At 44.9% G+C, this 1,153,433-nt stretch overlaps 5 protein-coding genes and 1 non-coding gene across 28 annotated transcripts in view; 4 read left to right on the top strand and 2 right to left on the bottom strand.

The window, feature by feature from the left end:
- The window catches only part of LOC144506952 (alpha-(1,6)-fucosyltransferase), a 646,707-nt gene extending 521,449 nt beyond the window's left edge, over window positions 1-125,258 (top strand). For 9 of the 11 annotated variants that reach the window (XM_078233382.1, XM_078233383.1, XM_078233384.1 and 6 more), the window contains 8 exons: window positions 1,093-1,211; window positions 3,286-3,451; window positions 12,176-12,290; window positions 59,899-60,136; window positions 94,885-95,131; window positions 103,479-103,655; window positions 109,201-109,351; window positions 124,363-125,258. In XM_078233382.1, coding sequence (XP_078089508.1) covers window positions 1,093-1,211; window positions 3,286-3,451; window positions 12,176-12,290; window positions 59,899-60,136; window positions 94,885-95,131; window positions 103,479-103,655; window positions 109,201-109,351; window positions 124,363-124,692 — 1,543 coding nt within the window. In that variant the 3' untranslated portion in view covers window positions 124,693-125,258. Of the gene's footprint in view, window positions 1-1,092; window positions 1,212-3,285; window positions 3,452-12,175; window positions 12,291-59,898; window positions 60,137-94,884; window positions 95,132-103,478; window positions 103,656-109,200; window positions 109,352-124,362 lie in introns of those variants that run through there. The other 2 variants (XM_078233392.1, XM_078233393.1) reach the window with 2 other exon arrangements.
- Window positions 125,259-482,305: 357,047 nt separating this feature from the next.
- On the top strand, window positions 482,306-972,241 carry LOC144506949 (gephyrin). Of its 11 annotated transcripts, none has more exons than XM_078233371.1 (24): window positions 482,306-482,656; window positions 692,852-692,930; window positions 745,821-745,878; window positions 791,199-791,291; window positions 808,441-808,535; window positions 810,062-810,128; window positions 814,736-815,008; window positions 815,109-815,264; window positions 817,412-817,546; window positions 872,508-872,550; window positions 909,682-909,819; window positions 924,266-924,358; window positions 924,452-924,507; window positions 927,885-928,004; window positions 928,740-928,798; window positions 931,542-931,695; window positions 934,055-934,176; window positions 943,021-943,108; window positions 951,583-951,656; window positions 958,048-958,112; window positions 959,457-959,495; window positions 966,555-966,658; window positions 969,005-969,101; window positions 971,280-972,241. In XM_078233371.1, exons 1-24 carry the CDS (start codon window positions 482,593-482,595, stop codon window positions 971,411-971,413), a joined length of 2,406 nt encoding a protein of 801 aa, XP_078089497.1. In that variant the 5' UTR covers window positions 482,306-482,592; the 3' UTR covers window positions 971,414-972,241. The 11 variants fall into 11 exon arrangements, with proteins under 11 accessions (XP_078089497.1, XP_078089494.1, XP_078089502.1 ...); XM_078233368.1 differs by having other exon boundaries at window positions 927,852-928,004; XM_078233369.1 differs by lacking the exon at window positions 482,306-482,656 and adding an exon at window positions 487,462-487,558.
- Window positions 972,242-974,133: 1,892 nt separating this feature from the next.
- LOC144507420 (U2 spliceosomal RNA) lies at window positions 974,134-974,323 on the bottom strand. The gene has a single exon (XR_013500101.1). It is a non-coding gene; the product is annotated as a U2 spliceosomal RNA (small nuclear RNA).
- Window positions 974,324-994,372: 20,049 nt separating this feature from the next.
- LOC144506951 (protein PALS1-like) lies at window positions 994,373-1,105,035 on the top strand. 3 transcript variants are annotated; one of them, XM_078233379.1, is made up of 14 exons: window positions 994,373-994,587; window positions 1,051,343-1,051,853; window positions 1,059,381-1,059,589; window positions 1,065,954-1,066,031; window positions 1,067,764-1,067,907; window positions 1,079,897-1,080,058; window positions 1,080,219-1,080,296; window positions 1,081,668-1,081,851; window positions 1,083,228-1,083,299; window positions 1,087,043-1,087,114; window positions 1,091,112-1,091,279; window positions 1,092,012-1,092,214; window positions 1,096,767-1,096,877; window positions 1,103,517-1,105,035. In XM_078233379.1, the coding sequence occupies exons 2-14, from the start codon at window positions 1,051,499-1,051,501 to the stop codon at window positions 1,103,691-1,103,693; spliced, it is 2,013 nt and encodes a 670-aa protein (XP_078089505.1). In that variant the 5' UTR covers window positions 994,373-994,587; window positions 1,051,343-1,051,498; the 3' UTR covers window positions 1,103,694-1,105,035. The 3 variants fall into 3 exon arrangements, with proteins under 3 accessions (XP_078089505.1, XP_078089507.1, XP_078089506.1); XM_078233381.1 differs by lacking the exon at window positions 994,373-994,587 and adding an exon at window positions 1,038,064-1,038,154; XM_078233380.1 differs by lacking the exon at window positions 994,373-994,587 and adding an exon at window positions 1,042,614-1,043,004.
- A 9,250-nt stretch (window positions 1,105,036-1,114,285) lies between these two features.
- On the bottom strand, window positions 1,114,286-1,130,999 carry atp6v1d (ATPase H+ transporting V1 subunit D). Its single transcript, XM_078233337.1, has 9 exons — window positions 1,130,594-1,130,999; window positions 1,127,132-1,127,249; window positions 1,124,519-1,124,598; window positions 1,123,809-1,123,876; window positions 1,123,220-1,123,264; window positions 1,120,315-1,120,418; window positions 1,119,988-1,120,054; window positions 1,117,096-1,117,174; window positions 1,114,286-1,116,034 (listed from the first exon to the last, which is right to left on the bottom strand). Exons 1-9 carry the CDS (start codon window positions 1,130,632-1,130,634, stop codon window positions 1,115,896-1,115,898), a joined length of 741 nt encoding a protein of 246 aa, XP_078089463.1. The 5' UTR covers window positions 1,130,635-1,130,999; the 3' UTR covers window positions 1,114,286-1,115,895.
- A 418-nt stretch (window positions 1,131,000-1,131,417) lies between these two features.
- LOC144506935 (eukaryotic translation initiation factor 2 subunit 1) lies at window positions 1,131,418-1,153,127 on the top strand. The gene is made up of 8 exons (XM_078233336.1): window positions 1,131,418-1,131,746; window positions 1,135,907-1,136,148; window positions 1,137,759-1,137,838; window positions 1,138,302-1,138,453; window positions 1,140,122-1,140,228; window positions 1,143,556-1,143,653; window positions 1,151,196-1,151,339; window positions 1,152,431-1,153,127. Exons 2-8 carry the CDS (start codon window positions 1,135,908-1,135,910, stop codon window positions 1,152,554-1,152,556), a joined length of 948 nt encoding a protein of 315 aa, XP_078089462.1. The 5' UTR covers window positions 1,131,418-1,131,746; window position 1,135,907; the 3' UTR covers window positions 1,152,557-1,153,127.
- Window positions 1,153,128-1,153,433: the final 306 nt, after the last annotated feature.

Below are 1,153,433 nucleotides of genomic sequence, written 5' to 3'. Positions count from 1 at the left end.
TGTAACACAGTCAAATGCAGAAATCCACACATCCTGCTCTGCACGAACAATGGTTTTATTCCCAAATTCAGGAGAGAGGATCCCCTGCATTTCCATTTCTCCATTTCCCACACCTGCTCTCCTCTGGTTTCTCTGGGTGAGATTGTGCTTTTCTGGTGAATTTGGACATAGTTTTGTGCTCTAGCCTCTGGACCACAAAAAATTGAGACAACTCAAAGCCAGTTTGCATTGGAGGGTAGCATGGTGGCACAGTGGTTAGCACTGCTGCTTCACAGTGCCAGGGACCCGGGTTCGATTCCGGCCTTGGGTGACTGTCTATGTGGAGTTTGCACGTTCTCCCCGTGTCTGCGTGGGTTTCCTCCGGGTGCTCCGGTTTCCTCCCACAGTCCAAAGATGTGCAGGTTAGGTTGATTGGCCATGCTAAATTGCCCCATAGTGCCAGGGGTACTAGATAGGGTAAATGCATGGGGTTATGAGGATAGGACCTGGGTGGGATTGTGGTCGGTACAGACTCGATGGGCCAAATGACGACCTCCTGCATTGTAGGATTCTATGACTCTATGTGTACCCATTGGCTGTTCTGAGGCAGAATTTAAAAAATTAAAGTTTAAGAATTTAAAACTGACAGAATACTGAAAGACCTGGATAGAGCTGATGTGGGGCAGATATTTCCATTAGTAGGAGGGACTAGGATCCGAGGTCACAGCCTCAGAGTAAAGGGACAACCCTTTAGAAGCAAGATGGGGAGGAATTTCTTCAGGGTGGTGAAACTGTGGAATTCATTGCCACTGGAGGCCAGGTCATTGAGTGTGTTTAAGACAGAGATCGATAGGTTCTTGATTGGTATGGGGATCAAAGGGAAAAGGTGGGAGAATAGGGTTGAGAAACATTCAGCCATGATCAAATGGCGAAGCAGATTCGATGGGCTGAATGGCCTCAGTCTGCTTCTATATTTTATGGTCTTGTGGCAGCTTAGGGAAATAATTTGCTAAGATTCCAGTCATAATAATGTAGCTCGCATGCTGGAGTGCATTCCAATGCTTAAACACACAGACACTGCTGGTTTGATTGAACTAATCTATCTCCATCCAGGATTCCTGAAGGACCCATTGACCAAGGACCCGCTGCTGCAGGAAGGATGCGCGCATTAGAAGAACAACTGATAAAGGCCAAAGAGCAGCTAGAAATCTTTAAGAAACAACCAAGCCATGGTAAGTGATTAGTTTGTTCAACCTGTCTGCAAAGCGTCATAAAATGGGTTAACTGTCAAGAAATATTTGTTATTCTCTTCATCACCTGTTGAATCCCTACAGTGCAGAAGGAGACCATCCAGCCCATCGAGTCTGTACTGACGCTCCAAAAGAGCATCCCACCCTGGCCCTCTCCTCCACTCTATCCCCATAAATCGCTGAGCAGAGACTGATAGCCAAGTTCTGTACACGAGGACGGCCTCAACCGGGATCTTGGGTTCATGTCACACTATCTATAACCCCCACAACTGGCCTTGGCTTGCAAAATCTCACTAACCGTCCCGGCTGGAGACAATACACACTTCTTTAACCTGTGCTTAAACCTCTCTCCACTCACATTGTCTGTACCTTTAAGACTTATTACCTGTAAAGACTTCATTATCTGTTCAGACTTGCATTCCAACCATTATCTTGTAATTGAGTTTGTGTCTATATATGCCCTGTTTGTGAACCCAACTCTTCACTCATCTGATGAAGGGCCAGCGCTCTGAAAGCTCGTGCTACCAAATAAACCTGTTGGACTTTAATCTGGTGTTGTGAGACTACTTATTGTGTCTATCCCCATAACCCTGTGTATTTACCCCGCTAATTCCCCCTAACCTACACACCTTGGACACTTTGCAGTGAGAAACTAGAAGTTAGAGAAGGACTGTGCCAGCACACAGCTTTCTGGCTCCCAGCACGAGATTTCAGATAAAAACAAAATACTGCGGATGCTGGAATCTGGAACAAAGACAGAAAATGCTGGAAAATCTCAGCAAGTCTGACAGTGTCTGTGGTGAGAGAATAGAGCCAACGTTTCATAGATTGTAGAATCCCTACAGTACAAAGGAGGCCATTCGGCTCATTGAGCCTGTACCGACAACAATCCCACCCAGGCCCTATCCCTGTGACCCCACATATTTACTCTGCTAATCTCTTAACATTAAGGGGCAATTTAGCATGGCCAATCCAGCTAACCTACACATCTATGGACTGTGGGAGGAAACCAGAGCACCCGGAGGAAACCTATGCAGACACAGGAAGAATTCCTGCAAACTCCACACAGACACCCAAGGTCAGAATTGAACCCGGGTCCCTGATGCTGTGAGGCAGCAATGCTAACCACTGTGCCACCCACTGTTGGTGAAGGAAGGGTTCAAAGCCAGTGGATAATTGGCACAAATTCATTCACAGAATAAAGCGTTATAGGTACATACCTCCTGACTCCAGTCAACTTGTGTCAGTGAGTGTCTCTTTATACACTTTCTGAAGCCAATTGGACTTGATGGTTTGTGTTATAAGAAGAGGCTGGATAGACTGGGACTTTTTTCTCTGGAGCTTAGACAGCTGAGACATGATTTTATAGAGGTCTATAAAATAATGAGGGGCACAGATCAGCTAGATAGTCAACATCTTTTCCCAAAGGTAGGGGAATCTAAAACTAGAGGGCATAAGTTTAAGGTGAGAGGGGAGAGATACAAAAGGGTCCAGAGGGGCAATTTTTTCACACAGAGGGTGGTGAGTGTCTGGAACAAGCTGTCAGAGGTAGTAGTAGAGGTGGGTACAATTTTATCTTTTAAAAGGTGCTTAGACAGTTACATGGGTAAGATGGGTACAGAGGGATATGGGCCAAATGCAGGCAATTGGGACTAGCCTAGGGGTTTAAAAAAAAAGGCGGCATGGACAAGTTGGGCCGAAGGGCCTGTTTCCATGCCTGTAAACCTCTATGACTCTGATTAACGAATAAAATAAGCTAACAAATAAAGTTGACAGCCCCTTAAAGGGACAGTGTAGCCAAAACAAAATTAAAGGAAACTTTGGTGGTTAAATTAAACTGGGATTGATGGTGCAACCCAGTCCTTGTGGAGCCTGCCTGTCGGGAAAGGCCTTAAACATACCAGTGGACACTGCATGCTCTCTCTCCAGCAAACATTACCATGTGAACAAGATCGCAAGAGGGCCGGATGAGATTTGCGGCTGGTTGGCCGTTTTGTCGGGACAGCGTACACCATCGGTGAAGTGACTGACTTGGAGCTTTTCTCTCGCGTTGCAGCAGGTCCCGGGAAGGAGCATGAGGAGCTGCGACGTAAGATTGAGAATGGCGTGAAGGAGCTTTGGTTCTTTGTACAGAGCGAAATCAAGAAGGTCAAGCATCTGGAGGGCGAGGAGGCACAAAGGCAGGCGGACTCGTTGCTGGAGAACCTAGGCCACCAGCAGAGGTAAGATCCACCTGCTCCTCGACAACACAGCACTGTTGACATCACCTTACTTTAATTTTTTTATTCTTTGCCCAGCCGTTAAAAGTCAAGGGCCGTTAGAAGTCTCTTACAGCTCACCGAACAGCACTTCACTGCTGGCTCAGATGCCCCGGGGAGGCTGCTTGAGAGTTCACTCTGCTTTGTACTGAATCACAGAATACTACAGTGCAAAAGGAAGCACTTCGGCCCATCGAGCCTGCACTGACGTTGGAAATGCCCTGACCTGCCCAGCTAATCCCACTTGCCCAGCACCCGGCCCGTAGCCTCGGATGTCACGGCGTGCCAAGTACTGATCCAGGTACTTTTTAAAGGATGTGAGTGCCTCCACCACCCTCCCAGGCAGCGCATTCCAGATCGGCACCACATTGCGTAACATTGGGAACAATTTTAGATCGGGATGAGATGTCCCCACAATTCGCAGTTTAATAATAACCTTGCGCCGCACATTCCTTTGTGTGATGAAGGAGTGCAGCTCGCAGACCTGAATCGTCACGACAGCTGGCTTTCAATCCCAAGTCAAATGTAAAAAAAGACATCCAGCAGCAACAGAGAGCTTCCATCATCAACCAGACAGTATGTTCCTTTTGAAAGAGATGTTGCAGTTTTGGCTGTTTCTGAGGGGTTCAGTGCTGTTCCAAGTGAATCTTGTAGCCACCCCGGTCTGGCGCACGCACAGTACACCTCTCAAACTTTGCTCTTGCCATTTCCCATGGCCTTCCAGGACCTTTATAGACCTTTAGAGGTCTATAAAATAATGAGGGCATAGACGAGGTAGATAGTCAATATCTTTTCCCAAAGGTAGGGGAATCTAAAACTAGAGGGCATAGGTTTAAGGTGAGAGGGGAGAGATACAAAAGTGTCCAGAGGGGCAATTTTTTCACACAGAGGGTGGTGAGTGTCTGGAACGAGCTGCCAGAGGTAGTAGCAGAGGCGGGTACAATTTTATCTTTTAAAAAGCATTTAGACAGTTACATGGGTCAGATGGGTATAGAGGGATATGGGCCAAATGCGGGCAATTGGGATTAGTTTAGGGTTTTTTTTTTAAAAAGCGGCATGGACAAGTTGGGCCGAAGGGCCTGTTTCTATGCTGTAAACCGCTATGACTCTATGACCTCAGCAGAATTGTGAAATATGGGATAGCTGGACTTTTCCATGCAATTCACTGGCGTTATTTTTTAAAAGTTAAACTTTTTTTTAAAGTTTATTTATTAGTGTCACAAAAGGCTTACATTAACACTGCAATGAAGTTACTATGAGAATCCCCTAGTCGCCACACTCCGGCGCCTGTTCAGGTACACAGAGGGAGAATTTAGAATGGCCAATTGTTACAGTGCAGAAGTGATGTTTCTCTCTGCACAATTCTGAAACCATCCAAAGGGATATACCTCGCCTCCCAGTCTTAAGTAAGTACGTGTGAGGGAGGAGGAAGTTATAATTTTAGATGAATTACAGCAGGATCAGACACTCTCTATCATGAACAATTAACAGGTAACACTGCAATGAAGTTAATTTATCAGTGTCACAAGTAGGCTTACATTAACACTGCAATGAAGTTACTGTGAAAATCCCCTAGTCGCCACACTCCAGCGCCTGTTCGGGTCAATGCACCTAACCAGCACGTCTTTCAAACTGTGGGAGGAAACTGGAGGAAACCCACGCAGACACGGGGAGAACGTACAAACCCTATACAGACAGTGACCCAAGCTGGGAATTGAACTCGGATCCCTGGCACTGTGAGGCAGCAGTGCCAACCACTGTGCCACCGTGCCGCCTCCAATGTTTATTTCTAAACATTGAAGATTATGGGAGGGATTTTCCGTGTGCTGCCGCGACATCTTTTGTGGCAGCGGAGGCAGTCTGCCATTGGCTGGTGGCGGGATCTTCTGGACCTGTCACTGTCAACAGGGTCTCTCATTGTCCGCACCCCAACATGGGTTTCCTCCGGTTTCTTCCCACAGTCCGAAAGACGTGCTGGTTAGGTGCATCGGCCATGCTAAATTCCAGGGAACCCGCGGGACTGGAAGATCCCACTGGCAGGAATGGCTGGAAAATCCCGGTCTATGTCTTGGCAGCCTGGTGAGTCAACAGTTTACTCTTGTTGACTCCATTTACAATAGTCCAAAGCACAATAATGTTTTCACGCCAGCACTGTCGTTTCAGGAGGGTTTTTGCTGAGATGTGTTTATATATAACACAGATTTGCCTTCAGGAGAACATTGTTTATCCACCTTGTATTTAGTGTTTCTGCCAAACATAGAAACTAGAAGCAGGAGGAGGCCATTCGGCCCTTCAAGCCTGCTCTGCCATTCATTTTGATCATAAGAACATAAGAACATAAGAAATAGGAGCAGGAGTAGGCCATCTAGCCCCTCGAGCCTGCCCCGCCATTCAATAAGATCATGGCTGATCTGACGTGGATCAGTACCACTTACCCGCCTGATCCCCATAACCCTTAATTCCCTTACCGATCAGGAATCCATCCATCCGCGCTTTAAACATATTCAGCAAGGTAGCCTCCACCACCTCAGTGGGCAGAGAATTCCAGAGATTCACCACCCTCTGGGAGAAGAAGTTCCTCCTCAACTCTGTCTTAAACCGACCCCCCTTTATTTTGAGGCTGTGTCCTCTAGTTTTAACTTCCTTACTAAGTGGAAAGAATCTCTCCGCCTCCACCCTATCCAGCCCCCGCATTATCTTATAAGTCTCCATAAGATCCCCCCTCATCCTTCTAAACTCCAACGAGTACAAACCCAATCTCCTCAGCCTCTCCTCATAATCCAAACCCCTCATCTCCGGTATCAACCTGGTGAACCTTCTCTGCACTCCCTCCAATGCCAATATATCCTTCAATCATGGCTGATCATCAAATTCAATATCCTGATCCCCCCTTCCCCCTCCCCCCCCACCCCCCCAATCCCTTGATCCATTTAGCCCCGAGAGTTATATCTAAGTTCTTCTTCCAACCATTATCTTGCAATTGAATCTTTGTCTATATATGCCCTGTTTGTGAACCCAACTGTCCACTCACCTGATGAAGGAACAGTGCTCCGAAAGCTTGTGCTACCAAATAAACCTGCTGGACTTTAACCTGGTGTTGTGAGACTTCTTACTGTGCCCATCCCAGTCCTATGTCTGGAATGAAGAACTCGTCATAGGAGGAACAGTTGAGGACTCTGGGTCTGGACTCGTTGGAGTTTAGAAGGATGAGGGGGATCTTATTGAAACTTACAGGATACTGCGAGGCCTGGATAGAGTGGACGTGGAGAGGATGTTTCCACTAGTAGGAAAAACTAGAACCAGAGGGCACAACCTCAGGCTAAAGGGATGATCCTTTAAAACAGAGATGAGGAGGAATTTCTTCAGCCAGAGAGTGGTGAATCTGTGGAACTCTTTGCTGCAGAAGGCTGTGGAGGCTAGATCATTGAGTGACTTTAAGACAGAGATAGATAGGTTAATGATTAATAAGGGGATGAGGGGTTATGGGGAAAAGGCAGGAGAATGGGGATGAGAAAAATATCAGCCAAGATTGAATGGCGGAGCAGATTCGATGGGCTGAGTGGCCTAATTCTGCTCCTATGTCTTATGGCCATTCATTTTGATCATGGCTGATTATCAAATTCAATACCCTGCTATTTCCCCCCCTCCCCCCATTTCTTCCCATGTCCCTTGACCCCTTTTAGCCTCTAAATTTCTTCTTGAAATCACGTAACATTTTGGCCTCAATGACTTTCTGTGGTAGTGAATTCCACACATTCACCGCTCTCACACCAAGCATCAACATAACTTCAGAGCTGCCTGAACATTAACCTGATCAATTACATTACCAGAATGACATTTTCCTTGCCCGTAAGTGACATAAGAACCTGTTGTTCCTCAGCGGTGACTATCTCAACCGCGAAGTGCCAAACATCCTCAAGTTTGAAGCATGCTCTAACGGTCTAGGACACTCCCGTGTAGTCAATATTCGAAAGTCCGACACACACTCTTCAGCTTTCACAAGTGTGGTTGGCGCTTCAGTCAAAGGTGAAATTGTCAAACACCTTTGATCATGGTAAGCCTTAGAATTATTAGTTGGGGTGGCATGGTGGCACGGTGTTTAGCACTGCTGACTCACAGCGCCTCACAGCGCCAGGGATCCAGGTTCAATTCCGGCCTCGGGTCACTGTCTGTGTGGAGTTTGCACGTTTTCCCCGTATCTGCGTGGGTTTCCTCCTGGTGCTCCAGTTTCTTCCCACAGTCCAAAGATGTGTGGGTTGGGTTGATTGGCCATGCTAAATTGCCCCTTAGTGTCAGATGGGATTAGCAGGGTAAATATGTGGAGTGATGGGGATAGGGCCTGGGTGGGATTGTTGTCGGTGCAGGCTCAATGGGCCAAATAGCGTTGTTCTGCACTGTAGGATTCTATGATACTATGATTAGTGGCACCATTTTGAATCTGGCTGCCATTAATTAAAATGTGACACTGTTTTGCCCAGCTGCCTGTGCCCTGCTGTGAGACGGCAGGACTGCTTCAAGCTCTTTAAGCCTCGCATCTGGATCGGGGCTTGCAATGACACCCTGAGGCTTCCCAATGAGATGTACACTTCTGTTTGAGCCATTTCCCAACAAGCAGTAATGTTCAGGGCAAGTACGAGGCCATAATTGAAGAGGCAGCTCGGCCCAGGGCTGGGAATATTGGAAAATGACCTTTGACCCTTGTCAAAGCGGCCATCTTGAATTGTACACTTGCTGGGCGCAGTCATGCATTTTTCTTTTTGTTGTTTCTTCACTGGGTTGATATTTTAAGCCATTTTTATTCTCAAACCATCCAATTGGGAATGAAAAGAACAGTTTAATAGCAAGTGATAGGGAACTCAAGAAGCTTGACGCTATCTAGGCCAAAGCAGCCCGCTTGATTGGCACCACATCTACAAACATCCAGTCCCTCCACCACCGACGCTCAGTAGCAGCAGTGTGTACTCTCTACAAGATGCATTGCAGCAATTCACCAAAGATCCTTAGACTTCCCCTTCCAAACCCATGGCCACTTCCATCTAGAAGGACAAGGGCAGCAGATACATGGGAACACCACTACCTGCAAGTTCCCCTCCAAGCCACTCACCATCCTGACTTGGAAATATATCACCATTCCTTCGCAGTCGCTGGGTCAAAATCCTGGAATTCTCTCCCTAACGGCATTGTGGGTTCACCCACAGCACGTGGACTGCAGCGATTCAAGAAGGCAGCTCATCACCACCTTCTCAAGGGGCAACTAGGGATGGGCAATAAATGCTGGCCCAGCCAGTGACACCCATGCCCCACAAATGAACAAAAAAAATTGGATGTTGACTGGAATGTCTGCTTGATCCCATTTAATCCCTCTCAGGAGGTGGAGCCTGAAGGTGGAACCAGGACATGATAATCCCTGGGACCTTTGCCAATATTGCTGGATTGGGAGCGCCTTTTGCTGTACAAAAGGAGGAATGGGATGTAGACAAGGGAAACAGCGTATAAGGAATTAAAATAGTGTGATAGGGTGCAAGAATTATTTGGGAATGAGATGGTATAATTGAACGTGGCAAAGATATGCAAATTGAATAATTTAAAATGAAAATTTAAAATAAATTTAAAGGAAATGTTTTTCGAGATTTTGACTAATATAATTAACCAATTTCGGTCTGTACAAAGCATGGAAGATAGCATGACAGTGACATCTCCATTGAGGTTTTCTTTATAATAGCTTACTTTCAATGTATCACACAATCAGTATTCTGCATAATTCCAGGACAAAGGATCAAGGACAAAGCAGCCCCGCTTGATTGGCACCCCATCCACCATCTTCAACATTCACTCCCTCCACCACCGACGCACAGTGGCAGCCATGTGTGCCATTTACAAGATGCACTGCAGCAACTCAGTGAGGCTCCTTCGACAGCATCTTGCTAATGCGCCACTTCTACCATCCAGAGGGGCAAGAGCAGAAACTGCATGGGAACACCACAAAGCTATACACAGACGTCCTGACTTGAAATATATCCATGATGTGGAGATGCCGGCATTGGACTGGGGTGGGCACAGTAAGATGCCTCACAATGCCAAGTTAAAGTCCAACAGGTTTATTTGGTATCACGAGCTTTCGGAGTGACTCACTTGATGAAGGAGCAGCGCTCCATAAGCTCGTGATACCAAATAAACCTGTTGGACTTTAACCTGGTGTTGTGAGACTTCTTATTGAAATATATCGCCATTCCTTCACTGTTGCTGGGTCAAAATGTTGGAACACCCTTCCTAACAGCACTGTGAGTGTATCTGCACGATGTGGAGATGCCGGCGTTGGACTGGGGTAAACACAGTAAGAGTTTTAACAACACCAGGTCAAAGTCCAACAGGTTTATTTGGTAGCAAATGCCATTAGCTTTCGGAGCGCTGCTCCTTCGTCAGATGGAGTGGATATCTGCTCTCAAACCTATCCACTCCATCTGACGAAGGAGCAGCGCTCTGAAAGCTAATGGCATTTGCTACCGAATAAACCTGTTGGGCTTTAACCTGGTGTTGTTAAAACTCTTACTGAGTGTACCTGCGCCACATGGACTGCAGAGATTCAAGAAGATAGCTCACCACCACCTTCTCAAGGGCAACTAGAGATGGACAACAAATGCTGGCCGTACCAAATAAATTAAAAACAATACTTCCGTGATAACATTGAACGCTACCAGTCAGTTGTGTGGTTTCACTTTCCCCCCTTCTTTCTTTGAATTCACATGTTTATACTGGGGTATCGTACTTTAATGACTTCAATCAGGCCATTGAGGTTGGCCTATTGGAGTATTAGCTCCCTGATTAAGGATCCAATTGATGGGCCAATCAAGGAGTCTTTTCCTTGTACTTACCCGGGAGTGTCAGTTCCTCTGGCACCCCTGGAGGTAGACTGCTGACTGATAGCACTCTGTGTACTGCTGTTAGAGTTGTAAATAAAGGTGTTTGGGTAAAGGGACTTCTGCCTCCAAAGACTTGCGATATCACCAAAGTGGCTAGCAACTCTCTGCTGCAGAACTGGCCAATTATCATGTGCCTGCCAAAGCAAAGGTAACAGGATGTCGTAACCAAGCCGGAGTGTGTCCTCACTGAATGTTGCCTACTGATAAAGCACAGAAACCCTGACTCCATTTTGTTGCCTTTCCTTGCCCTTCCCCCCATCCCCTACCGCTGGGACTCCATTACTGCCCTAACCCAGGTCAACTGGATCAGTTAAGAATCTGGGTGTCTCTGATCTCGCAAGGCATTGTGGGATGTGTTTATCTGTTGAACCATTCAGGAACTTTCACAGGTTGATATGAATCAACTTCACTGTTGTCCTGACAACCGTCCCAGCTTCAGACTGACACTGCAACATGCAGCATTATAGCATTCTCTCCACTTTATGCATCAAATGAGAAAGGAAGGAAATAACCCTGCAGACTCAAGAGCTATATGGTGAAAGAATGTTCCCAATGGCGGGGGAGTCCAGAACTAGGGGTCACAGTTTGAGGATAAGGGGCAAACCTTTTCGAATTGAGGTGAGGAGAAATTTCTTCACCCAGAGGGTGGTGAATGTGTGGAATTCACTACCACAGAAAGTAGTTAAGGCCAAAACATTGTCTGATTTCAAGAAGAAATTAGATATTGCTCTTGGGGCTAAAGGGATCAAGGAATATGGGAGGAAGGAGGGAATCAGGATATTGAATTTGATGATTGGCCATGATCAAAATGAATGGCGGAGCAGGCTCGAAGGGCCGAATGGCCTCCTCCTGCTTCTAGTTTCTATGTTTCTAACTTTGTCACCACTATTTGGATTTCCTGAGTAAATTGTATGAATCTTCCAGAAGAATCTGCTTTTGAGTTTCATTCCCTTTAGTATCCATTAAATTAAAACTTAGAGAGAGGGGGAGTTGGGATTTTTCTAATGTTTTATATTAAATCAGTCCCTGGTTATTGGTGATTTTTTAAAAATTCATTCTTGTGACATGGGCATCACTGGCTGGCCAGCATTTATTGCCCATCCCTAGTTGCCCTTGGAGGGCAGTTGAGAATCAAGTACATCGGGAGGCACGGTAGCACTGCTGCCTCACAGCCCCAGGGACCCAGTTCGATTCCCGGCTTGGTTCACTGCCTGTGTGCACTTTACACATTCTCCCCATATCTGCGTGGGTTTCCTCCGGATGCTCCGGTTTCTTCCCACAGTCCCAAGATGTGTGGATTAAGTGAATTGACCATGCTAAATTGCCCGTTAGTGTCAGGGGGACTAGCTACAGTAAATGGGGAAAGGGCCTGGGTGGGATTGTGGTCAGTGCAGACTCAATGGGCCGAATGGTCTCCTTCTGCACTGTAGGGATTCTATGATTGGTATGGCTTTGGAGTCACATGTTGGCCTGACCACGTAAGGACGGCAGATTTAATTCCCTAAAGGACATTAGTGACCCAGATGAGTTTTTCCGACAATCGAAAATGGGTCATCAGTAAATTCTTAATTCCAGATTTTTTTTATTGTATTCAAATTCCACCATCTGCCGTGGCGGGATTTGAACCCGGGTCACCAGAACATTAGCTGAGTTTCTGGATTAATAGTCTAGCGATAATAGCACGAGGCCACCGCTTCCCCAATTGTGATACGGCAACTAAACATTTGAATCTTTTGAATCTCATTTGTGTTTCTTTGCAATTGTTTAGGTCGATCATGACTGATGTATACTACCTCAGCCAAACAGACGGGGCTGATAAGTGGAGAGAGAAAGAGGCAAAGGATCTGACAGATCTGGTTCAGCAGAGAATAACGTACTTGCAGGTAATGGTCGTTTGAACTACAATGAGAGTGAATGCATGGCAGGAGCTGCCTTTACTGCAAACCTAGTGCAATGTCAACAAATCAAGACTTTCCTCAAAATGTTGTGCAAAAGGTCATAATATTCATTTGGGATGAATGTGACAAGTAAGATTTCCGCTGTGTGAAAAGTAACTGAGTGAAAATCAGACCAAAAGCTTTGTGGAATTCCTTTTGTTCTCAGTACCTCGATTCCCAGAGAAGCCTCGACATCCATCTCTAGAGTCACCATATCCAAAGCCCATCCATATCTAAAGGGTGGCTTGGTGGCACTGGTTAGCACTGCTGCCTCACAGCGCCAGGGACCCGGGTTCGATTCCCGGCTTGGGTCACTGCCTCTGCATGTTCTCCCTGTGTCTGCCTGGGTTTCCTCCGGGTGCTCCGGTTTCCTCCACCAGCTATGACAGTAACATTACATTCTGCACTCTCTCATTCCCTGCTCTATGAATGGTATGCTCTGTCTGTATAGTGCGCAAGAAACAATACTTTTCACTGTATGCTAATACATGTGACAATAATAAATCAAATCAAAAAATCAGTCTGAAAGACGTGCTGGTTAGATGCCTTGGCTCTGCTAAATTCTCCCTCATTGTACCCGAACAGGCGCCGGAGTGTGGCAACTAGGGAATTTCCACAGTAACTTCATTGCAATGTTAATGTAAACCTACTTGTGACACTGATAAATAATGATGTGGAGATGCTGGTATTGGACTGGGGTGGGCACAGTAAGAAGTCACACAAAACCAGGTTAAGGTCCAACAGGTTTATTTGGAATTACGAGCTTTCGGAGCGCTGCTCCTTCATCAGGTGAGTGAGTTGACTCACTGTTGGACTTTAAAATATAAAAGCAAATTACTGTGGATGCTGGAATCTGAAACCAAAAGAGAAAATGCTGGAAAATCTCAGTTGATCTGGCAGCATCTGTAAGGAGACAAAAGAGCTGACGTTTCGAGTCCAGATGACCCTTTGTCAAAGCTTCTTTAGCCTGGTGTTGTGAGACTTCTTACAAATAAATAAACATTCTGGTGGAGGAATCCTATTTGTCTTCATAATGAGTACTTCCGCATGCTGGCCTTCAAACTTGTGGAATTATTCAAGTTTTTTTTTAAAGCCTCATCTCGTCAATAATTTCAGTTTTGTTGCAGTGTTTACTCCATTGCGGTACACAGCATCACCTGGTTTAATATTCAGCACCATGGAGAGAAGCCTAGGGAAGCTACACACTCCAGAGGGCTGACAAGTTTATGCACTATATTCATACAGCAAAAGCCTCACTCTTATTTCAGTGCGAATGTTGCAGCAGTTTCGGGTGAGGCGCAGAGGTGAATCCCTTGAGTACTTAAACTTACCATTTGAGAGATATCTGCCATTAACTCTTTACGCAACTTAGAAAAGTAAAAGCTGTTTTTAATTTTAACAAAGAAGCCTTTAGTTTGTTGGGTTAATCTTTCACATCGATGGGTGTTTCAATGAGGTTCATCTCAGGGAGACTGTCCACGTGAGCAGCTAAACTGCACGTCCTCCGACTCATAGAATCCCTACAGTGCAGGAGGAGGCCATTCGGCCCATTGAACCTGCACCGATAACAATCCCACACAGTCCCTATCCCTGTAACCCCATGTATTTACCCTGCTAATCTCCCGACAGTAAGGGGCAATTTATCATGGCCAATCAATCTAACCCGCACGTCTTTGGAGTGTGGGAGGAAACCGGAGCACTCGGAGGAAACCCACGCAGACACGGGGAGAATGTGCAAACTCCACACAGACAGTGACCTGAGGCCAGAATTGAACCCGGGTACCTGGCACTGTGAGGCAGCAGTGCTAACCATTTTGCCACTGCTTATCTTATTTTTATATATGTTTAAGATTTCAATACTCCAACTAGTGCACCATTGAACTAAATGAACTGACACTCCTGTTACAGTGCATTTTTGCTGAGTTGTGTGTATATGAAGTCGGGTGCCCTTGTCAATCAGTGTGCTGTATCGTGTTCCGCTGGGCTGACTATCCTTCACTCCTGCTGCAGTTTCTCTCAACAATGCTGATATTGTTAAAGAAGACTTTAGTTTCTCCAGTTAACCTTTCACATCATTCCTGATGAGGTTCATCAGGATGGTGGGGGGACATTCATTTCAGTTCGAGCTGCAGTGAGGGGCAGGATTGGCCTTGCACAGAACAGAGTATCCTCACTGCCCGTGAGTTTCCATATTCCGCGAATATGGGCATGGATGATGGTGGGAACAGGATCAACTTTGATCGGGATCACTGCATAACGGATCACTACCAGCTGAATAATTTGCATTCCTCATTGTAACGGGACATGATTTTTTATAAATGTTTTGGGAACTGTTTTCTGTAATTCTACACCTTTGTCCATGAGCATGGCAAACCAGTGACCTTACCTATTTCAGGTTAACAGCCCTAGAGCTTTCAGAACACTTCTGGAGAGAGAGAGAGGGATCAGATTCTGGTTTCTTCTGGCAGTCCAAACAGCAACTGTTTCTATTTTCAAAATGAAACTGAAACAGTATTTCTTCCCTACAAGCTTAGCTCCTCCCATTAAGCAAAGGACTCTGTCCCTGTCAATCAACCTAATCAAAACTCTACACTGAAACCCCCAGGGGGGACCCAAGTAAACACAAATGCATTAGCTCTGCTTAAAACAAACACTCCAGGTCTAAAATGAATACTTATCCTGTGCTCCCAACTACCAATTTAAAGGTTTTGCAAGACAAATCAGCATCCTGCAAAACAGATCTGCATCCGAAATATACCCCTTGCAAGAAACATGATATACACATATTTCTTAAAGGCATAATATCATCGCACTTCAGATTTGGAAAAGGTGTTCCTTGGCAGCTTTTTGCACTTCGTTTTCTTTTATTGCTGAGAAAGTAATTGGTGTGACATACATGCCTGCAATATGTCACCCAACAGTCACACTATCTTCAGGTAACCTGAGTAACTAAATGGCCTACTCCTGCTCACTCTTAATGTGCTCACCCAGAAGGGAGGGAAAAAAACAGTAAAATAAGAATACTGATCTGAACTTGTCTTGTATACTTTAAAATGGGATACCAGTAAACGGAGAAATAAGACTACTGGTCTGAACTGGTCTTGTATACTTTAAAATGGAACACCAGTCAATCGGGATATGAGAATACTGGTCTGAGCTGTTTTGATTTGTCTGTACACCTCACGTGTGCCTCTATGGCTGCTCTTGATAGTAAGAAGTCTCACAACACCAGGTTAAAGTCCAACAGGTTTATTTGGTAGCAAATTTGCTACCAAATAAACCTGTTGGACTTTAACCTGGTGTTGTGAGACTTCTTACTGTGCTTACCCCAGTCCAACGCCGGCATCTCCACATCATGCTCTTGATAGACCATGATGGGCAAGGTAGACAACATGTACCATTCCAAAGAATTCTAACACAGGAGTTGTTATTGATATGAATCCTGCAAGTTGTGTATGATTCACCTTTAGGCTGCTAACATTGATGTTGAATTGAAGTTACTTAGCTGATGAATAATGAAGATATTGTTGAAGTTATGTTTGTTGAGCTGTTAGCTGAGGAACAGGCCAGCCACAGATGTTAAAAATGACACAAGTCAGCAACGTTTACAAGAAGATAATTAAAGACTGGAGAAGGAGCTTCTCCGGAAACCACAGAGGAATTCCTTCGCTGAACCTGTTAAGTTGCTAAACAGGAACAGAGTTGAGTAGTGAAACCTCAATTCTTGATTTGTATGAAGTTGCAATGAAATACTGCTGTAGTATTCCGACTGATAGAAATGCCTGTCCGAAGTGGAGGCCAGTGGGCTGGGAGTACTGCACTGAAATAGAGGCAGTGAGACTCTGATAACTTTCCTCTGCGATTGCCTGTCTGCCTGCTCAGTGTGAAGGATCCCATGGCTTCGTTTTAAGAGCAGTGAATTCTCCCAATCCCAAAAGAGAAAATGTTGGAAAATCTCAGCAAGTCTGGCAGCATCTGTAAGGAGAGAAAAGAGCTGACATTTTCTTTCCTTACAGATGCTGCCAAAGTTCTCCTAATGATCTGGCCAACATTCTCTTCCCCCACCACCCCACAAAACCGAATTCCCCCCCATCAATAACCAACTCGACTTAAACAGGCTACCCGGCCATATGTGTGTGGGACCTGACAGTAGGAAATCAATTGCTGTATTTGCCTCCGTTATGGGACCTTAAATGCAGTGACTTCAACAGAAACATTGTGCAGGGGTATGGGGAAAAGGCAGGGGAATGGAATGCCATTTTGGGCCAACCCACAGCGCATGGACTGCAGCATCTCAAGAAAGCAGCTCACCTTCTCAAGGGCAACTAGGGATGGGTAATTGGCCAAGCCAGCAATGTCCATGTCCATGAATGAATAAAACAAAATTTGAAGAGAGCAGATACACACTCGATGGGCCAAATGGCCCCCTTCTGCGCCCTAACAATTCTGTGATTTGATTCTGTGATAGTTAAGTGTGAAACAGTTTGAAACATCCTGAGGGTATGAAAAGCACTGTATAAATGCAAGTTTGCTCTTGCATTATAGTTGAGCTGTCTCTTTGTCTGTGACTGGGCATAACATTTCTGTTAAAAATCTAATCCCATGAGAGATCTTTGGAAGTTTCCAGGGCTGGGTTTGCTGCTCTACAGACAGTACATTTAAGATGCATTGCAGGGGCACTCTGCGAGCAAGGAATGCATAATTTCTTATTCTATAAGTGAACTCTATAATCCATAACTCTGACTGAAGTCATGACTACGTTTAAGCTGCTGTCACTGTGGCCAAATCAAAGAACAAAGAGAACAAAGGAACTTACAGCACAGGAACAGGCCCTTCGGCCCTCCAAGCCTGCACCGACCATGCTACTCGTCTGAACTAAAACCCCCTACCCTTCCGGGGACCATATCCCTCTATTCCCATCCTATTCATATATTTGTCAAGACGCCCTGTAATAGTCACTATTGTATCTGCTTCCACTACCATCCCCAGCAGCGAGTTCCAGGCACCCTCCACCTTCTGTGTAAAAAAAACTTGCCTTGGACATCTCCAATAAACCTTGCCCCTCGCACCTTAAACCTATGCCCCCTAGTAATTGACTCTTCCACCCTGGGAAAAAGCTTCTGACTATCCACTCTGTCCATGCCTCTCATAATCTTGTAGGCTTCTATCAGGTCGCCCCTCAACCTCCGTTGTTCCAGTGAGAATAAACCAAGTTTCTCCAACCTCTCCTCATGGCTAATGTCCTCCATACCAGGCAACATCCTGGTAAATCTTTTCTGTACCCTCAAATCAATTGAAACTTTCAAGACTGAGGTCAATAGACTTTGGCTAAATGAGGATAGCAAGAGTTGTGGTTCAAAACTGGGTAACTAGGTTGAGGTACAGGTCGGGAATGATCTCCTGCGTTGATGGAATAGTTTCAACGGGCTGAATTTCCACTTCACAATTACATCCAAATCTCCACTGACTAAAACTGGGTTCCTGCTGCAAAAAGAAATGTTTTCTTATAGAATGTTTTAAACCAACAGAAGCCACTAGCTTACACTGTTGCAAATTCCTGACTCCTCAGGTATTGAAGCAGTCAATGTCCAAATAGAAACGAGAAGCAGGAGTAGGCCATTCGGCCCTTCGAGCCTGCTCCACCATTCATTTTGATCATGGTTCATCACCAAATTCAAAATCCTGATGCCCTCCCTTCCTCCCATATCCCTTGCTCCCTTTAGCCCCAAGAGCAATATCTAATTTCTTCTTGAAATCATAGAATCATAGAAACCCTACAGTGCAGAAGGAGGCCATTTGGCCCATCGAGTCTGCACCGACCACAATCCCACCCAGGCCCTACCCCCACATATTTTACCCGCTAATCCCTCTAACCTACGCATCCCAGGACTCTAAGGGGCAATTTTTTTTTTTTAACCTGGCCAATCAACCTAACCCGCACATCTTTGGACTGTGGGAGGAAACCGGAGCACCCGGAGGAAACCCACGCAGACACGAGGAGAATGTGCAAACTCCACACAGACAGTGACCCGAGCTGGGAATCGAACCCGGGACCCTGGAGCTGTGAAGCAGCAGTGCTAACCACTGTGCTACCGTGCCGCCCTACAACGTTTTGGCCTCAACTACTTTCTGTGGGAGTGAATTCTATACATTCACCACCCTCTGCATGAAGAAATTTCTCCTCATCTCAGTTCTAAAAGATTTACCCCCTTATCCTCAAACTATGACCCCTGGTTCTGGACTCCCCCATCATTGGGAACATTCTTTCTGAATCTAATGCAGCAAGATCTGGACAATATCTAAGCTTGGGCTAACAAGTGCCAATTAACATTCACACCACGTAAGTGTCTGGAATTACCATCTTCAACAAGGGCGAATCTAACCATCGCCCCTTGACGTTCAGTGGCATTGCCAGCGCTGAATCCCACACTGTCAACATCCTGTGGGTTACCATTGACCAGAAACTGAACTGGACCAGCCATATAAGTACTGTGGTTATAAGAGCAGGTCGGAGGCTAGGAATCCTGCAGCGAGTAACTCACCACCTGACCCCCCCTAAAGTCTGCCCACCATCCACAAGACACAACTCAGGTGTGTGCTGGAATACTCTCCACTTGCTTGGATGAGTGTGGCTCCAACAACACTTGACACCATCCAGGACAAAGCGGCCCACTTCATTGGCACAAACATTCACTCCCTCCACCACTGATGAACAGTGTCAGCAGTGTGTACTATCTACAAGATGCACAGCAGAAACTCACTAAGGCTCCTTCGGCACTTTCCAAAATCATGACCGCTAGCATCTAGAAGGACAAGGTCATGAAATGCCTGGGAACACCACCTACTGCAAGTTTCTCTCCAAGTCACTCACCATCCTGGAAATATATCGGCCGCTCCTTCGCTGTCGCTGGGTCAAAATCCTGGAACGCCACAGCAGTGTGGATGTACCTACACTACACGGACTGCAATAGTTCAAGAAGGCAGTTCACCACCACCTTTTCAAGGGCAGCTAGGGGCAGGCCACAAATGCTGGCCTAGCCATGATGTGGTATTACCGACAATAGTTTTTTAAATTCTAAAATTGCCGAACAAGTTGTAACTTTGCATTCCTAAATTGTACAACAATTTTAAACGTAAGATAATAGATTCAATCAGAGGTGACAATATAACTGATGAGATACGAGGGGTGATTTTGAAGTGTGCAGTGAATTATTTTCATTACTTACAATGTGTTCTGAAGTTACACATGTTTAATGACTGTGGTGTGAGACGCCTTTAAAATTATTTTCAAAATGTAGAATTAATTTGATAGGTTTTGATTTAACATCAGTTATTCGGAACTGTCCCAATAGGAATCGAATGGAAATGTTATCCCATCTATTTTTTTTTAAATCATGCACTTCTCAAATTAATTTACCGGGATTTAGTTGCAAGTGAGGTTGCAAGTCAAGTTTTGCCTCTCAGGAATTCCAAAGCATGATGAGTGGCACAGTGGTTAGCACTGCTGCCTTACAGCGCCAGAGATCCAGGTTCAATTCCAGCCTCGGGTGACTCTCTGTGTGGAGTCTGGCACAGTAAGTTGTCTCACAACATCAGATTAAAGTCCAACAGGTTTGTTTGATACCACGAGCTTTCGGAGCGCTGCCCCTTCATCAGGCAGCTCCAACAAATAAACCTGTTGGACTCTAACCTGGTGTTGTGAGACTACTTACTGTGTCTACCCCAGTCCAACGCCGGCATCTCCACATCATGTGTGGAGTCTGCACATTCTCCCCGTGTCCTCATGGGTTTCCTCCGGGTGCTCCAGTTTCCTCCCATCGCCCAAAAGACGTGCTAAACCCTCCCTCAGTGTACCCGAACGGGCGCCGGAATGTGGCGACTGGGGGATTTTCACAGTAACTTCATTGCAGTGTTAATGTGTAACACTAATAAATAGACTTAAACTCAAACAGTTTGCATTCACTTTTGTTCTTCTGAGCTGTAAAATACCAGACACTCATTTTGTGCTTGATTTTGTCTAACAGTGAAAGAAGGCGGCGACAACAGAAGATTAGATTTGTACGTTGATGCCTCGCAGGGCAGTGTTTGCATGTCCCCCAGCTAACGCTAGCACAAGGCATCAGAGCAGAAAGTGGTCAGGGACAGTCAGTGACTGAGAATGGATCCAGTCTTGCCCAACACAAGTGAGCAGAAGAACAGGCAAGGTGAGGAACAGGAAACGAGAGGAAAGATGACAAGGAGTTAACAATTTTTCTTTTAAGCAGAGAGTCCCAGGTCCCGTGAGTTATACTTTTATTAATAAAGAGGATAAAATGTGAGGTTCATCCTTGAGTAATGGATTAGACCAGGGGGACCTTAATAACGGAAAGCATTTGGATGGTTAAAGCCAAGTTTTCAAGTGAATCGGTGTTTATAATCCTGCAAGTAATTAGCTTCCCTTTAGAGAAGGAAATCTGCCTGGTCTGGTCTACATGTGACTCCAGAGATAAGCAATGTGGTTGACTCTCAACTGCCATCCAAGTGCAACTAGGGATGGGCAATAAATGCTGGCCCAGCCAGCGACGCCCATGTCCCATGAATGAATAAAAAAAGACCTCACCCTGTCCATACACCTCATAATGTTATACACCTCACTCATGTTCCCCCTCAGTCTCCTCTGCTCTAAAGAAATCAATCCAAGCCTATATAGCTCCTTATAGCTCAAATGCTCCATCCCAGGCAACATCCTGGTGAATCTCCTCTGTACTCCCTCTAGTGCTACCACATCCTTCAGGGCTGCTGCATCTTGGTATTTTTAGTCCAAAGCATGATAACCACAAAAGAAAATCCAAATTATTCCAGAGACATGGACACTAAACTTTGAAAAGTGATGAATAATGACAATCTTATAGACCTTGTGGATAAACCCGAAACTAACTTAACTAGGCAACTTCAAACTTTCCAACTTTCTTCTCAGCATCAACTGAGACACACAATCTGTTGGAAGGAGATCAGTTTGAGCTGAATGTTTTAGCAAGAATGTTAATGTAATAACTCCATAGAGGTGAAAGTCCCGTCAGCAAGTTACTTTATTTACACCATACATCTGTACACAGCCAGCTCTCCAGTTGCTCCCTGTTGAATGCAGGCTGGGAGTCTGACACACCTGCTTTAAATAGGGAACGTGAGGCTCCCTGATTTAACCATCAATTAAGATTCATCAAATAGTTCATACTCTAGCGAGCCAACCTCATTAGCCTGGCTGAAGTCATCACAGTTAATTATGAAACGTTTGAGTGGCAAATTAATTAATGTTTTGAATAAACACTGTCACTGATTTTTTCATTACATTTAAATTTCTTTAATCCCTTTTGAAAACAAGCATTTGTATTCATAGGCTCGCTTCAAAGAGTTTATAACCTACTTGGAGCTGTGATTCAAGCTGCGACTGACGGGAACCCGTGGTGATAATGGGAGGTTGTGAAATCAGTCATGCAGCACTAATCCTGTAATGGTAACCCCCAGGCTTATGTCAACAGGCAGAGAAAAACAGCAAGCGCTGTTTTTTTATCATTGCAAGCTAATTTTAAAATTTAAAGGGCAGGAGATTTAAATGCCTTGACAGCTCCAAGGAATTCATGCCCATCCCCCTTGCATGCATTCATGTCCACTGTTAACAATTCCAAAGAGCACCTTAGCATTTCCAGTGGGCACTTTATCTCTCCCAAACATGTTCCATAACCATATCCAAAAGGGTACCGTATTTCTTCAAAGAATTCTGGCAGCTCTAGCCCTTCACCCACCAATTCTAGAGCGCACCTGTCATGTTTTAGACATCCCACGAGCCAAAAATAAGATCTAACTGAGGCAACTGCACTCATGTGCAGTTACCTCCGTGAACTACTTGTGTGTAAATAGAACCTGTGCCCGCTCCCTCCTCAGCGCCCCACAAAAATGGAGGAGGGCCTGACTCGGGAAGGGGTTTTCCAGATGTGGGCCTTCCACAACCATTTTCCCAAAGACAGAGGGCAGAATTTACCGTCCCGCCTGCCACGGGAATCATGGCAGGTGGGACATGAACCATACAAAGGTCCATTCCTCGGGCGAGATTGTCCAGCTTTGGGGCGACGGCGACGGGAAAATCTCGCCCAGAGATCTTCCCTCTTGCTGCAAAAATTCAGAGCCAAGTATCTGCAAGTGTGATACTACACACATAGCTATGATAGTAACAACTTAAAACTTACTCTGTGTGAGCAATTATAGTTAATATATTTGTAGAATTATTTGTGGTGCAGTTGCTGGAACGTGACTGGATGTTTTCAATCCTTTATTTTTCAAAATCTTAGCACCAAGAGCCAGGCGGCACGGTGGCACAGTGGTTAGCACTGCTGCCTCACTGCGCAAGGGACCCAGGTTCAATTCCGGCCTCGGTCACTGTCTGTGTGGAGTGTGCACATTCTCCACGTGTCTGCGTGGGTTTCCTCCGGGTGCTCCGGCTTCCTCCCACTGTCCAGGGATGTACAGGTTAGCCTGATTGGCCAGGCAAAATTGCCCCTTATGTCAGGGGATTTGGCAGGGTAAGTACATAGGGTTACGGGGATAGGGCCTGGGTAGGATTGTGGCCGTTACAGACTCGATGGGCTGAATGGCCTCTTTCTGCACTGTAGGGGTTCGATGATTCTAAGATTCTATTGCATTTGAAATATAAGGATGGGATTTTCCAGCCATGCCTGCCCCGAGTCTGGAAATTCCCGCCCGAGGTCAACGAACCTTTAAATGGTCCATAAATAGTCCGTCCAGCCCGCGACCCCCAAGATTTTACCCAGTTTTCTTGAATTCTCCTCCAGGGGTGTCATTTCTTCACATTTCCCCCAGTGGTGAGTACCAGTCTGGCATTGCCACTTGACGGAGATTATTGTAGAGTGTTGGCAATCCTACATTCTAAACTGTCTACCTTTAGTGTTATGGCATTACTAACACGTTCCACTTCTTGTCGCAGTTCAGATTGGATCGCTCGTCCAATCCTCCCAAACTTGTTTGCTGCGATTGTAAACTTCCACCAGTGGGTTTACCAGCTTGATTTGCTCACCCCCTGGGCAACTTGCAAAACGGGCTGAGTTTAGCCTGGTATGAACCCGCGGCTGAATTATTTGGGGATGGGTGCACAGGGAATGGCAAACTTCGATCGACGACCAGACTTCCACCAAAAACAAAATCATTTCTCCTGTCTGAAAGAAAACTGGGGAACATCTGACGTGCTGTGAATCACCGGGCGGGATTTTCCAGCCTCTCTCAACCTGAGACCGGAAATTCCTGCCCCAGGTCAACGGACCTTCCCATTGTCCACCCTTCACCCGCTCCGATTCCAGTGGCGGGCAGGGCCGTAGGATCCCTACAGTGCAGAAGGAGGCCATTCGGCCCATTGAGTCTGCAGTGACTCTCCGACAGAACATCTGCCCATCGCCCACGCATTTGCCCTGCTAATCCCCCTAACCTCCACATCTTGGGAAACTAAGGGGCAATTTATCACGGCCAATCCACTTTATAATCCACCCCTGGGGCGGCACGGTGCCACGGTCGTTAGCACTACTGCCTCACCGCCAGGGACCCAGGTTCAATTCTGGCCTCGGGTCTGTGCGGAGTCTGCACGTTCCCCCCGTGTCTGCGTGGGTTTCCTCCGGGTGCTCCGGTTTCCTCCCACACTTCAAAGATGTGCGGGTTAGGTTTATTGGGCATGATAAATTGCCCCTTAGTGTCAGGGGGATTAGCAGGGGAAATATATGGAGTTGTGGGAATAGGGCCCTGGGTGGGATTGTAGCCGATGCAGACTTGATGGGCTGAATGGCCTCATTCCACACTGCAGATTCTATGATTCTAACCTCCACATCTGTGCAGTGGGGATGCAATAATAAAAAACGGGTCAAAGGGATATGGGGAACAGGTGGGGCGGTGGATTTGGGACCAGGGAGAGATCAGCCATGATCTGATTCAAGGGCGGAGCGGGTTCGAAGGACTGAATTTTCCGACTTCTGCTCCTAATTCCCATGTTTAAGAGGGACACTGAAATCAATGCTTTGAATTGAAATTGTACAGATTTATGGCAGGAATTTGAATGGGATTTTCCGCAAATTTCCCGCATATTCTCTCTCCGCGGCTGTCGACGTGGAGGAAATGTGAAGGGCCTCGGTGTCCCCTCAGCACCGGATTAACTTTAAAAAGCCTGTGCGTGTGGGAGGTTAAGTCAGAGGAGTTTGGCTTGGCAAACAGGCTGTCACTCTCACACTTCATTACCAGGGTGATAGGCACGTGAGACAAGAATGTCACAGAGTTCGAGTTGGATTGTAATTTTATTAATTCTGGGACTGTGATTGTCTCTTTACACATCTTTGTCATCGCAAACTCTACTGACATCAAACATTGGGTGTTCCTGAAGCTCTGGTAGAGTTGTCTGAGAGGAATCAGTGCCAGAGACACACTGCGCATTGGATGAGCCACCCCCCCCCCACTCCCGTCCAAACTGGGAAAAACACAGCATTTCAACCCTAATTAACCTTTTTATTTCTCATCTTCCAGCCCTCGTTCCCTCCTCGCTGCTGCCTCCGCCGCCGATTCAGCCTTTGCTGACATCTCCGCGCCTGCCCCCATCAATCTTCTCTGCAACTCTCGACACAGCCGTTTATCTAATCAAATCACTCTTCTTGCCGGGCCTCTGGAGGCAGCTGCCTCGTCCCCTGCGTTCCGACCCCGTTCCGCACGCCGCCGCAAAATTAATTGCTGTGTCTGTTTGCCTGTAACCTTAAAGCGAGCGCAGAAGGTCACCGGAGTTGTTCGGAAGAGGCAGAACCAATATTTAAATTCTGCCGAGCGCAGAGACGGAGTGCGCTGACTTCAAGGCATCGTGCTCAAGTTGCAGGATAGGTTTGCAATGATGGCACCCAGTACCTTTGTTACGGCGGCAATTTAAAGGTATTTCCAGGCGCTTTATGTGGAGATTAAGGGTGGACAGTGTGATTAATGCACAACTGAATTGAGCCAAGTGTAGCCACAGCCAGAGGCAGGCGAGAGGAAGGAGGTCCCTGATACGACAACCCTGGGTCACTGGCCACTATGAATGTGACATGTATCTATTAAACTAGAGTAAGACATCTCTGAGGATCGTAGGTCCCTGTGAAATCCAGTGATCACGGGCAAGGCAGTGACTAAGCTAGCTGCTAGCTGGGTGGCACAGTGGTTAGCACTGCTGCCTCACAGCGCCAGGGACCCGGGTTCAGTCACTGTCTGGGTGGAGTCTGTACGTTCTCCCCGTGTCTGCGTGGGTTTCCTACGGGTGCTCCGGTTTCCTCCCACACTCCAAAGATGTGCGGGTTAGGTTGATTGGCCATGCTAAATTGCCCCTTAGTGTCAGGGGGACGAGCTAGGGTAAATGTATGGGGTTATGGGGATAGGGGCTGGGTGGGATTGTGGTCAGTGCACATTCGATGGGCTGAATGGCCTCCTCCTGCACTGTAGGGATTCTATGATTCTGGTCACTTCTCCCATTCCCTCTATTTTTATCACATTCATGCAACTGTTCATCCGACTCATTTGCCATCAATTCGGTTCCCACCGCCATTGCTCGATTGGGTGTAGAGTTTGAGCACAGACCACCAAATCTCTGGGGATAAGTGTTCGTACTCCATGTTGGTCAGCAGCCATCAGAGTGATCTACGTGAGTAACTTTCTATCATGTATGTTGGGGCGTAGCCCCTTTAAGGGGTGTGACTGGGTGTGGGGTGAGCTGACTGGGGACCATCCTGAGTGGGCAGTTAACGTTTGGAGTGTGGAGCGAGTAGACTGGATAAAGATCTGCGCTCCCTGGCGCCTGGCTGTGGAGTGTTCTTGAGGGGACCCCCTCAGTACTAAGGCATTTAATACTGCCGTTAGAGTGTTAGGTATAAACTTGAAAAGCAAATGTGGACTCATAGATGTTTACAGCATGGAAACAGGCCCTTCGGCCCGACTTGTCCATGCCACCCTTTTTTAACCACTAAGCTAGTCCCAATTGCCCACGTTTGGCCCATATCCCTTTATTTCCATCTTACCCACGTAATTGTCTAAATGCTTTTCAAAAGACAAAATTGCACCCACCTCTATTACTATCTCTGGCAGCTCGTTCCAGACACTCACCACCCTTTGTGTGAAAACATTGCACCTCTGGACCCCTTTGTATCTCTCCCCTTAAACCTATGCCCTCTAATTAAACCGAGTTAACCATATAGAAACATAGAAAAACTACAGCACAAAACAGGCCCTTCGGCCTCACAAGTTGTGCCGAACATATCCCTACCTTTTAGGCCTACCTATAACCCTCCATCCTATTAAGTCCCATGTACTCATCCAGGAGTCTCTTAAAAGACCCTTTTGAGTTTGCCTCCACCACCACTGACGGCAGCCGATTCCACTCACCCACCACCCTCTGTGTGAAAGACTTCCCCCTAACATTTCCCCTGTACCTACACCCCAGCACCTTAAACCTGTGTCCTCTCATAGCAGCCATTTCTACCCTGGGAAAAAGCCTCTGAGAGTCCTCCCGATCTATGCCTCTCAACATCTTATATACCTCTATTAGGTCTCCTCTCATCCTACGTCTCTCCAAGGAGAAAAGACCGAGCTCCCTCAGCCTATCCTCATAAGGCATGCCACTCAATCCAGGCAACATCCTTGTAAATCTCCTCTGCACCCTTTCAATCTTTTCCACATCCTTCCTGTAATGGGGCGACCAGAACTGAGCACAGTACTCCAAGTGGGGCCTGATGAGGGTCTTATATAGCTGCATCATTATCCCCGGACTCCTAAACTCAATCCCTCGATTGATAAAAGCCAGCACACCATACGCCTTCTTAACCACCTCCTCCACCTGTGGGACCGATTTTAGAGTCCTATGGACCCGGACCCCAAGGTCCTTCTGATCCTCTACAGTACTAAGAGTTTTTCCCTTTGTATTGTACTCCTTCATCCCATTTGACCTGCCAAAATGGGCCACTACGCATTTATCTGGGTTGAAGTCCATCTGCCACTTCTCTGCCCAGTCTTGCATCCTATCTATGTCCCTCTGTAACTTCTGACATCCCTCCAGACTATCCACAACCCCACCAACCTTCGTGTCGTCGGCAAACTTACCAACCCACCCCTCCACTTCCTCATCCAGGTCATTTATGAAAATGACAAACAGCAAGGGTCCCAGAACAGATCCCTGGGGCACACCACTGGTAACCGACCTCCATTTAGTAAAAGACCCATCTATACCCACTCTCTGCCTCCTTTGGGCAAGCCAGTTCCGGATATCTGTAGGGTTATGGGAGGGGGAGGTGAAGGGAAGGGGGCAGGTGCAGAACTGGACTGATTGAATATCTCTTTCAAAGAGCTAGGACGTACACGATGGGCCGAATGGATTCCTTCTGTGCTGTTTGATTCTATGAGTAAGAGTTGGGCCACGCTGCATTTTATTGGTAGGCATTGATAAATAGCAAACAACGATGCTATGAACTTGAGGATGCTGACAGGTCCAATGCCATGGAATCACCGCATCATTTACAGCACAGAAGGAGGCCATTCGGCCTTTCTATGGAGCAATCCAGTCCATCCCACTTCCCCCTCCGCTCAGCCCCCATCAACCAGCAGGTTTATTTCCATCAAGCATCTGTGCAGTTATCAGTTATGCGATTGGGCAGCACTTGCTGAATAATCCCAAGTGCACTAACAGCTACACAGGGAGCCAATTTGAGATAACCAGGGAAGTTCATAATGTTGTGCATTTGCACTGGCTAGTAGGGACATACATTCATTCGCAGGGAGCTGTTCATTGCAAAAGGACTCTGATTCACCTGATTCAGATGGCTGAGGTGTAAGTGGTGTGAGTCTGCTGGTCTGAGCAGCTGAACAAAGGGGTTCCACGTGGGACTGAATTCACACTGGATTCTGGGCTTGATGATGAGTATTGCAGGAGCAACACTGAGCCAACCTGCTTGGTGGGAACGCTGTAGTTCTATCTGTTCTCTGGTTATGGCTTCGTGCCAAATTTACCCTTTTGGAGGCAAAGGTTGATCTGGAAAATTAGAACTCAAGAAGGGCACAGAACGGGCATGTCACTGGAGTTAGAATAGAGTCATCACTAAATTTACAAGTCTAGTATTAAATCCGTTAACTACAGGTGGTATGATGGCATAGTGGTTAGTACTGTGTCCTCACAGTGCCAGGGACTCGGGTTCAATTCCCGGCTTGGGTCACTGTCTGTGCAGAGTCTGCACGTTCTCCCCTTGTCTGCGTGGGTTTCCTCCGGGTGCTGCGGTTTCCTCCCACAGTCTGAAAGACGTGCTGGTTAGGTGCATTGGCCATGCTAAATTCTCCTTCAGTGCACCCAAACAGGTGCCTGAGTGTGGCGACTAGGGGATTTTCACCCTAACTTCATTGCGGTGTTAATGTAAGCCTTACTTGTGTCACTAATAAAGAGTAAAATAAATATTTGATCGAACTGAAAGAAGAATGTTGAATTAAAATGACTGGTTAAATCCATACACCAAAACTGTCTGCCAAGTCCCAATACTTGGCACAGCAAAGTGTTTGAGTTGGACATGAAAAGGCCACACCTTGGAAAGAACGCCCCACTTTTTTGAGGGAGGTACCCCCTCCCCCAGCTACAGCTGTGAGGATTATGTTAACCGATCACTGCTGTAATGACCACACTGAAGGTTTAGCTTATCTGAAGTTCCCCCATATAGATTCCATTGGGAGTAGCTTTAGTGTCAAGGTACAAGCTTCTTTCTGAGATGTTTCAAGAAGAAAATGAGCCCAACAGGCTGGGAGCATTTTCACTTTGAGTACTTGGGGAGCTGTAATCCCTCTGCAGAACCAAACTGCAGCCCGATAGACTGATCCATAAAACCACTTTTTAAAGCTTTGAGAATGGTCTTTCGGCTCCCAGTCACCATCCTGCTTGCCAGATCCTGCAATGACTGAAATGGTCGTTAAACGCAATTGAATACCAATGCACCAGTGATGTACAAACTCTATCGACCCAATAATAAACCTGCCTCAAAATACTAATTCATTCATCCCTTTCTTGCCCGTGTGTGTCTTTCCAGTCATTGAGTTGGATCTGTACATTTTCATTAAAGCACTGATAATATAAAGATTCGATCAATATAGAAAGCAGAGATCCACGGAGCATTTCGAATCATGTACCTTGCGAGCGTTTTTATAAATTGGACAATTAAAATCTTCTATGTGCGTATATTAAACTACTTTATAAGTAAGATTTATTGTCACTTTAACTCTCAAACACAGACACCCAGTCAGTTGCTCAGAGGTAACAGTTTAACGACGTTGGAACCAAAGCCTGGAACTTTCTGGAAATTCAAGAAATTGATATTAATGCTGGGACCAAGATTCTGAAACATAGGAATTAGGAGCAGAACTGGGCGATTCAGCCCTTCGAGCCTGCTCCGCCATTCAATCAGATCATGGCTGATCTCTCCCTGGTCTCAAATCCACCTCCCCACCTGTTCCCCACATCCCTTTAACCTGTTTCTTAAAATTAGAAATATATCTATCTCCTTCTTGAAACCATTCAACAATTCGGTCTCCACCTCGCTATGGGGCAGCAAGTTCCACAAATTCACCACCCACTGCGAGAAGCAGTTCCTCTTCATCTCACTTTCAAATCTACCACCTCTCAGCCTAGACATAGAATCCTTACAGTGCAGAAGAAGGCCATTCGGCCCATCGAGTCTGCACCTACCACAATCCCACCCAGGCCCCATCCCCGTAACCCCACATATTTACCCTACTATACCCCTGACACCAAGGTCAATTTAGCATGGCCAATCAACCTAACCCACACATCTTTGGATTGTGGGAGGAAACCGGAGCACCCAGAGGAAACTCACTCAGACACGTGGCACAGTGGTTGGCACTGCTGCCTTACAGCGCCAGTTGGTTTGATTCCCAACTTGGGTCACTCTCTGTGTGGAGTTTGCACGTTCTCCCCGTGTCTGCGTGGGTTTCCTCCGGGTGCTCCGGTTTCCTCCCACACTCCCAAGATGTGCACTTTAGGTGCATTGGCCATGCTAAATTCTCCTTCACTGTCCCCGAACAGACACGGGAGTGTGGCGACAAGGGACAGTAACTTCATTGCAGTATGAATGTAAGCCTACTTGTGACTAATAAATAAACTTTAAAACGTCAAATGTGCAGACTCCACACAGACAGTGACCTAAGGCCGGAATTGAACCCGGGTCCCTGGTGCTGTGAGGTGGCAGTGCTAACCACTGTGCCATCGTGCTGCCGCCGTGACCTCTTGTTCTAGATTGCCCCTCAAGGGGAAACATTTGGTCTGCGTTTACTTTATCAATCCCTTTTAGAATTTTAGATACCTCAATCAGATCCCCTCTTGTCCTTCTGAATTCCAGCGAGTATGAACCCAAACTGTTCAATCTCTCCTCATACGTCAACCCTTTCATCCCCGGAATCAATCTGGTGAACCTCCTCGGAACTGCCTCCAGAGGTAGATGTTTAAATGGAAAGTCCATTGTAAATTCACAGCCCTGATCATACACTGATATTCCTCAGCTACAGGACAATGTCAGTGTGTTGCCATCCAGCAAAGGACAACTAACTGATGGACCATTAGTTACCAATTGGGGAAATTTGGCCATGAACATGGCTGCTCTATGGTGGGGACATTGTTGGTAATTTTAACAGAGGTTTTGAGTTGTAAATTATCCACATGATTCTCAATAATTTTTCTTGGCACTTCCTGCACTGTTGGAAGCTGGAAGAGTTAGTCCCCTTCATGCTCCAGAACAACCCGTTCCTCCCAAAAATGAACTCATTGCCAAATTTTAGGCTGACTTGGGAAAGAAAGAATTTGCATTTTTATGGCACCTTTTATGACCTCGGGACATCCCAATGCATTTTATAGCCACTAAAGTTTGATTGAATTGTGGTTACGCTTTAATGTAAGCGCCCTCCCTTCTTGGACCGTTTGGAAGTGTCATCACAGTAAGAACATGAGAGCCTAGAGAGAGAGAAGTGAATTTGATGTGGCTGATTTCTCTGTTGTTTTTTGGCCTATTTACATCTTGTGTAGGGGACAGAAATGGTTCACCACGCCGAATTGAAGGGTTTATGCTCTTCCCCTTCAAATGTGAGGTAATGCATTTTGGAAGGTCCAATACAGATAGGAAATATACAATAAATGGCAGAATCCTTAAGAGTATTGATAGGCAGAGGGATCTGGGTGTACAGGTACACAGGTCACTGAAAGTGGCAACACAGGTAGAGAAGGTAGTCAAGAAGCATATGGCATACTTGCCTTCATTGGCCGAGGCATTGAGTTTAAAAATTGGCAAGTCATGTTGCAGCTTTATAGAACCTTAGTTAGGAATATAGTGTTCAATTCTGGTCGCCACGCTATCAGAAGGATGTGGAGGCTTTGGAGAGGGTACAGAAAAGATTTACCAGGATGTTGCCCGGTATGGAGTGCATTAGTTATGAGGAGAGGTTGGAGAAACTTGGTTTGTTCTCACTGGAACGACGGAGGTTGAGGGGTGACCTGATAGAAGTCTACAAGATTATGAGAGGCACGGACAGAGTGGATAGTCAGAAGCTTTTTCCCCAAGGTGGAAGAGTCAATTACTAGGGGGCAGAGGTTTAAGGGGCAAGGTTTAAAAGGGATGTACGGGGCATGTTTTTTTACACAGAGGGTGGTGGGTGCCTGGAACTTGCTGCCGGGGGAGGTAGTGGAAGCAGATATGACAGTGACTTTTAAGGGGCGTTTGGACAAATGCTTGAATAGGATGGGAATAGAGGGATATGGTCCCCGGAAGGGGAGGAGATTTTAGTTCATACGGGCAGCATGGTCAGTGCAGGCTTGGAGGGCTGAAGGGCCTGTTCCTATGCTGTAATTTTCTTTGTTCTTTGTCCAACACTCTCTTTGGGTGACATACTCGGAAAGGGCATCGGTGACCGTAGAACTCTGTGTTGATCCGTGGTTGTGCTTGGCAAGGTACTACAGTGCCTTGTCATTGACCTCTGTACATGACTGACAGGGAAACTCTCCTACTCTTGCTGCCTGGCCTTACTGGAAGGATTTTCAGGTTGGCAATCTATCTGTTTGGCCATGCTATGAAAGTATCTTCTGTTGCCATCAAGTCACAGAGTGGGACTCAAACCCACAGCATCCGCCTCTGAGGGAATACTGAAGGGTCCGGATAGAGTGGACGTGGGGAAGATGTTTCCATTAATTGGAGAGACTGGGATTTGAGGGCACAGCCTCAGAGTAAAGGGATGACCCTTTAGAACCGAGATGAGGAGGAATTTCTTCAACCAGAGGGTGGGGCAAAGATACAAAAGTCTGAGGTCACGTAATAACTAACTCAAGAACAGCTTCTTCCCTGCTGCCAAAAGAAGATATTTTACAATGGTTTTTGATTTGATTTGATTTATTCTTGTCACATGTATTAGTACACAGTGAAAAGTATTGTTTCTTGCGTGCTATACAGGCAAAGCATACCGTTCATAGAGAAGGAAAGGAGAGAGTGCAGAATGTAGTGTTACAGTCATAACTAGGGTGTAGAGAAAGATCAACTTAATGCGAGGTAGGTCCATTCAAAAGTCTGATGGCAGCAGGGAAGAAGCTGTTCTTGAGTCGGTTGGTACATGACCTCAGACTTTTGTATCTTTTTCCCGACGGAGGAAGGTCGAAAAGAGTATATCTGGGATGCGTGAGGTCCTTGATTTTGCTGGCTGTTTTTCTGAGGCAATGGGAAGTGTAGACAGAGTCAGTGGATGGTTTGCATGATGAACTGGGCTTCATTCACGACCCTTTGTAGTTTATTGTGGTCTTGGGAAGAGCAGGAGCAGGAGCCATACCAAGCTGTGGTACCTGGAATACCTGGAATAAATACCTGGAATTCCACTTCCTGGAATGCCTGGAATGAAGAGCTTGTCGTATGAGGAACGGTTGAAGACTCTGGGTCTGTACTCGTTGGAGCTTAGGTGGATGAGGGGGGGGGATTTTATTGAAACTTACAGGATACTGTGAGGCCTGGGTAGAGTGGACATGGAGAGGATGTTCCCACTAGTCGGAAAAACTAGAACCAGAGGGCACAACCTTAGGCTGAAGGGACGATCCTTTAAAACAGCGATGAGGAGGAATTTCTTCAGCCAGAGAGTGGTGAATCTGTGGAACTCTTTGCCACGGAAGGCTGTGGAGCCCAGGTCATTGAGCGTCTTTAAGACAGAGATAGATAGGTTCTTGATTAATAAGGGGATCAGGGGTTATGGGGAAAAGGCAGGAGAATGGGATGAGAAAAATATCAGCCATGATTGAATGGCGGAGCAGACTCGATGGGCTGAGTGGCCTAATTCTGCTCCTATGTCTCATGGTCTTATCCAACCAGAAAGGATGCTTTCTATGGTGCACCTGTAAAAATTGGTGAGAGTCGTAACGGACATGCCAAATTTCCTCAGTCTTAATGTCTTAGTCTTAACGGGAAACATTAGGGCCGAAATTCTCCGGCCATTCATGCCAGCGGGATTCTCTGGTCCCGCTGGCAGCACACCCCCGGCCAGGGGTATCCCGCCGGCATGGGATGACGTCGATGGGAATTCCCATTGACAGCGGCGGGACCAGAGAATCCCGCCATAAGCAAGCAACGCGCCGCCTCCTGCTGGCGGGAAACACCCGACTGGGAGGCCGGAGAATCTCACCGAGGTGTCTTCCCATTCCAGTCAGTTGAAGAGCAATGAAATGTGAGAAGCGTTTGAATATTCTGAAAGACCAGGTGAAACATGTCCAAGAGTATTGAAGGAAATCGGGTCGAACCATTTTGTGGCTCGTTGCGTACAAGGGTGCGGAAATAAATCCTGAACAATTGGGAATGTTATTCGAGCCTTTTTGGAAAATAAATTATTTAGCAATGTGTGCGAGCTTAGAAATCTGAGCTCTGTTAACTTCAGAATTGCTGACGCTTCTTGTAGCAATGCCAAGGGATTCGAAGAGCGCAAAAGGAATAATTCTAAGCTACATTAGATTTTGAAAGGTTCCCTGTATCCATTAAACTGATTGGAATCCTATGTGGCAGCAACTGAATTGTTGGATGGAAGTAGAGTGGTTGGTGGAAAGGCTTTTCCCCCCACTTTAGAAAGCATTTGGTTTAAGTACCACACACGAGACTTGTGACTAAATTGGTAGCAGATGCCATGAAGGGAAAGGTAAATTAGGGGAGGTGGTGGAGCAGCAGTATCCAGAGACCCAGGGTAATGTTCTGGGGACCTGGGTTCGAATCCCACCACCGCAGATGAGGAAATTTGAATTCAATAGAAATGTGGAATTGAAAAAAATTCTGATGAAATTCTAATAAAAAACCCATCTGGTTCACCAATGTCCTTTAAGGAAGGAAATCTGTCGCCCTTACCTCGTCTGGTCAACAAGTGACTCTAGATCCACAGAATAAATTAGATGTAGCTCTTGGGGATAAAGGGATTTGGTGGGGAGGGAATCAAGATATTGAATTTGATGGTCATCCATTATAGAAGGAGGCTATTCGGCCCATGAGTCTGCACCGGTAACAATCCCACCCAGGCTTTATCCCGTAACCTCACATATTTACCCCACTAATCCCTCTAACCTATACATCCTGGGACACTAAGGGACAACTTAGCATGGCCAATCAACCTGGGATCTCTTTGTCCAAATGCTTAAGCTTACTGGCCCATCGCCAACAGTTGAATACCTCCAGTGATTGCCTTAATGCCTTGCTAATGGGACAGGGGAAATGGGTTCTTCGCATTCCCCAGGAGTCATTGTCTGCTGAGTTTTGCAGCCCTGTTGTCTCTATTCCAATGGAGTGGAACGTGAAATGTACAGTAATGCATATTGGGGTCGCCACCTAGGATTGTAATCTCAAGTTGCCTTTAGTCTCTGGCTGAAGTTTATGGCCCTGATGCGGTGGGGACAGGGTCATAAAGCAATAGAATCCCTACAGTGCAGAAGAAGGCCATTTGGCCCATTAAGTCTGCACATCATAACCCCACATATTTATCCAGCTAATTCCCCCTAACCTACACACCTTGGGACACCAAGGGGCAATTTCGCACGGCCAATGCACCGAACCTGCACATCTTTGGAGTGTGGGAGGAAACCAGAGCACCCAGAGGAAGCCCACGCAGACACTGGGAGAATGTGCCGTCTCCACACAGGCAGTAATCCAAGCCGGGAATGGAACCTGGTGCTGTGAGGCAGCAGTGCTAACCACTGGGCCACCGTGCCGCCCTGCGGTAAGGCATTCAAAACTGCATTGGCTTCGATAGGAATGGAAGATCCCGCCAGCTGGAGGGACTGGGTGACACAGTGGTTCACATTGCTGCCTCACAGCGCCAAGGATCCGGGTTCGATTCCCAGCTTGGGTGATTGTCGGTGTGGGGTTTGCACATTCTCCCCCGTGTCTGTGTGGGCTTCCTCCGGGTGCTCCGGTTTCCTCCCACAGTCCTACAAAGATATGCGGGTTAGGTGGATTGGCCGTGCTAAATTACCCCCTAGTGTCAGGGGGGCTTGCAAGGGTAAATGCATGGGGTTATGGGAATAGGGCCTGGGTGGGATTGTGGTCGGTGCAGACTCGATGGGCCGAATGGCTTCCTTCTGCACTGTAGAATTCTATGATTCTGCCCTCTGGTGTTTTAAAAAGTTAGTTTTAAAAAGCTAAATTCATGGTTCCGGCTGGATTGAGAATCATTATTATTTTTTACATAAAGTATGTCATCATAACGGTATACATGATTTTCGGAACCAAGTTCTAAGCAAATGATACAGATATTTGATGAAACATTTGTGAACTGACAAATCATGAAACAATTTATTATTATGATGAGGTGCAGGGCAAAAGAAACACGGTTCAAGATGTCATGAAGACCTTTGAGGTTTCTGAGTAACAATAGCGGGCTAATAAATTTGTTCTGGTCAGTGCTGTTCGTTTTTTATTGTGTATGGCATTTTTAAATGATTAATCATCATTAATTTAAGATTAAATGCATGGCTGGATCCACACATAAAAAACACAGGTACTAATAAATTGCATTGAGTCTAATCAAAGAATAAACACTATGGAGTTATGGTTCAGCTAAGGGGCGAATTTTCAAGGGAAATTAATTTGGGCCTTGTAGAACCATTTTAAAAGATGATGCTGAAAGACAGGGAGAGGTAAGACTGAATTATGAAGGCCACTAATGCACAGGCATAGCACGGTAGCACAGTGGTTAGCACTGCTGCCTCACAGCGCCAGGGACCCGGGTTCGATTCCTGGCTTGGGTCACTGTCCGTGTGGAGTTTGCACATTCTCCCCGTGTCTGCGTGGGTTTCCTCCGGGTGCTCCGGTTTCATCCCACACTCCAAAGTTGTGTAGGTTCGGTGGATTGGCCATGCTAAATTGTCCCTTAGTGCCCCAAGGTGTGTAGGTTAGGTGGATTGGCCCTGTTAAATTGTCCCTTAGCGAACCAAGATGTGTAGGTTAGGTGGATTGGCCCTGCTAAATTGCCCCTTAGTGTCCCAAGATATGCATGTTAGATGGATTGGCCATGATAGATGTGCGTGGTTACAGGGTTCGAGCCTCGGTAGGGTGCTCGATTGTAGGGTCGGTGCAGACTTCACGGGGCGAATTGCCTCTCCTGCACAGTAGGGATTCTATGATTCCAATTCGCTACAGTATGGTGTCCTCAGATTTAGCTTTTTGTTTTTTTAGCTGTGTTTCCCATTAAAGGATTTGTAGTTTCTGTTGTTCCGGTGTGCTGACGCTGATTTGTACAGGGGCACTGGAGTGGAACTGGCGCTCAGTACTCACTCACGCCACCTCCGAATGGTGCTGTTCTACCCCCCAACTAATAAGTTGAGAGCTGCAACCTCTCAGCCACGTTGGCCCATCACTCTGAGTGATGCTTCTGCTTCAGGCGATCCAGTACTGACCTGCCCAATTCACCGAGCGCCTTGCTATCCAGGAACTTAGTTAATGGCTTTCACACTCCAAGTGTATTGGCCTCAGCGACTGTTTATCATCGAGAAGTTATATTTTTGCAGAAGCTGTATCTCGATCATTGTCACGCTCTGTGCATGAACTGTGAAGGGAGGAGCATTAACCTCTCTATCCATTGCCAGTTGTTGTTCAGCCCTCTGTATTTATTTTTCTCCAATCTCTATTTTAATTGAAAAAAGCAATCTGAAAAGCCGCAAGACCTGTGGTCACTTCGGTTCCTTTGACTCAACAACTCGACCGAACCCTCAATCAACAGCTGATGACAAGCAGAACGTGGATGAACAAGTCTCTCTCCAGAGACTGATGAGGAATAATGTCACGTAACAGTTTGACCAGAGGAGCTGTGTAAGCATAGAATCACTGCAGTGCAGAAGGAGGCCATTCAGCCCAGCGAGACTGCACTGACAGCAATCACACCCAGGGCCAAACCCCGTAATCTCACATATTTACCCCTCTAATTCCCCTGACACTAAGGAGCAATTTAGCATGGCCAATCGACCTAACCTACCTCATGTGTTACTGTCTGTGTGGAGTCTGCACGTTCTCCCCATGTCTGCGTGGGTTTCCTCCAGGTGCTCTGGTTTCCTCCCACAGTCTGGAAAGATGTGCTGGTTAGATGCGTTGGCCGTGCTAAATTCTCCCTCAGTGTACCCAAACGCCGGAGTGTGGTGACTAGAGGATTTTCACAGTAACTTCATTGCAGTGTTAATGTAAGCCTACTTGTGACACTAATGAATAAACTTTAAAAATGCTCCTCAGGGAATGGAAACCGTTACCCCAGCTGAGTCTGGCCTACATGTGACTCATAGAATCATACAGTGCAGAAGGTGGCCATTCGGCCCATCGAGTCTGCACTGACCACAATCCCACCCAGGCCCTATCCCCATGTCTTTACTCTAACTAGTCTGTCTGACACGAAGGGGGCAAGTTAGCACGGACAATCCACCTATCCCACACATCTTTGGACTGTGGGAGGAAACCGGAGCGCCCGGAGGAAACCCACGCAGACACAGGGAGAATGTGCAGACTCCACACAGACAGTGACCCAAGCCGGGAATCGAACCCAGGTCACTGGCACTGTGAGGCAGCAGTGCTAACCACTGTGCTACCATGCTGCCCTACATCATGCACACCATGCTTTAAAACATTGGATAAAAGCTGCGGATGCTGGAATCTGAAACCAAGAGAGAAAATGCTGGAAAATCTCAGCAGGTCTGGCAGCATCTGTAAGGAGAGAAAAGAGCTGACGTTTCGAATCCAGATGACCCTTTTTCACTGTGCTTTAAAACACGCTGCTTTCACTCCGAGGAACCTCTCCACTCACTTGTCTTTGGGTTAATTCTCGGCACGCGAAATGAATAATTATTAAGTGCTCACTCAGTCAGCATGATAAAGATTCAAATGTGACTCACCCACACACAACCGTATCTCAGAGCTCTCCGGATTATCAAATTTCAATAAAAAGCAATTAGTGTCGGTTCCGATAAGTGTCCCAGTTTTTGCCTGGAGCTTGTCACTCTCCTTCGTCTCTGAGTGCTGTTGCACTACAGGCGTGTGCTAACCAGCTCTGGATTTCTTGCTTTTTGTATTTCAAACTTTTTCCGTCCTGAATCCAGCTTTTCGAAACCAGTCTGTTGCATAAACATATCATTTGAGTCCCTGCCAAAACACTGCTGAGATGATGATGATGACTTAGTTCATAGAATCATAGAAATTCTACAGCGCAGAAGAAGGCCATTCGGCCCATCGAGTCTACACCAACAACAGTGCCACTTAGGCCCTATCCCTGTAACCCCACATATTTATCCCACTAACCTCTCTAACCTCTTTATTAATTTATTTATTCGTGGGACATGGGTGTCGCTGGCTGGCCAGCATTTGTTGCCCATCGCTAATCTCCCCGTGTCTACCTGGATTTCCTCCGGATGCTCCGGTTTCCTCCCACAGTCTGAAAGACGTGCTGGTTAGGGTGCATTGGCCGTGCTAAATTCTCCCTCAGTGTACCCGAACAGGCGCCGGAGTGTAGCGACTAGGGGATTTTCACAGTAACTTCATTGCAGTGTTAATGTAAGCCTACTTGTGACACTAATAAAATGAACTTTAATAACTTTACAAACTACAGTTGTCCTTGTTCAGAGAGCAGTTGAGAGTCAACCACATTGCTATGACCAGGTAAAGACAGCAGATTTCCTTCCCTAAAGGACATTAGTGAACCAGATGGGTTTTTATGACAATCGACAATGGTTTCACGGTCATTTTTTAGACTTTAATTCCAGATTTTTATTGAATTCGAATTCCATCATTTGCTGTGGTGGGATTTGAACCTGGGTCCCCAGATCATCACCCTGGGTCTCTGGATTACTAGTCCAGCAACTATATCACCATGCCACTGTTCCCACCTCGTGGAATAATCGCTTCCTTTCAGCACATTTAATTTCTTGCTGCAATTTTCTCTTCCCCTCTGCTTGAGAAGATTCATGCTGGGGCCAAGACTGAAACCATAGAATCCCTACAGTGCAGAAAGAGGCCATCCGGCCCATCGAGTCTGCACCGACCCTCCGAAAGAGATTCCCACCCAGACCCTCCCCTATCCCCGTAACCCCACTCATTTACCATGACTAGTCCACCTAACCCACACCTCTTGGGACAATAATGGGCTTTTTTTTAGCATGGCCAATCCACCTAACGTGCACATCTTTGGACTGTGGGAGGAAACCGGAGCACCCATGGGAAACCCACACAGACACGGGGAGAATGTGCAAACTCCACACTGACAGTGACCCGAGGCTGGAATTGAACCTTGGTCCCTGGCGCTGTGAGGCAGCAGTGCTAAGCACTGTGCCACCGTGCCGCCCAATATAATCCAGTATCTTATCCAACTGATCATCTCTTAATATGGACTGTAATTGTCACCAGGAGCAAAAACAGAAATTGCTGGAAAATTTCAGCAAGTCTGACAGCGTCTGTGGAGAGAGAATAGAACCAACGTTTCTAAACATTGGCTCTATTCTCTCTCCACAGATGCTGTCAGGCCTACTGAGATTTTGCAGCGTTGTCATTTTTTGTTTCAGATTTTCAGCATCTGCAGTATTTTTCTCTTATTGTCAGCAGGATATTTGACTGTGGGGACATCAGAGCCAAGTCTGTTTTGTTTCTTTTCCTGTCATCTATGCACATACACTGTCCAGCAAGATCCACAGCACCAGGGATCCAGGTTTGATTCCCGGCCTCGGATCACTGTCTGTGTGGAGTCTGCACGTTCTCCCCACGACTGCGTGGGTTTCCTCTGGGTGCTCTGGTTTCCTCCCACAGTCTGAGAGACGTGCTGGTTAGGTGCATTGGTCATGCTAAATTCTCCCTCAGTGTTCCCGAACAGGAATGTGGCAACTATGGGATTTTCACAATGTGGTGTTAATGTAAGTCTACTGGCGACACTAATAAATAAACATGAAGCTTTAACATCTTGGAGACTTTGTGGTCTATCCAGGGCAGAATGATAACTGTTTTATAGAGTCATGAGGTTTGCAGCATGGAAACAGGCCCTTCGGCCCAACTTGTCCATGCCGCCCTTTTTTGTTAAACCCCGAAGCTAGTCCCAATTTCCCGCATTTGGCCCATATCCCTCTATACCCATCGTACCCATGTAACTGCCTAAATGCTTTTTAAAAGACAAAACTGTACCTGCCTCTACTACTGCCTCTGGCAGCTTGTTCCAGACACTCGCCACCTTTTGCCTGACAGGAGTTCTGATACGATTCGTCACCCATTTTGTGACGAGGGCGCGCTAATTATTACTGACAAACTTGGCGAATAATCTTGAGGATCAGAAACTGCTTTCTCTTAGATGGCCTGGGGGGCATTGACGCCTGCGTTGGACAGTTTGGTTTCTGCAGCGCAGTGGTGATAATTGTAGCAAGGCTGTTCAATAAATCAAGTTGAAGTGCAGGAAAGTAAATATCGAGATAGAGGAAGAAAAACTGGCCGATAGATTCACTGTAATATAATAATAAAGCTGCAGGAACGGACGGTGTGGTATAAATGGATTATTTTGCCTTGTGTCGTTGGGTCTTCATGCATATTCATCACTGTCCCATCATATGGTGCAATGGAGCTCAGTATCAGATTATGGTTACAGTCCCACAGTCATGGCTGTCTAGAGAGAGAACTGTGATCTATGAAGCAATTTCCACCCTGCAATGCCTGCCTCTCCTGTTGAAACTGATGGTTGCCAAGGGGTATCCATCGGGTTATTTTTCAAATTCATGGCTCACTCATACGTCAAGAGAACAGGACGCCTGCTGCCAACAGCTGTAGTCATCTCATATAAAGTCATTCTAAAAAGAGGAAGGCTATAGACTACCATCAGTCAAGAAAACAGATGCTCCAGTACGTCGCATTGCTGACAATTCGTTCGTGTTATAGTTAACTAAACAGCTGATTCAGCCGGGCACATGCTAACATAAGCCTCCCGTCCATCAACTCCGTCTACACTCCCCGCGTCCTCGGGGAAAACAGCCAGCATAATCCACACACCCCGGACATACTCTCTTCCCCATAACCCGCACATCTTTAGACTGTGGGAGGAAACCGGAGCACCTGGAGGAAACCCACGCAGACACGGGGAGAAGGTGTAAACTCCAAACAGACACCCAAGGTTGTAATTGAACCCGGGTCCCTGGCGCTGTGAGACAGCATTGCTAACCACTGTGCCACCGTGCCGCCATTCATGATGTTTTATGCCCCCACCCACCCGCCACCAAGTGGGCAAGTCACGTTGAAGGAACTAATCTGGCACAATTAGGTATGGCTTTAAAATTGTGTTTGAGCTGAAAGCAGCATGGGAAAGCTAATCTTCCTCTGGGATGGCACATCACCATGGTTACTACACCTGAGGGAAGATCGCATCTCATCGGAGTTGCTGCCTAAAGGACTGCACCCCATCAGTGTCATAGAATCCCTATAGTGCAGAAGGAGGCCATTCGGCCCATCGCCTCTGCACCAACCACAATCCCTCCCAGCCCCCATCAATCCCCCTGACACTAAGTGGTAAATTAGCATGGCCAAGCAGCCTAACCTGCACATCTGCCTCACAGCACAGGGACCCGGGTTCAATTCTGGTCTCGGGTCACTGTCAGGTCACTGTCTGTGTGGAGTTTGCACGTTCTCCCCGTGTCTGCGTGGGTTTCCTCCGGGTGCTCCAGTTTCCTCCCACAGTCCAAAGATGTGCGGGTCAGGTTGATTGGCCATGCTAAATTAACCCTACTGTCAGGGGGATTAGTTGGGTAAATATGAGGGGTTACGGGGATCGGGGCTGGATGGGATTGTGGTCGGTGCAGACATGATGGGCCGAATGGTCTCCTTCTGCACTGTAGGGATTCTATGATTCTTCTATGATGTTTGGGCTGTGGGAGGAAACCAGAGCACCCGGAGGAAACCCACGCAGACACGGGGAGAACGTGCAGTCTCCACACAGACAGTGACTCAAGCCAGGAATCGAACCCGGGTCCCTGGCATTGTGAGGCAGCAGTGCTAACCCATGTCACTGCTTGCCGGACAAAAATCAGGGTAACTCAAAACATAAGCAACTCGCAATAAATCTGCTTTGGCAAACAAGCACGTAGTAAAATGACAGCACGCCAGACAATACGAGAGAGCAGTCTGGCGATAGCTGTGCCAACGTGGCGTGATGGCGGTCCATTGAGTACAGAGGCCGCGTCTGGGATTCTAAGCCTCATGGAATGAACTCCATTCACAAAGAGAGCAGTCTTTTTATTCGATGTTGGACTGAGCTTGACGAATGAAAGCAAATCACAAGGAGAATCAAAATGTTGTTCGTTCTGAGGTGTTTATGGTTGTCCGACTAAAAACTTTATTATCGGAGGGCCTGGAGAAGGAGGGCGGTCGTTATACCCATCACCATCTGAGCCGTGAGAGGCAATTAAATTAGAATTTAGTCGAGAGGGGGGAAGGGAAGCAACAATCGTTTTTTTACTTTCAGTTGACCTGTAGAAGTGGAGATGTTGAGATTGGGTTGGACAGGCTGATTAATGGAGGGATCTGGGTGATAAATTTCCCTGTCTGAATCCCAACTCTCCGAGTCCGGCTGAAACTTTAACCATTATCTGACCCTGAAGGAAGAATTTTGAGTGGAATCCGCTCCGAGTGAAGTATTTTTTCGACTGTGTCATTTTGTACTCTGTCGTGTGGTGCTGGAAAACAGAGTTCAGATTCAGCCCCTGTCCTGTGTTGCCTTTTTGCCACTGGACAACACAGCCAGTCGCGCTGTTGCTTCGAGGAGGTGGTAGGGTAGTGGTATAATCACTGGACTGGTAATTCAGAGACCCAGGGTAATGGTCTGGGGACCCAGGTTCGAATCCCACCACGACAGATGATGGAATTTGAATTCAATAAAAATAGATCTGAAATTAAAACTGTAATGATGACCTTGAAACCCATCGTCAATTGTTGTAAAAACCCATCTGGTCCACTATTATCCTTTAGGGAAGGAAATCTGCCATCCTTACCTGGTCTGGCCTACATGTGACTCCAGACCCACAGCAATGTGTTTGACTCTTAAATGCCCTCAGACATGGCCTGGCGGGCCACTCAACTCGAGGGCAATTAGAGATGGGGAACAAATGCTGGCCCACCCAGCGACACCCACATCCCATGAACGAAGAAAAACTGCTTTCATAGAATCTCTACAGTGCAGAATAGGCCATTCAGCCCATTGAGTCTACACCAACTCTGACAGAGTATCTTACCATTGGCCATGCTAAATTCTCCCTCAGTGTACCTGAACAGGCGCCAGAGTGTGGCGACTAGGGGATTTTCACAGTAACTTCATTGCAGTGTTAATGTAAGCCTCCGTGTGACACCCATAAATAAACTTTAAAACTTTAAACTTTACCTAGGCCTTCTCCCCTGCTCTATCCCCATAACTCCACACATTTCCCATGGCTAGGGAAAAGGGGGATTTAGCATGGTCAATCCACGTAACCCGCACATCTTTGAAGTGTGGGGGGAAACCGGAGCACCCGGAGGAAACCCACGCAGACACGGAGAACGTGCAAACTCCACACGCACAGTCACCCAAGGCTGGAATTGAACCCGGATCCCTGGCGCTGTGATGAAGCAGTGTTAACCACTGTGCCGCCTTGTGTTTAAGATTACAATACTCCAGCTCGTGCACCATTGAACTAAATGAACTGACACTCCTGTTACAGTGCCTTTTGCTGAATTGTGTGTATAGATGAAGTCGGGTGCCCTTGTCAATCAACATGCAGTATAGTGTTCCACTGGGCTGATTATCCTTCATTCCTGCTGCGGTTTCGCTTAACAATGCTGATATTGTTAAAGAAAACTAGTTTCTCTCGTTAACCTTTCATATCATTGCTGATGAGGTTCATCGAGGTGGTGGGGGGACCTTAATTTCAGTTCAAGCTGCAGTGAGGGGCACGATTGGCCTCAGTGTCTAGAATATTCCGTGAGGTTACCCAAGGCTGAAATTTTTTTTTCATTCATTCATGGGACATGGGTGTCGCTGGCTGGCCAGCATTTATTACCCATCCATAGTTGCCCCAGGGCAGTTGAGAGTCAACCACATTGCAGTGGCTCTGGAGTCACATGTAGGCCAGACCGGGTAAGGATGGCAGATTTCCTTCCCTAAAGGACATTAGTGAACCAGATGGGTTTTTCCCACAATGGTTTCATGGTCATCAGTAGATTGTTAATTCCAGATATTTTTTATTGAATTCAAATTCCACCATCTGCCGTGGCGGGATTCCAAACCCAGGTCCCCAGAACATGAGTTTCTGGATTAATAGTCAAGCGATAATGCCATTAGGCCATCGCCTCCCTCGGAACCTGCGCTGTGAGGCAGCAATGAACCCGGATCCCTGTGAGATGGCAATGTTAACCACTGTGCCACCCTACTGAAAAGTGTATAAGAACTGGACAAGCAGAGGTTTGGGGTGGCAGCCATGCCCCTAACAACCACATTAGCCAGCCACAGCCACTGTTGATGCTCACGCACACACAGTGTGACTCCCTGTATGCTGGATTGGGGGGCGGGATGTGAGGGCTAACACTGTCTTTGGAGCCACAATCCAGGAACCGTCTCCGGAAAAATGTTTTCACCCAGAGGGTGGTTGGAATTTGGAGCAAAGTGCCTGAGAGGGCAGTAGAGGCAGGTTCGATTGAGGTACTCAAAAGGGAATTGGATTGCTTTCTGAAGAGAAAGGCTATGTGAGATTACGGGGATAAAGCAGGGGAGTGGGACTGGGTAGAAGGCTCGTTCAGAGAGCCAGTACAAACTCAAGGGGCCGAATGGCCTCCTTTTGCATTGTGAAGATTTAGTGTTTAATCTTCAGGACCCAAGGAAATAGAAGCATCACCCACACAACCTGCCTTCTACCCTATAATGTCGTGCAGGACAGCAGATCCTGCAGAAAGCGATATCTTTAATTCATGCAGCCGATTCTATTCAGCACAAAACTCCAAATGCAAAGAGGAAAGCTCAACTTTTAATTAAGACACTATGCAAATAATTACATGTGTTGCCTGAGGTGGTATGATCGATGCCTGACATGTCTGATTCTCAAACCAACAAGCAATGAGCTGCATTTGAAGTGTATTAGCCTCAAACATTTTAGTGCCTTTAGTTACAAACAAATTGCTCCCATGGTAACAGACAGCCCCCCTCCCCCCCAACTCCCGCCATGTTTATCCCATACCCTCTATTCTTGGTTAATGCAGCTTACTCAGATAGAGTTTTATTTTAGCGCAGTTTGTTTGATGTAAAGCTGTGTGATAGAGATATCACAAAGATGTACAGATGGAGCGAGACATTGGGGACCATGCACAGATGTTCCAAACCACACATGCCACAGCATCGCATGCCTGGTAATAAAATGCTGTGGCATGTGTGGTTTGGAACATCTGTGCATGGGCAAAAGCCATCTCGTGCTGGTTAAATGCATTGACCGTGCTAAATTCTCCCTCAGTGTACCCGAACAGGCGCCGGAGTGTGGCGACTAGGGGATTTTCACAGTAACTTCATTGCAGTGTTAATGTAAACCTACTTGTGACACAAGTAAATAAATCAAAGAATCCATAGAATCATAGAATCCCTACAGTGCAGAAGGAGGCCATTCGGCCCATCGAGCCTGCACCAACCACAATCCCACCCAGGTCCTATCCTCATAACCCCATGCATTTACCCTAGCTAGTCCCCCTGACACTAAGGGGCAATTTAGCATGGCCAATCAACCTAACCCGCACATCTTTGGGCTGTGGGAGGAAACCCACGCGGACACGGGGAGAACGTGCAAACTCCACACAGACAGTGACCCAAGGCCAGAATCAAACGCAGGTCCCTGGCGCTGTGAGGCAGCACTGCTAACCACTGTGCCACCGTGCCGCCCAGACTTTAACTGTAGGCAAATTCAGTCCTTCGAGCCTGCTCCGCCATTCAATCAGATCATGGCTGATCTCTCCCTGGTCTCAAATCCACCTCCCCACCTGTTCCCCATATCCCTTTAGCCCATTTTTGAAAATTAGAAATATATCTAACTCCTTCTTGAAACCACTCAATGATTCAGACTCCACCGCGCTATTGGGCAGCGAGTTCCACAAATTCACCACCCTCTGCCCAAAGTAGTTCCTCCTCATCTCCATGTTAAAGGGGCGGCACAGTGGTTGGCACTGCTGCCTCACACCGCCAGGGGCCGACTCCCAGCTTGGGTCACTGTCTGTGTGGAGTTTGCACTTTCTCCCCGTGTCTGCGTGGGTTTCCTCCGGGTGCTCCGGTTTCCTCCCACAGTCCAAAAGACGTGCTGGTTAGGTGCATTGGCCATGCTAAATTCTCCCTCAGTGTACCCGAACAGGCGCCAGAGTGTGGCGACTAGGGGATTTTTGCAGTAACTTCATTGCAGTGTTAATGTAAGCCTTACTTACGACTGATAAATAAACTTTTTTTTAAAAGTTTAAATCTGCCACCACTCAATCTATATCTGTGACTTAATGAACATGTGAACAGTTCTCAAGACCTCGGGGACTGAGCGGGTGAATCTGATCTGTCGCTGAATGCTTATTAATCTCGGGATAAGTGCGTGCACATGCACGCGGGGAGTCGGGGGGGGCGTTGGTGGGAGTGTACACATTTCGTAGCAGTAGAAATGCAAAGTTGATCCCTTTGCAGGAATTCACTCAAGGCATCACATCTGGTCACTCATCACTGCAGACACAAGTGAGCTATCGTTTCATCTTTTTGGGTAATTTAAACCAGTCAAAAAACATTACATTAGCAACAAATAGTTCTTAAAATGTCAATTGTTTGACATCTGCGTTTTTTTCAAGGTACAACACACATAGATTTGTTTGTTTGAGGTGCTGCAGTTCAGTTATCAGGCGTACAGTGGAGTTGCTGGTCACCAGTCTAGGCTGTGATGTCAATCCTCCACAGTTAAGGACCACAAATTCCAAGGTATTTTATGAAATTAGCCTAGACCCTAACTTTTATATTTGGCATTGGTGAGCATAAGGCATTTTGCTCCAGGTATGATTCAAGTGACCCACTCGGGAGCTTTTATCAAACAAACTTTATTTAAGAACACAGTTAGAATATAACAAAACCAATTAGCATAACTTTTACCAATTAAAATACTTAAACATGACAAATTATAATTCTTTACAGCTAGCTATCTCTATTGTTCCAATTTTCCAGTATTCCCCGACAGACATGAATCCCTTCTTTAGAACCAGTTAGTACAGAAACCAAAGCTGCTTTCATAGGTACTGGATTTCCAGCCTTTTGACACTTCTGGAGAGTGACCCAGACAGACACCTGTCTTCTAATTCACGTGCAGCAACTTCCAGAGAAAGCTCCAACCCCCGGACAGTAGAATCTTAGAGAGAAAGGCTTATTTCTTGGCAGATGCCAGTTTCCACTTCAGATGAAGCAAGAGATGCAGAGAAAGCGACTTCTCTCTAAAAATCCCAAAAGCACACTGCGTGTAAGCCTAGCTGTAGCCAGTCATATGGCCTTACCTGTCAATCAGCCTAATCAAGCCCCACTCTGAAATATCCCAGGGGAAAACACAAAATAACAGAACCCAGCGTTAGTTCAGATAAAAAAAACACTGCATCAATTAGGTTGCTGCAGTAACAATACAGTGCTTCTGGCAAAATGGCTCTGATAAAATGGAAAAGACTATTAAACTCATTCCGTACAGAAACATGACTCAAAATATATTTCTTAAAGGCGCAGTATCATCACACCACCACTGTGGATGACTTTTTATTTTAATTTTTATTGTTACCTTTGCGAGCAGCATGAATGTTTTACCAAAGACAGTTCATTGTATTTATACAGCGAGAAGCAGCAGTCACTCAAGTTGATCATGAGTATTATGTCACTTCCTGTTGACAGAAGAGGCCTGTTTTTACAAGAGTTTATATAAGTGATATTAAAAATCTGAAAACTGCATTTTGAATCCTGCATGATTGCAGCAGTGGTGTATTTATTAATATGCATAATTACTGCAGCTACCAGAAATGGTGTTCCACCATCGCTGCCACGGGGTATCAGTTTGTACGAAACCATTTACCTATTGCTTGGGTAATCTTGGGAATTGTTTTGCGTTTAATTTGTAATTCTACTGAAGCCTTTGCCAGAATTAAGTGACAGAGATGTTTTTCTGCCAGTTGACCAGTCATGTGCCGATATTGACTCTGGATCCTTTGCTGGCTCAGCTGTGAGAGTTGGGTATCAGGTTCGGTTTAAAATAAGCTTATGTTGCGTTGAACCAAAAGAGAAAACACTGGAAAATCTCAGCATGTCTGGCAGCATCTGTAAGGAGAAAAAGAGCTGACGTTTTGAGTCCAGATGACCCTTTGCCAAAGAGGCGTGTTGCGTGGGAATGGGTGAAGATGTGTTGCAGCCACTTTCCGGAGGCATTATCCAAGGAGGCCACCTGTTGATTGAGGTCTGGGCATAGGGGGGAAGAATTACTGCTGATATACTACATGGTGAGTGGCCTCACATCTCCCAGAACATCTGTTCTTGTCAAGGCTCTGAGAGAAACGGCCAAAGCAGTGCCAGCTGTGCTGAATTTGGGAACACATTTCAGCTTCATGCTGCAGTTCCACAGGGGCCGCCTGGGTTGAGATGGCCGAAGCTCTCTTCACTTAAGGACCTTGGCAGCCATCTGACAAAGACTTATCTCCCATCTGTCTGTGCTGAGTTTGTACAAACACTCATTATGTTTCTGTACCGAAGGGCCCTTAAATCAGCCAATTCCCAACATCAGTTAAATAGAGGAATCGTGAAACTCAACCAGTGGAATTGCTGAGGCTGTATTATACACAGTAAAAAGCAATCAGCAGAAATGGCTATGCGAATTTAAGTCTTTAACATGGAGAGGCGGCACACAGCGTGGTGGGTCGGTGATGAGACGGAGTACAGGAATGAGATAAAGAATCTGGTGAACTGGTGCGGCAACAAGAATCTCTCCCTCAGTATCAGAAAAACAAAGGAGATAGTCATCAACTTTAGAGGACATCCCCCTGTCTGCATCATTGGGGACGAAGTGGAAATGGTCGAGAGCTTCAAGTTTCCACATGTCCAGATCACCAACAACCTGCCCTGGTCTCTCCATGCTGACACTATAGTTAAGAAAGCCCACCAATGCCTCTACTTTCTCAGGAGGTTAAGGAAATTCAGCATGTCCGCTACGACTCTCACCAGTTTTTACAGATGCACAGTAGAAAGCATTCTTTCTGGATGTATCGCAACTTGGTATGGTTCCTGCTCTGACCAAGACCGCAAGAAACAACAAAGGGTTGTGAACGAAGTCCAGTCCATCATGCGATGGTTAGCATTGCTGCCTCACAGTGCCAGGGACCTGGGTTAGATTCCAGCCTTGGCTGACTGGATGGCACGGGCGGCACGGTGGCACAGTGGTTAGCACTGATGCTTCACAGCTCCAGGGACCTGGGTTCGATTGCCGGCTTGGGTCACTGTCTGTGTGAAGTTTGCACATTCTTCCTGTGTCTGCGTGGGTTTCCTCCGGGTGCTCCAGTTTCCTCCCACAGTCCAAAGATGTGCGGGTTAGGTTAATTGGCCATGCTAAATTGCCCCTTAGTGTCCTGGGATGCGCAGGTTAGAGGGATTAGCGGGTAAATATGTGGGGTTATGGGGATAGGGCCTGGGTGGGATTGTGGTCGGTGCAGACTCGATGGACCGAATGGCCTCCTTCTGCACTGTAGGGTTTCTATGATTTCTATGACTGTGTGGAGTTTGCACGTTCTCCCAGTTTCTGTGTGGGTTTCCTCCGAGTGCTCCTATATCCTCCAACAGTCCGAAAGACGTGCAGATTAGGTGGATTGGCCATGCTCAGTTGTCTCTTGGTGTCCAAAGATGTGTAGGTTATGGGGATTGGCCATGCTAAATTTCCCGGTATTATCCCAAGATGTGTAGGTTATGGGGATTAGTGAGGTAAATACGTGGGGTTATGGGGATATGGCCTGGGTGGGATGCTGTGTTGGAGAGTCAGTGCAGATTCGATGGGCCAAATGGCCTCCTTCTGCACTGCAGGGATTTTATGATTGAGCGCTACAAAGAAACTGAACCTTCCAAAATAAAGAGTGGATGGTACTAAGCTCTGTATTCATGGCTATTGTGTAGGAATTCCTAAATCTTTTTAAATTAGTTTGTTTCGCAGTTGTGAGGTGCTCAAATTCTTAGTAATCCTTCTCATTACAAGGAAGTCTGTGAAATTTATATTGGTGGGATAACGTATTTGATTGCAGGGACACCAAGATGGACCCAGGTTCGATTCCAGCCTTGGGTGACTGTGTGGAGTCTGCAGGTTCTCCTCATGTTTGCGTGGGTTTCCTCCGGGTGCTCCGGTTTCCTACTACTTAGGAAACCCCAATTTCTTAATGTCTTAATAGCCAGAAGTTTTAAATTTAAACAACCTATCACGTGCTTTCTTCTTTCAGCTTGCGATGATAGTGTGGGAACTGAGAATAAAGTCATTTTTTTTGGGCCATCTTTCGCTCACTGTCTGTCAAGAAGGAAATGGTCAATTAAAAAATCTGAAAATGAGTTCTGAGTTGAGCGGCATGGTGGCACAGTGGTTGGCACAGTGCCAGGGACCCGGGTTCCATTTCCAGCTTGGGTCACTGTGTGGAGTCTGCACAATTCTCCCCGTGTCTGCGTGGGTTTCCTCTGGGTGTTCCGGTTTCCTCCAAAAGCTGGTTAGGTGGATTGGCCGTGCTAAATTCTCCCAAACACCGGAGTGTGGCGACTAGGGAATTTTCACAGTAACTTCATTGCAGTGTTAATGTAAGCCTACTTGTGACAATAATAAATAAACTTAAAAAAAAACATTTCATGGGAAATCCAGTCACCAGAGGGGTAAGACAAAGAAGAACAAAGAAAAGTACAGCACACGAACAGGCCCTTCGGCCCTCCAAGCCCGCGCCGATCATGCTGCCTGCCTAAATTAAAACCGTATGCACTTACAGAGTCCGTATACTTCCATTCCCATCCTATTCATGTATTTGTCTAGATGCCCCTTAAGTACCGCTATTGTACCTGCTCCCACCACCTCCCCAGAGAACACGTTCCAGACATTCACCACCCTCTGTGTAAAAAAACTTGCCTCGCACATCTCCTCTAAACTTTTCCCCACACACCTTAAACCTACGTCGACCAGTACTGATGAGGCTGAAGTGTGGCTTCCTCCTGTACGCTGCATGAGAGAGAAGTAGCAGCTGCAGGAACGAATAGTCCAAACTTCAAAAGCCTCCACAACTTTTCAGCTACAACTGTAGGGAACAAATTATTTTTAGTCTCAAGGTTTCTAATGGAATGCCTTTGCTCGGTGTCTGAGTGTGTGAAAGAGCTGTGCTGGAGGGGAGTGTTGCACTGAGCACAGAAAGCTTGTTTAGTTTTGCCTCCCTCTCGAGAAATGGTCAGAAACATTGTTATTCAAGATTCTGATGAATAAATGTCAGCGCGCCTCACCAAAGGCTAACATTAGTGGGAGAAGGTTTGGCTGCAGGATGGACATCTTTGGAATCCAGCATAATTTCTGCACTTGCTGAATTGTAAATGTACAATGCAGAGATGTGGTTTGTGTCATCAAAAAATAATCACTTCAATTTAAAAAGTTTTATGAGTGTCGTAAGTAGGCTCACATTAACACTGCAATGAAGTTGCTGTGAAAATCCCCCAGTCACCACAATCCTAACTGTTCGGGTACACTGAGGGAGAATTTAGCATGGCCAATGCACCTAACCAGCACGTCTCTCGGATTGTGGGAGGAAACCGGAGAAAACCCACGGGGAGAATGTGCAGACTCCACACACACAGTGATCCAAGCCGGGAATCGAACCCGGGTCCCTGGTGCTGTGAGGCAGCAGTGCTAACCATTGTGTCACTGTGCTGCCCATTAGTAACTTGTAATGGGGCTTTACACACCACTAGAGCAATGCTCCTTCAAGAACCTGAGCATTTTTTAAATTCATTCATGGGACATGGGCGTCGCTGGCTGACCAGCATTTGTTGTCCATCCCTAGTTGCCCTTGAGAAGGTGGTGGTGAGTTGCCTTCTTGAATCGTTGCAGTCCACGTGCTGTGGGTTGACCCACAATGTGTTAGGGAGGGAATTCCAGGATTTCCGTGAAGTAACAGTGATGTATTTCCAAGTCAGGGCGGCGAGTGACTTGAATCATTTACTGTCCTGCTTCAAAGATATGAGAGTTTTAACAACACCAGGTTAAAGTCCAACAGGTTTATTTGGTAGCAAATGCCATTCGTAGTATTTGGTAGCAAATGCTACCAAATAAACCTGTTGGAGTTTAACCTGGTGTTGTTAAAACTCTTGCTGTGTTTACCCAGTCCAACGCCGGCATCTCCACATCAAAGATATGAAACAGAAATTCTTCTAGTAGAACAGGAAGCTGTGAGAATATCAGTTAATAAGAGATACTAGCAGACAAATAAAAAATACATTCTAACGGCATGCTGCTGGAAAAGAGAAAATAAATCGTTGCATCTGACCCCTGATGATCAGAGATGATTGCCATTGGTGACAAATCTAATGCAGATATGCTTTTGTTGTTTGCCTAGGTCTCTTCAATCAGAGTTAGCCGAGGCACAATCAGAAAGGAAAAGTGACATTTATTAATACTGTACAGAATTACACACACTGGTTAGCACTGCTGCCTCACAGCGCCAGGGACACGGGTTCGATTCCCGCCTCAGGACACTGTGCAGAGTCTGCACATTCTCCCCGTGTCTGCATGGGTTTCCTCCAGGTGCTCCGGTTTCCTACTACACTCCAAAGATGTGCGGGTTAGGTTGATTGGCCAGGCTAAATTTCCCCCTTAGTGTCAGGGGATTAGGAAGGTAAATATGTGGGGTGACGGTTAAGGTAAATATGTGGGGTTACGGATAGGGCCTGGGTGGGATTGTTGTCAGTGCAGGATCTATGTGCCGAATGGCCTCCTTCTGCACTGTAGAGATTCTATGAAAAAGATGTAATTTGTGGCTGAAAGCAGTAGCTCAATGAGCTTCTGTAATGCAGCAAGGAAAAATTGGAATTCTGAATTGAAATTTTCATGCTTTTATCGCCTGCCCATTCGTTTAAAAGCCATTATCATAAATTTTCAAAACACCAAGTTATATTATTCAGAAGATGCCAACAGAAGCCTGTGTATAAAAAGATCCGGGGCTGTGTTCAGGAAGCTTAGACTCTGAACCTGAGCTGTGAATTCAATTGGTGGTACCTTGTCCTCACGTTTTGCTCTCTTGCAGAGAGGAACAGCTGAAATATTGCAAGCCACAATTTCTGACAGCAACTCAGAGGTGGTATCTTTTTTTGAAAAACACATGCCTAAGAATGAAAGAAAGAACTTGCAGTGATATAACCCCTTCCCAGACCTCAGGATGTCTCACTGTTCTTCATGACCAATTCAACACTTTTCAAACAAGAAGAGAAAATGCTGGAAAATCTCAGCAGGTCCGACAGCATCTGTGGAGAGAGAATAGAGCCAACGGTTCGAGTCCGGATGACCCTTCATCAGAGCTCATTGGCCAATTTGGTCATGGTTAGGAACTCGCATTGAGATAAATGACAAATTAAATTACTTGCTGAGGTTGGTTGAGGAGTAAATATGGATCTGGATGCTGGGATAACTACCCACTCCATAACTATTACTCCATAAATCGCTGGAGAGCTTTTACTTGATTAATTTCATTTATTATTGTCACGTGTGGTTTTTTGCATGCTATACGGACAAAGCATACCATTCATAGAGGCTAGAGGGACGATCCTTTAAAACAGAGATGAGGAGGAATTTCTTCAGCCAGAGAGTGGTGAATCTGTGGAACTCTTTGCTGCAGAAGGCTGTGGAGGCCAGGTCGCTGAGTGTCTTTAAGACAGAGATAGATAGGTTCTTGATTAATAAGAGGATCAGGGGTTATGGAGAAAAGGCAGGAGAATGGGGTTGAGAAAAATATCAGCCATGGTTGAATGGCGGAGCAGACTCGATGGGCCGAGTGGCCTAATTCTATGTCTTATGGTCTTATAGTACACAGGGGAGAAGGAAAGGAGATGGTGCAGAATGTAGTAAAATGTAGTTTTCTCTCCTTACAGATGCTGCCAGACCTGCTGAGATTTTCCAGCATTTTCTCTTTTGGGTGCAGAATGTAATGTTACAGTCATAGCTAGGGTGTAGAGAAAGATCAGCTTAGTGTAAGGTAGGTCCATTCAAAAGTCTGATGGCAGCAGGGAAGAAGCTGTCCTTGAGTCGGTTGATACGTGATCTCAGACTTTTATATCTTTTTCCGGCGCCTGTTCGGGTACACTGAGGGAGAGTTTACCCCGGCCAATGCACCGAACCGGCACGTCTTTCGGACTGTGGGAGGAAACCGGAGCACCCACAGCATGGGACTGCAGCAATTCAAGAAGGCAGCTCACCACCACCTTCTTGAAGGCAACTAGGTATGGGCAATAAATGCTGGCCAGACAGTAATACCCAAGTCCCACGAATGAATAAAAAAAACACACGGACACGGAAAGGATGAAGAATACTTGTTCCTGACAGACGTAATCCAGCCACTGTTTTAATATTGTCATTGTATTTTTAGCTAATATGTTTATTTAACACTAAAATCACCCAGGACGTTTTTCAGAGAGGGTTAGAGCTTTGCAGCATTTTTTATTAGGGGATACTTCTGCTGTGAGAGAGAGAATGGCAGGGTCACAGATTTACAGTGAATGAATCAGTCAAATCCTATTTATTAAAATATATCCTGGAATGAGACTGATATCTTGGGGACTGAATGTCACATTCAGTTGACTTCAATTGGACAGAAAATCCGACAGTATCTGAAGGGCAATCAGTCCAATTTCGTCCATTTTATACCGTCAATAAAGGTTCAAATTGCCCCCCTCCCGTGTGAGTTAACTCAAATACCCCAACACTGGACCCTGACATTTTTATTAAATCGTTCCCCTTTTCAGAATACTTTCCATATTCAATCGTTGAGATAAATTATTAAGAACAAAATCGGATGGATAAGTGTTGTCCTTAAGGCTGGGATTTTCCAGCCCCGGTGCTGCGATTTTCCCCACGTGGATACGGGGAGCCATTCAAATGTCCGGCGTGTTGGGGACATCCCACTAGTGGGCAGGGGGTGAAAAATTCCTGCCCTAGGTAACTGTATTTGTCATTTTGGTTTTGAAAATGGAGAAATTATGCTTTATTCATTGGTGTATTTATAAATAAGGCCATAAGATATAGGAGCAGAAATAGGCCATTCAGCCCATTGAGTCTGCTCCAACATTCGATCATGGCTGATACGTTTCTCAACTCCATTCTCCCACTCTTTCCCCATAACCTTTGATCCCCATACCAATCAAGAACCTATCCATCTCTGTCTTGAAGACACTCAATGACCTGGCCTCCACAGCCTTCTGTGGCAATGAATTCCACAGATTCACCACCCTGTGGCTGAAGAAAGTCCTCCTCATCACAGTTCCAAAGGGTTGTCCCTTTACTCTGAGGCTGTGCCCTCGGATCCTCGTCTCAATGAACAATTTAACTCTCTCAAAAACTCCAAATTACTTTGGGATTTGATATTCCAGGCATGTACTGGCACCAGAGAATGAGAGAAATTTATGGTGCGGAAGGAAGCCTTTTGTTTGTGTCTGTGCCAAAAATCCCAATTTATTAAACTGTATTCCATCTGTATCTATTTCCTTCCATGTGGCACCTTCTTGGTTGGTGGCATTGCATTTTTTGTAAATTCTAGGTCATTACATAATAAAAATAAAGCAACTTTGGAATTCCTTCTTTCCTTTAAAACAGGCTCCTTTAAAAAAAATAATCGAGAATTAGGGCGACACGGTAGCACAGTGGTTAGCACTGCTGCTTCACAGCTCCAGGGTCCCGGGTTCGATTCCCGGCTCGGGTCACTGTCTGTGTGGAGTTTGCACATTCTCCTCGTGTCTGCGTGGGTTTCCTCCGGGTGCTCCGGTTTCCTCCCACAGTCCAAAGATGTGCGGGTTAGGTTGATTGGCCAGGTTAAAAAATTGCCCCTTAGAGTCCTGGGATGTGTAGGTTAGAGGGATTAGCGGGTAAAATATGTGGGGGTAGGGCCTGGGTGGGATTGTGGTCGGTGCAGACTCGATGGGCCGAATGGCCTCCTTCTGCACTGTAGGGTTTCTATGATTCTATGATTCTATCTCTAATTTGAGGCAGTTAGAATTATATTCATTGGTGTCTAGAAGAGTGAGAGGGGATCTCATAGAAACTTACAAAATTCGAACAGGGTTAGACAGGGTAGATTCAGAAAGAATGTTCCTAATGATGAGGGAATCCAGAACTAGGGGTCATAGAATCATCAGAGAATCCCTACAATGCAGAAGGAGGCCATTCGGCCCATCAAGTCTTCACCGATCCCAATCCTACCCAGGCCCTACCCTCTAATGCCATGCATTTACCCGAGCAAATCCCCTTGACACTAAGGGGCAATTTAGCGCTGCCAATCCACCTAACCCGTGCATCTTTGGACTGTGGGGGGAAACTGGAGGAAACCCACGCAGAAATGGGGAGAACGTGCAAACTCCACACAGACAGTCACCTGAGGCCGGAATTGAACCCGGATCCCTGGCGCTGTGGGGCAGTAGCGCTAACCATTATGCCACTGTGCCACCCACTAGGGGGTCATAGTTTGAGGATAAGAGGTAAATCTTTTAGGACTGAGGTGAGGAGAAATCACTTCACCCAGAGGGTGGTGAATGTGTGGAATTCACTACCGCAGAATGTAGGCCAAAACGTTATCTGATTTCAAGAAGAAATTAGATATAGCTCTTGGGGCTAAAGGAATTGAGGGATATGTGGGGAAGGGGGGGCATCAGGATATTGAATTTGATGATCAGCCATGATCGAAATGAATAGCGGAACAGGCTCGAAGGGCCAAATGGCCTCCTCCTGCTTCTAGTTTCTATGTTTCTCCGTGTGTGATGTTCACAGTGGGCAGCATTCTCTGCTGCCGTCTGCAGTGGCACCAGTTCTGTGCGAAAATGGAAAATCTGGCGTTCCAGCCAAAACTCCATCCACTTCGTGCGGCACCGGAGAATCCCAGCCCCAAAGAGCTTTCACATTTCAGTCAAATACCCAAAAGCTGCAGTAATTACTGCCAAATTCTCATCCCTGCATCCAGCATCTTCCGCTGCTTTGCTTCTCCCTACACACGGTGGCACAGTGGTCAGCACTGCTGCCTCACAGCGCCAGGAAACCGGGTTCGATTCCCGCCTCGGGTCACTGTCTGTGTCGAGTTTGCACATTCTCCCTGTGTCTGCGTGGGTTTCCTCCGGGTGCTCCGGTTTCCTCCCACAGTCCAAAGATGTGCAGGCCTGGTGCATTGGCCATGCTAAATTCTCCCTCAGTGCGCCCGAACAGGCGACTAGGGGATTTACACAGTAACTTCATTGCAGTGTTAATATAAGCCTACTTGTGACTAATAAACTTTTTTATATTCAGAGCTATTCTGTAATTTTGAGTTTCTGATTATATTTTTAGGTTAGTATGTTCACTTCTGTAAATTGTCAACAAAAAATAACATTTTCTGATCATGTTTCCCTGAATCACAGAGTAATTAAACATGATCTGTGAAACCTTTTCAGATCCTGAAAAGAAAAGCAATGCCCAAAATCATTTGGGTGACAATTTTTGATCCAACATCTGGTTTGCAAAATAAAAGCCTCATTTGTCGTTGATTTGTCAATTTTGCAGTTTCTTTACTTGTACCGTTCTGAGATGAGATTTTAACTGCAAAACTCAGGAGTGTTAGGCGTGACAGTTTTGCTGTACGGAGAAATGGTTGTGAATGAAGGGCCTCTCAGCACCAGGGATCTGGGTTCGATTCCCGGCTCGGGTCACTGTCTGTGTGGGGTTTGCATGTCCTCCCCGTATCTGCGTGCGTTTCCTCCGGGTACTCCGGTTTCCTCCCACAGTCCAATGATGTGCAGGCTGGGTGGATTGGCTATGCTAAATTGCCTCTTAGTGGCCCGGAATGTGCAGGTAAGGTGGATTGGCCATGCTAAATTTCCTGTTCGTGTCCCGGAATGTGTAAGTTAGGGGGATTAGTAGAATAAATACATGGGGTTAAGGGGATAGGGCGGGAGGGGGGGGAGTTGGTAGGCCTGTAAGATGCTCTGACAGAGACTTGGTGCAGACTCGTTGGGCTGAATGGCCTCTTTCTGCAATGTAGGGATTCTATGATTCTACCTTCTTCAGTCTTACACCCCCACGAGAATGCTCCTTTCCTCCATCTATTCTGGCCTCTTGCGCATCCCCAGAGTCCTTCATGGCAGCCTTGCCTCCAGCTGCCTGGGCCCTACGTTGTGGCATTCCGTCCCTGAGACATCTCGACCTCTTACTTCTCTACCAATTGGTAGATTTTTGGACTCTAAAAGAATAAAGGGGTGTGGGGATCTTGCAGGAAAGTGGAGTCGAGACTGAGGTGAACTGTGATCTTACTGATAGATCCAAGAGTAACATACGACCTACTCCTGCTCCAATTTCTTTTGTACTTGTGTTCTGAAGGAACTCCATAAAAACCCATATCTTTCAGGCCACTGGCTCCGTGTCTTGGCATCAATTTTTGATTGGTAATAAGTGCCTCAGGAGTTTTTTCAATAAATCAGCTCTAATGCAGGGTCATTCAGACTCGGAACGTTGGCTCTATTCTCTCCCCACAGATGCTGTCAGACCTGCTAAGATTTTCCAGCATTTTCTGTTTTTGTTTCAGATTCCAGCATCCGCAGTATTTTGATTTTCTCCATAAATCAATGTTGGCGAGTGTGCACGGTGAGGGGGGGGGGGGGGGCATTTCCAGTGCTCTGGATGAGGGAATGCTGCACGGACACGTTTGTCTAATTCTGAATTCTCTCCGTTTAAATTGCTCCTTTCTCCCTGTTCTGTCCCCAGAACCCCAAGGACTGCAGCAAAGCCAAGAAGCTGGTGTGTAACATCAACAAGGGGTGCGGTTACGGTTGCCAGCTGCATCATGTGGTCTACTGCTTCATGATCGCGTACGGTACCCAACGCACGCTCATCCTGGAGTCTCAGAACTGGCGCTATTCCACCGGGGGATGGGAGACAGTCTTCAAACCAGTCAGTGAAACCTGTACGGACAGATCTGGCACCAGCTCTGGCCATTGGTCAGGTGAGACTCTCTAGCCAATATCTGCCCTTTCTTGCCGGTTAAACAATGAGTGATGCCTCAGGTTTGGGGGCAACAGACAGTGAGTGACGTCAGAAGAACATCTCGAGATATAGGCACTGACTCCTATTTCACATGGTTCAGCCAAGGCTTCAGATTTACAAATGTTTGACTGATCATAACTCTCGTCCAGACAGTACAAGGATGTTCCTTCTGTTAATAGCATATTGTTTAGATACACACGAGATTGATTCCAGAGATGATTCAATTGGTCAGAACATTGAATGCAGGAGTTGTAACGTCTTGTTGAAGTTGTACAAGACATTGGTAAGGCCACACTTGGAATACTGTGTACAGTTCTGGTCACCCTATTATAAAAAGGATATTATTAAACTAGAAAGAGTGCAGAAAAGATTTACTAGGATGCTACTGGGACTTGATGGTTTGAGTTATAAGGAGAGGCTGGATAGACTGGGACTTTTTTCTCTGGAGCGTAGGAGGCTGAGGGGTGATCTTATAAGAGGTCTATAAAATAATGAGGGGCATAGATCAGCCAGATAGTCGATACCTTTTCCCAAAGATAGGGGAGTCTAAAACTAGAGGGCATAGGTTTAAGGTGAGAAGGGAAAGATACAAAAGTGTTCAGAGGGGCAATGTTTTCACACAGAGGGTGGGTGAGTGCCTGGAGCAAGCTGCCAGAGATAGTAGTAGAGGCCGGTACAATTTTGTCTTTTAAAAAGCGTTTAGACAGTTACATGGGTAAGATGCGTATAGAAGGAAATGGGCCAAATGCAGGCAATTGGGACTTGCTTAAGGGTTTTTTAAAAAAAGGATGACATGGACAAGTTGGGCCGAAGGGCCTGTTTCCATGCTGTAAACCTCTGAGGGGCTTGTCGTATGGAGAGAGATTGAACAGTTTAGGCCGATACTCTCTGGAATTTAGAAGAATGAGGGGAGATCAAATTGAGGTATACAAGATGATAAAAGATCTGGATAAAGTAGACGTGGAGCGAATGCTTCATCTTGTGGGTCATTCTAGGACGAGAGGTCATAGTCTTAGGATAACAGGTAGCAAATTTAAAACAGAGTTGGGGAGAAACAACTTCTCCCAAAGGGTTGTGAGTCTGTGGAATTCGCTGCCCCAAAGTGCGGTGGATACTGGGACAGTGAGTAAATTTAAGGAGGAGTTAGACAGATTTTTAATTGGTAACGGGTTGAAGGGTTATGGGGAGAAGGCAGGAAATTGGGGATGAGGAGCATATCAGCCATGATCGAATGGCGGAGTGGACTCGATGGGCTGAATGGCCTAATTCTGCTCCTATATCTTAAGAACTGATGAACTTATGTAAAGGCAATATTTAATTAAGTACTTAGAATGAAATAACTCCTCAGAGGCCAGCGTCACTTCACCAAATTCCCTTTATTTACAAATGTAACTCCTCTCCTAAGAGTACTTCAGTTTAAGTTTATTTATTAGTGTCACAAGTAGGCTTACATTAACACTGCAATGAGGTTACTGTGAAAATCCTCTAATGGTCACACTCTGGCGCCTGTTCGGGTACACTGAGGGAGAATTTAGCATGGCCAATGTATCCAAATAGCACATCTTTTGGACTGTGGGAGGAAACTGGAGTACATGGAGGAAACCCACGCAGACATGGGGAGAACGTGCAGACTCCGCACAGATAGTGACCTAAGCCGGGAAACGAACTTGGGTCTCTGGCGCTGTGAGGCAGCAGTGCCACCCCAAAGTCAGAATCCAGAGTGTCAGTAGTGTCACTCCTTATATATACAGGTGAGACATCCTGATTGCGCAGACAATCATAACCTCAATCAGGGAGCTCATACTCCAAGGAGCCCACCTCATGGGTCTCGTTGAGGTTATTACAGAGAGCACTTCTAAAGAGAGACTGCTCGGACACTGGGTACGTGGGTACGGGGCAGATGGACATATGTAATGTTGCATCTTGTAAATACACCAACTATCCAGAAAAGGATTTGTGTCCTCACGTCACCAGCTGCCTCGGGATCCATTTATCTCCTTTACCAATTTCTTCTTTTTTCGACAACTTTATACATGAGTTTTCTTTCCAATGTCCTAATCCCTATTGATCCACTTCTCTCCTTCAGCACTGCAGGCTAGTTGCCCTCTGCCACTGCTGGACTGGTTACCATCCAGCAACCTGGGGTAACTCCTCTGCCCTCTCCCTCGCTCCGTGCGAGAGCTAACTCCTTTTCCATTTGTCAGCCCCCCCACACCCTGAAGATAGGAAGACGTAGGAGCAGAAGCAGGCCATTCGGCCCATCGAGTCTGCCCCGCCCTTCAATTAGGCCATCATGACTCATCTGATATGATAATCTGCCACCAACTTTGTGGCTTCAGAGGTCAGGCACTCGCAGCAGAGAGTAACTTCATAGGGGAGGCGATGGCCCAGTGGTATTATCACCAGACGATTAATCCAGAAACTTAGCTAATGTTCTGGGGGCCCGGGTTCAAATCCCGCCATGGCAGATGGTGGAATTTGAATAAAATAAAATCTGGAATTAAGAATCAACTGATGACCATGAAACCTTTGTCAATTGTCGGAAAAACCCATCTGGTTCATTAATGTCCTTTAGGGAAGGAAATCTGCCGTCCTTACCTGGTCTGGCCTACATGTGACTCCAGAGCCACAGCAATGTGGTTGACTCTCAACTGCCCTCGGACAACTAGGGATGGGCAATAAATGCTGGCCAGCCAGCGACGCCCATGTCCCATAAATAAATTATTTTAAAAAATCATGCTATCAGAAGGCACTTGGTGAATTGTTTAACTTATTTTTTGAAATGAACAACGCTAATGTCAGGAATATAATCCAATCTTACTGATTGCTGACTTTTGCTTATCACAGTCCCTGTCATAGATCATGATGCACCAGCAGTTACGAGATGGTTGAAGCACCAATGTAAATCTTCAGAAAGGGATGCATATAGTTGAGCAGGATTTTGTGCACAGAATTCACGGATTTAATTTTCTCTTGGCCGTATTTCTTTGGGATTTGGTCACATTAAATCACATCACCTCTGCCTCACGGGCAGACCTCAGATAGGAATGTGAGATTAGAATTTGCTTGCCTTGGAGAGAGTTTTGCCAAGACTCTTCCGACGCTACAGTTAAGCAAGCCCACCAGCGCCTCTACTTTCTCAGGAGGCTAAGGAAATTCATCATGTCCACTACGACCCTCACCTCTCTGACTGGTATAGGCACTAACTAATCCAGGGAGGAGATCATTCTAACCCAGATCTTCCAGCAGAACTTAGGCTTTTGTACGGGGTGAGCTCTGCTCCAGCTCGTAACCGGTCCAGTTCCCTCACCCTGCACACATTCAGCGAACCGGTATCCACTGAACCGGTTGCCTGTTTCAGAGGTCAATGCTTATTGTCACTAAATACGTCACGAAAATGGTGCTCATTTTCAAGACTTTCTGAACCCAACTAATGGCCAGAATCCTCTGGTCCCTCTCGCCCCGCTGCCGGCGAGAATGGAGAACTTGACGCTCAGCCAAAACTCTGTTCACTGCACCGGGACTGGAGAATCAAAACCGCGGGAGAGGTCGGAGAATGCCAGACTCTGTGTCTGCCTTCCGACGTGTTTTGCATAGAGAAGTTAATTTTAAAATGGTCCTATATTTGAAGGGCCGCATTTCGCCGATATATTTCAACAGAGGAAGAAGGATTTAGAGTCACAGAGGTTTACAGTATGGAAACAGGCCCTTTTACCAACTTGTCCATGCCGCCCCTTTTGTTAACCCCTAAGCTAGTCCCAATTACCTGCATTTGGCCCATATCCTTCTATGCCCATCTTATCCACATAACTGTCTTAACGCTTTTTAAAAGATAAAATTGTACCTGCCTCTACTACTACCTCGTTCCAGACACTCACCACCCTCTGTGTGAAAAAATTGCCCCTCTGGACCCTTTTGTGTGTCTCCCCTCTCACCTTCAACCCATGCCCTCTAGTTTTAGACTCCCCTACCTTTGGGAAAAGATGTTGACTATCTAGCTGACCTGTGCCCCTCATTATTTTATAGACCTCTATAAGATCACCCCTCAGCCTCCGACGCTCCAGAGAAAAAAGTCCCAGTCTATCCAGCCTCTCCTTATAACTTATTTGCAGCATAGCATCGTGAGACACGTTGGCGATGCAGGGCCCTTGGAAAATGACCTTGCTTCGTCAGTGATGTATCGTTGCAATAAAAACCAGCGTTAGTACAAAATCATGGGGCTGGTCCCTTCAGTTTCCCTGGCCTAAATTATCACTGCTTACTCAAGTGACAGATGAAGATTCATGATTCATAAATATCAACTTTTGACTGACATTTGACATGTGCTGTGCTGTGGGATGCTCACAGAAATGATTTGAGTTTATCACACACACACATTTCATAACCGGAGATTTCCAGCAATGCAAAATCAAATGTCAATTTCCCTCCCCAGGATGAGGAGAAATATAGATTGATTTATTTACTGTCACTGCTCGTTGCTCAAGTGTTGAGCGGTCTTTATGGATGTTGGCGTTTTCCAGGGTTTTTTTCCCATGGTGCATTTCCTTCTCACAGGGAGAGGAGGCAGGCCAGACTAGGTGCAGGTACAGCAGGCAGTAAAGAAGGCAAATGGTGTAAAAGCAAAATACTGCGGATGCTGGAATCTGAAACCAAAAGAGAAAATTCTGGAAAATCTCAGCAGGCCTGGCAGCATCTGTAAGGGGAGAAAAGAGCTGATGTTTCAAATCCAGATGACCCTTTGACAAAGCTTTGACAAAGCTCGTTTCTCTCGAGGCAAATGGTATGTCTTCATAGCGAGAGGATTTGCGTATAGGAATGGGGATGTTTTGCTGCAATTGTGTAGGGCGTTGGTGAGGCCACACCTGGAGTATTGTGTACAGTTTTGGTGTCCTCATCTGAGGAAGGATGTCCTTGCTATAGAGGGAGTGCAGCAAAGGTTTACCAGGCTGATTCCTGGGATGGCAGGTCTGTCATATGAGGAGATTCTAAATCGGTTAGGATTATATTCAGTGGAGTTTAGAAGAGTGAGAGGGGATCTCATAGAAACTTATAAAATTCTTACAGGATTAGGCAGGGTAGGTTGAAAAAGAATGTTCGCGATAGTGGGGGATTCCAGAACTAGGGGTCATAGTTTGAGGATAAGGGGTAAACCCGGGTCCCTGGCGCTGTGCCACCATGCTGTCTCACAGCGCCAGGGACCCGGGTTCAATTCCAGCCTCGGGTGACTGTGTGGAGTTTGCACGTTCTCCGCGTGTCTGCGTGGGTTTCCTCCGGGTGTTCCGGTTTTCTCCCACAGTCTAGCGATGCGTGGGCTAGGTTGACTGGCCCTGGTAAGTTGCCCATTAGTGTCAGGGGGATTAGCAAGGTATTTATTTATTAGTGAAAATATGTGGGGTTACAGGGATAGAGCCTGGGTGGGATTGTTGTCAGTGCAGGCCCGATGGGCCGAATGGCCCCCTTCTGCACTGTAGAGATTCTATGATTCTGTTTGGGTGTTTGTGTAGTTGAGAATGAATATTAAAATGCCTCAGGAGCCCAAAAGAATGGGCATTGTGAGGAGCGCAGTGGAGGGTATTCTTAATCCGGATGGCTTTTCGGGAGCCTTGCAGGACCAATGGAGAGTTAGGGAACCTTGCAATGCATCAAATCCATGGCATGCTTCCTTGGCTGTGCCTAAAGCTTAATCTGGACAAAAGAAAAGCCAAGAGACAGGTTGATGCAAATGTCGATTCACATTACTGAGGGTGGCACAGTGGTTAGCGCTGCTGCCTCAAAGCGCCAGGGACCTGGGTTCGATTCCCGGCTTGGGTCACTGTCTGTGTGGATTCTGCACATTCCCCCCCGTGTCTGCATGGGTTTCCTCCGGGTGCTCCGGTTTCCTCCCACAGTCCATAGACATTCTGGTGATATGTATTGGCCATGCGAAATTCTCCCTCAGTGTACCCAAACAGGCGCCGGAGTGTGGCGACTGGGGGATTTTCACAGTAACTTCATTGCAGTGTTAATGTAAGCTGACTTGTGACGCTAATGAATAAATAATAACTTTAACCCGACGATGAAGTAAGCAGGCAGCAACCACAGGTGAGCTGTCCCTCTGCCAATTGTGGAGGAGGGGGCAGCAGAGGGGGCAGCAGAGGGGGCAGAGCAGAGGGCGGGCGAGAGCTGTCGCCAAGTCGGAGTTATAATTGAGAAAATAGCATGAACCAGGAAAACCGAGGGAAAGTTGATGTGATTGATGGCAGATGAAGTAAAAATGCTTTCCAACTGACAACACAATCAAACGGTCACGTAATTGATTTTTTTTAGCTGTGAGGTTGCTGCGTATTTCTGATGCAGAACAAGAAGGCGCACAATTCCTGGCAGTGGGAATGGAACTCTGCAGCTTCCTGAGCTAAGCGAACAATGGATAAATGATACATTTTGGAGTGAGCCAATCAGTCCATAAATTGCCAGTTGTGCGAGCTTTATTTATTGTGGAATGTATCGAGAAATGCTGGTATTAATAGGCAGGCATCGCGTTGAGGAAACCGTGATTGTATATAAAAATTGTTGAGAGCATTCATTACCCTCAACAAACCATGTTTTAAACTGTCAAAAGTATATAAAGAGAAGGGAGAAGGACAGCTATTTCATGTTGATTTATTCAATCCTGGCAGAGGAAATCTAAGAGCACCTCCAATTCTGCAAGTTCCCCTCATCAAAGAGCAATTAAGCTCTTGATCAGAAAACAAACCGACTTTTGTGTTCTTAAAGGAACAAACCGGCTTGCAAGATTAATGACGCGCTAAGCTCCAAAGAAAATGTAAGAAATGGTGTGTCAAAATCCCACCGTGCAATCAGTATTAACAAAACAAACCATTTCCCATCCGTTTCCTGATTATTCTTTGGTTGATTCTTTCATGGGATGTGGGCGTCGCTGGCTGGGCCAGCATTTGTTGGCCAACCCTAATTGCCCCTTGAACTGAGTGGCTGGCTAGGCCATTTCAGAGGGCAGTTAAGAATCAACCGCATTGTTGTGGGGTCTGAAGTTCCATGTAGGCCAGACCGGGTAAGGACGGCAGATTTCCTTCCCGAAAATGCGTCAGTGAGGCGGATAAGTTTTTGCAGCAATCGATGGTTGTTGTCATAGTCACCGTTAGCGAGACAATCTTTATATTCCAGATTTATTCATTAAATTTATATTCCAGCAGCTGTGAACCCATGACCCCTGAGCATTAGCCCGGGCCTCTGGATTATTAGTCCAGTGACACTACTGCTACACCCTGATGCAGGGGCATTGGAGAATTTCATTTGCGATTTACTAATCTTGTCCGAGATTCATAAAATGTTTAAAGTGAGCCATCCTGGTTTCTCAATCCAATCCAAACTATCAACATCCTGGGAGGCTACCTTTAACCACTGGACTAGCCATACAAATATTGTGGCTACAAGAGCAGGTCAGAGGCTGGGAATCCTGCAGCGAGTATCTCACCTCCTGATTTTCCAGAGCCTATCCACCATCGATAAGACACAAGTCAGGAGTGTGATGGAATACTCCCCACTTGCCTGGATGGGTGCAGCTCCAACAACGCTCAAGAAGCTTGACACCATACAGGACAAAGCAGCCCCGCTTAATTGGCACCACATCTACAAACAGTCACTCCCTCCATCACTGCTGATGAACAATGGCAGCCGTGTGTACCATCTACAAAATGCACTGCAGGAACTCATTAAGGCTCCTTAGGAGGCACCTTCCAAACTCATGACCGCTACCAGCTAGAAGGACAAGAGCAGCAGACTCTTGGGAACACCACCACCTGGAGGTTCCCCTCCAAGCCACTCGCCATCCTGACTTGGAAATATATCGCCGTCCCTTCACTGTCGCTGGGTCAAAATCCTGGAATTCCCTCCCTAACAGCACTGTGGGAGTACCTCCACCACCTGGATTGCAGCGATTCAAGAAGGCAGCTCACCACCCACCTCACTCCCTGTCAAATCGGTTAAGAAAGCTCACCGTCTGAAAAATTCCACCATTAATCTTCTCACTTTAACATTTCCCCTGCTTCCAGAGGATCCAGAGCTTCAGGTTTTTAGGTGTCCAGATCAGGAACAACTTGTCCTGGTCCCCCCATGTCGACACTATAGTTAAGAAACAGCTTGGTACGGCTCCTGCTCTACCCAAGACCACAAAATACTACAAAAGGTCGTAATTGTAGCCCAATCCATCACGTAAACCAGCCTCCCATCCATTGACTCTGTCTACACTTCCCGCTGCCTCGGCAAAGCAGCCGGCATAATCAAGGACCCCATGCATCCTGGACATTCTCTCTTCCACCTTCTCCCGTCGGGAAAAAGATACAGAAGTCTGAGGTCACGTACCGACTGACTCAAGAACAGCTTCTTCCCTGCTGCTGTCCGACTTTTGAATGGACCTACCTCGCATGAAGTTGATCTTTCTCTACACCCTAGCTATGACTGTAACATTACATTCTGCACTCTCTCGCTTCCTTCTCTATGAGCGGTATGCTTTGTCTGTATAGCGCGCAAGAAACAATACTTTTCACTGTATGCTAATACATGTGACAATAAATCAAATCAAATCAAAATCAGAGGAAGATGAACAGGCTTTGGGAAATCAGGAGGTGAGATACTCGCTGCAGGATTCCAGGTCTCTGATTTGCTCTTGTAGCCACTGTATTTGTACGGCTAGTCCAGTGGTTAAAGGTGACCCCCAAGGATGTTAATAGTTGGATTGGATTGAGAAACCAGGATGGCTCACTTGAAACATTTTATGAATCTCAAGCAAGATTAGTAAATCCCAAATGAAATTCTCCGATGCCTCTGCTTCAAGGTGTAGTGGTAGTGTCACTGGATTAGTGATCCAGAGGCCTGGGCTAAGGGGAGCTCCTGTTAACTTGCAGCTCAGTCCGAATCTTGTACCCATTCCGATAGCTCCTCAAAGGATTTGAATTGATCGGATATGAATTGATGCTAATGGATAAGAGGTGCAGGTTAGGTTGATTGGCCACGCTAAATAGTGTCAGGGGGATTAGCAGGGTAAATATGTGGGGTTATGGGGATAGGGCCTGGGTGGGATTGTGGTCGGTGCAGACTCGATGGGCCGAATGGCTTCCTTCTGCACTGTAGGGATTCTCTGATTCTATAAAAAATGCCATCCCAGTGACTCCGCCATTTTTTGTGCGGTTAGTCTTAATGGCCTGAAATGTTGACAGATCGAGTCGCGACTGGCACCTAATGATGAGGGGAATCGAGGGAGAAGTGAGTGAAAGATTCGATGACAGTTCCCGTGTTGTGAGTGACAGCCTGAAAGAATGAAATGAGCTGTCAGTGACAGACACTCTGGCTATAGTTAGACAGCAGTTGAAAAGGCACTTCATAAAAATAATGATTTTTGTACCCTCGCCGCTTATTTCTCGTGTTCGGAAAGATCGAGTGTGTCGTGGCACTGCTAACATGGTGGCTTGTTGTTTTAGGCCACTTGATGCTTGCCAGCTCAAATCCAAATGCTGTCTGACATGGATCTGGTGAATCGTTACAGATAAACAACTTTTCTTCATCATTCAGATTCAAAACCAGATGTGCATGCGTTTAGGTAAAGAACAAAGAAAATTACAGCACAGGAACAGGCCCTTCGGCCCTCCAAGCCTGCGCCGACCATGCTGCCTGACTTAACTAAAACCCCCTACCCTTCCGGGGACCATATCCCTCTATTACCATCCTATTCATGTACTTGTCAAGACGCCCCTTAAAAGTCACTACCGTATCCGCTTCCACTACCTCCCCGGGCAACGAGTTCCAGGCACCCACCACTCTCAGTGTAAAAAAAATCTGCCTCGTACATCTCCTTTAAACCTTGCCCCTCGCACCTTAAATCTATGCCCCCTAGTAATTGACTCTTCCACCCTAGGAAAAAGCTTCTGACTATCCACTCTGTCCATGCCTCTCATAATCTTGTAGACTTCTATCAGGTCTTCCCTCAACCTCCGTCGCTCCAGTGAGAACAAGCCAAGTTTCTCCAACCTCTCCTCATAGCTAATCCCTCCATACCAGGCAATATCCTGGTAAATCTCTTCTGTACCCTCTCCAAAGCTTCCACATCCTTCTGGTAGTGTGGCGACCAGAATTGAACACTACATTCCAAGTGCGGCCTAACTAAGGTTCTATAAAGCTGCAACATGACTTGCCAATTTTTAAACTCAATACCCCGGCTGATGAAGGCAAGCATGCCATATGCCTTCTTGACTACCTTCTCCACCTGCATTGCCACTTTCAGTGACCTGTGTACCTGTACACCCAGATCCCTCTGCCTATCAATACTCTTAAGGGTTCTCGGAAGCGAAACATCTGCAGAACAATGCTATGTTTCGCTGCTTTGAAAAAAACATACAGACATTTGAGTAGAGGGATAGGGATGTTTTGCTGCAATTGTCTAGTGTGTTGGTGATACCACATCTGGAATATTGTGAGCAGTTTTGCTGTCCTTATCTGAGGAAGGATGTCCTTGCTATGGAGGGAGTACAGAGAATGTTTACCAGGCTGATTCCCTAGGATGGCAGGACTGTCATATGAGGAGAGACTAAGTCGGTTAGGATTCTATTCACTGGAGTTTAGAAGAATGAGAGAGGATCTCAAACAAACTTATAAAATTCTAACAGGGTTAGACAGGGTAGATTCAGAAAGAATGTTCCCGGTGGTGGGGGAGTCCAGAACTAGGGGGTCATAGTTTGAGGATAAGGGGTGAACCTTTTAGAACTGAGGTGAGGAGAACTTTCTTCCCCCAGAGAGTGGTGAATGTGTGGAATTCACTACCACAGAAAGCAGTTGAGGTCTGATTTCAAGAAGAAATTAGATTTGGCTAAAGGGATCGAGGGATATGGGGGGAAGCGGGGGATCAGGATATTGAATTCGATGATCAAAATGAATGGCAGAGCAGGCTCGAAGGGCCGAATGGCCTCCTCCTGCTTCTAGTTTCTATGTTTTTATACATAGTTTCTGCTCTGAAATCCAGTCTGCCGAGGTGAATGAATTTATATAAGGGTGTATTAAATATTAAATGTCTCGTGTCATATTCCAGTGACCTAAGAATGGAAAACACTTCTTGGCAAATATGTTGGTGCACTGGCAGACTCCACTGACAGTACGCATTGAGCTTTACTTACTCAGATATCTTAACTCTCCCTGTAAGCGCAAGATCTTCAGTCACAGTAAATTGAATATTTTTATTGTAGATCACATTTATAACCGGCTACTTCCTGTTTATTATCATTGGGGTTCAGCTTAAATTCCATTCTCTACTTTTGGTTTATGGACGGCTCGGTGGCACAGTGGTTGGCACTGCTGCCTCACGGTGCCAGGGACCCGGGTTCAATTCCAGACTCGGGTCGCTGTCTGTGTGGGGTTTGCACGTTTATAATGTATTCAAGAGGCGGCTGGATATAGCACTTGGGACGAATGGGATCAAAGTTTATGGGGAGAAAGCAGGATTAGGCTATTGAGTTGGACGATCAGCCATGATCGTGATGAATGGCGGAGCAGGCTCGAAGGGCCAAATGGCCTCCTCCTGCTCCTATCTTCTATGTTTCTATGTTTCTACTCTCCCCATGTCGGCATGGATTCCTCCGGGTGCTCCGGTTTCCCCTCTCAGTCCAAAGATGTGCAGGTTAGGTGCATTGGCCATGCTAAATTGCCCCTTATTGTCCAAAAGATGTGTAGGTTCGAAATGATTAGCCATGATAAATGTGCGGGGTGGACTGTTTGTTCACCATTATCACAAAATCCAGCCATGCCCCATGAAATAAATAGGGCTGCTTATGTATCAAACTTTTATGAAGAAAAAGGTGGACCCTCATTAAGGTTTCCTAGGATGAAGTTTTCCAGATGTTCATGTTGGCGGGTTCTTCCAGTCCGGCCAATGGTGCACCCCGCCGCGGGTTCCCTGGCACCTTGGGGTGTTGTCAATGGAACAAAAGCCCCCTCCCCCCAGCATGCCCCTCCCACCACGAGTAACATGCCAAAAAATCCAAGCCCTGGTTGTGTCCCATAGTAAGAAGTTTAACAACACCAGGTTAAAGTCCAACAGGTTTATTTGGTAGCAAAAGCCACACAAGCTTTCGGAGCTCTAAGCCCCTTCTTCAGGTGAGTGGGAATTCTGTTCACAAACAGAGCATATAAAGACACAAACTCAATTTACATGAATAATGGTTGGAATGTGAATACTTACAACTAATCAAGTCTTTAAGAAACAAAACAATGTGAGTGGAGAGAGCATCAAGACAGGTATCTACATAGCCTGTCTTGATGCTCTCTCCACTCCCATTGTTTTGTTTCTTAAAGACTTGATTAGTTGTAAGTATTCACATTCCAACCATTATTCATGTAAATTGAGTTTGTGTCTTTATATGCTCTGTTTGTGAACAGAATTCCCACTCACCTGAAGAAGGGGCTTAGAGCTCCGAAAGCTTGTGTGGCTTTTGCTACCAAATAAACCTGTTGGACTTTAACCTGGTGTTGTTAAACTTCTTACTGTGTTTACCCCAGTCCAACGCCGGCATCTCCACATCATGTGTCCCATAGCAACAGAAATCCTTGACTATTAACTACCATCAAATGAAAAGCTTCTCATTTTCCAGTTTGGTATCTCTAAGGTTAAGTATTCAATCCCGGTTTGTATTCTCTGCAAACTGAGTGCTATATAAACTTGGTTGGCAAAGGTAGACCAGTTTTAATGGTTCGTGTTCAAATCCCTCAATATGGCACTTAGTTAGAAAAGTGTTCCATCAGAGGGAGCGATTCACTAATAACCTACTTGCCTCTTGATTGGCAGTTGTACTAGCCTGGCATTATTCTGAATGGCAAGCCCCTATTGAACAAGGGACAATCGAAAATTTACAGACGATTTTTAAGTAATTTGTTACCAAGTGACAATTTAGATAAGTTAAATCGACAGCAAATTATGGAACTCAGGACAGTGTGAGCATGGTTTACTGATTGCAAACAATGAACAATCTGTCTAACTCCTCCTTAAATTTAAGATGGAGTTAGACAGATTTTTAATTGGGAATGGGTTGAAGGGTTATGGGGAGAAGGCAGAAAAATGGGGATGAGGAGTTTATCAGCCATGATAAAATGGCGGAGTGAACTCAATGGGCCGAATGGCCTAATTCTGCTCTTATATCTTATCATCAATCCAATGTTCCAGACTCTGTTGTTCCTTATAGCTCGTGGCAGCAGCTTTCTGCTCTCCAGTTGCCCCCCCCCGCCCCCCCACTATCTCAGCTCCCGGGAATGTACCTGGGCCTTGTTGATCACCCAATGTCAATCATGTGTTCGAATAGCTCAGGAAAGATACCCACGGTGTCGCCATCCCTTGTCCAGTTAGCTCGAGGTCACCTTTTACTTTACCTCTTTTGTTAACCTTATTAGACACGGGTATAGGTCAGAGGGTATAAGGTGTTATCCTAATGACTTAAGTGTAACACCATCCAGGATAAAGCAGCCCCGCTTGACTGGCACCCCATCCACAAACGTGAAATTCGGCATGTCCACTTCAACTTTTTACAGACGCACCATAGAAAGCATCCTTTCCGGGTGTATCATAGTTTGGTATGGCTCCTACTCTGTCCAAGACTGCAAGAAACTACAAAGGGTTGTGAAAAGTATTGTTTCTTGCGTGCTATACAGACAAAACAAGTCCATCATGCAAACCAGCCTCCCATCCATTAACTACATCTACGCTTTCTGCTACCTTGGGAAAGCAGTGGCACAGTGATTAGCACTGCTGCTTCACAGCGCCAGGGACCCAGGTTCGATTCCCGGCTTGGGTCACTGTCTGTGCAGAGTCTGCACGTTCTCCCCGTATCTGCGTGGGTTTCCTCCTACAGTCCGAAAGACGTGCTGGTTAAGTGCATTGACCATGCTAAATTTCCCCTCAGTGTACCCGAACAGGTGCTGGAGTGTGGCAACTAGGGGATTTACACTGTAACTTCATTGCAGTGTTAATGTAAGCCTACTTATGACTAATAAATAAATAAACCTTTCAAACAGTTGGGTAGCAAGCGGAGATTTTAGTTTAACATTGGATTTTGGTGCGTTCAGGTGTCGTCCACGACAACTGACCAACGGACACTCCAGATGTGCTGTGGACACCTTTAACATTCACGTCCAGTTGTGTAACATTTAGAATCAAATATCCAGTCACCTGGATAATTTAGAATTAACGGGGAGATTCACTCTGACAGATGGAGCTCTAAGCAAATATATTGTGGCAAATTAAACTTTGCAATGGGGAACTATGGCTATCGAAAAGTAAATGACATTGAAAGCCACGATTTAACTGCAAGTCAAACTCACGATGCTGAATGGCTTATTTGTATTCCTGGGACATCACTTGCTTTCTGTCTGCGCTAAGGCCCTGTCTGGTTGATCGTGGAGATGTTGACAGTTTTATTGCAACAAACAACACCTGGAACAGAATCTTCATTTTTAAAGGAACAATTCCCATTGTCAAGATTATCGGAGGAATCAACTGCTCTTTTAGCTGTTCTTTGGGCTCTGGAAGTCTGAAATACCGACAGAAAATGCCAGAAATAATCGGGAGGTCAGGCAGCGTCACTGGAGAAAGAAGCAGTGTTGATTTTTCAGTTTGGCACCTCTTTATTAGGAACCCTTCATCTTCCGACTTCATAAGTCGGAAAAACCCATCTGGTTCACTAATGTCCTTTAGGGAAGGAAATCTGCCTTCCTTACCCGGTCTGGCCTACATGTGACTCCAGAGCCACAGCAATGTGATTGATTCTCAACTGCCTCCAAGGCAACTAAGGGATGGGCAATAAATGTTGACCTGCCAGCGGCGCCCATGTCCCATGAACGAATAAAAAAACTCCACCTCAGTTTTATTCCGATTAACCAAACTAGCTACTCTGGCAGTATATAGAATCCCGACAGTGCAGAAGGAGACCCTTATTTTTTCAATTTATTAGTATCACAAGTAGGCTTACATTAACACTACAATGAAGTTACTGTGAAAATCCCCCAGTCGCCACACTCTGGCACCTGTTCGGGTACACTGAGGGAGAATTTAGCAAGGCCAGTGCACCTAACCAGCACGTCTTTCAGACTGTGGGAGGAAACCAGAGCACCCGGAGGAAACCCACGCAGACATGGGGAGAACGTGCAGATTCCACACAGACAGTGACCCAAGGCTGGAATTGAACCCAGGTCCCTTGCGCTGTAAGGGGCATGTCCACAGCCTGCTCCTGACAAGACCGACTGAGGCAGAGTGGGCAGTGCCAGGGGTGCGGATGCCCTGCGCTGAGAGTTCCTGCCGCTGATAAAATGAATCCTGGGTGCTGAGTCAGATCACATGTATCGATCTCCAGTGTGTGAAAGCTAGTCCCAACGGGTAGGGAGCGAGATAAGATCCAGAAAACAGCTGAACTCTCCCAAAGATGGCAACGTGTTCACCTGAACCCTTTTTTGCCTTCACAAGTCATGTAAAGTTTATTTATTAGTCACAAGTAGGCTTACATTAACACTGCAATGAAGTTACTGTGAAAATCCCCGAGTCGCCACACTCTGGCGCCTGTTTGAGTAGATAGAGGGAGAATTTAGCATGGCCAATGCACCTAATCAGCACGTCTTCCAGACTGTGGGAGGAAACCGGAGGAAACCCACGCAGACACAGGGAGAATGTGCAAACTCTGCACAGACAGTGACCGAAGCCAGAAATCGAACCCGGGTCTCTGGCACGGTGAGGCAGCAGTGCTAACCACTGTGCCACCCACAATGGTCGTGATGTTGGCATAATCTCCAGGACTGCACCCCAAGGAAATCCCAATGCAGTTCTGAGCTCATTTTGATTTCCCAAACCTTATTTTTTGGGAGTTGTGGTAACGTGCCCTCTTTAAGCGGGTGATCCCTGAAGGTAACATGATCGGGCCGGACCCAATGGAGAGGCAGCACAGGAAGACCAGCCAATCGGGTGCAAGGGTGCGAGGCCTTGGGTCAGGGAGGATCCTCAGTTGGAGCCAGGGAGAATAGTGGCATCTTTAGGTCTGACGGACCCTTGCTTGTATATATCTATTTACGGTCCGTAATAAAGCCTTCATGACACAGCACGTCGCCTTCCAGTTACTGCAGGAGTGAAGTTCAGTTAAAGTTGATTAGGAAATCCATCTCTTGGATAAACACATTGATGTCAACCGTGGGAGCTGAAGATTGGAAACTCTGTCAGCGCTTTTAGTGGGAGAAATTAGCCGCGAATCTGCAGCTGCCAACTACTCATTAAGAAGCTTCATTCTGTGCCAAATGGCATGGTTTTCAGAGAGTGATAATGTTCCAGCGTCCCCAAGAGTTGATCAGAGGCTGCAATGATTTGGAGAATTCTTGAGAGAACCGTCCACACTACTCTTCTGTAACAACAGCTCCGGCCCAACTGCCATTTGTTTTGATGTATCTTGTAACACACATTAAAACGAAATGTCGAGTGAGTAATCAGCCAGTGGAAACATTGTACGTTGGTGAGGCAGGAGGAGAGTACAGACCGCTGGGGTACAGTTCTGAGATGAGGCAAACCAGTGTGCTTTTACCATGGCGTATCTTTCAGGGAAATGTAAATTGGTTGATTTGATTTATTATTGGCACGTGTTGGGATACAATGAAAAGTATTATTCCTTGCACGCTACACCGACAAAGCATACTGTTCATAGAGTACATAGGAGAGAAGGAAAGGAGAGGGTGCAGAATTTAGTGTTACTGTCATAGCGAGGGTGTAGAGAAAGGTCAGCTTAATATGTGATTTGATTTATTATTGTCACCTGTATTGGGATACAGTGAAAGGTATTATTTCTAGCACATTATACAGACAAAGCATACTGTTCATTGAATACATAGGGGAGAAGGAAAGGAGAGGGTGCAGAATGTAGTGTTACAGTCATAGCTAGGGTGTAGGGAAAGATCAGCTTAAAATATGATTTGATTTATTATGGTCACCTGCATTGGGGTACAGTGAAAGGTATTATTTCTTGCATGCTTTACAGTGAAAGCATACCGTTCATAGAGTACATGGGGAGAAGGAAAGGAGAGAGTGCAGAATGTAATGTTACAGTCATAGCTCGGGTTTAGAGAAAGATCAACTTAATATAAGAAAGGTCCGTTCAAAAGTCTGATGGCAGCAGGGAAGGAGCTGTACTTGAGTCGGTTGGTATATGATCTCAGACTTTTGTACCATTTTTCCGAAGGAAGAAGGTGGAAGAGAGTATGTCCAGGGTGCATGAGATCCTTGATTACTTTGGCTGCTTTTCCGAGGCAGCAGGAAGTGTAGGCGGAGTCAATGGATGGGAGGTTGATTTGCATGATGGACTGGGCCATGTTCACAACCCTTTGTAGTTTCTTGCAGAGCAGAGTCTTGGGCAGAGCAGGCGCCATACCAAGCTGTGATACAACCAGAAAGAATGCTTTCTATGGTACATCTGTAATAGTTGGTATGAGTTGTAGCGGACATCGGCTGCAGTCTTTTCTTAACCAAAGTGGTCCTCAATGCAGAGGCTTGTAAGACCCTTTTTTTCTTGTGCATCATAGGATGTCCAAAATAAGAGTCCAATCAGAAAGACCAACCAGAAAGAGGCAAGGAAGTGTAGAAAATCTAACTGTATCATAGCAAATAGGAGCAGGAATAGGCCATTCGGCCCTTCGAGCTTGCTCTGTCATTCATTACGATCATGGCTGATCATCAAACTCAATAACTCAATAGCCTGATCCTGCCTCCACCCTTCCCCCCCCCCACCCCCAATATCCTTTGACTCCCTTCACTCAAGAGCAATATCTAATTCCTTCTTAAAAACATACAACATTTTGGCCTCAACTACTTACTGTGGTAGTGAATTCCACACATTCACCACCCTCTGGGTGAAGAAATGTCTCCTCACCTTTCTCCTGAATGGGTTACTCCATATCTGTAGACCGTGATCCCTGGTTCTGCTACCAAGAACATCCTTCCTGCATCTACCCTGTCTGGTCCTGTTAGAATTTTATAGGTTTCAATGAGATCCCCCCCTCATCTGAACTCCAGTGAATACAATCCTAACCTACTCAATCTCTCCTCATACGTCAGTCCCGCCATCCCAGGAATCGGTCTGGTAAATCTTCGCTGCACTCCCTCTTTAGCAAGAACATCCTTGCTTGGATAGGGAGACCAGAATTGCGCACAATATTCCAGGTGTGGCCTCATCATGCCAGGGATAATTGAGGCAAGGCATCCTTGCTTCTGTACTCGTGTGGGTGGCACAGTGGTTAGCACTGCTGCCTCACAGCTCCAGGGACCCGGGTTCAATTCCCGGCTTGGATCACTGTCTGTGTGGAGTTTGCACGTTCTCCCACGTCTACGTGGGTTCCCTCCAGGTGCTCCGGTTTCCTCCAAAGATGTGCGGGTTAGATTGATTGGTTGTGCTAGATTGCCCCTTAGTGTCCCAGGATGTGTAGGTTAGAGGGATTAGCGGGGTAAATATGTGGGATGATGGGGATAAGGCCTGGGTAGGATTGTGGTCGGTGCAGGCTCATTGGGCCGAATGGCCTCCTTCTGAACTGCAGGGATTCTTATGATTTTCTATGATTTCTATGAATCCTCTTGCTATGAAGGCCAACATACCAATTTGCCTTTGCGTGCATTGCATACTTTGTGTGAGGTTTTGCGTACAACTCTTCCAGAATATCCTTGCTAGTGAATGTTAAGTGCATCTCACAGTCCCAACACTTGACAAAAAGCTCCTGTGTACCTGAAAGGCAGTGGGCCATGACCTCCTCTGCACTGCAATTCAAGCTGTTTGCAGGAGTGTCAAGCCCCTCATGAGACTGTGGCCTTTTCCCCCCAGCTATCTGATACGTTAAGCCTGAACAACGCCTCTCAGAGTGTCCTCTGTTCTCCCTGCGAGATTAAACTGGGAACCATTCAGTCCCGTACAGTCCCAAGGTCCGAGTCAGTGGCCGTGACGGATGTGGAATGCCATTAGGTAGGGCAAGCTGAGATGAAAGGCTCTTTCGCATTCCACCTCTGGGAGCACTCGCCACCAGGGGTTGTTGAGAAGGAGCTGGGTGCAGAAGCTGCGTGCTTTGATATGGTTTCCCAGCGCTGCATTAATGGTAAGGGGGTATGTTACACGCTGGGCACGGCAGGTCATTCATTTGTGTCGGCTGCTGACCTGCTTGTGCTTATCTCGGCCTCTCTGTGCAATATGTAAGGGTCCGTCTCGGCAAAGGAGCCAGTGTTACAGAGGAGGGCAAGTTTCATTCACAGAAAGGGCCCCTATTTCACCTTGATCTTTCAGATGGAGGGTGAACCTAAACTTGATTTGATTTGGTTTATTATTGTCACATATATTAACATAGTGAAAAATATTGTTTCTTGCGCGCTATACAGACAAGACGTACCGTACATAGAGAAGGAAACGAGAGAGTGCAGAATGTAGTGTTACAGTCATAGCTAGGGTGTAGAGAAAGATCAACTTAATGCAAGTCTATTCAAAAGCCTGACAGCAGCAGGGAAGAAGCTGTTCTTGAGTCGGTACGTGACCTCAGACTTTTGTATCTTTTCCCCGAATTAAGAAGGTGGAAGAGAGAATGTCTGGGGTGCGAGGAGTCCTTAATTATGCTGGCTGTTTTGCCGAGGCAGCAGGAAGTGTCGACAAAGTCAATGGATGGGAGGCTGGTTTGCGTGATGGATTGGGCTACATTCACGACCTTTTGTAGTTCCTTGCGGTCTTGGTGAAGAGCCTGATATATCAGCGGAGGTTTGAATGTCGTGAGATGAATCAGCTGATATTTTGTTTTCGAGCATCTCGAGTGTCGTGCGGATGGAATACATAGGCACTGAGGGAAGGAGGGTGCACCGGAGGCCACAATCGGCCAAGGAGCCCGGCAGGGTCTCAACGAGCCTGACATTGTTGATCGCAACTAGAACCAGAACCAGAGGACACAACCTCAGGCTAAAGGGACGATCCTTTGAAACAGAGATGAGGAGGAATTTCTTCAGCCAGAGAGTGGTGAATCTGTGGAACTCTTTGCCGCAGAAAGCTGGGGAGGCCGGGTCATTGAGTGTCTTTAAGACAGAGATAGATAGGTTCTTGATTAATAAGGGGATCAAGGGTTATGGGGAAAAGGCAGGAGAATGGGGATGAGAAAAATATCAGCCATGATTGAATGGTGGAGCAGACGCGAGTGGCTTAATTCTGCTCCTGTGTCTTCTGGTCTTATGGCAATGACCGTGCCTCATTTAACAGAGATGCTGCAGACTTCCGCCCAGCAGCAGGCCAGATGGGCGGGCAAGAGCGCACACAATTACCCTTCCCAAGGGCAATTCAGGATGGGCAATAAATACTGGCATAGCCAGCCATGCCCATCTCCCGGGCAAGAAAATATTTTCTTAAAAAACCCGATGGAGGATAGGCTACATCTGGGTGCCACAAGGATGGTTAGCGATCCACACGTCCATTAGTTTTAAGTTTAAATTTAAGTTTATTTATTAGTGTCACAAGTAAGGCTTGCATTAACACTGCAATGTAGTTACTGTGAAAATCCCCTCGTCGCCACACTCCGGCCCCTGTTCGGGTACATTGAGGGAGAATTTAGCATGGCCAATGCACCTAACCAGCACGTCTTTCGGACTGTGGGAGGAAACCGGAACACCCGGAGGAAACCCATGCAGACACGGGGAGAACGTGCAAACTCCACACAGACAATGACCCAAACCAGGAATCAAACCCAGGTCCCTGGCTCTGTGAGGCAGCAGTTTAAGTCTTAGGAGCTACAGAGAGGGGTTTGGCTTGTAGAGCAGAAGAGGGGTGGGGGAATTCCTTCAATGACTTCCAAAGGGAGAATGGGGGGCTTGGGACTGGGTGGGGGGAGTCTCGGAGGGACAAACAGAGAGATCCTTTGGCCAAACACAGTCATTTACTTCCCGGAGCCCACGATTATTTTAAATGTGCCATCAGCAACCTGAGAGACCTCCAGCTGTGCCCCACTCTGTTCCTCGCCCAAGGGGTGAGTTGGTTAGGGTCAGATTCACCTGGGACTGTGCCAGTGGAGGGTAAAAGGTCTTACCCGGTCTGGCCTACATGTGACTCCAGAGCCACAGCAAGATGGTTGATTCTCAACTGCCCACTAGGAATGGGCAGTAAATGCTGGCCCAGCCAGCGACGCCTATGTCCCATGAACGAATGAAAAGAAAATCCCTGCAGGCGGCAAGAAATAGGGATGGAGAGATCACAACAAAGAGAGAACCAATGCAACAAGCCTGAAAGTCGAGGACGCCGTTTCGAATCAACGAAATTTATGCTGGGACTTCAAATTGCCTTTTTAATTATGATGTCCTGCTGGAATCTGAAATTTTCTGTTAATTATTATAGCCCACTGAGCTAACCTTTGTTAATAATCCCTTCAGTGAACACAAACGCTCCATCAGTCGACACAATTGATGGAGCACTTAGACACAACAGCAGGAGCCAGAGGCAAACCAGCCCCCTCCTGTTTTCAGGTTAGAGTCGGCTCTGATAACTTGCTTCACTTAGTCCAACAGACGACAGATTCGACAGGTACCACCCCACCCCCCCCGCCCCATCAAGCCATGGTTCTTTTACGACAGCTCACACCACAATAGAGTAAGGAGCAGTCAACCCCCACGTGTTAAAGAAGATGTTGTTTGACTAACTGAGGAGCTGTTGTGGATATGAAACGCTTGCTCGTGCTACCTTTATATTTGGTATGCAAATGCCAAACTTGGCAATTAAAACTCCCATTCCCTCTCAGTGGCTGTCAATCTCATTTGACCTTTGTGTAAACCCGTTGATTTGCATCTAATTACATCAGGTTAAAAAAGAAATCTTGTAAATTTCTCGCCCCCTCGTTCCCTGGTGTAATGTCTTGTCACAGGTTGCGTTTCCGGATGCGTTCTGTGGGCAAAGTACAACTGCGAATCTTAATGGTAAATTTGCCTCACCGTCTTCGAAAACCGGATGGTCGGGGGGAGGTTTTCCTCCTACTGTGACCTGCTGCAAAGATGTGTCTTGTCCCACTCAGCACTTTGCCGGGGTAATGGGCCAACGCTCCAGCTGCAGCACCACTTTCCCGCACTCTGTCTCCTCGGAATCCACATTCTGCACCCCCCCCCCCCCCCTCATCCTCCCCTCCTCCCGCCCCACAAGGCAGCCTCCGTTCCGAGAGTGCTGGGAATTCCCAGGACATCGCTCGCAAGGAGGGGCACTCCTGGAATTTTCACCACATGTCGCCTGGTGACGGGAACCTGAGCGAGCCCTGGCCCATTCCTGGATTTCCAGAGGGAGGATGGGGGGCCCCTGGGGGGAGGAGGGGGTGAACAGAGAGATCCAATAGCTAAGCACCATCATTTATGTCCCCAGAGTCCAAGATGATTTCAATGGCGTCACCGGCAGCCTGAGAGCCCTCCAGCTGTGCCCTATTATTTTCCCCTCCCCTGGGGCGACTTGGTGTCTCAAATTCACCTGGGACTGTCCCAGTGTAGGGGAAGGTCAGGAGCCCAGCAGGTGGCCATTTCAGAATATCTCCCCTCTTGTGTTCCACGTGAGACGTACTTAATAGATACACGTCAGCAAATATCTGAACAGTGCCTCAACACCACTCCTGCCATTGTTTTGTCTCTGTCCCAGCCTGGTGAGCTAAGTTGCCTTGCAAGCCCGTTTACCTATTTCAAATGTTTACTGGGGCAGAGAATCCTCTAATTTCACAGCACCGTCCCGTTATACCCTGTGCCAACTCAGAAAGGTCAATTCATTGACAGAGAATAGAAAACAAATGAAGACCGACTTGTATTTATGAAGCATTATTCACAATCTCAGAGTGCCAGTTAATCACTTTTCACAATCTCTGTTGTGATATCCACATTAATCTGATAACCCCGTTCCTTCCCAATCCACATTAATCCGATAACCCCACTCCTTCCCAATCCACATTAATCCGATAACCCGCTCCTTCCCAATCCACATTAATCCGATAACCCCGCTCCTTCCCAATCCACATTAATCCGATAACCCCGCTCCTTCCCAATCCACATTAATCCGATAACCCCGCTCCTTCTCAATCCACATTAATCCGATAACCCCGCTCCTTCCCAATCCACATTAATCCGATAACCCCGCTCCTTCCCAATCCACATTAATCCGATAACCCCGCTCCTTCTCAATCCACATTAATCCGATAACCCCGCTCCTTCCCAATCCACATTAATCCGATAACCCCGCTCCTTCTCAATCCACATTAATCCGATAACCCCGCTCCTTCCCAATCCACATTAATCCGATAACCCCGCTCCTTCCCAATCCACATTAATCCGATAACCCCGCTCCTTCTCAATCCACATTAATCCGATAACCCCGCTCCTTCCCAATCCACATTAATCCGATAACCCTGCTCCTTCCCAATCCACATTAATCCGATAACCCAGCTCCTTCCCAATCCACATTAATCCGATAACCCCACTCCTTCCCAATCCACATTAACCCGATAACCCTGCTCCTTCCCAATCCACATTAATCCGATAACCCAGCTCCTTCCCAATCCACATTAATCCGATAACCCCGCTCCTTCTCAATCCACATTAATCCGATAACCCAGCTCCTTCCCAATCCACATTAATCCGATAACCCCACTCCTTCCCAATCCACATTAATCCGATAACCCAGCTCCTTCCCAATCCACATTAATCCGATAACCCTGCTCCTTCCCAATCCACATTAATCCGATAACCCAGCTCCTTCCCAATCCACATTAATCCGATAACCCCACTCCTTCCCAATCCACATTAACCCGATAACCCTGCTCCTTCCCAATCCACATTAATCCGATAACCCAGCTCCTTCCCAATCCACATTAATCCGATAACCCCGCTCCTTCCCAATATCCTGATTTTTCCTTTCTCAACTACCTATTCATTTCCCTTCTCAGTCTCGGTGTTTTTCAAGAGCAAATGCGATGTGAGAAACTTCTTCACACAGCGAGTGGTTGGGGTCTGGAATTCACTGCCCAAAAGTCTGATGGAGGCAGGTTCAAACTTTTGATTTGATTGTGTTTATTATTGCCTCACAACACCAGGTTAAAGTCCAACAGGTTTATTTGGTAGCACGAGCTTTCGGAGTCACTCCTAGGCACTCACCTGATGAAGGGGCAGCGCTCCGAAAGCTCATGCTACCAAATAAACCTGTTGGACTTTAACCTGATGTTGTGAGACTTACTGTGCCCACCCCAGCCCAACGCCAGCAACGCCACATCGTATTTATTATTGGTGTGAACTAGGGCTACCTGACATCGCTGCATAGCCGATCTCTAATTTTAAACTTGATTGATTTGGTTTATTTTGTCACATGTATTGGGACACAGTGCAAAGTATTGTTTCTTGCATGCTATACAGACTAAACATACCATTCATAGAGTACATAGGGGAGAAGGAAAGGAGAGGGTGCAGAATATAGTCTTACAGTCACAGCTAGGGTGCAGAGAAAGATCAGCTTAATATATAATAGGACCATTCAAAAGCCTGACAGCATCAGGGAAGAATCTGTTCTTGAGTCGGTGGTACGTGACCTCAGACTTTTGTATCTTTTTCCCGATGGAAGAAACATAGAAGATAGGAGCAGGTGAAGGCCATTCGGCCCTTCGAGCCTGCTCGGCCATTCATCATGATCATGGCTGATCGTCCAACTCAATAGCCTAATCCTGCTTTCTCCCCATAACCTTTGATCCCTGTCCGGAGACATTCGATGAAGTATTGGATGATTAGTTGAATGGTAACAGTGTGCAGGGGTTACAGGGAAAAGGTAAGTAAAGCAAAATAAAGTTTATTTATTAGTCACAAGTAGGCTTACATTAATGCTGCAATGAAGTTACTGTGAAAATCCCCAAGTCGTCACACTCCGACACCTGTTTGGGTACACTGAGGGAGAATTTAGCATGGCCAATGCACCTAACCAGCACGCCTTTCGGACTGTGGGAGGAAACCGGAGCACCCGGAGGAAACCCACGCAGACACGGGGAGAATGTGCAAACTCCACACTGACAGTGACCCAAGCTGGGAATCGCACCCGGGTCCCTGGCGCTGTGACGCAGCAGTGCTAACCACTGTGCCACCGTGCCGCCCACTAAATCTTAATGCTCATTTCGAGAGCCGGTGTATGCATGATGGGCCAAATGGCCTCCTACTGCACCACAACAGTTCTGTGAAGAGGAATTACTAAAATAAATCCAAAGTAATCAAAACTATCTGCCTGCAGGATAGCAGCAGAGTGGCTCAATGAGCTGGTGGACTTGTAACCTTGAACTTAAAATCCAGAGAATGGAAGTCAACATGTCACTGTGGCAATCTGAAAAAATGAATTTGGTTTCAAAAAGAAAATGGATTGAAAAAAGTTAGCATCAGCAAAAATGAAAAAATGAATGGTTCACTCATGTCCTTTAGGGAAGGAACGTTGGCTCACATTGTTCGAGCATGATATTAGTAACATCAAGGTTGCTGGTTCGATTCCTGTACAGGTCAAGCCTTTTTGATTTGATTTATTATTGGTTTATTATGGAGCTTGCCCATTGGAAATCACAAATCATAGAATCCCTACAGTGCAGAAGGAGGTCATTTGGCCCATCGAGTCTGCACCGACTCTCTCTGACAGAGTACCTTCCCAGGCCCCTTTCCCCACCCTATTCTCATAACCCCACACACTTACCACGGCTAATCCAGCTAAGCTACACATCTTGGGACACTAAGGAGCAATTTATCATAGCCAATCCACCGAACCTGACATATTGGGACACTAAGCGGCAATTTAGCATGGCCAATCCACCTAACCTGCACATTTTGGGACACTAAGGGGCAATTTATCATAGTCAATCCACCGAACCTGACATATTGGGACACTAAGCGGCAATTTAGCATGGCCAATCCACCTAACCTGCACATTTTGGGACACTAAGGGGCAATTTATCATGGCTAATCCACCTAACCTGCACATCTTTGGACAGACAGAACACCCGGAGAAGACCCACACAAACACGGTGAGAACTTGCAAACTCCAATTCAATTGGAATTTTACTGGAACGAGGGGACAGGGTTTAAAAATGAGGGGCCTTCCACTTAAGACGGAGAGGAGAAGAATTTTTTCTGAGGGTCATGAATTGTTGGAACCCTCTTCCCCTGAGAGTGGTGGAGGCAGGGTCATTGAATATTTCTAATGAAGAGGTCGATAGATGCATGACAACAAGGTTATTGAGGTTCGGTGGGATGTGAAGCTGAGGTCACAGTCAGGTCGGCCATGATCTTATTAAATGGCAGAACAGCCCTGATGGGCCGAATGGCCTACTCCTGCTTTTAATTTGTATGTTTGTGTGTAAACCCTCTGGTCTGGCCTCTAATGTTTATTAATGTCACAAGTGGGCTGCAATGAAGTTACTGTAAAAAATCCTCAAGTCTTTTTTTTAAGATATAGAATCCCTACAGCGCAGAAGGAGGCCATTCGTCCCATCGAGTCTGCACCGACCACAATCCCACCCAGGCACTATCCCCATTATCCCATGTATTTATCCTAGCTAGTCCCCCCGGCACTAAGGGGCAATTTTAGTATTGCCAATCCACCTATCTTTGGAGTGTGGGAGGAAACCGGAGCACCCGGAGGAAACCCAGACAGACACTGGGAGAACGTGCAAACTCCACGCAGACAGTAACCCAAAGCCGGGAATCGAACCCGGATCCCTGGCGCTGTGAGGCAGCAGTGCTAACCACTGTGCCGCCTCAATGGTATGATTCTGAACAGCCCTCGGACTGGCCTGTAGCAGACCAAGTCTCCACTTTCTCGGGAAACCAGGGACAGACAACATCTCTCTCTCTCTCGAGAATGAATGAATGTTTTGAAAAGAAAAGGAACTAAACAACCATCGGAAGTGAGCTTTGTGCCTCTGTACAACGATAAGAACAGTGCAGTCCGAGCCTACTATCAAATGGAGCAGCTGTTTAGAAAGAGATTGAAAGGCGAATTCCGTAGATTAGGCAGCTCCAGAGAATGTGTCTCAGGAGGACTCATACCCTCAGCTGCAGCAAGTGGCCATTTTCAACAGTAAGTCACAAGCGCTGTTTGCGACGGTTGCCCCCGTGAACCTTCTCTCTCTGCAGTGTGCAGAGGCAAAAAGACCTTTGTTGAAAAGGAAATGCTTGTTTCATTGACACTTAGCTGCAGAAATAACAATCAATAGTGAATTGTATGAAATGGCCCAACACAGTATCAGATGGTGCCCTTTTCCTTTGTTGTCTGAGGCGCTGAAATGCAATGTTATTTGTCTGCCACAGAAGTCAGGGCGGCAGAGCAGACTTTACCTCAGTCGCTGATCCCTTTATTCAAGTTGGAAACTTGCTTCATGAGTCTCGGGTAAGTACGTGGAGGTCCTGATAGGCAAAAATGAGGAGAAGATCTGATTTCCAGGGGAGGCGATGGCCGAGTGGTATTATCGCCAGACTATTAAGAACATAAGAACATAAGAAATAGGAGCAGGAGTAGGCCATCTAGCCCCTCGAGCCTGCCCCGCCATTCAATAAGATCATGGCTGATCTGACGTGGATCAGTACCACTTACCCGCCTGATCCCCATAACCCTTAATTCCCTTACCGCTCAGGAATCCATCCATCCGCGCTTTAAACATATTTAGCGAGGTAGCCTCCACCACCTCAGTGGGCAGAGAATTCCAGAGATTCACCACCCTCTGGGAGAAGAAGTTCCTCCTCAACTCTGTCTTAAAGCGACCCCCCTTTATTTTGAGGCTGTGTCCTCTAGTTTTAACTTCCTTACTAAGTGGAAAGAATCTCTCCGCCTCCACCCTATCCAGCCCCCGCATTATCTTATAAGTCTCCATAAGATCCCCCCTCATCCTTCTAAACTCCAACGAGTACAAACCCAATCTCCTCAGCCTCTCCTCATAATCCAAACCCCTCATCTCCGGTATCAACCTGGTGAACCTTCTCTGCACTCCCTCCAATGCCAATATATCCTTCCTCATATAAGGGGACCAATACTGCACACAGTATTCCAGCTGCGGCCTCACCAATGCCCTATACAGGTGCATCAAGACATCCCTGCTTTTATATTCTATCCCCCTCGCAATATAGGCCAACATCCCATTTGCCTTCTTGATCACCTGTTGTACCTGCAGACTGGGCTTTTGCGTCTCATGCACAAGGACCCCCAGGTCCCTTTGCACGGTAGCATGTTTTAATTTGTTTCCATTGAGATAGTAATCCCATTTGTTATTATTTCCTCCAAAGTGTATAACCTCGCATTTCTCAACGTTATACTCCATTTGCCATATCCTCGCCCACTCACTCAGCCTGTCCAAATCTCTCTGCAGATCTTCTCCGTCCTCCACACGATTCACTTTTCCACTTATCTTTGTGTCGTCTGCAAACTTCGTTACCCTACACTCCGTCCCCTCCTCCAGATCATCTATATAAATGGTAAACAGTTGCGGCCCGAGTACCGATCCCTGCGGCATGCCACTAGTTACCTTCCTCCAACCAGAAAAACACCCATTTATTCCGACTCTTTGCTTCCTGTCGGATAGCCAGTCCCCAATCCACTTTAACACACTACCCCCAACTCCGTGTGCCCTAATCTTCAGCAGCCTTTTATGGGGCACCTTATCAAACGCCTTTTGGAAATCCAAAAACACCGCATCCACCGGTTCTCCTCCATCAACCGCCCTCGTCACATCTTCATAAAAATAAAAATTAATTCAGAAACTCAGCTAATGTTCTGGGGACCCAGGTTCGAATCCCGCCACGGCAGACGGTGGAATTTGAATTCAATAAAAAATATCTGGAATTAAGAATCTACTGAAGACCATGAAACCATTGTCGATTGTCAGAAAAACCCATCTGGTTCACTAATATCCTTTAGGGAAGGAAATCTGCTGTCCCTACCCGGTCTGGCCTACATGTGACTCCAGAGCCACAGCAATGTGGTTGACTCTCAATTGCCCTCCAAGGGCAACTAGGGATGGACAATAAATGCTGGCCAGCCAGCGACGCCCATGTCCCACAAATGAATTTTTAAAAATTCCCAATATGTACCACGTATCTTTCTAACCAATCTGTAGCAAGTGCGTTTCGAAAATCACGACCAGAATTTTCCAGCTGTTCACATCTCGCCACAGCTGCAAGCAAGGAGAGAGAATTTGGCGCTCAGCCAAACCTTCATTAACAAGCAGCAGGACCAGAAAGCCCTGCCGGTGTGAAAGGCTGGATTTTTCCAGCCAATGAGCAGGATTATCCCAATGGTACCCACTGCCGGGTTCAACAATGGGAAGGGAGAGATGGCGGGGATGCAAAAGCTATAGAACCAAAAGGCCAGCTTTTGTGTGTTTCCACAATTTTACCGAGCTTTATTTGATTTGATTTGATTTATTATTGTCACATGACCCATCGAGTCTGCACCGACCACAATCCCAGTCACCCAGGGCCAGAATCAAACCCGGGTCCCTGGCGCTGTGAGGCAGCAGTGCTAACCACTGTGCCACCCGATAAAATCCTTGTAATTGCCACATGTTCAAAGGCACCTTCCTTGCTCATCAAGTCCTGGGGTGGGACTCGAACTCAGAGCTTCTGGCGTCAGGGATGCTAACCCACTGCGCCACAAGAACTAAATGCTTGTAACTGATGGTGGGCAGCTGCTTGATGTGGGGATTTGTGCACAATGGACTGGATTAGGATTTGGCAGGAAGGATGTTTGAGAAGGATCACACATTCAGCTGGAATGGCTGGCCATTTTAGAGAGTAGACACTGAGCTGCTTCCTTTAAATACTTCAACAGAGCCGTGGAAATGGCTCTTATCATTGCTAACAACAAGAGTAGAGAATAAGAACTGTCTCCTTCAAGACTTTGGTAAGTATTTAAAGCTATAGAACCAAAAGGCCAGCTTTTGTGTGTTTCCACAATTTTACCGAGCTTTATTTGATTTGATTTGATTTATTATTGTCACATGTATTAACATACAGTAAAAAGTATTGCTTCTTGCCCCAGACAAAACATACCATTCATAGAGAAGGAAAGAAGAGAGTGCAGAATGTAGTGTTACAGTCATAGCTAGGGTGTAGAGAAAGATCAACTTAATGTGAGGTAGGTTCATTCAAAAGTCTTAAGGCAGCAGGGAAGAATCTGTTCTTGAGTCGGTTGGTACGTGTCCTCAGACTTTTGTATCTTTTTCCCGAAGGAAGAAGGTGGAAGAGAGAATGTCTGGGGTGTGTCGGATCCTTAATTATGCTGGCTGCTTTGCTGAGGCAGTGGGAAGTGTAGACAGAGTCAGTGGATGGGAGGCTGGTTTGCGTGATGGATTGAGCTACATTCACGACCTTTTGTAGTTCCTTGCGGTCTTTGGCAGAGCAGGAGCCCATACCACGCTGTGATACAACCAGAAAGAATGCTTTCTATGGTGCATCTGTAAAGATTGATGAGAGTCGTAGCTGACATGCCAAATTTCCTTAGTCTTCTGAGAAAGTAGAGGCGTTGGTGGGCTTTCTTAACTATAGTGTCAGCGTGGGGGGACCAGGACAGGTTGTTGGTGATCTGGACACCTAAAAACCTGAAGCTCTCGACCCTTTCTACCTCGTCCCCATTGATGTAGACAGGGGCATGTTCTCCTTTACTATGCTTTACTCCTTTAATAGGCTTTGCTATGACCATGTTTTATTATTATCAATACAATTATCAAAATATTCTGATCTCAAGAAGAAATTAGATATAGCTTTTGGGGCTAAAGGGATCAAGTGTTAGGGGAGGAAGGGGGAAATCAGGATATTGAATTCGATGATCAGCCGTGATCAAAATGAATGACATAGCAGCTCAAAGGGCTGAATGGCCTACTCCTGCTTCTAGTTTTTATGTTTCTAACATGTTTTGTTGGCCTACTGTACCTGGATGTTGCTTTCTCTCACTTTGACAGGTTTGAGATAGTTGGTATAGAACTTCAAACCATTAAGAATGATTTACAACGACCTCACGGTAAGCACATGGTATTCAGGACACATAGAAACTAGAAGCAGGAGGAGGCCGTTCAGCCCTTCGAGCCTGCTCCGCCATTATGATCATGGCTGATCATCAAATTCAATATCCTGATCCCCCTTCCCCCCCATATCCCTCAATCCCTTTAGCCCCAGGGGCCATATCTAATTTCTTCTTGAATTCACACAACGTTTTGGCCTCAACTACTTCCTGTGATAGTGAATTCCACACATTCACCACCCTCTGGGTGAAGAAATCTCTCCTTGCCGCAGACTATTCTGCACCAGGCTCCCTTAGGTCATTTCAATCATTTGATCACTGAAGTCACTGTTACATCATTAACATCATCGTGGTCCCATTAACATCTCAACCCATTACTCTATGATTATTGTCAGATGTATTGGTAAACAGTGAAAAGTATTGTTTCTTGCGCGCTGTACAGACAAAGCATACCGTTCATAGAGAATATGAGACTTACACAGCGTGCATGCAAGATCTTTGTCATTCTTCATGTGGGATCTGTTACATGGACACATCTTAAACACTCTTGCATCTTTGAGCTGTCGTATTGCCTGATTGACACTTTGCATCCTGTTACCAACTACCAATAAGTAAAGCATCCCTTTGTAGGGTGAAAAATTGACTACTATTGCAAGTACAGAATGTCAGGGATGCAATTCGTGGGTGGGGTCAACTTATATCTCGAATGCGCGTTATGATTCTATAATTCCTTATTCTATGGAAAATTGCAACTGCCATTGACTACAGCCACTGATGCGTTGTATGCAATGCCCCATCTCCTACTCCACGCCTGTCTCTATCACCCACCGCCACCCACCCCCGCCCCCCTCCCGCCAGCAATCCCAGCTCTCCAAAAATGGCTGGTGGCAGGATAAAGCGAGGGAGCTAGCATGCCACCCGACGGGGCGAACTATACCTCCTGCCTGTCTCCTTTCTACTGTGCTATTTTGATATATTTTATGTTTAAGGTGGGACTGCTCTAAGAGGCAGTGTTTTATTACAAGAGTCAGTTTGTGGCCGGATACTTACTCATTTTAGCCACGCAATTGTTTATTTTGCAGAAGGTTCGAAGAGTTTTTGTTCACTCATGTTCTCTTGGGATTTTAGACCAGGGACGCAGAGTCATGCAAGTTTTTGAATAGGTTGATTGACAAGGACAGAGTCATGTGATTAATGGGAGGAGCTAAGCTTGCAGGAAAAAAACAGTTCATTTTCATTTTAAAGTAAAGAGCAGTTGCTGCCTGGAGCTGGTAGACGAAAGACGTATCTCTGTCTCTCTCTCTTTCTCCAGTTGCCCCTAACCCCACCACTTCCTGCTCTCAGACCATCATTTTGACCTGCAGACGGTCCAGTCCAACTGAGGCTGCCCACGTTGCGGGCTGAAAATCTCAGTTGATGCGGGATTGGAGCCTTCAATAATTGCCCTACTTGAAAATGTTCAGTCCCGCGATCGTGGTGATGGAACCAGGGGGCTAATGACTCGAAATTGTACATATGTCTGCTTCCAATCTAGACCCTGCCCTCATTTAAAAATCCTGGCCTGAATCTCTTTAAGATAACAAAGTCAAATTTCTGTTGAGTGAGGGAACCTTGTCACTTGGTGAAGTTTTGACTTGAGGCCAATGACTGGCAATCTTACTTGAAAATTCCACCTCGAACCAAATGTCACAATTTGGAATACAATGTCTGGAAGATTACAACTGTATGCTCGACAAATATCTTTCCAATGGAATTAAGTGCTATAGATCACAGCATATAAGACAATTCAATTCCTATGGCCCCAAAAACCATATTTTTACACATATTCAAGATAAGTTGACCCATTGCCATGATTTTCAGCCATCACATTCTGTACTCGCAATAATAGTCAATTTCTCACCCTAGAAAGGGATGCTTTACTTATTGGTAGCTTACAACAGGATGCAAGGGACCAATCAGGCATTATGGCAGTGCAAAGATACAAGAGTGTTTAAGACGTGGCAGATCCCACATGGCGAATGGCAAAGAACTCGCATGCACGCTGCGTGACTCACTTATATTCCCGGCATGTGAGTGAACCCCCATTTTTGGAGGGATTTTCAATACCTCAAAGGTCGCTTCATGCGCTGACCTCCGCCATATTTGTTTTGTTTTGCTGTGTTTTAAATTTCGAAGAGTGATGGTCAAGGCTGACTTCAATAGCGACCAGCTAGTGTACAACTGACCACTTCTGTGAAGAACTAAAATTGTGCTGACATCACTGATTTTGATTTGATTTATTATTGTCACGTGTATTGGGATACGGTGAAAAGTATTGTTTCTTGTGCGCTATGCAGACAAAGCATACCGTTCATAGGGTACATAGGGGAGAAGAAAAGGAGAGGATGCAATATATAGCATTACAGTCATAGCTAGGGTGTAGAGAAATATCAACTTAATCTAAGGTAAGTCCATTCAAAAGTCTGATGGCAGCAGGGAAGAAGCTGTTCTTGAGTCTGTTGGTGCGTGATCTCAGACTTTGCTATCTTTTTCCTGACGGAAGAAGGTGGAAGAGAGAATTTCCGGGGTGCGTGAGGTCCTTGATAATGCTGACTGCTTTTCCAAGGCAGCGGGGACTAGCTTGGGTAAATGCATGGGGTTGTGGGGATAGGGCGTGGGTGGGATTGTTGTTGGTGCAGACTCGATGGGCCGAATGGCCTCCTTCTGCACTGTGGGGATTGTGATTCCAAGTGTAGACAGAGTCAATGGATGAGAGGCTGGTTTGCGTGATGGACTGGGCTACATTCACAACCCTTTGTAGTTTCTTGTGGTCTTGGTCGGAGCAGGAGCCATACCAAGCTGTGATATAACTGGAAAGAATGTTTTCAATTTAAATCACAGCTGCTTCGCAGGAAAGAAATGTCACTTAACCCAAGAGAATTGCAGTTTTCAGTCTTTTATAAAAAAAAAGATGTAATCTTTATTCACTTTTTTATTTTTCAAACACTTTCTATCCAAGTTTTTCTTCCTGTTTCCCTGTGCTTCTTTTCTCTCTCTAAGTCCCACCGAATGAAGGTTTGTGGCTCTTTTGACAACAGGTTAACTGCAGTTCAATCAAAAAATGTTAAATGTTCTCGAACCAGCCCAAGGTTCACGGCGGTCCATAGAATCATAGAATCCCTACAGTGCAGAAGGAGGCCATTCGGCCCATCGAGTCTGCACCAACCACAATCCCACCCAGGCCCTATCCCCATAACCCCATATATTTACCCTGCTAATCCCCCTGACACTGGGGTCAATTTAGCATGACCAATCAACCTAACTTGCACATCTTTGGAGTGTGGGAGGAAATCGGAGCATCCGGAGGAAACCCACGCAGACACGGGGAGAATGTGCAAACTCCACACAGACAGTGACCCGAGGCCGGAATTGAATCTGGGTCCCTGGCGCTGTGAGGCAGCAGTGTTAACCACTGTGCCACCATGCCGTCCCCAAGTTCAAGGCCAAGCAGAAAAATGTTAAAACGCTGTCGAACCAGCCCAAGCTTCATGGAGGTCCAGCTTGGGGGCCATGGATGTGTTCTGAAAGCACCCTCACGCTCCCACCCGGTCAGTACAGCCGACCTGCCGCGATTTGACAAAGTGGATCCAAAATTCAGATCTCTGCTCCTTTTTATTTGTAGGTGAGGCCAACGATAAAAACATCCAGGTGGTGGAACTGCCAATAGTTGACAGCCTGCACCCGCGACCGCCATACCTGCCCCTGGCTATCCCCGAGGACCTCGCAGGTCGACTGACTCACCTGCACGGCGATCCATCGGTCTGGTGGGTTTCGCAGTTCGTCAAGTACTTGATACGTCCGCAAACCTGGTTGGAAAAGGAAATTGAGGAGGCGACGAGAAAGCTTGGCTTCAGGCATCCAATAATTGGGTAGGAACTGTTCTAACTGCGTAAGTACAATGTGTGTTAATAGATAGCTGCTGTTGAGGCAAATTCTTGAAGCTGCACTATTACCCCTTGCACTATTATGAAGTAATTAAGTTGAATGAGATATTAGGTCACTTCTGTTGGACGGCACGGTGGCACAATGGTGAGCACTGCTGCCTCACAGCACCAGGGACTTGGGTTCAATTCCAGCCTTGGGTCACTGTCTGTGTGAAGTTTGCACGTTCTCCCCGTGTCTGCGTGGGTTTTCTCCGGGTGCTCCAGTTTCCTCCCACAGTCCAAAGATGCGCGGGATGCATGGTACCATCCAGATGTTCTTTTAACATCTGGATGGTGCCATGATGAAATGCAGTCTTCCTCTGTATTCGTACAATGACAATCTCCTTATCATTATCTGTGTTCATTCTGTATCCATCCTTCATTCCACACTCTGCACTGCAGTATAGTTGCATTGCAAATCTGTGAAATTATTATCGAATAGCAGAGGACAGCGAAGAAGGTCTTGCGGTGCAGTGGGTTAGTGTCCCTGCCTTTGAGCCAGAAGCCCTGGGTTTGAGTCCCACCCCAGGACTTGATGGCCAAGGAAGAACAGGTTAAGTGGGTCAATCTACAAATCCTTCCGAGCACACGAATGGCTGGGTGGTAAGAGCGGGAGAGACTCCTGGTCAGCCACGCTTGGTGTAGAGTGGCGCCCATCAAGCGGCAGAGTGGCACAGTGGTTAGTGCTGCTGCCTCACAGCGCCAGGGACCCGGGTTCGATTTCTGGCTTGGGCCACTGTCTGTGTGGAGTTTGCACATTCTCCCCGTGTCTGCGTGGGTTTCCTCCGGGTGCTCCGGTTTCCTCCCACAATCCAAAGATGTGCGAGTTAGGTGGACTGGCCATGCTAAGTTGCCCCTTGGTGTCAGAGGGGCTAGCAGGGTAAATACGTGAGGTTATGGGGAGAGGGCATGGGTGGGATTGTGGTCGGTGTAGACTCGATGGGTCAAATGGCCTCCTTCTGCTCTGTAGGGTTTCTATGATTTTAAGCTATAAGCCCCCTGGTGACAAACGAGTGACCTATTCCAGGAATTACTAGCTATGGAAAAAGTCTGCCTTATTATACCACTAGGTACGGGAAGAGAATTGGAATTGGAACAGAGGACAGCTCTCCCCGCTTCCCTCCTGTCTTTCTAAAACCCTCCTTAAAGCCACGTGCTTTGGTCATGTCTTTGATCATGCATCCTGCTCTCTCTATCTGGGTCAGCATGGGTCATATTCCCAATACCCCCTTACTGAACCATCTTGGATACTTTCTACATTAAAGTCGCTATATAAATGTGGAGTTGTTGGCGGGTTGCCATCAGTTCAACAATGCAAAAATAAATCAAGTTGCTTTTGCCTTCCTTTGGAAAGTGAAACGAGAAAGATAAATGTTTATTTTTATTCTCGTACAATTGAAGTGCAAAAATAAAAATAAGATATTTTTAAGTACCTATTAAGACTTCAGATTCTTATCAGTGTCATGGGGCAGTCCACCTCCATTCTAAATTCAGTACACGGTAGAAACTTCTGTGAGTATAAAAAAACATCATTTGGCAGCAGCACAATGTACCTTATTCCATTTCACTGAACAGCAGCCACTATTACCTTGCACCCATTTCTATATTTGCGTCTGATCCTGGCATGTGAAAAGCTCGGCAAGAGTTGGTACTTTCCATCCTCCGCTGCCAATCCAAATCTGCCAGAACCCAGTCATAGATCATAGAATCATAGAAACCCTACATTGCAGAAACAGGCCATTCAGCCCATCGAGTCTGCACCGACCACAATCCCACCCAGGCCCTACTCCCATATCCTATACATTTACCCGCTAATCCCTCTAACCTACGCATCTCAGGACACTAAGGGGCAATTTTAGCATAGCCAATCAACCTAACCCACACATCTTTGTACTGTGGGAGGAAACCGGAGCACCCGGAGGAAACCCACGCAGACACGAGTCTTTGAATTTTAGTGGCAATAGCCTGCTGTAATGACTTCAGTCAGGCCTTTGAGGTTGGCCTATTGGAGTACGAGCTCCCTGATTAAGGATCCAATTCATAGAAACCCTACAGTGCAGAAGGAGGCCATTCGGCCCTTTGAGTCTGCACCAACAACAATCCCACCCAGCCGCTATCCCCATAACCCTACATATTTACCCCACTAAGGGCCAAAGGGCCTGTTCCTGTGCTGTAATTTTCTTTGTTCTTCTAATCCCTCTAACCGACGCATCCCGGGACACTAAGGGCCAATTTAGCATGGCCAATGCACCTAACCCTAATTGATGGGCCAATCAGGGAGTCTTTGCCTAGTATTTAACCGGGAGTGTCAGTTCCTCTGGCACCCCCGGAGGTAGACTGCTGACTGCTAGCACGCTGTGTACTGCTGTTAGAGTTTGTAAATAAAGGGGTTTTGGTGAAGGGACTTCTGCCTCCGCAGAGTATTACACCTCCCAGCCACAAAGCCGAGATTAATTCTGGCCATTGGCTCAAAGACCACTTGCTTAAAGTGAAATCTGCAGCTGCATGGTCACTGATGCAAATCAGCCCCCCGGTAGTAATGGAGACACAAGCGGTTACGTAGGTACCGCTTGCTTGAAGAGTATCACTGACCGATTCTGCCAAATGTAATGCACGGTGGTTAGCACTGCAGCCTCACAGTGCCAGGGACCCAGGTTCAATTCCGGCCTCAGGTCACTGTCTGAGTGGAGTTTGCACGTTCTCCCCATGTCTGTATGGGTTTCCTCCGGGTGCTCCGGTTTCCTCCCACAGTCCAAAAGATCATAGAATCCTTACAGTGCAGAAGCGGTCATTCAGCCCATCACGTCTGCACCGGTTCTCTGACAGAGCATCATACCCAGGCCCTAACCCCGCTCTATACCCAGGTGGTTGGCAAGGTAGCTCAGTGGTTAGCACTGCTGCCTCACAGCGCCAGGGACCTGGGTTCGATTCCTGGCTTGGGACACTGTCTGCGTGGAGTCTGCATGTTCTCCCCGTGTCTGTGTAGGTTTCTCCTGGGTGTTCTGGTTTCCTCCCACACTCCGAAAGACGTGCTGGTTAGGTGCATTGACCCGAACAGGCCCCACAGTGTGGCAACTGGGGGAATTTCACAGCAACTTCATTGCAGTGTTAATGTGAGCCTTACTTGTGACTAATAAATAAACTGAACTTAAAAACTTAACCCCACAGATTTAGCATGGCTAATCCACCTGATTTACATATCTTTGGAGTGTGGGAGGAAACCGGAGCATCCGGAGGAAACCCATGCAGACACGGGGAGAAGGTGCAAACTGCACACAGACAGTGACCCGAGCCGGGAATCGAACCCGGGTCCTTGTGAAGATGTGCGGGTTAGGTGCATTGGCCATGCTAAATTGCCCGTTAGTGTCAGGAGGATTTGCAGGGTAAATACTTGAGATTGCGGGAGTGGGGCCTGGGTGGGATTGCTGTCGGTGCAGGCTCGATGGGCCAAATGGCCTCCTTCTGCACTGAAGGAATTCTATGATTTTGTATCCCCAAATTAAAAATGTTCCAAATTTAGAATGTTTCCGGACCGTTCAGTGGCAACACGGGCACTATATTGGCTGAGTGGCAGCAAGCAGTGGTGGTGGGCTGTAGTGGAGTTCCCGGGGAGGGGGGGGAGGGGGTTGTGGTTGAGGGCAGTGTTTCCTCTCCTGATAGTGACCTGGAGCTTGGCCTACAGGGCATGATTTCAAAATATGTGGACGATATGAAATCTGGGAGCATTGTCAACTGTGAAATGGATTGTGTAGAATTTCAAAGGGTTGCAGACACATTTGCGGAATGGGCGGACAGGTGGCCGATGAAGCACAATGTGGAGAAGTGAGGAGTGATTCATTTTGTTGGGAAGAGCTCAGAGAGACAAAATAAAATGAAACATGCAATTCAAATGGTGTTGCAAGGGTGGGTGCCTGGGGCTATATGTGCATAAGTCATTGACGGTGGCAGGACAGGTTGGGAGAGTAGTTACTGCAGCACACACAATCCTAGCCTTTATTAGTAGGAGCACAGAATACAAGAGCTTGGAGGTTATGTTAAACCCGTATAAAACACTTGTTCCGCCTCAGCTGGAGTATTGCATCCAGTTCTGGGTTTCGCACTTTGGGAAGGATATCACGGCTTTGGAGAGAGTGCAGAAAAGATTCTTGAGAACAATTCCAGGGATGAGGAATTTCAATTACGAAGATAGATTGGAGAAGTTGGGATTGTTTTCCTTAGAGCAAAGAAGGCTGGGAGATGAGATGAGAGGGCGGCAAGGTGGCACAGTGGTCAGCACTGCTGCCTCACAGCGCCAGGGACCCAGGTTCAATTACAGCCTCCGGTCACTGTCTGTGCGGAGTTTGTACATTCTCCCTGCGTCTGCGTGGGTTTCCTCCGGGTGCTCCGGTTTCCTCCCATACTCCAAAGATGTGCAGGTTAGGTGGATTGGCCATGCTAAATTGCCCCTTAGTGTCAGGGAGATTAATAGGATAACTATGTGGTGTTACGGGGATAGGGCCTGGGTGGGATTGTTGTCAGTGCAGGCTCGATGGGCTGAATGGCCTCCATTGTAGGGTTTCTAATGTATGATGTGGAGATGCCGGCGTTGGACTGGGGTAAATACAGTAAGAAGTTTAACAACACCAGGTTGGACTTTAACCTGGTGTTGTTAAACTTCTTACTGTTTCTAATGTATGACAGGGATATTGAAAATCATCGGGCTGAACAGGGAGAATCTGTCACAATTCAGGAAAACATCGAGAACGAGAGGCACAGATTTAAAGTCATTCGCAAAAGAAGCAAAAGCGACGAGGGAAATCTGTTCACGCAGCGAGTGGTTGGGGTCTGGAATGCGCTACCTGGAGTGTGGTGGAGGCAGGTTCAATCCAGGCTGCAAAAAACAATTAGCCGAATATTTGAAAAGGAAGAATGTGCAGATTTACGGGGAGAAGGTGGGGAAATGAGTGCACACACGATAGGCCGGACGGTCTCCTGTAATTCTGCAGGAATTCTTTACAGAGCAAAATTCTGCTTCAAATTGCCATTGATGTGCGCCAGCTCAGCCTGTTCCTCCTGTCAGTCACTGAGTCATACACAGCAACAAGGTGACCAATATTATCATGTACTGGGCTCCGTCTTGTTTGAGATGTCTGTGTGTGTCTTTGAGCGTCTGCGTGTGTGTGTGTGTATGTATCTGCATGCGTTGTGTGTGATGTGCGTCTGCGTGTGTCTCTCTCCATGTGTGTGTCCATGTGTATGTGTCTGCATGTGTGTATTTTTGTGTATGTGTGTGTCCGCATGTGTGTGTGTCTGCGTTTGCATGTGTGTGTCTGCCTGTTTGTGTGTTTTGTGTGTGTGTCCCCGCGTGTGTGTGTCTATGTTTGCGTGTGTGTGTCCCCGCGTGTGTGTGTCCCCGCGTGTGTGTGTCCCCGCGTGTGTGTGTCCCCGCGTGTGTGTGTCCCCGCGTGTGTGTGTCCCCGCGTGTGTGTCCCCCCACGTGTGTGTCCCCGCATGTGTGTCCCCGCGTGTGTGTCCCCACGTGTGTGTGTGTGTGTCCCCGCGTGTGTGTCCCCACGTGTGTGTCCCCACGTGTGTGTGTGTCCCCACGTGTGTGTGTGTCCCCGCGAGTGTGTGTCCCCGCGAGTGTGTGTCCCCGCGAGTGTGTGTCCCCGCGAGTGTGTGTCCCCGCGAGTGTGTGTCCCCGCGTGTGTGTGTCCCCGCGTGTGTGTGTCCCCGCGTGTGTGTGTCCCCGCGTGTGTGTGTCCCCGCGTGTGTGTGTCCCCGCGTGTGTGTGTGTGTCCCCGCGTGTGTGTGTCCCCACGTGTGTGTGTGTGTGTGTTTCGTGTGTGTGTATCTGCCACATGTGAATCATACTCTAGGGCTTGGCTGTGAGGCTGTGATGTCCCCTGCTGTGAATTGCCTGCCAGTGTTCACAGTCGGGACTCACATGAATCATGGATACATGAGTGAAGTACCACAGGGTGCACGTTGCCATGCAACCGCACTGCAGACAGGAGCACGGGGGGGAGGAGAGGAGAAAAGAAGGTTTTGTTCAGTGTGCATGTTTCTCTAATTAAAGTTCAGCTGGTTACTTTTGCTGTTTTGATTTTCAAATTTACCAAGAACACCAATGCGTAGATTTCCCTTTGGTGGTTTTGATCACTGAATCAGCCTCATTCTACCCAGTCGACAGGGTCCCTTCACCTCACTAAATCATTTATGAGGGTAAGACATGCGATCATTAATACATATCACTTGAAGATGTAGTTCAATTAGCATTAACATCTTCCTCTGTCACTTCACATTTGTCCGTTTGAGTGTTTATAAAATATATTTATTTATTCACAAAAGATCTCCTGGCGACAGGATTATTTACTGGTAACAAAGGTCACATGACATTAATAGCAAAATGCTCTAACTCTTCTTTCTTCAGCCTGTGAGAAGCTGATGCTTTAAGCGTGAATATTAGATTGCAGGGAAGATAAATTTGTGAAGATCACCCAGTGATACAGCACAGAGGAGGCCATCTGGGCCATTGTCTCTCTGCTGGCTCTGTGAAATAGCTACCCAATTAACACAATTACCAAATTATTATTTCCCAATTAGTACCACTACCCAACTAGCATTATTACCCAATTATTACTATTACCCAAATATCATTGTTACCCAATTAGTACCACTGCCCAATTAGTACCACTACCCAATTAGTACCACTACCCAATTAGCATTACCCAATTAGTACCGCTATCAAAATTAGTACCACTACCCAATTAGCATTATTACCCAATTAGTCCTATTACCCAACTAGCATTACCCAATTATTACTATGACCCAAATATCATTATTACCTAATTAGTACAGCTGCCCAATCAGTACCACTACCCAATTAACGTTATTACCCAATTAGTACTATTACCAAATTAGCATTATTACCCAATTAGTACCACTAGCCAATTAGCATTATTATGCAAATAGTACTATTACCCAATTAGTATCATTACCCAATTAGCAATATTACCCAATTAGCAATATTACCAAATTAGTACCACTACCCAATTAGTACCAGTACCCAATTAGCTTTACCCAATTAGTACTATTACCCAATTAGCATTATTACCCAATTAGTACAATTACCCAATTTGCATTGTTACCCAATTATTACAATTAACTAATTAGTACCACTATCCATTTAGCTCTACCCAATTAGTACCATTTCCCAATGAGCATTATTACCCAATCAGCACTATTACCCAATTAGTGCCATTACTGACTTAGCATTTTTACCCAATTAGTACCACTACCCAATTAGTACTATTTCCCAATTAGTGCAATTGCCCAATTAGTACCACTAGCCAATTAGTACCATTACACAATTAGCACTATTACCCAACTAGCGTAATTACCCAATTCGTACCATAAGCTGGTGGAGACAGGATGGGCTGAATGGTCTCCTTCATGCTCTAACAATTCTGTGACAAGTCTACATTATGTTACATCTCGTGTGGTTAAATCACCTGCTCAGATGGTAATTACCTCATTGCTTTCTAGAACATGTTCCTACTAAATCTTCAATATGAAGAGCGAGGCCGTCATGTTGTTAAAGGAGAAGCCTTCTGGGCAATGCTATAGCCATCCTATAGCAGCCACTAAAACTCACACCTTTTGACATATTTTTTAACAATCTAATTCACCTACTCGGTCGTTTGAGCTATGTGTTCATAAATGATCTATTTTGATGTATCGTAAAATCATAGAATCCCTACAGTGCCATTCGACCCATTGAGCCTGCACTGATTCTTTGACAACATTCCCACTCAGGCCCTAGACCTGAAACCCCACGTATTTACCTCACTAACCATCCTAAACTACACATCCTGGGAGACGAGGGAGCAATTTAGCATAGCCAATCCCTCTAAACCACACATCCTGGGACACTAAGGGGCAATTTAACATGGCCAATCCCACTAAATTATGCATCCTGGGACACTAAGGGGCAATTTAGCATGGCCAATTCCCCAAAACTACACACCTTGGGACACTCAGAGGTAATTTAAAATGGCCAATCCCTCTAAACTGCACATCCCAGGACACTAAAGAGCAACTTAACATGACCAATCCACCTAATCCGCACAACTTTGGAGTAGCATCAAAAGTCCTTTGCTTTTGTTTGTCTTCACCTCTTCCATCCTCATCCCACTAATCTGACCTTCCATCATTGAGCAGTTTCCAATAGCAACCGCCAGCTTCATAAAGCAGGGAAGCAAACGGAGCTTGGATTTTGGGGGAAAAGCTGACCTCTTTCTTTCCTCCCCAGTGTTCATGTACGTCGCACGGACAAAGTTGGAACTGAAGCAGCCTATCACCCGATTGAAGAATACATGGTGCACGTGGAAGAACACTACAAGTTTCTCGCTCGCAAGACTGAGGTTGACAAAAAAAGGGTTTACCTTGCCACGGACGATCCTACCCTACTCCAGGAAGCCAAATCAAAGTAAGCAGCTTCCAGCACCTGTGGATCAACTTTAAACTTAAAGTTTACTTATTATTCTCACAAGTAGGCTGACATTAACACTGCAGTGAAGTTACTGTGAAAATCCCCGAGTCGCCACACTCCGGTGCCTGTTCGGGTTCACTGAGAGAGAATTTAGCAGGGCCAATACACCTAACCAGCACGTCTTTCGGACTGTGGGAGGAAACTGGAGCACCCGGAGGAAACCCGCGCAGACATGAGGAGAACGTGCAGACTCCACACAGGAAAATCCCACCCGAGGTCAATGGGCCTTTCCGCCCTTTGCCCACTACAATTCCTGTGGCGGGCGGAACAAAAAAATTCACCCCTTGGTGTCAGGGGGATTAGCAGGGTAAATACATGGGGTTACAGGGATTGGACCTGGGTGGAATTGTTGTCAGTGTAGCCTCGATGGGCTGACTGGCCTCCTTCTACACTGAAGGGATTCCATGAAAATACAGCTACGAGTGAATGGATATGTAGCTAAAGAATTTTATTCACTTGAAATGAAATAACACCCAGAAGAAAAGGGACCAACCAGAATAGAAACATAGAACTAGAAGCAGGAGTAGGCCATTCGGCCCTTTGAGCCTGCTTTGCTATTCTTTTTGACCCTGGCAGATCATCAAATTCAATATTCTGATTCCCCCTTCCCCCCCATATCCCTTGAGCCCCAAGAGCTATATCTAATTTCTTCTTGAAATTACATGTTTTGGCCTCAACTACTTCCTGTGGTAGTGAATTCCACACATTCACCATTCTCTGGATAAAGAAATGTCTCCTCACCTCAGTTCTAAAAGGTTTACCCCTTATCCTCAAACTATGGCCCCTAGTTCTGGACTCCCCCACCATCGGGAACAGTCTTTCTGAATCTACCCTGTCTAACCCTGTTAGAATTTTATAAGTTTCTATGCGATCCCCTCCCAATCTTCTAAACTCCAGTGAATAAAATTGTAAGAGACTGACAATGAGGAAAGCAAACTGCAGTTAATTTTATTCAGATCATGAGTTTGGGTCCATACTTCTCATTTCCATTTTCAGATGTGTAAAAAGAACATACAGGAAAAGTAAGAGTTTGTTTCCTTATTTGGTATGGGAACTAAATCTCAAAATAGTGTATGAAATGTGTACGATGTTGAATGTTGATTAGGGTATGGGTGCACCGCATAATTTTACTAGCAGCAAATGTATTATTAAATTGTGCCGAATCTGTGTGCACTCCCCAGGCATGCAATCACGGCAATATATTGTCACAACTTTGCAATGTCAACTTGCATTTATTATGTTCACAATTACTTAACTGGTGGAATATTTCAGCAGTTTTCTTATTCCCAAGAACCCAGGCATTACATTTGCACAGTTCCTTGGCAACACCAAGTCTGGAAACTGCTCTGTAAAATCTTGGAAGTCTTCAATTCAAACCTCACACTAATTGGTCAAATTGAAGGATTAGCACTGAGGTTACAGCAGGAATTGTGGCCAGGCAGCTTCTAGGAAGAGCTGGAGTACTGTGTACAGTTTGGGTCCACTTACTTGAGGAAGGATTTTGATTTGATTTGATTTATTATTGTCACATGTATTAACATACAGTGAAAAGTATTGTTTCTTGCGCGCTGTACAGACAAAACATACCGTTCATCGAGAAGGAAAGGAGAGAGTGCAGAATGTAGTGATACAGTCATAGCTAGGGTGCAGAGAAAGATCAACTTAATGCAAGGTAAGTCCATTCAAAAGTCTGACAGCAGCAGGGAAGAAGCTGTTCTTGAGTCGGTTGCTACGTGACCTCAGACTTTTGTATCTTTTTCCTGATGGAAGAAGGTGGAAGAGAGAATGTCCGGGGTGTGTGGGATCCATAATTATGCTGGCCGCTTTGCCGAGGCAGCGGGAAGTGTAGACAGAGTCAATGGATGGGAGGTTGGTTTGCATGATGGATTGGGCTACATTCACGACCTTTTGTAGTTCCTTGCTGTCTTGGGCAGAGCAGACGCCCAAGCTGTGATACAACCAGAAAGAATGCTTTCTATGGTGCATCTGTAAAAGTTGGCGAGATTTGTAGCTGACATGCCAAATTCCCTTACTTTTCTAAGAAAGTAGAGGCATTGGTGGGCTATAGTGTCGGCATGGGGGGACCAGGACAGGTTGGTGGTGATCTGGACATCTAAAAACTTGAAGCCCGCGACTCTTTCTACTTCGTAAGGATGTAGTTGCATTTGAGGCAGTTCAGAGGGGGTTCACTAGATTGATTCCAGAGAGGAGGTGTTTTGCTATGAAGAAAGATTGGGCAGTTTTGGCCCATATTCTCTGGAGTTTAGAAGAACGAGAGTGGATCTAATTGAGGTATATAAGATGCTAAAGGGGATTGACAGGGTAGACGTAGAGAGGATGTTTCCTCTTGTGGGGCAATCTTGAACTATGGATCCTAGTTTAGGAGAAGGGGTGGCAGATTTATAATGGGAATGAGGGGAAATTTTCTCTCACAGGGTGGTGAATCTGTGGAATTCACTACCTTAGAGTTTTTTATTTGTTCATGGGATGTGGACATCGATGGTTGGGCCAGCATTTATTGTCCATCCCTAGTTGCCCTTGGAGGGCAGTTGAGAGTCAACCACATTGCTGTGACTCTGGAGTCACATGTAGGCCAGACCGGGTAAGGATGGCAGATTTCCTTTCCTAAAGGGACATTAGTGAACCCGATGGGTTTTTCTGATAATCAACAATGGTTTCATGGTCATCGGTAGATTCTTAATTCCAGATATGTTTTATTGAATTCAAATTCCACCAGCTGCCATGGCGGGATTTGAACCCAGGTCCCCAGAACATTAGCTGAGTTTCTGGATTGATAGTCTAGCGATAATACCACTAGGCTATCACCTCCCCGGTGGAGTGTGGTGGATGCCGGGACATTGAGTAAATTTAACAACGAGATGGACAGATTTTTAATTCTTATGTTCTTATCCTGGCTGCTTCCTTCAGCCAAGCTATCTGCCCTTCATTGTAACGCATCTTATTTCTGCCACCCATTAATGGAACAATATTAATTCCATAATATTATCTGAGCGTATGAACAAGGACCAGGAGGAGGCCATTCAGCCCCTCGAGCCTGCTCCGTCATTTAATAAGAACATGGCTGTTTTGATAGTAAGCTCAAATCTGAATCCCACCGATGACATATTGCCCTTGCTTATCAAGAATCTATCCACCTCTGCCTTAAAAAATATTCCAAGACTGCTTCCACTATCTTTTCTGGAAGAGAGTTTCAAAGACAAACCACACTCGGAGGAAACAGTGCACCTCATCTCCATTTTCAATGGGCAACCCCTTATTTTTAAACAGTAACCCCGAGTTCTAGTTTCTCCCACAAGAGGAAACATAGAAACATGGAAGATAGGGGCAGGAGGAGGCCATTCGGCCCTTCGAACCTGCTCCGCCATTCATCATGATCATGGCTGATCATCCAACTCAATAACCTAATCCTGTTTTCTCAATTAATTAATTAATTCCTGTGGTAATGAGTTCCACAGGCTCACCACTCTTTGGGTGAAGAAATGTCTCCTCATCTCCGTCCTAAATGGCCGACTCCGAATTCTCAGTCCCCTGGTTCTGGACACCCCCCACCCTCAGGAACATCCTCCCTGCATCAACTCTGTCTAGTCCTGTTAGAATTTTATATGTCTCTGAGATCCCCCCTCATTGGTCTGAACTCTAGGGAAAATAATCCTAACCTAGTCGATCTCTCCTCATACATCAGTCCCGCCATCCCTGGAATCAGCCTGGTAAACCTTCGCTGCAGTCCCTCGAGAGCAAGAACATCCTTCCTCAGAAATATTGGAGCAGCTGGCAGTGAATTCAGAACATGACTCTTGGTTGACCATTATGTTCAATTGGCTGCCTATTTTTCATCCAACCCTGCCTTGTTATTGGTTATAAATCCAACTGAATACACTAATATCATAATGCCAGCAGTATCTGTTGAACAGCCGTGATCGGCTGCGCAATGATACATTCCACAGTGGGCACACATACGTATCACTCAAAGTGCTCTGTCCGTCAGTCAGTCTGTGCAGAAAGAGACCATTCGGCCCATCGAGTCTGCACTGGCAACAATCCCACCCAGGCCCCATCCCCGTAACCCCACGTAATTACCCTGCTAATCCCCCTGGCACTAAGGGGCAATTTACCATGGCCAATCCACCCAACCCGCACATCCTCGGGTCACTATGTGGAGTTTGCACGTTCTCCCCATGTCTGCGTGGGTTTCCTCCAGGTGCTCCGGTTTCCTCCCACACTCCAAAGATACGTGGGTTAGGTTGATTGACCATGCTAAATTGCCCCTTAATTTCAGGGGGTTAGCAGGGTAAATAAATAGGGTATGGGGATGGGTCTGGGTGAGATTGTGTTCGGTGTAGGCTCGATTGGGCCGTATGGCCTCCTCCTACACTGTAGGGATTCTATGATCTTTGGAGTGTGGGAGGAAACCGGAGCACCCAGAGAAAACAGACACGGGGAGAACGTGCAAACTCCACACAGACAGTGATCCAAGCTGGGAATTGAATCCGGGTCCCTGGCACTGGTGAGGTAGTGATGCTAACCACTGTGCCACAGTGCCACCCAATTGTGCCAACATGCCAAAAGAGAAAATGCTGGAAAATCTCAGCAGGTCTGGCAGCATCTGTGGAGAGAAAAGAGCTGACGTTTCAAGTCCAGATGACCAGCTGCCAGACCTGCTGAGCTTTTCCAGCGTTTTCTCTTTTGGTTTCAGATTCCAACATCCGCAGTAATTTGCTTTTGTGCCACTGTGCCACCCAGTTTGTTTTCATGCAATCAGTTAACAATTTTTCAACGGACAGACTGTTAAAATGCGATTCCTCAGCAGAACGGCTGTGAGTATTAAATCATCTCTAGTATCCTTCAATGCTGTCTCCACTTACAGGTATAAATTGCAAACAAGATTGAAATAAGTTAAACAAAGAAAAATATCTTACATAATTTCCCCGTATCCCCATTTATTTACCCTGCTAGTGCCTGACACTAAGGAGCAATTTACCACGGCCAATCCACCTAACCCGCATGTCTTTGGAACGTGGTAGGAAACCGGAGCACCCGGAGGAAACCCACACAGACACGGGGAGAATGTACAAACTCCACACAGTCAGTGACCCGAGGCTAGAATTGAACCCAGGTCCCTGGCTCTGTGGAACAGCAGTGCTAACCACTGTACCACCGGTTGTTCGAGAACCACATTTTCGTAGCTGTCGTTCTTGCCAAAATTTGACCAGAATGACAGACACAATTTAACACGTGTACGACACTGCTGAACTGGACTGGCCGCTGCAGGGGGTGGAGCTGTATGGTTGTTGGACCAATTATAAATAATGGCCACTGGAGAATAATATAGGACGCAGGATTTCTGACTGTTTTGTGCTATTTTCACTGGAGGTTACGACTGTATTTGAAGATTGAGACATTGTGTAAACCCACTTTTCTTTCTCTGTCTCTTTCTTTCTCTCCACCCGATTCCACACTCCAGATACCCCGACTTCGAATTCATCAGCGATAATTCCATCTCGTGGTCAGCTGGCCTGCACAACCGATACACTGAGAATTCGCTGCGAGGAGTGATTCTAGACATCCATTTTCTGTCTCAGGCGGACTTCTTAGTTTGTACCTTCTCATCACAGGTATGACGGTGAGGCGCACGCACACGGGAGCGGCAGAAAAATTCACATCTTTAGCGCGCGTTACCTCAGGCGTGGCCAAGGCACACAAACATAGAAAATAGGAGCAGAAGGAGACCATTTGGCCCCTCAGACCTGCCCCGCTATTGAGAAAGATCGTGGCTGATCTCTATGTCTTTCCCAGTCTCCATTTCCATCAATCTTTGATTCCCTTGCCTGACATATCGCACTCGTTATGCTCAATAATCTCAACATTTCAGAAACAGGAAAGAGATCAAAGAAACAAGAGGGGGCCTCATTATTCAAATAACACTCTCCCTCACATTGTGGCGGCACGGTGGTTAGCACTGCTGCCTCACAGCGCCAGGAACCCGGGTTCGATTTCCAGCTTGGGTCATTGTCTGTGTGGAGTTCGCCCCGTGTCTGTGTGGGTTTCCTCCGGGTGCTCCGGTTTCCTCCCACAGTCCAAAGATTTGCAGGTTAGGTTCACTGGCCATGCTAAATTGACCCTAGTGTCAGGGGGTAAATAAGTGGGGTTACGGGAATAGGGCCTGGGTGGGATTGTGGTCGGTGCAGATTCGATGGGCCGAATGACCTCCTTCTGCACTGTAGGGATCCTATGATTCTAAGTTGAGGCCTGTAGATAGCAGGTGATATCTTCCATAGACATTCCTCTGCACTGAGGTGGGAGAAGGTGCGCTTCCAGTTAACACTTAATCCCCTGAATTGGTTTTGTTCACCTGAAGAGGAAGAGAGGAACTTTCCGGAACATAAACTCAAACCTGTTGAATGACAGGTTGATGATGGCACAGGACCATGCTTTTTTTTATTCGTGTCACAAGTAAGGCTTACATTAACACTGCAATCAAGTTACTGTGAAAATCCCCTAGTTGCCACACTCCGGCGCCTGTTCGGGTACACTGAGGGAGAATTTAGCACGGCCAATGCACCTAAGCAGCACATCTTTCGGACTGTGGGAGGAAACCAGAGCACCCGGAGGAAACCCACGCAGACACGGGGAGAACGTACAGATTTCACACATACAGTGACCCAAGCTGGGAATTGAACCCGGGTCCCTGGCGCTGGGAGGCAGCAGTGCTAACCACTGTGCTACTGAACCCGGAGCTTCTGGCTCAGGGACAGGTACTCTAATCCACTGCGCCACAAGACCTCCACTCGAGCTATTAATGGGCGGTAATCAGAAACCAGCCCTTTCCAAAGAATGATGATAACCCGGAAGTGATTGCAAGACAACTGTACGCTTGAGGAGCGTGCGTGATGAGATTGATTGCTCGTGTACCATGGCATTAATTGGGTCACTGTCTCTGTGGAGTTTGCACGTTCTCCCCGTGTCTGCGCGGGTTTCCTCCGGGTGCTCCTGTTTACTCCCACAGTCCAAAGATGTGCGGGTTAGGTGGATTGGCCATGCTAAATTGCCCCTTAGTGTCAGGGGGACTAGCAGGGTAAATACATGGGGTTATGGGGATAGGGTGGGATTGTGGTTGGCTCGATGGGCCGAATGGCCTACTTCTGCACTGTAGGATTCTATGAATCGCCAGTTTTGAAGTTGCCCCTCCTCATTTCCGAAATCAACCCTTCATTATTAAAAAACATCTCCAGTGCTTTGAGGGAAGATTGGATAGGGTGTGGTTGTTATCCTTGGAATAGGAGAGGCTGAGGAGAGATTTGATTGAGGTGTACAAGGTGAGGGGTCTGGGTGGGAAAGACTGATTCCCCTTCGCAAGGGGATCAGTGACTAAGGGGCGTAGATTCAAAATGTTTGGTCGAAGATGAGGAAATGTTTTTTTTTACCCAGAGGGTTGTAGGAGCCTGAAAGGATGATGGAGTCAAAAACGCTTCAACTTATTTAAAAGGTGCCCAGATATTCATCTGAATTCCCGTAACCTCCAGAATTACAAACCAAGTGCTGGAAAAAGGGATTCGGCTGAGCCGGTCTGCTTTTCTGCTAGCGCAGTTTAATATTTATTTATTAGTCACAAGTAGGTTTACATTAACACTGCAATGAAGTTACTGTGAAAATCCCCTAGTCGCCACACTCCAGCACCTGCTCGGGTACACTGAGGGAGAATTTAGCACCTAACCAGCGTGTCTTTCGGACTGTGAGAGGAAACCGGAGCACCCGGAGGAAACCCACGCAGACACGGGGAGAATGTGCAAACTCCACACAGACCGTGACCTAAGCCGGGAATCGAACCCGGGTCCCTGGCGCTGTGAGGCAGCAGTGCTAACCACCGTGCCGCCCCATGATATCTCCATTGGTTGACACACTCGCCTCTAAATCACAAGGTTCTGGGTTCAAATCCCACTCCAGGGCTCGGACTGTGGGAGGAAACCGGAGCACCCGGAGGAAACCCACGCAGACACGGGGGGAACATGCAAACTCTGTACAGGCAGCGACCCGAGGCCGGGAATCGAACCCGGGTCCCTGGCGCTGTGAGGCAGCAGTGCTAACCACTGTGCCACCGTGTCGCCCATGAACAGGCATGATGGGCAGAGTGGCCTCCTCCTGTTCCGGAAATCGTGCTAAATTTTCTGAATATTTGGAAAGGACGAATGTGCAGGGGTGTGGGGAGAGGGCAGGGGAGCGGCAGTACGTGACTTGCGCCTTGGAAGAGCGCAATGGATCAAATGGCCTCCTTCTATGCTGTAATGACTCTGTGACTCATCCTGTGAACCACCCTGCGCCCAGGCAGTAATTGGGAATGTGACTTGATTGGCGAGCCACAGAATTCTTCTTCAACTTTCTCTGTTTGGGAGAGAGCTGCTGTTCTCTTCATCTCAACCCTTGTGTCATCACCATGGCGATGATGTTGATCAAGGCCTTTCTCTTCTCAAATGTCATGTGGGAGGGCTCGCCAAGCTGGCTAAATTCAGGAGCAACTGAGCACTGCTCTGGACTCGGATACAGAATCTTAGAATCATTGAAGTCACCACAGTGCAGAAGGAGGCCATTCAGCCCACATATCAGAACTCTCAGCAGAGAGCTCCCTGGGGGTGAGGGGGGGGGGGGGAGGTTTGGGGTTCAATACCCACAAATAATGAGCATCCAACTGAGAAATTCTATCATTTATTGTGAGACAAATTGAATACAAAAGCAGGGAGGTTTTGCTTCAGTTGTATAGACCATAAGATATAGGAGCAGAATTGGGCCATTCAGCCCATCGAGTCTGCTCCATCTTCCAATCATGGCTTTAAATTTCTCACCCCCATTCTCCTGCTTTTTCCCCGTTACCTTTGATCCCCTTACTAATCAAGAACCTATCTATCTCTGTCTCAAAGACACTCAATGACCCGGCCTCCACAGCCTTCTGTGGCAATGAATTCCACAGATTCACCACCCCGTGGCTGAAGAAATTCCTCCTCATCTCGGTTCTAAAGGGTCGTCCCTTTACTCTGAGGCTGTGCCCTCGGATCCTAGTCTCTCCCGCTAATGGAAACATCTTCCCTACGTCCAATCTATCAGGCCTTTCAGTATTCAGTAGAACGGTAGCACACTGGTTAGCATTGCTGCCTCTCAGTGCCAGGGACCTGGGTTCAATTCCCGGCTTGGATCACTGTTTGTGTGGAGTTTGCACATTCTCCCCGTGTCTGCGTGGGTTTCCTCCGGGTGCTTTGGTTTCCTCCCACATCCAAAGATGTGCAGGTTAGGTGGATTGGCCATGCTAAATTGCCCCTGAGTGTCAGGGGGACTAGCTAGGGTAAATGCATGGGGTTAGGGGGGATAGGGCTTGGGTGGGATTGTGGTCGGTGCAGACCCGATGGGCCGAATGGCCTTCTGCACTGTAGGATTCTATGACTCTATGATTCTATTCTATAAGTTTCAATGAGATCCCCCCCTCACCCTTCTAAAACCGATCGAGTACAGACCCAGAGTCCTCAGACGCTCCTCATACGTCTAGCTTTTCATTCCCGGGATCATTCTGGTGAACCTCCTCTGGAACGTCTCTAAGGTCAGCACATCCTTCCTTAGATACGGGGCCCAAAATTGATCGCAATATTCTAAAAGTGGTCTCATCAGAGCCTTATACACAGGGCACTAGCGAGACCACATCTGTAGTAATGAGAACAGTTTTGGTCTCCTTATTTAAGGAAGGATGTATATGTGTTGGAAGCGGCGTAAAGAAGGTTTACTAGACATAATGCCTGCAAAGGGCAGATTGTACTATGAGGCAAGGCTGGACAGGCTAAATGTGTATCCAGTGGAGTTGAGAAGTGTATGTGGCAACTATTTTGAAATCTTTCATGTCCTGAGGGGCATTGACAGGGTGGATGTGGAGAGGACGCTTCCTCTTGGGGCAGAATCTAGAACTAGGGGTCACTGTTTAAAAATAATGGGTCACCCAATAAAACAGAGATGAGGAGAAATTTTTATTACTCAGAGGGTCGTGTGTCTTTAGTTTCTTAGAACTTTCTTCCTCAAAAGGCAGTGGAGCAGATCCTTTGAATAGCTTTAAGGCAAAGATGGATAGATTCTTGGTAAGCGATGGGGGGGTGGTAGGGGGGTGGTAGCTATTCAGGGGGTAGGCAGGATGTAGATTTGAGATTACTATCAGATCAGTCATGATCTTATTGAATGGCAGGATAGGCTCGAAGGGCTGAATGGCCTACTCCTCCTCCTTGTTTGTATGTTCAGATATTTTGGATGCCTGTTCCTCGCTAGCAGTTGATAGGTTTTTCATTTTGCCGGATGTATTTAGTTTGCAAAATGAAATTCTCCTGCTGTGATGTTGTAGAATAAAATTCTCTGACATTACGCAAAATATTGAGACTGACAGATGCAATTGATGGATGCCGTAATCCCTCCTTGCAAATATCAGTAACCGTTGGTGCATCTGTAAGGAAAGAAAAGAACTGATGTTTCGAATCTAGACGACCCTTTGTCAAAGTGTAACATTGATGAGGCCTCGTTACTATCTCTAGCGATGCACTGATACCACTGTGCTACTGTCAACTAGTGCTGGGGAGCGCCAACCAGGACATGGGGGTTATTTTTTTAAGGCAGTTCAGTAGTGGAAGGTGTGTGAGATGTGAGGGAGGAAATATAAACTTTTCTATCTCAATATCATTGAAGACTGAAGCAAGTCAGTCAGATAGAATGGATTGAAAATCATAGAACGTAGAATTCCTACAGTGCAGAAGGTGGTTATTCAGCCCATCGAGTCTGTACCAACCACAACCCCACCCAGGCCCTATTCCCGTAACCCCACACTAGAGTCAATTTAGCATGGCCAATCAACCTAACCCGCACATCTTGGGAGGAAACTGGAGCACCCAGAGGAAACCCACGCAGACACGGGGAGAACGTGCAAACTTCACACAGGCAGTGACTCGAGGCCGGAATCGAACCTGGGTCCTTGGCACTGTGAGGCAGCAGTGTTAACCACTGTGCTACCCATCATGTTCTGGAATTCCTGTGATATGCTCCCAGCGGGTGACGCTCCTTTAAATTATAGGTGGGGATCGATCTCAGCCTGTGATAAATCATTGCGGTGTGCTAAACATCTAGAAACTGGCTTTTAGGTGGAGCAGTGGGAAAGTCAAAGGTGATGAGGACAAGAGGGTGGGTGAAGGAAGGTCACCATTTGGCTGCTGCCCATCTTGGGTTCCCAATCGGAATGTGGAAGCTCCTGTTTGTGGTGTACACTGGTACCCTTTTGTTAAAGTTTTAACATGTTGTCAAAAATTGCTATCCTCCACAAGTTCCACCTTCCCCAACGTCATAGAATCTCTACAGTGCAAGTCTGTACCAACCACAATCCCACCCAATTCCTATTCCCATAACCCCTCATATTTACCCTGCTAATCCCTCTGACACTAGAGTTAATTTAGCACGGCCAATCAACCTAACCCGCACATCTTTGGAGTGTGGGAGGAAACCGGAGCACCCGAAGGAAACCCACACAGACTCGGAGGCGGGGGGGGGGGAGACGTGCAAACTCCACACAGGCAGTGACCCGAAGCCGGAATCGAACCCGGGTCCCTGGCGCTGTGAGGCAGCAGTGCTAACCACTGTGCCACCGTGCCGCCCCAAAAACCCATGAGAAAGCTGAATGCTTTGGTCAGTAATTTTCCTGTGGAAACTCTCTTTCAATGGCCCTTATAGATGTTGTCTCCTAGCCATTGAAGGATAAAATGCACACGAGAACTCAAAACCTAAAAGATAGTTGAAGAGAAAATGCTCAAAGATGCAATAACATTATCTAACAACACGGCAATGCTTAGAATCTATTCACTGTGCTTGCGTGTGCATGCAGAGCAAGCCATTTGACAACCTTGTGAAGTCAAGAACTGCGGCAGTCTTTAATCATGTTTGAAGTTTCTTAAATTACAAATTTAAAGCAAGCAATTAAATGAAATTCAGGAAGAGTGAATGAATTGATAAAGACATGAGGGAAAATGCTACAGAACTCGCTGTCAATGGAACCACACTGAGTTTCAGTAGAGCGTGAGATTTGATGCCCTTCAAGATACATTGATGCCAATTCTTATTTGGAGAAATCTTCAAAAAAAAAATGCACCTTTCATTTTTTTAAACACAACCACCTGAAAGGATTGAACTTTGACACTAATATTTCTTCCAGCTCTGAGAAAAATACTTGAATTTTGAATGCATACTCTCAATAGGGCTGCCTTAGTGAGCACTAAAGAAGCACAGATTAACAGTGGGCTTCCTCAGAAAGATGTTACAGATTTCTCACAGGGGAGATGTAAAGACTTGAAGGGCACAAGCGAGTGAGACCAATGGATTGCCCTTTCAAAGGAGCATCACAGGCATAATGAATGAAACATACCATCCCTACAGTGCAGAAGGAGGCCATTCAGCCCAGCAAATCTGCACTGGCTCTTACCTAGGCTTACCCCATGTATTTACCTCGCTAATCCCCCTAACCTACACATCTTTGGACACTAAGAGGCAAATTTAGCAACGCCAATCCACCTAACCTGCATATCTTTGGACTGTGGGAGGAAGGATATAAACGCATTGGATGCAGTTCAGAGAAGGTTTAGAATCATAGAATCCCTACAGTGCAGAAGGAGGCCATTTGGCTCAGATTGTATGCTTTGGAAAGTATTGTGGAGGATTGGCTATGAAGTTGGCATGTTACTTACTTAAATACCATATCAAATAAGGATATTATTAAACTAAACTAGAAAGAGTGCAGAAAAGATTTACTAGGATGCTTCCGGGACTTGATGGTTTGAGTTATAAGGAGAGGCTGGATAGACTGGGACTTTTTTTTCTGGAGCATAGAAGGCTGAGGGGTGATCTTATAGAAGTCTATAAAATAGTGAGGGGCACAGATCAGCTAGATAGCCAATATCTTTTCCCAAAGGTAGGGGAGTCTAAAACTAGAGGGCATAGGTTTAAGGGGAGAGTTACAAAAGGATCCAGAGGGACAAATGTTTCACACAGAGGGTGATGAGTTTATCGAGCAAGCTGCCAGAGGTAGTAGTAGGGGCGGGTACAATTTTGTTTTAAACAGCGTTTAGACAGTTACATGGGTAAGATGGGTATAGAGGGATATGGGCCAAATGCGGGCAAATGGGACTAGCTTCAGTGTTTAAAAAGAAGGGCGGCAAGGACAAGTTGGGACAAAGGGCCTGTTTCCATGCTGTAAACCTCTCTGACTCTATGACTAAATGAAATGGTAGTAATAACATTCGATTACCTTTTTGTTATTATTCATATACGGGATGTGGCCATCACTGGCTGGGCCAGTATTTATCGCGCATCCCGAACTGCCTCTCATTTCAGAGGGCAGTTGAGAGTCAACCACATTGCTGTGGCTCTGGGCTCACGTGTAGGCCAGACTAGGTAAGGACGGCAGATTTCCTTCCCTAAAGGACATTTGTGAACCAGATGGGTTTCTCCGACAATCGACAATGGTTTCATGGTCATCGGTAGATTCTTAATTCCAGATTCTTAATTGAATTCAAATATCACCCTCTGCCTTGGTGGGATTCGAACCCGGTCCCCAAAGCATTGCCCTGGGTCCCTGGATTACGAGTCCAGTGACAATACCACTACGCCACTGCCTACCCAATGAATGTGGTGCTGTATTAATACTCTGCAGTCATTTAGTTACAAAATTCAGTGTTTCCCTATTCCACTTGCAGGTAATTTTTAAAAATACCCCAGGGGGTGATTCTCCCAGCGAGCCGGGAGACTTCAGCGGAGGCTGTTTCGCGGGCTTCCTGCTGGCCGTCACGGCTTCCACGTGTTTCTGGGGCCCGGATTTCTGGCATCGTCAGCTCCGTGCCAGGAATCGGCGGGGAGCTGATTCAAATATTAAGATAGGCATTTACATCCATTACTGAAGTCTCCAGATCCGCTAGCCTTCCCCACACTTCACCCCGCCCCCCTCACCAGCCAGGAATGTTTCACTTTAGTGGGGTTTACAATAGGTCCCCAGTAAGGGGACCTCGCTGGAGTGAAGGGAGGTCATGGAGACCCCCCCAGGAGGTAGGGAATAGTAGAAAGGTGCCCCTTGGGCATTGCCAGCCTGGCCCCCAGGCACTGCCCAAGGGGCTCCTTGGCACTGCCCACTGGGTGGGACCAGAGGTGACAGGGCCCATTAGGCCTATGGGAGATCAGTGGGGGGGGTCTCGCTGCCACCCTGCCGTCAGGTGCGCGGTCAGAGGGAAGGAAAGGGCTGATCAGGGCTGCCACTCGGGTTGGGGAGGAGGGGTCAGGACTGCGGTGAGGGTGGGCGGTGGTCGGAGAGATCGGGGCTGGCGGGGACATTGGGAGATGTCCGGGAAGCCAGAGATCAGGGTGTGGGCAGGATCCTGCGGCCAGCCATGCAGGGTCGCTATGCTGACCAGCGATTGGGAGGCCGGCAGTGCAGAGCTACTGCGCGTGCGCCGATCTCCGGTCTGACAGATCAGCGCATGTGCAGCGGCCCTGCTCAACATGATTCACGATAGGGCTCTCTGTGATGCAGTGTGTGGAAGATTCATTTTGAAAATCCCGTTGAAAAGACCAACGATAATTATTCAATTTTTACGCGAAATTGGCACTTAGAATTTTTTTGGGAGAATCCCAGCCCCTATTTCTAACTTGGATAGTGCTGTAACTCCACATAATAAATTATGCATGCGACCAAATTTAACATCTCCACAGTCTTCATTTATACACAGAAATAAATCTGCTAATATATACAACATACTCGCCAATAAAAACTCAGCTAAATAGTAAACAGCATACTATGTAGATTTGACTGCCACTTGGTGGCACAATGGTTAACACTGCTGTCTCACAGCGCCAGGGACCCAGGTTCAATTCTAGCCTCGGGTGACTGTGTAGAGTTTGCGCTTTCTCCCCGTGTCTGCGTGGGTTTCCTCCAGATGCTTTGGTTTCCCCCCACTCTCCAAAGATTAGGTTGATTGGCCATGCTAAATTGCCCCTTATTATCCAGGGATTAGCAGGGTAAATATGTGGAGTTACGGGGATAGGGCCTTTACGGGGTTAAGGGGGTAGGGATGTTAACTGTGGGGGAAAAGCTTCATATGATCCATGGAGGACACAAGGGCACTGGAGATCAACATCTGGGACACATCCTAGATGTTGACCTGTAGATAGGTCCTTGCCAACTGATGAATTGTCATCAGATGGCAAGTACCTGTCTACAGGAGACTGAAACAGGTTAATCTTGATCTGGAATCCTGCCACGTGCCAACATCTTTACACATTCAAAGGACATGAAGATGCAGTATCGGACCTGATTGTTGTCAGCGTGGGCTCAATGGGTCGAATGGTCTCCTTCTGCACTGCAAGGATTCTATGATTTTAGATTTGATTTATTATTGTCACATGTATTGGGATACAGTGAAAAGTATTGTTTCTTGCGCGCTATACAGACAGAGTACAGAGAAGGAAAGGAGAGAGTGCAGAATGTAGTGTTACAGTCATTGCTAGGATGTAGAGAAAGATCAACTTAATGCAAGGAAGTTCCATTCAAAAGTCTGATGGCAGCAGGGAAGAAGCTGTTCTTGAGTCAGTTCTTTTTCCCAACCTAAGAAGGCGGAAGAGGGTATGTCCGGGGTGCGTGCGATCTTTGATTATGCCTGCTGCTTTGCCGAGGCAGCGGGAAGTGTAGACAGAGTCAGTGGATGGGAGGCTGGTTTGAGTGATGGACTGTGCTTCATTCACGACCCTTTGTAGTTCTTTGCGGTCTTGGGCAGAGCAGGAGCCATACCAAGCTGTGATACAACCAGAAAGAATGCTTTCTATGGTGCATCGGTTAAAGGTGGTGAGAGTCGAGGCGAACATGCTAAATTTTCTCACCAAAAGAGAAAACGCTGGAAAATCTCAGCAGGTCTGGCAGCAACTGTAAGGAGAGAAAAGAACTGATGTTTCCATAAGACCATAAGCCATAGGAGCAGAATTGGGCCACTTGGCCCATCGAGTCTGCTCCGCCATTCAATCATGGCTGATATTTTTCTCATCCCCATTCTCCTGCCTTTTCTCCATAACCCCTGATCCCCTTATCAGTCAAGAACCTATCTATCTCTGTCTTAAAGACACTCAGTGACCTGGCCTCCACAGCCTTCTGCAGCAAAGAGTTCCACAGATTCACCACTCTCTGGCTGAAGAAATTCCTCCTCATCTCTGTTTCAAAGGATTGTCCCTTTAGCCTGAGGTTGTGCCCTCTGGTTCTAGTTTTTCCTACGAAACATCCTCTCCACATCCATTCTATCCAGGCCTCACAGTATCTTGTAAGTTTCAATAAGATCCCCCCTCATCCTTCTAAACTCCAACGAGCACCGACCCAGAGTCCTCAACCGTTCCTCATACGACAAGCTCTTCATTCCAGGGGTCATTCTTGTGAACCTTCTCTGGACCCTTTCCAAGGCCTGCACATCCTTCCTTAGATATGAGGTCCAAAACTGCTCACAATACTCCAAATGGGGTCTGACCAGAGCCTTATCAAGCCTCAGAAGTACATCCCTGCTCTTGTATTCTAATTTTGAGTCCAGATGACCCTTTGTCAAAGCCGATAAAGCTAAATTTCCTTAGTCTTTTGAGAAAGTAGAGGCAATGGTGCGCTTTTTTAACTATAGAGTCAGCATGGGGGGACCAGGATGGGCTGTAGATGATCTGGACACCTAGAAACTTGAAGCTCTCGACCATTTCCATTTCTATGATACTATGTAGATTTTACTGCCACATAACATTAGTTGATCTGGTTGGAGTGCATGACCAGTGAATTATTAAGTTATGTCTTTCGCTGATCTTGATGAGATTGTACGTTATAGAACATGCACATTATTTCATCCTGTAAGATGAATACACTTTGCCGTAGAGCTGCTAGGTTCCCAAATCAATGTTAAACTTTCTCACGGCAGATGACACACAGACAATCAAAGAAACACAAAAGGTGCAGAAATTATTCAGTCAGGAATCGAGGTTAATCAACACTGAAATTGGCCCTTTTGTTAAGCAATCTTGAGATAGAAGAATTACTATTAGAACGTTAATGTGGTGCTACGCAGTAATAACTCCACACAGCTAACGCGAGTACAGTGAATTTGCGGTTTAATATCACAAAGGAAATCCTACGCTGAAAGCCATGCATTAATTCAACCAGTTTATACCTGAAACCAAATCATGTAGGGGAAAAGATTGGTAAAGAAAGAATCTGAAGAATTCTTTGGAATAATAAAAGTTGAACCTTAAATAGTTCCTTACATGAGATGTACTTCATGCATCAAAATTAATGAGTTTCCCTTCCCTATAAGTTTACGTGCAGAGGTTGACATTCGAGACCACAAGTCGGAGTCTGGTTATTTTCCACAGTGAACAGAAATTGGAAATGGGTTGATGCCACTCAGAAATTGCCAGGTGGGCTGATGAGGTGTATTCATAGAATCATAGAATCCCTACAGTGCAGAAGGAGGCCATTCAGCCCATCGAGCCCGCACTGACAAGTGGGACATGAGTTTCTACCCACAAGTCCGTAGCCTCAGTGAGCAGGAACCATTGCAGAGAGTAGGACATTTGCTGCCCCAGGGGGCAAAATTCGTCCAACAAAACCCTGAGGCTTTCTCCGCGGCAGACCTGATGCAGGCTGGCAAGACCCCAAAATGTCCATTGTTGGATGTGATTGGGCAGCACTTGCTAAACAATCCTGAGTGTGCTAATAGCTAATACATTAACAACCAACTTCAGGCAATCAGGCGAGCTTGACACGTGTCTCATTTACACTTGCTCGAAGTGACACACATTCATAGACAGGGACCCATCCTCTGCAAAGAAAAGGAATATGTTCAAACCTTGTGCCTTTTTTGAATTACCCGGGACTTGGGGAACCTATAGTTCCTCATTGCTTTCTCCATGATAACGCCTCGGCCAATCCACATTGACTTGCCAATCAGTCAGCCCTCTTTTTCTCCTATTGTATAAATTGCTGTGATTGTTTGAAATTTGGCATTCTCACATTTGTCCTGATGAATGCAAGATGAAAAACTTCAGCAGCATGTTTCTTTTTTGAGCAGTATGCAAATATTCAGTAGATCTGACAGCATCTGTGCCGAGAGAAGCAGAGTGAACATTTCAGGTCTAGAACCTTTCTTCAGAACTGAAGTAAAGTAGAAATGTAATAGGTTTTGAGCGAGTGAGAAGGGGGAAAGTGGGGGGGGGGGGGGGGGGGGGGGGGCACAGGAGGAACGAAAGGGAAGGTCTCTCTGACAGGGTAGATGGTAGGAGATATTCACCGGACTAATTCCCAGGATCAGAGGGTTGTCCTACCAAGAGAGACTAAATAGTCTGGGTTTGTATTCCTTGGAGTTTAGAAGAGTGAGGGGTGACCTTATTCAAACATATAAGATTCTAAGAGGCCTTGACAGGTGGTGAGATACTTAAATTAATGGGAGAATCTCGAACGAGGGGACAGAGCTACAATGGTTTGAATTAAAACCATTCCCTTAGCGCCGAGGGGACAGATTGAAGCATAGAATCCCTACAGTTCAGAAGTAAGCCATTCGGCCCATCGTGTCTGCACCGACCACAATCCCACCCAGGCCCTATCCCCGTAACCCCACATATTTACCCTGCTAATCCCCTGACACTAGGGCCAATTTAGCATGGCCAATCAACCTAACTTGCACATCTTTGGAGTGTGGGAGGAAACCAGAGCACCCGGAGGAAACCCACGCGGACACGGGGAGAACATGCAGATTCAACACAGACAGTGACCCAAGCCGGGAATTGAACCCGGGTCCCTGGAGCTGTGAGGCAGCAGTGCTAACCACTGTGCCACCGTGCCACCCATTGGCACCATAGGAGATGTATGAGCTCCAATGAAGTACGAAAGAAAGTCTTGCATTCATAGAGCACTTTTCTTAACATCTCAAAGTGCTTCACAGCCAATGACATAATTTTTGAAGTGTAGTCACTGTTGTTATGTAGGAACCGTGGCAACCAATTTGTGCATATAAGCTCCCACAATGTGATAATCGATAATCTGTTTGTGTGATGTTGATTGAAAGAAAAATATTGACCAGAACATCAGGAATATACTCCCCTACTCTTTTTCCAAATAGTGCCTTTGGATCTTTTCAGTGGCACAGTGGTTAGCACTGCTGCCTCACAGCATCAGGGACCCGGGTTCAATTCCCGGCTTGGGTCACTGTCTCTGTGGAGTTTGCATGTTCTCCCCTGTCTGACTGGGTTTTCTCCGGGTGCAACTCGGGGATTTTCACAGTAACTTCATTGCAGTGCTAAGGTAAGCCGACTTGTGATACCTCTAAACAAATAAATAAAACCCTAAGCAGGGAAATGTCTCTGCTTTAATGTCACATCTGAAAGACTGCACCTCCGACAATGCAGTGCTCCCTCGGCGCTGCTCTGGAGTATCAGCCTAGATTTTTGCACTCAAGCCCTGGAGTGGGATTTGAACAGTAAGAGTTTTAACAACACCAGGTTAAAGTCCAACAGGTTTATTTGGTAGCAAATGCCATTAGTTTTCAGAGCGCAGATATCCACTCCATCTGACGAAGGAGCAGGGCTCCGAAAGCTAATGGCGTTTGCTACCAAATAAACCTGTTGGACTTTAACCTGGTGTTGTTAAAGCTCTTACTGTGTTTACCTCAGTCCAACACCGGCATCTCCACATCGTGGGATTTGAACCCAGACCTTATGATTTAGAGGCGAGTGTATCAACCAATGGAGCCATTACAGGGTGGCACGGTGGCACAGTGATTAGCACTGCTGCCTCACAGCACCAGGGACCCAGGTTCAATTCCCGACTTGGGTCACTGTCTGTGTAGAGTTTGCACATTCTCCCCGTGTCTGCATGGGTTTCCTCTGAGTGCTCCGGTCTCCTCCCGCAGTCTGAAAGATGTGCTGGTTAGATGCATTGACGATGCAAAATTCTCCCTCAGTGTACCCGAACAGGTGCCGGAGTGTGGTGACTCGGGGTTTTCACAGTAACTTCAATGTAAGCCGACTTGTGACACTAATAAATAAACTTTTAAACTTTAAACATTCGACGTAACATTGGCTATGTCATAGTATCCCCACAGTGTGGAAGGAGGCCCATTGAGTCTGCACCAACCACAATCCCACCCAGGCCCTACTCCTGCAACCCCACATATTTACCCTGCTAATCCCCCTGACGCTAGGGTTAATTTATCCTGGCTAATCCACCTAACCTGCACATCTTTGGAGTGTGTGAGGAAACTGGAGCACCTGGAGGAAACCCACGCAGACACGGGGAGAACGTACAAACTCCACACCGGCAGTGACCCGAGGCCGGAATTGAACCCAGGTCCCTGGCGCTGTGAGGCAGCAGTGCTAACCACTGTGCCACCGTGCTGCCCCGTGTGTTTTTTTTTTGCCACAGCCAGTATGTAACCTGAATCCTTTTATAAGCTTGCCAAATGAATTTAAATGCATTCCAACTGAAACGTAACACATTTTTATTGCTTACGTTATGGCAACTTTAAATGAAGTTACCTCCCGATGACTAATCTCTGACTCTCCTCCTCAGGTCTGTCGCGTGGCCTATGAGATAATGCAGACGTTACACCCAGACGCTTCAGCCAATTTCCGTTCTCTGGACGACATCTACTACTTTGGCGGGCAGAACGCACACAATCAGATTGCAATTTACGCTCACAAACCACAGACTCCAGAGGAAATTGTACTGGATCCCGGGGATCTGATTGGAGTCGCTGGCAACCATTGGGATGGTTATTCTAAAGGCATCAATAGGAAAAATGGACGAACGGGCCTGTACCCATCGTACAAAGTGAAGGAAAACGTTGAGACTATTAAATATCCAACCTACCCAGAGGCTGACAACGAGAAGCCGCAGTAACGACAAAGACACTCCGCAGCCTCAGTGAATGTATTCTTGCCATAAATCTGGAATCCAGCCAACTTTTCTTTTGAAATGTTCTGGTCTCTGCAGATGCGCCCGTCTCCCTCCATTGTCCCGCTGTTGACCGTGTTTTGTTGTCTGCCATTAATTCACTGTAACCCTCAGTGAATGACACTGCCCCTCCCGTTGTGCAGGTTAGAGCATGAGCAAGTGTGTGTTCAATCATGGTGCCTAACACTCTTCGCCCTTTAACCTTCCGAGGTGCATTTGAACCCTGACCTCGAAACAAAGAGGTTGAACCTTATCAAACACGAGATTCGATCACAAAGACTTGAATCCATTCCACAGCCTGTTCGAACGTTCTCTCTCTTTTTTTTCTCAAGACGTGATAGAGTTTTTCCTGACTAAAGGTAGAGGAAGGAAAAGTCTGAATAATCCAGTGTCCATCGCCATTTCACAAGTTTTTTGTAAAAGCAAAAATCATGGACAGAAACTTTAATACATAATGTTTCCAGACACTGTCTTTGATAACAAAAAATAAATAAATCTAAATTAAACCAGTTAAGTAGGTGTTTTTTTTATCTTTGATAATGACATGGTCAGTAGGACGCTATTCAATTGCAACATGAGGCTACAGAACCCGGGGTGGCACAGTGGTCTCACAGTGCCAGGGACCTGGGTTCGATTCCAGCCTCAGGTCATAGAAATCATAGAAACCCTACAGTGCAGAAGGAGGCCATTCGGCCCATCGAGTCTGCACCGACCACAATCCCACCCAGGCCCTACCCCCACATATTTACCCGCTAAGCCCACTAACCTATGCATCTGAGGACTCTAAGGGGCAATTTTTAACCTGGCCAATCAACCTAACCCGCACATCTTTGGACTGTGGGAGGAAACCGGAGCACCCGGAGAAAACCCACGCAGACACGAGGAGAATGTGCAAACTCCGCACAGACAGTGATCCGAACCAGGAATCGAACCTGGGACCCTGGAGCTGTGAAGCAGCAGTGCTAACCACTGTGCTACCGTGCCGCCCAGTCATTGTCTGTGTGGAGTTTGCACATTCTCCCCACGTCTGCGTGAGTTTCCTCCGGGTGCTCCGGTTTCCTCCCACAGTCCAAAGATGTGCGGGTTAGGTTGATTGGCCATACTAAATTGACCTTAGTGTCAGGGGGATTAGCAGGTAAATATGTGAGTTCATGGGAATGGGGCCTGGGTGGGATTGTGGCCGGTGCAGACTCAATAGGCTGAATGGCCTCCTGAATGGCCCTGCACTGTAGGGATTCTATGATTCTCTTCTACGAAGAAGCCCTGACCATTTTGATTTGATTTGATTTATTATTGTCACATGTATTAGTACATTAGTACATGAAAAGTATTGTTTCTTGCGCGCTATACAGACAAAGCATACTGTTCATAGAGAAGGAAAGGAGAGAGTGCAGAATGTAATGTTACAGTCATAGCTAGGGTGTAGAGAAAGATCAACTTAATGCAAGGTAGGTCCATTCAAAAATTAGATGGCAGCAGGAAAGAAGTTGTTCTTGAGTCGGTTGGTATGTAATCTCAGACTTTTGTATCTTTTTCCCGACAGAAGAAGATGGAAGAGAGTATGTCCGGGGTGCTTGGGTCCTTAATTATGCTGGCTGCTTTGCTGAGGCAGCGGGAAGTGTAGACAGAGTCAAGGGATGGGAGTGATGGTTTGAATGATGGACTGGGCTTCATTCACCACTCTTTGTAGTTCCTTGCGGTCTTGGGCAGGGCAGGAGCCATACCAAGCTGTGATACAACCAGAAAGAATGCTTTCTATGGTTCATCTGTAAAAGTTGCTGAGCATCGTAGCTGACATGCCCAATTTCCTTAGTCTTCTGAGAAAGTAGAGGCGTTGGTGGGCTTTCTTAACTATAATGTCGGCATGGGGGTGTGGACTCAAAATATTTCCGTGTTTATTCATCAGCTCACGATGTTTACAACCATTTATTGATTTTGTTTCATGTTAATAGATTAATAAGTCCGGCGTCCTGTGACATCTCATCTCCAGCAAAGGATGCTTTGTGTGCAAATGTTTGAAAAAGTTCAAAATTAAATGTACAACAATCATTTGATGGTCAGCAGGGAGTCACGGCCGGGATTCTCCAGTCTCGCTGCCAGCGAGAACGGAGCACTTGGCGCTCAGCAGGACTGGAGAATCCCGGCCGCGGGCGAGGATGGAGAATTCCGGCCACCGTTCCTTCAGCGTCCTTCGCGTTTTATAGAGTCATAGAGGTTTACAGCATGGAAACAGGCCCTTTGGCCCAACTTGTCCATGCCATCTTTTTTTTAAACCCGAAGCCAGTCCCAATTGCCCACGTTTGGCCCATATCCCTCTATACCCATCTTACCCATGTAACTCTAAACGCTTTTTAAAATTGTACCCGCCTCTACTACTACCTCTGGCAGCTCGTTCCAGACACTCACCACCCTCTGTGAAAAAATTACCCCTCTGGACACTTTTGTATCTCTCCCCTCTCACCTTAAACCTGTGCCCTCTAGTTTTAGATTCCCCTACCTTTGGGAAAACATATTGACTATCTAGCTGATCTATGCCCTCATTATCTTATAGACCTCTATAAGATCATCCCTCAGCCTTTTACGCTCCAGAGAAAAAAGTTCCAGTCTATCCAGCCTCTCCTTATAACTCAAACCATCAAATCCCGGTAGCATCCTAGTAAATCTTTTCTGCACTCTTTCTAGTTTAATAATATCCTTTCTATAACAGGATGACCAGAATTGTACACAGTATTCCAAGTGTGGCCTTACCAATGTCTTGTACAACTTCAACAAGACATTCCAACTCCTGTATTCAATGTTCTGAAAATAAATTATGAAGAAAGAGGATGCAGAATCGAGCATCAAAACCTGTTTTCCTCTGGCTGCTGACTGTTTTTCAGGGGGCTTGTGGATGGGTTTTGATTGTACGTCACGGCTTCTCTGTGCACGAGCCTTGACAATCGCTACTCACCAGGTTCTTAATCGCACTCGAGCCCAATGCTGTAGCATTCTGGCTAGACTCACTGGATAATGATTGGGAGCAGGTAGCCTGGACATTCCCCCCCCCCCCCCCCCCCCCCCCCCCCGCCCTCTCCCCAGCACAGGGCAGCTTTACTTTTGCCAAGGCTAACATCAATAAACTCAGAAACCAAAAGAGGAAATGCTGGAAAATCTCAGCGGGTCTGGCAGCGTCTGTAAGGAGAGAAAAAAAGAGCTGAGTTTTCGAGTCCAGCTGACCCTTGGTCAAAGCTGAATGGTGTAGGAAGTGGGAGATATTTATACTGCAGGGGGAGGGAATGAAAGATGAATCATAGCCACAAAAACAAGGGGAAAGGCTGCTAATGGCAGCCCATAGAGAGAATAAAGGGTGTGAATGGCCAAACGGCAGAGAAGCTGAAATCAGAGGGTAAACTGTGACAGATGAAGATGTGGGGGAGAGATGGGTGGGAGAGAGGTAAAATTTAGAAAAAGGGGAAGCAAAGGGGGAGAAAAAGTAAAGAAAATGGGGGATAAAATAGGGGAAAAGAGTGGGGGGGGGAAGAAAAATGAAAAGAAAGACAGTAAAGAAATAAAAGGGAGAAAACAATTAGAAATTAAATAAAATGAAAACAAAGGGGTCGAGGTGGGGGAGAGCGAATCATCTGAAGTTGTTGAATTGGATGTTGAGACCGGAAGGCTGTAAAGTGCCCAGCCGGAAGATGAGATGCTGTTCCTCCAGTTTGCGTTGACCCGCTGAGATTTTCCAGTGTTTTCTCTCTCAGTTTCAGATTCCAGCATCTGCAGCAATTTGCTTTTATCAGTAAACTCAGCACAGGCTGGAGACAAGCCCCGGGGGTGGCACAAGAACTCACTGTCCTATTTGGCTGAGTCACTGAGGACATTTGGAAGCATGAGGATAACCCATGGTTAATCGCTGACCGTCTCTCAGCTGATGCATTGTTTTCACATGTTTTTGTTCTTTCGTATGGTGACAGAAAGGCCAGCATTTACTGCCCATCCTTGGACTAAGTGACTTGCTAGAACCATCTCAGAGGGCAGTGAAGATTCAACAACATTGCTGGGGAGGTGGGGGGTGCTGGTTTGGAATCACATGTAGGCCAGACCACCTAAGGATGCCAGATTTCCTTCCCTAAAACTGTATTAGTGAAGCAGATGGGTTTTTGCGACTGAGATGAGCTTTCAATTCCAGATTTTCTTTTTAGTCAATTTAATTTATATTCCAAAATCTGCCATGGTGGGATTGAGCAAGAGCCTGGGCCTCTGCATTACTACTAGCCCAGTGATGTTACCACGATACCCCGTTCTCCAAAGCATGCATAGTGTTGCTGCCATGAAGCTATCCATGCTCATCAGCACTGATATGGCGGTACGGTGGCACAGTGATTAGCACTGCTGCCTCACAGCACCAGGGACCCCGGTTCGATTCCCAGCTTGGGTCACTGTCTGTGCAGAGTCTGCACTTTCTCCCCGTGTCTGTGTGGGTTTCCTCCGGGTGCTCCGGTTTCCTCCCTTGGTCTGAAAGACGTGCTGGTTAGGGTGCATTGGCCGTGCTAAATTCTCCCTCAGTGTACCCGAACAGGCGTCGGAGTGTGGCGACTAGGGGATTTTCACAGTAACTTCATTGCAGTGTTAATGTAAGCCTACTTGTGACACTAATAAATAGACAAATTCTGACACCTCAGTAAGCACAATCTGAGATCAACAGATGTCCAGTGGAGATGTACAGGGGAAGTTTTTTTACACAGAGGGTGGTGGGGGCTTGGAATGCACTGCCAAGCGAGGTGGTTGAGGCAGTTATGTCAGCGATATTTAAGACTTATCTTGATAGGCATATGAACAAACGGGGAATAGAGGGATATAAGCGGTTGGTTTAGATAGATAAACGTGATTGGCACAATCTTGGAGGGCTGAAGGGCCTGTTTCTGTGCTGTATTGTTCTTTGTTCTATCCAGTTTCTATTTGATCGCAGACTGGAAGATGTTTTCGATTTTCCAAATTGCGGTCAGAAGTGAACTACGAGCTGAAGTGAATACTTTATTTGTTCTTTAAATTGTTGTGCGTCTTCACCCATTGAACTGTGACCCCCTCAGCCATTTCTATCTGTAACGGCCGCCCTCCCCCAGTGTTGCTCATGGGAAGGAGATACCATTTATGCTCTGTGTAAATATCATTGCAGAGCCAGTGCCTGTGGTCATTGAATAAGCCGGCTTGCATATTCTGTTGAGTGTTGCAATAGGCAATATTTTGAATTCAATGTGTGTATAGACTTTTACTGTGTAGCCATTCAGTCCATTCTTTGTTCCTATACTGACTCTTTAAAAGATCTAACTAATTAGTCCTACATCCTTGCTCGTTGCCCATAGGTTTGCAATTATTTCCCCATAGAATCACTACAGTGCAGAAGGAAGGCCATTCGACCCATCGAGCCTTCACCAACTCTCTGGCCAAGTACTTTCCCAAGACCTGCCACGCCACCCTATCCCCATAATCCCACACGTTGTCCATGGCTAATCCATCTGGTCTACTCGTCTTAGGGACAACTTAGCATGGCCAATCCATCTAACCTGTATACCTTTGGAGTGTGGGAGGAAACCGGAGGAAACCCACGCAGACACGAGAAGAATGTGCAGACTCCGCACAGTGACCCAAGCCAGGAATCGAACCCGGGTCCCTGGCACTGTGAGGCAGCAGCGCTAATCTCTGTGCCACTGTGCCGCATTTGTCCAATTCCAGTTTGAAAGTTATTATTGAAGTTGCTTTCCCAAGGCAGTGCATTCATGGAATCCCTACAGTACAGAATTAGGCCATTCAGCCCATCGAGTCTGTACCGACCACAATCCCACCCAGGCCCTATTCCCGTAACCCCACACATTTACCCTGCTAACCCCCTCACACTAAGGGGCAATTTAGCATAGCCAATCAACCTGACCCGCACATCTTTGGAGAGTGGGAAGAAACCAGAGCACCCGGAGGAAACCTACCCAGACAGGGGGAGAACGTGCAGACTCCACACAGACAGTGACCCGAGGCTGGAATTGAGTCCAAGTCCCTGGTGCTGAGAGACAGCAGTGCCAACCACAGTCACAACAACTCATTTAATTATCTCTGTTGTGCCAAATATTTTACAATTTTATCCTCTGGTTACCAACCCTTCTGACTTGGAGTTCTTCTTATTTATGCTTTTCAAATCCTTTCATCACTTTGAATGCCTCTATCAAATGTTACCCATCTCCCTCCCTGTGTTCCAAGAGACCAGTCCCTCTTTTTTTAAGCTTCTTCACATAACTGAAGTTCCTCACCCACAGATACCATTCTGGCAAATCTCCTCTGCACCCTCTCCAAGACCATGACATCCTTCCTAAATTCTGCTGCCCAGAATGTGGTCCAATCCCCCAGGCTGAAGCCTAACTGATGACTTATGAAGGTTTAAAGGTTCTTGTTTTGGACTATATACCCCTCTGTATAGCCAGGCATTGTGGGTGCACTTACACCACACACAATGGGTTCAAGAAGGCGGCACCTAGGGCTGGGCAACAAATGCCAGCCTAGCCAGTGAGGCCCACACACTGCGAGAGAACAGGGAAAAGGATCCCGAAGGCTTTACCACTCTACCACCTTCAAATATCTCTGAAAATAAACCTCCAATTCTTTCTCAAACAGAAACAGAAAATGTTGGAAAATCTCAGCAGGTCTGACAACATCTGTGGAGAGAGAATAGAGCCAACATAGAAGATAGGAGTAGGAGGAGGCCATTCGGCCCTTCGAGCCTGTTCCGCCATTCATCACGATCATGGCTGATCATCCAACTCAATAGCCTAATCCTGCTTTCCCCCCATAACCTTTGATCCCATTCGCCCCAAGTGCTATATTCAGCCACCTCTTCAATGTTTTGGCATCAACTACTTCCTGTGGTAGTGAATTCCACAGGCTCACCACCCTTTGGGTGAAGAAATGTCTCCCCATCTCAGTCCTAAATTGTCTACCCCGAATCCTCAGACTGTGACGTTTCGAGTCAGGATGACCCTTCATCAAAGCTCAAAACATTGGCTCTATTCTCTCCCCATAGATGCTGTCAGACCTGTTGAGATTTTGTAGCATTTCCTGTTTTTGTTTCAGATTCCAGCATCCACAGTATTTTGCTTTTACTCCAAGTCTTTCTGTTCCTCCAACCCTTTTGACATTATTTAGTTTATGTTGCCACGACCATCTCATTAATCCTGTCAAAATATATCACTTCACTTTTCTCTGCATTAAATCCATCTGTGGAGATGCCGGCGTTGGACTGGGGTAAACACAGTAAGAAGTTTAACAACACCAGGTTAAAGTCCAACAGGTTTGTTTGGTAGCAAAAGCCACACAAGCTTTCGGAGCTCTTAGCCCCTTCTTCAGGTGAGTGGGAATTCTGTTCACAAACAGAGCTTATAAAGACACAGACTCAATTTACATGAATAATGGTTGGAATGCGAATACTTACAACTAATCAAGTCTTTAAGAAACGAAACAATGTGAGTGGAGAGAGCATCAAGACAGGCTAAAAAGATGTGTATTGTCTCCAGACAAGACAGCCAGTGAAACTCTGCAGGTCCACGCAACTGTGGGAGTTACAAATAGTGTGACATGAACCCAATATCCCGGTTGAGGCCGTCCTCGTGTGTGCGGAACTTGGCTATCAGTTTCTGCTCAGCGACTCTGCGCTGTCATGTGTCGCGAAGGCCGCCTTGGAGAACGCTTACCCGAATATCAGAGGCCGAATGCCCGTGACTGCTGAAGTGCTCCCCAACAGGAAGAGAACAGTTTTGCCTGGTGATTGTCGAGCGGTGTTCATTCATCCGTTGTCGCAGCGTCTGCATAGTTTCCCCAATGTACCATGCCTCGGGACATCCTTTCTTGTCCCAAGGCATGGTACATTGGGGAAACTATGCAGACGCTGCGACAACGGATGAATGAACACCGCTCGACAATCACCAGGCAAGACTGTTCTCTTCCTGTTGGGGAGCACTTCAGCGGTCACGGGCATTCGGCCTCTGATATTCGGGTAAGCGTTCTCCAAGGCGGCCTTCGCGACACACGACAGCGCAGAGTCGCTGAGCAGAAACTGATAGCCAAGTTCCGCACACACGAGGACGGCCTCAACCGGGATATTGGGTTCATGTCACACTATTTGTAACTCCCACAGTTGCGTGGACCTGCAGAGTTTCACTGGCTGTCTTGTCTGGAGACAATACACATCTTTTTAGCCTGTCTTGATGCTCTCTCCACTCACATTGTTTCGTTTCTTAAAGACTTGATTAGTTGTAAGTATTCGCATTCCAACCATTATTCATGTAAATTGAGTCTGTGTCTTTATAAGCTCTGTTTGTGAACAGAATTCCCACTCACCTGAAGAAGGGGCTAAGAGCTCCGAAAGCTTGTGTGGCTTTTGCTACCAAATAAACCTGTTGGACTTTAACCTGGTGTTGTGAAACTTCTTACTGTGTTAAATCCATCTACCATGCTACCCGTCTGATTATACCTTCTTGCAGTCTTGGGCGGCAAGGTGGCCCAGTGGTTAGCATTCCTTACTCACAGCCCCAGGAACCCGGGTTCAATTCCCGGCTTGGGTCACTGTTGTGTGGAGTCTGCACGTTCTCCCCATATCTGCATGGGTTTCCTCCAGTTTCCTCCCACAGTCCAAAGATGTGCGGGTTACGGATATTCACTGAACTCTGAAATGGAAACAGTACGGAGGATAGTAGTCATAGAATCATAGAATAATAGAATTCTACAGTGCAGAAGGAGGCCATTCGGCCCAACGAGTCTGCACCGACCACAATCCCATCCAGGCCCTATCGCCATCACCCCATGCATTTACCCTAGCCAGTCCCCCTGACACTAAGGGGCAATTTAGCACGGCCAATCCACCTAACCCGCACATCTTTGGACCGTGGGAGGCAACCCACACAGACACGGGGAGAACGTGCAGACTCCGCACTGACAATGACCTAATCTGGGAATCGAATACGGGTCCCTGACACTGTGAGGCAGCAGTGCTAACCACTGTGTCACCACGCCGCCCACAATTTCGGATGACTTTGACGTTACAGAGGGTCTCAGCAAGATTTAATCTAGAAAGGACCCCTTTCCATGGATACCATTTTCCCAGACTCAATAATTATGTTCGAAAAGGAGCTAACGTAACCAGGCATTCTTGAGTTAAAGATAGAGTGAGTTTATTAAGGTGAGAAAATGGTAAAACACATCATAGACATTGATGCAGAATAGAAGGGAGAATTGAGTTCTCAGTAAGTAAATATTTTTTAAAAGGTATGCGGAACAATCCTTGACTTGTGAGGAGTAGATGATTAAGCATTGCAACCATTGCAATTCAAGATTCCAGTACAGTTTACTTCAGCAGGTGAATATTTGGTTTTGTGATTCCAGTGTTCTATAGTTAGGGAGGAGGCTTCCCAGTTCTCTTCTCATCTGCGGCCCTTACTTTGACTTGGCAGGCAAAAGAGTGAGAGATCGAGAATATACCTGCACATGACTATTTGCAGGAGTGCTTTGAGTAAGATTTCAGTTTTTACTTCTGTGTCAAACTTCCAGCACTTATTCTTATAGAACACACGCAGATTTACAACCTGGGGCAACTTATCAGCTGGTCTTCAACCCATTCTTTGTATATTCCATGTTGGAAGGTGAATCTATTAAATCTGCCTGGGCATTACACAGGAATTCTCTCAATGAGATGACCATTATGCCCCATTGTCTCCACAGGAGATGATAGTTAGATTCTGGATGTTTTTAAAAGTACCTTGACTGGTAACAGGGTGGGATTCCATTGTCTCTTAGAGAATCACCATGCAGCAATTCAGCCAGTGGGTCTGTGCCTATATGATAAAAAAGCTTTTATTTAAAGTCCAATATTTACAGTTGTAATTTGATGTTTTTTTCTACAGTATTATGACACCAGCAGTCTTCAAAAATCATGGATTCAATTCCGGCCTTGGGTGACTGTCTGTGTGGAGTTTGCATGTTCTACGCGTGTCTGCATGGATTTCCTTCAGGTGCTCCTGTTTCCTCCTACAGTCCCAAAATGTGTAGGTTTGGTGGATTGGCCATGCTAAATTGCCCCTTAGTATCCCAAGATGTGTAGGTTAGGGGAGGGGGTGGCATTAAGCATGGTAACAGTATGGGGTTATAGCTCCAAAGATGTGCGGATTAGGTTGATTGGCCATGCTAAATTGCCCCTTAGTGTCCCAAGATGAGTAGGTTAGGGGGATTAACGGGGTAAATTAGTGGGGTTACAGGGGTAAGATGTTTTTCTTTAATTCATCCGTGGGACATGGGCGTCGCTGGCTGGGCAGCATTTATTGCCCATCCCTAGTTGCCCTTGGAGGACAGCTGAGAGTCAACCACATTGCTGTGGCTCTGGAGTCACATGTAGGCCAGACCGGGTAAGGACGGCAGATTTCCTTCCCCAAAGGACATGAGTGAACCAGATGTGTTTTTCTGACAATCGTTTCATGGTCATCAGTAGATTATTAATTCCAGATATTTTTATTGAATTTAAATTCCAGCATCTGCCATGGTGGGATTCGAACCCAGGTCCCCAGCACATTAGGGAAATTTCTGGATTAATGGTGTCGCAATAATACCATGAGGCCATCAGCTCCCCAGTTCTGTCAGAGAGTTAGTGCAGACTTGATGGGCCAAATGGCCCCCTTCCACACTGTTGGAATTCTATAATGCGTTAACCCAACAGCACAATAATATATGATGCACCTTGAGACATCTTATTACATTCAAATTCAAAATATAAGTTGTTGATCTAAACAATAACAAATTGAATCCTACAAGATCCTGAACCACTGCATTGGAATGTTTCGCCTGTGCGTACAATGGAAGCAGATTCAGTAGTAACTTTCAAAAGCACATTGGATAAATACTTGAAGAGGAAAATCTCAGCAGGTCAGGCAGCACTTGTAAGGAGAGAATAAAAGATGACTCATAACCACAAAAATATTGGAAAAGGCTAAGAGGGACTAATGACAGTCCATAGAGAGAATAGAAGGTGTGACTGTCCAAACGGCAGAGAAGCTGAAATCAGAAGGTAAACTGTGACAGATGAAGATGTGGGTGGAAGGAGGCAGATGGGTGGGAGAGAGGCAAAATTTAGCGAAAGGGGAAGCAAAGGGGGGGGGGATAAAATTGGGGGAAAGAATGGGGGAGGAAAGAAAAATAAAGACAATGAAGAAATAAAAGGTAGAGAACAATTAAGAATTAAATAGAATGAAAACAAAAGGTGGGGTAGAGCGAATCAACTGAAGTTGTTGAATTTGATGTTGAGACCGGAAGGCTGTAAAGTGCCCAGCCGGAAGATGAGATGTCGTTCCTGCAGTTCGCGTTGAGCTTCACTGGAACATTGCAGCAGGCCAAGGACAGACGTGTGGGCATGCCTTTTCTCTCCTTACAGACGCTGCCAGACCTGTTGAGATTTTCCAGCATTTTCTCTTCTGGTTTCAGATTCTAACATCCGCAGCAATTTCCTTTTATTTTACTGGAAGGAATGTTTTGCAGGGTGATGGGAAAGGAACGAGGGAATGGGATACCTCCATCATAAAGCTGGAACAGATACAATGGACCAAATGGCTTCCCTCTGCACTGAGTCATTCTGTGAATCAAGTCCGGATTGTGTGGAGCAGAGAGTGCTTCTACCTCTGAGGTAATTGTGGGGATTGAGAAAGTATCTTCAATGTTTACACAAAATGTAGCCCTCAATTACTACCTCAGGGGCGGCACAGTGGTTAGCACTGCAGCCTCACAGCGCCAGGGACTCGGGTTCGATTCCCGCTTGGGTCACTGTGTGGAGTCTGCACATTCTCCCCGTGTCTGCGTGGGTTTCCTCCGGGTGCTCCAGTTTCCTCCCAGTCTGAAAGATGGTTAGGTGCATTGACACGAACAGGCGCCGGAGTGTGGCGACTAGGGGAATTTCACAGTAACTTCATTGCACTGTTAATGTAAGCCTTACTTGTGACAAATAAATTAATAAAACCTGAGCTTACGGCTTATAGGTAATTAACTTGCGAGTAAAGTGTTTGTAGCTTGCCGTTAATACACCATTGATGCATTTTATTCAGCTTCAAGACTTTGGAACCAGATATCCTTTTGATTGAAATGGTTAGATATCTGAGTGATTATAGTTGCATTTAAAGCAGCTGGAAAGCACCATTGAGTTTTAAAACGCTGTTAATTGGCATTGTAAATAACTGCGCTACATCATGTTTATTGGTATAATAATATAAACACAAGTGTTCAACTTTATTATTTTGTCTATCTTTATATAACGGTGGCTGCCAAATCAGCAGAGTAATGTGTTTTTTTAAATCTATGTGGAGATACTTTAAACTGTGGCAAGGTTAATTAAATTACATTTTCTTAAAGCCACAGATGCAGTGGATTAGGCACACTGAACTTTCAGGATCAGAGATTAAGTCCCGAACGCAGATTGATGAATACTTGACAGCTCTCCCTCACTCAACACCCATCTCCCCAAGAAACCCTGTGGTAGCGTGGCCCTTTAAAGGGGCGTTACCTGAGAGCCACGGACTGGACCCTATGGATTGTCAAAGCGGGAAACATAGAAGCAGAAGTAGGCCATTCGGCCCTTCCAGCCAGCTCCACTATTCATTTCAATCATGGCTGATCATCAAATTCAATACCTTGATTCCTCCTTCTTCACCATATCTCTTGATCCCGTTAGCCCCAAGAGCTATATCTAATTTCTTCTTGAAATCAAATAATGTTTTGGCCTCAACTACTTCCTGTGGTAGTGAATTCCACACATTCACCACCCTCTGGGTGAAGAAATTTCTCCTTATCTCAGTTCTAAAAGGTTTACCCCTTATCCTCAAACTATGACCCCTAGTTCTGGACTCCCCACCATCGGGAACGTTCATTCCGAGTCTAACCCTGTTAGAATTTTATAAGTTCCGATGAGGTCCCCTCTCACTCTTCTAAACTCCAGTGAATATAATCCTAACTGACTTAGTCTCTCCTCATATGACAGACCCGCCATCCCAGAAATCAGCCTGGTAAACCTTCGCTGCACCCGCTCTATAACAAGGACACTCTTCCTCAGATAACGATACCAAAGGTGGGGACGAAGTAGAAAGGGTTGAGAGCTTCACGCCCAGATCACCAACAACCTATCCTGGTCCCCCCATGCCGACACTATAGTTAAGAAAGCCCACCAACGTCTCTACTTTCTCAGAAGACTAAGGAAATTTGGCATGTCAGCTATGACTCTCACCAACTTGTACAGATGAATCATAGAAAGCATTCTTTCTGGTTATATCACAGCTTGGTATGGCTCCTGCTCTGCCCAAGATCGCAAGGAATTACAAAAGGTGGTGAATGTAGCCCAATCCATCACGCAAACCAGCCTCCCATCCATTGACTCTGTCTACACTTCCTGCTGCCTCGGCAAAGCAGCCAGCATAATTAAGGACCCCACGCACCCCAGACATTCTCTCTTCTACCTTCTCCCTTCGGGAAAAAGATACAAAAGTCTGAGGTCACGTTCCAACCGACTCAAGAACAGCTTCTTCCCTGCTGCTGTCAGACTTTTGAATGGACCTACCTCGCATTAAGTTGATCTTTCTCTGCACCCTAGCTATGACTGTAACACTACATTCTGCACTCTCTAGTTTTCTTCTCTATTAACGGTATGCTTTGTACAGTGCGCAAGAAACAATACTTTTCATTGTATGTTAATACATGTGACAAGCCTGAAGCTCTCCGCCTTGAAGCATACTGCCTGCTGTACCTGCGCACTAAGCTAGTCAGGAGCGAGCGAGGTCCCACAGTTGGAGTTTGGGAGGAGAGTTGTTCGGTCGGGTAGTTAATTCAGTCTACGTTTTTGTATATATAATTAGTTATTGTTGGCAATAAAGCCTTTGCGAATTTGAGCCACATTGAGTCGCCTCAATTTATTACAATCGCCATCTTCCCTCGTTCTTGACCTGAGACACACAATATCAAATCTGTTTGGTTCACAACTGCAGCCAATTCGCAATCACGCACAACAGGAGCAGATATATGGTGGGCATTGCATCAAATCAAACTTCCCCCGCAAATCACACACCATTCTCACTGGCTCATTCAGGTTGCCAACCTTCCAGGATTGGCCTGGAATCTCCAGGAATTGAAGATTAATCTCCAGGATTCTGCTGTGTGCGACGCTGGAGAAAAAAGCCATCGGGACATCAAAAACAAGAATTTGTTTTTTGCATTTCCTTTGAGCTTTTCATAAGACATGAACATTGAAAATGGGAGACAAAGGATGTTTGTCTGACCAGTCAAACATCTTCCAATTGAGTCATAGGGTCTTTTTGCTTTCCAATTGGCACAGGAAGGCACAGGGATGGATGTGTTGGCGGACCAGTGGCTGGAGCTTGGGGGGCAAGTCATGTGATGAAACCTCCAGGGATACGTTTAATCACAGTTAGCAGCCCTATTGCTCAGATGTTGCTGTTTCCCCATAATTGCTTTGTCAGGGGTCGGATGATTGTATGTTGTCTGGTCAGTAAAGGGGCAAGAACATTCAGGCCCTTTTTTCACTTTCTGTTCCTGGTGGAAATGGGGTGTGAAGGAATGTGCTGGGTGGGGCGGGGCGGGGGGTGCATTAAAATGACAGCTCTGACTTACCCACTCTTATCCCACCCCTTCCCTGCTGTGGGAACCAGTTATAGGGCATAGAACAGTAAAGCACAGGAACAGGCCCTTTGGCCCACGATATTTGATTTGATTTGATTTATTGTCACATGTATTAGCGTACAGTGAAAAGTATTGTTTTTTGTGCGCTATATAGACAAAACATAGAGGAGGAAAGGAGAGGGTGCAGAATGTAGTGTTACAGTCAAAGCTAGGATGAAGAGAAAGATCGACTTAATGCGAGGTAGGTCCATTCAAAAGTCTGATGGCAGCAGGGAAGAAGCTGTTCTTGAGTTGTGCCGAACATGACGCCAAATTAAACTAATCCCTTCTGCCTGCCCTTGGTCCATGTCCCCATATCCCTCGCATATTCATGTGCTTATCTAAAAACCCCTTAAACGCCCCTATCGTATCTGCCTGCACCATCACCCCTGGCAGCGTGTTCCAGACACCGTGCCACTCTCTCGTGTAAAAAATCTGGCCCTCACGCTTCCTTTGAACTTTCCCTCGCTCCGTTTAAATGCCAGATCCCAACTTTGGGATGTAATGTCGGTCCTTGCCTCAGCCACATTCAGCCGATGTGATTTCCGAAGGGCTGGTTATTTAACAGCCGGAGATCATGTCGGCAGCGCTTTTGATAACCATGGCTGCTCTGTGGCGTGCCTATGGCCAGGTGGGCGTGGCAGCTGTGTCTCTTATGGCCAGGTGAACATGGTTGCTGGAGCGGGTGGGTTGGCCTTGGCGTGATCCTGGGTCACCAGAGCCCCGGCCTGCCTTCAGACATCAGCCGTTCTCCCGAATCTGCTGGTGGCCCATGGACCGACCGACTGGGAAATGTGGATGGATGGCAATTCCATGCCTGACTGAGCCTCCGGGGAAATGGTTGGAAGTTGGGACCATGGCAAGGAACTGGCATACCAGACGGCATCGGCAAACTCCATGCCTGCCCACCTCCAATCTTCGCCCCCTCCATGTTGGCATCAAAATCCTGATTCTAAATAAATGTCTCACAACCCCAGGTTAAAGCCCAACAGGTTTATTTGGAATCATGAGCTTTCGGAGCGCTGCTCCTTCATCAGGTGACGAAGGAGCCACTCACCTGATGAAGGAGCAGCGCTCCGAAAGCTCGTGATTCCAAATAAACCTGTTGGACTTTAACCTGGTGTTGTGGGACTTCTTACTGTGCCCACCCCAGTCCAACGCCGGCATCTCCACATCATGGCAAAATAAACCTCCAATAACCATTACAATTCCAACCAAGAAAAACAAGACTATTTATTTGTCAGACAAGACACTGTTGTCCAAGAAATGTATAGCCTGAGAGATTTAGCACGATAGATCATTCCTACAAATATTTCTAAAACTCTCAAACATCGCCACAATCTTCAACATCTAAATGGCAAAATTGGATAGGGACTCTTGTAGAGGCATCTGTTATATGAACACAAATGTTTTTATTCTTCTCACAGTGGAGAATTGATGTTTGGGAACTAAATACATCACACTGACATAAAGGGACACTCCGGAAAGCAACACATTGCAGGAATAGATAGCTACTTCTGACAAGGAACTAAACCTCAGTGGATTACAGTCAATAACAATCCCTTGAACGATGCAATTGGAATCTAAAGAATCTTTCGCCGACATTGACAAATAAGTGTGCAGTGCTAGATAACAGTAAGGAAGAAAGAGGGTCAGACTCACATTCAGTGTTAGACCCTCTCATATGAATTCCAAAAGGATCACTGGAAAGAAACCTCACCTTGGCAACAAAGGATGGCAGAAATTCGTGGCATCTTTCCAAGGCCCAAACGTTTAGCTCTTTACCATTGAACAGGAAGACTCAAAGTCTGGCTCAATCTGTATTCCATTTCAACAATAAAAATGACCAATGTTTGCTCAAGATATCCAGAATGTGGATGTAGCGCTCAGTTGTTCATTATTTGATTATCTGTGTCTGTTATCTGTTCTGCGCTCATCATTCACTATTAGTTAAGCCTGGGACTGGCCACTTAGAGACAAAAACCAAACTAAGCCAAGGCAAGATTGCTCTGAGCAATGAGGGAGCAGACATTGTAAAGCACTGCCACCCATCGCAGCTGGTGTGTCATCTCTACATATCTCCATGGCATAAAACACAACAAATGAATTCACCAGAATTTTTGCGTCCCGCCAGCCACGGGAATCCTAGCGGGCGGGGGAGGGGAGCGGACCATGCAAAGGTTCGTTGACCTCAGCGGGATTTTTCAGTTTTGGGGCGAGTGCGGTCGAAACATCCCACCCATTATGTATAAAATAATCAAAGCATCCTGAATGCTCTTCCATTCAATTAATCAGTATTAATCATGGGCAGCATGGTGGCCCAGTGGTTAGCACTGCTGCCTCACAGTGCCAGGGACCCAGGTTCGATTCCCGGCTTGGGTCACTGTCTGTGCAGAGTCTGCATGTTCTCCCCGTGACTGCCTGGGTTTCCTCCAGCACTCTAAAGATGCGCAGGTTAGGTAGTTTGGCCATGCTAAATTGTCTCTTAGTGTCAGGGGGACGAGCAGGATAAATAGATGGGGCTATGGGGATAGGGCCTGGGTGGGATTGTTGATGGTGTAGACTTGATGGGCCGAATGGCCTCCTTCTGCACTTTTGGAGTTCTATGATTCTATGTAATAGAACCTTCATGCATCTAATATGTGACAAAATCTTAAAAACATACAGTGAAAGGATACAAGATCTATCTCTTGGGCCGGCACAGTGGCCCGGTGATTAGCACTGCTGCCTCACAGCGCCAGGGACCCAGGTTCAATTCTATCCTTGGGTCATTGTCGGTGTGGAGTTTGCACATTCTCCCCATGTCTGTGTGGGTTTCCTCCGGGTGCTCCGGTTTCCCCCCACAGTCCAAAGATGTGTGGATTAGGTGGATTGGCCGTGCTAAATTGCCCCTCACTGTCAGGGGGACTAACAAGGTAAATACGTGGGGTTAGGGGGATGGGGGCCTGGGTGGAATTGTTGTTGGTGCAGACCTGATGGACCGAATGCAAAAGAGAAAATGCTGGAAGATCTCAGCAGGTCTGGCAGCATCTGTAAGGAGAGAAAAGAACCGACATTTTATGTCCAGATGACCCTTTGATTTTCCAGCATTTTCTCTTTTGGTTTCAGATTTCAGCATCCACAGTAATTTGCTTTTATCCAGTGATGGGCCGAATGGCCTCCTTTTGCACTGTAGGGATTCTATGAAGAGATTTCATTATTCTTTGTTTCTAATAATTTTATTAATCAAAATAATGAACACAGGAACTTAATGAAAGATCAAATTATGTTATAGCTGGAAGGGAACAGTGGGAAACCCAACTGTGGCAGATCTATGGATCAGAAAATCATTCAAAGAGACCGAGAGTGTTTGAGGACATTATTGATCTAAAATTCAGAGAGATTCACAATGACAATACTTGCAGAGCCCAATATCAAATAGGCAGAATCAAAGTTCGAAGATTCTGTTGTTCAATTTCAAGATTTCAATGTTCCATCTCTTTTTCAAAGCTTGTCAAAGGGCTGCCCCCACTCAAATCTGTAATCAACTCTTACAAATGTCAGAGTTTTGACTCATCCACTGACAGATATCCAAACTGGTTAGATTGAAATTCGAGACAGGGCAGATGGTGGAGGCAGCCCTCATCATTCATCTGATGTTTCTCGCACTCTGAAAATACTACACCAGCCTCCCATCCATTGGCTCCGTCTACACTTCCCGCTGCCTTGGCAAAGCAGCCAGCACAATCAATGACCCCACGCACCCCGGGCATTCTCTCTCCCACCTTCTTCCGTCGGGGAAAAAGATACAAAAGTCTGCGGTCACGTACCAACCGACTCAAGACCAGTTTAAAAGCAAATTACTGCAGATGCTGGAATCTGAAACCAAAAGACAAAATGCTGGAAAATCTCAGCAGGTCTGGCAGCATCTGAAAAGAGCTGATGTTTCGAGTCTGGGTGAGCTTTAACAAAGGGTCATCTGGACTCGAAATGTCAGCTCAAGAACAGCTTCTTCCCTGCTGCTGTCAGACTTTTGAATGGACCTACCTTGCATTAAGTTGATCTTTCTCTACACCCTAGCTGTGACTGTAACACTACATTCTGCACTCTCTCCTTTCCTTCTCTATGAATGGTAAGTTTTGTCTGTACAGCGTGCAAGAAACAATACTTTTCGCTGTAAACTAATATATGTGACAATAATAAATCAAATCAAACCAGTCAAATCCAATCAGCAAAATGATCTTCTCTCTTTCGGCTGAGTAAGCAGATTTATTCAGCGGATGAAGAGTTTTGACACATTGAGACGCCTCGAGATTGTGAACTCCTCGAAACATGAAGCCAATCCCAACATCAAAATGCTGGCTGGGTTTGAGATGTCTGGTGAGAAACACCATTGAGCCTTCCACTGTTCCTTCCTGCCAAGATGGCTTCTTGGAGGAAACAAGCTCAAAATAGAGGGGATGTTGATGGATTTTGTTCTTTTGCTCTGCTGGCACGCCGATACAAGTCTATTTGAGTTCTGAGCCATGGATAAAAGCTGTACTCTCTGCCGCCAGCACTGACATCTCCAATATTGGAAGATTTCCTCCGAGAGTTTCCACTGCAAGAGCTGCCAGGTTTGGTCTTGAACGTCCAACTCTCTTGGAGGTTGCCAAGCGTGGGCAGGTCAGTTTGAACGCAGCTGGATCACAATAAATAGGCAGCGTTTTGTTTTTAGGAAATGCACCAGCACTGAGGTTTCTACATTACATAGCTTAAGATGAGAATCCGTAATTTTAATAACACAAGAAGTAGGAGCAGGTGCAGACCATATGGCTTGTTTGGGAGAGCGCAAGAGTGCGGTGTTGTGGATCAGCCATGATGGTGTTGAATGGCAGAGAAGGCTCGAAGGGCCGAATGGCCGACTACTGTTCCTATTTTCTATGTTTCAACGTTTCTAAAGTTAAAGTTTATTTATTAGTGTCACAATTAGGCTTACATTAACACTGCAATATGTGCCTCTGGCACTTGTTCAGACCAGCATTTATTGCCCATCCCTAGTTGCCCTTGAGAAGGTGGTGGTGAGCTGCCTTCTTGAATCGCTGCAGTCCACGTGCTGTGGGTTGACCCACAATGCCATGAGGGAGGGAATTCCAGGATTTTGACCCAGCGACTGTGAAGGAACGGCGATATATTTCCAAGTCAAGATGGTGAGTGGCTTGGAGGGGAACTTGCAGGTGGTGGTGTTCCCATGTATCTGCTGCCCTTGTCCTTCCAGATGGAAGTGGTCGTGGGTTTGGAAGGTGCTGCCTAAGGACACTTGGAGAGTTCCTGCAAGTTTCCTGCAAGCCTGGGGTCGTGTAGATCATACATACTGCTGCTCCCGAGCTTTGGTTGTGGAGGGAGTGGATGCTTGTAGATGTGGTGCCAATCAAGCAGGCTGTTTTGTCCTGGATGGTGTCAAGCTTATTGAGTGTTGTTGGAGCTGCACTCAACCAGGCAAGTGGGGAGTATTCCATCAGACTCATGACTTGTACCTTGTAGATGGTGGCTGGCTTTGGGGAGTCAGGAGGTGTGTTAATCGCTGCAGTTATCCTAGTCTCTGACCTGCTCGTGTAGCCACTGTGTTTATGTGGCGAGTCCAGTTAAGTTCCTGGCCAGTGGTAATCCCCAGGATGTTGAGAGTGATAATACTGCACTGAGCAGCAGATAGACTAAAAGATGTAGTCGAGGAAAATGACTTTTACAGATGCACTATAGAAAGCATTCTTTCTGGTTGCATCACAGCTTGGTATGGCTCCTGCTCTGCCCAAGACCGCAAGGAACTACAAAAGGCCATGAATGTAGCCCAATCCATCACGCAAACCAACCTCCCATCCATTGACTCTGTCTACACTTCCTGCTGCCTCGGCAAAGCAACCAGCATAATTAAGGACCCCACGCACCCCGGACATTCTCTCTTCCACCTTCTTCCGTCGGGAAAAAGATACAAAAGTCTGAGGTCACATACCAACCGACTCAAGAACAGCTTCTTCCCTGCTGCTGTCAGACTTTTGAATGGACCTACCTTGCATTAAGTTGATCTTTCTCTACACCCTGGCTATGACTGTAACACTACATTCTGCACTCTCTCCTTTCCTTCTCTATAAACGGTATGCTTTGTCTGTGCAGCGTGCAAGAAACAATACTTTTCGCTGTATATTAATACATGTGACAATAATAAATCAAATCAAATCAAATGAAGTGAGATGAGAACTGAGACTAGGAACCAATAGGTGATGCACCGCAATGTGACAATGGAAGAAATGTTCTTTTTTCTGGTTGCTGTTGTCACAGGTTGGCAAATTTTTATTACCCTGTATTTTTAGGACCCTGTAGGAGAACATTGACCACTTCCTTGCAATATTCAAGATTACTGAGATGGAATTGTGCATCGCATTGACTGTGAAACAGTACCGTCACAGTGAAGTGGTCATGAACGAAGCCCAATCCATCACGCAAACCAGCCTCCCATCCATTGACTCTGTCTACACTTCCCATTGCCTCAAAAAAGCAGCCAGCATAATTAAGGACCCCCACGCACCCCGGACATTCTCTCTTCCACCTTCTTCCGTCAGGAAAACGATTGGGACTAGCTTGGGGGTTTAAAAAAAAAGGGCGGCATGGACAAGTTGGGCCGAAGGGCCTGTTTCCATGCTGTAAACCTCTATGACTCTATGGTACAAAAGTCTGAGGTCACGTACCAACCAACTCAAGAGCAGCTTCTTCCCTGCTGCCATCAGACTTTTGAATGGACCTACCTCGCATTAAGTTGATCTTTCTCTACACCCTAGCTATGCCTGTAACACTACATTCTGCACTCTCTCCTTTCCTTCTCTATGAACGGTATGCTTTGTCTGTAAAACATGCAAGAAACAATAATTTTTACTGTTTACTAGTACATGTGACAATAAATCAAATCAAATCAAAGAGTCAGATCCTGCCCAGTGAAATATTTTCCAAGTTAGCAAAACAGCTTTTTAAAAAGCATAAAGCTTCATGTGCTCCGTGACGTACTCTCTTCTCATTGGAGGTTGTGTTCGACAGGTACGTTGGTCTCACTGCACTGTTAATAAAATATCTTCCTTCTGCTTCCGTTCTTCAGCATGTACTGCCTTACAGTCCTCATCATGCTTACCTCAATCTACACAACGCACTGCAGCAATTCGCCAAGGCTCCTTTGACATCACCTTCCAATTCTGTCACCTCTACCACCTAGAAAGACAAGAGCAGCAGATGCATGGGAACAACACCACCTGCAAGTGTCCCTCCAAATCACTCACCATCCTGACTCGGAGCTGTAGTGTGTTCCTTCACTGTCACTGGGTCAGAACCCTGCCCAAAATGTGTGTGTGTGTGTGTGTGTCTGGTTGTGTGTGTGTTGTGTGTGTGTTGTGTGTTGTGTGTGTTTGTGTGTGGTGTGTGTGTGTGTTTGTGTGTGTGTTGTGTTGTGTGATGTGTGTGTGTGTTGTGTTGTGTGTGTGTGTTGTGTTGTGTGTGTGTGTTGTGTTGTGTTGTGTTGTGTGTGTATGTTGTGTGTGTGTGTTGTGTTGTGTGTGATGAGTGTGTGTTGTGTGTGTGTGTCTGGTTGTGTGTGTGTTGTGTGTGTGGTTGTGTGTTGTGTTGTGTGTGTGTGTTGTGTTGTGTGTGTGTGTTGTGTGTTTTGCACACAAAACCACACCAAGAATGTGAAAGAAACTTGTGCCACAGCACAGAATTTCATAGAATTCCTGCAGTGCCGCTGGAGGCCATTTGGCCCATCGAGTCTGCACCAACTCTCTGACAGAGCATCTTAACCAGGCCCTATCCCCGAAACCCCACACACTTGCCATGGCTAATTATTGAATTGATTTGATTTATTGTTGTCACATGTATTGGGATACAGTGAAAAGTATTGTTTCCTGCGCGCTATACAGACAAAGCATACCGTTTATGGAGTACTTGGGGCGAAGGAAAGGAGAGAGTGCAGAATGCAATGTTACAGTCATAGCTAGGGTGGGGAGAAAGATCAGCTTAATATGAAATAGGACCATTCAAAAGCCTGATGGCAGCAGGGTAGAAGCTGTTCTTGAGTTGGTTGGTACATGTTTTCAAACTTTTGTATCCCTTTCATGATGGAAGAAGGTGGAAGAGGGTATGTCTGGTTTGGGTGGGGTTCTTGATTATGCCGGCTACTTTCCTGAGGCAGCAGGAGGTGTCGATAGGGTCAATGGATGGGAGGCTGGTTTGCGTGATGGACTGGGCTACGTTCACAACCCTTTGTAGTTTCTTGCGGTCTTGGTCAGAGGAGGAGCCATCCCAAGCTGTGATGCATCCGGAAAGGATGCTTTCTATGGTGCACCTGTAAAAATTGGTGAGAGTTGTAGCGGACATGCCAAATTATTCTATCCTACACATCTGAGGACCCAAAGGGGCAATCCACCGAACCTGCATAGATTTGGACCGTGGGAGGAAACCGGAGCTCCCAAAGGAAACCCACGCAGACACGGGGAGAATGTGCAAACTCCACACAGACAGTGATCAAGGCTGGAATTGAGCCTGGGACCCTGACGCTGCGAGGCAGCAGTGCCACGTTGCCACCCACATATGTGTTCCTCAGAAATTCCTTTGTCTGTTTTTTGCGATATTGCACAGCGCTCATTGAGCGGGCACTGCCATGTCATGCTCATTAGTGAGGCAGAGAAATTATCTCCCTCTCTCTCGCAGGCACAGAAAGAGTTATGGCGTCCTTTGATTTGATTATTTTAATACTTGTTTAAATATTTATCTATAATTACATTCCCATCCTGCCGGATTGTAATTCTTACCAAGCATGCAGAAATGTTTGATTTGAATTGTTAAGCTAATCCCTGCCATTATTCGAAAAGCCTTTAATAAAATAGCTCGGCAATTTTAAGTAAATATGGGCAAATATCACAACAGGCGTTGATCTTTCTGACACATTACCGCCATACATAACATGATAAACTAAATATTAAAGCTGCAATGGATGATAGTAATTTCATTTGGAAATTTCAATATGGTTTGAACAAATCTTACCTAAATGATGAAAGACATCAATTTTAAAATCTTCCATTTACTTGGTGTAAGGTTTGATGTAATTAGTACTGACAGACAACACACTCATGCCTGTACTTAATTCAAATTGAATCGCTCTTTTAGTATAAACATTTCAATAAAGGAAGACATGAAGGTCATCGCATGCTGCTTGGGTTTGACATCAATCCAGCACAATGTCAAAGCAACTTTCAATAATCTTCATTCTTTCATGGAGTGTGGGTGTTGATGCTGCCCATCTTTAATTGCCCTTGAGCTGAGTGGCTTGCTGGACCATTTAAGTTCAAAGCTTAAGTTTATTTATTCGTGTCACAAGTAAGGCTGACATTAACACTGCAATGAAGTTACTGTGAAAATCCTCCAGTTGCCACACTCCAGCGTCTGTTTGGGTACACTGAGGGAGAATTTAGCACGGCCAATGCACCTAACCAGCACGTCTTTCGAACTATGGGAGTGTGGTGAACCATCGTTGGTTCCCACCAGGTAGTACTGAGCCAGGGTCTGGCCAGTACTATGAGTCTGTATATATGTTGCTGTTGGGGTTAGGGTTGGGTTGTTCTACATGTTACTGTTGGGGTTAGGGTTGGGCTGTTCTACCTGTAATATAGTTATTATGGTACATCCCAGTCGGGCTCCGCCTCCTGGGAGAGGTATAAAGGTCACTGCTCTGTCTGGGACCCTTCAGTCTGGGATCGTGTATTATATATGGTAGCTCTATTGTAATAGTTAATAAAAGTCTTTATTTCCTCGAGCATCTCTAGCCTCGTGAGTTATATCGCGCATCAGGGAGGAAACCAGAGCACCCGGAGGAAACCCACGCAGACACGGGGAGAAAGTGCCGACTCTGCACAGACAGTGACCCAAGCCGGGAATCGAACCCACACAGACAGTCACCCAAGGCTGGTATTGAACCTGGGTTCCTGGCGCTGTGAGGCAACAGTGCTAACCACAGTGCCACCGTGCTGCCAGAGTGACAGCAGATATACATTCTCTGGAACAAAAACAAAATACCGCGGATGCTGGAAATCCAAATAAAAGTTCATCTGACAAAAGGGCATCAAGTTGAAATGTTGACTCTGTTTCTCTCTCCACAGAGGCTGCCAGAGCTGCTGAGTGTTTCCAGCACATTCTGTTTTTATCGTACATGTTCTGGTGTTGAATAGATTCCCTCTGAGCTGGCTGAGGGCTGGCAGTGTTCATTTATTCCACAGCTGTGGAGGAACAGGGTTTACAGAAACAAGCTCATAGCATTGCTGCCTTCTGCAGAGTCTGTGTATGTGTGCATGGACTTGTCTGTGTGTCTGTCAGTATGTGTGTGTGCGTGTTGTGGTGTTTACACATGTGGTCACAGTCACACCAGTCACACACACCAGCCATAAGGGTTTTCCTCCTAGCTCTGTGTATTGGTGTATTAATCTTCATACTGAATGCACAAGATCTCTGTCAATGTATAATGAACGGTACTGTCTCCACACTGGCATCTACCCAGACCCGTCCTATACAGAAAAAGCAGGACAAATCCCATCGGACCAATTACAACCCCTGCAGCTGACCCTCAGTCATCAGCAACCTGTTGGAAGGTGTCGGTGACAGTGCTGTCAAGCGCCACTTGCTCATCAACAACACTACAGTGCAGAATGAGGGTATTCGGCCCATCATGTCTACCCTGACTCTCCAAAAGAGACAATAAGAGGCAACTTAGCACGGCCAATCAAGTTAACCTGCACATCTTTGGGAGAAAGCCAGAGCATCCGGAGGAGACCCACGCAGACACAGGGAGAATGTGCAAACTCCACACAGACACCCAAGGCCAGAATCGAACCTGGGTCCCTGGTGCTGTGAGGCAGCAGTGCTAACCACTGTGTCACCGGACCACCCACCTTCTCACCACTGCCCAGTTTGTGTCCCACCAGGGCCCTCGGCTCCAGACCTCATTATAATTTTGATCCAAGCATGAGGAAAAGTTCAGAGATGGAATGATAGTGACTGCTCTTGACATCAAACCAGCTTTGGCTGAATGTGGCATCCAGAAGTGAAGTCAATGGGAGCAAAATCGAACACAAAAGATAATGTTTATTGGAGGCCACTCAGTCCCAATATGTTGCTGCAGGAGTTCCTCAGAATACTGACCTTGGCCTTCACTGCTTCATAATGACCCTCCCCCAGAAAAAGTTCAAAAGTAGGAATGTTCCCTGGTGATTGCACAGTATTCAGTACCATTCACAACTCCTTAGCCACTGAAGCCATCTCAGTCTGCATACAGCAAGCATGAGACAATGTTTGGGGCGGCACGGTGGCACAGTGGTTAGCATTGCTGTCTCACAGTGCCAGGGACCTGGGTTCAATTCCCGGCTTGGGTCACTGTCTCTGTGGAGTTTACACGTTCTCCCTGAGTCTGTGTGGGTCTCCTCCGGGTGCTCCGGTTTCCTCCTACAGTCCAAAGATGTGCGGGTTAGGTGGATTGGCCATGTTAAATTGCCCCTTAGTGTCAGGGGGACTTGCTAGGGTAAACGTATGGGGCTATGGGGATAGGGCCTGGGTGGGATTGTGGTCAGTGCAGACTCGATAGGCCGAATGGCCTCCTTCTGCACTGTAGGATTCTATGATTCTATTCGATGAACATTCAGGCTTGGGCTGATGAGTGGAAAGCAACATTTGAGCCACATAGGTGTTGGAGAATGTTGGTAATGACCTTCTCCAACAAGATGAACTCTAACCATTTCCCCGTGACATTCAATGGCACCACCATCGCTGAACCCTCACTGTCCACACCTTGGGGGAATGCCAATGACCGGAAACTGAACTGGACTAGTCCTACACCATGGCTACAAGAACAGGTCAGAGGCTGGGAATTCTGAGGCAAGTAACTCAGCTCCTGACTCCCTCAAGCCTGTCCATCATCTACCAGGCATAAGTCACAAGTGTTTTGGAATACTCTTCACTTGCCTGGATGGGAGCAGCTCCAACAACTCAAGAAGCTTGACACCATCCAGGACAAAGCAGCCCGCTTGATTGGCACCACATCCGCAAATATGCACTCCCTCCACCACTAACGCACACTAACAGCAGTGTGTATCACTACTAGGATGCTACCGGGACTTAATGGTTTGAGTTATAAGGAGAGGCTGAATAGACTGACATTTTTTTCCCTGGAGCGTAGGAGCTTAGGGGTGATCTTATAGAGGTCCATGAAATAGTCAGGGGCATAGATCAGCTGGATAGTCAACATCTTTTCCCAAAGGTAGGGGAGTCTAAAACTAGAAGGCATAGGTTTAAGGTGAGAGGGGAGAGATACAAAAGGGCCCAGAGGGGCAATTTTTTCACACAGAGAATGGTGAGTGCCTGGAACAAGCTGCCAGAGATAGTAGTAGAGGTGGGTACAGTTTTGTCTTTTAAAAAGCACTTAGAAGTTACATGGGTAAGATGGTATAGAGGGATATGGGCCAAACATGGGCAATTGGGACTAGCTTAATGATTTTTAAAAAAGGGTGGCATCGACAAGTTGGGCCAAAAGGCCTGTTTCCATGCTGTAAACTTCTATGACTAAGATGCACTGCAGCAACTATCCAAAGCTTCTTAGACAGCACCTTCCAAACCCACATCCTCTATCACCCAGAAGGACAAGGGTAGTAGACACATGGGGATACCACCACCTGCAAGTTCTCCTTCAAGCCACTCACCATCCTGATTTGGAACAATATCGCCGCTCCTTCACTGTCGCTGGGTCAAAATCCTGGAACATCCTTCCTAACAGCACTGTGGGTGTACCTACACCACATGGACTGCAGCGGCTCAAGAAGGCAGCTCACCACCACCTTCTCAAATGCCGATAGCGATGGGAACTTAATGTTAGTCTTGCCAGAATGAAGAATAAAAAAGTCTTTAAAAATTGTCCACATTCTAACCATACGACCCACCCAACGCAAATCGGACCAGCCAACCAAAGAATTATTTGTTCTTTCCCCCCCCACCCCCACCCCCACCCCCATGGCAGTAAGTGACATTGTGAATGTCAGAATAGATTATTGTATTTTATGGATGGGAGTTCACATTTTGATTGAAACTGTGAACAGATGGTGAATAGCAAACTGTAGCCAGACTGACCTTTCTTTCTGTGCAGTATCAATGCCCAAAGGGACTTGCAGGTACACGGATCCAAATCTTGTACATGGGAGGTTGCCAACTCTCACTTGTAATCTAGGACAGCGCTGCGCCATCTGTGCCGTGTTCTTGCCAAAAGAGATCATTGCCGTGGATTAATACAAGGCCAGATGCATATCATTAAGCTGCTCTATATTACTGTTGGTAGCTAAATGCCCAGAACAACAATTGTACAAAATCTCACCTTTTTCTAATTTAATCTCAGCTCCTCCTCTTAATAAAGAAAACAGCAAACTCCACGGCACTGCGCAGCCCTGTTTATAGGCTAAATAACCTTACTTTGGTCAATCCTTCATTAGGTAGAGGTGGTTAGCTCAGTGAGCTGGACGGCTGGTTAGTGACGCAGATGACACCAACAGCGGAGGTTCAATTCCCATACCGGCTGAGGTTATTTATGAAGGCCCCGTCTTCTCAACCTTGCCCTCGCCTGAGGTGTGGTGATTCTCAGGTTACATCGCCAGCACTCACCTCTCTCTTTGAGGGAGAGAGCAGATAAAGTCAGCTGGGATTATTGGCCGCTTTTACCCTTCGATTGGACGGCATGGTAGCACAGTGGTTAGCACTGCTGCTTCACAGCTCCAGGGACTTGGGTTCGATTCCCGGCTCGGGTCGCTGTCTATGTGGAGTCTGCACATTCTCCCTGTGTCTGCGTGGGTTTCCTCCGGGTGCTCCAGTTTCCTCCCACAGTCCAAAGATGTGCGGGTTAGGTTATGTTCTTATGCTCCCATACTGAACCAATCCAAAACTAATACATGGTCAGTTCTCTTCTGATGGTACATTTGTGTCAACTCTTACCTGTCTCTCTCAGCCGAACTTAGCAACTGACCCAAAGGGTATATTTCCTTTGTCTATTGTTTCTATTGTATGAGGAGTTGAAAGTTTGATCTCCAGTCACTTCCTCACTAAGAACTGCCCAGAAGAGCTACAAGTTAAACAGGGCACCAACCTGAGGTGGATGTTCAAGGCAAATACATTCCTGCTCCTTAGTGGGGAAACACCTGGTCCCCCCATGCTGACACTATAGTTAAGAAAGCCCACCAACGCTCCTACTTTCTCAGAAGACTAAGGAAATTTGGCATGTCAGCTACGACTCTCACCAACCTTTACAGATGCGCCATAGAAAGCATTCTTTCTGGTTGTATCACAGCTTGGTATGGCTCCTGCTCTATACAAAACCGCAAGGAACTACAAAAGGTCGTGAATGTAGCCCAATCCATCACGCAAACCAGCCTCCCATCCATTGACTCTGTCTACACTTCCCGCTGCCTTGGCAAAACAGCCCCTCCAATTAGATTTTCAAGTTTGCTGACGACACCACCGTAGTGGGTCGGATCTCAAACAATGACAAGACAGAGTACAGGAATGAGATGGAGAATCTGGTGAACTGGTGCGGCAACAATAATCTCTCCCTCAATGTCAACAAAACGAAGGAGATTGTCATCGATTTCAGGAAGCGTAAAGGAGAACATGCCCCTGTCTACATCAACAGGGACGAAGTAGAAAAGGTCGAGAGCTTCAGGTTTTAAGTGGCCAGATCACCAATAACCTGTCCCTGGTCCCTCCATCCGACACTATAGTTAAGAAAGCCCACCAATGCCTCTACTTTCTCAGAAGACTAAAGAAATTTGGCATGTCAGCTACGACTCTCACCAACTTTCACAGATGCACCATAGAAAGCATTCTTTCTGATTGTACCACAGCTTGGTATGGCTCCTGCTCTGCCCAAGACCGCAAGGAACTACAAAACATCGTGAATGTAGCCCAATCCATCATGCAAACCAGCCTCCCATCCATTGACTCTGTCTGCATTTCCCGCTACCTCAGCAAAGCAGCCAGCATAATTAAGGACCCCACGCACCCCGGACATTCTCTTTTCCACCTTCTTCCTTTGGGAAAAAGATACAAAAGTCTGAGGTCACGTACCAACCGACTCAAGAACAGCTTCTTTCCTGCTGTTGTCAGACTTTTGAATGGACTTACCTTGCATTTAGTTGATCTTTCTCTATACCCTAGCTATGACTGTAACACTACATTCTGCACTCTCTCCTTTCCTTCTCTATGAACGGTATGCTTTGTCTGTATAGCGCACAAGAAACAATACTTTTCACTGTATGTTAATACATGTGACAATAATAAATCAAATCAAAAATCAAAACCTTAACACAACGGGGTCTGGGTGGATACTTCTGTCGTGATGTGAAGGTCGACATAACGGCCATCTGGTTTCAGTTTCCATCTCCCCTATTCCTCCATCCCAAGCTTCATATTGTGGAGGTGATAGTTAAAATAGTGTAAGCTCAATTTGAATTACAAGTAACAAAATCAGTTTAACTCATATCCCAGTTATCTCTTTGTGGGCGATGAGGGGTTGGCCTTTTGCTCTGCTCACCACACTGGAACCTTAAACAAACCTGCCTTCCTCCTGCGGTCCCACAATCGCCCTCTCAATCCATGATCTCACAATCTATCCCACCACTCCTGATCTCCTTTCAACCCCCAATCTTCCCCATGACCCCGTGACCTTTACGATCCCCTGACCTTCTGGCCTGGGCCTTTTGCTCTACCTAACCATAAGACCATAAGAAATAGGAACAGGAGTAGGCCATTTGGTCTCTCGATCCTGCTCCCACCATTCAATAGGATCGTGGCTGATACGACAATCCTTACATTCACTGCCTCAATTTTTGTGGAAATTAAGTTGTAATTCCAGCTATGGCCAAATATTTAATTCACTTTGTTCTGCAAGATGCTCAGTTCAAATAAAGCACCATGGGGTTGCTGGAACTTGAGAAACTATAGTTAAAAGCAGTTAAAAACTGCAGATGCTGGTGTGGAAAATTAAGTTACAACAACAAGGCAAATCTGTCAGCGAGAATGGAAAAAAAAAGATCAAACAAGGCCTCATTTGAGGTCAGCGGTTGCGCATTCAGGAAAGAGACTAATCTAACCTTGTGTCAGTTTCATAAACACTGTATTCCCGTCCTTGGCCACAGGATGAAACGAAGACAAGTTACCATGACAAATATCAAAAAACAAGATATGTTGATGCTAATGAAGGAGATGGTTTTCTATTGGATAAGAAGGGGCAAAAAGCTATGCTATGATTGGTGGACTATGTATGCAAATGACAGAGTAGAAAGTTGCTCGTTTCTCATTTGCTGTAATTAACTATAACTGCTAATCGTCTGCATGAACCGGGAGAACATCTTGCAGTGCATTGCACTGAATGTGTGTTCTCCTTGATAGCAAGTAATGAAAGCTTGGAAAGTTGAGTACTCTTAGTGCCAAGTGTTGATTGTACCCAAGTCGACGACACTTTCACCGCAACGCTTGATTTCCTTACTGATCAGAAATTCAGCCTTAAATATGTACAAGAACTCTGCTCCCCACAGCCCCTCCACCTGACTGTCTGCTGCCTGGGGGATGGAGAAAAAATGTTCAAGAGGAACTCCTGCCCTTAAATTCTGAAGACCTGGGCTTGAACCCACTTTCTGGGCTTTGGCCGTTGCAATATCTACCCCGTCCTGACTTCGCCCCACCAGCTCCTGACCCTCGTCCCCAGGTTGCTTCCCTGTAAATTGCGAGACCTTTGACTTCAAATCCCACCAAAGCAGAGGAAAAATCAAACACAATTTGAATAAAACTGTAAATTAAATGTTGGTATCATTAAAAAATCAACGGGGCCACTATATCACCGCCTATGTTTGTGTTCTGACACAAATTCTTAATGTTTTTTTAAACCTGCTTTTGCAGAGTATCGGAATTGGAAAATCATGTTGCAGCTGTAATAGACTTTGGTTAGGCCACATTTGGAGTATTGTATACAATTCTGGTCACCACACTACCGGAAGGATGTTGATGTATTGGAAAGGGTGCAGAAGAGATTTACCAGGGTGTTGCCTGGTTTGGAGGATCTGGACTATGAAGAAAGGTTGAACAAACTTGGATTGTTCTCATTGGAGAGTCGGAGGATGAAGGGGGACCTGATAGAGGTTTACAAGATTATGACAGGCTTGGATAGAGTGGATAGTCAGAGTCTTTTTCCCAGAATCGAAGGGTCAATTACTTGGGGTCATAGGTTGAAAGTGAGAGGGGGAAAGTTTAAAAAAGATGTAAGGGGCAAGTTTTTCCCTCATCCCATTGTAGTCTCCATTTATATCTAGATGTCTCGCTATTTCTTCCTTGATGGTAGATTCAATAATTTTCCCCACTACAGAATTTAAGCCAACTGGCCTCTAGTTACCCGCCTTTTATCTATCTGTTTTTTTAAACAGTGGCATCACATTTGCTGTTTTCCAACCTGCAGTGTCCAGCAAATCTTGGTAAATTACCATTAGTGCATTTGCTATTTCCCCCGCCATCTCCTTTAGTACCCTGGGATGCATTCCATCAGGGCCAGGAGACTTGTCTACCTTCAGCTCCATTAGCTTGCCCAACATTACCTCTTTAGTGATAATGATAGTTTCTAGGGGGTCCTCACCTGCCATAGCCTTCCTGTCATCAATCCTTGGCACGTTATTTGTGTCTTCCACTGTGAAGACCGACACAAAATACCTGTTCAATGCCTCGGCCATTTCCTCATTTCCCGTTATTAAATCCCCCTTCTCATCCTCTAAAGGACCAATGTTTAGCTTAGCCACTCTTTTTCGTTTTATATATTTGTAGAAACTTTTGCTATCTGTTTTTATATTCTGAGCCAGTTTGCTCTCATAATCTTACTTTTCTTTATAGCTTTTTTCGTGGCTTTCTGTTGACCTTTAAAGATTTCCCAATCCTCCAGTTTCCCACTAATCTTTGCCACTTTGAATGCATTTTCTTTCAATTTGATACCCTCCTGTATTTCCTTAGGTATCCATGGCTGATTATTCTTTTTCCTTATCATTGGTATATACTTTTGCTGAGCACTGTGGAAAATCACTTTGAAAGTCCACCAATTGTCCTACTCCTACTCCTAGTTCTTATGTTCTTATGTCCGTATTCACACCGAGTCCCACTCACCCTGTACTCACTGACCTCCATCGACACCCAGTTAAGCAGCAACTGTTTTTGCATGACTGTGCATCAAGACACAAAGGGGCGGCACGGTAGCACAGTGGTTAGCACTGCTGCTTCACAGCTCCAGGGTCCTGGGTTCGATTCCCGGCTCGGGTCACTGTCTGTGTGGAGTCTGCACATTCTCCTCGTGTCTGCGTGGGTTTCCTCCGGGTGCTCCGGTTTCCTCCCACAGTCCAAAGATGTGCGGGTTAGGTTGATTGGCCAGGTTAAAAAATTGCCCCTTAGAGTCCTGGGATGTGTAGGTTAGAGGGATTAGCAGGTAAAATATGTGGGGATAGGGCCTGGGTGGGATAGTGGTCGGTGCAGACTCGATGGGCCGAATGGCCTCCTTCTGCACTGTAGGGTTTCTATGATTCTATGAAAGTAATCTGCAAACATACAGAACCTTTTACAGTGCAGGATTTCCTGAATAGAAACAACAGTTTGCCATTCGCAATATAATAATTGTTAATCTTCCTACAGCCACTCGTGCTAAGCCCATAAGACCATAAGATATAGGGCCAGAATTTGGCCATTTGGCCCATCGAGTCTGCTGCACCATTCAATCGTTTTAACTTTACATGGAGTGCACAGTCTGATCCATAATTGCAGCTGTTTGAGGTTCTGTCCAAACTCCAGTCCATCTCATTTACAATACAAAATGACTATGACATTATCTTCCAGATGAGAATGTTTGGAAGAGGATTATAGTTTTAAATCGGATAAACCAACAATAGCGGTTAATTGTTATAATTACAGAATAAACTGCGAAAACATGCCGCTGCGTAGAAAGCTGTACTAATCATTAATCTGAATCAGCCTTAATCATCATTCATCAATTATGCAAGTGGGGATGTTGTAGCAATGTACAATTTGGTGAGATGTCTTTCGCTGTCTCCCTGCTCAAGCATCGCTTCCCCACATGCAAGGTAACTTCCAGATTCACCATTGTATCCGCCACTGTTGTACTTAAATAGCTTGACAGCCGGCGATGGACATTACATTCAGTTAATTCCAAATGTTACGAATTAAACAGCTCTCCAGCTGTTTGCAAAGTTAAATGATGAAATGAGAAAAGGGAACTAGTTCTCTGGAGCCCATTTGTAATGATCTCAACGAGGCCCATGAGATGGGCCTCTTGGAGTATGAGCTTCCTGATTGAGGTAGCCCGGACTGAGTATCCCAGAGAGCGTGTGTGTGTCCCCTCCCCCCCACCACCCCGGCCAAAACATCCAGAAGGGAGATCCGGACAGAGTAGTTCTGGGGTGGCTTTTCCCCCTTCCCTCCTCCGGCTGAACATCCGTAAGGTGTAACCTCCGGACATAAGTACCTCAGGAGGTTTGCCACCTCCCCACCCACCACCCCCTGGCAGGGGAAAAACCTGGGAGGCAATGCCCAGGAGGGTACCAGATAATCTTTAATGTTTATTTCTAGTGTATAGAGTTAATTTGCTATACTATGTTAATGTTACTTGTCGATTTATAATTCATGGGGTGTATTTAGAGGGCAATGCCTTGGGAAAAGATAACTTACAACAAACTCTTTCTTAATGAAAGGTAGTACTTGGTGGTTATTGGTAAATGGATGGCGTTGGCCATCAGTGATATTAAATAGTGTAACTTTTGTATTTTGCATTTTGCAATTGTTTTGTAATAATTGTTTTTTAATAAAAAGATGTCCCTCATTGAAGTAATGGTTGCTTGTCCAATTAGGGAGTCTCACCTGTGTATATATATTGAGGAATGTCAGGGCTACTGAGACTCTGGATTCTGACTTCATACCTGAAGCACTCTTAGGAGTGGAGGTAAGGTTGTAAATAAAGGGAACCTGGTGAAGGAACACCGGCCTCTGAGGATTTATTGCTCCATTGTCCCAAACACCTCCTGAGAAATGTGACTAACCTGATTTTAACTGTCTCTGATGACAGAACGCGGGCAGCAAAATTTCAGTTGAGCTGAGGTTTGTGAAGGGAGTGGCCAACCAGGGTAATATTGGGATCGTCAAGTTTAATTTTTAATAATTCTTTCATGGGATGTGGGCGTCGCTGGCAAGGCCAGTATTTGCTGACCATCCCTAATTGTCCTTGAATCAAGTCGATCTCCACACCATCCCAGAGGGGCAGTAAGGAGTCGACCACATGACTCTGGAGTCTCAAGTTGGCCTGACCAGATGAGGAAGGCAGATTTCCTTCCTTAAAAGATATCAGTGAACCAGATTGGTTTTTAATGACAAGCAATGATAGCAGCCAAAGAATCAGAGAATCCCTACAGTGCAGAAGGAGGCCATTTGGCCCATCAAGCCTGCACAGCCCACAATCCCACCCAGGCCCTATCTCCTTAACCTCACATATTTACCCCGCTAATCCCTTGACATTAAGGGGCAATTTAGCATGCCCAATCAACCTGACCCATCTTTGGAGTGTGGGAGGAAACCGGAGCACCCGGAGGAAACACACACAGACACGGGGAGAACGTGCAAACTCCACACAGACAGCGACCCGAGGCCGGAATTGAACCCGGGCCCCTGGCACTGCGAGGCAGCAGTGCTAACCACTGTGCCACCATGCCACCAGACACTAGGGGTGGGATTTTCCAGCTGCGCTCACCCCACAACCGGAAAACCCTGCCTGCTGTCAGCGGACCATTGCATGGTCCGACCCCACCAGCTCTGTATCCCATGGCTAGTGAGGTGGGAAAATTCTGGTGTTGATGTAAAATACTGACCTTCCCTATTCCCTGCAACTGGGCGGTGGGGTGGTACAGTGGTTAGCACTGCTGCCTCACAGTGCCAGGGACCTGGGTTCAATTCCGGCCTCGGGTGACTGTCAGTGCGGAGTCTGCATGTTCTCCCTGTGTCTGCGTGGGTTTCCTCCGGGTGCTCTGGTTTCCTCCCATCATCCAAAGATGTGCGGGTTAGGTGGATTGACCATGTTAAATTGCCCCTTCGTCTCAGGGAGATTAGCAGGGTAAATAGGTGGGGTTACGGGTTAGGGCTTGGGTGGGATAGTTGTCGGTGTAGGCTTGATGGGCCAAATGGCTTCCTTCTGCACTGTATGGATTCTATGATTCTATAAATATGTGGGGTTATGGGTTAGGCCCTCTGTGGGATAGTTGTCAGTGCAGGCTTAATCATAGAATCATAGAAACCCTACAGTGCAGAAGGAGGCCATTCGGCCCATCAAGTCTGCACCGACCACAATCCCACCCAGGCCCTACCCCCACATATTTACCCGCTAATCCCTCTAACCTACGCATCTCAGGACTCTAAGGGGCAATTTTTAACCTGGCCAATCAACCTAACCCGCACATCTTTGGACTGTGGGAGGAAACCGGAGCACCCGGAGGAAACCCACGCAGACACGAGGAGAATGTGCAAACTCCACACAGACAGTGACCCGAGCCGGGAACCGAACCCGGGACCCTGGAGCTGTGAAGCAGCAGTGCTAACCACTGTGCTACCGTGCCGCCCTGAATGGGCTGAATGGCCTCCTTCTGAACAGTATGGATTGTATTCTATGATTATTAAAGTATGACTGCGTTATCTTTGACACTGATAAACCACATTGCCGCAAAATGAAGCCTATGTATATGTATTTAATGGAGAACATTATTTGCCTAAGTTATTTAGGAAATTGCAACTAGTTTGTCGGGGGAAAATGGGTCGTTCTGCTGCTGTATAATATTGAGGTGAAAATGAACAAATGGCATTTTTGCTTTTTGTTAAATTACAGCAATCGATTTATATTTCCCCTCCTCCCGTGGTTATTTAAAACTACGTTGCAGAGAGACGGGAATCAGCAAATTTGCCTGATTTAAAAAGGACGATTTAAGTAGTTTTGGGAGGAGAAGGAAATGGTGGTCTGTTTGGAAAGTTTCCCACTTCATTACTGAAATAGAATAACATTATTTCTCAACTGCAAAAAACAAACCACGATTCAACAAATTACATTTGTAGAAAGATAAGGAAATATTGATGTTTGTAATTTTGTTTCTGACAACATAAAATGCAAGCAAATCAGTTGAAAAACATGCATTATTTATGTCCAGTAAATGAGAATTCCTTATTCATTTAAACAGCAAGAAAAAAATTGATTTAAATAATGAGAACTGATGGCCTATTTAGTCAGCGAGTTGCGTCAGTTTTTCTCGGTACCTCAGGAATAGGCACCAGGCTATGAAGCAATGACACAATTAGTGCTTCAGGCCCAGACTATTTTGTGTGTCCATACGTATGAAGGAGAAAATGACAGTGATTGACATTTATTGATCTTTACCTCAGCGGGAGACAACACCTTCAGGGCAGGAGCAGCAAGGAGAAATTGGTGCAGAGAAACTGAAATGAGGGAAAGAGTTAGATCCTGACATCTTTCTATTCTCCTTCTGGCCTCCTTCTGCACTGTAGGGTTTCTATGTTTCTATGTATTCATTCGTGGGACATTTATTGCCCTTCCCCAGGGCGGCATGGTGGCACAATGACTAGCACTACTGCCTCACAGCGCCAGGGACCCGGGTTCGATTCCCGGTTTGGGTCACTGTCTGTGCGGAGTCTGCGCACTCTCCCCGTGTCTGCGTGGGTTAGCTCCGGGTGCTCCGGTTTCCTCCCACAGTCTGGAAAAATGTGTGGGTTAGGTGCATTGGCCATGCTAAATTCTCCCTCAGTGTACCCGAACAGGCGCCAGAGTGTGGCGACTAGGGGATTTTCACAGTAACTTCATTGCAGTGTTAATGTGACACTTGTGACACTAATAAATAAACTTTATAAACTTCAGTTGTCCTCGTTCAGAGGGCAGTTGAGGGTTAACCACATTGCTGTGGCTCTGGAGTCACATGTAGGCCAGACCCAGGTAAGGACAGCAGATTTCCTTCACTAAAGGACATTAGTGGAGCAGATGCATTGTTCTGACAATTGACAATGGTTTCATGGTATCAGTAGATTCTTAGTTCCAGATTTCATTTATTAAATTCGCATTTCGCCACCTGCCGTAGCAGGTTTGGAACCCGGGTCCCCGGAGCATTAGTTGAGTTTCTGGGTTAATAGTCTAGTGATAATACTACTAGGCCATCACCTCCCCTGTGTTTGACTTTCTATCTGATCATGTTAATGGGCAAAATGAGATTAACTCATTCACTTGATGTGCAGTTATTCTCTGAAAATGGTTTGCTTAAGGGTTAATAAAATTTGGTTTTGACAGTTAGTGTAAGATTGTTGAACTGAGTCAAATTTAACCGAATCATCAGCTCGGCACGGTCAGCATGCTCCTTAATGAGAAGCTCTGGTGAAAGATTTACTTGGTGTTATGAATACAGAGTTTCTAAAATGGTTATACTTTAAACTGTCTCTTTAATTTAAGGTCAATAAAGTTGCAAAGAGGGTCAGGTGATCTGATCCAAGTTCTGCCTGACAACAAGCCTGGATGTTTTAGTTAGAATGGGGTCAGGGAGGCCACAAGGTGTGACTTACTGGGAGCAAAGTCTCGAAGCAAAACAGGCAAGAGCAGCTGTGCTGACTATGGGCGGACTTGGAGTCTCTGAGATTTCGGGCTGAAAGGTTGAGAGAGCGAGGGAAGTCTCAAAAGAACAAAGAACAGTACAGCACAGGAAACAGGCCCTTCGGCCCTCCAAGCCTGTGCCGCTCCTTGGTCCAACTAGACCAATCGTTTGTATCCCTCCATTCCCAGGCTGCTCATGTGACTATCCAGGTAAGTCTTAAATGATGTCAGCGTGCCTGCCTCCACCACCCTACTTGGCAGCGCATTCCAGGCCCCCACCACCCTCTGAGTAAAAAACATCCCTCTAATATCTGAGTTATACTTCGCCCCTCTCACCTTGAGCCCGTGACCCCTCGTGAACGTCACTTCTGATCTGGGAAAAAGCTTCCCACCGTTCACCCTATCTATCCCCTTCATAATCTTGTACACCTCTATTAGATCTCCCCTCACTCTCCGTCTTTCCAGGGAGAACAACCCCAGTTTACCCAATCTCTCCTCATAGCTAAGACCCTCCATACCAGGCAACATCCTGGTAAACCTTCTCTGCACTCTTTCTAATGCCTCCACGTCCTTCAGGTAGTGCGGCGACCAGAACTGGACGCAGTACTCCAAATGTGGCCTAACCAGCGTTCTATACAGCTGCATCATCAGACTCCAGCTTTTATACTCTATACCCCGTCCTATAAAGGCAAGCATACCATATGCCTTCTTCACCACCTTCTCCACCTGTGTTGCCACCTTCAAGGATTTGTGGACTTGCACATCTAGGTCCCTCTGTGTTTCTATACTCCTGATGACTCTGCCATTTATTGTATAACTCCTCCCTACATTATTTCTTCCAAAATGCATCACTTCGCATTTATCCGGATTAAACTCCATCTGCCACCTCTCCGCCCAATTTTCCAGCCTATCTATATCCTGCTGTATTGCCCGACAATGCTCTTCGCTATCCGCAAGTCCAGCCATCTTCGTGTCATCCGCAAACTTGCTGATTACACCAGTTACACCTTCTTCCAAATCATTTATATATATCACAAATAGCAGAGGTCCCAGTACAGAGCCCTGCGGAACACCACTGGTCACAGACCTCCAGCCGGAAAAAGACCCTTCGACCACTACCCTCTGTCTCCTATGGCCAAGCCAGTTCTCCAGCCATCTAGCCACTTCTCCTTGTATCCCATGAGCCTTAACCTTCTTAACCAACCTGCCATGTGGGACTTTGTCAAATGCCTTACTGAAATCCATATAGACGACATCCACGGCCCTTCCTTCATCAACCGTTTTTGTCACTTCCTCAAAAAACTCCACCAAATTTGTAAGGTACGACCTCCCTCTTACAAAACCATGCTGTCTGTCACTAATGAGATTGTTCCTTTCTAAATGCACATACATCCTGTCTCTAAGAATCCTCTCCAACAACTTCCCTACCACGGACGTCAAGCTCACCGGCCTATAATTTCCTGGGTTATCCCTGCTACCCTTCTTAAACAACGGGACCACATTCGCTATCCTCCAATCCTCAGGGACCTCACCCATGTCCAAAGAAGCGACAAAGATTTCCGTCAGAGGCCCAGCAATTTCATCTCTCGTCTCCTTGAGCAGTCGAGGATAGATGCCATCAGGCCCTGGGGCTTTGTCAGTTTTAATGTTCCCTAAAAAACCTAACACTTCCTCTCTTGTAATGGAGATTTTCTCTAACGGGTCAACACCTCCCTCCGAGACACTCCCGGTTAACACACCCCTCTCCTTCGTGAATACCGATGCAAAGTATTCATTTAGGATCTCCCCTATTCCCTTGGGTTCTAAGAATAATTCCCCTCCTTTGTCCCTGAGAGGTCCGATTTTCTCCCTGACAACTCTTTTGTTCCTAACGTATGAATAGAATGCCTTAGGATTCTCCTTAATCCTGCCTGCCAAGAACATCTCGTGACCTCTTTTTGCCCTTCTAACTCCCCATTTGAGTTCTTTCCTACTCTCTCTGTATTCCTCCAGAGCTCCATCTGTTTTCTGTTGCCTGGACTTAACGTACGCCTCCCTTTTCATTTTAATCAGATCCTCAATTTCCCTGGTTATCCACGGCTCTCGAATCCTACCTTTCCTATCTTTCCTTTTACAGGCACATGCCTATCCTGCAGCCTTATCAATAGTTCCTTAAAAGACTCCCACATGCCAGACACGGACTTACCCTCGAACATCCTCTCCCAATCAACATCCACCAATTCCTGCCTAATCCGGCTATAGTTAGCCTTCCCCCAATTTAGCACCCTGCCCATAGGACAGCACTCATCCCACACCGAATGCAGTATACTGGCCTCCCACTCATACCAGCCATGTCCTTTTTAGTTTTTGGGAGATAAAATAAAAAAGGGGGTGTAACAGAAGAAAAACAAACAACCTTCCTCGCCTTCGCCAAAGCCCTGTGAGCCAAAGCCCTTACAGCTCACACTCTGCTCCCTGCTCACTACGCTGCCCGCTCCAGACGCTGCCCGCTCAAAACTGCGGCCTGCTTTTAAACCCTCCAAAAAACCTCCCCAGGCTGCTCCTGGGCCTACTTCCTGTTTTGAAAAAAAAAACCTCCTTTTTAAATTAGCCCTTTTTAAACCTTCCCCAGGCTGCTCCTGGGCCTACTTCCTGTTTTGAAAAAAACCTCCGATTTTTAAGCCAAATTTAACTGAAAAATAAATAAATAAAATGCAGACACAATCTCTCTTACCCTCAGCCTGCTCCTGTGGAACAGGGCCACAAAGGACAGCAGCTAGTGTGGTCATAGGAACATAGAAAATAGGAGCAGGAGGAGGCCTTTCGAGCCTGCTCCACCATTCCTGATGATCATGGTAAAATTATCCAGCTCAATAACCTGATCCCGCCATCCCCCCATATCCTTTGATTCCCTTCACCCCAATTGTTATATCTAACTGCTTCTTGAAAACATTCAATGTTTTGGCCTCAACTACTCTCTGTGGCTCTTGTCTCTCTGGATGAAGAAATTTCTCCTCGTCTCTGTTCTAAATGGTCTACCCTGTATCCTCAGTGACCTCTGGTTCTGGACATCCCCTTCAGTGACAAGAAGAGGCTGTGACTTATTTTTAAGTTACATGGCAGATTTTGGAAGGGAGGATGTTGAAGTGATGCATCCCATGGCAGGCTAAAGACCCTGGAAGATTTGCTCTGGCAATGCAAGAAGAATAAATCGCTGGATCTTACTGATGGTTTGAAAATTCTCCAGAAACTGAGGGAAGCACCTTTCAATGATCACTTGATGTTATCGCTCAGTGAAGTGGGGAAATGAGAACTCGCTGAAGATGGAAGTGACTATGGACAGTTCCCTGTAAAGGCTATTCCTGTGGAGAGCATGTTGTAATGTATATATGTATGCAGCATGGGCTTATTGATCATGTTAAGGCACTGATAAGAGCTAACTTTTCTATAATTTAGAGTATTCATTGCATACTAGATAATGTTTAGTCAATATTGTTTTTAATTGGTTTGTTGCAGTCAATGTCTTAAAGCATGAAATCTCATCATGCAATTCCTTAGCATTTGTCACTGGGACTTCAAATCTCTTGGTTAAATTTATCAGGCTTTAAGGAATCACAACACAGGTCCTTTTTTTATTAAGGGATGTACAACAACTTTTATTTATTTAACATCTTTAATGTAATGAATCATTCCAAGATGTTTCATTAGAGCATTATAAAACAGAGTATGACAGCAAGCTACACAAGGCATTACTAGGTCTGATGGCCAAAAGCTTGGTCAAAGAGTTTGGTTTTAAGAACTGTTTCAAAGGAGGAAAGTGAGGTCAAGAAGTGTAGGGGGGGTGGGGGGGGGGGGGCAGGTAAGAATTCTAGATCTTGGGGCCGAGGCAACTTAAGGCATGGCCACTGGGGGCAGCGCTACTCACGTAGGGAATGCACAAGAGGCCAGAATTAGTGGAGTGCAGATATCTCATAGAAACATAGAAGATAGGAGCAGAAGGAGGCCATTCAGCCCTTCGAGCCTGCTCCCCCATTCATTACGATCATGGCTGATCATCCAACTCAATAGCCTAATCCTGCTTTCTCCCCATAACCTTTGATCCCATTCACCCCAAGTGCTATATCCAGCCGCCTTTTGAATACATTCAATGTTTTGGCATCAACTACTTCCTGTGGTAATGAATTCCACAGGCTCACCTCTCAGAGGGTTGGGGGGGGGGGCTGGAGGAGATTACAGACATAGGGAGGGAGGAGGTTTTGAGGATTACCCCAAATAATGCACGGAGAGTTCGCAAATCTTTTAAGCTTTTTTATTAACTGCCAGCAAGAAGAGCAGACATAATGAATGTCACCGTGGTGTTCTGTTGATTCATACGGATAATTAGCAGTGATTTCATTCATCCTTCATACACATACATAGTCCACCAATCATAGCATAGCTTTTTGCTCTTTCTTATCCAATAGAAAACCGTCTCTTTCATGAGCATCATATCTTGTTATTTGGAAATTGTCACGGTAACTTGACCTTGTTTTCATCCTGTGGCCTAGCCTGGAATGCAGTGCTTCTGAAACTGATGCAAAGTTAGATTAAAAGCAAATTACTGCGGATGCTGGAATCTGAAACCAAAAGAGAAAATGCTGGAAAATCTCAGCAGGTCTGGCAGCATCTGTAAGGAGAGAAAAGAGCTGACGTTTCGAGTCCAGATGAGGTTAGATTAGTCTCTTGTCCTGAATACATGAGCGATGGCCTCACTGAAGGCCTAGTCGGCTAATGATCATTTTCCATTACTTAACAGAGTTGTTTGTCATAACTTAATTTCCACAGAGGCACTGGAGGGATTTGAAAACAAGGATGAGAATTTTAAGGACTAGATGTTGCTTGAACAGGAGCCACTTGGCTGATGGCTTTGATGTTCTTACAGCTTTCTTGGCTTATCAACCTTACAACCCATCATTTGATGGAAGGAAATGAAAAACAATCGCTTACTAACTTGCAGCTTCAGACTCATCGCCCCCTCCAAATAGTTACACATTGTCCAATTTTAGATTCTCTGCATGTGACAGACCGTAAGACATAGGAGAAAAAGGAGGCCATTCGGTCCATCAAGCCTGCTCCGCCATTCAATGAGATCATGATTGGCCAAACAGGATCTGATATGACAGGGCCTGGAAATTTAGAGGTCCCATATTCCCTTTAACTTCTCTTAGTGGTTTCTGGTTCCTTGGGCTGCAGGTACGGTGGCACAGTGGTAAACACTGCTGCCTCACAGCGCGAGGGACCCGGGTTCGATTCCAGCCTTGGGTGACTGTTTGTGTGGAGTTTGCACATTCATAGAATCCCTACAGCGCAGAAGGCGGCCATTCGGCCTTCGAGCCTGCACTGACCATAATTCCACCCAGGCCCAATCCCGTAACCCCACGTATTTGTCCTGCTAATCCCCTGACACTAGGGTTGATTTAGCATGGTCAATCAACCTAACCAGCACATCTTTGGACTGTGGGGGGAAACCGGAGCACCCGAAGGAAACCCACGCAGACATGGGGAGAATGTGCAAACTCCACACAGACAGTGACCTGAGGCTGGAACTGAACCAGGGTCTCTGGCGCTGTAAGGCAACAGTGCTAACCACTGTGCCACCGTGCTGTCCCATGTTCTCCCCGTGTCTGTGTTGGTTTCCTCCGGGTGCTCCGATTTACTCCTACACTTCAAAGATGTGCGGGTTCGGTGGATTGGCTTTGCTGAATTGCCCCTTGGTGTCCAAAGATGTGGTAAATATGTGGGGTTGCGGGTATAGTGCACGGGAGTGGGTCTGGTTAAGATGCTCTTTTGGAGAGTCGGTGCAGACTCGATGGGCCAAATGGCCTCCATCAGCACTGTAGGGATTCTGTGGTTCTAAGGTTTGTCGGGGGGAGATATAAACATGACATATAAACAAGTCTGGGAATGGAGTTTCTAATGGATGTGAAATTTTTTACCACAGAAAGTGTTTGAGGCCAAAATGTTGTCTGATTTCAAGAAGAAATTAGATAGAGCTCTTGGGGTTAAAGGGATCAAGGGATATGGAGGGAAGGGGGGATCAGGATATTGAATTCAATGATCAGCCATGATCAAAATGAATGGCGGAGCAGGCTCAAAGGGCTGGATGGCCTCCTCCTGCTTCTAGTTTCTATGATGTATCCATTAACAAAGAAAGTTTGCCAAACAAATGAACATTCTTTCTTCCGTCTTCTTCCGTCGGGAAAAAGATACAAAGGTCTGAGGTCACGTACCAACCGACTCAAGAACAGCTTCTTCCCTGCTGCTGTCAGACTTTTGAATGGACCTACCCTGCATTAAGTTGATCTTTCGCTACACCCTAGCTATGACTGTAACATTACATTCTGCACCCTCTCCTTTCCTTCTCTATGAACGGTATGCTTTGTCTGTATAGCGCGCAAGAAACAATACTTTTCACTGTATGCTAGTACATGTGACAATAATAAATCAAATCAGATCAAATCAGAAGGATAGGAAAGCATTCTAGGTGAGTATGCTGAGGGGACGAATGTAATATTCTGGATGTGGCATTGCAGTGCAATGCAAATCTACACGAAAGGCTCATTTCCGTTGCCAAAGATCTCGAAAGTGCTGACCTTACTCTGAATGAGGACACAGTTTGCCCTGCCTGGCAACCCCACCTCATATAATCCTAGTTGCAGCTTATTGAAAAGGTGTCTCCTCAGCGCCAATGACGGGTGCCACGGAGGCACAGCGGTTAGCACTGCTGCCTCACAATGCCAGGGACCCGGGTTCAATTCCGGCCTCGAGTGACGGTCTGTGCGGAGTTTGCACTTTCTCCCCGTGTCTGCATGGGTTTCCTCCGGTTTCCTCCCAGACTCCAAAGATTTGCGGGGCTAGGTTGATTGGCCATTCTAAATTGACCCTAGTGTCAGGGGGATTAGCGGGGTAAATGAGGGTTACGGGAATAGGGCCTGGGTGGGATTGTGGTCGGGATAGACTCGATGGGCTGAGTGGCCTCCGTGAAGATGTGTCCCAGTGAAGTGGCCTGCCCAGGATTATATTCGGGATTATGTCATGCGTACACATTCCCCACTTGTTTTCCATTATCTCCTCTGCCTTCCAAATATCCAGCTTAATGATGATACATTTTTGTTCGCCCGTTATCTCTGGTCTGAATCCTGACCGGCTGGGGAGAGGGGTGAATGCGTTTAATTCACCCATTCATTACAATTTGACATGGATTTTAACCACTCAATTGTACTTAATCTCCAATTGACCAAAGGTTCAATTGAACTTAATTTCAGTGAAAGAATGGTTGATCATCGGAAAATCTATGCATAATTGTGGAATTAATCATGCTAAAGAGGTCACAACACTCACTTGCATAAATCTGCTTTGTTTGATAATGATGATTCAGAAAATAACTAAATTGAACTAATGTGACGAGACGCTCTGTGGTATTTTCCACTCATTTAATAGCACAGTGTCATATGGAAACAAGCTCTTGCAACTCAGAACTCTACACTGGCATTAGGGTCAGTCCACTTGATGGTTTAAAAAAAAACTAATTGGAGATATAAGATATAATCAAAGCACCTGGGGCGGCACGGTGGCACAGTGGTTAGCACTGCTGCCTCACAGCGCCAGGAACCCGGGTTCAATTCCAGCCTCGGGTCACTGTCTGTGTGGAGTTTGCACATTCTCCCTGTGTCTGCATGGGTTTCCTCCGGGTGCTCTGGTTTCCTCCCATAGTCCAAAGATGTGCAGGTTAGGTTGATTGGACATGCTAAATTGACCCTAGTGTCAGAGGGATTAGCAGGGTAAATGTGTGGGGTTATGGGAATAGGGCCGGGCTGGGATTGTGGTCAGTGCAGACTCGATGGGCCAGATGGTCTCCTTCTGCGCTGTAGGATTCTGTGATTCCACTAAAAATGTCACTTGTCTGTTGGCATTTGCGAAGACAGGTTCACATTTAGCGTTGAGAATTTTCTCTGGGTGAGAAGGACTTTATAGGCCATTGAAACTTTTAAAGCTCACCTTTGTACTGAGTCAGAGAGGCTGTAGTAATGACCAGCTCCCTGACAACCTGGCTTTCTAGAGCGATGATGTGGAGATGCCGGCGTTGGACTGGGGTGAACACAGTAAGAGTTTTAACAACACCAGGTTAAAGTCCAACAGGTTTATTTGGTAGCAAATACCATTAGCTTTCGAAGCGCTGCTCCTTCCCACTCCATCTGACGAAGGAGCAGTGCTCCGAAAGCTAATGGTATTTGCTACCAAATAAACCTGTTGGACTTTAACCTGGTGTTGTTAAAACTCTTACTACTTTCTAGAGTGAGCCCCTTTTTGTTCTGATAGAAGGCAGGCACGGTGATCAGGACAGGAAGAAATAGTTGATTCCGGAGTTGAGAGAGTTGGCTTATGAGTATAGATTGAGTAGACTGGGACTATACTCAGTGGAATTTAGAAGAATGAAGGGGGATCGTATAGAAACATATAAGATTATGAAGGGAATAGATAAGATAGAAGCAGGTAGGTTGTTTCCACTGGCAGGTGAAACTAGAACTGGAGGACATAGTCTCAAAATAAGGGGGAGCAGATTTAGGACTGAGTTGAGGAGGAACTTCTTCATCCAAAGGGTTGTGAATCTGTGGAATTCCCTGCCCAGTGAAGCAGTTGAGGCTACCTCATTGAATGTTTTTAAGGCAAAGATAGATAAATTTTTGAACAGTAAAGGAATTACAGGTTATGGTGAACGGGTGGGTAAGTGGAGCTGAGTCCACAAAAAGATCAGCCATGGTCTTATTGAATGGCGGAGCAGGCTCGAGGGGCCAGATGGCCTACTCCTGCTCCTAGTTCCTATGTTGTTATGTCGTAAGATTGCCAACTGCTTTATGGCAAATGGGAAGTCTGCCCGCCGTCATGTTGATGAGGAGCTCTTGGTAATCATCCCCCAAGATGCTGATGGTGGGGGGATTCAGTAATGGTGATGCTGTTAAAGGGGAGATAGATTCTCTCTGGTTGGAGATGGTCATTTCCATTGCGTGGCAAGAATATTACTTGCCACTTCTCAGCCCTAGCCTGAATGTTGTCAAAGTCATACGGACCTGCTTCCCTACCTGAGGAGTGGCGAATGATTTAAAATTGACTCATATGTTCATAAGATATAGGAGCAGAATTAGGCCATTCGGCCCATCGAGTCTGCTCCGCCATTCGATCATGGCTGATATGCTCCTCATCCCCATTTTGCCTGCCTTCTCCCCATCGATGCTCTTCTAGCTTAAATGCTGCCCTAATGTCAAGGGCAGTCACTCTTACCGCACTGTACCTACAATACAGCGCATGATCCATGCTGCCATCTACATTGTGACAGAGCAGACCTGAAAGCAGGAGAGGCCATTTGGCCCAACGGGTCTGCACCGACTCTCTGAGACAGTATCTTACCCAGGCCCTCTCGCCCCGACCTATCTCCACAACCCCACACATTTACCATGGCTAATCCCCTTAAACTACACATCTTGGGACACTAAGGGGCAATTTAGCATGGCCAATCGACCTAACCTACACATCTTTGGACTGTGGGAGGAAATTGGAGCACCCGAAGAAAACCCCCGCAGACACGGGGAGAACGTACAAACTCCACACAGCCAGTGACCCGAGGCTGGAATTGAACCCGGGTCCCTGGTCCTGTGAGTCAGCAGTGCTAACCATTGTGCCACCGTGCCACCCATCAGTGGAGATTGCTCAGTCTCTTGGCATGGAAGTCTTCAGGTATGTTTGAGCAGAGGTGAGCATGCAATCAATTAAATTGAATCATAAAATCCCACAGTGCAGAAGGAGGCCATTCAGCCCATCGGATCTGCACCGATAACAATCCCACCCAGGTCCTATTGCCATATCCCCATGTATTTACCCCGCTGGTCTCTCTAACCTATGCATCCCGGGACACTAAGGGGCACTTTTAGCATGGCCAATGCACCTAGCCCGCATATCTTTTTAGGCCAGATTTTTTTTTTTCAATTATCTTTGCTAACCAAGTGGAGGAGGATGTTCAAGCAATGGTGGCACAGTGGTTCGCACTGCTGTCTCACAGCGGCAGGGACACGGGTTCGATTCCCGGTTTGGGTCACTCCCTGTGTGGGAGTCTGCATGTTCTCCCCGTAACTGCATGGGTTTCCTCCGGGTGCTCCGGTTTCTTCCCGCATGCCAAAGGTGTGCGGGTTAGGTGGATTGGCTATGCTAAATTCTCCCTCAGTGTCAAGGAGATTAGCAGGGTAGATACGCAGGGAGGTGTTTCCACTGGCAGGTGAAACAAGAACTGGGGGCATAGCCTCAAAATAAGGGGGAGCAGATTTAGGACTGAGTTGAGGAGGAACTTCTTCACCCAAAGGCTTGTGTGGGATTGTTGTTGGTGCAGGCTCGACGGGCCGAATGGCCTCCTTCCACACTGTAGGAATTCTATGATTGAACGTGCTACCTCCAAAGCTATTGCTAGCTACAGCTGTACATGCAAGTGGCTGCTTCCATGACCCGAGTATAGATAACTGGCTGGCACAGCTGAGCTGTGAAAGTTAATGGCGAATCGTGTGAGATTTTCCACTCCACGGAGTAATGTGTAAAACTGCTGGACGGTGCATCATTGGACAATCACTGAAGCCAGCGTTAGCTCCCCCAAGACAATGTAACACTGGAGATGTAAGCTGCGAGAGGCTGCCGTACGTGGAATCGCTGATATTTTACTTGTTCTCAGCTTCTTGAGGATATTTTCAAGCGATGTTTGAAACGCACACTTCCAATCGCCAGTGACCTTCATCCTTCATTATTTGCCGTTTTGTGCCAGGGCCTTCTTGCTGTTTCTACACGGCGACGCAAGGATGTTGCGAGTTCACAACACAAAATTGAAATGTCAGCAGTGACGACTCACTGAGCAGTTCCCTGATGTGTATTTGATTACTACCAAGGTTCCACTTCAGAAATCATTGACAATTGCACCATAACCGGTGATTGTTGACTTTTTTTATTTTCTAGTATCGATTAAATACTGGGGATAGCAGCATCAGGCGTTTTTAGTAAGAAAAGTATCTATAACCAGAGGTATAAAGCAGTGGATGGGACATAAATGGTCTATTTATCAAACGCAGCAGACTGCGAGAAATTAGCTTGTAGCTTGTTGTGAGGCAATATCGGGGATCATGTCTTTTATATTTTAATTTATATATCCATTCATATTTTATTTAATTTCAGTATAATACATGTAGGGCTACATAGAGCAGGCCCAGAGAGCCAGGCCTCACCGGTGGGAAGGAAAGGGTTAATTCAGGCAACTAGAGGCCTGCTCTGCCGACAAATAACGACCAACGCATGCTCTCAACTTCTGATGTGCAGGAGATCGTTCCGAATTATCACGACAACGGGAGAACCGGCATTAAGACAGCCAGGTTCCATACAGTCCAGGGAGGGTATAATCCTCTGTAAAACACAATCATCTAGCAGAGGGTGCGGGGGTGGGGGGGGGCGCTATTGACACATCAATGCAAATCAGTTGGGCAAATACAATGCTTTGTCATTATAATCGGGTAAACGGAACTGTCCAAGAACTGATTAACAAAGTTGTACTGAACAATGCAGTCTGCATAATGAGATTAGAAGAACCATCTTGTATCCAACTCGAGGAATTAATATGCTAATGTAAACCTTTGTGACTCAAGACAGTACATTAACCTGTACCAATCTACCAGGGGCAGAGAAGGCCTCGCAGACAACCTGAGATTTCAGGCCGGAGTCCAGCTTTCCCTCGTGCATGTGGAGTAAAGCTTTTCTTGAAGTTTGACATGGTTCTCCAAAGCTCAACTCATTTTATTTCCCTCCTACAGAGCTGATAGGGGAATGAAGCAGCGTCGGAGTCTGTTCCGACTCGATTGGGCTTCTCAGTTCCCCTTTACAAGATTCGATGGGTCACTCATAGGTCACTGAGTTTCTGCTAACACTGGGGAATATCAGGCGATGATTCAAGTCATCGAGACTTTCATCAGAATCAGGTTTAACTTCCTAAAAATATTTGTTCCATCGATCGAAACATGTACGCTCTTGTTGAAAAGGCAGTGAGCAGGCCCACGGCAGGGGACATTTGTAAGTTTAAAGTTTCTTTATTAGTGTCACAAGCTTACATTAACTCTGCAATGAAGTTACTGTGAAAATCCCCTAGTTGCCACACTCTGGCGCCTCTTCGGGTACACTGAGGGAGAATTTAGCATGGCACCTAACCAGCACATCTTTTGGACTGTGGGAGGAAACCGGAGCACCCGGAGGAAACCCACGCAGACACGGGGGGAACGTGCAAACTCCACACAGACAGTGACCCAAGCTGGGAATTGAACCTGGGTCCCTGGCTTTGAGGCAGCATTGCTAACCACTGTGCCACCTTGTAGCGACAACACTTGTCTGTTTTAGACTCTCAATTTAGAATCGTAGAATCCCTACAGTGCAGAAGGAGGCCATTTGGTCCATCGAGTCTGCACCGACTCTCTGACAGAGCATCTTACCCAGGCCCAACCCCTTCCCACCCTATCCTCGGAACCCCGTGCATTTACCCCGCTAATCCCCCTAACCTACACATCTTGAGACATGAAGGGACAATTTAGCAATCCACTTAACCTGCACATCTTTGGACTGTGGGAGGAAACCCGAGCACCCGGAGGAAACCCACGCAGACATGGGGAGAACATAAAAGCTCCACCCAAGACAGTCATCCGAGGCTGGAATTGAATCCGGGTCCCTGGCGCTGTACCACCTTGTATCTACAGCACGTGTGTGTTTTGCACTCTCAACATAGGATCCCTACAGTGCAGAAGGAGGCCATTTTGACCATGGAGTTTGCACCGACTCTCTGTCAGGGTATCTTACCCAGGCCCAACCTCCCCGCCAACCCCCCTCTCCCCATCCTCGTAACGCCACGCCTTTACCCTGCTACTCCCCCTAACCTAACCTACACATCTTGGGACACTAAGGGACAATTTAGCAATCCATTTAACCTGCACATCTTCGGAGTGTGGGAGGAAACCAGAGGAAACCCACGCAGACACTGGGAGAACGTGCAAACTCCCCACAGCCACCCGAGGCCAGAATTGAACCCTGGTCCCTGGCACAGAGAGGGAGCAGTGCTAACCTCTGTGCCACTGTGCCGCATACATAGATGTAAAGCCAGGAACAACAAAATGATATTTGTACTCTGTCGCCTCACTGGCTGCAGATGAACTAATTCCAGCTGGAATTAACTCTGGGGCGGTACGGTGAAAGGTAAAGTCGCCTTATCCCAGATGACCATAGGATGCTCTCCCCTTTGAGGGGGAGAGCTGACTGGTGGTGATTTAAACTGAGAATTACCACACCACAGGTGAGGGACAAGGTTGAGAAGGGGCCTTCATGAATAACTTCAGCCGATACAGGAATTGAACCCACGCTGTTGGTGCCGCTCTGCATCACTGACCAGTTATTTTGTAACGGTCAGAGAAAAAGATCCATCAAACTGAGCAGTCGAAGCTTTCTGCGTTAAAAATAAAAATTACAGCGCACATGAGAGCTCTGTAATTTTGTTGTTGCTTACAACTTTGTACTTATTGAGGCTTGATAAACTTTTCCCCAGTTTGATAAGTGAGCAGAAAGTTGCAGTCCTTGCCTTGAGCTCTCGCTCTGTTGAATGCAGTATTTATGAATCTCAGACAGGAGTAATAGGATGGAGTTTTACTCGCTTAGGCGATATTGTTCTTGTATTTATCTCTGTCTGTCGTTTCATGAAATGATTGTTAGCTCAGGGTTGTTGTGAACTAATGAGATTTTTGAGGGCTTCACGTAGGGCAACCTGTTTAGCCAGAATTTCCAGGTGTAACCAAGAATACTCAAAACCTATCATTGAAGAAGGCTTTTTTTTGCTTTCAATTTTCTTTATTCATTCGTGGGACACGGACGTCGATGGCTGGGCCAGCATTTATTGCCCATCCCTAGTTACCTGAGACCAATTGAGAGTCAACCACATTGCTGTGGCTCTGGAATCACACATAGGCCAGATCAGGTAAAGACGGCAGATTTCCTTCCCTAAAGGACGTGAGTGAACCAGATGGGTTTTTAAAATTTATTCGTGGGACATGGGCGTCACTGGCTGGCCAGCATTTATTGCCCATCCCTAGTTGCCCTTGGAGGGCAGTTGAGAGTCAACCACATTGCTGTGGCTCTGGAGTCACAAGTAGGCCAGACCAGGTAAGGACGGCAGATTTCCTTCCCTAAAGGACATGAGTGAACCAGATGGGTTTTTCCAACAATCGACAATGGTTTCATGGTCATCAGTAGATTCTTAATTCCAGATTTTTTTTATTGAATTCAAATTCCATCATCTGCCGTGGTGGGATTCAAACCCTCAGAACATTAGCTGAGTTTCTGGATTAATAGTCTAGTGATAATACCACTCGGCCATCACCTCCTCTTCTTAATATATAGATGTTGTAAAATGAATTCTTACTGTTACAAGCAAATATTGAAAGCAATATTGTCAGAAATCTCATTTTTAAACAACCTGACGTGAATTAACAAATGTTTCATGGAAACGGTTTTGGGAAATAAACCGGGAGCTTAAGGAATGCATTGGAGATATTATTGAACTGTGTCTCCGATAGACAACAAACACCGCATTGCCTGATATAGAATTCACTTTCTATGCTTTGCAAATTGAACGTCAACTATTTTCAATAGGACAGTGGCTCCATGTAAAGTGTCCACCAAGTTTTACATTGCATGGGAAGGGAGGAAGTATACATTTCCGAGTCGTGGTCCCGTTCTCCGACAATGCTCATGATATTCCTGTCACCACACTGGCTGTTAGCAGTTTTCTAGAGCAGCACGGTGGCACAATGATTAACACTGCTGCCTCACTGCGCCAGGGATCTGGGTTTGATTCCGGACTTGGGTGATTGTCTGTGTGGCGTTTGCTCATTCTCCCCGTGTCTGCATGGGTTTCCTCCCACGCCCCAAAGTTGTGCAGGTTAGGTGGATTAGCCATGCTAAATTGCCTCTTGGTGCCCAAAGATGTGTAGGTTAGGTGGGTTGGCCATGCTAAATTGTCCTTAGTGTCCAAAGATGTGCAGGTTAGGTGGGTTGGCCATGCTAAATTGTCCTTAGTGTCCAAAGATGTGTAGGTTGGGGGATTAGCAAGGTAAATGTGTGGGGTTACGATGATAGGGCAGAGGCGGATCTGGGTAAGATGCTCTGTCGGAGACCCAATGAGCTGAATGGTCTCCTGCTGCACTGTAGGGATTCTATGAAGTTCCTGCCATTCCAAACTTATGCATAAAAGAAGTGGTTGTTTGTGTAGTGACGCCATCTGAGTCTTACAACAAACTTCTGAATCTGTTTTCCTGAATGTAAATACAGCAAACTGTAATAATGCACTTCACAATCTCTGGAAATTCCAAAAAGAATCACTGCTAATAAACTACTTCTAAAGTGTAGGGCTGGTTTGATGACCCCCCTCCCCCACCCTGTGTTTTTAGCTGGAGTGGGTGGGGTAGGTGAAACAGGCGGCTAGCTCGTAGACCTTTAAGGACTGTGTTGAGGAGGAAGTTCTTCTCTCAGAGGGTGGTAAACCTCGATTGGAGGCTCAGTCACTGGGTGTGATGAGAATAGAGCTCGATAGGTTTCCAGACACAAAAGACTTCATCGGGGATACGGGGATGGTGTTGGAAGAAAGGTGTTGAGGGGAAGATCAGCCATGATCGAATTGAATGGCAGAGCAGGGAGCAGGCTCGAAGGGCTGAGTGGCCTACTCCTGTCCTATGTTCTTCGCCACCTTCCCACGTTCTCAAAACATGGTAGGCAGACTGGGACTAAGCTTGCTATTTTAAAAACACTATCAGTGGGCAATTGAGCTTGTTAATAAACCGAATAATGAAAATATTACCCAAATAGCTTTTGAACTCATGGCTTTCTTAACCTGAAATGAGAGTGCTACCATTTCACGCAGTCAGATAACAACATAAAAGAATAAACATTAAAGCAATAAAATTTCAGCTTTGACAAAGGGTCATCTGGACTCGAAGCATCAGCTCATTTCTCTCCTTACAGATGCTGCCAGACCTGCTGAGAGTTTCCAGCATTTTCTCCTTTGGTTTCAGATTCCAGCATCCGCAGTAATTTGCTTTTATCCAACATAAAAGCAGAGTTCACAGAAAGTGGTTTGTGGAGGAGCTGTTGTAAAGGGACAGTCAAACCCCAAACACGACTTCAATGTTTCCTTCCCGACCTCCTCCTCTAACCAAAAAGAAAAAGTCACGGTGAGGACCACGAGCAAGGGAAAGTCGCCAAGGAGCAGGCAGAGGGCGGAGCAGCACTGTGAGTATAAATCTAACTTATCTCGGGGATCCGTGGCCTCGCCTCCAGGGAGCAGGCGGAGCAGCAGCAGCAGCAGCAGCACGGGGAGTATAGATCTAACTTACCTCGGGGATCCGCGGCCTAGTCTCCAGGGAGCAGATAGAGTAGCACTGCGAGTATAAAACTAACTTACCTCGGAGATCTGCGGCCTGGACTCCAGGGAGCACAGTAAGAAGTCTCACAACACCAGGTTAAAGTCCAACAGGTTTATTTGGCAGCAAATACCATAAGCTTTCGGAGCACTGCTCCTTCGTCAGATGGAGTGGATATCTGCTCTCAAACAGTGCACAGACACAGAAATCAACTTACAGAATACTAATCAGAATGCGAATCTCTAAAGCCAGTCAGGTCTTAAAGGTACAGACAATGTGGGTGGAGGGAGCATTCAACACAGGTTAAAGAGATGTGTATTGTCTCCAGACAGAACAGCTAGTGAGATTCTACAAGCCCAGGAGGCAAGCTGTGGGGGTTACTGATAATGTGACATAAATCCAACATCCCGGTTTAGGCCGTCCTCATGTGTGCGGAACTTGGCTATCAGTTTCTGCTCATCGACTCTGCACTGTCGTGTGTCGTGAAGGCCGCCTTGGAGAACACTTACCTGAAGATCCAAGGCTGAATGCCCGTGACTGCTGAAGTGCTCCCCCACAGGAAGAGAACAGTCTTGCCCGGTGATTGTCGAGCGGTGTTCATTCATCCGTTGTCGTAGCGTCTGCATGGTTTCCCCAATGTACCATGCCTCGGGACATCCTTTCCTGCAGCGTATCAGGTAGACAATGTTGGCCAAGTTGCAAGAGTAGATACCGTGTACCTGGTAGATGGTGTTCTCACGTGAGATGCACGGTACCTACTCTTGCAACTCGGCCAACATTGTCTACCTGATACGCTGCAGGAAAGGATGTCCCGAGGCATGGTACATTGGGGAAACCATGCAGACGCTACGACAACGGATGAACGAACACCGCTCGACAATCACCGGGCAAGACTGTTCTCTTCCTGTGGGGGAGCACTTCAGCAGTCACGGGCATTCAGCCTTGGATCTTCAGGTAAGCGTTCTCCAAGGCGGCCTTCACGACACACGACAGCGCAGAGTCGCTGAGCAGAAACTGATAGCCAAGTTCCGCACACATGAGGACAGCCTAAACCGGGATGTTGGATTTATGTCACATTATCAGTAACCCCCACAGCTTGCCTCCTGGGCTTGTAGAATCTCACTAGCTGTTCTGTCTGGAGACAATACACATCTCTTTAACCTGTATTGAATGCTCCCTCCACCCACATTGTCTGTACCTTTAAGACCTGGCTGGCTTTAGAGATTCGCATTCTAATTAGTATTCTGTAACTTGATTTCTGTGTCTGTGCACTGTTTGAGAGCAGATATCCACTCCATCTGACGAAGGAGCAGTGCTCCGAAAGCTTATGGTATTTGCTACCAAATAAACCTGTTGGACTTTAACCTGGTGTTGTGAGACTTCTTACTGTGCTTACCCCAGTCCAACGCCGGCATCTCCACATCCAGGGAGCAGGCAGACCAGCACTGCGAGTATAAAACTAACTTCTGGAAAAAAAAACCTGAAAAAGGACGCTGTGACCTGATTCGCAGGTAGGAAATCTGTGCTAAATCTGAAAAAGAACATAGCAAAACTAAAAAAAAACAAATTAAATTAATTAACTAAATAGAGATGGCTGGGCAGGTGATATGCTGTAGTTGTATGATGTGGGAGCTGGCAGATCCCATTGCAAGCTGCAGTGACGTCTGCAGCAAGTGTTGGTTGCTGGAAGAACTTCAACTCAGAATTGATGAGCTGGAGTCTGAGCTTCAGATGCTGTGGCACATCTGGGAGGGAGAGAGTTACCCGGACACTTTGTTTCAGGAGGTGGTCACACCCGGTAGATTAGACACCTCTAATTCGGTCAGTGGTCAGGGACAGCAGGGTGCAACTGCAAGTGAGACAGTTAGAGGGGTCCTGAATTCAGGAACTGAGGAGCCGGAGCTCTTGACCTTGTCCGACAGGTGTGAGGTACTTGTTCCCTGTGTGGATGAGGAAAAGGGCTGTAGGGAGGATGAGCTAGCCGACCACTGCACCGTGGTACGGGAGGCCATTCAAGAGGGGGGAGCAGAAAGACAAATGGAAGTTGTAGGGGATTCTATAATTAGGGGGATTGATAACATCCTTTGTAAGCCAGATCGTGAGTCCCGCATGGTATGTTGCCTGCCCGGTGCCAGGGTGAGGGACATTTCTGACTGGCTTGAAAGGATATTGGAGTGGGAGGGGAAGGATCCAGTTGTTGTGGTCCACGTCGGGACAAACAACATAGGCAAGACTAGGAAAGAGGACCTGTTTGGGGATTATCAAACACTAAGAACTAAATTAAAGAACAGGTCCTCAAAGGTTATAATCTCTGGATTACTACCCGAGCCACATGCAAATTGGCATAGAGATGAGAGAATTAGGGAATTTAACACATGGCTAAAGGAATGGTGCAGGAAAGAGGGGTTCCATTTCATGGGGCATTGGCTTCAGTATTGGAACAGGAGGAACCTGTACCATTGGGAGGGTCTTCACCTGAACTGATCTGGGACCAGTGTTCCAGCGAAAAGGATAAATAGGGTGGTCACAAGGGCTTTAAACTAGCAAGCTGGGGGGAAGGGAAGAGGAAAACTATGGGAAATACAATGGTTAATAGAAAGCAAAGCAGCAGGTTAGCATGTGGGAAGATGATTCAAACTATATCAAAAATCAGGAACAAAGTTAAAAGGAAGGAGAACTCAGGAGACGTTATTAGTCGAGGTGTTAGAATTCAAAAGAAGGCACAAAAACTAGCATTAGGGCACTTTACCTGAAATCTTGTAGCAAGTTGACAGCACAAATCATTGCAAACGAGTATGATTTGGTGGCCATTACAGAGGTTGCAGGATGGTCACGACTGGGAGTTAAATATCCAGGGGTATCAGATTGTTCGGAAGGACAGACAGGAAGGTAAGGTAGGTGGTGTAGCTCTGATATTTAAGGATGATATCAGGGCGTCCTGTGAGAGATGATATAGGTTCGATGGATAAAAAGGTTGAATCCATTTGGGTGGAAATTAGAAATAGTAAGGAGAAAAAGTCACTGATAGGCGTAGTCTATAGGCCACCAAATAATATCACGGTGGAACGAGAAATAAACAAGAAATAATTGATGCATGTAAAACTGGTACAGCAATTATCATGGGGGATTTTAATCTACATGTCGATTGGTCAAACCAGGTCGGTCAAGGCAGCCTTGAGGAGGAGTTCATAGAATGTATCTGCGATAATTTCCTTGAACAGTATGTAATGGAATCTACGAAGGGGCAAGCTATCCTAGATCTGGTCCTGTGTAATGAGACAGGAATAATTAATGATCTTACAGTTAGGGATCCTCTCGGAAGAAGCAATCACAGCATGGTTGAATTTAAAATACAGATGGAGCATGAGAAGGTAAAATCCAACACCAACGTCTTGTGCTTAAACAAAGGAGACTAAACTGGGATGAGGGAGGAGTTGGCTAAGGTAGACTGGGAGCAAATATTTTATGGTGGGACAATTGAGGAACAGTGGAGGACTTTCAAAGCGATCTTTCACAGTGCTCAGCAAAAGTATATACCAGTGATAAGGAAGGACTGTAGAAAAAGAGATAATCAGCCATGGATATCTAAGGAAATAAAGGAGGATATCAAATTGAAAGAAAATGCATACGAATTGGCAAAGATTAGTGGGAAACTAGAGGATTGGGAAATCTTTAAAGGTCAACAGAAAGCCGTGAAAGAAGCTTTAAAGAAAAGTAAGATGGATTATGAGAGTAAACGAGCTCAGAATATAAAGACAGACAGTAAAAGTTTCGACAAATATATAAAACTAAAAAAGAGTGGCTAAGGTAAACATTGGTCCTTTAGAGGATGAGAAGGGGGATTTAATAACGGGAGTGAAGAAATGGCTGAGGCATTGAACAGGTATTTTGTGTCGGTCTTCACAGTGGAAGACACAAATAACAGGCTAAAAATTGATGACAGGAAGGCTATGGCAGATGAGGATCTTGAAACGATCATTATCACTAAAGAGGTAGTGTTGGGCAAGCTAATGGGGCTAAAGGTAGACAAGTCTCCTGGTCCTGATGGAATGCATCCCAGGGTACTAAACGAGATGGTGGGGGAAATAGCAAATCCACTAGTGGTAATTTACCAAAATTCGCTGGACTCTAGGGTGGTTCCCGCAGATTAGAAAACAGCAAATGTGACGCCTCTGTTTAAAAAAGGAGGTAGACAAAAGGCGGGTAACTATAGGCCAGTTAGCTTAACCTCTGTAGTAGGGAAAATGCTTGAATCTATCATCAAGGAAGAAATAGTGAGACATCTGGATAAAAATTGTCCCATTGGGAAGATGCAGCATGGGTTCATGAAAGGCAGATCAGGTTTGATTAATTTGGTGAAATTCTTTGAGAACATTATGTGCGCAGTGGATAATGGGGAACCTGTGGATGTGGTGTATCTGGATTTCCAGAAGGCATTTGACAAGGTGCCGCACCAAAGACTGCTGCATAAGATAAAGGTGCACAGTGTTATGGGTAATGTATTACCATGGATAGAGGATTGGTTAACTAACAGAAAGCAAAGAGTGGGGGTAAATGGGTGTTTTTCTGGTTGGCGATCAGTGACTAGTGGTGTGCCTCAGGGATCAGTGTTGGGACCGCAATTGTTTATGATATACATAGATGATTTGGAGTTGGGGACCAAGTGTAGTGTGTCAAAATTAGCAGATGACACTAAGATGAGTGGTAGAGCAAGGTGTGCAGTGGACTCTGAAAGCCTGCAAAGGGATATAGATAATCTAAGTGAGCGGGCGAGGGTCTGGCAGATGGAGTACAATGTTGGTAAATGTGAGGTCATCCATTTTGGTAGGAAAAGACAAAATGGACCATTATTTAAATGGTAAAAAATTGCAGCATGCTGCTGTGCAGAGGGACCTGGGTGTCCTTGTGCATGAATAACAAAAAGGTGGTTTGCAGGTGCAGGTAATTAAGAAGGCAAATGGAATTTTGTCCTTCATTGCTAGGGGGATGGAGTTTAAAAACAGCAAGGTTATGTTGCAGCTGTATAAGGAGCTGGTGAGGCCACACCTGGAGTACCGTGTACAGTTTTGGTCTCCTTACTTGAGAAAGGATATACTGGCACTGGGGGGGGGTGCAGAGGAGATTCACTAGGTTGATTCCGGAGGTGAGAGGGTTGGCTTATGAGGAGAGACTGAGTAGACTGGGACTATACTCGTTGGGATTCAGAAGAATGAGGGGAGATCTTTTGTAACATACAAGATTATGAAGGGAATAGATAAGATGGAAGTAGGGAAGTTGTTTCCACTGGCGGGTGAAACTAGAACTAGGGGGCATAGCCTCAAAACAAGGGGGAGCAGATTTAGGACTGAGTTGAGGAAGAACTTCTTCACACAAAAGGTTGTGAATCTGTGGAATTCCCTGCCCAGTGAAGCAGTTGAGGCTACCTTATTGAATGTTTTTAAGGCAAAGATAGATAAATTTTTGAACAGTAAAGAAATTAAGGGTTATGGTGAGCGGGCGGGTAAGTGGAGCTGAGTCCACGAAAAGATCAGCCATGATCTTATTGAATTGCGGAGCAGGCTCGAGGGGCCAGATGGCCTACTCTTGCTCCTAGTTCTTATGTTCTTATGTTATATGTAAAATCTTTTTCTAAAAACTGACCAACTTTTTATTATTTGCCAATTTTTCAAAGAAACAATGGAACAGGTACCTGCACACTTTCTCCTCTGAAGGACAAGGACAATTTACTCTATAATGGACTTCATTGCATTTAATTAATCTCTAGGAGAAAAGTTTGGCATAAATTCGAACTGATTTATGGCAGCACTTTAGCTTTAACAATGCAATCAAACAAAACTGCAGAACTTTCATTCACGTTGGCCTCTCTTCCAATCAACCTTTGCCTGACACACTTCACAAGCAACAATCTAAAGTTGGAAGTTTATTTATTAGTCACAAGTAGGCTTACATTAACACCACAATGAAGTTACTGTGAAAATCCCCTAGTCGCCACACTCTGGCACCCTGTTCGGGTACACTGAGGGAGAATTTAGCACGGCCAATGCACCGAACCAGCACGTCTGTCGGAGCACCCGGAGGAAACCCACGCAGACATGAGGAGAACGTGCAAACTCCACACAGACAGTGACCCAAGCCGGGAATCGGACCTGGGTCCCTGGCGCTGTGAGGCAACAGTGCTAACCACTGTGCCATCGTGCCACCCCCAGGGGAAAGGGACATAAACAGGCTGTGTCCTGGTAATGCTCCTTGCCACTGCCTCCTGGAACACGTTGGCACTGCCAGAGACCTGGTAGTGCCAACCTGTGCCAGAGGGGCAGTTCTGGGGCATTGCCAGGGAGGGCATTAGCGGGAGACTCTTGGGGGCATTTACGTATGGTGGTGGAGAGTGTATTTCTTGTCCTGTTTTTTAACTTTATTTTGTTTACAGATGACGCAAACACCACCCACCCTTTTCTTAGTTGTCAAAGTGTGAATATTCCAGGAGAAAACAGGTCATTGGAGCTGAAGAGCTCCACACCGGTTTTCACACCAGAACTGATACAAAATTCTGGTGAGATTTCCCCCGCAGGCTAACAAAAATATCACACAGAAATGAAATAGATGACCGTGAAGTTCCAGCAGATGGCAGCTCATTTTAAAGAATTTTTCATAAGAACATCCACCACTTAAACAATACAGCACAGGAAGAGGCCCTTCAGCCCAACAAGCCTGTGCCGATACGTGGTTTCTATCCCTCTGTTCGCCTCCCATTCATGTGCCTATCATGATACACCTTGAATGTTGCTAATGTGCCTGCTTCCACCACCTCCACTGGCAGTGTGTTCCAGGCACCCACCACCACCCTCTGTGTGAAAAACGTTCCCTGCACCTCTCCCCTAAACCTACCCCTCTCACCTTAACCCTAGGCCTTCTTGTAATTGACCTTTCCACTCTGTGAAAAAGCCTCTGACTATCCACCTTATGCATGGCTCTCATAATTTTGTAGACTTCTATCAGGTTGCCCCAGAGTGTTTGAGCCTCTCATTTGCTGTAAAGGGGACGTGAGTTCTACTTCTTCATAAAATATCTTTACTTCTTTGATCCAACTCCGCACACAATTCTCCATCAAGAAACAATGCCACCTGTGGGCCCCTTTATATATCAGTGACTTCTATTGAATAAGTGACATCAAATTAGGAGTTGATTGGAAGGTCTGTTAACCCATTCCTGACACACAGCCTCCATCTTTCCAGTGTACCAAGTACACGGTACATGCTCTTGCGACTCGGCCAACGTTGTCTACCTGATACGCTGCAGGAAAGGATGTCCCGAGGCACGGTACTTTGGGGAGACCATGCAGATGCTACGACAATGGATGAATGAACACCGCTCCACAATCACCAGGCAAGAATGTTCCCTTCCTGTCGGGGAACACTTCAGCAGTCAAGGGCACTCAGCCTCTGATCTTCGGGTAAGTGTTCTCCAAGGCAACCTTCAAGACACACGACAATGCAGAATCACCGAGCAGAAACTGATAGCCAGGTTCCGCACACATGAGGACGGCCTCAACCGGGATCTTGGGTTCATGTCACACTATCTGTAACCCCCACGACTTGCCTGGGATTGTGGTCGGTGCAGACTCAATAGGCCAAATGGCCTCCTTCTGCACTGTAGAGATTCTATAGAAATGAATCCCTGGCTTTACACTGTTCCAATGCACCATATTAACAACTCGATCTGACCGCTTTTGTAACGTGATGCCTAACACCATCAAGCAGATGTTAAATGTTCACCATAGCAATATAGTGCTAGACCAGTTTGATTTGAGTATTTGATTGCAGCAGAGTCAATTAGAAATATAAGATTCAAATTGTGGAAAGATGCAGTTTTTTTGTACAAATAGTACATATGCATGGAATCTGCCACCTTCACAGTTACAGTGATAGTAATAACTTAGTGATAGTCATCTAGTTCACCTTTCTTCTCAAATTTCTCTGGTTTTACATATTTTGTGACTATTTAGTCTCACTCGTTACTCCGTAAGAAGTCTCACAACACCAGGTTAAAGTCCAACAGGTTTATTTGGTAGCACGAGCTTTCGGAGCGCTGCTCCTTCATCAGGTGAGTTAAGGATTTGTTTCACAAACAGGGCATATATAGACACAAACTCAATTACAAGATAATGGTTGGAATGCGAGTTTTAACAGGTAATCAAGCCTTTACAGGTGCAGACAATGTGAATGGAGAAAGGGTTAAGCACAGGTTAAAGAGGTGTGAATTGTCTCCAGACAGGACAGTTAGTGAGATTTTGCAAGCCCAGGCAAGTCGTGGGGGTTACAGATAGTGTGACATGAACCCAATATCCCGGTTGAGGCCGTCCTCATGTGTGCGGAACTTGGCTATCAGTCTCTGCTCAGCAATTCTGCGTTGTCGTGTATTGTGAAGGCCGCCTTGGAAAACGCTTACCTGAAGATCAGAGGCTGAATGCCCTTGACTGCTGAAGCGTTCCTCAACAGGAAGAGAACATTCCTGCCTGGTGATTGTCGAGCGGTGTTCATTCATCCGTTGTCGTAGCATCTGCATGGTCTCCCCAATGTACCATGCCTCGGGACATCCTTTCCTGCAGCGTATCAGGTAGATAATGTTGGCCGAGTTGCAAGAGTAGGTACCGTGTACCTGGTGGATGGTGTTCTCACGTGAGGTGATGGCATCCATGTTGATCTACTTGCCTTCAAACAACCACGCAACCACAAACAGACCATTATACACAGCAAATTACCCAACCTTCAGGAGAACAGTGACCACGACACCACACAACCCTGCCACAGCAACCTCTGCAAGACGTGCCGCAGACGTGAGACTTCTTACTGTGCCCATCCCAGTCTAACGCCGGCATCTCCATATCATTGTTACTCTGTATAAACTGATCCTCATTCTGGGCAGAGTTTTCCTGTCCTGCCCGTCACAGGAATCGTAGCAGGCAGGGGCAGACCAAGCAAAGGTCCGTTAACCTCAGGTGGGATTTTCTGGTTTCACGGCCAAAAAAATCGCACTTAAGTCTTTCACGTTTTGCTCTGAGTTACCCAGATGAGATGGGAAGCATTGACTTGAGTTCCAATCTTCTATTCTTTCTTTTGAAACCAGTATGGTTACGGAGGAAAATAGAATTATTAGCTCTGACAACTGTTAACCACTGTGCCGCACGAAAGAAAAAAGTACAAGTTATGATCTGTTGAGCCAGATATCGGCTCTGAGACCTGACTGCAGTAACATCCGCCGGGATTGTGACACAAGTGAATGCAGAACGACAGAAACAGATACATGACGAGAGGGAGATGAGGTCAAAACCAGTCTCTGTTGGTCCAAACTGTGCAAAGCCTCATGGAGATCGAGAGATTCAAAGAATTGAAGTTCAAAGATCACATCGACTGTGTGCAGCCCTTTCAGATACAATGACTTGGGCCTGGCAAAGTTTCACACACTGTCACATCTGTTTTCGTTCTGTAGCTTTCTGCTAACCACCTGCACCAACTCTCCAAAGAGCATCTTACCCAGGCCCAAATTCACCCCCGCCCCTCCACCGCCCACCCCCTCCCATGCCCCCCTCCCATGCCCCCCTACCCCCCGCCACCCCCACCGCCCCCTCCCCCGCTCCCCCGCTCCCCCGCCCCCTCCCCGCCACTCCCCCCCCACCGCCCCCCCCACCGCCCCCCCCACCGCCCCCCCCACCGCCTCCCCGCCCCCTCCCCACACCCCCCCCCCTCACACCCCCCCCCCCCCCCTCACACCCCCCCCCCTCACACCCCCCCCCCCCCCCCCCTCGCACCCCACCTGCCTCCCCCCATCCTGTCTCCGTAACACTGGGCATTTACTACGGCTAATCCATCTAACCTGCACATCTTTGGACTGTGGGAGGAAACCGGAGCACCCAGAGGAAACCCACGCAGACATGGGGAGAATGTGCAAACTCCACACAGACAGTGACCCAAGTCAGGAATTGAACCCGGATCCCTGGTGCTGTGAGGCAGCAGTGCTAACCACTGTGCCACCATGCAATACTCTGATGAAGGTTAATGCTTAGTTCTGCAGTTAAATGAGAGGCTGTGTGTCTGGCCAAATTATACTCCCCAGTGTTGGTGATCATTATATCTGTGCGCATGTATGTGTTGTGGAGAGTATTGAAAGAGGCACTCCCTGATTTCAGTCAGTGTGACATTCAGTCACACATCCTGGGGCACACAATCTGTGCGGCGCTTAGCACTCTCATTCAAAGAACAAAGAACAGCACAGCACAGGAACAAGGCCTTCGGCCCTCCATGCCTGCGCCAATCATGTTTGCCTATCTAGACCAACTGCTTATATCCCTCTGTTCCCCATTTGTTCAAATGCCTATCAAGATAAGTCTTAAATGTCGCTAATGTGTCTGCCTCAACCACCTCACAGTAAATTCCGGGCCCCCACCACGCTCTGTGTAAAAAAACTTCCCCCGCACATCTCCACTGAACCTTTCCCCCCTTATCTTGAACTTGTGCCCCCTTGTAATTGTCATTTCTACCCATGGGAAAAAGCTTCCAACTGTTCACCCTATCCATACCCCTCATAATTTTATAAACTTCTATCAGGTCACCCACTCAGCCTCCATCTTTCCAGGGAGAACAATCCCAGTTTATTCAATCTCTCCTCATAGCTAATACCCTGAATTCCAGGCAACATCCTGGTAAACCTTTTCTGCACTCTCTCCAAAGCCTCCACCTCCTTTGTCAATGTCTTCTAAAAGGGAAAAAAAATACAGAGCTTCAGCTTGGAATTCGCTGTAATTGGTACAAAAATAACAATGCTTTATCTTCTTAACCTATTTTGCAAAACTGTACCCTGTCAAGACGGGCTAAGATTTGAAAAATAAAGCATGGCAACTGCTGGGTTAGTCTCCACCAAAATTTCAATTGGTAGCCACCAGGGTGTGAGAAAAAGTCCCTGAGTAGAGAGCCACTTAAGCAGTGCGTGAAGTGCTCTTAACAGCTTTGCCTGCGACACGAGCACTCTCATTGTATAGTGCCAGTGACCTTGTACTTTGCTACAAGCTGCTGAGGTACTCTCGCACTCAGCAAAGTTGTCTGAAGGCATGGGGAGAGAAAAAAGTGGTACCTGAAATACGCCTCTTAATATGCATTCTGATCTGATGTACCCCGGTGACAGGTGATTTATCAGCTCCGCAGTGAAATGGTTTATGTTAATCGTGTAGCGCCAAAGGTGGAATCTGAATTTAATTTCAAAGTTAATAGAACAACAGTAAAGGAGACTTTTCAGCTTCATATTCACATTGATGCCATTATGGGTCATTTTGAACTTGGTTTATTATACACCCCAAAATGCGAAAGCCATAGAGTCATAGAGGTTTACAGCATGGAAACAGGCCCTTCGGCCCAACTTGTCCATGCCGCCCCTTTTCTTTAATCACTAAGCTAGTCTCATTTCCCCGGGGAGGTAATGACCTAATGTTATTGATAATACCTGATAATTGATACCTGGTATTGATAATACCCGATAATGCCATAAGGCCATCATCTCCCCAAGCAATTGGGATAATAAGAGGAGGCAATGGCCTCATGATATTATCGCTAGACTATTAATCCAGAAGCTCAGCTAATGATCTGAGAACCTGGATCTGGAACAGATGCACCATAGAAAGCATTCTTTCTGGTTGTATCACAGCTTGGTATGGCTCCTGCTCTGCCCATGACTGCAAGGAACTACAAAAGGTCATGAATGTAGCCCAATCCATCACGCAAACCAGCCTCCCATCCATTGACTCTGTCTACACTTCCCGCTGCCTCGGCAAAGCAGCCAGCATAATCAAGGACCCCACGCACCCCGGACATTCTCTCTTCCACCTTCTTCCTTCGGAAAAAAGATAGAAAAATCTGAGGCCATGTACCAACTGACTCAAGAACAGCTTCTTCCCTGCTGCTGTCAGACTTTTGAATGGACCTACCTCGCATTAAGTTGATGTTTCTCTACACCCTAGCTATGACTGTAACACTGCATTGTGCACTCTCTCCTTTCCTTCTCTATGAACGGTATGTTTTGTCTGTAGAGCGCGCAAGAAACAGTACTTTTCACTGTATGTTAATACATGTGACAATAATAAAGCAAATCAAATCAAAACCTGGATTCGAATCCCATCACGGCAGATGGTGAAATTTGAATTCAATTTTAAAAATCTGGAATTGAAAGATGACTGTGAAACCATTGTTGATTGTTGTAAAAACCCATCTGGTTCACTAATGCCCTTTAGGGAAGGAAATCTGCCATCCTTACCTGGTCTGGAAAATGTGACTCCAGAGCCACAGCAACGTGGTTGACTCTCAACTGCCCTCCAAGGGCAATTAGGGATGGGCAATAAATGCTGGCCAGCCAGCAATGCCCATGTCGCATGAATGAATATTTAAAAAATCATTGTTGACTATTTGCTCCTGAGTTGTAGCTTTGTTGTAACCTTGCTGACTGACTGCTGCTCAAGTCCTACAAACGTCCACTGGCACTTTCTCCATTAAACTGTTACTTCCCTTGTCTTTAACTGGTGTCCAATCATGCAGCAGTCACAAAATGTATATCTTTGGGATTTAGATTTTTTTGGGAGAATGGAATGAGACATAAGGAGCGGGATTTTCCGGCCGCCCTTTCCCCAAGACCGGAAAATCCCACCCTAGGTCAACAGGCCTTTGCATGATCCGTGTCCCGCCTGCTACGATTCCTGTAGCGGACAGGACGGGAAAATTTCGCCCAAGGCCTCTGGAAATCCAGTGGTGTAATATTGCGCCATTTCTCCCTCACTGTTAAGCCGTTGACCTGATGAAGGGATGGGGCTGGTATGTAGCAGAGCGGTGGCTGGGGACGGATCGAGATTGTAAACTGAGTGAGCAAGGATTGGCTGAAAGCTCATGTGGGAGGAGGTCACAGAATCAGCAGTGAGAGCTCGGTTGGCACTTGTTATATCTGCATATTATTTGTGAAGCTTGGAGGAAAGCAAAGATTCACAGGGTGGCACGTTGGCATAGTGGTTAGCAGTAATGCCTCACAGCGCCAGGCACCCAGGTTCAATTCCAGCCTTGGGTGACTTTCCATGTGTAGTTCGCACATTCTCCCCTTATCTGCGTGGGTTTCCCCCGGGTGAATCATAGAATCCTTACAGTCCAGAAGGAGGCCATTTGGCCCATCGAGTCTGTGCCAACTCTCTGACAGAGTGTCTTACCCATCCTCTCCCCATAACCCACACATTGACCATGGAACTAAGGGGCTATTTAGCATGGCCAATCCAAATAAGCTGCACATCGTGACTGCGTAGGTTTCCTCCGGGTGCTCCGGTTTCCTCCCACAGTCCAAAGATGTGCGGGTTAGGTTGATTGGCCATGCTAAAATTGCCCCTTAGTGTCCTGCGATGTGTAGGTTAGAGGGATTAGCGGGTAAAATATGTAGGGATATGGGGGTAGGGCCTGGGTGGGATTGTGGTCGGTGCAGACTTGATGGGCCAAATGGCCTCTTTCTGTACTGTAGGGTTTCTATGATTTCTATGATCTTTGGATTGTGGGAGGAAACCGGAGCACCCAGAGGAAACCCACGCAGACACGGGGAGAACATGCAAACCCCACACAGACAGTGACCCGAGGCCGGGATTGAATCCGGGTGCTCCAGTCTCCTTCTTTGGTATTCTTGTCTTGATGAGTGTGAGACAAAAAACTTTGCCTTTCTTTCCGGCAACACACAATATCTATACACGCCCATTCTCATACTCAACCTGAAACTTCCCACGGTTTGGAATTGTCGTGCTGTGTAAACTCAATGTTTGCTTATCCTTTCATCTTTCAATCCACTTCCTATCCAAAACATAATCATCGCCATTAACAGGGCGCAGAGACAGATTAGACTATCATAAATGTAAGCCTTGCACTGAATTTCAAATACTCAAGGAACTCAAATAAAAGCTATTTAAATCGTGTTACAGATTTACATTAAAAATCACACTGGGGCAGGTTGCAAATACAAATAAAGTGGCATTCATTTGTGTAGAGTCGGCATCCTCAGGATTAACTTGACCTCATGGGATTGGTCTGAAGTAGTGTCATTTACATTGCGTGTGTAGTGGGTGGCTAAGTGGAGTAAACTCACTCAGTAAAGAGACATGGGGGAGTGAACTTGAGCTCTATTGTACCTGTTTTTTGAGACAACGCCCAAGAAAATTTGTAGTCAATGGGAATGAAGGGGAAACTCTGGTTGGGGTTATACTGAGCACAAAGGCTGTGGTTGCTGGAAACCATTCAACCCACCACCATGCGAATTCCTCAGAGTCGTGTCCACCCATCTTCAGCTATATCATCAATGAGCTTCCCTCCATCATAAGATCAGCAGTACAGGAGTTCACTGATCATTGCACAGTGTTCAGTACCATTCTCCAATAATGAAACATTGCCCACATTCCAGCAAGCTCTGGGCAACATTCGGGCACTGATAAGCGACAAATAACATTTGTGCTTCATAAGTACCAGGCAATGACCATCTACAATAAGAGAGAATCTAAACGTTTCCTCTTCATGTTCAGAACCATTTCCGTCACTGAATCTCCCGCCATCAACATATTGTGGGCTTACCATTGAACTGGACTCGCCATATAAGCTCCTGCAAGAGCAATTCTGCAGAGAGTTACTCACCTTCTGACTCCCCAAAGCATGTTTGCCACCTACAAGGCACAAGTCAGGAGTGTGGTGGGATACTCCCCACTCGCCTGGATGAGTGCGGCTCCAACAACACTCAAGAAGCTCAACACCTTCCAGGACAAAGCAACCCACTTAATTGACAACACATTCACAACCTTAACCATTCACTCCCTCCATCACCGACTCATGGGGACTGCAGTGTGTACCATTTACCGGATGCACTGCAGTAACTCGTTAAGCCTCCTTCAACTGCACCTTCCAAACCTGCAATCTCTGCTACCTATAAGGATATGATGTGGAGATGCCAGCATTGACTGGGGTGGGCACACGAAGAGGTCTCACAACGCCAGGTTAAAGTCCAACAGGTTTATTTAGAATCACGAGCTTTCGGAGCGCTGCTCCTTCATCAGATGAGTCCTATAAGGATAAGTTGATGCATGGGGACACCAACTCCCGTAAATTACCCTCCAAGCCACACGCCATCCCAAGCTAGAACTGTATCACCATTCCTTCAACATCACTGGATAAAAATCCTGGAATTCTCTCCCACGGAGAACAGTAGGTGCATCAACAACACAACAATTCAAGAAGGTGGCCTACCACCATTTTTTAAGGGGAAATAGGGATGGGCAGCAAATGCTGGGATAGTTGGAAAGAATCTCAAATTAAAGATGTTCCATGGATATTTCTAAAATAACTTCAGCTACAAATATAAAACCCTAACTTGTACCTCTGAGATTAAGTGCAAACTATCAATATCTGAATAGGAAGCTTGTTGCACAAATGATTTGTTATTTCTTCCCCGACCAAAATATTAGAATCATAGAATCCGACAGTGCAGAATGAGGCCATTCGGCCCATCGAGTCTGCACCAACCACAATCCCACCCAGGCTCTATCCCCATAATCCCATACATTTACCCGAGCTGGTCCCCCTGTCACTAAGGGGCAATTTAGTGTATTATAAATCACTGTTTTAGAATACTTATAGTGCAGAAGGAGGCCATTTGGCCCATCGAGCCTGCACTGACAACAATCCCACCCAGGCCCTATCCCTGTCACCCCTCGTATTTAGCCCACTAAGCCCCCTGACACAAAGGGGCAATTTCTTAGTATGACGAGTCACCCTAACCCGCACATTTTTGGAGTGTGGGAGGAAACCGGAGCACCCGGAGGAAACCCATGCAGACACGGGGAGAACGTGCAAACTCCACACAGATGGTGATCCAAACCGGGAATCGAACCCTGAACCCTTGGAGCTGTGAGAAAGCGGTGCTAACCAGTGTGCCACCATGTTTGATTTGAATATTCTTGTTCTTTCCTGATACAGATTGTTATACCTCCTCTGCTCAAACATATTCCGTACCCTGTCCAGAGATCGCTTGGTGAACAGATTCAATCAAAGAGATTTTCTCCTACATTGAACCAGTTTAATCACTCAGTTTCTTCTGGTGATGAAGAACTGGATGTACTCCAATAGTGAGCCTGTTTGAAACTTAATTTTTAATTAAAAACTTGTATAATACATCTGTTCAGTCTAGCATGTTCATAATGTTTAACATTTCAAAGCCCTCTTGACTTGCCAACTGTTTCACATTGAGTGTGCCAAGAGCGACAATGATTTGATTATCTCTGTATATGGTTTACACCCATCTGCTGTGCTTCAAGATGTGCACGTCTCTTCCCCATACACTTAAGGTTTCACTGTACTTAATGAACTATTGATCTCCCCCGACCCTTTCTGTTTTAACTGGGGAGAACTGACTGGACGTGAAGTTAATGACAATGGCAAACTGATGTGTATTTTTCCAATTTTTCCACCTCTTTTTACTTATTTATTAATGTCACAAGTAAGGCTTACATTAACACTGCAATGAAGTTACTGTGAAATTCCCCTAGTCGCCACATTCCAGCGCCTGTTCGGGTCAATGCACCTAACCAGCACGTCTTTCGGGAGGAAACCAGAGCAGGAAACCATGCAGACACGGGGAGAACGTGCAGACTCTGCACAGATAGTGACCCAAGCTGGGAATCGAACCCGGACCCCTGGCACTGTGAGGCAGCAGCACTAACCACTGTGTCACCGTGCAATGAAGTTACTGTGAAAATCCCCCAGTCGCCACACTCCGACGCCTGTTCAGGTACACTGAGGGAGAATTTAGCACAGCCAATGCACCTAATCAGCGCGTCTTTCGGACTGTGGGAGGAAACCGGAGGAAACTCACGCAGACACAGGGAGAATGTGCAGACTCCGCACAGATGGTGGCCCAAGCCAGGAATTGAATCCGGGTCCCTGGCGCTGAGAGGCAGCAGCGCTAACCACTGTGCTATCGTGCCACCCCTCCAAGTTTAGGTTATTATGGTGAATGCCACAGTAATACCATATAAAGGCAGCCCAACATCAGTGACCTCCCCCAAGCTAACAAGGCAAGCATGAAGGTGCTAATCTCTCAATAGCAGCTCCACTGGGCTGGATAGCTCATTTGCTCGACACTAGACTCTCGAAATTGCTCAACTCGGAACGTGGCCATGACAGGAGATTCCCAGGGGGACAGCAGTTTAGGAATGTCCTCAGAGTGTCTCTGAAGTGATCAAGTTTTCCTCACTGATTCACGTGAGTCTCTCTGGCTTTGTGACCAATCAAACCGGGAAGGTTTATTTGGGAAGACACCGAACACAGGGAGAGACTTCATTGGGAACAGGCCCAGGTGAAGTTGAGGCAGCGCACTCACCTCCAAACACCTCATCTACCCAACCCTCCAAGCACCGCCTGCCCTGCATGTGATAGAGTCCGCTTCGAATTTCTCAGCTATTTCAGAATCCATCGGACCACACAGTCTGAAACAAATCACCCTGGTTGAAGTAACCAATGTTAATCAAGCCTCTTCAGAAAGACTCAATGAAGCAATGCTTCCCAAACTGTGGGCTGTGACCCAACCGGGGTCACTGAAACGACAGTGTGGGCCATAAGCTTCCCCTCCTCCGAGACAGCGGCCTACACCAGCGCCGAGGCCAAAGCTCTTACAAGTGCCATAGAAAGCATTCTTTCTGGTTGTATCACAGCTTGGTATGGCTCCTGCTCTGCCCAAGACCGCAAGGAACTACAAAAGGTCGTGAACGAAGCCCAGTCCATCACACGAACCAGCCTCCCATCCATTGACTCCATCTACACTTCCTGCTGCCTTGGCAAAGCAGCCAGCATAATTAAGGACCCCACGTACACCAGACATTCTCTCTTCCACCTTCTTCCATCGGGAAAAAGATACAAAAGTCTGAGGTTACGTACCAACCGACTCAAGAACGGCTTCTTCCCTGCTGCCGTCAGACTTTTGAATGGACCTACCTTACATTAAGCTGATCTTTCGCCGCACCCTAGCTATGACTGTAACTCTACATTTTGCACCCTTTCCTTTCCTTCTCCCCTATGTACTCTATGAATGGTATACTTTGTCTGTATAGTGCGTAAGAAGCAATACTTTTCACTGTATCCCAATACATGTGACAATAGCAAATCAAATCAAATCCTTCTGGAAAAGGCACTCTGGTTTTGCCACAATTAATGAGAGTTTCACAGCAACATTACTGAGAACAGCCTTCAATTCCAGATTCTTTTTTGTAAAATTGAATTAATTAATGGATTGTATTTCAATTCCACCAGTTGTCACGGTGGGATTTGAACCCATGATCCCGAGACATCAACCAGGGTCTCTGGGTTACTAATCTGGTAACGTTGCCCCATCAGCTCAAATGAGGTGGTGGTGAGCACATTAAATAATAACTTTTCATACAAAACACATTAAACACACAGATGTTCCTATTTACATGATGAATTATATGTTGATTTATCAGAGTGAACTTTAATAATTACATCCTGAATGTTGCTAAGCTGTTTTGATTTGCTGGCATTTAGGTTGCATTAATTTTCAACCGTTAAAATGGCGTTGGGGAATAGTTTGGGAAGTGCTGCAGCATGGCTAACCCATTTGAATAAAGGTTCTTACGCCAGGGTATTCATAGAATCGTTAGAGAACAATGATTAGCCTACACTGACTTGCCATTGCCAAATCATAAAGCAACGTGGGTCGGTGCCACAACTTGATTGCACCGTCCCCTGAGGGCGCTCAGCAATCTATTGAAGCAAACACAGAGCTTACTCAACATCTTTGTGAGTGGCACAGTGTGGTTAGCACTGCTGCCTCACAGCGCCAGGGACCCGGGTTCGATTCCCGGCTTGGGTCCCTGTCTGTGTGGAGTTTGCACATTCTCCCCGTGTCTGCTTGGGTTTCCCCCGGGTGCTCCGGTTTCCTCCCACAGTCTGAACGATGTGCGGGTTAGGTTGATTGGCCGTGCTAAATTGACCCTCGTGTCAGGGGGATCAGCAGGGTAAATATGTGGGCTGATGGGAATAAGGCCTGGGTGGGATTGTGGTCGGTGCGGACTCGATGGGCCGAATGGCCTCCTTCTGCACTGCCATAAAGTCATAGAGGTTTATAGATGAAAACAGGCCCTTCAGCCCAACTTGTCCATGCTGCCCCTTTTTTTAACCCTTAAGCTCATCCCAATTGCTCGCGTTTGGCCCATATCCCTCTACACCCATCCTACCCATGTAACTACCGAAATGCTTTTTAAAAGACAAAATTGTACTCGCCTCCACTACTACCTCTGGCAGCTTGTTCCAGACACTCACCACCCTCTGTGTGAAAAAATTGCCTCTCTGGACACTTTTGTATCTCTCCCCTCTCACCTTAAACCTATGCCCTCTAGTTTTAGACTCCCCTACCTTTGGGAAAAGATATTGACTATCTAGCTGATCTCTGCCCCTCATTATTTTATAGACCTCTATAAGATCACCCCTCAGCCTCCTACACTCCAGGGAAAAAAGGTCCCAGTCTATCCAGCCTCTCCTTATAACTCAAAGCATCAAGTTCCGGTAGCATCTTAGTAAATCATTTCTGCTCTCTTTCTCGTTTAATAACATCCTTTCTATAATAGGGTGACCAGAACTGTACACTGTAGGGATTCTATGATCTTGCTGTATACACCTGCCAGACTCTGCTCCAAGTGATAAGATATCTCTTCATCTGCTTTCCAACTGAAACATCCATGACTGAAGTTGAGTTCTAACTTGTGTTGCGACATTGAGTAGAATGTTAGAATTTGTTTGTAAAACTATAGAAAAAATTGCAAAATGCTAGGATGTGGAAATATTGCATCGGTCCCTTTAAAAAAGTGATGTTCTTTCTGTGCTTAGAAAGTTCAAAAAAATGCAAGTGCACAAGGTGCCCAAAATGAAACATTTGTATTGGAGGGCCAAGCAGCAGTGTTTCCACGACAACAAACAGGCTTTTGAATTTTTTTTTAATTCAGCCAATCAGTTTAAATCCAGCACTTGGTTACCAACAACCTATTAGATTTAGATTTGATTGTTTTGGCAACCTGAGACCAATCATACTGTGGAAGATATTGATAAGTATTCATAAGTATAAAAGAAGAAGGCAGTGGGACAAAAGCAGAGAGCAATTGCTCTCTTTGCCTCATTGATGTCTTAAGAGAAAGCACCATCTTGATAGCGAAAGTCCCAAAGAAGACAGAAGTTCCAGACAGAAGAATCCACAGAGAAAGCCCAGAATATTCCGGAAAAAGCCAAATCTGGATGTAATTCAGAAAGTAACTAAAATTCTATTTTTTCTGCTGGTGAGTGGGAATTATATTTATCTAAACAGCATTCCATTAGAATCGTGTTTTGTTCAGTTTGTTAATAGTTTATTAACTTGTTCACTGTTGGATAAATAAATTGTTACTTGTTGATTGTCAGGGGGTTATTTTGATTTAACCACTAAAAGTTGTTGAAGAGCAGATCGTACCACGTCACACTCACTTTAACAGATTATGAGGTGAGGCATGAGGCGAGTGGTTAGGTGTTAGTTCTCAGAGGGGGGAATCCACCTCTGCTTTGTAACACTTGCCTCTCATGCAACGTTGGCTCACTTTCAGAGCAGCCATGAGCTGATACAATTGTTCTCAGGCAAACTGTTCATAGAATCATATCATAGAATCATAGCGCGCAGAAGAGGCCCTTTGGCCCATCGAGCCAGCACCAACAGCAGAATGGAATTGACCAACCCAAGCTTGTACCAAGAGAAAAAAAGAAAATCAAAAGATGCTGCATTCTATCCACTTTTCTGTCGGTCGGAAACCTGGACAGTGAGTAAAGATCTATGAAAGGAAATTGAGGTCTTTGAAATGTGGATGCTAAGACGTGTGTTTAAAACTTCACCGCAGACCAGAAGACAAATGAAGAGCTGTTTGAAATTGGGAGAACAAAAAGAATTCTTAAAACGTGGGTGGGATTTTCTGACCTCTGCATGGTCCGCCCACTATAATTCCCATGGCGGGCCAAAGGGGAAAACTCCCCCCGGTGACTTAAGGTAAAAGCAAATTATTGTGGTTGCTGGAATCTGAAACAAAAATGCTGGAAAATCTCGACAGATCTGACAGCATCTGTGGAGAGAGAATAGAGCCAATGTTTTGAGTCTGGATGACCCTTCGACAGATGACCATTGGCTCAAGGATGATCCTGACTCAAAACGTTGGCTCTATTCTCTCCCCACAGATGCTGTCAGACTTGTTGAGATTTTCCAGCATTTTCTGTTTGTGTCTTAAAAAGTGACCTCCAGAAAAAAAATGTCAGTATTTTGGTCATTTGATCAGAGCTGAGAAGTTAAAGAGATCTTTTCCAGAGGGTTAAGTGGAGAGAGCAGAAAGAGGGATTGACCTAGGCGTAGCTGGATGACAGACATCACAGAGCGGTTACAGATGAGCTACAGTAGACGTGTGAGGATATTGCAAGACAAATCAATGTGTTATATCATGACAACAGATCTCTTGTTAGGAGTAGCGACAAGCAGCATCAGCTCATGTTAAGCAAACTCTGGGACAGAATGCAGGGGTTTGATTTGAGTTGATTTGATTTATTATTGTCACATGTTTTAGTATACAGTGAAAAGTATTGTTTCTTGTGCACTATACAGACAAAACATACCGTTCATAGAGAAAGAAAGGAGAGAGTGCAGAATGTAGTGTTACAGTCATAGCTAGGGTGTAGAGAAAGATCAACTTAGTGCGAGGTAGGTCCATTCAAAAGTCTGATGGCAGCAGGGAAGAAGCTGTTCTTGTGTCAGTTGGTACGTGACCTCAGACTTTTGTTTCTTTTTTCCTGATGGGAAAAGTTGGAAGAGAGAATGTCCGGGGTGCGTGGTGGGTCCTTAATTATGCAGGCTGCATTTCCGAGGCAGCAGGAAGTGTAGACAGAGTCAATGGATGGGAGGCTGGTTTGTGTGATGGATTGGGCTACATTCACAACCCTTTGTAGTTTCTTGCGCTGTATACCAAGCTGTGATACAACCAGAAAGAATGCTTTCTATGGAATCCGTCAGAATTGTTATTCTCAGCTCCACACTGAATTAGCACAATACGTCAAAAAGCACAAAAAAATAACAAAAAAATACATTTAACCGCATCTTCCCAACTTCTCTTCAGCTGAATATTTTGATTACTAACCCTCCTGCCAATGGAAACAGTTTCTTGCAATCAACTGTATTGTAATGACTTCAATCAGGCCATTGAGATCAGCCTATTGGAGTATGTGTTCCCTGATGAAGATCCAATTGATGGGCCAATCAGGGAGTCTTTTCCTTGTACTTTGGCCCCTTTGGCCCGCCATGGGAATCATAGTGGGCGGACCATGCAAAGGTCAGAAAATCCCACCCACGTTTAAAGGCGGCACAGTAGCACAGTGGTTAGCACTGCTGCTTCACAGCTCCAGGGACCTGAGTTCGATTCCCGGCTTGGGTCACTGTCTGTGTGGAGTTTGCGCAATCTCCTCGTGTCTGCGTGGGTTTCCTCCAGGTGCTCCGGTTTCCTCCCACAGTCCAAAGATGTGCGGGTTAGGTTGATTGGCCATGCTAAAATTGCCCCTTAGTGTCCTGAGATGTGTAGATTAGAGGGATTAGTGGGTAAAATATGTAGGGATATGGGGGTAGGGCCTGGGTGGGATTGTGGTCGGTGCAGACTCGATGGGCCAAATAGCCTCTTTCTGTACTGTAGGGTTTCTATGATTCCTTAACCGTGAGTGTCAGTTCCTCTGGCACCCCCGGAGGTTGACTGCTGACTGCTGGCACTCTGTGCACTGCTGTTAGAGTTTATAAATAAAGGGATTTTGGTGAAGGGGATTCTGCCTCTGAAGACTATTCACACAGTATTACATGTATCAAAAGCCTTCATAATTTCAAACAAATCTATTCAATTTCCTCTTAAGCTTCTCTGTTGTAGGGACAACAATCCCAATCTCTCCAGTCTCTCCACATTAACTGAAGCCTCTTACCCCCAGCATATCTTCTCTGAACTCTCTCCAAATCTTTGACTTCCTTCCTAAAGTGTGCTGCCCAGCATTGGCCACAATACATCAATCGATACCTAACCAGGCTAGTATACAGGTACAACAATTAATTAGGAGAGCTAATAGAATGTGACTGTTTATTGTGAGAGGAATTGATTACAAAAGTAGGGAGGTTATGCTTCCGTTGTACAGGACATTGGGGAGGCCACATTTGGAGCACTGTGTACAGTATAGGTGTCTTCATTGAAGGAAAGATATAAATGCGGCAGGAACAGTTCAGAGAAGGCTTCCTAGACTAATACCAGAGATGGACAGGTTGGAGAGGTTAGGTTTGCATCCACTGGAATTTAGAAGAGTAGGAGGTGACTTGATCTAAACCTTTAAGATACTGAGGGGTCTTAACAGGGTGAATCTCATTGAAATATACAGGATTCTTAAGGGGCTTGACAAGGTAAATGCTGAGTGGTCCTAGAATCTCCCTCATGCACGGGTCCAGGATCAGAGGGCACAGTCTCAGAATAAAGGGGTGTTAATTTAAGAGTGAGATGAGGAGGAATTTCTTCTCTCTGAGGATTGTGAATCGGGGCGGCACGGTAGCACAGTGGTTAGCACTGCTACTTCACAGCTCCAGGGTCCCGGGTTCGATTCCCGGCTCGGGTCACTGTCTGTGTGGAGTTTGCACATTCTCCTCGTGTCTGCGTGGGTTTCCTCCGGGTGCTCCGGTTTCCTCCCACAGTCCAAAGATGTGCGGGTTAGGTTGATTGGCCAGGTTAAAAATTGCCCCTTAGAGTCCTGGGATGCGTAGGTTAGAGGGATTAGTGGGTAAATATGTGGGGATAGGGCCTGGGTGGGATTGTGGTCGGTGCAGACTCGATGGGCCGAATGGCCTCCTTCTGCACTGTAGGGTTTCTATGATTGCCACAGAGAGCTGTGGGGGGCAGAGTCCTTGTGTATATTGAAGGCTTAGATAGATAGATTTTTGATCAGTAAGGGAATCAAGGGTTACGGGGAAAGGGCAGGAACGTGGACATGGGGAATGTCAGATCAGCCATGATCCTATTGAATGGTGCACCAGGCTCGAGGGGCTAAATGGCCTACTTCCTGTTCCTCTTCCTTCTGGTCCTATGGATGTGGAGGGGATTTTTCTTCTTGTCGGAGAATCCAGAACTAGGGGTCACTTTTTAAAAATAAGGTGTCATCCACTTAAGATGGAGATAAAGAGAATTCTTTCTGTCAGAGTCTGTGAGTTTCTGGAACTCTCTTCCTGTCGTGGTGAAATTTGAAGGTGGCCAACTGAGTCTTAACTTAGACAATTCAAAACTTGCAAGGCAAATATCTTTGTGCAAAGACATAACAAATTTATTCTAAAAGTAAGACATAGAACTAACAAACAAACGTACAGCCGACTGGAGACTCTCAAAGGGTTAAGTAGCTCTGGAAATAGAGTGACAGAACCTCTCCGAATGATCTGACATACATAGTCAAATACAGATCAATTATAGTTTTTTTCTAATCAATAATTCCACCTTTCATGAGCTTAAAATCAATTTCATTTAGTAGTTATACATCTATACTAATCTCTGTCAAGTACCTCAGCCAACCATTTGATACTTGATTGCGCGGTGATATCTTATTCATCCAACAAGTCCGGATGTTGCCTCCCTTCTTGGCTCTAACTATTTCCTGTTACCTGATAATGGCAGACGCTACCATAGGGTGAAAGTGAATGTTCCCATCGGCTCATTGCCAAGTTTAATAGACATGTGACCCTGCGTCCAGGGGCATATCTATCCTTGTGTCTGGACAGTGAATGCGCCTATTTATTAATGTTGCAAAGTATGTTTCCTCATAGGAATCCTCCTAATATGACTACTGTTGACGAACTGGTTCCCAGATCTCTGGGTTGAAATTATTGACATTTACCATCATGCCTTTCGGTAACTTTGCTTGGCTAAAGTGAACAATACATTTAAAATATCAGCATTTCTATTTTGAAATCACAACTACTTGTTCTGACTGTCTTACTGCATTCACATATGTGTAAACTGTTTGTGTTAGCTTGTCTAATAATCATTTAACTCCTGACTGATCTCCCATCCTCTGAAAGATTGCATTCTGCCTATGAATCTTATTAGCTGGTTAAGAACCCCCTTCTTCACTTCCTCAAAAGGCAATGGAGGCAAAGTGTTTTAATATTTTTAAGGCAAAGCTAGATAGATCCTTGATTAATGAAGGGGTGAAAGGTTATCAGGGAGTAGGCAGGAATGCGAGATAGAGGTCATAGTGAGATCAGCCATGATCATATGGAATGGCGGAGCAGGCTCGAGGGGCCGCTGCTGCTTCTAATTTACATAATGTTTAGTGTAGATTTCTTGCTTTTGTACTCTGGAAGCCTACATTAATAAAGCCAAGGATAACTTGGTTCAACTCACTCAGAGCAGACTTGCTTATAAATGGGGAATTGGATGAAACTTAAACTTCAGTGCCAGGAATTCAGGTTAAAGGCTGTGGTTTCTTCGAATCTGAGGGGAGGGGTCCACACCGTACAGAGGCAGTAGCTTCCATGCTAAATCTCCCCTTAACACTTAGGCCAAAATTCTCCGGCCTCGCCCACGGCTATGATTCTCCGGCCCCGTTGCAGTGAATGAAGTTTTGGCTGAGCCCCAAATTCTCCAGCCTTGCTGGCAGCGTTAGCAGGGCATAGAATCAATTCCTTCATCTAGGTTGTTCACAATGTGACTCGCAAAGCCTCAGTGTAGGGCCAGTCATTAGATTTTTGAGATGGTTACGTGGTTAGCTTTTCAAGGTTCCCTAACCTAATCTTTGGGCACTGAGGGACAATTTAACATGGCCAATCCACTTAACCTACACACCTTTAGACATTAAGGGGCAATATAGCATAGCCAATCAACCTAACCTACTTGGACACTAAAGGGCAATTTAGCTTGGCCAATCCACCTAAACCACACATCTTTGGACTATGAAAGGAAACCGGAGCACCCAGAGGAAGCCCACGCAGACACGGGGAGAATGTGCAAACACCATACAGACAATCACCCAAGGCTGGAATCGAACCCAGGTCCCTGACGCCATGAGGCAGCAGTGCTAATCACTGTGCCACCGTGCCGCCCCTATTAAAACCAGAGAGATTTGGAATCTTACAGGGGACTGGTTAAATATCCAGAGCCGCAGTCTGAGTCCGTTTAGTAACTCAGTTTTGTGAAGAGGGAGGCAGATTATTTCCAGACACACTGTAATGGAACAAGAATATTAAAATATAAGATAAGGTGACAATGACAGGCCAAGTGCTATGTTGCCCAGGCAAAGCTGTTCAAAAATGTTACATATTTTCAAAAGCATATGTGAGATTAGGTAAAATTTAATGCACCAGTTTTTCTTGGTACAAAGATTCATGATCCCCCAGGGCGATTGAGCCCTTCGCTTACGCTACACTTCAGATGTGATCTCTTTGGAGTGGTGAGATCGATCCGTACCCAAGAAAATAGATGCTTTGATGAGGAAAGAAAGCTGAGAATGAAGACTAGGGGCAGGATTTTCCGGCTGCTCTCGCTCCAGGGCCGGAAAACCCCACCCGAGGTCAACGGATCTTTGCATGGACCTGTTGTAATTCCCATGTCAGGCGAGGTGGGAAACTTCTGCCCTGTGTGTTACCCGTTTGGAAAATAACGTGCAAGAGTCACTAAGTGAGGCACCACTTCTTAAAGTATTTAGCAAACGATGCTTTCATTCAACAAATTGAAATGTATCTCTCCAGCAGCTGGATGAAACGTAATTAAGATGTAACAGAATCACCAGATTACCTGGAGGGGGAGTTTGAAATAAAAACGGGAAGTGCTGGAAATAGTCAGCAGGTCTGGCAGCATCCGCGGAGAGAGAAACAGAGGGTGAGATTTTCCCACCGCGCTTGCCCCAAGGCCAGAAAATCCCGCTGGAGGTCAACGGACCATTGCATGGTCCTGTCCTGCCCGCTATGATTCCCGTGGTGGGCGGGACGGGAAAATTCCATCCAGCGATAATGTTTCAAGTTGAAAAAGGGAGGGGGAGATGATCAACCAGGATCTGTCCTGAAGGTTTGTGGAGCACCTTGGAAAATATGTATGAGAATAAGTTGATTAAGTCACCTGATGCCTGAAGGATTAAATGAGTGGTTCCTTAATGTTTCATATATTGATATTGCCTGCCGCAAGTGCCAGTTCTGTTGCCCGGGAGTGTGAGATCCATTTGTACTGAAATGTTCATTAACTCCCGGATAAACAGGAAAGTATTTGAGAGAACAAAGGGATTTTTTTTTACAAGTACTTTTCCAGCTCCATTTGCCATCAGGCTGAGAGTTTAATCGGTGCAAATCAAACCCAAGCATCATGAGATCCTTACAGAAGGATATAAAACAAAGGAGATAGTCATTGACTTCAGGAAGCGCAGTGGAGGACATACTCCTGTCTACATCAACAGGGATGAAGTGGAAACGGATTTAGGTTTCCAGGTCCAGATCACCAACAACCTGTCCTGGACCCTCTACGGTGACACTATAGTTAAGAAAGCCCATCAACGCCTCCACTTTTTCAGGAGGATAAGGACATTGGCATGTCCGCTACAACTCTCAACAATGTTTACAGATGCACCATAAAAAGCATTCATTCCGGATGCATCACATCCTGGTATGGCTCCTGCTCTGACCAAGACTGCAAGAAACTATAAAGGGTTGCGAACGTAGCCCGGTCCTTCATGCCAGCCAGCCTCCCATCCGTTGACTCTGTCTATACTTCCCGCTGCCTCGGATAAGCAGCCAGCATAATCAAGGAGTCCGCGCACCCCGGACATACTCTCTTCCATAACACCATAAGACACACGAACAGAATTAGGCCACTCGGACCATTGGGTCTGCTCTGCCATTCAATCATGGCTGATATTTTTGTCATCCCCATTCTACTGCCTTTTCCCCAGAACCCCTGATCCCCTTATTAATCAAGAACCTATCTATCTCTGTCTTAAAGACACTCAATGACCTGGCCTCCACAGCCTTCTGCGGCAAAGAGTTCTACAGATTCACCACTCCCTGGCTGAAGAAATTCCTCCTCATCTCTGTTTTAAAGGATTGTCCCTTTAGCCTGAGGTTGTGCCCTCTGGTTCTAGTTTTTCCTACTAGTGGAAACATCTTCTCCACTCTATCTAGGCCTCACAGTATCCTGTAAGTTTCAATAAGATCCCCCCTCATCCTTCTAAACTCCAACGAGTACAGGCCCAGAGTCCTCAACTGTTCTTCATATGACAAGCTCTTCATTCCAGGGATCATTCTTGTGAGCCTCCTCTGGACCTTTTTCAAGGTCAGCACATCCTTCCTTAGATACGGGACCCAAAACTGTTCACAATACCCCAAATGGTGTCTGACCAGAGCCTTATACAGCCTCAGAAGTACATCCCTGCTCTTGTATTCTAGCCCTCTCGACATGAATGCTAACATTGCGTTTGCCTTCCTAACTGCCGACTGAACCTGCATGTTAACCTTAAGAGAATCTTGAACAAGGGACTCCCAAGTCCCCTTGTGTTCCACCTTCTTCCGTTGGGAAAAAAGTACAAAAGTCTGAGATCACGCACCAACCGACTCAAGAACAGCTTCTTCCCTGCTGCCATCAGACTTTTGAATTGGCCTACCTTTTATTAAGCTGATCTTTCTCCACACCCTATCTGTAACTGCAACACCATATTCTGCACCCTCTCCTTTCCTTCTCCCCTACGTACTCCATGAACAGTATGCTTTGTCTGTATCGCGCGCAAGAAACTATACTTTTCACTGTATCCCAGTACATGTGACAATAATAAATCAAATCCAATAAAATCAAATCCAACATGGAGTCTCAGCTTACCTTTCTTTTGATCCTTTCCTGGATCTGACTTAGAAATTCTATTGCACTCTGACCCTTGCTGTGAATTGGAAACTGCTTTGTACAGATGTTAAAATCATTCCCTAAATATTGTGCAGCTGTTACTGGCACAGTGGATCTTTTAACAAAGAATTCTGAGGGAAGGGAAGTTTTTAAATTTATTTTTGAGGATCACAAGTCAACTTACATTAACACTGCAATGAAGTTACTGTGAAAATCCCCTAGTCACCACACTCCGGCGCCTGTTCGGGTACACTGAGGGAGAATTTAGCATGGCCAATGCACCTAACCAGCACATCTTTCAGACTGTGGGAGGAAACCGGAGCAAACTGGGGCAGCACGGTGGCACAGTGGTTAGCACCGCTGCCTCACAGTGCCAGGGACCCAGGTTCAATTCCTGACTTGGGCCACTGTGTGGAGTTTGCACGTTCTCCCCATGTCTGCGTGGGTTTCCTCCGGTTGCTCCGGTTTCCTCCTACAGTCCACAGATGTGTGGGTTAGGTGGATTGGCCATGCTAAATTGCCCCTTAGTGTCAGGGGGACTAGCTAGGGTAAATGCACAGGGTTATGGGGATAGGGCCTGGGTGCGATTGTGGTCGGTGCAGACTCGATGGGCCGAATGGCCTCCCTCTGCACTGTAGGATTCTATGATTCAGACACAGGGAGAATGTGCAGACTCCACATAGGCAGTGACCTAAGCCGGGAATCGAGTAATTTCATTTGTATGTGCGCCATCCTTTGTAGAAAAATAACAGTTTCTGTTCCTAGATCATGCGCAGAATGATTTGTGGGGCGCCCGATGGAATTGCTTCTACAGATTCTGCTCTTACATCTGTCATCAAAGGACACTCATGGAGCGATCGATGAATCTGACCCTCCTGGACCTGCAGCAGCTTTGAATAAATCATTGTCCGTCTGGACATGAGGTGTTCAAAAAGGACGAATGGAGAGGGAGAATATAAAATGGATTTTGTTTAATTGAGAATGTGTTTTGGGCTGCCCGGGGAGACCCGGAGAGATCCAAATGATGAAACGTTAGACTTGCTTCAGACCAAATTAGCAATCGAATTGAGATTAAGCCCAAAACAAATTCTCAATTAAAAAGAAATCGATTTTATATTCTCCCTCTCCATTTCTCAATCCCTCGACACTCACCCTTTTTGAACAACTCAGGTCCTGATGAAAAAAGAGGAAAATATGAAAGTCAGCAAGTGGCCCTGATATTTAACCAGTTCCTATTACTTGGCTGCAGGAAGGCATTGTGGGCAAGGCCTGGTGGTGCCTTCAGAGAATCGAGTCAGCAAACTTTAAAAGGGCGATGAAACCCTTTGATAAAAACAAAATGCTGGAATCTGAAACAAAAACAGAAAATGCTGGAAAATCTCAGCAGGTCTGACAGCATCTGTGGAGAGAGAATAGAGCCAACGTTTCGAGTCTGGATGAGCCATTACTTCACAATAACGTGAAAGGTTAAGTCGCCAGAGCCCCTGGTGACCATAAGCCGCTTTCCCCTTTGAAGGGGAAAGCTGACTCATTCTCCCGAGGGTCACCACACCTCAGGCGAGGGGCAAGGTTGAGAAGGCGGAGCCTTCATGAATAACCTCAGCCAGTACAGGAATTGAACCCGCGCTGTTGGAGTCGCTCTGCATCACAAACCCGGTGGTACAGTGGTTAGCACTGCTGCCTCACAGTGCCAGGGACCCAGGTTTGATTCCTGGCTTGGGTCACTGTCTGCACATTCACGCCGTGTCTGTGTGGGTTTCCTCTGGGTGTTCTGGTTTCCCCCCACAGTCCATGAGCATGTTCTCGATCAATAAAGCGAATTATTTTTTCAATTAGATTTGATTTGATTTATTATTGTCAGATGTACTGGGATACAGGGAAAGTATTGTTTCTTGAGTACATTGGGGAGAAGGAAAGAAGAGGGTGCAGAATATAGTGTTACAGTCATAGCTAGGATCAACTTAATATAAGGTAGGTCCATTCAAAGGTTTGATGGCAGCAGGGAAGAAGCTGTTTTTGAGTCGGTTGGTACGTGACCTCGGACTTTTGTATCTTTTTTCCGACGGAAGAAGGTGGAAGAGAGAATGTCCGGGATGCGTGGGGTCCTTAATTATGCTGGCTGCTTTTCTGAGGCAGCGGGAAGTGTAGATAGAGTCCATGGATGGGAGCCTGATTTGCGTGATGGATTGGGCTACATTCACAACCCTTTAAAGTTAAAGCTTATTTATTAGTCACAAGTAGGCTTAACATTCACACTACAATGACGTTACTGTGAAAATCCCCTTTGTAGTTTCTTGCAGTCTCGTTCAGAGCAGGAGCAATACCAAGCTGTGATACATCCTGAAAGAATGCTTTAGTTGGTTCGAGGCAGTGAGAGATGGAGCGGACATGCTGAATTTCCTTAGCCTCTGAGAAAGTAGAGATACAATTAACTCTTGGGTAGTTCTGTTTAAACCAGCCTGAATCTTACAAGTTGCAGACGATTTACGAAAGGGAAGGGACAGTATTTGAGACATAACCAAATGGCAGAAAGAGAAATATAGCAGAAGAGAGAAGTTAGCAATCAGGACAGTGTGAGAGAGAAAGAGAGAGAGACACACACAGATAACCAGAGCGCAAACTGCACAGATAAAGGAAAGTAACGAAGGCAGAGGGACTGAGACAAAGAATTAGGACGTGGGCAATGAAGAGAGGAGAAGTTAGAGGGGAAATGCTTCCTCTTAAGTGTTTGGAGGAGCATTGCCAAGGAGACCAGCTAATATTGATTGTATTTTCTCTGCATGCGGCAAAGGATGAGGGAATCGATGCTTAACAAGACATAACAGCAGCTGATTTCTGACAACTGGAGGCATCATGTTCCACCGGGGTCATTCCATCACCCGTGCAGGATCGCAAACTGATTATTTATACATGTGCAATTATGCGTTTTTCGCAGTGTTAAAACTTTTATAGAATCCTACAGTGCAGAAGGAGGCCATTTGGCCTATCGAGTCTGCACTAACCACAATCCCACCCAGGCCCTATCCCCCTGCATTTACCCTATCTAGCCCCCCTGTCGCTAAGGGGCAATTTAGCACGGTCAATCCGCCTAAACTGCACATCTTTGGAGTGTGGGAGAAAACCAGAGCACCCGGAGGAAACCCACGCAGACACGGGGAGAACGTGCAGACGCCACACAGACAGTGACCCAAGCCGGGAATCGAACCCGGGTGCCAGGCGCTTTGAGGCAGTCGTGCTAACCACTGTGCCACCGCACCTCTAATGCTTTCCAGCTTAAATGTTGCTGCAAAGGAGTGTGTGTTCTGTCCTCTCCCCCTCCCCCTCCCCGTAACCACCCGCACTGATGAATTATGCAAGATCTCTCGGGCATTTTTACTCGGAGTTGAGAATTAAATGAAAATAATTGTATAATGTGTCAATTTTGACAATAATTACAGCATTATGTCAATGCTGAGAGGAATTCAGCAGAGTGAAAGAAATGATTGTATGGATCCTGCCATGAAGAATTGTGATTGATTTGCAGTCGACAAATAAATTATGAATCATTACGAAACTTGTGCTGAAGGGCCATTCTGTATTATTCCTCTATTGAGACTTTGTGAGATTTATGTGCATAATATTTTCCAGGATACAAAGCTTTTGCACCGGTATAACAAAGAGATTTTATAAGTTAGCTTCCAGTAATTTATAAGGATTTACGTTGCATTGACTGTGGCTATTGGAATTACAGGGACTTCCATAGCAAACAGCGTGCCGCCCAAGTCCGAATGCAGACCGGTGCTCTGAACCTTGCAAGCATTCAATTCTGGCCTTCTTAAAGTTGTTAAGTTCTCTGGACTGCAGTACGTGGGTGTTTGTGGATCGTGAGATTATCCCAAACCAATAAAGTTTATTTATTAGTCACAAGTAATCTTACATTAACACTGCAATGAAGTTACTGTGGAAATCCCCTAGTCGCCACACTCTGGTGCCTGTTCGGGTACACTGAGGGAGAATTTAGCACGGACAGTGCACCTAACCAGTCTTTCAAACTGTGGGAGGAAACCGGAGGAAACCCACGCGGACACGAGGACTCAAGCTGGGAATCGAACCCGGGTCCCTTGCGCTGTGCCACCGAAATGCCAGTGTCATTGAGTTGGAGTGCTAGCTGAAGATACTCCAACACATCAGGGAAGAAGAGGAGTATCGAGCCACTTAGCTGCAGACCTCATCGAGAGATAGAGGACCAGACAAATTGCAGTGTGACGGATGGTGTACGTACAGTGTGAAGTGAACGCTGGAGAGATGGAGAAAATGGATAAGACCATAAGCTATGGGAGCAGAATTAGGCCATTCAGCCCATCAAGTCTGCTCCGCCATTCGATCATGGCTGATATATTTCTCAACCCCATTCCCCCGCTTTTTCCCCCATAACTTTTGATCCCCTTACCAATCAAGAATCTATCTATCTCTGTCTTAAATACACTCAATGACCTGGCTTCCTCTGTAGCAATGAATTCTACACAGTCACCACCCTCGGGCTGAAGAAATTCCTCTTCATCTCAATTCTAAGGGGTCATTATGGAATCATAGAATCCCTACAGTGCAGAAGAAGGCCATTCGGCCCATGGAGTCTGTACTGACCTCAATCCCACCCAGACCCTATTCCCGTAGCCCCACATATTTACCCTGCTAATCCCCCTGACACTAGGCTCAATTTAGCATGGCCATTCAACCTAACCCACACATCTTCGGACGGTGGGAGGAAACCGGAACATCCAGAGGAAACGCACGCAGACACGGGGAGAATGTGCAAACTCCACACAGACAGTGACCCAAGACCAGAATCGAATCTGGGTCCCTGGCACTGTGAGGCAGCAGAGCTAACCACTGTGCCATTGTGCCACCTTTTGCTCTGGGGCTGTACCCTCGGATCTTAGTATCTCCTAATAATGGAAATATCTTCCCCCTCTATCCACTCTATCCACATGTCCACTCTATCCAGGCCTTTCAGAGACTGATCCTATCCTGTCCAAACAACACAATGCTGCCTGTAGGGATAAAGAAGGACAGTCACCTTGGAGTGGGAGGGATATAGGGAAAGAGTAGCTGATTCACTGGAGGTTTCTCATCTTGGCATGGTCTAATTTTTGCATACCATCACCTTCATTCTTTCCCTTCACCCACACGAACACACACACATGCACACACAAACATAAATAATCTCTTGGGGGAGGCAAGGATATTATGTATGTAGTTCTTCAGATTGGACTGACAACCTAGAGAGAGCACTACCCTGCCATTGCAGGGAGAGATCAGCCATGATCTGATTGAATGGCGGAGCAGGTTCGAAGGGCTGAATTGCCTACTTCTGCTCCTAATTCCCATGTCCCAATTGCTAAGCAAGACTGTCAACTATCACGTACCTCAGCTTTGTTCTCTCATCTGTAGATCCTTCTCAATCATTCTTATTCCGTTATCTTTTTCTGGAGAATGTTTTTGATCTCTAACGGACACATTTCTGTGGTGAAAAGTAAGTTGCACTTGTGCAGATCTCCTGGTTCTCCACCATGTTCAAGACACACACACACACATGCACATAAAGAGTGAAGGTGGGACTCACACAGCGATGTAAGAGGATACTTGACCCAGAGCCGGGGTTAGTTTGGAGATGGACACTGTTGGGTTAAGAGCTGCATCATGAGCAGCACGGTGGCACGGTGGTTAGCAGTGTTGCCTCACAGGGACCTGGGGTTCAATTCCTGGCTTGGGTCACGGTCTCTGTGGAGTTTGCATTTGCAAGTTCTCCCTGCATGGGTTTCTTCCGGATGCTCCGGTTTCCTCCCACAGTCCGAAAGATGTGCTGGTTCGGTGCATTGGCCTTGCTAAATTCATAGAATCCCGACAGTGCAGAAGGAGGCCATTTGGCCCATCTAGTCTGCACCGACCACAATCCCACCCAGGCCCTATCCCTGTAACCCCACATATTTATCCTGTTAGTCCCCCTGACACTAAGGGTCAATTTAGCATGGCCAATCAACCTAACCCGCACAGCTTTGGAGTGTGGGAGGAAACCGGAGCATCAGCAAGCTTCTGGAGAAGAAGGAAGAAAAGACACCACCAAGCAGACACATACCATTTTCGTCCACCCCGATAAGGAGTAACAACAGCCATCCGCTATCAAACCAACCGGACCAACAAGGAGTTGATTAACCTCAAGCAATATATTCGGGTCCTGGACCAGAACCCCAAGGTATATTATGAAGCTAGACTCTACCCCAATAATATTTCTATTTCAGCATTAGTGTGAGGATAAAATATTTCACTCCAGGAATAATTCGACCGACAAAGTAGGAATCTTTTACAGTGAAACAAACTATAATTAATAACACAGTGTAGATATAACTCTAACAAATGAATTATCCGTTCACAGTTGAACAATATTTAAACATGAAAGGAAGATACTTAATATTCTACCGTGACTGTTCCAGTTCAAAATAAGCCTCATTCATGTATAAATCAAACAGATTTTTAAATAGATGTAATTAGCAAACCCTGGCATATTTGCCTTCAGAGAGAGAGAGAGTTCCAGAACATAGAATATAAAACATAGAACAATATAACACAGGAACAGGCCATGCAAAACCCTTCTAACTTCAACCAGACTTCCTCTGCAACCACCTGTTTTCTGCAAAAGCTTTTTTTCACGCTGCTACAGGCCCCACTCTGCACATTAACCACATCATTACATGACCCTGTCAATCACTCCAATCAAAAATTCCAGGGGAGCTTAAGTAACCAAAAGTCCATTAGCGCTGCTTAAAATAAACACTTACAAGGTTAAAATTAGTAATTATCCTGATGTCCCAAAACAAATGAGCTGCATTCCGACCAGACATACCAACTACCTGTAGAAGAAAACTGATTTTTTAAACATTCCCCTAAACACAAAGTAACAAGATATTTCTACCCAATTGCACTACTATCATCACAAATGGAAGAAATGGATGAACGCACACCCAAACACCAGTCCAACCTCTGAGCAAACATAAAGAACAAGCAACACCACTCTCCCAACTGGATGAGTGAACAAGATGTGGAAGGTTTACAAGCCTTCCAGACCACCTGAACCTCTAAATGCAAAGAAAGAGAGACTTGCAGACAGTACCGGCCTAAAAGGGGGTGGCACGGTGCCATAGCAGTTAGCACTGCTGCCTCACAGCGCCAGGGACACGGGTTCAATTACGGCTTTGGTTGGCCATGCTAAATTGCCCCGTAGTATCAGGGGGATTAGCAGGATGGCACGGTAGCACAGTGGTTAGCACTGCTGCCCCACAGCTCCAGGGACCTGGGTTCGATTCCTGGCTTGGGTCACTGTCTGTGTGGAGTTTGCACATTCTCCCTGTGCCTGTGTGGATTTCCTCCGGGTGCTCCGGTTTCCTCCCACAGTCCAAAGATGTGCGGGTTAGGTTGATTGGCCATGCTAAATTGCCCCTTAGTGTCCCGGGATGTCATAGAAATCATAGAATCCCTACAGTATAGAAGGAGGCTATTTGGCCCATCGAGTCTGTACCGGACATAATCCCACCCAGGCCCTATTCCCATAGCCCCACACATTTACTCTGCTAATCCCCCTGACACTAGGGTCAATTCATGTGTATGTTAGAGGGATTAGCAGGGTAAATTTGTGGGGTTTTGGAGGATAGGACCTGGGTGGGATTGTTGTCAGTGCAGACTCGATGGGCTGAATGGCCTCCTTCTGCACTGTAGGGATTCTATGATTCAGGGTAAATATGTGGAGTTACAGGGATAAGGACTGGGTGGGATTGTGATCGGTGCAGACTTGATGGGCTGAATGGCCTCCTTCTGCACTGTAGGGATTCTATGATTCAGGGTAAATATGTGAAGTTACGGGGATAGGGCCTGGGTGGGATTGTGATCGGTGCAGACTTGATGGGCTGAATGGCCTCCTTGTGCACTGTAGGGATTCTATGATCCAAAGAATTGAAGATGGGGAGGAAATGGGCTATTGACAATATTGTGAATGTTAATATTGTCAATGCAGTTTATTTGGTTTCAGATCACCTTGATTGTGTTTGTTGTGAACACGTGAAGGCTACCTGGCTGATTGGCATGCTTGCCAGCCAAAAAAGTAGAGAGGCCACATAAAATCACCACTATTTGATGCCAATTGTCGGGCACACTTCAGACTCATCCATGCCCCTGCGGAGCGTAGTGTTGCATACTAGCAGGGTGACACCGGGACACGTGCCTGATCTCCTCTCGTGCGAGTTCGTGCGCTGTTGGATCGGCTGTGCGTCCACTCGATCAGTGTAAAGTTCTAGCCGTTCTCCACCCATGCGGCTGTCTAAGATAAAGCAGAACCCTCGTTGCATGAGTCTCAATAAAGAGGAAACCACTCTCCGACTTTGCTCGCGGCTGGGAGTCTCCCATTCCACTGCAGTCAACAGAGATTCGGCTGAGCGTCAGATTTTCCGTCTTGGTGGTGGGGCGCGAATGGCCAGAGAATTCCACCACAAGACCATAAGACATAGGAGCAGAATTAGGCCATTCGGCCCATCGAGTCTGCTCCGCCATTCAATCATAGCTGATATGGAGCGGCACGGTGGCAGTGGTTAGCACTGCTGCCTCACAGTTCCAGCGACCCGGGTTTGATTCCCGGCTTGAGTCACTGTGTGGAGTCTGCATGTTCTCCCCGTGTCTGCGTGGGTTTCCTCTGGGTGCTCCGGTTTCCTCCCACAGTCCAAAGATGTGCAGGTTAGGTTGATTGGCCATGCTGAATTGCCCCTTAGTGTCAGAGGGGTTAGTAGGATAAATAAGTAGGGTTATGGGGGTAGGGCCGGGGTGGGATTGTGGTCGCTGCAGACTCGATGGGCCGAATGGCCTCCTTGTGCATGGTAGGGATTCTATTCTATGATATGATTCTCAACCCCATTCTCCTGCCTTCTCCCCATAACCCTTGCCACCTTATTGATCAAGAACCTGTCTATCTCTGTCGTAAAGACACTCAATGACCTGCCTCCAGCCTTCTGTGGCAAAAAGTTCCACAGATTCACCACCCTCTGGCTGAAGACGTTCCTCCTCATCGCAGTTTTAAAGGAGCGTCCCTTCAATCTGAGGTTGTGCCCTCAAGTTCTAATCTCTCACACTAGTGGAAACATCCTCTCCACGTTCACTCTATCTCGGCCTCTCAGTATTTGGGCCCATATTTCACTGAACCATGATTATTAGAATATTTACAGGAAGTATTTCATATGCCAGTAATTTTTCCAAGTCCTCCAATTATCAAAGTCGTGTTCATATCACCTCACTCTCCACTGGTTTCCATTTCCACTGTGTTATGCTACTTAATGTGCGAAGGATGAGCCCAATAAAGGAAGTAAAGAATTGATTTGATTTATTATTGTCACGTGTATTAGTACACAGTGAAAAGTATTGTTTCTTGCGTGCTATACAGGCAAAGCATACCGTTCATAGAGAAGGAAATGAGAGAGTGCAGAATGTAGTGTTACAGTCATAGTTAGGATGTAGAGAAAGATCAACTTAATGCGAGGTAGTTCCATTCAAAGGTCTGACAGCAGCAGGGAAGAAGCTGTTCTTGAGCCGGTTGGTACATGTCCTCAGACTTTTGGATCTTTTTCCCGACGGAAGAAGGTGGAAGAGAGTATGTCGGGGGTGCGTGGGGACCTTAATTATGTTGGCTGCTTTGTCGAGGCAGCAGGATGTGTAGACAGAGTCAAAGGATGGGAGGTTGGTTTGCATGATGGATTGGGCTACATTCATGACGTTTTGTAGTTCCTTGCGATCTTGGGAAGAGTAGGAGCCATACCAAGCTGTGATGCAGCCAGAAAGAATGCTTTCTATGATGCATCTGTAAAAGTTGGTGAGAGTCTTGGCTGACATGCCAAACTTCCTTAGTTGTCCGTACGAACTGTGTTAAGAGGCGGGTCGGAGCATCTAGGAGGTTGAAGTGGCCTGAGGCACATGTAGCCAAAGACTGCAGTGTAGGAAAACATCGCGGAAGGACTTTATTACTCTTGTCAAAGTTCTGAGTTGACGTCTAAAACTTAGTTCGGGTCATTATCTTGGGATTTTAAAAATATTCGCAGTGTTGATAAACTTTTAATTCCCTGAAACTCAGGCTGCGCAGCTTTGCGCTCTACCCAAAGCACTTGGGGGGCAATTTTCCTGTCCCGCCAGGGGGTGGGGGACCATGCAAAGGTCCATTGACCTCGGGTGGGACTTTCCGGTTTTGGGGCGAGCGCAGGCCGGAAAATTCCGCCCCTGTGGGGTGCAAATGTGGTATTTTCGGAATTTTCAGACAAATTAGAATTGAAATGAATAAGGCGTGATTAATGCTGTGTATACGATGCAGTCATGGGAAACTAATTCATTGCAGGAAGTTACATGGTCCTGTCAGGGAAGGTCAATGGAAAGATGCCGAACAGCTGGAACAGCCTGTTGAAATGTACGAGAGGGCTTTAATGAAATGACGACAGTTATGATCCGATCATTTATTAAACGCTGCCATGTAGCATAAGGATTACTTTACTACCAATTGGCACCAACTGCCAACTTTTTCACTCCATCATTACTGAGGTAATAAATTACGTGTAAGAAGTAGGTGTCTGAGACCAAGTTGCAATCCGCAAATTGTCAGTTATTGATGACACCATTATATCTGTCCATTATCCGGACTGCTCAGAGGATTTGCTCTGTCTCACCAGCAGCAGATCAAACCGGTTGACTTAATCTGTTGAGAGAAAAACCTGACCCCCCTTTAACGATGCGAGTGAAGTCAGAAAAAATAAAGGCAAAATGTTAATAAGTCTCTGAGCGCATTTCTCCTGCCCTGATTTTTATTTTTATTCAAACCCTGCCTTGAAACGATGAGAATCATGAATAAGGTTGCCCACTTTCCTGCAGACTTAAATCTTTCCAGAAGGATATCATTCACATGTCAATCCGTTGGGACAGCGTAGGAGGCTGAGGGGTGATCTTATAGAGGTCTATAAAATAATGAGGGGCACAGATCAGCTCGATAGTCAATATCTTTTCCCAAAGGTAGGGGAGTCTAAAACTAGAGAGCATAGGTTTAAGGTGAGAGGGGAGAGATACAAAAGGGGCAATTGTTTCACACAGAAGGTGGTGAGTGTCTGTAACAAGATGCCAGAGGTAATAGTAGAGGCGGGTACAATTTTGTCTTTTAAACAGCATTTAGATAGTTACATGAGTAAGATGGGTATAGAGGGATATGGGCCAAATGCGGGCAATTGGAGCTAGCTTAGTTGTTTTTAAAAAAGGGGCGGCATGGACAAGTCGGGCCAAAGGGCCTGTTTCCATGCTGTAAACCTCTATGATTCTATGGTGTAGGCCATTCAGCCCTTCCAGTTTGTTCTGGCCTCAACTCCAGTTTCCTCTCTGCCCCCTTATCCCGACCAAAAAAGCCAGGTCTCAAGCTTGAAGATTCCCAATGGGCTCAGCATCCATGGCCTCTTGGAGGAGAGAGTTCCTGATTTTAACCGCATGTTGGCCAAAGAAACGCTTCCCAATTTCTCTGCAATTTCTCTCCTATTGAATCACTTTAACCCCCTCAAATACATTGACCGGAATTCCCCATCCGTTCACGCCCTGCCGCTGCTGCCAGCGAGGACGGAGGATTTGGAGCTCCGCCTAATCTCCGTTTACTGCAGCGGGACTGGAGAATCCCGCTGGCGTGAATGGCTGGAAATTTCCAGCGACCATCTCTCAACATTCTTAAGTCAAGCAAATACATGCTAAGTTTGTGCAACGTGGTGTCATAATTGAATCCTTTAAGTCCCTGATGACTATGTGCAGTACCCTCTCAGGGCAACACGGTGGCACAGTGGTTAGCACTGCTGCCTCGCAACGCCAAGGACCCGGGTTCAATTCCCGGCTTGAGTGACTTTCTGTGCGGATTTTTGCACGTTCTTCCCGTGTCTGCATGAGTTTCCTCCAGGTGCTCCGGTTTCTTCTCACAAGATGTGCAGGTTAGGTGGACTGGAAATGCTAAATGGCCCCTTAGTGTCAGGGGGATTAGCAGGATAAATACATGGGATTATGGGGGTGTGGCCTGGGTGGGATTGAGATCGGTGCAGATTCGATGGGCCGAATGGCCCCCTTCTGCACAGTAGGGATTCTATGATTTTCTCTCGGATAGAATACAGAAACATAGAAGATAGGACCAAGAGGAGGCCATTCGGCCCTTCGAGCCTGCTCCGCCATTCATCACAATCATGACTGATCATCCAACTCAATAGCCTAATCCTGCTTTCCCCCCATAACCTTTGATCCCATTCGCCCTGAAATATATGTTCCGGCCTCAGGTCACTGGCTGTGTTGAGTTTGCACATTCTCCCCGTGTCTGCGTGGGTTTCCTCCGGGTGCTCCGGTTTCCTCCCACAGTCCAAAGATATGTGGGTTAGGTTGATTGGCCTTGCTAAATTGCCCCTTAGTGTCAGGAGGATTAGCAAGGTAAATATGTGGTGTTACGGGGATAGGGTCTGGGTGGGATTGTTGTGGGTGCAGGCTCTTTGGGCCGAATGGGTCTCTTGCTGCACTGTAGGGATTCTATAGTTCTATGAGATGCGAAAGCTCGCGACCGTAATAGTAACTAATAAATCCAATAGGGAAGTCAAGAGAAACTTCTTCATCCAAAAAGTGGTTCAAATGGCCACAGGGAGTAATTTAGGTGAATAGCGGAGATGCATTTATGGACATAAGATAAATAGATGAGGATGAATGGCAATGGAGGATATGTTGATAGTGTTAGATGCTGAGGGGTGCAAAGTACTGGATGTGCTGTCTATGTTGTCTATTTTATGTGATCATAGAATCCCTACAGTGCAGAAGGAGGCCATTCAGCCCATCGAGTCTGCACCGACCACAATCCCACCCAGGCCCTATCCCCATAACCCCATGCATTTACCGAAGCTAGTCCCCCGACACTAAGGGGCAATTTACCATGGCCAATCCACCTAACCCGCACAAATTTAGTGTGGGAGGAAACCGGAGCACCCGGAGGAAACCCACGCAGACACGGGGAGAATGTGCAAACTCCACACAGACAGTGACCCGAGCCGGGAATTGAGTCCGGGTCCCTGGCGCTGTGAGGCAGCAGTGCTAACCACTGTGCCACCGTGCTGCCCTTGATGCTACTTGAATAACAGTTTCAATACCTGTTCAAAACTGAAGCTCTTTGGCGCACAGTCCATGCTGAAATTGGCCTTTGTTCCAACCGCACATTGGTGGTGCCCTCATAGCCATCTTCTGAACTCACTCCACAGCAGTTAATCTGAGAGAGAGGATGATAAATGCGAATGTTTGTTTCCTGCTGCATTGGTTTTGTTCTGAATATCGACATAAAAGACCCTGGGCAGCCCCCAGGGCCGATTGTGCAGTTCAAAAAACAACCACTGAATTAACTATCATCATAACTTCAAACTACACCCCCCAATTTTATTAAGTTCCCGTTAACAACCGATGCTAACAAAGCATGTCCAGGTGAATGTTCGAAGACCTGCAGCCAGGAGACGAAATGTTTGAGAGCCACTTTACCTGTGATTAACGCTCACATTGATGATGTTGAGATCATGTGGGCGGCACGGTGGCACAGTGATTAGCACGGCTACCTCACAATGCCAGGGACCCAGGTTCGATTCCCGGCGTGGGTCACTGTCTGTGTGGAGTCTGCACGTTCTTCCCGTGTCTGCATGGGTTTCCTCCCACACTCCAAAGATGTGCTGGTTAGGTGCGTTGGCCATGCCAAATTCTCCCTCAGTGTACCCAAACAGACACCGGACTGTGGCGACTAGGGGATTTTCACAGTAATTTCATTGCAGTGTTAATGTAAGCCTACTTGTGACACTAATAAACTTTAAGCTATTCACAGAGTGAAGCTGCATCAGAAAGGTTAATAATGTGGGACCGAATCCTGAGGGCACGTCATTACTGGTTGAAATAGATCATTTGAGGTCAATTTAGCAATATTGTATGCGGCTTTCATAACTGTACCTTCAACAGAACATTAGTGACATTTGAACCCTCCTCAATTCAAGGATGATTCTGGAAAATCTATTTTCTCATTGCATATATTTTGTCTAATATATATACTTCACACATTGCATTACACTTCATTGCAGTGTTAATGTAAGCCTACTTGTGACACTAATAAACAAACGCTGAACTTTAAACTCATGCAAATCTCCAGGCATTTCAAATCCAGGGGCACTCTAGTTCTAGTCCTCGGGCGATGGTAACTGTAGGTTGCCACAAAACAGGAAGGATGTGGAGGCTTTGGAGAGGGTGCAGAAGAAGTTCATCAGGATGCTGCCTGGATTAGAGGATATGAACTATCAGGAGCGTCTGGACAAACTAGGCTAAGAAGAGACCTGATAGAAGTCTATAAAATTATGAGTGGCACAGATAGGGTTGACATTCAGAGGGCAGGATTTTCCAGCCACCTTCACTCCAAAACTGGAAAATCCCGCCCGAGGTGAACAGACCTTCCCATTGTCCACCCCTTGCCCGCACCGTGATGGGTGGAGCAGGGTGGCAAAATTCCGGCCGAAATGTCTAATACTAGGGGAGCATGCACTTATGGCGAGAGGGGAAAAGTTCAAAGGAGATGTGAGGGGAAAATTACTTTACACAGAGAGTGGTAAGTATCTGGAACACACTGCCAGGGGTGATAGTGGAGGCAGATATGATGTGGAGTTGCCGGTGTTGGACTGGGGTGGGCACAGTAAGAACAACACTAGGTTAAAGTCCAACTAGACTTTCGGAGCTTTCGGAGCACTGCTCCTTCATCAGGTGAGCTCCGAAAGCTCATGCTACCAAATAAATCTGCTGGAGGCAGATACGATAGGGGCGTTTGATGGGCTTTTAGATAAGTGTATGAATATGCAAAGAATAGAGGGATATCGACTAAGGGCAGGCAGAAGGGATAATTTAATTTGGTGTCATGTTCGGCACATCGTGGGCCGAAGGGCCTGTTCCTGTGCTGTACAGTTCCATGTTCTATGTATGTTCTAAATATGATTGATCTTAACTGCTTTCTGAAATGAACCGCCAGAAAGCGTTGGGGGTGGATACTAATTCTTGCCTTGTGATTGACACCCACACCCTGTGAATGAGTCAAGAAAGTATCAGAGGGCCAACCTCGGGCACTGGAAGATATTTCTTGTCACATCTTACATCAGGAATATCTGTATCCTCTTAGCATTTCCCACTATTTCATCGTTAATTAGCATCTTTCTAATTGTGCGTGTAGTGAGCAGTGTCGTTAACCATTGGCTGACAAGCCCATGATTACTACACGCACTCAGGTTAAATTTTTATTCTCTTGTTCACAGTCAAAAACAAATCTAAAGAGGATGAGTTCATTTGTCAGCATCATGTATTTTGCATAAAATTTTGGATCAACAAGGGTCTCCAATCTGCTTCAAAAGAACTGGGTTTTAATTACATTACAAGAATAAAATCAGCTATGTAATGAGGCGACTGTAAAAATGCTGGTGGTACTTTTGAAATGAAATAAGTAATCAAACTACCCTTTACATGGTGGCCTTCTGCATTCACTCTGAAGGCAGGTTCAAAGCAAAGAGCCCCCCTTCTTAGGAAATGGTTTAATTAACTAAAACATATCTGATCACACCCCACTTAAAATGATCATAGCTGTAGAGGACACCCGCAGATTTATTTTTACTGCACTTATTCGACAACGCAGGCTGATGACAGCAAGGCATCAAACCTCACTAAAGTGCACTGAACATAATGGCAAGTGAAGATTTTCACATTAAGTGCAACAGCACTGAGATGTCAGTGCTGTAAGGCAGCAAATGGACACATTTAAAATGCACTTTGGGGGTTCTTAGTTGCACAGTCCCCAAGGGACGATAGACGATGCATTTAAAATTATTTGTGGACAGGAATCAGGTTATGCTCATCGATCGAAGTAGGCAATTTAAGTCACTAATGTTCTCAGCCATCTCAAATAATCTCTTCATTCCCTTCAGGGCTTTGAATTTAACATACGTTCGCAAAGTAACCTGCAACCCCCTGCCACCTCACTTCACTCAATTCCTTCAATTGGATTAAGTTTTCAGAGTCTTTTCCCAGTATAAGCTCCATGACTGAGAAATCCTACAGTGCAGAAGGAGGCCCATCGAGTCTGCACCGACCACAATCCCACCTCGGCCCTATCCCCATCACCCCACACATTTACCCCGCTAATCCCTCTAAACTACACATCCCAGGACACTAGGGGGCAATTTAGCTTGGCCAATCAACCTAAGCCGCACATCTTTGGACTGTGGGAGGAAACCGGATCAGTTCGATGGACAGCATTGGTCCTGCCCATTCCTGTATCTGTGGAGGTCAAAATTAAACCCACAGCAATTAATCAATGAGTAAGATGAAAATTGCCACATTTGTGGCATTTACTCGAGAAAACATGTTTTAAATACAGGTACGTTTTGGATGAGGTTCATCAACTCCATTGTCTCCTTTACCCACAGAGAAACAACTCTTGTGTAAATGTTGACTATTGGTTCCAATTTTGTTGTTCAGCTTGAGGGGGAAAGTGCTGGGGTGTGAAGGAATGAACCCGGAGGAAACCCACGCAGACACGGGAAGAACATGCAGACTCCACACAGACAGTGACCCAAGCTGGGAATTGAACCCAGCTCCTTGGCGCTGTGAGGCAGCAGTGCCTCACTGTGCCACCGTGCCACCCCTTGACTTGATAGCGCTGCTCCCACTCAAGCCAGGAATTTCATTTCAAAGAACAAAGAACAGCATAGGAACAGGCCCTTCGGCCCACCAAGCCTGCGCTGACACACAACACCTTTCTAAACTAAAGACCTATTGCCTCTACGCGGTCTGTATCCTTCCATTAAATCTTCTTCTAATTTCATGCTCATTACGGCCTAAGTTTTTCTGATAAACACCACCTCCCACAGACCAAAGATGTGCGGGTTAGGTGGATTGGCTATGCTATATTGCCCTTTGGTGTCCGAAGATGTTGGGGGTTGCAGGCATTGGGCGGGCGATGTTTAGATGTTGAGTTTGGTACAGACGCGTTGGGCCGAATGGCCTGCTTCTGCACTGTGGGGATTCTATAAGTTTTTTTTTGACTGATACCTATTTCTGACTGAACTGAAGCCAATCTGATATATTTAAAACTACGCTAAAAGTAGATTGCAAATGTGTTGTTAATGAACTGCTTTGCTTTAACAGGGAAAGGAATCTTTCTGACAGAGGAAGGAAATAAGCTAGTTAAATTTCTCTCCTAAACATTAATAGTTTAAAACTCTAAGGCTAATAACAGCTCTCATTTAGCAGATGCTCATTAGTGTAACTAATTTAGAAAGATGCATTGTGCTGGAACCTTAGCACAATATAGAGTGCATTTTAATATCTGCTCATTAGAAAACATTACTGTAACTTCCAAATAAGTCTACTGTGTCTCTCAAGTAGAACAGTCACATTCCATGGTACAATACCTTGGGAAATAGATGACTTATCTTTGCCAATTAATGCATTTATATTTTCCAGCATGGCTGGCGTAGTGGGGGTGTGAAATAGCACACTGCCTTGTTATTTTATTTTGCACGGTGGTTAGCACTGCTGCCTCACAGCGCCAGGGACCCGGGCTCCATTCCAGCCTTGGGTGACAGTTTGTGAGGCAACAGTGCTAACCTCTGTGCTACCGTGTTGCCCTTGGTGATGAGATGCACAGTGGTCGATAGGTCAGATCACAGGAAGGTGGGCAGGTGACGGAGGTGTACGGATGGCAAGAGGTTGGGCAAGAAGGACATGGTTGCAAGGAGGATGGATCGGAAGAGACAGTGTCACAGAAAGGGAGGATGGGGTAAGGCGCTCTCATTGTCTGTCCGTGGGGATAGATGGTGGATAAGCAAGGAATTGTATGAACTAAAGAATAGCATGATGGGATTGTATGAACTAAAGAATAGCATGATGGGAAAATTGGTACAATATGAAGTTATACGAACTAAGGAATAGCATGATGGGAAAATTGGTACAATATAAGAAAGACTGACTCCGCACAACTTAAAACATAACTGACCTCTGTGTAAACCTGATAAAGCTGACTTCGTATAACTTATGACGTAAATGAGATCAGAGAAGGTCAAGCTATTTCAATTTCCTGACCTCTAAGGCCCGATACGATTGATTCCTCATAGCCTAAGACTATAGGAGTAAATAAAACAACAGAAGGTCAGGGATGACGGAAATCACCGACCTTCATCTGTTACATCAATGGGCAAGCTAAGGGTATGAATGATGCGACAAAAGGTTCTAGGAGGTCAACAGGTTATAACATGATTAATGGTATTGCTTATACTTCTATTAATGATCGAATTCCTGAATAAGCTCTGGTCACGCTAACTGATAATGATTATGTATAAATACTGAACTGTTTCTTTCTGTAAGCGCGAACTTGGGGAGGAATTAGCATGTTGTAATAACTGCTCTCTGAACCCAATTTGCAGCCAAAACTGCGTGCAGTCTTTTCGTAAATAAAAGCTTGTTATTTTGTCTGAATGAACTTTGTTGAGTTTTTCTATCACAGTCAAGAAGCAGGAAAGTTTCTACTTCAACATACAGTCTGCTGGAGTTCAGACGAATGAGAGGGGATCTCATAGAGACTTATAAAATTCTAACAGGGCTAGACAGGGTAGATGCAGGGAGGATGTTCCCGATGGTGGGAGAGTCCAAAAGCAGGGGTCACAGTCTGAGGATTTGGGGTAGACCATTTAGGACGGAGATGAGAAGACATTTCTTCACCAAAGAGTGGTGAGCCTGTGGAATTCATTACCACAGGAAGTAGTTGATGCCAAAACATCGAATGTATTCAAGAGGCAACTAGATAAAGCATTTGGGGCGAACGGGATCAAAGGTTGTGGGGTGAAAGCAGGATTAGGCTATTGAGTTGGACGATCAGCCATGATCATAAGGAATGGTGGAGCAAGTTCGAAGGGCCGAATGGCTTCCTCCTGCTCCTATCTTCTATGATAGAGTTGCAGGAAAGAGTGAACGGGGGAAAGGGAGTAAGGAGACAAAAGGGAATAGGAGAAAAAGTTTATCTTTTTATTAGTGTCACAAGTAGGCTTACATTAACACTGCACTGAAGTTACTGTGAAAATCCCCTAGTTGCCACACTCCGGCACCTGTTCGGGTACACCGAGGGAAAATTTAGCATGGCCAATGCACCTAACCGGCACATCTTTCGGACTGTGGGAGAAAACCGGAGTACCCGGAGCAAACACACACAGACACGGGGAGAACATGCAGACTCCACACAGACAGTGACCTAAGCCGGGAATCGAACCCGGGTCGCTGGTGCTGTGAGGCAGCAGTGCTAACCACTGTGCCATCATGCCACCCAGGAGGACCAAGATTGGGCAGCGTGTCTTACACGAAGAGTTGGAGAGATTAGGTTTGTATCCACTGGAGTTTAGAAGAGTGAGAGGCGACTTGATCAAAATCTTTAAAATCCTGAGGGGCATTGACAGGGTGGATGTGAAGAGGATGTTTCCTTTTGTTGGAGAATCTAGAATTAAGGATCACTATTTAAAAATTAAGGGGTCACCCATTTGAGGCAGAGATGAGAAGAATATTTTTCTCTCAGAGGATCATGGATCTCTGGAATTCTCTTCCTCAAAAGACAGTGGAAGCAGAGTCTTTGAATAATTTTTAAAGCAGAGCTAGAGAGATTCTTGATTAACAAGGGGGTGAAAGGTTATTAGAGTTAGGTGGGAATGTGGGATTGAGGTCACAATCACATGAGACACTGGGGAGCCTTGAACTTAGGCCCCATTGTTCTCAAACGGGGTACAGTGCAGATACACCAACGTGACAACAGGGATAAAAGTGTTACATCATGGACACAAGTTGCAGAGAACGGGCTTGAGAACAAGGCCTTGGTGAGGCCACACCTAGAATATTGTGCACAGTTTTGGTCTCCTTTTCTGAGGAAGGATGTTCTTGCTCTTGAGGGAGTGCGGTGAAGGTTTACCAGGCTGATTCCGGGAATGGCGGGACTGATGTATGAGGAGAGATTGACTAGGTTAGGATTGTTTTCCCTGGAGTTCAGACAAATGAGGGGGGATTTCATGGAGACTTATAAAATTCTAACAGGACGAGACAGGGTAGATGCAGGGAGGATGTTCCCGATGGTGGGGGGTGTCCAGAACTAGGGGTCACAGTCTGAGGATATAGGGTGGACCATTTAGGAAAGAGATGAGGAGACATTTCTTCACCCAATGAGTGGTGAACCTGTGGAACTCGATACCACAGGAAATAGTTGATGCCAAAACATTGAATGTATTCAAGAGGCAGCTGGATATAGCACATGGGGCGAATGAGATCAAAGGTTATGGGGAAAAAGCAGGATTAGGCTATTGAGTTGGACAATCAGCCATGATCGTGATGAATGGCGGAGCAGGCTTGAAGGGCCAAATGGCCTCCTTCTGCTCCTATCTTCTATGTTTCTATGATTCAAATAATATTTTTAAGGTGATTAAAGGAGAAAGTGGCTCAAGAGAATCTATTTCCTCTGGTAAAGAGTCCAACAAGAGGAAATAGCCTCAAAATGAGAGATGGACCACTTGCGATGATATCAGGAAACACGACTGCTCAGAAAAAGATCCTGGAAACCTTGCACTCTCTCTCCTAAAAAGATATTGAGCTTCCTTCAGGTGGAATTCTGAAATATGAGGCGAATAGATTTTTGTTAGTGAAAGATGCTGAAGGTTATGGAACCAAGGCAGGGGAAGCAAAGGTGTCCATCTCCACTTTCAAGATCCAATTGAATGGTAGTACAGGTGTGAGGGGCTGAATAGCCTCCTCCTCATCATATGTTCTGAGGTGCTCCGCATCCAGCTGCTGATCCTTCTGAACAGATCAGCTTGGCAAAGAGCAATAGGAGGAGATGAAGAGACTGTAAGGACAGATCCAGGGGTAAGAGCCGGGTGCTCCGGTTTCCTCCCACAGTCCAAAGATGTGCAGGTTAGGTGGATTGGCCATGGTAAATTTCCCCTTAGTGTCCAAAGATGTGTAGGTTGGGTGGATTGGCCACGCTAAATTGCCCCTTCATATACAAAGATGTGTAGGTTAGGTGGATTGGCCATGCTAAATGCTGCAACTGTACAGGACCTTGGTGAGACCACATTTGGAATATTGTGTGCAGTTCTGGTCACCTCACTATACGAAGGATGTGGAAGCACTGGAAAGAGTGCAGAGGAGATTTACCAGGATGCTGCTTGGTTTGGAGGGTAGGTCTTATGAGGAAAGGTTGAGGGAGCTAGGGCTGTTCTCTCTGGAGCGGAGGAGGCTGAGGGGAGACTTAATAGAGGTTTATAAAATGATGAAGGGGATAGATAGAGTGAATGTTCAAAGACTATTTCCTCGGGTGGATGGAGCTATTACAAGGGGGCATAACTATAGGGTTCATGGTGGGAGATATAGGAAGGATATCAGAGGTAGGTTCTTTACGCAGAGAGTGGTTGGGGTGTGGAATGGACTGCCTGCAGTGATAGTGGAGTCAGACACTTTAGGAACATTTAAGCGGTTATTGGATAGGCCCATGGAGAACACCAGGATGATAGGGAGTGGGATAGCTTGATCTTGGTTTCAGATAAAGCTCGGCACAACATCGTGGGCCGAAGGGCCTGTTCTGTGCTGTACTGTTCTATGTTCTATAATACCACCAGGACATCATCTCACTGAAGTCTTGGTTTAATGACTTATTAAAAATATCACATCTTTGACAGTGTAATTTTTCTGGAGTTGGTCAAAATTCCACAGGAGCCTCATTTGGCATCAAAACGAGGCATGTTAGAATTTGTAGATTGGCAGGAACAGAGTGGGAAACAAAGCCACCCCAATTACTAAGAACATTGGAATAAAGGAACAGGAGTAGGCCATTCAGCCCATCGAGTCTGCTCTACCATTTGATTAAATCATGGCTGATCATCTGCCTCAACACCACTTTCCCACATTATCTCCATATCTCCCAGATATCATTCACATCCAGAAATCTATGGATTTCTGCCTTGAACGCACTCAATGATTGAGATTCCACAGCGCTCTAGGATAGAGAATTCCAAAGATTCACCACCCTCTGAGTGAAGAAATTCCTTCTCGCCTCAGTCCTTTATCCTGAGATTATGTCCCCCTTGTTTTAGACTCACCAGCTGGGCGAAACATCTTACCTACATCCACCCTGCCATGCCCTGGATGAATGTTGTAAGTTTCAATGAGGTCACCCCTCATTCTTCGAATTTCCATTGGGGCGGCATGGTGGCACAGTTGTTTGCACTGCTGCCTCACAGCGCCAGGGACCAGGGTTCAATTCCAGCTTCGGGTCACTGCCTGTGTAGAGTCTACACATTTGCCCCGTGTCCACGTGAATTTTCTCCAGGTGCTCCATTTCCTCCCACAGCCCAAAGATGTTCGGGTTAGGTTGATTGGCCATGGTAAAATGACCCTAGTGTCAGGGAGATGAGCAGGGTAAATATTTGGCTTACAGGAATAGAGCCTGGGTGGGATTGTGATCGGTACAGGCTCGGTGGGCCGAATGGCCTCCTTCTGCACTGTAGGGATTCTATGATTCCCTTTCCATTAAATGGGAGCAGTTAAAATAGCCCCAGAAGCTCATAGTTCTTTCAACCAGTTCCTCCTGTTACATTGTCCCATCAAAAGTTTTGAGAAAGGCAACTTTTGCTGAAGTTGTTGGTTGATTAGCCGTAGGCAAGTGCAAAACCACCAGCCGTTTTTCTGTACTGTTTCAGCACAATGAGTGGAGTTCTTGTTCCAGTTATTGATTCACACTATTTACCATGAAGTAAAATCAAATAAGTAATACTTGAATACATTCCTCACTGCTTCTTCAATGATTCAAGAAGTGCAGAGAATCCGTAAACAGAAAGAAGTTTGCCCTGCGGACATTGTATTAGAATGAAAGTCTTTACAACAAAGATACAACTGTGAGAGAGAATCAAATGTGTCCTTCCTCAGTTCTGAGGGGAGTAAGTGCACCTCATAATTGAAATGTTGAGCTGAGGTGGAAAGAGTTTAGAAAGGGTTAACAACGTTGCTGGGAAAGGGTCCATAGATGGCCAGAGATTTTGATTTGATTTGATTTGTTATTGTCACATGTATTAGTATACAGTGAAAAGTATACAGTTTATATGTATATATGTATTAGTATACAATTTCTTGCGTGCTACACAGACAAAGCATAACGTACATAGGGAAGGAAAGGAGAGAGTGCAGAATGTAGTGTCACAGTCATAGTTAGGGTGTAGAGAAAGATCAACTTAGTGCGAGGTAGGTCCATTCAAAAGTCTGGTGCAAGAGTAAGGATTTTAGGGGCACAAAATACCTGAAGGCTCCAACACCGAAGAGCTGGGGAGGTGAGAGCAAACCTTGTGGCTGAGTTGGAAGAGTGAGGATTGGGGGAAGGGTCATGAGATGAGTAAAGTGGTAAAGGCACGGTGGCACAGTGGCTAGCTCTGCTGCCTCACAGCGCCAGGGACCCGGGTTCGATTCCCGGCTTGGGTCACCGTCTGTGTGGAGTCTGCACGTTCTCCCCATGTCTACGTGGGTTTCCTCCGGGTGCTCTGGTTTCTTCCCACAGTCCAAAAGACGTGCTGGTTCGGTGCATTGGCCGTACTAAATTCTCCCTCAGTGTGCCCGAACAGGCCCCGGAGTGTGGTGGCTGGGGGATTGTCACAGTAACTTCATTGCAGTGTTAATGTAAGCCTACTTGTGACTAATAAAAATAAAATCATGTTTCCTCCCCTAAAGGGCATTAGTGAACCAGATAGGTTATTATGACAATCAACAATTGACAATGGTTTCATGGTCATCAGTAGATTCTTAATTCCAGATTTTAAAAATTGAATTTAAATTCCACCATCTGCCGTGGCGGGATTCAAACCCAGGTCCCCAGGACGTTAGCGGAGTTTCTAAATTAATAGTCTAGCAATAATACCAATAGGCCATTGCCTCCAATACTTGGAATAGGAGGATGTGGGCGGAACAGAAGCCAATGCAGGAAGTGCATTGGAAACATTGGGACAGGTGAAATCATAGAATCCCTACAGCGCAGAAGGAGGCCATTCAGCCTATCGAGTCTGCATCGACAACAATCCCATCCAGGCCCTATACCCATAACCCCACCTATTTAACCTACTAATCTCCCTGACATTGAAGGGCAATTTAGCAATGGGATGATGGAGAACGGAAGGTAAGATAATAATGTTGAAAGCTGCAGAGGTCATAGAATCATACAGTGCAGAAGGAGGCCATTCGGCCCATTGAGTCTGCGTCAACCACAATCCCACCCAAGCCCTGTCCCCATAGCCCCATGCATTTACCCTAGCTAGTCTCCCTGACACTAGGGGACAATTTAGCATGGCCAATCCACCTAACCCGCACATCTTTGGAGTGGGAGGAAAGCCACAAGGACACGGGGAGAATGTACAAACTCCACAGTGACCCCAAGCTGGGAATTGAACCCGGGTCCCTGGCGCTGTGAGGCAGCAGTGCTAACCACAGTGCCACCAAGCCATCCAGGCCCAGCAGTAATAATCTGTCATTGTTATTCACACAGTATTCAATTGACTAGGTCAGTCTTAATCACCATGGGCAGGATTGTGGCCTTCCTGGAAAGATTCAAATAGAGACTGGAGAAAGAGCTAAGCATGGAGATGTTCCAAAACCCGCAAGTGGAAAGGGGGAGTTCGAGATGGGCTAAACATTGGAACAGCATGGTGGCACAGTGGTTGGCACAGCTGCTACACAGCGCCAGCGATCCGGATTTGATTCCAGCCTTGGGTGGAGTTTGCACATTCTCCCCTTGCCTGTGTGGGTTTCCTCCAGTTTCTCCCCGCACTCCAAAGATGTCTAAGTTACGTGGATTAGCCATGGTAAATGATGAAGGTTACGGGGATAGGGCAGGGGGGTGCGTGGGCCTAGATAAGATGTTCTTTCGGAGGGTCGGTGCAGACTTGATGGGCTGAATGGCCTCCTTTTGCACTGTAGGAATTCCCTGGTTCTATGTTTTTATTGGAGAGGGTACAGCGACTGAGTGTCGACAGCACACATGTCTGTGATGATGGTAGAACTGCAAGAAATTGTACATCAAGGGCAAGGCAGCTACCCTGAACCTAGTCAGGACTAGAGTCAAGGCCGAGGTGACATGGTGGCACAGTGGTTAGCACTGCTGCTTCACGGCGCCAGGGACCCGGGTTCAATTCTGACCTTGAGTTACTGTCTGTGTGCTGATTGCAAGTTCTCTCTGTGTGTTTCCTCTGGGTACTCTGGTTTCCTTCCACAGTCCAAAAAATGTGCAGGTTAGGTTGATTGGCCCATGCTAAATTGCCCCTTAGTGTCCCAAAATGTGTAGGTTAGAGGGATTGGCCATGCTAAATTGTCTCTTAGCATCCCAAGATGTGTAGATTAGGGGTTCTGGGATAGGGCCTGGGCAGGATACTCTGTCAGAGAGTCGATGCAGACTCAATGGGCCGAATGATCTTCTTCTCCTTTCTTGTGGGGTTCTGGGGTTAGGGCCTGGGTGGGATGATCTTTCACACAGTTGGTGCAAACTCAATGGGCTGAATGGCCTTCTTCTGCATTGTCGGGATCCTATGAAAGCACATACAGTTCTCCATTTTGGAAGGCCATAGGTGAGCAGTTGATTGAATTCCTTATGCCCAAAGAGAAATGCAGTTAACTGCTGAAAACCCAAACAGAGATGGCAAGTTGTTTCAGACCCTAAAGTGAATCGAACCATGGTAGGCACCTTCTAAACCGAAATGTCCCATTAGTAAGATTCAGTGCCCTTGGAAAGTGGAGGGAGTTGCTTCATCCTCACCGTTGGCCACTGAACCTGGAAGATTGAAACAGTGCAGGCACTTGCAAACCCAAACAGTCAATTCTAACTGAAATCAAACCTAATGGTGGCTCAGGTCCAAAGCAAACATTGATTTACATTGTGCTAAACCTCTGCCAATTGACTTAGATAGTACAGAATGGTTTAGAAAATTGAAAAAGAAATGCGATTCTCTCGTGTTCCACGCAATTAGCACATTCAATGATCAGACAAAATTTAGCGGAACAATTTCAATTTCAATCACATGTGAAATTTTGTTTAGATTGAGTTGCTCAATGAAAAGCATTTGCTAAGTGATCAAAATCTATAAATCAGCCAAGCTGCTACAGCAGAAAGATGCTGAACCACATCAATTATTGTCAAATTAGCTACAGCTAATGTTTGTGTGGAGAAACAAAGGACATCTAAAAGCAGCCTCTGTGTTTGACTCTATTTCTCTCAGCAGGAGACAAAATGCCACAATGAGCTTCGATTTTCTTTCCCCCCCCCACCCCCCAACCCCCCCCCCCCCCCCCCCCACCCCCAGCTTTCTCCATCCCTGCGAACAAATGCACAGCATTTACATGCAATGTAGGATGGGCATCGTCACTGTCATGTACCTTTAAGAGAGTTTGTTTTTTTTAAATCATGCAGCTTCAGCGATGTCATTAGGGGGTGAATCTAAGCTGTGGCTGTCAGGTGAGTGGACTTTCAGTTTCGTTTTGGGAAGCAGTGTAGCAGAAAGCTAAGAAGCAGTTTCTCTCTCTCTGTTTTTTTCTCTTTGTTTGGTTCTTCTCTTTAAGAAGCTGTGTTTTGGGAAACAGATTCGACTACAACCTCTTTTAAGTTTCTTCACATTGGATTTACAATATTCAACCTAGGAGGCTGGATTCCTGTAACAAGTGTGTATTAACCTATGCTGTACTATGCTTATTTGGAGGGCTTTGTGCATTGGAGGTTGGCTTTGATTGGAACACATTAGAGATATTTCCTTAAGAGTTATACCTTATCGTTGTGTTTCTTGTATGTAATTGAACGACGGAGGTTGAGGAGCGACCTGATAAAAGTCTACAAGATTATGAGAGGCATGGACACAGTGGATAGGCAGAAGCTTTTTCCCAGGGTGGAAGAGTCAATTACTAGAGGGCACAGATTTAAGGTGCGAGGGGCAAGGTTTAAAGGAGATGTACAAGGCAGATTTTTTACACAGAGGGTGGTGGGTGCCCGGAACTCGCTGCCGGGGGAGGCAGTGGAAGCAGATACGATAGTGACTTTTAAGGGGCATCTTGACAAATACATGAATCGGATGGGAATAGAGGGATACGGTCCCCGGAAGAGTAGAGGGTTTTAGTTCAGTCGGGCAGCATGGTTGGTGCAGGCTCGGGAGGGCTGAAGGGCCTGTTCCTGTGCTGTAATTTTCTTTGTTCTTTGTTCTTGCTAATTGTCTTACAGTACATGGCAACAATAGTCTTAATTAAACTTTGGTTTTGATAAAAGCTCCTCATGGGTCAGTTGAATCAAACCTGAAGTGAAACCTCTCACGCTCGCCCTAGCCAAATTCAACATAAAACGTCACACCTTGAAGTATCCGACCTGACTTGTAACATCACTCATCGTCTTTCGAAAAGCTCTTAGCAAGGCGACAGCTCACCAGAGTGTGCTCCGTTTAAGCTGTATTAGGGTACGGATCAGAAACCCCAAGGTATATTATGAAGTCAGACTAGACCCCAATGATTTGCTATTTTGGCGTAAGTGTGAGGGCGGCACAGTGGTTAGCACTGCAGCCTCACAGCTAGCAGCGATCCGGGTTTGATTCCCAGGGTCACTATCTGTGCGGAGTCTGCACATTCTCCCCATGTCTGCGTGGGTTTCCTCCGGGTTCTCTGGTTTCTTCCCACAGTCCGAAAGATATGCTGGTTAGGTGCATTGACCATGCTAAATTCTCCCTCAGTGTACCCAAACAGGCGCTGGAGCATGGCGACTAGGGGATTCTCACAGTAATTTGATTGCAGTGTTAATGTAAGCATACTTCTGACACTAATAAATAAACTTAAATGATACGATGGTTCACTCCCGGTGTGATTCTACTGACACACTAGGGAGCTTTAATCAAAACAAACTTTATTTAACAGCACAGTTTAGCTACGACAAATGAATAAGCTTAATGTTTAACAATTGAACAATACTACAACATGACATGAGTGTCTTTAAGACAGAGATCGATAGGTTCTTGATCAATAAGGGGATCAAGGGCAACGGGGAGGAGGCAGGAGAATGGGGATGAGAATCATATCAGCTGTGATTGAATGGCGGAGCAGACCCGATGGGTCCAATAGCCTAATTCTGCTCCTATGTCTTATGATCTTATGGTTTAAACAAGAGAACAATAGAACTCCTACAGTGCAGAAAAGGATCATTCGGCCCATCGAGTCTACACCAACTCTCCAAAGGAGCATCTTACCCAGGCGCACCCTGTAACCCATAACCCGAAGGAAAATCAGGCAACTGAGTCACTATTGCCCACTTCATACCATCACAGAATCGCTGCAGTGCCGAACGAGGCCATTTGGCCCATTGAGCCTGCATTGACTCTGTGACAGACTATCTTAGTAAGAAGTCTCACAACACCAGGTTAAAGTCCAACAGGTTTATTTGGTAGATGGTATTTGCTACCAAATAAACCTGTTGGACTTTAACCTGGTGTTGTGAGACTTCTTACTGTGCTTACCCCAGTCCAACACCGGCATCTCCACATCAGACTATCTTACCTAGAGTATCTTGCCCTGTCCCCAGAACCCCACACATTTATCCAGCTAATCCCCCCAACCTACACATCTTTGGACACTAAGGGGCAATTTAGCATGGCCAATCCACCTAACCTGCACATCTTTGGACGGTGGGAGGAAACCGAAGCACCCGGAGGAAACCCACGCAGACACGGGGAGAATGTGCAAACTCCGCACAGACAGTGACCCGAGGCTGGAATTGAATCCGGGTCCCTGGCGCTGTGAGGCAGCAGTGCTAACCACTGTGCAACAATCAAGAGGCCATTATCTTGAATTGGTCATGTTGACTTTCTTCACTGAACCTCACTGCTACAATGTCAACCATCTCGAAGACTTTTCAAAAACATTTATTCCACGAATAGAAATAATAAAGTCCTTCCGCGATGTTTTCCTACACTGCAGTCTTTGGCTACATGTGCTTCAGGCCACTTCAACCTCCTAGATGCTCCGAACCCCCCCTTAACACAGTTCGTACGGACAACTAAGGAAGTTTGGCATGTCAGCCAAGACTCTCACCAACTTTCACAGATGCATCATGGAAAGCATTCTTTCTGGCTGCATTACAGCTTGGTATGGCTCCTACTCTGCCCAAGACCGCAAGGAACTACAAAACCTCATGAATGTAGCCCAATCCATCATGCAAACCAGCCTCCCATCCATTGATTCTGTCTACACTTCCCGCTGCCTCGGCAAAGCAGCCAGCACAATTAAGGACCCCACGCACCCCGGACATTCTCTCTTCCAACTTCTTCCGTCGGGAAAAAGATCCAAATGTCTGAGGACATGTACCAACCGACTCAAGAACAGCTTCTTCTCTGCTGCTGTCAGACTTTTGAATGGACCTACCTCGCATTAAGTTGATCTTTCTCTACATCCTAACTATGACTGTAACACTACATTCTGCACTCTCTCCTTTCCTTCTCTATGAACGGTATGCTTTGTATAGCGCGCAAGAAACAATACTTTTCACTGTATACTAATACTCGTGACAATAATAAATCAAATCAATTCTTTACTTCCTTTACTGGGCTCATCCTTCGCACATTAAGTAGCATAACGCAGTGGAAATGGAAACCAGTGGAGAGTGAGGTGATATGAACACGACTTTGATAATTGGAGGACTTGGAAAAGTTACTAGCATATGAAATACTTCCTGTAAATATTCTAATAATCATGGTTCAGTGAAATATGGGCCCGAATACTGAGAGGCCGAGATAGAGTGAACGTGGAGAGGATGTTTCCACTAGTGTGAGAGACTAGAACTCGAGGGCACAACCTCAGAGTGAAGGGGCCGTCCTTTAAAACTGCGATGAGGAGGAACTTCTTCAGCCAGAGGGTGGTGAATCTGTGGAACTCTTTGCCACAGAAGGCTGGAGGCAGGTCATTGAGTGTCTTTACGACAGAGATAGATAGGTTCATGATCAATAAGGTGGCAAGGGTTATGGGGAGAAGGCAGGAGAATGGGGTTGAGAATCATATCATAGAATAGAATCCCTACCATGCACAAGGAGGCCATTTGGCCCATCGAGTCTGCAGCGACCACAATCCCACCCCGGCCCTACCCCCATAACCCTACTTATTTATCCTACTAACCCCTCTGACACTAAGGGGCAATTCAGCATGGCCAATCAACCTAACCTGCACATCTTTGGACTGTGGGAGGAAACCGGAGCACTCAGAGGAAACGCACGCAGACACAGGGAGAACATGCAGACTCCACACAGTGACCCAAGCCGGGAATCAAACCCGGGTCGCTGGAACTGTGAGGCAGCAGTGCTAACCACTGCCACCGTGCCGCTCCATATCAGCTATGATTGAATGGCGGAGCAGACTCGATGGGCCAAATGGCCGAATTCTGCTCCTATGTCTTATGGCCTTGTGGAATTCTCTGGCCATTCACGCCCCACCACCAGGACGGAAAATCTGACGCTCAGCCGAATCTCTGTTCACTGCAGTGGAATGGGAGACTCCCAGCCGCGAGCAAAGTCGGAGAGTGGTTTCCTCTTTATTGAGACTCATGCAACGAGGGTTCTGCTTTATCTTAGACAGCCGCATGGGTGGAGAACGGCTAGAACTTTACACTGATCGAGTGGACGCACAGCCGATCCAACAGCGCACGAACTCGCACGAGAGGAGATCAGGCACGTGTCCCGGTGTCACCCTGCTAGTATGCAACACTACGCTCCGCAGGGGCATGGGTGAGTCTGAAGTGTGCCCGACAATTGGCATCAAATAGTGGTGATTTTATGTGGCCTCTCTACTTTTTTGGCTGGCAAGCATGCCAATCAGCCAGGTGGCCTTCACGTGTTCACAACAAACACAATCAAGGTGATCTGAAACCAAATAAACTGCATTGACAATATTAACATTCACAATATTGTCACTAGCCCATTTCCTCCCCATCTCCAATTCTTTGGATCATAGAATCCCTACAGTGCAGAAGGAGGCCATTCAGCCCATCAAGTCTGCACCGATCACAATCCCACCCAGGCCCTATCCCCGTAACTTCACATATTTACCCTGAATCATAGAATCCCTACAGTGCAGAAGGAGGCCATTCAGCCCATCGAGTCTGCACTGACAACAATCCCACCCAGGCCCTATCCTCCAAAACCCCACAAATTTACCCTGCTAATCCCTCTAACATACACATGAATTGACCCTAGTGTCAGGGGGATTAGCAGAGTAAATGTGTGGGGCTATGGGAATAGGGCCTGGGTGGGATTATGTCCGGTACAGACTCGATGGGCCAAATAGCCTCCTTCTATACTGTAGGGATTCTATGATTTCTATGACATCCCGGGACACGAAGGGGCAATTTAGCATAGCCAATCAACCTAACCCGCACATCTTTGGACTGTGGGAGGAAACCGGAGCACCCGGAGGAAACCCACGCAGACACGAGGAGAATATAAATACAAAATAGTTGGATTTTTCTTTACCGGAATATACTGCAGATTGATTAGATTTCAAAAAAGGGTAGAACTTACAGGATATAAAATGTAAATGTGAAAGGGGTGGCACAGTGGCAACTGGCCATGCAATGTTCCAAATGACTTTACCTACTTTTGTATAAATCCTACCACCCTGTCCGCCGGGGACCCGGGTTTGAATCTTGGATTGGGTCACTGTCTGTGAGACATCTGCACGTTCTCCCCGTGTCTGCATGGTTTCCTCTGAGTGCTCCAGTTTCCTCACACAGTCTGAAAGACGTGATGATTAGGTGCATTGGCCATGCTAAATTCTCCCTCAATGTACCCGAACAGATGCTGCAGTGAGGTGACGGGGAGATTTTCACAGTAACTTCATTAATGTAAGCTTACTTGTGACACTAATAAGTTTTACAAAACCCTCTCCGCCTCTTTGTCCACTTTTAAGGCCCAGCTTAAAAACTCTCCTAATATCTCCTCCTTTAATCCAGCCTCAACTCTGTCTGATTTTGCTCCCACATCGTCCTTTCCTTAGGCTGGCTTTCTCCATCATCTTCAATCACTGTGCACGGTGGCACAGCGGTTAGCACTGCTGCCTCACAACGCCAGGAACCCAGGTTCGATTCCCGGCTTGAGTCACTGTCTGTGAGGAGTTTGCACGTTCTACCCGTGTCTGCGTGGGTTTCCTCCGGGTGCTCCAGTTTCCTCCCATACTCCAAAGATGCATGGGTTAGCTGGATTGGCCATGGTAAATTGACCCTATTGTCAAGGGATTAACAGGGTCAATATATGGGGCTATGGGGATAGGGCCTGGGTGGGATTGTGGTTGGTGCAGACTCGATGGGCCAAATGGCCTTATTCTGCACTGGATTCTATCATTCTATGATTGTGATTTTCTAAACAGCGCACAATAAAACCGCATTCCCCAAACTTGCCTGCGAATAGCTAACACATGCGTGAAATAATGATGCAAAAATGAGTGGGTTCCAATCGATTTTCTTGGAGCGCCAGGCAGACCCCTTTAACTGCGATTTTTCTGTCTTTTCAGTCTTTCCCAATGACGTCTTTGCTACATGTTTTTATGGCAGGAAATGAGTGCCAGATGTGCCATTTTTGTGACATTACCCAGCGGAACGCCCGCAGAGCTGCCCATGGCGAGTTAGTGTCTCACGCTGTTACAATGCCTGGTGCCACACTGTGCAATGCACAATGTACGATCAGGGCAGTGCCGAACCATGAATACATCCATTTCATTGCTCGCTATTATGGAATTTTTATTGGTGATTTGGGATTTAAATTCCAAATTCTGCTCCCTTTTTTATGGGAACCATGAATGATGGCCCCTAATTGATCTGTGTGATGTATTTCTTTTGAGCGCTTACTTATTTTAAAAGTCTTGTTTTGTTAACCTGGAAGTTTCCAGACAATATACAGCCCATTGGAAGTAGGTATGTGGCGTTTAGTAATAAATTATAGTGTTCTGCAGCAGTTTAAAGAGCAGTTGATGATACACTTAAAAAAAAACCCATCTGTGGCTAAGTACTATAAGACCATAAGACATAGGAGCAGAATTAGGCCACTCGGCCCATCGAGTCTGCTCCGCCATTCAATCATGGCTGATATTTTTCTCATCCCCATTCTCCTGCCTTTTCCCCATAACCCCTGATCCCCTTATTAATCAAGAACCTATCTATCTCTGTCTTAAAGACACTCAATGATTCGGCCTCCACAGCCTTCTGCGGCAAAGAGTGATGCACCATCAATCGAGCAAAGACTAGTTTGTATGCAAGAACAAATAGGCTTTTATTAGCAAAAGACTTGGAGCACACCCAGGCCGATGAACTGGTCCAGACTGAGGCAGGGGGGTGGGGAGCAGTCGCCTTTATACCTGGACCAGGGGGGGAGGAGTCTCGGGTAGGGCCGGCAGGGATGTGTCCAGGCATGTCACACACACAAGCAATAAGCTAACAGTGGTTTACCACAAAGAGTTGCACAGATTCACCACTCTCTGGCTGAAGAAATCCCTCCTGTTTTAAAGGATCATCCCTTTAGTCTGAGGTTGTGCCCTCTGGTTCTAATTTTTCCGACGAGTGGAAACATCCTCTCCACGTCCACTCTATCCAGGCCTCGCAATATCCTGTAAGTTTCAAAAGACCCCCCCTCATCCTTCTAAACTCCAACGAGTACAGACCCAGATTCCTCAAACGTTCCTCATACGACAAGCTCTTCATTCCAGGGATCATTCTTGTGAACCTCCTCTGGACCCTTTCCAAGGCCAGCACATCCTTCCTGAGGAGGTAAGTGCCGAGAGTCCAACGACTCTCTGCTTGAGATCGGTGGGGGGGCGGGGGGAGGAGGTTCGGAGGGGGGGGGCGCGCTGGCACTCTGCCTGAGATCGGTGGGGGGAAGGGGGGCGGGACCCGCGATCGGTCTGGGTGGCGGAGGGGGTGGAGGGATGAGGGGGTCAGTAATATTCTGGGGGCTGGGCAATGTCTGTGGGGGCCAAGGGCAGGCATTATCCGGCCTGGGAGCGATGTGGCAGGGGAGCAGTAGTCTATCTTTTCTTTTCCGCGTGTGCGCAGTTTGTAATCATTTCTGTGGGAGAATTACCCGAATGTCATGTCCAGAACCTCCCCAAATGGTTTTCGAGTCATCTTCAAGCCAAGCGTCGCAAATCAGATAGATAAAAGTCTAAAAATAGGCTAAGTTCGACTTTATCGGAGTTCTGCCTTCTGGACTTGAGACATGCCAAGGCCTTGGGATAAAACTTCAAAGTAGATTTCAAAAGAAAACAGAATCAACTCTACAGAAAAATGTAATCATCTTTTTCTTTAATTGATTAGGTAACTGGACGGTGTAGAGAAGTGTATTATTATTATTTTTTTATTCATTCGTGGGACATGGGTGTCGCTGGCTGGCCAGCATTTATTGCCCATCCCTAGTTGCCCCTTGAGAAGGTGGTGGTGAGCCGCCTTCTTGAATCGCTGCAGTCCACGTGCTGTGGGTTGACCCACAATGCCGTTAAGGAGGGAATTCCAGGATTTTGACCCAGCGACTGTGAAGGAATGGCGATATATTTCCAAGTCAGGATGGTGAGCGGCTTGGAGGGGAACTTGCAGGTGGTGGTGTTCCCATGTATCTGCTGCCCTTGTCCTTCTAGATGGAAGTGGTCGTCTATACCCAAACCCTGAGAGGAGTTAATTCATGTTTTGTGTGCAGCCCTCTTAAGAAATGCCTTATGTGACTTTTAAGGAGCGTCTTGACAAATATATGAATAGGATGGAAATAGAAGGATATGGTCCCTGGCAGGTTAAGGGGTTTTAGTTCAGACGGGCAGCATGGTCGGTGCAGGCTTGGAGGACCGAAGGGTCTGTTCCTGTGCTGTAATTTTCCTTGTTTTATGTTCTTTGTTCTTTGACACTGGTGGTGGTGGGGGTGGGGGAGAAACTTGGAACAGTGTGTTCCGTTGGACAACATTGAATTCATTATTTCAATAGTTATCTGTCTATGGCCTCATTGTCAGCAACGCCTCTACTTTCTCAGAAGACTAAGGAAATTTGGCATGTCAGCTACGACTCTCACCAACGTTTACAGATGCACCATCGAAAGCATTCTTTCTGGTTGTATCACAGTTTGGTATGGCTCCTGCTCTGCCCAAGACTGTAAGGAACTACAAGACGTCATGAATGTCACCCAATCCAACACGCAAACCAGCCTCCCATCCATTGACTCTGTCTACACTTCCCGCTGCCTCGGCAAAGCAGCCAGCATAATTAAGGACCCCATGCACCCCGGACATTCTCTCTTCCACCTACTTCCGTCGGGAAAAAGACACAGAAGTCTGAGAGCACATACCAACCGACTCAAGAACAGCTTCTTCCCTGCTGCCGTCAGACTTTTGAATGGACTTATCTTGCATTATGTTGATCTTTCTCTACACCCTAGCTATGACTGTAACATTACATTCTGCACTCTCTCATTTCCTCCTCTACGAACGGTATGCTTTGTCTGTATAGCGCGCAAGAAACAATACTTTTCTCTGTATGCTAATACATGTGACAATAATAAATCAAATAAAATCAAATCAAAATTTTGAATGAACTTACCTTGCACTAAGTTGATCTTTCTCTACACCCTAGCTGTGACTGTAACACTACATTCTGCACTCTCTTGTTTCCTTCTCTATGAACGGTATGCTTTGTCGGTATAGCGTGCAAGAAACAATACTTTTCACTGTATGCTAATACGTGTGACAATAATAAATCAAATCAAATCAAATCATCGGGTCAGCTATGGCCAGTTCAGGTCAGACTGACCCAGAATTGTGAGCCAAGCCACACTCACAGTTGCTATTTTATTTTAATAAAATTCAGGCGCGTTCTGTCGTCATAGCCGAGCATGAGGCAGCTTTTCAATTTACTGGTTTCTTACAGATTTGATCACAACGATATTCATTTTAATATAATCAGCAGTATTCAATGATCCTTGTCGTTCACCATTGCGACCCCTGTTATCCAGCCAGAATGACTCCTCTAAATTGCACTTGAAATCTGATGGAAATGTAGGATGTGGAGCAAAGGGTCGCCCTCGACACAATGAATATTCCGCAGCACCTGAAGTGCACGATTAAGTTATCTGCTTTATGATTACCTGACAAAATATTTTGCATAATTATCCGGCTGCACGTTGTAATGGGGATTGAAATGAAATGCACAAAATGTTGCATTTCCTTTAGGATAGCGGGAAGATCACTCATCCCTTTTGTTTTGTTGACCCGCTGCTGCTGCAGTGGATGTTCTGCGTTCTGGGCGGCACAGTGGTTAGCACTGCTGCCTCACAGCGCCAGGGACCCAGGTTCGATTCCCGGCTTGGGTCACTGTCTGTGTGGAGTTTGCACGTTCACCCCGTGTCTACGTGGGTTTCCTCCGGGTGCTCCGGTTTCCTCCCACAGTCCAAAAGATGTGTAGATTTGGTGAATTGGCCATGCTAAATTCTCCCTCAGTGTACCCGAACAGGTGCCGGAGTGTAGCGACTAGGGGATTTTCACAATAACTTCATTGCAGTGTTAATGTAAGCCTACTTGCGACTAATAAATAAACTTTTAACTTTTAAACTTTTTTCTGTTTGCCATGGTGAGAGTAAGCTTGTCCACTTGAAGGATAGGTGAAGAACCCCGATAATGTTTGAAGCCAGGATATCTCAAAATTCAGATGGGTAACTTGGAAAGCCAGTTCTTAAGCGTGTTTTTTTTTCAGTTTGGTATCTTGTGAGGAAAGATATGCAAACCGTGGAGGGAAAAACACAGTCTCGTTGTGACCACTCAAATAAAGGAAGGTTTATTAACGGATAAAACACACTGCAAGAAAGGCCACAATACAAAAAAAAGATACACTTTGTTACTGGATAAAAGCAATTACTACGGATGCTGGAATCTGAAACCAAAAGAGAAAATGCTGGAAAACCTCAGCGGGTCTGGCAGCATCTGTAAGGAGAGAAAAGAGCTGACGTTTCAAGCCCAGTTGACTCTTTGTCAAAGGGTCATTTGGACTTGAATCGATGAAGTCTGTCTAAAGACAAACTCATGTGATCTGGTTGCCATGGGGACAAAGGCCAATGTGGAAACTTAGTGAAAGTAAGGTGCAGGTTTTAATATCTGGAAAAAGGAGGGGGCAGCTGGCCTTGCTATGCCTACATTTTTCAGACTTATGGCGGGATTTGTCAGTCCCCCCGACAGTTTGTTTCCCGGCGATGGAGGTGGCTGCCAGTAGGATCTTCCAGCCTCACCGATGTCTATGACATCTTACATCGCTCACTTGTCACACTGCTGGGAAAACCACCTTTGGCAGGGACCGGAAGATCCTGGTGGAGCAGAGAGAAGGGATCCTGTTAGTGCTGGGAAAACAAGGCAGCATTCAGGATTTTCCTGCCACCTCATGGCGAGGCCCACTCTCGGAGGTCAGGTAGCCCATCCAAAGGTCCATTGAGTTTTGGCGGGACTGGACAATCCCAGCCGTAAGTGGGGCGGAAAATCTCATCCAATATTTCTGCTGAGAGTGCGGTGCGATGTGTAAATCCGGCATGCCATTATCATTTGTATTAAGAAGTTAATAATGGGGAATACCTTTTCTGTAGCTTGGTTTATTAGTTGTTAAGAATGTTTAGACAATGTTGATTTTACAGTAAAGTGTGAAATCTTGTGCGATTCCTTTGCAACAATCACTGGGAAATTCATATCTTCCTTTAAAAGTTAACAATCTCTCCGGGGGTTGTAACAAAAAGCGCTTCACCAGCAATGAAGCATTTTCACAGCGGAATCACAGTTGTAATGTGAAAAACATGGCAGACAGTTCACACACAGCAAGGTCCCACAAGCAACAATGAATGAACGACCAGGTAATCCGGTTTAGTTTTTGGTTGAGGAATTATAATAACTCCATGGGGGCGACAGTCCCGTCACCAAGTTACTTTATTTACACCATACAGCCAGCTCTCCAGTTGCTCCCTACTGAATACAGGCTGGGAGACTGACACACCTGCTTTAAATAGGGAGCGTGAGGCTCCCTGGTTTAACCATCGATTAAGACTCATCAGGTACTCCTTTTTGTGTAAGACTCATCAGGTAGTTCATACTCTAGCAAGCCAACCTCATTAGCCTGGCTGAAGTCATCACAGGAATAAATGTCGGGTTATCCATGGGTGCAGACCTGAATGTTGCCACTCTGTGGCACTGTGCACCAACCCACTGATCACATTAGTAAGAAATTTATCATTTTACCTCAAGGAAGGAGCTCTAACTAGTCTGGAATTACCTTCCAATTTTTGGAAAATGGGCTTAGTTTACTCTGACAACTAAATTGATACAACACCATGTTGACAAACTCTATCGGATAACATTACAATAACTAACTGTTCCTTTTCTAAACTCATGGCTGTCTCTCCCATCTCATACATCAAACCCAGAAGAGCTTGTCTGCATTTTATTTCAAAAAACGTGCAGATTCCACACAGACAGTGACCCGAGGCGCGAATTGAACCCAGGTCCCTGGCGCTGTGAGGCAGCAGTGCTGACCACTGTGCCACCCACTCTGAATGATAAATATTTGCCTTTGGATTATTCTGACAATTTATAAGTGGTGGGCAAGATTAACTAACCTTTCGCAACTACCATGGCAACGAGAAAATATTTTCAACTCAGAACCAGATAGATTATTTATGAACACAAGAAATAGCACTCTTAGTTAATCAACTCATTTCTAATTTATTTTTTCACAGCTTAAACGTTGTAGCTCAGGATAAATAATGAATATACAATAGTCAGCAAGAAACCGATTAGGAGTTTCAGAACAGAGAGTGGTGAGCATGTGGAACTCGCTCCTGCAGGGTAAGGTCAACTGTCAATGTGCATTTAAGAAGATGTTCGATAAATATTTGAGAGAGAAGGAATGGAGGATTTCACTCATGGGTTGAGATGAACAAGGAATGCTCTGATATTCAACAAGATTGCAGTTGATTTTCAATCTCAACTCCAGCGACTCACACTTTTTCCTGATCGCTTAACTCCCTTCACATCCAAGACTTATTCCTTAAATTCGCCATACTCATTCGACCCTAGGTTTCCCACTATTTGCAGAATGTCATGTTCCATGATGAGGCAATGAGAGATCCTATGTATGCTTAGCTCGGTTTGCTCCAGTCTATGCAAATACTTCATTTTAAGATATTGCTGCCTATGCAATTACATTTAAATGCTAGACTGTAGGGGTTAGCTAACACTGCTAACCTATAAAGCTAAATTGACTACATTTTAAAACTCAGAAGGCATGCTGGACTAGCTGAAAATAGACCGCATTCCTGAAATGTACATAGCGAGCAAAACACGTTTTGATAACAACAGCTGAAAAACATGTTTTCTCTAGATAGAGACAGGCGACAAGGACACTCACAGTAACAAGATAAGAGTTAACATGTAGTTTGGAACTGTGTGTTCAGTGGGCAGTTTGTTTTTCGAGATCTGTCCAGTACAGTATAGGGACTGGCTTCATAGCCAGTTTTGAAGTTTGCTTTCTCTCTGCTTCTGTAGTAATTTAACTTTCTTTAAGTTCTGTTCAATAAAAGAAATTCATCATGCCAGCGCTGTCCTCATCTATTCAAAGGAATAAATGGACCTTACAGGCAGCTACAAAACATTTGTTTCGTGTCCCTGTCATCTCCTTATTCGCAGGGCCGGAAAAGTGGTTTGATTTGATTTGATTTATTATTGTCACGTGTATTAACATACAATGAAAGGTATTGTCTCTTGTGCGCTATACAGACAAAGCATAGTGTTCATAGAGAAGGAGAGGAGAGAGTGTGGAATGTAGTGTTACAGTCACAGCTAGGGTGTAGAGAAAGATCAACTTAATGCAAGGCAGGTCCATTCAAAAGTCTGACGGCAGCAGGGAAGAAGCTGTTCTTGAGTCGATAGCACTGCTGCCTCACAGCGCCAGGGACCCGGGTTCAATTCCAACCTCAGATGACTGTGCGTGTGGAGTTTGCACGTCCTCCCCGTGTCTGCGTGGGTTTCCTCTGGGTGCTCCAGTTTTCTCCCACACTCCGAAGATGTGCAAGTTAGACGGATTGGTCATGCTAAATTCTCCCTCAGTGTACCCAAACAGGCGCCTGAGTGTGGCGACTAGGGGATTTTCACGGTAACTTCATTGCAGTGTTATTGTAAGCCTACTTGTGACTAATAAATAAACTTTGACTTTACTTTTTACCTGAACACTGCAATGAAGTTACTGTGAAAATGCCCTGGTGGCCACACTCCAGCACCTGTTCAGGTACACTAAGGGGCAATTGAGCATGGCGAATGCACCTAACGAGCATGTCTTTCGGACTGTGGGAGGAAACCGGAGCACCCGGAGGAAACCCACGCAGACACGAGGAGAATGTGCAAACTCCACACAGACAGTGACCCAAGCCGGGAATCGAACCCAGGTCCCTGGAGCTGTGAAGCAGCAGTGCTAACCCACTGTGCTACCGTGCTGCCCTAAACAATCTCGTGTCCCCTTTTTGCCCTCCTGATTTCTCTCTTAACTAACATGGTGAGAACATGCAGATTCCACACAGTCACCCAAGGCCGGAATCGAACCCAGGTCACTGGCACTGTGAGGCAGCGGTGCTAACCACTGTGCCACCGTGCCGCCCAGTCGTGGCTGCCTATGCGGTATCAGTTTTAGCTTGGCACTCAGACCTCACTGAGTAGGCGGCACGGTGGCACAGTGGTTAGCACAGCTGCCTCACAGCGCCAAGGACCCGGGTTCAATTCTGACTTCGGGTCACTGTGTGGAGTTTGCACATTCTCCCCGTGTCTGCGTGGGTTTCCTCCAGGTGCTCCGGTTTCCTCCCACAGTCCAAAGATATGCGGGTTAGGTTGATTGGCCATGATAAATTGACCATAGTGTCAGGAGATTAGCAGGTAAATATGTGGGATTATGGGAATAGGTGGGATTGTGGTCGGTGCAGACTCGATGGGCCGAATGGCCTCCTTGTGCACTGTAGGAATTCTATGATCTCACATTCTTTTGCCGATATCTCGCAACAAGTGAGTGGTTAAGTATTTAAGAAAGGAAGTTCAAACAGGAGTGGTTAGGAGCAGTGTATAGAACCCCAGGCAAGGCAATACAGCAGGAACCAGGCAAGGCAGCAGACCCAAGATGAGTCGGTGGACCCCAGTGAAGTGAAAGACAAAGCACAAGAGTCGTACAGGGAGAGAGAAAGTCTGAGGTTGGTGGGGAGTGAGTGGGGGGAGGGACCCCACGCACCCCGGACATTCTCTCTTCCACCTTCTTCCGTCGGGGAATAGATACAGAAGTCTGAGGACACATACCAACCGATGCAAGAACAGCTTCTTCCCTGCTGCTGTCAGACTTTTGAATGGAACAAAAACAGAAAAATGTTGGAAAATCTCAGCAGGTCTGACAGCATCTGTGGAGAGAGAATAGAGCCAACGTTTCGAGTCTAGATTACCCTTCGTCAGAGCTGCGAATTCCAGCACCCGCAGTATTTTGCGTTTAGTTTGGACTTTTGAATGGACCTACCTCGCATGAAGTTGATCTTTCTCTACACCCTAGCTATGACTGTAACACTACATTCTGCACCCTCTCCTTTCCTGCTCTATGTACGGTATGCTTCGTCTGTATAGCGCACAAGAAACAATGCTTTTCACTGTATACTAATACATGTGACAATAATGAACCAACTTGATTTGAGAGGGTTGGCTTATGAGGAGAAACTGAGTAGACTGGGACTATACTCATTGGAATTCAGAAGAAGGAGGGGAGATCTTATAGAAACATATAAGATTATGAAGGGAATAGATAAAATAGAAGCAGGAAAGTTGTTTCCACTGGCGGGTGAAACTAGAACGAGGGGGCATGGCCTCAAAATAAGAGGGAGCAGATTTAGGACTGAGTTGAGGAGAAACTTCTTCACACAAAGGGTTGTGAATCTGTGGAATTCCCTGCCCAGTGAAGCAGTTGAGGCTACCTCATTGAATGTTTTTAAGGCAAGGATAGATAAATTTTTGAACAGTGAAGGAATTAAGGGTTATGGTGAGCAGGCGGATAAGTGGCGCTGAGTCCATGAAAAGATCAGCCATGATCTTATTGAATGGCGGAACAGGCTTGAGGAGCCAAATGGCCTACTCCTGCTCCTAGTTCTTATGTTCTTATGTTCCTAAATCAAATCAAAAGGAAGTGTTAAAGGAAATGCAATATTGGTATCACAGCCTCATCGTTAAAAGACAAATCCCACAGCAAGGGATTGGCCATGTGAAATCCGATTCTGCAGGCATTATATTGACTGCCTAAAATCAAGGCCAGTTTCTTCAGCAATAATGAATGGGGAATTTCACAGTAACTTCATTGCAGTGTTAATGTAAACCTACTTGTGACTAATAAGTAAACTTTATAAATAAACTTTACTGATCTGGTGAGAAGCAGGAAGTTATTTTTTGATTAAACTAGCGACAATGAGATCAATTTACAAGAGAAAGATAAGGTCATCATTGAGACCGTCAATGTTATTTGCGGGCATGTTAATGCTGCAACTGCAGGGTTGGGGTGAATCTCAAAAGAAAACTATTGACTTATTTGGTGTGTCTTTTGACAGAGGTGGGGACAAAAATGCCCAAAGCCGCAGCAGTAAGAAATTAAGTGAATTCTATCAAGAGGATAAAGGCACAAATCTTTTTTGAAGATGAAATGAAACATTTCATTCATTTTACCAGATATGATGAGGTCTGGACTTCCACATTACCAGTTGATTTCAACAGACTTGTACATGATGGTTGGTAGACAACCTTTCCAAATGTAAAAACCATTCTGAAAATATTTTTAACAATACCTGTCACAAAATTGTTTCTGCTGAGCATTCTTTTCTTGCACTGAAATGAGTTAAAAAGTGTTTGCCAGACGTGATGAGTCAGGAACATTTGACAAGTGTGGCAATATTGACAATTGGAAGTGCCTCTATACAAGATACTACCTGCAATGACTTCATTCACAATTTTGTAATGAAAAAGTGTAGGATTAAAAGCGATGAAAATTGTCAAGCCAATAAGGCATGAAAAAAAAGAATCTTAAAAATCTCCCTCACTTCCATATTCTCTTATTTAAATTCTGTTTGACAGAATGGATAGTGGCTGGACTGATAAAATGGCCACAGAGGAGGCGATGGCCTAGTGGTATTATCGCTAGAGCATTAATTCAGAAATTCAGCTAATATTCAGGAGACTCGGGTTCCAATCCTGCCCCTTAGGGCAGGATTTTCCAGTCCTTACCACCGGCAGGTTCTTCCAGTCCTGCCAAAGGCAACCCACGCAGTGGGAGAGCCATACAAAATGCCACAAACTTTGGCAGGACTGGAAGATTCCACTGGCGAGCCGCCTTCATGGCTGGAAATCACACTGCTAGTGGAGGGGGGAGCTGGAAAATCCCGGCCATAGATTCCACTTCATCCTGCTCTTATCTGTTATTGTGTGACAGACCGGGAGAAGGACTGGAATTAAATGCTGTCAATTTAAATCCTCTGTATTTGTATTTGGACACTTCATTGGAAAATCATTGTTCGTGGCTCTAAAATAGATATTCTTTTGGGGTCAATGTCACCTATCACTCTTGCGAATGGACCTGGCAGCCCTAATGATCTGGAACATGCCTTTCCTGCTCAATTTCCAGTTAAGCAGTAACGTAACCCAATGATCTTAATGTTAAGACTCCTCGTGCGTACTTGATACACTAACCTTGTGTGCATCATCTCTATTAATATTCCTATCTTTTCTGAAAGTGAATTTTAGAAGCATTAAGTGGATCTTTCTCTACACCCTAGCTATGACTGTGACACTACGTTCTGCACTCTCTCCTTTCCTTCTCTATGAGTCATAGAGTCATAGAGGTTTACAGCCCTTTGACCCAACTTGTCCATGCCGCCCTTTTTTTTTTAAACCCCTAAGCTGAACCCAATTGCCCGCATTTGGCCCATATCCCTCTATACCTATCTTATCCATGTAACTATCTAAATGCTTTTTAAAAGACAAAATTGTACCCGCCTCTACTACTACCTCTGGCAGCTTGTTCCAGACATTCACCACCCTCTGTGCGAATAAATTGCCCCACTGGACACTTTTGTATCTCTCCCCTCTCACCTTAAACCTTTGCCCTCTAGTTTTAGACTCCCCTACATTTGGGAAAAGATATTGACTATCTAGCTGATCTGTGCCCCTCATTATTTTATAGACCTCTATAAGATCACCCCTCAGCCTTCTACGGTCCAGAGAAAAAAGTCCCAGTCTATCCAGTCTCTCCTTATAACTCAAACCATCAAGTCCCGGTAGCATCCTAGTAAATCTTTTCTGCACTCTTTCTAGTTTAATAATATCCTTTCTATAACAGGGTGACCACAACTGTACACAGTATTCCAAGTGTGGCCTTACCAATGTCTTGTACAACTTCAACACGACGTCCCAACTCCTGTATTCAATGTTCTGACCGATGAAACCAAGCATGCTGAATGCCTTCTTCACAACTCTGTCCACCTGTGACTCCACTTTCAAGAAGTTATGAACCAGTACCCCTAGATCTCTTTGTTCTGTAACTCTCCCCAATGCCCTACCATTGGCTGAGTAAGTCCTGCCCTGGTTCAATCTACCAAAATCATAGAATCATAGAAACCCTACAGTACAGAAAGAGGCCATTCGGCCTCATTCTCCATTCGGAGAATCGCGGCCGTTATTTCGATCTATGTCCCTTTTATTATAGCTTGTTGCTTTAAGATTCGCGACTAAGTGCTGATGTTTGACTGTTGTTCAAATAAGCTGACAAAACATGTACGGTATAATTGGATAGGGTTGGAGAGCACAGCAGATTGCAGTATAATTTATTTTTCTTAATTGTACTCTGAGATAATTGCAAAGTTGGCCATACCTTAAAACAATTTCCACACACCAATGATGCGTGGATTATTCTAAAGACAGAATGTTTAGATATTGGAAATACAATAACCATAAATTAATATTTGACTTAACTTTAGGGAGAGACATGGGTGGCTCCCTCCATTGATAGAAGTCATGTGACAATGGTGGCACGGTGGCACAGTGGTTAGCACTGCTACCTCACAGCGCCAGGGACCTGGTTCGATTCCCGGCTTGTGTCATTATCTGTGTGGAATTTGCACATTCTCCCCGTGTCAGCGTGGGTTTCCCCCGGGTGCTCTGGTTTCCTCCCACAGTCCAAAGATGTGGATTGACCATGCTAAGTTGCCCCTTACTGTCAAGGGGACTAGCTGGGGTCAATGCATAAGGTTATGGGGATAGGACCTGGGTGGGATTATGGTCGATGCAGACTTGACGGGCAGAATGGCCTCCTTCTACACTGTAGGATTCTATGATAACCTTTGTCGAAACTTCATTTGCCTGGGGTACGATTTTATACCCTCCCCCGCCCCCCTCCCCCCCCCCCTCCCGCCCCGCCTCCACCAACTGTGCTTCGGGCAAGGAGGGGCGGGTTTTTGTTGGCTAGGCTATTTCAGATTTCTAGAATCCGGAGTATTTTGCTTTTGTATGGCTTCTCCAAAGCTTGTTTGTTTAAAAATACAGCTATTAGAATCAGTCAGAATCGGAGTTCAATGCCAAACATATTTTTCAGAATTAAATGGGTCAGCACTGTGACAAAAGAGAGGGGTAACATCTTGGTGGACTGCAGGGGGTCTGAAGTGCCTTGATGTGCAAAGAACAGCCCCCCTTCGCCCTCAAAGGAATATTTCCCCATTCCTTCCCATCCTGGAACCAGTTGGGTTACAAAAGGGCCTTTGATCGCCGTACCAACAGAATTATGTTGCTGGCAGATTAATTGGAGTGTTCGCAATGTCAATTGACCTGTTAAGTTTTATTTTTGCCAATTTCAACACCTGCCCAATTACCACTTTATGGGCATAGAACATAGAACAGGCCCTTCGGCCCACGATGTTGTGCCGAGCTTTATCTGAAACAAGATCAAGCTATCCCACTCCCTATCATCCTGGTGTGCTCCATGTGCCTATCCAATAACCGCTTAAATGTTCCTAAAGTGTCTGACTCCACTATCACTGCAGGCAGTCCATTCCACACCCCAACCACTCTCTGCGTAAAGAACCTACCTCTGATATCCTTCCTATATCTCCCACCACGAACCCTATAGTTATGCCCCCTTGTAATAGCTCCATCCACCCGAGGAAATAGTCTTTGAACATTCACTCTATCTATCCCCTTCATCATTTTATAAACCTCTATTAAGTCTCCCCTCAGCCTCCTCCGCTCCAGAGAGAACAGCCCTAGCTCCCTCAACCTTTCCTCATAAGACCTACCCTCCAAACCAGGCAGCATCCTGGTAAATCTCCTCTGCACTCTTTCCAGTCCTTCCACATCCTTCTTATAGTGAGGTGACCAGAACTGCACACAATATTCCAAATGTGGTCTCACCAAGGTCCTGTACAGTTGCAGCATGTAAAATATGCCAAGGTGGCTGGTCCATCACTGGCCTGTCCATCCCCGATCTGGTCCCCATAGAACCGCAGGTGGCCCAGGTGCCAAAATCAGCAGCTTACCCTCAATCTTAATGGGGCAATTGAACATATTAACAAGGGTTGAGTGAGAGGAGCATCAGGTTCAAGAGGCCATGGTGGTGGATTTTTTTTAAATTATTCATTCGTGGGACATGGGCATCACTGGATGGCCAGCATTTATTGCCCATCCCTAGTTGCCCTTGCTCAGAGGACAGTTGAGAGTCAACCACATTGCTGTGGCTCTGGAGTCACATGTAGGCCAGACCGGGTAAGGACGGCAGATTTCCTCCCCTAAAGAACATTAGTGAATCAGATGGGTTTTTCTGACAATCACCAATGGGTCATCAGTAGATTCTTAATTCCAGATATTTTTTAGTGAATTCAAATTCCACCAACTGCTGTGGCGGGATTCGAACCCAGGACCCCAGAACATTAGCTGAGTTTCTGGTTTCATAGTCTAGCGATAATACCACTAGGCCATTGCCTTCCCTCAAAGAGGTATGACCTTATAGAATCATAGAATTATAGAATTTACAGTGCAGAATGAGGCCAATTGGCCCATCAAGCCTGCACCGACAACAGGTCCTATCCCCGTAATCCCACATATTTACCCTCCTAGTCCCCCTGACACTCAGGGGCAATTTAGCATAGCCAATCAACCTCACCCGCACATCTTTGAATTGTGGGAGGAAACTGGAGCGTCCAGAGGAAACCCACGCAGACACGAGGAGATCATGCAGATTCCACACAGATAGTCACCCGAGGTCAGAATCGAACCTGGATCTCTGACACTGAGAGGCAGCAGTGTACCGGCATGCTAACCTTGTGGGAGGGGGTGGGGGGAAGTGCCTTCAGTGGGTTGAGGAGACACCTAGCAGAAGTCCCTCCCCACTTGCCCAATATATATCCGCGGAGCTAAAGCTGCCAGGCATCCCATTTGGTATACGCCTCCCTGCCATGGGTAAAATACTAGTGGCGGCAGGATAAAGCCCTTACGTCAGCATTATAAGGGTTGCGGTAGGCCCAATGGTGGTCAGGCCTCCCAATGCTTGCACTATCCCTAAAACTCCAGAGAGGTTGGAGGCTGGTGTATAGACAGTGGGTCAGCATGGGTGCCACATGCCATCCTACCTTCAAACCCACCAACAAACAAGCGTAAAATCCAACCACAGTTTTTCCTGGGACTCCACGCTTAGCCCAATGAGAAATTAATAGTTTTTTCATTACTCCACCTCTCCCACCCCAATTACATCAATGACATTTGTGAATTTCCTCTATTTAGATTAGATTTCACACCACTGCTATCACTGACTTGAAATGGAGTTGATGATCTCCTGACGAAGTGGGATTAACTTTAAATTAACTTTCTGTTGCATTTGAAGGATGTGTTAATGCGTCTACTGACAAGAACTCATTGAAAGAAAGATCCTTAAACCATTGGATTGCCACGTCAATAAAACGCATTATTGACTCTTCTTCTTAGTACTTCTTAACTATGTCTCCTTTTAAGAATTGAGGATAACTAGTATAATTGATTTGAAACAAAGATTGAAACATTTGCACCAGTAATCTAGGTTGGAATGATGTTAAAAAGTACAAAATAATCAAAGTTGAAGGACTCTGATTCCAACTCTTTCCTCAGACGTGCATCAAAACCTTTTGAATGTATATGAAGAAATCTTTATTCCCCTCAACACCACTTTATCTTGTCCAAATAAACACATAGGCATTGAAAAGAAAGATAAAGTTATGGTGAGTTCATAATATTGTCAATTAAATAAAGATAGCATTCCCTGCAAGCTATGTGAACAACCTCCCACAGGGCTAAACGCATAATACAGCTTTGCAGCTCAGCCAAGAATTCATAAGGAGGCCCTCTGTTCCATCTGCTCTCTTGATACAGCTCTCAAATTATTTTCTTATGAATGCTTGGCTGAGCTCCAATAATTACTCATGTAGCTCTATGAGGGAGAGGGGGTAGTCATAGATTCATAGAATCCCTACAGTGCAGAAGGAGGCCATTTGGCCCATTGAGTCTGCACCGATCACATGCTGGCAGCATCTGTGGGGAGAGAATAGAGCCAACTTTTCGAGTCTGGGTTCCAGCTCTGACGAAGGGTCATCTGTATAGAATCATAGAATCCTACAGTGCAGAAGGAGGCCATTCGGCCCAGTGAGTCTGCACCGACCTCAATCCCCCCCCAGGCCCTATTCCCATGCATTTACCCTGCTAGTCCCCTTGACTCTAAGGGGCAAATTAGTATGGCCAACTCACCTAACCCGTACATCTTTGGAGTGTGGGAGGAAACCAGAGCATCTGGAGGAAACCCACACAGACACGGGGAGAATGTGCAGACTCTACATGGACAGCGACCCAAGCTGGGAATCAAACCCGGGTCCCTGGCGCTGTGAAGCAGCAGCGCTAACCACCGTGCCGCCGTGTCGGCCGAGTTGGAGCAAAGCTAACCCAATACTATAGCTTTACTGTTATTAATTGGCAAAACCTTGCATGAGGAGACACAACTTTAGTAAACGCCTGACTTATCAACTTTCACTGTTTGTAAAGTAGACACTTTAAACCAAGATTTAATATTTGCGTAAATGAACTAAACCGGAGACAGTCCATTGTGAGTGAAATACCTTCTTGTAACCCCTTTTAAAATGTCACTTAATTTCAAGAACTGGAACGGGAAGAGGTAATTTCATTTCAGCTGGGAGATAAAATGGGCATTTATTTCAAGTGATTTCAAGTTAAGACTACTGCCAATTCTTCACTGAAGCAGAAAATGTGTTCATTATTTTGAACAGAAGTTTTGTAAGCCATTAATTAAACCGCCCAGTGCTTATAGCAAAGTAATCTATGCCTGTAAGGCTAACCTTAGTGCTAATCTCAAGCAGCCATTAGCAGTTAGAATTTAGAATTTTTATTTTCCAATTTATTTTGTAGAGCAGAGATCTGACCTGATGATAGGTGAATGATGGTATTTGAGTGGCCTCAGATCATCGAAAATCACTGCGGGAAACTGGAGCTGCTCCTTACCTAAATAACCAGACCCTCGTGAAGTCAACTCCTAAATTCAACCAGCCTCTTGTAACACTTCAGAGTTTCGATCTAGGGACCAGCTGGTCCATCAATGACCCAAGGCCAGAATTGAACCCAGATCTCTGTCGTCTCTGTCTGTGTCTGGGTGGGTTTCCTCCGGGTGCTCTGGTTTCCTCCCACACTCCAAAGATGGCTTGGCCATGCTAAATTGAACCTAGTGTCAGGGGGATTAGCAGAGTAAATATGTGGGTTTATGGGAATAGGGCCTGGGTGGGATTGTGGTTGGTGCAGACATGATGGGCCAAATGGCCTCCTTCTGCATTGTAGGGATACTCTGATTCTATGACTCTATGGCAACTAGGGATGGGCAAGAAATGCAGGCCAGCCAGGAACGCCCATGTCTCATGAATGAATAAAGAAGACACTCCAATGGTTTGATTTAACACAGATATCAGAAGGACATATTTTACACAGAGGGTGGTGGGGGCCTGGAATGCGCTGCCAGGCAAGGTGGTGGAGGCGGACACACTGGGAACGTTTAAGACTTATCTAGACAGCCATATGAACGGAGTGGGAATGGAGGGATACAAAAGAATGGTCTAGTTTGGACCAGGGAGCGGCGCGGGCTTGGAGGGCCGAAGGGCCTGTTCCTGTGCTGTATTGTTCTTTGTTCTTTGATTTGACTCGAGTCACCTTGTCAATATTTCTGAAATATTCTTAGTTGGGCAACATGGTGGCACAATGGTTAGCACTGTTGCCTCACAGCGCCAGGGACCCGGGTTCAGTTCCGGCCTCGGATGACTGTCTGTGTCGCCCCTAGTCATCACACTCCGGCACCTGTTCAGGTACACTTAGGGAGAATTTAGCTCAGCCAATGCACCTAACCAGCGCTACTTTTGGACTGTGGGAGGAAACCAGAGCACCCGGAGGAAACCCACTGAGAGAACGTGCAGACTCTGCGCAGACAAGCCGGGAAATGAAACTGGGTCGCTGGCGCTGTGAGGCAGCAGTGTTAACCACTGTGCCGCCATGCCACCTGTTAGACTCCCTCTCTCTCCCCTGCCTTTAACTTTTATCCGACTCTTTGTAACCTGGTGATTTAGGGCGGCACGCTGACACAGTGGTCAGCAGTGCTGCACCCACAGCACCCGGGACCTGAGTTCAATTCTGGCCTCGGGTCACTCTGTGTGGACGGTCTCCCCGTGTCCGTGTGAGTTTCCCCCAGGTGCTCCGGTTTCTCCCACAGTCCAAAGATGTGCCTCTTAGTGTCAGGGACTTAGTAGGGTAAATACGTGGGGTGAAGGGGATAGAGTCTGGGTGGGATTGTTGTCAGTGCAGGCTCAATGGGTCGAATGGCCTCCTTCTGCACTGTAGGGATTCTATGAAAACCTTTACTTGTAAGACAACCCTCCTATTCCTGGTATTGGTCTAGGTAACCTTCCCTGAACCTCTCTGAACATCATTCCTTAAATAAGGAGACCAAAACTGTACAAAATACTCTGGATGTGGCCTCAATACGGCCCTGTACAATGGAAGCAGAACCTCCCTATCTTTGTATTCAATTTCCCTCCCAACAGACAAAGACACTTACTATTAGCTTTCCTAATTGCTTGCTGTACCTGCATACAAGCCTATCGCGATTCATGCACTAAGACACCCAGATCCCTCTGGTTACAAGTGGTGTACCTCAGGGATCTGTTTTGGGGCCACTGCTGTTTGTAATATTTATTAATGATCTGGATGAGGGTATAGTTGGGTGGATTAGCAAATTTGCTGATGACACCAAAGTCGGTGGTGTGGTAGACAGTGAGGAAGGGTGTCGTAGTTTGCAGGAAGACTTAGACAGGTTGCAAAGTTGGGCCGAGAGGTGGCGGATGGAGTTTAATGCGGAGAAGTGTGAGGTAATTCACTTTGGTAGGAATAACAGATGTGTTGAGTATAGGGCTAACGGGAGGACTTTGAATAGTGTGGAGGAGCAGAGGGATCTAGGTGTATGTGTGCATAGATCCCTGAAAGTTGGGAATCAAGTAGATAAGGTTGTTAAGAAGGCATATGGTGTCTTGGCGTTTATTGGTAGGGGGATTGAATTTAGGAGTCGTAGCGTTATGTTGCAACTGTACACAACTCTGGTGCGGCCGCACTTGGAGTACTGTGTGCAGTTCTGGTCCCCACATTACAGGAAGGATGTGGAGGCTTTGGAGAGGGTGCAGAGGAGGTTTACCAGGATGTTGCCTGGTATGGAGGGGAGATCCTATGAGGAGAGGCTGAGGGATTTGGGATTGTTTTCGCTGGAAAGGCGGCGGCTAAGAGGGGATCTTATTGAAACATATAAGATGATTAGAGGTTTAGATAGGGTGGATAGTGATAGCCTTTTTCCTCTGATGGAGAAATCCAGCACGAGGGGGCATGGCTTTAAATTGAGGGGGGGTAGTTATAGAACCGATGTCAGGGGTAGGTTCTTTACCCAGAGGGTGGTGAGGGATTGGAATGCCCTGCCAGCATCAGTAGTAAATGCGCCTAGTTTGGGGGCGTTTAAGAGATCCGTAGATAGGTTCATGGACGAAAAGAAATTGGTTTAGGTTGGAGGGTCACAGTTTTTTTTTTAACTGGTCGGTGCAACATCGTGGGCCGAAGGGCCTGTTCTGCGCTGTAATGTTCTATGTTCTATGTTCTATGTTCTATCCTGCCGGCAAGAATGGCCAGAAAATCCCACCCTTGCTCACCACAGATGAAGCAAGGCTTACCTGGTCAGCAAAGCTTGATTTAATCTGGAATGAACCTGAAATGGATATTTCAATACGTTCCCGCTGTTAAATTGGCCAAGGTAAATCTTGACTTCCCAACCTAGATTCATAGAGGAAAACAGCACAGAAACAGGCTCTTCGGCCCAACCGGTCCATGCCAACCATGGTGCCCTCCCAGCTGGTCCCAGTTGCTCCTTTCCCATCCATGTACTTATCCAAATGCTTTTTAAATGTTGTTTTTGTACCTCCCTGAACCGCTTCCTCTGGCAACTCATTCTATACACGCACCACCCTCTGCGCGAAGAAGTTGCCCCTCAGGTCCCTTTCAAATCTTTCCCCTCTCACCTTAAACTTATGCCCTCTAGTTTTAAATTCCCCTTCTCTGGGGGGAGTTTTCCCATCTCGCCTGCCACGGGAATCGTAGTGGGGGGGCGGACCATGGAAAGATCCTTTGACCTTGGGCGGGATTTTCTGGGTTTGGGCCGAGCGCGGCTGGAAAATCCCGTCCTACGTGCGTTCATCCACTCTATGCCCCTCAAGCAATAAAGCAATAAAGTCCTAGCCTGGCCAACCTCTCCCCATAACTCAGGCCCACTAGCTCTGGCAACATCCTCGCGAATCTTCTTTGCGCTCTTTATATGATGGAATAAGAATCAAAAAGTGATGTTAGCCAAGTAAATGTGAGGTCATCCATTTTGGTAGGAATAACAGCAAAATGGACTATTATTTAAATGGTAAAAAATTGCAGCATGCTGCTGTGCAGAGGGACCTGGGTGTCCTTGTGTAGGAATCTCAAGGAGTTGGTTTGCAGGTGCAGCAGGTAATTAAGAAGGCAAATGGAATTTTGTCCTTCATTGCTAGAGGGATGGAGTTTAAAAACAGCGAGGTTATGTTGCAGCTATATAAGGTGAGGCCACACCTGGAGTACTGTGTACAGTTTTGTTCTCCTTACTTGAGAAAGGATATACTGGCACTGGAGGGGGTGCAGAGGAGATTCACTAGGTTGATTCCGGAGTTGAGACGGTTGGCTTATGAGGAGAGAATGAGTAGACTGGGGCTATACTCATTGGAATTCATAAGAATGAGGGGAGATCTTATAGAAACATATAGATTATGAAGGGAATAGATAAGATAGAAGCAGGGAAGTTGTTTCCACTGGCAGGTGAAACTAGAACTCGGGGGCATAGCCTCAAAATAAGGGGAAGCCGATTTAGGACTGAGTTGAGGAGGAACTTCTTCACACAAAGGATTGTGAATCTGTGGAATTCCCTGCCCAGTGAAGCAGTTGAGGCTACCTCATTGAATGTTTTTAAGGCAAAGATAGATACATTTTTGAACAGTAAAGGAAGTAAGGGTTATGGTGAGCGGGCAGGTAAGTGGAGCTGAGTCCACGAAAAGATCAGCCATCATCTTATTGAATGGTGGAGCAGGCTCGAGGGGCCAGATGCCTACTCCTGCTCCTAGTTCTTATGTTCTTATATAAGTTCTCAACAAGGCAGCCTGATCTTCTGTTCCATTTTTTAGCTGCATCTTCTATGAAAAGAAAGAATGCATTTATATCATGCCAGTCAGTTGGCCAAAATGTTTTACAGCCAATGAAATACTTTCAAAGTGTTGCTGTAACGAAGGGAATGAAATATCCAGTTTTGACAATTGGTATTTATGTAGCACCTTTAACAAAATAAAACATCCAAGGCACTTAGCAGGAACGCTATACAGCAAAATGATATACAATGACTCGTAAGAGATGGGGCAATAAATGCTGGCCTAGCCAGCGAGGCCCACATCTCGGAAAATCAATTTTTAATAAAATATATTAATGCAGCTGGTTAAAGGCTTGGATAATTTGATTTGCTTTGATTTGATTTATTATTGTCACATGTATTAATATACAGTGAAAAGTTTTGTTTCTTGCACGCTATGCAGACAAAGCATACCGTTCATCGAGAAGGAAACGAGAGAGTGCAGAATGTAGTGTTCTAGCCATAGCTACGGTGTAGAGAAAGATCAATTTAGTGCGAGGTAGGTCCACTCAAAAGTCTGACGGCAGCAGGGAAGAAGCTGTTCTTGAGTCGGTTGATACGTGACCTCAGACTTTTGTATCTTTTTCCCAGCGGAAGAGAGTATGTCCGAGGTGTACGGAGTCCTTAATTATGCTGGCTGCTTTTCCGAGGCAGCGGGAAGTGTAGACGGAGTCCATAAGACCATAAGACATAGGAGCGGAAGTAAGGCCATTCGGCCCATCGAGTCCACTCCACCATTCAATCATGGTTGATTTCAACTCCATTTACCCGCTCTCTCCCCATAGCCCTTAATTCCTCGAGAAATCAAGAATTTATCAATTTCTGTCTTGAAGACGCTCAACGTCTCGGCCTCCACAGCCCTCTGTGGCAATGAATTCCACAGACCCACCGCTCTCTGGCTGAAGAAATTTCTCCTCATCTCTGTTCTAAAGTGACTCCCTTTTATTCTAAGGCTGTGCCCCCGCGTCCTAGTCTCCCCTGTTAATGGAAACAACTTCCCTACGTCCATCCTATCTAAGCCGTTCATTATCTTGTAAGTTTCTATCAGATCTCCCCTCAACCTCCTAAACTCCAATGAATATAATCCCACGATCCTCAGACGTTCATCGTATGTCAGGCCTACCATTCCTGGGATCATCCGTGTGAATCTCCGCTGGACCCGCTCCAGTGCCAGTATGTCCTTCCTGAGGTGTGGGGCCCAAAATTGCTCACAGTACTCCAAATGGGGCCTAACCAGTGCTTTATAAAGCCTCAGAAGTACATCCCTGCTTTTGTATTCCAAGCCTCTTGAGATAAATGACAACATTACATTTGCTTTCTTAATTACGGACTCAACCTGCAAGTTTACCTTTAGAGAATCCTGGACTAGGACTCCCAAGTCCCTTTGCACTTTAGCATTATGAATTTTGTCACCGTTTAGAAAATAGTCCATGCCTCTATTCTTTTTTCCAAAGTGTACGACCTCGCACTTGCCCACGTTGAATTTCATCAGCCACTTCTGATGGACGGGAGGCTTGGTTTGCGTGATGGGACTGGACTCTGTTCACGACCCTTTATAGTTTCTAAAAGAAATAGATAGTGGAACACATGACCACCATTGGTGGAGTGGTTAAAATCGAGGATTGGGAAGGCCAGAATGAGATGGGTGCTCAGATCTTTGAGTGTTTTGGAGCTGGAAAACATTATCGAGATCTCATTAAACTTATGACAGCCACTGCTTGAAGATTAATGCAGAAGCTATTCTATCACTGGAACTAGGTTGCCTCTGAATCTTAAGGATGGAATCTCAAGTATTCAGAGTTCCCTCTATTGATTATGGATGTGCATAAAATGTAATCTCTACAGAGGCTAGCTGATCTGTTGAGTGTTTTTAAAAATTTATGAGTGGGACATGGGCATCGCTGGCTGGGCCAGCATTTATTGCCCATCCCTAATTTCCCTTGTTCAGATGGTAGTCGAGAGTCAACCACATTGCTGTGGCCCTGGAGTCACAAGTAGGCCAGACCAGGTAAGAATGGCAGATTTCCTTCCCTAAAGGACATTAGTGAACCAGATAGATTTTTCCAACAATGGTTCCATGGTCATCAGTAGATTCTTAATTCCAGAATTTTTTTTTATTGAATAAAAATTTCCACCATCTGCCGTGGCGGGATTTGAACCCGGGTCCCCAGAACGTTAGCTGAGTTTCTGGATTAATAGTCTAGCGATAATACCACGAGGACATCGCCTCCCTGTTGCTCATATTTTCTGTTTCATGTAGAACTAAATTGACTGGGTGGGATTTTCCTGCCCTTCCTGCCACCGGGATCTTCCAGTCCCACTGAGGGTGATCTGCTTCCCCGCCCCCCCCCCCTCTCCACCCCCGCAGCAGGAAGATTGAGCCTCGCAAAGATGGCATAGGCATAGGTGGGACCAGAAGACTCCATCAATGGCCAATAGTGACTCACCTCCACCACCAGAAAGATGAGGGGAGGGCACAGAAAATCCCACCCGCTATTTCTAAAGATTAACAGCCTGTAAGTTTTCTCTATTTTACGGAACAAAGAAGAACAAAAAAAATTACAGCACAGGAACAGGCCCTTCGGCCCTCCAAGCCTGCACCGACCGTGCTGCCCATTTGAACTAAAACCCCCTACTCTTCCGGGCACCATATCCCTCTATTCCCATCCTATTCAGCTATTTGTCAAGATGCCCCTTAAAAGTTACTATCATATCTGCTTCCACTACCTCCCCCGGCAGGGAGTTCCAGACACTCACCACCCTTGTACATCTCCTTTAAACCTTGCCCCTCACACCTTAAACCTATGCCCCCTAGTAATTGACTCTTCCACCCTGGGAAAAAGCTTCTGACTCTCCACTCTGTCCATGCCCCTCGTAATCTTGTATACTCCTATCAGGTCGCCCCTCAACCTCCGTCGTTCCAGTGAGAACAAACCAAGTTTCTCCAACCTCCCCTCATAGCTAATGCCCTCCATACCAGGCAACATCCTGGTAAATCTTTTCTGTACCCTCTCCAAAGCCTCCACATCCTTCTGGTAGTGTGGCGACCAGAAAACTGCAACATGACTTGCCAATTTTTAAGCTCAGTGCCCCGACCGATGAAGGCAAGCATGCCGTATGCCTTCTTGACTAACTTCCCCACTTGCATTGCCACTTTCAGTGACCTGTGTGGCTGTATACCCAGATCCCTCTGCCTATCAATACTCTTAAGGGTTCTGCCATTTACTGTATATTCCCATCTGTGTTAGACCTTCCAAGATGCATTACCTCACGTTTGTCTGGAATTTCATTTGAAGGTTTTGGTTCTTGGATTGCAAACTTCCCAATCAGTGTTCAATAAACAATGAAAGCAGGCTCCAAATTTTACACACCATCTGAACACATTACATCAAAGTTCATACAAACCTTTCAGAGGCTGGAACACTCACACAACTCCAGGTCCACTGACGGATATTCCCAGCTCTCGTTAGCTGTGAAACCCTGCAACAAAATACATATCGAGCTTGTTTCTCATGTGTGTGGGAAGGTATTATATTACCTCATTCGTACTTAATGACACTAACGAGCAATGCTATGGAAGATTTAAAATGCAGTATTTCCTCTCAGCACTCCTGTTTGTTGAATGATTCTTAAATCAAAGTAACCCATTAAGTCTGACATTTATGCAGTTCAGTAGCAGTATGGTGAACCCTGGTTGACAAATGGGCTGACTGAAGTGGGGGGTGGGGGGGGGGGGGGGGTGGGGGGGGGGGAAGCAGGTGTTGGACATTATATCAGAAAAATTAGTTTCCAACTCTACGGTGACACAATGGTTGGCACTGCTGCTTCACAGCGCCAGGGACACAGGTTCGATTCCTGGCTTGGGTCACGGTCTGTATGGAGTTTGCACATTCTCCCCGTGCCTGCGTGGGTTTCCTCCGGGTGCTCCGGTTTCCTCCCACATTCTGAAAGACGTGCTGGTTAGGTGCATTGACCCGAATAGGCACCGGACTGTGGCGACTAGGAGAATTCCACAGTAACTTCATTGCAGTGTCAATGTAAGCCTTACTTGTGATGAATAAATAAACTTTTATACGTTTGTCATCTCCGTTATTTACTAAAAGGGTTTGTTTAAAGTTTATTTATTTATTAGAGTCACAAGTAGGCTTACATTAACACTGCAATGAAGTTACTGTGAAAATCCCCCAGTTGCCACACTCCGGCGCCTGTTTGGGTACACTGAGGGAGAATTTAGCATTGTCAATGCACTCTAACCAGCACGTCTTTCAGACTGTGGGAGGAAACCGGAGCACCCAGAGGAAACCCACGCAGACACGGGGAGAACATGCAGACTCCACACAGACAGTGAGCCAAGCCGGGAATCGAACCCGGGTCCCTGGCGCTGTGAGGCAGCAGTGCTAACCATGGCTTGAAAATCTTCAGATCAGTCTGCAAGAGACAAAACTGTTAGTTGCAAGCAGGCACCCCAAGGAGCAAAGTATCTTATGCTCACACTAATACCAAAATCAAAAAAAGTTGGGGTTTAGGCTAACTAGGGGCAGCACGGTGGCACAGTGGTTAGCACTGCTGCCTCACAGCGCCAGGGATCCGGGTTTGATTCATGGCTTGGGTCACTATCTGTGTGGAGTCTGCACGTTCTCCCCGTGTCTGCATGGGTTTCCTCCGGGTGCTCTGGTTTCCTCCCACAATCTGAAAAATAAAGTGCTGGCCAGGTGCAATGGCCGTGCTAAATTCTCCCTCAGTGTACCTGAACAGATGCCGGAGTGTGGTGACTGGGGGATTTTCACAGTGACTTCATTGCAGTGTTAATGTAAGCCTGCCTGTGACTAATAAATGAACTTTAACTTTAAACTTTCCATAACATACCTTGGACTTTCTGATCTGGTCCCTAACAATATCCACTCACAATTATCGATTAGGTTCACATCATGCCTAAAGTGCAAATATAATTGTCCAATGACAACATGTGCACCTTTACTTGATTATAATATCTGATCAGCCGGGGGCTAGTTCCCAGGCAGGACTTCACATGTGTCTGTAAAAACAATCTGAGGTGGCTCTACCATCTGCTCTGACAGCCAAATCATCTGGAGATAACTTAGGGAGGTAACGCTATTAAGCACTGGGAAAACTGGACAAGGGAGTGTAATTGATATCCATAAGCCAAACACAAGTTATGTTAAAAAACAATGGTTGCCAATAGTCAAAGTTAATTTATTAGTCACAAATAGGCTTACATTAACACTGCAATGAAGTTACTGTGAAAATCCCCTAGTCGCCACACTCCGGTGCCTGTTCAGGTACACTAGGGGAGAATTTAGCACAGCCAATATACCTAACCAGCACATCTTTCGGACTGTGGGAGGAAACCGCAGCACCCGGAGGAAACCCACACAGACACCGGGAGAAGGTGCAAACTCTGCATGGACTTTGACCCAAGCCGGGAATCGAACCCGGGTCCATGGCATTGTAAAGCAACAGTGCTAACCACTGTGCCACCATAAACCAGAGTTGATAACATGCATGAATCCTTACACTGATTGCATATTATTATCAAGTGGATGTGCACATGTTGTCATTGGTCAATTGTATTTGCACTTTAGGCATAAAGTAAATGAAATCGATAATTGTGAGTGGACATTGGATTTTTTTGATTTTGGCATTAGTGTGAGCAGAAGGTGTTTCACTCCAGGTGTGATTCCATTGACCCACTAGGAAACTTTTATCAAAAAAAACATTATTAAAGAACACAGTTACAATATAACAAAAATAATTAGCATTACTTTTACCAATTGACAAGGTACAATTCTTAACTGCTAGCTAGTTCTATTAGTTCCAATTTAAGCAATATTCCCATAGTCATAAACCTCTTAAGAATCAGTTAGCGAGATACATGGGCTTACATGAATTCCCAGTCCTCCAGCCTTGTAAACCCTCTGGACAGAAATACAGAAAGACCACACCCATCTTCTGACCCCCAGACAGCAGTCTCCAGAGGAATGTCTATCTTCACACAGCAGAACCCCAGTGAGAGAGAGAGAGAGGAGGAAAACACCTATTGCCTTTTCCAGTCCTCTGGAGAAATACCTCTTTTCTAGCAGGTCCCCAGACTTCAATTTCCAGACAGAAAGAGAGAGAGAGAGTGAGAGAGAACAAGAGCTACTGTTGTTGTCAAATTCAAGCTGTAACTGCCTGCTTTTCCTCCCACTGTAAGCCTAGCTCCACCCACACACCTGATTTTCCTCTGTCAAACAACCTAATCAAATGCTATTCTGAAAACCCCAGGAAACAACTGTAAGAATAACAATACGACTTTAGCCCAGATTAAAACAAGCGCCCCAATAATTAGGAGCAATTAACCTTCTGCAGGTGGGTGCCAATTCAGCACCATAATCCAGGTTGAAGTATAAAATAGTCCCTTCAGAAGAAACATGACACAAAAACATTTCTTAAAGACACAGTGTAATCACAATTTTGATAAACACCTGTGCAAATGTGCATCTTTTGATTGCTTTATGATAATTTCTTGTAACTGAATCTTAACAATAACTATCTGTACAATTCTTGAATCAGCACTCTTCCTGGTGAACCCACTAATTTTTGATTTGATTTATTATTGTTCCATGTATCAGCACATAGTGAAAAGTATTGTTTCTTGCGCGCTATACAGACAAAGCATACTGTTCACAGAGAAGGAAAGGGGAGGGTGCAGAATGTAGTGTTACAGTCATAGCTAGGGTGTAGAGAAAGATCAACTTAATGCAAGGTAGGACCATTCAAAAGTCTGATGGCAGCAGGGAAGATGCAGGTTCTTGAGATGGTTGGGATGTGACCTCAGACTTTTGCATCTTTTTCCCAAAGGAAGAAGGCGGAAGAGAGAATGTCCGGGGTGCGTGAGGTCCTTAATTATGCTGGCTGTTTTGCCGAGGCAGCAGGAAGTGTAGACAGTGTCAATGGATGGGAGGCTGGTTTGAGTGATGGATTGGGCTACATTCATGATTTTTTTGTAGTTCTTTGTGGTCTTGGGCAGAGCAGGAGCCATACCAAGCTGTGATACAACCAGAAAGTATGCTTTCTATGGTGCATCTGTAAAGGTTGGAGAGAGTTGTAGCTGACATGCCAAATTTCCTTAGTCTTCTGAGGAAGTAGTGGCACTGGTGGGCTTTGGCCAGCCCATACTATAGTTCATAATAAAGGCCTTATCTGAAACTGAAGAGTCTTTGTCTGGTTTTTGAGTGAGAGAGTAAATATAACATCGCTGAATAGCTGTATTTTTCTTCCTAACACTGACCTATGAAATTAACCAGTTGTGATACTGGTTTAATGTGGTTGTTTGGCTAACAATAATTTGAGACTTTCGCAATATATCGGCCCAGCTGCAGTTTAACTCTGGTCTCTATAGAGAAAGGCAGTGTGATTTTCTCGCAAGGTGAAGTCAGTCTGAAGAGTAACCAGGACCACAAGAGGCCATTTAAACTGAGAGCAATAGTTGGGCTCCAACCTTGACTGAATGTGAACGTTGATTCCATCTCAGGATAGATTCGATATGGTTTCAACTGGAAACGTGGGATGGCATTTTGGTGAATAAGGATAGGGAATTTAGCAAGGAGCACTGATTGTTTCATAGAATCCCTACAGTGCAGAAGGTGGCCATTCAGCCCATCGACTCGGCACCAACTCCCTGACAGAGCATCCCACATAGGCCCTATTCCGTAACCCCGTGTATTTACCCTGCTAATCTCCCAAATTACATATCATGGGACACTAAAAGGCAATTTAGCATGGCCAATCTACCTAACCTACACATCGTGGGACGCTAAGGAGCAATTTAGCATAGCCAATCCGCCTAACATACACATCTTGGGACACTAAGGGGCAATTTACCATGGCTAATCCACCTAATTTATAGATCTTTGGACATTAAGGGGCAACTTACGATGGCCAATCCACCTAACTTACACATCTTGGGACATTAAGGGGCAATTTGGCATGGCCAGTCCACGTAACCAAGACGTCTTTCGGACTGCGGGATGAAACCAGAGGACCTGAAGGAAACCCATGCAGACACGGGGAGAACAAGCAGACTCCACACAGACAGCGACCCGAGGCCGGAATTGAACCTGGATCCCTGGCGCTGTGAGGCAGCGGTGCTAACCACTGTGCCGCCCATTTTTATGCTGCTATGTGAATTGGATGTCACTCACATTCGTGTGACCCCCACCCTGAATACAAACAATTCAGTAATTAAGTCTATTTTTTAGTTTATTATCACTTTATTCCACCACCTAATGCGGGAGGCATGGTTGTGGATTTCTTTTGGTCTTCCTTTCTGATATTTTCTTGAACTGCGTCTGTCTTTAGGTTTGTGCTGTGATTTAGTGAATTCCTACCCGAGCCAAAGGGCTTGCGATGTCCTGACAGTATGTTAACCCACCCAGCCTGCACATGTTTCTGTACCTTAGCCTCCAATCAACGTAACCACTCTGAGTCAATTATTGCTCTTGCCTTAATTTCCCTCATTTCTTGTCGAATAGGATTGTACGTACGACAGTTTTGAACCATCTGAAAATGAAATGAAGCCTTAACATTCCTTTATTTTAAAAAAATATCTAATTTGTCACAGATGCAAAAGTCTTCCATGAAAGGTGGTCCGATGATTTTGCTCAGAGTGTCAGGGAAAGGGCGAGAGATGGAGTAACTCCTTGGTTTCCCCACTCCCCCTACGGCACGTTCCGTGTTGTGACCGAACCTGGATATTTTCAGAATTCCTTCTTCAGTGATGAATATATCCAGCAACAAATGACTGAGTTGCTCATCTGCACCTCCTTGTGGCCTCGGATAGAACTGCACTGGCATAGAGCTGGCAGCAATTCCCAGCAATATCTCCCTGTTATAAAACATGTTCGAATGAAAGGACTTCCATGTGGAAGACTGATCTTTTCTTTACCCCACCTTTACCGTGTGAGAGTTTAATGGTGCATCGACACTAACCATCTATCTCAGACTGATTCACTCCTGTTGAGGGGGATTAACAATACCGAGTACCTTCAGTCACTGGTTTTACTCATTATGTCTAAACAGCTTTCAATATCAAGTTGCGATGCGTAGATGATAATACCACAATGCACCTATGAGTGATTAAAAAGACTCTGACGCATCATGGGGCAGCGCAGTGGTTAGCAATGCTGCCTCACAGCGCCAGGGGCCCGGGTTCAATTCCGGCCTCAGGTCACTGACTGTGTGCAGTTTGCACATTCTCCCCATGTCTGCATGGATTTCCTCCGATTTCCTCCCACAGTCCAAAGATGTGCAGGCTGGGTGGGTTAACCATGTTAAATTGCCCCTTAGAGTCCAAAGATGTGTAGGTTAGAGGGGTTAGCCATGATAAATTGCCCTTTAATATCCAAAAATGTGTAGGTCAGGTGGATTAGCCATGGTAAATTGCCTTTTAATATCCAAAGGTGTGTAAATTAGAGGATTAGCCATGGTAAATTGCCCTTTAGTGTCCAAAGTTGTGTAGGTTAAAGGGATTAGCCATGGTAAGTTGCCCCTTAGTGTCCAAAGATGTGCAGATTACATAGATTGGTCATGGTAAATGTGTAGGGTTAGGGGAATAGGCAGGCTGGTGAGCCTGGTTCAGATGCTCTTTAATAGAGTGAGTGCAGACTCAATGGGCCGAATGGCCTCCTTCTGCATTGTTTGGATTCTAATATTATGTGAAAACTGGAAAGGCCATGCAATGAAGCTTGTTCTTCTGTATCTATATTTTCCTGCCCTTCTGGCAAAGTGTCAACTGTCCCTCACTTCTGAGGCTCACAGGTGTCTGCCTCTTTACTGCCTCTGTCACAGAATTGAATGAACTCTGTGTGAACCCAGGAAGGAGTTTGATAGTGACACACCGTACCTCCACAACCTTCCTGCCACAACCGATACCCCTGACCGTAGCACCTCCTCCCTTTTCGTTCAGGGGGCGGCGGGCTGTACAAAGCAAGGAAATACGACCGTACTGCCCTTAAAAATAATAATACTTCATACAGTCTTGTTTCAATGAGGCTGAATTTGGGCTTATAAATGTAAATAATAAAGCGGCACGGTGGCACACTGGTTAGCACTGCTACCTCACAGCGCCAGGGACCTGGGTTCAATTCCCGGTTTGGGTCACTGTCTGTGTGGAGTCTGTACGTTCTCCCCATGTCTGCGTGGGTTTCCTCCGGGTGCTCCGGTTTCCTCCCACAGTCCAAAGATGTGCGGGTGAGGTTGATTGACCATGCTAAATTGTCCCTTAGCGTCAGGGGGACTAGCTAGGGTAAATACGTGGCATTAGGCGGATAGGGCCTGGGTGGGATTGTTGTCGGTGCAGACTCAATAGGCCGAACGGCCTCCTCCTGCACTGTAGGGATTCTATAAACTATTTAGTGAGACAATCACTGTATTATTGCCTGTTCTGGCAATAATAGATGAACACAATTGAAACATTTTGGGAGGAAGGATTGAAGGAGAATAGTTTTATTGGCTGTGTGTTTGTGAGTGTGTGAACGTTGCACACTTCTCTCTATCTCTCCCTTTATCTCTCTCTCTCTTTATGTCTCTCTTTTTTCTCTCTCTCTTTATCTCATTAGAGTCATAGAGGTTTACAGCATGGAAACAGGCCCTTCGGCCCAACTTGTCCATGCCGCCCTTTTTTTTAAACCCCTAAGCTAATCCCAATTGCCTGCATTTGACCCATATCCCTCTATACCCATCGTACCCATGTAACTATCTAAATGCTTTTTAAAGACAAAATTGTACCCGCCTCTACTACTACCTCTGGCAGCTTGTTCCAGACACTCGCCACCCTCTGTGTGAAAAAATTGCCCCTCTGGACAATTGTGAGTCTCTCCCCTTCCACCTTAAACCTATGCCCTCTAGTTTTAGACTCCCCTACATTTGGGAAAAGATATTGACTATCTAGCTGATCTATGCCCCTCATTATTTTATAGACCTCTTTAAGATCACCCCTCAGCCTTCTACGCTCCAGAGAAAAAGGTCCCAGTCTAAACAGCCTCTCCTTATAACTCAAACCATCAAGCCCCGGTAGCATCCTAGTAAACCTTTTCTGCATTCTTTCTAGTTTAATAATATCCTTTCTATAATAGGGTGACCAGAACTGTACACAGTATTCCAAGTGTGGCCTTACCAATGTCTTGTACAACTTCAACAAGACGTCCCAACTCCTGTATTCAATGTTCTGACCAATGAAACCAAGCATGCCGAATGCTGCCTTCACCACCCTGTCTACCTGTGATTCCATTTTCATCCTTCTTTAATGAAAATATATTGTAAGCAACCTTGCCTCTTCACAAGACCGAGTGTTGTTTTGATATATATATATCACCGAATCTTGTCTTGTTTGTAGAGATCAAAATGAGGGTGTTAGCAATTTGTTCAATGTAGAAATTAACTTAATTTGTTGTCAGTAAGTGTCAAATTGAAGTCGTCTTATTAAATCTCTGTGTTAATTAAAATTAATTCAAAATAGAACATGTGAAATAATTCTTACGTTTTGGCATTCTGAACATTAATGGGAAAAGAGAACTCTGATTTACCAACATCTAAACCACAGTCAATGGGGAGATAAACCTGACCTTGGTTGGAGATCTTGTGGCGTAGTGGCTAGCATCCCTGTCTCTGAGCCAGTAACTCCGGGTTTGAGTCCCACCTCAGGGCCTGATGGTCAAGGAAGGTGCGTTAATAATGTGGTCAAACAGGTTGAGTATCAACCTGTAAATCCTTCCAATTGGGTAGGCAGTAAAGAGCAGGAGAGTGTGGTCAATCTTGCTTGATGTGCAGTGCTGCTCCTCAAGCTATCAGGCGGAATTTTCCAGCCCTTCCCTCGGAGGTGTCTCCAGACCCACCAATGGCATTTGGAAGTGTGAGCCACACAAAATGCCGTCGGCATTGGTGGGGCCATAAGGTCTAGCTGGGAGCCAATGGCGAGCTGCCTCTGCCACTGGAAAACACATTGCGGGGGAACTGGAAAATCCCATCCATCAGTTCAGGTGCCAAGCTGGCATCCTTTTCTGAGGGATGTTGGGGTAAAACTAGCTATAGAAACAGACATCGTTAACCTCCTTTTACACCAATCTGTGGTCCCTATCTGCTTCAAGAAGACGACTACCATCCTGGTACCAAAGAAAAGCCAGGCAGCGTGCCTTAATGAATATTGTCCGGCGGCTCTGACACCCATCATTGTGAAGTACTTCAAAAGGTTAGTCATGGCACAAATCAATTCCAGCCTTCCAGATACCCTGGATCCACTACAGTTCGCCTGTCGCCACATCAGGTCCATAGCAGACACCATCTCGCTGGCCCTGCACTCAACCCTGGAACACCTAGATAACAAAGACACCTATGCCAGACTCCTATTTATTGACTACAACTCAGCCTTCAACACCATTATTCCTACAAAACTCATCTCCAAACTCCGTGGCCTGGGGCTCGTCTCCTCCCTCTGTGACTGGATCTTAGATTTCCTGACCCACAGACTGCAATCAGTGAGGATAGGCAACAACACCTCCTCCGCAATCATCCTCAACATCGGTGCCCCACAATGCTGTGTCCTCAGCCCCTTCCCTATACTCCTTATACACCTATGATTGTGTGGTCAAATTCCCCTCCAACACGATTGTCAAGTTTGCTGGTTGGATCTCAAACAATGATGAGACAGAGTACAGGAAAGAGATAGAGAATTTGGTGAGCTGGTGCGACAACAATAATCTCTCCCTCAATATCAACAAAACGAAGGAAATAGTCATCGACTTCAGGAAGTGTAGTGGAGAACATGAGCTTCAAGTTTCTAAGTGTCCAGATCACCAACAACCTGTTCTGGTCCCTCCACGCTGACGCTATAGTTAAGAAAGCCCACCTACTTTCTCAGGAGACTAAGGAAATTTGGCATGTCCATTATGACTCTCACCAACTTTTACAGATGCATCATAGAAAGCATTCTTTCTGGTTGTATCACAGTTTGGTATGGCCCCTGCTCTGTCCAAGACCGCAAGAAACTACATAGGGTCATGACCAAAGTCCTGTCCATCACGCAAACCAGCCTTCCATCCATTGACTCTGTCTACACTTCCCGCTGCCTCGGAAAAGCAGCCAGTATAATCAAGGACCCCACGCACCCCACTCTATTCCACCTTCTTTCGTCGGGAAAAAGATACAAAAGTCAGAGGTCGCATACCAACTGACTCAAGAACAGCTTCTTCTCTGCTGCTGTCAGACTTTTGAATGGACCTACCTTGCATTAAGTTGATCTTTCTCTGCACCCTAGCTATGACTATTTTAAATGAGGTGACCTCTCACATTGCTATTACCATTAGAAACAAAGGAGATTAATTCTTTCGATAACTCTCCCCTGTCTCGTTTCCTGCTTTGCTACTCTGAACATACTTTGAAAAGTACTTCATTGGCTGCTAAATGTTTTGAGATATTGGGCGGTTATGAAAGTGCTAACCCTTGCTATTCATACACAAGTTTCTCATTTTATTTTTGAAATCTAGCAGGATCATTGGAGAAAAAGGATGAGTTCAATACCCTGTCACAGCCACTAGGTGTCAGCATTTGCACTTATTTGAAAAATATAAGTTGCCTTCTTGAAAGCAGGCCAACAAAATCTATTGGCAAGAAGTATTCATAGACAATACTGCACTAAAAAGTATTTACTTCCCAAAATGGTGATTAATTAATACCTAGTCAGGTGGATGATGATGAATTGTGGTCACGGTGGTACAGTTGTTAGCATTGCTGTCTCACAGCACCAGGGACCCGGGTTCGATTCCGGCCTCAGGTCACTGTCTGTGTGGAATCAGCATGTTCCCCCCGTGTCTGCGCGGGTTTCCTACTTGTGACAACAATAAACTTAAATTCATGTCACAAAGCTGGATTATTGAGTCAGAGGAAGAAAATAAGGCAGAATTTTCCTGTCCCACCTGCCACGGGAGTCGTGGTGGGCGGGGCACGGACCACGCAAAGGTCCATTGACCAGGGGGGCGGGGGAGGGAGGGACTTTCCAACTTTGGGGCGAGCGTGGCCGGAAAATCCCACCCTCAGTACCTGCGTGGGTTTCCTCCGGGTGCTCCGGCTTCCTCCTACTCTCCAAAGATGTGCAAGTTCGATGCATTGGCCATGCTAAATGGCCCCTTATGTCCAAATGATGTGTAGGTGGATTAGCCATGCTAAATGCACAGGGTTATGGGGATAAGGTGGGGATAAGGCTGGGGGGGGGAGGGGGATGCAGGGGTTGGCCTGGCTAAGAAGCTCTTTTGGAGAGTCGGTGCAGACTTGATGGGCCAAATGGCCTCCTTCTTCAGTATATGGATTCTATGGCTCTCTGTAGTCCAAAGATTTGTCCATTGAATATTACCACTAACCACTGGTCAGGACATCTTCATGGGAGTATGCAGCTGGATATCATTTAGAGACCATTTAGTCCTCACACGTAAGAAGAAGAGTTTGAACACTTCCGCTGTCTGACATAGAGACAGGAGTGCTACCACTAAGCTGAAGGTCCATTCCAATCCAACTGCACTATCCATAAAACACAGGGTTAGGTTCATGCCATTAAAGATTAAAGAAAGCAAGAAAAATGTTACTGATAGGAGGTTAAAGTTAATGTTAAGGGTCAACCAAGTTGTAAGTAATGATTTGTTTTCCAAACGCCTCTGTATGCAGTTATTAATATCTCTGAGATATTCCATAGTCTAAAGGTGAATTTGATTCCCTTACACCTGTGATCATACGCTAGATTTTTAACATTGCAACTTTTTAAAAACACTCAAGTTTGAAAACAATGACCTTTGATACAAAATCTCCAATCATCAACAAGTGATTCCCTAAGTCCTAGACCCATAGAATTCCTGCAGTGCAGATGGAGGCCATTCGGCCCATCAAGTTTGCAACAACTCTCCAAAAGAGTATCTTTCCCAGGCCCACACCCCCACTCTGTCCCCATAACCCTGCGCACTTACCATGGCCTATCCACTTAACCTACACATCTTGGGACACTAAGGGGCAATTTAGCATGGCCAATACACCTAACCTGCACATCTTTGGACACTAAGCAGCAGTTTAGCATGGCCAATCCACCTAACCTATGCATCTTTGGACACCAAGGGGCAATTTAAAATGGCCAATCCATCTAACCTACGCATCTTTGGAGACTAAGGGGCAATTTAGCATGACCAATCCTCCTAACCTATGCATCTTTGGACACTAAGGGGCAATTTAGCATGGCCAATCCACCTAACCTTTACATCTTTGGACACTAAGCGGCAGTTTAGCATGGCCAATCCACGTAACCTATGCATCTTTGGACACTAAGGGGCAATTTAAAGGCCAATCCATCTAACCTACGCATCTTTGGACACTAAGGGCAATTTAGCATGGCCAATCCACCTAACCTTTACATCTTTAGACACTAAGTGGCAGTTTAGCATGGCCAATCCACCTAACCTATGCATCTTTGGACACGAAGGAGCAATTTAAAATGGCCAATCCATCTAACCTACGCATCTTTGGACACTAAGGGGCAATTTAGCATGGCCAATCCACCTAACCTATGCATCTTTGGACACTAAGGGGCAATTTAACATGGCCAATCGACCCAACCTACACATCTTTGGAGTGTGGGAGGAAACCAGGGCACCCGGAGGAAACCCACGCAGACACGGGAAGAATGTGCAAACTCAACACAGACAGTCACCCAAGGCTGGAATCAAATCTGGGTCCCTGGCGCTGTGAGGCAGCAGAGCTAACCACTGTGCCACCGTGCCGCCCAGCCCTGGTTGGCTTCCCAGCTGAGAGAGGAAAGAAATATTTCTGGTCGCAGTTTTTTAACTGTGAAATTGCACTTTAAAATTAGAACCTCGAATCTTTCATGCGGCTGTCTGAAAGGGATGTTTATTAGGCCAGTGTTATTTTCAAGTAGCACATTGTCCCTGTGTGTGGGTGTAATATTCAGTGATGACTTTGTAATTACTATACAAATTAATGGTAAACAATTAGTATATTATTTACTACCATTTATGGCAATCTCAGCCAGCAAATTAAACTGTACTTCAATAATTGATTTGGCTGATTAACTTGCCTCAGGACGAGGGGAGGTGGGATGGGAGATTTGTTTCCTGTCTCCGCAGGTGCCTGTTTCCAGCAGGCACAAGCAGGTCCACAACTGTATCCTAAGAACGGTTGGATTTGCAATTTTTAAAAATTCTTTCCAAAGGAGAAAAACCCTGGCCTGGATATTTGTTGATGCTGTACGCGCCAGGCATAAGGTGGACACCTAAACATCGGACAACTTTGCCAAGATGGCAGTTGGGGGAGGGGCCAAGGGCTGTCAGGACGGAAGGTTTTGACAGAATATAAAGATCAACAAAGAATGAACAAAAAAGGAGGGAAAAATTAGAGTACGAGATAAAGATGGCTAGAAATACTGGGTGGGATTTTCCTGCCACTCGGCAGAGTGTTAGGAGTTCCCCTATCGTCATAGTAACCAAACCAGATGGAATCAGATAGGGCAGCAGGGTGGCACTGCTGCCTCACAGCACCAGGGACCCGGGTTCGATTCCTGGCGTGGGTCACTGTCTGTGTGGAATTTGCGTGTTCTCCCCATGTCTGCGTGGGTTTCCTTCGGGTGCTCCGGTTCCCTCCCACAGTCCGAAAGATGTGCTGGTTAGGTGCATTGACCCAGATGTGGCAACTAGGGGAATTTCACAGTAACTTCATTGCCGTGTTAATGTAAGCCTTACTTGTGACACTAATAAATAAACTTTAAACCCAGAGATGTACGTGGATTACTGTAGCCACGAGGGACTTGTTTCCTATTCCATGTTTGGAAGACCTCATTGAAAGCGTTGGACAGTTGAAATTCATCACCAAAATAGACTTACTCAAAGGTTCAACAAGCTGAATGGCCTAACTCTTGTTCCTAAGTAAGTTGCAGAGATATTTAGAATTATGGGCGGCATAGTGGCACAGTGGTTAGCACTACTTCCTCACAGCGCCCAGGAACCCGGGTTCGATTCCCAGCTTGGGTCACTGTCTGTGTGGAGTTTGCACGTTCTCCCCATGTCTGGTGGGGTTCCTCCGGATGCTCTGGTTTCCTCCCACACTCCAAAGATGTGTAGGTTAGGTTGATTAGCCATGCTCAATTGCCCCTTAGTGTCAGGGGGACTAGCTGGGGTAAATGCATGGGGTTATGGGGATAGGGCCTGGGTGGGATTGTTGTTGCTGTAGGCTCAATGGGCCAAATGGCCTCCTTTTGCACTGTAAATGCTATGATTCTATGTTCTAGCATTTAACCCTGTCCAGGTGTTGGGTGGGGAGGTGGGGAGTGCCTGCCTGAAAATTCTGTCCACTGAAGAGGCTCCCAAAGTATGGGCTGAATGGCCTCATTCTGCTCCTATATCTGATGATCTCATGACCCCGTTCATCTCTGTCCGCCCAGCCAGGTCTCACATCCCCTCCCCACCAAGACCTCCAAACCCTCCCCAGTCCTGGAGCCCCGGGACAGAGGCTGTGGGCACTGCACACACTCTCAGTCCTGTCCACTGCAGCTTATGGTGCTGATTGGCCAGCAGCTCTCTGAGGCGGGGCCAAGTGTGTGGTAGAAGCCCCGCCTCCAGCCAACGAACGCTCCTTAGATCTCAAATGGCCTTGGGGCTGGCAGTACTGACAGGAATGTGTTCCCCACCGACTCCTCAGAGGCCAGCAGGGGAACTCCACCATCAGAAATATCCTCGCCTGATTTTCTCTCCAGAGGTGCCGCCAGACCTGTCGGGCATGACCTCATCGGCCATTCGCGCCACGCTCTCGCTGCGGCGAGGTCGGCCAACCAAATCTCCCTTCACTGCGGCGGAATGGGAAAATCCCAATGGCGTGAACGGTGTAAGATTCCGGCCATTGAGTATTTCAAGTATTTCTTGAAGTGCCGTCATTGTTACAATAGAAGAAAGACAAGAGGCAATTTACAGACAGTAAACTGCCTCAGACAAGAATGAGTTAAGGGACCAGATAATCTGTTAATTGAGGCATCAATGTCACCCAAAGCGCCAGGAGTAACGGCCCTGCTCTTCTTCAGATAGCGCAGTAGGATCCTTGGTGTACATGTACAAGGTCTCTGTTCATTTGATTTGAATTATTATTGTCACATATATCAGTATACAGGTCTATAGATCCTTAAAAATGGCAGCACATGTGGAAAAAGTGGTGAAGAAAGCGTATGGCATTCTATGAGGAATGGCTGAGGACTCTGGGTCTGTACTCGTTGGAGTTTAAAAGGATGAGGGGAGATCTTATTGAAACTTACAGGATACTGTGAGGCCTGGGTAGACGTGAACGTGGAGAGGATGTTTCCACTGGTAGGAAAAACTAGAACCAGAGGGCACAACCTCAGGCTCAAGGGACGATCCTTTAAAACAGAGATGAAGAGGAATTCCTTCAGCCAGAGAGTGGTGAATCTGTGGAACTCTTTGCCGCAGAAGGCTCTGGAGGCCAGGTCATTGAGTGTCTTTAAGACGGAGATAGATAGGTTCTTGATTAATAAGGGGATCACGGGATATGGGGAAAAGGCAGGAGAATGGGGATGAGAAAAATATCAGCCATGATTGAATGGCGGAGCAGACTCAATGGGCCGAATGGCCTAATTCTGCTCCTATGTCTTATGGTCTTACCTTCATCAGACGGGACATCGAGTATAAAAGTTGACAAATTATATTACAGTTGTATAAAAGGTTGGTTAGGCCACATTTGGAATACTGAGTCCAATTCTGGTTGTCACACTACCAGAAGGATGTGGAGGCTTTGGAGAGAGTGCAGAAAAGGTTTACCAGGATGTTGCCTGGTATTCAGGGTATTAGCTATGAGGAGAGATTGAATAAACGGGGATTGTTCTCCCTGGAAAGATGGAGACTGAGGGGTAACCTGATAGAAGTTTATAAAATGATGAGGGGTATGGATAGGGTGAACAGTTGGAAGCTTTTTCCCAGGGGCAGAAATGACAATTACAAGGGGGCACAAGTTCAAGATAAGGGGGGAAAGGTTCAGTGGAGATGTGTGGGGAAGTTTTTTACACTGAGGGTGATGAGGGTCTGGAATGCACTGCCAAGTGAGGTGGTTGAGGCAGTTACATTAGCGACATTTAAGACTTATCTTGATAGGCATATGAACAGATGGGGAATAGAGGGATCTAAGCGGTTGGTTTAGATAGGTAAACGTGATCAGCGCAGGCTTGGACGGCTGAAGGGCCTGTTTCTGTGCTATACTGTTCTTTGTTCTTTGTTCTATACAGTGAAAAGTATTGTTTCTTGCACGCTATACAGACAAAGCATACCACTCATAGAGAAGGAAAGGAGAGAGTGTGGTGTTACAGTCATAGCTAGGTTGTAGAGAAAGATCAACTTAGTGCGAGGTAGGTCCATTCAAAAGTCTGATGGCAGCAGGAAAGAAGCTGTTCTTGAGTCAGTTGGTACGTGATCTTGGTACCAGGACATCAGTTTTCTGTATTGGTGAACTGGTAAAGGAACAGGTTTTGGAGACCTTATGATGTTATAGTTTCCAGTTCTTAAAACATAGGTGTTGCTGCCTTTCTGCTGCTGTTGCCTGCTGTGTTTTACGGCAGATCAAAGATTAAATAGGGTGAGCAACATGGCTGCCTTAGCACCTGTCTTCCCATAGTCCCCTTTTCCAAATATGATGCCGGGCTCAAGTTGATAAGCCACATGGTTATTGTTTCCAGGCTTTCGTCATTGGGGGGTTAGGGGGGGGCATTGAGATAATCACCATTTGATTTCAGAATGATGTGGAGATGCCGGCGTTGGACTGGGGTGGGCACAGAAAGAAGTCTCACAACACCAGGTTAAAGTCCAACAGGGTTCTTTGGAATCATGAGCTTTCGGAGCGCTGCTTCTTCATAAGAACATAAGAACATAAGATATAGGAACAGGAGTAGGCCATCTAGCCCCTCGAGCCTGCCCCGCCATTCAATAAGATCATGGCTGATCTGATAGTGGTTTAGTTCCACTTACCCGCCCGCTCCCCATAACCCTTAATTCCCTTATTGATCAGAAATCTATCTACCTGTGACTTAAACATATTTAACGAGGTAGCCTCCACTGCTTCAATGGGCAGAGAATTCCAAAGATTCACTACCCTCTGAGAGAAGAAGTTCCTCCTCGACTCTGTTCTAAACTGACTCCCCCTTATTTTGAGGCTGTGTCCTCTAGTTCTTGTTTCCTTTCTAAGTGGAAAGAGTCTCTCTGCCTCTACCCTGTCTAGCCCCTTCATTATCTTATATGTCTCTATAAGATCTCCCCTCAGCCTTCTAAACTCCAACGAGTACAGGCCCAATCTATTCAATCTCTCCTCATAAGCTAACCCCCTCATCTCCGGTATCAACCTGGTGAACCTTCTCTGTACTCCCTCCAAGGCCAATATATCCTTCCGCAAATAAGGGGACCAAAATTGCACACAGTACTCTAGTTGCAGCCTCACCAGTACCTTGTACAATTGCAGCAAGCCCTCCCTGCTTTGATACTCCATCCCCTTCGCGATAAAGGCCAACATTCCATTTGCCTTCTTGATCACCTGCTGCACCTGCAAACTGAGTTTTTGCGATTCATGCACAAGGACCCCCAGGTCCCTCTGCACAGTAGCATGTTGTAATTTTTCACCATTTAAATAATAGTCCATTTTACTATTATTCCTTCCAAAGTGGATAACCTCACACTTGTCAACGTTATACTCCATCTGCCAGATCCTCGCCCACTCACTTAGCCTATCCAAATCTCTCTGCAGACTTTCTGCATCCTCCACGCAATTCGCTTTCCCACTCACCTTTGTGTCATCCGCAAACTTTGTTACCCTACACTCGGTCCCCTCCTCCAGATCGTCTATGTATATGGTAAACAGTTGAGGCCCCAGCACCGATCCCTGTGGCACGCCACTAGTCACCAACTGCCAACCAGAAAAGCACCCATTTATTCCAACTCTCTGCTTCCTGTTAGATAGCCAATCCTCAATCCACGCTAACACTTTACCCCCAACTCTGTGTACCTTAATCTTCTGCAGCAACCTTTTGTGAGGCACCTTATCGAACGCCTTCTGGAAATCTAAAAACACCACATCCACTGGTTCCTCTCTGTCAACTACACTCGTTACATCTTCATAAAAATCCAGTAAATTCGTCAAACACGACTTTCCCTTCATGAATCCATGCTGCGTCTGCTTGATCAAACCATCTTTTTCCAGGTGTCCTGCTATTTCTTCTTTAATGATGGATTCCAGCAATTTCCCAACTACGGACGTTAAGCTAACCGGCCTGTAGTTACCCGCCTTTTGTCTACCTCCTTTTTTAAACAGTGGCGTCACATTAGCAGTTTTCCAATCAGCCGGCACTTCCCCAGAGTCCAGCGAATTTTGATAAATTACAACCAACGCATCTGCTATTACTTCTGCCATTTCTTTCAGTACCCTGGGATGCATCCCATCCGGGCCCAGATGGAATGCTCACCTGATCACTCACCTGATAAAGGAGCAGCACTCTGAAAGCTCGTGATTCCAAATAAACCTGTTGGACTTTAACCTGGTGTTGTGAGACTTCTTACTGATTTTAGAATGACCTGTTCAAGTCAGGAATTACCTTTCGGATGGCTGGAGAAATCACAGAAACCCTACAGTGCAGAAGGAGGCCATTCGGCCCATCAAGTCTGCACCGACCACAATCCCATCCAGGCCCTACCCCCACATATTTTTACCCGTTAATCCCTCTAACCTACACATCTCAGGACTCTAAGGGGCAATTTTTAACCTGGCCAATCAACCTAACCCGCACATCTTTGGACTGTGGGAGGAAACCAGAGCACCCGGAGGAAACCCACGCAGACACGAGGAGAATGTGCAAACTCCACACAGACAGTGACCCAAGCCGGGAATCGAACCCAGGTCCCTGGAGCTGTGAAGCAGCAGTGCTAACCACTGTGCTACCGTGCCGCTGAGAAGATGGGTAGTGACACTTCCATAGTCCTCCAGACTTGCCGAAACCGTGCGGCAGTTTTGATTCCACAGACCAAGTCAGCGGCCAACCTTTGCAGCATTTTGTAGTCCACTTTTAACAGAAAAGTCAGCATTAAGTACATACAGTTCATGTTTTAAAAGTTACGAGTATGATATGCCATTACTGGGCGCGACACATGCAATTACATTTTTTTTAAAGTTGGATGAAAATAAAGCGTTTTATTTATAATTGATGAGGTTTGTTGCGTAACCCATCATAAGTGGCAGCTCTATGGAATGCCTTTGAGAGTTGTGATTAGGTTATATAAGCACATTGTCAAAAGCAAATAATGATGAGGCATGTCTCTGCAGAACAATTGGAAATACTGAAATGGGAGACAGCTTCATCATTCACAAGCCATTGAGTGAATAAATTTCTCCTCATCTCAGTTCTAAATGATCGGTCCCTTATCCTAGACTGTGTCCTCTGTCTCATGTACCTGAGGGGAGCAGCCTCCCTGTATCTACCCTGTAAAGCCCCTTCAAAATCCATGGACGTTTCAGTGAGATGACATCTTGTTCTTAACTCCAGAGATTATGGATCTAATTTACTCAGCCTCTCACCACAGGTCAACTTTCATCCCAGCTCTCCTGTTTCCCATGCGAATATATATTTTCCTTAAGTATGGAGACTGGAACTGCACACAGTATTCCAGGTGTGGCCTCACCAAAACCCTGTACAAATTGTAGCAAGACTTCTTTATTTCTTGTACTCCAGTCCCCTTGCAATAAAGTCCAATGTGCCATTTGATTTTCTAAGTGCTTGCTGTACTTGCAGGGGAGGCAATGGCCGAGTGGTATTATCGCTTAGACTATTCATCCAGAAACTCAGCTAATGTTCGGGGGTCCCGGGTTCAAATCTCACCACGGCAGAAGGTGAAATTTGATTTCGATAAAGGAAAAAATCTGGAATTGAGAATCTACTGACAGCCATTGTTGATTGTTGGAAAAACCCATCTGGTTCACTAATGTCCATTAGCGAAGGAAATCTGTCATCCTTACCTGGTCTGGCCTACATGTGACTACAGAGCCACAGCAATGTGGTTGACTCTCAATAGCCCTCAGGCAACTAGGAATAGCCAATGAATGCTGGCCAGCCAGTGATGCCCATCTCCCACGAAGGAATAAAAAAAAGCCTGCGTACTAACATTTTGTGTACCTCGAATGAGTACACCCAAATCTTTGTGAAGATCAACATTTACAAGTTTCAAACCTTTTAAAAAAGATTCTGTTTTCTTATTTTTGTGACCCCCGCATTATACTCCATCTTCTTTTTATTAATTTGTGGGGCATGGGTGTCGCTGGCTGGTCAGCATTTATTGCCCATCCCTAGTTGCCCCTTGAGAAGGTGGTGGTGAGCTGCCTTCTTGAATCGCTGCAGTCCACGTGCTGTGAGTTGACCCACAATGCCGTTAGGGAGGGAATTCTGGGATTTTGACCCAGCGACTGCGAAGGAACGGTGATATATTTCCAAGTCAGTGAGTGGCTTGGAGGGGAACTTGCAGGTGGTGGTGTTCCCATTTACCTGCTGCCCTTGTCCTTCTAGATGGAAGTGGTGGTGGGTTTGGAAGGTGCCGTTTAAGGATCTTTGGTGAATTGCTGCAGTGCATCTTACAGATGGTACACACTGCTGCTACTGAGCGTCGGTGGTGGAGGGAGTGAATGTGGTGCTTCCATGATTTATTTTTACAAATAGAATCAGAGTAACAGTCCATCTGTGACAATCATCATGGAACGATACTTTGTTCAACAGCAGGAAAAGTTCTTGCAAGGCTGATTCTTATTTGGATTGTCATTCGCCTCATTGGGTGTATATACCCAGAATCTGATTGTGGCCTCCATGCAGGACAGAGAACAGTGGACATGATCTTCACACGAAGTGTTCTGCAAACTGAAAAAGGACCTCTATGTAGTGTTTGTGAACCTCAGCAAGACTTTTGACACAATAAACCATGGCAGGTTCTGTAGAAATATGGCAGCCCCGAAAAGATGATGGGGTTTCACTTCCTCGTTTCACAACGGCCAGATGCAAAGTTGCACATCTTCAGCCGCCTTTTCCACAGCCAATGGTACCAAGCAAGACTGTGTATTGGCTACAGCTTTGTTTGTCAGACACAAGGGGAGGCGATGACCTTGTGCTATTATTGCTGGACTATTAATCCAGAAACTCAGCTAATGTTCTGGGGACCCAGGATCGAATCCCACCACAGCAGATGGTGGAAGTTGAATTCAATAAAAAATATTTGGAATTAATTAAAAATCGAATGATGACCATGAAACCATTGTCAGAAAAACCCATCTGGTTCTCTAATGTCCTTTAGGAAAGGAAATCTGCCGTCCTTACCTGGTCTGGCCGACATGTGACTCCAGAGCCACAGCAATGTGGTTGATTCTCAACTGCCCTCTGAAATGACCAAGCGAGTTCACCACCACCTTCTCAAGAGCAACTTCCCCGCATTATACTCCACCTTCTTTTTAGTCAATTGTGGGACATGGGTGTTCATGGCTGGGCCAGCATTTACTGCCCATCTCTAGTTGCCCTTGAACTTCTCAGCTAGCATCACCCATGTCCCACAAATGAATTTTAAAAAATTCTCGACCATACTCCTGGCGCTCAGAGTATGCCCATCCGAGCTCAGCTGGACTGGGTTGTCTATGTGTGTCACATGGAGGATTCCCCAACACCCTCCATCCACACAGCCAGAGAGGTCTCCCATTCAAATTCTTCATTTGAAAGACATTCCTCACACAACATTGTGGAAGATAAGGCATTTCATCGATGGTCCCCGTCGTTACAATGATTCTTCCTTCAAACAGGCAATTCAACCTATCAAGCGTCACTCATGCCCCGTGCCATCCATTCAATTTGTAACTCGTTTGCAACACTGAACCTTATTCAGTTACAGCTCCCACCAGAAAAGTAACATAGAATCCCAACAGTGCAAAAGGAGGCCATTTGGCCCATTGAGTCTGCACCGACCACAACCCCGCCCAGACCCTATCCCCGTAACCCCACATATTAACCCTGCTAATCCCCCTGACACTAAGGGGTAATTTATCATGGCCAATCAATCTAACCTGCACATCTTTGGAAATCATAGAAATCATAGAAACCCTACAGTGCAGAAGGAGGCCATTCGGCCCATCGAGTCTGCACCGACCACAATCCCACCCAGGCCCTATCCCCACATATTTTACCCACTAATCCCTCTAACCTACACATCCCAGGACACTAAGGGGCAATTTTTTAACCCTGCCAATCAACCTAACCCGCACATCTTTGGACTGTGGGAGGAAACCGGAGCACCCGGAGGAAACCCACGCAGACACGGGGAAAATGTACAAACTCCACACAGACAGTGACCCGAGGCTGGAATTGAACCTGGGTCCCTGGCGCTGTGAGTCAGCAGTGCGAACCACTGTGCCACCATGCCGCCCATGGCTCCGTGTTATCATTAGCTGGGTTTTCAATCACTCCACACTCTTCCTTTGATCATATGTTTTAATGATTTTGTCATTGTTGACATCCCGGCAAAAATCAGTCACGTTGCTTCGCAGCAAGTTGAGCAAGGCTGGCTCCGGGTGAGTGACAGGTCGGGAATGCCAGCCCTGGAAGTTGTCAAGAGATGCCACACCACAGCTTTGTGACTGAGCAGGCATGCAGCTCATTAAAGAGACCCTCAGTTTGATGGATTGACTGTATCACGCACACATGCAGTCAGTCACACCGCGGGACGAGAATGCTTTACCTTCATCAAACTACCCAAAACAAGAGGGGCCCAAGCCAGGACATGCTGCGGTCAGTTTCATGCTTGAACCCTCCTGTGAACTCAGATTATATAAATAATTCTTCACGGTGTCACTCACACAGCACGCATTTATGAATTCTTCCGTCCAGGCTGAAAATTGGCTCCTGCCAGCTAAATAAAACATGCCCGTGAACCAGAAAGAAAAAGAAAATCAAACGCTGGAACGGAAAATGGCTTTGCAAGAACATTAGCGAGGACAAAAAGCCCCACAATTAGACCAGAAGTGTATTGATTCACTGGTCTGAAGAACACCTAATTTGTAAGGACAGTGTGTTAAAACTGACAAGGAGTCCCGGTCACATATCACAGCATCAGTGGAAAATATAATGGACTCAAACATGATGCCGTACTAATGAACAGAGCAGAGCCAGAGACAAATCCTAATTTATTATTCATGAGGAGTGTGAAGATCTGACCTTATGACATGCAACTATTTTGATATTTCATCAAATTAAGCTTCAGCACAAAAACAAATCAAAGCCAGGTCTGGTGGTTATGCACTTTATGAATTTTTCAATACCTGAGTGTAGAATCTGAGCACTGACGGAGTTGGTTATGTTCGGTTGCGCGTGCAAAGGAAATGGGAAGAAGTTCAAAAGCGGATTAAAGACAATGGCTGGGATTCTCCGCTCTCCCACGCCCTGCCACCTCCGCCAGCGAAAGGGGAGAACTTGGCGCTCAGCCAAAACTTCATTCACAGCAGCGGGATCGGAAAATCCCAGCCGCGGGCGAGGTCGTAGAATTCCGGCCAACCTGTTCTTGATTAATAAGGGGATCAGGGGGTTATGGGGAAAAGGCAGGAGAATGGAGATGAGAAAAATATCAGCCATGATTGAATGGCGGAGCAGACCCGATGGGCCGAGTGGCCTAATTCTGCTCCTACGTCTTATAGTCCTATGGTATTATACTAATTCTAGAGTCGATCGTGTGGCATTTGATAACCTTGTTACCATGGTTGTCCATTAAAAAAATGAGCATATCAGAAGTTACATTTGGAAAGAAAATTTGATGAGTTACACCGTCGATTGGTATTATTCACAAGTTCTTTGCATGGTGTGAAAATTAACTTTATTTTGCAATTTTGTACAACTTGCTGATTAGTAAGGAAATTCAGCCTTTCCGCTACAACTCTCACTAACTTTTACAGATAGAAAGCATTCTTTCTGGTTGTATCACAGCTTTGTACGGCTCCTGCTTTGCCAAAGACCGCAAGGAACTACAAAGGGTTGTGAACGTAGCCCAGTCCATCACGCAAACCAGCCTCCCATCCATTGACACTATAGCCAGCATAATCAAGGACCCCCCCCCGGACATTCTCTCTTCCACTTGAGAGAAAATGCTGGAAAATCTCAGCAGGTCTGGCAGCATCTGTAAGGAGAGAAAAGAGCTGATGTTTCAAGTCCAGATGACACTTTGTCAAAGCATCCACAGTAATTTGCTTTTATTCTCTCTTCCACCTTCTTCCGTCAGAAAAAAGACGCAAAAGTTTGAAGTCAAGTACCAACTGACTCAAGAACAGCTTCTTCCCTGCTGCCATCAGACTTTTGAATGGACCTACCTCACACTAAATTGATCTTTCTCTACACCCTAGCTATGACTGTAACACTACGTTCTGCACCCTCTCCTTTCCTTCTCTATGAACGGTATGCTTTGTCTGTATAGCGCACAAGAAACAATACTTTTCACTATATACTATTAAAGTGATAATAATGAATCAAATCAGATCAACATCAAAAGCAGCCAGCATAATTAAAGATCCCACGCACCCCGGACATTCTCTCTTCCACATTCTTCCGTTGGGAAAAAGGTACAAAAGCCTGAGGTCACGTACCAACCGACTCAAGAACAGCTTCTTCCCTGCTGCTGTCAGACTTTTGAATAGACCTACCATATATTAAGCTAATCTTTCTCTACATCCTAGCTATGACTATAACACTACATTCTGCACTTTCTCCCTTCTTTCTCCCCATGCACTCTATGAACAGTATGCTTTGTACAGCACACAAGAAACAATACTTTTCACTGTATACTAATGCATGTGACAATAATAAATCAAATCAAAATGAGCAATTTTGTGCAATTCGTAGATTGAGTACAATAGGACCTGGTCAGTTTCTTTAGTTGGACATTTATATTGCAAATTGCCTGAATGTTTATAATGCTCTGGTTGCAAGAGAAATAAAATGAATGTTCCCCTGAAGTATATTAAAGGTAATTTAATGGAAATCTGTCTGTGTTTGTGATATTTTAGGATTGAGTTCAGTTTGAGTTCCAGACGGAATGAGCTAGTTCATCAACAAAAGGCACAGAGGAAATAAAAGCAAAATACTGCAGATGCTGGAAGACTGAAATAAAAACAGAAAACGCTGTATAAACTCAGCAGGACTGGCAGCATCTGTGGAGAGAGAAACAGAGTTAACGTTTAAAGTTTTGGGAGGCTGGTGGTATTATCGCTAGATTATTAATCCTGAAACTCAGTTAATGTTCTGGGGACCCAGGTTCGAATCCCGCCACGGCAGATGGTGAAATTTGAATTCCATAAAAAGTATTCTGAATTGAGAATCTACTGATGACCATGAAACCATTGTCGATTGTCGTAAAAACCCATCTGGTTCACTAATGTCCTTTAGGGAAGGAAATCTGCTACACTTACCTGGTCTGGCCTACATGTGACTCCAGAGCCATAGAAATGTGGTTGACTCTCAACTGCCCTCCAAAGGTAACTAGGGATGGTCAATAAATGCTGGCCAGCCAGCAACGCCCATGGCCCACAAATGAATTTTTAAAAGTCCATATCACTCATCTTCGGAGCTGAAGAGATGTGAAGAGGGCAGGTATGGGGCAGGTAGGGGCAAAATAGAAGGTTAGGAACAGAGAATGCAGGAAGGTCTCAGCAGATCTGGCAGCATCTCAGCATCCTCTGTTCCCCTGTCAGATTCCAGCATCCGCAGTGCTTTGCTTATTATAGAAGGTCAGAGATAGGTTGGAGGTTGGGAGAGATAAAATGACAAAGATGCCCTGGACACAAGTCAAAGGCAGTGGTAATGATAGCGTTAAAGACTAAAGTGGGCGTTATTAGCGGTGTTAAAGGTCAAAAAGTGGAAAGTGTTAATAGCAGAAGAGTATGACTAAAAAAAATAATCAAACTGAAGGACAGAGTTCATAATCTGAAATTGTTGAACTCAGTGTTGGGCACGATCTTACGAAAGAAATTATGATTGCCGAACGAGCAAGGAAACTGCCTGGTTATGCCCCGGTCCACCTGTGGGGCTTCAATGACCTCTGCTCTCCCCCAGTGTGGCCATCCCGCGCAGTCCCCCCTGGTGGGGACCATGAGTGATTCTTGTCAGCAAGTGGGGCGAAGATTCCGGGAAGCCAGAAACAGCCATGCCAGCCCCGCTAATGTCTTTTAAATGATAACATTGATATTTCAATTGGCTTTGCGCCCATTCTGGTGAAACAGGGCCAGGAAGATGGCCTCCGACGCGGGACTGGCTTGCTCCTGGCGCAAGAGCCTCGTGCTCATTCTTCCCGGTTGGTTGCGCCAATCGACCAGTGCTGGAAAACCCTGCACCCGCTAAGTCAGGAAGACTGTAAAGTGCCTAATCTTCCACAAAGGAATAAGCCTGGTACTGATTGGTGGAGCATATTTTTGTCTCCTAGTGCGCAGGCGTACAAACAGGAACATGGCTTCTCGGCCTTTTGGCTAAGATCAAGTGTATGAACGGCAGCCCATGGTCGGCCGCACTTGGTCGAGGTCATTAGGTTACGCTGAGGCTTCATATGTTTCATATGAAGCAATTTTTAAAAGCGGCATCTCGGCCTTTTGGCTAAGATGCAAATGAGCTCAAGTCTTGGAGGAGGATCCTCCCCCTTCTCCAATCAGCTTGGCTCATGTAGATCAGGCCCAGGACAGGGTGGTTTGGTCGCTCGCCCTGTCTTGTCAGCCTGGATCTGAAATGTCTCAACTTGTTGAGACTCTGAATTGGATTTGATTTGATTGAATTGGAAAAGTATTAAAAGAAACAGGAACATGGCCTTTTGGCAAAGATCAAGTGTAGTATCGGCAGTCCTGCACTTGATAGAAGTCAATGAGGTTACACTGAGGCTTCATTTGACGCAAGTTTTTAAAACGGCATCTCGGCCTTTTGGCTAAGATGCAAATGAGATCAAGCACTGGAGGGGATGCAATGCCTGTTCCTATCAGCTTGGATCATGTAGATCATGTAGGAAGAGGCTTTGCTGTCTTGTCAGCTTGGATCTGTAATGTCTCACTGGCTGAGACCTTGAATTGGACTTTGATTGGATTTGATTGGATATAGCTAAAAAAAAAGGACATGTTCCCATGCGGGGGACATAGAATGACGAGTGAAATCATTATTATTTTAGAATGACGAGTGAAATCATTATTATTTTAGAATGACGAGTGAAATCATTATTATTTTAAGCATTCATGAGTTCAGGCTCCATTTGCCTCGCCAAATTGTTGGAACAGACCTTCAGCTTTCGTCACTGGCAGGCCTATCCGTTTACAAGTATCCCACTCATCTACTGACATCTTTAGCTCTGCTGTCTAGCGGAGAGGGGATTTGTTCAGTTTATCCATTAAACCCATCAGTCAGACGTGGATTTTTGGTGAAGCCAGGGTTTTTTTCCATCTCTGAACCGAAGCCACGAACAAATCTACATCACAAAGTCGCACATTTATCGGACTGAGCGATCTCCCAAACGGATGTTGATGCTGCGCTCAGACCAAAGGGTGGAAATGTCACCTTGGCAATGCTTCAGCTGCAACAAAGCTTTGAAAAGGAGGTGAAGCCTCTCTCCACAATTTCTTGTCAGGAATCTACGGCCGCCATCTTGTTTGCAGCTGGCCGGAGCTTTCACTGCGACCACAAGGGCAGAGGTAAAGAAGGAATCGGTGCATTCCAATCCGCCAGGTTTTGCCAGGAATATGTTGACAACAAATCGCCATCGGTCCTGATGATCACAGCCTGCTGTCCAATCGTGGCTGCCTCACAGCGCCAGGGACCCGGGTTCGATTCCAAGCTTGGGTCACTGTCTGTGCAGAGTCTGTATGTTCTCCTCATGTTTGCATGGGTTCCCTCCAGTTTCCTCCCACAGTCTGAAAGACCTGCTGGTTAGGTAGTAAATTCTCCCTCAGTGTACCCGAACAGGCGCCAGAGTGTGGCGACAAGGGGATTTTCACAGTAACTTCACTGCAATGTTAATGCAAGCCTACTTGTGAATAATAAATAAACTTTAATCTCCCCTTTGAGGGGGAGAGCTGATTGGTGGCGATTTAACCTGAGGATCACCACACCTCAGGCGAGGGTGACAAAGTTGGGGGGAGGTGACTTCATGAAAAACCTCAGTCGGTGCAGGAATTGAACCTACGCTGTTGGCGTTACTCTACGTCATGAACCAGCCATCCAGCCAACTGTGATAAACCATTGACAACGCATGTCTTTATTAAGACATAAAATCGGACGGCAGATTTGTGGGATTCAGGAGTAGGTTGAGTGACAGTTCCCCGGAACTTGCTGATTGATTTACCTCACTGACTGTTTGATTTTTACAATTGAACTCCCTCTTATTTTAAAGAACAGGCAGCATTTGTCACATTTATCGCCTATTTAACTTGTGTCAGAAAGTTAAGTCTGTTGCTTCGAGTACAGGAGCAGCGATGTGTTGTTGCAATTATACAGGGCCTTCGTGAGGCCACACCTAGAGTATTGTGTGCAGTTTTGTTCTCCTTTTCTGTGGAAGGATGTTCTGGCTCTTGAGGGAGTGCAGCGAAGGTTTACCAGGCTGATTCCGGGGATGGCGGGATGGCAGGACTGATGCATGAGGAGAGATTTTAAATATTGTCCAGCAACGTCTGAGCTAACTGGGCGGTTCACCAAAGATGTGCTGCAGAAGCTCTGCAGGCAGGTATTAGAGTTAGGTCCAGATCAGCCATGATCTCATTGAGTGGCAGAACATGCTCGAGGGGCTGAATGGCCTGCTACTGTTCCTATGTTCCCAGGAATGTGCGACGATACTGTGCCTTCAATAAGTGTATTTTAGTCATGTTTCTGTGCAGGATTTTTCTTTAACAGTCTGTTCTAACACCAGTGCTGCTGGGTCTGTAACCGACAACCTGTGCTGTTACTACAGCAGCATAATTGCTCCTAATTACTAGAATGTTTGTTTTAATATGGACTAATGCCATTCTGTTATTTTAGCATTTTCCCCTGGGGTTTTGCAGAGGAGAGCTTAATTGGGCTGATTGACAGTAATATCAGGTGGGGCTAGGCTTACACAGGGAAATTAAGCTCAAACTGCTGCTTGGGATCTTTCGAGAGAAGTTGCTTTCTCTGTGTCTCTGTCTCTCTCTGGATTTTAAGATGAGACCTACCAGGGAATTAAATCTCTTTCTCTGAGGTTCTGCTGTTTGGGGGTGGATCTTTATTTGGAGGTTTCTGCATGGGGATCAGAAGACAGGTGTCTGTCTGGATCTCTGTCCAGAGGGGTGAAAAGGCTGGAAATCTAGCCTCTTTGTGAGTGCATCTGTTTTTGGTGATAACTGGTTCTGAAGAAGGGATTTATGTCCATGGGGCATGTTGAGGCCCTGGAGGGATTTGAAAGCCAGGGTAAGAATTTTAAAATCGAGGCAGTGCTGAACTGGGGCGGCACGGTGGCACAGTGGTTAGCAGTACTAGGGACCCAGGTTCGATTCCCAACTCGGGTGACTGTCTGTGTGGAGTTTGCACATTCTCCCCGTGTCTGTGTGGGTTTCCTCCGGGTGCTCCGGTTTCCTCCCACAGCCCAAAGATGTGCAGGTTAGGTTGATTGGCCATGCTAAATTGCCTGTTAGTGTCAGGGGGCATAGCTAGGGTAAATGCATGGCATGCATTTCTATGCCTTTTAGCTTTGACAAAGGGTCATCTGGACTCGAAACGTCAGCTCTTTTCTCTCCTTACAGATGCAGCCAGACCTGCTGAGATTTTCCAGCGTTTTCTCTTTTGGTTTCAGATTCCAGCATCCGCAGTAATTTGCTTTTATTAAATGCATGGGGTTATGGAGATAGGGCCTGGGTGGGATTGTGGCCGGTGCAGTCTAGATGGGCCGAATGGCCTCCTTCTGCACTGTAGGATTCTATGATTCTGTGAACTGAGGGCCAGCGTGGGTCACTGAGCCACACGGGTGATGTGTGAAGAGGAATTTAGTGCGAGATGGGATAAGGGCGGCAGAAAATATTCAAATCAAAGAACTATTAATTCCTTTCAATTTGTTTTTTTTTCGGATTAAAGATTGACTGAAAAGCTTTTTTGCGCTGCCTCACTGATGCACCTCAATGAGCACCCGGAAACAAGGCTTTAGAACTGAAGGCTTTAATACATTAACAATGAAACTACTAACACAAATTCACCCGTTCAGACTGAAGGGGTCCTGCCGGAGCAGGGGGTCTTATACCCTGCCACCGGAGGCGGGACCCCACTGGAGTGTGCCATGATAACACTTGGGACAGGTAAACACCCTATCCCAACAACATAGTACAACCCCCATAACAACAACAATAACAACCCCAGTGGTGAACCAACGATGGTTCACCACATTCACCCCTCCTTTAGGAACCAAAGGTGGCGGGGTGGATGAAAACAGACAATGACAAAAAAAATAACAGGATTCACAAGTCCAGACGGTCTGGAGGACCACACCGACGCTGCGATCTTCTCAACACCGGTTGCGAAACCGGAGCAGGTGCTTGCGGTGGCTCTCTCAAAGCAACATCTGGCTGTCCCCTCAAAGACTCCCGGGCCGGCCGGCCCTGATGAGGCGATGGTGTAGGGGATCCTGGAACGTTTGGTGGTGGTGGTGGTGGTGATGATGGTGGCGCCGATCTCCGAGTCTCAGGCAAGCTGTACATGGGAGTAAAAGTGTTATGCACTGGTCCCGGTGCTGACCGCGCCACGTCTGGGGAAGTAATGAGGAGTAGTGGATCTGTGACTGGGGGAATAGGAGCGACAGGAGTTGCTACGTCCCCTGCGGGCGCCAGGTCTCTAATGGAGACAGTGTCCTCTCGCCCGTCAGGATATGCCACATAGGCATACTGAGGGTTGGCGTGGAGGAGTTGGACCGGTTCGACCAAGGGGTCGGACTTGCGAGCCCTCACATGGCGCCGCAGAAGGACGGGTCCTGGGTACGTCAACCAGGCTGGCAATGAGGTCCCCGAGGACGACTTCCGAGGGAATGAGAACATCCTCTCGTGGGGAGTAGCATTGGTTGCCGTACACAGGAGGGAGCGGATAGAATGGAGCGCAGTTGGAAGGACCTCCTGCCACCGGGAGACTGGAAGGCCCTTGGATTTCAGTGCCAGTAGGACAGCCTTCCAGACTGTAGCATTCTCCCTTTCCACCTGTCCGTTACCCCTAGGGTTGTAGCTCGTGGTTCTACTAGAGGCAATCCCGAATGAGAGCAGGAATTGCCTCAAGTCGTTGCTCATGAACGACGAGCCCCTGTCGCTATGAATATAGCAGGGGTACCCGAACAGGGTAAAAAGCTCACTGAATGCCTTGATGACGGTGGCAGTCGACGTGTCCGCACAGGGGAAAACAAACGGAAACCGGGAAAATTCGTCTATTATGTTAAGAAAATAGACATTCCGATCCGTTGAGGGAAGGGGGCCCTTAAAATCTACACTCAGCCTCTCAAAAGGGCGAGTGGCCTTGACCAAATGTGCCCGGTCTGGTCGATAAAAGTGTGGTTTGCATTCTGCGCAAATCCGACAACTTCTAGTAACTGACCTGACCTCCTCCACCGAGTAGGGTAGGTTGCGGGCTTTTATGAAGTGGTAGAGTCTGGTGACTCCAGGATGACACAGATCATTGTGGAGAGCCTTCAAGCGGTCCTCCTGCATGATGGCGCATGTTCCGCGCGAGAGGGCATCCGAGGGCTCATTGAGCTTCCCTGGACGATACATAATATCGTAATTATAGGTGGAGAGCTCAATTCTCCACCGCAAGATCTTATCGTTCTTGATCTTGCCCCTCTGCGTGTTACTGAACATAAACGCCACGGATCGTTGATCCGTGATCAGGGTGAACCGCTTACCTGCCAGGTAATGGCGCCAGTGTCTGACTGCCTCCACAATGGCCTGAGCCTCCTTTTCCACCGCTGAGTGCCGAATCTCTGGGCCTTGAAGGGTGCGGGAAAAAAACGCGACGGGCCTGCCTGCCTGGTTTAGTGTGGCGGCTAGGGCGAAGTCCGATGCATCACTCTCCACCTGGAAAGGGATGGATTCATCCACCGCGTGCATCGTGGCTTTCGAGATGTCGCTTTTCAAAACCTTGAAGGCCAATTGGGCCTCCGGCGTAAGTGGGAAGGTCGTGGACTTAATGAGCGGACGAGCTTTGTCCGCGTAGTTGGGGACCCACTGTGCATAATACGAAAAGAACCCGAGGCATCTCCTCAGTGCTTTCGTGCTAGCGGGCAAGGGAAGTTCAGTGAGTGGGCGCATACGGTCTGGATCAGGGCCAATGACCCCGTTTTCCACCACGTATCCGAGGATGGCTAACCTACGCGTACGGAATACGCACTTCTCCCTGTTATAGGTCAGATTCAGGCGAGATGCAGTGCGTAGAAAGTGTTGGAGATTCGTGTCGTGGTCCTGCTGGTCATGGCCGCAGATGGTGACGTTATCCAGGTACGGGAAGGTAGCCCGCAACCCGTTCTGGTCCACCATTCGGTCCATAGCACGCTGGAAGACCGAGACCCCATTGGTGACACCAAATGGAACCCTGAGGAATTGGTATAGACGACCATCCGCCTCAAAAGCCGTATATTGTCGGTCCTCTGGGCGGATGGGGAGTTGATGGTAGGCGGACTTAAGGTCTATGGTAGAAAACACTCGGTACTGCGCAATCTGATTGACCATATCAGAAATGCGCGGGAGAGGATACGCATCCAGCTGCGTGTATCTATTAATGGTCTGACTATAGTCGATGACCATCCGAGGTTTGTTCCCGCTTTTGACTACCACGACCTGCGCTCTCCACGGACTAGCACTGGCCTGTATGATCCCTTCCTTGAGGAGCCGCTGAACCTCAGATCTAATAAAGATCCGGTCCTCAGCGCTGTAACGCCTACTTTTAGTAGCGATGGGCTTGCAGCCAGGTACCAGATTTTTAAAAAGGGATGGTGTCGTGATCTTCAGGGTGGATAGATTGCACGCGGGGCGTTTTGGGCAATTTGGAGGCTGCGGCTGGCTCCCTACGGCCAGTGAAGGGAGTGGCCCACCGTACTGTAGGATCACACTCCTCATGTGGGCCATAAAGTTTAGTCCGAGGAGAATTGGCGCGCAAAGGTGAGGTAACACAAGGAGCCTGTATTGCTCGTAAACTGTGCCCTGTACCTCAAGAGTTACCATACATTGTCCTTGGATCGGTACAGACCGGGACTGTGATGCCATGGAAATGGTCTGCTTGGCAGGGAGAACCCGGAGTCCACACCTTTTAGCAGTTTCAGGGTGTATGAAACTTTCGGTGCTCCCACTGTCAAACAGACAACTTACAGTTCTGCCACTAACCTTTACCTCCATCATAGAATGTTCCAGTCTGAAATGCCTGGTCTGATCCAGAGAGATCGACGCCACCGTTGGCCCCTGGGCGTCACTGCATGCTGCCGATGTGGATGCTGAGGACCCCTGCTGGTCGCTGCTGCATGCTGCCGATGTGGATGCTGAGGACCCCTGCTGGTCGCTCCTAGTCGTCGTGGACCATGATGGCCGCCCCCATGAATCGCATGTGGCCGAGGGCTCCAAGCGCAGCGACTCCTGGTGGTCTTCCTCCTCCTCTGTTTGCCACGATGGCGCCGTCCTGAGATCGCACGTGGTCGGACCTCGTGGGTACTGCGACGCCGAAGGAGATTGTCTCCGTTCTGGAGGGTTACAAGCTGCATTGCCGTTTTTACGTTTGGACCTGCAGACTTTGCTGTAGTGGCCTTTTTTACCGCACTGGCTGCAGATTGCCGTTCTTGCCGGACACTGCTGCCGTGGATGCTTAGCCCCACCGCAAAAATAGCATCGCTGGCCCCCTGGAGCTGCCGCCGTCGTCGAATCGATCTGGGAGCGCGGGTTCGCGGGGCGAGGAGGGAGCAGAGCTTGCTCCAACCACGTTGACTGCACGTGGTCCTCGGGGTACAGCGCCAAGCTCTTCGACGCCGCCTCCAACCTCACGGCCATCCCCATTGCCTGGGTCAAGTTGAGTTTCCCCTTTTCTAATAATTTAAGTCTGATGTACGAGGACCCTACCCCTGCTACGAACGCGTCTCGGGCGAGGTCTTGCATGTACTGCTCGGCGGAGACATCCTTACAGTCACAACCCCTGGCAAGCTGCAGGAGTTCATTGGCGTAGTCTTCTATGGTCTCGCCCGACTGCCGACGTCGTGTAGCGAGGAGATAACGAGCGTGAATCTCGTTGGGTGGCGTAATGTACCTATTCTTTAGGAGCTCGACGGCACCCTGGTAAGTGGAAGCTGCACGAATGGCTAGGTAAATCGTGTCGCTTACCCTTGCGTGGAGGACCTGGAGTCTATCAGTGTCTGTAGTGATAGCTACCGAGGCTGCCAGGTAGTCCTCGAAGCACTTCCACCAATGTTCGAACGTGTTAGCTGCACCGACCGCACGTGGGTCCAGTGTCAGACGATCCGGTTTTAGGATCTGTTCCATATTCTCAGTTAATGTATTAAATTGATGCACCTCAATGAGCACCCGGAAACAAGGCTTTAGAACTGAAGGCTTTAATACATTAACAATGAAACTACTAACACAAATTCACCCGTTCAGACTGAAGGGGTCCTGCCGGAGCAGGGGGTCTTATACCCTGCCACCGGAGGCGGGACCCCACTGGAGTGTGCCATGATAACACTTGGGACAGGTAAACACCCTATCCCAACAACATAGTACAACCCCCATAACAACAACAATAACAACCCCAGTGGTGAACCAACGATGGTTCACCACACTCACACCATTTGACCTGCTGGTTTTAGGAAGTAACACTAGATGGCGCACTGTACCCCACAGAAGCAAGGAGCTGGAATAAGTGATCATCATACGGAGGAAACACCAGAGAGGATAGCATTGTAAGACTGGCATAAATAAACAGAATAACATTGTAACGCAATAGCAACTTGTGTTTATAAAACATCTTTAATATAATAAACCATCCCGGGGAGCAATAAAGCAAAGTTTGACAGTGAAATACAGCCATCATCGAAAGTTTATATTTTGTATTGGGTTTTTAACATAACAAAATTCCCCAAGGCACTTCACAGAAACAGTATAAAATAAAAAATGACACGGAGCCACTTATATAGATAACCTGGTCATCCAATTGGTTAAAGGACAAAGAACAAAGAAAGGTCCAGTTCAGGAACAGGGCCCTTCGGCCCTCCAAGCCCATCATGATGCCCGAGCTAAACTAAAACAAAAACCTTCTGCCCTTACCCGGTGCGTATCCCTCTATTCCCTCCCTATTCATGGACCCATCCAGATGCCTCTCAAATGTTGCTAACGTGCCCGCTTCCACCACCTCCTCTGGCAGCGCGTTCCAGGCACCCACCACTCTCTGTGTGAAAAACTTCCCCCTTAAACTTTCCCCCTCTCACCTTGAACCTGTGCCCCCTTGTAATTGACATCTCCACCCTGGGGAAAAACCTCTGGCTATCCACCCTGTCTATGCCTCTCATAATTTTGTACACCTTCTATCAGGTCTCCCCCTCAGCCTCCGTCTTTCCAATGAAAACAATCCTAGTTTATTCAACTAGGTGGTTTTTCACAGAATCCCTACGGTGAACTCCGCATAGACAGTGACCCAAGCCGGGAATCGAACCTGGGACCCTGGTGCTGTGAGGCGGCCGTGCTAGCCAGTGTGGCACCGTGCTTTTAAGATATATGTTTTGAAGCCATGCTTTATATCATAAAAATTATTTTTGAATTTACTGATTAGTGAGTCCTGATTGATTTTTTTTAAAGATTAAACCCCATTCTTGGGATACAGTCAAAGCACATTTGTGTCACCACCTCTGCTTTCCAAAATGATTGAAATGGTGACAACCTGTCAGCGAAGCCATAGCTGGAACGATTGCCTTGAAAGAGACGCACGGGGGCCATTTCCCATCCCATTGACAAAACATCCAGGCAATTACCTGGACCCTCCACTGGGTGGAGACAGACCTATAATATCATCACTTGGGACTCTGGCAGTCCATATGGTGTAGAGTGTGCTAGCAAGGGAGTCCCAGGATTTATTTTTATTTATATTTATTAGTGTCACAAGTAGGCTTACATTAACACTGCAATGAAGTTACTGTGAAAATCCCTGAGTCGCCACACTCCGACGCCTGTTCGGGTACACTGAGGGAGAATTTAGCATGGCCCAATGCACCCTAACCAGCACGCCTTTTGGATAGTGGGAGGAAACCGGAGCACCCGGAGGAAACCCACGCAGACATGGGGAGAACACAGACAGTGACCCAAGCTGGAAATCGAACCCGGGTCCCTGGCGCTGTGAGGCAGCGGTGCTAACCACTCTGTGGTCAAGGGAGGAATTCTGCCCTTGAGACCCTCTGGCCAACCAGATTGGCTGACAGCTGAGTTGTCCCAGCAGCAGCCACTAGTGGTCACTGTTGGGATGACAAGGATTGCCCAGAGGAAGAATCACAGATGCTGGACTCTCAGTTAAGCCGTGTTTTGTTTAATGGGGCGGCCTTGGGGTATGAGCACTGAGTTTTGGAGTCCAGTGGGAGGAGCAAAGGGGGTACGATGTTGGATGAGGGTGCACCCAATGGGTACAGGACCCCTCTCCCCTCCCCCCACCCAAAGGAGGTTCCCCCACTTCCTTCCCCTTTTTAGCCAAGTCGCAAAAGTAGAATGCTGGTCCCTTTTGTGCTGCCTTCCCCAATCACACGTATTATTGCCACAGAGGCAGAATGGATCCCTTAGCTGGCCTTTAATTGGTCATTTAAGGGTCCCAATAGGCTCACATCTTACCTGTCCACCATGATATGGAGAAGAGCTCAGGGATTGGTGAAAAGAGAGTGAGCTGGCCACCCATTCACCTGCAAATATGCCAGCTAGGGGCAATAAAACTGCCCGCCCCATTCCTGCCACCACCAATAGCTCTGTTTCTCTCCACAAATGCTGCTATAACTTGCTGATATTTCCTGCTTTGACGTGTGACCTTTGTTGGTTGTTCTCTGGAGGTCAGTGCCAAGAGCGAGGCTGGCTCCAAGCTCTCAGTCTCAACCTCCAGCGCCAATTAGCCTTTAGACCCGGATCGGTCTTTCTAAACTCAATGTCCATGCATATCAGCAGTTGCTGCAAGCACAATGTATTGTAAGAGATCTTTGCCCGATCCAGGGTGGGGCAATAGCATAGTGGTATAATCACTAGACTATTAATCCAAAAACTCAGCTGACGTTCTGGGGACACGGGTTCGAATCCCGCCACGGCAGCTGGAGGAATTTGAATTCAATGAAAAAAATCTGGAATGAAGAATCTACTGATGACCATGAAACCATTGTCGATTGTCAGAAAAACCCAACGAGCTCACTAATGTTCTTTCAGGACGGGAATCTGCTGTCCTCACAGAATCACAGAATCCCTACAGTGCAGAAAGAGGCCATTTGGCCCATCGAGCCTGCACCGACAATGATCCCACCCGGGCCCTATCACTGTAACCCCACATATTTACCCTGCTACTCCCCCTGACACTAGGGTCAATTTAGCATAGCCAATCTATCTAACCCAGATATATTTCGTCTGTGGGAGGAAACCGGAGCACCCGGAGGAAACCCACCCAGACATGGGGAGAATGTGCAAACTCCACACAGACAGTGACCCAAAGCCGGGAATTGAACCCGGGCCCCTGCCGCTGTCACGCAGCAGTGCTAACCACTGTGCCACTGTGCTGTCCTGACCTGGTCTGGCCTACATGTGACTCCAGAGCCACAGCAATGTGGTTGACTCTCAACTGACCTTGGGCAACTAGGGATGGGCAATAAATGCTGGCCCAGCCAGCGACACCCATCTCCCATGAATGAATGAAAAAAACTAAAGCGAAAATGTTTCTCAAACGGCTGCTACTCCTGGATGATAATACACTCTCATTCTGAAACGTAAAATCTACCAAATGTTTCTGTGGAACTTTGCAGCTTTTAAGTATCTTGGCGTGAACTGGAGTGACATCTGTGATTGGCAGCTAAAAATCCTTTCGATGCCAAAACCCGTGGGAAGTAAATCATCTTGTCTTATGTTCCATCGCGTAATATACGACTTTGGTTTTCACTTGCAGTAATTATCCACAGTAATAAGTGTCAACCTTTTGACTAATGCATCTACATTACCATCCAACAGGAGTAAAAGTGTAAAGAGCACACAGCGTTGAAACTATTCAGAGCCTGGATGAAGTGGTTTTGACAGGACGTACAAAACCTCCGACTGGTTTTGCAACATTCATAGCCTGCTTTACCCCTGGTTTCCTCCCACACTCCAAAGATGTGCGGCCAAAAGAGAAAACACTGGAAAATCTCAGCAGGTCTGGCAGCATCTGTAAGGAGAGAAAAGAGCTGACATTTCGAGTCCAGAAACATCATCTCTTTACTCTCCTTACAGGTGCTGCCAGACCTGCTGAGATTTTCCAACGTTTTTTCTTGTGGTTTCAGATTCCAGCATCCGCAATAATTCGTTTTTATCCAAAGATGTGCAGGTTAGGTTGATTGGCCATGGTAAAATTGTCCCTTAGTGACAGGGGGTTAGTAGGGTAAATAAGTGGGGTTATGGGGTTAGGGCCTGGGTGGGATTGTGGTCGGTGCAGACTCAGTGGGCCGAATGGCCTCCTTCTGCATTGTAGAACATAGAACATAGAACATTACAGCGCAGTACAGGCCCTTCGGCCCTCAGTGTTGCGCTGACCTGTGAAACTAATCTAAAACCCATCTAACCTACACTATTCCAATATCGTCCATATGTTTATCCAATGACCATTTAAATGCCCTTAATGTTGACGAGTCCACTACTGCTGCAGGCAGGGCATTCCATGCCCTTACTACTCTCTGAGTAAAGAATCTACGTCTGACATCTGTCCTATATCTATCACCCCTCAATTTAAAGCTATGCCCCCTCGTGCTAGCCATCATCATCTGAGGAAAAAGGCTCTCACTGTCCACCCTATCTAATCCTCTGATCATCTTGTATGCCTCTATTAAGTCACCTCTTAACCTTCTTCTCTCTAACGAAAACAGCCTCAAGTCACTCAGCCTTTCTTCATAAGACCTTCCCACCATACCAGGCAACATCCTGGTAAATCTCCTCTGCACCCTTTCCAATGCTTCCACATCCTTCCTATAATGCGGCGACCAGAACCGTACACAATACTCCAAGTGCGGCCGCACCAGAGTTTTGTACAGCTGCAACATGACATCATGGCTCCGAAACTCAATCCCTCTACCAATAAAAGCTAACACACTGTACGCCTTCTTAACAACCCTATCAACCTGGGTGACAACTTTCAGGGATCTATGCACATGGACACCGAGATCTCTCTGCACATCCATACTACCAAGTATCTTACCATTAGCCCAGTACTCTGTATTCTTGTTACTCCTTCCAAAGTGAATCACCTCGCACTTTTCCGCATTAAACTCCATTTGCCACCTCTCAGCCCAGCTCTGCAGCTTATCTATGTCCCTCTGTAACCTGCAACATCCTTCCACACTGTCCACAGCTCCACCGACTTTAGTGTCATCCGCAAATTTACTAACCCATCCTTCTACGCCCTCATCCAGGTCATTTATAAAAATGACAAACAGCAGTGGCCCCAAAACAGATCCTTGCGGTACACCACTAGTAACTGAACTCCAGGATGAACATTTCCCATCAACCACCACCCTCTGTCTTCTTACAGCTAGCCAATTTCTGATCCAAACCGCAAAATCACCCTCAATCCCATGCCTCCGTATTTTCTGCAATAGCCTACCATGGGGAACCTTATCAAACGCTTTACTGAAATCCATATACACCACATCAACCGCTTTACCCTCATCCACCTCTTTGATCATCTTCTCAAAGAACTCAATAAGGTTTGTGAGGCACGACCTACCCTTCACAAAACCGTATTGACTATCCCTAATCAAATTGTTCCTTTCTAGATGATTATAAATCCTATCTCTTATAATCCTTTCCAAAACTTTGCCCACAACAGAAGTAAGGCTCACTGGTCTATAATTACCAGGGTTGTCTCTACTCCCCTTCTTGAACAAGGGGACAACATTTGCTATCCTCCAGTCTTCTGGCACTATTCCTGTAGACAATGACGACATAAAGTTCAAAGCCAAAGGCTCTGCAATCTCCTCCCTAGCCTCCCAAAAAATCCTAGGATAAATCCCATCTGGCCCAGGGGACTTATCTATTTTCACACTTTCCAGAATAGCTAACACCTCCTCCTTATGAACCTCAATTCCATCTAGTCTAATAGCCTGTATCTCATTATTCTCTTCGACAACATTGTCTTTTTCCTGTGTGAATACTGACGAAAAATATTCATTTAGCGCCTCTCCTATCTCTTCGGACTCCACGCACAACTTCCCACTACTGTCCTTGACTGGCCCTAATCTTACCCTAGTCATTCTTTTATTCCTGACACACCTATGGGGATTCTAAATTGCCTTCAGTCCATATCAGAAACTCCATTCCCTCGACTATCAACTCTATCCCACCCCCTGGCAACTGTCTGAGGCTGAACTAGACCAATCGCACCCTTCTGTCAGTTTTGACCCCACAGTCACATCCTATCATTACGGCAGCTCCCTATGTCCATTGCAGTAATATTGCCTGACTTTCCCCCGCCTCAGATCAGCTGCTCTCATTCTGGCCTTCATTACCTCCAGAGTTGCCGAGTTTAATCCACTCCTGGCTGGTCTCCCACAAACCACCCTTGGGAAACTTGAGAACTTCCAAAGCTCATGTCTTAACTCGTACAAAGTCCCATCACCCCTCCTCGTGCCTCCTGGTTAAGCAATGTCTTGATTTTAAAATTCCGACCCTTATTTTCATACCCCTACATGACATTGCCCCTCCCTCACTGTGCAATCTCCTCCAGCCTCACCGTCACCAAAATCTGGCCTCTTGAGCATCCCCAGTTCCAACCTCTCTACCATTGGCAGCCTATCTGCCAATGCCCCAAGCTCTGGAATTCCCTCCCTAAATCTCTGCAACTCGCAACTTCTGTTTCTTCTTTTAAAATTTAGCTCAATGGCCAAGCTTTTGGTCACCTGGCCTAATATTTCCTTCTGTGACCTTGGTGTCTAATTTTCTCTAAAACTCCTGACAGTTGGAGTCATATCGAGTACAAAGGAAGATGGTTGCGGTGGTTGGAGATCAATCATCTCAGCCCCAGGACATCACTGCAGGAGTTCCCCAGGCCTGGCCATCTTCAGTTGCTTCATCAATGACCTTCCCTCCATCATAAGGTCGGAAATGGAATGTTCGCCGATGATTGCACAATGTTCAGCGCCATTTGCAACTCTTCAGATACTGAAGCAGTCCATGTCCAAATGCAGCAAGACCTGAACAATATCCAGGCTTGGGCTGACAATTGGCAAGTAACATTCGTGCCACACAAATGGCAGGCAATGACCATCACCAGTAAGAGAGAATCTAACCATTGCTCTTTGACATTCAATGGCTTTATCATCGTTGAATCCCCCACTATCAACATCCTGGGGGTTACCATTGACCAGAAACTGAACTGGACTAAACATATAAATATTGTGGCTATAAGAGCAGGTCAGAGGCTAGGAATCCTGCAGCGATTATCTCACCTCCTGACTCCCCAAAGCCTGTCCACCATCTACAAGACACAAGTCAGGAGTGTGATGGAATACTCCTCACTTGCCTGGATGGGTGCAACTCCAACAACACCCAAGAAGCTTGACACCATCCAGGACAAAGCAGTTCGCTTGATTGGCACTATATCCGCAAATATGCACTCCCTGCACCATCGAATCACAGTGGCAGACGTGTGAACCATCTACAAGATGTACTGCAGGAACTTACCAAGGCTTCTTAAGCAGCGCCTTCCAAACCCCTTGCCACTACCACCTAGAAGGACAAGGGCAGCAGACATATGGGAACTGAATGGATATGCTTTGTGATTTGATCAGCCAGTCACTGGGATGTACCTGGCAGCGCACCGCACTGTGATTCATACACAACAGATTCTGATTTCTACAGGTTCTGTGGTATCACAGATGGTCGAATGTTGCTTTACTGTCAGCGTAACACTTGGAGAATGCACTGATAAGCCCAACGGCCTCAAATATCTCTTGCTGCTCTTTGTGGTTACAAATGTTGATGCACCCCATCTCGTTAAAAAAACACAACCGTAAAATTTAAAACAGGCTTGTACAACACAACAAGATGAAACCCTTCTTTGCAACTCCCAGAGCCTGCTTTCAAAATGCATGTGAGAGACAGAGGGCCCGATTTTACCATCAAGTTGAGCCCGTTTTTGGGCACGAAAACTTGGTAAAGTCGGGCGTGAGGTGAGTAGCGCGATCCGCACCCATCTCCACGCCGGTTCCCCCTTTACCAAGGCCCAAAAATGGTCACGATCGGGACCGTGTCCGAAACGGGCGCAACGGTATGCATTTAAATTGATTTAATGGGCTGCATGCCCAACCTTACCGGCACTTCCCCCTTTACCACCGTGTTCGCCCGTCCAGAATCGGCGCGAAACATACATGCTCCACAAAAGTCCTATTCGGGCCTCCAGTTAGTGAGGAGATAAGTGCCGAGCATCCGATGGCTCTCTGCTTGCGATCGGTGGGGGAGGTGGGAGGGGGTCCACTGCCACTCTGCCTGAGATCAGTGAGGGGGAAGGGGGGGTCCGCTGCCACTCTGCCTGAGCTCGGGGGAGCGGGGAGGGGGGGAGGCGCCCACGATCGGTCTGGGTGGCGGGGGGGGGGGGGGCAGATAAGGGTGTCAGTAATGTTGTGGGGCTGGGGCAATGTCTGTGGGGGCCAGGGGGAGGTATTATCCTGGCCAGGCGCGACGTGGTAGGGGAGCCGCATTCTATCATTTTTTTTCTGAGCCTGCGCGGTTGGAGGCGCTGATCGGAGCTGTAGGGTTTCGGGGGTGTTAAGCCCCGCCCACAGGCTCCTGCAGCACGATTCAGAGTCGCTGCTATTTTTTCAGGCAGAGTGTGTATGGGGGCGCCTGAGAACGGGTCTAAAAGTCGGATCTGAAACACTCCCAGTTTCAATTCCACCCAGCACTTAGAATCAAAATGGTAAAATAGGGTCCTGAGTGTGAAAAATTGAGTGTGTGGAGGGAGAAAGAGAGAGAGTGAGTGTGTGGAGGGAGAAAGAGAGAGAGTGAGTGTGTGGAGGGAGAGAGACTGAGTGAGTGTTTGGAGGGGAGAGAGAGAGAGTGAGTGTGTGGAGGGAGAGAGAGAGTGAGTGTGTGGGGAGAGAGAGACTGAGTGAGTGTTTGGAGGGGAGAGAGAGAGTGTGAGTTTGTGGAGGGAGAGAGAGAGTGACTGTGTGGGGAGAGAGAGAGAGACTGAGTGAATGTTTGGAGGGGAGAGAGAGAGACTGAGTGAGTGTTTGGTGGGAGAGAGGGAGACTGAGAGAGTGTGCGGAGGGAGAGAGAGAGAGGCTGAGGGAGTGTGTGGAGGGAGAGTGAGAGACTGAAAGAGTGTGTGGAGGGGAGAGAAAGAGGCTGTGAGTGTGTGGAGGGAGAGAGAGAGAGAGACTGAGTCAGACTGCTTTAACAATGAATTACTAAGACATCGCTGTAACTTTACTCAGCAATTGTTTCTCCAATTAAAACTTCAAACTTTTGTTTTGAAATGCAGCTTCTTGTCGTGCGTCTTTCTGAAATGTGCTCATTGGCCACTTGAGTGAGAAGAACATGCAGATGTGTCCCCCCTTGAGCAATAAGGTTGGACATGCCTGGTTTATAAGCTTCCTTCATTGAAAACAAACCCAAGGTAAAGGCAAAATACTGTGGCTGCTGGAATCTGAAACAGAAACAGAAAAAGTTGGAAAATCTCAGCAGGTCTGATAGCATCTGTGGGGAGAGAATAGAGCCAACGTTTCGAGTCTGGATGACCATTTGTCAGAGTCCAACAAAGCCAGCTGGACTCGAAACGTTGGCTCTATTCCCTCCCCACAGCAGCTGTCAAACCTGCTGAAAATTTCCAACATTTCCTGTTTCTGTCGTGGCTCAAGCTTTGTCCTTAGGTGAAATCTTGTTTTAAAACTGCTCTAAATGTCTAAAACTAGATGTATTTAGTGCGCGATGCAGTATTGGAGTAAATGTGTGGTACTCAGTTTAAATACGGTCGCACATATTTTTCTCATGTGAGCACTGATTCTATTTAAAAAGGGATAAGAGACTGCTTCATTTTGATTCCTGTGGGAAGCACATTCCATCGAGTAAGTGATTGAAAGGATAAAGTATTGCTTAACCATATGTGGAAATGAGACATTCTGACATTATCCATTGTGCCCGGTAGAAAACTTTGAGTATGAGTGCGCTGGACAGATTTTTTAAAAATGTTCATATCAGTCAAATTTAAATATAATTTTAAATCCATTATAAATTCAAAGTGGATTCCAAAATCATCAGATTTTGAGCACACTTCACTGCAGTATAACTCTACATTGTCTGCTAAAGCACGTGTAATGAAAACACTTTAAAACACTTGGTAAAGGCAAATTAGCCCTCATGGTCAAGAGACAGAAAATAGGTAGAGCATAACTTTCTATTCAGGCATCTGAGCAACTTAACTTAAAAAGAATGAGACAATACCCTTGGAATGTAATTTTCCAATATATTTTTGCATGATATCCACAAATTGGCAAGATTTTTTGCCTTTTGACTATTCTACCCTCAATTTCTTTATTCATTCGTGGGACATGGGCGTCGCTGGCTGGCCAGCGTTTATTGTCCCTCCCTAGTTGCCCCTTGAGAAGGTGGTGGTGAGCTGCCTTCTTGAATTGCTACAGTCCACGTGCTGTGGGTTGACCCACAATGCCGTTAGGGAGGGAATTCCAGGATTTTGACCCAGCGACTGTGAAGGAACGGCGATATATTTCCAAGTCAGGGTGGTGAGTGTGTGGAAATTAAGTTGTAATTCCAGCTATGGCCAAATATTTAATTCACTTTGTTCCGCAAGATGCTCACTTCAAATAAAGCACCATGGCTAAAAAAGGCACAGAAAGTGGGAGATATTGATACTGCAGGAGGAGGGAATGAAAGATGAGTGAGGGTGGATAGGGGGGAGAGGGACTTACGTAAATCCTGCAGTATAAAAATCTCCCACTTTCTATGCCTTTTAGCTTTGACAAAGGGTCAGCTGGACTCGAAACGTCAGCTCTTTTCTCTCCTTACAAATGCTGCCAGACCCGCTGAGATTTTCCAGCATTTTCTCTTTTGGTCTCTGACAGAATATCTTACCCAGGCCATCTCCACAGCCCAATGCATTTACCATGGCTAACCCACCTAACCTAGACATCTTTGGGCATCAAGGGGCAATTTATCATGGTCAATCCACCAAAGCTGCACATCTTTGGACTGTGGAAGGAAACCTGAGTTCCCGGGGGAAACCCACACGGACACGGGGAGAATGTGTGAACTTCACACAGACAGTGACCCAAGGCTGGAATTGAACCCAGGTCCCTGGTGCTGTGAGGCAGCAGCAGTGCTAACCACTGTGCTGCTGTGCCACCTTTGTTCAGCTTCTCCTGAATGTGGAAGGATGTTCTCATGGTACCCCGACAGTGCAGGGAACAACAAGGGAGCAGAGATAGTGGCACAAGGGAGCCAAGAGTTGAGTGTGAACCCTTACTGAAGGGTGTATACACTCTTAAGAAAAAATAGATCCACTTTCTATGCCTTTTAGCTTTGACAAAGGGTCACCTGGATTCGAAACGTCAGCTCTTTTCTCTCCTTACAGATGCTGCCAGACCTGCTGAGATTTTCCAGCATTTTCTCTTTTGGTTTCAGATTCCAGCATCCACAGTAATTTGCTTTTATTAAGAAAAAATAGATTTCTGCCCTCCTGTTCAGGTACGTTAAACATTGCTACATATTTTGATCTTACTTATATCTTCACTGATGTGAGCAACATGCATATAAAAAAATAATCATTTGAGAATCAAGGCTATTATGCTTGCTATTTATGATTCTGACTGACAATATTTAATTAAATACGTTATATATGAATCAATACAGTTTACTACCTTCAGCATTCAAACTGCCAATATTTCAAAATTGCTCCTCTGTTAACTACAGAAAACCAATAATTATAGGTTTGTAAGTGTGTCACATACATAATTAACTTCACTCTCGTCATTTACAAAGCTGCACCTTCACTGGTCCACTGCGAGGGACATACACATCTTTCCCGAATCACAGGTCTCCGCTTACATTAAGTTTCAGTCTATTTATTAGTGTCACAGGTAGGCTTACATTAACACTGCAATGAAGTTACTGCGAAAATCCCCCAGTCGCCACACTCCGGCGCCTGGTTCGGGTACACTGAGAGAGAATTTAGCACGGCCAATGCACCTAACCAGCACGTCTTTTGGAGGAAATCAGAGCACCCAGAAGAAACCCACGCAGACACGGGGAGAATGTGCAGACTCCACACAGTCACCCAAGCCGGGAATCGAACCCACATCCCTGGCAATGGGAGGCAGCAGTGCTAACCACTGTGCCACCGTGCCACCCAGTCATTGACAGTCATTTCAATAAGAATGTGTTTAACAGAACAAAGAACAAAGAACAATACAGCACAGGAACAGGCCCTTCGGCCCTCCAAGCCCGGGCCGCTCCCTGGTCCAAACTAGACCATTCTTTTGTATCCCTCCATTCCCACTCCGTTCATGTGGCTTTCTAGATAATTCTTAAACAGGGAAGACAAGTAACCACAACGCCTGCTCATGAATGAGATTTTCTAAATCTGTTTTGCTTTTACTTTCCTTTACATCAGTGTCCAGAAGAAGATTTTATTTACGTGCTTTCAAGTTGCCAAATTTGGCACTGTAAGTAAGTGAAGATCAATCCTCTTAAGCTGCCGGTGTCAACGTACAAACAGACGGGTTAGGAGCAGCAGTCAGCAATTCAGTCCCTCGAGCCCTGCTCCACCATTCAATGAGATCATGGTGACACGGTGGCACAGTGGTTAGCACTGCTGCCTCGCAGCGCCAGGGACCCGGGTTCAATTCCCGGCTTGGGTCACTGTTTGCGTGGAGTTCGCACATTCTCCCCAAGTCTGCGTGGGCTTCCTCCGGGTGCTCCGGTTTCCTCCCACAGTCTGAAAGACGTGCTGGTTAGGGTGCATTGGGCCATGCTATATTCTCCCTCAGTGGGAGTGTGGCGACTAGGGGATTTTCACAGTAACGTCATTGCAGTGTTAATGGAAGCCTACTTGCGACACTAATAAATAAAGTTTTAAAAAATCATCTGTTTGTGTTTGGAATTCCACATTCCCCATCCATCCCTGATCACCTTTGATTCCTTTGCCTCACAAGAATCTATCTACGTCTGCATTAAAAATATTATAAGAAGTTTCACAACACCAGGTTAAAGTCCAACAGGTTTATTTGGAATCTCAAGCTTTTGGAGCGCTGTTCCGTGAGTCAAAAATATTCTGTGACCCCCCTCTCTCTCCCCCCGCCGCCCCCCCCATTTCCACTGCCTGCTGAGGCAGACAGTTCCAAAGTTGCAGAACTCTCTGAGAGATTTGTTTTCCTCACCTCTGTCCTGTTAGGGCAACCCCTGATTTTTAAAGAAAGAGTTGGATACCTTCAGTAAACTTTTGGAATACTGCATCCACAGTTAAAAAGCTATTTTTTTGTCACGGTGCTGCCCATATCAATTAAACAGTTTACAGAGTTTACCTGTTCATTATTACACTGCTATGTGTGGACCTTTCCTGCGTCAAGTTGCCGTGGCTTATACTACATCAGTCACTACACTCCCAAAAGAACCTCATCTCCCCGGGACATCTTGAAATCATGAGAAACTCTGGCTGGGATTTTCCAGACCCTCCGCGGCTGGTTTCCCAGAAGCAGCTCGGCACTGGGAGCCTACAGGTGAACCACCATTTCCATTACTCGCTGTCCACACGGACGGCAAACCCATTGGCTCATAGCCACCCACCTCCGCAACCGGGAAACCCCACCATGGCGGGGGGAGGGGAGGGGGCGCAGAAATTCCCAGCCACTATATAAATGCAAAAGTCTTTCTTTACTTATCTTTTACATGATTTGCTTTATGCAGTGTGTGTCTTGTTTGATTATGGATGGAATTTTCCCATCCCACCCGCCGCGGGAATCGTAGCAGAAATTTCGGCGGACCATTCAAAGTTTCGTTGACCTCAGGCGGGAATTTCCAGTCTTGGGGCGCTCGGCTGAAATATCCTGCCCTAAAACTGTCACCTCCCATTGAAGTGGAGATGCCGGCGTTGGACTGGGGTAAACACAGTAAGAAGTTTAACAACACCAGGTTAAAGTCCAACAGGTTTATTTGGTAGCAAAAGCCACACAAGCTTTCGGAGCTCCAAGCCCCTTCTTCAGGTGAGTGGGAATTCTGTTCACAAACAGGGCATATAAAGACACAACCTCAATTTACATGAATAATGGTTGGAATGCGAATACTTACAACTAATCAAGTCTTTAAGAAACAAAACAATGTGAGTGGAGAGAGCATCAAGACAGGCTAAAAAGATGTGTATTGTCTCCAGACAAGACAGCCAGTGAAACTCTGTGGGGGTTACAGATAGTGGGACATGAACTCAATATCCCGGTTGAGGCCGATTGTATTGACCTCCCATTGAAGTCAGGGCCTGAAGTTGATGCTCCCACACCTTTGTAGACAGGCATGGGGGGGGGAGGTGGGGGGGAGGGTGGTGAGCGTAATCCTCATCTAATGGACTTCTTGCCTGCCCCAATCTCTCTGCAATTTAGCGATGGCGTGGGCAAGGCCCTGGACCAATCAGATTGGCTGGCATCCCTCTAAGGCCAGACTGTCTCCTAAATGAAGGATGGAAGTCAAGCCTACAGCCAATTAATGCTCGTTGGGGCGTGAGACCACGACAGGGCAGACGACGGCACAATGGGAACGCCACCATCCGAAAAATATTCTGGCCCACAGCTTTGGAAAATGCATCGGAATTATAGAATGGAATCATAGAATCCTTACTGTCCAGAAGGAGGCGAGTACAATTCCAACATTTAATAGACATTTGGACAGGTACATGGATAGGAAAGGTTTAGAGGGATATGGGCCAAACGCAGGCAAATGGGACTAGTTCAGTTTAGGAAATGGCAGCACAGTGGTTAGCACTGCTGCCTCACAAGGCCAGGAACCCGGGTTCGATTCCGGCCTCGGGTTACCATCTGTGTGGAGTTTGCACTTTTTCCCGTGTCTGCGTGGGTTTCCTCTGGATGCTCCGGTTTCATCCCACACTCCAAAGATGTTAGGTTGATTGGCCATGCTAAATTGCCCCTTAGTGTCAGGGGGATTGACAGGGTAAATATGTGGGGTTACAAGAATAGGGCCTGGGTGGGATTGTGGTCGGTGCAGACTCAATGGGCCACTTGGTCTCCTTCTGCACTGTAGAGAATTTATGAATCCATGAAACATGAGCAGCATGGACGCGTTGGGCCGAAGGGCCTGTTTCTGACCTGTATGTCTCTATGATTCTATGACTAGAGGAAACATTGGCCTGAAATACAATGTAATTGGTTGCAAATGTATCGGTGCATATGAATGGGAGTTATACCAAACTGTGCAGCGCTGTGTCACTTGGCCCTGTGTACGAGTTGGTCACATTTCTGTTTCCCGGCTATGCTCAGTTTTAAATAAAGAGTCACCAGGACAGGGGAATTGGTTGAATGCTTTCCCCCCTCATTCCACGTAAAACTAGAAAGGACTACATATTATCTGTTTAAGACTAAACACTGAAAAATTTCACAATTCTCAGCCCGTCTCCTGCGAATTTCCTGAAGGAATTTCAATCTGTCACACGATGGTGCGTGTCTCCGGTAAACAAACCTCGGTGAGAGCAAGGCGATGCAAATGAAAACAAATGGCGTAAATCTCTAATGAATTTACAAAAGTAGCGATATTACTGCAGTGTGCAAAGTGAGTGCTGATAAATCTGGAACATTTGTCACTTGCCCTTTGAACTTTCGGAATTCCAGGAATCACCTGCTTACCGTGTTAATCTGACCCAAGTTTCTTTGGAAATGTACAACTGTCAGAAATAATTTCCTCCGATCAATTTGAGCAGTGGATAAAACATTCTGATTGTTAGAACGTAACCGGTGACGACTTTGTATTGGATGTAATGCGACCAATGGTAACAAGCTGTAAGGGTCAGCTGACCCAGTAAACCATGGAACCAATGACAAAATGTGATGGTCAGCTGACTCACCATAAATAAGAACCTGTTGGGAATTGTGGGGAGCTTGGAGTGGCCCAGGGTGCGGCCCCAGGTTTGGAGTAATGAAGTTTCTTTATTAAATCCTTTCTTTGATTTATAAGTTGGAATAAGGTTTGTTATATTTTTATTGTCTGCATTTGAAGAGTTTCTTCCGATGAAACACTGATTGCTGCAAAGACTTTTGATCTTGGGTGAGTGAATTTTTAAAAATTTCCGTTTTGAAAGGGCTATTTATTGGGTAAGTTGAAAGTTTATTTATTATTGTCACAAGTAGGCTTATATTAACACTGCAATGAAGTTACTGTGAAAATCTTGAGCAGGTCCAGCATTCTACACTCAAAGGAAGCAGTTGGGTGGGGTGGGGGCACAGTGGTTAGCACTGCTGCCTCACAGCACCAGGGAGCCGGGTTCAATTCCCGGCTTGAGTCACTGTCTGCGCGGAGTCTTCACATTCTATCCGTGTCTGTGTGGGTTTCCTCCGGGTGATCCAGTTTCCTCCTACAGTCTGAAAGATGTGCAGGTTGGGTGGATTGACCATATTAAATTGCCCCTTGGTGTCCAAAGATGTGTAAATTAGATGGATTGGCCATGGTAAATTGTCCATTAGTGTCCCAAGATATGTATGTCAGATGGATTAGCCATGGTAAATGCATGGGATTATGGGGACAGGGCAGGGGGTTGGGCCTGAGTAAGATGCTCTTTAGGAGAGTCGCTACAGAATTGATAGGCTGAATGGCCTCCTGCTGTACTGTAGGGTACTATGAAAACATTCCACGCTGAATATAACTAACAGGCATCACGGTGGCACAATGGTTCGCACTGCTGCCTCACAGCGACAGGGATCTGGATTCAATTCCGGCCTTGGGTCACTGTCTGTGTGGAGTCTGCATGTTCTCCTCGTGTCTGCGTGGGTTTCCTCCGGGTGCTCCGGTTTCTTCCCACAGTCCAAATATGTGTGGGTTAGGTTAATTGGCCGTGCTAAAATTGCCACTCATTGTCAGGGGTACTAGCTCGGGTAAACACGTGGGGTTACCGGGATAGGGCCTGGGATTGGTGTTGCGCTCGAGGGGCCGAATGACCTTCTTCTGCACTGTAGGGATTCTCTGACGAATGGCAGCAGAGGACATTGAGTGCAGATGACAGCTGACATTCTGTGTGGTAACATTTAATGTGCTGTTTTTAATAAGGAATAAGCTTCATAGAATTAATGGAGATAGGTCAGCTTGATTGAAAACTAACTTCCCAGAGAATTAAGAGTCGGATGGAAAACAAAGCAATCTGCGGCTTGGAGCAGCGCAGCGCTGGGAATTATCCGAGGTTTTGTGCAGTTTCCATTATTCATATAAATGATTTGATTGAGGGAACTACTTTTAATATGATAAAACTTGAGACAGTTCCAACCAGTACAGTCAGGTAACTGGAGTAAAGGAAATTGATGCAGTGTGTCTGTACTTGGATGCTCTGTGTCGGTTAACAAGTAGTCGGCGAATTTTGGATTAAGGTAACAATGAAACATAAAGCATCAAATATTAACAGTGTTTGGGATTTTTAGTCAGAAGCAATTTTGATGGGATGATGGTCAATTCCGTTAAAATTTTCCAGCCAACGTAAGTTTGCCAATAACGGGGGGGAATCAGGTGCGGACAGTGAGGCTGATTTTTAGCTCAGATGGAGGCTGAATGGCCTCAAGGTCTGAACTTTGACCTCATTTGCATACTCAAAAACTCACAACTGGACTCTTGTGGACAATACTGGCTCTAAATTAGGGGATTTTCACTGTAACTTCATTGCAGTGTTAATGTAAGCCTACTTGTGACTAATAAATACACTTTTTTTTTAAAGCTGCCCCCCTCCCAATACAAGATGACCCAATGTCCTTTTCTTGATTTGATTTATTATTGTCACATGTATTGGTATGCAGTGAAAAGTATTGTTTCTTGTGCGCTATACAGACAAAGCATACTGTACATAGGGAAGCCATGATGTGGAGATGCCGGTGTTGGACTGGGGTGGGCATTGTAAGAAGTCTCACAACACCAGGTTAAAGTCCAACAGGTTTATTTGGAATCACAAGCTTTCGGAGCGCTGCTACTTCATCAGGTGAGTGGAGAGGTAGGTTTCACAAACGAGGCATATATAGACCTATATATACATAGTTCTGTTTATAGACAGACAAACTCCAGTCTATATGCCGTGTTTGTGAAACCTACCTCTCCACTCATCTGATGAAGGAGCAGCGCTCCGAAAGCTGGTGATTCCAAATAAACCTGTTGGACTTTAACCTGGTGTTGTGAGACCAGTGTTAGTGTAAGCCTACTTGTGACACTAATAAATAAACTTTTAAGAGGCAAGTGTTGTGGTGCAGTGGGTAGCATCCCTGCCTCTGAGCCTGAAACTCCAGGTTCGAGTCCCACTTCAGGACTTGATGGCCACAGAAGATGTGTTCATAACACGGCCAAACAGGTTAAGCATCATACTGCAAATCAGTGATGGGCAACCTAGGCTAGTGAGTGGACCGCATGAGTGACCCCCCCTTCATCTCAGTGGGACGCAAGATTGAGACCGAGCTTGTTCACTAACCGTGACTCCATGAATAAGATTCAATACATTTAATACACGCCGAATATTTCAGAACGAGTCATAGAAAATGCTCCATCGTTTATATATTAATAGAACTGTCAAATGGTAAAAGCAAAGGAAATATTGACAGAGGGAGGCACACGCCTCTCACAGTCAATGGTGTGAGCAATCAGCACGCGCCTCACTTCATTTGCCCTTGCTTTACGTGTGAATCACTTCAGTCACACCGGTAGAGAAACAACTACATGGACGGAATTCAGTGGAATGTGACAACCCTGCGTATGGGCAACGGTCAACAGAATGTCTCATAGGCTGCACCAACAAGGGCTTTATGTGCCCCCCCGTGCCACACCCCCAGGTCACAGATTGCCCACCATTGCTGCAGATTCTCCATCACACCTGTGGCAGGCGGTAAGAGTGAGAGAGGCTCCGAGACAGCCGAGCTTGATGCGGAGTGGCATCCGGGCGACACCCTCCAGCTTCTGGTCAGCAACATTTCCAGGAAAAAGGAACAATGGAAAACGGACAGACAGACATTCTCTCTCTCTGCCCTCTGAGTTTATACAATTAACTGGACAATAAATAGCTCCCTGATTTGATTTGATTTATTATTGTCACATGTATTAGTATACAGTGAAAAGTATTGTTTCTTGCGCGCTATATAGACAAAGCATACCATTCATAGAGTACATAGTGGAGAAGGAAAGGGCAGGGTGCAGAACGGAGTGTTACAGTCATAGCTAGGGTGTACAGAAAGATCAACTTAATATATGGTAGGTCCATTCAAAAGTCTGATGGCAGCAGGGAAGGAGTTGGTCTTGAGTCGGTTGGTACATGGCCTCCGACCTTTATATCTTTTTCCCGACAGAAGAAGGTGGAAGAGAGAATGTCCAGGGTGCATGGGATCCTTGATGATGCTGGCTGCTTTTCTGAGGCAGCGGGAAGTGTAGAGGGAGTCAATGGATGGGAGGTTGGTTTGCATGATGACATGGGCTACATTCACAACTTTCTTGCGGTCTTGGCCAGATAACACACAGGGGCAGCATGCCCCCAACATGCCCCCTCCCACCAGAAGTAACGTTGGCATGGAGATGACCTGTGTCCACAGCTCATTTACCCGAGGCCTGTGCCACACAGTTTAAAAGTTTATTTATTAGTGCCACAAGTAGACTTACATTAACACTGCAATGAAGTTACTGTGAAAATCCTCTAGTCGCCACACTCTGGTGCCTGCTCGGGTACACTGAGGGAGAATTTAGCATGGCCAATGCACCTAACTAACACATCTTTCGGACTGTGGGAGGAAACCAGAGCACCCGGAGGAAACCGGAGCACCCGGAGGAAACCGGAGCTTGCCCTGTGCCTTGGTTGCCAAGAATCAATAACGAGGCCAAAGATTTCTAATCAAATCAAACATTTACAACATCAGGAAAAAGCTCAGCTGGCACTAAAAACATTAACCGCGTCCAGCTTCCTGTCGATATGTTCTTCGGAGAAACAAAGCAGCCAGCACAATCAAGGACCCCATACACCCCGGACATTCTCTCTTCCACCTTCTTCTGTCGGGAAAAATATGCAAAAGTCTAAGATCATGTACCAACCGACTCAAGAACAGCTTCTTCCCTGCTGCTGTCAGACTGTTGAATGGTCCTATCATATATTAAGTTGATCTTTCTCTTCACCCTAGCTATGACTGTAACACTACATTCTGCACTCTCTCATTTCCTTCTCTATGAATGGTATGCTTTGTCTGTATAGCGCACAAGAAACAATACTTTTCACTGTATACCAATACATGTGACAATAATAAATCAAATCAAACCTTTAAATACCTCCTCAAAACCGCCTCTACTTTCTCAGAAGACTAAGGAAATTTGGCATGTCAGCTACAACTCTCTCCAACTTGAACAGATGCACCATAGAAAGCATTCTTTCTGGTTGTATCACAGCTTGGTATGGCTCCTGCTCTGCCCAAGACCGCAAGAAACTACAAAAGGTCATGAATGTAGCCCAATCCATCACGCAAACCAGCCTCCCATCCATTGACTCTGTCTACACTTCCCGCTGCCTCGGCAAAGCAGCCAGCATAATTAATGCCATGCACCCCGGACATTCTCTCTTCCATCTTCTTCCGTCGGGAAAAAGATACAAAAGTCTGAGATCACGTACCAACCGACTCAAGAACAGCTTCTTCCCTGCTGCTGTCAGACTTTTGAATGGACCTATCTCGCACTAAGTTGATCTTTCTCTACACCCTAGCTATGAACGGTATGCTTTGTCTGTATAGCACGCAAAAAATAGTTTTCACTGTATACTAAAACATGTGACAATAGTAAATCTAAATCAAACAAGGGGTGGCCTAGTTATTAACACTGCTGCTTCACAGGGCCAGGGACCCAGGTTTGATTCCTGACTTGGGTCACTGTCTGTGTGGAGTTTGCACGTTCTCCCCGTGTCTGCGTGGCTTTCCTCCGGGTGCTCCGGTTTCTTCCCACATTCTGAAAGATGTGCTGGTTAGGGTGCAGTGGCCATGCTAAGTTCTCCCTCAGTGTACCTGTACAGGCGCCGGAGTGTGGCGATGAGGGGCTTTTCACAGTAACTTCATTGCAGTGTTAATGTAAGCCTACTTGTGACTGATAAATAAACTTTATTTTACTTTTAATCTTTCATCCTACCTCTTTGGGCCTTTTCGGACACCAGATTTGTTTCCTGCTATCTTCTCTGAGCCGCAGTGCAGAGGACATGGCAAAGCTTTCCATGGGAGAACCAGAGAATAAACACTAATGTCCTTCTTGAAGCCAGGTCCACAAGTACTCAGTAAGAAGTCTCACAACACCAGGTTAAAGTCCAACAGTTTATTTGGAATCACAAAGGTTTTTTTTATCATGATCGGCACGGGCTTGGAGGGCCGAAGGGCCTGTCCCTGTGCTGCACTTTGTTCTTTGTTTCAAAAATTAAGTTGCTGCTTATCCATGAACTATTGTCGGTCAATGAGCACATGGATGATGGGCGAACAGGACACAGTGGAAGTTAAGAGACGGCCAGCAGAGTTCAGGATAGCCTTGGCCAGAATTCTCTGGTCTCGTACATCCCAAAGCTGCCAGCGTGAATGGAAATTTGGCCCTTCATTCAAAGCACTGGGACCAGAGAATCCCAGACTTGGGTGAGGTCAAAGAATCCAGCCGTTCATCTTTATGAGGTATGCGATGTGGAATTCCAGCCAGGAGCACATTGAACTAATCAAGTCTACATGTAGCGAAGACAGGACTTTCCTCTCTCCATAGATGCTGTCAGACCTGCCAAGTATTTTCTGTTTTATTTCAGATTTCCAGCATGCATCTTATGGGCAGCACGGTGGCACAGTGGTTAGCACGGCTACCTCACAGCACCAGGGACCCGGGTTCCAGCCTTGGGTCACTGTCTGTGCGCAGTCTGCACGTTCTCCCCATGTCTGCGTGGGTTTCCTCCGGGTGCTCTGGTTTCCTCCCACGGTCCGAAAGATGTGCTGGTTAGGTGCATCAGTTGTACTAAATTCTCCCTCAGTGTACCCGAACCGACGCCGGAGTGTGGCGACTGGGGGATTTTCACAGTAACTTCATTGCAGTGTTAATATAAGCCTACTTGTGACACAAATAAATATTTTGTTTTTATTTTAGTTATGGGATAGAATTTGGTCCTTTTTATTATCAAATGCATTTATAGGATGAAACAAACCAGGATCTATGTACATGTTTAACTTAATGTATCCCAAAAATTCCAATCTCGATGCCAGGAGCAAATGGGTTTCAAAATCAGTATTGGAAGATCCCAAAACATGGCTTAAGGGGACAGTGACATATTCTTGAAGGAGACTGATTTAACGAGACTGAACGTTGGGTCAGTTAGCAGGAAGGTATTAAAGGGGCTGAATGAAAGTGTCAGATTTGAGTAAAAATGCTAAGTTTTGAAATCGTCAGCTGAATAAATAAATGTAACTTGTCATTTGGTACAAGTAACACAACCACTGATATCTGTCAGCGTGCAGCTGAGAGTCTGGTGAGCTTAATGCACTTAAATAAATTGGTCCATAATTTTGCAACAAGTGCGAATGTAGACATGGTTAAGACCAAGTTCAGTCAAACCGAAAATAACGCATCTGGAAAGTTGATAACTGATTCCAATTCTTCACAGAAAGAGTTTTAACAACACCAGGTTAAAGTCCAACAGGTTTATTTGGTAGCAAATGCCATTAGCTTTCGGAGCGCTGCCCCTTCGTCAGATGGAGGCATCTCCACATCATGACTCCAATTCTTCGTATTTGCTACCAAATAAACCTGTTGGACTTTAACCTGGTGTTGTTAAAACTCTTACTCCAATTCTACAACTCAAGAACACCTTCTTCCCTGCTGCTGTCAGACTTTTGAATGGACCTACCTCGCATTAAGTTGATCTTTCTCTACACCCTAGCTATGACTGTAACACTACATTCTGCACTCTCTCATTTCCTTCTCTATGAATGGTATGCTTTGTTTATATAGTGCGCAAGAATCAATACTTTTCACTGTATGTTAATACATGTGACAGTAATAAATCAAATCACAACATTGTGGGCCGAAGGGCCTGTTCCTGTGCTGTACTGTTCTATGTTCTATTTCCCTATATCTGGCAAAGCCATTCTCTTCGAACAACTAGCCATGGCTCTGAACAGTTAACAGAAGAATGTAATGGATATTTATTTCCAGCAATTCCTGAGGTTAAACCTTTTCCTCCTCATAGCTGAGGAAACAACAGGAAGTTGGTACTTATTTAAAAATAGCGCACACACACACACACACACACACACACCAGTCACTGGAGCAGTTCAAACGTACAAGTTAAAATTAAAAGCCAGTTTGAAGTATTGTCGATCAAACGTAACAAGTGTGTCTTCTCTAATGCGACATGTTGACAGCTGCCATGGAAGTCGGTAATCTTGCAGCGTCCATCAAAATCTGCATGGATTAACTTTGATGTGAAGTTGAAGTGAATGGTTCCGCACAACATCAGCCAGCCCAGCATCGCAAGTAAAGACTTAACTCATTCCTCCACAGCGCAGAGGAACAAACTCCAGGAAATTGCTTCAAGGCCTTGCGGGAAAAGAGCAAGCCAGATTTGTTGACAGATTGGATTGAGATTGAGAGGTTGGGTCTCTTGATTTGATTTATTTTTGTCACATGTATTAGTGTGCAGTGAAAATTATTGTTTCTTGCGCGCTGTACGGACAAGAAACAATACTTTTCACTGTATACTAATACACGGTGGTATGTTTACATACTGGTTAAGAGATTGGGGCGGCACGGTAGCACAGTGGTTAGCACTGCTGCTTCACAGCTCCAGGGACCTGGGTTCGAATCCCGGCTCGGGTCGCTGTCTGTGTGGAGTTTGCACATTCTCCCCGTGTCTGCGTGGGTTTCCTCCGGGTGCTCCGGTTTCCTCCCACAGTCCAAAGATGTGCGGGCTCGGTTGATTGGCCATTCTAAATTGCCCCTTAGTGTCCCGGGATGCATAGGTTAGAGGGGTTAGTGGGTAAAATATGTGGATAGGGCCTGGGTGGGATTGTGGTTGGTGCAGACTCGATGGGCCGAATGGCCTCTTTCTGCACTGTAGGATTCTATGATTATTGAGGAGATGGGGCCTGGATTCTCGAAGAATGAGAGATGATCTCATAGAAACTTATAAACTCCTTATGGGGCGAGACAGGGTAGATGTAAATAGGATGTTCCCCTGACTGGTGAGTCTAGAACCAGTAGATACCATCTCAGAACAGGGGCTCAGCCATTTAAGACTGAGATGAGGAGGGATTTCTTCACTCAGTGGGTGGTGAACCTTGGAACTCTCTGCCCCAGTGCGCTATGGCAATTACATCGTTGAGTTAGTCCAAGCCAGATTTCTGGATACTAATGATGGCTAGGGATAGAGGGGGAAATGGCATAAGAGGTAGGAACATAGACCATTCAGCCCATTGAGGCTTCTCTGCCATTTAGGAGGATAATGGCTGATTGGACATTTCCCAAATGCCTCTACTGTCTCAGGAGGCTAAGGAAATTTGGCATGTCCACGGCAACTCTCACCAATTTCTATAGTTGCACCGTGGAAAGCATTCTTTCTGGATGTATCACAGCTTGGTATGGCTCCTGCTCTGCCCAAGACCACAAATGTAGCTCAGTCCATCAGGCAAACCAACCTCCTGTTCATTTTGACACTGTCTACATTTCCCACTGCCTCGGAAAAACAGCCAGCATAATGAAGGACCCCATGCACCCCGGACATTCTCTCTTCCACCTTCTTCCATCGGGAAAAAGATACAAAAGTCTGAGATCACGTACCAACCGACTCAAGAGCAGCTTCTTCCCGCGCTGCCATCAGATGTTTGAAGAGACTTACCTTATATTAAGCTGGTCGCCCTCTATACCCTAGCTATGACTGTAACACTACATTCTGCACTCTCTCCTTTCCTTCTCTATGAACAGTATGTTTTGTCTGTATATCACGCAAGAAACAATACTTTTCACTGTATACTAATACATGTGACAATAATAAATCAAAAATCATCAAACCCTTCCATGATTTTTTAAAAATTCAGTCACCTGGGACGGTGGCACAGTGGTTAGCACTGCTGCCTCACGCACCAGGGACCTGGGTTCAATTCCTGGCTTGGGTCACTGTCTATATGGAGTTTGCACATTCTCCCTGTATCTGCGTGGGTTTCCTCCGGGTGCTCCGGTTTCCTCCCACAGTCCAAAGACGTAGGAGGAAATGTAAAGGGTTAGATGGATTGGCCATGCTAAATTGCCCCTTAGTATCAGTGGGACTAGCAGGTTAAATATGTAGGGTTATGGGGATAGGGCCTGGGTGGGAGTGTGGTCGGTGCAGACTCGATGGGACGAATGTCCCCCTTCTGCACTGTAGGGATTCTATGATTCTAGGATTCTATCTCAGCTCTTCCTTCATATAAGTTGTTTATTGTTCTCCTTTATTTCACATTTTCTGCCGCTCAAACACCCCGTATAATTTTGAACAGATTCCTTTATTGAGATTTACTGCGATGTAAGGAAGATTTTGTTCCTTCCAAACATTCTACGATGGGCACAACGGAACGGTAAAAGTCAGCCAAATGTCCGTAACCATTTTCTACCACTTTTCCCTTCCTGCTGTCTTGAATCTACTTTCTCATTAATCTTAAAAGCAAGAGGAGAGAGGAAAAAAAAATTCTCATTATTATCCAGAAAGTGACCTTCAACGCCAAGGATATACTTGATCTGTCAACCGTTCGATACATTCCCCCCCAGCGTTTAACAACATAGTTTGATTACAGATGTATGCCTCGTGTCCGGTGCTCTGAGGTTTCCTTGCGCTGATATGTGGAGTTTAATTATGTGCTGTGATTATGCAGAATCCAAAACCGTTCATGCTTAAAATTGAAAGCTGTGGAATATCCTCTGGCGAAATGGTTTTGGTTTCTGATCCTCACATATTCACAAATGCAAAACAGTGTCGTAAATTACCGGCCAGATCCAGCCTTAAGGCCGCTCTGAAGGATACTTTTGATGTAATAGATCTCATCCATCTACTATAGTTGTGGGGGTAGGGGGGAGAATTCTACAGGGCCCGGGATATTAAACCACTCACTGGTATAAATCCACACGAAGGTGTGAGGCCAAAGTACAGGAGTAGGCCATTCGACCCCTCGAGCCTGCTCTCGCCATTCAAGAAGAACAATTGGTTGATCAGACTGTAGCCTCAACTCCATTTTCCTGTCTATTTGATTTGATTTATTATTGTCACATGTATTAACATACAGTGAAAAGAATTGTTTCTTGCGCACTATACAGACAAAGCATACCGTTCATAGAGAAGATGTGGAGATGCCGGCGTTGGATTGGGGTGGGCACAGTAAGAAGTCTCACAACAGCAGGTTAAAGTCCAACAGGTATATTTGGTATCACGAGCTTTTGGAGCACTGCTCCTTCATCAGGTGACTCACCTGATGAAGGAGCAGCGCTCCAAAAGCTCATGATTCCAAATAAACCTGTTGGACTTTACACTGGTGTTGTGAAACGTCTTGCTGTGCCCATAGAGAAGGAAAGGAGAGAGTGCCGAATGTAGTGTTACAGACATAACTAGGGTGTAGAGAAAGATCAACTTAGTGCGAGGTAGGTCCATTCAAAGATCTGATGGCAGCAGGGAAGAAGCTGTTCTTGAGTCGGTTGGTACGTGATCTCAGACTTTTGTATCTTTTTCCTGACGGAAGAAGTGGAAGAGGGTATGTCCGGGGTGCATGGAGTCCTTAATTATGCTGGCTGCTTTTCCGAGGCAGTGGGAAGTGTAGACAGGGTCAATGGATGGGAGGTTGGTTTGCGTGATGGATTGGGCTATGTTCACGACGTTTTGTAGTTTTTTGCGGTCTTGGGCAGAGTAGAAGCCATACCAAGCTGTGATCCAACCTGAAAGGTTGTACTCACCATACCTGTTGACATCTCCCGGGAATCAAGAATTTATCAAGCTCACCCTCAAAAATAATGAATGAATCTGCTCCAACACTCTCTGGGAAACAGAATTTTCCACAGACAAGTGTCCATCTGAGAGAAATAAATTCTGGCTTAAATGGGAGACTCCTTATGTTTAAGCTGTGGTTCTAGTTCTTCCCACGAGGAGAAACATCATTTCAGCATCCACCCTGTCAGGACCCCTCAGGATCTTATTTTTGATGTTTTTTAAATCACTCATGGGCATCGCTGGTTGGCCAGCATTTATTGCCCATCTCTAGTTGGCCGAGGATAGTTGAGAGTCAACCACATTGCTGTGGCTTGAAGTCACATGTAGGCCAGACCGGGTAAGGACGGCAGATTTCCTTCCCTAAAGGACATTCGTGAGCCAGATGGGTTGTTCTGGACAATTGGCAATGGTTTCATGGTCATCAGTAGATTCTTAATTCCAGAATTTTTTTTATTGAATTCAAATTCCACCATCTGCCGTGGCGGGATTCGAACCCAGGTCCCCAGAACATTGGGGCGGCACGGTAGCACAGTGGTTAGCACTGTTGCTTCACAGCTCCAGGGTCCCGGGTTCGATTCCCGGTTCGGGTCACTGTCTGTGTGGAGTTTGCACATTCTCCTCGTGTCTGCGTGGGTTTCCTCCGGGTGCTCCGGTTTCCTCCCACAGTCCAAAGATGTGCGGGTTAGGTTGATTGGCCAGGTTAAAAATTGTCCCTTAGAATCCTGGGATGCGTAAGTTAGAGGGATTAGCGGGTAAAATATGTGGGGGTAGGGCCTGGGTGGGATTGTGGTCGGTGCAGACTCGATGGGCCGAATGGCCTCCTTCTGCACTGTAGGGTTTCTATGTTTCTATTAGCTGAGTTTCTGGATTAAAGTCGAGCGATAATACCACTAGGCCATCGTCTTCCCTGTCACTCTTTAGAATTGTAATGGATACAGTCCCAACCTGTTGAATCTTTGCTCATCAAACAACCGGTGGCACAGTGGTTAGCACTGCTGCCTCACAGCGCCAGGGAGCCGGGTTCAATTCCTGGCTTGGGTCTCTATCTGTGCGGAATCTGCACGTTCTCCCTGTTTCTCCCTGTTTCCTTCGGGTGCTCCAGTTTCCTCCCACAGTCTGAAAGATGTGCTGGCTAGGTTCATTCTATATTCTTCCTCAATGTACCCGAACAGGCGCTGGAGTGTGGCGACTAGGGGATTTTCACAGTAACTTCATTGCAGTGTTAATGTAAGTCTACTTGTGACACGAATAAATAACCTTCACTTTCGGAATCAACCAAGTGAACATTCTCTGCACTGTTTCCAATACAGTCAGGCCATAACTGTGCATTGTACTTCAATTGTGTTCCCACCAATCCTCTGTGTAAGTGTAGCAAAACTTCATTACTTTTATACTCCACTCCCTTTTGCAATAAATTACAACATTCCATTGGCCTTCGTTCTATGCCAGACCATGTGATGTGAGGGGCTGAATGGTCTACTTCTGTTTCTATGTCTTCCGTGGATTTATCAAATGTTGCATTGTTGGAGGCACTGCTTTTTTAGAGTCACAGTCATTTACCATGCTGGAAGAGGCCATTCGGCCCATCGAGTCTGCACCAACTCGCCGACAGAGTATCTTACCCAGGCCCTACCCCACTTCCTATCCCTATAGCCTCACACAGTTAACATGGCTAATCCATCTAACTATGACATCTTTGGACACTCAGAGGCAATTTAGCATGGCCAATCCACCTGACCTGCACATCTTAGGACTGTGGGAGGAAACGGGAACACCCGGAGGAAACCCACTCAGACACTGGGAGAACGTGCAAACTCCGCACAGTCAGTCACCCGAGGCTGGAATCGAACCTGAGTCCCTGGCACTGTGATGCAGCAGTGCTAACCACTGTGCCGCCACGCCGCCTGATTAGGAATGACGGCTCTTCAAAGTGAATCAGTAGTTGTAAAGTATGAATAAAATAAAAGATCCAGGAGACATTGATTGCTGCTGGACTTCCCGTTGAGGGGGGTGAGGGGGGAGGGGGGGGAGGAGGAAATGCCCCGAACATGTGAAAGGCGCTATATGAATGCACATTCTTTCTGCTATTAGGAACAATCTCATTGCGTGAATTAATTTCTTGAAAGAATTGAACATTCAAGAGCGAGAGAGAAACTTTCATTCCCAGGGTGCACCCACTCAGGCCTCAGTTAATACTTTTTATTTTGGAGATTCTGAGGCACGTAATGGATGATTTGCTGGAATTCTGACACTTTACTCATGCTCTGCCAGATACCCTTAAACTCTGCAAAAAATTGATGCAAGTGCAGCCCGAGGCTGTACATTTGCATTTAACTGGTGAAGTGTTTAAACAGTACTTTAAGTGGTTGTAGATACACGGTGGGTCATAATTCTAATCTAATTGGCTTTTTATATTGAGGTAGAAATACTTACCCTTTGTATTTTCTAATAGCAGGAGTCCTTTCTCTTTGGCAACTGAATAAATGGTGGGGGTGATTCTCTGGGCCGCTTCCCCAAGCTGGGATTCGCCCGTTGAATCGGACATGGGGGCCAAATTGGAGTTCTCGTTGGACATCAAACTCATTGTGAGTTTCCTAGCCCACTGTGCCTGCCCCGATCGGGTTCCTCCCCAGAGTGGGTGAGGACCTGATTCCAGCTGATTACCTGGTTCAAGGTGGATGTTCTGGCCTGCCAGCATGTTCCTGACCCTCCCCTCAACAGGAAGTCCAGCAGCAATCAATCTCTCCTGGACCTTTTATTTTTATTCATTCATGGGACATGTGCATCACTGGCTGGGCCAGCATTTATTGCCCATCCCTAGTCGCCCGTGGAGGACAATTGAGAGTCAACCACGTTGCTGTGGCTCTGGAGTCACATGTAGGCCAGACCAGGTAAGGACGGCAGATTTCCTTCCCTAAAGGACATCAGTGAACCAGATGGGTTTTTCCGACAATCGACAATGGTTTCATGGTCATCAGTAGATTCTTAATTCCAGATTTTTTTTAATTGAATTTAAATTCTACCATCTGCCGTGGCGGGATTCGAACCTGAGTCCCCAGAACATTAGCTGAGTTTCTGGATTAATGGTCCAGCGATAATGCCACTAGGCCATCGTCTCTTCTGACAAGCGGAGTGCAGATGCTGTGGACTGTGAGGGGGGTGGGGGTAAGGAGGTGAGTACTACCTCCGATTGTGCCCATAGGCTCCTCTGCCACTCCCAGACTGCAGATGGGAAGCCCTCAAGTGACCTGAGGGTTTGGGGGGGGGGGGCTGGCGGGGAATGGGGTAACCTCGGGACTCTCCCCTGGGATGGGAGTCTTGTGGCTGGGCTTCTCCTTATTGCCCTGAAAATTGCTCTCTGAATGGTGACTTCAGGCACCTTTCTGCTAAAAATCTTTATTCTTGACTGTGTTATATTAAACCTTTGAAGTGGCCTGGTCACATTAAAACCCATGCCCCCTGAACATCTGGAAGCCATAAAAAGCACAGCAGCACTCCATTCTACAGTAGGGATTGCACTTGGTGGATTTCAGAAGTCCCAGGTGTTACCAGACCTCTCTGAAGTGCTTTGAGTGATAGGAACTGTCAGTTTCACTAGGGAGATCTGCTTGCTTTCTCTGATAAAATAAGCCCCAGCTGCTCTGTGACCTCTTTGAAGGGGCAGCACGGTGACACAGTAGTTAGCACTGCTGCCTCATAGCACCAGGAACCTGGGTTCAATTCCGGCCTCGGGTGACTGTCTGTGTAGAGTTTGCACATTCTCCCCGTGTCTGTGTGGGTTTCCTCCGGGTGCTCCAGTTTCCTCCCACACTCCAAAGATGTGTGGGTTAGGATGATTGGCCATGCTAAATTGACCCACAGTGTCCCAAGATATGTAGGTTACGGAGATTAGCAGGGTAAATTTGTGGGGTTATGGAGATAGGGCCTGGGTGGGTTGGACCGAATGGCCTCCTTCTGCACTGTATGTGCTTTGATAGACATGACCATCCAATTTCATGCGGGAGGTCCCCCTTTCTAGCTTGACTGAGCTCCACCTACTCTGAAAGTTACGACAACGGATGAATGAACATCACTCGACAATCACCAGGCAAGACTGTTCTCTTCCTGTGGGGGAGCACTTCAGCGGTCACCGGCATTCGGCCTCTGATCTTCGGGTAAGCGTTCTCCAAGGCGGCCTTCACGACACACAACAGCGCAGAGTCGCTGAGCAGAAACTGATAGCCAAGTTCCACACACGTGAGGATGGCCTAAACCGGGATCTTGGGTTCATGTCACACTATCGGTAACCCCCACAGCTTGTCTGGACTTGCAGAATCTCACAAGCTGTCCTGTCTGGAGACAATACACATTTCTTTAACCTGTGCCTAATGCTCTCTCCACTCACATTGTCTCTATCTTTAAGACCTGATTAGCTGTAAAGATTCGCATTCTAATCAGTATTCTGTAACTTGAGTTTGTGTTTCTGTGCCTTGTTTGTGAGCAGACATCCACTCCATCTGACGAAGGAGCAGTGCTCCGAAAGCTAATGGCATTTGCTACCAAATAAACCTGTTGGACTTTAACCAGGTGTTGTTAAAACTCTTATTGTGTTTACCCCAGTCCAATGCCGGCATCTCCACTTTGGGGAATGAGCCAGCCAGCCAGTGGGGGAGCAATTTGGGCTTGGAGACCATAATTCCATAAGATTTTAGGTAGTCATGGGTAAGGACATGAATGGCCCTCGGGTGAGGGTGCTTAATTGGGCAAAGGCCAATTACATCCAAATTACACAGGAATTGGGAATGTGGATTGGGAGCGGCTATTTGAGGGCAAATCCACATCTGGCATGTGGGAGGCTTTTAAAGGCCAGTTGATTGAAGTGCAGGACAGGCATATCCCTGCAAAAATGGAGGATAGAAATGGCAGGATTCAGGAATCATGGAAGACTAGGGAAATTGTAAGCTTTGCAAAAGGGATAAATGAAGCATACGTTAGGTCTCGGCATCTAAAAACTGATGAAGCCCTTGTGAAATATAGTGAAAGTAGGAAGGAACTTAAATATGAAATTAGGAGAGCTAAAAGGGGCCATGAAATGTCTTTAGCAAACAGGGTCAAGGAGAATCCCAAGACTTTTTATGCATATACTAGGAGCAAGAGGATAGCGAGAGAAAGAGTAGACCCACTCAAGGACAATGGAGGGAAGTTATACGTGGAGCCACAGGAAGTGGGTGAGATCATTAATGAGTACTTTGTATTAGTATTCACCAAGGAGAAGGACATGAAGAATGTTGAGGGCAGGGATAGGTTTATGAGTGCTCTAGAGAATGCCAATATATTGAAGGAGGAAGTGTTGATTATCCTAAATTGCATTAAGGTAGACAAATCCCCGGGGCCAGATTGGATCCCGGGGACTTGTCTACCTTAGGTTACCGTGGGTGGCAAGGGTAGAAATAGCTGGGGCCTTAACAGATATCTTCACATCCTCTTTGACCACAGGTAAAGTCCCAGATGACTGGAGAATTGCCAATGTTGTTCCATTGTTTAAGAAAGGAAGCAGGGATAATCCAGGAAATGATAGGCCGGTGAGCCTGACATCAGAGGTGGGAAAGCTTTTGGAGAAGAAACGGAGGGACAGGATATAAGCACATTTGGAAGAAAATGGACTAGTTAGTGACAGGCGGCATGGCTTTGTACAGGAATGGTCATGTCTCATCAACTTGATTGAGTTTTTTGAAGAGGTGACAAAAATAATTGATGAGGGAAGGGCTGTGGATGTAGTTTATATGCACTTTAGTAAAACATTTGACAAGGTCCCAGACTGGTAAGAAAACTAAAATCACATGGGATTCGGGGTGGGCTGGCCAGATGGACACAGAACTTGCTTGGTTATAGGAGATAGAGAATAGCGGTGGAAGGGTGTTTTTCAGAATGGAGATCTGTAGCTAGTGGTAATCTGCAGGGATCAGTGCTGGGTCTTCTGTTGTTTGTAGTATATATAAATAATCTGGAGGAAAATGTGGGTGGTCTGATTAGTAAGTTTGCGGACAACACGGAGATTGGTGGAGTTGTCAATGGTGCCGAGGATTGTCAGAGGAAACAACAGAATATAGATAGATTGGACATTTGGGCACAGAAATGGCAGATGGAGTTTAATCTGGACAAATGCGTGGTGATGCATTTTGGAGGAGAAAATTTAGGTGTGAATTATACTGTAAATGGTAGAACCCTTAGGAACATTAACATACAGAGGGATCTGGGTGTGCAGGTCCAGAGTTCCCTAAAAGTGGCAACACAGGTGGCCAAAGTGATTAAGAAAGCATATGGCATTCTTGCCTTCATCAGCCGGGGCATTGAGTACAAGAGTTGGGAAATCATGTTGCAGCTATATAAAACCTTGTTAGGCTGCATTTGGAGTGTTGCATGGAATTCTGGTCACCACACTACCAGAAGGACGTGGAAGCTTTGAAGACAGTGCAAAGAAGGTTCACCAGGATGTTGACTGATCTCGAGGGCATTGCCTATGAGGAGGGGCTATGGGGTAGCACAGTGGCACAGTGGTTAGCACTGCTGCCTCACAGCACCAGGGATCCGGGTTCGATTCCTTGCTTGGGTCACTGTCTGTGTGGAGTTTGCACGTAGGCATCTGAGCGCTCTGGGTCTGTACTCAATGAAGGATGGCGGGGAGTGGGGGATCTCATTGAAACTTACAGAATACTGAAAGGCCTAGATAGAGTGGACGTGGGGAAGATATTTCCATTAGTTGGAGAGACTGGGATCTGAGGGCGCAGCCTCAGAGTAAAGGCCTCAGTCCCTTCAGAATTTAGATGAGGAGGAATTTCTTCAGCCAGAGGGTGATGAATCTATGGAATTCATTGCCACACAAGGTTGTGGAGGCCAGATCATTGAGTGTATTTAAGACAGAGATACATAGGTTCTTGATTGATAAGGGGATCAAAGGTTATAGAAACATAGAAAAACTACAGCACAAAACAGGCCCTTCGGCCCCACAAGTTGTGCCGAACATATCCCTACCTTTTAGGCCTACCTATAACCCTCCATCCTATTAAGTCACATATATTCATCCAGGAGTCTCTTAAAAGACCCTATTGAGTTTACCTCCACCACCACTGACAGCAGCCGATTCCACTTGCCCACCACCCTCTGTGTGAAAAACTTCCCCCTAACATTTCCCCTGTACCTACCCCCCAGCACCTTAAACCTGTGTCCTCTCGTAGCAGCCATTTCCACCCTGGGAAAAAGCCTCTGAGAGTCCACCCGATCTATGCCTCTCAACATCTTATATACCTCTATTAGGTCTCCTCTCATCCTACGTCTCTCCAAGGAGAAAAGACCGAGCTCCCTCAGCCTATCCTCATAAGGCATGCCACTCAATCCAGGCAGCATCCTTGTAAATCGCCTCTGCACGCTTTCAATCTTTTCCACATCCTTCCTGCAATGAGGCGACCAGAACTGAGGGGATGAGAAACATGATCGAATGGCAGAGTAGATCTGATGGACCGAATGGACTCATTCTGCTCCTATATTTTGTCACATGATCTAATCGCACTATGAGGACAGTCAGAAAGTTTACTGATGGTCCGGCGACGGGAACCATCACAAGACCTTGGGTTTGGCGTGGAGTCGTGAAGGGGTTAAATACGGCTGGTGATGATGCAAGATGTTCTAAATTAAAATTGCTGAAACCATACTCCAGATGTAATCAAAAAATGGATTGCTTGTGTTTTAAGGAGAAATGGAGGTCAAACTGGGAGCATGAATAATTCAGCTCCTTTTGCCATTGAAAGAGCTGAGGACGGTTTTCCAGCATTGGACACATCATTCCTGATTTGGGGAAGGGATATTGTAAATGACTGGTCATAGCCCCAGGACCAAAAGTGAGAACATCTTTCACGAGCGGTTACCTAGAAAAAGGAGAAGCCAATAAGGCTCCCTTGTGTCGAATGACAACCGTGTTGATGGGAAAATATTGGATGCATCAGAGAGCCGTTATGTCCTTCACCATCCCGGTCATGTCCACATGACGGAGGAAATTATTAGCAATAACAGAGGGCAGGCAGTGAGTTACAACACAATAATTCAACGAAGCAACGCTGATAATGGCATGAAGTAAGGTGCTGAAGACCAGGCACTTTCTCAACATCAGCTGAACATCCTGGATTCAATTACTGTCACAATCACTGCAAGATTTCTCATGTCTTATACTCTACGCAGCAGATGGTTCATCAAGTATACACGAGAGGTCAGAAAGGTCAACATTCAATAAACATGGGAGCTGAAGTTATGTGAAATCACAGGGTCATTGCTTAAATAAATGTCAATACACTTGAATTCAATCATTACACCGCAAATTGAAAGCCAGCCTCAAAAATGGGAGTGAGTTCCACATTCTCCCCACTCCCTGTGGGAGTGAGTTCCACATTCACACCAGTCCCTGTGGGAGTGAGTTCCACATTCACACCAGTCCCTGTGGGAGTGAGTTCCACATTCTCCCCACTCCCTGTGGAGTGAGTTCCACATTCCCCACACTCCCTGTGGGAGTGAGTTCCACATTCCCCCCACTCCCTGTGGGAGTGAGTTCCACATTCTCCCCACTCCCTGTGGAAACGAGTTCCACATTCTCACTACTCCCCATGGGAGCGAGTTCCACATTCCCCCCACTCCCTGTGGGAGTGAGTTCCACATTCTTCCCACTCCCTGTGGGAGCGAGTTCCACATTCCCCCCACTCCCTGTGGGAGTGAGTTCCACATCCCCCACACTCTCTGTGGGAGCGAGTTCCACATTCTCCCCACTCCCAGTGGGAGCAAGTTCCACATTCTCCCACTCCCTGTGGGAGCGAGTTCCACATTCTCCGCACTCCCTGTGGGAGTGAGTTCCACATTCTCCCCACTCCCTGTGGGAGTGAGTTCCACATTCTCCCCACACCCTGTGGGAGTGAGTTCCACATTCACACCACTCCCTGTGGGAACGAGTTCCACATTCTCACTACTCCCCATGGGAGCGAGTTCCACATTCTCCCCACTCCCAGTGGGAGCAAGTTCCACATTCTCCCACTCCCTGTGGGAGCGAGTTCCACATTCTCCCCACTCCCTGTGGGAGCGAGTTCCACATTCACCCCACTCCCTGTGGGAGTGAGTTCCATATTCACACCAGTCCCTGTGGGAGCGAGTTCCACATTCTCACTACTCCCTGTCGGAGCGAGTCCCACATTCTCCCCACTCCCCGTGGGAGCGAGTTCCACATTCCCCCCATTCCCTATGGGAGTGAGTTCCACATTCCCCACACTCTCTGTGGGAGCGAGTTCCACATTCTCCCCACTCCCTGTGGGAGTGAGTTTTAGATTCTCCCCACTCCCAGTGGGAGCAAGTTCCATATGCTCCCCACAGGGAGTGGGGAAAATGTGGAACTCGCTCCCACAGGGAATGGGGGGAATGTGGAACTTGGTCCCACAGGGAGTGAGGAGAATGTGGAACTTGGTCCCACAGGGAATGGGGAGAATGTGGAACTCACTCCCACGCGAGGTGGGGGGAATGTGGAACTCACTCCCACAGGGAATGGGGGGAATGTGGAACTCACTCCCATGGGGAGTGGTGAGAATGTGGAACTCGCTCCCACAGAGAGTGTGGGGAATGTGGAACTCGCTCCCACAGAGAGTGTGGGGAATGTGGAACTTGCTCCTACAGGGAGTGGTTGAAGGGAATAGTGTGGATGCAGGATAAGGGGGAGGCTGGACAAGCCTACAAAGGGGAATAGGGGGCTACACTGATAGTTTTGGACGAGGAAAGATGGGAGGCGGCTGAAGTGGAGCATAAATCCCAACATGAACTGGTTGGGCCGAATGGTCTTTCTCTGTGCTGTGTAATCCAATGTGAAAACTTAACACCAGTAAAGAAAGAGTTACTTTATCAATTGCACAGAGATTGGATCAGTTTCTTTTTGCCTGTTGCATGCAGGTCACTCAGATGGGACTTCTCATTGGATTGCGATCACACGTCCACTCTGTATGACTGTGAGATGAACAGCCACCTCCAAGTACAGCATGAAGGAGAAAGTTATTAGAAGCAAGAACCTCATGAGACATCCCAAAGGCTTATAGAATATAATAAGGATGGATCTGTCGTTGTAAGATTATCACCAACGAGCCCTGAGGTACTGTTTTGCTGTGTTTGATATCAAATTTCTAAAGCACTCTGCCAGTCTATGCAATGTAGCAATAAAGAGGTTTGTCAGAGAAAATTCTAAAATTAGGATTTTTTTTGCTATGTGTGCTTGCAATGAGTTTGAAAAATCATAAATATGCCAGTGTCCTAAAAGGGCCCTTGGAGAGTGACATTCGGAGAGATATTTGAAAGTCGAGGCGGCAGGATGTTGTAATAAGTTCACGAAGGTAGAAATCCCTTCGCCAGAATCTCTTCATTTACAATTCCAATGGCAGTACATGGAGCGCTATCAGTCAGCGGTCTACCTTCGGGAGTGCCAGAGGAACTGACACTCCTGTTTACATACAAAGTAAAGCCTCCCTGATTTGTCCATCAATTGGCCCCTTATTCAGGGAGTTTGTATTCTAATAGGCCAACTTCAAAGACCTGATCAAAATCTCACCTGAGGAAGGAGCAGTGCTCCGAAAGCTCGTGATTCCAAATAAACCTATTGAACCTTAATCTGGTATGGTGAGGCTTCTTACTGTGTCCACCCGAGTCCAATGCCAGCATCTCCACATCTGATTAAAGTTATTATCGATGGTTATCCACTTTATAAAGTAAGGTTTATTCACTTATTAGTGTCACAATTAGGCTTACATTAACACAGCAACGAAGTTACTGTGAAAATCCCCCAGTCGCCACACTCCGGCGCCTGTTCGGGTACACTGAGGAAGAATTTAGCACGGCCAATGCACCTAACCAGCACGTCTTACGGACTGTGGGACAAACCGGAGCACCCGGAGGAAACCCACACAGACACCGGGGGGGAAGGTGCAGATTCTGCATAGACAGCGACCCAAGCCGGGAACCGAACCCAGGTCCCTGGCACCACGAGGCAGCAGTGCCAACCGCTGTGCCACCATGCCACCCCCTTTATATTATTTTATATTAATATCCTGCACCTTGTGAGCAGATCACAATTGTTAAAAAACCACAAAGGCCTTTTTGAGGATGTGGGAGGAAGGCAAAGTTGGGGAAAACAGGAAGGGTGGAATTCTCCTAAAAATATTCTAATTGCTGAATTTGTGTTAAAAACTGGATTTTTCAGTGGGATTTTCAAAATGAATCTTCCCGACTCTGTGCATCACAGAGAGCCCGAGCGTGAATCACATTGAAAATCACTGGGCGGGGCCTATTCCCGCTGGAGAGGCCGACAGCAAACCGTTGACTGGGCCACTGCACATGCGCCGATCTGTCAGACCGGAGATTGGCGCATGTGCAATAGACAGCACTGCCAGCCTTCCAATTGCTGGCCAGCTCAATCGCTGGCCATCTCCCCAACCCCACCCCCGGCAGTCCCGATCGCCCCGATCCATCACCCCTTGCAGCCTCGATCAGCCCTTCCCTCCCTCTGTCACCAATCCCAAACACAGAATGGCAGCTGGACACCCCACCCCAACGGATCTCTGCCCAGAGGCCCCACCCCTCCGGCCCTGCCTATTGGCTTTACCTGATTTCCGGTGGGCAGTGCCTAGGTGCTCCCTGGGCACTGCCACTTTGCCCGTTGTGCAGTGCCAGGGGGCCAGGCTGGCACTGCCAGGCTTGCAATGCCCAGGGGGCACCCCCCTTACCCCCGACCTCTTTGCAGGGACTCCATGGCCTCCCTTCACTCTAGCGGGGCCGAGCCGCCAGCTCCCCATTAGTAGTGAGCTGTTGTAAACCCTGCTGGAGTGAACCACTCCTGGCGGGGGTGGACGGGAGGATAGCAGGCAGAGAGACCCACTAATCACATTGAAATTTTAATTTTAATACTTAAACCAGCTCAGCGCCAGTTATTGTGATGCATTACAAGCAGCCCCTCTCATGGTGGCACAGTGGTTAGCACTGCTGCCTCACAACGTCAGGGAGCTGGGTTCGATTCCCGGCTTGGGTCACTGCCTGTGAGGAGTTTGCACATTCCCTCTTGTCTGGGTGGGTTTCCTCCGGGTGCTCCGGTTTCCTCCCACAGTTCGGAAGATGTGCTGGTTAGGTGCATTGATCATGCTAAAATCTCCCTCAGTGTACCCAAACAGGCGCCTAAATGTGGCGACTAGGGGATTTTCACAGTAACTTCATCGCAGTGTTAATGTAAGCCTACTTGTGACTAATAAATAAACTTTACTTTATGTGTGAGTGGTTTCGTTCTTCGGTTTTGGTTTGTGAACTGTGCATTAGGAATGTACGCAGCCAGGGAGCACTATTCTTTCAACATAATGAATATATCTCACTGGTGACATTCTGAATGTATCTTTTTTATTCATTTGTGGGACATGGGCGTTACTGGCTGGCCAGCATTTATTGCCCATTCCTAGTTGCCCTTGAGAAGGTTGTGGTGAGCTGACTTCTTGAATCGCTGTGCCAGGACTTTTTGTTTTGCTGTTGTCTTTTCCAGTTCCTAGGTCAATGCCAGGAGATCTGTGCAATCTCATTTCTTTGTTGAGACTTTGTAGCGATCGGTACAACTGACGGCTTGCTTAGGCCATTTCAGAGGGCAGTTGAGAGTCAACCACATTGCTGTGGCTCTGGTGTCACATGTAGACCAGACCGGGTAAGGATGGCAGATTTTCTTCCCTAAAGGACCTTAGTGAACCAAATGGGTTTTTCCAACAATCAACAATGGTTTCATGGTCACCAGTAGACACTTAATTCCAGATTTTTTTATTGAATTCAAATTCCACCATCTGCCGTGGCGGGATTCGAACCTGGTTTTCCCAGAACATTAGCTGAGTTTCTGGTTTAATAGTCCAGCGATAATACCACTAGGCTATTGCAGTTAAAGAAATAGAAACTGATGTCCAGAGCCCACTGTCTCATAGGATATCATTGAATCGTAGAATCCCTACAGTGTCAAAAGAGGCCATTCAGCCCATCAAGTCTGCACCAACCACAATCCCACCCAGACCCTATCCCTGTAACCCCACATATTTACCCTGATAGCTTGCCTGGCACTTAAGGGGCAATTTAACATGGCTGCACTCTCTAACACTTTACAAATTCACTGGGCTGAGCCTTCCTGGGGTAACTATAGACACATCTTGTTTTGAAACTATCCCCACACACAGCAGCATGAAGTCAGGGGTGAAGGTGGCAAAGTGGTAACATCACTCAACCATTAATCCAGATGTTTAGGGGCTCAAACCCCAACAGAGCAGTTAGTGAAATTTAAATTCTATCTGGGATTGAAAGCTAGTCATTGTAATGGTCTATCCCTCATTCTCATTAAGACCCATCTGATTCACAACTTTACTTTAGGGAAGGAAATCTGCCATCCATCCCTGCTGTGGCCTACATGTGACTCCAGGCTCCCACACCACTGCAATCAACTCTTAATTGTCCTCCGCCAATTTATGATAGGCAACAACTGCTGACTTTGTCAGAAAAAAGTCATTTTAAATGTGAAATAGCAAGCGTGAGGCTGGGATGCTGATGTTGGCACATTTCCATGTCTGAACCCCCTTCATTGGGTCGCGCCTGATGCCCGAAGGGGATTTTTCAGTGCTAGCCAGTTTGTGGTCAGAGAATTCATCTACCATCCTATTGAAGATGGTCAGGGATACCTGAGACTGGAGGTCCTGGAGAAGGTCTTTCAGGTCTGAGAGATTGGCATCACTACCTTGAGTTTATGCTCGTCCAGGCATCAAGCTTTTGAGGCCAGATATGTAGACAAGCCGGTGTTGCGGGGGGGCGGGGAGGTTCAACATTTATATAAATAATCGTTTTGAGGGATTGAAATCTATGCTGGTTCTAGGGAATGCCTATAATGACTGTCATGATGTGGAGATGCCGGCGTTGGACTGGGGTAAACACAGTAAGAAGTTTAACAACACCAGGTTAAAGTCCAACAGATTTATTTGGTAGCAAAAGCCACACAAGCTTTCGGAGCTCCAAGCCCCTTCTTCAGGTGAGTGGGAATTCTGTTCACAAACAGGGCATATAAAGACAGACCCAAGTGCAACCATTATTCATGCAAATTGAGTCTGTCTTTATATGCCCTGTTTGTGAACAGAATTCCCACTCACCTGAAGAAGGGGCTTGGAGCTCCGAAAGCTTGTGTGGCTTTTGCTACCAAATAAACCTGTTGGACTTTAACCTGGTGTTGTTAAACTTCTTACTATAATGACTGTGTCGGTGGTTGCTGTCCATGGTGCTGAACTGCAGGCTATCCATTTCATAGAACCATGGAATAGAATCCCTACAGTGCAGAAGGAGGCCACCAAGTCTTCACCGACCACAATCCCACACAGGCCTTATTTCCATAACCCCTCATATTTACCCTGCTAATCCCCCTGACATGGTTAATTTACCATGGCCAATCTACCTACCCTGCACACCTTTGGACTGTGTGAGGAAACCGGAGCACCTGGAGGAAACCCACTCAGACACAGGGAGAACGTGCAAACTCCACACAGACAGTGACCCAGGGCTGGAATTGAACCCGGGTCCCTGGCGCAGTGAGGCAGCAGTGCTAACCACTGTGCCACCGTGCCGTCCCAAGTGCAATTGTGAAAAAGACCCACCAGACTGTTTGATTGTTTCTCTCCCACGCACCCCCCCCCCCCCCCCCACCCCCTTCCCCCTCCCTCACTCCCTCCCAAAACCAGCACAGGGTATCTGAAAGGTGAACAATTTTGGGGCAACATATTGGAAGTTGACTTGTGCATATGATACATGAAAATGAAAGATTTGGGATCAACTCTTGCACAAGATCTACTACTACAGGAGTATATAGTGTCATATAGTTATAGAGTATCGAAGGGCCCTTCGGCCCATCAAGTCTGCACTCACAAAAATGACACTAAATCTACATTGATCCCACTTTCCAGCACTTGGCCTTAAATGTTCTGACATTTCGAGTGCTAATCAAATAATCTTTAGTGATTGTGAGGTTTCCCGCCTCTACAACCCTCCCAGGCAGTGCATTCCAGACTCCAACCACCCTCTGGGTGAAAAGCCTTTTCCTCAAATCCCCTCTAAACTTCCTCCCCCTAATCATAAAATTATGCCCCCTTATGACGGGCTATCAGTTATTTGTGGATAGGGGACCATTTCCATCCCCCCACCCCCCCGCCTCTCCACAAAATGGCATTTTCCGGAGGCAGGAGCACTCAGGCCACTGTGAGGAAGTCAAATCAGGAAACCAATGTTCCTGATGATGGGGGTGTCCAGAACCAAAGATCACAGTCTGAGGATTTGGGGTAGACCATCTAGGACAGAGATGAGCAGACATTTCTTCACCCAAAGAGTGGTGAGCCTGTGGAATTCATTACCGCAGGAAGTAGTTGATGCCAAAACACTGAATGTATTCAAGAGGCGGCTGGATATAGCACTTGGGGGTGAATGGGATCAAAGGTTATGGGGAGAAAGCAGGATGAGGTTATTGAGATGGACGATCAGTCATGAGTGTAATGAATGGCAGAGCAGGCTCGAAGGGCCGAATGGCCTCCTCCTGCTCCTATCTTCTAAGTTTCAATGAACTCCCGGTCCCATCCAGCTCCAGTCCTGCCTTCACAGCTCCTTAGAAATTCAGCCCACACACTCAGATTCTAAATTCATCCTTAAACATCACGTGTTAACTGTGGCACAGAAGGCCGCAACCTTGCAACTGCATCGCTGGGTCACATTTTCAAAACCCACCTCAGGTTGTAAGGTGCAAAAGTCAAGGCTGATGGTTCGGTGCAGTACTGAGGGTGTGCTGCACTGTCAGAGGGTCAGTACTGGGGGAGTGCTGCACTGTCAGAGGGTCAGTACTGGGGGATTGCTGCACTGTCGGAGGGTCAGTACTGAGGGTGTGCTGCACTGTCGGAGGGTCAGTACTGGGGGAGTGCTGCACTGTCGGAGGGTCAGTACTGAGGGATTGCTGCACTGTCGGAGGGTCAGTACTGAGGGATTGCTGCACTTGTCGGAGGGTCAGTACTGAGGGTGTGCTGCACTGTCGGAGGGTCAGTGCTGAGGGAATGCTGCACTGTCGGAGGGTCAGTACTGAGGGAGTGCCGTACTATCGGAGGGTCAGTACTGACGGAGTGCCACACTGTCAGAGGGTCAGTACTGAGGGAGTGCCGCACTGTCAGAGGGTCAGGACTGAGGGAGTGCCACACTGTCAGAGGGTCAGTACTGAGGGAGTGCCGCACTGTCAGAGAGTCAGTACTGAGGGAGTGCTGCACTGTTGGAGGGTCAGGACTGAGGGAGTGCCGCACTGTCAGAGGGTCAGCACTGAGGGAGTGCTGCACTCTTGGAGGGTCAGGACTGAGGGAGTGCTGCACTCTTGGAGGGTCAGTACTGAGGGAGTGCTGCACTGTCAGAGGGTCAGTACTGAGGGAGCGCTGCACTGTCAGAGGGGCAGTACTGAGGGAGTGCTGCACTCTTGGAGGGTCAGGACTGAGGGAGTGCTGCACTCTTGGAGGGTCAGTACTGAGGGAGTGCTGCACTGTCGGAGGGTCAGTACTGAGGGAGCGCTGCACTGTCAGAGGGGCAGTACTGAGGGAGTGCTGCACTGTCTTTTGGATAATGGGTGAAGCTGAGGCCCCATTTGCTTCATTAGGTGGGTTTGAAAGATCCCACGATACTATTTTAAAGAGTAGCTGGCTCCCTGGTCAATATTTAACCCATTAACAAGAATGGATTATTTGGTCATTCATTGTCCGAGCTTTCTGATTGCAGATTGGCTGCATCATTTCTCACATGACAACAGTGACACCCAGTGAGAAAAAGTACATCATTGTAAAGACATCCAGTGGTCATTAACGACACTGTGCAAGACTTTCACTCTTTATTACTGAAAGTCCATCGTTTTCCTTAGTTGATCTCATTAACTAATTAAAAATATAACCTGCTTAAATTGATTGAGTTGGCATTTTTTGTTTACCGCGGAGAACACTTCACCACTCACATCAATTCAGGGTCACAGGGAATCAGAGTTTATCCTGACAGAGGCTGGGTACACGCAGGATGGGACATCAGGCCATTTCAGGGCACACACTCTCACAAACTGAGGGGCAATTTAGCAGAGCCAATCCACTTAACCTGCACATCTTTGGACACTAAGGGGCAATTTAGCATGGCCAATCCACTTAACCTGCACATCTTTGGACACTAAGGGGCAATTTAGCATGGCCAATCCACTTAACCTGCACATCTTTGGACACTAAGGGGCAATTTAGCATGGCCAATCCACTTAACCTGCACATCTTTGGACACTAAGGGGCAATTTAGCATGGCCAATCCACTTAACCTGCACATCTTTGGACAATAAGAGGCAATTTAGCAGGGCCAATCCACCTAAGCTACACATCTTGGGACACTAAGGGGCAATTTAGTATGGCCAATCCACCCAACCCACAGATCTTGGGACACGAAAGCACAATTTAGCATGAGCAATTCTCCTAATCTGAATGTCTTTGGACAATAAGGGAAAATTTAGCATGGCCAATCCACCTAACCTGCACATCTTTGGATACTAAGGAGCAACTTAGCATGGCCAATCCACCTAATCTGCACATTTTTGGACCATGGGAGGAAACCGGAGCACCCGGAGGAAACCCACGCAGACACGGGGAGAATGTGCAAACTCCACACTGACAGTGACCCATGCCAGAAATCGAACCCGGGTATCTGGCTCTGTGAGGCAGCAGTGCTAACCACTGCGCTGCCTATACTGCCCCCTAAGGGAACAACTAGTCTAAAAAGGAAAGTAAAATATTGGTTTGTTCGTGACTTTATGCAAATACTGTCCCAAAATCATGCTTTGGATCAATTCATCAAATGACCGTAGAGTAATTAAACTCTGACCTGAATGTGTGCAAGCAATTGATAAAGAGGGAGCAAATAGATTATGAGAGAAAACCAGCGAGGAAGAGAGAAACAGATTGTAAAAGCTTCGAGCAGTCTGAAAAAAAGGGGGAGATTAATGAAAATCCCTTAGAGGCAGAGACAGGAGAAACTGTAATAGAGAATAAGGAAATGTCAACGATGTTAAACAAATATTTTGTATCCGTCTGCACAGTCGAAATAATGAGGAAACATGGGCCTACTGTGTCAGAGACAAACTTAAAGTAATTAATATTAGGAAACAAAAAGTACTGGAGAACTTAATGGCACTAAAAGCCACTAAATCCTCTGGCTCTGATAGCCTAAATCCTCGCGTTTTAAAAGACATGGCAATGGTTCTGATCGACACAGTTCCCCAGATATGAAAACAGTCCGCTTGGATTGGAAGACAGAAACTGTAATCCCAATGTCTGAGGCAGGAGAGAGAGAGAAAATTAGGAATTATGACCATAAGATATAGGAGCAGAATTAGTCCATTCTGCCCATCGAGTCTGCTCCGCCATTCAATCATGGCTGATATGATTCTCAACCCCATTCTCCTGCCTTTTCCCCGTAACCTTTGATCCCCTTATTGATCAAGAACATACCTATCTCTGTCTTAAATACACTCAATGACCTGGCCTCCACAGCCCTCTGTGGCAATGAGTCGCACAGATGCACCCCCCCTCTGGCTGAAGAAATTCCTCCTCATCTTTGATTTGATTTGATTTATTATTGTCACTGTATTAACATACAGTGAAAAGTATTGTTTTTTGCACGCTATACAGACCAAGAATACCGTTCATAGAGAAGGAAATGAGAGAGTGCAGAGTGTAGTAAAAGAGTTAGAATGAAGTTTTAGAAGCATAGAACGAGAATAAAAGACGGAATTAGAAGGTATGCTGGGCACAGCTTGCAAGACGTCACCTCGCTCCGGTGCCATCTTGGAATTCTAAAGGATGGTCCCTTTACTCTAAGGCCGTGCCCTTGGATCCTCGTCTCTCCTACTGATGGAAACATCTGCCCCACGTCCACTCTATCCAGGCCTTTCATTATTCTGTAAGATTCAATAGGATCCCTCCCTCATCATTCTAAACTCCATCGGGTACAGACCTAGAGTCCTCTTAGTACATCAAGCTTTTTATTCCCGGGAACAATCCCGTGAACCTTCCCTGGACCCTCTCCAAGGCCGGCACATTCTTCCTTAGATACAAAATTACAGACCAGTTTGTCTGATATCAGTATTTGGGGAACATATTAACATACATGTATACAATCATATGAATTGAGGGGCAGGAATAGGCCATTCAGCCCCTCAAGCCAGCTCCACCATTTGATAAGATCATGGCCGATCTGCTTGCGGCCTTTACTTTCCTATCTACTCCCTATACCCTTTGATTTCCTTGTCAATAATCCTACCTCAATATCTCTCTGGGGAAGATAAGTCCATTCAAAAGTCTGACAGCAGCAGGGAAGAAGCTGTTCTTGAGTCGGTTGGTACGTGCCCTCAGACTTTTGTATCTTTTTCCCAATGGAAGAAGGTGGAAGAGAGAATGTCCAGGGTGTGTGGGGTCCTTGATTATACTGGCTGATTTGCCGAGGCAGGGAGAAGTGTAGACAGAGTCAATGGATGGGAGGCTGATTGCATGATGGATTGGGCTACATTCATTACTTTTTGTGGTTCCTTGTGGTCTTGAGCAGAGCAGGAGCCATACCAAGCTGTGATACAACCAGAAAAGTTGGTGAGAGTCATAGCTGACATGCCAAATTTCCTTTGTCTTCTGAGAAAGTAGAGGCAGTGGTGGGCTTTCTTAACTATAGTGTCAGATGGGGGGACCAGGACAGGTTGTTGGTGATCTGGACATCTAAAAACTTGAAGCTCTCGACCCTGAAGACCCAGGATGTTCGATCCTGAGGTCAATGACAATCTCCTTCATTTTGTTGACATTGAGGGAGAGATTATTGTTGCCGCACCAGTCTACCAGATTCTCTATCTCATTCCTGTACTCTGTCTCGTCATTGTTTGAGATCTGACTGACTACGGTGATGCCATCAGCAAACTTGAAAATTGAATTGGAGGGGAATTTGGCCACACAGTCATCGGTGTATAAGGAGTATAGTAGGGGGCTGAGAACACAGCCTTGTGGGGCACCTGTGTTGAGGATGATCGTGGAGGAGGTGTTGTTGCCTATCCTTACTGATTGTTGTCTGTGAGTTAGGAAGTTCAGGATCCAGCCACAGAGAGAGGTGCCGAGGCCCAGGCCACGGAGTTTGGAGATGAGTTTTATGGGAATAATGGTGTTGAAGGCTGAGCAGTAGTCAATAAATTGGAGTCTGACATAGGTGTCCTTGTTATCTAGGTGCTCCAAGGTTGAGTGCAGGGCCAGGGAGATGGCGTCTGCTGTGGACCTGTTGCGGCGATAGGCAAACTGTAGTGGATCCAGGTAGTCCGGGAGGCTGAAATGGATTCGTGCCGTGACTAGCCTTTTGAAGCACTTCATAATGATGGATGTCAGAGCCACCAGCCGATAGTCATTGAGCACGTTGCTTGGTTTCTCTTAGGGATTGGGATGATGGTCGTCTTCTTGAAGCAGATAGGGACCTCAGATTGTTGTAAAGAGAGGTTGAAGATGTCTGCGAATACCCCCGCCAGCTGATCCATGCAGGATCTGAGGGCACGTTCGGGTACCCTATCCGGGCCAGTCGCTTTCCGTGAGTTGACCTTCGAGAAAGTTGCTCTGACACCTGCAATGGTGACCCCAGATACAGGTTCATCCAGGGCTTACAGGGTGGAGGGCATGCTCTCGCTGACCTCTTGCTCAAAACAGGCGTAGAATGGATTGAGCTCATCAGGGAGGGGTGCGTTGGAGCCGGCGATTTTACATGTCTTCATCTTGTAGCCTGTTATGTCTTGCAGACCTTGCCATAGTGGGCGGGGGTCGGTGTGGCTAGCCTGGGACTCTAGCTCCATGCTGGCGCTATAGTTATGAAAGCCCACCAACACCTCTATATTTTCAGAAGACTAAGGAATTTTCACAGGTCAGCTACGGCTCTCACCAACTTTTACAGGTGTACCATAGAAAGCATTCTTTCTGGTTGTATCACAGCTTGCTATGGCTCCTGCTCTGCCCAAGACCACAAGAAACTACAAAGGGTCGTGAATGAAGCCTAATCCATCACGCAAACCAGCCTTCCATCCACTGACACTTCCTGCTGCCTCGAAAAGCAACCAACATAATTAAGGACCCCACGCACCCCAGACATTCTCTCTTCCACCTTCTTCTGTTGGGAAAAAGATACAAAAGTCTGAGGTCACATACCAACCGACTCAAGAACAGCTTCTTCCCTGCTGCTGTCAGACATTTGAATGGATCTACCTCGCACTAAGTTGATCTTTCTCTGCACCCTAGCTATGACTGTAACACTACATTCTGCACTCTCTCATTTCCTTCTCTATGAACGGTATGCTTTATCTGTATAGCGCGCAAGAAACAATGCTTTTCACTGTATACTAATACATGTGACAATAATAAATCAAATCAAATCAAAATCAAAGGCCCGCTTATTTTTAAACTGTGCCCCCCCCTGGTTCAAGTCCCTCTCGTGAGGGGAAACAGCAGCCAATGCTAAGGCAGTGGTATGGTAGCCAGGCTTGTCAACACAGTTATACGAAAGGGAAAATAAATAGAATAATGCTGTATAAACTCAGCAGAGCTGGCAGTATCTGTGGAGAGAGAAACAGAGTTAACGTTTTGAGTCCGTATGACTCTCCTTCAGAGCTAAAGAGAGGGAGAATTGTGATGGAATGTGAAAGACCCTTTGTCATCCAGACTCGAAACGTTGGCTCTATTCTCTCTCCACAGATGCTGTCAGACCTGCTGAGATTTTCCGGAATGTTCTGGGTACCTGGGTTCGAATCCTGCCACGGCAGATGGTGGAATTTGAATTCAATAAAACATATTTGGAGTTAAGAATCTACTGATGAGCATGAAACCATTGTGAATTGTCAGAAAAAACCATCTGGTTCACTAATGTCCTTCAGGGAAGGAAATATGCCATCCTTACTCGGTCTGGCCTACATGTGATTCCAGCTCCACAGCAATGTGGTTGACTCGCAACTGCCTTCGGTCAACTAGGGATGGGCAATAAATTCAGGTCTACCAGCGACACCCATGTTCCACAAATGAATTTTTAAAAATTCTTCTGTACCTCCCTACCAAGTTACCCATTTATGCCACCCACTTACCCACAATACCAATCTGTCCATTGACGGGTTCACCCATTCACTTACATTCGCACACAGGACAGGATTTTCCAGCCACGCTCACCCCATCTGCTGTGGTGGGATTTGAACAGTAAGAAGTCTCACAACACCAAGTTAAAGTCCAACAGGTTTATTTGGCAGCACGAGCTTTCAGAGTCTCGCTCCTTCATCAAGTGACTCACCTGAAGAAGGAGCGAGACTCCGAAAGCTTGTGCTGCCAAATAAACCTGTTGGACTTTAACCTGGTGTTGTGAGACTTCTTACTGTGCCCACCCCAGTCCAACGCCAGCATCTCCACATCGTGGGATTTGAACCCAGGACCCCAGAACATGTGCGGGTTAGGTTGATTGGCCATGCTAAATTAACCCTAGTGTCAGGGGGGATTAACAGGGTGAATAGGAGGGGTTATGGGAATAGGGCCTAGGTGGGAATGTGGTTGGTGCAGACTCAATGGGCCAAATGGCCTCCTTCTGCACTGTAGGATTCTATGAGTTGCGTTTCTGGATTAAAAGTCTACTGATAATGTCACTATGCCATCGCCTCCCTCACTCAGTCTTGCAAGTTTTTGACATTCTCTATTCCAGAGGGGTGTTTATATCCAGCGGTTGAGTATATTCGATCGGTAGGTTTCTTTGAGCACTGTGGGAATGAAGGGATATTGGGATAGGGCAGGAGGTCTGGTCAGAACATTGGGGGGAGCGTGGGGGAACGCTTTTTAAATTTTGTCTACACGAGAGGAGGGGTGTTTGCTTCTTTGGATTGGCGGCACATTTTCATTGAATGGAAAGAGATCCATGTCAGGCGAGTGAATGAGGATAGGAACCACGCTGCCAATTACCCAGAAGATTCTGAATGTCAACCTAAATCCCCGCGGTGTCTCTGTTCTGCTGTCCACTCCCATTCCTTGACATTTTTCAAAGCAGTATTTCAAGCCAGTGCATGCAGCCTGTCATGTTCATGTCACTTTGTGTTAAGTGCAGGGCAAACGACACATAAAATATGTTTGAATTGGAGGTCACCAAAGGGTAAACTTTGGTTCTTACGGATTTCAAAGATTTTTGTGACTGTGCCCTATTAAATTGGGGTTCATAAAAAAAAGGGGAACTAAAAACCGCCAAGTTTTTATGGCAGGGTCACCGTGTCAGGGTGCGGTGGGTGTTCATTGCTTTAGCATCTGCAGATGTCAGATGTCATTAGTCCCTCCGTGTGAGGAAGTGATGGTTTCTGGCATTTCTCATCTCCGAGTCAACTCTTGTTATCATTCGAGAGGTCAGTGACTGTGTGGGTCAAACTCCACACTCACAGCCCTCTGTGCCGGCACGAGAGGATGCTGCAGTTTGTGAGGGCGGTTTCCCAAGCCGTTGGCGTGTTTCAAAATGCAGTGCAACCCTCACCGTCCTGCTGCGTGGGTTTGTTCTGAGGTTTGGTGTAGCCATCTAACCACTGGGTGCATCAGTCGCAGTTTTAACAACACCAGGTTAAAGTCCAACATGTTTATTTGGCAGCAAATGCCATTAGTTTTCGGAGCGCTGCCCCTTCGCAGATATCCACTCCATCTGACGAAGGAGCAGCGCTCCAAAAACTAATGGCATTTGCTGCCAAATAAACCTGTTGGACTTTAACCTGGTGTTGTTAAAATTCTTACTGTGTTTACCCCAGTCCAACGCCGGCATCTCCACATCGTGCATCAGTCGCTCCAGAGCCCAGTCCAGCTAAATCTCAGTCACGGCTCAGTGGAACAGCTCTCGCCCAATCTGAGTCGATATATAAAAGCAAATTACTGCGGATGCTGGGATCTGAAACCAAAAGAGAAAACGCTGGAAAATCTCAGCAGGTCTGTGACAGATGAACATAAGAACATAAGAAATAGGAGCAGGAGTAGGCCATCTAGCCCCTCGAGCCTGCCCCGCCATTCAATAAGACCATGGCTGATCTGAAGTGGATCAGTTCCACTTACCCGCCTGATCCCCATAACCCCTAATTCCCTTACCGATCAGGAATCCATCTATCCGTGATTTAAACATATTCAATGAGGTAGCCTCCACCACTTCAGTGGGCAGAGAATTCCAGAGATTCACCACCCTCTGAGAGAAGAAGTTCCTCCTCAACTCTGTCCTAAACTGACCCCCCTTTATTTTGAGGCTGTGCCCTCTAGTTCTAGTTTCCTTTCTAAGTGGAAAGAATCTCTCCATCTCTACGCTATCCAGCCCCTTCATTATCTTATAGGTCTCTATAAGATCCCCCCTCAGCCTTCTAAATTCCAACGAATACAAACCCAATCTGCTCAGTCTCTCCTCATAATCAACACCCCTCATCTCTGGTATCAACCAGATGTTGCGGGAGGTGGGAGGCGGGGGGGGGGGGGGGCGAGGGGGGGATGGGACAGAGGTAGAATGTAGAAAAGGGGAAGCAGGGGGGAGAAAAGATAAGGAAAGGGGGATGAAGTCGGGGGAAAGAGTGGGGAAGGAAGAAAATGAAGAAAGACAATAAAGAAATAAAAGGTAGAGAACAGTAAAAAATTAATAAAATAGAATGAAAACAAAGGGGTGGAGGTGGGGTAGAGCGAATCATCTGAAGTTGTTGAATTCAATGTTGAGACCGGAAGGCTGTAAAGTGCCCAGCCGGAGGATGAGATGCTGTTCCTCCAGTTTGCTTCACTGGAACATTGCAGCAGACCAAGGACAAGCACCCCCCCCCCCTCCCCCAACATCTTCATCTGTCACAGTTTACAGCTTCTTTGCCGTTTGGCCATTCACACTCTTTATTTTCTCTATGGACTGCCATTAGCAGTCTTTTCCCTGGTTTCTGTGGCTATGAGTCATCTTTCATTCCCTCCCCCTGCAGTATAACTATCTCCCACTTTCTGTGCCTTTTAGCTTTGACAAAGGGTCATCTGGACGCGAAACGTCAGCTCTTTTTCTCCTTACAGATGCTGCCAGACCTGCTGAGATTTTCCTGAGTCGATATATTGTGGGTTAAAATCTCACTTTAGAGTCTTGTGTCCTGATGTTTTTAATTCAGATCAATGCGAGGTGTTGCATTTTGGTAAGACAAACCAGGGCAGGTCTTGCATAGTTGTTGGTAAGGCCCTGAGGAATGTTGTTGAACAGAGAGAACTCGGGGTGCAGGTACATAGTTCCTTGAAAGTGGCATCACAGGTAGACAGGGTGGAGAAGATTTGGCACACTTGCCTTCATTGGTCAGAGCATTGAGTACAGGGGGGGGGGGGAATCTCCCATTCCACCCGCCACGGGCAGAGGGAAGGACCATGCAAAGGTCCATTAATCTCGGGCAGGATTTTCCAGTTTTGGGGTGAGCGCGGCTGAAAACTCCCACCCCAGGAGTTGGGACATTATGTTACAACAGTACAAGACATTGGGAAGGCCACATTTGGAGCACTGTGTACAATCCTGCTATAGGAAGGATGTTATTAAACTGGAAAGGGTGCAAAGAAGATTTAGAAGGATGTTACCAGGACTGGAAGGTTTGAATTATAAGGAGAGGCTGGATAGGCTGGGACTTTTTCCCTGGAGCGTAGGAGGATTAGGGGTGACCTTATAGAGATTTATAAAATTATGAGGGGCATAGGTAAGGTGAAAAGTCAAGGTCTTTTCCCCCAAGGTAGGGGAGTCCAAAGCTAGAGGGCGTAGGTTTAAGGTGAGAGGGGAAAGATTTAAAAGGGACCTGAGGGGCAACATTTTCACACAAAGGGTGGTGTGCGTATGGAATGAGCTGCCAAAGGAGGTGGTAGAGGCGGGTACAATCACAACATTCAAAATACATTTAGACAGCTACGTGGATAGGAAAGGTTCAGAGGGATATGGGCCAAACGCAGGCAAATAGGACTAGTTCAGTTTAGGAAAACTGGTCGGCATGGATGTATTGGGCCGAAGGGCCTGTTTCCGTGTTGTATGATCTAACCCCAGACGGGTGGTTGGTGAGATGAGTTGGAAACCTCGGATATGAGGCCCGGTCCTGTTTAATTCCCAATCTCAGGAATCTGGGAGCAAGCTACGTAACATCGCCAAGTGACAGAATGTAAATGGTGGGATCAGTTTCTTGGGTGCTTTCTTGGGGGGGTGTCATTATGGGAAGAGGGGTGGCCAGATCTGGGCAGACCGAAACACTCGTACTCGGACAAGGAAACAACTAATGAACTTTTTCAGTCTCTTCTCCATGGCAGGCCCGAAGTGGCTTCCGCATGTGGGAAAGCTGCATGAGTTTCATAGCAAAGGCCAGTTAAAATTGCAATCTTTTGTTGAGTTTCGGATGTAGCCATTTTCCTTTGATGCTGGAAATTTTAAAAAAACCAAGTTTTTTATTTTCTGCATTGCGTGGTAAGTAAGTACATTCCTGGAGCACAAAAGCAAGGGTTTATTAATATAGGGAATGGATTCTCCCTGCCCGCTGTTCTGGCAGTGCAACAGGCCAGGAGACATCAGTGGAGGCTGTTTCGCGGGCTCCCCGCTGGGCGCCATGGTTTCCACGCGTCTCCGGGACCCAGATTTCCGGCGGCATCAGTTCCGTGCCAGAAATTGGCGCGAAGCTGAGTAAAATATTTAAATCGCCATTGAAATCTCTTTAGCGGGTCCGGGATTGAAGTTTCTAGGCCCCGTTAGCCTCTCCCCCTAACCCCCCCCCGTCCCCGCAACATCCCGCCCCACCCCGCCAGGAGTGGTTCTCTCCAGTGGGGTTTACAGCAGCTCCCCACTAATGGGGAACAGGTGGCTGACTCTGCTGGAGTGAAGGGAGGCCATGGAGGCCCCCCTCAGGAGGTCGGGGGTAAGAGGGGGTTGCCCCCTGTGCATTGCCAGCCTAGCACTGCCATCCTGGCCCCCTGTTGAGAGGCATAGATCGGGTGGACTCTCAGAGGCTTTTTCCCAGGGTGGAAATGGCTGCTATGAGAGGACACAGGTTTAAGGTGCTGGAGTGTAGGTACAGGGGAAATGTTAGGGGGAAGTTTTTCACACAGAAGGTGGTGGGCGAGTGGAATCGGCTGCCGTCAGAGGTGGTGGAGGCAAACTCAATAGGGTCTTTTAAGAGACTCCTGGATGAGTACATGGGACTTAATAGGATGGAGGGTTATAGGTAGGCCTAAAAGGTAGGGATATGTTCGGCACAACTTGTGGGGCCGAAGGGCCTGTTTTGTGCTGTAGTTTTCTATGTTTCTATGTAAGTCTACTTGTGACACGAATAAATAAACTGAAACTTGACTCTGGACTGACCCTAGCTTGGGGTCATTTGCCTTCTTATATCGCAGTGTGGGCAGTATTCAGCCTCATGTTAACCCTTTAGATACAGAGCTTTCTACTACAACATGTGCCTTGTTGATAGTGGACAAGCATTTGGAAGTTAGGAGGCAAGTTACCCGCCACAGAATTCCCAGCCTCTGATCGGCCATTGTATTTATTTGGTAATTTATGGCACTACTTGCACTGACTACCATTTCCTAACTCACGTGGCAACAGCAATATAGGCCAAGGTTATTTGCAGTGGCCAGGTGCTTATCACAGCACTGACTGAACTTTCTGAATTTAATTACTTGCCGTCCGAATCGATCGATTGTTTGAAGGCACGGATTCAGACATGCAATTTCAACACCCAAGTGCTTTTGGACTTTTAATCCAAAGGTGAGGCCCAAAAATCACGTAAGACTCTTCCTGTCAGTTGACACAGAGCCACACATCAAACATAACGGCGGCAATAAAATAAAATTGCCATGGCAACAGAAGAGAAGGATGCCAAAGGGAGAATCCGTACATGAAAGCAGGGAGATGGGACAAATGTTAAGCTTCACATCTTAGAGGAAGAATGTTTCAATCACAAAAATCCTGTGATTTCACAAACCAACAGACATTCTGTATTTTCAATTTTTTTTATATAAGCCGGCCACCTTTTGCCATACATAAACCTGCAGAGGATGGGGTGTTATGATCAGAGATTTCTTAATTCTTTAGCTGATCATGAAAATCAATTGCGAACATTAACATCGAATGTTTTTATGTTATAAAATAGAGAAGGAGCAAAATCAACTCTTTTAAGTATTTATAAGCCTATTTTTGGTGTCCATTTATTCAATCGCTTCTATGGGGCTTGCAGGTTTCTTAATATTCTCCCCAAATTGTTTCATACCACAGCTGTGATGTGTGCCATCCACCATCAAGAGCCCTGCTTTAGAAGGTTCTAATCCACTATCAGAAACCTGAGCACAAAACGTCGGCTGACATTCCAGAGCTGCACTGAGGATCAATTATAGTTTTTTCTAATCAATAATTCTGCCTTTCATTAGCTTAAAATCAATTTCATTTAGTAATCATACGTCAATACAAATCTCTGTCAAGTACCTCAGCCAACCATTTGATATTTAATAGCATGGTGTTATCTTATTCATCCAACTAATCCGGACGTCGCTTCTCTTCCTGGCTCTAACTATTTCCCCATTGCCTGGTAACGGCAAATACTACCATAAGGTCAAAGTGAACGTTCCCACCGGCTCACTGCCAAGTTGAATAGACATGTGTTCCTGTGTCCAGGGGCATATCTATCCTTGTGTCTGCGCAGTGAATACATCTATTCATTATGTTGCAAGATATGATCCCTTATAGGAATCCTCCCGATAGGACTACTGCTGAGTAACCGGTTCCCAGACGTTTAGTTTTAAACTATTGACATTTACCACCATGACTTTCGGTAACTTTTCTTGGCTAAAGTGAACAATACATTTAAAATATCAGCATATATGTTTTGAAATCACAACTACTTGTTCTGATTCACTTACTGCATTCACATTTGTGTAAACTGTTTGTAAAGTAAAGTTTATTTATTAGTTACAAGTAAGACTTACATTAACACTGCAATGAAGTCACTGTGAAATTCCCCTCGTCGCCACAGTCCAGCGCCTGTTCAGGTCAATGCACCTAACCAGCATGTCTTTCAGAATATGAGAGGAAACCAGAGCACCTGGAGAAAACCCACGCAGAAACGGGGAGAACATGCAAACTCCACACAGACTGTGGCCTAAGCCGGGAATTGAACCCGGGTCCCTGGAGCTGTGAAGCAGCAGTGCTAACCATTGTGCCACCGTGCCGCCCACTTAGCTTATTAGCTTGTCTTAAGAATCATTTAACTCCTTACTGATCGCCAGTCCTCTGAAAGACTTCATTCTGCCTATGAATCTTATTAGCTAGTTCGGAATCCTGTTCTTCATAGATACTCATGTCACTGAGCAAGAAGTTCCCACAAGAAATAGGGAACATTTGAGGGAGAGTTGCCAGTGGCTTGCTGCACCATTTGCTTTCTCTTTCATTAGTTTAACAGTTATGAGCATCATTGGGCCAGCATTTATTGTCCATCCTTCATTGCTCTTGAGAAGACCTTCTTGAACCACAGCATTCCTTCTGGTGTGGGTACATCCACTGTGCTGTTAGGGAGGGAGTTCCAGGATTTTGACCCAGCGACAGTAAAGGAACAGCGATTATATTTCCAAGTCAGGATGGTGAGTGACTTGAAGGTGAACCTGCAGGTGGTGGCATTCCCATGTATCTGCTGCAGATCTGGAAGTTACTGTTGAAGGGGCCTTGGTGAGTTGCTGCACTGTTAGATGGTACACACTGCTGCCACTGTGTGTCGGCAATGGAGGGAGTGAATGGGATGGTAGATTGGGTGCCAATCAAGCACTTTGTCCCAGATGGTGTCAAGCTTCTTGAGTTTTGTTGGAGCTGCATTCTTCCAGGCAAGTGGAGAGTATTCCATCACACTCAAACAAAAGCAAAATATTGCGCATGCTGGAAGTTTGAGCTAAAGGATGTTTAAATCTGAAAGGTTGGCTGGCATTTTACCGCATCGCGCGCCCTAGAATCGGGGTGGGTGAGGCTCGCAGAACGGAATTCTCCATTGGCCTCGGGTGGGATTTTATGAGCCTTACCCGTGTTTTGTAGATGGTAAGAAGTTTAACAATACCAGGTTAAAGTCCAACAGGTTTATTTGGTAGCAAAAGCCACACAAGCTTTCGGAGCTCTAAGCCCCTTGTAGATGGTGGACAGGCTTTGGGGAGTTGGGAGGTGAGTTACTTGTCACAGAATCCCTACTTCTGACCTTCTCTTTGTAGCCACCGGGCGGAATTTTCCCTTCCTGCCACATCACGGGAATCATAACGGGTGGGACACGGACCATGCAAAGGTCAGTTGACCTCAGGGGGGAATTCCCAGTCTTGAGACGAGTGCGGCCGGAAAATCCCACAGTGTTTTATGTGGCTGCTCTGGTTCAATTTCTAGTCTATGGTACTTCCAGGATGTTGATAAGAACAAAGAACAAAGAACAATACAGCACAGGAACAGGCCCTTCGGCCCTCCAAGCCCGCGCCGCTCCCCGGTCCAGGATTGAATCCTGAATCCAGGATCCCCGCCCAATTTTCCAGCCTATCTACATACTAATATCCTATCCCCGAGCTGTCCCTCACAGCTATGATGCTTTGTTCATCACAACCTATTAACTCACCCCTACCCCCCCATTCCAGACCATGTGATCTCCAGATAGTGGGGGATTCAACAATGATAATGTTATTGATCCAGTGTTGTTTGAATCTTAAAAGAGATTGGTCAGTTTAGGAGCTAGTTCATCAGCTGCCAACTTTTAAATTGATTTCAATGTTTAAAAGGGATTTCATCTGACCCAGAGCTTTATTTGGAATTGCAGTAATTTCAGAGCACAATCTTTATTTATAATGTTTAGTATATTTGGTTAGTGGTCACTATCTAAGCTGGGTACGTGTGTTAAATTCTCTCTGGTAAATACATTGGAAAATTGATCATTTTGTGCCTTTGCTCAATCTTTAGGAACACATGTGACTGGGATATCGCAGACTAGGACTTGATTAGGTTGATTGACAGGTAAGGTCATATGACTGGATGAAACTCAGCTTTCACAGAAAATTCAAGGCAGCCTGCGTTTGAGATCTTTAGAGAGAGGTTGCTTTCTCTGTATCTCTTTCTCTGTTTGAAGGGAAGACTGAAATCTGCCAAGAAAATAGTCTTTTTTCTGTGTTTCTACATTTTGGGGTGGAACTTTCTCTGGGCGTTGCTGCGTGAGAATTAGAAGTCAAGTGTCTATCTGGATCACTCTCCAGAAGTGTTAAACGGCCAGAAATCTAGTAACATATTTGGTTTTCTGTGCTAAATCATTCTAAAGATTAGATTTATGTCTATGGGGGAATACTGCTAAATTGGAACAATAGAGATAGCTAGCTGTTAAACATGACAAAATATAATGCTTAAGTGTTTTAATTGGTAAAAGTCATACTAATTATTTTTGTTATATTCTAACTGTGTCCTTAAATAAACTTTGTTTGATAAAAGCTCCCCAGTAGGTCACTGGAATCATACCTGCAGTGAAACACCTTATGCTCACCCTAATGTCAAAATCAAATGTAAAAGTTAGGGACCAAAGGAGAAAACGCTGGAAAATCTCAGCAGGTCTGGCAGCATCTGTAAGGAGAGAAAAGAGCTGACGTTTCGAGTCCAGATGGCCCTTTGTCAAAGCTAAAAGGCATAGAAGGTGGGAGATATTTATTCTGCAGGTTGAGGGAATGAAAGATGAGTCACAGCCACAGAAACCAGGGGAAAAGGCTGCTAATAGCTGTCCACAGAGAGAATGAAGGGTGTGAATGGCCAAACGGCAAATAAACTATTAGCTATGACAGGTGAAGACGTTGGGGGAGGGTGGGGGGGAAGATGGGACAGAGGTAGAATGTAGAGAAGGGGAAGCGGGGGGGGGGGAAGGTAAGGGAAGGGGGATGAAGTAGGGAGAAAGAGTTGGCGGGGGGGGGGGAAGAAAAATGAAGAAAGAAGACCCTAAACGTTAGGGTCTAGGTTAACATCATAAAATATTTTGGAGTTTCTGATATGATTCTGAACATCCCAAATATACAGGATGTTGCACAAATGCTGGTTTTCCTTTGATTTATTTCCACACTCAAAACACCACACTTGGTGACATTTGCAAAACAATCTAATTTTAAGGCGCATTAACTTGGAGCAATTAGATTTTCTCGCTATAAACATTCAAGGTAGCTTAAACACAATTCCTTCAGAGTAGCACGATATTGCATTCCGCATGGTGTCCTACAATAATCCCGTCATTATAAAGCTACATAATGTCCACATTTAACATGAGCAACACTGTAGACAAATTCAATCAATGTGCTCCATATTCACTATGATGTGGAGATGCCGGCGTTGGGCTGGGGTAAGCACCAGTGACTTTCATGCTATCCTAACTATTCATTCCTTAACCCATGGGGAGGCAAAAATCACTCCTCTCACATTGACTGTGATTCCTCCGTTTCCTTCATAGATTTACAAACCTTGCAACAGTTGATGCTTTATATAGAAGTTTCGGTTCATTGCTTAATGGGGGAAATTTGCAAGGCCTTATGTGAAACAATGTTACCAACGGCAATACACGTCAACATCTTGAACACAATGCCTTCATGTCAAATAAACCTTAATTGAGAAATGGGAGCTGCTTATGTCAGGAGTGCTCTGAATGTGATGAATTGTACCAGGTTGGTCTCCAATTTACATGCCTTATTGATCAATTTATGTCACTCTCTCAGACAGACTGCTATTCATTATCTTGTCATTCGATAAGTAGAGAATGGTACAGGCTCCTAAAAACAAGCAACATCTTGAATTAACTCAAAATCTGCTTTTCTTCAACCTTTTCAATCCCCGCGGTGGCACTGTGGTTAGCACTGCTGTCTCACAGCACCAGGGACCCAGGTTCGATTCCCGGCTTGTGTCACTGTCTGTGCAGAGTCTGCACCTTCTCCCCGTGTCTGCGTGGGTTTCCTCCGCATGCTCCGGTTTCCTCCCACAGTCCCAAAGACGTGCTGGTTAGGTGCTAAATTCTCCCTCAGTTTAAAGTTTTCTTGATTAGTATCACAAGTGCATTACATTGATATTGCAATGAAGTTACTGTGAAAATCCCTGAGTTGCCACATTCCGGCGCCTGTTCGGGTACACTGAGGGAGAATTTACCATGGCCAATGCACCTAACCAGCACGTCTTTTGGACTGTGGGAGGAAACCGGAGCACCTGGAGGAAACCCATGCAGACACGGGGAGAAAGTGCAGACTCCACATAGACAGTGACCCAAGTCAGGAATCGTACGCAGGTCCCTGGCGCTGTGAGACAGCAGTGCTAACCACAGCACCACCGTGCTGCCCATAGTGTACCCGAACAGGCACTGGAGTGTGGCGACTCGGAGATTTTCACAGTAATTTTGATGCAGTGTTAATGTAAGCCTACTTGTGACACGAATAAAATAAACTTGATTTCTCCCTCAGTGTACCCGAACAGGTGTCGGAGTGTGGCGACTAGGGGATTTTCACAGTAACTTCATTGTAATGTTAATGTAAGCCTACTTGTGACATTAATAAATAAACTTTAAACATTGAAAAAAACTTTTAAATCATTCAATATTTCTAATTTGACGCTATCCAGCGGATTGGACTGCCTGCTGATCAAAGTGTGCCAGCAAGGTTCCTCGCAAGGTTTTTACTCTGTTGGGCGGGAAGCCAATTGATCTCATGAGCTAATCTGCCAAGGTTCCTGAAGGTTGCGCCCCAGCGTCCATGCGAAGTAAACTGCATCAGTGCGTGCTCGGAAATCCATTCTCCACTGATAGGGTAAAAATCACATAAGCTGCAAACTGAACCTGATTCACACAGGGAAAGCTGTGTGAACCCACAGGTCTTGATTAAAGCAGACCCAGATAAGAGTCAAGAACCATTTAATTGCTCATGTTTGCCCATTAGAACAAGGAACAATGGAAAAGGAGGTTGATATACCATTGGTCAGTGATATAGCTATCATTGCTTGATGATATAACATGCACAAGTTATAATTGGGCACTATATCCTTCTGTATGCATGGTGTAAACTTAATTAGCTATGATTGGATAGGGATAAATCTGAAAATGTGATTGGTATATTCTAATTGCTTGTAATCGAATTTGAAACTATAATTGCTTGTGTATTGGGATGGCACGGTGGCACAGTGGTTAGCATTGCTGCCTCAGAGCGCCAGGGACCCGGGTTCAATTTCCGACTTGGGTCACTGTCTGTGTGAAGTTTGCCCTTTCTCCCCATTGGTTTCCTCCGGGTGCTCCAGTTTCCTCCCACAGTCCAAAGATGTTCGAGTTAAATGGGTTGGCCATGTTAAATAGGTCCTTAATGTCCGGGAGTCTAGCTAGGGTAAATGCATGGGGTTATTGGGATAGGGCCTGTGTGGGATTATGGTCGGTGCAGACTCAATGGGCCGAATGGCCTCCTTCTGCACTGAAGGGATTCTATGATCCTATAATTTCTGAATTCTGCGCTCTGGCTAGTTGTGACTTTCCAGGATCAGAGCTTTACAGCTGGATTAAAAGAGCTGTTTTAGAGAACTCCGTGACTTGGTCTGGTTACACAAAGGGTAAAGTGGTGATCAATTAAAATGGCTGACATCAAAGCCCGCAACAACCACTAATCAAGCAATCCCGTGCAAGACTACACACAGAGTTTTGACTTCATGGATAGGAATCGATGTAAGTAAGGCAGCGGCACACATTGTGAAATCCCCTCCTCTGACACCGTGTACTGTGAGGACAGCAAAACCATTCGGCAGCATTATTCAATTTAAAATCGTGCAGCTAAAAGCAAGAGCGATTCAGGCATCCACCCATAATTTATAATTAGATAATTGTAGTAAGATTAATACATACATTACATCCCCCAGTTATGTCTGGAAGATTCATTGGGCCCTCTTAATGCATATTGTTTAGGAGCTACACATTTTGCAGTTTAAAGGCCAATTATTGCCCAGATCCATTCATCTTATGTCATTACCTACACCAGTAGTACACTAAAAGACTTGATAAATTTTATTCTTGTATGGCAGTACGCGAGTTCTTCCATATTCCTAGACAGGATACAAGGTTAAAGTTAAAGCTTATTTATTTATTAGTCACAAGTAAGGCTTACATTAACGCTGCAATGAAGTTACTGTGAAATTTCCCCAGTCGCTACAGTCCAGCGCTTGTTCAGGTCAATGCACCTAATCAGCATGTCTTTCAGAATGTGGGGGGAAACTGGAGCACCCGGAGAAAACCCACACAGACACGGGGAGAACGTGCAAACTCCACACAGACAGTGACCCAAGGGAATCGAACCCGGGTCCCTGGCGCTGTGGTCAGCAGTGCTAACCACTGTGCCACCGTGCTACCCTTAGGTAGGTGTTATCTGATGAGTGATCTTCCCCTCACCTTTACAGCCTCACCCCTTTATCTCAATCTTTCTCATTGTGAGCAGTTTAAGGAAGGATGTAAGCGTGGTGGAGGAAGTTCAGAGGAGGTTTACAAGATTGATACCTGGAATGAGTGGGTTGTCTTATGAGGAAAGGTTAGGCAGGGTGGGCTTGTTTCCACTGGAGTTTAGAAGAGTGAGGGGTGACTTGATTGAAATATATAGGCAGGATTTTATGGCCTTGCTAGTCCTGAAACCATAAAATTCCGCCCAAGGTCAACGGACCTTTCCATAGCCGGCCCCTCGCCCGCTCTGATTCCCACGGGGGATAGGTCGATAAAATTCCGGCCATAATTTCCTGAAAGCTCTGGACAAAGTGGACATGGAAAGGATGATTCCTCTTGTGTGAACTCGGGGGCACTTCTTTTTAACAATTAGGGGTCACCCTTGAAGGACAGAGATGAGAAGAAATTTGTTTCATTCAGAGGGTTGTGCGAGTTTGGAACTCTCTGCCTCAGGAGGCGGGTCAAGTGGGGTCACTGAATATTTTTAAGTGGAAATAGATAGATTCTTGTTAAGCGAGAGAATCAAAGGTTATAGGGGGTAGATGGGAATGTGGAACTCAAAAGTCAAGTAGACCAGCCATGATCTTATTGAATGGTGTAGCAGATTACAGGGGTCAAATGGCTCCTATTTCTTGATTACGTTTTATTTTAAAATACAGCTATGATCATTACTCCTCTGCTTTTCCTGTTCCTTCAAAGCTCCAAAGCTTCACGCACACATTCTTTCTCCTCCCTCAGCACTTAGACGGATTTTGCATAGAATCCCAACAATACAGAAGAAGGCCATTCAGCCCATTGAGTCTGCACCAAATCTCTGACAGAGCATCTTACTAAACCCATCAGCACCCAGAGGAAATCCATGCAGATGCTGGGAGAACATGCAAACTCCGCACAGACAGTGACCCAAGTCCAAAATTGAACAATTGTTGACTGCATTAGACCGTTGCCACAGAGAAAGGGTGGCACGGTGGCACAGTGGTTAGCACTGCTGCCGCACAGCGCCAGAGACCCGGGTTCGATTCCCAGCTTGGGTCACTGTCTCTGCGGACTTTGCACATTCTCCCCGTGTCTGCGTGGGTTTCCTCCAGGTGCTCCCACAGTCCAAAGATGTGCAGATCAGATCAATTGGCCATGCGAAGGTGTCCCTTTGTGTCCAAAGATGTGTAGGTTAGGTGGATTAGCAATGCTTAATTGCCCCTTTGTGTCCAAAGATGTGTAGGTTAGGTGAATTGGCAATGCTTAATTGCCCCTTAGAGTCCAAAGATGTGCAGGTTAGGTGAATTGGCAATGCTTAATTGCCCCTTTGTGTCCAAAGATGTGCAGGTTAGGTGAATTGGCAATGCTTAATTGCCCCTTTGTGTCCAAAGATGTGCAGGTTAGGTGAATTGGCAATGCTTAATTGCCCCTTAAAGTCCAAAGATGTGCAGATTAGGTGGATTGGCCATGCTAAAGTGCCCTTTTGTGTCCAAGGATGTGTAGATTTTGCGGTTTAGTCATGGTAAATAAGCAGGTTACAGAGGTAGAGAAGAGGGGAGGGCCTGGGTCAGATGCTCTTTCAGAGAGTCAGTGCAGACTCGATGGGCCGGATGGCCTCTTTCTGTACTGTAGGGATTCTATGGTTCTAACTGTCAGATGATGCAGATGTGCAGAGGAAAACCTCCAACATATATATGTCCAACATGAATATGAAATTCATCGATAACATTTTGAATCGGAGGCTTAAAGCGCATTTGAACTGCCCGTGTAAAATCTAATTCACCAGCCTCCAATGAGAGGAGAAAATATCTTTCTTCCTTTCCCGCTGTCTTGAGTTGTATTCCCAAGCGGCATTGCTTCTGGCTTCACAATTGATTCTGAATTACTTCCCTCATTGAACCACGTTGCGTATCTGCCCATGCTCCACTGGCTATCAGTGATACAGCTGAAGAGGTTAACAAGATTAAAAATAGCCCTCCACTGGGATCCAGCAACCTTCCACTATCAGACCGGGAGGGTTGCCTATCTGGGAGAATCGATAATGAATGAGTTCAGATCAATATTACGGAACCAGCTGAATCTGATGCAATATCATTAGTAGATCTGAAGGTGATGTTTGTGATGCAAGTCCAATTTTCTTTGACATTTTTATTTAAGGGTTTTCTCTGACTGCTACGCTCCCCCTCCTCCCTCTGCCACTGTTGCCCATTGAACCAGCTCTTTCAATATCCAGTACATATGGTGTTCCTCTCTCCTTTGGATCCTAATTTCTTGAATCGCTACCTATGTAACGTAACCCTCATGCCAATAACTTAATTCAAAAAATGTCTGCAAGGGGCAAGCAAAAGAGAATGACGTGTCAGTTTGAAGCTATGCTCTTTCAGTCAAAATTTAAATGCCTCAAATGCTTTGTTTAAAACTTCAATCTTTTTTTCAAAAATAAAGCATCCACAGCCTTTAAGTAAAATGCAACAAGCATTGCAGCTCTGAGATGGAAAAATATGAACCTCGGCACAAGTATGCCGCGCATTAGATTTCAGCGAGCAACAAGAAAATGGTCACTTCTACATTAAAATGTCTGCGTTTTATGTGCACTTCCTATGAGTGTCACGTTGACTTCCTGTGACACACCTCTCACCCTGCTTTGCTGAGGACAACATCTCATTTAAAATTAGGCATGTTCCTCATAGTATAACGCATAATACTTTAAGGCAAACATGTAATGACTTCAACGAGGCCCATGAAATTGGCATCTTGGAGTATAAGCTCCCTGATTGAGGTAATGATTGCCTGTCCAATCAGAGAGTCTCACCTGCGATTATATAATGAGGAGTGTCATAAGAACATAAGAAATAGGAGCAGGAGTAGACCATCTAGCCCCTCAAGCCTGCTCCGCCATTCAATAAGATCATGGCTGATCTGATAGTGGGTTCAGTTCCACTTACCCGCCCGCTCCCCATAACCCTTAATTCCCTTAATGGTTAAAAATCTATCTATCTGTGACTTAAACACATTTAACGAGGTAGCCTCTACTGCTTCATTGGGCAGAGAATTCCAAAGATTCACTACCCTCTGGGAGAAGAAGTTCCTCCTCAACTCTGTTCTAAATTGACTCCCCCGTATTTTGAGGCTATGCCCCCTAGTTCTTGTTTCCATTGTAAGTGGAAATAACCTCGCTGCTTCTACCCTGTCTAGCCCCTTCATTATCTTATGTCTCTATAAGATCTCCCCTCAACCTTCTAAACTCCAATGAGTACAGGCCCAATCTATTCAATCTCTCCTCATAAGCTAACCCCCTCATCTCCGGAATCAACCTGGTGAACCTTCTCTGTACCCCCTCCAAAGATAATATATCCTTTCTTAAATAAGGGGACCAAAATTGTACACAGTACTCTAGGTGCAGCCAGGACTACTGACACTCTGGATTCTGACTGTGTACTGGACGCACACTATAAGCGGAATAGAGTTTGTAAACAAAGGGGATCTGGTGAAAGAACTCCGGCCCTCACATCGTAAAAGATGAGTGCTTGTAAGTTACACCCCTCCCACGTCAGATGTCAAATTGGAGGATCTGGACACAGTGCTGAAACGTTGCATTAGGTGCATGAACCACCAGGTTGCTCGGACTTGGGGGAGAAGGGTGTAATGACATCAAGGGGGCACATGAGGTGGACTTGTTTGAGTACCAGCTCCCTGATTGAAGTAATGGTTGCCTACCCAATCAGGGTGTCTCACCTGTATATAAAAATGGGGGTGTCAGGTCTTCTGGCACTCTGGATTCTGACTGCGTATCTGAAACCCTCTTGGAGTGGAATAGAGTTTGTAAATGAAGGGAATCTGGTGAAAGGACACCAGCCTCTGGGGCTTTATTTCAAAGTGGACGCGGTTAAATGAAAGTGTAAAGAAGAGGGACAGGGAGAGACTCACTGGTCCAGCCAGTCTGCGTATGAATTATTCTTTTGGCTTTAAATTCGCTGTCCCCAAAAAAATAAACTTTGGAACAATCTATTCCATTGATTTTCCCTTGCTGGAATGGAACATTCTTACCGCTATCAGTGCGTTGTTGTGTTGATCTAATGCTATTTGTCTTCTTTCTTACTTTGCTAAGAGGGTCTCTTTGAAAGCTGACCCTTGTGGCAGAGTAAGGCTCAGTCTGATTGCTGAATGTCTATACTGCCTTGTGGCACTAGCTAGCATACAAAATTAGAATAGCCAGTGTTAAAAATAAAGTGACTCGTATTGTATAAATAGCCGTAACATCTATGCCAACAACAGAGAATAAAATATAATTCAAGCTTCCTGATCTCACCTCTGACACTCACTGTCAAAAATGTCTTTGTTCCAGACCTACTCAGGCCCCCCCCCTACTTCACCCGTTTCTCTTTCTAATACATTCATGACTGTACTGATGCCATTTCCTGCTCTCGCTCTCATTTTAAGTCTGAAAATCTTGCATACCAGTTATCTTGTCATAATTAAACCACGGACATGACAACTATTCACAGATAAGGGAGGCACAATGGCACAATGCTTAGCGCTGCTGCCTCACAGCGCCAGGGACCCGGGTTTGATTCCCAGTTTGGGTCACTGTCTGTGTGGAGTTTGTACGTTCTCCTCATGACTGCGTGGGTTTTCTCGGGGTGATCCGGTTTCCTCCCACAGTCCAAAGATGTGCGGGTTAGGTGGATTGGCCGTGCTAAATTGCCCCTTACTGTCAGGTGGACTAGCTAGGGTAAATGCATGAGTTTATGCAGATAAGGCCTGGGTGGGATTGTGGTCAGTGCAGACTCGATAGGCTGAATGGCCTCTTTCTGCTGTGTAAGATTCTATCATTCTATAAGATTCTATAATAGCTGTAACTCTCATTAGTCATTAGTTTGGGGCAGCATGGTGGCACAGTGGTTAGCACTGCTGCCTCACAGCGCCAGGGACCCGGGTTCAATTCTGGCCTCGGGTGACTATCTGTGTGGAGTTTGCACGTTCTCCCCGTGTCTGCGTGGGTTTCCTCCGGGTGCTTCAGTTTCCTCCCACAGTCCAAAGATGTGCTGGTTAGGTGGATTGACCACGCTAAATTGCCCCTTAGTGTCCCAAGATATGTAGGTTAGATGGATTGGCCATGGTAGATGTGCGGGGTTATGGGGATAGGGTGGAGGAGAGGGCCTGGGTAAGATACTGTGTCAGGAAGTCAGTGCAGACTTGATGGGTCGAATGGCCTCCTTCTGCACTATAGGGATTCAATAATTCTATTTCCTTCCCTAAAGGACATTAGTGAACCAGATGGGTTTTTATGACAATCAATGACAGATGTCATTGTCACCATTACTGAGGTGAGCTATATATTCTACAGATGTTAAATGAATTCAAAATTCCACCAGCTTCTATGGCTGGATTTGTGCCCATAACCTCAGCGCTATAGTCTGGGGTCCTGGATTACTCCACCGTCTCCCCACTCTCAATAACAGTGACCGCAATAACCATCATCAGTTGGCATAAAAACCCATCTGGTTGACTAATCTGCCGAAAGGATAGAATGAACAGGAACCAGAAAAGAAAGAGGAGTTTGAAGGGGACAAAAATCCAAGACTAAGGAAATCTGGCATTTCCGCTACGGCTCTCACCAACTTTTACAGATGCACCATTGAAAGCATTCTTTTTGGTTGTATCACAACTTAATAGGGCTCCTGCTCTGTCCAAAACCGCAAGAAACTACAAAGGGTTGAGAATGTAGCCCAATCCCTCATACAAACCAGCCTCCCATCTATTGACTCTGTCTACACTTCCCACTGCCTCAGAAAAGCAGCCGGCATAATAAAGGACCCCCACGCACTCCGGACATTCTCTCTTCCACCTTCTTCCATCAGGAAAAAGATACAAAGGTCTGAGGTCACATACCAACCGACTCAAGAACAGTTTCTTCCCTACTGCCATCAGACTTTTGAATGGACCTACCTCACATTAAGTTGATCTTTCTCTACACCCTAGCTATGACTGTAACACTACATTCTGCACTCTCTTGTTTCCTTCTCTAAGAACGGTATGCCTTGTCTGTACAGCGTGCAAGAAATAATACTTTTCACTGTATAGTAATACATATGACTATAATAAATCAAATCAAACCAAATCATGCAGAATGATCTACGGGAGGTTTTCGAAGGTAGAGAGATTGCGGAAGGGAGTTTCAAAGAGTGGGGGTATAGCAACTGACTGACTGTTGATGGTGATGCAAAGTGGAAAGATGGCCATTGTCGGTGGCAGGCAGCCAATGGGAGGAATTGGAGGTCATTATGAAAATTGTCAAATTCACTTCTGGCAGAGTGTGGCTCTGAAGGTCACCAAGAACGGTGTGCCGCAGTTATCAACGTGAAAGATTCCTTCGCCCACGCAGCACTAAAAACAATATGACTTATCAGTACTAACAAACATGTTTCCACATGCAAAAGGAAAGTGTCCATACATGTACACATACACACACATGCTGGGAACTCAAAAGAGAAACAGAAAATTAGGGAAACACTCAGCAGGGCAGGTTGATGTTTCAGGTGTGAGTTGATTGTCAAAATGTGTCAATTCTCACCCCAGCCACTGCCCGACCAGCTGAGTATTCCATGCCTTTCAGTCTGAGGAATATACCCAGATTTAATCATTTGGTAATACAGAACTTGGAAAAAGAGACATGCTGTTGAAGTTTTTCATTTGGCACTCATCAGGACAGATTCACAAGAACACCAAATTTCAAAGGGAACAACAATTTGTAATGCATGAGAAGAGAGTGCTGATTGGTTGGCAAGTAGACGCTGGCCTATGCAACCTTTGAGAAAAGGGACCAACAAGTTTTATTGCAAGGGAAGAGGGTGCTGATTGGAAGTGGAGAGGATGTTTCCACCAGTAGGAAAAACTAGAACCAGAGGGCACAACCTCAGGCTAAAGGGACGATCCTTTAAAACAGAAATGAGGAGGAATTTCTTCAGCCAAAGAGTGGTGAATCTGTGGGACTCTTTGCCGCAGAAGGCTGTGGAGGCCAGGTCATCGAGTGTCTTTAAGACAGAGATAGATGGGTTCTTGATTGATAAGGGGATCAGGGGTTCTGGGGAAAAGGCAGGAGAATGGGGATGAGAAAAATATCAGCCATGATTGAATGGTGGAACAGACTCGATGGGCCGAGTGGCCTAATTTTGCTCCTATGTCTTATAGTCTTATGGTCTTATGATTGGCAAATAGTCTCCGATTGGTGCAAGATGAAAAGATTTGACAGCATGTCTGATTTTTCTGCAATACCTTGTTTTACAACAAGATGGTGTTATCAACAAAGCATAGTGAGAGGTGTGTTACAGGAAGTCTGTGTGATAGCTACAGGCAGTGCACTGAAAACAAAACTGGGCGGCATAGTGGCACAGTGGTTAGCAATGCTGCCTCACAGCGCCAGGAACCCGAGTTCAATTCTGGCCTCGGGTCACTGTCTGTGTGGAGTTTGTATGTTCTCCCCGTGTCTGCATGGGTTTCTTCTGGGTGCTCCAGTTTCCTCTCACAGTCTAAAGATGTGCAGATTAGGTGGATTGGCCATGGTAAATTGACCATAGTGTTAGGGGATTAGCAGGGTAAATATGTGGGGTTACGGGAATAGGGCCTGGGTGGGATTGTGCTTGGTGCAGACTCGATGGGATGAATGTTTTCCTTTTGTTGGGATTTTATTCAATTCTATGAACTTTTAATAATAGAAGGGAGCGTTTTGTTACACCGTTGTTATACATTGGCCTGCCCAATATATTTCAAAATGGAATATTGGAGGGCTCTGATGTGGCAATGGTGGAACGCTATGCCAATCCTTTATTTCAACATTTTTGATAATGGTGGAAAATAGACAATTGGCCAGGATGTGTTGAGGCTATGACATTCCGAGTTGTGAGGTGAGACGCTTCTCCCTGCTTGCTGCTAAGGAAGGGAAAGCCAAAGGCAGGGTTCAAATAACGTTTCCTAAAATTGCCACTACAGCCAAATCAATATCCTGCTTTAATTAGATCCATGTGATGCTATTTTACAGTCCTTCTCTAGTCAGCCTTGAAGCATCTGCGTTCGTGCTTGGGCACAAGACAATCAATGGCAGCATAGAAGCTGGAGAGGTAATAGGCATGCTGAAGGAGTGCCACATATTGTTGTACAGTAAGATTCCACTGAGTGATGACACAGAGGCCCATGCACTTTTCACTGCGTTTCTTTATGAATGATGATTTTTTTAAAGCTACTGCACATGCAAATTGACTAAAAATATGCCAATTATATGCGGCACAGTGGTTAGCACTGCTGCCTCACAGCACCAGGGACCCGGGTTTGATTCCAGCCTTGGGAATGGTAGCCTTGTTAGATTCACCTGATGCAATTATTTGGATGTTTGTTCTGCATGGAAGGGAATTTCAAATCAGCTAGTTAGATTCACAGACAGATGTAGTCTTTTTAGTGACAGGGTAGCAAGAAGGAGTGAAATGATTCTTTTTACAACAAGTTAATGTTGACAGTTTACTCATGTGAATGCAATAACAGTATTAAAACAAATGAATATGATTTTCAAGTATATGTATCAAAGTATTGAATGCATTTCCCTAAAATGTTATTTATCATGTCAGCTCCGACTCTCACCAGATGCACCACAGAAAGCATTCTTTCTGGTTGTATCACAGCTTGGTATGGCTCCTGCTCTGCCCAAGACTGCAAGGAACTACAAAAGGTCGTGAATGTAGCCCAATCCGTCACGCAAACCAGCCTCCCATCCATTGACTCTGTCTACACTTCCCACTGCCTTGGCAAAGCAGCCAGCATAATTAAGGACCCCACGCACCCCGGACATTCTCTCTTCCACCTTCTTCCTTCAGGAAAAAAATACAAAAGTCTGAGGTCATGTACCAACCAACTCAAGAACCGCTTCTTCCCTGCTGCTATCAGACTTTTGAATGGACCTACCTTGCATTAAGTTGATCTTTCCCTACATCCTAGCTATGACTGTAACACTACATTCTGCACTCTCTCGTTTCCTTCTCTATGAACGGTATGCTTTGTCTGTATAGCGCACAAGAAACAATACTTTTCACTGTATTGATGTGCGATTGATTCACACGGGAGGCTAGGACGTACCCGGGAATAAAGGCTTTTATTCACAACAAGATTGGAGCACACTACTTAACAATATTATCCCAGACTAAGGGCTACTAGGAAGTAGCAGTGACCTTTATACTCCTGTAAGAAGGCGGAGCCGAACGGAGTGTACCACATAAACAATAATAACAGGTGGAACACCCAAACCCTAACCCCAACAGTAACAAGAGTAACATATGTACAAGTACCCATAGTGGTAACCATCTATGGTTCACCACATGTATGTTAATACATGTGACAATAATAAATCAAATCAAATTTTAATATATAAAATCGTCACAGGCAAAAAGTGCTGATGCTGCAAAAGTGTAATGGTAAGGTCAGGGGTTTAAAGCTGGGAATCCATTAGTCAGCAAATGTAAGCATTAGAGGTTTCAAGTTTCCGGGACAAATGTTGTAACATTAACGCAGCATACATTGTCCAGACACAAAATAGTGTCTTTCTTGGGCCCAGTATCTCTCTGTCTTGGCGACGTGCCTGTGGGAAAGGTTCAGCTATGGAAAACATCCATAGCTACAAAGCAACCAGGAAGTGGGTTTAGCCAAAATGGGAAGATGTCTGGAATTAAATGGACAAATGAGTATCATTGTACCGAGTAGCATTTTGCAATTGACCGAGACACTTTGTCAAAAAACTGGACTGACAGGTTAACACTAAATGAAATTGATCCTAAGTCAATAAGGAGGTGTATCTTAGATAACAAAAAGTATAATTGTTCTGTATTTTGGCTGAGTGCCTCAGATCTTCGGAGAGCTTTCACAGCCCGGAACCTGAGCTCTCTGACCCTCTGGAGGCCTCCGAACAGCCGTATGTTAATGTCTTGTTTGTCTTGTTTGATTTTTGTGTTTAAAATAAATTTTGGTTGCGTCTCTTGAACAAAGACTGCCTTTTGCGAGTTTTTAAATAGAGACTAAGTTTTTAGACTTGGGCCAACTTTTTAAAAGAAAACCCCCACTACAGTCTGAACTGAAGGAATAGAACACAACATCTGACACAAGGTAAATTATAAATTGGACCAAATTTGGATTAAGTTTGGACTGACTGAAAAGACAAAGCAATCTCTCCCAGTGCAATACTTGAAGGCCATCATCTAGCAACCATTTGAATGAGATGTTAAACCCAGACTCCAATCGCTCCGTCCAGTTGATGTGATGAAACTATTTCAATAAGAGGTGAGAAGGTTCTCCCTGTGTTGTTATTCTTTACCCTGTAGCCGACATCACAAACACAAAGGCAAAAAACCATGGCTGCTGAAACATTGTAAGAAGTTTAACACCAGGTTAAAGTCCAACAGGTTTATTTGGTAGCAAATACCATAAGCTTCCGGAGCGCTGCTCCTTCGTCAGATGGAGTGGAAATGTGCTCTCAAACAGTGCAAACAGACACAAAATCAAGTTACAGAATACTGATTAGAATGCGAATCCCTACAGCCAGCCAGGTCTTAAAGGTACAGACAATGTGGGTGGAGGGAGCATTAAGCACAGGTTAAAGAGATGTGTATTGTCTCCAATGAAACATTAATGAAACGTCAACAGAAGGATTGGGTCACTCAACAGGGTCTGTCAGCATCTGTGGAGGGAGGAACAGAGTCAACGTTTCAGGGCATTGAGCTCCATCACAGATTATTATGGTCTTTATCATGGGCAGGCCTGGGTAGAACGCTCTTTCAGAGAGTCAGCACAGACTCAATGGGCCAAATGGCCTCGTTCTGCATTGTAGAGATTCTATGGTTTATCTCATTGCTGTTTGTGGGAGCTTGCTGTGAACAAATTGGTTTCCATATTTCCTGCATTGCACCAAGAATCCATTGAAGTGCTTCATTGCAAACAGTCATTTGGTCGTATAGAACTTGAATGTTCTTGAAAAGGGTGCTGATTGGTTGGCATAATAACTCTGATTGGCTGAGGTATCGCCATGGCTCATTTATGCTTACTCGAAGCAGTATACGTTCATTTGCAGGAACCCATACTCTGCAAACTAAAGGAATAGGTTCAAGCCTGGCACCATTTTTGAAATGCCCACAACTTGGGGAGCCTATAGTTCCCTGTCACTTTCTCAATGGCAACACCTCAGCCAATCAGAGTCATCATGCTAACCAATTAGCACCTTTTCAAGCATATTCAAGTTCTATACAACCAAATGCCCTCCAATTGGCACCAATTTAGTATAAGAATTGTTGTGATCATCTAAAATTTGGTATTCTTGGGTTTTCCTGATCAGTGCAAGATGAAAAACTTCGGCAATATTTTATTCAATGTAAGGTGCTTTGGTCACCCCAATGTCATGAATGACACTTGCCAAAATTTTCCGGCTCTTCCTGCAGTGGGTTCTTCCGATCCCACCACCAGCGACTCCAGAACCCCGGGTTCTGCAGCAGGTAGGGTGCAAATAATGGGAAAACCCATTGTCAGCACAGCCAATAGTGGGGCACCTCCTGCTCCAGGGGTGTGGAAAATCCTGCCCACTTTAGAATTTCAAGTCTTAACTTACTTCTTTCCTTTCTCAGTAGTTAAGTTTTACCCTGTACAATTTCAAACTACATTTTGGAATTGCCTCCCAGCGGAACGAAATGATAGATTTCTAGTTCACATTGAGGCTGAAGAGTTCTCCCAATTTGGATCAATAGCCTGCCTGTTTATTGGTAACAAAAAAAGTAATTTGATCAATCTAAACGATTCCGATTCTCATCCAAAACTGGTGCTCCAAAGAAACAGCATCCAAAAATACAAAAAGTAAATGATGTTGCCAACTAATGGTGCAAAAAACCAAAAATTGCCAGAATTTTACCGCCTCACCCCAGCTCGTACGATCCCACCCGTGACCAACAGAGAATGATGTTGTGCGAGCTTTGCCCGCCCCGATTCTGGTGCCGGTAAAATTCCAGCCAATTGAGCCACTTTCCCTAAACCTGTCTATTCCCTCACACGGGGTAAATTCATTCAGCTCACGAAGAAAATCGCATTTATTATATTTCAGCCTTCCTGAAATGTTGTACCCATTCGTCTAGCAGTTCCTTAAAATGATATTTTCTCTGCACGCTTCGTAGCGGAGAGCTGTTTTCAGAATTATTAAGTACTGCTGCCATCTGCAGGGTTTATTACTTCAACCGAAAAAATAATCCCTAATACCTGGAAAATGCTCAGAGGCAGGTTATGGATAAATCACTCATCATTTTGATTCTGGTTCCCCCATTCGCACTTGCCACCGCAGTCCATCCTCAAGCAAGGAGGGAAAAGGTAGTTTTGGTCGCTGATATCTCTGCGGTCATCATCCCTGTTGTGCTATGACCTGCTCAGTAAAGGAGGTGTCTCAAGCATATTGACTTGGATGATACGAGCTTTGCTTTTCCACATGTCCGTCTTCTTTTCCATGTGGGATCTCCTGCAGTGAAATAAATCCCTAAATTAGGATTTAATGAGGGCCAGGCCAAAAGACCAGAAAATGTGGGACGGCATGGTGGCACAGTGGTTAGCACTGCTGCCTCACAGCGCCAGGGATCTGGGTTCAATTCCGTCCTTGAGTGACTGTGTAGAGTTTGCACGTTCTCCCCGTGTCTACGTGGGAGTGGGTTTCCTCCGGGTGCTCCGGCTTCCTCCCACAGTCCAAAGACGTGTGGGTTAGGTTGATTGGCTATGCTAAATTGCCCCTTTGTGTCAAGAGAATTAGCAAGATAAATATTTGTGGTTACGGGTATAGGGCCCGGGTGGGATTGTGGTCGGTGCAGGCTCGATGAGCTGAATGGCCTCCTTCTGCGCTGTAGGGATTCTATGATTCTTGACCCAGGAATGGTGATATATTTCCAAGTCAGGATGGTGAGTGGCTTGGAGGGGAACTTCCAGGTGCTGGTGTCACCATAGATCTGCTGCCCTTGTCTTTTTTTAGGTTGTAACAGTCGTGGGTTTGGAAGGTAATGACTCAGGAGCCTTGGTGAGTTCCTGCAGTGCATCTTATAGATGGAACGCAAACCTGTGCCCATTTCTTCGGCTGGGTATACTGGGGTAGTGCTAGAGAAAGGGTTATTAACATTTATAGAGGCTGTTTTATAACTAAAATGCAAGGTTGGCACTGAGAGGCCTGATGGTTAATATTGGGCAGTACGGTGGCACAGTGGTTAGCACTGCTGCCTCACAGCACCAGGGACCCGGGTTTGATTCCCGGCTTGGGTCACTGTCTGTGTGGAGTCTGCACATTCTCCCCATGTCGACGTAGGTTTCCTCCGGGTGCTCCGGTTTCCTCTCACATCTGAAAGACATGCGGGTTAGGTGGATTGGCCATGCTAAATTGCCCCTTAGTGTCAGGGGATCAGCAGGGTAAAGACATAGGGTTACAGGGATAGGCCTGCATGGGATTGTTGTCGGTGCAGGTTCAATGGGCTGAATGACTTCCTCCTGCACTGTGAGGATTCTATGATGATCGAGTCAGCTTTGCCATTCAATGAGATCGTTGACTGATCTGATGTGACAATCCTGAACTCCACCTTCCCACCTTATCCCCATAACCCTTGATTCCCTGACTGAATAATAATCCACCTATCTCAGCCTTGAACATACTTAACAACCCAGCCTCTTCAGCCCTTTGCGAAAAAGGATTAACCATCAGCCTCTCATTACCCTCTGAGGGAAGAAATTCCTCCTCATCTCTGTCTTTAATGGGCGAACCTCCATATTCTGTGATTGCGCCCTCTGGTTCCAGGCTCTCCCTCAAGCATACCATCTTCCGGCTAGAAGCCACCTCAATCACCACTTTCAGCAACTGGTGCCGGTCATATTTTGGATCATTTTCAAATCCGGCTCGGAGAATCAATGGAAAAGCAGCGGGATTTTTCCGTCACTGGCGTTTGTGGTGTCATTACGTGGGGCCAGCACTCGGAAACCCAAGGCGTTCTTATTACGAGAGGTGGGGTGAGAGAAAGTTAGCAAGGAGTGTCATGATAAAAATTCGCCGCACATTGCAAACTCTGATTGTAGGCGTGATTGCAACAAGCTTTCTGTGCAAAACCATTTGAAATAATACAATGCAAAGCAGTGATTTCATCATAATTTAAGGAACCAGTCAAGGAAAAGGGGTAATTTCCTGGTTTGTGTAATCACGAGTACTTTAGAATATAATAATACAGTTCACTAGCAGCTCTCACTCCTTTGAACAGGTAGGGGAGGCAGGAAAGAGAGAAACCATTATCCAAACTAAAAGGTTCGATCATTTGCATTTTCAAACATTAGAATAGCACGAAAGATTATTCTTTTTTTGTTGTCTATTAAGCTGAAACGTACAGCAAGCAAATCTGATAGCGGGTAAATAAAGATCAGATAGAAAGAAGGCGATCTTAAAGAATAGGGTCAGCACGGTGGCACAGTGGTTAGCACTACTGCCTCAAAGCGCCATGGATTCGGGTTCAATTCCGGCCTTGGATCACTGTCTATGTGGAGTTTGTACGTTCTCCCCGTGTCCGCGTGGGTTTCCTCCGGGTTCTCCGGTTTCCCCCCACAGCCCAAAGACGCGCGGGTTAGGTTGATTGGCCATGCTAAATTGACCCTTAATGTCAGGGGGACTAGCTGCAGTAAATATGTGGGGTTACGGGGATAGGGCCTGGGTGGGATTGCGGTCGGTGCAGACTCAATGGGCCGAATGGCCTCCTTCTGCACTGTAGGGATTCTATGATTCCATGAATATCCTTTACATGAAGTACAGAGAACCATGAAATACTTGTTTTATGTCTGTTATTGTAAGGCCTCGTTGCTTTAATAAGCGCATTATCACTGTATAAATAGTTTCTATTTTCCCTTTGTACAAACTCTTTTGATTTGATTTGTCACATGTATTGGTATACAGTGAAAAGTATTGTTTCTTGCACGCTATAAAGACAAAGCATACCATTCATAGAGTACTTGGGGAGGGAGAGGGTGCAGAATGTAGTGTTACAGTCATAGCTAGGATCAACTTAGTGCGAGGTAGGTCCATTCAAATGTCAAATGGCAGCAGGAAAGAAGCTGTTCTTGAGTTGGTTGGTGCATGACCTCAGACTTCTGTATCTTTTCCCTGACGGAAACAACCGTAGCACCATAGAACCCTACAGTGCAGAAGGAGGTCATTCAGCCCATTGTGTCTGCACCAACCACAATCCCACCCAGGCCCAACACCATAACCCCATGCATTTACCCTACTAGTCAAGAGGGTAAATGGGAGGCAAGGGATGAGATTGCAGAGCCTTTGGCGTTGATCTTTGGGTCCTCGCTGTCCACGGGGATGGTGCCAGAGGACTGGAGAATGGCGAATGTTGTTCCTCTGTTTAAGAAAGGGAATAGAAATGACCCTGGTAATTATAGACCGGTTAGTCTTACTTCGGTGGTTGGTAAATTGATGGAAAGGGTCCTTAGGGATGGGATTTACGACCATTTAGAAAGATGCGGATTAATCCGAGATAGTCAGCACGGATTCGTGAAGGGCAAGTCGTGCCTCACAAATTTGATAGAATTTTTTGAGGAGGTAACTAAGTGTGTTGATGAAGGTAGGGCAGTTGATGTCATATACATGGATTTTAGTAAGGCGTTTGATAAGGTCCCCCATGGTCGGCTTATGATGAAAGTGAGGAGGTGTGGGATAGAGGGAAAGTTGGCCGATTGGATAGGCAACTGGCTGTCTGACCGAAGACAGAGGGTGGTGGTCGATGGAAAATTTTCGGATTGGAGGCAGGTTGCTAGCGGTGTGCCGCAGGGATCAGTGCTTGGTCCTCTGCTCTTTGTGATTTTTATTAATGACTTAGAGGAGGGGGCTGAAGGGTGGATCAGTAAATTTGCTGATGACACCAAGATTGGTGGAGTAGTGGATGAGGTGGAGGGCTGTTGTAGGCTGCAAAGAGACATAGATAGGATGCAAAGCTGGGCTGAAAAATGGCAAATGGAGTTTAACCCTGATAAATGTGAGGTGATTCATTTTGGTAGGACAAATTTAAATGTGGATTACAGGGTCAAAGGTAGGGTTCTGAAGACTGTGGAGGAACAGAGAGATCTTGGGGTCCATATCCACAGATCTCTAAAGGTTGCCACTCAAGTGGATAGAGCTGTGAAGAAGGCCTATAGTGTGTTAGCTTTTATTAACAGGGGGTTGGAGTTTAAGAGCCGTGGGGTTATGCTGCAACTGTACAGGACCTTAGTGAGACCACATTTGGAATATTGTGTGCAGTTCTGGTCACCTCACTATAGGAAGGATGTGGAAGCGCTGGAAGGAGTGCAGAGGAGATTTACCAGGATGCTGCCTGGTTTGGAGGGTAGGTCATATGAGGAAAGGTTGAGGGAGCTAGGGCTGTTCTCTCTGGAGCGGAGGAGGCTGAGGGGAGACTTAATAGAGGTGTATAAAATGATGAAGGGGATAGATAGAGTGAACGTTCAAAGACTATTTCCTCGGGTGGATGGAGCTATTACAAGGGGGCATAACTATAGGGTTCGTGGTGGGAGATACAGGAAGGATATCAGAGGTAGGTTCTTTACGCAGAGAGTGGTTGGGGTGTGGAATGGACTGCCTGCAGTGATAGTGGAGTCAGACACTTTAGAAACATTTAAGCGGTTATTGGATAGGCACATGGAGCACACCAGGATGATAGGGAGTGGGATAGCTTGATCTTGGTTTCAGATAAAGCTCGGCACAACATCGTGGGCCGAAGGGCCTGTTCTGTGCTGTACTGTTCTATGTTCTATGTTCTATGCTCTAGTCCCCCTCACACTAAGGGGCAATTGAGCATGGCCAATCCACCGAACCCACACATCTTTGGAGTGTGGGAGGAAACCGGAGCACCCGGAGGAAACCCACGCAGACACGGGGAGAATGTATAGACTCCATACAGACAGTGACCCAAGCCGGGAATTGAACCCGGGTCCATGGTGCTGTGAGGCAGTAATGCTAACCACTGTGCCACCGATGGAAGAGAGAATGTCTGGAGTGCGTGGCATCCTTGATTATGTTGGTTGCTTTCCCGAGGCAGTGGGAAGTGTAGACGGAGTCAATGGATGGGAGGCTGGTTTGCGTGATAGACTGGGTTACGTTCACAACCCTTTGTAGTTTCTTGCGGTCTTGGGATGTTACTCCTAAGATACGATGTACAGAAATCACCAAAATACTCCAACTGAGACCTCATCAGTGTTTTGTAAACCTTCAGCATAACATTCCTACTGTTGTTGTGCTCCCACCACAGCTGGAAAATCCCACCCGAGGTCAACGGACCTTTGCACGGTCCGATGGGAAAATTCCTGTGGTTGTGTTCATGAAGCCAATGATCCCGTGTGTTTTCTGAGCGAAAATCTCAACATATCCTTGCTGCCTTCAAAGAATCATAGAATAGAATCATAGAATCCCTACAATACAGAAGGAGAACCATTTGGCCCATAGAGTCTGCACCAACCACAATCCCATCCAGGGGCGGCACGGTAGCACAGTGGTTAGCATTGCTGCTTCACAGCTCCAGGGACCTGGGTTCGATTCCCGGCTTGGGTCACTGTCTGTGTGGAGTTTGCACATTCTCCTCGTGTCTGCGTGGGTTTCCTCCGGGTGCTACGGTTTCCTCCCACAGTCCAAAGATGTGCGGGTTAGGTTGATTGGCCATGCTAAAATTGCCCCTTAGTGTCCTGGGATGCGTAGGTTAGAGGGATTAGCGGGTAAATATGTGTAGGGATATGGGAGTAGGGCCTGGGTGGGATTGTGGTTGGTGCAGACTTGATGGGCCGAATGGCCTGTTTCTGGACTGTAGGGTTTCTATGATTTCTTCTTCACCCAGGCCCTGTCCCCATAACCCCATATATTTGCCTGCTAATCCCCCTGAAACAAAGGGGAAATTTAGCACGGCCAATCAACCTAAGCCGCACATCTTTGGAGTGTAGGAGGAGAGTTTGGAGTGTGGCTTTTGCTACCAAATAAACCTGTTGGACTTTAACCTGGTGTTGTTAAACTTCTTACTGTGTAGGAGGAAACCAGAGCACCCAGAGGAAACCCACACAGACACAGGGAGAACGTGCAAACTCTGCACAGACAGTGACCCGAGGCCAGAATTGAACCTGGAGTCCCTGGCGCTGTGAGGCAGCAGTGCTCACCACTGTGCCACCGTGCCACCCCAGAGAGTTGTGTATGTGAACCTCTCCGGGCCTCATTGATCTTGAACCCTGTTTTAAATTGTGCCTTTCTTCATTTCTTCATTCCTCCAGCCACTTCACATTTCCCCACGTTCAATTTTATCTGCCGTGTGTTCACCCACCTCAACCTTCCATTTCTTCCTGGTACTCCTCTCTCTGCAACAATTTTGAATGCCATGCCCTCCGCAAACCTTGACTCCCTGCACATTCAAAACCAGTTCATTAATACCATATTTTAAAAAGCAGTGGTCGCAATATCGACTCCAAAGGATGCCATTCACCATTAAACTCTGATTTCCATCTCTTATCCAATATCCTGTACATGCAGATATTGCCCTTTTAATCTCAGAACCTTCATCGCTGAGCGTAACTTGCTGTGTCTACATCACAGCGTCTCTGCTAGTGACACTCTGAATCAGACTTCTGTCAGATCAGATTCAATTATTGCAAGTCCCACCTGGTCAATAGTTTTATGTCCCTGCTCTACAAACTCTAATTCATCCAAAATGTTGCCACGTTTATCCTATCACAGACTAATTTCCACTCCCCTAACATTCCCAACCAGCTCCCTCTCTCCAATTCATTGTATTAAAAGATTCATAACTGTTTTTCAAAACCCTCGATAATTTCACTCCATCATACCTCTGCAATCTCTTCCAGGCCTACTCTATATCTTGCATCTTTCATTCCTCTGAATCGGGACTCCTATGTCTAACATTAGTCCAATAAGAAGTCTCACAACACCAGGTTAAAGTCCAACAGGTTTATTTGGAATCACAAGCTTTCGGAACGCTGCTCCTTCATCGGGTGAGTGGACACTCTGCGCCCAGCGCTCTGAAAGCTCATGATTCCAAATAAACCTGTCGGACTTTAACCTGGTGTTGTGAGACTTCTCACTGTGCCCACTCCAGTCCAATGCCGGCATCTCCACATCACAACATTCGTCCACTAGTGGAGTGGCACAGTGGTTAGCACTGCTACCTCACAGCACCAGGGACCCAGGTTCAATTCCAGCGTTGGCTGGAGTTTGCACATTCTCCCCATGTCTGCATGAGTTTCCTTTGGGTGCTCCAGTTTCCTCCCACAGTCCAATGATGTGCAGGTTAGGTGGATTGGCCGTGCTAAATTGCCTCTTAGTGCCCCAAAATGTGCAGGTTAGATGGATTAGCCATGGGAAATGTGTGGGGTTATGGGGAGAGGGTGGGGGAGAGGGCCTCGGTAAGATATGCTGTCAGAGAATCGGTGCAGACTTGATGGGCTGAATGGCCTCTTCCGCACTGTAGGAACTCTATGCTTCTAGTGGCAGAAGTTCAAGCTGTCTAGGCTCTGATATCTCCAATGCCCGTAAACCTTTTGCATCTCTCTATTCTTTTAGAAACTTTCCCAAGGCACACCGGGCAGCATGTGGGTTGCATGGTGGCACAGTGGTTAGCACCAGTGCCTCACTGCGCTAGGGACCCAGGTTTGATTCCCAGCTTGGGTGACTGTGTGGAGTTTGCACGTTCTCCCTGTGTCTGCGTGGTTTCCTCCGGGTGCTCCAGTTTCCTCCCACAGTCTGAAAGACGTACTGGTTAGGGTGCATTGCCCCGAGTGTGGCGACTGCGGGAATTTCACAGTAACTTCACTGCAGTGTCAATGTAAGCCTTACTTGTGACTAATAAATAAACTTTAAATTTTTTTTAGGATTTTCCGGCCACGCTCGCCCCAAGGCTGGAAAATCCTGCCCAAGGTCAACTGACCTTTCGTGATCCGTGTCCCACCTGCTATGATCCCCATGGTGGGCAGGACTGGAAAGCTCTGTCCACAGTCTGCCCCAGCCTTCCATCTCCCTTTCTAAACATCTTATCCCCATCCACTGATTGCTACATTGTAATGCACATTGGCACTTGGTACATTGACGGTGGTTTATATTAACACAATCTGTAATTAAAGGAATGATCATATCACATTTTATTAGCTTCAATGTTGATTTGTTGGGTTTCAACTTTCAGACTAGACATGGCACGGTGGCACTGTGGTTAGCACTGCTGCCTCACAGCGCCAGGGACCCGGGTTCGATTCCCGGCTTTGGTCACTGTCTGTGTGGAGTTTGCACATTCATAGAATCATAGAATCCCTACAGTGCAGAAGGAGGCCATTTGGCCCATCGAGTCTGCACCGAACACAATCCCACCCAGCCCCTATTCCTGCAACCCCATATATTTACCCTGCTAACCCCCTAACACTAGGATCAATTTAGCATGGCTAATCCACCTAGCCCACATATCTTTGGACAGTGGGGGGGAAACCGGAGCACCACGCAGACATGGGGAGAACGTGTAAAATCCACACAGACAGTGACAGACATTCTCCCCGTGTCATGTGGGTTTCCTCCGGGTGCCCCGGTTTCCTCCCACAGTTTCAAAGACATGCTGGTTAGGCAGATTGGCCATGGTAAAATTTCCCTTTAGTGTCCCAAAATGTGTCGGTTAGAGGGATTAGCGGGGTAAATCATAGAATTCCTATAGGGAGGAGGCCATTCGCCCATCGAGTCTGCACCAAAAACAATCCCACCCAGGCTCTATCCCTGTAACTCCATGTATTTACCCTGCTAATCCCCTGACACTAAGGGTCAATTTATCATTGTTTCAGGGTATGTGCCAGAAAAAGACTCCATGCTTCCCATTTTGCTCCCTCCTCCCCCCTCTTGCCTGCCAGGAGGCAGGAAATTCCAGCTCATAGTTCCTGAGCACCAAATAACTATTTATTTCTCATTCCTCTATCCATCTCCTATTCCTTTCATGGACTCTTTCCAAGTTGCTTATTTTTAACAATGATCGATTTACTTTTTAAATTAATTATTCTGACCAACTGGCTCAGGGAATATAACAACAACTTTGGGCCTGTTCTTTGCTTTCAACACGTGTGTCTGACAATCACCAACATTGCTGAGAAAAGATGTTTTGTCAAAAACTGTTATCCAGTACTCATCAGGATTTTCCCTGACGCCGGTATTCCTGCGATTGTCTTGATGAGTACAAGATGAAAAACTTTGACAAAATGTCTTTTTTCCGCAGTACGAATGAAGGACTTGTTTGTCCACAGTTGACGAATGACTGGATGTACAATGAGGTTCGCTGTGAAAACTAATCATTGCGAGTTAATAGAGTGGCAATCAACAGTTGATTGCATGGAATCAATGCAATCAGAATATATTGCAACAATCCAATTCGGAGTTGCTTTTTGAGTTACTCAGGAAAAGGTAGGTTGCAAACTTTCTAAAGGGACAAGCCAACTGTATAAAGCATAAAGCATCCAAGTACACTGGAAAGTGAAGATAAATCAAGAAGCAATTATTAGGACAATGTAAAACATATACCACAAAATATATTTACCATGCTAGCTGTGTATACTGAAGAAATTTACACACCTTTTATTATTTAAATCAATAATAAATTTGATTTGATTTATTATTTTCACATGTATTGGGAGTAAGGAGTCTAACAACACCAAGTTAAAGTCCAACAGGTTTATTTGGTAGCACGAACCACAAGCTTTCAGAGCGCTGCCCCTTCATCAGGTGAGTCAGTGCTCTGAGAGCTAGTGGCGTTTGCTACCAAATAAACCTGTTGGACTTTAACCTGGTGTTGTTAGACTCCTTACTGTGTTTACCCCAGTCCAACGCCGGCATCTCCACACACATGTATTGGGATACAGTGAAAAGTATTGTTTCTTGCCCGCTGTACAGACAAAGCATACCTTTCATAGAGTAGGAAAGGAGAGTGTGCAGAATGTAGTGTTACAGTCATAGCTAGGGTGTAGAGAAAGATCAACTTAATGCGAGGTAGGTCCATTCACATGTCTGATGGCAGCAAGGAAGAAGCTGTTCTTGAGTCAGACTTTTGTATCTTTTTCCCGATGAAAGAAGGTGGAAGAGAGAATGTCTGGGGTGCATGGGGTCCTTAATTATGCTGGCTGCTTTGCCAAGGCAGCGGGAAGTGTAGACAGAGTCAGTGGATGGAAGGCTGTTGAACGTCCCTTTCCAATTCATATCCAATTAAGACACATTTCTGAAAGTAACAGGAAAGCTAAATATTGGAAATCTGAAATAAAGGCAGGAAGTCCTGGAAAGACCCGACAGGTCTGGCAGCATCTGTGGAGAGAGAAACAGAGTTAACATTTCAGGTCAGTGATCTTTTATCAGAATTGGAAAATGTAATCGGTTTCAAGCAGATGAAATGTGACAATACTGTGCCTTTAAGAAATGTATTTTAATCATATTCCTTTGCAGGTTTTTGTGGGCACCGCTGTGGAAACTAAGTTACAACAATTATGGTAGACAGCTCTGCCAGCAAGAATGGAAAGTGCTTATGTGCAGACAAAGCCTGGGTGAGGCCAACGGTTGCTTACTCAGAGAAGTGACTAATCTCACCTTGTGTTGGTTTCTTAAACTCTGCTTTCCTGCCCATGGCTGTAGCCAGGGGATGAACCAAAACAAGGACAGGAACTCATACCAAAAACACAATATTGGCGACATATAATAATGGATGAGAAGGAAACAGTGTTCTATTGGATAAGAAAGGACAAAAAGCTATGCTATGATTGGTGGACTATGTATGTAAATTGAGGATTAGAATGTTGCTCATTTCTCATTTGCTGTGATAAACTATAACTGCAATCATTGGTATGAATCGACAGAACACCTAGCAGTGTATCCCATTCTCCTTGTGCGTAAGTAATAAAGCTTGGCAGTTTGAGTACTCTTCATGCCATAGTATTGATTGTACCCAAGTCGACGAAACTGTCTTTTCTGTGACTGGTATCCTTCCTTGCTGCTGAGGCAATTTAATCAAAATCATGTTTATTTTTAATCTGGATTAATGCAGTGTCCTGGGGGCTTTATGGCCCTTTGGGAATTGAGTGGAGCTTGATTTGGGGATGATTGTCAGGTCAGGTGATGTGCCAGGGGACAGTTTTTTTTCCACAGAAAATTCCAATTTTTAGTTTCATTCGTTAGATTCCGCCGTACCCGTGACAACAATAGCCCAGCCGACAATCATCACCACCACCACTACACTACCAGGGGTTGTCACAGTAACCACCAGTGCCACTGGGGCAAAAACCACGGTCATTTCTGCTGTGGGGACCATTGTGAAGAAAGCCAAACAATGAACTCGTGTTGAGAGTACTGTCTCTGGGTGGCCACTGAGGTTAAGCCCTTGAGAGAACAAGCTCACATTCTAGTCACAGGATGTCACTGAGCCACACGCAGAGTCGATACCAGGGGAATGATGTGGCATTTGTTTGATAAAAGCTTCCTAGTGGGTCACTTGAATCATACCCGGAGTTAAATACCTTCTGCTCACCAACGGCAAAATCTAATGTAAAACTTAGGGTCTAGGCTAGCTTCCTAAAATACCTCAGAGTTTCTGGCCTGGATCTTAACAAATAAAGTTTATTTATTAGTGTCACAAGTAGACTTACATTAACACTACAATGAAGTTTCTGTGAAAATCCCCTAGTCACCACACTCCAGCGCCTGTTCGGGTACACTGAGGGAGAATTTAGCATGGCCAATGCACCCTAACCAGCATGTCTTTCGGACTGTGGGAGGAAACTGGAGCGCCCAGAGGAAATCCACGCAGACACGGGGAGAATGTGCAGACTCCGCATAGACAGTGACCCAAGCGGGAATCGAACCCGGGTCCCTAGCGCTGTGGGACAGCAGTGCTAATCACTGTGCCACCAAAGGATAGATGTAATAATCTTACCGAGACTAGTCTTCCATCACCAATCACCTTTTTATTTATGGTGATACCTGAACGCCTGTCTACGGCTACACAATGCAGATCATTCCTGAATCCTTCAACTGCCAGCCTGGGTGGAGCCACCTGGTTTTAAACTCCCCCGCTGCTCCTTCTGTATTGGGTGTAGCCTCCACTCACCTAATTGGGGAGCTCGTATTCAACAAGGCCCGTGGGGAGATCTATTGATGATCCCCTGTGACCATCATAACAGTGGGGAAAAAACAAACAGGAACGTCAATAATGGAAGACAGATTAAAAGACAAAAGTGTTGGTGGTGCATGGCCAAAGGGAGTGGTACTGGGATGAGGAAAGAAAAATAGAATCAGACAATCCCTACAGTGCAGGAGGCAGCCATTCAGCCCATCGAGTCTGCACCGAGCACAATCCCACCCAGGCCTTGTTCCCATAACCCCTCATAATTTATCCTACTAGTCCCCCTGACACTAAGGGGCAATTTAGCATGGCCAATCAACCTAACCCGCACACCTTTGGACTGTGAGAAGAAACTGGAGGACCCGGAGGAAACCCACGCAGACATGAGGAGAATGTGCAAACTCCACACAGATCGTGATCCGAGGCCAGAATTGAACCCGGGTCCCTGGAGCTGTGAGGCAGCGGTGCTAACCACTGTGACACCATGCCTCCCTAGGTGTGATAGGAGATGCGAATGGCAGAATGATGACCGACGCCCAAAAGGGAAAACAAGAACAAGAGCAAAAACGACAGTAAAAGCACAACCTGCAGAGAAAATGAGGGCTGGAGTCACACTGTCAAATTGTTGAAATCGGTGTTGCATCCAGGAGGTTGTAGAGTGCCTTATCAAAAGGTGAGGTGTTGTTCCTTGAGGTTGACATCCATTCAAACCCTGCAGCAGGTTGAGGACAGAGAGGCCAGTGTGAGGGCAAGCTGGAGAAGGAAATTCACAATTAACAGGGAACTCAGGAATTAGATTTGTAGACTGCAAAGAAGTGTTGCACAAAACAGTCCCCCAGTCTGCGTTTGCTCTCCCTGGTTTACAACAGACACATTGGACTTTACAGCCTCACTCATCCCGAAACCATAAAACACCCACCCAAGGTCAACGGACCTTCCGATTGTCCGCCCCTCGCCCACTCCGATTCCCATGGCGGGCGGGACGATAACATTCCAGCCACTGAGAGCAGCAAATACAAGATACAAAACTGCAAGGAGCACGCCTAGATCAATGGTTCACCTTGAAGGAATGTTTGGGATCTTCGATGGTGTGAGGGGGTAAAAGGTCAGGTTTTGCACCTCCTGCGCTTGCATTGCAAGGGCTTTTGGGAAGTGGAGGGAGCGTTGGGAGCATTGGGGGTGATTGAGGAGAGGGCCTGGGTGTATTGGTGGGAATGATCCCTTCAGAATGGTGCTGGGGAGGAGGTGGGTAGGGGAAGATGTGTTTGGTGGTGGCATTACACTGGAGGTGGTGGAAATGGTGAAGGACGGTCCATTGAATAGGGAGGCCGGTGAGGTGGAAGGGGAGGAGAAGGGGAACTCTACCAGGGTTATAGGAGGTGGAGAAGGGATGAGAGCTAAAGTGTTGGAAATGGGATTGACACAGTTAATCCAGACAACAATGATGGGGAGAATCCTTGGTCGAGGAAAAAGGGATTTATATCAGAAGGAATGCCTAGCAAGGTAGCAAAGAAACTACATAATTACTTTGTGTCTATCTTCATGGAAGAAGATAGATGAAATCGCAGAGATAATAGAGGTCCAATGGACGAGTGGGAATAAGGAACTGAAAGAAATTAGTACCTGTACAAAAGACAAATTAATGGGACTGAAAGGGGATAAGTCCAAGGGACCAGATGGCTTATTTAAAGTTAAGTTTTTTTTAAAAGTTTATTTATTAGTCACAAGTAAGGCTTACATTAACACTGCAATTAAGTTACTGTGAAATTCCCCTAATAACCACAGTCCGCCGCCTGTTCGGGCCAATGCATCTAATCAGCACGTCTTTCAGAATGTGGGAGGAAACCAGAGGAAACCCAAGTAGACACGAGGAGAATGTGCAGACTCCACACAGACAGTGACCCAAGCCAGGAATCGAACCCAGGTCCCTGGCGCTATGAAGCAGCAGTGCTAACCGCTATGCTACCATGCCACCCCACATTCCAGAGTGTTGAAAGAAGTCGTCACAGAGATAATGGAGGCATTGTGTGAGTGGAATTCCCAAGACAGGATGCTTAGTTTGAGCCTGTTTATTGCTTGCTACGGAGCTTATGGCTGGAATTCTCCGGCCATTCACACCAGAGAATCCCGCTGGAGTGAACAGCTGGAAAATTCAGGCCAGTTTCTCCATTCTAATACCCTCCCCAGCGCTGGCTCACACTTCTTTATATACACATCTGAGTATAATTAGCTAATCAATACCCAAGATCTGTTCCCCTTATTAGCTTAAACGACTAGGCATTTAACATCCATCAACAGAAGCTATTAGTTACTAACACATTGGTGGTCATCTTTCACAATTCTGTAGGTTTCAGAATGGTTCACGCAGATTGGAAGGTAACAAATGTAAAGTCTTAAAGTTTAAAGTTTTTAAAACGTTAAACTTTAATAGATTGGAAGGTAACAAATGAAACCCCACTCCAAAGAAAGGAGGAAAAGAGAAAACCGGAACTTCTGACCTGCCAGATTAATATCAGCAGTCAGGAAAATATTAAAATCTATCATAAAGGATGTGATAACTTTTTTTTAATTCATTCGTGGGACATGGGTGTCGCTGGCTGGCCAGCATTTATTGCCCATCCCTAGTTGCCCTTGGAGGGCAGTTGAGAGTCACCCACATTGCTGTGGATCTGGAGTCACATGTAGGCCAGATCAGGTAAGGACAGCAGATTTCCTTCCCTAAAGGACATTAGTGAATCAGATGGGTTTTTCCTGACAATCAACAATGGTCATCAGTAGATTCTTAATTCCAGACTTTTTTTAAAAATTGAATTCAAATTTCACCATCTGCCGTAGCGGGATTCAAACCCGGGTCCCCAGAACATTAGCTGAGTTTCTGGGTTAATAGTCTAGTGATGATACCACTAGGCCATCGCCTCCCCTACTGGACACTTCGAAAATAATAATCTGATTGGGCAAATGAAACATGGATTTATGAAAAGGAAGTTATGTTTTGCAAACGTGTTGGAGTTTGTTTTTAGAATGTTACCAGCAGAATAGATAAGAGAGTGTATTTGGATATTCAGAAGGCTTTCGCTGAGGTCCCACACAGGCCGGTGAGGTGGAAGGGGAGGAGAAGGGGAACTCTACCGGGGTTATAGGAGGTTTATAAAGTTTATTTTTTTATTAATGTCACAAGTAGGCTTACATTAACACCGCAATGAAGTTACTGTGAAAATCCCCTAGTCACCACACTCCGGCGCCTGTTCGGATACACTGAGGGAGAATTTAGCACGGCCAATGCACCCGAACCAGCATGTCTTTTGGACTTTGGGAGGAAACCGTAGCACCCGGAGGAAACCCACACAGACACGGGGAGAATATGCAGACTCAGCACAAACCCAAGCTGGGAGTCGAATTTGGGTCCCTGGCGCTGTGAGGCAGCAGCGCTAACCACTGTGCCACCCTAAGAGTTTTGTAAACAAAATTAGAGCGCATGGGATTGGAGTTAATATATTGGTGTGGAGTGAGGATTGGTTAACGGACAGAAAACAGGCTGGGCGGGTCATTCTCAGCCTGGCAGGCTGTGACTAGTGGCCGACCATAAGGATCAGTTCTTGGGCCCCAGCTGTTCAGAATCTATTCCAATTATTATTTTTTTATTCATTTGTGGGACATGGGTGTCGCTGGCTGGCCCATTGCATTTATTGCCCATCCCAAGTTGAGAAGGTGGGGGTGAGCTGCCTTCTTGAATCGCTGCAGTCCACGTGCTGTGGGTTGAACCCACAATTCCGTTCGGGAGGGAATTCCAGGATTTTGACCCAGCGACTGTGAAGGAACGGCAATATAGTTCCAAATCAGGATGGTGAGTGGGCTTGGAGGAGAACTTGCAGCTGGGCGGCACGGTAGCACAGTGGTTAGCACTGCTGCTTCACAGCTCCAGGGTCCCGGGTTCGATTCCCGGCTCGGGTCACTGTCTGTGTGGAGTTTGCACATTCTCCTCGTGTCTGCGTGGGTTTCCTCTGGGTGCTCCGGTTTCCTCCCACAGTCCAAAGATGTGCGGGTTAGGTTGATTGGCCAGGTTAAAAAATTGCCCCTTAGAGTCCTGGGATGTGTAGGTTAGAGGGATTAGCGGGTAAAATATGTGGGGGTAGGGCCTGGGTGGGATTGTGGTCGGTGCAGACTCGATGGGCCGAATGGCCTCCTTCTGCACTGTAGGGTTTTCTATGAAATTTTCTATGATTTCTGGTGGGTGTTCCCATGTATCTGCTGCTCTTGTCTTTCTAGATGGAAGTGGTTGTGGGTTTGGAAGGTGCTGTCTAAGGATCTGTGGTGAATTACTGCAGTGCATCTTGTGGATAGTACACACTGCTGCTACTGAGCGTCGGTGGTGGAGAGATTGAATATTTGTAGATGTGGTGCCAATCAAGCGGGCTGCTTTGTCCTGGATGGTGTCAAGCTTCTTGAGTGTTGTTGGAGCTGCACTCATCCAGGCAAGTGGGGAGTATTCCATCACACTCCTGACTTGGGCCTTGTAGATGGTGGACAGGCTCTGGGGAGTCAGGAGGTGAGTTACTCACCACAGTATTCCTAGCCTCTAACCTGCTCTTGTAGCCACTGTGTTTATATGGTGAGTCCAGTTGAGTTTCTGGTCAATGGTAACCCCAAGGACGTTGACTGTAGGAGATTCAGTGATGGTTAAAACCATTGAATGTCAAGCAGTGGTGGTTAGAGTGATTATTGGTGATGGTCATTGCCTGACATTTGTGTGGCGTGAATGTTATTTGCCACTTGTCAGCCCAAGCCTGGATATTGTCCAGATCTTGTTGCATTTAAACATGGACTGCTTCAGCGAGTCTTCTTTGAGTCTGCTTCAGGAGTTGTGAATGGTATTGAACATTGTGCAATCATCGGCGAACATCCCCACTTCTGACCTTATGTTGGAGGGAAGGTCATTAATGAAGAAGCTGAAGATTGTTGGGCCTAGGACACTACCCTGAGGGACTCCTGCAGAGATGTCCTGGAGCTGAGATGACTGACCCTCCACAACCACAACCATCTTCCTATGTACCAGGTATGACTTTAACCAGCGGAGAGTTTGCCGCCTGATACCCATTGATTCCAGTTTGGCTAAGGCTCCTTGATGCCACACTCGATCGAATGCGGCCTTGATGTCAAAGGCTGTTCTTCTCACCTCACCTCATCTCTGGAGTTCAGCTCTTTCATCCATGTTTGAACCAAGGCTGTAATGAGGTCAGGAGCTGAGTGACGCTGGCGAAACCCAAACTGGGCGTCACTGAGCAGGTTATTGCTGAGCAGGTGCTGCTTGATAGCACAGTTGATGATCCCTTCCATCACTTTACTGATGTAAGCACCAAATTTACGGATGACACGAAACTGTGGGAATGTGAGTTGTGGGGAGGATACAAAGAGGCTTTAAGGGGATCTGGAGGGGCTCTGAGAGTGGGCGAGAACATGGTGGAGGGAATACAATGTGGATAAGTGTTGATGTCCTAATGGACATGACTGTCCTTGTTCATAAGTCACTGAAAGCTAACATGGATGGCCTTTACCACAGGAGAATTTGAGTACAGGGATAAAGATGACTTGCTTCAACTGGAGTATTGTGTTTTTGGTTTTTTTTGGTTCCCTTAGTTTTTGGTTCCCTTACCTAAGGAAAGTTTTAGTTGCCATAGAGGGAGCACAGCAGATATTCACCAGTTTAATGCCTGGGATGGCAGGACTGTGCGATGAGGGGAGATTGAGGAGACCCCCCCCGAGCCTACATTGTCCAGAGTTTCAAAGAATGAAAGGTGATCTCATTGAAATTAAATTATTAAGGGGCTCGATAGGGCAGATGCAGGATGGATGTGTGTGTCCCCCACTCCCCCCCCCCCACCCCCACCCCCCCACCACCCCCCCCACCACCCCCCCCACCACCCCCACCCCCCCCACCCCCCCACACACCCCCCCACCCCCCCCCACCACCCCCCCCCACCACCACCACCCCCACCACCCCCACCACCCCCCCCCACCACCACCACCCCCACCACCCCCCCCCACCACCACCACCCCCACCACCCCCCCCACCACCCCCCCCACCACCCCCCCCCACCCCCCCCACCACCACCCCCCACCACCCCCCCCACCACCCCCCCCCACCACCCCCCCCCCACCACCCCCCCCCCACCACCACCCCCCACCACCCCCCCCCACCACCCCCCCCCCCCACCACCACCCCCCCCCACCACCCCCCCCCACCACCCCCCCCCCCCACCCCCCCCCCCCCACCCCCCACCCCCCCCCCCCCCCCACCACCCCCACTTACTTGGGGGTCTAGAAACCAGGGACACAATCTCAGAATAAGGTGCAAATCATTAGGACTGAGGAACTTCTTTACTCAGAAGGTGGTGAATGTTTGGAATTCTATCCTCAGAGCTCAGACATTGAGTATGTTCCAGAGATCATAGAATCTTTACAGTACAGAAGGAGGCCATTTGGCCCATTGACTCTGCACCAACAACAATCTCACCCAGGCCCTATTCCCGTCACCCCACACATTTACCCTCTTAATCCCCCTGACACTAGGGTCAATTTAGCTTGGCCAATCAACCTAACCCGCACATCTTTCAGACTGTGGGAGGAAACTGGGGCACCTGGAGGAAACCCACACAGACACGGGGAGAAAATGCAAACTTCGCACAGATAGCGACCCGAGGCCGGAATCGAACCTGGGTCCCTGGCTTTGTGAGGCAGCAGTGCCAACCACTGTACCACCGTGCCTCCCCAATCGATAGATGACTGGACACTAATGACATCAAGTGACAGCACGGGAAAATGGTATCAAGGGAGACAATCAGCTATGATCTGGTTGAATGGCGGAGCAAGCTCGAGGGTCTGCATGGCCTACTCCTGCCCCTATGTTCCTATGGCAACCTAAAAAAAAATAGATGAAAGTACTTGGTTTTGTGATATGGTCGTCACAAACAATAACAATCACAAGTTCAGCCATGTTCACAGAGACCAATTAGAGAACTGGAGGTGAGTAAACACTGGTTACCCTGAAAATGGTCAGCCGGTTCCAGTTGTACCATGTAAAAGCATGTCATATTCACAACATCAAACACAGACTATATTCAGTATAGCACTCGCTTTTTAAGAATGGACATTAAAAGGCTGCTGAGATGGCTACCAAAGGTCAGGTGGCTTTTGCAATTTCCACATAGACTCAGAAGTCTCTCAAGTTTCAGGAAAGTTCATAATTGAATGACAATAGGCAAGGTCGGGGGCACAGTGGTCAGCACTGCTGACCCACAGAGGTAGGGTCCCGGGTTCAAATCCCGGCTTGGGTCACTGTCTGTGTGGAGTTTGCACATTCTCCCTGTGTCTGCGTGGGTTTCCACCGGGTGCTCTGGTTTCGCCCCACAGTCCGAAAGATGTGTGGGTTACATGGATTGGTTGTGCTAAATTGCCCCTTAGTGTCAGGGGGACTAGCAGGGTAAATATGTGGGGTTATGGGAATAGGGCCTGGGTCGGTGCAGAATCAATGGGCTGAATGGCCTCTTTCTGCACTGTAGGGATTCTATGATTTTGTTTTGTTGAAATTTCTCTCTTTTTGTTTCTCTCTTATTCCAATATTTCTGTCTCTTTCTTTATTTTTCTTTCCGGATCTGATTTGACTTCGAGTTCGCCATCCTAACTTCCACTTTAAGTTCTGCCTTTCATTCCACAGTCCTTCTGTGTGATTGTTTGAGCAGATGCACAATTTCCTGCCCTGTTAACACCGGTTCCAGACAGGTTACAAAGGGCAGTTGCCATTCCTCTCTCATATTTTCAGCAACTTCCAGTGCAAAGTCAGGTGGAAAGTGAAGAGCCACAAACAAGGGGAGGACAAATGAATGTTTGTTGACCGACTGCATCAACTTCATAACCAATATCGTCTGTGCCTCTTCAGAGAGATTCGATGACCACTGAAAATATTTGTTACTGTTTCTATGCTCATTCGTGCGATACGGGTGTCGCTGTCTGGCCAGCATGTATTGCCCATCCCTAATTGCTCTCTCGAAGGTGGTGCTAATCTGCCTTCTTGAGCGACTGATCATAGAATCCTACAGTGCAGCAGGAGGCCATTCGGCCCATCCAGTCTGCACCAACCACGATCCCATCCAGGCCCTAACCCCATAACTCCATGCATTTATTCTAGCTAGTCCCCCTCACATTAAGGGCAATTTAGCTCGTCCAATCCACCTAACCCGCGCATCTTTGGACTGAGCGAGGAAGCTGGAGCGCCCGGAGGAAACCCACGCGGACACGTGGAGAATGTGCAAACTGTCAGTGACCCAAGCTGGGAATCAAACCCGGGTCCCTGGCACTGTGAGGCAGCAGTGCTAACCACTGTGCCACCGTGCAGCCTGACACCTGAGTGGCTTGCTAGGCCATTTCAGAGGGCAGTTGAGAGTCAACCACATTGCTGGGGTCTGGAATCACATGTCAGCAAAACCAGGTGAATTTTCCCGTCCCGCCCGCCACAGGAATCGTAGTGGGCAGGATACGGGCCATGCAAAGGTCCATTGACCTTATACAGGATTTTCCAGTCTTGAAGTGAGCGTGACCGGAAAATCCTGCCCCAGGATGTCAAACTTCCTTCCGCAAAGGACGTTAGTGAACCAGATGGGTTTTTCCCCAACAATCATGGCCATCAATAGATTGTTAATTCCAAATATTTTTTATTGAATTCAAATTCCACCATCTCTGCGGGATTCGAACCCGGGTCCCCAGAACATTAGCTGAGTTTCTGGATTTATAGTCTAGCGATAATACCACTGGGCCATCACCTCCTTCTAGATAATTTGATTGTGTACTCAACACTCTGTAGCATTTGTGTACATGATGTGGAGATGCCGGCGTTGGACTGGGGTAAACACAGTAAGAAGTCTAACAGGTTAAAGTCCAACAGATTTATTTGGTAGCAAAAGCCACTAGCTTTCGGAACAGGCTGTTCCTTCGTCAGGTGGGTGGGAGTTCTGATCACAAACAGGGCACAAAGACACAAACTCAATTTACATGAATAATGATTGGAATGTGAGTCTTTACAGCTAATCAAGTCTTAAAGGTACAGACAATGTGTGTACCCACAGCCTTTTGACTCTGACGTAGGGGTGCTACAGTTGACACCAGCAGGTTATCAATATTTTCTTGTAATGTCTTTGATCTTTTGTAAATGTCGAATATCATCTGCAAATTTGTCCCTTTTGCCCTCCACCGAAATTATTGTGTGCGGGGAAGAGAAGCTGCCCTGAAACAGGGTCCTGGATCCTTACACAGAAAAGTGCTATTAAACTATAGCTGAATGCTGCAATATTATTCTGCGGATAACAATGTGCTTGTAATGGATTTTGTGCCATTGACATTCAAATGCAGACGAGTGCATTTATATGTAAATCGTTTCAAGGAAATTCCAAAGATATCACAAAGAAATACTTACCATGACAACAAGAGGAGAAATTTTAATTTATCCAGTGTCTTTATTGTGGATAAACATGCCAAAGTAATTCAGAAAGGGCCACAGAAAATATGCATCCAAACAGAGGAAGAGAAATTAGGAGGGGTGGCCAAAGGTTTGCTGGAAGAGTTTGGGTTTAAGATGCTTCAGCTACAAATGATGGGATGGGGGAACGACAGAGCATCAGATAATGACTGTCTGAGTGTCAATGGGACACCCGGGTGTCACTGCAATAACTGATACCCCACCTCCCTCCCCTTCCATTGAAAGTAAATGTGAGACTCACACTGACAACCTCATATTGAGCTGGTCTTTCTCTACACTCTAGCTAGGACTGTAACACTACATTCTGCATTCACTTCTTTCCTTCTCTATGAACGGTATGCTTTGTCTGTATGGCACGCAAGAAACAATGCTTTTTATTGTACGCTAATACATGTGACGATAATAAATCAAATCAAATGTCAGCCAATTACTGATTTTATTTCTGACCTGATTTATTATTGCCACATACATTGGGATACAGTAAAAGTATTGTTTCTTGCACGCTACACAGACAAAACATACCGTCATAGATAGGGAAGAAGGAAAGGAATGTGCACAGAATGTAGTGTTACAGTCATAGCTATGGTGTAGAGAAAGATCAACTTAATATAAAGTAAGTCCATTCAAAAGTCTGATGGGCAGCAGGGAAGAAGCTGTTCTTGAGTCGGTTGGTACGTGACCTCAGATTTTTGTATTGTTTTCCCAACGGAAGAAGGTGGAAGAGAAAATGTCCGGGGTGCGTGGGGTCCTTGGTTATGCTGGCTGCTTTTCCGAGGCAGCGGGAAGTGCAGATGGAATCAATGGGAGGCTGGTTTGCATGATGGACTGGGCTACGTTCACAACCCTTTGTAGTTTCTTGCGGTCTTGGGCAGAGCAGGAGCCATGCCAAGCTGTGATACAACCAGAAAGAATGCTTTCTACGGTGCATCTGTAAAAGTTAGTGAGAGTCGTAGCTGACATGCCAAATTTCCTTCATCTTCTGAGAAAGTAGAGGCATTGGTGGGCTTTCTTAACTATAGTGTTGGCATGGGGGGACCAGGATAGGTTGTTGGTGATCTGGATACCGAGAAACCTGAAGCACTCGACCATTCCTACTTCATCCTTGTTGATGTAGACAGGGGCATGTTCTCCACTGCGCTTCCTGAAGTTGCTGAAGTCACTGCAAAGAAGATCAAGTATTCAGGAGCTTTGTGGGTAGATGGATATCTTGTCAGCAATTAGTGCGGGCCTAAATCTAACCGCCATTCATTGATACAAAGCGGGCGAGTTGAGTTTCCTTCCTTCCTTCGATTTCTCCCCACTGTGTCTTTTTCTTTCTCTCTCTTCCAGAATTCTCTGGGACAGTTTTTACAGATTCCCCTGTGGACTTCAGTTTGAAAACCACCATAATAGGCTTTAAATGCGTAAGTGTCTTTCTGAAGACATCACGCAAATCCATCCTCGCAAGCCTGAGTTAAACACGGAAGCTGGTGGTCGGAGCTGGCCTGTCAACTCATTGGCATTTTTCCAAGATTTAATCTCCACACCACCCACCCCACCCCAAAACAACAACCCCCAACCTGCACACAGGCCCACGCACTACTGCAGGTTAAAATTCCCCCCACTGACTCAGTTGCAGACCAGGTGGTAAATCTACTCCCTGAGGAATGTCAGGGGACCTTGAGAAAAATACATATTTTATCATAAATTATTGATTTAACTTAGTCAACTGGATTTGAGGCAAAATGTCCTCGTGGGGGATAATAAACAAATGAGGAATCTGCTAAGAACAGGATGCACACTGAGAGCAATAATAGGTTGACGGAAGGTTATTAAAGAAAGGGAATACAAGGGAATATTAAGCTGATCTTTCTCTACACCCTAGCTATGACTGTATGACTATATCCTGTACCCGTGGCACAGCAGTTAGCACTGCTGCCTCGCAACGCCAGGGACCTGGGTTCGATTCCCGGCTTGGGTCACTGTCTGTGTGGAGTCTGCACGTTCTCCTCATGTCTGCGTGGATTTCCTCCGGGTGCTCCGGTTTCCTCCCACAGTCCGAAAGACATGCCGGTTAGGTGCATATTGGCCATGCTAAATTCTCCCTCAGTGCACCCGAACAGATGGAAGTTTAAAAATTATGAGAGGCATGGATAGAATGGAAAGTCGGAATCTTTTCCCAGGGTAGAAATGTCAATTAATAGGAGACATACGTTTAAGGTAAAAGGGGGAAAGTTTAAAGGAGATGTGAAGGGCAGGGTTTTGGCATAGAGAACATAGAACATAGAACATTACAGTGCAGTACAGGCCCTTCGGCCCTTGATGTTGCGCCAACCTGTGAAACCAATCTAAAGCCCATCTAACCTACACTATTCCAATATCATCCATATGTTTATCCAATGACCATTTAAATGCCCTTAATGTTGGCGAGTCCACTATTGCTGCAGGCAGGACATTCCACGCCCTTACTACTCTCTGAGTGAAGAACCTACCTCTGACATCTGTCCTATATCTATCACCCCTCAATTTAAAGCTATGTCCCCTCGTGCTAGCCATCACCAGCCGAGGAAAAAGGCTCTCACTGTCCACCCTATCTAATCCTCTGATCATCTTGTATGCCTCTATTAAGTCACCTCTTAACCTTCTCTCTAACGAAAACAGCCTCAAGTCCCTCAGCCTTTCCTCATAAGACCTTCCCACCATACCAGGCAACATCCTGGTAAATCTCCTCTGCACCCTTTCCAATGCTTCCACATCCTTCCTATAATGCGGCGACCAGAACTGTACGCAATACTCCAAGTGCGGCCACACCAGAGTTTTGTACAGCTGCAACATGACATCATGGTTCCGAAACTCAATTCCTCTACCAATAAAAGGTAACACATTGTACGCCTTCTTAACAACCCTATCAACCTGGGTGCCAACTTTCAGGGATCTATGCGCATGGACACCAAGATCTCTCTGCTCATCCACACTACCAAGTCTCTTACCATTAGCCCAGTACTCTGTATTCCTGTTACTCCTTCCAAAGTGAATCACCTCACACTTTTCCGCTTTAAACTCCATTTGCCACCTCTCAGCCCAGCTCTGCAGCTTATCTATGTCCATCTGTAACCTATTACATCCTTCCGCACTGTCCACAACTCCACCAACTTTAGTGTCATCCGCAAATCGAGGGTGGTGAGTGTCTGGAATGCACTGCCAGAGAAAGTGGTAAAAGCAGATACAATAGCAACGTTTAAGAGGCATGTGGCGGAGTGTGGCGACTAGGGGATTTTCACAGTAACTTCATTGCAGTGTTAATGTCAGCCTACTTGTGACACCAGTAAATAAACTTTAAAAACCTTCTGCCCTACAGTAGCAGAGTGGTTAGCACTGCTGCTTCACAGTGCCAGGGACCCGGGTTCAATTCCCAGCTTGGGTCACTCTCTGTGTGGAGTTTGCACGTTCTCCCCGTGGTTGTGTGGGTTTCCTCCGGGTGCTCCAGTTTCCTCCCATAATCTGAAAGGCATGCTGGTTAGGTGCATTGACCCGAATAGGCGCCGGACTGTGGCAACTAGGGGAATTTCTCAGTAACTTCATTGCAGTGTTAATGTAAGCCTTACTTGTGACTAATAAATTTTTGAAAAACCCTACATACTCTATGTATGGCATGCTTTGTCTGTATAGCGTGCATGAAGCAATACTTTTCACTGTATCCCAATACCTGTGACAATAATAAATCAAATCAAAGCAGGAAAAAAAAGGAACAGAATTTGCCACGAAAGAGAACAGGGGAAGAACTTTGGAGGAGATTTCAAGTCTGCCGTTCAAAAAAAGGTAAAGCACTGGTAAAACTTTTTTCCAAGCTGAAACACCTTAAATAGCATTTACTTCAGGGAACTGCAAACTTTGGGAAGGTATTAGGCTGTCAGCCGATGATTTCATAATAGCAGCAAGAAATGGAAGAGCAATTTAGAGTCTTTCTGAACTGACAGAAGAACGTTCAGAATTTAAAATGTTTGTCTAATTGCAGATGGCACATCCGAGCAGCCTAGCTGGGGCAGAAATTCAGCAGGGACTTGGTGAGCTGAGAAGGCAAAAGGGAGATGAAGCTACAAGACAAAGAGCAGATGTGGAGGAAATTGACAGCTTTGCAACAAAAAAAAACGACGCGCAGAGTCAGAGAGTAATTAATTCGTTTGGAAACGAGAGTGAAATATTAACTGAAGAGCAGGACAGACAAACAGACAACATAAAACACAATTAAACAATAATGGTAGCACAGATCTTGGATAGGATTGTGGAAAGAGGACCATCACTAAGATATTATTAATGAGCAGGATTAAAACAAAGAACAACAAACAGTACAGCACAGGGACAGGCCTTTCGGCCCATCAAGCGTGCGCCAACACATGATGCCTTTCTAAACTAAAGGCGTTTTGCCTCTACATGGTCCGTATCTCTCTATTCCCCGCCTATTCATGTATCTGTCAAGATGCCTCTTAAATGATGCTATTGTATCTGCTTCTACCACCTCCTCTGGCAGCGCATTCCAGGCACTTACCACCCAAAAACCTGCCTCTCCTTAAACTTTCCCCCTTTTACCTTAAACCTATGTTACCTAGTAATTGACATTTCTACCCTGGGAAAAAGACTCTATCCATTCTATCCATACCTTTCATAATTTTGCAAACTCCTATCAGATCGCCCCTCAACCTCCGACACTCAAGTGAAAACAAACCAAGTTTGACCACTCTCTCCTCATAGCTAATACCCTCCAAACCAGGCAGCATCCTGGTAAAGCTTTTCTGTGCCCTTTCCAAAGCCTCCACATCCTTCTGATAGTGTGGCAACCAGAACTGTATGCAATATTCCAAATGTGGCCTAACTAAAGTTCTATGCAGCTACACCATGACTTGCCAATTTTTATACTCTATGCCCCAACCGATGAAGGCAAGCATGCCAAACGCCTTCTTGACAACCTTCTCCAATCTCATCCATTCTCGGCCCCGCTGCCAACGGGAACGGGGAATTTGGCGCTCAGCCAAAGCTCCATTCACTGCAGCGGGACCGGAGAATCCCAGCCATGGGCGAGGTTGGAGAATTCCGGTGAACAGGTTTGTGACATTTGAATGGCAGATTCAGCAGAGTACAATTTTGAAATATGCAGATGACATTGAAATTTATTTGGAAGTTAAGAAAAATAATCCAGGGTTCTCGAACGCACTTCCCCAGGGTGAACTCTCTCCCATGGGGCAGTGGTCCAAGGAGTGGCAACTTTACCTTTAATGTGACAAAGTGTTCAATTCTCCATTGTGGCTACAAATAATCTTAATTCACTGCATCATATCGATGGTTAGCCTTTAGCACATTCAACTATTGAGAAGGATTTGGGTGTGACTGGTTCAACTGATCTAAAGTTTACTAATCATGAGGATCAGTCTGTACAGTGGGCAGAAAATGTTTGACGAGTGCTGAATACATCCTTTTTGAGTTGGGATGTCAGCGCTTATCTTAAACTCTACAAACAGCTGTTACACCACATCTGGAGCATGCACCCACAGTTTGGAATCAACACTTTCAGAGAGATATACTGTTTGCAGAGAGAGCATGCAAAGAGAGAGAGTTATCAGGAAAATGGAAGCCATGAAGGGAAAAACCTTACAAATTCTTGGATTAAGCATAGAATCCCTACGGCGCAGAAGGCAGCCATTTGGCCCATCAAGTCTGCACCAACTCTCTGACAGACTATCTTACTCAGGATCTTCCCCCTGCCTAATCCATCTAACCTACACATCTTGCTGCACTAAGGGACAATTTACCATGGCCAATCCACCTAACCCGCACATCTTTGGACTGTGGGAGGCAACCGGAGCACCCGGAGGAAACCCACGCAGACACGGGGTGAAGGGGAAGGTTCCATTTGTCCATTTCTAAATCTCGCTAGCCACCTTGCTTTCCATCCCTCTCACCCACCTCACTGGGCCAAAGCCACATGTCTCAGATTGTCCTTTGACACTCCGCACTTTTGTTCTAATCTCTTAATGGACACTATTAGTACCATTCTCAGCCTTTATCACCACCTTTTACATTTCACTTGTCCTTTTGTCTATGACATCTTGGTCAACTTTACAAACCTCCCCCTCCCCGAGTATAAGTCGCATCCTATTTTCTTTGTCTTTAGCTCTGTCGAAGGGTCATCCAGATTTGAAACGTTAGCTTTGTCTTTCTCTCCACAGATGCTGTCAGACCCACTGAGATTTTCCAGCATTTTCTGTTTTTGTTTCAGATCCCAGCATCTGCAGTAATTTGCTTTTATCAGAGTGCAGCCAATAACTTGAAAGCAAAGAACCCACAATTGCACAGGCATTGGGAGGGTGGACATTGTCCTTGGATGTGATGATGAGTCTTACCTTTTTATCACCTTGTGAACGGTCCCTCAGTCCTGTTGTTTGGGAATGAGAGCACGCCTTTCTCAGCACAAGCCGATCTCCCATGATATTGGTCAGGGTGAGTTGGAGGATGGTAACATTAAGTGTATTTATTGCCCTGCAGGCAATGACAAACAGGACTGCCGATTTATGATGAATGATTGACAGTTTTTTCCAGGGTTTTACCACTACTTACAGGTTTGAATCCCATGGCATTGTCCCAAGAACATTATGAAAAAGCAGCATGGATACATGTATGTACATTGTGCGTGTGGTACATATATCATAAATATTCTTTTAGAATCATAGAAACCCTACAATGCAGAAGAAGGCCCTTCGGCCCATCGAGTCTGCACCGACAACAATCCCACCTAGGCCGTATCCCGGTAACCCCACATAGTTACCCTGCTAATCCCTCTAGCCTACGCATCCCGGGACACCAAGGGGCAATTTAGCATGGCCACAGCACCTGATCCGCACACACCTTTGGACTCTGGGAGGAAACCGGAGCACCCAGAGGAAACCCACGCAGACACGGGGAGAATGTGCAAACTCCACACAGACAGTGATCCAAGCCGGGAATCGAACCCGGGTCCCTGGCGCTGTGAGGCAGCAGTGCTAACCAACAATCCGACAATTGACAATGGTTTCATGGTCATCAGTAGATTCTTAATTCCAGATATTTTTTATTGAATTCAGATTCCACCACCTTCCGTGGTACATGGGAAGATTGTACACGAGGTTCACCAGGTAACATTCACCAGGTAGATATCTGGGAAGGGGAGAGTTTCTGCTTTGGAAGTGATTTTCTTAAAAAACAGAGCTTTAGCCCAAACCCATTTTGGCAAATCAAAACCTGCCATGAAGCAGCATCCTCAGGCTACCCTTTATCCCCCAATAATTCTTTTGAATGTTGCCTGAGAACATATTCCTTGATATATTTCAGAGTGGCAACGAGCTGGAGTTTGATTAATACAAAATGGATTTTGCCACAATTGGCGTGATCTTACCAACCGTTCACGCCACGCTCCCGATGTAGCGAGGTCGGAGAATTTGGCACCCAGCCAAATCTCCCTTCACTGCGGCGGGACTGGAAAATCCTGCTGGCGTGAACGGTGTTAAGATTCCAGTCACAATATGTTTCATCACAGTTTCTATCCACCAAATAAGAATGACCTGATTTTAAATGATTTGACAGATACAGAGAACTGCTTGCTGGTTATGTTGGGGTAGCACTCAGTTTCTTAGTCATTTCTTTGAAAGAAATTACATTGAAAGGATTTCAGGACATGCCAATTAGCCTCCACGAACACTAGTTATAGCTGTGTTGAAGGTCTGAAAGGAGCAGAAACTCCCTTAAGATGTGGGTGGCACGGTGGAACAGTGGTTAGCACAGTTGCCTCACAACGCCAGGGATTCGGTTTGGATGCCCGGCTTAGGTCACTGTCTGTGCGCCGTCTGCACGTTCTCCCCGTGTCTGCATGAGTTTCATCCGGGCAATCCGGTTTCCTCCCACGTGCTGGTTAGGTGCATTGGTCGTGCTAAATTCTCCCTCAGTGTACCCGAACAGGTGCCGGAGTGTGGCGGCTAGGAGATTTTCACAGTAACTTCATTGCAGTGTTAATGCAAGCCTACTTGTGATTAATAAATAAACTTTAAGATGTGTAGCCAAAGGAAATGGCACAAGTCCTGGGCAGGACTCCAAACGCGTGCACAGCTGTGCACAGCTTCATCTGTGGATTCAGGTTCCTGTTATAAAAGATATATAAAGCTCAACTGACAGCTCGGATTAGGCACCTGAGTTATGAGGAGATGCAATCAGGGACTATGAATGTTTGTATTGGATCAGGAGAGGCTCACTGCTGACCTTATTCAGGCTCCAAAAGTGCGTAGGCAATATAAGCAAGAAGGCAGCGAGGGGAGAGAGGTCGAGGAGGCAAATTGCATTGTCTTCAACACAGAAGGTGATGGAATGAAGCTTATCAACACGGGCTGATTGCAGCGGCCAATTTGAGAGAGTTGGATAAGCAGGCCTGTGAGAAACATGACAGGGAGTAATGAGATGCGTCCTGCAACATATTTCTCTGACAGTGGTCACCCAGATTTACGGTCTTGAAAATTCATTTTTTACTATCGATACGGTCATGTCAGGAGCAGAAAGATACGATTCCCCAGTGGTACCACCCCCAACTCTGACCCTCGTAGTTTTTATTTTGAAGGATTTAGCAAGATGAAGATACTTACTCAATCTCTGTGTTTAACTACTTACCCTAACTAGTCCCCCCCAAACACTAAGGGCTAATTTAGTATGGCCAATCCACCGAGCCCGCACATCTTTGGGCTGTCGGAGGAAACCGGAGCACCCGGAGGAAACCCATGCAGACACAGGAGAACATCCACAGAGACATTCACCCAAGCCGGGAATCGAACCCAGGTCCCTGGTGTTGTGAGGCAGCAGTGCTAACCACTGTGACACTGTGCTGCCCCACGAACTAATTGCAAAGGAACAAGTCCAGCAGGTTTTCTCAAGTTAAAAACAAACGGGGTTCATTTTTATTGAGTTCGAAACCCAACCAGGTCTGGGCGGCACGGTAGCACAGTGGTTAGCACTGCTGCCTCACAGCACCAGGGACCCGTGTTCCATTCCAAGCTTGGGTCACTGTCTGTGCAGAGTCTGCTTATTCTCCCTGTGTCTGTGTGGGTTTCCTCCGGGTGCTCCGGTTTCCTCCCACAGTCCGAAAGACGTGCTGGCTAGATGCATTGGCCATGCTAAATTTTCCCTCAGTGTACCCGAACAGGCGCCGGGGTGAGGCAACTAAGGGATTCTCACAGTAACTTCATTGCAGTGTTAATATAAGACTACTTGTGACACTAATAAATAAATTTAAAACTTTATATCAGAATATTTAAAAAGGTAATCACACACATCTCAATCTTACACAATCCGCACATACACAAGCATGTGCCCACGCACACACACGCGCGCCCACACACACATGCGCCCACGCACCTCCATACACAGACACACACACGCACGTGCACACACACACTCACATGTATACACACACACACTCACGCACACACACACATACACACACACATGCACACACACATGCATGCACACACACACATGCACGCACACATGCATGCACACACACACACGCATGAACAATTTACAAGTCATACTGCAAGTAGTTACTTTCTGAATCAATTTAAAGTTCAATACGGTGAGGTAAAAAACTTGAGAGTTCATTGTTTGCATCTTTTGTCGACAACTGTGACTATGGGTGAAATCTTTCCAGGTTTGCTTTTAGAACTCAGGAGGTGAGCTGAAGCCCATGTGACTGCAATTGTTGGAGACAATTTCTTTTTAAAGCATAAGTTGCCTTTTTCAAGAAGTGAATGATTTTTGCACCTGAAGTTCCTTTCAATCGAAATTCACTATCTCTGTGTTGGATTTTTTTGGCCATAAATTGGGAGAGGAGAGAAGAGAGAGAATATGACTGCCCCTTTGGCAGATTCTTCAGACTACCCCCTTAGCAGCTGTATTAAAGAGAATTCAAAACGATTACTTCAGTCACATGACCCCTCTCTCTCTCTGCAGAATGATTTCATAAGGGATTTGTTTATCTGAAGTCTGCAACGACAATTGCTTTTGTTTCATGGTCAAGGGGTGGGAGTAGGTTCTCTAATGCCCCAGCCATTAACCCCCGGAATGAGGCATTGGGCGGGATGTTATGGCCTCGCTCATCCCGAAACCGTAAAATCCCACCCGAGGTCAATGGACTTTACCACGGCCTGCCCCTCACTGCTCCGATTCCCGGGGTGGGCGGGACGGTAAAATCCCAGCCATTATCCACGTTGATGAACTAAGAAGACATATATCCACATAACCATTATTCAAGCTGGTTTTTGGGGTCACAATGTTGGAATCATGCTGGGTCACCCTGGGTGCAGATTCTGGAAAGCATTTACGCAAACTGATAACGCAAAACAATCTGGCAAAATTCGCTAACCAGCACGTGGGCAAAGACATTCAAACTCTGTCCAATCTGACAACACACAGGGACAGGGAACACTGTCTGAGAGCACCGTTTATAGGTGATAATGTCAAACCATTCATCCACCAGGCACCTTCTGTTATTTCACTTAATTGTTTTTAGCAATATGTTTTTACTTAACTGATTTCTGAAACTGTTTCTCACTCACCAGCTCCCTATAAATTCCCACAAAGCAATTCAAAAAGTTCACCCTTCAGGAACATGAGGGGGGGCGACACGGTGGCACAGTGGTTAGCACTGCTGCCTCACAGCGCCAGGGACCTGGGTTCAATTCCCGGCCTCGGGTCACTGTCTGTGTGGAGTTTGCACGTTCTCCCCGTGTCTGCGTGGGTTTCCTCCGGGTGCTCTGGTTTCCTCCCACAGTCCGAAAGACGTGCTGGTTAGGTGCATTGGCCGTGCTAAATTCTCCCTCAAGTGTTCCTGAACTGGCGCTGGAGTGTGGCGACGAGGGGATTTTCACAATAACTTCATTGCAGTGTTAATGTGAGCCTACTTGTGACACGAATAAATAAACTTTAAATCATTAGCGGGTTCTGCTAATCAGCTCTGTTCACTGAGCTGCAGAGATTTTTTGTACATTTCTGGTAAGCCTATAAATAAATGACATTAAAGTCAACTCACTCGGAGATGCTTCCAGGATCGTCAGTATCCTCACAGATTAATGGCTGTTCTTGGCTTTAACGCTCATTAAAGGTTACTTTGTGTAATTATTCATACAAGCAAGGGCTTGAAAAAATGTACAATCATAATCTCTGCGTAATTGGCCATTGTTGTTGTCAGGAGCTGAAGGCATCCCACATCCGAACCCATCACAATAGCAGAGTTACATTTCAGTTCCTAACGTGGTAGGTTTTTTTTCTCAGTCACTGAAATTACAGATATCATAGCTGGGTTTCAGTGGTAAAGCATTTTTAACATATCTCGGCTAAGTTTTGCTTCCTTTTAATCAAGAAAACTGCATGAAAAAACAATAGCTGCAATAAATAGAACTATAAATAGAACCCCTACAGTGCAGAAGGAGGCCATTCAGCCCATCGAGCCTGCACCAACAACAATCCCACCCAGGCCCTTTCCCGTAACCCCATACATTTACCCTGCTAGTCTCCCTGACACGAAGGGGCAATTTAGGATGGCCAATGCATTGAATCCTAGAATCCCTACAGTGCAGAAGGAGGCCATTCAGCCCATCGAGTCTGCAATGACCACAATCCCACCCAGGCCCAAGTCCCGTGACCCCACATATTTACCCTGCTAATCCCTCTGACGCTAAAGGGCAATTTAGCACGGCCAATCCACCTAACCCACGCATCTTTTTACTGTGGGAGGAAACCAGAGCACCCGGAGGAAACCCACGCAGACACGGCAGCTGGAACTTTACTGTCTCGCCTGCCACAGGAATCAGAGTGGGTGAGGGGCGGACAATGGGAAGGTCCTTGGGTGCGATTTTACGATTTTGGGTTGAGCAAGGCCGTACAATCTCGCCCGGGGAGAGTGTGCAAGTTCCACACAGTCACCCGAGGCCGGAATCGAACCCGGGTCCCTGGCGCTGTGCTGACCACTGTGCCACCGTGCCGTCCTAAATCACCAGGTTACTAAGAGTCAGATAAAACTTAAAGGCAGGGGAGAGAGAGGGAATCTGACAGGCGGCACGGTGGCACAGCGGTTAGCACTGCTGCCTCATAGCGCCAGGGACCCAGGTTTGATTCCCAGCTTCGGGTCACTGTCTGTGCAAAGTCTGCACGTTCTCCCCGTGTCTGCGTGGGTTTCCTCCAGGTGCTCCGGTTTCCTCCCACAGCCCAAAGATGCGCTGGTTAGGGTGCACTGGCCATGCTAGATTCACCCTCAGTGCACCCAAACAGGCGACTAGGGGATTTTCACAGTAACTTAATTGCAGTGTTAATGTAAGCCTACTTGTGACACTAATAAATAGACTTAAACTTAGACAGTATGTGCAGGAGCACAGAAAGCAATAACTTGTGTTTATATCACACCTTTCACAACCTCGGGACATCCCAAAGCACTTTACAAGCAATGAAGAATATTCTGGAAATCTTCCCTGCTCTCCTTTAAGTAGTGCCGAGACATCTGTTATTTCCACGAGGGAATGTGATATTGCTGAAAAAAGGGACATTTACTTGTCAAAGCTTTTCATCTTGCACTCAGCAGGACATTTGCTAAATAATCCTCAGGGCGCTAAGAATTACATAGACAACCAATTTAAGATGGTCAGATGGGCTCGTATTTGCCTATACTGGAAGTTACCTGCATTAGTACACAGGGCCCTATTCTTTGCAGACAGAAAATGCATGCACACATTTTGTGCCCGTTTCAGGTCAACAAAATGAGTGACAACCATTTGCTAGTTCATTCCTCAGGCCAGTGCCTTGACCAGAATCAATGTGCCTGGCTTACATTTTAAACAATGTTTGGCAGTTAACTGTCAGTCACCAACAGCTAATGCATTCTCCATGGAAACACCGCTACCAATCAGACTCTACATGACAACTAATCAGCACTTCCTTCTCATGCTGTGCCGACTCACCTGATAAGGGGGCAATGCTCCGAAAGCTCGTGATTCCAAATAAACCTGTAGGACTTTAAGCTGGTGTTGTGAGACTTCTTACTGTGCACACCCCAGTCCAACGCCGGCATCTCCACATCATGGCTTCGCCTGACATTGATATTCTTGCGAACTGTCCTGATGAGTACATGGCATAAAGCTTCGACAACAAAATTCTCTATTTTCAGCAACACTCAACTTCCGTACTACCAAACAAACTATTTGGATGAATATAATGGTTTCAATATTAGCCTCCCAATGAAGGGACAGAGAGGATCATGGGTGAGTTGTGATAGAGAGTTAAATGTGCTTCTTCTTCTTAGATAGTCCCTTGCGATTGAGCATGGCTTGCTTCCACTCTGGGTCAATGAGTTCTGAGATGCCTGGTAGGTCTAATTCACAACCTGCAGACTCTCCTACATGGGGGCAGGTGGTGCTTCAAGGGTGGGGTAGATCAGTTGCTTGGAAAATTTTTGCCATCTCTCTCAATACCCTGACTTCACTTCTGCGTGTTCTTTACCAAGTATTCAGGAAACTTTAGGCCAGTTAGCCTAACACCTGTTATAGGGAGAATGTTAGAAGCCATTATTAAAGATGTTGTAGCAGAAAAGAACAAAGAACAGTACAGCACAGGGACAGGCCCTTCGGCCCACCAAGCAAACCTCAGGCAGAGTCAACATTGTTTTGTGAAAGGAAAATCCTATTTTCCCAATTCATTGGTGTTCGTTAAAGAAGTCACATGTGCTGTGGGTAAAGTTTATTTAAAGTTTATTTATTGTCACAAGTAGGCTTACATTAACACTGCAATGAAGTTACTATAAAAATCCCATAGTCGCCACACTCTGGCGCCTGTTCGGGTACACTGAGAGGGAATTTAGCATGGCCAATGCCCCTAACCAGCACATCTTTCGGACTGTGGGAGGAAACCAGAGCACCCGGGGGAAACCCACGCAGACACAAAGGATGGCACAAAGATTGGACGGGTGGTTAGCAGTGAGGCGGAGTGTCTTGGGCTACAAGAAGATATAGACCAAATGGTCAAATGGGCAGATAAGTGGCAGGTGGAATTTAACCCTGAAAGGTGTGAGGTGATACACTTTGGAAAGAATAATTTGACAAGGAAGTACTCAATGAATGGGAGGACACTAGGAAGTTCTGTGGAACAAAGGGAACTTGGCGTGTTTGTCCACAGAACTCTGAAGGTGGAAGGGCATGTTAGTAAGGTGGTGAAAAAGGCATATGGGACACTTGCCTTTATCAATCGAGGCATAGATTACAAAAGCAGGGAAGTCATGTTGGAGTTGTATAGAACTTTGGTGAGGCCACAGCTGGAGCACTGTGTGCAGTTCTGGTCGCCACATTATAGGAAAGATGTGATTGCACTGGAGAGGGTGCAGAGGAGATTCATCAGGATGCTGCCTGGGATGGAGCATTTAAGTTATGAAGAGAGGTTGGATAGGCTTGGGTTGTTTTCATTGGAGCAGCGAAGACTGAGGGGCGACCTGATCGAGGTGTACAAGATTATGAGAGACATGGACAGAGTGGATAAGGAGCAGTTGTTCCCTTTAGTTGAAGGGTCAGTCACGGAGGGGACATAGGTTCAAGGTGAGGGGCAGGAGGTTTAGGGGGGATTTGAGGAAAAACCTTTTTACCCAGGGGATGGTGATGGTCTGGAACACGCTGCCTGGAAGAGTGGTGGAGGCGGGATGCCTCACATCCTTTGAAAAGTACCTGGATGAGTACTTGACACATCATAACATTCAGGGCTATGGGCCAAGTGCTGGTAGATGGGATTAGGTGGGAGTTCAGGTGTTTCTAGTGTGTCGGTGCAGACTCGATGGGCCAAAAGGTCTCTTCTGCACTGTATGATTCTATGATCAGACAGGGGGAGAACATGTAGGCTCCGCACTGACAGTGACCCAAGCTGGGAATCAAACCCGGGTTCCTGGCGCTGTGAGTCGGCAGTGCTAATCACTGTGCCACCGTGCTCCCCAGGGATAAAGGGGAACCGATGGATGTACTGTACTTAGATTTCCAGGAGGTTTTTAAACAAGATGCCACATCAATGGTTTTACAGAAACTAAAATCTCATGGTGTACAGTGCAACATTTTGGCATGGATTGAAGATTGGCTAGCAAACAGGAAGCAGAAGGTAGCCATAAATGTGTCATTTTCCCATTGGCAAGATGTAACCAGTGGCATGCTACAGGGATCAGTGCTGGGGCCTCAACTTTTTTCAATTTATATAAGCGACTGGGATGAAGGACCAAAGGTATGGTTGCTAAATTTGCCGACGACACAAAGATGCGTTGGAAAGTAAGTTTTGGAAAAAGCGTACAAGGAGGCGATAATGTGACAGAGATAGGCTTATGAAGTGGGCAAAGATCTGACAAATGGAGTATTGATAAGCAGGAGGGTGAAAGATTATTGGGAGCAAGTGGGAATGGAAGGTTGAGTTTACAGTCAGATCAGCCATGATCTTATTGAATGGAGGAGCAGACTCAAGATCCCAGTGATGCACTGTTGATGTTTCAAGATGACGATGGAGCATGGCGACTTCTTGCGAGCTGTCCCCAGCATGCCCTCTAATTCTATCTTTTACTCTTGTTCTCTGCTTTTAAAACTCTACTCTAATTCTTATAAACTCTAATACTGTTCTATTTCAGTCTCTTACATACGGTGGCACGGTGGTTAGCACTGCTGCCTCACAGCTCCTCAAGAGGGGCACGCTTCGATTCCCGGCTTGGGTCACTGTCTGTGTGGAGTTTGCACATTCTCCCCGTGTCTGCGTGGGTTTCCTCCGGGTGCTCCGGTTTCTTCCCACAGTCTGAAAGACGTGCTGGTTAAGTGCATTGACCCGAACAGGTGCTGGAGTGTCGCGACTAGGGGAATTACACAGTAACTTCATTGCAGTGTTAATGTCAGCCTTACTTGTGACTAATAAATAAACTTTACTTCTTTTATTCTGCTCCCTCCCCTTTCCTGCTCCCCTATGTACTCTATGAACGGTATGCTTTGTCTGTATAGCATGCAAGAAACAATACTTTTCACCGTATCCCAATACATGTGGCAATAATGAATCAAATCAAATCAAATAAACCAAATACTCCTGCTCCTAATTTGTATGTTCGCTACCTTTCCGAATAAACTTCCTTAGTTTTGGTTTGATCTCTTCAGGGATGCCTTGAGAACATCTGTAAAGAGACTCTTTCTTCTTTTACTGTGGCAAAAATCAGGGCATTTGTGGGTCCCACTGTGGAGAGGCAGTAGGTCTAAGTGAGGCGATTTACAATCGTTGTTATCTGGGCTCCCCAAGAGCTAGGAAACCTGGCAGTGAAGGAGAAGTGGGAGCCTCCTGCTCAACCAGGGACATGCTTTTTCCAGCACTCCAGAACCGGAGGATTCCTCCCCCAGCCACTCGAGGAAGCCTTGAGCTTCCACCTCCAGGCTTCACTCTCTCTCCCCATCCGAGTCTTTCACTCACCCCACCCCTTCTCCAACCATTATCCGGGGATTGTCCCCAAGGGTAGCCTCCTACTGCCGATATTCCCACTTGCCCGCTGGCCAAATCTAGACGCAGCCAGGGAAAAACGTGTTTGAAAATGTCAGCTGTGTTCTTGGCGGTAAGATCTGGTTGAATTGTTATTTTCGGCCTCGTCTACGTCCTCCCTGCGTACCCCACCTCTCCCCCGCACTGTAAATAACCGGGCTAGTAATCCTGCCACATCACAGACTGCTTTATTGATGGAGACATCAAAGGAGTTGTACAAATTATCTGCCTGCACTCCATGTGGCTACTTGCCCAGAAGTAATTACAATCACACTGACCTCAAAACCAAATTGCAAACTTGTTTAAATTGCATTATTGATAGTCATCCAGGTTACGAGATGACATTTCAGACTTTTTTTTCAAAACAGGGCATGTCACTTGCCAGAACCTGCAGAAGTCCAAATTAAACTGCATTGTTGTCAAGGCCTAATATATTCAGCCTGCTATGTATAGCCCACAAGCTCACAGCTCCATCGTTCTCTCTGCTTCTAAAGTGGAAGGTTTGGAGGTACAACTCACTGCCTTTCCAGGAGTTGATGAAATGTGCCATGTAACGCGTTTAGTCGGGTGAAATACAGAAAGTGCAACAAAATGGGGCAACCTGATTATTACGTTGATTGAAGTCAATCAGTAGGTCAATACTAAATCATAGCTGTAGTTAATATAAAGGCCTCCTGTATAAAATCGATGGGAAATTCAGTGAGGCAGTTAGAAAATGACTCACCTCTGTGACCTCCGATGAAATTAATTCCTGATTGGTGAAGGTTAAAGTCAGAGAGACCACATGGGATGACTATCCGTGAAAAACATCAGATGAAGGCAGGCAGGGCAGAGCAAGCTTTAACCACAAGCTGTATTACACAAGCGGGAGGTGATGGACTAGTGGTATTATCGCTGGACTACTAATGCTAAAACTCAGCAAATGTTCTGAGAAAATGGGTTCGAATCCCGCCATGGTAGGTGGTGGAATCTAAATTAAGTAAAAAACATCTGGAATTAAGAATCTACTGATGACCATGAAACCATTGTCGATTGTTGGAAAAACCCATCTGGTCCACTAATGTCCTTTAGGGAAGGAAATCTGCCATCCTTACCTGGTCTGGCCGACATGTGACTCCAGAGCCACAGCAATGTGGTTGACTCTCAACTGCCCTCAGGCAACTAGGGATGGGCAATAAATGCTGTAAGAAGTTTAACAACACCAGGTTAAAGTCCAACAGGTTTATTTGGTAGCAAAAGCCACACAAGCTTTCGGAGCTCTTAGCCCCTTCTTCAGGTGAGTGGGAATTCTGTTCACAAACTGTACACAAACTGTGTTTACCCCAGTCCAACGCCGGCATCTCCACACAATAAATGCTGGCCAGCCAGCGACGCCAATGTCCCATAGATGAATTTTTAAAAATGGTTTCATGCTGACACTGGGAGACAGATGGCTGAAATGGAAACTACTAATGTCTTAAACTTTGTGGAGCATGAAAATGATGGTGAAATAAATATTTTGATCTTCTCCTCTGCAAGTTTGAGGCTGGATCTGAGGACAATGAGAAAGATGCCACAAGGGGAAGTATTCTTCAGGTAAAAGTTTTTCTCCTTGGGGTCAGAATTTTCATGAAATATTCTCAGTTCAGTCAAGTGACAGTCCTGACACTTTGTCATCGGGCTTTGTCAGTTCAAAGATCGGTGCCAGTTCCTGATGCAATTTTTTTTCTTTATTCATTTATAGGTCATGAGCGTCACTGGCTGGCCAGCATTTATTGCCCATTAAGTTGCCCTTAAACTGAGTGGCTTGCTAGGCCATTTAAGAAGGCATTTAAGAGTCAACCACATTGCTGTGGCTCTGGAGTCACATGTAGGCCAGACCAGGTAAGGATGGTAGCTTTCCTTCCCTAAAGGACATTAGTGAACCAGATAGGTTTTTGCGACAATCGACAATGGTTTCATGGTCATCAGTAGATTCTTAATTCCAGATATTTTTTATTCAATTCAAATTCCACCATCTGCCATGGCGGGATTTGAACCCGGGTCCCCAGAACATTAGCTGAGTTTCTGGATCAATAGTCTAGTGATAATATCACTGGGCCATCGCCTCCCCTCTACGAAGTTGAGTGAGCAGCAGGAGACTTTAACAATGTGATGGGACGGCACGGTGGCACAGTGGTTAGCACTGCTGAATCACAGCGCCAGGGACCCAGGTTCAATTCCTGGCTTGGGTCACTGTCTGTGCGGAATTTGCACGTACTCCCCGGTGTCTGTGTGGGTTTCCTCCGGGTGCTCCGGTTTCCTCCCACAGTCCAAAGATGTACGGGTTAGGTTGATTGGCCCTGCTAAACTGACCCTAGTTTTGGAGGGATTAGCAGGGTAGACGTATGGGGTTACAGGGATAGGGTGGGATTGTGGTCAGTGCAGGCTCGATGGGCCGAATGGCCCCCTTCTGTACTGTAGGAATTCTATGATTTTAAGAACATGAGTGAACCAGATGGGTTTTGCTGACAATCGGCAATGTTTTCATGGTCGATCGTTGTATGAGCGGTTGTATGAATTCCTTCTCTAGGATCCCAATGGTTTTCAATTTTAACTCAATTATTAGTTGAAGCATCCCCAACGATTTGATTCAAGGAGCAAATATTACTCCTCGTGTTCAAAAGCAATATCCGTCCAATTTCACAATGAATTTCACAATGAATTTCACAACCTGCACAGCTTTACGGAGTTCACCAGTGCCACCCCACCAAACATTCCAACTGCTCATAACCCAAAACTGCTGGGTAACTACAGAGATCACTTCAAAAAGATAAAACTGGGAAAAGACATGTTTCTTCCTCCGGAACTGAGACTGACAGGAGCAATGTTTAGTCGTGTCTGGCCTCGGATATCCACTTGATGGCACAGTGTGCTTTTGAGAATGAGACTTCTTTGAAATCGTCGCCTTGTTTCATTATTAAATAGAATCGTGGAGTGTGATTGCAGTGTCAACTGCGTAATGAAGATATCTGTAAGGGATCAGCTACAACCCTTCAAAGGCTTCTTACTCGAGACAGTTGTCCAGGAGGGCGCTCCCTACATATCAGATCAGTCCAAGACATTCAGGTTTAATAAGATAGCCCAGTAAACATACATATTTTATTGGAATGGTTTTATCCCTGCGAGAGGGAGCGACAACACTCTGCCAAGTGACTGTGGAATTAATCAGCAGCTCAATCAGCTAGCCCTAGTATTAAAGTTTAAAGTTTGTTTATTAGTGTCACAAGTAGTCTTACTTTAACACTGCAATGAAGCTGCTGTGAAAATCCCCTCGTCGCCACACTCCGGCGCCTGTTCGGGTACACTGAGGGAGAATTTAGCATGGCCAATGCATCGAACCAGCAGGTCTTTTGGACTGTGGGAGGAAACCGGAACACCCGGGGAAAACCCACGCAGACACGGGGAGAATGTGCAGACTCCGCACAGACAGTGACCCGAAGCCAGGAATTGAACCCGGGTCCCTGGCGCTGTGAGATAGCAGTGCTAACCACTGTGCCACCATGAGGGCTTGGGAAGATCAAAGGTCGCATCTTTGGCTTCCGAAATGTTAACCTCGGCTTACTGGTAACACTCTGAGTCAGGATTGGTCCAAATCCTACTCCAAAATCTTAAGCATATCATAGAATACCTACAGTTAGGAAGGAGGCCATTCGGCCCATCAAGCCTGCACTGACTCTCTCGGACAGATCAACCCACCCAGGCCCTATCCCTGTAACCCCATGTATTTGCCCTGGTAATTCCCCTAACCTACACAAGTTGGGACACAAAGGGACAATTTAGCATGGCCAATCCACCTAAGCTGCACATCTTTGGACTGTGGGAGGAAACCGGGGCATCGGAAGAAATCCACACAGATACAGGGAGAACATGCAAACTCCAGACAGTCACCCGAGGCCGGAATCAAACCCAGGTCCCTGGCGCTGTGGAGGCAGCAGTGCTCACCATTGTGCCACCGTGCCACACAACTCAGAGAAAGTGTGGGCAATATGTTCTTATGAAGCTGCAATAAATAAAATATTAATCTACAATATCATCAGCTGGACGTACATATGGATTGAACTTCCTTGAAAAGAACTTGGAATACTGTGCACAGTTCTGGTCACCCTATTATAGAAAGGATATTATTAAACTAGAAAGAGTGCAGAAAAGATTTACTAGGATGCTGCCGGGACTTGATGGTTTGAGTTATAAGGAGAGGGTGGACCGAGTGGGACTCTTTTCCCTGGAGCTGATCCCAGGGGTGATCTTATAGAGGTCTATAAAATAATGAGTGACAGAGATCAGTTAGATAGTCAATATCTTTTCCCAAAGGTAGAGGAGTCTAAAGCTAGAGGGCATAGGTTTAAGGTGAGAGGGGAGAGATACAAAAGGGTCCAGAGAGGTAATTTTTTCACTCAAAGGATGGTGAGTGTCTGGAATGAGCTGCCAGAGGTAGTAGTAGAGGTGGGTACAATTATGTATTTTAAAAAGCATTTAGACAGTTATATGGGTAAGATGGGAGTGGAGAGATATGGACCAAATGCGAATAATTGGGACTAGCCTAGTGGCAAAAACTGGGCAGCATGAACAGGTTGGACCGAAGGGCCTGTTTCCATACTGTAAACCTCTCTGACTCTACAACACTTCTTGCTAAGTGAATGACACTGGCTTACAGCAGCTACTGTATTGAACTTGTGACAGACCCACGCTGCTTTGGAAACACAGGACATAATCTTACCCTCTCGCCCCGCCGGCTGATGGGCAGGGTGAGCTGGTAAGATCACGAGAAAGCCGAGACATTTGGTTCAGGTACTAATTGGCCAATTAAGGGTCTCAATTGGTGGCAGGCCTGAAAAGCCAACCATAGATCCCCCCATCCCAGACTTAATCGGGGTGGAAGTGGGGAGACAGCACCTTCCTACCCAGTTAATTCCCACCCCACCAGCAAACTCGCTATAGGGAACACACCAATCATTATATTTTCTTTTGACAGCAACGGATTATTCAATCTTACAGGAAGCAAATATTCACTGATGACTTCACGGTGTTCCATATCATTCATGACTCCTCAGAAACTGAAACAGTGCATTGTCAAATGCAGCAAGACCTGGACAATATCCCAGCCTGGGCTGACAAGTGGCAAGCAACATTCACGCCACACAAATGCCAGGGCAAGACCATCACCAACATGAGAGGATCTCACCACATCCCTTTGATATTCAACGGCATTACCATCGCTAAATCCCTCGCTGTCGACATCCAAGGGCCACTCTCCAGGAACTGAACTGGACTAGCCATATTAATATTGCAGTTGCAAGAGCAGATCAAAGACTAGGAATCCTGCGGTGAGTAACTCATCTCCTGACTTCCCAAAGCTTATCCGCCCAGGGCACAAGTCAGGAGTGTGATGGAATACTCTCCACTTCCCTGGATGGGTGCAGCCCCAACAACACTCAAGAAGCTTGACACCATCCAAGGCAAAGCAGCCCATTTGATTGGCATCCCATCCAACATACACTCTCTCCACTACTGACGCACAGTGGTGACCGTGTGTACAATCTGCAAGATGCATCGCAGCAATGCACCAAGACTCCGTTGACAGCATCTTCCAAACCCACTGTCTCTAGAAGGACAAGGGCAGCAGTTGCTTTGAAATACCACCATAGTGTAAGAATCCCCTCCAAGCCCCACACCATCCTGACTTGGAACTTCATCGCCATTCCTTCACTGTCGCTGAGTCAAAATCCTGGAACTCCCTCCCTAACAGCACTGTGGGTGTACCTACACCACATGGACTGCAGCGATTCAAGATGACAGCTCACCACCACCTTCTCAAGAGCAATTAGGAATGGGCAATAAATGCCGGCCTAGCCAGCGACACCCACATCCCATGAGCAAATTTTTAAAAAGGATAATGGAAGAAAGATGGTCATATTTTCTGGTTGGGCCATTTTGAATGACTTTCCACATATGGATGGGGAGGCAAAGGCCTAGTAGTATTATCATGAGACTACTAATCCAGAAACTCAGCTAATGTTCTGGGGAACCGGGTTCGAATCCCGCCACGTCAAATGGTGGAATTTGAATTCAATTTTTAAAATCTGGAATTAAGAATCTACTGATGACCATGAAACCATTGTTGATTATTGGAAAAATCCATCTGTCCACTAATGTCCTTTAGGGAAGGAAATCTGTCATCCATCCCCAGTCTGGCCTACATGTGACTCCAGAGCCACAGCAATGTGGTTGACTCTCAACTGCCCTCGGGAAATTAGGGATGGGCAATAAATGCCACTTCTCCAGCTTCCACCCTAAACACGTTAAAGAAGCCATCCCCTACGGACAAGCCCTCCGTATACATAGGATCTGCTCGGATGAGGAGGATCGCAACAGACATCTACAGACGCGGAAAGACGCCCTCATAAGAACAGGATATGGCAATCAACTGATCGATTGACAGTTCCGACGTGCCACAGAGAAAAACCGCACCAACCTCCTCAGAAGACAAACATGGGACACGGCGGACAGAGTACCCTTCGTCATCCAGTACTTCCCCGGAGTGGAGAAGCTACAACATCTTCTCTGGAGCCTTCAACATGTCATCGATGAAGACGAACATCTCGCCAAGGCCATCCCTACACCCCCACTTCTTGCCTTCGAACAACTGCACAACTTCAAACAGACCATTGTCCGCAGCAAACTACCCAGCCTCCAGGAGAACAGTGACCACGACACCACACAACCCTGCAGCAACCTCTGCAAGATATGCCGGATCATCGACACGGATGCCATCATCTCACATGAGAACACCATCCACCAGGGTATACGGTACATACGACTCAGCCAATGTTGTCTACCTGATATGCTGCAGGAAAGGGTGTCCCGAGGCATGGTACATTGGGGAGACCATGCAGACGCCAGGACAACGAATGAATGACAATCACCAGGCAAGAGTGTTTCCTTCCAGTCGAGAAACACTTCAGCGGTCACGGGCATTCAGCCTCTGATCTTCGGGTAAGCGTTCTCCAAGGCGGCCTTCACAACAGCACATGACAACGCAGAATCACTGAGCAGAAACTGATAGCCAAGCTCCGCACACATGAGGACGGCCTCAACCAGGATCTTGGGTTCATGTCACACTATCTGTAACCCCCGCGATTTGCCTGGGCTTGCAAAATCTCACTAACTGTCCTGGCTGGAGACAATATACATCTCTTTAACCTGTGCTTAACGCTCTCTCCACTCACATTGTCTGTACCTTTAAGACTTGATTACCTGTAAAGACTCGTATTCCAACCATTATTTTGTAAATTGAGTTTGTGTCTTTATATGCCCTGTTTGTGAACAGAACTCCCACTTACCTGATGAAGGAGCAGCGCTCCGAAAGCTTGTGGCTTGTGCTACCAAATAAACCTGTTGGACTTTAACCTGGTGTTGTGAGACTTCTTACTGTGCTTACCCCAGTCCAATGCCGGCATCTCCACATCAAAATAAATGCTGGCCAGTGATGCATATGTCCCACGAATGAATAAAAAAAAGTAGACTCTAGAATGAGAAACATTTTGAGCAAAATGGCAGATGCTTTTAAAAGTCAAGTGCAAGAATGGAATTAAACATTGGCATGCTTGAAAAGTGCCAAATGTTACTGAATAGTAGACTTAAATAGATCTAATCAATCTTATTTATTGTGCTCTGTCCATCACATGTTTTTATCAATGGGTGTTTGGTGAATATTTTCCTCTTTTAACTGGTTTGTTTTTTTAGAATATTATCTCTAGTCTAAACCTTAATGACATCGAGCGTGGATGATGTAGTCAGGAATTGTAGCACCTCTTGTTTGTGGCTTGACAGTTGCAGTAATCTCTGTCACAACTGTAGGGTGACATGGAATTGATGTTCCAATCCATTATGATAGCTGCGACAAACAGCAAGACATTGAGCGACAGGACAACCGATTGGCCGAGAGGGACTAACTTGCCGACTCACCCGGTGTCTGCTCAGTGGCTGAAGAGGATAAAGTTGGGAGGGAACGGAAAATGGTGGGACTTCATAATATCCGAAGGTTCAGTCCCACATTAAGTAACAGCACAGGGTCCAAACAAATTCCACGCAAGAGTTACCAAGTTTGAAAATGTGATACACAGGATTGAGAAATTATCAACATAAAGTCCGCAGGCACACATTTCTGTACGTCAAATAAAGGAGTTTTGTCCAATAGAATCCCTACAGCGCAGAAGGAGGCCGTTCGGCCCATCAAGTCTGCACCCACTCTCAGACAGAGGTTCTATCCCACTAACCCCAAGATATTTACCCTGCTAATCTCCTAACCTACACATCTTGGGACACTAAGAGGCAATTTGGCATCGCCAATCCACCTAAACCGCATGTTTTTGGAGTGCAGGAGGAAACCAGAGCACAGGGAGGAAACCCACGCAGACGCGGGGAGAACGTACAGACTCCGCACAGACAGTGATCTGAGGCTGGAATTGAACCCGGGTCCCTGACGCTTTGAGGCAGCAATGCTAACCACTGTACCACAATGCAGCTCACTGTGTATTTGCTGTCTTTTGGGAGCTTGCTTTGTGCAAATTGGTCGCCATGGGCTGAATTATTTTTGTTGACGCACAAGTCCCACCCCTAGAGCCAGAAGCAGAGCCAGCCTGACCATGGCAAGGTGGGTGGCAAAACCTTGTAGTAGTTCCGGGTCCCGTCAGTGGGCCAGCAGCCCAGTAGCCTTGGCAGTGGCCATTGCTGAGGCTTCAGAACCAGGGAGATGGCACCTCAACAGCAAGGTGCTCTGGAACAGCAAATAGGTTTTCGGGGGAAGCCAGGGCCAGACAGGAAGGCCCTGGTGACCTGGGGATCACTGTGCACCAGCGATGCGATTGCCATGGGCCACAGAGCACCCATCAAGGAGGGTCCCATTTCAGAACCCACTGAGAGGCCACCAGGGTTTACCTGGCTGTCTCCCCATGTATCAGTTGGTCCTCCTGTCATGGGCAAAATGCCTGCAGGGGCAGAACGTGGGCCTTAATTAGCCATTAAAGTGGCTTAATTGAGTATCCACATCACTAAGGAACCTGCCATCAGACTTTTGAATGGACCTACCTCGCACTAAGTTGATCTTTCTCTACACCCTAGCTATGACTGTAACACTACTTTCTGCACTCTCTCCTTTCCTTCTCGATGAACGGTATGCTTTGTCTGTATAGCATGCGAGAAACAATACTTTTCACTGTACCCCGATAGATGTGACAATAATAAATCAAATCATATATTAAGCTGATCTTTCTCTACACCCTATCTGTAACTATAACACTACATTCTGCACCCTCTCCTTTCCTCCTCCCCTCGATGAATGGTATGCTTTAGAAACAAAGAAACATAAAAACTAGAAGCAGGAGTAGGCCATTCAGCTGATCATCAAATTCAATATCCTGATCCCCCATATCTCTTGATCCCTTTAGCCCCAAGAGCTACATCTAATTTATTGTTGAAATCACACAACGTTTAGGCCTCAAATACATTCTGTGGTAGTGAATTTTCTGAGGAAGGTTGTTCTTGCTCTCGAGGGAGCGCAGCAAAGGTTTACCAGGCTGATTCCAGGGATGGCAGGACTGATGTATGAGGAGAGATTGACTGGGTTAGGATTGTTTTCGCTGGACTTCAGATGAATGAGGGGGGATCTCACAGAGACTTATAAAATTCTAAAAGGATTCAATAGGGTAGATGCAGAGAGGATGTTCCCGATGGTGGGTGTGTCCAGAGCCAGGGGTCACAGTCTGAGGATTCGGGGTAGACCATTTAGGACGGAGGTGAGGAGACATTTCTTCACCCAAAGAGTGGTGAGCCTGTGGAATTCATTACCACAAGAAGCAGTTGATGGCGAAACATAAAATGTATTCAAGAGGCAGTTGGATATAGCACTTGGGACAAACAGGATTAAAAGTTATGGGGAGATAGCAGGATTAGGCTATTGAGTTGGATGATCAACCATGATCGTAATGAATGGCGGAGCAGGCTCGATGGGCTGAATGGCCTCCTGAATGGCCAACTGGTACATGGGGAGACAGCCAGGTAAACCCTGGTGGCCTCTCAGTGGGTTCTGAAATGGGACCCTCCTTGATGGGTGCTCTGTGGCCCATGGCAATCGCATCGCTGGTGCACAGTGATCCCCAGGTCACCAGGGCCTTCCTGTCTGGCCCTGGCTTCCCCCCAAAACCTATTTGCTGTTCCAGGGCACCTTGCTGTTGAGGTGCCATCTCCCTGGTTCTGAAGCCTCAGCAATGGCCACTGCTATTGATGGCACTGCCAAGGCTCCTATCTTTTATGTTTCTATGAATTCCTGTCTGTATCAAGAAGCAATACTTTTCAATATATAGAAATCATAGAAACCCTACAGTGCAGAAGGAGGCCATTCGGCCCATCGAGTCTGCACCGACCACAATCCCACCCAGGCCCTACCCCCACATATTTTACCCGCTAATCCCTCTAACCTACGCATCTCAGGACTCTAAGGGGCAATTTTTAACCTGGCCAATCAACCTAACCCGCACATCTTTGGACTGTGGGAGGAAACCGGAGCACCCGGAGGAAACCCACGCAGACACGAGGAGAATGTGCAAACTCCACACAGACAGTGACCCGAGCCGGGAGTCGAACCCGGGACCCTGGAGCTGTGAAGCAGCAGTGCTAACCACTGTGCTACCGTGCCGCCCTCATACATGTGGCAATAATAAACCAAATCAGAAAAGGGCAGTTATCTTCTTTGGAAAGAAGGAGGACCCAGGATCAGGAACTGGGGTAGAAATGTGTCAGTGAAGCTGGTGATGCAGCATGTGGAGCAAATGAGAATAACATTTCCTGAGCCAGGATGAATGTCTATAAAAGCTTCCTCTCGACCTGATGCTGCTTCAGCTCATTGGCAAGTCCAAACACACACACGCCACACGCACACACGTACACACACACACACACGCGTATCCATATTGCTGCAGGGTCGGCTGACACATAAATATTCTTTGAATGCTGTACTTACATCTTACAAGTTAGGACTGTGAGCGTGCTGCCAGTACCAGCTATTTGCCTGCACTCTGATGATGGACTGACTCAAGATGCTGCGCGCATTAGCCTTCCGGATGAGAATGTCTCCATTCTTTCAAATTCAAGATTTGTACGTTTTTGTATTTGCTTACGTGGGTGGCACGGTGGCACAGTGGTTAGCACTGCTGCCTCACAGTGCCAGGGACCCAGGTTCGATTCCCGGCTTTGGTCACTGTCTGTGTGGAGTTTGCACATTCTCCCCATATCTGCGTGGGTTTCCTCCAGGTGCTCCGGTTTCCTCCTACAGTCCAAAGATGTGCGGGTTAGGTTGATTGGCCGTGCTAAGTTGACCCTAGCATCAGGGGATTAACAGGGTAAATACGTGGAGTTATGGGAATAGGGCCTGGGTGGGATTGTGGTTGGTGCAGACTCGATGGGCCGAATGGCCTCCTTCCGCACTGCAGGGTTCGATGATTCTTTAACTAGAGCTTCCCTCCCCTTCGCCCTATCCTTGTAACCCCACACATTTACAATGGCTATGGTCCTTTGATTCAGGCTTCCATGTTGACATTCTGAGGATGGGGCCTTGTGCACTCTTTTGCCTGGTAAGGGCTAACGAATGACCTCTCGGCCTGAGGTAAATGATAAAGTGACCTCGGGTTCAGTGCTGGACCTGGGAAGGAAGGTAAATATCCTGACATTTTGCGTACCTGTCCCATATTCATTGATTTGAAATATCCAAACAAATGATTGACAGAAGATAAGTCGCCAGCCCCTTCAAATAAAGTGCATTAGCGGGTGCCCGACCACAGGGGGCAGTCCTCGCCAGCAAGCAGCAGTCTTCATATGGAAGATGGAGCAGGGAAGACTGGGAGTAGAATTCCCTAACACTTCAGGTAGAGAGCAGAGGTTACAGAGGTCAACATACTCTCTCTGTCAACCGTCTGTTTGTCCTCCGGAATCATCCTTCACTGTCATGGGCCGTTTACGTTGGAGTCCAAGTCCCGGGACTGGATGGAAATGTAAGGAATGTCTGAGAGGGTGGATAGCGGGCAACTAGGGTGTCAGAGGCGAATCCCATTGTGAGAGGATGTACTTCTGAGGCTGTCTAAGGCTCTGGTCAGACCCCATTTGGAGTATTGTGAGCAGTTTTGGGCCCCATACCTAAGGAAGGATGTGCTGGCCTTGGAAAGGATCCAGAGGAGGTTCACAAGAATGATCCCTGGAATGAAGAGCTTGTCGTATGAGGAACGGTTGAGGATTCTGGGTCTGTACTCATTGGAGTTTAGAAGGATGAGGTGGGATCTTATTGAAACTTACAGGATACTGCGAGGCCTGAATAGAGTGGACGTGGAGAGGATGTTTCCACTAGTAGGAAAAACTAGAACCAGAGGGCACAGGCTAAAGGGACGATCCTTTAAAACAGAGATGAGGAAGAATTTGTTCAGCCAGAGAGTGGTGAATCTGTGGAACTCTTTGCCACAGAAGGCTGTGGAGGCCAGGTCATTGAGTGTCTTTAAGACAGAGATAGATAGCTTCTTGATTAATAAGACTCGCATTCTAACCATTATCTTGTAAATTGAGTTTGTGTCTATATATGCCCTGTTTGTGAACACAACTCCTCACTCACCTGAAGAAGGAGTGACACTCCAAAAGTTTGTGCTACCAAATAAACCTGTTGGACTTTAACCTGGTGTTGTGAGACTTCTTACTGCGATTATTAAGGGGATCAGCAGTTATGGGGAAAAGGCAGGAGAATGGGGATGAGAAAAATATCAGCCATGATTGAATGGTGGAGCAGACTCGATGGGCCGAGTGGCCTAATTCTGCTCCTATGTCTTATGGGAGGGGTGGTTCAAACCTATCAAATAAACAGAAGGAATAGGAGAATGTTGACAGATTTAATTATACATTGAAATGAATGTTTTACTTGTCCGCTTTTATGTTGAAGTTTGTATTCGAGCTCTTTTAGTTTTCAGGTGAAGCACAGTAAAGAACAAAAGGGAGTTTTTTTTAAGGAGGCGACATGAATTTCGGCTCCTGGCAAGCAGGAGACCCTCTTAGCTTCCTTTTGAGGGAAGCCGCATCGAATATATGAGATAATGAGGATGGTGGGGAAGTCTAGCAGCCATCAAACCTTAAGGGAGGGGGTGCCTGAAGTTTTAAGGGGGCTTCTGACGGTGACACCCCTCCCCCTTCCCGCCCGAGACAAAAGCATGATGATTTTTGAGCTCCCCCCCCACACCAGGAATATCCTCTCTCCTGCTTCAGAACCGAAGCTGGGTGGGAAATGGCCCTTAGATATAGGACATTCGCACAGACAGTGACCCAAGCCAGGAATCGAACCCGGGTCCCTGGCGTTGTGAGGCAGCAGTGCTAACCACTGTGCCACCGTGCCACCTAATTGCCCGCTGATCAAAATGTTGATAATGTATCAAAAGCTCCCAGCAACATGTTGTATTGTAGATAGCATTAGTTCAGAGTGACCTGCAATAACAGATCACAGGCCCTCATTTGTACTCAAGATATCTGTGGATAACACAACAGCTATCTACACATTCAGATTTTCACAGTAATTCAATACGATTTGTTCTGCCTGTTGTGCCCTGGGGTTAGAATTCTCTGCTGCTTCATTCATTGCAAATTATATTCACATGGTTTTGGATTCTGGCTGAATAATTGTAGGTATCAGGAGGACCTGTCAACAATATCAACTGTGATTCTGTCAAGGAAATCAGGAGACCAACACGTCGCTTATTTGACACCAAAATGTTTTAAAGTAAAGAAAAAAAGTTTATTTATTAGTGTCACAAGTAGGCTTACATTAACACTGTGATGAAGTTACTGTGAAAATCCCCTGGTCGCCACACTCCGGCGCCTGTTCGGGTACACTGAGGGAGAATTTAGCCAGGTCAATGCACCCTAACCAGCACGTCTTTCGCACTATAGGAGGAAACCCAAACCACCCGGAGGAAACCCACGCAGACATGGGGAGAACGTGCGGACTCCACACAGTGACCCAAGCTGGGAATCGAACCTGGGTCCCTGGCGCTGTGAGGCAGCAGTGCTAACCATTGGGTCACGGTGCTTCATTTGGGTTCACAGGCCTTTCAAACATACCAGATAACCAGAAGGAATAGGAGAATGTTGACAGATTTAATTATACAATGAAATGAATGTTTTACTTGTCCGCTTTTATGTTGAAGTTTGTATTCGAGCTCTTTTAGTTTTCAGGTGAAGCACAGTAAAAAACAAAGGGAGTATTTTTTTAAGGAGGCGACACAGATTTCAGCTCCTGGCAAGGAGGAGACCCTCTTAGCTTCCTTTTGGGGGAAGCCCCATCGAATTATGAGATAATCAGGCACTTAACGGGCCATCTGCAGATCTTTCCATTGGGACCTTGGCCAATCCACCTAACCCGCACATCTTTGGACCGGAGCACCCGGAGGAAACCCACGCAGACACGGGGAGAATGTGCAAACTCCACACAGACAGTGACCCAAGCCAGGAATCGAACCCGGATCCCTGGCACTGTGAGGCAGCAGTGGTAACCACTGTGCAGGTTAGGTGGATTGGCCTGACTAAATTACCCCTTAGTGCCAGTTTCTTTAAAGTTTATTTATTAGTCACAAGCAGGCTTACACAAACACTGCAATGAAGTTACTGTGAAAATCCCCTAGTCGCCACACTCCGGCGCCTGTTCGGGTACACTGAGGGAGAAGTTAGCACGGCCAATGCATCTAACCCGCACCTCTTTTGGGCTGTGGGAGAAAACTGGAGCACCTGGAGGAAATCCACACAGACACAGGGAGAACGTGCAGACGCCGCAAAGCCAGTGACCCAAACTGGGAATTGAACCTGGGTCCCTGGCGCTGTGGGGCGGCAGTGCTAACCATTGTGCCACTTTGTGGGTTAGGTGGATTAGCCTGGATTCAGCCTTGCTAAATTATCCCCTGGTGCCAGGGGGATTAGCAAGGTAAATATATGGGGTTACAGGGATAGGGCCTGGATGGGATTGTTGTCTGTGATTGATGGGCTGAATGGCCTCCTTTTGCATTGTAGGGATTCTATGATCTATGATTGTTGGGTAAAATTAATCCGAATGGGCGAGCTATATTCAGCTATATTCAGGGTTGAAGGAAGCCCAGTGAACCTGCCCAATATTCACCCCTCGATCAGCATCACAAACTGCAGCTTATCTGATCCTCATCACATTGCTGTTTGTGGTTGCCGTGCCTATTCTGCTACACGTCAACAACACGGCGTTGGTTGTAAAGGGATTCGGGATGTCCTGTGATCATGAAAGGCGCTATGTTAATGCAAGTCTTTCTTTCCTTTTTTGTTCATTCGGATTTTCGTTCTGTCTTGAACAGTTTGCAGCACAGAACCAGGCCATTCAGCCCATCAGATCTGTGTCAGCAGCACTCCCTCTCTTGTCCTTCTGATCTATGAGCAGTGGCCACGCAAAAACTCAGTGGTGCATCAATTCGGAGTTGATGCAGAATATTCTCCAGACGTTTACTGAGGGAGACTAAAGAATGTTTTTGAGTCATTTATATATTAATAGAACTTCAAACTGTGAAAACAAAGGAAACATTGACACTTTGAATGCAGGTGGCTCTCATAGTCAATGTTGTGAGCAACCGGCCCGCACCTCACTTCACTTACCCTTGTTTTACGTGGGAATTACTTCAGCCACACGTTTAGGAAAAAAAATAACTCGGATGGAAATCAGTGGAATGTGGCAACTCTGCATGTGGGCAACAGTCAAATAAATGTCTCGTGGGCCGCACTCAGACCCAGATGGGCCGCATATGACCCACCACTCGCCCAGTATATCTACATTGTTTAAAGTACAGTAAGAAGTCTCACAACACCAGGATAAAGCCCAACAGAATTATTTGGAATCACGAGCTTTCAGAGCGCTGCTCCTTCATCAAGTGAGGAAAGCGCGTGATTCCAAATAAACCTGTTGGACTTCTTACTATGCCCACCCCAGTCCAATGCCGGCATCTTCACATCTTATCTAAAGTTTATTTATTCGTGTCACAAGTAGGCTTACATTAACACTGCAATGAAGTTACTGTGGTGAACCATAGTTGGTTACCACTATGAGTGCTGAGCCATGGATGGTCAGCACTATGGGGTTTGTAGATATGTTACTGTAATTACTGTTGGTGTTAGGGTTGGGCTGTTCTACCTGTTGATATTGTTCTGTGGTACACTCCAGTTGGCTCCGCCTACCAGGGGTAGTATAAAGGTCACTGCACTGCCTGGAGACCTTTTAGTCTGGGATTGTATTGTATATAGTGTGCTCCATTCTTGTCAGTAATAAAAGCCTTTATTTCCCGGGTACATTCTAGCCTCCCGAGTGATTTAATCGCGCATCAGTTACTGTGAAAATCCCCCAGTCGTTACACTCCAACACCTGTTTGGGTACATTGAGGGAGAATTTGGCATGACCAATGCACCTAATCACACATCTTTCAGACTGTGGGAGGAAGCCGGAGCACCCGGAGGAAACCCACACAGACACGAGGAGAATATGCAGAATCCACACAGACAGTGACCCAAGCCAGGAATCGAACCCGGGTCCCTGGTGCTGTGAGTCAGCAGCGCTAACCACTGTGTCACCGTGCCGCATTGAGAAAATAGTGACAGCAATTAGTAAAGGAAAAAAAAGTGTGGACTCAAGTCAGGATGGTAATATTAATGTGGATTGGAAACTGGCCCAATGCGACAAAAATATCATATATTGAGTAAAAAAAACAGTAGCAAATCTTTGGCACAAGGTGTGTTGCTAGCAGACTGCAGCAGACAATCCAGAAATATGTGTGACAAGTCACCCAGCTGAGTGACAGAGCCACGGCTAACCCTTCAGGGGAAACATAAAGTATTAGACTCAAGCTGCCTGGGAGAGCTACAAGCCGGCATTACTTTCCTGCTGCAGCCTATTCTCCATATATTCTGTGTGAATTATTGCTATATAATTATGTAGGAGGTCTTGTGGTGTGGTGGGCGGCCTCCCATCACTAAACCAGAAGCTCCTGGTTCAAGTCCCAATACAGGACTTGCTGGCCCAGAAAGGCATGGCCCGAGTAACATGCAAATCCTTCCAACGCACGCCAATGGAAAGAGCGGGAGAGATTCCTGGTCAGCCTGCGGTAGAGGAACAGGTCGTATTGAGGAAGCTGGGGGGCTGCAGAAGGTTAGGACAGTGGGCAAAGGAGTGGCAGATGGAATACATAGAATCATAGAAACCCTACAGTGCAGAAGGAGGCCATTCGGCCCATCGAGTCTGCACCAACCACAATCCCACCCAGGCCCTACCCCCACATATTTTACCCGCTAATCCCTCTAACCTACACATCCCAGGACTCTAAGGGGCAATTTTTTAACCTGGCCAATCAACCTAACCCGCACATCTTTGGACTGTGGGAGGAAACCGGAGCACCCGGAGGAAACCCACGCAGACACGAGGAGAATGTGCAAACTCCACACAGACAGTGACCCGAGCCGGGAATCGAACCCGGGACCCTGGAGCTGTGAAGCAGCAGTGCTAACCACTGTGCTACCGTGCCGCCCAATACAATGTGGAAAAGTGTGAGGTTATACACTTTGGAAGGAGGAATGGAGGTATAGACTATTTTCTAAATTGGGAAATGCTTAGGAAATCAGAAGCACAAAGGGACTTGGGAGTCTTTGTTCAAGATTCTCTTAAGGTTAACGTGCAGGTTCAGTCGGCAGTTAGGAAGGCAAATGCAATGTTAGCATTCATGTCGAGAGGGCTAGAATACAAGAGCAGGGATGTACTTCTGAGGCTGTATAAGGCTCTGGTCAGACCCCATTTGGAGTATTGTGAGCAGTTTTGGGCTCCATATCTAAGGAAGGATGTGCTGGCCTTGGAAAGGGTCCAGAGGAGGTTCACAAGAATGATCCCTGGAATGAAGAGCTTGTCATATGAGGAACAGTTGAGGACTCTGGGTCTGTACTCGTTGGAGTTTAGAAGGATGAGGGGGGATCTTATTGAAACTTACAGGATACTGAGAGGCCTGGATAGAGTGGACGTGGAGAGGATGTTTCCACTAGTTGGAAGAACTAGAACCAGAGGGCATAACCTCGCACTAAAGGGACGATCCTTTAAAACAGAGATGAGGAGGAATTTCTTCAGCCATAGAGTGGTGAATCTTTGGAACTCTTTGCTGCAGAAGGTTGTGGAGGCCAGGTCATTGAGTGTCTTTAAGACAGAGATAGATAGATTCTTGATTAATAAGGGGATCAGGGTTATGGGGAAAAGGCATGAGAATGAGGATGAGAAAAATATCAGTCATGATTGAATGGCAAAGCAGACTCGATGGGCCAAGTGGCCTAATTCTGCCCCTATGTCTTATGGTTTTTTGGTCTAAAAGAAGTTGGAGCCTTGTCCATCCTAGCTCTGGCTTACAACATGCATGTAAAAGTGCATGTTTAGTTTATTTATTAGTGTCACAAGTAGGCTTACATTAACATTGCAATGAAGTTACTGTGAAAATCCCCTAGTCGCCACATTCAAGCGCCTGTTTGGGTACACCAAGGAAGGATTTAGTACGGCCAATGAACCTAACCAGCATGTCTTTCAGACTGTGGGAGGAAAGCAGAGGACCCAGAGGAAACCCACACAGACACGGGGAGAATGTGCAAACTCCACACAGACAGTGACCCAAGCCAGAATTGAACCCAGGTCCCTGGCACTGTGAGGCTGCAGTGCTAACCACTGTGCCACTGTGGTTATCAGAGGTAGATGGCAATATGGAGTTGAGGTTAGAATTAGGTCAACCATGATCTTACTGAATGGTGGAGCAGGCTCGAGAGGTCTATTCCCAGTCCTAGTTTGTGTTCATATAGAGGGGTATAGAGGGATATGGGCCAAGCGTGGGCAATTGGGACTAGCTTGATGGTAAAAACTGGGCGGCATGGACAAGCTGGGCCAAAGGGCCTGTTTCCATGTTGTAAACCCCTATGACTCTATGGCCGGTATTTTACAACATCGCTCAGGCGAGGCTTGTAAAATCCCACCCAGGCCAACGGAGAATTCCGTTCTGTGAGCCTAGCTCCCACCGATTCCAGGGTGGGCATGCTGGTAAAATTCCGGCCTATGATTCTAAAAATAGCCAAGATCAGTCAGGCAAATGTAAGTCCCAACTTGCCACATTCCCTCCAAAGAGCACACCAGAGAGCAAAAAAATCTTGTTTAAAGATTACTGATGGACCTCACACAGCGTATCCCTGGTATGTTGAATTATAATCTGTACACAATAAAAATGTAAGGATATATAACTTGGAACATGCAATGGGTTGTTTTGCTGTTGGGTACAGCCGTGTTTAAGCTGAATCTCCATTTATGGCAACACTGACTGACTGTTGTAACTAATAACATCGGATATCGGTTGGACGTGAATGGCTTTTGGTTCGCGAGTTTGCTTGCAAATTTCTGACTGCAGGACAGAAGAAATCAATATGAACTGATTGTCTTTTGTTTCACACGGTTAAGTGTGATGGATGCACCCTCAATACAAGACTTCTTTCCCCCCAAAGAAAACGACAATTTGCATTTACACTTTTCCCAATCGTTGGACATCTTAAAGCATTTTACAACCCAGGAAGTGACTTTATTGACATATTACTCACTGTTGTGATGTAGAAAACGCTCCATTCAGCAAACTCCCACAGTCAGCTAGGTGATAATGACCAGTTCATCTGCTCTTTGTGATGTTGATTGAGGGGTAAATGACATCGGCCAGGACATTATGGATATCTAAGACAAAAACAGAAAATGCTGGAGAAATTCAGCACCAACTTGTCTCCAAGCCCCCCTCTCCGCCCCCACCCTCTCCACCCCCTACCCGCCCCCAGGGCCAACTGCCACGTTCCTCAGGTAGTCCCCTAACAAGCTGTACCCCTGTTCTACCATTCACACATTCTGATCACTAAATCTTTTACCACCTTTCTCAGTCTTAATCATCACCATTTACATTCCTCTTGTCCAATTACAACCCCCCTCCCACCCTCATTGTATAAATCTTGTCCAATTTTCCTTCTCTTCAGCTCTGGTGAAGGGTCATCCAGACTCGAAACGTTGGCTCTATTCTCTCTTCATAGATGCTGTCAGACCTGCTGAGATTTTCCAGCATTTTCTGTTTTTGTTTCAGATTCCAGCAACCACAATATTTTGCCTTTATCACTATGGTGATCGCCTTTGCTCTTCTTCGATATGGTGCCAGAGGGAGTTTTGCAACCTCTCAAGCCGGAGCCTTGCTTCAAAATCTCACCTGCAAGACATCACCTCCAACAATGAAGCACTCCTTCAGCAATGCATTGGAGTGTCAGCATGCATGTTATTGTGCAGAACGGGGGTCAGTGTAGCTCAGTTGGCTGGGTGGCTGGTTAGTGATGCAGAGTGACACCAACACTGTAGGTTCAATTCTCAAACACACTGAGCCCATTCATGAAGGCCCCACCTTCTCAACCTGAAGCGTAATGATCCTTCGGTTAAATCCTCAGCAGTCATAGCCAATGGTCATCCGGGACTATGGTGATTTTTACCTTTTATTATACAGAAGCCCTGGAGTGAGACTGGATCTTGGAACCTTATAACTCAGACGTGCTGGCACCAAAGGCATGGCTAACACTATGCACAATGGTAGTCATGATGTGGAGATGCCGGCGTTGGACTGGAGTTGGCACAGTAAGAAGTCTCACAACACCAGGTTAAAGTCCAACATGTTTATATGGAATCACGAGCTTTTGGAGCACTGCTCCTTCATCAGGTGAGTGAAGAAGCAGTGCTCCGAAAGCTTGTGATTCTAAGTAAACCTGTTGGACTTTAACCTGGCGCTGTGCGACTTAATACTGTGCGCGATGTATGCATTTTGTGGAGTAACTGATGTCTTGCTGCATTCCTCAAAACAAATTGGAGGTTTTATAAGATCACAGTTAAAACGTTATTGTTCCCTTGTAATGGGGAGCATTAAGACAGGGGAAGCATGAGGTGACAGTAGTTAAAGCCTAAACTGCGGAGACATTGAAATATAGGCTAGAATTCTCCGAACTCGCCTGCGGCTGGGATTCTCCAGTCTCACTGTGGTGAATGAAGCTTTGGCTGAGCGCCAAATTCTCCGTTCTCGCCAGCAGCAGGGCATACGAGACTGGAGAATCCCTGCCTTCCTCAGAATAGACTCAGTTCCTTGATGGCTTGCAATGGATGCTCTTCACTTTTCCTCTTCTCATCTTTAGGAAGAGTATGAACACAGTCCGCGAGAGAGTCAAAGACCTTCCAGGAATGGAGACGATTGTGGATGTCCTGTGGATGTGGAGACATAATGGAAGAAGTCATCGCAGACCAGTTGCTGCAGGAAGGAGAGACAGGAGGGCAAAGAAGAGCTGTGTACAAGTTGTACAAATCAAGACCTTGAGACAGGCACATTTCCTGAGAACATTGTCCATTAGATCCTGGTTTAACCCTATTGTCAAACTATAATGGAAGCCAATAGTTTTTTTAATGGTGTTGCAAATGGTGTCTGTATAGAACATAGAACATAGAACATTACAGCACAGAACAGGCCCTTCGGCCCACGATGTTGTGCCGACCTTCATCTGAAACCAAGATCAAGCTATCCCACTCCCTACCATCCTGGTGTGCTCCATGTGCCTATCCAATAACCGCTTAAATGTTCCTAAAGTGTCTGACTCCACTATCACTGCAGGCAGTCCATTCCACACCCCAACCACTCTCTGCGTGAAGAACCTACCTCTGATATCCTTCCTATATCTCCCACCATGAACCCTATAGTTATGCCCCCTTGTAATAGCTCCATCCACCCGAGGAAATAGTCTTTGAACGTTCACTCGATCTATCCCCTTCATCATTTTATAAACCTCTATTAAGTCTCCCCTCAATCTCCTCCGCTCCAGAGAGAACAGCCCCAGCTCCCTCAACCTTTCCTCATAAGACCGACACTCCAAACCAGGCAGCATCCTGGTAAATCTCCTCTGCACTCTTTCCAGCGCTTCCACATCCTTCTTATAGTGAGGTGACCAGAACTGCACGCAATATTCCAAATGCGGTCTCACCAAGGTCCTGTACAGTTGCAGCATAACCCCACGGCTCTTAAACTCCAACCCCCTGTTAATAAAAGCTAACACACTATATGCCTTCTTCACAGCTCTATCCACTTGAGTGGCAACCTTTAGAGATCTGTGGATATGGACCCCAAGATCTCTCTGTTCCTCCACAGTCTTCAGAACCCTACCTTTGACCCTGTAATCCACATTTAAATTAGTCCTACCAAAATGAATCACCTCACATTTATCAGGGTTAAACTCCATTTGCCATTTTTCAGCCCAGCTTTGCATCCTATCTATGTCTCTTTGCAGCCTACAACAGCCCTCCACCTCATCCACTACTCCACCAATCTTGGTGTCATCAGCAAATTTACTGATCCACCCTTCAGCCCCCTCCTCTAAGTCATTAATAAAAATCACAAAGAGCAGAGGACCAAGCACCGATCCCTGCGGCACTCCGCTAGCAACCTGCCTCCAGTCCGAAAATTTTCCATCCACCACCACCCTCTGTCTTCGATCAGATAGCCAGTTACCTATCCAATCGGCCAACTTTCCCTCTATCCCACACCTCCTTACTTTCATCATAAGCCGACCATGGGGGACCTTATCAAACGCCTTACTAAAATCCATGTATATGACATCAACCGCTCTACCTTCATCAACACACCTAGTTACCTCCTCAAAAAATTCGATCAAATTTGTGAGGCACGATTTGCCCTTCACAAATCCGTGCTGACTATCCCGGATTAATCCGCATCTTTCTAAATGGTCGTAAATCCCATCCCTAAGGACCTTTTCCATCAATTTACCAACCACCGAAGTCAGACTAACCGGTCTATAATTACCAGGGTCATTTCTATTCCCTTTCTTAAACAGAGGAACAACATTTGCCACTCTCCAGTCCTCCGGCACCATCCCCGTGGACAGCGAGGACCCAAAGATCAAAGCCAAAGGCTCTGCAATCTCATCCCTCGCCTCCCAAAGAATCCTAGGATACATTTCATCAGGCCCAGGGGACTTATCGACCTTCAGTTTATTCAAAACTGCCAAGACATCCTCCCTCCGAACGTCTATTTCCTCCAGCCTATTAGCCTGTAACACCTTCTCTTCCTGAAAAACATGGCCCCTCTCCTTGGTGAACACTGAAGAAAAGTATTCATTCATCACCTCGCCTATCTCTACTGATTCCATACACAAGTTCCCACCACTGTCCTTGACCGGCCCTAACCTCACCCTGGTCATTCTTTTATTCCTCACATAAGAGTAAAAAGCCTTGGGGTTTTCCTTGATCCGACCCGCCAAGGACTTCTCATGTCCCCTCCTAGCTCTCCTCAGCCCCTTTTTCAGCTCATTCCTTGCTAACTTGTAACCCTCAATCGAGCCATCTGAACCTTGTTTCCTCATCCCGACATAAGCTTCCCTCTTCCTTTTCACAAGACATTCCACCTCTTTTGTGAACCACGGTTCCCTCACTCGGCCATTTCCTCCCTGCCTGACAGGGACATACCTATCAAGGACACCCAGTATTTGTTCCTTGAAAAAGTTCCACTTTTCATCAGTGCCTTTCCCTGACAGTTTCTGTTCCCATCTTATGCCCCCTAATTCTTGCCTAATCGCATCATAATTACCTCTCCCCCAATTGTAAGCCTTGCCCTGCCGTCCGGCCCTATCCCTCTCCATTGCAATAACAAAAGACACCGAATTGTGGTCACTATCTCCAAAGTTCTCTCCCACAACCAAATCTAACACTTGGCCCGGTTCATTTCCCAGTACCAAATCCAATGTGGCCTCACCCCTTGTCGGCCTATCCACATATTGTGTCAGGAAACCCTCCTGCACACACTGCACAAAAAGTGCCCCATCCAAACTATTTGACCTACAAAGGTTCCAATCAATATTTGGAAAGTTAAAGTCCCCCATGACAACTACCCTGTGACCCCCACACGTATCCATAATCTGCTTTGCAATTTCTTCCTCCACATCTCTATTACTGTTTGGGGGCCTGTAGTAAACTCCTAGCAACGTGACCGCTCCTTTCCTGTTTCTAACTGCAGCCCATATTACCTCAGTGTGCATATCCCCCTCAAAGTGCTTTTCCGCAGCCGTTAAACTATCCTTGATTAACAATGCTACTCCTCCACCTCTTTTACCAGCTTCCCTACACTTACTGAAACATCTATACCCCGGAACGTCCAACAACCATTCCTGTCCTTGTTCTACCCATGTCTCCGTAATGGCCACAACATCGTAGTCCCAAGTAGCAATCCACGCCCCAAGTTCATCCACCTTGTTCCGGATGCTCCTTGCATTGAAGTAGACACACTTCAACCCATCTTCCTGTCTACCGGTACCCACCCTTGACCTTGATACCTTCCCCAATACCTCACCACCCTCAACACTGACTTCTGGACTACAACTCCTTTTCCCACTCCCCTGACAAATTAGTTTAAATCCCCCTGAAGAGCCGTAGCAAATTTCCCTCCCAGGATATTGGTGCCCCTCTGGTTCAGGTGCACCCCGTCCTGTTTGTAGAGGTCCCACCTTCCCCAGAACGTGTTCCAATTATCCACGTATCTGAAACCCTCCCTCCTGCACCATCCCTGCAACCACATGTTTAAGTGCACTCTCTCCCTGTTCCTCAACTCGCTATCACGTGGCACCGGTAGCGTACCAGAGATGACCACATGTTTTGTCTTTGCTCTCAGCTTCCAGCCGAACTCCCGAAATTCCTGTTTTAAATCCCCGTCCCTTCTCTTACCTATGTCGTTGGTACCAATGTGTACCACGACTTGTGACTGTTTCCCCTCCCCCTTAAGAATCCGGAAAACACGGTCCGAGACGTCACGGACCCTGGCATCCGCTAGGCAACAAACCATCCTCGAGTCTCTTTTGCTGCTACAGAACCTCCTATCTATCCCTCTAACTAACGAGTCCCCAATAACTATTGCCCTCCCGCTCTCCTCCTTACCCTCCTGAGCCACAGGGACGGACTCAGTGCCGGAGATCCTCTCACTGCGGCTCACCACTGGTATGTCATCCCCCTCAACCGTATCCAAAGCGGAATACTTATTGCTAAGGGGAACGACCACAGGGGATCCCTGCACCGACTGCTTCTTCCCAGCCCCTCTCACCGTCACCCATCTATTTTCATTCCGCGGAGTAACTGTATCCCTGAAGCTTCTGTCTATGGCCATCTCTGCATCCCTAATGATCCTAAGTTCCTCCAACTCCAGCTCCAGTTCCCTTACACGGTTTTGGAGGAGCTGCAGATGGATGCACTTCTCACAGGTATAATCAGCAGGGACACTGACGTCGTCCCTCACCTCGAACATAGTGCAAGAGGAACATTGCACTGCCTTCACACCCATCCCCTCTAGATACCTTGCCAGTACCAGGTAGAAACAGCAAAAAATGAATTAACTCACCCCTGCTCGCCCAAGCCCTGTGAGCCAAAGCCCTACAGCTTTCACTCTGCCTCCTGCTCACTCTGCTGCCCGCTAACGACGCTGAAACATGCATGCAAGAAACAATACTTTTCACTGTATGTTAATACGTGATGATAATAAATCAAATCAAATCAAATGGTGAGTCAAAACCAAATGAAAACCAAAAACCAAGCCTCTGTCTTTAATGTTAGGATGTGACTGGTGACAGTTTTGTATTGGATGTAATGTGGCCAATGGCAACAAGATGTAAGGGTCAGTTGACCCAGTAAACCATGGCACCAATTGCAGAATGATTAATGATCAGCTGACCAACTGACTCACTTTAAATGAGAACCTGTGTAGAATTGGTGAGAGCATGGATTGGCCCAGGATGAGGCCCCAAGTTTGGAGTAATTATATTTCTTTATTAAACCCTTTCTTTGATTTATAAGTTGGAATAAGTTTTGTTCTGTTTTTATTGTCTGCATTTGAAGAGTTATTTCTGATGAAACTTTTAAGACAGAGATGGATAGGTTCTTGATTAATAAGGGGATCAGGGATTATGGGGAAAAGGCAGGAGAATGGGGATGAGAAAAATATCAGCCATGATTGAATGGCGGAGCAGACGCGATGGGCCAAGTGGCCTAATTCTGCTCCTATGTCTTATGGTCTTATGGAAATCATCAGATTAAATGGGTTTTTGGTGGTGATAATTGTAACAAGTATGTGTCGTAATTTGGTCTCCCGTTTTTAGGTAGATTTAGCTTCAGGGGTGGCAGATTTAAAACAGAGAGAATGGTTAGCACTGCTGCCTCGCAGCGCCAGGGACCCGGGTTCAATTCCTGGCTTGGGTCACTGTCTGTGTTGAGTTTGCACGTTCTCCCCGTGTCTGCATGGGTTTCCTCCGGGTGCTCCGGTTTCCTCCCACAGTCTGAAAGACGTGCTGGTTAGGTGCATTGGCCATGCTAAATTCTCCCTCAATGTACCTGAACATGCGCTGGAGTGTGGCAACTAGGGGATTTTCACAGTAACTTCATTGCAGTGTTAATGTAAGCCTACTTGTGACATAATAAATAAACTTTAAAAGATGAGGAGGAATTACTTCACTCAAAGGGTCGTGAATCTGTGGAATTCCCTATTCCAGAGTTCAGTGGACGCCGGATCAGTAAACGAATTTAAGGAAAAGAAAGATAGGTTTTTAATTAGTAACGGGATGAAGAGTTATGTTGAAAGAGCACAAAAGTGGAGTTGAGATCGAGATGAAATCAATCACAATGGTATTGAATGGAGGAGCAGGCTCGAGGGGCTGAATGGCCCACTCCTGCTCCTAGTTCTTATGTTCTTAGGTTTAAAGACAGACAGCTGGTCATTTTCATACTTCCATTATAAATTCCAGTCTCCATATTTGTAAATTTGTCATGATATCATCATACTCCCTCGTCTACACTTGCAGTGTGGCAACTTGACATTGACAGACTGATGGCTGGATTCTCCCGGCCTCACCTGCAGCTGGGATTCTCCAGTCCCGCTGCAGTGAACGGAGATTTCTGTTCTTGCTGGCAGTGGAGTGGGGTGGGGTGGCGTGAATGGCCGGAGAATTCCAGCCTAAGAATTTATGATGAAAAAGCTAGGAAAGGCTCACTGAACAAAGATATGTAAATATTGTGGCCAGAACGTTACTTCTGTTCACGCCGGTGGGATTTTCCCATCCCGCCGCAGTGAACAGAGATTGGGCTGGGCGCCAAATTCTCCAACCTCGCTGCAGCGGGAGCGTGGCATGGACGGCCGGTAAGATTGTATTCATTGAGTCCATCACTTGAGGTGCTGAGGATGGGAAATCAGAGAAAAATCATAGAAACCCTACCGTGCAGGGGCAGGCCATTCGGCCCAACGGGTCTGCACTGACTCTCCAATGAAGTATCCCACCCCGACCCTATCCCCGTAACCCCACACATTTAGCATGGCCACTCCACCTAACCTACACATCTTGGGAGACTAAGGGGCAATTTAGCATGGCCAATCCACCTAACCTGCACATCTTTGGATGTTAAGGGGCAATTTAGCATGGCCAATCCACCTAACCTACACATTTTTGGAGTGTGGGGGGAAACCCGCGCAGACATGGGGAGAATGTACAAACTTCACACAGACAGTGACCCGAGGCCGGAATTGAACCCGGGTCCCTGGTGCTATGAGGCAGTAGTGCTAACCACTGTGCCACAGTGCCACCAATCATAAAATTGGTTGCATTTCCCTACAGCCTGCTGCCCTGATCCACCTTCCTGGGTCGGAGTTCATTAGCAGTGCAAGGTGGACTCCCGATCGGACCCATCTCAGAGTTAGAACTGGTCAATGATGACTTAAGGTGTGACAGGACAGCTATTGAGGAGCTAGAAGCTTCACAAAGTGAACTACTGTCATTCTACTGTTGAGGTTGACACGGCCAGAAATGAAGGGCGGGGAAATTAGATGTCGTTGCTTCCTCAACCATCAGGCATCGAAGGGCTGGATGGCAACTTTCCTGAGGCGAAGGGACAAAATCCAGAGGGACACGGATGTGAACAGGCCTTCTTCCCAGTTTTCCATGATTTCTTTCAGTTATATCACCCAACTTTGGAGGAATGTACAGCCTGTTTCAATAAAGACCAGAAGGCACAATTGTAGAATATAGATGGAATTCTTAATAGAAAGTAAAAATGAACAGAAGCACTAACAAATTGGGTTAAAATGACATGTCAAATGTTTATTCAATTGTAATAAAAAATAAATGTGGAAGATATAATTTGTATCATAAATGTATTTATCAATGTAAATATATACAGTTCATATACATACACAGCTATGTTGCATGATAATGTGTATAGTTTTGATTATAATCTGTATATAGTATTTTCCATATAAATAGAAATATAGAAATTATGAGTAGGCCATTCGGCCCTTCGAGCCTGCTCTGCCATTCATTTTTATCATGGCTGATCTTCCAACTCACTAGCCTGTTCCAACTCACTAGCCTGTTCCAACTCACTAGCCTGTCCCAACTCACTAGCCTGTTCCAACTCACTAGCCTGTTCCAACTCACTAGCCTGTTCCAACTCACTAGCCTGTTCCAACTCACTAGCCTGTTCCCCTCTCCCCATGAAACAGTCAAAACCTGAATAGAATTTTCCATTTGTGTCTGGGGTTTTCTTTTCTGTTTTTTTTCGATACCAGCAGGAGGTTGGAGAGCTCTGAAACAGGAAGAAAAGAGGATGTTTCCCCAGAGGTTGGTGGTAATGGGGTAGAAGAAAGGCTTGTGCTGATGAGTGGGTGGTAACGTTTGAAAGATGGGTAAGTGTCGGCCATTTTACATCCAGTTCCCATGAGGGCGGGTGAATGGTTGGTTCTACGCGAGATCTCTTGCACATTTGTGACATGCTCATTTGTGTCTCTGCTACTCAATGATTCTTTCAATGAATACAAGATGGCGAGATTAGTTAATAGTGCGCTTAGTGGCGTGTTAATAGAATAGAATCCCTACAGTGCAGAAGGAGGCTATTTGGCCCATCGAGCTTGCACCGACATCAATCCCAACTGTAACCCCACATATTTACCCTGTTAATCCCCCTGACACTAAGGGGCAATTTTGATTTGATTTATTATTGTCACATGTATTGATATACAGTGAAAAGTATTGTTTCTTGCGCGCTATACAGGCAAAGCATACCGTTCATACAGAAGGAAACGAGAGAGTGCAGAATGCAGTGTTACAGTCATAGCTAGAGTGTAGATCAACTTAATGCAAGGTAAGTCTATTCAAAAGTTTGACAGCAGCAGGGAAGAAGCTATTCTTGGGTCAGTTGATCCATATGCTCAGACTTTTGCATCCTTTCCCGATGGAAGAAGGTGGAAGAGAGAATGTCGGGGTGCGTGGGGTCCTTGATTATGCTGGCTGTTTTTCCAAGGCAGCAGGAAGTTATACAGAGTCAATGGATGGGAGGCTGGTTTGAGGAATGGATTGGGCTTCATTCACGACCCTTTGTAGTTTTTTGCGTCCTTGGACAGAGCAGGAGCCATACCAAGCTGTGATACAACCAGGAAGAATGCTTTCTATGGTGCATCTGTAAATGTTGGTGAGAATCATAACTGACATACCAAATTTCCTTAACCTCCTGAGAAAGTAGAGGCGTTGGCTTTTTTAAGCTGAAGCTCTCGACCATTCCTACTTCATCCCCATTAATGTAGACAAGGCATTCTTCCACTACACTTCCTGAAGTCGATGACTATCTCCTTCATTTTGTTGACATTGAGGGAGAGATTATTGTTGTTGCACCAGTTCACCAGATTCTCTAGCTCTTTCCTGTACTCCGTCTCATCATTGTTTGAGATCTGACCCATTACGGTGTTGTTATCAGCAAACTTGAAAATCGAGTTGGAGCGGGAATTTGGCCACACAGTCACAGGTGTATAAGGAGTATAATAAGGAGCTGAGAACACAGCCTTGTGGGGCACCAGTGTTGAGGATGATTGTGGAGAAGGTGTTGTTGCTTATCCTTACTGGTTGCGGTCTATGGGTTAGGAAGTCTAGGATCCAATCACAAAGGGAGAAGCCTAGCATGACCAATCAACCTAACGCACACATCTTTGGAGTGTGGGAGGAAACCGGAGCACCCAGAGGAAATGATAACAGATAGCTGCATAGTGCTTTTAATGGAGGCAAATGTTCCTTACGGCTTTTAAAATATATAGTTGATCGGTCATTTAGCAGTTTCAACAATGTGCAGGTTAGATTGATTGGCCGTGCTAAATTTACCCTTAGTGTCCCAAGATATTTAGGTTAGGGGGATTAGCGTGGTAAATACATGGGGTTATGGGGTAAGACTGAGTAAGAGTCAGTGCAAACTCAATGGGGCGAATTTTCCCGTTCTGCCCGCCATGGGAATCGGAGCGGGCGAGGGGTGGAGCATGGAAAGGTCCATTGACCTCAGGAGGGATTTTACGGTTTTGGGACGAGTATGGCCATAAACTGCGCCCAATGGGTCAAATGGCCTCCTTCTGCATTGTAGGGATTCAATGATTGATTGAGGGTGCCGATTCAACCTCATTCCTGTTAGCAAGGTTTCTCTTACATATCACGGAAGAAGTGAAGCAAACTCTATCCAATGTGCGAGGTTGCTCAAGGATAATCTATCTTTTATACACGAGCAGTACACATTTAATTTTTTCACACAATGAAATTCATAGCAATTTTACCAACATTGTTCATGACCTTATCCATCTGTTCGTTAAGTTTTATTCAAGCGGCCACAGAGATTTAATTCGCCTGTTTCTATTGATTCCAAACACGGATGAAGGTTGCAAGTAGGTATAGGTACCACAATGGAAGATTTTAACTTCAGAAACTTATTTGGTTCAATCAAACTCTTTCCGATACACAGCCACAAAGGTCAAAAAGAACTCGCGCTATACCAGAAACAGAGCAGGCAGAGTGATTAATTGAACTTAAATCATCTCAAACAGAAGTCAGTGTACATTACTTTCAAAACAAAGCCAGTGATGGAAATATTACACAGCTCTGTCTTAAAGCAATCATTGTACCAGCATACTGTTATTGTTGTTGCATACCCCACACTCCAAATAGCACCACTCAAAAACTTATCTGACCTGCGCACAAACGAAATGTTGCTTTCTGACTGGACATTAAATTTGACAACCTGCCCATCCACCAGTGCTGACGCCTCTACTTTCTCAGAAGACTAAGGAAATTTGGCATGTCAGCTACGACTCTCACCAAATTTTACAGATGCACCATAGAAAGCATTCTTTCTGGTTGTATCACAGCTTGGTATGGTTCCTGCGCTGCCCAAGACCGCAAGAAACTACAAAAGGTCGTGAATGTAGCCCAATCCATCACGCAAACCAGCCTCCCACCCATTAACTCTGTCTACACTTCCCTCTGCCTCGTAATTAAGGACCCCACATACCCCGGACATTCACTCTTCCACCTTCTTCCATCGGAAAAAAGATACAAAAGTCTTAGGACATGTACCAACCGACTGAAGAATAGTTTCGTCCCTGCTGCCATCAGACCTTTGAATGGACCTACCTTATATTAAGCTGATCTTTCTCTACACCCTGGCTTTAACTGGAACACTACATTCTGCATTCTCTCCTTTCCTTCTCTATGAACGGTATGCTTTGTCTGTATACACACAAGAAACAATACTTTTCACTGTATACTAATACATGTGACAATAATAAGTCAAATCAAATCACATCAAAATGTTACTTTCTGACTTGACATCAAATTTGATGACCTGCCCAGCCTTCAGATCTGAAACTCCCCCTTCCTCTCATTTCCACCCTACAGAAGCCTTTATGAGAGTTACCACTCTGAATCTCCATCCTCCACAATGTAAAACGCTCAATCGTTCTGCCAAAACTTTATTCTCTCTTTGATCATTAAACGTTGATCCTTAAACACTAGTGTGTTGCTATGAGGTTAGTTACAAATATGAATTAAATATTATTCAAAAATATTTGTATTGGTTAAGCAAGATAACACATTTCATAGAATCCCTACAGTGCAAAACGAGGCCATATGGCCCATTGAATCTCCGACAGAGCACCTTACCCTATCCTTGGAACCCCACATATATACTCTGCTCATCCCCCTAACCCCCACATATCTTGGGACATTAAGGGGCAATTTAGCATGCTTTATCCATCTAACCTATGCATCTTGGGACACTAAGGGGCAATTTAGCATGCTCTATCCATCTAACCTATGCATCTTGGCACACTAAGGGGCAATTTAGCATGGCCAATCCACCTAACCTGCATATCTTGGGACATTAAGGGACAATTTACTATGGTCAATATATCTAACCTACAGATCATGGGACACAAAGGGACAATTTAATAAGGCCAATCCACCTAACCTACACATCTTGGGAAACCAAGGGGCAATTTAGCATGGCCAATCCACCTAATGTACACATCTTGGGACACTAAGGGGCAATTTAGCATGGCCAATCCATCAAACCTATGCACCTTGGGACACAACGGGGCAATTTAACATGGTCTATCCATCTAACCTACTCATCTTGGGAGACTAAGAGATAACTTAGCATGGCCAATCCACCTAACCTACACAACTTTTGACTATGGTGTGGGAGGAAACTGGCGGCTTCAAAATCAGATTGTAATGTCTATCTTTTGACACCAAAAAGTTCATTGATGCAACACACCCAGGCTCCTTCGACAGCACCTTCCACAACCTCTACTATTCAGAAGAACACGAGGAGCAGATACCTGGGAACACCACCACCTGGAAGTTCCTCTCCAAGTCACTCACTATCCTGACTCGGAAATATAACACCATTCCTTCACTGTCGCTGGGTCAAAATCCTGGAATGAGCAATCTACAGCAAGTAACAATGATGTGGATCTCACCACCTAGGAGTCTGAGGGGAAATGGGATGATGAATGATTTCAAAAGGAAATTGGATGGGCACTTATTGGAAATAAATTTGTAGGGCAATGTGGGTAGAGTGAGGGCAATGGGACTGATTGATATGCTCTATAGAGAGCTGGCACAGATCCAATGGACCAAATGGTCTCCATAATGACTGCATGGTCTTATCTGTTCTGCAAAGTAAGTACTTTTTCAGTATCTCTGCTACCTTCCTCATTCTTTTTTTTATTCATTCATGGGAGATGGGTGTCGCTGGCTGGGCCAACATTTATTGTTCATCCCTAGTCACTCTTAAAATGAGTGGCTCGCTCAGCCATTTCAGAGGGCAGTTGAGAGTCAACCGCATGGCTCTGGCTCTGGAGCCACATGTAGGCCAGATCAGGATGACAGATTTCCTTTCCTAAAGGACATTAGTGAACCAGATGGTTTTTCCCCAACAATCGACAATGTGGAGGATGGAGATTCAGAGTGGTAACTCTCATAAAGGCTTCTGTAGGGTGGAAATGAGAGGAAGGGGGAGTTTCAGATCTGATGGCTGGGCAGGTCATCAAATTTGATGTCCAGTCAGAAAGTAACATTTTGATTTGATTTGATTTGACTTATTATTGTCACATGTATTAGTATACAGTGAAAAGTATTGTTTCTTGTGCGTATACATCAGCAGATTCTTAATTCCAGATTATTTTTATTGAATTCAAATTCCACCATCTGCTGTGGCAGGATTCAAACCCAGGTCCCCAGAACTTAGCTGAGTTTCTGGATTAATAGTCTAGTGATAATACCACTAGGCCATCGCCTCCCCTCTATTCATAACTAGAAACTCTGCTTGTTCATCCCATAGCCTCCCCGACTTAACATGACTCCTCCTTTTGGTAGATTGAACCAGGGCAGGATTTACTCAGTTAACGGTAGGGCGTTGGGGAGAGTTACAGAACAAAGAGATCTAGGGGTACAGGTTCATAGCTCCTTGAAAGTGGAGTCACAGGTGGGCAGAGTGATGAAGAAGGCATTCAGCATGCTTGGTTTAATTGGTCAGAACATTGAATACAAGAGTTGGGACTTCTTTTGAAGTTGTACAAGACATTGGTAAGGCCACACTTGGAATACTGTGTACAGTTCTGATCACCCTATTATAGAAAGGATGTTATTAAACTAGAAAGAGTGGATTTACAGGATGCTACCGGGACTTGATGGTTTGAGTTATAAGGAGAGGCAGAATAAACTGGGACTTTTTTCTCTGGAGCATAAAAGGCTGAGGGGTGATCTTATAGAGGTCTATAAAATAATGAGGGGCTAGATAGTCAATATCTTTTCCCAAGGGTAGGGGAGTCTAAAACTAGAGGGCATAGGTTTAAGGAGAGAGGGGAAACATACAAAAGGGTCCAGAGGAGCACATTTTTCACACAGAGGGTCATGAGTGTTTGGAATAAGCTGCCAGAGGTAGTAGTAGAGGTGGGTACAATTTTGTCTTTTAAAAAGCGTTTAGACAGTTACATGGGTACGATGGGTATAGAGGGATATGGGCCAAATGCGGGCAATTGGGACTAGCTTATGGATTTAAATAAAAAAGGGCGGCATGGACAAGTTGGGCCGAAGAGCCTGTTTCCATGCTGGAAACCTCTATGACTCTATAACTCTATAATACTCCAATCGACATTTATGTTATTTTAAGCTAACCATATCTCAGGCTCTCCATTTGCCTTCCTATTTCCCTCTTTTGTGGTATTTCTGCATTCATCAGTCCATTCCTTTTCTCTTCCTCAATGTTTCCCAAAGTTAAGTTTTTGTTCAGTTTTAAATTTATTGCCATTTCATTATTTATCTGTGAATTCCTCTAAGCCTCCGATACACTTTATTTTACTGACGACGGTGTAACTGACGTACACCTTTCCTATTGTCTGTTTAAATATTTATCAATGTTGATTGACAGCATTGATCCATCAGGATCCAGTTTCTGATTGTCAAGGTTGCAGGTTGGGCAAACAAATGATTCTTTATTGACCTTCCAGTCAAGGCTGGCATTGCAATACATAGGAACAGGAATAATAAGAGCCAGACTCAGAGGTCACAAGCCTTTATTATTACTGAAATGAGAGGCAATTTGCGCTGAAGATTTTTGACTTGTACTTCCGTCAGGACAAATGCAGGAAGGCCAAATTTCAAACAATCTCAACTTTTTACAAAGGTGTTTTCTCCTGCAGTATAAATTGTTGTGATTGTTTGAAATTTGGCATTCTTGTATTTGTCCTGATGAGTGGAAGTTAAAAAGCTTCAGCAACATGTGTCTCATTTCAGTAATATTCAAGTCCTGTACGATTAAGTAAAGTAAAGTAAATTTATTAGCCACAAGTAAGGCTTCCATTAACACTGCAATGAAGTTACTGTGAAAATCCCCGGATCGCCGCACTCTGGGTTCGGGTACACTGAGGGAGAATTTAGCATGGTCACTGCACCTAACCCTACTAAGCCTTTACTTGTTACCAGGCACGGTGGCACAGTGGTTAGCACTTCTGCCTCCCCCGGCAGCCAGTTCCAGGCACTCACCACCCTTTATGTAAAAAACTTGCCTCCTTTAAATCTTGCCCTTAGCACCTTAAACCTATTGTGGTGAACCATCGTTGGTTCCCACTAGGTAGTACTGAGCCAGGGTCTGGCCAGTACTACGAGTATGTATATATGTTGCTGTTGGGGTTAGGGATGGGTTGTTCTACTTGTTGCTGTTGGGGTTAGGGTTGGGTTGTTACACCTGTATTATAGTTATTATGGTACATCCCAGTCGGGCTCCGCCTCCTGGGAGAGGTATAAAGGTCACTGCTCTGTCTGGGACCCCTCAGTCTGGGATCGTGTACTATACATGGTAGCTTCGTTGTAATAGTAAATAAAAGCCTTTATTTCCTTGAGCATCTCAAGCCTCGTGTGTGATAACGCGCATCAATTTTATTTACTATTAATTAAACTCTCGTTGTTAAAAAAAGAAAACGATACAGAGAGTATGGAGCAAATGTTAAAACCCGAACGTCTTACACTGGATCCACGTGTGGCGGGCGCCTCTAACACCTTCGACCACTGGTTGAAATGTTTTGAGCACTACCTTGCAGCCTCCGCAGCGGTCACCACGGACGACGACAGACTCCGGGTCCTCCACGCGAGGGTAAGCGACACCGTATATCTCGCGATCCGTGCGGCCACCGACTACACAAGGGCCCTCGAGCTTCTTAAGAAGCGTTACATTAAACCGCCAAACGAGATGCATGCTCGATACCTCTTAGCCACTCGACGACGGCAGCCCGGCGAAACGACGGAACAGTACGCGAACGAGCTCCTACAGCTAGCCAGGGGCTGTAACTGCAAAGCAGTGTCGGCAGACCAGAACATGAACGACCTCGCTCGAGATGCGTTTGTGGCGGGAATCGGATCATCTTATATCCGACTCAGACTGTTGGAGCAAGGTAATCTTGATCTCACTAAGTCGATAGAACTAGCGGATACGTTGGAGACGGTCTCCAAAAGCCTAGCATTGTATCCCGAAGACCACGTGGAGACAGCGTGGCAGGAGCAGTCGCTGATCCCTCCTCGTCCCTCGGGTTCGAAAAGCTGCATGATGGCGTGCCCACACTCGGGCCTGACGACGGCAGCAGCTCCAGGCGACCCGCGGTGTTACTTCTGTGGGGGAGTGAAGCACACTCGGCAGCGATGTCCCGCTAAAGCTGTGTTGTGCTCCGCCTGCGGTAAGAAGGGGCACTATTCGAAGGTATGCCAATCCAAACTTACTTCCAGGAACAGCAGTGCGGCCTGCGACTCCCCGGAGCCCGGTTCTTCGTCGTCGGCATCGTCGAGGGTTTCGTCCACGTGCGAGGCCAGGACGCCGCCATTACAGTCGACGGAGTCGCAAGAAATGCTCGACCACCAGGGGTCGCTGATTTTGGCGCCATCACCCACGTGCGACCTATGGGAGCAGCCATGTTGGTCGGCACCGACCGCGAACGACCAGCAGGGGTCATCTTCATCTACCTCTGCTGCCTGCAGTGGCGCTCACGAACCAACGGTGGCGTCGATCATCCTGGACCAGGCCAAGCCTCACAGACTCGACAAGTCTATGATGGACATTCAGGTAAACAAACACTTGATTTATTGTCTGTTTGACAGCGGGAGCACTGAGAGTTTTATTCACCCAGACGCTGTGAAGCGGTGTGGCCTCCAGATCCAACCTGTCAAACAGACGATTTCGATGGCATCAAGGTCCCGGTCTGTCACCGTGCTAGGGAGTTGCATGGTAAATTTAACGGTGCAGGGCACAGTTTACGAGCGCTTCAAGCTCCTGGTGTTACCGCACCGTTGCGCGCCAATACTCCTCGGACTAAATTTCATGGTCCACTTGAAGAGTGTAACCCTGCAGTACGGTGGGCCACTCCCTCCGCTTTCAGTGGGAGAACAGCAGCTTCCAAATTGCCCAACGCGCCCCGCCTGTAGCCTCGCGACGCTGAAGATTACCACACCCTCCCTGTTCCAGAATCTTGTGCCAGGCTGCAAGCCCATCACGACTAAGAGTAGGCGTTACAGCACTGAGGATCGGATCTTCATTCGATCTGAAGTTCAGCGGCTCCTCAAGGAAGGGATCATACAACCTAGCGCTAGTCCATGGAGAGCGCAGGTCATGGTGGTCAAGAGTGGGAACAAACCCCGGATGGTCATTGACTATAGTCAGACCATTAATAGATACACGCAGCTGGATGCGTATCCCCTCCCGCGCATATCTGACATGGTCAACCAGATTGCGCAGTACCGGGTGTTCTCCACCATAGACCTCAAGTCTGCCTACCACCAACTCCCCATTCGCCCAGAGGACCGAAAATACACGGCTTTTGAGGTGGATGGTTGCTTGTATCACTTTCTCAGGGTTCCTTTTGGTGTCACCAATGGGGTCTCGGTCTTCCAGCGTGCAATGGACCGAATGGTGGACCATAATGGACTGCGGGCTACATTCCCATACCTGGATAACGTCACCATCTGCGGCCATGACCAGCAGGACCACGACACAAATCTCCTTAAGTTCCTACGCACTGCATCTCGCCTGAATCTGACCCACAACAGGGAGAAGTGTGTATTTCGTACGCGCCGTTTAGCCATTCTCGGATACGTGGTGGAAAACGGGGTCATTGGCGCTGATCCAGACCGTATGCGTCCCGTCCTTGAACTTCCCCTGCCCACTAGCGCAAAAGCACTGAGAAGATGCTTAGGCTTCTTGTCTTACTATGCACAGTGGGTTCCTAATTACGCGGACAAAGCCCGTCCGCTCATCAAGTCCACCTCTTTTCCCCTAACACCAGAGGCTCGATTGGCCTTTGATAAACTAAAAGCCGACATCGCGAAAGCCACGATGCACGCTGTTGATGAGTCCATCCCCTTTCAGGTGGAGAGCGATGCATCTGATTTCGCCCTGGCCGCCACACTTAACCAGGCGGGCAGGCCCGTTGCCTTTTTTTCCCGCACCCTCCAAGGCCCCGAAATTCGACATTCAGCGGTGGAAAAGGAGGCCCAGGCCATTGTGGAGGCCGTCAGGCATTGGCGCCATTACTTGGCGGGAAAACGGTTCACCCTGATCACGGACCAGCGGTCCGTGGCGTTCATGTTCAATAACACGCTGCGGGGCAAGATCAAGAACGACAAGATCTTGAGGTGGAGAATCGAACTCTCCACCTATAATTACGACATCATGTATCGTCCAGGGAAACTCAACGAGCCCTCGGATGCCCTGTCGCGTGGAACATGCGCCAGTATACAGGAGGACCATTTGCAGGCTCTCCACAATGACCTCTGCCATCCGGGGGTCACTCGGCTCTACCACTTCGTAAAAGCCCGCAATCTGCCCTACTCGGTGGAGGATGTCAGGTCCATAACGAGAAGCTGTCGGGTATGCGCGGAATGCAAACCGCACTTTTACTGATCTGACCGGGCACAACTAGTCAAGGCCACTCGTCCCTTCGAAAGACTGAGTGTCGACTTTAAGGGCCCCCTTCCCTCAACAGATCGGAATGTGTACTTCCTCAACATCATTGATGAGTACTCGAGATTCCCTTTTGTTATTCCCTGCTCTGATACATCCGCGGCCACGGTTATCAAGGCATTCCGTGATCTTTTCTCCCTGTTCGGGTACCCCTGCTACATTCACAGCGATAGGGGCTCATCGTTCATGAGCGATGACTTGAGGCAATACCTTCTCTCATACGGGAATACCTCTAGTAGAACCACAAGCTACAACCCTAGGGGTAACGGACAGGTGGAACGTGAGAATGCTACAGTCTGGAAGGCTGTCTTACTGGCGTTGAAGTCAAAAAGCCTTCCAGTCTCCCATTGGCAAGAGGTGCTCCCTGATGCGCTCCATTCCATACGCTCACTCCTGTGTACGGCAACCAACGCTACTCCCCATGAGAGGCTGTTTTCATTCCCTCGGAAGTCTTCCTCTGGGACCTCATTACCATCTTGGTTGACGTACTCAGGACCTGTCCTCCTGCGGCGACATGTTAGGGCCTGCAAGTCTGACCCGTTGGTCGAACAGGTCCATCTCCTCCACGCCAACCCTCAGTATGCCTATGTGGCATACCCTGACGGGCGAGAGGACACGGTCTCGATTCGAGACCTGGCGCCAGCAGGGGACGTAGAAACCCCTGTTGCTCCCATACATTCTGTTAGAGACCCCCCAACTATTGTTTCCCCTCCTGACACGGTGCGGGCAGCATTGGGACCATTACTTAACCCTTTTCCTCCCGTGTATAGCTTGCCTGAGTCCAGGAGATGGTCACCACTTCAGGGCGTGTCGGAACTCAACGGATTATCATCACCTCGGGGTCAGCCGGCCCGTGAGACTGTGGAGGAACTGTTAGACATCGCCTTGGAGAGAACGCCACCGCGAGTGCCTACTCCGGTGTCATCACCGGTGTTGAGGAGGTCACAACGACGGTGCAGTCCCCCTGACCGTCTGAACTTATAGACTGTTGACAAATTATTCTGTTCTTTTTGTACGCCGCCGGCCTTTGTCTTCAAAGGAGGGGTGAATGTGGTGAACCATCGTTGGTTCCCACTAGGTAGTACTGAGCCAGGGTCTGGCCAGTACTACGAGTATGTATATATGTTGCTGTTGGGGTTAGGGATGGGTTGTTCTACTTGTTGCTGTTGGGGTTAGGGTTGGGCTGTTACACCTGTATTATAGTTATTATGGTACATCCCAGTCGGGCTCCGCCTCCTGGGAGAGGTATAAAGGTCACTGCTCTGTCTGGGACCCCTCAGTCTGGGATCGTGTACTATACATGGTAGCTTCGTTGTAATAGTAAATAAAAGCCTTTATTTCCTTGAGCATCTCAAGCCTCGTGTGTGATAACGCGCATCACCTATGCCCCCTAGTAGTTAACTCTTCCACCCTGCTTCTGACTATCCACTCTGTCCATGCCCCTCATAATCTAGATTTGATTTGATTTGATTTATTATTGTCACATGTATTAACATACAATGAAAAGTATTGTTTCGGTGCGCTATACAGACTCAACCTCCTTTGTTCCGGTAGAGTTTGGAAAAGGCACTCTCACCATGTGGCCAAGTTAGTCAAAAATGTAAGAAAAGTATAAATGGAATGTTTGACTAACTGCAGAAGGCAGAACTGCATACATGTACGATATAGGTGAGAGACACTCTGTCAGGCAATCACTTCACATGATGTTGAAGGTTCATGATGGGGGAACCAATGGGGCATTCCATCTGCTGCCCCGCTTGAGGGGCAGATGTTTTGAGTTGAAAAGCAGTTTGCTGGAGGGTAACGGGTCCATGGCTGGAGGTCCATTTCCAAGTGTTGATGCTTTTCAGTTGCAGTGCATTCGAGCTATTCTGGACATGTACACAGATCAATCATGTTGATCGGACACAACAGACACAGCAGTCTCACAGCAGCCATACATTGATTCACAACCTCACCTTATAGTACTTTGCATCTTAGTGTTGCCCTCCACCCTCGCATCTCCCCACTTTCCCCCTTCTAGCCCTCCCCCGTCACCACTTTTGTTCACTGCAGGGGGTAAGGAAACTTTGGATTGCAGTAATGAAATTATCAGTTTTAAAGTATATTTATTAGTCACAAGTAGACTTACATTAACACTGCAATTAGGTTACTGTGAAAACCCCCTAGTCGCCACACTCCGCTGCCTGTTCGGGTACACTGAGGGAGAATTTAGCATGGCCAATGTACCTAACCAGCACATCTTTGGACTGTGGGAGGAAACCAGAGCACCCAGAGGAAACCTACGCAGACATGGGGAGAATGTGCAAACAAGCCAGGAATTGAACTTGGGTCCCTGAAGCTGCGAGGCAGCAGTGCTAACCAGTGTGCCACCGTGCCGCTTGGCATTCTTGTACAGAAGCTATCTTGCGTTGTCTGCAAAGAAGCATTTAAAAAAGCAGGAAGCCCGTAGATCTACAGAGAACCATCTTGAGGAAGCTTCAACCCAGGGAGAGACTGATAAATGAATCTAGAAACAGCCATGGCTTTCGTTATAAGTGACTTAGCATTTTGATGCCTCCAGAACATGAAGAAAAGAACCTTCCCTCCTCTGTAAACCTGGTTACACCCACAAAGCTCACCTGTTGAAGCAACCTCTGGCAATTCAACAGTGGAAGCCATCGCAGCTGCAGAGCCAATCCCACAGCTTCAGAACCTTCACTTTAAACGAGGCAACACCATGTCTTCAAATTTATCAGGGCAGCACTGAATCTGGACTAAACTGATCCGTGTCCACTACGACTCTCACCAACTTTTACAGATGCATCACATCTCAGTATGGCTCCTGCCCTGACCAAGACCGCAAGAAACTACAAAGAGTTGTGAATGTAGCCCAGTCCATCACACAAACCAGCCTCCTGCCCATCCTCCTGTTCCTGCTGCCTTGGCAAAGCAGCCAGCATAATTAAGGACTCCACGCACCCCGGACATTCTCTCTTCCACCTTCTTCAGTCAGGAAAAAGATACAAAAGTCTGAGGTCACGTACCAACCGACTCAAGAACAGCTTCTTCCCTGCTGCCATCAGACTTTTGAATGGACCTACCTCACACTAAGTTGATCTTTTCTCTACACCCTAGCTATGACTGTAACACTACATTCTGTACCCCCTCCTTTCCTTTTCCTCTATGTACTCTATGAGTGGTATGCTTTGTCTGTGTTACACTGTATCCCAATACATGTGACAATATTAAATCGAATCAAATCCAATTTTTAGAAGTTTCATTTTATCTTCATTGGAAACTAATCTTTGTGTGTGTATGCATCGGTAACTTTATCTTTTCCTAAGTAACTCCCAGAGCAATGGAGTGGAATACACTAACCTTTTCCTTTTGAAGTAAAAAGGACTTTGCTGTTGGGTTATTTTAAATTGAATTTTTCACTCCATGGGTAAGAAAATATACACACTCACATACAAATACATTGTTCAGGCATGACTTTGAGGAAACACCTTTTAAACCATCTGTGACAGCAGTAACACTCCGCTTGCTGTCTCCTGTACAGAATTGAGCAGTTATGTGTAGATCCATAATGCCTTTCAGTGTCACTTCCCATTGCATATTTGTCCTTGACTTTAAGCCTGCCAACAATGGGGCGAACAGAGGGCTTAAAGTGGAGGCAGAGAATGTTTATCACTGGCCGTGCTGTGCTCCCGCCAGGAGATAGAGGTGCTTGCTACTACAAGGCAAGAATCTCATTAGTATAATCAAAGGTCCATGTCCACACGCAATTTCAACTCACTGTTGCCTGAATCCTGACCAGTGTCAGAACTGCCAGAGAAATCTGGTTGTAGTGTTCAATTGTTCGGTGTTCCATTATGTGAGCCTGGTAAATGATCCACTGTGCTTGAGTGATTAAGCCTGGGTGTGGATTCAGAGCAAAGTAAACAGACACCAAAGATTCAGCCAAAATACTGTAGATGTTGGAATCTGAAACAAAAACAGAAAATGCTGGAAAAGCTCAGTAGGTCTGACAGCACCTGTGGAGAGAGAATAGAGCTAACGTTTCAAGTCAGGATCATCCAGACTCGAAACGTTGGCTCTATTCTCTGTCCACAAATGCTGTCAGACATCAAAGAAGCTACTCCAAATTGAGCTGTAAACATGGGTGATTGCAGAGGTATTTGATTTATAAATAAACCTGGCGCACACTCAGAAACTGGCACCATCTCTGAATTGCTATGAGAAATATAAAATATACAGCAGTGGTGCAAATAGGATCAGACCCAGGAAGGTGAGCAAGAATGTGCCACCAAAAGGAAACATTGGAATAAAAACAGAAAATGCTGGAAATACTCAGCAGATCTGGCAGTATCTGTGGAGAGAGAAACAGTGCATGGGCAAAATCTTTGGCACTTGGTCCCTGTTGGAAAGGTGGGACAATCTTCAGGTAGGGAACCCGACTGACCGATTTGTGCTTCTGAATGCTCTGGGACGGCACGATGGCACAGTTGTTAGCACTGTTGCCTCATAGTGCCAGGGATCCGGGTTCAATTCCTGGTTTGGGTCACTGTGCAGTCTGCACCTTCTCCCCATGTCTGCATGGGTTTCCTCCAGGAGCTCTGGTTAGTTGCATTGGCCGTGCTAAATTCTCCCTCAGTGTACCCGAACAGGTGCAGGAGTGTGGCGACGAGATTTTCACAGTAACTTCATTGCAGTGTTAATGTAAGTCTACTTGTGACACTAATAAAAAAACTTAAAACTTTTCCAAAATGATGAGAAATTATTGTCCCATCTTCAGAGTCCTCAAATAATCAGAGAAGTCAGCATGAGACGCCTAAAGCAGCAATGGAGAATCTCTGAAGAAGGAATCCTGGCAGGATTTACAATGGCAGCAGTGATTGTTGGAATTCTCTTTTTATTCATTTGTGGGACATGGGCGTCACTGGCTGGCCAGCATTTATTGCCCATCCCTAGTTGCCCTTGGAGGGCAGTTGAGAGTCAACCACATTGCTGTGGCTCTGGAGTCACATGTCGGCCAAACTGGGTAAGGACAGCAAATTTCCATCTCTAAAGGACATTAGTGAACCAGATGGGTTTTTCCGACAATCGACAATGGTTTCACGGTCATCAGTAGATTCTTAGTTCCAGATAATTTTTATCGAATTCAAATTCCACCATCTGTCTGGGTGGGATTCGAAACCGGGACCTCAGAACATTAACTGAGTTTCTGGATTAATGGTCCAGCGATAATACCATTAGGCCATCGCCTCCCCAATCCAGCGTGAGGGAGCAAAGACCTGTGGCATGGATGGAAGGTGTGGAAAGGTTTTTCCCCCTCACCCCAGCCCGGTTCACAGTTTTGTCCCTGGAGTGGTGGTACAAACAGCGAGGGCACAGAGAAAACTCCTCTTCCCAGTGGATGGGGAGGGGGAAGTCAGCCAGCCTCACCACGCTGGCATGGCTCCAAGCTGCGGTGACTTCAGTAGTTGGGATGTGGCGCCCAGGGCTAGGCTCCACTGGTGGTAGAGGTTCAATGACCTCATGATGTCCAGCAAGGTGAGCAACCTGCAACAGTCAGCTGGCAAATCTCCGGGTTTGACTGGTCCATTGCATCTCAAAGTTAACGTTGTTTGGAAACCCTCACGTAATAATCTTCGGTAACTTGGCTAATGCAGGAGTGGATTGCAAATTGGGAGATACTGCATTTGTCACCAGCAGATCCACAGAAGGAACCAGAAATCAGTGGTTTTTGGGCTGAAGGATCTATTTGGTCAGCGGAATGCTTTCACCATTCCTGATCTTGGGTTAGCCATTTTCACCCTTTTTCCTGTTGATATCACGTCGGTTTCACTCCATGTGTTTCCCTGTAAACTCGCCTTCTCTATCCAGGTGAGTTGTAGCCAGTGTGGAACTTGTACACACTTGAGAAAGAAAGATTCCATGATCAAAAAGGTTCTGATTCGCCTCTTTGAAGTTCATCGATCGCTCTTCTGGCAGATTCATGGGATCCTCCATTAGGCTCAGAACTAACTCCAGGGAAAACCAAAAGAGGTTGGAGTCATGTTGGGATCCTGGCCTAACATCAATTCCTGGGGCTTTCCCACTCCCCACACCTCAAAACCCATCCCCACCTGAATGAGAAAATTCTACCCAATGTTTCAGGTCAATTACCTTTCTTCAGAAGGAGACTTTGGGCCTGGTGTTCCCCCAGACCTCCTTCCGCGCCCACCCTTTCTCTTACCTTATTGCTGGGGACATCGATGACGATCTGTGCCATCCATAACCCAACATCAACCCGCCATACAAGCAGGAATCTGACTTCAAACATAGAAACAAATTCAAATCTCTCCTGACCTCGTGTGGTCCCATGATGTAATCTTCATGCTCGTTCCAACCTCAATACACCATTGTCAAGATATAGGAGCAAAATTAGGCCAGTTGGCTCATTGAGTCTGTTCCGCCATTCAATCATGGCTGATATGATTCTCATCCCCATTCTCTTGCCTTCTCCCCGTAACCCTTGATCCCCTTATTAATCAAGAACCTATCTATCTCTGTCTCAAAAACACTCAATGACCTGGCCTCCACAGCCCTCAGTGGCAATGAGTTCCACAGATTCACCACTCTCTGGCTGAAGAAATTCCTCCTCATCTCAGTTTTAAATGAGCGTCCCTTCACTCTAAGGTTGCGCCCTCGAATTCTCGTCTCTCCCACTAGTGGAACATCCTCCCCATGTCCACTGTATCGAGGCCTCTCAGTATTCTGTAAGTATCAATTAGATCCCCCCTCACTTCTAAACTCCATCGAGTACAGACACAGACTCCTCAACCACAAAGGAACTGTTATCTTAAGGGGTACGGATGGGGAGGTGGGGGTGGGAGGCAGATAGATGAGGTCTTCTTACTGCCAGCCTACTCCATCATGTCATGACCAGGAGCTGCACTGTTGAATGCAATATGTGATACTGAACCAGGATAGCCAACTCTGCACGTCTAACGTACTTTCCAATTCGCATCCGGAACTCAGGAGGCTTCACATCATCTCCTGGATTAGTCCAAAGTTGCAAACTCCATTGCACTGGCACACCCCTGGCTTTGATCTTCGTGCAACCTATCAGCAAGGTAGATGAAATAGCTCCCCAGCAGCCGGTGTCCCTTCACCAGATTTGCTTTATTTACAAACTCAACTCTACTCCTAAGAGTGCTTTACTTTTATTCATCTGTGGGACATGGGCGTCGCTGGCTGGCCAGCATTTATTGCCCATCCCTAGTTGCCCTTGAGAAGGTGGTGGTGAGCTGCCTTCTTGAATCGCTGCAGTTCACGTGCTGTGGGTTGACCCACAATGCAGTTAGGGAGGGAATTCCAGGATTTACACCCTTCAGGTACAAAGTTAGAATCCGGAGTGCCAGAAAACTGACACTCGTCAATATATATACGGGTGAGACTCCCTGGCTGGAAGACAATTATTACCTCAGTCAGGGAGCTCATACTCACTCCTGTTTTATTTATCAGTGTACAAATACAAAAATATATTACACTTTCAAAATGCCATCTCACAATAATAAATTATAAAGATAACACCCCATATAACACAATATCAACAATAAACATGCCATTTTTAATACAATAGCATAACCAACATAGCACAGTAACAAACAGCTAGTGTGCATTGCGAGTTATCCACACCCGGCCTTCAAAGGTTGCAAACAACTCACAACAACTATTAACCAGCAAGCTATAATATAAACAGTACCGACAGCTAATGCCATCCTTTAAACAATAACAAAGAACTCCCTTACAATAAGAAAGGGTTCGTTGTAAGTTATCTACAATTTTCCAGGGCTTTGCCTTCCGTATTTTCCCCTTCCGAAGGTTTCGCCTCCGGGGTTCTGCTCTCGGGGCTGCAATTTCCGAGGCTGACCTTCCGGGGGTTACATCATAGTACAGTAACAAACATCTCTGTCACAATAAAATGACCATTGTGAGTCATCCGCAAGCCTCCAGGGTTTAGGGGGCACATACCCTAAGAGGCCCATCTCATGGGCCTCGCTGAGGTCATTAGAATACAGACATAATCTGGCAGAACTCAATTCAGAGATATACGAGTCACCTTTCTTGAACTTTGACCTGAGAGAAAGCCAATTGAATGCCGGTACTTTGTCCTGTGATCTCTAGAGCTTTACCAGAGGGGCAGAGCACAAGAACTGTAGGCCCAATGGGTTTGTCTGGGTGAGGAAAGGAACAACACAACCCATTTCATTTTGCTCTGCTTGGCCATTAGGATTTCAGGCTCTAGTTAGATGTGTTACCTGAGTTTTCATCGCACAACATCCTCTCTCCAACATCCTCACACTTCCACCATTGGTCCCCCAATATGTCCATCCTCACTGTGCCCTGTTTCACCATGCCAACTGAAGAATGATAAGCTTCTTCATGACCTGATTGCATGATACTTGATTTGGTTTGATTTGATTTGATTTATTATTGTCACATGTGTTGGGATACAGTGAAAAATATTTTTTCTTGCGCGCGATACAGAAAAGCATCCCGTTCATTGAGTTACATAGAGGAGAAGGAAAGGAAAGGGTGCAGAATGTAGTCATATATAGGGTGTAGAGAAAGGTCAGCTTATATAAGGTAGGTTCATTCAAAGGCCTGATAGCAGCAGGGAAGAAGCTGTTCTTGAGTCAGTCGGTATGTGATCTCAGACTTCTGTGTCTTTTTCCCGACAGAAGTAGGTGGAAGAAAGAATGTCCGGGGTGCATGGGGCCTTGATTATGCTGGCTGCTTTTCTGAGGCAATGGGAAGTGTGGACGGGGTCAATGGATGGGAGGCTGGTTTGTGTGATGAACTGGGCTACGTTCACAACACTCTGCAGTTCCTTGCGGTCTTTAGCAGAGCAGGAGCCACACCAAGCTGTGATACAACCAGAAAGGATGCTTTCTGTGATGCACCAGTAAAAATTGGTGAGAGTTATAGAGGACATATCAACTTAGTCATAGAGTCATATGCCGGAATTTTACCACCTCGCCTGCCCCCGAGCCTCGTAAGATCCCACCAGAGGCCAGCAGAGGATGCTGTTCTGCGAGCCCCGCCCGCCCTGATTCTGGGGTGGGTGAGGTGGTAAAATATCTTCTATAGAGTCATACAACACAGTAAAGACCCTTCAGCCCACCGAATGGCTCATGGGCACACAGCCTTTTCCCTCTATCTTCAACAATTTTAGAATTAACAAGTGAAAGTATTCAGATAATTTTTTCTTCTCTTCCTGGTTGCACTCCTCAGTACCCTGGAAGTTCATTTTCAATTCCTGCAGTCTCCATGTCAATTCTAGCAGGTTTGTGACTCTGCTGCTCAAGTCCCGAGAGGGAGCAACACGCAATTAAATTAACAGCAACCTTCCGCCCGTGGCTTCTTCAGAGTGCCTGAGGGGAAAAGCCTAATGTCAGGCTGGAGGTGCACCCTTTCCTCACAGGATTTTGGAGCTGAGAGGTTTGCTGATTGAATGCTGCAGTTGTATTCCTCTCTCTGCCCTTTTTGCCAGTTGGAAGTTCTGCCAGGGTGCAGGTCTGCTCTGGGGAACAGTGTGGATCAGCACTGAGGGCTCAATCAAAGGTGAACCTTGGACATGTCTGACCAGTGCTGATGAAGAAAGGGCAAAGGAAATCATTCTTTGATCATTCTGAAGTAATATTATTTTCTGAATGTGATTCCTGCATATAGAGTAGAAATTTACTTTGAAAGAAACCCTGTGGCTGTCCTTCCCTATAAGTTCTACTTTGGGAATTTTTAAACATGGTTAGTCACATCTGACAGCAAGATGGCGAATATTAACATGCTTTTAGATTTTATAAGCCTTAACTGAAATTAATTTAAAATTTAAGAAGCATTCACACCACACAAGTGCCAATAAGAGAGAATCTAACTATCTCCCCATGATACTCGATGACATTACTAGTGACACGGTGGCACAGTGGTTAGAACTGCTGCCTCACAGCGCCAGGGACCCAGGTTCGATTCCGGCCTTGGGTCACTGTATGTGTGGAGCTTGCACATTCTCCCTGCGTGGGTTTCCTCCGGGTACTCCGGTTTTCTCCCACACTCCAAAGATGTGCAGGTTAGGTGGATTGGCCGTGCTAAATTGCCCCTTTGTGTTCCAATATATGTGGGTTATATGAATTAGCCATGGGAAATGTGTGGTTTACGGGGATAAGGTGTGGCAGAGGGCCTGGGTAAGATATTCTGTCAGAGAGTCGGTGCAGACTCGATGGGCTGAATGGCCCTTTCTGCATTGTAGGAAATTCATGATTCTAATGAATCCCCCACCATCAACATCCTGAGTGTCAGTAATGGCCAGAAACTTAATTGGACCAGCCATATAAATACTGTGACTGCAAGAGCTGGATATGCTGGGAATAAGTTTTGGACCCCGTATCTAAGGAAGAATGTGTTGGCCTTGGAAAAGGTTCACAAGAATGATCCCTGGAATGAAGAGCTTGTCGTATGAGGAACGGTTGAGGACTCTGGGTCTGGACTCATTGGAGTTTAGAAGGATGAGGGGGGGGATCTTATTGAAACTTACAGGATACTGCGAGGCCTAGATAGAGTGGACGTGGAGAGGATGTTTCCACGAGTAGGAAAAACTAGAACCAGAAGGTACAACCTCAGGCTAAAGGGACGATCCTTTAAAACAGAGATGAGGAGGAATTTCTTCAGCCAGAGAGTGGTGAATCTGCGGAACTCTTTGCTGCAGAAGGTTGTGGAGGCCAGGTCATTGAGTGTCTTTAAGACAGAGATGGATAGGTTCTTGATTAATAAGGGGGTCAGGGGTTATGGGGAAGAGGCAGGAGAATGGGGATGAGAAAAATATCAGCCATGATTGAATGGCAGAGCAGACTCAATGGGCCGAGTGGCCTAATTCCGCTCCTACATTTTATGGTCTTTTGGTATACTGTCTACAAGAGGCATTATAATTAAGCCTCCTTCAGCAACATAATCCAAATTCATGATGTCTACCACCTCGAAGAACAAGGGCAGCAAACACTTGGGAACACCACCAACAAGTTTCCATCCTAGTTACACACCAACCTGAATTGGAACTTTATTAGTATTCCTTCACTGGAACTTGGTCAATACCCTGGAACTCCCTTCCTAACAGCAGTGCGGGTATACCTACACCATAGATTAGAGGATTAGATCGGGTGGATAGTGAGAGCCGTTTTCCTCAGATGGTGATGGCTAACACTAGGGGACATAGCTTTAAATTGAGGGGTGATAGATATAGGACAGATGTTAGAGGTAGGTTCTTTACTCAGAGAGTAGTAAGGGCGAGGAATGCCCTGCCTGCAGCAGTAGTGGACTCGTCAACATTAAGAGCATTCAAATGGTTATTGGATAAACATATGGATGATATTGGAATAGTGTAGGTTAGATGGGCTTTAGATTGGTTTCACTGGTCGGCGCAACATTGAGGGCCGAAGGGCCTGTACTGCGCTGTAATGTTCTATGTTCTATAGGGGCTATTACGGCTCGAGAAGGCAACTGACCACTACTTTTCAGGGACAATAATAGGCGGGAATGAATGCTGATTTTGCCAGTGACCCTCATGTCCCATGAACGAATGGAAAGAAATTTAAGTAAAGTCCTAACGGCAATTTTTTGTTGACTCTTTTTAACTTATGATTTCACTATAAGAAATGTGCGGGGAGAACAAGCAGATTGGGATTGGCAATGACACTTGTGCTTTTATGATGAGGCTAACACTTAGCAGTGTTTAGTGTTTTCATTGAAAACAACACTCTCGTTTGGTAAATTGTAATGCAGGAAAATTAACAAACATAGGGGAAAGGATTTCTTATTTGGATAATGTGGCATAAATGGCAGCACAGTTTATGAAACTGGACACCTCATACCAACGTGAAAGGAATTATGTTGTGAAAATAACAGCACTACAATCTATCTAATTGACATTATAAATAATTCTTTACCCATTTATTTTGATCTGTCTCATGAGTCTGTTTGCCTCCAAGACAACCAAACATGTATGCTCTGCTTCCTGCTTTCCTATTTGTAAGAAGTTTAAGAACACCAGGTTAAAGTCCAACAGGTTTATTTGGTAGCAAAAGCCACACAAGCTTTCGGAGCTCCAAGCCCCTTGTTCAGGTGAGTGGGAATTCTGTTCACCAACAGAGCATATAAAGACACAGACTCAATTTACATGAATAATGGTTGGAACGGCCTCAACCGGGATATTGGGTTTATGTCACACTATTTGTAACCCCCACAGTTGCCTGGACCTGCAGAGTTTCACTGGCTGTCTTGTCTGGAGACAATACACATCTTTTTAGCCTGTCTTGATGCTCTCTCCACTCATGTTGTTTTGTTTCTTAAAGACTTGATTAGCTGTAAGTATTCGCATTCCAACCATTATTCATGTAAATTGAGTCTGTGTCTTTATATGCCCTGTTTGTGAACAGAATTCCCACTCACCTGAAGAAGGGGCTTGGAGCTCCGAAAGCTTGTGTGGCTTTTGCTACCAAATAAACCTGTTGGACTTTAACCTGGTGTTGTTAAACTTCTTACTGTGTTTACCCCAGTCCAACGCCGGCATCTCCACATCATTCCTATTTGTACCCATAGTGTCTGCATGGGTTTCCTCCGGGTGCTCCAGTTTTCCTCCCACAGCCCAAAGATGCACAGGCTAGGTTGATAGGCAATGCTAAATTGATCATTAGAGGATCAGTAGGTTAAATACATGTGGTTACGGGGATAGGGCCTCGGTGGGATTGTTGTTAGTGCAGACTCGATGGGCTGAATGGCGTCCTTCTGCACTGTAGGGATTCTATAATTCAATGATTGTATTCAAAATTCTGCACAGTATCTGGACCTCAGGACTGGGAATTTTAGACATCGTAAGAAGTTTAACAACACCAGGTTAAAGTCCAACAGTCCACCTGGTGGCTTTTGCTACCAAATAAACCTGTTGGACTTTAACCTGGTGTTGTTAAACTTCTTACTGTGTTTACCCCAGTCCAACGCCGGCATCTCCACATCAATTTTAGACATCAGCAAACATTGATAATGAAGGAAAATCAATAGAATATGAGTGTAAGTAAATGTGGGTCCCGTAGATACTGAAATAGGATAAACTATAATGGGGAATGAAAATGTGGCAGAGAACTTAAACAAAAACTGGACAAATTTTTGGGTCCCACTGGGGGTCAGGAACAAAGGTCAAAAGTGCAGATCTGAGCCAATTTCCCAATGCCAATTTGGCAGTGGTCATTTTCGAGGAGGCGTGTTTTGGACCAGGAAAGCTAGCCACTGCCATGCAGTGGACATTTGGTTACGGTCCTTAAGGACTTTGTTACGGACAATTAAAGGCATCCCTCAATTTTTCAGGGGGCCTCCAGTTTCCCGCACCACAGGGAGCCAGTATAGATACAGGCAGGCACCTGGCAACAGGCTGAGGGGCCACATTCAGGGCAGCTCTGGAGGCCCTCGCGACCTGCCTGGGCACATAGGCAGCCACAGGTCACTCTGCTGAGCCACAAGTCACTCATCATCCCACAGTGGCGTACCTGTCCTATTAATTTACGAATGCAATGAACGTAAGAATTAGGAGCAGAAGTAGGAAAATTCAGCCCTTTGAACCTGCTCCACCATTCAATCAGATCATGGCTGATCTCTCCCTGGTCTCAAATCCACCTCCCCACCTGTTCCCCATATCCCCTTATCCTTTTTTTTATTAGAAATATATCTATCTCCCTCTTGTAACCATTCAATGATTCAGACTCCACCGCGCTATGGAGCAGCAAGTTCCACAAATTCACCACCCTCTGCGAGAAGTAGTTCCTCCTCATCTCAGTTTTAAATCGACCGCTTTTCAACCTGTACCTGTGACCTCTTGGAGACCAATGATTGGGCCGTCAGCTTTCGAGCTAGAGGGCAAATTGGGCAGGGAACCAGCCTCCATCCCAAATTAAAGGGGCGCTTCCGTGAAAATCCCAATGAGTGACTCTTTCCACAGGGACTCAGTTTGGGAAACTGCAACTTTGGTCCCCACCAACCCTGTTCCCCCAGTCCAACTCCCCACCCCCCACCCCCTCCCTGCACACACCTCAGCAAAAATCCAGCTCCTTGTATCTACTGTCATTGAAGTTGGCAGGACAGGATGAGATCTAATGTTTTGGGAACCCAGGTTCAAATCCCGCCACGGCAGTTGGTGGAATTTGAATTTAATAAAAAATATCTGGAAGTAAGAATCTACTGATGACCATGAAACCATTGTGGATTGTCGGAAAAACCCATCTGGCTCACTAATGTCCTTTAGGGAAGGGAATCTGCCGTCCTTACCTGGTCTGGCCTACATGTGACTCCAGAACCACAGCAATGTGGTTGACTCTCAACTGCCTTCTGAACAGAGGCAACTAGGGATGGGCAATAAATGCTGGCCACCAGCGACACCCATGTCGCATGAACGAATAAAAAAAACGGATGGAGAAGGAGTGGCACAGATTAAAGTAATTAGGAAATGAAGCAAAAGTGATATGAGAAAAGATGTTTCCATGCAGTGAGTAGTTGGGATCTGGAATGCTCTGCCTGAGGGTGCGGTGCAGGCTGGTTCATAGAATCCCGACAATGCAGAAGGAGGCCATTCAGCCCATCAAGCCTGCACCAACCACAATCCCACCCGGCCCCTATCCCCATAGCCCCATTTACTGACCCTGACACTAAGTGACAATTTAGCACGGCCAATCAACCTAACCTGCATATCTTTGGAGTGTGGGAGGAAACCAGAGCACCCGGAGGAAACCCACACAGACACGAGGAGAACGTGCAGACTCCATATAAACAGTGACCCAAGCCAGGAATCGAACCTGGATCCCTGGTGCTGTGAGGCAGCAATGCTAACTGCTGTGCCACTGTCCCAAGCTAAGCATTCAAATAGGAACCACACTGTTATCTGAAAAAGGAAGAATTAGTGGGGTTGTAGGGAAAAGGAGGGAGAAAGGCACCAAGTGAATTGCTCTTTGGAGAGCTAGAGCAGTCACGATGGGATGAATGGCCTTTTCTGCACTGGAACGATCCGATCATTCTGTATAGGCACAGGTTGTCATGATGTGGAGATGCTGGCGTTGGACTGGGGTAAACACAGTAAGAAGTTTAACAACACCAGGTTAAAGTCCAACAGGTTTATTTGGTAGCAAAAGCCACAATCCCATCCCATGTGGCTTTTGCTACCAAATAAACCTGTTGGACTTTAACCTGGTGTTGTTAAACTTCTTACTAGGCACAGGTTGCCATGTGAGAAAAAAATGATGGAATCTGTGCTTCCAAAGTTTGTATTTTTTTGAGGCAGCCCCTAACTGGAAACAGAAACTGAGAAGGGAAAACAAAAAGAAGAAAAATCATCTTGGTTTCTGAATAAACAAAAACTGAGATTTGGAAACCAAAACCTCTGGGCAGACTAAAGCTGGTTGGGGTTATATAAAGGGATTCAGAGCCATCCAAACTTGGTTATAGAAGTTGAGTCCAGTGGTGGAGTACAGGAGGGCTGAAGGAAGCAGAGTCCAGATCCAGCAACTGAGAATAAGTTGCTGTTTCTGTTACTTGAAGATAACATTGATGGATCTATGCTATCTAGACCGGGTTGATGAGGTTCTGCAAACATGCGCCACTTTTTGTGAAAACCATGCCCATGGAACCAGCTGACTGTGCTTTGCTGTCACCTGGGAGTCAGACTAGTTCCTAGAGGGAGAAGCGCTAAATTTTTTCCTGAGGAAGACACAGTTTTGAAGAATTTTGTGACTGAATTTGATGGCCTATTGGCTGCTGAGCCAATTCTTAAGAGCTTTCTTGGTTGTATCTGCCATTTACTGTGTAATTTACAATTTGTAATTGACTACAATTTGCCTGTCAGTTCATGTTCAAGCTATGTTTATTTTGGATACAAGAGTATCAGAAGTTATCTGAGATAGTATCATAGAATCATAGAGTGCAGAAGGAGGCCATTCGGCCTGAGTCTGCACTGACCACAATCCCATCCAAGCCCTATCCCCAACACCCCATGCATTTACCCCAGCTCGTCCCCCTGACACTAAGGGGCAATTTATCATGGCCAATCCACCTAACCCCACATCTTTGGACTGTGGGAGGAAACCGGAGCACCCGGAGAAAACCCATGCGGATACAGGAAGAATGTGCAACCTCCACACAGACAGTGACCCAAGCCGGGAATCGAACCTGAGTTCCTGGCGCTGTGAGGCAGCAGTGCTAACCACTGTGCCGCCATGCCGCCTGATTTACAGTATTTACTGCTTGCTTTGTTTGATTCTTGTACAGTAATTCTTTTTCTGTTTTAAACGGTGGAATATTGCAGATTTTAGATTTCTTCTTTCTTTTAAAAATGTTCCCAATCTCCACCAAGATTATAACACCATCACAACAGAAGGCACATAAGAGAGAGGTTGGATAGGCTTGGATTGTTTTCAATGGAGCGGAGAAACTGAGGGGCCACCTGACCGAGGTGTACAGGATTATGAGAGACAAGGACAGAGCAGATAAGGAGCAGCTGTTCCCCTTAGTTGAAGGGTCAGTCACGAGGGGACATAGGTTCAAGGTGAGGGGCAGGAGATTTAGGGGGGATGCAAGGAAAAACTTTTTTACCCAGAGGGTGGTGATGGTCTTGAATGTACTGCTTGGGAGGGTGGTAGGGGTGGGTTGCCTCACATCTTTAAAATGTTTCTGGCTGAGCACTTGGCACATGATAATATTCAGGGCTATGGGCCAAGTGCTGGCAGTTGGGATTAGGTGGGAGTTCAGGTGTTTCTAATCGATGGGCCAAAGGGCCTCTTCTGCGCTCTATGATTCTATGATTACAAAAATGGTGGGGAATCAAGGGCTCATTTAGAATGTGGAATTAAAATAATTAATATAAGTAGCTATAAAATACTGGAGAAATAAATGGGACTGAAAGCCAACAAACCTCCTGGACCTAACAGCTATATCCTTGGATTCCAAAAGAAGTGATGGCAAAGATAATGAGCGCACTGGTTTCATTCTCCAAAATATTCATAAATTCTGAAATGGTCCCAGATGAGGGAATGGTGGTAAGTATAACACTACAATGAAAGAAATTAGAGAGAGAGAGAGAGAGGAAACTAGGAGCAATGTATCAATCAGCCTGACATCAGTCAATGGGAAAATTATTAAGGAGATGGTAACAGGACATTTGGAAAATCATAATGTCTGGATTGAGTCAACATGGTTTGATGAAAGGTTGAAATCATGTTTGACAAATATATTTGAGGTTTTTTTAAGGTTGTAAATAACAGGGGTACTTAAAGGGAAATCACTAGGTGTGGTATGCTTGGATGTTCAAAGGGCATTTGATAAGGTGCCATATGAAAGGTTGCTGCACAAGATAAGGGTTCACGCTGTTTGTGGTTGAATATTAGCATGACTGAAGGGTTAGATAAAGGACTGAAATGGAAAGCAAGAATAAATGGGACATTTTCAGGTTGGCAGACTGTTACTAGTGGAGTGCTGGAAGGAGCAGTGCTGGGGCCTCAGCTATTTACAATCTATATTAATGACTTCGATGAAGGGATGTAATGTATCCAAGTTTACTGACAATGCAATGCTGGGTGCAAACGTAAGTTGTGAAGAATCTATAAGGGGATATGGATAGGTTAAGTGAGTGTGCAAGAGGCAGATGGAATACATTAGGGAAATATGAGATTATTCACTTTGGTCGTAAGAATAGAAAAACTGAATACTTTTTAAATGGCGGGCATCTATTCAATATTCAAGTTCAGAGGGATTTGAATGTCCTAGTATAAGAATCATTGGAAGTTAAATTGCCAGCACAGCAAGCAATTCAAAGGACAAATGATGTGTTAGCCTTGACCGTAAGGGGGTGGAGTACAAGAGTAAGGAAGACTTGCTAAATAAAAGCAAATTACTGCAGATGCTGGAATCTGAAACCAAAAGAGAAAATGCTGGAAAATCTCAGCAGATCTGGCAGCATCTGTAAGGAGAGAAAATTTTGAATCCAGATGACCCTTTGTCAAAGGAAGACTTGCTGCTCTTGTACATGTCCGTGGTGAGATGGCACCAAAGTATATGGTTCTGGTCCCCATATCTAAAGAAGGATATAGTTATCTTAGGGAAGACAGAACAAATATTCACTAGGTTGATTCCCAAAATGAGAGGATTGTTCTGGTCAGCGCAGTGGCATAGTGGTTAGCACTGCTGCCTCACAGTGCCAGGGACCAGGGTTTAATTCTGGCCTTGGGTGACTGTGTGGAGTTTGCTCATTCTCCCCGTGTCTGCATGGCTTTCCTCTGGGTGCTCCGGTTTCCTCCCACACTCCAAAGATGTGCAGGTTAGGTTGATTGGCAATGGTAAATTGCCCCTTATTGTCAGGGGGACTAGCAGGATAAATATGTGAGATTAGGGCCTGGTTAGGGCCTGGTGGGATTGTTGTCAGTGCAGGCTCGATCGGCCAAATGGCCTTCTTCTGCACTGTAGGGATTCAATGGTTCTATGATTCTTTGCGGAGAGATTCAGTAGAATGGACTTATGTTCTCTTCAGTTTAGAAGATTGAAGGCCGATCACAATGCAACACATACATATTGAGAGGGCTTGACAGAATAGATTCTGTGAGGCTGTCCCACGAGCTAAAGGGTCTAGAACTGGGGATAAAGGTCTCAGAATAAGAGAATGATTATTTAGGATTGAAATGATGAGCTATTTCTTCACTTGAACAGTTGTGATTCTTTGGACTTCTCTTTCCCTGATGGCAGTGGATATTCAGTCGTTGAGTATGTTCAAGGCTGACAGCAATGGGTTCTTGGACTTTAAAGGGCTCAAGGGGTGATCGGATTAGGTCAGAAAGTGAATTTGAATTCGGGATCTTATCAAAGGGCGGCATGGCGGCACAGTGGTTAGCACTGCTGCCTCACAGCGCCAGTGACCCGGGTTCAATTCCGGCCTCGTATGACTGTGTGGAGTTTGCACATTCTCCCCGTGTCTGCGTGGGTTTCCTCCGGGTGCTCCAGTTTCCTCCCACAGTCCAAAGATGTGCGGGTTAGGTAAATTGGCCGTGCTGAATTGCCCCTTAGTGTCAGGGGGATTAGGAGGGTAAATGTATGGAGTTATGGGGATAGGGCCTGGGTGGGATTGTGGTCGGTGCAGACTCGATGGGCCAAATGGGCTCCTTCTGCACTGTAGGGATTCTATGATTCTATGAAATAGCAGAGCAAGCTCGAGGAGCATTTGGTCCACTGCAGCTCTTGGTTCTTTTCTTCTGAAAAACTAAAATTGAAATTAATGTAAAGCTTAATAAGACCAACACTGAATTGGAAAATAATAAAATGTCACTGTGATAATCCCCAGGATTTGCATGGGAAATCACTGATTGACTTCCCTGTAGGACTCGTTGAATACGAACAAGTTCCCTGGGGATTGGTAATTAATTAACCAGGTGGAGTTCGTACACTGAGCCCTGTATAAAGCAAGCCCCCGAGAGGGTCCATTATTCTTTAGTCCCAGTTGGGACCTGTTGTGTTCACAACAAGCTTGTGATTTTTGCTTTCCTTTACTTTGTGCAGTAAAGCACTGTTCCTTTACAGCCAACTGCTGGAGCTATTATGGTCACATTTGAAAAAAGGCAGTGAAGCTATTTGAAACAAATGGCCTGAATTATCCGACCTCATGCGCGGCTGGGATTCTCCAGTTCTGCTGGTGGTGGGACAAACAAGGCTGGAGAATTCCAGCCTATATGCATTCACTATAAAGACACATGCAGAGAACAAGTGGAGTAATATGAGATTGGAAACTGCACTCACATTTTCATGATCAACCTGAAACTAAGCAATGTTTAATGGTTTTAATTTAAAGTAACATTCTCACTTGGTAAATGGTAAAATGAATATATAGTTTGAAAGAAAGTGGGAAGAAAAATTTGCTGTGTGGATATAAATAAGATTTTTAAAAATTAGTTTATGGGATGTAGGTGTCGCTGGCTAGGCCAACATTTATTGCCCATTCATAATTGCCCCGTGAGAAGGTGATGGTGAGCTGCCTTCTTCAACAGTAAGAAGTTTAACAACACCAGGTTAAAGTCCAACAGGTTTATTTGGTAGCAAAAGCCACACAAGCTTTCGGAGCCCCAAGCCTCTTCTTCAGGTGAGTGGGAATTCTGTTCACAAACAGGGCATATAAAGACACAAACTCAATTTACAGAATAATGGTTGGAATGCTTACAGCTAATCAAGTCTTTAAGATACAAACAATGTGAGTGGAGAGAGCATCAAGACAGGCTAAAGAGATATGTATTGTCTCCAGACAGGACAGCCAGTGAGACTCTGCAGGTCCAGGCAAGCTGTGGGGATTACAAATAGTGTGACATGAACCCAATATCCCGGTTGAGGCCATCCTCATGTGTGTGGAACTTGGCTATCAATCTCTGCTCAGCGACTCTGCGCTGTCGTGTGTCGTGAAGGCCGCCTTGGAGAACGCTTACTCGGAGATCAGAGGCCGAATGCCCGTGACCGCTGAAGTGCTCCCCAACAGGAAGAGAATAGCCTGGTGATTGTCGAGCGGTGCAAACTGCCGGCTCCAAGTGGAGAGGATCTCCAAGAAGATCGCGCATATCGACACAGACATCAAGTTTCTACCACATCATGACGTTCTTCAACAGCTGCAGTCCATGTGGTGTATGTTCACCCATAGTGCTGTGAGGGAGGGAGTTCCAGAACTTTCAACCAGCGGCGATGAAGGAGCAGGGATATAGTTCCAAGTCAAGATGCGATGCTGTGTGGCGTGGAGGTGAACTTGTTGGTGGTTGTGTTCCAGGTATCTGCTGCTCTTGTTCTTCCAGCTGGTAGAGATTGTGGGTTTGGAAGTTGCTGTTGAAGGAGCCTTGGTGAGTTGCTCTGGTTCATCTTGTAGATGACACACACTGCTGCTACAGTGTGTCAGTGATGGAGGGAGTGAATGTTTAAGGCGGCATGGTGGCACAGTGGTTAGCAATGCTGCCTCACAGCGCCAGGGACCCGGGTTCGATTCCTGGCTTGTGTCACTGTCTGTGTGGAGTCTGCACGCTCTCCTCGTGTCTGCGTGAGTTTCCTCCGGATGCTCCAGTTTCCTCCCAGTCCAAAAGACGTGCATTGGCCATGCTAAATTCTCCCTCAGTGTACCCGAACAGGCGCCGGAGTGTGGCGACTAGGGGATTTTCACAGTAATTTCATTGCAGTGTTAATGTAAGCCTACTTGTGACTAATACAAAAAAACTTTAACTACAGTGCAGATTCGGCCCACTGAGTCTGCACTGACCACAATCCCATCCAGGCCCTATCCCCATACATTTACCCTACCTAGTCCCCCTGATACGAAGGGGCAATTTAGCATGGTCAATCCACCTAACCTGCACATCTTTGGACTGTGGGAGAAAATCGGAGCACCCAGGGGAAACCCATGCAGACACAGGGAGAATGTGCAAACTCCACACAGACAGTGACCCAAGGCCGGAATCGAACCCGGGTCCCTGGCACTGTGAGGCAGCAGTGCTCACCACTGTGCCACTGTGCCGCCATTAGTTGAGCTTCTTGAGTGTTATTGGAGCTGCATTCCTCCAGGCAAGTGGAGAATATTCCATCACACTCCTGACTTGTGCCTTGAAGATGGAAGATGGGTTTTGGGGAGTCAAGAGGTGAGTTATTCATTGCAGAATTCCCATTTTATGTCCATTCATTTTGATCCGTCTCATGGACCTGTTTGTCTGGTACAATTCAGATAGAAATGCCCTGTATCTTGGATGCTCATTTGTGCCAACACCCAACATTCCACCTTGTATCTGGGCATCCATGCAGCAACTTTCAAGCTTTGCCCCAAGAGTTCCTCTTTCACCCATGCGACTTCTAAGCAACTCCTGAAAATATTAACGCTAGTTGCTTGGGCCATAGCTCCTGATGTTGTAGCCAAGACTTCAGCCTAACTCTGACCCGAGCCTGAGAAACCTCCTGCCTGATCTTTCTTTCCCCCTTCCGAGGATTCAGGACTTCACCCCCTCTTACAGGCCAAGGGAGCTTATATCATTTCTGCCAGAGTTGTAAACCCCAAGTTTGGCCCCCTTAGGGTGCTGCAAGAGATTACTGCGAAAGGAAAAAATATATACAAAGAGGCCCATTTTAAGTGAGAAAAGTTCACCTGCAGAAAGAGGGAGAAAGTATTGTTTCTTGCAGTGAAATGGAGGAAAGGCTTTTTCAGAGAGTGTTTAGATTATTATTGCCTCCTATAAATGACAAGATTTTTGTTTTAAATCATAGAATCCCTCCAGTGCAATAGGAGGCCATTTGGCCCATCGAGCCTGCACCAACAACATTCCCACCCAGGCTTTTTCCCCATAGCCCCATGTAATTACCCGACTGATCGCCCTGACACTAAGAGGCAATTTAGCATGGCCAATCCACCTAACCTGCACATCTTTGGACTGTGGGAGGAAACCGGAGCACCCGTAGGAGACGGGAAGAAAATAAATTATTATATTGCTTGCTTGTGATACATTTAAGAATAATTGAACCTTGAATGCCAGAAAAAGATAAACAGAAGCGGAAAAGGAGCAGAGAAGCAGTCATAGTGAAGAGATTTTTGAGCAAAGCCTTGGCAGCTCAAATAATGATACAAAGAGACTGTTGGACTAGCCACTGTATGTTCTATTAATTGCAGGGGAGATTCCTATCTTGTTATTAAACACCCTGCCAACAGTGGCCTCAACCTTTGCCCCGTTCACTGAATCCGGGAACCTCCAATTTCATTGCAACACAAACAATAATCTCGCTGGTTGGTGGTGAAATTAATATTCAACTTCCTGCACAAATTAAACACGCAGAGATTCTAGCCCACAGGTCCGTGTGGTCGGCTTGTTTCATGGGGCTGGGAGACACAGATGGGCAAAGAAATCAAGCAGTGGAATAAATGAGAGAGAGAGAGAGAAGGGAATATCTTTGGATGAAGGGGGAGAAATATCAGTAAAGTGTAAATACAGATCGTAGCACAACAAGTAAAGAGAGAGAGAGAGGAATGGAAGTTGCAGTGTCGTGTAGTTTTGTGTGTGTGTGTGTGAGAGAGTGGCTTTGTAACACCAGTTGCATTTCCCAGTGGGTGAGTGCATGATGCTCCCAGCACCCCAGTTCAGCTCCAGCTGTCTCTGTGTGAGTCCATGGTGCTTGGTGAAGATGCGGTGCCCACTCCCTGTGAGAGAAAGCCCACAGCAGGTTCCAGTGCAGTGCCAGTTTCCAATTGTACTCTCCATGTGCGTGTGTGTGTGTGTGTGTGTGTATATGCGTGTGAGCGAATATGTCCCAGTATTGCCCCCCACCCCCCACCAGTTCACTTAGAATCATAGAATCCTACAGTACAGAAGGAGGCCATCCGGCCGATTGAGTCTGCACCGACCACAATCCCACCCAGACCCTATCCCATAACCTCCTACATTTACCCTAGCTAGTCCCTCTGACACTAAGGGGCAATTTACCATGGTCAATCCACCTAACCCGCACATCTTTGGACTGTGGGAGGAAACCGGAGCACCCGGAGGAAACCCACGCAGACATGAGGAGAACGTGCAGACAGTAACCCAAGCCCGGAATTGAACCTGGGTCCCTGGTGCTGTGAGGCAGCAGTGCTAACCATTATGCCACCGTGCCGCCAGTTAGCTGCAATGTGAAGCGAGTGAGTTCTTGGTGCTCTGTGAAATAACTCCCACAAGGCTGGTGTCCCTTCACCGAATCCAAATTTATTCACAATAGTCAGTAATACTCAGACAGGTACTTCCCAGTATACACCCTGAGTGCCGGGAGCCGGACACTCTACATTGTATACCTCTGCAGGGCTCCCAGATTGGACTGCATTAACTGTCTCAATCAGGGAGCTCATACTCTAACAGGTCCACCTTGTGGATCTGGTTAAAGTCATTACAACCCTCCCCCTATAGGTCCGAGGAGCCTCGGCAGGTCAATCTACGAGTTTTGTGTGGCGGGCGTTTTAATGCCGGGTCTGGTTCTTCTGGCTCTGCGTCAGAACTCGGCAGATGTAGTGGGCCGGAGCTCGCCTCTTTCATCTCAAGTGTCGAGTCACGGGTTCACTCTCTTCATCGGGCGGCAAGGTGGTCAATGCGGGCAAGTGTGAGGCGTGTCCATTTCAGACTCCGAGGTTCCAATAACCAGAGACGGAGAGGGGGAGCCGGTAAGTCCCTTTCAAGGCTCCCGATGTGCTGGGTACAGATTGTTCCACAACGACCTGGGGCTGAATGGCTTTACATTGTCTAGGTTATTTTGTAGGATGGTATCTCCCACGCGGACTTTATAGGAAACCAGTCCTATGTCCTTGATCCAACCATGCCTTCCAGTGATCCAACCATTCCAATGATTCTTGAATAACACCCTATTGCCCACATGTAGGTGCCTCTCCTGGCTGGGTTCGGCCAGGTCTATTCCGGTCATTCCATGGGGAGTCGTCCTGTTACCAAAGAGGAATCTGGACAGTTTGGTGTCCAAGGAGGCTGCTGGCTGTTTCTTTAAACCTGCTTTTAGTGTCTGAACCGCTCTCTCTACTAGGCCGTTAAATGATGGGTGATATGGCTCCTTCCTGATGTATTGAATTCTGTTCAACTTCATAAAATAAGCAAATTTTCATGGGTATCGCTGGCTGGCCAGTATTTATTGCCCATCCCTAGTTGCACAAGGGCAGTTGAGAGTCAACCACATTGCTGTGGCTCTGTAGTCACATGTAGGCCAGACCGGGTGAGGACGGCAGATTTCCCTTCCTAAAAGACATTAGTGAACCAGATGGGTTTTTCCAACAATCGACAATGGTTTCATGGTAATCAGTAGATTCTTAATTCCAGATATTTTTTATTGAATTCAAAGTCCACCAACTGCCATGGCGGGATTCGAACCCGGGTCCCTGGAACATTAGCTGAGTTTCTGGATTAATTATCTAGCGATAATGCCCCTAGGCCATCGACTCCCCCTGGCTGGGAAAGGACGATCCATTGTCAGAAAACAGCACCTCCGGGATCCTGTGTGCCGCGAAAGAGGCACAAAGTTTCTCCACAGACATTCCTGAGCACGATCTTACCGGCTGTTCACGCCACGCTCCCACTACAGCGAGGTCGGAGAATTTGGTGCCCAGCCAAATCTCCGTTTACACGGCGGGATGGGAAAATACCACTGGTATGAATGGCCATAACATTCCAGCCCTTGTAGAAACATAGAAACTAGAAGCAGGAGGAGGCCATTCAGTCCTTCCAGCCTGCTCCACCATTCATTTTGATCATGGTTGATCATCAAATTCAAAATCCTAATCCCCCCTTCCTCCCCATATCCCTGGATCTCTTTAGGCCCAAGAGCGATATCTAATCATTGTTCCCAGTAAATAAGAAAAACCAAGGAGCATGCCTTCATGATTATCGGCCGGTGGCTCTGACATCCATCATTATGAAGTGCTTCGAAAGGTTGGTCATGGCATGAATCAATTCCAGCCTCCCGGACTACCTGGATCCACTACAGTTTGGTAACCGCCGCAACAGGTCCACAGCAGACGCCATTTCCCTGGCCCTGCACTCAACCCTAGAACACCTAGCCAACAAGGATACCTATGTCAGACTCCTATTTATTGACTACAGCTCAGCCTTCAACACTGTTATTCCCACAAAACTCATCTCCAAACTCTGTGGCCTGGGCCTCGGGATCTCCCTCTGCGACTGGATCCTGAACTTCCTAACTCACAGACCTCAATCAGTAAGGATAAGCAACAACACCTCCTCCACAATCATCCTCAACAACGGTGCCCCACAAGGCTGTGTTCTCAGCCCCCGACTATACTCCTTCTACACCTATGACTGTGTGACCAAATTCCCCTCCAATTCGATTTTCAAGTTTGCTGACGACACCACCATAGTGGGTCGGATCTCAAACAATGATGAGACAGAGTACAGGAATGAGATAGAGAATCTGGTGAACTGGTACGGCAACAATAATCTCTCCCTCAATGTCAACAAAATGAAGGGGATTGTCATCGACTTCAGGAAGCGTAAAGGAGAACATGCCGCTGTCTACATCAATGGGGACAAAGTAGAAAGGGTCGAGAGCTTCAAGTTTTTAGGTGTCCAGATCACCAACAACCTGTCCTGGTCCCCCAATGCTGACACTATAGTTAAGAAAGCCCACCAACACCTCTACTTTCTCAGAAGACTAAGGACATTTGGCATGTCAGCTATGACTCTCACCAACTTTTACAGATGCACAATAGAAAGCATTCTTTCTGATTGTATCACAGCTTGGTATGGCTCTTGCTCTGCCCCAGACCTCAAGGAACTACAAAAGATCGTGAATGTAGCCCAATCCATCACGCAAACCAGCCTCCCATCCATTGACTCTGTCTACACTTACCGCTGCCTCAGCAAAGCAGCCAGCATAATTAAGGCCCCTTGCACCGTGGACATTCTCTCTTCCATCTTCTTCCATCGGGGCGGCACGGTAGCACAGTGGTTAGCACTGCTGCTTCACAGCTCCAGGGTCCCGGGTTCGATTCCCGGCTCGGGTCACTGTCTGTGTGGAGTTTGCACATTCTCCTTGTGTCTGCGTGGGTTTCCTCCGGGTGCTCCGGTTTCCTCCCACAGTCCAAAGATGTGCGGGTTAGGTTGATTGGCCAGGTTAAAAAAAAAAAAATTGCCCCTTAGAGTCCTAAGATGCGTAGGTTAGAGGGATTAGCGGGTAAAATATGTGGGGGTAGGGCCTGGGTGGGATTGTGGTCGGTGCAGACTCGATGGGCCGAATGGCCTCCTTCTGCACTGTAGGGTTTCTATGATCAGGAAAAAGATACAAATGTCTGAGGTCATGTACCAACCGATTCAAGAACAGCTTCTTCCCTGCTGCTGTCAGACTTGTGAATGGACTTACCTTGCATGAAGTTGATCTTTCTCTACACCCTAGCTGTGACTGTAACACTGCATTCTGCACTCTCTCATTTCCTTCTCTATGAATGGTATGTTTTGTTTGTATAACGTGCAAGAAACAATTCTTTTCACTGTATGTTAATATATGTGACAATAATAAATCAAATAAATCAAATCAAATCAAATAAGTTCTTCTTGAAATCACACAACGTTTTGTCCTCAACTACTTTCTGTGGTAGTGAATTCCACATATTCACCACTCTCTGGGTGAAAACATTTCTCCTCACCTCAGCTCTAAAAGGTTTACCCCTTATCCTCAAACTATGACCTCCTAGTTCTGGACTCCCCCACCATCGGGAACATTCTTTCTGAATCTACCCTATCTAACCCGGTTAGAATTTTATAAGTTTCTATGAGATCCCCTCTCACTCTTCTAAATTCCAGCACATAGAGTCCTACAGTGCAGAAGGAGGCCATTCGGTCCATTGAATCTGTACCTACCACAATCCCACCCATTCCCTATAACCATAACCCCATGCATTTACCCTAGCTAGTCCCCCTGACACTAAGGGGCAATTTAGCATGGCCATTCAACCTAACCCGCACATCTTTGGACTGTGGGAGCAAACCAGAGCACTTGGAGGAAAGCCACACAGACATGGGGAGAATGTGCAAACTCTACACAGTCAGTGACCCAAGCTGAGAATTGAACCTGGGTCTCTGGCGCTGTGAGGCAGCAGTGCTAGCCACTGTGCCACCATGCGCAATCCTAACCAACTTAGTCTCTCCTCATATGACAGAACTGCCATCCCAGGAATCAGCGTAGTAAATCTTCACCATACTCCTTCTACAACAAGGACATCTTTCCTCAGATAAGGACACCAAAACTGCGCACAATACTCCAGGTGTGGCCTCACCAACGCCCTATACAATTGCAGCAAAACATCCCTATCCCTATACCCAAATCCTCTTACTGTGAAGGCCAACATACCATTTGCCTTCTTTACTGCGTGCTGTACCTGCATGCTTACTTTCAGCGACTGATGCATGAGGCCTCAAGGTCTCGCAGAGTATCCACCTCTCTCAATTTATACCCATTGAAGTAATAATGTCTTCCTATTATTGCTACCAAAGTGGATAACCTCACATTTATCCACATTATACTGCATCTGCCATGCAGATGCCCACACACTCAGCCTGTCCAAATCACGCTGAAGCATCTCTGCATCCTCCTCAAAGCTCAACCTGATAAATTCACTTTGTGTACGTCCATTCATTTTGAGTGGGCATCTACCATTACCAGGAACACGGAACCCATGAACAGAGCGGCGTAGTTGACATACTAGCGGCGGCACGGTAGCACAGTGGTTAGCACTGCTGTTTCACAGCTCCAGGGACCTGGGTTCGATTCCTGGCTCGGGTCACTGTCTGTGTGGAGTTTGCACATTCTCCTCGTGTCTGCGTGGGTTTCCTCCGGGTGCTACGGTTTCCTCCCACAGTCCAAAGATGTGCAGGTTAGGTTGATTGGCCATGCTAAAATTGCCCCTTAGTGTCCTGAGATGCATAGGTTAGGGGGATTAGCGGGTAAAATCTGTAGGGATATGGGGGTAGGGCCTGGATGGGATTGTGGTCGGTGCAGACTCGATGGGCCGAATGGCCTCTTTCTGCACTGTAGGGTTTCTATGATTCTATGATTCTATGATGACATGTAGTCAGACCTGCGGTCTTCCCGGCCAATCCCAAGGGTGCGTAGGAGCTATTGGTGACAGCTTCTGCCCGTGTTGACTCATGAGCATGGCTGTGTCCATATCCATTCCTGGCCACCAGGCAGAGGGTGAGAATTGTCACTCCTGGGAGGCCAGGGGGAAGTTCAGCCAGGATGGGACGGAGGCCCAGGCTCGGGATGACAACTCCAGAGCCCCATAGGAGTATCCCACCTTCACTGTCACTGAAATAACTCCCACAAGGCCAGTGCCCCTTCACTGAATCCAGATTTATTTACAATAGTCAGTAATACTCAGAAAGGTACCTCCCGGTACAGAGTATACACCCTGAGTGCCAGTAACCCGGACATTACACATTATGGACCTCTGCAGAGCGCCCGGATTGGACTGCATTAACTGTCTCAATCAGGGAGCTCATATTCTAACAGGACCGCCTCGTCAACCTTGTTAAAGTCATTACATTCTGTACCAGCCCCCAGTGAGTACCCAGTGTTGTCTCAGCTCCAGGTACAACTCCCCGTGAGTGAATGAGGGAATTTCCCATGCAGATTCAGCTGTTGCTCCCAGTGAGGTAGTGCCCAGTCCAACTCCAGCTCCCAGTGAGTGTGTGTGAGTACCCAGCGCAGGATCAAGTCCCAGTCAGTGTCTATTGCATTATTAGCGCTGTGAGTGTCCAATGCTGCATCACTGCCAAATGAGTGAGAACCCAGTGCAGCAGTCGTTCTAGCTCCCAGTGATTCTCCAGTGCAGTAATAGCTCTGTAGGTGCCCAGTGCAGATTCACCTCCATCTCCAAGTGACTGAGTGACAGTGTAGATTCAGCTGCCAGTGAGTGTGCCCAGTATAGATTCAGCTCCCAGTTAGTCCCCAGTGCAGAATGAGCTCCGAGTGAGTGCCCAGTGCAGAATGAGCTCCAAGTGAGTGAATGCCCAGTGCAGAGTGAGCTCTCAGTGAACATTGAGTTCCCAGTGAGTGAGTATCCAGTGAGTGCCCAATGAAGATTGAGCTCCAGCTCCCAGTGAGTGAGTGCCCAGTGCAGACCCAGCTCCCAGTGAGTGAGTGCCCAGTGCAGACCCAGCTCCCAATGAGTGCCTAGTGCAGAGTGAGCTGCCAGTGAGTGAGAACCCAGTGCAGAGTGAGAGGCCAGTGAGATGCCAGTGAAGATTAAGCTCCCAGTGAGCGCCCAGTGCAGAGTGAGCTACCGGTGAGTGAGAACCCAGTGCAGAGTGAGCTGCCAGTGACTGAGAACCCAGTGCAGAGTGAGCTGCCAGTGAGATGCCAGTGAGTGAGAACCCAGTGAAGATTGAGCTCCCAGTGAGTGAGAACCCAGTGAAGATTGAGCTCCAGCTCCCAGTGAGTGAGAACCCAGTGCAGAGTGAGCTCCAGCTGTCAGTGAGTGAGAACCCAGTGAAGATTGAGCTCCAGCTCCCAGTGAGTGAGAACCCAATGCAGAGTGAGCTGCCAGTGACTGAGAACCCAGTGCAGAGTGAGCTCCCAGTGAAGATTGAGAACCCAGTGAAGAGTGAGCTCCAGCTGGCAGTGAGTGAGTGCCCAGTACAGAGTGAGCTGCCAGTGAGCTCCCAGTGAGTGAGAACCCAGTGAAGATTGAGCTCCAGCTGTCAGTGAGTGAGTGCCCAGTACAGAGTGAGCTGCCAGTGCAGAGCCAGTGCTGCTGCATCCAGTGAGCGGCAGTGCGGAGTGAGCGGGCGGCTGTGCTGCGGCTCAGTTGCCGGAGCAGCGAGCGGGGAGAGGGAGTGAGGAGCGGAGCCTCCGCCCGGGTCCCCCGCTCCCGCCGCCCCCGCTCCCAGGCTGTGCGCTCGGATCCGGAGCTGCTGTCAACATGGCGACCGAGGGGCTGCTCCTCACCAACCACGAGCACCAGATCCGGGTGGGGGTGCTGACCGGTAAGAGCGGGGCCCGGGGGGGGGGGGGGGGGTGTGTACACACACCGGGACACAGAGACCCCCACCCCCCGGGGCTGACACTCACACCCCCCCCCCCCCCCGGGCTGACAGACCCACCGCCCCGCCGCGACCCGCGCTAGGCCCCGCGCACAGCCCCGGACTTGCCTGGCGCCGCCGCCCGGGGATAGAGCGCGGGGAGGCGGGGAGGAGGGTGTCAGTGCCCGGCCTGTCTGAGGGAGAGGGGTGTGTGTGTCCCTGTGTGTGTCTCACTATGTGTGTCCCTGTGTGTGTCTCACTATGTGTGTCCCTGTGTGTGTCTCACTATGTGTGTGAGAGGGGGGGGGGGTGGTCTCTCTGGATCCCCCACTGGAGCAGCAGCTTCCCCGGCGGAGATCCAGCCGCTTCCCCGGGCTTCTCCCAGTCCGAGGGGGCGATGCCAAGGCCAGCCCTGGCTTCAGCCCAGTGGCAGGGACCCTGGCTTCAGCCCAGTGGCAGGGACCCTGGCTTCAGCCCAGTGGCAGGGACCCTGGCTTCAGCCCAGTGGCAGGGACCCTGGCTTCAGCCCAGTGGCAGGGACCCTGGCTTCAGCCCAGTGGCAGGGACCCTGGCTTCAGCCCAGTGGCAGGGACCCTGGCTTCAGCCCAGTGGCAGGGACCCTGGCTTCAGCCCAGTGGCAGGGACCCTGGCTTCAGCCCACTGGCAGGGACCCTGGCTTCAGCCCACTGGCAGGGACCCTGGCTTCAGCCCACTGGCAGGGACCCTGGCTTCAGCCCAGTGGCAGGGACCCTGGCTTCAGCCCAGTGGCAGGGACCCTGGCTTCAGCCCAGTGGCAGGGACCCTGGCTTCAGCCCACTGGCAGGGACCCTGGCTTCAGCCCAGTGGCAGGGACCCTGGCTTCAGCCCAGTGGCAGGGACCCTGGCCTCAGCCCACTGTCAGGGACCCTGGCCTCAGCCCACTGTCAGGGACCCTGGCCTCAGCCCACTGTCAGGGACCCTGGCCTCAGCCCACTGTCAGGGACCCTGGCCTCAGCCCACTGTCAGGGACCCTGGCCTCAGCCCACTGTCAGGGACCCTGGCCTCAGCCCACTGTCAGGGACCCTGGCCTCAGCCCACTGTCAGGGACCCTGGCCTCAGCCCACTGTCAGGGACCCTGGCCTCAGCCCACTGTCAGGGACCCTGGCCTCAGCCCACTGTCAGGGACCCTGGCCTCAGCCCACTGTCAGGGACCCTGGCCTCAGCCCACTGTCAGGGACCCTGGCCTCAGCCCACTGTCAGGGACCCTGGCCTCAGCCCACTGTCAGGGACCCTGGCCTCAGCCCACTGTCAGGGACCCTGGCCTCAGCCCACTGTCAGGGACCCTGGCCTCAGCCCACTGTCAGGGACCCTGGCCTCAGCCCACTGGCTGATACACTAGCAATATCCCAGAGACTTTTAGCATCGGCCCATTGCTCCCTCCACCATCTACAGATGGTCATTGGGCAGTGTTGTTTTGAGGCAGAGAGATCACCCACCCATCCACTGTCCCCCCAACACTTATTTATCTCTGCTGCCCAGTGATCCCTTGCTGTGGCCAGTTAGCCCGGTGAGAGGGACATGTTTATTCAGTGATCTGGGTCTGAGTGTGAGGGCTATCAATTTGCAGCGTGCATTTCAGCGACGGGCGAAGTGGAGGTCTCTCTCTCTCTCATTGTAATTTTGGGCATGAGTGACCCCGGCGTTGGCTTTTTGCATATGTATTCTTGAGCTGGTCTTTCAACGTCGAGGTTTAATGATTGTGTGTGTGTGCATGGATACTTTGATTCTTTTTTTACAATTGGGAGCTTGGAATGGGCAGCTCTGTGTCGCTGTTCAGAGCTGTGGTGCTGAAACATAGGCAGGATGTACTCCAGTGAGATTTATGTACAGACCCGGGTTTGAGGGGGGATTTGTGATGGATACAATCGAAATGTATGTTTTATTTTTATTTAATTTTTTGCTGTCGTGCACCGTCCCTGCCCCTCTTCTGACACCACAGTCAGGGGGAAGAGGGAAGAAAAACTCATAAGTGATGGATGTGTTTTAATAAAATTCACACCCAAAGCTTTGGCATTCTGAGCAGGCATCAGGGAGAGACTGAAGCTGGCGAGCTGCGAGTGGGGGATTACAGCACTCTTTTTTCTTTCTTGATTTATTGGGGGAGAAATTGCATGAAGGGTTGGAAGATGTGTTGCACCCCCAGTCCTCTTGCACCCTAATCCTCTTTGACCTATTCCAACAGAGATAGGTCGTAAATATAAGCACTTTTTAGCTAAAAACAGAAGGGGGGAAAAATTAAGCGTATTGCTTGTTTCCTGCAGCAGAATGTTAAAAAAAACCTCCTGGAAAGTCCTCAGCACCAGCTCTTAAGGTTTAATAATTGAACAGCAACCAGCCAGTGCCCCCCCCATCCCCCCCCCATATCCCCCCCCCCATATCCCATCCCCCATAATCTCAAGTCTTCGCTTGAGATCAGCTGTACAGCAAATGTTAACACAGCATGGCCCATGTCTGGGAGAGTGTAAATGTTCAGAGTGAATTACATCCAGCCACTTTTCTCGGGCTTCCGAATTAACAGTGCACTCATCTCGGTGAAACTTAAACACAATTTATATTCTAAATTCTAACAGGGTTAGGCAGGATAGATTCAGTAAGAATGTTCCTGATGATGAGGGAGTCCAGAACTAGGGGTCGTAGTTTGAGCATGAGGGGTAAACCTTTTAGAACTGAGGTGAGGAGAAATTTCTTCACCCAGAGGGTGGTGAATGTGTGGAATTCACTACCACAGAAAGTAGTTGAGGCCAAAATGTTGTCTGATTTCAAGAATAAATTAGATATAGCTCTTGGGGCTAAAGGGATCGAGGGATATGGCGAGGAAGGGGGGAAGGGGATCAGGATATTGAATTTGATAATCAGCCATGATCAAAATGAATGACGGAGCAGGCGCGAAGGGCTGAATGGCCTCCTCCTGCTTCTAGTTTCTGTGTTTCTATTTACATAGGATAATTGTTCAGAAAGTAAGAGCAACTTGCTAATTATAAATTACCAGGATAGTTTCTTTATTCTAACCTTTTATTCTCTTTTGTTTAAATGTAGCTTCCTTAGTGTTTGGTGCTGAAATATTTTCATATTTGGGAGCTTGAATGAGTTACTTTCAAAACTCACAAGAAGGGTCTTTCTGTTGAGCTCTGTCAGGTTGACTTACTAACCCATCTCATGACTGCCCCCCTCCCCAAAAAACACACACATGTGAAATTTGATCTGAAAGTTTATTTTCGTAAGCCATGTTAGAGGGCGGCACGGTGGCACAGCGGTTAGCACTGCTGCCTCACAGCACCAGGGACCCAGGTTTAATTCCCGGCTTGGGTCACTGTCTGCGTGGAGTCTGCATGTTCTCCCAGTGTCTGTGTGGGTTTCCTCCGGGTGCTCTGGTTTCCTCCCACAGTCCGAAAGACCTGCTGGTTTGTTGCATCGGCCATGCTAAATTCTCCCCCCGTGTACCCGAACAGGCGCTGGAGCGTGGCGACTAGGGGATTTTCACATTAACTTCTTCGCAGTGTTAATGTAAGCCTACCTGTGACACTCACAAAAATAAAATAGATATCTCTAGTTTGTGAGTGTGAAATTAACCCCCTGTACAGAGAACAAACCCATACTATGATGCCGCCCAGAACAGCTTGTTCATGACTTGCTATCAGTTCTGGCATCTTCCCTACAGTCATCACTTGGTACACGGGTTGGTTTTCTTTTGAGCTGATGCCACAGCTCCACGTTATTGTTGAACAGATGGACCAGGCAGCATTTATTTTTTGTCAGTGTGTGTATTTTTTTTTGAAAATAAGCCTTTATTTGGCATTGAAGTGTCAACATGTTGGAGGCTCGGATGAAATTAAAACTTTGCAATGCCATACAGTTGAAGAGAAAGTGTTAACAGTGGTTACTTTATAATTTTGATGTGTGTGTGTGTTGGCCTGTGGATGTCGACTCTGAATTGGGGCATGGGACACAGGACAAACGAAAGTTTACTCTGCATCTTCCTGTGCTGTTCCCGGTGAGGAGGGTATAATTGACAGTCTGGTTACTCAGCACTGACACATTACCCAAGGCTGTATTGACGCAACAAACTCCCCCCCCCTCAAACTCTCTGAGATGCTCCTTACAACCTACCTGTTTAGCCATGCTTTGTGTCCCATTGCCTATTCGGTGGCTCCCTGTGTGATAACACCCCCCCCCCCCCCCCCCCCCCCGGGTGAAGCACCTCTGGAGAGTTCAATACAATCAATACAATATTCAATACAATCCAATACCAGTGAATCTCACTAGCTGTTCTGTCTGGAGACAATACACATCTCTTTAACCTGTGTTTAATGCTCCCTCCACCACATTGTCTGTACCTTTAAGACCTGGCTGGCTTTAGGGATTCGCATTCTAATCCGTATTCTGCAACTTGATTTTGTGTCTGTGTCCTGTTTGAGAGCACATTTCCACTCCATCTGACGAAGGAGTAGTGCTCCGAAAGCTTATGGTATTTGCTACCAAATAAACCTGTTGGACTTTAACCTGGTGTTGTGAGACTTCTTACTGAGTTCAATACAAGGCAGCTGTATTAAATGCACCTTATCATTGAGTGAGTTGTAAGTCAGCCTTACCCAATGAACAAACTACAAAATAACCACGGTGGTGTTTACACAGCTCAAGTCAGTTTACTGGAAGCGCTTGGGAACCGTTTTGTGTGTGTTTTTTTGTGTGTACACGAGTTAAGCCCTGTTCCTAAACTCCTCTGCACCTGGGCGCCAGAGAGCTGAATGTTAATTCAAGTTGTGAATTTGTCAGTGCCCAAGTTAAATGAGGGTGGGTCTGAAACCTCCCCTCTGCGAGCGGTGATTGGTAAGGTGCACCTTTTGCAATGCCGCATGAATGAGCAAAATGTGGAGGGGAAAAAGACATTGTACGTGCTGAAAGTTGGAAATAAGTGAGCCATAGTTTGGGGAGCATTTATTTGACCGTGGATTTTGGTCTTGCAATATTTATTCTGCAGGCTCTCGGCGCTGGTCAGGAAGGAGAAGTGAGGAGTTGAAGGAGTATGTAGTGTGGAGTTGGGGTGTTGATTCTGAAGAATTCTGTCCTGATGATACAGTATTTGGATAATCCTGTAGGCTGTTAGAAGGTTTTTTTTGGAGGATCAGCTTAATGCCGTTGATTTTTTTGTTCTATTTTTGTGGTGCTGACACTCAAATGCTTAAGGGAGTTACCGTGGTTACAGCTGACGCTTCCCTATAGTGGAAGTGGACAAACGCCCATTGATAAGTTGCTGGTGCCTTGCCCAGGATTATTTATAGTTTTTCCCCTCTCATTTCACTGTGTCTTGTTGCCTGGGACAGGTCACTGGCACATGTTAGGTGTTGCTGCATCTGTTTAATCTACACTGAACATCTTTTTTTTTAGCCACCCATTAACTTTTGTTAAAAGTCATTTCTCTTCCTCTCTTCGAAATAATTGCTCGCTCCTCGCCCATCAGGTTTCAGAGCCCCTGATGCCCGCAACTGCAAGCACCCTGCGAATGGCAGATAGTGCCGCTCCTCCCAGCCACGGTCTTGTGGTTCATGGACTCGCCCAGTCCACACCCACTGTCCAACATAGAGTCCCTACAATGCAGAAGGAGGTCAAATGGCCTATCGAGTCTACACCCACTCTCTGAAAGAGCATTTTACATTAACACTGCAATGAAGTTACTGTGAAAATCCCCTTGTCGCCGCACTCCAGCACCTGTTCGAGTACACTGAGAGAGAATTTAGCATAAAATAAAAGCAAATTACTGCGGATGGGAATCTGAAACCAAAAGAGAAAACGCTGGAAAATTTCAGCAGGTCTGGCAGCATCTGTAAGGAGAGAAAAGAGCTAATGTTTCGAGTCCAGGTGACCCTTTGTCAAAGCTGATCAAAGAGAATTTAGCATGGCCAGTGCACCTAACCTACACATCTTTTGGACTGTGGGAGGAAACTGGAGCACCTGGAGGAAACCCAGGCAGACTCGGGGAGAATGTGCAGACTCCGCACAGACAGTGACCCAAGCCGGGAGTCGAACCTGGGTCCCTGGTGCTGTGAGGCAGGAGTGCTAACCACTGTACCATCCTGCATATTCTGTTCAGCCTGAAAGGTTAGCTCTGTTTCTGCCTCCACTGATGCTGTCAGTGCAGCATTTTCCGTGTTTTATTTCAGATTTCCAACATTTGCAATATTTTGCATTTTTGTTAAGTGTTCGACTCTCCACTTCACAGGAGTTATTTCCGCGATTCATTCATATTGCACACAACATTCCACCAAGGTGCTGTTCATGCTGCAATCCTGTTACAATGAAACGCATGCTCTAATTGTAAGTGAGAGAAGCTCTCCTAAGCATTAATGTAATCTACTTTTTAATTTATTCCGGCCTCAGGTGACTGTGCGGAGTTTGTGTGGATTTCCCCAAGTTGCTCTGATTTCCTCCCACATTCCAAAGATGTGTGGGTTAGGTTGATTGGCCATTGGCCAATGACACTAAACTGCTCCTTCATACCGGGGACTAGCAGGGTAAATAAGTGGGGTTACAGGGATAGGACCTGGGTGGGATTGTGGTCGGTGCAGGCTCGATGGGCTGTATGGCCTCCTTCTGCACTATAGGGATTCTATGATTCAATGATTTTTTTTGTGTGCATGACTGTGTGGTATCCCATTCCACCCCCCATCCTCAACTAGGCAGCAACAGGCACTAAATATCCAACTTGGACCCAGAGGCAGCCACCGAAACACTGCTCTGGGCCACATGGACTAGGCTATAATGACTCTGGAGTGCACAGAGGTTGAATATGTTTTTAAAAATCAAGCTATTGTGTGAATTGTGCTGTGGCAGGAATGAGTTAGTTGTAGCTTTGAGCAAAAGTGAAGTCCAACTATTTATTCACGGGATGTGGGTGTCACTGGCTGGGCCAGCATTTATTGCCCCATCCCTAATTGTTCTTGAGAAGGTGGTGGTCTGCCTTCTTGAACCACTGCAGTCCAAGTGGTGTAATTACATGGGAGGAATTTCTGGGGTTTTGTCCCAGGGAGAACAAAGGAATGGTGATATATTTCCATATCAGAGGATATTGGAGAGGAATTTGCAGGTGGTGGCGTTTCCACTTGTCTGCTGCCTTTTTTTCTTTTCGGTGGTAGAGGTTGTGGGTTTGGAAGGTGTTGTCAGAAAAGCTTCGGCGAGTGCTGTATTGCATGTGGTAGATGGTATACACTGCTACCACTGTGCATCTTTGGTGGAGTGAGTGAATGTTTGTGGATGCGGTGTCATCAAAGGGGCTGCTTTGTCCTGGTGTTGAGCTTCTTGAGTGTTGTTGGAGCTGCACTCATCCAGGCAAGTGGAAAGTATTCCATCACACTCCTGATTTGTGCTTTGTAGATGTTGGACAGGCTTTGGGGAGTCAGGAAGTGAGTTACTTGCTGCAGAATTCCCAGCCCCTGACCTGCCCCAGTATTTATGTGACCTTCGGGATTCAGCAATGGTAATGTAATTGAATGTGAAATTGAGATCGTTAAATTATTTCTTGTTGGAGATTGTCATTGCCTGGCACTTGTGTAGCATGAATGTTACTTACTGCTTACCAAGACTGAATATTGTCCAGATCTTGCTTCATTTGGACAAGGACTGTTTCATTATCCATGCCACAAATGGAACTGAATACTTTCTAATCATCAGCAAACATCTCAATTTCTGACATGATGGAATAAAGGCTATTGGTGAAGTAGCTGAAGGTGCTTGGGCCAGAACTTGTGCCTGAGGATCTCTTGCAGCCAAGATGATTGACTGCAGTTTTACTCGGGCTTCTTGATACCACACTCAGTCAGTGCTGCCTCGATGTCAAGGGTAGTCACTCTCACCTAAACTCTGCAAGGCTGGAACGACATTAGGAGCTGAGTGGTCTTGGCAGTCTAAACTGAGTATCGGTGAGCAGGTTACTGTTCAAAAAGTGCTGCTTGATAGCACTCCCCATGACACCTTTCAATCAACTGTTTGCTGAAGATTGAAAGTAGACTGATGGGGTGGTAATTGGCCAGATTGGGTTTTGGACAGGATGTACTCGAGTTATTTTGTCGGACAGGTTCCAGTGTTGTAGCTGTACTGGAACAGCTTGGCTAGAGGTGTGGCGAATTTTGGAGTGGAAAGCTTCAGTACTATCGTTAGGAAATTGCCAGGGCCCATAACCTTTGGTGTATCCAATGCATTCAGCCATTTCTCCATGTCATGTGAAATAAATCAAGTTGTCTGGCTTTGATTAGGGGGAAGAGGCTGAGATGGATCATCCATCCGGCACTTCTGGATGAAGATGGCTGTTGATCTTTCAGTTTTTATGTTGCTCCTCTGCTGAGCCCCATCGCCAGTGAGAAGCTAATGCTCATGGGGCCTCATCCTCCAGTTATTTGTTTAATTGTCCACCACCATTCATGACTGGATGTGGCAGGACCGCAGAGCTTTGATCTGATCCATTGGTTGTGGATTGCTGTAACATGCTGCTTCAGCTCTTTAACATGCAATATTCCCGTTTTGTAGCTTCACCAGACTGATTCCTCGTATTTAGATATACCTGGTGCTACTCCTGGCATAAGAATATGAAAGCATAAGAACTAGGAGCAGGAGTCAGCCATCTGCCCCCTCGAGCCTGCTCCTGCCATTCAATAAGATCATGGCTGATCTTTTCGTGGACCCAGCTCCACTTGCCTGCCCTCTGATGTCACGTCCTTCTGTCCTCCTTATTGAATCAGCATTGGTCCCAGGGTTTGATGTTGGGTTTGATGTTGGTGGTAGAGTTAGGGATATGATGGGCCATGAAGTTACAGATGTGGCTGATGGCTCAGCTTTATGCTGCTAGACCAGTGGGGACCAAACCTGGAGTTACCGAGAGTCATTTTGGGCAGGACACTTTAGTAAGGCCTTGGCCTTGCAGGGTACATTGCATAGATTTAGCAGTGCAATAGCTGGACTCTCAAGCGTTCAGTTCCGTGGAGAGATTAGACTAACTAGCCTTGTGTCCCCTAGGGTGATTTGATTGCAGTTTTCAAGATCTTAAGGGAACAGATGAGATAAATGCAGAGAGACTATTTCCGCTGGTTGGGAAGTCTAGGGTTTGGAAACATAGTGTAAAAATTAGAGCCACGCCTTTCAGGAGTGAAATTAGGAGACGCTTTAAAGACAAAAGGAGATACACGTTTGGAACTCACTTCCACAAATGGCAGACAATAGAATTACAGAATGGTTAATGCATTGGAGACCATTCAGCCCATTGTAGCTGTGCTGGATCTCTTCCAGAAACGTTCAGTTATAGACATTCCTCACTCAGTAATCCCCTCACTCATTCACCCGTGTGTAATCCCCTCCTGTTCCTCCGTGTGTGATCCCCTCACGTTTTCCCCGAGTGTAACCCCCTCACGTTCCCCCGCCGAGCGTAGCCCCCTCACTCATTCCCCCATGTGTAACCCCCTCCCGTTCCCCCCCGCGCGTAACCCCCTCACGTTCCCCCGCGCGTAACCCCCTCACGTTCCCCCGCACGTAACCCCCTCACGTTCCCCCGCGCGTAACCCCCTCACGTTCCCCCGCACGTAACACCCTCACGTTCCCCCGCGCGTAACCCCCTCACGTTCCCCCGCGCGTAACCCCCTCACGTTCCCCCGCGCGTAACCCCCTCACGTTCCCCCGCGCGTAACCCCCTCACGTTCCCCCGCGCGTAACCCCCTCACGTTCCCCCGCGCGTAACCCCCTCACGTTCCCCCGCGCGTAACCCCCTCACGTTCCCCCGCGCGTAACCCCCTCACGTTCCCCCGCGCGTAACCCCCTCACGTTCCCCCGCGCGTAACCCCCTCACGTTCCCCCGCGCGTAACCCCCTCACGTTCCCCCGCGCGTAACCCCCTCACGTTCCCCCGCGCGTAACCCCCTCACGTTCCCCCGCGCGTAACCCCCTCACGTTCCCCCGCGCGTAACCCCCTCACGTTCCCCCGCGCGTAACCCCCTCACGTTCCCCCGCGCGTAACCCCCTCACGTTCCCCCGCGCGTAACCCCCTCACGTTCCCCCGCGCGTAACCCCCTCACGTTCCCCCGCGCGTAACCCCCTCACGTTCCCCCGCGCGTAACCCCCTCACGTTCCCCCGCGCGTAACCCCCTCACGTTCCCCCGCGCGTAACCCCCTCACGTTCCCCCGCGCGTAACCCCCTCACGTTCCCCCGCGCGTAACCCCCTCACGTTCCCCCGCGCGTAACCCCCTCACGTTCCCCCGCGCGTAACCCCCTCACGTTCCCCCGCGCGTAACCCCCTCACGTTCCCCCGCGCGTAACCCCCTCACGTTCCCCCGCGCGTAACCCCCTCACGTTCCCCCGCGCGTAACCCCCTCACGTTCCCCCGCGCGTAACCCCCTCACGTTCCCCCGCGCGTAAGCCCCTCACGTTCCCCCGCGCCTAAGCCCCTCACGTTCCCCCGCGCCTAAGCCCCTCACTCGCTACCCCGCGCCTAAGCCCCTCACTCGCTCCCCCGCGCCTAAGCCCCTCACTCGCTCCCCCGCGCCTAAGCCCCTCACTCGCTCCCCCGCGCCTAAGCCCCTCACTCGCTCCCCCGCACCTAAGCCCCTCACTCGCTTCTCCGCGCCCAAGTCCCCGACGTTCCTCCTCACGAAGCTAGCTCAACGCTTCCTCAAGGAAAATTAGGAATGGGCAATAAATGCTGGTCTTGCCAGTGACACTCACATCCCAAGAACGAATAAACGCAATGTTCATTTTGAATTGGTAAATTTGAAAGTAAAGTAAGTTTAAAGTTTATTTATTAGTCACAAGTAAGGCTTACATTAACACTGCAATGAAGTTATTGTGAAGCTATTAAGGGATACAGAGCAAACATGAGAAATATGAAGTTAGGTACAGATCAGCTAAGATCTCGTTGAGGTTCAAGAGGCTATATGGCCTACTCCTATTCCTAAATTGGTGACAAAAGAGCCTTCGCCGCGTCACCAAGAGGAATGGGATTGCCAGGAAATGAGCTAATCTTGAACTGACCGATTTAATATTATTTGTCTTGCTTGTAAATTGGCTTCAATTGACGGCTTTGATCTGCGTTTGGTACATCAGACCTGTGACCAGCGGTCAATTGAAGCCACACAGATCTGTCCTGATCTGCTGTAATTGACTGAACCTGGACCAAATTAAATTGAGTTTATAAACAATTGCCACCACAGCAGGAGAAACAGACCTGGGTTGATTGCTGGACACTGCGATTACAGGTGATTAATGCTGGCCCACAGGTGCCCATGCTGCAGTGTGAAGAAATTCCCTAAACGGATGCAAATGGTGGCAACGCAACATTCCAACCAGTTCTGAGAGAGGGGGCTGCTTCGGGTGAATGGACTGTTGAACTTTCAGAAAAGATGGCTGATGCCCCCAGGATAAAGTTGTTACGGGCGCAACACACTTAGAAGCTTATAATTCTGCAAGTTTTCGCACTGTTTCATCTGACTGCACCCAGACCATGCTGGGCGGCACGGTGGCACAGTGTTTAGCACTGCTGCCTCACAGCGCCAGGGACCCGCATTCGATTCCCGGCTTGGGTCACTGTCTGTGTGTGGAGTCTGCACCTTCTTCCCGTGTCTGTGTGGGTTTCCTACGGGTGCTCCGGTTTCCTCCCACTTTCCAAAGATGTGCGGGTTAGGTGGATTGGCCATGCTAAATTGCCCCTTAGTGTCAGGGGGACGAGCAAGGGTAAATGCATGTGGTTATGGGGATAGGACCTTGGTGGGATTGTGGCGGGTGCAGACTCAATGGGCTGAATGGCCTCCTTCCACACTGTAGGGATTCTATGTTTGGGTGCAAGTCATGCAGAAGCGCCTTGCCTTGTACGTTCCTTTCCATATAAATTCAAGTAGGATAACCTCGATTTATCGCAGCTTTCGTACTTCACTTCCAACTCAGTACTTAGAAATGTCGGACTTTTGTATTGAAGATTGGGAAAAAAACAACTTGCAAATTATATAATACCTTTCACTAGCTCAGGGCAGCCTGAAGAGTTTTAACAACCAATGAAGTATTTTTGTTTTTGAAGTATGGTCAGTGCTGTAATGTAGGAAATGCACAGCCAATTTGATTGTGGGGAGTTGGGTAGCACAGTGGTTAGCACTGCTGCCTCACAGCTTCAGGGACCCGGGTTCGATTCCTAGGCTCGGGTCACTGTCTGTGTGGAGTTGGCACATTCTCCCCCGTGTCTGCGTGGGTTTCCTCCGGGCGCTCCGGTTTCCTCAGACAGTCCAAAGATGTGTGGGTTAGGTTGATTGGCCATGTTAAATTGCACCTCGTGTCAGGTGTTTAGTAGGGTAAATATGTGGGGTTGCGCGAATAGGGCTTGGGTGGGATTGTTGTGGGTGCAGACTCGATGGGCTGAATGGCCTCCTTCTGCACTGTAAGGGTTGTATGATTCTAAGATCTCACTGATAGCAATGGAATAATGAGCAAATAATCTATTTTAGTTGCTAACTGAGGGATACATATTGGTCGTCCTGGCAGTCCCTCGGGTGGGGGGTGATATGCTTCCACACGAAGTTCTCAGGCGTCCGAGGAGCCCAGTGTGCAACCTATAACTTGTGTCACCGGTGGGGCAGATGTTGTTTGGAGGAGTGCCCGGGTGGGTGTGGTGCCCGGGTGGGTGTGGTGCCCGGGTGGTGGGGTGCCTGGGTTGCCACGCGCTCCTTTTGCTGTTGACGTTTGGCTTCAGCTTGTTTACTGCGATCGAACTCGCGAAGCTCCTTCGCGGTGCTTTCCCTCCACTTGGGGCGGTCTTGGGCCAAGGATTCCCAGGCTTCAGTGGAGGCATTGAGGATGCCCTTGAAGCATGCTGGTTAGGTACATTGGCTATACTAAATTCTCCCTCAGTGTCCCCGAACAGGCGCTGGAATGTGGCGACGAGGGGAATTTCACAGTAACTTCATTGTAGTGTTAATGTCAGCCTTACTTGTGACTAATAAATAAGCTTTAACTTTAAAACTTTTCAGTACTTCCTCAATCCCACACTGAAGTGTCAGTCTGGATAATCTGCCCAAGTCACTGGAGTGGGGGCTTGAATTTAGAACCTTCTGACCGAGATCACTGAGCCAAGTCTGACACCCAGCACAGTAGGGGCGTGACTTGCTTTCACACATCAGTGACAGAAATAATTCCATTGAATTTCAGCCAAAGTTGTATCAGGACAAGGAGTGGTTGCAAAGTTGACACGCAATTGCTCATCTTGTTCATTAGTAATTACAGCCTCGATCCAAAATAAACTGATTTATTCGGTAGGGTCTTTCATCAGAACCCTTCAACAGTACGCCAAAGGAAAGGATGATTAAAAAAAATACTAAAGAGACGCTGGATGCCTGGCAGTGAATCCTGGGTTTCGGCTAAACTCCTCCTTCAGCCTGATCATTGCCTTGTCATCTGTTGCCAGCTCTCCAGTGTCCTCCATGTAATATCTGCTTCATACATGCCTTGCTTGACATTCTCCTGCGAGTATGTTTTCTAATTTAGTGGGATGGCTCTTTACCGTGCTGTGGAGATTGAGACAGTGAACATAATTTATCTGAAGTGATCCATGTAACATTTCCCTCAATCTCCTCTTCTGTAGAGGTCTTTATTAATTGGAATACCTGTGACAAATGTCCTTTTGGGTTACATATATTAGCAGTCTTGCTGGTTGTTTAGTTAAGGTCACATAGTTGATTTGTGCCAGATTAATGCCAGTGCAGCAAACAAATGTTCAAAACAAGTCATTCCTTTTGCGCCACTTTGATTGATGGAAGAGGCTGTGTTTCCTTGATAGGGTTTTTTTTTATTTTTGTACTGAATGCTTTTAAATGCAGTTTTACAAATGTCAAACTGCGAGAATTGGGATATTTTAAAAATGAAATCTGTGTCTGATATGACTTAATTGTCTGAAATTTGGATTATAGGATAGGAATTTGACATGAAGTTTAATAAATTGGCTGCGTCATTCTGGGGTGTAAGACATAGGAGCAGAATTAGGCCACTCGGCCCATCGAGTCTGCTCTGCCATTCAATCATGGCTGATATTTTTCTCACCCATTCTCCTGCCTTTTCCCCATAACCTCTGATCCCCTTATTAATCAAGAACCCATCTATCTTTGTCTTAAAAACACTCAATTACCTAATAATAACAATAAGCTAAGTTTGTAATCTTGGGTTGTATCTGTGGCATTGTGGTAGTCGCAGTGTTTTATTTGCCGCCTTCTGACCTCAAGTTCAAAATCAATTTTTAAAAAAACTTAATTTGTCCAATGTAAGTAAAATATTGAGCAATTAGCTTCTGAAAAATCTCCATATGTTCATAAGGATGTTATCAAAGCTTTAGCGTTTCTCTCTCAGTATTGGATATCACAATCCGGTACGCCTATTTTAGTTGGACTCGTAGAGGTTGACTCCATCAGCCATGGAGAGTATTTCATGGAACTGTCACGGAAATACTCTCCATCAGAAATCCACAAGTGCTCCCTGTAGGAAAACAGCACTAAAAAAAACTAACCAAGGTCTTATTGAACAGGAAGAAGCTGAATATGAACTAAATCGATTTTTTAGAATTGTGATCGATCGTATAATTAATGTCCTGTGGTGCCCACCTGTCTCAGAAGACCTTGGATTTGTAATATTGGACACCGCAGGTCCCTGGAGAGTGACAGACAGCTAGATTTGATTTGATTTATTATTGTCACACGTATTGGTATACAGTGAGAAGTATTGTTTCTTGCGCTATATACAGGGTACATAGGGGAGAAGGGAAGGAGAGAGTGCAGAATGTAGTGTTACAGTCGTAGCTAGGGTGTAGAGAAAGATCAACTTAATACGTGGTAGATCCATTCAAAAGTCTGATGGCAGCAGGGAAGAAGCTGTTCTGGGGTCGGTTGGCAGGAGAATGGGGATGAGAAAAATATCAGCCATGATCGAATGGCGGAGCAGATTCAATGGGCTGAGTGGCCTAATTCTGCTCCTAAGTCTTATGGTCTCACACCTAATAACAACAATAAGCTAAGTTTGTAATCTTGGGTTCTATCTGTGGCACTGTGATAGTTGCTCATAAGTGTTTTATTTGCCTTTTTCTGACCTCAAATTCAAAATCAAATCTTTTTAACTTAATTTGTCCGAAGTAAGTAGAATGTTGAGCAGTTAGCTGATCTCAGACTTCTGTATCTTTTTCCCGACGGAAAAAGGTGGAAGAGATTATGTCCAGGGTGCGTGGGGTCCTTGATTATGCTGGAATGACCCTTCCTGTGAGTTCCATGCATTGTAGACATCTAAACTATTGATGTAGCCAGGCGCAGGAGCATTTGCACAAATATACCCTCTCACGGTTAGAGGATGGAATAGGGGAGTGCGACATGGATAAGGTTAGGGTCTAACCTACCCATGTCGCACTCCCCCACCCCATCCCATCCCAGCCATGTGCTGGGTGACTGAGGATGATAAGTGTGGGATGAAAATGGAACCAGAAGCCAAGGAGCAACCTGCGATTCAAATTTTGTTTGATAATGCCCCTGTGATGCATCTTTTACAGGAGCTTTTTACTACATTAATGATATCATGGTTGCTATTGTTTGGTAGCAAGTACAGGCCACAGCCTCTTGTATTCCATAAAACTGTGGAATACCGTTCCTTCCAGGTTGCAGAAATTGGCTGTGGACTCGATGCTACATTATTAGCTGTGATGGTTCCATGTAATACTCTCCACGCCAGATTCCTGGTGATGTAGGGAAGAACCTTCCAGTAGAGAGCCTTACGCTGGGGACCTCCAACTTCCAGACGGCAAGGTGATACACCTGGCTGTGTTTGGACAGAAAACAAGAGCAAGGAATTGGAGAACTTGCAGGAGGTACAGATGTGCGCAATTCCCTCTATGCAAATAGAAATGACACAGAGGGAACCTCCCAGGTTTCAAGTCAGAGGCTCCTGAGGATGGTTTCGGGGCCACATGCTGAGAAGAAGGTTCCATCCAAACAGGTATTGCTTGGAGATGCAGGCACCCAGGGAACAAGATCCAGGCCTGTCAGTTGAATAAAAAAAGAACCAAAGAATTATTTATGACAGATTACCAACTTGTGGCCCATTCAATGAAGGGGAAAAAATCCTGGGATGTTATCATCCTCTCTTCCCAGAATGTGTTAATTAGACTCAGAAAATCTATAGCTCAATTCTGATTGCTCCAGTGCAGAGTCACTGTATCATGATAGAGTAGTTCCAGTGCACAGCGAGTTGCATTCTGATGTTCCAGTGCACAGTTTAGCTGCATTCTGATGTTCCAGTGCACAGCTAGCTGCATTCTGATGTTCCAGTGCACAGTTTAGCTGCATTCTGATGTTCCAGTGCACAGTTAGCTGCATTCTGATGTTCCAGTGCACAGTTTAGCTGCATTCTGATGTTCCAGTGCACAGTTTAGCTGCATTCTGATGTTCCAGTGCAAAGTTTAGCTGCATTCTGATGTTCCAGTGCAAAGTTTAGCTGCATTCTGATGTTCCAGTGCACAGTTAGCTGCATTCCGATGTTCCAGTGCAAAGTTTAGCTGCATTCTGATGTTCCAGTGTACAGTTAGCTGCATTCTGATGTTCCAGTGCACAGTTTAGCTGCATTCTGATGTTCCAGTGCAAAGTTTAGCTGCATTCTGATGTTCCAGTGCAAAGTTTAGCTGCATTCTGATGTTCCAGTGCACAGTTTAGCTGCATTCTGATGTTCCAGTGCATAGTTTAGCTGCATTCTGATGTTCCAGTGCACAGTTTGGCTGCATTCTGATGTTCTAGTACACAGCTAGCTGCATTCTGATGTTCTAGTACACAGCTAGCTGCATTCTGATGTTCTAGTACACAGCTAGCTGCGTTCTGATGTTCTAGTACACAGCTAGCTGCGTTCTGATGTTCTAGTACACAGCTAGCTGCATTCTGATGTTCTAGCACACAGCTAGCTGCATTCTGATGTTCTAGTACACAGCTAGCTGCATTCTGATGTTCTAGTACACAGCTAGCTGCATTCTGATGTTCTAGCACACAGCTAGCTGCATTCTGATGTTCTAGTACACAGCTAGCTGCATTCTGATGTTCCAGTGCACAGTTTAGCTGCATTCTGATGTTCCAGTGCACAGTTAGCTGCGTTCTAATTCAGTAGTTCCAGTGCATTTAGCTACAGGAGCTAAGTTCAGACAGAATTGCCCCACTCCCATGAACCACCTCAGCACAGCTCTGTGCAGTCAGGGTCAAGTGTGGCTTTCAGCATCTGATTACTTTGACTGTAGGGTGGAAGGAGCATTAAGATTTCTGGACTGATTACACATTGGACGACACTGCTGGTCCACGCCACCGCAACCTAGTGCGTCCCAGGCTCCGGTTAACCACAGCCAAAATGCTACAGACCACCAGCCACATGTCATCGAAGCTGACAATCCAGAAGTGTGGATTATCAGAATGAGAAGCTGCTTCAACCGAATGGCCGTTACCCCTGACAGGACTGAGCCCGTTGAGCCTGCATTGACCACAGTACCCATCCTGTAACCCCATGTCTTTATCCTGCTAATTCCCCTGACGCTAAGGGGCAATTTACCATGGCCAATCAATCTAACCCACACATCTTTGGACTGTGGGAAGAAACCGGAGCACCCGGAGGAAATCCACGCAGACACGGGGAGAATGTGCAAACTTCACACAGACAGCCACCCAAGGCCGGAATTGAACCCGGGTCCCTGGCGCTGTGAGGCAGCAGCGCTGGCCACTGTGCCACCGTGCAGCCCAGATAGCATCAGGCAACCTGTAACTTCTTACCCTGTTATGAATAGTGGCTGTTTTGTTGGATTTTACCTTCAATAACTATTTGTCTTTTGAGAAACTCTAAAAATAAATGGTGGGGAAAATTATACGGCTGGCATGAAAGTTGCTGGTTTTGCTTCCTGAAAATGGACAACGATCCATGGAACAAGTAATGTTCTCCAACAGATTCAATGTGGGTTTCCTCCAGGTGCTCCGGTTTCCTCCTACACTCCAAAGATGTGTGGGTTAGGTTGATTGGCCATGCTAAATTGCCCCTTAGCGTCACGGAGATTAGAAGGGTAAATACATGGGGTTACAGAGATAGGGCGGTGATGGGATTGTTGTCGGTGCAGGCTCGATGGGCCTAATGGCCTCCTCCTGCACTGTAGGGATTCTATGATCTGGTTAGACCCTATTTGGAGTATTGTGGGCAGTTTTGGGCCCCATATCTAAGGAAGGATGTGCTGGCCTCCAGAGGAGGTTCACAAGAATGATCCCTGGAATGAAGAGCTTGTCATATGAGGAACAGTTGAAGACTCTGGGTCTGGACTCGTTGGAGTTTAGAAGGATGAGGAGGAATCTTATTGAAACTTACAGGATACTGCGAGGCCTGGATAGAGTGGACGTGGAGAGGATGTTTCCAGTAGTAGGAAAAACTAGAACCAGGGGGCACAACCTCAGGCTAAAGGGACGATCCTTTAAAACAGAGATGAGGAGGAATTTCTTCAGCCAGAGAGTGGTGAATCTGTGGAACTGTTTGCTGCAGAAGGCTGTGGAGGCCACGTCATTGAGTGTCTTTAAGACAGAGATAGATAGGTTCTTGATTAATAAGGGGATCAGGGGTTATGGGGAAAAGGCAGGAGAATGCGGAAGAGAAAAATATCAGCCATGATTGAATGGCGGAGCAGACTCGATGGGCCGAGTGGCCTAATTCTGCTGCTATGTCTTATGGTCTATGATTCAGCTTTCAGGATGATGAAATGAAAAGCTTTAGCTACATCACACTGCCGATGAAGTATTCCGTATGGGCTGTTGTTGTTTGAGTTTATTTTCCAAACACAAAGTTGTGTCAGCTTTTCACATCTGCAGCTGTTGATGATATTTTACATTTTGAGCATTTTTTCTGTGCGAGGTTTTGTTCACTTGGATGCTTTTGTATCTTTCTCAATCTTGACGGCCACTGAAAGTGTAGGTGTATTTGTGTTGGAGTGCTCAAGTGAAAATGTTTCAGATGGGCAATGTCACTAGTGTTTTGCAGTGAAGGATTTTTATTGCAGTAGGTGGTTGACATTCTGAGCTATATTTCCGACTGGAATATTTGCATTACTTTGAAGTATCGCTGGCTGAAATGTAGAAAATGACAGTCAAGGACATGGGATAATGGACGGGTGGTGGTGCATTACTTGTCATGTTTTCTAAGTGAGAAGAATCATAATTCATGAGTGTCACGGGTAAAAGTGAATTATTTAGCTCCAGATAAAAGTCCTTGGAAATCTAACAATACATCACCTCTGGTCCAGTGTCCTGCTGGGCGTCCATTATGGTCGAAAGAGCATCCTAAAGTGTGAGGACAACATTTTCCCTGTCTTTTCATGCCACCTAAACCTTGGGATTGCTGACTTTGCTGACGTCTTGGGGAATTTCACCTTTTCTTGGCGGGCCTATTTTCACGCCCAAAAGGAGTATCACGTGTTATACTCTCGTGTTTGTATCAAGGGCGGCATGACGGCACAGTGGTTAGCACTGCTGCCTCACAGCGCCAGGGACCCAGGTTTGATTCCCGGCTTGGGCCACTGTCTTTTTTATTCATTCGTGGGGCATGGGTGTCGCTGGCTGGCCAGCATTTATTGTCCATCCCTAGTTGTCCTTGTTCAGAGGGCAGCTGAAAGTTAACCACATTGCTGTGGCTATGGAGTCACATATAGGCCAGACCAGGTAAGGACGGCAGATTTCCTTCCCTAAAGGACATTAATGAACCAGCGGGGTTTTTCCAACAATCGACAATGGTTTCAGGTCATTGGTAGATTCTTAATTCCAGATATTTTTTATTTGAATTCAAATTCCACCATATGCCGTGGCGGGATTCGAACCCAGGTCCTCAGAACATTAGCTGAGTTTCTGGATTAATAGTCTAGTGATACCACTAGGCCATCGCACCCCGTGTCTGCGTGGTTTGCTTCCGGTTTCCTCCCGCAGTTCGAAAGACATGCTGGTTAGGTGCATTGGCCATGCTAAATTCTCCCTCAGTGTACCCGAACAGGCGCCGGAGTGTGGCGATTAGGGGATTTTCACAGTAACTTCATTGCAGTGTTAATGTAAGCCTACTTGTGACTAATAAATAAACTTTATTTTTATTTAAGATCTATTGAAATACATGTAACAAAGAAATGATCTATCAGACAAGTGATCGACTGAATCGCAAAACTCAAAATATTGTGGTTATCCGTTAACATGGCCCATCAGGTTGTTAGAACATGAAATACTGGCTACCCCATCAAAAATGAAGTAGCAAGTCCCATATAAAATGAGTGAGCAATTGCCAAGGAAGGAAAGTGTTGTATAAAATGTAGTTATGCTGACTTCTCTGTATGTCCAAATTAAATAGAATATTTTTTTGATGTATGGAAAATTTATATCTATAAAAGACTGAAGGAGATGTTTGGTGTACATAAGTAAAAAGAATGTGAACTATTTGCAGCGTTTAGTAAACATTTATTCAGAGGAGGTGGTGGAAGCAGGCACATTAGCAACATTTAAGAGGCATCTGGATGAGTACATGAATAGCGAGAAGTGTGGAAAAGTGTGAGGTTATGCACTTTGGAAGGAGGAATGGGGACATAGACTATTTTCTAAATGGGAAAATGCTTAGGAAATCAGAAACACAAAGGGATTTAGGAGTCATTGTTCAAGATTTTCTTAAGGTTAACGTGCAGGTTCAGTCGGCAGTTAGGAAGGCAAATGCAATGTTAGCATTCATGTCGAGAGGACTAGAATACAAGAACAGAGATGTACTTCTGAGGCTGTATAAGGCTCTGGTCAGACCCCATTTGGAGTATTGTGAGCCATTTTGGGCCCCATATTGAAGGAAGGATGTGCTGGCCTTGGAAAGGGTCCAGCGGAGGTTCACAAGAATGATCCCTGGAATGAAGAGCTTGTCATATGAGGAATGGTTGAAAATTCTGGGTCTGTACTCATTGGAGTTTAGAAGGATGAGGGGGATCTTATTGAAACTTGCAGGGTACTACGAGGCCTGGATAGAGTGGACGTGGAAAGGGTGTTTCCACTAGTAGGAAAAACTGGCACAACCTCGGGCTAAAGGGATGATCCCTTAAAACAGAGATGAAGAGGAATTTCCTCAGCCAGAGAGTGGTGAATCTGTGGAACTCTTTGCCGCAGAAGGCTGTGGAGGCCAGGTCATTGAGTGTCTTAAGACAGTGATACATAGGTTCTTGATTAATAAGGGGATCAGGGGTTATGGGGAAAAGGCAGGAGAATGGAAAAGAATGAGAAAAATAACAGCCATGATTGAATGGCGGAGCAGACTCGATGGGCCGAGTGGCCTAATTCTGCTCCTATGTCTTATGGGAGGGAATAGAGGGATACGGTCTGAGTAAGGGCAGAAGGTTGTTTTTTATGATCGGCATGGGCTTGGAGGGTTGAAGGGCCAGTTCCTGTGCTGTACCTCTCTTTCTTCTACACTCTTGACACCTCTTCAGTGATGAACCAAAAACATGTTGGAAGGAGGAAACCATTAAATATATTTGTTCCAGTTCCATTAATAACTTACCTTTAAAACTATTCTGCTTCGGTTGCCAAAGAAACACTTCAGCTAAATCTTCCAACGCTGTTGCTATCCCATTTGTCGTGGAGTTTTAGCTGAGCAAATTCCATCTTGCTGTTACATATTTTTCTGAGTTCTAAGTGAAATCCTTTCAGTATAGAACTTAACAGAACTCCAGCCTGCGTAAAATCCTAACCCTGTTTGACAACTGAAAGGTCTTGTTTCAAAACAGTTACTTCAACTTTGTCACGTTGAAATTGAAGATGCCTTGACCCGGAACAGAAAATCTTAACAGCACCGTTGAAGTCTTAAATTGTTGTGGAGTGGCCGGCGTTGGACTGGGGTGGGCACAGTAAGTAGTCTCACAACACCAGGTTAAAGTCCAACAGGTTTATTTGGTAGCACGAGCTTTCGGAACGTTGCCCCACTCACCTGATGAAGGGGCAACGCTCCAAAAACTCGTACTACCAAATAAACCTGTTGGACTTGAACCTGGTGTTGTGAGACTACTTACTTTTAAATTGTTGACAGCACTAAAACTAATATTAATGTACAATAACTTTCATTTATTGTATCACAGCTAAATTAAAATGGTGAAATAATTGTATATTGTTACAGTTGAGATAAATGTATTGCAGCTATAAATAAAAACAAGGGTGGCATGGTGGTTAACACTGCTGCCTCACAACCCCAGGGACCCGGGTTCAATTCCGGCCTCGGGTGATTCTCTGTGGAGTTTGCACATTCTCCCCGTGTTTGCGTGGGTTTCCTCCGGATGCTCCGGTTTCCTTCCACAGTCCAAAGATGTGTGGGTTAGGTGTATTGGCCGTGCTAAATTGTCCCTTAGTGTCAGGGGGATTAGCAGGGTAAATGCGTGTGGTTACGGGGATAGGGCCTGGGTGGGATCGTTACCAGTGCATGCTCAATGGGCCAAATGGCCTCTTGCACTGTAGGCATTGTATGAATTGTTTCTCTATTGTACTTCAATATCCTGATATTGTTTATTGTTTAATATTATATGGTTTTGTGATGAACACATGCCTCTGTTCATTTTAGGACTGGCATCACTTACTTTAGAACATAGAACAGTACAGCACAGAACAGGCCCTTCGGCCCACGATGTTGTGCCGAGCTTTATCTGAAAAGCACTTCATAGAAACCCCACAGTACAGTAAGAGGCCATTCGGCCCATCGAGTCTGCACCGACCACAATCCCACCCAGGCCCTACCCCCATATCCCTACATATTTACCCACTAATCCCTCTAACCTCCACATTTCAGGACACTAAGGGCAATTTTTAGCACGGCCAATCAACCTAACCCACACATTTTTGGACTGTGGGAGGAAACCGGAGAATCCCGGAGGAAACCCACGCAAACACGAGGAGAATGTGCAAACTCCACACAGACAGTGACCCAAGCCGGGAATCGAACCCAGGTCCCTGGAGCTGTGAAGCAGCAGTGCTAACCACTGTGCTACCGTGCCGCCCTTTATAATCTGATTGGATTCATGAAATAGCAACAAATCACACCTGAAAGTCTGACAATGCCCCAATAAACAAGCTACACACAGGGATAGAAACTAGCGATTCAGCAGGCTCATTTTGAAAGGGACAATTAGCAAGAGGTTACCAGTGTTACAGGGGTGAAAGAGATCTAGTGAGATCTGCCTAATTGTGTTTGGGGCTTGTTTCTGGTCAATCTTTTGCTTTCTCTCTAAGTTTTGTGCTGGAAATAGGACTGGTAAAATAATAAGACATAAAATGACATCACCTGCAGAAAAGAGATTAAAGTTGCCTGCATAACAGGCTTTCCTATGTTGCAAATGCTTACTATACTTTCATTGAAGCCCAGAGCTCAAACTCATGGAGACTATGGCAACTTGTTAGTTGAGTGAAAGCATTAGAACCCCGAAAATGCATCAATGTCACTCTCTGCAGCTGTGCACTGGACCTACAGTATCAGAATGCAGCTAACTCTACACTGGACCTACAGGAGGCAGTCCAGGGGGCGGCACGGTAGCACAGTGGTTAACACTGCTGCCTCACAGCGCCAGGGACCTGGGTTCAATTCACGGCTTGGTCACTGTCTGTGTGGAGTCTGCACATTCTCCCTGTGTCTGCGTGGGTTTCCTCCCACAATGTGAAAGACATGCTGGTTAGGTGCATTGACCCAAACAGGCACCGGAGTGTGGCGACGAGGGGAATTTCACCGTAACTTCATTGCAGTGTTAAAGTAAGACTTGCTTGTGACTAATAAATAAAACTTAAGTATCAGAATGCAGCTAACTGCTCACTGGACCTACAGTATCAGAATACAGTGAACTCTGCACTGAAGCAATCAGAATTGAGCTATATATTTTCGCCGCTTCCGAGGCTAGGAATACTGCGGTGAGTAACTCGCCTCAATCTCCCCAGAGCCTGTCCACCGTCAACAAGGCACAAGTCAGGAGTGTGATGGAATACTCCCCACTTGCCTAGATGGGTGCAGCTCCAACAACACTCAAGAAGCTTGACACCATCCAGGACAAAGCAGCCTGCATGATTGGCACCACATCTACAAACATCCATTCCCTCTACCACCGACGCTCAGTAGCAGCAGTGTGTACTATCTACAAGATGCACTGCAGCAATTCACCAAAGATTCTTAAACAGCACCTTCCAAACCCACGAACACTTCCATCTAGAAGGACAAGGGCAGCAGATACATGGGAACACCACCACCTGCAAGTTCCTCTCCAAGCCACTCACCATCCTAACTTGGAACTATATCGCCGTTCCTTCACAGTCGCTGGGTCAAAATCCTGGAATGCCCTCCCTAATGGCATTGTGGGTCAACCCACAGCACGTGGACTGTAGCGATTCAAGAAGGCGGTTCACCACCATCTTCTCAAGGGGCAGCATGGTGGCACAGTGGTTAGCACTGCTGCTTCACAGCGCCAGGGACCTGGGTTCGATTCCTGGCCTCAGGTCACTGTCTGTGTGGAGTTTGCACGTTCTCCCTGTGTCTGCGTGGGTTTCCTCCGGGTGCTCCGGTTTCCTCCCACAGTCCGAAAGACGTGCTGGTTAGGTGCATTGGCCATGCTAAATTCTCCCTCAGTGTACCCGAACAGGCACCGGAATGTGGCGACGAGGTGATTTTCACAATGACTTCATTGCAGTGTTAATGTAAGTCTACTTGTCTCTAATAAAGAAATAAAACTAGGGATGGGCAATAAATGCTGACCAGCCATCGACGTCCATGTCCCACGAATGAATAAAATAAACACCAATCAGCTGTCCCTCTCAAAGGGGAGAGCAGCCTATGGTCATCTGAGACTATGGTGACTTTACCTTTTAATTTTCCAGCAATGTCTCACCCAAATATCAGATCAGTATTTTGTCACTTCTCTCCCATCCATGCAATGTGCGATCACAATCTTAAACTGCCCTTCATTCTCTCTGATCTCCTCTTGTGCGTGTAATAATTACTTGCCTGCAGTAGATAAGGAAAATTTAATTTTTCAGGAATCAATTAAATATTTATTTTCCTGTATGTGAACACAAATCTCACAGGCCTCTTTCCAAACCCCTTCACTGCTGCATGAAACATGTTTGTCGAAACCGTGAACTAACTGGAACATTGGGCTTGTCATTTGATTTATTATTGTCACATGTATTGGGATACAATGAAAAGTATTGTTTATTGCATGCTATACAGATAAAGCATACCGTTCATAGAGTACATACGGGAGAAGGAAAGGAGGGGGTGCAGAATGTAGTGTCACAGTCATAGCTAGGGTGCAGAGAAAAATCAACTTAATATATGATAGGTCCACTCAAAAGGAAAGAAGCTGTTCTTGAGTCAGTTGGTGCGTGATCTCAGACTTTTGTATCTTTTTCCCAATGGAAGAAGGTGGAAGAGAGAATGTCTTTCCTTAATTATGCTGGTTGCTTTCCCGAGGCAGCGGGAAGTGTAGACGGAGTCAATGGATGGGAGGCTGGTTTGTGTGATGGGTGGGGCTTCGTTCACGACTATTTGTAGTTTCTTTGATCTTGGTCAGAGCAAGAGCCATGCCAAGCTGTGATAAATCCGGAAAGAACGTGTTGTAGGGAAATATCCCTTACCAGTGCAGAATAGACGTTGAGTCGCAAATCAAGGTTCAAAGCGTGTCTTTATTGTACAATTACTGGGATCCCAGGGAGACCCCCGTAGCCAGCTCAGAAACAGTGGCTTGGCCACGTTGATCTCAATTAAATCACATCAGCTCTGGATCTTTATAGGGATCCAAAATTCGCGCGGGAACATTTGATTATGCCTTTTTTTACACAATGTATAAAGTGGTCTGTCAGTTTCAAAAGTCCCTAGGAAGTTTCATGGATTAGCATTTGTATGGTGTGTGTTCGTGTTAATGGGATTACTTGGTCCTGCCCCGGTGTCTAAATGCGTTTCCCATTACTATCTCTATGTGTCCTCTTATTTAAATTGGTCCTATTGTTCCGTGTCTGTGTTTCCTGCTTGTGAGATTGAGTGTTAATGTCATCCTGTCCTGTTGGGTGTCTGGGGTATTTCATTCTTAACCTTTTATCCTTATCTCTTAGTTTATCAGATTTTTATGTCTGCCTTGGCCGAATTGGTAATATTTCAGTGATAGCTTGGTTTTGATAACCCACTCTCTGTCTCGTTTCATAGGGATCTTGATCTTCCTTGGCCAGTTTAAAATGCAGCTATGCGCTGTTGCTAGGCAGATTAGGGATCTTCCGTAGTTTCTGAAATTCGTGAGTCTCTCAGCTGTGCAGGGGGAGACCCGATCGAATATCCATCCGGGGGTGCCCCTCTGCATTGTTGGCCCGTTATGAGTGGTGCCAATTAGTCCAATAAAAATATGTTTGATGATACAAATATGGTTTTCTGGAAAATTTCCTCCTTCAGTCCCTCCTCTCGTCCAGGGGGTGCCATTCATGGCTGACCCCCCATGGACGACCTTCAGAGGAACTGTGATTTGTACAGCTGTTGTCCTTGCCGTTGTTCCTCCTCTTCTGGGTCGTTGTTAAGTTCTTGCATCTGGATACTGGCAGTGGGTAGCATTCTTGATGTAATATTTGCACATATCACTTTAATACAGGTTAGGCCAAGGCAGAGTGTGAACAGGATGGCTACCACTAGGATTAATCCCTTCATAATATATGCTCCCCAAACTGTGTTAAACAGCCATCCTAACCACCCATCAGTCCCTGTTAACCCCTGTTTAAAGTTATCCAATTGCTTTTGTATCCCGGACATGGCTGCTGTTATGTTTAGTGTCTTGTCGTGTACGTATGTGATGCATTTTTCCTTGATGATGGTGCATACCCCCCCTTGTCTGGCTAGCTGATAGTCCACCGCATATCTCGTTTGTTGTGTGTATAGTCTGAGTTCTGCGAGTTCTTGGTCAATTGCGCCTAATGCTTGTAGGGTGTTGTTTCCTAAAATGGTCAGTCCACATATGAAGAAGTTCCTATTACTGGCACTGATCACCCCTGCGGCGCCTCCCAGGGATAGTGTCCCCAGAAATCCATATCCTAAAGAAGACCCTAGTGTGACAGGGGCCTGCCAGTCGGAGCAAAATTCTGCGCTGATGGCCCTGGTCACTATGCGTTTCTGGACATGCCCTTCACTTGGGCATGGAACCGTGAGAGGTCTGATTGTCCCTACGGAAAAGAACCTTGGAGGCCTGTCTGTGGCCGTCATATATACATTTTTAAATAAAACACGTACCCGTCTTTAACCCGATAACATGCATTACCCCGGTGTCGTTTGACCGCATGGCCCCATCTTGTGGAACCTTCCCTCCCCCTGGACTGTCCACTTGATTGTACCTCTTGGTGAGAATCAAATGGATATGTCCCTGAGGCTGAGCTTACGTGGGTGCTGTTGCACTTGCCACACATAAGCTGCCTGCCCGCGGTGACTGCAATGCATTTTTGTTGCTTGCAGTCACAAGTGAAGTGTCCTTCCCGGACCCGGCACTCCTGGAGAGCACAATGTGCCTCAGCGCATGAATCATTTTTAGGGACAAAGGCATGCACGCACCCCCATCCCTCTCCCTTAAAACATTGTGGGTAGTTCCCATGTGTCTCCTCCGGTTGGGGTCCCGTCCCCCTTAGAATTCCCGGCTCAGTGAGCTCTACACACCTTCCTTGTATCCCTTGCTTAAAGTACCCAATATGTTCTTTGCAGGGTGCCCCCGATGTGTCAATAGTGAATAACTCTTGTGGGAGCCACCCTGGTGTTGCGATGAATAGGGAGTTTACTGATCGCGCTGAGGGGTAACAAGCGGTCCTATTCCCATAGATCTGGATGTGTGTTTTCAGGAATAGGTTTCCTTCCATGATTGGTGGTTCTGCTCCCCTAACCCCCATATGTTGGAGTGTATTTACAATGGTCAGGGTTATTATCAGATATGTCCCTGTTCCCATATCGCTCTTTTTTTTTTTTTTCAACAGTATTTTACAATTACAGTATATACAGAAAATAAACAGGCAATTAAATTAAAAGTAGTTGGTTCCGACGTCTTGATAGTAGATCTGGTCCTGGTTCCTGTGGAAGTTGAATGAGCAAAACGGTATTTTTTTAGTTCATTTGTCCTCATATAGTTTCAATTGGGTCCAGTGTTTCCAGACCCCTTGTCCCCTTATATCTATACAGGCACAGGTATCTCCGCTAACAATGACCTCGTAAGGTCCGTGCCATCTTGGGGCAAATCCTGGTTTTGCAGGAAGCACTTTTGTTAATACCCGGCTCCCGGCTTTTGGGACTTCTGGTAATATTTCTGAGTCCCCCTCTGCGTCGACCTGTGCCTGATTAGAAATTACGGACCGGCGCATCCCCTTCAATTGGGTGCTAAGGTCTCGGATGTATTGTCGGATCCTATCTTTTATCGGACCCACATCTGTCCAGCCTGTAATAATGTTTTCGGGTAAGTGCATTGCTCGCCCGGTCATCAGCTCGTATGGAGTCAAGCCGGTAGTTCGATTTGTGGTCGCCCTAAGCCTCATCAGAACTGCAGGTAGGACTTCTGTCCAATTTCTACCTGAGGATTGCATTGCTTTTGCCATTGTTGTTTTTAGAGTCCGATTCATCCTCTCCACCATCCCGGAACTTTGTGGGTGATAGGGGATGTGAAATTTTTGTTTTATTCCTAATAGTTGGCAAATGTTTTTCAGAACCTTTCCTGTGAAATGTGTTCCCTGGTCCGAATCAACTTGGAATTGGCATCCCCCATCCATAGCAAGCTTAGTGTGAATTAAATAACACTTTGTACTGGCCTTTTTTGGCTGCAATTGGACATCCATTCATTTGTCTGTAATCTTATCAAAAGACATCGCTTTCCCCATTAAAATCACATGCCATACAGTTCCGATCTTTATATGAGTACTCTTACACTATCTCTAATTTGATCATTTGTTTGCGTGCAAGCGCTACACCACAGTACTTCACAAAATAATTATGTCTTTATCAATACCCAATATAGTATATGAATATATCATACAAAGTTGGTTAAGGCTTTTCAGGATTTGATGTTATTCTTGTGTCTATATGGCAGTGCTATACTGTATAATAAAAATAATCAAGCGGCAGTTGTATCATACCACTTTACACATCGTACCCGTGATATCCAAACCCTTTTAATTTAAGCCGTTTCTTTTTTTTAAACTGAGCTCCAGATCGAAACCCCCGCACTCTAGGAAAAGTAACAGGCGCCGAATCAAAATCAAAGCAGGTACAATACATACCAGTTATTTGATTAGGAACATTTTGGTTTCTTAACTGGCTAGGTTTTAAGCTTTGCAGTGCTTTTATATTTGGCAAACCTTGAACCTTGATGGCTCATGAAATTCCGACGGCAGTACATAATTTTAACTAGTTCAGAATACTAAACTATCTGACGTTCGCAAATCGCGATATTCTGCGATTAATACTGTATTTCACTGACTTGATATACTTTAAACTAATTCATAGACCTCAGTCTTTTGTTCCTGCTTTTCTACCTTTCCACAAAATAACTTATTTTCTTCTCTTAACTCCTCAACTAACTCTTATAATTTCTACTTCAAGACAAAGGAAAGAGCACATGCTTCCTTCCAAGGTTTAAATCCTTTCTTAACATTAAAACAAACAACAATAAAGCATTCACGCAACCACTTTGTTTAAACACACACACATATATACACATGGAAGCTTCCAAAAGTCATTCCACAGTACATCCTTTTTCATTCAAACTTATCATTTCAGACTGGGATGAGTGTAAAACATTCAAAGAGAACACTGAACATTGATTAAGACAATCGCTTTTATTCTTCTTTCTTCCAAACTGTAATTGACTCAAAGCAGAAGTAAATTCAAGAAATCCTATCACTTGAATCTTTACAGTTTTAACACTCTCCCAGCCCCCCTGAGGCTAAACCAAGGTGCAATGTACTGCACCTACTGCCTGTAGCAAACATTCCACAGGAACAAAGAGCTCCCTGCTCTCAATCTAATTACAACAACAACTACCTACATTCGACAAGCTACCAGATCTCACAAACACACTGAAATACAAAAACTAAGATCTCTCCTATCCATCTGCTGCCTTTCCCCTGGCGTAAAAGGCTTATAGGTTGCCTTTGGTTGTGCTAACGTCCCTCCTCTCGTGACTGGCGCTAGATTATAATTGTCTATGTTTTCTTTTGATGCTGGAGTGGCTGTATGTTTCTGCACTGACTCGTATGGGCGCCGAGGGTCCGTTTCCTCTGATCTCTGCGTTATCTCCGCAGTGTGGTTTCTGTATTCTAATTCCCTCACTCTCTCCTGTAATACTTTAATTTGCTCTGTCTCTTTGTGTCTCTCCTCCATAGAGGCATTTACTTCCTCAATTAGTCCAGCTAACTGGGTCACTAATATTACTCCCATTACTTTTGTTTTGTCCCGTTTAACTCCGTCTACCCACTTTCTTTGATCTTCTAAAGTTTGTGATGCGTTCCACCCGTTCCGTTTCATCTTTGCAACAATCGCTTCTCTGGCTAACAGATACTTCAAAATGAGAGCTACTGCAGTTTCTCCCTTAACAACGTGGTCTGCCATTTTTCTGTCTAGCAGTCCTGCAACCCCCGCATGCTGGCTGCTACAGTAAAAGTGCCTCAACTCCTGTCACTGATACTGCCCCAGCACCGTCTGTATTGCTGTAGAGCCTCGTAGTGAGGTTCCAGTGGGTCTCTTTCCCCTGGGCTCCCCCAACTATTCCTGACACCTCACGCTTGGACTATTTTGTGTTGTCTTATTGGGATGTGTGCTGGTTGTTTAGTGGGTTTGTCCGCCCCTGTTCCCAGCCCCTCTAAGTACAACGCCTCCCGCTCGGCCACCACCCCCACTAGCAGGGTTGATCCGTTACCCCCCAAAACCGGGTATCCTGCTATGGGCTGTGGTGTTCCCTACAGACGAACAAGGTTATCAAACTCCGCCCGGGTCCCTAATGGATCCTCCGTCGTCGTGTCTCTTGGTCAGGATGGATCGGGTCCACTTTTCCTCAACACTTACACACCTGTACTCTGTTATCAAAGCCCCTGTTATAGTTAGTAACTGTATCGACTCTGAGGTTGTTCGTCCCTTCAGAGTCAGTGTTGTTACCCGATTTACACTGTCCGTGCCTTGCACCCTGAGTGCCTGTCCCTCTTAGCGCCCGCTTCAAAACCCAACCTTAGCGTGGGAGATTTCTCCTCTTAACGTCCAGTTTAGGGTAGGGCACCTTGAGTCAAGCACTCCCTTGTCCTATTGCCTTGGCACAGACAGCGGTTTCATTTACAATCCTGGGTTAGTTACACCAATTAGTTCTGCATGCGGTTCTTATCTTTATATTAGTCTTAATTCCTGTTATCAAATAGCCCAAAACCTGTTATCTTTACCTCTGGTCCTTTACTCCTATTAAAGTTAAAAGTTACTTACCTTCTTCCACGCGGTTGTTCTGACCTGTACCTCTTTAGTGCGGACTTCTGTTTCAATTTAAAACTTAGGCAAGATTATACAGTTCTACAAGACAACAATACTCAAAACAGACAAACCCTAACCCTTAAAGGTACCTCACTTTGAACGGAGACCTGCACTCGCCTCTGACTGCTCTGGATTTGTATCAGATTCGTTTAAATTTGATCCCGACTTTCAAACTGTGGCCATCAGTCAGAAGTCAGATATCAAATCCTGCCGTGACTACGCCATTTTGTTGTAGGGAAATATCCCTTACCAGTGCAGAATAGACGTTGAGTCGCAAATCAAGGTTCAAAGCGTGTCTTTATTGTACAATTACTGGGATCCCAGGGAGACCCCCGTAGCCAGCTCAGAAACAGTGGCTTGGCCACGTTGATCTCAATTAAATCACATCAGCTCTGGATCTTTATAGGGATCCAAAATTCGCGCGGGAACATTTGATTATGCCTTTTTTTACACAATGTATAAAGTGGTCTGTCAGTTTCAAAAGTCCCTAGGAAGTTTCATGGATTAGCATTTGTATGGTGTGTGTTCGTGTTAATGGGATTACTTGGTCCTGCCCCGGTGTCTAAATGCGTTTCCCATTACTATCTCTATGTGTCCTCTTATTTAAATTGGTCCTATTGTTCCGTGTCTGTGTTTCCTGCTTGTGAGATTGAGTGTTAATGTCATCCTGTCCTGTTGGGTGTCTGGGGTATTTCATTCTTAACCTTTTATCCTTATCTCTTAGTTTATCAGATTTTTATGTCTGCCTTGGCCGAATTGGTAATATTTCAGTGATAGCTTGGTTTTGATAACCCACTCTCTGTCTCGTTTCATAGGGATCTTGATCTTCCTTGGCCAGTTTAAAATGCAGCTATGCGCTGTTGCTAGGCAGATTAGGGATCTTCCGTAGTTTCTGAAATTCGTGAGTCTCTCAGCTGTGCAGGGGGAGACCCGATCGAATATCCATCCGGGGGTGCCCCTCTGCATTGTTGGCCCGTTATGAGTGGTGCCAATTAGTCCAATAAAAATATGTTTGATGATACAAATATGGTTTTCTGGAAAATTTCCTCCTTCAAACGCTTTCTGTGTTGCATCTTTAAAAGTTGGTGAGAGTCGTAGCGGACATGCTGAATTTCCTTAGCCTCCTGAGAAAGTAAAGGCGTTGGTGGGCTTTCTTAACTATAGTGTCAGCGTGGAGTGACCAGGACAGGTTGTTGGTGATCTGGACACACACAAATGTGTCAATCTGGGCTGAATGTTTAGGCCCCAATGGGGGTGGATGGACAAATTTGTGCTGTCGGCTGACTTGCGGTATACTGGCTCCATCCCGTTCTTGGTGCAGCAGCGCTACCTGCCCCCAAGCAGCAAGTATTCAGCTAACCTTGTTAAAGGCCTGTTCAGGCCTATCTGCAGTGCCGGATTTAGGCATAAGCTAAACAAGCTACAGCTTAGGGCCTCACAATCCGCAGGGGCCTCACAAAATTTCAGAAGGTTTACAATGAAGAGAACATTTAAGAGCGGATACCAGAAAAGAAAAAGAAAGCACCAGCTTGAAGAGCAACTCAAAAAATTACCAAAATCTATGAGAGAGATCAAGCCAGCCAAATGATAAATATGTAATCAGTAAATGCATTCATTTGAAAATAATTTGTATTTTTCACTTTAAATACCTTGCTATTAAATAATTAAAAGGCATAATTATGTTTTCAATTTTTTTGTGGCGACCCAAGGTCCTGTTTTGGTTCGCACCTTTGTGAGACCTTTTGGTGTAACTTTTTAACAAGCTTTATATAGCTTAGGGCCTCACCAAGTCTAAATCCGCACTGCCTATCTGTGGGGGCTGACTGGAGACAGTGGCTGAGTGCCAGCACTCCAGGTGGCCTGGAAGCTCCTCCTTGCCAGTCTGGCTTCAGCTGCAGCCAGAGGTCACCCTATGAAGAGGTGGTAGCCTGGCAGTTAAGGCCCTTTTTTAAGTTGAAGTTCAAGAAGTTGGCCAGACAGTTCCTCCATCTTGGGATTCTCACACACCAGTAAAGACAGCTGGCGTTGTCTTCAATGCTGGAGGCTGTCCTGTTGGCTATCCAATTTCGAGAAGCTGCCTGATGTCATTAATTTGTTTACCAACTGCTGCCCACACAGTGTGGGCTTCTGACCCCCATTTTACCATGACAACGAGTCCTGAAGCCAGCGAGGACAATCCTGCCCCTGATGCCTGGGTTGAAATTCGGCTAAAATCGATGGAGATGATTGCTTTCTCCTTTCATTGCTTCCTTCCTGTATATGATCGCTGATATTTGTAGGCACCCCACATTCCCTTGGATGAAGGCCCATTATATCAAGATGATTTTCTCGCAGAGAGGCTGTCGGTTGGCTTGTGTAGGAATCGCCACCGTGGTTAGCACTGCTGCCTCTCAGCACCAGGGACCCAGGTTCAGTTCCCAGCTTGAGTCACTGTCTGCACAGTCTCCCCGTGTCTGCGTGGGTTTCCTCCAGGTGCTCCGGTTTTCTCCCACAGTCCGAAAGACGTGCTGATTAGGTGCATTGGGCCGTGCTAAATTCTCCCTCAGTGTACTCGAACAGGCGCCGGCGTATGGCAATTTCATTGCAGCGTTAATGTAAGCCTACTTGTGACACCAATAAATAAACTTTAAACAGAAGTTGCACATTCATAATGTAGATAACCTCGCAAGAATGAGATTAAGATGTGTTATTGTCGCAAATTAGAAAAAACCATTACGTTGTATGCATTGCTTGATGTTGAGAGTAGGTCTGCATGAATGTCCCTTGTCACGTCAGTAGAAAAGAACCAATAACAAACATTTGCTCCGAAAATGGATAAAATATTGTGGCTCTAAGGCTGTTTATGCATGCATGTGTGTGTGTGTGTGTGTGTGTGTGTGTGTGTGTGTAGCCCTTTAATATGTTCCATTAGTTGAGTTTGCTTTTGGGAGAACTGCAATAAAATTTTCCTGACTCATGGTGCTTTGGCTTAATGTTGAGGTTAAGGAGTTCAAACCTGTGCTGAGCACCTGAGGATTCATTCAGGAATTCTGCAACATCCCAGCAATTAGTCTAGTTCAGCAGGTCTCAAATGTCTTAGCAAGTGGGATGTATTAAAATAGAAAGTCAAATATATGCCTGGCTAAAGCTAAAGATCAAATATTTTCCATTTTGGGAAAAGCCTTATAAAAACAGCCGGAATATTTCCTAAACGCTATCGCGCCATCTGTTAGTTCTTGTAAACTGTGCTGAAGCTGTACAAATCATTTTAAATTATTGTAGCCATTTGCGTGGAGAGCTTCATTAAACGAAGCCAGAATCGTAATCTGCAACCCATTATCTGCTGATAATTTTAATTCAGGATAATTGCAACTTTCATAATGCTGCAAGATTTCTTATATTTTCACTGAGTGAGTGGTTGATGCCTGGTTGGCTACGTTATCTTGTTGATTGGAGATTTTGGAATGTTATTAGAAGAAAACTTAATGTTGACCTGTTGGAGCATCGTGTTATTTGATTGAACTTTAGAATCATAGAATCTACAGTGCAGAAGGAGGCCATTTGGCCCATCGAGCCTGCACCAACAACAATCCCACCCAGGTCCTATCCCTGCAACCCTACATATTTACTCTCCTAGTCCCCCTGACACTAAGGAACAATTTATCATGGCCAACCAACCTAACCTGCACATCTTTGGTTTGCAATGTGACCCAGAAGTTTGGACATTTATATATCCTATCTCATTCAGGGTGACTTCTATACAGAGTGACCTGTGTGATGATAACCCATTACAAAGATGATATAATTGAGGCAAAAACAGAAAATGCTGGAAAATCTCAGCAGATCTGACCATTTCCCTCCAAATATAATTGAGGGATGCAGATGATCGAAGGCAGGAGATGTAAACCTTAATGTCATAGCGAAACCCTATGTAGCGAGGAGGGAAACATGATAAAATAATGTTTCACACCACTGAGAAATGTTTGGTGATTTCCAAAGGAGTTAGAGAGCTCTCGCCCAGTAGAATACACTCTCTCTGTCCAACACCTGATTTGTGTATTTATTAAAACATGTTGCAGCTTGTTGTATGTTCTGCACTGGTGGCATATAGACTGACCATTTGTAATTACCCACTCACACACACAAACTTAACAACTGTAAGGCATTCTGAGCAGAGAGGGCTTTTCCCCACAGTGGCACAAACATCGAGGGACTATCTAAGTGTCTCTGGTTTCAGAACTGTCGTGATGGATATCTGAAAAGGGTTTTGAGTTGAGGACAGGGTGTGAAAGGCACCTGAGGAAGTACTTTCATTTCAATATTATTGTGAAACATGGTATTTCTGATACTGCAGTGGAATCCATCACAGTTAATTTACGTGATAGGAATGATAACACAATTTGTAATTTGACAGTCATGTGATTTAAGATTGCTTGTGCAGCTTTTCTTTATAAAGTAAAATGTTTATATTTAGGGTCAAAAACAAGAAAATTCAGGGAATAACATAGTGCCTGGTTTATATAACAACAGGCATCATATACCCTCTACTTCTACAGCACAATGAATCCATTTTAAGAGTGTAGTGCCCTTTATTTAGGCTTGTAGCACACGCCTCTCCTGCACCATTAGTCCCACGCAAACATCAGATGAATGACTAATTGAATCATCTTAATTTGCTGATCTTGGAAGAATTAGGAACATTGGCTATGACTCCATGGGAATAACGAATAATGTGGTGGATTTTTTTTAACGTTCTCTTAAACTTTTTAAAATTCACTCATGGGACATGGGTGTCGCTGGCTGGCCAGCATTTATTGCCCATCCCTAGTTGTCTGAGGGCAGTTGAGAGTCAACCACAATGCTGTGGCTCTGGAGTCACATATAGGCCAGACCGGGTAAGGACGGCAGATTTCCTTCTCTAAAGGACATTAGTGAACCAGGTGGGTTTTCCATCAATTGACAATGGTCATCAGTAGATTCTTAATTCCAGATTTTTTTTATTTACTGAATTCAAATTCCGCCATCTGCCGTGGCGGGATTTGAACCTGGGTCCCCAGAACATTAGCTGAGAGTGTGGATTAATAGCCTTGCGATAATACCACTCAGTCATTGCCACCCCAAACCGATGTCCATTCTGCCTGTTAACTTTTTAGCCTAAAACCAGGCATCTCAGGCAATGCAGTATTCCCTCCCTACTGCCCTGGAGTGTCCGCCCACTTTGAGTTCAAGCTCGTGTGTGAAGTTCCATCCCCTAAGCTTTTGATCTCGAGACAGATTGATATCAGATGAGCCCAAGCTGCACAGAATATCTTGAATAAATAACATAGCAAAGAGGAATTTTAGCGATCAAATAATCCACATTAAACAACTTTGAATTATGAGGGGTACACAAATTATCATTATGCAATAAATAAACAGTGAACATGTCTTTTTGTTTTCCCGAGGCATCTCCATTTTCCAAATATTAATCCAAACAGAATGCAAGGGGTTTTAGGCCTGTGCAGCATTTCGAGAGAAAACATTCTCCGAAAACAGAACTGAAGGCATGAAATTTAGGTGTTGCACACCACTTAACTCTTCAATGATTTAAATTTCTACCTGACTCCTCATGCAATCTCAAAATTGCCTGTGGGGTGGAGGAAAAATCGTGGACAGGAAGCGATCCAAGAGCTTAGTCTGAGAATGTAGCCAGAGAAAAGGGTTTACAAATGGAAAAAAAAGGATGAAAGGGAGAAAGTTCAGAGGGCAGGGGCATAATGGTTGAAATAATGGCAGTAGAGGGTGAATTGGAGAAAGCTAGGCATGAGGTATATTCAGCTTGGATATCAGAAAACCCTGAACGGGTTCTCTTTTTTTTAAACAATGTACCAAAAGCTAAATTTACGAGCAGAGAAATGAGTGTGTTAGTTAAATTTCAGGTTCTGTTGCATTAGTGCCAATTCAATCTGGCATTATGGACCTTTCAACAGTTGCATTGCCAATCAGTCATCTAATTCTGCTCCTTTTCAAATTGCATTCCCGTCCGCTTGTCAGTAAATCATTAATGACTTATATTCTTTTTAAAGAATGCACTGCTTTGTCTCCAGTAAGTGAATAATTTTGCTTTGTGTTAACATCTTCCTGTTACAATGCTAGCTCTTATCAAGATTTTTGATTTTAATTGGTTGGTGGAAAAGCCTCGAGTGAAGCAGTGATTACAGAACGGTGGCACAGTGGTTAGCACTGCTGCCTCACATCGCCAGGGACCCGGGTTGCCTCGGGTGACTGTTTCCTTGGAGTTTGCACATTCTCCCCGTGTTTGTGTGGGTTTCCTCCGGGTGCTCCGGTTTCCTCCCACAATCCAAAAATGTGCGGGTTAGGTTGATTGACCATGCTAAATTGCCCCTTAGTGTCAGGGGGATTAGGAGGGTAAATACGTGCGGTTACGGGGATAGAGCCTGGGTGGGATTGTTGATGGTGCAGGCTTGATGGGCCGAATGACCACCTCCTGCACTGTAGGGATTCTATTCAGTGAGAACATTTTTATTTTCAATATGTCAGACATGCAAACAACATGGGGTTAGGCCAATCAATGGGTGGACCAGTTTTTCTTTTGAGTGTATCTTCACATATATTTTTTTTCCCGTTGAAGAATCGCGAGGAGGCGGTGGATGGATTCCCAGGCTGTTTATCAGAACTGTCATGAGCGCCTCATGCATGGCCAGCAAGTCCTGGCATGGGACTTGAACCCGGAGCTTCTAGCCCAGAGGTACAGATGCTGCCCACTGCTCCACAAGATCCACTGCTGGACCAGTGGACCAATTTGATCAATTATCAAATGATTGTATGTGGGTAGTATTATGTATGGATATCACGATGCAGAGTGTAAGCAGGACCACATGGTAGGCCATGAAGACATAACAACGGGAGCTCTTTATTGAGGGTGTGTATTGTTCCACACTCAATCCTAGACTGACCAACTCTGGGGTCACATGACCAACACTCTTAAAGGGGCAGCACACACCCCAATTTACATATATCACAAGTAGATGCCGCTGAACAGAGAGTTCCTGATTTAGCTGGGATGGTTTTGGGTAAGACAAGGCAATTATGAAGAAGTGCAAGATATATTTTGGAGAATCTTGCTACTTTGGTTCAGAGATGTTAGGAGACAATTTTAAATAGGAAGGAAATGGAACCCACAGAGGTCTTGGCTACGGAGATACTCACGGTTCATCTTGTTCATGTTCCTGTTTAATTGCAGTGTGATCCACATAATGTCTGGTCTGACATTACAATAACAATAGACTAACTTTCCCTTTAAACTTTGCAAATACAGCCAGACTGTTTAGAAGACATTTACACTAAAAAATAAACTTTGTGAAAACAATATTTCACTTTAATTTCACTCTAGCTTTTAACAAAGTCAGACATTTTGGTCTGTTTATTTTATGAAATGAAGTTCACGCTTCCAGCAAACCGGTCCAGAATTCATTCTTGGCTTCATTAGCGGCAGATCTGTTTTTAGCCAAAAACATTTCAATAGTGAGCCTTGGCGATGTTGCCAATTCTGGTGTCCACTGGCTGGCCCTCAGAAGGGCTATTTTGTGGAGGATACATAAGTTCCACAATTGTTGGGGCCAGAAATTTCAGGATTCATCAACACCCTTCCACTGTGAGCTTGATATTTTCTGGCCCGAGATGGCATGTACCGTTCAAAAATTGTAGAAGTGAGCCAAAGTCACTGATTGAAACAGTAATTGATGCATCAAAAGAGGCTTCAAATATTTTGGAAACAGCTTAATCTCTCTTTGATTTGAGTTATTTATTGTCACGTGTTGGGAGAGAGTGAAAAGTATTGTTTCTTGCGCGCTATACAGACAAAACATACCGTTCATAGAGAAGGAAATGAGAGAGTGCAGAATGTAGTGTTACAGTCACAGCTAGGGTATAGAGAAAGATCAACTTAATGGAATGTAGGTCCATTCAAACATCTGATGGCAGCAGGGAAGAAGATGTTCTTGAGTCGGTTGGTACGTGTTCTCAGACTTTTGTATCTATTTCCCGATGGAAGAGAGAATGTCCGCGGTACATGGAGTCCTTGATTATGCCGGCTGCTTTGTTGAGGCAGTGGAAAGTGTAGACAGAGTCAATGGATGGGAGGCTGGTTTGATGGACTGGGCTATGTTCACAATCCTTTGTAGTTTCTTACGGTCTTGGGCAGAGCAGGAGCCATACCAAGCTGTGATACAACCAGAAAGAATGCTTTCTATGGTGCATCTGTAAAAATGCACTCATTGATGACTTTGTTAAGGGCACTAAACAAATGCAAGTTGCTATTATCGACGAACAAAGGAAGCAGCTTCTCAGAATCATCCATATTAGCGACCAGAAAAAGCCATGCACTGTTGGCTCCATTTTCTTCAATGCGCATCCCGAGTGGCCACTCACCTGAAGAAAGGGCTTGGAGCTCCGAAAGCTTTGTGTGGCTTTTGCTACCAAATAAACCTGTTGGACTTTAACCTGGTGTTGTTAAACTTCTTACTGTATTTACCCCAGTCCAACGCCGGCATCTCCACATTATCGATGTTTAACCAGAGATATTAGTTGATCACTTTGGGAGTCACTTCATTGGCTTCTCTGGCCATTTTCTTCTCAGTTATGGCATGATTTTGTTTTTCCATCTTAGTTCAACTTCAGAGTAATTGCTAAACCCAATTTCCTCTGTGATTTTGATGCTTTTTCTAATAAAATGTTTTCAGAAGTTTCCAGGGAAATTTGCATCTCGTGCTGCCTTGAGCTATTCAAGAAGATTTGTTCCATCGTCATTGAGTTTGGAATTGCATAACCTTCATGACATTTCAAAACTTTCTATTTGCAATCCATTTCAAGGCCCAATCTGATGGGTCGTGCTAGATTTTGTTGATGGCTCTTTGAGTGACACCATATTATTTTGCTGGTTTTGTCTGTAACTTTGACCTTTTATTCAGAGCAATGAAGTCCAAATATTTTGTGTTAATTGTATTTATTTGCACACAGTTGGTGGACAGTAACTGAAGATTCACTTTTGCTTCTAAAATAGGAACAGACTAAAACTGAGCATGATGGGTTCGGAAGGGCATGCTTTGAATGTGTCTCGGTAATTAAATGCTTAAATAATGTCAATCAGAGTCAGTCTGCGAACCAATCAAGACTTCTTTCCCTGTAGTGTAAATTGTTGCGATCATTTAAACTTTGGTATTCTTGTGTTTGTCCAAGATGGAAGGTTTCAGCAACATGTGGAGGCGATAGCCTAGTGGTATTACCACAAGACTATTAATCCAGAAACTCAGCTAATGTTCAGGGGGACCCGGGTTCGAATCCCGCCACGGCAGATGCTGGAATTTGAATTCAATAAAAAAATCTGGAATTAAGAATCTACTGATGACCATGAAACCATTGTCAATTATCGGAAAAACCCATCTGGCTCACTAATGTCCTTTAGGGAAGGAAATCTGCCGTCCTTACCCGGTCTGGCCTACGTGTGACTGCAGTTCCACAGCAATGTGGTTGACACTCAACTGTCCTCTGAAATAGCTTAGTAAGCTGTTCAGTTCAAGGGCAAATAGGGATGGGCAATAAATGCTGGCCAGCCAGCAACGCCCATGTCCCATGAATGAATAAAACAAAGTCTCTCTTTTCAGCAAAAATAAGTCTGCATGGGGCCCAAGTATTGGGACAGCTTCACTTAAATACTGCCATTTGTTGGAAGCTTTGTATGAAGATGAAGCAGTTATAAGCAAACAAGCCTGCCAGACCAACGTCTGGGTATTAGAACTTGTAGAAGTCACAAAGACATCTGAGGAGGCAGCATTACTTGATCTTTTGTTCATCAGGACCACAAATTTGCATAACCTGAGATGAATTCTAATATATAAAAGCAAATTACTGCGGATGCTGGAATCTGAAACCAAAAGAGAAAATGCTGGAAAATCTCAGCAGGTCTGGCAGCATCTGTTAGGAGAGAAAAGAGCTGACGTTTCGAGTCCAGATGACCCTTAGTCGTCAAAGGGTCAAAGGACCCCTGTGGTCAAAAATAGACAAAGGGTCGTCTGGACTCGAAACGTCAGCTCTTTTCTCTGCTTACAGATGTTGCCAGACCTGCTGAGATTTTCCAGCATTTTCTCTTTCGGTTATGAATTCTAATGTTATGCGGCTACAATGAAATGCAATCAAATCGATTCAAAACATACAAAGTGAACCAGCATATAATGTACGGTGTATCACAATAGGCAACTTAATATGGTGAAAATTCGCTAGTGGTGAAGTAATGTTTGGATGTCAGAGGTACTGTTTATTCCAGGTAAGCCTATGACACATCGCATTTACAATCTTTTTATGTAGCCTTTTCATTTGGTTGGAGCAAAAGCAAGATTACAGAAAATGTATTTGTGCATATTGTTGGTTGATATTTTGCTTGCTGGTGGTCTCTGTAACATTGCAGCAGTGAATTAATTGTTCCTGCTAAAGGAAATCTGTTTTTTTTTCCACGTTACAAATCATCGTCCAAGAGTCTATGCTTGTCCTTCTCCTCGTCTTCATTTTGGCAACACGATCTGTAGACATCGGCTGGAATTCTCCGATGTCGTGCGCTCTGCCACCCAGAACGGAGAATTTGGTGCTCAGCCGAGTCTTTCTTTGCAGCAGCAGGACTGGAGAATCCCAGCTGCGGACGAGGTCGGAGAATCCCAGCCAACATGTCAGCTGCCACATGCATGCCGAGGATTCCCAGCTCCACTTCTCCGGCATGACTAGTGAAGCCTTCCACCCCTGTGCTGTCAGATCGCGTGTCCCACATCTGGTCTTGGATGTTGGGCAAAAACTTTGACAGACAAGAGGCATAATTGCCTCCAGTTGAAAATTGGGGAGAGTGAAGTGATTTGCATTGACTTCACCATCGATATGTCGAACATAGAACAGTACAGGAACAGGCCCTTCGGCCCATGATGTTGTGCCGAACATGATGCCAAATTAAACAAATCCCTTCTGCCTGCACTTGGTTCATATCCCTCTATTCTTTGCATATTCATGTGTTTATCTAAAAGCCCCTTAAACTCCTCTACCGTATCTGTCTCCACCACCACCCCAGGCAGCGTGTTCCTGACACCTACCCCTCTCTGTGTAAAACAATTTGCCCCTCACATCTCCTTTGAACTTTCCCCCTCTCACCTTAAATGCTTGCCCCCCTACTCTTGCTACCCAATTTCATTCCTCCCCCTGGCTATTGTCGCAGGTGAAAACAAATTGTTCATAACTTTGTGTCCAGTTGACTGTATCTCTTCAATGGCACAACGCCCTGACTGAAATATTCCATGGAGAGCTAACATAGACTTGATAGGCCAAATGGTAAATTGGTAATCCTGTGCGATAAATGACTCTGTGATTCTAAGATCTGCTCACTCGCCCATCCCTTTGTGTTTAAATCCATTTTTGATCTTGCCTTTTTCCAATCCCGTTATCAACAATGCTATCGCATTCCTTCCTTCCTCCGACCCCCGCCCCCCCGAGCTGTCTGTTCCTCTGACTCTTGTCTTTTGCGCATTCCACACTCCTCTGTCCCATTTATTGGTATTAATGTCCTCATCTGCCTAGACCCCATACTCTGAAATTCACTGGCCTGACCCTTTCTGTTTTGCAACTTAGCTCTGCTCCCTGTAGACCCTCCTTAAAACTAAACACTTCCAACAAAGCTTTTATGATCCCTCCTGATATTTCCTTTCTTTTGTTCCAGTGTCAGATATTTACTGATTGCACCTCATTGAAGTGACATAGTATTTTTCTAAGCTAAATAAATACACATTTGTTTGACTTGCTTTGTGCTTGCTGAGTTTTCACTTGAGCCTTGCTTTTATCACGCTAAGCAGAGAGCCCAATCACTACCCCATAACTCTGAACAGCCAGGTTAATGGCACTTGGCAAAATCAGTTCAAAGCATTTGTGAGCCACAAATTGCTGGAAGTGAAACTTGATGACAGCAGTGAGAGCAACGGGGCATCTGGTAAATGGGAAGACCAGCAGTCTGATTTGATTTGATTTGATTTATTACTGTCACATGTATTAGCATACAGTGAAAAGTATTGCTTATTGCGCGCTATACAGACAAAGTATGCCGTTCATCAAGAAAGAAGAGAGTGCAGAATGTAGTGTTACAGTCATTGTTAGGGTGTACAGAAAGATCAACTTAATGCAAGGTAAGTCCATTCAAAAGTCTGATGGCAGCAGGGAAGAAGCTGTTCTTGAGTCGGTTGGTACGTGACCTCAGACTTTTGTATCTTTTTCCCGACAAGAAGGTGGAGGAGAGAATGTCCGGGGTGTGTGGGGTCCTTGATTATGCTGGCTGCTTTTCCGAGGCAGCGGAAAGTGTAGACAGAGTCAATGGATGGGAGGCTGGTTTGAGTGATGGATTGGGCTTCGTTCACAACCTCTTGTAGCTTCTTGCGGTCTTGGACAGAGCAAGAGCCATACCAAGCTATGATACAACCAGAAAGAATGCTTGCCGTCTTCGCAACCAGAGAATTAGAGTCAAACCAAGTAGAAAGAGAAATAGAGAAGGAAAGAAAGAATGGATTTAGAGAGAGAAAATTATAAAATAAGAATGTTGCATTTAAAAAATCTCCGGTAAAAGCTGCAGGAATGGGGCCTCACGAGCTCTGACGAAGGGTGATCCAGACTCGAAACGTTGGCTCTCCTCTCTGTCAGAAGTTTAACAACACCAGGTTAAAGTCCAACAGGTTTATTTGGTAGCAAAAGCCACACAAGCTTTCGGAGCTCCAAGCCCCTTCTTCAGGTGAGTGGGAATTCTGTTCTTGATGCTCTCTCCACACACGTTCTTTGTATCTTAAAGACTTGATTAGCTGTAAGTATTCGCATTCCAACCATTATTCATGTAAATTGAGTTTGTGTCTTTATATGCCCTGTTTGTGAACAGAATTCCCACTCACCTGAAGAAGGAGCTTGGAGCTCCGAAAGCTTGTGTGGCTTTTGCTACCAAATAAACCTGTTGGACTTTAACCTGGTGTTGTTAAACTTCTTACTGTGTTTACCCCAGTCCAACGCCGGCATCTCCACATCATGACTCTCCTCTCTGTCCACAGACGCTGTCATACCTGCTGAGTTCTTCCAGCATTTCCTGTTTTTGTTTCAGATTCCTGCATCCTAAGTATTTTGCCTTTATCTCACTTTCAGTTGTTCACTTTCTTGACCAGCGAGTTTGAGCAAAATCATGGAATAGCTACAGTGCAGAGGAGGCTGTTCAGCCTGTCTGACTCTGCAAGAGTGCTGCTCCCTTATCTTTTCCCTGTAGCCCTGCAAAGTTTTCAGATAATGATCTAATTCCCTTTTCAATGCCACACTTGAATCTGCCTCCTCCACACGCTGAGGCAGTGCATTCCACATCCTGACCAATCGTTACATGAAAACGCTTTTCCTTTCATGTCACTCATTGCTGGAACATAAACTTCACCATTAAAATAATCCTTGCGCTGTTGAATACCAGCCCTAAGTTGCTGTGGTGAGTGTAATTAATGTTTAATGCACAAATGCATCAATTTCTTAACAGTCACGGAAGGTGAGTTTGCATTTCCACAAAGTTTATGGTGGTGTGACAGAAATCCAACAATTTATGGAGATTGGTAACCCATGGTGGAACCCTTCTCCAACCCAAATTGCTGGGTTATTTACATACTAATACCAGTGAATTAGAATCATAGAATCCCTACAGTGCAGAAGAGGTCATTCGGCCCAGCGAGTCTGCACCAGCCCTCTGACAGAGTATTTTACCCAGGCCCTCTCTCCCAGCCTATCCCCACAGCCCCACACATTTCCCATGGCTAATCCATCTAACCTACATACCTTGGGACAAATAGGGGGCAATTTAGCATGGCCAGTCCATTTAACCTCCATGTCTTTGGGCTGTGGGAGGAAACCGGAGCATCCAGCGGAAACCCACGCAGACACAGAGAGAATGTGCAAACCCCACACAGACAGTGACCCAAGCCGGGAATCGAACCCGGGTCCCTGGCGCTGTGAGGCGGCAGCAGCAGCACTGTCACCCAATTAGACTCACTGCCTTGTGGTACAGGGCAGGTCAAGGGTGGCACGTGGTTAGCACTACTGCCTCAGATCACCAGGGGCCCAGGTTCAATTCCGGCCTCGGGTCACTGACTGTATGGAGTTTGCACATTCTCCCCTTGTCTGCATGGGTTTCCTCCAGGTGTTCTGGTTTCCTCCCACAGTCTGAAGATGTGCGGGTTAGGTTGATTGGCCATGCTAAATTGACCCTTAGTGTCTGGGGATTAGCAGGGTAATATGTGGGGTTATGGGAATAAGGCCTGGGTGGGATTGTGATCGGTGATGACTTGATGGGCCGACTGGCCTCCTTCTGCGCTGTTTGGGCTTCTATGATTGATATTTCCCCAGCACTTTCTCAGCGTTGGTTTAGACAGAATGCTGGTTCTTTGTGTTTACTTGAGCTGCTGTTTTTGCAGAGACAATCAGGAAGTGCTTCAGATCATTTATGAAACTGTTCCCCATGTTTTAGTGGAATTGATTACGAGTTCTTACTAGAATGAGCTGGGGGGTTTGGAAATCAAATTGTGACTCTTCAGCTTGGCTTTGATCTAATTTTGTTGTGTGAATTTCACACAAAGCACTCTCAACCTGTTATGAACATGTTGCTTCCAGAAATGCACAGACCTTGGAAATAACATGCAAGTGAAAGCGACTGGTCGGGTATGCCGAAAATAGACCTGGGTGAACATTGTGGTATTTTAGCTCTATTTATCTTCAGGACAGAGGCGGCACAGTGGTTAGCACTGCTGTCTCACAGCGCCAGCGACCTGGATTCGATTCCCGGCTTGAGTCATTGTCTGTGTGGAGTTTGCACGTACTCCCCCGTGTCTGCGTGGGCTTCCTCCAGGTGCTCCGGTTTCCTCCCACAGTCTAAAAGACGTGCTGGTTAGGTGCATTGACCTGAACAGGCGCCAGAGTGTGGCGACTAGGGGAACTTTGCAGTAACTTCATTGCAGTGTTAATGTAAGCCGTACTTTACTTTTAGAACTTTGCCAGTCCTTTCTTGAGGGAAGAAAAAATGTTTGGCTATAGATCCGCAATTGTCCTTGGTGTGTGTATGAATGGCCGGCTTGGACTGAATGACTGCATCTTCTGTTTCACTGTTGCTGTTTAAGGATTTAAAGAAAATAGCATTTCTTTGCTGATCAGCGTTGCTGGAAAGCAGCAGATTCTCTCAGAATCCGATTGTTTTGAAGCCTTGTGAGGAATGTATTCACCGTGGAGATCATGTTCCTGAAAGGTCATTACATGGCTTTTCGATTGATGAAGTCATAAAGGAGCGAATGTCAAATCTGAAATCATGGAAGCACATATTGTACATGCCAGATGCTGCAGGACACGGAGCAAAACCTTGTGCTTTCTGGAACAAGGGAATGGGCTTCCAACAAGTTTGAGTCTTAATTTTCAGAAGGTTATAGATTTTTTCAAATTCATTTTTACTGGAAGTGGGCATCGCTGGCTGGGCCAGCATTCATTGCCCATCCCTAATTGCCGTACATTTGAAAGGGCAGTTGAGAGTCAACCACATTGCTGTGGCTCTGGATTCACATGTAGGCCAGACCAGGTAAAGATGGCAGATTTCCTTCCCTAAAGGATATTAGTGGGTTTTTCCAACAATGCTTTCATGGCCCCCAGAGCATTACCCTGAGTCATAAAATCATAGAATCCTTACAGTGCAGAAGGAGGCCATTCGGCCCATCGAGTCTGCACCGATCACTATCCCACCCAGGCCCTATCCCTATGATCCCATGATTTACCCTAGCTAGTCCCCCTGACACTAAGGGGCAATTTAGCATGGCCAATCCACCTGACCATGTTTTTGGAATGTGGGAGTAAACCGGAGCACCCTGGATTACTTGTCCAGTGATAATATTATTAAACAGGAATGCCATATAATCTAAAATTCAGGGGCCTGGATGTACACTCAGTTTAATTAGTGACACTTGTATCTTGTAATTGGAACAGGAGTGGGCCATTAACCCCCTCGAGCCTGTTCCACCATTCAATTAGACCCTGGTTGATCTGTATTCTAACTCTATTTACCTGCCTGGTTCAATACCCTTATTAGCCAAGTCAGAAACTGCCGATTTGCTTTGACTCCCCCTGAAATCATTTCCCCTTCATTTAGGGGTGGATCCTATTTAAATTGCCGTTTTTGTTTGTTGTAGGCAAATTGTGCGTTTTCTCAATTTGACAAAAATTTGTTTGCAGACTCTGCACATCACTGGCCAGGCGATTTCCCACGTTCACAGACAGGTGCCAGGGTTGTAGCTGGACTGGAACAGCTTGGCTAGGGGCACAGCAAGCTCTGGAGCACAAACATTCAATACTATTGCTGAAATGCTGTCAGGGCAGTTCAGTCGTTTCAATCCAATGCCTTCAATCGTTTCTTGATATCATGCGGAGTGAATCAAATTGGCTGAAGACTGACATCGGTGATGCTGGGAATCTCAGGAGGAGGCCAAAAGATTTAATATTGATTTATTCCAAAGCACAAATAGTACTGGATCTTATGGGTACTTGCAGTTGTGGAATGTGTGTTTTGTACTGATTGTAATGATCTTTATTAAAGATCTTCAGGTAAGGAAGGTAGGTGGGACATCTCTCAGCAGAATTGTCTAACAAGTCCTCTTCATTAAAAAAAAATGAAGGTTATACAAACCGCGATTCCTGTGCATCCTTTGTTAAACACACATTTTTTCATTTCACAATTCCACACTTTCAATCTTCAGCTTCTTTTCCCCATTGTTACTCTTTAACTTGAGTGTTGGGGTTGCCCTTGATTTATTTTGGTGCAAATCTGACTTTTTTCCCCAAAAATATACTTCATTCTTGAAATTTGTAAAAGTTGGACATCACGGGAAGTGCAATAAAATTCAACTTTTTTTTCTATGTAGTATTTTGCGTTCAGAGGTGCCTCGATACAGTTAAACCTGACATGATGCTTATTATATATATTCTGTGCCAAACATTCTGCCCGAGGGATTCTACACATTTTCTAGCCCCTTGGTGCATTATGGCTGAAAGGCCGGAAATGATGGCTTTGCCCCATTGCTCCTTTATGATGGCTGCCCCAAGTTTTAGTGCAGCCCATCAACATGCAGTCTTGGATCTAGCAATGTGCCAGTCTGTGACACTCATGTCATGGACAATTCTTTGCCCTGAAAGACTTGACAAGTTTTGGGCAAACCAAAGAGCATTTTTCACTGAGTTGACGGTCCTTCAGCGAGAGTTGACGTTTGTCTCGGTGTGCTGAGCCTGGGAACAGCCCATAGAGGACAAAGCCCTGCATCATGGAGCTGTTCTGGATGAATCGTAGAATCCCTACAGTGCAGAAGGAGGCCATTCGGCCCATCGAGTCTGCACCAACCGCAATTCCACCCAGCCCTAGCCCTGTAACCTTAACTAGTCCCCCTGACATGAAGGGGCAGTTTAGCATAGCAAATCCACCTAACCTGCACATCTTTGGACTATGGGAGGAAACCGGGGCACCCGGAGGAAACCTGCACAGATACAGGGAGAATGTGCAAACTCCACACACTCATTGACCCAAGCCGGGAATCGAACCCAGGTCCCTGGCGCTGTGAGGTAGCAGCACTAGCCACTGTGCCACCATGCCGCCCACCTTGACAAAACCTACTGTATCTCTTTCCAGGCTCTCTTTGCAAAAGCATACTCCAGAAGGAGGTTTAAGATGATCTCTTCGTCACCAAAGCTACATTTCATGCATTTACATATAAAGAACAGCACAGCACAGGAACAGGCCCTTCGGCCCATCAACTCTCTGTGCTGTGAACCTAATTTAGACTCTCTCATATTCTGTCTTAGTCCCCACCTATTATTGTTACAATTTACTCAAAAATACTACTTATATTCAACTCCTCTCCGACTCGAAACTTTAACTCTGTTTTTCTGTCCACCGATGATTCCAGATCTGTTGAGTATTTTTAACATTTGCTGTTTTTATTTTAGCATTTTCAGCACTTGCGGTATTTTGCTTTTATTCACCTCCCCTGTTTCTGCTCTCTGTCTCTCTATTCCTTTGTGGACCTTATTTCCTTTCTCATACCACATCTTGCTCCCTGTCTAATTACTAGCTAGCCACTCGCCTCAGGAAAGATATTTTGGCCAGAGCTGGTTAGTCTTCCCAAATAGTTGCGACCATGCTGATCAGTTACTGTGCTCCTATCATCTCGGCTTTGTTTTTAAGCCTTAGCTTTCTCTTGCCAATCTCCTGATCAATTATCAACTGCGCTGGACAGCCTGTGGCTTGGGATCCACATGCGGCTCATGTGGGTTCTGAGTGCGGCCCACGAGACATTTTGTTGACTGTCACCCTCGTACAGAGTTGCCATATTCCACTGTCCCCTACTTATATGTGCTCAAAGTACTTTTAAACAGTGCATTCAGCTGTGTGCCCTAACAATGTAATTAATATGCAATTAACACTGCCACAAGACCCCTGATTTACAGCCACTCCTGTCCCAAAGCCTTATTACTTACCTCAGCCTCAATCCCCCAATCTTCCCCAGTCACCAAAATCTTCAAACCTTGATCTCCAGTCTCCTCATCCCCAAGATCTTCTTTCTCCTGGCCTCGAGATCTCAGACCCCTGGCCTCCAGGGTTCCACACAGCTCTCAATGTCCTAGCGTGGGGAAGATATGAGCGAGAGTCATTCCAAAATTAACAAGTCAGCCTCTTCAAGAAACTTATGAAGAAAAAATATGCTAGGGTATATGTCAGTATATACCTGGCCTTTAGATTTGATTTGATTTATTATTGTCACATGTATTAGTATATAGTGAAAAGTATTGTTTCTTGTGCGCTATACAGACAAAGCATACCGTTCGTAGAGAAGGAAGCAAGAGAATGCAGAATGTAGTGTTACAGCCATAGCTCGGGTGTAGAGAAAGATCAACTTAGTGCGAGGTCGGTTCATTCAAGAGTCTGAAGGCAGCAGGGAAGAAAGAAGCTGTCCTTGGTACGTGACCTCAGACTTTTGTATCTTTTTCCCGACAGAAGAAGGTGGAAGAGAGAATGTCCGGGGTGTGTGGGATCAAAGAAAAAGAATAATTCCGTCTGGAACCAATCTGGGTCATAACCAGCACAGGTCATAGTTGATTCCCAAACCCCAGTACTACATAGTGTTTGCGAAGAATGTGGGGGGCTCTTTCTTGCCACGTTCATTTGCATCTCCTTATTGGAAACTGTGGCCACAGTCTCCCTTTAGCATCAGTAACAGCATGATTCACTTCAAATGCAGTAGGTAGCTGTGTGTTTTTTATATATATATATGTATACAGCCATCAAAATGGATGAAAACATTCACCTGAGTGATACTGTGCTGAACTATAATTCCCCATGTAGCCCCTGCAAAGCATACAAAAGGCAAACATGATTGATCAGTACAGTCAACCAAAAAAAGCCTATCTCGAATGTTGTTGCGTTTACTGCAGTAAAGGAGAGAGTGATAAATTGATTAATAGTCAGGGAAAATTCTCGGTAGTAAAATGTGAGTAATGTGCTTTGCAGGCCAGCCCTGCTGCTGCTTGCAGCGAACGGTCGGGAAGCACTCCTAATGTGTGTTTTTCCTGCAGCTTTCCTGAATGTCGTGGCTGCGGATTAGGGATCCCTCGTTTGACGTTACGGCCACCCAGCCTCCTTTCATACGTCTTAAGCAAAGGGTGCGTTCCCTAATGCCAGCTGCTTCAGCAGAATCTATTTCAGTGTTGTAACTCAGGGAAACCTCACCAGTCAGAGTCGTGCAGCCCATTTGTAAGATTTGCCATGAAATATTCATATTCAAGAAATAAAAAATTCATACTTTAATTAAGGGTGCAGCAAGGCAGCAAAGTATCCTGGTTTGATTTGAAAAGCATTAACATTATGTTGGAAGTAAATATTTAAAATGTAGTGATTCACTGATTGTTATTTTCCAAATATATTTGCAAGTCAGCACGTGACATTTGACATTACTCAATGTAATTAGCATTTTCTTTGAAGATCTTTAGGTGAGAATACCTTTGTAACAGTGAGTGCTGTAAAAGCTGTTCTTTCTTGGCTGTATGGTGGCACAGTGGTTAGCACTGCTGCCTCACAGCACGAGGGGCCCGGGTTCGATTCCCAGCTTGGGTCACTGTCTGTGTGGAGTCTGCACATTCTCCCCGTGTCTGCGTGGGTTTCCTCCGGGTGCTCTAGTTTCCTCCCACAGTCCGATAGAAGTGCTGGTTAGGGTGCATTGGCCATGCTAAATTCTCCCTCAGTGTACCCGAACAGGCACCGGAGTGTGGCGACTCAGGGATTTTCACAGTAACTTCATTGCAGTGTTAATGCAAGCCTACCTGTGACAATAATAAATAAACTAAACTAATTATGTTTTCTGTGAACGAGGTGATGTTAGTACTGAGATGAACACTTCTTTCCTGGGCACTTAGTTTGAGCTTTGAGCATTTGGTCATTTAGATGCAAAGTTAAGCTCCCTGTATTCTGTCTGAACAACGCAACCCAATCTCAAAAGCTTACATTAGTGTGGCACCTTTTACATTTCTTACACTAGTTGTCCTGTGACCCACGCCCGCTACAGACTGAAAAGAGACCCACTAAAGCGGCGTTATCAGCAAGGGACCGAGGTAGCTTTTCATCGCACCCATCTGGGCTGGATTTAAACACGATTCCTTCTCTGTCACTGCTGTAAAAATAGTTGATTACAAATCGACCAATACTTTTCCATTATTTAGAAGGAAAAGACCATATTGCACGTGTCTAAGTTCATCTGCCGCTGAAACTCTCATCCAATTATTTTTTGCCTCCAGACTTGACTTACTCCAGGCTGGCCTCCCATATTTTATAAAAGGCAGGGGGAGGGACACAGACTGTTCGCAGAATAGGGGCACGGAATCATGCAGCAAAACAACAAGTCAGAGGGAGTAACACAGCTGTGTTAAGTTTCAAGGGAGTAAGGCCAGGCTGGATGGTCTCTACTCACCTGAAGAAGGGGCTCAGAGCCTCGAAAGCTTGTGTGGCTTTTGCTACCAAATAAACCTGTTGGACTTTAACCTGGTGTTGTTAAACTTCTTACTGTCTCTACTTCAAAGCCAGGAGTGTTGCAGGCAAAACACATGAGTTGAGGGCAATGATTGACACATGGAAGTGTGACATAGCAGCCATCACAGAGACATGGTTGAAGGAAGGACACGATTGGCAACTCAACGTTCTGGGATGTAGAATCTTCAGGCGAGACATGGGAGGAAGTAAAAGAGGAGGAGGCATTGTATTGTTACTTAAAGATTCAAAGAACAAAGAACAATACAGCACAGGAACAGGCCCTTCGGCCCTCCAAGCCCACGCCGCTCCCCGGTCCAGGATTGAATCCTGAATCCAGGATCCCCGCCCAATTTTCCAGCCTATCTACATACCAATATCCTATCCACCGAGCTGTCCCTCACAGCTACGATGCTTTGTTCATTACAACCTATTAACTTACCCCCACCCCCCCATTCCAGACCATGTGATCTCCAGGGAGAGAGTAAGGAGTACTGCAGTAAGGAGAGATGATATCCTAGAAGGGGCATCAAATGAAGCTTTGCGGGTAGAGCTTAGGAATAAAAAAGGGGCAGCCACATTGTTAGGTGTTTACGATAGACCCTCAGATAGTCAGAAGGATATTGAGGAGCAAATATGTGCTCAATTCGCAGAAGTGTGTAAAACAATAACAATTGGGTTTTTATGTTAGGTGATTTCAACTTTCCCAACATTAACTGGGACATACACAGTGTTAAGGACTTGGATGGAGTAGATTCCTTGAAATGTGTATAGGAGAACGTTTTAAATCGATATGTGGTGGGTCCAACAAGAGAGGGAGTTGTGCTGGACCTGATTCTGGGAAATGAAGCCGGACAGGTGGTTGAGGTGGTGGTGGGGGAGCATTTTATTGATAGCGATCACAACATGGTCCAATTTAAGCTTGTTATGGACAAGGAAATAGACAAGCTGCAAAAAAAAATAGTTTTGGATTGGGGGAAAGTGGATTTTAATATTTATAATAAAATAAGACAGGATCTAGCCAAGGTAGACTGGGAAGAGCTACTAATGGAACAGTTTACAGGAGAGCAGTGGGGGGGCATTCAAAACGGAAATGGGGAGGGTGCAAGCCCAGTATGTTCACTCTGGGGTGATGGGTAGGAATAACAAGACCAGAGAACCATGTATGACCAGAGATATTCAGGATACAATGAGAAGGAAAAGAAATGCTTTTAAAAAGTACAGAGGGAGCAAATCAGTGGAGGCATTAGTGAGGTATAGAAAGCGCAGTAAGTAAGTCACTCACCTGAGGAAGGAGCAGCGCTCCGAAAGCTTCTGATTCCAAATAAACCTGTTGGACTTCAACCTGGTGTTGTGAGCCTTCTTACTGTGCCCACCCCAGTCCGACGCTGACATCTCCACATGATAGAAAGTGCAGGGTGGAGCTTAAGAAAGTAATTAGGAATCTAAAGAGAGGATATGAGAAAGCTCTGGCTGGTAAAAGCAGGGAAAATCCCAAGGTATTCTATAAGTATATCAATGGAAAGAGGATAACTAGGGAAAGAGTAGGGCCCATTAGGGATCAAGGGGGCAAACTGTGGGTGGAGCCTTAGGACACCGGAAGAGTTTTGAATGAATACTTCACATCCGCCTTCACCCAAGTGAATGAGGATGATATGGAATTCAGGAAGAGTGACTGTGAGGTTCTTGAGCAAATTGACGTAGGGAAGGACAAGGTACTGGAGGTGTTGGCAGCCTTAAAAGTGGATAAATCTCCAGGTCCAGATGAATTGTGTGCTAGGCACAATTGAGAGGCAAAGGAGGAGATTGCAGGGGCTCTGACCCAAATTTTCAATTCCCCTCTGAACACGGGGGAGGAGCTTGACGATTGGAGAACAACTAATGTGGTTCCGCTATTTAAGAAGGGTTGTAGAGATAAACCAGGGAACTGGAGACCAGTGAGTCTCACGTCAGTGGTAGTGAAACTACTAGCAAAACTTCTGAAGAAGAGCATCTATCTCCACTTGGAGAAGCAAAGCTTGATCAGGGATAGCCAGCATGGCTTCGCCAGAGGGAGGTCATGCCTAACAAATTTGAATTAATTTTTTGAAGAGGTGACCAGGTGTGTAGACGAGGATATGCAATTGATATAGTTTATATGGATTTCAGCAAAGCCTTTGACAAGACCCCATATGGGAGACTTGTAAAGAAGGTAAATTTACATGGGCTACAGGGTAATTTGATAGTCTGGATTCAAAGTTGTCTCAGTTGTGGGTGATGACAGAAGGCTGCTTTAGTGACTGGAAGCCAGTGTCCATTCACCCATCCCTAACCCAAACCACTCAACATTGCTTGGAAATTTTCTACTGTTAAAGGTGGTTACGTAAATACATATAAACTATATCAATTGCATATACTCGTCTACACATCTGGTCACCTCTTCAAAAAATTCATTCAGATTTGTTAGGCATGACCTCACTCTGGCGAAGCCATGCTGACTATCCCTGATCAAGTTTTGCTTCTCCAAGTGGAGATAGATGCTCTTCTTCCCTGGTTTATCTCTACAACATGTTGTTCGGTACGGTTTTATATTTCTAATAAATTTGGGAGAGGAGGTGGGAATGACAAAGTAGGTCTAGTTATGTATCATAATTAATTATAGTTTCTCTGAAATTACTTTATTGCCTTCGGCAATCTTATTTTTTTCTGAAATATAAATGGAGCTGTTTTGGTGGAGCTGGAATACGTTGTTAATTAAATTCCAAGCGGTTCTCGGGCAAGTACAGAAACATTGAAAGTCAGCTTGGTATCATTTTTCACTGCCTCACCTCCATTTTTGTAGCACGTAGGTTTGCGCCTGGGATTCCTCACTCGGGGCGGGGGGGGCGGGGGGGGGGTTTCCCCTCTGCTTCATTTAGCAGACACATGGTACTTCCCCACAGGCAGAGATTTTCCAAACGAAAGCTGCTCATTCATTGTCACCTCTTTTATTACGAACAGGAACATTCAATAAGGGACTGCAATTGGCGGGGGGGGGGGGGATATGATTTTAAAAGCAACTTACTCACGCAAAGTTGTTTGTTCTTCCATTGCTTTCCCTTATTTTCCAGGCATTGGTTTATGATTTTCCTGAAAGCAATTTTGTTGGAATTGCTTACTGTACTTTTTCCCCAGAGTTGAAACGTCAAATGCTAGGGGGCATGTGCTTAAGGTGAAAGGGGGGAAGTTCAAAGGAGATTGATAGACTGGATTCAAAGTTGTCTCAGCTGTGGGTGATGACAGAAGGCTGCTTTAGTGACTGGAAGCCAATGTCCTGTGGGGTACCACAGGGATCTGTAGTGGGCTGGTAGTGGAGGCAGATACGAAAGGGGCGTTTAAGGGGCTTTTAGATAAGCACACGAATATGCAAGTAATAAAGGGATATGGACCAAGGAAAGGCAGAAGGGATTAGTTCAATTTGATGTCATGCTGAGCACAACATCATGGGCCAAAGGGCCTGTTCCTGTGCTGTTCTATGTTCCATGTACTTACCAAACATCAGAATTTATCCCCTCATTCCATGTGTCTTTGATGCTAATTATAAACATATCACATCAAAGCGCAGTCCCCAAAACTGAGGAAGAATTCCTAGATTGGGATATAACAGAACAAAATTGCTTTCAACTCATTCATAAATCTGTGACACAACTCACGTCCAATCCTTGTTGCCACTGCTCTTAATGTAAATACAATCGGTAACTGAACTCATCAGCAGTTCAATGGAAATTGACCTTGACAGGATGGATGCTACAGTAATAGGTTTTTCTTCTGTCCAATGCCACTTTCGTTAACTGCTCAAATTTTCTGCAAATGTCGCTACTGAATTTTAAGTTGCAAGTTCCTCCATTGTGTCGATGCCATGCAGCATGTTTCAAGATAAATATTGTCCCATTGCTGACTTTCTGCAGTCAGTTCAACAAACAATAAGTTGAATCAAAACTATAAATATTAGTGCTGATAGTTGATATTTTCTGAGACTATTGTGTGGGAGAAATTTATTGTAATTGACTAAATAGCCTGTTCATTTCACCACAACAGTAGAATTATAAAATTAACTCCACTAAGGTGGGATATACCTGTATCCCAACCTAAACATTTAAAACAACGCCCACACAATCTTTTCAGCATATAAGCCATAATCTTTTGCACATTAATAAGCTGATTTGTACTTTTGACATAGAAATCGTAGAAACCCCACAGTGCAGAAGGAGGCCATTCGGCCCATCAAGTCTGCACCAACAACAATCCCGCCCAGGCCCAGTCCCCGTAACCCCATACATTTACCCGCCAATCCCTCTAACCTACACAGCCTGGGACACTAAGGGGCAATTTTATGGGCGGTGGCACAGTGGTTAGCACTGCTGAGTCATAGCGCAAGGGACCCAGGTTCAATTCCGGCCTCGGTGACTGTCTGTGTGGAGTTTGCACTTTCTCCCTGTGTCCGCGTGGGTTTCCTCCCACAGCCCAAAATGTGCAGGTTAGGCAGATTGGCCATGTGCGAGGGGGATTAGGAGGGTATATACGTGGGGTTACGAGGATAGGGCCTGGGTGGGATTGTGGACAGTGTAGGCTTGATGGGCTGAATGGTCTCCTCCTGCACTGTAGAGATTCTAAGATTCTAATTTAGCATGGCCAATCAACCATCTTTGGACTGCCGCTCTTGTGAAACAAAGATGATGAACATTTGCTGATTTCTGCCTATTAGGTCCCAAGTTTTGAACACTTTGATAGGAATGAAGAACAAGGCATCGTCCTGTATTCTGTTTGTCTCAAATTACTGTTGATCATTTTTGAGAGATGATAGTCAGCGTATGTGCAAAGTAGCAGCGCAAAATGTTAGCCTTGTTGAAACATGTTAGGGAGAAAGTAATCCTGAGGAGAGGGTCATATTCAGTTTCCAGAAAAGCAACCGGTAACTTGATAATGGGAAGCAAATGTATAAGAAATTCCCGGCACGTTGGCACTGCTGCCTCACAGCGCCAGGAACCCGAGTTCAATTCCCAACTTGGGTCACTGTCTGTGTGGAGTTTGCACGTTCTCCCCGTGTCTGCGTGGGTTTCCTCCCACAGTCCAAAAGACGTGCTGATTAGGTGCATTGGCCGTGTTAAATTCTCCCTCAGTGTACCCGAACAGGTGCTGGAGTGTGGCAACTGGGGGATTTTCACAGTAACTTCATTGCAGTGTTAATGTAAGCCTACTTGTGACAGAAAAAAATAAGTAAACTTAAGCTTGAAAAGAAATAACTCAGATTTATAACACACTTTTTAGGACCTCCGGCCATCCCAGGTAAAATTACAACCAATCAAGTAATTTTGAAGTACATTTACAGTTATACTTTAAAGAACTATGGATAACCAATATTTTATAGCTTCTCATGGGATGTGGACATCACTGACCTGGTAACTATTTATTGCCCATCCCTAATTGCCCTTGAGAATGTAGTGATGAGCGGTCTTCTTGATCCGCTGCAGTCAGTGTAGTGTAGGTACACCCATTGTGCTGTTAGAAAGGGATTTTGACCCAGTGACAGTGAAGAAACGGTGATATAGTTCCAAGCTGGGATGTTGTGTGATTTGGACGGAAACCTACAGACGGTGGTGTTCCCATGCATCTGCTGTCCTTGTCCTTCTAGGTGGTAGAGGTCATGGGTTTGGAAGATTCTGTTAAAGGAGCCTTGGTGAGTTGCTGCAGTGTATCTTATAGATGGTACAGATGGCTGCCACTGCGTGTCGGTGGTGGAGGGAGTGAATGTTTGTAGAAGGGGTGCCAATCAAGCGGGCTGCTATGTCCTGGATGGTGTCGAGCTTCTTGAGTGTTGTTGGAGCTGCATCATCCAGGCAAGTGGAGAGTATTCCATCATGCTCCTGACTTGTGCCTTGGGCGGACAAGCTTTGGGGAATCAAGAGGTGAGTTACTTACAGCAGAATTCCCAGCCTCCGACCTGCTGTTGCAGCCACACTATTTATGTGTTACCAGTTCAGTTCCTGTCAAAAGTAACCCCCAAGATGTTGATAATGGGTGATTCAGAGATGGTAATGTCATTGAAGATCGAGGGGAGATAGTTGGATTCTCTCTTGTTGGAGATTGTCATTCCCTGGCATTTGTGTAGGAGGAATGTTACTTGATACTTAACAGCCCAAGCTTGCACACAGCACAGTGTGATCCCATAAGCAGCACTTGGATAATAACCAGACCAGTTGTTATTGGTGTAGGTTGAAGGATAAACCTTGGCCATGACAGCAAGTATCAGGAATCTTTTATGCCTACCTGATTAGACAAATTTGGTTTAACATTTCATCAAAAAAAGGTACCTCTGATTGTGTACCCCTTCAGTACCGCATTGAGAAGTCCACCAGAAATGTGTGTTCAGGTCTTTACCAAGGAGCGCGGTACAATGACTTTCTGACTCAGTGGGGAGAGTATCGCAGAATCCCTACAGTACAGAAGGAGGCTATTCGGCCATCGAGCCTGCACCGACAACTATCCCACCCAGGTCCTGTTCCCGTAACCCCACATATTTACCCTGCTAATCCCACTGACACTGGGTCCCTGGCTCTGTGAGTGAAAGCAGAGCAACACATTTAAATATACAAGCAGTATTAGACCCCATGTGTTTACCGTGCTAATTCCCCTGACACTAAGGGACAATTTAGCATGGCCAATCCACCTAACCCGCACATCTTTGGAGTGTGGGAGGAAACCGGAGCACCCGGAGGAAACCCACGCCGACACAGAGAAAACGTGCAAACTCCACACAGACAGTCACCCAAGGTCAGAATTGAATCCAGGTACCTGGAATACTACCATTGAGCCAAGGCAGGTACCAGAGATAGATAGGAGAGGGTTTCTAAACTGGCAACCTGGTCAGGTTAGCACAATTCTAAGTTTAGGACATTCAGCTTGCAGCAATAAAGTACATTTATTCATGATATTACAAGCAAAAAAAAATTCAAGGTAAATCTTTCTCCAGATCTGATTTCTATTCCAGAGAGTATTCAAGCAAGGTTTAAAAGAAGATAGTTTTAGTTTTCATATTTTAAAAAGAATAATCAAATTGAGAGCAGTTGGTATTGATGTATTCATGAAGAAGGGAATAGAAACATGTTTGGAGGCCATTAAAAAAACTTGTCAGGTTTTAATATGGTATTCTAATTTTCAGCAGGAGTTTTGTTCTTTTTTTCCCCCCGAATAAGGGTTACACAATTGACCTACCATGCTAAAACGTCCATCTCAACAGAATCTATTCGGTTTCTCAAAGCCTATTTGGATGAGTTGGCTGTAAATGTGCCTCTGGAATAAGTGAATTAGGCTAAAGGTGGAGCCTGGAATAGTTATGGGATTTCATTGAATCCCAACAGTGCAGAAGGATGCCATCTGGCCCATCGGGCCTGCACCGACAACAACCCCACCCAGGCCCTATCCCCGTAGCCCCATGCATTTACCCTGCTAATTCCCCTGACACTAAGGGGCAATTTGGCATGGCTAATCCACCAAATCCACACATCTTTCGGATGTGGGAGGAAACCAGAGCACCCGGAAGAAACCCACGGGGAGAATGTGCGCAGACAGGGGAAGAATGTGCAGACTCCACACAGACAGTCACAGCGAGGCCGGAATTGAATCTGGGTCCCTGGCGCTGTGAGGCAGCAGTTTGTGGAAGGAGTGGATTGGATAGACCCTCTTTTAATCGTTTGGATTTTGTCAGTCAAAAATGGCTCTTGTTGATTCAGGCTGTCAGGTTGTAGATTCTTAAACAACTTCGGCTTGATGACAGTTCCATTGCGCGCAAAGCACCATAGAAACTTGTGATTTGATACGTAGTTTCGATTCGTAGCTTCTGACGTCTTATCAATCAGTGAACTTTTTGAGAGTCTTTGAAAAGAAATCCAGCCCAATGACTAGGGACTGATGCACGTGCAAACAGAAGGGCACCCTGACACTGGGTTTCTATTTAAGAACATAAATATCAAAAATGCGAAAAGCTGTTTTAAGATCTATGGAACCTAGCCAGCAGACTGTCTCTGCACTTCTACCCAGAATGAAAAAAAATAATTGCTGTTAATCAAACAGCAGTTTATCACTGTTAAAAGAACCTTGCACTTTGCAATGGCATAATTCCAATACATCTTTTAACATGCAAATGGAGGAGTGCAAACAGCAATACATTTGGACTGAGCAAAGTTCGCTTGTGACAAAGTTGGAGTGCACCAGCGAGAGCCTCGTGTGAACTGTATTCAGTCAAGGAGTCAAAAGCTAGAACTTACTGAACAATAAGTATAACTAGCATCGTTAAAGCACGAGGACCTCATATCGTAACTCTTTGGATGTCTGAAAATGCTTCGTTTACAACAACAATGTGCATTCGTATCACAGCAAAATGTTCTAGGCTAATTCATAATCAGTGGGTGGCACAGTGGTTGGCACTGCTGCCTCAGCGCCAGGGACCCGGGTTCAATTCCAGCCTCGGGTGAATGTCTGTGTGGAGTTTTCACATTCTCCCCATGTCTGCGTGGGTTTCCTCCAGGTACTCCAGTTTCCTCCCACAGTCCAAAGATGTGTGGGTTAGGTGGATTGGTCATGGTAAATTGCCCCTTAGTGTCAGGGAGATTAGCAGGGTAAACACATGGAGTCTAATACCGCTTGTATATTTAGATGTGTTGCTATGCTTTCAATTACCGCAGCTTTCTTAGCTCCTGTAGATAATCCTAATTCCAATTTTCTGCCAATTCCAGCAATTTAGCTTTGGATACATTTTTCATATTTGCTAAGGTTATATAGTCTGCTTCCAAATAATCCTGGGCCAGGACAAGAATTATATTCTGCAATCTCCTTATTTTAAATAACATGTTCTCATTTGTTGCCCGTGTTCCTCACTCTCATTACATTTAAAAAGTCACAAATCCCCTACACCCAAAAGGAATTACGGTTTTTAAAATCCCGGATCAGCCCCCAATTCTTTTGTTATGAACCTTGCTGACATTTGATGCGAGAGTGCCCTAACTTTAAATCCTGGTCTCGTAGTTGTGTCTATTGGTTTGGATTGATGTGAGGAGCAACGTACAACCCAGTGAGAAACAGTCCAGGCTTTAGGTAAACAATTAATAAAGAGTATTTATTAAAGTAAATTGTTGCGGTCTTTGATGTCAGCCTTTTAATTGATCACAACTTTACCCTTCAAGTAACCAGACTAAGTCATGGAGTTCTCTTAAACAGCTGTTTTAATGCAAGCTATAGCAAGGATGTTGGAAAGCTACAGTTCACATCTCTGTAGCTAGCCAGAAGGGCATATTCCGAGATACATGAGCAATTATAGTTTTCAATTTTGATTGCAAGTAAATAGCATATACCAATCACAATCACTTTATGCTTGCTTCATTATAATATCCAATTAGCGGTGGCACAGCGGCACAGTGGTTAGCACTGCTGCCTCACAGCACCAAGGACCCGGGTTCCATTCCGGCTTCGGGTGACTGTCTGTGAGGAGTCTGCACATTCTCCCCGTGTCTGCGTGGGTTTCCTCTGGGTGCTCCGGTTTCCTTCCACAGTCCAAAGATGTGCGGGTTAGGTTGATTGGCCATGCTAAATTGCCCTTTAGTGTCAGGGGTTTAGCAGGGTAAATATGGGGGGTTTCGGGGATCGGGCCTGGATGGGATTGTTGTCGGTACAGACTCAATGGGCCAGAAGGAGGCCATCCTTCTGCACTGTAGGGATTCTGTGAAAGCTTCATACATCATTGCTACAAGTTATCATATCCACATATCCCTGTGTCTGTGGATCACTCCTTTTTCCAGTTACAGGTGTCTGATTTAATGAGCTTTGCCCAGACTAATGGCCTTGGTGTCTACCTGTGAAGGCTCTTATAAGAAGATCTTTGTTTTTCATAACAGCTTGTGTGATTTTAAACTTGTGTGATTATTCACCCTTTCAAAATGAAAAGTAGAAAATACGTAACCAGAAAGAATATAATATACTATGACACTTAAGTATATGAATGATTAAACACAAATGATTTCCCTGAGATAATGTCTCATTCTCAACTACACCCACATTCCCTGGACTCACTGAGACACCCCCTTTTCTCAAACAACATTCAATTTTGTAACTCTAAGTCAAATCCAGCTCATAGACCCTACGCAGCACAGTTTAGGTGATCTGGTCTGGGAATCTATCTTTTGTTGGTTCAGCAAAGGTACGAAGATATGTCTTGTAGAGAAGATATGTCTGCAATCTGCTGTGGCTTTAAGTGTTAGATAGAACGGGCCACTCTGATGATTTTGACTTGTCTGGCTGTTGGATGAAAACTAGCCTCTCAAGTCTGTCGGATGGAACTAGCCTCTCGGGCTGCAGGATGTACTGGCCTCCTTTCCTCTGAGGGTGCTGGCAATTATACCATTCAGCCTCTTTGATATTTAATTCTGTTTATTTAGTTGTGTGCATCGCTCAAATTCCTTGACTTTAGAAATTAGCATCTGTATACCTCCACTGATCTCTCAGTCGTCTAGGTAAGTTGTTTCTACTTCCTGACTTTGTCTAGATGCCTGCTAATCTTGTTACTGGGCAAAATACATAGCATCATGCCTTTATAATGCTGGCTGCTGTTGTCACTAGACAGGTTTTTCCTACCTATTGCTGGGTAAATGGCATCCTATTGTGCCTTTTAAAATTCTTGTTACTGCTGTTGCTAGGCAGACCCCTGACACTGTGCACTGCACGGGCACGTACCTTTCCCCTTTGGGACAGTACCCACCAGGTTCTCTTTGCCAGGTCCCAGTTTGTCAGGACCTGTTATAAGCCCCACCTTGGATGGGAAATCCTAACATGGGGGATAATACAGTGGGGAGACCTGCGAATGATATTTAAATGTAGAGTAATGGGGTTCCCAACCTTTCATAGCAGGAACTCCATTACATCATTGGCAGGGGTGGGAACCAATCTGAATGAGAAACCCCACTGGCATGCAATCCATTTGGGGACACCAGTTGTATTCTCTGCCCCCGCCTGCTGAAAACAGGGGTGGAGAATCGCGGCCAATTTGTTTATGGGATGTGAATGTTCATGGTAAGGCCAGCATTTATCACCCATTTCGAATTGCCCTTGAGAAATGCTGTATAAGTAAGTACGTCTACAGCACTGTTAGGAAGGGAGCTCAAAGATCTTGACCCAGCGATGATCGAGCAACAGCAATGTATTTCCAAGCCAGGATAGTGTGTGACTTGAATGAGAACTTGCAGGTAGTTGTTCCCATGAGCTTGTTACTCTTGTCCTTCTAGGCAGCAGAGGAAGTGCTTTCAAAGGTAACTCAGGGAGTACCAGCGTATGTTGTGGATGATACACACTGGAGTGCGTGGGGGTGCAGGGTGTGAATGTATAAGGTAATGGATGAGATGTCACTTAAGTGGCCTGCTTTGGCATTGAGCTTCTTGAGTGTTATTGGAGCTGCACTCAACCAGGCAAGTGATTTGATTTGATTTATTATTGTCACATGTATTAACATACAGTGAAAAGTATTGTTTCTTGCGCGCTATACAGACAAAGCATACTGTTCATAGAGAAGGAAAGGAGAGGGTGCAGAATGTAGTGTTACAGTCATAGCTAGGGTGTAGAGAAAGATCAACTTAATGCAAGGTAAGTCCATTCAAAAGTCTGATAGCAGCAGGGAAGAAGCTGTTCTTGAGTCAGTTGGTACGTGACCTCAGACTTCTGTATCTTTTTCCCGACGGGAGAAAGTGGAAGAGAGAATGTCCGGGATGTGTGGGGTCCTTGATTATGCTGGCTGCTTTGCCGAGGCAGCGGGAAGTGTAGACAGAGTCAATGGATGGGAGGCTGGTTTGTGTGATGGATTGGGCTACAGTCACGACTTTTTGTAGTTGAGAGTATTCCCTCGCACTCCTGACTTGTGCCTTGTAGATTGTGGACAGGCTTTGGTGGGTCAGGAGATGAGTTCACAGAATTCCCAGCCTCTGACCTGCTCTTGTCCTATTGTGTGTGTGTGTGTGTGTGTGTAAAATACATTATACAAAATCTATGCAATGAGAAAATAGATTTTCCAGAATCCTCCTCAAATTGAGGAGGGTTCAAAGACCACTAATGTTCGTTTGAAGTTACAGTTATGAAAGCTGCATACAACATTGCAAAAATGACCTCAAATGAACTATTTCAACAAGTAATGATGTGCCCTCAGGATTCAGTCCCACATTATTAACCTTTCTGATGCAGCTTCACTCTGAATAGTTTAAACTTTATTTGTGTCACAAGTAGGCTTCCGTTAACACCGCAAAGAAGTTACTGTGAAAATCCCCTCATCGCCATACTCCAGCGCCTGTTCGGGTACACTGAGGGAGAATTTAGCACGGCCAATGCACCTAACCAGCACATCTTTCAGTCTGGGGGAGGAAACCAGAGCACCCAGAGGAAACCCATGCAGACACAGGGAGAACGTGAGATTCCGCACAGACAGTGACCCAAGTTGGGAATCGAACCTGGGTCCCTGGTGCTGTGAGACAGCAGTGCTAGCCACAATGCCACTGTGCCGCCCCTGGAATAGAGATCAGCCCAATCCTTACTTTTGGGGATGTTTCATGGTCCTTGTTCCAATGCGATTCTCCTTTTTATTTTTCTATGTTTAAAACATGGTGGCCAAACCATCTAATTATTTGGACCAAATGTCAGGAGTTCCATTTAATATTTATGTGCCTGATCCAGTTCATTTTCTGGTGCCTAGTTGCTTCCTGCCTCCACCCCCTAGATGTTAATGGTGCGCACTGAGAGTGGGCGAAGCATGGGGTGGCTGAGGGAGCTGGATACTTCTTCTCCTTTGATGAAATGTAACAATTCGTGAGGTCTCCTCAATGGGCAGAGTTTCAAAGACCGATTTAATAAAACATTGGGGAAGCTCGAAAACATTAGCAAACAGCTTGGGTGGACAATAATTATGCATCTTGAAATAGGGCTGGTAAAGGTGAGAGTACAATACAATGAGTTAATTGGAAGTGTCGTTAATATGGTATGATTTCTCACTCCGTGCTCACCCTATTATAGAAAGGATATTATTAAACTAGAAAGAGTGCAGAAAAGATTTACTAGGATGCTATCGGGATTTGATGGTTTGAGTTATGAGGAGAGGCTGGATAGACTGAGACTTTTTTCTCTGGAGCGTAGAAGGCTGAGGGGTGACCTTATAGAGGTCTATAAAATAATGAGGGGCACAGATCAACGAGATAGTCAATTTCTTTTCCCAAAGGTAGGGGAGTCTAAAACACGAGGGCATAGGTTTATGGTGAGAGGGGAGAAATACAAAAGTGTCCAGAGGGGCAATTTTTTCACACAGAGGGTGGTGAGTGTCTGGAACAAGCTGCCAGAGGTAGCAGTAGAGGCGGGTACAATTTTGTGTTTTAAAAAGCATTTAGACAGTTACATGGGTAAGATGGATATAAAGGAATATGGGCCAAATGCGGGCAATTGGGGCGAGCTTAGGGGTTTAAAAAAAAGAGCGGCGTGGACAAGTTGGGCCGAAGGGTCTGTTTCCATGCTGTAAACCTCTATGACTCATTCGTTTATGCAGTACTTTGGCCGGAGCTGAAATGAATATGTACATTCTGTGTAAGGGGTTGATGGAAGATGGTTGGGGGTGGGGAGAGCTCAGCGAAATAGATTCTGAGATTTCAAATTTTTAACTTAATGAAACATTTCATTAACTGTCCAAAGAGATTTATAACCCATAACTTGCTGTGCAGAGAGTTTAGATAATGTATCTTCAGCTGCATGATCTTTCCCAAGACAATTAGGAATCTACATAAACTGGACTAAAACCTTCAGCAGAGAATGTTGGGAGTGCTTCAAGACGAAAACTAGTGATTTGTCTTAGCCAATGAATAAAACAAATGGCAGAAACGTTATCGCGAATGCTGGCAAGCATACGGCAAAATGTTGTGGCATTTATCATAAACCTGCTTTCTCAAAGGCTACATGTTAAATCTGTTGAGGTCTTTGATTATTGTGCACACATGGCATGGGACGGTAAGCGTGCATTGTGATGTGGATGAGAAATGTCTGCTTTTGTATTAAGTGACAGAAGCCACCTGTTTCACAAGGAATACGTTTAAATAGAACTCCTGACATTTGAAGGAGTCTGGTCCAAATAATTGCATATGCAATGGTTTGGCCACTAAGTTTTAACAGAGTAAAATAAAAGGATATTCACATTGGAACAAGGGCCGTGAAATATCCCCAAAAGTAAGGATTGGGCTGATAACTATTCACAGAGTGAAGCTGCATCAGAAAGGTTAATAATGTGGGACTGAATCCTGAGGGCACTTCATTACTGGTTGAAATAGATCATTTGAGGTCAATTTGGTAATATTGTATGCGGCTTTCATAACTGTACCTTCAACAAAACATTAGTGACATTTGAACCCTCCGCAATTCAAGGGTGATTCTGGAAAATCTATTCTCATTGCATATATTTTGTATAATATATATACTTCGCGCACACTGCGCACATGCACCACCCACCACGCACACACCCCACACACGAACATATCCCACACACACCCCTCACACGCACACACCTCACACACCCCTCACGCGCACACACCCCACACACGCACACACCCCACACACGAACACCCCTCACACACACACACCCCTCACGCGCACACACCCCACACGTGCACACACCCCACACGCGCACACACCCCACACACGCACACACCTCACACACGAACACACGTCAAATGTTTTGCACATAAATCGAGGTGATGAAATGGATGCTGAATCTGTTTTATTTCTCCATGCATTCGATAATTTTAAATAACATAATTCCTATCTTAAAATCATTGTAAAAAGTGTTGAGACAAATGATTGGAATCATGCTGATAGTCTGGAAGAGTAGAGGCCAGTTAGCTCAGTTGGCTGGGTGGCCAGCATGTGATTCAGATGAATGCCAACAGAGTGGGTTCGATTCCCATTCCAGCTTGAGATAGACTTGGGACCATTGGAACCTCCAACGGAAAACCACTATTGACAAAGAGCTATCAAGAAAATGGTACAGAGTGAAGTATACTCAGACAATGAGTTAGGGACCTGCCTTTGAGTACAGCTCACATGAGGGAATGTGATATGAGTGGAAATTTGTGACTTTTTTTGCGATGAGCAGGAATGCTTTGGTATGCAGAGAGAAGTGATAATCCTTGGATACAGTCAAACAATTCCTTGATTGCAACAAGTAAATAGGATTGTTATTTGATGCCTTCCATCTCAAATGTTTGTCTCATTTATTTACTGGTATGGTTCTCCTACGAGAGGAGTTGTGCTCCTACCAAGCTTCTGGTACCAAGTGACCTCCCAAGAACAGTCCGCGTGATCCTCCTCATATCTATTTTATTCTTTTCAAGTTACTGTGGCAGAGGCAGTGGCACAGTAGTATTATTGCTGGACTAGTAATTCAGAGACCCAGGATAATGCTCTGGGGACCCCGGTTGGAATCCCACCACGGCGGATGGTGAAATTTGAATATGAAATAAACAAAATACAATCTGGAATTATAAGTCTAATGATGACCACAAAACCATTGTCGATTGTCATAAAAACCCATCTAATCACTGATATTCTTTAGGGAAGGAAATCTGCTGTCCTTATCCAGTCTGTGACTTCAGCAATGTGGTTGACTCTGCATTCTGAAAAGGGCAATACGGGACGGGCAACAAATGCTGGCCCAGCCAGCGATGCCCACATCCCATGAAAGCATAAATAAAACTGAGATTATTGCAATGATTCCATGATGCATTGTCATCAACGTTGACATCAGCAAAGTGAAGATTATAAGAAAAGGTAAACCTGGGTTTGCTGCCGTCCAGGTGGATAATGGTGTCACATCTCGTGTCTGACCAACTGCTTTTCACACAGTAATGTACCAATTACTCGGTGCTCATTGCAGATTATAGGAATGCTGTACAGATGTGGCGGTTAAGCTTTTTAAAATATGCTCCATGAATCTTAATTGCTGGCAGCAAGTTGTAGTTGGCTCTTTCAGGCCCCCGTAGCATCAGGAGTTCACCAAAACCTGAGCCGCTGTTGCCAGCTGGGTCTGTTTCAGGTTGATTAAGAATGCTAGTGACTTGTGATCATTGAAATAATACTGGGCAGTCAATTGCACAGTGTAGGGAAGCTGAGAACGGCAAAATCAATCAAGCAAGCTGCTGCCTCAGTTCTTTGCTGCAATGCATTATCGCTCTTCGATCGCTTTGAGTTACTCCCAGAATCGCCTTCTTGCCTTTCTGGTTGTCTGCAACTTTAAAATTGGTTGTACGGGTTTGAACACAAGCTGTTTAGTAACTTTCATCACAGCTGGAGAGATGTTAATTTGAGGGCATTGTCAACCTGAACTGCCTATCCTCGCTTGAGCTTTCAGCTTGAGCGTTGTGCAACAACAAACCCGCCTTGTGTTTCTTTTTAAATATTCTTCAGCATTTAACTTCTGCTATTCCAAAATAATTGTTTCTTTTTTTGAAAAAGCGTGACGGTTGGAGGGAAAGATTTGAGGATAAGTTGGTCCATGCAGCAGTCCTGGGGCTCCCAATGATTTTGTAGCCATCTTGTATCGAGTGTAATGCATTAATAAAAAAGATAATTTAAAGGTATGTAAGTGGGTTTGCTCATGAGTCAACCAGTGCAGGTGCTCAAGCTGTGCTAAAATTAATTATTTTTCCAACTGTGCTGCAAGTTGGAAAATTATTCCTATATTTATTCAGGGTGTCTTTTTACAATCTGCTATTTAGGTTTGCAGACAAAAGCTTTTGTGGATGGGGAGGATGAGATAAACCATAATGATAAAAAGATTTATTAGTCACAAGTCGGCTTACATTAACACTGCAATGAGGTTACTGTAAAGATCCCCTAGTCGCCACACTCTGACACCTGTTCGGGTACACTGAGGGAGAATTTAGCACGGCCAATGCACCTAACCAGCACATCTGTCGAACTGTGGGAGGAAACCGGAGATCCAGAGGAAACCCACACAGACACGGGGAGAACGTACAGACTCCACACAGACAGTGCCCCAAGCCAGGGATCGAACTCGGGACCCTAGGACTGTGAGGTAGCAGTGCTAACCACCGTGCGACCATACAGCCCCCCGATGGGATAAAATCAAAGCCCTTTCAAAGCTGCAAATTAAGTTGAGCCCCCACATTTACAGCTTTATCTTTGTTAAATACTAGCTCAATCTTGGGAATTCTTCACTTCACCTCAGGAATTTACTTGAGTTCTTTATTGTTGTTTTCCTACTCAAAGAATTCTGGAAGATTAGTTATGCAAATATAGCCTGCTGTTATTTGGGGTCTAGGATTTTTCTTTAGCATCTAGTAAGCTGCTCACCAGGTGGTGATTTTATCTGCATTCAACTTGTGACCAAAATAATTACAGATCGCAGATATTCTTCAACTCCTTTTCTCAAAATCTGATGCTAGTTTTCATCCCTCCTTTGTTTGGAAATAACTGTTTACAGTACTTAGCATTTAGAAGACTGAATTAAGGAATTGTAGTGAAATCGGGGATTCCCACAAAAGGCTTTTTTTAAAATGAATTTGTGGCACTCTGGTTGAGTCTCAGTTTCTATTGTGCTGTTATGAGAGACATAGTTTGGGGAGGAAGTCACAACTCTGTGCCCACCTTTCCCAGAACATCATGCCTGGGGTGGCACGGTGGTTAGCACTGTTGCCTCACAGGGCCACGGACCCGGGTTCAATTCCTGACTTGGGCCACTGTCTGTGTGCACTTTGCACATTCTCCCCATGTCTGCGTGGGTTTCCTCCGGGTGCTCTGGTTTCCTCCCACATTCCAAAGATGTACGTGATAGGTTGATTGGCCATGCTAAATTGCCCCTTAGTGTCTCCAGATGCGTAGGTTAGCAGGATTAGCAGGGTAAATATGTGGGGTTACGGGGATGGGGCCTGGGCGTGATTGGGGTCTGTGCAGACTCAATGGGCCGAATGGCCTTGTTCTGCACTGTAGGGACTCAATGATGATGATGAATCCCTCCAATCAGGTTTCTGACCTTGGCATCGTGTCCGAGATGTCTTTTCAGAATCACAAATTACATCTTATACGGCTGTGACAAAGGTAAACTGTCCCTGAAGAGAAACAGTCAACGTTTCAGGTCTGTGACCGCTCCAGTTCTGATGCGAGGTCGTTGATTCGAAACATTGACTGTTTCTCTCTCCTCAGACGCTGCCTGACCTGTTAAATATTTCCAATATTCTTTGCTTTTAGTTCAGATTTCCAGTATCTGAATTGAAGATATTGACCATCAAACACTGGCGGCGTCATGTTTTGTTCACCCGTGTGCTAAATGGAGTTGGCCCCAGCACCTATGCTGGAGAGAATGGGCTCTAAGCCCTGTGAGAATCTGGTGCCAGATTTATCTGTTGTCCTTGACTTGCACACAGTCTTTCTGGCAGTGTTGCATTACGCATCCAGTATTTCCTTGTGCATGCCCATTAGATTTCTTCCAGGGGCTTCCCTGTCAAGGTCATAGAATCTCTACAGTGCAGAAGAGGCCATTCGGCCCATCAGGTCTGCACCGACTCTCTGACCCAGTACCTTTCCAGTCCCTTTTCCTCACCCTATGCCTGTAACCCCACACATTTAACCATGGCTAATTGATCTAACCTACACATTTTGGGACACTAAGGGGCAATTTAGCATGTCCAATTCATCTAACCTGCACATCTAGAGTGTGGGAGGAAACCAGAGCACCCAGAGGAAACCCACGCAGACACAGGGAGAACGTGCAAACTCCACACAGACAGTCACCCAAGGCTGGAATCGAACCCAGGTCACTGGCGCTATGAGGCAGCAGTGCTAACCACTGTGGCTTTGCAAAAGAATCAAAGTAAATTTGCTTGTTACTTTGTCCTGCTGAATGTCATCTATCATAGTTCTTAGTTTTTAGCTCCACTTCTGAGATTTTGCCCAATTACATGAAATTAAACCTGTGTCTAGTTATGAAATTATCATATGGTGTTGGATAGTAACGGATCAGCCATAATCTAATTGAATGGTGGAACAGACATGAGGGGCTAAACGGCCTGTTCTTTCTTGCTCTGCTTCTACATTTTGCAGTGTAGATGTCTTTTAGAAAATCTAATGCTTGTGTGATGTTGCTTTTTGATTTTTGTCAGCTTTCCTGAGCATTACTTATTGGGACAGCTTCCCTAATCCCTCGCCTATGTTTAAAGATCTGCTGTCTTTGTGCTGGCCATGTTGTATGCGTTTGCGCCACCTGTAACAGTATTTGCAAACAGTAATTTAAAGACTATCATCCTTATTTTTCGCATAGAATTTTTTTTTAACAGCTCCCAACCTTTAAGTCTTTCCCCGGTGATACCTACTGTGCCCTTACCATTTTTAATAATATGCTGAATACTTGGCAAATGATGAATCAAGGGATAAGAATAGTGTTACCTCATGATTCTTCTCTTTTGCTCACCTGTTAAATTTTGACTGCTCTACTGAGCACTCCTAGACTCATATTAAGAGACACATTAACAGCTACATCGCTTTGTGCTGATAGATGCAAGTTATGTTCTGTTTCATTATCCCCAAAATAGGTAGCATAGATATAAGTAGTCATTTATGTAGCATAATATGGCTTGTCAAGCACCTTGCATGCTTTCTATATTTGATCAACATTCCCAGTGACAGCAGGATTAGATAGGTTATAGTTATTGTATAAGCTTACATTTTAATCAGGGACCTCAAAACGTACAGGGAAAACTTTTTTAAGTAAAATATTAAAAGTTAGCACTTTGATGAGGTGCAGCATGAATCGCAGACCCGTTAAAATGGGATGGTCCCAACAGCACGTCATTGTCGCAAGCTCAGAAAATGATTTTTAAAAATGTCAGTGCTGAAGGCCATTCAGCCGAATCGTATTGATGATGCAAAAGTCTGAGGTCACGTACCAACTGACTGGAGAACAGCTCCTTCCCTGCTGCTACCAGACTTTTGAATGGACCTACCTAGCACTAAGTTGATCTTTCTCTACACCTTAGCTATGACTCTAACACTATATCCTGCACCCTCTCCATTTCTTCTCCCCTATGTACTCTATGAATAGTATGGTTTGTCTGTATAGTGCGCAAGAAACAATATCTTTCATTGTATCCCAATAGATGTGACAATAGATCAAATCAAATACTGACTCTGTATCAGTGCCACCCACCCTGTTCCTACACCACTGCTCTTCCCTAATACACTTAAATACATTTCTTTTTGAGCCGTTTTTTCTTTAAATGTAATGGTTAACCAACCTTCAGTCGTCACTTGTGGCCATTGTATGTATTATTCTGACAAACCTTAGCATGAAAATAGTTCAGCAAATCTCTATCCACATACTTTCATTATTAGTCCCAGAAGTGTCTCCTAATTCACTGATCTGCAGAAATAATCTTCTATTCATGGTCGTCTCAAACTCTGTCAACACTTCTATTAGATGCCCCATTAACCTTATCTGCTTTGGCACATGCAGTTGCAGTTTTTCAACTGCCCTATTATTAGAGTATGGTCCAAATGATTTGCTGAGGAGCTTTGCCCCAGCTTAAATATCCTTCTTACAATAAACGTGGGAGGGAGGTCACAAATCTGACAGGCAATCTGAGCACAACACATTGCCTTAAAGAATAAAGGATTTGTATCTACCTCCAATGTAGTTCACAGCCAGTCAAGCACTTTTGAACTTTTGTCACTGTGGCAATGTAGGAGGACGCGGCAGTGGATTTGCACACAATAAGGCCTCACTAAGAGAAGTGAAATATGGATAACCAGTTAATTGTTTTTCAGTGGGGTGGTTGAGCGATAAATGTTGGCCAGGACTCTGAGAGACTTGACCCTCCATTCAATGGACAGCATCAAGGATTTTTTACATTTAGGCATGAAGACAAATAGGGTCTCATTTTATTGTCTCATTCTAAGGATGGTGACCTAAAAATTGGGTTGCGTTCCCCCCATTGTTTAGGTGCTTTGAGGGCTCCGAAGTGCCCAAAGTGATGTGCAGGAAGTGCATGTGCGTGTCGGAAAGCACGCCTTCCACAATATTGAGCAATCAGGCAATTTTTGCCCATGCGTGAAGCAAGAGTTAGTCCTTTTGCATATTCAAATATTCAATCTTACTGGCCAATCTCACCACCCTGATTGAATGGCAGCTTTTCTCACTATATTTGTTGTGTCTCTGACATGCCTTTATTCGGCACAGCATTATTTATTCAGGGTGGCACTGTGGTTAGCACTGCTGCCTCACAGTGCCAGGGACCCAGGTTTGATTCCCGGCTTGGGTCACTGTCTGTGTGGAGTTCGCAAGTTCTCCCTGTGTCTGCGTGGGTTTCCTCCGGGCGCTCTGGTTTCCTCCCACAGTCCGAAAAACGTGCTGGTTCGGTGCATTGGCCGTGCTAAATTCTCCCTCAGTGTAACCGAACAGGCGTCGTAATGTGGCAACTGGGGGATTTTCACAGTAACTTCATTGCAGTGTTAATGTAAGCCTGCTTGTGACTCATAAATAAACTTTACTTATTCTGTAATGTAAGCTGGCTTTCTTTGTCCATTTTGAGTCTTGCTCATCTTAGATTTTCATTTTGCTCTTTTGCGATGCAGAAACAAGGATTTGCTGTTATTGACAGCTGCTCTGTCGGTGCACATTCTCAGCCCACTCTGTTGCTGTCTTCACACGCTGTGGGCCTTCCTCTTGCTTTCCAAGCTGGGATTTCTTCGTGTGCCTCCCACCTCAGACTTCATTTTGGAGCTAATGTTTTTTTCATTTATCACAGGATTCGGGTCTCAGCAGCAACTGCTTTCCCCCTGGTTGAGCAAACTGACTTCTGCATCTGACTTCAGAGTGGATTTGCCACTTAATCAGTCATCCTGATTATCACTGAGAGGGGTTGCCAATGTCGTCATAATCTAATGAGAAGCATAAACTGCTCTGAAATTTATTGTGTGAACTGCTGTACATTATGAATGGATAATTTAATTATCTCGAGGCAGCTTTTACAATAGACTAGCGGAAATAATATGGAATGCAGTGTGAGGAACAGCTGGGCTTTGTTTAAAATTCCGTGCACAAAATTTCAAAGATAGGGTGATTTCTCTTTTACTTTTGTTATGAAAATGTGAGAGATACTATGAGGTACCGCAAAAGCATGTCACCTTTTCATCTAATGTACGGCTCTGGGAAATGCTGTATGGCATTCCTACTAACAACTCTCACTGTGCTCGTCATAGCAAAGCCAAGCGCTGTGTTTGGTTTTCTGATGGCTGAGGAATTCCAATGTCTTTTTATATTTCTAATCAAAAAAGCCAATTCAGCTCAAGTCCACTCATGGTCCCCCTGTGAGGGGGGAATCCAAGCTAGGGCAAGACATTGCACCCCACCTTGGGCTCAATCAAACAAGATCCAAGCTGACAGGGTGAGGTCCCCTCCCCTTCGTTCATGGGACATGGATGTCGCTGGCAGGCCAGCATTTAGTGCCCATCCCTAGTTGTCCTTGTTGCCCGAGGGCAGTTGAGAGTCAACCACATTGCTGTGGCTCTGGAGTCACATGTAGGCCAGACCAGGTAAGGACAGCAGATTTCCTTCCCCAAACGACATTAGTGAACCAGATGGGTTTTTCCAACAATCGACAATGGTTTCATGGTCATCAGTAAATTCTTAATCCCAGATATTTTTTATTGAATTCAAATTCCACCATCTGCTGTGGTGGGATTCGAACCCGGGTCCCCAGAGCATTAGCTGGGTTTCTGGATTAATAGTCTAGTGATAATATCACTAGGCCATCGACTCCCCATCTTGATCTAATGCTTGATCTTAGCCAACTGGCCGAGATGGCTTTGAAAAATTGCATCAGGTAAAGCCTCAATTTAACCTCATTGGCAACCCTGATCCTTTACTCTACCCTAGCCTGGGCAAACTACCATCGCAGGCATCAGCATCCCACCCCCCTCCTCCACCCCCCCAAGTGCAATAGGCTAGCCTCTCCTGCCTGATCATGGTTTCATCCTGGCAGGAGTATAAGACAAATGGCCAATTTAATTATCTTTGATTGGCTTTTATCTGTTATATTCTGTGTCATTGCCAGTTGACATGTTCCAACTGTTGGATTTTTCTAGATTTTTTCAGGGAGAAATTGGACAAGGCCGAAAAATAGGCATGGGGATAGGGACATGCAACCCATGCTTGTTCCTTTTGATGTGGGCAAGACGCAAACTGCCTGCTCATTTGCATGATATTGTTGAGTAGTTGCACACCTTAGCAGGGGACGTAACATTGTGAGAAGTTATCATGAGTTAAGCTAGCCTGTGCTACTTAAAGCAGGCCCTCATCTCTCAAAGGCAAGGTGCACTTTGAATGGAACAAGTTCTGGAAATTCATCGTGATCAATTCATTGACTTTGACCTGGGAAAGACGCAGGAACGACACAACATGTCATGTTGTGGGCTCCAGTATTCTCTGATGCTGCACTGGAGGCCTTGATGACAGGAGAAGAGAGGTCCTCTATCCACAGAGGGGGGCAAGGGGAGTAAGAAACTGCAGGTCAGGGCCTGGGTGCAGTGTCAAAAGCAGCACTCTGACATCATACGAATGGTCAAGGTCAGTCAATGTATGTCAGCCAATTCAAATGGCACATTCCACTGACTGCTTCATTAACCTCAGGCATTGCTCAGTGCACCACTCTCGCACCATTCAGCCAACAACAATCTCCATCAATCTCAACTCATACCTAATATTCAGAGCTTCACCTCATGTTCAGCACTGCTGCAAGCCTCACACCCACATCTCATACCTTACACACACTGCTGATTATTTTACCATGAAAGCCACACCAACTAAACCCATTGCACCATACTCACCATAATCATAGAATGCCTACAGTGCAAAAGGAGGCTATTCGGCCCATCGAGCCTGCACTGACAACAATCCCACCCAGGCCCTATCCTTGTGACCCCACGTATTTACCTTGCTAATTTACCCTGATGCTAAGGGGCAATTTAGTGTCCCCCCACCCCCAGTGCAATAGGCTAGCCTCTCCTGTCTGATGATGGTTTCACCCCGGCAGGAGTATGAGACAAATGACCAATTTAATTATCTTTGATTGGCATTTATCTGCTACATTCTGTCATTGCTAGTTAGCATGTTCCTACTGTTGGATTTTTCTTTGGACTGTTAATCGGAGCACCTGGAGGAAACTGACGCAGACACGGGGAGAACGTGCAAACTTCACACGGACAGTCATCTGAGGCCGGAACTGAACCCAGGTCCCTGGCGCTATGAGGCAGCAGTGCTAACCACTGTGCTGTCGTGCAAGAGACATGGTGCACAATCAGAGGCAGTAGCAGCTACCTGGAGGGGGATAGGTGTGTCTGTATGTCCTCACTCTGATGGTAGTGATGTGTTTTTCATCAGTGCAGTGGCCGTGACTGAGGCTGTGGTCAGTGACAAGATCGAAGGTAACAAAAAACTGCTCAAACCAACTCCTCCTCCTTGCTTCCCACTTCCCCCTCACCATACAATAGCTGCAACTGGTAACCGGCCGACATATATTGACTGTATGGAAGTGGAATCTGACTTTAACCTGGTGTTGTTAAAACTCTTACAGTGGAATCTGATAGCAGTGAATCACCAGGCATGAACAGCCTGTAGCTAGGACAGGGGGAAATGATACCTCGGGTGCCAGCTTGCTTGAGGATAAGGCCACAAATGAGCTGTGCTGCAGAGAACTCAGATGAGCTCTTTGATGGGAGAACATAGAAAAAAAGATTGTTAGGTTTGCCCATAGAAATAAAAACAGAAAGTGCTGGAAAAAGTCAGCAGGCCGAGGCAGCCTCTGTGGAGCGAGAAACAAGAGTGAATGTTTTGAGTCCTTACGACTCTTCAGAGCGGCACAAAAATGCTTGGTGCATTGACAGGACTGCTAGAAAGCTTCCGGTCACTGCAAAATGAGGGACGCGATGGCCTAGTGGTATTATCTCTAGACTATTAATCTAGAAACTCAGCTAATGTTATGGGTTCGAATCCCACCACAGCAGATCTTCAGACATTATTGACAGGGGAATTAACTGAATCATCTTCATTCTGTCCAGGAATGGTGGTGTCACTATATACAGCCATGTATTTTCTTTCTCCAGTGCAAAGAGAGGCCAAGTTCTATATTTTGTTGTCCTGCGCAAAAAACCACATCCCACAGATTTCCACCTGCAAGCTAATGCTGCAGAGATGTTTGACTTCACAAAGAGCAGAATGCTGGCAATGCAGTTTTCTTGGCATCACATCCCGTGTTGAGTAATGAAATTCATTGTGTGGCACTGATTGACTTTACGGCCGGAGGGAAAATTGAAATTTCTTCTTACCTGGTAGCGGTTTGCTTGTTTAAACTGTGCATCAGTCATTTATGGAAATTTTCTGGGTTTGTGCTGGTGTAATGTCCTGTAATATACGCCAAAATGCATATCTGTTTGGCTTCACCTAGATCATGATTTTCCTTTCGGTTAAATGTGTTTATCATCTAAATTTAGCTCTGTTCATTTCTACATGAATCACTTGATGAAGGAGCAATGCTCTGAAAGCTCGTGATTCCAAAGAAACCTGTTGGACTTTAACCTGGTGTTGTGAGACTTCTTACTGTGCCCACCCCAGTCCAACGCTGGCATCTCCACATCATTTCGACATGGACAGAGGAGTTTTTGTTAAATAAAAGAAGTTTGTTCTTTCTTGCTATTTAAAAAAAAAAGTCTATACCGGATTTTGTATTTTTACTTGTTGTGCAGAAGTTCCTGGTCATATTTGCTATAATATGTTGTTCGTTTTTAAGCATCAAAGTTTGTTGGTTTGAAACCATGTGGCACTGCTTTCAGTGAATGAGACTAACAGACGAGGGGGGCATCCTGATGTCCATGGAGAGAGCGACCGGTCATCCTCGCAAAGCAGCGCCAGAACGCTCAGAAGCCGGGCTTACCGGCGTGTTTAGCCCCCGCCCCCCCGGTACCTGTGTAAGACTCCCAACTCTCCAAAAAAGTGCCAGTGTGGGAGGATTGCGATGCGGAGTGTGTCTGAGAGACCGACGCAGATCACTCCATTGTTCTCGCCATTGTAACACTTAGAAATGTTTTGGGAGGATTCCACCCATTAACCCTTGTTTCTCTCTCCGACGGTGCTGCCAACCTGCTGAGTATTTCCAGCACTTGCAATTCTATTAATGACTGAAGCCATCTCACTTTAGACGCTGACAGAATTTTTGCATGTCAGGAGTCAATTCCCTTTACCTCTTTGCTCAATCTTCCTGACCCCTCCAGTGAAATCAACATCTGGTTTACAGCCAAAACCTACTCCAGAATATCGCCTGATATATCAGACAACTCACTCCTCTGTACGTGTGGAAGGTTCCATTTAATATCTGCTTAATTCGATCGTTCGGTTTAACATTGTGAAAGCGTAGTGGAGCAGTATTTACTCCTGCTCAGTTTCAAAGGTGGAAAGTTCACCAATATAAGCTTAAAACTCGATAAAACTGTTGCAGGTCAGAAATTAGAGTCTGGCTCTGGGTGACACACAACCAAAAGTTTATTTATTTATTAGTCACAAGTAAGGCTTACATTAACACTGTAATGAAGTTACTGTGAAAATCCCCTAGTCGCCACACTCCGGCACCTGTTTGGGTACACTGAGGGAGAATTTAGCACGCCCAATGCACCTAACCAGTACGTCTTTCAGAATGTGGGGGGAAACCAGAGCACCCAGAGGAAACCCACGCAGACATGGGGAGAATGTGCAAACTCCACACAGATAGCGACCCAAGCCAGGAATCGAACCCAAGTCCCTGGCACTGAGGCAGCAGTGCTAACCACTGAAACCAGCGGATTGAGTTTAATGCCAACGTCACTCTGGCTTATGAAAATAGACCTTGAACAACATATTGACACTAGGTCCAAAGCATTTAATTTTTTAATCTTGATAAAGAATTGGATTCTCTTCAATGAAACAAAGAAATTAAAGCATGAATTTGCGCTGCCCGGAGCTTTCAAAATGTCACTTGTGAGCGACGGAATTTGATTTGATTTATTATCGTCACATGTATTAGTATACAGTGAAAAGTATTGTTTCTTGCGTGCTATATAGACAAAACATACTGTTCATAGAGTACGTAAGGGAGAAGGAAAGGAGAGAGTGCAGAATGTAATGTTATAGTCATAGCTAGGGTGTAGAGAAAGATCAGCTTAATATAAGGCGGTCCATTATATTAGGTCCATTCAAAAACCTGATGGCAACAGGGAAGAATCTGTTCTTGAGTCGGTTGGTTAAGTGTTCCCAGAATTTTGTATCGTTTTTCAGACGGAAGAAGGTGGAAGCTAGTATATCCGGGATGGGTGGGGTCTTCGATTACACTGGCTGCTTTTCCAAGGTTGTAACAGATTGTGAAACGTGCCCATTAAGATGATTCTGCACTGCTTGTTCATCCCACTTTCCCTATCTGATATTTTAAGTTTCATGATGTTGTAACAGCAAAAAGACATGGTGGAGTGTATGTGGGCCATCGACCATTCCCATGTATCAGGTATTAAGTGGCAAACCTGTTTGGTTGAAAAATGTTACATGCCCATTACCTTTAGGCAATGCAGTGTCAACTGATGAAATCACAATAGGGGGAAAAATCAAACTCATGTTTTGAAATGGATTTTAAGGTTTAAATGAGGGTGGCACAGTGGTTAGCACTGCTGCCTCACAGCACCAGGGACCCGGGTTTGATTCCCAGCTTGGGTCACTGTCTGTGTAGAGTCTGCACGTTCTCCCCATGTCTGCGTGGGTTTCTTCCCACAGTCCGAAAGACATGCTGGTTAGGTGCATTGGCCATGCTAAATTCTCCCTCAGTGTACCCAAACAGGTGCCAGTGTGGCGACTCAGGGAATTTCACAGTAACTTCATTGCAGTGTTAATGCAAGCCTACTTGTGACTTATAAATAAACTTTAACTTTAAATTATTTTATGCTATACACTGAAATATTTGATTTGATTTATTATTGTCACGCGTACTGAGATACAGTGAAAACTATTGTTTTGCATGTTAGCCATACAAAGCATAGCATGTGTAGCTCGCAAAAAGTTGCTACACTATCTTGAAACATAAATGTGGTGAATCCGCAGTGAGATCAGTAATACATCCCCATACTCTACACTCCCTTTGTTGGGGGGACCGGCTGCAGGTATTTTAAGCCCTTGTATCAAGATCAGGTTTTAAAGGAACGCAACCAACAGGGGAAAGAAATGAAGTTTCAAAATGAACTAAAAAATAAAGGCATCAACTTGCACAATGGATTGTTGCCCTACCTTAACCTATCAATAGAGAGACAGAGATTGCAAACATGTCAGAGACTCAGAGACCCATAGTAACATTCAAAAACTGCTTGTATGTGTTTGGCTTTTGTGGCTTGGTGTTGGCGAGGCTCCTGGACTGCCCTGGGAAATGTTCTGGTGTTAAAGGTGCTGAGGGGCGGCACGGTAGCACAGTGGTTAGCACTGCTGCTTCACAGCTCCAGGGACCTGGGTTCGATTCCCGGCTTGGGTCACTGTCTGTGTGGAGTTTGCACATTCTCCTCGTGTCTGCGTGGGTTTCCTCCGGGTGCTCCGGTTTCCTCCCACAGTCCAAAGATGTGCGGGGTAGGTTGATTGGCCATGCTAAAAATTGCCCCTTAGTGTCTTGGGATGCGTAGATTAGAGGGATTAGCGGGTAAAATATGTAGGGATATGGGGGTAGGGCCTGGGTGGGATTGTGGTCGGTGCAGACTCGATGGGCCGAATGGCCTCTTTCTGTACTGTAGGGATTCTATGATTCTATGAATAGATATTTATTGGTGGTGTTCTTCACTCAACAAAAACCAGGCAAGTATTGGGTGGAAGAATAGCAGTGGCGTAGAGCAAGGAAATCTAGACCCAGTGTTGGACAGGGTAATTCTAAATAAGGAAGGACTTGATGGATGATGGGCTGTTGTGAACGAGACTGCAAGCTGGTCAGAGGAGAAATATTTCATTATGCTGTTGTTTGCAACTGTACAATATTTGATTAAACCTTTTCCTACTAAAGTGAGTTTAATTAACATGGCTTTTGTTGTCTATTGCCTTCAGGTCACCTTCTTGGTCTTTTTTACATGAGAAAGGAACCCCAGCCTTTTTCCCTGATAGCTGTAATCTCTGGGTTTTCTTATCACCCATGTAAATCTTGTCGTGCATATTTCCCAGTGCTTCTATATCATTTTTGTAATTTGGAGGCCAGAACTATGCACTATCCTCCCTACATGTGGTCTAGCCAATGTTTAAAATAAGCTTAACACACCTTTCAGTTCAACTCCAATGCTTTGTACACATTTTTATTTTTTTCCTAACTAGTTCATTTCACCTTGAATAGGTTATACATCTGTACTGCTAAATCCCCCTTTCCTATTTATATTCTTATTTTGCCAGGATTATGTAAACTGCTTTTTGGGCAGCATGGTGGCACAGTGGTTAGCACTCCTGCCTCATAGCGCCCGGGGCCCGGATTCAATTCCAGCCTCTGGTCACTGTCCGTGTGGAGTTTGGACTTTATCCCAATGTCTGCGTGGGTTTCCTCCAGGTACTCCGGTTTCCTCCCACAGTCCAACAATATGCGGGTTAGGTTGATTGGCCATGCTTAGTGTCAGGAAGACTCGTGGGATAAATACGTGGGGTTAAGGGGATAGTGCCTGGGTGGAATTGTTGTCGATGCAGGCTCAATGTGTCAAATGGCCTCTTTCTGCACTGTAGGGATTCTGTGATTTAATGATCCTTATTTCTTATTTATATTGAAATGTATTTCCATTCCTATATCCATTCTGCAATTTGTTAATGTTTCCTTCAGTATTAACTGCACATTGCAATGTGGTGTCATGTGCAAGTGTTGATGTTGTATTTCAGTTTCCCGAGTCCAATCATTTCTGTAAATGGTGAGCAATAACGATTCCACAGCCGATCCCTATGGAACACCGTTTTCCACCTGCCAGCATCTTTCTAACCTCTGCACACTTTTTTGTTTTGAAAACAGTTTGCTTTCTCTTCTGCTGCTTGTTCCCAAAACTCCACATGCTCTGACCTTAGAGTTGCCTATGTGGTGCGTTATCAAAAATCCTTTGAAAGTCCATATATATTGCATCCACTGCATTTCCCTTGATTAATCTTTCTGTTACTCTTACAGAGAATTCAGTATTATTGGTCAAGATTGGCCTCCCCTTTTGAAATGCATGCTGAGTTAGTTCCTTTTATTATGTTTCTCTATTACATCTTTGGGTAAAAATTTCCACTGCCGACAGCAAGCTAAATGATTTCTAGTTCCTTAATTTGTTCAATCTCTAATCTTGAAGGTAGGAATAAAGTAGCATTCTACCAGGCCTCTGGCACTGTTCCCTGTCCTAGTGCCTCTGTAATATCCAAGGGTGAGTCCTCCGGATCAGGGAGAAATATGTTTTGTGTGAAGACGATGGACCATGTTCAGGGAAAGAGGAAAACTGTACATGGAGGAACTAAACAAAGCAGAATGATCGGCATGGTGACACAGTGGTTCGCACTGCAGTCTCACAGCGCCAGGGATCCAAGTTCGATTCCTGGCTTGGGTCACTGTCTGTGTGGAGTTTGCACGTTCTCCCTGTGTCTGCGAGGGTTTCCTCCGGGTGCTCCGATTTCCTCCCACAGTCCGAAAGACGTGCTGGTTAGGTGCATTGGCCTTACTAAATTCTCCCTCAGTGTACCCGAACAGGTGCCGGAGTGTGGCAGTAACTTCATTGCAGTGTTAATGTATGCTTACTTAAGTGCAATGAAGTTATATTTCTTAACGAACTGCGTATCAATTAAGTAAAACCTTTTCAGTTTCAATAAATACCAATTTCTAGTCATAAGACAGTCTGTAAGTTCTCACTTAATTTCCTGTTTTATTTCCAAAACATGCACTGTGAGGCAGTACGTACCTCCTGTAGATTTGTTTGCATAGATTTCTACAATCTCTTTGTTTAAACCTTCCTTCACTGCGCCAAGTGCCAGAACCTTCATCACCGCCCTATGTACTGTTTTCAGTCTGTAGACTAATTGTTGGTATTACTAATGCAATCTCCACTTTTAAGTAAACTCGTGTGTACCTTTTCAAGATCTTAACCTTCTGTAGAAAAAAAAAGCTTGCATTTCCATAAAGCTTTTCCAGACGTCTCAAAGCGCTTTAATAGCCACGTAAGTATTTTTAAAGTGTAGTCAATTGTTTGAATGTAGGAAATTTGGAGGAAGGAACTGAAGGCACTGTTGCTAAGTTTGCAGATGGTACAAAGATATGTAGAGGGACAGGTAGTATTGAGGAAGCATGGGGGGTGCAGAAGGACTTAGACAGGCTAGGAGAGTGGGCAAAGAAGTGGCAGATGGAATACAATGTGGAAAAGTGTGAGGTTATGCACATTGGAAGGAGGAATGGAGGCATAGAGTATTTTCTAAATGGGAAAATGCTTAGGAAATCAGAAACACAAAGGGGCTGGGAGTCATTGTTCAAGATTCTCTTAAGGTTAACATGCAGGTTCAGTCAGCAGTTAGGAAGGCAAATGCAATGTTAGCATTCATGTCGAGAGGGCTAGAATGCAAGATCAGGGATGTACTTCTGAGGCTGTATAAGGCTCTGGTCAGACCCCATTTGGAGTATTGTGAGCAATTTTGGACCCCAGATCTAAGGAAGGATGTGCTGGCCTTGGAAAGGGTCCAGAGGAGGTTCACAAGAATGATCCCTGGAATGAAGAGCTTGTTGTATGAGGAACAGTTGAGGATTCTAGGTCTGTACTCGTTGGAGTTTAGAAGGATGAGGGGGGATCTTATTGAAACTTACAGGATACTGCGAGGCTGGATAGAGTGGACGTGGAGAGGATGTTTCCACTAGTCGGAAAAACTAGAACCAGAGGGCACAACCTCAGACTAAAGGGATGATCCTTTAAAACAGAGATGAGGAGGAATTTCTTCAGCCAGAGAGTGGTGAATCTGTGGAACTCTTTGCCGCAGAAGGTTGTGGAGGCCAGGTCATTGAGTTTAAGACAGAGATAGATAGGTTCTTGATTAATAAGGGGATCAGGGGTTATGGGGAAAAGGCAGGAGAATGAGGATGTGAAAAAAAATCAGCCATGATTGAATGGCGGAGCAGACTCGATGGGCCGAATGGCCTAATTCTACTCCTATGGCTTATGGTCTTAAATGAGGCAGTCAATCTGCGCACACAAAGCTCCCACAGATAGCAATGGTGACCTATTTTTTTATGATGTTGATTGTGGGATAAATATTGAGAAAGACATTGGGGATAGATAACTACCTTGTTCTTCTTCAAAATAGTGCCAAGGGATCTTTTGCATCCACCCAAGAAGGCAGGTGGGTCCTCGTTTTAACATTTAATCTAAACTATGGCAACTCCAACAGTGCAGCCTTCCCTCACCACGGCACTGGAGCGCTATGCTTGAGTTTTGTTCTCGAATCCCGGAGTGAGACTTGAACCAGGGACCTTGCCACTCAGAGGGGAGACTGCTCTCAGCTCAGCCCAGGCTGACAGAAATGTGGATGTTTCTCCTTATTTCCCCTCTTGTTCTTTTGCCAATTGTTTTAAAGCTATAAGCTCTGTCTACGAACTCATTTGCCAGGGGAGGTAGTGTCACCCTACTTGGTCGATTAAACCCCGTCATTTTCTTAAGTACTTAGATTAAAGTTTTAAAGTTTATTAAGGGTTATGGGGATCAGGCGGGTAAGTGGTACTGATCCACGTCAGATCAGCCATGATCTTATTGAATGGCGGGGCAGGCTCGAGGGGCTAGATGGCCTACTCCTGCTCCTATTTCTTATGTTCTTATGTTCTTATGTTCTTATGTTCTTATTAGTGTCACAAGTAGGTTTACATTAACACTGCAATGAAGTTACTGTGAAAATCCCCCAGTCGCCACACTCCGGTGCCTGTTCGGGTACACTGAGAGAGAATCTAGCATGGCCAATGCACCTAACCAGCAGGTCTTTTGGACTGTGGGAGGAAACCAGAGCACCCGGAGGAAACCCACGCAGACGGGGGAGAGCATGCAGACTCCACACAGTCACCCAAGCCGGGAATCGAACCTGGCTTTCAGGCGCTGTGAGGCAACAGTGCTAACCACTGTGCCACCGATTAGGTTCCCTCTTAACCTGCTCTGATCTAAGAAGATCCCCGCTTCTCCTGTTTCTCCACATGACTGATGTCTGTCATCCCTGAAATCATCCTGTACTCTCTCCAATACCATTCTTAAAAGGTGGTGCCCAGAATTGTATGCAGTTTTCCTGTTGAGCCCAACCAGAGATTTGTAAAGGTTTCACCTGATTGTTTAGGTATTCGGTGTCCCTATTTACAAAGCCTAGTATCTCATATGTGTTCCTAATTGCATGGTTAACTCTGTTCTCGTACGCGCTGCTCTCCTACCACCATACAGCCAATCTTATGACACTGCCCTTCCATCTTGTTTCTCCCAAAATGCGTCACCTCACACTTGTCCATATTATCTGCTGTGAGTTTGCCAGTTCACCAGGCTGTCTTATGTCCTCCTGAAGTCTGCTATTATCCTGTTTATTATTTACTATATTAACAAGCTTTGCATTGTCTGTAACCTTCAAAGTTGTGCCTCCTGTACCCAAGCCCATGGCATTTATATATGATAAGAAAACAATGATTCTCTTAGCTACCCCTGAGGGACCTCACTACGTACTTCTACCCAGTCAGAAAAGCATCCGTTCACCACTGCTCTCTACCTCCTATCCCTTAGAGTCTAAGGCTTAAACAATTTCATATGAGTTGCTTTTAATACCTTATGCTTTTCAAAATAAGTATGTTAGGAGGTACCTTATCAAATGCCTTTTGGATAAACAATTTCTGCTGTGCTACCATCATAGAATCCATAGTCCAAAGATGTGTGGGTTAGGTGGATTGGCCATGCTAAATTGCCTCTTGGTGTCTGAGAGACTAGCTGGGGTAAATTTATAGGGTTATGGGGATAGGTCCTGGGTGGGATTGTAGTTGATGCAGACTTGATGGGACGAATGGCCTCCTTCTGCAATGTATGATTCTATGATACTCCATACAGTGCAGAAGGAGGCCATTCAGTTCATCGAGTCTGCACCAACCCATTCCCAGGCGTACCCTTATTTAACCCGCCAATCCCCCTAACCTACACATCTTTGACACTAAGGGCCAATTTAGCATGGCTAATCCAGCTAACCTGCACATCATTGGACTATGGGAGGAAACCAGAGCACTCGGAGGAAACATGGGGAGAACGTGCAAACATCACACAGTCACCCAAGGCCAGAATTGGACCCGGGTCCCTCGCGCTGTGAGGCAACAGTGCTAACCACTGTGCCACCATCAGCATCAAAAAAATTCAATTGGGCTAACCAGACAATATTTTCCTTTAATAAGTCTGTGCTCTCTGACCTTGCTAACCCATTCTCCTCCTCTTGAGAATTAATGTTGTCTTTTGTCAATGCTGTCTAATGGTTTTCCCACCACTGATATCCATAAAAGCAAAATACTGCGGATGCTGGAATCTGAAACCAAAAGAGAAAACGCTGGAAAATCTCAGAAGTCTGGCAGCACCTGTAAGGAGAGAAAAGAGCTGATGTTTCGAGTGCAGATGACCCTTTGTCAAAGCCATTGGATGTTATCCAATTGGATGTAGTTACCTGGTTTACCCCCTCTCTCCTTAGTGTCGTGAGAAGTGAGAGAAGCTGCCAGACTTTATTTTTGTGAATCAGTTTTCTTAAAGGCAATAAGCTTTATGGATTGCTGGGGGAAATCTCAGCATTAAGTGCAATCATTTTTTTGGACCTCCTGCATTCATGCAATGAGTGACTAATGCAAGTGAACACTTGAGAATTATAATTTTAGAGGCAAATCAAAGACCTCATTCATAGGCAGGTATTTCATTAAGCAGCTAGCCTATTAACTGAGTCAAAACTGACATTAACATACCTGGTGTTTACAGCAAAATATCAGCAAGTAAACTTGTTTGTATTCAATGGAAACACCAGGTAATAGAAATTTAGTAATACTAGAATACAAAAGCAGGGGTGTACAGCTGATAGGACTCTGGTCAGACCGCATTTGGAGTATTGTAAGCAAATTTTGGGCCCCTATCTAAGGAAGGATGTACTGGCCCTGGAGAGGGTCCAGAGGAGGTTCACAAGAATGATCCCAGGAATGAAAAGCTTGACATATGAGGAGCGTCTGAGGACTCTGGGTCTGTACTCGATGGAGCTTAGAAGGAAGAGGGGGGATTTCACTGAAACTTACAGAATACTGAAAGGCCTGAATAGAGTGGACGTGGGGCAGATGTTTCCATTAGTAGGAGAGACAAGGATCTGAGGGCACGGCCTCAGAGTAAAGGGACGACCCTTTAGAACCGAGATGAGGAGGAATTTCTTCAGCCAGAGGCCACCTAAAATACAAAAAATAAATTGGAAGTGTTTCCTCTATTTAAAAGCTTAGAAATGAGAGTAAAATGCCTGATTATCTCAAACATTTTTAGTTTAAAAAAAAAATCAATACAATATTTTCCTGTGTCTATTATAGTATTGTGGAGGCCAAGTTACTGAGTATACAGAGATAGATAGGTTCTTGATTGGTAAGGGGAACAGAGGTTACAGGGAAAAGGCAGGAGAATGGGGTTGAGAAACATATCAGCCATGATTGAATGATGTGGAGATACCGGCGTTGGACTGGGGTAGGCACAGTAAGTAGTCTCTCAACACCAGGTTAAAGTCCAACAGGTTTATTTGGTAGCACGAGCTTTTGGAGTGCCGCTCCTTCATCAGGTGAATTTCAACAACTTTAGTTTAATGCTTCATCTCATGAAGGAGCGGTGCTCCGAAAGCTCGTGCTACCAAATAAACCTGTTGGACTTTAACCTGGTGTTGTGAGACTTCTTACTATGATTGAATGATGGAGCAGATGCGATGGGCCGAATGGCCTATTTCTGTTCCTATATCTTATGGTCACCTACAGTTATTTCTTTTCTCACAATAGCAGTTGTGAAACCTAGTAAATGCTAATATTGGAGAAACATTGACTATGGAGTCATTTTGAGATGTATTCCTACATAAATAGGGAATATGTAAATCCAGTATCGATCAAGATGGAGGAGGGAGTATTCTACAGACAATTTAGTTTAATGCTTAGCTCGGGGTGAGGCTTGACATTTCCTGCATTGCAAGCCTTTTTCCTTTGAAACCTAATCATAAAGACCCCATTTCTAACTTTGATTATTTAAAAAATAATTTAAGTGTAGATTGCGTATCAGATTAGCACTGCTGCCTCACAGCGCCAAGGACCCGGGTTCGATTCCCGGCTTGGGTCACTGTCTGTACGAAGTCTGCACATTCTCCCCATGTCTGCGTGGGCTTCCTCTAGATCAGTGGTTCCCAAAGGGTGCGGCGCGCCACACTGGTGCGGCGAGAGAGGATGGCAAGTGTGGCGGGAAGATTCAAAGACAATCAAAGAAACATTTAAACATGGTTTAAACAAGCATTGTTTTATACTTTCTGGATGTCCCATGATCATATTATAAAGTAGTTGTGTTCTATGTTATGAATCAAGCACTGCTAGGAGTTGTTTTTTTTTGTTTTTGATTGTATTTCTTATCAATAAAAAATTCGGTGTGGCACGAGTAAATTTTTATTCCGAAAGTGCAGCCCAGTGAAAAAAGTTTGGGAACCACTGCTCTAGATGCTCTGGTTTCTTCCCACAGTCCGAAAGACATGCTGGTTAGATGCATTGGCCTTGATAAATTCTCCCTCAGTGTACCCGAACAGGCACCGGAGTGTGGCAACTAGGCGATTTTCACAGTAACTTCATTGCAATATTAATGTAAGCCTACTTGTGACACTGATAAATAAACTTTAAACTGATGGTATTGAATACAGAAATAATCCCTCCTCTTGTCAACCTCCATACTTTTCGCCTCCCTTCAACTTTGAGGGGTTAATTGCTTGTTTTACTTTTCGTCTGTTTAAATTCTTGCAGAGGTCATGCCAAGCACCAAAGTGGGTCAAAATCCAATGTGTATTTAAGAGAAAATTTTCACATAACTGGGACCTTGTGCCTTCTCCAAAATGCAATGTGAATTTCATAAAGAGACAGGTGATTTATTTTTTAAATCCTCACAGCGATCAAAGTGTTTATCTATACGCTGGGATTGAATTACAATATACTGCAAGAATGGGGAAAGCATTGGTTATTTACCAATTAAATTTCACCCCAGTCTCATCACTGGAGCTATCAGTTCTTGAATTAAATTTGCGAAGGATTATGGATTTATTTAAGCATTTCTGTGAAGCGGTCTGTGTGTATTTTGAAGATGGCTCCAATAGGAAATTAAGTATATTTTTATTCTTTAAATGGGAAATTGTGTCCAACTCACTTTGTGTGAAGAAGTAATGGATTAGTCATATGGAAATGGAGCTTATCTAATTCACTCATCCATTTGATGATGTTCTGCATTTTAACATTCCAGCAGCATAATGTAATTCTACAAAATGGATGGCAATCCTAATTATTGAAGTTGCTCCTTCAGGTTTTTAGTAATGAATACGCTTTCATTATACAACTGATGCTGGAGAAATAAATGGACTAATAATAAAAACATAACTTCTCCATTTGAGTCTCGTCACATGATTGCATTTCACTCAATGACATTTGAGATATTAGCCTTGGGCTGTGATGAAAAAAATATTGTGCATGTTTTATTAATTTCTCTCAAATGTAATTCAGTTGTCAGGTGCCAGGATAAAAATAGAAGTTGCTACTTGATATTTTTGGGGATTCTGAAAGTGTTTATTTTAATCTGCTGAGGACTTGTTCCTTATTAAATGATGGCTGTCAAATCTGTTTTTGTAAGCAAGACCTAAGTTGATAAAGTATTGAAGGATAGTGGCATTCTACATATTGTTTGTATGATCGTATAATACAAGGTTTCCTTTTCTGAAACACAGTGGTAAAAGGCTGGAGAAAATTAGATCATGTATTTTGGAATAGAAGTATCCATGTCCAGCTTGTAGGGCAACATCGATTTTGCTGCGGTTTAAAGAAATGTACAATTCAGACTGTCTGTTTAGATAAAAATTTAATTTCTGTTTTCCTCACACTAGCCTTAGCAAGCTCAGGCGTCTGATCATGTCAGCCGTGCCTTGGAGTGGGTGGAAGGCAACAGCTCTGCTAGCAAGGCTGGGGGAATTTTATTTCCAGTTTCTAAGAGTTTGACTTCTATTCTTGAACTAGCGGGAAGCAATTCCGACCGTCTGCATAGGAAGGATAATGGAACCACAGTTTGCCTGCAGCAAGTTGCTTGGTGATGACGCAGTGTCTGTGTTTGGGGTCTTGCCCTTGATATTTTCTCGGTTCACTACTTTCTCAGTCTTCAAATGACGGGGATTGCTACCAAGGAAACTGCACTCCGCAAAATTCAGGGACATTTGCTATTCCACATTAAATTCCAATATTGTAAGGTGATGCTGAGATATTGGCTTGGATCTTGTGGTTGTAATGACTGCATGATTACCAGTGTTGGTCATTGCTACCCTTGGAACTGCAGCAACTTGTGACATCAACACGTGTGCAGTTAAATGTAGAAATCCAATGGTTGCTATTAATGAGATTCTCTTTTTCTCCACTTTGTGGTCTGTTATCTTTAGAAATCACTGAATTGACAAGAAGGTCCCCTTTAATGCTATAATATTGCTGTCACAAACCTTTGAAAATGTTATAGTTTAAGTTTATTTATTAATGTCACAAGTAGGCTTACATTAACACTGCAATGAAGTTACTGTGAAAATGCCCGAGTCGCCACATTCCGGCACCTGTTTGGGTACACTGAGGGAGAATTTAGCACGGCCAATGCACCTAACTTGCACATTTTTTGGACTAAGAGGGGAAGCCGGAGCACCCAGAGGAAACCCACGCAGACACGGGGAGTCTGCACAGATTCCTGTGGCAGGTGGGACGGGAAATTTCCACCCATAATCTCAGACAGTCTAGAAGGAAGATGGCGTGGCACAAAGACTGAATAGTTTCAGGTCTGGGACCTATATTTGTCGCAGCCAGATTAGTGGAATAAAACACCTTCTCTGCCTCCGAGGCATCGAAGTTGGCCGATTAAATTCAGATTTAATTCAGGGCCACAGCACAGATAATTTGAGATGCGGTATACACACATTTGTCTACATGGATGTTCAAGTGATGGGTAGGAATAAGAGAGACATGTAGTTCAATGGTACACACTATATTGTATAAATGTGTAGTGTTTGACCTAACAGATTTAGAACATAGAACATAGAACATTACAGCGCAGAACAGGCCCTTCGGCCCACGATGTTGTATATTGTATAAATGTGTAGTGTTTGACCTAACAGATTTAGAACATAGAACATAGAACATTACAGCGCAGAACAGGCCCTTCGGCCCACGATGTTTATCTACTGTCCTTGCAATTTCATAAACACTGGAGCAGTCCGACAATTGAACGCTGCACGGAATATTTTTCTGCTGCAATTTATGGAAGTAATTTATGGAAATTAATGAATTAATGCTAAACAAAATGGAGATGTAAGGTAGATGAGTTTCAAATTTTGTATGATTACCTCTGGGAGACCAAGTAGAAATTATGCAGCACTCTGCGTTTGAAGATGTAAGTGGGAGTTCATGTTACATTGGATTGTGCCTGGGTACCCTTTTCTCTTTGTATGTTTTCCTATAAACTAAGGAAGCCAAACAGAGGCTGGTGTGGTCAGAGGTCAGTAGCATACTGTCAGTTGTTGCTCTGAGGTTTGAGTTGTTGGACAGTATGTCTAAAGTCTCATGCAGTACCTAATCTTTGCTAAAATGGATTTTGACGCTGGATATGCGGGTGCCATGAATGGAAAATAATCTGTTTCCGAGCAAGTTGCTGAGGACAAAATGTCATCTCGGCCTCTCCCCCACAATAAACTTACTTGCCACAAATTAAATGACCCTTGGCTGCTATGGTGTTCACGACCTTCACACGGCAGTAGGTTTTGGTAAATCAGTGGTATAAAGGTAAAGTCGCCATAGTCCCAGATGTCCATAGGCTGACTGGTGGTGATTTAACCTGAGGATCACCATGCCTCAGGTGGGGGGTAAGGTTGAGAAGGTGGGGCCTTCATGAATAGGCTCAGCTAGTACGGGAATTGAACCCCGCGCTGTTGGCGTTGCTCTGCATCACTAACCAGTTGTTCAGCCAACTGACCTAAACAGACCCCATAAATCAGTGGTATAAACTTTATTCAGAACCCATGGTTGTCTTCACTGCTCAGTAATTGTGTGGCGTTGATGTAGTTTCATTTTTTTATTTGTTCTTGGGACATAGGCGTCACTGGGCTGGCCAGCCTTTATTGCCCATCCGCAGTCGCCCTTGAACTGAGTGGCTTGCTCGGCCATTTCAGAGGGCATTTCAGAGGCCACTGCTGTGGCTCTGGAGTCACATGTAGGCCAGACCAGGCAAGGATGGCAGATTTCCATCCCTAAAGGACATTAGTGAACCAGATAAGTTTTCCTGACAATCGACAATGATTTCATGGTCATCATTTGATTCTTAATTCCAGATATTTTTACTGAGTTCAAATTGCACCATCTGTCGTGGTGGGATTCAAACCCGGGTCCCCAGAACATTAGCTGAGTTTCTGGATTAATAGTCTAGCGATAATATCACTGGGCCATCGCCTCCCCATTTGCGGATTTTCAGGTCTCTTCTGGACTTTGTGTGGCACATTCCTGCTTTCAATATGGATGGAATACATGGCTAGATTTCCATGATCAATCCTAGTGACCCCGTTAAAATTGTTCCGATAACGATCAATATTTGGAAAATTTAATGGATGCGAAATGAAATGAACCGGAACAAAACTGGATTCATCTTATTGATTTGCAGCCTGATTTCTTTTTTCCTTGAAGGCTTTCAGAGTTTTGAGTTTAGAATCCTGATTTGTCCATTTCATTCTTAGTTTTGTGTTTAATTCGTAAGTGATTAAATGATGACATTCAGGTATTGACTTGAAAGTGGCACTGAACCTGATAGAAGGAAAGAACTGAATCAATATAGACACTAAATACTGCATCACATCAGATTTCAAACCTCTGCCTATACTAATGGTGAGAACTCAGCTTACCGCACCAGTAGCTTCTCTGAGGTCTGATTATTTCAACATTGAAATGATCATTGCCCATTGAAACAACAATAAATTAACATTTTGATTTTGATTTGATTTGTCGTTATCACATGTATTAGTATACAGTGAAAAGTATTGTTTCTTGCGCTATACAGACCAAGCATACTGTTCATAGAGAAAGAAAGGAGAGAATGCAGAATGCAGTGTTACAGTCATAGCTAGGGTGTAGGGAAAAATCAACTTAATGCGAGTTAGGTCCATTCAAAAGTCTGATGGCAGCAGGGAAGAAGCTGTTCTTGAGTTGGTTGGTACGTGACCTCAGACTTTTGTATCTTTTTCCTGATGGAAGAAGGTAGAAGAGAGAATGTCCAGGGTGCGTGGGGTCCTTAAATATGCTGGCTGCTTTTCCGAGGCAGCGGGAATGGTCACAGAAGAATAAACTATCTTATTGATGCTTTCTTTGGCACAAAACTAATCTTTACCGTGAGATCATCTTTTTAACAATCAGCACTGCCAAACACATTTCTGTCTTTTGCACACTCCTGCACCATTCTTTGGGATTGAAGAATAGGCAGGTGATCTTGCAGTACTCATCCAGAGGTGGTTACGAGAAGTGTGTGGCCTGGGATGATTTAAATGGGAAGGCAGCAATCGGACAATATGTACACCACCTCTCCTTAATGCCACAGTCAAGATTAAGCAGCGGATCGCCTGGAGAATTGGAAGTGTTGAGCTTCATCAGATTTGCGTGATAAGATTCTCTTAATGTGAGAAGTTAAATACACTAATTGTCGTGTGGAGTGTGGCAGATACCCTGAAACAGAATCTGCTGCTGAACTTAATTTGCCTGATAATTGTGTTTCAAGAAGGTTTGACTTACTCGTAAGATCCTGAAGAAGCAACCTCAAGACTTGTTCAGCCACAGTGAAAAAGGAGTTAGAAAGTGTTATGTCCTCCAGAAAGAGATTTGGTCTGTGATTAGCAACTTAAAAGCCCACCTAGTCTTTTCTACCAATCCTGAATTTCATATGATTTGATTTATTATTGTCACATGCATTAGGATACAATGAAAAATATTTTTTCTTGTGTGCTATACAGACCGAGCATACCGTTCATAGAGTACATAGGGGAGAAGGAGAGGGTGCACAACATAGTGTTATAGTTACAGCTAGGGTGTAGAGAAAGATCACCTTAATATAAGGTAAGTCCATTCAAAAGTCTGACAGCAGCAGGGAAGAAGCTATTCTTGAGTCAGTTGGTATGTGACCTCAGACTTTTGTAAATTTCTCCCGATGGGAGAAGGTTGAAGAGAGAATGTCCGGGGTGAGTGGGGTCCTTGATTATGTTGGCTGCTTTTCCAAGGCAGCTGGAAGTGTAGGCACAGTAAGTGGATGGGAGGCTGATTTGCGTGATGGACTGGGCTTTGTTCACAACTCTTTGTAGTTTCTTGCTGTCTTGGTCAGAGCAGGAATAGGAAATGTAGCAGTAAAGAGGGATAAGTATAGAATTTTGTGATTTCCTTCATGAATGGGGCTTTGATTTTCCATCACAATAATGCTGAGCTTAATGGCACCTTTAAATGCAGAAATGGAAAGGTTGATCTCTGAGTTTTGCCGGTTTGCTGTTAACTTCATAAATGTGGCATCGCGCCCTTTGTCTCACGATTGAAATATGATAACAGCAATAATTTAATTTGGATATTGACAGACAGGTAAAGATAATCTGGTACACCCAGCCTAACACAATTGTCATGCCTTGTATGTCACAACATATACACACCCTGCTCCACCCAAAGCCATTGGTCTCCTGGGAGAAACAAAAAAGATGTGGAAAAATTCCTCTCCTGGCAGAACAATGAGTGGAAACCCCGTTGATTAGACCTGCTTGTTTAAGTGCGGTGATATTCTGTGCAAGTTGCAGAAGTGCGAGCTGATCAAGTCACAGAGAGAGGGAAACTGGGCTTCTGGGACCCGATTGAACAGGGCAAGCAACTTAGGAAAGCTTTAAAAGAAATCGGATTGAAAGACTGAAGAATGAACGGGGAAGGAAGTGTAAATTAGAGTGGGTGAATTCATTGTCAAACCAGGTACAAAAAGAGAAATAAGGAAAAGATAGATTTGAGAAAAAAAAGAGACAAAGGAAAAGTATACATTTTTTATTTTAAGTGTTACATTGTTAAAATCTTCCAATCAGACTCCATGTGAGATTATATTTCAGCGCCCGAAGGCAACAAAATTGGTCCAAAGGGGTCGGTCTGATCCTAAATTCCGTGAAGTATCAACCTTCAGTGCATGAAGAGGAGTGAAGTTACTGTGTTGATGTTGTAAATATTAAACTAAACCTGCAATAGGTTATGCATTGCCCATTTCAATCTAAGTTACGTTTTGGTAAGTGTTAATTACTAAAATACTATTAACACTTCGGGCGTTGAAAAATAATCTCACATGGAGTCTGATTGGAAGATTTTAACAATGTAACACTTAAAATAAAAAATGTATACTTTTCCTTTCTGTCTCTTTTTTCTCAAATCTTTCTTTTCCTTATTTTTCTTTTTGTACCTGGTTTGACAATGAATTGATCCACTCTAATTTACACTTCCTTCCCCATTCATTCTTCAGTCTTTCAATCCGATTTCTTTTTAAAGGTTTCCTAAGTTGCTTGCCCTGTTCAATCAGGTCCCAGAAGCCTGGTTTTCCCTCTCTCTCTGACTTTATCAGCTCGCACTTGTGCAACTTGCACAGAATATCACTACGCTTAAACAAGCAGGTCTAATCAATGGGGTTTCCACTCATTGTCCTGTTGGCCCTGTGTGCTGTTATGTTAAAAAGGCATGAAAATAAATCAAAACTGTAGGCATCAAAACTTTATTCACTTTTGCCAGTTTAGAATGGACATCGGCTGAACTACAAAATGGCTGCTACAGGCCTCATGACTCAGAGATTTGGCGATTTGTCCTAGAAACTGCGAACCGAAATGACAAGAACAATAGAGCTTCATTCTTTAAGTTACAAAGCCAATGCTCAGAGTAGACAGGGCAAACCCAAATCCATTCCTTGTTTGCTCCAAAAAACCAAATTCAAAATCCAATTGAATCCAATTCAAGGTCCCCACAAGAGAGACAAACAAGATGCAAGCTGACAAGATAAGGCACTGCACCCCATCTTGGGCTTGATGTTAACCAAAAGACTGAGAAACAAAAGAGCTCCCACCCTCATCATTGTGGAATCTCACTCCACATTGTAAGGCCACATTATAGTCACAAAACTAGACAATTAACATGATCTGATTTCCACCCCCACCCAAGCTGGAACGTTAACAAAAATAGGGACGTTGAAACTCACCACACCTGCGGAAGTGTAACAGCCACCATTTCACCCCTAGGGAAAACGATAGATTTTGGCCAGAAGCAGAGAAGCTCTTTGTAAAGCTGCAGTTAACTCGTTAACGGGCCATGTCACATGACCCCATGTTTCTAGCCTTTTGGATCGTTTTAATATTACATTTCTCACCTCACAGCACAGACTGCTACTTTAACACCAACTGGAAAGAATTCCAGCAGCTTTCAGCTGACCAAGCAGCCGGTTATAATCTCTCAACTCCTCACATCCTCAGTGATCCTGCAAAGCATCGAGCAGTTGCACATGATGGGATCATATCACACAAATTGGGATAATTCCTATACTTTGTCTCAGTGACATTCTTAATCCTTGTTTGATCACAGCTAAGCAAGTTTTTGTTTGAAGTTAATCGCCGAACAATTGTTTTCTTAAGTTTAGATCTTGTATTTCTTTGATCTCGCATTGTTTCCTCCCACTTGAGCTACGATGCAACTAAACCTGCGGCACGGTGGCACAGTGATTAGCACTGCTGCCTCACAGCACCAGGGACCCGGGTTCAATTCCCAGCTTGGGTCACTGTCTGTGCAGAGTGCGCACGTTCTCCCCGTATCTGCATGGGTTTCCTCCGGGTTCTCTGGTTTCCTCCCACAATCTGAAAGACGTGCTGGTTAGGTGCATTGGCTATGCTAAATTCTCCCTCAGTGTACCCGAACAGGTGCCGGAGTGTGGCGACTAGGGGATTTTCACAGTAACTTCATTGCAGCGTTAATGTAAGCCTACTTGTGATTATAATAAATAAACTTTAAACTTAAATTCCTGCATTTCTGTCAGGCAGGGTTTTCTCTAACTCTGGAATCAAATCCCAGTATGACAGCCACACAAAAATCCCTCAGGCAGATTACGCCAGACCATTTGGGATTTGGACGCAGCATGGAGTCTAACCCCTGTGCTGTATTAAACTCAAATTAACAAGTGCTCAAGTGATCTATTGTTTCTCGTGGAGCTTTGATAAACCTAAGCACGTTTAAAAAAAAATGTTTGTCATTGAGGGCATTCGTGCCTACATTCTCAAAGCATCCAGTCGTTATCAGCTACAGAGCACAGCTTGACCATGAGTTTGTGCTTTCATCCATGTAATACATACCTTGAATCGATTATGTAGATCTAACAGCGACATAACTGAAGTGCAGACTGCAGTGCTTATTGTACTGTGACAAACCTCTCTAAACTTTTGCTTTCTGGTTGTCTGTATTTCCTTTTGACGGGACACTTTGATTTTCAATTTGCAAATCATAAAAATCAGCTTCACATTTGTCACATCGTCAGCTTTTCCCATTAAATTCCTGTGTCACAACTGGGTACAATTGTGGTTCTTTTATCATTGTTATCCATAATTGTGAATCATCCTCTTTTCTATCTCTCCCCCCCCCCCCTTTAATGCATATGTATGTGTGTGGATGGGAACACACCCTCTCCCCTCCCCTCCCCGCGTGTTTGAATGAATAATTCCCTTAGAAACATGCATAGAAACATACATAGAAAATGGAAGCAGGAGTAGGCCATTCGGCCCTTCGAGCCTGCTCCGCCATTCATTTTGATCATGGCTGATCATCAAATTCTGATCATCCTGATTCCCCCCCTTCCCCTTCCCCCATATCCCTTGATCCCTTTAGTCTCAAGAGCAATATCTAATTTCTTCTTGAAATCACACAATGTTTTGGCCTCAACTACTTTCTGTGGTAGTGAATTCCACACATTCACCACTCTCTGAAATAATTTCTCCGCACCTCAATCCTAAAAGGTTTATTTTGATCATAGAATTGTACGGTGCAGAGGTAGCTCATTCCACCCATCTTGTGGGAGCCGCTGCATTGAAAGATCTGTTGGTGCCACTCCCTTCTTTTCCCAGTAGTCGAGCACATATATCCTTTTGGTTTTTGTTTGTTTTAAGTTTGATGCTCTTGTCAATATCCTGGGGCTTACCATTGACCAGAAGCTGAACTGGTCCAGCCGTATAAATACTGTGGCTTCCAGAGAAAGAAGTCTAACAACACCAGGTTAAAGTCCAACAGGTTTATTTGGTAGCAAATGCCACTAGCTTTCGGAGCGACACGCTCCGAAAGCTAGTGGCATTTGCTACCAAATAAACCCGTTGGACTGTAACCTGGTGTTGTTAGACTTCTTACTGTGTTTACCCCAGTCCAACGCCGGCATCTCCACATCATGGCTACCAGAGTAGGTCAGAGGCTAGGAATACTGCAAAGAGTAACTCACCTCCGGGCTCCCCAAAGCCTGTCCACCATCTTGATGGTTTGAGTTAGAAGGAGAGGCTGGATAGACTGTGACTTTTTTTTTCTGGAGTGTAAGAAGGCTGAGGGGTTATCTTATAGAGGTCTATAAAATAATGAGGGGCATAGATCAGCGAGATAGTCAATATCTTTTCCCAAAGGTCGGGGAGTCTAAAACTAGAGGGCATAGGTTTAAGGTGAAAGGGGAGAGATACAAAAGGATCCAGAGGGGCAATTTTTTCACAGAGGATGGTGAGTGTCTGGAATGAGCTGCCAGAGGTAGTAGTAGAGGTGGGTACAATTTTGTCTTTTAAAAAGCATTTAGACAGTTACATGGATAAGATGGCTATAGAGGGATATGGGCAAAATGCGGGCAATTGGGACTAGCTTAGGAGTTTAAAAAAAGGGAGGCATGGACAAGTTGGGCCGAAGGGCCTGTTTTCATGCTGTAACTCTCTATGACTCTACCAAGTAGGAAAATAAAGGCTGAAAATTTCCTGTCCCGCTCGCCAGGGGCATGACAAAACTCGGCGGACCTTTTAAAGACCTGTTGAGCGTGGGCGGGAATTTCTGTTCTTGGGGCGCACGCAGCCGGAAAACTCCGCCCAAAGTTCCTGACACCAAAGCACGTGAAGGGGTATTACTGAATAGAAGATGTTGCTCATTGAGGAAATTCGACAAAAGTCCAAAGATGTGCGGGTTAGGTGGATTGGCCATGCTAAATTGACCCTTAGTGTCAGGGGGATTAGCTAGGGTAAATACATGGGGTTTAGGGGATAGGCCTGGGTGGGATTGTGGTCGGTGCAGACGCGATGGGCCGAATGGCCTCCTTCTGCACTGTAGGAATCTATGATTTATATCTACGAGGCACAAGTCCGGAGAGATCTGTCTGGACGAGTGCAGCCCCACCAACACTCAAGAAGCTCGACACCATCCAGAGCAAAGCTGCCCCCTTGATCGCAACCCCTCCACCACCTTAAACATTCACTCCCTCCACCACTGACTGCTTATCATCTACAATGACAAGGGCATCAGATGCATGGGAACGCCACCATCTGCAAGTTCCTCTTCAAGCCACACGCCTGACTTGAAACTGCATTGCCCGTGGCATGGGGCAGCACAGAATGAACCCAGCTCCCTGGAGCTGTGAGGCAGCAGTGCTAACCAGCAGTGGTTAGCACTGCTGCCTCACAGCTCCAGGGAGCTGGGTTCATTCTGGCCTCGGGTTACTGTCTGTGTGGAATTTGCATGTTCTCCCCATGTCTGTGCAGGTTTCCTCCAGGTGCTCCGGTTTCCTACCATACCTTAAAGATGTGCGGGTTAGGTTGATTGGCAATACTGAATTGTCCATTGCCCCTTAGTGTCAGGGGGATTAGCAGGCTAAATACAGGAGGTTATAGGGATAGGATGTAGGTGGGATTGTTGTCAGTGCAGACTCGATGGGCCTAATGGCCTCCTTTTGCACTGTAGGGATTCTATGATGGTGTGATTGCTTTTCCTTCACTGGCGCTGGGTCAAAATCCTTGAACTACCTCCCTAATAGCACCCTGGGCGTACCATACCACATAGACTGCAGCAAGTCGAGAAGGCAGCTCACCACCACCTTCTCGAGGACAATTAGGATGGGCAAGAAAACCTGGCCAAACCAGCGATGCCCACATCCTGTGGATGAGTAAATATTTAAAAAATCTAACCCTTGTAGTGAATGGTGCGTTGAGGTTCGGGAAAATGTTACAATATATTGTCACATATGCGCTTTCTGTGATAAAAGTTTAAATATTTCATTATCTGCTACTTAGGTAGACTTGCATTCTCTTGCGAGGACAAGAGTCTATTGACGACATTGCTTTTCAACTGGAGTTTTTGAAGGTGATTATCGGTAATGATTGCATACCTCCCATTTTCTTTTCCTCCACATCACTTATTTAAAATAAAACCCCAGAGACAGCTTTTCAAAAGCAGTAGCTTCATCCCCAACCTTCAGAAATAGTCCAACACTGCAATTTTACATTTTCATTACTTCACTCGTTCTAAAGATAGCTATAACCCCATAACTACACAATCCGCAAGCTTTCACTCTTACTTTTTGGAAAATTGTTTCAGGGAATATTTGTAGTGACATATACATTTGATACTCAGTAAATGAACATTCATTTTTTGAAATGATGAACTGAAGAACTGTAAATCTGATGTTTTCAGCAATTGTTAATTCTGCTGTGGAAATTTTCCTTTTGTTTTAACAGAAACTACTGTTTTAGTTTGCACTGTATGACTTTGTCCCATTATATCAACTGGAAAGTACCCATGGGAACCGTTAATGTATTCTATGTTTGTTCATTAGTACTGTGGGTGATATTTTGCCAGTCTTATAACTCCTTACAGAATGTCTTGCACTCTGTAAGAGACTGATTTTTCTTTTCCGAATGTGGAAGCTGGCACATGAGGGAAACCTGTGGGCTGATGCATTTATCATTTATTTCTTTTGCCAATAATTGCAACCAGATCTCTTGGCCAGAGTTTTCTGGCTGTTGACATCCCGCTGCTAGCGAGGATGGAGAATTTAGCGCTCAGCCAAATCTCCGTTCACCGCAGCAGGACCAGAGAATCCCACTGGCAAGAACGGCTGGAAAATTCCAGCCCTTATATCTAGAATCATGACCTGAGCGTGGGTATGTTTAAAAGCAGGACTTTTGATTTTATTTAAAGAAAAGAGACAAGTCGATTTTTTTGGGGGGGAATAAGTTTGTGGAGGAAGTTACAAATCCATGGAAATAATGTTTTTGATGAGAGCATTACTTTTTGACAGTCTTCTTGTCGAGCTTGTGTTACACATATGCGGATTTCAGATTTCATAGTTGTGCTACCCCAAAAAATAAAACTGTTGTATCCAGTTGACAGCCTATTTACTGGATGGCGTGCTCTTGGTCCCCTACAAGGGACTAACCTTGTTCAAATGAATGACTGCTTACTTGCCTTCCGGCCTTTTCCTCCATTCCCCCTTCCTCCTTCGCCATTTTCTTCCTTTTTCCCTTCATCTTTGGCGTGTCTCAGTTGGTAGTAGTCTCGCCTCTGAGTTAGAGGTTCAAGCCTTGTTCCAGGGCTTGAGCATAAAAATCAGGGCTCACAGTCCAGCGCAGTGGTGAGGGGGTGCTACACTGACAGAGGTGCCATCTTTAAGAGATGCAGCATTAAACCGAGGCCCCATCTTCCCTCAGCTGGATGTAGAAGATCCCATTTTTTCGAAGAGGAGTGGGGGAGTTCGTCCCAGTGCCCTGGTCAATATTTATCCCTCAGTCAATATCACAGGAAGGGCAGCACGGTGGCACAGTGGTTAGCACTGCGGCCTCACCACTTCAGGGACACGGGTTCGATTCCCGGCTTGGGTCACTGTCTGTGTGGAGTCTGTACGTTGCCCCCCTGTGGGTTTTCTCTGGGTGCTCTGGTTTCCTCCAAAAGACATGTTGGTTTGGTGGATTGTCCATGCTAAATTCTCCCTCTGTGTACCCAAACAGGTGCCAGAGTGTGGCAACTAGGGGAGTTTCACAGTAACTTCATTGCAGTATTCATGTAATTGTGACACTAGTAAATAAACTTAAACTTAAAACTTAGGAACAGATTATTTGGTCATTATCACATTGCTGTTCCTGGGGGCTTGCTGCACAATATATCTGCCGCGTTTCCTACATTACAACAGTGACTATACTTCAAAAATATTTCATTGATTGTAAACCCCAGTGGTCATGAAAATTATGCTAAAATTGCTAGACTTCCTTACTTCCATTTATCTACTACTGGCCCCTTATAAGGAGAGTAAGAAGTCTCACAACACCAGGTTAAAGTCCAACAGGTTTATTAGGTAGCACAAGCCACTAGCTTTCCGAGCACTGCTCCTTCATCAGGTAAGTGGGAGTTCTGTTCACAAACAGGGCATATAAAGACACCCCAGTCCAACGCCGGCATCTCCACATCATGGCTACCATCAACCCCTTATAAGGACACATATGAATAATCCTTCTCCTCTCTCTCTCTCTCTCTCTCTCTCTCTCTCCCCCCCCCCCCCCCCCCCCCCCGGCCACCCCCCATCCTCAACCTGCTCCCCTACGCTTTGCCACCTTCCACTCCTCACACCAAAAGCAGCCTTGAAATTTTTAATTCAAGGCCAGGCCCTGATTCCCCCCTCTGTTTTTTCTATCACTGATTCTTTCAGCTGAAGCTGGTTTGATTTTTTTAAAAATCACAGGATTTCCCTGTTTAAAAAAAAATGTTTTGCCGTTGACTCTGCAACTGCTGATTCAATGAATGTCTGCCCAAGTGGAAGTATGGTACAGTATTTTCTGCAGTGGCACAGCACTGTAATTTTTGTACACAGATAGAAATTGGGTTTCCAGAAAGGAATTTCTTTATTGTCTGCAGCTTTTACAGATATCACGCTGCATTGGTGAGGGCAGATTTGCTGCAATGCTGTGCATTCTAAAACTCTGTACGAACAGTGCTCATGCTGAACAAGTCCAGTGATGGATTGTGAATTTCAAATGCATTTCATCTCGGAAAATGCTGCTTGGAGGGTATCTGGAAAGGAGAAAATAAAACATTTGGCTAATTGGTTATGTGTATTCATCTGGCATTGTATGAATTATTCATGGGCCACCGACATCAGGGAACATGCGAGGAGAGGTGTTACATGATGCGTCATTGTGTTTTAATAAATCTTGTCTTGCTTCAGGGAGAGCTGATGGTTGCAGTGCTTGAGAGCCAGGGCTTTTTATAATGGTACAGCTAGGAGTGTGCTGTGAGGATAGATCCTGATTGAGTCAGTGGATAACTTAAGATTTCTCTGAGAATCTGGAAGGGGCGATAACATTAAATTGAATAACTGTATAGTGTCGCATTTTAATGTTCATCGGAAAGCACTGGCAGCATTAAATGTGCCTGCTTCTTCAGACACGTATCAACTGTGTGTCTCACTGGAGACGTGCAACTAATTACAAAAAACGGAGAGGGTTGCGCTACACAGACAGCACGGTGGCACAGTGGTTAGCACTCCTTCCTCATATACGCCCAGTTTATGAAACAAATCTTGCACTCACCAGATAAAGGGGCAGTGCTCCGAAAGCTCGTACCACCAAATAAACCTGTTGGACTTTAACCTGGTGTTGTGAGATGACTTACTGTGCCTTCCTGACCGCAAGGGACCCAGGGGCGGCACGGTAGCACAGTGGTTAGCACTGCTGCTTCACAGCTCCAGGGTTCGATTCCCGGCTCGGGTCACTGTCTGTGTGGAGTTTGCACATTCTCCTCGTGTCTGCGTGGGTTTCCTCCGGGTGCTCCGGTTTCCTCCCACAGTCCAAAGATGTGCGGGTTAGGTTGATTGGCCAGGTTAAAAATTGCCCCTTAGACTCCTGAGATGTGTAGGTTAGAGGGATTAGCGGGTAAAATATGTGGGGGTAGGGCCTGGGTGGGATTGTGGTCGGTGCAGACTCGATGGGCCGAATGGCCTCCTTCTGCACTGTAGGGATTCTATGATTCTAGGTTCATAGAATCCTACAGCGCAGAAGGAGGCCATTCAGCCCATCAAGTCTGCACCAACCGCAATCCCACCCAGGCCCTATCCCCATAACCCCATGCATTTTACCCTAGCTAGCTAGGGCAATTCCAGCCTTGGGTGACTGTCTGTGTGGAGTTTGCACATTCTCCCCGTGTCTGTGCGGGTTCCCTCCGGTTTCCTCCCGCACTCCAAAGATGTGCGGATTATGTTGATTGGCCATGATAAATTGCCCCTCAGTGTCAGGGTAAATATGTGGGGTCATGGGGATAGGGTCTGGGTGGGATTGTTGTCAGTGCAGGCTAGATGGGCTGAATGGCCTCCTCCTGCACTGTAGGGATTCTATGATTTTGTACTCTGAAGCTGATGCCTGAGCTGCTCGTGATTGTTGGGTGCACCCTGCGATTAGACTGCAGCCTTGAAATCATTTCCTTTAATCTAGTTTGGTTTGAGGTTTACAAGAGGGCATTTTAACCACTGTAATAGATGCTGACTGTCGCTCGCAAACTTTATTCAGGATGGTATTCGCAAATCACAGTTGCTGATTCTAGACACCATTGTTGCAGGTTGCCCAATTATAATTATCCAGTTGTAAGTTGAGATGGGAGAGGTGTTAATTATATTGTGGTCCTGAATTGCACTTGGGAATGAGCATTAAGTTTCACCCACTGAGCATCTGTTACTTATTATGGATGACTGATATGTTCGTGCACTGTTATATAGAAAACTTTGTATCAGTAAAGTTGACTAAGTAGATGATTTGTCTTAAGAAACAATTTTAAGATAATGTTGCTGCCAAGGCACAAAACCTCGCGTTTAGAGAGTAAGTACGTTCCGAGATGATTCATTTCTGGTCGTTATCCAAGAAAATTTGCTTAAAATTATTTTGCAGCCCTGACATACCAACTGTAGCAATGGTTTAAACAAAAAACAAGTAGCTAAGCAAACTGTAGGTTTGGAAAATGTGATAGTGGTTATTGGACTCAGGAATTTTATCATTGTTTTGTGCAAAGTACGTGCATGTAGTTAGATTGGTTGTGCATATTATCTTGTAAAACTGTAGTCAGGCACTGTACACTGCCTTAAGTGAATGCACTGAAGCATGCAGTTAGACTTGGACGTTGATGCAAAGGATACGACTCATACAATGCAGAATAGGCCCTTTGGCCCATGGAGTCTGCACCAGCAAAACTGCACTAAATCTACAATAATCCCACTTTCCAGCACTTGGCTCATAGCCTTGAATATTAAGACATTTCAAGTGCTTAACCACATATTGTTTTGAGGTTTCCCAACTCTACTACCCTTCCAGGCAGTGCATTCCAGACTCCCACCGCCCTCTGGGTGAAAGAATCTTACCTCACATACCCCCTAACCCTCACCTTAAAATTATCCCACCCTCACTATTGCCGACACTATAGTTAAGAAAGCCCACCAATGCCTCTACTTTCTCAGAAAACGAAGGAAATTTGGCATGTCAGCTACGACTCTCACCGACTTTTAAAGATGCGCCATAGAAAGCATTCTTTCTGGTTGTATCACAGCTTGGTATGGCTCCTGCTCTGCCCGAGACTGCAAGGAACGACAAAAGGTCGTGAATGTAGCCCAATCCATCATGCAAACCAGCCTCCCATCCATTGACTCTGCCTCCACTTCCCGTTGCCCCGGCAAGGCAGCCAACATAATTAAGGACCCTATGCACCCCAGACATTCTCTCTTCCACATTCTTCCTTCGGAAAAAAGATACAACAGTCTGAGGGCACATACCAACCGACTCGAGAACAGGTTCTTCCCTGCTGCCATCAGACTTTTGAATGGACTTGCCTTGCATTAAGTTGATCTTTCTCTACATCCTAGCTATGACTGTAACACTACATTCTGCACTCCCTCATTTCCTTCTCTATGAACAGGATGCTTTGTCTGTATAGCGTGCAAGAAACAATACTTTTCACTGTATGTTTATACATGTGACAATAATAAATCAAATCAAAATCAAGTCTCCTATGCGGGACCTTGTCAAAGGCTTTGCCGAAATCCATATAAACTACATCAACTGCACCACCCTCATCTACACACTCAATCACCTCCTCAAAATATTCAATCAATCACATTTGTTAGACATGACCTTCCTCTGATAACGCCAAGCTGACTATCTCTGATCAAGCCTGGCCTCTCCAGGTGGAGATTAATTCTCTCCTTCAGAATTTTCTCCAATCACTTCCCTGCCACTGATATGAGATTCATTGATCTGTAATTCTCTGGTTTATCTCTACCACCCTTCTTGAACCACGTTAGCTGTTAATCCTTTGGCACCTCACCTGTGGCCAGAGAAGAATTATAAATTTGGGCTGGAACCCCTGTAATTTCATTCCTTGCCTCTCATAGCAGCCTTGAATATGACTCATCCATACCTGGGGATTTGTTCAGATCTAAGCCCACAAAAACCTCCTCACTCCCTGTGTCAAACTGTTCAAGAACCTCACAATCCCTCTCCCTGAATTCTGTACCCACATCCTCCTCCTCCCGAGTGAAGACAGATGTGAAGTACTCGTTTAACACCCTGCCAGTATCCTCTGGCTCCATGCACAGATTGCCCCCTTGGTCCCTAATGGGCCTTACTCTTTTCCTGGTTATCCCCTTACCTTGAATATACTTACAGAATATCTTGGGATTCTCCCTTATCCTACCTGCAGTGTTTTTCCATGCCCCTTCTTGCTATCCAGGTTGCTTTCTTAAGCTCCCCCCTGCAATTTCCATACCCCAGTAAGACCTCCACTGATCTGGCTCCCTCTGTACCTGCTCAAAGCATCCCTTTTCTTTCTTATCCAGGCCTGAATATTCCTAGGCTCTCTGGGCTTGTTGCTTCAACATTTCATCTTAAAGGGTGCATGTCGGAATTGTACTCTCCCCATTTCCTTTTTTCAACATTCCCTTGCTGCTCTTCTGTAGATTTTCCCCACAAGAAGCTATTCCCAGTGCACTTTAGCCAAATCCTGCTGCCTTCTAATAAAATCTGCCTTCCCCCAATCCAAAACCTTTTTTTTTTTTACAGACCATCTTTTTCCTTTTCCGTAACAAACTTAAATTGTACTGTGCTGTGGTCGCTGTCGCTAAAATGCTTCCCCAGTGCTAGCGAGACATGGCACAGTGGTTAGCACTGCTGCCTCACAGCGCCAGGGACCCAGGTTCAATTCTCGGCTTGGGTCACTGTGTGGAGTTTGCACGTTCTCCCCATGTCTGTGTGGGTTTCCTCCCACAATCCGAAAGACATGCTGGTTAGGTGCATTAGCTATGCTAAATTCTTCCAAGTGTACCCGAGCAGGCGCCGGAGTGTGGCAACTTGGGGATTTTCACAGTAACTTCATTGCAGTGTTAATGTCAGCCTACATGTGACACTAATAAATAAACTTTAAACTTAAGCACCTGTCTGGCTTTGTTATGCTTCAATGCACAATTCAGGAGACATACGCAACGAGCTGAGCCTATCAGATATTTTAAAAACCTTTTCCAAGAAACTATCTCCCGTGAATTTGGATCCACATTGAGTATTGCGTAACATCAGCTTAAACTTAATATATACTGTAACTTCTGTTTCCTACTGATACCATTATTCTATTTACAATAGCTTATGCTCTGCCTTTCTTCTCCCTCCTTCCTCACCCTTTTTTAGTCATAAATTTGTTTTTATTAAGTAGTAAGCCAGTTCAAATCAAAGAAAGGCTTTTGTCACAATGACAGTTAAGATTTAATACAATGAGCTGCTGACTTGAGGTGTCAACATTTTCTTGTTGTGATATGAACTCAGAAAGCTGAGATTTTGATAGCATTTCTGTGTGCTAAATTGAAGTAATTTCTTTCCCAACGTTCTATATTCACGTAATTCACTTGTCTTCTCAATTAAGCTGCAGTTGAATATATACGATAGCGGAACATGTCACTGAACAATGAGAAACATCGTCGTACACATCTTGAAAGCCCCTGCCATAGTCTTTGTCAGCACTGAAAGAGATGATTAACTTGCTGCAAAAAGATTTAAGGTTGAAACCGGAAAGTTGACAAATACTTTAAAAACCTGTTAAACACCTTTTGGCATAACGGAATTATTCTCGTGGGTTTCCAGAATTTTAGCTGACGCTCATCAGGGCAATCACAAGAATACCAATGTCAGAGAAAACAACAATTTATACTGTGTGAAAATCAGGTGTTGATTGGTTGGCAAGTGTACTCTGATTGATAGAGGTGTTGCCATGGAGACTGCACCAGTTGATGGTGACTGACAGTTAACTGCTGAGCATTGTTGAAGTTTGTGTTTCCCCTGACATTGATATTCTTGCCATTGTCCTGATGAGTGCAAGATTAAAAAAAGGCTTTGACAAAATATCTTTTTTTAGCTACTCAAGAAATGAGAGGGAGAGAGAGACAATTCTATTTTTAACTGGAACCTGAGAGATCAACCTGAGAGACACTGAAGTGAAGGAATATCATGGACGAATAAGAAAACTTGTAAGATGAAGAGAGGTCTAAGCTTCAGTAATGTGCAGCTACAATAAGAACATCCAAAGAAACCCTGAGAGAAACCATGCAGCTTCGCAAAACATATGGATGATGTGAATGTGCAATTGCTACACTGCAAGGGCTCACTTCCACTTCATGTAGATATTCAGAGTTGGTTGAAAACAGTTGTTGGATGCCTCACCATTTTGGACCAGCCTCTGTCCCCTCAGTTCAGGTGCCTGTTGTCAATCCAGAGCCAAATATGGGCTTAAAAACAGGCCCAGCCCAATTCCTATCCCTATCTTTCCTTATCCTCCCTTATTTCTTTGAGCTTTTGACCACATCATCCTGTAACAACATTTTTTTCTCCATTGCCCAAAGTCGGACTGCCCTTCCTTGGTTCCACTCTGCTTGCCATTGTAGCCAGTGCATTTCCAGCAATGGCTTCCCTTCTCAACTGCACTTTTGCCACCAACAAGGTTCTAACTCTCTTCCTCATCTGCATGTTGTCCCTTGGGTGACACCAAGACCACCTACTTCCACTCCTGTAACGTTGCCTGCCTCTGCCTCAGCCCATCTGCTGGTGAAAACCATAACTATGCCTTTGTCACCTCCAGACCCGACTATCCCAATACCCCATTGGCCAGCTTTCTAACCATAACTTTAATAAACTGATTGCATAACTCTGCTATCTGTATCTTATTCTTCTCCGAGGCTCACTCAGCAGTCATCTCTGTTTCCGCTGATCTCATCTTTACTCCCAGTCTCCAACAACCTCAGATTTACAATTCTCATTCCTAGTGGTTAAGTCCTTCATGGCCGCTCTCCTCCTTTTTCCTGTAACCACCTCCAATCCAACAACTCGGACTGGGGCGGCACGGTGGTTAGCACTGCTGCCTCACAGCGCCAGGGACCTGGGTTCGATTCCTGGCTTGGGTCACTGTCTGTGGGGAGTCTGCATGTTCTCCCCGTGTCTGCCTGGGTTTCCTCCGGGTGCTCTGGTTTCCTCCCACAGTCCAGTCCAAAGATGTGCGGGTTAGGTTATTGGCTAAATTGCTCCTTGTGTCAGGAGGATTAGTAGGATAAATATGTGGGGTTACGGGGATGGGGCCTGGGTGGGATTGTTGTTGGTGCAAGTTTGATGGGCCAAATAGCCCCCTTTTTGCACTGTAGGGATTCTATGATTCCGTGAACTCGATACAAAAATTCTGCTCTTCCATTTTTAACTTCTTGTGAATCCCCATTCCCTTCTCATCACAATTGGCAGTTTAGACATTCAGATCTAACATTCTGAAATTCCCTCCCTAAACCCCTCTGCCTTTCCACAAACCTCTCCTTTCAGACCGCTGCTAATAGCCATCCTTTTTACAAGGCTTTTATCCACCACACACACCCCCAGATCTTTCCCTATGGTACCGTACCTGAAATAACTCCTCCGAGGCCAGTGTCCCATCACCAAATTTAGATTTATTTACATAGTCAGCACCACTCAAACAGCTATTTCCTTGTACAGAGTATAAACCCAGATTGCCAGTAACCCCGAGACTCCACATTATGTGCATTTGGAGGGCTCCCTGATTGGACAAACCATTACTGCCTTAATTAGGGAGTTTGTATTCTAGGCGGTCCACATCGTGGGTCTCGCTAAAGTCATTCCAGTACCCATTTCTGTCTGAATATGTTTCTTTGAAGTGGCTTTGGATATTTCTTAAACTGGAGGTACTATATAAATGCAAGATTGGTTGTTACTGATGAGGATAGTCCGGTATTAGATCAGTTTAGCTCTTCATTTTGGTAACATGAAGTTGTGCCTTCAGTGTGAACAGTGAAATACTTTGCAAAGAGGCATGTATTTCAGGAGGATGTTCTGCGTTACCAAGCGACAACTTTTGCTGCTGATGCTGTCAGAAAGAACTGATGATCATTATTGAACAGAAAGCAGCCCGTTAATGATGAATCAAGTGCTTTTTCAGTTAATGAGACTAGTGAGGGGGGCACCTGGGACCTGACTCGGAGTTCCACATCCTTTTGGGCTTTTCAATTCCCTCCTTTGAGATATGTTGAATTTAATGTAACAGCCTTGTGGGCAGTTTCTTTTGCAAGGCAGGCAGATAGCAGGTTCTTCCACAAGCTCCTAATTGATATTGTGGATGAATCGGCACGAAGGTAGTCTATTTTCTTCAGATTAAAGCTGTTTGTTAGGACAAGACTGCTGAACTCAATAGGGCACCAAGCCATCTTCATGTTAATGTTTTCGACAGTCGTTTTATAGAGGGTCTGCTTTTAGCCATAGTTTCCAAACAATTTGGAAAAATATGCTATAACAAAAAAATTTGAAGATGAAGTATTATCTGGGCGGCACGGTAGCACAGTGGTTAGCACTGCTGTCTCATAGAACCAGGGTCCCGGGTTCAATTTCCAGGTCCCTGTATGTGCGGAGTCTGCACGTTCTCCCCATGTCTGTGTGGGTTTCCTCCGGGTGCTCTGGTTTCCTCCCACAGTCCGAAAGACGTGCTGGTTAGGTGCATTGGCCATGCTAAATTCTCCCTCACTGTATCCGGACAGATACCGGAGTGCGGCAACTGGGGGGATTTTCACAGTAATTTCATTGCAGTGTTAATGTAAGCCTACTTGTGACACTAATAAATAAACTTTAACTTTTAAACTTTCGAGTAGGTGCTTTTTAGTTTTATTCATTTGTGTTGTAATAAAATGATGAGGGATGTGAAGTAATAAGTGTTGGGAGTCAGTGGGGGAATGGCCTTTCACCTGATGGATGATGTATAAATTTGTGCTTTCAAAATTGTAGTAATTGCTGCGTTATCATCTGCTCCCTCACAATTAGTGATCTGATTTGAATTGATTTATTATTGTCTCATGTACTAGCATACAGTGAACAGTATTGTTTCTTGCTCGCTATACAGACAAAGCATACCATTCATAGAGAAGGAAAAGAGCGAGTGCAGAATGTAGTGTTACAGTCATAGCTAGGGTGCAGAGAAAGATCAACTTAATCTGAGGTAGGTCCATTCAAAAGTCTGATGGTAGCAGGGAAGAAGCTGTTCTTGAGTCGGTTGGTATGTGCCCTCAGACTTTTGTATCTTTTTCCCAACGGAAGAAGGTGGAAGAGAGAATGTCTGGGGTGCGTGGGGTCCTTAATTATGCTGGCTGCTTTTCTGAGGCAGCGGGAAGTGTAGACGGAGTCAATGGATGGGAGGCTGGTTTGCATGATGGACTGGGCTTCAAGAGCAGGAGCCATACCAAGTTATGATACAACCAGAAAGAATGCTTCCTATGGTGTATCTGTAGAAGTTGGTGAGAGTCGTAGCTGACATGCCAAATTTCCTTAGTCTTCTGAGAAAGTAGGTTGACCTTCGAAAAGGTTGACCTTCGAAAAGGGTGCGATGGTGACGTCAGATACATGTTCGTCCTGGGTGGGGGGTGTGCTCTCACTGACCTCTTGCTCAAAGCCGACATAGAATTCATTGAGCTCATCAGGGAGCCGGCGATTTTACTGAGCTGTGCAGGATCCACATATGCTTTTCCGATTGACTGTGTCCAAATGGCAAATTGTCAATATTGGCATGAAATGCCACAGAGAACTGAAACGCTTCTCTTTTCCTTCTGCTAGGTATGGCTGATCAGAACTTGAAAAACTGAAAAAGGGAATCGTTTAGGAACAAAAACGGAGGATGCTGGGAACACTCAGTAGGTCAGGAGGCATCTGTAAGGAGGGATGTTCTCACCTCTGCAGATGCTGCCAGACGTTCTTGGGTTTTTCTAGTATTCTCTGTCTTTCTTCAGATTCCAGCATCTGCAGTGTTTTGCTTTTAGTTTAGGGGAATGGATTTGTTCAGTTAGATGTGTGAATGCATTTGTCAGAATTAACATTCAGATATAGTTCAATACCCACGCTAAAAATGAGTCTTGTACAGCTTGTAGATACTTTGTGATGCTCCAGGAATATTGGCTGGGGCAACTCATGTTCATCTATTAGCATTGTGGGTGACACAAAACGGACATGGACTGAACAACAGCTTGTCTTTGTATAGCACTTTGAATACAGCTGGTGATGACCCCACTCCTTCACAATATGTTCCTTGGTGGTGGAGGGTGCAAGGCACACAAAACCCTGTAGATAACAGCAGGACCAGAAGATCTTGTCACTGGCCAATAGTTGTCCACCTCTACTGCCAGAAAACACACCACGGGGATGGGTGGGGGGGGAGTGGGGATGGAGGGGGGATGGGTGGGTGGGGGTGGGGGAAGGGGGAGGTGGACGGGGAAGGGGGTTTGGGGGAGGAGGGGGGGTTGGAGGGTGGGGGGAATCTACCCAATGGCTTTATTCTTTGCAATTTTTAATTGAGGAAATTTCTGCTCATTCAATTCTACCTGTTGGACAAACAGCCTGACAATTTAGAGAGAGTGGAAGGATCGAGAGAGGTGATGATGAAATAATTTGTGCGTCATCAGAGTAATGTGAAAGCAAACATGTTTTCAGATAACGCTGCTAAGGGGCAACATATAGATGAGAATAGGAAGGAACCAAGGATGGCCCCTTTGGGCACACCAGGCACAACTGAGTGGGAAGAGAATCCATTATGGCGGATCTCTGGCTAGGATGGACAAGAGTGGAACCAGACAAGTGTTGTCCCATTCAACTGGATAGCAGCATAGAGGTATTGGAGGAGGATGGTGCAATCAGATATGTTAAACCCCTCTCATTGGTCAGGAAGGATAAGGAGGGAAAGTTGACTTTGTCACAGTCCCTTAGGAGATCATTCATAACTTTGCTAAGAGCTGATGCAGTATCGTGGCGGGGGTGGAAAATTGATTGAAGGGATTGAAACGTGGAGTTCCCGGAAAAATGGGCATGGATTTGGGAGGTGACAACACATTCAAAAATTCTGGAGAAGAGAGGGAGGTTGAAGATCGGGTGGTAATTTGCAGAGATTGAAAGGTTAAGGGTTGGGTTCTTGAGGAGAGGGATGACCACGATAGACTTGAAGGGGAGAGGGACAGAACCCAAGGAAAGACAACTGTTGACATTGTCAGCTACCGTGGGGAACCAGGTGGGGAAATCAGGCGATCAGCATTTTAATGGGAATAGGATTGAGGGGGAAGGAGGTGGGTCTCATGAAGATGTTGAGCAGGGGAGATAGGGGGAGAAGCTGGAGAAAGATCAAAGTTCAGGGCTAGAGTTTCAAAGAACATTTGGCCCAGTGGGCTAGATAGAGAGGTGGCAACAGCAGCTGGTCAAATGGCGCATGTCTTAATGATAACGAGATCCATGAGCTACTTGCATGTTGCTGGAGGTGTGTGTCAAGTGGAGAGGGATGACTTGCAGTAGAGAAAATAAGCCACGGGTTACCTTTACATTCAGGTGTGAACCTAGAATAGTGAGCAGTTTTAGCAGATGAGAATATGTGGATTTGGCTGAATCTCGATTGTCACCTGAATGCTTCTGTACTCTCCACATAACATTTCATTAAACCTCGCTATCCTGGTCGGCCATGCTACAGAATAAGATATTTTCATAGCTCAGGATTCAATTAATATTTTTGTTTGATAAGTTCAGTAGATTGGAATGTATCATAGATACATTTTCCAGGCTATAAATCTGCGCAACAGTGCATCTTTACTACCTACACAGCGGGTAATGAATGTGATCCAAGTCCGATGCTGCCTGTCAGCCACTATCAGTGCCCTGCTATGTCTGTCAATGATCTGTTCATTAAGCGTGACTTGCAGCCTGATTGTTCTTGACCCTCGCCGAAAGAGGTGTTGTAACAAATAGCTTTCCAGCCAAGAATCATTTGTGCTGTGTGATAGAACCACTTACTGTACCCAAGCAAGATAGGTATTTCATTAATGTTTTTGCTTAATAAGCTTAATGCTGCTCGGTCATAGATGAGAATAAATGTTGCACTGCTGGTGAAGGATCTAGTGCGCGTGATATCGTAACAGTGGGATGGTTATTATTGCCCATGCGTACTTAAGTGTTGGGAACCGGGAATACTGACAGATTTTATAGTTGGAAGATCTGCGGCATGACAATAATGAGTGGGTGTTATGATGCACAGAACAACTCAGCTTATCATTAGGGTTGCTAAGATACGGAGATCTTATATTGGATTATTATTTGTTGCGGTAACTATATTTCAGTAATAAATGCTGTCTGCTAAACTTGTCTCCCCTGCCTTGCCCCGCCTGCCATCACTGCCAGTCTTTGGTTCCTGCACTGTAGGTTCTGCTTCATGCTACATATGCGAGCCAACAAGTAGGATATACAGCAAGGGATGTTTTACAGTGAGGGTTTTTATAGCTTTCCACTTTCTTTAAAGACAGCTGGAAATAATGTTTTTCATTCATATGTTCAGGACGGTAGTTAATTGCCATGCTTTCGTTAGGTTTTTATGCCCATTATTAGCAAGTTGCAGGTTGTGTTGAACAAGCCGAACTGTATAGGCAAGTGTGGACCTAGCTTTGACTTCTAGAGCAGCGGTTCCCAACCTTTTATCTGTCACGGCACACCTCTATACTATAAAGGCACTTTGAGGTACACCATCTATTTTCTCTGGGGGAAACTTCCCCGTCTCGTCCGCTACGGCAATCATAGCGGGTGGGGGACTATGCAAAGGTCCGTTGACCTCGCATGGGATTTTCCGGTTTGTGGACGAGCGTGGCTGGAAAACCCAGCCCTCTGTCACCTTCCTTTACTGGGAACATCGTTTTTAGCCTGTCCCTGTCTCTCTCGCTTCTCCCAGGGTTTTTTGTGCCCTTTTTGAGTTTTTGCTTTCTGTGCGGACGCGTGGGACCTTTGTCCTCAGCTCCAAGTCCCGTTGGTCATGATGTGGATGACTCACCTGATGAAGGAGCAGCGCTCCGAAAGCTCGTGATACCAAATAAACCTGTTGGACTTTAACCTAGTGTTGTGAGACTTCTTACTGGTTGTGCGCATTGCTTGACCAATGATTCTGGCCTCGGGTCACTGTTTGTGTGGAGTTTGCACATTCTTCCTGTGTCTGCATAGGTTTCCTTCGGGTGTTCCGGTTTTTTCCCAAAGTCCGAAGATGCGTGGGTTAGGTTGATTGGCCATGCTAAATTAACCCTAGTTTCAGGGATTTAGCAGGGTAAATATGTGGGGTTACGGGGATAGGGCCTGTGTGAGATTGTGGTTGGTACAGACTTGTTGGGCTGAATGGCCTCCTTCTGCACTGTAGGGATTCTGTGTTCTATGATTCTATGATTCTTTGGGTCTTGGAGATGCTGACCACAGAGCTGAAGATGAAGATCAGTTTTAGTTTAATTACGTGAATTTAGAATAATTTGAATCTTTTTTCGTGGCACATGTGGGGGATCTTCATGGAACACTAGTTGGGAACTACTGTTCTAGTCTTTTGAGTTGGTGAATCTAATTTGAAGGGACAGTAAAGAAGCCTCAGTTAGCTACAGAGCTCCTGGTGCCAAGGGGTTAAACAACAGCCAGTGTTCCTGCCGAGGGTGATTATTCACCTTCCTGCATGAGGGCAGGGTGGGCTCGACTGCAGTGCTTTCTGTCTTCATTGTCTGAGCTTGTCGAGAACAGCACCTACTTGGTTAAAGAAAGAGCTTTCACCCATCTAATCAGAATTGGCCACTAATTCCCACCTTCAAGATAGAAGGCGGAATGGTTACAAAAGAGAAAAAAAGGTTATGAATCACCTGCACTGAAATAACAACTCACTCTATTTTGCAGTCAGAGGTACAAAAACAAATTTGGCATCTGTGCATTTTATTCTGACTAAAACTTAGGATGTAGGATTATATAAAGGGTTTACGTGCTTCAGTCGAGATGTTAGAGGTCATGGTGTTGATAAAGGAACAGAATAAACTGCAGGACACACAAACACTTGTTTGATTGCCCTTTTCAAAACATTTTTTTGTGGCATTTTATCACCTATCCTCACTCTTAGTCAGTTTACATTTGGGTTTAGGACATCGCCTGGCATTTTGTACTGGGAATCTTTGGGAAATATGACTGAGTAAATCTGTTTGCTGCCTCATTTCTCCTTCCCCAAAAGAAATGGCTCTCTCTTGAAAATTCTTTTTTGAAGTTCTCGACTGTCCCCGTAACTTTTTCTTTTGGCACCTATTCTCCACGTGTCGTTTTTTAGTTGTTGAAACTCTGCTACTGTCTCCTTTGGTCAGCTAGTAGCAAGTATGAAACCAAAGGAGAAAATGCTGGAAAATCTCAACAGGTCTGGCAGCATCTGTAAGGAGAGAAAAGAGCTGATGTTTCGAGTCCAGATGACCCTTTGTCAAAGCTCTTTTGGTTTCAGATTCCAGCATCCACAATTTGCTTTTATTTAGCAAGGATGCTTTGGCAATCTGTCTGATTAGGCCCCTTAGGCAAGCAGTGGCCTCTGGGCAGCAAGTTCCAAATAGGGCTTTACGGTGGTACAGTGGTTCGCACTGCTGCCTCGTAGCACCAGGGACGCGGGTTCGATTCTGGCCTCGGGTGACTGTGTGGAGTTTGCACGTTCTCCCCGTGTCGGTTTTCTCCGGGTGTTCCGGTTTCCTCCCACAGTCCAAAGATGTGCAGTTTAGGTGGATTGGCCATGCTAAATTACCCCATAATGTTTCAAGATGTGTAGGTTAGGTGGATTGGCTGTGCTGAATTGCCCCTTAGTATCCCAAGATTAGGTGGATTATGCATGGTAAATGTGTAGGGTTATAGGGATAGGGTGAGAAAATGGGCCTGGGTAAGATGCTCTTTCAGAGAGTCGGTGCAGAATGGATGGGCCAAATTCCCTCCTGCTGCACTGTAGGGATTCCATGGATTGACAGCAAATAAAGGAATTAAGCTGCATCATTATTTCTGGAATCCCTCAAAGATTTTTGCTTAGCTCGCCTATTCGGCAACTTTAGCTTTAACCCATCTACTGTTGAAACCCTCATGTATTTATTACTTCCCGTCCCGACTATTCCAATCCTCTCTCACTCTGCCTCACTCCTTGCAACACCTGTAATCTTGAGTTAATCCAAACCCTACTTGCCGTATCCTAACTCGCACCAAGTTCCATTCATCACCACCCTTGTACTCACTGACTTACACCGAACATCAGTCAGACAAAATCTCACTTTTAAAATTCTCTTCTTTGTTTTCAGATCCTTACATGCTCTCACTCTTCCCTTTCTCTGTAATCCCTCCAGCCCCACAATCCTCCAAGATGGGGGTGGCACGGTAGCACAGTGGTTAGCACTGCTGCTTCATAGTGCCAGAGACCCAAGTTTGATTCCTGCCTTGGATCACTGTCTGTGTGGAGTTTGTACATTCTCCCTGTGTCTGCGTGGGTTTCCTCCCACATTCCGAAAGATGTGCTGGTTAGTTGACCCAAAACAGGCGCCGGACTGTGGCGACTAGGGGAATTTCACAGTGACTTAATTGCAATGTTAATGTAAGCCTTACTTGTGACTCATAAATAAACTTTGATATCCTCGCTCACCTTACTCTAGGCCTGCTGGGCATACCCAATTTTAAGCACTCCACTGCAGGCAGCCGCACCTTCAGATTCCTGAGTCCTTAGCTCTGGAATTCCCCCGTATAAACCTCTCTACCCCCCTCTCTTCCTTTCAGGTGCTCCTTAAAAGCAATGGCTGGGATTTTCCGGCCCCCATGCGGCTGATTTTCCAGCAGCGGAGGTGGCCCACCGTTAGCTGGTGGCAGGATCTTCCAGTCCTGCCAAACGCAATGGCCGCACCACCGGACAGCCTACCGCTTAATGGCGAGCTGCCTCTGCTGCCGGGAAACCTACCGCAGGGGGTCCTGGAAAACCCCCACCTATGTCTCTGACTACTAGCTCTTCCCTAATATCTCTAAGTGGCTTGGTGTCAACTAGTGTTTGGTAATGTTCCTGTGTAGGGTGTTAGGTGTTCCAGTATGTTAGGGTGCCACAGAAATGCAAGATTTTGTTGTTGCATTCCAATCCACCTATGACTAATATTATGTACATAGAACCAATGCCTTGTCCCTAATTCTGCTCATGGTACATTTTGAAGAATCCTATCAATGGTATCATGATAATTCTGTTATCGCTATGCTTGAACTGCTCGGACACTATGACACATCTTGTATGAGTTACAAGGAAGTCTTTATTAACAATACTTAACTGTGTACATATATATAGTAGGTATGGAGAGGACTCCATACTAGGTCCTTACACGTTGCTACTCATCTCTGGACTGACCCTAGCTCTAGGCCTTCTGAAATAACTCCCCAGAGGCCGGTGTCTCTTCACCAGATCAGCTTTATTTACAAACTCTATTCCACTCCTAGAGTTCTTCAGGTACACAGTCAGAATCAGGAGTGCCAGAAGACCTGACACTCCCATTTTTATATACAGGTGAGGCTCCCTGATTGGGCAGGCAATTATGACCAATCTTTTAGGCCAATCAAATGAACTAAATCAAATTAACGAGGAGACAAATTAAAATGGGCAGCGCCCAAAAGGAGGGGAACAGGCTCGAAACAAAGGACCAAGTGGAAAGGAAACTTAAAACATCAAATTAAAATGTGATTAAAGTGGTCAGTAATACACCCCAGTCCCTGCCATGTCCAGCGGGCACGGATGGCATCAACTGTGCCCTCAGGCACTGCAAGTTCCCTCTCCGGGGACACCTGGCTACAAATATAGCCGCGGTAGAGGGGCAGACAGTCAGGCAATTATGGACCTCAATCAGGGAATTCATACTCCAAGAGGCCCACCTCATGGGCCTCATTGAAGTCATTAAAACTTCCTGTATCACAATGTGGGAGGTGCCGTACTCAGTCTCATGTTAACCTGTTCGATAACAGATCCTTCTACTATGCATTTGATCTCACCATAATCAACATCTTGAAATGTTAGTAAGTTATCTTCTTTCCTGCTGGACACCCGGACTGACTCTTCAAGGTCAGAAATGATCATTTTGAACATAAATATTAAAATGTTCAATATTGAACACTGAAGGCCTGACATAATTTTTATGCTAATTTTCAAACTTTGGGTTCATTTCATGGCGCGCACAGTTGCTGCTTTTTCTTCTTCCATGGAAGTTAGCTGCTTGTTGGGAATGTCTTTTAAATGGATCATCTGTATGTGGGAGACTTGACAATATGAGGCAAGACAAGAGTTTAAAATTTATTTATTAGTGTCACAAGTCGGCTTACATTAACACTGCAATGAAGTTACTATGAAAATCCCCTAGTCGCCACACTCCAGTGTCTGTTCGGACACACGGAGGGAGAATTTAGCATGGCCAATGCACCTAACCAGCACGTCTTTCCAGACTGTGGGAGGAAACGGGGGGAAATCCACACAGACACGGGGAGAACGTGCAGACTCTGCACAGACAGTGTCCCAAGCTGAGAATCGAATGCAGATCCTGGCGTTGTGAGACAGCAGTGCTAACCACTGTGCCTCCATGCCGCCCCAATGCTTTTCTGCAGAGTGGACGCAAGTTTTGCGGAGCTGGATCACGTGGTATACAAGGTGGCATCCCAGAATGTCAGGTTAATTAACTAGACATGATTCCTGGTATTTTGACATACACACTACACATAAATATTGGAATTTGTGTCTGTACAACAAGAATAATTATTCAGCCCAGATATATTGGCCTATATGTTTTTATCTGCATTGAGTACAGTAATTCTGCCTCAAAATAATTACTAGACTCCAAATGTGAAACCATAAATAAATTATAGAGCGCAAAGATCGCGAGCACAATTAGTATTGTTGCTGGTGGATTGTAATACAAAATAAATTATGCATATTTTCATATGTATAAATATCCTAAAATGGCAGTGACTGCGTTTCTTATCGTGTCCCACACTAAGGAGATAGGCAGCTGTGGTTCTGGGATCAGGAAGCCATCCATGGGCCTGACATCTTTGATTGGACAGTGGAAGGTTCTAGGTTGTACAAACACAGTGAAGGTGGTTGAGACATTTGTGCGTTCAGGAAGAGGGATTATCAACGTCTGAGAGTGGGCAACAAATCCGCAGGAGGGAACATCAGGGGAATTGGTTGTATACTGCCCCTATTCATTAGGATGTATTCAAAAATTCAAATTCATAGAAACATAGAAACTAGAAGCAGGAGTAGACCATTCGGCCCTTCAAGCCTGCTCCGCCATTCATTTTGATCATGGCTGATCATCAAATTCAATATCCTGATCCTCCCTTCCTCCCATATCCCTTGATCCCTTTAGCCCCAAGAGCTATATCTAATTTCCTCTTGAATTCACACAATGTTTTGGCCTCAACTACTTTCTGTGGTAGTGACTTCCACACATTCACCACCCTCTGGGTGAAGACATTTCTCCGCACCTCAGTTCTAAAAGGTTTACCCCTTATCCTCAAACTATGACCCCGAGTTCTGGACTCCCCCGCCATTGGGAACACTCTTTCTGAATCTACCCTGTCTAATTCTGTTAGCATTTTATAAGTTTCTATGAGATCCGCTCTCACTCTTCTAAACCCCAGTGAATATAATCCTAACCGACTTAGTCCCCCCTCATATGACAGACCTGCCATCGCAGGAATCACTGCATTCCCTCTATAGCAAGAACATCCTTCTTCAGATAAGGACACCAAAACTGCACACAATACTCCAGGTGTGGCCTCACCAACGCCCTATACAATTGCAGCAAAACATCCCTATCCCTATACTCAAATCCTCTCGCTATGCAGGCTAACAAACCATTTGCCTCCTTTACTGCCTCCAGTACTTGCGCGCTTACTTTCAGCGACTGATGCGCGAGGACTGCCAAGGTCTCGTTGAGTATCCATCTCCCTCAATTTACACTCATTCGAGTAACAATCTGTCTTCCTATTCTTGCTACCAAAGTGGTTAACCTCACATATATCCACATGATACTGCATCTGCCATGCCTGTCCAAATCACGCTGAAGGTTCACCTGAAGTTAAGTCTAAATCTTATCAGTTTTCTCATTGAAACAGAAAACAAATGCTCATTAAACTCAGCAAAATATAACCAAAGAAACCACAAATTTGGCACAGTGGTTAGCCCTGCTGCGTCACACCGCCAGGGACCCAGGTTCAATCCCAGCCTCGGGTCCCTGTCTGTGTGGAGTTTGCACGTTCTCCCCAAGTCTGCGTGGATTTACTCTGGGTGCTCCGGTTTCCTCCCACAGTCCAAAGATGTGCAGGTTAAGTTGATTGGCCATGCTAAATTGACCCTAGTGTCAGGGGGATTAGCAGGGTGAATATGTGGGGTTACGGGAATAGGGCCTGGGTGGGATTGTGGTCGGTGTAGACTCGATGGGCCGAATGGCCTCCTTCTGCGAACCAGACTCGTACCATCGCCGTGACTTTTGGTAGAATTACTCTTCCCTCCACTCCCCTGACGTCGAGCAAGCCACACGGGACTCTAGATCTGTGTTTTTTTTTGTTATTTAAAGAATATTTGTTTCTCTTTATTTCAACTGGGATTCTATGAAATAGAAAAAAATTTTCTCTGCTTTTTAAAATAATGAATTAATGTTTAAAAAAGGAAGGAGACAAAAGGCGGGTAACTATAGGCCGGTCAGCTTAACGTCTGTAGTAGGGAAAATGCTGGAATCCATTATTAAGGAGGAGATAGCAGGGCATCTGGATAGAAATGGTTCGATCAATCAGACGCAGCATGGATTCATGAGGGGAAAGTCGTGCTTGACGAACATGTTGGATTTTTATGAAGATGTGACTAGGGCGGTTGATGGAGGAGAACCGGTGGATGCGGTGTTTTTGGATTTCCAAAAAGCGTTTGATAAGGTGCCCCATAAAAGGCTGCTGAAGAAGATTAGGGCACACGGAGTTGGGGGTAGTGTGTTAAAGTGGATTGGGGACTGGCTATCCGACAGGAAGCAAAGAGTCGGAATAAATGGGTGTTTTTCCGGTTGGAGGAAGGTAACTAGTGGCGTGCCGCAGGGATCGGTACTCGGGCCGCAACTGTTTACCATTTATATAGATGATCTGGAGGAGGGGACGGAGTGTAGGGTAACGAAGTTTGCAGACGACACAAAGATAAGTGGAAAAGTGAATCGTGTGGAGGACGGAGAAGATCTGCAGAGAGATTTGGACAGGCTGAGTGAGTGGGCGAGGATATGGCAAATGGAGTATAACGTTGATAAATGCGAGGTTATACACTTTGGAGGAAATAATAACAAATGGGATTACTATCTCAATGGAAACAAATTAAAACATGCTACCGTGCAAAGGGACCTGGGGGTCATTGTGCATGAGACGCAAAAGCCCAGTCTGCAGGTACAACAGGTGATCAAGAAGGCAAATGGGATGTTGGCCTATATTGCGAGGGGGATAGAATATAAAAGCAGGGATGTCTTGATGCACCTGTACAGGGCATTGGTGAGGCCACAGCTGGAATACTGTGTGCAGTATTGGTCCCCTTATATGAGGAAGGATATATTGGCATTGGAGGGAGTGCAGAGAAGGTTCACCAGGTTGATACCGGAGATGAGGGGTTTGGATTATGAGGAGAGGCTGAGGAGATTGGGTTTGTACTCGTTGGAGTTTAGAAGGATGAGGGGGGATCTTATGGAGACTTATAAGATAATGCGGGGGCTGGATAGGGTGGAGGCGGAGAGATTCTTTCCACTTAGTAAGGAAGTTAAAACTAGAGGACACAGCCTCAAAATAAAGGGGGGTCGGTTTAAGACAGAGTTGAGGAGGAACTTCTTCTCCCAGAGGGTGGTGAATCTCTGGAATTCTCTGCCCACTGAGGTGGTGGAGGCTACCTCGCTGAATATGTTTAAAGCGCGGATGGATGGATTCCTGATCGGTAAGGGAATTAAGGGTTATGGGGATCAGGCGGGTAAGTGGTACTGATCCACGTCAGATCAGCCATGATCTTATTGAATGGCGGGGCAGGCTCGAGGGGCTAGATGGCCTACTCCTGCTCCTATTTCTTATGTTCTTATGTTCCAGTGATTTATTTTTGAACCTTCTGGTTTGTTTAATTCCAAATCCATTGTTTTGAGATTTGGAATAGATGTGATCTTTAATGTACTCTGAAGTATTCAGTCATTATAGGTGCCTTTCTTTGCATTTAATATTAATAAACACTGGCTCAATCTAATAGAAACGTGTATCATCAAGACAGTGCTATTGGTTAGGATCTGTTAAAATGGAACAAGAAAATTAGATGCTCTGGTTACTCAGAAGAGGAGAAATGCTGAAACATGAAATTGGCTTCAATTTCTCAGCAAGTGTGTTCATTATTCCTTAAGTTGTTGAAGTTTTATACAGAAATTGAGCTGAATAATTCAATGACTACCAGATATGATGATAAAAAAAAACGGATTCTTTGTGGATTACCTTGTGGGGCAGCATGAGTTCTGATCAACCACGAAGAAGGAAAACATTATGCAAAATCTTCATTGAAACATGGTTCTTGGAGGATAATGTCCAATTAGATTCAAATTGAGATACAAATATTCAATAACAGAGTAATGAAAAGGCATAGAAACCATTTGCTCATTGATGTGAAAGTTATTGTGCCTTTGTTTCTTGAGTTGCAAAGTATTGAAGCAACAATTCTTTCAACATTTCAAATTAGGCACATGTTGTTTCTGAGAGAAAGAAATTCCAATTCTGTCATTTTTATTTTGGGTCGATTTATGTTCCAAAGAAGTCCAGTTTGAAAGTTTGGTTTTCCGTTGTAGCTATTTGCTGTTTCCCGTTCCTGTTTTAGCTGCTCATGATGTGGAGATGCCGGTTTTGGACTGGGGTGCGCACAGTAAGAAGTCTCACAACACCAGGTTCAAGTCCACCAGGTTTATTTGGTACCACAAGCTTTTGGAGTGCTGCTCCTTCATCAGGTGAGTGAAGGGTTGGGTTCACAAACAGGGCATACATAGGCACAGATTCAATTTACAAGATGATGGTTGGAATGGGAGTCTTGACAGGTAATCAGGTCTTCACAGGTACAGACAGGCAGGAGTGTTCCCTCCCTGTCGGGGAACACTTCAGCAGTCAAGGGCATTCAGCCTCTGATCTTCAGGTAAGTGTTCTCCAAGGCGGCCTTCAAGGCACATGACACATGCAGAATTGCCGAGCAAAAACTGATAGCCAAGTTCCACGCACATGAGAATGGCCTCAACCGGGATCTTGGGTTCATGTCACATTATCTGTAACCCCCATGACTTGCCTGGGCTTGCAAAATCTCACTAACTGTCCTGGCTTGAGACAATTCACACCTCTTTAACCTGTGCTTAACCCTCTCTCCACTCGCACTGTCCTGCAAAGACCTGATTACCTGTTAAGACTCGCATTCCAACCATTATCTTGTAAATTGAATCTGTGTCTATATATGCCCTGTTTGTGAACCCAGCTCTTCACTCACCTGATGAAGAAGCAACACTCCGAAAGCTTATGCTACCAAATAAACCTGTTGGACTTTAACCTGGTGTTGTGAGATTTCTTACTTAGCTGCTCAGTGAGACTTGCTTGTCAGACATAGATAATTCAGAACTGGAGAATGTGGGATGAACGATGGCATGGAGTGTGTGAAAAGACATAAATGGGTAATGGATAATATTCTGCCGTAAAGCGTTAGTGCAAAATGTTTCTCGGGTTATCGCGCTCCTCTAAATATCAATACATTGATGATTGGAAATAGTTAAATATCACACTCTGCCTAGGCCCACTCACCCCACCCTATCCACCCCTTTGCACATGGATCATGGCCAATCCACCTAACCTGCACATTTTTGGCGTGTGGGAGGAAACTGGAGCACCCGGAGGAAACCCACGCAGACACGGGTGGGATTGTTGTCAGTGCAGGCTCGACGGGCTGAATGGCCTCCTTCTGCACTGTAGGATTCTATGGGGAGAATATGCCAACTCCACACAGACAGATGCATGCATTTGACCAGAACAGAGCATTGGTGTATACACATCATGCATACATATATCTGTATTATGAATCCCTGTGCTCACCAATTAAAGTTCAGTAGAAATGAAACAATATGGGAAAAAGGTCAGATTCCCATGCCATTTGGAATCTGTGCTTGCTAAACAAGGACTTTATTGTTATGCTGGACAGTTGTAAGATTGCAACAAGGACATTGCCAGCAGAGGCAGTACAAAATGTTGATACGTAGAAAGCTAATTGCTACTTACATGAGCTTAATCCAAGGGTAAAAATGTTAGCTAATGCTTCGGGATCACGATGCTAAAAAAAACAAAAAGGCCACAAAGAACTCCCTAGTAGAACTGTGGGTGTACCTCACCCCACACAGACTGCAATGTTTCAAGGTAATGGCTCACCATCACAATTCTCAGGGGAAATAAAGATAGGCAAGAAATGCTGATCAAGCCAGCAATGCCCACATCCTCCGAACAAACACGGTGGCACAGTGGTTAGCACTGCTGCCTCACAGCGCCAGGGCTCCGGGTTCAATTCTGCCTCGGGTCACTGTCTGTGTGGAGTTTGCACATTCTCCCCGTGTCTGTGTGGGTTTCCTCCGGATGCTCCGGTTTCCTCCAGTCCAAAGATTTGCGGGTTAGGTGGATAGGCCATGTTAAATTGTCCCTTAGTGTCAGGGGGATTAGCTACGGTAAATGCATGGGGTTATGGAGATAGGGCCTGGGTGGAATTGTATTGGTGCAGACTCAATGGGCCGAATGGCCTCCTTCTGCACTGCAGGATTCTATGAAACAAATAAATGAATATGCTGAAGAGTAAAATAAGAAAGAATAACTATCAGAGGTCTGTTGAATGGCCCAGTATATGTAAATCGTGCAAACAAGTCTTAACAAGTAGGAGGAATGGCCATTTCAGAGTGTTGGGAGGGAAGGGGAAGATTCTGGACTTGGCAGAGGAACTTGGAGTGGGATGGAAGGTGAGGACACGGGAATCCTATCCTGGTTCTGGGTGGGAGGGGCAAGTACGGGGAATGGAATGGCCACAGTCAACTACAATGGAGGGGAATCCTTGGCTGAAGAAAAAGGAAGCACATCTGAAAACAAATTTGGTTGTAAGATGGAGCCCAATTGCAGCAAAACCCTGGTCCACTCCTCTGTCAACCCCAGTGCCCCCACCCCTTTCCCACGACACCCTCCCATGGAAACACAGGGGATACAATACCTGCCCTTTTACCACCTCAGCATCTAAGGCCCCAAACACTCATTCCAGCTGAAGCAGTGATTTACTTGATCTTTTGATTTAGAATATTGTATTCTCAGATGGCTCACTTCTATATTAGAAAGACCAAACATAATTTGAGTGATCACCTGCAACTGTTCAATTCGCAAGCCTGTCTGTTTTTTCAATTCTCTGCTCCACTCTGATCTCTCTCTCCTCAGTCAGGGGGGTGGCAGAGTGGTTAGCACTGCTGCCTCACAGCGCCAAGGACCCGGGTTCGATTCCCGGCTCGAGTCCGCGTGTGTTTCCTCCGGGTGCTCCGGTTTCCTCCCACAGTCCGAAAGGTGTGCTGGTTAGGTGCATTGGCCGTGCTAAATTCTCCTTCAATGTACTCGAACAGGCGCTGGAATGTGGAGACTAGTCCATTACCTAGTCTCTTCAGTTGATCAGTTGTTTTTTTTCTTGTTCAGACAGTTAAGACTAAAAATAATCCTTGCATAATGAGATGACTGTGTGGCCGCTGCCCAAATCTGTTACGATGTTATGCTGGAAAATGATCCACATATAAAGATGTATTCAGTGCTCTAGGCTCGACAGCAGGACATGCGAACGTGAATTATTGGAGCAGGAATGGGCCATTCAGCCCCTCAGGCCTGCTGTGCCATTTGATAAGATCATGGCTTATCTGATTGTGGCCTTAACTCCACTTTCCTTCCTCCCCCGACTATTTGACTCCTTTGTCAATCAAGAATCTATCTTCACTCAGCCTTAAAAATATTCAGTGATCCAGCCTCCGCTCCTTTCTGGGGAAAAGAATTCCACAGACTAATGACCCGCAGAGAAGAAAAATTATTTTCATCTCCATCTTCTGACTGTGAAGCTACACGGACATTCTGTTTTTATGTTACTGATGTGGAACTATGGAATTCATCCCATTCACCCTTTCCATACCTGTTTGGGTTTCATTGGTCAGAACATTGAATACAGGAGTTGGGGCGTCTTGTTGAAGTTGTACAAGACATTGGTAAGGCCACACTTGGAATACTGTGTACAGTTCTGGTCACCCTATTATAGAAAGGATGTTATTAAACTAGAAACAGTGCAGAAAAGATTTACTAGGATGCTACCGGGACTTGATAGTTTGTGTTATAAGGAGAAGCTGGATAGACTGGGACTTTTTTCCCTGGAGCTTAGGAGACTTAGGGGTGATCTTATAGAGGTCTATAAAATAATGAGGGGCACAGATCAGCTTGATAGTCAACATCCTTTCCCAAATGTAGGGAGTCTAAAACTAGAAGGCATAGGTTTAAGGTGAGAGGGGAGAGACACAAAAGAGTCCAGAGGGGCAATTGTTTCACACACAGGGTGGTGAGTGTCTGGAACAAGCTGCCAGAGGTAGTACAGAGGCGGGTACAATTTTGTCTTTTAAAAAAACATTTAGACAGTTACATGGGTAAGATGGGTATGGAGGGATTTGGGCCAAATGCGGGCAATTGGGGCTAGCTTAGTGGTTTGAAAAAAAAAGGACGGCATGGCAGAAGACCCTGTTTCCATGCTGTAAACCTCTGAATCTATATGGACGACCCCTTATTTTTAAATAGTGTTTAACTGCCGTCTTGTCAGTATTGTCCATCTCCCATGACTGAATTGTAGAAGATTTCCATTTGCCCTATTTTATTTCTGCTGTATCTGATACTTCCTACTGAACCTGCACTACATCATAGAAATCATAGAAACCCTACAGTACAGAAAGAGGCCATTCGGCCCGTCGAGTCTGCACCGACCACAATCCCACCCAGGCCCTACCCCCATATCCCTACATATTTTACCCATTAATCCCTCTAATCTACGCATCCCAGGACACTGAGGGGCAATTTTAGCATGGCCAATCAACCTAACCCGCACATCTTTGGACTGTGGGAGGAAACCGGAGCACCCGGAGGAAACCCACGCAGACACGAGGAGAATGTGCAAACTCCACACAGACAGTGACCCAAGCCGGGAATCGAACCCAGGTCCCTGGAGCTGTGAAGCAGCAGTGCTAACCACAGTGCTACCGTGCTTTTCCTTTTTTCAGATTACTTGGCTTTTCAATGAACAGTTTGGTGGGTCTCTCAATAAAGTTGTGACTTGGAGCCACTGTGAGCAGATCTGGCCCACTCCTGTTCCTATGTTGTGTGACCAAGCAGTTGCGCTGTTTTCATAGTTCCCTATTTGTTCGTTCTTGTTGTTGTGTTGTACATTCCTTTTCTGACTGTGAAGCAACACGGACATTCTGTTTTTATGTCACTGATGTGGAACTATGGAATTCATCCCATTCACCATTTCCATACCTGTTTGGGGGAAAAAATAGGAAAACAAAATTTAAGGTTGTTAATGCTTCTCTTATGATAGCACACTTCTGAGTGGGACCACTGACATAAAGGAATGTGGACAAGATTTCATCATTAGGCCAGGAACAAAAGAAGTCTTCCAAGATTTGTCCTTTCACAAGCCATTTTACTAGAATCTCTTGTGACTTCCACCTATCTCTGTTTCACAGAAAGATTTTGCAATGTCCCATCACTGCTCACTTCCCATCCCCATACACTTTCTCGCCCATTTCCATTCTCAAAAAGGTAAGTGAGGGCAAGAACTTCAGACAATGGTCCAAAACTGCCAACTTTATCACCATTTAGCATTATAAAAACTCTTCCATGCTCAGCATGGACAGATATGAAGTTTGTTTGTAATTCAATACCTTGATTGTAATTTATCACTGAGATGGGTATTTATGTACAATAGGAACATGTAAATTCCCCATCTTGTACTGTTTAAAGCCAACAATCTATTCACTATGAAGTGGGCTAGCTAGAAAGTCCCTGGAACACTCCCACTTTGATTGCATTTTTTTAGAAATGACATTAACTTCATTGCACGTCGCAGTTTGATTTGCCCCAAAGCACCGCCTACATGGCTTGTTTAGTTCTATTTATCAGTGTTAACGTGTTCCAAAGGGAACACATGAAGTCATCATTAAAAGCCTCCACACCTTCACCTCTGTATGATCAGTGATCTTAATAGATTACTCATCCTCTGAGGCAATGTTAACTCGTTTAGTCACCGTGTTGTGTTAACATGGAAGAGGTACTGCAATTTAACATTGTGTCAGAATGAAGAAATATAAAGAGGTATTATAATGACTTTCCACAATAGATGACTGGTAGTGTGTTGGTGTGAGCAAGTTGTGAAAGCAAGTCTGACGTACTTAGAAAGAATAACATTTCTGGTTCCAATCCTACACATATTCCCTCAATCAATTCTTTTTTCTGGTACTGATGAGGACAATTTTATTTTTGATTTGATTTATTATTGTCACATGGGGAGGCGATGGCCTGGTATTATCGCTAGACCATTAATCCAGAAACTCAGCTCATGTTCTGGGGACCGGGGTTTGAATCCTATTACGGCAGATGGTGGAATTTGAATTCAATAAAAAAAATCTGGAATTAAGAATCTACTGATGACCATGGAACCATTGTTGGAAAAACCCATCTGGCTCACTAATGTCCTTTAGGGAAGGAAATCTGCTTTCCTTACCTGGTCTGGCCTACATGTGACTCCAGACCCACAGCAATATGGTTGACTCCCAACTGCCCTGAACAAGGGCAACAGGGGATGGGCAATAAATGCTGGCCTGTCAACGATGCCCATGTCCCACGAATGAATAAGAACAAATGTATCAGTATACAGTGAAAAGTATTGTTTCTTGCACGCTATACAGACAATATATGTATTGTCTGTACATATAGGAAAGGCAGGGAAATGGGACAGGCTGGTACAGACCTGATGAGTTGAATGGCCTCCTTCTGTGCTGTAACCCTTTTATGATTATATGTCCATCTAGAAGGACAAGGGCAGCAGATACATGGGAACATCTCCACCTGCAAGTTCCTCTCCAAGCCACTCACCACCCTGACTTGGAAATATATCGCTGTTACTTTGTAGTCAAGGGTCAAAATCCTGGAATTCCCTCCCTAACAGCATTGTGGGTCAACCCACAGAACATGGACTGCAGCGATTCAAGAAGGCAGCTCACCACCACCTTCTCAAGGGCAACTAGGGATGGGCAATAAATGCTGGCCAGCCAGCGATGCCCATATCCCACGAATGAATTTTTAAAAATGCATTAAAAGAAGCAGCATTTTCAATTTTATTGGTGGGACATGGATTACAAGAGTAATGAATTCAGACAAAATGTTAAAAGTTAAAGTTCATTTATTTATTAGTCACAAGTAAGGCTTACATTAACACAACATTGAAGTTACTGTGAAATTCCCCTAGTCACCACCCTCCGGCGCCTGTTCGGATCAATACACCTAACCAGCATGTCTTTCAGAATGTGGGAGGAAACTGGAGCAGCCGGAGGAAATCCACGCAGACACGGGGAGAACGTGCAAACTCCGCACAGACTGTGACGCAAGCTGAGGATCGAACCCGGGTCCCTCGCGCTGTGAAGCCGCAGTGCTAACCACTGTGTTACCATGCCACTGTCGGAGTATTGTGTACAATTTTGAAGACCTTGATGCCAGGGAGTTCAGAGAGTGGACACACCTGGGATGGAAATTTATTCTCGCTGAGATGAGCTAACTTGACTTTCTTCTGCATTATAAACACTCACGGAAAAATATACTATGAAGAATACTTTCATCTGTAATGCCTCCGAATTGGTTTGGAGACAACGCCCCAATTTGTGAGGTCAACCATTGTAATTAGAGTTGTCAAATCCCGCCTGTTTTAATTATTGAAGAGTTGTTTGCAATTATCATAATCCTGACCTACAGCATTTGTGCAGAGTAGTAAGGCAAAGAGACCATGGGAGTACAATGTAGTCATTAAGGAGGCCATTGGAGGTTTCCATATTTGTTAATTAGAAGTGAACATTACTTCATGTGTGAACTGAGTAAATCTTACTCAGGATTTTTGGAAAATGATTTATGTTGGAGGTAGATCTCATCCTTCAAGATGAATTTTAATGTCCACCACAGATGTTACAAATTTCTGAGGCTTTAAAGTTTTAACGAGGATTTATTACCATTTGAAAGAGCCCACGAGATCTCCCTGAAGATCAGGATGACCCAGACTTTGCTGGAGTGGGACATCTCGCGTGATTGTCGTAAGGTTAGAATTTATCCTCTCACCTTTCGGTTCAGTTTTTGCATAGCACAGTGGCTAGCACTGCTGCCTCATAGCGCCAGGGACTCTGGTTCGATTCCAGCCTCGGGTGACTGTCTGTGTGGAGTTTGCATGTTCTCCCCGTGTCTGCGTGGGTTTCCTCCGGGTGCCCCAGTTTTCTCCCACAGTCCAAGGATTCGCGATTTAGGTTGATTGGCCATGCTAAATTGCCCCTTAGTGTCGGGGAGTTAGCAGGGTAAATATGTGGAGTTACGGGGGATAGGGCCTGTGTGGGATTGTTGTCCATGCAGGCCCGATGGGCCGAATGGCCTCTTTCTGCACTGTAGGGATTCTATGATTCTTCAATGAATTGATGGAGATGAACAAGGGGCAATTTGGGACCTTGGTGAATAATAAAATGAACATGAAATTGACCCATGAGTTTCAGGATAGAGAAAAAAACAATAAGTATGGTAAAAAAGAAAGTTCGAATCAATTAGATACAAGAAGAAAAAAGAGAGAATGAACAAAAGATTGGGTTAAGATAGTCAAAGCACAAAAGTATAATTTAAATTAAAAATTGAAAAAATCTCTGGGAACAATTTACTACCTGAAGGAGTGAATTTCAGTTATTTCCTTTCTAGGTCAGGAAGGTTGAGTGGCATTACGGGCACACACAGTGGCACAGTGGTTAGCACTGCTGCCTCACGTTGCCAGGGACCTGGGTTCGATTCCCGGCTTGGGTCACTGTCTGTGCGGAGTTTGTACATTCTCCCCGTGTCTGCGTGGGTTTCCTCCGGGTGCTCCAGTTTCCCCTCACATTCTGAAAGACATGCTGGTTAGGCGCATTGAACATAAACAGGCGCTGGCGTGTGGCGACTGGGGGAATTTCGCAGTAACTTTCATTGCAGTCTTAATGTAAGCCTTACTTGTGACTAATAAATAAACAAACTTTTTAGTTTTTAAGTTTATTTATTAACAGAGTCCTTAGGGTGTGAAGTAGCAGCTCTAACTCTGCTGCAAGTTCAATTTGTATTTACGGCACAAATCGAGCAATTTTTTGACACTCACAGGGAGATTGGTGGCAAGCTCCCAATTTTTGTGAGGCTCACAGAGCAAATTGCCCAGCAATTTGTGACAGTTCGCAGCTCGGACCGTCTTTCTGTGTCACCACAAAATGCTGCTTTTATCTCGCACTAACAGTGGCATATGTCACAATGCTCATAAAGCTTTTCATCATGTCTCTCAAATTCCTGAAGCAGAGGATTAGCCTGGAGTGCCGTTAGCAAATATAGCTGCCAGTTTACACACAGGAAGATCCTAAAATGAACAATGAGGTGTTTGTTTTTGGTGTATGTTAAAGGGCACATATTGGCTGGAACACTGAGAGAACTCCTTGCTCTGACATCAAACAGTGCTATGTGATTTTTTTTATGTCTGCCTAAACGTACATGCGCTTTCGAATGTCCTGTGTCCATAATTGTGGTGTATCATCAACTTTAAAGTGGAAATTATAATTCTTGTTTCCTATGTTAGGCAAACACCTCCCTCCTTCCTCGCCCCTCCCCTCCTTGTCCTCCTCTTCTCTACTTTCACTCTGCGGATTGGTGGTGAAAGTGCTGGCATTCGTGTTGTGGTACGGGGTAGTGGTGGTACGGAGTGATTGGAGTTGGGGGGGCGATTGATTGGAGTTTGGGGTGATTGATTGGAGTTTGAGGGCGATTGATTGGAGTTTGGGGTGATTGATTGGAGTTTGGGGGCGATTGATTGGAGTTTGGGGGCGATTGATTGGAGTTTGGGGGCGATTGATTGGAGTTTGGGGGCGATTGATTGGAGTTTGGGGGCGATTGATTGGAGTTTGGGGGCGATTGATTGGAGTTTGGGGGCGATTGATTGGAGTTTGGGGGCGATTGATTGGAGTTTGGGGGCGATTGATTGGAGTTTGGGGGCGATTGATTGGAGTTTGGGGGCGATTGATTGGAGTTTGGGGGCGATTGATTGGAGTTTGGGGGCGATTGATTGGAGTTTGGGGGCGATTGATTGGAGTTTGGGGGCGATTGATTGGAGTTTGGGGGCGATTGATTGGAGTTTGGGGGCGATTGATTGGAGTTTGGGGGCGATTGATTGGAGTTTTGGGATGGCGGTGTGGGCTGCACTGAGGAAGCAGACAGTATCAGAATACCTGATTTCCTTTTTCTGCTGAATTAAGTAGGAGATGCAATTTCATCAACTATAATTTTAACCCATGTCATCCGCTTTATTTTGTTTAATTAAATGTTGCTAGTCGGCTACGTTAATATACATAATGTGTTTTTTTCTCTCTTTTTGTAACCTTAAACCCCCCCCCCGCGCCCATCCTAACCCCATGCATTTACCGTGGCTAATTCCTAATCATGATGTGGAGATGCCGGCGTTGGACTGGGGTAAACACAGTAAGAAGTTTAACAACACCAGGTTAAAGTCCAACAGGTTTATTTGGTAGCAAAAGCCACACAAGCTTTCGAGGCTCTGAGCCCCTTCTTCAGGTGAGTGGGAATTCTGTTCACAAACAGAACTTATAAGACACAGACTCAATTTACATGAATAATGGTTGGAATGCGAATACTTACAACTAATCCAGTCTTTAAGAAACAAAACAATGGGAGTGGAGAGAGCATCAAGACAGGCTAAAAAGATGTGTATTGTCTCCAGACAAGACAGCCAGTGAAACTCTGCAGGTCCACGCAACTGTGGGAGTTACAAATAGTGTGACATAAATTCTGATTCTAGGATCGCATGATAAAGACTCAGGAGGAAAAAAGCAGAAATATTTATGTGAAATAGTGTGACATAAACCCAATATCCCGGTTGAGGCCGTCCTTGTGTGTGCGGAACCTGGCTATCAGTTTCTGCTCCGCGACTCTGCGCTGTCGTGTGTCGCGAAGGCCGCCTTGGAGAACGCTTACCCGAATATCAGAGGCCGAATGCCCGTGACCGCTGAAGTGCTCCCCAACAGGAAGAGAACAGTCTTGCCTGGTGATTGTCGAGCGGTGTTCATTCATCCGTTGTCGCAGCGTCTGCATAGTTTCCCCAATGTACCATGCCTCGGGACATCCTTTCTTGCAGCGGAGTCGCGGAGCAGAAACTGATAGCCAGGTTCCGCACACACAAGGACGGCCTCAACCGGGATATTGGGTTTATGTCACACTATTTCACATAAATATTTCTGCTTTTTTCCTCCTGAGTCTTTATCATGCGATCCTAGAATCAGAATTTATGTCACACTATTTGTAACTCCCACAGTTGCGTGGACCTGCAGAGTTTCACTGGCTGTCTTGTCTGGAGACAATACACATCTTTTTAGCCTGTCTTGATGCTCTCTCCACTCCCATTGTTTTGTTTCTTAAAGACTGGATTAGTTGTAAGTATTCGCATTCCAACCATTATTCATGTAAATTGAGTCTGTGTCTTATAAGTTCTGTTTGTGAACAGAATTCCCACTCACCTGAAGAAGGGGCTCAGAGCCTCGAAAGCTTGTGTGGCTTTTGCTACCAAATAAACCTGTTGGACTTTAACCTGGTGTTGTTAAACTTCTTACTGTAATTCCTAATCTACACATCTTTGGCCACTAAGGGGCAATTTAGCATGGCCAATCCATCTAACCTGCACATCTTTGGATTTAGAATTGTCTTATCTTATCTGCGAATACATTACTTAACTTTTTCATTCCCGGGAATGCCTGCATTCTTGTGAAATTATTTTTGGTGCCTTTTCAGATTAAACAATTGGGTAATAGATTATTTCAGTTTTTTTGTTTGGTTATGAACAAAAGTAATTGAGCAACTCTCGGTTTGGGTAGCTGGTGCTGTCAGGTTCCATGTGAGGGGATGGATCGGGCATGGATGTAATGGATTAATCTCAGGGTTGAAGCATAGGTGGCACAAATTGCAAAGTGACGCAGACAATTCTGGCTTTTGGCAGCAAATAAGGGATTCTTCTCGGAAGCCCCCTGACTGTGCAGCATTTTCACAATTTGCATCACTCGTGGATGGAGATTTGACATCCCTATTTCTGATAATGGTGGGGACACAGTGATGAAAATGTTTCACATTTATGCAGGGAGAGCAGACTATGCCTCCCTGAATTACAGATAGTGGGTTGTTTTCAGTCTTGTAAAGCTTGAAGGTAAATCAGACTGACACATTTGCAATCGTGCAGTGTTGAATGAACTACAGGATATATACAGCGTCGTGTAGCATTAATATGCAAGAGAAAAGCTGCAGTATTGCTCTTGTAGTGTTTATCAAACAGAAAGACATGATTCATAAATGATCCTACAGATATCTTGACAGTTCAATAGTACAGCAGAACAAATATGAAAGATATATTTATTGCTTCTTCATCTTGAAGCACAACACTGTTTCATAATTTAGCGTTAAAGGGGTATTTTGTGCACCAAGTATATTTTGAGTCCAGTGGACTGAAATGCTTTCAAAACAAGACAGAATATACATTCCTGCACAGTGATATTAGCTGACGGGAAACGTCACTTACTGGCGAGTCCGTGGGTTGTCTGTCGGCAAGAGATAGTTACATAGCATGGGTACAACTAGTGTGGCAAGGTTGTTTGCAAAAGAACAGAAATAGTCATAGCATCTCCCCCCCACCTCCTTCATTAATGATTGGCATCTAAACTGAGTGTCCAAAACAAATTCAATTGTGAATACAAGAATGAAATTAATTTTAATATTTTATCACGAAGCCAGTGCCATGAGTCAGTCTCTCGTACATTACGCCATAAACTGGCCTTTCAGGTTGAGCAGCTAAGCAACCTACAAAGCTTTTTTTTTTATAAATGCAGCCCAGTTCGTAATGGTGCAGTTCACAGGAATTATAACTTAAAATCTACTTTTCATGCAACATTTCCCCCCTAACAAATAGCAGCCAGGAGCGCCTCATTATAATTACTATCGTGGCTCATTGCTGGTTATTATTTTTAGAATAGTAAATTGATAATTGCTATAATTCATTGAACAACTCTTATTATAATAGAGGCAACTTTATGAAAATACAGTGCATTCATGTTGACATTGTTTATATTCCGATTTCTTCTAATGGCTGATGAAGTGTGAAAGCAATTCAGATGTTCTGATTTATATTGTTCAATATGTTGTGTGTGGTATCGTGAAAAGGAAATAAGCCTCTCGGACATGCTGAATTCAAGTTAACAAAATCGACCGAATGTCTAAAATAAGGAGCATCATGGGCTTAAAGTTGATCTGAGTTCCTGTGCGTGGAATAGTATCAGTAGAGCTATTGACCTATTGAGGTACTTCATCTTGGCTGAGGTAACAGTAGCAGTGCTACAGTCAGCCTCAGTTTAGGGAGAGAAATATCAACCAGGACTCAAGCTTTTGATCCAACCATCAATGACTCCCGCTCGAAAATGGCCCTTATTTACCTTGAAACCATGATCAGGCAGAGAACGAGGCTAGCCCATTGCACTTGGGGTGTGCCAACACCTCCAATGGTGGTTTGCCTAAGCTAGGGTAGAGTAAAGGATCATGGTAGCCAATGAGGTTAAACCGAGGCTCTACCAGATACAATTTTTTAAAGCCATCTTAGCCTTTTGGCTAAGATGAAGCGTTAGATCAAACCCAGGAGGGGTGCAGTACCTCATCCTGTCAGCTTACATCTTGTTTTGATCAAGCCCAAGATGGGATGTATACCCTGTCTTGTTAGCTTGGATCTGGCTTGTCCCTCTGATTGGACTAAATTGACTAAATTAATCCTTTTTTGATTAGGAATAAAGTACCAAAAGGTACAAAAAAAATCTCTTAGTAATAATGCCCTAATTCAGGACAGCTCTTTTTAAAACTTCCTCGCAATGAATGTTTATTTTTAAGTAACTATTTCTCAAAACAGCAGATTAGATTTTGAATTGATATCTGTTTTTAAAACAAAATGTCTTGCTGTTTTGGGAGGAATTTGAAGGCCAGAATAAGTCTTGTTACAATTGCATAAACTGGCCTTGAGGCAGTTGTTCAAGCGACATGCTAAAATTGACTTATTGCTGTCATTCCAAAGGAAATGTGGTGCGGAATTAACAACCAAACCAGTCCCAACCACTGCTGAAACGCAACGGGTCAAAGCTCAAAGATGAATTGGTTCCCATATTATGATTTCTGGTGGCATGTAATGTGGGTCTTGCGTCACATTCTGCTGTATAACACCTGAAGCTGATCACATTAGCAAACTCGGGCCAGTCGAGGCTATAACTAGATTTGCATAGAAATTGAGTGGCTCTGGGTGCACTCTGATATAAAAGAAGGCAGGAGAAATTACAAAATCAAATTATTGAGACATATACAAAGAAATAATAAAGTGGTGCCTCGACGCATGCATAACAAAAGGACGATTAAAAGTAGGGATAAGTCCGGCACAGAATGAACAAGATAAACTCTCAGCTAATGACAGAAAATGGCCGAAGGTTTGAGCAGCTACTTCAATTCAGTTTTTATGAAAGAGGATAAGGTAACAGGCATTTCAATAAAGGGTGAGCTTAAAAAGAATATTAATCCTTGGGGGAGAAATTGGCAAAACAATAAAACCTAAGAGAGGATAAAAATGCAAAAGGTCTTGATGGTGTGCATCGGGAGAAGTTAAAAGAAGCACTAGTCCCCATATTTAAAAAAAGCTCCATTGAAGAGCGGATGATATCGGAGCTCGGATAATGTTTCAAAAGGGGAAATAAAACAAAACCTGGGAACTGTAAATCAGCTTAATGTCAGGAATGGAAAAGATACTGAAATCCATACCAAAAGTAATTGATAAGGACATAAAATATATATTTAAAATGTGGACAGAGATTCCAAAAGATGAAGTAATGTTTAACCAACCTGATAGGATACTTTGCTGAGGAAGTGGAAAGATTAGAGAAGGATAATGCAGGGAAGGCGATGGCCTAGTGCTATTATCGCTAGACTATTAATCCAGAAACTCAGCAAGTCTTCTGGGGACCCCGGTTCGAATCCCGCCACGGCAGATGGTGGAATTTGAATTCAATAAAATATATCTGGAATTAAGAATCTACTGATGACCATGAAACCATTGTCGATTGTTGGGAAAATCCATCTGGTTCAGTAATGTCCTTTAAAGAAGGAAATCTGCCATCCTTACTTGGTCTGGCCTACTGTGACTCCAAAGCCATAGCAATTTATAACTCTTAACTGCCCTCTGAACAAGGGCAACTAGCGTTGGGCAATAAATACTGGCCCAGCCAGCGACACCCATGTCCTACGAATTAATATATAAAATAAGATTTCTTATACTTGGATTTTCAGAGGGTCTTTGATAAGATACCATGTGGAGTCACAGCTGAATGGATTGCAAATTGACGATAGAATGCACAGAGTAGCGGTAAGTGTAGTTATTCAGATTGAAGGAAGGTAGTAAATGGTGTTCCACAAGGAGCAGTGTAGCCACTGTCATTTATTCATGATTTGGAATGAGGAACAAGTAACTCAATGTCAAAATGACTGGTTGAGACCAAACCGGGCCAGAGCTAATTCTGAGGAAGAATACAACATAACACAGGAAGAAATTGGAAAACTTGCAAGCTGAATGGTTAAGTGTCAAGGTAACATTAACTTAGCTAAATGTGAGGTGGTAGGAAAGGCAGAAGCATCACGCATGCCTCAGGAAATAAGAAACTAAATGGGAGAGAGGAGAAAAGTGATTGAGAGATATAGGTGAATAAAAACAACAAAGAACAATACAGCACAGGAACAGGCCCTTCGGCCCTCCAAGCCCGCGCGGCTCCCTGGTCCAAGCTAGACCATTCTTTTGTATCCCTCCATCCCCACTCCGTTCATGTGACCCCTCGTGAACGTCACCACCGACCTGGGAAAAAGCTTCCCACCGTTCACCCTATCTATGCCTTTTATAATTTTATACACCTCTATTAGGTCTCCCCTCATCCTCCGTCTTTCCAGTGAGAACAACCCCAGTTTACCCAATCTCTCCTCATAACTAAGCCCCTCCATACCAGGCAACATCCTGGTAAACCACCTCTGCACTCTCTCTAAAGCCTCCACGTCCTTCTGGTGGTGTGGCGACTAGAACTGGACGCAGTATTCCAAATGTGGCCGAACCAACTTTCTATACAGCTGCAACATCAGACCCCAACTTTTATACTCTATGCCCCGTCCTATAAAGGCAAGCATGCCATATGCCTTCTTCACCACCTTCTCCACCTGTGACGTCACCTTCAAGGATCTGTGGACTTGCACACCCAGGTCCCTCTGCATATCTACACCCTTTATGGATCTGCCATTTATCGTATAACTCCCCCCTACATTATTTCTACCAAAATGCATCACTTCGCATTTATCTGGATTGAACTCCATCTGCCATTTCTTTGCCCAAATTTCCAGCCAATCTATATCCATCTGTAGCCTCTGACAATGTTCCTCACTATCTGCAAGTCCAGCCAATTTCGTGTTGTCTGCAAACTTACTGATCACCCCAGTTACACCTTCTTCCAGATCGTTTATATAAATCACAAACAGCAGAGGTCCCAATACAGAGCCCTGCGGAACACCACTAGTCACAGGCCTCCAGCCGGAAAAAGACCCTTCCACTACCACCTGTGTGGTAGTGGAAATAAGTCTTCTGTGACCAAGATGTGGAGATGCCGGCACTGGACTGGGGTGAACACAGTAAGAAGTCTCACAACACCAGGTTAAAGTCCAACAGGTTTATTTGGTAGCAAATACCATAAGCTTTCGGAGCGCTGCTCCTTCGTCAGATGGAGTGGAAATGTGCTCTCAAACAGTGCACAGAGACACAAAATCAAGTTACAGAATACTGATTAGAATGCGAATCCCTAAAGCCAGCCAGGTCTTAAAGGTAAATAAACCTCTTAAATAAACCTGTTGGACTTTAACCTGGTGTTGTGAGACTTCTTACTGTGTGCTGTCACCAAGCCAGTTCTCCACCCATCTGGCCACCTCCCCCTTTATCCCATGAAATCCAACCTTTTGCACCAACCTACCATGAGGTACCATGAGATAAATCATGGGAAGTAACATCACAGGTCAGTAAAGCAATTAGAAATGCTAACAAAGCATTGGGATTTATTTCCAGGAGTGTAGAATTCAAAAATAATTAAGTTGCGTTGAATTTGTGTGGAATCCCAGTTTGGCAGTATTTACAGTCCCTTCCACAGCTTCAACCTTGATACTTAAGAACAGCGCAAAAGCACTAGAGAATGTTCAAGAAAGAGTCACACTGATCGGAGGCTCGAGTGATCTCGGCAGCCGGCATTAAAGCTGGATGTTTTCACTTGCAGGAGAATCAACAATTGTGAATACAAGGTACTTACTAATACATAGTCCAAAGATGTGCAGCTTAGGTTGGTTGGCCATGCTAAATTGCCCCTTAGTGTCTCAAGATGTGTACGTTAGGGGCATTAGTGGGGTAAATGAATGAGCTTACGGGGGTAGGGCCTTGGTAAGATGCTCTGTCAGAGCATCGGTGCAGACTCAATGGGCCGAATGGCCTTCTCCTGCACTGTAAGGATTCTATGAAATCCAGCAGGAAATCTGGAGATAAAAGCCAAAATACTGTGGATGCTGGAATCTGAAACGAAAACAGAAAACGCTGGAAAATCTCAGCAGATCTGACAGTATCTGTGGAGAGAGAATAGAGCCAATGTTTCGAGTCAGGATGACTCTTCGTCAGAGCATTTACACAGTGTGGTAGAACACAGAATTGACTACCACAGGAAGTGGTTGAGGGGCCTGGATGCTTTTTAGGAAAACTAGACTAATCCATGACAGAAAAGAGAGATGCTGAAATTCTTGGATAAGGTCGATGGAATTGAAGGCAACTCCTGAATTTAAACATTGCAGTCTATTCGGTTTGAAAGGCCTGTTTCTATGCTGGATAGTTGATGTGTAATAACTCGGGTGCCATGCATTGATTTGTCTTGGCAGTGAATTGGAGGGAGCACTACTCTAGTGCAATATGGAGCTATGTTTAGCTGTGCCAAAAAGCTTAGTATTGCGTCCTTTTAATACTGTTGTGAGAAACTGAACATTGTTCCCTGCATTGTCATGAAAAAAACTGCAGCGAGTTCCCCTTTGATGGGCTGAGTACAGATAGTAGACCACAGTATCGTCTGTGGCCTTTCCCCTTCACTGGGAGCTCACTAGCTACTAGATTTCAGACTGGTCATGCAGTATAACTGAATCCTTATTCCCACCAGGGTTCCAACATTTCTCCATGAATATAGTCGATGATGAAAACATGAACATGCTCAGAGCTTCCTTTCAGCCAAAGCTGGATCAATCAAGATAGGGGACTTCTGTTAAATCGTCACGAGGACCTAGGTTTTGTATTAAAAACAAAATTCTCATCTCCAAATGAAAATACATAATTGTGTCAAGATATATGTGGGTATATTTTTAGCAAACTGAGTTAATCTAGGAAAAGTTTTTTTTTGTGCAAACATCGTGGTGATAAGCATGCAAAAACCACTCCAGTACCAGTTAATAAAGTTTTTCTTAATAAACTGTTGTAATAAGCAAAAAATAGAACATCGAGTGTAATTCATTCAATTTTGTGTCATTGTCCTCAGGGATTTTGCAAAAGAAAATTACTTTGGAAGATACAAGTGAGGGTCATTTGAAGTGCTAACTTACCCCAAAGCGAAAAGGTGCAAGACCTATTGATATTAAAAAATATATAATTACATTTTATCAATTCGACTTTAAGCAAACAAGAAAAATACAGTGTCAACAGGAAACTATTTTAATTATGTTTGTTCTTTAGAAGCTTAGCAGAAACATCTTTCTACATTGGAACCAGTGAAAGGTAGCAAATTTTTTTTATTAAATACGTTTCCCCAAGGAGAACTTCATGAGCAACTCGGAAATCTTCATTTATTCTGTTTGTCCAATAAAATGCCATCGGATTGCACTTGCAATCAATATTTTGCACTGTTCATTGAAGTGGCAGTGCTGTTGATGGGAGCACATTGTTCCTGGCCATGATTCCCCATGTGGTGAAGATTTTTATCTGTAGCTTTAGGAAAGGAGTTGCCCGCATAGAAGCATCCAAACTCAAAGGGACAATTACCATCTTATTGCTAGCATTGTTGGGGGCCTGGGATCAGATCACCCAACTGTCCCCAGAACTCTGGAGGTGCACAATTTGGGAACACTTAAAGGGTTCTTTAAAGTATTTTTTAATTTTATCTTTATGACCCTTTTCTATATTTTCTCTTTTATTTCTTGTATACTTTGCATGATTACATTATGAATTCTGTAACATGAAATACGCTTTATATAAATTAAACTATTGCAGTTTTTTAAATCAATCTCAAAAGCTTCCCTGATGAAAATAAGCCTAATTAGAATTTTCCTATTGTTGCTGTATTTCCCCATCAAATTTGGATTTATGAAAATTAATTGTATCCTTAATTATTTTGGATTAAGTCTTGTACCATTTTACTTTGGGTCAAATTATCACTTAAAATATCCCTTACTTTAATCTCCCAAAGTGTCTTGACTGCCTATTCACTCTTACAAGTTTCTTTAAAGATACTGGGAAATGCTTTGGAATCCCTGGACCCCACACTTCGTGAAAGTGATCTGTACGCAAAACTAGGAATGCTATGCATCTGTTGGCATACGTTTTTTCACAAGGAAGTTTTCAGGCAGCAGATCGTGGGGGCTACATCAAGTTGTTGTGCTTGCACAGCATAAAGGTTCAAGAACTTGAAATCCTGCCTTATGGTGTTGAGAATTACAATAAGTGCTTTGATGATTTGACCAGTATACTGGAGGTTGTAAAGATTCCTGTTGGGCTCAGTGAAAAGGCTACAAGAGAGAGGCTAATATAGGATAAGGCTGATAAAGGAATTCAGCTTCATTGTTGGGGGGAGGGGGGGAGTATTTGTAAATATACAGTGTGGTGCTTATGATGGTTGAGTGATGGTTTTTAATGTGGCATCAAGTGTGGTCATTTTTATATCATTGTTTGTTTTCATCGATGGATTTGCATATCTTCTGCTTTGTAATTTACTTACTTATAAAGCCCTTTCTTCCCATTTTTGGACCAAACAAGTGTAAAGGAGAATTCATTTTAATATTCTTTCATGGGATATGAACATCACTGGCAAGGCTAGCATTTATTGTCCATCTGCGTAATTGTCCTTGAGAAGATGGTAAGCTGTCTTCTTGAACTGCCTCTTTCATGTGCTATAGGTACGCCAAAACGCTATTAGGAAGTTTAGGTAGATTTTCACTCAGCAAGTATGAATATGTTTCCAAGATGGGATGTGACGTGGTGAGAATCTTCGAGTGGTCACGTTCTGTGAAGTGCTATCCTTGTTCTTCTAGATGGTAGCAGTCATGGGCTTGGAAGGCGTTGTTGAAGAAGTCTTGTTGCATTGCTGCAGTGCACCTTGTCGATCATACATATTGTTGCCATTATGCGCTTGTGGTGGTAGGGGTGAATGTTTAAGGTGGTAGAAAGGGTAAGAATAGTGGTACTTTGACATCTAATGATCAAATGCAACTCAGAGAGAAAAACTGTTGTAAATATGTATCCATATTGCCTGAGCCAAGGCAAGCAGTGCCACCTTGAAGCCTTTGTCAGTTTTTTATAGATTACAAGTAAATTATTGCAGAAAGATTGTACAGTGTTCAGTACTGTTCGTAACTCCTCAGATATGGAAGCAGGCCATGTCCCTATGAAGTAAGACCGTGGCAACATTCAGGTTTGGGCTGATAAATGACAAGTAATATTCATGCCACACAAGTGCCAGGCACACCATCTACAACTAGAAATAATCTCACTATCTCTCCATGACATTACCATCCCTGAAGCCCCCACTATCAACCAACCTCATCAAGTGTAGACTCTGTTTAGACTTCAACCAGCCTCATCAACGCATCAACCAGCCTCATCAAGTGTAGACTCTGTCTACACTTCCTGTTGCCTCGGCAAAGCAGCCAGCATAATTAAGGACTCCACCTTCTTCCTTCGGGAAAAGGATACAAAAGTCTGAGATCACGTACCGACTCAAGAACAGCTTCTTCCCTGCTGCTGTCAGACTTTTGAATGGACCTACCTTGCATTAAGTTGATCTTTCTCTACATCCTAGCTATGACTGTAACACTGCATTCTGTACTCTCTTGTTTCCTTCTCTATGAATGGTATGTTTTGTCTGTATAGCACGCAAGAAACAATACTTTTCATTGTATGTTAATACATGTGACAATAATAAATCAAATCAAATCAAAAACCATTGGCGAGAAAATGATCTAACCAAATACTGTGGCTACAAGAACAGGTCAGATGCTGGGAATTCTGCAGAGAGTAACTAACTCCCTGACTCCCCAAAGCCTGTCCACTATTTACCAGACACAAGTTCATCCACTTGCCTGGATGAATGCAGCACCAATAAGAAGATCAACCCCATCCAGGACAAAGCATCTGGCTAGATTGGCAACTCAATCTCACTTTTCACATTCATTCCCTCTACCACCGGCACACAATGGAATAAGTGTGTGCCATCTTCAGAATGAGACAATACTTGTACTAAGAAGTCACTCAAACTACAGAAGTTCTGGCAATAAATCTTAGATGTCTGGCACAGTGTTATACAACATGGAGGGGTGCTGATAACATCTGCAACCATAAAAACAAGTCTCCAGTGGGGCTTATAGCACGCAGCAACAGGAGTTTTAATTTCTACCACAACTTAGAAAATGTGCCGCGAATATTATTTTCAATTGTGTTTCTTTTTCCAAATGTGATGAGTGCACAGAGTCCAGCTGAGATGGAATAGCACAGGTAATAAATCTGATAGCAATGTAGAACTTAATGAAAATCACACGTGGTGCATGTTGTTGTGATAGATTACATTTTTCCACCAATGGATAATTATGGAATACAATAACACAATATGTTATTGCACTTTGTTCCTGCAAGGAATTAAGCTTTATATTGTCTGTGTGGTGTTTGTCAAAATAAAACGTGAGAAAGTGACGTGTTCTTAATATTTAAGGTGTTTCCCATTACTTTTAGGTATAAGGACAATTTGGTTTTACTTCACCGCAGTAGCACTTCACAAATGCGACAATTTTTGCGCAAAAGCTTAAACATCTGTTCTGTTCCCATCATAATAGACACTGGCGGCACAGTGGTTGGCACTGCTGTCTCACGCCACCAGGGACTCGTGTTCAATTCCTGGCTTGGGTCACTGTCTGTGTGGAGTCTGCATGAAATCCCTGCGTCTGCATGGGTTTCCTCCGGGTGCTCTGGTTTCCTCCCACAGTCTGAAAGGCGTACTGGTTCGGTGCATTGGCCATGCTAAATTCTCCCGCAGTGTACCAGAACAGGCACCGGAGTGTGGCGAATGGGGGATTTTCACTTCATTGCAGTGTTAATGTAAGCCTACTTGTGATGCTAATAAATAAATGAATAAAAATAATTTTTAAAATGTTTAGCGTGATTATGAAAGTGAAGTGATTGCTGCTCATAAGAACCTAATGTAAGAAATAGCAGCAGGGGAAGACTGTATGACCCTTGAGTCTGTTGTGCCATTCAGTAAGATTGTGACTGATCCAATCTTGGCCTCAGTTCCACCTTCCTGCCTGTTCCCCATAACCCTCGACTCCTCTGCAGTTCAAGAATCTGTCAAAATATTGAATGTATTCAGTAACGCAGCCTCCCTTGCTTCCTGGGGAATAGCAGTCCAAAGGTTCATGACCCTCTGAGAGAAGAAATTCCTACTCACCTCCATCTTAAAAGAGTGATCTGGTATTCTGAAACTGTGCCCCCGGTTCTAGATTCCCCCCACGTTCTCTCAGCATCTCATTACAATCCCCACAGAGACCGATAACTTTTACAAAATTATTTAGTGACTGAGTGGAAAGGATCACATGACAAAATTCCAAGTTTAAGAATTTTACTGTAACAAACAAACTAAAAGCAGTATTGACTAAACACTATATTTTAGGCAATTTGTACTCTAAACTACTGAAAAATTTCTCCATGTGACTTTTAGCATGACCAACAATACCATACCATGTTTATACTTTGCTCTGTGCCTTAAGTGGTTAGTTTATTCTCCTGGAACCAGGCCAAAGCTGTTGATGACCTGCTGCCTTTTTCCTTTCACAGCCAGGTATCATCTAATCCCAGACTGACCTTTCAGTGATGGTTACCCTGAAGATCCCTCCCTTTAGCCAACGCTGGGTGCCCTCATGCATCGGGGTGTTCTTGTGCATGTATCACAGAAAGTTAGTATGTAGGTCAGCAGGTAATGAGGAAGGCAAATGGAATTTTGGCATTCATGCGAATGGAATAGAGTATGAAAGAAGGGAGGTGCTGTTGCAACTGTTAAGGCACTGGTGGACCGCATCTGGAGATTGTACACAGTTTTGGTCTCCTTTCTTGAGGAAGGATGTAAATGCATTAGAGGCAATTTCGAGGAGGTGCACTAGATTTATTCAAGGGATGAAGGACTTGTCTTATGAAGAGAGATTGAGCAGTTTAGGTCTATACTCACTGGAGTTTAGAAGAATGAGAGGAGATCTAATTGAGGTATATAAAATGCGAAAGGGTGTACTGACAGAGTAGATGTAAAATGGATGTTTTCCCTTGTTGGACATCCTTGAACGAGAGGCAAGGTTTTAGGCTAACAGAGGGCAGATTTATAATAGATATGAGGAGGAATTACTTCACTCACAGAGCCGTGAATCTATGGAATTCTCCACCCCAGAGTGCAGTGGACACCGGAACAGTAAACAAATGTAAGGAGGAGATAGATGGGTTTTTAATTAGTAATGGGATGAAGGGTTTTGGGGAGCGGGCAGGAAGATGAAGAGGCCAAGATGAGATCAGCCATTATCGTATTGAATGGCGGAGCAAGCTTAAGGGTCTGAATTGCCGCCTCCACCAGGGCGATACGGTGACACAGTGGTTAGCACCGCTGCCTCACAGCGCCAGAGACCCGGGTTCAATTCCTGGCTTGGGTCATTGTACATGTGGAGTTTGCACATTCTCCCTGTGTTTGCATGGGTTTCCTCCGGGTGCTCCGGTTTCCTCCCACAGTCCAAAATTCGTGCTGGTTAGATGGATTGGCCACGTTAAATTCTCCCTCAGTGTACCCGAACAGGCACTGGAGTGTGGCAACTTGGGGATTTTCACAGTAACTTCATTGCAGTGTTAATGTCAGCCTACTTGTGACACTAATAAAATAAACTAAACTCCTGTTCCTACTTCTTATGTTCCTATCTAGGCAAATCTTCCAGCCTTGTTTATCCCTTGGTCTTGCATTTATCCTATTTTCTCCAGTTAAACCTGGGTTATTATTTTATTGCCTGTTCATTTTATCTTATAACCAGCTCTGAGGAAAGCACACAGCAGGCCTAGCTGTGATGATGTTAAGACAGATTTTCAATCAATAAGGGAGTTAAGGGGTTATGGGGGGGCAAGCAGGAAAGTGGAATTAAGGCCACGAGGGTTTCAGTTATATTTGCTGAGTTGACAGTGAAAATATAATTAAGCTGAATGAAATAGTGATCACCTTAACCCAGATATGGCATTGGTTATGGATTTAGACTAAGCATCGGAGAAGCTACATATGAGCCCCTTTACACAGAGACATGTGGGAAGTTCAAGATCAGTCAGCATTGTATCTGGAAAAATTACAACATATTTTCTGAAAGTTTTGAGTTGTGGCAAGGCAGAATTAAAGCAAAGTTCATACTCTAAAAAGTACGTCAGCTGATTTTCCCCAGGGAGCACTTTTTTAAAGCTGCACAGAGAAATAGTCCAAGGGGAGGCCCAGGTTTTGTCAAGGTTTTGTTTCATTCCAAAGAGTTTTGTAAAAATTCTCTTCTCGCTAAACAGTTCGATCTTGAATTTTTAAATGATAAATTATTTTCACAATTCAGACAGTGTATTTCAGTCAGCTGCAAGCAGATCTGAAGGAAATGGCTGAACATGCATGTGTTTTAATTTTCTCTCTCCAGTGATTTGTCTGACATGGAAAATGCCCAAAGATGTGCAGGTTAGATGGATTGGCCATGCTAAATTGCACCTTAGTGTCCCAAGATATATAGGTTAGGTGGATTGGCCATGCTAAATTGCCCCTTAGTGTCCAAAGATATAAAAGTAACTAATAGATGAATACACCAAAAGATACCAAAGATAAGGTGGCATAGTGGTTAGCACTGCTGCCTCACAGCATCAGGGACCCGGGTTCGATCCCCGGCTTGGGTCATGTCTGTGCGGAGTCTGCACATTCTGCGTGGGTTTCCTCCGGGTACTCCGGTTTCCTCCCACGGTCCGAAAGACGTGCTGGTTAGGTGAATGGGTTTGCGAAATTCTCCCTCAGTGTACCCGAACAGGCGCCGGAGTTTGGCGACTAGGCGATTTTCAGAGTAACTTCATTGCAGTGTTAATGTAAGCCTTCTTGTGACTAATAAATAAACTTTTTACTTTAAAGATATGTAGGTTAGGTGGAATAGCTGTGGTAAATATGCAGGGTTACGGGGATAGAGTGGGGGGGGTGGGTGGAATGCTCTTTCGGAGAGTTGATGCAGATTCGATGGTCCATATGGCGGCCTCCTGTGATGTAGGGATTCTATGGATTCTATTCTATGGAAGCTTGCTGTGTAGGACATTGCAGTTATGACACCAGTACCACTCACTCCCTAATGCAGCACGTTACAACTCCACTTGATGTTCTGAAAGCCATGTTTCCCCTACCTGTGTTTTTTCAGTTGGAGCATGTGTCAGGGGGGAATTTCCTCGAAGTTCCAATGTAGAGCAGAGCTCTGTGCAGGACACAACAAAATGTGAACTTATTTCCAAATTTACTTTTTGTCAGAAAATGCAGTGTTACCTGGCCTGGTGTGACTCCCATAAACACTTCATACCTCTGGCACATTAAAGTAGATTCATGAGCCCATTGTTCGCCAACTTAAAAAGTTGCTTTCTGAATTAAATGCCTCTTCTATTTATGATGTCGAGATGCCGGCGTTGGACTGGGGTAAACACAGTAAGAAGTTTAACAACTTGGGGCTTGGAGCTCCGAAAGCTTGTGTGGCTTTTGCTACCAAATAAACCTGTTGGACTTTAACCTGGTGTTGTTAAACTTCTTACTGTCTTCTATTTATAACATGCTTGAAGGTATCATAAGATTATAGATCAGTCCTTTCAAGAAACCATGTCATTGGATAATTTCAATAATGTGTCTTTTATTAAATTTTTTAAAGAATTGGCGTGATGGTTAAGTTGATTTATTGTTACAAGTAGGCTTACATTAACACTGCAATGAAGTTACTGTAAAAATCCCCTCGTCGCCACACTCTGGCGCCTGTTCGGGTACACTGAGGGAGAATTTAGCAAGGCCAATGCACCTAACCAGCACGTCTTTCAGACAGTGGGAGGAAACCGGAGCACCGGAGGAAACCCACACAGACACGGGGAGAATGTGCAAACTCCACACAGACAGTGACCCAAGCCAGGAATCGAGCCCAGGTCCCTGGCGCTGTGAGGCAGCAGTGCTAATCACTGCCACCGTGCCGCAGGTTTAGTTGCATCGTAGCTCAAGTGGGAGGAAACATTGCGAGATCAAAGAAATAGAAAATCTAAACTGAAGAAAACAATTGTTCGGCGATTAACTTCAAACAAAAACTTGCTCGGCTGTGATCAAACAAGGATTAAGAATGTCACTGAGGTGAAGTATAGGATTTATCCCAACTTGTGTGACATGACCCTCATCACATGCAGCTGCTCAATGCGTTACTGTCTGATTGGCAGGATTATATACAGTGACCCAAGCCCGGAACTGAACCTGGGGTCTGGCGCTGTGAGGCAGCGGTGCTAACCACTGTGCCACCATTATTGGCATTATCGCCATTACTCAGATACAGTCTTGTCCCGTATCAAGGTGTAAAATGTTACAGCACATGTCTGCCAACACATGGGCACTGTTGTACATTTCACATATCTCAGAGCAATACCGAGACAGCTGTAGTTTTGACGTTGGTAAGAACTTTATTTGCAAAGTTTTAAAACATCTCTTCTGCAATCACAAGATTGAACCATGCATACTCCAGCTTTAGTTTCGAGTAGTAACTTCAGTCGTGTCTGTTTACTTTGCTCTAACTCCACACGCAGACTTCACCCATCAAGCACAGTGAGCATAGAACAGTTACCAGGCTCTCACTCAAGCATAGAACAATTGGGTGCTACAGGCACCTCTGTAAAACAGCCTTAAACAATCCTTTAAGCTGAGGAGCTAGCAAAGCTCAACCGAATCCTGCCCTCACCCAGTTTCTAGAGGTACATATCCCGGCTAGATGACTGGACATAATTCAGCAGCAGCATTAGAATCTGACCACCCCCTCATTTTCTCTCTCTCTCTCTCTGCACCCCCCTTCCCCCCCCCCCCCCCCCCCCCCAACTGGGTCATTGTCTGTGTGGAGTTTGCACATTCTCCCCGTGTCTGCGTGGGTTTCCTCCTGCAGTCCAAAGATGTGCTGGTTAGGTGGATTGGCCATGCTAAATTGCCCCTTAGTGTCAGGGGGTAAATTAATGGGGATAGGGCCTGGGTGGGACTGTGGTCGGTGCAGACTCGATGGGCTGAATGGCCACCTTCTGCACTGTAGGATTCTGTGATTCTATCAAACCTCAGACACCAGTCTGCTCTAGTGCTCAGCACTAGTCCATTGTCATCTATTCAACTATTGAGCCGTCAGGGATGCCTCAGTAGAAACACTTTCAACAATGCAGTTTGAAAAGAAACTGTAATTTGTAACTAACTGTCCAAATGCTTTCTACAATCCGGAATCTTCATTTCTTCCTGCTGTGTATTGATCTTGTATATTGATCTTGTGTATTTCCGGGATTTGGTTTGATTTATTATTGTGACATGTACTGGGATACAATGAAAAGTATTGTTTCTTGTGCGCTATACAGGTAAAACATACCGTTCATAGAGTACATAGGGGAGAAGAAAAGGAGAGGATGCAGACTATAGTCTTACAGTTACAGACAGGGTAAAGAGAAAGTTCAGCTTAATGTATGATAGGACAATTCAAAAGTCTGATGGCAGCAGGAAAGAAGCTGTTCTTGCGTCTATTGGTACGTGACCTCAGACTTTTGTATCTTATTCCTGACCGAAGAAGGTGGAAGAGAGAATGTCCGGGGTGTATGAAGTCATTGATTGTGCTGGCTGCTTTTCCGAGGCAGTGGGAAGTGTAGACAGAGTCAATGGATGGGAGGCTGGTTTGTGTGGTGGACTGGTCTATATTCACAACCCTTTGCAGTTTCTTGCGGCCTTGGTCAGAGCAGGAGCCACACCGAGCTGTAATACATCCGGAAAGGATACTTTCTATGCTGCACCTGTAAACAATTGGTGAGAGTCGTAGTGGACAAGCCGAAAGAATTGCATTTATGTAGCATCTTTCATGACCACCAGTGTCTGAAAGTGCTTTCTTTTGAAGTGTAGTCACTGTTGTGATGCACAAAGCGCAGAGGTTAATATGAGTTTAGCAAACCCCCGCAGACAACAATATGATAAAGACCAGATAATCTGCCTTTTGTTTTGAGATGTTGATTGAGGGATAAATATTATGATGTGGAGATGCTGGCGTTGGACTGGGGTAAACACAGTAAGAAGTCAGAGGCTGAATGCCCGTAGCCTCTGATCAGCCTCCGATACCTCTGTTCAGGTATACAAGACTTTAGCTTCAGCCTCTGATCTCTGGGTAAGCATTCTCCAAGGCGGCCTTCACGACACACGGCAGCGCAGAGTCGCTGAGCAGAGACTAATAGCCAGGTTCCGCACACATGAGGACGGCCTCAACCGGGATCGTGGGTTCATGTCACTCTATCCGTAACCCCCACAACCTGCCTGGATGTGCAAAATCTCACTAGCTGTCCTGTCTGGAGACAATACCCATCTCTTTAACCTGTGCTTAATGCTCCCTCCACTCACATTGTCTATACCTTTAAGATTTGATTAGCTATAAAGACTCACATTCCAATCATTATTCTGTAAATTGAGTTTGTGTCTTTGTGCCCTGTTTGTGAACAGAATTCCCACCCACCTGACGAAGGAACAGCCTGTTCTGAAAGCTAGTGGCTTTTGCTACCAAATAAACCTGTTGGACTTTAACCTGATGTTGTGAGACTTCTTACTGGATAAATATTAGCCAGGATACGGGGCATAACTCCCCCAGCTCTTGAAGGAAAAATACAATTCAACCAGTGTCATTGCATTTCCATGTTCAGGTATACAAGACCTGTTCGGCCAGAACCAGACATTTCCCAGTTATTTTGTTTTTTTTCTATCTACTTCCGTGGGGATCTTTTCAATCTACCCAAACAGGCAGATGGGGCCTCGGTTTAATGTTAAGTTTATAGTTTTAAGTTTATTTATTGTTGTCGCAAGTAGGCTTACGTTAACACTGCAATGAAGTTACTGTGAAAATCCCCTAGTCGCCTGTTCGGGTACACTGAGAGAGAACTTAGCATGGCCAATGCACCCAACCAGCACGTCTTTCAGACTGTGGGAGGAAACCGGAGCACCCGGAGGAAACCCACGCAGACACGGGGAGAGAGTACAAGATCCGCACAGGCAATGACCCAAGTCGGGAATCGAACCCGGGTCCCCGGTGCTGTGAGGCAGCAGTGCTAACCACTGTGCCGCCCAGTGAAAGATGAACGTGTGATGTTTGTTTCTGCCATGGTAGTTGTCTTAACTCACAGTAAAAATCCTTATGTACCAAATTGCCCAAATGAATGCAAAACCAAGGGGCCTGATCGGAAGATATGACGGGGAGAGTAACCAAGATTGCCATCTCTATTTTACTGGAAGAATGATGACAGTTAACCATTGAGACAAACATTATTCAATTCGCTGTCAGTATCAATTACTATGCCTGTGACCCAAACGTAATGGTGAATGTGTACATATCCTTGAGGGATGAAAATAAAACATGACAGTTTCTCCATAAAAATAGAAAATAGTTTGGTGATGTTGGTAAATTAACATCACAGTTTGTTGCTTTCTTGTTTCTTGTGTTGACATTCCGGCTGAAATGATGCAGAGAATAAGGACTCTTGTGCTCGTCAGAAAAATGATTCTGTAAATCTGGAAACCCAGCTCCATTTCCATTGAAGACTGGAAATGATGTCAGATTTTGGGGCAGCACAGTGGTTAGCACTGCTGCCTCACAGCGCCAGGGACCTGGGTTCAATTCCTGGCTTGGGTCACTGTCTGTGCGGAGTTTGCACATTCTCCCCGTGTCTGCGTGGGTTTCCTCCGGGTGCTCCGGTTTCCTCCCACACTCCAAAGATGTGCGGGTTAGGTTGATTGGCCAGACTAAATTGCCCCTGAGTGTCAGGGGAATTAGCAGGGTAAATGTGTGGGGTTAAGGGAACAGAGCCTGGATGGGATTGTGGTCGGTGCAGACCTGATGAGCTGAATGGCGTCCTTTAAGGATTCTATGATATGATGGGGAGGCGATGGCTTAGTGGTATCATCACTAATCTATTAATCCAGAAGCTTAGCTAATGATCTGGGGACCTGGGTTCCAATCTCGCCACGGCAGATAGTGGAATTTGAATTCAATTTAAAAATCTCAAATTAAGAATCTACTGATGACCATGAAACCATTGTCAATTGTTGGAAAAACCCATCTGGTTCACTAATGTCCCTTTAGGGAAGGAAATCTGCCATCCTTACCTGGTCCAGCCTACATGTGACTCCAGAGCTGCAGCAATGTGGTTGACTCTCAACTGCCCTCCAAGGGCAACTAGGGATGGGCAATAAATGCTGGCCCAGCCAGTGACACCCACGAATTAATAAAAAGAAATGTTGGGCCAAGGAGAGGAGATTGTTAAAGAACAAAAAAAGCCAGAAGCTACAGCTAGGGGGCTTGAAAGAGCCTATTTGAATGAATTAGGCAGTGGCAGTGGATATCTCAGCATATTCTCATTGTGGGAGGTTCAAGTGCACGCCATAGATTTAAACTTTATCTGTCTCCAAGGTTCTGTGTTGATGCTAATTTGTATGAGCTGCTGACGTGAACTGATGTTGCTTTTCAGTTTCTGTATTTACAAAATGAAGCAACCATGCTGAAACTAACTGCTCCAAACCTCTTACACTCAGCAGGAGAAACCGCAAGCACAAACTGTGCTACCTTGACTAGGGATTGTGGGGAGGAAGTAAACAGTTTGTTATCAGGCTCCATTAACCATTCAGTTCAGGTCTATTTCGGAGCAGATTCTGTTGTGTGGTAGACCTTTTGTACTTCAGGGATGTAAGTATATATATTTTCAAGGCTCAAAAGCTTGCTTTGATGGGAATAAAAATAATAAGTAGGTCAATGCACAGTGCACAACCGGTGATTACAGTTTTGGCAGAAGATGGAGCAAGAGTATTATTTTCATTTTTTTTTTCTTTAACCTACTGACTTTGAGGCCACTTGGGGTTTTGAAACAACTAATTCTTCACTGTGGCCTTGCGTTGATTGAAAAGATACTCAAAGTATAAAAATTATAGTCAGGGAATCTGATATTTGTTGGATGTCAGTGCAGAGATTGAGTCACTATGGTCCAAACGACAGTCAATGTTAATAAGGAACAGAATTTGAGATTGGATGAGGCCTGTCGATTTTGTTCACCTATCACCTATTACCTATCTGGCCTAACTTGGCCCCTGGTCAGGCAGTGTCTTGATGTTAAAATTCTCATCCTTGTCTTCAAACCCCTTCATGGTCTTGCCCCCTCCCTGTCTCAGTAACCACCTCCAGCCCCACCCCTCTCCAATATGTCTACGCTACAGTAATCCTGGCTTCAGGAACATGCCCCAGATCTTAGCCACTCCTCAGTTGGTGACGTGCCTTCAGTTGCCGGGTCCTCAACTCTGGAATTCCCTCACTAGACCTCCCCGCCTCTCCATCTCGTTTCCCTCTTATAAGCCACTTCTTAAAGCCCATCTTTTTGACCAAGGCCATTTCATCTCGGGGAGAAAACGCTGGAAAATCTCAGCAGGTCTGGCAGCATCTGGAAGGAGAGAAAAGAGCTGACGTTTCAAGTCCAGATGACCCTTTGTCAAAGCAAAGTGTCATCTGGATTCGAAAAGTCAGCTCTTTTCTCTCCTCACAGATGCTGCCAGAGCTGCTGAGATTTTCCAGCGTTTTCTCTTTTGATGTGGAGTTGCCGGTGTTGGACTGGGGTAGGCACAGTAAATAGTCTCACAACACCAGGTTAAAGTCCAACAGGTTTATTTGGTGGCACGAGCTTTCAGAGCGTTGCCCTTGATGAAGGGTCAACACTCACCTGATGAAGGGGCAATGCTCCGAAAGCTCGTGCCACCAAATAAACCTGTTGGACTTTAGCCTGGTGTTGTGAGACTACTTACCGTTTTCTCTTTTGGTTTCAGATTCCAGCATCCGCAGTAATTTGCTTTTATCATTTCATCTCGTTCTCATATTTTGCTTAATAACGCGCCTGCGGAGCATTTCCGAATGCTTCATTATGTTAAAGGCACGACATAAACATGAATTTCTGTTTGATGAGCTGGGCAGATAATCTGGAGAGCCTTCACGCAGGATTTCATGTCCTGGTTTTGGTATAACAGAGCATGTGTACCACTTTCCGATGTCCATTGCTATAGAATAGAACGGGCCTCCACGTGAACCAGGTACAGAGAAGAAACCTGATTGTTACCCGCATGAATCAGGGTAAAGTTCTGTTGACTTTGAGCTGTGCATGTGCAGGTGAATGTTTTAACCCTACCCACTCAGTAGAAACCTGGTAGCCAGGTAGTTACTGTGCCCCATGTTATAGAACAACAAAGAAAATTTCAGCACAGGAACAGGCCCTTCAGCCCTCCAAACCTGCACCAACCATGCTGCCCGTCTGAACTAAAACCCCCTCCTCTCCCGGGGACCATATCCCTCTATTCCCATCCTATTCATGTATTTGTCAGGACGCCCCTTAAAAGTCACTATCGTATCTGCTTCCACTACCTCCCCCGGCAGCGATTTCCAGGCACCCACCACCCTCTGTGTAAAAAAAAACTTGCCTCGTTCATCTCCTTTAAACCTTGCCCCTCACACCTTAAACCTGTGCCCCCTAGTAATTGACTCTTCCACCCTGGGAAAAAGCTTCTGACTATCCACTCTGTCCATGCCCCTTATCATCTTGTAATGCCCCTCTTAATCTTGTATTATGCACCTGCCAAAAAGCTACCAGCACATTCAGATTTGAGGAGTGTGGCAACGAGGGGATTTTCACAGTAACTTCATTGCAGTGTTAATGTGATCCTACTTGTGACACTAATAAATAAACTTTAAAATGTCTCAGCTGCCTCTTCAAATCCATTCTGGTCCTAATTGACAGATGTTAATTGTTTGAAATTCATTTTACCGGACATGAGCATTGCTGGCTGGGCCAGCATTTATTGGCCGTCCCTAATTGCCCTCCATTTCAGAAGACGTTTGAGAGTCAACCACATTGCTGTGGCTCTGGAGTCACATGTAGGCCAGACCGGGTAAGGATAGCAGATTTCCTTCCCTAAAGGACATTAGTGAACCAGATGGGTTTTTACGACAATCGACAATGATTTCATGGTAGATTCTTAATTTCAGATTTTTCATTAAATTAAAATTTCTTCATCTGCCTTGGTGGGATTGGAACCCAGATCTTGCTCTGGGTTTCTGGATTACTAGTCCAGTGACAACACCACTGCGCCATTGCCTCCCCGAATTGCAGTCTGGTGATGTCATTGGTCCACAGCAACATGTTTTTCAGTCATTTAGAGGATGTGGGTGTCACTGGCAAGGCCAGCATTTATCAGTCGTCCCTGACAAGTGGGAGGTGATGCATTTTTGTAGGACTAACAAGGCAAGGGAATACTCGGCAAACGGTAGGACGTTAGGAAGTACAGAGAACCAGAGCAACCTTGGATGCTTGTCCATAGATCCCTGAAAACAGATAGATAAAATGGTTAAGTTGTCATATGGAATACTTGCCTTTATTAGCTGAGGTATAGGGTACAAGAGCAGGGAGGTTATGATGGAGCTGTTTAAAACATTAGTTAGACCACAGTTAAGAGCACTGTGTGCAGTTCTGGTCGCCGCATTATAGGAAGGATGTGATTATACTGGAGAGAGTGCAGAGGAGATTCACCAGGACGTTGCCTGGCCTGGAGCATTTCAGCTGTTAGGCTGGGGTTGTTTTCCTTAGAGAAGAGAAGGCTGACGGGGGTCATGATTGAGGTGTTTCAGATTATGAGGGGTATAGATAAGGTAGATAGGAAGAAACTTTTCCACTTAGTAGAGGGATCAATAACCAATGGGCGTGGATTTAAGGTGATAGGTAGGAGATTGAGAAAAATCTGGTGGGAATCTGGAACTCTCTCTGAGAAAGTGGTAGAAGCAGGAACCCTCACAACATTTAACAAGTATTTAGATGTGCATTTGAAATGCCATATAAGGCTATGGAAATGAGATTAGAATACAGTAAAAAGTCTCACAACACCAGGTTAAAGTCCAACAGGTTTATTTGGAATCACGAGCTTTCGGAGCGCTGGACTCACCTGATGAAGGAGCAGCACTCCAAAAGCTCGTGATTCCAAAAGTTGGACTTTAACCTGGTGTTGTGAGACTTTTTACTGTGCCCACCCCAATCCAACACCAGCATCTCCACATCGAGATTAGAATAGATAGATGCTTGATGGCTCGTGCAGACACGATGGGCCAAAGGACCTCTTCCTGTGCTGAAAGGCTCTATACTCTCAATTGCCATTGCAAACATGTTGGTGCCAACTGAGTGGCTTGTAAGACCACTTCAGAGGTCAGTTAAGAGACAGCCATATTGCTGTGGATCTGGAGTCATTTGTAGGCTATATTAGTTAAGGATGGAAGGTTTCCTTCCCTAAATGTAATGGGTGAACCAGTTGCATTTTTATGGCAATCTGGTGGTTTCCTGGTCGCTGACTTTAACTTAAGCCTGAGCCTGGAAGTCACCACAGTTTCTGCCAGGCGAACGCTTGTTTACTGAAGATAGGGAAGAGACCTTGAAGGTAAATGTTTTTACTTTGGCTGCTGCAGTCTCAGCAAAGTGCCCCTCTGCCACTCCACCCCCAAGGTAAGTTGAAGTCTGCCCGGCTGACAGTCTGTGCCCCTACTACAGGATCTACTGTAAAACCCCTTCTACGCGCTTAGCTGAGAGCCAGAGGGCAGCCAAAGGCCGTCAGTTTTCTGGTGCCAGACAGCTGCCTTCTACTCACTTCCCACTCTTTTTCATGTTAATGAAGCTTGGTGGTTAAGATCGTCGCAGCGGGTGTAAAACAAACTGAAATCAACAGTTTGCCGCTGGCAATTAAGATTCATTTTGCACCCTCCCCCACTCCCACCCTCCAGCATGTGTGGGCGTTTGTTTCTATGAGTCAGCCACTTGTGTGTCTGTGAAAGTGTGATTGTGTGAATCTCTGTGAGTATGCCTGTGTGTCTTTATTTGTGTATCTCTGAGTGTGAACCTGTGTCGTCACACCTATGTGTATGAGAGTATGTGTGTGTGACTGTGTTTCTGTGTCTGAATGTGATTGTGTGTATTTCTGAGTGTGTCTGTGTGCGCGTGAATGTGTGTCTCTGTATATGTGTGTGTGTGTCTCTGTATGTGCGAGTGTGTGTTTGCGTGTGTGTGTGGGTGCACGTCTGTGTGTGCATGTCTCTGAGAGTGTGTCTGTTTCTGTGTATCTGTGCGTGCAAATCCGCTTGGAAATTTGACACTGAGCCCCTTCCATGTACCAGTGAACTTGCATCATGACACTACTTTGTCTTAAGACACGGCAGATAAATTGGTTCAGCAAGTTTACAAGCCATCAGGGATTGCCCAGCAGTTTTGGAAGGCCAGAAAAGACTGGGTCCTCACAATTGCAATGTATAAATGCCTCTGAATAATAGCTGGTTATTAACTTTGATTATGGCAGCTTGGTAAACCAATCATTATTTTTATGCTATTTACATTCAAACATTTATTTTACCTTGAAATTTTTTTTAATGCAGAATATGTGGCGGGCAGAGATGTCAACAGCAAACAAATATTATGAGTGAAATTTGTATTCAAAGAGAGTGAGACACTTTTCAAATCTGTCAAAACGGTATCAAGCTGTATCTATTTTTAAAGTTGCGATCGATCAAAATAGGTAATGTTTTTTGAACCAAAATGTGTGAATAGCACTTAAGATGAGTGAGACATAACAGACCTGCTGTGAGTGTGATCATTTTAAAAAGTCAGATGTCGCTGCAGTTAATTTGATTGCTGTGTTAAGTGCAGCACTTTATTTAGTCATATAAAGCCATCCACATTTTTTGTATTCCATGCATTAATGAATTTGAAAGATTACTTGACAATTCATTGCCATGCACTAATCCACATGCAACATACCTGCGCCTGCACAGGCTGGAATGCATTCGTGGAGTTGAATGTGGGAACTGTCCCAATTCAGATGTTTGTGTTTTCAGCACATTGATAACATGTAACCCAGGTCACGTCAAATTTGGTTACTGATTTTTTTTTTCCCTACCGGCCAGAGAAGATCGCTCCGCCGTCCAATGTGCATGATTTTGAGAGGGGAGAAGGGGACAGCACGGTGGCACAGTGGTTAGCCCTGCTGCCTCAGCGCCAGGGACCCTGGTTCGATTCCAGGCTTGGGTGACTGTGCGGAGTCTACACGTTCTTCCCATGTCTGTGTGGGTTCCCTCCAAGTGCTCTGGTTTCCTCCCACAGTCCAAAAGATGTGCTGGTTAGGTGCATCGGCCTTGCTAAATTCTCCCTCCGTGTACCCGAACAGGCGCCAGAGTGTGGCGACTAGGATTTTCACAGTAGCTTCCTTGCAGTGTTAATGTAAGCCTACTAACAAATAAACTTTAAACTTTAAAACTTTATATTGTTTTAAATGTTGGGGAAAGTATGTATCGGTTGAGGCACAACTAACAATTACTTAACATAGCCTGTCAGCTTTGTCTGGGAATCATCAGATTAAATCGTAATGTGCAACCTCTACTATATAGAAGGACAAGGGCAGCAGATACCTAGGAAAACAACCACCTCCAAGTTCCCCTCCAAGCCACACCCTCCTGACTTGGAAATATTTGATTTGATTTATTATTGTCACATGTATTGGAATACAATGAAAAGTTTTGTTTCTTGCACACTATACAAGCAAAACATACCATTCATAGAGTACATAGGGCAGAAGGAAAGGAGAGGGTGCACAATATAGGTTTGCAGTTACAGATAGGGTGCGCCAAATCTGTAAGAGTCTTCAAAAGAGCATTCTTAGAAAGTATAGAAGAGTTGGAGTTCAGTTTTAAAAGATTAAATTAGATGGTATGCTGGGAACAGCTTGCAAGAAGTCGCCTCACTCTGGCGCCATCTTTGATGACCGTCCCTTCACTGTTGCTGGGTCAAAGTCTTTGAACTTCCTTCCTAATTGCATCGTGGATAAAACTACACTGGATGGACGGTTTAAAAAGGGCAGCTCATCATCACCTTCTCGAGGGCAATTAGGGATGGGCAAAAATGAACAGCCGCGATTTCCTGATTTTCCTAAACTAGCCTTAGTTTAATGTCATCAGTAGGATTAGCGAAGTGTGTTGTCTGCTGTTATTTTTGTGCTTGTGAAGGAGGTGCATGTAAAAATAATGCAAGCTGAGCCTTTACGCCTTGCCATTTGCTCATCTGTTAATTTTAATAAACTCATTCTGTGGATTTTAGCCAACACCTCTCATCTGATAGATTATTTATTCGACAGCCATCCAAAATCTGGGAGATTGTGAGAGAAAAAGCTCATATTTTATCTCGCAAGCATAATACAGTAACCACTGTCCCTTCTTAGCAGGGTTGATTAGCTCAGTTGTCTGGACGGTTGGTTTGTGATGCAGAGTGACACCAAGAGCGTGGGTTCCTTTCCCCTCCCAGCTCAGGTTATTCATGAAGGACTCACGTTCTCAACCTTGCCCTTCGCCTGAGGTGTGGTGACCCTCAGGTTAAAATCATCACCAGTCAGCTCTTTGGGTCGGCACGGTAGCACAGTGGTTAGCACTGCTGCCTCACAGCGCAAGGGACCCAGGTTCGATTCCCAGCTTGGGTCACTGTCTGTGTGGAGTTTGCACGTTCTCCCCGTGTCTGCGTGGGTTTCCTCCAGGTGCTCCGGTTTCCTCCCACAGTCTGAAAGACATGCTGGTTAGGTGCATTGACCGAACAGACGCCAGACTGTGGTGACTAGGGGAATTTCACGGTAACTTCATTGCAATGTTAACGTAAACCTTAATTGTGACTAACAAATAAAACCCTTGGGCAGTGCTGTGTTGCCAGATATTAGGAGTTCAGAGGAGCAGAGCAAGAGACAAGTCTATGGCTGAAGCTTGAAAGTACATCGAGCGAGTGTCCCTTTTTGTACAAGTAATCACACCATCACAATTATGCAATTGATTTGAATGAAAATAGCGATATTTGTCTTTTCCTGTTCTTGTTGAATTTAGAAACAAATTGGTAATTTTAGTTGCACGATTCGGAAACTGCTTTGTCAGAGAGGACATTTTCACCAAATGGAAGTTATCTTATCAGGCGACACTAAATAATCAGCTCTGACTGCATCTGTAGAGAGAGAATAGAGCCAAAGTTTGAGTTTGGGTGATCCAGAATCGAAACGTTGGCTCTATTCTCTCCCCACAGATGCTGTCAGACCCGCTGTTTCAGATTCCAGCATCTGCAGTATTTCGCTTTTCACAATTAGAGTGAATTAGAGTAAAACACAGACTCAAGGGCTGGGATTAGTTCTTAACTGATAAAGCTCAGAGCCAGCACTAACATGAACTGTACTGAGAACTGAGACTAAGGAAATTTGGCATGTCAGCTACGACTCTCTCCAACTTTTACAAATGCACCATAGCAAGCATTTTTCTGGTTGTATCACAGCTTGGTATGGCTCCTGCTCTGTCCAAGACCGCAAGGAACTACAAAAGGTCATGAATGCAGCCCAGTCCATCACACAAACCAGCCTCCCATCCATTGACACTGTCTACACTTCCCGCTGCCTCGGCAAAGCAGCCAGGATAATCAAGGACCCCGCGCACCCCGGACATTCTCTCTTCCACCTTCTTCCGTCGGGAAAAAGATACAAAATTCTGAGGTCACGTACCAACTGACTTGAGAACAGCTTATTCCCTGCTGCTGTCAGATTTTTGAATGGACCTACCTAGCATAAAGTTGATCCTTCTCTACACTCTAGCTATGACTGTAGCACTACATTCTGTACTCTCCACTTTCCTTCTCTATGAACAGTATGCTTTGTCTGTACAATGTGCAAGAAACAATACTTTTCACTGTATCCCAATACATGTGACAATAAATAAAATCAAACTTGTGTGGTTTTATGATCCTGGCCTGATACATATTCTTTCTTTCTTATTCAATAATGTTTCACCATTCTGATATAATTGATTTTTTAAAATTAATGTATGTGAGCTAGTGAGAAAAACCATTGAATCTGGCTGTATAAAGCTTTCCAGTATGCAGCAAACTCTGTGACTGTAGCAGCACCCTGAAGTGTGGTTTGATTTTATTATTCTCACATGTATTGGGATACAGCAAAAAGTATTGTTTCTTGCGCTCTAGCCAGACAAAACATACTGTTCATAGAGTACATAAAGGAAAAGGAAAGGAGAGGGTGCAGAATATAGTGTTGTAGTTACAGATAAGGTGTAAAGAAAGAGCAGCTTAATATAGAACATAGAACATAGAACAGTACAGCACAGAACAGGCCCTTCGGCCCACGATGTTGTGCCGAGCTTTATCTGAAACCAAGATCAAGCTATCCCACTCCCTATCATCCTGGTGTGCTCCATGTGCCTATCCAATAACCGCTTAAATGTTTCTAAAGTGTCTGACTCCACTATCACTGCAGGCAGTCCATTCCACACCCCAACCACTCTCTGCGTAAAGAACCTACCTCTGATATCCGTCCTGTATCTCCCACCACGAACCCTATAGTTATGCCCCCTTGTAATAGCTCCTTCCACCCGAGGAAATAGTCTTTGAACGTTCACTCTATCTATCCCCTTCATCATTTTATACACCTCTATTAAGGGTCCATTCAAAAGTGGGCGGCACGGTGGCACAGTGGTTAGCACTGCTGCCTCACAGCGCCAGGGACCAGGGTTCGATTCCCGCTTGGGTCACTGTCTGTGTGGAGTTTGCACGTTCTCCCCGTGTCTGCGTGGGTTTCCTCTGGGTGCTCTGCTTTCCCCCCTCAGTCTGAAAGACGTGCTGGTTAGGTGCATTGACCCGAACAGGCGCCCGAGTGTGGCGACTCGGGGAATTTCACAGTAACTTCATTGTAGCGTGAATGTAAGCCTTGTGACTAATAAATAAATCAACTTTAAAAGTCTGACGGCAGCAGGGAAGAAGCTGTTCTTGAGTCGGTTGGTACGTGTTCTCAGACATTTGTATCTTTTTCCTGACGGAAGAAAGCGGAATAGAATATAACCGGGGTGCATGGAGTCCTTGATTATTCTGGCTGCTTTTCCGAGGCAGCGGGAAGTGTAGACAGAGTCAATGGATGGAAGCTGATACGCGTGATGGACTGGGCTACGTTCCCTTTGTAACTTCTTGCGGTCTTGGTCAGAGCAGGAACCATACCAAGCTGTGGTACATCCAGAAAGGATGCTTGCTATGAAACATCAGTAAAAATTGGTGAGAGTCGTAGTGAGTATGCTGAATTTCCTTAGCCTCCTGAGAAAGTTTGATTTGATTTATTATTATTACATGTATTAACGTACAGTGAAAAGTATTGTTTCTTGTGTGCTATACAGACAAAGCATACCATTCATAGAGAAGGAAAGGAGAGTGCAGATTGTAGTGTTACAGTCATAGCTAGGGTGTAGAGAAAGATCAGCTTAATGCAAGGTAAGTCCATTCAAAAGTCTGATAGCAGCAGGGAAGAAGCTGTTCTTGAGTCGGTTGGTAGGTGACCCCAGACATTTGTATCTTTTTCCCGACGGAAGAAGGTGGAAGAGAGAATGTCCGGGGTGCATGGGATCCTTGATTATGCTGGCTGTTTTGCCAAGGCACTGGGAAGTGTAGACAGAGTCAATGGATAGGAGGCTGGTTTGTGTGATGGACTGGGCTACATTCACGACCCTTTGTAGTTTCTTGCGGTCTTGGGCAGAGCAGGAGCCATACCAAGCTGTCATACAACCAGAAAGAATGCTTTCTATGGCGCATCTGTAAAAGTTGGTGAGAGTCGTAGCTGACATGTCAAATTTCCTTTGTCTACTAAGTAGAGGCATTGGTGGGCTTTCTTTACTATGGTGTCGGCATGGGGCGGGACCAGGACAGGTTATTGGTGATCTGGACACCTAGAAACTTGAAGGACAGGTTGTTGGTGATCTGGACGCCTGCCGGTATTTTACGACCTTGCCCGCCCGAGGCTCGCAAGATCCCGCCCGAGGCCAACGGAGAATGCCGTTCTGCGAGTCTCGCCCGTCCCAATTCTGGTAAAATTCCGGCACTAAGTGCATGAGCTTCAAGTTTCGAGTGCCACATTTAATTATCCATTCGGAGGATCATAAATTCTGCCTCAGCTCATTGTTCAAAAGAAGCCAAGACATATTCTGAGATCCAATTTTGCATCATTGACCAGCACGGGGCAATGGAAGAGGATGTTAAATTGCAAAAAATCAAGTAGTCACCCAGAATTGGTGTTCATTTGGCTGATTTTACCCTTAAGGCAATCAAATCTCTCGACTAGATTTCTACATAACATTCCATCTTCTGCAGTGGATTATATATTGTGCTAATTCCATTATTCGGGTATGCTTTATTCTTGTTGACCAGTTTTTTGAGCCACATTGCACTTGTTCTGAAATGCAAACATGGTTCTTTAAGGTGCACAAAAAGGTGTTGCTTAGAACTCTTTCTGGATGTCTGAGCAGTTTTATACTGTAAGGCTTATTAAGTTCAGTATTATTGATGACGTTTTCACAGATGTGGCTAATGGTTAGCTTTTTGCTTTAATATTTCTGGAACACTGGTAAAATATGATTTTCTTGAGACTACAGAGTGAAATGCTAATTCCTGAGGTATGATTCTGTACATAATTTAGTGGAATTTCCCACTCTCGGTGACTGGATAATATTCACTTCTTTGAACCATTTTGGAATACAGCAAGCAGAATGATTGACTTGAATGACAACAGAAGTGGAAATTACAGAGCGTTGGAATTAACAGATTCTGCATTAGGAATGATAACAAGTGAATTGGAGGCTTGTTTTTGGATTTTGTAACATATTGCTTCGCCAAATTTTTGTACAAGACGCATAAAATGTAAAGCACATTGTGTTATGTTCCATTTCACCCGTGGGAACTGAATTCTAATATTAAAAATGGAACAGGTGTTGGCTGTAGATATAGTACTGTGGATTCAAAAATCTAATTGCTGCAGTATACTGCCGGAGTCTATTATTTCCAATGATTTGAATGTAGTTTAAATCTGTTATACTCTTTCTAGCCGATTGGAAAATAATATGCTGTGTCGTACACGATATAATGACTTCCCTTTTGTGCCTCGACATTTTAGAAGCTTGATCATGAAGGGACTTGTACAGTAATATTACAATGAGAATACATCTGAGGGTGGCACAGTGGTTAGCACTGCTGCCTCACAGTGCTAGGGACCCGGGTTCAGTTCAGCCTTGGGTGACTGTCTGTGTCTAGTCTCCCCGAGTCTGCGTGGATTTCCTCTGGGTGCTCTGGTTCCTCCCACACTCCAAAATGTACGGGTTAGGCTATGCTAAATTGTCCCTTAATGTCAGGAGGATTAGCAGGTATATACATGGGGTTACGGGAAGTAGAGCCAGGGTGAGATTGTTGTCGGTGAAGCACTTGAATGGGCTGAATGGCCTCCTTCTGCACTGTAGGGATTCTATGATTCAATGCAATCTCACCTCAATCCTCTTATCTCTAGAGAATACAGACCCAGTCTCCTCAATCCCTTGTAGGACAATCCTACCATCCCAGGGATTCCTGGGAAATGTAGTTTTAACTTTACTTACTTTCCTGTATCCAAGCGTTTTGCTTTTATTAATTTTGTTATCATTCAATTCCTCCTTTCAGCTCTTATTTAAAAATAAGATCTTTGTAGATAAGTTTAAATGTTAGGTTGACTGTTCAAATTAATGATATTAATATTGGTGCCACACGGCAGATGGCATTTAAATTGTGCTAATCAGTGATCAGTAAGAAAGCTAATGAAAACAGAAGTGTTTTGCTTTCTTGAGCATACACTTTGAGAACTTGAAGATGTCACCGCAAAATGATTAGATACATCGCTGAATCTGTTGGCTACAATTTCCATTAGTCTATCCAGAGCAAAATGGATTTGTTCTTTCAGCTCTTGGTCGTTCAGTTTGGCTATCAGTGCAATTTTGCAATAAAAACGTATGTTTGACATTAAGCTGGCTTCAACTATTGCAGGTAGCCCAGACTTAAGGGTGTGAGAGGTTGATCCCAGCCCTGGGCATTATCAGCTGTGCCCTGAATCGCTCTACTGCAATGTGGTGTGGCATGGGCAAAAATGAACAGCCGTGATTTCCTATAAAGATGCTGTCAGACCTGCTGAGAATTTTCAGCATTTTCTGTTTTTGTTTCAGATTCCAGCTCCAGAGAGGCGGTATGGTGGCACAGTGGTTAGCAATGCTGCCTCACAGCACCAGGGACCCAGGTTCAATTCCGGCCTTGGGTCACTGTCTGTGTGGAGTTTACACGTTCTCCCCGTGTCTGCGTGGGTTTCCTTCGGGTGCTCTGTTTTCCCCTCGCACATCAAAGATGTGTGGGTTAGATGGATTGGCCATGCTAAATTGCCCCTTAATGTCAGGGGATTAGCAGGGTAAATACGTGGGGTTACGAGGACTGGGTGGGGTTGTTGTCGGTGCAGGCTCGATCAGCCTCCTTCTGCACTGTAGGGATTCTATGGATCTGCAGTATTTTGCTTGTATCTGAATTCTCTCAAGGTCAGCTATCATCCAACGTATAAAAGGAATTGTATTTGAAAGTTTTAAGATGGACAGTGAAAATATGGGCAGCACGGTGGCACAGTGGTTAGCACTGCTGCCTCACAGCGCCAGGGACCCGGGTTTAATTCCCGGCTTGGGTCACTGTCTGTGTGGAGTTTGCGCATTCTTCCCATGACTGTGTGGGTTTCCTCCGGGTGCTCTGGTTTCCTCCCACATTCTGAAAAACGCGCTGGTTAGGTACATTTACCCAAATAGGCGCCGGATTGTGGCGACTAGGGGCATTTCACAGTAACTTCATTGCAGTGTTAATGTAAGCCTTATTTGTGACTAATAAATAAACATTACTTTTACTTATTTGAACTCTTGACAAGTACATGCTACAGACTGAACAAATATACTTTGCTGCTATGCTTTTTGACTCCCCCACTTTGCTGTGGTATGTTTTAGATTTTATTGATAAAGATCTTCAGAAGGCAAAGTTATTAATTATGAGCATTAAAAGAAAATGCCAAGTGCTGTGTTACAGATGTAAAATCATTTTATTAGTAAGTGTTATTATGTCTCTGAACTTTTCCCAGGTGTGTTGAGTGTTTGTACAAAATGTTTGCGGTGTATATTATAGCCAGGTGGCCTGGAGCAACTTTAAAACCAAACAGCAAATAACACTGTAACAGCAAGTAACAGCAAACAGCAACATAAACTGTAAATCCGGCTTCAATTCTTTTTTGCTCGTAGCTTTTGGCTTTACATTTTCCTACAATTTCTGTATGATTATAAATCTCTGTAGTGTTCATGCTGTGTACAGCATGTCTGCAATAGTGGGATGAAGTTGCTTCCTCTGTTGCAGTCTGCAGTGCATATTGCCCATCTTGCCTTTTGTGTTTCATAGAATCCCCACAGTGCGGAAAGAGGCCATTTAGCCCATCGAGTCTGCACTGACAACAATCGCATCCAGGCCCCATCCCCATAACCCCACGTATTTACCCTGCTAATCCCCCTGACACTGAGGGGCAATATAGCATGGCCAATCCACCTAACCCACACGTCTTTGCAGTGTGGGAGGAAACCGGAGACACGGTGAGAACGTGCAGACTCAGCACAGAGAATCACCCAAGACTGGAATTGATCCTAGGTCCCCGGCGCTGTGAGGCAGCAGTGCTAACCACCATGCCAGTGTTTTAGGGAAACCAAATGCAAATTAACCCTAAAACAAAAGCTAGAGAAAACACAAAATGTTAATGGGTCTGTTTGACTCAAATCATAGAATAATAGAATCTCTCCAATGCAGAAGGAGGCCATTCAGCCCATCGAGCCTGCACCAACAACAATCCCACTCAGGCCTATCCCCGTAACCCCATGTATTTACCCTGCTAGTCCCCCTGACACTAAGGGGCAATTTAGCATGGCCAATCCACCTAACCCGCACATCTTTGGACTGTGGGAGGAAACCAGAGCACCCGGAGGAAACCCACACAGACACGGGGAAAACATGGGTTCCTGGCGTTGTGAACCCGAGTCCTTGGCACTGTGAGGCAGCAGTGCCACTAATGCTGCCCATTATCATGTCAAATTATGAAGTTCAAAATTAACTCAAAGCCGGGACTCTGTACACAAAACCCGAAAGCTAGACACGAAAATGTGCCCGTTCTGCCACTGTCAATTGTGCTCAAATTTCCTGCAAATCTCATTAGAATATGAATATATGTAAGATGGCTATTAATCACTGTAAACAGATGGGGGTTTAAGGAACATATTGAACTTGCATCATAAATCTGTTGAGAATTAAAGTTGCCACTCATTCAATTATCATTCATGCAGGTGATTCACTTATTTCAGAACTTGCAATCAGGGAGGTTTTTTTCAGATTTTTATGTCACTTTTCCAATGGCATTAATACGTATTCAGAAAATACAGGTTTCGGTGAATTTTGAAAAGAAAAAGCCAGAAATTGCAAGACAAGGCCAGAAAAATGACCTTGCGCCTGCTGTGCCAAAAATGTGATTTGAAATGAGATTCTACTGACCCACTGTTGGCATTGTATCAAAGATCTTGTACGCTAGTCACTATCTTTTGTTTTTCCACTCCTTTGTTCAAGGTTTCGAGGTTGCAGGAGGTGTTAGTGGGAGGTATCCCTGCGTTCCAGCAAACTCATGTCAAATTGTCCATGGGCTTTGGTCAATAATCACTTGGAATCTCACCAATTTGTTATATTTACAAGTGTATTATACGAGTCCGGTACATCTTTTGTTGCAACTCTAATCTTCATCCACCCATTTTTCCTTTACAATTGGCTTCTCTTTTTTATTATAGGGCGGCACACTGCTGCCTCACAGCACCAGGAATCTGGATTCGATTCCCAGCTTCGGTCACCATCTGTGCTGAGTCTGCACGTTCTCCCCGTGTCTGCGTGGGTTTCCTCCGGGTGCTCCGGTTTCCACCCACAGTCTGAAAGATGTGCTGGTTAGGTGCATTGGTCATGCTAAATTTTCCCTCAGTGTACTCGAACAGGCGCCAGAGTGTAGCGACTAGAGGATTTTCACAATAACTTCATTGCAGTGTTAATATTACTTGTGACACTAGTAAATAAACTAAACTTATTCCTGGCATAGTGGTTAACACTGCTGCCTCACAGCGCAAAGGTCCCGGGTTCAATTCCGGCCTCGGGTCACTGTGTGGAGTTTGCACATTCTCCCTGTGTGGGTTTCCTCCGGGTGCTCCGGTTTCCTCCCACAATCCAAAGATGTGCAGGTTAGGTGTATTGGCCATGCTAAATTGACCCTAGTGTCAGGGGATTAGCAGAGTAAATATGTTGGGTTACGGGAATAGGGCCTGGGTGGAATTGTGGTCAGTGTAGACTTGATGGGTTGAATGGCCTCCTTTGCACTGTAGGATTCTATGATTCTCTTTCTCTTGATGCTACTTTCCAGATGCCCCTCTTCAGTTTATTTTACTCTCTGTCCTCTTTTCATTCCTTTCTATTTTTGTCCTGTATTTTTCTTTGCTTCAACTCTGTGGCTTCTGTTTTGCCTTTTGCTCATAGGTAGCCAAAGGCTTAATTGTAATTATACTTGGAAACACTTCAAGCCTGTTGCCATAGTCACTTGTTAAATATAGCCCATTTGGAAAACTGGCTGGGGAAGTTTGAGAAGCAGAGCGAGTGCAACCACTCGGCAAACTAGGCCGTAGCCGTCAAAAACTGGGAGGGGTGGGCTAAAATCGCATAAAATGTTGATGAAACTTGGGGATGAGAAATTTCCACCAAATGGTGAATTACCAACATTGAGATTCCAGTAATCCGCCATTGGCATCTTCCTTTCACACCTCCAAACCCAAAAGGACCCGTTTGATAATAACATCGGAAATGCCATTTTTACCGTCAGTGGCCGTGAATAGTCACTACTGCTTTTGATCTTTGGGCAGCTTTGTGGCTTTCTGATGGGCTTGAAAGAAACAGAACTGTCAGGTCCCTCCCCACTCTCCGTAACGGTCAATTTTCTTTTTTAAGTCCATTAACTGTCAGTTAAGCTGACAGCTGCTGAGAGCAGGAACTGTCTGCAGAGCAGTGACTGAAGGTACAGTGAGAATGGGAAAGACAGAGCTGCCCCTCTAGTCACAGATTCTGCGTCTCCCATGCTGACTGCCCCAGCTCCTCCAAATGCAGGTTCCCTTTCTCCCAAACCTATTGCCCCTCTCTGATCGACGTGGAGGAGACTTTCTGCTGCACCACCAACCAAAACTTTCACCAGATACTCAGCAACCAGTCAGACCCATTCAAGATCCTCCCTGACGTCAAAGACAAGAAGTTGAATAAGAAAAAGAAGAGGAGGCAGGAAGAGGGCCGAAACTCAGAGCAGGGACTGGCCTGGGAGTCTGTACTGGGCTGGGGTAGGGCAGGAGTCTGTACTGGGCTGGGGTCGGGCAGGAGTCTGTACTGGGTTGGGGTAGGGCAGGAGTCCGTACTGGGTTGGGGTGGGGCAGGAGTCCGTACTGGGTTGGGGTAGGGCAGGAGTCCGTACTGGGTTGGGGTGGGGCAGGAGTCCGTACTGGGTTGGGGTGGGGCAGGAGTCCGTACTGGGTTGGGGTAGGGCAGGAGTCTGTACTGGGCTGGGTTGGGGTAGGGCAGGAGTCTGTACTGGGCTGGGATAGGGCAGGAGTCTGTACTGGGCTGGGGTAGGGCAGGAGTCCGTACTGGGTTGGGGTAGGGCAGGAGTCCGTACTGGGTTGGGGTGGGGCAGGAGTCCGTACTGGGTTGGGGTAGGGCAGGAGTCTGTACTGGGCTGGGTTGGGGTAGGGCAGGAGTCTGTACTGGGCTGGGGTAGGGCAGGAGTCTGTACTGGGCTGGGGTAGGGCTGGAGTCTGTACCAGGCGGGGTTTTGAGAATTTGTTCCGAGTTGTGGGGAGGGAATCTATCCTGGAGTGGCGGGGTTGCTCGGGCACAGAGTCTGGATTGAGCTGGGATGGAGTGGGAGTCCGTACCAGATTGGGGGGTGGTGCCTGGGAGGGTGCGGGTGGTTGGGTGTGAGTCTGTACTGGGCTGGGGGTGAGAATGGGAAATGGGGATTAACTTTGGAGACTGTACCTGGCCGATTGTTGCTCTGGATGTGTCGGGCTCTCTGTCTTCGAGAGTAGAGTCCTGGCCCAGAATTAACATGGCAACACCCTGGGACCCATCTCTCAATTTAAAAGGATCCAGTGCTCAGTCTTTTCAACATGGGACTATGATGTGCCTTGTGATATCTGCAATTGTACGCGTGGGATGTTACAGTGTTGGGGAATTTATCTCCCCTCATTCCCAGTGTTGCATTCACCTGAAACTTGAATATGTTGATTCTTGGCTGCAGCATATTATTATAAATGCAGAATTTTATTCATACCAATAGACAATCTTCATTTTCAAAAGTTAATTTGGGGATGGAGGGTAGGGGTGTGGACGTCAAGGCTGAAGGTTCACATGGTGTGACTAATAAGGCCATAAGACATAGGAGCAGAATTAGGCCACTCGGCCCATCGGGTCTGCTCCACCATTCAATCATGGCTGATATTTTTTTTCTCATCCCCATTCTCCTGCCTTTTCCCCATAACCCCTGATCCCCTTATTAATCAAGAACCTACCTATCTCTGTCTTAAAGACATTCAATGACCCGGCCTCCACAGCCTTCTGCGACAAAGAGTTCCACAGATTCACCACTCTCTGGCTGAAGAAATTCCTACTCATCTCTGTTTTAAAGGAACGTCCCTTCAGCCTGAGGTTGTGCCCCCTCTGGTTCTAGTTTCTCCTACTAGTGGAAACATCCACGTTCACTCTACCCAGGCCTGGCAGTATCCTGTAAGTTTGAATAAGGTCCCCCCTCATCCTTCTAAACTCCAAAGAGTACAGACCCAGAGTTCTCAACCGTTCCTCATACGACAAGCTCTTCATTCCAGGGATCATTCTTGGGAACCTGCTCTGGACCCTTTCCAAGGCCAGCACATCCTTCCTTAGATATGGAGCCCAAAACTGCTCACAATACTCCAAATGGGGTCTGACCAGAGCCTTATACAGCCTCAGAAGTACATCCCTGCTCTTGTATTCTAGCCCTCTCGACATGAATGCTAACATTGCATTTGCCTTCCTAACTGCCGACTAAACCTGCACGTTAACCTGAAGAAAATCTTGAACAAGGACTCCCAAGTCCCTTTATGTTTCTGATTTCCTAAGCATTTCCCCATTTAGAAAATAGTCTGTGCCTCCATTCCTCCTCCCAAAGTGCAAAACCTCACACTTTTCCATTTTGTATCAACCCTGTTGTGAAGCCCCCAATGAAACTAAGGGTGGGATTTTCTTTTCCGGCCATTCCCACCGGCCGCTTCATCCGGTTCCACCGATGATGACCCTCGCCGTGGGTCGGCAGGGGCGGCGAACAGAGGGAAACCCCGTTGACAGCAGCGGGACTGGAAGATCCCGCCGCTGACCAATGGCAGGTTGCCTCCATGACCACAAAACACGTCGCAGGGGCCGTGGAAAATTCCGCCTCAGGGCATGGTTAAAATTTAAAGTACGCTGATTACTTACGCAAAGAGAGAAGCTTAAAATGAAAGAAATAGAATAGAAAGTGCTGGAAGTATTCAGCTGGCCTGGCAGCATCTGTGGAGAGAAGAACAGAGTTGATGTTTCGGTCGAAAATAACTCTTCAGCACTGAAGGTGGATAGAAACTCAATGGGTTATACACCTTTGAAAAGGGGATGGAGGCAGAATAAAACGGGAAAGTCTGGGATATGGTAGAGGAGCAGGAGAGATTAAATGACAAAGATGTCATGGAACAAAAGGCAAAGGGAGTGATTATGGTTGTAAAGTAAAGTTTATTTATTGGTGTCACAAGTAGGCTTACATTAACACTGCAATGAAGTTACTGTGAAAATCCCCTAGTTGCTACACTCCGGCACTTTTTTGGGTTCATTGAGGGAGAATTTAGCACAGCCAATGCACCTAACCAGCACGTCTTTCAGACTGTCGGAGGAAACCGGAGCACCCGGAGAAAACCCACGCAAACACGTGGAGAACATGCAGACTCCACACAGACAGTGACCCAAGCCGGGAATCAGACCAGGGTCCCTGGAGCTGTGAGGCAGCAGTGCTAACCACTGTGCCACCATGCCACCCTGCCAGCTAGCAAAGAGACAAAGCGAGTGAGTCCAGAGTGAGTGAATGCCAGAGTTCTGTTTGATTTGCAAGGTGCCAGTTTGAATCTTGTTCTTCGTGTTCTACCTCTGGACCGGGCTGTTCATTATTCTGCCGTTCACACTCACTCTCGGCCCCTACTTTGTTACTTTACTACGACCATAACCACTCCTTTTGTCTTTTGTTTCATGGCATCTTTGTCACTTAATCTCTCCTGCCCTCTATCCTAACCCAGACCTTCTCTTTTGTTTTCCTCCCCCACTCCTGTTCGACGCTGTATATCCCCTCGCATGTCTACCCTCATTCAAATATAAAAGCAAAATACTCCGAAAATGCTGGAAAATCTCTGCAGGTCTGACAGTAACGGTGGAGAGAGAATAGAGCCAACGTTTCGAGTCAGGATGACCCTTTGTCAGTGCTACCCTCATTTCTACCCTCTTTCAACTCTGAAGAAGAGTCATATTCAATTCAAAACCTTAACATGGTGTGGTCCCTCTCTCCACAGATGCTGCCAGACCTGCTGATTATTTCCAACTCTTTGTTTTTATTTCAGATTTCCAGCATCGACAGTATTTTTCTTTTATTTTAGGCAATTTTGAAATCTTGGTAAAAAGGAATATTATCATTAAGGCTTCAACTTTTCAGACACAAATGGCCATGAACCACTCTTCCAATTATATTATCTGGGATTTACTTGAAATTGCAAAGTGGGACAGCAGCCTTCTCAGTTATGTTGCCATGGAAGCACTTCAATTCTGGATATAACCAGGGTGCAAACGCAGCTAAGCATCACTATCTGCAATTTTCCCTTCAGGCCGAACACCATCCTGATTTGGAACCATGTCACTACTCCTTCACTCTCACTTGGTGAAAATGTTGGAACTCCCCTGTGCATGTACCGACACCGCGGTTCCAGAAAGTACCTCACCACCACCTTCTCAAGTGCAATTAGGGATGGGCAATAAATGCTGGGCCTCGCCAGCAAGGCCCGCATCCTGTGGAAGAATTATTAAAATTGTTCGCTCTCTAGCCACCCCAAAGGACGACGGTGGCACAGTGGTTAGCACTACTGCTTCACAGCACCAGGGACCCGGGTTCGATTCCAGCCTCAGGTGACTGTCTGTGTGGAGTCTGCACTTTCTCCCCGTGTCTGCGTGGGTTTCCTCCGGGTGCTCCTACAGTCCAAAGATGTGCGGGTTAGGTTGATTGACGATGCTAAATTGCCCCTTAGTGCGGGGGAGATTAGCTGGGTAAATACGTAGGGTTACAGGGATAGGGCCTGGGTGGGATTGTTGTCGGTACAGGCTCGATGGGCTGAATGACCACCTCCTGCACTGGAGAGCTTCTATGATTCCAAGATATTATCTGGATGCTTTTCGCCCTTACTTTTGGATACCAAAATGGTGTTAAAATTGACGCCCTCAAAGAAATCAATATCGATTATGCTCTTATAATTTGTGGAATATTGCTTTCAATAAATTGCAGAAATATGTTTCCAACTGAGAAAGTGGCAATACTATGGCATCTTGTTTTTATCTCTGAGGTACAGGGTTCCTCAATATCATGGTGCTTTCCACCATAGTTTTGAAGAGCATACTTCAATTCAGTGAAGTACGCTCTGTTCTACATTATGAAGCGAACCGTACTTGAACGGGTATAGTGAGTCTCCAGAAGGTCATGAGGGGAAGTAGGAATTGTGCCATTTTCTTGAGGATGTGTAATAATGTATTTACCACATGTCCTTTGTAAATGGAGTGGAGAGTGAGGGGTGGGTGGGGGGAGGGGGCGTTTTCAGAGCAGACTGAAGATTTCTATTTCTTCTGCCTGTATAAGATGTAATTAGCGCTGCTGAAGCTGTGTCTTGATTCGCAAGTGGCAAACAAATGCCTTGCCGTGTTTTCTGATGAGGTGTTTCAATGTGTTTGTATGAAGCATTGCAGATACAAGGGACACGTTGAATTTCAGAGTATTCAGAGATGAAATTGGTGAAGTAGACGTTATCATCTTTCTAAGGGAGTATTGTGTTTACAGCCTTATGAGTAAATTGTCATGCAATGCCTAGCTGTAGGATTCAAAATGATTAATGCTTGTTTAAATTGATTTATAAAAACGGCTTTCCGTGATAAACAAGTAATTGGAGACTCATGTATTTTTATAACTTTGAAGAGGGATCTAGTTAAATGCAATTTATACAGGTTCCACATGGATTCCCAGCACATTTACAAAGGTCTTAATGTAAATCAGAGACTGTTTACACTTTTTTGTTGTTGAAAGCTATCTTTTGACTTGGATGTCTTTTAAATATTGGATCTGCTGGCATAGTTTCCATTATAGTCAGGTGTATAGACTAATTGGAGTATAGCGATCGATCCTGGCCGGTTCCAGAATTAAGGGTTACTTTAAAAGTAAGTGGTTGCTCATTTCAGTCAGAGATGAGGAGAATTTTTTTTCTCTGAGGGTGATAAGTCTTTGGAACTCTTATTTATTTTTATTACTTACTAATGTCACAAGTAGTCTTAAATTAACACTGCAATGAAGTTACTGTGAAAATACCATAGTTGCCACACTATGGCGCCTGTTCGGGTACACTGAGGGAGAATTTAGCACAGTCAATGCACCCTAACCAGCACATCTTTCAGACTGTGGGAGGAAACCAGAGCACCCGGAGGAAACCCACGCAGACACGGGGAGAACATGCACACTCTGCACAGACAAGTGACCCAAGCTGGGATTGAACCCGGGTCCCTTGCGCTGTGAGGCAGCAGTGCTAACCACTGTGCCGCCATGTCACTTCCTCAAAAGGCAGTGAAGCAGAAACTTTGAATATTTTTAAGGCAGAGGTAGATAGATTCTTGAGAAACAATGGGGTAGAACATAGAACATAGAAAGCCACAGCACAAACAGGCCCTTCGGCACACAAGTTGCGCTGATCATATCCCTACCTCTAGGCCTATCTATAGCCCTCAATCCCATTAAATCCCATGTACTCATCCAGAAGTCTCTTAAAAGACCCCAACGAGTTTGCCTCCACCACCACCGACGTCAGCCGGGGTGAAAGGTTATCGGGGTCAGACGGGAATGTGGAGTTAAGATTACAATCAGATCAGCTATGATCTTATTGAATGATGGAGCAGACTCAAGGGGCCGAGTGGCTTACCCCTAATTAGTATGTACGGCCACAAGTTATTCTTTTTTTTAAAAGAGGTTTTCAGACTGATCAAACATTTCAATCCTTCTGGGTATTTTGATAAGGCATTTGACTGGAGCTCAAGATAAATTTGTCATTGAAATGATAGTAAGGAATTGCATTAGCGCAGAAATTATATATTTTTAAAGGAACTACTCCCAGTTCCTACAATTTTGTTCCTTAGTGGATAAATGAGATCACATTGCCGTAATGTCATTCCATACTCATTGAACGCAGTCACTGAAATAGAGCATTGTGTCTCGTCTCTTTTGTCTGGTGATATTCTTCCTTTTTTTATGATTGTAATAACTTCAAAACTATGTGATTTATCCACAAACGTTTCCAGTTGTCCCAGTAAGCTCAGCAATAAGAGTGCTACACGTCCAATGAGTTTGGGCCTGAATGCATGCATGAGCAAGCGTTTGGTTTGAGATCTAACCGGCCCACCAGTGGGATGCCTTGTCGTGCCATTGCAGTTAAAATTCCCGGTGGAGCAAAAAGAGACATCAACAGTGAAGAGAAAGCTGCCCTGCAGTCCAAGGAGCGCTATTTTCCCACCTGACAAAAGGATGCGGCAATTGATAAGAGACCAGTTTTTGAAAATGTTTAATTAATTGACACTGAAATATTAAATAATACAGGGAGACTTCAATAGAAATTTTCGGTGAAACAGGGTTTATAGCAACATGACGTGCTTTATCACAAGTGAACAGTGGAACAGATTCCATTTAAAATGGAGCTGGATAAATATATTTCAAAGAGGAACACACAAGAAAAAAGAGAAATCATCTGAGAGTAGATAACTCCACATGAAGTCATAATGATCTTAATGGCCTCCTGAATTATATTACAAAGTACAGTTTCTCGGTGGTATAAAGGTACAAAAGCTGACAGTATATTTGAGATGATTAGTTTAGGTGTTCCGCGTTAGGTCTGAAAATATGTGAGAATTTGTTGAAATTGACCTAAGCCAATTGCACACCATAATTACGGGCGGCACGGTGGCACAGTAGCTAGCACTGCTGCCAGGGACCCGGGTTTGATTCCCAGCTTGGGTCACCGTCTGTGTGGAGTCTGCACGGCCTCCCCGTGTCTGCATGGGTTTCCTCCGGGTGTTCCGGTTTCCTCCCATAGTCCTAAAGACGTGCTGGTTAGGTGCACTGGCCATGCTAAATTCTCCCTCAGTGTACCCGAACAGGTGCCGGAGTGTGGCGACTAGGGGATTTTCACAGTAACTTCATTGCAGTGTTAATGTAAGCTGACTTGTGATACTAATAAATAAACTTCAAACTTTAACTTTAATATTTCTTATTGGCAGTCGCTACTTTCTAAATAGGTTATGTTGCAATCTGGAAACTATATTCAGTATTTGCGAGCATCAGTCAGATTTTTATTGTGTCAGATTTTACAACATGGTTTCCTTCTAGACAGCTTGGCATGGGATGTGGCAAGGTTAAACATAACTTCAAATAACTAATGGAGCTGGAAGCAGCGATTGCATTTGTTATGTGATTTTTAATGGAGACCAGAGACGTTGAGGCAAGCTGTAGTGCCTTACTGTTGCTGTGTGAGAGATTAGTTAGTTGAAGGCATTGGCCCAGTTTTTGCAATAGAAGTGATGGCAAAATGTCAGTGTTTGCCATCATTACTCCTTTGAAACTGGCAACTCCTGGAGTCCGCGTGTGTGCAGTTAAAAGCAGAAATCCAGGAGTTGCCGGCTGTGAGTCTATCATAAAGTATACTGTTGAAGTCCCCCCCCAGGCTTCAGGCAAGTACAAATCACTGAACTGATGAGAAGTTACCCTCTTAACAGGTCCAGTCACTGTGTAAAAATCCTTGGAAAAATTAAACCTTGTTGAATGAGATGCAACTGGATTTTTTTTTAATGAATGTTTTTATTGAGGTTTTACATTTTACCACAAGATGCAACAAATCCCCCAAATCTAGTACAATACATAGTGATCATTATTCCACATATACAGACAGAAAAGACCAGCAAATACTCATGCCAATGGCTCAGATTATCAATCATTGTAACCTTTGTAGTCGACATCTCCTCTCATACAGATAAAGAAAGCATACTAGAAAGAGTAGGGGAGTCTCAGGATAATGGGATAAAGCCATGAGCACTTGGCACCATGGTGCATGCCCTCCTCCACAGGATAACAAAGACAGAACTATATTCTTATGGGGTAAAATACAACCAATTTGGATCTAACTCAGCATCCTGAGGCCTCCAGGCAATGAAAAGATATCCCAGACCTCAGGATACGGCCATCGGTACAAGACGTGGCGTGGCAGTGTACACTCATATACAGGAGCCAATAAGACAAGGATTCTTACACCACATCAAGACTCGCAACTCAACAGATCTCACTCCTTTCCAGCCATATCAGAGACACTGTTCAGGCCCCACCATCACCGGAAAACTTAAAACATTTTCCACCGAGGAGACCCAACGGACGAGGAGAACAAAAATCGTCCAGACACCCATCAATGGCATGTCTCAAGGATAAAGGAAACCCTCTTGAATTAAATATAACCAGTCAGAGCCTGCATCAGCACCTCATCTACCCAGATAAAGAAAGGAAATCCCAGAGAGAGGAACACAGATTAGCTGACAGACGCCAGTGGTCCAGTAGTGTACACTTGCAAAAAGGATACCAAGAACAGAACAGCCTAAGAAACAAGATACTGCACCCCACAAGGGTCCTCAAGAAGGACAGTCTGGAAGTCCCTATATAAGACCACTTGGAGGAGGGTGACCTCTTCCTTTATCCAGCCTAATCTCCAAAAGAAGAAAGATGCTAACAAAGTTGAACCGAAGCACACAGACTCGCATTCGCAGCCAGCAAGGCACTACATCCCAGGAGAACCAAGTCTCAACAAGGAGAGTAGTCCAGAAGCCCCCAAAAGGGGACATCTCGGAGGGTGACTTACTCCTCTGCCCACTGTACCCTCCACTTGACCCAGATAATCACAGTTACTATTGCCTTAACTTACCTATTCGAGCTAAACTAAGATCAACGACACACTATATTAAGGGCCAACAGGCCAAGGACACTGATATCACTCTTATACATTGAACAATGCAAACTACCCCTATCTCTCGGCACCCAGAGATGCCACTTAGGTGTCAACACCAGCAACACGATTCCATCCACTTCCCTTCATCAAAGAAACCCTGACCTAGGATGATATGCCTACCGTATATTCCATGAGCCAAGTAATCAAGTAACCACTATCACTACCTGCACAGCCCATTAAAATGTAGAAGACCAGCCCAACAAAGACTAGATCTCCAAGGATTAGCTGACCACGCCTGGGCATGCACCAGTATATGATTCCCCCGACTCCAACAACACCAGAGGTGCCAACGACAGAAAAAAAGAACCCAGTCTTTTCCAGGATACATGATTTGTCTATACCTTTACAGGAGATGAGCAAGGATTCCTTAATCCCAAAATAACAATAGTACAAAAGAAAAATGGGGGGGGGGGGGGTGGTTTCCTCACCCACAAGCCCACAATGAGGACTTATATGACCATCCCAAACACCTCTATACCAAACCACCTACCTGCCACCCTGCTGTGACACTACTTATCTATAAATAAAGTGAAGGGTGCCAAAGAATGTAATCCCAAGTATGACAGCACATTAAAAAAGCAGGTAAATACCGCACAACCCTCATGTCATACGACCAACTCCGCATGCTCCCCAATAGAAAGAAGAGACCCACAATCAACCCCCAGACAAGGAAACATCTCCGTATTGCAAACACCGAAACCCAAGAATTAAAATTTGACACAGGGCCAGAAGCAGACACACTCCCCCATCCCATTCCCCCAGTACCACACATCTAAACCAAGCTTGAATGCAATAGGTAATGCACATCAAACTAAGGCCTCACCACGTTCCACCGTTGGAGCACGCCAGTGGACGAATGCCATCAAAGAAAAAAGATGGACAATCCTGAGTATCTTGGTGTAATAGGATACCAAGCGACAAATGCCTCTGTGCTCATATATCATACACCCTCGTCAGGATAAAAGACAATATCATGAAGTCAGGAGTATAGTCACAAGGGAACAAAGTTCAGGATTAATGATGATCTCCAGGATAATGTAACCATCCACGGAGATTGAAAGGGCCAAAGCCATGACAGAATCATCGAGCAACATCCAGGATCCATCCAGAGTGTCACCAAAGCATTTGTACCTCCACCATGTCATCATCCCAAAGCTCTGGTAAAGAGAAACCTTGGCCCCAGCAGGCGGAGATGACCTGTCGCATCTGGCCACCTTCAGCCCTTCTCAACCAACACCAAGACCAAAGCAACGCAAGACCAATGGTTGGAATCTTTGACCGACCCCAGGCCTCCAAGAATGGATACAATGTGCTCCTGAACTCTAAGCTCACAATGTTCAAATTGAGATTGTGAAAACATGGCAGCAGGGTTCTCAAATTTAGTCCAAAATTCATTCCCAGCTTCCCTTGGGAGACCAGGCGCAGACACTCCTTTTCCAGCCCCATCTCCCCGAATTAACTAGAGTGTTCGACACACCATGCAGCAGGATTTCCAAGAACTGAAGGTGAGCCCCCACTGAGGAAACTGCCCTCTTAACTGACAGGATTCTCTTCTCCACTTCATCTATTCTCTTTAGGCTCTCTTGCAGTTCATCTTTCAAACATACTGCATTTCTCCTGTTCTCGGTGAACTTATTAGAGCCTGAATCCACTCTCAATACTCTGTGATTTCACTCAGAGCCCAGGTGAAATTAAATCTAGCCATGCCACATTTTCTCATCTCAACCCATTTACACCATTTCCCTTGAGAAGCGTAAGCAGCCCAAAGATAATCCAACCTTTTATGTTTAAGAATGTCTCCAAAATATCGTTCAAATGTCCTCTACCAAGTCCTTGTCATCTGTAACTTTGACCATCAACCTCCACAAGTCCCCTTTGTCCTCAAATTAACCTCGACCTCTGAGCGTACACAGCAACCTCTTTCCCATTATTGTTCCTATTTTTCAGCTGTCCCCCTTTCTGGATTTATTTTAGCATGCTTATTATTTCCTTTTGTTAACACCACCTTTTATTTTACCTTTTCCTGCCTGAGAGACTATTAGTCATTTTATAAGTCATAAAATACTTATTCTTGAATACATGTTGATGAACTTATTCTCTACTAAACTATTGTGACTTTCTCTAATTATACATCTTTTCCCTCTTCAAGTTCATATATCCTTTCAGAATTTCAAGTATCCCTTATGTGCTGCAATCATCCTCACCCACCTTCTCTCCCAGTTAACTGATGTAAGATTTCTCTTATTTCGGTCATGGAAGCGCACTGACTTTTGATGCATAGACAATTGCAGTAGCCATTCTGCACCCGGCAAAGTCCAACAGAAAAAAGTTGGACTACATTTAATCTGTTTGGTCTGATGTTGGTTGAGAAGGGAGGAATGTTAGCCAAGACGTCAGGGACATTTTTCAGGCTTTCTTTTCAAAGGAAAGACCAATGGAATCTTCAATGACCTTCTGAACCAGCAGAGATGCAGGGCCATTTGACATGTTTATTTATTTATTATTGTCACAAGCATCTTACATTAACACTGCAATGAAGTTACTGTGAAAATCCCCTAGTCGCCACACTCCGGCAGTTGTTCGGGTACACTGAGGGAGAATTTGGCATGGCCAATGTACCTAGCCAGCACTTCAGATTGTGGGAGGAAACCGGAGCACCCGGAGGAAACCCACGCAGACGCGGGGAGAACTCCGCACAGACAGTGACCCAAGCCAGGAATCGAACCCACATCCCTGGCGCTGCGAGGCAGCAGTGCTAATAATCACTTTGCCATCGTGTTGCCTGTCATCGGAAGGGCAGTACCTCTGACGATGGAGCACTCCCTCAGTATTTCGCCGTACATACAGTCTGCCAACTGACTTCTGGGACTCCATTTGTCTCAGATTCATATTTGAAATATACTCCTCTAGGAGGGTTTGCAGGGGAAGACTACAACCGTTGGCACTATCAGTGAGCAGTCATCTCTGTACGATTCCCTGACTGCAAGTCCACGTGTCTTCAAAAGTTAACTTGTGTAACTCTTGTTTTTAATTGTTTCATGGGATGTGAGTGTCGTTGGCTAAGCCAGCATTTCTTGGCCATCCCTAACTCCTCTTGAGAAAGTAGTGGTGACTGAATGGCAAGGCCATTTCAGAGAACAGTTAGGAATCAACCACATTGCTGTGGCGGTGGAGTCACTTGGTCCAGATCAGGTAAGGATGGCAGATCTCTTTCCCTGAAGAGCATTAATGAACCAGATTAGATTTTATGACAATCAGTGATAGTTTCATGGTCACCATTACTGAGATACGCTTTCATTTCCATATTTATTAATTGAATTTAAATTCCACCAGCTATGATGATGGGGTTTGAATTTGTGTCCCCAGACCATTAGCCTGTACCTCTGGATTACTGGTCCAGTGACAACATCATGCTAGCAGTTTCCCATATAATGCAAATAATAGAGAATGGAAGGTCATCCATATTATACTAAAATACAACTGTTATAATCTCCGTAGAACCCGATAACGTTTGAACTTAATTCAAATTTACAATTAGTAATGAAAAGGATGACACACAGGCCAGAATGTTACGGCCGTTCATGTCGGGCAGGATTTTCCCATCCCGCTGCAGTAGACGGAGATTTGGCTGGATGCCGAATTCTCCGACCTTGCCATCGACTTCAGGAAGCATAAAGGAGAACATGCCCCTGTCCACATCAACGGGGACGAAGTAGAAAGGGTCGAGAGCTTCAAGTTTTTAGGTGTCCAGATCACCAACAACCTATCCTGGTCCCCCTATGCCGACGCTAAAGTTAAGAAAGCCCACCAACGCCTCTACTTTCACAGAAGACTAAGGAAATTCGGCATGTCAGCTACGACTCTCATCAACTTTTACAGATGCACCATAGAAAGCATTATTTCTGGTTGTATCACAGCTTGGTGTGGCTCCTGCTTTGCCCAAGATCGCAAGGAATTACAAAAGGTCGTGAATGTAGCCCAATCCATCATGTAAACCAGCCTCCCATCCATTGACTCCATCTATGCTTCCCGCTGCCTCAGCAAAGCAGCCAGCATAATTAAGGACCTCACGCACCCCGGACATTCTCTCCCATCAGGAAAAAGATACAAAAGTCTGAGGTCACGTACGAACCTACTCAAGAACGGCTTCTTTCCTGCTGCTGTCAGACTTTGGAATGGACTTACCTTGCATTAAGTTGATCTTTCTCTACACCCTAACAATGACTGTAACACTACATTCTGCACCCTCTCGTTTCCTTCTCTATGAACGGTATGCTTTGTCTGCATAGTGCGCAAGAAACAATACTTTTCACTGTATGTTAATACATGTGACAATAAATGAAATGAAATCAAAATCAGTGACGTAACCTTCATGTTAGCATCTCCCCATATAGTGCAAATAATCGAAAATGGAAGGTCATCCACATTATACTAAAGTACAACTGTTATGATCTCCGTAGAACCCGACAACGTTTGAACTTAATTCAAATTTACAATTAGAAATGGAAAGGATGACACGAAGGCCAGAATGTTACGGCCGTTCATGTCAGGCAGGATTTTCCCATCCCGCTGCAGTGAACAGAGATTTGGCTGGACGCCGAATTCTCCGACCTCACAGCAGCAGAAGCATGGCATCAACAGCCGATAAGATCACGCTCAAAGAATTTCACATTTGAAGATTTTTACTGTAACAAAAGATTACAAGCACTAATGATTAAACACTACTTTTGTAGGCAATTTATAGTTCAAACCACAGAACTGAACATTCCCCTTTTCCTTTAAGGACAACCAAAATATACTTCACAGATATGCCTTGCACTATCCTTTCAGATGCTTTATTCCAAACCCTCCTGTAGGGTGACAGGGAAGAGCTTCGCATATCCGGAGCTGCGATCACTTTCAGACAGGTGAGTCTCTTCGGCCAGTACGCGGATCAAACCCACAACTTTTCCGTTGTTAGTGCCACGCTCTAAGCAGCTAAACTACTATCCTTTAAGTGGACACACAGTTCATCCAGAACCAGTCCAAGGTGATTTTGTTGCTCCTGAAGATTTACTTCTGCTCGCTTTCTCAGCCTGGAATCCTTAAACTCAAAATTATCTTTCACAGTGAGGCTGTTTCCACGGAGATTTTCCTCCAGCAAATATCCCAGCCTTGTTGCATTAGTTTGGTCTTTTCAATCTGAGTGTAAGGTCCCATCTTCCTTCCTGTATAGTGAGCAACAGCCTCTTGCTCTCTACAGCTGGTTTCCCGCTCCCTGATCCTGACACACTAACTTGGTAAATTTTCAGTGGTATCTTACACCCTTCCCCTCTCGAGGCCCATCTCTGAGTGTGAATCACGTGGGCCTCGTATTCAGGCAGAAATGTTGATTAGCTATCCTTGAGAATCCAACTCTCTTTTATTTTGCAAGTGAATGGACTGTTTAGAGAACAACTGTTCACAACCCAGCATTCAAAACATTTTTCTGGGACTTGGGAGACACGGCTGCCATTGTTTCCAAGAGTAAACACCTTGCACCTTCTTCCCAGCAGAAGAATCTGGGCCTCCTTTAATCTCTCGCAATCAAAGCATCCAGCTTTGCAACCAGCAAATCATCCAGGAGGGTGGCACAGTGGTTAGCACTGCTGCCTCACAGCGCCAGGGACCTGAGTTCGATTCCAGCCTCGGGTCGCTATCTGTGTGGAGTTTGCACATTCTGCCCATGTCCATGTGAGTTTCTTCCAGATGCTCCGGTTTCCTCCCACAATCCAAAGATATGCAGGTTAGGTTGATTGGCCATGCCCCATAGTGTCAGGGGGGATTATCGGGGTAAATGCATGGGGTTAGGGCCTGGGTGAGTGGGATTGTCGTTGGTGCAGGCTGAATGGGCCGAATGGCCACCTTCTGCACTGTAGGGATTCTATTCTATTCCATGTTGCCAGGCAGACTTTAAACAGGTCACAAGACCTCCCTCATTTTATCCTAATAAGTCCCAAAACGTAACAATCTCATAAACCTTGTAATTGTAACCAAGAGACATGTGGAATTCTATTTGAAAAAGTGTTCCTTGACGTACGTTTTAAGAACAAATAAAAGATAATTAGCCGCCTTTTCTGAATACTGTAGCATCTCAAAGAACATAGTTTCACTTCAGTGATAATTGCCTAACAACTGCTTTGGTTCTGTATGCAGAGGTTTAGTGCTCCAGGGTGAATGCATGGTTAGCGAAGTAGATCATCACATGGCTGTATTGCTTGCTGCCATGTCAAAAGTCATTGCATTTCATACTAATTCATTGTACGTGAAATACTTGGATGCGAGTCTGAGACACGTGATCAGGTCCTATGTAATTGCAAAGCTTTCCTCTATCTTTATTCTGATCTATTGCTATAAAAAGAAATCTGAGTATCGCATTATAAGGGTGGCATGGTGGCACAGCGGTTAGCACTGCTGCCTCACAGCGCTAGGGACCCGGGTTCGATTCCCGGCTTGGATCACTGTCTGTGTGGAGTCTGCACGTTCTCCTCATGTCTGCGTGGGTTTCCTCCGGGTGCTCCGGTTTCCTCCCACAGTCCAAAAGACATGCTGGTTAGGTGCATTGGCCGTGCTAAATTCTCCCTCGGTGTACCCGAACAGTGTGGCGACTAGGGGATTTTCATAGTAACTTCATTGCAGTGTTAATGTAAGCCTACTTGTGACTAATAAATAAACTTTGAAACATTTCAGATAGTTTTGGCACCAATGTCCTTACTTCATGTTTCAGGTACATTAAATGGTTATTACTTTCGAGAGATACATTTACAATAAATGTAAAAATTCTTTTCTGTCCAGCTCTGATCCTTTCACAATGTACAAGTAACTTTTCTGTAGCACAGAGTGTTCCATCCTTCTCGTTTGTCATATCGCTTCTTGTCATTTATATTACATCCCAGGGCATATAATTTTGCTAATGTGCTCCAATTTGACACGATTCAACTTGTGGTTTCCATTTGTTTTCACTTCCATCAGTACCTCAGTACGGCTGTTACTTCAGTTTTATCTGTTGATCTTCATAGCCCTTCCCTGTCACTCCCTGAGGCAGTACATAGCCCTTTCACTTGTATCATCATAGAATCATAGAACCCTACAGTGCAGAAAGAGGCCATTCGGCCCATCGAGTCTGCACCGACCACAATCCCACCCAGGCCCTACCCCCATATCCCTACATATTTTACCCGCTAATCCCTCTAACCTACGCATCTCAGGACACTAAGGGGCAATTTTAGCATGGCCAATCAACCTAACCCGCACATCTTTGGACTGTGGGAGGAAACCGGAGCACCCGGAGGAAACCCACGCAGACACGAGGAGAATGTGCAAACTCCGCACAGACAGTGACCCAAGCCAGGAATCGAACCCAGGTCCCTGGAGCTGTGAAGCAGCAGTGCTAACCACTGTGCTACTGTGCCGCCCCTTGTAATTAGACCTATGGTAGTTTTATCACCATAATTCAGATTATTAATACCGCTACAATTCGGGTATTTCATTTCCATTGGCACGGTGGTTATCGCTGCTACCTGGATCCAATTCCTGGCTTGGGTCACTGTCTGTGCGGAGTCTGCACGTTCTCCCCGTGTCTGCGTGGGCTTCCTCCGGGTGCTCCGGTTTCCTCCCACAGTCCGAAAGACGTGCTAGTTAGGTGCATTGGCCATGCTAAATTCTCCCTCAGCGTACCCGAACAGGCGCCGAAGTGTGGTGACTGGAGGATTTTCACAGTAACTTCATTGTGTTGTTACTGCAAGCCTACTTATGACACTAACAAATAAACTTAAACAGCTGTTGTATTATTATTTGGTTGTGTCCATGCGAGAACAAAAGAGATGTTAATGGACCTTCAATTTATAACCATCCAAGCAGTGCTCAATTCACAGCTACTTTGTTTTGTGTTCAATGTTTCCAGTTGTATATTTTTTAACTAGTTTTATATTTATTGAGAAAAAGCTCCCTCAAATCCACTGCGTTTATTAACCAATGCTCAGTATAGTTGTGCAAATACTGCCATTTCTTGAAGCATTGAGCTTTATGTAAGTGTTACAATCTGTGAAGTCATGATGCTGTTTACTTTCTTAACCTCTTCTGAAGTTCCTTCTCATAATTACAAGTATTTTTTTTAAAACTGCACAAACCTGATTGTTTCTATGTTGAAATCTTTCTTGAAAAAAGCATAGAACATATACCCCATATAATTTTCCACGTAACTGCTTCTTAATCCAATTGAGTACACTTTGAAAGAAGCAAGGCGTAAGGTGCAAACAGATTTTCAACCCATTCAGTTAGCTTTGATGAATAAAATAGTTCGCTCTGACATCATCTTGGTGTAAAATTAATTTACAGCTCTTGTGAATGAATCCGCTTAAAGCAGTGTTTGTTCCTGTGTACACGTTGGGAGATGGATATTCAGTGTTTATTCTTAATATTCATGGGATGTGGGTGTCGCTGGTTAGGCCAGCACTTATTGCCCATCCTACTTGCTCTTGAGAAGGTGGCGCTGAGCCGCCGCCTTGAACCGCTGCAGTCCATAGTTGACATACCACCCCCTTCAGTTTTTTAATGTCTATATTGGGAGGCTTAGGGATGTAATACATGTGATTCCATTTCTCTGCAAGTTTTATCATGGTCAATATACAGCACTTATAGCCCTGTCCTGTTAGACTAACTGCATGTGTTGAATTATTGTTACAAATTATGGATTTACGCTAGATTTTTTTTGATTCAGTTTGAGCAGTTTCACCGGTAAGTGCATCTCACATTCACCAAAATCAGCAGTCAACGTTTTGCTGTCTAACTCTATAAAGGAGTGATAGAAGCCATAGAAACCCTACAGTGCAGAAGGAGGCCATTCGGCCCATCTGGTATTCAAGCTGATAAAAGGTATGGATAAAGTAGACGTGGAGCGGATGCTTCCGCTGGTGGGGCCTTCCAGGACGAGAGGTCATAGTCTTAGGATAAGGGGTAGCAAATTTAAAACCGAGTTGAGGAGAAACTACTTCTCCCAAAGGGTTGTGAATCTGTGGGAATTCACTACCACAAAGTGCGGTGGATGCTGGGACAGTGAGTAAATTTAAGGAGTAGTTAGACAGATTTTTAATTGGTAATGGGTTGAAAGGTTATGGGGGGAAGGCAGGAAAATGGGGATGAGGAGCATATCAGCCATAATCGAATGGCGGAGCGGACTCGATGGGCAGAATGGCCTAACTCTGCTATATCTTATGAACTTATGGTGCCATTACACTCAAACCCCTTATTTCATGGTACTGCATTTGACAACCCCAAGGGCGGCAAACACATGGGCACACTACCGCCTGCAGCGGCCCTTCAAGCCACCATCCTGGCTTGAAATTATATCACCTTCACTGTCGCTGGCTCAAAATCCTGGAACTCCCTCCCGAACAGCACTTCTCTAGAGCAATCAGGGACGGGCAATAAATACTGGTCCAGTCAGCGACATCCGCATCCCATGAACGAATAAAAAAAAGTTACTTGTGCTTTGAAGCTATTAAATTCTATCATTTTAAAATATTGACATTGATGCGCGTGCATCGTTGAGCTTTTCATGGGAAGCTTTTTTCATAGAATCATAGAATCCTACAGTGCAGAAGGAGGTCATGATTCAGCCTATCGAGTCTGCACCAACCACAGTCCCACCCAGGCCCTATTCCCGTAAACCCACATGTTTACCCTGCTAATCCCCTGACACTAGGGTCAATTTTTTAAAAAAGTTTATTTATTAGTCACAAGTAGGCTTACATTAACACTGCAATGAAGTTACTGTGAAAATTCCCTCGTCGCCACAGTCCAGTACCTGTTTGGGTCAATGCACCTAACCAATGTACCCTAATTTAGCATGGCCAATCAACCTAACCCGCACATTTTTGGACTCTGGGAGGAAACCCATGCAGACACGGGGAGAACATGCAAACTCCACACAGACAGTCACCAACGGCCAGAATTGAACCCGGGTCTCTGGCGCTGTGAGGCAGAGGTGCTAACCACTGTGCTGCCCCACTTCTAGTCACTATGAGCTTTGGAGCAAATTGTTATCCATCCTGTAATGCGACTTAGAATTGTAAGTGGTACAGTGATAGTTTTAGATCTTGAATGAATTATATTCCTGAGAAAAAAGAACAAAAACTGAAAAGAATTGTTAAAATCATCTGCTCCTCCTGACACTGAAAAATGAAGGATCCACTAGCATTTATCTGGTGCCTTTCAAGACCTTGAGATGTCTCAAAGCAATTTGCATGTAATCAGGTACCTTTGAAGAGTTATCATTGCCATATGGGAAACGTGGCAGCCAACTTGAGCACCGCAAGTTCCCACAAACAGAAATACGATGACGTTTAAAGTTTATTTATTGGTGTCACAAGTAGGCTTACATTAACACTGCGATGAAGTTAGTGTGAAAATCCCGTAGTCACCACACTCCGGCACCTGTTCGGGTACACTGAGGGAGAATTTAGCACGGCCAATGCACCTAACCAGCACGTCTTTCAGACTGTGGGAGGAAACCGGAGCACCCGGAGAAAGCTCACGCAGACACGGGGAGAATGTGCTGACTCCGCACAGGCAGTGACCCAAGCCGGGAATCAAACCCGGGTCCCTGGCGCTTTGAGGCAGCAGTGCTAACCACTGTGCTGCCCTCATCTAGATGCACTTATCTGTTTCTTAATGATGTTGCTTGGGGCATAGATACTGACTGGACACACCGGGGAGAGTTCCCCTGCTCTTCCCCAGAATGTGCCATGGGATCTTTTGCATCCACCTAGTTGTGAGGACAAACAGGATTGCTGAAAGACAGCACCTCAAACAGTGCAGCTCACCCTCAGTCCGGCACTGGAGAAAGAGAGGAAGGAAGATCGACTTTCATTTATGGAGTGATGTTCGTGACTTCAGGATGTCTCACAGCACTTGATGGCCAGCAAAGTTCTTCTGAAGCGCAGTAACCATTGTAATGTAGGCCACCTCCCTGTCTTGTACCAACCTTTGCCTGAAACTAAATATGAATCTTTTTTATACCACGATTGACGCTGTGTTGCACAGTGAGATGCATTTTGTTCCCCAGCTGCAGAAGGGGTGAAGTGGGGGGATGGTGGTGGATCTATAAATAATTTAATCCACTCTGGTGGCAAATGCACAGTAATAATCCAGCTTGCAGTCCCATTTGGCCCACAGCTCACCTTGTACAAACTGTGACAGGCTGCGTTAGGTGGCACTGGAAAATCAAGGGTGAGTTCAGTTTAACATTGGCGCTGCCCACTCAGCCATTTCATGCTATGTTGCAGCTAGATTCTTCAGTGAAAGCTGTTGCAGAGAACAATGATCTTAACACTGGAGTATCTATTTTATGATTGACGTTGGTTGCCATGATTGGCATCTCTTCTATCTTGCCACCATGCTCAGTGTATTATTGATAATTTGCTTTTGATTGTTGGTTAGAACTGCAAGGCTGTAAAGCAACCTTTGGGTTTAATAACATTCACGTTTGAACTTTGCCGAGGCTTTTGTCATTTCTCCTGTCTCATTCCACTGAAACTCTCTCCAGTGTTTGATGATTATTTTATGTGTTTCTGAATTCCTTCCGGAATTCCTTAAGTTCAGGAGACTTATAGGGATGTAGCAAACATAGCAACGCTTTTTTAAGAAAGGATGCAATGGAGAAAACGGGTAACTATAGGTGGCACAGTGGGTTTGCACTGCTGCCTCACAGCGCCAGGGATCCGGGTTCAATTCCCGGCCTTGGGTCACTGCCTGTGTAGAGTTTGCACTTTATCCCCATATCTGAGTGGGTTTCCTCCCACAGTCCAAAGATGCGCAGGTTAGGTTGATTGGCCATGCTAAATTGACCCTAGCGTCATGGGGATTAGCAGGGTAAATATGTGGGGTCACGGGACTTGAGCCTGGGTAGGATTGTGGTTGCTGCAGATTCAATAGGCTGAATGGCCTCCTCCTGCACTGTAGAGATTCTATGAATCTATAGCCCAGCTTGTCTTATACCAATAACAGGCAACATGCAGGAATCCATTATTCAGGATGTGGTAACAGGCACTTCGAAAATCATTATATAATTAAACAGAGTCAGTACGGATTTATGAAAGGGAAATCATGTTTGACAAATCGTTACTTTGAGGATATAACTGGCTAAAGGTAAAATTGCCCTCGTCCCAGATGACCATAGACTGCTCTTCCCTTTGAGGGAGAGAGCTGACTGATATTGATCTAACCTGAGGATCACCACAGCTGAGGCGGGGAGAAAGTTAAGGAGGTGGGCCTTCATGAATAACAGGCAATAGATAAAGGGGGACCAGTGAGTGTAATACATCTAGATTTTCAAACGTTCTCAGTAAGGTGCCTCACAAGAGGTTATCGCAAAAAAATTAGAGTCACAGTTATTATGGAAGATAGTATACGGTAGTTCCAGCATCGTGGATTCAAATGCAAGTGGTTCACATTTTCCCTGCAAAAGAAGCTCTATCTGAAGCTCCGCCGTCAGCACCAGTGAACAGCGAGTGGCGTACAAACGTTAGTTGGAATTGTCTGTACAACAGTTGTCTGTATATGCAATTATCTATGTACACAAATACAATGGGCGGGATTTTACAGCCTCGCTCGGGCAAGACCAGAAATTCCCGCCCGAAGTTAATGGAGGCTCCCGTTGTCGGACCCTCGCTCGCTCCGATTCCATGCAGGGGGGCGAGGTGGTAGAGTTCCAGCCAATGTGAACCTCTTTGTCCTCGCTCTCGATTGCAGAAAGGACTGAGATTGGGATGAATATACTCACATGTATTAAGGATTGGTTAATGGGTGGAAAGCAGAGAGTAGGAATAAGCAGGTGATGTTCAGATTGGCAGGTTTTATATATATACAACTGGTGGGATACTGCAAGGGTCATCAGTATTTGGACCCCAGCTACTTACAATCCGAGTTAATGATTTAGATGAGAGAACTGAGTGTAATGTATCCCGGTTTGCTGATAATACGAAGTTAGATAGAACATTAAGCGGTGAGGAGGATGCAAAGAGGCTGCAGAGGGATATAGTGAGCAGAATAATCCCCCCCCACCACCAAGTTCATATTGGTGTGGAGCTGACATGCTGTCCCATCGTGCAGCCATGAGGAATTTCAGGGCTCATTAACAATGGCCGAGTGAGACTTCCGTTTGTCATTGGGCCAGAAGTTCCGCCCTCTGAAGTTGCTGGTCAATCCAGTTGGCAGCTGCTGCATTAGCCCCGGCGGCACCGTGAAGTCATCAGTGGCTGTTGCCAGGACTGTTGGAGGAAAGGAAGATCCAGGCCCATGAATCCCCGGCGCAGGTAAGTCCAGGCTGTTGGGCCAGGGGGATTTGGGTAGGTTAAGCTTAGGGGCAGGGGTGGGAGGATTGGACTTCCGGAAGGGAGGCCTTTGACCTAAAAAGGGGTTGCACCCCGTGATCGGCCAAGGGCAATCCTCAAAGAGCAACGCCCCCCCCCCCCATTCCTTCCTGCCCTTTACACATTTAACTTTAAAAAGTGGATGCCCGATGCTATTGCCAAGTGTTCTATGGGATGGGCAGCATATTATCAGGGTCAGTTGACCTAATTGAGCCTTAATTATTCATTCAAATATGGTGAGCAGGCTGACGATTTTGGGGCCTCTCCCTCACCCATATTACAGGGGTGAGCTTGTAGGTGGGCAGGAAGGTTATGGGATGGACACCACCCCATTTTGCATGCCACACCCCTCCCCCATAGGAAACACACCTGACGGGGGCACATAGAATTCAGCCCAAACAGTGAGCAAGAATGGAGCAGTTAGAATACAGTGTAGTAAGATTTGATGTCGACACTATAGTTAAGAAAGCCCACCAACGCCTCTGCTTTCTCAGAAGACGAAGGAAATTTGGCATGTCAGCTACGACTCTCACCAACTTTTACAGATGTACCATAGAAAGCATTCTTTCTGGTTGTATCACAGCTTGGTATGGCTCCTGCTCTGACCAAGACCGCAAGGAACTACAAAAGATCGTGAATGTAGCCCAATCCATCACGCAAACCAGCCTCCCATCCATTGACTCTGTCTACACTTTCCGCTGCCTCGGCAAAGCAGCCAGCATAATTAAGGACCCCACACACCCCGGACATTCTCTCTTCCACCTTCTTCCATCGGGAAAAAGATAGAAAAGCCTGGGGTCACGTACCAACCGACTTAAGAACAGCTTTTTCCCTGCTGCTGTCACACTTTTGAATAGACTTACCTTGCATTAAGTTGATCTTTCTCTACACCATAGCTATGATTGTAACACTACATTCTGCACTCTCATTTCCTTCTCTATGAACGGTATGCTTTGTCTGTGTAGTGCGCAAGAAACAATACTTTTCACTATGTTAATACATGTGACAATAATAAATCAAATCAGTGAAAAGCATTGTTTCTTGTGCGTCACACAGACAAAAACAAACAGTTCATAGAGTACATAGTGGAACAGGAAAGGAGAGGAGAATATAGTGTTACAATCATAGGTAGGGTGCAAAGAAAGATCAGCTTAATATATGCCAAATAGAACATTGTTTGAGAATTCAAGAGAGTTAGAGTTTGTGTTATGAGCATAGAACAAGAGCGAAAGGTAGAATTAGAGCGTATGCTGGGACAGCTCGCAAGAAGGGCGGCACGGTAGCACAGTGGTTAGCACTGCTGCTTCACAGCTCCAGGGACCTGGGCTTGATTCCCGGCTTGGGTCACTGTCTGTGTGGAGTTTGCACATTCTCCTCGTGTCTGCGTGGGTTTCCTCCGGGTGCTCCGGTTTCCTCCCACAGTCCAAAGATATGCGGGTTAGGTTGATTGGTCATGCTAAAATTGCCCATTAGTGTCCTGAGATGTGTAGGTTAGAGGGATTAGTGGGTAAAATATGTAGGGATATGGGGATAGGGTCTGGGTGGGATTGTGGTCGGTGCAGACTCGATGGGCCGAAGGGCCTCTTTCTGCACTGTAGGCTATCTATCTATCTAAGTCACCACTCTCCAGCACCATCTTGATTACGATAAAATGTGAAGTTTTCCATTTTGGTAGAAAAACAATTTTGAAATGCAGAATTTTTTTGAATGGCAAGAGACTGGGAAATGGTTGCACTCAGAGAGACGTGGGTGTCCTCGCACAGGACTCAGAGCAAGCAATTAGGAAGGCAAAGGGTATGTTAGCTTTTGTTACAAAGGAATTGAAGTTTAAGAGCAATGAACTCTTCGTACAGTTATACTGGGCATTGGTGAAGCCACACCTGCAGCAGTGTGTGCCATTTTTGCCTCCACACTTAAGGGAGGACGTACTTGTCCTAGAGGTTTACGAGACTGGTGCCTGTGATGAGAGCTTTGTCTTAAGAGAGGTGATTCAGTAAACTAGGCCTATATTCCCTGGAGTTTAGAAGAATGAGTGATGATCACAATGAAGCATATCAAATTCTTTGGGGGCTGAGAGAATGTTTCTCCTGGCTGGGTAATGTAGAACACGGGGTCACTGTCTCAGATTGAAGTATCAGCCCTTTATGGGACTAAAATGAGGAGAAATTTCTTCTTTCAGAAGGTTTATGAATCTTTGGAATTCTCATCTCCCAGAGAGTTATGGATACTCAATCGTTGAGTGAATTCAAGAGAAAGGTCGACAGATTTTGAGATGTTAAGGGAAATTGGGATAGTGTGGGAAGGTGAAACTGATGTAGAAGAACAGCCGTGATCTTGTTCAATAGCTGGGCAGGCTCAAAGGGCCAAATACCAACTCCAAATTCCTATTTCTCAGGAGGTGGCCAGTGGTATTATCTCCAGACAATTAATCCAGAATCTCAGCTAATGTTCGGGGACCCCGGTTCAAATCCCGCCACGGCAGATGGTGCAATTTAAATTCAATAAAACAAAAATCTGGAATTAAGAATCTACTGATGACCATGAAACCATTGTCGATTGTCGGTAAAACCCATCTGGTTCACTGATGTCCTTTAGGGAAGGAAATCTGCCGTCCTTACCCGGTCTGGCCCACATGTGACTCCGGAGCTACAGCAATGTGGTTGACTCGCAACTGCCCTGAACAAGGGCAACTAGGGATGGGCAATAAATGCTAGCCAGCCAGCGATGTCCATGTCCCATGAATGAATAAAAAAAATGTTCTAATGTCAGTCTTCTTAAAAGGCAAATGCAAAACATTGTATTTTGTTCAAAAGACTATTTTTGTGATGTATTTGTTTTTTCCTTGTTTACTTTCCATGCCTTTCCCTACGAAAGGGCAAAAAGGGAAGCAGCAATGTTTCTGTCAATGTGACTCTAACTATCTAATTGGATCTATGTGAGAGTTTACCATTTGAAGCATTCTGTACACTTTAAATGGAATTTAGCACTGAGCTAGAGTTAATGGTGCACTGTGTGAAACACAGAAGATGCAAGACTACTTACTACTTACTGATCTCACCATTTGTCTGCATGACACTCGAGTTGAATTTGGGTTCCCAAATCTTGCTGCCACCCTTCTGCCAATGTGCATCAGAGGCAACATCATATGGATGTAAAAGGGATAGTGTAATACCACTGTGAACGAGATGGAATACTGTTGAAAGTATTTGAGTGCAACAGTCCTTCAAAGACAACAAAGCCGCAACCGGTCCACAGCAGATGCCATTTCCCTGGCCCTGCACTCAACCCTGGAACACCTAGATAACAAGGACACCTATGTCAGACTCCTATTTATTGACTACAGCTCAGCCTTCAACACAATTATTCCCACAAAACTCATCTCCAAACTCCGTGGCCTGGGCCTCGGCACCTCCCTCTGCAACCGGATCCTGAACTTCCTAACCCACAGACCACAATCAGTAAGGATAGGCAAAACACCTCCTCCACGATCATCCTAAACACCGGTGCCCCACAAGGCGGTATTCTCAGCCCCCCACTATACTCCTTATACACTGTGTGGCCAAATTCGACTCCAACTTGATTTTCAAATTTGCTGACGGCACCACCGTGGTGGGTCGGATCTCAAACAATGACGAGACAGAGTACAGGAATGAGATAGAGAATCTGGTGAACTGGTGCGGCAACAATAATCTCTCCCTCAATGTCAATAAAACGAAGGAGATTGTCATCGACTTCAGGAAGCGTAAAGGAGAACATGCCCCTGTCTACATCAATGGGGAAGAAGTAGAAAGGGTGGAGAGCTTCAAGTTTTTAGGTGTCCAGCTCACCATCAACCTGTTCTGGTCCCCCCATGCCGACACTATAGTTAAGAAAGCCCATCAACGCTTCTACGTTCTCAGAAGAGTAAGGAAATTTGGCATGTCAGCTACGATTCTCAGCAACCTTTACAGATGTACCATAGAAAGCATTCTTTCTGGTTGGTATGGCTCTTGCTCTGCCCAAGACCGCAAGGAACTACAAAAGGTCATGAATGTAACCCAATCCATCTCGCAAACCAGCCTCCCATCCATTGACTCTATCTACACTTCCCGCTGCCTCGGCAAAGCAGCCAGCATAATTAAGGACCCACGCACCCCGGACATTCTCTCTTCCACCTTCTTCCATCAGGAAAAAGATACAAAAGCCTGAAGTCACATACCAACTGACTCGAGAACAGCTTCTTCCCTGCTGCTGTCAGACTTTTGAATGGAACTATCTTGCATTAAGTTGACCTTTCTCTACACCCTAGCTATATTCTGCACTCTCTCATTTCCTTCTCTATGAATGGTATATTTTGTCTGTATAGCGCGCAAGAAACAATACTTTTCACTGTATGTTAATACATGTGACAATAATAAATCAAATCAAAGACTGCTGAGCCTGAAAGGACAAAATTAAGTTCTCCTGTAGGACATATTTGTCCTGTTTCATCGGCTGCTTCCTTTCATCTACGAAAGCTGATGGACACGTTGCACGCACATCCATTTCGGATGGGGCGTCTTCATCTGGCGCACCTTTACTGATGATGAGGCCAATCCTCGAGAGGCAGTTTCTATCACAAGTGCCACACTCGGAGCTACCAAGTGTTGTTTAAGGTTGTTGTTTTTGGCATTGGCATCCGTTGCCAAGCCGCTGGTGGTGCAGGCCAGCTCACGGGAGATGTCACTATTTTCCTCTGTCATCAGCGAATGACTCCCAGCTGCGTTAGTCGATGTCTTCGGTCCTTCATGTCACACAAGCAGGCATCCTTAAAGCGGAGCTTTGGAGGTTGATGCTGGTTCTGGTTAATTCATCATACGGAAAGTGCTTGGGTACGTGACCACTTTCCATCCCGCGCCAACACAGCAGCCCCCATTCAGTGAGTGCAAACAATCTTGGGCGTTACGTCTCTGAGAGGCGTTTTACCCTCGGCATTACCATTAAGGTGCACACGATAAAGTGGGGATGATAGTTGAGTGGCGTTTCACAGGAACAAAATTCAACACATTCCAGAAGCCAAATGCAGCAGTATTTTTGTTCACACGATAAGACCCGATTGTACAAAAACAAAATTGAGGCTGCACAGTTAAATGTAGGAGGGTCCCAGTGGGATTTTATTGACCTAGAAGAGAGATGCTTAGTGTTACAAAAACAATTTTAAATACAGTCTTATGCAGCCTATCCTCCAGAGATTCCTGGCCAGCTGTCTATCTACCCGCAGAAAGGTTTGTAGCTGAACTGCCAGCATGGAATCATTTTTGTCGAGTATGGTACCCAGAATCCAGTATTGGTCTTCTGAGGGAGCGTAAATATATGAAAAGATGGCCATACTCTCGCCACCTTTTACAGATGCACCATAGCAAGCATTCTTTCTGGTTGTATCACAGCTTGGTATGGCTCCTGCTCTGCCCAAGACTGCAAGAAACTACAAAATGTTGTGAACGTAGCCCGGTCCATCACACAAACCAGCCTCCCATCCATTGACTCTGTCTACACATCCTGCTGCCTTGGAAAAGCAGCCAGCATAATCAAGGACCCCACACACCTCTCTTCCACCTTCTTCTGTCGGGAAAAAGATACAAAAGTCTGAGGTCACGTACCAACTGACTCAAGAACAGCTTCTACCCTGTTGTCATCAGATTTTTGAATGGACCTACTTTGCATTATGTTGATCTTTCTCTGCAAGCATGTGCTATGACTGTAACACTACATTCTGCACTCTCTCCTTTCCTCCTCTATGAACGGAATGTTTTGTCTGTATAGCGCGCAAAAAAACAAAACATTTCACTGTTTGATTTGATTTATTATTGTCACATGTCATAGAAATCATAGAAACCCTACAGTACAGAAGGAGGCCATTCAGCCCATCAAGTCTGCACCGACCACAATCCCACCCAGGCCCTACCCCCATATCCCTCTAATTTACACATCCCAGGACACTAAGGGGCAATTTTAGCATGGCCAATCAACCTAACCCGCACATCTTTGGACTGTAGGAGGAAACCGGAGCATCCGGAGGAAACCCACGCAGACACGAGGAGAATGTGCAAACTCCACACAGACAGTGACCCAAGCCGGGAATCAAACCCAGGTCCCTGGAGCTGTGAAGCAGCAGTGCTAACCACTGTGCTACCGTGCCCGCCCTTTTTTTTTAGCGGGATGTGTGTATTTCATTGTATGTATTAACATACAGCGAAAAGTATTGTTTCTTGCATGCTACAGTGTGCAAGAAAGGCAGCAGGAAGTGTAGACAGAGTCAGTGGACGGGAGGCTGGTTTGCATGATGGATTGGACTACATTCACGACCTTTTGTAGTTTCTTGCAGTCTTGGGCAGAGCAGGAGCCATACCAAGCTGTGACACAACCAGAATGCTGTATACTAATACATGTGACAATAATAAATCAAATCAAAAACAGCACACTGCAGGCATCCATCTTTGATTTAAAATTCTATTTCTATTGCTCTGCATGATTTGTCATTGAAATCACCCATTCAAATTAACCCTCTTCCTCAGTCTTTTTGCTCATTTCTTTATCATTAAATCTCATTGATTAATGAGGTAGACATTTGACCCTGTTGTTCATCAAGGTTCCTGATGCTCTCTTGCCATCTATTATCAGTTTGCAACTCCAGCACTTTGTGGGGAAAATGTTTGACAACTAAATGGTGCATAAACAAATCAAACAAACAGGGTCCAATCTGCAAGGTGCCTTCTCCACCAAACTCTGGCCCACAATGCCTCAGACATTTTGGCATAATATGAAGACACGAGGCAGAAAACCTTTTCTCCAATTGTGGCCTCAAAGTCATTCCACACAGATAAATCCTTAATTCATTACAATGGCAGGCTACAGAACAATGTAATGAGTGAATGAAACTGTTTCCACACTCCAAATCAGAACTAAAGTTCAATCAGAATGACAGTGGTGTGAAAGGTGGATGATCAGCAATGCAATGGTGATCAGGGATTCAACCATTAATAGAATAGACAGATGTTTCTGCAGCCATAGGAGGTACATTGTCTTCTTGTTCCAGGGTCCAAATAAGAGCTAATGGTGTAGAGGATAACATATTGGCATGAATAAAGGATTGGTTAGTTAACAGGAAACATGCTTTGACGTGAACCCTTCACGTATAATTTTTTTGTTGGTGTTGAATGTTTTGACTTCCTTAATATTTATTTGTGTACATGAGAGTTTTAAATGCATGGAAGTGTTGAAAACATATGTCATTCAGGAGCAGCTTGTACAATATTCTGTGGCAACAGCTGTGAATCGCGGTTCGAAAGCACAGATTTCATTCCCTAATCATACAGAATAATAATAGAACCAGGGACCCAATATTTGGTTCAATTATTTATGTTGCAGCAATGTAACTCATCCAAACATACAGGTTTATTGTACAGAACACGGTAAAGCAAGCAGCAATTGGCAGTTCAAACACTATTGCCACTCGGGTAGAAAAACAAGTCGTCCAAAGAAAATGGACCCCGAATCAAAGAAATAAATATTGAATGAGGCGATCGAATGCTTGGCCAAGGTTGGGTTTGAAAGAGGGTGAGATTTGAGCAGGTTTTTAAAATTCATTCATGGGATGTGGACGTCACTGGCCCAAACATTGCTGCTTCCCATTCTATTTTTTCAGTTTTTATCGCCCATATTGCCCAAGGGTGCGACGATGGCACAGTGGTTAGCACTGCTGCCTCACAGCTCCAGAGACCTGGGTTCGATTCCTGGCTTGGGTCACTGTCTGTGTGGAGTTTGCACGTTCTCCCCGTGTCTGCGTGGGTTTCCTCCGGCTGCTCCAGTTTCCCCCCACAGTCCAAAGATATGTGGGTTAGGCGCATTGGCCATGCTAAATTGCTCCTTTAATGTCCTGTGATGCGTAGGGTTAGAGGGATTAGCAGAGTAAATATGTAGGGTTACGGGGATAGGGCCTAGGTGGGATTGCCTCCTGCAGGGATTCTATGAAATCATAGAAACCCTACAGTGCAGAAGGAGGCCATTCGGTCCGTCAAGTCTGCACCGACAACAATCCCACCGAGGTCCTATCCCCGTAACCCCACATATTTAATCCGCGAATCCCTCTAACCTATGCATCCCGAGACACTAAGGGGCAATTTTAGCATGACAATCAACCTCACCTCACATCTCTGGACTCAGTAAGAATTCTCACAACACCAGGATAAAGCCCAACAAGTTTATTTGGAATCACGAGCTTTCGGACCGCTGCTCTTTCATCATATGAGACCCACCTGATGAAGGAGCAGCGATCTGGAAGTTCGTGATTCCAAATATCCTGGTGTTGTGAGAATTCTTACTGTGCCCACCCCAGTCCAACACCGGCATCTCCACATCATGGCTACCATCTTTGGTATGGGAGGAAACCCGCGCAGACACGGGGAGAATGTGCAAACTCCACACAGTCACGCAAGGCTGGAATTGAACCGGGGTCCCTGGCACAGTGAGGCAGCAATGCTAGCCACTGTGCCACCCAGAATAGTGAAGAGTTCAGTTCTGGATGGTCTCAAACCACCAACTACTTGATTAACAGCCGAACACACTGATCAATTGTGTTACAGAGACTACAGGAGTAGGTACAAGCAGCAGCAATGAGGAAGGATTCGGAATGTGGGAATAAGAATTTTTAATTTAACCCCCAGTCCCCTAATGCTTCGATGTAGGTCACTTGAGGGAAATGCAGTTTGTCTACTATGCTGGGTGCTGGACAAGCACCTTGACAGCACAGAGGTTATAGAGAATTCAAGGGAGGTGGAACCGGGTGGTTTGAGCATGGAAAATGGGCTAATTTCCAGGAATCATGTCACCAAGGGACATCACCTCTGTGAGGAAGAGTCAGAGGGACAGGGATAGATCCTGTGAGCACTTGAGATACAGGGACATCAAGAGAGGGTATTGTTTGACATTCTTTCATTACAATTAGAAGGAGAAACCAACTGAAGGCGGTTTCATGGACCTAAACAGTTAAGGAAAGGTGTTTAAGGAGGAGGAAGTTGACGGCCATATCAAAGGCAGCAGAGAACAAGCAGAAATAGTGCACTTTTTTTTTAGAAACCCTACAGTGCAGAAAGAAGCCATTTGGCCCATCGAGTCTGCACCGACCACAATCCCACCCAGGCCTTATCCCCGCATATTTATCCGCTAATCCCTCTAACCTACGCATCCCGGGACACTAAAGGGCAATTTAGCATGGCCAAGGCACCTAACCTGCACATCTTTGGACTGTGGGAGGAAACCGGAGGAAACCCACGCAGACACAGGAAGAATGTGCAAACTCCACATAGACAATGACCCAAGCCAGGAATCGAACCCAGGTCCTTGGAGCTGTGAAGCAGCAGTGCTAACCATTGTGCTACCATGCGCCCACGGCCACTTTTTCAGTGTGTGATTCATGGCTTTGGTTTGAACCGTTTTGGTGCTGTGATGGAGGCAAAAACATGGCCAAGGAGCTACAGTAGGCAATCAACCTCTTTAGCAAGTACTGCTATTCAGTTAGATTTTGCCTGCTGCGTACCTCAACTCCATTTGTCTGCCTTTGATGCAGCTCCCTCGATATCTTTACTAATTGATCTCAATCTTAAAACTTACAGTTTCACAAACATGACAGTCTGTTGGGGAAAGAGATTTCCAGATTTCCATGACTGTTTGTGTGAAAAGTGCTTTCTAATTTCAAATCTGAACGGCCTCGCTATAATTGTACGATTATTCCCCCCTTATTTCTGGAGAGCCACTCAAGTCCCTTTATCGTTTATAACATCTTGACACCGGCGATCTTCTAAACTCTTGTGACTATCAGCCAAGTTCATGACACTTGTTATCGTGATGCACCGTGCTGTTATTCTCTCATATCATTCTTCACTGTGCCCCCACAAGAACAATTTATATCTTTCCTAAGGTGTTATGCCAAAAGCTAAACCCACTTCTCCAGATGGGGTTTGATCAAGGCCCCATGTAACTAAAGCATTACTTCCTCACTTTCTTTATTGTGCACTCACTTTGTGATTTATTAACATGGCATCTAAATCCCTTTGCCATACAGCAGTGAGAAAACATTCCGATAGGTTTTTTTCAGTTCGGAAGTGGTTGATCTCATGTGTCTCCAAGTTCAGCTCCATCCTTGATAGTTTTGCCCACGCACACATTCTATACCCTTTTGTAACTTTGATTTGATTTATTATTGTCTCGTGTATTGGAATACAGTGAAAAGTATTGTTTCTTACGCGCTATACAGGCAAAGCATACCGTTCATCGAAAAGGAAAGAAGAGAGTGCAGAATGTAGTGTTACAGTCATAGCTAGGGTGTAGAGAAAGATCAGCTTAATATAAGGTAGGTCCATTCAAAAGTCTGATGGCAGCGGGGAAGAAGCTGTTCTTGAGTAAGTTGATACGTGATCTCCGACTTTGTATCTTTTTCCCGATGGAAGAAGGTGGAAGAGAGAATGTCCAGGGTCCTTGATTATGCTGGCTGCTTTTCCGAGGCAGTGGGAAGTGTAGACGGACTCGATGGATGGGAGGCTGGTTTGTGTGATGAACTTCCTCCTTCCATCTGATATGTTTTTTATTGAAGAAGATTAGATAAACAACCAATATTCCTTGATCCAAGTCAGTATTATGTATGTTAAAAGGCTAAGATGTAAGTACAGATCCCAATCGAACGCCGTGTTTCACACCCTACCACTCAAATAGTGATCCTATCTCCCAATCAATTCACAGTGCGTGTTACATGGTCTATATCCACGTGCTCTCATTTTTGATAATCTTTGGTACAGAATCTTATTAAATGCCTTCTGAAGGTTCATGTAAGAAACGTTTAAAAACACTTCCTTATCCATCAGGCTAGTGACAAAAATTCAGTGACATTCATCAGCCAAGAGCCACCCTTCATCAATCCTTGCTGACTCCTTTCATCAGCTGATATATCCCCAGGTGATATATTCTCTGATATATTCCAGTAACATCCCTACCACTGATGTTAAACTGTTGCGTCTATATTTTCCTGGGTTTTCTCTCGCTTTCCTTCTTAAATAATGGAGTGGCATTTGCTAATTTTCAAATCAAAAGTACAATTCCCAAATCTAGAGTGCTTTGCAATGCTGTATCTCCAATTTCTTCACCTATTTCTTTTAACAAGGTGGGCCGAAGGGCCTGTCTCTGTGCTGAATATCTCTCTGACTCTTTAACACCTTGGGATAGAAAATACTGTTATGTTTTTACTCCTATTAAGTTGTTGAGATCGATCAAAGCATTGAGCTGCAGGAGAATTGGGAATGGATTTGTGAGACCAAAACTCTTCAAGAACTGAGGAGAAGGAAGTGAGATTGGGGATGGATTGGTCAATTGCCATTACAGAGGATGTGGCTGAGAGGCTCGGCAATGGTTCTGAAAGGGTGACAGAACTATTTGCAAAGTCAGCCTGCATGGGCAGTAAGAAGCAGATTTGGGCAGTTTGTAATTAAGTGGGAATGAGGTTGAAGAAGAGGGAGGTGAGTTTCTTCAATGAGGTGAGGTTGGAGAGGGCATAAAGCGATGGAGCCAGGATCTGGGGCAAGAGCAGAGACATTGGAATAGTGGGTGAAGGGCAGATGGCGAATCAGCGAAGCCTTCAAGTTAACATACCACTGGGAAGTTCCAAAGAACAAAGGGACCTTGGCGTGTTTGTCCTTGGATCTGTGAAGGCAGAAAGGCAGGTTAATAGGGTGGTGAAAAAGGCATAGGGCACACTCGCCTTTATCAATCGGGGTATAGATTACAAAAGCAGAGGGGTCATGATGGAGTTGTATAGAACTTTGGTGAGGCCACAGCTGGAGTACTGTGTGCAGTTCTGGTCACCACATTATAGGAAGGATGTGATCGCACTAGAAGGGGTGCAGAGGAGATTCACCAGGGTGTTTCCTGGGATGGAACATTGAAGTTACAAGGAGTCGCTAGATGGGCTTGAGTTGTTTTCTCTGGAACAGAGGAGACTGAAAAGCTGCCTGATTGAGGTGTTCAAGATTGTGAGGGGCATGGACAGGGTGGATAGGGAACAGCTGTTCCCCTGAGTTGAGGGGACACAAGTTAAAAGTGAGGGGTGGGATATTTAGGGGGGGGGGTTTGAGGAAAACCTTTTTACCCAGAGGATGGTGACAGTCTGGAATGCACTGCCTGGGAGGTGGGATGTCTCACATTCTTTAAAAAATACCTGGCACGCCATGACATTCAAGGCTATGGATTAGGTGGGCAGGTCATGACCTTTCATGCGTTGGTGCAGACTCAATGCGCCAAAGACCCTCTTCTACACTGTTGTATTCTGTGATTCTGTTCTTTTTCGGGGGGGGGGGGGGGGGGGGGATTGCTTCTTCTCAATCCTCTTTCTCCCCAGAACCCTTATACGATGGCAATTGCTGCTTTGAGTTAAATAAAAGCAAGGAATAATTTATTAATGCTTGTGGTCCTGCGAGTGTTTGCAAAAAAATGAAGCCTCATTTAGCGAAGGATGAAATGTTACTTGCAATTGAACTGCATTCTTCCATTTTGGTCACAGGACTTGTTTGTGATGCAAGAAGGACAAAAATAAATGAAGTTCTCGCAATCATTTCACATCCTTGCATTGTAATTTTCAATACATATTTGTTTTAAATGCTTGAGTCAATTCTTTTGATCTCTCATTGATATGAGACGCTATTTCTTTGATTTTCGTGGATGCGGCTCTTGATAGTATTCCTGATTGTTTGTGAAAATTGATTAATTTGTCAGTGTTATCAAAGCAGAATGTTGAGCTTTCACTGGGGATCACTGTAATGATCACCGGGGAACTGGTTCAGAGCTTTGAAAAGAGTAGAGGGTCACAATTGGCATAAGATAGGACCATAAGCTATAGGAGCAGAATTAGGCTATTTGGCCCATTGAGTCTACTCCGCTATTCAATCATGGTTGATAAGTTTCTTCATCCCGATTCTCCTGCTTTCTCCCCGTAATCAAGAACCTATCCATCTCTGTCTTAAATACGCTCAATGACTTGGCCTCCACAGCCTTCTGTGACAATGAATTCCATAGATTCACCACCCTCTGGCTGAAGAAATTCCCCCTCATCTCAGTGTTAAAGGGCCTTCCCTTGACTCTGAGGCTGTGCCCTCAGATCCTAGTCTCCTACGACTAGAAGCATCGTCCCCAAATCCACTCTATCCAGGCCGTTCAATATTCTGTGCGTTTCAATGAGATCCCCCCCTCCCCCTCATCCTTATCAGCTCATCAAGTACAGATCCAGAGTCCTGAGATGCACCTCATACGCCAAGCTTTTCATTCCTGGGATAATTTTCGTGAATCTCCTCTGGACCCTCTCTGGCCGGCACATCCTTCCTTCGATACCGGGCTCAAAATTGCAATACTCAAAATGTGGCCTGATCAGAGTCCTGGTTTACATACCCTGGTATAGAGAAATGGTTAAATTATTCTGGATTACCTCAACTACTGCTAACTTCCCAAGATAGTTGTGCTTAAGCACTTTGCACACTTCATGCTTGCTATCTCGATCCACTGTATCTGACAAATCTGTTCCTGGTTTGCAAACTTAGAACACATCTTTGGTGCACAAGCATCCTTGAAATGCATCTGCATCGACTTGAAGCTGAAAAGCATTAGAGCATATTTAAACTTGCTGTCTTTTTTTTTAAAGAAGTATTCTTCTCAGTGAAGTTAAATTTTTCAGTTGAGAATATAATTGTTTTTCAGTTGACCTACATTTTGCAGGATTTGCCTAGTAGCTTATCTAGTTAGGCCAGCGAGCTGCTGATGTTGGAAGAGGTGGTTTTCTTTAATCACGACCGGGTTTCCCTGACTGAAACTGGAATTGTGTATAAATATGCATGGTCTTCACGGTGAAGTTTCTCAAGGTTGAAATCCCTGTTGAAACTCACTGGCCAAGCTCACACATGAAGACCTTGGATGATTTGGTGAGAACCTATGTAAGGAGTCCGAGAAGGAGGGAGCAAGGACAAAATGTGGGGAGAAGGTTCCAACTACATCAAAAATCAGGAAAAAAGTTAAAAGGAAGGAGAAGTCAGGAGATGCTATCAATGAAAGTGTTAGAATTCAAAAAGAAGGTACAAAAATTAGCATAAGGGCACTTTATCTGAATGCTCGTAGCATTCGAAACAAGGTAAATGAGTTGACGGCACAAATCATTGCAAACGAGTATGATTTGGTGGCCATTACAGAGACATGGTTGCAGGATGGTCACGACTGGGAATTAAATATCCAGGGGTATCAGACTGTTCGGAGGGACCGACAGCAAGGTAAGGGAGGTGGTGTAGCTCTGATATTTAAGGATGACATCAGGGCGGTAGTGAGAGATGATAGAGGTTCTATGGATGAGTTAAGGAGGAACTTCTTCCCACAAAGGGTTGTGAATCTGTGGAATTCCCTGCCCAGTGAAGCAGTTGAGGCTACCTCATTGAATGTTTTTAAGGCAAGGATAGATAATTTTTTGAACAATAAAGGAATTAAGGGTTATGGTGAGCAGGCGGGTAAGTGGAGCTGAGTTCATGAATAGATCAGCCATGATCTTATTGAATGGCGGAGCAGGCTCGAGGGGCCAGATGGCCTACTCCTGCTCCTAGTTCTTTTGTTCTTATGTTCTTATGTGAGTTGCTGGAAGTCAACTGGTGGTGAAGAGACTGTACCCCCAGGAGAAACAATTGCATTCAGGGGAGGGGAAGGGAAAAAGTTGACAGAAAAGAGGAAGGGAAAGAATCTTGGGTCCAAAGGCAGTGTTTGAAATTTCATTGTAATTTTCCATTCATATTTTGCAGTGAGTGACAGCTGCTTTCGAAACCTTGCAGAAGATAGAAGTGGGATAAACCTTAAAGACCTGGTCCAGGATCCTTCACTGTAAGTATAACAGAGCCAAAATCAAGTTCCATGTGCGTCTTACGCTTTTGGGCATCAAACTTGAATGCTAATGCTTACCATCTTCAAAATAATTCAAGTTCTTTATAATTTAATAAATACTGTTTTGCAATATAAAAGTAGGGATGTTTTGCTGCAGTTGTACAGGGCCTTGGGGAAACCACATCTGGAATAGTTTTGACAAAAGATATAAGTGCGTTAGAAGCAGTTCAGAGAAGGTTCACTCGGCTCTTCAGGGATGAGGGTCTTATGTTATGAAGAAAAGTTAAACTGGTTGGGCCTTTACCCATGGGAGTTTAGAAGAATGAGCGGTGATCTTATTGAAATATATAAGATCCTGAGGGGACTTGATAGCACAGATATTGTGGGAGAGACTAGAACCACGGAACTGTCAGAGTTTAAAAATAAGAGGTCTACCATTTAAGACAGGGCTGAGGAGAATTTTTTTCTCTCAGTACGTTAGAAGTCTCTGGAATTAAAAAGTAAAGTTTATTTATTAGTCACAAGTAGGCTGACATTAACACTGCAGTGGAGTTACTGTGAAAATCTCCTAGTCGCCACACTCTGGCGCATGTTCGGGTACACTGAGGGAGAATTTAGCATGGCCAATGCACCTAACCAGCATGTCTTCAGACTGTGGAAGGAAACCAGAGCACCCAGAGGAAACCCACACAGACACGGGAAGAATGTGCAAACTCCACACACTAAGCAGTCTCACAACACCAGGTTGAAGTCCAACAGGCTTATTGGAATCACGAGCTTTCAGAGCGCTGCTCCTTCCTCAGGTGAGTGACTCCAAATAAACCTGTTGGACTTTAACCTGGAGTTGTGAGACTTCTTACTGTGCCCACCCCAGTCCAATGCTGGCATCACCACATCATAATTCCACAGAGACAGTGACCCAAGCCAGGGATCAAACCCAGATTATTTTCCCCAGATAGAAGTGGAGGCTAAATTATTGAATTTATTAAAGGCAGAGTTAAACAGATTTTTGATCGAGCAAGGAGTCAGGAGTTATGGGGGGACAAAGTGGAATTGAGACCACAACCAGATCAGCCCTGATCTTAAAGTTAAAGTTTATTCATTAGTCATAAGTAGGCTTACATTAACACTGCAATGAAGTTACTGTGAAAATCCCCGAGTCGCCACACTCCAGCGCCTGTTCGGGTACACTGAGGGAGAATTTAGCATGGCCAATCCACCTGACCAGCACGTCTTCGGACTGTGGGAGGAAACCGGAGCACTCGGAGGAAACCCACACAGACACGGGGAGAACGTACAAGCTCCACACAAGACAGTCACCCAAGGCTGGAATCGAACCCGGGTCCCAATAGCCCACTCCTGTTTCTGAGTCTTATGTTCCTATGAAATGCTATTCTACTGAATACTCTCTGTACTTTCCAAGTACTTGCTTTGTATTTAGAAATTCGGAGAGGTGACCTCAATCTTTCAGTAGTATCATTCTCTAAGGACACAAAAAAACCGCGAAGGCCCTAATTAACTTTAGGAATGTTGGAAAAGTGAACAGGTCATTTATCTTCATAGCGATGTGAACAGTGTCGGAGCCATTGAAGGTATTTACAGTATTAAATTTCCTATTTGGATTAAGTGTCACCAAATCAGAGAAAATAAATGTTCTCAAGTATACTGATAAATTGTGAATAGACCACTAAATGAAACTTTGTTTGCAATTTAATTTTAAGTGGTATGTTTAGTGCTACTAGTTTTGTATAAATTGCATTGCAATTAATAGAGTTGAAAATAAAATCAGCCCAAGATTTGTATAATCCTTACAGTGCAGAAGGAGGCCATTCGGCCCATCGAGCCTGCACTGACTCTCTGATCTTACCTAGGCCCTCTCCCCCACCCTATGCCCGTAAACTTGCACATTTTACCATGGCTGATCCATCTAATTTGAGCATCCTGGGATACTAAGGGGCAATTTAGCATGGCCAATCCACCTAACCTGCACATCTTTGGACTGTGGGAGGAAACCGGAGCACCCAGAGGAAACCCACGCAGACACGGGGAGAATGTGCAAACTCCACACAGGCAATCACCCAAGGCTGGAATCGAACCCGTGTCCCTGATGCTGTGAGGCAGCAGTGCTAACCACTGTGCCACCCCTGCATGTTTCTGCCAACTTTACCTTAAATTCAGTCATTGGAAGATTGCTGGGGATCAGGTGAACAGATTATTTGCCTTAATTTTAAGAATATTATTTTACCAAGCTACTTATTTGAATATTCATCAATGATATATAATTGGTTAGCTCAGTTGGCTGGACAATCCAGAGCAAAGCCAACAGTATGGGTTCAATTCCCGTACTGGATGAGGTTATTCATGAAGGCCCCACCTTCTCAACCTTGCCCCTTGCCTGAGGTGTGGTGACCCTCAGGTTCAATCACCACCAGACAGCTCTCCCCCTCAAAGAGGAGAATAGCCTATGGTCACCTGGGACTTTACCTTTTATTATTGAGAATATTTGAATTGATAAATGAAATCATAGAATCCTACAGTGCAGAAGGAGGCCATTCAGCCCATCGGATCTTCACCGACCACAATCCCATCCAGGCCCAATACCCATAACCCCATGTATTTACCCTAGCTAGCCCCCCCTGACACTGAGGGGCAATTTAGCATGGCCAATCAACCTAACCTGCACATCTTTTGACTGTGGGAGGAAACCCATGGGGAGAATGTGCAAACTCCACACAGACAGTGACCCAAGCCGGGAATTGAACCCGGGTCCCTGGCGCTGAGAGGCAGCAATGCTAACCACTGTGCCACCATGCTGCCTTTAAATGGATCACAGCATTTCATTTCAAAATGCATTGAAACTCATAATTTCACCTGTCTCTGTGCCATTTGCAGGTTAAGTTTCTGAAGGATTTAACTCACATTTGTAATACCCGACTGCATTAGCTTCCTGACTGCTGGAGCACTGGGGGATGATGTTCTTTTTGGGGGTAGACTTGGTGGTTGGATCACCTGTTCTGCTCTGCCTGCTCGATGTACATCAGTGGGTGCCCCATCGATTTTCATGGTCGGACCTCATTATCCTTAATTTTTAAAAAAATTCTTTCATGGGATACCAGCCTTTGTTGCGTGGCTTGAATAGCATGGCTCGCTAGGCCATGTCATGGAGAATTGGGTCTGGAGTAGGGCAGGTAGGGTAAAGGACAGCAGGTTTCCTTCCCCGAAGGACGTTACTGAACCGAATGGGTTTTTTAGACGATCGATAGTTTCACTGCTGGACTTCTAAAATTAACTGAATTCAATTAATTGAATTTACATTCCACCAGCTGCCGTGATGGGATTTGAACCCATGTTCCGAGAGCATTAGCCTGGGACTCTGGATTGCTAGCCCAGTGACATTCTCACTACACCACCGTCTTCCCGAAGTAGGCAAACTGCCAGCACTAATTGTGCTCCTTATGGACAGCTGGCCAATTGGGAGGGTGAGCAATCTGAATGGGTGCCTGCTACTTTAGGGAAGTCTGCACCTTCTTAAAAGGTGATGCGCTTTCGAGTCATAGAGAAATACAGCCTGGAAACAGACCCTTTGGCCCAACTGGTCCATGCCGACCAAGGTGCCCTCCCAGCTAGCCCCAATTGCCCGCAATTGCCACATCCCTCTAATCCATTCCCATCCATGTACTTATTCAAATGCCTTTTAAATGTTGCTATTGAACCTGCTTCAACCACTTTCTTTGGCAGCTCATTGTTATGGAGAATGAGTTATTGAAGCAGCAGGCAGTTTGGAGCACGCATTGGGGGCGGCACGGTGGCAGAGTGGTTAGCACTGCTGCCTCACAACTCCAAGGACCTGGGTTCAATTCCGGCCTCAGGCCACTGTCTGTGCGGAGTATGCACGTTCTCCCTGTGTCTGCATGGGTTTCCTCCAGACATTCCGGTTTCCTCCCACAGTCCAAAGATGTGCAGGTTAGGTTGATTGGCTATGCTAAATTGCCCCTTAATGCCAGGGGGATTAGCAGGGTACATATGCGGAGTTACAGGGATTTCGGGCCTGTGTGGAGTTGTTGTCGGTGCAGGCTCAATGCGGGCCTCCTGCACTGTAGGGTTCTATGATTCAGAACCCCACCAGCCTCTGATGCAACCACGGGAATGCAAGTGGCCTTCAAAAAGGAGGTCCGCTTCCTCTCCAATGGGTGTCTGCTACTGCATCAAATTAGATTGGAGAGAATGCCAGCAGGGTTGTCACCAGGACATGACTGAAATGCAGGAAGACATTTTGTGACCTCGCTAGGACTATTCGGTTAAGCTACCCTTTTATTTATGCCCTCTCCAGCAATGGATCACCTGATCCTCAGCCCATTGCCAAGAGTCTTCTCCGCTTCCCATGCCTCTTCACCAATCACAAAGGGAACCTTCTCTTGTAGTCCCTCACCCAACACCTGCTGCTGCCCCATAACCACTCCTCTATCTGGACACACATGCTGCTGCTGCATAAAACAGCCTCACAGTTCTTCAAGCCCCTCCAACAGGGCACACACAACCCCCGTGCCCCTCTTGAAGAAGAAGCTGGCACACAACCAAATAAATGGAGACTTCAAGAACAGGAGGAGTTCCTGGCACATTTCCATATTATTGGTTCAATGGTTGAAAATGCACTGTGGAGGATGGGAGGGAATTAAGACAGAGATGGATAGGTTCTTAATTGGTAAGGGGATCAAAGGGTTACAAGGAAAAGGCGGGAGACTGGGATTGAGAAACTTGTCAGCCATGATTGAATGGCGGAGCAGACTCAGTGGGCCGAATGGACTAATTCCGCTCCTATATCTAATGGACTACACTGTGTACAAAACAGTATGTGGAATTTACAGCACAGAAGCTAGCCATTCAACCCAGCTGGTTTGTACCAAAACTTACAATTCGTTGGAGTCTCCTCTCTTCCCAACTCCACTTACCCCAGCCTTCTCTTTTTGCTGTACTGTTGTCGCGGCTGATCTCGTGACAGCCCATTCCCGTTATGATCCCACCAACCTTCCACCACAAGGTATTGATGGTGGGGGAGCTTGGCAAGGGTGGTGCTGTTACAGATCAGGAAGAGGTGGCTGGAAGGATCATCTCGACTCGTGTGTATTCGAACAGTTTCCAGATAAGATCAGTCCGAGATATTTAACTTGCAGTTAAATATCCAACCACAACATACAATACAAAGTGAATTATCTACTTATCACCTTTGACCTGATTAGAGTTTTAAAATATCCATCTGCTCCCCTGGGAAAATGAGAATTGTAGTGATTAAATCATAGCATGCTAAACTTTAAATTTGATTCATGTCAGAAGGTTTTTTAATCAAAAATAAATATCATGATATGGTTCTTTTTTCTCATGAAAGAAACTCGTCTGTTTTTTCAGGGCAGCACAGTGGTTAGCATTGCTGCCACTCAGCACCAGACCTGGGTTCAATTCCGGCCTCGGGTGACTGTCTGTGTGGAGTTTGCACATTCTCCCCGTGTCTACGTGGGTTTCCTCCAGGTGCCCCGGTTTCCTCCCACAGTCCAAAGATGTGCGGGTTAGGTTGATTGGCCGTGCTAAGTTTCCCCTTAGTGTCAGGGGGACGAGCTAGGGTAAACAGATGGGGTTAAGGGGATAGGGCTTGGGTGGGATTGTGGTCAGTGCAGACTTGATGGGCCAAATAGCCTCCTTCTGCACTGTAGGGATTCTATTCTATGATTCAATAATGCTCCCCACATTTATTGAAGTGGGACGTGATTTACTTGAAAGCTAAGTGTTAAATAATTGTTGAAACGAGAGTTCAGAAAATCCATAATTTTTAAATGTTTATTGGGCCATCTTGAGACCAATGAATTTCTTTAATTAATTGAGACAGTAAATTTGAGTCATTTGATGAGTCATGAATAATATGCCGTTAAATGATATTTTTATATCTTTTGTCATGTATTGCATTATATCTGAAAGATTACCGAACAAATATCAAAGCGCAAAGCATTTTAATGTATCACAGGCTGGTAATAATGACTGGGAACAAAGGCTTCTTTTCCTTTCGACAAAAAAAGCAAAGTACTGCAGATGTTGGAAATCTGAAATAAAGATCAAATTGCTGGAAAAACGCATCCATTCAGGCAGCATCTGTCGAGAAAGAAACAAGAATTAACGTTTCGGGTCGAGTGACCTGTCTTCAGAACTTCCCTTCTAGGAATGCCTACCTTGAAGAAGTTCTGTTCTTCTCCGTTAAGAATTGGGGAAAATTAAGATTGGAAAAAAAACAAAATAAAGCAAGGGAGTTGTTTAGAGGCAGATGGTTGGAGAAATGATGCGATGTGAATTAGTCTATCAATGGAAACTAATTATTTTACATATGTTTAAAGTTTTGATTTATTAGTCACAAGTAGGCTTACATTCACACTGCAATAAAGTTACTGTGAAAGTCCCCTAACTTGAGAAAACAAATAAGGCAATGGAATCGGTAACTTCAAAATTGAGAGGTAAGGAACTTGACACATACCTGCCAAAAGCCGACTCCACAGGGGGATAAAATCGAAGGGAAAGAAATTGTATAAATGTAGAGCACTAAAAAGAAAAGAGAGAGAGACAGCTAACATCAGAACTGCAGCAAGTTGCAGCTATAGTCTCCTGAGAGAAGCAGCCATTTTGCACCTTTGCTGAACTGGAAGACTATTTCCCAGATATGGCCACCATAACCTGGATGTGGCAATTATTTGCTGGATTTAGTTCATAGAATTACTTAATTTTGGATGTTGTTTGGGAAAAAGGAGTGTTCCAGAGTTCAGGTGAACGTAGGTAGTTTGTGGACCAAGGGATAGTATCATGTAAAATTATGTGTATATAGCCATCTTTATGGGCAGCATAGTGGCGCAATGGTTAGCACTATTGTCTCTCAGGGACCCGGGTTCGATTCCCGGCTTGGGTCACTGTCTGTGTGGAGTTTGCTCGTTCTCCCCAAGTTTGCGTGGGTTTCCTCTGGGTGCCCTGGTTTTCTCCCACATTCTGAAAGACGTGCTGGTTACGAGCATTGGCCCAAACAGGCGCTGGAGTGCGGCGACTCGGGGAATTTCACAATAACTTCATTGCAGTGTTACTGTATGATTACTTGTTACTAATAAATAAACTTTAACCTTAAATGTACCATAGGGGGTCAGTTTAGCTCAGTTGGCTGGAGAATTGGTTCGTGATGCAGAGCGATGCCAACAGCGTGGGTTCAATTACAGTACTGGCTGAGGTTATTCATGAAGGCTTTTCAACCTTGCCCCTCGCCTGAGGTGTGGTGACCCTCAAGTTAAATCACCAACAGTCACAGCCTATGCTCACCTGGGACTTCAGCGACTTTACATTTACCTAAGTGTCAGAGAGTATCATAGTCCTTCTTGTTGTGTATGTTTTTAGTTTTCTCTTAAGTTAATAAATATTCTGTATTGATTGTTCACACAATGACTCCACTGTTTCCTCACTGAGTTATACATCATTCTTCACGTAATATCAAAAAAATCACTTTTTAAAATTCATTCATGGGGCATGGGCGTCGCTGGCTGGCCAGCATTTATTGCCCATTCCTAGTTGCCCTTGAGAAGGTGGTGGTGAGCTGCCTTCTTGAATCGCTGCAGCCCATGTGCTGTGGGTTGACCCACAATGCCGTTAGGGAGTGAATTCCAGGATTTTGACCCAGCGATTGCGAAGGAACGGCGATATATTTCCAAGTCAGGATGATGAGTGGCTTGGAGGGGAACTTGCAGATGGTGGTGTTTCCATGTATCTGCTGCCCTTGTCCTTCTAGATGAAAGTGGTTGTGGGTTTGGAAGGTGCTGTCTAAGGATCTTTAGTGAATTGCTGCAGTGCATCTTGTAGATAGTACACACTGCTGCTACTGAGCGTCGGTGGTGGAGGGGAACCACTGTGACCTGGTGTTCCAAGTTACCCTTTTGGGTTTTGGGATACCCTTACATTTAACATCAGCTTGTATGCCTTGTTCGCCTTCTTTGCTCTCTATTTCCCTTCTTGTGTTTGGTCAGATTTCTGCTTTCCCAGCCACATTTCCCTCCTCAGAAACGGTCCTCAGCTTCAACCTATCCCTTGTGGATTCCAACTCAAATTCCACCACTCTGCTTATTAATACAGATATCTCCAAGACATCAAAAATTCTGCAGCCACTGTTTTCACCACATCCTAAGATGCGCTCTCAATGCCATGCGCTGCCATAAGTGCACACTTACTCTCTCTCCCTTAAGCAACTCCTACTCACCCATTCTCAAAGCTGTCCTGGTCCCTGGTTTCAGTTCATCCTCTTCCTATCTACTCTTGATAACTAATCCACCCCAAAGGCTTAGAACCACAGAGTAGGTTGTTTAAATACAGTATTATTCAACAAAAGAACCTCAAACTGTTTCTCTATAACCCAAGCAGAACTTTGAATATGTAATATTTATAACTGTGGGCTGTATTCCTCTGCATTCGCTTATTCCATTCTAACAAAACAAGTATAAAGCAGGACATATTGCAGCATCCTGTATATGTTTTTTGGTCAATGTTAGCATGTGTCTCAGAGATTGGGGTAAAGTTTCTCTTGGGCTTGATGTTTCTGTTCAAAATTGGCTTTAAATATTTTTTGCAACAATATAAAACGCTTGCAACTCCCACAGCCAGAGAACTGTGTGGGGAGAAAGAAAAATACACAAGGGACGATAATAGAGACAATAAGAGGTAAAGAAAGAAGAGATAAGACAAGGAAAATGTATTAATATCACCTGTCTGCACCCTGTAGCCCATGTGACAAAAATATCTCTTGCTGCTTTTTAAATGGGTTTCGATTTTTACTGCAAATGGATGATTGGCTTTGCTGAGAACTGAATTATCTTGTATCAGAATTTGTGTGATGTTAACACCTCTATGTCGCAACAGTGCTGGTCATGTTAGGCAACACAGGGCAGCTATGTTGGAGTTGTTCGAACGGTTAAGGAAGCTAGATATTTTTAGAATCTATTAATATGGCAGACGAAAACTGTATCATAAAATCCCTGATGTGGAGATGCTGGCGTTGGACTGGGGTGGGCACAGTATGAAGTCTCACAACACCAGGTTAAAGTCCAACAGGTTTATTTGGTAGCACAAGCCACAAGCTTTCAGAGCGCTGCCCCTTCATCAGGTGAGTGGGAGTTCTGTTCACAAACAGGGCATATATAGACACAAACTCAATTTACATGAATAATGATTGGAATGTGAGTCTTTACAGGTAATCAAGTCTTAAAGGTACAGACAATGTCAGTGGAGAGAGGATTAAGCACAGGTTAAAGAGATGTGTATTGTCTCCAGCCAGGACAGTGCTCTGAGGCAGCCATGCTAACCACTATGTAACCGTGCCACCCAATGCATGCTTGAAGATCTCTCTCCTTTTGTTATAAGAAAAGAATGTCGTGTTGGATCGGGTTTGCTGTTTTGTGAGCTTCTGCGTGTCAGGGAATACCGGGAGAGCAAATCAAAGGCAATAAAATTTATCGCAAGCCCATTTTCTGACAAACAAATTGGCAGTAATCTTAATTTTTATTGGCAGAATTGGCCCATCGTTTTACATCCTGCCTGGTTCTATTTTCCATTGAAGATGTTGCTTTTATTTTTATTAGGTAAAATGATGCCTGTTAACGAACATAATCTCTGCAACTTCTGAAATATAAATTGAGAGGAACACTGAACTTTAAAAGCAACCCCTTTGAACCCAGGCCAGACTGATGTTGGTGGGGACGGGGTGGTAAAACTCAATTTCAGTACAGTCACCAAGGTGATGGTGGCAAATTATCTGCATGTTGGACATCCTGCCCAATTTTATTATCTATTGGAGTTATTAGAATGGGAAATCTGGCAGGCTGTGTCATGTGCGGCCAATCTGCTACCACCCTCCTTGCGACCCTGCCAAACTCGAGTACTACTCCCACATGATCTGGGCTGAGACTCCCAATGCAGCACTGGATGAAATGTTAAACCAGCACACCATTTCAGGTGGACCTTAAAGAAATTCATGGCACTATTCCCCCTCAACTAAAATCACTACAACACATTTGCTCATTTCTGTCTTGACTGTTTATAGGAGATTTCTCTACGTGCCCCCAATCCCCTCAAAACCGCACACACACTCCAATTTTAAATCGGGGATTAAATAATTGTAATGAATTGTTTTTAACTTCAATTTCTTGGGATTTATTAGCTGACAAGTGCATAAGCTCCAGTTGGTAATGCAGTGCTGGCTGCCAGATCACGACCAGCAGCCCAGATTTAGAAACCACAATGTACTTCGTCCTAGCACGGAATAATAGACACCTGGAAGAATCTGTTCTGATATTTCTGCATGTTTAAAGATGACGAGTAATGCTCAGTGCTATATTTGCGGCCAAGGTTCCCTGCGTAGTTTGTTTTTAGTCTGAGCGCGGTTCCCGGGAGCGTAGTTACAACCTTTCCATAGCATGGGGGCAGGAGTTTAGCCAAATCAACAGGTTGTTTGCCAGCTTCTCAATCAGAATCATAGAGGTTAACAGCACGGAAACAGGCCCTTTGGCCCAACTTGTCCATGCAGCCTCTTTTTTTCTAACCACTAAGCTAGTCCGAATTGCCCACGTTTGGCCATATCCCTCCATGTAACTGTCTAAACGCTTTGTAAAAGACAAAATTGCACCCACCTCTAATACTACCTCTGGCAGCTTGTTCCAGACACTCACCACCCTCTGTGTGGAAAAAATTGCCCCTCTGGACGCTTTTGTATCTTTCCCCTCTCACCATAAACCTATGCCCTCTAGTTTTAGACTCCCCTACCTTTGGGAAAAGATGTTGACTATCCAGCTGATCTATGCCCCTCATTATTTTATAGGCCTCTATAAGATCACCCCTCAGCCTTCTACGCTCCAGAGAAAAAAGGTCCCAGTCTATCCAGCCTCTTCTTATAACTCAAAGTATCAAGTCCCGGTAGCATCCTAGTAAATCTTTTCTGCTCTCTTTCTAGTTTAATATCCTTTCTATAATAGGGTGACCAGAACTGTGTACTATTGGAAACTTGAAAGGGAGAAAGAGTTGTATTGACATATTGCCTTTCACGCTCTACAACCAGTGGAGTACTTTTGAAGTGTTCTCACCGTTGTAATTGTTATGTATGTCGGGGACATAGCCCCTTTAAGGGAAGGGGCCATGTGACCCCGGGTGTTTGGAGATCTGCCGGGGACCCCCTGCGAGGGCAGTAGAAATTGGAGTGTGGAGCGAGTGAGGCCTGCAAATAAATACCTGTGTTCTCCCGACCTCTGTCTATGGAGTCAGTTCTTGGCATATGCCCTGGTAGCTGAATACACGTCGGTAATGTAGAAAACACCGCAACCAAACTGTGCACAGCAAGCTCCCACAAACAGCAATGTGATAATGATCAGATAATGGCTGGGATTCTCCAACCTCACCCGTGCCTGGGATTCTGCGACCTCGCCCGGGGCTGGGATTCTCCGACCTCGCCCCCGCGGCTGGGATTCTCCGACCTCGCCCGGGGCTGGGATTCTCCGACCTCGCCCGGGGCTGGGATTCTCCGACCTCGCCCGGGGCTGGGATTCTCCGACCTCGCCCGCAGCTGGGATTCTCCGACCTCGCCCGCGGCTGGGATTCTCCAGTCCCGGCGCAATGAACGGAGATTTGGCTGAATGCCAAATTCACCATTCTTGCTGGCGGTGGGTGGGGCGTGCGAGACCGGAAAATTCCGGCCAATGTGCTTTTAAGAGATGCTGATTGAGGTATGAAGATTGGTCAGGACACAGGGGATAATAGGGCGGCACAGTGATTAGCACTGCTGCCTCTCAGCGCCAAGAACCTGGGTTCAATACTGACCTTGGGTGAATGTGTGGAGATTGCATTTTCTCCCCTTGTCTGCTTGGGTTTCCTCCGGGTGCTCCGGTTTCCTCCCACACTCCAAAGATGTGCCGGTTAGGTTGATTGGCCATGCTAAATTGGCCTTTAGTGTTGGGGGACTAGCAGGATAAATATGCGGGGTTACGGGGATAGGGCCTGGGTGGGATTGTTGTTGGTGCAGGCTTGATGGGCCGAATGGGCTCTTTCTGCACTGTAGGGATTCTATGATTCCAACTCCCTTGCTTCCCCTCAATAGTGCTTTGGGTTTTTTCTTAACCAGAGAGAGCAGATGGGGTTTGGTTTTTAATGCTTCGTAGATAAGATGGCACCTCTTTCAATGCAGCATTCCCTCAGTGCTGCAGCGGAGTTTGTGCCTGGAGGTTTTTGATGCAGTCTCTGGACTGGACTTGAACCCACAACTTCAGAGGCAAGATTGCTGCCAGCTGAGCCATTGCTGTACACTCTAAGTTTAAGTTAGTGTCATAAGTAGGCTTACATTAACACTGCAATGAAGTTACTGTGAAAATCCCCTAGTCGCCCCACTCTGGCACCTGTTCGGGTACACTGAGGAAGAATTTAGCATGGCCAATGCATTTAGCTCATACATCTTTCAGACTGAGGAAGGAAACCGGAGCAACTGGAGGAAACCCACGCAGACACGGGAAGAACGTGTGAACTCCACACAGACAGTGACCCAAGTCAGGAATCAAACCCAGGCCCCTGGCGCTGTGAGGCAGCAGTGCTAACTACTGTGCCACCATACCGCCCCCTGGAGGGAGGGGAAAGGAAGACCTTTGAAGAGGGAATAAAAAGTGATGCTGCTGAATAAATGGCAGCAAAATAAAATGAGGCTGGCTGTGTTTTTATCATTTTTCTGCACCTGTGTGAAGGTTTAACAGTCTATTAGCTGAAGCCATTAGGATTATGTTTGGGGATGCTTGAAGAGCGAACCAGAATATTGAGGACTGAAAGCGGGAAGAGGAGTGGAGGGAAAAGATGTGTTTGGTAGTGGTGGTATCATACTAGAGATGACAGGAATGGTGGAGAATGTAAAAGCTGGCATGGGTCAAAGGGGAGGACTAGAAGAGCCTTCCATGGTCCTGGGGGAGAGGAGGAGGGGTAAGAGAAACAGTATGAGAACGGGGATGGGCAGTGTAGGCGGGCCTGAAAACCACAATGAAGGAAAATCCTCAGCTGAGGTGAAAGGAAGACAAAACTTAAAGTTGCACTGCCAGAACATCTGTGGATCCGGGTTCGAATCCCGCCACGGTTGATGGTGGAATTTGAAATCAATAAAAATATCTGGAATTAAAAATCTACTGATGACAATTAAACCATTGTCAATTGTCGTAAAAGCCCATCTGGTTCACTAATGTCCTTTAGGGAAGGAAATCTGCCGTCCTTACCTGGTCTGGCCTACATGTGACTCCAGAGCCACAGCAATGTGGTTGACTCTCAACTGCCCTCTAAACAAGGACAACTAGGGATGGGTAATAAATGCTGGCCAGCCAGCGACACCCATGTCCCACGGATGAATAAAAAAGAACAGGTGGCAACAAAAAGAAGAAACTGGGAAAATGGAAGAGAGTACTTAACATGAAACAACGTGAGAGGAAATGGAATCAGGGTAGCTGCGGGTGTCGGCGGGTTTATAGTAGATAATGGTTGGTATCCTATCCGTGGTACTGGAGATAGAGAAGTCAAGGAAGGGAAGGTTTGGAGCTGGACCACTTGAGGCTGAGAGACAGAGGCGGAAGCAAAATTGATTACATTTTCCAATTTGGGGCAGGAGTAGGAAGCAGCATAGATACAGTCATCAGTGGTGTGAGGAAAAAAGAGGCGAGACAGGAGACCTGAGTAGGATTGGAACAAAGAATGTCCCATGTACGCTACTGCAACTTTAGTGTGTTCTCTGGAGTGAATTTCTGCAATATATTACGTCAATTACATTAAGGAGTCAAATTCATTTTGCAGACCCAAGAAAAATTGTGCCACTCAAAGCCAACATGTGGCCATTCACTTATCATTTTTGGTATTTTGGAACTCATTGAAAGATAGGAGAACACAATATACTGTCATCGATAACAAATGTAATTACACAAGCAGATCTCTCTTGCTCAGTGCAAACGGATAGTTTTGCCTTCAACATATGGCTGTTTGTAATAAAAGCGAAATACTGCAGATGCTGGAAATCCAAAATAAAACAGGAAATGCTGGAGAAACTCAGCAGGTCTGGCTGCATCTGTGGAGAGAGAAACAGAGTTAACGTTTCAAGTCCGTATGACTCTTCACAGCTGTTTGCAAGCTGGCTTGTTCTTTCAAGCTTTGAGTCAAGACAATAATGAAATGCACTGCCTAAAGGGAAGCAAATTCAATAGTGACTTTTAAAAAGCAATCAGATAAACAATGCTAACAACAATAGCATTTATATGGTGCATTAATCGCAGTAAAATGTCCCTAAGAGCATTGTATGGCCATTGTTACACAAGGTTCAAGTCACAAATAGAGTTACAAGGAGAGATGGTCAAAGGTGGAGATGACATAGAGTTTAAAGTTTATTTATTATACGTCACAAGTAGGCTTACATTAACGCTGCAATGAAGTTACTGTGAAAATCCCCTAGTCGCCACACTCCAGCGCCTGTTCGGGTGCACTGAGGGCGAATTTGGCGTGACCAATGCATCTAACCAGCATATCTTTCGGACTGTGGGAGGAAACCGGAGTACCCAGAAGAAACCCACACAGACACGGGGAGAACGTGCAGACTCCGCACAGACAGTGATCCAAGCTGGGAATCGAACCCTGGTCCCTGGCACTGTGAGGCAGCAGTGCTAACCACTGTGCCATCATGCCCCCTCATAGAGATAGACAGCAGGGAAACAGGCTCTTTGGCCCAACTTGTCCATACTAATATGGTTTCCTAAACTAGTCCAATTTGCCTGCATTTGGCCCATATCCCTCTAAACCTTTCCCATGCATGTAGCTGTCCAAGTGCATTTTAAATGTTGTAATCGTACCCGCCTTTCCCACCACCTCATTCCATATACGCACCACTCTCTGTGTGAAAAGTTGCCTCTCAGCTCTCTTTTAAATCTTCCCCTCTCACCCTCAACCTATGCCCTCCTGGAGCATTTGAAGGAAGGGGGTCGTGATGTGTTGAGGTTCAGGGAAAGAATTCCAGAGCTTGGCAGTTGAAGGCACAATCGCCAACAGTGGAGCAATTAAAATCAGTGGTCCACAGAAGGCCAGAATTGGAGGTGCCCACTGATTTTCAGAGTTGTAGGGTTGGAGGAGGTTACATTTTGGGGAGGGTGCACGCCACGGAGGGATTTGAAAATGAGGGTGAGAATGTTAAAAATGTCATGTTGCCTGACTAATGGTCTGGAAACAGAGGGTGATGACTGAGCGGGTCTGCAATGACTTCAATCAGGCCATTGAGGTTGGCCTATTGGAATATGAACTCCCTGATTGAGGAGTCAATTGGGCCAATCAGGGAGTCTTTTCCTTGTATTTAACCGGGAATGCCAGTTCCTCTGGCACTCCCGAAAGTCGACTGCTGACTGATAACACTCTGTGTACTGCTGTTGGAATTGTAAATAAAGGGATTTTGGGGAAGGGTCTTCTGCCTCCGAAGACTTATTACAGGGTCTTAGGGCGTGTTATTGCCATGTGGGCAGCAGAGTTCTGGGTGAGCTTAGGTTTATGCCAGACAGATGGACCGGCCAGTAGATTGTTAGCTAAAGATAACAAAGGGTTTCATCAGTAGATGAACTGGGGCACAGCAGAATCAGTGATGTTACAGAGGTAGCAGTCAGCGGTCTTGGTGATGGAGCAGAAAAGTAGCCGGAGGCTCATCTCGGGGTCTTCCAACTTTTTTGGTTGCAGGATCCCTTTGCAAATGGGTTAGTAATCACTGACAACCCTCATCTAAATCACAATGTTGTTTCAGAGAAAGTATTTGATGAACGCAGTAACTATGAAATGTAATAACTTATCTACACCGCTGCAATTCTGATCATCTGCTCAACGCAATCAGCTAAGGTGAGGAGATGGTTATTCACATTGTCAATCTTGATGCTGTTCCTCTCTGTGTGTTCCCTTTATTCATTCGTCGGACATGGGCGTCACTGGCTGGCCGGCCAGCATTTATTGCCCATCGCTAGTGGTCCGAGGGCAGTTGAGAGTCAAGTACACTGCTGTGGCTCTGGAGTCACATGTAGGCCAGACCGGGTAAGAACGGCAGATTTCCTTCCCTCAAGGACATTAGTGAACCAGATGGGTTTTTCTAACAATCAACAATGGTGTCATGGTCATCAGTAGATTCTTAATTCCTGATTTTTTTTTTTATTGAATTCAAATTCTACCATCTGCCGTGGCGGGATTCGAACCTGGGTCCCCAAAACATCTGGATTAAGAGTTTAGCAAAATACCACTGGGCCATCGCCGCCTCTTTCTCACATTTGACAGTCATATTCCCCTCCAGCCTGGCACCAAGTCCACCTCTGGCCACTGCTTGTTCACTTCTGCAAGACCACTTTCTATGGTCATTCGTTAGATCCATAGATGCAAGCAGATAAGCTAAAATCCTTGATGTTCCCCATTTACTTTGAAAAGTCCTCTCCTCTTAAAGTCTCCCGAATCTTCAGATTATTTTGCAGACTCTCCCTGGGACATCACAATCGTCCAAGTCTAAGAACCAATGAAGTATAATGGCCAGAATTGCAAATTGGTTTAGCCGCAGACAGTTGCCAGGGAACGGGATGCAACCCTTACAGGGGAAAAAAAGTGCTGGCCTATAGGGGAAGAACAGGTTAGTGGGACTAAGTGAATAATTCTTTTAAAGAGCTGGCATAGGCATGCTGGACCAAATGGCCTCCTCTGCTTTCTGACTCTATTAGTGGTTAATTCCTTTCTTGGGGTCAATTGGACAACGACATTCTCTATTCTCTGAAAAAAAAGATGGCGCCGGAGTGTAGCGACTTCTTGCGAGTTGTCCCCAGCATGTCCTCTAATTCCACCTTTTACTCTCATTCTGTGCTCTTAAAACTTAACTCTGTCGCTGATCTTTCTCTACACCCTATTGGTAACTATAATATTATATTCTACACCCTCTCCTTTCTTTCTCCCCTATGTACTCTATGTCTGTATAACGCGCAAGAAACAATACTTTTCACTGTATCCCAATACATGTGACAATAAATCAAATCAAAAATTTCAGTAGCAACAGAAAATGGCTGACTTTGTTTCTTTAAGGATTTGATGTGTAATATCATTTATGTTTGTGCTTATTGGGTGATGCAGCATGATTAACTGTTGGGATAATTCCCTGAGCCAACAATTGAGCAGGTTTGTTATCTATTTTCCTAAAAAATGATGGTATGGGAAGTGATAGAGTGGCTGCTATAAAAAGGCAGAATCTCTCCATTGCGTTGCTTAGTGATGTACTCAAAGCATTTTGAGGTGAATTTGCAAATGATCAATTTGTAATTGGTGAATAAAACTTGTCATTGCCATTGTAGTCAGTGCATGCTTGTTACAAGTACAGATAGTGATGTAGATTACATAGATGCTGATGATACGCTAAGTGTACAGTAATTGTGTGTGTAATTATGTATTTAGCAATAACATGCACCACTGCCTGATAGTTATAATTTATTGTAATTTGTATTTTTTTAACTTAAATAAACTTGGTTACTTCAGTCTGTGCCTTGCAGCCTTTTTTAAATCAAAGCTTTATCAGCATGATCTAGCTTTTTTTCAGTCTCTTCAGGATTGTCTCTAAGAGTGTACAGGTTTCAGTGGCAAAATCGTTTCAGTCCTGGGTTCCCAAGTTGATTTTCTCTCTCTATTTGTGAATGTTGTTCTCTTTTCACAAAGTGGCACTTTCAATTTTTATTATATTCACTGGATTCATGACTTACAGTAATCATAGAGTCCCGACCGTGCAGAATGAGGTCATTCGGCCCATCGGATCTGCTTCAACAACAATCCCACCCAGGCTCTAGCCCCATAACCCCACACATTTATCCTGCTAATTCCTCTGACACTAAGGGGCAATTTAGCATGGCCAATCCAGCTTTGGAGTGTGGGAGGAAACCGGAGCACCCGGAGGAAACCCACGCAGACACGAGGAGAATGTGCAAACTCCACGCAGACAGTGACCCAAGCCGGGAATCAAATCCAGGTCCCTGACGCTGTGAGGCAGCACTGCTAACCACTGTGCCATCATGTCGCCCTCCAAAAATATTTTTGGTTTTGATTTTAAATGCATGTTGCAGAGCGATGTTAGAGACTCTCGGCATTTAATGGCAGTTTTTTTTGCGAACGTGATATTTGAGTTTATCAAACGAGTTCAGCTTTGACAAAGGGTCACCCGGACTCGAAACATTAACTCTGTTTCTCTCTCCGCAGATGCTGCCAGACCTGCTGAGTTTTTCCAACATTTTTAGTTTTTATTTCAGATCCCCAGCATCCGCAGTATTTTGCTTTTATCAGACAAGTATGATTGATCCTGTGATAGGAACCTGCTCTGATACCTTGAAGTGTGATGGGTGCAGACAAGTTGCAAGACTTACATGAATGTTTGTATATTTGCTTTGCAGCAAGGTTCAGCAAGGCAATAATTAGCTTAGGAACGTGTATATCATATCTCAAATTAGCTTAATAATGAATTTGATTGTGTCTACCAGCCAGGGCTGACATATGAAGAGAGACTGTATCGACTGGGCTTGTACTCACTGGAATTTAGAAAAATGAGAGGGGATGGCATAGAAACATATAAAATCCTGATGAGACTGGACAGGCTAGATGCGGGAAGAATGTTCCTGATGTTGGGGAAATCCAGAACTAGGGGTCATAATCTAAGAATAAGGAGTAAGCATTCAGGACTGAGATGAGGAAGAACTTCTTCACACACACAGTTGTGAATCTGTGGAATTCTCTACCACAGAAAGCTGTTTGAGCCCAGTTTGTTAAATATGTTCTAGAGGGAGCTGGACGTGGCCCTTGCAGCTAAAGGGATCAAGAGGTATGAAGAGAAAGTGGGAGTGGGATACTGCAAGTGCATGATCAGCCATGATCATATTGACTGGTGGTGCAGAATCATAGAATTGCTACAGTGCAGAAGGAGGCCATTCGGCCCATCGAGTCTGCACCGACCACAATCACACCCAGGCCCTATCCCCATAACCCTACTTATTTACCCTACTAACCTCCTGACACTAAGGGGCAATTTAGCACGGCCAATCAACCTAACCTGCACATCTTTGGAATGTGGGAGGAAACCGGAGCACCCGGAGGAAACCCACGCAGACACGGGGAGAATGTGCAAACTCCACACAGACAGTGACCCAAGCAGGAATCGAACCTGGGTCCCTGGCACTGTGAGGCTGCAGTGCTAACCACTGTGCCGCCCCGCTGAAAGGGCTGAATGGCCTACTCCTGTACTACACCTATGTTTCTGTGCTTTTATCCACTTTTTCTTTTGGAAGTCTATCAACTGACCCTTTTTATGGAAGTGGCATTTCAAGTGCAAGGAACCTTCAAAAGGTGTGTTCACCAGAGTTCGCCAGTGCAGTAGAGTTTATCTGAATTATATGTTCCAGGCACTATGGGTTATTTATCTCTGTTCTTTGTTCCTGTAAGTTTAGACATACACATTCCTGAGTACAATGGCTGTGAGCTCATTATTTCCACTGGAAACCTGCAGCATTGTAGGAACATCCCTATGGTTTGCTTTTTCCCGTGCCGAAATTCACGACTTCCCAGATTGTGCATTCAAGTGTACCAGCAAAATACTCTCAGTAAGATTGTACCCCTCCCCAGACGTGACAGCGGTGACCCTCGGGATAATTACAGCTCATCTTTAGCTTCACAAGTTTAACTGAGAATAAATTAGGTTTGACAGTCCCTTTGTATGTATTAGTAAAGGTGGTTAATTTTATAGCTTTAGTCATCTAAATGCCTGTAAATCCTTTCTGTTGCTATTAGGTGCAAGTTATTATTCAAGGATTACTCTGTTTAATCATTCTGTCCCTAAAGATAAAAATGCACAGGGTAATTTAAATCTAAAGATAGATTCTAATTGCAGCTCCATCTCATTTTGTAATTGGATGAGAGACAATTAAATTCTGCAGTAATGGAGAAATCCAGCTTGTAATTTTGATGAAGGTGACTTAAAAACTGTGATGCAGCACCATTATTCGGGGTTTATTATCACAGCTCTGGACTGACAGCATTTGCCATATTGTCTTGACTGGAAAATGTCATCAATACAAACTAGCTTCAGTGGCTCTTTTTACGTTTTCTAAATGAGACTTGCAAATTGGGAGATGGCATGCAGCATATTGTACAGGTTAAAAATATCAATCCCGCTGCTTAAAAGAGGGCATTGCTGTCATTGCAAGGCATTCCTCTCCAACAGAGGCAGCACAGCGGCACAGTGGCTAGCACTGCTGTCTTACAGAGCCAGGGACCCAAGTTCGATTCCTGGCTTGGGTCACTTAATAAGAACATAAGAAATAGGAGCAGGAGTAGGCCATCTAGCCCCTCAAGCCTGCTCCGCCATTCAATAAGATCATGGCTGATCTGATCACTTGTCTGTGCGGAGACTGCACGTTCTCCCCGTGTCTGCGTGGGTTTCGTCCGGGTGCTCCAATTTCCTCCCCAGGTCCGTAAGACCATAAGACATAGGAGCAGAATTTTCCTCCAGTGTACCCGAACAGGCGCTGGAGTGTGGCAACAGGGGATTTTCACAGTAGCTTCATTGCAGTGTTAATGTCAGCCTACTTGTAACAGTAATAAATAAAATAAAAAAGCACCTTCCTACTTTTCCTCAGCGACTTTTAAGCCCGAGTGATCCTTGTACGACTTTACATCATGCCCAGGAGTTGAATATTGCCTTAACTGGAAGTGGACATGCTGTGTTCCTGTCAGATGGAGGAGTCCTCCTGGAACAAATCTCCTTTGCTGACATTGATTGTCGCATGCATTTTTGAAAAGAGAAGACAGATTGGGTGAGAGCCATTTTAGCCTTTGAACAAGGTCCCTGCTGAGTTGAGCTGTGTCCATCAAAAGGAACATCAATTTTCTTTTCAGATTGGTTGTGTGGCTATTTCCCCTCTCAGCGTGCGAGCAGTAGGCAAGGGTGAAAGAGGGAAGGATAGGCCATAAATATTTGTGTGGTTTTACTGGATGTAAGACGTTCTTGGAGTGCACAAAACTAAATTCATCTGTAGCTTTGTGTCTGTAAATAATGAAGATATAAAATTAATCCGAGTGCTTGAAGGTTCTGCCCAATCCGAAAAGGCCCAGTTGTTTGTTGAAGGTGACCTTTATTTTAAAATGTTCCTATCCGTGTATGATACACGTTGTGGTTTGCTGCCAAAACCTTCTTGGATTCAGTAACACTGATCACTCCACTGAACAGTTTAAGTTTTATCAGCCTTGGCTCTCACTGCTTTACATTTACTTGGATAATACCATAGCTTTGGGGTATCATAATAACACCCCCTTGCAATCCAAACTGGATATTTGTGTCTTGAACATGTTCTTCCTCGACCTCACTGAAGATAGACTGAGTTAACATTTTTTCTTTCAAATTTTTATTTCATCCAATAAACCAACTTCAAATCGAATCCAATTCATGGTCCCCGCAAGAGACAAACAAGGTCCAAGCTGACAGGATAGATGGCATTGCATTCCATCCCGGGCTTGATCTGACGCTTCATTTTAGCCAAAACGTCGAGATGGTTTTGAAAAATTATGTCAGGCGACCCCTCAGTTAAACCTCATAGACTACCCTGATCATTGACTCCACTGATCATTGTCTGCCCTGATCATTGACTCTACGCTATCCTGGGAGATCGACCTGCCTGATCCTCGACTCCCCCCTGCAAGGTTAATTTTTTTTTGGTACCGTTCGGTACTTTATTTCTAATTAAAAAAGCCAATTCAAATTGAGTCCACTCATGGTTCCCACATGAGGGACAAACCAGATCCAAGCTGACAACACAAGACTTTGCATCCCAGCTTGGGCTCAATCAAACAAGATTTACGGATGGCACAGTGGTTAGCACTGCTGCCTCACAGCGCCAGGGACCCGGGTTCGATTCCAGCCTCTGGTCACTGTCTGTGTGGAGTTTGTACGTTCTCCCCGTGTCTGTGTGGGTTTCCTCCGGGTGCTCCGGTTTCCTCCCACAGTCCAGAGATGTGCGGGTTAGGTGGATTGACCATGCTAAATTGCCCCTTAGTGTCAGGGGGACTAGCTAGGATAAATGCATGGGGTGATGGGAATAGGGCCTGGTTGGGATTGTGGTCGGTGCAGACTCGATGGGCCGAATGGCCTCCTTCTGCACTGTAGGGATTCTATGAGTGTCTGTGTGGAGTTTGCACGTTCTCCCCGTGTCTGCGTGGGTTTCCTCCGGGTGCTCCGGTTTCCTCCCACAGTCCAAAGATGTGCAGGTTAGGTTGATTGGCCATGATGAGTTGCCCCTTACTGTCAAGGGGATTAGCAGGGTAAATAGATGGGGTTACGGGGATAAGGCCTGGGTGGGACTGTTGTCCGTGCAGGCTCGATACACCGAATGGCCGCCTTCTGCACTGTAGGGATTCTGGAAGATCCAAGCTGACAGGATGAGGCCCCAAAAGGCCGAGATGGCTTTAAAAAATTGCATCAGGTAAAGCCTCCCGATCTTTTATTCTACCCTAGTCTGGGCAAACCACCATCGCAGGTGTCAGCAACCCCCCCCCCAGTGCAATGGGCTAGCCTCGTCCCCTGCCTGATCGTGGTTCCACCCTTGCTAGGCTGATATTTGGTGAGGTGACTTCAAACAGGTCAACCATCCAATTACCATCTGATTGACGTAATTTAGTCAGCGCAAGGTATCTTGACATAATTAAGCAAAGGAATGAACTCACCACACTTAGCCACACAGGTAAGTCATGTTTCTTCCTTAAACAAGATGGCAGGTCGCTATCCTCCAGCAATCCTGACATCTTCACCTCAGCTGAAGATATCGGAGCTTCTCCTTCAACAGAGCTGACTTTCCTCACCGCTTCTCTGTCTTTCGATCAGCTTATCTCTGGCAGAGGCTTCCCATTCTCTTTATCTCTCTCCCTCCACAGACAGAAACCTGAGTTTTTCAGCATAATGAATGAGGGTTTTTTAAAAATATCAGCCAGACAAACTAATGAATTGCTATTTGTTCAATTGCTGATCAAAAGGACTTTCTTTCAGGCATATTAATCATTTTTCGGCCAGTCACCTTGTGGGAATACACTTTGTTTGAGAAAAAATCCTTGAAAGCAACCCATATTTTCTACAGGAGAAAAAGGTCGAGAGATCCTGATGCTTGGCGATGTGCCTGCAACATTTATCATCACCTTAAACATAAATGTGCCTCCAGTGTAAAGTTCACCTGTTCACAGAGCTGTTACAGCACTGAAGGAAGCTGTTAGGCCCATCAGGTCTGTGCTAGCTCTCCGGATGGGCATTTCACCTCATGCCGTTCCCCCGCTTTCTCCCTAACCCTACACATTCTTTCTTTTCAGATAATAATCCAATTCCCTCTTGAATGCCTCGATTGAATCTGCCTCCTTCATCATGTTCTCCGCCAGATTTTAACCATTCGCTGCATGAAAATATTTCTCTTCATGCCTCCACTGCCTCTTTTGCCAATTGCCTTAAATATGTGTCCTTATTCTTGATCCTTCCAGCAGTGGGAACAGTGCCTAGACCCCTCCTGATTTTGAATACCTCCATCAAGTTCCTCTCATCCTTCACGGACAAGAGTCCAAATTTCTCTAATCTATCTTCATTGCTAAAGTTCCTCATGCCCGGAACCATCCCAGTTACTGGCAATACCTTTCTTCAGTGCATTGAACCATAGAATGGCGCTGCACAGAAGGAGGCCATTTGACCCATCATGCCTGTGTCAGCTCTGTAAAAGAACTATTCACGTATCCCACGCCCTTGCTCTTTCCTCATGACCAATGATCCCTCTGACTCCCACTTGCTGTGTACAGCCAGCTTGGTGCAATGTGTAGTCGGTCATGCACACATCGGAAAGGCAACATTGCCTGTGCACAGCTTATTTGATCTCTGCATGGCGCATATTTGTACGGCTTCGAGGGAACATTGTCCATAACACAAAGCTGTTGATCTAATTCTTATTTTTGAAAATTATAATTGAATCGGCTTCCACCACCCTTTAAGGTAGTTATAGTTCAGATCATACCAGAACTCTGCTAAAATAATTCTTTTCATCTCACTTCTGATTCCATGTCCTCCGGTCATTGACCCTTCTGTCACTGAAAATAAGTTCTCCTTATTTTTTTCTGTCAGAATTCTTCATGGCTTGAAATACTTCATTCAATCTTCACTTAACCTTCTCTGCTCAAAGCAGAACAACTCCAGCTTCCCAGGCCTCATAGGATCATAGAATCCCTACAGTGCAGAAGGAAGCCATTCAGCCCATCGCGACGGCACCAAAACAATCCCACCCAGGCCCCACCCCACACATTTACCCTGTTAATCCCCCTGACACTAAGGGGCAATTTAACATCGCCAGTCAACCTAACAAGCACGTCTTTCGGACTGTGGGAGGAAAAGGGAGCACCCGGAGGAAACCCACGCAGACACGGGGAGAATGTGCAAACACCACACAGTCACCCAAGACTGGAATTGAACCCAGGTCCCTGGCGCTGTGAGGCAGCAGTGCTAAGTACTGTGCTACCGTGTCCACAAATCTGAAGACCCAATCCCATGTATCATTTGTGTTATCTCTGCATCCTCCATAAAGCCTTGACGTCCTTCTTAAAGCAATGCCCAGAATACAGCACACCTCCCCAGTCAAGAACTAATGCTGACATATTGGCCATCACAACAATTGTGAATTTTGGACCACTGTTATGTTGTACGTCCATACTTCTTGTTTTCAGATATGCATTTCAACAATAATTCAGCCTATAGAACTAACCAATGTCCTCCAGTATTGTAGCTTTAACATATGATTCACAGATGGTAACAACATTTATGCAGCACCTTTAATGTAATAAAATGTCACAAGACTTATCAAACACAATTTGACACTGAACTTCATAAGGAGATATTATACCAGATGGCGGCACAGTGATTAGCACTGCTGCCTTTCAGTGCCAAGGACCCGGTTCAATTCCCAGCTTGGGTCACTGTCCGTATGGAGTCTGCATGTGCTCCCCATGCCTGCGTGGGTTTCCTCCGGGTGCTCCGGTTTCCTCCCACAGTCCGAAAGACGTACTGGTTAGATGCATTGGCCATGCTAAATTCTCCCTCAGTGTACCCGAACAGGCACCGGAGTGTGGCGACTAAAGAATTTTCATAGTAACTTCAAGGCAGTGTTAATGTAAGCCTATTTGTGACTCAAATAAATAAACTTTAAAAGCTTGGTTTCAAGGAACGTCTTAAAAAGGAAGAACAAGAATTGGAGAGGCAGAGAGGTGCAGAGGTGGCTGAAGGGACAGATACTAATGGTGGAGCATCAGGAACGTTTGAGAGGCCAAAATTGGTGAAGCGCAGATTTCTCAATGGATGGTAGCAGTGGTGGCTGTTAGACAGGAAATACTGCTGGGTGAAATATGAATATAATGCTTACGCACACGCATCCCTTTCTCTACAGCTCACCTGGTGAAATACCTGTTCTGCTACGACTCTCACCAACCTTTACAGGTGCACCATAGAAAGCATTCTTTCTGCTGGTATCACAGCTTGGTATGGCTCCTGCTCTGCCCAAGACCGCAAGGAACTACAAAAGGTCGTGAACGTAGCCCAATCCATCACGTAAACCAGCCTCCCATCCATTGACACTGTCTAAACTTCCTGCTGCCACGGAAAAGCAGCCAGCATAATCAAGGACCCCACTCACCCCGGACATTCTCTCTTTTGGATGGGTCAAATCTAGGAAAATAAAATAAGCTTTTCTTTGCGATGCAATGCTTCCCTTAGCTTTATATTTTTCCAAATCTTTCCCTTTGTCATAGAAACAGAGAAAATGGAAGCAGGAGGAGGCCATTCGGCCCTTCGAACCTGCTCCACCATTCATTTTGATCATGGCTTGCCCAAAGGAGGCAGAGAGTGGGTATAGATGGGTCTTTTTCTAAATGGAGGTCGGTCACCAATGGTGTGCCCCAGGGATCTGTTCTGGGACCCTTGCTGTTTGTCATTTTCATAAATGACCTGGATGAGGAAGTGGAGGGATGGGTTGGTAAGTTTGCTGACGACACGAAGGTTGGTGGGGTTGTGGATAGTCTGGAGGGATTTCAGAAGTTACAGAGGGACATAGATAGGATGCAAGACTGGGCGGAGAAGTGGCAGATGGACTTCAACCCAGATAAATGCGTAGTGGTCCATTTTGGCAGGTCAAATGGGATGAAGGAGTACAATATAAAGGGAAAGACTCTTAGTACTGTAGAGGATCAGAAGGACCTTGGCGTCCGGGTCCCTAGGACTCTAAAATCGGCCCCGCAGGTGGAGGAGGTGGTTAAGAAGGCGTATGGTGTGCTGGCTTTTATCAATCGAGGGATTGAGTTTAGGAGTTCGGGGATAATGATGCAGCTATAAAAGACCCTCGTCAGACCCCACTTGGAGTACTGTGCTCAGTTCTGGTCATTACAGGAAGGATGTGGAAAAGATTGAAAGGGTGCAGAGGAGATTTACAAGGATGTTGCCTGGATTGAGTGGCATGCCTTATGAAGATAGGCTGAGGGAGCTCGGTCTTTTCTCCTTGGAGAGACGTAGGATGAGTGGAGACCTAATAGAGGTATATAAGATGTTGAGAGGCATAGATCGGGTGGACTCTCGGAGGCTTTTTCCCAGGGTGGAAATGTCTGCTACGAGAGGACACAGGTTTAAGGTGCTGGGTGGTAGGTACAGGGGAGATGTTAGGGGGAAGTTTTTCACACACAGGGTGGTGGGCGAGTGGAATCGGCTGCCGTCAGTGGTGGTGGAGGCAAACTCAATAGGGTCTTTTAAGAGACTCCTGGATGAGTACATGGGACTTAATAGGATAGAGGGTTATAGGTAGGCCTGGAAGGTAGGGATATGTTCGGCACAACTTGTGGGGCCGAAGGGCCTGTTTTGTGCTGTAGTTTTTCTATGTTTCTATCAAATTCAATATCCTGATTCCCCCCTCTTCTCTCCCCCCCACCCCCACCACCACCAACACCATATCCCTTGATCCCTTTAGCCCCAAGAGCTCTGTCTAATTTCTTCTTGAAATTACACAACGTTTTGGCCTCAACTACTTTCTGTGGTAGGCCCCTCTTCCCTTGCGGAAGGAACTCCAAGGTTTCTGAGCACCCTCTAGGACATCTCCTAATCAGCTGAGTAATTTTTCCTATGCTTAAGGACTGTGATGTTTTTGATTTGATTTGATTTATTATTGTCACATGTATTAACATACAGTGAAAAGTACTGTTTCTTGTGCAGTATACAGACAAAGCATACCATTCATAGAGAAGGAAAGGAGAGAGTGCAGAATGTAGTGTTATAGTCATAGCGAGGGTGTAGAGAAAGATCAACTTAATGCAAGGTAGGTCCATTCAAAAGTCTGACAGCGGCAGGGAAGAAGCTGTTCTTGAGTCGGTTGATACATGACCTCAGACTTTTGTATCTTTTTCCCAAAGGAAGAAGGTGGAAGAGAGAATGTCTGGGGTGCGTGGGGACCTTGATTATGCTGGTTGCTTTACCCGAGGCAGCGGGAAGTGTAGACAGAGTCAATGGATGGGAGCCTGGTTTGCGTGATGGATTGGGCTACATTCGCGACCTTTTGCAGTTTCTTGCGGTCTTGGGCAGAGCAGGAGCCATACCAAGCTGTGATACAACCTGAAAGAATGCTTTTGCACTGAATCACAGAGGAATGTAAATTCTGTATAAAGTGGATGTCAAAATTCCAGCCAAAACCCACTTTTAAAAAAATATTCACATCATTTTCTCCATTCTTGGGCAATTTTTAAAAATTATCATTGGTTTTGATGCAAGGTCTAAAGCTTTAGTGTTCTGATGAAGTAGAAAATAGTTGAAATTGCATTCACACTTAAGTTAAAATCACAAAAAAAAAATTAATTTATCTCCATTAAATTTGAAGTTATTTCCTCAATCTTTTACTTCTGCTTGGTCACCTTTGATTGAAAAGAGTGTTTCAAATCAATCCTGTTCAAGGAACTTAGTTTGTACAAACATATAACGTGCATCATTTCTGATATGTCTGTGACTCTGAAACCACTTCAGTTTCGATGGAAATTTTATTATATAGTCATATAAAGCATAAACTTGTAATATTAAGGTGTTCTGGGCTGAAAGGGTTAATGCGTGGGACTGGAGCAACGGTATCCAGAAGGAAAGAAACAGTAAAACAGGCAAATAAGAATACTGGTCTCCTGCGCTTTAAAATGGAACACCAGTGCAATGGGGAAATAAGAATACTGATTTAACCTGTTTTTTTTTCTGGGTACTGCCTGCATGGTGGCACAGTGTTAACCACTCCTACCTCACAGCGCCAGGGACCCGGGTTCAATTCGGGCCTTGGGTCACTGTCTGTGTGGAGTCTGCACATTCTCCCCATGTCTGCGTGGGTTTCCTCCCGGGTGCTCCGGTTTCCTCCCACAGTCCAAAGATGTCCGGGTTAGGTTGATTGGCCATGCTAAATTGACCCTAGTGTTGGGGAATTAGCAAGGTAAATATGTGGGGTTATGGAAATAGAGTCTGGGTGGGATTGTGGTTGGTACAAACTCAATGGGCCGAATGGCCACCTCTTGTACTGTATGGATTCTATGGTATAAGAGAGTGACATGACTAAGGGTCAAGAAGGCACAAATTCATGACTTAGACTAGACTGCAGGTGTTACTCAGTCTATGTGTAGTTATGTTCAGTCGTAAATTGCTACTGTTCAGACCTACCTATGTCTCTCCAATCGTTGCTGAGCCAGTCACAGCGGTGCCAGCGGTGGGATCTTGATCAACATGGTGGCCATGGTGGTGGCAGCAGTGAAAAACCACAAAATCCCCAAAAATCAACCTTAAAATCTGGTGAACTGGTGCAACGACAATAATCTCTCTCTCAATGTCAACAAAAAAAAGGAGATAGTCATCGACTTCAGGAAGCGCAATGGAGGACATGCCCACAATTCACATCAATGGGGATGAAGTAGAAATGGTCGAGAGCTTCAAGTTTTTAGGTGTCCAGATCACTAACAACCTGTCCTGGTCCCCCAAGGCCCACCAACACCTCTACTTTCTCAGGAGACTAAGGAAATTTGGCATGTCCACAACAACTCTCACCAACTTCTACAGATGCACCATAGAAAGCATTCTTTCTGGTTGTACCACAGCTTGGTATGGCTCCTGCTCTGCCCAAGACTGCAAGAAACTACAAAGGCCTCCCATCCATTGACTCTGTCGACACTTCCCCCTGTCTCGGCAAAGCAGCCAGCATAATTAAGGACCCCACGCATCCCGGACATACTCTCTTCCACCCTCTTCCGTCGGGCAAAAGATACAAAAGTCTGAGATCACGTACCAACCGACTCAAGAACAGCTTCTTCCCTGCTGCCATCAGACTTTTGAATGGTCCTACCTCGCATTAAGCTGATCTTTTTCTACACCTTAGCTATGACGGTAACACTACATTCTGCACCCTCTCCTTCCCTATGCATGGTCTGTTTTGCCTGTATAGCACGCAAGAAACAATACTTTTCATCTTATACTAATACATGTGACAATAACAAATCAAATCAAAAAAATTGCAAGCCTGACCTGAATAAAAGGGCCGAAGAACTGAAGACTTTGGTAAGACAGTTGACGAATCTCCCAAAGACACCACGGAAGACATGGAGGCTAAGAGGCAGAGAAGAAAAACTTAACAGTCCGGCTTAGTAAGGGCTAAGGTGGACCGTGCAAAATCCCAAACCAGCAGAGGCAAAGAACCTGGCGGCGATGGGGGCAGGGTAAGAGCAATCATTACAAACGGCTCAAAATCTTCAAATTAGCGGCACAGTAAGCAGGCAGCATTGAAAGAAATTCCAGTTAATTGAGCACAGCCCTCAATACTCCCCACAGCAGGTTGACGCCGTTACACTTGGCAACTGCGAGGCACATGGGAATAAAATTCAACTGCTTAAACATGATGACAAACCAGCGAAGAGAGCTTGGGTGCTCCGGTTTCCTCCCACAGTCCGAAAGATGTACTGGCCAGGTGCATTGGCCATGCTAAATTCTCCCTCAGTATACCCGAACAGGCGCCGGAGTGTGGCGACTAGGGGACTTTCACAGTAACTTCAGTGCAGTGTTAATGTAAGTCTACTTGTGACACTAATAAATAAACTTTAATATTAACCACCAGCGATTAGTTTAAAAATTCTGCAAAGTGTAGGATGATTGCAGCACGGTGACACAGTGGTTAGCGCTGCTGCCTCACAGCGCCAGGGACCCGGATTCAATTCCGGCCTTGGGTCACTGTCGGTCACGTTCTCCCCGTGTCTGTGCTCCAGTTTCCTCCGAGTGCTCCAGTTTCCTCCCACAGTCCAAAGATGTACAGGTTAGGTTTATTGGCCATGCTGAATTAACCCTAGTGTCAGGGGATTAGCAGGGTAAGTATGTGTGGGTACGGGAATAGAGCCTGGGTAGGATTGTGGTCAGTACACACTCCTTCTGCACTGGAGAGATTCTATGATTACCAAAAAGGGACAGAGACTGCAGTGGGTATCAGTAAAAGCCTAATCCGTTTCACTGCGTGTGAAGTTAAATAAGAAAGTAGTTCTTGGAATGAATGCCTGCCCTTCTGATTGAGAACAATGATGTATTTAGCTTGATTGAGTTACTGGTGTCGTGTAAAACTAGTTTGAAAAGGTATTTTGCACTGCGCACCAGACTAAACCTCAAGCACTAATTAAGGGCTTCTCTCAAATAAAGTTATCACTTTGATTGGATCAATTAAAAAAATTAACAGCATCTGTTGGGTAACATGAAGCCACTTGAACAATCCCAGGTGCATTGTGTTTATTTCTGTAATTGTTGGATGGCAGCAGATGTTTACCCTCAATCCACCTTCATGCGGTGATACTTCACACAGTACGTGCAGGATAACACGAGCCGTGGAACATAATCTGGGAATTGGTCAATGGGGAGGCAATTTTCATTGCTAATGGATGATAAGAAGCATCATTGGTCCACATTGTTAATTAAAGGTAAAGCCGCCCTAGTCCCAGATGACCACTGGTGGTGATTTAGCCTGAGGTTCACCACACCTCAGGCGAGGGGTATGGTTGGGGCCTTCATAAATGACCTCAGCCGGTACGAGAATTGAACCCGCGCTGTTGGTGTCACTCTGCATCATGAACCAGCTGTCCAAATTATTACGGGGATGGACGATCAGAATTATTGTGGGACTACCAAATTGCTCCTTAGCGTTAGGGGGACTGGCGGGGTAAACAGATGGAGTTAAGGGGATAGGGCCTGGGTGGGATTGTGGTCGGTGCAGACTCGATTGGCCAAATGGCCTCCTCCTTCACTGTAGGGGTTCAATGATTCTACGAGCTAGGTAGAAAGTGGCTGAATTTCAGAAACACATTTCAACTTTAAGTGCGTCGTAATGTAACATAATATTCAGCCAGAAATTGCAGTTGCAATGATGGCAAATTGTCATAATTTCCCACCATTACTGTATGACGCTGATAGCAACTTCTGGTGCTGCACATGCACAGTTAAGTGCAGCCGACCCAAAGGTGACACAAGGAAAAGTCTTTATATGTGAGTGAGTGGTTAGGGTGTGGAATGAAGTGGAGGCAGATTTGATCGAAAAGTAATTGGATAAGCAACTGAACAAAAAAGACTGGCAGCGATATGTGAAAAATACAAGGGGGTGAAATGTTTTCCTCCCTGTCCACTGTTGTACTGTCAATGATATGGAGCTCCGTCACAAGATACACTGTTAAAACCTACATGGAAATAAATTAGAAATCATTGATTTGACCTGAGTTTCCCTTTGTTCCACTATTAGTCTCACTAAAAATCATTGAAAGGGTTGCAGCTTGTTGAATTAGGTGTAACTGGGATTTTAAAGATGTTCAAAGTCATAATTACAATTGAACAGCCCCTCTGGCCCTGAAAAACTAATTTTATATTTGAAGAATGTCAAATTTCTCTGTTATGATAGAAATTCTATAGGGTATGATCTGACCTGCCGTTCACACCATGCTGCAGCGAGGTCGGAGAATTTAGCAGCCAGGCAAATCTCAGCTCACTACAGCGGGATGGGAAAATCCCGCCAACGTGAACGTGGCAGCATCCCAGCCAGAGACTTTTAAATTATTTTAGCTCCTGCCAATTCTTGAAGTCATGCCATATAAATCTATAAAGGATAATATGTCACCAGGTGCTATGAATTGGATTCTTGTTATTATTACATGTTCATGGCATAGATTGAGATCTTAGCCTGAGGTTTGTTCACTCCTGGCACAGTAATAGAAGCAAAGCTAGAAAGATGACTAAATGTTGCACATTTCATTGATGGTTTTAACCCAAACTATCTGGCAGAAAACCAAGAAGGTTAAAATCACTCAGGTTACATAGACTCGGGAAAGTTACTTGCCTTTTAACCTGTTCTCCTGAGCAGATGGCAAGAAGACCTTCCCGAACTGGTGGGGTCCTTCCTTAGAAATATGGGTAAAGTCTTGATGATGTGGTGTTGAGATTAAGGATCAGCCATGATCATGTTGAATGATAGAGCAGGCTCAAAGCGAAGAATGGCCTACTCCTGCTCCTATTTTCTATGTTTCTATGCCATCGTGATTGACCTGCAATTTTAACTCAGGACTGAATGGAGAAGCTGCTGCAACCGGGTCCAAAAAGGATTAGCCCCAGGTTTGTAACCCACAAGGAAAATGTGTAAGCCCCTCTCCACCCCATCCCTGCCTCGACACTTCACCACCATCCCCCCGCAAGGTTCCCCCGATCACCTTCCTTTTATTGTGAGTTAGCAGGTGGTGGTGGGCTTTTCCAGGCCATAAAACCTCTCTGCAGCAAGAGTTAAATGAGACTCCGGAGTTAAAATTGTTCAAATCTCACTTCTGGAACCTCTGACCCGTTGAAAACCCAATCCATAATTGGAGCCGACTCAATAAAATAAAGTACCATGATTATTCAGTAAAAGTCATCATGTGGACTTTTTAAATGCTTGTATAGAAGAAAGGTGAATTAACACGGATATATTTGCTTCACAAATACATTGAAAGAGGATGTCCTTTGCCCTTTTTTCTCATTATTTCCATGAAGTTTGAGGGGTTTTGCATTATAATACTGATTTTTAAATGTAAGCTGAGAATTCTCTGAGTCAGGATGATCATAAACTATTTCATAATGAGTAAAATTTGCACTTTTTTGCCAGCTATCAGTTCATTTGATTAAGTTATTTCAATTAATCGCCAACAGTAATGCCTAAGGAAAAGCGTGTGTGTGTGAATTTGCAGAATAAATTTTCTAAAGTTAGATTTTATTTATAGAAGTGTTTCCTTTGTTTTGGAAAATAATTTTTGGCGTGTGCTCTGATATTTTTACTGCAGCCAAATTGTTTGCAGCTGAATATGCTTCGGTTTTTTTTTGGCCCATACTGTGTTGTGTTTATTTTATGACAGAAGGGAGGTTTATTGGTCAAAACATCTCTGAAATCCTCAGCTGTGAAACAGCTGTCTAGATAGGAATGATTAGTATGCAGATAACCGCTGATTATAAAATTTCAGAAGTGCAAACATTTATAGTTAACGTGCCCATATTACACCAATGTGATATTCAAACTGCAGCTAATACTCGTTTTCCGAATGTACACAAAGGATCTATTCAACATGAGGTATAACAACAAGATATCACATGGAAATGCAAAGAATGCAAAATGTTTTGTTCCTGTGGATCTCAGTCTTACCTCCTATCACTCAACCAAGAAGGCAGAATGTGAGGAGGACTACCATTGGTGCCGAGCTCAAACTAGGTGACAGTCTGTCTGGAGTATGCACATTCTGCATGTGGGCGGCACGGTGGCACAGCGGTTAGCACTGCTGCCTCACAGCGCCGGTGACCCGGGTTCGATTCTCGGCTTGGGTCACTATCTGTGTGGAGTTTGCACGTTCTCCCCGTGTTTGCGTGGGTTTCCTCCGGGTGCTCCGGTTTCCTCCCGCAGTCCAAAAGACATGCTGGTTAGGGGCATTGGCTCGAACAGGCGCCACAGTGTGGCCATACTTGTGACTAATAAATAAACTTTAATTTTAACTTTAACTTTTCTCCACTGTCTGTGTGGGTTTCCTCCGGGTGCTCCGGTTTCCTCCCACAGTCCGAAAGACGTGCTGGTTAGGTGCATTGGCCCAAACAGGCGCCAGAATGTGGCAACTAGGGGAATTTCACAGTAACTTCATTGCAGTGTTAATGTAAGCCTTACTTGTGACTAATAAATTAACTTTTCTCCTCATGCCTGTGTGGGTCTCCTCCGGGTGCTCCGGTTCCCTCCCTGTGCAGGTTAGGTTGATTGGCCATGCTAAATTGCCCCTTCGTATCACGGGGAATAATAGGGTAAATATGTGGGGTTACACCTGTAATGGGTATCAATAACCGGTATCATTATTAGGTTCACAGGTTTTGCTGATCTGTATTAATGAACTAAACCCGCATGTGCAGAGCACAGTTTCAAATTCACAAATGACACAAAGCTTGGAAGTATTGTGAACTTTGGGAGGGACAATGACTGACTTCAAAGGACAGCTTTTGGCACATGCTCTCGGATTTTAGTGAGGAAGACTTGCCAGAGACAACGTGCCAGGCTGTTCCTTTGTCGTTTCTGGTGCTGAAGTCAATGTCTGGTAGTCCATCCATTTTATTACAGCGCAAGTTACCTCACATGAATAAAAGTTGCGAACAATTTGATGAATCTTTTTGTTTGTGAATGATTCATCCTTAACTTGTGACTTTAATCAGATCAGTTCCATTCGTGTAAATTCATATTTCAGAAATGGTTCAGCGCTGCTAGCTGCAGTCCATGCTGTAGAACCGAGCAAGTTTGTATAGTCAGGCAGATTCTACAGCTCAACATCCATGTTTGAAATGCTGTTATCATTACAGGTGTGTCTGTGCACAGACTTGTCCGTACACTTTTGCTGCTAAAGTTAGAAGCAGTGTCTACTTCCCTAAGTGGAAATGAAATGACATTGCTGCCATGGAATGGTGGCACTGCTGCCTCACAGCGCCAGGAACCTCAGTTCAATTCGGGCCTTGGGTAACTGTGTGAAGCTTGCACATTCTCCCCATGTCTGCTTGGGTTTCCTTCGGGAGCTTCTGTTTCCTCCCACAATCCAAAGATGTGCAGGTTACGGGGATTAGTGGGATAAATAACATGGGCTAATGGGGAATAGGGCTCGGGTGAGATGCTCTGGCAGAGAATTGGTGCAGATTCGATCGGCCGAATGGCCTCCTTCTGCACTGTCGAAATTCTATGACTGTAGGGATTCTGTAGAGCAGGGCAGGTCTGAGAGCTTCACGCAGTCAACCATCCAAAACCAGAAATCATGACCTTAACAAAAATATTTGCTGAAGACAGAACTGCTGCGGCACATTGAGGAAACACTTTCTTTTATACCTATTATTTATTAGTGTCACAAGCAAGTTGACATTAACGCTGCAATGAAGTTACTGTGAAAATCCCCTCCGGTGCCTGTTCAGGTACACTGAGGGAAAATTTTGCACGGCCAATGCACCTAACCAGCACGTCTTTCGGACTGTGGGAGGAAACCGGAGCACCCGGCGGAAACCCGTGCAGACTCCACACAGACAGTGACCCAAGACCAGGAATCAAACCCGGGTCCCTGGCGCTGTGAGGCCGCAGTGCTAACCACTGTGCCACCGTCTCCAGGGCGAACATCATCTCCTTTGATATTGATCATTGAGGCTGCCAATAACACACTTTACTTAATGGCAGCATGAATAATAGCTCCCTGCTTTTTCTTGTACTTAAGTCTTCTCTTTATAAAGATATTTTGTGTCTTGTATTTCTCATTTCTGAACACTTGGCCAATCGTTTACATCCTTTATTACTCATTTAAGATTGCCTCTGCCTGTTGCGTGCTCCTAAGTTTTGTTTTGCTTCTTACTCACCGGAACAGATGGCGGCTTTCTCTCCCGGGCAGCTTTGCTAACAATTACGGCAATGCTGTCATTCAGTCCATACGTGCTGATGTATGAAAACAGAACAGTTCTGCAGGTTAGACTTTTAACTGATGGGAAGGGAAGAATTGCTCTGTGAATAATGCTCAGGGCAGTCGTTTGCTCTGATCTTTCCTGCACATGTTACCATTAATGAGGCTTTGAAACCTGCATGCTCTGATGCTGCAGATGCCAAGTCAAGCAGTGGTTGTCCCCATGGGAATGTTTCAGAGATAGTGAACATGTTTTCCTCTCTGAGCTGCCTTGACATTCCTGTCTGCTTGATGTGATTTGATCTATGAAGCTCAGAGACTTTACCTACCAATTGCAAGTAAGCAGAATCCAAATGAGCATGGTAAACAAACAGCTATTATAGAAGAAATTGGCCAGCAAACATATTTGAAGCTATTACACACCTTACCAGGCCTCAAATGTGCTATTATTGAGGAGGCTTGAGTTTCAAAGAGAAGTATTTTCCAAGCATGGTTAGCACAGCTGCCTCACAGCACCAGGGACCCGGGTTTGATTCCTGGCTTGGGTCACTGTCTGTGCGGAGTCTGCACCTTCTCCCCATGTCAGCGTGGGTTTCCTCCAGGTGCTCCGGTTTCCTCCCACAGTCTGAAAGACGCGCTAGTTAGGTGCATTGACCCAAACATGCGCTGGAGTGTGACGACTAGGGGAATTTCACAGTAACTTCATTGCAGTGTTAATGTAAGCCTTACTTGTGACTAATAAATAAACTTTAACTTTTTATCGTTCCTTCAGAAATAGAATTGTGGCGATTCAATCTACGTGAGGTAAACATATGAGACGTGGGCATCTTTCATCCTATCTAGTTACTGCACACCTTGGCAATAAGACAGCTATTGCTGTGGTCAGCATTGCTGCCTCACAGCGCCAGGGACCCGGGTTCAATTCTGGCCTCGGGTCACAGTAAGTATGGAGTTTACACATTCTCCCTGTGCCTATGTGGGTTTCCTTTGGGTGCTCCAGTTTCATAGAATCCCTACAGTGCAGAAAGAGGCCATTTGGCCCATCGAGTCGGCACCGACCACAATCCCACCCAGGCCCTACCCCCTTATCCCTACATATTTACCCACTAATTCTCTAACCTACACATCTCAGGACTCTAAGGGGCAATTTTTAGCATGGCCAATTAACCTAACCCGCACATCTTTGGACTGTGGGAGGAAACCGGAGCACCCGGAGGAAACCCACGCAGGCACGAGGAGAATGTGCAAACTCCACACAGACAGTGACCCGAGCCGGGAATCGAACCCAGGTCCCTGGAGCTGTGAAGCAGCAGTGCTAACCACTGTGCTACCATGCCGCCCAACAATTCAACAACAATTCAAAGATGTGCGGGTTAGGTGGATTGGCCATGCTCAACTGCCCCTTAGTGTCAGGGAGGATTAGCAGATGAATTAACAGGGGATAGGGCCTGGGTGGGATTGTTGTCAGTGTAGGCTTGATCGACCAAATGGCCTTTTTCTGCAGTGTAGGGATTCTATGATGCTACGTGGGCATCTTTAGTCCTATGGAGTTGCCATACACCTTGGCTATAAGATAGTTATTGGGGTGCATTGTACAGTTGATGTTCACCTCCCTGTCCACTATTGTACTGTGCAACATCTTCACAATGTTAAGCTAAGCTGGTGCTGGAAAGATCCTAGTTTTCAACTGGAGAAAGCAGATACTCATTAAGCTGATCTCACCAACTTTTACAGATGCACCATAGAAAGCATTCTTTCTGGTTGTATCACAGCTTGGTATGGCTCCTGCTCTGATCAAAGCTGCAAGAAACTACAAAGGGTTGTGAATGTAGCCCAGTCCATCACACAAACCAGCATTGACTCTGTCTACACTTCCCGCTGCCTCGGCAAAGCAGCCAACATAATCAAGGACCCCACGCACCCTGGACATACTCCCTTCCACCTTCTTCCGTCGGGAAAAAGGTACAAAAGTCTGAGGTCACACACCAACCGACTCAAGAACAGCTTCTTCCCTGCTGCCATCTGACTTTTGAATGTACTTACCTTGCATTAAGTTGATCTTTCTCTACATCCTAGCTATGATTGTAACACTACATTCTGCACTCTCTCGTTTCCTTCTCTATGAACGGTATGTTTTGTCTGTATAGCGCTCAAGAAACAATACTTTTCACTGTGTTAATACATGTGACAATAATAAATCAAATCAAAATGGGGACGCAAGCAGAAGCAATAACCTGCGCAGACTTGTATTGATGGATCTTACGCTTGCCACTTAACACTTTTATCTCTGCATTTTGGATACAACTGTATTCTGCTGATACTGTGTCCTGCTAACTTCTGTACGTTTTTGCCTGTTCAGTTAGCTAAAGCTACTGAATAAAAAGCATACCAGGAAAGTGTCCTGTGTGAATTGCACATGATGATGGCTTGCCAGTGAAACATGCAGCAACATTTCACGTTTGTCCTCAAAATAACGGCTTTACCAATCGGCCTCTCAACATGTCATTGTATACTGAAGACAAGTGACCTGTACAAACACCAGCAATGTTCAAGCCTTTTTTTTAAAACTTCATTAAATATTTTATGCAATTATTTAGGTGTCCAGAACACCAACAACCTATCCTGGTCCCTCCGTGCTGACGCTATAGTTGAGAAAGCCCACCAATGCCTCTACTTTCTCAGGAGAAGGAAATTTGTTTGGCATGACCACTATGACTCTCACCAACCTTTACAGATGCACCATAGAAAGCATTCTTTCTGGTTGCATCACAGCTTGGTATGGATCCTGCTCTGACCAAAGCCACAAGAAACTACAAAGGGTCGAGAATGTAGCCCAGTCCATCACGCAAACCAGCCTCCCATCCATTGACACTGTCTACATTTCCCGCTATCTCGGAAAAGCAACCAGTATAATCAAGGACCCCATGCACCCCAGACATACTCTCTTCCACCTTCTTCCGTCAGGAAAAAAATACAAAACTCTAGATCACGTGCCGACCTACTCAAGAACAGCTTCTTCCCTGCTGCCATCAGACTTTTGAATGGACCTACCATATATTAAGCTGTTCTTTCTCTACATCTTAGCTATGACTGTAACACTATATTCTTCACCCTCTCCTTTCCTCCTTCCTTATGTATTCTATGTACAGTATGCTTTGTCTGTATAGTGCGCAACAAACAATACTTTTCACTGTATCCCAATACATGTGACAATAATAAATCAAATCAAAGCCTGGTTGGAATAGAACATAGAACATTACGGCGCAGTACAGGCCCTTCGACCCTCGATGTTGCGCCGACCAGTGGAACCAATCTAAAGCCCCTCTAATCTACACTATTCCAATATCATCCAATATTTCCTGTAATTGAATATCCCATTGAACTGACAGCCTAGGTTTATATGTGACAATTTCCATTTGGGTGGGTTATTGGTGGTTGCTGCTGTCTTAGGTGAAGGAGAAAATTATTGACTTAAAACAAAAAGCAGAACGAAAAAGAGAAATTTATTTAAGTTGAGGCGTTGAAGATTTTACATCTGAAAGATGTCAGTCCATTTATGGGTTTACAATACAGCAAGAAACACTTCAGTTTAGATAGCATATTATTTATTCTCAGGAGGTGGCCATTAATGGTCAGACCAGCATTCATTGCTCTAGTTTGATGCAACAGCGTGACTTGCAAGGACACGAAACGGCAGTTAAGAGTCAATTAAATTGGTGTGGGACTGAAGCTCGATAAGAATGGGTTACCTTCCCTAAAGGATATCAGTGAAGCATTTTTATAACAACCCAACAGCTTCAGGCACTCTTTATTTGCTGATAAAAGCTGAACTCAAACTCTCACACTAGTATTTGAACACTTGATCTCAGGATTATTAGTTGTGATTTCCAGTTTGCTGATTTGGTAACATAACCGCTCCAGTACCGTACCCTATTGACATTGCGCTGTGTTGCTTCAGAACAGGAACTGTGTAAAGATAAAATATATTTGCTAGGAATGCAAACAGAAGAATATACAGAAACATGTGCTTTAAGCGTCTGTTAGTGATCAAACCAAAAGTATTCTATTTAAAAATATACATTCTTCAAAAAAAAGTGAAATAAAATCAGTGTAAGTAACAAAAATATGGATACAGTCCTATGCGGAAGGAAAAATCCTTAATTAACAACAGCAAGGATCAAGGTAATTGATGAAGGTAACATTCACGTGCAACACATTTATAGAATCATAGAATCCCTACAGTGCAGAAGAAGGCCATTGCCCCATCGGATCGGCACCGACTCTCCAAAAGAGCATTCCACCCTATCCCCATAACCCCACGTATCTACCCCCTAACCTACATATCTTTGGAAACTAAGGGTCAATTTAGTGTGGCCAATCCAACTAAGCTGCACATTTTTGGACTGTGGGAGGAAACCGGAGCACCCGGAGGAAACCCACGCAGACACACGGAGAACGTGCAAACTCCACACAGACAGTCACCCACAGCCAGAATCGAACCCGTGTCCCTGATGCTGTGAGGCAGCAGTGCTAACCACTACATTAACAGATCACTTTATTTCTGTATTACTGGACAGCAAAAAAAGTGTGCAGCAGAAGTGCTTTGCACAGGAACCAACTCTGATACAGTTTGTAAACTTCAATGCGAATAAAAGTAAAGCATGAGAACTCAGGGTAAGATCTCTAAAATGGTCCTATTTTCAAAAGACAATGAGGTGACATTGTAAAGACCACTTTGTGGCATTCTGCTCCATTTATTCAGCAAAGGAATTGGTTGGTTTGAACATTATCACCTCAACTGTTGGAGATCAAGATTGAGAGATAGTAATGAAATTCATTTTGTACAAAAAGAATCCATTTAATATTACGTTCCATTTTATCTTAGCTCTGTGGTTAAATGCGCCAAATTAAAGAAAATTAGGAGAAAACTCTTTAAGGTCAGAATTTCTAACACTAGAGTCCTCGATTGTTGCTGACCTCCAAGGTACAGATGATGAGTATTTGTGAATTAAGCAGAGTTTATTCAGTAAAATGTAAATATACTTAACACGAAGTAGTGAAGACAGCCCGGATACTCTACCCTCAAGGCTCCAGGATTCCCTGAATGCTGACAGCACAGCCAAAGTCTGTTTTTTTTCTGTCTCAGAAGTAATGATGAACTGCAGCACGGTGGCACGGTGGTTAGCACTGCTGCCTCACAGCTCCAGGGACCTGGGTTCGATTCCCGGCTTGGGTCACTGTATGGAGTTTGCACGTTCTCCCCCTGTCTGCGTGGGTTTCATCCGGGTGCTCCGGTTTCCTCCCACAGTCCGAATAACGTGCTGGTTAGGTGTATTGGCTGATAAATTCTCCCTCAGTGTATCCGAACAGGCGCCAGAATGTGACGACTACGGGATTTTCACAGTAACTTCATTGCACTGTTAATGTAAGCCTACTTGCGATTAATAAATAAACTTTAACTTCACTTTTATCTCCGAAGATGTATACCATTGAAGCAATGGTAAAACTGTGCCAACAAGGGCACTAATTCTCCAAATATTCTCCCCACAATTCACTATTGAGCATTTCCTTTTTTACGAATGGTCCAAATTCACCTCTTCCATTGGCCACATGGTGCAAATCAGCTTGTGTTACCTCATCTTTGCAACCCCTGTCTCATGGGGCATTAACTGAGACACAGCTTCCTCAGAACCCAGAAGTTTACATTCCATTACAAACAAATGAAACATTTCCTTTTGATGCCAGACAATCATAAATAAAGTCACATTCTCTTGTCAACATATTTTAACCCAAGCTCCACACTAATACTATTAAAATTAACAGTTAAGACCACTTCCTATCGTAATATCGGAGAAGAAAGGTTTCTTCTGGTACAGATCAATTAAAGCAATGCAGGGTTTGTTTAAACATAAGCTCCAGGACTCGCCTAGTCCCCAATTTGTGTGAAAACGGGAGTAACTCCCGCTGGTTTTTTTTAACGGGGTTTTCAGATTGAATCTCCCACACTTTGAATGTGGCAGAGAGCCTGAGCGTGATTCACTCTGAAATTCTGTGGACGAGGCCTATTCCCTCCCGAGAGGTCAGCAGCATAGCACTGAGCGGGCCACTGCGCATGCGCCGACCTGCCATCCCCCAATCGCTGGCCTCCCGGGCCAGCCTCGGTGTCTCCTCTTTCCACACCCACCCCCCCCACCCTGCCCCCGGGCAGCCCCAATTTCCCGTCCCCTCCCCTCCCCCACCCGAATGGCCAGCTCAGATCATCGTCCTCCCTCATTCTGCCCGATTCTTTTTGCAGAGTGGCAGTGAGACCCCCCTGCCGCCTTCATAGGCCCTGCCCCCAACAGGCTCCACCCCATCTGGCCCTGCCCCCTTCGAACTGCCCACTGTCAGATGAAGGAGCAGCTCTCCGAAAGCACGTGCGACCAAATTAACCTGTTGGACTTTAACCTGGTGTTGTGAGACTTCTTACAATGCCAGGTGGGCTGTGCCAAGATGCCCCTTGGGCATTGTCAGTTTGCCCCTTGGGCAGTGCCAGGGGCCAGGCTGGCACTTCCCGGGGGCACCCTCCTTGTCCTGCCCTCCTTCGGGGGGGCCTCCATGGCCTTTGTTCAATCCAGCAGGGTCAGGCCGCCTGTTCTCCATTCATGGGGAGCGGTTTTAAACCCCACTGAAATGAAGCACTCCTGGCAGTGGGGGAAGTGCTCGTGAGCCCGGAGACTTCAGTCCCAGGCCCAGTAATCAAATGGAAATACTGATTTAAATATTGCCATGGGAAATCGGTGCGAAGCTGGTGACACTACAAATCTTGGCCCTGGAGACACGTGGAGACCATGGCACCCAGCAGGGAGCCCACTGATGTCTCCGGGAAGAATCATCCCCAAGGTGTCATTCCAAGTTCAATTCTGTTAACTATTGCTTCGAAGCAGAAAAACTCTTGAATTCAGACGTTGTGGAGGTCATAAATTCATCAAATATAGCTTCTGACAAACAACTGCTTTCCTGTTCCAATTACCTTGACTGGTAATTCTCCAACATAAATTCCAGCCAACCATTTTAATAGTGGATAATTTAATAGAGTCATAAAATTTTACAGCACAGAAAGTGGCCCTTTGGCCCATTGTGTCTGTGCTGTCCATCAAAAACCTATCTATTCTTATCCCATTTTCTAGTCCTGTATGCTCATCTTCATTCACATTAATCCGCACAAAACCCTGAGAAATATTATACTATTATCAAAGTCTTATGAGGCAGAACCAATGTTTGTAAACAGGTTCACTATAATTTCCTTGCTTTTGTATCCTGCCTCTGTTTATAAAGCCAACCAAGTACGCTGTATGCCTTTTTAACCAGGTTCTTAAACGTCCCTGCCACCCAGATTAATTTGCTGCTGCACTCTCCGTGGAATTGTATCCTTTACTTTATATTACGTTTTTTGTTCTTCATTACAAAGTGATGCACCATCTGACCCTCCTCAAAGTCTTCCCACCACCCCCAAGCAACAAGATGTGTAAGTTGCGTGGATTGGCCATGCTAAATTGCCCCTTAGTGTCCAAAGATGTGTAGATTAGGTAGATTAGCCATGGTAAATGCTTGGGAATGGTGTGGAGGGTGGACCTAGGTAAGATGCTCTTTCAGAGAGTCAGCGCAGACTTGATGGGCCGAATGGCCTCTTCTGCACTGTAGGGATTCTATGATTCTTGATTGAGCGAATATTCTCCAATTGCTTGGATGAGTGCAGTTCCAGCAACATTCATGTAGCTTGATACCATCCAGGGCAAAACTGTCTTCTTGATTGGTACACTATACAACACTTTAAACATTTATTTCCTCCACCACCAGCACGTTGTGGCAGCAGCCAAGGCTCCTTGACCGCACCTTCCAATCTTTTTACTACCTAGGAGGACAACACCACCTGCAATTTCGCCAAGTCGCACAGCATCTTGATTTGAAAATATATCGCCACTCCTTCATTGCCATTGGGTGAAAAACCTGGAACTCCCTAACAGCAGCGTGGATATACCTGAACCAACTGGACTCTGCACGTTCTCCCTGTGTCTACGTGGGTTTCCTCCGGGTGCTCCGGTTTCCTCCCACAGTCCAAAAGACGTGCTGGTTAGGTGCACTGGCCATGCTAAATTATCCCTCAGTGTACCATTAGATATAAGAGTAGAATGAGGCCATTCAGCCCATCGTGTCTGCCCCGCTATTCAATCATGACTGATATGATTCTCATCGCCATTCTCCTGCCTTCTCCCCGTAACCCTTGATCCACTTATTGATCAAGAACCTGTCTATCACTGTCGTAAAGACACTAATAAATAAACTTAACAGGTACCGACAACAGATAAAAGTTTTCTTCTATTTGTAATATGTCAGTGTTAACACCATGATAGGGTCCAACTTTCACACAAGGAATGAACTTACTATTCAGTTGTTCGATACACTTAAGTTAAAGTTTATTTCTTCATGTCACAAGTAGGCTTACATTAACACTGCAATGAAGTTACTGTGAAAATCCCCTAGTCGCCATACTCCGGCGCCTGTTCGGGTCAATGCACCATAACCAGCACATCTTTCAGACTGTGGGAGGAAATCGGAGGAAACCCACACCGACATGGAGAACGTGCACTCTCTGCACAAACAGTGACCCGAACCAGGAATTGTTCAACATTCTGATCGATGCAACTGCCATAAACCTGAAGTGATATTTGGTGGGGAAAATAATAGACGACGTGAATGTCTCAATAATTAATTCAGCTTGTACTTATTTCTGATGCACTGGTGCATTGTAAGAAATAAAACCACATTAACGCCTTACCAAGTGTGAAGAACGGGAGGCCAGCCAAGAGATAATTTGGAAGAATCATGTCGGGAGATGAGATAGGCGTGAATTAGTTTTTAGCAGCGAATAGGCTGGTAGTGACCGAAAGCAGTGATATGTCTGTTCAGTGTACAGTGCTTATATTACTGGACTAACAATCCAGAGGGCTGGGCTACTAACCTGGAGATGTGAGTTCAAATCCCACCATGATTTTGAAATTAAAACCTAGTTATCAGCAATGATTAAAAAAAGACCTGACTACTGTGAAGCATGTATTATAGAATCACTACAGTGCAGAAAGAGGCCTTTCAGCCCATCGAAAGAGGCCTTCAGCACTGATAACAGTCCCATGCAGGACCTATCCCCGTAACCCCACGTATTTATCCTGTAATCACCCTGACTCTAAGGGACAATTGAGCGTGGCCAACCTAAATCTGCGCGTCTTTGGACTGCGGGAGGAAACCAGAGCACCCAGAGGAAACCCACGCAGTCACCCACGGCTGGAATTGATCCCGGGTCCCTGGCGCTGTGAGGCAGCTGTGCTAACCACTGTGCCACCGTACGTCACTCTCCAATTGACTCTCCAGTAAAAAACCCAAATGGTTCGCTGGTTTATTTTCGTGAAGGAGGATTCATCTTGAATCTTGCTGAAACGAAGAGAGACACATTGCTGAAGCTTTTCATCTAGAACTCATCAAGACAAACACAAGAATGCCAAATTTTATATGATAATTTATACTGCAGGACAAAAGGGTGCTAACTGGTTGGCAAGTCTACTCTGATTGGCTGAAGCATTGCCATGGAGAAATAATGAAGATGAATCTATACAGGTAGATAGATTGGTGAGCACAAGGTAAGAGGATGAACTAAGACCTTCTCTCCCTACCCAGTCCAGTCTATATATGACTCCAGACCCACAAAAATGTGGTTGACTTTGAACTGCCCTCTGGAAGGACTGGCAAGTCACTCAGTTGTGTCAAATCAGTACGCAAAATTAAAAGAATAAAACCAGATGGACCATTGGTTAAGATCAAGTATGTCGGATCAAGCCCAGGATGGGGTGCAGTGCCTTATCTTGTCAGCTTGGATCGTGTTTGTCTCTCTTGTGGGGACCTTGAATTGGATTCAGTAGGAATTTGAATTTGGTTTTTGGAGCAAGCAAGGAATAGATTAGGGTTTACCCAGTCCACTCTGAGCATTGGCTTTGTAACTTTAAGGATGAAGTAAAAATTTTAAAATTAAATAAATAAACAGATGGACCACCTAACATCAAACTAGGCATCGGATGCAGACATGACAAGGGCACATGGTCAATCCTACAAAGTCCTGCTCACTAACATCAAAGAACCTGTGCCAAATCTGGGAGTACTGTTCCACAGACATAGACATACACACAGATCCATACTTAACAGCACTCACATCCCAGACTTTTCCATCAGCAGCTCACCTGAGCATACATTGGTGTACAGTCAGGAGGGAATCCTTAATAAGGTATTTTTTATAAAGTAAAGTTTATTTATTAGTGTCACAAGTAGGCTTACATTAACACTGCAATGAAGTTACTGTGAAAATCCCAAGTCGCTACACTCTGGCGCCTGTTCGGGTACACTGAGGGAGAATTTAGCATGGCCAGTGTACCTAACCAGCACGTCTTTCAGACAGTAGGAGCAAGCCGGAGCACCCAAAGGAAACCCACGCAGACACGGGGAGAACGTGCAGACTCCGCACAGACAGTGATCCAAGCCAGAATCGATCCTGTGTCCCTGGTGCTGTGAGGCAGCAGTGCCAACCACTGTGCCATTGTGCACATACAATTCCATATACACGATATCATCTCATACCTTCAGGTACATAGGCAAAGAAACCTTGTACTAATTACCACTCTCCCTCCCTCAGCTAACTAATCAGTCCTGCTCCAAGTTGAACACCACTTGGGAGAAAATCTGAGCGTAGCAAAGGCACAGAATGAGTGGCATGGTAGCACCATTAATGGCCAAGCTAGCTGAGTCCTGAAGGATGCATCTGCCAGGCTAGAAGTGCAGCAAATGGTGAGAGAACAAACACAAGGAGAAAAGGCTATTCATAGAATCCCTACAGCGCAGAGGGAGGCCATTCGGCCCATTGAGCCTGCAACGACAATAATCCCAACCAGGCCCTGTCCCCGTAACTCCACATATTTACCCCGCTAATCCCCTTGACAATAAGGGGCAATTTAGCATAGCCAATCAACCTAACCCACACATCTTTGAACTGTGGGAGGAAACCAGAGCAGCTGGAGGAAACCCATGCAGACATGGGGAGAATGTGCAAACTCCAAACAGTCACCCAAGACTGGAATCGAATCCAATTCCCTGGCACTGTTAGGCATGATGTGGAGATGCCGGCATTGGACTGGGGTAAACACAGTAAGAAGTCTCACAACACCAGGTTAAAGTCCAACAGGTTTATTTGGTAGCACAAGCCACTAGCTTTCGGAGCGCTGCTTCTTCATCAGGTAAGTGGGAGTTCTGTTCACAAACAGGGCATATAAAGACACAAACTCAATTTACAAAATAATGGTTGGAATGCGAGTCTTTACAGGTAATCAAGTCTTAAAGGTACAGACAATGTGAGTGGAGAGAGCCTTAAACACAGGTTAAAGAGATGTGTATTGTCTCCAGCCAGGACAGTTAGTGAGATTTTGCAAGCCCAGGCAAGTCGTGGGGGTTACAGATCGTGTGACATGAACCCAAGATCCCGGTTTAGGCCGTCCTCATGTGTGCGGAACCTGGCTATTAGTCTCTGCTCAGCGACTCTGCGTTGTCATGTGTCGTGAAGGCCGCCTTGGAGAACGCTTACCCAAAGATCAGAGGCCGAATTCCCGTGACCGCTGAAGTGTTCCCCAACAGGAAGAGAACACTCTTGTACCTGGTGGATGGTGTTCTCACGTGAGATGATGGCATCCGTGTCGATGATCCGGCACGTCTTGCAGAGGTTGCTGTGGCAGGGTTGTGTGGTGTCATGTTCACTGTTCTCCTGAAGGCTGGGTAGTTTGCTGCAGACAATGGTCTGTTTGAGGTTGTGCGGTTGTTTGAAGGCAAGAAGTGGGGGTGTGGGGATGGCTTTGGCGAGATGTTCATCTTCATCAATGACATGTTGAAGGCTCCGGAGAAGATGTTGTAGCTTCTCCACTTTGGGGAAGTTCTGGACGACGAAGGGTACTCTGTCCACCGTGTCCCGTGTTTGTCTTCTGAGGAGGTCGGTGCGGTTTTCCGCTGTGGCGCGTCGGAACTGACGATCGATGGGTTCTTATGAGGGCATCTTTCAGCATCTGGAGTTGTCTGTTGCGATCCTCCTCATCTGAGCAGATCCTGCATATACGGAGGGCTTGTCCATAGGGGACTTAGGCAGCAGTGCTAACCACCATGCCACCGTATTGCCCTTTTCTTTACCAGTCTATCAAATTTGCAAATGTTTCTGTGCATGACAGTGTTGGCAGGAGTCAAAGTTCCATTTTTATATTGAGCACACTCTCCATTGTGTTGTGTGACACTGTCACTGTTCCAAGTGGGATAGATTCAGAACACATGCAGCATCTCAAACCTGGACATCCATCAACAGCAGCAGAATTATATTCCACTACAATCTGAAATCTCCTGGTATAGTGCATCTCACACATTATCATCCAGCCAGATCCTTGGTTCAATGAGGCATGTAGAAGAGCATGCCAGGAGCAAGACCAGATGTACTGGAAAAGGAGATACCAAACTGGTGAAGATGCAACGCGGGACTATCTGCACGTTAAAGCAGTGAAAGCAACATGCCAAAGGCATAGCTAAGCAATCCCACAGCAAATGGGTGACACGGTGGCACTGCTTCCTCACAGTGCCAGGGACCCGGGTTCAATTCCTGGCTTGGGTCACTGTCTGTGTCGAGTTTGTATGTTCTCCCCGTGTTTGCGTGGGTTTCCTCCGGGTGCTCCGGTTTCGTCTCACGGTCCAAAGATGTGCGAGTTAGGTTGATCAGCCATGCTAAATTGCCCGTAGTTTCGCTGGTATTAGCAGGGTAAATATGTGGGGTTACGGGGATAGAGTGGGATTGTTGTTGGTACAGGCTCGATGGGCCGAATGGCCTCCTTCTGTACTGTCGGGGTTTGGGGAAATGGATCACATCAAAACTCTGCAGTCTTTTCACATCCAGTCATGAATCCTGAACAATGGAACAACTGATGGGAGGAGGAGGCCCCATGAACATTCCCACCCTCATCAATGACAGAGCCCAGCCCACCAGTTCATGCAAAAGACAAGACTGAAGCATTTGCAACCAGAAGTGCTGTGTTGTTGACCCACCGCAGCTTCCTCCTGAGGGCCCCTTCATCAGAGATGCCAATCTTCAGCCAGTTTGAATCACTTCATGTGATAATAGGTGAAAGCTGCACTTCTACCCAAGTCCTTTCAGTACAGCTGCAACACTGGCAGCTCCCTGACAACGTGGAACATTGTCAGGCTCTCCATCGCGGAACTCTGGTAAAAGATTTGGCCCTTATTCTCCCTTGCTTTTCTTTGTGTTACTGGACATTCATCTTACTGTTCATCTTATTATAATTTATCAAGTGACTGTCTTCCAATGAACATGTTTCAATGGTGCTATAATGGCTACGGTTAGGTCCCTTATCTTAAAATTTTGTTCAATGCATGGAACTGTCATCAAATTGTGAGTGCTGCAGTGAGTGACGTCACACAAGGTATGCCCAAAGATAAGTGGTTTTGAAGTTGTGCATCCTTGGTCGGTGGTTTCAAAGAGTTAATAGTAGTAAATTCATTTTGACAGGAACAGTTGTAGACCAATCCGTGTTTTGATATGTTATAGACCCAAGAGGTAAAATCATGCCACTGAATAGTCTTGACAGCATTCATTTTGTTAAGATTACTTGGTAGTAATTACAACGGAGTAATCTAATTGAAAGGGATTTTGATGGTGGTGTAAAGCACTAGAGCAATGCATGAGCAGTTTATAACTGTTGTCTGAAGCTTTCACTTCGATTGCAGCACTAAAATCACTCCTTGGTACACGTACTGTCTCAGCATATAGAACATAGAACAGTACAGCACAGAACAGGCCCTTTGGCCCACGATGTTGCGCCGAGCTTTATCTGAAACCAGCATAACATGTTTTGTTCTGGTTTTGATGTACTTTTGCGATGGCCACTGATGTTTTGTCATTGACCAAGGATAGCCTGCACAGAAGTAGAATAACGTATTATATGTATATTAAAATATATTAAATATTGGGAAAACTGAATTGCCTTTGGAACCCCACCACAATCCGAATTCCCTGTCCATTATTTCCGCCCCGGTAACAATCTTAAGCAAGACCGTTCACATGTTGTGTTTGACCCACAGTTGAGTTTCTGCCCATATATCTGTTTGATCACCAAGACTGCTAACTACCTCCGTAACATCGCTCAATCCCGACCCTGCCTCAGCTCATCTGCTATGATTCTCATCCATGCCTTTTTTTAAAATACTTTTCCAATTCAATCAAATCAAATCCAATTCAGAGTCTCAACAAGTTGAGACATTTCAGATCCAGGCTGACAAGACAGGGCGAGCGACCAAACCACCCTGTCCTGGGCCTGATCTACATGAGCCAAGCTGATTGGAGAAGGGGGAGGTTCCTCCTCCAAGACTTGAGCTCATTTGCATCTTAGCCAAAAGGCCGAGATGCCGCTTTTAAAAATTGCTTCATATGAAACATATGAAGCCTCAGCGTAACCTAATGACCTCAACCAAGTGCGGCCGACCATGGGCTGCCGTCCATACACTTGATCTTAGCCAAAAGGCCGAGTCATCCATGCCTTTGTTATCTCTAGGCATGGCGCGTTCAATGCAATGGCCTCCCATCTTCCACCCTACATAAATATGTACCTATTCAAAACACTGCTGTTAGGATCTCAACTCACCTGAAATCTCTTTCCTCCACCAACAATGTTCCTTCCAAAGCAACCTGAACATTGCTCAAGTTGGACCTTTTAATTGACATGCATATGTAGCCAGGCATATATATTTAGAGGGCTCACATACTTAAACAAACACTCCAAAATAAAATTGCAGGCACCTTGCTCTTCAGCCCTTTTCTCACGGACTTTCATTGGCTACCTGTCCAACAACGCCTCAATTTTAAAATCCTCATCCTTGTTTTCAAATCTCCCCATGGCTTACGCCATTCCCCCATCCCCTCACTGTCACTGTAATCTTCTCCAGACTCTCAAACCCACGAATACCAGCACTCCTCCGATTCTTAACCCTTGTGCTTCCCCGATTTTAATCGGTCCACCGTAGACGGCTGCGTTTTCAACTGCCCAGGCCCCAAAGTTCTGGAATTCGAACCCTAAACCTCTCCTCTCCAACTCTCTCCCCTCCTTTAAGATTCTCCTTAAAGCGCACCTCTTGGATCAAACTTACGGCCCTCTTTCTTGACTGGTCCTTCTGTGGCTTGCTGTCAAACAAGGTCAAAAATGATTTAATTTATATCGCTTTTGTTAAATGCCTGAGGACATTTTACCACATAAAATATGTCGTATTAATGTAATTTGTTATATGCAGTTGATTATTTTGATGTTCAGTGATTATTTCTAAATGGATAAGAAAGAAAAATGTTTCTGTACTAATGTAACAAATGATTTAGTAATCCTCTCTTTATTGGACACTTGGGAAAACATTGCTGCCAGAATGGTTCCACTCCCTATAATTTTTACAAACCAGTTAGTTTACAAACAGTGGCAGTGAGGCACCTCACAATCCAAAATACAAATGCTGCTTTTTATTTCAGGAAGTGTATCTTTCTGACTGCTTTGACTATTGTCCTGGACCCATTAAGCTGCAAGGACGGCACAGTGGTTAGCACTGGTGCCTCACAGCGCCAGGGACCTGGGTTCGATTCCTGGCTTGGGTCACTGTCTGTGCGGAGTCTGCACGTTCTCCCCATGTCTGCAAGTTCTCTCCCATGTCCAGTTTCCTCCCACAGTCCGAAAGACGTGCTGATTAGGTACATTGGCCGTGCAAAATTCTCCCTCAGTGTACCCAAACAGGCGTCGGAGTGTGGCGACTAGGGGATTTTCACAGTAACTTCATTGCAGTGTTAATGTAAGCTTACTTGTGACACTAATAATAAACACTTATATTTTAGCAAAATCAGACCCCAATGTTTTCCTTTCATTTTTGATGCTTTTTGAATTTTCTTGCTCTCATTATGACTGCAACCCCCCCACCCCCGTCCCGAGCACAAGGTTTTTCTCTCTCTTTCCTTCCCATCCTCACACCCAACATCACACACCATTCTCCAGCTGAGTATAGTTTTAAGTTTCAAGGTTATTTATTATTAGTCACAAGTAGGCTTACATTAACACTGCAATGAAGTTACTGTGAAAATCCCCTAGTCGCCACACTCCAGCGCCTGTTCGGGTACACTGAGGGAGAATTTTGCATGGCCAATGCACCTACCCAGCACGTCTTTTGGAGTGTGGGAGGAAACCGGAGCACCCAGAGGAAACTCACGCAGACACGTGGAGAACGTGCAGATTCTACACAGTGACCCAAGCTGGGAATCGAACCCAGGTCCCTGGAGCTGTGAGGCTGGTAACATTCTCTCAGTGTCTGTCAATAGCACATTTGACCTCTGTGTCTGACCTCTTGTCACCCATTGAAGCTTCGGCATGTTGCTACATCGATATGTTGGCATAGTTCATCCTGGAGTTGAGAAACATTTGATCCAGGCAGACACGTCCAAAGGGGATTGGGGGGAGAAGTTGAGAACCCAGGACTTGTCAGATAATTTGGAACACAATTTGCACTTATTATGATCTAATGCCCTGGAAGCACATCACTGTACAGAGAGGTTCAATACTGTCAGCAAACCACACTCGTAGCTAATCTCTGCAGTCAGAATGAACAGTGTAAAAACAAATGAACTAAAATCTCCATATCTTTCTTTTATAGGTTGGGAGGAACTGTATCTGCGTACAAGATAGTACCCGATGAGGTTGATGAAATCAAGGTAATTGTCTAGTTTTACTCGTTTCTGAAGGCCTGCAGCTTACCTGACTTTGTTTGATTTCTGTGAATCCATACTTGGCAATCTTCAAAGGAGTTCTTAAACTTGTCAAGTTTTAGTCGCAAATTGGATAGTGCTTCACAAAATCGACCTGCATTCATTACGAAGCCAAGTAACAGCTCTTTGCTGCTTCACTTTGCTTTGTCAATGAAGATCTTGATGACTGGTTACGTTCACCGAAGATGTTATAAAGATGCACAGCCATGCAGATTGAAATCCGTGCTGTTGTTGAGTTGGGCTGTTTTACATGTGTGATGGCCGCTGTCTATTACTTAAGGAAATGTAGCAGTATTGAGCCATGTCCCTCAATTCTGTAACATGGCAATTCGACACCCACAGGGATAGTTTGGTACTCGTCATTTTGATACTAACACTTTAGTGTTTGACAGTAATTGGTATGGTTACTATCTGACTTTCAGGTAGATGTTGTACACTTTGTCCTGTTTGTCATACTGTGTTATCTTCTGATCCTCCAGCACCGCAGACAACTCCAATTATTTGCTGAACTCATTGCGATTTTGCTTACCAATGCAGCAAAGTTGATGCCCTAACTTTACATATGGAGTGAAGCTGAATTCTAAATGATCTGAAATCCCAAGTCCAGATTAACCAGATCACTCACACCTCATGACGGTTTATGGAAGATTAAACTAAATGTACAATAATAACTTTTTTTCAAACGTTAACTGGAGCAATCGGGATTGTTTTGTTAATTACCCATGTGTTCTGATGAATAGAAGACGAACAAGTTACTCAGATTTTGTAAGATCCCATTGATACCGGAGATGAGGGGTGTAGCTTATGAGGAGAGATTAAACAGATTGGGTCTGTACTCGTTGGAGTTTAGAAGGATGAGGGGTGATCTTATAGAGACATATAAGATAATGAAGGGGCTGGATAGGGTAGAGATGGAGAGATTCTTTCCACTTAGAAGGGAAACCAGAACTAGAGGGCACAGCCTCAAAATAAGGGGGGGCCAGTTCAGAACAGAGTTGAGGGGGAACTTCTTCTCTCAGAGGGTAGTGAATCTCTGGAATTCTCTGCCCATTGAAGTGGTGGAGGCTTCCTCGTTGAATATGTTTAAATCACGGGTAGATAGTTTTCTGATCGGTAAGGGAATTTGGGGATATGGGGAGCAGGCGGGTAAGTGGAACTGATTCGCTTCAGATCAGCCATGATCTTGTTGAATGGCGGGGCAGGCTCGAAGGGCCAGATGGCCTACTCCTGCTCCTATTTCTTATGTTCTTATGAACCTAGTTGATTGCATTTGAATGGCATTTGGGCGGCACGGTGGCACAGTGGTTAGCACTGCTGCTCCACAGAGCCAGGGACACGGGTTCAAATCCAGCCTCGGGTCACTGTCTGTGTGGAGTTTGCACATTCTCCCCGTGTCTGCGTGGGTTTCCTCCGGGTGCTCCGGTTTCCTCCCACAGTCCAAAGATGTGCGGGTTAGGCTGATTGGCCATGCTAAATTGCCCCTTAATGTCAGGAGGATTAACAGGGTAAATGAGGGTTACGGGAATAGGGCCCAGGTGGGATTGTTGTCGATGGACCGAATGGCCTCCTGGGTTTCTAAAAGTCCAGAACTAGTGGAGATTGTTGATTCACAAAATCAGACAGCATAAATAAAGGCCATTTGACCCATCGTACCTGTGCTTTTTGAAGGAACTCTTCAATTAATTCCACTTCCCTGAAATTTTTTCTCTTTCATTTAGACAATTCTCTTTTGACCATCACTGTTAAATCTGATTTCATCACATTTTCAGGCAGTGGATTCCAGAGCATGACGATTTACTGTGTAATAAGTTTCCTCATGTTGCCTCCAGTTCCTCAGTCAATTATTTTAAATCTATGTCCTCTGGTTACTGAGTCAGCTGCCAGTGAAATCACTATCTCCGTATTTACTCTGTCAAAAACCCTCATAGTTCTGATCACCTCTATAAAATTTTCTGTCACCCTATTCCACACCAAGTTGTACAACCCCAGCTTCTCCGCAAAACTCCAGTCCCTCGTCACTGGTACCATTCCAGCACATCTTCCCTCCACCATCTCCAAAGCCTTAACATCCTTCCAAAAAACTGGTGCCTAGAATCAGACACAACAGGCTGGGTTTTCACTGAGTTGGGATGACATGGGGGGGGGGGGGGGGGGGGGAATCCTGTAAAAATGGCGGGTGGGTCCCAATTCCGGACCCCATTCCCAGGGTTTCCAATTTTCAGGATTGCCTTTTAAGGGTGCAGGCTGGTTTGGGTCACAAACCCGCACCCTGCTTTCCCGATCTGTCCAGCTCCGTGGCAGAGATAGTCCTCTGCAATCTTCATGGGGTCGGGCCAGGTTTTCAGAGTCACCTCAGAGGTATTGCAAACCATTAATCTGGCATGAGGGAATCTTTTGAAAGGTGAGGAGGACATTTTGAACCTCCTCATGCCCACCTGAGTATGCCTCCCCAATCAACCTCCATGGCCCCTCATGCCCCCCATGATGAGGTATGGTACTTTAATACTGATTTGCCCACTATATATTTTATAGAACCAATGAACTGTATCGTGACAGTAGGATGTGTAACAAAAACATTAAAAACAGTCGTTCATTGGTAACTTTCTTAAAAAACACTTTTTACTGCAGCCCAACGAAAGTGTCAATCATTCAGACCCTTTAAAGTATCAGTGGCTGAAACTATAAGCACCTGAAACCTCTTCAGCTTGTGTAACTAAACAGAGCCCAGGAATCTATCAGCCTGAGTTGCCAGGCAACCATTGTTTGATTAACAGGTCTCACTCACTATTCTATGCTGTCAGTGCGATGGCATGGATGGGGTGTGGGCTGGAGGGTCTTTATGTTTTTATTATAACAGGGACAAAGTCCCAAAGCTCCGAGACAGACCTTTTAAACAGTCTCCTCCAAACCTGTGGCTGTCTCTGAACATTTCCCTGATCAGCTGCAGCCCGTACCTGCCCCCCCACAATGGAAATCCCCTCCTTGTGGACGCTTTCTCCCGTGGTGGAAGGGCGGAGCAGGGAAGTTCCCTGTCTCCTGATATACGCCTCACGGATAAAATCCAGCTGAAGTGTATTGTACTTTTTCCTTTGTCTTTAAACAGGTATTTAATCTATTTAGTGCTCGTGTGCAGGAGAGAGAGCATTGTTGAAGTGGTCACGTTTTTGATCTTCAGTTTTCAGAACATGCAATTGGCAGCCGACACATCATTGTCATGGTTCACAGTTTGTAATGGTTTAACAAAAATAATCTGCATGTCGAATTGTTACTTTTTGCTGATGTACTCGCGTGGGAAGTAATGATGAACAAGCAAGAAGTACTGGATGTGAAGGTATATCTTAGAATATCGATCTAATTAACCTCAATTACTTAGCAGCTTAAAAAAAGTATCGGGTGCAAATAGACTGCATAAATTCTCATTCCTTGGAAGGTTGAGAAAGACTGCAAAGCCATTGACTGCATTTTTCCGCTGGTGGTCCAAGAGGTAGGCGTTGCTGTCATAGGAGTAATCCTTCCAGTAATAAAACTCCTTATTATGTCAATGCAACATCTGTCCAAGTGTTTTGTACCATTGATTTCACCCAGGTCCTTCAGGATGTTCTTCCATGATTGCACAAGGCTTATAAGCTCAAAGTGCAGCAAACCTCAACAGCACATGAAGCTATCATTTTCCAAAATTAACATGCTTCTAACCTACTGTGCCGCTGAGAATAACGCACTTTACTAGAGTTTTAGAATAGAATAAAATAGAATAGATGGGCGGCACAGCGGTTAACACTGCTGCCTCACAACATCAGGGACCCGGAGTCGATTCCTGGCATGGGTCACTGTCTGTGTGGAGTCTGCACATTCTCCCCGTGTCTGCATGGGTTTCTTCCGGGTGCTCCGGTTTCCTCCCACAGTCCAAAGATGTGCGGGTTAGGTGGATTGGCCGTGTTAAATTGCCCCTTAGTGCCAGAGGGACTAGCTAGGGTAAATGCAAGAGGTTATGGGGAAAGGGCCTGGGTGGGATTGTGGTCAGTGCACACCCGATGGGCTGAATGGCCTCCTTCTGCACTGTAGGATTCTATGGATTCTAGAATAGAATAGAATAAAATAGAATCCTTACAGTGCAGAATGGGACCATTAGGCCCATCGAGTTTGCACTGACACGACGACAGAGCATCTTACCCAGGCCCTATCCCTGTAACCTCACATTTACCCCGCTAATCCCCTCAACCTACTCATCTTGAGACAGTAAGGGTCAATTTAGCATGGCCAATCAACCTAAATCCGCACATCTTTGGAGTGTGGGAGGAAACCGGAGCACCCGGAGGAAACCCACGTCGACACGGGGAGAACGTGCAGACTCCGCACAGACAGTGACCCAAGACCGGGTCTGAACCCGGGTCCCTGGCTCTGTGAGGCAGCAGTGCTAATCACTCGACTGCAGCTGACTGGTGTACGTCATTGCGTTAAGGGAGATCAGTGCTGGGTAAGTGCCTTGGCTCTTGAATCACTGGTCCTGGTAGCTGCTTGACTGGATGATGTCAGTATTTGCTGAGGGAGGAAAGTCATATTTTAAATTAAAAACACAATGGTCAATTGAGATAGAAACCTAGGAGCTAGAATAAACCACTTACCTTTGAGCCTCTTCCACCATCCTCCATATGATCTAACTCCACATACCAAAGCAACATAAATCGATCAACCTCATTTAAAATTAACAATTAACCTGGCATCAACTGCTGTTTGTGGAAGACTGTCCAAAACTTCCCCCACATGTAGAAATGTTCCCTAACTCCACTCCTGAAAGGCCTGGCCCTAATTGTTCACCTGTGCCCTCTGGTCCTGGATTTTGGCAAGGTGGCACAGTGCTGCTGCCTCATGGTGCCAGGGACCCGGGTTCGATTCCAGGCTTGGGTCACTGTCTATACGGAGTCTGCATGTTCTCCCCGTGTCTGCGTGGGTTTCCTCCGGGTGCTCCGGTTTCCTCCCACAGTCCGAAAGGCGTGCTGGTTAGGTGCATTGGCCGTGCTAAATTCTCCCTCAGTGTACCCGAACAGGCGCCGGAGTGTGGCGGCTAGTGGATTTTCACAGTAACTTCATTGCAGTGTTAATGTAAACCTACTTGTGACACCAATAAATAAACTTCAACCTTTAACACCAGTGAAAATAGAATCCCTACAGTGCAGAAGGAGGTCATTCAACCCATCGAATCCGCACCGACCACAATTCCACTTAGGCCCTACTCCCATAACCCCACATATTTACCCTGCTAATCCCCCTTGACTCTAGGGTCAATTTAGCATGGCCAATCAACCTAACCAACACATCTTTGGACTGTGGGAGGAAACTGGAGCACCCGGAGGAAACCCACGCAGACACGGGGAGAACATGCAAACTCCACACAGACAGTGACCTGAGGCCGGAATTGAACTCGGGTCTCTGGAGCTGTGAGGCAGCAGTGCTAATCACTGTGCCACCATGCCACCCAGTTTTTCCCTAACTGCCTTATCAGTTTATTAAACTTTGATCAAATCATCTCGTAACCTTCTGAGCTCCAGGGCATACTACCTAGTGTGTGTAATCTCTCCTCCTAATCTACCCCTTGCCGATCTTCCTTTTGAATCTTCCGAGATCAAAATCCAAGGACAAAGTGATGCAGAGAGAAAGTCAACCAAGAGGTCAATTTGAATATAATTGTGATTGACAAGAATTAAAATGGCAGCGAAATGGCATTATGTGTATTGTCACAGGCTCAAGGGCTAAATGGTCTCTTCTTGTTCCTATGATTCTATCTCAGTTTGTCGAAAGTAACAGAGTCTTGCAGCCACATTTGAGTCTTTCTGAAGTGCTGATTTGTTGCAGTTTATTTGCAGTGTCGATTCCCTGAAGCGTCTGTAGACTTATAACGATCAGGGTTGACTCTCTGATCTTTGGATTCTCGCCATTGTCTGATTTTAGTCGGAGGGAAAGTTCTGACTCAGTAGCTGTCGAACAATCCCTGTTGACAATGATCTGAGCACTGTCTCTCCTCCTAATCTACCCCTTGCCGATCTTCCTTTTGAATCTTCCGAGATCAAAATCACTTGGTTATCAAAACGGTGAGTGGGTGATTTTGTTTTAGAGCTAACAAAACCATAAACATTTGCTCATCAAAATGATGACATCGCCTTAAGTGTAAACAGAAAATACAGTCCTGTTCTGAATCACCAAGTCAGAGCCTAATATATAACTGATAAATTTAATGCACAAATCCTTCAACATTTATCCTGAATAATCACCCAAATCACTGATAAAAATGATAGTGGATGATGTAGCTGATATTTTAAGATGGTTCTTCAGCTGTGATACTTAATTTAAGTTTAAATTTACTTTTTATTAGTGTCATAAGTAGGCTTACATTAACACTGCAATGAAGTTACTGTGCAAATTCCCTCATCGCCACACTCCGGCGCCTGTTCGGATACACTGAGGGAGAATTTAGCATGGTCAATGCATCTAACCAGCACGTCTTTTGGACTGTGGGAGGAAACCGGAGCACCCGGAGGAAACCCACACAGACACGGGGAGAACGTGCAGACTCTGCACAGACAGTGACCCGAGCTGGGAATCGAACCCGGGTCCTTGGCGCTGTGAGGCAGCAGTGCTAACCACTGTGCTACCATTGGTACCTTGCCGCCATTATTTTTGCAGTGATTAACAAATTGAAACATTTTAAATTTTGCCTTGCCAGTTTTCTGGCCACAGTGATCAGTTCTTTAATACCAGTGTTTGATTTTTAAAATGTTTTCTTCCATGGGATGTGGGTGTCGCTGGTAAGGCCAGCATTTGTTGCCCATTCTTAATTGCTTTGGAACAGAGTGACTTGCTGGGCCATTTTATTTTTATTCATTTGTGGGACATGGGCATCACTGGCTGGCCAGCATTTATTGATGTGGAGATGCTGGCGTTGGACTGGGGTAAACACAGTAAGAAGTCTAACAACACCAGGTTAAAGTCCAACAGGTTTATTTGGTAGCAAAAGCCACTAGCTTTCGGAACAGGCTGTCCCTTCGTCAGGTGGGTGGGAATTCCGGAACCTGGTGTTGTTAGACTTCTTACAGCATTTATTGCCCATCCCTTGTTGCCCTTGAGAAGATGTTGGTGAGCTGCCTTCTTGAATCTTGAATTTCAGAGGGCATTTAAGAGTCAATCACATTGCTGCGGATCTGGAGTCATATGTCAGGCAGACCAGGGAAGGATGGCAGACTTCCTTCTCTAAAGGACATCAAAGGACAGCGGCATGGTGGCACACTGCTGCCTCACAGCACCAGTGGCCCAGATTCCATTCTGGCCTCAGGTTACTGAGTGGAGTTTCTCACCTTGTCTGCGTCTGTTTCCTCCGGGTGCTCCAGTTTCCTCCCACAGTCTTAGAAATCTTAGAAACCCTACAGCACAGAAAGAGGCCATTCGGCCCATCAGGCCTGCACCGACCACAATCCCACCCAGGCCCTACCCCCATTTCCCTACATATTTACCCACTAATCCCTCTAACCTACGCATCCCAGGACACTAAGGGCAATTTTAGCATGGCCAATCAACCTAACCCGCACATCTTTGGACTGTGGGAGGAAACCGGAGCACCCGAAGGAAACCCACGCAGACACGAGGAGAATGTGCAAACTCCACACAGACAGTGACCCAAGGCCGGGAATCGAACCCAGGTCCCTGGAGCTGTGAAACAGCAGTGCTAACCACTGTGCTACCGTGCCGCCCCAGTCTAAAGATATGCGGGTTAGGTGGATTGGCCATGCTCAATTGCCCCTTAGTGCCAGTGAGATGAGCAGGGTAAATACCTGGGATTACGGGGATAGGACCTGGGTGGGATTGTTGTTGGTGCAGGCTCGATGGACCAAATGGCCTCTTTCTGCACTGTAGGAATTCTCTGATTCAGTGAACCAGTTGGGTTTTTACCGCACTTTACGATGGATAGTTTCATGGCCACCATCACTGATGACTAGTTTTATATTCCAGATTTTTTTGTTAATTATATTTAAATTCCACCAGCTGCCATGATGGGATTTGAACGTGTGTCCCCAGAAGATTATTCTGAATCACCAGTCCAGTAACATTATCACTAAGCCACCATCTCCTTGAACCTATGAATATACCATATCATTTCACAATTACAGTCTTCACTTGGAAAACCATGAATCATAGAAACCCTACAGCGCAGAATGAGGCCATTCGGCCATCGGGTCCGCACCAACAATAATCCCACCCAGATCCCATCCCCGTAATCCCACCAATTAACCCAGCTAATCCCTCTAATCTATGCATCCTGGGACACTAAGAGGCAATTTATCATGGCCAACGCACCTAACCTGCACATCTTTGGACTGTGGGAGGAAACCTGAGCACTCGGAGGAAACCCATGCAGACACGGGGAGAATGTGCAAACTCCACACAGACAGTGACCCAAGCCAGGAATCGAACCGGGGTTCCTGGAGCTGTGAGGTAGCAGTGCTAACCACTATGCCACTGTGCCGCCCCATGCTTCTCGGTTTACTTTGATTGCTGTATGTAAACAGCTTGCATGTAACATCAATGCTCAAAATACTTGACTATTTAATTTTCTAGAGTCAAGGCAATCCAAGGGATAAATAATGGCTGAGATCGCATTGAATTGAATGAGTTGCAGGATGCTAAAACCTGACGGTGGGAAACCTCAGGCAATTCCCAAATTCCAAGAATTGAAAATTTGGAAACAGATTGAAGAGCAGAATTTCAAGGCTGGTAATCTCTAGGTTACTTCCCAGCTATGTGTTGGAATAGGAAATGATAGGAAGAGTGGAGGACTCAACACGTAGGGGTGACATCAAGAAGTAAGATGGTGGTTTATGGGGCATAGATACTAGTTCTGCGAACCATTCAGCATGGATAGACTACATCTAAACAGGAAGGGACTAAAGAGATAATTCGATAAGTGAAATTCAGTTAAACTAGGGCGGCAGGGGACATTAAGAATAAAAATAACCTTGAAGAACAACAGTAGCCAGAAATGGGAATTAGTGTCTCACAAGAGTCCTGCCCTGGGATTGCTTCCATTCACTGTCTGCAACAATGACAAATAATATGGCCAGCGGGAGTGCAGGTTTGCGGAGAATATTAAAGAAGGAATCAGGAATCAACTTTGCAGAAATGCAGCGTCGTGCTGTCTTTTCTATTGGAATTTGCACTGTAACCAATCACCCTGTGCGATAAAACTTCGTAAGAGTTTTAACAACACCAGGTTAAAGTCCAACAGGTTTATTTGGTAGCAAACATCATTAGCTTTCGGAGCGCTGCTCCTTCGTCAGATGGAGTGGATACCTGCTCTCAAACAGGGCACAGAGACACAAAAATCAAGTTACAGAATACTGATTAGAATGCGAATCCCTACAGCCAGCCAGATCTTAAAGATACAGACAATGTGGGTGGAGGGAGCATTAAGCACAGGTTAAAGAGATGTGTATTGTGCTTAATGCTCCCTCCACCCACATTGTCTGTATCTTTAAGATCTGGCTGGCTGTAGGGATTCACATTCTAAGATCTGGCTGGCTGTAGGGATTCGCATTCTAATCAGTATTCTGTAACTTGATTTTTGTGTCTCTGTGCCCTGTTTGAGAGCACATTTCCACTCCATCTGACGAAGGAGCAGCGCTCCGAAAGCTAATGGTGTTTGCTACCAAATAAACCTGTTAGACTTTAACCTGGTGTTGTTAAAACTCTTACTGTGTTCACCCCAGTCCAACGCCGGCATCTCCTCATCACGATAAAACTCCACCACACATACATATCGCCTTGATAGTTTCTTGTCGCTTCCTAGACCTGTTTCTGCTCATTAATGCAGCTCCATCGTCCATGCAATAGAGCAAAGAATGCAAGGTTCTTCCATTAATGCAAACAGCACGCTGGTGCTGATTTCTGTTCAAAGACTGAGACAAGTTAGGCCACCTGATATCAACACAATTCAGCTGTTTAAGCCTGAAAAATGGACCCTAAGCTGTATAGTTGTTACTTCTGCAACATTACAGCATTTTCCCCTTGCGATTATTTTTTGTCACCGAGGTTCTGATTAAACTTAAAGTTAAAGTTTATTTATTCGTCTCAAGTCATCTTACATTCACACTGTAATGAAGTTACAAGAGCTGTCAGTCTCTGAGCCAGAGGTTTTTCGGCCAGCCTGACACTTCTCTGACACACTCCCCTCAGTCCACAAAGGCCGAGTGTCATGCAGTGTAAAGTTTATTTATTATTGTCACAAAGTAGGCTTATATTAACACTGCAATGAAGTTACTGTCAAAATCCCCTAGTCACCACACTCCGGCACCTGTTCGGGTACACTGAGGGAGAATTTAGCACAGCCAATGCACCCTAACCAGCACATCTTTCAGACTGTGGGAGGAAACCGGAGCACCCGGAGGAAACTCACACAGACACGGAGAAAACATGCAAACTCTGCACAGACAGTGACCCAAGCCGGGAATCGAACCTGGTTCCCTGGCGCTGTGAGACAGCACTGCTAACTACTGTGCCAATTTTTCACTCATTTTTCCTGCCATCCCATTTTCCTTCGTGAAATAAAAAACACTGGATAAAGGAATTTTTTGAGAGAAAACCTAAAAAGTAAGCGGTCTGTCATTTCACTTCTGTTCCTCAGCCTCACTGTAGAATGATAGAATGTTACAGCACAGAAAGAGGCCAATTGTCCCTTCATATCTGTGTTAGATCTTTGAACGAGCTATCCAATTAGTCCCATTCCCCTGCTGTCCCACTCCCCTGCTGTCCCACTCCCCTGCTGTCCCACTCCCCTGCTGTATATGCCCGAAACACTGCAATCTTCTCCCCTTTGTGTTTATCAAACCCTCCTTTGAAATTTATTATTGAATTTGCTTCCTCCTTTAAGGCAGTGTTCCAAATCATCATAACTTGCAGCACAAAATAATTACCTTAAATTTCTGTCTCCTGCCTATGGAAACAGTTTCTCCTTATTTGTTCTGTCCAAGCCCTTCATGATTTTGAATGCCACAGTGCTTCTTTGCCTCGAGGAGACCAATTGCAGCTTCTCTGGTCTCTCTCTAGGGTGGCACGCTGGCACAGTGGTTAGCACTGTGGCCTCAACGCCAGGGACCCGGGTTTGATTCCCGGCTTGGGTCACTGTCTGTGCGGAGTCTGCACATTCTCCCCGTGTCTGCATGGGTTTCCTCCAGATGCTCCGGTTTCCTCCCACAGTCCGAAAGATGTGCTGGTTAGGTGCATCAGCCATGCTAAATTCTCCCTCAGTGTACCCAAACAGGCACCAGAGTGTGGTGTCTAGGGGATTTCCACAGTAACTTCATTGCAGTGTTAATGTAAGTCTACTTGTGACACTAATAAATAAACTTTAAAAACTCTATGCCTCAAGTTCCTCATCACGGGTACCATTCTGGTAAACCTCCTCCGCACCTTTTCCAAGATCTTGGGGCAGAACTCTCCCATTTTGAGACAATGGATGGGATTCTCCGAGCTCATCCATGGCCATCCCACTACAAGTGAGAACAGAGAATTTGGCAATCCAGACAAAACTCCATTCACTCTCGTGGCACTGGAAAATCCCAGCCACAAGCAAGGACAGATTTTTGGCACAAGGGCCAAGGTGGGGCAGGAACATGGAGTGTTCCCTACTGCAGCAGCCAATGGGACTGCGAGCCACATTTTCAGGCCCCGACTTCATAAATTGTGCTCTCGGGTGATTCAGTGGCGGGGCAAGTCTGGAGGATGCATAATTTACCATCGTTACAGGGTGCCATATTGAAAAGGTGCCCAACATCACTGATCCACAAGTGAAGAAAGAAGGTGGACCATCGGAAAATTAAGATGGATCTGCGGGACTATTCTGAAACCCAAAGATGGACCTCCTGAGAATGAAGATGGATCTCCTGGAAGATTCTGAGGCTGGAAGATGGACCTCTCCAGGACACCAAATCTGGAAGGTCCATCTGCCCACTGCTATGGTGTTCAAGGGTCATGCACGGCCTCCATCCCAATCTCCAGAGACAGCCCCAGCCATTGTTCAGATGAGTCCCGACATCAACATGACACATTGTTCCAGTTGTGTTTTCCCACCGGCATCGTAGAGAATGTGGCATTGTGGGTGGGGGGGCGGTTTGGATCTTCATCTGCACCCCGTTAACGGGATGTAAATGAGGTTCACGCCAGCTCCTGTCAGGTTTTCAAGCCTGCCATGGCGAGCACCAGGCCTCACTGTAAATTCACGCCGGCGTGAAACCAACTTCTGGGCCTTCCGCCATATTGTCTCCCCGTGCCCACCATCAAGCATGCCAGTGGAGACTTGGGCGAATTCCACCTTTGGTGTCCTTCCTAAAGCGAGATACCCAGAGGCCAAAGATTCCATGTATTTATTTAACAGCCTTATCAATTTGTCCTGCTTATAACAAATTCTGTGTGTCGCACCTCCCTCCCTCCCCCCCTCTAGCTCTTTTTGGTTCCTATACCTCCTTTAAAGTTGAGCCTCAAGTGGATAAAGCCATAACAAAGTGATGGAACACAGAATTGTGGCAAAAGGCATAAAATATATAGGCCAATGAATAATGAAGAATTTAGATAAAAGCTTGGTATGGCCAATCTCATATTCTTGTCATCTACCTTTCCCTAACCTTGCTCTGCTGTATCTTGCAGCAGGGTCCCATAATGATGCTCAAGATCACCTTCCAGAATTGCTGTCACTTTTGATTTCTTACTTCTCCAGATAACACTCCAGTAACTCTGGGATTTTTTGGATCAGTTCATCCTGTCTCTCTCTCTCTCTCTCTTCTGTCCCAGCGGATGGTTTCTTCCTTCACTCTGATTATATTCGGAACATTATAGAGATCCTTCATCTACTCTGATGCCTCAGGATGTCATCAGTTGCTCCTGAAGCCCAATTCTCTGATGCTTACCTCTCCTTAATAATCCACTGATTGTGCACACTGGTATTTTAATTGGTTTAGTTTAGTTTATTTATTAGTGTCGCAAGTAGGCTTACGTTAACACTGCAATTTAGTTACTGTGAAAATTCCATGGTCGCCACATCCCCAGCACCTGTTCGGGTACACTGAAGGAGAATTTAGCCTGGCCAATGCACCTAACCAACAACGTCTTTCAGACTGTGGGAGGAAACCGGAGCACCCGGAGGAAACCCACGCAGACACGGGGAGAACGTGCAGACTCCGCACAGACAGTGACCCAAGCCGGGAATCGAACCTGGGTCCCTGGCGCTGTGAGGCAGCAGTGCTAACCACTGTGCCGCCCTCCTCCCGAGTTGAAACTGAGCTATAATGGACGATGAAGGAGAGAATGGAACCACAAGCCGCAGCCTCTGGGCAGACTATCTCAGCAAAGGGTGGAAGTTCATTGTTGTGGAAGAACAAGGTATTTTAGCATGAGGCAGACAACATCCGTGCTTATCTGTGAATGCTGAGTCTCACCTGCTTAAAAATTGAGTTTCAGTGGTGGAGTGTGGGTGAATTGAATTATCTTCTATTTTTGGTTTTATTTTTGGAACTTGCTGCATATTGAAACAACTCATAAAATTGCACAAAATCTGGAGATACAAATTACTTATATTGATGCTTTCTGCACAATTGATGGAATATGCTTTCTGCTTCCCATTGCATTCAATTATGTAGAAGCCTTGCAGGAGTATATTTTATTTAAACTTACTTACTTTTAACTATCTCCATTCTTGTGCCTTCTTTGCTTTGATTTCTAAAGTAAGTTGTAACTCAGCTCAGTGAAGCAAAATAATTCAAAGATTTTGAGTCGTGCCAAGCCCACTATTTCACAAATTCAGAGGCACACTCGTAAAATGAATAGGTTTAGTATAAAAATTGTGAAATGCTTTTCTTTTCAAACATAAACCACTATAGTTTGACTGTTTTTGTATAAACCTCATTTGTGGTTTATTTTAATTTTTAACAGATATGAGCATTTTACAATCACTGTATTAATTCATCGGAAAACTTGGAATTATTTATTTAAAACTTTTTAAAATCCTAACTTTTACCCCTGCGTATGCTCAAGAAGAATCCCGACAGTGCAGAAAGAGGCCATTCGGCCCATCAGGTCTGTACTAACTCTCTGAAAGAGCATCCCACCCACACCCTCCCCTCTATTCTATCCTGGTCATTCCCCATGACAAATCCTCCTAACCTACACACCTTTGGACACGAAGGGGCAATTTAGCATGGCCAATCCTCCTAAACTGCACATCTTTGGACACTAAGGAACAAGTTAGCATGACCAATCCTGCACATCCTTGGAAACCGGAGCACCCGCAGGAAACTCTCGCAGAAACAGGGAGAGCATGCAGACTCCACACGTCCATCCAGAACTGGCAGCCCAAAAGTTAAATGCCACTGCATTCTGACAAATTAGCTTGAATATTTACAATAACCCAAGTGCCACAGGAAAGAATAGCCAAGCAAAAAGCAGCTATTCACACCTTCTTCATAACCAATTCATTTCCTATTACTGCCGCAAAAAACTTGCACTTACGGCACTAAATCAACAACTCCTAGGACTGACTGGGCCATGTTCAACTCCTGTTCATATTGAACCCTTCTCCATTTCAGCCGTCAAAGTTCTCATTTGAATATATCTCTGTAAGATCGCCTGTCAATTACCCACTTCCAATTTTCTTCAGCCCTGCCTCATAACCCAGGCCTCTGATGCTTGGGTTTGTCTCATGGCTGTTCTCTGAACTGTCTCTAGGCTCTGCACAGCTTCCCTGTGCCTGTGATCAGAACTGGATGCTACTCAAGGTGTGTATTAACCAGAGAAGTTCACTATAGCGTGTTAATGTGGCTCCCTCTGACATGCACTCTACTGTAAATCAATAGTCTGATTTGATGTTTGCTGCCCTGCATTGGGTGAACAAGTCTACAAAATCCTCTTGATCCCTTTCAACTTCATCATCGGCTGTTTTAGCGGCAGTCATTACGTGCCTATGCAGCCCATCGCTGAAGTCCAATTATGTAACCTATTTGTGATTTTCTGAACGATTTTAACTTTTATAGCTCATTAATCAAGAACACAAAGGCCTGTGCTGCTTTTTATCGAAGGATACTGTGCATAATTCACCTAAGGTATAGGTAAAGTGCAAGTAAGGGAAACCAGGACATGAAATATTAAATCTGAAACCATAATGGCGGCAAGTGGGAAAGAGTGTTCTGTAGTACAGATGTTACAGCGCCATTCTTGTAATTAAAAGTCCTTCTTCAAAATCCTCTCTTTCTACAAGAGGGAAAGAACATTAGGGCGCGATCTTACCGGCTGTCCACACCACACTCCCGCTGCAGTGAAGTTGGAGAATTTTGCACTCAGCCAAATCTCCGTTCACTGCAGCGGGATGGGAAAATCCCGCCAGTGTGGACTGCCATAAGATTCCAATTTTTAAGGCAATGTTTTGCCAAGCATGGCAAACCTCAAGTTGGGGGTGACTCACTCCATAATACACCAAGTTGCCAGCGGAGAACATTTCTTTACAAAAGCACCCCGTAATACAAGATGGGCCAATGACGCAACACCAGACCACCCTATGAGGGTACAATTTCTTAGCCTGTTGCATGCTTCTTTTTCGATTTGATTTATTATTGTCACATGTATTGCTTGCTATACAGTGAAAAGTATTGTTTCTTGCGCGCTATACAAAGCATACCATTCATAGAGAAGGAAAGGATATGGTGCAGAATGTAGCTAAGGTGTAGAGCAACATCAACTTAATATAAGGTTGGTCGATTCTAAAGTCTGATGGCAGCAGGAAAGATGCTGTTCCTGAGTCAGTTGGTACGTGACCTCAGACTTTTATATCTTTTTCCCGACGGAAGAAGATGGAAGAGAATATGTCCTGGGTTTGTGGGATCCTTGATTATGCTGGCTGCTTTTCCGAGGCAGTGGGAAGTGTAGACAAAGTCAATGGATGGGAGGCTGGTTTGCGTGATGGACTGGGCTATGTTCACAATTGTTTGTAATTTCTTGAGGTCTTGGATAGAGCAGGAACCATACCAAGCTGTGATACATCCAGAAAGGATGCTTTCTATGGTGCATCTGTAAAAATTGGTGAGAGTCGTAGCAGACATACCGAATTTCCTTAGCTTCCTGAGAAAGTAGAGGCATTGGTGGGCTTTCCATTGGCGTGGAGGGACCAGGACAGGTTGTTGGTGATCTGGACACCTAGAAGCCTGAAGCTATTGACAATTTCCATTTCATCCCCATTGATGTAGACAGGGGCATGTCCTCCACTACCTTCCTGAAGTCATAGAATAGACACTTACATACAATCCTACAGTGCAGAAGGAGGCCATTCGGCCCATTGAGCCTGCACTGATCACAATCCCACCCAGAGCCTATCCCAATAGCCCCATGCATTTACCCTAGCTAACCCCCCTGACACTAAAGGGCAATTTAGTATGGCCAATCCATCTAAGCCGCACATCGTTGGACTGTGGGAGAAAACCCATGCAGTCAATGACTATCTCCTTCACTTTACTAACATTGAGGGATGGTAGTTTCAGGGCAGCACTCAGACTGGTTTACTTTTTATCCCTAAATGTCCCTGTTTGACTTAATGGTGATAAATCCTTCCGTGCCTTTTTTTTCCACAGGTATTAACCAGTTCAATAACTGGGCTAGCACCCGCATTGACGTGCACACAGACAGTTAATACAAGTGCATACAGGAGCAGTGTCAACCTGAAAATATATTGCATGATGCTTTTAATCCGGTTAGTTTCTGCACCAAAAATAAGATTGGGGGTTACCTTTTGCCAATAAGTCGTATCTAACACTCGAAATGTATCAAATTAAATTTTTCTCAGTGTTAATATTTTATTATCGTATATTGAGCATAAATCTAAACTACATTTTACACCACAGTACAGTGTGTGTGAAATCAAAAGCTGCTGCATATTGCCTTTTTAATAGAATAACGTGAACCGTATTGAACAAATTGTACAATTTTCTCGCAGCTTAGGTGATGATCCTCATCAATAAATCATGTCTCTTCAGTTTAGAAATGCCATCAAGCTATGTGCTGCATTGAAACATATATTTGTTGGTTCACATCCCTGATTTTAGTGAGCCACTAATCACAAGTTGCTGCAGTACGTCACAACACCTGATATCTAAGCAGTGCTGGCAGCTGCAAATTAAACAATTCACAGGAAAACCCGGCCTATGGTCCAACACCGAGATTTATGCATTTAGAAATCTGAACACAGCGAGGTGAAGAGAATGCTGAAATTCCTGAATTGATGAGAGCCATCACATATTCACACTCTGAAAATGTTTGGCCATATTTTGGAATGTGGGTCACTTTAGTCATTCTACTAAACAAACATAATGCAGAGAAGAGTTGGCAGAATTAACAATCAGGCTTTTTTTTCCCTGCCACAATTGAAGTTTGTTCAGAATAGGTTTACAATACTGTCTTTAAAATAGTAAGATTTTTTCCCCTAGAATCATAGAAACCCTACAATGCAGAAAGAGAGGCCATTCGGCCCATCAAGTCTGCACCAACAACAATCCCACCCAGGCCCTATCCCCGTATCCCTATACATTTACCCGCTAACCCCTCTCACCTACACATCCCGGGACACTAAGGACGATTTAGCTTGGCCAATCAACCTAACCTGCACATCTTTGGACTGTGAGAGGAAACTGGAGCACCCGGAGGAAACCCACACAGAGACAGGGAGAATGTGCAAACTCCGCACAGACAGTGACCCAAGCCGGGAATCGAACCCAAGTCCCTGGAGCTGTGAAGCAGCAGTGCTAACCACTGTGCTACTGTGCCGCTTTGTTCTTTCATGTGATGTTTTTTCTCCTTAGGGTTGATTTAGGGGAGTGACTGATTCTACAAAGGTGGAAGATGCTTGTATCATCCCTGAATTTATTGATATGATACGAATATATCTGGAGCAAATTTCTCCAATAGTGGAGAAATTATAGTTGGGAAACTCATAAGGGGCCAGAATTAGAGGCGCACAAATATCCTAGTGGGGCTGGAAGAGATCTCAGAGATGGGGAGGAGCAAGGCCATGGGGAGTTTTAAAACAAGGATGAGCGTTTTAAAATCAAGACACTGCTTACTTGGGAGCTGATGTAGGTAGAGGGCAGGGGCTGACAGGGGAACAGGACTTGTTGTGAGTTAAGACGCAGGCAGAAGAGTATAGAATAAGCTCAACAAGTGGACCGAAAGTGGATGATTTCATACTCCTCATGTTGGTGGAGCAAAATCTGTCGCACAGCACAGTGCATTAACCAAAGATTATTTTTAATCATTGGAAAAATTAAAAATCTCTAATTTCAGCAGAATAGAGAACGTGCTAGGTAAAGAAAATAGCATTCTGTATTTTTAAAAAGAGGTCCTTTTTCCTTTCCACTTTATCCTAAATACGTACAATATTCACTCATATTCCTCCATTGTTCTTCTTTTGGAAGGTGCCATTTCACCATATCATCCTGGCAGGGGGGCAGGGCATTCATTCATGTTCTGTGGTCTAATCTCTGTTGGCACAATTTAAGCAGCTCTGGCCTAATATTAAATCTTTTTGATTACCCTCTCCTGCACACAGCCCCTCCCCAAAGACAGTTGCAACCCTTTCATGTGTCACATTGAAATTCCCAAACGAGTCTTACGTTGCTGTCATCAGCAACTGTGTAATAACAAACTTATACCTACATGGTTGGAAACGCACACTCCTGAGTCTTTCCACAAGCTTGCATATCCTAAACAGATTTTGTGAAATGACTTGTATCAGCATGCTTGCATCACCAAAAAAATTAAATTATGCTTATAAATATCATTGTGCTTGCAATGTCATCTCGTTCATCTCTCCTCTGTGAGAAGCCATTCCGTTCAAATATTAATCCTGACAGTATTTTTTTCCGGTGTTTTGCTGTCGTGTAATTTTTTTTCCCAGTTTTTTTAACAATGGCTATTGAATTTTTGTAACGAGGGTGACATTACTGTAACTTATGCCCGCGTAACTGCACATAATGCTTGGATTTGGTACTCAATGTGTTGTACTGGGTGAAAAGTAAAATATATAAGACAGCTGACCTTTGAAATACTGTGTTGGTGTTTGTTCAGAGAAAGTGCTACTGATTGGTAAATAAATCATGCAACGTTTGCACAGTCATAATTGATTTTGTTTACTCAGCATTCACCTTTTCAGTAATGGCTTTCGAATAATTTTTGTGCACGGTTTTCATATTCCAAATACCTGATCAAAATAACCTGCGAGCGTTACTCTGCAAAGTACATGTGGAGTGATGTGTAAAAATGCCTTCATGCTGCTTTGAAAGCAAAGGCAATTATAGCCTGGTGTCTTAACCTCAAACTAACCCATTTGTGTTGTCCCACATACTGCAGAGATAGAAAGACCTTCAAATCTGTAATGAAAAGAAGCTCAGTTGCATCTTGTAGGATTTGGCAGAGAGAATAACTCACTGAAAATAGTTGTCCAGAATTTCGGATGGAACAAACAGCTTTCGACTGACAAGTACAAAGTTTTAATTGGACATCCATAAACACCTAGAATAATGGTTGAATAGCATTATTGTCCAGCTGAGTGCCAGAAATAGCATTACATCAATGGGCAACTAAAATAGATTAACTGGCTGCCCACTTTATGGCTGTTTGTGTGGAGTGTAATGGATTGGAGGTACACCCTAGTTTCAAATCGTGAGAGCCTCTTTCCTGGAACCTCCTTGGGGTTTCCCCAGTCTGCAGTTATGTTTTCATCATAATAGCGATGTAACTCTGAAACAACAGCAGAAAGAAACGTTTGCTGAGTTTCTGCAGTGTTGTTGTTGGTCATTCCCTTAAATCGAGGCAGAAATTCAGGCCAGTCCCATAGAAGTCCTTCCCTCCCTCTACTCCAATGTTTCCAAATTTGCAAACCACATCCATTGCTGTAGGGAGCCTTTGAAAGGCCATCAGATACACTGGTCTGTCTCAATGGGAATTGGGGCTTAATTATCAGCCCTACAATTCAGAGTCGTTCTTGAAATGAATGAATGGAAATGTAAAGGATCATCGAATCCCTACAATGCAGAAGGAGGCCATTCGGCCCACCAAGTCTGACTCTCCAAAAGAGCATCATTCACTGCCCTATCCCTGTAAACCCATGCATTTACCCCGCTAATCCCCTAAACTACACCAAGGGTCAATTTAGCATGGCCAATCCATCCAACCTTCTTTTATTCATTCGTGGGACATGGGTGTCACTGGCTGGCCAGCATTTATTGCCCATCCCTAGTTGCCCCTTGAGAAGGTGGTGGTGAGCTGCCTTCTTGAATCGCTGCAGTCCACATGCTGTGGGTTGACCCACAATGCCTTTAGGGAGGGAATTCCAGGATTTTGTCCCAGCGACTGCGAAGGAACTGGCTTTGATCTTTGGGTCCTCACTGTCCACGGGGATGGTGCCAGAGGACTGGAGAGTGGCGAATGTTGTTCCTCTGTTTAAGAAAGGGAATAGAAATGACCCTGGTAATTATGACCGGGTTAGTCTTACTTCGGTGGTTGGTAAGTTGATGGAAAAGGTCCTTAGGGATGGGATTTACGACCATTTAGAAAGATGCGGATTAATCCGGGATAGTCAGCACGGATTCGTGAAGGGCAAGTCGTGCCTCACAAATTTGATTGAATGTTTTGAGGAGGTAACTAAGTGTGTTGATGAAGGTAGGGCAGTTGATGTCATATACATGGATTTTAGTAAGGCGTTTGATAAGGTTCCCCATGGTCGGCTTATGATGAAAGTAAGGAGGTGTGGGATAGAGGGAAAGTTGGCCGATTGGATAGGTAACTGGCTATCTGATCGAAGACAGAGGGTGGTGGTGGATGGAAAATTTTCGGACTGGAGGCAGGTTGCTAGCGGAGTGCCACAGGGATCAGTGCTTGGTCATCTGCTCTTTGTGATTTTTATTAATGACTTAGAGGAGGGGGCTGAAGGATGGATCAGTAAATTTGCTGATGACACCAAGATTGGTGGAGTAGTGGATGAGGTGGAGGGCTGTTGTAGGCTGCAAAGAGACATAGATAGGATGCAAAGCTGGGCTGAAAAATGGCAACTGGAGTTTAACCCTGATAAATGTGAGGTGATTCATTTTGGTAGGACTAATTTAAATGTGGATTACGGGGTTAAAGGTAGGGTTCTGAAGACTGTGGAGGAACAGAGAGATCTTGGGGTCCATATCCACAGATCTCTAAAGGTTGCCACTCAAGTGGATAGAGCTGTGAAGAAGGCCTATAGTGTGTTAGCTTTTATTAACAGGGGGTTGGAGTTTAAGAGCCGTGGGGTTATGCTGCAACTGTACAGGACCTTGGTGAGACCACATTTGGAATATTGTGTGCAGTTCTGGTCACCTCACTATAAGAAGGATGTGTAAGTGCTGGAAAGAGTGCAGAGGAGATTTACCAGGATGCTGCCTGGTTTGGAGGGTAGGTCCTTTGAGGAAAGGTTGAGGGAGCTAGGGCTGTTCTCTCTGGAGCGGAGGAGGCTGAGGGGAGACTTAATAGAGGTTTATAAAATGATGAAGGGGATAGATAGAGTGAACGTTCAAAGACTATTTCCTTGGGTGGATGGAGCTATTACAAGGGGGCATAACTATAGGGTTCATGGTGGGAGATATAGGAAGGATATCAGAGGTAGGTTCTTTACGCAGAGAGTGGTTGGGGTGTGGAATGGACTGCCGGCAGTGATAGTGGAGTCAGACACTTTAGGAACACAAGCGGTTATTGGATAGGCACATGGAGCACACCAGGATGATAGGGAGTGGGATAGCTTGATCTTGGTTTCAGATAAAGCTCGGCACAACATCGTGGGCCGAAGGGCCCGTTCTGTGCTGTACTGTTCTATGTTCTATATATTTCCAAGTCAGGATGGTGAGTGGCTTGGAGGGGAACTTGCAGGTGGTGGTGTTCCCATGTATCTGCTGCCTTGTCCTTCTAGATGGAAGTGGTCGTGGTTTTGGAAGGTGCTGTCTAAGAATCTTTGGTGAATTGCTGCAGTGCATCTTGTAGATAGTACACACTGCTGCTACTGAGCGTCAAAGATTTGCTACCTACACATCTTTGACTGTGGGAGGAAACCAGAGCACCCGGGGAAAACCCACGCAGACTTGGGGAGAACATTCAAACTCCACAAAGACAGTGACCCAAGAGCAGAATTGAACCCAAGTCCCTGGCGCTGTGAGGCAGCAGTGCTAACCATTGTGCCACCGAGCCGCCTGCTCTGGCACCATTTGAAGTCTCCTTGTAAATAACGTCACTGTAACCACGTTTGGGTGCAAGGTCTTTTTAAAAGTTGACTTTTGTTTTATTGCAATTCAAATTGACGCAGATGGAGCACTCTTTAAGCTTGTCTTTCCCATGTCACAGAATTTCAGTGAGGAAGCAGTTTGTTCAAATTGCTGCAGAGAGCTGTTCAATCTTATTGACCTATTTTAGAACTGACACCAGGAGATTTCTTGAAGATTATAATTGCGTGAAATCTGCTGTGCTGTGCTTTGAGTTTACCTTCAGCTGATAAACTCATTCATGGCTTTCTGCCGGAGAAACGCAGCCTTTAATTCAGAGAACTGATGTCAGTGAATAAAGGGATAACCCTTTAGAACCGAGATTAGGAGGAATTTCTTCAACAGAGAGTGGTGAATCTTTCGAATTCATTGCCACATAAGGCTGTGGAGGCCAGGTCATTGAATGTGTTTAAGATTTTCATTTGATTTCTGATTTAATTTATTATTGTCACATGTATTAACATACAGTGAAAAGTATTGTTTCTTGCGCGCTATAGAGACAAAGCATACCATTCATAGAGAAGGAAAGGAGAGAGTGCAGAATGTACTGTTACAGTCATAGCTAGAGTGTAGAGAAAGGTCAACTTAATGCGAGTTAGGTCCATTCAAAAGTCTGATGGCAGCAGGGAAGAAGTTGTTCTTGAGTTGGTTGGTACGTGTTCTCAGACTTTTGTTTCTTTTTCCCGATGAAAGAAGGTGGAAGAGAGAATGTCCGGGGTGCGTGGGGGATCAAAGGTGATGGGGAAAGGGCGGGAGAATGGAGAAACATATCAGCCATGATCAAATGGTCGAACAGACTCAATGGGCCGAATGGTCTAATTCTACTCCTATATTTTATGGTCTTATAGTTGGAAAGCAGCATATTAATCCCGGGTGAGTTTATCAGCAGTTATTATTCAGTCTGAGCACACTATCTCTCACATAACTTTCTGCTTAAGGCCACAGTCACATTTCAGTTTGTACAAAGTGGAGGGTGTGCCTGGGGAGGCAATCCTTATGTTGCGTACAAAAATAAATATCTAGTGGGCGCACAAATGGACACAAAGACTGGGCAGTGCGGAATGTTCTTCAAAACAGCAATCATTACCAAACTGAAGATATTACTATGATAAGGCATTACATAAATTAAAGTTTTTGGCTCTTTTCTGGGCTTAAGGAGGTCAAGGTAGGGTATATGTGACTACCTCAGTCTCTCAGCCTTAACGTTGAGGCAGGCTGATGATATTGAGGGCAGGGAGTTGCTGAATCCAATAAATATTTTCTGACATACCAATTAAGGCCGTTAGAGCCTGATTCCTCCTTACAGTTTTCAGGATATACCTCATTAGCTCCTAATGGAAATGCAGTTTGTACGCTACTGATCCAAAATATGTATTTACATTCTCTAGCCAATGTTAACTTAAGCCTTTCCAGATTGGGGTGGTGGGGGAGGGGATAGAAGAGGTGTGATTTGGTTTGGTGACCATTCAGTTCTTGTTTGGATGGTATGGTATGTCCCAAGGTTCGATTTCAAAATTTGGGGGAAATGGCCGTGACGCTTTTGATCAGCTACTCTCTCAGAGCGGGTCAAGGAGGGTTGCAGATAAGGTCGACAGAACGGAGAGACACAAAATGGCAACTCTCAGGAGTTGAAGACGAGTGGAAGCAAAGGTACAAAACGATATTGGTCCCGAATTTGCTGTCAAAATAACAGCAAGGCTAATGGCATTCACCATTTTTTCATGGAGATTTATATAACTTCAGGAGAGGTGCAGCTGTGATTGTGAATGTCTAAATGTGGCAGTTTGAGTTACTCCATCTTTGCCTTTGCTAAAATGGCTTTCCCCCTTAGCCATCCCTTTTTAAAGGAAATTGCAATACCCTTTTTTTTGTTTACCTATTCGTGGGACGTGGGCGTCGCTGGCAAGGCCAGTATTTATTGCCCCTGAGAAGGCGGTGGTGAAGAATGAGGGGAGATCTTTAGAAGAATGAGGGGAGATCTTACCGAAACGTATAAGATTATGAAGGGAAGAGATAAGATAGAAGTAGGGAGGTTGTTTCCACTGGCGGGTGAATCAAGAACTAGGGGGCATAGCCTCAAAATAAGGGGAAGCAGATTTAGGACTGAGTTGAGGAAGAACTCCTTCGCCCAAAGGGTTGTAAATCTGTGGAATTCCCTGCCCAGTGAAGCAGTTGAGGCTACCTCATTGAATGTTTTTAAGGCAAGGATAGATACATTTTTGAACAGTAAAGGAATTAAGGGTTATGGTGAGCGGGTGGGTAAGTGGAGCTGAGTCCACAAAAAATCAGCCATGATTTTATTGAATGGTGGGGCAGGCTCGAGGGGCCAGATGGCCTACTCCAGCTCCTAGTTCTTATGCTCTTGAACTGCTGTGGGTACACACACAACTGCTGTTAAGAAAGGAGCGCCAAGATTTTGACCCAGTGACAGTGAACAGGCGGCAGTATAGTTTCAGGTCAGGATGGTGAGTGACTTGGAGGGGAATTTTCTGGTGGTGATGTTCCTATACATTTGCTGTCTTGTCCTTCTAGATGGTAGAAGTCACGGGTTTGAAAGGTGCTGCTGAAGGAGCCTTGGTGAGTTGCTACAGTGCATCTTGTAGGTGATACACTCTGCTGCCACTGCGTATCGGTGGCGGACGGAGTGAATGATGAGGTGGTCGATGGTGTGCCATTGAAGCGGGGCTGCTTTGTCCTGGATGGTGTTGAGCTTCTTGAGTGTTATGGGAGCTGCACTCATCCAGGCAAGAGGAGAATATTCCACCACACTCCTGACTTGTGCCCTGTAGATGGTGGGCAGGCTTTGGGGAGTCAGGAGGTGAGTTACTCACCGCAGGATTTATAGCTTTCGTAGCAGCTCTTGTTACCTGTTATTTGTCTATTAATTGCCCATTTACCTTGTCATTTACAAGCATAAGTATCCTTTTAACGCATAATAATGGTTCATAACCTGCCAATCCATCGCTACTACACTGAAAAGTAATAATTGCGACTGTGGAGCATCATTCTTTCATATTGGAAATTTTTTGAAAAGATTTTGTTTAAATTTTTTTTTCTTGCTTTTCCTTCCTCACCCTCTTTTCTTCCTTCTTAATCCAATCTTTGTTTCCCTCCTTTTATTTATCTTTCTGTCTCTGATTTGACATTGAATTTGTCCAATCTAATTCACCCTCTTTCTCTGTATTTATTTCATAGAAATCATAGAAACCCTACAGTGCAGAAAGAGGCCATTCGGCCCATCGAGTCTGCACCGACCACAATCCCACCCAGGCCCTACCCCCATATCCCTACATATTTTATCCACTAATCCCTCTAACCTATGCATCTCAGGAAACTAAGGGGCAATTTTATCATGGCCAATCAACCTACCCGCACATCTTTGGACTGTGGGAGGAAACCGGAGCACCCGGAGGAAACCCATGCAGACACAAGGAGAATGTGCAAACTCCACACAGACAGTGACCCGAGCCGGGAATCGAACTAAGGTCCCTGGAGCTGTGAAGCAGCAGTGCTAACCACTGTGCTACCGTGCCGCCAATCCTTCAGTCTAATTGGATAAGGGGGAAATACCATTGATTTCTCTCACATGCCCTGTTCTTGGCTTGCACTTTACCCAACTGTGGGCAAGATTGTTTTGACTTCCAAGGTGTGGGGATAAGACTTACGCTGGAATTTTACCACCTCGCCCGCCGCGGGAATCGGAGCGGGCGAGGGGTGGACAATGGGAAGGTTCGTTGACCTCGGGCAGGCTTTTATGGTTTCGGGACAAGTGAGGCCATAAAATCCCACTCTTGATGTCAGATGTCCAGTTACAGGATATTCTGATTTATTACTTATCTTCTAGGGTCTACATACTCTAGAGGGAAGCCTTCAGGATCCTCCCAAGTAGCAAGGTTTGTTTGATCTAGACACTCGAACATCAATTTTGCCTTAAGTAGCTGACAGCATATTTGTGAGCATGCCATTTACTCCTTCAACATCAGACTGAATCTGATCCAAGAGTAAACCTTAAATAAAATCTGATGAAGAGTCTAAACCCACAGGGTGGAATTCTCTCAACCTACCCGCGGTGGGTTTGGTGGCGGATGTGGAGAATCTGCTGAGAGGCAAAACGTTGGAAGCCGGTCGGTGTAAAATCACGTTGCAATTCTCCCAATGGCAGGTTAATGGTGAGCTGCTCCTCCCACTGGCAGGTGGCACAGAGCTTCAGGTTTCTAGGTGTCCAGATCACCAACAACCTGTCCTGGTCCCCCCATGCCGACACTATAGTTAAGAAAGCCCACCAATGCCTCTACTTTCTCAGGAGGCTAAGGAAATTTGGCATGTCTGCTACGACTCTCACCAATTTTTGCAGATGCCCCATAGAAAGCATTCTTTCTAGTTGTATCACAGCTTGGTATGGCTCCTGCTCTGACCAAGATCTCAAGAAACTACAAAGGGCTGTGAACGTAGCCCAGTCTATCAAACAAACCAGCCTTCCATCCATTGACTCCATCTACACTCCCCTCTGCCTCGGAAAAGCAGTCAGCATAATCAAGGACCCCACGCTTCCCGGACATTCTCTCTTCCACCTTCTTCCATCGGGAAAAAGATACAAAAGTCTAAGAACATGTACCAACCGACTCAAGAACTGCTTCTTCCCTGCTGCCATCAGACTTTTGAATGGACCTACCTCACACTAAGTTGACCTTTCTCTGCACCCTAGCTGTGGCTGTAACACTACATTCTGCACCCCTCCCTTATTTACTCTATGAATGGTATGTTTTATCTGTACAGCACACATGAAACAATACTTTTCATTGTATCCCAATACATATGACAGTAATAAATCAAATTCATTTCACATGAATGCTCATTAAAACAGCATCTCATCAGGCCTCCCAAGCTTATGTCACAACAGTGGGGAATTACACCCATGTCAAACCCGATTGCTAATGAGTGGTACGCACAAGGCAGTCCTCAGTTCGCCAGAGACTTGGGGTGAGTGTTACAACTTCCTGCCATGGTGCTGTGGTGCTCCTGATGCACCGTACATCACTCTGCCAGGGCAGACTGGTTCCAGCCTCCTTCCTGTGTAGCATCATGCTGCTGGACCCATGGGCTCTCCTGTGACAGCGAAAGGAACCAGTACTGCACCTGGGGTTGGGGAGTATAGGGGTCTCCTTTCTCTGATTCCACACACTAGTGTCTATCTGCACAGGACTATGCTGCAGGACTTATGCAGCCACCGCAACAAAGGTCCAAAGCTTGAGCAGGTTAGGGTGCAAGGTGGGGGCTGTGGCCTGATGAAGACAAGGGGGGACAATGTGCAAGAAGGGCTGTGCAAGGGTGGGGGGGGCTGAGGCTTCACGATGATATGTAGAGGAACAAGGGGGCAGATGAAGAAGGTGAACATTGGAAGGCAGAGGGAAGAGAAGGGAACGTAAGCTGGATCTCGACAAGGCTGCAATGAAATGCTCACAGACAAGGGGGTAAAAGGATACCACATTGTTTACTGGAAGGGGATGGATAAAGCTAGGTCCATGTGGGACATGCGCACCTCGCAGCTGATGGCCTGGGGGAGGGAAGAGTCGAATCGAAGAATAGATTTCTTCTTGAGGCTGCTAGCCTTTTCCCTCTGGGCTGCTGATACCCTGAATGGTCTGGCGAAGACAGGTTGGTGGGAGAGAGTGATTTGAGTCGGTTTGACTGGTATTTCAATATGGTACCGGGACCTTTGAACCCGCCAGCTGATGACGAGAGGACGAATCAGCTGCCGGCTCGCCAGGTGACTCAGAAGGGAACTCACCAGTGCATAATTAGTGTAGTCCCAAGCATAGAATTGGGCACAGAATCCCACCATTTCGGTCAGCGGGACAGGTGTCAGCGGACACACCTGCCCTCGCTTTTATTCTCAGAGTGGGAGAATTCCATCCATGGTGTTATCCCTGGTTTGACATTCTGAGAAATGACTGATCGGCTTCCCCACAAATGCTCCAGCAATGCTCATAAACTAAATGGTTGAAATTTCTTTTGCAGAATTTTTTTTTGCAGAACAGCAGCACTATGGATAAACCTGTGAAGTTGTTTGACATTTGCTTACATATTTTTGCTAAAATTAGCAAGCCAGAAATTTTACCTCTCATCCGGGTAACATTCCACACTGCGGGAGGCCTACGTCATGATGGCTGAGGCGCCAAAGTTCAGAATTATTTGTGCTCTTTCTGAGATTCAATTAAACAAATTATTTTATATTGCTGCAAAAGGAAATTAAAACTATTTTTAAAAAAACTTAATTTGCCCTTATTCTTCTTGCAAAATACTAAAATGTGTTGTTCTCCGATTACAAATGGCATTATTTCATGGCAGTCTTTATGGGGGACAGCTTTGTAAAATTCTGCCTGTTTAAACCTCACCGAGATGCTTTTTTTATTCATTCGTGGGACATGGCCGTCGCTGGCTGGGCAGTATTTATTGCCCATCCCTAGTTGCCCTTGGAGGGCAGTTGAGTGTCAACCACATTGCTGTGGTTCTGGAGTCACATGTAGGCCAGACCAGGTAAGGACAGCAGATTTCCTTCCGTAAAGGACATTAGTGAACCATGGATTTTACCGACAATCGATAATGGTTTCATGGTCATCAGTAGATTCTTAATTCCGGATATTTTTTATTGAATTCAGTTTCCACCACCTGCCGTGGCGGGATTCAAACCCCTGTCCCCAGAACATTAGCTGAGCTTCTGGATTAATAGTCCAGTGATAATATCACCAGGCCAGTGCTCCTCTTGGTCCTCTTGCTGGCAGGTGCATGAAAGCAGAAAGATGCAGTGCCCGCTCTGAAGTTTTCCACTCAGTCCCGAATTCTAGGATTTTTGCTTGATCTGCTTTGGTGTGTCCTGGTAATAGTTTCTCTCATCTCTTGCCATTGCCTTGTAACTTTCCTGGTAGTTCTCAATCATATGTTGCACGTAGTCAATTAACTTTGTTGGGAGTTATGGATTTCAGTGTGCAGTTGGCCACCTTAAACTGCACAGGAGAGGTCACTGAGGAAGATGGCAAGTCCATTGCAAGTGTTGTTCTGGGCTGTCAGGACTGGAACACTCGAGGACTGACGGAACAACCTTTTACCAAAGGTGCACTGCTGCGTGTAAAATGGTGCATTCTACTGCATTTCCCGACTCAATTAATTTATGCTCCGGATTACATGATACAAGTTTCCAATTAAATCTACTGGCCTCATCATCAATGTTAGCAAGGTTTGAATATAGCTGTGTCGCAATTTCGATTTGGTTTGATTTGATTTATTATTGTCTCATGTATACAGTGAAAAGTATTGTTTCTTGCGTGCTATACAGACAAAGCATACTGTTCATGAAGTACGTAGGGGAGAAAGAAAGGAGAGGGTGCAGAATATAGTATTGCACTTACAGATAGGATGAAGAGAAAGCTCAGCTTAATAAAAGCAAATTACTGTCGATGCTGGAATCTGAAACCAAAACAGAAGATGCTGGAAAATCTCAGCAGGTCTGGCAGCATCTGTAAGGAGAGAAAAGAGCTGACGTTTCGAGTCCAGATTAGCTTAATATATGATAGAGACATTCAAAAGTGTGATAGCAGCAGGGATGAAGCTGTTCTTGAGTCTGTTGATACGTGTTTTCAGACTTTTGTACCTTTTTCCTGACGGAAGAAAGTGGAAGAGAGTATGTCCGGGGTACGTGGGGTCCTTGATTATGCTAGCTGTTCTTTTGAGGCAGCGGGAAGTGTAGACAGAGTCAATGGATGGGAGGCTGGTTTGCGTAATGGACTGGGCTACATTCACAACCCTGTGTAGTATCTTGCGGTCTTCACAGCTTGCGGATATATCACAGCTTGGTGTGGCAGGAGCCATTCCGAGCTGTGATATATCCAGAAAGGAATGCTTTCTATGGTGCATCTGTAAAAATTGGTGAGAGTCGTAGCTGACATGCCAAATTTCCTTCCTTAAAATGCCGAATTTTAAGGGATTCAATAGTAAATTGCCTATCTGTTTTTTTCCCACTTTCTCCTTTCCCCCTCTACCCCTGCACCCTCATGCTGAGACTCTGCTTCCTCTTCTCAGGAGCTTTGACAAGTGCAAAATGACATTTGCTAAATCAAAGACAAAATTTCAGCATTTTCTCCCATATTTTAGCCATTCCTTTGTCTTTTCCCCTGTGCGTGTCTTTATTACTCTTCTACCTGTTTCACCGTCTCTCTCTTTCACTGCGTTTCTCTTATTCTCCCTCTTTCTCAGCATTTTGCTGTCTTTGCCCATGTTGTAATGTTTCTCTTTGTTTGTTACTGATTACTCCTGGCAGCTTTCAGCATGGCTGTCTGCTGTTTTGTTTTCTGTAGCGATCTGCGATTGCTGACTGTTCATCGGGGAGCTCTCCCAGTTCCACAACTCCTGAGCAGCTGATCTATCTGTGTGTCACAGAAGCTGTCAAGCTCCAGTGCTTCGAACTCCCCGCTGACCAACACGTTGTATAATCTCTCTCTGTTCAGCGAGGCCTCAAGCAGCTGATCACCGTGCACTTAGGAATTTGGCAAGATGGAAAAGTTAAACGGTGTGAGGCTTATGTCAGACTTGGACATTCTCCAACTGCAAAATTTGTGGGTGCTTCAAGCCAGCTGGGCTGCAGGGTGCTTTCCCAGCACCGAGTTCTCCCACCAGTGGAAACCATCATATAAATATTCCTGAAATGAAGTTCAAAACGCCAAGGTGATTATTGCCTGTGATCTCTGGGCTGTGTGCTTAGAAGCTATGTCACACAGTCAGGGGATGTGCTTACATTTTCCTTAAATTACGACGGGAAAACATAGATTTGAATTTTATATTTTTACAAACAACAGCTCCTAAAACCCTTATCCCGTGACCGTTTGCGATCTCCAAAATTGAAAGGCCGATTCTTTTATGTTTCAGTGAACCCAGAACTGCAAAGCATCAGGATCTTACAGTGGTTACAAAATAAATGGCTTACAAGCTGAACGGGTTCAGTAATTTATGGAAACACATTTTATTTACAGCAGGGTTTTCTAAAGTTCACTTAAAGGCCACAGCTTCTTTATTTGTATTCACATTCCTCTTGGTAAACAAGACAACCGCGCTCAGTGGAAGTCAGTAATTAACTGCTTGTCCTCCTACAAATTACAGCTTTTCACTGATGCACCATTTAGAAATGTTCAGTATTATCACTCACTCCTTTTACCCTCACACAATTTCGAGCTCCGATAAATAAGAATACCAGAATCTTTCCAGAATTGTTGCCCTCTTAATATTACACGGCCTTTGGTTGTGATGACAAAACAAAAAATGCTTTTCCTACTTTTGCTGTTAATGAGATATTGATCCTGGAAGTGCAACTTGCTGTGATTTTTTAAAAAATAGTTACAGCCATTTGCGCAGTGAAATGAAAGCAAGATAATGAAAGTTATTTCAGTCCCAGCGCTCTGCAACTCACCTGAAAGGTCTCCGTTGTGGGAGAACATTAAAGATTTAGCTTTCACAGAATCCCTAAAGTGTAGAAGGAGGTCATTCGGCCCATCGAGCCTGCATCGACAACAATCCCACCAACACCCTCATGCTTCTGCCAGCCTTTATTTACTCTCCATGTTGTAAGGGCCCGAAGTACAATTGGAAGCATCGTTTGGATTTTACCAAAACTTCCACACACAAAACACCTCTGTCCAGCTAATGATATGTTTACCTTCCTTACACAGAAATACAACATTAAACCCACTTAAAAGTATACTATATTGCTAATATTTACCAATACGAATGTAAATCCATAAAAACTACCTTTCTTTCATTAACAAATATCAAAATCATCTTTTGGCATGGAGAAATAAAGGAAGGTACATTTGAAGATTTGTGAATAGGAATTGTTCTTTCTCAACAACTGTACTAACAGAAAACCAAGAGGATTCCTTACAAACTAAGAATTTATTATTTTTATTTTTTTTGCTGGCTGTTGCAGGTGAATATTTTGTGTTTGTTTTCATCTCCCTCGACTATAACCAACTTGGACCAGAAGACCATAAGATATAGGAGCAGAATTAGGCCATTCAGCCCATCAAGTCTGCCCCGCCATTCAGTCATGGCTGATTTGTTTCTCAACCCCATTTTCCCGCCTTTTCCCCATAACCTTTGATCCCCAACCTTTATACCATGTAATTGGAGCACCTTCTCATTTTTGTTGATGGTTTCAGGTGCCTTGAGTGGTAGCAAAACTAGTTCCTACTTATTAATTATTTATTAGTGGTTAGAACACTGCCAGGGAACCGTGTTCAATTCCGGCCTCGGGTGACTGTGTGAAGTTTGTACGTTCTCCCCGTGTCTGCGTGGGTTTCCTCCGGGTGCTCCGGTGTCCTCCCACAGTCCAAAGATGTGCTGGTTAGGTGCATTGGCCATGATAAATTGCCTCTTAGTGTCAGGGGGATTGGAAAGGTAAATACATGAGGTTACGGGGATAGGGCCTGGGTGGGATTGTTGTCAGTGCAGACTCAATGAGCCGAATGGCCTCCTTCTGCAGTGTGGGGATTCTATGATCTGTGACAGTTGGCCATGGCCTGCTTCCTCAACTTTATTTGAGCTACCCATGTTGCCAAGAATTGACTCTGAGAACATTCCTTCATTTAATCATCCAGCGCTGAGTGGTACAATTTTGTGGGTTCACAGTTTCAGTTTGTAAACTGCAATTAATGCGCGGTGTTTAATTCTGGGTCCAATTGGCCCCGGAAAAGGTCATCTGTCCGCAGCACATTAATATTCCACATTGTTCACTCTGAATTTCAAGGTTATTGGTCAGAATCACATTGTGGAGAGCGGGAATAAGAGCCTCTGAATGTTGGGTTGGCATCCAGAAGGGTAATTTCTTCCAGTTAAAGTGGAATGCGCCACCCCATTTTAAACCCTGGTGAGCAGATAACGAGAGTTGCAGCCTCTAAATGCTCAGTTGAGTTATAATGGCACACTGCTGCCTTTTGACACTGAGTACTGATCCATCTAGTTGGTTCTCCCTGATAGGGAGTTGTGTGTCGGGCAATGAGCAGCCCTCATAAAATAAGTTTTGATACAGAAACAACCTAAAGCAGAAGACTAAGGAAATTTGGTATGTCCGCTACGACTCTCATCAACTTTTACAAATGCACCTTGGAAGGATTCACTCTGGTTGTATCACAGCTTGGTATGGCTCCTGCTCTGTCCAAGACCGCAAGAAACTACAAAAGGGTCTTGAACGAAGCCCAGTCCATCACGCAAACCAGCCTCTCATCCATTGACTCTGTCTACACTTCCCGCTGCCTCAGAAAAGCAGCCAGCATAATTAAGCACCCCACCCACCCTCTTTTGAAATCCTTCATTGGATGGGTGGCACAGTGGTTATCACTGCTGCCTCACAGCGCCAAGGACCCGGGTTCAATTCCAGCCTTGGTTGACTGTCTGCGTGGAGTTTGCACATTCTCCCCGTGTGGGTTTCCTCCCACAGTCCTAAGATGTGTAGGTCAGATGGATTGGCCATGCTAAATGTGTGGGATTACTGGGAAAGGACGAGGGGATGGCCTGGTGAGTTTAAGTTTTGAGTTTATTTATTAGTGTCACAAGTAGACTTAGATGGGCGGTACGATGGCACAATGGTTAGCACTGCTGCCTCACAGCTCCGGGGACTTGAGTTCAATTCCCGGCTTGGGTCACTGTCTATGTGGAGTTTACACATTCTCCCCGTGTCTGCGTGAGTTTCCTCCGGGTGTTCCAGTTTCCTCCCACAGTCTGAAAGACGTGCTGGTTAGGTGCATTGACCCGAACAGGCGCCGGAGTGTGGCGACTAGGGGAATTTCACCGTAGCTTCATTGGAGTGTTAATGTAAGCCTTACTTGTGACTAATAAATAAACCTTTTAACTTTAACACTGCAATGAAGTTACTGTGCAAATCCCCTAGCCGCCACACTCTGGCGCCTGTTCGGGTACACTGAGGAAAAATTTAACATGGCCAATGCACCTAACCAGCACCCGGAGGAAACCCACGCAGACACGGGGAGAATGTGCAGACTCAGGATAAGATACTCTGTCAGAGAGTCATGCAGACTTGATGGGCCTAATGCCTTCTTCTGCGTTGTAGGGATTCAATGATCTATGGACCAATATATTGATGTTGAAACCTAGCTTAATTGCCCATTTCAGTTGAGATGGACTATTGTGTGCATGACTCTGTGACAGAACATCTTACCCTGAGTCTGCACATTCTCCCCATGTCTGCATGGGTTTCCACCGGGTGCTCCGGACTGTTGTGTGCAATCCATGGAGCCTCGTGAGAACCTCTGTACATTACACTAGCCAAGATGTAATAGCCAATACAACACAAGCAGTTAGCAAAGCGTTCTATCACTACCTCTCTTGGAGTGAACCCAAACACCTGAGTTTGCGGATCTGGAGGATGGTACAGTGCGATATTTCGGAAATCATTTCAGATATTGGATTAGATTCTGATGCAAAAGATACTATAGATTGTGCAGAGCTAAGTAATGTATTCTTTGCTGAATTAATTTCCTCCTAAGAAAACACAAGCAAGTTCATGTAATCTGTCAAAAGTCTGTCCGCCTTTCTCTGCAATCTAAATTGGAGGATATATAGAGTCTTCCTTAACATAGGCACACTAGTTTAGACAAATCTAGAAACACTAGAAACTGACAGATATGAGATGGAATTCTCCAATTTTGTCTGTGGTCACCAAAATTATTTTGTTACTTCTGTTAAATGTTCCCATTGTTTAGGTGCATTGGCCATGCTAAATTTTCCCTCAGTGTACCCAAACAGATGTTCCAGCAAAACTCCATTCCCTTTCAGCACCGGAGAATCCCAGCCACGAATGTGGATGGAGATTCTCGATGATGTTCTCCTCTCTCTAGTTTTTTGTCTGATTATAGCCACGAAAAGACACTCTGAAAAGTTCTGTAAGTTATCCTTCCAACATTCCTACAGGCAGACAAGATCATTGCGGATGACAAAGGCCATTTGGCCCATCTCAGTTCATCCTCTCAAAGAGCTTCGAAAGACTCAAGATTCTAGCGTCCAATCATTTTTCAAATGACCTCAGCGTATTTGCCTCCTCTACCCTCCCTACCTCTTCGCTACATTGGCTCCCTTTCACATCTGAAATTTACCGCGAATGATAAAATACCTTCTTATTGATCCATAACGTTCCAGAACAACTGGCTTTTGAAATCTTCCCATCAGTTGGAATTAAAGTCATGGCAAGTAGAAACTCGAGGTGAGTGTGTGGTGATGTCGGATATACTCAACAAATATTTAAGAAATAATATATTAATGCCTTGTTGAACGAGCGGTGCCTGGGAAATTCATGTTGGTTATATAATATTTCTGATAATCGCCAACTGTGGAGTTTCTTGTTTACACAAGCCGGGACTTTATTATAGTTGCTGCAAGCATCATTTTTATTAGTGTTATATTTCAAATCGAGAGGAATAATATAAATTATTTGAGATGGAAGAAAAGTAGATTCATTAAAGTAAAAACGTAAAATAAAATTGGACTAACGAAATGTTACTTTTTGGATGGATTGACACAGCAGTGTAGCAGCGATCCTGCTGATTAAGTGCATGGGAAAAATGGTCCTGTTCTGCCTTTCATATATGTTTGATAACGGACTTTCCACAAAGATATCCGTGCCTTTATTGAATATTCCAGTGTGAACAAATGTACCAAAATTATTTTGTTAATTCTGTTAAATGTTCCCATTGTTTTAGAAATAGGCTCATGTGTCTGGGTTACCTCCGGGTGCTCCAGTTTCCTCCCACAGTCCAAAAGACGTGCTGGTTAGGTGCATTGGCCATGGTAAATTCTCTCTCAGTGTACCCGCACAGGCGCCGGAGTGTGGCGACTAGGAGATTTTCACAGTAACTTCATTGCAGTGTTAATGTCGAAGGAGGCCTCCTTCTGCACTGTAGGGTTTCTATTCTATTATTTCTATTAATGTAAGCCTACTTGTGACACTAATACATAAACTTTAAACTTTAAAAAAGTGAGACATTAATTTCACTGAGGCTACGTTGATTTCCAAGTGAACGCATCCTGCTCCAAACATTTTGGTACATCGCAATCCAACTAAGATGTTTAGCATGTTTTTAAAAAATTCATTCATGAGAAACGGGCATCATTCACTGGTTGGCCAGCATTTATTGCCCAACCCTATTTGTCCACATTGCTGTGGCTCTGGAGTCACATGTAGGCCAGACCAGGTGAGGACGGCAGATTTCCTTCCCTAAAGAACATTAGTGAACCAGATGGGTTTTTCCAACAATTGACAATGGTTTCATGGTCATCAGTAGATTCTTAATTCCAGATATTTTTTACTGAATTCAAATCTACTGTGGCGGGATTCGGACCTGGGTCCCCAGAACATTAGCTGAGTTTCCGGATTAATATTCTAGCGATAATACCACTAGGCCATTGCCTCTCCTAATATGCAGTGAAGTTATTTTTCAGTGCAATGAGGAATTTGCCCGAGACTGTGATTACAATTTACTCTTATCAGATCAATACTTTCAGAAACTCTTGCAACGTGTTGACTCACTTCCAATTTTTTTTCAAACTCTGACTGAACAATTAATGCTGCCATGTTCAGTTAGATGTTTAATAATCTCTCGACATACATTAGTATTTCTGATCGGGTGGTATTCTTTTTGTTGCAAACCTAAGACATTTACTATCATATTTATGGGTAAATTCATCAATCTCACATTACTGGTTGAAGCATCCGATCTATACTGTTGTAGCCCTATATGGACCACGCTATTTGGTTAAGGATAGTGCATGAAGCTTCTATCTTGTACCACTTGGACCTAAACAACTAGGCTGGGTAGCAAATGAGCTGAGAGAAAATGTTAGACGTGATGTATATCACAAAGAATAGCACAACTGTGGACCATTTTAACCATAGAGTTATTTTCTTTCTAAGAATAATGCGAATCAAAATAGGGTCCATTATTAAACCAAAACGATTGATTATTTGTTACTCATAAAAGGTACTTGGCACATGTCAGGTTAGAATGATTCTAACTTTTAACTTCTCATGTCTGTGAATATTTATGTGGTTCAGGTTTATATGGCACTGGGAGTAGTTTTAGTTGTTGCAAAATGGTGTTAGAGATCTGGTTTTTGGAGTTGTACCGATGGGGAAACTGTGTTTGCCGTTATTATCCTATGAAACTGACAGCAGATTCTAATCTCCACACATGACGCAGTTAAAGTGTGGAAATGCAAAAGTTGCTATCAGTGATTCATCACTTGTTCTATTGAAGTCCCAACATCCTTCATTATTTTTAGAAATCCCCTCTTTTATGTTGTAATTTGGGTGTTTTAAAAATTCCCAAAGGGTTAAATCTTGTTAATGAGTGTAATTGGGTTTTTAATAATGTATTAAACCAAATCCATATCTGAACAACCTCTTGTATCTGAAAATTAATTTTATATGGGCGGCACGGTGGCACAATAGTTAGCACTGCTGCCTCACAGCACCAGGGATCTGGGTTCGATTCTGGGCTTGGGTGACAATTTGTGTGGAGTTTGCATGTTCTCCCCATGTCTGCGTGGGTTTCCTCCGGGTGCTCCAGTTTCCTCCCAGTCCAAAGATATGCTGGTTAGGTGGATTGGCTATGCTATATCTATGTAAACAGAGAAAATAGGAGCAAGGAAAGGCCTTCGAGCCTACTCGCCATTCATTATGATCATGGCTGATCATCCAACTCAGTAGCCTAATCCCGCCTTCCCCCCATATCCTTTCATCCCCTTTGCCTCAAGTGCGATCTCTATAGAATTGCCCCTTAGTGTCCAATGGATGTGCAGGTTAAATGGATTGGCCATGATCAATGAATCAACATCCGGAGATAGGGTGGGCGAGTGGGCCTAGGTAAAGTGCTCTTTCGGGGGGCCGGTACAGACTCAATGGGCTGAATGGCCTCCTACTGCACTGTAGCTATTCTATGATATTTATGTAATGCAGGATTTTTCCATTATCTTAACAACATGTTATTAATGTTAAAAAATATATTTCCAAGTTTGTTTTTTATTGTTTCAACTTCTAATGTACAGATCTCAATCTTTATTTCAATGTCTGTAAAATGATGAAATAGTGCATTTTGCTACCTTATTTGCAGTCTCTGAGAAGTTTGCAATGTGATTGGCTGCTCATCCTGCTTGATAACATCACTGCCGCAGGATGCCAAGAGATGGACTTGACTTGGAGCCACATTCCAATTAACACTCAGAGAAATGAAACCCACGCCACAGAGATTGGTACATGTTTGCCGACAGATTAGCTTGAGGTCAGCAGTGAGCACCATCACTTGGCTGCAGACTGAGGCATCTGAGATCATTGTGGAGTTTCTTCAAAATTAACCAACTTAAAGTTGCAAACCAAAAACTAAACCAGATGCAATCTCTTAAATTTCTTCCATGTCACCCTTGCTGGAAATAGATTTGAACAGGAACCTTCTTGCACAGAGATGGTGTTTTCCAAAGTACATAGCATGGACAGTAAATATCTCACCACAGTAAGGAGAAATTAGATTTGAACAATTTAGATTCTGTGGAATAACAAGAGGAAGATCAGTTTTGTAACATTTAGCTCCATAGTATATGCTTTCGTTATTTAGAGGTCATAGAGGTTTACAGCATGGAAACAGGCCCTTCGGCCCAACTTGTCCATTGCCCTTTTTATTAAACCCCTAAGCTAGTCCCAATTGCCCGCATTTGGCCCATATTCCTCTATACCCATCTTACCCATGTAACTGTCTAAATGCTTTTTAAAAGACAACATTGTACCCGCCTCTACTAATACCTCTGACAGCTTGTTCCAGACACTCATCACCTTCTGTGTGAAAGAATTGCCCCTCTGGACCCTTTTGTATCTCTCCCCTCTCATCTTAAACCTATGCCCTCTAGGTTTAGACTCCCCTACCTTTGGGAAAAGATATTGACTATTTAGCTGATCTATGCCCCTCATTATTTTATAGACCTCTATAAGATCACCCCTCAGCCTTCTACGCTCCAAAGAAAAGAGTCCCGGTCTATCCAGCCTCTCCAAACCATCAAGTCACGGTAGCATTCTAGTAAATCTTTTCTGCACTCTTTCTAGTTTAATAATATCCTTTCTTTAATAGGGTGAGCAGATCTGTACACAGTATTCCAAGTGTGGCCTTACCAATGTCTTGTACAACTTCAACAAGACATCCCAACTCCTGTATTCAATGTTGTGACCAATGAAACCAAGCATGCTGAATGTCTTCTTCACCACTCTGTCCACCTGTGACTCCACTTTCAAGGAGCTATGAACCGGTACCCCTAGATCTCTTTGTTCTGTAACTCTCCCCAACGCCCTACCATTAACTGAGTAAGTCCTGCCCTGGTTCAATCTACCAAAATGCATCACCTCGCATTTATCTAAATTAAACTCCATCTGCCATTCGTCAGCCCACTGGCCCAATTGTTCAAGATCCCGTTGCAATCCGAGATAACTTTCTTCACTGCCCACTATGCCACCAATCTTGGTGTCATCTGCAAACTTACTAACCATGTCTCCTATATTCTCATCCAAATCATTAATATAAATGACGAATAACAGTGGACCCAGCACTGATCCCTGAGGCACACTGCTGGTCACAATAGAGCAATTTCTATATTTGAACAGGTGCTACAGTACTTTTTGTCACTATTAGTATTGAATAACTAAGAGGCGTCCTTGCATTTTTACACAAAAGCGGAAATAGCCTACATTTCTAAACATTTTACCTTGCAAATACTTCTGCTTTGAAACTATTAGTAATTGATATGAAAAAATTGTATTGGATACAGATGGTGTGAAACATGCATGTCTTTTCAAACTGAATTATTAATAGGAATTCTATTTTTTCTTTTATTTACATTCTTAACACTTTAGATTGTACTTGAATTTATGTATGTAGAGGTGGAGGATACATGTGAAATTTTCTATCTCCACAAGTGAACAGACTGATAATCTATAAGTGATGGTGTCGTGAGTAATTAATAGTTACAGCGAGGTTGTATCTGCCTGTGTAATGTTGATAGTATACATTTGCTAAGTGATTACATCTGACGTAAATCATTTTCAGTTGGAACCTATATTGATCTGCAGTGTTCTGGTGATAACAAATTCAGGAGTAGTATTCCATCTCATCCACCCATCCACTTTCCAACTTCCCACCATAGTTTCTCTCGCCACCACCTTGCCCTTTTTTCTCTGTTCTGCTTAGAGGAACAAGTCCTTCACCTGATTTTATTTTTGCCAACTTAACTTGAAACTGTACGCTCTTGTTTTTCTTGTTTTGTACACAGCAGAAAACTTCATCTGGGTTTAAATTCAAACCTGTCACAAAACTTTTTTTTTTCATGGTAATTATTCTGATTTTTTTATTCATTCGTGAGACATGGGCGTCGCTGGCTGGCCAGCATTTATTGCCTACTTGCCCTTGAGAAGATGGTGGTGAGCTGCCTTCTTGAATCCCTGCAGTCCACGTGCTGTGGGTTGAGGCAATTCCAAGATTTTGGCCCAACAACTGCGAAGGAACCGCGATGTATTTCCAAGTCAGGATGGTGAATGTCTTGGAGGGGAACTTGCAGGTGGTGGTGTTCCCGTGTATCTGCTGCCCTTATCCTTCTAGATGGAGTGGTCGTGAGTTTGGAAGGTGCTGTCTAAGGATCTTTGGTGAATTGCTGCAGTGCATCTTGTAGATAGAACACTCTGCTGCTACTGAGCGTCGGTGGTGGAATGAGTGAATGTTTGTAGATGTGATGCCAATCGAGCGGGTTGCTTTGTCCTGGATGGTGTCAAGCTTGTTGGGTGCTGTTGGAGCTGCACCCATCCAGGCAAGTGGGGAGTATTCCATCACACTCCTGACTTGTGGTTGTAGATGGTGGATAGGCTTTAGGGAGTCAGGAGGTGAGTTACTCGCCGCAGTATTCCTAGCCTCTGACCTGTTCTCATAGCCACTGTGTTTATGTGGCGAGTCCAGTTGGGTTTCTGGTCAATGGTAACCCTAAAGATGTTGACAGTGGGAGACTCAGTGATGGTTACACCATTGAATGTCAAGAGACGATGGTTAGAGTGTCTCTTATTGGTGATGGTCATTGACTGGCATTTGTGTGGTGCGGATGTTATTTGCCACTTGTCAGCCCGAGCCTGGATATTGTCCATATCTTGTTGCATTTGAACATGGACTGCTTCAGTATCTGAGGAGTCACGAATGAACGTTGTGCAATCATCGGCGAACATCCCCACTTCTGACCTTATGATGAAGGGAAAATCATTGATGAAGCAGCTGAAGATGGTTGGGCCTAGGACACTACCCTGAGCATTCCAGCAGAGATGTCCTGGAGCTGAGATGACTGACCCTCCACAACCACAACCATCTTCCTATGTACCAGGTATGACTCCAACCAGCGGAGAATTTGTCCCCTGATACCTATTGATTCCTGTTTCGCTAGGGCTCCTTGATGCCACACTCGGTCGAATGCAGCCTTGATGTCAAGGGCTGTCACTCTCACCTCACCTCTAGAATTCAGCTCTTTTGTCTATGTTTGAACCAAGGCTGTAAGGACATGAGGAGCTGAGTGACCCTGGCGAAACCCAAATTGGGCATCACTGACTCAGGTTGTCGTGGTTATAAAAGATGAAAGATATTTCTTGGAGCATATGTCACCATTGTGATCACTTTCAAACATTTAATCTCCATACATCACTGCCCTAGGAGCAATGGATAGAGGGCAACTTCTGACAAGAGAGATGCATTTGAGCTGAATTTATATATATCATAAGATGGAATCTGGGTCTGGACTCAATGGAGTTTATGGAATATGGAAGGATGAGGGGCAGTCTCATTGAAACTTACAGAATACTGAAAGGCCTGGATAGAGTGGACGTGGAGAAGATGTTTCCATTAGTGGGAGATGAGGAACCGAGGGCACAGACTCAGAGTAAAGGGACGACCCTTTAGAACCAAGATGAGGAGGAATTTCGTCAGCTGGAGAGGGGTAAATCTGTGGAATTCATTGCCACAGAGGGCTGTGGAGGCCAGGTCATTGAGTGTATTTAAGACAGAGATAGATAGGTTCTTAATTGGTATGGGGATCAAAGGTTATGGGAAAATGGCGGGAGAATGGGGTTGAGAAACATATCAGCCATGATCAAATGGCCAAGCAGACTTGATGGGCCGAATGGCCCATTTAAGACAGAGATAGATAGTTTCTTAATTAGTAAGGGAATCAAAGGTTACTAGGAAAAGATGGAGAATGGGGTGGAGAAACATATCAGCCATGATCGAATGGCAGAGAGCAGACTTGATGGGCCGAATGGCCCAAATCTGCTCCTACATCTTATGGTCTTATGGAATCATACTTGGGTTGAGCTGATTAAGTCTGGAGTGAGGAAAGATGCCTTGAGTTCATGGAATGAAATTACTTTAAGGTTTCAATGGTAAATTCAGAGATTTATCACTGCCGAATAGATAAATCCTTCAAACACCAATCTGGAAGCGCTGATGAACCCTGGAATTAATTTTTAACACACATGGGACCAGATCTTGCGCAACAACAAGCTGGCGAAGGGATGGAGTGGAACATTGCGTGGTGCAGTTTGCTCGATCGATGTTGAGGTGACGCAGCAGTAGCTGTCTGTGTCTGACAAAGGTTTCAGACTGGTGATTAAATGTAAGTGACTGCTGTGGTGCTGCAGAAGTCGCGCTCTTCCTGGCCACATGTTCACATCACCAAAGTGGATCAATCATGGGAAAAAGGCCTTTGTCATTCCTTCCATTGCTCTTGATGGCTGTGAATAGGATAAAGCCCACAAGCAAGAAATATTATCATTTATTTTTCCCTTTATACTGACAGGCAGAGCAACAAAATCGTGCTTTTCCTTTTCATGTGCTGTTCCAATTTTTGGGGTTAAAGCAGTCATTGTGCTTAGATGTATGAATGTCTGGTGTAGTTAGGATCATAGATCTGAAAAATAACAAAAGGTATGAATAGAAATAGCAAATTACATGCCAATCTTTTTGCAGCATCTGGTAACATTTGACTTGATTTTTGATTTGATTTATTATCGTCACATGTATTAGTATACAGTGAAAAGTATTGTTTCTGGCGCGCTATACAGACAAAGCATACCGCTCATAGAGAAGGAACCGAGAGAGCGCAGAATGTAGTGTTACAGTCATAGCTAGGATGTAGAGAAAGATCAACTTAATGCAAGATAAGTCCATTCAAAAGTCTGATGGCAGCAGGGAAGAAGCTGTTCTTGAGTCGGTTGGTATGTGACCTCAGACTTTTGCATCTTTTTCCCGACGGAAGAAGGTGGAAGAGAGAATGTCCGGGGTGCGTGGGTCCTTAATTATGCTGGCTGCTTTGCTGAGGCAGCGGGAAGTGTAGACAGAGTCAATGGATGGGAGGCTGGTTTGCGTGATGGATTGGGCTACATTCATGACCTTTTGTAGTTTCTTGTGGTCTTGGGCAGAGCAGGAGCCATACCAAGCTGTGATACAACCAGAAAGAATGCTTTCTATGGTGCATCTGTAAAAGTTGATGAGAGTCGTAGCTGACATGCCAAATTTCCTTAGTCTTCTGAGAAAGTAGAGGCGTTGATAAATCCTGAAATGAATTCTATAATCTCGTTCGCCTCGCCACCATGCCAGCGAGAACAGAGAATTTGGCGCTCAGTCAAAACTCCATTCACTGCAGCGGGACTGGAGAATCCCAGCCGCGGGCGAGGTTGGAAAATTCCAGCCAATGTTTAACCAATCCCATTTGGATCGCAATTCTTTTATTTTATCCCAGTGATCAGGAATTGAGATCGTTAATATTTAATTTGGATTTGAAGCATTATAATGATAATTGTTAGAGCACCTACAGAAATTGTGATGAATGATACAGCTTCAAGTTCACCTTTTTAAAAACAACTACTGACCTCATTTACTGTCGGTACAGTTTTAGCCACCAAAAGCAAAATGCTGTTTTTTTAAGCTCCTTATCTCAAAATAAATCACATCTCTATTCATAAAAGCTCTGCAGCCAATAGCTTTTTTTAATTCCTTCATGGGATGTGGGCGTCGCTGACTAGGCCAGCATTTGTTGCCCATCTCTAAATACCCTTGAACTGAGTGGCTGGCTCGGCCTTTCTGGAGCAGTTAAGAGCGAACCACATTGCCTTGGACCTAGAGTCACTTGTAGGCCAGACCAGGTAAGGATGGCAGATTTCCTTCCCCAAAGGACATTAATGAACGAGATGGGTTTTTATGATAGTTTCATGGTAACCATTACTGAGACTAGTTTTTTGTTCCAGATTTATTAATCGGATTTAAATTCTGCCAGTGATATAATCCATATACCCAGTGCATTAACCTGGCCCTTGGGATTACTAGCCCAGAGACATTACCACTGCACCACCATCTTCCCAGAGCTGTAATTGAGGGAAAAGAAAGCAAAACAAGTCCACAATACTTACACTTTACCATTCGCTATACCTCAACTCCAAATTTCCAGAGAGTGGCAATCTGAAACTCTGGTTAATGTGGTACAGCACTGTGAGTGTGTGGGCCTATACCTGAGGGTGACAACAGATGGAATAAACCTGTGCAACTCTCAATTGCATTTCTCTACAGCGACTGATGAGAAGAGAATGTTGTTTGCCTTCCATGCGCTGTGTTCAAACTTAATTTCACAAAGGTACCTGATCCTTTATGAGCTTCTTGTGTGTGTGTGTGAGTGTGTGTACGCATGTACGCGCGTGCGCGCGTGTGTGTATGTATATGTATGTATGCAGGATGAACTTATTCATGCTTTTGTGTTCAGATTTTATTCCCGATGCATTAACTTGCATTATTGTGTGTTCTGTTCCAGGAGACTCTCATAGAATGGTGTGACGATAAAGAATTGAATCTTATTTTAACGACTGGGGGTACTGGGTTTGCCCCAAGAGATGTAACTCCAGAGGTGAGTGTCTCAGTATAGATATGCCAAGTAAAACCACTTGCCAAAGTTGATGATTGTTGTGAGCCTCTTTCATTAGTGTAACAGGTCAAAGCAGCAACTTTCATGTATTTTCTTGGTCATGTTGCCATGTCACAAACATGTGAACAAACATGGGTTCATCGAGACCAGTCAGCATGGACTTCTTACAGGCAGGTCGTACTTGACTAACTTTGTGCAATTCTTCATGGAAGTTACAATAGCAGTAAATAAAGGAAATATTGTATATATAGTTTCAACCAATTTTCAGAAATGCATTTATTAAGGCATCACATAAGAAGCCAATGGTGATGGTACATGGAATTAAGAGATGGTAAGAGAGAGATGATTGGAGGGCATAAACTCGCAAAGGAAAGGTGTTTCAAAGGGGCCTACCTTGGGCAGGCTCTATTTATGTAACATTTACCTGTTATTAAAAATCTGTGCATGCCATGCATGGTTTTTCTTATAACCTTAACCTTCTGTTTTTAATAATGCTATCATGTCATACAATGTAAGGTTACTATGTGAACATTTATAAGTAGAAAACCCTGTCTGTCTTTTATTCTGCAGTTGCATAATTGCCACCGCTGGTGTGCTGTCGCCTGCTTTCCCCCGACTTCTTTGTTTTTAATGCTAAAATTTATATTTTCTTACTGCCCTTCTGTTTTTAGTTTCTCTCCGGGTGATTTTTGTTGTTAAATACAGACATACTTTCAGCGCTGCCTTATTCCCAGCTCGCCGTGTCATTTTTCAGCTTTTCGCTTGCCACCATCTTTTTCTCCTGTTTACTGACCCCTGACCTGCCTCCTCCTCTGTAGTTAATTATCAGGCTAGGGACTGCAGCCCATTTTTTGCACTCTTGGGGCTGGATTTTCCAGCCGTGCTCATCCCCAAGACCAGAAAATCCCACCCATGCCAACGGACCTTTGCATGGTCTGCTCCCTGCCCACTACAATTCATGGGGGGGCGGATTCTGTCCTTGATCTCCAAGTCACATCTTCTCTAAGGACATCCCCGATCCTCTGCCATGCTCCCGACCCCTGTCTCTTTGAACTTTATCAGTAAACTCCTAACTTCCACAATCTCTTTGTTAAATACCTTGTTTATGTATTTCTTACCACCCACAGCCAATCTAAATTTTGACCTCGATTCTTCCAAACTTTCTCTCAGATTCTTTACAAATGCATCCTTCTCTGTTTTCCTACAATCCTCCGATTAACCCGATTGGATTATTTTTTTCTCTTTCCCAACTGCTTTCCTGAACAGAATGTTTTTGTTTATAAATAACCATTTTGACAAAACCCGAATTTCTTTAAAACACCCTTCGCTCAACTTACCAAGACCAATAATTAACATGACTACCAATGTCATGTGCACATTTAGCATTACATAAGAGCATAAGAACTAGGAGCAGGAGTAGGCCATCTGGCCCCTCGAGCCTGCTCCGCCATTCAATAAGATCATGGCTGATCTTTTCGTGGACTCAGCTCCACTTACCCGCCTGCTCACCATAACCCTTAATTCCTTTACTGTTCAAAAGTTTATCTATCCTTGCCTTAAAAACATTCATTGAGGTAGCCTCAACTGCTTCACTGAGCTGGGAATTCCACAGATTCACAACCCTTTGGGTGTAGAAGTTCCTCTTCAACTCAGTCCTAAATCTGCTCCCCCTTATTTTGAGGCCATGCCCTCAATTACCCAATTGCAACACTCTGCAAATGCTAAAAAAAATTTAAAATAACAACAGAAAACACTTGAATTACTCAGAAGATTTGACGGTGGCAAGAGAAACCGAGCTAACATTTCAGATCAATGACCTTTCATCAGTTGTGATGAGTGTTTTCATGATTTTCTGTTTTTCTTTAATGCTAACCTCTTGTACCTTTGTTCCATGACTTTAGATATAAAATTAAGGGTTCAGTTGGCCTTTTTATGCTTTATTTGCTTACACTGCCAAGTTTAATGACCTGTGTAACTGCATACTCAGGGTCCCACTGTTACTCTACACCACTTAAAGTATTGCTGAAAAGAGAGAAATGTTGCTGAAGCTTTTCACCCTGCACTCATCAGGCCAAACACAAGAATGCCAAATTTCAAACTATCACAACTTGCAGGAGAAAAGGGCGCTGATTGGTTAGCAGGTTGACTCTTATTTGCCAAGGTGTATCCATGGATAAAATAACACACAACAATAGATTCACCACGTTCCTGGGTAATTCAAAAAATGTGCAAGGCTTGAACATATTCTTTTTATTTTTGTATGAATATATGTCGCTTCTAGTGAGCTTAAATGAGTCATGTTATGAGCTTGACTGATTATTTCAAATTAGTTGTTGGTGCAGCTTGTAATGCACTCCGGATTATCCAGAAAGTGCTCCCAATCGCAACTAACATCGGATCTTTGAATTACCCTGGAGCTTGGGGAGCCTATTGTTTCCCTGTGCTCTGTCCATGGCAGCAACTTAGGCAATCGGAGTCAACTTGCCAACCAGTCAGTACTCTTTCCTCCTGTAGTATAAATCGTTGTGATAGTTAAAGATTTGGTATTCTTGCATTTGCCCAAAGTGCAAGACCGACAATTTCAGCAACTTGTGTCTCTTTGTGGCAATATGGAAGTTCTGTACTACCAAGCAACGGTTGAAAATCTCATTATAAACAGTCTTGGCATTGGAGTTGAGGGAGTTTCCCTTGACACCGACTTGATGTTATGTCAAATGAATTGTGATTAATGCTGTGCAAGACTATGGAAGGAAATGGAGCAGTCAAAAGGATGGGGGAAGATAGAAGAAGGGAAGGGAGAACGGGGAAATGTGGTTGCAGTTCACTCGGATTCCAAGTTGCCGTGGGAACATGCATTTTTCCATGCATGTTGTAGTCTGGAGCTATGGATAGCCATGGTCAAGGCTCCAACTTTCTTTCAGTCACATGGCTGATCAGGAATCTCTCCCGTCCTTGCCGCCCGCCATTGGCGTGTGTGAGAAGGATTTACAGGTTGTTATTCAGTCTGTTTGGCGGCGTTATGAACGCACCTTCCATCAAGTCGCGGAGTGAGGCTCGAACCCGAATCTTCTGGCTTTGTGGCAGAAGCACTATCCACTGCACCACTAAGCTTCCACAGGGAACGATAGTTTAGATGATGGAGTATGCAAATCAGTCAGCAGTCGTGTGCTTAATTTCATTATCCAATTTTAAGTTTTAAATTTTAACCATAAATTAGATAATCACAGTATACAGTTTTGGAGTTTTATGTTATGGGTCTATATTACAATCCACAGGGGGTTACAAAATAGTAGTTTGAAAGTACAAGATTCTCCAAGACTGGCAATCGAGGTTTGTAACTGTACTTTTTTTTAGAAGATGTCCGTCTTGAAGATAGCACAAAATATCCTGGTATACCGCCATGCTGCCACATTGCAGAATGTAATGGAGCTTTTACAACATTTGACAAACAAATGCAGCCCATTTCCTTACTAAACATTTTTTAAAAAATATTTTAACCACTTAACCTTTGAGTTGAAGCATCATAATTTCTTCTTATTGGATCAGATGATTATATTTGTCACTTTTCTTTTCAGTCAATACTGTTCATCCATGGAGAAGCACGTTACAAGATGTAGGAGCAGAATCAGGCCACTCGGCCCATCGAGTCTGCTCCGTTATGTGTGTAACTAGAAATATGTAATGGACAGCAAGGACAGTGGTGGCACATCGGTTCAATCCACTTGCATGAAAGTTCTCTGTCAATGTATCATCAGTTACATTGTTAAGGTTAAGAGAATGGGTGATGGGTGTTAAGTAGCTTTGAGCACATCTAAATAGGCCGTAGCTGGGACACTGGGTTGAGTGGGAGGGAAGCTCTGAGACTGAACAAATCGATAAACTCTCTCAGTAAAGAAAAGTTCTGTGCCTTGATTTTGGCTTTGCCAACCGGCTTAAATCATGTTAATGTTCCCCAGCCTGGATTTATTATTGAGGCAAGGAGCCAGAAACAAGACATTTAATCATCTTGGGGAGTTAAAAGGGAAGAGACAGTACTTTGGTGGCTCCTGTGACTTTCCTTATGACTGGCTCAGAGTGGAGTTGTCAAAGGCTTAATAAATAGTTAGTGTGGACTGAAGTCTAAGTTTCTTCCCAGATTTCTCTTAAAACCATAACTTGTAAGGCCATTCACAATCGCCGAGAGAATTAACCCTGTAAATGAACTTCCAAAAGGTATTTTTAAGTCTTGATTAAGTTGGTGACCCACCGATGGCATAATGATAGTCATTAACCCAAATTAAACCATAAATTGGATCCCATTCTATTGGCAATGGAATTAATGGAGCAAGAAAAATGGAGATGTCTGATTAAATCTGTTATCTGAAACAGACTTTTGATTAGCATTGATTTAGAGTTCCTCTGCCACAGGGGTGTTTTTATTTTTTATATCGATCATTTCGTTTATAGCCTTAATAAGAGATCTTCCCAGTGGTTGGCCTCAAGTTCATAAGGATTTTAATACGACACTGAAAAAGATGACTCTCTATTAGAAAACAGGGAATGAAGTAACCTGACCTTTCTCATCGTTACTTATGAAGAACAGCACTCCACAGCACTGCAACAAATTAGTAACTTCAGACAATTACCACCTTTGATTGTGTACCTACATGAGTAGGTAATCATTTTAATCTTTGAGACATTTAACGTTCTTAACAATTGATTAATGCATAATGCTTCATTTTAGAGCCTGGTAATTCCAGTTGCAATCTCTCAGTACTTTTCGTGGTGTGCTGTGAGTTCTTTTTGAACACCCCGACCTTCTGCATTTGGAGAAGAATATTCCACCTCAGCTTTTTGTTATAGTGCAAACATCATTCTTTTACAGTGCTAAACAATCAACTGAATCATATTTAGTAGCACATGCAGTCTGCGATTCTGTTGCAGAAGACTGTACGCAATGTTAATTTACTAGAGAATTGTGCAGTTTAGCTCAGTTGGCTGGACGGCTGGTTCGTGATGCGGAGAGACACCAACAGCATAGGTTCGATTCCCATACCGGTTGAGGTTATTCATGCCTTCTCAACCTTGCCTCTCACCTGAGATGTGGTAACCCCCAGGTTAAATGACCACCAGTCAGCTCTCTCTCAAAAGGAGAGCAGCATATGATCCTCTGGGACTGTGGCGACATTTACATTTTACTCGATACCAGATAATTGTTACAGTCTATTTATTTGGGGAAATCCCTGATAACTACTCACCTATATCCAACTATAGACAGGGAATCTCTCTCAAGTCAGGCGTGTGATGGAATACTCCCCGCTTGCCTGGATGGGTGCAGCTCCAACAACACTCAAGAAGCTTGACACCATACAGGACAAAACATCCACTTCCTCCACCACCGACATTCCATAGCAGCAGTGTGTACTATCTACAAGATGCATTGCAGCAATTCACCAAAGATCCTTAGACAGCATCTTCCAAATCCATGACCACTTCCATCTAGAAGGACAACCCCATGGGAACACCACCTGCAAGTTCCCCTCCAGGCTAGTCACCATCCTGACTTGGAAATATGCCGCCGTTCCTTCACTGTCACTGGGTCAAAGTCCTGGAATTCCCTCCCTAACGGCATTCTGGGTCAACCTACAGCACGTGGACTGCAGCGTTTCAAGAAGGCAGCTCACCACCACCTTCTCAAAGGCAACAAGGGATGGGCAATAAATACTGACCAGCTAGCAACACCCAGGTTCCGTGATTGAATAAAAAAAGTCTATGGAATCAAACCCATGAACCTATAAACAACAGCATTCCTGAACAGCTTGATAAGGATATGGGGATAAGTTGAGTTGAGGTAGAAGATCAGCCATAATCTGATTGAATAGCTGGCCAAGCTTGAGGGCCAGTGTTACCTACTGCTGCTCCTATTCCTTACTTCCTGACCACACTTTACGAGGGATGTCAAGTCCTTAGGGAGAGCGCAGAAGAGATTTGCTTGAGTGGTACCAGAGATGTGGAAGTTAAGTTTTAAGTTTATTTATTCGTGTCACAAGTAGGCTTACATTAACATTGCAATGAAGTTACTGTGAAAATCTCCTAGTCACCACACTCCAGCACTTGTTCAGATACACTAAGGGAGAATTTAACATGGCCAATGCACTTAACTAACACGTCTTTCGGACTGTGGGAGGAAACCGGAGCACCTGGAGGAAACCCACGCAGACATGGGAAGAACGTGCAGACTCCGCACAGACAATGACCCAAGACAACGACCGGGAATCGAACCTGGGTCCTTGGTGCTGTGAGGCAGCAGTGCTAACCATTGGTTATGAAAGAATCATAGAATAGAATCCCTACAGTGCAGAAGGAGGCCATTCGGCCCATCAAGTCTGCACCGACCACAATCCCACCCAGGCCCCACCCCCACATATTTACCTGCTAATCCCTCTAACCTACGCATCTCAGGACTCTAAGGGGCAATTTTTTTTTTTAACCTGGCCAATCAACCTAACCCGCACATCTTTGGACTGTGGGAGGAAACCGGAAAGGGGATTAGTAAAGCTAGGGGTTGTTCTTCTCAGAAGGAAATCAGCTTTAGTAGAGAAGTGGTTTTGGGGGAAGTTGATGGGATTGAAGGTGGATAAATCTCCACGTCATGATAATCTTCACCCCAGAGTACTTAAGTGGTAGATCCATTGGTGGTTATTTTCCAAAAACTCTGAACTGGTTCCTATAGACTGGAGGGTAGCTAATATAAGCCCGCTATTCAAAAAGGGAAGTAGAGAGAAAACAGGGAACTATAGACCCAGTGAAGCCTAACATCGGTACTGGGGAAATTGCTGGAGTCCATTATCAAGGATTTCATAACTCGGCATTTGGAAGGCAGTGGTATAATCAGACAAAGTCAGCATGGATTTACAAAAGGGAAATCATGCTTCACAGGTCTATTGGAAATCTTTGAGGATGTAACTAGTAGAGTTGACCGAGGAGAACCAGTGGATGTGGTTTATTTAGACTTTCAGGAGGCTTTCGACAAGGTCTCATAGCAGACTACTATGTAAAATTAAAGCACATGGTATTGCAGGTAATGTCTTGAGATGGATAGAAAGCTGGTTAGCAGAAGAGTTGGCATAAATGGGTCTTTTTCTGATTGGCTAGGACCCCAACTGGGGCATTAAGTTTAAAAATTGGCAAGTCATGTTGCAGCTTTATAGAATCTTAGTTAGGCCACATTTAGAATATAGTGTTCAATTCTGGTCGCCATACTACCATAAGGATGTGAAGCCTTTGGAGAGGGTACAGAAAAGATTTACCAGGATGTTGCCTGGTATGGAGAACGTTAGCTATGAGGAGAGGTTGGTGAAACTTGGTTTGTTCTCACTGGAACGACGGAGGTTGAGGGCTGACCTGATAGGAGTCTACAAGATTATGAGAGGCATGGACAGAGTGGATAGTCAGAAGCTTTTTCCCAGGGTGGAAGAGTCAATTACTAGGGGGCATAGGTTTAAGGTGCGAGGGACAAGGTTTAAAGGAGATGTACGAGATAGGTTTTTTACACAGAGGGTGATGGGTGCCTGGAACTCGCTGCCGGGAAAGGTAGTGGAAGCGGATACAATAGTGATTTTTAAGGAGCATTTTGACAAATATATGAATAGGATGGGAATGGAGGGATATGGTCCCCGGAAGGGTAGGGGGTTTTAGTTAAGTCGGGCAGCATGGTTGGCGCAGGCTTGGAGGGCCAAAGGACCTGTTCCTGTGCTGTAATTTTCTTTGTTCTTTGCTGTTTGTTTATATTATATATTAATGATCTGGAAGAGGGAACTGAATGTATTATCTCCAAATTTGCAGATTATACAAAGTTGGGTGAGAGGATGCAGAGATGCTTCAGCGTGATTTGGAAGGCTGAGTGGGCATCTGCATGGCAGATGCAGTTTAATGTGAATATTTGTGAGGTTATCCACTGTGGTAACAATAATAGGAAGAAAGATTATGAATTGAATGGGTGTAAATTGTAAGAGGTGGATGCTCAACCAGACCTTGGTGTCCTTGTGCATCAGTCGTTGTAAGGAAGCGTGCAGTTGCAGCAGGCAGTAAAGAAGGTATGTTGGCCTTCATAGCGAGAGGATTTGAGTGTAGGGATAGGGATGTTTTGCTGCAATTGTGTAGGGCATTGGGGAGGCCACACCTGGAGTATTGTGTGCAGTTTTGGTGACCTTAGCTGAGGAAGGATGTCCTTGCTGTAGAGGGAGTACAGTGAAGGTTTACCAGGCTGATTACTGGGATGGCAGGACTGTCATATGAAGAGAAGCTAAGTTAGGATTATATTCACTGGAGTTTAGAAGAGTGAGAGGGGATCTTTTATAAATTAATAAAATTCTAACAGGGTTAGACAGGATAGACTCAGAAAGAATGTTCCCGATGGTAGGGGAGTCCAGAACTAGGGGTCATAATTCGAGGATAAGGGGTAAACCTTTTAGGACTGAGGTGAGGAGAAATGTCTTCACCCAGAGAGTGGCAAATGTGTGGAATTCTCTACCCAGAATGTAGTTCGGGCCAAAACGTTGTGTGATTTCAAGAAGAAATTAGATATAGCTCTAGGAGCTAAAGGGATCAAGGGATATGGGGGGAAGGGGGCTCAGAATATTGAATTCAATGATCAGCCATGGTGATAATAAATGGCGGAGCAGGCTCAAAAGGCTGAATGGCCTACTCCTGCTTCTAGTTTCTATGTTTCTATGTAGAACAGTGGGAAGAGGAGAGGATTTATTAGAAATGATCAAAATCATGAAGGGCTTTGGTCCAGAAAATGAGGAATAGCTGTATCCAGTGGTAGTCAGAGGATATGGATTGAACATAATTGGCTAAAGAACTGAAGGTAAGATGAGAACTTCTTTGGCACAGTGGATCGCTATGGCCTTAAATCCACGGCCTGAAAGGGGTTGGCAGAACTCGATTCAACAATAATTTTTCAAAGGGAATTGGATAAATGCCTGGATGGAAAATATTTGTAGGGCCATGAGGCCCAGGCAGGAGACTGAGCCTAATTGGCTAGCTCTTTAACCGAGTCGACAAAGGAATGCTGGGCCGAATAGCCTCCTTCTGTGCAGTATCATGCTATGACTCAGAACTAAATCTATTAAAAAAGAAAAATCGTGGCTTTAAATGCGATTTTGAAAAAAAGGATTTTCTAAACATAGTATTATGAAGCTTTTCTTGATCTTAAAAGATCTTCAGCTCCTAACATTGAGGCTGCTGGACAACTATGAGATAGCTTAAGTTTATCAGTTTAAGTTTATTTATTAGTCACAAGTAAGGCTTACATTAACACTGGAATGAAGTTACTGTGAAATTCCCCTAGCCACACTCCGGCGCCAGTTTAAGTCAATGCACCTAACCAGCATGTCTTTCAGACTGTGGGAGGAAACTGGAGCACCCGGAGGAAACTCTCACAGACACGGGGAGAACGTGCAAACTCCACACAGCTGGTGACCCAAAGCTGGAATCAAACCTGGGCGCCTGGTGCTGTGAGGCAGCAGTGCTAACCACCGTGCCACTATGCCACCCCAGATAGCAGCAAAGTATCTGCAAATGTTTGAATTATTATTCAGGGTCGCTAATAATTATATTGTTGTTGGGAACCAGCTGATGATTGCACGTCCACATTGCAAGTTCATCAAGTGTGCATTAAATGCCTGGAACACCACAGTGCAGTTAGCGACAAAAAGATCATTCATGATGCCAGGTTATTGATCAAACTTCACATCAGTGACACTCTTAGAAGAGATCTGTGCAATGCTGATGATAAAGTAACTTTAGCTGAAGATTGAGCATTTCTGTTAGAGGCTATCCAGAGATCAATCTATACCCCCAAGTTTGGAATCAGTGACCTCAGCTACTTACCATCAGCAACCTCTTGTCAGCTGTGGGTTCACAAGTTGGGAACTGCTTCTTTGCATCCCTTGGTAGTTGTATCCATTCTGACTGAACATCAGAGTGACCCAGATTGATCACATCCAGCCCACAAAAATACCTGTGTTGAAAAGTACCTGCGCACGTCCAGACTACATTTTGGATCTACCATGTTGCAACTCTGTTGATACCACAGAGTGGCTCTGAAATTTGGGCACTATTTAGGGCCGAGACTGTGTTCTGGCAACCCTGGATGTGTCAGCAACAAACCCAACCCTCTCCCGTTTAGGTGATGGAGGCACCACACACTTACGTGTCTCTCAATTACTGCCTCTTCATTACCATTCCCGTGTCTGCATGGGTTTCCTCCGGGTGCTCCAGTTTCATAGAAATCATAGAAACCCTACAGTGCAGAATGAGGCCATTCGGCCCAACGAGTCTGCACCGACCACAATCCCACCCAGGCCCTACCCCCCACATATTTACCCGCTAATCCCTCTAACCTACGCATCTCAGGGGCAATTTTAACCTGGCCAATCAACCTAACCCGCACATCTTTGGACTGTGGGAGGAAACCGGAGCACCCGGAGGAAACCCACGCAAACACGAGGAGAATGTGCAAACTCCACACAGACAGTGACCCAAGCCGGGAATCGAACCCGGGACCCTGGAGCTGTGAAGCAGCAGTGCTAACCACTGTGCTACCGTGCTGCCCACAGTCCTCCCACAGTCTGAAAGACGTGCTGGTTAGGTGGATTGGCCGTGCTAAATTGCACCTTAGTGTCAGGGGGATTAGCAAGGTAAATACGTGGGGTTAAGGCCCGGGTGGGATTGTTGTCGGTGCAGGCTTGATGGGCTGAATGGCCTCCTTCTGCACTGTAGGGATTCAATGATTTGCGTATCAAGAATCTCGTGGGAGATCAGAAGACATTCTTTTTCACCAAAGAGTTGACGAAATGTGAAATTCTTCGACACGGGTGGCAGCCGATCTTAAATTCATTACGACATTCAAAAAAATGTGCTGAATAATTATTTGGAATAAATGTGAGGGAATATGGTGAGAGTGCATGAAAATGGGATTGAACTACATCAAATCAGCCTGAGGTGGGTACAGATTCATCACAATGAAGATTTGCTGAATGGCCTTGCCATGTCCAAATTCTGAAATGTAGCAAACCACTTCCCCAAAGAAACTGTCCAGTAAAATGTCTAATTCGATTATGCAATGGGCTATGATTTAGCCATGTTTCACAGGCTGTACTCTTTTCGTTTAGACATCTTGGGCAGAATTTTCCCACCCCGCCCGCCACGGGAATCGTAGTGGGTGGGACACGGACCATGCAAAGGTCCGTTGACCTCAGGCAGGATTTTCCGACCTCGGAGCGAGCGTGGCTGGAAAACCCACCCTCTATGTCAGGCAGCATCAGTGGAGAGGGAAACAGCCAACATTTCAGGTCATCGGAACTGTAAAATATTAAAAACGAACAGATTATAAGCATGAATAGCAAGGAGAATGAGGCGGGGAGAAAAAGCAGAAGGGAATGGTCTGTAATAAGATAGAGGGAATGATTGATTACATTGCAGTGTGATGATGGTGCTACATAAAAGGAGGAATAGCGAGACAGTACAGAAATAAGTCATGGGTATCAATAAGATCTATAGGGTCGCAGCAGAGGAAGGGAAGCGTGGAATCTATTAGCTTTGAATGTTCTTTGATCACAGTCTTCCAACCCCTGGTGAATATTCTAATAGCTTTGAGTTTGATCAAATCTTAGTGCAGCCAGAGGAAGCCTCTTCCTCACTGTCTGACAGCTTTACCAAGTAATCTAACCAGTTTACATATCATAATCAGATTCAGGTATCCACATTCTCTCGCACTACTTTTGGTGGCAAGAGTAGCAGAATGTGCACAACTGAATCGAGTTCCAAAGAGAAGCCCGGCTAAGCCTAAGACATTGCTTACATAAGATTTTACAGAAGACTTTAGATGAGGACTCAGACTGGGAGGTCAAGCATTGCTCCTTAACAGTAAAGAGTTTTTGTATCACTGAGAATGACTAAGTGTGACTCCACGCACATGCTTACTGCAAATGTGTCCCAGTGCTTTCTTAATTAAGGCTGCATTCCTGTAGTTGTTTTGATACATGGAATTTTATACACCCCTCAATACACCCACAAGGAAGAGGAGTAGGCCATTCGGCCCCTCGAACCTGCTCCACCATTTGATAAGGTCATGGCTGTCCGACTGGGGCCTGTCTGCCCGCCATAACCCTTGACTCCCTTGTCTAACTTTGTCTTGAATACATTCCATGACCTGACCTCCACTGCTTTCTGCTGAAGAGAATTGTACAGATGACCAACTCTCTTGAGAGGAAAAAAAGTTCACCTCGTCTCAGCCTTAAATGGGAGACCCCTAATTTTTAAACTGTGTCCCTTGGTTCTAGAGCCACTCCCACCAGGCGAAACCCCCAAGAATGGGCTGAGAGGGGAATTGTGCATTAAAACTGGGTTAGATGAGTGAGGGACTACTGTCTACTGACTGACTACTGTCCCTGTCAGTCTCCCGCCTCGGCCTGCCCACCCTGAGGCCCTCAAGTGATCTATAAAAAGCCACTTACCACAACCTCCAGTATTATTGTAGGGGTAATGTCACTGATTAGCAATCCAGAGGCCCCAGGATAATACTCTGGGGACATGGGTTCAAATCCCACCCCAGGAGCTGGTGGAATTTAACTTCAATTAATAAAAAAAATCTGGAATGTAAAGCTTGTCTCAGTGATTGTGACCATGAAACTCGAGCTCTTACCTGCCACTGAAAGTCGCCTAGCAAGCCACTCAGTTCAAGGGCAATTCGCAATGAGCAACATGAAAGAATACATTTTCAATAACAGGATAGTGCTGAGGATAATGCTCCCCAGACCTGAGCATAATGACTGTGAAAGGTAGTTGAATGGTCAGAAATCTGGTGGGAATCAAGGGGAGATGATGGAGAGTTAGTTGCTTGACAGGAAGCACAGGGAGTAGGAGGATAGATTATTTAATTGTGCAACTTGGAAGAAACACAAAGGGACTTGGGAGTCATTGTTCAAGATTCTCTTAAGGTTAACGTGCAGGTTCAGTCGGCAGTCAGGAAGGCAAATGCAATGTTAGCATTCATGTCGAGAGGGCTAGAATACAAGAGCAAGGATGTACTTCTGAGGCTGTATAAGGCTCTGGTCAGACCCCATTTGGAGTATTGTGAGCAGTTTTGGGCCCCATATCTAAGGAAGGATGTGCTGGCCTTGGAAAGGGTCCAGAGAAGGTTCACAAGAATGATCCCTGGAATGAAAAGCTTGTCATATGAGGAATAGTTGAGGACTCTGGGTCTGTACTCGTTGGAGTTTAGAAGGATGAGGGGGGGATCTTATTGAAACTTACAGGATATTGCGAGGCCTGGATAGAGTGGACATGGAGAAGATGTTTCCACTAGTAGGAGAAACTAGAACCAGAGGGCACAACCTCAGGCTAAAGGGACGATCCTTTAAAACAGAGATGAGGAGGAATTTCTTCAGCCAGAGAGTGGTGAATCTGTGGAACTCTTTGCCGCAGAAGGCTGTGGAGGCCGGGTCATTGAGTGTCTTTAACACAGAGATAGATAGATTCTTGATTAATAAGGGGATCAGGGGTTATGGGGAAAAGACAGGAGAATGGGGATGAGAAAAGTATCAACTATGATTGAATGGCAGAGCAGACTCGATGGGGCGAGTGGCCTAACTCTGCTCCTATGTCTTATGGTCCTAAGAAAAATGTCAAACTCCAGAAATTTCAAATTTTCAAAAGCTTTAATGAGATTGAGAGATTTATTCATGGTGAACTCTGCATCTTTCTAACTTTGCTGAATCTGAAGTGGGGTGTTTCACAGAACTTACACTCAACTCACTGTTGCCTCTTTTCACTGCTAGCGGGTCTATGCCACCCATTTCCCCCCCCCCCCCCCCCCACCTCAACCTCTGGTACTCTTTATCATGTACATCACTGACAACACCTTTCCTGAACCAGCGTAAAATGTGCGTACGAGCAACATAGTATAAACCAACTCTCGCATTATTATGAATTTTCACCTTTATCTCACTGACACACCGACCAGGTGGCATGTCGGAGATTTGGGACTAAACAGGTACAAAGTAACGGGACAGCATGTGACATTGCCTCGCCATGGGTCTAACATTAGCACGGTGTTGCATGTAGTTTGTCATTTGTTTTGTAGAATTTGTGTTAGAAGCTGGTGTTGCGTGGCACAAATCATGAATAGGATTTGTAAAATCAATGGGCAAGTCTGATCTCTGTGTGTTGGTTTCTTGAAACACTGGGGCATATTTGCTCCTTTTTTTTTCTCTCTAATGAACATCTTTAAATAACTTGTCAAATTCACACTGTATACTGGCCTGCAAGCACAGCCAAACTTACTAATTTCATTCCTCTCAAATAAACTAGAAAACCAGCACAGTTACAAAACAAGGAAGAGAACATCTTGCCCTGTATTTGCAAACAAAGGTTCAGCTTTTACAGGTACAATTTACACATATTTGGGAAAAAAGTGCAGTTTTTATTTTACAAAGTCATATAAATAGCTAAATTCCTTTTGACGCATCAGCTCACTCCAGTTTCCACACTCCATTTTGCAAAGACGTTTTTTTCTTTGATTCCCTTCAAGAACATTGCATTTGTTTCCTTTAGCGTCTGAAGAATATGGTTTAAATTTTTAACAAAAGCGCAGTATAATGTACGCAGCGATGTGTTTAGCTTTTAAATGTTGTTTCTTTTCTTTAAATCCGATTTATCTTTCCTTTGAAGCTGCCTTTGAATGGCATTAATCAGCTTGAGGGTTAAAGCTGACTTTCACGTTATAGTTCATTTTAATTTTTAATCGTTTGAAGAATCACCCCCTTGTCTGCAACCTGGAGCCTGCAACCTATTTCTGGATCTCTTCTTGTGACGGAGGATATGTGCATGTTGTCAAATGAGCACTCGACTGTAAAGTTAACGGATCTTAAGATTAATTTTTAAACCGCGTCATGGCAAAGAAATTACACCTTAAAATATATTGGATATTAATAGCTGCAAAGCACAGTAAACATCCACTTTATAATCTGACTGTAATAATCTGTTTGATCCTGCTTTTACCTCATGGAATTTTACAGCACAGAAACAGGCCTTTCAGCCTAATCATGTTTATGCTCCACCTGAGTATCCTTCCTTCAGCACAGTCTATTATTAACATATCTTTCTATCCCTTTCTCCCTCATGTAATATCTGTCTTATCCTGTAAAGGCTACTCTGCTATTCGCCTCAATCTCTCCATGTGGTGGCGAGTTCCACATTCCCACATGAGTAAAGAATCTGCCCTGACTTCCTTATTGGATTTGTTACTGACTATCATATTTATGGCCCTCAGTTTTGGACTCCCTCACGTACTTGGAAATGACTTCTCTACGTGTCTCTGCTTCTTCCATTTCAGTGTAAAAATATGCTGCCATTGCAGATCTAATTGTTTTGCAAGGAAGCCCATCCACTCCAGAGTTTAGTCTTGAGGGTTCCATATGAGGCTGGGTATCTGCTTTTGAAATTCTATGTTCATTAGAAGCAGTTTTTTTGCTGTTAATGATTAACTGCCGCTTCCAGTTAAGGGTGCAGTGTCCCTGTTGCTACAGATATAATGATATTAGAGTCTAGATGCTAAAAAAACCTTTTTCTTCCATTATTGTAAACACTATTTACTTTGTTCTATGTGCATGTATGAATTTTTTGGGCTCACCAAGGTGATGGATGTTGGTGATTTCCATTTTGGACATTTGGTGATATCATACCTGGTCTTGTATAGCTCGATTAGACACAGAATATTCTGCCTTGACCCAGGTATCAGACTGTGCTGCACCCAAATGACATAGAAACATACATAGAAACATAGAAGATAGGAGCAAGAGGAGGCCATTCTGCCCTTCGAGCCTGCTCCGCCATTCATCACCATCATGGCTGTTCCTCCAACTCCTAATCCTGCTTTCTCCCCATAACCTTTGATCCCATTTGCCGCAAGTGCTATATCTAGCCGCCTCTTGAATACATTCAATGTTTTGGCATCAACTACTTCCTGTGGTAATGAATTCCACAGGCTCACCACTCTTTGGGTGAAGAACTGTTTCCTCATCTCCGTCCTAATGGTCTCCCCTGGATCAGACTGTGACCCCTGGTTCTGGGATGTTTCATGCACCACACACAAAGACTGTTTTGTATCGTGTGCTTAATTGTGCATCCATTGTTTGAGAGTCACCCAAACTGTTAGGCCCGACTTTCGTCAGTCTGACCTGGATTTGAACCCAGAGTTGAGCTGCTGTTATAGACAGTTGCTATCTAAACTGTGACACCAGCCAGTTCTTGATGATGTGTTCCTTTGATGTTAACAAACAGAGAGAGAGGGACAAAGTCAGGAAACGCTGGAAATACTCAGCCCCCCAAACCTGTGTGGGCCCAGTGGCTCTGCATGCCTTTTATTAATTTGTGCATCTTTTTGACCACAAACCATCTGCCATTATTCACGTCTTTAGAGTGAACAGACAAGTTGACAGTTCAAGTATGCAGACCACTGCCGTCCCCCCCACGTTTTGTTAGAATTAAAAGCTATTGTCGATGAACGGAATTCAATTTAAAACCTCAACCTGATATAAAATTTAGATGTCTATGTGTTAAAATTTCTATTCATTGTGATAGAAAGGGAGGCCCGTGGGTTGACTCTCTGACTATTCTGATGGATTTGTTGATTGACATTCATTCGGGCGTGCTGGCCTCCCCTTGTTCTGTTGCCTTTTTAATTCATCGACAACCTCCCTCTGCTTTGACTCGTCTGTTCTCTCTGTAGATGCTCCCTGACTTGCTGAGTGTTTCCATCCTTTTCTGTTTCAGATTCCCCGCATCTGCAGTATTTTTGCCTATTTGGGATGAGCAAACTTTTCACTTTGCATTAATAGATAGCATTTTGCTCTCAGGAAATGCACTTACTGTATGATATTTGCCGGATTGTGTTCTGCCATTTGTTTTCCTTCCATCTGGTACAATATCCGAGTAGCACAGCCTTCCTGCCTGAAATTAACCTGCTGTCTCTAAGGTTAGCTATGCACAAACTCCGGCTGCAAAATATTGAGGGGGTTCTTAATCTCGATCTTAATTTGATATCAATCTTAGATGCTTTATTTTTTATTGATTGTAATTCTAGGCGACAAAGGAGGTGATAGAAAGGGAGGCTCCTGGGATGGCACTGGCTATGCTGATGGGTTCATTGAATGTCACGCCACTGGGGATGTTATCTCGGTAAGCAATGGTTAATTCCAAAATGTGAATCTGGGTAACGGAATTCAGGAGGGTAAGCAAAGGTGAATAGCAGAAATAGTCACACAGCATCTTCGGAAAAGTAAATTTGACATGTTTTTGAAGTTTTTTGTGACCATCTGTAACAAAATAGTAAAAATGTTTGTGTAAAAGTATGAAGACAATTTTATTCTTTGATGGGATGTGGACATCGCTGGCTAGGCCAGCATTTATTGCCCATCCCTAATTGCCCTGAGAATGTGATGGTGAACCGCCTTTTTGAACCATTGCAGAGCATGTGGCGTAGGGAAAGGACCAAGGACACAACATCCTTTACATAAGATTAGATATGGAATCAGGCTTGTGTGGACTGCCTAACCTTACCGATCAAAACCAGTGAAGAAATATAAAGCCTATCTTTTGATAAAGTTAATGGAGATGGTGAACTGCAACAATCATATTCTTTGCACTATTAGAAACAAAAAAACTAGAAGCAGGAGGAGGCCATTCGGCCCCTCATACCTGCACTGCCATTCATTTTGATCATGGCTGATCATCAAATTCAATGTTCTGATCCCTCCCCTTCCCCCCCCCATATCCTTTGATCCTTTTAGCCCCCAAGAGTTATATCTAATTTCTTCTCGAAATCAGACAACGTTTTTGGTCTCAGCCACTTTCTGTTGTAGTGAATTTGTTAAAGCCAGAGCTTTTTGATTGTGACCTTAAGTGTTAACCACATCACTGCAAACCTAGATACAACTTCACTTCATTAAGTAATACACTTCTCTTCACTTGAATCTTTTCGCCACACACACATGGCTCACTTAAACGGACAGTCAGAAGACCACCCCCTAGGCTTCAATCTGTTCTTATCTGAAATTGGCTGCTTGGAGGTGTGTGACAGAGCAGCTGGTTTGATAGTCCCTCTGAGCTGCCCCTTTATTTTCATATGTCTATCATGGCTCCTTCCAGCCACAGCACAGTTGTGGCTGCATTCATGTGAAGCATTACAGATGAGCCCATGTCACCCTGTTCAGCAGTGCAGTGCGTTGGGTCCTCAACATGCACGGTTACCCTTCACATTCACAGAAGGTCAGATGACGACTGTAGAAAAACGCTTCATTATTTTCTGCACTTCCTTTGTACAACCAACCCCACTGAAACAGAGTGTCTGCTTATTATCATTGCCATTTGTGGAAATCTACCATGTGCAAAGTAGCTGCTATGTTTCCCACCTTACAACAGTGACTCCACTTCTAAAGTAGCTTTCAGAAGCCCTGGGCTATATAAATGCAAGTCTTTCTTTCTTTAATTTCTTTATTAGGTATCTCAACAATTTGGATTCATGTAACTCCTTTAACATGAAGACTACCCTACACCGCTTCACAAATAGGTGATAAAAGAACAATCAAGTTTATTTTCGGGGGGAGTGGGTTGATGAAGCAGATCACATGTTTTTCAAGATAGTGTGATTGTATGTTGTATATAATATACACCTGCTTATTGTCATTTTGTTTTTTAATTGTCAGACCTGTATGTGGAATAAGGGGCAAAACTCTAATTATTAATCTGCCTGGCAGCAAGAAAGGTTCACAGGTAGGAGCCATCTTTACTTTTCTTGTCTTTGTGCTGGAGATTGTGACCTGTTTACATAGGAATTTGATTTGATTTGATTTATTATTGTTACATATTAGAGTCATAGAGGTTGACAGCATGGAAATAGGCCCTTCAGCCCAACTTGTCCATGCCGCCCAGTTTTTACCTCTAAGCTGGTCCCAATTGACCGCACTTGGCCCATATCCCTCTATATCCACCTTACCTATGTAACTGCCTAAATGCTTTTTAAAAGACAGGATTGTACCCGCCTCTATTACTGCCTCTGGCAGCTCGTTCCAGACACTCACCACCCTCTGAGTGAACAAAATGCCCCTCTGGACCCTTATGTATCTCTCCCTTCTCACCTTAAACCTATGCCCCCTAGTTTTAGACTCCCCTACCTTTGGAAAAAGATGTTGACAAACTCCCTTATCTATGCCCCTCATTATTTTACAGAACTCTATAAGATCACCCCTAAGCTTCCTTCGCTCCAGGTAAAAAAGGCCCAGTCTATCCAGCTTCTCCTTATAATTCAAGCCATCAAGTCCCAGTAGCATCCGAGTAAATCTTTTCTGCACTCTTTCTAGTTTAATAATATCCTTTCTATAATAGGGTGACCAGAACTCTACACAGTATTCTAAGTGTCTCCTTACCAATGTCTTGTACAACTTCAACAAGACATCCCAACTCCTGCATTCAATGTTCTGACCAATGAAACCAAGCATGCCGAATGCCGCCTTCACCACCCTGTCTACCTGTGACTCCACTTTCAAGGAACTATGAACCTGTACTCCTAGATCTCTCTGTTCTCCAACTCTCCCCAGTGCCCTGAATATATCCTGCCTCGATTGGTATACAGTAAAAAGTATTGTTTCTTGATGCTATACAGACCAAACTTATCTTTTGGTCTGTATAGCGTGTAGAGTACATACGTGGGACGGCACAGTGGTTAGCACTGCTGCCTCACAGCACCAGGGACCCGGGTTCGATTCTTGGCTTGGGTCACTGTCTGTGTGGAGTTTGCACATTTTCCCCGTGTCTGCATGGGTTTCCTCCGGGTGCTCAGGTTTCCTCCCACAGTCTGAAAGACGTGCTGGTTAGGTGCATTGGCCATGCTAAATTCTCCCTCAGTGTACCCAAACAGGCGCCAGAGTGTGGTGACTCAGGGATTTTCACTGTGACTTCATTGCAGTGTTAATGTATGCCCACTTGTGACAATAATAAATAAACTTAAAACATTGGGGAGAAGGAAAGGAGAGGGTGCAGAACATAGTGTTGCTGTTACAGATAGGGTGCAGAGAAAGATCAGCTTATTATAAGGTAGGTCATTCAAAAGCCTGATGGCAGCACGGAAGAAGCTGTTCTTGAGTCGATTGGTACGTGTTCTCAGACTTTTGTATCTTTTTCCCGACGGAAGAAGGTGGAAGAGAGAATGTCCGGGGTGCGTGGGGTCCTTGATTATGTTGGCTGCTTTTCCGAGGCAGCGGAATGTGTAGACAGAGTCAATGGATGGGAGGCTGGTAGAGTTAGGAGCAGGAGTAGACCATTCAGCCCTTCAAGCCTGCCCCACCTCTCACTAAGATCATGGCTGACCTGATTATAGCTTCAGCTCCTGCCTACCCCACCATAACCCTTGACCCCCTTGTCAATCAAAAATCTATCTAACCCAGCCTTAAATAAATTCAATGACCCAGCCTCCACTGCTCTCTGGGGAAGAGAATTCCACAGACTAAGCTTCTTCCTCACCTCCACCTTAAAAGGGAGACCTACTATCCTCAAACTGCGTACCCTAGTTCTAGTTTCCCCCACAAGAGGAAGCATCCTCCCTCCACCCAATTAAGTCCCCTTAGAATCTTATGTTTCAGTAATAATACCTCTCATTCTGTGAAACTGCAACGGATATAAGCCTAACCTGTTCAACCTTTCTTCATAAGATAAGCCCTTCATCCCAGGAAAGAGTTTTGTGAACCTTCTTTGAACTGTTTCTAACACAGTTATATCCTTTTCAAACAAGGAGACCAAGTGATCATGTGACTGTGATTAATTGACTTTGCGTCATTCTCTCTTATCCCATTTACTGTTCCTTTTCCATTTTGACCACCTTCCCTTCCCAGGTAAAATGCAATGTATATTTCAATATCCAGTTGTATTGTTATGAAGCGAAGGTTGATCCCCCTCTGAGAACTAATCCCGAAACACTCAAAGAGGAGTAGCTCGCCTCATAATATGTAGAAAATGTGTGTGAAGTGGTGTGACCCACTCTTCAGCAACTTCAAGTGGTTAAATACAAAATAAATCCCTGGCACCCACTGTAAAATACGTAACTATTTATTTATCTAACTAATAGTGAACAAATTAACTCAACTCTTAACACATCGCATAAAACACAATTCTAATGGAATACTGTTCAGACATATACTCTCTCTCTCTCTCTCTCTCTTCCACTGCCCCCTTCTTTTATACTCCTGATGATGTATCAATATTTTCCACAATAGGATTGGTCCTAGGTTGTCAAGATCATCAGACTTAAATTTAATAGGTTCTTGGTATCTAGGTGCCTGATCCAACTTGATTGGCTAAATGCAAAAGCCTGTTGTCTTGGTCAAACTGCTACTTAGCCTTTCGGTACAAATGTTTCAGTCTGAGCTCTCTGTGTACTTGCATTTTTAACCTCTAAGCGCAGAAGAAAACACCACTTAAACACCACTTCAGGCAATGCTTTCTGTTCTAGCATCTTTACAATTTCACAAACACCAAATTCTAACTTTCCACTTCTCAATCTACACTTTACTGAACTTCGCAACAGTATCTACGCAATGTTAGCTGCTTCATTACACACCTGTTTTACTATGACCGGGATTCTCTGATCTCATTTGCCCTGCCACCGCTGCCAGCGAGAACGGAGAATTTGGCGCTCAGCCAAAACTCCATTCACTGCAGCGGGACTGGAGAATCCCAGCCACGGGCGAGATCGGACAATTCTGACCCATGTCATGATGCACCCTAAAATCCTTACCTTGTTCCGATCAGAAATATTTCCATTGGTTATTTGACCCAGAAAAAAATGCATTGAATAATTAAACTACAAAACCAATTTCCCTGTTATCCATAGTGCTGTAGAATATTGTTAGGATCTTGGTTGAGACCAGTAATTATTTTTAAGAAGAAATCCAAAATCCCAGTTATTTCCTGAAAGATTGAAACCACAAGATTTCACGGTTCAAAACAGAACATATTTTAACATGCAAGAGTCAACAAAAGCAAACACTAAATACTAACTTGGGTAACCACCTATACTTTAACACCCAGAATCTATATAAATTAAACATGAATTAACAGCCAAATTGCAGTCAATTATAAATGATAAACTGCCCATTAAATGCCCGATACAACTAAGACAGATCCTACAAATGGGTTTAGCAGTGCACTCAGCACATATGTTAATCACAAAGTCATTAAAAACCCTGTCTTCCCCACACACTATTTTAGCTACATTTCTTCTAAGCCAGCCAGACCCCCCCAGTCGACAGTGCCACACAACCCACCCAGGCAGGGTCTTCTCCACAACTGGCACACATCGGTAGAGCCTCCCCAATTTTGCTTAGAACAGTCTGGATGGCATAGATCGATCAGTGTTATCTTCAAGTAGAAGAAACAGCTGCAGCAACTGTGTATTTGCTTCAGCATCTGGATCCTGCCTCTGTCTTCTGCAGCCTGTACTGCACCACTGGGATCACCATCTGAGCTCTGATGTCTCTGTGTCATTTCATGTGATTTCAGTTCATTTCAGATTCCCCAGAAATGTTGGTTTCCACCCTCATTTTCAGTCTTAGTTTCCGCTGAAACTGGGAGGACCAGTTTTCTTTCTCACTTTCCCTTTTTTGGTCTTCCTTTTCAATTAGGGTCTTTCTCAAAAAAATACAAACTTTGAAACCACGGTTCTGTCGCAATATCCTATAATGAACCACAGCCGTTAGCTTGGCAGCGTTGTGCCATCAGTGAACAGAAAACACAGTGAACAGTAGGCAGCACAGCGGTCAGCACTGCTGCCTCACAGCACCAGGGACCCGGGTTCAATTCCGGCCTTGGGTCACTGTCTGTGTGGAGTTGGCACATTCTCCTCGTGTCTGCGTGGGTTTCCTCCGGGTGCTCCGGTTTCCTTCCCAGTCCAAAGATGTGCAGGCTAGGTGGATTGGCCATGCTAAATTACCCTTAGTCTCAGGGAGATTAGCAGGGTAAAGACATGGGATTACAGGGATAGGGCCTGGGTGGGATTGTTGTCGGTGCAGGCTCGATGGGCCAAATGGTCTCCTTCTGCATTGTAGTGATTCAAAAAAAATTTATTTCAAAAACCCATGAAATAACCTGGGTTGTAATATTACAACCACATTTTTGTATTTGGCTAAACCAATGCTATTGCATGACATATGATGGATACAAAGAACGGTAATGTCCCCTCTTTTGAGTGGTTACTCTTGATTTTATTAATTTTATTAATCTCTTAAATTGAATTCACAGAACAATAAACGCCATTAGCGAAGCTACATGCTAACTGGTAGCTTTAAATGTCTTTGGATTTTATAAACTGACTTTCAAATTACGTGCAGGAATGCTTCCAGTTTATATTACCTGCCCTACCTCACGCAATCGACTTGTTGCGGGACGCAATCGTGAAAGTGAAAGAGGTTCACGATGAGCTGGAGGACCTGCCGTCCCCTCCGCCGCCATTGTCCCCTCCCCCAACCACCAGCCCACACAAACAGACAGAAGACAAAGGCGTTCAGTGTGAAGATGAGGAGGAAGAGAAGAAAGACAGTGGGGTGGCTTCAACTGAAGAGAGTTCGTCCTCGCACATCACTGCAGCAGCCATAGCAGCCAAGGTGAGGAGCTGCCCGCCACACACGGCTGTTCATACATGTAAAATCAAACCTACCTATTTCATTGTTACCCATCAAATCATTTTTGCTTGTTTTTCTCCAGTTGCCTGTATTTTCCTGTCATAGTGCTGATAGTTGTGTTGTACATCAGAGCTTCCAACTTGTACAAAGTCCCGCTCCTCTCATGGCTAAAGGTGGTAAACCTGTCCCTGGTTTCATTGGTCATCACTCTCATACTGCCGTCAGTGCAGGAGAGCCGGTAAGAGACAGCAAAGAGACATTAAAAGTAAAGACCTGGCACTACCTTGTGCTACTGTGAGGAAATGAACCACTTGCACTGATTTTTATTGTTTCAATTAGACCTCAGCCATTTAGGTTATCCTTCTCAACATGTTCATCCTGTTAAATGGTCATCAAATTATGCATCTTCATAATTGTGATTGTTTTTTCATTGTTCTCATTGACTTCATGTGACTCATTCGCTAATTCCTTTCTCATTTGTCACTGAGCACTCGACATAAAAATGTCCTTGTACATAAAAGGTGCACTTTTTTTTCACTGCTTGACTAAATGATTAAATGCCTTCCCTTTAGGGCAGCCTGTGGGATTAAATATTGAGCGCGAGCGATGTTAAGCTAGATTGAGGTAGATGGTAGAAAAGCAGAAATGGCCTAATGAGGAAACCCAGTGACTGCAAGCAATTTATAAGCACTGCAGTAGTTGCCACGGACAGACGCTATTAACATAAACGTTGTTAGAGGCTCAATATGCTTTCAAATTTAATAGTTATAAATGCATCAGGATACAAATTGAAAACAGTCGTAGATATCTCACGAAGTTTCGTTGTTAAAAAAATTGTAGGAATGAATAGGATCTCGCTCTGCGTCAGTACGTGCTTTGCACGGGGGCAGTTGTAGGTCTTCAGTTGCCTTTCGAAGTTTCCTTTTGAGAATTTGCTTTGCAATTATGAAGGGTGAGAAAAACCCAACCGACCAGTTTTTTAAAAAAAACTTGTCATTTTTGTAGATGTGCATCAGATTGGCTTTGGAAACCACAAATATAACTTCGTCAGAGGACAGCACACAAGGTGGTAGCACCCTCTTCAAAAGTGGACTCACTTTTTTCAACTTAGTTCAAAGAAATGTAAACAGTATAACGCTGAGACTCTGGAAGAGGTCGGAGGGTGTTTTGCCTTGTTGATTCTTGCTGGTGTTAAATCTAGTGAGCCCCACTAATCGCAGTTTTCTTTTAATATCTCTATCATTATCGCATCGATCCTCGTCACCGACATTTGTAAATTTTTCAAACAAACCTCCAATGGATACCTAATCTTTTTTTTTACAAAAATAATTAAAAATCACAATTTGCACTGCATCTTTGCGTGGCCTTTTTGATTGAGATGAAAGGTATTTAATCAGTGAATCCCAACTCAAAAAAAATGGTGTACGCCACTCGATAAAACTATGATGCTTGGGAAACCATACTTTGCAGAAGTGATCGCTGCTGCCATATTAGTGCAAGTGATCAATTTCCAAAAGTATAATAATGCAAATGAAATGTTTGGTACAATATATGACGTTTAATTAATACATTTCACAGTTGATGTTATGTACAAAGTGATTGAGCTTAATGTCCGTTTACATTGCAATGTTACAGCAATCGAATGATAATATGTATTAAACATGTTAGCGAGACAAAAACTTATCCCAATCAGTATGTGATATAGTGCTAGAATTTACCAGTGCGGTGGATATTCATGTAGATGAATTGTAAAATTGTAACAAAGTAGTGCTTCGAAATAAAGCTTTTATCGCTTTAATTCTTGTCAACCTGACAGTTTAAGAATTGGGAAAGTCTTAACGGCACAGTGGTTAGCACTGCAGCCTCACACCGCCAGGGACTCGGGTTCAATTCCGGCCTCGGGTCACTGTCTGTGTGGAGTTTGCACATCCTTCCCGTGTCTGCGTGGGTTTCCTCCGGGTGCTCCGGTTTCCTCCCACAGTCCAAAAGACGTGCTGGTTAGGTGGATTGGCCATGCTAAATTCTCCCTCAGTGTCCCCGAACAGGCCCCGGAGTGTGGCGACTAGGGGATTTTCACAGTATCTTAATTGCAGTGTTAATGTAAGCCTAATTGTGACACTAATAAATAAACTTTAAAATATGAGCTTAACAACAGGTATTGCATTTTAAAACCGGAGAATGAGGAATTAAGATTTGACAGTTACGATTGTATTAGTTTAAAGTTGGCCACTTGTGGCTTTGTAAATTAAAGTAAAATCCCATCTGATCGAGGCTATGTATCGAAAATAGGTGTTCAGTTTTCTAGTGTACAAATATAAAGATGAACTGAGCAATAAGTGAATACTTGTTGTAATTTATTATCTTCAGCATTTGTTATACTTTCAGATCCCAGACTCGATAATCTCTCGTGGCGTTCAAGTGCTCCCACGAGACAACGCATCGCTGAGCACAACTCCGTCTGAATCACCACGAGCTCAAGCTACGTCACGCCTGTCCACAGCCTCCTGCCCCACACCAAAAGTAAGTCATTCCAGGTGCACCCTGCAGAGACTTTGCATTCCGTTGTGTAAGTGGGGATTGATCAATCCATCCTTGAACAAAACGATAGTTGGGGATTGCCTCGAAAGCAGGAATACAATGCTTTGTAACTAAATTGAAATGAGTTATTTAAAATTACTCTCTATCTAATTCATCTGAATCCAGTACCCTCGCAAGGGATCAGAAAGTCAGCTGTATTTGTTTTTAATTAAGGGAAGCCACTTGATATTTGAGAATACTCATTACTTTATAATAAATATCGGTAAGTCCCCAGAAGGCAGGTCTGGTGGGCAGCAGCGACAGTTTTTAAGAAAAACTGATTTAACATACTGTATTTTTAATATTACCCAGTTTGATATACAAAATAATGATACAATGCTGGTAAAACAATTCTCCTAGATTCCACTAAATTGAGTTTTGAACTAATGCGTTGAGATTAGGTTATTCCCATCTAACATCACAGATACGATGTATTACCAGTGTTGCAGCTAGTTTATCGGACCACTTGATAAAATTGCCAGGAAATGATTGACAAAAAGTAACTCCAAGACCCTAGCTTGCTGGAGCTGGGAGAATTATCTGACAGATGTATGTAACACAGAACCCCACGGAGTTCAAATCTGCTGTATGTAGAATTATTAATGATGAGATGAGGCTGGGAAAATTAGCATGAAGCAATCTGGCTTGATGTTGCTCAACTCAAGTCCCGTGGGCAGAGAGATTGCTCTGTTTGCCTGTTTGAGCTCTGCTTTCGTGTCCTCCTTTCCTGCATTAGTTCAAAACTATATTCACTTTTCTTTTACCGTCAAGTATTCCGACAGGAGCCAAAAAACCCATTTTGGAAGTAGAAATTTTGTATTTATTTCTGCTCTGTATTTGGCTCACATTCGATTGTCTCAGAGGTCATTTCCTCAGTTATGGGTGCTTTTCCATCCGGACAATCAGTCCAGATGCTGGAATCAAATTCATGTTTCATAAGAAAAGTTGTGACTTTTTAACGCTCAGCTCCTTGCTTTCTGTTATTACACATTTCACTTTTGTGGAAGGAAGGATGTGAGACAGAACAATATATTAAACACCATCTAAGAACGGTTCCTTCGCTTCAACTGCATTGAGAATGTTGGATCACCACTCTGGACGCAGATAAGAGAATCTCAGCGGGTTTTGGGATTATGCAATTGTTTTCTATTCGTCAAACCGTCCACACAAGTATTTCCTTTCTCCACTCCCCCAAATCCCCTATTTCTGCCACAATAGATTGGGAATTCGATATTGGTTACTTGGGAGGAGGCTTGCACGGATTTGTGAACTTTGTCAAGGATTGTCACAATTAGCCATCTATTGTTAAAATATGCACCATCGGAAAACGTTGAGAGGCCCGACACCAAGGCCAAAGGCCTACCATCTTGCCCGCCACCGAATCGCGGTGGGCGAGGTTCCCAGAATGGAAATCTCCATTGGCCTCGGGCGGGATTTTACGATCTCACCCGAGCGAGGCCATAAAATCCCGCCCCACGGCTGTCCTTTTTAGGAAAGAATGCTCGTCACTAGCAGTTGATTCAGTTGGCTGGATTAGTGCCACACAAATATCTTAACTGCAAGTGAATTCTGTTCGTGCACTCAAATCTGTGACAGGGATATGCAGAGTGAGACTTACTGTTGACTCATTGAGTCATTTTCTAATTATTCACCTTGGGCAATAAAAATACCTCCTTATTCTCTCTCAGTTTCGCAAAGTAACAATTTTGTTGGCTTTTATTTGCATGTTTTGACTTTCGATTTGCGATCGTGTCAGTAACGAGCTACCCTGCCCCCAAATCTTACTTGAAGTATCGCCTGATTCCACATCCTGGCTCAGTGTTGCACATTATTTATCGTGTCGCACTTGTATTTTTAGTTACAGTGAAGAAAGATGAATTCAGGTGGCACAATTCTGCAGGCAGTACGCACGAACATTAATCTGAACTCACAGGAGCCCTCAGTCGCATTCTATTAAAATGTGGCACCTTCATCGAGGTACAATTAGATGCCGCGATCATGATGTGAACATGAAATGCTTTTCCTTGAACGCGGATGCGAGAGGAATTTAAACTCTCATTTGTGGCTTAATGTAACAGAAGAGCTTATGAAAAGTACTTAAATGCCTGGGTGGTTCTTAAATAAGTGGCAATATTTGCTAGTCTTCAAAAATGTGGTAAGGTAAATCCAATCTCTGGACCATACTCGCAGAGAGGTTACTCTATAATTATAGTTACTATTTCAATAAATCCCCATCAATCATGTCATTGTGTAAGTGTTGAAGCCAACAGTGCGGATTGTACATTCGGTTTAATTGTAGCTCTGAGGTGAGGTTGCTGATATAAACATTACTTATGTAAAGCTGCCATGATGTGATCCTTCCAGCCAGTTCAGGAGGGACTGAACCAAATATTGGAGCAGCTTGCAACTGCCATTGCCAATGCCTGAAGCTGATTTGTTCCATTTTTTGCTTCATGATCTCTTAATATTCACAGAGTCAGATCCAAGTGGGGTGAGCTGGTCAGGTGGCATCTGTTGAGAGAGAAACAGAGGGTGGATCTGATATCCTCCCCCCAGGTCGGGCATGTTTTCAGCGATGGTCAAGTAAAATATGTTGTGTTGCTAGCTCACCGGCTTCCTGCCCTGGGGGGAACTCGCCCTCAGGCCTATTGAAGCCCTTAACTGCCCCATTAAGAAGCAGTTATGGCTCTCAATCTGTTTCCATTGCCATAAAATGCTGGCACGCTGGTCAGAGTATCATAGAATCCCCACAGTGCAGAAAGAAGCCATTCGGCCCATCGAGCCTGCACCGACAACAATCTCAGGCCCTATCCCTGTAACCTCACGTATTTATCCTGCTAATCTCCCTGAGACTAAGGGACAAAAAACAGTACAGCACAGGAAACAGGCCCTTCGGCCCTCCAAACCTGTGCCGCTCCTTGGTCCAACTAGACCAATCGTTTGTATCCCTCCATTCCCAGGCTGCTCATGTGACTATCCAGGTAGGTTGAACATGATCAGTTAACCCAATCTGCACATCTTTGGAGTGTGGGAGGAAACCCACGCAGACATGGGGAGAACGTGCAGACTCTGTACAGACAGTGACCCAAGACCGGAATTTAATTCATATTCCCTGGCGCTGTGAGGCAGCAGTGTCAACCATTGTGCCACCGTGCCGCCCACAACAACTGTATGAAATTTTTTTTTTGAAAAGGCAGGAAGGAAGGGGGAGAGGGCCACCCAAATGGGAGGTGCCCTGTGTACTTCTGGGACACTCCCCCCAGGATGTCACTCCCCCCCCCAGGATGTCACTCCCCTAGGATGTCACCCCCACCCCCCCCCGCCCCACTTTGTTCCTCATCTCTAAAACCTGCCATCCCCCGTCCCGCCACCCTTCCTAGAGAAACCAACCCCTTCCCACCGTGAATCCCTGGGACTTGCCTCACTTTGGTGGCCATTTCTCTACTTCAGGGTGATGCTTACAGTCCTGGAGCTCCTACCATTGCTTTCTGGAGCTGCTGGAACCAGCAATCAGCTTGACGAACATGTCTGGAGCGAAAGACTTACTGTCCACTGAGGGGTGGGTGTCTGGCCCTCCGCTTGTTTATGCTGCCCTCATTTTGGTATCCCCACCCAACAGGCTTTTTTAGAAGTCAGGACCAGTTTTCCTTCTCTGGGTGGAGCAGGGGATGCGCCACCTGCCCCATGCACGCACTCACACACACAAACACCCCTAAAATCCAGCCCATAGTTAACACTTAGATTCATAGAATCCCTACAGTGCAGAAGGAGGCCATTCGGCCCATTGAGTCTGCACTGACCACAATCCCACCCAGGCCCTATCCCCATAACTCCATGCATTTACTCTAGTTAGTCTCCCTGACACTAAGGGTCAATTTAGCATGGCCAATCCACCTAAGCCACACATCTTTGGAGTGTGGGAGGAAACCGGAGCACCTGGAGGAAACCCACGCAGACACAGGGAGAATGTGCAAACTCCACACAGACAGTGACCCGAGGCCGGAATTGAACCCGGGTCCCTGGCGCTGTGAGGCAGCAGTGCTAACCACTGTGCCACCGTGCCGCCCCATACCATTTGGGTCAATGACTCTTCATCAGAACTGCCAAATTTGACAAAAGGTCATGAACCCAAAATGTTAACTCTCTCTCCCTCTCTATCCCCACAGATGCTATCAGATCTGCTGAGTATTTCCAGCATTTTGAGTTTTTATTTCATGTTTCCAACATCCATAGCACTTTGCTCTGCTATGATCATTACAAATCCCAAAAAGAGCAGCATCACTAATCCCTTATGTTAAGAGGACTCACCTTTGTTTTTTTTCCAGAGATTTTAGAGACAAGTGCGTGTGTTGCAGCACATTTCAATTAGTTATTGATTGATTACATACTGTGATCACTCTTTCTTTCAACTAAACTGGAAACCAAAAGGAGCTTAAAGGTTCAATGTAACCTTAATCTTTTAAATATCTTTATAAACCTGTATATGTCATGCATACTAATTATTGCAGAGTTTAGCACAAGGTTTCATGTCAGAGGTAGTTAAAAGTTTAAATTGTGGTTATTTTAAACCACAACTTAGTGTCCCAAGATGTATAGGTTAGATGGATTAGCCATGGGAAATGTGTGAGGTTACAGGGATAGAGCGGGGAGAGGGTCTGGATAAGATACTCTGTCAGAGAGTCAGTGCAGACTTGATGGGCCAAATAGCCTCTTCTGCACTGTAGGGATTCTATCATTCTAAGGTAATAGTATGTGTGTAAAACGTTAGGGGGGTTGTAGGGCGCGGGGGCTTGTGAAACAGAAGAGGGAGAGAGAAGGGGAGATGCAGAGAGAGGGCAATGGATAGAAGACCAGAAGAGAGAGAGAGAAAGCAGAGGAAATAATGGACCAGGAAATAGAGGGACAGAACAAAGGTAGTCTTAATCTTCTAACTTCTCAGGCCAGGCAACGCACGTATTTTAACAGACCAGAAATTCAAACTGTGTAGACACTCTACCACAGAAATGAAGGATGCAAGCCCACACATCCAGAATTATGCCTCGACTGTTATGTAATGTCAATCTCACCATCCAGGGCGGGGCCAGGAGGCTGTTGGAGACTTCTGCACAGGTTATCAACCCTCCAGAATTGACCTGGGGTTTCCAGGAAATTAAGATTTGATCTCCAAGTGAAACCCATAAAAGCCTTAAAAAGATGTATTTTATTTTATTGGTTAAAATAAAATAGGCGATGGGTGAGATTAACAGCCAGACATTGTTCAAATGGGCATTGAAGAATCATTTTGCTTTCCAATTGGCGGTACACCGTGCAGATAGATGTGTTGGGCCACCATCTTAGGCCATCATGGTGGGTGAGGAATGCAGTCACCTAGAATTAGCAATGCCCAAGTGAATGGACTTGGTAGAGGCACAGAGAATACCCTCTTAACTGTTCAGCCCAGGAGGCGAATGCCACTGAGAGGGAAAAATAACATTCTATCACATTGACTTTTTTAAAAAATCTAAATAAATTGGGGCGTTTTTCTCTGAGTCTAACTTTCCAACTTACAAATGAGCTGTAAAGTCAAGCCAAGTAATTAGTTATTTTCCTTTCATTTGAAGTGAGTTGGAGATTAGTTTTCACTGAACTGAATAAAAAGGTCTTGTAATTGGGTGAAAAAAACTGTACGCTATTTCTGGCAAGTTATAATGAATCATTATGTATTCTGGAATTAACTGACAATGTGAAAAATAAATCCTAAAATAAGTCTGCTGTTTTGACGCCACTGCCAAGTGGTTTTTTTTGACTGGAATATGAAAATCCGCAGGCTGAGTCAGTATTGGCAGGTGAGTGTTGTGTGGGTAACTGACAACCTAAAAATAAGCAGCTAAAATGTACCATCTCAGAGATATGTGCTGCTGAATACTCATCCAAGTTTACAGTGGTGGTTCTCACCTCACCCTTGAAAGGAAAACATTGCCTTTAGGATGACTTAAAGCAAAATAATTCTAGATACCAGGAATTGGAATTATGAGGGAAGGTTAAGGGATAAGTTTCTTCTTTATTAAGAAGAAACGTTAATGTATCATTATTGAAGTTATACAATAGGCTTAAAAAATTGATTCAGGCAAGTTGCCAAAGGTACAAATACTAAGAAAGACAAGTTGTGGGAAGGAGATGGCCTAGTGGTATTATTGCTAGACTATTAAACCAGAAACTCAGCTAATGCTCTGGGGACCTGGGTTCGAATCCCACCACAGCTGCTGGTGGAATTTGAATTCAATAAAAATATCTGGAATTAAGAATCTACTGATCACCATGAAACCATTGTCGATTGTCAGAAAAACCCATCTGGTTCATCAATGTTCTTTAGGGAAGGAAATCTGCCGTCCTTATGTGGTCTGACCTACATGTGACTTCAGAGCCACAACAATGCCTCTCCAAGGGCAACTAGGGCAATAAATGCTGGCCAGCCAGTGACGCCCATGTCCCATGAATGAATTTTTAAAAAGTTAAAAAGATTAAAAAGTGAAATTGGACATCGAACTTTTTTTTATCTAGATCTTGAGAGTCTCTTTGAAACAGAGTAAACAAGTTCAAAAGGCAGTGAGATGCGCTTCTAGGGAAGGAATGACTTGGTTAGCTTTGAGAAGATAGCTTTGGATGGGCCTGATCTATCAGAAAGAACAGACTTGATGAATTTTCTGCAATGCAAGGTTCCTATGTTACAAATATGTTTTTATCATTGGAAGAATTATTCTTTGTTGTTCAGCACTCCCTCCTTTGCAGTTGTTAGCTCAATATTCTGTGGATAGCCATGTCTAGTTCTCTATTTATCTCTCCCTCCCTCCCTCCCTCCCTCGTGTCATGTGCTGTCTACTGCAGTGGAGGAAAGAATATGTCTTTGAGTGTTTTTAATGCCATATGTTTACCCGAGACATGGAGTGCATTTGACGAGGGTAACTATCAGGGAGAGGCATGAGATTGCAAAAGGATGAGTGGCAGTGTGAATAGATAGAAGGTAGGGTTGCCATCTCTCCAGGCTTGGCCTGGGGTCTACAGGAATTAATGATCAATCTCCAGGACACTGCTGCGTGCGACCCCGGAGAAACATTACTGGAATGTTAAAAGAGGTGATTCTTTCTCCTTCATTTTCATTAAGAATTTATTTTTACCAGATATAAAAATATTGAAAATTGGGAAAAAAAAGGCTGACAATCCAGCATCTTCCAGTTGGGTAATGAATCTTATTGTTTTCGAATTGATGTAGGAAAGCAGTGCGTCACAAGGATAGATGTGTTGGCCAACTAATGGCTGGAGTGTGTCATGTGTAAAACCTCTGGGAATGTGTTTAATAAGAGTTGGCAACCCTAATGGAAGGCGATGTGAGGTAGTGCACAGAAAGGGAAGGGTGGGTGTGCAGAGTAAAAGAAGAATGATGCAGACATCGAGATGAATGTGCAACTGCACTCCCTGTTCCTGACCTAGTTAGTCCAGTAAAATGTTTCCTGCACTGTGTCCCTGCTGCTGACCCTGTGGACCACTTCCAGGGACATGCTGGAAAGAGATCAAAGGGAAGTGACTTCCGGATGGGAGAGAGCGTAGCAGTTGACTTTTCTTTTCAATGCAGTTGTGTTTGGGGACGACAGTTGTGAATTTACACCAGCTATATAGAGAGATAAAGTTGACTCAAGGTGTTCCTGTATATTGGTAGAACTTTGAACAAGAAACTGCAGACTGACAGCAGTGATTGAATAAAGCAATCACAGATCTGACAGATGGGCTTGAATAAACTTTCCCTCGCCAGCCAGAATAACCTCACTTATTTTAGTTCCACAGATCCAAAGAGAAAATCAGCAATTGGGCTGAGAAAATGCTGTTAGTAAATTGATTGATCTACAAGACCAAATCAGACATAGGATTTCCAGAGTCCATTTTGTTGCTGTGGTCTCTACGCTGTTGCATTCTCTGCGCATGGCAGGCATGAGGCAATGGTTGCAACGGATGCAATTTCCCATTCAGTCATAAGTGGGGAATATGCGTAGCTTGGGGTTTTAACCTAATGAGGCAACTTTCCAAAACTTTGCAACTAATGGATTCCAGAGCCCCACCAGGTAAGGTGGCCACACAGTAAAGCGGTGCTTAAAGTACAGCACGCTTCATTAGGAGTAGCCCCTTTGAAAACCATTGAGTCACTGATAGAGCATGATGTGGAGATGCCGGCGTTGGACTGGGGTAGGCACAGTAAGAAGTCTCACAACATCAGGTTAAAGTCCAACAGGTTTAAATCTTTTGGACTTTAACCTGGTGTTATGGGACTTCTTTCTGATGGAACAGGCAGCGGAGAAGGACTCATGTGAAAGTGAGGTCCAGAAGAGTGGTTGTGTGAGAGAGGCAGGGGAAGAAAGATTTTTTTTTTAAATGAGAGAACAATTCAAAATGGTAAGCTCTTCAGCAAAAGCGTGGAGTAAAATTCAGCCAAAGCTACCCTGAAACAATTCTTAAAAATGCCAAGAAAGCACATCTCACCCAGAGGGCAGTACCCGAACAGGCGCCAGAGTCTGGCGACTAGGGAATTTTCACAGCAGCTTCATTGCAGTGTTAATGTAAGCCTAATAATGTGACACTAATAAATAACCTTTAATTTAAGAGGTCACACTGTGGACAGAAGCTTAGCCAACCTTGCAAAATTTAGTCAAAGGTATTTTTCACTTCCATTTGTCCTTCGATTATGAAGCCCACATGTTTCTGAACTGTAAGTTTCAACAATTCCTTCAGTACTTGCATGGGCATGAAGCACTTTAACAACTTATATTTGTATAGCATCTTTAATGTAATAAAATGTCCTAAGGCGCTTCACAAGAGTATTATGAAACAAAATGGGAAGCGAGCCACATAAGGAGGTCAGATGACCAAAGGTTTGGTCACAGAGGTAGGTTTAAGGAGTTAAAGGAAAAACGTGAGGTGGAGAGATGAGGGGAGTGAATGCCGCAGCTTAGAGCCAAGGCACCTGAAGGCATGGCCAACAAGAGTGGTGCAATTAAAATCGGGGATGCACAGAGGCCAGAATTAGATGAGGGCAGAAATCTCAGAGGGTTATGCGTTTGGAGGAGATTACAGAGATTGGGAGAGGTGCGGTCATGCAAGGATTTGAAAACAAGGTTAAGAACTTTAAAATCATGATTTTGTTCTAGTCCTTTACTGGATGTGGGTGTCACTGGCTAGGCCAGCATTTGTTTCCCATCCCTAATTACCCTTGATAAGGTGGTGGTGAACTGCCTTCTTGAACCCTGCGGTGTAGGTACACCCACAGTGCTGTTAGGGAAGGAATTCCACTATCTTTACCCAGCGACAGTAAAGGAACAGCGATATATTTCCAAGTCAGGATGGTGAGTGACTTGGAGGGCAACCACCAGGTGGTGGTGTTCCTATGTGTCTGTTGCTCTTGTCCTTCTATCTGGTAGTGGTCATGAGTTTGGAAGGTGCTCCCTAAGGAACCTTGGTAAGTTCGTGCAGTGCAGCTTGTAGATAGTACACACGGCTGGCACTGTTCGTCGGTGGTGGAGGGATTGAACGTTTGTAGAAGAGGTCACAGTCATGTGGACTGCTTTGTCTTGGGATGTTGCTAAGCCTGGTTGAGTGTTGTTGGAGCTGCACTCGTCCAGGCAAGTATTCCATCACACTCCTGTCTTTGCTTTGTAGATGGTGGACAGGCATAGGGGAGTCAGGAGGTTACGGGGACACAGCAGGATTCTTTGCCTTTGACTTGCTCTGATAGCCACAGTATTTCTGTGGCTAGTCCAGTTCAGTTTCTGGTCAATGGTAGCCCCCCAGGATGTTGATAGTCGGGGATTCAGCGAAGGTAATGTCATTGAATGTCAGGGGGCGATGGTTAGATCCTCACTTATTGGAGATGGTCATTGCCTGACACTGCGCCAGCGAGAGCCAGTGTAGGTCAGTGAGCACAGGGGTGATAGAAGAACCGGGCTTGGTATGAGTTAGGACATGGGCAGCAATGTTTTAGCTGACCTCAAGTTTATGAAGAGGTCTGAGGCTCGCCAACAGTGCATTGGAGTAATGAAGGCTGGAGCCAACAAATGTTTCAGCTGTAAGTGAGCTGAGAGGCAGGGGCAATGTTACAGAGGTGGCAGTAAAAACTCTCGTTTCTGTGTTGGCAGAGTGTGAAGGCAGTTTTGACATTTCGAGGTATTTTCACTTTTCTGCACTTAATTAATCCTTGACTAAAATCAAACCTTTAACTTGCGGCAGTGTTGTTCTGCAAAGCCAGTTTTTTGAATTGTGGATAAGCAAACTCCTTCTTCAGCGATTTTGTTTTCCTTCCTTCCTCGAAGGAAATGGTGTGGATCACTTTGGAAAATTGGCTCACAGTTACAATTATCTGTCATGTCCATCTCCGGTGCATGTTGTCAGAAAGCAGCAAGCCTCCCAGAGAATCAGGCAGTGGGAAAGATTGTACGCTCACGTACATGTAGCTCTCCTGGAAAGTTTTAACAATTTCAGCACCAAATTGGTTTAAGCCATTTTGCCAACATTATGCCATTGTGAGCCACTTGGCCTAATCCACTTTACAGGGAACTTTCATCTACTTTTTCATCTGCATTTGAACCTTGTGCCTCATTTGAACCTCCCAATGCAACAGAAGTAACACATCATAATGTGCACAGCACACAACATTTAACAGAGATGTAACAGCCTCAACTACTAAAAATATATTTGTTTTATCACACTGTTGCAAATAATTAAAAGTGTTTACATAATTTACGAGTCTTACAGCGATTTTGTGAGCAGCAAGTTCATTGATGAATGGGTTCCGCTGCTGCTTAAAGTGGATTGCTATGGTTTTCGACGTTCTTGTTGAAAGTTTCTCCTCCAATGTATACAATTCTCATTAATGGAATGATTGCAGCCCCCTTTGGTCACACACAGGCTTCTTTTGGAAGTTTCAGACTGCGATGGTGATCTTTTGGAGGATTTGAAATCAAAGGAGGGAAAACTATTTCAGAACAGAACGCGACCATCATGAAGCAATGGACTCAGTCCAACGGTTGGAGGCGTACAATCATATATCAGGGGAAACGCACAACTTATGGGTGGCCCGGTGGCACAATGGTTAGCACTGCTGCCTCACAATGGTTAGCACTGCTGCCTCACAGCGCCAGGGATCTAGGTTCAATTCCAGCCTTCGGTCACTGTCTGTGTGGAGTTTACACGTTCTCCCCGTGTCTGCATGGGTTTCCTCCAGATGCTCCGACAGTCTGAAGATGTGCGGGTTAGGTTGATTGGCCAAACTAAATTGCCCCTTACTGTCAGGGGGATTAGCAGGGTAAAACGTGAGGTTACGGGGACAGGGCCAAGTTGTCGAATGGTCTCCTTCTGCACTGTAGGGAATTCAATGATTCCATGTACAACACATTCAACAACTTTGTTGTTCATTTCTTATTTAGGAACAGGCTGTGTTTGTTGCCAATGCCACATGTGTGCAGTTCTGTTATTTTACTGTGACATCATTGCATCTCTACGCATTCGCAGACTAGTGTGCGTGCGCAGACTTTTGCACAGCCATCTTGCGTTGCCAGAAGACACAGTGTTTGTAATGTGCTCTGGTTTCATTAGGACACTGAATCTGGGAAAACATGCAGCCGTTTGGTCTTGTGTACAACTCATCACTAAGGATGAATGGTTCAGAAGCAGGCATTTTAACTACTTTACCCATTCCACTTAGTCAACACTCAGAGCAAAATCTGTGGTGGAAGTTTAGATCTCTGTGTTTGATTTTATTCAGTAAGAAGTCTCACAACACCAGGTTAAAGTCCAACAGGTTTATTTGGTAGCAAATACCATAAGCTTTCAGAGCGCCAGTTCACCCCAGTCCAACGCCGGCATCTCCACGTTTTGATTTTATTGACAGAGCAAATATATAAAATCATTTAGTAAAAATAGAACTGAAATAGTTGGAAAGACTGAAGCAATAATCATGTTTTCCACACAATTACTGGCACTGGATATATTTACTTACATTTTATAACATGCTCACAAAATACTCAAGCGAGAGATGAAACTCCTTCAATTAGAAAAAATTTTAAAATATGTCATTGTTGGGGCAATGTTGCCAATAAACGTTTAATTTGATCTCTGCCATTGAATTTGGGAGCTTGAGGAGCAAAGTGCTGAAGGAAGGGGGTTTGGCCGAGTGTCTAAATGATCACTATAATTGACTGGTCATTATTGACAATCCTCAAAGTGAGAACAACACTGCAGCACAGTCAGCAGCTCTTCAAAACAAATCATTCAGTAGACCTGGCCGCATCTCTGGAGAGGGAAACAGAGTTAACGTTTCAGGTTGAAAACTTTGAAGAGTTGTATTGGACTCGAAATGTTTCCTCTGTTTTTCTCTCCACGGATGCTGCCAGACCCACTGAGTGTTCCCAGCACTTGCATTTTTACTGCAGATTTCCAGCATCTGTGGTATTTTGCATTTAAAGTCATTAAGTAGCTTCTCCACTCAACCACTCCTAATACCTGTATTTGTAGTGTAATTTTTATTTTTAGTGTTGTGTTCATTCCCTCCTAAACTGGTACTCTGAACAAGATGCCTCTCAGTGCTCACAGTACTTCGCACACCTGGCCATTTAGAAGTGGCTGATGTTGAGAGGAGAGACTGAACATCAAATAAATTACTGGGGAGTTTTGTGCAGCTTTTAGTAAATACTGCTCCTTATCGGAAGTTCACGAAACTTTAGAAACTGACAGTGGGGATTGGCGCGCAAACTGATCAGTGCAATGTGTGGAAAATTCACAAGATTAATTACAACTGAGTTCAGGAAATGATGGTGTGCACGCCATGCCTGCATAGTGGCGATGAGCAATGAGCACTAAAAATTGGACTTCATTTCTCTGGAAAGGTAAAAAATGTCGGTTGGTTCCAGTGTTTGGGAAAGAAGACAAATTATAGCTGTTTGATAGAACAGAGTTTGTGTGTTGCTGAAAAATGAAACATTCTGTCCTCATCAGGCAAGAGTCAAGAAGCAACAATTTAGACTGCCTGAGAAGAATGCTGATTGGTTGGCAAGTAGATCAATCAGAGTCAATCAGTCCCAATCAGAGTCCACTTGCCACCCAATTAGCACTTGCTTCTCACGCAGTGTAAATTGTTGTTCTGTGCTTCTTTCCTGATGAGGGCCAGACAAAACTCTTTGAAGACATGTCCCCTTAGTATAAGGGCTTGGAGGAATAGATGGCCAACCCTGGCTCCTATTTCTTACCTTCTTAAAGCACAGCAACCCATTTTGTGTGCAGAAAGGTCCCACAAACAGTAATATAATCATGGCCAGATAATCTATTTCAGTGTTGTTGGGTGGGGTTTAAATATAGAACACAACATTGGGGAGAAATACTCTGTTCCTTGAAATAATGCCAATGGATATTTTGTATCCTGAGGTGGCAAACAAGGCTGTTAATTTATTCAGTTAAGAACATGCAGGGTTTGATTAGATGGTTACTTGAGCACATATAAAGAGAAACTTACTGACACAAGAGTGGAGTCGAGGCAGGAGGTTTACAACTGTAATGTTTCAGTCTGAATAAATCTGTCCTAAGTAAAGACTGGCTTTGGATTAATTCGCCATCCAACTGGTGGATAACAGGAGCTTCAGTTTAACGTCTCATCAGAAAGGTGGCATCTCCAACAATGCAGCACTTCTTATGTGCTCATGACCCTGCAGTGGGAATCCAACCCATGGTTCTCCAAATTGGACAGAACCTACTCTGGGATCCCAAAGCGAAATTCAGGAAGGTGGCACATATTAAAGAGCTTGCTGCTATTCAAGAAATGGTCACCAAGCTTTGTGAAAACTATATTTCTGTTAAACCAAAGGAAGCAGGATGATTCCTTCTGGCTTCATAAATAAAGTGCAGGTCGCAGCGAGCCTGAACATGCCTCTTACTCTCACCTCCTCTTTGCCACGAATGGCCTACCAATCATAGAATCTTATAGTACAGAAGGAGGCCATTCGGCCCATCAAGTCTGCACTGACCACAATCCCACCCAGGCCCTATCCCATAATCCTATGCATTTACCCCAGCTAGTCCCCCTGACACTAAGGGACAATTTAGCATGGCCAATCCACCTAACCCGCACATCTTTGGATTGTGGGAGGAAACCGGAGCACCCGGAGGAAACCCACGCAGCCACAGGGAGAACATGCAAACCCCACACAGACAGTGACCCGAGGCTGGAATCGAACCCGGGTCCCTGGCGCTGTGCTAACCACTGTGTCACCATGCCTGTGGTTGGCTTAGTGCCAAAGCTAGTCAGAGTTCATCCGGAGAAAATGGGCAAGCTATGTCGGGAAGTCCAGTTGATGCTCGCAATTTCCTGGTTTCATTCAGCTAATACCCACTCCTGTATTTAGCATGGGCAAAAAGTCCGTTTCAGCTAAAAATCCACTTTATCCTTCTGCATTCTTTAAAATGCAATATTTTACAAAGTTATTTCAATCCAGATAGCCGCACCAAATATTTGCGTTTTAGTTCCACTTCTGAGTTCAAACCAGAACCAAATGACTTGTTTCTAAAATGTGGCATTTGTCGTAAGTGGATATTATTCAAGTTTCCCCCAGTTCTTAACAGCAACTCATGCTTTCTGAACACAAAACGCTTGCTTGTTTCTATCCATGGATAAATGGTAATGCATTTTCATTCATATACTGCCAAAGAAATCATTCTTGTCCTGAAACGTTTTTACATTCACATTCCCTTCTCCCTGCATGAATAACCCTCCGTTGAGTATTTTGGTAAAACACCTTAGGGCAAGTTTAGTTCAATGTTCCTTCACCTTTGGGACTGGAGTTTAATTACACCAGAATGATGGAGTAGAGATTATCTGTCCCTACCGGCAGTAATGTTTTACTTAAAATTACTACTTGGCTTCTTCCATCCAGTGTCTACATGTCCATAGCACGTAATTTCAATAATACTCTGGCAGAAACATGGCATTTTCACTCCAAGTAGCTGCAATGACAACTGCTGAAAGAAGGGGGAAATCTTAAACTGGAACAGGCAAGACGCTTTCCTTGGTTTAAGCCACATTCTTGGTGGAGAGCGGTGCTGGATGCCCACTTTGCCACTGGCCCCTGCTCTTTATGAACATGGTCTGCCTGATGCTAGCATCAAACAAGTTCCAAGGGTGGCACAGTGGTTAGCACTGCTGCCTCACAGCGCCAGGGACCTGGGTTCAATTCCAGCCTTGGGCACTGTCTGTGCAGAGTCTGCACGTTCTCCCTGTGTCTGCGTGGGTTTCCTCCCGGTGCTCCAGTTTCTTCCCACAGTCCGAAAGATGTGCTGGTTAGGTGCATTGGCCATGCTAAATTCTCCCTCAGTGTACCCGAACAGGCACTGGAGTGTGGCGACTAGGGGATTTTCACAGTAATGTTTCTGTTTTCTTTGGCAAAAACTCGAGTACCTAGCAAAGTCTCCCATGTATAGTGCTGTTGACAAAATAACAAACAGCTCCTTTCAAGGTGAGTGCTTCGAGTCTGTTTTGGCGCTCTGAATTGTTAAACCTTGAAATGATGGAAGGAGGGAAAGGAAAGGAATGATCCAAGATAAAATTAAATTGCCCCAATTCAGATATTGCATTCTATGCGGACCACTTTCCAGTTTATTGTGGCGTAGTCCACATGGACTGCAGCTGTTCAGGACGGCAACTCACCACCATCTTCTGAAAGGCAACTAGGGATGGGCAATAAATGCTGTGAAACCCACAGCCCATGAATGCTTAAAGAAAATTTAAATGTGCGTGTTTTAGTTCATTCTGTAAAATTACTCTGGAGATTTGATTTCTTATAAAGATTTGATTTTCTGTTTCCTTGCTCAGCATAAAATTTCTTTTTTTAACAATCCAACAAAATGAGATGGAATATTTTCTTGATGGCAGCAATCACCGTGAAAAAACACCAGTTTTTGTATTGATTGAGAATGCTCCCCCTCCACCACCGTAACCTTGTTGGAAGTGCGGTGGATGATCACTTTAACATAGGTAAACAGAGTTAGGCTGATGGAGTGTGAGCATCTGCAAGGAAATTCCTAAAGGGATGAAGTTCAGGCCATCAGCAACCTTCAACAGTCAGCATGAGACCTGGGCAGAAGCATAAAAAATGTCATTCTGATTCCGTTACTGAAAATACACGTCCAACCTGATAGTGTTTTCGAGAACATGTCAGTAGGCAGGGCCACCGTTCAGCCTTAATATTGTTGTTACCTTCAGGTTTGTACAAGAATTCTGAGAACCCAGTCCCAGGGATTAATCACAGACCGAAATTTATGGAAACTTGATTCACCTATTTCAGTGCTGTCTCACTTCCAAAAAGCCATCGCTTGGCATTGTTTTGGGTAGCATAAATTTGCATATTAAAAAATAAATTCAACCCCCTTCCCCAAGAAACACTACATAGAGGCGGCACGGTGGCACAGTGGTTAGCACTGCTGCCTCACAGCGTCAGGGACCCGGGTTCGATTCCCAGCTTGGGTCACTGCCTGTGTGGAGTCTGCATATTCTCCCTGTGTCTGTGGGTTTCCTCCGGGTGCTCCGGTTTCCTCCTACAGTCCGAAAGACGTGCTGGTTAGGTGGATTGGCCGTGCTAAATTCTCCCTCAGTGTACCCGAATAGGCGCTGGAGTGTGGCAACCAGGGGATTTTCACAGAAACTTCATTGCAGTTTTAATATAAGCCTACTTGTCACATTAATAAATAAACTTTTAAAAAACTTTATAGAAATAATTATATTCATTTAGTTTTCTAAGTTTGTATTCTTGTTTTCAAATATGAAGACTAAAGAGATTTTTTTAAAATCCTTTCCATGGTTTTCTTCAGGATCAGTTTTTATTACTAAACCAAGGCTGCTTTCATAGGCAATCATTTCTACTTGGTGCCCTTCGATCTCTGTTAACTTCACATTGCAAGAAAACCTTTGAAATGTGATCTAAAAGCAAATGTCATTCTTGGATGTTTCGTTAAGAAATACAAAGTGCTTAAACATTAGTGTTGGTTTTCAACAACACTTTAATGGTGTTCTCAGCTACTTCTGCTAGAAAAAAGAATTTAGAGCATTAACTTGCGGGTCAACCTGGGACACGTGATGTTAATTAAAACTAACATAATAACAGGAATGATTTGATACATGTGGTCCGTTTACTGAGCTGCATAGCCAGTGTTGCCAACTTTTTCCCGTCTTTGGATTCAAATTCATGGTAGGGTTGTTTTACCTGGACGGCTCGACAAGATAAAAGAAGTGCATTCTTTTTGCAATAAATATCTATTAGTGAACATTAGCATGACAAATCCGTGTCACTTTTGTTGATGATATTCTGTTTTAACAAAAAAAGAACCAAATTGGGTCTGTTGTTTAAAATTGCTAAATCTCGTCGTAAAGTGGTGTTTTAAAGTGGTTGGCAACCCTGTCTGTAATCGTATGGAATAATAGCCAGAATTTTGAAATATTGTGTGAGATGTCTTGCATATTTTGAACGGTTCACCTAATTTGTTTTTTAAGTTCACATTTCTTCGTTCTTCTGTCTTTAACACTTCTCCTCCCCCCCTCCCCCCCACCCCCATTGTAGCAACTTCGAAGGGCGGATGAAGCGAAAGGAGTTGCTAGTAAAGGCGGATCCCTCAAAGTAAATATGTTCGCAAACTTTCTGCAAGTTTGTCTTCCCAGTTCTCTCTCAAATTATGCTTTAGCATTTCGTACTTGCTTTCTCTACTGCCTCCCCATTTCTCCCCCCAAACTTGCAATCTTTGGCTTCATTGCTTTTCATACTTTGCAGTTGTCCCTATATGAAGTTTATTTTACACGTTGAGTTTAATGTTACTTATTTGTGTTTGGAAACTGAAGAAAATGTGGTGTTCCTATGTTATGTCTTCTCTACCTTTCCAGTTTATCTGCTGTTTGATAATTTGTATCACGAGCTCTTTTCCCTTTTTTTCTGATATTTCCGTGCAGCTTATTTACTGAATGAATGTGAAGGAAGTTATTTGGAGGTGTATCTGTTTCAAGTGACAAAGTCAGTCGATTGGAGACAAAAATGAAATGCACAGCTCCTTACTGGTTATTTGCCAGCTCTCGGTTTAGCAACTTGGCATCATGTTCCTCACTCCCTAAATTGGAAGCTTGTTAAAACTTAAAGCTGCAATTTATTATAGATAATCATTTTTATGATCTTTCTTCAGACGGTTTCACGCCTGGGTTTCTATTTTTGCCAGCAACCAAACGGTTTGGTATTTTTTAATGACTCTTGCCCCCATGAGCAGGTTTATGATGATATTCAGATGCAAATATTCAGAAATGTTATCGCCATACCCATTCTTTCCCTACATTTCAGAAATGTGTTTTCTGATCTGCTTGACAGATGAATATTTGGGGAAATGACGTGAGCTCCAGAAAGCAGGACAGAATCATAGCTGCCTGGATTATTGTGGCGGCCACTCATTCTCCTCCCGATCCACAAATACATTCCTTTCAAAAAGAAGAGAATATAGGCACACATTTAATTGATTTGATTTGATTTGTTATTGCCACACATTTGGGATACAGTGAAAAGTATTATTTCTTGCGCGCTATACAGTCAAAGCATACCATTCATAGAGTATATAGGGGACAAGGAAAGGATAGGGTGCAGAATATAGTGTTGCAGTTACAGATAGGGCATCGAGAAAGACCAACTTAATATAAGGTAGATCCATTCAAAGATGTGCGGGTTAGGTTGATTGGCCATGATAACTTGCCCCTTCGTGTCAGGGGGACTAGGAGGGTGAATATGTGGGGTTATGGGGATAGGACGTGGGTGGGATTGCTGTCAGTGCAGGCTCGATGGGCCAAATGGCCTCCTTCTGCACTGTAGATTCTATGATTCAAGAGTCATTCATAGAGGAGGGCAGCACGGTAGCACAGTGGTTAGCACTGCTGCCTCACAGCTCCAAAGACCTGGGTTTGACTCCCAGCTTGGGTCGCTGTCTGTGTGGAGTTTTTCTCCCTGTGTCTGCATGGGTTCCCTCCGGGTGCTCCGGTTTCCTCCCACAGTCCAAAATTGTGCGGGTTAGGTGCATTGGCCATGCTAAACCATCCCCTGGTGTCCCAGGATACATAGGTTAGAGGGATTCGTGGGGGGATAGGGCCTAAGTGGGATTGTTGTTGGTGCAGATTCAATAGGCCAAATGGCCTCCTTCTGCACTGCAGGGTTCCATGGTTACATAGGGGCGAAGGAAAGGATAGGGTGCAGAAAGTAGTGTGGCAGTTACAGACAGGGTGTAGAGAAAGATCAACTTAATATGAGGTAGGTCCATTCAAAAGTCTGATGGCAGCAGGGAAGAAGCTGCTCTTGAGGTTGGTACGTGTTCTCAGACTTTTGTATCTTTTTCCCGACGGAAGAAGGTGGAAGAGAGAATGTCCAGGGTGCCGGGTGATCCTTGATTATGCTGGTTGCTTTTCCAAGGCAGCGGGAATTGGTTAGATAAGGTTGTTCATTGCTACCAGCACAGTTACTTGAGGAATGTGTGTGTTTGACTCAGAATTTTCTGTCGCACTTACTTGAAGAAAACGTATTTGCTTCTATTTGAAAATCGTTTTGTCCATTTACAGAACGGAAATAGTCCCGTCTCTGAAAGCTGTGTTGACTAATTGCTACTGAATAGAATGTAATGTGCAGCACAAAGAAAGTGGAACATTAGTTATAAATTGACTTTATTTATGCACACAAAACCAACCAATGGTACAAGACAAGTGCATTTTTAATCACAACTGTTAAAAATTTATATGTTCTGAGAAAGAAAACTCAGTTACGAATAATTAACACGAAATGAAACTCAAAGTCAATGGGCTTGTACACTTTATAGCAGAGCAGGGGGAAAGGAAATTTGATGGAAGATTTCAAGATCGTGAACCATTTTGACAGAGCAAATAAGGAGAAACTTTTTCCAGAAGGAGAGCAGTCAGTAACTAGAGGACACAGAGATAAGGTGATGGATAAAAGAAGCAGAAGTGACATGAGGGAGCATTTGTTTTTGTATACACAGCAAGCTATTGTGATCTGGAATGCACAGCCTGATATAATCATGGAAACAGATTCAATGACTTTCTGAAGAGAACTGGATGAATACTTGCAGAGTGAAATAGTCCCAGGGCTGTGGAGAAAGAGCAGACACGTGGATCTAAACAGACTGCTCCAGCAATATGTTGGTACAGGCATGATGGACCAGATGGCCTTTTATTCGCTCTACCTTTTCATAGTGTCATACAGTGCAGAAAAGCCCTTCAGTCCATCATGATTCTAAATTTCAAATTAGTTAAAAAGGCAAAGAAAACTCGAGCGCAAGTGTCCAAAGTTATAGTTAGTCATTTTTTTCAGTTGACAGAAATCTAAAATGTAAGCTCTACCCTTGCCTGTGTTTGTGTGATTTGGATTTTCAGCATGGCTGGTATGCAATTTATCAGTTGTTGAGGGAACAAATAAAAGTTCTCTGCTCAGCTAGTCACACTTTTGAGCTTATTTTTAAAATTGAATTCTATGAACTATGCTATCATTTAGGAAAAAAGATCTCCATTTTACAGAATCTGTGCGTGATTTTCTGACACTGTCTCTTTGCACTAGTTGTCCTGAGACAACCCTGGACAAACTTCCGCATGATTATTCACCACAGTCTTTCCACTTTGTGCAGAATGTCCTGGCCTCTCGTACACCTGGTGACACAATAGTTGCTTGCCAAAATAAAACATGGAAAGCTAAGAGTTGCCAGTTGGGGTGGCACGGTAGCACTGCTGCCTCACAGCGCCAGGGACTTGGATTCAATTCCGGCCTCGGGTGACTGTCTGTGTGGAGTCTGCACGTTCTCCCCATGTCTGCGTGGGTTTCCTCCGGGTGCTCTGGTTTCTTCCCACACTCCAAAGATGTATAGGTTAGGTGGATTGGCAATGCTAAATTCCCTCTTGGTTTCCAAAGATGTGCAGGTTAGGTTGATTGGCCATGGTAAATTGACCCTAGTGTCAGGGGAATTAGCAGGCTAAATATGTGGGGTTACAGGGATAGGGCCTGGGTGGGATTGTTGTCAGTGCAGGCTCGATGGGCCAAATGGCCGCCTCCTGCACTGTAGGGTGTCTAAAGCAAGAGTAAAACTATCCCACGCTTATTTTTTAAAACTTTGAAAAATGGAAGTGGCTTGAGTGCATTAATCTGCTCAAGAGGTCACATGACAATTGATCCACAAAAATTTGCACTGTTTAATGCCATGAGAAATCTTTAAAAATACTGGTGCCTTGTAATCAATCCTAGATTCCTGCTCTGGAACCTTACTCATTCTGCTATCAGCTTTTTAACACACATTAAATTTGAAGGAGGTTTATCATTGGAGCTCACATCTCCATTTGGGTGCCTATAAATTTACAATGAAATTAAACTCTATTCGGCACATTCTCCAATATACCTTTTTTAAACAGGTGTGCTGTAAAGTCTTAGTCTCCAACTATTAATGTGCTTTTTGATACCCAATATCACACCAGCAAATTTGTCCAGAGGGCTTTCTCATCCTTGTTATTGATGAAGGCCTCGCCTTCCCAGCCTTGCCCCTCACCTGAGGTGTGGTGATCCTCAGGTTAAATCACCACCAGTCAGCTCTCCCTCCTCAAAGTGGAAACAGCCTATGGTCATCTGGGACTATAGCAACTTTACCTTGACCTGTATTGGGTGGGATTCTCCCCAAAAATTCTAAGTGTCGAATTCGCTTAAGAACTGTTTTTTTCAGCGGGAGTTTAAAAAAGAATTTCCCGTACTCAGTGCATTGCAGAGTGCCTCAGCATAACGTTGAGCGGGCCACTGCGCATGCTCTGACCTGTCAACGCTGAGATCGGCGCATGCACAGTGGCCCCTGTCTGCCAGCCTCCCGGTTGTTGGCCAGCTCAATCGCTGGCTAGCCCCGCAACCCCTGCATCGCTGGCCCTTCACACCACCCCCATCCTCCCTCTCCCCCCCCCCACCCCGCCCCCGAACCAACCCCCCCCCAACCAACCAAATGGCCCGATCGCTGGTCACCCAGACATGTCCAGGACAGCCTCTAACCTCCACCCTCCCGCCCCCATTTTCTGCGCACTCCCCCATCCCCCCTCCATCCCCCATCCCCGCAGTCCGAATCCCCTGAGCAGGCTGCCCCCCCACCCCGATGGCTAGCTCCAATCGCTGGCCTCCCTCCGTCCACTACCGATCCCGACTGCAGAGTGGCAGCGGGACCCCCCACAGATAGCCCCTAGAGGCCACGCCCCATTAGGCCCCCACCCCCTTGTCACTGTCCCATGCCCAGTGGGCAGTGCCAAGATGCCCCCTGGCATTGGCACTTTGCCCCTTGGGCAGTGCCAGGGGGCCCAGGCTGGCACTGCCAAGGTGCCAATGCCAAGGGGGCATCCCCCCCCGCACCCAGCCCTTCGACAGGCCTTGATTGCCTCCCCTGCACTCCAGTGGGGTCGGGCCGCCAGCTCCCCCCCCAGTGGGGAGGTACTGTAAACCCAACTGGAGTGAACCACTCCTGGCCCCGGGGTGGGTGGGGGGTGGTGGTAGGCTAGCGGGCCCGGAGACTTCAGTCCCGGGCCAGCTAATGATATTCAAGATAGATTTAAATGAGAGGCTACAAATATTAGGCCGCTCCAGGCCGATTTCCAGCGCAGAGCTGACGGTGCTGGAAATCTGGCACTGGGAGGCGCGTGGAGGCCCGGGCACCCAGTGCGAACCACATGAATCGGCCCCTTCTAGAGGCTCCCGGCACACTTCGCTAAAAAAAAGCAGTGCAGCAGGAAGAGAGAATTGCCCTCATTTGGTTAAATATGAACACCAGTGTTTTGTCCCCTACCAGAGCTTTTCATTTCAGATGGCCAGCATAGTTTAATTTGTATTAATAGAATTGTTGATTGTATGTTGATAAAGGAAATGGTCTAAAGGAGCAATGAATGCCCAGAATGGAATGTTACCACCTTCACGCCGGCAGGAATATCCCATCCCGCTGCAGCGAACGGAGATTGGGCTGGGCGCCAAATTCTCCGACCTCGCTGCAGCGGGACTGTGGCGTGAACGGTCGGTAAGAGAGCACCCCCAGTGTTTTTTTAATATTGCACAGTTTCATTGCAACTGTTATCTCACCAGTGATCCCATTTTATGTGAAATTAACCTGAACAAACTGTTACAACACATGAATACCTGAGTCTTAGCCTCAGAGAGCGGATTGGAACAGTACATGTAATGGGATCACCACCGCAATTGTCATTGCATACGGTTTGGATGTAGGTCGGGGAGGCTTAATTAAGAATAGGACATCATTGACCTACCTCACTGAAATGCCCAACAGTGCACAAATGATGAGTTGGTAACCACAGCTACGCTGCCCAGGAAGCAAGCGATCATGACCAGCCACAGTGCAGGAAGTAGTAGTTCTGGGGGAAGCAGCGGAAACCTATGGAGGAAGGGAAACACTTTGGATCATTGGGAAAATAAAAATGAAACCAGGTGCAAGTTGGAGATTGCCGCACTGTCAAATTAAGTCGCTGAAAAACAACTTGATTTGTTTATTGATTTATTTTAAGCTCAATCGAGACGAATTAATTGTGGAAATGTCCATCCCAAAGAAGCCTTTGCAATTGTACTCCTGGCATGTTAAAACTATGTCTATATGAAAGTTTGCATGTGGTATGTATCCACTGGGGTTGATGATGTCTGCTAGTGAGCCTTGAACATCCTTCAGTTGATTAGAAGTGCCCTTATGATAGATAAAGTGCACAAGAATAAATAGCTGCGCACAATGACTAGACTGTACCAAGTGTACACTGTAATTCATTGCAGCTTTAAGTATTGCTCTGAAAAAAATCCTTAGCGAACAACAGTTTGAAATGCAAGTGATACAGGTTTTCAAGTTTGATTTCTTCCAAACGTGGTGAGGAATGTAGTATTAAATGAAAGGACAGGCTGTTTAAATCATTTTCTGATGTTTACATGTAGCTCCATCGAAAGCTGGAGGAGCTCAGAGATCAGCTAGAAGGAAATGTGAAAGGAGGCTCTCTCAAAGTAAATATATAATTTTACCTGGTGATGTTACTCTGCTGCTGGCCGATAACACCAGCTCAAATTTTTTGCTTTCATTCTTTTTCTCCTCCTTCCCTTCTCTTCCTCCTCCTCCTCCACAACAGGGGTTTCATTAGGATTGAGGCTGGAGACTGAGGATTAGCCCTCGCAGTTAATTAAGAATTCCTGTTGAAAGAAATGGTATCCCTTTTGTTGCTCTATATTGGCAAAAAATTGGTAAACTACCTCAACATGAAATCTGCATGACAGAAGTCTTAAAATAAATGCCAATTTCCATACGACCATTCTTTTTAATTCCACTTTTGCATCTTTCATGATGAGTATTGAAGCATTTGCATCAGTCACCCTTTTCAGGTTTGTAATGAATATTCAGGATTCCTTCACAACAAAGTGAGGCAACTGTGATACAGATTTAACTGTTGCTAGCTCCGATAGTACCGCGTTCCTCCTGACTTTTGTTTGAAGATAACCCCTTTTTCAATGCCTTCAGCTAAGCAGATTTCAAGTCAATAAGTTTTTTTATTTGCTTTCAAAAGTTTTCTGAAACGAGATCTTCAGTGTGAAAAGTAACCTGAGCCAAATGCAATAAGGGATGTTAAAAAGTGCTGCAGAAGAACTAGAAAGACTCTGTCCAAAGTATATAGGGAACAAAAAGGATACAGGCTCTACGTTGGCATCAGCGCATATTATTTAAAGCTTGTTTTACCTTAGCTGTCAACTTCAAGAGAGCAAGTATTAATGAAACCCCTGCCTTCTGCCTCAGAGCTGGAACCACCAATGCAGAGAACCTCTTCAGACCCTTACTCGGCACCCCTTCCTCATTAATGGTGTTTTCTTTTCCCTTGCTGCACAACCAGGCTGAGCTCTCTTCATGCACACCTTCTTATTGTGCTACAGAGGTACACTGCACGTGTTCTTGCATCATAATGCACTACTGTGTTGCTTTGCGCCCTGCTCCTGTGAACACAGTATTTGCAATTCTGCATGCGACCTTCGATGTTTTCTTTTTCTGATTTTGGAATAAAGTGAGCAGTGTGGTGGGGAGGAAGGGTGGGGAGGAAGAGAGTGGAGGGATTTTTTTTTGCCCCCAAACATTTAATATTCCTTGGCAGATCTAAATCAGACTTAAAATGGCAGCGTTGATGTTTAAAAGGTATTAGGGAACAAGTGAACAACATGATGGTGTTACCTTTAAATGCAAGTCTGGTAAGTACCCAAAAGACAAGGAGGGATTTTATTTGCTACTGACATTGCACTGGCTTCAGAACATTTTTTTCTGTGCTTTTTGGTTAAGGGGAAGGATACGTGTAATATCTCATTATCTTTTCCAGTCACGTAGGAAGAGTATGGATAAAAGAGTTCCCTCTCACTTTCTTGTCTTTGTTTTTCAAAATTGACATCCCACTTCTGAAGGCACAAGATTCAAAGAATGATCGTGTCAATACCAAATTCAACATTATTCGCTTTGCTGAATGCTGTTTACAAGAGCACAAGAAAGACTTTACCAGATTCATCGTAAAACAATGTCCACACATCTAGCTTTCATGTCGCAACTTCCAAAATTATCTCCAGCACACTTCCCATGGATTTTGCTAATATCAAATTGGAAAAGTCGGGAGAACTAATCCCAGTCTTTCAAATTGCAATGCTCATTGACAGCAATTGGGAATATCATTTGTTTCTGATGCAGAACTTACTAAGCCTTTATGCCATGCTAAAGTCTTTACCTGTGCTCAATAGAAACGCTCTGGTTCTTGTGTAGAGGTGGAGCAACGTTTTAAATTCCTAATCTTGTTCTGTTAAAGATTGATATCATAGCCCTCAGTAACTAACCACGATGATACTTGCTGGACAGTGCATCCAGGCAACTTTATATCTGAGGCATTGCCAGGCTATAGTACTTACTTTTGCCATTGCCTTTGCTGGAACTTCAGAGAACAAATACGATTGGCTTGTTGAACAGCCTTAATCCACTTAACAGAGGGATTGTGTACATGAATGGACACAACTTTAAAATGGCTTGAAGGTTGGCTGTGAGTGATGGTTATTTATCACAGGTTACATCTTCACAGGAAAGGATTCTTCTTGAAACCGATTAAACAAATTTTCAGAATAGTTTGACACCAGTTATCACCGGGATGTTTGATAGTGATACTCATCTCCTTATCAGGCTTCTCTGAAATCCAAATGGGAAATAATGAAACCATGTAGGGTACATTAAAAAGAGGGTGACACAGTGGTTGGCACTGCTGCCTCACAGGCCGGGTTCGATTCCTGGCTTCGGTGACTGTCAGTGTGAAGTTTGCACGTTCTCCCCATGTTCTGCGTGGGCTTCCTCCAGTTTTTTCCACAGTCCAAAGACGTGCGGGTTAGGTTGATTGGCCAAGGTAAATTGCCCCTTAGCTTCAGGGAGATTAGCAGGTGGATTACAGGGATAGGGCCTGGGTGGGATTGTTGTTGATGCAGGTTTGATGGGCTGAATGGCCTCCTGCACTGTAGGGATTCTATGAAAACTGAAATGTTGACAAACACTTAAGGTAAAACTATAAGCATACCCTTATTCTTCATTTTCCACATGATTTTAGGGAGGATAATTCCAAGGTAACTAGAACCTAACATTATCATAGGTTTTAGGCTAGAACCCACTAATCTATCATCTTCCCAATAAACAGCCATCTTCAATTCTCGATATTGCTTCTCGTTGCCTGAACCAATCATGTGTAAAGGGCTCCACTTGACGGTGTGGTTTCTGAACCATAGCATATTGCTGCAGATTGTCTAAAATTTATTTTATGAACATACAAATTTGGGGCAAGAGTAGACCATTCAGCCCCTCAGCCTGCTCCGCCATTTGATAAGATCACGGCATAAATTTACATGTCCATAACAGTTCATAACAGTTCACCAAAAATAGATGCAATCACTTTTGACAAGAATATTCTTCGCCCAAAACCTCCACACACTGACAAAAAAAGCTTCCCTTGAAATCTGAGGGTGCTATTTGTACTTTATCTGTAACCCCATCTGCTCATTTCTATTTCTATACACCTTAAAGGCATTCGTGAAAATTTGGCATGTTTGTTCTTTTTGGCACCCGGAGCTACCCAGTTTATGATTATTGAATGGAACAGGCTGAGGTTGAACCTTCTCCCACTCAGAACTTATCAACATGTCGGTGAAAGGCATCTGCCCTCTGCTGTTGGCCAAAGGTCTCGGCCTGCTGCTCTTTCTGTCTGTTTCAACATTTTCTGCTTTCATTTCAGTTGTCCGTCTTTCCACTTTCCTTTGTCCTGTGCTGCTTGATTGTGAATGTGCTGTGTGTCTCTGTAAGTGATATAAATTAAACTGGATGTTGCTTGAAATTTAGACAGATCCACACAAATAGGCAGTTTTCACAGAAGAAGGAAGAGAATAGTTCCTCACACAGAACACAATGTTTGCGATTTTGACTACCTCGTTGAACGGATTTTTCTTTTACTCCTTTGTCATAAAGAAACTTGGACTTCAGCAGCTTTATGGCTGAATCTTTGACTGAATTGCTATTGTCGCAAGAACCAAATATGGGGCTTTCAAGGCACTGAATGGCCATGGTGTCTGGATTATAACCCAACACTTGCAAAAAGACATTAGCCTTCCTACATTTCTTAGTTTGTGTCAGTCTACTGTATAGAATATAACCACATTCCAGGTGGTTGAATTTGAATTCCATAAAAAAAATCTGGAATTAAGAATCTACTGATGACCATCAAACCATTGTCAGTTGTTGGTAAAACCCATCTGGTTCACTAATGTCCTTTAGGGAAGGAAATCTGCCATCCTTACCTGGGTCTGGCCTACATTTGACTCCAAATCCACAGCAATGTGGTTGACTCTCAACTGCCCTCGGGCAACTAGGGATGGGCAATAAATGCTGGCCAGCCAGCGACGCCCATGTCCCATGAATGAGTAAACAAAAAAGGTGCTGCACCTTCAGGTGAGAGGCTTACCTTTTGGTCAACATCAATGCATGTCTCAGATTTTTTAAAACCTCACCACCATGGAATGGATGATCCAAAATGTTCTTCTCTCAGAAGTGCTTTAAACAAGGCAGTAATATGGTTTTGTCACTGAAGAAAAAATAGGTAACTAAAATTAAAATTTAGAAATGAAATGTTCAGCTGGTTGTACAATTGTTTAACTTGCATTCCCGCCGCATATGTTTAAATTGTCTTGATTAATACAACAGGGAGCCCCTCGGGGGATACAGCTGAGTCTGGCAAACTTCATAGTGCTCATGATCTCCGGTGTAGAGGCTGCGGTTGATTCCCGAATTCAAACCGATCGGTCGGAAATTCCGTATCGTTCCATTGTTATCAGAACCCAAAATGTTCTGTGTAAAGGGAAACAACAACTACTTGCATTTATACAGCATCTTTTAAATGGTTAAAATTCCAGAGCTTTAGGGCCTAAGCAACTGTGGCCACCACTGACGGCGCAATTAAAATTGGGGATGTGCGGAAGATTAGAATTCGTTGAGTGCAGAGATCTTTTCGGACTGTAGGCCTGGAGGAAGTTAGAGAAAAGGAAGGGTGAAGACGTGGAGGGATTTGAAAACAAGGTTGAGAATTTTAAGAGCAAAGCATTGCTTAACTAAAGGTGTGCGGATTAGGTTGATTGGCCATGCTGAATCGACCCTCATGTCAGAGGCTTAGCAGGGTAAATATGTGGGGTTACGGGAATAGGGCCTGAGTGGGATTGTGGTTGGTGCAGACTTGATGAGCCGAATGGCCTCCTGCACTGTAGGGATTCTATGATAACCGGGAGCCATTTGTCAGTCAGTGATGGGTAAGCGAGACTTGGTGCAGGTTAGGATATAGGCACGAGGCATTCATGTTTATAGAGGGTGAAAAGTAAGACACCAGCCAGGAGAGCATTGAGATAGTGAAGTCAAGAGATAACAAAGGATTTTCAGCAACGGATGAGTTGAGGTGAAGAGAAGTGATATTTTATATATGGAAGAAGATGGAGTTGGCAGTGGAACAGATATGTGATCAGAAACTCATCTCAGGATCAAATAGAATACCAAAATTGCAAATGGTCTGGTTCATGACATGAGAAAAGGGTGGCATTGCAGACTCGGGAATGGAGTTTGTGGCAAGGACAAAACTCAATGAGCAGGATTTCCCAGTCGTACCCATCCAGAGACTGCAAATTCCCACTCGAGGTCAACGGACCTTTAAATGGTCCACCAAATTTTCCATCCCACCCGCTACAATTCCCGCAGTGGACAGGACCAGAAAATGTACCCCAATGCCTTCAGCCTTCGAAATATATAGTGGGAGGAAATTAACGTTCATCCAGTACTGAATGTCAGGCAAGCAGTGTAACAAATCAGAGACAGTGGAGAGGCGAGAGAGATGGGAATGAAATACAGCCAAGTGTCATCAGCCTAAATGTGGAACCTGATGTGTTTTCAGTTGAAAAATGGAAGGGGATAAGGATAGATCTTTGGAGGAAACCAGAAGTAATAGTGTAGAACTGGGAAGAGAAGCCATTGCAAGTGATATGATTGGAAAAGATAAGAGTGAAAATCCACAATCCCAAGGGCAGTCCCCAGAGGAGAAGTGTTGGACAAAGATGGTGTGGTCAACCTTATCAGATGCTGCAGCCAGGTCAAGAGAGATGAGGATGGATCATTTAGTAAGATCATAGTCAAGCACAATGTCATTTTTGACGGTGATATGGGCCATTTCAGTGCTGTGAAATGGTGATTATAGGTGATCAAATGTGGAGTTGTGGGAAAGATGAGTTTGAGTTTGGGAAGCAACAAGACATTCAAGGACTTCAGAGGAGTAAGGATGATTGGCGATTGGGCAGTAGTTTTCAAAGACAGGGCAGGTTCAAGGATTTTTTTTTATGAGAAGGGGGGGTGATGATGGTAGATTTGGAGGGAAGGGTGTTGCATCTGAGGGGAGAAACCATTGGTAATATCAACTAACATAGGAATTAGGAGCAGAAGAAGGCAAATTCAGTCCTTCGAGCCTGCTCCACCAATCAATCAGATCATGGCTGATCTCTCCCTGGTCTCAAATCCACCTCCCCACCTGTTCCCCACATCTCTTTATCCTGTTTTCTATTAGAAATATATCTACTTCTTGAAACCATTCAACGATTCAGACTCCACCGCGCTGTGGGACAGCAAGTTCCACAAATGCGCCATCCTCTGCAGGAAGTAGTTTCTCCTCATCTCAGTTTTAAATCTACCGCCTCTCAACCTATACCTGTGATCTCTCGTTCTAGATTGCCCCATAAGGGGAAACGTTTTGTCTGCATTTGCTCTATCAATTCCTTTTAAAATTTGATATACCTCGCGCAGATCCATGGACAAGTTAAACTTGAAGAGGGCACAAGGGGAGATAAGTAATTAACCTGGACCATTAGCTATGTTTCTCTCTCCAAAGATGTCATCTGACCTGCTGGGTTTTTCCACCATTTTCTGTTTGAAATTCTGATTTCAAGGTTTAAAGGAGATGTACGAGGTAGGTTATTTACAGAGGGCGGTGGGTGCCTCGAACTCGCTGCCAGAGGAGGTAATGGAAGCAGATACGATAGTGACTTCTAAGAGGCGTCTTGACAAATATATGAACAGGATGGGAATAAAGAGATATGGTCCCCAGAAGGGTAGGGGGTTTTAGTTAAGTCGGGCAGCATGGTTGGTGCAGGCTTGGAGGGCCGAAGGGCCTGTTCCTGTGCTGTAATTTTCTTTGTTCTTTGTTCACCTGCAGTGTTTTTCTGTCGCGATTTAACTTGTTTGTAGACTAACCAAATGTTGAACAAGATGCACTTGTGACTTCCTTCATCTCCTCCTGACGCGACCATACTCTGAATAATTAAGCGCAGAAAACAGAAATGAAAGTGTGATCCATTCAACACATTTACCTTTCTTGTTGTACAGCAGATTTATTTTCCAGCACAGTTTTACTACCAGCGAATGTTTACACACTTTTTGTCATCCATTTCTTTTGAATTTGGTCACCATTTACTAACGTCCCGGTGACACCATGGCGCGGATCCTCCAAGGAATGGTAATCATTGTTGGACTGCCATTTGGCTCAAAAATTCCCCCAACTCGACGTTTTTCTGCATTCCTTCCAGAACCTCCCGAGCCCAGCTTTCGCAGGAACGCAGAAGGTAGTGCCCATTGGGGAACCGTAGAGAGGCAATGGAAAACAGAATGTACCCATTTTTACGGCACTAGCCCTAAACATCTGGCGTGAATATTAGTGAATAGATGATTGATCTTGTGAGTAGATGGGCAAGTGGATGGGCGGAGCGGGGGGGCTAAATGGGTTGAGGGATAAGTGAATAAGAGGGTATGGGGCTAGATTGGTAGGGGTAGTGGGGGAGGTAGGTAAATGGGGAGGGGAGTAAGAGGTGAGGTGGGTAAATGAGTCAAGAGAAGTAGTCACGTCAGGGGTAGTGATGTCTAACTGGGGGAGATGGTAGTTGGGTGATGGAGGATTGCTGGGGTCAGTTCAGGGTTGTAGTTGGGTGGTCAGGTAGTCGGGGTTATGGGGGAGACGGCCAGGGCAAGTGATGGGAGCGGGGGCGTTCTGGAGTTTCCAGGAGTTAGACTAGGTTTTAATCTGTCCAACATTTCCTGGGTAACTATTCAGGTCAATACCACGGTACTGTCCCAAATGTCCAACTCTAACTCAGGATTAGACCATCGGGAGACCAGAAAATTTGGCCCAATATATCGAAGTATCACCTCGATAAGTAAGAGGGAAGATTTTTGGAGGTTGGATTGAGGCTTATTCTTGGAGAAGTAAAGGGAGAGGTTTCCTCTCATTTGAACCCATGTTTTGTCAGTAAGGAGGGCTTGATATTGACTGGATGTAATTACATTTTATTGGCTATTTCAACCATATTAAATTTACTGACTGCAAATTAAAATATGCGCAATACCCTATCCTGAATTTACTGCAGAAAGTTGTTGCTCAATTCTTCCTCATTTTTGTGTGTCGTCTGCTGCTTCTTGTCTCATTCCTTCCTTCGTGGCTTTAATGTGTTTATTTGTTTTGCTTTTTAAAGTTGGGGTTGAGTATTAGGCACCCATATTTCAATAGATTAAATCTAAAGTAAGTGGGTTACCCAAGGCAAGGGAGAGATTCAAACCAGTCTGCTAATTAAGAGTCAGATGCTGTGCTGCTTGAACTGGCAAAGTGCTGGATTCAAGGTGACATTCAAAATGAATAAGCAATCTCCACACGCGACTCATTTTCTTAAGCTCTCGTGCGCTATTTATTCATATTCAGTAACACCCAGTTGAAAGTTCCATAAAACTGCAGAAGGTTTTGTTACGCCTGTGTGTACTTTTACTTTCTGCCGAGGTCTGCGATAGAGGTTGATTGATTTGATAAAAAAGGATAAGTTTGATACTTATATCCCCATAAGTTCCATGTATTTTAAATGAATCAGCATCTTTTTATGGCGCATATGGGCTAATTCTACAGCCATTACCAGGTACAAAATACCTCCTTCAGAAAATTTACTGCAAAGTTCACATTATTAATATATATTGCGAAACAGTCACAGCAGTACAGCAAAATCTATTCATTATTTATGGGGCTGGAAAAATGATGCGGAATACTTGGAAGAGGGATGTTGAGGCGATTGAAAAATGTATACAAAGATGTGTCATTTTGGCAAGGTATTTATCAACCAAGCCATAAGGTCTACATATTACAACAAATTATCTGGACAGCCCAGTGCTCAAAGTCTGGCTACTGGAGTGGTACAGTGGTTAGCACTGCTGCCTCACAGCATCAGGGACCTGGGTTTGATTCCCAGCTTTGGTCACTGTCTGTGTGGAGTCTGCACATTCTCCCCGTGTCTGCGTGGGTTTCCTTCGGGTTCTCCGGTTTCCTCCCACAGTCCAAAGATGGATTGGCCGTGCTAAATTAACCCTTAGTGTCAGGGGGGGACTAGCTAGGGTAAATGCATAGGGTTATGGGATATGGCCTGGGTGGGATTGACTCAATGGGCCGAATGGCTTCCATCCGCACTAGGAATTCTATGATTCTATGATATTGGATGTGTTTGGATGGTCACAGTAACAAGTTGCTCACTGAAATCACCGAGGTTAAATCATAACTGTGACAAATTGAATTCATCAAACCTAGTCATTTTTTGGACTGGTGCCAGAGAAAATAGCCATGAATGCTGTTGCCATTGCAAAAGCCCGACTAGATCACTAATCACTAGGTTACTAGAGGTGGCAACAGTGGTTAGCACTCCTGCCTCACGGCTCCAGGGATCCGGGTTCAATTCCAGCCCCGGGTCACTTTCTGTGTGGACTTTAGTTGTGGACTTTAGTTGCGTGGGTTTAGAACATAGGAACTAGGAGCAGGGGTAGGCCATCCGGCCTCTCGAGCCTGCTCCGCCATTCAGTAAGATCGTGGCTGACCTTTTCGTGGACTCAGCTCCGCTTACCCTCCCGCTCACCATAACCCTTAATTCCTTTACTGCTCAAAAATGTATCTATTCTTGTCTTAAAAACATTTAATAAGGTAGCCTCAACTGCGTAACTGGGCAGGGAATTCCACAGATTCACAACCCTTTGTGTGAAGAAGTTTCTCCTCAACTCAGTCCTAAATCTTCTCCCCCTTATGCGCCCTGGTTCTAGTTACCTCCCACAGTCCAAAGGTGTGCAGATTAGGTTGATTGGCCATGATATCATCCCTTAGGGTCAGTGGGATTAGCAGGGTAAATACATGGGATAAATACAGGGATAGGGCCTGGGTGGGATTGTTGTCGGTGCAAGTTTGATGGGCCAAATGGCCGCCTCCTGCACTGTAGGAATTCTATGATTAATGTCCTTCCAGGAAGGGACTTTGTCAACCGTGTCCTCATAGTAATGGTAGAATGGGCAATAAATGCTGCATAGCCACCATCACCCATATAAGAGCAACTCCACTTCCCACATTGTCTAATTTGAATCACTTTCCTGCGTGCTTGAGTTCGGAATATTGTAACATGTAGTCATGCTAGCAACTGAGACTCATTTTTATAAGTTATTTAATATTCTCATCAGTGCATTCTGATAGCTCAAATAATAAAGAGCTGCTTCATTGTAATTGTGTAAATCAAAGATGACTGAATAATTGGCTTATTTGAGAGTGTATCTGTGCTTATGACATAAATACATTTCTGAAATGAGTATTTGTTGAGAGAATAATCTCTTTATCTTTCCAAGTATTTTGCAAGAAAAATTTGCATGAACAGATAATTCTGATTAATTTGATTATGAGTATTGAGTATTCAAACAGGGTCCAATGTGAAGATTAAAAGCAGAGATGCGTATTTACATTTAAATGCATTCAGAATTGATTTTCACCTTTCAACAATTAATGTGGTTAGATTTCAGGTACTTTGCTTGTTTTTATTTGTGAAGGTGACTATGAATATGAAAAAGAGCACAAAAGCTGAGGTCGTTTAGGTTGTAAGTCAATAGCAAAAAACTTGGCTTTTTGAAGGATGAAGATTGTAGGTGGGAAGGGAAACGGTGCGTGTTAATGGTTCCTTCAGTTCTGAGTTCCTGGGAAAGTTGAAGTAGGAGACATTGGGCGGGAATTTCCAGTCTCGCCCGGTCCCGCAGCTTCCCCCTCGCCGATTCTGTGGTGGGCGAGGTGGCAGACTTCCGGCCTATATGTTACCTTGATTTCAATGCAGCAGGGATATAGAATCATAGAAACATAAAATGGTCACAGTACATCTGTCCTCGCTCTCTGAAGGAGCAAGTCGCCTACTGCCACTCCCCATAGCCTTCCACATTCTTCCTTTCCAATTTCCTCTTTAATACCTCGATTGAACCTGCCTCCACCACATTCTCAATCAGTGCACTCCAGATTCTAACTGCTAGCTACATGTAAAAGTTTTTCCTCGTGTCGCTATTGCTTCTTTTGCCAATCACCTTAAACCTGCGGCATTGATCATAGAATCCTACAGTGCAGAAGGAGGCCATTCGGCCCACCGAGTCTGCACCGACCACAATCCCACCCAGGCCCCATACCCATTACCCCCATGCATTTACGCTAGCTAATCCCCCGACACTAAGAGGCAATTTGGCATGGCCAATCCACCTAACCCGCTCATCTTTGGACTGTGGGAGGAAACCGGAGCACCCAGAGGAAACCCACGGATCATTCCACCAATGGGCACAGTTTCTCCCCATCTCCACTGTCCAGACCCCTCATGGTTTTGAATGCTTCTCCAAGGAAAACAGGTTCAATTTGCCCAATCTATTTACATAACTGAAGTTCCTAATCCTTGGATTCCTGCGAATCCTTCCTGCACTCTCCCCAGCGCCTTCACATCCTTCCTAAAGTCTGGCACCCAAAACTGGACACAGTAGTCCAGTTGAGGGCAAATCAGGGGATTTTATGCAAAGTTTAAGATAATCTCCTTGCTTTAATATTCCAATTTCCTGTGATAAAGCCGAGGATGCTTTGTGCTTTATTAACCACTCTCTCAAATTGTCTTGCCACCTTCAATGATTGCACCCCCTTTGGAATTGTACCCTTTATTTTATATTGTCTCTCCATGTTCTTTCTACCAAAATGAATCGCTTCACACTTTTACACACTAAATTTCACCTGCAAGTTGTCCTCCCACTCCACCAACTTGTCTATGTCCTTTTGAAGTTTTACACTGCCCATCTCACAGTTCACAATACTTCCAAGTTTTGTATTGTCTGCAAATTTTGTAAGTGTGTCCTGTACACCAAGGCCGAGCCCATTAATAAATATCAAGAATAGGGGTCCAATCACCGACCCCTGGTGAACTGCATTATAAACCTTTCCTCAGTCCAAAAAGCAGACATTAACCACTACTCTTGTACTGTCACTTAACCAGTTTTGTATCCATGTTGCTACTTTTCCTTTTATCTTGTGGACTCTAACTTTACTCTCATGTGTGTTGTGCAGCACTTTATCAAATGCCTTTTGGAAATCCATGTACGCCACATTATCCTTATCAACCCTCTCTGTTAGCTCATTCAAACACTCAGGCAAGTTATTCAAACATGATTTCCCGATAACAAACTGGTACTGGCTTTCCTCAGTTAACCTAGAAGTGGCTATTACTTTTGGCCTGAATGATCAAGCTTTCGGTTAGCCCTGCTGCCTCACAGTGCCAGGGACCCGAGTTCGATTCCCGACTTGGGTCACTGTCTGTGTGGAGTTTGCACATTCTCCCCGTGTCTGCATGGGTTTCTTCCGGGTGCTCCGGTTTCCTCCCACAGTCCAAAGATGTGCGGGTTAGGTGCATTGGCCATGCTAAATTGTCCCTTAGTGTCCCAGGATGCGTAGGTTAGAGGGATTAGCAGGGTAAATATGTGGGCTAACGGGGATAAGGCCTAGGTGGAATTGTTGTCAGTTCAGACTCGATGGGCCAAATGGCCTCCTTCTGCATTGTGGGGATTTCTATGATTCTTTCCCACCACCGAGGTTTAACTGATAAGCCCAGTTATTGGGCTTATCCCTTGCACCCTTTTTTTTGAACAAGGGTGCAACGTTTGAAATTATCCAGTTCTCTGGTACCACCCGAGTATCTAAGGAGGATTTGATATGGCCAGTGCCCCCATCCAAGCATATAATCGTAGGTAAGTTGAGGGAATGTGTGAAATTCTCTTCAACATTAAATTATAATTCCTCTTGATAATGCGAAGCACCCAAAATCCTCTGCAGTTGAAGTGGTAGCACCATGCACCCAACTTACTAATTTTATTTACCTTCTACAAGCAATTGGCATGCAGTTTTCAAACCCTGGCCTGCTTTTCTTTCACACCAATAATAGATTATGGAAGGCCACTGTAGGAAGGCTGTGATTGTACTGGAGAGGGTGCAGAGGGTGCAAGATTCACCAAGCAAGCACCGGGTCGTCCAGGCTCGAAACATTGGCTTTACTCTCTCTCCACACATGCTGTCAGACCTGCTGAGATTTTCCAGCATTTTCTGACTTTGCTTCACCAAGCATATGGGCGGCAGGGTGCCACAGTGATTAGCACTGCTGCTTCACGGTGCCAGGGACCTGGGTTGTGGAGTTTGCACGTTCTCCCCGTGTCTGCGCGCGTTTCCTCCGGGTGCTCCGGTTTCCTCCCACAGTCCAAAGATGTGCAGGTTAGGTTGATTGGCCATGCTAAATTGTCCCCTAGTGTCCCAAGATGTATAGGTTATCATGTTTGAATAACTTGCCTGAGTGTTTGAATGAGCTAACAGAGAGGGTTGATGAGGATAATGTGGTACTTGTGAGTAAAGTTAGAGTCCACAATTATCAGGTAAATATGTGGGCATACAGGGATAGGGCCTGTAAAATGCTCTGTCGGAGAGTTGGGGCAGACTTGATTGGCCAAATAGCCTCCTTCTGCACTGCAGGGATTGTGCAACATTTCTATTTGAGCTGTGAAAGAGGCTGGAGGTTGTGTTTTTTAGAGCAGGGAAGGCTGAGGGTGGACCTGATTGTGGTGTATAAGATTATGAGGGGTATGGACATGGTGGATTGGAAGCAGTTGAAGGGTCAACAACGAGGAGGTATAATTTCAAGGTGAGGTGCAGAAGGTTTAGAGGTGATTTGAAGAAAAATCTTTTCACCCAGAGTGTGGTGGGAGTCTGGAATGCACTGCCTGGGAGGGTGGTAGAGTCGGGAAGCCTCACAACCTTTAAAAACCACACAGATGAGCACTTGAATTGTCATAACTATAGGCCAAGTGTTGGTAAGTGGGATTGGTGTAGATTTAGTGTAGTTTTGTCGGTGCAGATCGATGAGCTGAAGGGCCTCTTTATTGTACAATTCTGTGACACGATGGGCGGAATTTTCCCGTCCCGCCAGCTACAGGAACTGTAGTGGGTGGGACAGAAAATTTGGCGGATCATACAAAGGTCCACGACCTCAGGAGGCAATTTCTGGTCTTGGAGTGAGTGCAGCTGGAAAACCCTGCCCCATTACACAGATCAGATGGTTACTTTGTGCCACATCAAATTTGTGTGCTTATTTAGTTCACGCACCCAGTCTATTTTCAGCTCATTCCTTTTGTAATTGAAAAATTCCTATAAGCCTCTGCGGGAAGAAAAATATTAACAACAAAAGCAGTGGAAGAAGGGGAAAGGGCAGCACATTTTAGATTCACATGAAATTTCTCATTGTTCAAAAAGCATTATGCCTTTCAGATACAAAGCTTCAGTTTGCCAGTGTCGAACAAAGCAGCATCATACACGAGCAAAATGAAAATGTTACACCTCGCAACGGTTCACAAGCAGCCTTTCTACTTCGCCACTGCAATCTTAGAACATTCAAAAATTCATAAAATTTTTAAGGAATCTGAGAATTGCCTTTATTCAGATTAATTCAGAACTGTTTTGCCTCAAGATGACTCTATATCAACAGGATAAAGATGACTGCATCAACATCAGAGAACTGTTGGTAACTGCAAGCATCTTCATACCTGAAGCGATGATTAATCTAGAGGAACTACTGAAATGCAACCAAAAATACAAGTTCTACTTGGGGTAGCATGGCGGCACAGTGGTTAGCACTGCTGCTTCGCAGCACCAGGGGTCTGGGTTCGATTCCCGACTTGGGTTACTGCCTCGGTGGTGTTTGCACGTTCTCCCCATGTCTGCATGGGTTTCCTCCAGGTGCTCCGGTTTCCTCCCACAGTCCGAAAGAGGTGGAGGTTAGGTGCATTGGCCATGCTAGATTCTCCCTCAGTGTACCCGAACAGGTGCCGGAGTGTGGCGACTAGTGGATTTTCACACTAACTTCATTGCAGTGTTAGTGTAAGCCTACTTGTGACACTAGTAAATAAAACTTAAAAATTAACGTATTTTTACTTCCCTTGTCTCAAAAGGCACTATACCTCCTTTTAATTTGGCTATTCCTAGCGATCCAGTTCAAAATTGGCCACTTTAACCTTGATGAATACTTAGGAACATTGAAGATAGAGCAGGAGTTGGCCATTCAGCCCATCGAGCCTGCTCCACCATGCAAACAGATCATGTCTGATTGTCTACCTTTCATTCACATTTTCCCCACCATCCTCATATCATTAATGTCATTAGTATCCAGAAATCTATTGATTTCTGTCTTGGACATGCTCATTGATTGAGCTTCCACAGCCCTTGTCTCCAGGTTTCGCAATTTTAAAACCAGGTTATAAATTTTAACACACACATATAGATGTTAAAATAGGTTACATGCTCTCGATTATGTATTTTACTGTGCTTCTCTAGAAATACTTAAGCTTTCAAAACAACTACATTAGACTTTTTATTTTTTTTTATTTATTAGTGTCACAAGTAGGCTTACATTAACACTGCAATGAAGTTACTGTGAAAATCCCCTAGTCGCCACACTCCGGCACCTGTGCGGGTACACTGAGGGAGAATGTAGAATGGCCAATGCACCTAACCAGCACGTCTTTTGGACTGTGGGAGGAAGCCGGAGCACTCAGAGGAAACCCACACAGACACGGGGAGAAAGGTGCACACTCTGCACAGACAGTGACCTGAACCAGGAATTGAACCGAGGTCCCAGGTGCTGAGAGACAGCAGTGCTTGCCACCGTGCCACACCTAAAATAATGCAATTCCCACTACTCAAAAATGTATGTGTTCTCTCCACTAGACTTATTCCTTCTACCCTATTTCTGACCCTGCTGTCCAAAAAGCAAAATATCTGAAACATAAAGCAATGCCTAAGAAAGGCAGAAATATTGCCTCAGACCACAGAAACGTTATTTTGCTTTCTTTAAAGGACTGTTTTGAAATCTGACGAGGTTAAACATTGGCACAGTGGTGCAATGGTTAGCACTGCTACCTCACAGTAAGGAGTCTAACAACACCAGGTTAAACCTGGTGTTGTGAGACTCCTTACTGTGTTTACCCCAGTCCAGCGCCGGCATCTCCACATCATGACTACCTCACAGTGCCAGGGACCTGGGTTCAATTCCGGCCTCAGGTCACTGTCTGTGTGGAGTTTGCACATTCTCCTCCTGTCTGTGTGGGTCTCCTCCGGGTGCTCCGGTTTCCTCCCACAGTCCAAAGATGTGCGGGTTAGGTTGATTAGCCATGTTAAATTACCACTTAGTATCAGGGGACTAGCAGGGTAAATACGTGGGGTAATGGGGATAGGGCCTGGGTGGGATTGTGGTCGGTGCTGACTCAATGGGCTGAATGGCCTCCTTCTGAACTGTAGGGATTCTATGTTTCTATGATCTCCCATTTATGATGCTACCTACCCAGGTAACGTGGAGGAAGAGATCTCACTGCTATGGGGAAGTAGTGCAGAGACTTTTCACTGCCTCTATCGCACTGAACAGTTGGCTTTTCAGTTCCTCTAAGGCATGTTATAACTTGCTCAGAGGCATGTGGTCAATGTCAGAGATACATTAAAATGCTAATATTGATTTCACACAAGTGATTTCTGTCAAAGCTTTTGGATTTCAGCAGATTATCATTTTCCAGGAGTATTTAATTCCCCTTGCCATATCACAGCTGCAAGTCACAGTCCAAGAAGACTTTGATATGGTTGAGTATTTCCTAGCTAAATTGATGCTATTTCAAAAATAAAGGTGACGGAACAAACACAATTTATGAAAAATTGGAAAAGGATTGAATATGGGAGAAGTTTTACTGCGTTTCTCTGAAGATGTGAATAAAACAATGTAAAGTGTACAGTGTCCCCTTAAGACAATATGGCCCCCACGGCCTTTTCCTCTTTGAAGCATTCTTGTGTTGTTATGTAGTAAAATGATTACACCTTCAAACGTCGCTGAGCATTTACAGCTCTACATGATTTGCCTCTTATCCTTTTTACTACAAGCACCTACAACCAGATGCGAGTTTTCTAACCAACCACTGGCTAGTGAGAGTGCCAGTCACACATGAACACAAAGAAATGTGAAAGGTTCCAATAAGTTAATGAAAATGAACTGCTTTGTCACCTAGTTAACCTATTGTCAATATTTGGCTAAAGAAATTGACCTTGATGATAGAGGTTGCCATCATGCACAGCTCTCTGGAGAAGAAGAAACCAGTTGAATTTATTTGAAAAATCATCCATACATTCTGAACCATCAGAATCCTCGATCATACAAGGCTCATGAGACTCCGTGTCCTATGTGTAGACTTTCCAGCGTGAAAATTGTAGAAGTACGGAATAAGGGACTCCTACGTAAATCATGGAATGTGCGTGTTTTCATCGAATCCCTACAGTGCAGAAGGAGACCATTCGGCCCATTGAGCCTACACCGACAACAATCCCACCCAGGCCCTATCCCTGTATTTACCCTGCTAATCCTCTGACACTCGGGGACAATTTAGCATGGCCATTTCACCTAACCCGCACATCTTTGCACTGTGGGAAGAAATTGGAGCACCCGGAGGAAACCTACGCAGACACAGGGAGAAAATGCAAACTCCACACAGTCATCCAAGACCAGAATTGAACCCAGGTCCCTGCCGCAGCAATGGTAACCACTGTGTCACCGTGCCACCCTTCCTTTCATAAGTACTGTAAATTTTAACGTATAAGGCCTACTATTATGCTAAAAGGCGTTATTGTATTTCTTAAATTTGCTTTTATAGCTTGCACCAAGGGAAGAAAGCCAACCACGAATTGAAGATGCAATCTGATAAATTGCCAGCTCCGCTATTCCCTCACATCTATAGGGAAATGTATTGTCCTTTCTTGACTGCCCGTCATTTTATCTTCTAAGTGTCACTGTAGATACTTTTTCGCACTCTGGAAGCGGAATTAGGGCCTTTAAGCCAATGTAAGAAGACAACTTGAACGCACGAGACTTTTTTGAACAGGAAAAGTCAATCAGACCTTACAAGCTAGTGCCATTTTGATTGATCCTGCTTACAACCTGAAATAAAAGTAGGGAATTCTTGAAATACATAGTCAGCATCTGAAGAGAAAACAATGCAAGTGAGCTATACACCCTTGATCAAATACTTTATCAGAGGTTGTTTTGACAAAAGGATGACACCCAAAACATTTCTTGCGTTTTCAGATTTTGACTGATTTTTATATTTTCGATGCGTTCTGTTTATATTTCAGATTACCAGCATTTTTAGTTTTCCCTCCCTAGCTCCCCCTCATTACTTCTCTCAGTCCCTTCTGTCTCCCGAACTGTCTCTCATTGCGTCTTGAACATCTTTTATATTCTGTTTCAAAGACTTACCCTCTTACCTTGGGGGAAGATTTCTGTCTGATTCATCTCCTTGCTTCCTAATCTTTAGCTTGTGTCCTCTGGAATTTGGGCCTTTCATCAGGGTAAACCTTTTAAATTAACTTAACCGATGCCCTTCATAACTTGAAATATATTTTACTAGCAGTACATCTGAAGTATATTTGGGATGCAAAATGGCCAAAGAGGAACAGGAATGTGCGTAGCGGGAGATGGGAGATGAAAATGCCAGTCTCCCAGCTAATTGGGATGACATCGTTTTGCCATGAAAACAAGCAGCTCACCAAGGCTCCTTCGACAGCATCTTCGTGACCTCTACCATCTAGACAGACAAGGGCAGCAGATGCTTGGGAGCACGACCACCTGCAACTTGCCCTCCAAGCCAACGCCAACCCCCTTGGAACTATATCACCATTCCTTCACTGTCGCTGGGTCAAAAACCTTCTTAACTGCATCGTGAGTGTACCTACACCATATAGTTCTGCAGCAGTTCAGGAAGGCAGCTTATCACCACCTTGAGGGCAATTGGGGCTGGGCAAGAAATGCTGGCCTAGCCAGCGATGCCCAGATCCCGTGAAAAATTTTAAAAGATACCAGAGATAAAGTAAGGTTTATAACATTTTGTCTAAGGACCTTCAACCACGAATTCCAAAAGATCCTGTTAGGCACTATTCATGTTTAAAGAAGAAATCCAAACACCCAGCAATTAACCGACAAACTAACAGAACTACATCACAAGACGTCACAATTTTAAACAAAACCATCTTTATTGTACATCAAAAAGCATTGAACAAACAAAGATTAGCTTAATGCTATAGTTTCAACTATATATAATGAACGCAGTTTTACTTCTTACTCCTCCCACACCAAGAGTTCCCTTATTTTACGAAATCTTGAAGGTTCATTCACTTTTCCTGGGGGCAACCCAAACGGTATGCCACAGCCCCCCAGAATTTACTTTCATTTTCCTTCGGTTTTCAGCTATTCCCCTGAAGTAAGATTCTATGGGGGTCCTTCAATTAGCATTTTGGCTACACAATTCTCCATCTTTGTCTTTACTGACCCCACAACTGTGGATTCCTCAGCTCCTTGTTCAGATAGCCGGCAGACCTGACTGCCTTCCCGTAGCTTTCCAAGCCACCTCTGCTGATTGTTTTCTGCTGAAAAGCTCTGTGAGGACCACTATAGATTTCTTCCACCAGCTGCCAGCTAGAGCAAGCCTTCAGCTGCCATTCCCTCACGAAATCCAAACTGAACAGTTTGCTACTGTCAGCCAAGACACGGATAAGTTAAACAAAAGAACCTGATACCCAAGGCTGCACCCTGAATCACTATCTCCATGGCAATGTGGCATGCTTTGGAATGATTCAGCCAGAAATGCAATCAATAGTTTTACTATCAGCATGAATATTTGAATCTTTAACCCAAATGAATACTTTATATTGAAAGGCCTGGATAGAGTGGACGTGGGGAAGATGTTTCTATTAGTAGGAGAGACTTGTGCCTGAGGGCACAGCCTCAGAATAAAGAGATGACCCTTTAGAACTGAGATAAAGAGGAATTTCTTTAGCCAGAGGGTGGTGAATCTATGGAATTCATTGCCACAGTAGGCTGTGGAGGCCAAGTCACTGAGCGTATTTAAGACAGAGATAGATATGTTCTTGATTGGTAAGAGGATAGAACCATAGAATCATAGAAAATTACAGCTCAGAAACAGGCCTTTTGGCCCTTCTTGTCTGTGCCGAACCATTTTTTGCCTAGTTCCACTGACCTGCACTTGGACCATATCCCTCCACACCCCTCTCATCCATGAACCCGTCCAAGTTTTTCTTAAATGTTAAAAGTGACCCCGCATTTACCACTTTATCCGGCAGCTCATTCCACACTCCCACCACTCTCTGCGTGAAGAAGCCCCCCCTAATATTCCCTTTAAACTTTTCTCCTTTCACCCTTAGCCCATGCCCTCTGGTTTTTTTCTCCCCTCGCCTCAGCGGAAAAAGCCTGCTTGCATTCACTCTATCTATACCCATCAAAATCTTATACACCTCTATCAAATCTCCCCTCAATCTTCTACGCTCCAGGGAATAAAGTCCCAACCTATTCAATCTCTCTCTGTAACTCAGCTTCTCAAGTCCCGGCAACATCCTTCTCTGCACTCTTTCAACCTTATTTACATCCTTCCTGTAACTAGGTGACCAAAACTGTACACAATACTCCAAATTCGGCCTCACCAATGCCTTCTATAACCTTACCATAAGGATCGAAGGTTACAGGGAAAAGACGGGAGAATGGAGTTGAGAAGCATGTCAGCCATGATTGAATGGTGGAGCAGACTCAATGGGCTGAATGACCTCCTTCTGTATGGATTCTGTGAATAGTAATCTGGGCCCAAAGCTTTCTACCCAGTAGGTGGCACCTATGTCTTGTCTGCTTCTGCAATAAGCACTTATAATGTCAGGGGTTGCATTTCAAAGGAAATTTACAATGTTGGGGGGGGGGGGGGGGGGGGGGGTAGAATTAAGAGGCCTAGGAGACAGATTATAGTTTTCATCACAGCGAATGCATGTTACAGCCAATCAAATTAGTTATATTGGAATGAGATATCTTTATAATGGAAATGCAGTAATTACATTGAATGCTATGGGAAGTATTTTCCTGAAAATTCATCAGTGGAATTGGTTTGAACTGCATCACCTGAAAAAATACCTTCTGCATTGCCTGTATTTGCAATTCACAAAATGTTTTTTGTAGCAGAAGAAGTGAGCAGTAGAGGCACTTGTGGAAGTTTTTAAAGGCCGTGATCACTGCTTCCCCTCTCGACTGAATCGTAGACAGCTTTGTTGCTCCAAATCCCAACCTAATTTCAGAGGTTCCGAGAACCTGCCTGACTGAAACTAATGTCCTTGGCAATTTCGCTCATGCCCGGGCAGAGATTTGTAGATAGGACTTCCAAAGCAAATTTTTGAAATTCCTCACATTTGACTTCGACCCCCGACTATGGCTTATTTTACTCTGGCAGTTAAAAGTTGGCGTTCTACCAGAAGGGATGCCACCTGATAGTCATATAGTTCGCGTCTTGAGTCCATTAAAAGTAGAGCACAGTTCGCATTCCAGAATAGTGCGCATTCATCATAAGCCCCAGAGCTTTAAAAAGAAATGGGTAGCTTTTTGATTTTAGTGTATCACCAGTAATATCCAGTTGAGCATGATCTTATAGAGGGATGATCTTATAGAGGTCTATAAAATAATGAGGGGCATACATCAGCTAGATAGTCAATATCTTTTCCCAAGGTAGGGGAGTCTAAAACTGGAGGGCATAGGTTTAAGGTGAGAGGGGAGAGATACAAAAGGGTCCAGAGGGGCAATTCTTTCACACAGAGGGTGGTGAGTGTCTGGAACGAGCTGCCAGAGGTAGTAGTAGAGGCAGGTACAATTTTGTCTTTTAAAAAGTGTTTAGACAGTTACATGGGTAAGATGGGTGTAGAGGGATATGGGCCAAACTCAGGCAAATGGGACTAGCATAGTGGTTTTAAAAAAAAGGGGGCAGCATGGACAAGTTGGGCCGAAGAGCCTGTTTCCATGCTGTAAATCTCTATGACTCTGTCAGTTGAGCAATTCTGATTAATTGTCAACTGCCTCACCATCTTGAATGCTCGAGAGTCTATATTGTTTTGATTTGATAACATCTTTTATTACTGTCATGGAAATTTCACAACTGCAACTAAAATATTCTCCAAAATATCATGTTTTGACTTCTGTTTCCTGAACTGCTTTCTCCAACATGATGGTTTCCTTTGCAGTTGGACAGGTATGCAGTCCCAATGCTCCCTTACTATGAGCATGATTGGCTTTCATTGCAGTACTCCAACTTATGTTGATGGACTGGAGATAGCCCTCCCAACACCCACACACGATGGCACAGTGGTTAGCACTGCTGCCTCACAGCGCCAGGGACCCAGGTTCAATTCCTGGCTTGGGTCACTGTCTGTGCGGAGTCTGCACGTTCTCCCCGTGTCTGCGTGGGTTTCCTCCGGGTGCTCTGGTTTCTGAAACCTGCAATCTGAAAGACGTGCTGGTTAGGTGCTAAATTCTCCTTCAGTGTACCTGAACAGGCACCGGAGTGTGGTGACTAGGGAATTTTCACAGTCACTTCATTGCAGTGTTAATGTAAGCCTACTTGTGACACTAATAAATAAACCTTTGTCAACAAAAATCAATATATAAAACCCACTTCCGATTGCTAGGAAATGTAGTGCTTTATATGGTAGACTCTTGCTTCTGTTCATCTTTTATTACTCTGTGTGCGTAACATTCAGTCTTCCTTAACTAAAGTTGTTGTAAAGCAGCGTGTGTGTGCCTTTAATACCCTTTGGGAGCAGTTTCTGAATTAGGAACTTATACTTGCCAGATCATTAAGACTGCGCGATTGAAGCTAAATGTGAATCGTGTTGGATGTGCAGTTTGCTGAATTCTTCTTGACTCTGCTCTGAATTATTACAAAACTCCATTCAAATGATTTCATGAATTAAAAAATCTTACACAGTTCAGACTATCGAAACCGCTAACAATTGCAGGTGGGAAGATGTGAAAGATCAACTTGTTGGTACTTAATGTTCTGCCCATGAATGGAATCCCTTTGACTGATCTTCATGTTTATGTGAAATTAGATGTCAAAGCTTTCTAAATGCCTTGAAATTATTTTGATGTTGACTTTGGTTGTACTTTTAAATAGTTAAATACCTTGAACTCGGCAGTTTTCATTCTGCTGCTTGTTAATGGTGATTGGTTCTTCATGCCATGTAACAATTCTGATGCTAAGAGGAGATAAAAACTGACACATCTTCCAACTGGCAAAGTTCACGTATGAATGTTTCCCATATGCATCCAACATTCTTTTTGTGCTGTTTTTAACCTTGAAGTATTCATGCATGAATGATACCAATCAGAGGAAGAAATGTGCTGTTTCATATTGTGTTCATACAGTTCACCCCCACTCCCAATGCCACCCCAGCCCCACCCACCGTCTCTCCCATGTGCCACAATGCCACTGCCTAGCACACTATGGCGTGAAGGGACAAACAGGGGCTAAATATTTTGTATGGAGGACGTGGGAAATAGGAAAGGGATTATTCTTGTGCACCGACACTATGGCCAATTCCAGAGCAGCGCCGATTGTCGTCCTGGAGCAGATTGCTTACCCTGCAAATTCAAGCTGGTGCAGGACACGGGCAGCTGCGAGGAATGGTCATGAGTACCTTGCCTCAAGGAATGGTCTTATTTAGTTACGGTGTGGAAGAATGCAGATTTTAAACCCTTCAACTGAGGAGGAAAGGGAGTGTACCTCACTGAAAATGCACCACCTATTCGGTGCCTGGAACTCGCTGCCGGGGGAGATAGTGGAAGCAGATACAATAGTGACTTTTAAGGGGCATCTGGATAAGTACATGAATAGGATGGGAACAGAGGGATATGGTCCCCGGGAGGGTAAGGGGTTTTAGTTCAGTCGGGCAGCACGGTCGGTGCAGACTTGGAGGGCCGAAAGGCCTGTTCCTGTGCTGTAATTTTCTTTGTTCCTTATCACCCTGCCCCAATGACATCCAACCTTTTGCTAGCTCTGTGGGGTCCTCCGTATTGGGAGACCCAAGCTGTCCCCTTCACAGTTTATGCAAATTGGGTTCCTGTGAGATACCTCAGACCCCGATGCAATTTTGAGCTTCCAATGGATGGAACGCATGTTGTGAAAACAGCAACCACTGGAATGGTACCAAGTGTGTCCTAACCCACTGTCTTCATACAAATGTTACCCAATGAAAATCGCAGAATCAACACAGGGTGTGACTACAGTGACACTGTTTTCGCCACGGGCATTAATTTCTGCATGAAATGCCTTGCATACACTGCACAATACAAGTAAATGTGTTTCATAGAACATAGAACAGTACAGCACAGAACAGGCCCTTCGGCCCATGATGTTGTGCCGAGCCTTATCTGAAACCAAGATCAAGCTATCCCACTCCCTATCATCCTGGTGTGCTCCATGTGCCTATCCAATAACCGCTTAAATGTTCCTAAAGTGTCCGACTCCACTATCACTGCAGGCAGTCCATTCCACACCCCAACCACTCTCTGCGTAAAGAACCTACCTCTGATATCCTTCCTATATCTCCCGACCACGAACCCTATAGTTATGCCCCCTTGTAATAGCTCCATCCACCCGAGGAAATAGTCTTTGAACGTTCACTCTATCTATCCCCTTCATCATTTTATAAACCTCTATTAAGTCTCCCCTCACTGGTGTAAGTTCTATTGTCCAGCATTTGCAATCAGTTCTTTAACTCCAACAGAGTGTCTGCTGGGATTTTGATTCACACCCAGCCTAGCTGAGTGAAATTTGGAACATGGCAGTAGTAATTCTCAGAACCAGATATCCTCAGGGTAATCCCACACAGTTTCAGCACAAGAGCTAGACTCAGTCGTTTCCCAATTTGCAACCAGGGCAGATCTGTCTCCAGTTCAGGTACATGTCCACACAGAGCAGGTCCACAAGCCTCAGTATGTTCCCAAGGATGGGCTTCTCCTGATCTGAATGACAAGACTCAAACCATTGAAATTGGCCAATCTCATATAGTATATATACACACACACATCTGTAAAGAGTTTATGTGGAGTCAGGAAATAGTTAAAAAGGCAGAATTGTAATGGGATGAGACAGTGGAAGGCATCATTGACAAAATCAAAACATTAAAAGACATGTTTGGGATGAGTAGTATGTGTGAGCAGAAAAGAGGAGAATAAAGCAAGTGCAAAGAGAAACATGGAAACTGGCACAGCAACACGGGCGACCTGAAAACGGTGTTATTCTGCTGAAGCGTTCCCACTGCAAGCACTGGTCAGGTCCTCCATTTTTCATTGAAGCCCACAACTGACAAAAATGAGATTTGGATGCCATCAATCTGAGTAAATTCAAAGCCAGATCCCTCAAATCTCTTGGACGACACGTTGGTAAACACTGCTGTCTCACTGCGCAGGGACCTGGGTTCAATTCCCAGCTTAGGTCACTGGATGTGCAGAGTCTGCACGTTCACCCCGTGTCTGCGTGGGTTTCCTCCGGGTGCTCCGAATTCCTCCCACAGTCCAAAGGTGTGCGGGTTAGGTGGATTGGCCATGCTGTCGGGGGATTAGCAGGGTAAATACGTGGGGTTACTGGGATAGGGCCTGGGTGGGATTGTTGTCAATGGGCCAAATGGCCTCTTCCTGCACTGTAGAGATTCTATGAGGTAAAATGACAATTTCCCATCTGCTTCCTATCAATTTTCTTCATTCTGTGGAGTGCTTACATGGCAGAGGTAAAACCATGATCACCAGGCAAGGGTCCTCTTCTCGGCCTTTTGGCTAAGTCAAGCATCGAATCAAGTCCAGGATGGGGTGCAATGCCTTACCTTGTCAGCTTGGACCTTGTTTGTCCCTCTTGTGGGGACCATGAATTGGATTCAGTTTGAATTGGTTTTAGGAGTAAGCAAGGAGATGGATGAAGGGTTCACCCTGTCTGCTCCGTGCATTGGCTTTGTAACTTTTAAGAACGGAGGGACTTTAAGAATGGAGGGAATGTAAAATTCTCCATTCTATAGAATACCTGCAACAATTAGTCTTTCACCGCAACACTAACAAACAAAAACAGTCACATTTAACATGGCGAAATGCTGAGCTTATTGACTTGTTGTTGAGCTCAGTAGATCTTGGTAATGTTTTTGTGATTGAGTGGATTAATGTGGCTGGATAATCCGTCGTCAAATTAATTTTTAGAAAGTTACATTTTTGTGGCAATGCAACAGCTAGTGGAATTTTTCACACATCTTCCCATTGAGAAGTATACCAGGGGATTTTCACAGTAACCTCATTGCTGTATTAATGTAAGCCTACCTGTGACACTAATAAATAAACAAACACTGAGTAGACAGGATGCAGCCACTTCTAATAATTACTAATGACTTCTGGGTGGCTTTATATAAAAGCAGAATCGGGATAAATATTGTTGATATTCAGCCTTCCGAACCATCTGTGTGAGACAGTCTGGTCTGCAGAATCGATAGGGAGAGACTGTTCCCATTGGTGGAAGAATCGCAAACCAGAGGACACCAATTTAAGGTGATTTGGCAAAAGTAGCAATGGCAACGTGCAGAAAAACCCTAGGATCTGGAATGCACTGCCTGAGAGTATGGTGGAGGCAGGCTCAGTCATGGCGATTAAAAGGGAACTGAATCTCTGTCTGAAAAGGAAAGAGTTGTGGGGAAAAGGCAGCGGATTGGCACAAACTGAATTGCATGGTGCAGGCACTAACGCAATGGGCCGAATGGACTCCTTCAGTGCTGTGACCATTCTGTGATAGTCCAATAAATCCTGCAAAGAATTCAGGAGACACCTCTTCACGCAGCGAGTGGTCAGAATGTGGAATTTGTTGCCACAAGCAGTACTTGAGGCGAATATCATGGATGTCTTTTTAAGAGGAAACCAGTTAAGTGCATGAGGGAGAAGGGAATGGAGAGATATGCCAATGGTTTTAACTTAAGTAGGGTGGCGGTAGGCTTGTGTGGAGCATGATTACTGGCTCAGGACAGTCGGGCCAAATGGTGTGTCTCTGTGCTGTAAGTTCAGTGCAATTCCATGTACGTAGTGCTTTGCTTGAAGTTGTTTTTACATTAAAACTGCCATCATCATAAGAATCCTACAGTACAGAAGGCGGCCATTCGGCCCATCAGGTCTGCACAGACCACCATCCCAGCCAGGCCCTATTTCTGCAACCCCATATATTTTCTCTGCTTACCCCTCTAACGCTAGGGTCAATTTACCATGGCCAATCCACCTAACCCGCACATCTTTGGAGCGTGGGAGGAAACCAGAGCACCTGGAGGGAACCCGCGCAGACACGGGGAGAAAGTGCAAACTCCACGCAGACAGTGACCCAAAGCTGGAATTGAACCCGAGTTCCTGGCGCTGTGAGGCAGCAGTGCTAACCCACTGTGCTACCGTGCCGCCCCATTGTGGGAGGTGAGAAGGAATGTGTTTTGTTTTGCCATTTGAAACTTAAATTGGTATCCTTCTTCGTCTGATCCAACATTACTGTATAAAACTGCTTTGAATCAAAGTCATCACATTTCCAGAAGTGTTTCTGTTATTATACTGTCTATCATTGAGAGAGGGAATATAATAATTATTTAAAATCTTTGCAACCCACATAGGTTAAAGCACCTTTGCTGCCTGATAATTCATGTAAATTAACAATCCTTTCAAATTGTGACAAATCAGAATTAATTATACTGCTATAATTGGATCTCTGAACTGATTTGACATTAGTTAGGTTAGTTACACCTCTTTCTGGGCTAAATTAATATTCAGATAGTTAACAAGGGCACCATTTTATTCTGACTGAATTCAGTTTCCTCCTGTTAAATTTTTTCCAATATTTAACAAGAGCTGGCATGTGCCACGTACATTTGAGGAAACAATAGCCCAGCTGCCGTTTGGTACCTCGGCTTTCACCTGCACGGCTACTGAATATAATTAACCCTTGCATAAAAACCTGAGCAACACTGGCACTCCTCCGATTTTACACCCTCTTGACGTACAAAATAATGGTGAGCGTTGACATCTTTAACAAGAATGTAGGCAACTGATAGATGTACAGGCAGCAAAGAGAAGCAGTGACAAAATACAAAAAGATATATTCATGGATTCACTGCTACCTCACAGCACCAGCGACCCAGGTTCAATTCTAGACTTGGGTCACTGTCTGTGTGGAGTTTGCACGTTCTTCCCGTGTCTGCGTGGGTTTCCTCCGGGTGCTCCCCTTTCTTCCCACATTCCAAAGATGTGCGGGTTAGATGGATTGGCCCTGATAAATTGGCCCTTAGTGTCAAAAGAAGTGTAGGCCAGGTGGATTGACCATGCTGAATTGTCCCTTAGGGGTGAATTTTCTGTCCCATCCACCGCGAGAATCGTAGCGGACAGGACTCAGACCACGCAACGGTCCGTTAATCTTGGATGGGATTTTCTAGTTTTGGGCGAGCGCGGCCAGAAAAACTCGTCCTTAGTGTCCCAAGATGTGTGGGGATTAGTGGGATAAATGTGTGGGGTTACGGGGGTACAGCCTGGGTGGAATGCTCTGTTGGAGCGTCGGTGCAAACTCGATGGGCCAAATGGCCTCCTTCTACACTGTAGGGATTCTATGATGTTCTATGGATTCGGACGTAGATGAAGAAATCAGTTAATGGTGTGTATTGAAACGAGGTTTATCTCTTTACGGCTTTGATACTTTGGGGAACATACACGTGTACGGATATACTGGACAAAGGAATGTGAATGGGGCCTCATCTTTATTTAGGCGTACTTGTAACTAAAGTCACAGATTTACCCTCTCCTCTGTGCACCCCAAATAAGAATAGGTCAGATATTGTTGTTGTTCAAAGTTTAACTCTGAACTGTTGAGGTTGTGGCTTAACGAGTGCACAATACTTTCCACTCTCACCAGTCCGGGCAGCCTGATGCGGGTGCCATCTCAATGAATATGATAGCAGCGCGATCTGGAAAGCACTGTTCAGTCTACATTGACAGCACTGACTGTTAATTGAGTGTGAATATACTGGGGAATAAAGATGCATTCAATATCGCGTCATATTTTAACGTAAATTGAGACAGATGTTGCTCTAGCTTTTGAGATGAACTGTACATTTTTCTCCATTTTCACTTTTTCATGTCTCACTACTTTTCTATTGCGCTTCTGTTGTTGTTTTTCTTAACGCCATTAATCTTCTCTTGCCTAAGTTTCTCCTTTGATTTTCATTATCAAGCACACGGGTGGGTTCACTAAATAATGCTGTCAAGGATGGTACTGACAGATAAACAGAAGGATAAAAAAAAGTTGCAAATTGAGTACATCAGTCTTCACCACCAGTGCATTATTAAGCCGATGCTTTCTTTGTCTTGTAAACCAGTTGTACGGATGTCCATCCATCCCACCCGAGTCCAATAGCAACCACAGACTGCAGAACAATTCAATTGCATTCATTTTTCATTCAAATGTCAGCATTCTTTTTCTATTCTTCATTCTTGTTTTCATGTAACCGAAAGAATCTTCCATAGTATGATTTTAGCCTTTCAAAAAAAAAATGTATAGTTCTGGCAACTCACTCAATCCCAATCACACTCCGAAAGGCTTCTCATTGTTGTTTTCGAAAGGAGACTTCAGCTTTGATTCATTCCAACCTGCGCAGACGTTACTGTGCGGATCTGTCAATCACCCAACACTGACGGGTCAGAGGTTAGGGGCTGCGTAAAACGTAAAAAGCCACTCATCCAAAGAAAGTGAGAGGGACACTGGTCTATGGGACTAGGCATGTTCATGTTTATTTAATTATTATTTAACAAGAAATTATCATTGTGCAAAAATATAACGATGGAGGATTATAGCGGGAGACGTAGCATGCAGTAAAACTGATACCTGTTTTATGTTCTTTTGATTTCCTTTCTGTGCTTTCTGGCCCTTTGTTGCTTGAGTCAGCAAGCAAGTCCTGCCTGTTTTCCCAGTCTTGTGTGTGGGTTAATGCTGGTGGTTCCACAATTTGCATGTTCTCTCGTGTGTTGGTAGCAAGTGTGTTTGCAAACTGTAAAAGGCCATACCTATAATAAACCTCTCATTAGTTCTTTTGTTTACGTATTTCATTTCTTAAAAAGAAACTTATTAGATTTCTGAGCTTCTCTGTTCATTATAAATCTTTTGTTTTTGTTCACGCATTAGCTGCACCATAGGTTGGAAGGGCTTAAAGATGAACTCAGAAGGCATAGAGGATACAACTCGCGAGTAACTATTACTGATCAAAGGAACTTCTACCATTCGCAAACTTTGCTTTGCGCTATGAGTTCGAGCTCCTTGCTATTCTATCTATGTGAAGATTCTTGATTGTCTGTTCCTCCCACCTTAACACTGTCCACTAGTCTGTGCCTCTAACATTTGTCTTAGAATCTTTCAATTATCATTTTCACATTTAGAGCCTCTTAATTCATATATGGTGTAATCCTTGTTGTTTTGTGTCTGTGTGTGTGTGCGTGTGCGTGCGTGCGTGCGTGTGTGTGTACGTGTGTGTGTACGTGTGTGTTTATTTCTAAAGAATATTGCTAGCTCCAGAGCACACAAGCCCTTCTACATGGATTAGTTTACTGCAACATGCCACGTTCATTTCTGACAACCGTTTCTTCCTTCATGCAGTTCTCATGGCTATTTATGCTTAGCAGACCTGATGCAACTTTTCTTTGGGCTATGATGTTCTGTCTAATAACTTTTTTGCCTCCATTTCGATGGGTTTTCCAGACTTCACGCATTTGCATTTTAATATTCTAGGTCGAAGAACCATAAGCTTCTCCCATTGTAGCATCCTCGCGCAAACGTCATTTTCATCGTGGTGATCCAGCTTTGTTTATCATGATCTATTCTGTACAACTCACTGCATGTCTGTACGTTTGAGCCTGCCTGTACATAATCTGGACTTTAAAAATAATGTCCATTCTCTTTACAGGTCCAGTCACGGTGCAGCAGCAAGGAAAATATCCTGAGAGCCAGTGAGTACTTACCTTGTTTTTGATCACTGCACACAATGTTTTTAACTCTCTTATCGAATGTTCAGCCAAGAGGCAGCATTTCCTTGACATGAGGTTTCTTTCTGAATACAAGTGTTTTGATCTTTGAGCATTGATGAAAAAAAGAGACATGCTGCCGAAGCTTTTCATCTTGCACTCATCAGGACAGATGCAAGAATGCCAAATTTCAAAGGGAGCAACAATCTATATGGCATGAGAAAATGATGCTGATTTTTTTGGCAAGTTGACTCAGATTGGACAAGACATTGTCATGGAGAGTGTGTCAGGGAACTATTGTCCCCCTCACGCTTTTGTTTAATTCAAAAAGGCACAATGCCTAGCCATACTTACTACCTCTTACAGTCAAGCTGTCAAAGTACACAGGGACCTGTCTTCTGCGAGCAGAGGGAACATGTCTATTTTTTATTTTAAAAAAGACAATATTACGAATATAAAAGAGAAACAATTGCTTACAATTCTTTAAATGTGCTGCAGTGAACAAACAGTAGATTGTAGACATAAAAGCAGAAAATGCTGGAAAATCTCAGCAGGTCTGACAGCGTCTGTGGAGAGAGAATAGAGCCAACGTTTCGAGTCTGGGCTTTTCATAAGGGCTGAGTAGATTGCAGATATCAGTGTAAAAGTCAACACCACCAAAAAGAGGAGTTGACTTGTAAATCAAAGTATAGAAGTGAGCCCCGATGTGGGTGCCCGCCATTTTGAAATACCATCTGCATCCTGTGCAAAGAGTGGGTGTGTCTAAAGCTCCCATGCCTCTATTTTCTGGTGGCTAGATGGGTAGAAAACTGGCTTGGCCACAGGATGTGGAGATGCCGCCGTTGGACTGGGGTAAACACAGTAAGAAGTTTAACAACACCAGGTTAAAGTCCAACAGGTTTATTTTGCTACCAAATAAACCTGTTGGACTTTAACCTGGAGTTGTTAAACTTCTTACTGTGTTGGCCACAGGAGACAGAGGGTAACAGTCGAAGGGTCTTTTTCCGGCTGGAGGTCTGTGACCAGTGGTGTTCCGCAGGGCTCTGTACTGGGACCTCTGCTATTTGTGATATATATAAATGATTTGGAAGAAGGTGTAACTGGTGTTATCAGCAAGTTTGCAGATGACACAAAGATGGCTGGACTTGCGAATAGCGATGAACATTGTCGGACAATACAGCAGGATATAGATAGTCTGGAACATTGGGCGGAGAAATGGCAGATGGAATTTAATCCAGATAAATGCGAAGTGATGCATTTTGGAAGAACTAATGTAGGGGGGAGTTATACAATAAATGGCAGAGCCATTAAGAGTATAGAAACACAGAGGGACCTAGGTGTGCAAGTCCGCAAGTCCACAAATCCTTGAAGGTGGCAGCACAGGTGGAGAAGGTGGTGAAGAAGGCATATGGTATGCTTGCCTTTATAGGACGGGGTATAGAGTATAAAAGCTGGAGTCTGATGTTGCAGCTGTATAGAACACTGGTTAGGCCACATTTGGAGTACTGCGTCCAGTTCTAGTCGCCGCACTACCAGAAGGACGTGGAGGCTTTAGAGAAAGTGCAGAGAAGGTTTACCAGGATGTTGCCTGGTATGGAGGGTCTTAGCTATGAGGAGAGATTGGGTAAACTGAGCTTGTTCTCCCTGGAAAGACGGAGAATGAGGGGAGATCTAATAGAGGTGTACAAAATTATGAAGGGTATAGATAGGGTGAACAGTGGGAAGCTTTTTCCCAGGTCAGAGGTGACGATCACGAGGGGGTCACGGGCTCAAGGTAAGAGGGGCGAGGTATAACTCAGATATTAGAGGGACATTTTTTACACAGAGAGTGGTGGGAGCCTGGAATGCGCTGCCAAGTAGGGTGGTGGAGGCAGACACGCTGGCATCGTTTAAGACTTACCTGGATAGTCACATGAGCAGTCTGGGAATGGAGGGATACAAACGAATGCTCTAGTTGGACCAATGAGCGGTGCAGGCTTGGAGGGCCGAAGGGCCTGTTTCCTGTGCTGTACTGTTCTTTGTTCTTTTCTGCTTGATCCCTTGCACCTAGGTATAAGGTACCATGCATTTGTGGGCAGAAAAATCGAGGCTGACAACTAATGCAAAGTATAGCACGCTTTGATTGAAAGGTGGGGGTCAACTTATATACCATGTATATGTGAAAGCGTGATTCTTGGGGCCAGAAAAATAGGGTCATCTTATATACTGAATCAACTCTCACATTGCAATTTATGGTATATCATTGACCAATGCAATTGAAGGATTGGGGCGATAAGCAGATGAAGCTTGAGAAGGAGTCAAATCAAAAAGAGAAATTAAGAGGAATGTAACAATTGGATTAAAGGACAGCAAAAAAAGGGATGGAAAAGAAAATGTAAATTTTGAAGTTTGGCATTTTTAAAATTTCTAACGGCAACTCAATGAAGGTATAATGTCCGACACATTAAATTGTTCACATTCTTGGAGTGAGAGGCCTGTTGGTCAAGAACAATTGACAAATTAAAAGCTACTTACATTTGTTAATTACTAGACTGAATTTCCTGTCATGAATATAATAGGTGATTAACATGTAAGATTTTGTTTCATTGTGTAGTGGTGAGCATAGCTGCTTCCCAAGCAGTTGACCCAGGTTCGATTCCAGGCGACACACCAGGGGCAACACGGTGGCACAGTGGTTAGCATTGCTGCCTCACAGCGTCAGGGACCCGGGTTCGATTCCCAGCTTGGGTCACTGTCTGTGTGGAGTTTGTACATTCTCCCCGTGTCTGCGTGGGTTTCCTCCGGGTGCTCTGATTTCCTCCCACAGTCCAAAGATGTGCAGGTTAGGTTGATTGGCCATGGTACATTGCCCCTTAGTGTCAGGTGGACTAGTTAGGGTGGTTATGGGGTAGGGCCTGGGTGGTGCAGACTCGATGGGCCGAATGGGCTCCTTCTGCACTGTAGGGTTCCATGATTCATTCATGGGACCTGGTCTCACTGACAATACCAGCATTGATCGTCCATCACTAGTTTCCCTTGAAAAGCCATGATGTGGAGATGCCAGCATTGGACTGGGGTGGACACAGTAAGAAGTTGCACAACCCAGGTTAAAGTCCAACAGGTTTATTTGGAATCACGAGCTTTCAGAGCGCTGTTCCTTCATCAGGTTTATCCACTCACCTGATGAAGGAGCAGCGCTCCGAAAGCTCGTGGTGTTGTGAGACTTCTCATTGTCCCTTGAGAAGGTGGCGCTGAGACATCTAGTTGAACTGCTGCAGTCCGTGTGGTCAAAGTGCTTCCTTCTGCTGTCATGGCAGATCTTCCAGGATTTTGACTCAGCAACAATAGAAGAATGGCAATGTGGTTCCGAGTCTAGGTGGGATGTGACTTGAAGGGGAACTGTGTAGTACAACTTGACAAACCTGCTTGCCTGCCACGGTGCTATGGACTTCAGTGGCAGTGAGAGTAACTAATCTCCAGCACAGTATTTAACACGACTGCCTCACAGCATCAGGGACCCGGGTTCAATTCCGGCCTTGGGTGGAGTTTGCACATTCCCCCATTGTCTGCGTGGGTTTCCTCCGGGTGCTCCCGTTTCCTCCCACAGTCCATAGATGTGCAAGTTAGGTGGATTGGGAATGCTAAATTGTCCCTTCGTGTCCAAAGATGTATAGGTAAGGTGGATTAGCCATGGTAAACGCATGGGATTATGGGGATAGGGTGGAGTTTGGGCCTGGGTGAGATGCTCTTTCGGAGAGTTGGTGCAGACTCAATGGGCCAAATGGCCTCCTTCTGCACTGTAGGGATTCTGTGATTCTATGATTACTGCCATGATGTATTACATTTTGAATATTCTGTCTGGGCTGTGCTTATGCTTCCTCTATAGTGGGATGAGAAGAATGGACTGTTAAATTGGACAACTGAAAGACTTGAATTACATCAATAGTCAATTGCTATAACAAAAGGCAATATTACTTGTTTGCCTGCATTCTTTTTGTAGGAAGTTTATTCTAACAATTATTAATTCTGATGGTACATCTTTTAACTTGCTTTTGTCAAACACTTTTTTTTTGGTTTGATCAGCTTCTTGCCAAAATTGATTTGGAAGTTATGGTTGCACAAAAAAATTAGACTCATTCTAAATTGGTATGTTTAGACAAGTCGGGTGTTTCTTCGTTCAAAATTCTGTTAAATAATTTTGTAGTTTACATTTCGTTCACAGTTGACAGCTGCTTAAAATAAAAGCTCATGGTGTGGGAGTGGGGGGGAACATAGAATCATAGAATCCCTACAGTGCAGAAGGAGGCCATTCGGCCCATTGAGTCTGCACCGACCACAATCCCACCCAGGCCCTATTCCTGTAACCCCACATATTTACCCTGTTAATCCTCTGACACTGGGGTCAATTTAGCATGGCTAATCCACCTAACCCACAATCGTTGAACATATTGGCAGGAATTAAAGATTGGCTAGCCAACAGGAAGCAGTTGGCATAAAATGGGTCACATTCTAGTCGGCAGAATGTGATGAATGGTGTGCCACAGGGATCAGTGCTGGGGCCTCAACCTTTTACAATTTATATAAATAACTTGGTTGAAGGGACTGGAGGTATGGTTGCTAAATTTGTTGACGACACAAAGATAGGTAGGAAAGTAAATTGTCAAGAAGGCGTAAGGAGGCTACAAAGCGGCGTGGATAGGTTGGGTGCGTGAGCAAAAACCTGGCAAATGAGAGTAAATGTCAATTTTGGCAGGAACAATATAAAAGAAGCTTATTATCCAAATGGTGAGAGATTGTTGCACTCTGAGATACAGAGGGATCTGGGTGTCCTAGTGCATGAATCACAAAAGGCAGGTACAGCAAGTAAATAGAATCTTAGAATCTTAGAAACCCTGCAGTACAGAAAGAGGCCATTCGACCCATCGAATCTGCACCGACCACAATCCCACCCAGGCCCTACCCCCATATCCCTACATATTTACCCACTAATCCCTCTAACCTATGCATACCAGGACACTAAGGGCAATTTTTTAGCATGGCCAATCAACCTAACCCGCACATCTTTGGACTGTGGGAGGAAACCAGAGCACCTGGAGGAAACCCACGCAGACACGAGGAGAATGTGCAAACTCCACACAGACAGTGACCCAAGCCGGGAATCGAACCCAGGTCCCTGGAGCTGTGAAGCAGCAGTGCTAACCACTGTGCTACCGTGCCGTGCCGTGCCGTTAGGAAAGCTAATAGAATGTTGTCATTTATTGTCGGAGGAATTAAATACAAAAGTAGGTAGGTTATGCTTCAGTTGTACAGGACATTGGAGAGACCACATTTGGAGCACTGTGTACAGTATAGGTTTCTTTATTGAAGGAAAGATGTAAATGCAGTAGGAACAGTTCAGAGAAGATTCACTAGACTAATACCAGGAATGGGCGGGTTGTCTTATGAGGAAAGGTTGGAGAGGTTTGGTTTGCATCCACTGGAGTTTAGAAGAATAAGAGGCGACTTGATCGAAGTCTTTATGATCCTGAGGGGCTTTGACAGGGTGGATGTGGAGAGAATATTTCCTCTTGTCGGAGATAAGGGTCACTGTTTAAAAATAAGGGGTCGCTCATTTAAGACGGCGATGAGGAGAAATGATTTCTCTGAGGGGGTCGTGAGTCGCTGGAACTCGTCCTCAAAAGGCAGTGGAAGCAGAGTCTTAGGGCGGAATTTTCCCGTTCTGCCGGCCACGGGAATTGCGGGACAGGACCATACAAAGGTCCATTGACCTCAGACAGGAATTTCCAGTCTTATGGCAAGCGTGGCCGGAAAATCCCGCCCTTTGAATATTTTTAAGGCAGAGCTAGATAGATTCTTGATTAACACGGTTGGGTGAAAGGTTACTCGGGGTAGGCAGGAATGGAGGAGGGGCTGGGGGAGGGGGGGGGGGGTGGTTAAGGTTTCAATCAAACCAGCCACGATCATATTGAATGGCAAGCAGGCTCGAGGGGCCGAGTGGCCTACTCCTGCCCTGAATTTGTATGTTCTGCTGGTTGAAGGAGTGGAAAAGCCTCATATTTATTTGTGCTCTAGATTTAGATCACAAATCCCAACTATTCCAAAACAATTTTAAAAAACTCTGCAGAAGGCAGCGTTAGTGTCTGTACTGAATTAATCATTTGGAAAAATCATTAATTGTGATTTTGCCAAGCTTGATTAAGCGACTGCCTGTCATGAAACTCTGTTACCTTAAAATGTCAGTCTATTGGAAACTGTACAGACATCTGTTAATGTGGTGAAAATCACTAAATTATATCTAAGTGACATTGAATTTTCACCTCATTTACTGATTTTTGCCATCAGCTTCCCAGTATTCCTTTAAAACATAAATAAAAGTGCCAAGAATTTGTCTGTACATCCATGAATTAAACCCTAATGACCGTATAGAACTAATCTATTTGAATGACCATAAGACATGGAAGCAGAATTAGGCCACTCGGCCCATCGAGTCTGCTCCGCCATTCAATCATGGCTGATATTTTTCTCATCCCCATTCTCCTGCCTTTTTCCCATAACCCCTGATCCCCTTATTAATCAAGAACCTATCTATCTCTGTCTTAAAGACACTCAATGACCCGGCCTCCGCAGCCTTCTGCGGCAAAGAGTTCCACAGATTCACCACTCTCTGGCTGAAGGAATTCCTCCTCATCTCTGTTTTAAAGGATCGTCCTTTTAGCCTGAGGTTGTGCCCTCTGGTTCTAGCTGCATTGTAATCATTACAAAACCTATTTTTACGCTACCAAGTTGAGATTAGTTGGCAAACGGCCTTGCATTTAAAGTAAGGAGCAATATGTGAAATACAAACAGAAAATGCTGGAAACGCTTGGCAAGTCAGGCAGCATCTGTGAAGAGATGTTGCCACAGATGTTGCCTGGCCTACTGAATATTCCGGCACGGTGGCACAGTGGTTAGCACTGCTGCCTCACGGCGCCAGGGACCTGGGTTCGATTCCCAGCTTGGGTCACTGTCTGTGCGGAGTCTGCACATTCTCCCCGTGTCTGTGTGGGTTTCCTCCCACAGTCCGAAAGATGTGCTGGTTAGGTGGATTGGCCATGCTAAATTCTCCCTCAGTGTACCCGAACAGGGGCCGGAGTTTGCGTCTTGGGGATTTTCACAGTAACTTCATTGCAGTGTTGATATAAGCCTACTTGTGACACTAATATATAAGCTAAAACTTTATTTGCAGCATTTTCAGTTTTTATTTCACATTTCCATCACCTGCAGTATTTTGCTTTTACAAATGTTACTTGATTGCTGTTGATGTTTGCAAAGCCGCTGTGGTACACAACATTGTTGCTTGTGCACTGTAACCAGATCATTAACTACTAAAGACCTAAGTCAAATCTAATTAAATACAGCTAGTCATTTTACTTCAGAAGTTTAAGCCACATTGACTAGTTTTATGACGCCTCTATTTTTAGAATCAATCAACTTAGCTAATTTTCAGGTCTTGTCTTTTTCTTGTTGTATGGCAGAAACAAAATTGTAAGACCCTTTGAGCTTGCTATGGCTTGTGTTTGAGATACCCACATGATTACTGTGTTTATAAGTGTGTGTCGTTACATTGTTAATATTAACTTCAGGATCAGCTTCACACTCACTAGTGATTTGATTTGATTTATTATTGTCACATGTATTAACATACAGTGAAAAGTATTGTTTCTTGCGCGCTATACAGACAAAGCATACCATTCATGGAGAAGGAAAGGAGAGAGTGCAGAATGTAGTGTTACAGTCATAGCTAGGGTGTAGAAAAAGATAAACTTAATGCAAGGTAGGTCCATTCAAAGCTCTGACGGCAGCAGGGAAGAAGCTGTTCTTGAGCCGGTTGGTGCGTGACCTCAGATTTTTAAATCTTTTTCCCAACGGAAGAAGGTGGAAGAAAGAATATCCGGGGTGCGCGAGGTCCTTGATTATGCTGTGAGCTGCCTCCACTTCCATAGAATCCATAGACTCCCTACAGTGTAATGAAGGCCATTCAAGTCTGCACCAACTTTCCGAAAGAGCATCTTAAAAGGACAGTTTTCCTCAACTTTTAAATATGCCAGAACAACACTGGATGAATCCTAAGATGTAGGAGCAGACATAGGCCTTTCAGCCCATCAAGTCTGCTCCACCATTCAATGAGATCATGACTGATCTGATATAATCCTCAACTCCACTTTCCCGCCGTGTCCCATAATCCTTGATTCCCTTACTGATTAAAAATCTGTCTCTCTCAGCCTTGAACATACTTAACAACCCAGCCCTCTGCGGTGAAGAATTCCACAGATCTGTTAAGGGTGGAAATGGAATTAAAAGTCATCTGGCATTATCACTGAACTTCCAGACAATGCCCCAAATTGGCCGGAGATATTGATGGGGAGGATAAAAGATGGGAATCGTTATACTTTTTCCGGCAAACCCAGGTCCAGTGTTTTGACACCAAAATGATGCTGGAAATTTAGGACTGTTATATCAATGAGTGAGAGGTTTCCAATATTTCATATCTTTGGCATCTTTCTCTCTTATCAAAAATAGGATTCTTATACTGCATCCTGTTGATATAAAAACTTCCCACACCCTATTCTGCCAGAACTTTGTATTTTCTTTGGCTCCCTCTTAGTAAAGAAAATGTAATAATTGTACCGCATCTGAGAGCGTTATAAATGGGACTGGGGTGCAACAATTAAGCACGCTATCGGAATGAATTGTGTTAGTCATCTTGGCCCTGATTAGTGGCAAGTGGCTGAGAAAAGTACGTGAGGTTGAGGAGCCTTTTTCCATGAGGTTTAGTTTTTCCTTGTTAATGCTGCCCCCTAATGCCATAAGTCATTAATGCGGCTGCTAACCACAACAGGTCGAGCTTCCTTGCTGCACTTTTTTTGCTCTTTGCGGCTGCATCCCATTTATTAATGCGAGTGTGAGTAATTTGTTTCGATACGAAGCCAACAAACAGTGACAAAATGGCAGCAGTTGTCAGTGTTAACAAATTGGGCATTGAATATACATAAAGCGCTAGACTGGGTAATGAATATCTATCAAGGGGATTATTTTTATTAATAATTGGTTCTGCATTGTTATTATTGCTTGTTAGTGAATTCTGACTGGAGCTGTAGTTAAGATGTTAGGGAAGTAGGTGTTCTGCTTTATGCAGCTCCACTAAAAAGCAATTAGACCAAAGTGAGATGTCAATGCAAAATGCTATTTTTTTTATTTTGTCTAGTGCTGAAGTCAGAAGAATAAAAAGCATTCCGAGACCATTGTTAAGTAACGCAACCGACTGTATTCAAATGCAAAATGTGCTACTTGGCAAAGCATTTCACAGAAGGGTTGCAAGCATTCCTAACCATCGCCGCATTGTCGAGCCTGTAGCAACAACCGGGCTTTTGCCGTGGTTATGAATTTAGTTCAAGTTTAGCTTTAGAATGGGCAGATGGGAAGCGGTGCCAACGTGTTGCACGGGATTTGATCTCTTAACCCTTGGAATGCCGCCAGCCAGCCAGTTAACTGACTTCAGCGAGTCTGCTTCTACCCGTGGACGGTGCGATCTTTCCCCCGGCACGCTGCATCTGAACTTCCGGGGTTAAAAACAGGAAATGTGCAAAATATTTGCCCTGCCACCACTGTAAACATGTAACCAGGTTAAACTTCAATCATCCATCTCCTGATTGGCCACAGTGCACATCAGTTTTTGGAGCAGTTTCTACATTTTAATCTGTTTGGTTTTTTAAAAAAATAGGCTGAGGATGAGAAGGCACAGAAAATCAGGTAGGTTTTCTGAATTTTAGCAACAAATGAATTGGAGAATATCCATTTTTTTTAAAACGGAGCATTTAAAAGAAAAATGTGGAAGCGTAAGGAAAAGGCGGAGAAGTAAAGGATTTACCAACTTCTGGAATTTTTTTGTGATTATATACGTATGTATTTTAATAGCAATTGAATAACTTCTCATTAGCGTTGTTACTATATCAACAGCATAATTTTTAAGTTGGATATAAATGCACTGGCTGTCCCTGGGGATGCTGAGCTTGTACCAGTTCCATTCTTAAGTGTCTGTCGTAGTGCAAGTAAAAATTATTGAAGCCCGCGTGTGAAATTGCACGTCAACCATTCTTATCAAAATTAGCATTTGTGTGTTCCCCTTGTTAGAGTGTTTGATGTTGCATCTGTTTGGATCACCTCTGCTGGAGTGGACTTAAACCTCTGCAGTACTAAGCTTGTTACGGCCTCCTCGCCGATAGCAGTGTTATCACTAATGTCCACATTCCACTACGTAAGCGAGCAACTAAGAACGTATTGCTGCGTAACCCTATCCTACCCAGGTTTTTAAGTTGTACAAATATGCACAAAGGCCATGTTTCTGCAGTGACAAGAGCAGGTCACGAGCTGGAATTCTGCATCGAGTATCTCACTTCACTGCTCCCCAAAGCCTGTCCACCATTCAAAGGTTTCAAAGTTTATTTATTAGTGTCACAAGTAGGCTTCCATTAACACTGCGATGGCATTACTGTGAAAATCCCCTAGTCGCCACACTCTGGCGCCTGTTCGGGTACACTGAGGGAGAATTTATCATGGCCAATGCACCGAACCAGCACGTCTTTCAGAACGTGAGAGGAAACCGGAGCACCCGGAGGAAACCCACGCAGACACGGGGAGAACGTGCTGACTCCGCACAGACAGTGACCCAAGCCAGGCATTGAACCCGGGTCCCTGGCGCTGTGAGGCAGCAGTGCTAACCACTGTGTCACCGTGCCGCCCCAGGTCAGGAGCATGATGGAATACACTCTATTTAACTGGATGAGTGCAACTTTAGCAACATTTAAGAAACTCAACACCATCTGGGGCAAAACAGCCCACTAGACTGACATCTCAGCTACCGCCTTAATTTGGGATTGATTTGGCCACTCTGACCAAGACCGCAAGAAACTACAAAGGGTTGTGAATGTGGTCCAATCCATCACTCAAACCAGCCTCCCATCCATTGACTCCAGCTACACTTCGCGCTGCCTCGGAAAAGCAGCCAGCATAATCAAGGACCCCACGCACCCCAGACGTGTTCTCTTCCACCTTCTTCAGTTAAGAAAAAAATACAAAAGTCTGAGAATACGTACCTACCGACTCAAGAACAGCTTCTTTCCTGCTGCCATCAGACTTTCGAATGGACCTACCTTATATTAAGTTGATCTTTCTGCACCCTCGCTATGACTGTAACACTATAGTCTGCATCCTCCTCTTTCCTTTTCCCTATGTACTCTATGAATGGTATGCTTTGTATAGCGCGCAAGAAACAATACTTTTCACTGTATGCTAATACATGTGACAATAATAATCAAATCAAATCAAAAACATAGAAAAGGACTAGACTATGTCAGGCAAACTAACAACAATCTTCAAACATTTCTTCCTAAACATAAGCTAGGGGAGATTTAACTGAAAGACTTTGGAGCTGCTCCATTAGTTGATAGTGAACTGGTTTGGGGCACTGGATGCATTCATCTTGTGCTTCTTGAAGTTTAGGCAGTGGGATGGACACATTTAACATGGTTACATCCACGGGATTAATTTCATCATCACAGATGTCAGTCTTCACCCAATTCGATTCACTCCACATGATGGGCCGGATGCACTGGATGGAGCGAAGGTTATCCACCCCAACAACATGCCGGCTGTAGTGCCAAAAACTTGTCCTCCAGAACAAGGCAAGCATTTCTGATCAGCGACAAGGCTGGCATCTCCCCGACAATTTAGAAAATTGTCCCGTCACGCCAGAAAACAGGGAAATCTGAGCCAGCCAACTGTCGCCCTATCAGCTCACTCTCACTGATCAGATGGGAGGGGTCCTCAACGGTGCAATCGAACAGCACTGGCTCAGCAATGGGCCCGCTCACTGACACTCAGTTTGGTGTCAGCCAGAACCACTCAGCTCCAGACCTCATTACAGCCTTACCAATATGGACAAACAAGCTGAAGTCAAGGAATGAGATGAGAGTGACTGCCCTGGACATCAAGATACCATTTGATGAAGGTGTTTGAGTTAAATTGAAGCCAGTGTGAATAAGGGAGAGAACTCTCCACTGACTAGACTTGTACCAAGCACAAAGGAAAATGGTTGTGACTGTAGGAGATCCAGTTTATCAATGCAGGGGTACCTGAGGGTCCGAGGCTCAGCAATCTTCAGCTGCTTCATCAATGACCTTCCTTTTCCAACATAAGGTCAGGAGGATGTTTGCTGAAGATTGCAGAGTGTTCCGTTCCTTTCGCAACTTCATATATAATGAAGTAGTAACTGCTTACATGCAGCAAGACCAGGACAATACACAGGCTTGGGCTGGTAAGTGGCAAGTAACATTCATGTCGTACAAGTGTCAAGTAATCGTGGTCCAATTGAACAGACATTTAACTAGACCTGCCATGTTAATACAGCGACAAAAGCAGAAATTCTGCAATGAGTATCTCACTTCTCTCTCCCCAAAACCTGTCCACCATCTATAGGACACAAGTCAGGAGTGTGATGGAATACTCTCCACTTAACTGCATGAGTGCAACTTCAGCAACACTCAAGAAACCCAACGCCATCCAGGGCAAAGCAGCCCACAAGACTTGCCTCATCCACCACCTTAAATACTCACTGCCTTCACCACCATACTTTGCTTGCAGTGTACCAATTACAAAATGCACCTTAGTATCTCACCAAGCCACATCAACAGCATCTTCCAAACATGCAATCTCTACCACCTAGAAGAACCAAGGACACCAACTGCATGAAGCACCACCTGCAAGGTCCACCCCAAGTCACTCATCTTTCTGACCTGGAACGATATCACTATCCCTTCACTGTTGCTGGGTCCATTTCCACCCTAACAGCACTGCGGATGTACCTACACTACATGGACTTCAGCGATTCAAGAAGGAGGCTCACCACCACCTTCTCAAGGTCAATTAGGGATGGCCTCTATTGCAGGTGACACCCACATTGCATGAATAAATGTTTGAAATCTTGTTGCTGATTAAAACCAGCAAATTTAGCGTTAACTTAATGAGGAATTAGTGGAGTCTGGAATTAGTGCCACATAATCTTAAGATATTTTCCCATCACAACCACAATTGTTTCTCTCAGTAAAGAGGTTTACCAGGAAAAGCCTTTACCACTAGTTAAATGAACTGCATTCTGCATCACTTCTAACGGACAAGCAAGATATTCTCCCGGGAAAGTTGAGAGCACTCCACAAGCGTATTACTTCCTCCCATGGGCTTGTTTTAAAGAAAAAGCGGCATCATTTGGTATTCTCAACGGTATCGGCACGCAGGTGTTCAGAAAATAAGAAGTGGGCCTGTGAAGGAGCTTGCAGTTTAATAACATCTTCCTGCCCTCCAAATGCTCATTCCCTTTCCCTGAACAATATTAAGTTGAAGGCTTGGAGTAGACTTTATTCTCTCCTTCAGATGATGCTGCCTCATTCTTTATAGGTCGCTATCCTGACCGACCAAATGTTTCTGTTTTCCCTCTTCCAATCTGTAAATAGGAACGATTTTCCCCGGTGCAGAAGCTTCCATGATCACTAGATATCCCAAAACCCTTTACAGCCTACTTTTGAAGTTGTAATGTCGGAAATGCAGCTGCCAATTTGCTACTCTAGCCAAGATCAGTTATGTTGATATTTACTAAAGTTCTCTATTAACTTGCCATCACTTTCTGGTTAACCCTTGTTAGCGACTATTTGTTGCCTTTAAACTCCTCTAAAAGGGGAAGGGTATTGATGATTTTGTTAATGTTATAACAGTTTTATCGCCTGGTCTGAAGATTTATTTTTCCATTCATTCATGGGATCTGGGCGTCGCTGACTGGGCCAGCATTTATTACCCATCCCTAACTGAGTGACTTGCTAAGCCAGTTAACAGCCAACCACATTGTTCTGGATCTGGAGTCACATGTAGGCCAGACCAGGTAAGGACGGCAGGTTTCCTTCCCTAAAGGACATTAGTGAACCAGATTTTTTTTATGACAATCGACGATTGTTTTTGTGGTCATCATTAGACTTTTATTTCTAGATATTTATTGAATTCAAATTTTACCATCTGCCACATTGGGATTCGAACCCAGGACCCCAGAGCATTGCCCTGGGTTTCTGGATTAGTAGTCCAGTGACAATACTATAACGGCTCCACCTCCCCTTAAGGCAGTCACATTGGAGAATGCTGTTGGATGGTGTGACTGTCATTACCTCATTGAAGAGAAAATGTCCTTGTGATCACTTTATGCCCGATTTTGTCTCGTAGAATCCAGATTTTTGCAGGGTTGTTTTCATAACATCAAAACAGCAGATTAAACACTCTGCACATTCATGTTTGTTTTGGAGAAGTGATCTATGGCTCTACCTGGGTCACCTTGCTTGGAGAGGTGCATGATGGTCAAGACGTGACTGGGTAGCCCAGTTTAGATGGACCAAGCCCATCATCTTGCCAGTGGCCAAGAAAGTTGGTTGCCTCCCCCTTTTTTGATAGTATTTGCCACTGCCCAGCTGAGTATTGATAAGAGTCACTCCTTTAAATGTCTCATACCATCCAAAGGTAATTGAGTCATCGTGATTATTGCATGATGCTTTGTGAAAATCGTAAGCCACAATCTTACCTCCTGCCAGATTTTCGGTGGGAGTATGAGTTAGTGATTCAGCCAGAAATGAGGGCTGAACTAGTTTAACTTTCAGGCATCATTTAAATCCCATCAGCTGACCTTTCCTCCGAACCCGGCAAAAGGAGTTGAAATGTGCTCTGTTTGGGCCTCTTCTGACCACTGTATTAACCTAGTAGCGGCTTCCCATTCTGTGCGGAGTTTGCACGTTCTCCCCTTGTCTGCGTGGGTTTCCTCCGGGTGCTCCGGTTTCCTCCCACAGTCTAAAGATGTGTGAGTTAGGTGGATTGGCCATGATAAATTGTCCATTTGTGTCAGGGGGTCTAGCAGGGCAAACAAATGGGGTTACGGGGATAGGGCCTGGGTGGGATTGTTGTCGGTGCAGGCTCGATGGGCTGAATGTCTTCCTTCTGCACTGTAGGGATTTTATGATTCAGGCCATCCAATAAAAGTTGCATTTGGATCCCAGTGACGCAACTGAAGCATGTGTACAAATATTTACAAGTGTTGTCCTGGTTAATGCTCGGAATAGTTGGTCTCTGACGGCTAAGTAATCTGTTGAGTGGCTCACACTAAAATCGCTCTCACAATTACTCCTGGTAATGGTGAGATGAAATAAATGGGGCTTTAGTTGCATGGCTTTGCCAACCTCTACTAGATAGGAAGGAACTTTACACAGAAATTTGAATAACTGAATAATAGTCATTACCTGCTTGTCTTTTCTCATTTTGCATGTTAGCATTGCCATTCCGTCAAATCATTTTTCACGTACTGATTGGTAATATTTTGTCAATTACATTGTTATGGTTAACAGAAGACAGTAAAGGATATTAATTATCTTTGAGCACATTGTTAAGGCCCAGATTGGAAACAACAAGGTGTTTTGTGAAGTTAGCCTGGAGCCTGCGTTTTACATTTGATATTGGGTGAACATAAGGTATTTCACTCCAGGTATGATTCAAGTGACCCACTAGGAAGCTTTTATCAAAACAAAGTTTATTTAAGGACACAGTTAAAATATAACAAAAAGAATTAGCATACCTTTTCCCAATTACAAGACTTAAACATGACACAGTATAATTCTTAACAGCTAGCTATCTCTGTTGTTCCAATTTAAAGCAAAATCCCATAGATACACCCCTCTTCAGAATTAGTTAGCGCTAAAACAAGCATGCACATGGGCTACTAGATTTCCAGCATTTAACACCTATGGACAGAAGCCCAAACAGCAGTTCACAGAGAAGGATATATCCTCAATACAGCGAAACACAGAAGTAAACCTAGTCTCTAGCAACTTTCAGACTTCAGGGACAAAAAAGGAGAGCGCGCCTCTCTCTCAGCTCCAAACAGCATCTGGATACAACTAAACTGGAATTCTCTGTAAAAGCCTAGCTGTCCCCACTCATATGACCTGACCTGTCAATCAACCCAATCAAGCGCTACTCTACAATCCCAGGGAATAATAAAACAACAGACCACTGCATTAGTTCAAATTAAAACAAGCATGATGTCAATTATACTGCTTCAGTAACGGTAGAGAACACCGGCTGCAGACAAAACGGCTCCAACAAAATGCCAGGAATGACGCGAAACATCCTGCAGAGAACATGATTAAAATACATTTCCTAAAGACACAGTATCGTCATGATATGTAAAAAGGGAACACTGGGTTCACTGAAAGGAGAGATGTCAGACTAAACAAGTCAACAAACTCAATAAGGAAAAGCTCTGTCTCTTGGTTTTGGCTTCACTAACCATTGCTCCTTGATATTACCATCACTGAATTCCCCACGATCAACATCCTGGGGATTACCAGTGACTAGAAACTGAGCTGGACCAGCCTTGTAAATACTGTGGCTACCAGAGCAGGTCAAAGGCTAGGAATCCTGTGGTGAGTAACTCACCACCTGATTCCCCAGAGCCTGTCCACCATCTACAAGTCCCAAGTCAGGAGTGTGATGGATGAGTGCACCTCCAACAATTCTCATGAAACCCAACACCATCCAGGACAAAGCAACCCGCTTGATTGACAAACATTCAATCCCTCCACCACTGACAAACAGTGGCAGCCGTGTGTACCATCTACAAGATGCATTGCAGGAGCTCACCAAGGTTCTTTTAGGCAGTACCTTCCAAACACACAACCACTACCAACTAGAAGGACAAGAGCAGCAGACACATGGGAATACCACCACCTGGAGGTTCCCCGCCAAGTCACTCACCATCCTGATTTGGAATTATATCGCTGTTCCTTCACTGTTGCTCTGTCAAAATACTGGAATTCTCTCCCTAACAGCACTGTGCATATACCTACACCTCAGGACTGCAGCAGTTCAAAAAGGCAATTCACCTCCTTCTGAAGGGCAATAAATGCTGGCCAAGACAGCAATTTCTGTCAATCCTACAAAATCCATTTTTTAAAAATCCTATTACCTTTGATTTGATTTATTATTGTCACATGTATTAGCATACAGTGAAAAGTATTGTTTCTTGCGCGCTATACAGACAAAGCATACCATTCATAGAGAAGGAAAGGAGAGAGTGCAGAATGTGGTGTTATAGTCATAGCTAGGGTGTAGAGAAAGATCAGTTTAATATGAGGTCAGTTTATAAGAGTTAAAATAGAGTTTTAGAGGCATGGAACGAGAATAAAAGATAGAATTAGAAGGTATGCTGGGCACAGCTCGCAAGAAGGTGCCTTGCTCCGGTGCCATCTTGCATTGGGAACATTGGAACAGGAAGGAGATTGCCCACCATTCCATTCAGTCACTCGAACCTGTTTCCCCATTCAACCTGATTTTTAAAAATTCATTCATGGAACGTTGGTGTCACTGGCAAGGTCAACGGTTATTACCCATCCCTAGTTGTCCTTTTCCATGTTGTCTGCTGAGCCATTTCAGTTACAAGTCAACCACATTGGTGTAGGTCGAGAGACACATATTGGCCAGCCTGGCTAATGATAGCCAGATTAACTTACTAATTAATTAACTAACTAACGTTTGTAGTGGGTAAGTTGTTAGAAGGTATTCTGAGAGACAGGATCTACAGGCATTTAGAGAGGCAAGGACTGATTAGGGACAGTCAGCATGGCTTTGTGAGTCTCACAAATTTGATTGACTTTTTTAAAGGGGTAACCAAGAAGGTAGATGAGGGCAGTGCAGTTGATGTTGTCTACATGGACTTTAGCAAGGCCTTTGACAAGGTACTACATGGTAGGTTGTTGCATAGGGTTAAATCTCTCAGGATCCAGGGTGAGGTAGTCAATTGGATACAAAATTGGCTTGATGACATAGGACAGAGGGTGGTTGTAGAGAATTGTTTTTCAAACTGGAGGCCTGTGACCAGCGGTCTGCCTCAGGGATCGGTGCAGGGTCCACTGTTATTTATATTAATGGTTTTGATGGGAATTTAGGAGATATGGTGAGTAAGTTTGCAGATGACACCAAGATTGGTGGCATAGTGGATAGTGAAGAAAGTTATCTCCGATTGCAATGGGATCTTGATCAATTGGGCCAGTGGGCTGACGAATGCCAGATGGAGTTTAGTTTAGACACATGCGAGGTGATGGATTTTGATAGATCGAACCAAGGCAGGACTTACTCAGTTAATGGTAGGGCGTTGGGGCGTGTTATAGAACAAAGCGATCTGGGGGTACAGGTTCATAGCTCCTTGAAAGTGGAATCACAGATGGACAGGGTGGTGAAGAAGGCATTTGGCATGTTTGGTTTCATTGGTCAGAACATTCAATACAGGAGTTGGGACATCTTGTTGAAGTTGTACAAGACATTGGTAAGGCCACACTTGGAGTATTGTGTACAGTCCTTGTCACCCTATTAAAGAAAGGATATTATTAAACTAGAAAGAGTGCGGAAAAGATTTATAGGATGCTACCAGAACTTAATGGTTTGAGATATAAGGAGAGGCTGGATAGAGTGGGACTTTTTTCCCTGGAGCGTAGAAGGCTGAGGGGGGATCTTATAGAGGTCTATAAAATAATGAGGGGCGTAGATAAGGTAGATAGTCAATATCTTTTCCCAAAGGTAGGGGAATCTAAAACTAGAAGGCATAAGTTTAAGATGAGAGGGGAGAGATATAAAAATGTCCAGAGGGGCAATTTTTTCTCTCACAGGGTTGTGTGTCTGCAACGAGCTGCCAGAAGTAGTAGTAGAGGCGGGTACAATTTTGTCTTTTAAAAAGCATTTAGACAGCTACATGGATAAGATTGGTATGGAGGGATATGGGCCAAACGCAAGCAATTGGGACTGGCTTAAAAACTGGGTGGCATGGACAAGTTGGGCCGAAGGGCCAGTTTCCATGTTGTAAACATCTATGACTCTCTTTTCTTCCCAGAAACGAACTAGATTGTGTCTTATAATGGTCCATCAACACGGAAGTTCCATATTTTAGCTTTTTATTCCGGATTTATTTATTGACTGAATTTAAATTCCCCACTGACGGCCGTGGAATTTGAACTCTCGCCTGAGGATAGACAACGATACCTCCTCCACGATCATCCTCAACACTGGTGCCCCACAAGGGCTGTGTCCTCAGCCCCCTACTATACTCCTTATACACCTATGACTGTTTAGCCAAATTCCTCTCCAATTCGATTTTCAAGTTTGCTGACGACACCACCATAGTGGGTCGGATCTCAAAACAATGACGAGACAGAGTACAGGAATGAGAAGGAATCTGGTGAACTGGTGCAATGACAATAATTCTTCCCCCAATGTCAACAAAATGAAGGAGATTGTCATCAACTTCAGGAAGTGTAGTGGAGGACATGCCCCTGTCTACATCAATGGGGACGAAGTAGAAAGGGTCGAGAACTTCATGGTTTTTAGGTGTCCAGATCACCAACAACCTGTCCTGGTCCAACACTATAGTTAAGAAAGCCCACCAACGCCTCTACTTTCTCAGGAGGCTAAGAAAATTTGGCATGTCAGCTATGACTCTCTCCAACTTTTACAGATGCACCATAGAAAGCATTCTTTCTGGTTGTATCACAGCTTGGTATGGCTCCTGCTCTGCCCAAGACTGCAAGAAGCTACAAAGAGTTGTGAATGTAGCCCAATCCATCACGCAAACCAGCCTCCCATCCATTGACTCTGTCTACACTTCCCGCTGCCTAGGAAAAGTAGCCAGCATAATTAAGGACCCCACGCACCCCGGACATTCTCTCTTCCGTCAAGAAAAAGATACAAAAGTCTGAGGACATGTACCAACTGACTCAAGATCAGCTTCTTCCCTGTTGCCATCAGTTTTTTGAATGGACTTACCTTGCATTAAGTTGATCTTTCCCTACACCCTAGCTATGACTGTAACACTACATTCTGTACCCTCTCCTTTCTTTTTCTATGAACGGTATGCTTTGTCTGTATAGCATGCAAGAAACAATACTTTTCAACGTATGTTAATTCATGTGACAATAATATATCAAATCAAGGATCACTAATTAGTCCGGCTTTCTACATTACTAGTCCAATAACAGAACTGTGATGCTGCCATTCCTTAATTCGGTTAGATCATGTTGATCTTAACTCCAGCTGTCCACCTTGGTTCTGTAATAGCCTGGACAAACAGGAATCTATCAATCTTAGTCTTAACGTTTTCAAGTGGCCTCACCTCAACAGCTTTTGGAGAGACAGTTGCAGATTTCCGCTATCCTTTGTGAGAAGATTAAAGTTTAAGTGTATTTATTATTGTCACAGGTAGGCATACATTAACGCTGCAATGAAGTTACTGTGAAAATCCCCCAGTCGCCACACTCCAGCACCTGTTCGGGTACACTGAGGGAGAATCTAGCATGGCCAATACACCTGACCAGCGCGTCTTGCAGACTGTGGGAGGAAACTGGAGAAAACCCATGCCGAGTCAGGGAGAATGTGGAAACTCCACACAGACAGTGACCCAAGCTGGGAATTGAATGCGGGTCCCTGGCACTGTGAGGCAGCAGGGCTAACCACTGTGCCACCGTGAGAAGAAGTGCTTTCTGACACCACCCTCAATGGCCTGGCTCTAATATTAAGTAATTATTATACCCTCTTGTTCTGGACTCTCCCCAGTTGTTGAAACCAATTCTGCTTCCTGCTCCAGTTGTTTAAACCAATTCTCCTCCTTGCTCTTTAATAACTAGTCACTCTCACAATAGCTGGCATTTGAAGATTGCTTTGAATTCAAGAAAATTATTTTCAGTTGAGTAGAAGTAAAAAAGTTAAACTTGGGCAACTGTGGACAAGCTCATGGTTAGTGAGTGAGCGTTTAGTGAGATAATCAGGGTGGAAGGTGTGAAGTGATGGAAATCATTTATCAAGGCATCAAAAGCCAGAAGAGATGTTTTGATGAGGCTCAACATGACAGTCTGGAAAATGTTTTTTTTAATTCCATTGAGATGTGCGAAAGATGTTCGTCAAAGACCTCCGACCTCATCCGTAGTAGACCTTCGACCTCGTCCGCAGCTGGGATTCTCCAGTGCCGCTGCAGCGAATGGAGTTTTGGCTGAGTGCCAAATTTTCCTGGCAGCAGGGCAGGAACAGACCTGACCAGAGACTTCCATCCGTTATCAATCTCAGTTTAAAAATATTACTAAAAGGAGCGACATGTTGTTGAAGCTTTTTGTTTTGCACTCATCAGGCCAAACGCAAAAATGCTAAATTTCAAGCAAGCACAATAAATATTATTATTCAGGAGCATAGGGTGCTGATTGAGGCAGCACGGTGGCACAATGGTTAGTACAGTAAGAAGTTTAACAACACCAGGTTAAAGTCCAACAGGTTTATTTGGTAGCAAAAGCCACACAAGCTTTCGAGGCTCTGAGCCCCTTCTTCAGGTGAGTGGGAATTCTGTTCACAAACAGAACTTATAAGACACAGACTCAATTTACACACACACAAGGACGGCCTCAACCGGGATATTGGGTTTATGTCACACTATTTCACATAAATATTTCTGCTTTTTTCCTCCTGAGTCTTTATCATGCGATCCTAGAATCAGAATTTATGTCACACTATTTGTAACTCCCACAGTTGCGTGGACCTGCAGAGTTTCACTGGCTGTCTTGTCTGGAGACAATACACATCTTTTTAGCCTGTCTTGATGCTCTCCCCACTCCCATTGTTTTGTTTCTTAAAGACTGGATTAGTTGTAAGTATTCGCATTCCAACCATTATTCATGTAAATTGAGTCTGTGTCTTATAAGTTCTGTTTGTGAACAGAATTCCCACTCACCTGAAGAAGGGGCTCAGAGCCTCGAAAGCTTGTGTGGCTTTTGCTACCAAATAAACCTGTTGGACTTTAACCTGGTGTTGTTAAACTTCTTACTGTGTTTACCCCAGTCCAACGCCGGCATCTCCACACAATGGTTAGTGCCAGGGACCCGGGTTCGATTCATGGCTTGGGTCACTCTGTGTGTGGAGTTTGCACATTCTCCCTGTGTCTGCGTGGGTTTCCTCCTACAGTCCAAAGATGTGCAGGTTAGGTGGATTGGCCATGCTAAATTGCCCATTAGTGTCAGGGGGACTAACTAGCATAAATGCATGGGGTTATATGGATAGGGCCTGGGTGCGATTGTGGTCGATGTAAACTCGATGGGCCGAATGGCCTCCTTCTGCACTGTAGGAATTTTATGATCTATGGTTGGAAGGTTGGCCCTGATTGGCCAAGGCGTTGCCATGGTGAAAGCGATGAAGAGCTATAGGCCCTCCAAGCTCCTGGGTAATTCAAAAAAGATACAAAGCTTGAACATGTTCAAATGAATAATTCAGCCCGAATTCCAATCCTTAACTCGCGTTTACTAAATAGCAATCGCACCCTGTAACCTTGAAGGGACCCAACTCCAATCAGGTGAAACACACTGCCCCCATAAACCGCAATACCACAGTGCTGGTTCTGGATCCCTGGTGTTTCTGAACTTCGTAAGTGCATAAATCAGCACCTAGATTAAAATTGGAAGACAGTGCTAAACCAGAGAGCAATGAAGATCGGAAGAATTTGAAAAAAGATCAAAACGATAGCGCAGAAACTGCTGGAAAAAATAACAGCAAATTAGCAGAACTCGCTATTATTAGTTTAAAGAAACCCAGTAATTTGTGACAAAGAGGAGATGTGACATGAGTTCTGATTCTTTCTGGATGATCTGCACTACCATGCCATTAACCTCGACAGATTTGAAACAATTGCAACCTGGTCATGAGTCTCTCCATTTAAATTGATGATACGTTGTGAAATTGCTGTGGTTGTGGCCCCAGATCCATTTAGGGCTGTCAATTCATGCCATCAGAACTCTGTTAATGACGTAATTCACAGTCCTGACCTGACACTCAACGTTAGAAGAGCCTGGAAGGGGAACAAATGAAGCCATTGAGCCTTACTCCCACAAATAGCAACTTGTGTTTTGATTTAATTCTTTTATCTGTCTCTGCAGTATTTTTATGCAAATCTTTCCATCCAAATGCCTGTTGGTGTCGGAAGACAATCATTTTCAGGATGCAAAGCTGTTTTGATGCTCACGACTGCAAATTAGATAGAATTCTTTCCGAAAATTATTTTGGGATGCAGTGTATCAGTAGTAAAGTCTGTATATCTCACACACACCTATCCAATCATTTGCTCTTCTGGCCTCCTGGATGTAATCACAAACTGGCTCTGCAAGAGCAGGAGCAGAAGGGCAAACCAGGTTTCTTGCACTGACAGTCAGCAATGAATGAGACAGCGAGAAAGCCGCGGTGTGAGTAATTCAATCTGTGTCCCAGAACTACTGTGGTGATGTGTACAAGTAACTCAATGCAGTATGCCATGTAATGTGTATTTCAGCAAATTTTAATGTCAACAATTTGCAACCACGTTTTAATCCAATTTTTCTTAAGTCGTTGTGACATTCGTAATACGCATATTCTTTCCAGATGACTAGGGGTGCAATCACGTTAGTTGTTATCTGCTTGTTAAAGGCCATCTGTCCATCTGTCTTCATATCACTGTAACCAGCAACTTTGGAGCAGAATTATGCGCCAACAGTTTGTTTCCATGGAGTCAAGCACAAAGTAGGAATTTATATTTGCCTTAAATAAAAGCAAAATGGTGCGGGTGCTGGAATCTGAAACAGAAATAGAAAATGCTGGAAAATCTCAGCAGATCTGACAGTATCTGTGGAGCTCTGACGAAGGGTCATCCTGACTTGAAACGTTGGCTCTGTTCTTTCTCCGCAGATGCAGTCAGACCTGCTGAGATTTTCCAGCATTTTCTGTTTTTTTTTAATTTGCTGCCTTAGGTTATTTTTATTAGTGTTGTAATCTATCTGTTGACTTCTCAAAAGTGGTCATCTCTGGTTTACTGTCATTGCCATGTGCTATTGGGTGCAGAAATGAGAAGATAGTGCAATGAAAAAGTGATACAGGAGAAAGGGCTTCAGAGTCTGGGGCAGGAGGGACCTGTATAAACTGAGCAAGTCGCTCCTGAGTAGGGCTGTGACTAATGTCCTCATTAACTAGTGCTGTGGGGGGAGATTTAAACTAATTTGGCAGGGGCTTGGGGGAACCAAGACATGGAAGAGAAATGTGGTGCATCAAATCTGGAAGAGACAGGCGGCAAGAATGTAAAGAATTGTGTGGAAAGAGCAGGAATTAGCTGGAGGTAAAAAGTCAAGCCAAATGTTGGAATGTATGTGTGCGTAAATGCAGTAGTGTTGCAAGTAAAACTGGTGAGCTGTAAATGCTCGGCCACATGTGGCTATGGTTAAAAAAAAACATTAAAGTTAACATAGTCCCAAGTGACCATAGGCTAGAGGTGACTTAACCTGAGGATCACCACACCTCAGGCAAGGGGCAAGGTTGAGAACAGTAAGAAGTCTCACAACACCAGGTTAAAGTCCAACATGTTCTTACTGTACTTGCCCCAGTCCAACGCCGGCATCTCCACATCAAGGTTGAGAAGGCAGGGACTTCATGAATAAGCTCGGCCAGTACGGGAATTGAACCTGTCGCTCTGCATCACTAACCAGTTGTCCAGCAAACAATTTTTGTTGTTCATTTGTTGGACATGGGCTGGCCAGCATTTACAGCCCATCCCAAGGGCAGTTGAGAGGCAACCACATTTCTGTGGGTCTAGAGTCACATGTAGGCCAGACCAGGAAAGGACGGCAGCTTTCCTTCCCTAAAGGACATTAGTGAACCAGATGGGATAACCAACAGGGAGGGAAAAAGAAAGGGTAGAATTAGAAAGGGGCATTGATGGCAGTATTATGAAATCATAGAATTGTTATGGAAGGACAATACACTAGATAGTTCAAATACTAAATACATTTGTTTAGTGTTAAGGAACAGCAAAAGAGCTGTTACATTGCTGGGAGTTTATAGTAGACCCCCAAATATGAGAAGAATGTGGAAGAGAAAATCGATACACAAATTTCAGGAAAATATAGAAATGATAGAGCAGTACAGTAATTGTAAGGGAACTCAATGATCTAAATTAGATTTGGATAAAAGGGTTGTAAAGGGCAACAAGAATGGAAGACTCTTAGAATCTGTGCAGGAGAACTTTATGATCAGTATGGTTTTAGAAGGAGAACCAGTGCTGGATCTAATTCTAGAAAATGAAATGGGGCAAGTGGAGTGTGTCTGTGTGAAAACCTATCAATCCTCCTTGGATATGGATGTAGTGCCAGAGGACTGGAAGATTGTAAAAGTTCTGCTCCAATTCATAAAAGGGAGAGGGTTAAACCAGATAATGATAGGCCGATCAGTCTAATTTCAGTGAGGAGAAACTTACCAGACACTATTAGAACCATAGAATCCCGAGAGTGCAGAAGGAGGCTATTCGGCCCATCGAGCCTGCACTGACAACAATCGCACCCAGGCCCTATCCCCATTACCCCACGTATTTACCCTGCTAACCCCCGACACCAAGTGGCAATTCAGCATGGCCAATCCACCTAACCCGCACATCTTTGGACTGTGGGAGGAAACCGGAGCACCCGGAGGAACCCACGCAGGCACAGGGAGGACGTGCAAACGCGACATAGACAATCACCCGAGGCTGGAATTTAATGTGGGTCCCTGGCACTGTGAGGCAGCAGTGCTAAATACAGTGCCACCCCTATTGCCAATGACAAAAGTAGTTCTCACTTGGAGAATCATGAGTTAATAAGGAACAGTCAGCAAGGATTTGTTGAAGGCAAATTGTGTCTGACTAATCTGATTCAGTTCTTTGATAAAGTAACAGAGAGGGCTGCTGAAGGTATTGCATTTGATAAAGTACCAAATAACACACTTACTCAGAAACTAAAAGCACAGAAGATTAAACTGACTGTGACAGCTTGGGTATGTAATTGGTGCAGGGATCAGAGGCAGACAGTGGTGGTGAATGAATGTTTCTCTGACTGGAGAAAAATATGCAGTGGAGTTTCCCCAAAGATCTGGTTTGGTGATTGATTTTCTTGTCATAAATAAATGATCTGGGCTTAGATAAGGGAGAGCAATTTTTAATTTTGTAGATAATGTAATGCTTGGCCAAAAGACCATAAGATACCGGAGCAGAATTAGGCCATTTGGCCCATCGAGTCTGCTCTGTCATTCGATCATGGCAGATGTTTCCGCCTTTTCCCCGTAACTTTTGATTCTCCTTACCAATGGGTCATCCGTGAATTATTGCCCACGCACTCCCACAAATTTCCAGCTTTGTTTCTGGATTTGAATCCACCCTCTCATCCAATTGAAAGGTGGCACTGTGGTTAGCACTGCTGCCTCACAGTGTCAGGGACCTGGTTTTGGTTCCCGGCTTGGGTCACTGTCTGTGCGGCGTCTCCACATTCTCCCCGTGTCTGCATGGGTTTCCTCCGGGTGTTCCCGTTTCCTCCCACAGTCTGAATGACGTGCTGGTTAGGTGCATTGGCCATGCTAAATTCTCCCTCAGTGTACCCGAACCAGTGCCGGAGTGTGGCGACTTCGTTGCAGTGTTAATGTAAGCCTACTTGTGACACTAATAAATAAACTAAACTTAATTTTAACTTAATTGTGAAATGATGCACTCGTGAAGAACAGGGGGAGGCACTGTAATCTAAATGGTACCATTTTGAGTGGGGACCTCTCACCTCAGGGTGACTATTCACAAATCTTTGAGGTGTTGGGGCAAGTTTTTAAAAATTTGTTCCTGGGATGTGAGCATCACTGATGAGATCATCATTTCCATCTTCCTGAACCTCTACAGTTCATGTGGTGTAGGTACACCCACAATACTGTTTGGAAGAGGGTTGCAGATTTTAAACCCAGCGACAGTGAAGGATCGGTGATATTGTCCCTAGTCAGGATGAAGTATTGCTTTGACGGAACTTGCAGGCCTTGGTGTTCCCTTGAGTCTGTTGCCCTTGTCCTCTAGTTGATAATGCAGTATTAATAACTAATTTGGAAAGTATATTTTGTAACCAGGAGCATTGTATACAAAAGCAAGGAAGTTTTGCTCAACCTTTATAAAACACTGCTTAGGCCTTAACTGGAATACAGTGCAGAATTCTAGGCCTCAAAGCCAGGGAAGGATGTCAAGGCCTTGGAGAAAGGACAGAGGACGTTTAACAGGATGATACCAAGAATGAGGGTCATGCAATATGTGGAGTGAATGGAGAAGAAAGGGTTGTTCTCCTTAGAGCAGAGAATGTGAAGGAGACAGCTAGGATAGACATTCAAAATTATGAAGGATTTTGATATTGTAGACAAAGAGAGTGGGGGTCTTGTGGCACGGTGTTCCCTACCTCTGGGTAGAAGCTGCTCCAGTGTCAAGTCCCCCTTCAGAACTTACTGGCCATGAAAGATGTGTTCATAACGTGGCCAAACAGGTTGATTGTCAACCTGTACATCCTTCCAATGCACCTGTTGGAAAGTGGTAAGAGTGGGAGAGTTCCCTGGCCAGCCATATTGCAGAAGGCAACAACAAAACCACTGCAGTACTTCACCAAGCATAATCATTGACCAGTGGAATGGAAGTCCATGGTCAGCAATGCACGCTAAGGGCATGGTGCCAGAAGGAGATGAGGAGAAATTGTTTCCTCTGGCGAGTCCCCAGGGCATATATTTAAAATAATATTTAATAATAATATGCTGCCTCGGCAAAGCAGCCAGCGTAATTAAGGACCTCACGCACCCCGGACATTCTCTCTTCCACCTGCTTCCGTTGGGAAAAAGATACAAAAACCTGAGGTCTCGTACCAATTGACTCAAGAACAGCTTCTTCCCTGCTGCCATCAGATTTTTGAATGGACCTACCTCGCATTAAGTTGATCTTTCTCTACACCCGAGCTATGACTGTAACACATTCTGCACTCTCTCCTTTCCTTCTCTATGAACGGTATGCTTTGTCTGTACAGCGCGCAAAAAACAATACTTTTCACTGTATATTAATACATGTGACAATAAATCAAATTAAAGTCAAAAGAACTCCAAGGGAAATTTGGAGAATCTTTTTTCTTTTTTCAATTGAAGATTTTTAATTTTTTACAAATAACACAACAAACCTTCAAGGATTAGTATAGTACAGCAAGTTCATTTTCAAACAAGTACATGTAGAAAGAGACAGGAAGAATAATTATCAGTACAATTGATTTGGATTATTGTATCCAGTGCCTCCCACCATACAAGGAATGAAAGGACATATTGAAAGATGGAGGGATATCGGGATAACAGATAAAAGCGAAATACAGCCAGAATTGTCTCAGCAGTGCATAACCAAGCTCACAGGGTAACAGCGACAGAGCTACATCACTTATGTCTTTGAAGTAACACTGTAATTGCTTATTCGACCATAAAATATTCAGGATATTAGCACAGGTAAAATGGAGGTTAAACCGTCAAGGATTTTCATGCCATACTTGGGCTGCGGCAAGTCCGGAAATTCCCGCCCGAGGTCAATGGAGATTTCCGTTGTCAGGCCTTTGCCCGCTCCGATTCCGTGGCGGGCGAGGTGATAGAGTTCCAGCCATTGTATTTTCCCAGGATGTATAGTCTGCCTGTTCCAGAACAGGAGTTAGATAAAGATTCTGTAACCCCAAAACAACTGGAATACAAAAGATACACAAGTTCTGGGGGTTTTCCTCACCCACTGAGGACTTGTAGAGCCCTACCCACCACCTCCCACTTGCCCACCTCCCTGCAATGGCACTTCTCATTTTAACCACAATTGTAATAAAGGATATCTGATGAAAAGGTTCACCACTATATATGTCAAGATTACAAAATGCGAAGGCGGATCAGAATCACACAGCTCTAGCACCATACAACCTACACAACACACTCAGAAATGAAAAGTACATTGCGGGATGCAGTCCACGAGGGATAAATGGATATCCCTGGATTCACCAGGATATTACAATAACAAACACAAATTCACTACCATGCTCACTCGCAGAACTGCCCCTATCAATGTGATAGATCACGTAACAGGATCAATTAAGAGATGATATTACAGGAGATACATTCAAGGATTAACAAAGAGCTGCAGAATATGACTAATCAGGATAATCGGTGAAATTTGCCGCAGAGCTCAATTACAGAATTGCCCCCATCAATAAGGAAAAAGCACAGTATAGGATAAGAACATAAGAACTAGGAGCAGGAGTAGGCCATCTGGCCCCTCGAGCCTGCTCCGCCATTCAATAAGATCATGGCTGATCTTTTCATGGACTCAGCTCCACTTACCTGCCCGCTCACCATAACCCTTAATTCCTTTACTGTTCAAAAATGTATCTATCCTTGCCTTAAAATCATTCAATGAGGTAGCCTCAACTGCTTCACTGGGCAGGGAATTCCACAGATTCACAACCCTTTGGGTGAAGAAGTTTCTCCTCAACTCAGTCCTAAATCTGTTTCCCCTTATTTTGAGGCTATGCCCCCTCTAGTTTCAACTGCCAATGGAAACAACTTCCCTGCTTCTATTTTATCTATTCCCTTCATAATCTTGTATGCTTCTATAATATCTCCCCTCATTCTTCTGAATTCCAATGAAAATAGTCCCAGTCTACTCAGTCTCTCCGCATAAACCAACCCTCTCAACTCCGAAATCAACCTAGTGAATCTCCTCTGCATATAATTACAGGGGTACAGTCCAGGATTAATGAATCCTGATTTTGGCAGTGTAACAGGATAATAGGCAACAAACGCTGCTGTGCTCGTATATCATACACCCTTGTCAGGGTAAAAGACAATGGGGTGAATTTTCCCATTCCGCCCTCGCAGGAATCGGAACGGGCAGTGGGTGGACTGTGCAAAGGTCCATTGACCTGGGGCTGGAATTTCCGGTTTCAGGGTGAACACGGCTGGAAAATCTCACCCAACATCACAAAATCAGGAGTATAATCACAAAGGAATAAAGTTCAGGATTAATGACGAACTCCAGGATAATACAACTATCCACGGAGCTTGGAAAGGCCAAAGCCATGACAGGATAGTCGAGGAACATCTGGTAGATCATAGAGGTCACAGTCTTTGGATAAGGGGCAGCAAATTTAAAACCGAGTTGAGGAGAAACTACTTCTCCCAAAGGGTTGTGAATCTGTGGAATTCGCTACCCCAAAGTGTGGTGGATGCTGGGACAGTGAGTAAATTTAAGGAGGAGTTAGACAGATTTTTAATTGGGAATGGGTTGAAGGGTTGTGGGGAGAAGGCAGGAAAATGGGGATAAGGAGCATATCAGCCATGATCGAATGGCAGAGCGGACTCAATGGACCAAATGGCCTAATTCTGCTCCTATATCTAATGAACTTATGGTATCCAATTTATGGAGTTTCACCAAAGCCTTTGCACCTTCGCCATGTCATCATCCCGAAGCCCCGGTAAAGAGAAACCTCCAGCAGGTGGAGAAAACCCGTCGCATCCGGCCACCCCCAGCCCTTCTCAACCAACACCGAGGACAAAGCAATGCAAGATCAGTGGTTGGAATCTTTGACCAACCCCAGGCCTCGAAGAACGGATGCAATGTGCTCCATCGAACTCCAAACACCCAGCCCTCAAACCGAGATTGCGAAAGCATGGCGGACAGTTCTCAAATTCGGCCGGGAATTCATCCCCAGCTCCACACTCGGGCGACTGGACGTACGGAGACTCCATCTCCAGCCCCACCTCCCCGAATCAGCCAGGATGTTTGACATACCATGCAGCAGGACTTTCCAGGACTGAAGGTGAGCTCCCACCGAGGAAACTGCCCTCTGCAAATCCTTCTCCATGTGATCAGGAATACGTTACCTTAAAGGATGGTGGCAGCAGATTCTTTGGGAACTTTCAAAAGGCAGTTGATCTTGATGTCACTAAGGTAGCTCTTTGGTATGGCAAGTCGGTAAATAGTTATCCCATAAAAGGTGTATTTTTTATCATATTTAATATAGTGTGAAAATCAGATCTCATATGAGTAAAATTATTTTAACCTAAAATAGTCGGCTTATAAAAAGACCTGTACAGGATCAAAGGGACATACCAAATCCTGAGGCAGATTGGCAATGATTACAAGTATGATCTCTATTTTAGTGACTGACATTTACATGAAGGCTTTTCATTGAAGTGGCAAATGGAGTGCGTTTGCTTCATAATGCTTAAATTCATGGGGCGATTTATCTGGAAATTTACTTTCCATTTCGTGTTGCCAAAATATCAGCACCTTCTTCACTCGAGTTCCCTCTGCCTGCTGTATTTGAGTAAATATTCACACAAAACTGAAATAAAGAAAAAAGTTATATAGAACTTAGCCCATTGATATAAGTAAGTATCAAAATCATGAGTTAAAGTTTATTTATTAGTCACAAGTCAGCTTATATTAACACTGCGATTAAGTTAGTGTGAAAATCCCCTGGTCGCCTGGTACACAGAGAGAATTTAGCATGACCAATGCATCTAACCAGCATGTCTTTCGGACTGTGGGAGGAAACCGGAGCACCCGGAGGAAACACACGCAGACACGGGGAGAATGTGCAAACTCCACACAGTCACCCAAGCTGGGAATCGAACCCTGGCGCTGTGAAGCAGCAGTGTTAACCACTGTGCCACCGGGTCGAGACAGAGTGGATAAGGAGAGACTATTCCCATGGGTGCAAGAATCAAGAACCCAAGGCCCTTGATTTGAGGTGATTGGCAAAAGAAGCAAGGGTGACATGAGGAAAAATTATTTTATGATTGAGTGGTTAGGACCTGGAATGCACTGCCTGAGAAATGTGAAGGAGGCAGATTCAATTGTGGCTTTTGAAAGAGTGTTCAATAAGTAGGAGGGATCCGAGAAGAAGAAAAAATGCAAACCTGAAGGCAACAAAGTAGAGATGAGATGAGTAGCTTTTTCAGAGAGCTGGCATGGATATGATGGGCCAAATGGTCTCCTTCTGCACTGCAACTATTTTATAATTCTGTGAATATATTCACTGGGGAATTTCCATGGAGTGTATTTCAAGAAGAATGTATTTCAAAAGTGATATTTCAAAGATTTGTGGAAATATTGTGCAGACTGACTGGATTTTTCTATCTGCTTGCATTGTTAAATTTGCCTTTGTTTAAAATACAAGCTGGTCAAATAAATAGGAAAGTAGTTGAGACAAGATACATTTTCAGAAGCTTTTTTTTGTCACTGTATTTAATTAAATTGGAACACAAGTTGAATGTTCGTTTGAGCTGAGCATAATAAAATAGAGTGTCATATGATATTGGAATTGAAATCGGCAAGTGTCAGGTTTACTAAATGGCGAGTTTATTATTGATCCCCACAACAGAGGTTAAAGATAAAATACCAGAGATTCAAGGGAGGCTAAAAATAAAACCAGGCAAGGAACTAATTTGATTCATTATAATTTTTTTTAAAAATAGTATCATGCAATACCTACAATGCAGAAGGAGGCCATTCAGCCCGTCAAACCTGCACCGACAACAATCCCACCCAGGCCCTATCCCCGTAACCCCACATATTTACCCTGCTAATCCCCCTGACATCCCCCTAACACTAAGGAGCAATTTAGCATGGCCAATCTACCTAACCCGCACATTTTTGGATTGTGGGAGGAAACCGGAGGAAGCCCACGCAGACACTGGGAGAATGTGCAAACTCCACACAGACAGTCACCCAAGCCGGGAATCGAATTCTGGGCCCCTAGCGCTTTGAAGCAGCAGTGCTAACCACTGTGCCATGGTGAAGCCATAGAATGTGTGTCCACCAGAGATCCATACTAGTGCTTCAGCTATAGTCATTTATAAATGACTTCGTTTTCCAAGATGTGTAGATTAGGGGGATTAGCGGTAAATACGTGGGGTTACAGGGATAAGGCCTTGTTGGGATGCTCTGTCGGAGAGTCAGTGCAGACTCAATGGGCCAAATGGCCTCCTTCTGCACTGTAGGAATCCTATAATTCTATTCTATGATTTTATGCAAAGAGCTAGTCTGCTGAGAGGAATTTGAACAGGTCACAGGGGTTCAGGTGAAATGGGAAGCAAGGAAGGTTTGAACAATGATAGTGCTGTTTACAAACTTCTACATTACTCTACTTTGATTTAGTTCTAATTCACCAAAGCTGGAAACTAACTTGCCCCAGGCTGGTTGGTAATTGAAAATGTTTCAGGTTTTCACTCAGATAGTTTATTCATTAATGACAGACTTGGAGACTCCAGAAATGTGTGCTTTTATTCCAGTTAATTTGGACAAGAGTATGAGCTTGTACATTTTACATTTAGAAAATAGATATCTGCTCGCTTGATGGGACATTCATATTACCAAGAAGGACAGCTCTGAGAGTCAAAGAAAAGCAGAATAAAAGGGGTGGTACAATGGTTAGCACTGCTGCCTCACAGCGCCAGGGACCCGGGTTTGATTCCTGGTTTGGGTCACTGCCTGTATGGAGTTTACACGTTCTCCCCATGTCCGCGTGGGTTTCCTCTGGGTGCTCCAGCTTCCTCCCACAGTCCGAAAGACATGATGGTTAGCTGCATTGACCATGCTAAATTCTCCCTCAGTGTACCCGAACAGGCGCCGGAATGTGGCGATTAGGGAATTTTCAAAGTAACTTCATTGCTGTGTTAATGTAAGCCTACTTGTGATACTAATAAATAAACTTTAAAAGTAACTGCATATAATTTCCTCAGTACTATGGCTGTGCATCTGGATGTTACATGATTCTGTGGAAAATTAGTTGAGTATTCAGAACTCATTGTCCAGGGGCTGGGAATTCTGCAGAGAGTAACTCACCTCCTGACTACCCAAAGCCTGCCCACCATCTACAAGACACAAGTCAAGAGTGTGATGCTATAATCTCCACTTGTCTGGATGGGTACAGCTCCAACATCACTCAACACCATCCAAGACAAAACAGCCCGCTCGACGGGCACACCATCCTTAAACAGTCACTCGCTCTGCCAACAATGCACAATGGCAGCAGCGTGTACTATCTCCGAGATGCACAGCAACAGCTTGCCAAGGTTCCTTCCAACAGCACTTTCCAAACCCACAATCTCTACCATCTGGAAGGACAAGAACAGCAGACATAGGGGAACACCACCACCTCCAAGTCACCCTCCAGGTTCGTCAGCTCTGACGAAGGGTCGTCTTGACTCGAAACATTGGCTCTATTCTCTCTCCACAGATGCTGTCAGACCTGCTGAGATTCTCCAGTATTTTCTGTTTCAGATTCCAGCATCCGCAGTATTTTGCTTTTATTCCATCCAGGTTTGACTGGATTCATCTGAGGAGAGTCAGCAATGACGCAATGGGTTGAATGGTCTCTTGTGTGTTGTAAGTGACTCTGTGAGGCCACACACACTATCCTGACTTAGAACCATATTGGCAGTCCTTCACTGTCGCTCAGGCAAAATCCTGGATGCCCCTCCCTCATAGCCCTTTGGGTGGTGTTCCCCTATGTCTCCTTCATGAGCTGCAGAGGTTCCAGAAAGAAATGCACCATCACCTTCTCAAGGGTAATTAGGAACGGATAATAGATACTGGCTTTGTCAGCGATGTTCACATCCCAGGAACGAAGAAAGAGATTGTTTAATTCCCATCTGAGAGTATCACCTGCATTGTTTTATTGCTGCATTTAACAAATTCCATGTTTAGAGTACTTATTTTCATTGCACCTCTGATTTTCTCTCAGACTTCCAAGGAGTAACGATGGGCATAATTATTTTAGCTACAGTTGCCCTCCAGTGCAGCACCTAAATAACTGCTCCTAACGTGTTAGATGGGAACAGTGAGCATTGGTGGACATTTCAAGCATGGGAGTAGCAGCATAAGAAAGATATTCCGAGATTCAATCGATATCCACGTGTACAACCTCCAGCAGGGATTGCTCAATATTAAACTCTGAACAATGGTAGGCTGAGGCAGTGGCACAGTGGAATTATCCAGAGACCTAGGATACTGCTCTGGAGATCCAGGTTCGAATCCCACCACACCCGATGGTGAAATTTGAATTCAATAAAAATCCGTAATTAAAAGTTTAATGATGACCATGAAACGATTGTCAGAAAAACCCATCTAATTCACTAATGTCCTTTTAGAGAAGGAAATCTGCCATCCTTACCTGGTCTGGCCTGCGTGTGACTCCAGGTACACCGCAATGTGGTTGACTCTCAACTGCTCTCTGGAATGGAGGGCTGTTGGGGATGGATAATAAATGCTGGCCCACCCAGTGACACCCACATCCCATAAAATTGAATTTTGTTTCTTCTTCTGAACAACTAAGGAATGCAAATGTATTTATACAGTGTGTTCCTTGTCCCAAAGATATACTTTAAAGCATAGTCACTCTTGTTCTGTAAGCGAGTGCAGCAACTAATTTGCTCCCAGTAAGATCTCACAAACAGGACAACGAGATAAATGACTAGATTTTCTGCTTTGGTTATATTATTTGGGGAATGAATGTTGGCCAAACACAGGGGGAATTCTGCAAAGAATGGGACCTTTTAGATCCACCTAAACAGGGAGGTAGGATCTTGGTTTCCAATCTCATTCGGAACATCAGACCTTGAGGTTGTGGTATGTAAGATTCATCAGCACAAGGAATTGTGTATGCGCCTACTGAGTTAGGGGAAGAATCCTTCAAATCGAACTTTGAAGCTTGGGCGGCATAGATAAAATGGAGAACAAAGAGGAGAAGCAGCTTCACCCCAGGTGAGCTGTCGCACAGAATCTTCTGCATTCTGAATTCCTCAGGCCTTGAAGTACAATCACTGTTGTTTTGTCAGCAGACATGGCTGTCAGTTTACATTCAGCAAGGTTGCATACTTTTCTGGTGCTGGTTGAGAGTAATACCTCATCTGAAAGACAGTTCCTTTGACAGTGTAGCACTAACACTCCTTCATTCCTGTGCTGTGGCACCCAAGCCTAGATTACATGCTCAGGTCTGCAGTGAAGCTTCATATTCCAAGCAACTGTACAATTACGGGGTAAGTATGTGGGATTATGGGGACGTGGGTGGGATTGTTGTCGGTGCAGACTCGTTGGACCGAATGGCCTCCATCAGCACTGTAGGGTTTCTGTGTTTCTATGTTTCTCTGTTACCGACTCACTAACAGCAGAAATGATGACTCTACTGCATCAAGCTAAGGCACGTGATTGTCATTTACAGCGTGTGTGATATTTCTCTTTGAGCCACCTCGCCCAAGTTACCGAGGTCAGTTGTAATTTCCCTCTGCAGCCTCCGTCTTTTTATTCAAGATGAGAGGTTACACGACACCGGGTTATAGTCCAACAGGTTTATTAGATATCACAAGCTTTCGGAGCACTACTCCTTCAATATAACATTAGAATTTGGACTTTACGAATATGATCCAAAATGTAATAAATAATTAGCTTTCTATAACACTGGAAATTGTTTTTTTTGTATAAATTCGTATTTACTATTCACAGTTTCTTCATTTTGCCTTTCCTCCCCAATATCACCAAATTAAAAGTATAATGTAAGAAGGATTTAAAGAAGTTGTGATTGTTGAGTGCCAGTACTGAATTCTTGAATAAGCGACTGATGGAACACAACTTTCACACCATACAGTCCCAAAGGGTGAAATTTTCTGATTGTTGGCTTGCTTTCTCACGGTGGTTGAGGAGAATGATCCGGTTGTTCAGCTGCACTCAGTGCCGAGTCTTAATTTATGGTGGCACAGTGGTGAGCATTGCTGCCTCACAGCTCCAGGGACCCAAGTTCGATTCCCGGCTTGGGTCACTGTCTGTGTGGAGTCTGCATGTTCTCCCCGTGTCTGCGAGGGTTTGCTCCGGGTGTTCTGGTTTCCTCCCACAGTCCAAAGATGTGTGGATTAGGTGCACGGACCATGCTAAATTACCTCTTAGTGGCCCGGGCTGCGTAGGTTAGAGGGATTAGCGGGGTAAGTATGTGGGATTATGGGGATAGGGCATGGGCGGGATTGTTGTCGCTGCAGACTCGATGGGCCGAATGGCCTCCATCTGCACTGCAGGGTTTCTGCGTTTCTATGTTTCTCTGTTACCAACTCACTAACAGCAGAAATGATGACCCTACCAATTTTTTCCGCATCTAGGTCACAGCGCAGTTGACATCAGCAAAGTAGCACGACGGCACCGCATGTCTCCATTCCCTTTAACCTCGATGGACAAGGCCTTCATCACGGTGCTGGAGATGACCCCAGTTCTTGGCACTGAAATAATCAACTACCGAGGTAGGATGAAGAATTGTATATTCCAGCTTGTCTTTAAAATCTGTAACTGAATGGCTGGCTGAAGTTAAATCTTTACCATCATTTCTTGAGAGCTGTGGGAGGAGGGAAGATTGAATCTGTTTCATTTTATTGGATTTTGTTTTAAAATCCAGAAACCCGACGCTTGATATAATGCAGAATGGATTCTTTCCACATCTGTAAGGTTCAGCCATCTTTCTCTGGAGTTTCAATACAACAGAATCTTAATGAGTGGTGGGTCATGCTTCTGCCCAGAAACACCACCAGCAAGTGCATTACTCAAACCTTTATACTGCGTCCACACCCTCACCAGCTTTTAGCAACCAAGAGCAGCCGATAAGATGGTCAACTTTTTCGATCCTTAAAATTAAAATATGGGTGGGGCGGTGGCACAGTGGTTAGCACTGCTGCCTCACAGCGCCAGGGACCCGGGTTTGATTCCCGGCTTGGGTCACTGTCTGTGTGGAGTCTGCACGTTCTTCCTGTGGGTTTCCTCTGGGTGCTCCGGTTTCCTCCCACAGTTTGAAAGGGATGCTGGTTAGGTGCATTGGCCATGCTAAATTCTCCCTCAGTGTACCCGAACAGGCGCCGGAGTGTGGGGCGACTAGGGGATTTTCACAGTAGCTGCTTCGCAGTGCTAATGCAAGCCTACTTGTGACAATAATAAATAAACTTTAAATGAGAGTCTGGTGGATTGGTAAAGTTCACAAAAGTTAAGAGGACCTGCAGGAGGAGATTTCAGCTTCCACTGCATGCTCTGGTACGGTCATGGCCTTTCAGCATCCTTTCGATTTTAGTTGTTAATATTGTCCTAGGTATTTGAAGCTGGTTCCTGACTATCAAATAAAAGGCTGGAAGCACAAAACTAACTGGGTTATTTTGGGAGAGATTTTGGGATTGTTTCCAATTTCCTTAGGGGGGGGGGGGGGTGGGGGGTTCATTTACTTTATTCACCACTTCTGCAACTATTCCTGAGAAATTTTGTGCAAAGCGTGGTTGAGTTGTGCCACAATCCGCGAGTACAGGAGCTCCTGAATGAATGGTCCTGCGTCGCCGGGTCAACTCCTTAACTGAATCACATTCCCTCTGGATTTGGGCCGCATTGACTCTCACTGTCTCAGCCAGCATGGGTGGCAGAGTGGTTAGCACTGCTGCCTCACAGCGCCAGGGACCCTGGTTCAATTCCAGCCTTGGGTCACTCTCTGTGCAGAGTTTGCATGTTCTCCCCATGTCTGCGTGGGTTTCCTCCGGGTGCTCCCGCTTCCTCCCACACTCCAAAGATGTGCAGGTTAGGTGGATTGGCCGTGCTAAATTGCTCCTTAGTGTCCCAGGATGTGTGGGCTAAGTGGATTGGCCACGTGAAATGTGTGGGGTTACAGTAATAGTGTGGGCGAGAGGGCCTGGGTAAGATACTCTACCAGAGAGTCGGTACAGGTTCAATGGGCCGAATGGCCTCCTTTTAGAAAAAAGAGAAATCAGTGGGCACCCCTCTCCTATAACCTTGTGGTCCCACTGTTGAAAATCTAACAACACATGTCACATCCAGTGCCCTGTCACTGGGGGAAGTTTAAGGAGGAAATTACTGTTGAGTAACTCTTGAATATTACAATAGATAACAACACGTAGCATCATCAGTTAGGAATATACAAGGATTAGTTTCAAACCTGTTGTTTCTTGAGACAAAACAACAAGCTGCCTTCATCGCTTTGCATGTTTGCTCCTTAATTTAAATAATTTTATTGCAAAACAAACGGTCTTAAAAGCTGTTGAGCTATTTATGGATGTGGCTATGCGCAGTGCATTAATCATGTTACCAATCATTGTCTTATTGTTTTTAAATGCTAACTGGTCCATGAAGATAGGCAATAATTCATCCGTTAGTAATTAAAGGATTCTAATAAGGTGACCTGTGAGTCTGTGTGCCTCCACTTTGTTGCAAACGTGGGAAAGAAATGTTTTGTTGTTTGGAGCTCACACGGATTCTTGCGATTTCTCGAGGCTTTGGTCCAATTTGGCATTCAGTTGACGTCAGAACCGTGTGGTGGGGTTTTGGTAACAAGAAAATTCTGGTGAGACATCCGTTAAATAGCTATGTTGCTGGATACTTTATTAATGATAACAAAAATGATATTATTCCACCGCCTGGTAGTGTATAAATCACATTCTTAATAACTCTACAGAATTAATAGGCCACATTAATACACTGATTGTTTTTAAATATAGTTGGAAACAAATTTTGTAACAAGCCTCTTATAGTGTCAGGAAGGTCATTCTTCATTAATCCTCTGTAATATTAAAAAAGGCAACATGAGAAGGTAATTTTACCAGGATTTATTGCTGACCTTTTTTAAATTGAAGCGATGCGCTATATATTACGTTGATTTTTTAAAAATGATCCAAACAAATCATATGGAGAATAATTTGGGCAAATGTGACAATATAAAAGAAGCTTGTTATCTAATTGGTGAAAGATTGTTGCGCTCTGAGATACAGAGGGATCTGGGTGTCCTAGTGCATGAATCACAAAAGGCAGGTACAGCAAGTAATTAGGAAAGCTAATAGAATGTTGCCATTTATTGTGAATGGAATTGAATACAAAAGTAGAGAGTTTTTGTTTCAGTTGCACAGGGCATTACAACTGAGCCTACTCCTGTTTGTAATTTGTATGTTTGTGTGTAACTGTTTCTGTTCTACAGAAGTTTGATTGCTACAATTCAAGATTATGAAGACATTCTCTTTCAGAGAGTGATTTGTGCACTTTGTGGTCTTAAGTACAATTGTCCTGTGTTTTGCAACAACACTGTAGCCTGAACTTTCCATTGGATTCTATCAGATGTACTGACATCCTGAAGATCCAATTGTTATATGATAAAATCGCTGAATTGTTTATTTAATTTTAAACCTAAACCAAAATACAGGAAGTGTCCAGAGGGGCAATTTTTTCACACAGAGGATGGTGAGTGTCTGGAACGAACTGCCAGAGGTAGTAGCAGAGGCGGGTACAATTTTGTCTTTTAATAAGTATTTAGACAGTTGCATGGGTAAGATGGGTATGGGGGGATATGGGCCAAACGCAGGTAATTGGGACTAGCCAAGTGGTTTTAAAAAAAGGTGACATGGATAAGTTGGGCTGAAGGGCCTGTCTCCATGCTGTAAACCTCTATGACTTAACAATATATAAGCTCACAGCTTTCTTCACATTCATACTATTTTTTTGGTTGGGCAATAGTGGGGGAAATGGTAGAAGGAAACCTGAACTCATTAGCCCATTGAACCACATTATGAAAGTGTAGATAGAGTCAATGGATGGGAGGCTGGTTTGCGTGATGGACTGGGCTAAATTCACAATCCTTTGTAGGTTCTTGTGGTCTTGGTCGGAGCAGGAGCCATACCAAGCTGTGTTACATCCTGAAAGGCTGCTTTCTATGGTGCATCTGTAAAAATTGGTGAGAGTCGTAGCAGACATGCAAATTTCCTTCGCCCCCTGAGAAAGTAGAGGTGTTGGTGGGCTTTCTTAATTATAGCGTCCGCATGGAGGGATCAGGACAGAATGTTGGTGATCTGGACACCTAGAAGTTCTTGACCATTTCCACTTCACCACCGTTGATGTAGACAGGGGCATGTCTTCCACGGCGCTTCCTGAAGTCGATGACGATCTCCTTTGTTTTACTGACATTGATATTTTTACTCTAGGTTGCTTCTTGTCTTTTTCCATAATTGATCTAAACCTCATGATATGAAAATCTCTGGTCTCTAAGTGCTGCCTCACTGACAACTGCTCCAGTTGATCCAGAACCGCATTCCCCAGAACCAGATCCAGCAAAGCCTCTTTGCCAGTTCGGTCAGAAACATGAATACACTTCAGAATTTCTTTTGCTCATTCTGCCTGTTACACTTGCACTGTTCCAATCCTCATATTACAATAATTGAAGAATTGATTGCCCTGACTGCTTTCCTTTTAGAAGTTTATACCTTCTGTAGTCCAGTGATAAACAGTTCAGTAAGCTCCAAACCAAGTTTAGTTCCCTGAGGTCACCTTCATGAGCAGCTTTGTAATGTACGCAGTCTTTCTGATGTATTCACTCACCGAGAGAGAAACTGTCGAGCTGCCAATATTGCCCTTTGAAGGTAGGATTGCCTGTTAGGTTTCATTGAATCACATATCAAAGTAACTACCAATTTTGCCCTTTCTCAGCTGCTGAGGTCTTGCAGCATTTATTTGCATTTTTGTCCAGCTTTCCCCTGTCACTGATGGATCAAAGAATATCTTTGCCTTAATCAATTATTGATCAAAGGAATCTCCCAACTCTCATTGAAGGCCCACCTCCAAGCCACCATTTAAAACTGAAAGAAGGGAAAGCTTACATCTTTAGTTAAGACCATAAGATATAGGAGCAGCTTTAGACTATTCGGCCCATCGAATCTGCTCCACCATTCGATCATGGCTGATATGTTTCTCAACCCAATTCTCCCGCCCTTTCCCCGTAACCTTTTATCCCCTTACCAATCAAGAACCTATCTGTCTTAAAGACACTCAATGACCCGGCCTCCACAGCCTTCTGCAGCAACGAATTCCACAGATTCACCACCCTCTGGCTGAGGAAATTCCTCCTCATCTGAGTTCTAAAGGGTTGTCCCTTTATTCTGAGGCTGTGGACTCGGATCCTAGTCTCTCCAGCTAATGGGAACATCTTCTCCAAGTCCACTCTATCCAAGCCTTTCGGTATTCTGTAAGTTTCAATGAGATCCTCCCTCATCCTTCTAAACTCCATGGTGTACAAACCCAGAGTCCCCAAACGCTCCTCATGTGTCAAGCCTTTCATTCCCAGGATCATTCATATGGACCTCCTCTGGACTCTCTCCAAGGCCAGCACATCTTTCTTAAATACGGGCTATTCTATAGCTTTTCCAGAGTAATATACATCCTTATACCTACCAAACAAGAATCCTACTTTTTTTTTTGGCCACATTATACTCAACTATAATTCATCTGATGAAGGAAACAGTTAGGATTTTGTTCATTGAGATTTTGTTTTCAGCGTGAGTGGCCTTTTTATTACTCTGGTCTTCATATCCACACTTCCTCACAGTTTAGGGTGGAAAGGCTTCAACACTTGCACTATGGGCCCTGATATCGTTCCTGAAATGAATGTGAGTAATGGGACTGTGCAGTAATGCACTGCTAGCCTTTTGAAGTAGCTGGAGCTGAACTTGTTATTGCTGAGTGTGACAGCAGTGGACAGCCGGCAGGATATGTCCCGGACGTCCGCACTGCAACTTGTATTGGTCATACCCTAACAGAATTTTGGGTCGACCCACAGCAGGTGCATTGCAGCGTTTCAAGAAGGCAGCTCACCACCACCTTGTCAAGGGCAACTAGGGATGGGCAATAAATGCTGGCCTACCAGTGACGCCCATGCCCCATGAATGAATTTTTTAAAACCCCACAATATAAGATGCTTGAGATTGTTTTGGAACGTTGATAGGGAAGGATGTTTCAGTAGCGAGGGAATTTAATCCTTGTCTTTCCATTAGTTGACTGTAAAGTTAGTGACTAAAACGCCTGGGCTGTTGCTGAGACTATTATCAGGTCGTGAGTGCAATAAATACTATATTGATAGAATCCCTACAGTGTAGAAGGAGGCCATCAAGTCTGCACCAACCACAATCCCACTCAGGCCCTACCCCGCAACCCCACATATTTGCCCTGCTAGTCCCTCTAACCTACGCATCCAGGGACACTAAGGGGCAATTTAGCATGGCCAATGCACATCTTTGGACTGTGGGAGGAAACCGGAGCACCCGGATGAAAGCCACGCAGACACAGGGAGAACGTGCAAACGCCACACAGACAGTAATTCTCTTAACAATCTTCCCTTATTGAACACTTTAGGTACCAACTCAAACTTAAAACAACTGCAACACTTTAACTCTTTCACTGAACTTTAACTCTTAACTGAACATTAACATTCTTTGGATAAAAGCAAATTACTGCAGATGCTGGAATCTGAAACCAAAAGGGAAAACACTGGAAAATCTCAGCAGGTCTGGCAGCATCTGTAAGGAGAGAAAAGAGCTGACGTTTCGAGTCCAGATGACCAAAGCTTTGACAAAGGGGCATCTGAACTCGAAACGTCAGCTCTTTTCTCAACTTACAGATGATGCCAGTCCTGCTGAGATTTTTCAGCATTTTCTCTTTTGGAACTCTAATTCTTTAATTGAAAACAGATACTACCCAGGTTAGAAAGAACTGGCCAGGTTCGTTTCCAATGTGGAATCAACCCTCTACTGTGGTGAAGCTATACAAGTCTTACCATATCAATTATGACAGCAATCAGAACAATCCAAATAAAGCAAATAGTTCATTCCAGTATGCCTTGATGGGCTACTTTGTGACTATGTTTAAAAGTATTCTGAACTATCCACTCACAACAACACATAAAATGAGATAAGATGGGTTAGTAATTTGAAACCGTGCACAGTTCATGTGCAGAATGGCCTTCTACTACTCAAGCAATCTACTGGTGCTTGAACCTGTGTTCATCACACTCCTACACAATAGCATGGGAGTTAATGAATGATAGAAGGAAGCTTCTTAATGTTCCCCGCCACATTGTCACCATTCTGCTCGCTTTGTTAAGGTTGGAATATTAGCGAGTGTAAGTCTCTCAGCTCAATGGGAAGTCGCTCACTGGCAATTCTAACTTGCTAGCAAATGCATGACTGATGAGCAGAAATCCCATGCGAATCCTCAAACCGCTTCATGTATTGATTCGATCCACCAGAGAGAATGAATACCACATTTAAAACTGAATGAAACTGACTATAAATACATTTCTTTGGAATCTTCATACCTCAAGGTTTCTTTCCATGTTAAGGAGCAATCTCTCTGCTGAGTTTATATTGCAGCTGCAAGGGAGACCCTGATAGTTTGATTGGGTGTGAAATACTGTCTATCTACATGTACTCTGGCTTCTTAGTTCATCAATATGTAGGGGAGGTGGTTGTTTAATAGAATTATCACTGGACATTTAATCCGGAAGACCCAGCATAATGCTCTGGGGACCTGGGTTCGAATCCCACCTCGAAGGGGTATGGTAGCACAGTGGTTAGCACTGCTGCCTCACAGCGCCAGGGACCCAGGTTCAATTCCTGGCTTGGGTCACTATCTGTGCTGAGTCTGCACTTTCTTCCCGTGCCAGCATGGGTTTTTTCCAGGTGCTCCAGTTTCCTCCCACAGTCCGAAAAACGTGCTGGTTAGGTGCGTTGGCCATGCTAAATTCTCCCTCAGTGTTAGGGGGACTAGCAGGATAAATAGATGGGGTTAAGGGGATAGCACCTGGGTGAGATTGTGGTCGGTGCAGGCTTGATGGGCCAAATGACCTCCTTCTGCACTGTAGGGATTCTATGATTTTCACAGTAACTTCATTGCAGTGTTAATGTAAGCTTACTTGTGACTAATAAATAAGGAAGATGGTGAAATTGAATTCAATAAAAATCTGGAATTAAAAGTCTAATGATGACCATTGTCGATTGTCGTGAAAACTAATGTCCTTTAAGAAAGGAAATCTGTCATCCTTGCCTGATCTGGCCTACATGTGATTCCAGACCCATAGCAATGTGGTTGACTCTTAACTGCCCTCAGGGATGGGCAATAAATGCTTGCCCAGCCAGCGATGCCCACTTCCTACGAATGAATAAAAAAATCCAATATGTACGCTGAATTGTGCCTCTCCTGAGAAAGAGTATTGGATAACCCAATCAGATTGTTCTCAACCTGGGACAAAGGCCAACTTTAAAGATGCAAGATTGAAGAAATTGCCTTTATAAATATGTCTGTTTGATATTGCAGTTAATAAAATGAAAGTGCACTACCATAAGCTGATGTGTGCGTCTGAGAAATGCTCCGCTTTTTAATGCTTGGTAATAGGTACCGACCATTATCCCATAACCAGGGAGTATCCCATAACTGCAAGAAACTACAAAGGGTCGTGAATGAAGCCCAGTCCATCTTGCAAACCAGCCTCCCATCCATTGACTCTGTCTACACTTCCCGCTGCCTCAGAAAAGCGGCCAGCATAATCAAGAACCCCACGCACCCAGACATTCTCTCTTCCACCTTCTTCCATTGGGAAAAAGATACAAAAGTCTGAGATCACGTACCAACCGACTCGAGAACAGCTTCTTCCCTGCTGCCATCAGACTTTTGAATGGTCCTATCACACATTAAGCTGATCTTTCTGTTCACTCTATCAGTAATTTTACCATTGCATTCTGCACCCTCTCCTTGCCTTCTCCTTTATGTACTCTATGAACAGTATGCTTTGTGTAGCATGCAAGAAACAATACTTTTCACTCTATCCCAATTCATGTGACAATAATAAATCAAATCAAAGAGAAAGAAGAAATGGAGAAACCTGCAATTGCTGGAAACCTGGCATAAAGCTGTGGAGAATTTCCATCAACATCTGTAAAGAGAAAAATACATTTGCATTTCATGATCGAGTTGCAATTGAGAATAACTGGCTGAGTGGCCAGCAGCTGGATTGGAATGGGAAAAGCAGGTTAATTTACTGAAGTAGAGTGTGGAATTCTCCCATTCCTGCCCGGGGTGGGTTTCGAGGTGACCGGGAGCGGAGAATTTAACAGCAGGCAAGAACTCGGAAGCTCACCAGCGTAAAAATAGCTTGCAATTCTCCCAATGGCGAGTTGGTTATCCCGCTGTCTGGTGGAGTGAACACTATTTGCATTCATTTAAATCTCTTGAATGATCATTAAAACAGCTGCTCGCCAGAATCTTGTCAAGTTTCAGTGAGGGAAATGATGTGGCCGTCCCTCCCCCGGTCTTCAATCCTTCGCTCCAGTTGTGTGCCAGCTTGTCCCGTCAGAATACTAAAGAAAGGCATTTGATCAGGGGAGCGGAGGTTGGGTGAGCTGCAGGTTCCCTTGTGTGTGGTGAGTCCTCCTCAGAAGGGGCCAGAGGATGGAGTGTGTGAGCAACATGATAGATGGTGTAGGGTCCATTCATTCTTTTGAATAGATGAAGACAGCACTGCTACGACGTTGAAATGAATTTCTTTTATTGAACAGAACTTAAAATTAAATCATTGCACAAATGAAAAGAAAGAGAAAAGCTGGAGAGGGACTGGTTTTTTTCTGCCAGCTCTCTACTGATCTTGAACACAGTAATTCAAAAACAAAACTGAACTGCAAAAACAAACTGAAACTACAGTAATTATCATTCGTTATCTTGTTATTGTTTGGCACATGCTGTCTCCAACTTGGAGAAGCCAGCCTTGCAGATATTGTTTATGAAGAGCCTGTTTTGCTTGCATTGTACCCTTCATAAATGCAGTCAATTTCTGGCTAACCCAGCATGCCTTCTGAGTTTTAAAATGTAATCAAGCAGAGTTAGTTAACCTCTACAGTCTAGTACTTAAATGTAATTGCATAGGCAGAAATATCTTAAAATGAAGCCTTTGCATTGATGAAGGAAACCAGACACACGATTCCTCAACAGATGGGATGATGGCGATGTGAAAGTCTCCGTGAGAGGAGTATTGATACATGTTCCCCACTAATGGTTGTGTGAGATCTGTGAAGAGAGCTACAGATATCATGGAATAGTCACCATTTGAGTACATCTTGCCATGTTGAGAGTTTGATACTGGAGGGAGTTGAGCCATGATTTGCCCTGGTAGAATGGATGAGATCATCTTCTTCCTACATTGGCTAGTTGGGTGCGATTGCCCTGCTGACCTCCTGGGTAACAGCCGCCCAGGCCGGAGAACACAATATTAGGCTGCTTCCTCGAGCCATACTTGGGGTACAGGACGTGCCTGTGCGCCCGGATTCCTCAATCCTCAATCTAGGGCCTGGTGGATTGGGGGCAGGGAGGGACACAGCAGAGCTGGATGGTTGGATGGTCTGAACCTTGGTGTCAAAGTAATCCATGAGCTCCTTCCACATGTTAGAGGTGAGGGTGGAAGGAACAGCGGTGAGGGTTTTAATGGGGCGGTTTGCAGTTGAATAAAAAAGCCAGGTGTTATCTTTCCATTTCAGGACGATCCCAGAATAGTGAGCAGTTTTAGCAGACACGAGAAGGGACTGATAGTGGTCCAGCCAGATCTGGCGATGACTGACTCAACCAGTTGTCCACCATATCTTCTAAATCTGAGACCCTGGGGCCTAAGCGGGTGGAGATGAGGGCCGAACCAAGGTAAATGCCCAGAGTGAGAGAGAGCAATGCTTTCACTGGGGACTAGGACATCAAAAGTGAAGGTGAGGATGCAGTTGAATGGATCAGTACCTGCAGAAATGTTGTGGCAAACCCAAAGGTTCGACAGCTGGGATTCTGAAAGTGCAATTGCAAGTGAATAAAGGGCAATAAATTAGGAGGTCATTAACATTGAAGACGACTGTATACATGGGTTAAAGAAACAACAGAATATGCTGCTGTAGGGTAAAGGACTGAGCGAGGACGTGGAAAGGTGGGCCAGTCAAAACGTGGTGAATCCCATGGCCGCTGTCCATTTCCAAAAATGGTGATGCTTTCTTGCTGCTTTCCAGTATTGGCGATGTGGAGATGCCGGCGTTGGACTGGGGTGGGCACAGTAAGAAATCTCTCAACACCAGGTTAAAGTCCAACAGGTTTATTTGGTAGCACGAGCTTTCGGAGCGCTGCTCCTTCATCACAAGACTCGCTACAGTATTGGATCAGTGAGCCTTGTGCAGTTCAGTAGCAGTTTTATTTTAATGTATTGCAAAGCAGAATTATAGTGTTCATGGTCCTTTAGAAGCCTTTTACTTCGAGAAATTTTCATTTTAACCGTGCACAGGAATTAAATCATCTGTAACCGTAGCGATTCCAAGTGTAGAGAATTTGGACTGCGCAATAAATTAAACAGAAGCAACTTATTTTTTAACTTGCATTTTTATTAGATTTCCAGCCAGTTAACATTTCATTCTAACAGCTTGCCATAATTCATTTGGCCCTTTGCCCCAAGCCAGCGTACTCGATATCCCTCAGGAACTATTTTGCCAGGGAAACAGATTGATGGTGAAACTCGAAGGAAAGATTTGTTTAATTAGAAAATCTCGTTTTCTGCTGCTACTACAGGGCAATCGCTAGCAAGTTCAACAAGTATTTCCATTTCAGCCCTGTTTGGGCTATTAAAGTTAATCGCTTTATTATTTAAATATATCAGGAATATGTACAGGTCAAGGCATCTGTTCCACCTGGACAGTTCTTTGCTATTTGGAATATATATATAGTCACGTTACAAGACGATCAATAAATATGCGTAAAGATGTATACTTTAAGACTCTCACCTCAATCCTGGTGAGCTGACGATTCAGATACTTCATTGCAGCACTGCTATGAAATAGATATTAGGTCTTGAGGATTTCGTGGTCAGTTTTACTGTAGACTGGAGTTTTAGGGGTAAGAGTTAAGCACAGTAGATTTTTTTTATTCTTTCATGGATGTGGGCATCACTGGCTGGGCCAGCATTTATTGCCCATCCCTAATTGCCCTTCATCTGAGTGGCTTGCTAGGCCATTTCAGAGGGCAGTTAAGAGTCAACCACATTGCTTGGATGTGGAGTCACATGTAGGCCAGACCAGGTAAGGACGGCAAATTTCTTTCCCCAAAAGGACAGTGGTGAACCAGATGGGTTTTTATGACAATCGACGATGGTTTCATTAGACTTTTAATTCCAGGTATTTTTTTATTGAATTCAAATTTCACCATCTGCTATAGTGGGATTTGAACCCAGGTCCCCCGTGGCATTTTCCAGGGTCTCTGGAGTACTAATCTAGTGACAATACCACTACACCACTGCCTCCATAATGTGTTGCCAAACTGTGTTTGTCATTCAAGAAATTGAAGACCGCAATCCCACCATTTGCATTTTTAAAAAATATTTTGTGATTGGAATGATCGATCTGGCCCAAAGGTGGGCTGAGTTTTTTTTTTGTTTAATTTTGGGCTCCTCACCCTTTGAATCCAGGGGCGGGATTTTTTTAAATTTTACTTATTTATTACAAATAGGCTTACATTAACACTGCAATGTAGTTACTGTGAAAATCCCCTAGTCGTCACACTCCAGCGCCTGTTCGGGTCAATGCACCAAATCGGCACGTCTTTCGGACTGTGGGAGGGAGGAATCCAGAGGAAACCCACGCAGACACGGGGAGAAAGTGCAGGCTCTGCACAGACAGTGACCCAAGGCTGGAATTGAACCTGGGTACCTGGATGCTGAGGCAACAGCGCTAACTATTGTGCCACCCACACGCACCCCGCACGGCGTGTTTCATGGAGGTGGCCTGCCATTGGCCAGCAGTGGGATCTTCTGGCCCCGTCGCTGCCAGCGGGGTTTCCCATTGTGTACAACCCTCCCCATCGCCAAGAAACCCACGTCTGGTGTTCACCATCGGTGGGACTGGCCCGAAAATTCTGGCCCAAGTGTCATGCAAAGGACACTTGAGCCGGAAAGCGTCATCAATAAGAATTGAGCTCACTTTAAGCCCGTCTTCACATGAACAGAAGACTTTTGATTGCTATCACTGGCAGGCAATGTTGTTCATAAGGTGTGGGAACCTATCTGTACAATTCTATCACTGTGTCTCTTTGTAAGGTTGAGGCAGGTCAGCTTAGTGTCTTAATGATTTTTTATTGAAAGGTTGTCAGGTGCAATGAAGCTGAAATCTGCCCTTGTTTCTGCATGGCTTGTAACACAAACTCCATTTCAGCCACACAATTCTGTCACTTCCATGCTGTGTAAGAAAGATGACTCTGATATGAGTATATTGGCATGCAATCTCATGTCAGATCCGGAGGGTGGAATTTTCCCATCCCGCCCGCTGGGCAGGACACGGACCTCTCACAGATCCGTTGACCTCGGGCAAAATTTTCCAACCTTGGAGCGAGCGCAGTTGAAAAATCTCGCCCATAATCACCTTAAAGAAGGCACTGTGCAGTCAATTTTAATATTTGTCAATTTGTTGCTACGCGGTGCTCCTTATTGGCAAAAGATGATGATTTCTCCTAATGTCCCTCCTCAATCTTATTGTGACGACTTTCGGTCGATGACTGCAACCCCACCTCGTCATTGACTCCTGACCAGAGGCAGGGGTTTTCCATATTCGTTATATCAAAAACATTTCTAAAAACCTCCACTGAATTTCATTTTATCCTTTCTGCTCAGTTGGGGCAGTTCTAATATCTCGGGTTTCTCCTCTTAATTTCAGTTTCCTATCTGTGTCATCACCTGCTTCATCATAGGCTTCAATGCTTTTTCTAGAAATAATATGTGATACTCATAACTGCGTCTTAATCAATGTTCTAAAAAGTGACGTCTTGGCTTTAGTATTGTGTTCTCCAACTTGTGAAATGCTGTTGGCCACCTTTTGCAGCATTCTCTATCTCCACTTGCTCTTTAGGGAATAATGGCCGGATCTTCAGGTCCCGCCAACAGCGCATCCCCACCACGAGTTTCCCAATGGCGAGGGGTGCATTCTACGGCAAACCCCGTTGACAACAGTGGGACCAGAAGATCCCACCACTGGCCAATGGTGTACCACCTCCATTGCCGCAAAACAAGAGGCGGAAACCCCTGCCCTCTGTATTTCAACTGAAAGATCTCATCGTTCATGTACCTTCTTCAGCTTTTTCATAGAATCATAGAATCCCTACAGTGCAGAGGGAGGCTATTTGGCCCATTGAGCCTGCACCGACCACAATCCCACCCAGGCCCTATCCCCGTAACCCCACGTAATTACCCTGCTAATCCCCCGACACTAAGGGGCAATTTAGCATGGCCAATCCACCTAACCCACACATCTTTGGACTGTGGGAGAGAACCGGAGCAACCAGAGGAAACCCACGCAGACATGTGGGGAGAACGTGTAAACTCCACACAGTCACTCGAGGCCAGAATCGAACCCAGGTCCCTGGCGCTGTGAGGCAGCAGTGCTAACCATTGTGCCACCTTCCTCCAGTTAGTCTGCGGTGACACTAATAAATAAACTTAAAACAACTACAATTCGACCCAGGCCCTATCCACGTAACCCTACGTATTTCCCTAGCTGGTCCTCTGATATCAAGGGGAAATTTAGTATAGCCAATCCACCTAATCTATCATTAGATTGTGGAAGAAAGCCGGAGCACCCGGAGGAAACCCACGCAGGAGAACGTGCAAACTCCACACAAGCAGTGACCCAAGCCGGGAATTGAACTCAAGTCCCTGGCGCTGTGAGGCAGCAGTGCTAACCACCGTGCCACCTTCCTCCAGATAGCCCACGGTGCCTAGAACCAGCTACAGCAGCCGGAGTGGCAACTCCGCTAACACAGCTTGAATTTTGCAGCCTCTCGCTGGATGTACCTGCTGTGGCTTCACTGATGGGGTTTGTTTCCTGTGTGTTGCAGATGGCATGGGTCGAGTTCTAGCACAGGACGTGTTTGCGAAAGACAACCTGCCACCTTTCCCAGCATCAGTGAAGGATGGGTATGCTGTACGAGGTGAAGAACTCCATATCCTCTTTAATACAACATTACATGTCCTTTCTGAACTGCTTTTATTTGACACGTCCTGTATTTTATAACTCTTTACAGCTGCTGATGGTCCTGGTGACAGATTCATTATTGGTGAATCGCAGGCTGGCGAGCAGGTGAATATTGATGCTTTCTTCTCAGATAATTAAATTTAAATCCCTAAGGACCAAGTAAACTGAAACCTCTCTGGTAAATGACCAAACTTGCCTTGTGACACAAACACCTAAACATGAGAGTAGGGTCCACAAGTTCAGGTTGATGGATCATTGGGACATGCGGATTAGGAGCAGGAGTAGGCCACTCGGCCCATCGGGGCTGCTCCACCATTCAATAAGATCATGGCTGATCGCAGTAAGAAGTCTCACAACACCAGGTCAAAGTCCAACAAGTTTATTTGGCATCACGAGCTTTTGGAGCGCTGCTCCTTCCTCAGGTGAGTGGCCATTCACCTGATGAAAGGGCAATGCTCCGAAAGCTCGCGATTCCAAATAAACCTGTTGGACTTTAACCTGGTGTTTTGAGACTTCTTACTGTGCCCACCCCAGTCCAACGCCAGCATCTCCACATCATGGCTGATCTGATTGTGGCCTCAACTCCACTTTCCTGCAGGCCGCTCTGAACCCTTGACTCCTGTTATAGAGTGTTATTGTTCTACATTATTTAAATCAATTGCTGATATCATCAGTAAGTGCTGTGACGTCGTCAGTTGTCGCTGTTGCCATTCACAACACAAGAAATAGAAGCAGGAGTAGGCCACACCAGGCCCTTCAAGCCTGCCCTGCCATCATGTCTGATCTCTGCCGGCCTCAACTCCTTTTCTGTGCCATTTCCCTCTATTCCTCAATCTATCAAATATTTATCCACATTTTAAACACTATTAAGATTTTACAGATATTTATGGATACTTAATATTTTGCTCTACATTTAAAACCACGTTTAAAGTACTTTGCATGTTTTATCACATTTTCTCTTTTTAATATTTAATATTTTTATATTTACAGTTTTTTAATAATTAAATTTTCTATTTTATGGATAATTAGTTGGCAACGCCCACACTTATCAAATGATGAAGGTTTAACCAATGTTGAGAGACGGTACATTTGATCCCCACTCACATCCTCTGTGATGCTTTCTGTGGCTACAATGATTAATTTTAATAATAATTAGACTTATTTTTCCCTTTTTTATCAATCCATGGCCCTGGTTCGTTAGGTTGAGATCAGTTGACGTCATGGACACGCCACGTTAATACATGGAATCTGCATCACATAAGTGATGCTTTTCAATAGCCAAATATTATAAACTGCCCTTAGTTCTAATTCTTTAGCGTTACTGTTATTTCCAAGGTCAACTAGCTGGTCCCGATTCTGAGTCCACTCTCTATTTTAAACTTTGTTCAACTTTTATATATTCAAGAAGATTAGCTTTCATAATATCGTTGGTGAATCAAAGGCGGGTGTGCAATAAATGCAGCCTTGCCTGCGATGCCTTCATCTCAAAACATCATTTACACTGTCTGTAAAAGATAAAATTAGAAGAATAGGGATTCAGTGGTTTGTTATTTTCTGATTTGCTGCCTGTGAGAATACTTCAGTGTAATTGGTTGCTTATCCTACTTGGAGATCAAAAATCTGACACAAGAAAACTGACAAAACAAACTAGAAGAGTAACACGGTGCCAGGATAACATTTTGTTTTTTGTCATATGTCTTCATTCATTTTTCTATTTAGATACGGAAGCTGGAAAGAAATTAAAGATGCATATTGCTTAATGAAATAATTTTTAAATTAAAAAAAATTTAATTGTACTTCAATTACATTATAAAATGTAATCTGATTATTCTGGTATAGTTAAGAACATGCAAGTATGAGATGTGAGGCTTACCAATTAATTGGACTTGAAAACCGGCTCTCTCTCAAAACTGCTAAGTCAGTTGTTTCCATTCAGCTATTTTAAGGCCCTTTAAAAATTATTCATTTTTTGAGATGAAGGCATCGCAGGCAAGGCCGCATTTATTGCATATCTGCAGTTGCCTTTGAGAAGGTGGGTGGGTTCGCCAGCTACCTTGAAACCACTTTCAACGCCTGTGGCGAAGGTCTTGTTATTCTCTGTAGAAATTCAGTGCCACTGAGAGGCTTGCCAGGCCACCTCGGAGGGGAGTTAGCAGCCAACCGTCTCTGTATTGGGATTGCGATCAGGTGTAAGAAAGGGCATTTCTTCCTTCAGAGTCATCAGCGAGTGCTCTCATTTCACTCTGGCCGCAAAATCTGGGCCCATTGATACTCTACAGGAGAAATAAATTCCCCCATTGCCACTCTCAAGACTTCTTTTGCCATTATTTGGGAGTGGAGAGTGGGGAAAAAAGAGAAAAGAACAGAGTCCCACACTAACTTGGTTTTGATTCTTGTCAATCTTTAAATGAGTTGCAAAGTAAATTATGTAGGCCCGAGGATCGTGGGATTATATTCATTGGAGTTTAGGAGGTTGAGGGGAGATCTGATAGAAACTTACAAGATAATGAACGGCTTAGATAGGATGGACGTAGGGAAGTTGTTTCCATTAACAGGGGAGACTAGGACGCGGGGGCACAGCCTTAGAATAAAAGGGAGTCACTTTAGAACAGAGATGAGGAGAAATTTCTTCAGCCAGAGAGTGGTGGGTCTGTGGAATTCATTGCCACAGAGGGCTGTGGAGGCCGAGACGTTGAGCGTCTTCAAGACAGAAATTGATAAATTCTTGATTTCTCGAGGAATTAAGGGCTATGGGGAGAGAGCGGGTAAATGGAGTTGAAATCAACCATGATTGAATGGTGGAGTGGACTCGATGGGCCGAATGGCCTTACTTCCGCTCCTATGTCTTATGGTCTTATGGTCTTATGGTGATACCATCAATAAATTCCAGACTGCAATTAATAGAAAATCTATCCTCTCAGGCTGTAACAGTTCTTGAATAAGTTATACCTCCTCGAATGAAGAGTAACTAGGATTTTTAAAGGTGTACGAAGATCATAGAGTCAACAGTCTCACTGTCCCTTAAAGAATAATGTCACATTTCTCCCTTATGAAGAGAACTTCCACATATTTTATTATTTTAAGTTTATTTAGTATGCCCCAATCATTTATTACACTGTCTGTAAAAGGTAAAATTAGAACAATAGGGATTCAGTGGTTTATTATTTTCTGATTTGCTGTCTGTGAGAATACTTCAGTGTGATTGGTTGCTTACCCAACTTGATGCTAGACACCTGGAGACACTCTCAATTTAGCACCAGACTCAAATTGGCAATGGGTAGGGAGGAATTGGCAACATGGAGTTTGCTAAATCCTTGTGGGCTGCACTCTTCGAGGTCAGTAGCAAGTACAGTTGCTTCACCACTGACTGCGAAAATCTAGCCCATTGTCTAGTTTGCTTAAGATTTAGTATGCTCTAAGCTTTGGAAGTTTGACTAATAATCTCAAAGATGATTTTCTTTTATTCCTACATATTTTTGCAGCCCACCCAGACAGTGATGCCTGGCCAGGTGATGCGGGTAACAACGGGGGCACCAATACCTTGCGGCGCAGATGCAGTAGTGCAGGTCGAAGATACAGAGCTCATCAGGGAATCGGATGATGTGAGTAAATTTGGGAGATTTCACTCCTGTTGAGTCTGTGGAACTGGAGAAAAATATTGTGAAATGATGTAAGAATTAATTGATTTACATAAAAAAAACTTTTCAGTTGAGGACTAGAATAGATTTAAAATATTACCATGTTCATTCCATATTGATATTCTTTATGTATGCAGCATGATGTACTTCTAATCATGGTAAGTTAATAGATAGATGTTAAGCTTTCTTTAAGGCACCATAAGCAGTGCTTACATTTAGTGGCCAGCCAAGCTTATGATTCTTTTTTCTCTTCGGACACATGCGCACGTAGCCACAAATATATTTTCTTTTTCTATGTGTTGTAGTTTATTCCATTTAGTAAATTTCATGAGATATATGTTTCAAATTTTTTGTACCCATTTGTTTCATTTTATTGTAACGATATATGACAGCAGAAAGAATGCCGCATGTTAATTTCTGACACACAGATCAATTTCACCGACTATCTCATATTTATTCTCTGGGAATTGCTCCCAACTTTTACAATGCAATGCATCTGATAATTCATTGCAGTGAAATTCGAAGCTGTAATGTATGGCTGAGAGTTATGGCTCATTGTGAGTTTCACATGCTGCATTCCAGAATGTCATTGAGTGCTCATCAGTAATGCTTCTAGAATAACAAGAGAGTTGCCCGTGGCTCCCCCAGTGGGACATTCCAGATCTGCCTTTAGCTCACATTGCAGTTTGATTTTCGCAGGGCACGGAAGAGCTGGAAGTGCGAATTCTGACACAAGCCCGTCCAGGCCAGGACATCAGGTCAGTGTCTGCACGTTGCGTGGCAGTTCGTTCCTCTGCATCTTATAGAGGCAGAACGTAATTGGGAAGCACCGACCTTAGATGAGGGGAAGCTCAGCATCAGAGGGAGCGGGCAGGAGAGTGGAGTTGGAGCCCAAGATCAACCATGGTGGAGCATTAGGGGAGGCAGTGGCGTAGTGGTATTGTCGCTGGACTAGTAATCCAGAGACCCATGATAATTCTCTGAGACCCGGGTTCGAATCCCACCACAGCAGATGGTGAAATTTGAATTCAAAATCTAGTGATGACTGTGAAACCATTGCCAATTGTTGTAAAAACCCATCTGGTTCACTAATGCCCTTTAGGGAAGGAAATCTGCTGTCCTTACCTGGTCTGGCCTACACGTGACTCCAGAGCCACAGCAATGTGGTTGACTCTTAGCTGTCCTCGGGGGTGGGTAATAAATGCTGGCTTAGCCAGCGACTCTGACATCCCATGAACGAATAAAAAACGAAAAGGCTCAACAGGCCATGTGGTCTATTCCTGCTCCTATTTCCTGCGTGTTCTTGCTCTAGATGCAAGTAATAAACAAATTTCTTTCTTTTTTTAACTGCTCGCCACAAGAACAAAATAAGGAACAGAGTGAACAGAAACTCAGCTCAATATGTCAAGGCATCGACGTTAAAAACCCATGCTACAAGTATTCAATGTAACCCTATCCTCAGACCCTAATAAGTAAAACAGAAGCATTGATTATTAACTGCCTTTTTAAGGGATGATAGTTAAAGACTCTCAGTACCTTGGAGGGGCAATCACCCAACTAAATGGCACGGAAACATGGCAGCCAGATACTGATAAATTATTGTCTGCATAAGAGCAGTTTACTGCCAACAGTTCTGTAAGTGTTGCTCAAGGCAGTCTGGCAGAGAAATGGAGTGTTGCTTAGAATAAGGTAGTGGAACGAGACATCTGGAGCAAGAACACAAGAAATAGGACCATTTGGCCCATTGATCCTACTCTGCAATTCCGTACGAACATTAAAGATCTTGGGCTTCAACTCCACTTTTCCACCCACTCCCCATATCCCTTAATTCCCTGAGAGACCAAATATCTGTCTATCCCAGACTTACATATATTCAATGATGGAACATCCTCAAGGGTAGAGAATTCCAAAGATTCACAGCCCTTTGAGTGAAGAAATCTCTCCTCATCTCAGTCCTAAATGATTGGCCTTTATCCTGAGTCTGTGCCCCTGTGTTTTAGATTCCCCGAGCAGAGGAAACAATTTCTCAGCATCCACTCTATCAAGCACCTCCAGAATCTCGTATGTTTCAATGAGATCATTCCTCATTCTTCTAAACTCCAGAGAATATAATCCCCAATTAACTCAATGTTTCATCATAGGACAACCTCCTGATGATCCCAGGGATCAATTTAGTGAACCTACACTGTATTGCCTCCAGTGAGTTTGCACGGTAGCACAGTGGTTAGCACTGCTGCCTCACAACGCCAGGATCTGGGTTCAATTCCTAGCTTGGGTCACTGTGTGTGTGGAGTTTGCACGTTCTCCCCGTTTCTGCATGGGTTTCCTCCGGGTGCTCCGGTTTCCTCCCACAGTCCAAAGGTCTACGGGTTAGGTGGATTGGCCGTGCTAAATTGCCCCTTGGTGTCAGGGGAACTAGCTAGGGTAAATATGTGGGGTTACAGGGATAGGGCCTGAGTGGGATTGTGGTCGGTGTAGACTCGATGGGCCAAATGGCCTCCTTCTGCACTGTAGGGATTCTATGATTCATCAGTGGCAGGAAAAATTCAATAAACTTCCAAGGTCATGGAAAGGTTTAGAAGACTCAGCTGAACCTTTCAAGAAAACACTACACTAAATATGTCTGCCCTCATGTTGTATCAAACAAGAATGGCTTATATTTATTAATGGGTTGAATTATCCCAGACAATTTGCAAATAGACATGTGGAAAATGCACAATAAGCTGAAGGAGAGGTGGTCAAACAGTTAGGTGTTGAGGTTTTTCAACTCACTCACATCCTTGCATTCATTCACCTCACTAAAGCACTCACATGGCATCTTAATTGCTTGGCGCATGCATCTGTAATCACACCTGGAGGTCCAAAGATGTGCAAGTTAGGTGGATTGGCCCTGCCAAGCTTTAACCTTGGTGTCCAAAGTTATGTAGGTTAAATGGATTAGCCACGGTAAATGCACAGGATTATAGGGATGGTGAGCAGGGGAGTTGGCCTGGGTGGGATGCTCTTTCAGAGAGTCAGTGCAGACATGATGGGCTGAATGGCCTCCTTTTACACTGTAACAATTCTGTCATTCCTCAGTCGTAAATAAGTGTAAAACCAACGGTGTAAAACTACTGCCGAAATGCTCCTAAAAGATTAAACTTTTGGTCACCTGTCCTACTATCTGTATTTGTGGCTCAATGTAAGATTTGTTTGATAAAGCTCTTCCAAAGTGTTTTTGAGGAAGTCTTGTGGTGCAGTGGGTAGAATCCCTCCCCCTGATTCAGAAGCTCTGGATTCGAGTTCCACCTCAGGACCTGATGGCCAAGGAAGGTGCCAAGGAATGTGCGTTCATAATGCGGCCAAACAGTTTGTCAACCTGCAAATGAATAAGTTGTGACAATGATTGGTTGAATACTTTGATAACCTAACAATAATTCTGATTTCTGTCAATCACCTTTATTTTTTAATTCTGAATCGCTCTTGGAATTTAATGATTGTTATCTTCCCCCTTTCTCTTAGACCAATCGGCCACGATATCAAAAGGGGGGAATGCGTCCTGGCAAAAGGTACCCACATGGGACCTTCTGAGATTGGTCTTCTCGCAACAGTTGGGGTAACTGAGGTTGAAGTTCACAAGTTTCCGGTGGTTGCAGTGATGTCCACAGGCAATGAAGTAAGCTGCATTACCTCCGAGAATGGGAGTGGGAAGGGTGTCCTAGTTGTTTGTGTGTGTTTAAATGGAGAAAACAAAGAATCCTTTTAATTTCAAACAAAATGATCAGCCAAGTTAGATTGGTTGATTTAATAGACTAGATGCAGTGAGTTCATGAATAAAGACACAACTAGGGCAGAGTTTACATGATTAGTCAATGTAAGGAGAGGAGGAATCTCTGGAATCTCTCAGGAATCTCTCTCCGGTTCTTACTCAGCTGCTTTCCTGTCTATTCTATTTTTCTTTAAACCTGTGAACAGTTTACGACCATAAGATATAGGAGCAGAATTAGGCTATTCGGCCCAGCGAGTCTGCTCCGCCATTCAATCATGGCTCATATGATTCTCATCTCCATTCTGCTGCCTTCTCCCTGTAACCCTTGATCCTCTTATTGATCAAGAACCTATCTATCTCTGTCTTAAAGACACTCAATGACCTGGCCTCCGCAGCCCTCTGTGGCAAAGAGTTCCACAGATTCACCACCCTCTGACTGAAGAAATTCCTCCTCATCTCGGTTTTAAAGGAGCGTCCCTTCACTCTGAGGTTGTGCCCTCGAGTTCTAATCTCTCCCATTAGTGGAAACATCCTCTCCACATCCACTCTATCTAGGCCTCTCAGTATTCTCTAAGTTTCAATTAGATTCCCCCTCATCTTTCTAACTTCCATCAAGTGCAAACCCAGACTCCTCAACAGCTCCTTAAGCTAGGGTTTTTTTAAAGTGTCAGTAATTTACAATTTTGCCCGTGAACAGCCCAAATTTTATTTTAGATCGAGCAGCTAAATGCAGTAAGATAAAAGCAAAATATCACAGATACTGGCCATCTGAAAGAGGAACAGAAACTTCTGGAAAATCTCTGCAGGTCTGGCAGTACCTGTAGAGAGAGAAACAGAGTAAACAGGTGGGATTTTCTAGTCCTTCCCACCCTAAGACCAATAATGCCCAAATTAATCCATTATTCCACCTGCCAGTCAAATCCATGTATTGAAAATTCAGTATAAAGAACAGAATTTCAATTCCAAATTTTACTGGTTTTAACCCGTGTCACCTAGTTCTCCATCCAGCCTTTCCTCATAACTCAGATCCCAAAATAATATGGTCAGTGTAGTGATGTTTCTCTCCGACACTTGAATGTCTCACTGGTGTCTGTCTTATTGACCAGACCTCAAGGCATTTTATTTCATTCTTTCATGAGATGTGGGTGTGGCTGTCTGGGCCAGCATTTGTTGCCCATCCCTAATTGTCCTTGAACTGAGTGGCTTGCCTCACCATTTCAGAGTGCCATTAAGATTCAACCACATTGATTTTCATTTTGCGCAAGTGTAAATGAGCAATATTACAAGCTCAGCTGATTATCTTAATTGATTGTTAGTGTAGCTATTAGCACCCTCAGGATTGTTCAGTAAGTGCTGCCCAATCGCGGCATCACATCAAACAGCAGATGTTTTGTTTTGGATTTTGCAAGCGTGGGCTGGCTGAGTATGGCATGTAGACTGCCTATTATGAACACCCAAAGGAACATGTGTTTTGTTTGATTCACTCGGCCAGTCATAGTGATGTACAGCCCATGTAGGAGTACAGATCGTGATAGGCGATGGCCTAGTGGTATTATCGCTAGACTATTAATCCAGAAACTCAGCTAATGTTGTGAGTATCCCGGTTCGAATCCCGCCAAGGCGGACGGTGGAATTTCAATTCAAGAAAAAATATCTGGAATTAAGAATCTACAGGTGACTATGAAACCATTGTCAATTGTCGGAAAAACCCATCTGGTTCATTAATGTCCTTTAGGGAACGAAATCTGCTGTTCTTAGCTGGTCTGGCCTACATGTGACTCCAGAGTCACAGCAATGTGGTTGACTCTGAACTGCCCTCTGCACAAGGGCAGCTAGGGATGGGCAATAAATGCTGGCCAGCCAGCGACGCCCATGTCCCACGAATGAATAAAAAAAGACAGTTCGAATTGTGTGTTCTTTGTAGTTATTACCATTTTATTCATTACAGTACCTTTCTTGGCATTTGGAGAAGTGCCCTCTGTCTAAGATCTGGAAAGGGAGAGAAACTTATCCAGTGCCTTGGTGTGTATAGTTTCTGAAAGTGATCTTGCCTTCGTTAGTCAGGTGCTTTGGGCTTTTTATTTGTGTGGACAATATTTATGAGATAGGTTTTGAACATTCTGATGATCATCCTCAGTTTCACATTTGTTTCCTTTTCAGAAAAAGAAAAGATCTATCCAGCATTGTGGGACCATTTTAACAACTAACTGCAGTAAATCAAGCACTGATGGGTTGATATATTAATCTGTATGCTTTAATCCTATAGCTCCTGAATCCTGAGGATGAACTAACACCAGGAAAGATTCGGGACAGCAATCGCTCAACCCTTCTAGCGACAATTCAGGAACATGGATACCCAACCATTAACCTGGGAATTGTTGGAGATAAGTAAGAACTGTTATACGTTAGAGTGAATCTTTTTATAAACTAATTGCGCTTATCATTCGTAAACTCCTGACAGCTTTAACCTACATCATTTTTTCTGACCTTGTTAAGAATTGACCAATAACACATTTGAGTCACTCTCTTCACAAATTATCATAGAATCCCTACAGCGCAGAAGGAGGCCACTTGGCCCATTGAGTCTGCACCAACCACAATCCCACCCAGGCCCTATTCCCATAGCCACTCGGCCCATCGAGTCTGCACCAACCACAATCCCACCCAGGCCCTATTCCCATAGCCACTTGGCCCATTGAGCCTGCACCAACCACAATCCCACCCAGGCCCTATTCCCATAGCCACTTGGCCCATTGAGCCTGCACCAACCACAATCCCACCCAGGCCCTATTCCCATAGCCACTTGGCCCATCGAGTCTGCACCAACCACAATCCCACCCAGGCCCTATTCCCATAACCCCACATATTTACCCTGCTATTCCCCTGACATTTAGCATGGCCAATCCACCTAACCCGCCCATCTTTGGACTGTGGGAGGAAACCGGAGCAATTATGCTGTCAAGTCTTTCCGCTATTTTCAACCAATCAGTGAATTTGTTCATCCAAATTTCCACCTACTATTTTAAAACAGTTAAGATGTTAGTGAATACTTTAAAATAGTGCAGGTCGGAATTTGGGCCTAAGAATTCAACAGTGTGTTAACAAGTGTTCATGGATAATAAGTAGTCCATGTTTCTTGCTCGTATGTGGTCGGAATGATAAAATAGGTATACAGTGAAGAGTATGGTTTATAAATTTACTTTTTGCAATAGAAACTTGATGACATGAGTTGGTTAAGGGAGTACTTGCTGATCAATCTTTCAGCCCATAAATCAGCTTGTCAATATTTCGGAGGAACGTCCGCCATTCAGATGATTTGGAGGTCAGCATTGGGGACTGTCGGAACTGATCAGATTTGCCAGTTATTTTAGAAGGGTTAATATCTCGATTGAAGTCCTGGGACTGAGGGATACCATTATAATGCATTAAATGTTCATTTTTTTTGCCGTCTGTAATTTCTGGCCTATTCATATCTAGTTTTCAAGTTTATTTATTAGTGTCACAAGTAGGCTTACATTAACACTGCAGTGAAGTTACTGTGAAAATCCCCTGGTCGCCACACTCCGGCGCCTGTTCGGATACGCTGAGGGAGAATTTAGCATGGCCAATTCACCTAACCAGCACGTCTTTCAAACTGTGGAAGGGAACCGGAGAACCCTGAAGAAACCCACGCAGACACAGGTTGAACGTGCAGACTCCACACAGACATTGACCCAAGCCAGGAATCAAACCCCGGTCCCTGGCGCTGTGAGTCAGTCGTGCTAACCACTGTGCCACCGTGCTGCTATTTGATTTGATTTATTATTGTCATATGTATTAGTATGCAGTGAAAAGTATTGTTTCTTGCATGCTATACAGACAAAGCATACTGTTCATAGAGAAGGAAAGGAGAAGATGTAGAATGTAGTGTTACAGTCATAACTAAGGTATAGAGAAAGATCAACTTAGCGCGAGGTTGATGGCGCAGGGAAGTCTGATGGCAGCAGGGAAGAAGCCATTCTTGAATTGGTTGATACATGACCTCAGACTTTTGTATCTTTTTCCCGAAGGAAGGAGGTGGAAGAGAGAATGTGCAGGGTGTGTGGGGTCCTTAATTATGCTGGCTGCTTTGCCGAGGCAGCGGGAAGTGTAGACAGAGTCAATGGATGGGAGGCTGGTTTGCGTGATGGATTGGGCTACATTCATGACCTTTTGTAGTTTCTTACGGTCTTGGGCAGAGCAGGAGCCATACCAAGCTGTGATACAACCAGAAATAATGCTTTCTATGGCGCATCTGTAAAGGTTGGTGAGAGTTGTAGCTGACATGCCAAATTTCCTCAGTCTTCTGAGAAAGGAGAGGCGTATCCCCATTTCATACCCGATTACCATTTAAGTGATTCCATGGATTTTGCCTTCACTGCTTCCCTCCCCCCACCCCACCAAGAGCCCATTTCATGTGTTGTTCACTCCTTGTGTGAGGAAGAATTTTCCTGATACAAGCCATCAGCTAGCTAGACCTTGTGTCCCTTCATCCTGCTCTTAACAGTTTGGCTTCAAGTAATATTCTGGAATTACATTTCCTATACCGCTTAGCATCTTGCATGCCTCCTTAAGGTCATGTTTCAAACATCTTCCCTCCAGGTTGGAAAGTCCAAATCCCCTGGTTTTCCTCATAGTTCAAGACTTCTATCACTAAGGATCAGCCCCATGCTTCCTCTCTACATTGCCTACATTTATGTCTCATCAATTAGAGTACTAAACATGTTACCTAACACAGCACATATAGTTTGATCATGACATGAATTTGGTTAGGCAATTTAACAGGGGCCCATCATTGCAAAGTTGCACTGAAGTCCTTGCAACTATTTTTGTTTCCACATTTAAAATATCTGTAACTTTTAGAAGAATATTTTTGCTCCAAGGGCAGAATCGAGATAAGTTGCAAAATGCTGAAAGGTATACCAGACATAATACTGAAAGCTGAACCTTTCTCACTGCACACACACCTCCAGAGCCCGCAGAAAATTAATTGCATGCCTTCAGCACTTGCACTTGCACATTAATTTTTAAATCCACTGTGGTTATAAATGATAGCAGTACGCTTTAGCTTGTATTGTCCTTCAATTAAAGTGATTGATTATTGGGTACATATGCGGCTTAAGTTACGCTAAACTCTTTAAAGTATTTAAGCGAAACTCATTCTTATCTGACTGGCTCTTGGTTTAACTAACAAGTGCAACTGAGGTTTCTAAACTCTATAGTCATTGACCACATCGATGAAAATCTAATCTCCTTTTGCCATGTAACCATCCCGATGTCATTCAGCCTTGAGATTCAGTGGACGGGATTTTCCGGCCGCACTCGCCCCAAGGCCAGAAAATCCTGCCCATGGTCAACAGACCTCTGCATGGTCCGTGTCCCACCCACTACGATTCCCGTGACAGGTGGGGGTCAGGAAAATTCTGCTCGGTATCTCTCAGATTTCACCTTCCAGTTGAAAAACATTTTGCAGTTGGGAAGTGATTTTTAGTTTGCTGTGCTCCAATATTGCTCATTGCATTGTCCACTTTTCCAGTACCATTCAACATTTGGCTATCTTCAATCATTATGCTTCTAAAACCCAAGTTTGTCTTTATCTGGCTCCCTACTGCTTGCCTCATTTTGTCGTCTTTCACCCTTTCCAACCTTCGTAGCGCCCTGCACTGTCAGCATTGATGTTGGCCTATCATTTGGACCCCTCAAATACAAAGGACCAACAGGCCCATGTGCTTATTAAGTGCACTAAACTAGACAGCGTCAGGATGTGCATTATTTTCTGCAGTTCATAAATGACAAGTTTCTCCTCCTCATTCAAGGAATACAGGCTTCGCTGGCTATGCCAGCACTTTATTGTCCATCCCTAATTGCCCTTGAGAAGGTGGTGGTGGTGAGCTGCCTTCTTGAAACACTTAAGCCTGATTATACCATTGAGCCATTACCTTCTAACCCCTACCTTACAATCACTCAGCAGGCATTCTTTTCAATGAAACGATCGGTACCAGCCATCAATCATTCCTCCTGGCCTTTAACCGCTCGTTGGTCCCACTTCTCAGTTTCAATAACCCATTCTTGCCGGTACATATGTCCGGTCCCTATCTGTTAGCCAGTTGGTGGCCCCCCCTTCTTATTTTGACTGCCCATCCTACACACTGGATGGTCTACCCTTGACTTTACGTAGCATTAAATGTAACCTATTGATTTTAAATCAAACATATTTCAAGGAATGATCTGTACGTTTACAACAATAGGCTGAACAAAGTAAGAACTATTTAAAGCTTTGCTTATTTGTATCATGCAATAGAGTTTCATTAATTCTCAGACCCTGACAAAGCTCAACAACATATCAAGTTAAGCAATTCATTTCCTTCATCCCACCTTGCAGTGAGATATTTAGACACATTGGGCATAGTTTGCTTTCTTAATCCCTTCCCAACCAACACCGCACTTCCTTATTTCCTTCCTCTCCCTTTTCCTAAACATTTGGACTCAAAACACTCTGCAACACTGCAGGTTATCAACTGGCAACCTGTAAATCGAAATAAACCAGAATTTAAAAAGAAACTGCTGGAAAATAATGACGGTTTAATAGAAGTGAAACAAAAACTTAACTGGGCGCCTTTGAGGAGACAAATTTTTGGGAAGCTCTTGTGTTACTTTTCAACAAAGGACCTGGAAGACAAGTTTCTAAATCCATAAACCGTTCACAAACAATTCCAGTTATTACACCCTTGGAAGTGACTCTTGTTCATAATAGGCAAAGTACAGACCGTACTCAAACAGTCCGTGCTTGCAAAACCCAAAACAAGTCTACTGTTTGGTGTGATTCCGCAATGATGTAGCACTAACTGAACAATCCTGAGTGCACTCATAGCTACACTAATGACCAGTTTAAGATAATCAGTAAAGCTTGTAACATGGCTTGGTTACACTTGTTAAAAACAACAAGCATCCACATACTTGTTCTCCACAAATAAAAGGAACATGTTCAATTTTGAATTACCCAGGAGTTTAGAGAGTCTATAATTCTCCATTGCTTCCCCCATGGCAACGGCCAGTCAGAGCCAACTTCCCAACTAATCAGCACCCTTTTCTCCTGTAGTATAAATTGTTGTGATCATTTGAAATTTGGCATTCTTGTGTTTGTCCTGATGGGTGCAAAATATAAGCTTCGGCAACATTTCTGTCTTCTCAGCAGTACTCAAAAGCAGGGGTCCCAATAGTATGGGAAATCCCATGGTAAACCTTGCTGCAGTCGAAAAAACAACCACAGCCCTCTGTTTTCTGTCACTTAACCAATTTTGTACCCATGCTGCTGCTATTTCTTATATTCCTTGAGCTCTAGTTTTCCTCACACGCCTGTTACGTTATACTGTATCAAATGCCTTTGGAAGTCCATATACAGCGCATTAACCACATTACCCTCATCAGCCCCTCTCCGTTACCTCATCAAAAAAACTCGAGCAAGTTAGTTAAACACAATATGCCCTTAACAAATTCATGCTGCCTTGTCCTTAATCCCCCACCCCAACCCCATCACCCCGCACATTGATCATGGCCAATCACCTAACCTCATCTTTCGGACTGTGGGAGGAAATTGGGGCACCCGGAGGAAACCCACGCAGACACGGGGAGAACATGCAAATTCCACACAGACAGTGACCCGAGGCCGGAATGGAACCTGGGTCCCTGGCACTGTGAGGCAGCAGTGCTAACCACTATGCCACTGCGCTAACCACTCGACACTGGAGTTTGTGTGAAGTTTGCATGTTCTACCCGTGTCTGCGTGGGTTTCCTCCCACACTCCAAAGCTGTGCGGGTTAGGTGGATTGGCCATGCTAAACTGCCCCTTAGTAGTGATTAGTGATGAATGAGTGGGGTTAGAGGGATAGGGCTTGGGTGGGATTGTTGTCTGTGCAGGCTCGATGGGCCGAATGGCCTCCTTCTGCACTGTAGGGATTCTGTGATTCTGAGTGCCTTCCTCTGGAGCAGGTGTCCCCTATAAAGTCCAGGACTCTCTCAGCTACAGAAGACATCCCCGTACTCCCCACTGCCACGATTTCGGTTAACTCAAGGAAGCTCAAAATAGCAGCATCTCCAGAGCTGTGTCTAAGAAAAAGCCACGAGTTGCAAACTGTTAAATTTTGCAGTTGGCGAAACACGTGGATTGTCAAGTCAAGCTGTTCCACCAACTGCCAGCCTAATTGATTCTTTAGTGCAAGGTGTCTGTGTCACTGTGCAGTGAGGGTTCACAGCCTGCACAGCTTGGAGCGTTTCACAACTCCCTTCAGTGTGGTGCTGGGGCGGCGAGAGAGACATCTGAAAACCACCATCGACTACGTCTCTTATTCTAAAACTGAGACAGAATATTCCGGAAAATCTCAGCAGGTCTGACAGCATCTGTGGAGAGAGAATAGAGCCAACGTTTTCAATCTGAATGACCCTTTGACGAAGCTCTGATGAAGGGTCATCTAGACTCGAAACGTTGGCTCCATTCGCTCCTCACAGATGCTGTCAGACCTGCTGAGATTTTCCGACATTTTCTGTTTTTGTTTCGGATTCCAGCATCCGCCGTATTTTGCTTTTGTCTTATTCTAAAACGCCTTGTCTCCCTGAGTATGAATCACGTGTGGCGTATCTGGATTTGACTGGAGGGTTTTCCAGCAGAACACAGTACACACACCAATTCATGTGAGGGTGCATTCGTAGTGACTGATGTTGGGTCCCTCTTGCCAGAGTTTATATTCATATGTGCCTCAGTCTTCAAGGTGCACAGCATTTTAGCTTGGCTTTTTCTGCACACCCATGGCCCAAGATGTCAAATCTTTCCAATGTTCAGGAAATAGATTTTATATCAAAAATGCCATTCTCTCTTCTACCTTCTTCCGTCGGGAAAAAGATACAAAAGTCTGAGGTCACATACCAACCGACTCAAGAACAGCTTCTTCCCTGCTGCTGTCAGACATTTGAATGGTCCTACCTCGCATTAAGTTGATTTTTCTCTACACCCTAGCTCTGACTGTAACGCTACATTCTGCACCCTCTCCTTTCCTTCTCTATGAATGGTATGCTTTGTCTGTGTAGCGTGCAAGAAACAATACTTTTCACTGTATGTTAATACACGTGACAGTAAATCAAATCAAAAGTTTATGTTTTAGGTATTGTACAGGGCACAGTGGTTAGCACTGCTGCCTCACTGCGCCAGGGACCCAGGTTTGATTCCCAGCTGTCTGCATGTTCTCCCTGCGTCTATGTGGGTTTCCTCTGGGTGCTCCCTTTTCCTCCCACAGTCTGAAAGACGTGCTGGTTAGGTGTATTGGCCGTGCTAAATTCTCCCTCGGTGTACCCGAACAGGTGCCGGAGTGTGGCGACTAGGGGATTTTCACAGTAACTTCATTGCAGTGTTAATGTAAGCCTACTGGTGACACGAATAAATAAAAAGAACTAAAACTCAGTAAAACAATAGTTGCCTTTTTCTCCCTTTGACTATCAGCGCCCAACATCAATTTAGTTTGCGTGCTGTGTTACTGTTGGTTGCAAATCTGAATCGTTTTACTCAAATATCTGGTTAAATTAGCACGATTTGAATCAGATTTTGCAATGTTGCGATGTCAGGCAGTGAATTCCTTGGAAACGTGTTATTTTTGTGACAGATTTAAATTTATTTACCATAAGGGAATCCAGCATGTGCAAATATATTTCATTTAATTATGTGGAGCGCAGAGTTTGAATTCTGAATTGAAAGTTAGAAAATAAATCTAGGACCATGTATTTTGCAAGTGTAAAGCTGCCAGAAATAGGTATCTGTACTTTGACAAAAGCCTTAATCAAGATACTCAGGTGACAAAAATTGAACCCTTTCAACCATCTCCTCTGTCCATTATTTTTTAAATGCCTTCACAGTCTCTGACAGTTGGAGTTTACACAGAAGAAAGGTTGTACTCATGCAAAAATATATTCTCACCAGTTAGCCGTTACACCCTAGTTCTAAATTGCAAACGGTAACAGATACAAAATAAACAAATGTCTCAGCAGGTGGCAGTAGATTCCAGTTCATTCACTCTTCAGATTGTCTTGTGGAACTACTTTATTTCTGCATCTCTTGGGATATTCATAGAATTGCTACAGTTCAGAAGGCAGCCATTCGGCCCATCGTGTCTGCACCGACTGTCCCACACAGCATCGCACCCAGGCCCTATCCCTGTAACCGCACATATTTACCCTGCTAATCCCCCCTAACCCACACATCCTGAGACACTCGGGGGCAATTTAGCATAGCAAATCCACTTACCCTGCACACAGAATCGTAGAATCCCTACAGTGCAAAAGAAGGGAATTTGGTCCATTGAGTCTGCACTGACTCTCCGAAAGAGCATCTTACCCAGGCCCACCCCCATCCCCTTGACCCCATGCATTTACCCCGCTAATCCCCCTAACCTACACATTTTTGGATACTAAGGGACAATTTAGCATGGCCAGTCGACCTAACCTGCATATCTTTGGACACGAAGGGACAATTTAGCATGGCCAATCCATCTAACCTGCACATATTTGGACACTAAGGCAATTTAGCATGGCTGCACTGATCACAATCCCACCCAGGCCCTATTTCCATAACCCCACACTTTTACCCTGCTAATCCCCCTGCCACTAGGGTCAATTTAATGTGGCCAATCAACTTCCCGGCACATCTTTAGACAGTGGGAGGAAACCGGAGCACCCGGAGGAAACCCACGCAGACACAGGGAGACCGTGCAAGCTCCTCACAGACTGTCACCAGAATTGAACCCGGGTCCTTTGCCTCCGTGCGCCACACTGTTAGTAACAGACCCTTGCTGGTGTGAAGTCCAAATTTCACCATTCAGTGTATTTTTCAGTGAATTTCATGGCAGTGCACAATCATATTGTCATCATTTCACACTCGCTTGCCTTTCATTATTTACTTCCCTGCTGCTGTCAGACTTTTGAACGGACCTACCTCGCATTAAGTTGATCTTTCTCTACACCCTAGCTATGACTGTAACACTACATTCTGCACCTTCCCCTTTCCTTCTCTATGAATGGTATGCTTTGTCTGCATAGCGCGCAAGAAACAATACTTTTCACTGTATGCTAATACATGTGACAATAATAAATCAAATCACGAACAATTATTCAAGTTTAGTTTCTCAAAGTTTTTTGATTACTATTCAATGAATGTGTTTGTTTAATTTGTAGCCCCGATGACCTGCTGAACGCTCTCAATGAAGGGATAAGTCGTGCTGATATCATCATTACTTCAGGGGGTGTATCCATGGGAGAAAAGGTAATCAACTTGAAATATAGTTACATATCCACTAAAATATCAAGCTAGGTTATGTGAATTGTATTGGATATTTGTGGAATGGCCAGTATATCCACAGCCATGATTCCTCTTCAAGCAGTAGAATCAGAATGCAGCTATCTTGTATAAAGTTTATTTATCAGTGTCACAAGTAGGCACAGTGGTTCGCACTTTTGCCTCAGAGTGCCAGAGAACTGGGTTCGATTTCTGGCTTGGGTCACTGTCCGTACAGAGTCTGCACATTCTCCCCATGTCTGCGTGGGCTTCCTCCGGTTTCCTCCCACAGTCTGAAAGATGGTTAGGTGCATTGGCCGTGTTAAATTCTCCCTCGGTATACCTGAACAGGCGCCAGAGTGTGGCGCCTAGGGGATTTTCACAGTGACTTCATTGTAGTGTTAATGTAAGCCTACTTGTGACAAATAAATAAACTTTAAAAAAACTTTAAAACTTAACAGTTTTCCACTTTTGTCAGAGAAATGTCAGTCTTTTGTGGTTTGGCTAGTTCTGGAACACCAGTCTTCAGCACTGCAGCTGAGAGGTTGTAAGGGCCCGTGGCCTTTGCTGTATCCAGTATGCTCAGCTGTTGATGTTATGTGAAGTGAATCAAATTGCTTGGACTTACCTCTGTAATGCTGGGGACCCCAAAAGCAGGACAAGGTGGATCATCTACTTGGACCTTGAATAAGGGTAATTGTGAACACTTCAGCCTTGTCTTTGTGCTGGCAAACTGGGCCCCCCCGTTGCTGAGAATGGGAGTGTTCATGGAGCTTCTTCCTTTAGTTGTTTAATTACCCACCACCTTTCGCAACTGCAGAGGTTTGATCTGATCCGTTGGTTGCAGGCTAGCTTGGCTTTGCCCATAGAACCCAGCTTCTGCTGCTTACCATGTTTGTCGTCCTGTGCTGTAGCTTCACAAGGTTGGGTTTCCTGCGGGTGCTCCGTTTTCCTCCTACATTCCAAAGATGCACAGGTCAGATGGATTGGCCATGCTAAATTGCCCATTAGTGTCCCAAGATGTGTAAGTTAGGGGGATTAGCAGGGTAAATGCATCGGGTTGCAGGGATGGGGCCTGGGTGGGATGCCCTGTCGGAGGGTTGGTGCAGACTCAATGGGCCAAATGGCCTCTTTCTGCACTGTAGAGATTCTATGACTCAAACAGTTCAAGTTAACTTTAATTACAGTATTGTCAAATGCAACACAGTCTTTTCAAAATTTTATTGGGGAAAAAAATTAGTCTGACAAACTGATCCACAAATGGCATTCAACAACAGCAAAGCCCATGAATATCGAAACAGCTTTGAAGAATACAATGATTGTAATGCATCCCCTTTGCCTAATATGACAAGCCACCGTCCTTTCACATCTATCCAACTCTCATGTCTGAGTGCACGGAGATAAAGCTCACTAAGAGATTACTGCTCTTATTAGTCACACCTGTCAACACATCCTCGGTACAACGAGCATTTGATTCGCATTTGTACATTGACGACCGCTGTTTGCGTATTGTCTCTGCCTCTGGGTTTAAAGTAGCTCGAGATGGATTTCATTGTGTAAAATTATCAGCACCTTCTCATATATCTCCACCATAAGACTTGTGAGACTTTATCAGCTGTTATTGAGTGGGAAAAGATTATTTATCTCAATGCAATGGGTTATCTTTCTGAATTTTAAATGCTCTGGAATCGCTCCTCTTTTTCTTTGCATTTTAATCTTGCCCGCGCACTTGCTGCAGGTCAGAAGATAGTCGAATTGAAATATTACATAAGGCAACCTGTTAAGTATTGACAAACAGATCTGCTGTGTTAAAAATGTGCCCGGTTTGACGGAATGGCGATCAGAATTCTGCCTGCCTTGTACAATTCTGCTGTGCAGCCCTTCATATTGTGGAATAAAACGCTGAAATAACTAGCTCTCCAGATAATATTTCTATAGTACTGCTCATATAAAGAATTCAGTTGCAAGCAATGCAGAAAAGCGTGTACCATGGGGAAGAAGGATATGGTGGTGAATGTGCAAAATTAAGGGGAATTTTAAAAACAGGAAGGAAAGTAGCAAGTTGAAGGTGTTGCCATTTTAGAATCGTGGGCAGCGCGGTGGCACAGTGGTTAGCACTGCTGTCTCACAGCACCAAGGATCCGGGTTCAATTCCCGTCTTGGGTCACTGTCTGTGTAGAGTTTGCACATTCTCCCCGTGTCAGCGTGGGTTTCCTCCAGGTGCTCCGGTTTCCTCCCACAGATCAAAGATGTGAGGGTTAGGTTGATTGACCATGGTAAATTGCCCCTAGTGTTAGGGGGATTAGCAGGGTAAACATGGGGGATTACGGGAATTGTGGGTGGGACTGTGGTCGGTGCAGACTCAATGGGCTGAATGGCCTCCTTCTGTACTGTAAGGATTCTATGACTTCAGCTGGATACCACCACTGCCCTGCTCTTAAGTTGTATTAGATGCCATTGTTCTGAATTCTTCGGAACACCAGACCCATCAGGCGGCATGGTGGGACAGTGGTTAGCACTGCTGCCTCACAGCGCCAGGGACCCAGTTTCAATTCCAGCCTTAGATAGCTGTCGCACATAGTCCTCGTGTCTGCGTGGGTTTTCTCTGGGTGCTCCGGTTTCCTCCCACAAGATGTGCGGATTAGGTGGATTGGCCATGCTAACTTGCCCCTTATTGTCAGGGAGATTAACAGGGTATATACGTGAAGTTACTGGTATCAGGCCTGGGTGGGATTGTTGCTGGATTGTTCCTTCCTCACCTGATGAAGGAGCAGCACTCCGAAAGCTCGTGATTCCAAATAAATCTGTTGGACTTTAACCTGGTGTTGTGAGACTTCTTACCATATAAAAAGGCAGAGAGGGACAATCACAAAGCTAAGGCCAGCATTCAGTGCTGGATTTAGACTTGGTGAAGCCCTAAGCTATATAAAGCTTGGAGGCCCCTTGTTAAAAAGTTACACCAAAAGGTCTCCCAAAGGTGCGTCCCAAAACAGGACCTTGGGTCGCTCACATTTGCATCACTTCCAGTGTTTTCCTCAGATGAGATTCCAGACTCTGTTGTCTCAGTAGCAGAGGCTCTAGGCTGGTTGTTTTGGACTTTGCTGATCACCTTGGGTTTGTGGATCCTTATCTGTTTCTGGAGTAACGTAACTGTCAACTTTTGGCAATTTTTTGAGTTGCTCTTCAAGCTGGTGCTTTTTCTTTTCTGGTATCCGCTCTTAAATGTTCTCTTCATTGTAAACCTTCTGAAATTTTGTGAGGCCCCTGCGAATTGTGAGGCTCTAAGCTGTAGCTTGTTTAGCTTGTGCCTAAATCCGGCACTGCCAGCATTGCGATATCATCAGTGTTCACACCTCTATGTGATTTGTGGAGAATTTCTCTCAACCAAAGATTGCAGACAGGACTAGTTAGATCATCTCACTTTCTTCCTATCATTATTCTTCCGAGTTCCTGGAGTCCTAGTTTCCGCTTGAGCAATTTCACAACAGCTCCCACAAATGGACTTGATTCATGTGATCCCGAAATGGCAGCCTGGCTTTTGCAGTAAGTGTGTGATTAGCAGGATTAGTAATAAGTAACAGTTATCTGTGTCCTGCAGTATACATAGTTGCATGTTCTGTTGTCAGTCAGTTCAATGTGGTAGAATGACAAAGACAGGCCAGAACTTTAACAGGCTGGATTAAGCCATTTATCTATGATTAAGTAGGAACAAATTGAATCTGACAAATATCGGGTGACACACTATCACACCAAAATCTGATGAGCACTGCTCATCTCAGTATTTCCTCCGATCCACGTTATGGGAGAAGTTTGTTTTCATCAGTAAATTCAACAGTGAAGCAGACTGATAGAAAGGGACTAAGAATTAGCCATCCATTTTCCTGCAGAAATTATTTGGGAAAGAAAAAGTTGCATAACATTTTGTGTTTTCAGAAAGACACAGAGCAGAATGTTACACTCCCCACAGGGCAGGACCTGAGGTGGGGTGGAGGGGTAAAATTGAATGGACAGATACTAACCCCCCCCCCCAACCCCCAACCCATATGCAATTTCACACTTGGGTAGGCAGAGCCTAGGGCAGGAAACTCGCCTGTTCACCTATTAATGCCCTCAAGTGGTTGGCGGGTGCGGGTAGAGTGGAAAGTGACATTTGCACTTTTCCCCATCTTGGGAGGGGGAGGGGGGGGGTGGAGGTCACCTCACTCTGAAGGTCCCCTCGGAGTCAGGGCACCCTCCACCACCTGGGACACCTGGCTCTACACCGCCCCCCCCCCCTCCCCTTCCCCCGACGTCACGGTCGCTCTCCCGATTGGCCAATATCTCTCTCAGGCGGGACTTCCTTCCTTCCAAGGGCAGATGGCCACTGCCAGTCAACACTCAAGCGAGCGTGAAATGGCAGTGGGAGTTTGGCAGCTGTGCATTAGGTGCCGACTCTCAGGATGGTGAGTGCCGATCACTCAAAGAACAAAGAAAATTACAGCACAGGAACAGGCCCTCCAGCCCTCCAAGCCTGCACCAACCATGCTGCCCGACTGAACTAAAACCCCCTACCCTTCTGGGCACCATATCCCTCTATTCCCATCCTATTCATGCATTTGTCAAGAAGCCCCTTAAAAGTTACTATCGTACCTGCTTCTAGTACCTCCCGCGGCAGCGAGTTCCAGGCGCCCATCACCCACTGTGTAAAACATTTGCCTCGTACATCTCCTTTAAACCTTGCCCCTCTCACCTTAAACCTATGCCCCCTAGTAATTGACTCCTCCACCCTGGGAAAAAGCTTCTGACTATCCACTCTGTCCATGCCTCTCATAATCTTGTAGACTTCTATCAGGTTGCCCTCAACCTCCGACTTTCCAGTGAGAACAAACCAAGTTTCTCCAACCTCTCCTCATAGCTAATGCCCTCCATACCAGGCAACATCCTGGTAAATCTTTTCTCTACCCTCTCCAAAGCCTCCACATCCTTCTGGTAGTGTGGCGACCAGAATTGAACACTATATTCCAAGTGCGGCCTAACTAAGGTAATGCCCTCCATACGTGGTAAATCTTTTCGTCTGGGACTCATCATCCTTAAAATTCTACCCACCCTGTATTACAGCAAGTATGAAAAATGAGATGGTAAATAATCTAAATGCTCAAGCGGGTTACGATGCCATATCCTGTAGACTTAAATAATAAGCTAATTGGTGATTTATCTCCATAATCAGCTCACAGTATCGGTCATCTTTTGATCTACTTCAGACTTTAAAAATCAGATATGAAACAGGGTCAGACAACTAAAAAGTCAGTTTAGATTTCACAAGAAAATCTGCAGCTAAGTCTAGAAGACACCAAAATCGGCAAAAACACAGAATTGTTACGGTGCAGAAAGAGGCCATTTGGCCCATTCTGTCTGCACCAGCTCACCAAAGGAGCATCATGGCTTAGTGCCATTTTCCTGCCTTTTCCCTGCACATTGTTTCAAATCAAGTGATCATCTAATGCCCTCTTGAATGGTTCGATTGAACCTGCCTCCACCACACTGCCAGGCAGCGCATTCCAGACCCAAACCACTCGCTGGGTGAAAAAGCTTTTTGCTCACATCACAGTTGATTCTTTTGCAAATCACTTTAAATCTGTGCCCCCTCATTCTTGATCGTTTCACAAGCGGAAATAGTTTCTTCCTATCTACTCTGTCCAGCCCCCTCATAGTTTTAAACATCTCCAAACCTTCTTTTAAATACAAAGAACGATTTATAGATTTACATCAAGCAAGACAAGCCCACCAAAATAAGTTAGTGAAGCGTTTATGTTTTCATGTTATTACATGTTATTACACAGTTATGAGCTGTATCAGTTAAATTAATTGAATCTGATCTCGACTGTTGCTCATTTTACTGGGGTATGGGGTAGGTTCATTATTTTAATCCAGCCCTGCGTCACCTTGTATAATCTCCCTCTGCATGCAGAGAGATTGAAAAAATACCTGCCCATGGTCACAAGGGACTCTTTGTGCTATAATCTGCATCCTGTTATTGTATTTGTGTGTGTTTGAGGCAATCCCAATGAAAGTAAGTTGATCAAACTGCCGAAGGCAGTAATTCGTATCCCCCAACCCATGACATGATGTGGAGATGCCGGCATTGGACTGGGGGGTCACAGTAAGAAGTCTCACAACACCAGGTTAAAGTCCAAAGTCCAACAGGTTTATTTGGTAGCACGAGCTTTTGGGGTGCTGCCCCTTCATCAGGTGAGTGAGGGACTCACCTGATGAAGGAGCAGCGCTCCAAAAGCTCGTGCTACCAAATAAACCTGTTGGACTTTAAACTGGTGTTGTGAGACTTCTTACTGTGCCAACACATGACAGTATCCATAACAGACTCAAATTGTCAAATTCACATCCAGCCATTCAGCCAAAAATACTTTACCATATTGGACTCCAAACATTGGCCTTAGTTTCCTCGGAGTGGCAATCAGCAACGAATTGCCACTCTGTGCTCACTTACCTGCGCTAATATTTTAAAGCGCTTGTCTTGTCCAACCTTCCTGAGTCAGGCCGGGTAATATTCCAGCAGGGTCCCCAGCTTTTGGATGTCTCTGGGAGAGATACAAGTTTGGTGAGAAGCATCCAGTGAATGTCAGTCCCAAGCAAAGGTACTTTGTTTCAAGCTCGTGGTAAGTCTTCACTGGTTTATGTGTCTGTAAAGATATTGCTGGGTAAATTAATATTAGGAAACTGAATCATCTTGTGTTTGCATTGAGATCTTTCTAAACTTTTTGCCTGATGTAATATTGTTCATTTTTCTTGTTTTAATAAATCTTTTATTCTTCATGTGAAAAGTTCATCGTCAGACTCCTGTGAATTTGTTCAGTAACTTTCCTCCACGTTTCCTTTAAAAAAAAGCTAGGATCTATCAAGCCAGTTTTCACTCTGGGATCTGACTTGTCCAATATTAACATCAGCTGATATTGTAACAACAGACTGATTCCCGAAATGGGGGAAGGGGTTATTTTACAAGGAAAAGTTGGGCGGGTTAAGTCTTTATCCATTGTAGTTAGAAGATTGAGAGTTGATGTTATTGAAACATGTAAGATCTTGAGGGATGCTGGAAGGATGTTTCCACTTGTGGGAGCAACTAGAACTAGGGGATACAGTTTAAAAATAGGAGATCTCCATTTAAGACAGAGATAGAATCATAGAATCCCTACAGTGCAGAAGGAGGTCATTTGGCCCATCAAGTCTGTACTAATTCTCTGACAGAGAATCTTACCCAGGCCTTATCCCCGTAACCCAGGTATTTACCCCGCTAATCCCTCTAATTTACACATCCTGGGACACTAAGGGGCAATTTAGCATGGTCAATCCGTCTAACCCGCACATCTTTGGACATTGGGAGGAAACCAGAGCAACCTGAGGAGACCTACACAGATACAGGAAGAACGTGCAAACTCCACATAGACAGTCACCCAAGGTTGGAATCAAACCCAGGTCCCTGGAGCTGTGAGGCAGGAGTGCTAACCACCATGCAGGCCATGAGGTGAAGTTTTGTTCTCAGAGTTTTGTTTTCAGAGGGTTGTGAGTCTGTGGAACTCTCTTCCCCAGAGACCAGTGGAGGCAGGGGCATTGAATATTTTTAAGTCAAGGGTAGATGCATCTTGACTAACGAGGGAGTCAAAGGACTTTTGAGAGTAGGAAGGATAGTGGTGTTGAGGCCACTAGGGCCACAATCAGATCTGCCATGATCTTATCGAATGACGGAGCAGGCTCAAGGGACCTATTCCTACTCCAGCTCCAAATTCATATGTTCAGTGGTAGATAATGGAATATTGTTTGTAATAATGATGTCCATCTCCTCTCTTTGATTTGATTTATTATTGTCACATGTATTGGGATACAGTGAAAAGTCTTGTTTCTTGTGTGCTATACAAGCAAAGCATACCGTACATAGAGAAGGAAAGGAGAGAGTGTAGAATGTAGTGTTAGAGTCATAGCTAGGGTGTAGAAAAAGATCAACTTAGTGCAAGATAGGTCCATTCAAAAATCTGATGGCAGCAGGGAAGAAGCTGTTCTTGAGTCGGTTGGTACGTGACCTCAGATTTTTGTATCCTTTTCCTGATGGGAGAAGGTGGAAGAGAGTATGCCGTGGGTGCGTGGGGGTCCTTGATTATGCTGGCTGCTTTTCCCAGGCACCGGGAAGTGTAGACAGAGTCAATGGATGGGAGGCTGGTTTGCGTGATTTTGTAGCCGTTATTCAGGACAGCCTCCATTTTAACAAGTGATACTATAAACTCTGAAAAGCGGCAATCCCTGTGTTTATCATGGAGACCACACCGTGGGTACTTTCTCCATAATGTGAAATGCGGTGGTGTAATGGATATGGAGTAAAGTGCCGTTATGCAATGATGGTTGTATTCACTTCAACATGGTGTCAACCAAATAAGATGCTAGCTTTTACAAGTATGATTACTCTTGCTCTCTGATAGGATTACCTGAAGCAGGTATTGGACATTGATCTCCATGCTCAGATCCACTTCGGCAGAGTCTTCATGAAACCTGGGTAAGTGTCAGTAAAACACACAAATGTAATAACTTTATAGTAGAATGTAACATTGACGTTTAAGATATCAAAGAAGATCTCTAGCCTGATCATAGTCCAAGTATCAGCAGATTGATTTCCACTCATTGAGGAAAATGGCACCCAGCACGACAATGGACCAGAAGTGAAAATTCCAACAAAAACCTGTAAGTTTGGCAATTAACTTGTGAAATATTATTTACAAGCTTGATTTGCAGATTACTGTTGAGAATGATTTTCCATTGTATTGAGAGATAGAAAATGAAAATAGAAAAATCCCCCAATCGCCACATTCCGGGGCCTGTTTGGGTACACTGAGGGAGAATTTAGTACAGCCAATGCACCCTAGCCAGCACGTCTTTGGAACTGTGGGAGGAAAGAGAGGTGAAAGGATGGTGTTATGGAACAATGTTATCATAGAATCATAGAATCTCTACAATGCAGAAGGAGGCCATTAGGCCCATCAAGTCTGTACCGACCACAATCACACCTGGGCCCTATCCCCATAACCCTACGTATTTACCCTGCTAATCCCCCTGACACTAGGGTCAATTTAGCTTGGCCAATCAACCTAACCCACACATCTTTGGACTGTGGGAGGAAACCGGAGCACCCGGAGGAAACCCATGCAGACACAGGGAGAACGTACAAATTCCACACAGACAGTGACCCAAGCCAAGAATCGAACCCGGGTCCCTGGTGCTGTGAGGCAGCAGTGCTAACCACTGTGCCGCCGTGCCATTTTAGCTATGGTACCGGGAGGTTAATTGTATTTCTCAGCTCAGTGACCTTATCACCGAAGAAGTCCCTGTCTCTTTCTGTACAAAATGGTTTCTTCGCCAGGCAGTAGTTGAGAGAATAAGCTGCAGAGCTTTCAGCTAAATGTAGAGGTGGCCAGTTGCCATGGTGCTTTGATGTACTCAGCATATCATGTCACATAATGTTAGGACTTTGGATCACAACTTAATTGTGGATGAGTATTGCCATTTGATTAGGATTCCCAACCCTCCTGGAGTTGGTATCAATCTCCCAGTTGCTAAAGGAAGCAATCCATAAGACCATAAGAGATAGGAGCAGAATTAGGCCACTCGGCCCATCGAGTCTGCTCCGCCATTCAATCATGGCTGATATTTTTCTCATCCCCATTCTCCTGCCTTTTCTCCATATCCCCTTATTAATCAAGAACCAATCTATCACTGTCTTAAAGACACTCAATGACCCGGCCTCCACAGCCTTCTGCGGCAAAGAGTTTCACAGATTCACCACTCTTTGGCTGAAGAAATTCCTCCTCATCTCTGTTTTAAAGGATCGTCCCTTCAGCCTGAGGTTGTGCCCCCTGGTTCTAGTTTTTCCTACTAGTGGAAACATCCTCTCCACGTCCACTCTATCCAGGCCTCGCAGTATCCTGTAAGTTTCAATAAGATCCCCCCTCATCCTTCTAAACTCCAACAAGTACAGACCCAGAGTCCTCAACCATTCCTCATATGACAGCATGTGGCAGCAGTGTGTATCCTCTGCCAGTGCAAGGCGCACGGGAGCAACTTGTTGAGGCTCTTTTAACAGCACCTTCTAAAGCCGCAGCCTCTAATTCCTGGAAGGACAAAGGCAGCAAGATGCATGGGGACACCACCACCTGCACGTTTTCCTCCAAGCCGCCCACCATCCTGCCTTGGAAATATATCACCGTCCCTTCAGAACCATTGGATCAAAGTCCTGGAACTTCCTCCCTCTCGCAGCACTGCTGAGATTGTAACAAAGCACATTGTACTGAGCTAAAGCTCAATGTTTTGCATCCTTTGTTTAACTATGAGAAGCAGGATATGTGCTAAACTTTACACAGGGGGATGGCCTTTATCAAAGATTCACGTTGTTTTGCAACAATTTTCTCTCTCTTTGTCTCTGAGAGATTGTTCCAAAATCTGTATGCAGAGAAGTTGCTTATCCCAAACAAATTGTTTATTTTAATGCCATGAACACAGTGGGGCTCAGCTGTTTACTCGGAGAGAATTCCAATGCCTGGGTCGCACACGATAAATATTTTATGCAATTGTGGAGTATGGCTGAAGACCTTGAAGCTCATTTTGATTAATGTGGTGAAACTAATCTCATCATTACAGCTGATTCCCACAAAATGCACTTTATTAATAACAGCCCAAACTCTTCATTATGCGAGTATGAGCTTCCCACATTCCAGATCCCTTTCTCCTCCTCGTTGCTGCTTTTATTCTCAGGCTTCCTCCTGCATTTTTGTGTTTAATTAGGGGTGGAAAGGTTTTTCTTTCAAAACAAGATTTGTGTTGGCAACTGATCCAGCCCCTGGATTACGGTCTCTTACTTCATTCCCACTCGTTCTGTGTTTCATACTCGCTTCCAGTAAGATGCACTGTCCTGCCCCATCACTGCTGGTAAATGTCCAAAAGACCATAAGATGTAGGAGTAGATTAGGCCATTCAGCCCATCGAGTCTGCTCCGCCATTCGATCATGGCTGATATGTTTTTCAACCCCATTCTCCTGCCTTTTCCCCATAACCTTTGATCCCCTTACCAATCAGGAACCTATCTATCTCTGTCTTCATTACACTCAATGACCCGGCCTCCACATACCTCTGTGGCAATGAATTCCACAGATTCACCACCCTCTGGCTGCAGAAACTCCTCCTCATCTCGGTTCTAAAGGGTGGTCCCTTTATTCTGAGGCTGTGCCCTCGGATCCTCGTCTCTCCTACTGATGAGAACATCTTTTCCACGTCCACTCTATCCAGGCCTTTCAATATTCTGTAAGTTTCAATGAGACCGCCCCTCATCCTTCTAAACTCCATTGTGGACTGACCCAGAGTGCTCAAATGCTCCTCATACGTCAGGATCATTCTTGTGAACCACCTCTGGACCCTCTCCAAGGCCATGACTTCTGGACTTTTTAAATTGTCTGCTTAAAATAATTGTCTTCACTTGACCTGTGACTTCCAAACATGCTTGGTTGATATCAACATAGCAGCTCATCATGAGTAGCCAAGATGCTCAATCTGTAGGTGGTTGGTTGGTCAGTTGTGGAATCAATGGCTTTCGACTTCATAGAATCATTATAAGCCATTACAAGTGGCACAGCTCACAGGTGCTGTCACCAGGGCTTTGGCTGGCTGCATCAATGCACCTTGTAGATGGTACACGTACTGCAGCCACTGGTGGAGAGAGTGAAGCTGTGGTGGATGGGATGCCAATCAAATAGATAGCTTTGTCCTGGATGGTGTCAAACAAGTGTTGTTGGAGCTGCACTCATCCAGGTCAGTGAATCCCATTCCCATCTACATTGTACCTTGTAGATGATGGTGAGGCTTTGGGGTGGTATCTGGAAGGTGATCTTACTGACATGTCTAACAGTATGGAAGATTTTGAAGATTATCCTCAAAGTATAAATAATTCACAGTTGCGATATAACAGCAAGGAAAATTCAGTCCGAATGCTAGAAAGCTCTCCATCACACACACACAACGATTCAATTGATCCCACTCCCCTGATTTTTTTCCCCATAGCTCCTTCAAGTCTATTCGCCTTTATAAGTTAGTATGGAATCTGCTTCCATGGCAACACATTCCAGATCACAGAGAAATAAGGAGTTTACCTATTTCTCTCAACCCACTCCTCCACATTGTTATCATAGAATCTAAAGTACAGAAGGAGGCCATTTGGCCCATCGAGCCTGCTCCGACAACAATGCCACCCGGCCCCATCCCCATAACCCCACATATTTACCCTCCTGGTCCCCCTGACACTAATGGGCAATTTAGCATGGCCAATCAGCCTAACCTACACATCTTTGGACTGTGGGAGGAAACCCACGGGGACACGTGGGGTGAACGTGCAAACTCCACGCAGACAGTGGCAAGAGCCGGAATTGAACCCGGGTCCCTGGCGCTGTGAGACAGCAGTGCTAACCACTGTGCCACCCCTGATTCATTCCTCGATTCTCATACCAATTGCCTTAAATCTTTGCCCTCTGAGTACCAGCCCTCCTGCCAGGAGAAACAGTGTCTCCCTATCGACTCCACCTGCTTTTGACACCTGCTGTCAGCATCAAGGGCTCTTCAATAAAGAACTGAATTGGCCAAACGGAATTTCCCTCCAATCTACCTCAGCTCTATCTTGGTCAATTTTAATTTCCAAATTGCAATTTGACGCTCCAGACATGAGTCAACCAGGAACTGGATTAGGATCGCAAAATTAATTCCACACAAGGCATTTACACCCACCAGTCATTAATCCCATTGACCTAAAGTTAAATCAGCTTCTGATCTTACAAGTGACAGATTAGTTTATTTGTCCCAGAAAGATAATTAACAAATAAAGAGGGACGTGACTTTATTGTAATGAATGTCATATAACATCACCACTCAGTGGGCGACACAGTGGTTAGCACTGCTGCCTCACAGCGCCAGGGACCCAGGTTCAATTCCGGCCTCGGGTCACTGTCTGTGGAGTTTGCACGTTCTCCCCGTGTCTGCGTGGGTTTCCTCCGGGTGCTCCCAATTTCCTCCAACAGTCCAAAGATGTGCTGGTTCGGTGGATTGGCCATGCTTAATTGACTCTAGTGACAGGGGATTAGCAGGGTAAATATGTGGGGTTACGGAGATAGGGTCTGGGTGGAATTGTGATTGGTGCAGACTTGATGGGCCGAATGGCCTGCTTCTGCACTGTAGGGATTCAATGAATACTCCAGATCATGAGAGTTAACAGCTCACCATGTATCTTTGCTTACGAGACTACATGGTTCTGAAAATCTAAAAGTGAATGGAAATTAACGGTGATCTCCACAATAAGTTGATCCTCAGAAAAGCTGCAATCCTGGTTTCATTTTATTGTGCAGGTGTTGTCACAGTATCTAGAAAAAATCTACAATTTTATGTCATGCTTGATTGACATACAGTTAAGTACTCTATTCGGATATATCGGATTGTCACACAGCACTGTTCTGGAGTCAATATTGAGATGAGAAGGCCTGGTGTCAGCTATGGAAGGCTAGTTGAGTCTGTGAACAGATGCCAGGGGTTGGAAGGAAATTATCTGAGACTCGGGGACCCAAAGGGTCATCCAGACTCGAAACGTTGGCTCAATTCACGCTTCAGAGACGCTGTCAGACCTGCTGAGATGTTTACAGTGGATTTTGCAATTGAGAGAAATTGACATGGGAATTTCCAAGTGAATTATAAATGGAGAGTTGCAAACCACTCAACATTTTAGATAGGTGTAAATTAACTGGTTATTTTGCTTCTATTTTTCTGTTCCAATCTTGTTTTTTTCCATTAGCTAGTCATGTGTAAGGAGGTCGGAAAAAATCAGTTTGAGTCGCAATGGACCACTTGTTAATTCAATCTCCCGACAAGAGGCTTAAGAGAAAATTCCTTTCCTCCCTCAGGCTGCAGAATTATAGCAATGTGGGATAACAAAATGAGAATTCTCATCACTTACATTCATTGAATTCCCATCCCAGGTGTTCACAAAAAATTATTAATACAAAAAAAATCAGTATTTCTTCAACAGACCTTGAATGCATGGAGTCTCCACTCCCTGCTTATTGTTGTGAATATCTAATTCATATGTTTTAGAATATAGCTTTTAGTTTCAGGAAGGAGACAAAAGCTTTTAAATGTAGAGACTGGTGGCATCTGGTTGAGAACCTGGTAAAAATAACTCTGGTATGAATGCGACTCAAATAAGTCAGAGTTTATTGCACAGAAAAGGTATCCTGTGTTTGCAAGATCGGTGTTGATAGCGAAAAACGTGAACCAGACATGATTCATCTCTAAAATTGTAATGGACGCTGGGAGTCTGGAGGAAAGGCAATTACATCCATTAGAAATATAAATTAATTCTATGGGGTACAGAATGAAGGAGTTGTGTTGAAGGTAAAATAAGTTGTTTGCATTTCTGATTGAGCCATCCCAAGACATACCACGTTGCCATGGAAGTATTGATAAGTCTTTATGGAATAGTATTGTTAGTAGCAATTGCCCTGTTTAATTTTTGCTTGTCTATGCAATAAAGTTTGTTTTTGTTTAAAAATGTGACTTCTTGAGGCATATTTCTGCAAGTTAATTACTGGATGTTCAGATTTCTTCTTCAAACATCAACCATTCTGAACAGGATCGTAACATTGTGCATGAAAAAAGGATTAAGATACAGATCAGCCAGAAACTAATAATTTGATGGCAAAACACACTGAAGGGCAGAATAGCCTATCCTGTTCCTATGTTTAGTGGAATTGCAGTTTATTTCAAACACTTGAGATTCAGAAGTAATAAAAAATATTTTTAATGAGCCATTTGTGTGGCTTTCAAGTCGAATCTAGACATTAAAACACCCATACTTCCCTCCACAGTCTCCCAACAACTTTTGCAACTTTGGATATCGATGGCATCAGAAAGATCATCTTTGCACTGCCAGGTAACAGACCGGCTAATCTCTTGGCAGAATATCACGTAACTTAGAATTGTGACCAATTTAAAATGTACTGTTAGTTGTTATGTCTAAGGTAAGACATGTTAATGATACTCAGTATAAAATGGTCCACAGTTTTGTGTACTATTTGCAGCCGTATGGGGGTTCCAATTCCACAGATCAGTTTTGGACAGTTGATTCATCTCAAAGGCTGTTACTCTTTGTAGAGATTATATGTTCAGTTCAATCGGAAGTATGACTTACTCTTTTCCGTGTAACAGCTTCAGGAGTCCAGAGCCCTGTTAATCTGTGTACTCGGTAATACTTGTTGAAATGAATTGTAATCTTATTTTAAGGCTGTGGTTTCATATCTCTTTGTTTAGAGTATAGGGCAATCTGAGTTGTTACTTGAAATTCTGTTTTGTTGGCAGTTGGTTCATGATTATGTGCTTGAGATTCCTACACTGTGCTGGTGTTTTGGTTCAGTACCAGCTAATGGGACCTGTAGTGAAATGGCGCAACCCTTCCCCAAAATGATCTCATTTCTACTTAGCAATATAGAACATGGATAACATAATACAAACTCATTGTGTCCATCCTTGATGACCCACCTGCTTTGATTTCACCGGTTAACAAATGCGCCGCTTAATTCATATCACATGATTGGTGTCATGAAAGCATAATTGTGTCATGTCATTATAACGACTCGCCATTCTTCAAGTTGTGTTATTTTATGCAGTGTCCATTGTCAAACTAACTGACGGCTTTCCTTTTGATTTCTACTTCATCTTTTAAGTACGGCTCCTTTCATGACGTGCTCGAAAGTTGAGCAAAAAGTCACCAATTTGCCGCCTTCACTTGGAAATGAAATCAGTCTTAACCCAGTTGTTGTTTTGAACATTGTCAACCAAACGTCCAGTATATTATCTATGTGCAGTGGCGACATAGCGTCAAGTATTTAGCATCGATTCAGGCTTTTCTAGAAAATTGCCAACTAAATTGTGAGAAAATGACAAGTTCAAACACTTTACAATTTGGATTTTAACATGAAATTTTATTTGACGTAAAAAAATACTTTGGCACTGGAATTGTTGGACAAAAAGATCATGACATTTTAATGTACTCTGTGTACAGGATAGCTGGCAGTGAGTTACAAGGCTGCAATTCAGCTGAGCAGAACTGATGCTGCGAATCACAAAAAATGAGGTTGAAGAGTATCAGCAGTGCCCCCTGATTTTGAATTGAAGCCTTAAAAGTCACCGCAAGCTATTTGTTGATTGATTGTAATATATATTGAATAGTTTATTTGAAAATAACATTCGTTTTTAACTTTTTTTTGCAATTACGCAGCGGGCGCGGTTGAGGCTGATGGTGACGTAGGATCTGAAGGTATATGGCATCATGTGATGGGTATTACAGTATCACAAACTTTTTTTTGTGGCAATGAATTACCACTAAATAAACTATTCAGTATATATTATAGCCAGTACTTCATGTGCTCACACAAATACTTTTGTATTCCAAGATCTCTTTCGCAGTCTAGCTTTCCCACTTATTCCTCTTTTGAGGTCCCACCCAGGTTGCCTAATGCTATGCAACGTACCTCCAAGCCTCCTGCCAGTTTTGCTTTTGAGCCAGTCAGTGCGAAAGGCACACAGGCTGGCTGTCGTCAAATACACTCTCCACTCTGAACCCAAGTGAATGTCTGTGGATCTCCCCTCAAAATCTCCCCAAATGATTCTTATAACATGAGCCATCTTGAACTCTGGCTTCCTCGCAAGTGATTTCAAATTCCACTTTCATAATAATGGATTTCTCCTCATATTCCTTCCAGATGATTATCACGAGTGTTTGCAAACTCTCTTTTAATAATAATGCTTTCAAATTTCCAACCCTCCCTTGGAAAATGTGTCTGGCCCACCATCTTCTGCTTTCCTACTGGGAGGGGGATGGCCTAGTGGTGTTATCGCTAGACTATCAATCCAGAAACTGAGCTAATGGTCTGGGGACCTGGGTTCGAATCCTGCCACGACAGATGGTGGAATTTGAATTCAATTTTTTTTTAAATCTGGAATTTAGAAACCATTGTCGATTGTCAGGAAAGACCCCATCTAATTCACTAATGTCCTTTAGGGAAGGAAATCTGCCGTCCTTACCCGGTCTGGCCTATATGTGACTCCAGAGCCACAGCAATGTGGTTGACTCTCAACTGTCCTCCAAGGGCAACTAGGGATGGATAATAACTGCTGGCCAGCCAGCGACGCTCATGTCCCATGAAGGAATTTTTTTAAAACTTGGCTGTAGCTGAACCTCTAAATTCACCCACCCAGGACACAGAATGAAGCTGCAAGCCTGACTCTAGCCATTCTCCAATCTGGAGTATTAATACGCGAATGCCACTGGGGCTGACACCAGTTACGGCATGTTAAGTGAAAATATTACCCAGGATTGTCCAACAGTCTTTTGCCAACTTGGCACATATTTCAGATTTTTAAAATCTGTATGTAAAATTTCTTACAGTAGTCTTGCCGTATGATTAATGTAGTGTGGGGAAAAGGTATCATAGATGTATTGCTGTGCGGAATGGCAAATACTTTCCAAACATCATCTGTCTTCTGGGAATAGAGTTTTATTTGGTCACCGTCATTTGCTAAAACATTTTCAGCAGAAGTTTACGGCTGGCAAGCAAATTAATTTGGTCCTTCCATATGCCTTGGCTGTCCTTCTATATATCGTGGCACGTGTTAACAAAAAAAATGGAAATAGTTTGATGGTTGTTGCCAGGCATAAGCTTGATCATCTCGGTCAGCCTGGGGTAGGATGCTCTAAGTGGAGTCCAGACATTTCTTCAGAGGGAGAGAAGGAAAATACTTTGGCAAGTCACTCTTTGACTCTTCCTAAACAACTCACAGTCGATCAGTTGCGAAGTTTAGATTGGGGATAAGATTTTCTTTTTGTTAAGCAAAGGTATTAAGGGATTTGGGCCAAATGGATGTGGAGTTAGGCCACAGATTAGGCATGATTAAATGGCGGTGGAACAGGCTCGAGGGGCTGAATGGCCTACTCCTGTTCCTATCCGTGGAAAACAGCAAAGAGGAAGGCCACAAAATTGAGCATCTTCTAATCTGTGTGTAGGTGATTGGTGTTTGTGGTGTCGGAACTCAAAAAGAGGATTTTGGAATGAGTAAATATGGCAAATTTTTACCTTTCTATTTTTAAAAGTTGGGATTTAGCGGAATTATTCTTTTCCTGACTGGAAATTGGAATGAGCGGAAACTGGAACTTGAATCATCCACGTGGAAAAATCCACAACTCAGCCAGGCCCCTTATATCTGAAACGTAGTGGTTCGACATTGGAATGACAGGACAACTTCTGAGTTTCAAACACTGGTCCCTGCTGCCAGGTCAGGCCAGGATGTTGTATAGTTTCTCCCATATGTTCCAATATGTAACGTTACTAACTCAAAATACAAGGAGCCTAGACTGATAATTGAGCTGCGTGCCCATCATTGAATTTGTATTTTATTACCCTGTGGAAATAAACTGCTGTCCAACCTTTGCAAGAAATGAAAATGTATAACGTGAAAGTGCTGTGACTTCTAGAAGGTGTTCTGAAAAAAAATATTGGGCCTAATTTCTGAAATGACTGAAACCTTCATAGGACAAGACATTGTATCATAACACTTTGGTTGATGGAAAGCTTTGAGTCGATGGATGCCAATGGAAAGTAATTAACATTTTTCAAATACTTTCAGACAAGCCTACTGAACCTATAAGTTAGCCTCTTTCACACAACAATTGTTCCTTCAGTATCTTGGGGTTGACATGGCAATTTGCCTCCAGGACACCGTTACTGACAGAATAGTCTTGGTAAACTCGGTGAAGTATCTGTGAGTGCTGCCACACTATATGTTTGAAAATTCTCCCAAGATGAGTGTTTTACAAGACCAGCATCTGTGCAATGATGAAGTATTGGGCTGGGTTCTGGCTGACTAAATAATGGTGCTCCAACAACCCACACAGTTATTATGGCTTAAATCAGCCGGCAAGTTCGGAGGATTAAGAAATACACTGTGGTGGTGAGTCTCCAGAACTCGCTGGTCAATTAAGTTCTTCACCATTTGTTTTGCACAAACAGCATTTCATCCTAAACCTTCCCCTTTTTTTAAGAACATGTTAATTTTGCACATTAATTACGCATTAACCTCACCACTGAAAGCAATGTGTAGTAAATAACAACGTATGCACCTTTTTACTGCGTGATAGTGTTAAGAAAGTGCCACTCAACCTCTCTGGCCTAGATAATGAACTGTGAAGTCTCATTCCTTAGGAAATTGTTCTTGAAAATTTTAGGAATGTCAAATTTTACATCTATTTGTCCTTTTTTTTCCTCCTCCTTCTCCTTCTCAATCCAATCTGTCATTCCCTTTCTCCATTTCTCTTTCTCTACCTAATTCAACTTGTCATCTTTTGGTTCTTTCTCAATCCTTGAACTTCATTGGTTAGGGCGGTTAGACTGCCAGTCTCACTCTTCACTGAGATTAAGGGTGTCCCGTAGACCTTGCTGCTCTTTTATTAACCCGCACTCCCAAGCAACCAAAGCACAAAGCATTTTTAAACTCAAGGTTGCAGAGAAAAAAGTAGTTAACTGGGTATGCCAAGAGATGCCTCTCTCCAGCAAGATCCAACCCAATGCTTCCCTGGTGTTAGGTCCTTCCTCTTGCTTCTGGGCTCAGTATAGATAGTGGATGGGATGGAGGTGGCTTACCATGAGCAAGAGCCCAATTTCTCCAGTACAGCCGTGGGACCAAACCCTCTACAAGGTTATAACAGGAACAAAAATGACATTTATGTAGGCGTACAAGCTAATGAAACTCAACAATTTTTTAAAGTTTGCAAGGCACATCACAAAGCATTGCTGCCTGTGAAACTTTCGCTGGGACAGGGTCACAGCTTGGAGCTCTGGCTGGACAGATGGTGGCTGACACCTACATTTGAACTTCAGTGTAGAAGGGATTGTATTTTTTGGAATATAAGGTAGATCATGAGTTTTGAGGCACGATTTTGCCTCAAAACAAATTCGCATTGCTTTTTGCGCTCCAAGCAAACACGAGGGTCGGTTTTGTGAAGGGTTCAGGATTGCCGCACCTCAAGTTTCAAACATGTGTTGCAAAGACATGATGAACAAAACATAATAATGATGTGGAGATGCCGGCGTTGGACTGGGGTAGGCACAGTAAGAAGTCTCACAAGCTTTCAGAGCGCCGCTCCTTCATCAGGTGACTCACTCACCTGATGAAGAAGCAGCACTCCAAAAGCTTGTGATTCCAAATAAACCTGTTAGACTTTAACCTGGTGTTGTAAAACATAATGACCCTTTAATGTATTTAATCACAAGATAATCTCACTTTTAGCTAAGTTTTGTTTTGCAGATGAATTAAGTGAAATTAAAAGCTTTACACAGCTCTTCATTATGATGAGCCAGTGATTATTAGCTCATATGAGGAAGAAGCACTGATCTTGGCTTATAACATCAGTGAGGGACCCCAACTAGACGCTTAGCCATTTCCAGTGGTTATGGAGGAAAAGTTCCTTTTTTTAATTCTCTGATTGGACATTAGCGCTAGTGGCAAGGCCAGTATTTGGTGTTCACCCTTAATTGCCCTCGAGAAGGTACTGGTGGGTTGCCTTCTTGAACTGTTGTAGTCCATGTGGTGTAGGTATACCCACAGTGCTGTTAATAATAGGCCGAATTACCATCCACACCACTTAGAGGCCTGATTATAAAACAATATTGGCAGAGATTTGACAGCCCCAATATTTGCTGGGAGGGAGCCCTGGGGAGGCATTCTGGACATGAAATTTTGACACACCGGTTTGCAAAGGTCTAGCTTGCCTGTGGCACAAGGCCAGAGCCAGGGAGTACAGAGGAGGGAGGATGTGACGATGAGGTGGGGGTAATTGTGATTATGGTATGGGGAAGATTGGGGGGGGGACACACATGAGTATTTAGATAGGAAGAGATTGGAAGAAATCTGAGATTGTAGAGGTTGAGCGGAGATTGGTGTGGTGGCGATGGCCTTGTGGTATTATCGCTAGACTAATAATCCAGAAACTCAGCTAATGTTCTGGGGATCCGGGTTCGAATCCCGCCACGGCAGATGGTGGAATTTGAATTCTGGAATTAAGAATCTACTGATGACCATGAAACCATTGTCGATTGTCGGGAAATGCCATGGGGTTCACTAATGCCCTCGAGGGAAGGAAATCTGTTGTCCTTACCTGGTGTGGCCTACATGTGACTCCAGAGCCACAGCAATGTGGTTGACTCTCAACTGCCCTCGGGCAACTTGGGATGAGCAATAAATGCTGACCAGCCAGCGACACCCATGAGCCACGAATGAATAAAAAGAAAAGAGATTGTGTGTGTGGTGTGGGCCTGAATGCTCCTCCTGGTCCACAAGCAGTGCTGTAAAGAGACACCATGTAGAACTTACCATTCTCACCTCCTTTTACCTGCCACATTATCCAATGCCCTGAAATCCAGCAAGAATGAGTACAGAATTAGAATTAAACATGGATTACGCAATTCCTTAGAAGATTTTATGAACCAAGCAGGCTCCTCTAACCCACACATCTCGGTAAAAATGAGTGGGTTGCAATCAGGTTTGTGAACATTAGAAAATATTTGCTTCTCGCTCACACCCAACCCACCTGTTGTGGGGGATCAAAATGATTCCCTTGGGGCCAGCCCAGTGAACCAGGGGAAAGTAGATCAGGAAAAGGGCAAGGATTTTTTGAAGAAAGCAGAGCAAGTCTAAAGTCGAGGAAATTAGCGGGTGATTTAAGATTTGTTGAGTATCTGGGGGGGCGGGGAATCACAACAAAAAATGAAATTAAAAAACAATGTTCTCATGTTCGTGGGTCACTTGGCAACACTGAACAACTGCACTTGTTATTATCCTCACTACCTTCACTTGCTCCGTCTGGAGACAAGGTATGATTTTACAACAGAAAAGCAATTGTTGTGTGATGAGAACTCTTCAGTGAATATTCAATGTTGACGCATTGCAAAATATTTCAAAAACCAACCAAAGAGGGCAGCAAAATGCCACCTATTCCTGTTCGTCTGAACTCATCGTTGCACAACGCTAGTCAAATAAAATTGGAACTGTCAACGTTAACAGGTTGTAACTCTTCAGAATGGAGACATTTCTCAAAATAAAATAATTCTAAGACTTACTTTCAAGCGTGACTACATGTAAATTCAGTTTGATGATTCTGGTTTTCTTTCAATGAATTGGTCTGTAATTCCTCCTAATTCACATGATTTGCTTGAACAATTAAATGTGTGTTGATATAATGTTTTGTTCTACACCAAAAGCATTGTCCATTCTAGCCTGGATGATGTAAATCTCGTAGAGTTAAAAACACTATTGTGGACACATAGCAGTTTCTGAAGTATGCATGTCCTCTAGTTAAAAGCTTAGTGCAATATTTAGCTTATAGAGGCCTGTATTGTTCAATGAATGCTCTTGCTGTTGTGAACTTCAACGTGGGTAATGCTGAAGCTTATATGACATTTTGAATGTCAAGCAAAATTAGTCCAATTTTATTCGCAAAAAAAAACACTCTTTGTAGCTCATTCCCAATGTGACGGTTTCACAGCAATTGGTTTTATTATTTATGAAAGAGAAATCTTGGACGTTCTATTGTTTGTGCAATGCCCAAGGATTTCTTCTGGCTGTATTAATTATATATCTACTTTGTGCAACCAGTTACACAACAGGCAACTGCGGTAACACAGCAAAACTTGTAATGTAGTTGCCTTGCAGTTGTCAGGTGCAATATATTCACTCAACCTTCCTGTTTTAGTTAGTCCTGCTACCTCACTTGAGTTGAGGAAAACAGAAATGGTGGAGGCAGTTTTGAACCCAATTGAAGTTTTCTTTGGATCCAAGCAGGGGCTCTTGAATTAACTCCCAATTCGGCCCGTGCTCTGAGCTTCAGCCAATGCCAGTTCAGTAGATAAAGTGCTCGGAGCCAACCCATTTCAGCGTGGGCAAAAGCAAAATTAAATTGGGGAGTTGCCTTCTGCGGTCTGGAGTGGAAGCTTCACAGCTCCATGCTGCTTTGTCTCAATGATGTTTTGCTCCTGTTGTCACACAAACACTAATGGAAGCTCTGCCATGAATAACAAGTCGGTACAGATGGCACTGTAGCAAGTGTTTCAGCATCAGCCATCGCAGCAAAAAAAAATGGGCTAACCATAAGAAAATACATGGAAGTAAAGAACGGGGAAGATTAGTTCTCCAACTGTGCCTTCAATTGATGTTTGGAGTTGCAGCAGTTTGCCTGCTTGGTTCAGGGCATGATTCCCTTTGCATGCCACAGTTAATTATTTGTAATCCGGTGCTGTTGTTTCATGCCAGTCTGATATCCCTCCAGGAAATCCGGTGTCAGCAGTTGTTACCTGCAATCTCTTTGTAATCCCTGCACTGAGGAAAATGCAAGGCATCCTTGATCCTCGACCCACCATCATCAAAGCCAGGGTAGGTCAAATTGTTTCTCAAGTCCTCCTTATAACTTGGTAAAATATTGAAAAAATCTTTCCCAAAGCTTGCTGGCGCCGTGAGCTACATGCAGATCTTTCCAACAGACGGACCTGGGGTCAAGTCCATCTTCAAATCAGAAGATGAAAGTCATTTTAAACTGTCCACTGGTTGCAAAAAGAGTCCTTTTCTTTCTTCAATTCACAGCAACGCAACTGCTCATAAAGTGAATTAAATTTAGAATTTAGTTTTATTAGTGTCACAGTTAGGCTTTACATTAACACTGCAATGAAGTTACTGTGAAAATCCCCTAGTTGCCACATTCCGGCGCCTGTTCGGGTACACTGAGAGAGCATTTAGCATGGCCAATGCACCTAACCAGCACATCTTTTGGACTGTGGAAGGAAACCAGAGCACCCAGGGGAAACCCACGCAGACACAGGGAGAACGTGCAAACAGACAATGACCCAAGCTGGGAATCGAACCCGGGTCCCTGGCACTGTGAGGCAGCAATGCTAACCAATTTGCCACCATGCCACCCATAACTCATTCCAAAAGGTCACAGCACAGCAGTGGGAAATAGAAACTTCAACAGGTGCTGAGGCACATTGTTTAACCACACAGCTCACCACGGTCCATTCCCCCACACTAACATACCTTCCCTTTTGTTTTATCAGCCAAGTAGATTAATCTCAGCTGCATAGGTTCGGACACTCGCAATCATTCGACTTATTGGTTTTCAGACAAAATTAGAAGCAGGCTTACACCCCTATACAACTCCTGTAGGAGATACCCACTCAGTCTGTGAACTACCAACCAATCCAGGCATGTTCTTGGCACAAAATGCAAAGAAGCACTAATTTTGACCCAATTTATACATCTTAATGGACAATGTCAGTTCATTTACTCTAAACATTTCAATTCTGAGATTATCACCATGTGATCTTCATGCGTTTATGCAACTACACCAGTTGATGGCAATGTTAAACCACAAACACTCCATTCCCACTAGAATGTTAGTGCCACTTGAGTACAAGATTGCACAGTTACAAACATCACACCTTAACAGAAGGCTAACAGCCAAAAAGTAGACATGTTAGTTCTACACTAACTATAATTCTTAGACAAACCTTCTGATGCTTCTTAAATTGCATTTACCTAACACCTCCTGCTTACTTAAAATCCTAATGATCTAGTCCCAACCATCCATTAACCTCCATCATGCAGAATACATTATCATAATGCAAAGTTACTGATATATTAAGCTATGTTATTACATTATGCACTATACTACAACCTTAGTGAAAAAAATTTCAAAACTCAATGCATTTATTCTCAATCTTTTACCCTCTCTCCTCTTCCGAAAGTGATGGCCAGTGTCCAGATGAGATTCTTTTCCTGGCCCATTCTAGTCAGCGTTACGAATGATTCCCTTTCCTCACACACGGGCATCTTCCCAAGGCTAACCATAGTCACGGCATCATTTGCTTTGACTGTAGCTATGGTGCAATATCACTCCTCACCCTCTTTGCATCCTTGGCTACAATTGACCAGATCATGGTTTACCAATGCCACTTTGTTACAACCCACTGCTCATTTCCTGAGCAAAGGAGGAATCTTGACGGTCTTTCCTTAACATCAGTTTATTCACAAAATCCAGAGAACACAGACACAGACTCCCTTTGTCTTCCCTGACACAGGTGGAAACCAGTTCTTATATATACCTAAGAATAATGCCCTAACTTTAAGTTTTTTTGAAGTTTTTTATTTGTTAGTGTCACAAGTAGGCTTACATTAACACTGCAATGAAGTTACTGTGAAAATCCCCTGGTCGCCACACTCCGGCGCCTGTTCGGATACACTGAGGAGAATTTAGCATGGCCAATGCACTTAACCAGCACGTCTTTCGGACTGTGGGAGGAAACCGGAGCACCTGGAGAAAACCCACACAGACACGAAAAACATGCAGACTCCACACAGACAGTGACCCAAGCCGGGAATCGAACCCGGGTTCCAGGCGCTGTGAGGCAGCAGTGCTAACCACCGTGCCACCCCTTGCAACTTGTTAACTTGTACAGTAGTGCATTTTTAAAATAAATTGTGCTCTTTTATCTATTGTATCATTTTGTGTGTTGTCCTGGTCGATGTCCTACCTCTGACTTTTATTTAAATACACTGATGCATCAAGTGAATATGATATTTAAGGATCTTCCATTAGCTACCCTTGGGTCATAAATTACACAGTTTAGGTGGGGAAAGGCTGGATTAAATCTCCAGCTGAACGTGACCAGCCACCTTGTGTTGATGTGTTAATGATTGTTTCATTTTGACCCCCTTGTTCTACAGTTGTCCTGTGATGTGAAGCTCGATCCGCGGCCTGAATACCATCGCTGTATTCTGACTTGGCACCATCAGGAACCATTGCCTTGGGCACAGAGTACAGGTGAGATTCTTGAGGCAATTACTGAATGATCATTTGGAATTATAATTTGAGGAACTAGCAGTACACGCAAAGAAAATAGACCACTAAGGCACCATTACAAAGATCTAACATTTGGAATTGATTTTTGTACAGCATCCAAAAGAGTTTTGCCTAATTTGAATCATCCAGTAATTGTAATGATTTTCAGTTATACCCCACACACACCAGCCATTTTGGAGGAAATTGCTTCTTAATTTTCTTTGGGTTTTTGTTTCAATTGTGCAACCTCTTTGCTGCTTTCTATCGTTATTTAAAATTGCAAAAGTCTACAAGGCACAGATACTGGTGAAGCAACGTGAGGTCACAGTCAGATCAACTCTGATCTTACTGAATGACGGAGAAGGCTTGAGGGGCCTAGTGGCCTATTCCTGCTCCTCATCCCCACGTTCATATTAATGTTTACTGACATAAAAGGTTTCTGCACAATCCAGTTGTTTTTAGACTTGAGTTCAGTAGAAGGCATTCCCATTGGGTTTGGAGAATGAACAGAGGTCGTATAGAGCAGGACAAGTTGCTGGAAGAGGAAGGGTGAAAAGAGCAGAGAAGGGCTGTCACCAAGAGGCGAAGCCTGCTGAGGGTTCTCCTAAGATATCCTCACTAAACTTTTCCACTTGCTCCAACCTCAGAGTAGGACAAATACCTCATTGATGAGCAGCCGTGAAGTTGACTGCGGCAGTGAACTTGGTTAGGTGCATTGACCATGCTAAATTGCCCCTTAGTGTCCTGGGATGTGTAGGTTAGAGGGATTAGTGGGATAAATATGTGGGGTTGATAGGGTGGTGGTGCGATTGTTATCGGTGCAGACTCGATGGGTCAAATGGCCTCCTCCTGCACTGTAGGGATTCTATGGTCTACGTGTCTGGCTTCTTTCAGGCTGGAGCCAGCGATATTTGGTGTCCGTGTTGGAGTAGGGAGGTCACTGAGGCTGTCTATTCAGTGAGAGCTAATGTTAAAGTCACTGGTCATTTCTTGAGGAAAGGATGAATCTGAACCAAATCATAGAAACCCTACAGTGCAGAAGGAGGCCATTCGGCCCATCGAGTCTGCACCGACCACAGTCCCACCCAGGCCCTACCCCCACATATTTACCCACTAATCCCTCTAACCTACGCATCCCAGGACTCTAAGGGGCAATTTTTAACCTGGCCAATCAACCTAACCCGCACATCTTTGGACTGTGGGAGGAAACCGGAGCACCCGGAGGAAACCCACGCAGACACAAGGAGAATGTGCAAACTCCACACAGACAGTGACCCGAGCCGGGAATCGAACCCGGGACCCTGGAGCTGTGAAGCAGCAGTGCTAACCACTGTGCTACCGTGCCGTGCCAATCTTTTCCTTAATTCAGGTTTATTCCTGTGACTACAGAGAAAAGACTCCTCTCACTTCCCCCTGCACCCAGTGTGAACTGGTTTTTATACATTGGTGGCAATTGGTCTCGATTACAAATTACAACCACGCATCCCATTGCCACATGATCCCAACATTAACACCTAACTACACGGCATCCTCTCTTAACTGAGAGAAGTAGGCAGAGTTGAAGGGCAGCTTTGCTAGGATTGGATTGTAGACCCCAGTTGTCTTCCCCAACAACCCCCCTACCATGTTACCGGGTGGCACCTCGCTTCAGCTGTGTTCTATACCAGAACCAAATAAGATTCCAACTCCTCAAAAATCAGTCACAGAGAGAATAGAATCCCTAGAGAGCAGAAGGAGGCCATTCAGCTCATCGAGTCTGCACCGACTCTCCAACAGCAGGCCATATACCTGTAAGTCCACGTATTTACTCCAACCCACAAATCTTGAGACACTAAGAGGCAATTTAACATGGTCCAAACCACCTAACCTGCACATCTTTGGACTGTGGGAGGAAACCAGAGCACCCGGAGGAAACCCACGCAGGTACATGGAGAACGTGCAGACTCCACACAGATAGTGACCCAGGCCAGGAATCGAACCCAGGCTCCTGGCGCAGTGCTAACCACTGTGCCACCATGCCGTCAATCATGCAGGTGCAGCCTTGTATCCCAACAGTAGTTGTGATGTCTTCATTCAGTGGCTTGCGTAAACTGCCTGATATTGCACACTGCCAAGGAAGAATTTAAAACTATCTGTTATAACTTACCCCCCCCCACCCAGGGAATCAGATGAGCAGTCGCCTGATGAGTATGCGTAGTGCCAATGGACTGTTGATGCTACCTCCAAAGACAGAGCAGTACGTGGAGCTCCATAAGGGTGAAGTGGTAGACGTCATGGTGATTGGAAGACTATGATGTTGCCACGGAAGCAGCGTCGGTGCATGTCTACATTTAATTGACTGTATCCTGTAATATGGAACGGCACAGCTAATTTTTAATGATTTGGATAAAATTGACAAGTGTTGTTGACATCTTGAAGTAATTTCAAAAAAAAAAGAAATCAGATAAAGTAAGTGAAGTGGGAGGCAGTAAAAAGAAATGCATTGAATCCATTCTGTATCATATCCAGAGCAAAGTTTCTCTTTCATTGCAGTTGCTTTGTGTGTTTAATGCTAGGTCTAACAGCAGTAGCTTTTGATAGACAGCAGTAGGTGCCTGCTAAAACTTGTGTTCTCTCATCCTCAGATACAGATACTTATGCTACTAGCAAGGCTGTCTGCTTACTTTATACCAGCTTAGATAAACACAGCTATTATCCTTATTAGTACGCAACATAATTGCTTCACAAAGAGCTTTGCTTGTTCTTTATCTTGTATCTTGTGTTCATGTGCTCAGTGCCAACAGCAGAGTGGCTGGAATGGACAGGTTTGGTACTTTGCCCTTTCAGTGCCATTGACTGGGAAGCGTGTCAGCAGCCGTCTGTCTCAGCTGCCCACCGAGTTGGACAGGAATTGGAATACTCTCATTTGAACAAAGAAATTGCTCCCTTAAGTGCTGACAGCCTTTTTACCAATTTAAAAAAAAGTGTACAGTAATACAAAGGTTGATATTGTACAGATAATAGTGTACCAGCAATCATGTGGTAATTCCTAGCAATGAAAGACATTTAACAACACTGTACCATAACATTTTCTGTAATGATATTAAATATTAATAAAAATCCTTGATCATTATTAAAATTTATTCTGCTAAGATGGTCAACATTTTTTTTTAAAGTACCTTTCTTCCTTTTTACGGTATTGTCAGGGCGGTTTACAGCCCCGGTAACGCGAGCAGAAAACGCGGCGAGAAACAAGTCAGCAAGGTGGCATTTCCTGATTTTGCACATTCCTCGGAAACGACATCACAATGTTCGCCCCCGCAGAGCGCGGGAATCTCATCTGTACGTACATTCTAACCTCAATACCGAGCTCCCACCACCACGTGATCGCCCCTCGCTGAACATTCAGAGGTTCACCACACTATGCAAAGATGGGAATCAGTCGAGGGGATCCCCCCCCCCCCCTCCTCACCCTTCCCCCCACCCCCAGGGGGTGCAAAGGTGCATAGCCCCCTGGGGGGAGAGGGACATACCCAGACAGTGCCCTGAACTGCCCTCTGGCACAGATTGTCATCCTGTGCCCAGGGGCCAGGCCCTCTGGGGAGTCCCATTTGAGGGGAGGGAGTACCCATAATGTGTAGTTGGGGGGGGGGAGGGGGGGTGCCAAGGCCGTTGTGGGCGGAACTTGCAAGCACGGCAGGGGGGGTGGGGTCGGAATGTCAGCCATACTGCAGCGGTGGTGGTTGGCCATGAGGGTGGCGGGGGCCCTCGGTACTTCTGTGGTGAAGGAGTTTAACCTCAGCGCTGATCAGGACGCCCTTTAGTGATGGCGCCCTGATATCTGTGGAGCCGGCTTATCGACTCTTATCAGGCCCTGTCCCACCAGGCTGACATCGTAATCCACCCACCCAGATTTATTTTGTGTCAGAGTGGCTGAAGGTCTGATCTGAACACTCAGCAGTGCCTCAGGAGAGATCAATCAGAGCCTGACACCCTGACAAATTATGGGGGAATTCTGCCCATCATGTGGAAATAGATTTGGAATTTTACTTTTTTTTTGGCATGCATTAATATTAAGGAGCGTTTTTACCAGTGGCGCAAGGAGTTACAAACATTTGGGTCAATGGCGCTGTGAGGCAGCAGTGCTGACCACTGTGCCACCCACAGAGGAAACCAGAGCACCCAAAGGAGACCTACACAGACACGGAGAACATGCAAACTCCACGCACACAGTCACCCGAGGCCGGAATTGAACCCGGGTCCCTGGAGCTGTGAGGCAGCAGTGCCACCCTTGCACCATAATTGTGAGGACGGTTGACCTGTTCTGACACGATGTGGAGATGCCGGCGTTGGACTGGGGTAAACACAGTAAGAAGTTTAACAACACCAGGTTAAAGTCCAACAGGTTTATTTGGTAGCAAAAGCCACACAAGCTTTCGGAGCTGCAAGCCCCTTCTTCAGGTGAGTGGGAATTCTGTTCACAAACAGAGCATATAAAGACACAGACTCAATTTACATGAATAATGGTTGGAATGCGAATACTTACAACTAATCAAGTCTTTAAGAAACAAAACAACATGAGTGGAGAGAGCATCAAGACAGGCTCTCCACTCATGTTGTTTTGTTTCTTAAAGACTTGATTAGTTGTAAGTATTCGCATTCCAACCATTATTCATGTAAATTGAGTCTGTGTCTTTATATGCTCTGTTTGTGAACAGAATTCCCACTCACCTGAAGAAGGGGCTTGCAGCTCCGAAAGCTTGTGTGGCTTTTGCTACCAAATAAACCTGTTGGACTTTAACCTGGTGTTGTTAAACTTCTTACTGTTCTGACACTCCAGGCACCCTTCATGGTGAACAGCAAAACCATGTGCCTGGCACGAAGGTCGATACTGTCCTCTTGCCCTAGCATGAGGTTTCAAATTTCTTTTTATTTATATATGCAGGTCAATCCAATCAAAGTCTCAGCAAGTGAGACATTCCCGATCCAAGCTGACAAGACAGGCTTCTCACTTCCTGTCTTGGGCTTGATCTACATGATCCAAGCTGATTGGAGCAGGCATTGCACCTCCTCCAAGACTTGATCTCATTTGCATCTTAGCCAAAAAGCCGTGATGTCGCTTTTAAAAATTGCTTCAAATGAAACTTTAGTGTAACCTCGTGACTTCAACCAAGTACAGGACGTCAATACTACACTTGATCTTAGCCAAAAGGCCGAGAAGCGATGAGGTTTCAAATTAGGGTTGGTGTAGGTGTTAGTCGGGATGGGCTAAATCTGCAGCCGTGGGCCGGGTTCCAGCGTGTCTTCCACCTGCATCAACGTTCAGGTTGGGGTCGGTGAATGTGTTAACCGGGGACGGGCTCAATTTGCAGCATTTGGCCAGGTTGCAGGTGTCTTCCACAGGCATCGCCGTTCGGATTAGGGTCGGTGAACAGAGTGTTAACAAATGCACAGGATTTTGCATGTTTTAAGGAAGTTGTTAAGACTACCCGACAACACCCACATCCCAGGATTGAATAGAAAGAACATGAGTGCCTTTATGCTCAAACAAATCTGCAAAACATCAAAAGGGACTGGTTGAAGAGAAAGGAACTGATTACGATTGCTCTCAGATCAGGGGCATGCAATGTCTGTATTTCTTTGTTCCCTATCACTAATTTGATTCATTGTCGGTGGCCGGACTGATTGCAGACTCTTGAATATTGCCACTGCTGTTGTATCACTTGATAACAGTCAGGCTTCAAACAACCCTCTCCACAACATTGGATCATCCTTTGTCCAACAGAACACAATTAGCTCACTTCCCTCCAAAGGTGGGTGTAGGTGGCAGATGTAAAATTATATCCATTTCTTCCTCACGGGGCTGTCTATCCCAGCACGAAATGAGAGGCTGAACAGTCTCAATTACCATTCAGCAAATGGGTGTGAATTGGAATCCCTCCCTCAGTTTTATTTCTGAGGGCATCTGATAATCTCCTCACCTCAAAACATTACACTTTTGTCAAAAGCTAATCATAGAATCCTACAGTGCAAAAAGAGGCCATTTGACCGATCCAGTCTACACCGACCACAATCCCACCCAGACCCTATTCCCATAACCCCATGTATTTGCCCTTGCTAATCCCCCTGACACTAAGGGGCAATTTAGCATAGCCAATCTACCTAACCCGCACATCTTTGGACTGTGGGAGGAAACTGGAGCACCCGGAGGAAACCCACGCAGACACGGGGAGAACGTACAGACTCCGCACAGACAGCCATCCCTCAATCTCCTTTGACAACAACTTCCAAACCTACGACCTCCACCACCTCGAAGGACATGGGCAACAGATATAGGAAAACGCCACTGCCTGCAAGTTCCCCTCCAATTCACTCGCCATCCTGACTTGGAAATGTATCGCCATTCCTTCACTGTCACTGGGTCAAAATCCAGGAACTCCCTCCCTAACAGCACTGTGGAATTTTCCTGTCCCGCCCACCACAGGAATCATAGCCGGGGGGGGGGGGGTGTGAACCATGCAAAGGTCTGTTGACCTCAGGCTGGACTTTCCGGTCTTGGGGTGAGCGCGGCCAGAGAATCCCACCCAAAGGCTTCACTTGAAATGATTAATAAATAACTAATAAAATGAAAGAGTTGCATTTATGTAGCACCTATCACAACCACCAGATATCCCCAAATCTCTTAATAGCCAATGAAATGCTTTGTTGAAGTGAAGTGCAGGAAACGCACCAGCCAATTATCAATGAGCTCTCGCCAGCAACAGTGAGATAATGTCCAGACGATCTGGGTTCCTTTGTGATGCTGATTGACAGATTAATGTTGGCCTGGACGCCAGGAGGTCATTTAAAGTAAAACTCTGCAGACGCTGGAGCTCCAAATCTGAAAGTACTGGAAAAACCTAACATCTGCAGAGCGAGAGACAGAGTCCGTGTGGCTCGGATTTGCAACTGAAGAAGTTGTATTGGATTCGAGACGATAATTCTGATTCTCACAGGTGCTGCCAGACTTGCTGAGAATTTTCCAGCACATTCTGTTTTCATTGTTTCAGGGGTAACTGCCGTGTTTCTCTTTGAAGCCGTGTGATCTTTTATATCCACCCCAAAGGACAGACAAGACCCTAATTTTACATCTTGTCCAAAAGATGGCACTCCCAGCACTGCGGCTTTCCCTGGGCACCGTCCTGCAGTATCAAACTAGATAGTCGGAGTGGCATTTGCATGCACGATATCCAATGGCTACAAATTGAGTCACAACTGGTGCCCAAGACGGGAACCAATTAGAAAGAGGAAAATGTGGAAATTTGACCGTTAAGGAAAACAAAATAACAGATTCAGCAAACCGGCCAAATGGAGAACATATTAGAGTAATGCGTAGGCCATTAATCTGGTCGGCAGGGTAGCACAGTGGTTAGCACTGCTGCCTCACAGCACTAGGATTCAAGGTTCAATTCCGGCCTTGACTGACTGTGTGGAGTTTGCACGTTCTCCCCGTATCTGCATGGGTTTGCTCCGGGTGCTCCGGTGTTCTCTCTCAGTCCAAAGATGTGCAGGTTAGGTGGATTGGCTATGTTAAATTGACCCTTAGTGTCAGGGGGATTAGTAGGGTAAATACAGGGGTTTCGGGGATAGGGCCTGGGTGAGATTGTTGTCGGTGCAGACTCGATGGGCCGAATAGCCTCCTTCTGCACAGTAGGGATTCTATAATCTGGGAAATGGAATATTGCAGTGCAGCAGTAATTAAACCCCTTCACACGTTCAATCATGATCAACAATTAAACTTGTTGAGAAATTGTGTAGCTAATAAGCATTTCAGATGGAAACATCGGAGAAATGAAAAACCATACTGTGCAAATTATATCCTGTTAAGTTTTACCAAATCTCATTCAACATACTTCAATGTTAAGCATGCAGGTTTTGTTGAAGCTGCGATTGCTAAAATGGAATAAAACAGCAGTTGATCATCTGTTTGCGAAACTCCGGCTGCATCTCTTTTGGTTCCAGGGAGCGCTGCCGCCGCAGCCCCAGAGTTTTATCAGTAGCACAGCTGTTTTTGGCTGTTGGGACTTTTATCAAACAGAAACACCGTGGGGTACTTTCCTACTTTATGGACACCATACAACCATTCATTGCGGCAGAACAAGATAGCAGGGATAATCAAGGGATGCTGATTAAGTGACACCAGGCTGGAATTTTCAATGTAAAGTAAATTTTATTGATTAGTCACAAGTAGGCTTACATTCACACTGCAATGAAGTTCGGGTACACTGAGGGAGAATTTAGCATCACCAATGCACCTAACAGCACGTCTTTCGGACCGTGGGAGGAAACCGGAGGAAACCCACGCAGACACGAGGAGAATGTGCAGATTCCGCACAGGCAGTGACCCAAGCCAGGAATCGAACCCCGGTCCCTGGCGCTGTGAGGCTTCAAGAGGAAGGGAAGATTGCAGACACAGGTTTTAGGTGCAGGGAACATTGACTTCAGGGTTGGGGATGTCATGAGTCCTAGTTTCAAACGTATTGATAAAGTATAGGAGTAACAGAAGGGCAATTCGGAGGAATTATTGGACGTGCTTCCATGCCCACATTCCTGTCCCCGGCCTGCTACAGTATCTCAGTGAAGCTCAATGCAAACTGGAGGAACAGCTATCTCATCTTCCAATTAGGCCTTCCAGACTCTACATTGAGTTCAACAACTTCAGACCATGATCTCTTGTCCTCCATTTTATTTTTTTTCTCCAACCTCTTCCTCCCATGGGGCCTGTCTGTAACCTGTTCTTAAGTTTTGCTCTCAGAGAGTGCCACCCCTTGTATTAACACATTCTGCTATCTGATCTTTATGCCACTATAATCACCTGCCTTCATCTTTAACATTATCATTACAGTGCCCATTGTCTTGTGTCCATGAAATCTTTGTCAACTCATAGAATCCCTACAGTGCAGAAGGAGGTCATTCGTCCCATCGAATCTGCACAGACCACAATCCCACCCCCAGGCCCTATTCCCGTAACCCCACCCCTGACACTCAGGTTGATTGGCTATGCTAAATTGACCCAACGCGCACATCTTTGTGGGAGAAAACCAGAGCACCTGGAGGAAACCCACGCAGACATGGGGAGGACGTGCAAACTCCACACAGACAGTGACCCAAGGCCGGAATTGAACCCGAGTCCCTGGCGCTAACCACTGCGCCAGTGACTCGGGTTCAATTCCCGGCTTGGGTCACTGTCTGTGTGGAGTCTGCACATTCTCCCTGTGTCTGCGTGGGTTTTCTCCAGGTGCTCTGGTTTCCTCCCGCAGTCCGAAAGACATGCTGGTTGGGTGCATTGGCCATGCTAAATTCACCCTCAGTGTACCCGAATAGGTGCTGGAGTGTGGCGACTAGGGGATCTTCACAGTAACTTCATTGCAGTGTTAATGTAAGCCTACTTGTGACACTAGTAAATGCACTTTAACTTTGAGAATGGAATTATCTCATACATGCACAACTAACCTGTTTTAGCTAGGAAAACAGTCACAGTCTACCCACTTTCTGGTGCTTATGATATTGTAAACTGTGCTTGGATTTTCGTACTTTGGACAACTTGCACTTCTGTTACTAATCATGCAAAGTTAGATGATAGCTTCAAACTTGCCCTGTAAAACAATCATTCCCAATCTTCCTGCTCCAGAATGACCCTGTCGATTTTTAAAACTCAAGCACATAGCACACATACAAGGAATAATCAGCATAAGATTAGATAAGGGCCATTGGCATGATTATTTACTTTTTCCTTCCTTCCAGTTTTACTGACATGAACTGCAGGACGAGGAAGGTTACTTGATCTGTGAAACCCATCGCTCTCTCAGGCCTCCTGCAGGAGGAACTTTTTTTTTTCTTCTGTTCTCTGAACAAAAGCAGATCCGACCCACAGATCCGATCTCCATCATGCTTCGAGAAACAAGGCAGGTCCCCAATCCATCCCAGCCAGAACTGGGCTTGAACCCCTTGCTGTGGGCCACAATCTGACCCACATGAACCATCCAGCCGACTGAGCCATCCAAGGGAATGTGCACTTTTACATCTGTGTTACAGCGTGGAGTTAGAAATACTGATGATAGAGGCTCCAATTTCATAGAATTATAGAATCTTACAGTGCAGAAAGAGGCCATTCAACCCACCAAGCCTGCACCGACCATAATCCCACCCAGGCCCTATCCCCAGAACCCCATGCATTTACTCTAGCTAGTCCCCCTGACACTAAGGGGCAATTTAGCACAGCCAATCCACCTCACCCGCGTATCTTTGGACTGTGGGAGGAAACCGCAGCACCTGGAGGAAACCCACGCAGACACGGGGAGAATGTGCAAACTCAACACAAACAGTGACCTGAGGCTGGAATTGAACCCAGGACCCTGGAGCTGTGAGGCAGCAGCACTAACCACTGTGCCACCATGCCGCCCTCCATCCCCCCCCCCCCCCCCATCGACGTGCCTGGCCAGGAATCTCCTTCACCACTGGCTGCAGTTAGCATGTGTCGGAAGGACTCAAGAGTTACAAAGCCATCAAGCTCGAAGGGTCATCCAGACTTGAAACGTTGACTCTATTCTCTCTCCACAGATGCTGCCAGACCTGCTGAGATTTTCCAGCGTTTTCTGTTTTTGTTTCAGATTCCAGCATCCGCAGTATTTTGCTTTTATTTTAATAAAAGACATCAAGTCCTGGAGTGGGACTCGAACCCAGAGCTTTGGCTCAGAGGCAGAGAGGGTTATTCACTCCATCACAAGATTTTTCACAGATTTTACCCAACTTATTTAATCTCCAGAGGACAAAGCAGCACGGTGGCACAGCGGTTATCACTGCTGCCTCACAGCAGCAGGGACCTGGGTTTGATTCCTGGCTTGGGTCACTTTCTGTGTGGACTCTGCACTTTCTCCCCAGCTGGAATTTTACCACCCCGCCCGCCACGGGAATCGGAGCAGGCGAAGGGCGGACCATGGAAAAGCCCATTGATCTCGGATGAGATTTTACAGTTTCGGGACAAGCAAAGCTGTAAAATCCCACCTCACCCCGTGTCTGCGTAGGTTTCCTCCGGATGCTCCGGTTTCCTCCCACAGTCTGAAAGACGTGCTGATTAGGTGCATTGGCCGTGTTAAATTCTCCCTCAGTGTACCCGAACAGGCACCGGAGTGTGGCGACTAGGGAATTTTCACAGTAACTTCATTGCAGTGTTAATGTGAGCCTAATAAGTAAACTCCCACACTCCAAAGATGTGCACCTTGGGTTTATTGCCCCTTAGTGTCAGGGGGATTAGCAGGGTAAATATGTGGGGTTACGGGGATAGGGCCTGGGTGGAATTATAGTTGGTGCAGTTCAATGGGCTGAATGGCCTCCTTCTGCACTGTAGGGATTCTATGATTAATTGTTTTGATCATGTTTCAATAATGCACCAGAAACAAATTTCCAGTTGTATTTAATAGCCCACATCATTCAACTCCAGCCCACGTCCACACCATGAATGGTATTTCCATGATGTAAACTGTGGAGGAGTTTACAACACTGGGTCAGTTTTAAACAATGATTCATTCAGAAATGTTGTTCCCCAGGATCACTAATTGCTTTGCTGAGAATCTGTTCCTGGTTGAAAGGTCAATTTATTATAATTTCATACCCTACTCGCAGTTCAAACATTTATCTAATGTTGGGTTGTAAATTGAAACTCATTGAAACAAAATCTAAGTTTAAGTTTATTTATTAGTGTCACAAGTAAGGCTTACATTAACACTGCAATGAAGTTACTGTGAAATTCCCCTAGTCGCCACACTCCAGCGCCTGTTCGGGTACACTGAGGGAGAATTTAGCACGGCCAATGCACCCTAACCAGCACGTCTTTCGGACTGTGGGAAGAAACCCATGCAGACACGGGGAGAACGTGCAGACTCTGTCCAGACAGTGATCCAAGCCGAGAATCAAACCTGGGTCCCTGGCGTTGTGAGGCAGCAATGCTAACCACTGTGCCACCATACCACCCCCAGGGTGCTATGTAAATTTTTTTCACTGTGAGAGTTGTCAGGATCTGGAACATTCTACTTGAAAACAAGGCGGAGGCTGCTTCCATAAATATTCTTTAAAAGAGAGTTGGGGAGGCATAGGATGAGAGATTTGCAGGGTCAGAGGCAAATGTAGGCATTGAGATTAAGCATGGCTCCTCTTTAAAAGAACAAGCATGGGCACGATGGGCAGAATGGCCTCCTCCTGTGCTGTAAGCTTTTATGATTCTCTGATTCACTGGGGGAGTCGATGGCCTAGTGGTATTATCGCTGGGCTATTAAGCCAGAAACTCAGCTAATGTTCTGGGGGGGTGCCCGGGTTCGAATCCCGCCACGCAGGTGGTGGAATTTGAATTCAATAAAAGATATCTGGATTAAGAATCTACTGAGGACCATGAAACCATTGTCAATTGCCGGAAAAACCCATCTGGTTCACTAATGTCCTTTAGGAAAGGAAATCTGCCGTCTTTATCTGGTCTGGCCTACATGTTACTCCAAAACCACAGCAATGTGGTTGACTCAGAACTGCCCTCCAAGGGCAACTAGGGATGGGCAATAAATGCTGGCCAGCCAGTGACGCCCATGTCCCACAAATGAATTTTTTAAAAATGGGTAAAGAACATTTCTTGCTTGTTCTCCACCAAAACTGTTTCTGGCCCAATTTGTGGCTAAAGTAGGCATTTTGGCTGCCATTTTAGTTCTTCAGCAGCTCCTGTAGCACCAAGAGAATGGGTGCTACCAGTCCCAATTTTATATGCCCCAACCCTACTCCCCACCCGCACACTGGGTCCTGTACGCCCTGTGTTGCGTCTATCTGGGTCGTAATCTTTTTCAGTTGAGTGCAGTGAATTCTTGATGAACTCACAATCAGTCGATCTGTTAAATGTCAAGTGTCAGCGCTGTTTTCTAATCACATTCCCCTTTGAATAAACACCAGCTAAAGGCAATCTTTCCTGCATCCAGTTTATTTAGAGTCCGCACTTTGTGGTGCGGGGGAAGAATCCAGTTGTTGGAAAATTCAGCATCTGCTTCATGTTTGCACTTTTCACTTTCATCCACAATCAGACTCTAATCAAGGAGCCAGCAGTGATTAGAATATTTAGCTTAGACTGGATTTGCAAATTAAACAGAGAGAGGCAGAAGATCACCTCAGGTGATGACACAAAGCCGCAGTGGAATTTATGATCTGCTGTTGTATATAACGGGCAGCCATCTTGTGCCTCTGCCCACGATCGATTCCTACCCTAAGTTCTTTCTACACCAAAAAAAACAAAGTCTTTGAAAGTTTTCTTTTTTTTCCTTCTACACCGAATGACAAAACTATTACAACACAAAAGGAGGCCATTTGGCCCATCTAGTCTGTGTGGGCTCTCCATACGAGTAATGAACCTATCGGGTGCCAGTCCCCCGCCTTCTCTGTGTAACCATGCACATTCTTCCTTTTCGGATAACAGCCCATTTCCCTCTCGAATATCTTGGTTGAATCCACCTCTTAGGCAATGTAGTCCGGATCCTAACCGCTCGCTGCGTGACAACATTTGTCCCCAAGCTTCCATTGCTTCTTTTGACAATTACCCTAAAACCTGTGATGTCTGGTTCTTATTCCTTCCCCCGATTGGAACATTTTCTCCCTCTCTACTCTATTCAGATACTTCATGGTTTTGAACGCCTCGATCAAATCTCCACTCAACCTTTCCCTTCCTCAAGAGGAACATTGGAGGGAGTGCAGAGAAGGTTCACCAGGTTGATACCGGAGATGAGAGGTTTGGATTATGAGGAGAGGCTGAGGAGATTGGGTTTGTACTCGTTGGAGTTTAGAAGGATGAGGGGGGATCTTATGGAGACTTATAAGATAATGCGGGGGCTGGATAGGGTGGAGGCGGAGAGATTCTTTCCACTTAGTAAGGAAGTTAAAACTAGAGGACACAGCCTCAAAATAAAGGGGGGTCGGTTTAAGACAGAGTTGAGGAGGAACTTCTTCTCCCAGAGGGTGGTGAATCTCTGGAATTCTCTGCCCACTGAGGTGGTGGAGGCTACCTCGCTGAATATGTTTAAAGCGCGGATGGATGGATTCCTGAGCGGTAAGGGAATTAAGGGTTATGGGGATCAGGCGGGTAAGTGGTACTGATCCACGTCAGATCAGCCATGATCTTATTGAATGGCGGGGCAGGCTCGAGGGGCTAGATGGCCTACTCCTATTTCTTATGTTCTTATAACAGTCTCAACACCTCAAATCTATCCACAGAACTGAAGTTCCTCACACTGAAATAATCTGGGGAATCCATTTTAACACTTTAAAAATAAGGTTCGGGATTATCCGGCCATTCCTGCGGTGAGAACCTTCCAGCCCCGCTGATGGTGACGCCCCCTGGCAACAGTTCCCCAGCGGTAGAAGGTATGAATCATGGGAAATCCCGTTAATAGCAGCGGGACTGGAAGGTCCCACCACCAGCCAAAAGCGGACTGACCCCACCCCATCAAAACACACCCAGGGGATGGAAAATCCCACCTATGGTCTAACATCTTGATTTCTACTGGAAGACATCTATGTCTAGTGTTAATGAAGCTGCAGTGTTACTTAATAAATGTTTCCTGGCAATATGATACACCAGTTTTGGTCTCACCAAAGTCCGACACAATTGCAGCAAGACTTCATTGTCCTTTACCCCAATCTCCTTGCAATAAAGGGAAACATGCCATTTGCCTTCCTAATTGTACCCATAAGATAAGACATAGGAGTAGAATTAGGCCACTTGGCCCATCGAGCCTGCTTTGCCATTCAATCATGGCTGATATTTTTCTCATCCCCATTCTCCTGCCTTCTCCCCGTAACCCTTGATCCCCTTATTGATCAAGAACCTATCTATCTCTGTCTTAAACCCACTCAATGACCTGGCCTCCACAGCCTTCTGAGGCAATGAATTCCACAGATTCACCACCCTCTGGCTGAAGAGATTCCTCCTCATCTCTGTTTTAAAGGAGCGTCCCTTCACTCTGAGGTTGTGCCCTCGAGTTCTAGTCTCTCCCGCTCGTGGAAACATCCTCTCCACGTCCACTCTATCTAGGCCTCTCAGTGTTCTGTAAGTTTCAATTCAATCCCCCCTCATCTTTCTAAACTCCATCGAGTATAGACCCTCAACCGCTCAGACACTGCACGTTAATCTCTGCTAGTTATACCTCTGCTCATTTTAAAAGTGAAATCGTAATCTTTCGAGTTATGATTTTGTAAGTGATGGAGATTCACTGCAACTCTGAGAACACTGCCGGCTTCTCACACACTGCCATTACTGGCTCAGGCCAATAATTTCCCCTTTGATCATTGACATTGGTACCAAGAGCTCATTTATGGTCTGTTCATTCCATGATTGTTTCATTTTGAAATTTGAAGCATTCACTTTCATTCTGTTCCACATCAACAGACACTGCTGTATCTGGTAAATAATATTGAATAGAATTGCACAGAATGCATAGCACATGATCTGGCCAGTCAACCCAACTGCTCCATGCTGCTGTTAATATTCTACAAGAGTCTCCTCCTACCCTTTTCATCTGACGCTATCATCAGAACATTCTATTCTTTTCTCCCTTGTGTGTTTGTGTGGATATCTTCCCATTAAATGCAGCATAAACTAAATATTATCAGTGCAACATCTGCGATTCTATATTTTGGAAGTTTCCTCCTTTATCTCCACTCCTTTCCTAGATGCACTGCCATAAGAACTTAAGAAATAGGAGCAGAAATAGGCCATTCAGCCCCTCAAGTCAGGAGAACTGTTCCACACCTAAGTGGTCATTTAATTCCTCCGACAGGAGCTTAAATGATTTGAGTTAGCGGTTTGCTCCAAAGTGGAGGGAACTTCTGTAAGCACAGATCTAGGTTGGTTGTCATGAGATGGTTCTTTCACCCGGGGGGTAATGGATCTCAGGAACTGGCTGCTTGCTCCTGTGGTAAAAGTTGATTCCCAGATTCCTACAAGCAAGAACTGGACTTGCTTCAAGCTGAGGTGGAGATCCCCTCAATCAAAAGGTAGGTACAGTACAGGGTGGCATGGTAGCACAGTGGTTAGCACTGCTGCCTCACAGCGCCAAGGATCCAGATTCAATTCCTGGCTCAGGTCACTGTCTGTGTGGAGTTCGCATGTCCTCCCTGTGTCTGCGTGGGTTTCCTCCATGTGCTCTGGTTTCCTCCCACAGTCCAAAGATGTGCGGGTTAGGTTGATTGGCCATGCTATATTGCCCCTCAGTGTCAGGGGGATTGGCAGGGTAAATATGTGGTGTTACAGGACCTGGGTGGGATTGCGGTTGGTGCAGACTTAATGGACCAAATGGCCTCCTTCTGCTCTGTAAGGATTCGATGAGCATGGCATAATTTTATGATTCATTCGTGGCACATGGACGTTGCTGGCTGGCCAGCATTAATTGCCCATCCCTAGTTGCCTTTGAAACCGAGTGGCTCGCTGGGCCATTTCAGAGGGCAATTGAGAGTCAACCACATTGCTGTGGCTCTGGAGTCACATGTAGGCCAGACCGGGTAAGGACGGCAGATTTCCTTCCCTAAAGGGCATCAGTGAACCAGATGGGTTTTTCCGACAATCATTTCATGGTCATCAGTAGATTCTTAATTCCAGATTCTTTTCATTGAGTTCAAATTCCACCCACTGCCGGGGCGGGATTCGAACCCCGGTCCCCGGAACATTAGCTGAGTTTCTGGATGAATAGTCTAGAAATAACACCACCAGGCCATCACCTCCCCTTCAATCAGCACTTGTGGTCTCCCAGGCTAATTTTGATCCGGTCCTGGGCTGGTGGGAGGGAGGTGTTGTGGCTCAGTGGGTAGAGTCCCAGCCTCTGAGCTCGAACCACTGGGTTTGGGTTCCACCCCAGGACTTGATGGCCACAGAAGCCGTGTTCATAATGCGGCCAAACAGATTGATTGTGAACCTGCAAATCCTTCAACGTGTCCACAGCAGGTGGTAAGAGCAGAATGACTCCTGGTCAGTTGGAATGACTCCTGGTCAGTTGGAATGACTCCTGGTCAGCTATGTTTGATGTGGAGTGCTGCCCCTCTAGCTATAGCCTCCACTTTAAGCTGGTGACCTGTTCCAGGAAAAACCAGCAAAAGAAACGCCATAAGCATGTGCTTCATCTGCCTCATGCATCTCTTGATGCAGAAGCTGAGGAAGAAGGGATTTGCGGGGGACATTTGTGACTTTCTTTTCCTAATTGGCCTGGGTTTTTCATAGGTGGCACAGTGGTTAGCACTCACAGCTCCAGGGATCTGGGTTCGATTCCCGGCTTGGGCCACTGTCTGTGCGGAGTTTGCACGTTCTCCCCGTGTCTGCATGGGTTTCCTCCGCGTGCTCCGGTTTCCTCCCACAGTCTGAAAGATGTGCTGGTTAGGTGAATTAGCCATGCTAAATTCTCCCTCAGTGTACCCGAACAGGCGCGGAGTGTGGCGACTAGGGGATTTTCACAGTAACTTCATTGCAGTGTTAATATAAGCCTACTTGTGACACTAATAAACTTTTTAAAAACTGTAAACTTTAGAATCATAGAAACCTTACAGTATAGAAGGAGGCCATTCAGCCCATCAGGTCCACACCGACCACACTCCTACCCAGGCCCTATCCCCACAACCCCATGCATTTACCCTGCTAGTCCCCCTGACACTAATTTAGCAAGGCCAATCCACCTAACCTGCACATCTTTGGAGTGTGGGAGGAAACCGGAGCATCCAGGGGGAACCCACGTAGACACGGGGAGAACATGCAGATCTCACATTGACAGTGACCCAAGCCTGGAATTGAACCCGGGTCCCTGACGCTGTGAGGCAGCAATGTTAACCACTGTGCCACCGTGCCGCCCTTTCTTTGCCTCTCTGAGCAGATTACAGGGCCTCTTTTTGGGGTTGGAAGTTTTTTATGAGACTCAAGACATTACAGTTGCGTGTGGCAGACAGGAAGAAACAGTGGGTCTTTTCATGTCCGCCGTTATCATATGTTCATATGTGCATAATCACTGTCAAGTACATGCCAAGACATCCACACTTTCACAGGAACCACTGAGTGGTGGACAGGAGAAGAAACTCGAGCTATATTTTCTCTTTCGTTGCCTCGAGATATTGAGACCAGTACCGTTCTGTTGCTAACCTGGGTGAGATCAGTCATCTCAGAACAGACTACAATTCAAATCTCTTTGCTTAAAGGCAGAACTGAGATAAATAATAACAAAGATTGAAAATGAGGGAAAAATGTAGCAAGTTGCTTGGAGTTTGAAAGACGAAAAGGGAAAACAGCTTGATGCTTTGGGTGACATCTTTCAGGAGATTTGAGAAGGACATCTCTTCATCTTATTGATGAGTTAAGATATATAGAGTCATAGAATCCTACAGTGCAGAAGGAGGCCATTCGACCCATCGAGTCTGCACCGACCACAATCCCACCCAGGCCCTATCCCCATCACCCCATGCATTTACCCTCGCTAGTCCCCCTGACACTATGGGGCAACTTAGCATGGCCAATCCACCAAACCCGCACATCTTTCAGACTGTGGGAGGAAACCGGAGCACCTGGAGGAAACCCACGCAGACACGGGGAGAATGTGCAGACTCCACACAGATAGTGACCCGAGCCGGCAAGATTAGATAAATTAGGCCTTTATTCTCTCGAATTCAGAAGGTTGAGGGGCAATCTGATAGAAGTCTAGAGAATATTTACAGGGAAGCACAGGGTGGATAAGGGTAAACTGTTTCCAATGGTTGAAGGCTCTAGAACCAGGGCTCCAGAGCTCGGGCCAAGCCATTGAGGAGAGATGTTGGAAAACACTTCTACACACAGAGAGTGGGGGTTGTTTGGAACTCTCTTCCTCAAGCAACAGTGGATGCTGGTTCAATTATTCGGTTTAAGTCTGAGATCAACTATTTTTTATTTAGCAGAGGTATCAAGGGATATGGGCCTAGGACAGGTACATGGGGTTCGGCCACAGATCAGTCATGATCTTATTGAATGGCAGATTGGGCTGGAGGGGCTGAATGGCCTACTCCTGTTCCTATTGGTGGCTCTGTTAAATGTGCTTCCAGTTGTGTAAATAGTTTAGATCAATAGATATATCGCAGGATTATAGAATCCCTACAGTGCAGAAGCAGGCCATTCGGCTCATCGAGTCTGCACCGACCACAATCCCACCCAGGTCCCATTCCCGTAACCCCACATATTTACCCTGCAAATCCCCTGACACTAAGGGACAATTTAGCATGGCCAATCCACCTAACCCACACATCTTTAGACTGTGGGAGGAAACCGGAGCACCCGGAGGAAACCCACACAGACACGGGGAGAACATGCAAACTCCACACAGACAGTGACCCGAGGCCGGAATTGAACCGGGTCCCTGGTGCTGTGAGACAGCAGTGCTAACCACTGTGCCACCGTGCTGCACATGTGATGTTACAGTCAAAGAACAAAAAAAATTACAGCACAGGAACAGGCCCTTCAGCCCTCCAAGCCTGCAACGACCATGCTGCCCAACTTAACTAAAACCTCTACCCTTCCGGGGACCATATCCCTCTATTCCCATCCTATTCATGTATTTGTCAAGGCGTCCCTTAAAAGTCACTACCATATCTGCTTCCACTACCTCCCCCGGCAACAAGTTCCAGGCATCCACTACTTTCTGTGTAAAAAATCTGCCTCGTACATCTCCTTTAAACTTTGCCCCTCGCACCTTAAACCTGTGCCCCCTAGTAATTGACTCTTCCACCCTGGGAAAAAGCTTCTGACTATCCACTCTGTCCATGCCTCTCATAATCTTGTAGAGTCAGGCACCTTAAATCTGAAATGCAGTAAATCTTTTAACTTGGTAATATCAGGAATAAGTCCAAAGGAAGTCCAGTGCCCTCTTTGGGCAAGGTACCTGAAGCAAGAGAATTTGATTTGATTTATTATTGTCACATGTATTAGGATACAATGAAAAGTATTGTTTCTTGCGCGCTATACAGACACAAAGCATACTGTTCACAAAGTACATGAATAGGGAGGGAATTGAGGGATACAGACCCAGTAAGGGCAGAAGGTTTTTTTCAGTTTAGTTAGAGCATCATGATTGGCACAGGCTTGGAGGGCCGAAGGGCCCGTTCCTGTGCTGTACTTCTCTTTATTCTTTGCAACACACGGTTATCTTTGTTAAAAATATTACTTCTCTTTTTCGATTTGACAACGATAAAAAAATTCCCTCGGATGGAGGCAAATTTCTGTATTCCAGATGAGATATCCTTTAAAATGGGCATCTCACAAAACCGGTTTGCACAGGGTGGGAGCAAATAAACATTTCATTTACAGGAAGAAGATTGCATGTAAACTCATTTAATGGTCCCTATCAAATGGATTCTCCAATTGAGCCGGTTAGCCGGCATTTAGTGGATACTTGACAAACTTTCTGGAAGCCTTGGTCATTACAGTCCGAGACACGATTACCAAGTCAGTGATAATAGGCAAGAGATGAAGAAATTATAGCCATAAATCACTGGCAATCAAATAATGCAATTTGCTATTATAACGTGTTCACCCCCCCATTGTGGTGCGTGTAATATTCACCGTGCCGGGCACTGCATTTGTCTTCAAAACAAAAGCGGAAAATGCTGGAAAATCTTAGCAGGTCTGGCAGCATCTGTGGAGAGAGAATAGAGCCAACGTTTCAGGTCCATTATGGCTCTTCTTCTGCACTGTGTGATCCGCAATTGTTCCATTTTTTAAAAATCCATAAAATGTTAGAGACCTGATGTTGAAGTACATGTTATCAGTTGTGTATGCACGGTACAGTGTTTAACACTGCATCCTCACAGTGTCAAGGACCCGGGTTTGATTCCCGGCTTGGGTCACTGTCTGTACAGAATCTGCACGTTCTCCCCGTGTCTGCGTGGGTTTCCTCCGGGTGCTCTGGTTTCCTCCCACAGTCTGAAAGTCTGAGGTCACGTACCAACCGACTCAAGGACAGCTTCTTCCCTGGTGCCGTCAGACTTTTGAATGGACCTACCTTGTATTAAGTTGATCTTTCTCTACACCCTAGCTATGACGGTAATATTACATTCTGCACTCTCTCCTTTCCTTCTCCCCTATGTACTCTATGAAAGGTATGTTTTGTTTTGTGTAGCGCGCAAGAAAATATTTTTCACTGTATACTAATACACGACGCGCCACAGCGAAAAACCGCACTGACCTCCTCAGAAGACAAACACGGGACACGGTGGACAGAGTACCCTTCGTCGTCCAGTACTTCCCCGGAGCAGAGAAGCTACGTATCTCCTCCGGAGCCTTCAACATGTCATTGATGAAGACGAACATCTCGCCAAGGCCATCCCCACACCCCCACTTCTTGCCTTCAAACAACCACGCAACCTCAAACAGACCATTGTCCGCAGCAAACTACCCAGCCTTCAGGAGAACAGTGACCAAGACACCACACAACCCTGCCACAGCAACCTCTGCAAGACGTGCCGGATCATCGACACAGATGCCATCATCTCACATGAGAACACCATCTACCAGGTACACGGTACCTACTCTTGCAACTCGGCCAACGTTGTCTACCTGATACGCTGCAGGAAAGGATGTCCCGAGGCAGGGTACATTGGGGAAACCATGCAGACGCTACGACAACGGATGAATGAACACCGCTCGACAATCACCAGGCTAGACTGTCCTCTTCCTGTGGGGGAGCACTTCAGCAGTCACGGGCATTCAGCCTTGGATCTTCAGGTAAGCGTTCTCCAAGGCGGCCTTCACGACACACGACAGCGCAGAGTCGCTGAGCAGAAACTGATAGCCAAGTTCCGCACACATGAGGACGGCCTAAACCGGGATGTTGGATTTATGTCACATTATCAGTAACCCCCACAGCTTGCCCCCTGGACTTGCAGAATTTCACTAGCTGTTCTGTCTGGAGACAATACACATCTCTTTAACCTGTGTTTAATGCTCCCTCCACCCACATTGTCTGTACCTTTAAGACCTGGCTGGCTGTAGGGATTTGCATTCTAATCAGTATTCTGTAACTTGATTTTGTGTCTCTGTGCCCTGTTTGAGAGCAGATATCCACTCCATCTGACGAAGGGGCAGCGCTCCGAAAGCTAATGGTATTTGCTACCAAATAAACCTGTTGAACTTTAACCTGGTGTTGTTAAAACTCTTACTGTGTTCACCCCAGTCCAACGCCGGCATCTCCACATCATGACTAATACATGTGACAGTAATAAATCAAATCAAAACGTGCTGGTTAGGTACATTGACCATGTTAAATTCTCCCTCGGTGTACCCGAACAGGCGCTGGAGTGTGGTGACTAGGGGATTTTCACAGTAACTTCATTGCAGTGTTAATGTAAGCCTATTTGTGAGACTAATAAATAAATAAAACATGCAGGGGGAAATTGAACAGAAATGCACCTTGGACTATAGCATCTGCTTGCTTTATTTGAAACACAGCTACTGATTGCTGCAAAATGTGCAGTCAGACAATTACAGGAACCAGAAGGGGTGAAGTGACTTGTGTGTAAGACAGAAGCTGGGAGCTCGGTACGAAACTGAAGAGGAAGAAGGGAGTGCGTATCGTTGGACATGAATGGAAGGAAGCCCGACATTTCCTCAAAGCCGTGCATTTCACCAAAATCAAAAGAGAAAATGGATGAAAGGTCCTGGCAGCAACTGTGGAGAGAGAAACAAGAGTTAATGTTTGGGGTCTGTACGAGTCTGCTTCAGAGCTGAGTTTCCTCAGAGATTTGTTTGCAGTACTATTTGCCTCGAGTATTTGAGATCTGCTAAATTGCCCCTTAGTGTCCCAAGATTAGCCTTGGTAAATGTGTGGAGTTACAAGGGATAGGGCCTGGGTAGGATGCTCTATCGGAGAGTCAGTACAGACTCAATGGGCTGAATGGCCTCCTTCTGCATTGTAAGGATCCTATTCTATGATTTTTGGGGTTTTTTGCACAATGTAATTCATGAAGGGTAAACGGATTCGTGAAGGGTAAGTCTTGCCTAACAAATTTGATTGAATTTTTTAAGGAGGTAACTAAGTGTGTAGATGAAGGTAGAGCAGTTGATGTCGTATACATGGATTTTAGTAAGGCGTTTGATAAGGTTCCCCATGGTCGGCTCATGAAGAAAGTAAGGAGGTGTGGGATTGAGGAAAATTTGGCCGATTGAATAAGTAACTGGCTCGCTCATATTGTCTGGAGACAATACACATCTCTTTAACCTGTGCTTAATGCTCCCTCCACTCACATTGTCTGTACCTTTAAGACTTGATTAGCTGTAAAGGCTCACATTCCAATCATTATTCATGTAAATTGAGTTTGTGTCTTTGTGCCTTGTTTGTAATCAGAACTCCCACCCACCTGACGAAGGGACAGCCTGTTCCGAAAAGCTTGTGGCTTTTGCTACCAAATAAACCTGTTGGACTTTAACCTGGTGTTATTAGACTTCTTACTATCTCATAGAAAACAGAGGGTGGCGGTGGATGGAACATTTTCAGACTGGTGACCAGTTACCAGCGGTGTACCACAGGGATCGGTGCTGGGTCCTCTGCTATTTGTGATTTTTACCTAAGGGTGGGTCGGTAAATTTGCTGATAACACCAAGATTGGTGGAGTAGTGGATGAGGGGAGGGCTGTTGTAGGCTGCAAAAGAGACATTGATAGGATGCAGAGCTGGGCCGAAAAATGGCAGATGGAGTTTAACCCTGATAAGTGTGAGGTGATTCATTTTGGTAGGCCAAATTTGAATGCGGATTACAGGGTCAATGGCAGGGTTCTGAGGAATGTGGAGGAACAGAGAGATCTTGGGGTTCATATCCACAGATCTCTGAAGGTTGCCACTCAAGTGGATAGAGTCGTGAAGAAGGCCTATAGTGTGTTGGCGTTTATTAACAGGGGGTTTGAGTTTAAGAGCCGTGGGGTCATGCTGCAACTGTACAGGACCTTGGTGAGACCACATTTGGAGTATTGTGTGCAGTTCTGGTCACCTCACTATAAGAAGAATGTTGAAACATTGGAGAGAGTGCAGAGGAGATTTACCAGGATACTGCCTGGTTTGGAGGGGAGGTCTTATGAGGAAAGGTTGAGGGTGCTGGGGCTTTTCTCTTTACAGCGGAGGAGGATGAGAGGCGACTTAATAGAGGTTTATAAGATGATGAGGGGCATAGATAGAGTGGACGTTCATAGACTATTTCCTCGGGTGGATGTAGCTGTTACTAGGGGGCATAACTATAGGGTTCATGGTGGGAGATATAGGAGGGATATCCGAGGTAGGTTCTTTACACAGAGAGTGGTTGGGGTGTGGAATGGACTGCCTGCTGTGATAGTGGAGTCAGACACTTTAGGAACTTTCAAGCGGTTATTGGATAGGCACATGGAGCACACCAGGATGATAGGGAGTGGGATAGCTTGATCTTGGTTTCGGGACAAAGCTCGGCACAGCATCGAGGGCCGAAGGGCCTGTTCTGGGCTGTACTGTTCTATGCAATGAACCCAACGAGTTACAAATGAAAAGCAGAGACGCAGAACTCAGCCAAGCAACAGGTCAGGAGCATCAGGGTGGATAGTTTCAGCAAGTGTGGGGACTGACTCTGGCCCCGCTGCGTGTAGTGTGTCTCCGGCCACGCTGCGGGTAGTGTGTCTCCGGTCCCGCTGCGGGGAGAGCGTCTCCGGCCCCGCTGCGGGTAGTGTGTCTCCGGTCCCGCTGCGCGTAGTGTGTCTCCGGCCCCGCTGCGGGTAGTGTGTCTCCGGCCCCGCTGCGGGGAGAGCGTCTCCGGCCCCGCTGCGGGTAGTGTGTCTCTGGTCCCGCTGCGGGTAGTGTGTCTCCGGTCCCGCTGCGGGTAGTGTGTCTCCGGCCCCGCTGCGGGTAGTGTGTCTCCGGCCCCGCTGCGGGTAGTGTGTCTCCGGCCCCGCTGCGGGTAGTGTGTCTCCGGCCCCGCTGCGGGTAGTGTGTCTCCGGCCCCGCTGCGGGTAGTGTGTCTCCGGCCCCGCTGCGGGTAGTGTGTCTCCGGCCCCGCCGCGGGGACAGCATCTCCGGTCCCGTTGCCGGCGGCTCCGAGCTTCACCTTTGTCCCTGGGGCCGCGGGGTCGCGCATGAGGGTGGATCCTGGGGCGGCGGGAACGCGCACTAAGGGGGGCATCGGGGCGCGCGCCGTGAGCTTCCTCCAATGGGAAGCCGGGAGGCGGCGGAATCAGCCAATGGGGGGGCGGCGAGTGAGGTGGGTGGAGCGCGCGGGCACGCGGCCAGGGAGAGCGCGCTCCCGCACGGGGAGAGTCTGAGCGCGAGTCCGGAGCCGGAGGCGGGGGTCTGAGACCCGGCGGGCAGCTGGAAAACCCCCCGGGAGAGAGAGAGAGAGAGAGGCCCCGGAGAGAGAGTCCCCCCAACGCCCCCCGGTCCCGCCAGAGCCGCCGCCGGGCGGAGCCCGGCCGCCAGCAACAGGTTAGTGAGAGAGCCCGGGGCCCGGCACCGAGAGCCCGGGCCTGAGCCTCCCCCTCCCACCCCCGCTCGCCACACGGACCCCCAGCTTCCCGGGGCCCGTGCCCAGGGGGGAGTGTGTGGGAAAGGGGCCTCCGCCCACCCGGCCGCCCAGCTCCACTACCCCCCCCCCCCCCCGGTAACAGACCCCCCCCCCGGTAACTGACACCCCCCCGGTAACAGACCCCCCCCCCCCCCCCCCCCGGTAACTGACACCCCCCCGGTAACTGACCCCCCCCCCCCGGTAACTGACACCCCCCCGGTAACAGACCCCCCCCCGGTAACTGACACCCCCCCGGTAACTGACCCCCCCCCCCGGTAACTGACACCCCCCCGGTAACTGACCCCCCCCCCCCGGTAACTGACCCCCCCCCCCCGGTAACTGACCCCCCCCGGTAACTGACCCCCCCCCCCCCGGTAACTGACCCCCCCCCCCCCGGTAACTGACCCCCCCCCCCCCCCCCCCGGTAACTGACCCCCCCCCCCCCCCCCGGTAACTGACCCCCCCCCCCCCCGGTAACTGACCCCCCCCCCCCCCCCCCGGTAACTGACCCCCCCCCCCCCCCCGGTAACTGACCCCCCCCCCCCCCCCCCCGGTAACTGACCACCCCCCCCGGGTAACTGACCACCCCCCCCGGGTAACTGACCACCCCCCCCCGGGTAACTGACCACCCCCCCCGGGTAACTGACCACCCCCCCCGGTAACTGACCCCCCCCCCGGTAACTGACCCCCCCCCCCCCCCCCCCGGTAACTGACCCCCCCCCCCCCCCCCCCGGTAACTGACCCCCCCCCCCCCCCCGGTAACTGACCCCCCCCCCCCCCCCCCGGTAACTGACCCCCCCCCCCCCCCCCCCCGGTAACTGACCCCCCCCCCCCCCCCGGTAACTGACCCCCCCCCCCCCCCCCCGGTAACTGACCCCCCCCCCCCCCCCCCCCCGGTAACTGACCCCCCCCCCCCCCGGTAACTGACCCCCCTCCCCCCCCCCGGTAACTGACCGACCCCCCCCCCCGGTAACTGACCGACCCCCCCCCCCGGTAACTGACCGACCCCCCCCCCCGGTAACTGACCGACCCCCCCCCCCGGTAACTGACCGACCCCCCCCCCCCCCGGTAACTGACCCCCCCCCCCCCCGGTAACTGACCCCCCCCCGGTAACTGACCCCCCCCTCGGTAACTGACCCCCCCCCCCCCCCCCGTAACTGACCCCCCCCCCCCCCCCCCCGGTAACTGACACCCCCCCCCGTAACTGACACACCCCCCCCCCCCCCCCCCCAGGTAACTGACATCCCCCCCCCCAGGCAACTGACACCCCCCCCCCCCCCCCCCCCCGTAACCGCGCCCCCCCCGTAACCGACCCCGTAACCGACCCCCCCCTCCCCCGGTAACCGACCCCCCCCCCTCCCCCGGTAACCGACCCCCCCCCCTCCCCCGGTAACCGACCCCCCCCCTCCCCCGGTAACCGACCCCCCCCCTCCCCCGGTAACCGACCTCTCCCCCGGTAACCGACCCCCCCCTCCCCCGGTAACCGACCCCCCCCTCCCCCGGTAACCGACCCCCCCCCCCCGGTAACCGACCCCCCCCCTCCCCCGGTAACTGACCCCCCCCTCCCCCGGTAACTGACCCCCCCCTCCCCCGGTAACTGACCCCCCCCCTCCCCCGGTAACTGACCCCCCCCCTCCCCCGGTAACTGACCCCCCCCTCCCCCGGTAACTGACCCCCCCCTCCCCCGGTAACTGACCCCCCCCCTCCCCCGGTAACTGACCCCCCCCCTCCCCCGGTAACTGACCCCCCCCCTCCCCCGGTAACTGACCCCCCCCCCCCCCCCTCCTCCCCCGGTAACTGACCCCCCCCCCCCCCCCCTCCTCCCCCGGTAACTGACCCCCCCCCCTCCTCCTCCCCCGGTAACTGACCCCCCCCCCCCTCCTCCTCCTCCCCCGGTAACTGACCCCCCCCCCCCCTCCTCCTCCCCCGGTAACTGACCCCCCCCCCTCCTCCTCCTCCCCCGGTAACTGACCCCCCCCCCCTCCTCCTCCCCCGGTAACTGACCCCCCCCTCCTCCTCCCCCGGTAACTGACCCCCCCCTCCTCCTCCCCCGGTAACTGACCCCCCCCTCCTCCTCCCCCGGTAACTGACCCCCCCCTCCTCCTCCCCCGGTAACTGACCCCCCCCTCCTCCTCCCCCGGTAACTGACCCCCCCCTCCTCCTCCCCCGGTAACTGACCCCCCCCCTCCTCCTCCCCCGGTAACTGACCCCCCCCCCCTCCTCCCCCGGTAACTGACCCCCCCCTCCTCCTCCCCCGGTAACTGACCCCCCCCTCCTCCTCCCCCGGTAACTGACCCCCCCCCCTCCTCCTCCCCCGGTAACTGACCCCCCCCTCCTCCTCCCCCGGTAACTGACCCCCCCCTCCTCCTCCCCCGGTAACTGACCCCCCCCTCCTCCTCCCCCGGTAACTGACCCCCCCCTCCTCCTCCCCCGGTAACTGACCCCCCCCTCCTCCTCCCCCGGTAACTGACCCCCCCCTCTCCTCCCCCGGTAACTGACCCCCCCCCTCCTCCTCCCCCGGTAACTGACCCCCCCCTCCTCCCCCGGCAACTGACACCCCCCCCCCCCCGGCAACTGACACCCCCCCCCTCCCCCGGCAACTGACACCCCCCCCCTCCCCCGGTAACTGACACCCCCCCCCCCCCCCCCGGTAACTGACACCCCCCCCCTCCACCGGTAACTGACACCCCCCCCCCTCCCCCGGTAACTGACACCCCCCCCTCCCCCGGTAACTGACACCCCCCCCTCCCCCGGTAACTGACCCCCCCCCCCCCCCCCCCCCCCCCCGGTAACTGACCCCCCCCCGGTAACTGACACCCCCCCCCCCCCACCTGTGTGTACAGCTGCTCCCAAATTATTTGGGAGTTCTCTTACGCACATATCAGGTCCACCCCATCCTTGTGAAATCTGCAAGATCTTGGTTTTATGGGATGGGGGGGACATTACACAAATCCCATGTGTAAAGCGCAGCCTGGCCTTCAGCTCTGTTGTTGCTTTGTACCAGGCTGGGGCACACAATGACAATCCTGGGGAATTTGCTCTTGCAGAAGAGATGCTGCATTTGTTGTTTTTCTTAACTTACTGGTGGAGTTTTGCTTCTGTTTGTTTGTGATGGTTCACACGATGCAACTCACAATGGTTTCGCAGCAGCGTCAATGTTGATTTCACTCGGAATTAAAATACTGTAGCCCTGCCAAAGCATTTGAATCTTAGAAACACTGATTAAAACTGGCAGCAGTGTGTGGAAGGACACTTTCAAAGAGAATGTCGTTTGTACATAAAGATATTCCTGTAAGGGGGAAAAGAACGTTAAAGTTTATTTATTAGTTTCACAAGTAGGCTTGCATTAACACTGCAATTAAGTTACTGTGAAAGTCCCCCTAGTCGCCACACTCTGGCGCCTGTTCGGTTACACTGAGGGAGAATTTAGCATGGCCAATGCATCTAACCAGCACGTCTTTTGGACTGTGGGAGGAAACCAGAGCACCCGGAGGAAACCCACACAGGCACGGGGAAAACGTGCAGACTCCACACAGACAGTGACCCAAGGCCGGAATTGAACCCGGGTCCCTGCCGCTGTGAGGCAGCAGTGCTGACCACATGTCACCATGACAGCATTCAAGAAAAGGGTTCCTGAAATGACTAAAGCTATTGAGGTTCAGACATTCAGAAAGGAGTTTTGTGATAATACTGTAGAGAACTAAATTGAATATAAACAGCGCAGAGCTAATCCAAAAAGTGAAATAAAAGAGATAAGAAAGTGAGAGATTTACAGCCAACTTAAAAGATCTTTTATGGCACCAGGAAAATCAACTTGTGGAGGCAGAGGGAATGGTTGAGGTACTAAATGAGTACTTTGCATCCTGTTCGTTAGAGAAGAGGACATGTAGCAGTATGGGAGGAGACTGGGATGTGAGCAGCATTTGTTATCCATCCCTAATTGCCCTTGTGAAGGTGGTGGTGGGCTGTCTTCTGCATTCCCTGTGGTGTAGGTACGTTCCCGGTGCTGTTAGGGAGGGAGTTCTAGGATTTTGACCCAGAGACACTGAAGGAGCTGTAATATAGTTCCAAGTCAGGATGGTGTGTGGCTTGGAGGGGAACTTGCATTTGGTGGTGTTCCCATGCGTCTGCTGCCCTTGTCTTGCTAGTTGGTAGAGGTCATGGGTTTGGAATGTGCTGTTGGAAGAGCTTTTGTGACTTTCTGCAGTGCGTCTTGTGGGTGGTATCCAGTTGGTATCTTGGTATCCACACTGTCCTCACAATATCAATGGTGAAGAAGTTTTTCATAAGTGATTTTGACCAATTTCATTGACATTTGGATAAATATGAGATAATGAATGTCAGTATGATGGATTTGTTGAAAGGTACATTACGGTTGACTTACTTGGTCAAGTTCTTTAAAGGAACAGAGAGTACTGAGGGAAAATGTGGTTGATGGGTATATGGACTTTTGAAAGGTGTTTGACAACGCACCTTGCTAGTGAAATTAAAGACCATGGGATTTTCAGTATCGATACAACATTGGTTAGGAGCAGAAAGCAATAGCAACGAATGAAGTAACAACAATGCTGGAAATAGCAGGAGAGAAACAGTTAGTGTTTCGAGTCAATGACCTTTCATCAGTAATGGTGAACAGTTTTTTAGACTGTTGGGAGGTGTACAGGGATGCTCCCCAGATATTGGTATTTTCGGTATTTATTAATGACTTCGATTTTGTGTCAAGATCATAATTTCAAAGTTTGCATATTACCCTGTGCTTGAAAATGTGGTAAGACAATGAGGACGGTAACAGACAGCATTTCCTCCGGGTGCTCCGGTTTCCTCCCTCATTCTGAAAGACGTGCTGGTTAGGTCCATTGACCCGAATAGTCGCTGGACTGTGGTGACTAGGGGAATTTCACAGTAACTTCATTGCAGTGTTAATGTAAGCCTTACTTGTGACTAATAAATAAACTTTACCAATGCAGGGAAGTGTTTTAATAAGAAGAATGAGACGAGGTAATATCAACTAAATGGTGCAGGTTTAAAGAGGGTACAGGAGCAGAGAGACCTGGAGCTGTACGTGCACAAAGGTGGCAGGACAACCGCCGCATACAACCTTTCTACTTGTACATAATAAAAGCTTACTGGATCTTTGACGTTATTAATAGACAGCGAGTTGTAATCTGGAATGCTCTGTGAAAAGGTAATGGAAGCAGAGACATTCGTAGCATTCAAAAGAGTAGCTAAATACTTGAAGGAAAAGTGATTACAAGACGATAGGGGAAAAGGCAGGGAAGTGGGATTAATTGGATAGCTGTACCGACAAGCTGGTACAGACACGATAAGCTTCCTGTGTTGTATCATTCTATGATTCAATAACTTCTGGGTCTGTCGGTAGAATTCGAGCTTGAATTGGGAATTTTTTAATAAGTATAACAATCCCATTCTTAAATATATAAATTACACTGAGTTTCCTCTGTATGATGTTGGTATCTTCTGCGAAAGAGATGTTTTGAAAAACTTTGTAATTGAGCTTTTCAAAGCATAGAATCTGAGTTTATTTTTCATTTTTCTCTCATACTGTCTTCAATGGGTGGCATGGTGGCACATGGGTTAGCACTGCTGCCTCATAGCTCCAGGGACCTGGGTTCAATTCCGATCTTGGGTGACTGCGCAGAGTTTGCATGTTCTCCCCATGTTTGTGTAGGTTTCCTCCGGGTGCTCCAGTTTCCTCCCACACTCCAAAGATGTGCGTGTTAGGTGGATTGGCCATGGTCATTTACTCCTCAGTGTCCGAAGATGCGTAGCTTAGGTGGATTAGCCATAGGAAATGTGTGGGGTTACAGGGATAGGGCCTGGGTAAAATGTTCTGTCGGAAAATCTCGATGGGCCAAATGGCCTGTTCTACTCTGTAGGGATTCTCTGATTCTATCAATTGAAACTTTAACGACAAAAATTTTAGCTTGAAGAGCTGAGTACTTGACATTTAAGTAGATTCTAAATTTTACATTCTGGAGATAAAGACATCTCTGAAGTTGATAATTACTTTTACTTTTTTGTGAGTGGCGGCACGGAGGCACAGTGGTTAGCACTGCTGCCTCTCAGCGCCAGGGACCTGGGTTCGAATCCCGGCTTGGGTCACTGTCGGTGTAGAGTTTGCACATTCTCCCCGTGTCTGCGTGGGTTTCCTCCGGGTGCTCTGATTTCCTCCCACAGTCTAAAAATGTGCAGGTTAGGTGGCTTGGCCGTGCTAAATTGTTCCTTAGTGTCAGGGGGACTAGCGAGGGTAAATGCGTGGAATTATGGGATTATTCCACCTGGGGGGGATTGTGGTCGGTGGGCCGAATGGCCACCTCCTGCACTGTAGGGATTCCATGATCGATGATGAGATTCATTTTATGGTATTTGTCCTAACAATGTTATTGTTGTGTTTGTCGTTACAATACAAGTTGGCAGTAAACAATGTAATAGACATGGTGATGAGCTGGCATTGCTCAGAGTGGGAAAGCTGATTATAGAATTTCAGCTGAAGTTATATAGCCACAGTTAATTGGAGCTTTTGGATTTTTGGGCCATGTGTTTTGCTTGATAAGCTATTTGAGCTGCCAGTATTTATTCCATTGGAACTGTTGTGGTAGTTCTGCTCTGTTTGATGTGTGGGTGATCCAGAGCTTGAATGTAGGATTGTCAAGTTGTGAGTTATGGTGGGGAGTTTTTTGAGAGAGAGAGTCAAAATGTCAGAAAGCATTGTTACAAACATCATTACTTGTGAAATATCTCATGTTATTGAGCCCCAGTAATTCTACAATTCTGCTTTGAGCATGAAAGCATTTGAATTGCAGCCTGTGAAATAATTTCTGTATAATTTTATGTTCATATCACGAAAGCACTGAGGGTTCCCCCCAGTTCACGAGATTAATTGGTGGGTATTTGCTTCTTCAGAGAAACAATGATGGAGTGACTGAGAATCCCTGTAAGAAATGTGGGGGAAATGTCTTTAACAGAGACGGCTAGTCATTTACCTGATTGCTTGATTATAACAGGGATAAATTGAGAAATGTTAAAAGTTGCTGGTTCATTCTGCTGTGACGTCAACATTATGATAGTGATTCTCCTCAGTCTTCAGAGTGTTGTAGATTGGTTAGCTCAGGTGGCTGGAATGTGGTGCAGAACCATGCCAACAATACAAATTCAATTCCCTTACCAGTTGTGGTACTTTCCAGAGGCCTGCCTCCTTGCCTTGTCCCACACTTGGGAGTGGTGGCCCTCGAGCTACAGAAAACCAATTGTCTCTCTCTAATGGAGAGAGGTATCTGTGGTCCTTTTGTTACCTGTTACCTCGGTATGGGAATCTGAAGCCTCGTTTGGTGGTAGAATGTGTGCAACTAGAAGTCTGACTCTGCAATGGATAGCTTTATAATGTGAAAATCCTATCCAGTGATTACCTCGGGGCATCGGATTGGTAATGCCCAAGCGCACATCAAATTTAATCTCTCATAAATAATGCTACAATTTCAAATAGCAGAAAGTCAGTTTTCTGTTAAACTCGCAAAACTTTTATTATGTGCAAATATATAGCACTTGACATTTCTCTGTACTTCTGGTAGCTTTAACATTTCAAAGTAAATAAAATGACTTTATTTATATATTGCCTTTCACACCCAAGATCTAACGAAGTGCTTTAGGTCTAATGAAGTACTTCTGAAGAGTTGTCGCTGTAATGTGGGAAACAAAACAACTGATGTGTGGGGTTCCACAAGTAGCAGTAAAGTCAGATGAACTGTTTTGATCAAGGATTGAGGAGAACTCCCCACTTCTCCTTCATCATGTTGTGGGATTTTAATAAACACATGACAAGGCTGACAGGCCATCGATTTGGCGTTGCATCTGAATGATAACACCTCGACGGTAAAACACTTTCTCAGAAATATAGTGAATCATAGAATCCTACAGTGCAGAAGGAGGCCATTCGGCTCATCCAGTCTGCACCGACCACAATCCTACCCGGGCCCTATCCCCATAACCCCATGTATTTACCCTTGCTAGCCCCCTTGACACTAAGGGGCAATTTAGCACGGCCAATCCACCTAACCCACACATCTTTGGAGGGTGGGAGGAAGCTGGAGCACCCGGAGGAAACACTCGCAGACACGGGGAGAACGTGCAGACTCTGCACGGACAGTGACCCAAGCCGGGAATCAAACCCGGGTCCCTAGCGCTATGAAGCAGCAGTGCTCACCACCGAGCTACCTTGCCACCCTAAACATCAGTTCTATCACTGAACCAAGGCTAACAACTGATTTCAGTTTTTTATAAATTTAGTGAAAAGCTTATAGTATAATTTATACAGATACAGAATATACAGATTTCTTCAACATTTATACAGATATTGGAATTGTTCTCAGCAGAATCTAGCAAATTAATTGGTTCTACATGGGTTTCCTCCAGGTGCTCCGGTTTCATCCCACAATCTGAAAGATGTGTTGGTTAGGTGCATTGACCATGCTGAATTTGCCCTCATTTTATCTGAGCAGGCGTCAGAGTGTGGCGACTAGGGGATTTTCACAACTTCTTTGCAGTGTTAATGTCAGCCTACTTGTGACACTAATAAATAAACTTTAAATTAAAAAAAATAGAAAACTTCAGATTCAGATATTTCTGGTAGATTAATCTGAAGAATATTTCAAATGCATTTCCATCTAATGTGAGTGAATAGTTATTGTATGTAAATTTGAAAGAATAATCCAAAATAATCATTGATGGTAAAATCGTGCTTTTGGTATTATACTTCAAGAAAACCTGATACAGGTTCACATAGAGTTTAGTGCAGTGTCACTCCTGTTTGGAATTACTGTCTAGGCCAGAAAAGGAGGAATCTATAAATTCCATTCCACCTTGACAGTATTTCCATCACAGAAGCTCCTTTCTAAGTTGAAGTGCATGTTGTGTCAGATTTGGATAAGTCAAAGGGTATCTCATTTCCCAGTGTATAGACTCTCAGTATGGAAATGCTTTTTCTTTTTCCATTTAAGCTAGTTTGTCTGGCATTCAACTGCATTTAGGTGTCCATGTTTCTGTGTATTACTTATTCCCTGCTTCTCCCTGCAGTACAGTATAGAATTATACTGAATGTAATTGAGAAGACTTGACAATGTGTTTTTATGAAGGAGTTTGGATTTTGTTTAATTGTCCAAGGTGAATCACTTACCCTCACTTGAAGTGTTTCATTGTCAGCAAACAGAGACTCATGAAACATTTGATAAAAGCAAATTACTGCGGATGCTGGAATCTGAAACCAAAAGAGAAAATGCTGGAAAATCTCAGCAGGTCTGACAGCATCTCTAAGGAGAGAAAAGAGCTGACGTTTCGAGTCCAGATGACCCTTTGTCAAAGCTTTGCTGACTCGAAACGTCAGCTCTTTTCTCGCCTTACAGATGCTGCCAGACCTGCTGAGATTTTCCAGCATTTTCTCTCTTTGGGTTCATGAAATATTTGAGGTCAGTTTAATATCTTTATAGCAACAGTATTTCTTTAAATGCAGCATCTCTACTAGTAGTTTTATTTCCAGCAAAGATGGTGACAGAATCAAAACTGATAGAGGTGTATAAGATGTTGAGAGGTATTGATAGAGTGGATTCTCAGAGGCTTTTACCCAGGGCTGAAATGGTTGCCACACGAGGTCACAGGTTTAGGGTGCTGGGGAGTAAGTACAGAGGAGATGTTGGGGGTAAGTTTTTCACTCAGAGGGTGGTGGGTGCGTGGAATCGGCTGCCGGTAGTGGTGGTGGAGGCGGATTCGATAGGGTCTTTTAAGAGACTTTTGGATAAGTTCATGGAAGTTAGTAAGATAGAGGGTTATAGGTAAGCCTAGTAGGTAGGGAAATGTTCGGCGCAACTTGTGGGCCGAAGGACCTGTTTGTGCTATAGCTTTTCTATGTTCTATGTTCACACTCTTGGGGGGAAAAAGCTACATAAAGCTCCCCGTGTGAAAACCAGCCTGGGAATCTAAATATGTATTTTGTCATGAGTCCAGCCTTGTGACTTGCTTATAGTCCTAGAATATGAAAGTCTGATTAGGAACTGTTTTCTCAAAGTCAATTTACATCTGATAGCTGCAATATTTTTCTAGGAATAATGCTGTTTCCTTGAAATCTCTTAACTTCAATAGCTATCATTGACGAAAACAGTTTCCTAACTATAGTCCTGTTACATGACAAAGTTCTTGTTCAGGATTTAAGTTTCATAATATCATGGCTGCTCCTTCCTTGACTAAGTTTCTGTGGAGGTGTGTCCATTGGTGTTAAACTGTTCAGAAACTGGAAGGTGTAGATTTTTACTTCTGGTATAGAATTAATGCTCATGTATTCTTTTAATTCATCTGACGGTCTTTCTAACATTTTTTCATTCAAATCTACCGAACCTTCATTTTTATCACCAAGAATTGCTTTTGAATGATAAGTTGTATTGATTAATTGTCAGTGCCATTTTGCCACACTTAACCAATTCCATCATCTCTGCCGCACCTCTCATGCCATCCATTCCATATCATCCACATCCCACTCTTGTCATTCCAGACCGACCCATTTCGCCAGGGTAACTTTGATTTTGAACTCCCCTTATCTTCCACTGGTTTTGTTCCTCACAACCCACCTCTCACCCATCCCCGCTGTCAGCAGTTGTTGTCAGCCCCATGGTCCAGTCTTCCATACCAAGATACCTCCAGGTGCAGGCACCAACAGGTGTGCGCCTCAAACTATCTGGACTAAAGCTATTGGGACTAAAGGGATATGTTACAAGTATCTTGACTTGATCTTCGTGGTTGACTTAGATGTTTGAGCTTTGCTGTATTCACAGTTCATGTCTTTGCTCTATTCACTGAGACACAGTCCTTGCCTCTGACGTGCCAGAGGCTGTAAAGTATAAGTTAAAAATGGGAAATAAAACTGACAATTGCTTTACTAACATCCCACATTTCTGTAATATTCCAAAATGAGAATTCCGAGAAGGCGCTGGAGCCAAGCATACCTTTTAATTCTATCTTTTACTCTCGTTCTATGCTTCTAAAACTTCATTCTAACTCTCATAAACTTTCTAATAATGCTTTAATTCAATCTCTTACACCCTAGCTAGAACTGTAACACTACATTCTGCACCCTCTCCTTTCCTTTTCCATGAACGGTATGCTTTGTCTGTTATAGCATGCAAGAAACAATACTTTTCACTGTATACAAATACACGTGACAATATATCGAATCAAAATCAAATAATATCCCTGGCTGTTAATACTGCGAAACCTTCTCCATTTATGCTGTGGGCGACAGTTCAAAAACTACTGGGCTTGCTCATGACCACGACCTGTGTTGCTTCTTGGCTTTGGTCTGTTTTAGTGTTACAAGGGAGCAGAACCACCTTGAGGCCGCTGTCCCAGAGGTAACTCTTTATTTATGTTACATAGCTGTTGCCAGTGACAGCGCTGTAAAGGAATGCAATGCACTGGAATGCAACCTGAATTAATGTGCAGTGCAATTTGCAGGTACAAAGTGCTGCTGGAAAGTGGGTTGTCACATTGTTGAAATTCCATTGCACCAAGTATGTGACACCACCTCTGGAGTGCATTTAAATTTTAAGATAAGGCATCAAGCTGCCTGCCACAATGCTTTGATTTCTGACTGCATGGAGCATGCTACTAACGTGGGTAGCATACTGAACGAGTAACTTAAATTCCAAAGTGGCAAATTGTGAAAATCAAATTTATCTGGTAGTTTGTGGACCAAGTACCTGGAAAATAAAATAGTCATGAAACCCATCTTCTTGTCATAAAAATCCAACTGTACTTCACGAAAGAGGATTTATCACCTTTGCTCCACTATATGTGTGATGCAAGTATAAGACTTGCTTGAAATGGCTCACTGCCAATTTCTTAGGATAAATAGGGATGGGCAATATAGGTGCACTTGCCAATATTTAAAGTTTTAAAGTGTATTTATTTATTAGTGTCACAAGTAGGCTTACATTAACACTGTAATGAAATTACTGTGAAAATCCCCTGGTTGCCACACTTGGGTACATTGAGGGAGAATTTAGCATGGCCAGTGCACCTAACCAGCATGTCTCTTGGACTGTGGGAGGAAACCAGAGCACCCAGAGGAAATCCACGCAGACACAGGGAGAATATGCACACTCCGCACAGACAGTGACCCAAGCTGTCCCTGACGCTGTGAGGTAGCAGTGCCACAATGTTGCCCATTATTACAAGAATAAATGCATTTTTAAAAATAAATTGATCCACATCTTTGCCACGAGAATTTCAGACCAGACCTTGTCCTTTGGGAACTAATTGAGTAATTTATAATATTACATCTGCCTTTAACAGATCAGGGCTAATGAAATAATTGTGAAGTTCACATGATATCATAGGGATGAGAGCATTTGAGGCTGAATTACAAAGCAAGTACAATAGATCCTCTTGAAATAAAGATATGTGACAGATAATTCACATACTGTACATAAGGTATAATAGTTTGTTTTTAAATTGAGAAATCATAGACCAGGCCTCAAAGCTTTTTTATTTGTAATTTGCATTACAGTGCCGGGTGAATTAGAAAGTTGTGATTAAGCAACGCTAAGATTGTAAGTGGTGGGGAGGAAGGTGGTAAAATGCGGTCGGACTGACATTTGTATAACCTTTTGTATAAATTTCAGCTTTTGAAATATTTATAGGGAAACCATTACACTGCAGGTAACATCACGAGGAATCCCTTGCATAAGTTAGTACTTCAGGAGTGCAATAATACTTCATAAATGGTATTAAACACTTCTTAACTAGAGCGGGATATATTGTGTGAAATTCTCAACTTTTCTAATCTTGGCACAGTAAGAAGTCTCAACACCAGGCTAAAGTCCAACAGGTTTATTTGGAATCACGAGCTTTTGGAGCGCTGCTCCTTCCTCAGGTGACTCACCTTTAACCTGGTGTTGTGAGACTTCTTACTGTCCCCACCCCAGTTCAATGCTGGCATCTCCCCCCATCATTTCTGATCTTGTGCTACAGCACCTGATTCCTGAATGATGAAATGAGAAATGGAGGCAGAACAATAACTATTGGTTATTTATTTAATCTTTTAACTTGAATTTCTGTATCAGATGCTTTGCTGCTCCTAATACCTTTTGGTGATTTGTTTATGCTGGAAATCTAATAATGTTGATTGTACAGTATTAAGCTGTTTATTGCCTCACACGCTGTACTATTGAAATTATATCTTATTGAACGGAGCGGCTTCACAGCTCCAGGGACCTGGGTTCGAATCCCGGCTCGGGTCGCTGTCTGTGTGGAGTTTGCACATTCTCCCTGTGTCTGCGTGGGTTTCCTCCGGATGCTCCGCTTTCCTCCCACAGTCCAAAGATGTGCGGGCTAGGTTGATTGGCCATTCTAAATTGCCCCTTAGTGTCCCGGGATGCATAGGTTAGAGGGGTTAGTGGGTAAAATATGTAGGGATATGTGGATAGGGCTTGGGTGGGATTGTGATTGGTGCAGACTCGATGGGCCGAATGGCCTCTTTCTGCACTGTAGGATTTTATGAACAGTGTTCAGGAACAAAGGGCAAATGATGAACAAGACAGGTCTGCATTATAATCCTCAAGTCCAAAATTACATTAAAACTCACACTTAAATAATTCTTAAGGTTTAAGAGAGAAATGAATGTTTTTACTGTCCTATCACCTTAATGAGAACATTGACAAGTAGTCAGAAGGAATGTCTTCACGATCTAGTGCAGGTTTGCTGTAAATTATACCATCTGGTGAAGCAAAGTTCGTTGGCTTTCTGATCAGGAAATGCTGTATTGCGTGTAAGTAGCAGGTCAGATATTCAGCACTGATTTTAGTGCAGAATTGACTGCATACTCGCCATCCAGACCTGGATGAGGGTTCCAATGAATAGAAGTGTAACATCTTCATTAAACCTTAATCATTGATTAGGTTGAATTGTATCGCTTCTTGAGTTTCCAGATTTTCTGTCTGTTTCACCTCAGTGCGATGTATGAACTCAAAGCTATTTCAAGTAATCTTGGGTGCATGGGGTCCTTGTTTTTCTGGCTATTTTTCCAAGGCAGCGGAGAGTGTAGTCTGAGTCAGTGGATGGGAGGCTGGTTTGCACGATGCACTGGGCTTCATTCACGACCCTTTGTGGTTTCTTGTGGTCTTGGAGAGAGCAGGAGCTATACCAAGCTGTGATACACCATAGAAAGCATTTCTGGATGTAACTGTAAGAATTGATGAGAGTGTAAGTGGATATGCCAAATTTCCTTAGCCTCCTGAGAAAGGAGAACATCATGTAGTTGACAGCTGTACATGGCATTTCAAGGATGACACCGGTGGCACAATGGTTAGCACTGCTGCCTCTCAGCGCCAGGGACCTGGGTTTGATTCCCCGCTTGGGGCGCTGTCTGTGCGGAGTCTGCATGGGTTTCTTCTGGGTGCTCTGGTTTCCTCCCACAGTCCAGAGGCGTGCTGGTTAGGTGCATTGGCCATGCTAAATTCTCCCTCAGTGTACCAAAACAGGTGCCAGAGTGTGGCAACAAGGGGATTTTCACAGTAACTTCATTGCAGCGTTAATGTAAGCCTGCTTGTGACACTAATAAATAAACTTTAAACCTTGCAGAATCATTAATTGAAGAATAAAATCATTTGATTTTTACACTTGTGCATAATGAGGGTATAAGATGAGGGGTAAGTAAATTAACTTTAAACTTTAACTTATTGAACATTTCTGGGTTTAAATGAGACTGAAGATTACATATCTTTGCAGACAGCAAAAATTTATACAATGATTAACTTTTGTCTGAATAAATAGGGTTGGAATGTTCTTGAAGTATATGTATGTCAATTTTTAAAATTTATTAATCACAAGTAAGGCTTACATTAACACTGCAATGAAGTTACTGTGAAATTCCCCTAGTTGCCACACTCCGGTGCCTGTTCGGGTCAATGCACCTAACCAGCACGTCTTTCAGACTGTGGGAGAAAACAGGAGCACCCGGAGGAAACCCACGCAGACACGAGAAGAATGTGCAAACTCCACACAGACAGTGACCCAAGCCGGGAATTGAACCCGGGTCCCTGGCGCTGTGAGGCAGCAGTGCTAACCACTGTGCCTCCATGACTGGTTGAAACAATAACGATTAAACAAGTTAGAGTTATTGGAAAAAATGAGGGAAATAAACTGGAGGAATAGAGCTGACCTGATTGCTCTGCACAGAGCCGGCCTGGCCTCCTGTACCAGTATGTGTCTCTCTTGGTTGGTTTGTTATGTTAGTGGCTTTAATGAGGTCAGGCACTGTGGGGGGGGTGGAAAATGAGACGGTTGATTTAAATCCTGAAAATGATCTTGCAAAGTGAAGGGTTTCAGCAGTATTAAATTAGAAATTCCAGGAGCAGGGAATGAATATTCACAGCCTGGGTTATCTTTACAGCAGTAAAATGTTTTTAACAATGGCAAGTTCAGCTCCAATCTTGGGAGTTATGGATTAGGTTATGGTTAGGCCACTTAGACCATTATTATTGAGTGCAAGTAGCAGGGATTTGATTTTTGATTTATTATTGTCACATGTATTGGGATACAGTGAAAAGTATTGCTACTTGTACACTATACAGACAAAACATACCGTTCAGAGAGTACATAGGGGAGAAGGAAAGGAGAGGGTGCAGAATATGGTGTTGCAAAGTGGTTTAAACGTATGAAAATGGCAAACACTGTTGATCCTTGAGGCATTGGAGCTATGATAATTACCTTCTATTGGTTATCGGCAATGAGAGCTGGGCAACAGCCCCAGGAAAAACATGGGAAGATGTAATTAATGGTGTAAGTGACTTACTCAGTTTGCACCATTCAGTGGTCCCTATGATATAGATGCCTGGTTGCAATTGGCAAGTTCCCAGGAAAATCAGTGCCTAACTTTGGACGAGTCATAAAATTAATTTTCTATGTTATTCCCATTATTAAGAGTATATTTCCATAATAAATTGAAAGGTCTTTTATGACATAAAATGAATATCTTTTTGGAAGTTGCTTACTGGATCTATTGTGAGGTACATTTGCTACATCCTGATCCACACACATTTCTGGTGCACATTGATCTGAAAGTGGCAGTAGAATTTAAAAGTTCAATCCTAATCGGGCAGCAAAATATCCTAAAATAATGCTGCAAAACCCATGCTAGGAAGGAGTTTGAGTTTGCACTGTATGCTTGTTCCAAACTGATAATCTTAAATTTATTTGTTTTTTTTTGTTACGAAGTCACTCCTGCCCAAATTGTCCTAAGATGAAGGTTATAGGCATATTCAGAGGTAATCTCTGACCATAATGTAACTAGGAACATTTGATTTGATTTATTATTGTCACATGTATTGACATACAGTGAAAAGTATTGTTTCTTGTGCACTATACAAAGCATACCATGTATTGGGAAGGAAACGAGAGAGTGCGGAATGTAGTGTTACGGTCATAGCTAGGGTTTAGAGAAAGATCAACTTACGGTAGGTTCATTCAAAGGTCTGATGGCAGCAGGGAAGGAGCTGTTCTTGAGTTGGTTGGTACATGACCTCAGACTTTTGTATCTTTTTCCTGACGGAAGAAGGTGGAAGAGAGAATGTCTGGTATGCATGGGATCTTTGATTATGCTGGCTGCTTTTCCAAGGCAGCGGGAAGTGTAGACAGAGTCAGTGTATGGGAGGCTGGTTTGCATGATGGACTGGGCTTCGTTCACGACCCTTTGTAATTTCTTGCAGTCTTGGACAGAGCAGGAGCTATACAAAGCTGTGATACAACCACAAAGAATGCTTTCTATGGTGCATCTGTAAAAGTTGATGAGAGTCTTAGTGGACATGCCAAATTTCCTTAGCCTCCTGAAAAAGGAGAACATCGTGCAGTTGACAGTATAATTCCAGTTGAAACAGCTGTATGTGGCATTCCAGAGTCTGAAGTTAATTTAACTTTACATGTGTAGATTATCCAATTGGTTATTGGTCATCTAATTTTGCATAGATTCTGATCTAATGGAAAAAAAACTTAACACTAAACTAAAAGCAAAATTCTGCAGATTCTGGAGATCTAAACTAAAAATAGGAGTGCTAAAAATTTTCAGCAGGTCTGGCAACAGAGAAAAGAGTAAAAATGTTCCAAGGAAGAGTCATATTGGACTTGAAACTCTTTCTCTCACCACAGATGCGGCTTGAATTTTTTACCAACACTTTCCGTTGTCATTTAAGAAAGTAACTTATCCTTCAGATTGTAATTATTATTTGATTTATTATCGTCGCATGTATTAACATACGGTGAAAAGTATTGTTTCTTGCGTGCTATACAGACAAAGCATACCGTTCATAGAGAAGGAAACGAGAGAGTGCAGAATGTAGTGTTACAGTCATAGGTAGGATGTAGAGAAAGACCAACTTAATGCAAGGTAAGTCCATTCAAAAGTCTGACAGCAGCAGGGAAGAAGGTGTTCTTGAGTTGTTTGGTACGTGACCTCAGGCTTTTGTATTTTTTCCCGACGGAAGAAGGTGAGAGAATGTCCAGGGTGCGTGGGGTCCTTAATTATGCTGGCTGCTTTGCCGAGGCAGCGGGAAGAGTAGACAGACAATGGATGGGATGCTGGTTAGATTTAAAAAGATTAAAACCAAGATTTATTTACTTTTTCTGTTTGTCTCTCATCTGTCTCATCACATCTTTCTTTTCCTCATTTGGCTTTCCATTAGCCACCAGTTCCAATGAGTATAATGAATGACTAATATCATTCATTTGCTGCTGACTGCAAAATACAGACCGTTTCTGTTTCTCTATCTCCAGATATTGCCTGTCCTGATGAGTATTTCTCATATTTTCTGGTTTTATTGCAGATTTCTAACATACTCAGTGGTTTCCTTTGTTGCAGTATCTTGGGTGTGTGTTGAAGTATGGAAAATTGTCATTGAGATCTGCAAATAACAAATTCTCAAATTTTCAGTCATCTCAAGACTACACATCCAATAAACTTTAAAATTTTCTTTCTGCATTCTTGCTTAAAAAGGACAATGACTGAAGGGAGAAAGCATCAAAATGTTATCACTGCTCTTATAGATATGTGTCACCAGGCATGCCTTGTGGGACACAGCCTCTCAATCTTTTTAAATTACGTACAGATGTGAATGTTTGTATCATTTGCAAGTTGATGCTGTGCTTAATTACCAAGATTGCAAAATAAGGCCTGCATCAAACATCAAAAACATGACTAAGGTCATTCCCAAAGCAGAATTTTTGTTATTATTGTCACAAGTAGACTTACATTAGCACTGCAGTGAAGTTACTATGAAAATCCCCTAGTGGTCACACTCTGGCGCCTGTTCGGGTACACAGGGAGAATTTAGCATGGACAATGCACCTAACCAACACGTCTTTTGGACTGTGGAAGGAAACCCACGCAGACACGGGGAGAATGCAGACTCCACACAGACAGACATCCAAGGCCGGCATTGAACCTGGGTCTCTGGTGATGTGAGGCAGCAGTGCTAACCACTGTGCCACCGTGCTTTCTGTGCCCAAGCCAGTTTTGTATCCATCTTAACAGCTCATCTCATCCCATATGACTTCACCTTCTGTATCAGCCTGCCATGAGGAACCTTATCGCAAGTCCATGTATACAACATCCATTGCCCTTCCCTGGTCAATTTTTCTTCTTACTTCCTCAAATAACTCAATCAAGTTTGTGAGACATGACCTCCCCTTCACAAAACCATGCTGCTATCGCTAATAAGCCTATTCTCTTCCAGATGCGAGTACGTTCTGTCCCTAAGAATCTTCTCTAATAATTTCTCCACCCCTGATGTAAGGCTCACAGGCTTGTAATTTCCCAGATTGTCTCTTCTGTCCTTCTTAAAGAGAGGAACAATATTAGCTACTCTCCAATCCCCTGGTACCTCGCCCATGGCTAAAGAGTATACAAAGATTTTGGCCAAGGCCTCAGCAATTTCTTCCCTCGCCTCTCTCAGTATCCTGGGATAAACCCTATCTGGCCCTGAAGACATGTCCACCTTAATGTTTTTCAAAATCTCCAATACCTTCTCCCTTTTTATTCAACATACCCTAGAATGTCGACATCCTCCTTTTGATTTGATTTATTATTGTCACATGTATTAGTATACAGTGAAAAATATTGTTTCTTACGTGCCATACAGACAAAGCATACCATTCCTAGAGAAGGAAACGAAAGAGTGCAGAATGTAGTGTTACAGTCATAGCTAGGATGTAGAGAAAGATCAACTTAATGTGAGGTAGGTCCATTCAAAAGTCTGATGATAGCAGGGAAGAAGCTGTTCTTGAGTCGGTTGGTACGTGACCTCAGATTTTTGCATCTTTTTCCCAACGAAAGAAGGTGGAAGAGAGAATGTCTGGGGTGCATGGGGTCCTTGATTATGCTGGTTGCTTTTCTGAGGCAGCAGGAAGTGTAGACAGAGTCAATGGATGGGAGGCTGGTTTGCGTGATGGATTGAGCTGCATTCACGACGTATTGCAATTTCTTGCAGCCTTGGGCAGAGCAGGAGCCATACCAAACTGTGATACAACCAGAAAGAATGCTTCCTATGGTGCATCTGTAAAAGTTGGTGAGAGTCGTAGCTGACATGCCAAATTTCCTTAGTCTTCTGAGAAAGTAGAGGCGTTGGTGGGCTTTCTTAACTACAGTGTTGGTATGGGGGGGACCAGGACAGGTTGTTAGTGATCTGGACACCTAAAAACCTGAAGCTTTCGACCCTTTCTACTTCGTCCCCGTTGATGTAGACAGGGGCATGTTCTCCTTTACGCTTCCTGAAGTCGGTGACGATCTCCTTCATTTTGTTGACATTGATTATTATTATATGTTGATTATTATCATCACACCAGTTCACCAGATTCGTTTTACTCAATAACAATTATCTCTCCTTCGTTTTACTATCATTGAAGGAGAGATTATTGTTGTCGCACCAGTTCAGCAGATTCTCTATCTCATTCCTGTACTCCATCTCATCATTGTTTGAGATCCAATCCACTACGATGGTGTCATCATTAGCAAACTTGAAAATCAAGTTGATGGGGAATTTGGCCACACAGTCATAGGTGTATAAGGAGTATAGTAGGAGGCTGAGAACACAGCCGTGTGGGGCACCGGTGTTGAGGATGATGGTGCAGGAGATGTTGTTGCCTATCCTTACTGATTGTGGTCTGAGAGTTAGGAAGTTCCGGATCCAGTTGCAGAGGGAGGAGCCAAGTCCCAGGCCACGGAGTTTGGCGATGAGTTTTGTAGGAATAATGGTGTCGAAGGCTGAGCTGTAGTCAATAAATAGGAGTCTGACATAGGTGTCTTTGTTGTCTTGGTGTTCCACTCACCAAGTACAATTGAGGGTGTTTTATTAAACTTTGGAGTATGAATATTGGTTATCAACATCATTGCCAGGACTATCCTTTTTTGACGCAATGCTGTGAAATAAGTCCTCGTGATCAGAGATTTGATTGTGCAAGATAATTGGAGATTCCTGATCTCACCTGATTAAATATCAGATCGGGTGGAGTCTTCCACAAATGAATCCACACAGTCCAATCCGATGAATCATATTTTGTCGAAATAATATGGCACTTATGCTAACCTGTATGAGAATGTTAACAAAATCTTAGTGGTTATTCAGCAGTATGGGAACTTGAACTTTCAATTGTTTTTAATGCAGCTCTATTTGATGTGGCCTCATACTTAATGTTAGAAACGTAAACTGAGGTTGTTATACTTGGTTCACTCCTTTTGAAGTCACAAAATTTGATTGTGATGTGAAGCGTGTTGCACAGTGGCATGTAGAGAAGGAGAACTCATTGTGAGGACAAAACCTGCACATGGTTCTTTTTATAAGATTAAAAATTCTCCAGCTGTTAAAAGAAAAATTAAAAGGATTAGTTCTGCTTCAATCTCCTCCTGCTCTCGCCACCTTGTTGCGAATGTGCAAAAGAAGTAGGAGGATTTATATTGGAGCTGTATTAAGACTGTGCCCATCTGTTGTCTTTGGATTACTGTTGGTCTTCTAACTTGCAATTCCCAACTCTCAAATTTTTTAACCCAACCTTATAAATGGGTCCATAAAATGTGTGGACAAACTAGACTTGAATTTTTGTTGTACGCAAGTTTTCTTTGGCAATTTAGTAAGTAGTTTCTTAAGATGGACTTTACCAAATGAAAGAATTCACTACCACAAAGTAATTGAAGCCAAAATGTTGTCTGATTTCAAGAAGAAATTAGATATAGCTCTTGGGGCTAAAGGGATCAAGGGATATGTGGGGGGGGGGGAGGATCAGGATATTGAATTTGATGATCAGCCATGATTATAATGAATGGCGGAGCAGGCTCAAAGGGCCGAATGGCCTACTCCTGCTTCTAGTTTCTATGTTTCTATAAAGAAAGACCTGCGCAAGAACATAGGAGTCATGATGTGGAGATGCCGGCGTTGGACTGGCGTAAACACAGTAAGAAGTTTAACAACACCAGGTTAAAGTCCAACAGGTTTATTTGGTAGCAAAAGCAACACAAGCTTCCGGAGCTGCAAGCCCCTTCTTCAGGTGAGTGGGAATTCTGTTCACAAACAGAGCATATAAAGACACAACCTCAATTTACATGAATAATGGTTGGAATGCGAATACTTACAACTAATCAAGTCTTTAAGAAACAAAACAATGTGAGTGGAGAGAGCATCAAGACAGGCTAAAAAGATGTGTATTGTCTCCAGACAAGACAGCCAGTGAAACTCTGTGGGGGTTACAAATAGTGAGCCATGAACCCAATATCCCGGTTGAGGCCGTCCTTGTGTGTGCAAGTTCCGCCCACACGAGGACGGCTCAACCGGGATATTGGGTTCATGTCACACTATTTGTAACCCCCACAGAGTTTCACTGGCTGTCTTGTCTGGAGACAATACACATCTTTTTAGCCTGTCTTGATGCTCTCTCCACTCACATTGTTTTGTTTCTTAAAGACTTGATTAGTTGTAAGTATTCGCATTCCAACCATTATTCATGTAAATTGAGGTTGTGTCTTTATATGCTCTGTTTGTGAACAGAATTCCCACTCACCTGAAGAAGGGGCTTGCAGCTCCGAAAGCTTGTGTGGCTTTTGCTACCAAATAAACCTGTTGGACTTTAACCTGGTGTTGTTAAACTTCTTACTGTAAGAACATAGGAAACAGAGCCTCCAATTTGCCCTCAGCAAACTTCCACAAATCGCAGTGTGATAATGATCAGATAATCTTTTCTGTGATGTTGCTTGAGGGATAATTATTGGCCAGGACACCTGGAATAGCCAACTGCCTGTTCTTCATCAACATAGTATTCCTGGGTTTTTAAATCCACTGAGCAGGCAGATGGACCTCATTTGAAAGACTGCACCTCTGACAGTGTGGTGCTCCCTCGGTACTGCACTGGAGTGTCAGCTCAGATTTCTGTGCTCAAGCCTTGCAGTGGGACTGGAACCCGGAATATTGTGATTCAGAGGAGAGGGTGCTACCTTGAGCCACAGCTAACGCTGAAAATGGTTTCTGGGATTCTGTATAAATAACATCCTTAAACAATGCCAAGAACAAAGAAACTTGCAGCACAGGAACAGGCCCTTCGGCCCTCCAAGCTGCACCGACCATGCTGCCCGACTGAACTAAAACTCCCTACCCTTCCGGGGACCACATCCCTCTATTCCCATCCTATTCATGTATTTGTCCAGACGCCCCTTAAAAGTCACAAAAATTCATTCACGGGATGTGGACATCTCTGGTTGGGCTAGCATTTATTGCCCCTCAATTACCCTTAGCCACACCATCTCAGAGGGCGTTTAAGAGTCAACCAATTGCTGTGGAGTCATGTGTAGGTCAGACCGATGCCTTGTTCATTACTTCAGTCACTTCTTCCAAAAATTCAATCAGACTTGTCAGACATGACATATCCTTTACAAAACCCATGCTGACGTTTTCTGATCAGATAAAAGATGTTCAGTCACCCACCCTGTCCTTAGTTAAAGGTTCTAGTAATTTCCCAACAACAGCCGTTAGACTAACCGATCAATAATCCCCTTATTGTCCTCTCTCCACTTAACTAATGGAATTATTTAGTCATATTTTCACTTAAAGACTGCAGTAAACTGAATTAAACAATTGAAATAAACAGAACAGGAGGTTTTTTGGGCTCAAAAAGTTAGAACAATAATTTGAATTAAACAGCTTTGAGTAGTAGCGGTCTTATTTCTGAGGCAGAAGCAGATGGGCTTGAGCCCCAGTGAAAGAGTTGAGCATGTAATCTAGGCTGACCATTCTGTTCAGTACTGAGGGGTACTTCATTGTCAAAAAAAATTCCTCTGCACAAGATAATAACCAAAGGTATCTGCTTGCTCGGGTGAATATAAGATTTCAGGGTACTTCTCTGAAGAAGGGAAAGGAATCCATCTGGTATCCTGAGCAAACTTCATCCCTTTAACCAGCACTACAAAACAGACTAATTGTCCATTAATCTCATTGCTGATTGTGTTCAAATTGTTTGTTACATATTTTAATGCAAAGCAATAGCAATCATGTTTTGAATACTTTGTGAAACCTTGAGGATGTAAAAGATGTTTGTATAAATGCAAGTGTGTCTTCATTTAAAGATCTGTTTGTGTTACATCCTCTCTATCCTAAATTGTACTGCCCATAGCTGAAATTGACTGAGGACTAATAGGATTGTCCCCTTCGGTTAGAGATTAGGGATTGTAACTGGAACCTCTTTGTTTTTATGACTTGTTACCTACATGTCTACTGGAAGCTTCATCCCTTCAAAGATCTAAAAGACCTGTACTTCACAGGGATTTGAAGTTTGTGCAGTGCTATTAGTTAAAGTTTGTGGAGCTCTGGCATTGGACCTTTCACTAAATGGTGTGAAGTGTGATAACTGATTGCAATGTCTATTAAATTTTATGATAACTAGTTGCATGACAACACTTCAAATACGTTTTAGTTCCAAGTATTTGGGCAGGCAATCTTTCTTCAATTTTGCACTTTTCACATCAAGCTTGCACTTTCCACTTTCATTCATGTTTTTGTAGTTAATTTTTGTTGTTGTCTAGTGCTGATGGTCTCATATATTACCCATCCCAAGTGGAGGCAAGTATTTCAACAATTGAGTGGTTTGTTGTGCCATTCCAGAGTGTATTAAGCTGTAACCACATGCAGAACAAGATAGGCTGAGAGTGGTAGGTTCCCTTTCCTGAAATATAGTGGTTTGAGTTTTATGGCCGTTTTCATGGTAATTTTTTCTGCTGTCAGCCCAAAGGTTAACAGCTTAATTGAATTTTGTTTCACAACTTGACATGGGATTTGAATTGAAAACCTGGACTGCTGCTCTGTGCCATTACCGTACCTGATTCCTGTATTATGCTGAATATTATATCTTAACATGCAAACATGCCAAAATTGTTCTTTTGAATTTCACTTTGTTACTTTTAATCCACATCTTTTGTTCCACAAAATTCCACTGGAGGTAGCGTATATGCTTCCAAAGTATTGCTTTTATCAATGTTTTTACATAGAATTCCTACAGTGCAAAACGAGGCCACTCGATCCGTCAAGTCTGTACCAACTCTCCGACAGCATCTAACCCAGGCCCACCCACTGTCCTTTCTCTGTAATCCCACGCATTTATCCTGCTAATCCCCCTAACCTATTCATCTTTGGACACTAAGGGGCAATTTAGCATGGCCAATCCATCCAACCTACACATCTTTGGCCACTAAGGGGACGTTTAGCATAGCTAATCCACCTAACCTAACATGTCACAGATTTAACCTGGACTATCAATCACCAAGCCCAGCTTTGGTTCTGAATATTTTAAATAAAGAGGTAGAAATTAAGAGTGTGTTAAACACCATACCCTTGGGTGGCACAGTGGTTAGCACTGCTGCCTCACAGCTCCAGGGACCCGGGTTCGATTCCCAGCTTTGGAAGAACTGACTGTGTGGAGTTTGCATGTTCTCCCTGTGTCTTTGTGAGTTTCCTCCCAGGTGCTCCGGTTTCCTCCCACACTCCAAAGATGTGAGGGTTAGGTGGATTGGCCATGCTAAGTTGCCCCTTAGTCGCCCAAAATGTGTGCGTTACTTGGGTTTAGATATGGTAATTGTGTGGGGTTACAGGGATGGGGGGAGGGGGTGGGGGAAGAGGGCATGAGTAAGAGACTCTGTCAGAGTCTGTGCAGACTCGATGGGCTGAATGGCCTCTTCCACACTCTAGGGATTCTATGATAGTAGCAATTAAAACTATCAGGAAATTTACATTTCCTTAGTCTGATATGCTCTGAAAAATTGTGTTGAACAATATTTGTGCAAACACGGCAATGTTGAGAGTGTCTCTATTAGTCCACTGATATGTATGGAAGGAACCTCGTATAAATAATTGTAGAACATATGTAAAAGAAATAAAATGCTGACAGTGGAGTGTGTACTTGCACTGCTCTTCACTCGGCTGTGAATAATTGGTGTGGTTTTGCGTAAGAACACAAAATGCTGTTGTTGTCAGGGGGACAGAATAAAAGTTCTGCATAAACTTTAATTGCATGTTTTTAAAAACCTTTTTATTTGGGAGGGGGGGGTGTTGAAACATTAACCTTGCTCAAAAAATGTAACTTTACAAATACCTCCAAGAATTATGTGCTTTGCTGACCTGAAGGAGTGGGTTAGTTAGAGAAAAAATGTTAACTCCCAAATAACTTCACAGTGTCAGGAATTCCAAAATTTCCAATCGACAGAGTTTGTCATAAAAGTTAATTCACACATACTGTGGGTGGGTGGAGTTGAAAAATTCAATTTCACTACATTAAGTGACCATTTATCTGTGATGTGTTATGAAATGACCATTACTTATATTAACATAGCAAAATGTTAACCAATAAAACAGGCCATTTAAAAAAATTCTTATCTGAATTGATAAAAGCACACAGTTTCGGCAGTTAGGATAATTGAAGGTACAAGCTCAAAAGTTGGTTTTGCGCTTGTTTCAATGATAAACTCCTGTGGGCCCATTTCATCTCCTGGTGGGAACGTGTCTAGAAGTTTGAGTCTGAGGCACTGCGGATTTTAAATGTCAGGTCTCATAAATGCCACCCGCCTGCTGCTTGGCTGTTCCCAATCGCGAGAAACAGCTGGCCAGTGGGGAAACATGAAGATTGTGCAGCTTAGAGGCTGCAGAGAAAAAGGCTGTTAGTAGCAAAATAAGATTGGGGGGGTGGGGGGGGGGGAGGAGGGCATAGAGGTTTACATTAACACTGCAATGAAGTTACTGTGAAATTCCCCTGGTCGCCACACTCCTGCGCCTGTTCGGGTACACTGAGGGAGAATTTGGCATGGCCAATGCACCTTACTAACAGGTCTTTTAGACTGTGGGAGGAAACCAGAGTACCCAGAGGAAATCCAAGCAGACACGGGGATAAGGTGCAAACTCCACACAGTCACACAAGCCATGAATCAAACCCAGGTCCTTGGTGCTGTGAGGCAGCTGTGCTAACCACTCTGCCACCCTATTTGTGAGGGGCTTGCAGCTGGGGAGTTGGTGAGGGCAGCTTAGCATGTGGTGTTGGCAGCGCAGACTTTGCCTGCTCCTCTTGGCCCCACTAAGGGCATTTTTAAAACTGGTCTCGCTGACTAACTCTAACTTTGACTAACTCTGCTCAAGGTAGCATGCACAACTCAGGAGTGATCAAAATTCCATCAGGGTCTCCGTACGTCACGGGAGTTTGATTTACATTCATGAGTGAGGCTCCAGATGGAATCTGGTATGAATCTTAACCCGGCAACATTAAAATAACAGAGAGACAGGAACGGAAATAGGACTGCTCCATTTTAACTCCTTTTCTGTTTGTCAGGGAGAGATAAAATTCTCCTGATTGTTTTGAATGATTGATTTGAAATGAGGCATAAATCATCAGTAGGTGATAGTTGACAACTTTCTCAGGAATGTTTTTCAACTTTGTTCCATATGTAACCCAATACAGTCCATACCTTGCTAATTCATACAAACAAAGCTTCTGTTTATTCATTGCTGCCAATTCATTAAGGGCTATTTTCCTTGCATTGAAGAGATAGTGATTTTTTTTTCTCTCTAAGGCTATATGCAATGTGAGGGCTATTTTTGTGTTTTAAATAGTGCTGGAGAATAAAGCACAGTATGTTCCTGACTGACTGGTATATTTGCACAATGTGGAATGTACGTGCTGTATGTATTAAACGAGTGACGCTGCTGAGATCGGTATTTCAGTAGAAAGCTATTGAATCTACATCTTATTCGTCACAATACACAGTCTGCTAGTACTTCACATACCGACACTGCATTGTTGATACCTTTCCCATTTTTTTTATCTTTTGCTATCTGTATCGATACTAAAATATTCATACCATAATGTTTTCACGGTTTGCAGTGTGCAATAAAAAACATGTTAGTAAACGCTGACGTTTTCTGGTGTCCCACAGACTGAGATTAAACAGGACAGAGTCCAACACTTGCTGAGTGGCAGAAATCTACTTCTAAGGGTGCAAGTTGGTCTATCGCAATATTGTCCATCAATCCTTTTTGATTCTCAGTTCCCCCTCCCCACTGCACTGCTATTCCAAGCTCTTTAAGGTAATGATGGATCTGTAGCAGTGGGGAACGAACCTGCCTTAATGGAAAGAGCGAAAGACTGAGATCTGGAATTGTTGATATGAGGAGCTGGTTAAAGTCACAGGTTGGAGATTAAGAGACATGAGTTGCAGCCCTGATGTGAAAGACAACTGTTACAGAGTGGAGAGGGCAATTAGAGTGAGGTTGATAGCTCAAATTCCTTTGTGAGGATTCACTGCAACCCTAGGCCAATGAGGTTGAAGCAAGAGTTGGCCTAGAGAGGTCAGATATGTCAGTAGTACATTAGTTTCTATTTCCTTCCCCATTGGTGATTATGTCCCTGGGACCATTTGCATTCCTACAGAAATAACATGATTTGCAAGTCAGTTGGGAGATTTTGCAGTGCAGGGGGTAGCTTCCCAGCCCCTGTCCTCACTATTCGTAATTCCAGACTGCAATGTGCATGTAGAAGTGCATGTTGTCAAAGCAGCTCTGTGATTCCGAGTGATCTGTAACATTATCACCACTACAAGTCAATTTCCCGTGGTGTTTGGGGTCAAGACCAAATGTAATTTTTAGAAGCAAGTTTAAAGGATGAAGAATAATTGAACCAAAGTATGCAGATGTAATTCACTTTCCCATTTCAAAGATCTATGTTCTGTCATTTTCAGTCCAAAAATGTGCGGGCTAGTTTGATTGGCCATTCTAAATTGCCCCTTAGTGTCCCGGGATGCATAGGTTAGAGGGGTTAATGGGTGAATATGTAGGGATATGTGGATAGGGCCTGGATGGGATTGTGGTTGGTGCAGACTCAATGGGCCGAATGGCCTCTTTCTGCACAGTAGGATTCTGTCTCTTAATATTTCTACTGTAAATTCCTATCTCTACATTTACATTGGCAGTGACCTAAATAAGCATGTCATGTTGTAAGTACATTCTTCCAATGGGCAATCTGGAATGGGTAACCCGACCAGATTGTTCCCACCCCCAGCCCATCAAGGTTCTGATTGAGGCCCGTGAGGCATTTTGAGAGGGTGAATGTAGAGAGTGAGAGCAGAGCGGGGAGGATAGGGAGGCCGAGAAAGAGCGAGAATAAGAGTGGAGCCATGAGGGCAAAAGAATGAGAGCGAAGCCTGGAGATAACAGGGCATGGGAAAGAGTGAGGCCGAAAGCAGAGCCTGCAGATAAAAAAAAGAGTGAGATAGAGTCAGACAGAGGAAGGAGTGATTTGATTTGATTTATTATTGTCACATGTATTGGGATACAGTGAAAAGTATTGTTTCTTGTGCGCTATACAGACAAAACATACCATTCATAGAGTATATAGGGGAGAAGGAAAGGAGAGGGTGCAGAATATAGTTTTGCAGTTACAGATAGGGTGTTGAGAAAGATCAGCTTAATATATGATAGGGCGATTGAAAAGAGCAGGGAAGAAGCTGCTCTTGAGTTGGTTGGTATGTGTTCTCAGACTTTTGTATCTTTTTCCCGATGGAAGAAGGTGGTAGAGAGAATGTCCGGGGTGCGTGGGGTCCTTAATTATGCTGGCTGCTTTTCTGAGGCAGCAGGAAGTGCAGATGGAGTCAATGGATGAGAGGCTGGTTTGAGTGATGGACTGGGCTACATTCACAACCCTTTGTAGTTTCTTACGGGTCTTGGTCAGCGCAGGAGCCATACCAAGCTGTGATACACCCAGAAAGGATGCTTTCTGTAGTGCAAATTGGTGAGGGTCGTAGCCTCCCTTCGCCTCTACCTTGTCAGGAGCTTTGGTGGACTTTCTTAACTATAAGCATCGGTGTGGAAGGACCAGGACAGATTGTTGGTGATCTGAGCACCTAGATACCTGAAGCTGTTAACCATTTCCAAGTCCTCATTTATCTTTAAATACTTTTGCAATTCATTGGTAAATGTAAAGTTTTCTTCATAGTTATCGGGAGCAGTAGGGTTTATCAATAAAAATAAATAAAGGTAAATACAAATGAATAAATAAAAATAAATACCTAAAGTACAACTATGTGTAATTAAGAAATACATAACATTTGGTTATAGCTGGTATTAGCTTTGACAAGCACAGTAAATTATGTATGTAAAGTAAGCCAAAATATTTTTCCCATTTGAAGTTGATGACAGTTCTATTAATATATGAATGATTCAGCATTTTCAGTGTGTATTTGAATGTATTTAGTCCTATTCATGGGGTCATGGTTAGTGCACATTGCTGATCTCATCCTTGCGGCCCACTGAGATGGAGGGCCATTCACGTGGCCCACGTACTAGCCTAGGCTATCCATCACTGCTTCAACCTCTACTGCTTTAATTGAGATCAACTCACTCAGCATTGACGGAACAGCAAACCTGGGGCCTCTGATCTTTGTAGCTCTTCACCTCTTGCTGATAAGCCTGCTGAACCAACATGAGAACCCAAAGCTAAACACCGTTTTAAATGTTGATTCTTTTATACATTTCCATGCACAGGCATTGCATCTTTTTTGGCACAGCGAGTGGGAGAATTGAAGCTAATAAAATGTTTTTCTACCCATTAATAGCATCCAACTAAATGCAATTTGCATTTCAATCCAGAGTCAGCCTATTTCACTACTTATATTGGTCAGGACAGAGTTGGAATGCACCAGAATTATTTGTTATAAATCTTGGCCAACTCGTCAGCAAGCTGCAATTCAGTTACTTGGCAAGTATCCTTTTATAAAAGGTAACTTTGTCTTGTTGAACTGCTGCTGGTCTAATTAGTTTCCCCCTTACAGAAGAACATTGTAATATGGTCGAATTAATTCTTCACGTTGATTGTATTTAAAACAAAAGAACGTAATGGGTTGAAACTTTTTATCTGTTTCTGAATGGGTGCTTTTGTCAGCGCTGCACAGAGGTGATTTTAGTAAAAGGAATGAGCTTGAGGGAAAGTAAATGTAAAACTCCATCATGCTGCATTTGCAATATTTGTTATTTCACTTCGCCACAAACATGTCAGGTATGTAAACGATTCGAAATTGTAATAATGCAAAAGTAGGTGTGAATCACTGCATTGGTAATGCTTTAGAACCAGTATTTTGTGTAAAGGTTCATTTCCTTGTTTTGTTTAATCCTAGCTATCATTCTGTATGTTTTCATGGAAACGGTTAGCAAATGTGTCTTAACAGTTACTCTGATTACTTGAATAGAACACCATATGGTTACTGCACTGTGATTTCATGGTTAAAATTGCAGCTGGATTACCGTTTCATATTAAAACCTAATCCAAGACTTACTATTTCAATGTCAATGAGACAATGATAAATTAAATCTTAGCCAGAATTCAAGTTCTGTTTAATTGATTATAACTTGCCTTTCATGATGAGGGATTTAAATTGCCTGCAAAACCATTTTACTTTCAAATTATTTTTTTCTCCCAGAATATAATAGCAATAATGTAAATATATCCTTTAAGTTTGATTGTGGCAGAACTTTGATACTTGACCAGAAGCGTCTTAAAGGAAGAATGAGAGAAACAATGGCGCAGGGATAGAATTCCAGAAATAAGGACCCAGGCAGCTGAATGAAGGCCTTCAGTGGTGGGCCGATTAAAATTGAAAATGTTGAAGATGCCAGAATTAGGTTAGTATAGATATCTCAGAGTTGTGGTACTGGAGGAGGTTATAGAGATAGGAAAGAGTGAGGCCATTGAGAAACTTGAAAAGCTAGATGAGCATTTCAAATCACAATGTTAAGGAACAAAGAAAAGTACAGCACAGGAACAGGCCCTTTGGCCCTCCAAGTCTGCGCTGATCATGCTGCCTGCCTAAACTAAAACCGTATGCACTTAGAGTCCGTATCCTTCCATTCCCAGCCTATTCATGTATTCGTCTAGTTGCCCCTTAAATGCCACTATTGTATCTGCTCTCACCTCCTCCCCGGGTAACGTGTTCTAGACATTCATCACCCTCTGTGTAAAAAAAAAACTTGCCTAGCACATCTCCACTGAACTTTTCCCCATGCACCTTAAACCTATGTCCCTCAGTACTTGACTTTTCTACCCGAGGAAAGAGCATCTGACTATCCACTCTGTCCAGGCCACTCATAATCTTGTAAACCTCTATCAGGTCACCCCTCAACCTCCGTCGTTCCAGTGAGAACAAACCAAGTTTATCCAACCTCTCCTCATAGCTAATTTCCTCTAGACCAGGCAACGTCCTGGTAAACCTCTTCTGTACCCCCTCCAAAGCATCCACATCCTCCTGGTAATGTGGTGACCAGAATAGGGCGGCACGGTAGCACAGTGGTTAGCACTGCTGCTTCACAGCTCCAGGGACCTGAGTTCGATTCCCGGCTTGGGTCGCTGTCTGTGTGGATTTTGCACATTCTCCTTGTGTCTGCGTGGGTTTCCTCCGGGTGCTCCGGTTTCCTCCCACAGTCTAAAGATGTGCGGGTTAGGTTGATTGGCCATGCTAAAATTGCCCTTAGTGTCCTGGGATGTGTAGGTTAGAGGGTAAATATGCAGCGATATGGGGGTAGGGTTGGGTGGGATTGTGGTTGGTGCAGACTCGATGGGCCGAATGGCCTCTTTCTGTGCTGTAGGGTTTCTAAGATTTCTAAGAATTCCTTGACTGGGAGCCAGTGCAGGTCAGTGAGCACAGGGGTCATGGGGAAATGGGGCTTGGTGACACAGGCAGAAGCCCCTGAGTCCCTCTTCCAGCTCTAATCCTGTTCATTTTAGCTTCAAATGTCCAGGCACCCAGAACTTGGGACGCTTTGCTGACACATGTTGGAATGCTGAAAGACCAAAAATAGTTTTTGACAGGTCCAGATTGGTACATCATGATATTTCTGTTTCAAGTTAGTAATAGGAAACGTGCTGTTGTGACAGGACTATTTCTCATCGGTCATGCACCAGATTAGTACAAAGTTTTGTGATCGAGTTTGAAGGGGCTCAGTTGTCAGGTATAGAGATAAAAAGTAACTTTATAAAGGACAAAATTGAACTGTACATGGCAAGTCAGCACTTCAGGCATCAGCTTCTGCTTGCTGAAGAATATCTTGTATACTTCAATCCAGTTTTGAAGCTGTTATTTGCAGGGTTTTCGAGAATAGAAATAGGGATTACAATGATTCCTTCCCTTGTTGAGGGAAATATTTTTGGACCCTAATAAAATTGAATGTATGGTGAAGAACCAAAGTTTTGCATTTGGTCTTTCATTTCTACAAAGGGGTTCTGCAATTCTTGCTAGGATTCGGTGTTCGACAGTCTGCCTGTTTATATCGTAGACAGGATTGCGCAATGGTTAGGACTAAATGGAAAACATTGCAGTTTGGGATGTAAGCTGACTTGTGGCAATAATAAAAAATAAACTTAAACTATGATGGCAGGTCTGTACAAGTGAATGAACTGCTTAGTTGAAAATACGGAAGTTTCACTTTGGAATGCCTCCAGTCATGCTAAGTAAACCAACAAGTTTCAAGTTTGCTGATGACACCACCGTAGTGGGTCGGATCTCAAACAATGACGAGACAGAGTACAGGAATGAGATAGAGAATCTGGTGAACTGGTGCGGCAACAATAATCTCTCTCTCAATGTCAACAAAACGAAGGAGATTGTCATCGACTTCAGGAAGAGTAGTGGAGAACATGCCCCTGTCTACATCAACGGGGACCAAGTAGAAAGGGTTGAGAGCTTCAAATTTTTAGGTGTCCAGATCACCAACAACCTGTCCTGGTCCCCCCATGCCGACACTATAGTTAAGAAAGCCCACCAATGCCTCTACTTTCTCAGAAGACTAAGGCATGTCAGCTACGACTCTTGCCAACTTTTACAGATGCACCATAGAAAGCATTCTTTCTGGTTGTATCACAGCTTGGTATGGCTCCTGCTCTGCCCAAGATTGCAAGAAACTGCAAAAGGTCGTGAATGTAGCCCAGTCCATCATGCAAACCAGCCTCCCATCCATTGACTCTGTCTACACTTCCTGCTGCCTCAGAAAAGCAGCCAGCATAATCAAGGACCCCATGCACCCCGGACATTCTCTCTTCCACCTTCTTTCGTTGGGAAAAAGATACAAAAATTTGAGGTCATGTATCAACCGACTCGAGAACAGTTTCTTCCCTGCTACTATCAGACTATTGAATGGACCTACCTCGCACTAAGGTGATCTTTCTCTACACCCTAGCTATGATTGTAACATTACATTCTGCACACTCTTGTTTCCTTCTCTATGAATGGTATGCTTTCTCTGTACAGCATGCAAGAAACAATACCTTTCACTCTATTAATACATGACAAATCAAATCAAACAGGTGGTGGTTTGCAGGGGTATTGTCAATAACAGCAACTAATTTACTTCATTGTGGTGCTGCCAACGTTGCTCTCGGGGAATTTTCCTGTAACTTAAAAAGTATTCCTGGTTTTTACAATGGCTATGGAAGATATTTGAACCATTTTGAAACTCATGATTCTGATAGTTGAGTGCATTTGCTGAATACAGTTAAAGTAAAATCATTAGAGGATCAGACATTGGAATCTTTTTCCAAACGTGCGCCATCCTTTTTTCTCCAGGACTCAGTAATTTCCTCTTGTGGGCGGCACAGTGGTTAGCACTGCTGCCTCACAGCGCCAGGGACCCTGGCTCAATTCCCAGCTTGGGTCACTGTCTGTGTGGAGTCTGCACGTTCTCCCCATGTCTGCATGGGTTTCCTCTGGGTGCTCCAGTTTTCACCCACAGTCCGAAAGATGTGCTAGTTATTTCAGTTGGCCATGCTAAATTCTCCCTCAGTATACCCAAACATGTGCCAGAGTGTGGCAACTAGGGGATTCTCACAATAACTTCATTGCAGTGTTAATGTAAGCCTATTTGTGACGCTAATAAATAAACTTAAAACTTTTGAAACTACTTATAATTTTTTTTAAAAAGGGTGTGGTTATGGAAATAAATTGCAGAGCAGGTGATCCAAGAACAGGGTTGTATCAAACATTAACGCTATCACCAAATTTTGCCCTTACAACTTTGCATCCTTTGTCAGTCTGGTGACAACTCAGAATGAACCCATTTATTCCTACTCTGCCTGCTATCTACCAACATGTCACAAGTCTACTTTCAATTTCATAAACCCTAGTTTTTACATTAAAAATCTTGATGTGGGTAACACTGACAAACCTGCATTCATTTCTCAGAGTCTGGTGGTGGGCCTTTTCCTTGAACTGCTGATGCCACCTATGGCCTTGTTAGGATTTATACTCTGACTTGATAAAGGGCAGTAGTCAGTGTGTAGGTCAGGATGGTGTGTAACATGGAAAACTTGAGGTAATTGTGTTTCCGCAATCTTGCTACTTGCACTGTTCAAAATTCAATCGTAATGGAGTGCTCTCCATAGTTAAGGCATTACAGTGCCTACTTAGTGTCCTGAGTGATTTGGATGGACTATGTGAGTCTGTAATCTCTCTATTGAAGTGGTCACACTTCAGGAGTGGGCAGGCTTTTAGCTTCATCTTATGTTCTTGATTTACTTGTGAGCTTAATTTAAACAGCGCCATATTGGGGTGGGTATTGGAATAGGTGCCCATTTTTTGTACGCCTATTTTTTCTGGATATTAAATTACTGATGAATATACATTTTTGGCGCGACGTGTAAAGTTTCTGAAGTGCAGCTAAAAATGTCTCCCTCTGCAAGTGTACATGGTGGTTTATTACTGAAGTCGGGGGAAGAGGCTGAAACAAGCATTTGAAAATGGGGAATTTGTGGCTTTGATTTTAGTTAAACTTGCTCCTGTCAGTAAACACCAACTGAAGTGAATCATAGAATCTACGGCATGGAGACAGGCCCTTTGGCCCAAACTGGTCCATGCCGACCAAAATGCCAATCTATGCTAACCCCATTTTCCTGCATTTGGCCCATATCCCCATAACCTTTCCTATCCATGTATCTGTCCAAATGCCTTTTAAATGTTGTCATGTTCAATCCAAATGTGAGTAAATTAAGCTGAAGCTAATGCCCAAGATGCCCGTGTCTTGCAAATCAAAATCGCTGCAAAATGGTTTCCATTTCAGGGCAGGGCTCAAGTTGACTGAAAGATAATAAAGTGTGAGGTTCCAGAGCGGAGGTAGTCACTCTCAAATTCAGTTTAACAGCATAACATATGCTTGGCACTGCATTGTGAGGCCTGATTTTAAAGTGTGCTTAAGGAATTCTTATGTCTCCTTCACCTTAATAAAGTCAGAGTGTTGATATGCCTGATGGAAATTTTAAAGTTTAATTATTGGGAAGGGAGGTTTGCACACGAGTGTCAGGGGAACAGTTCCCATGCAGGCACTTAAACTGAGATGCTGCCTAACTAGAATTGACCCTCCCCGAGCTGCCAATCTTTGAACAGTGGCTGCAAGATGTCCAACATGGAATTGTGGCAAATTTAGCTATCTTTTATACTTATTCCATTTTTGTTCCCCTTCTTTCTCCTCACCAATTTATTTTTAATTTGCAAGATGCTGCATAAAGCATTAGGAAGTGCAAAGTGAAGACACTTAGTTCAGACAATGAGTATATTTATACCAGTATCGATGGCATCAGTGCTCCCTGGATTGAGGTCTCAACTTTGTTTCAGAGTCGGTTAAAACTTGAATACCTAACATGGGGTGGCATAGTGGCACAGCGGTTGCCACTGCTGCCTCACAGTGCGAGGGACCCGGGTTCGATTCCCGGCTTGGGTCACTGTCTGTGCGGAGTATGCACATTCTCCCCGTGTCTGTGTGTGTTTCCTCCGGGTGCTCAGGTTTCTCCCCACAGTCTGAAAGCCGTGCAGGTTAGGTGCATTGGCCATGCTAAATTCTCTCTGTGTACCCGAACAAGTGCTGGAGTGTGGCTACTAGGGGATTTTCACAGTAACTTCATTAGTTTTAATGTAAACCTACTTGTACTAATAAACTTTAAAAAATAAACTTTATATGACACTGGTTTAGTGTCAGTGTGCAGTCAAAATTATCTTGGACTGTAAATTTGTCATGTAAATGCTCTGACTTGAGCAACATTTAGTCTGTATATGCCTTGTAAAATAGTGCCATTTTTTTTCAATGGGCAGTTGATGTATTGAAATTGTTCATTGAACTAACTGTTCCTCAAGAGTATATAGGTTTAGAGTCTGCAGATTTTCCCTTTGGTTGGTTTTGAAGAGTAATATAAAGCCATGTTATTTTTTTTCCAAGGAATACCTTTGTAATTTTTGAACAGTTTGTGCAGAAGTGGTGTCTGCATTTTACATTAAGAAACATTTATGAAGTATTTTCATTTAGCCATGGGCTACACCAGATACTCTTTCTCCCCATTAGAAACAAACATCTATTCATGGGAAAGTATTAATCAAAGTTTAATTTTGGATTGGGGAAATACACACCTCTGACGGCATAGAGAAATTTCTGACCCTTTCATTTTAGTGAAACTGGATTCACAGTTCGCGATTGTTACTGCAAAATATGTCAGCTCATTTTCAAAGGTTTCTGCTTGTAGAACTAAGTTGAGGAGGCAGATGGGTTCATTTAAGTTCAAGGTGTTATTGGATCTACTGTGACGCAGAAGGAAAACTATTTCATCTTTGCCATGCTTCTGAAGAAGGCATTATTTCAGGAAACATTTCTGTTGGAAATATTTGTGACCTGTAATGCAAAAACAAAAAAAAACTACACCGTGCCAATTCAGTATTAAATCATTGTACTTTGTGGGGAAGTTATGCACATTATTTCGAAGATTAGTTTTGAAATTTTTATGCATGTCTTTCCTCCGAAAAATCCAAAACCCGAAATGCAATCTCAGTATTCCTGGTTCTATATTTTGATCTGCACTTCAAATTTTCTAATCATTTCCAGAGTTGCCATATGATTCTTGTTTTTGGAGACAAATAGTTCACTCAAATGCATAAGCACCGCGTTCAAATTGTTGAAAAACCTCCTTTTCTTAAAACCCAAAATAGTTTACTTTGCGGTTCGGCAAAAAATTCTGAGCATTTGGCATATGCTGGTGTTACCTTGAAGATACAAGTAAAACTACTTGCATGGGAGTGATAGAGTGGGGCTTACAAGAGTATACTTTCACTATATATATGTGTTTCAATCCTGTCCAGACTAATTGGATGAAACTCTTTATCATTTTACACATGCACTCATCCACCAATCTCCCTTGAGGGTGGTCAGGAAAAGGTGCTTCCTTAAGGGTAGAGTTATCATAAATTGTTGAAATTGCAAAGAAAGCTTTAAAGGATGGCGATAGGGTGAAGGTTTGGGGCAATAGGACTTTTAATGAACTCAGACTCGAGTGTTACATACGGCAAATTGGATCTGTAGATTATGCCTGGCTATTCACAAAACATAAATATGAAAATTGTTATTTTAACCTTCATTTTTTTGTATATGAATGATTTCTGTAAAGTAAGTATGAATTTTCATTTGGATCCATTCCCAGGATTGCCTTCTCCTCCACTCATCTCTTTTGAACCGATTAGTATAAATGGGGAAAAATAGGTATCAGAGTCATATAGTTTAGTCAAGTAAGCCAGAAGTTTGTTTATTTATTACTGTCACAAGTAGGCTTACATTAACACTGCGATGACCCACTGTGAAAATCCCCTAGTCGCCACACTCCAGCACCTACTCGGGTACACTGAGGGAGAATTTAGCATGGCCAATGCACCTAACCAACACTTCTATTGGATTGTGGGAGGAAACTGGAGCACCCGGAGGAAACTCAAACAGACACTGGGAGAAGGTGCAGACTCTGCACAGGCAATGACCCAAGCCGGGAATCGAACCCTGGCCCCTGGTGCTGTGAGGCAGCAATGCTAACCACTGTGCCGCCCCTATATAGTTGCATAATCAAGTCCAGGTTTCTCTCTCATTTTCATTCTTCACTACAATTCAGTCTTAAGAGCAATAATGTTACTTAGCAATGTTTGAATGAAAGGTTCCACACAACATCAATCACACTATTTTGGGAAGTATTTGTCGCAGTGTGAGTATTCCAGTTTACTTCTGCCCAGTGGTATGCGAGTAGTTGGACATATGAAACAAGTGTTCAGTTTCATGTCACTAGAATACAGCTTCCGAGTCATAAATGTATTTTAATTTGTTTTTGATTCAGACATTTTAATAGAAATGAGGATCTGATGCTTGTTGCTGGATTGAATATGTTAAGTAATTTGCATGTTTGCAATGAAAGGACGTTTATGAGCGCTACACACAGATTTTTAATCAGCACCAGTTTGATGTGAGAAACAGCTTTTTCACACACAGTGGTTCAGGTCTGGAATGCACTACCTGGAAATACGATAGAGGCAGGTTCAATCGAGACATTCAAGGGGGCATTTGATGATTATTTGAACAAAAACAATGTGCAGGGATATAGGGAAAAGGCAGGGGAACGGCATGATGTTTAACACAAAATTAGAAAATGCTGGAAAATCTCAGCAGGTCAGACCACATCTGTGGAGAGAGAATAGAACCAAATCTGTTTTTCTTTCGGATTCCAGCATCCGTGATATTTTGCTTTTAAGTCATGATGTTTGTTGGGAGAGCTGGTACACATACAATGGGCCAATTGGCCTCCTTCTGTGCCGTAACAATTCTATGATTCACGATAAAAAATCTTCAAGAAATAAATTAAATTAAGCCACAGTTGCAAGCATTTGTTGTAAATACAAAAGTGATTTTCTGTATGTTTTTAAATTTATACTCAGTTGTCTAATAAATGAACACAGACTATTCATTTGTGTTCAGCATTCCATTTGAACAGAATCTAGTTGTTGCCTTACAATTGCACACAATCTAGAAATCATTTTCCTTTTGCCCTGCCTCAACTCCCCGAGGGAAATTGTCATACTCTTTCAGATGCATCAGTTCAGATCAGGGGTCAAACTGGGATATATGATCTTTATAGGCTTAGTATCACATTTAACCACCCACCGTTGGGGTGAGAACAGCAGCTGGCTTTGAAAAAAAATTTAAATACTGGGAATATGTTACGTACAAACATTGAAATCATGATTTAATGTCAGTAATATATTATTGTTTCAGTAAATTTAAAAACAATCTCAAAAGTTTGTTATACTCCTGCATGACCAAGTTCTCTGAAATTGCAAACCAATTTACCATTTAAAGTAAAGCTAAAGTTTATTTATTAGTCACAAGTAAGGCTTACACTAACACTGCAATGAAGTGAAAATTCCCCTAGTTGCCACAGTCCGGCGCCTGTTCGGGTCAATGGACCTAACCAGCACGTCTTTCAGACTGTGGGAGGAAACCGGAGAACCCAGAGGAAACCCACGCAGACACGGGGAGAACGTGCAAACTCCACACAGACAAGCCGGGAATCGAACCCGGGTCCCTGGCGCTGAGAGGCAGCAGTGCTAACCACTGTGCTACCGTGCCATTGCTTGTAAAATATAAGAAATTTAGCTGGTTTTGCTTAGAATTTCTTACATTGAGCTATTGATCTTCTGTGAGTTAAATCGGAGAAAGCTGCAAAAAATGTTAGATTAGAAATAATAGAGACGTGTTGCCAAAACTATTGCCATCACCAACCCAGTTTTCAATTGCAGCAGAAATGCTGGGTGAAGCATTAAACACAATGCTTGTTTTCTTTCTGTCACTCACTCAGTCTTCACTCACATTTTGAAAAAGCCTATTTGTACAAGAGAATTTATTGGTAAATTTAACAGGAGTAAATTAATACTTGACTGTTAAGCAATGCAAAATTTCAATGCAGCCCAGTCTGATGAAGTGAAAATTCTGAAAGCTGACTGCTCGTTGTATACTTTATCCTATATAAAAAAGGCAAGGTTGAGGATTATGTGGCTAGCACGTTCAGAGCGGTGGTCACACTGCAGTTAAGAAGTACACAGGCAGAGAAGGAATGGGTGATTGTCAGAGTATCTCAGAGAAACGGGCAGGTAGTGCAGGAATCCCCTCAGCCTATCTCGCTCTCTAACCACTTTTCTGTTTTCAAAACTGGTGAGCGAGATGGTTCCTCAGGGCACTGCAGCAAGAGTCAAATTCAGGGCACCATGGGTGGCTCAGCTGTACAGGAGGGGAGGAGAGAGAGTGGAAGTGCTATAGTGATAAAGGATTCCATAGTTAGAGGAGCACACTAGCATTTCTGTAGTCATGACTGCAGGATGGCATATTGTCTCTCTGATGCCAGTGTCAAGGATATCACAGAATGGCTGCAGGGCATTCTTTTGGGTGAGGGTGAACCACCAGGGGTTGTGGTCCACACTGGGGCTAATGACATAAGTAGAAAAAGGGATAAAGTTCTGAAAGCAGATTTTAGCGAGTTAGGAAAGAAATTAAAAAGCAGGACTTAAAGAGCAATAATCTCTGGATTTCTCCCAGTGCCATATGCTAATGAGCATAAGAATAGGAAAGTTGATCAGTTTAACGTGTGGCTGGAGAAATGGCATCGGGGGAGGGCTTTAGATTTTGGAGGCATTGGGTCCGGTTCTGGGGCAGGAAGGACCTATACAATGAGAACGGGTTGCATCTTAACGGGTCTGGGACTAAACCCCTTGCGGAGTGGTTTGCTAATGCTGATGGGGAGGGTTTAAAGTAGTTTGGAAAGGTTGAAAACCTGAGGGGAAATTCAGAGTGGAGAAGAGAATAACTGGCAATGGGAATTAACTGATAAGAGAATATCGAGGTAAATAGAATAGTTGAAGAATTTGATAGAATTAGAGTAGATCATTAGATGGGGTCAGAGTAAGGGGGAAAAGTAAAAAGTCTAAATCAGCATTTGTGTGCATGTGTGTGAATGCATAGAGCGTGGTTAATAAGATTGGTGAATTGGTGAAGCGCAGGCTGCCAAATGGAATTTTGATATTGCTGTAACAGAGACCTGGCTCAAAGAAGGGTAGGACTGGGCATTAAATATTCCATGGACTGACAGTGTTAGGAGAGATAGGATAGGAAGAGAATGGGGGTGGTGGAGTGGCAGCATTGAATACAGATGGCATTACTGTATTGGAGAGCGAAGATGGTACAAAGAATGTCACAGGTGTAGTAATACTGATCGGTGTAGTATATAGATCACCAACTTAGCGAATGTTAGATCAGCCATGATCTTATTAAATGGTGGGTCAGGCTCAAATGGCTGAATAGCCTACTCCTGTTCCCAATTTCTCATGGTCTAATTAGTGGAAAGGATGTAGAGAAACACATTTGCAAAGAAATTAGAGAGGTGTAAGAATTATGGAGTAATTATAATGCTGGACTCAAGAACCGCTTCTTCCCTGCAACCATCAGACTTTTGAATGGACCTACCTTATATTAAGTTAATTTTTCTCTACACCCTAGCTATGAATGTAACACTACATTCTGCACCCTTTCCTTTCCTTCTCCCCTATGTACTCTATGAACGGTATGTTTTGTCTGTATTGCATGCAAGAAACAATACTTTTCATTGTATCCCAATACATGTGACAATAAATCAATTATCCAAATATAGACTGGGATAAGAATATTGCAGAGTTAAAGTAAAAGTAAAGTTTATTTATTAGTCACAAGTAGGCTTACATTAATACTGCAATGAAGTTACTGTCAAAATCCCTGAGTCGCCTCACTCCAGCGCTTGTTCAGGTACAGTGAGAATTTAGCATGGCCAATGCACGTAACCAGCATGTCTTTCGGACTGAGGGAGGAAACTGGATCACCCGGAGGAAACCCACGCACACATGGGGAGAATGTGCAAACTCCATGCAGACAGTGACCCGAGCTGGGAATCGAATCCAGGTCCCTGTCCCTGGCACTGTGAAGTAGTGGAGGGATATGAGTTCCTGAAATGTGTTAAAGATAATTTTCTGCAGCAGTACGTTTCCAGTCCAACAAGAGGGCAGACACCATTGGACCTGGTTCTGGGAAATGAGTTGGCCCAAGTAGATCAAATATCAGTGGGAAAACATTTAGGGGACCATTGTATCATAAGGTTTAGGTTGGCCATGGAAAAGAAAGGGAACAATACAGAGCAGGGATAGCTCACCAGGGGAAAACCAACTTCGATTGGATGAGAACATATCGGAGTCAAGTGAGTTGGAATCAAACAAACTGGACAATGGGCCACCTTCAAAGAAAATGTATTGCAGGCAATGAAAAGATATATTCCCTTGAAAGGGAAAGGTAAGACAAATAAACCCAGAGAGTTCTGGATGATGAAAGAATTGAAGATGAAAAGGAAGAAGTGCATGTGTGACAGAAAATACAATGGAGAATCAGGCTGAATATATGAGGAGCAGAGGGGAAGTGAAAAACAAGGCAAGAGCATGTAAAGAGACTGGCAGCAAACATAAAAGGGAATCCCAAGATCTTCTATAAGCATATAGGGCAGCATGGTAGCACAGTGGTTAGCACTGCTGCCTCACAGCGCCAGGGACCCGGGTTCAATTCCGGCCTTGGGTCACTGTCTGTGTGGAGTTTGCACATTCTCCCCGTGTCTGCGCAGTTTTCCTCTGGGTGCTCCGGTTTCCTCCCACGGTCCAAAGATGTGCAGGTTAGGTTGATTGGCCTTGCAAAATTGCCCCTGAGTTTTAGGGGGACCAGCAGGGGAACTAGATGGGGTTAAGGGGATAGGGCCTGGGTGGGTTTGTGGTCAGTGCAGACTTGATGGGCAAATGGCCTCCTGCACTGCAGGATTCTATGATTCATATAATAAAAGGGCGGTAAAAGAAAGAGTGGGCCTTTAAGGGACTTGCACATGGAGACAAGAGAAATAGTGGCGCTATTAAGCGAATACTCTGCATCTTTCTTTACAAAGGAAGAAGATGCTAACCTGGCCAAGGTGAGAGAGGAGGAAACTGGCATGCTGAAAGAATTTACAATTGAGAAGGAGGAGATGTTAGGCTATCAGGACCAGGTGAGATGCATCAAAATGTACTGAGGAAAGAGAGTGGAAATTGCAGAGGCACTAGTGACAATCTTACAGTCTTCATTAGTCACAGCCAGAGGGCTGAAAAATTGGGAATGTTACATCCTTGTTTAAAAAGGGATGCAAGGGTAAAGCTGGGAACTGCAGACCTGTCAGTTTGACTTCAGTGGTTGGGAACTTTCTGGAAACTATAATTTGGGACAAAATCAACTGGCACTTGCACAAATGCAAGTTAATTAAGGAAAAGCAGCATGGATTAATTAAGGGAACATCATGTTCAATGAGATTGCTGGTGTTTCTTGAGGAGGCAGCAGAGAAGTTTGAATAGGGCAATGCTGTTGTGGTGTATATGAATTTTCAAAAGGCATTTAATACAGTGCCACACTATGCACCTGGGAGCAAAATTCCAACTCATGGAATAGGCGGGAAAGTCAGCACTTAGATGAGAAATTGGCTGAGTGACGGAACAGAGAGTAGTGATAAATGATCATTTTTGAATCACATAGACATGTTTGATGGATTGGGCAGACAGGTGGCAGATGACGTTCAATGCAGAGAAGTGTGAGGTGATCTATTTTGGCAGGAAGAATAGGGAGAGACAGTTTGTAATAAAGGGAGAAACTCTAAAGATGGTACAGGAACAGAGGGACCTCGGTGTATATCTACATAAGTCATTGAAGATCGCAGGGCATGTTGAGAGAGTAGTTAATAAACCATACAGTATCTTAGACTTTATTAATAGGGGCATCGAGTACAAAAGTAAGGAGATTATGTTGAACTTGTGTAAGATACTAGTTAGGCCACATCTAGAGTACTGCATCCAGTTCTGGGTGCCATACTTGAGAAAGGATGTGATGGTATTGGAGAGAGTGCAGAGGAGATTCACAAGAATGATTCCAGGGATATAGAACTGTAGCCATGAGGTTAGATTGGCACGGTGGCACAGTGGTTAGCACTCACCGGACATTCTCTCTTCTACCACCTTCTGTCGGGCAAAAGATACAAAAGTCTGAGGTCACATACCAACCGACTCAAGAACAGCTTCTTCCCTGCTGCTGTCAGACTTTTGAATGGACTTACCTTGCATTAAGTTGATCTTTCTCTGCACCCTAGCTATGACTGTAACACATTCTGCACTCTCTCCTTTTCTTCTCTATGAACGGTATGCTGTGTCTGTATAGCGTGCAAGAAACAATACTTTTCATTGTATGCTAATACATGTGACAATAATAAATCAAATCAAAAACAGTGCCAGGGACCCGCATTCGATTCCCGGCTTGGGTCGCTGAATGTGCGGAGTTTGCACGTTCTCCCCATGTTTGCGTGGGTTTGTGTGGGAGGAAACTGTGTTCCAGTTCCCTCCCACAGTCTGAAAGACTTGCTGATTAGGTGCATTGACCATGCTAAAATTCTCTCTCTGTGTACTCAAACAGGTGCTGGAGTGTGGCATTTAGGGGATTTTCACAATAACTTCATTGCAGTGTTAATGAAAGCCTACTTGTGACACTAATAAACTTTAAACTGTACAGACTTGATGGGCCGATTGGCCGTTTCCTGCACTGTAAAGATTTTGTGGTTCTGTATTTGGGTGATGGAGTGGACCTTAGTGCAAAATTTCCCCTAATTGAACACCAAATTGGGAGAGGCGTCTAACTCAATCTCTAGCGATTACTGGAGTGGGGAAGGGAGATGTCATGCTGATATGATAATTGTGCTTTCCTGAGTTTGAACTAAGTGTACAAATATATTGCTACTTGAGCATCAGTTATTAGATACCTCAGGCTTACACTGACATGAAAGCTGAGCCAAGTGAGATTCCTAAGATTACAATTTAGAATGTTAATGTTGCTCCTACTATGGCATTCATATACAATGCTCCATTGTTGCTTTACTTGGACATCAATTAGTCTTGGGTCAACATACCAGCTCTGTATTGCAGACGGAGTACTGGTTTTACCTCCTTGGGTCAATATGATTGCAGCCAGGAGCTCATTGTTAAGCTAAGCTACAGGGATATTGCATGCAACCCAAGTGCTTGGTGCTAAAGCTGAGTCTTTCAGTGTGGAAGTGTTCCATTTCCCAGAACTGGTATCCCTTTGTAAAGAAAAGGAGCAAAAGAAAGGCATGCAAGTCATTTGTTTTTCCACAATACACACAAATCGTGTTATTTACAAAACAATTAAGCTCCGTGAAGCATCATATTTAACTGCATTTATTTCTGCAACAAAGATGATATTGAATGTCCTGTTGACACTTTTGATTGTGACAATGGGAAATTATTCACTATCCTGTTTTTCTGTACATTCTGAATGAACACTTTGTCGAAGCTGGTTGGACACAATGGATTTTATTGACTGGCATCAACTGTTTTCATTCATGTTTCAGTATAATTTTCTAGTTGAGTGTTTGAAATACTTGGTTGCTGGTTCGTTTACTGACCAAATTCTGTGGATGTCTGAGTTTGTAAAGTCAAACCACCGAACCAGGAACCTTCAGGTTCAATGGCTACTTCAACCTGAGTTAGGAGAGGGAAACCAGCCAAGGGATTGTTTAGTGACCCCCCTTGGGAAGCGCATGTGCGAGAGTCATTGCTGCGATGCAGCAAGATCCAAATGGTTTGGTTATCTATCTAAGCTTTACTGTGAAAACTGACAGCTTGGGTAACAAGTCTGAGGTAACTGTTGTCCATTAATTCATACTCCAGCGAATCAACATCTGTAGGAATTGATTAGGAAGTTGGATGTTTATGGACAATAGATTTCAGTTTTGATCTTGCATGGAAGTTTTATACTTTAATTCCTAAGTGTTGTAAGGAAATTAGTACCTTAGTGTATTTGTGCAAACCTTCATCATCTTCTCTCATTGCCCTTCCCCAGATGATTCGGTGCAGGCCTGTCTTTAAATACCCTGTGCTGAATGCAAACAATTGCCCTGCCGTCTGAATCACAAAGAGCCTTTGTGACCATTGTCCAGTTTGGGATAAGAACTTCTGTGTTTGCAATGCCCTTCCATTCAGGACATCTCGTCCAAAAATGCAATGTTTCTGCACCAAAGTATCAACCTAGATCCTAATGTCCAAGCATGTGGAGAATAACCTAAGCCAGTCAGGGTAGCTCTTGATTTTGACAACAGCCAAGTCTTTTGTTTTAATGATAAGCAGCAAGGAAAAACTTCCCTACTTTGCTTAGAAATGTTGCCATGGACTCTATTACGTCCCTTGAGCCTTAGGACTTCTGTTTAACTGGTCTTCCAAAAGATGGCAACCCTGATCAATGCAGCAGTCCCTCATTACACCACTGGAATGTCAGCCTTGGGCTGTCACTCAGTTCTTTGGAGTGGGGAACCCACAACCTGCTGACTCAAAGAAGCGAGAGCAACCAGGCGGACACTTAGCAAGAGTTCACCAACAATTCAAGGAATTTGTTTTGGCATACTTCCCGATAGGTAAGTCCAAAACTGATGGTGTCCACTCTGATTTTTTAAAATCTCTCCCCTATCCTGTCATTATGTGAAGCCCATATGAACTGTATGGAAACGGTGGCACAGTGGTTAGCACTGATACCTCACAGAGCCAGGGATCCAGGTTTGAATCCCAGCTTGGGTCACTGTCTGTGCGCAGTTTGCACATTCTCCCCGTGTCTACGTGGGTTTCCTCCGGGTGCTCCTGTTTCCCCTCTCACTCCCAAAGACCTGCTGGTTAGGTGTGCTGGCCGTGGTAAATTCTCCCTCAGTGTATCCGAACAGCGCCGGAGTGTGGTGACTCGGGGATTTTTACTGTAACTTCATTGCAGTGTTAGTGTAAGCCTACTTGTGACACGAATAAAATAACTTTAAAACTGAAAGAAAAATCTAATCGGGAAGGTAAGGAGAAAGGTTAGAGAAGGTAATGATTTTGCCAATTTCTTTGGAGAAAAACCAATTGATAACTTGCATGAAGAAGCTTTTTTCTTCCTTTGGTATAATGTTTCTGATCATGCTCATCTTAATGGTGGAGGAAGGTACTGTTGCGCTAAATATAGCTGATAAACTAAGTGAAATTACTGAAGCAGATATCTGAGTTGTGATTTAAAATAAATCTGGGCTCGAACCCGTGCAGGGAGAACCAAGTGCTAAGTTTTATTTTCCTCCTTTAATTGTAAGAAAACTTTAAAGATAGATTTTAAAAGTGAGATCCTACTGTAAAAATTCAGTGCCTTTGTGAAAAAGCAATTGACCTGAAAATATGTTCTAGGCCGTGTTTAAAACCTACAAAGTTGCTGATATGTTTGACAGCGAGATGTAATGTGAACACAAATAATTTTGATTCCCGGTCTGCAAAGCGATGGTAGCATGTGATTAATCACAAAACCAACTGAAGCAGCCCGTTCATGTCACCCAATCGCTAATCAGGTACAAATCCCTCCCCTGAAGTGACTGACATAAATAGAGTGCTTTGAGCGCCATTCTTTATAGGCTTTTTTGACATCATTCAGTGCGGTTTCGTATGCCATCTGAAATAACTTGAAGTTGTGGTGGTGCACTTAGATTGTTTTTTTATAAAGCCAACACTCTCTATATTGTGGCAGAGAGGAAAACAAAACCTAAACCAACGTGGGACTCAAAAAACCGGAATAAAGAAGCGGAAAGGTTGAAACTCTCCCCGTGTGATCCAAGTCTTTCTGGTGTTATGCCAGGGCATCCTGATGGCTGACAAAACTATTACTATAGAAACGGGAGCCTCGTTCTTCAGAATGCTGCAGGAATGCTAATCTTGACTGAATGAGGATTTTCAGCTGCATTGGAAGGCTGAAGGAGTAGAAAAAGTTTGTATAAGAAAGACAAAAACTACGAGGGAAGAGGTAAATAATAGCTATTGACGGAGAGAAAGAATTTGTGTTAAATTCATATACTCCGTGTGCAGAATATAATTTGTTTGAACAACACTGATAATTGTGCTGCAGTAATGAGTTTAAAAATAACCTGTTGTTTGATGTCAGTGTCTCCACAAATATGTGCTGACTTCTCTGTCCAAAGGCATGTATTGAAAGGAAGTAGAATGGCAACCCATCATTTTACTTGAGATAAATTACTGATTGTATCCTTTTGAATCGTGTATCCTTGTTAGCCCCCTATCGTTTTGCATATATCTTGATGGGATAAGAGACTTGCATTTATATGGCGCCTTTCATGACCACTGGACAACTCAATCCTAAATGACCTACCCTATATCCTGAGATTGTGATCCCTTGTTCTAGACATTCCAACCCCCCCCCCCCCCCCAAGCCAGAGGAAACAAAATCCCTGCATCCATCCCTGTCAGAATGTGCTTTTTGTCAAGTGCTTCACAACCAGTGAGGTACTTTTTAAGTGTAGTCGTTGTGTTAATGTGGGAAATGCAGGAACCATTTTGTGATAATGACCAAATCTATTTAGTCATGTTGATTAAGAGATACGTTTTGACCAGTATGTTGGGGGAAAGTCCCAGGCTCCTCCTCTTGGAATGCTTTGTGTCCGTCTATGAATGCAGAAGGAGCCTCAGTCCAATGTCTTGTCGGAAAAGTGGTACCCCGGGCAATGCAGCACTCCTTTATTACTGCACTGGAGTATCAGCAATTCTGTTCCTCAAAAGATGGTTGAGGCAGAGATAGATAGATTTTTGATAAGCAAGGGGGTGAAGGGTTATTGGGGTAGACAGAAATGTGAAATTAAGGTTAAAATCAGATCAGCCCTGATCTTATTGAATGGCAGAGCAGGTTCGAAGGGCTGAATGGCCTACTCATGCTCCTAGTTCGTATGTTTGGATTTTTGTGCTCAAGTCCAGAATTGGGACTTAAACCTGGAACTTTCTGTCTCGGAAGCAAGAGTACAATGACACTAATTCCTAAATTCAGATTTTTTTTTCAGATATTAAGTTTGGGATTGATTATTAGAGCTTTATTTGGCCCTGATGCCTCCTAGATTTAGCTAGAAGTACTGATTAATTAGATTGCTAATTTGATTTGATACAGGGACGGCACAGTGGTTAGCACTGCTGCCTCACAGTGCCAGGAACCTGGGTTCAATTCTGGCCTTGGGTGACTGTCTGTGTGGCACTTGCACATTCTCCCCATGTCTGCGTGGGTTTCCTCCGGGTGCTCCAGTTTCCTCCCACATTCCACAGATGGGCAGGTTAGGTGGATTGGCCATGCTAAATTGTCTCTTAGTATCAGGGGGATTAGCAGGGTAAGTGGTTATGGGGATAGGGCCTCAGTGGGAATGTTGGCAGGGCAGGCTCGATGGGCCAAATGGCCTCCTTCTGCACAGTAGAGACCCTATGAATCTGACACTCCAGGAGGTTAAGGGGTCTGCTATTTCCAAGTAATTAATACTTACCAGCTTCAGGAGTTAGAGATTTGTTTGGTCCAAAAAGCCTTGTAAAAAAATTAAGTTTGCTTTTCTATCGAGCCCAGGGAACCTATTCTGCTTCAGGCTATGGAATTGAAATGATGTTTCTATTTTATTAACTTCATATGTTTTGTAATTTTAATTTACGCCAGAGGTTACTGCTACCCATGGATTCCTTTTTATTTCTTAAAGCAAACTGTGCGTGGCACAGTGCTGAAATTGTTGAGCAGGAGGAATCTTTATGCCAACTGAACTCCTGGTGTGCGATTTAATAATCAATAAATTCTCTGGTCATTGTACGAATGTCCATCACTAGCCATACTGCGGAGAAAACATTGGACTTTGTTAAACTGCATTGGAGAGTTTTTCTATCAAGTTGAAGGGTGTAAGAGAAGTGTTTTGGACTGAGTGGAAAAATCCTACGTATTAATCTTTTCAAGCAAATTGCAGCTTATGTTCTGTCTGAATATTTTTGACTGAGAAAATGCCTGAAACAGTGGAGCCCAGAGCAGTTTAGGGGCAAGATGCTCCGATCACAAAAATGCCATGTACAGAAAAATAATCAAAAGGCCTTTATAAGAATCATAGAATCCCTACAGTGCAGAAAGAGGCCATTCTGCCCATCGAGACTGCACTGACAATCCCACCCAAGCCCAATCCCCGTAACCCTACATAATTACCCGGCTAATCTCCTGGACACTAAGGGGCAATTTAGCATAGCCAATCCACCTAACCTGCACATCTTTGGACTGTGGGAAGAAATCCATGTTATGGAGATGCCGGCGTTGGACTGGGGTAAACACAGTAAGAGTTTTAACAACACCAGGTTAAAGTCCAACAGGTTTATTTGGTAGCAAATTTTGGTAGCAAAAAGGCATTTGCTACCAAATAAACCTGTTGGATTTTAAACCTGGTGTTGTTAAAGCTTTTACTGGAGGAAATCCACGCAGACACACGGAGAATGTGCAAACTCCACACAGACAGTCACCCGAGGCTGGAATTGAACCCGGTCCCTGGCGCTGTGAGGCAGCAATGCTTGCCACTGTGCCGAATCATAAGAACTAGGAGTAGGCAATTCAGCCCCTCGAGCCTGCTGTGCCCTTTAATACGATCATGGCTGATCTCATCTGTGCCTCAACTCCACATACCTGCCCGTTCACCACAGTCCTTCAAAATAAGAATCATAATCGTTGTATTAAGAGATCTAGAATATAATTGGGAGGAGATTTTGCGACGACTACTAAACTGATTCCTGGGATGGCAGGATTGTTGTATGAAGAGAGATTGGGTCAAATGGGCCCATATTCACTGGAATTTAAAAAAAATGCGAAGGCATCTCATTGAAACATACAACACTCTGACGGGGCTGGATGCAGGGATGTTGTTTTCTCTGGCTTGAGGAGGTGTGTGGAATGTCTAGAACAAGGAGTCACAGTCTCAGGATATGGGGTAAGATTGAGATGAGGAGAAGTTTCTTCACTCAGAGGGTGGTCAACCTGTGGAATTCTCTACCACAGAAGGCTGTGGAGGCCAGACCACTGAATATGTTATAAAAAGGAAATCCTTAGATTTCTAGACTCTAAAGGTGCCAAGTGGTCTGGGGAGAACGCAGGAGTATGGCGTTGAGACAGAGAATCAACCATGATCATATTTCTTGGCGGAGCAGGCTCAAAGGGCCTCTGCTCCTATTTTCTGTTTCTACACATACACTATGTAGAAAAGATATATTGGTCTTGGAAGAAGGACAGCACAGGTTCACTGGAATGTTACCAGGACTCCCAAGAATTAAATGATGCGGTGTCATTAAATTATGAGGCTTTTTTTTACCCTGGAATATATAAAATTAAAAGGTTATTTGAGTGGTTCTTAGGATTTTGAAAAGGAATTGGCAGTGTTGATAGTTCTGAATTTTATGGGGCCTCAAGGAGTGGGACAGGAGGTGGTGGGGGTCCGTCTGAAAAATCAAGGGGGGGAGGGGGAGGCCTGGGGTGACACACCCATTGCTTTCCTCCTGAAATGCCATTTTGCCACTTAAGTGTCTTATTAAAGGCCTCTTCCTGCCACCACAAGCATTTTACCCACTGACATGACCCCAATTACCTTGGTCCAAGGGCGGCATCCATGCTCCTCCTGCTGGCTGGGTGCAGTCCCAGAAATGGCCACCGCTCTCAGTGGCATTACTGGGAGTGAAGAGCTGACAGCCTTCTGTTTGGCCAGCAGTCTCTTGGAGGCAGACTGGAGACCCTTAAAAGGATGAGAGCCCCAACATCAGCTCATCAGCTGCCTGATGGGTATAAAATCTGGTTGGGTCTCCCCTAAACAACTGAGGTGGGGTTTCCCCTGGCTTTCCGGCTTGTGGATAGGACCACTACCACTTCAATAATGTCCGAGAAGCATAGAATCTCTACAGTGCAGAAGGAGGCCATTCGGCCCATCAAGTCTGTATTCTCCAACACCGCATCCCACCCTAACCCTATAACCCCACGTATCAACAGCGCAAATCCCCCTAACCCCCACATCTTGGGACATTAAGGGACAATTTAGCATGGCCAATCCACCTAACCTACACACCTTTGGAGTGTGGGAGGAACTGTAGCACCCGGAGGAAACCCACGCAGACACGGGGAGAACGTGCAAATTCAGCTCCCAAAGCTGGAATTGAATCCAGGTCCATGGAGCTGTGAGGCAGCAGGTCTAACCACCGTGGCCAGAGTTTTTTGTGGGTTACAGAGTTGAGGACAAGGGGACAAACGTTAAAATCAGAACTAGGCCTTTTCAGAAAAAAGGTTTTTTTAAAAAAAACACTTCTTGGAGAGGGTGGTTGAAATGTGTGAGACTCTCCCACAAAAAGTTGTACACGCTGGTTCAGTTACTTTTAAATCAGAGGTTGTTTAATTTTTGCTAGCCAAGGGTTTTAAGAGGTTTGGAGGAAGGGGTTTGGATGCAGAACTCAGAGCCTGAGCCCACGGCATAATGAAATGCATTTTTTAATATTAGAAAAGCTAACCAATCCAAGTAACTTGTGATATTAAATATCCAGCTGAAGGTGACTCATTTCTTCCTTTAAATATGAAATTGGAAATATCTAGGCTTTCTATTTCTCTCTGCCTCTCAACCAGCACAGCACTTGAAAATGTCACTGTCGGTTTTGTACATTTAAACTTTCCATTTTACCTTCACCCTCATCATCACCCTCATTTTGCATTATGTTGTCATTTAACTGAAGATTAAGGGGAGGTGATGGCCTTGTGGTATAATCGCTAGACTATTAATCTAGAAACTCAGCTAATGTTCTGGGGACCCGGGTTCAAATCCCGCCACGGCAGATGGTGGAATTTGAATTCAATTTTAAAAATCTGGGATTAAGAATCCACTGATGACCGTGAAGCCATTGCCAATTGTCAGAAAAACCCATGTGGTTCACTAATGTGCTGTAGGGAAGGAAATCTGCCGTCCTAACTCGATCTGGCCTACATATGATTCCAGAGCCACAGCAATGTGGTTGACTCAACTGCCCCCCCCAAGGGCAACTAGGGATGGGCAATAAATGCTGGCCAGCCAGCGATGTTCATGTCCCACAAATTAATTTTTTTTTAAATTAGTATTTAAATGTTCCTCAAAATGGGAAGATTTGACCTTTCTGGTATATTCATTATACAAATCAGCACTTGCTTGCAATGTTTGTCACCTCCTGAGTTGTCAAGTGGTTGTCTCAGCTTGTATTCTCAATTCATTGCTACTCTCTAAGGCAGGGGGGGAGAGGTGCTGAGTTTAAACAGGAAACGTCGGAGGATCCACTGAAATATGTGTCACTTAATTGATGTCAAATTGTTGCTATCCTACCAGTCTAGGCTACAGCTTTAAAAATGTAAAAACATGGATTCCAGTATTTTGGCTGGATTTGAGCTTAAGTGACTGTAGCCTCGGAATAATCAAAGGAGGCAGTTTGCCTTGAAGCTGTGTGCTACCTTGTTATGATTTGGCACAGTAAGTAGTCTCACAACATCAGGTTAAAGTCCAACAGGTTTATTTTGTAGCACGAGCTTTAGGAGCGCTGCTCCTTCATCAGGCACTCACCTGACCGAGCGGCGCTCCGAAAGCTCTTACTATGCCTACCTCAGTCCAACGCCGGCAACTCCACATCATTGTTATGATTTGATAGTGAAGTTTTAATGTGTTTTTTTTATTTGGAAATATGACGAGGTCTGTTCTATGGCTTAGTCCCATCTCCTGCTATCATTGCTGTTATTTGCTTGATTGCTGCATCTGATGATTGATACCAACTCACTAACTAGACATTACACATAACAGATTCCAGTGTAAATTTGATGGACCTGAAATATTGTTGTCAACCTGTATGTCAAAAGGAACCTTTTAATAGTTATTTGGGCAAAGTTGTATAATTGATCGCAATAAAGCAAATGACGAGTTTAGACTACTTGAACATAGAGAGTAGAATTAGTACATTTTATGAAAAGCCCAAGACTCGGATTCAGAGTGTTTCTTAGGATGAGCGGCATGGTGGCACAGTGGTTAGCGCTGCTGCCTCACAGCTCCAAGGACCTGGGTTCGATTCCTGGCTTAGTTCACTATCTGTGCAGAGTCTGCACGTTCTCCCCGTGTCTGTGTGGGTTTCCTCCGGGTGCTCTGGTTTCTTCCCACAGTCTAAAGGCGTGCGGATTAGGTGCATTGGCTATGCTAAATTGCCCCTCAGTGTCCCGGGATGCGTAGGGTTAGAGGGATTAGCAGGGTAAATATGTGGGGTTACGGGAATAGGGCCTGGGTGGGATTGTTGTTGGTGCAGACTCGATGGGCCAAGTGGCGGCCTCCTGAGCTGTAGGGATTCTATGAGGTTTGGTGGATATGGTTTCTGTCTGTTTCGTGTCAACTTCAGACTCTCATTAGTTTGTGGTGATCATGAGACCTTTGTTCCTGTAAAGACCACTATATGAAAGACAGAGCCATGCATTTGATTTGACTTGTCTTTCTAAGGAACATGTGATACAGTGGGAGAGCAGATCCCTCAAACCTGGCAACCGCTAATCAAGGTAAGATTGGCAGAGACCAAAGGCAAATGGGATAACAGGCTGAAGAGCTGAATGGCCTGCTCCTTTTGCTGTGGAAATCAGTGGTACTTGGAGTTGTCCTACTTGGCTAGAAATCCAGATTATTTTCTTTAAGCTTTGACTTTCACCTTTGCACTGTGGTAGATCATTGCTATGTCTTAGCAGCACTCAATCTGCCGCTCTGGTAATGTGGTGGGTGTGAGCTGGCAGTTTTATTGCACATGACTGCTGTCTGTTGAGGTAAGGTGGGTTGAGTTGGAAGTGAACATGTCAGCGGTTGGAAAAAGTAGCCACCATGCGGCTGAAATCTGTTGCGACAAATGCACTGGTCCACATTAAAAGTTATAAATTGATTGGTTCATGTTGAAAAGTCAAGTCAAGTTGTTTGCGAATGTTTTATTTTATGTCTGAAGAATTTTTGTCTCCCTTGTTCTTGTCTTATTTCTGCATTTCTTTATTACACCTTCAAGAAGTTTCATTTTCTCAGTTTTTACTCGCAGTATTTTTTTTCCATGGGGATCTAATGATTTCTCAACCACCTGTTTGTCATCTTTGAACTGTTTTTCTGCTTCCCTCCCTTGCAATTTTCCACCCTCAGTTATTTTGTGTTTGCAGACTGGGAGCAATGAATTGTTTTTGGATGTGGACCATCTCTCTGTAAGATCACTCCCACTTGTTCTCGTTTGCTGCTTTCTGCCTCAGCACGTGGGCCGGGACTCCGACCTCGCCCATCGTTAGGACCCTCCAGTCTCTGCAGTACCTGGAGTTTTGGCTGAGTGCCAAATTCTACATTCTCGTTGGTGGTGGGGTGAACGAGATTGTAGAATCCTGATCATGATATTCGGTAATCTGAGAGTGGATATATCTTTGCACAGAATTCCCATGAGGCACTCAATGCCAGAGGCAATAGTGTCCACTTGTAAGCACCTGAAATAGGTATTTCATATAAAACCAGATCATTTCGAGCTATCTGTGTACAAACTACAAAATTGTAAGGTGGTCCATGTATTTTTCAGAACCCTCAATTTTCCGATCTCTGTAGGAAATGTTTTTTTCTCACGCTCAATTGTACCTAGGTCGTTGGTTCTAAGTGGCCATGACGAAACTGGTGAATTGGTTAATTTCCTGCAGGTGTCAGAAGGCCTAGGGAAACCAAAGGCACAAAAACAAAGAATTAAATCGAACCATAGAATCCCTATAGTGCAGAAGAGGCCATTCAGCCCATGCACTGACCCTAACAGAGCATCTCACCCAGGCACTCTACCCCGCCCTATCCCTGTAATCCCACACATTTCCCATAGCTAATCCATCCAACCTACACATCTTAAGACAATAAGGGGCAATTTAGCATGGCCAATCCACCTAACCTGCACATCTTTGGACAGTGTGGGAGGAAACTGGAGCACCCGGAGGAAACCCATGCAGACACGGGGAGAACATGCAAACTCTGCACAGACAGTGACCCAAGGCCAGAATTGAATCTGGGTCCCTGGGTCTGTGAGGCAGCAGTGCGAACCACTGTGCCCCCTTGTCATAGTATGCTGACGAGTTTACATTCATGTTCAGTAGTGCAGCGCTGAAGATTATGGTTTAGTGGCTGCACAACCTAACCATGGTGGGAAAACCCCAGATGAGAAAATAAATGTGAAGAATAGATTGTGGCGTATTTGGATTTCGAGGATTAGTTTTCCGCGGTTGAAGCTCTGTTTTTTTTCTCTCTCTAATGAACAATTCTCTCTTTTCCCAGGTGCGTCTCAAGTTGAAGTGAACTTAATGCACAGCCATGTGAATTTTACAGCAAGGAGTACCTCCATCATTAACATGGATTTTCTGAAACCAAACCAACTTTTACCTAACAGTTCTATATATCAGTAAGATAAGTGGAAAGGTTTCAGTTGGAATCATGACTACCTCACACATGAATGGGCATGTTGCAGAGGGATCAGATACTGAGGCTAAGAACATAGACCTTTCATCTCATGACGAGCTGCCAAGACACAGAGAAATGGCAGTAGATTGTCCTGATGACTTGGGCTCCCGAACCATGCCAATTCGTCGAAGCGCTCAGTTGGAGAGAATCCGCCAGCAGCAGGACGATATGCGTCGTAGACGAGAAGAAGAGGGAAAGAAGCAGGAGTTTGATCTTAATTCTTCCATTCGACTGAAGAAGCTAGCGCAGGTTCAGCCAAAGGAGGGCATTGACAACCCTACTTTTGAAGACATTTTAGAAGGACCCAGCAATGTAGTTAAAGTTCTCGGTAAGTATGTGGACATATACGAAGAAGTCATGTCCTTTGTTGCTGAATAAAATGAACAGTATTTGTAGTTAAGTATTATTTTGGTAAAGAAGAATGTTTGCCTAGACATTGTGTACTTACTTGACATTTTAATTCTTGCTACTTTCTTGATTTATTGAACTTTGTGTGGCTAAAGGTTAGTGACAAATCTGAATGATTGAAGCAACATCTTACAATGTTTGGAGTTGCTGCGTGGCAGTAAAGTACTGGAAATGTTTCCAGATTTGTCCTGTATCTTGATCTGAAAATTAGTTCATTGTGCCTCTTTCACATCACATGCCACAGCAAAGGTCAAAGGTAACCAGGTGCAAAGTTAAGACACATAATTTACAGGAAAGAAATGCGATTTTGACAAGTGCTGAATTTTCCTTTCTAATGCAAAGCTGTGCAATTGCTAACAGGAATCGTAAAACTGCAGCGGAAGGCAATTTGCCTCACCATGATTGTGCTAATACAAGCTCCTGAATGGCACCTAACTATTAGAACATAGAACATTACAGCGCAGAACAGGCCCTTCGGCCCACGATGTTGCACCGACCAGTTAAAAAAAAAAACTGTGACCCTCCAACCTAAACCAATTTCTTTTCGTCCATGAACCTATCTACGGATCTCTTAAACGCCCCCAAACTAGGCGCATTTACTACTGATGCTGGCAGGGCATTCCAATCCCTCACCACCCTCTGGGTAAAGAACCTACCCCTGACATTGGTTCTATAACTACCCCCCCTCAATTTAAAGCCATGCCCCCTCGTGCTGGATTTCTCCATCAGAGGAAAAAGGCTATCACTATCCACCCTATCTAAACCTCTAATCATCTTATATGTTTCAATAAGATCCCCTCTTAGCCGCCGCCTTTCCAGCGAAAACAATCCCAAATCCCTCAGCCTCTCCTCATAGGATCTCCCCTCCATACCAGGCAACATCCTGGTAAACCTCCTCTGCACCCTCTCCAAAGCCTCCACATCCTTCCTGTAATGTGGGGACCAGAACTGCACACAGTACTCCAAGTGCGGCCGCACCAGAGTTGTGTACAGTTGCAACATAACGCTACGACTCCTAAATTCAATCCCCCTACCAATAAACGCCAAGACACCATATGCCTTCTTAACAACCTTATCTACTTGATTCCCAACTTTCAGGGATCTATGCACACATACACCTAGATCCCTCTGCTCCTCCACACTATTCAAAGTCCTCCCGTTAGCCCTATACTCAACACATCTGTTATTCCTACCAAAGTGAATTACCTCACACTTCTCCGCATTAAACTCCATCCGCCACCTCTCGGCCCAACTTTGCAACCTGTCTAAGTCTTCCTGCAAACTACGACACCCTTCCTCACTGTCTACCACACCACCGACTTTGGTGTCATCAGCAAATTTGCTAATCCACCCAACTATACCCTCATCCAGATCATTAATAAATATTACAAACAGCAGTGGCCCCAAAACAGATCCCTGAGGTACACCACTTGTAACCGCACTCCATGATGAATATTTACTATCAACCACCACCCTCTGTTTCCTATCCGCTAGCCAATTCCTGATCCAATTTCCTAGATCACCCCCAATCCCATACATCTGCATTTTCTGCAGAAGCCTACCATGGTGAACCTTATCAAACGCCTTACTAAAATCCATATATACCACGTCCACTGCCTTGCCCCCATCCACCTCCTTGGTCACTTTCTCAAAAAACTCAATAAGGTTAGTAAGGCACGACCTACCTGCCACAAAACCATGCTGACTATCACCTATCAATTCATTACTCTCCAAATAACTATAAATCCTATCCCTTATAATTTTTTCCAACATCTTGCCGACAACAGAAGTGAGACTCACCGGTCTATAATTCCCGGGGAAGTCTCTGTTCCCCTTCTTAAACAATGGGACAACATTCGCTAACCTCCAATCTTCTGGTACTATACCAGAGGCCAACGACGACCTGAAGATCAGAGCCAGAGGCTCTGCAATCACTTCTCTTGCCTCCCAGAGAATCCTTGGATAAATCCCATCCGGACCAGGGGATTTATCTATTTTCAGACCCTCCAGAATATCCTGCACATCCTCCTTATCAACTGTAATACTGTCTATTCTACTCCCTTGCAACCCAGTGTCCTCCTCAGCTATATTCATGTCCCCTTGCGTGAACACCGAAGAGAAATATTGGTTCAATGATTCACCAATCTCCTCCGGTTCCACACATAACTTCCCTCTGCCATCTATAACTGGCCCTAAACTTGCCCTAACCAACCTTCTGTTCTTGACATACCTATAGAACGCCTTAGGATTCTCTTTAACCCTATCCGCCAAAGTCTTCTCATGTCCCCTTTTAGCCCTTCTAAGCTCGCTCTTCAACTCCCTCTTAGCCAATCTAAAGCTTTCTAGTGCACTAGAATCCAGATCCCTTTGATGCTGACCTCCACAGGTGATCTCTCCATCAAAGTTTTTTTTAAATTCTCATCCTGTTTTCCTATTTCTCCTGTAATGCTTCTCGAATGTTTATCATATTCCCTTTTAAATATCATAGAATTCCTACAGCGCAGAAGGAAGCCATTCGGCAACAATCGCACCCAGGCCCTATACCTGTAACCCCATGTATTTACCCTGCTAATCCCCCGGACACTAAGGGGCAATTTAGCATGGCCAATCAACCTATCCTGCACATCTTTGGAGTGTGGGAGGAAACCAGAGCACCCGGAGGAAACCCACCCAGACACAGGGAGAACATGCAAACTGCACACAGACAGTCACCCAAGCTGGGAATTGAACCCGAGCCCCTGGTGCTGTGAGGCAGCAGAGCTAACCACTGTGCTGCCCTCAGCTTCAACAAGCATTTGTGGCAAAACATTGCATGTCCTAGAGACTTTTTTTGTCTCTTTTGAACCTTGCTCACAGTGCCTTGCCAGCAAATTTGAATCCAGATCCCTTTGATGCTGACCTCCACAGGTGATCTCTCCATCAAAGTTTTTTTTAAATTCTGAACATATTTTCCCCATATCAATATCTGCCGTGAACAGTTGAAATGATGCGTCTTGTCTGATTTTGAAATTCCTCTCATGGCGTTTGATTTGTGACCACTGATGAACAGTCAAAGTTTCAACCATATTTTTTAACAGCTTCTGCATTTCGCAGGTACTGTTTGAAATAGTTGCCTGCAACTAGACCTTTTCAAGATTAAAGTAACAAAATAACATTTTAAAATAATGTTAAATATTATAATTAAACAGGAATTGAAGGGTTTTTTTCCTTTAAAATTTGCAAAGGCAATTTTTGGAAAGATAGCAAAGGTTTAGTGACAGATGTGGGTTTGCACTGTTAAAATGTGGGAACGTTGTTTCTTGAAGTGTTAAAATGTATACTGTATACCGATGTATACGTCACTCTTCTTATTTATGCTGATTATTGTGTCCATTCCTGTTTCACCCTGACATCCTCCTCAAAAAATAAATACCCTCAATCCCTCTGTTCCCATAAAACAATGTCTCATCTCCAACCTCCTTTTATCTCCAAAGTCCTTGAACACGTTGCCCCTTCCTCCTGCAGCTCATGATTTGAATTTGCTTCAGTCCGACTTGAGGATGTCAGAGGTGGAACAGTAATGTACTACCCAACAATCACGTTCTTCACAAGAATGAGCAAAAATGGACAAGTAAAATATACATTTCAATGGACTGACATTGTTGCACATTGCATTTTAACACTCTAACCATGACTTTGGTGATTCCCTCCTTGATCTCTGTGCAGTTTTTGACATGACCTACCACATCATCCATTCTCTTCCAGCTCCAGGACACTCTTTGCTTGGTTCCATTCTTCTCTATTTGATTGTCATCACAGGATTTCTATCAATACTTTCTCTCCCCACCCTGCACTGTCACTACCTGAATCCTCCAATGAACCTTCCATAGGTCCTCATTCAACCTGAAACCATGGGGTCCATTCTGCAGATATACTGATGGCAACTCGCTCCATCTCTCCCATCACCATACTTGGATCCGTTCTGTTGTCAAAAGGCTTGTGTGTCAATCCTCCTTTGAGAGAGCCAAAAGCATCAACTGGGTGGCCCCAGACTCCACTTCCTTCTCTGCTCACCATCATAGGCTGTACCAGACCATACGCAATCTTGACAAATTGTTTGACTCCGAGCTAAATTTCTATGTATGTCCTCTCTCCAGTACTTCCACCTCTGTGACATGGCCTTCCTCTGGCCCCATTGCATTGTACTCACACTGAATCCTCGTACATGCTTCAGCACTTCCAAACTCATTTACTTAACCACTCTTCTGGACAGTCTCCCACCCTTTACCTGCATGAAACACTAACTTACCCGCTCACCTACTCTCCTAACCTCACCACCCTGTCTCAGCTCCTAGCTTCCCACACCCTGAATTTAAAATTATTGTCCTAGTCTATAAATCCATCTCTGTCACATCCTCTCAACATTCCTGTATTCTCCATTGCTCTGACTTTAGCCTCCTGTACACCACCTCTCCTCCCACCACTGCCAACACTGCCTTTGGTTATTTATACCCCAAGCTCTGGAGTTCTCTCGAAACCCCTCTACTATATCCTCTGCACCAACCTCTTCTGCTATAAATGGGGGAGGTGGCACAGTGGTTAGCACTGCTGCCTCACAGCGCCAGAGACCCGGGTTCGATTCCCGGGTTGGGTCACTGTCTGTGTGGAGTTAGCACGTTCTCCCCGTGTCTGCATGGGTTTCCTCTGAGTGCTCCAGTTTCCTCCCACAGTCTGAAAGACGTGCTGGTTAGGTGCATTGGCCATGCTAAATTCTCCCTCAGTGTCCCCGAACAGGCGGCCAGTATGGCGACTAGGGGATTTCACAGCAACTTCATTACAGTGTGAATGTAAGCTTGTGACTAATAAATAAACTTTTAAGACCTCCTTCTTCCACCAAACTTCTAGTCACCCCTCTTAATCTTTTTGTTTCAATTTTTGTCATCCTTGTTCATCCTGGCACCATCCTTCTGTAATGTGGGTCTGGGTTCAAATGCAGCTCATCTTGGGTTCGATCAAACAGGATCCAAGTTGACAGGATGAGGCATTACACCCCCCTCCGGGCTTGATCTAACGCTTCATCTTAGCCAAAAGGCCGAGATGGCTTTAAAAGATTGCATCAGGTAAAGCCTTGATTTAACCTCATTTGCTACCCTGATCCTTTCACCACCTTCCATCAGGAAAAAAATACAAAAGTCTGGGATCACGTACCAATCGACTCAAGAACAGCTTCTTCCCTGCTGCCATCAGACTTTTGAATGGACCTACCTTATATTAAGTTGATCTTTCTCTATACCCTAGCTATGACAGTAACACTATATTCTGCACCCTTGCCTTTCTTTCTCCCCTATGTACCTTATGAACGGTATGCTGTGTATAGCGTGCAAGAAACAATACTTTTCACTGTACACCAATACATGTGACAATAAATCAAATCAAACCCTAGCCAGGCAAACCACGATAGCAGATGACACCACACCCCAAGTGTAATGGGCTAGCCTCTTCCGCTACCTGATCATTGACTCTCCCCTATCAGGTAAGTTTCCATGCTGCCAGCTCCAGTATTTCTCTCAATTGACAGTGAAAGGCCTTGATTGTGAGTTTCAGTTGATATCCAGCCATGGGGGAGTATAGGGTGGCACAGTGGTCAGCACTGCTACCTCATAGCGCCAGGGACCCTGGTTCAATTCCCGGCTCAGGTCACTGTCTGCGTGGAGTTTGCACGTTCTCCCCGTGTCTGCATGAGTTTCCTCCGGGTGCTCCGGTTTCCTCCCACAGTCCAAACGATGTGCAGGTTAGGTGCATTGGCCATGCTAAATTCTTCCTCCGTGTACTCGAACAGGCGCTGGAGTGTGGCGACGAGGGGACTTTCACAGTAACTTCATTGCGGTGTTAATGTCAGCCTACTTGTGACTAATAAATAAACTTTAAAACTTTTAAAAAACATTACATCTGAGCCCAATGTTACCTCAGTGTCGTCTTCCAGCCAGGATTGCAATCCTAACTGATTTTCTTCAGTTGTTCCTTTCAATCAGCCCACCTCATACAGGGTTGCTGAGGCCACTTGGGGTTTCCTTGTACAGTGCTCACGCACCTGAAATCAATTCACAGAACATAGAAAAGCTACAGCACAAACAGGCCCTTCGGCCCACAAGTTGCCCCGAACATGTCCCTGCCTACTAGGCTTACCTATAACCTCTATCTTACTAACTTCCATGAACTTATCCAAAAGTCTCTTAAAAGACCCTATCGAATCCACCTCCCCACCACCACCGGCAGCCGATTCCACGCACCCACCACCCTCTGAGTGAAAAACTTAGCCCTAACATCTCCTCTGTACCTACTCCCCAGCACCCTAAACTTGTGACCTCTTGTGGCAACCATTTCAGCCCTGGGTAAAAGCCTCTGAGAATCCACTCTATCAATGCCCCTCAACATCTTATACACCTCTATCAGGTCACCTCTCATCCGTCGCCCCTCCAAGGAGAAAAGACCTAGCTCTCTCAACCTATCCTCGTAAGGCATGCCACCCAATCCAGGCAACATCCTTGTAAATCTCCTCCGCACCCTTTCTATGGCTTCCACGTCCTTTCTGTAATGAGGCGACCAGAACTGGGCACGGTACTCCAGGTGGGGTCTGAACAGGGTTCTATACAGCTGCAGCATTATCTCCCGATTTCTAAACTCAATTCCTCTATTGATGAAGGCCAGTATTCCATATGCCTTCTTAACCACAGCGTCTACCTGCGACGCTGCTTTGAGAGTCCTATGAACCTGGATCCCAAGATCCTTCTGATCTTCCACACTGCCAAGCGTCTTACCCTTAATATTATATTCTTTCATCCTATTCGACCTGCCAAAATGAACCACCACACACTTATCTGGGTTGAAGTCCATCTGCCACTACTCCACCCAGTCTTGCATCTTATCTATGTCTCGTTGCAACTGCTGACATCCCTCTACAGTATCCACAACCCCACCAACCTTTGTGTCATCAGCAAACTTGCCGACCAATCCTTCCACTTCCTCATCCAGCTCATTTATAAAAATCACAAAGAGCAAGGGTCCCAGAACAGATCCCTGGGGCACCCCACTGATGACCGACCTCCATGCTGAAAAAGACCCATCTACAACCACTCTTTGCCTTCTGTGGGCAAGCCAGTTCTGAATCCACAAAGCAATGTCCCCTTGTATCCCATGCCCCTTCACCTTCTCAATGAGCCTTGCTTGGGGCACCTTATCGAACGCCTTGCTGAAACCCATATAATCTATATCTACCGCTCTTCCCTCGTCTATGTGTCTAGTTACAATTCATTTATTAACTCTGGATTAAAGCCAAGACATTCCTAATCTGTATGGGTTAGTCATTCACTTGCAGTCGGTCATGAGTTTGACCTGTGACGCAATAAGAGTTGTGACGTGCTTTTTTTGGATAATTCTACTGACCAGGCTTTTATTTTCTTAACCCTAGAAGTAGATGAGCTGCTGTCTTCTCTAAAGCACATACAGCACAGCCTGGTTGACAGTCAGAGTCAGGAGGATGTGGCACTCATTTTGCAGCTGGTTCAGAACCGGGATTTCCAAAATGCTTTCAGCATTCACAACACTGTAGCCATTCATATGCACAAGATGAGTCCGCCATACCCTGTGAATGCCAGTGCACAGGAGCTATCCCAGGAGGTAGGTTATTGTTATACTAAATTAAAGAATGCGTTGTAATGAAGCTTCGTTTTGTAAAACTTTGTTTTCGAGATGTCGATTGCAGCTTTTGGAGGTTATTTTGGTGATTAAAATTGTGATCATCCAGTGTCACCTGAGCAATGTGTTCCTCTGGAACATGAGCTTATTGCAATGATAACATCTCCAGTGTTTTCTGCTCTCTCAATCATCATCTGTCTAGCCAAAGCTCCTGGGTCCCCTCCCTCCCTATTCATTATATGAATGTGACTCTTTTTGTAGTGTCAAACAAATGCGTGGGATTGTCTTCCACTGGAAAGCTTTCAGCTTTAATATGACATCCAAGTCCTGCATAAGCTGTCATTTTCTTCAGCTCATTACTCAGACTGCAGCTATCTTGAATAGAATTTATTACCATTTATATGCTTCTAGCTCTGAGTCTTGGCTGTCTGTCTGGATTGAAGAATCCAGCAGTGCACATCCTTTGTGTTTTGTTCTTGCAGGCATTGAAGTTTCAATTTCATAGAATCATAGAATCCCTACAGTGCAGAAGGAGGCCATTTGGCCCATTGAGTCTGCACCGATAACAATTCCACCCAGGTCATATCCCCATAACCCCACATATTTACCCCACTAATCCCTCTAACCTACGCATCCTGAGACACTAAGGGGCAATTTAGCATGGCCAACGCATCCAACCCACACATATTTGCACTGTGGGAGGAAACTGGAGCACCCGGAGGAAACCCACGCAGACATGGGGAGAACGTGTAAACTCCACCCAGACAGTGACCCAAGCTGGGAATCGAACCCAGGTCCCTGGAGCTGTGAGGCAGCAGTGCTAACTGCTGTTCCACCGTGCCACCCAATTTAAATCCAGTACTTTTCTAAGAGCACTGCCTTGTTGCACTCTTCCTCCCCCCAGTATTACCATTTTTTTCCCCTCTACCAAGCACTTTGACCATCTATTTCTCCCCATTTGTATCTTTTTGAAACACGGGTCAATGTAACAATCTGTAATCAAAAGTCTTGTACATGTTGTTCCTTGCACATCCATTATCCTGAACTTGCTGAGTTGCAACACGTCCCTGTTCATCAAAGCTGTTTCAAGATCCATTTCCACTACTTCATATCCCTCAGTCACCTTGTTTTTCCATATTTCCCTCACCCCTCTTTGCTTCTGTAAATATGATTTATCACACCACCTCTTGATTCCCCTCGTAGGCACCCAGTCTTTTAACCATGATGTTCCTGCAATTCTGCAGCAGCTATCTGCTGTGTTAACTGTCTCACTGCTTTTAATATTTTCCTCAAAGACCCATCACTTAGACCATGCCTCAGTGTTTTCCCTCCTCCAACAAGTCTTTAATTTCCTCCGTGAGATATTCACCTCAGGGCTGCAGGGAAAAGCCTGGGAACTGCAAGGCCAGTGAGCTATACTGGAAAGCTGTGTACAGATCTGGTCACCCTATTATAGAAAGGATATTATTAAACTAGAAAGAGTGGATTTACCAGGATGCTACTGGGACTTGATGGTTTGGGTTATAAGGAGAGGCTGGAGAATAGGAGGCTTGGGGTGATCTTATAGAGGTCTATAAGATGATGAGGGGCATAGATGAGGTAGATAGTCAACAGCTTTTCCCAAAGGTAGGGGAGTCTAAAACTAGAGGGCATAGGTTTAAGGTGAGAGAGGAGAGATACAAAAGCGTCCAGAGGGGCAATTCTTTCACACACAGGATGGTGAGTGTCTGGAACGAGCTGCCAGAGGTAGTAGTAGAGGCAGGTATAATTTTGTCTTTTGAAAAGTATTTAGACAGTTACATGAGTAAGATTGGTATAGAGGGATATGGGCCAAACGCGGGCAACTGGGACTAGCTTAATGGTAAAAACTGGGTGGCATGGACAAGTTGGGCCGAAGGACTTGTTTCCATGCTGTAAACGTCTATGACTCTATAACTCATCACCTGTACCAAGGCTGGCTCCTGATGCCCGTAGCTTCCTTGTTCAAGTCCTTTCATGACTCCACCTTTGTTATCATAGAGTCCCTATAGTGCAGAAGGAGGCTATTCGGCCCATCCAGTCTGCACAAACCCTCTGGCATCTTACCCAGGGCCTATCCGTATAACCCCAGATATTTAGCCCACTAACCCACACATCCTGGAATACTAAGGAGCAACTGAGCATGGCCAATCAACCTAACCCACACATCTTTGGACTATGGGAGGAAACCGGAGCACCCAGAGGAAACCCACGCAGACACGGGGAGAATGTGCAGACTCCGTACAAAAAGTGACCCAAGCCAGGAATCGAACCCAGGTCCCTGGCATTGAGGCAGCAGTGTTGACCACTGTGCCGCCATTATTTTCAGAAACCTTCTCCAATCCTGAAAGCAGCTAAGAACTCTGTGTTTGTCCTGCCACATGGCTATGTGGAGCATTTCAGAGCTGGGAGAGAGTCATAGGATGAGGTGGATATTGGTGCCAAAGCTGATCAGATACAAATTGTTTTCTCTTGTTTCACGCATACATCACTATTTTGTGAAAAACGTATTGTAAAAATCCACCTTTTAATCATAGAATCCCTGCAGTGCAGAAGGAGGCCATTCGGCGCATCGAGTCTTGTCTGACCACAATCCACCCAGGCCCTATTCCCACCATCCCACATATTTACCCTGAGACTAGGGTCAATTTAGCATGGTCAATCCACCTAACCCACACATCTTTGGACTGTGGGAGGAAACTGGAGTACCTGGAGGAAACCCATGCAGACACGGGGAGAACATGCAAACTCCACTCAGACAGTGACCCGAGGCCGGGAATCAAACCCGGGTGTCCCTGGCGCTGTGAGGCAGCAGTGCAAACCACTGTGCCACCGTCTTAAGCAAAGCATTGATATTTGGGGAGCAGTAAAGTTTGATTTGCAGCAGGGCACCATGTGATTAACATAGACACCAGTCAATCTTGAGGAACCATTACCAGAATACTTATCCTTTATTTGTTTTTGCAAAATGTTAAAATTACAGGATTTGTACCACTCGTGATCAGGTTCAGTCTTTGCCTTCCCTGTTTAGTTTCAGCAAATGTGCTAATACTACTTTTTATGAAGTGTTTAGTACGTGCAGAACACTGCAGAATGAAAGCCTATTGTTATGTAAATACATTCGTAACTTACTCTGTTGAGTTTTATAATTGGTTGCTGCACAATGCAATCAGAGTGTGCTAGAGGAAATCTGAACACTCTTGTCGTTATTTGTTTGGATTCTTGTGCTTTTTTTTGTCAATTAGCCAGTCACACATTTTTAGTCTTCCCCAAAAAAGGACTACTTGCTTTTGCTGTGCGGTTAAGTTGGACATTGTACTTCTTAAAATACTCAAAGATAAATCATAAACCTTTGGAAATAGAAATCAGAGGGGCCGCATTCAGCAATTAATGAACTGTTCAGTTACAATTGACAGTTGGGGTCTTTAAATGTGAGTAATCAACGTGGAAAACGTTACTAATGTTAGATTGGGCTGAGGGCTTGAAAAGCAATATGATATTTAATGCTTATTTCTGCTGATGTTTCTGAAAAACATCCCTGCAGTGTAATACCATTTCAGCCGACAGAAACCACTTCAGATGACCCATCTTGGAAACGTTTTTTGTACATTGCTGTTTGGGGAAGAGAGGGGGCACTGGGTGACACGTATCTCGAGGCTTCTCCAGCTTTGACAGAATCCCTGTTTAAATTAGTATTTGGAGTTATCACTAATGGTACGGCAACAGAGTAGAAGAAACCCTGAGGAAATTGCCAGTATGTATTTCAATGTACCTGGTCTTAAGTTCCAAGAACATCTTATTATTAAACTAGAAAGAGTGCAGAAAATATTTACTAGGATGCTACCGGGACTTGATGGTTTGAGCTCAAAGGAGAGGCTGGATAGACTGGGAATCATTTCCTTGAAGGGTAGGAGAATTATGGGTGAACTTATAGAGGTCTATAAAATAATGAGGGGCATAGATCAGCTTGATAGTCAACATCTTTTCCCAAAGGCAGGGGAGTCTAAAATTAGAGGGCATAGGTCTAAGGTGAGAGGGGTGAGATACAAAAAAGTTCAGAGAGGCAATTTTTTCTCTCAGAGGGTAGTGAGTGTCTGGAACAAGCTGCCAGACACAGTAGTAAAGACGGGTACAATTCTGTTTGTTTTAAAGCATTTAGGCAGTTACATGAGTAGGATGGGTATAGAGGGATATGGGCCAAATGCGGGCAACTGGGACTAGCTTAGTCGTTTTTTAAATAAAAAGGGCGGCATGGACAAGTTGGGCCGAAGGGCCTGTTTCCATGCTGTAAATCTCTATGACTCTAATATCTCTGAACTAATGTGCATCGAATGTTGGCCAATTGACCATGGAGTAATTCATAGATATGTTTCTGAATTGTAACATCTGTAAGTCTGACTTCTCTCCAATCATGAAGGTCAAGGTCAACAACCAGGTTGAAGTTGACAAATGGCATCACTTAGAAACCAAATTGTTATGACCTTGATCAAGAAAAAGCCCAATAATCTCCCCATGACACTCGCTAATGCTACCATCACCAAGACTCCTACTATCAAGATCTTTGGGGTCACTTATTTTGTATATTTGCCATGAGTGGGGGGTGGAGTAGATGGCAGTAGGACAAAGGGAGTGTACATACTGCCATACACTGAGTCTGGTAATTATATGGGACTGGCTGGATTTTATATCTGTTTGTATGTCAGTATTGTGCCAGTACCAGCGTGCAGAAGTCGGAAAGAGGAAAAGGTGCATAATGCAGTCAGTGAGTTGGATAACGAAAGAAGTAGTACTATATTAGGTACAAACAAACTTAGTATAAATAAACTTCAGATGGGCAATTAGTAATAGGCAACAAATATTGGCCTTGCCAGCAAACTTCACATCTCTTGAAAGAATAAAAAAGTTCAAAAAGAACTATGAGGAAAGATAGGTTTGAATGTATGCATGTTAATACAAAGTGTGGAAAATGAGATTGGTAAGATAAAGTGCAAATAACTCAGTGGGGATATGATGTGGCAAAAACAGAAATGCGGCTTAAACATGGTGAGGATTAGAAGCTTAATATTCACAAATACACAATGTTCAGAAAGATAAGGAAGGAGAAAAGGGAGGTGGGGTGGTGGTACTGGTTAAAGAAGGATTTGTAGTGCTGGAAAGAGAAGTTGTCCTTCAGAGGGCAAGGATAGCACCCATAAAACTGCAGGGAAATCACAGGTATGCACACACTACAAAGTGGTGATAGTGGGGAACTTTAGTTACCCAAATATGGATTAGGATGATGTTAGACTAGAGGGTGAGCAGGGAGAAGAATTTCCCGAAATATATTCGGGAAAACTTCCTTGACCGTTATGTCCTCATTAAGAAGGAGGCGTTTCTGGATCCGATGGTGGGGAATGAAGCAGACCCAAATGAGTGCAGGAGAACAGTTAGGGATGATCATCATATCATAAGAATCAATTAGTGATGGAGAAAAGCAGGGAGCTATCTAAAACAGAATCTCAAAATTGCAACAGGGAAACTTCCAATGGGTTGAGAAGGGGATCTTGCCAAGGTAAAATAGAACCAAAGTTGACACTGAAAACCGTGATGGAAATATGGGATATCTTGGAGATGATTCAGCTGCAGGCAACAAGAGGGAAAGCTAGGGGAACCAAAGCCAGGGAACCTGGGATAATGAGGAACTAGAAAATATGATGAAATAAAATAGCGTGCAAGGTGAATTTTTCAATCAAGAGCTGGGCTAGATACAATAGGTGAAGAGGAACAGTGATCAGTAGTTGAATCATAGAATCCCTGCAGTGCAGAAGGAGACCATTCAGCCCATCAAATCTGAACTACCTCTCTGACATAGTATCTTACCCAGACTATCCCCATAACCCAACATGTACTTACCATGGCTAATCCGTCTAACCTACACATCTTAGGACATTAAGGGGCAATTTAGTACAGCCAATCCACCTAACCTGCACATCTTTGGAGTGTGGGACGAAACCGGAGCACCCGAAGGAAACCCACACAGTCATGGGGTGAATCTGCAAACTCCACACAGTCACCCAAGGCTGGAATTGAACCCAGGTCCCTGGCGCTGTGAGGCAGCAGTGCTAACCACTATGCTACCATGTTCCCCCTTGGTGCTCTGAATCACATTTCCTAACTGCACGCCCTCCCACACTCTGGCAGCTAGATGGGAAAAGTTCCAAACCTTCTGCAGAATCCAGACGTCATAATGCCAGCGTGTAGAAAGAGGCCAAGCTTTGTCCTGTGTTGAAATTGTGACCTGTTGCGTGCATATATAATTGCTGTTCATTACTATCCTTTCTCTTCTAAGGTACAGAAGATTTTGACCATTAGTCACCAGAAGGATGGGCAGGAACTCGGTGCTCTTCTTGCTTCACCGCACTTTGAAGTATGCACTTTAGTTACTTTTGTTAACTTCTGCTTTGTTTTAAAAAATAAATTGTTAAACTGTTAAACTGAAATAGAGACATTTAATTTGCACGACTAAATTGATTTTTTATAACAAGCATGCATATTTTAAGTATCACCAATTTAACAACGATTATTTGCTTGACAGACAAGACTTTCACAAATGATCAAGTTGCACACTTAATTGGAGATCTTGAGATATTTTCCGGGTCAAGTACATAGAACAAATCCTTTTCAGGAGTTAATGTCCTTTGTATGTTTCTGTTTTTCTTCATGTTAAAATGCTGCTAATTTCACTTAATAGTACAGGAACAGATGTTGCAGAGAGGAGATTAATTTATCAGATTTACTCAGCAAATTGTTCTGTAATGATTTGACATGTGGAGAGAAAGCCAGACATTGCCGCGTTTCTACTCCCGAGAAGTTAGCATATTGTGACGTTTTATTTTATTAAGAATGGGTACTATAAAAAGTGGCACTCAACAAGGCTCTGAATTGCTCACACATACATCTGTCCTCAGGAATATAATGTACAGGTTGAATATCCTTTTTCCGTACAGCTGAAAACTGTAAGCATCCAAAAACCGAATGTCTTTTGAAGTTAATTTGTATGTTAATAAAGCAACATATTATATTACAGATGTAATAAGTGTTGACAAGTAAGAAGCAGAATGCGAGAGAGTTGGCAAATGAAGAAACAACCTGATATTTGTAAGCTGTAGCTAACCTAGGTTGACGCTATTGTAATGTCAGTAAACCTGGGCCTACCATACAGGGTGACACAGTGGTTAGCACTGTTGCATTACAGCACCAGGGACCCAGGTTCAATTCTGGCCTCGGGTCACTCTGTGTGGAGTTTGTACATTCTCCCCATGTCTGCATGGGTTCCCTCCGGGTGCTCCGGTTTTCTCCCACAGTCCAAAGATGTACAAGTTAGGTTGATTGGCCATATTAAATTGTCCCTTAGTGTCAGGGAGATTAGCAGGGTAAATACGTTGGGTTACGGGGATAGGGCCTGGATGGGATTATTGTCAGTGCAGGCTTGGTGGGCCGAATGGCTTCTTTCTGCCATTCTGTGGTTCCATACACACTAGATCCGAAAATATCTGAAACCCAAAACGCAATTGACTCCGAGTTTTGGATAAAGGATACTCAGCCTGTATTTTATATGGGTCTCAAAATATTCTGAATTGTTGGCCACAGAAATGTTGTCCATGCTTGCTTCATACAAATAGTTTGAGTGTAGCTATATAGAGATGTACAGGTTTGCAGTCCATTTGAACATTGCTTTTTTATTGCAAGATGGCTCTCTTATTTTTGTAAGTAGGAATTAAGTTTTGTCTTTTCCTTCTTCCCAATAAACCAAGCCATCTAGAGGTTATTCTGTAAAGCAATTATTAAGATTATGCAGTTAGTGCATAATTTATGTAGTTTTTAATTGTTTTATTTTAAATTATTAATGGAAATATTTGATTTTTAGCTATTGATGAGAAAAGCATACTTAATATGCAACAGTAATTGTTAGGAAAACACTCTACGCTCGAGTATACTTAACCAACAGTCTGCCAGATGCATGAAGAATCTGTCTATATTGTTTATGCTCAGTAATATGAGGGTGGGGAGAGTTTAGATTTTGGAAAACTGTTTATAATACAGCACTAAGACAAATTTGAATTATGAACCTAAACTTGTTTGATCTCTGGTTGTTCCAGGCACTGCTTCTAGCCCATGATGGAGTGGCACAGCAAGAAATGCTGCTAGAACCAACTACAGACCACATGTATGAGAGAGTAGCAGAGTACGGAGGAGAGACTGTGAAAATTGTTCGCATTGAAAAAGCACGTGATATCCCCCTAGTGAGTATCAAGTTCTGCCCACACATTTATACACATTTCACCTTGACATGTGATGCCAAAACAGCTGAATATTCCAGGATAAATGCTGCAGCTTCACCGTAACTTGTTGTCATTTTATGTCAAATTTGTTCATGGGACACGGGTGTCACTGGTTGGGCTAGTATTTATTTCCCATCCCTAATTGCCCTTAAATTAAGTGGCTTGCTAGGCCATGTCAGAGGGCATTTAAGAATCAGCCCCACACTGCTGTGGCTCTGGAGAAACACGTAGGCCAGACCAGGCAGGACAGCAGATTTCCATCCCTAAAAGGACAGTAATGGTTTTTTATGACAATTGACAATGGCTTTATGGTCATAATTAGATTTCTAATTCCAGATTTTCATTGAATTCAAATTTCACTATCTGCCAATGGGATTTGAACCCAGGTCTCCAGAAGGTTTTTTTAATTCATTCTTAGGACATGGGCTGTCGCTGGCTGGCCAGCATTTATTGCCCATCCCTAGTTGCCGGTGGAGGGCAGTTGAAAGTTAACCACATTGCTGTGGCTCTGGAGTCGCACGTAGGCCAGACCAGGTAAGGACGGCAGATTTCCTTCCCCAAAGGACATTAGTGAACCAGATGGGTTTTTCTGACAATCGACTATGGTTTCATGGTCATCCATAAATTCTTAATTCCAGATATTTTTATTGAATTTAAATTTCACCATCTGCTGTGGCGGGATTCGAACCCGGGTCCCCAGAACATCAACTGAGTTTCTAGATTAATAGTCTAGCGATAATACCACTAGGCCATTGCCTCCCCTTACCCTGCATCTCTGGATTGCAAGTCCAGTGACAATACCTCTGTGCCATTGCCTTACAGTTCAACAATGGCTGCAAGCAATGAAAGTTTAAAGAAAATGAAATCCTTGTTTTAAAAAAGTACTTGTTTAAAATTGCACAATGTTACCATTTTAATTTCACTGTCAGGATCTATGTTAAAAGCCAGATCATTAAAAATTCAGATTCACGGCTATTATTTAGTTCTTTCTTTATTTATACTTTTTTTCTCAAGTTTATTTCAAGCAGCATATATAATGCTGTTATGAGGGTTTTGGTTTGGAGCAGTGTCTGAGCCTTCCATTCTGAAGCAGTTGAATTAAATGTATTTCGGATGTTGGATCATCCCTGGGCTTGACTATTTTCTCAAGTGTTAATTCAGCTCCTTCAAGTCAGGCGCTCTCATTTCTTTACACCAGTTTTGTTGAATGGTGTCATCAGGACTTCTTGCTCAGATGAAAACGGAAACAGATCCAAAAAAGTAACGCATGTGTTAATCGTATCACTTCATAGCAATGTGGAAATCATGCAGTGATAGCAGTGTTCCCTCTAATTTACATACATGTTCCAACAATCTTGGAAGACGTGTAATTTTTAAAACCGTGATCTGAAGTTGCTTCTGTCATGGAGTAAATTGCTCTTGTTAGCAAATTGAACATCGCGTTTCACCTTCTCCAGCAGTCTTTGCAGATCCCAGAACAAGAAAAACAACAGCCATCCGAATCACAGCATTTGAGACATAAGAATTTTTTTTATTCATTCATGGGACATGGGTGTCGCTGGTTGGCCAGCATTTATTGCCCATCCCTCGTTTCCTGAGGGCAGTTGAGAGTCAACCACATTGCCGTGGCTCTGAAGTCACATGTAGGCCAGACCAGGTAAGGACGACAGATTTCCTTCCCTGAAGGACATTAGTGAAACCAGATGGGTTTTTCCGACAATGATTTCATGGTCATCTTAATTCCAGATATCTTTTATCGAATTGAAATTCCACCAACTGCCACAGCAGGATTTGAACCTGGATCCCCAGAACATTAGCTGAGTTTCTGGATTAATAGTCTAGCGATAATACTACTAGGCCACGCCTCCCCATTCTTCCTGTTAAACACATTTGTTATCTCTGACCTTGTACAGCTAAGAAAATTTGATAGGACGCAGTTCTGTGTTTTTGAAATGATTGACTTCAGTAATGCAAAACTAGCGATAATATTTTTCTTGATTTGATTTATTATTGTCACATGTATTTACATACAGTGAAAACCGTGAATTTTGCTCATGCTTTTTGACATTTTTAACCATAATACTCTTACCTATTCCTTTGGAGATCTGTCAAAGTTCTGACGAAATTAGATCAGCTTGGTGATGGCTTCCAAGGAATCAAACTTGGATCAGATTGATTATACAAATAGTTGCAGGTGCACCTGTAGCCATACTTTGAGTCCTTTGAGGGGAAGCAGTGGCGTAGTGGTATTATCGCTGGATTAGTAATCCAGAGACCCACGGTAATGCTCTGGGGACCCAGGTTCAATCCCACCATGGCAGATGGTGGATTTGAATGCAATAAAAAAAATATCTGGAATTAAGAATCTACTTATGACCATGAAACCATTGTCGATTACAGTAAAAGCTCATCTAGTTCACTAATGTCCTTTAGAGAAGGAAATCTGCTGTCCTTACCTGGTCTGGCCTACATGTGACTCCAGGCCCATAGCAATGTGGATGACTCTCAAATACCTTCTTAAATAGAGGGCAGGCAGGGATGAGCAATAAATGCTGGCCCAGTCAGCAACACCCACATCCCGTAAAAATGAATTTTTAAAAAACTGGTGGTCGCCCATCCCCAGGGTGTTCTACTGCTAAAACAGATCCCGCAGTCTTATTAATTTCATGATGACCATGAAATTATTGTTATCATAAAAACCCATCTGGTTCACTAATTCAGAGAGGCGTGGCCTAGTGGTATTATTGCTGGACTATTAATCCAGAAACTTAGCAAATGTTCTGGGGACCTGTGTTCGAATCCCACCACAGCAGATAATGGAATTAAATAGAAAATATCTGGAATTCAGAATCTAATGGTGAGCATGAAACCACTATTGATTGTCAGAAAAACCTATCTGGTTCACTAATGTCTTTGAGGGAAGGAAATCTGCCATCCTTACCCAGTCTGGTCTACATGTGACTCCAGAACCACAGCAATGTGGTTGACTCTCAGTTGCCCTTTGAATTGGCGTAGCAAGCCACTCGGTTCAAGGGCAATTAAGGATGGGCAATAAATGCTGACTCAGCCAGCAATGCCCACACCCCATGAATGAATAGAAAAAAACATCTATTAGTTTATGGAGAACTATTTTCACCATGCATTAGAAATGGGGATCAAGTTCGATGTTTCTTATCGTTTGTCTTAAGACAGGCACTGACATTTCACATCAATAAATCACTTGAACACTTTTTTTTAAAAACAAATCTCCACACAGGTTTGTTTCGGCGAGGTTTATTTGAAAATAGTCACTCTGGGAATGACACTAGTGTACATTCACTTTGATGCTACTTTCCAATTAGAAACCATCAGATTTTATTCTGAGTTACGCAATCATCTGGCCACTGAGCCATAGGGTACCTTTAGTTTTTGTGTAGAATTTCAACCCTTTCAGTTAATGATTTTAATTGGATTACAGCGATGAATCTTTAATACCTGACTTTGAATGCTTACTGTATTAGGTTGCAATGTTTAGCAATTCAAATTACTTTTATTTCCCAACTTACTCCATAAAATTAATTTAGTTGCTTTAGATCAGCACTGGACTTGAGAGCAGTGTTGAGTATTCAGATTGCGCTATCGTCTACATCTGAACAGTAAGAAGTCTCATAACACCAGGTCAAAGTCCAACAGTTTTATTTGGTAGCATGAGCTTTCGGAGCGCTGCTCCTTCATCAGGTTCCTTATCTGAAAACCAAACTTTTGTGATTTGTCCAGTTTCTATGACTTTGAACCAACTCCTTCAAGGGACCATCCTTAATTTGTGCAGTAGAATAGTGAATGCAGTAGTTTAATCTACTTTGGTATCAGTTGACTGATATCCTGTGTATATTCTCACTTGAGATTCTCACTTGGGCTTCCACATTCCACATCATAAACCTGTTGGACTTTAACCTGGTGTTGTTAAACTTCTTACTGTGTTCCACATTTGCAGCAGAGGTCACTGGAGAAGCATTGGTAACTGGAATCCTGTCAAGTCTTTCTCCTCCCTAGGTTTGAAATTTTTGTGGCCAAATGTAGCATTCCTCTCTCAATGGGCTAGATCAGCTAAATCAACTTAACTGATGGGAAACTGCACCAGGTTCACCTGAATGGTTCTGTACTAGAACTTGTGGGTAATTTTCTAACAAGCTGTATAGAGCCTCCAAATTTCATGCAGTTTTAATCATTTTTTTTCCCTTCCCAATTTTCTCCTTCCTCTCCTGAGTGATTGGCTCTGAGGTGCTAAAGCCAGTTTTAAGTTCATTTGTTATTGTCACAAATAGACTTACATTAACACTGCAATGAAGTTACTGTGGAAATCCCCTGATTGCCACACCCCGGCGCCTGTTCAGGTATACTGAAGGAGAATTTAGCACGGCCAATGCATCTAACCAACACATCTTTTGAACTGTGGGAGGAAACTGGAGCACCCGGAGGAAATCCACGCAGACACGAGGAGAATGTGCAGACTCCACACAGACAGTGACCCGAGGTGGGAATCGAACCCGGGTCCCTGGCACTGTGAGGCAGTGGGACTAACCACTGTGCCGCCCATAGTTGTATATATCCAGTCGATAATCAGTTACTTCAACACAGATCTCTGATTATTGGGCTATGTTTGGTCTACATACTAAGTGAGTAAATTTGCTGACCCATCAAAATGGTGGCATAATGTTACATGTACTTGCACCTACTAGAACTTGGTTTATGTTCCTTGGTGGCACAAGGTGGCAATGTTCAGTGTTGGAAGTCCATATCTCAAGTGAGAATGTACAAGATGATTAAAGGTTCTTCTAAAAAATGAACATTGTACTATTTTTGAGGTTATTTCCCTTTGTCGCACTAAGTAGCAACAGCGGGATACACTAGAGAACTTAAAGTATGATAACTTATTTCCCTGTCAAGAATTTTGCATAGGAGCAGTCAAAAGTTTGTATCGAGACAATTGGTTCTGCAGAGAGGGAAGAGGAACTTGGGATGTGTCATTTGAGTGGAATCGCTAATGCTGATATTGTGCAATTTTGAATTTAGTTACATTAAAAAATGAGAGGACAATCATGATGTGAAATATTTGAATATTAAATCAAGATTTGACTGGTGCAAGTTAACTTAACATAGAAAATAGAAACAGGAGTGGGCCATTCGGCCCTTCGATCCTGCACCGCCATTCATTTTGATCACAGCTGATCATGAAATTCAATATCCTGATCCCCTTTTCCCCCCTCATATCCCTTGATCCCTTTAGCCCCAAGAGCTATATCTAATTTCTTCTTGAAATCAAACAATATTTTGGCCTCAACTACTTCCTGTGGTAGTGAATTCCACACATTCACCACCCTCTGGATGAAGAAATTTCTCCTCACCTCAGTTCTAAAAGGTTTACCCCTAATCCTCAAAATATGACCCCTAGTTCTGGACTCCCCCCACCATAGGGAACATTCTTTCTGAATCTGCCCTGTCTAACCCGGTTGGAATTTTATAAGTTTCTATGAGATCCCCCCTCACTCTTCTAAACTCCAGTGAATATAATCCTAACCGATTTAGTCTCTGTCATATGACAGACCTGCCATCCCAGGAATCAGCCTGGTAAACTTCGCTGTACTCCTATATCAAGGACATCCTTCCTCAGATAAGGACATCAAAACTGCACACAATATTCCAGATGTGGTCACACTGACGCCTTATACAACTGCAGCAAAACATCCCTATCCCTATACTCAAATCCCCTCACTATGAAGGCCAACATACCATTTGCCTTGATGTACACATACATATTTCACCAGTACAATTTCTATCTGGAAAACCATAAGGTTTTGTCTGCGAGGTTTTCATTTGAGTGTATTTTTTTAAAATAGTGGGTGAAAAAGTAGACAAGGGTTTAGAACACAACTCTATCTTCTAATACCACAGAATCTGAATTATAAGATCAGAAATCTGCATACAAATGACATTTGATAATTATAGCATTGAATCATTCGCTAGGTGGAACCAAAATAAAAGCAAATGACTGCGGATGCTGGAATCTGAAACCAAAAGAGAAAATGCTAGAAAATCTCAGCAGGTCTGGCAGCATCTGTAAGGAGAGAAAAGAGCTGACGTTTCAAGTCAGCAAAGCTTTGACAAAGGGACATCTGGACTCGAAACATCAGCTCTTTTCTCTGCTTACAGATGCTGCCAGACCTGCTGAGATTCTCCTAGGTGGAACCGTTGCTTAAATTACACTTTTGTTTGCTGACAAAATTAATTTGAAAACATATACATCATAAGATTTGAGTATTTACAATCTGAACTTTGAGTCCAGTTTACATTTTAGATGTTAATGAGTAAAAGGTTGGAGAGTCTTAAGATCAATTTTCCAATGAGCTGTCCTTTGATTTTTGCTTGGATCGGTGAATTAATTTTCATTTGAGCGTGGCTGCTCCTTGTAGTCAGTAAATATCAATTTTAAGATATTTATATGGTGTTTAATTGCTATGGTGACCTCTGGAGAGGGTTTCCCTTTGTAAGTCTCCTTCTTAGAGTTAGTATTCCTTTGCTTGTGTTGTGGAGCTAAGTTTGCTCTGTTCTCCCTCCTTGCCCTGAATAGAGCTCAAGACAAGAAAACCCATGACAACTCAGCAGCTGCAAATTAATTCCAATCCAAGTAGCAGATACGCTGAAACGATCCCCCGGTGGTTCAGTGTTGTCAGTAGGATGTTTACTATCCTTCATGGAGCAGCAATATAAAAAAAGGTTACATAATCAAAGTTATGAACCATTTTGGTGGAGAAAGCTGTGGCAGATGGGGTTGGAACCAGGTGATTTATGTTGATTGTCAAGAGCCACATGTAACATGGAAAACATTATTTTACACATGCCAAGGTGGTGTGATTTGGAATGCACTTCTTTAACGGGTGGTAGAAGCAGAATTTAATAGTAACTTCCAAAAAGGGATACTTGAAGGTAACAAAAATATTATGGGAAAAGGGCAGAGGAATGAGGCTATTTGGGTACCTCTACCAAAGAGCCAGCGCAGAAACAATGACCTAGACTGCCTCCTTCTGTGCAGGATTGTTCTACGATTCTGTACAAAGTTAAAACTATTTTAGTGAGACTGTGATAATTATCCTCCAATACCTCTCCTCTGTTGAGTGGGAATGCTCTTGCCAAAGAATCGCCTGCACTGGCTTCTCTTCCTGCACCGCACCGTTAACCGGAGGATCTATCCTTTGCCTCTTCCTGTTTCCCATCTACATACAGCCATTCAGGAACATTGCCAGAAGAAGTGACATTAGTGGACAGTAGCAACACAGCTCTAATCCACCATCGTCCTCACCCAGTCTGGCCTACGTGTAACTCCAGACCCACAGCCAATGTGGTTGACTTTTAATTGTTCTCTGAAATGGCCAAGCAAGTCATTCAGTTCAAGGACAAATAGGGATGGGCAACAAATTGCCCACATCCCATAAAATAATACATTTCTAAAACATTAGTAATAATCAAAATATGCCCACCTGGATAGTCCAATGGAAGAAAAAAACTAAACATCAATTTCAAAGCCTTCAACTATGGTTTGCATATTTATGTCCGTAAATGTTCCCAATTAATTTTGCAGTTATTGGAATGTGAAAGTTTTTATCTGTGCAGTGTAGAATATTAAAGTACAAATGTAGGCCATGCAGGCCCAATATCCAATTGTGAATGCGTATATGCATTGAATGTTCACTTTGTGAATTTTTGTACAAGATATTACTTCAAGTTAATTGTCAGAAGAACTCCTTGATTGAACAGTGCACCGAGATGAGATGCGGAATATTGATTGTTGAGATTTTTTTGCCTTTGAACCATAACTAATTTGACAGCATTTACATTCAGCCTCACCTGTGCAGAACAGGGACTTGGCTCACCTGTGTCTGTAAGCCATTGATTGATGTTTAATCTCATTGCAGCAGGAATTTGAAACAACTTGTTTGCAAATCCGTTTGTAAATGTTAAACTGCACAATTACTCAGCATAAACCCTTTAATAGCTTGTTTCTGCCCACTTGTTCTGAGTGCGTCAAGAATTCAGAAGTTTGAGCTTGTTTTAAAATTTCTGCAGGAACTGTTACAGGGTTTTTTTTTTACTTAAGATGAGAAAGTTCACTTGATTTAGCTGCTTGTGAAAGACATTGGGCGGGGATTTCCCGACCATTCTTGCCAGCGAGATCCTCCAACCTCACTAATGATGATCCCTCTGCCACTGGTTTCCCAGCGACAAAGGGTGCAAACACCAGGAAATCCTGTTGACAGTGGCGGGACTGGAAGATCCTGTTGTTGATCAATGGTGGGGTGCCTCTGCTGCTGGAAAACACGCTGTGGGGGGGGGGTACAAAATCCCGCCCAATTACAACTTTGTGATTTCCTATTCTGACGTTTTAACAATTCTGATTCCGTGTGTGTGTGGAGAGGATGTTTATTTTGTACTAGCTTTGATGCATAGAAGGTGGCACAGTGGTTAGCACTACTGCTTCACAGTGCCAGAGACCCAGGTTCAATTCCTGGCTTGAGTCACTGTCTGTGTGGAGTCTGCGCATTCTCCCCGTGTCTGCCTGGGTTTCCTCCGGGTGCTCCAGTTTCCTCCCATACTCCAAAGATATGTAGGTTAGGAGGATTGGCCATGCAAAATCACCCCTTAGTTTCCAAAGATGCGCGGGGTTACAGTGCTGGGGCCGTGGGGTGGGCCTGGGTAAGATGCTCTGTCAGAGAGTCGGTGCAGACTCGATGGGCTGAACAGCCTCCTCCTGTACTGCATGGATTCTATGATTCAATGAAATCAGATTTCTCTTTACGAATTTGATAATGTTGCTGTTTGTTTTTGTTATTTGTTATGTTAAACTTCTTTGCAACACTTGGAGTTTCCAAGCTCGGATTTTAGTGTGTTAGGAGGGGGAAGACTTCATAAGGATCCTCACTAAAGGAAGGATATACTTGCCATTGAGGGAGTGCAGTGGATGTTCACCAGACTGATTCCTGGGTTGGAGGGACAGTCCTATGAGGAGACACTGAGGAGCCTGTGTTCTCCAGAGTCTTGAAGAATGAGATGTGCTCTCATTGATGCTTAACAAAATTCTTAAAGGGCGGATGCAGAAAGAATGTTTCCTCTGTCTTGGGAGGTGGCTCTAGAATCAGAGGACACGGTCTTAGAATAAGGGGCAAGCCATTTGGGACTGGAAGGTGGAGGAATTTCTTCAGTCGCGAGATATTGAATCTTGCAGTTCTCTACCCCCAGGGCTGTGGAAGCTCTGTCATTGACTATGTTCAAATAGAATTCTAAATACAAGTGACATCAAGAGGTAGGGAAAATGGCATTGAGATAGACAATCAGCCGACATTGAAGCGTGGGCGATTGTTCCACCGTTTTGTAGTTGATGCTGACTGATAACTTTGTTCATGTTTGCCGTTCAGCTTTTAACATCCGAGAACAGTGGTTCTGCAAGCAGCATGTCCATGTTTTGATTTGATTTATTATTATTATAGAAATTTATTTTTTTATTATAGAAACCCTACAGTGCAGAAGGAGGCCATTCGGCCCATCGGGTCTGCACCGACCACAATCCCACCCAGGCCCTACCCCCACATATTTACCCGCTAATCCCTCTAACCTACGCATCAGGACTAAGGGGCAATTTTTAACCTGGCTAATCAACCTAACCCGCACATCTTTTTGACTGTGGGAGGAAACCGGAGCACCCGGAGGAAACCCACACAGACACGAGGAGAATGTGCATGTCATGTATTAGCATACAGTGAAAGTATTGTTTCTTGCACGCTATACAGACAACGCATACTGTTTATAGAGAAGGAAAGGAGAGAGTGCAGAATGTAGTGTTACAGTCACAGCTAGGATGTGGAGAAAGATCAACTTAATGCGAGGTAGGTCCATTCAAAAATCTGACAGCAGCCGGGAAGAAGCTGTTCCTGAGTCGGTTGGTACGTGACCTCAGACTTTTGTATCTTTTTCCCGACGGAAGAAGGTGGAAGAGAGAATGTCTGGGGTGCGTGGGGTCCTTAATTATGCTGGCTGCTTTTCCAAGGCAGTGGGAAGTGTAGACAGAGTCAATAAATGGGAGGGTTTGCATGGTGGATTGGGCTGCATTCATGACCTTTTGTAGTTTCTTGCAGTCTTGGGCAGAGCAGGAGCCATACCAAGCTATGATACAACCAGAAATAATGTTTTCTATGGCATTTGTAAAAGTTGGTGACAGTCATGCCAAATTTCCTTAGTCTTCTGAGAAAGTTAAGTTGGCACAGCGAAGGAGACCAAGATTGGTTTGTTTTTCAAGTGTAGCTTTTCTGGGATGTACACATTTACTTCACCCAAGGAAGACATCAAATTGTTTAAGTTAAGCTGTATAGGAGGTACACTTTCCTGTCAAAGTGCTTGCATTTTGATGGTGAACTAGAGATTGGGGTACATCAGTTTAGATTTCAATCGCTTGTTTAGCAACCATCTCCATTCTGATTCATTCTCCAGTTTACTCTGTGTGAAGTTGATGGAAGCAGCTAACCAAACAGCAGCTTATTAAACAACAAGGTGCATCACCATACAATACTTGGTCAACATACTTAATAGGAGAGGGAATTTAGTCCATATTATTCACTTGTTAAAATGTTGTAGACTTTTTGCCTTTTTCTATGCTATGTGCCTTCTCTCTAAAAAGATATCTGCTTTTTGCCATAACCTCACTTAGTATTGTTCCCAGGAATACCAATAAGCTCCCAATTTGTCTTTGCAAACAGTTTAGACTAAGTTAATTTTTTTAAGCTATTTGGAAGCCACTTTTACCCTTTGTTCTCCTTGTAGCCCTCACGTGATAATTCATATGCAGCCTTTTAACTCCATCTAGTGGCCTTCCTGAGAAGTTTTACATTTCCAGTATAATTTGTGTGGTAACTTTTAGTTTCTCCCTGCTCACTCCCTGGACATTGCCTGTCCTGAAGGCCTGAAGTTTAAAGTTTTAAGGTTTATTACCTTACCTTGCATTTAGTTGATTTTTCTCTACACCCCAGCTATGACTGTAACACTACATTCTGCACTCTCTCCTTTCCTTCACTATGAACGGTATGCTTTGTCTGTATAGTGCACAAGAAACAATACTTTTCACTATGTTAATACATGTGACAATAATAAATCAAGTCAAATCAAATAGTGTCACAAGTAGGCTTACATTAACACTGCAATGAAGTTACTGTGAAAATCCCCTAGTCGCCACACTCTGGCGCCTGTTCGGGTACACTGAGGGAGAATTTAACCGACGGGAGGAAGAGAGAATGTCCGGGGTGCGTGGGGTCCTTAATTATGCTGGCTGCTTTTCCGAGACAGTGGGAAGTATAGACAGATTCTGGTTTCGGAGGAAACCAGAGCACCCGGGGGAAATCCACGCAGACACGGGGAGAACGTGCAGACTCCGCACAGTGACCCAAGCCGGGAATCGAACCCAGGTCCCTGGTGCTGTGAGGCAGTCGTGCTAACCACTGTGCCACCGTGAAACTGACACTTCAAACACCAATTCCGTTCCCACTGACACAACTTTTTGTAGACGTTTGGTGAAGTAGTCATTCATGTGTGAACCGGGTTAATGAGTATAATGCCGTTGGGAGCATGTGGATATTACAGCCACATCGTTGGGTAACTGGTGTCATAGCTGAGCGCATTCCTGTTATCATCTGAGGAGGTTCAGACATTTGTGTCCTTTACAACGGAGAATCATGAGAAACGAAGATCAGTATTTTGAACTGATTTCCCCCAACCTCCACCCCCTCCCCCTCACCCCTCCTGAGCACACTATCATCGATAGTGCTGCTTTCACTGTGACCAGCTGATTCTTCAACTATCCAGGCATTTAACCTGACTGACCAGCTGATTCATCAACCTGAATAACTCGAGTTCTTTTTGCATTCCCAAACAGGGAGCTACGGTACGCAACGACGTGGAGTCTGTCATTATCAGTCGTATTGTGAAGGGCGGTGCTGCCGAGAAGAGTGGTGTATTGCATGAAGGGGATGAAGTCCTTGAAATAAATGGGATTGAGATTCGTGGGAAGGATGTCAATGAGGTGTTTGACTTGCTGGTATGTGATTTGTTTTTGCCCTTCTAAATCAATCTTTCCTCTCTGATGTCAGTCTGAAGTAATTGTATGGTTTGTTTCATGTTTCAGGTCATCTGAATTACATTGATATTTAAATATGGTCAGTGTTGTTTTTTTTTCTCCCCCTTGTTTTGCAATACAGGCTGATATGCATGGTACACTGACATTTGTACTGATACCCAGTCAGCAGACCAAGAATCCCCCTGCCAAGGAAATGGTGGTAAGTAAGTTAAATTACAAGCAACTATTTAGAAGGTGCGCATGGCATTATTGAGTTCCCTCCCAACCTGGGGAGGAAAAGCAGTTCAGGATTATGATTGTTGTGCCATTTAAGTATTAAAATGTGACGGCTGAAGCTCTCTTTAAATGAAACATGGGAGAATGGGTTGTCTTTTTCCATGGTAAGTGGCTGACTGGTAAAGTCTAAAGTTTCAAAGCTGTGTGGTGATCGAGTGGTTTTGTCTGAGTTGAATTGATAGGTTAGACTTCAGTGTAATCCAGTATCCAATGTATTAGAATTGTAAATGTTAACCTGTGATAAATGTGCTCACGGCAAGTTGATAAACAGAGGAATGCTAGTGTCAAGCTTTTGTTCGTGCCTTATCCACTACGTTGTTCAGGTTTGTTAATGTCAATTTTGTTGTTGCAGTTAAGCGAAGCAGGTGATGAGTATTTATTGTTTTTGAGCACATAAATAGGGATTAGGGTTGAGTGGAAGGAGGGCTGTGGGACTGAACCAGTCAATAAGCTATCTCAATAAGGAAAAGCTGTGTCTCTTGGCTTTGGTTTTGCCTACTAACTTGCACTTTAGTAACTTTGTGGACCTGACTGAGCTATGCCTGTGGTCTCCTTTTTGGAAGAAAATGGCTGCTGCATTAAAATCGCTGGGTCGGGGAGAGGACAGGTTGGTAGAATTGCACTGTCTTAAAGGACCAGTGAGCTACCCTCTAGCATGATAATACTCTGGTGAGTGCTGATGTATTAATCACACAAAATACTTTCAAACCCTACAGCTGGGTGTGTGAGGGCCAAGGGTCCTCTCCCTGAATTTCTTTTTTTAAATTAATTCGTGGGACATGGGCGTCGCTGGCTGGCCAGCATTTATTGCCCATCCCTAGTTGCCCTTGGAGGGCAATTTGGGAATCAACTACATTGCTGTGGCTCTGGAGTCTCATGTAGGCCAGACAAGGGAAGGACAGTAGATTTCCTTCCCTAAAGGACACAGGTGAACCAGATAGGATTTTTCGACAATGGTTTCATAGTCATCATTAGATTCTGAATTCCAGATTTTTTTTAAATTGAATTCAAATTCTACCATCTGCCGTGGCGGGATTCGAACCCGTGTCCACAGAACATTAGCTGAGTTTCTGGATTAATAGTCTAGCGATAATACTAGACCATCGCCTCCCCAATTCCCTGAACGAGAAAATAAATTATAGAAACTGTCATGCAAGAAGGTTATAGATCTCTGCCTGTTCGTCTGTGACTGCACTGTGCTACTGCAAGATGAGGCAAGGAGCAGAGAATACTGATACATTTAAAAAATAATGGAAAGGAGTGAGTTTTGATGCATAGCTACTTGTCTCTGCAGGTACACGTGAAAGCCCATTTTGATTACGACCCCTCAGATGATCCTTATATCCCCTGTCGCGAACTGGGGTTGTCTTTCCAAAAAGGAGACGTACTCCATGTAATAAGCCAAGAAGACCCCAACTGGTGGCAAGCTTACAGAGATGGGGATGAAGATAACCAGCCACTAGCTGGGCTTGTTCCAGGTATAGCATTAGTATACCGCCCTAGTGTTCAGTTGATATTTTTCATTGCATGGTGCACTTATGTATGCTGGTTGTGAATTGGGTCTTTGCCATTAGTGACTGATTTAAAATAATTAGTGCAAAATTATTAATTTCCTTGTTTCTGCATTATTCCTTGTTTTTGTTGAAATGCTGCCAAAACATAACTGTTCGGTGGTTTTTATACCTAAAGCAAACCATGATCAACATCCGAAGCTGCTTCTGAATTTCAGAGCTGATTTGCAGTAGGCTCTTCCAAAATCCAATCAAACTTCAAGAGCGAGGAATCTAAAATAGAAACTAAAAGTGCTGGAAGTACTCAGCGCATCAGTGAATCAAGAAGCAGAATTAACAATGTCTGCGGATGACAAATGACTTTTTCTGCAATATAATGTTGGGGCTTCAAATCGGCCTAATGCTGGCATTATTTAGGCATAATGTAGCTTTAAAATAAACATCATTTTATTCAGTGATATGCCCCTAGAAACTAATTTCTGCTGCTCCCATGAGTTGTTGCATTGTATATCTTTCTGTGGGCATATGTAAAGTTTGCCAACAGCCCAGAACATATACAATATTTCCTAGCGACACATGAAATTCAATCAGAAAGCCATCTTAGCTGCCGTGCCAGTAAGGTTCGAGGCAAATCGTCAGCCCACTCATTACTTTTAACTCAAAACTCTAGAACATCATATTAACATTACAGTCTGGGTTCTGCAGTCCAGGGTTTTGTTTAAGCCGTATTAGTGCAATCGGATTGGAAACGGCTTGAGCCACATCTTGGGTTGAGTTCTATGTACCCCTGGCAGGCATGTGTCTGTGGAGTGGGGGGGAGGGTGGCAAATAAAATGGGCCGGGTGTCTATTCCACCACCTTCCAGTCCAGCCCAGAGCCCACTCCCCCATAGTACAGGTGGCACTGAAATCGGTAGCCCACTTTATTAAAATGACCAGTTAAGGGTCACTAAAGCCTCTTATCAAGTCTATGGACCCTAGTAATACATTGCCCTTGTTGTAATAAGTTTAGCATGGGCAACATATTGAGAGCGGCAAGCCTGATTTTTAAATGTTTTGAGGGTGGGAAGGAAGGGGTGGCCCTCCCATAGACTGAACCCCCCCCTCCCCGCCCCTCTTCACTTGCTTAGGTCACCCCACCCAAAAAAATAAAATTCTGATTGTGGCAACCTTATTAAAAATAACTGTCATTGTATGAGTCTTCAAGCATCTTCATAGGGTGAAGAGCACAGATGAATTTTTCTACAAATATACCATTTAAAAATGGTTAAGCTAATTTTATATCTACATTACAGTCTTGCATTTTGTTCTTTGCAGTAACCCTTTTCCTTTACATATAACCAGGCAAAAGCTTCCAGCAACAAAGAGAAGCTATGAAACAAACCATCGAGGAGGACAAGGAGCCAGAGAAATCAGGTTAGGTGCATCAGAGGCATGTAAATTAAAACATTTAGGAATGTAAACTATTTAAACACACATTGGGGATATTATAGAATTATCATAAAAATGTGTGTGCAAAGGGGTGCCATGTTTTCTACATTATAACAGTAAATGGGTCTCCTAATCCAGACTACACTTCAAAAGTGCTTTGAAACATCTGAAACATGAAATGCTTGACCAAATCCATTTTATTGTTAAAAATATTTTTAATACAATTTGGGAATATTATAGAATTATCATAAAAATATGATGTGGAGATGCTGGCGTTGGACTGGGGTGGGCACAGTAAGAACTCTCTCAACACCAGGTTAAAGTCCAACAGGTTTATTTGGCGTCACGAGCTTTCAGAGCGCTGCCCCTTCATCAGGTGAGTGTCACTCACCTCACCTGATCATCACTCACCTTCACTCATCTGATGAAGGAGCAGGGCTCCAAAAGCTCGTGATACCAGATAAACATGTTGGACTTTAACCTGATGATGTGAGAATTCTTACTGTGCCCATAAAAATGTGTTGCACCGTTACCCATAAATTAAGACTATCAAGAAGCAATAATGCTATATCTGGAACAAGTCCAGCTAGTGGCTGGTTGTCTTCATCTCCTTCTCTGTAAGCTTGCCACCAGTTGGGGTGGCACTGTGGCAGAGTGGTTAGCACTGCTGCCTCACAGCGCCAGGGACCCGGGTTCGATTCCCGGCTTGGGTCACTGTCTGTGTGGAGTTTGCATGTTCCCCCTGTGTCTGCGTGGGTTTCCTCCAGGTGCTCCGGTTTCCTCCGAAGATGTGCGGGTTAGGTGGATTGGCCATGCTAAATTCTCCCTTAGTGTCGGGGGACTAGCTAGAGTCAGTGCATTGGGTTATGGGATAGGGCCTAGGTGGGACTGTGGTCAGTGCAGGCTCGATGGGCCGTGTGGCCTCCTCCTGCACTGTAGGATTCTATGATTCTAAGCATCATTATGAATTAACTCAAGTAATTCCAAGCTGTAGCCGGTTGGACTTTCATAGTGATGATCAGGATGTGGACTCCAGCTGTAACTTGCTCTTAAAAGTGGAGGCTAAATGCATTGTGTCTTTTTCTCTGATTACCAGCTGGGCCACTGGCTGGCGCCCACATCCTTGAGTACAAGCAGAAGGGTCATGCCAACGGCCCAGCATAGCCAAAGTGAGTGATACCGGTAACCGCAGGATATTCGGTGGTGTAGACCAGCCCCTCCATGACGGATTCAAAATATTTGTCAATATCTCCCAACAGAACATTTGAGTGTTTTAGAACTTCATCAGGGCTACATTCCTATGATCCAAATTAGTGTCAGAAACTTAATAATTGATTTGTATTTTCCTTGGTTTTAGGCTATACTTAGGAGAGGTGAATGCTCCAGTGCAACTCGCAATTATTTAGTCATTGATTAATTGTGCAATCTTATGTTTCTCGCAATTAAACTGTTCATCCTTTACAAATGACTGAGAACCTGCCGCCCATTATGCAGCAGATCAATTTGGTCCATTCGGCATTCAGCAGTTTTGATGAATTAATCTAACTTCTGAGCACTCACCATCTGTATGATTAAGAATTATGCAGTGTAATATTTTATGTGACTGTGAAACTGAACTGCTACTGCAGTGATTAGAAATTGTTTCTCTTTGTGGATTTTCTTTTAAGTTATCTTGTGCACCTGGACTACTAATTGGGTCGATACCAATGAGGCATGTAGAACATTTTTCTAGTTCCAGAAAGATAGCTTGACAGGCTGGTTAAAATCAATTTATTGCTGCCTTGAAGTGACTATGTCATTAAATGTACTTTTATTCATGAAACTCAGTGGTGTCATTAAAGATTGAGTTCCAAGGTTGTATCAAGTGAGTTGTATTGAAATGATAGGGTCTTTGTTTCACTAAATCCTAAGAAATATTTGCCCAATTGGTGTCCGCTACATTACAAGATAGTGAATTGTAATGTCCTAATTATTGTGCAGCATTCGGTATCCCAGTTTAGTTACAAAACATTGTTAAATTATTGACCTGAAATGTAACCGAGTTTAAAAAGTCAACCCTTGCCCATATGATGATGACGTGTTAGGTTCAAATATCAGCAAAGAATGGATTAATAAAAATGTAATCCATGCAGCAAACAAACCTGGAGCTTTTATCTGTAAAATGATTGTCATGATAGTGACAGCAGCAAAAGCCTCTGGAAGTCGTGATATTCTGCTTGAGAGATCATGATTTTTCAGGCAGTTGGAGAAGGGAATCCCCAAACAATCAAAAATACTCTATCAGTTAGGGGAAAGAACAGATTTATGGCAACTGGCAAAAGAACCTGAGGCCAAGTGATTTTTTTTTTAAAAATGCAGTCAATTGTTATAATCTGGAATGCACTGCTAAAGAGGTGGCGGAAGTGGATTCAATAAATATTTTCAAAGGGGAATTGGATAAATACCTGAAGGAGAAACATTTGCAATGCTATGAGGGTGAGGGTAGTATTCTATGATTCAAAATTGTCCCTTAGTGTCAGGGGGACTAGCTACAGCCAGTGCATGAGGTTATGGGGATAGCGCTTAGGTGGGATTGTGGTCAGTGCAGGCTCAATGGGCCAAATGGCGGCCTCCTGCACTGTAGGTTTCCATGATTCTAAGCATAATTATGATGTAACTCAAGTAATTCCACGCTGTAGCCTTTTGGACTTTCATAGTGAAGGCCACATTGGTAAGGCCACACTTGGAATACTGTGTACAGTCCTGGTCACCCTATGATAGAAAGGATATTATTAAACTAGAAAGAGTGCAGGAAAGATTTACTGGGATGCTACCGGGACTTGATGGTTTGAGTTGTAAGGAGAGACTGGATAGACTGGGACTTTTTTTTCTGGAGCGTAGGAGGCTGAGGGGTGATCTTATAGAGGTCAATAAAATAATGAGGGGCACAGATCAGCTAGATAGTCAATATCTTTTCCCAAAGGTAGGGGAGTCTAAAACTAGAGGGCATAGGTTTAAGGTGAGAGGGGAGAGATCCAAAAGGGTCCAGAGGGGCAATTGTTTCACACACAGGGTGGTGAGTGTCTGGAACAAGCTGCCAGAGATAGTAGTAGAGGCGGATACAATTTTGTCTTTTAAAAAGCATTTAGACAGTTACATGAGTAAGATGGGTATAGAGGGATATGGGCCAAATACAGGCAATTGAGACTAGCTTAGGGGGTTTAAAAAAAAGGGCGGCATTGACAAGTTGGGCCAAAGGGCCTGTTTCCATGCTGTAAACCTCTCTGATTCTATGACTGTATCGGAATGTGGATTCCAGCTGTAACTTGCTCTTAAATGTGGAGGCTAAATGCATTATGTCTTTTTCTCTGATTACCGGCTGGGCTACTGGCTGGCGCCCACAGCCTTGAGTACAAGCAGTAGCGGTCATGCCAATGGCCCACCATAGCCAAAGTGAGTGATACCGGTAACCGCAGGATAATCGGTGGCGTAGACCAGCCTCTCCATGACGGATTCAAAATATTTGTCAATATCTCCCAGGAGAACGTTTCAGAGAGTAGGTGGCTCTTTGAGAGAACCAGTGCAGGCACTTTGCTTAAAGAACATCATTGAGAGTGTTGTTCTGATTCTAACCGTGCCCACTCGACTCTGACTGTGGTCACTCATCGGTTGAAAGTTGGCTTTGGAATTTGCTTCAGTTTATGCGCTTGGCATGAAATAACACTCACCCCAACATTTTTCTACTTCAGGTAAACTTTGGTGTGCTAAGAAAAATAAGAAGAAGCGAAAGAAAGTGTTATATAACGCAAATAGAAATGATGGTATGTATAAATAAAATGGCCAGTTTGAATGGAAGAGTCTTGATCTAATGAACTATAATCACTGCGTGTTGTAGATCTTTGCTAAATGTTTAATTATTTTAACAACTGAAGCTGGATGATTTTGCATCTGAAATATGCTTAGGATGTGCCAAGCTTCTGTTCACATGACAACCTGCTTAGTATTCCGATGTTTGCTGATTTAAATTCAGTGGATGTGGTTCACCTCCCTCTGCACCCTGCCGCTACCTAATTACAGCTCCTAATTGAACAGATCAGGCCCCTTTTTCCTCAACCAACTCCTCACGCTAATGATTGTGGTTATGGCCTCTCTGTACCATTGGCAGGAATTTCCTAGTGTATGCCAGGGCCAGAGTTACTCATGAGTGCTGGGGGAGGAAGGCTGCAGTACGATCTGTTGGCAGCACGGCTCATTAAGGAGAAGGGACCAGTAGGTATGAATGATGGCAAAGGGGAGATGGCAAAAAAGTATAACGAGAATAAAGAAGAGGGAATAAGCGATTAATTGATGAAAAGGCGCTAAAACGGAAGGATAGAAAGTGCCAGCAATAGGCAAAGCACATTAACTTTAATGTAAGATTCAAAATATTCCAGGGAGTGTGTTCCTGTATCGCTTCACCCCCTCAAGGCTTTCTTGTACTTCCAATCCCACTTCAAAGATGTGCAGGTTAGGTGGATTGGCCATGCTAAATTGCCTCTTAGTGTCAGGGGGATTAGCAGGGTAAATACATAGGGTTAAGGAGATAGAGCCTGGGTGGGATTGTGGTCGGTGCAGACTCAATGGGCCGAATGGCCTCCTTCTGCACTGTAGGATTCTATGATCTGTCACAGTTGGCCATGGCCTGCTTCCTCAACTTTATTTGAGCTACCCATGTTGCCAAGAATTGACTCTTGAGAGCATTCCTTCATTTAATCATCCAGCGCTGAGTGGTACAATTTTGTGGGTTCACAGTTTCAGTTTGTAAACTGCAATTGATGCGCGGTGTTTATTTCTGGGTCCAAATGGCCACGGAAAGGTCATTTGTCCACAGCACATGAATATTGCACAGAGATATGTCTCTGTCTTAGCAGTGTTCGCTCTGAATTGCAAGGTTATTGATCAGAATCACACTGGAGAGAGCAGCTTCCTTATGCACTGTAGGAATTCTATTCTTCTATTCAACCTTTCTCCCGCCTTTGAAAGAAGCTCTATGTACATATCGTCCAAATTATAAAGCCCATGTCATTGCTGCTTTTTGTTTGCTGTATGTTTGTAGTCAAGGCAGCTTCTTGGAGATTCACCTTGTGAATCTGTTAACCAGTTTTTGCTAGTTTCCTGTGGATGCAAATAGTTGGCCCTGTAGATATGCCAGCTTGGCACAATGAAGTGGATAGTTTGGATTCTTTCATTTCTCTTGGATATAAGTTGAAAAAATAACAAATTATGAATGGGAATTTGGACCAAGCACAACAATTCTGAACTTGTCAGGGGCCATAGGGAACGAAACAAACTGCTTATAATCTGATCCATGTTAACAATTGGAGCAAAATCAGTGCTAAATATTTCACTACCCATCACTGGGATCATTTAATCTTTAATATTATAATCAGCACGGTGAGTAATTATTGAGATTAATGTTGATTTGCTGGAGTAGGTGTGGGCAGAAGAACGGGATAGTGTAATCAGATATTGTTCTCATCTGGAGTTGATCCTTTACACCTATTGATTGATACAGAAGTGGATGTAGAAAACATTCCTTTGAGGAATGAATGGAGTTGGCTAATAGAGATGGATTCAGTGAGGAGACAGAGGGGGCGATCTTATGAAAAACATTCTAAGTCCAGAACAAGTGTGAAAACGGGAGAATTTCGGATCTGTTTTTTAGGGAAAAAATCCTGAAATCCATTTCTCTAGTAGTGGGAGGGAGCAGAACTTAAATCTCCCAAAGGCCGGCTGATAGCAGCAGAGGCCACAATTGTGCATGTGCAGGTCTTGGCTCTGAGAGCAGCAGAGACTTGTCACACAGCCTCTGCTACGTATAGCTGGCCTCTGTGGCTTAAACCTGGCTCCTGCGGGGCCCCGCGGCTGATCACAATTGGACATCCGGTGCCGGTAAGTTCGTGAGAGGCGAGAAATTGGACGCGAGCCTGATTTCTCAGCTCTCTCTAACTCTTACCGGCTCGCCCCACCCATTGACCCATTGGCAGCGGTAAGATTGCCCCCAGAGTGTGCATTCTATCAGGCAAATGGAAATTCTACAGGTGTACGTAGCTTGGCTCTTAATTGGTCTAGGTAGAATGCAAACTTTGAGGAGGACGCAAGGAGTTAGAGACAGATCAAGTGAGTGGACAACAAGGTGGCAAGTGGAATATAATGTGGGGAAGTGTGAGGCTATTCACCTTGGTTGTAAGAATCAAAAAGCAGAAAAGGCATGATGTTCAGGTAGAGTTGGGTACACCTGTACAAGGAACGCAAAATGTTAGATACAGCAAGCAATTAGGAAAGCAAATGGCATATTGTCCTTTATTGCAAGGGATTGAAGTGCAAGAATACACAAGTCTTGCGACAGTTGTGTGGGGTTTTGGTGAGATCACACCTGGAATATTGTACAATTTTGATCTCCATATTTATGGAACGATAAACTTGCATTGAGTCATTTGATTGGTCCCTGAGGGGAGGGGGTTGTCCTATGATGCGAGGCTCCGTAAATTGAGACTGTATTCTCTGGACTTTAGAAGAATGAGAAGTGACCGCATTGAAGCATTCAAGATTATGAAGGAGCTTGCCAGGGTAGATACTGAGATGTTATTTCCCCTGGCTGGGCTATTCTAGAACATGGGGGCACAGTTTCAGGATAAGGGGCCGGTCATTTAGGACTGAAGTGAGGAGAGATTGCTGCACTCAAAGCATTGTAACTCTTTGGAATTCTCTAACCTAGAGGACTGTGGATGTGCCGTCATTAAATGTATTTAAGGCTGAGATGGACAGATATTTGGTGTCTCGGGGAATCAAGGGATATATGCAGCAAGCAAGAAAGTGGAGTTGAAGCCCAAGATCAGCCATAATCATATTGAATGGTGAAACAAGTCCGACAAGCTTTATGGTTACCGCTGCTGCTATTATTGGGGACGAAGTAGAAAGGGTCGAGAGCTTCAGGTTTTTAGGTGTCCAGATCACCAACAACCTGTCCTGGTCCCCCCATGCCGACACTATAGTTAAGAAAGCCCACCAACTCCTCTACTTTCTCAGAAGACTAAGAAAATTTGGCATGTCCGCTACGACTCACCAACTTTCACAGATGCACCATAGAAAGCATTCTTTCTGGTTGTATCACAGCTTGGTATGGCTCCTACTCTGCCCAAGACCGCAAGAAACTACAAAAGGTCGTGAATGTAGCCCAATCCATCACGCAAACCAGCCTCCCATCCGTTGACTCTGTCTACACTTCCCGCTGCCTCGGCAAAGCAGCCAGCATAATTAAGGACCCCACGCACCCTGGACATTCTCTCTTCCACCTTCTTCCGTCGGGAAAAAGGTACAAAAGTCTGAGGTCACGTACCAACCGACTTGAGAACAGCTTCTTCCCTGCTGCCACCAGACTTTTGAATGGACCTACCTTGCACTAAGTTGATCTTTCTCTACATCCTAGCTAGGAGTGTAACACTACATTCTGTAGCCTCTTTTCTTCTCTATGAACGGTATGCTCTGTTTGTATAGCGCGCAAGAAACAATACTCTTCACTGTATGCTAATACATATGACAATAATAAATCAAATAAAAAATGTTCTCAAATACTCAAGTCATCTGAATGCTGCAGCAAAACCTTTGGTAAATTTACGAATAAAACTACATGACCGTTGTTTTAGAAATTTGCAAAACTATTGGTTTCTATTTTTTAGACTTGTCTCTGGGACTTGAGGATTGATTGGTTTAGTACAGGTGTGAATAACATATCTGATTAACATCCAGGGTGACTGTTTTTCCCCATTTCCCCAATAGACTATGACAATGATGAGATCCTGACGTATGAAGAAATGTCGCTCTATCACCAACCTGCAAGCAGAAAACGGCCAATTGTCCTAATTGGCCCGCCGAACTGCGGTCAGAATGAACTGCGGCAGAAACTGATGGAAAGAGAAGCTGATCGTTTTGCCCCAGCGGTGCCTCGTAAGTTATCTGGACTATCTCTACTCTGATTGCAGGGAGTCGCTTTAGCTCAGTTGGCTGGATGGCTGGTTCGTGATGCAGAGTGATACCAACAGCACGGGTTCAATTCCCGTACCGGCTAAGATTATTCATGAAGTGTGCCTTCTCAACCTTACCGTGGGGCGGCATGCTAGTACAGTGGTTAGCACTGATGCCTCACAGCACCAGGGACCAGGGTTCAGTTCCGGCTTCGGGTCACTGTCTGTGTGGAGTCTCCATGTTCTCCCCGTGTCTGCGTGGGTTTCCTCCGGGTGCTCCGGTTTCCTCCCACACTCCAAAGATGTGTGCAAAATGTCACAGTAAAAGAAAACTTTCAGTCTGATAGCAGCTTTATTTCAGGAGAGGCAAGATCTTAAAGATGAAAGGTTGATTGGCCATGCTAAATTAACCCTAGTATCAGGAGGATTATCAGGGTAAATATGAGGGATTGCGGGAATAGGTCTGGGTGGCATTGTGTTTGGTGCAGACTCAATGGGCCAAATGGCACTGTAGGGATTCTATGATTCTTACCCCTTGGCAGAGGTGTAGTGATCTTCAGGTTAAATCACCACCAGTCAGCACTCCCCCCTCAGAGAAGAGCAGCCTATAGTCATCTATGACTATGGCGACTTTACTTTTACAGTCTGGACTATCTAGTTTCATCTGTATTGTTGTGGTGTATTTTCTATGTAACTTGTATCTTTGCATTTGTAGACACAACACGGTCCATGAGAGATAATGAAGTGAACGGGCGCGATTATCTCTTTGTGTCACGCCAATTTTTCGAAGCCGACATGGCAACTAACAAGTTTATTGAACATGGTGAATATGAAAAGAATCTGTATGGCACCAGCATCGACTCGGTGAGACAGGTGATCAACTCGGGAAAGATATGCCTGCTAAATTTGCATACCCAGGTAAGCAGCTAGGAGCATGAGTTAAGGAAAAACTACTCTACAGCAAAAATCTGAAACTAGGACAGAAAAGGCTGAAAATACTCAACAGGTCTGGCAGCATCTGTGGGCAACGTTTGTGGAGAGGGATTGAATGTTCCAGGGCTGTGACTGTTCGTCAGAACTGAGAAAAGTTAGAAATGCTAATTGGAGAAAGATAGGGTGGCACAGAGGTTAGCACTGCTGCCTCTCAGCACCAGAGACCCGGGTTCGACTCTGGCCTCAGGTCACTGTCTGTGTGGAGTTTGCACATTCCCCCCGTGTCTGCGTGGGTTTTCTCCAGGTGCCCCAGTTTCCTCCCAAAGTCCAAAGATGTGCGAGTTAGGTTGATTGGCCATGCTAAATTGACCCTAATGTCAGGGGGAATAGCAGGGTAAATGTATAGGGTTACGGGAATAGGGCCTGGGTGGGATTGTGGTCGGTACAGACTCAATGAGCTGAATGGCCTCCTTCTGCACTGTAGGGATTCCTATGATTCTGTGATTCTATGGTTTGTCAACATTTGAGTAGTGGATAAATGGAATATCTTTAAAAGAATAATGCTAGGCATAACACCGCACAATTATCCACCTAAGCTCAACAAGCAAAACACCACCTAAATCATACAATTCCTACAATGCAGAAGGTGGCTCCTATTACGTCTGCACTGACTCTGACAGAGTATCTTACCCAGGCCCTCTCCCCCATCCTATCCCTATAACCCCACACATTTACCATGCCAAATCCACATCTTTGGACACGACGGGGCAATTTAGCATGGCCAATCCATCAAACCTGCACATCTTTAGAGTGTAGGTGGAAACCGGAGCACCCGGAGGAAACCCACGCAGGCACAGGGAGAACATGCAAACTCCACACAGTCACCCAAGCCAGGAATCGAACCTGGGCCCCATGCGCTGTGAAGTAGTAGTGCTTGCCACTGCTGCCATGAATTAACAAAGTGAAATGATAAAGCAAAAATAAGCTCTACGAATGCAAGAGAAAGGAGAAGGAGTTCACTGGTCCAAATATACAGAAATATATTTGAAAAGGTGATCAGAGTGTCTAAAAGAAAACAAGGAAAAATAGTACCTGCAGAGGCAAAATGTCACAGTAAAAGAAAACTTTCAGCCTGATAGCAGCTTTATTTCAGGAGAGACAAGATCTTAAAGATGAAAGTGAACGAGAAACTGATGATGAATATTATTAAATATTCTGAACAATCAGCTGGATTTTCCAACCTCGCCTGTGGCTGGGGTCCTCCAGTGGCGCTGCTGGGGTCCTCCAGTGGCGCTGCTGGGGTCCTCCAGTGGCGCTGCTGGGGTCCTCCAGTGGCGCTGCTGGGGTCCTCCAGTGGCGCTGCTGGGGTCCTCCAGTGGCGCTGCTGGGGTCCTCCAGTGGCGCTGCTGGGGTCCTCCAGTGGCGCTGCTGGGGTCCTCCAGTGGCGCTGCTGGGGTCCTCCAGTGGCGCTGCTGGGGTCCCCCACCGGTGCTGCTGGGGTTGGTGATTTGGCTGATCGCCAAATTATCTGTTCTTTCTGGCAGCGGTAGTGGGACCGGCAACACTTTGATTTGTCCAGGACAAGCTGACGTCAATCAGAGTTGCATAATAAATTTCCCAGGCTGGTGAGAAGGTTGGTGCAATGAAGTCAATCATTGAGGGAAACCGCAGACATTGGTAGTTTGCAAGCAAGGTCATAAGATTTCAATTTCCAAAGTGGGAATTCAAAGTCGATACAGCTGTAGACCCAGAAGACTATCTTTAATTCTATGTGAAATAATGGAATTGCTTTCAGGAGCAAACTGGAAGCAGAAGCTCAGCAAAAGTTGACCCTTCATGTGTGAGTCTGTGTCACTGGGGAAGGGTAGGCAACACTTGTACTATGCAAGCTGGTAAGTGGGCAGCACGGTGGCACAGTGGTTAGCACTGCTGCCTCACAGCATCAGGGACCCTGATTCAATTCTCAGCTTGGGTCACTGTCTGTGCGGAATCTGCACGTTCTCCCTGTGTCTTCGTGGGTTTCCTCCGGGTGCTCCGGTTTCCTCCCACAGTCCGAAAGACGTGCTGGTTAGGTGCATTGGCCGTGTTAAATTCTCCCTCAGTGTACCCGAATGGGCGCCGGAGTGAGGTGACTAGGGAATTTTCACAGTAACTTCATTGCAGTGTTAATGTAAGCCTACCTGGGACACTGATAAATAAACGTTAAAACTTTAAAGTGGAGTGTAAAAGGGGAAATTCTGAATACAAATTAAATGGCGGGATTGGGACAAAAGGGAGGTCAAATTTGCGAGGGGTAACTTTACAATAGCAGGAGATCTTCCATGCAGGGATGAATGAACATTTCAAATGGATTTACTCGGATAAGATTGCTGATAAGAACCCTTGAATAGTTTAAGAAGCAGCGAGATGCAGTAGTGTTGGGAGTATTGGATTGATTGAGTATTGGATTGAGTATTGGATTGAGTATTAGATGCAGTAGTGTTGGGAGTATTGGATTGCTCTGGGTGGGTGTATTGAGATGGATTGAATTTGCCTACCTCAAATCCATTCGCCTTGTGATCATCTGAAGCTCAAACAAAATGAAAGTATTAACAAAGGCAATGAAACTAAATGACAACCTATTATTATTCTCCATGTGTTTTTGTCCTGCATTTGTTAACTTGCATTGCACGTCATGTCATTAAATGCATGTTTCCGGTAAAGTTCCCTGAAAACAATGCATTCCATACAAAAATAATCGTTACTAACAGTGAGTGCTGAACATGGAAATAGTTTGTACGTTCGGTACTTTGATATTTATGGAATCTATAAACCTTTCATATGGGTTTATGGGAATGTTTCACATGAATTATTTCAGATGTCTAATGTTTAATTTTGCTTTAATGTATTTCGGCATCTAAAAGATGCTGTATTGTTAAATAAGGCACTTTATTTTAGAAATTGAGGCCTGGAGCCATTAAATGCTGATTTAATTACTTTTAAAAAAATTATTTAAAATTACTGTTTTTAGAAACATCCCTGTTACGAGCTAAGCCTATAAAACTGCAGCTTCTTATATAGCTTCCCGCTCATTAAGCTTGCAGCAAAACTGGATGGCAATAATAGGGAAAAATGGGTGATAGTAGATTACTGAGTGTCATAGCCGTGGATGTTACAAAAACAACCAAAGTAGCCAGTTTTTCTTTCTATTCATTCTGAGGATGTGGGTGTCGCTGGCTGGGCCAGCATTTATTGCCCAACCCTAATTGCCCTTGAACTGAGTGGCTCGTTAGGCTATAACAGAGGGCATTTTTAAGAGTCAACCGCACATCTGGCCGTGGGTCTAGTCACATGTAGGCCAGACCATCTATGGATGGCAGATTTCCTTCCCTAAAGGGCATTAGTGAACTAGATGGGTTTTTACAACAATCAATGATGGTTTCATGGTCACCTTTAGACTTTAATTTCCAGATTTTCTATTAAATTCAAATTTCACCATCTGCTGTGGTGGGATTCAAGCCCGGATCCGCAGAACATTACCCTGGGTATCTGGATTACTCGTCCAGTGATAAAATCACTATATCACCGCCTCCCCTTATTCAAGGTTGAAACACAGGAGTTTGATTAATATTTGTTAATGGGATAGAATGGTAACAGTACAGGAGGGAGACCATTTGACCCATCATGTTTGGCTCTCTGCAAGGGCAACAGAGCTAGTTGCATTCCCCCAACTTTTCCTGCATAGTTTTCTCTTCAGGTAATTAACTATCAAATACCTTGTTGAAAGCCAGGCTTGAATCTGCCTCCACCAGAAGCTCAGGCAGTGCATTCCAGATCCTTTGTAACCAACTAAAACAGGGTTCTAAACCTGGGAGCTCACAAAGACTCAATGGCTCAGTCCCTCGCTGAAACAGAGCACTTAGTTTAAGCAGTAACACTAGATTTAAACAGTTGGTTTGTAAATTGGCTTTGAGTGGTTTGCCTACGAGAGTTCCTCTCATTTGATGGTTTGTATTGCCTTTTTCTATGTGATTCGCTCGGACACAACTGTGTGACGCATATAGAATATTTCGATGGCTCCAGGGTAGCCCTGAAATGTGTTGCAGCTTGGCATTCCCCAGACAACCGTCTGTCGTTCATTGCCTAAATTTATACTCTGAGTGAAATCTGATTGCAATTATTAACACAAGCCCTCAAGCTTGGACCAAAGTAATTTGAACTCCTCTGCTGCTGCTTTGCTTCCTGTATTTAAAAATAAAATGATCGCTAAGTACAGCACTTGTTATTGTGGAATACTGCTGTGCTGCATTTGGAACTGGAGAGAGCACTCCTTCAGTCAGCTTTCTTGAATACAAGATTGTACGGCAAAGCTTTATTGCCTCATTTGCATTTTTCGAGTCCCATTGAAATGCAAAATCTCTGAAACGTACTCTTGCCAACCAAGGAATAAATCATACGAAAACGCATTAAATTATTCTGTCCTAAAGAAATAGCTCAATGGCTGATTGGGATTTTCATAATGTTTTTTCTCATCTTGTTCTCTTATTTTGTCTTCTAGTCATTGAGGATTTTGCGCAATTCAGATCTAAAGCCTTATATAATCTTCATTGCACCGCCTTCGCAGGAGAGACTGCGTGCAATGCTGACCAAGGAGGGGAAAAATCCTAAGGTAATATTTTTGTACCTTCTTTGTGCTCTTCAGAAGTCACAGAAGTGAGTTTAGACAGAACATGGTGTACATTTATTCAGAGAAAGCTGTTTCAAGGTCTGAGAATCGGAATTCCAGGGCTGGAGAGTAGAATTACTTTTTTTGTCTCGTTCCTCGTGCAGCGATTCCTTTTTGGATTTTGGGTCTTATTAGAAAAGATTATTCAGTAAAAGACTGTAAAAACTACATTATGAAAAGTGACTTCAAACAGATCTTAAACTTCCAGACCGCTGCGTAGGCTCAGAATTTGTATGGGTGGAGATTGTTTGGTACAATTAATTTTTCTACTAAAAAAGACAGTCTCATGCCATAGACACAGGGCAGGATATTGTGGTCCTGCTTGCCCCAGATCCCAAAATTCCTGCCCAAGATCAACAGACCTTTTGCTTGTCCGTCAAATTCTCCGTTCCACCTGTGACGTAGGGCGGCGCAGTGGTTAGCACTGCTGCCTCACGGCACCAGGGTTCGATTCCCAGCTTGAGTCACTGTCTTTGTGGAGTCTGCATGCTCTCTCTGTGTCTGCGTGGGTTTCCTCCCACAGTCCAAAGATGTGCAGGTTAGATTGATTGGCCATGATAAATTGCCCCTTAGTTTCAGGGGGACTAGGAGGGTGAATGTGTGGTGTTACGAGGATAGGACCTGGGTGGGACTGTTGTTAGTGCAGGCTCGATGGGCAAAATGGTCGCCTCCTGCACAGTAGATTCCATGACTATCTATGATGTGCTGGTTAGGTGCATTGGCCATGCTAAATTCTCCCTCAGTGTACCCGAACAGGCGCCGGAGTGCGGCGTCTAGGGGATTTTCACAGTAACTTTACTGCAGCATTAATGTAAGCCTACTTGTGACGTTAATAAATAAATGTATCCATGGTAGGTGGGATTGGCAGATTTGGGCAAAAGGCTTTCACCTTAATCTGCATTGTGATATCTTTCATCGCTTTGACCTTTTTTATCATTCGATGAGTATTTTGGTTCCTAGTTTTCATTTCATTTCACTTCACTGCTTTTGTTCCTTACTCTTGAAGTGATGTACAAAAAAAAGACACATTCCTCATGGTCTACCTCAGCACTTAAACAATCAGAAGATTTTAGGCGTGCAGTGGAAGTTCTATAATCCACTAAAATGGTGGGGGTGTAAATGGGGGGGGGGGGCGGCTTTTCCTTGCTCCCCAGTAATAATAAACCATCCACAAATTTTGAACATTGACAAATAGCACAGCACCATACCTCCGCACAGCAATGAGGTACAACATTAATGAAGTGAATTTCAATCCACCTCAGGCTGTAACGTAGATGGTGCAATGAAATGTGTTGTCCCACAAGAGCTCTGCCAGATAGTCGGGAGGTGAGTAATTGGAACAGATAATAGAGGATTCGCCGCGCATCCAGGAGGAGTGAATATAGGCAAACTACAATCATGTACTCCATTTCTAAACACACTCGATAAAAATTACAAAGCCAATAACAAAAATTGAGACATGCAAGGCAAAGAAGAATAGTCAAACATATTAATCCAATGCCCACTGAAGCCCACATCTATCTTATGAGTAATAGGTTGTGAAGATTATATCAGCTTACAGCTTGGCAACCGCTCTCATTACCTGGACAAGAACTTGCAATTAATATCACCTTTAACTAGTGAGCATTCAAAGACCCTTCATAGAATCATACAATCCCTACAGTGCAGAAGGAGGCCATTTGGCCCTTTGAGTCTGCGTCCACCACAATCCCACCCAGCCCTATTCCTGTAACCCTTCATATTTGCCCTGCTAATCCCCCTGACACTGAGGGACAATTTAGCATGGCGAATCAACCTAACCAGCACATCTTTGGAGCGTGGGAGGAAACTGAAACTGAACCCATGCAGACACAGGGAGAATGTACAAACTCCACACAGACAGTGACCCAAGGCCGGAATCGAACCCGGGTCCCTGGCGCTGTGAGGCAGCAGTGCTAACCACTGTGCCACCGTCCGCCCAATAGGATCATAGAAGAGTAATCTGAGAGAAATGGATACTGAGGCAAAGCAAACATTTGTGAATTATTACTGGGAGCAAGGAGAAGCTCCCCCCCCCCCGCCCACCACCACCATTTTAGTGGATTATAGAACTTCCACTGCATGCCTAACATCTTAAGATTGTTTAAGTGCTGAGGTAGACCATGAGGAATTTGTCTTTTTTTTTGCATATTGCTTCAAGATGGGAATTAATTAACATTGTTCCCGTTGAGGAAGCTTTAATCAGCTTCAGGTTGGAGCTGGAGACATGCTGTGCATGCTGATCTGGCAATTGCTTCGATAGAGGGAGTTTCGTCATGTCTCAGATGCTGGCATTTTTATTATGTTTCATTACACACTGAGAATACTTGATTTAGGATGATGGGACTTGTTAGACTTTGCGTTCCAGCTGTGTTTTCATGCTGCTTTTTTATTTTTCACTCCACTCCTTTGGGTATCTTTTGATGAGTTCTTAAATCCATGACTCCGCACATTGGAATTTGTGTCCTTGACTATCCTGTCGGAGGAATGTGCAGAGCAGAGACTGGGCACTGTGCCAAGCAGGAGGACAGCTGATGCTCCAGTTCCAATAGGTCACCTACGCAAACGTTCTTTGATATTTGTTTTCTGCACACCCTTCCTCTTTGGTAGGGTGCAGTGGATACCAAGCAAGCAGTAACTAGAATAAGAGGGCAAGGATAATACCTACGATTAATGTGCAGGAATAATTTTTCAGAATCTGTCATTGTCAATTTTTTAAATTTAATTAAGCCATATTTTATAATGGAAACCTTAAATTTTGTCAAGCTGTAATTACACACATTAGCCCATAGTTCTACTGCAAGAATTTAAACTGGGAGCAGCAAGACTTGTACCCTCACCACACTTCAACTCAAGGTTGTACTTGGTTTTGCCTCCTGTGGAGTGCCATGGGAAATCCACTCCATTATTGCAGTTATGCAAGGATCCAGCCATGGGCAACCCACCCTGTTTGTCATTTGCCTGCCGCAAATCGACACCCTCTGCAAAGACGTCATGTACCCCAATGGCACACAGCTGTTCCTCATCGCCATCACATTGGGCCCCCCCCCATTGCCTCTGGAAGCTCCCACTCTGCATGTCCAAAGATGTGCAGGCTGGGTTGATTGGCCATGCTGAATTGCCCCTTAGTGTCCCAGGATGCGTAGGTTAGAGGGGTGAGCAGGGTAAGTATTTGGGGTTACGGGGATAGGGCCTGGGTGGGATTGTTGTTGGTGCAGGCTCAATGAGCTGAATGGCCTCCTTCTGCACTGTTGGGATTCTATGTTCAACATCCAATACTGAATGAGCAAAACTTTCAAATGGTCAAATATTAGTAAGTACCAAGTCTTTGATTCCTGCCACTAACTCACTCCCTAGGCTAATCCCATCCCCCTCTCTGGCGGCTATCTAAGGCTGAACCAGACTGTCCGCAACTCGTGTCATTTGACCCCGAGATGAGCTTCTGACCTAAGCTTTACACCATCTAACAGTGCCCTTGTCCACCTCTGGGACATCAAAGAGAACAGTACAGGAACAGGCCCTTCAACTTACTATCCCATCTATTTTAGAGTTATCTGCAAATTTGGCTATAATACCTTCTATCTCTGTATCCAAGTCATTAATACAGATCTCTGCCTCCCTTCAAACTTATTTCTGAAGGCAGAGGTCTCTGGTAAGCTAAAATAAGGTCTTGCATGGTAACATTTGAAGCACTTGATTGGGGCAGACTCATCTATGAAGGGTGTGCGTGATAAACCTCAAGTATTGGCCAGGGATCGAATTTGATTGCCAATAGATGGCCGTGCAGAATCCGCTGTAGCAAATCTGATTAAATCCAACAGTTACTCTCTCGCCAGGACTCAGTACCTCTGCATAAATTTTCCACACAAGTGGCAAAATAAAAATTCAGGAGCGCGATTGTAAGTGCAGAGATTAAATGGATAATAGAAAATGATTCCTCGATAAAGATGTCCATTTAATAAATCATGCATCATTTGTTTATAAGATGTATATAAAAGGAAAGATATTTTAGAACATAGGACATAGAAAAAATACAGCACAAACAGGCCCTTCAGCCCACAAGTTGCGCCGGTCATGTCCCTACCTACCTAGGCTTATATATAGGCTTGCCTATAACCCTCAATCCTATTAAGTTCCATGTACTCATCCAGAAGTCTCTTAAAAGACCCTATCGAGTTTGCCTCCACCACCACTGATGGCAGCCGATTCCACTCACCCACCACCCTCTGAGTGAAAAACTTACCCCTGACATCTCCTCTGTACCTACTCCCCAGCACCTTAAACCAGTGTCCTCTCGTAGCAGCCATTTCAGCCCTGGGAAAAAGCCTCCGAGAATCCACCCGATCTATACCTCTCAACATCTTGTACACCTCTGTCAGGTCACCTCTCATCCTTCGTCTCTCCAAGGAGAAAAGACCGAGCTCCCTCAACCTATCCTCATAAGGCATGCCAACCAATCCAGGGAACATCCATGTAAATCTTCTCTGCACCCTTTCAATAATTTCCACATCCCTCCTGTAATGAGGCGACCAGAACTGAGCACAGTACTCCAAGTGGGGTCTGACGAGGGTCTTATAAAGCTGCATCATTATCTCCCGACTCCTAAACTCAATCCCTCGATTGATGAAGGCCAGCACACCATACGCCTTCTTAACCACCTCCTCTACATGCGAGGCCGATTTAAGAGTCCTATGGACCCGGACCCCAAGGTCCTTCTGATCCTCTACACTGCTAAGAGTCTTGCCCTTGATATTATACTACTCCATCCCATTTGACCTGCCAAAATGGACCACTACACATTTATCTGGGTTGAGGTCCATCTGCCACTTCTCCGCCCAGTCTTGCATCCTATCTATGTCACGCTGCAGCTTCTGACATCCCTCCAAACTATCCACAACACCACCAACCTTCGTGTCATCGGCAAACTTACCAACCCATCCCTCCACTTCCTCATCCAGGTCATTTATGAAAATGACAAACAGCAAGGGTCCCAGAACAGATCCCTGGGGCACTCCACTGGTGACTGACCTCCATTCAGAAAAAGACCCACCTACAACCACTCTCTGCCTTCTGCAGGCAAGCAAGTTCTGGATCCACAAGGCAACAGTCCCTTGGATCCCATGCCCTCTTACTTTCTCGAGAAGTCTTGCATGGGGGACCTTATCGAACGCCTTGCTGAAGTCCATGTAAACCACATCTACCGCTTTTGCTTTGTCAATGTGTTTAGTCACATTTTCAAAGAACTCCACCAGGCTCGTAAGGCACGATTTGGCTTTGACAAAGCCGTGCTGACTACTTTTGAGCATACTAAACTTCTCTAAATGTTCACAAATCCTGTCCCTCAGGATCTTCTCCATCAACTTGCCAACCACTGAGGTTAGACTCACCAGTCGGTAATTTCCTGGGCTATCCCTATTCCCTTTCTTGAATATAGGAACCACATCTGCAATCCTCCGGCACCTCTCCTGTCTCCATCAACGACACAAAGATCATCGCCAGAGGCTCTGCAATCTTTTCCCTCGCCTCCCACAGTAACCTGGGGTACATCCCATCTGGTCCCGGCGACTTATCTATCTTGATGCTATTCAAAATTTCCAACACCACCTCTTTCTTAAAGTCCACATACTCAATCTTTTCAGTCCACCTCAATCCCGTAGTACAACCACCCAGGTCTTTTTCCACCGTGAATACAGAGGTAAAATATTCATTAAGCACCTCTGCTATTTCTTCCGGTTCTGTACAGACCTGGAGTGCCCCAGGGATCTGTTCTGGGACCCTTGCTGTTTGTCATTTTCATAAATGACCTGGATGAGGAAGTGGAGGGATGGGTTGGTAAGTTTGCCGACGACACGAAGGTTGGTGTTGCGGATAGTTTGGAAGGATGTCAGAAGCTGCAGCGTGACATAGGATGCAAGACTGGGCGGAGAAGTGGCAGATGGACTTCAACCCGGATAAATGTGTAGTGGTCCATTTTGGCAGGTCAAATGGAATGAAGGAGTATAATATCAAGGGTAAGACTCTTAGCAGCCCTGTTTGGCGGGGGAGAGAGTAAGATAGCTCGGGTAGTTGCAGACAGATTTCATTTTCCATCAAGCGTCTCTTAGCAATTTCTGACCTACCCTTTAGTGAACTATTGTAGCAAGAATGGCCTTTTGCTGTGTCTGCGGTTTGTGCAGCCATGGAGAAAGTAGATGGACAGTGGGCAGCACTGTGGCACAATGGTTAGCACTGCTGCCTCATATCTAGAGAGACCTGGCGTCAATTCCCGGTTTGGGTCACTGTGTGGAGTTTGCACGTTCTCCCCGTGTCTGCGTGGGTTTCCTCCGGGTGCTCCGGTTTCCTCCCACAGTCCAAAGATGTGCGGGTTAGGCGCATTGGCCGTGCTAAATTGCCCCTTAGTGTCCCAGGATGCATAAATTAGATGGATTAGCGGGGAAATTTATATGTGGGGTTTATGGGAATAGGGCCTGGGTGGGATTGTGGTTGGTGCAGGCTCGATGGGCCGAATGGCCTCCTCCTGCACTGTAGGGATTCTATTCTATGATTTTCGTTTTTGTGTTGCAGCCTGAAGATCTGCGGGACATTATAGAAAAGGCCAGGGAAATGGAACAAAATTACGGCCACTACTTTGACGCAGCTGTGGTTAACACGGACTTGGAAAAGGCATACCAGGAGTTAATTCGTCTGATCAACAAGCTTGACACGGAGCCGCAGTGGGTTCCATCCACGTGGCTGCGGTGAAAAATAAACCATCGGGTGGCAAAGTCCGCTTGCCGGCAGTTTGGCAGAAAGTGATCATTGATGGGAGTCACAGAACGGGGGGAGAATTAACAAAATATTTGACATTCCATTTCACACCAGCACTTGGCGGTAGAAATATTCATGTAATTACTATTCTGCTAACTATTTATAATGTAAATATAGATACACTTCTGACATTAGCTATCTTTGAATCACCCTGTACATAACCCTGGGTCCAGGTTGTACTGATTTAAGCTTTTAGGTGTGGAATTTTTTTATATTTTTTTTAGGTTACAGCCTTGCTGGAGGATTGCTTATGACGAGCACTGTTCCTCGAGCCTTTCGTGTGGACTAAGTATGCAGACGACAGAGTATATTTTTATGAAAGAAAATAGAATTCACAAATTCCACCATATAGATTTTATATTAAAATAGACATTTTGCATTCCTCCGAGCGGGAAAAACACTACGTTGGAGCAAGTCAGAGGATTGCTCAGTTGGAAGGCGTGATAGTTTTAAATTTTTAAAAGATGTGTTTGTGAGGACCTGATTTGTGCAGACTAATAAAATTGCCTCTTACGATCAGAACATTTGATCAAAGACTGGAATAGAATTATTAAATATAACTACTGTAAAGCAATAATTGGCACAGCTGGCATCCCAAACAGCTGCCTTTTTCAAAAAATAATCGTCAAATGTGAATGTTTTAATTTAAGGTAACGCGCAAGTCCTGTTGGAATCTTTTCACGAGCGATTTTGATTAGTAACGATATTTTTGTGCTTTTTTTGGAGAATAAAGTTTTTTAAACACTGGAATTTTGTGACGGTTCATAGCTGGAATTGGCTGAACAGTCTCCAAGTGGATGATGTATGTTTTAATTTTTGTCGAGACTGTATTTTGTACACTTTATTTTCCCAGTATTAAACTAACAGTGCGGAGGCATTGGACAAATGGTGTGGCCTTTCCACCCTTGATGCTTCTCTGCTTGGACTAAAGCACAGCGGCATCCGTGAAAGGCTGAAGTGATGCAGACTTAGGAGGCAAGTGGGATATTATTGGTGGAGAAAGATTGGTGGGTTGACATGCCAAAAGACGTGCAACCTCTGTGGCCTCAGTCAAGTTAATGTGACAGGCATTTGGATGTGGTATCTGTAAATGATGCCCATTTTAACTCGAGAGGTCCACCTATGAGGGGTACAATCTAAGCCTGTCATATGTACCTGCATTCACACGTTTAAAAACTATTTTCAGAGCCTTGACTGCACACACAATGTTGTAAAATTGTATTTGTAGATTTTCAATAAAACAAATCACTCCTGGCTGACGTCTGGTTGCATTGTCACTTCCTGAGCTCTGATGTAGAGTCGGCGTTGGACTGGGGTGGGCACAGTAAGATGTCTCTCAACACCACGTTAAAGTCCAACAGGTTTATTTGGTAGTTTTTTTTTGGAAGTTCTTCCTGAGGTCACCAGTGTTCTGCAAAAAAAAAGGCCCATTTATGAGAATCAACAGTTCCAAGTAGATCATCGAAACCCTACAGTGCAGAAGGAGGCCATTCGGCCCATCGAGTCTGCACTGATAACAAGCCCACCCAATCCCTGTAAATTTGACACTCCCATATTTATATACAGGTGAGGCTCCCTGATTGGGCAGGCAATCGTTAACTCAATCAGGGAACTCATACTCCAAGCGGCCAACCTCATGGGCCTTGTTGAAGTCATTACAGTGGGATTGGATTTCTGACTGAAAGCCATTTCACTTTTGCCATGCTGTCTGTATTTTCAACAGCAAGTTAATCATTAAAATAATGTGCACTCGTGTAAGGAATCCTATTTCAGAGTCTTGTGCAAAGAGCCTGTTGCCACTCGTTTATCAGTAAGCATTAACTTGTCGCTTGCATGAATTGGGAGGCCGTATCTCATTGCATCCAAGCATCATAAATGAGTTTGTACAATAGATAATGGAATTGGTCCGGGATGTGGGGAGCTGAGAATGTGCGCAATTATATAAATTAGCCTGTAGCACTTCAAATTTAACAAATTATTTGAGTCAAAATTAAGCTACTTCCCCATGCTGTGACTGGCAGTGCTTTGAAAGTTGCTACAACTTGGAAACTGATCAAGCTGTAATTATCAGCGTGCTTGATAAGAGGAAGTCAATTCTAAATGTGTTTTGATAAAAATGATAGCGTGTGGAAACAAATGAGTTATTGGATGAATGTTACACATTGCAATGCACAATGGGGGTTTTTTTTTCCAAAGAGCTTTTTTCTCGGTTCAAAAACCTCAGCACCCCCTCTGCCACCACCTCACCCCTCCATTCACTGGAGTTACCAAGTGAGGGTCAGTCATTTTCCCTCAGGCTGCAAGTGCAGTTTCCCTGAGCCTCTCTTGGTGACACAGTGGTTGGCACTGCTGCCTTACAGCGCCAGGGGCCCGGGTTCGATTCCCGGCTCCCTCACCATGTCTGTGTGGGTTTCCTCCCACAGTCTGAAATGTGCTGGTTAGGTGCGTTGGCCATGCTAAATTCTCCCTTAGTGTAGGTGCAGGAATGTGGTGACTAGAGGATTTTCACAGTAACTTCATTGCAGAGTTAATGGAAGCCTACTTGTGACACTAATAAATAAACTTTAAAAAAAACTAAACCTCTCCTGTTAGTTAGTTTGCCAGAAATCCGGCAACAGTTCATCTATGACCCAGAACAAATGAAGGGACAAGAATAGTTCATCTCTGAACTTAAAAAATGTTTGCATGTGTTGACTTATTTTTGCAATGCTGTGTACTTAATTTTGAAAGTTTGAATTATATGGAGAGGCCGGGATTTTTTTCCCTGGAGCTTAGGAGCGATGACCTTATAGAGGTTTATAAAATCATGAGAGGCATAGGTAAGGTGAATAGGTAAGGTGAATAGCCAAGGTATTTTCCTCCAGGTAGGGGAATCCAAAGCTAGAGGGCATAGGTTAAAGATGAAAGATTTAAAAGGGATCTTGGGGGTAACTTTTTCACACACAGGGCAGTGCTTGTATGGAATGAGCTGTCAGAGACGGTAGAGGTGGGTACAATTACAACATTTAAAAGACATTTGGCTAGGTACATGGATGGGAAAGGTTTCGAGGGATATGGGCCAAACGCAGGCAAATGGGACTAGTTCAATTTCGGAAACCTGGTTGGCATGGACGAGTAGGGCTGAAGGGCCTGTTTCCCTGCTGCATATCTCTGTGACTATGAAAGCCACATAAAGAAAATTAATAGGATATTCTGGCTTCTCAGTTTTTTTGACAGAAAATCTGTGATTGACTTCTCCATTCTCTAGCTAGTCGGAGTCATATTAGCGACTAGGAGGTGTCTTTCCGAAGATTCTAGAGGCAAACTTGTGCTCCTTAGCTGCTGGCTGTTAGCAATGCCTCACAGGTGCAAGCTGTCCTGTTAACCTAACGAAGTGACTGGAGGTGCGGTTGGGGGAAGGGAGGCAGGGGTGGCCAAGAGCCTGTAGTCGAACTTACTAAAAATGTTACTTGTGGGAATATTAATTTTCTTTTGTTACTCACGTACAAGAGAGAACACAAAACCAACTGGCCCATTAAACCTGCGGGGAGTATCATTTTATTTCCAGGATTTTGTGTGTATTTTTGAATCAGGAGAGTGAGGCAACACTGAAGGATTACACATTAACTCATTAATGGCACAAGTCAAATAGATAACATTGCCTTCACCTGAGCTAGAGGGAATCATTTTTCAGGATGGCACAGTGGTTAGCACTGCTGCCTCACAGCGCCAGGGACCCGGGTTCAATTCCGGCCTTAGGTCACTGTCTGGAGTTTGCACATTCTCCCCAATTCTGCGTGGGTTTCCTCCGGGTGCTTCGGTTTCCTCCCACACTCCAAAGATGTGCAGGTTAGGTGGATTGGCTATGCTAAATTGCCCCTTAGTGTCGGGGGGACTAGCTGGGGTAAATGCATGGTGTATGGGGATAGGGCCTGGGTGGAATTGTGGTCGGTGCAGATATGATGGGCCGAATGGCCTCCTCTACACTAGGGATTCTATGATTCACAGCCTGACCACCTGACTACAGGTGAGAGTAGGAAAACAACATATTGTGACAATACAAATCCATTGCATATCTTTCAAATCCATCACAAATCAAGAACCCATTAATATTATTAGACTATTTTAAAACAGTACTTCATAAATCTGTTTTTTTACTTTTGTTAACTGCCATAATACTTTACAATTGCACCATTTCCGGGTGGCACAGTGGTTAGCACTGCTGTCTCACAGCGCCAGGGACCTGGAGTTGATTCCTGGCTTGGGTCACACTCTGTGTGGAGTTTGCACATTCTCCCTGTGTCTGCAAATGTTTCCTCCGGCTGCTCCGGTTTCCTCCCACAGTCCAAAAGACGTGCTGGTTAGGTGCATTGGCCATGCTAAATTCTCTTGGTGTACCCGAACAGCTGCAGGAATGTGGCAACTAGGAGATTTTCACAGTAACTTCATTGCAGTGTTAATGTAAGCCTACTTGTGATGAATAAATAAACTTTAAAACTTTCCTTTTTGTTGCGCTTAAAACAGCTTAATAATTTTCCTAAATAAGAACACAGAAATCCTATATGTGAACAACACTCGAGATATTTGCCTGTTTTTTGTTTGAACTTGCCTGCGTTTCTGTCATCCACCAAGGACTGTCTCCAATCATTAATTTAGAGTTTGACAATGGCCCTAAAATGTGGCACTCCAGTTTCACTCCAGTGTTTAAGTAATGTCAGATGTACTTGCGACAGTATGCTGTTTGAACAATTCTTTTCCCACTTGATGCTGAAGTGTTCAGTCAATTTTGTGCTTGAAACACCTCCCACTCTGAAGTTCTGGTGCTTCTCTTGATGTGGAGATGCCGGCGTTGGACTGGGGTAAACACAGTAAGAGTTTTAACAACACCAGGTTAAAGTCCAACAGGTTTATTTGGTAGCAAATGCCATTAGCTTTCGGAGCGCTGCTCCTTCGTCAGATGGAGTGGAAATCTGCCTCGTTGGCTGTAGAGATCTGCATTCTAATCAGTATTCTGTAACTTGATTTTGTGTCTCTGTGCCCTGTTTGAGAGCAGATTTCCACTCCATCTGACGAAGGAGCAGCGCTCCGAAAGCTAATGGCATTTGCTACCAAATAAACCTATTGGACTTTAACCTGGTGTTGTTCAAACTCTCTCTGTGCTTCTCCTGAGAGCAGCTGAAGGTCATCCTGATACATTGCCCGGCATGCAATGAAGAATGAACCGCCAGCTGGATGCTACCCTCTGGTGGACATGTAAGGACATCTCGGGAAGATTTGGGGAACTGACTTGCACTGTGCAAAATTTGTTTTATGCCTATTTTTCACTTTGCCCAACTTTGTGTCCTCTGCCTAAAACACTCAAACTTAGTTTCGTTTAGTTTATTAGTGTCACAAGTAGGCTTACATTAACACTGTAATGAAGTTACTGTGAAAATTCCCTAGTCGCCACGCTCTGGTACCTGTTCAGGTACACTGGGAGAATTCAGCACGGCCAATGCACCTAACCCATACATCTTTGGACTGTGGGAAGGAACCAGAGCAGCCGGAGGAAACCCATGCAGACACGGGGAGAACGTGCAGACTGCACACAGACAGTGAGTGTCCTGAGGCTGGGAATTGAACCCAGGTCCCTGGCACTGAGGCAGCAGCGCTAACCACTGTGCCATCGTGCTGCCCTAGAGGTGTTACGGGTGAGATTTTTGACAGTTCTTTTGAAAGGAAGTGGAACAGTGCTATTTGCGTTATCAGCAAATCTCGGGGTGAGAAATGGGATGTTGGATGATCATGGGTTTCATGGAAAAGGGGTTGAGGGAGCAGGGAGGTTTTGGTTTAGTGAAAGAGAAGAGGGGGACACCATTTTAAAAAACCTTGCAAAAATACATGTGTCACACAAAGCAGTCAATTAAATTAGTATCCTGGATAAGTACAGAAAGGAAAACCTATTCTCATTACAATTTATGGGTGATGCAGATAGCTTCAATACTTACAGGTTAGAGAAGAGATGGGGCGGCACAGTGGTTAGCACTGCTGCCTCACAGTGCCAGGGACCCGGGTTCGAGTCCCAGCTCGGGTCACTATGCAGAGTTTGCACGTTCTCCCCGTGTCTCCATGGGTTTCCTCCGGGTGCTCCGGCTTCCTCCCACAGTCCGAAAGACATACTGATGAGGTCCAGCATGGATTCATGAGAGGAAAGTTGTGTTTGATGAACTTACTGGATTTTTATGAAGATGTGACTAGTGCGGTTGACGGAGGGGAACCGGTGGATGCGGTGTTTTTGGATTTCCAAAAGGCATTCGATAAGGTGCCTCACAAAAGGTTGCTGCAGAAGATTGGGGCACACGGAGTTGGGGGTAGGGTGTTAGCGTGGATTGAGGATTGGCTATCCAACAGGAAGCAGAGAGTTGGAATAAATGGGTGCTTTTCTGGTTGGCAGATGGTGACTAGTGGTGTGCCGCAGGGATCGGTACTGGGGCCTCAAGTGTTTACTATTTACATAGATGATCTAGAGGAGGGGACTGAGTGTATGGTAACAAAGTTTGCTGACGACACGATAAGTGGGAAAGTGAATTGCGTGGAGGACGCGGAAGGTCTGCAGAGAGATTTGGACAGGCTGAGTGAGTGGGCGAGGATCTGGCAGATGGAGTATAACGTTGGCAAATGCGAGGTTATTCACTTTGGAAGAAATAATAGCAAACTGGATTCTTATTTAAATGGAAAAAAATTACAACATGCTACTGTGCAAAGGTACCTGGGGGTCCTTGTGCATGAGTCGCAAAACCTCAGTCTGCAGGTACAACAGGTGATCAAGAAGGCAAATAGGATGTTGGCATTTATCACGAGGGGGATAGAATATAAAAGCAGGGAAGCCTTGCTGCATCTGTACAAGGCATTGGCGAGGCCGCAGCTGGAATATTGTGTGCAGCTTTGGTCCCCTTACTTGCGAAAGGATATATTGGCCTTGGAGGGAGTGCAAAGAAGGTTCACCAGGTTGATGCTGGAGATGAGGGGTGTAGATTATGAGAAGAGATTGAGCAGATTAGGTTTGTACTCGTTGGAGTTTAGAAGGCTGAGGGGTGATCTTATAGAGGCATATAAGATCATGAAGGGATAGGGTAGAAGTGGAGAGATTCTTTCCACTTAGAAAGGAAACCAGAACTAGAGGGCACAGCCTCAAAATAAAGGGGGGTCAGTTTAGGACAGAGTTGAGGAGGAACTTCTTCTCTCAGAGGGTGGTGAATCTCTGGAATTTTCTGCCCACTGAAGCGGTGGAGGCTACCTCGTTGAATATGTTTAAGCCACGGATAGATGGATTTCTGATCGGTAAGGGAATTAAGGGTTATGGGGAGCAGGTGGGTAAGTGGAACTGATTCACTTCAGATCAGCCATGATCTTATTGAATGGCGGGGCAGGCTTAAGGGGCTAGATGGCCTACTCCTGCTCCTATTTCTTGTGTTCTTATTGGCTATGCTAAATTCTTCCCCAGTGTCCCCGAACAGGCACCAGAGTGTTGCAACTAGCGGATTTTCACACTCCCAGGCAGCGCATTCCAGACCGTCACCGTCCTCTGGGTAAAAAGGTTTTTCCTCACATACCCCCTAAATCTCCTGCCCCTCACCTTGAACCTATGTCCCCTCCTGACTGACTCTTCAACTAAGGGGAACAGCTGCTCCTTATCCACCCTGTCCATGTCTCTCAATCTTGTACACCTCGATCAGGTCGCCCCTCAGTCTTCTCTGCTCCAACAAAAACAACCCAAGCCTATCCAACCTCTCTTCATAACTTAAATGTTCCATCCCAGTGTTAATGTAAGCTTACTTGTAACACCAATAAATAAACTTTTTAAAAAGGGACAAAATCTCAATGAGATGCAGTAAGAACAGACAACAATGTAGGAAATATTAACGTTAAATTTAAATAAAACTGCCATTAAAATACAATGTGTTTTTTATTTTAGCTTTAGTTCCTCAATTAAATGTTTCCTATTTCTCCTTTAAGTGAAACACACCAATAAACCCAGACTTTATAATGGGATTTACTCAAAGTGTAAACATGACATGATCTGAATGTGTTACCGAAGCAACATTTGAACAGAAGCAATTTCACGGTAGGTATAATTAATTTATGATTCCTGCTTCATCGGCTGAAATAAATGCACAGATTAAGATATTTACACATTTCTTGTCTGCAATACTGGTTAATTAAACTTTTGTATGCTGCCCTCTTATGGACACAGTAAGAAGTCTCAAAACATCAGGTTAAAGTCTAACAGGTTTATTTGGAATCACGAGCTTTCGGAGCGCTGCTCCTTCACCTGATGAAGGAGCAGCGCTCCACAAGCTCTTGATTCCAAATAAACTTGTTGGACTTAAACCTGTTGGACTTTAACCTGATGTTTTAAGACTTCTTACTGTGCCCACCCCAATCCAACACCGACATCTCCACATCATGGCTGCCCTCTTATGGTCAGTTAAGTTCTCAACATTTGGCAATTCTTTTGTTCAATTTAAATGCAATATAATTTAAGTGATAGATATAGCAATTAGCTGGGTTTATGAACACAATTTGTCATCCAAATTTCCTTCAATGAATATAATGTGAGTTTATGAAGAATAAAGAAGGGAAGTATAGTTAAACATTTAACAGCAATATTCCAGGTGTGGCCTCACCAAGGCCCTGTATAATTGCAGCAAGACATTTCTGCTCCTGTACTTGAATCATCTCGCTATGAAGGTCAACATACCATTTGCCTTATCACCTGCTGCACCTGCATGCTTTTTCATTTATTAAATTCAGGTAATTCGTCAAAGTAATGTTGACACTTACTTTCTGGCAGTTGAATTGCCAACCTTGCCTCATAAGTTAACCCATCCGTCCCTGGTACTAGTCTAATAAATCTATGCAGGTTATGGGTTTTCTATCACTTATTACACACATCAGCAGTTTATGATTAACTCTTCAATTAAACCACCACATACAAGTAACATAATTCCAGCTGATAGCACATTTTGTGTATCCTACTGTTTATGTTCTATGGTTTTCACATTGTGATAAAATTGAACTGTAGCTATTGTGTTCCTAACTTAAGCACAGAGTGAAAAAGGATGTGTCCCAAGTTATTCTTGTATTTTTCCAATTATAGAATCATACAGGTAGAAACATCTGAACTCCCACCTAATCCCATCTACCAGCACTTGGCCCATAGCCCTGAATGTTATAGCATGCCAAGTGCTCATCCAGATACTTTTTAAAGGATGTGAGGCAACCCGCCTCTACCACCTCCCAGGCAGCGCATTCCAGACCATCACCGCCCTCTGTTTAAAAGGTTTTTCCTCACATACCCCCTAAATCTCCTGCCCCTCACCTTTAACCTATGTCCCCTCCTGACTGACCCTTCAACTAAGGGGAACAGCTGCTCCTTATCTACTCTATGTCTCTCAATCTTGTACGCCTCGATCAGGTCGCCCCTCAGTCTTCTTTGCTCCAACAAAAACCCAAGCCGATCCAACCTCTCTTCGTAACTTAAATGTTCCATCCCAGGTAGCACCCTTGGGAATCTCCTCTGCACCCCCTCCAGTGCAATCACATCCTTCCTATAATGTGGTGACCAGAACTGCACACAGTGCTCCAGCTATGGCCTCACCAAAGTTCCATACAACTCCAACATGACTTCCCTGCTTGTGTAATCTATGCCTCGATTGATAAAGGCAAGTTTCCCATGTACCTTTTTCACCGCCTTACTAACATGCCCTTCTACTTTCAGAGATATATTAACACAACATTGATACTGTGAACATTGTAAGAAGTCTCACAACACCAGGTTAAAATCCAACAGGTTTATATCTGTTGGACTTTAACCTGGTGTTGTGAGACTTCTTACTGTGCCCACCCCAGTCCAACGCCGGCATCTCCACACTGTGAACATTAGCATTGAACTGCTCTCAACTCTCTTCCCCCCTACAGAATGTTACAACATTATAACCAGAGTTGTTTATAAATGACTTCTTCCAAGAAACATTTTTACTGAAGACTAGGACCTGCAAGCCATCATTAGCTTTGAGGTTTTACTTTTGAGAACTATGCCATCCATAAATGAAAAGGATTGTTCCCCACTGTTTAACATAAACAGGATTCTTACCTTTTCTTCTTAATGGACAAATTATGATCTGACTCCATGTTGAAACTATGTGGCTTGTAGATTTTCACAGAGGGTTGGTTTGGGTGCTAATTAACAAGGACTTCCAAAAAGAAAATCACTTTTCATGATTTATTGTTGAACAGATAGCAATTCATTCCTTACCAGACAGAACCTCACCTTTCAGCCCAAAGACTGTCTAAATAAGCGTTCAATTGCCATAAGTCATGTCAAACTTTGTATTTTGATTGTGATTTGTACCTCATAAAAACATAGAAAAACTACAGCACAAAACAGGCCCTTCGGCCCCACAAGTTGTGCCGAACATATTAGGCCTATAACCCATGTCCAAATCTGTTTAATTTTAAAAACATTAGAGGCTATACATGAAGACTCTACAATATCCACACTCGAGTATAGCAGAAAACTATATTTATTTCAATTGATTACTCCATGCAATTAAGCTTCGAATCACAACAATGCAAGGATAGAATACAGAAGTACAGCAGCACAGCAGTCATGAGAGCATCTAAAAGAGGTCACTTATCATTGCTCATCCAACTTTAAGACTATAGTCAATTGCATTGTCTCCAGGTTTATGATAGAGACAAGCAGATTCCTCAGCACATCTTTTGCCTCTGTCTGGCCATAAGTCTGAACAAAACTTAGTTTCACTGCTTTTATAGTCAGGATTGGGTCAAACCCTGAGCAGGTCTGGTAGCAGCTGCAGAGAGAGAAACAGGGCTACTGTTTTGAGTCCAAAATGACTTCTTCAGAGAGAAACCGAGTTAACCTTTTGACTTAAAATTATTTCTTCAGAAGATATTTGGAGCCAAAACATTAACTTGGTTTGTTTCTCCGCAGATGCTGCCAGACCGGTTGAGCTTTTCCTGAACGTTTTGTTCTGTTTTTCAGATTTCCAGCATTTTGTTTTTATTTGGGACAAGTCTTAGGCCATTAGGAAGAAAACTAATGACAGGAGCAGGACACAACAACAACGTGATCATGAGTCTGGACTGAAGATGTTCAGGCAGAGTCCCAGGTGGGATTTTCCATGCAACCTGTGGTGTATTTTGCCGCAGCAGAAACAGCTCCCCATTAGGCAGGAGCTTCTGTTCCCACCATTGTCAACGGGGTTTCCCCATTGAACACACCCATTGTCATCAGGAAACCCACCATTGATGGGAGCTGAAGATCCTGCCAATCTGAACACCCCATTTCTGAGCCAGAGAATCCTAATTGGCATTAAGTGCATTTTAAGTGACAGATGAGGAAAGATTGTTTAGCTGTGATGTTGGTTTTCAACTGATCGAATAATCAACTGCTGAGAGTTTGGGAGGGTTATTGTTCTTGGAGTTGACTGATTTCACAGGGGACCTTCTCACTAAACCCTCATATTAGCTTAACAATATCCAGATTTATCCTTTTCCAAGGACCAGGCAAGTTAATGCATTTTGGCAAAGAGAACACACAAACAGGAGGGTTATAGAAGGCTCACAAAGCGGACTTGATACTTAATGGCTGCCTAAAAGAAAATCAACTGCAGTATACAATTATGCTGGAGAGGAATGAATTATACTGAACGGTGGAAGTTGCGTATCGTCCTAGCTAATTGTAACTAATTATTATTAATAAGTGGGTATTCAAACACTGAAACTTCTAATGTAATTTTCAAACTATTCATTCATTGATTCCGAAGATTCATCTTGTACAAGCTCACAATGTGCAAGGGAATGTATTTTATTGGCTCCAAATAATTCTTCAACACAGTCAATAATCAGGTAATTGGAAAACATCCATGATCCCACAGGCACTGATGACAACATGCGGGAAATCAACTGTTTATGTGTAAAATAAGAAAAACCCTGAACAACACATCATTCGCCTGACAATCACCTGGGGCGGCAGGTCAAACAACTTGCGTTAAATATGACAAATATACAAATACATCGCAAGTGTTGATAATCGAGCTCAAAACGCTTGCTGCTTCAATGAATAACAGGCAACCGAAGCCACATAGTAACATTAGTCAAACAGCAGGTCCTCATCCTTTTCTTCTTCAAGCAGGTTGGCAGGTGCATTGCCATGTTGTATCTTCTGAGACTCTTGTTCTTTCTCTTTCTTCTCTTTCAACTGCTTTTTCTTTTCCTGAATCTTCTTCAACCTGTAGATGTGAAGAAATTGGCCATTTCTTCAATATGTTCAACGCTGCCATAACAATTTAAGGATTACCAATAAAAGTCATGTTTATTAGTCACAAGTAGGCTTACACTGCAATGAAGTTACTGCGAAAATCCCCAAATAATCTGTGACGGGGGACATGGGGAAATACGTGGGGTTACAGGGATAGGGCTTTTATTGTTGTCGGGGCAGGCTTGATGGGCCAAATAGCCTCCTTCTGCACTATAAGAATCCCTACAGTGTAGGAGGCGGCCGTTCGGCCCATCGAGTCTGCACCGACAACATTCCCACCCAGGCCCTATCCCCTTAACCCCACAAATTTACCCCGCTAATCCCTCTAACCTACGTATCCCAGGACACTAAGGGACAATTTAGCATAGCCAATGCACCTCACCCGCACATCTTTGGAGTGTGGGAGGAAACTGGAGCACCCAGAGGAAACCCACGCAGACACGGGGAGAACGTGCAGACTCCACACAGGCAGTGACCCAAGCTGGGAATCGAACCCGGGTCCCTGGCGCTGTGAGGCAGCAGTGCTAACCACTGTGAATATAGATTCTATGAATCTATATTAGGTATCCTAGCAAGCACAAATATTTTCCCCTACCACACAGTCAGCCTGGAGATGGAATGGATTTATTTCCATGTTGTTTTATTTTTATTCTATCAAGTGTCACTTTTTAAATTACTGTGACCATTGACTGCAACTCATTGTGCACTGCCGTGGAAGACTATGGAGGGAAAATCTTACCAAGTATTTCAATGGACAGAAGAAGAAATACAAATTTCTCTTTTAACATACACTGAAATACCAGCGTTTCACAAGAGCAAAGCTAAAAAGTAGCTTTAACTTCACTTCAGTTTTATTTTCGTTGCATTTTGAGTAAATGAATGCATTGCATTCATTCATGAAACAGCTTTGTGTATATGTACCACACACATGCTCAGATCTCTACTGAAGATGCTCTATTCCAGTTTTGGAAAATAGCTCCCAATGTAGTTTGCTCTATAATATATATAAAAATAAACTTCCACATCACTCACCTGTAAAATTCCTCCCTTTCTCGCTCATCCAACTCCGTTATAATATAGGACAGTGTGCGCTCAATCCGAGGAATTATCACTTAATTAAAATGGGACAGTGATTAGCGGTGGTCAAGCAGGCAAATTAATATAAATGAGAACTATGTGTCTCCATCATTAAGCGATCTGTATTGGTTCCGAATGGGCACAAGTTTACCCTGAAGTTTTTTGGAATGTAGCCTTTTGTACCTCTCATCCACGCAAGTAAATTTTATTCAAAAAAGATAACGATGTATTTTCCACTTCCAACAGTTGCAATTTTCTTGCACCCTATTCTTGACAGAAACTAAGTAGTTATCCCTGTGTAAGCAGTGTATTATAGAATAATAGTCCATTCCATTGATCAGGTAATCTGCATTTATGTTCACGCTCAACACAGCTCTCGATCCTTTAAACTGCAGTGAATAATACCCCAGTCTCTCCCCCTTCTGGACACCTTTAACTTTCACATATTCCTGTTGTGGTCTGTAACTAAAATTCAACAATTTATTTACTATGCTAAAAGTACTATATAAATGCAAATTATTATTGTACACCTGTAACGGCAAACAGCGCACATTGAAAGATATTTTGCAATCTTCCGCTCACTTCCCCTATCTTTTTACCCCAAGGTTCTGATTTTACTGCACAACTTACTACAGATGATACTATCTATACCCTGTTCCACATCATTATTGAACGTAGAAATGAGAAGATCCAGCCCTGAACCATAAAACATCCAATTGATGCCTTGATTCTGTTAGGAAGCAGCCACATTTAAAACCACACTTTCCCTACAGACAATCTCTCTCTTCAGTGATACCGTGGGACCCACATTCAGCATGTGGTTTTGATAGACTAGTTATTCTAGTTGGGAAATCAATGATTATGGGGTTGTGAGTTTAAAGCCATCAATACATGAAGAGGAAGATCAAAAGGAATCTTTATAGAATTGCTGGGTCATGGGATGATTTGTCAGAAGTGATTTATGGGGAAATTGGATAAAAAATTGAAGCCAAGACAGATGCGTGAACATGAAAAAACAATAAGCTATTAATATTAGTTGTACCAACAGGAAATGGGTAATTATTTGCTAGGGAAATGCTTTTAATACTTTACTTCACTGATAGGATGCAAAGTGCGATTTCGAGTCGGTAGAATTCAGGTGTGGAAATCTGGAGACAGTCTTAATATTACGGATAACTGATATGTGCATATTCCATAGATCAATATGGTCATATGCTGCTTGAAATCCATGAATTCCCAAGAATTACCGCATTCCAAGCACTCTTTTCCAAAAGTTCCCAGCAAATCCCCCAAGAACTTCTGTAACCACTGTGCCACCATGCCACTATGAATATAGATTCTATGAATCTATATTAGGTATCCTGGCAAGGACACTGCAAGACCAAAACCTTCATAGAATCATAGAATCCCTACAGTACAGAAGGAGGCCATTTGGCCCATCAAGTGTGTACCAACCACAATCCCACCCAGGCCCTATTCCTGTAACCCCACATATTTACCTTGCCAATCTCCCGACACTAGGGTCAATTTAGCATGGCCAATTCACCTAACCCGCACATCTTTTGACTGTGGGAGGAAACTTGAACACCCGGAGGAAACCCACGTAGACACGGGGAGAATATGCAAACTCCACACAGACAGTGACCTGAGGCCGGAATTGAACCTGGGAACCTGGCACTATGAGGCAGCAGTGCTAACCACTGTGCCACCCCAAAATTATTAAATTCTTCTAGCTGCCATGATTGGGAATTGAACCCATGTCCCAAGAGCGTTAGTCTGGTCTCTGGGTTACTAGTCCGATGACACCACCATTTCCCAGAGTTCTTTTTCCTGTCTTCCACTTAGCTTTGTTGTAATTTGCACTGACTGCAAAATGGCAACTTTTCAGCACTTCACCTTGCTGTGAAAATTGGGACACTGTCAGCAGGCAGTTTGACCCTGGGGTATCACAGTCAAGTCCAATCCCATCTTTACACCCCATTCACAGAAAGGTCGTTTCCAGTGGGACTCACTGAAGGTTTGAGAATTTATGAATATTATTTTCTAACAAAAGCATAAAATTTGAGAGATAATAGATCAAGTGTGGCAAGTGGATCTTAATATAGGCAAGCAGGAAGTCGCATTTTAGTTAGGAGACACTGGCTGTGGGCGGAGTGCAGCATATTTTTATCAGAGTGATAACCCTTGGAATTTGGGTAAATTACAATGAAAGATCACAAACTGTGTTGTATTCTCTGGAATTTAGACAGTTATGGAAGAATAGAATAGAATAGAATAGAAACCCTCCAGTGCAGAAGGAGGTCATTCGGCCCATCGAGTCTGCACCGACCACAATCCCACCCAGGCCCCACCCCCACATATTTACCCGCTAATCCCTCTAACCTACGCATCAGGACTCTAAGGGGCAATTTTTAACCTGGCCAATCAACCTAACCCGCACATCTTTTTGACTGTGGGAGGAAACCCACACAGACACAAGGAGAATGTGCAAACTCCACACAGACAGTGACCCGAGCCGGGAATCGAACCCGGGACCCTGGAGCTGTGAAGCAGCAGTGCTAACCACTGTGCTACCGTGCCGCCCACAGTTAAAGAGTGATTTGATTGAAGTTTAAATGGTAATTGATATTGGGTCAATTGTCAATTTTAAATGGGATTGGTAGGCTTTTATTAACCAATTTGGATTTTTGTTTGAGGATTATGGAGAAAAAGATGAGTTTATGGAATTAGGTCTTAGTTCAGCCAAGATCTCACTGAATGGCAGAATATGCTTGAGGGGGTCAAATGACCTACCCCTCTGTTCAACTGGACTTCAAATTCAAAGCAGGAGAAAAATACATAACCTACCATGTTCAATTGCATTTACTCGCCTATTGGTAATTTTAATGGCTTCATCCAGTGTCACAAAGGAAGTCTGAAATCAACACAAGGTTATAGGTTTAGTGCTGCAATTGGTGAGAACGTTCAATATTTTTCCATTTTGTGTCAAAAACCCATCTCTGTAAATCAGGACAACAGGTGTCCAAGATTTTGGCATTTTCCTCCAGCACTGGATTAACATTTGTGATGCATCTTTCTGATAAATTAAATATTTATTAAATTACACCTCAATAGCTTAAAGCATGTTTTCTGCTGCAGAATCAGAGCACGATCTTATCTTTCACTACCTCTTACCTGGAGTGATGCCAGTTCAACCAGAAGCTCCACTGCTTTTGCATAATTCCTCTTGAGTTTAGCCAGCTGTTCCCCACCTCTGGCCAAGCCAGTCAGCTCATAGCCTAATAAACAAGGGAAAACAAAATACCCAGGATCACATCAGCTCATTTAGGTGATAACCAACTCTAAGTAATGGTTTAATAGTGGATCTCCTGTATCATTCACATTGAGTCAGAGGATAGTGTTCTATAATGACTGGACATTGCTCAGAAAGGTAAGATTCCAGTTTTATTTTATTAATACTCCTTTCCCACTAATTGTGTTCTCCCTTCCAAATTTTCTATGCCTCTCTACCTCGCTTTCTAATTATCATTCTTTCCATAACGGTGGCACAGTGGTTAGCACTGCTGCCTCACAGCACCAGGGACTTGACTTGGGTCACAGTCTGTGTGGAGTCTGCACGTTCTCCCCCGTGTCTGCGTGGGTTTCCTCCGGGTGCTCTGGTTTCCTCCCACAGTCCAAAGGTGTGTGGGTTAGGTTGATCAACCATGCTAAATTGCCCCGAGTTTCAGGAGGATTAGCGGGGTAAATATGTGGGGTTACGGGGATAGGGTGGTTGTTGGTGCAAGCTCAATGGGCCTCTTTCTGCACTGTAGGGATTCTATGAATCCAACTGACCTTCACTTGTCTTTTTTCTGCAAGTTTTCAATTACGTTAGCTCTTACACCATGCCTCAGCTTTGTTAAAGTCAAAGGAATACAAAAATATGTAAATTAATATGTACCCAATCAAAGATGCAGCAGATTGTTCGAAAACGGGTGCAACGTATAAAACAGAAAAACCATTTGTCAGTGATGAGGGGAGGCGAGTAAAGAGATGAGGGGCAGGTAATGGGGGTAGAGTCACAGTGACTTGACCTATAATTCAACACATACCAGGACTTCAGAGAACCTAAAGGCAAAATGTGTACACTCTGCATTGGTCGTCAAGGAGCAATGTCAGGGGCCCTAAAACATGCAAGTTGGATGGAGAGCAGAGAGGGAGTTTAGAGAAAAGGAAGGGTAAGAAGAAGAGGGAGAAGTTCCGGAACAGCCTGTCAATGGCAGCAGGGTAGCAGAGATAACTGCTAAAAATGCCAAAGTCTTCCGTGGAGAAACACAAGTCCAAAGCAGAAAATGGCGACCCTCTGCTAGATTCATGCGGCTGCACTTTCCTACATGGAGCCCACGTTGTATTTACTTACTGCAGCAACAGAGGGGTTTCCCAGTCATCAAAATAGGACTTCAAAGTACTGAAAAATAGTTTATACAGGCTTGAATGCTAGAGCCTTGGTTCAGAAACAGCAATGAAGAATTGCAAACATCGAGTTCTCTAATTAAAGCTGCTGTCTCCAGCTCATTCTGATTTTTCTGTAATGAGCGATGGTTGTTGCCGGGCTTATCCACTTTATGATGGTCTTCTCTGTCTGAGGGTTCAGCATTGCTCCATTGAACAGAAACTTAGCTCAGCCAATGAGAAAAGTATAATGGGTGGACTTTTCATGCTGCAGACCCATTGAAAAATCTGATGCACACGGTACAGAAGATTTCACATCGTTGTGTACAGGACCCAGAATATCTCGGGCAGCAAAGAGCAGATTCTGACCCTGTAGATACCATCTGGCCCTGGGAACATTATGCAAAAGCTCCTTACCACAGCCAATGAGGTCTTTACTCAGCGTTTTAAAGCATATTGTTATTTACTTGGTAATCAACACCAAAGATTCTCTTCTGTGGCCTGCTCCCTGTCCAATTATCGTTCAAGTTTGATCATCATACATAGAATCCCTACAGCGTAGAAAGAGGCCATTCAGCCCATTGAGCCTGCACCGTCAACAATCCCACCCAGGCCCTTTCCTGTAACCCTGCTAGTCTCCATGGCCAATCCACCTAACCTGCACATCTTTGGACTGTGGGAGGAAACCGGAGAACCCAGAGGAAATCCATGCAGACAAGGGGAGAATGTGCAAACTCAACACAGACAGGCCGGAATTAAACCCCTGGGTCCCTGGCGCTGTGAGGCAGCAGTGCTAACCACTGTGCTACCATGCCACCATTACACGATCAAATTCAAAAATCATAAAATGGATCCGAATTTGATGTTAAAGTAAGGCTAATTGAACTTTTATGTACATGCAAATGGTACAGCAACTTCAAGTAAGGGGTTGAACGTGGATATCCAAAAGTTACTGTCCCCGCTGTATCACACCAGGGTCAGCTTTCTGAAAACAGCAGCTGAGTGTCTGCTTCACTGCCAAAAACATTGATTGGTGTGAGGCTACAGACTGGCAAGTCTAATCACCCTTTTAACAAGTGGTTATTACTACTAGATTAACCCCTCTGAAAATTCACAATTACAAGTGTGGCATCTCATTCTGATGGGTATTAATTGTTAGAGTTTTTTTTAAATGTTAAATTTAAAATTAACCTTTTCTTTACTCTTTGTCTTGACCCAAATCCAATCTTTCTTTCTGCACCTGATGTGGCATTGTATTCATCCACCCTAATTCACACTTCTTTTGCAGTCTTTTCACTGTTTATTTCAATCTGATCGGTTAAGGAGATACATACTGACTTCCCCTCTTCTTTCTGATTCCAGGTTACCTGTTTCCCCCCCTGCACCATTATCAGCTAAGCTTCCAGCAACTTGCAACACCAGAAAAATAAAAATTTAACTATGTACGGGCAAGTCTAATTTACAGCACACATTGTTTAAGATTGCGCACCAACAAAGTCTGAGTCTAACATTCTTCCCGTGGTGTAACACATACATTTCAGTTTTCTATAGAAAACTACCCACATTAATAATGCAGTTATAGGAATGTTGTTTGACTTTTATCTACCCTCTTGGCAATGGAACAGTAAGAGTGGCGATTTCTACTCACTGTCTCCTCCCTCCTGGTAATGTTCAAACACTGGTAGTATAACACCTGATGAAAAAGATGAGATTTAGTCAGTGATCGCAGCAAATATATTTAATATTCCAAAGTGTAGAATCAGAGAATAGAATCCCTACAATGCAGAAGGAGGCCATTTGACTATCGAGTCTGAATCGATTCTCTCTAACCTTACCCAGGCTCTTTCCTCACCCTGTAACCCCATGTATTTATCCCACTAACCCATCTAGCCTACACCTCTTGGGATACTAAGAGGATATTGAGCATGGCCAATCCACCTAACCTGCACATATTTGGACCATGGGAGGAAACCAGAGCACCCAGAGGAAACCCAGACAGACAGAGGAGAACATGCAAACTCCACATAGACAGTGACCCGAGGCCGGAATTGAACCCGGCTCCCTGGCGCTGAGAGGCAGCAGTACTAACCACTGCGTCAACGTGCACAAAAACTTTTCTTTTTAAAATGGCGCAGTTTTCCCTCTTTTCTCTTCTCCCCCCTGAAAGCAAGCTCCCTCCTAGTGCAGGACACCATCAAACATGAAAATAAGATATTAAAATCACCATAGAAACATACCTGCTACATTGTCTTTTTTAGCTCGGACTTTAACTTGAGCCTTGTTCACATTCTGGATCACAGTGGTGCTGCACACAACAGAAGCAGTAAATCAGCTACAGAATGAGTCTTCTTGCATCATATGCTCTTGATTCAAATCAACTGATTGACATTTTTAGCAATAAATTCCTGATTTAATAAAAGGATAATGGACTGGTGCCCAAAATGTTAGATGAGTTATACAGAGCTAAAGAGTAACCTCTGTGGACAGAAACATTTCAGATTGAGCCCACACGTGCAATGTTGATAAATATCAAATGGATTCCACAATTTATAAACTATTGAAAAATAATCCAACATCTATTAAGGCTGTAATTTTTTGTATCTATAACTGCAGCAACATAACAGTCCAAAGATGTGCGGGTTAGGTTGATTGGCCATGCTAAAATTGCCCCTTAGTATCCTGGGATGCGTAGGTTAGAGGGATTAGCGGGTAAATATGTAGGGATATTGGGGTAGGGCCTGGGTGGGATTGTGGTCGGTGCAGACTCGATGGGCCAGCGGCCTCTTTCTGTACTGTAGGGCTTCTTTGATTCATAGCAAGTGATGCCACACGTCACCAAACCTACAGTCTCCAAACACCAATAACAAAGACCAGTTGCTCAAAACCTTTGTTAGGAACATATAAGGCAGTCAATCTGCCAAGAAATCTTTGGTAATTATGGTCTCACCTGAAGTCTCCAGCCGTGAATTTGGCTTCAGCCAAGGAAAAGGCTGCCTCCCTCATGACTTCACCCATCAGTGTCTTAGTCTGAGAGGAGAAAATCAAAATTAATGCAAATTCAACACCGGGACCATAGAAAATTACAGCTCAGAAACAGGCCTTTTGGCCCCTCTTGTCAGTGCCGAACCATTTTTTGCCTCGTCCCACTGACCTGCACTTGGACCATATCCCTCCACACCCCTCTCATCCATGAACCCGTCCAAGTTTTTCTTAAATGTTAAAAGTGTAATTTACCACTTTAAAGCATTTACCACTTTATCCGGCAGCTCATTCCACACTCCCACCACTCTCTGCGTGAAGAAGCCCCCACTAATATTCCCTTTAAACTTTTCTCCTTTCACCCTTAACCCATGCCCTCTAGTTTTTTTCTCCCCTAGCCTCAGTGGAAAAAGCCTGCTTGCATTCACTCTATCTATATCCATCAAAATCTTATACACCTCTATCAAATCTCCCCTCAATCTTCTACGCTCCAGGGAATAAAGTCCCAACCTATTCAATCTCTCTCTGTAACTCAGCTTCTCAAGTCCCGGCAACATCCTTGTGAACCTTCTCTGCACTCTTTCAACCTTATTTACATCCTTCCTGTAACTAGGTGACCAAAACTGTACACAATACTCCAAATTCGGCCTCACCAATGCCTTATATAACCTTACCATAACACTCCAACTTTTATGCTCGATACTCCGATTTATAAAGGCCAATGTACCAAAGGCACTCTTTACGACCCTATCCACCTGTGACGTCACTTTTAGGGAATTCTGTACCTGTATTCCCAGATCCCTCTGTTCAACTGCACTCTTCAGAGTCCTACCATTTACCCTGTACGTTCTATTTGGGTTTGTCCTTCCACTGTGCAATATCTCACACTTGTCTGCGTTAAATTCCATTTGCTATTTTTCAGCCCATTTTTCTGGTTGGTCCAAATCCCTCTGCAAGCTTTGAAAACCTTCCTCACTGTCCACTACACCTCCAATCTTTGTATCATCAGCAAACTTGCTGATCCAATTTACCACATAATCATCCAGATCATTGATATAGATGACAAACAACAATGGACCCAACACCGATCCCTGCAGCACACCACTAGTCACAGGCCTCCACTCAGAGAAACAATCCTCCACAACCACTCTCTGGCTTCTTCCATTGAGCCAGTGTCTAATCCAATTTACTACCTCCCCATGTATACCTAGCGACTGAACCTTCCTAACTAACCTCCCATGAGGGACCTTGTCAAAGGCCTTGCTGAAATCCAGGTAGACAACATCCACCATCTTCCCTTCATCCACTTTCCTGGTAACCTCCTCGAAAAACTCTAATAGATTGGTCAAACATGACCTACCACGCACAAAGCCATGTTGACTCTCCCTAATAAGTCCCTGTCTATCCAAATATTTGTAGATCCTATCCCTTATCACACCTTCCAATAACTTGCCCACCACCGACGTCAAACTTACTGGCCTATAATTTCCCGGATTTCTTTTGGAACCTTTTTTAAACAACGGAACAACATGAGCCACCCTCCAATCATCCGGCACCTCCCCCGTGAATACTGACATTTTAAATATGTCTGCCAGGGCCCCTGCAAGTTCAACACTAGCTTCCCTCAAGGTCCGTGGGAATACCCTGTCTGGTCCTGGGGACGTGTTAACTCACACTGAAATGCAGGAGTTCAGCAGCTATTTTAGTTTAGCTTCACTACATAACTTTTATTTATTAAAATGTCCAAATCATTTCAGATATATAACAGCATTTGCTAAATCCAAATGGCATGGTGGAACAGTGGTTAGCACAGCGCCAGTGACTGGGTTCGATTCCCGGCTTGGGTTACTGTCTGTGTGGAGTCTGCACGTTCTCCCAGTGTCTGCGTGGGTTTCCTCCGGGTGCCCCGAAAGATGTGCTGGTTAGGTGTATTGGCCATGCTAAATTCTCCCTCAGTGTACCGAACAGGCACTGGAATGTGGCAACCAGGGGATTTTCACAGTAACCTCATTGCAGTGTTAATGTAAGCTTACTTGTGACACTAATAAATAAACGTTAAACTATATGTGGGGATATCCTCATTTTCCAACACCTGCCCTCGTTTAATCAACCTATGCACCATCAAGGCGGCAAAAACAGTTCAGACCAGTCCCGTTTTACTGTTTCTTCTTTCTGGGTTTTGGCTTACAGAAAAGGTGGATGACTGCCTCCAGCAACATCGCTCTGTGTTGGCCACAAAGAGATATGCAACTGTCCCCACAATGCACACGGAAACATCTGAATTTGATCTGTCAAATGGCTTGCAAGCTAACTCACTGGAGTTCGGGCTTAAGGGCGGAATCTCCAATCTCCTCCGACATCCCACTTTACGAAACAAGATTGATTCAGTTTGCCAGCACCCAGAGCACAAAGTCAAAATAAGGCACATCTACAGTGCTGTTAAGACTGGAAGCCAAAAAGGACCTTGTATTGAATGACCAGGACTCTCACCGTGGTAAAAATACAACCTGAACTAGAAAAAAAACTAAATAGGAAGGTTTAGTTAAACTTGTAACGGTTGGTCTTCAAAGATAAGTTTCACCTCTATAATTTTTTTCAGGATTTGTCTGAAGCGCAGTGTAAGGGCATCAGACTTTTTCTTCAGTAAGTTGCGACCAGTCTGAGCACCTTTCAAACGGGCCTTCATTATAGTTTGCGCCCTATAGCAAAAACAAAGTAAAAACATGTATTAATTTATGCCTTTAGCTGCCTTCTGGTGGTTTTAATTGCACCGAAGGTGAAATGGATTTATTTTTCAGCACAATGGTAGTATTACAGCTTCATCAGGGAGCTGAACCAAACTTTCTGGCTGAATCTTCACACTCGGTTTGATGCCGCTGGCTCTTCAACTCTGTCATAAATGATGTCAATTTCTCATTTCAGCATTTCAACAAACTCTTCCTTTGTGATTTAATAAAAATGGTAATATTGTAACACTTTTGAAAATGAAAAGCTTTTTTTTAAAAACAGGATAAACACCTGCTTTGGAGAGATTAAAGCCTTTTTGCCCACACATTAAGAGATCACATTTAATATTTTTGTGTTAGTTTTGGATTTGTGTGATATCCAGGTGTAAGTGGGTGTTAAGTGAGCTCGGCCTATGTGCTGGCCCCAAATGATTTGTTGGACTTCATTGTGATCGAAGCAACTAATGGACACTTTTGATAAAAGCAAATTACTGCGGATGCTGGAATCTGAAACCAAAAGAGAAAATGCTGGAAAATTACAGCTTCATGTTTGTCTCTGGCACCCTTGCAAGAGGGCATTTCTTTATAACAAATAGGAAAGCTTTCAGTGACAGAAAGTTGCAACATTTCTGGCTCAAGTTTTCACACCGACACGTTAAGTAAAGGCGATTCAGATTTCTATTTTTAAACTAGGGTGGGGGGGGGAATTTTTTTTCAATGCACACATTAAGTAGAAAGCATAATGAGAAACATGAACTGCCTTGGGTTGCTGTTCATAAAATATAAGTTGGACGGATAATTCCAAGTGCCATATGAAAGTGTCCATTCTTTGACAAAGGGTCATCTGGACTCGAAACGTCAGCTTTTTTCTCTCCTTACAGATGCTGCCAGACCCACTGAGATTTTCCAGCATTTTCTCTTTTGGTTTCAGATTCCAGCATCCGCAGTAATTTGCTTTGATCAAAAGTGTCCATTAGTTGCTTCGATCACAATGAAGTCCAACAAATCATTTGGGGCCAGCACACAGGACGAGCTCACTTAACACCCACTTACACCTGGGTATCACACAAATCCAAAACTAACACAAAAATATTAAATGTGATCTCTTAATGTGTGGGCAAAAAGGCTTTAATCTCGCCAAAGCAGGTGTTTATCCTGTAAAAAAAGCTTTTCATTTTCAAAAGTGTTACAATATTACCATTTTTACTGAATCACAAAGGAAGAGTTTGTTGAAATGCTAAAATGAGAAATTGGCATCATTTATAACAGAGTTGAAGAGTTAGCGGCATCAAACCGAGTGTGAAAATTCAGCTAGAAAGTTTGGTTCAGCTCCCCGATTACTATTGGGTACAATAACTCCCTCAAACCAGTTCCCAGTATCATTACCCACACACTTGTTTATACAAAAATATTTATTTGAAAACGCTTTTCTATTTTTTAAAAAAAGGTCATTGAAGACACCAGGGAGAAAAGGAACTAGTTTCGTTTCGCTACATTCTCATGACAATCCCAAAGCAGTTTGTAATGTATTACCATTGGAGTGCAGTCAGTTATGGAGCCAATTTACATATGGCAAGGACAAGAAAGTCAACTATTTTTGGTGGCATTTGGAGGATAGATATTAGCCAGAACAAGACAGTTGCCCCCCACCACTTTTCTGAACTTCCACCGGAACACGTAGACAAGCACCAACCTAATGTTTTATTTAAGAAACAGTACTTCTGACAATGCAGGATTCCTGTTATTCTGAAGAAATGTTATCAGTTACAGGCTCATATCTTGCAGTGGGGTTTGAACCTTGCAACTATCTGAGAGAGTGCTCCCACTGAATCAAGATGACCATCGCGAAATGCAAAGCGTTTCTTGTTATAATTTTACAAGAATGCTTTTCAGAAATTCCCTCTTATGTCGGCCAGTTAAACAATTTTGGTCTAGGGGATGGTAAAGATGCTCAGGGTGTTGCATCTAACAATATGAACCTTTCCAAGTGGAACAGAATACATAAGATAGAAACTGTGCAAACAAGGTGCTGTGGGCAAATTCCAAATACAAATGTCAAGGGGATAAGGGCTGGGTGGGATTGCGGTCGGTGCAGGCTCGATGGGGCGAATGGCCTCCTTCTGCACTGTAGGGATTCTATGATTTATTGCGCATTCCATGTTGCTTTTGAAAAGGTGGTAGTTGTCCATCATCTTGAACACTGATCTTTGCAGAGATGCCAGATAGGATATTACAGAACTTAATATAGGAACGACAATAAATGTTGTTTGTTTTTTTAAGTCGTTGTGAACAACAGAACTACATGATAATCAAACACTATCTTGTGTTCCATGCATTTTCTTGTTTTAAGTGCAAAACGCAGTGCTTCTTTAATATGACAATATTCTGATTTGGAGTGCTCAAGATCCAATAAGCAGCATATTCTAGTTTACAAACTAAATAGGCTTGTGGGAGATTTTAGACAAGCATTTTTGTAGCAAGTACACAAGGGACAAAGGAGTAAAAGAACATATAGACACTCAAGAGGTAGAGAGCAAGAAGAGGCTTGTGTGGAGCAAAATAACAGTGGTGACATACACCAGTTGGGGCAAATGGCCTGTTTCTGTGCTGAAAATTCCATGTATTTTAACACTATACTAAAACAAGTGTTGTAAATTGTGAAAATAACTTTAAAAATGGGTTTTGTTTGACAGTTACAGGCATGGTACACATGTGCAAAAGGAAAATACTGGCGATCTGAAATAAAAACAAAGTGTTGGAAAAACTGAGGTCTAACAGCATCTGTGGAGAGAGGAAGCTAACATTTCGCGTCTCTTTTTAGAGAAATATATCAGGTATAGATATTGTGTGTATTCTGAACAAACTATGCAGAATACCAAGTACGATGACTGCTTTTGTTAAAATGTAAATAGCTCTTACATATTTCTTAATGTATAACTCCCACTCTGTTAAATAAAATTTCCCTTCATAGAATACCGATGTTTGATGGCCTCAGTGGATTGCAACATTTTGGGATATTATTTTGCAAACTGGGCACAATTACATGAAGTGGTTGTGTCAGGTTTTATTTCCCACAAGCAGATAGATACTCGCAATTACTCTTTAGTTTCTAATCCGAGTTCCTGTATCTGGAGACAGATGGGCGATTCAAGGGGAAACAGGCCGGTTTTCTTCAAGGCTGCCCTGCCCCGAAATTGAAAATGCTGCACTCCAACACCGTTAGTTCTCCAGCAACCCCGGGAATCAGCTTCCCAGGTCAAGAGCACTAGAAGTAGAAGGCAAACCTGCCATTGTCTGATCAATAATCTGATACTCACATCCGCGATGGGAAGATCTCAATCCTTTCTTTTCCTGACATGTCTGGTTATTCTGGGAGGAGGAGGGGGGGGGGGGGGAAATAATCCAACAGCTGGTGGAAAAAGAGGAAGAAAATCCCACGAGGAGTGTCCAGTGACCTTCAACAGGCCGTGAGCCGGTGCCAAAGCCCTAGTCCGGCTGCTTTCTCCGGTTAATTATTGCCTTCACTCTGGAGCCTCCAGGTTGTCTTCCTCAGGTCAGCTGTTGGCCAAGTCAGGTGATCCGTGACCCCTGACCCTCCCCCTCTCTAAGCGTCTGTCGAATATTTTGGATACCGAGTTTATTTTTAAACAGGCTGACACCCGGTAGGTTGTGGTTTGCGTCAGTAATTCAGTGTTGTCTCTCTTTTCTCTCCCTGGGCTCTGCGGTTCCCTCACGAATCCTTCACCAAGATGGCGACCGCACGGCTTCACTGCCTCAGCACATCGCCAACTCCGCCTCTCCCTCTTATTTCCAATCATCCTAGAGCACCCCACAGGGAAAAACTAGCAGAACTATCACGTAAAAAGGCGGTGAATGTGTGTTGTTGGGTCAGTGGGGACGGTTCCGCGCCTAAATAATGTCACAAATTAAGGCCGAGCCTCCATTTTGGCAGCGTCCCCCACCCCCGTTCCCAATCCCAATGATGATGTGACCTCCACCCCCGAGTTTCCGGTTGCGAGAGGAGCTGGCGGAGCAACGAAAACAGCGCTGCGCCTGCGCAGGAGGAGAGAGCGAGGGAAACGCACTGCGCCTGCGCAAGAGGGGAGTGCAGGGCAAAAGAAACTGCACTGCGCCTGCGCAAGAGGGTAGTGTGCGGGCAACGGAACCAGAGCTGCGGCTGCACAGGAGGGAAGTGCAGGAGCAAGGAAATGGTACTGCGCCTGCGGAGAAGGGAAGTGTGACGCAACGGAACCGGCACCGCGCTTGCGCAGGAAGGGGTGCAAGGCAACGGAAACGCACTGCGCCTGCGCAGTAGATGTGTGTGGGCAAGGGAATGGGCACTACGCCTGCGCAGTAGGAGAGTGCCGGGTAACGGAAACGGCGCCAAGTGGAGTGTGGGCCCGAAGCGGCGGATTCTCCTCTTCATAGCATCACCCGAGCAGCGGCAGTGTTGCCCACACATTCCGGCAGGTAGGCGCGGCCCGGAGCTGTCCTTTCACAGCGGGGTGTTTGGCGGCCGCTGTCTCTCCCGAATGACGGGCCCGGGAAGGGCGAGTCCGGGCTCCGGGCCTAGACTCAGCACGTTTCACACGGTCAGGACCGAGTGCTGGGCTCGGGCTTTACCCGGGGCTCCTACCCGGGCGGCACAGACAGCGGAGGCTGGAACTCTGGAATGAGGAGAGAAAATGCTGGATATTTATTCAGAAAGCCGGCCTTTAAGCTGCTTCCCAGTCTGTGGGTGAAACCTGGCAGAGATCCCCATTGCCCAGTTCAGCATTGCCTCCGGTTCTCCACTGTTGGCTTCATTTCCCACTCCAGCTGCCCCTGAATGTGGCTCTTTCTAACTTTCCTGGTGTGACGTGTAATTAAACTGTTAGAATTGTTAAAGTTCTCAGGGGGAGCAGGGCACTTGGATTGCATCACTCTAAAAGGAAAATAAATCCCAGGGGATGAAAAGCGGCTGCTCCACTCACCTCAAAAATAATATTGAACTCGAAACCTTATATCCCTCCACAGATACTTCCAGACCTGGGGTTTTTCTAGCACTAATTTATATTTCCAGCATTTTTGTATTTCTGCAACACTTTTACTGCTTTTATTTGATTTATTATTGTCGCATGTATTAGTGTACAATGAAAAGTATTGTTTCTTGCACACTATACAGACAAAGCATACCGTTCATAGAGAAGGAAACGAGAGAGTGCAGAATGTAGTGTTACAGTCATAGCTAGGGTGTAGAGAAGGATCAACTTAATGTGAGGTAGATCCATTCAAATATCTCTACACTGATTTATCTCTACACTGCCCCCACTCTCCCATATCTCATGTCTTTGGCAATGGAGCTTCCAAGGGCAGGGGTGATGAGGTGGCATAGTGGTTAGTACCGCTACTTCACAGTGCCAGGGACCTGGGATTGATTCTAGCCTTAGGTGACTGTGTGTGTGTGGAGTAGCATGTTCTCCCTGTCTGTGTGGGTTTCCTCTGGGTGCTCTGGTTTCCTCCCACAGTCCGAAAGATGTGCTGATTAGGTGGATTGGTCATGCTAAATGTGTGGGTATTGTTACAGGGAGGGGGGGGCTGGGTAAGATGCCACTCTGCTACTTTTGCCAGATTTCTTTGTTGAGACAATTCATATAGTGATAACAAACTGTTTTACTAACTTGTTTATTCAAGGGTCAACCTTGTGACTAAAATCAAAACGGAGTCTCATGAAAGTGCAACCAGAAGTAAAATCTTTGCAAGTGACATTTTGCTGTCAGAGTACTCTGCCTCATTGCCCAGCAAGCACCAGTGCTGGATCTGTAACACACTACAAGCATCATTTTTGCCACATTTGCCTCTGGGCCAGAAAACTATAGGCTGATGCCCCTGCTATGGTCCAGAGAATAAAATCCAGGCTGACATTTCACTTGTACTGAGAAGACTGTTATCCAGTTCCATCTTTTACATGAGAAATTAGGCCCAAGATACTGGGGTTATTTACACCGGCACAGAAAAGACTTAAGAGAAGAAGATTTAAAAATTTGAAGGGTTTTGAGGTAAGCAAGTAGAGAAAGACTATTTTTTCCTAGTTTTGGGTCAGTGTTGAAAGGGGGCCGATTTGGATTGAGTGTTAGAATAAAGTTGCAGGAACATACGACGCTTTGCTGTAGGGAGAAGCAGAAGCCATTGCATCTTTTGATGGAAGAGAGAAGATGCAAGACTTTGGGGATAAATCAGAGTAGTGGGGGTTGGTTTTCAGTTGTGGGTCAGCCATTTCACCTCCCCTTGTATTATAACCTCCTATCGTTGTGTTCTCACTACACCTCCTAGCCTTTCTCGTATCAGGGTAATTTTGCCTTTAAAAATAAAACATCAGCTAGCCCAAGCCAGAATATTGCAGCTTCAGCCCCATTTGTGCAAAGTCAGCTGATCTCAGCACTGTTGAAAGAAACACAAACCACATCCAATGTCCAATTGCCTTTCATTGACATGTCTGGAAACCAAATGCATGCGCAGACACTTGACAAGAACGGGATCTTGCCTGGCTGTGATGTTCCCTGTTTTTTCGTTTCAAAGAGTGGTTAATTTGGTGATGTATCAGGAGGTGGCCATGAAAAGTGGGAGGTAAACAGACAAAAAAAACTGTAAAGTTACATTTCTTCAAGTTAACAATTATTTGTAAAAGCTATATTTCAGACGCCTCCTCACACTCCTCGATATTCCTCCCAAGGTGCATTAATTATCTTATATAACAAGCAGTGATTGCTGATGCCAAATGTCATCAGTGTTAGAATAATTTTCCATTTGAAGCAACTGCTTTCAAATCTTGTTCTAAGTTTTGGTGATTGAGAAAATGAGGCGCACACAACCTCCTTAACCAAAAACTGCTGAAGTGGATTAACAACTGACCAGATTGGTAGTACATATTCTGCAGTGATTTTGGCTGAGTGTTGAGCATTCTTGTTACTTGTATAGTGGGCTTATATTTCAATACTAGCGCTCTCTCCAAGCATGAACCTTGATGATGAATGTCAAACCTATTGGACATTAAGACAATGCACATCTGGTAGGAAGTCTGAGAAAAATCAGGATTGAGAATCTGAGCTGATTTCCCTTACTGGCCCAAGTTTGCTAACATGAACAGGAATTTGCCCCATTGAGCATGTTTCACCATTCATTGAGACCATGGTCGATCTGTGATCTAATTCCATATATCCAGCTTTTGGTTAACAAAAGTGTATCGTTCTCAGATTTAAGGTTAACAGTTGATTGAACACTAATTACCATTTTCAGAAGGGTGTTCCAAACTTCGAGTGTTCATTTGTATGCGTAAGTCTTTCCTAATTTCACTTCTGAAAAACCTGAATCGAATTTTTATACAATGCCCCTTAGCCCTTAGATTCCCCAATCAGCAGAGATTCCCTAACCATTAGAGTTTCTCCCAACGTTCCCTATCTGTTCCCTTTAATATCTTGACAAATTGTAGAATGCCATCTTCTATGTTTTGACCAGCAAATGGGTCTGGTATCTTTCTGGTTTGCTTGGTTCAGCTTTTCATGCTGGATGAACTCATTGACCTTTAGGTGAGTGGGAAGCCATGATATTTTAAATATGCACTGTGGACCTTTCCAGGAGATGAATATAAAGTGGTTCTAAATATCAAGGAAAAGTTCAGCATTCATCAAAGCTATAACCAAGCAGAATTTACTTGCTGCAGCCACTGAAACGCCTTTGTTTTGTGCTTTCCTAACTTGTCTCATCAGTCAAAACATTCAGCAAAAAGGCAGATACTCTGGAATCAAAGCACTTTTAAAAAAAATTGTTTTCCTCCATCCTTAAAGTTACAATGCTCAGAGAGGACCAGACAAACCCAAATCCATTCCTTGCTTGCTCCAAAATGCAACTGAATCCGATTCAAGGTCCCCTTGAGAGGGGCAAATAAAAGTTTATTTATTAGTTTCACAAGTAGGCTTATGAAGTTGCTGTGAAAATCTCCTAGTCGCCACACTCTGGCGCCTGTTCGGGTACACAGAGGGAGAATTTAGCACGGCCAATGCACCTAACCAGCACGTCTTTCAGACTGTGGGCGGAAACCAAAGCACTCGGAGGAAACCCACGCAGACTCGGGTAGAATGTGCAAACGCCACACAGACAGTGACCTAAACTGGGGGGAGGGGGGGGAATCGAACCCTGGTCCCTGGCGCTGTGAGGCAGCAGTGCTAACCACTGTGCCAGCATGCCGCCCCTCAAAGATCCTAGATGAGGCATTGCACCCCATCTTCTGCTTGATCTGCCCTGATCTTCTGTAATCTCAATGTATTAAAGAGCAATGTCTTCTTAATTCTCATGTTCTGTTACTTTTAATTCCTTTGAAGATTCCAGGCTGGGATGCTACAATCTCAAACTAGGCATTTCTCAAAACAGGCATTTTCACTGTTTGTGTTACTTTCTGCTGCAGTCAGTGTGCAGTATTTTTAAAATTGCATATTAGCATATTCTCCTTCGTCTCTTCGTCTCTTCTTCCCCAATCATTTTTTAGGGTCCTGTTTGTTCTGCACATTATTCAACAGTCAAGCACTAATAAATTGCCTATTCTTTCTGTTGTCTTTCGACACGCTAAAATGTTTGATTTCTTCTGCATGTTTCAGAATGCCAGCTCTTAATTGTCGGTTTTACCAACACAAATTTCCGGAGGTGGAAGATGTGGTGATGGTGAATGTCCGCTCCATTGCGGAAATGGGGGCCTATGTCAGCCTTCTAGAATACAACAACATTGAAGGCATGATTCTGCTCAGTGAGCTTTCAAGGAGACGTATCCGATCGATCAACAAACTGATTCGCATTGGTAGAAATGAATGTGTGGTTGTAATCCGAGTCGACAAAGAAAAAGGTGAAGTACTTTGTGTTAACTGACAGCTGTGTTCTTGGGATATAGATTTTTAAATTTCTGCTTGTTTTCTGGATGAGGGGTAATTGGACCCTCTTTAGTGGCTCAAACCTACGATTGTTTGCTAATCTCTGACTCTGGTCATGCTCTTGCTTCTGAGTTAATTGTTCAAGACCCGCTGAGGAACTTGTGCACAAAATCTAGGACGACACTTCAGCGCTGCACTCCCTTTTGGATTCTGGTTTGCATCAAGACTCTATCTGTTCTCTCAATTGGATTTAACAGATCTCAGCATCATTGAAGAAGAGCAGGCCAGATCTTCCAAACAACATTCACTCCTTAGCAATAGCAAGAACAGTTCGCTACCTTGTTTACCTTCAGTGGCCACTGTGTTCGCATGCACTTCAAAATATGACCTGACCTTTTTTCTTTCTGATTCAAATTCCAAAAACAGAACAGAATTTAGCACTCTTTCATGTTGTTGGATAGTACAGGTGCCCTGTAGGTTCTCGCCATTTGTTTCATTTGTCCAGGTGGTGAATTTAATATTTTGGCCATTGTCATTGGCCCATGCCAAAAACTTTGTTCCCAAGTCACTGTCTGACATTGAACCAGACTTGTAGCAGCTTTGACACCCTATTCAACTCTTGAGTCTTTGGTCTTCTTTTCTGAGGAAGGTTGTTCTTGCTCTCGAGGGACTGCAGCGAAGGTTTACCAGGCTGATTCCGGGGATGGCGGGATTGATGTATGAGGAGAGATTGACTAGGTTAGGATTGTTTTCGCTGGAGTTCAGACGAATGAGGGGGGAATCTCATAGACACTTATAAAATTCTAACAGGTCTAGACAAGATAGATGCAGGGAGGATGTTCCTGATGGTGGGGGAGTCCAGAACCAGGGGTCATAGTCTGAGGATTCGGGGTAGACCATTTAGGATGGAGATAAGGAGACATTTCTTCACCCAAAGAGTGGTGAGCCTGTGGAATTCATTACCACAGGAAGTAGTTGATGCCAAAACATTGAATGTATTCAAGAAGCGGCTGGATATAGCACTTGGGGCGAATGGGATCAACGGTTATGGGGTGAAAGCAGGATTAGGCTATTGAGTTGGATGATCAGCCATGAGCATAATGAGTGGCAGAGCAGGCTCGAAGGGCCTGTATGATAATCCCCTCCTTCTATTTCCTGTGTTTTTGTGGGCATGCCTCCAGTTTCCTAAACCCTAAGCACAAGAATCTCCCCCCCCCCCCCCCAAAAACCGGCACCAGCCTTAACATTTTCCGTGGTATAATGTTACATTTTGTTTGATTGCATTCCTGAGAGTTCTTTGGATATTTTACTGCATTAAGTTTGTTCTATAAATGCAAGTTGTTGTTGCAAAGAGCCGTAACTAATGCTGCAGCTTTAGGGACCAGTTCAGTTGACTCTCTCATGATATGTAGGATTATCCTGAGCTCTATGGTATTGACTTCTGAAACAGGATGAGGGCCTGGTTTTATTTTCGTAAAACTCATTGGATAGCTTTCAACATCATGGAATGTTTTAAGATCGCCTGTTCACGGCTGAATAAGTGGTCGTAGGGTTGATTGCTTTGTACCTGTCTTGTTTTATCCAGGCTACATTGATTTGTCTAAGCGCAGAGTCTCGCAAGAAGAAACTATAAAATGTGAAGACAAGTTCACCAAGTCCAAGACTGTAAGTGTTTTCTTTTTCATGTGTGTGTAACACTTTGCATGGAAGAGATTGGCGTTGTAGTGATGAGCTGTACAGCAAAAATAACTGACTATACGGTGGGTGAAGATACTGAATTATCAGATGTACAAATTGTGCCCTTGGCAGCAAGTCTGTAAAATCACATGAACTGTTGATACCAGAGCATGACTTTTATATGTAATCTTTTGTGGACCTGTGCCATGACTCCATGTTATCTTTGCTTATGTGAAGCTGAGAAAAGGAGTTTGCTCTGTAGGTTTGCTACCAGTCTCTCTGTCATGGCCTGTTCCGGTACACTGCAACATAAAATACTTTTTAAAAATGCATTAAGTTGTTTGCATTTAAACATAAAATGCCTAACAGCCATAACAAAAGACTTGGTTTCCATTTCTCGATGCTTTTAAATTTGTTTCAGGAGTTTGTTGTGTTTGCTCCTTTTCAACAGGTGTATAGCATTCTGCGACACGTGGCAGAGGTGCTTGAATACACGAAAGATGAACAGCTGGATAGTCTGTTTCAGAGAACAGCTTGGGTCTTCGATGAGAAGTACAAAAGGCCGGGATATGGAGCTTACGATGCATTTAAACACGCAGTTTCGTAAGAATTAAATTTATTTTCTACTTTATTGAGGGTGACGGTTTTGTTGGAGTTCCCCATATATATTACAAAATTTATTTAATTGCCACTGATTTCAATGTAGCCAAGTTCTTTTATTATCATGTGCCGCTTGTATACTCAGCAACAATGATAACTGTGCACCGAGTGCACCAGGCTGAACCCCCGCCAAGGGGAATTCTGGCATCTTTTCATATTGGGCTGCAATTGGGAATTCTCTTCTGAAGTAAATGTCTCTTCCATGAACACACAGAAATGGCAGAGGCATGTACCCTATAAACGCAGCAACTGTGTTTCAGAAACCCAATCCAGCTGTCAACCCGTGTGAAGCAATTTGGTTACCACTTGGTGGCAGCAGTTCCAAACTTTACTGACAGTGCGGCTGATAAATTAGAGATTCTGAGCACACGTTTCCTCGCTTCCCTTCGCCTACAAGCGACTCATTTGACATGTCTGCTACGACTCTCACCAACTTTTACAGATGCACCATAGAAAGCATTCTTTCTGGTTGTATCACAGCTTGGTATGGCTCCTGCTCTGCCCAAGACCACAAGGAACTACAAAAGGTCATGAATGTAGCCCAAACCATCACGCGAACCAGCCTCCCATCCATTGACTCTGTCTACACTTGCCGCTGCCTCGGCAAAGCAGCCAGCATAATTAAGGATCCCCCGCACCCCGGACGTTCTCTCTTCCACCTTCTTCCGTCGGGAAAAAGATACAAAAGTCTGAGGTTGCGTACCAACCGACTCAAGAACAGCTTCTTCCCTGCTGCCATCAGACTTTTGAATGGACCTACCTCACATTAAGTTGATCTTTCTTTGCACTCTAGCTATGACTGTAGCACTACATTCTGCACTCTCTCCTTTCCTTCTCTATGAACGGTATGTTTTGTCTGTACAGCGCGCAAGAAATATTACTTTTCACTGTATGTTAATACATGTGACAATAATAAATCAAATCATTTAATACATGTGAGCAATGTCTGTCTCTCTCTCACACCCCGCCCATCGATCTCTTCCCCCCTCTCTCCCTCTCGTCCCCCTCACCCTCTCTCTCTCGTCCCCCTCCCTCTCTCTCTCGTCCCCCTCCCTCTCTCTCTCGTCCCCCCTCCCTCTCTCTCTCGTCCCCCCTCCCTCTCTCTCTCGTCCCCCCTCCCTCTCTCTCTCGTCCCCCCTCCCTCTCTCTCTCGTCCCCCCTCCCTCTATCTCTCGTCCCCCCTCCCTCTCTCTCTCGTCCCCCCTCCCTCCCTCTCTCGTCCCCCCTCCCTCTCTCTCTCGTCCCCCTCACCCTCTCTCTCTCATGGTCTGGAATGGGGGCGTGGGGGTGAGTTAATAGGTTGTAATGAACAAAGCATCGTAGCTGTGAGGGACAGCTCGGTGGATAGGATATTGGTATGTAGATAGGCTGGAAAATTGGGCGGGGATCCTGGATTCAGGATTCAATCCTGGACCGGGGAGCGGCGCGGGCTTGGAGGGCCGAAGGGCCTGTTCCTGTGCTGTATTGTCCTTTGTTCTTTGTTCTCGTCCCCCTCGCCCTCTCTCTCTCTCTCGTCCCCCTCGCCCTCTCTTACTGTCTGTACTTTGCTATGAAGAGAACAGTCTTACTTTGCTGTGTTCATTTTGCCTACAATTTGTTCTTTTTCTTCAGAGACCCTACTATTCTCGACAGCCTTGACTTGACAGAAGAAGAGCGGGGAGTGTTGTTGGAAAATATCAGACGACGCCTCACTCCACAGGCAGTTAAAATTAGGGCAGGTGTGTCCTGTAATTCTGCACAGTATTGGGGAACCTTTGGAATTGATGCAAACTCAACCGGTCATACCAAAAATAATCTTCCATTCAGATATTTGCCAGCCATAGTAAGATACAGATCAGTATTAAGATGATGTATGTTAGCATTCTCTTGTCCCCCTTATCCCTACTTGGGGGAGGGGGGGGGGGGGGGTTTTAACCTTCCAGCGAAGCCAATGATTCTCCATTATTTCAACCAAGTGGGTAGTTATTTATTGAAGATAAATTCTTAATGCTGTTATTTTATCTAAGTAAGGCAAATATATCAGTTTATTGCTGCCTCAGTCACTTTAGCAATTTATTCTCGCTGCATACAAGATATACCCCCCCCCCCCCCCCCCCCCCCACCTTGGATTGCCACAGCACAGGTCCTTGGGTTTTGTGCATGTGTGTGCGTGCAATTCTTTGGCTTCAATAGAAAGCCAAATGGAGATAAGTTTAGTTTATCTATTTGTGTCACAAGTAGGCTTGCATTAACACTGCAATGAAGTTACTGTGAGAATCCCCTAGTCGCCACACTCCGGCACTTGTTCAGGTACACTGAGGGAGAATTTAGCACGGCCAATGCACCTAACCAGCATTTCTTTCGGACTGTGGGAGGAAACCGGAGCTCCCCAAGGACACCCACACAGACACGAGGAGAACGTGTAGAATCTGCACAGACAGTGACTCTGACCCAAGCCAGGGTCAGAAACGAGGAGCTACCTCTCCAAGGACCTGATGGTACACGCACCAACACTGCTGCAAGGAAAACAAAACGTAGTCAAAAAAGTTACAAGAAGTTGAAGGCAATTTTTTTTTAAAATGATCTTCTGCACTGAGAACTCAATGTAAATAGACACACTACATTGAGGTGAACAAAACATCTTCATAGAATTCCTACAGTGGGTTTCCTCCGGGTGCTCCGGTTTCCTCCCACAGTCCAAAGATGTGCGGGTTAGGTTGATTGACCATGCTAAAATTGCCCCTTAGAGTCCTGATATGCGTAGGTTAGAGGGATTAGCAGGTAAAATTAGTAGGGATATGGGGGTAGGGCCTGGGTGGGCTTGTGGTCGGTGCAGACTAGATGGGCCGAATGGCCTCCTTCTGCACTCATAGAATCATAGACACCCTACAGTGCAGAAAGAGGCCATGATTCTATGAGTGCAGAAAGAGGCCCATCAAGTCTGCACCGACCACAAGCCCACCCAGGCCCTATCCCCATAATTCCATGCATTTACCCGAGCTAGTCCCCCTGACACTTAGGGGCAACTTAGCATGGCCAATCCACATAACCTATGGACTGTGGGAGGAAACCGGAGCACCCGGAGGAAACCCACGTAGACACAGGAAGAACGTGCAGACTCTGCACAGACAGTGACCCAAGCGAATCGAACCCTGGCGCTGTGAGGCAGCAGTGCTAGCCACTGTATAGTTAAGCTGTGACTTAGCTCCACATGTGTTGCATCTGTTCATCACCAGAAATCAATCAAGTCACCAATTCATTTAGAACAGTTTGTGTCATAAGAGAGATTCTGGGATATAATGTTGACTCAGCCGAGTAGAGTGGAATTGATGCAGAAAATTACTTAATTGTTGGACAGCAACCACCTGGGGAAGAAAGGAAATCAGGTGAGGCTGAATAGGGTTGAAGGTTACTTGGAACAAAATTAAGATTGGTAAAACTTGGTGCAAAAAATATATATTTTCATCTCTATAAGCTTAAAAGAAAATTATTTTTCTAAATGTAGTGAAGTAATATCTCTTCAAATTGACATAGCGGATATGTTATGCAAGTTTAAGATTGATTCTTGCCAAACTTCCTTCATAAAATTACATTGTTGGTTTCTGTGTTTTATATCCTTTCAGACCAACTAATCTGTGCTTGTGTTTATATTCCCCATGAGACTTCATGCTCATATGCTTTTCAGCACATCTACTCCTTTCGAAGGCATCTGAGCTATTTGCCTCAACTACTTCCTGTGGTGGGGAGTTCCGCATTCTAATCACTCTAACCCATTCTGATGAAAGGTCATCGACCTGAAACGGTAACTGTTTCTCTCCTCGAATGCTGCCTGGCCGGATGAGTGTTTCCAGCATTTTCTGTTTTTGTTCCACATTCCAACCACTCTCAAGTAAAGGCATATCTCTTTGTACCCCTATTGGATTTACTGGAAACAAGCTTGAATTTATGCCTCCCTCGTTTTGAATTATCTCATTAACAGAAACATTTACTTCACAACTAGCCTGTTCAGTTTTAAAGAACTCAGGTCACCTGTAAATCTCTATTTTTCTTTTTGAAAGAAAATCCTCAATCTATTGGGTCATTCTCTATATATGTGTTCTGTTCTTGTACTATCCTTGGAAATCTTACTTCCGTGTCCTCTTTATTGCATAGTAATTATGGCACAGAGACGGGCCATTCAGCCCATTAGGGGCATGCTGGTTTTTCTATTCCTCAGGCCTCTTCCAATTTTCCTTCAACCATATTTGTCACTGCATCCTATTCCGTTCTCTCTCTTGTGCATATCTACTTTCAATGCTCTTGTGCTAATTGCATCGACTACTGATAGTGACAGCGAGCTTCTCGTTCTAACCACTCTGGATAAAGAAGTTTCTTTTAAATTCCCTATTGGATATATCTTATAAATATCTTGAAATTTATTATTTGACATGAACACACCTCCATTGCAATATGTAATTGTGCCTGTATTATCACTTCCCAACCTGGAGAGAGAAAATGCTGGAAAATCTCAGCAGGTCTGGCAGCATCTGTAAGGAGAGAAAAGAGCTGCCGTTTCGCATCCAGATGACCCTTTGCCAAAGTTCTGACAGAGTCATCTGGACTTGAAACATCAGCTCTTTTCTCTCCTTACAGATGCTACCAGACCTGCTGAGATTTTCCAGCATTTTCTCTTCTGGTTTCAGATTCCAGCATCCGCAGTAATTTGCTTTTATCACTTCCCAAACTTATTTTAATACGCACAGATACAACTCATTTAGACCAGGGGTTTTATCCTTTGATTATATTCATTACCCTCTTTTTTCAATAGCTGCCCTTCTACTTAATTCAGTGTCTTAATTTTGAAGATGTTGGGGATGTTTACATTTTCCCAACTGTGTTAAAGTTGGTTTGCTGCCTAACTGTCCAGTCTGCGTATTTCCAATCTCCACAAATGTCTGTCTTGGAGATTTTAATGTAACAGGAAGATTCCCTGCTGCTTTGAAATAGGCCAAGTTTCTTTATTTTTGAGTCTTTCTACTTCAAGCCTCTCTTAAGCTTTTCAAATATATTTTTATATCTTCAACCAGATATTGAAGTTGCATGTTATGGATACGAAGGTATAGATGCTGTCAAAGAGGCACTCAGAGCTGGTCTAGAATGTTCTACAGAAATTATGCCAATTAAGGTGAGTGAGTGTTTGGGACCGTTCAAATCGCAAAGCGTTTTAATCTAATAGCAATGGCTCAACGTGGATCACTATACCGTATTCAAACACATGGTTACCTAAAAGCATAATGGGCCCAATTCTCACGGCTGAGATTCTCCAGTCCCGCTGCGGTGAATGGAGATTTGCCTGAGCGCCAGATTCTCTGTTCTCACTGGTGGCGGGGCGTGAACAGTGGAGATTTCCAGCCAATATATCCAGGGATCTGCTCAAAGCATTCACATAATCTGAAACAGGAGACCTGTCTCTAGTTGCATTTTTTCTACTGAGATAGATTTGGCTGACTTAGGTGAATTCTGTTAATGCTCTAACATACTCATTATGCTTTGATAAGTTATATAAACTAATTTCAGTTGTTAAGGAAATGTTGATTGTCTAACTGAGAACGTATCTTGATATTTTTTAACTACATTGTGCAACCTTAAATAGATTTTAAAATATGGCAGTAAGTAAACAGTGTGAAAATATTTAAATAAACAATTCAAAACGTTCAAGATAAATACATTTTATTAAAACTCAAGGAAGAAAGATTCATTTTTGTCTTCCGAGGTAACCCGGGTTAAAAGAAAAGGCTTATAATGTTGTCCAGAATAATAATAAGCCTGAGACTTGGGAGAGTTATAGACCCTAGCAAAAGATGAGCAGATAGTTAATAAAATGGGAAAAACAAAGAATATGAGTGTCAACTAGCTAGGAATATAAAACAGATAATAAAGTATATCAAAAGGAGAGTTGCTGCGGTAAATGATGGTCCCTTAGAGGTAGGGACAGGAGAAATTGTTACGGAGGTTGAGGAAATAGCAGAGACATTGAACAAATATATGTCTTCAATCACAGTCAAAGATACAAGTTACATACCAGAAATAAGTACATAAAAAATAGGAGCAGGAGTAGGCAATCTAGCCCCTCGAGCCTGCCCCGCCATTCAATAAGATCATGGCTGATCTGATAGTGGTTTAGTTCCACTTACCCGCCCGCTCCCCATAACCCTTAATTCCCTTATTGATCAGAAATCTATCTACCTGTGTCTTAAACATATTTAACGAGGTAGCCTCCACTGCTTCAATGGGCAGAGAATTCCAGAGATTCACCACCCTCTGAGAGAAGAAGTTCCTCCTCAACTTTGTTCTAAACTGACTCCCCCTTATTTTGAGGCTGTGTCCTCTAGTTCTTGTTTCCTTTCTAAGTGGAAAGAATCTCTCTGCCTCTACCCTGTGTAACCCCTTCATTATCTTTATATGTCTCTATAAGATCTCCCCATAGCCTTCTAAACTCCAACGAGTACAGGCCCAATCTACTCAATCTCTCCTCATAAGCTAACCCCCTCATCTCTGGTATCAACCTGGTGAAATAGAGGGTAACCAAGGACTAATAAGAGTGAGGAACATAAGGTAATTAATATCAGAAGATGATATTAATCATTGGAGAAACTTAGGGGCCTAAAAACTGACAAATCTCTAGTAGTTTCAAGTTTATTTATTAGTGTCACAAGTAGGCTTATGTTAACACTGCAATGAAGTTACTGCGAAAATCTAGTTGCCACAAACTGGCACCTGTTCAGTACACTGAGGGAGAATTTAGCATAGCCAATGCACCTAACCAGTACATCTTTCAGACTGTAGGAGAAAACCAAAGCACCTGGAGGAAACCCATGCAGACACAGGGAGAACGTGCAGACTCCGCACAGACAGTGACTCTGACCCAAGCCAGGAATTGAACCTGTGTCCCTGGCAGCAGTGTTAACTACTGTTCCACTGTGCTGCCCCTAGTACCTGGTGGGCTAGATTCCTCCAGTTCTAAAAGAGATAGCCCAGAGGTGGTGGATGTAATTGTTATGATGTTTCAAAATTTCCTAGATTCCTGAATGGACTGGAAGTCAGGAAATGTAACTTCCCCCAAACAGGAAAGAAAGGTGGGAGGCAAGAAGGATCCACAGGCTGATTCGCACAGCAACAGTCATCAGGAAAATGCTAGAATCTATCATGTAACAATGCACTTAAGAAAGCATGGTATATGATCAGACAAAGTCGGCATGGTTTAACAAATGGGAAATTATGTTAAGCATGTTTATTTAGAGTTTTTTGAGAATGTAACTAGTAGAGCAAATCAAGGGGAGTCAGTAAGTACAGTTTACTTAGATTTCCAAAAGATATTCAATAAATGCCACAGCAAGATACAAGATAATGGCTCTTAGAATTAGGGGCCAATATTAGCACGGGTTATATTAATATACTAGCACTGATTAATGAACAGGAAGCAGTTGGGATGAATGGCCATTTTCAAGTTGATGGGCTGTAATTAGTGGAGTGCTGCAAGGATCAATGCTGGGGCCTCAGCTATTTACAATCTATTAATGACTTGGCAAAGAGCCAGAGTAATGTATCCAAGTTTGCTGGCAGTACAAAGTTAGGTAGAATGGAAGTTGTGTGTAGGACACAAAGAACTTGAAAAGAGAGACAGATTAATAAATGGGCAACCAGGTGAAGTATTACGTGAGGATTCTGAAGTTATTCACTTGAGCAGTAAGGATAGAAAAATAATTGCTTTGAAAAGACGTGAAATTTATAAATGTTCAGAGAGACTTGGATGTACTGGTACAAGGAATAAGCATCTAGCGTACTGGTACAAGGAATAAGCATCTAGCATACAGGTGTAGCAAGCAATTAGGAAGGCAAATGGCATGTTGCAAGAATATTGGAGTGCATGAATAAGGAAGTCTTTTCTGCAGTTGTTTTAAGGCATGGGTGAGACCACAGCGCAGCTTTGGTCTCCATTTCTATGGAAGGATATAATTGCCTTGGAAGCGATACCACAAAGGTTTGCTAGATTGGTCTTTGGCATGAGAGGCTGTGTTAACTGGATCTATGCATTCTGAAGTTTTGAAGAATAAGAAGTGAAACAGACAAGATTCTGAAGGAGCTTGGCTGGGTAAACATTGGCAAGTTGTTTTCCCTGACTGTAGAATCTAGAACATGGGGGTCGCAGCCTCAGGATAAGACGTCGATCATTGAGATGAGCAATTTCTTATTGAGGAGGGTTGTGAATCTTTGCGATTTGTCTGCGCTGGAGGGTTTGTCCATGCCTCATTGAGAATATTTGGGACTGAAATTGATAGATTTTTGATCTCTGAGAATCGAGGGATATGGGGAGCAGCAGGAAACTGGAGTTAGGCTGGAAAATCAGCCATTTTCACATTGAATAGCAGTAGACTGGAGCGACCGAATGGTCTACCCCTGCTATTTCTAATGTTATGCCCTTAATCGCTACTGCAGATATCCAGGACTAGTGGTTTGCACAAAATCTACGGCTTACAGGGCTTGAATTATGGCTGCATCACAACTGGTTTATTTTGCTTAACCCGTCAACGTAGGGAGTGAATCTTAATTTGGAATTTTTGCCAAAATTTGCTTTCATACATTTTGTGACATAATTGTTTTTGTTTGAATGAAACTTGCTCTCATGTTGTAACATATAAGATCTTCCGTGTTTTCTTTTGAAGTTGAGTTTGTGCCCAGAGGGATGGGTTGAAGGGTGAGGTAATGTGAAAGATTTCATAACCGCGGGTTTTTATTTAACTGTCTTGTTTTGGTGAAAGACTCTTGTCATGGCTGATACTCCCCAAGGCTCCTCCGACAGCCCCTTTCAAACCCTCTACCACCTAGAAGGACAAGGATATCAGATGCATGGGAACGCCATCACCTGAAAGTTCTCCTCCCACCTTCCCCACATCAGCATGACTTGGAAATGTATCACCATTCCTTCAATGTCACTGGGTCAAAATCCTGGAACGGCATTCCTAACAGCACTGTGGGTGTATCCACGTCACATGGAATCCAGCAGTTCAAAAAGACGGCTCACCACCAGGGCAATTTGGGATGTGCAACCAATGCTGGCCTAGCCCACATCCTGAAGAATAAATAATAACAGCTTATGGTGTGCTAACATAGGATCTTTGGATCGGACACCTTCGTAATACATTTCTCCCATTAAAAATATTGGGAAAGTTTTAATGGAAATTTAGAATATTACAAAACCTGTCTTGCATACCACAAATTAGGTCAAATATACCCCAGTAGGTTTTTAGTTGCTTTTGGAAAAAGCTTATCAAGTAAGCTTATTTGTTTTTATTTTGTCAGGTCCCCCAATTTTTTTAACTTTTTATATTACGTAAGTGGCTTCTATAGCTGACCCTTTTCCCTTGCCGAGTGCTATCATCCCGGATTCAGAGTACTGTGTACAGTTTTTTATTGCACAATTCCCGTATGTAGAGCAGATGGAATGCTGTTATAATTTGATGAAATGATCTTTGTTTCATGACTATTCGTGCTTCACATTATTGAGGACTCTGAACACAATGCAGAAAGCGTTATAGGTCAGGGTTTCTTTTCTCTAGAGAAGCAAAGGGTGATCAGAGCATTATCGAGGTCCTTAACATTATGAAGGTGCTTGACAGAGTAGATGTTGATGAGATGTTTCCACGTTTGGTGGAGACCAAAATTTGGGGCCATAAAGACAAAAGAGTCATTGATAAATCCAATAAGGAATTCAGGAGAAATTTCTTTATCTGCAGAAGAATGTGGAGCTCTACCAAATAGAGTAGTTTTAGTGAGTGACAGACACAATAAAAGGGAGTGCCAGACAGAAACAAAGGTTGGCTTTTAGTCCTCAAGCCTGTTCTGCCATTAAATCAAACATAGCTGTTCTGTGACCTAACTCCATATACCCACCTTTGCCCCATGTCCCTTGATACTTTGGTAGATTTTTGATAACCAAATCTCATATTTAAAATTAACAGTTGATCTAGCATCAGTTGCTCTTTGCAGAAGAGAGTTCTAAACTACTTCCACTCTAGTGTTGAAGTGTTTGTTAATTATGTTCCCAAAACGTCTGGCTCTAACTTTATCTTGCAAACTTCATTCAAATCATTGCTTAACCCCTCAATTCCAGGAAATGCATTTAAATTTGTGTAATCCCTCCTGGTAATTTAACTCCTGGAGTCCAGGTACCATTCTGGTAAATCCACACTGCATTTCTTCCAAGGCTCCCATACCCTTCCTACGGTGCAGTGCCAGAACTGTTCACTGTAATCCAGGTGTGGTCTAACTAGGGCTTTATAGAGCTAAATTGTGCCATCTGCTCCCTTATATTCTCAGCCTCCAGATAGAAGTGCCAGCATTTATTAATAGTTTTGATTATTTTCTATTCCATCCGTGGCATACTGCTGTTCTATGTACCTGGAACGCATGCACCCTGCCCCCCTCCCCCAATCTCTTTGGGTCTCCACTATTTCTAGCTTGTCACCATTTAGAAGGTTCTTTATTTTGTCCTTTTTAGATCCAAAATGGATGATGTCAATCTTGTCTATGTTGAAATCCATTTGCCACAGTTTTTTCCCATTCAATTAACCTATCACTACCTCTGTAATGTTATGCTTCCGTCAATACTGCTTATCGTGCCACCTATCTTTGCGTCAACACTAGATTTGGATATGTCCTTTCGATCTCATCATCTACATTGTTAATAAATGCTGTGAATAGCTGAGGTCCCACAAAGATTTTTATAGGACACGGCTAGTCCCAAAACTGCCAATTGGAGACCTGCCCAATTATCTCCAGTCTCTGACTCCTGCCACTCAGCCAGTTCCCAAACCAGGTCAACAATGTGCCTTCAGTTCTGTGGGTTTCAACTTGTGCTAACAGTCTGTTATAAGGGACTTTATCAAGTGCCTTCTGGAAGCCCATAGGATGTGCCCCTGTCTGCTACCTTAGTCAGAAGATGCAGTCAAGTTCATGCATGATTTACAAATCCATGCTGGCTGCCTCTGATCAGTTGAACATTTTCAAGGTGTTCAGTCGCCCTATCTTTAATTATAGATTCTGGTGATGTTGGGCTGGTCTTTAAATCCCTGGATGTGATCTCTTTCTCAAATAATGGAGTGACAAACACAGTTTTCCAAACTAAAGGAACAGTTCCTTAATGTAGAGGCATTTGGAAGATTATAATTGTGGTATCTTCAGTGTTATCACTTACTTCCTTTAAAATCTTGTATTGGAAACCATCTGAGTCTTTGATTTTGTCATCCTTTCATGCCATTATTTTCTATGGTAATGTTATTTTACTTGCATTACTTTTTGGTGATTCCCTGTCCCTGACTTAGTGTTAGTTTCCTTGGGATTTGTGACATGCTGACCTCTCCCTCTGCTATAAATACCTACACATTTCAACATGTCCACCATTTCCTTATTGTCATCAACTATCACTGTTAACGGTTTTGAAGGAGTTGCATTGCTCCTCCTCCTCATCTTACAGATATAGTTGTCACAAAGCCTTTTGTGTTGATACTGATCCTTTGCCAGTTTCTTTACATCCTTTTAATAACTGTATTGTCACCCTTTGTTGTTCTATCTTACCCATTTGCCAGAATAGATGCTATACATTTTTGTGTACTAGTACTTTTAGTTTTGTTGTTTCTTGCCTCTTAAGGTTGTCCGTGGCTGTCTTTTTGGCAAGTAGAAATTTTGCCCTCGAGGGACATGAACTGTTTCTTTATTACATTAAGTCCGCTTCTGACCACCTCCCCATGATCTCCTGTCATTTTTGCCCATTAACTGATTTGTCCAGTCTCATACATTGAAGTCAGCCATAACTATATCAGAATCTTAGTCGCTGTTACGCATTTCTCCTTCCATTGCTTGTTACTGAATCTAAAATGACCACCTTTATTATAGGATATATTCTTGCAAAAATATATCCTGGACACACACAAAAAACTCACTATCGTTCTGATGTGCTGGTCTTCTGGTACAACTGTTCCCCACTGTTGTGTTTTTTTAATGCTGGAAAATGGAAACAACATTGCAGCAATGTGTAACCGCCTGTGCAATGCTACTGTTTGTTCATTTAGAAACATTAAACATGACCAGTTTAAAAATACATATTTAAATGTGACGTTTTCTGGAGTTGCATTTCAGGATGGTGGAAAAGGAATTTAATGAACATGTTGGCAAAATCGTGACTGGTCCTTTAATTTTTTCACAATAGAAAATACCAATAGCAAAAAACATCAAAAGTAATTGAATTGTGAAGGTAATCAAATCTAGAACGTTAGTTTTCTGGTCCAACAGTGAAGATAAGTCAGTTCAACAGAAGAATATTGATGTGTATAACCTTACAAGACAACCTTAAATATCTGCTTGCCTTTGGTATTGTCTTGAAGAATTGGTGCTGGGCCATAGGTAAAAGGTTATTCGGTAATGAAAAACATGTTAGGTAGCAATTGGATAACATTTCAGAAGAAACGGGTAGGAAGTACATTGCTTTATTTGTATTTCAGATTGGCTTGATCTGTGTCTGCTGAGCCTAATTTATAGACAGCATTCGGGTGAAATTTATTACTCTGAAAATCCCTTTTCATAATAAGTATGGTGACTGGCCATTCTCAATTACTGCACTTGGGTAAAGATGAGCATTCTCAAATAACCTCACTGGTGCTTAATTTCCTAGATAAATCTAATAGCACCTCCGAGGTACGTTATGACTACCACAACACTCGAGCGAACTGAAGGCCTTTCTGTTTTAAACCAAGCCATGTCTGCAATTAAAGAGAGGATTGAGGAGAAAAGGGGAGTGTTCAACATCCAGATGGAGGTCAGTGCCGTAATTTCTTAGCTGCTGAATGCAGTCCCTCCTTTCCCAGTGTACCAATTTATACAAGCAAGTGTGGTTTAGATATTATTGTAGGTTCGAGTATGTGTCCTGCAACTCAATACTCTGTGAATAGCTGTGGTGTCCCAAGAGCTGCAGTGGCTAAGAGTTGAATATACTTTCTGAAGAAACACATATTGAATTTTGCAAACCAGGTGCAGATAGCTTGGATAAGGGGCAGGTTGATGCTTTGAAGCACTGACAAGCTGCTTACTTATGTGGTTTGCACACTTGCTTCCTTAACAGTGGAAGCCAGACTTGCCTAAAGGCAATAAAAGCAATCCACCCCAGCCCCATCTCAAAGTACTGGGAAGGTCAGAAACCGTACAAATGTAGCATGAGATAAAGTTAAAAAGTTTATTTATTAGTGTCACAAGTAGGTTTACATTCACACTGCAATGAAGTTACTGTGAAAATCCCCTAGTCATCACACTCCGGCGCCTGTTCAGGTACACTGAGGGAGAATTTAGCATGGCCAATTCACCTGCCCTGCACACCTTTGGACTGTGGGAGGAAACTGGAGCACCCGGAGGAAACCCACACAGACACAGGGGAGAATGTGCAAACTCCACACACAGTGACCCAACCCGGGTCCCTGGCGCTGTGAGGCAGCAGTGCTAACCACCGTGCCACTACTGAAAGGGAGAACCAACGTACATATTTTAACTGATGGAAATGCACCTCTTTCCGATGTTTTATACCTCAGCTGCTTTCTGAAAAGCCAGTTTGTAAGGAGATTCCTTTTTATCTAATTTGTCATTCGTGTTCACTAGAGCGACAGATGCATGTGTGAGCAATCAGCTTGGGAAAAACTTCACTATTTACTTAAACAGCTGATCAATGCAGAATGGAGTTGCTTTTAAATGGGATTGGATCTCTTGCTTGAAAAAAATCTGAAATGGAATGTGATAGGATTTCAAATTGTTTTCAATTCTTAGTTTTGTTCTTTGAAGAGAGCTTGTACGCAATCTTTAAGCTGTACCGAGTGTCTTCACACTTATCACAAGTTGCTTGTTTCTTTATGGCCTTCACAGCCCAAGGTGGTTACAGACACTGATGAGACAGAACTGGCAAGACAACTTGAGCGACTGGAGCGGGAGAACGCTGAGGTTGATGGAGACGATGATGCTGCTGAAATGGAAGCAAAAACTGAGGAGTAATTAGCTCCCGGACGCAGGTCGCTGACTAGGGAAATACACAACTCCATTCATAATACAGACCCTAAAGCCATCAGTATTGGGTGTATCCAAAAGACTTAATGCAAGAGTATTTCACTTTTCATTTACAAAGCTTATGAACGGGAATTGTTACTGGTACCTTTTATTTTTCACCCTTTCAATAGAAATTGTTCTAGGCCATTTACATAGCTTGTGTTTGGGAATTGCTCCTGTCCATTCGCCTAGCTTGTGATTGGAAGTCATTCTGGTACCTTTTTATTTTTTGCCGTTTCAATAGAAAATCTTCTGAGCTGATTGAGTTTTTTGCGAAGCTGTAACTGGTGTCAAAATGATGCATTGAGAAAGTTGAGTGCCTGGTACATTTACAGCAGGAATTTTCTAAATTGCAACATTTGAAAACCGCTAATTATATAATCACATTGGAGCTTTACAAAGATGTGGTTTTGTGGGAGAAGGAAAAGGTGTTTTTGAGCAAGATTGTATTCAGGACACTTAACAAAAATAATAAACATTGGTAAAATGCAGTGACCTTTCTGGATCTCGCGCCATTAAACTCTTTTTCTCCTGTGCATTCTGATACATTGCATTTACACACTGCATGACAAATCATGATCATCACTAACTGGCTTCAGAGAAACCAGTCTACAATTTTCTACATATTTAAGTTTGAAGCCCAAATGAACGGTATGCCTTAAGTCCTTTTTTTCTACTTGCATAAGGAGAGGTGATGGCCTAGTGGTATTATCACTGGACTATTAATCCAGCAACTCAGCTAATGTAATGGGGACCTGGGTTCGAATCCCACCACAGCAGATGGTAGAATTTGAATTCAATTAAAAATATCTGGAATTAAGAATCT

Source organism: Mustelus asterias, chromosome 18, assembly GCF_964213995.1.
Source record: "Mustelus asterias chromosome 18, sMusAst1.hap1.1, whole genome shotgun sequence".
Lineage (NCBI taxonomy): Eukaryota > Metazoa > Chordata > Chondrichthyes > Carcharhiniformes > Triakidae > Mustelus > Mustelus asterias.
Note: the sequence above shows the minus strand (reverse complement) of the source record. Positions and strands in the feature narration are given on the sequence as shown.

Excerpts from the sequence above, each read along its gene's own strand:
- atp6v1d (XM_078233337.1), bottom strand. The coding sequence starts at position 1,130,634 with ATGTCAGGAAAAGAAAGGATTGAGATCTTCCCATCGCGGAT. Across the intron at positions 1,123,265-1,123,808 it reads TAAAAAAGACAATGTAGCAG|GTGTTATACTACCAGTGTTT; the intron begins GTATGTTTCTAT and ends CTTTTTCATCAG. Across the intron at positions 1,120,419-1,123,219 it reads TTACCAGGAGGGAGGAGACA|GCTATGAGCTGACTGGCTTG; the intron begins GTGAGTAGAAAT and ends CTTGTTTATTAG.
- LOC144506951 (XM_078233379.1), top strand. The coding sequence starts at position 1,051,499 with ATGACTACCTCACACATGAATGGGCATGTTGCAGAGGGATCAGATACT. Across the intron at positions 1,080,059-1,080,218 it reads ATGAGGTGTTTGACTTGCTG|GCTGATATGCATGGTACACT; the intron begins GTATGTGATTTG and ends TTTGCAATACAG. Across the intron at positions 1,092,215-1,096,766 it reads TGCTAAATTTGCATACCCAG|TCATTGAGGATTTTGCGCAA; the intron begins GTAAGCAGCTAG and ends TTTGTCTTCTAG.
- LOC144506949 (XM_078233367.1), top strand. The coding sequence starts at position 487,477 with ATGTTAATTCAAGTTGTGAATTTGTCAGTGCCCAAGTTAAATGAGGGT. Across the intron at positions 810,129-814,735 it reads GCAGCAAGAAAGGTTCACAG|GAATGCTTCCAGTTTATATT; the intron begins GTAGGAGCCATC and ends AATTACGTGCAG. Across the intron at positions 924,359-924,451 it reads GGATGGGTATGCTGTACGAG|CTGCTGATGGTCCTGGTGAC; the intron begins GTGAAGAACTCC and ends AACTCTTTACAG.
- LOC144506935 (XM_078233336.1), top strand. The coding sequence starts at position 1,135,908 with ATGCCAGCTCTTAATTGTCGGTTTTACCAACACAAATTTCCGGAGGTG. Across the intron at positions 1,140,229-1,143,555 it reads GGCAGTTAAAATTAGGGCAG|ATATTGAAGTTGCATGTTAT; the intron begins GTGTGTCCTGTA and ends ATCTTCAACCAG. Across the intron at positions 1,151,340-1,152,430 it reads TGTTCAACATCCAGATGGAG|CCCAAGGTGGTTACAGACAC; the intron begins GTCAGTGCCGTA and ends TGGCCTTCACAG.